The 1,153,433-nt window shown below is 38.9% G+C and overlaps 3 protein-coding genes, 1 non-coding gene and 1 pseudogene across 7 annotated transcripts in view; 3 read left to right on the top strand and 2 right to left on the bottom strand.

Annotated features, from left to right (window-relative positions):
* Positions 1-57,136: 57,136 nt before the first annotated feature.
* On the bottom strand, positions 57,137-57,263 carry LOC148127262 (U4 spliceosomal RNA). Its single transcript, XR_015742534.1, has one exon. It is a non-coding gene; the product is annotated as a U4 spliceosomal RNA (small nuclear RNA).
* A 169,737-nt stretch (positions 57,264-227,000) lies between these two features.
* LINGO2 (leucine rich repeat and Ig domain containing 2) lies at positions 227,001-953,658 on the top strand. Of its 2 annotated transcripts, XM_087926538.1 has the most exons (6): positions 227,001-227,071; positions 370,967-371,061; positions 491,411-491,488; positions 629,053-629,128; positions 752,318-752,464; positions 949,435-953,658. In XM_087926538.1, the coding sequence occupies exon 6, from the start codon at positions 949,471-949,473 to the stop codon at positions 951,289-951,291; it is 1,821 nt and encodes a 606-aa protein (XP_087782664.1). In that variant the 5' UTR covers positions 227,001-227,071; positions 370,967-371,061; positions 491,411-491,488; positions 629,053-629,128; positions 752,318-752,464; positions 949,435-949,470; the 3' UTR covers positions 951,292-953,658. The 2 variants fall into 2 exon arrangements, with proteins under 2 accessions (XP_087782664.1, XP_087782666.1); XM_087926540.1 differs by lacking the exons at positions 227,001-227,071; positions 370,967-371,061; positions 491,411-491,488; positions 629,053-629,128; positions 752,318-752,464 and adding an exon at positions 919,144-919,215.
* LOC113444606 (ADP/ATP translocase 3 pseudogene) lies at positions 358,123-358,830 on the bottom strand (annotated as a pseudogene).
* A 129,814-nt stretch (positions 953,659-1,083,472) lies between the features above and the next one.
* C9orf72 (C9orf72-SMCR8 complex subunit) lies at positions 1,083,473-1,107,377 on the top strand. Of its 2 annotated transcripts, none has more exons than XM_026713417.2 (12): positions 1,083,473-1,083,624; positions 1,090,577-1,091,063; positions 1,093,290-1,093,349; positions 1,095,126-1,095,221; positions 1,097,539-1,097,603; positions 1,099,664-1,099,736; positions 1,100,384-1,100,500; positions 1,102,349-1,102,584; positions 1,103,865-1,103,922; positions 1,104,294-1,104,403; positions 1,104,506-1,104,909; positions 1,105,047-1,107,377. In XM_026713417.2, the coding sequence occupies exons 2-11, from the start codon at positions 1,090,620-1,090,622 to the stop codon at positions 1,104,690-1,104,692; spliced, it is 1,446 nt and encodes a 481-aa protein (XP_026569202.1). In that variant the 5' UTR covers positions 1,083,473-1,083,624; positions 1,090,577-1,090,619; the 3' UTR covers positions 1,104,693-1,104,909; positions 1,105,047-1,107,377. The 2 variants fall into 2 exon arrangements, with proteins under 2 accessions (XP_026569202.1, XP_087782672.1); XM_087926546.1 differs by having other exon boundaries at positions 1,083,523-1,083,544.
* Positions 1,107,378-1,115,051: 7,674 nt separating this feature from the next.
* The window catches only part of MOB3B (MOB kinase activator 3B), a 92,222-nt gene continuing 53,840 nt past the window's right edge, over positions 1,115,052-1,153,433 (top strand). The window contains exon 1 of one of the 2 annotated variants that reach the window (XM_087926548.1): positions 1,115,052-1,115,201. The gene's annotated coding sequence lies outside the window, so the exon portion shown is untranslated. Of the gene's footprint in view, positions 1,115,479-1,153,433 lie in introns of both variants that reach the window. The other variant, XM_087926547.1, reaches the window with a different exon arrangement.

Raw genomic sequence — 1,153,433 nt, forward strand, 5'->3', positions numbered from 1 at the left:
TTGTAGCTGTCCTATTGTGGTTTAATAATTATGAGCAAGTTAATAAATATTGGGACAAGAAATTAGGTTCAAATACACATATTAATGTAATGTTCAGCTATATACCAAAATTTGGATTTTGTGAATTCAATGGTTTGTTATTCTCAGTTAAAGTTTACAAGATGCTAAACACTAAGTTGTTTTTTTTTTTAAACTAGTATATCATTTGAGAGATTCTTTTAAACCTATGATGCAACTGAGTATATGTGTGTGTATGTGTGTGTGTGTGTATGTATGTGTCTCTGTGTGTGTTGGATATAAAACATTATAGACAACCTGGTATGATCTTCCTATGCTTACTGAGTAAAGTTAGAGTAATGCAGAAGACTGTTCTGGTAACAACACTCCCAAATCTCAATATAATAAGCAAGTGGTTTTATAGTTCGTATGTTTCAAAGAGCGCGGTATAAAAATGCTCAGCTGATGTGCTTACAACTGAAAATGGCCACTGGAATTTGATGTACCAATTGGTGATCACAGACAAAGATTCCTTCTTAGAACATCCATAGCCATCCATCTTATCTTTCTTTTTCTTGGTCTTGTGTAACATCTGTTTAGTAATGTCCACAATGTGCGTGATGTTTTTCAATACTACTGTTTCAAAAGTTTAAAGAATTTAAAGAGTTTACATGTCCACATCTCCATCATAAACCAGGGTTAAAGGTTTCAGACAGTAATTCTGTCTCCTCTGTGGCTTCTTTGGCTTTTTACAGGCTAGATAGATCATAGATATTACAAAGATGAGCAAAACAAATGTGCCAGCAGCTACACCATAAACCCAGGTCTTCAGCTTCCCATCTGGGGCAAAAGGTTGGAGAAACCAAGTCCTTCCTTGTCCTGGTGTAGTGATAGGTGTCTGTGTGGGGTTTACAGCTCGACTAGTTTTCACATCTTCTTTATGATCCACTGTGGGGATAACTACAACCAGGATGCAAGTGCACTGCTCAAGTGTGCCATTAGAAGACATTACTTCTGTATATCCTTCTTCACAAATATACATTCTGGTCTCACTTGCAACTTGGATCTTGTCTTGCCATGAGACACTGGAACCTACTTGAGATCTAGCCAGTTTGGGATGGAGGGAGGAGGCCTTCTTTGAATGGTGGGAAGAAGCTGCTTGTGATTGAAGACCTATGTCAGATGTGGCCCTCTCTCTTGATACTCCTTCCGTCTGTAGCGCATCAAAGATAGTGGCCTGGAGGGAGTTTTTTTCCTTCCTGAACACTGTCTTCATGTTCTTTGTTCGCCTCCTCGAAGCAATGAATGTGCTTTGGAGCTCTGGGTCTTCCAGGCTCAACTGTATGTATTTAAGCTTATTTTCACTGTCCCTCCACCATGAGAGATGCGCCTCTAACTCCTTCTGCATTAGGAAGAGGCTCTTGAGGGGCAACTTGCTTTTGGGGGTGTCGCAGATCTTGACCAGCTCCATCCATGCCTGCTCCAATCCTCTCTGAAACGTGCCACCGTGGGTTGGATACGCTTCCTATGCCATCTGAGGTTGTAGCCTTTCTGGAGTATCGCTGCTTCTCCAGAGGTTTGGACATCTAAAACTAGTTTTGGGGAACCAGGCTCCATGCTTACGTCAAGGGTGGGTGGAGGATTCGCGTCCTCTGTATATCAGAGACATCTGTCATGGCTGAAGAAGTTGCCACGGTTCAAATTGGCAAAAGGTGAATTTTGGAAAATTTAGTGGTTTTCCATGTAATTTCCTTTATTTTGCTAGGGGGCGCTGTGCACAGGTAGCAGAAAGTAGGAGTTATGAAGAATTCCAGTTTTATCATAAATAGATTGAAGCTAAAAAAAAAAGAAGTTATTCTTCTTCTCTCTTAAATTGTTGTTAAATCTTAACTCTTAAATTTAAAATTTTGGATTGATAAACTTTATTCAATTTCTATTTAAGAGCTTGCTTCATATCTAAGAAGAGGAAAGATGCTAGCCAGTACTTTTCTATGTGGTTAAGCTCTAATTTCCTGCTTAAAAACTGAGTTATCTTACATAAAATATATATCTTATTTTATGCTCTTTCTTTTTCATATTTCCCTTACATTTGTTTTTATTATCTGTTTTTCCCCTGTATATTACACTTTTGGAAAAAAAAAACAGCAATAAATTACATATGTGTAAAGCCTCCCCCCCTTCCCCCCCCCCCAGAGTTTCAATTTTTTTGGTAACAAACATGATTAAATAAAAGAAGATGCCAGAGGAGCATTTGATGAGAAACTGGACAGTTTGATTTTGTGATAATCTATAGCATGCCTGCCTCCGTGTGGTCTGATTTGCGCAACATATGAGGCTGGGTGAAAATGGTTATTTTCACATCAATTCATTGTGGGAATCCAGCTGTCATTGTATCATGGTGTGTGAATAGGGTTTTCACAGTAATCTATCATATGTTTCAGCACAGCAGGTTATGGGAACACAGGAACTGTGCTATGCTAATCCAAAACTAAGGTTAACTTAGGCTGGGTGTACACATTGATGCTTTTATCAATCTTTGAGTTAACTCACAAATGAACTTTTTAAGAAATTAAATTAAATATTTAAAAATCTTTTGAATGAACTTGATGCAGAAAATTGGCCAATAACTATATCATGAGGGGTTTTGTCCGTAACCATTTTTCCAGTGATTTGATTTTTGTTCTTAAAATAGATGGTGCAATATGCCCTTAACTATTCTTCCTATTTGTGTTTTGTAAATAACTGGCTAGGTAATTATACTGTTGTCACTTAGCAACCTCATCTGGGGATTTCTGAAAGAGATAACTGGTTTTGGAAGACAATGCAAGATGAAATTTCTTGTAATGTATTGTAGAAAGCTTTTTACTAAATAAAATAAATATATTGTGCCTGTCTTGAGAGGATAATGTTTTTCACTCATATGTATCTGCTGAAATGGGCTGAAAACACACTGATGATAGCCAAGACCTTTCGTAGGTTGCCCCCTGTAAAATGAATGGCTAACAAAATTCACTATTGAGTTCAAGTGTTCTGATCTGGTGATCTTTGATCTAGTCACTGCATGCAACCTATTGACACTCAAAATCCACATCTTAGTGGAACGTCATTAGATGGCTGTAGCATTTGGTCATCATTGGCAGATGTGAAGAAGTCGTGATAGACAAGAAGCAATCTATAGAAATGGTCTAAAATCTTAATATTGAGAATCTACAGCCTGAAGTACATGGGCTTCCTCAAACACGTTGTGTAAGGTCTCTAGAATCATTCCAAAGGTTAACTCTGCAGTGTGTTTTTTAATGTATTTATGAGAACCATAGCTCATTTCCCTTTGAAAAGTACACTTTCCCAACCTTAACGTCGGCCACATATTAATGATTACAATATAGACTGAATCACAGGATCATAATGCTGAAACATACTTAGAGATGAACTATTCCAACTCTCTGCTCAGTATCAGAACTGCTAAAAGCATCTTGGGAAGTTTGTAGATATTATTTTTCTCTACTTAAAGAAGTTAATTTAGACATCTCTGCAAGATCCATCATCTTCACCAACCATTCCTCTGCTGTAGGTAATGGCCAGCCTTTTGAACATGTTACAGTCTCACGGCAGTTGACATATAGAAAAACAAAGTTCCATGACATTTTACTAGCTGCTTGTTCATTAGTCCCAAAGGAAAAGTTTGTGGTTTCAGTTGTACTATAACCTTTAGAATCTTCTGAATTAATGCCTCTGTTTGTATCCAAAATGCTTTGGCTTTTTTGCGTGTCCACCAAGCGTGATAAAATGTCCCTTCAAGTTGCTCACATTTCCAAGCAAAGATTTGAAGTACATTCTAAATTTCTCTGGTGAGAAATACCACAATACATCACCTTGTAAAAATTCTCTTTAAGGCTAGAACATAATTTAAATTTCAATCCCTTCAACCACATATCTTGCCATTGGTCCATCTGTATATTACAGCCTATATCTTTAGCCCAATTTATCATGCATTCTTTCACTAGTTCTTCTTCTGTCTCACATTTCAGCAAACGTTTGTATATTTAACACTAACATACTCATAAAATGCTACATGTAATTGTAATCAACTTCAAATTCTTGCTTTTTTCAGAACCATACAATCTTTTATCTACTTTAAACTTTTCTACTTTTCCTGTTCTTTTTGACATAACCCCTAAAAGATTCTGTTATAGTTCCAATCACTTTTTCCAAGTTTCCACTTTTTCTGAGTTTCACCTTTCAGACACACATTTTCTACACTGACCTTGTAACCTACTTTCCTAATATAATCCTTTGCATGTGAGTGGCCTTAAAGCTAATTTTCTCTAGTCGTGGTCCAAGTCCTAACACCACTCATTTTTAATATAAAACAAAGAAAAACTATAAAATGCATGGAAGGTAGTATCATTAGACTCAGAATAGAATACAGCTGGAAGGGACCTTGGAGGTCTTCTAGTCTAACCCACTGCTAAAGTATTTCAGACAAGTGGCTGTCCAGTCTCTTCTTAAAAACCCCCAGTGATGAAGCACCCATTACGTCTGAAGTCAAGTCGTTCCAATTGGTTTATTGTTCTCACTGTCAGGAAATTCCTCCTTAGATCTAGGTTGCCTTGATTAGTTTCCACCCATTGTTTCCTGTCTTACTTTCTGGGGCTTTGGGAAATAAGTAGACCCCTTCTTCTTTGTGGCAGACCCTCAGATACTGTAATATTGCTATCATGTCACCCCTAGTCATTTTTTTCTCTAGACTAGCCATACCCAAATTCTGCAACAGTTCTTCATTTGATTCAGGACCTTCATGGGCCCTTAATCATCTTCTTTGCTCTTCTTTGCACTTTTTCCAAAGTCTCAACATCTTTTTGTAATGTGGTGACCAAAAGTGGATGCAGTATTCCAGGTGTGGCCTTACTAAAGCTTTATAACATGGTATTAATTCTTCATGTGATTTTGATTCTCTGCCTCTGTTCATGCAACCAAGGATTCTATTAGCTTTTTCTTTGGTAAACATTTTTATTTTATATTTATAATAAATCCATCTTTCATTCAAACAGTATGTTGACTGGGCACATATATCTTGTGCTAACAATTATAATTAGTATTTTTCTTACCAATATAACAATGAACACATTTTCTTTATAAGCTATTGTCTCTTATATCTATTATCTTTCTAACAATCTAATTTCTCTATATATTCATCTACTCAGTTTTAACTTGTTTTATTTTCCAACTATTGATAAAATAGATTCCATACCATGTAATATTCAGTTTCTTCTTTTTCTTTAATTGCCAGTGTTAATCTATTCATCTCTGCACATTCCGATATTTTCTCAATCACTCGCTGATTTTTTTTTTCGCTTTTCCAATTCGGAGCAAATACAATCCTATACATGAATAATTACATATATATCTTCTTTGTTGTAACATTCAGGTACCATCCCTAATAAAAATATTTCAGGTTTCAAAGCTAATTCTATTAGCTTTTTTGACTGCTGCCACGCACCGCTGGTTTATATTTAAGTGATCGTCCTCTAAGACACGTTAAAGCAAATGCTTTGATATGGGTTCAGATCACTCCCCAGGTTTTGGGGAGAACAGTTTCTGGTAAGATGAAAGATTCATTAGGCCTCAAACCAGTTGCACAGCCCTGCCTACCACACAGCTGAAAAAGATAAGCATAGTTGCTTCTTTATTAAACGATCCTTAGACTATTTATCATATGTGTGGGAGCAAGGGGAGGAAGGAAGGAGCCATATTATGGACAGTTAATAGGATGTATTGAAATACATTTGCAAGGGGAAGGGGGGAAAAGCTTTTAAAGGAATGCAAGAATGGATGGAGCCCCAATTTTAAACTCAATTTTTCATAATGAAAAAAAGAAAGAGTTTCAAGGAAGCAACTGCATAAACAGCTAAGCTTTGTTTACGGTCTCTGGGTCAGCGTGTATAGCCACAAAATAGCATCTCAGGGACCAGAATGTAAATATTCGAAATCCCGCTCAAAAGGATAGATCCTCTCCACTTAAGTGAAACTGTGTTTTTTTTTAATGGAACACAGAGTAATTTTCCAGGGTAAAACAAAAGAAAACAAAATTAAGCAAAAAAAAAAAAGGAGCTAACAAGCTCACACAATGTTTATGCATAGCTTCCCTCTCTTTCTCTGTCTCTTTCCATGTACACATACACAAACTCTGTAGTCTAAATGAGTTTGCTAAGAATCACCTTAGCAACTTAATATTCTGTGGGTATTCTACATAGGTTCTAAAGTATTTTGAAACCATTTTTGAGGTGCCTAGTTGTTTCTTCAGTAGGAATTGATTTCTGTCTGTGTGTGTAGAAGAGGCATAGTAGAAAAGTCTATTACAGTGGAACCTCGGGTCGCAACCATAATCCGTTCTGGGACTATGGTCGCGACCTGATTTGGTTGTGACTGGAAGTGTGACTGACTGTGCATGCATGGACACAAAAAAAGTGGCACAGAAGGGGAAATCGGCGCAGAAAGAGAATCTATCTGCACCGATTTTGTTTACACACACACACCGATTTTTGAATTGTGACCCAATTCAAAAATCGGGTGGATTTTTTGGTTGTCACCCGATTTGGTCATGAACAGCAGCATTCACGACCCGAGGTTCCACTGTATTTATTACATAAATGTTCACATAACAACTACCAACCAGGTTTCCTTGAACAGTGGTGCTGAAAGGCCTTTTTTGCTATCCCAAAAATGGGTATGACAAATGGCCGTGCATATTTATTTATTTAATTTATTTATTTCATTTGTCAATCGCTTACAAGTTAATAGATATAAGTATAAACATGAGTAAGAATACAGGAAATAGGTACAAATAAATGGGGACAATAGGCCGTGCATATTCTAGAGACTTTAACTGAACTTTTCTAAAGAAATGCAACAGTCGGATTGTGGAATAGTATAAATAGTCCACAACTTACAACAATTCATTTAGGGACTGTTCAAAGTTACAATGGCACTGAAAAAAGTGACGTGGCCATTTTTCACATTTATGACTATTACAGCATCCCCTGTAATGGTCACCTGATTTACATTTGGATGCTTGACAACTTGTTCATATTTATGACGGTTGCAGTGTTCCAGGGTCATGCACTCATATTTTGTGATCTTCTGACAAGCAAAGTCCATGGGGAAGCCAGATTCACTTAACAACCATGTTACTAATTTAACAACGGCAGTGATTCACTTAACAAATGTGACAAGAAAAGTTGTAAAATGGGGCTAAACTCTCTTAACAAATTTCTCACACAGGAACATAAAATTCTGGGCCCAGCTATGGTTGTAAGTCAAGGACTCCCTGTTGTTAAGTTTGAGCAATGAGAGGCTGAACCAGAGCATGAGTGCAACAGTACTTTATTTTACAATAAAGGGCTGACCGTGCTTGCCACGCCTGGAACTGGCTCGCAGCAATCAGCAACCGGTTGGACCCCGCAGCCTGCTTTTATAGCTGGCTGCTGGGGAGAACCAACCAATGGGAATGGGGGAATAACGCCCACATAAAGTGAGTGGACCTGAGTGAGAACTCCTAGAGTCCTCAGGACATAACACCCCTTCCCCCCAGATGCGAACATGCACAGTCCTTGAGGTAGACGGGGGGTTTGTGTTGGCGCCCGGAACGGCGCAACTCGGGGACATTGTCTGTCTGTTCGGTATCAGTCTGTGACGGTTGAGCCGGCATAGTGTCGCCAACACTCTCTCTGGACTGGGCATCCTCGGAAACCACCGGGTTGGTTGCTGGGGTCGAGCTCTCGTGGGTTGGATCAGGCTGGTTAACTCTCTGGCCGCTGTTGTCCGAGTTTGGGCTGACCGGAACGACCGCTGGTGCAGACTGGTCGCTGGGTGCGATGTGGCTGGGCGGCGGATGAGGCGGTTCCCCTTCGACTGGAGACACTGGATTCTTGTCGGCAAGGGTGCTGAGGCGCCTTCTAAGCTGGTCTATGTGTCTCCTCCAGACGCGACCATCCTCCAGCCTGACCCTATACGATCTCGGCCCGGTGACGGCGATGACCTCGCCTGGAATCTAAAGTGGGTCCCCAGCGAAATTCCTTGCGAATACTGGCTCCTGTAACATAAAATGTCTAACCCCCGAAGTAGAAGCGAGGGGAGAGTCAGGGCAGTATTGTGGGTGCAGTCTGTCCAATACAGTCCTCAGGCGCCGGCCCATCAGCAGTTCCGCTGGGGACTTATTGGTGACTGCACAGGGGGTTGAGTGCTGGCTCATCAGGAACCGTGCGAGTTTGTGGTGCCAGTCATCCCTGCCAAACCTAGCGAGGGCCTCTTTGGTGGTCCTGACGGCCCTTTCAGCCAACCCATTACTGGCAGGGTGAAATGGGGCTGTGAAAATGTAGCGAATGCCCAGGTTGGCAGCAAAACGGCTGAATTCTACTGATGCGAACTGTGGGCCGTTATCGGAGACAATGGAGTCGGGTAGTGGCAGTAGCGGGAATGGCCTTCCCCTGGTAGTCCTTCAGACCGAACTGGCATCTCTGAAGCCGGGTAGTAGATAGGCTGGGGTGGAGTCTCTTGAGGGTGTTCCACGAGATTATTGAGAGCGCTGACCCTGTGTCAACCTCCATGTGGCACGGTTTACCTTCTAGGGAAACGGAGAGAGAAATTTTACTTACAGTGTGGCAAGTACGTCTGGCGAGGCGGTGTGTGCGACAGTTTAATACTTGCCTCTGTGGTCCCGAGTGCGAGGACGGGGGTCTGTGTGCAGCGCTTTGGGGGGCTTGGCAGACTCTCGCGATGTGCCCCCTTTTATGGCAGTTGTTGCAGGTGGCTCCTTTAAATTTGCAGGTGGCCCTTTGATGCGATCCCCCACAGGCTAGGCACAGTGTGATGTGCTTGGGTGGACCGGTGTTTTCTTGTTTGCCCCCTACCTGCGACCGTTTGTCGTTGGCGAGGCGGTGGACGTCGTTTTCATCGTTGTGGGTTTCCTCCGCTTCCACCTCTTCGGAGTGGACTGGGAATGATGCCAGCTTGGCACTTGGGCCCTGAATTTCGGTGGCTGAGTTCGTTGCTAGCTCGGCTGCTAGGGCCTCCTCGACCGCTTGTGCGAGGTTGAGGTCTTTTTTTGCTAGCAGGCGCCTCTGTAGGTTGAGATCTTTGACCCCACAAACTAATTGGTCGAGGAGCATGTCCTCCAGGTATGTTCCAAACCCGCAGTGCAGGGCTGCTGTTCTGAGGGCGGCCATATATTGATTGATGGTCTCCTTACTCGATTGCTTCCTCATACGGAACGTGAACCTCCTGGCGATTTCTGAAGGTCTGGGAGCGTAGTGGTTAGTGAGGATCTCAAGCAACTCGGACCACGGAACGTTTTTCAACTCTCGGCGCCACGAGTGCTGCGGCGGTATCGTAAACGGTGGCTCCGCAGTAGATTAGGAAATAGGATTTTTTCCGATGCTCTCCCGCATCCGCCAGGCCGACCGCATCGATGTAATGATTGAAGCGGTTCTTATACGACTCCCACTTCTCTTCGTCTGGTTTGAACGCCGGAAATACTGGGTTGGAACTCATGGTGCTGGAACGGCTGGGCTACCTGCGGAAAAAATCTCTCTGGGACAACGGGCGCTCGTGAGTTATTAGTGATATCAGCTCTGGAGAGGTTTTTTGCTACCCTCTCTTTTCTCTCTGGGTTACCACGTGGCTGCTAGCCGTTGGAGGTGTCTTGATTCGCGCCAAAAAGTGGGCGTTAGTGACTTCTTACAGCGCTGTGCTGTGTTTCCTACTGGCTCGAAATTCAAATGACACCCGTTTGAATTTCGCGCCAAATGCAGAGCAGCTGCGGCTCGCAGCGCTTCACTTTCCCCGTAGCGGGGCTAACAAGCGGCTACAGACGCTTCTAACTATTTGAATCAGACCGCTTTCTCTGGCTGCGGATCAGCGTTTGCTCTTTTTGATCGCTCGTTTTGTTGGCTGACCGCTCTCTCTGGCTGCGGATCAGCGTTTCCTTATCGCCAGCCGATCGCTCTCTCTGGGCTGCGGATCGGTGGCTAGTGACTCAGCGGTTGCATGGTGCTTCTGGTAGCCATCCCATCCTCGTCGCCAGTGTTAAGTTTGAGCAATGAGAGGCTGAACCAGAGCATGAGTGCAACAGTACTTTATTTTACAATAAAGGGCTGACCGTGCTTGCCACGCCTGGAACTGGCTCGCAGCAATCAGCAACCGGTTGGACCCCGCAGCCTGCTTTTATAGCTGGCTGCTGGGGAGAACCAACCAATGGGAATGGGGGAATAACGCCCACATAAAGTGAGTGGACCTGAGTGAGAACTCCTAGAGTCCTCAGGACATAACACCTGTATTGATTCTTTTTTAAGAGCTAGTCAGAATCTAGTTCAGCATTCTAAGTGACATTTCTAAGCAAAAGTGGTGAGGTAAGATGTTGATTGTCTCCCCGAGAGTCCTATTGACTAAGTATTTGGCTGGTTTCTCTGCTAGGAGAGGAACAGATCACATTTGAAAGCTCTGGGGTCTGGGTGGTATTGTATTGTTTTAAAATGCCAAGTGCACCTGTGTGCATGGCTGTGTGTGTGCGTATGTGTGTGTCTGTTTGCTGCCAGAAATGTAAATGACTCAGGTTAAATTTCTAGTCTGTTGGCAAATCATCTCACTAATGTCATTGAAATCTGTATCCTTTCCCACTTGGCAAGGGAAAACTCTAAGCTAACACATATGTCTGTGACCCTGGCTCCTCACCTCTGTTTCCATTGCCCATGCAGTCATATAATTGCATCTGCACTGATTAAATTAGGCTAAGCAGCCACTGAAGCTGAAAAAGCTATAGCTGCATTTAATGACAAACAAAGGTTGTGAACCTTCTGGGGCCTTCTGTGATTCTGCAGTTTTTTTTCCAAATCATATCTGGAAAATGACTCAGTATGTTTTTCCCCTTGTTTTTAACCCCAAACCAAGGCTACACAGGATCTAAACACGTCATAATAGTTCTTGCTAGCTGTGACTCATTCTTCAGGTGATTTGGATGTAACTGTAAATAATAGCAATACTCTTTCAGAGATCATGGTGTATACTGACTGATTCAAATGTTAATAGTTCTCCCTTTTCACTACTTCAGACCAAATTCAACCTTTCTGTAGGTGTTTTGTTTGTTTTTAAATATACTACAGCATATTCCTCTTCACACATCTTTATACTTTAGTATTTTTGGACACACATATACACATTGTTTTGCAACTACTTATCTAGTTATCTGTTGCCAATCAAAATGTGATTAAATGCAAATTATGATGCAAGAGTTTTAGTAGTGAATAGATTTGAATGTGATTTGATTTTATTTGATTTGATGTATTTATCTCTATGGACTAATGTTTAAAACGAGAGAAAGAAATATCTCTCAGGTTGTATTTCCATCCAATCACAGCACAAAAATACCCTAATAACATATTTTTCTCTGTGTTTTTCCCTGGTGTTTCTCCATTTAAGCTGGCACTATCCAAGAACAATCTCAAAGGGGACAAAAACTATTATTTTTTGTCATCTTGGAGAGAAATCATGTACCTGGCAGTGCCTGGGAATACTCTTTATTTGATTAATTAACTAATCAAATCTGTACCAGAGGTGGTATTCAGCAGCTTCTGACCAGTTCTGGAGATCTGGTAGCGGACATTTTTAGTAGTTCAGAGAACCAGCAAATACCACCTCTGACTGGCCCCACCCCCGTCTAGTCTCTGCCTCCTGAGTCCCAGCTGATCGTCTGGGTCTTCTTTGGTTACCCTGCAGGGGAGAATGGAGCTGGAAAGCAGGTTAGTAGGGTGGGGAGGGAATGGGAATTTTGCAGTAACCTTCCTCTGCCATGCCCACCAATCCAAGCCATGCCCACAGAACAGGTAATAAAAAAAAATGTGAATCCCACCACTGGATCTATACCCCTCCTCCTCAATCAGAGGATTCTCAGAAGCTCATACGATAGGAATATACAATAACAATATAAGAACTTAAGAAATTAAAACTCAGCTGCACCACAGGTCAACACCCCTCCAGCAAAACCTCTGCCTTCATTAATTTTTTTATCACAAGGCAGGCGATACAAGCAAAATAGGGATTGAGGCAAAATAGGGATTGTCAATAGGGCATTAAAATGTAATACCAGTATCATTTTTTGCTAAACCAAGAATGATTGGAAAGCCCTGTAACTTAGTAATTGGGAAAAGACCTCACATATCTTATAAAATATTAGGCTTGTTTGTTTGTTCATTATTTATAATGTACATTTCTTAACCACCCACCTTCCTGATGAATCTGCTCAGTGTTCTCTTGGCAAACAATTCAGCCCACTGTTAGAATGTTCGGTCAACAAACCATCCATTTCTACAGCCCTTTACCTTTTTGGATAGCAAACTATGTTTAGCAGAAGTCACCCATTGGTGCCAGTGGTGTATTTCCATTAGGGCAAAGCAATAATATGTACTTATAAAACCTATTGGATTCAAATGAGACTGAGGGTTTTTGTTGGGAATTCAGACCCGGGGCACAGTCTAATGTTGAAAGGAGCTTTTCACATCACTGAGACCATCTGCCTACTCAGTGCCGGATTCCAAATGAAATATCCCCAACTGTTGGGAGGTAGCTTCTGCTTGAGCCCATTAGCAAAAAGAAACTCACTATCTCTCTGCAAAATTAGGTATACTATCAAAGTGCTCTTACCCTTAGAATGATCCTATTAACATTCATTGGGAAGCTTTCTGACTTGCAACTTGTCTTGGTGCCCAGAACTCTGGAACAAATCTTAGCTTTCTTCTGTGTGCCATAAACTCTTAGAGTCTTCTGGAGACTACACCATTTGATAAATTTCCCACAAAATGTTGAATTATCACAACTACACCTCTATCTATCTATCTATCTATCTATCTATCTATCTATCTATCTATCTATCTGACTGCCTGTCTATCTGTCACCTATCTGTCTGTCTGTTATGTATCTATCTATCTTATCTATCATCAGCTATCAGCTATTTAACCTATCTATATTGTTATGTGTGTGATACTTTGAAAGTTTCCTCATCATTAGAATGTCCCTGTGCACCCACAGATGTGATTTTCTCTGGGGTTATTGACAAAGTCACATTTCAATATTTCAAATAGTAGATAAAGAAGAGTCAGATTAAGATAACTCTAGCCAAGGAGGTCAAAAGTAAGAGCAGAAACTGGACTTCCTGTTTTGAGCTTCCCCAAAGAAAGACAGCTGACCACGATCATGCACGGCTTTGGTTCATGCTTCGGCATCGGAGAGCCCCAATCCTTTGGATTTGGGGCAGAAGCTACCTCATAGGGGTGGCGGAGGAAGGGGAGACTGTCAGCTGGGTAGAGGGGAGTTGCAAATCCCCTCCCTGGCTTGGCAATTGCTCCCTCCCGAAGACACCTGAAGCGGTGGTCTGAAATGGCCACCCTGAAGGGGAAGATTAGACTGGAATAAGATTGTGCAGGAGAGAGAGAAAGAAGCGAACAGCAGGAGGAACAGGACGATATAATCAAATGGAAGATACCCCCAGGATTAACATTTCAAAGAATCTTTAAGAAAGGATCTAAGCGGCGGAGAAAGAGAAAAGGCACGAATTGCTTTTGATAGCGTCGGGGCTTCGAAACTGCAAAAGGTAGAAGCTGGAGAAGGAACTATATAATCAACTTAGATAAGTATACTTTGATTTTATATTGGCACTAATAAAGCTGAACTATAGACTGTTAAAGAGGAAATTTAATATCAATGGGTTTTTATCTTTTTCTTGTTGAAAAATTGTGGTTTAAAAACCTCTGTATAATAGAGAAGAAAAAAGAAAAGAGGGGGTGAAGACTTAGCATAATAAAGAGTGCCACCTCAGTTAAACTCAACTTGTTTTTCTTTTAAAAAAACTCTTGTTTCTTGAAATTGCATGGAAATTGATACAATAAAGCAAGGACTTTGAAAAATTGAAACATTGTAACAAAGAAAGAATTAGGAAGATTCTGCCTTTGGATTAGTTGCTGATTCTGACATGAATTTGGCACTGGATTAGCGGAGACTTAAAAACTTGAGAGGAAGAAAAGTTGACTGTTGGAAATAAACTTTAAAGATACTATTTGGATTAAATTGCGAATCAGAAAGTTGTAAAATGGTGATTTCTCTCCTGGCATTAAAAATGGAACTCAGAAAAATGAAAGAAACATTACAAGAACATCTCAGAAATACAGGGTGGACTGGGAAGTAAAAAATAAAGAGAAAATCCAAGAAGAAAATGTCAAGCCACTCCGGTATTGCTGCCAAGAAATCATTTGTTGTCCAAAACATCAACACAAATCAAGTTCAATTTGAAGAAGGCTTGTTTTAAAATGAACACAAAACATAGAACGAGATCACATTTTGGGGATGCTCAAGTTTGTGCAAAGAGCATCTTCAAAACATGCATTCATTCCTGCTGCACTAAAATGCTCAAAATAGTTTAAATAGCACCAATTGAAAAATCAAAAGTAGGGGGGAATTGCACATATGTTTTTTTTAATTTTTTTTTTATTTTTATAACAAAAACAAACAAATAAAACCTTCTTGCTGTTGATCAGTGTGTCAGTTGGGTACACATTTCTTTGTGCAAATTATCATACGTATTTAACTTATATATGTTTATAATCCTTCTAAACAGCATTTTATTTCACATATGTCACTTATTATATTAGCATTAACATTATATTTATTGCTCTTCAATAATATATTTCACATTCATTTTCTTACTCTGTCTAACTCATTTGTTTATCAGTAATAGATATTATACTGTACTTACATATTTCAATTTCTTACTCTTCCATCTAGCCATTCATAAAATAAATTCCAAATTTTATAATAATCCTTTTCCTCTTGTTCTCTAATCGCCATTGTCAATCGACCCATTATTTTCTTAATTTTTTCCTCTTCCATTGGAATTTTCTCATTTTTCCAATTTTGTGCAAGTACAATCCTAGCTGCTGTTAATACATTGATAATCAAGTAGGTTAACTCTTTGTTGTAGCCCTCAGGCAAAATTCCCAATAAAAATGTCTCTGGTTTTGAATCTATAGATTGTTTTATCGTTTTCTCCAGCCACATATGTTTTCCAGTCCAATACTTTTCAGTTTTTGTGCATGTCCACCCCATATGGTAATATGATCCTGGTAACTTCCGACATTTCCAGCACTTCGCTGACTTATCTTTAAACCTCTTGGCAGGAATTGCACATATGTTGATGGTGCAATAATTTCTTCTTTCTCTAATTTGATTCATAAATTCATTCCTCTGCTTTAAAAGTCATGTTCATAGAGCTCATTCGTGCCCTTGTTCTGTCCTTCAGTCAGAGGGGCCAATTATTTTGGGTGGATCCATACAAACAATGCAGTGTCACATGCTTCTGTTGATAGGTTGCATACTGTTAGCAAGCTTGTACACATTCACTATTATATTCAAACAGCAGCTATTTGTCCCACATTGTGCTGTATAGCTGATCCACCAAAAACCGCTTTCAGGCATGGGAGTATGAAAGGGAATCTTGCCTGCTACTTTTGGAAGCAGCCGTGTGTTTTCCTAGAATCATACCTGAGAGATGCTGCCTGATTCGAACTCCTGGATTGCACTGGATTACAGCAAGGGTGTTTTTATTTCTTCATTACAGGTCATTGTTTTGGATTAATGGTTTGCTCAAAACAAGCCAAATGCCGAAACATTTGAGCAATATTACATTTGAATGTTTTCCCCTCTGTCCTGATATTTATGGCACTTCTACATCCTTTTGATCTTTTGAACATTTTTGGAAAAGCAATATTACAGAAGCAGGCATAAAGAGAATAAAGAGAATAGATTACAAGAAAACAAAATCTCTACAAAATCAAATCCTTGTTTCCTTTTGGTGCCTTTTGCTTTCACCTGTCTGGGGTGCACTGTTCTTCAATCAGACTGTTTCAGCATAGTAAAAATTGGTTTTAACCAATGCAGGAGAAGCTTGAATGAAACATAATGATTTAGATTAAATTAAGAGTTGTATGAAAGCGACAGCAGTGCCAAGCTCCAAACAGCCTTGGAATGAATAATTTAATCTTCCCATAGTTTTCATATGAATTATCTGTGTCCGATAAGTGATTGTTGTCATGAAGATTTGAATTTATTTTGTTTTTTTTCCCATGGATTAGTCAGAAAAGGAGTGGTAATTGACAATCATGCTCATCTGTTCACGGATTCGTTTCATTATATTCGGAGAAACACAAGCTAGCATTTAGACGAAAGTAATGAGAACATGCTCTCAGGAGAAATTTGCTGAATTTAACAGGACAACATTTGAGAAGCTGTAGATGATTTCCTGAAGCCTATGTGCTATTTTTCTTTTTAAATTAATAGTTTGGCAAAGTCAGCCCTTGCAGAAATGTGTTCTTAATTTGCTTTGATATTTCAATGAAGGTAACTTAACTTGTTTTTCTTTTTTGTTTTTTTGATGTGCCAAAGTATAGAAATAAAATAAGCAACCTATAGCCTCAAGTCTGTTAGGATTAGGATATTGAATTTAGTAGTTAGAACAATAAAGTGTACAATAGGCCAGAATGCAGTTGTAATTGATTAATTAGAAAGTGCTGGCTCATGCATGAGGCAATCTATGCTATGATTAGCTGCAGTAAGTATAAAAGGGGAGTTTCCCTCCCCCCCCCCGCCGTTTTCTTCTGTGTAGTATATGTTGTTTAATTAACCTCATGATGTTCCTGTGTTCCTGACTATCTTGTGTGTTTTTTGCTTTCTGGATGATGTTGAATGTTATATATATCATATATATCATATATATCATATATATCTATATATATCTATATATATCTATATATCTATATCTATATCTATATCTATATCTATATCTATATATCTATATATCTATATCTATATCTATATCTATATCTATATCTATATCTATATCTATATCTATCTATCTATCTATCTATCTATCTATCTATCTATCTATCTATCTATGGATCTTTGGTTGTTCGGGTTTTCTCCCGCGTAAGATTGGAAGTATCTAGGCAACGTTTCGATGAAGTCTCATTCATCATCTTCAGGCTTCTGTCTTCGGCTCTGTGCTTCTCAGAGTGTTCACGGATTCGTTTCATTATATTCGGAGAAACACAAGCTAGCATTTAGACGAAAGTAATGAGAACATGCTCTCAGGAGAAATTTGCTGAATTTAACAGGACAACATTTGAGAAACTGTAGATGATTTCCTGTAGATGATTTCCTCACTCTGAGAAGCACAGAGCCGAAGACAGAAGCCTGAAGATGATGAATGAGACTTCATCGAAACGTTGCCTAGATACTTCGAATCTTACGCAGGAGAAAACCCGAACAACCAAAGATCCACATACAAATACCCGCGAGAACCTCAGAAAATATATATATATATATATATGAAAAAGCACTCATGTGTCATCACAAAATCTCCAGAACCGTAAAGCTTACAAACTTGAAATTTGGCATGTATGTTTCTTTTGGCTTCTAGGTGCTCAATAAGAAAGGATTTTTCACAATGACCATCAGAGCATTAGTATTTCCTATATTATTATTAACACGCTCGGATGCTAAGGAGTTCTATTCCCTCTCCTCACCTGAAAAGTTGTTAAGCAAATCTGGCTTCCCTCATTGCCTCTGCTTGTCAGAAGCCAGCTAGGAAGGTCACAAAAGGTGATCACATGAGTCCAGGGCAATGCAACTGTCATGAATGCATGCTAATTGTCAAATGCCTAAATTTTGATCATGTGACCATGGAGAGGCTGCAATGGTTGTAAGTGTGAAAGCTGGTGCCATTGTAACATCAAACAATCATTAAACAAATGGCTATAAATCAAGGACTACAGTTTTCTAAACAATTGGAAATATACATTCTTCTTGATTTGTAAAATGTGTATAATTTGCAATTAATGTGTTTTGGCAGGAATTTAGGCTGCAAACTATGCTCATTGCCACAGTGCTATATTATTTGTTTTGGTGGTTTGCATGCATAGAAATCTTGGGCAAACTTTTTTAAAACTACTGATACACAAGGAAAACACAAGGAAAAGCTTTCTTAATTGCCACTGAAATTATTAGCATATTTTATCTAATGGGAAACATTGATTTTCGTCTTGAGCTTTGTTTGATGATGTTTGCTCCTTTTTATGCCTAGAGTTATTGAGGTATACAACCACATGATGAAATGTTATTTGCAAAATTGAGTTAAAATACAGTCCTAATATGATGGGTGGTTTTAGAAGATTTCAGGAGACATGGTTAAAATTCACACTAAGTACTATACATTTTCTTTTATTTCCCTTGATGTGCACTATAGCACAGAAGTATCACACAATGCTTCATAAGCCAAAATACATTCAGAAAATGTGAGAAGAAAATGCACTGCTTCCTAGAAGGTTTTGTGAAAATAAAGTAATTGAGGAGAATGTTAGAAATTGGGGAGGATGATTTGAGTTCAGTAATGCTCAACAGTCAAGGTGTACATCACAAGGTGATCTCTTGCAACACAGAACTATCAAATAATGGGAAAAAAAGAAAATGTGATTCTAGAGTGAGAAATGCTTAATCATGCTGCAGAGGAATTTTGTGATCTTAGAAGCTAGACATTTCCGGGAAAATTCACTGTAATATTCACTACTGATTCATATTTGATTTACTATGCCTTTTAAAAATGTATGTATAATCAGCTCATTTTTAAAGGAAGCTAAGCATTTTTTTTTACATCACTGGTGTCCTCAAAGTAGGGACAGTGTTACAGAAAGGTAACCTATAGTGCATCAGATGTTGCTGAATATTCTTCATTGTTAGTCATTGCTGGTTAGGATATAGGTTATACAGAAGTATAGGACATCTGCTATCTTAAAGGATTAGGATGTACACATTCTACATGTAAAGCTTTCCATTTATTCCCAGGTACTAAATAGTTATGAAAAGGGAGAAAGAGTGAGAAAAGAAGAGAGATGCTTTCAGTTATGCATTTGGAGATGTATAGAGTGCCATGGATCTTAAGAAGCCCCAGTCAAACCATTCTTGACTGTTCCATTGAGGGAGGAGGAGCTGGAGCAAAGTACAGAAGTTCACCCTGCCCCACTGCAGCACTCGGGTCATGAACACAGGTTTACTAGTCTCCAATCCAGCATCCTAACAACGTGAGCCATCATACTCTTTCTATAGCAATGTATTATCCATTGATAGCTTGCTGGGTTTGTTGCAACTTCTCCAGAGCCCCTTCAGCCAGGCCATTTCTGGGTGACCAAGGATGGTCTTCATTGCTGCCGTAACAATCCTGTGGCAGATGGCCATGCCATATTTCACCCACTCCTAGCAATCCCTAACTTGGTCCTGTTACCCACCTCCCACAATGTGGATGCAGGATTGGGCTTTGAGAAACAAGTACAGCTAGAGAACTGCAACAGAAGGCAAGACAAATAATATGAGAATCAGCAAATAGAAAACAGAAGTAATGGCAATGGGAAGAAAAAAGGATATCCTAAACATAGCAATAGAAGGAACAAGCATAAAACAAGTATCCAAGTTCAAATATATAGGAACAAGAGTTATTGAAGATGGTAAAATGGTCAAGGGAGATTAAAATTACAATGCAGTAAGGCACACCAAGTATTGGGACAACTAGTTCCATTCCTACAACATAAGGCAGTGCCGACAAGCACAAAGAAGCATCTCAAACACCCTATGTTACCAGTGCCAAACATGAACACTTTGAATAAAACATCAATGAAAGTTAATCACTGTGGAACTGTGATCTTTGAGGAAAGCTGCTGGAGTGACCAGAAGAGATAAAATCAGAAATGAGAGAGAAAGAATTGGCACAGAACCAATATTAAACTACATACAAAGACAGCAAATAAAGTTATTTGCTTACCTGGAGAGGATGACTTAAGATTTCATACTGTACAAAGCATAGGTCAAAGAGCATGAGGTCAAAGGTCAAAGAACATGAGGCAAACCCAAAAGAAGATGAAGAGACATCAAACTCCACATCAAATACACCACAACAGCATCAATTAACAATGGTTGAGGGCCGCCAGAAAAGCAAGAACAAGGATTTTGTATCTGCATCGATACCTAAAGCAGTAAAAGCGGAAGTAAAGAAGAAGAAAAGTATAACTTTATTTAAATTGCATTTTAGTGTGTTTTATTATAAACCACCCAGACAGATCTGCCTATTCGGCAGTTTACATTTTAAAATTAATATTACTTAATAATAGTAAAATTTCAGCAACAACAGTTGGAGGGAATCTGCCTATGGATTCTTTTTTAAGAGCTTCAAAATACAAACACACACTAATTTATCTTACATTTCACAGAGCTTGAGTAGGCTGTGAGATTCCTTAACCCGACTGCATAGGGGGATATTTGGTGGAGAAAAATGGAGAAAAGATCACTATATTCAGAGGTTTGTATCGAAGAAGCCATGAAAAGCATCTACTGAAAAAAGAGAACCATGATATTTTAATCATTTCAATTTATACTTATCTTTCTAATCTGGTATACAGAAATAGGGGCTGACTTTGACAAAATCTGGATCATGAACTTCTGCGCTGAATGGAAAGTTGAGAATCCAATATATTTTGAATTAGTGCTGTTGAAGATCATAGAGATCTTGCTGGGCAAATTACATAGCACAATCAATGTTATTTTTAGACTCTAGATTGAGGGGGCGAGGCCATCATCAGAGGAGAAAGAGGCCACAATAGTTAATTGATGCGGCAATTCATCCTCTATTTGTAGCTTCTAGTCTAAAAACTCTCTCTATGCAGAGGCATAGATTCTGGCAGTTCAAGCAAGACTTTATAACACATATTTTCACACTGTAAAATGTTTTGATCTCATGCCCAGAAGACCCAATGATTATATACTCCAGTTCCAGAATCCCAATGTTTTCACCATTTTTGGATTTACAAGCAGCTAATGAGAACTGACTCTCAATGTAGCCAGAATGCAAGTACCCGCATCAGATAACCTCCAAAACGCAACTACGCAGATCAGTAATGTGGACATCTGGCAAAAAAAAAAAAAAAAAGGAAAAGGTGCCATTCCTAATATCCTTCAAAGTTGAATAGTGGAATGAATGTTGGAATAGCTTGATACATTTGCTGCTTGGGTTAAATGGAAAAATAGCAAACCCATCCAATCAAAATCATTCCACATTCAGTAATCGTTCATAGCAGTAACGGAATCTTCAGTTCTGGCAGTAGGATGGGACAATATTTTCGGATCTATCCAAAGACAACACAATAAATTTAGGGAATGTAAAGCGGACTGTGTAGCATCCACTGCTTAGGCCCTCCAATACTCATTGCTGGTTCCCTGACATCTGCTACGCAAAGTGTTTCCTCCGTGTTGTGTAATAATAGGCTGGCCATAACTTTAAGCTGCAGATAAGTTAAATCATCACAAGCATTTGCATTAGTGCTGCCTTGATATTTCCCAGAATAGCATTTCTGCCACAGTTGTAGACTTTTTTTTTCCCCTGATTCTGTATGGTGGCTATCTATGTTTGTTACTTTGGGATTGTTGGTAAAGAGTAGTATTTAAAACTTTTAATAAGAAAGAAATAAATAGTTGACTTTAAGCATAAGTAAACATGATCAATACCAAGAAACATGATAAGGCTTGCAAAGCAGGCAGAAGCCTAATTGATTTCAGTGGGATTTCCAAGTATGACTGCTATGAATAGGAGACTCATACATTTAGTCTCTGATCCAACGTAACACGTACGTGATCCAAACCGTTTCTAACAGATGAAATATTTACTGTTCAATTCTTGTGATGGAGAGGAAGCATATATTCAGCCACTTGTTTCCAGTCTGGGACAGTTCTACAGAATGATCTGGAGTATTTTCCCCAAGGAGAAAAGCTTCATACATCTTTCAATTATTATTGGACTCATTGGAAAAAGTGGTACTAGAATCAAATTGAAAGAAGACCAGACTGATGACAACAGGTAAAACATCTGGTCTTAAAATTCACAATGAAAATATGAACGTAGTTGTTACTGCGGCTTTGCTCCGCATTAGGAGGGCTTCTCATTGAGTCCAATGCATCAAGAGAGAGACCAAGCCGGTTCAGTCTTGGATGAGCAGCCCCGAACACGCGCTCAGGGAAGCTCTTTTATTGAACACACATTGTTAAACGTCACAAAAGAGAAAGTTCAATCTACTTTACATGTTAAAAGAGTGGGGGGTCTCAGTGGATACATTGTAGCGCCCAATCACAGTGCTTAAGGGATACAAAGTAACCAATCCGTGCCTGCAGTCCAGCCAGTAGCCCAAGGTGGGCAGCATCCTTTTGTTCCTGATACCTGCTTTCAGCCTACGTGAGGTCTTGCAGGTATCGAAACGCCTTTGCCTACGTGAGGCTTGGCATATAACAAAACTCCTTTGCCTACGTGAGGCTTTGGCATATGCCCAGGCTATTAGATGTGGATTCGCTGCTGCAGTTACCTTCTGCCTTTTAGAATCAACCTCCAACAGAAAAGGAGCATGCAGTCAACGAGCACTTGTTACAGGAGTCATGAAGACTTTGAAAAAAAAACAACATTCAGATGCGATGATCTGACTGCACTTATAAAATACAAACTTATGCAAGCCACAGTGTTCTCTGTGACCTTCTATGGAAGTAAAATTTGGGCTTTAAAGAAGCAGGATTTAAAAAAAAAAAGTATTGATGCATTTGAACTTTGATGTTGGAGAAGACTCCTGAGGATGCCATGGACAACCAAGAAAACAAACAAAAGTTTCATCAAACGAATCAACTTAGCATTCTTACTCATGGCACAAATGACCATATTCAATTTATCCTACTTCAGACACATTACATGAAGCTGTACCTTTCTTGGAAAAGTTATAATGCTGGGAAAGAGAGAAGGAAAGTAAACAGGATCATCATCAGCAAGGTGGATGGACTAGATCAGCGGTCCCCAACCTTTCCAGCTAGGCGGACTGGTGGTGGAGGAGAGGGGAGGGTTTTGTGCAAGCAGCATGTGCCTGCTTGCACACATATGCAGCTCCATTTATGTGCAACTGTAGCTGTGGACATGCAAGAATATGTGCTCATGCAACACTTGCGCAAGTGGAGCTCCATGAGCTCTCACTGGCCACTTGCACAGCCCAGTTTTGAACAGGCCATGGATCTGTGGACTAGATTACTGTGGTGCATAGGAAGAGTTGACAGAACAGTTTAGGATCGATCATCATGGAGTAAATCTATCTATGTAATTGCTAGAAGTAAAAAAAAAACCCAGACTGTTGGCACATAAACAGTCAAACAACCATCAATCATTCAGGTTATTAGACTGTATCCGAGAACAGCCCATTTCAAACTGTCCCATATATGATTATTCATTTGTTTAGGCCAAGAACAAACATTCATCCCTCAAGCTAATTTTATCTGGTCCTCCTGCTAATCTTCAAATTTCCTGACAGTTAGAACAATTAATCAGTGGAACAACTTGCCTCAACAACTTGTGGATGCTGCAACATGGGAGGCTTTTAAGAAGAGTTTGAATAAACCATTTATCTGAAATGCTATAGGGCTTCCAGCCTGACTGGGGGGGGGTTGGACTAGAAGACCTCCAAAGTCCCTTCCAACTCTGTTATCCTGTTATTCATCCCTGTCAAGACCTCAGTGTTATACTTGCAAACTTTCCCTTACATTTCATTTTCTGTTGGGAATATATCCTCTTAGTAGTTATTCAAGAGCCTTTGAATTATTCTTCAGGCCAACCTACACTATATTAAGAATGAAGTATAGGGACATAGTAACTATATAGTGCAGTGTTGGTGCGGTGTCAGAGGTTTTCAGTTCAATGTGCGGAGTGTGAAAGATGTGTGTTTGTGTTTATTTTCAAGGTCATGATGTGCACTGAAGATGGTGTTTGATTTCATTGTGCGAGATGCAATGACAATAAAGTAAACTAAACTAAACTAACCGGTCGTGCTTTGGGATCATACAAGGGTCACTGAGAATAAAGCATTCGTATCACACACAGCTAAAATATGTTTGATGGAAGGGACTATTTATCCCAGGGTTTGCAAACAATAAGCTTTATTAGTCAGAAAAGCACTATTAGTTCCTGATATGCTATGAGGTAAGAGATCAGGAAAATATCTCTGTATCTGCGCAAATAGCAATGTGACCTGACATTTAATCAAAGTTTCTGCACGGTTTACTCTGTGTAGTAATAGCCTAGGTATCTTCAAGTAGCACAAATCTTATTTTTCCTGAACCGTACAGAGGAAGACTATCAGAAAACCAAATGAAAAAAAAAGGAGTGGTTCCTCTGCCATGTTGCCTGTCAGAAAACCTCCAGAATGTTCTCCATTTTTGTCAGGAGAAAAATGATGTTTCAGAGTAAAGAATGATAATAACATTATCCTCAAAGCCAAACTAATTGCAGTAACCGGTTTTATTGGAGAGTTTTTATCCATAGAATAAGCAGGTATTGGCTACAACTCAAAAGGTCAACTCAAGTTGCAAGTTTGAAAACTTCAAATTCCCATCACCAGTACGAGACGGTTTCTGCTATTTTGCAAAAGATTTTTGTTGTTGTAAATAAACATAAATTTCTTATAATTGAACTATACGTATAGGAGTATTTGTTCATGTAAACCAACATATGTATATATAACAATGTCTACAATGATCTCCATCTTCTAATTTGGTGTAGTGATTAAGACACTATCCCAGAAACAGGGAACCTGGGAGTTCTCGTGCTCCTTAGGCACAAAGCCGGCAGGGTGACCTTGTACAAGTCCCTTTCTCTCAGCCCTTGGAAGGCCATAAATTGTGCATCAGCAACATTTATGTGCTCTGTTTAGTGCTGCAGAAAAGCCAAATCAAGAAAAATTGAAAATAATCTCACATTACATGCTTCAAGACATATAAGGAATTTGGGATACTAATAAGTGAACAGTTCTTGATCACATCAAATCTACCTTCAGTTCAGGAGAAGTGAAGCAGCTGTAGAATTAGGGCCCAAACTTACCAGCAGTCTCACAGTTAGCAAACAGGGATGAGGCTGGACCAAAGAACCAGTGAATAATAAATTATAATTTAACTCAGCGAAAGGGAAACAAGTTGTATTCTAGCTAAATCTATATTTCCCCTTTGAGAACTATTGCAGGACTTCTTTCTGGAAGGTTTGTAAACTGGCCAGGATGTCCAACTGAGACATTTTCCTTCTAACTAGGGTATATGGTAAGCCTCCCGATGCTGGCTGGGGAATTCTGGGAGTTGAAGTCTCCACATCTTAAAATTTCTGAAGTTAAGAAATACTGGTCTAGTGTAAGAAGCTGATCAGTAGTGGGATTCATTATTTTTTTTTATTACCGGTTCTGTGGGTGTGGTTTGGTGGGCGTGGCAGGGGAAGGATACTGTAAAATCTCCTGTCAGAGGGGGTATTTGCTGGTTCTCCGAACTACTCAAATTTTCCGCTACTGGTTTTCCAGAACTCCTCAGAGCCTGCTGAATACCACCTCTGGAGCTGATGTTTAAAGCTATTTTAAAGCTCGGTGCGAACCAAATTTTAAGCTTTAATGTCTGTTTTTTAATATGGCAATTGCGGATTGAAAGTTCAATTGCAAAGAGCGTGTACTTGAAGAGTAACTGTTTTTGTACAGTATTTTTATGCTTCTTAATATTGATGTCCTTGACAGAAACAGCTAGAGGATATGAACACATAAATGGAAAAATGAAGTGTTGTCCAGAGACTTAAGCATTGTACATCCAAGAAATAATTATGCATCATCAGACAGAAGGTTGAATGCCCTTTCTTATTTGCAGTGACAGCACAGGTGCTATAATGCTGAGAACGAAAGAAAAATACTTTAGCTCAGTCAGTGGTTAAAATGAATATTTAGAATGTTTGCCTAATTAAAGCATAGACATAGGCTTTACTGAATATATGCCTGAGAAGCATGATCTTGGGTAATTACTGATATAACAGAACACCAATAAAGTCTTGTATAGAATTGCACAGGTATGCTACGTCTTCTCCCCTTTCTTCTCATCCTGTTCTCTGTGATTTTGTTTCGTTCTTCTGGGGCCGAGGCATTTGTTGGTCTTAGTGAGCGAGATGGTTTCACAACAGAGCAACCAACTAAAATTATTTTCATTGAGGGACAGATGCTGCCTTCCATGGGGTAATGGATCCAATGCTTCAAAACAAAGATTGAAAAGGTTGAAATACAGTTGGATACATTTGTTTTCCTTTCCTTCTTTTTGGGGAAACCATTTTAGAAATAAAACTCAGCTCAGGTTAATTGATAATTGAGGTATCGGTTCTATAGAAGAGCTTCCAGCTTCCCAACAGTTTAGTAGGGATAGTGTTTTCCAGATTTGGCATCTTTAAAATACCGTATATGACTTCAACTCCCAGAATTCCCTAGGCAGTAGGGGAATTCAAATCCTCACATCTTAAAGTTATCAAGTTTAAAAGACACTGAACTAGGACAATCCCAAAAATATTTTAGATACAATAGATGATGAATAGATGATGGATAGATGATAGACAGACAAACAGACAAGCATGAGCATTTTGAGGCCAGTTCTCATTTTATACCCACTGTATAAGGTATCTGGGCCCTGTAACACTATTTGAAGAAAATCAGTCTAAATGAAGCTTTGCCAATTAGAGAACCTGTTACATGACATCCCAGGAAAGATATAACCCCTTTTGCAAGTCATTTCTTGTTCCCTACTTTCAATAAAGAATATTGATTTATAGCCTGATAAAGATACACAATGCTAAGGTAGTCCTTCAGGTTTTCCAAAGGTACCCCCATTGTCACTATAGCAAGAACAAAGAATTGTACATTCCTTCTAAATAAAAAGAAAAAACTTGACAGATAAAACAATAACATTGGGGGGAGGGATGATAATGTTAACACTGACAGTTATCCAGTCAGGCCAAAGACTTTGAACATTGTGTTTTTACAAATCTGAATTAAACCCTTAGCTATTCAGCCATCTTTGTGATAGTAAACTAGGGTAACCATTCATTTTCTCCTGAAAGTCTTTTTCACCCTTAATAGGTAGGAAAGATCTATTGTCAGTCAGTGCTCCATTCAAAATCCAAGAAAGAAATACTTAGACTCCATAAATTAGAGGAAAGAATTCTTTTACTGAAAAATGAAGTGGTAACACCAGTAGGATTCTGAATCTGAGAAATTAGGCGCGCAGATCACGTATACAAAGTGATGGAATTGTTCCCACCCCCCAAAGTTCAAAAGATTCTTCCAATTAAAAGTTCTGAATATGATCATGTGGACATCTTCAGGTGGTGATGAGGCCTCTGTCCGTTGACCTTGGCATATTTTGATAAAGGTTTGCAGCTGCGCAGAAAAAGGAAAGCTAAGCGAGAAATAGAAATCTAAAAGCAGTTATTTATACTCCCCCCCCACTCCTCATTTACACAACATAAGAATGTAACACCTCCAGCTCTCTTCCCAGACAATATCCCCCCTCCTCCCCCCATTACTTATGGCAGCCAAAAGATGCAAAGCAGTAGTAGAAGATCTTGAAGGCTGACATCTATGCTGAAAGATCTATGATTTCTATGCTGAGATTTCACTGTGACTCTGGCTTGTGAGTAGGATTTCTTTTAGTTGGGCTATTGTTATTTTTCAAGAATGTAATCCTACTCACAACACGAGGGGATCCTGTATTGAGAGTGTTAAAAATATTCAGAGATGGGGGTGAAAGCAGAGCCCTAATAATGTATATGCTACAGAAAATCTGTTGGCTGAGTCTAATGAGCCCTTTTCTTCATAGGCAGATGTTCTTTCTTGTAGAAATACTTTCAAACATGGGCCCCATCACCTCCTTCTCAAGTGCAAGAAGGCCTTCTCAGCAGCATTTTGTGATGCACCTTTGATGGTGCACAAAAACTGCTTAATCCTGTGAGAATATACCCAGTCCAGTTGACCTCTAAAGATGAGGTGCAGATGTAAGACTATTGAGGCCTCCCTGTATCCTTTGAAGCAGTTGGAAACCTACAATAGGGTTATTGTAGTCTGTGTAGGAAGTGATTTGCTCTTATTGAAAACTTACCAATCTGATGTCTCTCAAAGGAAAGCTAATAGTAGAAAACCATCTGAATTGGTTCCCATATTGTCATTGCTGTAGCTCACAATGCTAAAAAAAACAAAACACAACTCAGTAACAACCAAAGAGCAGTATGAAGATTTAGCTCACCCAGGTAGCTGTAATAGCAAACACTGCCTCTCCTAATGCATATATCACTGCATAATTTATTGGCTAAGGTTGTACAGAGAGCTATTTCTGACTCTGCTTGCAGTTTGTCTGTTGAGGTGGGGCGAGAGGAATAAACTCTGCACTTAGTGGACTAGCTCAGTTGAAACCAAATGAATAAATGTTTGGTTATGGGAACTGATTAAACAATATTTTGCGCCTGGACTATCAAGCACAAAAATAGAGGAAAATTACAGTTTGTGCCTTATTAGAGCTGTTCAAACTTTAAGCTCACACTTGTGGATTCCTTAGTACGATATCTGGTACACAGAAGGAATCAACAGGGGCTAGAATGGAGCTCTGAAAAGCAAGGCAGAACTGAGAAACACAGTTGGTTTTATGTTCAATTAATTTGGCTCTTTTTACCCCTCTGGATTTCTTTTTTTAAAATAAGAGAAACTGTTATAGGCTGGCTTCTTTCGTTTCTTCTTATTTTGATCACTTATTTGTCAGCTCATGAAGATTTAATACTTAAAAAAGGAGGAGAAGGAAGAGGGGGAAGATAAGGAGGAAGAGGAAGAAGAATTTTTTTTTTAAATCTGGCAATTAGACATCTGCCTAAAGTTTCTTCATTAAAAAAAATATGGTAATCACAATTATTTTTAGTGTTTGAAAAGCCTGTGTGTCTTGCAATTCATACCTAATTTCAAAACAAAGCAAAGCACTGCCAGATGTTTTGCTGCTGGAAGCTCAAGTCAAAAATTAAATTACTGTATGAATGAATTACAGTGCTAAGAAGATTATCAGAATCAGTGGCTTGTATACATGATGTCCAAGCAATGTTTTATTGAAAATAGGATTTCTCTTTTATTTAAATTGCCCACAGGACAAATGACAGGTATCAGATAGGAAAGTAATAGATTAGAATACTGTATTGTGTGGTGGGGAATCATTGATCTTGGAATGAACAAAGTAAACTAAGTGCTCAGTACAATGAATGTAATCTTTATATACTGGGGTTCTGTAATTAACATATCCCAATGACTTAAGATATTAACTATATCAAATCGAGGGATGCGGTGGCTCCGAGGCTAAGACGCTGAGCTTGTCAATCAGAAAGGTTTGGCGGTTCGAATCCCTAGCACTGCATAATGGAGTGAGCTCCCGTTACTTGTCCCAGCTTCTGCCAACCTTCTGCCACTTCGAAAACATGTAAAAATGCAAGTAGAAAAATAGAGTACACTTTGGCGGGAAGCTAACAGTGTTCCATGCACCTTCACCATTTAATCATGCCAGCCACATGACCATGGAGACGTATTTGGACAGTGCTGGCTCTTCGGCTTTGTAACGGAGATGAACACTGTCCCCTATAACCGGAAACGACTAGCAAGGGGAACCTCTACCTTTACTTTATAACAAATCCAATAATTGGGTCGATGGATGGATGGATGGATGGATAAGACCTGAACTGTCCCATAAAAATAGTAGCATCTAATAGATTATTTTAACATTCTAGAAAAGAAAAGCCAGAAGATATATTTTTTTTAGCTGTAGGGACACTTGCGTTGGGCTTTAAAATATGCCTTTGTTGTTCCTTTATGCAATCCCACTAGGTTTTTTTTAAAAAAAATTCTCTCCCAGATGGTGGGTTTTTTTTTCTGGCACCTTTTTTGTGCCCTGTCTGCCTTCTGTTTCCCTCTTGCTATGCTAAGTGGTCTCTTTGCTGGTCTCCCCAGTGCTTTCAGCTTTTACTTTTCTTCCTTCAAAGGATCTGCTGGAAGAGTAACAGTTTGTTCTTGATGTTATTTTTCTTTGAAGTGCCATTTGCTGGCATACTTAGTTGTGTTCAGATGGCAGGTTGCTACCTTCATGATTAAATGCTGTTTTAATAAAGAGAAACTTCTGCTTTAAAAAAAAACCCAGTCTGTTCCTTTTCCAACTATGCTGAAGAACACACAAGAAGGAAGACTTTGAGGATTAGATGGTATATCACAGGAGGAGAAAGGGGGGCAGGTATAGAATTTAAGTAAAATGCTATATAATAACAGAGATCTTGCTGTAACTCAGGGTGTTACTTATGAGCTAGGGCACCACCAATTGGGAGTTTGGTCAAACAGCTGGGTAAGTCTTAAGTAACTCCTCATTTGATTTTTTTTTTCCTTTCACTTGCATGTCTGGTTCTGTGTTGCAAAGCTTTGTGCAAAGCACTGTCTGTTACACAGATACTAAGACTAAGGTAGCCATTCTCTTACAGCCTAATTCTTATAAAAGGATTATCCATAGATTGAACTTCAAAGATTAAATAGTATCCCCAGACAATTCCATGAAGCTTTGACTAAAAACTTGTTTGCATTAACTCTAGCCTTACTTTCTGTTATATCAAATTAATGGGTTCATTCCCTCCGCCCCGCTCCCTTTATTTCAGCTTTTATTCCCATGAAAAGAAACAGATTTAAAATATATCTGATGGGTAACTATTCAGAAAAGAAACCTCTCGTTACAAATACTTACATTTCAAGAATTCATTAAAACTCCATTCAAGCATTTCTAACAACAATATCTATTGGGAAAGTTGCCGATAACACAAAATAGAACACATAGACTTTTGTTTAAAAACTTTTGTTTAAAAAAAGGGAGAGGGGTTGAGTTTTGGAAGAAAATAATAATATTCTTTTAAAATACATTTTTATATATAAAATTGCATGCAAGCCCATCCATGGATAAGTTCCCTTGAATTTTTTTACCCAAAATCCCATGAAAATTGTGAGCTCTCTTATCTGTGGATGGTGCATTTTCATGTTATTTTGGTTAAAAGAATCATTAAGGGTTGGTTTATCCACAGATGGTCTTATACACAAGTATATATGATGTATGTGTATATTGGAGAGAGTTGTATTATTTTCCCCACAACAACCCTGTGAGGTAGGTTGGGCTCTTAGGGACTGACTAACCCAAAGTCACCCAGCCAGCTTTCATGCTTAAAGCAGGACTAAAACTTACAATTTCCTAGTTTCTAGGCCAGCATTTTAACCACTACACTAAGCTGACTCTGGCTGTCATTTGTGATAGCATATGAGCAATAAGTTTGAATAAATGTGGCATGGATTGATAATTTATTTTCTTGACTGCAATCCTGCTAATTGTTTCCTTGAGTTTCTCTGTGTTCTTAAAAGAAAGGTTTCATTCCTCAGTTCTGAACTGAAGAAGCTCCTTGGATGAGAAGAGAGACATCTTCAAGGAAAAACAAATCCAGTTGCCTTTTGAAAAAGTACCTTTGGAAGAGGAATTTTTTTGATCATCCCACGACTCCAAGTTCCAGTGCTACTTGAGTAAAGGGAGTCTCCCTAAGTAATTGATTATACCGTCAAATTGTTATCCCTTCAAAGCAGGCCATGTCAGGTGTAGAATTTAATTGACATGGGCTATCATAACAGCATCTTCAATGCCTCACAATGTTTCCTCCCCCGTCCCCGCTCTTACCAAAGAGAATCAAGGTGAGGCAACCTTAAGTTTCTTTCTCATACTTTCCTATTTCCTGGACTAAGATCATGTTTTACTCTGGTCATTTCATATTGTCTCCAAGGTCACCACTGTAGTTCTCTAACAAACCACTGTTACTGTTAGGCATAAGCTTTTCTAGCAGTAAATCAGATTCTGACTTCCTGTCCTTTAAATTCATAATTCACTATCTTACAATCTGGAGCCACAGCGTGGATGACTCAGTCTTCTGCGCGATGCTTAGATTTCTGTATCCTCCTGTGTTTTTTCCTCAAGACTAAAGTACCCAGTTCCCTTAATCTACCCTTGTGCAACTTAATTTCCTGAAACTATATCATATGTCTTTCCATTCTTTGTACCATTTAAGCATTTCTAACCAAAAGAAAATTCATTTCAAACTGCATAATGTCCTTTACATTTCTCCCCTTTGGCAGGAAAACTAATAAAACACTTGGTGATGGACAATGACGATGAGAAAAATCATTTATATGGCAACTGCTTGGGATACATATTTTGAAACACAAAACTTTGGGATAATGAGCCTAATAAATATTGAAAAATATTGATCTCCCAAACAATGGAAGCAGAGGACTTGAGATATTAATACATTCCAAGTTCAACATTTTTCCATTTTCCATTTCCAGGGACTCTTTCTGGGTTTTACTTTTTTTTTCTTCATAACCAGTAAGGAGAATCAACTTTGATCCTTAAAGAAGAGATAGCAACAGCAAGAGCACTTAGACTTATATACCACTTCACAGTCCTTTACTTTCCTCTCTAAGCCGTTTACAGAGTCAGCAAATTGTCCCCAACAATCTGGGTCCTCATTTTACCAACCTTGAAAGGATGGAAAGCTGAGTCAACCTTGAGCCGGTAAGATTTGAACTGTCAAACTGCTGGTGAAAGGCAGTCAGCAGAAATAGCCTGCAGTACTGCGTTCTAACCACTGTGCCACCACAGCTTTTAGGATTAAGACAGCATAGAGAGATAGCACAGATAGCTTTAATTCAACATGTTAATATTATTGCATGGAAGAAACAAGTTAAGAAAGGATATCTCCATGTTGGCTCAGAATTCTCCCCCTGCATAGTTTCTCCTCTTAGCATTAGAATACCTGGGGGTACAAAATATTTGTCCTATGTTGAAATTCAACGTTTGCAGTAACATGCTGTTTTCGGTTTTGGTTTAGCCCTGTGTTTCTTCAAGTGTAATCCTATGATCCTTGGGGCTGCCCCAAGACCCTTTCAAGGATTCTCTGAATCAAAAATATTTACTAGCCGCTGTTGAACGTAATATAATATTAAAATTCCATCAAACAAATACCAGAAGCAGTAGCAACAATGGATGCACCTGTTTTAATTTTTAATATAGTAAATATTGATAAATATAACCCATACAAACAAAAGCTCCTCTGAAGTTCTCCACAATTTTTAAAAGTAGTCTTAGAGGGGGAAAAGGGTTAGGAAACATTGGCTAAGCATATGCTCCAATTTCTGCTGACTGTGTTTACTCAATAATCCATAAATAAGAACATCATAGCTTAATGCAGTGGGCAATATCTAATTTCATCTTTATCCAAGACTTTACTATATAATATTACATGACAGAGGGACGCAATGGCTCAGTGGCTAAGACACTGAGCATGTAGATCAGAAAGGTCAGCAGTTCAGCGGTTCGAATCCCTGGCATTGCGTGATGGAGTGAGCTCTTGTTACTTGTCCCAGCTTCTGCCAACCTAGCAGTTCGAAAGTATGTAAAAAATGCAAGTAGAAAAATAGGGACCACTTTGGTGGGAAGGTAACAATGTTCCATGCACCTTTGCCATTTAGTCATGCCGGCCACATGACCACGGAGACGTCTTCGGACAGTGCTGGCTCTCGGCTTTGTAACAGAGATGAGCACCGTCCCCTAGAGCTGGAAACAACTAGCATGTATGTGTGAGGGAAACCTTTACAATTATCTTATTACAATACCCATGAAGTCACCAACTCAGGTTAGAATGTGAAGGAAATTGTTTTCTATTCCATTTTTTTTCCCTTCTTCCTCACACTGGCCACCCACTTTGACTTTTTTTCCTTAATCACTCACTATCTTGTCTATTCAGATTTGGGATGGGGCAACTTTTTGTTTTGCAGGGGTGGGGAACTATGGCCCTTTTATGACACATGGGTTTCAATGCCCAGAATTCCTGGGCCAGTTGAAGTCCATGAAGTCCATGGTTCCCCACCCCTGCTTTACTGCATAACAGACTGTTTCTTCAGTTTCGTGTTAGAAGCTACAAAAATCCATACAAACAAGGAAAACTTCACCTTTTTCTTTTTCATTATGTAGAGACACAGATGGTTGTGGGTTCTGAAATTTCAGCTGATAATGAATCATCTGGACCAGGAGATAAAAACAAAACAAAACAAAGCAAAGCAAACCTGCTTCTATTTTCAAGTAAGATGTAAGCAATAACTTAGCACAAAACAAAAAATAATAGTTTAGTTTTAAACAGTGAATTATGCACAAAAAAAAAAAGCCTAATATGACAGATTGCATAATCTTTGTCAAACAGGCTAACATTGTTATTCAGATATGCTGGTTCTCTCTGTATATTTTCATGCCTCTTATATTATTTAGACATTAACCAGAAACCTTGGCCCGAAGTTTCTATTTTAGTTTGAAAAAAAGGCACCCAGATGGATCTTGGTGGGTTTGCCAGGGAAGTGAACAACTATGACTGTTCATGTACTTTGAATGAAGGAGAGATGTATGTCTTCTCCTACATATGATACTGAGCAGAATTTTCCAGAGAGATAATAGTACCTGAAAACTGCTAGCTGTATGAAAACCTCACCAAATCAATCCAGAACCCCAGTGAGAAATGACCTTGTCCTAAAATTTATAATATTAAGAAGAACACAGCACTGTCCAAATGATCAGAATCCTGTTCTTGTACTAACAGACACATAATTGTTTTTATTAACCTCCATCTTGTGAGAGAAATCACTGGGGTAGCTTTTTATTACTTAGAATTCTTGTCCTGAGAACATTCCGAGAATTGATAAATTATTTTCCCATCTTTTTCTGAAACTATCCTGAAACTCTATTACTGTCATTGGTTTTGTTTACCAAGAATTGTGCACTGAGTGAGCTGAAGAAATGAACCCGGGTTTCATTCTCTCTCCAAAATACTCCTCTTAGTCTTGATCTAACACTACATCTAATGCTAGATAAGGAGCCCACTTGGACACTGGCTCCATCCAAAGCCATTCATTTCCTTTGTCCTAAATGATCCCCTTGTCATGAATCCTGAAGGGTCTATATTTTTTTTTGAAAATTTTATTTATTTATTTATTGTATTTATTTTATAAATACAAATAAAACATCTTTTTCTGAAAATAGCATGGTCTCAGGTTATCACTTCTTCATACAGACACAAACTCAATTTCATGCTCATTTTTATGTTCTATTCCATATCTTATTACTGTTTTATATTTTCTACATAGTTTTTCCCCCTCTTTTAATTTTCTCAACTTTATTTTAATTATCTCATCTCAATTCAAATCATTATATTTATACTTTTGTCTGTCCTGTTGCAATTTCATATTATCTTTTCTCCTTAAACAAGTTTTCCCCTGTAGTTACTAACTGGAGTATGACACCTTTATATCTTTTAATTTTATCCATTCAAACTCTTATTTAAGCTTCAATGTATACCTTTAAGGTTATACCATTCAATATAATACATAACTTCCAATCAAATTCTGCTTGGTACATTCTTACAATACACACTATATTCTTAAAAAGAAAAGATTTTATATATATATATATATATATATATATATATATATATATATATATATATATATATATATATATATATATCATACATTCCATTCCAATTCAATTCTATCATTAATATTCATTAAAATCTTAACATCTTTAACATTTCTTTTCAATTAAATATCATACTTCCTTGGGAACACTTATAAACTTTCCATAATTAATTCTTTTTTTCATATTTCTCACTTATATTTTTATAAATCATTAATAATAATTAAAATGTTCCCATCCTTTCCTAATTTAATTATTTCATTCACTTTAATTCATTTATTTATTAACAAACATTCCACTACATTACAGTGAATATTTTATCCATCATTTTAGTCATATTTTCTAAAATTATTTCTATTTGTAATATAACAATGCTATCTTATGTACCTTTGCAGAATTCCTTTTACAATTAAATTTTCACCCATTATCTCTAAACAGGCTTATGGTTTCAATCCTTATATCTTTTCCCTGTTTCTCTATATCTTGTTTCTGTCTTTTACAACTTCTTTTCCTTACCTTCTTCCCCCTCTTCTTCTCCCTCCCCTTTTTATCCCCTCATCTCTCTACTTCTAATTCTCTCATCTGTAATCCCCTCTTCTGTTGCTTTCTAATATTATACTTATCTTTCAAACTCTTCTTCTTTTTGGTTGTTTTTTCTAGTCTTAAACCTTTCACTCTCTTTCCCCCCCACTTTCTTTTTTCCCCTCCACTTAAAATCATTTGATCATTAAAGATGGCTTCTTCTTTGTCCCAATCTTCTTGTTCTGCAAGCGTTTCTTGTTATTTCTCATAGTTCCAGATCTCCATATCTAAGAATTGAAATACAAAGCCAAAAGAACCTCTCCCTTCTTGTGCATCTTCTTTCCATTTTTTAAGTTCCATTTCCAGTTCTTCTAAGAGTGATGCCATTTTAAACACTTTTAAACAACCAGTTGATTAGTTTTAATCATTTAGATGCAAAAACCAAAAATCACCAAGTAATCCAAATAATCCAAGGCTGTTTCTTCTTGCTTCTTTTTTCCACTTTCTCTTCCTGGGGTTCTATTATTTTGTTGCCAAGTTTCAGTTAGGATGTATCTTTGTGGAATCTTGTTAAAGTTTCACTGTAAGTTCCTTTTAGTTTCAGTTCTATTCCTTAGTTCCAAGCAGTCTCCTCCATTTTTCCAGATCCTACCCTTTTATTCTTTTTTTTCTCCTTTCCTGCTTTTAAAAACTTTTAAATATCCAGAAATCTTTATTATCCCTTTGACTTTTATTTTCAGCTTAAATGCCTATTAATGTCAAAGTAGATTTTTTTTTCAATTTCTTGCTTAAGTCTCTTAGCTGTCAGTATATGAAGGGGAAGGAAAAAAACCCTGATCCTTTCCCTTTTTTCTCTCCTTCGCAGCTTCAAAGCTTCTTTGGGAACAATGGTATTTAGTTTAAATTCCAGGGTATCTTACGTTATTGCTTTTTCAGTTTAACCCAGTTGACCAAAACTTTCTCTGCTTATCTTCCTCCTGCACATTCTTTTCCGGTTCAGTTCTTCTTTGAGGTGGCAATTTCTGACCACCGCTGCAACCACCTTCGGGCAAGGGAGTAATGGCCAGCTGGGGAAGAGAGAGGTGGCTCTCCTTGACCCTGCTGGCAGTCTCTCCCCTCTTTACCACCTCTACGGGGTGGCTTAGCCCCGAAGCCAGCCGGCTCAGGCGCTCCGGCGGCGAGCACAGTTCGAAACCATGCACGATCACGGATTTCGGTCTGTCGCCGATGAGACTCAAACCGGAAGCCTCCCTGAAGGATCTATTTGACTTGAGCAATAGCAATAGCACTTAGAATTATATACCGCTTCACAGTGCTTTTACAGCTTTCTCTAAGCAGTTTACAGAGTCAGCATATTGCTCCGAACAATCTGGGTCCTCATTTTACCCACCTCGGAAAGATGGAAGGCTGAGTCAACCTTGAGCCTGGTGAGAATCGAACTACCAAACTGCTGGCAGCTGGCAGGCAGCAGAAGTAGCCAGCAGTACTGCATTCTAACCACTGTGCCACCACAGCTCTTTAAATCACCCACTGTATCAGAGACAGAAGTCAATGTTCTTAATATGAAGTTTGAGATTGAACAAGGAACTGTGGAACTGTGGAAGATTGCTATCCAAGATCTCAAATCACTTGAGATTCTCATTAGCTATTTTTCAATCTAGTTGGACCAAATTGATGCATTCTAGAGTCTCTAAAGATGACTTGGTGCTATCTCACATATATCCATTGGCCCTGCCCAAATCCTCAGCAATATTTCAATGCTTCCACGTGAATTTTCTCATCGCTGTCCCTATTATATGAGTTCTCTCTTTGATCTATTCTCATATTCAATTGGGGAGCTAGGTCGCAGCCCCATTCCTATAGTTCTCTCTCCCCATATTTGCTCTTCAAGGCAAAGAAAGCATATAAATATAAATATGAGGGATCTTTGGTACTCTCTGAATTTGCCTGTTTTGTTACCTAACTAGGTAACATCATCAGTGCTAGTCTAACTAGCTAGAACAGTGGTCCCAAACCTTTTTTGTACCACAGACCGGTACAATCCACGGACCGATCCACGGACCAGTACTGGCATCAGCACGCACAACCAAGGCAAGGCGAGCTGAACGACCAGCCAGCCAGCTGTCCCCCGCTTCTCCCCGCCACCTTCAACTCCTCCTTTGTACCTTCTCGCGGTCAATGGGCTTTTGGGGCTCTTTCTTAATCTCCTGCTGAGTAACATGAGACTCCACCGCCATCTGGACAGCTCTTCATTCGAAGCCGCCCCACCCTTCGACGAAACTAAGGCGCGAGGATCCCTTCAGCATCCAAACGCCACTTTCCAACCGACGACCGACAAGCTCACCTGGAAGCACTTTCTCAAGCGCCGTCAAAACAAGATGGTGGTGCCCAAGCAAAATAGGCAGCCCGGTACAAAATGATCCACGGACTGGTACCAAGTCCAGGGCCCGGTGGTTGGGGACCACTGAGCTAGAAAATAAGCAAGCTCAGAGAGCACCAAGGACCCCTTATTTCAACCCGAAGGCCTCAAATATTATCCTTTATTAGTAAATATAAACAGCCAATACTATATAAATTGCTCCAGAATGGTTAAACAAACCCTAGAAATTACAGAAAACAATGGTCACACAGATGTTGGAGGAGGAGACCCAGAGGAGGCAAGATTAATTGAAACTCCCTGCCAGTGGAAAACTACTCTGATTCATTGGTTCAGAACACTGTCAAACCACCTTTATAATGTTACTTTAGAGTAGCAGCTGAGCCACTGGTTCAACTGATCACTTGTTTCACAGGCAGGAGAACCCAAGATTATGGGGCTAAACTTGGGCCCATGCTGCCAACAAAGCCTTTTCCATTTTCAGCCTTCCAGAAAAAATGGTTTTCTTTCCTCTCTTGGCTCTTTCTAAATAAGATAGTTCCAGATTATACTCTAACAGCCTGAACCATTTGACCTCAGTTTAATTTAGATCCACCTACAGGTTTTTTAGAGGGTAACCTATGCGCAATATATTGTTTAATTTGGCATCAACCACCCAGAACTGAAGTGTGATTTCACCTTTGCTGAGACATGATCCTATGTTTCATTTTTCTCCTTTATTTACTGTTTCTTTTCCACTGTGTGCTTTGTATTGAGTAAACTCTATTCTCTCAGTATTTTTCCTACAATTAGGCCAGAAAACTTAGATACGCCAATCCATGTCCTGAAGAGGAGCACACTGTTTGTTTATTTATTAGCTTATTTATTTGTTTGCATTTATTTACTTTACTACTTATTAACTTGTGGGGTGGGGGGGGGGGATGAATGCTGCCTGAACTTTATTCCTAATAGCATTTCTCCTGTTATGGATCCAGCTAGCAGATTCTATTATGGAGTTTTCTTACTTTTCAGGTCAATTCATCTTGATTTTGACTTGCATTTGCCAGCTGAAGACAAATGATTATTAAAAGACATTTTTTTTTTTTTGGAGCAGAGCATATTTTATGCCAAGGTTTGTTAGCCTGTTTGTTTTCCTGCTAGCATTTCATATTATTAGCCAAGGAAATATGGGCTCTGGGAGACCTTGTATCTTGTATTTTAACTAAGTTGTTATGCCTGCCTAGAAACTAAAAACAAAACTCAAACTCACGCGGTGCAAACTTGGTTATTGTTATGAAGGCGGTGTCATAAGTCAAGATTTGAAGTTGGCAAGTTTTCAATAAAACAGTGTTAAGACCAATCTTTTTCTCTTCTGACTTTGAACATTACGTTGAAATACGGTTTATTGAAAAGGAAAGTCAATGCTGAGCTGGAAGAGGGGAGAGGGTGTGGAAGCAATTGTGTCTACCACAGCAGCTCTGGATTGTAAAATACAGAAGGCTACATAAACCTTCCATTCATAATGCAAGCAGCATCAGCAGTGAAGGGAGATACTATTTGCAGCCAGTTTCATTAATACAAGAGAACAATTTATTTTATTGATGCCATCTTTGAAATAGGCAGCCAGCAGAAATACATTCATCCTCAAGCACCCTTAAGGTATATTATAGCTGTATGAAAGTTCCCAGAAATATTTATAAAGTGAAGTAAAAGTTGAAACAGCCTAAGCAGATTTTGCATGTCATAATATTGTGAGACTAATAGATAAGGGCCCATAAAAATTATTGGAACTGGGTTTTTTTCCCCCGTGACTTGTACTCGGATAGAGAAATCAGATTTCTAGCTGAGAAATAATTGCATTGTTTGCTTTTGGTCTGAATAACTTGCTCCAGAGGTGGTATTCAGCAGTTCTGGAGAACCGGTAGCGGAAATTTTGAGTAGTTCAGAGAACCAGCAAATACCACCTCTGACTGGCCCTGCCCCCATGTATTCTCTGCCTCCTGAGTCCCAGCTGATCGGCTGGGTCTTGTTTTGTTGCCCTGCACAGGAGAACGGAGCTGAAAAGCAGGTTAGTGGGGTGGGGAGGGAATGGGGATTTTGCAGTAACCTTCCCTCAGGAGTGGGGTGGGAATGGAGATTTTGCAGTATCATTCCCCTGCCATGCCCACCAAGACACGCCCACCAAGCCAAGCCACACCCACAGAACCGGTAGTAAAAAAAATTGAATCCCACCACTGACTTGCTCTATTAGGTCCTCTCTACAAAATTGATTCTTTCAAAGAAGCAAACAAACAAATGGAAGAACTGCTATTGTTTACAAAAGTTTGAAGGAAATGGTATAAGACTTCTCCAAAAGATGTTTATACTGCCACTTAATAGGTTTTCGTCCCCAAATGAGAGACCTTCCAGGGAAGGGAGAATGTAATTTGGCCAAATGCAAGTCATATTCAATAATTTGTTGGAGATGATGATGTATCACCGCAAAAAACTTACATTCCTTGTGGTCATTTCATAACTTCATCTGCATCCTTAGGTACAGTGAGAGTTTGATGCCACTGTTGGCTGAGAAAACGTTGCAATGTGGATAGTTGCCCTTGCTGCTGCTGTCCTCCATACTCAATTACCTTGTTCCCTTCTGGAAGATTTAGCTCTTACTATCTCAATCAATATTTTAATGGAATCTATACACCACAATCAATAGGCTCACATTGTATTCTCATTATTGCTAAGAGTTGTACTCATTTCCTGGAGATTATAGATATCTCTTTTGAAAATTCTAAGCATGGACCTAAGTGCAACTCCAAAGCTGATTGAAGCAATTTTTAACTTCCTGTAAAAATTATAAATGTTGGAATTGCTGCTTCCTCTTACCACTTGTTCCAACATTAGAGTTTAATGACCCATTAGTAAAATCTCAGGCTATTACAAAGTAGTCTTCCAGAATTAGCCCACAAAGGTGAGCGCATTTGATACTGCAGCTTTTTATTGATAAGAACTTCTAGAATAGAATTTAAATATGTAGCTATTTCAATGAGAACTATCTGTAGATGTAGAGGGAAGAAGGAATAGCCTTGAAGGACAGGATGAAGAGTTGCTACCAAAGCAATAGTCAAATAAAAAGACCCTAAGTCTGGTCCAAGAAAATAATGTGACTAAAATTTTCAGAGACCTCCCTAGTTCACATGAAGATAAAAGGAGGGAAAATCATATTCAGGCTTACCATATTTTATTATTATAGTTTACACTAACCTGCCATGGTTGCTTTCGTCCGAGATAAAGAGTACCAAAGAGACTTACAATTCATGGTTAATTCCCACATGAGTAATGCAGCTCCAAAGGAACTATATAGGAGATTTAATACCTGTGTTCATATATAGAATAAGAATTGCTTTTTTGGTTTGGCTTGTGTAAAGTTTAATTATTACAGTTTATTAGTCATGGTGCATGGGTTAGCATTATATAAGAATTGAAACTGTGGGGTTAAGAAGCCACACTTAAAACAAACTGCCACTTATTCCAAAATGTCAGTGGAGCATTGTCCAAATTTTCTGGATTATGTTTGTAATCTATCCAATTTTTATGCTCACCTTTAAATCTAACAAAACAAGGATATCGTAGTTGGTATAGATAAAGCTAAAAACTTTTATGGTGAACAAGGAAATATTTGATTCACATCTTGTGTCATAGGCCTTAGACAAGGTCAAAATGACTGACATGTTACACAGGTAGTCCTTGATTTACACCGGTTTGCTTAGTTCAAAATTACAACAGCACTGAAAAAGTTGCTCACGACTGTTTTTCACACTTACAACCTTCACAGCATCTCCATGTGATCATGGGATCATTGGCAACTGACTCACATTTATGACGCTTGCTGTGTCCCAAAGGGTCATGTGATCCCCTTTTGCAATCTTCTGATGAGGATTCACTTAACAGCCACATTACTCACTTGACAACTACAATGGTTCACTTAACAACCATGGCAAGAAAGTTTGTAAAACGGGACAAAATTCACCCAACAACTGTCTTGCTTAGCAACAGAAACATTGGGCACAATTCTGGTAGTAAATCAAGAACTACCTGAATTGTAGAATGTTTTCAGGAAAAAATTCTGCAATCAATCAATACTGTCTGGAGATAAAATGAACATTCTAGCTTGCAGCTCCTTGCTTAGTTCATAATTGTTGACTTTGGGTCCTCTAGAGAGTTAGAGATCTCTTTCCCCAATGTGTGTTGTTCTTCCCATGAATACTTAGATATGTAATTTGATTTTAGATAGGAAGGTGGAAGTCCTCAAATGCTATGAATAAACTCAACCTGTTGGACTTGGGTACTGTGTGACATTTAAAACTGCACGAGCTGGTTCTCCCCATCTGTTACAAATCTAAAGACAGAATTCTTGCCTCCCCTGCTAATGTCTTTTGCTGATTCATATTCATTTCTATTATTTTCCTTGCAATGTGTTAAAAAAAAACCAACACCATTATAATTCAGGTTGATCCATCTTTCCTGACAATTTGTTAGTTGCAATGATGTCCAGCTTTATGGAGCTTGACACGTATACTGTACAGTTTTTCTTTTTATTGTGAGGGACATGGGTGCCTGATTGGAATACAAAATGCAGCAAACATAGACAGTGGAAGTGGAACTACCTGAAAATGGGATTTGAGCAATGTCTATTTTCCAGTTCAAATTTTCCCTCAAAAAATATGTGAATATTCAAAGTACTTGAATGAAGACAGCACCATAGGCTTGTCATAAAGGGTTAATCTTCTGACCTCACCAACTATGGACAACACAGTTTTCCACAGCATCATAAGGACAGAGCGAATTAATATCTTTCCTATTTTCTAGATTTTGCTCTGTGCATGAAGAGCTTTTAAATATTTTTAATTATTGCATGGAATTTATTGTAAGCTGGCCTGATTTTGTGGCCATGTATTAAACCATATAACGAACACACAGGTATAGCCACAAGCATAGTCCAATAATAGGTATACATCTGATCATTTATACAGTATATTCATTACAAAACAGTTCCATCTACACAAATACATACACTGTATATACAGTGTGTGAAAAATCCCCAAATATAACATACCTGTATGTAACTTCCTCAAAGGAAAGCATTTTGTTGTGTTTGTGAATTAAGTCGCTTGTTGGTACAATAACAGATTTCTTTTTGGCAGCTCCGACCACTTTCCTTAAAAAGAAAAAGGAAAAAGAAAAGAAAATTCATGATACATTTTTCAATAGTCTTACTGGTAGGTCGTTTTCACCATCGTTGTCCGAGTTGGAAGGAATCTTAGAGGTCTTCAATTCCAATAACCTGCTGGAGCAAATGGATGTCCAGTATCTTCTTAAAAGGCTCCAGTGATGAAGCAACCACAACTTCTGAGGGCAAAGCCATTCCACTGGTTAATTGTTCTAACTGTCAGTACATTTGGTTTTTCTTCCCTAAGTGTACAACTTTGCTTTTCTCTACACCACATATTTTGTTAAGTAAACTTTTCTATTGCAAAGATTGTATTGCAAATGACCTAATCCTCACACTAACCACTGTATCAATAAGAAAAGTCAATATGCAACTTTTTAATGTGCAAGTATGTTTTTGAATTTATAGTTTGTTTGGAAAAATTGAAAGATTCCATTGAATGCCTGGAGGGAAGCAACACAGTCATAAGATGAAATGCCACGTGACTACATCAGCTTAGACTGTCATCTGCAGGGATGTCCACAAGGATAAAATAATAAGAGGGCAGCTAAAACCATACAATCAAATAGTTGCCCTACTGTAGTCCATAACAATATTATTAAAAAAAAGAGTGGGGCTTGATCTCACAGTGGTGGCCATCATCTTGATTATTTTAAGACTGTTATCCATGGGGTGGGTTGGACATGTCACCCTAATTCATCCAATTTTTTTTCTTTAAAAATGTGTAGAACTGACAAGGGATCTCCTAGTTTTCTACATTGCATCCACATTGTTAGGTACGAAAGTGGGTTAAAGCTGGATCAATCAAGGTCCCTCCCTTGAAGACTGTTCATACTAATTTCCCACAGGATTATTTCCAGCAGGTCTGGAAATTTCGATATAGTATAAATGATTGTCTCTTGATCATGTCCTCTCTCACTAGCCTTTTGTCCTTCTTTGCCAATTATTTTTGTGTTTGTTTGTCTGCTGATGCTTAATAATTAAACATCAATCATTATTTTTTTGCTAGCTGAACTGAACGCATTGTTTGCTTGCACAGATCTGGATATGGGGCTGTCTGGAAGTGTGCTGGAGGCAAGTTAAACTGGAATTCGTTCACACTAATTGTTGAACTTCATCATCATCATCATTTGATGTCAGATGGGTAGTCTGGCTTCAAATATAGCATCGTCCAGAATTTACCATTTGTTTCCAGCTTGAGGTTTTGTTAAAGCATATTTTAAGCCAGTGTTAAGATTACAGTTTCCTTCCTCGAAATGGCTGATTGGGGATTTTGTAATTATGATTCAGAAAAGGAAGCTGGATTAAAGGCTCCAAACTTTTGGGGACCTATGGTTTAAGTCAAAATGCATTGGATTGAACTGATGCCTCTTATGACTGAAATTATAATATTCCTGTGTATATTTGAAAAAAAATATGAATTGTAGGGAGCATTTTTTAGCATTTATTGTGAATTGCTGGATATTACTGTATTTCAATTGGAAGACCAAGGGATGTTTCTTGTTTTCAGCTTTGTTCCTTGCTGGATAAGAGTCCTTTACTCTTTTCCCTTTCAGATTACTTTTCCCATAAGTAAATGATTGTCACCACCACTTTAACTCAGTTAATGAAAGGGTAGCCATTTGGGGATTCAGTTAATAAAGATGTTTCCACCCCCTTATTTTGTTTGCTTGCTTGCTTGCTTGCTTACTTGCTAAATACCTGGAGAAAGGAAAAGCTATATCTGTATCTTTTATTCCTTCGGAGGAGATCTCGGGGGACTTTGTGTGGATGTTTCTGAGGTCTGGTTGCAGGTGGTCAGCCAAACTCGTATATTAGAAGCTCGGAGGCTGAAGAATTAATCTGACTTCCGCGCGGCTGAGTCTGTTTCCTTACAGGCAGAACAGATGTGGTTTTGCGCTTTTTCTATTTGGTGCCGATTCACATTTGAGGAAGAAAAGGGCTTCTGTTTGGTTTGGTTTGGTTTTGTCAGACTCAGACTCTGATTAGGCCCAAGTGAAAGTCCCTGTGAACTTTATCAAATAAACATGGAGAAGATGACCATAACAATGCCTCTCCTGCAACAGCCACAGTTGTGTTTTTATGTTAGTGGTCTGATCGCGATAGCAGTCATATACTGATATTATTCTTGTATCCTATATCTGTTTTCCCTACTGTTTTTTTTTATAGCCTTCATGAAAGCCAAGTAAAGGTTTGCCTTCTTGCTGAGTGAGCTTTGTGGTCTGCAAGATTTTGGTTGTTTCAGTGGCATCCACAGAGGGAAAATCAAAACCACCTAGGCCCAGAGGTGGTATTCAGCAGGTTCTGACCAGTTCTGGAGAAGCAGTAGCGGAAATTTTGGGTAGTTCGGAGAACCGGCAAATACCACCTCTGACTGGCCCTGCTCCCATCTATTCTCTGTCTCCCGAGTCCCAGCTGAGTCCCTTGTTGCCCTGCACAGGAGAACGGAGCTGGAAAGCAGGTTAGTGGGGTGGGGAGGAAGTGGGGATTTTGCTGTATCCTTCCCCTGCCATGCCCACCAAGCCACACCACACCCTCAGAACCAGTAGTAAAAAATGTTGAATTCCACCACTGCCTAAGCCCTGCTCCTTTGCATCCAGTTTTGTTCTCCACAATATAAAAAAGATGCTGAGACTCTAGAAAAAGTGCAGAGAAGAGCAACAAAGGTGAATGGGGGACTGGAGGCTAAAACATATGAAGAACATATGAAGCTGCAGGAATTGGGTATAACTCACTGAATGAAAAGAAGGATTAGGGGTGACCGCATTTCAATATCTAAGGGGCTGCTACAAAGAAGGGGGGGGGAGGGTGTCAAATTATTCTCCAAAGCATCTGAAGGCAGAACACGAAGCAATGGATGGAAACTAGTTGACTAATTAAGGAGAGAACCAACCTAGATATAAGGAGAAATTTCCTGACAGAACAATTAATCAGTGGAATGGCCTTCAGAAGTGGTGGGAGATTTTTTTTAAAAAAAGAGATTAAACAACTATTTATCTGAAATGGTATAGGGCAGGGCTGTCAAACTCCAGACCCACAGGCCAGATGAGTCACGCACTGGCCACGCTCACGAAAAAGTCCTGATACATCATGTACACACCACCATGATGACATGAGTTTGACACACCCGGTATAGGGTCAAACAGATCAAAACAGATCAAACAGATAATCAGAGTTGGAAGGGACCTTGTAGGTCATCTAGTCCAACCCCCCACCCAAGCAGGAGACCCTACACCATTTCTGACAAATGGCAGTCCAATATCTTCTTGAAAGTCTCGAGTGATGGCGCTCCCACAACTTCCAAGGGCAACTTCTGTTCCATTGGTTGATTTTTCTCACTGTCAGAAAGTTTCTCCTTATTTCCAGGTTAAATCTCTCCTTGTTCAGTTTCCATCCATTATTCCTTGTCTGGTCTACAGGCGCTTTAGAAAATAGCTTGACCCCTTTCTCCCTGTGGCAGCCCCTCAAATATTGGAAGACCACTATCATGTCTCCCCTGGTCCTTCTCTTTACTAGACTAGCCAAGTCCAGTTCCTGCAACTGTTTGTTGTATGTTTTAGCCTCCAGTCCCCTAATCGTCCTGGTTGCTCTTCTCTGTACTTTTTCTAGAGTCTCAACATCTTTTTTATAATGTGGTGAACAAAACTGGATGCAGTACTGTTATGTCCTGAGAACTCTAGGAGTTCTCACTCAGGTCCACTCACTTTGCGTGGGCGTTCTTCCCTTCACCCATTGGTTGGTTCTCCCCAGCAGCCAGCTATAAAAGCAGGCTGCGGGGTCCCACCGGTTGCTGATTGCTGCGAGCCAGTTCCAGGCGTGGCAAGCACGGTCAGCCCTTTATTGTTTCAATAAAGTATTCGTTGCATTCATGCTCTGGTTCAGCCTCTCTTTTCCCAAACTTAACACTGGCGACGAGGATGGGATGGCTACCAGAAGCACCATGCAACCGCTGAGTCACTAGCCGCCGATCCGCAGCCAGAGAGAGCGATCGGCCGGCGATAAGAGCAACGCTGATCTGCATGCCAGAGAGAGCGGTCAGCAAACAAAAAGAGCAAACAAAAAGAGCAAACGCTGATCCGCTGACAGAGAAAGCGGTCAGCAAGCGATAGAAGCGAACGCTGATCCTCAGCCAGAGAGAGCGGTCAGAATCGAAAGTCAGAAGCGCCTGTAGCCGCTTGTTAGCCCAGCTACAGGGAAAGTGAAGCGCTGCGAGCCGCAGCCGCTCAGTATTAGGCGCGAAATTCAAACGGCTGTCATTTGAATTTCAAACCTAAAAGGTACAGCACAGCGCTGTAGCCCAGTCACTGACGCCCACACAGGTGCGAATCTAGACGCCGCCAAAGGCTAACGGCCAAACGTGGTTAACCCAGAGAGAAAGAGAGGATTGCGAAAAGCCTCTCCTGAGCTGAAATCACTTGCCTACCACAGGCACTAAACATTGTCTGCTGCCCCAGAGAGATTTTTCCACAGGTAGTTCAACCGCCCCAGCACCATGAGTTCCAACCCAGTCTTCCCGGCGTTCAAACCAGACGAGGAGAAGTGGGAATCGATAAGAACCGCTTTAATCATTACATCGATGCAGTCGGCCTGGCGGATGCGGGAGAGCATCGGAAAAATCCTATTTCCTAATCTACTGTGGAGCCACCGTCTACGATACTGCCTCGGCGCTCGTGGCTCCTCGTGAGCTGAAAAACGTCCCGTGGTCTGGAGTTACTTGAAATCCTCACTAACCACTATTCTCCCAGGCCCTCACAGATTGCCAGGAGATTCACCTTCCGTATGAGGAAGCAATCGAGCAAGGAGACCATCAATCAATATATGGCCGCTCTCAGAACAGCGGCATTGCATTGTGGGTTTGGAACCTACCTGGAGGACATGCTCCTCGATCAACTAGTCTGCGGGGTCAAGGACCTCCACCTGCAAAGGCGCCTTCTCGCAAAAAGACCTCAACCTCGCACAAGCAGTCGAGGAGGCCTTGGCAGCGGAGTTGGCAACGAACTCAGCCACCAAAATCCAGGGCCCAAGTGCCAAGCTGACATCACTTCCAGTCCACTCCGAGGAGGTGGTAGCAGAGGAAGCCATCAGTGATGAAAGCGACGTCCACCGCCTCTCCAACGACAGACGGCTGCAGGTAGGAGCCAAACAAGAAAACACCGGTCCACCCAAGCACATCACCCTGTGCCTAGCCTGTGGGGATCTCATCAGAGGGCCACCTGCAAGTTTAAGGGAGCCACCTGCAATAACTGCCATAAAAGGGGACACATCGCGAGAGTCTGCCAAGCCCCCAAAGCGCAGCACAAAGACACCCCCTCACACTCGGGACCACAGAGGCAAGTATTGAACTGTCGCACGCACCACCTTGCCAAGCACACTTGCCACACTGTTAGTAAAATTTCTCTCTCCGTTTCCCTAGAAGGTAAACCGTGCCGTATGGAGGTTGACACAGGGTCAGCGCTCTCAATTATCTCATGGAACACCCTCAAGAGGCTCCAACCCAGCCTATCCACTAGCCGGCTCCAGAGATGCCAGTTTAGCCTGAAGGACTACCAGGGGAAGACCATTCCTGTAATCGGCAGAGGCAAGTTCCTTGTCAGTTTTAGAGCTTTTAAAGGTCACCTACCTCTAGTGGTAGTTAACGGCAATCTACCCACCTTATTGGGGCTCGATTGGTTTCCCCATCTCGGCCTAGGGCTAACAGGAGTCCATGCTGTCTCAACCTCAGACACTGACTCCTTATTCGCTGATTACTCAGATGTGTTCAGCGAAGAGCTGGGGTGTTATAACGGTACCCCCATCTCATTCTCAGTTGACCCCCAGGCAGTACCAATCAGGCTAAAACCGCGTAGGGTCCCATTTGCTATTCGACCAAAACTAGATGCCGAATTGGATAAACTGTTAAAACAAGGGGTCATTGAGCCAACAGATTTCGCCAAATGGGAGACGCCCATTGTCACACCCCTCAAAAAAGACGGTAGCCTGAGAATTTGCTCGGACTACAAGGCGACAATCAATAAATTTTTGCAAGTTAGCGCTTATCCTGTGCCCGTCATTCAGCATTTATTACACACATTCGAACCAGGCAGCATTTTTGCTAAATTGGACATGTCTCAAGCATATCAGCAGTTCCCTGTTGATAACCAAACAGCGGAACTCCAGACCATTGTCACTCACAGGGGTGCTTTCCGATGCAAGCGTCTCCAATTTGGCGTAAGTGTTGCCCCAGGTATTTTTCAATCCCTCATGGAGCGGATTTTGCAGGGCCTCCTGGTGTAGTACCCTACTGACGACATCTTAGTCTCGGCCAGGACAGACCCCAACTCTTCCAGAGAGTTCGAGCAGTGTTAGAGAGGTTCAGACAGCATGGCCTCAAGTTAAAAAGAAAAATGTGCCATTGCCACTAGACAGGTGGACTTTCTGGGTTATAAAATTGACGCCTCTGGCATCCACCCCCTGGAGTCCAAGGTTAAGGCAATCCACGAGGCACCCACTCCAACCTCCAAAACTGAACTGCAGGCTTTCTTGGGGGCTATTGAACTTTTATGCATCCTTCTTGCCCCATAAAGCATCAGTAGCTGAACCCTACACAGATTACTGGATAAAAAGTCACCGTGGCACTGGGGGCACAAAGAAGATCAGGCTTTTCACGCCGTCAAATCACTACTCACGTCAGAGGCGGTGCTTATTCAATTCGACCCTAATCTTCCCTTAGTGCTGGCAGCAGACGCCTCCCCTTTTGGAATTGGGGCGGTACTGAGTCACAGGCTCCCCAATGGCGCCGAGGCTCCCATCGCCTTTTTCTCAAGAACGCTCTCTGCAATGGAGCGCAATTACAGCCAGATCGATAAGGAAGCCCTAGCAGCTGTTGCAGCCGTGAAAAAATTTCACGAATTTCTTTTTGGCCATTTTTTTGAGCTGGTCACGGACCACAAGCCCCTCCTGGGCCTACTAGCCGGGGACAAACAGACCCCTCAAGTCCTTTCCCCTAGGATGACAAGGTGGACCCTCTTCCTAGCAGCCTACTCCTACAGACTTATACACCGCCCGGGTAAAACACTGTCCCACGCTGACGCTCTCAGTCGCTGCCCCTTGCCGGCTCCGGCTGAAGACCCTGCTCCTGTCCACGCGATTTTCGAGATCACCCAGTTGGACCTACCCATCACTGCCCTTGATATTGCAGCTAAAACCAAGGCAGATCAAACGCTCGCCCAGGTGCTCGACTGGGTGAGGAGGGGGTGGCCAGGGGGCAATGTTGAAAACAAATTCACACCCTTCAAGACTCGCATGCAGGAGCTGTCCAGTTTGCAGGGCTGTCTACTATGGGGCACTCGAGTGGTCATCCCGACCTCACTGCGTACCCGAGTTCTGGAAGCGTTGCACGAGGGTCACCCTGGCATCGTGAGAATGAAGGCATTAGCACGCAGCTACGTGTGGTGGCCGGGTCTCGATGAGGACGTTGTCAATTGGGTAAGTTCCTGCAGCATTTGCCAGGAATCCCGTCCTGCTCCCCCCATTGCCACCCCTACTAGATGGGAAAGCGCCAGCGCCCCTTGGTCCAGAATCCACATCGACCTGGCCGGCCCCTTGCATGGGAAGATGTTCCTAGTGGTCGTGGACGCCTATTCTAAATGGATTGACGTTGCACAGCTGTCCACGACCACCACACTAGCAATCACCAACGTGTTAACACGCCTGTTTGTAACGCACGGGCTACCCGACGCCATTGTCTCCGACAATGGCCCACAGTTCGCATCAACCGACTTCAGCCGTTTCGTGGCCAACCTGGGCATCCGCCACATTTTCACAGCCCCATTTCATCCTGCCAGTAACGGATTGGCTGAAAGGGCCATCAGGACCACCAAAGAAGCCCTGGCTAGGTTCAGCAGGGATGACTGGCACCACAAACTCTCACGGTTCCTGATGAGCCAGCACTCAACTCCTTGCTCAGCCACCAATAAGTCCCCAGCCGAACTCCTGATGGGCAGGCGCCTGAGGACTGTATTGGACAGACTCCACCCACAATATTGCCCTGACTCTCCCTCGCTTCCACATCGGGGTTAGACATTTTATCTTACAGGAGCCAGTATTCGCGAGGAATTTCGCTGGAGACCCCTGTGGATCCCGGGCGAGATCGTAGCCATCACCGGACCACGATCGTATCGGGTCAGACTAGAGGATGGCCGCGTCTGGAGAAGGCACATAGACCAACTACGGAAACGCCTCAGCACCCTCGCCAGCAGGGATCCAGAGTCACACGAGGAAGGGAGACCTCATCTGCAGCCCCACATCCACATCATGCCCGGCGACCAGTACGCACCAACAGCCGACCCCGAAGGCCCGAACACGGACAGCGGCACCCAGACGGTTGACCAACCCGATCCTGTCTACGGGAGCGCATCCCCAGAGACCAACCCTACGAGCCCCGGGCATGCCCGAACCGAGGGGCATACTGATGACACCTTGCCGGCTCTGCCTTCCCAGGCAGACCCCGAACGGACAGACAGTGTTCCAGAGCTGCGCCGCCCGGCGCCAACATAAACCTCCGGCCTACCTCAGAGACTATGCGTGTTCGCATCTGGGGGAAGGGGTGTTATGTCCCGAGAACTCTAGGAGTTCTCACCAGGTCCACTCACTTTGCGTGGGCGTTCTTCCCTTCACCCATTGGTTGGTTTCTCCCCAGCAGCCAGCTATAAAAGCAGGCTGCGGGGTCCCACCGGTTGCTGATTGCTGCGAGCCAGTTCCAGGCGTGGCAAGCACGGTCAGCCCTTTATTGTTTCAATAAAGTATTCGTTGCATTCATGCTCTGGTTCAGCCTCTCTTTTCCCAAACTTAACAAGTACTCTAGGTGTGGTCTTACTAAGGCTTTATAGAGTGGTATTAGTACTTCTCTTGATCTTGATTGTATCCCTCTGTTAACACAACTTAGGACTGCATTAGCTTTTTTGGTGGCTGCTGCACACTGCTGGCTCATATTTAGCTGATTGTCCACTAAGACTCCAAGATCCCTCTCACAGTTACTGCTATTGAGCCTGGTTTCACCCAGTCTATATGTGTACTTTGGGTTTTTCTTGCCTAAGTGTAGGACTTTACTTTTCTCTACATTGAATTTCATTTTGTTAGATATGGCCCAGTGTTCTAGTCTGTCAAGATCCATCTGGATCTTGAGCCTATCTTCTTGGGTGTTAGCTATTCCTGCCAGCTTAGTATCATCTGCAAATTTGGTAAGTTCCCCTTCTATTCCCTCATCTAAGTCGTTAATAAAAATATTGAAGAGTACTGGGCCTAAGACAGAACCTTGTGGCACCCCACTGCTTACTTCCCTCCATGTAGACTTAGACCCATTAAGGACTACTCATTGAGTACGGTTTGCCAGCCAGTTGCGAGTCCATCTAGTGGTGGTGCTATCTATTCCATTTTTTTCTAGCCTACTAAGAAGTAGATTGTGGTCTACTTTGTCGAATGCCTTGCTGAAATCTAAATATATTATGTCCACAGTATTTTGCTGATCTACTAATTTAGTGACTGTGTTGAAGAATGAAATGAGATTGGTTTGGCATGATCTGTTTTTAACAAACCCGTGCTGACTGCTAGTTATTACTTTACTTGTTTCTAGATGTTGGCAGATCTGTTTTTTTATTATTGTTTCCAGTATCTTCCCTGGTATTGATGTTAGGCTGATTGGTCTATAGTTTCCTGGGTCTGTTTTTTTTCCCTTTTTCGAAGAAGGGAACCACATCAGCTCTTTTCCAGTCCTCTGGTAGTTCCCCAGTGCTCCAGGATTTTTTAAAGATATGGTGCAGTGGTTCTGAGATGACCTCTGTCAGCTCCTTTAAAACTCTGGGATGTAATCCATCAGGCCCTGGTGATTTTTTTCTTGTTATTTATATGTTGGAAGAAACTTTTTTTATTATCTTTGACTTTTGTTGCAAGTCTTTGTTTGTTCTGAGTCTTTGCTATCCTCACTTCATTGCAGATTCTGACTATCTGCTGATATTCTACCTTAGTTGTACGTCCTTCTTTCCATGTTTTGTACTTGTCCCTTTTTTCTTTCAATTTGCCAGAAAGGTCTTTGTGCAGCCATACTGGTTTCTTCTTGGATTTCTTGTTTTTATTTCTCGGTGGTATTGTACTGGTCTGGGCTTCTATGATCATACTTTTTAGAGTTTCCCAAGATTCTTGAGTTGTTTTCCCCTTTAGGATTTTCATCCATGGAATCTTTCCCAAGTCCTCTCTGAGTTTATTGAAATCAGCTCTTTTAAAATCCAAGACTCTGATGTCATTATGTTCTGTTGCTTGTGTTTGCATTGTGTTGAATTCTAGTATGACATGGTCACTCTCACCCAAGAATCCTGCAGTTTCAACTCCCTCTATCACTTCTTCTCTGTTTATAAGAATTAAGTCCTATATGGCTGTCCCTCTAGTTTCACCCTCTACCTTTTGGACAACAAAGTTATCAGCTAGATTGGTTAAGAACGTATTTGATTTCTCTCTTGGTGCAGAATTAGTTTTCCAATTGATATCAAGATAATTGAAGTCTCCCATTACTATTGTTGTGTGTTTCCTGCATATGTTTGTTAGTTGGCTGGCAAAAAGGACATCTATATTTTCTGCTTGATTGGGTGGCCTATAATATACACCTATGGCCATGTCATTCTTTTTTTCTTTTATATTGACCCATATCCATTCCAGGAGGTTTTCATCTTTGGTTTCATGCATTTCTGTAGCAATATAGTGGTCCTTTACATACAGTGCAACTCCACCTCCTCTTTTATGGGGTCTGGGGTTTTGGGTTTTTTTTTTTGAATAGTTTGTATCCTTCTACCAGTATGTTCCAGTCATGGGTTTCATCCCACCAAGTTTCTGTTATTCCAACTATATCATATTTACCTTTATGTATTTGTAGTTCTAGTTCACCCTGTTTGTTCCCCAGACTTTGTGCATTTGTATATACGCACTTGAGATCTTTATATAGGCACTTGAGATCTCCTGCTTGTGCAGGGAGGTTGGACTAGAGGACCCCCAAAGTCCCTTCCAGCTCTGTTATTCTGTAAAGTTCAGCAGTATCTCTTGTAATACATAAGGGGGAGGCTTTCCAGCATGATGCTGGACTGTGTCTCACATTTTGCTACAAATGCTGCTGGATTATTCAACAGAACCAATGAGATTTAGAAATAGGGTGATATCTTAAAGCAAAAGAAAAGAATGACAAAGCCTTCTCTGCCCAGGTCATCATCCTATTGCTTTTATTTATTTTTTAATGGAAATTGGAACCCAACCCTTTTCTTCTAGTCCCATGAAAGTTAGCTAGGCCTACTTCCAAACTTGGAAATTTATGAGTATACATTTTTGTAGGTGTGTTAGCTTACCCCTATTTCCTTTATATACTTCAAGAAAACCAAGGAAGTCTATTTAAAATCTAGCTTTTGTAAAGCTGGGTTTATTTTTTTTAAAAAAATATGTTTTTTTCAACCATTTCAGAGCTCTATGTGTCTTACAAATATCTAGAGTTTATAGCAATTACCTAATAATTTACACCTGAAATTATAGCATGATGCATGACTAGTTTCACATTAAATAAAGATCTTTAATGACTCAATGAACAATAAAGAAGGATGACCTAGATATATTTAGATGCATTCTCCTAAAAAGACATGCCTTTGGAAACATTTCCTGGCCAATTATTTAGCCAGTAACTCACTTTCTCTCTCAGGGCAGAAATTACTAGCAATGATTCTTCCAATCCTTTCAGGATGCTTTTCTGAGCATGCTCATCGCTTAATGAATTTGTCAGCCTACCAAGCAAATCTTTTACTTCCTTGATCATCTACCTAAGCTTTAATGGTTATGTCTTGATCATAAATCAAGGCAAGGGATCCAGGGAAGCACATATTCTCCAGTGATTACATATCCTCTGCTCGATAGATCTTGAAGCTTGAAATTATTATACTTTCTTTGTACATGCTCAAAGTGGCAGCCACCGAATGAGTCAATCAAATTTCATTCATATTATACAGACTGGTGGGGGAGCGGTACCTTGATTCTTGACTGGGCAGGTCTATGCAGTTGGGTAACAATTTCAGAAGTGATCTCCCAGTGCTTCTTCCTAAGACTAATAGAAGGTGACTTCTCCAAAACCATCCATCTGGCTTATGCCCAAAGCAGGACATTTTTAAAGTGGTTTGCCCTTATCTCTTTCTTAGAGAAGGTGACTGGTCCAAGTTCACCCAGCTGGTTTTCTCCCTATGTCAGGACTAGAACGCCCATTCTCCCTGTTTCCTAGTCTGGTGCCTTAGCCATAATACTGTACCAAATTCACTTTTGAGAACAATGAGATTTATTCAACATCGTTTCTTATAGTTTTCACTGGTCATTTCTGTACTATCTAAAGGACAAGTAGCTTTACAGGACACGTTAGACCGCACTGTTTAATTATTCATGATTTGAGACTATCCATTTCTATTAACAGTTCCAGTTACTGATGTCCTCCAGAAGGCAGAAGTTATGGAAAAGCAAGTGATGTACACTGATATGCTTACGGGAACGATGCTCAGTGTGCTATCATATGTGCTGTGGTCAGTGCCTCCAGTTGCTTGCCATCTTCCCTACTGGAAATGGGGTGAGACTGATCGCCTTATGATACATGCCTTGAATAAACCCATGAAGTTGTTTTTATAGTTTGAGAGCTACTGCACATACAGAGTTTGGGTTGCAAGATGGCATATGCTTTGCATAATGGAGAATTATTGTAAGTCTGCCAGATGTATCGTATCCAAGGGATAAATGACAAAAGAAGCACCACAACTTTGTGATGCATGTCCCACCACTTTTGTACACCCGTACATATAGCAAAAAATTGGTCAAAATGCCATAATGCTGTTTTCATCATTTTGACCAAAGCCGCCAATCTCATGGATGCTGTAAAATACTTGATATTCTTTGAAATGAAGTTGTCTTGTAAAGAAATACAGAAGCTACCAGATACACGATTATATGCCAAAACTCCCTATATTTTTATTTTTCATATTTTTTTCAAATATGCATATACTGCCTATACAGTGTGTATGTGTGTGTATACCCACACAAACACACACATAGTCACACAGACAAAGCTATACACATAAACACTCTAATGTATATACTGCTATGCTAAAGCTAAATTATATAAAAGTTCAACATGAAACAAAAGTCACATCCGATAGCAATTTAGTCCAGCGAAAATAAATTATGACTAACAGTACCTTTTGTTATTCAAGCAAATAATATTCAATACTTCAGATATGATATATTACTAAATAATATAGTCCAAAATTAACAGTCCTGCAAACACTTCCTGATGATTACCAGAAATCATTGCATAATTATAAGGAACAAAAACAATAACAGCAAAGATGGGTTGCTAAAATATTGCAGACCATACACACTAATATTCAACAGCAACAAGGGTCATGTATGCTACAGCATTAATCATAGGGAATCAAAACAATGAGAAAACAAATCTTTGAGTTGTAGCAAAAATAAAGCAAGCTTTTCTAACAAAATTAAATGAGTTTTCAATTAGCAATAATATCTGAGTGCCTCAGATAAATTTCATTGGCTACAATAATGCCACTGCGCAGAATTTGAATGGTTTTGAGCAGCATGATAGTCTAGTGGTGAAGACACTTGCCTCCCACTCAGAAGATTGAGAGTTCAATGCTAGGTAGAAACTGATGTTTCTCTCCTAGGGCTCAAAGAAAAATATATCTGCTGTGAACTCTGTGTGGCATCTGGAAGGGCATCCGGTTAGTAAACGCTTAGCTCCATCCATTCGCCCCAAATTAAGGGATTACAGGGTAATAAAAAGGGAGTATCAAGTGAGGGGTTTTGTTGGTTTTAAATGAGTATAACTTTGATATATTTTTTTTACAATTTTCACAAAGATGCCATTTTTTTTTCCTGGCTGGCAAGTTTATTTGGCTCCAGAATCTTCAGAGCCTTTCCAGATCTTATTTAGGCAGCTAAGAACAGGTCATCTTGCCTTGGATCTGTGCCCATCACATCTGCCACTTCATTCCACCATGTATTACTGCAACTGTTGGGCGCTTCCTTCTGCTATCCCACACTTGTAGGCACTCGGATAGCTTTTGAACTGAAGCCAAGGCAGCATTCATCTCAGCTGGTGGCTACTGAAGAATGGGAAAAAAAGGAGAAAGAAAAGCAGCCAACTTTACGTGGCAAATAGTTTGGCTCAGTTGGGAAACATGAGACACAACAGCTCTAGACAAAATAGAACCTGCCCTTCTCATCTAAAAAGCAGCACACTACTTATCCAGAATGACTTCAAGGATAAGAAGTTTCTTTTTCAGATAGAAGAGTGTTTTTCCCACCCATTGAAAGCTGGCTGACTGATCTTTCTTTGCAATTCTTGCTTGATAATAACATCTAAGACCAAATATTCAATTCAGAGAGAACAGTCTTTAAATCTTTGCTTAATCACTTTATCTGGCAACATTTTGTCAAATACACACATGTAGGACAATGCAATTAGATTTACAGTCCAAATGTCAACATGCAACATGAAAGAAAAAAACAAAATGGAGAAAAGGCAGGCTTAAGAATCAGCTTTTCAGGTTTTGCATGACAATGTTAATAGTTATACAACTATACAATATATTTCAAGAAGCATAAGAAACAACAGCACACATATTTGCTCTGGCTGTATATCCATTATAATTAGATGGCATAGTAAAAAGGTACATAAATAAAGAGGGAATTGAGATTTGGGGTGAATGTGTATATTTGTTTAGCCTTCTTATGTTCTATTTTTTCCTGGTATTAAATTCATTCTGATTTGTAATACATTGTCAGTGAAAATGTAATTCTATTACAAAATGGGAAATTTTCTCTCCTCATCTTATCTTAATGATTTGTAATACTTTTAAAGAATCTGCATAAATGTCCATACAGATTTCTTTTCATTTTTTCCACAGTGGCCATTATTTTGTGTGTATGCATATATGTATACATATGTGTGTGTGTGTGTGTGTGTGTGTGTGTAGATAGACAGACAGACAGACAGACAGACAGACAGACAGACAGATAGATGCAATTTTCCCAATTCTTGCATTTTAATGTTTTTATTAATGTGCACGTTTTGGTGTCTATTTTCCATTGCAAAATTCTGAAGAGATGGAGACTGTGATTTTGTTCAAGCATTAGTTTGAGAGAATGAATTAGACATTTGCATTAAAATGGGAATTGAACAAATTCTTTCTCCAGTCCTTTGAGGGTACATGATATGCTGTTATACCTATCTTTTCTTTCATTTGTTTTAAGTATCATGAGAAGCTACCAATTTAAATGAAAGAATAAGCGAAAGATGGGAGGGAACACTTAATTTTCCTGCCTCTGGCTATTTTTCTGTACTAAAACACCACATAACCTTGGCTGCTTTTCCATCCACAAGGAGAAAAATATGGGTAATTTCTTTGTAAAGGTCATATCTCTTAGCTTCACTAGGCTGTATTTGATTTTATATATATATATATGCAAGGGGATCAAATTCACAGCATCACAGCATCGTCATGTGACATATTTGGATTTTTTTCCCCTTCACTAAATCAGGCATGGTCGTGGCCAGTGTGTGATGCATTCAGCCTGCAGGCCAGGAGTTTGGCAGCCCTAATCTTGAGTATTCACTGAAGTAAAAAGCTGGCCTATAAATCAAATAAATAAATAACAGCCAAGGAACAACCCGACTGGTATCAATATCCAGGGTTTACTTCAAGGTAGCCATGTAACTACAAATGCAGGAGAATGTGTCGAGATCTCTAAAAACATCTACAAAAATAAATATCTTTAGATCAGTGGTGGGTTTCAAAAAATTTTCCTACAAGTTCAGTGTGAGCGTGCACTTTGTGTGTGCATGAGCAGCGTTTGCCACTCACCTTTTGCTGCAAGCCCTGTGTGTAAAAACACCTGGTGCACGGCAATTGGTTGTGCCGTGCGAAGCAGCTGGTTGAAAAGCAGGAAATAAAAGTAAGAATAGAGCCAGGGCGGGCGGGCCCAGCAGCTGATCATCGGAGTGAACCAGTTCACTCACAGATGATCCTCAGAGCTACCGGTTCGGCCGAACTAGGCCAAACCAGGCCAAAATGGTAGAATGCCACCATGTGATGACCCAGGGTGGGATACAAAACAAACACAGTCACAGAAAACACATGAAGCCCCTTTTATTCCTTCACTTTGCTTCCAAGCTCCGAATATTCTTGATGGAAGACAAAAAACTCCCACACAGTTACAAGAAGAAGGAAAAAAGCAACACAAACTAGGCAAGATAAGTGCTGGAGGATGTCCACAAATAACACGCACTGGGAAGGATGCCAAGTTCAGAGAGGAATCATAAGCTAGAGATATTTCCACGCTTTGTTTCCAGCGTTCGCCCGTACAGATGTCCGACCTCTTATTCAGTTGTCACAGCTGCAGCCCATGAAGAGAATCAAGGCCCTCTCCTCCCAAGTAGATCATGTCTCTCCCTTATCCTCTCCTCCTTGCATGCCCTAGGATGGGCCTGGGTCCTCCTCTGACTGCTCAGCTGACCTCTGCCCTTCCCCAGCCTCTTCCACAACCTCCACAGCCACATTTCCACTCCCTGTCAGCTGTTCCTCCTCTCCCTCAGACTCAATCTCCACCAGGGGCATGACACACCATGGCTTTAGAGGTCTATCTAAAAATAGCCTAATTCCTGGGGTTGTGGTCGCTCCATCACTGGATGTTTTCAAAAGTAGATTAGAGAACCATTTGAATGGGATGGTATAAGCTATGACCTCTGAGGTCCCTTCCAGCCTTCCATGATTCTATGCCTGTGTCTGAACAATGATTCAGAGCCCCTCCAAAACCCTCCTTGAAGTACCTTAAGCCAGTGTTTCTCTGCCTTGGCAACTTTAAGATATGGTGGACTTCACCTCCCAGAATTCCCCCAAAAAGCCATGCTGGCTGGGGAATTGTGGGAGTTGAAATCCACACTATCCTAAAGTTGCCAAGGTAGAGAACCAGTGACGTCTGGCTTTAATAACTAAGAGAAAAACAGATCGCAAGTCTGTTCTCAGCACTTTAAAGACCAATTACTATCTGGCTGATCTCTTGAGCTCCCTTCCTTGATTTTTATTGCACTGACAGCGTGAGATGAACAAAATGTCTTAGCAGTAGCTTCACGGGGCAGAATACTGCTGTTACTTTAAACTTTTGCAACTGGTTGTGCTACGCAGTATTTATAAGTCCTTTGTTAGTGAGTGGGATCACAAAAAGGGGATGGAAATTTTTTTGGGTTGAGGAGGAGGAGGACTTGCTTACTGCCACTCATATCTTAGTCACATCCCAGGTGTGTTATTGTAATATGATATAAATGGGGCCCCTCAAGGAACACCCGGAATTTGTAGATCCAAAACTCAGCAGTGCGTACATTTTTGGGAACCCTACACTTTACACTGCTGTTGCATGAACTATATTGTATTGCATTGCACTGCACTGCACTGCACTATACTATACAATTATTACATTGTTTTGGTATGTTACATTATGTTATGATATATGATGTGATATATGATATATGTTTGCTATGTTTTATTATGTTACATTACATTCTATTATATATTATATAATATATATATTATATAATATAATTATATAACCATTGTTACAGCCTTAAATCCTCATAGCTTCAACCTCAAACTATCTACCGTAAACCTCACCCCATTCTTAAGAGGTCCTTAAAGGGGGCATGCATAAGTTCACCAGCGTGCCTACCATCTCTGTCTCACTGTCCCCATTTATCTGTATTTCCTTCCTTTCTTCTTGTATATGTTCATACTTATACTTATTATCCTGTACATGTTTGACAAACAAACAAATAAATAAACAAATGTGTATTTTATATTGTATTGTATTGTATTCTATTCTATTCTATTCTTTTATTCTAATTACACTACTGTTGCATGAACTGCATTGGCTTTTAAGTTCTTTGTATTTGCAATTCAAGGCACTGGCTATCACCTTTAAAATCCTGGATAGCATAAGGCAGGTTATTTATTGACAGTAGAGGTAGTCCTCCACTTACAACCCTTCATTTAACTATCATTCAAAGTTAGAGAGTGCTAAAAAAAGTGACCAGTCCTTGCATGTATGATTCTCCCAGTGCCCATAGACATGTGATCAAAAATCAGGCAAGCATTTATGATGGTGGCAGCATCCTGGGTTCATAAGATCACAATTTGCAATCTTCCTATAAAGGGCTTGGTAAGCCAGATTCTCTCAATGACTGCATAATTCACTTAATGACCACAGCAAAAGATGGATGTAAAATTGCACGCAACTCATTTAAAAACTGCATTGTTTAGCGACAGAAATGAATTGCATCGTAAGTTTAGGACGACCTGTGGATACATGACCACCAGGTTGGAAATGGGGAATGCTCTCCAAGCCCATTATCTGAACTCTTGTCATCTGATGGGACCTTGGAATTATGTGTTTCCTGAAGATCAGGGATGTCAAACTGGCAGCCCACAGGCTGGATGCGTCATGAGCAGGCCACTTCCACAGTGGGTCCACAAAGGCAAAAAACATCACAATATGTCACAATATGTCACATGACGTGATCAAGTTTGACACCCATGAAAGAGCCTCACCCTGGAGATCAAGAAGGCCACCTCTTAACTTCCGGCCTTCTAGAAGTCTGCGAAAGGTTAATCTAGGGGTCCCTAAACTTGGCAACTTTAAGACTTGTGGACTTCAACTCCCAGAATTCTGGGAGTTGAAGTCCACAAGTCTTAAAGTTGCCAAGTTTGGAGATCTCTGGCCTAGTCATTCCTTCAGCACTGGGCTAGGATGGGAGTGCAGTAAATGTGGAATTCTAAAGTAAGAGAACATCTGTTGTTCTGAGTTAGATCTACTGTGGGATAGAATAGAATAGAACAGGGCTATCAAACTCGCGGCTCATGGGCCAGATGCGTCACGTTCTGGCCACGCCCACACGTGGTTTAGCAAAGGGGGAAAAAATCCCAATATGCCATGTGATGATGCCGTGATGACGTAACTTTGACACCCCTGGAATAGAATAACAGAGTTGGAAGGGACCTTGGAGGTCTTCTATCCAACCTCCTGCTTAGACAGGAAATCCTATACCATTTCAGACAAATGGTTATCCAATCTCTTCTTAAAAACCATCAGTGTTGGATCTTTCACAACTTCTGGAGGCGAGTTGTTCCACTGATTAATTGTTCTAGCAGTCAGGAAATTTCTCCTTAGTTCTAGGTTGCTTCTCTCCTTGATTAGTTTCCACCCATTGCTTCTTGTCCTGCCCTCAGGGGCTTTGGATAATAGCTTGACTCCCTCTTCTTTGTGGCAGCTCCTGAGATATTGGAACACTGCTATCATGTCACCCATGGACTTCTTGGTGTCCTCTGAACCTGACTGTTTGCTTGCAGATGTTCCATGACCCAGTTGGGTTACATAGTTGGGGGATGAAATGTCTGCAAGAAAACAAGCAGAAAGCATCAGGAGCTCCAAATGTGAAATTGATATTTCAGAACCACATTAGGAACCTTTTTTTAATGTTGAGTGCATGATTGAGGCCTATTTTTCTGTTTTTATTGATTAGAACTTATATTGTATGAGATAGCGGCCATATAAATTTTTAATAAATCTCATAACATTTTACCCAATGATGACAGAATCCTACTGGCCATGTGTATCCTTCAAATTTCACATGATCACATGACCTCGGGACACAGCAACAGTCATAAATATGAGTCAGTTGCCAAGTGTCTGAATTTTGATCATGTGACCATGGGGACGCCATGGTCATAAGTATGAAAAACAGTCATAGGACACTTTTTCAGTGCCATCGTAACTTCAAATGGTCACTAAATGAACTGTTGTAAGTCGAAGACTACCTGTAGTAAGAGCGCTAAAAAGATCTTCACCCAACACCTTCTATCAATAAGACACAACTAGATGTACTTGTAGCCTGATTAAGTATAAAGCAGCTTTTAAAATTTCTGTCTTGCTTCTATGCCTCATTAGGACTCTAATATAGTGGCAAGACATATTACACTAATCATCATTTGTTTAGAATCTGCATGTTTGACTCGGCTGCTTTGATTTTTTGCATGCAAAGTAGCTTTGGGGTAGGCAATCCAAATGAGATCCTAAACCTTTCTATTTTATTCCTTTAAACTGGAAGGTTTCTCTTACCTGACTGGTGGGGTAGGGCTTCGGGGGGAGGGGCTAAATCCAATCAAAGTCGCAAGAAGATTACCCTAGGCAACTTTTAAGCCTAAAACCTGGCATGAAGTTGCTTTAGGAAAAAAAGGTTTATCGAAGGAAGTACAGTATATAGTCCCTCAACTACTGACAGTAAGAAATATTTGACTTTCTTAGAGGTTCCTCAGACATTTTGCCTGAAGCAGAAACTATGTATTCATTTCACATTTCATTTCTGTGAAATCGGCTGGCAACCTAGAATTTGGGGGAATCCTTCTGAGATGATAGATAGATAGATAGATAGATAGATAGATAGATAGATAGATAGATAGATAGATAGATAGATAGATGATAGATAGAGAGACAGACAGACAGATGATAGATAGATAGATGATAGATAGAGAGATAGATGATAGATGATAGATAGATAGATAGATAGATAGATAGATAGATAGATAGATAGATAGATAGATAGATAGATAGATAGATAGATAGATAGATAGATAGATAGATAATTGATAGATAGATGATAGATAGATAGATAGATAGATAGATAGATAGATAGATAGATAGATAATTGATTGATAGATAGATAGATGATAGATAGATAGAAAGATAGATAGATAGATAGATGATAGATAGATAGATAGATAGATAGATAGATAGATAGATAGATAGATAGATAGATAGATAAGGGGGAGAATGTGTGTGAGAGAGGGGGGAAGGAGAGAGATTTGTTCTTCTCTAAAGTTCTTTGCTTCTAATGTTTTGCCCCCAAAAAGATTCATTTCCTATCTTTTCACCTCAGGCTCTTCCCATTTTGCTCCAGGTAAAATTTGGGTTGTGGCTGGTAGAGCCATGATGTGATGAGCAAGTTGTTCAGATTCCCTTTCTATGAGATACCAAAGCTCTAGGCATAACTGACTCTCACAGGTTTGGAGAGTCCCTGCCTGCCATTTCCCCTCTAGGACCAGGCAGTGGTAAAGATGGATTTTATGTAGAATATCATTTGGCTTAGCATATTGGACAGGCTCAGCATGGTGATTCATAAACCATAATTTATGGCTTGTCTCACTGGGTGATCACAACTAATTATGGTTTGTTAATCAAACCATGGCTTAATGTAATATATGGACCAGATGATACTTTTGGAACAAAGAATTCTTTCTGATTTGAGACAATCTTCCAAGATCTAAGATGGAACCAGCTGAATCCAATGCTCTTAATAGGCTTCCCTTTCGTGGCTGTTCAAATATTACTGACTTAATAAGTCAGTAACTATTAATCCTAACCATGTTTTCCCAAAGTAAAATTTGATTCTGAAATTTGATTCTGAAATTGCAGAAATGAAAGCTGTGTAAAGGTATTTAAGGTACCAGCCACAAATATTTTATCCTGGAATTGTTGAATGAAAGGTTGTTCCATTATTGCCATCCTGTAACCAAGATCCTTTCTTGTCTAATATTAAGCTCATGAAAACCCATAATTGTACTATAGCAGCTGGAAGGCAAGATTTATTAGAACCAGATGACTTTAGTGCTAGCCAAATTCTTTCATATTCCAGCAAATTGGCACTTGAGAGCATGTCTGAAGAGGGAGCTGGAGCCAAATGTTTTGCTGTTTATGAACTCTGCATCTGATTGACAGATTAAGCGTATCTGTTGTCAAAAACTCCAGATCAGACAGATGATCTGAATGTCACATACTATAGCTTTCCAACATTCGGATTTCTATATTACTACAGTAGATTGCATTATCACCAATAAGTACAGTGGTTCTAACAAAATGCAAGAAGTACATTTCTGAAAGACTGCAGTGGCGAAGAGACGAAGGTGTGAATCCAAAATTCAAGTCAAATCACACCTCTACTACTTAGGTACTGATTTTGTGGGGTGGGGGAAGAACCAACCCCACTCTGTCTTAAAAGGTGATTGCAACATCTGAAGTACTTCAACTTCTGAAGTGATACATGATGCTTTCACTTGCCGTTTAATCTCCTGCAACTACTTTTTACCACAACGGGATGGGGAAATCTAACCTTACAGTTTGGTTGAGCTGGGGTAAAAACTTGGGATATCTCCTTCCCAGCTTCTGCAAAAGAAAGGCAAGAAGAGTAAATTGTCAGATTGTCTGGAATAAAAGCTTCCTCTGAAGTATATACGATAAAATGAAAAGAAGAAAAAAAACAGGATTTGAGATAGAGAGCTACAGCACTAGCATCAACTATAATTTAGACCAAACTATGCAATCTATAAAAGGGATGCGGTGGCTCGGTGGCTAAGACGGTAAGCTTGTCAATCAGAAAGGTTGGCAGTTCGGCGGTTTGAATCCCTAGTGCCGCGTAACGGAGTGAGCTCCCGTTACTTGTTCCAGCTTCTACCAACCTAGCAGTTCGAAAGCACATAAAAATGCAAGTAGAAAAATAGGGACCACTTTGGTGGGAAGGTAACAGGGTTCCATGTGCCTTCATGAAGGCGTTTAGTCATGCCGGCCACATGACCACGGAGACGTCTTCGGACAGTGCTGGCTCTTTGGCTTTGTAACGGAGATGAGCACCGCACCCTAGAGCCAGAAACAACTAGCACGTATGTGCGAGGGGAACCTTTACCTTTACCTATGCAATCTATTTCACATGTAACTCTTTTGCTTTGATGAATGAAGGCAAATATTTATATCCCAGGGCAATGTTGCAGGATTCAATGTGGATCGGTCACAGCACCAGAGATGTAGCCTTCCAAGCTTTCAAACTCATGCTGCAGCCCATCCTCAGGGAATTCTCTCTACCGGAATGTGTGCTTTGGGCTATTCTATGTGTCGTATTTATGTGGTGTCTGGTTGGGTGTGGCTTCCTATTGGTTGATTGGTGTTGATGGCCAGCTATTAAGTCATTGGCTGTTGTTTCCTTGCACTGCCAAGACCTTGGCTCCTAAGTACAAGTAGTCCTTGACTTACAACAGTTCATTTAGTGACCGTTCTAAGTTACAATTACACTGAAAAATGGGCCTTATGGCCATTTTTCACAGTTACAACCTTTGCAGCATCCCCATGCTCATGTGATCAAAACGCTTGGAAACTGACTCATATTTATGACCATTGCTGTGTCCCAAGGTCATGTGATCACTTTTTGCGACCTTCTCACAAGCCAAGTCAATGGGGGAGGCAGATTCACTTAACAGCTGTGGCGAGAAAGGTTGTAAAATCGGGCAAAACTCATTTAACAAACATCTCACTTGACAACGGAAATTGTGGGTTCAATTGTGGTCATAAGTCGAGGACTACCTGTTCCTGATATGCTGGTGGTAAATTAGCACTTCTGTTGACTGACAAGGGGCCTGTTGCCCAAGCTTGAGTCATTTCTCTGGCTCTCTTTGTACCTGCTCGGCCCACAATCTTAGTAGCTGAGAAATTGAATCTTTTGCTTTGTTTTTTTTTCATTAAGCCAAGAAGAGCAGAGATTAAATTTGCAATATCCCCAAAATATCAAAATTAGCCTCTGAGTGATATATTGTGGGAACAAAACCCCAAAGCATCTGGAATCTTGTTTCTTGATGAGTTAGTTTCAGAACAATCCGAAATATCTGCTTTTCAGGACGAACTTAAATGTTGATCTAATTTACATTATACATAACGGACACTGTGATTACATGTCCATCTTTCAGGTGGGACAAAGAAAGACATTGAGGGTTTGAGCTTTCTTTGTGCTTAAAGAAAATGCTAGTCATGTGTTACCAGACAGGTAAAGATCTAGCATTTATACAAAATAATTATAACATTCATCTTCTTTAGCAAATTAATGAGGAGGATGCTATTGAGTAGGTGCCCACTTACAGCACTGGAGTGCTATTCCAGGCGTCACTATTCTGAAGAGAATTTTTTTCTACACCCAGCATTTTTGCTCAGCTTTCCTAAGATTGTTTTTATTCTGTCAGAAAGGAGTCTATTTCATCCCTATACTTAGCAAGTTCTTTGTAGATAAGATCATCTCCCAGCTTCTCTATAGAGTCTAGGATGGTATTTTTGAAAAAATCTTCAGATTCTTAAAGCTATTCTGTCCAGATTGCAGGCCCCAAATGTATTTAAAATACTGCAAAAGATGAACTTGGTTTCTGTTGATGCTAGAGCTTGGAATCATTTTTTTAAAAAAATAATCTTTGAACAGTTATCTTTTCTTTTGGTAGGCCTGGTCCCACTGGGTCCCAGAGACCATTGAAGACAACCTGATTTTGGAAAAAAGCGATTGGTAAGCTTCACTTCCTAGCAGTCTCTCCCCGGATAGCCTCTGCCTGTTAGATTTTGATAACACACAAAATATCCTTAAACATTGTCTTTGGGACATTTATTTTCAAATCAACTTGCCTGCTGTCCTGCTTGCAGCATCTGGGATCTTTTTAAAAGGATAAATAGGTTGTTTTCAACTTATAAGAGCCTCCATGTTGCAGTGGTTAGAGTGCAGTACTGCAGGCTACTTCTGCTGACTGTCGGCTGTCTGCAATTTGGCAGTTCAAATCCCACCAGGCTCAAGGTTAACTCAGCTTTCCATCCTTCCGAGGTGGGTAAAATGAGAACCCAGATTGTTGGGGGAAATATGCTGACTATGTAAATTGCTTAGAGAGGGCTGTATAGTACTGTAAAGCAATATATAAGCCTAAGTGCTATTGCTATTATGACTACAATTATGCCTGGAATTTTGATCACAAGTTGTTGCAGTCATAAATTGAATCGCCTTGACCAAATTTCAATTTCACAATCAGTTTTACAATGGTTGTTAAGCAAGTCACTGTAGTCATTAAATGAATCAAATGATAATTAAGCACATGGTCATAAATCCAAACCCAGCTTATCCAATGAGCATTGGTTTTTGTTTTGTTTTTCACCAAAAATGGCAAAAACATTGAAAAATGCAATCACTTGACTGAGGGACTCTATAACTGGTCATAAATGCAAGCTGGTTGCCAAGCACACAAATTGCAATTATGTGACTGTGGGGCAGTGGTTGGATTCAAAACTTTTTACTACCAGTTCTGTGGCTGTGGCTTGGTGGGCATGGCATGGCTTGGTAGATGTGGCTTGGTGGACGTGGCAGGGGAAGGATACTGTAAAATCTCCATTCCCTCCTCACTTCTGGGGGAAAGTTACTGCAAAATCCCATTCCCTCCCCACCCCACTAACCTGCTTTCCAGTTCTGTTCTCCTGTGCAGGGCAACAAAAGAAAACCCAGCCAATCAGCTGGGATTCGGGAGGCAGAGAATAGAGCCAGTCAGAGGTGGTATTTGCCAGTTCTCCAAATTACTCAAAATTTCCACTACCGGTTCTCCAGAACTGGTCAGAACCTGCTGAATACCACCTATGCCATGTGGGTAGGACACCAGTTGTAAGTTTGAGGATAGGTCGTAAGTAACTTTTTTTTTAGTTACTTATACTTTGGTAGTTAAGCAATCAGTCCAGTGGTGAGATTCAATGTTTTTTACTACCAGTTCATTGCATGTGGCTTGGTGGGCATGGCAGGAGAAGGATACTGTAAAATCTCCAGTCAGAGGTGAACTACTCAAAATTTCTCTGAACTACTCAAAATTTCCTCTACCAGTTCTCCAGAACTGGTCAGAACTTGCTGAATACCACCTCTGAATCAGTCATAAGTTGAGCAGCTATATGCTAGCCTGCTATCCCTCACCTATCACAGTTCTAAAATTCTATTGGATCTTCAAGTTTGGCAAAGTTGATTCACTGTTGGGATACTATAAATGTATTTTCTTTCAACACCTACAGTATGTCCCTATAGGGAGGACTTCAACCGTTTTATCTGTAGTGAATCCCAAATAATTTTTCCATTGGCTCCATTAAAAAAGAAAAAACTATTTGGTGGCAAGTTGAGAGAGGGAAAAATGGTGGGTTTCAATTTGCACACTAGGACCTAAAGAATTCTAACACAAATATACTTATTTTATTTATATATACAATTTATAGGCCTCCCTATTCCCAACAACCTAGGAAGTAAAGAAAGCCAATTTGATCTACTGGTGAAGAGATCAGGTTAGAAAGCAGAAGATTTGTGAGTTCAAATTCTGCCTTTGCTTAGCCACCTGGCTAACTTTGGGCCAGTCACTATGTTTCAGCCCAATTCACCTCACTGGGTTGCTGTTATGGAGAAAATAGGAGGGTGTGTCAGATATGTTAGCCGCGTTGAGTTATTTGTAAAAGTAATACAGATAAGACACAAATAAATAAAATAAAGAAGAAAGTTTGCAGTTATTCAATTTCCACTCTGCCCCAGAGCCTGAGATAATAGCTAAGTCTTTAAAGCTTTCTAAACATCAGCCAGATGGAAACCATCCATATTTGTTAAAGGAATAATATTTCAGAGGGCCAACAGTACAGCAGAGAGGGCACATTTCCACGTATCTGATAAGAGGACACTGCTTAAGCAATGGGACTTAGAGAGTGCCCACTCTGTTTGATCCCATCAGATGGGTTGAAATTACCAAAGACAAGTGATCCCTCAAACAAGCAGGCTCCATAGCTTGATTTTATATAGATGATAACCAGCATCTTGAATTGCACCCAAAAGCCAACTAAGAACTGTAGACCTGCAGGGGGCGGAGTGTCAATGTGTATAATTTATGGTTGCTCAGGAAGTTTTGTGAGTCAACACCTCAAGAGTAGCAGCAGATAAAAAGAAGTGGGCGAGGGACTTACTTTTCACACATTAATGTCAGCTACCCAAAAGGCAGGAAACACAGATTACAGATTAACAGAGTTGGAAGGACCTTGTAGGTCATCTAGTCCAACCCCCCCACCCAAGCAGGAGATCTTACATCATTTCTGACAAATGGCAGTCCAATGCAACTACAATGCAAATACAATGATGGCTCTGTGGCCCCAAGATTTTGTAGAGTTGTATGCAAAAATAAGTCCAGCAAACGCATATTCATTCATACAATAAATTCCATTGCAAAAACCAATCCCAACCACAAAAAATTCACTCAAAACCAGATTTATCCATACTGCAAATAATCCACTCTCAGGAACTCCACGCAGAACTCAAAAACCATCTAGACAATGGAGAGAAGGACCTGTACATTGACTACAGAGCTGATTGCATCAAAAGAAAGTCGCACAACCCACAACTCCACATCCAACCCCACCCCATTCAATCCAACATCACTCAAAACTAGGCACACACACCCCTATTCCAACCACAACTGGCCTAAAATGCAAGCTACTCAATGCATGAAGCCTTGTAAATAAATTACCTGAATTTCTCCTCTTACTAAATATGGCTAAATTCGGCATTATATTTGTGAAACATAGCTCAGTGCATCTCTCCCCGACTCCAATACCACAGTAAGAGACTATCATGTTTACTGATCAGATCGTGAAATCCATAGAGGAGTTGGTGTTGCTATCTTCTATAAAAAGTCCCTACATCTAAAAAACATCCAAGTTACCCAGGAGCTTGCTATTCCTGAGACCATCGTCTGTGAACTGTCCTTAAATATCACATTTCGGTTCTTACTATGTTACGGAGCCCCTAATTAAGACATTGAACATGCAAACAAGCTAAATATACAACTAACATGGGCAGCATCCTGCCCACATGCTTTTATCTTTCTTGGCAAAATCAATCTACCTCATATTAACTGGACCCTTAACGAATGTACAACTGAACCCACACATGCAACCTTCTACAATGCAGTAACAAATCCGGGACTAGAACAACTAGTAACCAACAACAGTAGACTTAACAATTGCCTTGATCTCATCTTCTGCAGTAGTTTGAATTCAATTTACAGAATACAAAGTAAAGAACCCTTTTCCAACAGTGACCATAACATGATTGACTTTTGTCTCAACATATGTCCACACAAAAATCATCACAACGATGGAATCCCCAATTTTAACTTCAAAAAAGGAAACTATGATCTTATAAACAATGATCTCTCATCCCTTGATTGGCAGTTTCTATTCTCTGGATGCAATACTGTAGAAGACCATTACAACATATTTTTACTTGAAGTCAAAAGAGTCATCAAACTATACGTACCATTAACAACTCCCAAAACCAGAAAAAACAAATTACCCAAAACAATAAGGAAGCTTCAATCCAAAAAGAAATCACTTTGGCAGAAAAATAAATCTGGTCATGTTGCCAACTTCAAAAGCCAATACAAAAAATTATGCCACCAGATAAAAACTGAATGCACCAATTATCACATTAAACAAGAAGAAAACCTTCTATGCACCAATTCCACCCGCGCTTTCTACAATTTTATAAACAACAAACTAAAAGACTCAAGGTCCATCCCACCCCTGAAAGGACCTAATGGTAAAGACTGCAATGATGACACTTAAAGCCAACCTCTTTAACACATTCTTTGGCTCAGTATTTGTAAACAGCAATGGATCATGCTCAGTATTTCCTAGTCAAACCACAGACAACTATAATGATCTAATACATATCAATTTTACAGAAGACAATTTTGAAAAAGCACTACGCTATCTAAAACCAACTCTATCTATTGGACCGGACAGAATATGTGCCTACTTCTTAAAAAAGCTATTCACTGCCATAGCCGAACTATAATAACTATATCCATATATATAACTATAAAGCATAGTCTTTGAAAAATCTTTCAGGACCAGCTCCTTGCCAAAACTATGGTCAGGAGCCATGGTCATCCCCATCTTCAAAAAGGGAGACCCTAGCCTAGTTGAAAATTACAGACCAAACACTTTACGCTGCATTACCTGTAAAGTCATGGAATCAATTATTAATTTATCCATTATCCTCCACTTAGAGACAAACAACCTACTCTCTAATAAACAATTTGGTTTCAGGAAAAAACTATCATGTAATCTGCAACTCTTACACTGCAAAAACATATGGACTACACAACTCGATCAGCGCAAAGCAATAGACGCAATCTACATAGATTTCTGTAAAGCCTTTGATTCAGTGGTACATGACAAACTACTCCTAAAACTAAAATCTTACGGTATCTCTGGACACCTGCATAACTGGATGGAATCATTCCTATCAAACAGACAACAAATGCTCAAAATTGGGAGCGTCCTATTGAATTCTGTACCTGTCAACAGTGGCAGTGTTCTAGGACCAACTCTTTTCATACTCTACATAAATGACCTCTGTGATCATATCAAGAGCAACTGTGTTCTCTTCTCTGACAATATAAAGCTACCCTTCAAAAAGACCTTGACTATGTATCAGAATGGTCAAACAAATGGAAACTTCAAATCTCAACAAATACATATTGGCAAAAAAAATCAGAAAATAAAATATAGGCTGAATAGTCAAGACCTTGTTGATGATCCAAACTCTGTCAAGGATCTTGGAGTACTCATCTCTAATGACCTAAGTGCTAGAGCCCACTGTAACTACATAGCCAAAAAGGCGTTAAGAGTTGTTAACCTAATCTTATGTAGCTTTTTCTCTGGTAATATTACACTACTAACTAGAGCTTTCAAAACTTTTGCTAGACCAATACTCAAATACAGCTCATCAGTCTGGAACCCACATTATGTATCTGCTATTAACACAGTTGAGAAAATCCAGAAATATTTCACAAGAAGGGTTCTCCACTCGTCTACTCATTGTAGAATACCTTATGCCACCAGACTCGAAATTCTAGACCTAGAAAAGCTAGGACTATGACGCCTTTGGTCCGATCTAAGTATAGTATATAAAATCATACATTGCAATGTCCTACCTGTCAATGAATACTTCAGCTTCAACCATAACAACACTAGAGCAAACAATAGATACAAACTCAAGGTTAATCTCACCAAACTTGATTGCAGGAAATACGACTTCAGCAACAGAGTGGTCAATGTCTGGAATACTCTACCTGACTCTGTGGTTTCTTCCCCAAACCCCAAAAACGTTAACCTTAGACTGTCTACTATTGACCTCATCCCTTTCCTAAGAGGTCTGTAGGGGGCATGCATAAGCGTACCAATGTGCCTACCATCCCTGTCCTATTGTTTCTTTTATTTTCTTTTATTTTTCTTATATGTATCCATGTATTCATAACTATGTTTTTACTTATACCTATTATTTTGTAAGCAATTGACAAAAATGAATAAATAAATAAAATAAAATAAAATAAATCTCTTCTGAAAAGCCTCCAGTGATGAAGCTCCCACAACTTCCGAAGGCAAACTGTTCCATTGGTTGATTGTTATGTCAGAAAATCTATCCTTATTTTTCTAGGTTGAATTTCTCCTTATCAGTTTCCATCCATTATTCCTTGTCTGAAAAAGGGTGCCTTGAAAAATAGCTTGACCCTTTCCTCTCCGTTGCAGCCCCTCAGAGATTGGAAGACTGCTATCATGTCTCCCCTGGTCCTTCTCTTCACTAGACTAGCCATGCCCAGTTCCTGTTCTTCCTATGTTTCAGTCTCCAGTCCCCTAACCATCTTGGTTGCTCTTCTATGTACTTTTTCTAGAGTCTCAACATCTTTTTTTATAGTGTGGTGACCAAAACTGGATGCAGTATTCTAGATGTGGTCTTACTAAGGTTTTATAGAGTGGTATTAGTACGTCACTTGATCTTGATTGTATCCCTCTGTTAATGCAATTTAGGATTCCGTTGGCTTTTTGGGCTGCCACCGCACACTGCTGGCTCATGTTTAACTGGTTGTACATTAAGATTCCAACATCCCTCTCACAGTTATTGCTATTAAGCCTGGTTCACCCAGTCTTTAGGTGTACTTTTGGTTTTTCTTGCCGAAGTGTAAGACTATGATTTTGTCCTGAAATAACAAATCAACATGGAGTCTTTCCACTGTTGAGCAATCAGAATGCAGGAAGTGGGGCCTGCCTTTATTCTGAAAATTGTGGCTGCTGGTGGCAGGAGTGATGGTACATACCAGCAAGCCACAAGTTCTCCCAGAAAAACAATACTGCCAAAAGTGGAAAGTAAGTTGGCCTAGGAACTACCTGTTAGTCTTTTAAGCATATCCGTCTTATCTTCTTACTAATCCTTCTCCATGGGGGATTGGACACAAGCAAGGTCCAGAATGCTAGCAGATGTATTTAGAACCTGAAACGTGTTTATTTCTATGGCAACCCAATTTAGATATATTACTACTGACATTTATTTTGTTCATTGAGGGTCTAAAAGAAGATGTCTGCTGTTCCTTACAGACATTTAAGAACATTCCAGGAAGACACAGAAAGATCATCTCCCATCCCTCAGAAGAATTTGTAACATTAGCAAAGATGCCAGAGAGCTTTAATTATTAATTTATCATGATAAATTATTTGCCTGATTTCATCCTCACACTACAGGGGAGAGCCCATTAAGAAACTTTTAAAATATCTGAAATATTGATGAGGCTGTTCAGTCATAACATTTCATTCATAGACTAGGCCAGTCAAATAAGGGCAGAGTAATTATCTCTGGAACAGTCAACCAAAGAATTGAAAAAGCAGGAGGGCTGTATCCATATGCTGAACCTTATCGCATATTAAACTATTTGTTTTATTTTCGTAAGCATTATAGGTGCCGTTTCATTTCATTCTAACTTTGGAAGTGTATAGCTACTACATCTAAAAGCAATATGGATTGAAAATAAAAGGAGCAAATAGGAAGAAAAGGAAAATGTACAAATATCTCAAGAAAGTGAGATTCTCTGATACTTTTAATGATATAGAAAAGATCGCAATATTATCCAATATGCTATTAGATAATAATTTTGCTTAACATGGATATTAAATGCCCTGAGATAGGCAGCTATACGAATTTGATAAATGAAATAAACCTTTAGGTGAGTCATCCATTGGTATGAGGTCAGATATCATCAATATACTGATGGTACCCAACTTTCAATTACATCTTGTGGCCAACCAAACAATACTGTCAAAACATCCCCCAGCGTTTAGAGGCTGTTTGAGTCTGGATGGGAAGGAACAGATTCAGGCTCAGTCCTGATGAGACTGAGTGGCTGTTTCTGTTTTGAACCCCCTGGTTCTGGGGATATTCCTTCTTTAGTCTTCACTCAGATTGCATTTTCCAATTCAAGACCTGTGTGCAATCTCGGAGTCATTCTAGACCAAGGATTGGCAATATTAAACACCCCAAAAGCCACAACCAGAAGCCCCCCGTTCTATTCTGGAGCTGACTGGAAGTCCAGTTCCCCCACCATAGAGTCTCATCCTGGTGCAGTGTCCTTTTTCCTCTGCCAACCGGAAGCCCAGTTCCCCAACCATAGAGTTTCCTCCTAGTGCAGTTTTTTTCCTTTTACTGACTGGCAACAGGGAGCCACAGCAGAGGGATGAAAAAGCCACATGTAGCTCCAGAGCCATGGGTTGCCGACCCCTGTTTTAGATTTATAACTTCTGCTCAAAGAGCAGGTGACAACTGATGTGCCAACTGCGTCTTCTCCTGGACCAGGTAGCCCTTCACTCACACACTGGCTAATTGACAATAGTATTACTGCAATGCACTCTATGAGAAGTTGCCTTGAGGGCCATCCTGAAGATACAGCTAATCCAGAATGCAGTGGTATGGTCAGTGATGGGCATGTCATCATATATTCACGTCATTATTGCTTTCAGAGTTTCACTGATTATCAGTTGGATTCTGGGTACAATTCAAAGTACTACTTATCATCTTTAAGCCCTTCCTGTCATAGGACCTGGTTATAGGAGAGACTGCTTAGCTTCTATTATTTCTCTCAATCTATTGAGACCAGACAGAGTAGCTATGCATTGTTCATATGTTTTAGCCTCTAGTCTCCTAATCGTCTTGGTTGCTTTTCTCTGCATTCTTTCTAGAGTTTCAATATCTTTTTTTTTTATATCATGGTGACCAAAAGTGGATGCAATATTCAAAGTGTGGTCTTACCAAGGCATTATAGAATGGTACTAACACTTCATGTGATCTTGATTCTCTCATCTGTAAGTGCAGCCTAGGACTGTGTTGGCTTTTGGCGGGGGGTGGCAGCTTTAGTACACTGCTGGTTAATATTTAATTGAGCCCACTAGAACTACACGATCACTCTCACAGTTACTACTAGTAGTAAGAGCCGTGGTGGTGCAGTGGTTAGAATGCAGTACTGCAGGCTACTTCTGCTGTCTGCTGGCTGCCTGAAGTTTGGCAGTTCAAATCTCACCAGGCTCAAGGTTGACTCAGCCTTCCATCCTTCTGAGGTCGGTAAAATGAGGACCCAGGTTGTTGGGGGCAATATGCTTTATCTGTAAACTGCTTAGGGAGGGCTGTAATGAAGCAGTACTCACGTCTAAGTGCTATTGCTACTATTGGCCAAGGTACCGCCTATTCTATACCTGTACATTTGGTTTTTCTTGACTGTGTCTTACTTTTCTTTTTTCTTGCCTAAAATCCTTACTTTCCTCACCATTGAATTTCATTTTGTTCGATAGCACCCAGGGTTCTGCTGATTGTCCTGCTGATTAAGCAGGATCACCTTATGGGACCCAGAAGGTACTCCAGCCTTCTCAATCACATTGCTTGCCTCTTGGGATGACATCTCCCCAAAGATCCATACAGCTTCCATCTGAATAGCATTAAAAAAAAAACCATTAAAAACTTGGTTGTTCTCCCAGGTCTTGGGAGAGGGTGACTGTACAGTGTCTATATGTTTGTTTTAATTGGTCTTGGGTTAGTCTTCTAGCTAGCTTCTTTTTTAATTATATGCCACCCAAAATTGCTATGGAGTCAGACAGCCTCAACATTGAATGAATGAAATTAATAAACAATAAAATATGAAGCACACAGTATATGTTTTCTAGCATTGTTAGGATTAGTTAGCTGCCTATGTTTTTCTAAAGGCTCAAGAGAGGACAGATGTGATCCACATTGCCAAACTTCTCTTCATTGTAACACCTGGAATTCTTGAGTGTTAGAGATGCTCTTGGACTAGTTCTTCAGGTCGTAAATAAAGACTTCCAATCTCCGTTCTCAAAAGAGGTGGATAGGGAAGCTGAATCCTTGCCCTTTTCTTGGGATCACCCATTATCAGGCACATAAGTGTTCATATAAGGGACATGAATAAGTGTTCATACAAGGGACTCTTCCCATGAGTAGAAATTTCTCAGAGGATTCTCAGAGGCATTTTGACTGTATCTTGTTTAAGGTTATAAGAATTTAGGCTTAACAATCTTCTATGCCAAGCTTCTGCTTGCAGAAGCAATGTCTTGGTTCAGTTTGTAGACCTAGATCTGTTATTTCATGCTCTTGTTGATCCTTTGTGTTGTGACCTTTGATCTAACAATCAGAATGATCCTCTAAGTTAGCCTTCTTGATAACCCTAATTCCCAAATATAGACTTTCTGAGCAGTTCAAAGAAGCTTAAGTACACTACATGTGGTATTGCTTTGCTTGAAACACAGGAGTATAGATAGCACCAAGGGTCAGTATTAGTTATCCTTACAGTTGCATACAATCTATCCTTTCAAGCATTGAGTAAAGGTGTAAGCCATGTAATAAGCCATTATTACAAACCATCTCATTTAAGAAGCTCACCCTCTAAAGCAGGGGTGTGAAACTGGTGGCCCATGGGCCAGATGCGTCACATACCGGCCACGCCAGCCACGCCTATCCCAGCTCTGCGAAGGGAGAAAAGTTGCGATACATCACATGATATCAACGTAACACAGCGAGTTTGACACTTGTGCTCTAAAGCTTCTGAGCAAACGATCAATCAACCCCACCATGCAGTTATGAGATTTTGGGAAGACCTATGTCATCAAAGCCTGCAACATCACTCATACAATTTGAGCAAACATATCTCTTGCAAAGATAGCAAGCATGTGCTGAAAGAAAAGAAAAAATAGCTTCACCCAGGAGCAGAGATCTGCTTTGCATGCAAATAATCTCAGTCCCTGACATCTGAAAATATCCCAATTATTTCTGCACAGGTGGATAGCAAGTTAAGATTCTTTTCCCGCCCCATTGGCAAATTCTCCCGAACTGCTATTTATTTTATCCCCCTGTTTTCTTTCTCTTATCACTACCCCCAAAGAAAATCCAATCAGAAATGTGTGCACAAGATCTACTTGATTTCTGAGCAGAAAGTAATTGGTGAGACCAACTTTGGAAATGGTAATGCAAGATGTGAGATATTCTCCAGCTTTGGGAACAAATTTTCAATCTAGGAGGAAACTATGCCAGCAGGGTGAATGAGTTTCCACGAAGAACTGGACAAGGTGATAGAGCTAATTAATACAAACTGTCTTCAGCCTTAATCTTTTGAGCTTCAATAATAATACAGTAAAATACATGCATATGTGTAAGTGAGTTTCCATAATGCTGAATGTTCCAGTTAACAGTCATACTTTTCATTGTTCTATTTCCACTAAGATTCCTAAATGACCCATGAAACAAATTTTGTAGTGGATTTTGCTCAACCATGCATGCATCTAAGTTAATATCTTTTATCCGTCAATTATATTTGGTTGATGTTCTGCAACAGATCGTGTGCATCAACTCTGTTAAAAAGCTGACAAACTTTCCAAGAAGTATCCACAAGATGTGTGTGTGAGTGACAAAGGTCAAGATGGCAGTAACATGATTGAAGTCATGCCCTTTTGTACATGTGTACGATATTGAAGCAACATGGAAAAGGGCAGGGCTCTGGTTATATTGGATGATGTTTCAGATATGATTTCAGGTAAAATTTGGGTCAACCAGTCTAGACAAGACCTGGTAGGTGGCAAACAAAACCTACAATACATTGAGTGATTCACACTAAATATTATGCGTGTGGTTTTGCATGATTTTTTTTCCCACTTGAACATGTTATATAATCTAGTTGTTGTTTATACAGCAAACAACAGCTCAATAAACATGGCTTAGTACAATATGAATCAAATTCTCCACTGATCCATTCACAGCATGAATCAGATTCTCCACCAATTTAATAATCTATGGCTGTTATTATTGTCTGATAATTTCCCAGTACCATATAGCTATTCTAAGAAAATGATAACTCTTGCTAATCTATTCTACAGAATCGTTTAAAAAATAGCATAGGTTTATTCCAATGTGCATGCATCTCAGAGATGGGCTAGGTAGAGATATCAGTAGATTATTCTTAAAGGTACTAAGAAAAGAATAATGAATAGCAAAGAAAAAAAACCCAAAACCAAACGAAAACTGAATCCAACTACTTGAAGAAATCCTCTCCGGCAGATGACATGTTAAACCAATGCCACATTTGCAAGGTCAGCTTGAAAAAAAACAAAATAAAAGCAGCAATGGCGATGACTACAAGATGAGTGAACAGAGGGCTATGGAAAAGAGCAGAATTTAAAATACAAGTGTCTAGACTGAAAGATATCACAGCTAGTGATTGAAGACAGCCTGCAATACATCAGAAGGATAAAGGCAGTGTTTAAAGTTGCACGGTAAGGGAGAGAAATATAGTCACATATTCGAAAAATATCTTAGAATAAAGCCAATAGCAGACCATTTCTGCACTGTTGCCAACAAAACTACCTGGGCTTTATATGGCCCCAGGCAATCCTAGAGAATGATGCTGGTGCTTTAAGGAGTGATAGACGGGTACTATTTTTGCTCTAAAGCACATTTTTGCCTTTGCAAAACCCTAATGAAGACAGCAGAAGTCTTTATTTCAGTGTGGCACGATGTAGCCTCAACCTTCTCCTCTCTATGTTACATCAACTCAATACATTTAATCTTCCTTATAATCATCCTAATAGGTCTTGCTTTATCGGAGTTCCCTCACCATCTCAGTTTCCCTGATATTTCTCAATACTAATCCAGCTTGTATGCACATTCTTCACAAAAAGCAGGGTTTACGTAGAAAAGACCAGACTGGAATTTTTTATGTTCTAGAACTAGACAAGAAGCATCTATTAATACATTTATAGATTGTTCTACAACCACGTCACCTTTCTGGCTCATATTCGGTTTGCTATTTACAAAAACACAATTTTTTCTCACGTGCTCTCCTGATTTTGCATTTATTTTTACTGAATGTATTTGTATTGGATTTGATGAAATTGGAGGGTTCAGCATTTGGCCTTTTAAGTTCACGCTGAAGCTCAGTTCGGGATCTGATTAATCTTTGGATGCTCTTTAGCCATACAGTTTCTCCTCTTTGCTCCAATGATACACACCATAGAGCAAAACTTCAGGGCAGATTGTCCTAACTCTATTATGGTGGTACTACTGCTCAACCAAAGGAATGTGACCCTGCTATGGAATCATCAGCATCTTACTAGCAAAGATACTTTGAGAGTTAATTTCTCAACTTACGATGAGGATCTTATCATACCAGCACTGGTTTCTCATTATTTGTCTCTACTAATCCATGGTATGGTTGACTTCAGTATTGGTTAGCCCAGTACAGATCCATTGAATTGGCATTAGCATTGCAAGAAGGATCCGCATCAGTGGGAACAAAGAAAGCTTTTTATGGTGCCACCTGCAGATGCTGACCGCGTAGCCAAGGTACTGTAAAAGGACGAATTTCAGTCCAGCAGAGAGAAGTTTTGCTGACAGCTGGAGCTGAATTGAGTAAAATTCTAAGGAGGCCTGAAATGAACCAAGCATTTTAGCTTTCAGCTGAAAAGCTGAGACTTGAAAGAGCCAAAAGAAAATAAGAGTCCAGCTGAATTGCGTTGAAGCTGCCCTACTGTCTGAAACTATGGAACAAAGTCAGGACCAATGGTTAGGAGAAGCCCAGAACTGAGGTGGCAGAAATGCTTAACATGCACCGGCTGATATCAACAATTTCAGATTTGACAGGAAAGCAAAGAGGCTTAGCAGCAAAGGTCAATGGACAGACTCTGTGGGGTTGACCTACTGAATAGGTTATGTGGCAGATATAGGATGCAGAGAGGGGCTGCTAGCTGCAGAACAGGCTCAAACTGGTTATGGCAGTATGAGTTGATAGGCCTTGATGGTAGGAGAAATCTTCACCTGGAGCTAAAAGCTAAGATACAGAACTAGCTTCATCCCATCATATCGGTCCATCCTATTTGGTTCAGGCAGGGAACGTATGTTCAGACCCCATCAGTTAAGGAACTCTGACTGGCGGGGTCTAGAAAGAGACTGTTGAAGTAATTCCCTGTTAGGAGAATGAGCACATACAGGGAGACGTAGTGAGAGTAGTGTTTGAATAATACACAAATAGCACACAGATACACTGTACAGTAAATGTAGGTTTTTATTGTCAATAAAGGTTTAAGCAAAGTCCACACACAGTCCAAGTCAATTCACAGTTAAATCAGTCAGTGTTCATTTCAGGGATAAACCGAATATCAAAATCCAGTTTCAAAAAACAGGTCAGTAACAGACTTACATCAATGATCAGTAACAGTTAACTCTCTCCAACAGAAGGAAACAGAGACTCACTCAGTTCACTGAGACTTCTGAGACTAACACTAAACAACCCAGATTTCTGGCTCCATATCATGGCCATTTGCAGAACCACACCCAATTGCAGATTTTGCATTCTCTTAAAGAGACAGCATTAAAATGTCTATCCTGGTTTATATATTTTCAACCCAAATAACTGTTAGGTGACTTACATTCCTAACAGAGACCCTTCTCTGCCATGGCCCTGCCCCATGGATCTCCTCCTAGAGACGAGGTGGGCCCTCACTCTCCTGGCCTTCTGAAAGTGGGTTAAAACATGGCTCTGCAGCCTTGCTTGGGGAGCCCAAAGGAGCACACAGTCATGGGTTGGTGCAGTTTGCCTTTGTCAACTAACAGGGGTTAATTATTCCCACCTCCTTAAAATTGTATATTTTTTTAAAAAAACTTAACTCTTAAATTCTAACTCTTAACCTTTTAATTTTTATATAAAGTTTATATTTCTAAGTGTTATTGTACGCCACCCAGAGCATCTCCCTGAGAGCAGCTCAGAAATGAGAACTATAAATAAGAAAATATACAACTCTTAGTGACAAGCCAAGGGTCGGCCATTTGATACTTTTCAGCAGTTTTAATACTTTGGCCTTCCCTGCCTTTTCTGAGAAAAGCATGCCTAGTTATAGATCCAAGAAGCCATACTGTAAACCATTTATCCAGTTAAGGGAATAAATTAACCCTCCCTGTTACCCGGCTGTGATAACGAGCAAGAAGTCAGTCACATCCCTGACTGATTTAAGTTTGCTTTTTTTCCCCTACCTAAGTGAGATCTACCAATACAGATACAGATCTGAAAAATGTTTTAACTGATAAGACATGCCTATTAGGGACACATCTGCTTGCTTTGATAACCTTGAGACTATAAGTATAAAATCTGCTAGAACCCTTTGTCACTTGCTTTGTGTCCCACTTGTATTCCAAATGACCTATTCTGTACAGAAAGAAGTTGTTCTTATCTCCACCCTTGGTGTCCAATTCATTGGACAATGGTCTTCCAGATACAAACCCTAGGACATTGGTTCTTATGTCAGGAATATTAAGATTACAGTAGGCTTGGCAGGTAATATAGACCTAAACCCTTATAAAGGCAACTTGGGTAGGATCACAGTATCAGTCTGCCAATAAAATGCTCACTTTGTATAAATGGTTACTTCACCTGCTAGGGTTTGATCCCATCTTTGACACCCCTAACCTGAGAAATGGATATAAGAGCACATTGGTAGAGATGTTATACTCCTATCAGCCAGTAAGCACCAGGCATTGAGCTCTTTTATTTATTTTATTTATTTTATTCCATCTATGACTATTCTTCTCCTGGCATTTTAACACCTGCCCACCCACTTCCTTCAAAGCCTGTGTGGGTAAATACTCACGATTATGAAGCCAAGTGGGAATTATTCATTTTGGAACTTAAATAGCTACGGAACACAAAATAAAATTGTCCGCTACATTCATCACAGCTGAAAACAGTGGGTGTTCACACAAATAAGTGAGATTAGTGAAGCCCAGAAGTTATATTTTTTGATGGTGGTACTCACCTGGTAGAACAGTCATTCCAAGAACAGTACCCATCTGTGCATTTGAAACATGATCCCTGAACTATTCTGCAAGGCTGCTGTTACCCAGTGTTGGCTAGGTATATGTGGTGATTAAAACATTTATAGTTTTATTCGTACCTATTAAAAATGTTGCTTCTGTTGGTTTTATTGTAAAGATAAAGATATTATCCCGTCCAATCATGTCTGATTCTACAGGGCAGTCCTCACCTCTATTTCTTAGCCAAGGAAGCCAGCATCGTCTGAGGATTCTTTCTGTGATCATGTGGCCAGCATGATTATGAGCCAAGGTGCATGGAATGCTGTTACCTTCCCACCAAAATGGTACCTATTTATCTACTCACAACTGCATGCTTTTAAACTTCTAGGTGGGCAGGAGCTGGAGCAAGTAATGAGAGCTCCCCCATTACACGGCACTTGGGTCTCAAACCTTCTCTTTCAGCTTTCTATCTGACAAGCTTGGCATCTTTGACTGCTGATCCAGGGGCGGGATCCTACCGGCATAACAACCAGTTTGGTGAGTGTGTACTTTGCACGCGCATGCGTACTTCATGCATGTGCAATACTTGCAAAACAACTTCTCCTGCAAGCAATCACCCTCTCCTGCTGACGCGCAGCACTCAGCTGTGCCCCACAAAGCAACTATGGTAAGAATAAAGGACAACTAGAGCCTGGGCGGGTGGATGGGCCCAACCGAAGAAAAGATGATCTTCAGAGGGAACCAGTTTGGTGTCAGCTGTTCTTCGGCATTACCGGTTCTAAAGAACCAGGTCAAACCTGTAGAATCCCACCCCTGTGCCAAGCCATTGTGCCCCTGGTTTATTATATTTTGTATTTTACTGCTGCAAACCAATGAGAGTGTCAATATTTAATAGTATGTGAATGTCATTCATAAATGTTCACCAGACAGTGAAACAAATATATGCAAGCCTGCCCTGTCATGGTTATAAGCCATACATTGCACACTTATGCTCCATTTACAGGGTAGCTTTTCACTTCCTTTTGAGATAAAGCGTGAGGAATATTTTCCATTGAAATGATCTTTCCTCTTCTCTCCATTCAGCTGGGTTTGTTACTGAAGAATAAGTAGAACCACTGCAAAACAGTATCCCTACTCTCCTTTCACAAGCAATCCAGAAGAATGCCATGTGTGATGGTACTGAACATCAGAAGTCAAGTAGGACCAGGAGAACCTCACTCATCTCATCTAAATCCCAAAAATTCATGATTGGACCATCATTGATCTTTGACAGAACCAAATCCTGTGGGAAAGGGGATATAGATAATCAATTTCTTTTAGGGCACTCTGTACCTGAACTTGTATCACCTTCTCTGTGTCCTTTGTAGGAAAGGAAAGTGGGAGACAGAATGATAATTGATTTAAGTAGGTTTGTCCAAGGAAGGCCTCTTCAAATGAGGTGCCCCATGCCTCTTCGAACAGATCTGGCACAACCCCTTTCTCCAAAAGCCACTAACTTCCTGGATATTGTCAAAAAAAAATTACCACCGGTTCTGTGGGTGTTGCTTGATGGGCGTGGCAGGGGAAGGATACTGTAACATGTCCAGTTAGAGGTGGTATTTGCCGGTTCTCTGAACTACTCAAAATTTCTGCTACCGGTTCTCCAGAACTGGTCAGAACCTGCTGAATACCACCTCTGACATTGTACCTCATCACCCCATTTCTGGCACTGAAGAAGCCAGGAAGAATATGGGTCTAAATCACAGGTGGTGAAACGCATGCTAGTGAGCACCATGTCCCCTTTGTCAGTGTCAGCATGTCAAAATGAATAAATAAAAATACATTTGTGGGTCATTTTGTAAGTATAAAAATAAATCAAATTGCCTGTCTTTAAACTAGCTATATATTTTCCTTGAGTTTTTTTTTTTCCCCTTGGGACTTATTTGGAATATTAAGAACTCAGTGGCAATTATTTGTTTTCCTTATAATGTGTAGATACTCAGAAGTGTGGCATGCATTGTTGGCAATCCTTTAGCAAAATGTTGTATTTGCAAAGAATTAAATTTCCCTAGACAATGATGAATTAAGTCCCCTGAAATACACTCCTACTGGCAAATTATACCTTTTACTTGAAGGATAATATGCATTAGGGACAACTGTCTGAAGAATCTCCAATTCTGGTTTTGAATATTGATTTGAGTCTGGTTCTCTTTGGAAAAGGGCTTAATAATTACCCTCATGGATTATCTCAAATATACTGTATGTAATGTGAACTATCATTTCCCCTGATGTCAAAGCAGATTTTGAGCCCACTGACTATTGTAGATCAGTTTCTGGGTTTGGGTTCTGGAACATGGCAATACAATAGTTCTTCATTACCTGACATGAGGATTACAGAATGGCGAATTTATGTCTGTTTGACCTTGAGACAATTATACACTGGGATTCCACAAAGTTCTAGCTTACCACCATGATATTCAGGCAGTTATGTTAAGCAACTGAATAAATCACCTGGAGATTTGAAGCGAACTGCCATTGTTATCTTGATGAGGTGCATTCTGTTTGTCCTCTATCTTCTGAGCCACCTGATCCTAATAAGTATAGAAAAGGAATTTGAATCCGGTTATAACTTTAATGTTGACCCATAAATAGAATCCCAGCAGTTGGAAATGTTCTTGGCACATAACTTATGAATCTAGAGGATTGATGTTTATCCTGTTTTTGAAATGGCTGGTCTCTTCCTGAAACAGAAGTTCATGATCAATAAGTACTCTTTGATCCAATTCTATTAATAGCCTAGGTAGCATTGATTGCCTTTGACCTATCCCCTTGGCCATATCATCAATGTTTTTATCAGCCCCTCAACTTTCTACAATATATCATACATGGGCTTTCTTTGAATATTAATTATAAGGTGCAAAATATGAATGCTAGATGGTAGTCGAAATGCTAATGATACAATGAGTTGCATATAAATAATGGCTCTCCATACTCGGTTCAAGGTGCCATTTCTGTCTTTGAAAGGCTTAAAACCACTTGGAGCCTGACATTCAAACAGGAACATCTTACCCTAGCCCCATTCCTATATAGATAAAGTCCTTTACTAAAGCCCTCCATTTTTACCAGAGATTAGTTATTCAATGCCCACTCTCCAAAAGAAGAGGACATTTATGGCAGCCCAACTACCTTCTCGTTAACCTATTGTACATCTTAAAGAACCTATTGTACATCTTAAAGAACTTCTTGCAAGTAAAACTATTGAGGGGAGGGGGAAAGCATGTATTTCTCAGAAATGGAAAAAAAGGAATAATAGCAAGGTATGAATGTTTTGAATAAATTTGTTTTCAAGAAGGGACAGAATGGGACAAAGAACAAGACCAGCTGAAACCTATATCCATTATCAAATATTATGTAACTGCCACCCTCAATGCATATTGCAGTCAGTAAGATTTAGCATTTATGTAACTGTCTCTCTCAGTACTAAGTAAATGATGTTGACTCATTGGTTCTGAGTCTATTTCTGCACATGGCAATTAAAAGTAATCTGCTTTGAGCTTTCTGCTTGGACGCAAAAGCAGCAAATAAATAAGATTTAAATGTATTAAACAACTTTGAAGTGCATAATTATATATTGGAAGTATTTTTAACAGGGCAATTTCTTATGTAATAAATATGAACAGTTGTTCAGAATTAATTACTGTTCAGTAATGATTGCTGTTATCTGGTGACTGTTGAGAGTTGCACTTATTTGTGTTTCCAGATTCTTACTGAATACGATGCAAAGGAAAATCAACAATGCATCTAAAGATTCTTTGCCTGGACCAAACCTCTAAAATAAAACAAAAATGAATTAATGAAGTTTCTGAAATATGAACAAAAATTCCACCATTGTTACATTCCAGTGAACTGAGGAATTTCAAGGGAAGCTTCATGTCAATTTTACCTTCTTCCTTTAGCTGCTTGTGTTCAAACGAAACCAGATGTAACAGCTGGCACTGTAACAGATCAAATCTGGTATTATCCCATTCACCAAACAATCCATGTGCAATGATGTAGATAAGATTTACTGATGTGGAATTAAGAGTTTGGACTTACAGTGGCCCTACAGGGCCCAATCATCAAATTGAGAATTGGAAGCATTTTGAATTTTCCACAGCAATCCAGCCTTTCTGTTTAATTTATGCTTTATTACCCCCATCTTATTTTATGTTTATGATTTTATAGTCAGGACTTGAAAACCAATCTAAAAAAGTCAGCTATGAACAATAAAATATCTGGAAATGCTGAAATAATCGACAGCAGTATGAAAACCATAATACAATTCCATATGGTTTTATTGTGTCTGCATTCCCACAACATTTAGTACTATCCTCCTTCACTTTATTTAAATGTGAATATGGGCCTATAAAGAGACAGGCCTCGGATTGCAAAGCTGTGATAGATGATTGATAGATAGATAGATAGATAGATAGATAGATAGATAGATAGATAGATAGATAGATAGATAGAATTCTTTATTGGCCAAGTGTGATTGGACACACAAGGAATTTGTCTTGGTGCAAATGCTCTCTGTATACATAAAAGAAAAGATACATTTGTCGAGAGTCAAGAATCATAAGGTACAACACTTTATGTAGTCATAGGGTACAATAAGCAATCAAATTATACTAGGAACCAGTCAATAAAAATCATTAGGATACAAGCAACAAAGTTACAGTCATACAGTCACAAGTGGGAGGGGATGGGTGATAAGGAGTGATGAGAAGATTAATAGTAATTGTAGTGCAGACTTTGTAAATAGTTGGACAGTGTTGAGGGAATTATTTGTTTAGCAGATAATGGCTTTCGGGGAAAAAAGTGTTCTTGTGTCTGTTTGTTCTGGTGTGCAGTGCTCTATAGTGTTGTTTTGAGGGAACAGTTTATGTCCAGGATGTGAGGAGTCTGTAAATATTTTCACAGCCCTCTTTTTGTTTCGTGCAATGTACAGGTCCTTGATTGAAGGCAGGTTGGTAGTAATTGTTTTTTCTGCAGTGCCTACCATATTTGGTTTTTTTTTCTCTTAGCCTCCTTCCAGTCACTTCGGGTGAGGGGGAGCATTTCTGGCCTCTAACTGCCAAAACCTAGTGGTGAAAATTAGTAAGGCAGATCTTTGCTGTTTTGAATCATAAATTACTTAAATAAGTTTAACCCTGCTAATTGCCCTCCCCAGTAAAAATAAATATGCTTTCTGCAAACCAGGACAGTTAGAAAGTGCTGGCCAATCCTGCTCACTTTGAGTCATAATCCCACCCACTAAAGTTCTTGGAGCCACTCAATTCATTTAGCATGATGTACAGGAGGGGTGTCAAACTCAAGGCCTGTGGGCCGGATCCAGCTCTCGGGGTATTCAGATCTGGCCCACGGGCCCACCCTGGAAACAGGATGGGACCAGCCCGCAGTACCTCTGCCAGTGAAAACAGAACTCATGCAGCCCTCCTGAGTTCCCTTTTCATTGGCAGAGAGTTGCAGGAGGCCGTTCCAGCCAAAAATGGAGTTCAGGAGCCCATTTTCACTGACAGAGTGCTCGGGCCACCCCAAGTGCCCCCGACATGACATGTCAAGCTGGCCATGACCCCCTGGCCCCCCTGAGGTCAAACACAACCCTGATGAGGCCCACAGTAAAATCAAGTTTGACGCCCCTGGTCGTGGAAGCAAGTTAGATCGGCTGGGTGTCCTGTACCTTCGCAATCACAAGCACAAAAGCAGCACATTCAGGTCCGCATCCTACATTCCCGACCTGAAGACAAACTCCATAGCTCATACTTGTTTTGAAGTCAGACATGTGCGTGTGTGCGCTAAATTAATTGCACTCCTGCATCTGATGTGAGGCCTCTCAAGGACTTATTAATGTATTAAGGATTCACTTAGGGATGTACCTTTTCTATCAAGCATGAAATATAATAAATAAAGAACAACAATGGGAGGCTGAACAAGGTGCTGTTGGTATGTAGGTTAGAGGCCATCTGGTTCAAGATAATTTATCATAGCCTGATCTCTTTATTTATGCTGTGAATTAGATTTCCAGCTGACCTAAAGGTACTTGGGTTTCATTTTTGGGGAGGAAGGACCTGTACCTGGGTGACTTTGATTTTATTAGTGCTATAAATCAAGCGTGTGGTCAAGGAAAGAAATTTCTGCTTCAGTGGCAGATTTTATATACAAGATTGAAAGAGCGAGTTTCTCGTGTACCAAAATGCTGGGCTGGGCAGAACATCAGCTGGTCTCCAGCAAGAACTGCTGATATCCAGTATGGTGATATACGTCACTAAGGTCTCATTCAGAGTAACAGGGATCAGCATGTAGAGGCAGTCCTTGATGTACGACCACAATGGAGCCCAACATTTCTGTTGCTAAGTGAGAACATTAAGTGAATTTTGCCTCATTTTACAACCTTTCTTGCCACCGGTAGTAAGTGAATCACTGTCGTTGTTAAGTTAGCAACATTGTTATAATGAAGTGAATCTGACTTTGCTTGTCAGAAGGTCACAAAAGGGGATGACATGACACCCTGGACACTGCAACTGTCATAAATATGCATCGGTTGCCAATGGTCTGAATTTTAGTCACATAAACCATAGGAATGCTGCAATGGTCATAAGTGTGAAAAATGGTCACAAGCAGAGGTGGTATTCAGCAGGTTCCAACCAGTTCTGAAGAACCAGTAGCGGAAATTTTCAGTAGTTCATAGAACCAGCAAATACTACCTCTGAGTGGCCTCGTCCTCATCTATTCCCTGCCTTCTGACTCCCAGCTGATTGGCTGGGTCTTCTTTTGTTGCCCTGCACAGGAGAACGGAGCTGGAAAGCAGGTTAGTGGGGTGGGGTGGGGAGGGAATGGGATTTTGCAGTAACCTTCCCCTGCCACACCGACCAAGCCATGTCCACCAAATCAAGCTACACCTACCAAACCACGCCCACAGGACTGGTAGTAAAAAAAAATTGAATCTCACCACTAATCACAAGTCACTTTTTCCAAAGATATTGTAACTTCGAGGAGTCACTAAATAAAATGTTGTAAAGCCAAGAACTACCTGTATTAAATATTGTTTCTTCTCTGAGAACAATTGAAACTACCTCTGTTGGTTGCTATAGCCTGACGATTTATCATATTCACTGACCATATTATCTGATCTCTCAGGCAACTGAACTAGTCATTCAGTGACTTAAGAAGGATCTATTTTCTGAGCTGGAGCAATCACCAACTTTGATATCAGATCAGAAAAATCCTGTAGTAGTTGATTTGGGGAAGGGAAGGAGGTTAACATAATTTTACCTTAACCCTAACCCTGTTTGGGACTTTAGCTATACACATTATCAAGGTAAATTAACTGATTTAGGATGGTTGGATCGAAGACTTCCCCTGTTCAAGGTTAAATGCAGTGCATGAGAAAGGACTTGGTTTCCATTCAGGAGTGTTTAATCATCCCTGTACATGGAATGGAATGGAACAGAATGGAACGGAACGGAACAGAGCAGAACAGAACAGAACAGGACAGAACAGGTTTCTGGATGAACCTAACCTTCAAATAGTATGGGACTATTTGTATGGGACTCACAGGCATCCAAAATCTGTGAGTGGATCACAGGAAGGGCAGTAAGAACATTGGGTACACTGTAGCAATGCAAGTACAAAAAGGATTGTGTTGTGACCTCAGGAGGCATATATGGTTCTTTGGCCAACCTTGTGATTAGTAATAAATTGTAAACAGGTTGCAATTGTATTTGTAATTTGAGCAAGTAGAAGCATGGTATCGAAGGCAGCTGATCAAGACAAAATTAAATGTGATGTTAGTTACATATTATTAAATCTAAATGAAATTAGCCAATAAGATGATTCCTGTTTCTTGAATACCACTCTGATAGTCACATCAAAAGTTATAAATTTGGTAAATAAAAGAGCTTTGGGGGGTCTCCCTTTAAGTCTTAGGAGGATAGTCATGTTTCTAGTAGCGCAGTTACTTTACATTCAGCCACAAACTAAGGGAAAGGTGCTTTTCTTTCATTGAAACTCAGCTTATCTTTTACCTCTATTTAATATTTTTGAATTGGTTTTGAATTGCTGTACTATTTGGCAGTCATTGCCCTGACATTACAGAGTAGCATGTGCTTTGAACTGAGGGGTGGAGATGGGGAATATCTAATGTAAGATTGAAATGCCCATTTGAGAAACAGATGGCAATAACTGGTTAAACATCTTTTTTTAAAAAAAAAAATTATTTAAATATAAAGAATGATATACAGGTAAATAACTGGTTAAAAAATACACAAAATGTAGGCAAGCTTTAACTTCTTTAGAACAAAAGCCCCTATCATTTTTCATGATTTGGATGATCGAGAAACAGAGAGATGATAGGCAGACAGACATGGACAAATGATAAAGATAGATAGATAGATAGATAGATAGATAGATAGATAGATAGATAGATAGATAGATAGAGACAGAGATGATAGACAGAGATGATAGACAGACAGATAATAGAAATCAATAAATATCATTTTAGAACCCAGTACAGAGAAATATTACGTTAGCACTCAGAAAACCTGTTTATCTTCTCAATAAATCCATTTTGTTTAGGATAGAATCTGCAATTGTTTCAGCACTCCATGTTTAAGGCCTTCAGATGATCAACACAGATTAATCTTTTGTCATCTAAGACTATATTTTGCCAGTCTCTTGGACAACACAGCTCTTTAATGATATAAGGCTACTCCTCCTTCATACTATTTAATTTGGAATCAAAAAGAACTTGCAAGGCCTGTTCAGTAGTTTTCTAGTAATAATTTCTTCTTCAGAAAAAAGCAGAACTATACAGGAATTGCTATTGTCTCCTAAATTCTTCTGCCAAGAAAAATTGTCTGGAGTTTTGCTTTATTTTTTTATCCTTAAGAGAGTGCCAGTTTTCTTTATATTTTGTGTGTGTGTGTGTGTGTGTGTGTGCATTTGTGTGTGAGACAGAAAATGTGCTAAAGAGCAAAAATCATTGCAACACATTATCTAATTAGGCCAATGTTTGTAGGGAAGAAAAGACCTTTCACTCTTAAAATGTGAGAACACTGGATTCCCCATTGGATTCTTTGGTGTCCACAAAGCTGGTTAGCAGGATTGCTAAGTCTCTATCATTGTTAAAATGTTATAATCAATAGCAATGTTTTTTTTAAAGAGAACGAAGAATGAATGCATACCCCACCTCTTCCAACTCAATTAAGAAATTATAACTCTCCCAACTCTCTGCCAGAATCTCCAGTGGAAATGAATTCTGGGAGTTTTCATGTCTAAACTCTTTGAAGATACCAATTAAAGGGCCCTGTATTAATTGTGAAGAATGATTCCCAATAATTCTTTGAACTGAATCGTTTAGAGCAGGGGTCTCCGACCTTGGCAATTTTAATCCTGGCAAAGCTGGCTGGGGAATTCTGGGAGTTGAAGTCTGCCAGACTTTAAAGTTGCCAAGGTTGAAGACCCCTGATTTAGAGGAGGTGGGTGGTGTAGGAATTTGTTAATAATTAAACCTGTTTTCTTCAGAAGTAGAAGGAGAAAATAAACCGCCCAAATAAAGTAGATATTCATATATTTTAATGTAGGTGCAAATTAAGGAACAGATCCATATAGTTGAGAAAAGTGTAATCGCTTCACTTATTTATCTGCTGAGTTGTTTGTTCAGGTATTCTGTTGGGTACTTCAAGACCATTGTCCTCTCTTCTCTTGTACTTTGGCTCTAAATCAGTATTTTTCAAGCTTGGCAAGTTTAAGATGTGTGGACTTCAGCTGATGAGACTATTTTTCAGCCCCACAAACTGAATGAAAGAATTTGCTCTAACTGCATCCTCTCAAAATTATACATATTTCCCTAAGATGACAACCTATCAAAGACTGTACAGTTTGGTTATTATATGATTTAAATATCAAAGTATCTGTTTTGGGGCGGATGTGTTTATTTAAAAGACATAGGCTTTCCTCTGATGCTTCACAGTATACTCAGCTTTGGAAACTTTTATATAACTTTAGGCTTCCCTCCAATGTAAAACTCTCAGGCATGCCTACAATCAATAATAAGCTTCTAATATAAACATATTTCAAAAGATAAAAGCACAGGAACTCTAGCGGTAAAACAAGGGTAATCCATCAGTGCAATACCATAAATCTAAACTTAGTTTGAAAGCATGCAGAAAAGAACATCTCTTTATGCTGCCCTTAAAGCTGGGTGGACGTTTAGATTTTCAGAAATGTCATTGAATGGGTTGTACTCCTAACTTAGAAAGTCTCTCCTAAACTTGGAAGATATATATATATATATACATAGACCTTATTCTGGAGAAGTTTGGGAAGCTGGGGGTAGGGTGGCAGCAATCCCAGTTCTTAATTAGGTTCCTTGGGGAAATTAATTGCCCACTCCAATGATTTTGTTTTAAACACAATTCTCAAACTTGCTATGGAAACTGGCTATCTTTCTACTTGCCTACATATTTATTTGTGTTTGTGTGTGTGTGTGAGAGAGAGAGAGAGAGAGAGACCTCAATCAGTGATGAACCAAATGTATGTAAAACAAACATCAGGGAAAGTAAAAGATATTCTCCATTACTGTGGAATAGCTGAGTCTCCACTGTCCTATTTAACTCAACAGCAGACCTGGGCACTTTATGGCCTGTGAACTACATCCAGCCCTTTGGTTGCTCTATCTGTCCTGCTGCAGCAGCAGGGGTTTGGGGGCAGTGCAGAGGTGGCATTCAGCCAGTTCTGACAGGTTCTGGAGAACCGGTAGCAGAAATTTTGAGTAGTTCGGAGAACCAGGAAATACCACCTCTGGTTGGCCCCGCCCGCATCTATTTGCTGCCTCCCGAGTCCCAGCTAATCAGTCCCAGCTGATCGCCTGGTTCTTCTTTTGTCCCATCTGATTGCCTGGGCCTTCTTTAGTTTAGTATCGATCTTGCTAATGTGGCAGCTGTTAAGCCAAACAGGGGCTCAGTATTCAGCTGTGGAGTAAACCAACCCTCATGCTGATATTACGAGACCAGCGGCTGAGGCTCCTCAACTTGATCCTCTTCGTTTCTGGAGTAAGTTGTTCCTGGTATTGATTTTAGTGGACATGCTCTCGAGGAGAACATAGGAGAGAGTCTGAGACAAAGTTACTCAGGTATTTTGGGGTGAGGATCATAAGGGAGTAGGTTGTTGGGGTGGCATTGACAAGTTTGTTGTTGAGATGGAAACAGGTGGTCACCATTTTGCTGACACCGGGTATGAGTCTCCAGTCAGCAAAGAACTTTTTTCAGGGAGTTCAGGTCCTCAGAGAGGAGGCAGTCCAATACTTTCAAGTTTTTATCTTGCACTGCTAGGGCCAAACCATCTACATATCCAAATTTACATCCCCTTGTAGCTGGCATATCTGAGATATAAAATTGAACAGTGTGGGTGCCAGTACAGAACCTTGTGGAAGGCCATTGTTGAGTCTTCTTAACTTGCTGACATTGTCCCCTGTAATGATCTTTCACTGAGCATGTTGTTTATTAGGTGATAGAGAATTTTACAGGGGACGATGGGACTCGGTTTGTAAAGCAGACCATTCACTACAGTGAGTTTATTTATGCAACAGAGATCTTGAATCTGCAGCACAGAATATTTTACTATCCAGTTAAAACAATTTAGGATTCTTCCTGAACCTAATTATCCACCAAGCTTTCAGCATCATTGGGTCACTGACAGGCTAATGGGTATAAGTGTATCCAACAAATTACCCTTGCCAAAAGTAATTTTATTTATTTAAGTTATTTCCACCAAAACACTGAGACTAAGGTTAGGCTTGACCCTCAGCTGCCATGGTATTATTAAGGAAAAGCAAAAGTTTGGCCTATCATAAAACAGGAATAGTTGAAATAAATTACATAAGGTTGTTCAGTTAGGACGAAGTGTTTTGCTTAAGCATAAAAAGCATTTGTAGGTAACGATGAGAGAAAATGAATTATGACAAAGGAAGGAGCTTATCTGCGCATGAAGTAAAAATACAAGAAGATCCCCACGATTGCAAAAGCAATATTGATGGGATGGGGGAATTGTCTAGCAAGAATTATTGTGCTGGAGACATGGCTATTTCTATAGGGAAATGTCACAAACGGAAGTAGCATTTCAAACAACCTTGCATGGTACTACACTAAGAGGAGAAATTTAATGGACAAGTGAAGAGCTAAGCAATTCTTCCTACCACTTGCAAGCAACTCCTGTCGCATACAATGAGCACAAGAGAGATGACTATGCGTTTCTCAGAACATATATATTGCCTTGCCTATATGCCATGGGATGGTGCAAGAAAGCCACTTGACCAATTAAGAACCAAATGAGATTGCTGAATGGAAGCACTAACAAAAGCATTTTGGAACCCCCGTCGGACAAAGACAAAAGTCATTGGAGAAGGCCTTGATATTGGCCAAGAGGAGAAAAAGTTGATGCATGTTATCGCTGATGGCAAGACATGAGCTTATAAGAACTTAGAGAAGAAATTCTCACTCTTGCCAGCATTTTTCTGTTAAACATCACCAGATCTAATACCCCTACAAAGTATACCAAGTTGGTTTCAGGTATAACAATCGCTGCCCTGAAATTTCACGACTTTTATTGGAAATCACATAAAATTCCCTCTCTAGAAGAATGACAGGTTAGGTTATGGGAATATGCTTTAATGCCAAAAATAACACAGGAAACGGTAAATCTGAAACAGGCTTTAATTCAAATTGGAATCCAGTTGTGAATTATACTTGTACACATGTACTCGTACCATTTGAAATTCTGGTTTTTAGTAACTGCTACAACATATTAACTTTTCCTTCATTCGTGGAATAAGGCTATAATTTTAAAATTAGATAGAAATGTTCATTAATTATCTCTCATCCTGATTTATGATTTGTATCATACTGATCATTTTTGTTAATTAGTAAATATTGACTTTCTTATAATGACCCTGAAGTCTTAAATTAATATAAGATGCATTAATATGCAGCACTAATCAAACATTATCCTGGCCTTTTTTTTATTCAATTTAATACAGCCTGTAAATCTTCTTTGTACTATGTTATTCTTTTTCAGCTTTTCCAGCTTGGTTGGGGATACTTTTAAATATTAACTAAAATAAATACTTTATAATAATGAAAGCAGTTACTGTTCATCCCAGTGAAATAATGTCCAGCAGGTGACAAAGGGTTGGAAGCAAATGGACAACAATAACACAAAAAATTGAAACGATGCTCATGAAATCACAGCAGGATTCAACACAGACAATTCTTCTGAGCTGGCACAGTGTTTAATACCTGAAGATATACATATGTAATTGAATTAGATGCTTGAAATGTGTATATTTTATTAAAAATGCACCCAGTTACGAATGTAATTTTGAAAGTAACACATGAAGTTCCATTACTCTTAAAGAAATTTGCTTGCAAATGACACATATACAAAAAAATGCAAACATGAACCTAATACCCACTGCATTGTGTATAATTAGACAATTGCAATAAACAATGGATTCATACAAGTAGTCCTTGGCTTACAACAGTTTATTTAGTGACCATTCAAAGTTACAACGGTACTGAAAAATGTGACTTATGACCGTTTTTCACAGTTACAACCTTTGCAGCATCCCCACAGTCATGTGATCAAAAAAATCAGATGCTTAACAACTGGTTCATATTTATGACGGATGCTGTGTCCCAAGGTAACATGATCCCCTCTTGTGACCTTCTGACAAGTAAAGTCAGTGGGGAAGTTAGATTCACTTATCAACGGCAATGATTTACTGAACAACTGTGGCAAGAAAGGTCCTAACATGGGACAAAACTCATTTAACAAATGTCTCACTTAACAACAGAAATTTTGGGCTGCATTGTGGTTGTAAGTCAAGGACTATCGGTACTCAAAACAGTTCCAGTTTCAGAAGTGATTCTGAAGCTGTTCAAACCATTGCAGAAAAGTCTCAAAATTGAAAAAAAAAATGGGCTTTTTTGGAGCCTGGAAATCTCCAGCAATAATCAGAAACAGCATCAGGACACACACACACATATTTGTGTGGGTGTGTGTATATATAATCTTATGAAGAAATTTAATTAAAATAGTAAAATTTATTGCAAACTAAAAGGAAGATAAAAAGAAAGAAAGAAAGAGTGAGAGTTGTAAAGAAGAAGAAAAATTATACAAAACGGAAAAGAAAAAAAGAAAGAAAAGTATGAATACAACAAAAAAAGATAAAAGAAATACATAAAGTGACTTCTAACCTTCATCACAACATCAGGCCTCTTTTAAAGCTTGAGGTCAGAATAGCTGTTACATAGTAAACTTGAAACAGAAAGTTTTCAGCTTGAAACATTTTTGTTTTAAAACGTTTTGCACAACCTTTGCACTTATATAACTACCTTTAGTGGCATGTTAGCGAATTGACACTTCACGTGATTTACCTTTGCTTTTCTCCCCCTTCTGTATCTCAAATCAACTTTGGAAAATATACCAAAGTACATTGACAAATTTATCATAACTGATGTTTAGCTGTGGTTATGTGATAATTTTACACTTCATTTATGAAAAAAGTGCAAATTCAGTTTTCCCTTATCTCTCTAATCTTCTCCTTCTGGTTATATTTTATCATGGTTATATTGTGAATTGCCCAGGATGGTTTGGCATTGGGAAGTGTCTAAACTGATTACATTAAATTATTAAATTAACTTGGTTTGTAAAGTTTATTATATCTGTGATTGCAATAAAGATTGATATTCAACTTGGAGGAAGGTACATCTTTCCTCCATGCCTAGTTCATGCCAGAATGATTCTTTCTAATAAGGAAGAAAATTTCATAAATTCTTATTTCACATCATAGACTCGTGTTACCAATATTACAAATTCACTGGATAAATGAAAAGAACCAATGAATAATAGAATAATAGATAGTAGATAGTTCTGACATTGTTTATAAAACCAAGTATGTGCTTTAAACCAGGCGTCAACTGCCTTTTCAATTCCCAGGTATCAATCGTGCAACTTACAGGATGTCCCTCCGCATAAAATCACTTGCAATCTCACAACATTATCCTTTTCCCTTTAAATTTCCCTTTAACTTCTCCTCAAGTGGTTGTGTGAAAATACTGAAAGCTCAGAAGGTTTGGAAGTTTTTGCTATGTATTTATTTATTTATTTGAAGCATATTTGGTTTTCTTTACGTTAAGGTTAGCGAAAGTCTGTTAGCAAAACAAGATGCTTTGGCACAAGTGTGGGTCCCATACTATCAATCCCCAACTTAGTTTTTTTTTTTTTTTCCCATGCTCACATTATTATTTTTCATTCTTCCAGTCCATTCTTCCTGTTTCTGGATCTTAGGAAAAGTACTACTGTTTTCTCAAACCTTTTGTATACTATATGTCAGGAAAGATGTGCTTGGACAAAGCATGACTATTATTATACTTACTTTACTGTCAAAATCACAGCAAGTTTTCTGCTTTGAAGAAAACAAAGAACATTTAACATTTCATGCAGTAAGGAAGCTCATGTTTCAAATCCCTTAAGACATATTTTCTAGTCCATTAAGCATTTCAAGTTTTGTTCTGGGCCACTGCTGCAACAGAGAGCCCTCTGTTACATAATCTCTATTCTTTCTATTATAAGGATAAGCGTTTCTTTTCTTAGAAAGGGGATCTTCTACAAAAAAAAATTCGTTATCATCATTTTCACTAATGGAAAAAGAGAAAGGTGTGGATACATTTCTATATCTACCCACATGGGATTTAGCTCTGTGGAGTTCGTTAGTTAACCACTTCTGGGAAAACTTTGTATATTTTTTTCTTTCATTAAATTTACAAAAGAGCAAGAAAACAAAGCATTCAAGTTCAACACACTTTGAATGTATACATACATACATACATACATACACACACACACAAATAGCAGTAGCATTAAGACCTATATACAGCTTCACAGTGCTTTTTACTCCTCTCTAAGGGGTTTACAGAGTCAGCATCTTGCCCGTAACAACCTGGGTCCTCATTTTACCCACCTCGGAAGGATGGAAGGCTGAGTCGACCTTGAGCCTGGTGAGATTCGAACTGCCAAACTGCTGGCAGCTGGCAGTCAGCAGAAGTAGCCTGTAGTACTGCATTCTAACCACTGCACCACCACAGCTCACCACACACAAACACACACATATACATATACATACACCCAAATCTTGCCAGCCCAGGTCAGAATCAGAGGTGGTATTCAGCAGGTTCTGACCAGTTCTGGAGAACCAGTAGCAGAAATTTTGAGTAGTTCAGAGGACCAGCAAATACCACCTCTGACTGGGGATTTTGCAGTATCCTTCCCCTGCCATGAGCACCAAGCAACGCCCACAGAACCGATACTAAAAAAATTTGAATCCCACCACTGGTCAGAAGATGACTTCCTTGCCATCTTTGTTTCTTTTCAGTCTCCATATTTCATGTTGATAAGACAGAGATGTCTTCCCATCTCCAAAACAGCTCAAGTCCTTCATTTTCAGTTGTGAATTAATGGCCACAAACTGTACTAAGGACAAACGGTAGGCATAACTCAGTCGGCTGAAGAACTATAACAAATTGTTAGTTTTTATTTTAACCCAAAATCCTTACATTTGAATCCCCCCTTTCCCCATTACATATTCTACACCATCTGCTATATACACAAAAGAACGAGATTAATGTACATTATTTCCTTCCAGTGGGGATACATTTCACAGTATTCACGGTGGTATTTTCAGAATTGTCGCAAAACCTTCAGAGATCAGGGTGACATTGGTTCTGCAGGTGGAAAAGAAATGATAATAGCGCAGAACAGATGTGATCATATTTCTTGGCTGCTAAATACTTTGCAGGAATTACAATGTGTATTTGTACACCTTCCTTCTGTAACATCTCAAAGTATTTGTTTCACAATGCAATGTTATGATGTTCTTTTGTCTCCCTACCTCCTACCAAGAGTTGCTTAATTGGATCAGGGTTGGAAAAAGACCAGAACAACACAAGGTAAATTCTGCTAGGCATGACTAAGATGGAAACTAGAAGAATTCTCCTCAGCAGTAGATGCATAATATAGGACTGAAGAACTTACAAATTTCCAGATGCTGAACTACATTTCCTGAAGTCTTACTCAGTCCAAACATTGGTGAAGGATACTGGAAGTGGTAATCCTGCATTAACTCTGGAGCAGTGATTAAAGTTTCAGAATGAGACCAAGAAGATCCTGGTTGAAGCTTTTAGTCAACTATAGAAAACTTGATTACAAGAGCACTAACCATTTAATTTATATTACACTTTGCATATGTTGTAGCCTTTTTACACCAACCAAATATTTGAGCCAGTCTTAGCTAGGGTCATTGGTTTTATGGTGTGTACATTATCATTTAGTAAAGCTTATAAGAAGAAAACTGTATCAAGCTGGCAACAGATTGACTAACTGGTTGTACAAATAATGAATAATTGCATTGTACATTTAATTGAAGACCATTGCCCATTGCATACATCTTTGGGTGAACTCACATGCACACTGTATTATATTCACTTGGCAGTTTTAGATCTGTCACGGCCTATTTAAACTTAATGTCAGCCATCAAGAAATAAACATGCCAATATACTCCAATATAGTCCAGCACTTTCAGTGTAATAGGCTTTTCAGAACCTATGAAAGTAGATGGTGGTTTACAAAATAGTACAACCACAGAAGCTCTACACATTGTCGCTTTAACATTGTCAGAAGAATAATTAGGGGTTCCAACTCGAGCCGGAGCTGCAGAAAAATAAATAAAAAATGAGATCCAGACAGCTGTGAGGAAAGAAAAAATAATTATTCCTAAATGCAAACCAGTTTGTCAAATTTGTGGCCCACAGGCTGGATGCATCACACACTGCCCAAGCGCCCAGTTTAGAGAAGGGGGGGGAGTCACGATACGTCATGTGATGATGCCATGATGACACGAGTTTGATCCCCCTGCTGTAGAGAAATGGGGTACAGCAGCATATTTTTATAGGGAGAACTTGTCCAGGTGTGGAACAGAAGTTGTATTCAGCAGGTTCTGGTCAGTTCTGGAGAACTGGTAGTGGAAATTTTAAGTAGTTCAGAGAACCGGCAAATACCACCTCTGACTGGAGATTTTACAGTATTCTTCCCCTGTAACGCCCACAGAACAGGTAGTAAAAAAAATTGAATTCTACCACTGGTGTGAAAGTGTCTAGGTACTGATTCTAGGGTGACACTTGAGAGGCATGTGTCTCTGTGTGTGTGTGTGTGTGTAGGTACGGTTCTTCTTATAAACATGCAGTTTCTCTGGTAATCCTAATTTAATTAACTCTGTGTTTGCGCAACTTATGCTTTGATATGTGGAATAGGTCTGGGTAACTTATTTGGGGGTTTGAGGAAGCCGATTAAGTTTAGTTGATTATCTTAGTTTCAGCTTGACTGTCCATTATCTAGTGGAGGCACTGATTCTCAGACCACTGTGGATTCTGTTAATATTGTAAGAGAAGATGGATCTTGTAAGAGAAGATCACGGCGTGCCTGAGCTGCTCGTACAATGGGTCCAACTCCTATACAGATGTCACAAAAGCCGTGTAAAAGCGGCAGCTGGGATATCAGAGGAGTTTAATATTACCGTTGGCGTACACCAGGGCTCTGCTCTCTCACCACTGCTGTTCATTCTGGTGATGGACACAATTACACACGACCTGTACACGCCCGCCCCATGGACGCTGCTCTACGCCGATGATGTGTTCCTGGCCAACCTGTGCAAGGCTGAACTCGAGCACCGAGTCCAACAGTGGCACGACCGCCTCGAGCAGTTCGGGCTCCGGCTGAACCTAAAGAAGTCCGAATACCTGACCACTGACATTGAAATGACAGGCTCCATCCACGTGAACGGGCAGGAGCTACTGCGCGCCTCCACCTTCAAGTACCTGGGAACTACTCTTGGGGAAGAAGGCCTACTACAAACTGAGGTGGCAGCCAGGATCAATGCAGCGTGGGGCAAATGGAAGTCCGTCACGGGCGTCCTCTGTGACAAGAAGATGCCGATGCGCCTGAAGGCGAAAATCTATAACTCTGTGGTGCGCCCCGTGGCCATATACGGCGCAGAGTGCTGGCCGACGACCAAAGAAGTCGAAAGCAGACTCCAGATAATGGAGATGCGAATGCTCCGATGGTCGGTAGGCCTCACCCTACTCGATCGCGTCAGGAACGAAGAAGTGCGTAGACGGTTCAACGTCGTGCCCATCCCCACGGTCATGAGGCAGTCCCGGCTACGATGGTTCGGCCACGTGAGCCGCGCCAAGGAAGAATCCATCATCAAATCTGTAATGAAGGTGACTGTCGGAGGAGCGAGACCGCGTGGTAGACCTAAACAACGCTGGATGGACACGATCAAGGCCGATCTAGAGATCGCGAAGGCAGACCCGACACACGTGGCAGACAGAGAGGTGTGGAAGCAGTACTCAAGGACATTAGCGGACCTCGCCCGAGCGCGAGACAAACGCTGAAGGAAAAGAAGAAGAAGAAGAAGAAGATTGTAAGAGAAGATGGAAACAGTATAAAGAATAAAGTACATTTGGGTATAAAACTTCTCACAACATGAAACAGAGAAGCCAGCTCCACAAAGCATGAGGAGGTGGCTAGCAAGAGGATCAATAAAGCTCCCCTCTCACAACATTTCTATAATCTGATGTTGGGTTACCCTGATCTCTGGAATAGGTCAAGACAAGAAACAGATATCACAAGGATGGCTGGAACCTTATTTTATTGTCGTAGGGTATAAGAACAGAAATCTTGAACGTCTACGTAGTTTCCCTCTGTCCCCTCTTATGCCATACAGTACAGAATCGAGATGAGGTTATGTCAATTCTATATTTTATGGTCTCTCTTTTTGCGAGGCCGAGAGGTTTATTGTCTTTTTTTTTTTTTCAGCTACCAATTCTTGCATAGTTTTGCTGAGGTTAGGTCTGTTCTCCTCTTGATAGGGGGAGGCATATTAAACAAACAAACAAACAAACAAATGAACATTCCACACACATCCTGCACTAGAGCTGTTGTTCTCCTTTTAATAAGGGGAGGCAAAATAAATAAATAAATAAATAAATAATCCACAGACATCCTGCACTAGAGCTTATGGTTCTCATTCCAAAGTCATATTTAATTAGTATTGTTGAAACGTCTCACCGATTATCAAACAACCTCTACAGTCCACTTGCCTATTCACTTTTTTTAAAAAAAGAATTGTCAATATGTTATACATGATGACATCCAAGAAAGATATATCCCACTTAAGTTCTGCGGGGGGGTCTTGGCAGAGCACTAAAATGATTTGCAGAAATTGCTTTTCCCTTGGACAATGTGATTGATACGGGAAATAAAATCTTCGTTAAAGTGTTATGGAAGAATCATCTTTGGTTTTTAAGAAAAGCACATTTTTCTTCTAGGTGATCCAAAAGTTTTCTTCTCGGTCGAGAACCTTGTAGAGGTCCTCCACTGACATTAGTCTTCTAAAAGCAGACACACACACACAAACACACACACACCCAAAAAATCCTTATTTGGACCATGAGAAATGAAATAAGATTTTTTTTTTAAAAAAAAAGGAGCATCCAGTATTGGAAACTATAAGAGCTTCACAAAACATCTTGCAGCCACTTCCAAGCAGATGTAAGTGTCCAAACACCAGGAATAAAAGCCAGAATTCACACTTTCCTAACTGAATTTTTGGAGGGAGAGAGGTGGTTCACAGCAGCTGGAGGACTCCACATACATTTTGGCATTTTGGATTACTCGGTTTCATCTTAGAAATACTGTAGAACAGATGAAGCCAATGCCACTGAACACACATGTCATACAGAAGACTTTAATTTATGGCAATTTATTGTTGTTTTTCCTTTTTTTTCTACATTTTCTCCAGTCAAAGTCTCCACTTCAGTATTTAAGCTATATTAAGAGATAGGCTGCCATGAATTTCTACATCTTCTTGGCTTAATTCAGACGTGGCAAAATTAAGAAAAACCTGAAAGATTCCAGATCCAGATCCAGACAATAATCTGGGAACATGAAATAGGTGTTCAAATAAACACGGAGACCCTATAAAATACTTGATTTTCCTTATATCACCTAATCAATAAGAAGATAATGGGCCATATAATACATCTCCATTTGAACGTTACTGCTGTTCAGCAACTTAATAGATATGAGAAACATATTTTGATATATACCTCAGAAGGTTAGCATTGCTTTAATGGCTGGACTGCAATAGTGAGACAGGATATGGTTGAAAGTGATTTTTCATAACAGCGTGCTATGTTTTTGGGCAGCTTTTTGGATAAATGTGTATACTTTAATAGAGATAATATATTTGGTCCATAAGCAGATGTATCAAAAGTTTTTCCATTTAAGGTGGAACCTAAAGGCTGCAATAATATGACCTTTTCTTCATTTTCCAAACCAAATCCGGGTGATTTTTTTTTTAAAAAAAAAAGCAGCGAACTTCAGACTTGCAAGTTCTATCATGCAAAAGAACTGGAAAAGACTATATTGTAAGAGATTAATAGTAAACATTTATAAAGCCCTGGGGTCCTATGAAAGTGCATTTATTTTACTATTTGAATGAATAAATGCTAATGGATTTGGAAAGATGGACCTTTTCCCATTTGATTATTTCCTAGCAGACAGTGATGGATATTGTTATTCATTTGTTGATAGTTTTGAAGAACTGAGTAAGAGCCCCTTCTTTCCCCGATAAGTAGTAGTTATCATCTATCCCAATTTTATCTAGTGCCTGGGATAGGTTAGGTTGAAAGATCATGAACATGTCACTTCATGGTTCAGAGGAAATTTAATTGTGTACCTACCAAATTCAAGCCTGATAACTCTAACCATTATGCCACATCACTTTCTCTGAGTGAGGTAACTTCTAGTTAACACACCTCCTTTCAGCAACCCAGGGATTAACACTGTGATTGTAGAGTAAAGTAATTTAAACAATTATTCATTAAAAAACCCATCCCAACAGTGATCATTTTTATATAGGGACCAAGCAGATGAAAGCTGTACACTGATAATTTTATAAAGAAGACTGTATTATATTTCACTCTTGAGAAATCTGCCTACACCTGTTTTTACTTATTCCTTTGTCTACATGTCTCTCTTCCTTCTATAGCAGGGGTGTCAAACACGCAACATCATGGTGGCATCATGTGACCTATCGCGACTTTTCCCCCCTTCACTAAATCGGGTGTGGGCGTGGCCAGCACATGACGCATCTGGCCTGAAGGCCGTGAGTTTGACAGCCCTATTCTATACGTTGCTCCACAAAGCTTCTTTTTATTATAGGATGGCAACAGTCTATTTAATCAGAAGCTGAGGAAAAATATTTAAATTTTCTTTGCACTCATTGTATAACCATTTTCTTTTGTACGAAGACCAAGCACCACATGAGTTCATTTGAGCGAACTATTGCATAGAACGCCTTCTTTCCCAATATATTAGCAAAATATTAAAACAAATGGTGCATTGTATTCCCTATCACCAGGTTAACAAGTAGTTTTTAAAATAAATGTACATCAGCTTCAATAACCTGGAAGTTTAAAGTGGGCTTAGTTCAGGATTTATCCAAGATTGATTGATATACACATTTTTTTTAAGTGAAGGAACATTTGCATTGATTAATCTTGAGATTGGAAATAAGAAAACGTATGGCAAGACCAAGAACAGAAAAAACAACAACAACCTGAAGACAATAGCAAGCTGTTCCATATTATTGACAAGTAATCAAGAGTCAAGCTTAATTCTAGGATCTTTACATTCTTACTATTTTAAAGATAGTGGAACTTAGCTCTAAAGCAGCATGTAAAGGATTATGCTGGACAACTGGAGTTTTTAAAGGGATTGATAAACACGGGAGAACAGCAGTCATTCCCTCTCACTTTACAGCTGAAAGTGTAGTACATATTTTTAGTGCCTATTCCAATGAGTCAAGAGTCAGTTTGGTGTGGTAGTTAAGGCACTGAGCTAAAAACCAGGAGATCATGAATTCTAGTCCTGGGTTAGGCACAAAACCAACTGGGTGACTTGGAACAGCCATATCCTCTCAAAAAGATAATGGCAAGACACTTCTGAAATCTTGCAAAACAACAACAACAACCCTGCAGGATTAATTAAGGCAGTTGCTAGGAGTGAACAAGCAGTTGAAGACACCACATCCCAACAGAGAAAACTTTCGATGTATAACCAAAGTATTTTTACATTTAAATGTTCTAGGTTGCTTTATTAGCAAATATATGGAAATTTGGTCAACTAAAGCATGCTCTTCTCATTAATTGATTTAACTTTTTTTTTTAACCTGTCGAAAGTCTGACAAGTGGTCTCTCCATTTAAGGGCACTTGAAAAAGGAAAAGATTTTAATGGAGAACCACTGATGTTATACTTTTGTTTATTTCTGTATCTACTGGATGGCACTACTTTTTGACAACATTCTTTGTACTGGCAGGCATTAAACAAATCAAATAATTCCCTGAGACAGAAGTGACAGGACCTTAGGGTTTCAAACTTAAACATAGATTTTACGGTGCTCTGCCTGAAGAATGATTCTACTTACTGTCTACTTGCAATGCAGATTAATTTTGAAAAGTTATCAAATGTGTACCCTTCTGGGGCCTCCTATTTTACTCATAAGAGAGTAAACTACACAGTAGGACAGACAAATTCTGGGCACGCCAGGAGCATTCATACTTCCATCAGAAACTGGTACTGAAGATTACCAATAGATCCCCAGAATCAAATATTAGCACCTGTTTAATATCCTGTATGGGTACTGAATAAATTCCTTCTTTTATATGATGATCTATTTATATTTAAAATTATGTTAACCCAAAAAAGGTAGACCAAAACTGTCATATAATGCTGTGTCATACATGCATTCATGGTTTTAACTATTCAGTTAAATACATCAGAAATGGATTTTGACAAATTGATGAAATCCCTGTAGCCGGAGAGCAGGATTCCTGTACTTAGTGACAAGACAGTGAAGGGATTTCTATGAGTAGCCTGTCTTTCACCAAATAAAAGTTAATTTTCTGGCCAATCCCCTTGTAGACTTTGTGATCCTCTGTTAAAGCCATCTTTCTTAACCATGGCAACTTTAAGAAATATGGTCTTCAATTCCCAGAAATCCCTAGCAAACATTGCTGGCTGGGAAATTGTGGGAGTTGAAGCTTATACATCTTAATGTTGCCAAGATTGAGAAAAATGGCATTAAAGTCCAGGATACTTCAGTTTAGGAAGTGTAAATAGCCAGGAATCTGCCATCAGCTAGAGATGTAAAAGATAAAGAAATCACTGCTCTCAGAAACCCCACAACATTTGGGGTAAAAAGTATTACACTATTAAAAGAGCTTAATTAAATTTAAATAGCTGAGGGTAAAGCAGAAGCCAAAGCTCTTTTCATAAAACACAAAAGCTTTGGAAAAAGGGAAAACGTATTGATATAACAGGCTTTCACTCCATAAAGTGCTTAAAACCACTGTTGCAATAACAAAGGTAGAATTAAATATTATTTAAAGTTTTAAATAAAATCATGATTTCCTTTAAATATCTTAAATATCTAAAAATATCTTGGCCTCTAGCAGTAAGGGGGAAAATTTTTCAGCAGCATCGATGTTGGCAACAGATGAAGTTGCAAACAGCAGGGATCTTATACTCTGATTTATAATCCATGGACTGGATCAGTAAAAAAGGGAATTCTATTTCTGAAAACAGTGATCAAACAGGAATAATAATTTTATTTATTTATTAGATTTTTATCCTGTCTTATTATTTTAAAAAAGGAGTTTGCGTTGGGGAAATGAATGATAAATAATCCTGAACTAGGAATATTTACCTGTCAATGAACAAAATCAGAACAATCTGAATTGTTAAAAAATAATTATTGAGTTAATAATTAATAATCATTTGAAGATTACCAAGGTTTTAGGGACTTAAAAAAAATCTATAAAAGCAAATGGTGGTTATATACGCTTTTATAACAGTACACACAATATCGTGAGATAGTTAAGGTGAACCTCAACTTTTTCTTCACCACAAACCCCCTTTAAATATCTTTTTTGGCCACGGACCGTGAATATGGACCCTCAAGACTTAATGCAAGATTTAAATTATAACATTTCTTCAAGTCTTCATAGGTCTCCTTTGATGACATTACGCCCCCTTCCCGGGGTACATAGAATACAGGATGAGAACCACTGAGATGGAATATTTATAAAGTCATAAACTCGTTGATAGCCTACCAGCAAATACACTGGATGCATACAATGTGCTTCTTTATGTTATTGTTGTTGATTGGAATTGGACATTAAGGTAGGCATGTAGAGAGGGGGGCTTAACACTGTGCACTGCAAATAGATTCTTTTGTGTGTATGAGAGGGGGGGAGAGGGAGAGGGAGAGGGGGAAGGGGAGAGGGAGGGAGGGAGGGAGAGAGAAAGAGAAGAGAGAGAGAGAGACTACAATACTTTATGTGAAGTTGTTGCATAAATACCTGCCTAGTTCTGCAAAGTCAGTCTAAAAAGATATGCCTACTACCTATTCTGATGCCAAAAAAATTGTCAGGTCAGAAATGAATTGTTGCACGGTTTTCCAAAGGGAAGATGGCTGAACAGGCAAAGTGCAATACTTCCAGTAAGATCCATAAAAGCTGTACAGTAGTAGATAGGCTTTTATAAACCTTAGGCCTATGTGTGGAGATCAATCCAGATGCATTAATTCTATTGAAAATATGATAACAAATGACCTTTCTTTCCAACCAAAGTGACATCTAACAGAATAAAATCTTTCAGTGTACAGTAGAATCTGTTTGCAAAGAGGAGAAAGTGGGTTTTTTTCCCATTCAGAAAGAGCCTCTTAAGGTTAGGGAGGTGTGAATCAATATTAATGCACTGGGTTTTTATTGTCTATGTTGATGGAGCATTATTCACTTTAGTCCATCAAGGTATTTTTAATTGTTCTTTTCAAACTGCATTTGCAAACTCACACTGGTTTTCATTCACAACCTTTGCTGATAGCCTTGAGCTTTTGCAAAAAAAGGGCACATTAAGGGAAGTGAGAGTAGAGCTGACAGACAGGAAGAAAGCACTTTGAACAGTGGAAAAACTAAAGCACAAAACACAGGAGAACTAGGTAGAAAGAACAAAAAGACAAGAAAAGAGGGAGACCTGGAAAGAGGCTGAATTGGGGATGGAAGCCTATATCACATAGGGCAGTTGGGTGATTTGAGGCCAAACAGATGTGGTGGTTGGGTGGAAAAGAGGCCAAGAATGGGTATTCAGGAGAAATCAAGCATCACACAATATACTACCACATAAGAAAGTTGCAGTGTATGAGGATGAACGTGAACATAGGCAATAGCATCTTTTACAGACGAGTCTATCACAATTTTAAAAAAATATTTTGCATGGGATTTGACCAGAGAAGCAGGGGCCTTAGCCTTGGTTTTGGCTTTACTATTCAAATAGCATGTAAAATGCCTCAGCTCCATCAAACTAGGAATATTCCTTTTGGCACAGACAAAACTCAGAAGCAAAATCCTTAATATCTTAGCTATGGTATGTGTGGTAATGGATGTCTTATTCTGGAATAAATAAGCAACCCCATGGTGGACGTAGTGTATAGTCTGAAGGTTTCATCATTCCCCTACTTTGCACCAGAATTTCATAAGTCCCAGAATATCAGACAACAACATCAAGCAATAGGACAAAATTCTGCATAGGAGAAAACAGGTAGCTGCCCATCAGAGACTGATGTGTGGGCTTACGTGTGTCCTGTCCTGGTTCATGGAAATCACAGGCATACATCGTTACTAAAAAGGGGTCTTTTTAATAAAAATCTTTTCAAACAGAACACTAATGGCAAGGAGTTCAAACAAAGAAGAAGGCAGCCAAGGAGTTGAAGACCACAATGGCGAAGAAATGGAAAGCTGTCACCAACAGATATGTAATATAACTTGGGCTTGTTTCTCTGATGGGGAGGAGTTATTTCTGGCCAACAGTATTGCTAAGCACCTTTGTTCATCTCTTTGTTGTATCAGATCCTGGCATTGGGCAGAAGTGTTAGCTCTGATTCTTTGTCTTCTAAGGCCAGCAATAGCTGCCTCTCTTGGTTGGTTGTTAGGCAACTTTTCGACTAAATCGCCTAGGGTTGATGTTAGCAATAGCACTTTGACATATATCGCTTCACAGTGCAACAGTTATAGTCCTCTCTAAGTGGCTTTAAAGATTCGGCATATTGCCCCTAACAAATGGCTCCTCATTTTATCGACCATGGAAGGATGGATGGATGAGTCAACCTTGAGCCAGTGAGATTCGAGCTGCCGAACTTTGGGCAGCCAGCTGTTAGCAGAAGTTGCCTGCAGTACTGCATTCTAACCACTGTGCCGCCACTTGGTGGCCGGTTTGCAAAGTGGAGAACGTGATTTCTTTCACTTCCCCAAAGCAAGAGCCACTCAAGACTAGGGATGTGTGAATCAATATTAATGCAAGATGATTCTTTTCATCATCCAAGTCTGAGCCAGCCATGACACTAGGCTGATAAACAGCCTACTCTGCAGGAACATACCGCCACATTTGGGAATCTATGCTTCCGGGATTTGTATGTCATGTCTGGATGTATTTTTCCATCGCAAGTATGAATGGTGGATAGACCTTTATCCTACCCAAGTAACTTACATCCTTTAACTTTAACTCTGCAGTACAAAAATGTATCTCTAGTTTGACCCAGGCCAGTTTTACCAAGAAGCAGCAATTAATTAATGACTGTAATCAGATATGACCATATATAACTTTAATACTTTTGTTGAACTTTTAAACCTTTGTGGAGCATGGTGAGGGATTTATTTGTTTCCTGGTCTGCATGAAACTTATTCACTTCAGGATTAATCTATCATTTGCAAGGCATTACTTTATAGATTACCTTGAGGGTAAGGATCCCTCCTGAATCATAAAAATACACACAGCATCCATTACATCCAGAGCACGTAGATCAAAAAGTGGGAATATACTCTCCCAAACCCAGGGACTGATCAAGGAATGACTTTCTCACATACAGTTCTAATAGAAATGGACTTTTGGGCTCGGTGAAACTATTTCCTTCTTTTTTGTGTAGGTCATGGAGAATATTCTATTGTGCCCTGAATTGAAATAATATCTTTTGTCACTTGCCCAAATTAATTTAGTTCCACCAGAATATAAAATACCTGCTGCAGCAACTGGAATGTACAGCTATTTTAATGTTTAAAAAAAACTGAATTAATTTTTATGACAATTCTACCTAATTACAATCTTCTTTTGGGGAAGAAAAAGTGAATAAAAAGAACCTTTCTTTCCAGAGAAGGAAGAAGACATAAGCAAGTCACTCAGTTTAGATTAATCTTCTTCAATAACCTCTATGAATGCCAATCAATTGCTGGCTACAATAATATTTGCTGTAATTTTCTCTCCAGGTCAAATGTAAAAGAGAAACCTCATTTTTCTTTAGGCTGTGACACAGGAAAAAGCCCGTCTTCTTTGTCCTTTATGCTTCTGATTGGGCTGCTAGTTTTCAAGGAAAAATAAAGCCTTCAGACCAGTGGTGGGATTCAATTTTTTTTACTACCGGTTCTGTGGGCATGGCTTGGTGGGCACGGCAGGAGAAGGATACTGTAAAATCCCCATTCCCTCCCCACCCCACTAACCTGCTTTCCAGCTCCGTTCTCCTGTGCAGGGCAACAAAAGAAGACCCAGCCGATCAGCTGGGACTCAGGAGGCAGAGAAGAGATGGGGACAGGGCCACTTAAAGGTGGTAGTTGCCGGTTCTCCGAACTACTCAAAATTTCCACTACCGGTTCTCCAGAACCTGTCAGAACCTGCTGAATACCACCTCTGTTTCAGTCTAAAGTATGCATGACATGTAACTTGGCATTTGGTTAACCATCTGTTTGGATGGCCCTCCTGTCTTGGAGTCATGACTATAGCAAGCATTACAACTTTATTCAAATGAATAGCAAGAGTGTATCTCCTGAGGCAAAGTGTTTAAAGGAAGGAAAGCAATTCAAGAAAGGAAACTGTCCATACAGGCAGTCCTCAACTTACAACAGTTTTGTATAGTGACGGTTTGAAATTTACATCGGCACTGAAAAAAGTGACTCATGACCATTTTCCACATGACTGTGGCAGGATCCCCATGGTCCCGTGATCAAAATCCAGATGCTGGATCGTATTGATGACAGTCGCTGTGTCTTGGGGGTCATGCGATTTACCTTTTGTGACATTTTGACAAGCAAAGGTCAATGGGAAAGCCAGATCCATCTAACAACTGTGTTACTAACTCAACAACTGCAGCGATTGACTTCACAATTGTGGCAAGAAAGATCGTTAAATGGGGCAAAACTCACTTAACGACTGTCTCGCTTAGCAACAGAAATGTTGGGCTCAGTTAGAGGTCATCGGTCGAGGACTAACTGCATAACCATTCAAATTTGTCTGTGAGGCCTCAGTAGTGGAAAAATTAAAGGAAGTTCAGCAGGAGTAAAGTGTTCCTCTTCTAATAAAAGATTAAGGTGTTCTTTAGAGAGATTGCCTTTCTCTTTCCCAATAGTCTGCATAAATTGGAAAAGCCCTCTGTGTGATATTTCCAGGCCTTGAAGAAGCTCTTAAGTTTCCTGGATGAAACCACTTGAAGTTGTTTTAATGCTTGTTGAGGTGAAATCTGTTGTATTTTCTTGCAAAAATGGAGGGCATCTCTTATCTCCTTCTGGACCAATTTGCAAACTAGTGTGGATTTTTTTCATTACTGATTCTCAGTATAATCTTTTCAAACATGAATGTCACAAGCCAGGGGTGGGATTCAATTTTTTAACCACCAGTTCTGTGGGCGTGGCTTAGGTGGTAGGCATGGCTTGATGGTCATGTGACTGGGTAGACATGGCTTGGTAGTCATGTTATTGGCTGGGCGTGGTCAACTCAAAATCACTCACACTGAGGCACGCATCTCTTCGCCTAGCCGTTCATGACTGTGGGGATGCTGCAACAGTCATAACTGTGAAAAATGGTCATAAGTCACTTTTTTCAGTGCCATTGTAACTTTGAATGGTCACTCCACACAAGCAAAGCATCAGCAAAGGAGGGGGAAAAAACTCCAGAGAAGTTCCTGAGACAGGAAGTCTAGTCCTGCCAAGAATATAATAAGGGTTAACGGAGAGGCAGTTTCTGTAAGCAACACCAGAATGTTTCCTTCCTGCCTTCCTTACAGGATTAGGCCAGTAATTTCTTCTAACAACCGGTTCTCCGAACTGCTTAGAATGTTAACAACCGGTTCTATCAAATAGGTGCAAACTGGTAGAATCCCACCCCGCCACAAGCCAGCCTTTTCAACCTGAATAGCACTAACATATATAACCGTGATGTTTATAAATACCATAAGATGCAAATGATCCACATGCCTTCCTTCAGACTGACAAATGGTGATGCTTCTCAATACAAAGAAGAAGTATATATAAGAAGAGCCTCTGTGGCACAGTGGTTACAGTGCTGTACTGCAGACCACTTCTGCTGATTATCGGCTGTTCAAATCCCACCAGGCTCAAGTTTGACTCAGCCTTCCATCCTTCCGAGGTGGGTAAAATGAGGACCCAGATTGTTGGGGGCAATAGACTGACTCTGTTAAAACTGCTTAAAGAGGGCTGTAAAGCACTATAAAGTGGTATATAAGTCTAAACGCTATCGCTATTGAGAAAAATCCACAGAATCAAACGGGTATCTCAAAATATAGTAATGTCATCCCAGATAAGACTCCATTTATATTTTGGAAAGGCTTTCAGGATTGGCTGGATGCTTCAGAGTTGCTTAATATTTTTATTTTTCCACCCAACCATGACAAATGAGTAATTTTGTCACAGAATTATCAAAGTAACAACTGGATTTATCTTTAAGCTGCAAAAAACAGGATTCAGCACATGTGCTTTGTAAACTACTGGATACCCAAACCAGTTTCTGATATGAAGAGCAATTTTAATCCTTTTTTCATCCTAGAAATCTTGGGGGGAGGGGGCATGAATTGACTCATTAAAATAAATGGCCTACCTTTGGACAACATAAATTATAGGCAAAGCCCCTTGATACAGATTGAGGCCAGTTGAGGTAGAAGGGTTAAATACATCCTACATTCCTGTATCCATGATAGCATCTTAGTCTCAATTGGTACCCTTCCATTTATTTTTGAGTTTTTAAAAAAAGAAAGGCAGCTGAGTCTTTAAATTAAAGTGCAGCTTGGCTGTTGATATGAGCAAAATTCCACAGGCAATAGTGAAATATCTGTATATTCTTGCTTGTCATTTCTAGACCTTTTCTTACAGATTCTCTTTGACAGACTCCCATCATTGGATGGTTGTAAACGTTGCAATGCTACAGTGGAAAATATGTTTTGACTGAATCAACCTGTAGACATACTTAACTCAAAAAGTATTATGCCACATATTGTAGTCCTCAAAAAGTGGTTGTGTTGTGTTGATAAAGGTGGCAAAACATAGTTGTCCCATTTGCATGTTGCTTTTCAGCAGCCCTCTTTAAAGTGACCTGCACCCTGCTAGTGTGATTCATAAGATCACCTGCTATAGGACATGAGAAATATTTCGAGTATTTAGCAAATAAAGTTATTGGATTCACTCAAAATTAAACAGTGCTAGTCCTATCATGGTGATGGAAACAATTGTCTTGTTTTATTAGCTGATATAAGTTTGAGCTTGCAACTTGTAAAGAAGTGGGCAAGATTCTTGGATCAACTAACACAACCACTTGTATATTAGATCCAAGTTTGTCTTGTTGGGTGAGGTCAACTAATCTCAATCCATACCACTTCATTGAGGGAGGTCCTAGAAGCCTTCAAGGAGATGACGGTACATCCCTTCTTCAAGAACTATTTTTTGGACTCATTGGTACTTGTCAGCCCTTCAGGGCAAAACAGACTAGAAATCAAAAAAAACATGCATGCTAATACTACTTTCACTATAAAGCTAAAGTAAATCTTGCAGGTCTGAATACATTTAACCTCTCCCTCCCTTTACCTTCGTTGACTAGGAAAAGCCTTATCTGGGATATTTTCTCAGGTTACAATTCTGGCCAGGAGTCAGTTTCCTTTTACCAGACTCTTGTCTATGTTAAAAAAAAAAAAATATTGAATTAGAATACATAGCATTACAAAATAACAGAGCTGGAAAGGACCTTGGATGTCTTCTAATCTAACCCCCTGCCATACCATTCCAGACAAACGGCTATCCAATCTTTTCTTAAATACCTCTAATGATAGAACACCCACAACTTCTGAAGGCAAGCTGTTCCACCAGCTAATTGTTCTCCCTGACAGGCAATTTCTCCTTAGTTCTAGGTTGGATCTCTCCTTGATAGATTTCCATCCATTACTTGTTATCCTGCCCTCAGGTGCTTTGCAGAATAGGTTGACTCTCCCTTTCCCACACTCCAGTTCAATCAGTGGTGGAATTTTTTAAAAAATTACTATTGATTCTGTGGGCTTGGTGAGCGTGGTGTAGTGTGGTGTGGCTTGATGGGCGTAGCTTGGTGGACATGGTAGGGGAAAGTTATTTCAAAATTCCCATTCCCTGCCCACCCCACTAGCCTGCTTTCCAGCTCCGTTCTCCATTCTCCTATGCAGGGCAACAAAAGAAGACCTAGCCGATCAGCTGGGATTTGGGAGGCAGAGATTAGATGGGGTCAGGGCAGTCAGAGGTTTGCTGGTTGTCCAAACTACTCAAAATTTCCATTAACAGTTCTCCAGAACTGGTCAGAACCTGCTGAATACCACCTATGAGTCCAATTTTCAATATTCCCTTCAGTAGAAGGTTGTTGAGAAGATTTTGGACTATACTTACAGTATTAATGGTGTTGGAAGAAAATAATTATCTGGACCCTTTTCAGTCAGGTTTTAGTCCCGAATATAGCACTGAGAAACCACTGGTCATGCTTGCTGATAAACTGGAGTAGGGTACCTAGACTGGGAAATCCTTCAGGCAGCCACTCAAAACTTTGCTCATCTCTCATATTACAATTAATGCATTTTACATAGGGTCGCTCTTGAAAAACCTCTCCAGATTTTGTGTATTTTATGGCTTAGAATTGTTGTTCCCTTCTGAACAATTTGAGGGTTTTATGTGTATTTTATTATTATTTATATTATATGGTGCCCAGAGTCATTGTAAAGCTGACAGGGAGGGAGGGAGGGAGGGAGGGAGGGAGGGAGGAAGGAAGAATGGGTGGGTGGGTTTAGGCATTTCAATCCCATAAAAAAAAACTTGAGATTGAAGCCAGAAATTTCACATTATACATCATTCATGTGATCTTGATACAATAGATTTATGAATACTGAAGCAGGATCCTTTTTTTTTTCTTTGAAGTATGTTTAAGATGTCTTTTTAAGAAGTATATTTAAGAAAGACTTTTCCTTTTACTGCTTTTCCTTCCAAAGGATATGCTATATTATATTGACACTACTAACTGTCTTGACTTGAGCCTTTTGGTGGAATGGCAAGCCTATAAACAAATTAAAATATATAAATAAATGTTGTTGATGATGATAACAATGATGAAGATGATAGATGATAGATAGATAGATAGATAGATAGATAGATAGATAGATAGATAGATAGATAGAGTGCAATAGACAGACAGACAGACAGACAGACAATGAATGAAGAAATAAATGGACACAAGTATATTGCCTTAAATCTACATCCCTGAAAAACCTATTGAAAGAAACTCAAGGAAATTAAACAGATGTCATGAAGCGATACATACAAAGAGCCCATTTACTATCCATGATTCCCAAAGCCCATGGAGCATTAATATTAGGTTAAGAAAAATCACAATTAAAGTGACGCAAGGTGCAAGTTAGTTTCTTTTCTACATTTTCAAAATCAATTTCTTCCAGAATAGCAAATGCTTACCAAATTTAACGGTTTATCCCTTGAGTATGCAAATCCAATTAAAATGCTCCACCAATAGAGGATGAAATAAAACAGGCCACTGAGAAAATGAAGCATATGTTCATAAGGTTTTTTTTTTTCTTTACAAAAAAGGTTTCACCACTTTTGAAACAAGCGTTCATTTCCCAAGTCACATAATGGCAGGTGCAACAGCTGCAACACCATTGAGCTAATAAGTATACCAGATCTAACTTAAGTGAAACGAAAGCAAGGAACATCAGATTAAATAAACACCTAACTATATTCTAGCAGATATGTTTTATATACCATGGATAAAACTTTCTGTGTAAATTCCTGTGCTTTATGTTCCTGTAGGGTATTGCTTGTTAAGTCTTACCCTTTCCTATCCAAAGTGGCAGATATTATCAGGGTCTAACACAGAGGTGGTATTCAGCAGGTTCTGACCAGTCCTGGAGAACCGGTAGTGGAAATTTTGAGTAGTTCGGAGAACCAGCAAATACCACCTCTGACTGGCCCCATCCTCATCTCTTCTCTGCCTCCCGAGTCCCAGCTGATTGGCTGGGCCTTCTTTGGTTGCCCTGCATCGGAGAATGGAGCTGGAAAGCAGGTTAGTGGGATGGGGAGGGAATGAGATTTTGCAGTAACCTTCTCCCTGGAGTGGGGTGGGAATGGAGATTTTACAGTATCCTTCCCCTGCCGTGCCCACCAAGCCAAGCCAAGCCAAGCCCACCAAGCCACAGCCACAGAACCGGTAGTAAAAAAAATTGGAACTCTACCACTGGTCTAACTTTTGAGGAGCATACAGAAGGCTATTTGGGGGTTTCTAGTAATAGAACCTTAAGTCTAGTCTAGTCTGAATAATAAAAGGGGTCCTAAAAGTCAGTCTTGGTTTCTGGTAATTGCTTAGACCAGCAGCCCCCAACTTTTTGGGCCCTAGGGACTGGTTCCATGGAGAAAAGTTTTTCTGTGACTGGACAGAATATGGTTTTGTGTGCTGCCTGCGTCCTGTGAATGGGACTTCTCTTGTTTGCATGGCCCAATTGTTGGCCTGCCATGGATTGGTGCCAGTTCACAGACAGCAGGTTGGGGACTCCCAGCCTAGACCAGTCCCTGCAGTTTTCTTGGTAAGATTTCAGAAGTAGTTTCCTCTTCCCTATTTCCTAGACCGGAGAGGGAGTGGCTGATCTAAGGTCATCCAGTTCAGCTTATGGTCTCCTGGTTTCTAACCTGGTGCCTCAACCACTATGCCAGACTAGTATTCTAGAGTAGGGTAGGGTAGGGTAGGGTAGGGTAGAGTAGGGAAAGCTAGAATAGGGAAGGCTAGATAGGTGAATGTGGTGAATATCTTTTCTCATGATACAATTCATTTAAGACTTAAGCCTCAGCAATCTGCTTGTCATCAATATTTTCAGGTAATTAATTAATTAATTAATATATGCATCCAAGGCAAGGATAAATGCAGTGACCCAAAAGATGTCCCAGGCCTCAGAAAACCTCTAGATTTTTCATAGAGGAAAGTACTATAGTAAACATTTTAGCAGCCTTTTGCCCCAGCAAATGAATCTTATACTCATTTCCAGTTTATTCTGCTGATAACCCATGAGCACAAAGGAATGAGAGATCCTATAACCTCTAATGCCACCTCATCTTTTTTTTAAAAAAAAGAAAAAAAAATAAGAGCCAGGAACCAATAGAAGGTTATAGTCTTCTCCCTTGTACGACAAATGCCAGGAGAACAGCTGTCTGGCTTGTCATAAAACTGAGATGATAGATATGGAAGGACGTTGGTAAGTTCAACATCCTATTTGATCTAGGACATCCAAGCTAAAGCATCTCCAAAAGATGGATGTCCGTTCTCTGCTTGAAGGCTTCCAATGAATTAGCAGCTTCAAGGAGCTTTTTTTCCTCCTACTCAACTGCAGAAATGAGACGAATGTTAATCTGACCTCTGCCACTACTACAGGCACAAATTCTGAACAAAAGCTTTTTAAAACAGACTATTTGAAGGACTGCTGAATTAGAAAGCAAATTTAAACCTTGGCAAGTTGCGTATGGGCCCGCATATACATATGTGTCTAAGCCCAGCGAGTTTGCTGGATAGGGAAGCAAGTTATAATCCTGTTTATATCAGCATAACCAAAATAATGGCATAAAGAGGCAGATCCTGGAAACCTATACAGGTGGGCCTCAAGTTATGACCGCAATTGAACCCAAAATTTCTATTACTGAGTTTTGCCCTATTTTTCTACCTTTCTTGCCACAGTTGTTAAGTGAATTGCTGCAGTTGTTAAGTTAGAAACATAGTTGTTAAATGAAACTGGCTTCCCATTGACTTTGCTAGTCAGAAAGTTGAAAAAGATGATCACGTGACTCTTGGACATTGCAACCATCATAAACATAACTCAGCTGCCAAGCCTCTGAATCTTGATCATGTCACTGTGGGGAAGCTGCAATGGTTGTAAATGTGAAAAATGGTCATAAGTCACTTTTTTTCAAACGGTCACTAAGTGAACTGTTTTAAGTCAAGGACTATTTGTATCTGGAAATATAACTTAGAGTATAGAAAGAATATTAGAGATGGAAATGTTTCAGAGTGTGTGTAGCTTCTCTTCGTTTATTTATTTATTTTTGAATGCCTTTAAGTCAGATTCCTCTTAAACTACCTGGACAAGCCCCTGAAGTTCTCTTAGCAAGATTTTGGAAGTGATTTATGTTCCGTATTAGCAGGCTTGAAACCCTGCATTCCCATTGGTCCGCTGGAACTGCTACCTGATTGGACAGCCGGGACGTTTGTGATTGGCTCGCTAAGAGTCTTCCGCGATTGGGTAAAACCAAGCGCGGGAGACTCAAAGCGGTGTCATTGGCTGCCTAGCCTTGGCAAAGTTCTATAAAAGAGCCGCTGGTGCTGCTAGCTTACTGAGTCTGATTTAACCTACTAATAAAGAGCTGTTGTTACCAAACCCGAGTCTCTCGTCTCTGAACGCCGTCCTCTGAACTTAACAATCTGCGCTTACTTTCTTTCCAGGGCTGAGCGAGAGTGGCTGGTCCAAGTTTACCCAACTGGCTTTGCGCTTAAGTCAGAACTAGAACTCGTGATCTCCTGGTTTCTGTACTTTGCTGTTACTTTAGCCACTGCACCAAATTGGCTCTTCACTGACTTGTCCCTAAATATTCTCAAACACCTGTGGACTGAAAAGCAGGTATCGGTGGACACAGTCCAGTGGAAATACAGAATTTTCAAGAAATAAAATGTTAAGCCAAAAAGAATAGCACAGAGCAAAACTATAGCAGACTGGACGGAAGAAAGCAAAGGATGTGTAGATTTATAGGGCTGCAGTTGGATTGATTTTATTTTGGATTGCTCTCCTGCAAGTTTCTAATTATTTGAGTTAAGGATGGTTCTGGGGGGAAAATAATTACAGTGACCTCCATAAAATATTTAGGTAGCTCTCTATTCAAATTCCATTTAGACCTATTGGTTAAACTTCCAGATGGGTAGCATCTTATCCCTTTGCAAAAATGAAATTTAAGGAGGGGTTTGCCATGATAGCAGGCTGCCAAACTGCAGGAATTGATTGCTTCAGTCGGTTTCAAAAAAATATAAGAGATTTCCCCAAAGGCTGAAGCTTGTCATTCTGAAAACCTGAGGAATAGCAAAGACTGCTGTAAAAATGATAAGATGGACAGACAAAAGTGATAGACTGGAATTTCCAACTTGTCATTAAAAAGCTTCAGATCCCTGCCTGGTGAAAAGATTGTCCAAATGTCTTTTTCAGAGGAGGATGTTATTGAATTGGCCATTAATGATAGTGTGGAATGGACCATTTCAGATTGGATTATTTCCGAATTGGCCACAATTGTGAGCTCACAATAGTCTTCAGGTGATGTAACTTTATTGTAAGGTCAATCTGAAATTAATAGAGCTGCTCGTTCAGTAGCTGAAGACATGCTTTAATGTGTAAAACATCCTCGATTTTACGCCTTGACATTCCTAGGCGGGCCCAAAACAACTCTTAACCTGAATTTTACACAGCCAATGAATTATCTCATGTTTCATTTGTATCATTTCATTTTGTTCCAGTTTTTCAATTTTGCAAGCAGCACCCTGATGTAATAGTGGTGTTACTGAGTGGTCAAAGAAAGAAAATGGCTGATATTTTGTTTTAGCACTGTCTTTTTGCTTTTTGAGTTGCTGATAATGCATGGAGTACAAAATACTTCCAAGAAATTTGCCCATCATGTGGCAGCTGATTAGGCTCCAAACGAAAGACTGCCCAAAATGCACGCTTTTACCACTAAATTTTGGTGGCCAAATCTAGGAACTTTCTTTGGTCTGCAAAATGGAAATTGGTGGCCTGCAAGTAACTTGCAAGCCAGTTTGTTCCATGCTGAAGTAGGGCGCCCTAGTAGTTCCTTTGTCCTTTTTTTAAAAAAAAACCTCATTCTGGCAATAAAATCTTTAGATCTATCCTGTTTTTTACATTCCTTATGCTGGATAGGGATTTCAGTCACTTTATTACAATATTTCAGTCACTTGATTGCAAGAGGGACCCATTTGGATTCTTTATACATTTGGCACTGGAAAGGGTGAGGTTACCTGAGAAAATGTGTGGGTTTGTGTGTGTGTGTCTTGTGTGTTATTGCAGCTTTTTTCCTGTAATTCTGCAAGAAGCTGTCAGTAATAACCATGTGTATCTGGGAATTTCAGTTATGACCTGCCTTTAGCTCCAATTAGCACTTTAAATGGGTTAAAATATGTAAAAGAAAAGAAGAATGTGATAAATATAAAATACAGGTTAAAATAAACAGTGGGAAAAGATATTAAAATAGCTGATAATTAAAAGCCTAGGGCACAGGTGGTGAACTATGGCCCCTTTACGGCTTCAACTTCCTGAATTCCTGAGCCAGCCATGGAATTCTGGGAGTTGAAGTCCACAAGTCATAAAGGAGCCATAGTTCCCCACCCCAGGTTTAGGGGACCAGAGGAAGGTGTATTGATTTCCTAAATCTTGAGAGACAGAAGGACTAAATTCAATTCCCAACGAAATGCATTCCATGACCTCTGCGGAATCCAGAATAAATCCTTTTATCACATTCCAGATTTAGGAATGGGAATACCTATGATGCTGTGGGGAAAAATATCCATCTGGTTTAGTTCCAAGCTGGGAGAAAGGCACTGAAAACAAAATGGAGGCTGGAGGCTGATTGGAAAGAGGGTCCATTTATTGATGAAGCAGAACCACCAAGCACATGTGATTCTGGGCAGCTGACCACATGGAGTTGAGAGGGAGGGGTTTTTTATACCTTCTCCTGGGTTTTGCACTTGAGCTTCCTTTTCCTGTGCAAGAGCACGTATTATATTGGCTATTGTCAGACTCCCATGGGACCATGTAGAGGCTATGTAGGGGTTATAGCTGGCTCTATAGGCAAAGCAAAAATCCTAGGTGTTTGTCTGAGCTAAGTTTGGTCGAGGTTTCTGAGAGTAATGCAATGAAGGGGCGTTAGGCAATTCCCATTGTGGCTGAGGGCTAATCCTACCTTTGTTGGATCTTGGGTGAGGTTATTTGCTTATGAATAGAGTTATTTATCTCTTTATCTCTATTAAATGCTGACATCTGCTGTGGGCTATTAAGGATTTCCAAGAGCATGTTTTTCCATTTCTCATCCAGGGAGTTATAATTATGTTCATTTCACCTTGAACTATGCCGGCTAAGATTGGACTTAAGCATAGTAGATAAAATCATATGTTACAACATCTTACCAATTAATGAATATTTCAGCTTTAACCACAACAACACAAGAGCACGCAACAGATATAAACTTAATGTAAACCACCTCAAACTTGATTGCAGGAAGTACGTTTTCAGCAACAGACTGGTCAATGTCTGGAACTCACTACCTGATTCTATTGCCACCTGCTCAAACCCCCACTCCTTTACCCTCAAACTAACCTCTATTGAACTCACCCCATTCCTAAGAGGAGTGCATAAGTGCACAATCATGCCTATCATCCCTGTCCTATTGTCCCCAATTATTAGTTTCTATTGCATGTATTTAAACTTATGTTTATTCTTATTTCTATTATATTTTAAGCATTTGACTAAATAAATAAATAAATAAATAAATAAATAAATAAATAAGGTTCTGCCTTTTTATTATTAAATATTTCATTATTCTAGGAGAGGGCTGGGTGCTAACTTTCTACAATACTCAGGTCCTAAAAATTTTAGGAAGTCAAAGATCAAAATCAAAATCTTCAGACAGTTCCTGATAAACACAAGTATCATACAATCCCTGTTATTGAATCACTTAGCTGTCTAGCTCTTGCCTTTTGCACCAACTGCAATTTCTGGAATGTTTAAAGGATACCCTCAAATAGAGCCCATCATATTTATCAAGACAGGATGCAACCAAAGCATGGGTAGATATTAAATCCGGTTTGCTCAGAAAGCAATGAAGCTGGCAACACCAGGCATAACTATGAGAAGGAATGTCCCTCCAGTTTATCCTGCAAATTAGGTGACAGTTGAGGATCAAGGAGTACTTCCAGAATATAAACATTCTTTTTCAGTAGGATTGCAGACCTATGCAAAAGCATCTTCCACCTCAATTCTCAAATGCATTTTTTTCTCCTTAGAAGCTGCATGTTTTTGTTGATGGGATTAATTTCAGCTTCTTTTCCCTCATTTAACTCATTATCAAATTTAGGCAACATTCAAGGGTACTAATTGTTTCCTACGAACTGTATGGTGAAAAGCAAAAAAGTTGAATGTCCCAGTTTTAGCATCCACAGTTCTCTGATAGTCATTTCATATACACTGGAATCAGATGGTGTCAACCTCCTGACAAGGACTTTTGTTCTTTAGGAAAAAACAATCCTAAATTAGAAATATGGTTGAATTATAAAGAAAAAAATCCCCCTTTTTAGGTTTAAACGCTCCAAAATCCTGTTTGGATGAACCAATCTGGTCATTTTGCTTTCCTTTGTCTACGTGGGAGGGGAAAACAACACACCAGACCTCAAATGATTTAGTTCTGTTTATCAAAAAAATTGTTCTTATGTTGGGCTCAGCAAAAATGAACAGAATGCAATCTACATTTTCTCTAACAAAGATCTTTTTATTCATTCATCTGTTTCATTCTGGTGACATCTTTCTTTTGTTGTGTTGCTCCCTCTACTAAATATTTGTTTTGAGCAATTTAGTCATTAGGGGAATGGCATGATTTTATTACAATTCTATTAGCTACCTGGCAAACACACACCTAGAAGGATGTGGATATGGAGGGAAAATGGTTTTTATATTACTGTTGTTCTTCTTTAATATATTTATTGAAAAGTAAAAAAGCTCTGTTGCAGGACCTTATGGGAAGATAAGGGTAAATTTGGTATCTGCCACAAACTCCAGCCTTCTGAAGCAAGAATCCTTATAGTACTAACCGTTGCTTTTATGTCCATGCCAACTACATCCCCAGATGCAAGGTTGGATTTAGGGCAATGTTTTTCCAACGTGACAAGTTGCCAACTTTAAGCTGTCCAGAATCACTTCAACAGTGAGATTTAATGAACTAGAATAAAATAAAATTGTTGTGTTCACTTCAACTCCCAGAATTCCTCAGCCAGCAACCTATACTAAAGTTGCCAAGTTTTAAAAAAACAAAACACTGATCTAGGGACTTACAGGAACATTACTTGATTTCTGGATAGCTACATTCCTGACACTGATTGCTGATCCCAGGAAATTTCAAGAAGATTCCTGAATTCTCTATCTTCAAGGCATCCTATGGGCCTCTTTCCCCGATGCATGAGAGCCAGTCTTGGTCTTCTAGAGCAGGGGTCTCCAACCTTGGCAACTTTAAGCCTGGTGGACTTCAACTCCCAGAATTCCCCAGCCAGCTTTTGTGGGTTTGTGTGTGTGTGTCTTGTGTGTTATTGCAGCTTTTTTCCTGTAATTCTGCGAGAAGCTGTCAGTAAAAACCATGTGTATCTGGGAATTTAAGTTATGACCTGCCTTTAGCTCCAATTAGCACTTTAAATGGGTTAAAATATGTAAAAGAAAAAAAGAATGTGGTAAATTTAAAATATAGGTTAAAATAAACAGTGGGAAAAAATATTAAAATAGCTGATAATTAAAAGCCTAGGGCACAGGTGGGGAACTATGACTTGTGGGCTTCAACTCCCTGAATTCCTGAGCCAGCCATGGAATTCTGGGAGTTGAAGTCCACCAGGCTTAAACTTGCCAAGGTTGGAGACCCCTGTTCTAGAGGACAAAATCAGGAATGGGACAGCACTGGCTGTGTCCCTTCCTTATCTGTGCTGAGCCCAGTTTCTTAGGGAAAGCCTCTCTTCAAGCATGTACCAAACTAGACCATTAATTTTGTCAAATTAAAAGCAATATCCCAAAGGTGCTTTTTTCAAGAGGCAGCTGGACTTTCTTTTTTTCTTTGAAGACATTTCGCTTCTCATCCAAGCAGCTTTTTAGATGAGAAGCAAAATGTCTTCAAAGAAAAACAGAAAATCCAGCTGCCTCTTGAAAAAAAGCACCTTTGGAACAACCATGACCTGAGAATCTCCACAGACATTTAATTTCATAGTACTTTCATACTGCCAATCTCAAAACCTTAAGCAAGACTGGATTTATTTGGGGTTTGAATAAGAGACTACTGGAAAATCTCAAGGATGCAAGGTAATTTGGAGGTTGAAAAAATATCCAGTAGATGATACTTCCACGCCATTGCCAAAAATACTAGGGGGAGGATCCAGAGAATCTTCAGAAACTGAGCTTGTCATGAGGAGATTTCATGTTTACAAATTCTAGCAAAAAGTTTTAGAATCAAGTTGTATTCTGAATTCATAAAAATCTAGGAATTTTCTTTCTCAAGTATCTATAAAAAGATATAAGAAGTGAACCTGTTGTTTGTGATAAATGATAGGCTGTGGAGTGATATCTCTAAAATCAATGGACTTTTCAGGTAATTTTACACATTTTAAATTGAATCTCTCTTTATATAAAAATGAACTTTTCACTTTCTGTCTTAATTCTGGAATTTGGATTCTCAACCTGGAATGCCTTTTGAGATTTTTAGATTCACTTTGTCTAAGATTGAAGAAGATTCATTGAATGAGCTCCTGTTATGTTGTTTGTTAAGCAACCGTGGTAATTTGAGAACCTGGTGATATAAAACTGCCGTCCCAAAGGTGCTTTTCCAACAGGCAGCTGGACTTCCTCAGTTTTTTTCTTTGAAAACATTTTGCTTCTCCTCCTGAACTGAAGAAGCTTCTTGAATGAGAAGTGAAACATTTTCAAAGAAAAACAACAACAAGAAATTCCAGTTGTCTTTTGGAAAAGCACTTTTGGGACAACCATGACCTGAATGATTGAGAATCTCCATAGACAGAACTGCTGTCATTAACCCAGAGTCACTTAAGGGAGATGGGTAATGTAGAAGTAGGACAAACAAAATAAATAAATGATGAATATTCTGAATGGAATGCTTTTTTAAAAAATAAATTGAAGTAACCCAGTTGGGAGCTGACGAACTTCTCAAAAATTGCCTATTTTGCCTATTGCAGTAGGCAAATTTGGTGATCCTGTGACCACTTAAAATGATAAAATGCATTGAATCGATAGTCCCCCTCTATGAATAAAACTATCTTCTGGGGATAGGGTTGGATCAGAAAAAATAAGAGGTCAAAATTACATGCACAAGGGAGGATAGCTATTTAAACCAAAGCTACACATCTATTTTAAGATGCTCAAGAGTTGTAAGAGAGGCAAGCAACATGTCTATTTAACAAACAAACATGCATAGAACCAGAGTTTGTACAACATATTTTTTTTTGTCATTTTCACTACGTTCAAATTAAGTTTAGAATAAATGCAAAATAAAGAGTCCCAAACTTCCAGCCTTGGTGACAGAAAGTTAACTCTTTCCTCCTTTAAACGCATGCTGTTGAGAGCCAGAACATCAAGAAGAAAAATGTCCTATTTATAAGAATTTAGAATGGAAATGAAAATAAGTCTGTCATCATTTGTGTCATCCATCAGCTATGTGCCCTTGGCAGTCTAGTTCAGTCATATGTCAGACTGCTAAGTGAACCAGAAGTCAGTGAATTGTACAGAAAAACAAACAAGAAAGAAAAGGAGAAAAGAAGGTTGACAGAAGGCTCTCTCTGTGTTGGAATAAATTGTCACCCCTGCAGTTGTCTGAAGTTTGTCCTTTCATCTTTTTTCCCCCACCTTATTTATAATTTCCTTTTATTCAACTAGACCTGGAAAAACCGAGGGCAGAGGCAGCCACAGCCGCCAAATAGAGTTCACACTTGCTCTGTTTGCTAGGTCCACCATCTTTACTTCCTTCCAAGGGATAAAATTTGTAGTGTTTCAATCGAGATCAGGCTGTCAGTGTTCCGACGATTGCCCTAATTAAATCATGCGACTCGAGCCAAGCTTCAATCGAAAAGATTTATTAGGAGCAACATGTCTGGCACTAATCTATATGAAGCCAACTCTGACACATACGTATGAAAGGTCTGCTTCTAGTGATGTCTGTAAAAACTTACAAGATTGTAGGAAGCCCGTGCCTCAAGAGCAGATTAAGATACCCTGGGATTCTAAGGTATATCAAGATTTGAAGGTTCCACATTATAAGAAATAAAGAGAAAAAAATATTAGAAAAAGATAACTGAAAAAAAAATGATGTACTTGCAGAAAGGCATTGGCAAACAGAAAAAAAAGAAAACAAAATAAAGCATATTTCTTTCCTAGAGTCTTACCTGCATTATCAAGCACCTTATGATTTTTTAATCAGCACATATGAAATTGTATACTTTTGCTTCATACAAACATAGAAACCGTTACAGAGATCAAAGCCTAGTTAATAGAAGCAGCAATCTAGCTTATAATGAAAAGTTAATGCTATGTTCTGACTCTGTGTGTGTGTGTGTGTGTGCGTGTGTGCGTGCACGTGTAATAATCCTATCCGCATTATTAAATACCTTTAAATAATATACTTTACAATTTCTTAATTAACAACATAAAATTGAAATCTGTTAGCATAAAAGAACCAAGAACATTATAATGGTTCTGCCCTAAGTAATGGCAAAAAGAAAGTAATTTACATTGTTGCTTCTCCTTGCATGTCCCATAAAAATGTAACTTTGGGGAGAAAATATTTTTTTCAACAGCTCATGTTTGAATTTGGACTGCTGTCCTATAACCAGCAGTAGTGACTCAAGTGTTCCCAATTGCTCCACCAAGGCAATTTTCTACAATCGTGACTAAAATTCCACGCCACCATTTATGAAGGCTGCAATTGGAGAGATTTTTTAAATATATTTGTCAGTATTTATCGGTATGCATTAATCCCTTCATCCATGAAGAGTCATTGACACTTACAACTTGTGGGTGCTTTAACACTGGAGGTTTTCAAAAAGAGACTAGAGGGCTATTTGTCTGAAATGGTATAGGATCTCCTGTGGAAGCAGGGCGGGGGGTTGGGCTAGATGTCCTTGAAGTCCCTTCCAACTCTGCTATTCTGTTATTTGCATGATGACTTTATTGTGCACCTGCTGTAATTTGCCTCTGGCCTCTCTTATGGTTGTCCATGTCAGAGGCACCCAAGGGATGGAGGGGAAGGGAAACACACACACACACACACACACACACACACACACACCTCTATATACATACCTAGATACAACCTCCATCTCATATGTGTGTGTGTGTGTGTACACATACACACACATACACTAAATACAACCTCCACCTTTTGCATGCAATTGTAACATTCTTCTCTGGATTAATTTTTTTTTCAGTTATTGTTGTGGTTGTGCTAACCTTTGACCAAAAAAAAAAAAAAAAGAATGGATACTGGTGAATTCTATTTAGTAATATTGTTGATGCCACGGCAGGTCCATTGCAATAGGTATCACAAATTCTTTCCCGTAGATATCCATGACAGATTACAGCTGCATGGCGATTTAGGATTACACAGCTTCTATTTCCATTGACATGACAATAAGATGCACTAAATTCTTCAAGATAAGATTCCTGGATAAATCTAATGCATAAGTCTGCCACGCTGAGGTCAGCAATGTGCTGCTAACCTGCATAATTAAAAATAGCAGAGTGTTGGTGGAAAACTCTTTATACTTAGTGCTAGATATAATATTTTCCTGAATGTTTTGTTTAACTTTCTCACAACCTGGCAGCACATAACTGTTTATTTCAATGTACCCATAGATGCTCTTGAGAGCTGGTCTGCCCCATTAAACAGCTGTTGTTCTAAAAGTGTTAGGGTGGAATAATTAGTGCAGTAAGTTGCTAAATTGGGACAAAAAGTTAGACATAAGGGGTTCACTAGAACAACAGAAAGGAAACAAGTTGCAATTATTTTCTACATTTTTTCTACAACTATTGGGGCATTTTTATTCCCACATTTCTGAAAAATAGAAACAGGCTCAATTTGCACACAATTTGAAAGGGAGACGATGAGGTTCAGTTGAAACCTGGCAAGACTGAGTGGCTTCGGATTTTGGGCCCTGCTGGTTCTAGGACTGTACCATCTTTGCAGCTGGTTAGGGTTGCGCTGCTCCAGGCAGACCCAATGCATAACCTGGGGTTTCTCCTAGGTTCATAACTCCTGCTCAAAGAGCAGGTGCCAGTCGTAGCTAGGAGGGCACCCATTTGCACCGGTGGTGGGGTTCAACTTTATTTTTTTTAACCACCGGTTCTGTGGGTGTGGCTTGGTGGGCGCACTTTGCGTGAGCGCAGAGGGTTTGCTACTTACCTTCTCCTGCAATCCTTTACTCTCCCTCTGTCTTCAACAGCCGATGCGTGAAGCAGCTGAGCTTCAAAACCAGGAAATCAATGTAAGTATTGAGCCGGGCCAGATGGGAGGGCCCAGCAGCTGATCATCGGAGCGAACCATTTTGCTCACAGATGATCCTTGGAGCTACCAGTTCAGCTGAACCAGGCCAAACCAGTAAAATACCATCCCTGATTTGCATCCATTCTTAGATTAGGGGTGTTCTGCTTAGAGTCATTCATGGCCTAGCCACATCCTGATTAGACTACAGTAATACATTCTTCATGGGACCACCCTTGAAGAATATCCAGAAGCTTCATCTGGTGCAGAATGCAGTGGTACAGGCAGTTAACGTCTGTTTCTAGAACAATATATATTAATCATCTGCTCCACAAGCTACACTGGTCATATGTTTGCTACAGAGTCTAATTCAAGGTACTGGTTTTAACCTTTAATGCCTTTCAATGGCAGGGGCTGGATTAACTGAGGGATCATCTGTCCTGATTATATCTTTCCATCCTATCATATCCAGCAGAAGAGGAGGTGCACTACGAGTCTTACTTAATGCAGAATTAACCTGACAAGTCCCAGGAGATAGATCTTCTCTGCTGTGGTGCCCAGCTTATGGAACATTCTCCTGCTTGAAGCGAGCAAGGTCACCTCCATCACTGTTAATGTTTCAGAGATCCCTCAAGATCTGGCTATGCCATCCCCCTGAGCATCAGTGAAACTTTAAGATGGCTGTCAAGCACCAGGGAAGGAGGCACTCCAGGCAGTTCAAATAAAGATGAATTGAAAGCTTAAGCTCGCTACAAGAAGCTGAATTACTAATAGTCGTGCAAAATGAGCGGGTATTAAGAATAGAAAAGAATTCAAGGTGGACTAGACTTCAAGTTCTTGTGACCATGAAGGGACTCGTGCCTTATGACCTCAGAGTCAACCTGGTCACCTCCTACAATGGCTCCATTACAATGCCTTGCAAAATAAAATATTCAAACAAAACAGGGACTCTAACAATGCTGGGTTCTCAAAATGAGAGCTTTGCCCACCTTCTCTCTTTAGGTATAGTGATAGAGTTCAATTAATCAAAATCTTTATGTTTTCATAAGGTAAATAAAAGGCACACCAAAGGAGGAAGAGGGGTCTTGATGTCTTTACAGGATGAGATGAATGTATTACTCTAACTCAAATATCCACAAGCCTCTTGTAGTTTAATGCATCAAAACTATTACAGTTTAATATAAATATCCAAGAAAGCAATTATGAGCACCAACGTATTTTTATCTCCAAACATCTCAAGATCTCACTGAAAGATAATGAATCTTGACTTGCTGTGATAAAAGGCATGTGTGGAGCTACAACATAAAATACAGCTTCAAAATGGCTGCAAGTCAGTTTTATGCATCGTCAAACTGAAGGTGAAATAATTCATGTACTAAAGAATCATGATATAGTTGCTATTGTCTCTTGTAAAGTATTAAACCTTTGATAACACCTATGTGCCAATCTAAACTTGTCATAATTACAATTCAGGTTTATTGAAGCCACATTAGAGTGCTCAACGCTGCAGTGAAGGTGTGTGTAAAAGCAAAGGTAAGCAAAAACTCTGAAACTACTTTACCTAGAAAATTGGAAATTACAGGGATTCTTGATCTACTTGCACTAAACTGTAATATGTTTTGTTTGCTTTTGGACCGCATCAAGTGAACATTTAATAGCATTTAGTAAACCATGGCTTTGGTTTATTATGTTAAATAAGTCAAGTCTGCCTTATTTAATAAAGCATGATATAACGAAGTATAAATTGTGAACCCAATTTCTGTGCTGAGTTTCTAGTCCGTGCAGAAGCAGACTTTCTTGACAATTCATTAGGACTTTCTAATAGGTTTGCTTGGCCTAGTAAGCTTTATATGTTCTTTCTTGGTGTTGGAACTGGGAAGATGGGAGTTGCCATCTAGAGGAGAGTAATAATTGCAAGTTCATGATCGCAATTAAGCTTTTGTCTTTATTTTAATGGAACTGTTAGTCCTTTTTTTTTTTTTTTTTGGTAAGCCACTCAAAGTGGCAATGAGTTGTGCAGTCCTATACATTTCACAAGTAAACGAACATTAGAACTAAAGCATTTCAAGTCTTTACATGACAAGAAAATGCTAACCAGGGAAGAAGTTTTCATATTCTGGAATGAGATGGAAGAATATGTGATATCTGCACAGCATCCTTTTTCAGTGACATCTTGCATTGACCTCAAGGGGAGGAATGGTCCAAATGGTGGATGTGATGTTGCATTATCAGCCCCTCTCCTCTTTTGTACCTGTGCATGTAGATATTAGATCAGATTAACAGAGTTGGAAGGGATCTTGTAGGTCATCTAGTCCAACTCCCCGCCCAAGCAGGAGACCCTACATCATTTCCGACAAATGGCAGTCCAATCTCTTCTTGAAAGCCTCCAGTGATGAAGCTCCCACAACTTCCAAGGGCAACCTGTTCCACTGATTGATTGTTCTGTCAGAAAACTTATCCTTATCTCAAGGTTGAATCTCTCCTTGTTCAGTTTCCATCCATTATTCCTTGTCTGGCCTTCGGGTGCTTTAGAAAATAGCTTGACCCCTTCCTCTCTGTGGCAGCCCCTCAAATATTGGAACATTGCTACCCTGTCTCCCCTGGTCCTTCTCTTCACTAGACTAGCCATGCCCAGTTCCTGTAACCATTCTTGTTTTAGTCTTCAGGCCTTTAATCAGCTTAGCTGCTCTTCCTTGCACTATTTCCAAAGTTTCAACATCTTTTGCTGTAACTGGATGCAGTATTCCAGGTGTGGTCTTACTAAGGCTTTATGAAGGCTTCATGTACCAAAGGGATGGGTTGGCATTAGGATGCCACATCCTCCTACTGGCCCATTTTGCATTCCTCTTATCTGCCTCTGTGGGAAATTAGAACGGTTACCCAATACTACTTATAAAAAAATGCTGCTGGCCATTAATCCAAATGTCAAGGAGAGCTGGGTTCAAATCCCTGCTCAGGCATAATTGTGAGATGATTTTTCACAAATCTGCCTTGTTGACTTAGTCTAAATTGTTCCACAAAGCTATTGGGAGAATGAGAATTGAGCCATAAGGAAGTCTGAGCGCGGAAGAATGGATACTTTCAAATTGTGGTGCTGGAGAAGGTCCTTGGGAGCCCCTTGGACTGCAAAGAGATCAAACTAGTCTCTCCTAAAGGAAATCAACCCTGACTGTCCTTTGGAAGGAAGATACTGAAGCTGAAGCTTGAATATTTTGGCCACCTAATGAGAAGGAAAGGACTCATAGGAAAAGATCCCGATGGAGGGGAAGATTGAAAGCAAAAGGAGAAGATAATGGCAGAGGATGGGATAGTTAGATAGTGTAATTGATGCAATGAATGTGAATTTGGGCAAACTCAGGGAGACATTGGAGGATAACGGGGAGTGGTGGGATTCAAAAATTTTTACTACCAGTTCTGTGGGCGTGGCTTGGTGGACGTGGCAAGGGAAGGTTACTACAAAATCCCATTCCTTCCCCACCCCACTAACCTGCTTTCCAGCTCCGTTCTCCTGTGCAGGGCAACAAAAGAAAACCCAGCCAATCAGCTGGGACTCAGGAGGCAGAGACTAGATGGGGGTGGGGCCAGTCAGAGGTGGTATTTGCTGGTTCTTCGAACTACTCAAAATTTCAGCTACCGGTTCTCCAGAACTGGTCAGAACCTGCGGAATACCACCTCTGATAAAGGGGCTTCGCGTGCTATGGTCCATGGCATTGTGAAGAGTTGGACATGACTTAATGACTGAAAAACAACAACAATATTGGGAGAATGAAATACATTTGTCCCCATGTCTTGAGCATCGAAGACGAAGACTACACAGGACTGTCTGAACTGGTTTGCAAGAGACTGGTGGAAAATAACTGAGATTTTCAGGTAAAATAGGCCAACTTTTCCCAAGAAAACCATGACATGTGATCTTAGGCCTATTACTGTGCAATTTCACTGCAGCAGGACCATGGAACAGAAATGAATAGAGCTTCTGCAATAACAGTCTCAGTGGCAAATTGTCTGTAAAAGGCAGTGCTCTCAATTAAACATAGGGGGATTACTTGCAGCAGCCCTAAGATTTTTCTAACTAAATTGTTCGCTCAGCGGGATCCAAGTCATGTAGATTGTCTGTAAAATGAAAACTACACAACTTCAAAGAAAAGAAAAGAAAAGAAAAGAAAAGAAAAGAAAAAAAGGAAAGGGATGGAAAATTAGCCATTGTATTAATCTGACAATGATTGCAAAGGAAATGTGTACTCTAGGAAGATTAATCACATTTATACTCAACAAGGTGAAGGTGCTTGAAATTCTCTAATCCTTGTTCACAGCTTTCAGGAAGCGAAATGTTTTACATAGCGTGGCACCTAAATCCCAACCATTTGCACAATGCACACCTTCCATTCAGCAACCTTTGATGTTTTCAGACCCCTCTGCAATTAGGCACAAGGAAAGAATTAGCAGCATTCAGCAGAAAATGTTGCAGAGTTCCAGAGGCCCTCTCTGCCATTTTGAAGGATCAACGGAAGCTTCTGGAAATATGATTATTTCACCTAGGCTAGGATTGCCAGTATGAAATTAGGGATCAGGTTCTTTGATTTTAACACAATAATAATAATAAATCAGATTTTTCCCCCAAAATGTATGTTATTTTGTTACTGAAAATAAATCTGTGTGGAGCAAATATTTCATTCTTCAAATCAACAGCTCTTAATCCAATTTCTGGGTGGATGATGTTTCACAGGACAGAACCACAGAAAAGATTTTTCCCTAGGTCCAGAGGTGGTATTCAGCCAGTTCTGACAGGTTCTAGAGAACCGGTAGCAGAAATTTTGAGTAGTTTGGAGAACTGGTAAATACCACCTCTGGTTGTCCCTGCCCCTATCTATTTGCTGCCTCCCAAGTCCCAGCTGATTAGCCGGGTCTTCTTTTGTTGCCCTGCACAGGAGAATGGAGCTGGAAAACAGGTTAGTGGGGTGGGAGGAAATGGAGATTTTACAGTTTCCTTCCCCTGGGGTGGGGTGGAAATGGGGATTTTGAAGTATCCTTCCCCTGCCATGCCCACCAAGCTACACCACGCCCACAAGCCACGCCCACAGAACCGATAGTAAAAAAAATTGAACACCACCACTGCCTAGGCCCCACCATATGACATTTTCTAGCACAGAGATCTAGAAATGTGCCCCTGCTACTGAACTTAATAGGATAAAATAGATATAGCCAGGAATGTGGTCCTTGAAGTACTCTGGTCCCATGTCATAGAGGGCTTTATAGGACATCACCAGCACCTTGAATTGAACTCAGCAGCATATCGACAACTAATGCAAGTCATGGAGCAGGGGTATAATGTGTGTCCCTCAAGGGAGTGTCCATAATTCCCATGCCACTGAATTCTACACTAATTGTAGTTTCAGGTGTTCTTCAAGGGTAGCCCTGCATAAAGCACACTGCAGTAGTCCATTCAAGAGATGAACAAGGCTTGAATGACAATGAGAAGAACCTTCCAGTATAAGAATGGACGCAACTGGTACACAAAACAAACTTGAACAAAGACTATCTTGGTCATGGTTGCTACCTGTTCTTCCCCAAATTTCATACAAGTTCTGTTGGAATAGCGCAACTTCAACCAGAATATCTGATGGTAAGTCCCCAGAACCAGGTATCTCCAAAACCAGAATCAGTCTCACTAAAGCTGAATTGAATCCTGTTTTTTCTCCAAACTGTGTTATTTGCCTTCGTATCTTGGCAGTGCTGCATAGCGAGACTTAAACCATGAGTGGGTATACTTCAAATAATCCTTAAAGATCCAAAAAAGTTGTCTGCAAAGTCCTCTTAATACTTTTTAATCATCCTAGATATAAGCTAGTGCTTTGATGAAGTGATTATATTTAAGCCATAGAGAGCTTAGCCTGATAGAATAAGTATTGTTTTGTAAAAATGCTGTTAGATGCTTCCAAACGTTCAAGGTTTTCCTTGAATTAGTTTGTACTATGGCCTCAGAAGTATTAATTTAATAGCTTTTCAACTGCCTGATTTGAAAATATATTATAGCAAGAGTTCATTCCAAATTCATTTTTCACTCAAGTTCAGCCTCTAACGTGACAAACACACCGAGTCTTGAAATATAAGTGGGAAGTGATCAATGAGGGCCCTCAGAACAGACAATGGCTGTTTATGATGGCCCTCATTGATCTGCAATAAATAAAATCTAAATAAATTGGTGGGCATTCCCGTGCTACTTTGAATGGAGGATTGACAGTGCCCAGGAAAAAAATAAAACAACTTTATAACCAGTAATGATCCTGACTCAAAACAGAATTCCCCTCAGCCAAACAGTAACAATAGCAATCAATAAAAAGTAGTGTGTCAGTAAAGCAAATTGAAGAAAGTTTTTGAACCAGTTTTTAAGAATGTATGAGCATAAAACTTCCTCCTTAATCCAAAATATATCAGCTGCTGTGATTTTCAGGAAAGCCTATTTATTTCTACCCTGCCTTTCTATTCAAGACAGTTGCCTCACTTTGAACAGGGAACATTTGACATTACAGATCATTTGTCATATGCAAGCGATGCCAGGATTTCAGTGAATCAAGGATGCCAGATTAATTCATAACTATTTTTAAAGCAAAATAGAGTGATCCACCAGCACCATCCATAATCCATTCACAGAGTCCACTACTATGCATCACCATATGTATTGTTTTTTTTATCCAACTCCTTTCTCTATTTCAAAAGAGTTGGACCAGGCATAAAACTCATGTGCAATTGAGTAACATCCATCACAAACTGTTTCTTGTTCAAAAATTGGCTGCAAAAATATTTCTGCCTTGGAAAAGTTGAATAAAAAAATGTGCATTTTTGGCACAGTTGCAGCCGAGGTGTGCAAAGAATAAATAAGGTAAATAATAAAATGCACAAGATGCTTCAGAACTTCAAGAGAACAAACTGCTCACTGAATATAGGCAAGGGAGATATGGATTGGGGTATAGATTCATATTTGAACTTAGTTTGGTGAACCAGCTTGAACCATGGATGCTCAAGTTTCCAATGTTTCTTTTCAATGAAAATGGGCTAAAGTGGAGATGCTGAAATGACTTACATGGGAATTTCTCTTCACTTTATCTTCACAACAGCAATGTTGTGATCTTATGGCTGAGAGTGGACTCAAAATGCAAATGGCATTTGGTGTGAAGCCCAAAACAGCTTGAATTTCTCATTTGCCTGGTTAATCAGGCAGCACATAATAGTTTCCATTCATCATGGATTTGATTATACATCCCCAGATGGGAACTGAAGTTTATATTCTGGTGGAAATCTGCTTTCCAGATTCTGATTCTGATCAGTTTCGTCTTGACTGAGATTCCAATTCATCACTTGCACTAGGGTTAGTTCTTTAAGCTTAGATCAAAACTGATCGTTCTTCAGTTCAGTCTTTGTAAACACTAATGGCTCATGCCCCACATTTCCTAATCGTATCACAACTATCTGCAATGATATTGACTTTACTGAAGATAATGTAGAAAAACATCACCTAAAACCACCCTTATCTATTGGCCCTATGGCTTATGTGCATACTTTTTTAAACAGCTCTCCATTGCCATAGCAGAACCCCTAAGCATAATACAGTATATGAGATATCATTCAGAACCAGCTCCTTACCAAACCTATGGTCTTTAGCAACGGTTATCCCTATTTTCAAAAAAGGTGACCCCTGCCTGGTTGAAAATGATAGACAAATCTCATTGTGTTGTGTCACAGGCAAAGTTATGGAATCAATTATTAATCAATGCATTACCTTCCACTAGAGTCAAACAACCTATTCTCCAACAAACAATTTGGTTTCAGAAAAAAATTATCTTGCAATTTGCAACTTCTACATTGCAAAAACATATGGACTACATTACTTGACCAGGGCAAAGCAATAGATGTAATTTACATAGATGTTTGCAGACTTGAGATTTTACACATTGGTAAAAAAAATATATCAATACATCAAATACAAGCTAGGCGGATGTGACCTCTTTGATGACCCTCACTCTGTGAAAGACCTTGGAGTTCTCCTATCAAATGACCTAAGTGCCAGAGCTCACTGCAACAATGTTGCAAGAAAGGCTTTAAGAGATGTAAAACTGATCTTACAAAGCTTCTCCTCTGGTAATACTGATTTGCAAACTAGGGCATTCAAAACCTTTGCTAAACCAATACTTGAATACAGTTCCACTGTCTGGAATCCGCACTGTATATCAGACATTAATACAATTGAGCAAGTCCAGAAGTATTTTACCAGAAGAGTACTACACTCCTCTGTTCGCAACAGAATACCCTGCACCACCAGACTTGAGATTCTAGGCTTAGACAAGCTTGAACTATGCAGGCTAAGATTGGACTTAATGAATATTTCAGCTTTAACCACAACAACATAAGAGCACAACAGATATAAACTAAATGTAAACCACTCCAAACTTGATTGCACGAAGTACGATTTCAGCATCAGAGTGGTCAATGTCTGGAACTCACTACCTGATTCTGTTGTCACCTGCTCAAACCCCCACTCCTTTACCCTCAAAGTAGCCTCTATCGACCTCACCCCATTCCTACAAGGTCTGTAACTGCACAATCGTGCCTACCGTCCCTGTCCTATTGTCCCCAATTATTAGTTCCTATTTCATGTATTTAAACTTAAGTTTTATTCTTATTTCTATTATATTGTAAGCGTTTGACAAAATATCAATCAATCAATCAATCAATCAAGTAAGGAAAAAAATTTGGGCCCTATTTGTGAAGTCTGATTTTGCCACTAGAGTTGCTGGCACATAGGGGGCTCTGTGGAATCAGAAGCCTCATAAAAATTCAGAAGCCCAATTCATGGGAATTAATCTAATTCCATTCAAGAAAGGCATCAGCAAAACGTCACAGTGATGTCTCAATGATGTGTCATGATATCATCTCCCCCTGCTACAGACGCCCATGAATTCCTTAGGATTTCTCTATAATTATTAAAAACGCCTTCACGGGGAACTCGTGGCATCATATCGTCTTTTAACCAATCTCTGCCTTTCCCAACTCTTTCTCTGGAACTTTGCCAGAAAGCAAAACACAACATCCCTCAATTAGAACTGGCATACATCTTGGATTGCCTGAAATCTGTCTATCTTGGTTAACTCTCTCTCTCAGCCTTGAGTCAAGAAATCCTATGTAGCAGAGATTTTTTCCCGTTCTTCTTATATTAAATGCATGTATTCTAAGCAGGAGTATAAATGAACTCTGAAAGCTCCCTCTATTTTTATCTTTATTGCCTTACTTCCTCTCTCAGTAAGTGTATCAGTCTTGTTAAGTACAAGGATATTCCTTTTATTTTCTGATATAAGAGGGCACATGTTGCCTCTTTGAGTCAAGAGGGAAAATACTACTGAAGCTAGCTGATAAGACAAGAAGTGAGACAGAGAAAGAGAAATTTGCATGCAAGTTAAAGGGAAGACTGGAACATTCTGAACAGATCTGTGTTGAATGGGATATTTTAAATGAACTACAGTGTTCTGAAAATTCTTATCTTAACTTCACTACTCTCGATACTCTTTGCTGCCCCATCAGGAACTGTTTCAGTTGGCTTTTTCCTTCTTTGAAAGCAATGCTGCTGCTTCTTGAGATGTAAAATATGCCAGTTGGAGATCATGTACTATTCAGACATTAAAAAAGCATGAAATCACTCCTGCAGAGTGTGTGGGGATAATAAAGAGGAAAAGAAAAATGCATGCTTTCCTCTAATCTCCTAACAAGGGTTGGTGAACAGTTGTAGCAGTACAGTACAAGTTAAAAAGAAAGAAAGAAAAATATGGAAAGAACTCAGGAAAATGTGAATCCTATTTTATAATCCTATAATTTCATTTTTTTTTCTTCATTCCCAGGTATCCATATCTCTCAGAAGGGAATCTTCACTTTTTGGGCCCTTCTTCTTTTGTCTTTTTTTTTAAAAAATATTTTTAAGTCAATCCAGAAAAAAACAAGAGGAAGTTCATCCATGGATTCTTGGAATGACTATGTTATGTTGGCCTCGCTATTCAAAGGGAGCTTCTGGAAGAAAAGAGAGAAGTGGCAATGACATTTCTTAATGGCTTTTTTCTGCCAGAATGCAATTGCAGAAGGAGCATTGTTCCAAACAGACATTGCACCACAGCAAATGAAAACATATAAAGTATGAATAGAGTGTTCTTTCATGTCTTGCTGAAAAATACTAAAAATATTAAAATTGCTTTTACAGACAGCCTCTTCTCCGGAAAGCCACCTGCCAAAATTTGCAACCAATATTAAATTTTCCTTTAAGCGCAGCTGCACACATACTGAGTTGCAAGTGCAGAGGTACATATAAATATATGACATACGCTATTTATATGCTTTCCCTCTCTTGCTTCTTGCCTTGTAGCTTAGAAGCGCAATCCTGAACATTTGAAGTCTCACGTTCCTGTAATAAAATTCCCTGTAGTTTAGGGTTAGATTGCAATTTCTACTTGGTCAGAACCTCAAAAGGGAGGGTAATCGAAATTTGACAAAGCAATTGGAGGGAAAGTGGTCAGGGGCCACTTACGGAATTGGGTGGAAAAGTGGATATCCTCTTTGCTTAGTTCAAAAGATTCTAATTATATCTGTTCTATATTAACATTCTCGAAATCCTGAGTTCTGATTGGTCCATGCGGACCACTATCCGATTGGCTAACTAAACCACTGTGATTGGTGCGCTAAGAATCCACTGCGATTGGCCGAGCCGATCGCGGGAAATTCAAAGTGCTGCCATTGGCCGCCGGCTGAATAAAGCCAAGCGGCTCACAGGTCTTGGACGGAACTGTATATTCAATAAAGAGCTGAATGTGCACTTTGAGTCTCGCCTCTCTATGTGGCCCGATCTATCCGGGACCGATCTCCCAGACCTAACAATATCAATATTTAAAGTTTCCAATGTATCAAAACCCTGTCCCATAAGAAAGAAAAGTGGCCACACATTGAAAAAGGGCATCCGTTCTCTTTGGAAGAGGCCAGTGGAGTGTCTGAAAGAAGCTAGGTTTGTAAGAAGCACCCGGATTGTCTATATGGAGATTCTCAGTCATCCAGATCACGGTTGTCTCAAAGATGCTTTTTCAAAAGGCAACTGGATTTCCTTTTCCCTTCTTTGCTTTTTCCTCTCCACCATCCTGCCAGAACCGATGAAACTTTTTGGATGAGAAGCAAAACAAAGGGAGAAGAAAGAAAGTCCTATTGCCTTTTGAAAAAGCACTTTTGAGACAAGTATGCAAACAATTTGAGGAATGAGGAAACATCTTGAGGTAATTGCCTGTGGAGATTCTCATTCCTCTCCAGGTCATGGCTGTCAGAAAGGTGCTTTTTCTGTTTGTTTGTTTTCTTTGAAGACATTTCACTTCTCATCCAAAAAGCTTCTTGGATGAGAAGCAAAACGTCTTCAAAAAAAAAAAAACACAAAAAAAACCAGAAAGCCCAATTGCCTCTTGAAAAAGCACCTTTGGGACATCTTGAGGTAAAGGTGGCCTGGCCTGGGCATGTCGGGCACTAGCTGCAGGCAGGCAAGGAGCAAGGAAGCAGTGGATGAAGCTGTCCAGTGTCTGGATTGCAGAGTGAAACTGGGCTGGCCTGCATCTCCACCCAGTTGGCCACCATGCAGTATTCCTGGAGACAAGCCTCAGCTATATTACCATGGCGAGCGCCCCACCTCTGCTGAGGTGGAAGCGGTGGGCAGCGGCAGCCTGATGGTGAACCCTTTCAAGGGGTTGTCTTCCCACCACTATGTGCTGCTGAGCCACCGCCAGCGCCACCTCCCTGTTTGAGGTTCCCAGTTTGCCTTTCTTGAGCAGCTGGAAGGCAGCTCCGACTTTGTCCTGGTCTCTGGTGAGGCGGCCATCGGCAAAAGCATGCAAGTGCGCCAATGGTGTGCAGAGCAATCCCTCTCAGTGCAGTTTATTCATGGCTGGTTGGTCTGAATCCACCCTCGGCCTCTCAGAGACACGATTGGTATCTGCTGTATGTGACAAACTTCGCTGATAAGATCAGCAAACTAAGTGAAAGATCCGGCCAGAATAGAGTTTGGGATGAGACAAAGGCCTTCCTGCATACAACAGTCTTTCTTCAAGGCGACTTCTTCTAGCTGCTTCTTCAAAAGGAAGATTTATTTGGGCAAGGAATCGAAAAGAAACCGGAATGTAAAGCAACCTCATCTAAATTAATCCTAGGATATATTAAACCACTTCAGTGTGATACATTTTCAGTCTTTTCTTTGTGTAAGGTCAGCCAATTGTAATGTCCATCTGTACAGGTAGTCCTCGACTCATAACAATTTGTTTCGTGACCATTCAAAGTTACAGAAACACTGAAAAAAGTGACTTGCGACGATGTATCAGACTTACAACCATAGTAACATCTCCATAGTCACATGATAACAATTCAGACGCTTGTCAACTGACTCATATTTATGACTGTTGCTGTATTCTGAGGTCACAACATCACCTTTTGCAATCTTCTGACAAGCAAAGTCAATGAGGAAGCCTGATTCACTTTAACACCTGTGTTACTAACTTAACAACTGCAGTGATTCACTTGACAACTGTGGCAAAAAAGATTGTAAAATGGGCAATGGTGGGATTCGACATTTTTAACTGGTTCTGTGGGCATGGCTTGGTGCGCATGGCAGGGGAAGCATACTGTAAAATCTCCATTCCCTCCCGAACCCACTAACCTGCTTTCCAGCTCTGTTCTCCTGTGCAGAGCAACAAAAGAAGACCCAGCCGATCAGCTGGGACTCGGGAGTCAGAAAATAGATGGGGGCGGGGCCAGTCATAGATGGTATTTGCCAGTTCTCTGAACTACTCAAAATTTCCACTACTGGTTCTCCAGAACTGGTCAGAACCTGTTGAATACCACCTCTGAAAATGGGGCAAAATTCACTTAACAACAGAAATTTGGGGTTCAATTGTGGTTGTTAAGTCGAGGACTACATGTGTGCCCTCAGATTCACCTCAATAAGGCACTTTAGTGCCTGTAAGTAGACACTTCATCACCCACTGAACTTGCTTTCTACAGTGATTATATTACAGATTTGCTTTTATTTTTTAAAAACTCTAATTCTGGACAACTTTAGTTGGTGAACGATACTAAAAACAAAATATCTAAAGCAGGGGTGTCCAATCTTGGCAACTTTAAGACTTGTGGGTTTCAACTCCCAGAATTCCCCAGCCAGCATGAGAAGATACAGAGAAGGCACCCTTCTAGGATCCCATGTTTATCTTTTGTGTTTTAAGTCTATTCTTATGTGTTATCTTTTGTTTTGTTTTTGTATTTGAATCTTTTTATCATTATTGATTTGATTGCTGTTTCTTCTATTGTTATAAGTTGCCCAGAGTCATTGAGAGTTTGTCAGCATACAATCTTAATAAATTATATTAGTAGGGTTGGTTGCACAGTCAGCCAGATGTTTAGACTGGATTTGTCATTTTTATCCACCTATCAAGTCTTCCAAGGACCTGGGAAAGGCAAATGTCGTTTGATGTGTTAAGGGCATTGTTGCAGGATGTAAGCTATTCCAAGTAAAGCTGCCTTTTGTAATTGATTAATAGTGATTTTGTCAATGTTATTATTATTTGAAATTTGTAGCAATTATGTCTCACATTTTCTTGGAGACCTTATTTCATTTAATTGCTGTATATTACCAGGCAAAAGTTATACCTCCTTTGAGCTTTCAATCTCACTTCCATATTCTTTTCAGGAAAATGCATGAGTAGATTATTCTAAGTCAAGTACTTATTTTATTTATTTATTTATGTATTACTTTCATTATTATATATTTTAAAAATGAGCCCTGAGGCTCTGCTGTTGTTAGTGTCCTCTGAAACCAGCCTAATTCACTCAGCCTAACAATTTTCATTAGCTTTGAAAATGACCTTAGTAAATCTAATCAAGTTTTTGCTGTAACAAACAAGAAAGTTATATTCTTCTTGGTTGCATACTTTTCATGTTCATAGAAAGTATATTTCACATACATAGACACACACACACACACACAGACACACACATGTTAATCTTATGATCTGGTTATGCATAAAACTTGTATAGGTGAGATTATTTGGCTTTTATATTCTTAATATTCTTAAGGGTTATTTAGCAATGGCATATTTTAAAATACTTGATATTAGAAATATTTTTTTCTTTTTTGCTTCAGGAAGTAAAACATTTTAGACATGTCCTTCTGGAGACAATGTAATTTTGATTTCTACACTAGGATGGAACAAACGAAATCTTTCTTTCTAGTTTCCATAGGAAGAAAATACCACCCTATCAGCTTGGACATCTACCATCCCAAAGCAGTCTGTATGCTAGTCTGTATGGACAGTATCAGTTTGCAAAAGGCAGGACAGTAACCCAGATTTCTACATACAAATTTGTTAGATGAAGGATCAGAAAATATTGCTGGGCCAATCCTTTGTTTCTTTTAGGTCTATTTTACTAAACCAAGTATGTCCCCAAAGAAAGACAACTTCAAAGATCCAGTAGAGAACAATATGTTTTTCATATTAGTGGGTGCCTTGGCATTATCAATATGTCTATCAACTATTCCAGTTTAGAATAAAGTGGCTGGTTACATTCAAAATACGTTAAGCAATAGTTAAGATTGAAAATATGATGCTTTATTAGCCATTCAACTTTTTGGAAAGTATAACAGTTCCTCTTTTTTAAACACGATACCAACTTAAGTATAGAACTTCAGTTTAAAACCAAATTATATAAGAAACAGAGAGGAGCACTACCCCTAGAGTCAGACAAACCTGGACAGGGGAACCCTTTACCTGTATTTTTATATCTACAAAGTTCAGGAAATGTTTGATTGTGGGAATGAGTATGGAAGACCAGATTTAATTTAATTTTAACCATAAAGTCAAACCTCATGCTTGAAATTTTCAATTATACATCAATTGATTGATTAAACAAGAGGAAAACCTTCTACACACCAATTCCACCCATGCTTTCTACAATTTTGTAAACAACAAACTAAAAGACCTAAGGTCCATCCCACCCCTGAAAGGACCTAATGGTAAAGACTGCAATGATGACACCATTAAAGCCAACCTCTTTAACACATTCTTTGGCTCAGTATTTGTAAACAGCAATGGATCATGCCCAGTATTTCCTAGCCGAACCACAGACAACTACAATGATCTAATATATATTGATTTTACAGAAGACAATATTGAAAAAGCACTACGCAATCTGTGCAATCTAAAACCATCTCTATCTATTGGACCAGACGGAATATGTGCCTACTTCTTTAAAAAACTATCCACTGCCATAGCTGAACCTCTAAGCATAATCTTTGAAAAATCTTTCAGGACCAGCTCCCTTGCCAAACCTATGGTCACAAGCCACGGTCAACCCCGTCTTCAAAAAGGGAGACCCCAGCCTAGTTGAAAATTACAGGCCAATCTCTTTATGCTGTGTCACCTGTAAAGCCATGGAATCAATTATTAACCAATCCATTATCATCCACTTAGAGACAAACAACCTACTCTCTAATAAACAATTTGGTTTCAGAAAAAAACTATCCTGCAATCTGCAACTCTTACACTGCAAAAACATGGACTACACAACTCGATCAGGGCAAAGCAATAGACACAATCTACATAGACTTCTGTAAAGTTTTTGATTCAGTGGTACATGACAAACTACTCCTAAAATTAAAATCTTATGGTATCTCTGGACACCTGCATAACTGGGTAGAAGCATTCCTATCAAACAGTCAACAAATGGTTAAAATTGGAAGTTTCCTATCAAATTCTGTACCTGTCAACAGTGGTGTCCCCCAAGGCAGTGTTCTAGGACCAACTCTCTTCATAAATGACCTCTGTGGTCATACTAAGAGCAATTGCGTTCTCTTCGCTGATGATGTAAAGCTATTCAACACTACAGACAATACTGCTACCCTTCAAAAAGACCTCGACTATGTATCAGAATGGTCAAATAAATGGCAACTTCAAATCTCAACAAATAAATGCTCTGTCTTACATATTGGCAAAAAAAAATCAGAAAATAAAATACAGGCTGAATAGTCAAGACCTTGTTGATGATCCAAACTCTGTCAAGGATCTTGGAGTACTCATCTTTAATGATCTAAGTGCTAAAGCCCACTATAACTACATAGCCAAAAAGTCATTAAGAGTTGTTAACCTAATCCTATGTAGCTTTTTCTCTGGTAATATTACACTACTAACTAGAGCATACAAAACATCTGCTAGGCCAATACTCAAATACAGCTCATCAGTCTGGAACCCACATTACGTATCGGATATTAACACAGTTGAGAAAGTCCAGAAATATTTCACAAGAAGAGTTTTCCGCTCCTCTACTCATTGCAGAATATCTTATGCCACCAGACTTGAAATTCTAGACCTAGAAAACCTAGGACTACACTACCTTCGGTCCGATCTAGGTATAGTATATAAAATCATACATTGCAATGTCCTACCTGTCAATGAATACTTCAGCTTCAATCATAACAATACAAGAGCAAACAATGAATACAAACTCAAGGTTAACCTCACTTGTATTTCCTGCAATCAACCAAACTTGATTGCAGGAAATACAACTTCAGCAACAGATGAACAGGTCAATGTCTGGAATACTCTACATGACTCTGTGGTTTCTTCCCCAAATGCCCAAAACTTTAACCCTAGACTGTCTACTATTGACCTCACCCCTTTCCTAAGAGGTCTGTAGGGGGCGTGCATAAGCGCACCAACGCGCCTACCGTCCCTGTCCTATTGTTTCTTTTATTTCTTTTATTTTTCTTATATGTATCCATGTATTCATAACTATGTTTCTACTTATACCTATTATCTTGTAAGCAATTGAGAAACCAAATAAAATAAAATAAATAATAAATAAATAAATAAATAAAATGAAGTGTCATCAAGCCATTGCCAACTCTTAGCACCACATTGACTTTCTCCAGGATGATCTATCCCCAGCATGTGTTGTCTGATCTTCCACTGGTGCACCTGTTACCATTGTAATGTGGTGGGATTTAATTTCTTTTCTACCAGTTCTGTGGGCATGGCTGGTGGGCATGGCATGGCTTGGTGGGCGTGACAGAGGAAGGATACTGCAAAATGCCCATTCCCTCCCCATCCCACTAACCTGCTTTCTAGCTCCATTCTCCTGTGCAGGGGAACAAAGGAAGACCCAGCCAATCAGCTGGGACTCAGGAGGCAGAGAATAGATGGGGGTGGGGCCAGTTCAAAAGTGGTATTTGCCGGTTCTCCAATCTACTCAAAATTTATGCTACCGGTTCTACAGAACTGGTCAGAACCTGCTGAATAACACCTCTGATCCAACCAAGTTACTCCTGATGACTTGCCATCCTCTTCTCTTTCCTTTCACCTTTATAGATTCCTCAGGGGAGCTGGATCACCATTTAATGTGTTCTCATTAAGAAAATTTGACTCCGGTAGTTTGCTTTGAGTAAGAGCTTTGGATTTGTATGTTTCTTGGATGTTCATTGTATTCTCAAGATTTCTTTCCAATCAAAAAAGCATCCACGCTCTTTTCTACTGTACGTTTTCAAAGTCCAACTTTCACTACCATACGAAGTCACAGGCAAAACTATGCCTTCAGGTTTCCGATCTTTGTAAAAGGTAGACATGTCACAAAATCTAAAATGGTTTTCCTCTGCTTTTATTGTTTTCTTACTTGTTACTTGACTTCTGGATGCTTTAGTGTTAATAATCGGTCCTAAAAGGCAGATATTACACATCACGTCAATTTCTTCATTTTCAGTTCTAAGGATGAGGTTTGTACTGTTATGTTTAATTTGGTCTTCTTTATATTTAATTCTAATCCTATTTTTTCACTCTGGTCCTTGACATATATTACCAGAGTTTAGTCATTCATCCATTCTTATTATGTCTTTATTATTTTTACAAATAAATCAAGGGGGCAAATATACCTAATACTCTTTTCTCCTCCTGTCTTCCTCACAATAACCCTATGAGGTGGTTGGGTTGAGAGAGGTCCTAAGTCACCCAGTTAGCTTTCATGCTTAAGGCAGAATTAGAGCACCCCTGGTCTCTTGGTTTCTAGCCTTAACCTTAGATCAAACTGGCTGTTTGCATTTTCATCAGTATGATCACCATAGAGCAATCTATTGATGTTTTTGTCTCCAGTTTTAAAGCCACACTCAACTTTTTCCAATCCAGCATCTCTCACAATATAGCCTGAATACATAAGAAGGAATATATATCTTCTGTCAGTTCTTTGCTGAGCTGGCATCATACTGTTTCACCATATTCTGCCTGATTGTGCCATCCCAAAGGGCTTTACAATCTAACCATACAATAAATACCGTAACATTATCAGTACCCTGAAAGATCCTCGGTAGCATACTGAATGCCATCTGAGCTGAGAGGCTCATCATCCCATATTATATTATCAATCACATTATATTAAGTATCCATACAATGTTGTGTCCTTTATAAAATACAGAAGTGATTCATCACTGTAATCTCCTGTACAACATGAAATGAAATTGTGTCTTTGTCATTATCACGGCCTCTAGCATCTTCCTATGTTGCTTCTACGAAAATATAGCTACCTGCTTGATTTAGCTGGGCAGCTGAGATGACTCCCATGCCTTAGGTGACCCTGCTGGAATGAATAGACTTGGTGTACATGCATAGTGTTCTTCGCTCATCCTTCTCCAAAACATCCTTTCCCCCATGATGTGGCACTGTAACAAGATGGGGAAAGTGAGTAGAGCTATGTCAAGGACAATTTTTATGATTTTTATGATTTCATTTTATACAGATTGCAAGAGAAAAAGCCTTGGATTTCAACTGAAAGGCATTGTACTGTTTCATACTTATTCTCCATCACAAACCTGATTTTGGGCCACTCATTGTTTACTGTAAATAACTTTTTCCAAAGATTTTTCCACCCACCCATCCATCTATTTAATTTGGAATATGAGAGCTTATGACTGAATAAATAAATAAATTGAGCTGTCTAGCTGATTTATGCAATTTCAGTTGTCATAATTGACAAGGTGGGAGGGTAGTAATTAAATCCAAATTATATTGAATGAACATCTCTAATAATTCCAGAACAAAGCAAATAACTTACATAGACAGATAAACATAGAGATTGAATTATAAATAGTCCAGAGAGTGAATTTGTCACAGAAATGTCCTCTTTACATTGCAATGTTGCTTTGACAGGTCTTTTAATGTGTAGATTGAACCTATATCAGTTCTCAACCCCTTCTTTATTTTACTCCATTTTAGTTAATCTTTGATCATTCTCATAGTTATCAGTGTTTATCAGTGCTCTGACACTAAGCTCTTTGCTGAACATTATGCTCCAAAAGGATATTGAAAAAGTAGGAAATGTGCAGAAAAGAATCACCAACATAATTAGCGCCTATAATTGGTACTTGGCCTCTGGAACTTCTTGCCCCCCTCATGTGAAGTTGGCCCCAACCCTCTTATCCTTTCATAAGGGCCCAAAGACCTGGCTGTGCCAATTGGATTGGGGTCTCAATAATGGAATGGCACAGTGGATGTGATTGATTAACACAGATCCCACTTTCACCCACTGCCCCCAACCTCTCTGTGTATAATTAGATTTTAATGATTTGTTTTAACTTATTTATTTATGTTTTAAGATAGATAGATGATAGATAGATAGATAGATAGATAGATAGATAGATAGATAGATAGATAGACAGACAGACAGACAGACAGACAGACAGACAGACAGACAGACAGACAGATAGGAAAGAAGATCATTGGTTGCTCTCTACCCTCTTTGGAAGAGCTTTATAGCTCCCACGGCCTTAAGAAAGTTCAAAACAGTTTCAAAGATCCATCTCATCCTGGGCAACTTTTTTTTTTTGAACTATTATCATCTGGCAGACGGTACAGAATAATAAAAACAAGGACAAATAAGCTGAAAAACAGCTTCTATCACAGGGCAGTAGCTCTTTTGAATTCTGCTGTATCGTGCAGTGTTGGTGTGGTGTTGGGGGTTTCCGGTTCAATGTGTGGAGGGTGAAGGATGTGTGTTTGTGTTTATTTTCATGGTCATGGTCATAATGTACACTGAAGATGGTATTTGATTTCGATGTACGAGGTGCAATGACAATAAAGTAAATTAACTAAACTAAATTAAATTAGATAGATAGATTTTTATGATTGTAAGCCCTCCAGAATTACCTTGGTACCTTTGTAAATTTTATATACATACATACATACATACATACATACATACAGCATATAAATAAGGTATTAAAACTTGTTCTTTAGCAATAACACAGTAACCAAAGAGCCTTAAAATTAGGTTAGATGAAGGTAGACAAGAGAGAACATGATGATGAAATAAACATGAAGAGAAAAATTCGAGCCTTTCTTACCATATTATTCTTTATTGACTTCCACTTGTAGTTGGTTCACCTCTCTGTGACAGAGTATCCAGCACTAGACAGTCCTGGACCAGGCATGATCCAATAAGTCTGTTTTTATATTATCATATAATTGAATTAAAATATCTTTGGAAAAAGAAATCTTCAAAAGAAGCCTTCCTGCCTGCCTATACCTATACATATGTACTATCCACCAACATCAATTTAAAAAATCACATATTTAAGACAACAACAATTAGCCCGCTGCAGTAAACATATTCCACCTAATAATTAATATGAGGTGGTTCACTAGAAGGTGATAGTACAGTCTTTCCTGTTAGTAACTGGACATGACTTGGATTGAATGTGTAACATTCTACAAGCATTCTACACTATACTTCTCCCTCCTTTTTTAGGAGGCATGTTCAGAAGTTATTCTGTAGCAGCTGAATATAGCTTATTCTGTTAAATCTCAATTTATTTATACAGATAGTCATCAGCTTACAACTACAACTGAGCTCCAAAATCCCATTGCTAAGCAGGACATGTCTGCCATTGGTTTACATATTTAAAATTGAAAGAAAGGTTTACATTAGACAAAAAGAGTTATGGGTTTGACTTTGTTAAAAATGAATTGAAAATGCTACTGTGTGGTGGTGATTAACATATTATTGCTAAGGTTTATAAAACATTATTGAAGTTGAATTTGGAAAGTGAATGTTGAAAGTGAATTCAGTGGGCAAGAAACTTGGGATATAATGTAATGCTTGAACAATGGGAGAATATGTGAACAAACAGTTTAAAATTTACACTAAATTACAATTTAAAAGAAGATTTTTATAAGATGATGTATTGTTGGTATTTAACACCAGACAAATTATCAATAATGTATAAAGATATTTCAAATGAATGTTGGAAATGTAAATGTACAGAAGGGCCTTTTAATCATTTTTGCTGGACATGTGATAAAGCAATGAAATATTGGAGTAAGATTCATTTTTCTAATACAGAAGATTCTTAAAGAATATAAAGATAATATAAAGATAAAACCGGAAACCTTTCTTTTTGGGTTTAATGAAAAAGACTTGGAAAAAAAATGAAACTTTGACATTATATATGTTAATGGCAGCAAGATTACTTTATGTACAAAAGTGGTGGATGGATGCTTCAATTCCCACAATGGTTGCAAAAGTTGATCAAGTTAGCCGAGATGGATAAATTGACTGCTTTGAAAAAAGAAAAACAAACACAAATACTTTTGTTTCTACTTGGAAACCACTTCTGGACTTTGTGCTTGAGGTGGGAAAAAAATGACACTTTCATTTTGGGTTTTACCAATTAGATAGATTTGTTGTTATAGAAATAGCTAGTTTATACTATCATGAACAAGTAAAAAATTGAGGTTTGATGTTACTATCTTATTCTACTTCACCAAAAGGAGTCATAAGTCAATGCCTTTTCTTTCTTTTTTCCTTCTTTTCTACATTCTTCCCTTATTTTTTTCCCCTCCCCTATGGTCTGTATTTTGATCATGTGACAATGAAGGCTATAAAACACTGTAAAGTGGTATATAATTTTGTAGTTAATCATGCCAAAATATTAGTTTGTTTATTAAATTTACTAACTCTATACCCGTGCTTGACTACGAAACTACGTGATTGGGCTTAGTTTTCGGTGAGGAAAATAAGGGAGAGAAATTGCGCCTCTGCCTACCAGCATCCATCGATATTCATCTGGCTAGCATCCTGTCAGTGTGTGAGAGAGTTGAGAGCTGTTTGGAAACTGATATATGGAAACTGAAACCGTGTTTGCTGTGTGAGCAAGAAGGAGACAGCAAGGAGTCTGTGCATGATTTAGCTCAACTGTTCTGTACTAAAGCTGGTTGCTGCTGTGAAACTGAAACTGAAACTCCTCTCCTCTGCTTGTGTTTTGCATTTGGAACATATTTCTTTTCATGTAGGGAGGGGGAGTAGAACTCCTTAGCATCAGAGCATGTTAATAATAATATACGAAATATTTATGCTCTGGTCATTTCGAAAAATCCTTTCTTAGTTGAGCACCTAGAAGCCAGGAGGAACATATGTGCCAAATTTCAAGTTTGTAGGCTTTACGGTTCTGGAGATTTTGTGATGACACATAAGTGGTATTTCACTTTTACATATATAGATTTGCCACCCATCTCGTGTTTAAGACAACTCTAAACAGCTTACAGCCAAACACCTGACAATTATAAATACAGAAACATTAACATTACAAAATGAAAACAAACTAAAGAACAAGGGTTTGGAGGGAGAAGTAAGTATGCCTTCTGTTAGTACACTAACCATCTACAGCCAACAACTTCTCCTTCAGGATTCCATGCCAACCGGCATAGCCAGGTTTTAAGGTTTTTCCTGAAGACTAAAAGAGAGGGAACAGATCTTACTTCCTTGTTTTATGACAACATGTTCCAAAGGGCAGGAGCCCATGGCTCTTCTTCTTCTGGATCCCACCAGACAAAATCTGTAGTTGGTCCTTTCTGCCAGCATAAGTGGGGAGGTCCAATCCTATTGAGGAAAGACAGTTATGCAGATATCATGGACTCATGCCATAAAGGGCTTTCAAACATAACCAGCACCTTGAACAGAAAAATAATGTTAAGACACGCGAAGTTAAGTGGTAATTTGATCAAAGTTTATCATTTTCTTCCAACTCAAGTCTCACTACTATACACAACTAATAGCAACAGAAACCTCAAGAAAACCAGTGTGCTGACGTTGATCAGAATCTACACCTCAGCCATTTCTTCCCTCCACAAAAGATAGGTTTGCGTGGTGGATGATGCGAAACTTCTCACAACTGAACCTTTTCAGAATGACGGGAGCATCTGGCTAATTTTTGTTCTGCTTTCCATTAGCAGCTCAGAGCAACTCCTTGGAAAAAAAATGAAGCTTGTAAACCTGACAGTTGGAAAAAGGTAGTAAATGTAGCCTTCCCAATTGTGCTGTTAAATGTTATGCCTTCTGTAGAGCTACAGATTGTTCCCTCTGAGCAGGCAGACAGGTCTGTGATTTAATAATCTTTGTCTCAAGCAGAACATCAGATAGACAGAGTTATCATGCTTTGCAACCAACCTGCAGCCAATCTTCCAGAAATTAAGGCCATGAAAAAGCCAGAGGAAAACCATTCCATTTTGATTACTGATGGTTGATAAAGCTGGTACAAAATTGTTTTCATATTTTTACAGTATAAAGATAAAAATAAATAACTTGTCTTTAACCAAAGGAGCTCCTACAACCATTGAGCATTGCAAAGAAAATATATGCCTTGGCTAAGATCTACTGTACATAATACAACCTTCTTCAGTCCAAGTAAAGTTGATTTTTATGAATGGAGATGATTGGCTTGCAGAAAATGATGATTATCTAAAATAATTATTTTCATTCATTTGCTAATAATGCATTAGTCTGATTGTTTGTTGTTAAAACCTTCTAAATATTTGCAAGTGTGGCAGATCTTCCTGGAAAGAATTTTGCATGCTATAAATGATTTACAATTTTAGAAAATTTTAACTATTCCCTATAGAAACTATTTTTAGCCGAATAAGTTTAACTAATCTTGGGCAAACACACATTTACTTTTTAAATAGAAAGAGTTTTTTCTGTAGCTGGAAAATAACAAAATAATCCATAGAACTACTTTCCAAACCTTTTGGTGCTTAGTTTACTGTAGTTTGATTTAGTTTGGTTTGTTACAGTCACAGGCCAGAATAATTTAAGAAGTCAGATAATAATAAAAATGATACATCAGGAATCAAGCAGGCTCTAGCTAAAATAGCACCCCGAAATATACAAATTATAACATGAATAAAATAAATAGGTCCACCCTACTTGAAGTAGTCATTTACATTCCATCATAATCAGTGTACAAAATGTGTCTCTGCTATCTAAAATTTTCACTCGATCAGCTAATAGAAGGTTGAGGTAGATCACTCGCAATTTGGGGTTCACATCATGTTTGAGCTTTTGGGTAATCAGAGGTGGTATTCAGCAGGTTCTGGCCAGTTCTGGAGAACCAGTAGTGGAAATTTTGAGTAGTTCAGAGAACCGGCAAATACCACCTCTGACTGGCCCTGCCGCAACCTATTCTCTGCCTCCCGAGTTCCAGCTGATTGGCTGGGTCTTCTTTTGTTGCCCTGCATAGGAAAACAGAGCTGAAAAGCAGGTTAGTGGGGTGGAGTAAGGAATGGGGATCTTGCAGTAACTTTCCCTCTGGAGTAGGGAGGGAATGGAGATTTTACAGTATCCTTCCCCTGCCACCCCCACCTAACCACGCCCACCAAATCATGCCATGCCATGCTATGCCCACCAAGCCACATCCACAGAACCAGTAGTAAAAAATATTGAATCCCACCATTGGGGTTAATGTTTTATTATTTCAGAATCCCAAGGTTGAGATGGAGGCTGTATTAAAATCTAGGAAGAAAGGAAGCAATCCAGAATGTCTCTGTAAGAAAGGCAGTACAGCAATCTGTGGACCACAGTTTTTATTTCCTTCTCACCACATGAGTAGGGACGTTGCTTTTTAAAAAAATTGCAAAACCATTCTCTCCAAAAGAGCAGATGGAAGGGCGTTACAATGAGCCAATAGAAGAGCTCTTCTGATATTTTTGGATGCAGTGTCGAACAAGCTATGGGCAGGAGCAACACTTCTATCTGGTCTCAGTAGGGTGACATAAGCTTGGCTGAAAATATTTTGCGGGTCAATATGTCTGGCATGTTATTTGAAGAACGATTTGGACTGTTCAGAATGAATGCGTTAGGTTTCGGATGCTAACTTACTGATAAGCTGAACAAAGCTAAGTCTTTATTGAAAAAAAAAACCTAGTAACTGTTGTTATATGGTATTTCAGCAGAGAGGATGCCATTGTACTTTCTACTGAAAAGCAAGTATCTTAGCTGTGAAAGGGAGGGTCAGTATCTTCAGCTGAAGAGCTGAGTTGAGCATCTGAATAACACAAATGCTTGCTCAGGAAATAGACATTTGGCTGTCTTTTTGAATGAAGTAAAAATCACATTTCTGAGCACTCCCATTACTCAGAATGCTTACAAATTGTAACTTTAGCCATTCGTGACAGACAAGCAGGGTGAAATTAAGAAAATTCTGCCTATTCTACCTATTTCAATAGTATTTCCATGTGGATGGGTGTGTATACTCAACAGGGTGGTCATAGCATTGTCACCAAAGTCCAAGCCAGGGGTGGGATTCAGTTCTTTTAACAATCAGTTCTGTGGCTTAGTTGATGGGTGTGGCTTGATGGTCATGTGACTGGGTGGGCGTGGCCAACTCAACATCACTTAAGTAAAGGGGTGCTTCTCCTCACCTGGCCTCTCATGGCAGTGGGGATGCTGCAACGGTCATAAGTGTGAAAATGATCATAAGTCACTTTTTTCAGTGCCATTGTATCTTTGAAGCGTCACTAAATAAACTGTTGTAAGTCAAGGATTCCCTGTACAAAAATACAAAAAGCTTCTTTGCTTGCAAAAAGCTACCCTAAATACCAATCATTAAATTAAAAATACCTGCAAGCCAGAGTTACAAATCAGGCAGGGTGCCAGAGCACCTTGAGGAATGAAAATAGTTAAAATCCAGTGATAACTATCAAGCAGCCAATTCCTGCTCATAAAGTGAAACCCTTTAGCAGAGAGGTCGTTTAAGCTCTCCAGAAAAAGCACATCTAGGAAAAGCAATCCTTAGATCCATTTGCACCACTTAAAAATACCAGCTGGTCTCACTCACCTCACAAGATATCCGAAGGAAATCACTCAGATTTAAGGAAAGGTCACATGTCCACCAGAAAGGCAGTAAAAAAAATCAGTGCCAAGTTTGCATCCTGCCTCTTGGAAGTATACCCCAAAAGGACAGTGCCAGATAGTATTAAAGCAGTGAAGGAAGACCCCCCTCCCTAAATAGAAAAAGAAACCATGAGACAAGAAAAATTCAAACACAATACAAATAATTAAATCACAACAGTAGCTGTTGTTTGTTGAAGCTGAATAGGGAAAATTATCCCATCAATTAATACAGGATTAAACTTCACCAAGCACAGAATTAACCTTCACCAAAAACCAGTTTTAGACCAAAACTCAAAAAGAGTATGTAAACTCACGTTTGAATGTCAATCCTTCTGCCTAGCCAAGAAGACTTGCTGAATGTCACTCATCTAGTTCCCATGAAAGCTTTGCTTCATTATTCAATTATTTCTTCAAAATGCCAATTGTCCAGGGAAGTATTTCCTCCCAACAGCAGTGTAAAAATCTTAAAACAACCCCTTCCCCTTTAAGAAAGCCTCAGAAGCTCCGGAGACAGGAAGTCTAGGCTGCAAGAATGTAATAAGGGTGGAAAAAAACAAACGGAGATTGCTTCTAACTATGGTTCTCTGAACTACTTAGAAAGTTAACAAGGGGTTCTATAGAACCGGATAGAACTGGTAGAATACCACCCCTGGTCCAAGCCCCTTTGTACATGGGTGGGTTTTGATTAAAATGCTGCAACTACCACTGCGGAAGCCACTCGCCTGTTCTAAATCAGGATTTTTTTAAAATGTTTCTAAATTTTCTCCTATTGCAGTTGGGAAGACAAATTCATATCAGCTGAACTCTCAGTCTTAATATTTCCCCTAGCTGGGACATGGTGGGGCTGGTTTTAGAGGCCCCACGAAGCCTCTCAATGGATCCTTTTCCAGATTTCAGACATCAATATTTAAAGTATCCAGAAATATGACTGGAGGTTGAAAGAGAAGCTGGAAAGGGAATCCAATAGTGAATTTCTCTTCCAAACTTGAAGTCTAGTATCCAAGCTTTGAGAAGAAATCTGAAGACTCCTGAAAATCATATGGGCCCAAATACTTGCAAATATTTGCTTAGTAAAACTGGTTTTAAACTAAAGTTTTGCAGTAGCAGTTCTGCAATGTGATTTGTAAATTATCTGTTCCAGATTCAGTCACTTGAGATTTTCTGATCTGATTCTTTTACTGCATCTATATCAAGGTACAGAAGAATAGTTTTATGGTTCTGATTGATGATTTTTACCAAAAAAGAAACCAAAAACAAAATATTAAGAATAGTTACTGAACAAGTTTGATATGAGAAACAGTAGCTGATTGGTTGAAGATACACAGATGGATAGTGGAGGAAAGGGATGGCTTATGGATTCATGTGGGTGACTTATGTATTCTAATATATTTATGTCATGATTTACAGAGAATTACTGGAAGTTATAAAAGACCCCCCCCCAAAAAAAAAAAAAACTACATATGAACCTGAGTTTAAATGGCCCTATTTTTGAGTTTGGCACCCGGCTAACCTTTATGGCTGGTTGCAGCATTTTGCAGTCAGGTGATTGCAATTTACAATATTTTTTTCCTGGTTCCTGGCCTTTTCAGCTAGTTTCTAGCAAAAACCACCCATAGGATTGAGTGGATTTGCCTAACAACCACATCGCTCATTTGACCACCACAAAAAGAGTCATAAAATTGAGTTAGTTATGTGGGCACTTTGGAATTTCCCTTGTAAATCATGATGGGTGTAAATCAAACCATTATGATCATAGTTTGAGGATTACCTATAGGAACAAGTCGCAATATCATCACATAATTGTGCCATCTGCATTATAACATCATTGTTACAACTACCATTTTCATGTCATTGTGGCTTGCTACAGATACATATTACCACAGTAGCCTCTTATTATGCTGAAGTTGTAATGCTACAGGAAACTATCAATACCTGAGGCCAGACCATGTCATTGGCCTCTGTAAAAAGTCTCAGGTTGTAATGTAAATCATGATGTCATCACAATTATATAATCAGCATCTTTTGTGTGATTGTATCATGATATGTGATACCATTAACAACTCTTTGATCCCACTACAAACACCTATGTTTGAGATGTTAAATAACATTTGCAGGATTGTATGAAATTGGAATGATTAAATGAGGGGTTTTCACCTTTTCCTATTTTATTCCCTGACCTGCAAATACTTTCCAGGCTCCTAAACCTTCAATTTCCATTTCTTCTTCTCATGTAATTTTCTTCTCCAGATTGCCATTTTTAATCTCACTGATTTATGGTTTTGCTTTACTTCTTTCCTTATGTCATCACAATGTGTTGCAAAACACCAAGATCTCACTTTATTGAATTTACAGGCTGGATCAGACATTTATTGAATCCATGATCTCACCATTTGTGACCAAATGCCCACAAATATGGTATGGTTACAACTGTAACTAACATAGAGAAATTTATCTCTGCAACTGTTGGAAGTAATATATAGCCATCATGATATCCATAAACATCCTTCATGATTCGTCTAATCTCCATTGAAGTTGGCAGTCATCATTGTCTCTTGTGAGAAAGAGCATTTGCCACGTTACATAAGAAGAATTATATTTCTACAATTATTCTTGTTTGGTAGACCAGACCAAGAATCAACTGTACTGGAAGACTATTTTTATTAATAGTTATAATAACAAAATCTTGAAAGTCTGCTTGTGCTGTGCCTCCTTCTCCTTCCCTTCTTATGCTCATGTGAATTAGGGATGTATATGGCCACTTTGGATACTATTTGCTTGCTTGGGATTTCAGCCATGTTTTTCTACTTGTTGCTTTAGTAACGGAGCTGGCTTATATCTGTCAAGGTCATTTTCTTTAATTTTCTACACTTTATTTTAAGCTAAAAATCCCTAAACATAGGGGCTCATAGGGAATTTGCTCAATTTCCTCTTTAGTGATTTCATAATATGGGTTTGTTCCTTCTCAGGCCACTCACAACTTAAAATTAATAAAGCTAAGATTTTATGTTTCAAAGTGGACTACTTTACTTTCATTTTTCAACTAATCTTGTTATTCCTCATCCATCCTTTGCCACTGCTTGGAAAATAGGTAAAAAAGGGAAATTGTATCAGTGACATTTAGATAATTGTCACCTGAAGCTTTTACTTTATTCCTGAATCCTGTCATCTCTATCACCAGCCCCACAATTCTACTTCAGATAGTGAAGAGGACAGGGTATGCACAATGATATTGGTTCTATTTAATATCATCTGATGGATTTATAGCAGCTTTGGAGTACCAAACAGCAGGAAGAATTCCACACACAGATCAATCCTTTTGCTCATTTTGACTTCTGCTTTAACCACAACAACAAGCCTATACAATTTATTTTCCACTCTAATTTAATTATATTTTGTATAAAGAAACCCTGGCTAGATAACTCTTGTGCTAGTTTGTGCTTCCATGAAATTCTGATATTTTTTTTCCAATTATCTGCTATGCATTAAACAACTCATTCGTCATACATCTTGTACACTACATGATGGAGATCGTGTCTTCCGTCAACACATTCCTTCAGTCCTGACCATTAAAAAAGAAAGAAGCTAAAGCATTCCTCTTTTGTTTCTTCATCCTTTAAAAAAGAAAACCCAGAAAATAAAACTATTAAGCTGACAATGACCATAGGAATTAAAACAGAAGATAAAAACAGATCCCAAATGTTATAACAAAAAGAAATGGAAGGAAGATGGAAGGAAGGAAAGGAAGGAGGGAGGGAAGGAAAAAAGGAAGGAAGGAAGGAAGGAATTAAGTTCTGTAAATTTCAACATGTGAATTGTTCCAGTTGTTTAAAAGCATCTTTTTAGTATCGTGTAGTGGCAATACAAGCACCAGCCACAGGTGCAGTGGGCATCATTTATAAATACCGGTTCCAGTTCATCAGGAAAGCACATTTAGACAGTCTTGTTCAGTCCTTTGAAAATCAAGTTTTCTAAAACACCGGAGAGCTTCTTTTAACCAGTGTAAATGTTATCATGGTAGATGATGATGTTAATGATCAGCTCTTACATTTAGATACTGCCCTTTGATAAACATTTGAAGCCTTCTGTTACCATAAAACAAAACGCAAACAATAAAACAGTAATAAAGGACTCTATGATCATTGTGAACAAAATGTCAGAGGATACCCCCAGTGAAGAGATTTGATTTCAGCAACATTCTGTCTGTTCGTTGACATTTTCCTATATTCCGATTAAAATATGACTTAAAAGCCCATGGAGAAAGGGCAATTTGAATTCATTCACAGAAAAGCACCGATAAGACCAGATGAGACTTAGATGTGAGGTTTCAGTGCAGTTAATGCCAGGAACAAAAGGGACCATGAATGTACAGATATTTCTAATCCCAGTCCAGGTAGTCCTCGACTTACAATAGTTCGTTTAGTAACTGTTCAAAATTACAGTGACACTGATAAAAGTGACTTGGGACCAATTTTTCACACTTATGACCATTGCAGCATCTCCATGGTCATGTGATTTACATTTGGATGCTTAACAGCTGACTCACCTTTTTGACGGTTTCAGTGTCCTGGAGTCATCATATGATCAGCTTTTGCGACCTTCTGACAAGCAAAGTCCATGAGGAAATCAGATTCACTTAACAATCGTGTTTGTAATTTAACAACTGCGACGATTCACTTAGCAAATGTGGCAAGAAAAAGTCGTAAAACTCGCTTAACAAATTTCTCACCTAGCAACATCAATTTTGAGCTCGATTGCGGTCATACGTTGAGGACTGCCTGTATATACCCTGATTTCAGTGTCATGAAGACAAAGCTTGACACAGACCCTTTGTTACTGCACATCATGCTGTGCAAATACACTGAAGTAGATGCTGAGATTCCAATTTCTCTGCATATTTTAATGTAGTATTTGGTAATTTCAGACTTTTTGTGGCAACTTCATCATTATTTATGCCCTACTTCAGACCCTTTGTATCCCATACACACACACACACACACACACACACACATACATACACAATACATATACAATAGGAATTACTAATGATTTGATTGTGTAGGTACTCACTAGTAGAATCTGAGGTCTGAGAAGAATTGTGATTATGTGCACTGAATTCTTAGATTGCTCTTACAGTTCTAGACTAAATTCAAAATTAAGATGCAAATAGATGTGTGCTGGCTGAGTCTTATCTTCGCATTAAAGCTAGCTTAATTTCCTATTTATTTTATTTTGACACCTTAAGTATAGTATCAACAGAGTCAGCCTATTGATGAGATTGATGGCAAGTTAAATAAATAAATACATACATACATACATAATGTGAATCACATTATCTCTTTTTCCCTGGTGCCTCATTTTAATTCCTCCCAACCCCCTTTCATGCAGTATTGTTCCAAAGCTATGAAAAATCATGTTTACTCCAAGCTAATAAGCTCCTCCATGAAGCCACCTGGAGAGGCAGAAAGGTGAGAAGCTCCAAGAAGCACTGTCCCACAGTTCTTTTAAACCAGGTATCAACTTTATATTGCAACCCTATGCTGAGTAACTATTCCAAGCAAAGATAACATATAGCACAATTATTTATGCATACAAATATATTACTTTTCCAGACCATTTTGTGCTCCCATTCAGGCTGGGCCAAGATAGGTTTTCTAATAAAACCTTGTGAAGGATTTGAGACCTTAAATGTCATCTGTACAGTTGAATCACCCATGATTGTTTGAGAAGAGAGACCTGCGCTTAGGTTAAATAAAGGAATTGCTGAATTAGATGAAGTAATTTGCTGAAAATGGGAAACCTCAGAAGAGCCAAAAAAAGTGTGAGAACCAATTCTTTATGTGGGCAAGGGAGGATGTTGAGAGTGTGATATGCCTAAAATATGTGTCTTTTATTGTTTGGTAAAGATGCTGATTTGTATTTTTACCAGTTGCTCATGCTTTTTGCTCAAACAACATACATGCCCCATTGTCAATTGACAGTCAGCAGGAAGCAGGACAGAGAGACAGATTGCTTCCCTCACTTGCAAGGTAAAAAAATTAAAAGCCTCATATCAATATAATATTGTTCCTAGACAATTTTTTAACTGCATTATTGAACTAGAGCTATAAATCCTTGTAGAAAAGTTTTTCATTAATCTGATGACAAGAATCAAATTAATTTGAAGTAAAGAATGTTTGTTCTCCCAGTTTGGGGTGTGATGAATGGATGTGTTGGCTATTTTTGTTTTCTGACTGGATGTGTTTGCTATTTTTGTTTTCTGACTGTATAATGTATCTGGATCAGAGGTGGTATTCAGCAGGTTCTGACCAGTTCTGGAGAACTGGTAGTGGAAATTTTTAGCAGTTGAAAGAACCAGCAAATACCACCTCTGACTGTAGATTTTTACAGTATCCTTCTCCATAGTAAAAACATTTGAATCTCATCACTGATCTGGATCCCTTCCTGTCTTTTTAAACATTAATATTTGTAAATTGCATGGAGTTGATTGGAGTTTGTGGGAACTATGATTCTTTGTTCTTTGTGTACGTGCTAGGACAACGGAGCCTTCTGGTGGTTGGCTGGAACACGGAGCAAGGAGCAAGGACAAATTGTTGCCATTTCTTAACCAGAACTGTAGCAAACTTAAATTCTGCAGCCTTGTATGCTTTATGCGAATGGTCAGTGCATATTGTGAGATGTAATGCGTTTGTGATAGGACGTTAACAAAATTGCTACGTTAAAAAAATTGCTTCTAATAAAAGAGGGTTTCAGAGTTCTCTCTGTGCTCTCATCCCAAGACAACTTTGCGTAGTGTCTTCTTTTCATGAGAGACCACCACAGAGTTCTTGTCCAAATCGAAATAAATACATTTGGTAGAGGTTCTAATTTTATTTTAACTTTATGATAGCTATTGCTCATCATAAAGTTTCGTAGATAATTCCAGAAATCCAGAAAAGCAACAGTCTATTTTACGAATGTCAAACTCACCACGTCACATGAGGTTTTGCGACGGTTTACCATTCGCAGAGCTGGGGTAGGTGTAGCCTGCATGTGATGCATCCAGCCTGCGGGCCACCAGTTTGACACTCCTGGCACTCAATTTCACGTAAAGAAAGACAACACTAAAATCTTTATTGAATTTTGGAAGGAAGATGAGGGAAAACAATGTCACATTTAGTCACATCCATTAAATCCATATATGTAATTCAGTTTTTTCCAGCCGATTGTTTTTTAGCACTATCTTTAATCCAAGGTGAAAACCCATTACTATTTGAATCTATTGGAAGTGCCTTTATTCATGCTACCATTAAAAGTGCAGTCACCTGAAGAGTTCTACTATAGAATTTGCAATTATAGCATGTTAAACTGAGGTCATGTAAAAAAAGAATATTGGATATTTAAAATTGGAATGTTACAGTGACCTACAGCTTGGCTCCAAGAGCAATCAGTGCCTTAAGCTACTCTCCTTAGCCTATTATGGAAAACTGTTACTTGGGATAACAAAATTCATTTTATCCATGTTTCCAAAACATACAATACGCAGACCAAATAGAAAAATAATCATAATATTTGTGGAACAGTGGGGTAGTGTTTTTTTTTAAACAGAGGAATTGATTTAATATACAGTAAAACCAATAATTCTGATCCAAATCTGTTGTATAGCTATTCATATAGTTCTATGCCTACTCACATCAAACTACCTGCCTCTGTGTGTTTCTAGGAAAATTTTGCTATGTTCAAATAGATAATATCAACCCTTTAGAATTCTGAACTACAAAGCAAATATTAAAAATGCTTCCAATAGAAGAGAATGTCTGTAGCTCAGGGTTGAACTATTGAATCCTTGGCGCTCTCTGAACATGGTTGTTAATGGCAGATTGTTTATTACTCAACTAGGTAGTATCATTAGTACTAGGGAGTGTGGGGTTTGTTCTCCGTTTGTGTATAGTAGCTTGTCCTGCCAGGATTGGCAGGCATATGATTTTCTCTGTAATAGTTTCTTGCTTAGAGTTTTATTTTCTGTTGGATTGTTTGAGTTAGGGTTAGATTTGGCTTCGGCTTGATCCCTAGGATGTTCACGGTTTCCCAGTTGAAACTATGATTGAGCCTGCTCATTTATTGTGGGATTAAGGAATTTAACAACAATCTGGAACATCAGAAAAAGAAACAGACCACCTGTATAACATCTGCCAATAAAATGAATACACACTCAACTTTATCAAAAGGTACCAGTCCACTCAAACCACTATAGGACAATGAACACAATCCATGAAAAGGGGAACACTGCCATACATAAAAAAAATCTCAGAAACAACCAACTACAGACATGTGGCCTCAAACTAGCACACAAACCATTAAAGCCTTGAAAAAACAATGTAAGTAAACCAAAAGATTTATGTAACCCAAGAAGTTAGGGTAACCTGATTATCAAACAACCAAGCTCAGAGATCACCAAGGACTCCACTAAAAGTGATCTAGACCAGGACAGAGCAATTTTCAACGAATACTGAAGTGTAGACTAATCTGACCCCGCCACCCCATAGTGACACCTGTATAGGAATATACAGCAGCTGAGTCACGAGACAAAGTTAAATATATATCTGGATGTTCAATAAATTTATTACTTTGCAGACACTGTAGGAAGGCAGCTATGAGAGCAAGACATTGGAAGAGGCCTGGTAGTACCTTTCCTGCCAAACAAATGTTATTAAGAGGCCCACATTTTTGAGAGTGATAGCTGTTAGTTGGAATAGAAGCTGCTGTACTTTTCCAGATTTTTAACATTACTTTTGGAAACACATGAAAACCTGTAGCAAAAAGATTCTGTGATTCAAGTTTTGTTGATGAGGAGCTAAATAATAGTGACTTTGTAAGAGTGACTTCGCAGTTCTACTCTGCAATTGAACAATAGCAAGTAATAGTGATTTGCCTAAGCACATCTTTGATCAAATTAACCCAAGTGAATTTATCCATCACCTCAACCTAACATACTTCAGTACAGGCAGTCTATAGGTTCATCTATACATAACTGAGAAAATGTCATGCATGATAATACTGTGTAGCACTTGTACAATAACAGGCTAGTCTTAGGATGGAACCACCAAATAATTCACATCAGGACATGTTTGTTATGCTATTTTGAGAATGCATCCTGGTGACCTGTTTCTTGCTGTGCTTCTTTTTAAGAAAAGTTGTAGGACAGATTCCAAGTCAGAAAAGATGGAGTTCCCATTCTGCTCAGTGACCGAGAGAGGTTGAATAACTAGTGCCATTCAGAGTTTGTTCAAGTATCCAAGTTAATTTGCAAGATAGCAGAATAACTTGTTTGCTTGTGGGCTCTAACAGGAACCTACAAAATATTAACAAAAGGGATCACAATGTGGTATTTCAGATTCTTACTCTAAGAAAAACTCTTTTCTTCCCTCTCATGGTTAACATTACAAATGACCCAGGAGAATGGAGAAAATGTTGATGGTTCCATTTTGATTCTCTCGATGCTTAACAAGTAGGGATACCTATAGACAGATGATACATGTCTGCAACCTTGAATTATTTGTAAAAATAATAAAAATAGGATACAACTAAATAAATAAAACTAGGCAAAATAGATGCATCATGAGGCAAAATGTTGTCAACCATGGGTCAAATGGGTTAACGTACAGATTGTCAGGACCCATTATCCCATGGGGATGAAATTTTGAGAAGTTCTTGCCATTTCAGTGCTGCTGTGTTTCTGCATTCACATGACATTCATTTATAACATTCTCTGACACCTTCCAACAAGTCAATGGAGAAAGTCAGTGGTGATCATGTGACCATGGATGACAGCAAGAATGTGGTGGTGTGGACTTGCAACTTCCTTCCTGGGAAGCTTGCAGGGAGAGAGTCAATGGGGAATCTTGCAAAGAGGTTGCAAGTTCCTCAGCTAAGGAAATATATCTGAAAGGATGACCCAATGGGTCATGGGTTGTTCCCATTAAAAAATGTCACTTTCATAGAAAAATGCCTGTCTCTTTTTTGGCCCATGTTTATCATTGCATTGATAACCTCCCATGCCATTTAGGAGCTTCATACAATATTGTTGGCAAGGTTTTCCTTAATAGATTATTGCAATAATCCTGTGAGGTTAGTTGAGAACTAAACATGGGAGAAGGAACCCAATACCACTCCCTACTTAGGCATTCATCCCAAGCTGAGCATTGACTCTACCCATTGTTGGATGAGAGAACTGAATGCTTAATGGAGATTCATTTCAACTTCAGTTCTGGAACATTACTCCCAGTCCACAAATCTATGAAGTCACCAAACCACAAACTTATAAACGATTAGATGTTTGCTTGAATAATCCATGCTACTGATTATAATAAAAAAGGAGAATAAATTTAAGGACAACAAACATCCAGTTGAGTGGCTGAAAAATAATGTTAATTCACCAGTTGAAGATTGACTATGAGCAGTAAAGGAACCAGGAGTCAAGAAATATATTACAGAGGAGCACCTGGTAGAATAAGAATGAACATCAGATCCTGCAATAAATCTATACACATAACAATCAGCATCATGCAAGAAATAGTTTCACTGTGGCATTCTGTGGAGGTGAAAGTCAGACTTCACAGAAGCAGGTTAGAAAGTATATGGACACTATAGAAATTTCGTGTCGGAGGTAGTTTCGGAGTATGGATGGTCACTAAAGCAAACAAATGGATAATTGAACAAATCAATCCAGAGTCTGAAGCACAAAAAATAAGCTCAAATTATTACACTTTAGACACTTTATGTAAAGAGAGAGCTCTCTGGATAAGTCTATGATGCTGGGAAATGGGGAAGAAAAGTAAAGAGGACAGCTAGCAACAAGATGGAGAAACTTAGTTACAGTGGTTATGGATGCACTATTAGAAAGTGTGAAAGACTGGATTGGGGAAAAATCGTCACCAAAAGTCAATAGCAATATAATGGCACATAATCAATGTGTTTACATGAATATCTGAATAGGGCTTGTATTTGAAAATTTAAATTAATCATAAATTGAATCCTATAAATACTTCTGCTAAAGAGAAGAAGTTGTTCAACCTTCCCTGTTGAAAGACTCACCAAATACCCAAATATGGCTTCCTTGAAAACGTTTCTGGCCTTTTTGGACAGGTGGGCATATCTGAACTGTTGAGAACTGCTGGGCTCTACTCAAAGAATAATATGCTGTGAACAACAGAAAATTAATATTTCTTTTGAATCAAATTCAACTCTTGCTGGCTACATGGACAGATCGTATTGTTTTCTTGGCGATGACACAGAAGTGGTTTTGCTATTACTTCTTCCAAGAATTTGTTTTTTCATTTTTCCAGTCCAATCCTACACTTATAGTTTAGATTCTAAAATTGGAAAAAGTCCCACACAATGTGGGAAGTAAACAATATTGATTGACTCACAATGAAAATGAGAACGATACACGTAGGAAAAGTATGTGTGTCTGCTAGCTATTGTGAGAGATCTTGTGCCAAGATAGTTGCCGGTGATGTGTTTGCTCATGGTAGAATAGCTCTAGTAGGTGAATGTCCATAGCTCAAGTGACCAAACCTGCTTTTAGTGAATATCTTCTCATGCACCTTGATTTTATACTCTTAAGGCTAAAAGAACATTCTCTCAGAAAATGCTCTCAAAAGCAAACCTTCATTCTAGCAAAGTTCAGGAAGCTTTTAAAAAAATCTTGAACCTTGTTAACACTGAAAGAGGTTAGGGGTAAGCAAATATTCAGATTCGCTTGATAGTGAGCTGGATAGCATATAAACTTAATAAATAAATATGTCTCACTCCAATTGAGTAAAAGCAGCTGGTCTTGACTAATTTTTTGCTTAGAGACAAAACAATATCTACATTTATAGCTGACTCAAAGCACCTTATAAACTTTTTGCAAAAAATTGGAAGAAAATTATGATTAGTGATTTTGAGGATTAGAAAAAAATGGACAATCATAATCATAACCATAGATAAAGAGATAATTTTGTAATTGTATTTATATTTCCAGATAAGGATAGAAGATGCTTCTTTCTGTGTTATTTTTTCCTTTCTTACTTTCTGCATTTGTTGTTTTTTCTTTCTTTTTCTTCCCTCTTTTCTTTTTTCTTTTTATTAGTCTGTTAGTATTTTTGTTCATTGTAAAACATTTAATAAAACATTATTTAAAAATAATTATAGTGAGTTGGTTCACATAAAATGCAATCGAAATTACTATAAGTCAAAGCAAGTTGCAGGGGAATTAGCCTAGTATATTTTAGTCAACCGAAGCTTGGTTCCAGCTCAATTATTAATTCTTTCCCTTCTCATACACTACAAGTTTCTGGCATTCATCTTTTTTTCTCCAGGTGGTGTCCCATCTGAGGACTCAGCTATTTTTTTTTAAGATCAGCAAACAAGGTCAGCTCAAGAGACTACCTGCTGTAACTGTGAGGTTCATAATCAGTGACAAAAGATTGATTAACCAGAATGTGACCTGCCATCCCTCATTTCTCCCGGCCCAAAGATGAGATTTTTGAAAGAAAGCACCGGCTAGCTGCCAACCATCATTTTATATTTTCAAAGAAACCTGGGTAGCCATCTGGAGCCCAGAGGCATTCTGAGAAATCAAGAGAATACTAAAGCTTGGCATTTAGCGTTGTAACCTATTAACATCCCTTCACCATCTCCCCTCCAAACACACTTCAAAACAAAAACAAAACAATGTTTTTAATGTAAAAAGTCAATGAGGACAAAGAGCCTGTCAAACACCAGAAAAAGTTTCTGGAAGCCCCCTGGAAGGAAAGTCTTTGAGATCTGTCATTTAAAAACAAAAAGACTTTTGTTGGCAATTTGCTAGTCTTTTGATATGTGTGTGTGCAGTTATGTGATACTCCTGTGCATAGCATTAGAGTCATTAATTTTTTTCCAGTGCTAAAGCCATACTTGCTTATGAATCCTTCAACACACCCTGTTCCCCATCGCTTTTTAAGGCAGAGGTGGGGTTTTCCTTGCTCCAGGTTTTGGAACCGGAAGCTTAATTTTTCTCCAGACCTTCCCTAATACATGACAGGAAAGAAAATAAATTATATTCCCATATCTGAGGAGAAAATGGTCACAGAAGCGGGCTGTGGGTGAGCTTTTGTGCATGCAAATTATTTAAAAACAAGGCAAGGGATTGTGTAAGCGTGTTGTCTTTCATTGTACAGCTGAATTTCGGGTAATGTACAGCCTCCGAAGCAAAACGTTAGGAGGATGGGGTTGGAAGCAGCCAGACAGCAAGTAGATGAAACAGACCTTTAAAACACACACACACACACACACACACCTGCATTAGGAGCTTGCTCACACTTGCAACAGTAGCAGGAATTCAAGAACATAACCAAAGAAATTCTAAAGAAATTCTAAGTACACTGACACAGTGGCTGAAACTCACCTTCCACAGGGAAAGAAAATATTTGATGAATTAGTGATCCAGGTGAAGGCCAGTGTTAACTCAGTGACTTGCAGGCTGCTTAAAGCTAAATTAAGCAAAGACTGGAAAAGGGAGGGAGGGAGAGTTTTGTAGCCAAAATCTGGCTCCCTAAAGCAACCAAGCCACTAGTAAACAACAATAGTGTACACCAGCACAACATTGACGGTTTGCTGGCAGCCCTGAGCAAAGGCAGAACCACAGCTTATATAAGTTTGTTCTACTACATTTCAAACACAACCAAAGAAAAAGGCAGACACAGTGCAAATTACACCTTGGAATCTTTTTAGATAAACATTTCTGGATGGCCTTCTTATTATTAAATATCTCTTCCTACCAGATTAGTATGATAACTATACTATCCGGGAGGATGGTCAAAGAATAAAACTGTTGTAGATTGAGCAATGAGAGGCTAGACCAGGGCATAAATGCAACAAGACTTTATTTGGGAAATAAAGGACTGAACGTGTTAGCTCTGCCTGGAGCAGGCTTCCAACGAACAGCGGCTGACCGAACCCTGCAGCTGGCTTTTATAGCCGGCTGTCGAGGGAAGCCAGCCAATGAGGGGCAGCAAACGCCCCCGCAGCATGAACGGACCTGGGTGGGAACTTTGGCAAGTTCCAGAGACATAACACCCCTTCCCCCCAGATGCGAACACGTATAGTCATTTAAATAAGCGGGTGGTCTGTGCTGGCGCCGAGCGTCGTAACTCAGGCGAGTTACCAAGTGTCTCAGAGTTCGAAGAAGCAGGTAGGGTTGGTGAGGGAGTGCGGACTCGCTCGGAGGTCTGAGCTGGTACCGGTGAAGTGCTTCTGGCCGGCGATGCCGTGGCTCCATCAGATGGTTCAGGCGGAGGACCCATCGGGCAGTCTCGGTCTACTGCCTGCTCCCTTGGCTCGGGTGATGGTGGCGAAGAGCCTCTGGAATGGTCTCCGATGAGAGTTTGGTGTGGCACCTGGGGGCTGACCTGTGCCCACGACCCAGCACTGGCGAGGGTACCTGGCGCTTCCTTAGCTGGTCCAGGTGCCTTCTCCAGATGCGGCCGTCTTCCAGCTGGACTCGGCACGACCTGGGACCGGTGATGGCTACAATCTCCCCTGGAATCCACAGTGGGTCTCCGGCGTAGTTCCTTGCAAAGACATGTTCCTGCAAGACAAAATCTCTGACCCCTGTCATTGAACCAAGAGGGGTGTCAGGGCAATAGTGAGGGTGGAGCCTATCCAACACAGTTCTTAGGCGTCTACCCATCAGGAGTTCAGCTGGGGATTTGTTGGTGACCATGCATGGGATTGAGTGTTGGCTTAGTAAGAAACGGGAGAGTCTGTGATGCCAGTCTTCTTTGCTGAATCTGGCTAACGCTTCTTTTGTGGACCTAATGGCTCTCTCTGCCAATCCGTTGCTGGCAGGATGAAAGGGGGCCGTGAAGATGTGTCGGATGCCAAGATTGGTGGCAAAGCGGCTGAATTCTGTTGAGGCAAACTGGGGGCCATTATCCGAAACTATAGTATCTGGTAGACCGTGTGTCATGAATAGACGGGTCAAGGCCTTGGTAACCGCTTGCGTGGTGGTCGTGGATAGTTGGGCCACATCGATCCATTTAGAGTATGAATCCACGACCACCAAGAAGGTTTTGCCGTGTATTGGACCGCCAAGTCAATGTGAAGTCTTGATCAAGGCGCGTTGGCGCCTCTCCACTTTGTGGGGTGGTGACTGGAGGATGGTCTGGATTCCTGACAGGGTTGGCAAGAGCTTACCCACTTGACGATGTCGTCGTCCAAGCCAGGCCACCAGACGTAACTACGAGCTAACGCCTTCATCCGGACGATGCCCGGGTGGCCCTCGTGCAGTGCGTCTAAGACTGGCATGCGAAGTGAGGCCGGGATGACGACTCTGGTGCCCCACAACAGGCAGCCCTGCAAGCTAGATAGTTCCTGTTGACGGGTCTTAAAAGGTGTGAACTCGGTTGCAAGGTTAGTGCCCGGCCACCCCCTCCTCACCCAGTCCAGTACCTGGGTGATTGTTTTGTCAGCCTTAGATTTGGTGGCGATGTCGAGGGCGGTGACAGGAAGGTCGAGCTCGGTGACATTGAAGATGGCATGGACAGGGGCCGGATCCTCAGCTGGAGCTGGCAGGGGGCAGCGGCTAAGGGCATCTGCGTGGCTTAACGTTTTCCATGGGCGGTGGATGAGCTTGTACGAGTATGCCGCCAGGAACAAGGTCCATCTCGTCATCCTGGGAGCCAACACTTGGGGGGTCTGCTTGTCTCCGGATAGAAGACCCAGGAGAGGTTTGTGGTCTGTGATCAGTTCGAAGTTGTGGCCAAAAAGGAATTCATGAAATTTCTTTACCGCTGCGACTGCGGCTAAAGCCTCCTTATCAATTTGGCTGTAATTACACTCTGTTGCTGAGAGCATTCTGGAAAAGAAAGCGATTGGTGCCTCGGAGCCGTTGGGTAGTCTGTGGCTTAAGACAGCTCCAATCCCAAAAGGGGATGCATCAGCTGCTAGTACTAATGGAAGACGTGGGTCAAATTGTATAAGGACTGCGTCTGATGTGAGCAGTGATTTGACTGCACGAAAGGTGGTGTCTTCCTTGTGTCCCCAGTGCCAAGGTGATTTTTTATCTAAGAGTCTGTGTAAAGGCTCAGCTACTGACGCTTTGTGAGGTAGGAATGACGCATAGAAGTTTAATAATCCCAAAAAGGCTTGTAGCTCGGCTTTAGTGGTTGGCGTGGGTGCCTCATGGATTGCCTTGACTTTGGATTCTAGGGGGTGGATGCCTGATGCGTCAATTCTATAGCCCAGAAAGTCCACCTGTCTAGTGGCAATGGCACATTTCTCCCTTTTTAATTTGAGGCCATGCTGTCTGAACCTGTCTAACACTGCTCTGACTCTCTGGAAGAGTTGGGGTCTGTCCCTGGCCGAGACCAATATGTCATCGAAGTAGGGTACTACACCAGGGAGGCCCTGTAGTATTCGTTCCATTAGGGATTGAAAGATGCCAGGGGCAACACTTACGCCAAATTGGAGACGCTTGCACCGGAAAGCACCCCTGTGAGTCACAATAGTTTGTAATTCGGCTGTTTGGTTGTCAACAGGGAACTGTTGATATGCTTGTGACATGTCCAATTTGGCAAAAATGGTGCCAGGCTCAAAAGTGTGCAGTAAATGTTGAATGACCGGGACTGGGTAAGCGCTAACTTGTAGAAAGCGGTTAATTGTTGTTTTGTAATCAGAACAAATTCTCAGACTGCCATCCTTTTTAAGGGATGTGACAATTGGTGTCTCCCATTTGGCAAAGTCTGTGGGTTCAATGACCCCTTGCTTTAATAATTTGTCCAGTTCCGCGTCCAGTTTAGGCCGAATGACAAATGGTACCCTACGTGGTTTCAGCCGGACGGGAACTGCTTGGGGTCAACTGCAAATGAGATGGGGGTACCGTTATAACACCCCAACTCATCGCTGAATACGTCAGAGTAGTCAGTGAATAAGGAGTCAGTGTCAGAAGCTGAGACAGCATGGACTCCTGTTACCCCTAGGCCAAGGTAGGGGAACCAATCAAGCCCCAGGAGACTAGGGAGGTTGCCGTTAACTACCACTAGAGGCAGGTGGCCTTTGAAAGCTTTAAAATTAACAAGGAACTTGCTTTTGCCGAGTACTGGAATGTCCTTCCCTTGATAGTCCCTCAAGGTGAGCTGGCACTTCTGGAGTTGGTTTCTGGATAGTCTGGGCTGGATCTTCTTGAGTGTGCTCCAAGAGATGATTGAGAGCGCTGACCCCGTGTCAACCTCCATATGACAAGGTTTACCTTCTAATAAAATGGAGAGTGTGATTTTACTAATAGAATGACAGGTGTGGTTAGCATGGTAGCAAGTGTGACAATTTAGTACTTGCCTTTGGGATCCAGAATGGGAAAAGGAAGGAACCCTTTGTGCTGAGTTGTGTGCAGCCTGGCAGACTCTGGCGATGTGGCCTTTCTTGTGGCAATTGTTGCAGGTGGCACCCTTGAATCTGCACGAAGCTCTCGAGTGACGGGTCAACCAGAGACCTCATGTATTATAGATACGGAGCAGAATAAGAGAATGTTTTAGGCTCTGTGGTGTATAATTTGAGATCTTCCTGGTTTCACAGTTCCTGCTTGAAGAGCCATGGCAGCTGCGGCAAGGAAAGCCTTCGCACAAACTCCAATTTCACAGACTCAGAAGGTTCTGGTTAGCTGCGGAACTTTCAGTTGCTTTGATGAACTAAGAACAGGAAAGTACTAAAAACTTGTGAAGATTAAAAAAAAAAAAAAAGCAGGGGGTGGGGAATGCTGTACACCAACCTATCAAGGCATTCCCTGAAATAAATCAGCACTTTCTCAAAGTGAAAATTATGTTTTAAAATCCCTGTAAAATAAAACTACCGAATCAATAGGTTCGATTGTCATACGTACATTGTAGGACACAGCACAGAGGCAAAAGGGATTGAAGACGCAGGAACGTTTTTTTTAAAAAAATGTATGAACCTTTCATTTGGGATGGGAGAACCGACACTGACAAGCTTATAATACATGCATAGCAATGAGATAGTTTGGCTATTAAATAATGGAAATCAGAGCTCTTTTTTTTTTAATTTTGGGAGACGGGGAAGTATATCAGTGCATATCAGCGGAACTGCCTAAGCAGTGGTGGGTTTCAAAATTTTTTACCACTGGTTCTGTGGGCGTGGCTTGGTGGGCAACGAGCACTGTGCATGCGCACAGAGGGTTTCCTACTGACCTTCTCCTGCAATCCTGCATTCTCACGCAGAGGGTTTGCTACTTACCTTCTCCTGCACTGTCCCTTTGTCTTCAACAGCTGGCACGCAGCAATCTGCTGTGCCGCGTGAAGCAGCTGAGGTTGAAAAGCAAGAAATAAAGGTCAATATAGAGCCGGGGCGTGTGGGAGGGTCCAGCAGTTGATCGTTCACTCACAGATGATCGTTGGAGCTACCGGTTCGGCTGAACCGGGCCAAACCGGTAGACTATCACCACTTTGCCTAGGTATGAGCAAATCAGCATATTGGTTTTAGCCGGGTGCTTACTGAGTATGTTTACATATGTGGATAAGCACCTGTTAAATAAGAGACTTTTCTGGCTTTTATGTAATGATTAAAATCAAACACCAAGATCCAAAGAACTGTAACTTCCCTAGTACAAGGAGTCCTCGACATATGACCACAATTGAGCCCCAAATTTATGTTGCTAAGCAGCACAGATGTTAAGTGAATTTTGCCCCATTTTACGACCTTTTCTGCCACCATTATTAAGTGAATCACTGCAGTTGTTAAGTTAATAACAGGATTGTTTCATGAATCTGGCTTCTCAGAAGGACGCATGGCCCCAGGACACTACAATTGTCATAAGTATGAGTCTGTTGCCATACATCTGATTTTTTGATCACATAACCATGGGTATGCTTCAATGGTTGTAAGTGAGAAAATGGTCTTATGTTACTTTTTTCAGTGCTATTGTAACTTCACATAGTCACTAAATGAACGATCGTAAGTCAGTTGTAAGGACTACCTGATATTGCAAGACTAACTTGGAAAATAGGAAACATTTTCCCTCTCTGTGTGTTATTTTCCCCAAAGCAAACATTTTTTCACATGAGGTATACCTATGTGACGTATACTGAATGGAGCACTCCTGGGTTCACAGAATGGCGATGTTTTCCATCTGGAGAAGCAAAGAGGTAAGATAAATGTTCATGAATAGTTTTGCATTGTGTCTATATAAAATTGTAACACAGGGTATTCCCTCTTCCTTATGCCTCTAACGTTTGTATCAAAAATTCCTCTAGTGTCTAGTTAGAAAAATCTAGCACAAGTGCTTCACTGCTTGGAACTAACATAAGTACTGTATTGGAGAGTATTTGTATAAACAAGGAAATTCTGATTTCAACACTTTAAAGAGTGAGTGCATATCTTCATGCTGAGCTGTCATCCTTGAGCAGGATGCAGCAGCCATATCAAAATTTTAAAAGATTACAATGGGCGATGATTTGAAAGCAAAGATGTGTAACCTTTGGGGAGGACATTTAAAATGAAGGAGGAGGAAGAGAACTTTGGTGGACAACCACAAAGTCACAAATTGTGCTAGGTTGTTAGAAATGTGAGTAAGTAAAGGTAAACATGCTGGTCGTTTCCAGCTCTAGGGGGGTGGTATTCATCTCTGTTACAAAGCTGAAGTGCCAGTGCTGTCCAAAGACGTATCTGTGGTCATGTGGCTGGCATGACTAGATGCCAAAGATGCACAAAATGCTGTTACCTTCCCACCAAAGTGGTCCCTATTTTTCTATTTGCATTTTTACCTGATTTCGAACTGCTAGGCTGGCAGAAGTTGCGACTAGTAATGGGAGCTCACTCCATTATGTGGCGCTAGGGATTTGAACCACTGAACTGCCAACCTTTCTGATCGACAAGCTCAGTGTCTTAGCCACTGAGCCAGTGCGTCCCTATATATACATGGCAGGAAAAATTTCAGATTTAAAAAAAAATATATTTTGGAAGCATTTGAAGAGTTTTCATTGTTTTTACACTAAACTTAGAATAATAGAATCATGGGGCTGGAAGAGGCCTTAGAGGTTTTCTAGTCCAACCCTGTGACCAGAGCAGGGGGCTTTATACTAATATACTATCCTAGACAAATGGTAGTCCAATCTTTTCTTGAAAAGATCCAGTGATGGAGCACCCATAACTCTGCGAGGCAAGCTGTTCCATTGATTAATAGTTCTTACTGTCAGGAAATTCTGTCTTATTTTCAGGGATATTTTCCCTCTGAATGTGACAGGCTTACAACCTTCTCCATTGGTTGTTCAGGGAAACTAAACCCCCCAAAAATCACGTCTGTGATTTATGACTTTACTTCTCTATTAACTTTGCATGTCCCAGGCTGGTTGGGGAGCATATAAATAGCAATCAGATGACCATGGAATGCTACACCAGTCATAAATGTGAGGATTAATTCTGAAGCTTTTTTTTAACATTGTAAATTTGAATGATTGTTTTACTACGCAATTGGTAACCGAAGGCTACCAACTAAATCTGGAAAAAATCTTAGGGCAGTTCTCCCACAGGTAGTTCTCAAGTTACAACCAGTTGTTTAGCAATTGCTCAAAGTTATAAGAGACCATCCCAGAAGCTATTTATGACCTGACTTTGAATCAGAGGTGGCATTCAGCAGGTCTGATCAGTTCTGGAGAACCGGTAGCGGAAATATTGAGTAGTTTGGAGAATCGGCAAATACCACCTCTGACTGGCCCCGCCCTCATCTATTCTCTGCCTCTTGAGTCCCAGCTGGGTCTTCTTTTGTCACCCTGCACAGGAGAACGGAGCTGGAAAGCAGGTTAGTGGGGTGGGGAGGGAATGGGGATTTTGCAGTAACCTTGCCCCAGGAATGGGGTGGGAATGGAGATTTTACAGCATCCTCCCCCTTCAATGCCCACCAAGCCATGCCCACCAAGCAACACTAGCAAGCAACACCATGCCATGCCCACAGAACCGGTAGTTAAAAATTTTGAATCCCACCACTGCTTTGAAGGTATGATGGCTACCTCCCTGTGATCATATTCTCAATTAATTTCAGTTGTAGGTTAAGGACTACCTATACACTTCCAAATATAGTATTTCTCAAAGCTTGAGAAACTTTTTTTAAATGTTTGACTGCAATCTTCCTCCTCTGAAGCAACAAAAATCAACAAAGACAACAATCAAATCAAGGCAGGAAGCTGGTGAGAGACGGCTATCTTCCTGGTCTTCATCTTTTTCATGGCAGCCCTCCAATAATACTAAGACATCAGTCATATTTAGACCATTTTCTTTCCTCCTGACTAAAATGCATAAAGCTCATTGAACAGGAGTGCTTTCCAGCTCATCTTTCTGGTGTACATCTGAGTATTGTCCATTATTTATTTACAAGATACATAATATGCTCTTCCCCCATTTTTATGCACAATAAGACCCCCTGTGATGTAAGTTAGACTGCTGAGCTTCTATGGCTGAATGCAAATCACCCTGCTTCTTGGGTAACATCTAAATTATTACATCTCATTTATCTGTACTTTTCCAAAAATATTCAAAACTGATTATAGTATGTTTTCATGAATCTGATGTGTGTGTGTGAGAGAGGGTGGGGGGGAGAGAGAGAGAGAGAGAGAAACCCAGCAGGCACTATATTTTATTCTTTGCCATGTATCAACTGAGGAAAAGTTGTGTTTAACAAATATATTCATAACAATAGCTGCCAAGTTATTATTTTCCTCATGTACAAGTACCAGATGTGATTTACCTTCACAAGTACTGATATCCAATACCCAAATTCTGATGCTGCATACCGAATAAATAATAATGTATAATGTATATTGTGCCCTGATTGCTCTTGTTTTTATTGTAGATGATTTCATTGAAGATAATGTTCCTCTATGTTGTTTAATTGTTCTTATTCCGTGTAGCACTCAAAGCAACTTTGAGAAAAGGAATGGTAAGAAATAAAAAAAGAATAACAATTAGAACATTAGCAAAATAATAAGAAGTGAAGGTATTGAAGCGCTGTTAACACAAATTTTGTCTCCCCATTAGCTAAACAGGTCATAAACACATTCTGGCAACGAGCAATTTTCTAAGATAATTTCATGGAAACCGTTTTGTACCTGAACCAGTCTGATTATATTCACAGAGGAGACTCATAGCCCCAATTTTCTTCAGTGTGTCACATAAAATCCATGTTAATATATAGACATAGCAAAGATAAAAGAACATTCAACAGTTTAACCCTATTACTTAGCTGACGAACATGCAGAGGTGTCACCTCTAATAACTTTATTTGACAATTTTGCTGTGATAGTGTTGAGTTAATTGAGTTTATCTGCAGCACACAAATTCATAAGTCATGTGGAAAACAATGTGAGGAAAGGTTATTAAGTATACAGACATACGTCCCTTTGCTTTTCAGTTTATTTTTTTTATATTTGACTACATTAAAAGCGATTCAAGTGGCTTGGCAGGCATGTAGCGACTGGGAACAATTTAGAACAAAACATGACCATTATGAAGCTTTGGTAGCTACTAGTAATTTTATATGGTGGATTTCCCCTCAGTTTTTGTAATTCTCAGTTGAAACAGTTATGGCCGGGGCCCTGTATTCATATTTTAATAAATCACTATCCTTGAACTCAGTGATCTTGAGTAACTGTCATCCCATTATTTCCCCTTTTAGGGAAGTGTTTGCGAAGGTGGTCAGACTGCAGCTTCAGAGAGCCCTGGAAAAAGTGGATTATCTTGATCCTTTTCAGTCAGATTTCAGGCTGGGATTCATTATGGATACAATGTTGATCATGCTAATCAATGACAGGTGATGGAACTGAAATGGAGGTGTGGCATCCATCTTGTGCCACCTGATTTCCCAGTGGCACTTGATTCCATCCATTGTGCTATTCTCTTCTTCTCTATGTGAGGAATTTGGCTCCCAGGAAGAGTTACTGTCACTTTTTTTTTCATCTTTCCCCCAATGTTTTTTCTAAGATACATCCACACATACATAGATGAAGAGAAAGGAGGGGGGAAGGGAGGGAAAAAGAGAGGAGAGGTACCCTTCATCTCACTTTTTAAAAAAAGATGAGAATGGGACCTGAGGCATCATTACACCTTAATTCCACCAGAAGAGTGGGAAAGTCAAGGAGATTGAAGGTGGGAGAAGACAAAGATTCCAGCTAATCGAATCTAGTGTTTGAGCTGTAGAATTACAGTTCTATCAAATTCTCCATGATGGCTCAACTGGAAATTTACTGTCTTCTGCCTAACAACAAAGACTATCTGGAATTATATAACTTATGGAGAAACTGTATCTCAGTCTTGAAAGAAGCCATTAGGGTGTCTCAATTTTTATACATGCTAGGCTATACACAGAAAGTCCTGCCTATCCAGTGGTGGGATTAAAAAAAAATTACTACCAATTCTGTGGGCATGGCTTGGTGGGTGTTGCTTGGTGGGCATGGCAGGGGAAGGATACTGTAAAATCTCCATTCCCACCCCATTCCTGGGGGAAGGTTACTGCAAAATCCCCATTCTCTCCCCATCCCACTAACCTGTTTTCCAGCTCCGTTCTCCTGTGCAGGGCAACAAAAAAAGATTGGGAGGCAGAGAATAGATGAGGGAGGGGCCAGTCAGAGGTGGTAGTTGCCGGTTCTCTGAACTACTCAAAATTTCCACTACCAGTTCTCCAGAACTGGTCAGAACCTGCTGAATACCACCTCTGCACCTATCCCCTTCTGCATGGGGTGACTAATCAGGCCCATGCCCAGAGAAGACCTAGTGAAAGCCAATTGCTTACTTGCTTGACACCTAATAAACAGAATCTTGCCAGACTAAAGCTATAGCCTTCTAAGCAAACAGATAGATTCTGGTTGAAAGAATGTGGTTACCCTGAACATCTTCCTCTCTCCCATTTCATCCAGCTCAGGACTGCACAGTCTCTTAATTTGGGTTTCTCTTCGGAACTTACTCCTTCTTCCCTGGGAAACTGCAGCGTTCCTGAATTCGCCCCTTCACTCCTTCTGCAGGTGCACACATTCCATCACAGTGACTCACTGTGCATGTTCTCACAACCATGCACTGGTAAAAGCTGTGCTTGCTCTTGCTCTTACAAAACTTTCTTCCCATTTCAGCTCTGTTGCATGTCTGAAAAATGTTTTTCTGGGTACAAGAAGGAAAAATGATAAATAGGGCACAATGAATCAAAACAAAAGCTGTCTTCTTAGAGTCTTCCAGGGCTGCATCATCAATGTCTTTGTGACTATATGTTAATTGTGCATATGGTCCATTCAGAGGTCAAATATTTTTAAGTAATTGTGACCACATTGGATCATTAGTATGTGCATCAGAAATCAGAAAAAGGCTTGAAATGATCAACAGAAGCAGAGCTTAAGGGTGGGTGGGAAACAAGGCTGCTGATCGGAACCAATAAAAATGTAAGGAAAGTGTGGCCTTAAGCTTATTTATGGTTGTCATTTATGGAAACAATTTATTATGTAATACTTCCAGTGTATCCTGAAGGTTATAGATGCAGTCTGAGCGTAAGTGTGTTTTATTTTTAATAGAATGCTGGAGAATATACTTGAGGAGATACTGCTTGCTTGGCCATAGGAAGAGAGGTCATGGGAATAATGGCATTTGCAGAATTCAATTAGTGTCCTTCATTGGGGTCTTAATTGATAACCCCTTAGCAGCCATGTCTAAGAACTGATGTACTATAATAAAACTAGAATTGTAGAAGAATATTTTTGCATTGCTTCTCTTGGTGGGCTACTTGTGCAACTTAAAGAGAACCTACCACAGTTTTGAAAGAGCTTTCCTAAATTATTATTCAGTGTTAATATTCCTACCCATCTATGGAATACCCTCCTGAAAGAAATATACCTGGCTTGTCATTAACAGAAGAATCTTGGGTGCGTCCAGTAGAGATTGTCTGTAGGCAGTGCAACATCTAGATATCAAAATGTAACAGGGAGTGATGTTACTTTTTCACCTTTCTAGTGCTTTCAGGATTGATATAAATATGGAGTCCCATCCTTTGTAGGGAAGGGAAACACCCAAGATACGGTTAGTTGAAAGCCATCCTCCAATATCTAAAAGACTTTGACATCAAGCTACTGTATATGAAGAGGTAGATGCTAACATATTCCAGTCCAGTCTAGGATCATGTTCTTAATCACAGGGCAAGGATTTTTTTTTAATATGCCTGATCATTTCAAAATTAAATATTTTTAAAGCACTTTTTTAAAAAATCATATTTATTGGTTGTTTTTATCTGTCTTTATGCTTTGTAAGAATTTTTTTCTCTATTTACCACTGAGACAAGCATTATGTTTAAAAATGATACATAAATATGAAGTTAACAAAATATTCCAGATTTCCTCCTGATTGTATCTGTATCTATGCCTCTAGGGGTTTTTTGTTCACTTGCACTTGATACATAATTTAACCTTTAAAGCCACGTCACTCTGCCAGTGCTGGAAATCACTGCATAGCATATATGTTTTGTAACCTATGTTTATATACAAATATATCTATTATATTCCTCTATAGGAGAAATATTACAAAGTAACCATTACATATTGTGAACTTGTTCATAACATACTGTACGTCTTGAAATAAGCCACTAATTATTTGGAATTATGCCTTTGAGTAGGTAAAATAACAGACCGATTAAAGCATTAGTTAAAACTTGCTTCTAATTTTATCTGTCGTGTCTGTATTAGTGTTTATCCCATTAAGTGTTTCTGACATTTGGGAGGAGGGGGTTTCTATAAGTGCAAGTCGGATTAATTTGATTGAACTATATGATACACAAGGTAAAACAACATCACCACTTATTAGCTTTAGTGGGTTTTTGATCTCTTAGCCAGTTTCATGTTTTCCTAATTGCATCCTACCCTGCTTGGTTTGTTTAAATAGCTATTGAGCTCTGTCACTGTAACAGTTCAAATTTATTGAATTCAAAACACGGTTGCTATTTCTGCTATATTTTCCAAATGATTAAATGCCTATTTTTATTTGCATTTTATTAAGTGTGCAATATAATAGTAACAATAAATAAATAAACATTAAGTCCAATAACAAATCACTTTTGGAGTCAATTTAATGTTTATACTGACCTCATCAAATTTATCTAATCTTTAAAATTTATACTGATTCTTCCAAAAATTATTGAACACAAAGGCCCCTTAGGAAAAACTGGTTATTTTCTAAATGAAAAAAGGAGAAGGAAGTTATTTGAGATTAGAAGTATCTTTGACAAAGAAGCAGGCAAAGTGCTAGACAAAAAAGAGAGAGAGAATACATTTCTATCAACACTCTTCCATCGCTTTTGGTCAGTATGTAGCTTGGGAAGTGCTGAAGAGTACTTCAATTAACACTTTCTTTGTAAGAATAGTAAACAGTGGTGGGTGCAGTAAAGTTATGACTAGTTTGGTCTAGTGGTTAAGCATCAGGCCTTAAAAAGCAGGAGACCGTAAGTTCATGTCCCACTTTAGCCATGAAAGCCAGCTGGTGACCTTGGATCAGTCTCTCTCTCTCTCTCCCTCAGACCACTTCACCTCACCTCACCTTTTCCCACCTTGTTGTCATGGGAAAAATAGGAGGAGGAAGCTATGTTGGATATGTTCACTGCCTTGAGGTATTTGTAAAAATAATAAAAGCAGGATACAAACAAACAAATAAAACTAATGCCCATGTTCCTGAGAGTTCCCAAGATAGACTGATCAGAGGAAGGATTTTAAATATTTAGTCATTCACACACACACACACACACCCCAAACATCCACTTCTTTTGAGACACAAACAAAATAAAACATAATTTGTATCCCAAGAGTTCCATGTTGGTTCAGGAACTCTGGGAATTGAAGTCTACAGGTCATAAAGGGGCCATAATTCCCAATCCCTCTTTACATAGAATTGCTACCTACAGTGATAATAACTTTGACCCTGTAGCAGTCAGATGTTTCCGAACCTTTTTGTTAGATGTAGTTGTTTCTGTATCTATAAAAATTCATGAGCTTTAGGAACAGTTCAGTCTAATTTTTTAGCAAATAACTTTCACATTCTATTTGGCATATGAAAATGGATTTCTTTGCATTGGATTCTGCTTTGCCTCAATAAGAATTGAGTTCATTGAAACACTGCCTAAAACTATTTGGGAATGGTAGTGTCCTTGGACTATTCAATTCTGTATTAGGAATTCTTATATTAATATTCAATGGGATTGAATGGGATCTCCCAATTTAGTCTTTCTAATCCTGCTCTAAATGGTTGCTAGCATTTAATATTTTACATTAAACATATTTCTTTTTAATTCTTTTATCTTTTAGCCTTTTTATTGGATGGCATTGTGTCTTCATATATTTTTTGTTTATGACTGTAAATAACCTTTTTATAATTATTACCAGACATTAGTAAGATCCATCTGGACTCTTTCCAAGAAAACTCAGCAACCCAAAGAGTCCCCAACAGGTGATTCACATGAAGCTTTCTCATTTTGTTTAAAGGTTATATTTGCAAAACCAGCAAAGAATTTTCAAGGAAATTATCGGAGGAAATTATCGAAATAAACAATAAAAAAATCTTGACAACTTGTTGTGAAAATATTATTCATAATTCTCATGAAGACTGGAAAAATTCCAGACAATCCACAATTGGTGCAAATTCTTATGAGGATGTTAAAAACTGTCCTGTATTCATGATGCCCATGAAAAGAATTAGACTGTAAATCCTTCTGAGATCCAACCTGGTAAAATGTGTGTTTTCTGCAGCCATTATAAACTATTGAAACTATTGATCACTTGTTGTGCAAGTCAGTGGTGGGATTCACATTTTTTTTTTACTACTGGTTCTGTGGGCGTGGCTTGGTGGCCTTGGCCGAGGAAGGATGCTATAAAATCTCCAGTCAGAGGTGGGATTTGCCAACTACTCAAAATTTTCGCTACCGGTTCTCCAGAACTGGTGAGAACCTGCTGAATACCACCTCTGGGGCAAGTCTCCATTTTCTTACTGAGCAAGGCACTTTAAAAAGTGAGTTCTATCTCACACTTAACAAACTTTGTAATAGTCCCATGGTCACATCATCAAAATTCAGATGCTTGGCAATTGGAATGTCTTCATGATAGTTGTAGCATCCTGGGGTCATGGGATCATCATTTATGACCTTCCCAGCCAGCTTCCAACAAGCAAAGTCAAGGGAGGTGGTTGGTTTTGCTTAACAACCATGTGATTTGCTTAACAACCATGGGAACAAAAGGTGGTAAAATCAGGCACAGCTCATTTGAAAACTGCTTTGCTTAATAATGGAAATTCTGGTCCTAATTGTGGTAGTAAGTTGAGGACTAGTTGTGTATTATTGCAAAAAATTACTATTGAGCAGTAGCTACGCATTCTGTATGGAAATTTCTTCCATCCCACCTCCATTCAAAATTGCAAACTTAATTGATAATTTTCTAGTGAGCACAATCTATCTAGATTCAATGTTCTAGTACAATCTTAGATTTATATATCGGGTTGAGAAGGAATGCTGTATACTTGTAATGATTCTCATTGCATTTGTCAGGCAGGGAGGCAAATGTATGGCAGGGAGGCAAACCGTAATGAAAAGCTCCTATTGTTGGTGCTATTGCTGCAGCAGCTTAAGTAGGGGAAGCAGGGGAGCTATTCTGTCATACTTACTAGGACAGAGAATGTATTGCCTGGAGTAAGTCATCTGCCTAGGCCACCGCAGATATTTGGAGCAAGGTATTGGTGACCTTATCCATAGTCAAGTGATTTGCAAGAGGATTAGTAGCAATGATAAACCTTTCTGGAGAAGCTTCAACAGCACTCAGAACCAATAAGGGAAGAGTCATGGATGAGATTTGGATAGATTAATTGCTTTTATTGAAGATACAATAAGCCTTAAATAAGATTAGCTATAGTAGAATCAAGCAATTAAGCCCCCTCTGATATATCAGCCACCAGGGTTTAAACCATGCATATTTCTTCTGCCATTAAACAGTAATGGACCATTAAACAGTAATGGACTTCTTGCCACTATTTCTTGGCCTTAGACGTGGAGGGTGCACTGTGTTTTGATAGTAGCCCTGTCTGATTTAAGAATCTTTCCTTTTGATTAGCTTCAACCCTTACCTGGCATGGCAATGAAAAATAGCAATAGTATTTAGGCTGATATGCCGCCCCATAGCGTTTTATAGCAGTCTCTGGGCAATTTAATATGTAAGTATTATTTTCATATCATCGCCAACAATCTGGGTCCTCATTTTACTGACCTTGGAAGGGTGGAAAGCTGAATCAATCTTGAATCCCATCAGGATCGAACTCCATGCTGTGGGCAGAGTTTTGGCCTGCTATATTACACTTTAGCCACTGTGCCACCAGGGTCCATACTTTCCACCATCCATATCTGTCTTCTCAAGAAGGAGAACCCATTGTAGGCACTTTAAAAAACAAAATCTGTCTTTTCCACTTTGTTGTAGAGGTTAAGGTATTAGACCAAGAATACAAAGTTCATTTAACCAAGAAGATTACTAAGTAGTTTTGAACCAGTCACTCTATCTCAACTAAATGACATCACTGATTTTTAGTGTGAGAATTTCATGAGAGGACAGGCCCCTGTAGGCAGAGCTCCTTGAGATCCTTGAGAAAAGGTAACATACTATTACGAAGGAATTAAAATGCCCCCTTCAAAATCAAAACTCTGGGAATCTGCACTGAAATTGTCTTAGTTTCTCTTCCCTCACCAGCCGCACAAACTGCCAAATCTATATTTTAATGCCATACGAGCCAATGCAGAAGTGGTATTCAGCAGGTTCTGACCAGTTCTGGAGAACCGGTAGCGGAAATTTTGAGTAGCTCGGAGAACCAGCAAATCCCACCTCTGACTGGAGATTTTACAGTATCCTTCCCCTGCCACGCTCACCAAGCCACACCCACAGAACCTGTAGTAAAAAAGTTTGAATCCCATTACTGAGCCAATGCCATATGAGCAATTAACTTGCATACATTTCATGGAAGCCATGCTCCAATGCATCTTCCAGCTCTCACTTTTTATTGAAGTCCCTTTTGTGTAAAATGGAGAAAATCTGTAACCAGGTGTTTCTCAAGCAGAATGGTGTAACTGCCAAAACATTTCGTTGTGACAAAATGAGCATGTAATTTGTGAAGTCAATCAGCATCTGTCCCAAAAATAGGCATGTGGGAACTCTTCATTTGTACCTGTTCAATAGAAGTGTGTGTGTGTGGGGGGGAATGAACATTGAAAACAGAAAAAAGCAATCAACATTGTAGGTATTCTATTCTATTCTATTCTATTCTATTCTATTCTATTCTATTCTATTCTATTCTACTCTACTCTACCCTACCCTACCCTACCCTACACTACCCTACTCTGTTCTCTTCGTCTCTGTTCCATTCCTTTCCATTCCATTCATTTCAGAACATAAATTCAAAGTGGAGATGTACGAAGCTATATTGCTCCATCGTCAAATAATAACTTTGAATTCAGCATTTGGCATCAAGGAAGCAGATATTGTATAATAATAATACTGTGAATAATAATGTGAAGCATATGATAAAGTGAGTAAACCTTGATCAAAGGACAAACAAGAAGAAACTTTTGTTCAGAAGAAGAAACTCAACGACAAAAGGCTGGCTTCACAAATTGCTTCTTTTAGTGAAACCTTCATTCTACAATTGCTATACTAGTTATACTAGTTAGTCCTAGACTTACAAGAGTTCATTTAGTGACTGTTCAAAGTTACAGCAGCACTGAAAAAAGTGACTTATGATTGTCTTTCACACTTATAACCATTGTAACCATCCCCATGGTCATGGGATCCAAATTCAGATGCTTGGCAAGTGGTTCATATTTATGACATTTGCAGTGTCCAAAGGGCACTTTTGCAACCTCCTGACAAGCAAAGTTAGTGGGGAATCCAGATTCACTTAACAACCATATTACTAACTTAATGAATGCAATGATTCAGTTAACAACTGTGCCAAGAAAGGTCGTAAAATGGGATAAAACTCATTTAACAAATATTTCACTTAACAACATAAATTTTGAGCTCAATTGTGATCTTAACTTGAGGACTATCTGTACCACTGTTAGTACTTAAGGGAAAATAAAGAGCTACTAAATAGTAGAATTGGAAGAGAACCAAAAGCAGCCATTTTCAAGAGACAAAGTGAGAAATACCAGAAAGTTGTTTTAAAAAAATATGGTTCATTTTACAAGGTGATTATAGTCCTAATATTTGCTGGAGTTTTAATAACAGAGGTGCAGTTAAACACATTGACCTCATGCAGTGGTTATGCCATTCTTTGGATATTAGGTATTACATCTGTTTTTTTTTCTATTCTCACATATTTTTTAAAAATTAAATCAGTAAGAAGCAAAACAACAAGAAATGAAAAAAAAACAAGAAGAAATGAATGCATATCTATACATAAAATGCATACATGGCATTGTAATTTAATCCCTACCTCACATATTTTGTCATTTATCTTTATTTATTTGTGGATTTTTGAAATATAATTATGTTGTGTACTGAGGTAAAAGTTGAAGTAAAATGCATAATTTGATATAGTCATGAAAATAAAAAAATAAATAAAAATGAATTAATACCTCAAAAATAATAAAAGGACATTTTAGAAAAAAGTAATTTAAGTAATTCTTCTTTTTTATTATTTTCTCCCTTTATTTCTTTTTGTCCAATACTGACTGGTGTCTGTAGTCTATTTATGAGTCCTAATATATAATATTGGTTTATCTGTAAAAGTAACTTTGAGAAACAAGACAAAGAATTGCATCCAAGGCCAAAAAGAAGAAGCGTTTGAGACCAAGATGTAATTTAAGAAAGCATTTCAGACAGGATCATCCCTAGTTGTTATTATTTTTTTTTTAAAGATAATGGAAAAGAAGAGGAGACACATTCAGATTTGGAAGATTATGTTTCTGTAATCTTATGATTAAAGTAGTGTTATCATTCATACCTTTTGTTTCCTAGTCTGGTCTATCTCAAAGACCAGACAGCATGCAATCAGATCCTTCCTATTATAATTGTCTTTGAACTAAAAAAATATATATTTGAAGGTGATGCTAATGATGAAATAATTAGATTTATACTTGCTTTCAAGAGATTCCAAATTTTTAACATTTTCTTATAGTGTGTCCTTTCAGATTCTTGTCTTCTTTTGTTTCCTTATACTATAGATAATCTATGAAATCTCTTGGCTAAGCCTGCTCTTTGTATAGTTGACATTCTAGTATTAAGGAATTTTTACCCATTCTGTTATCCATAATAGCTTGTTATATAGTACAGTCTGAGGCCTTTTAAAAGCTAATCCACCCCTCCCCACCCCCACACAATCCATATAAATAGGTTAACTGTTCTTTCCCAGTCCTGCAAAAGTTTGTTTTTGAGTTGCTGCCATTTGAAATAGGAAATTTATCTTGGGTAATAACCTTCATTTTTATTGTCCAATAAATCCTAACAGGGGAAAGTTTTAAGCTTTTGCACCTTTCAAGCTCTGGCTTTCAGAGACAAAAAGATAGATTAAGAAGATGCAATCCCATATGTTGTGGCTGAGATAGGCGGTACAACCAGCTATTTTGGATTAAAACTCCCACAGGGCATTTATAGCTAGTGTGATGACTCAGCTCATGAGAACTTCCACAGTAAAATCTTTGAGTACAAGTCTTTGTTTAATGACTATAAGTGGTACCAGCAACTCTGTTGCTAAGCTATGCGGTCATTAAGTGATATTTCACATGATCACTACTTGTGATTTTACTACTGGCTTATCTACTGATTCTGCTTATCAGAAGCTGAGTGAGAATCACACAAACAGTGATCATGTGATCACTAGACCCTGCAGTGATTGTAAATCCCCCTTGGTTGTGAAGTGCCTGAATGAGAGTCATAAATGCAAGGATCAGTTTTAAAGTTACTTTTTCAGTACCGTTGTTAACTTCAGATGATCCTAGTCCTTAAGCGAGGATGTCCTGTAAAGATTTGACTCCTTGTGACCTCACTGATATATCCAAGCATTTTTCTTAGGTAACAATTCAAAAATAATTTGCTATTCCTTTCTTCTGAAATATTTTTGTCCTTTTGATAAAGCCCATTCCTAAGAGATCTGTAAGGGGCGTGCATAAGTGCACAACTGTGCCTCCCATCCCTGTCCTATTGTCCCCATTTATTCGTGGCTATTTCCTGTATTCTTACTCACATTTATACTTATTCTTATTATCTTGTAAGCGATTGACAAATCAAATAAATAAATAAATAAAATAAAATAAAGCCTACAATCTTGATCTCTCACATTATTCTGTCCAAGTTTCATCTCATCCAGAGCCTGCTTAACTTATAAGTCCAAAAAAAGTCATCCAATTGCTGCCACCTACTATACCAGCAGTTCTCGAAGTGTGGTCTGGAGTTCTTGAAGCCTAATTATATGTTTATATACTGTACATATACATACACACACACACTATACGTATGTATGTATGTGTGTGTATGTATGTATATGTATGTATATGGATCTTTGGTTGTTCGGGTTTTCTCCCGCGTAAGATTCGAAGTATCTAGGCAACGTTTCGATGAAGTCTCATTCATCATCTTCAGGCTTCTGTCTTCGGCTCTTGCTTCTCAGAGTGATGTGAGATTGCAGCTGCTTCTTCCTTTTAACTGCTAGTGGGGGTGGGACTTGATTGGGTGGGGGCTTGGCTGTGTTACGCGGGAGAAAACCCAAACAACCAAAGATCCATATATATATATATATATTTAGCATCATAAGCATCGATAAAAAAACCCACATAAACCAAAGCTCTTTGGGATCCTCAATCATTTTTAAGAATAAAAAGGAAGTCCTGAGATGAAAATGTTTGGGAACCACAGTTAGAAATTAATCATAACATCTCTTTATGTTGCAGGTATGTACAACATGTACAACCTGTATTTGTACTGGAATTAGGCAAAACCACTGAAAATCCTGGTGGAAGTATCATTGATGCAAGCACAACAATAATCAGACAACATGAGCAGACTTTCAAAACAACTGTATGAGAATGTCATTGTTAGACATTTCAAGAGGTGAGGATTGAGACTAATTTAAGTGCTATTAACAATTCCCATAATAATATTAATAAAAGGACCATTTCCCTATTTTGGAAATACCACATAGTCCCCAGCACTAAGATCCGCACTATATTTTGCATATTGCTTGGCTATCATCTTAATTTGTCAGTCACGTCTGAAAAATCTTCCTTCACAGAAACTTTGCAGAGGGTTGAAAAAAATGAAAGGAGGAAATTCATTTTAAGGGTATAACTGAGTTTATAAACTGGGATTTCTGTCAGACCAGAGGGTAAATTCAGCACCAGCTGAATCAAACTGTCTTATTTCATCATTCTCTACTATAAAATTTGGCATCACTAGTTTGTATGCAAGGGGACAAAAATTACTATAAGAAATATGTTTAAAAGGGGCACATTGGTGTTAAAGTAGCTTTAACACAAAGGTAAGCTAGAAGGTAAGCTAGAAAAGTATATTGATTAAATAAATTTGTCTTGAAAAGAGTGAAATAAGAAGTGCTTATCTACCAAAACTGTTTCCTGGGACTAACTGCACAAGTTAGTTTAAATGCTACTTTGTTGAAAGACATGTTTAAAATCTGGACAATGACTGCAGATTTTTCAAAGTTGTCCTCACCCACACCAATATTGATTTCCTATTAATTATAATCAAACAAAGAGCAATTAATGTGTTGGCATTTGATAGGAAGAAAGAACAAATTGAGCAGCAAATAGGTGCTTTCATTAAGCAAGCAGCTATTCTAGACCAATTTCTTCTCACTAGGGTTTCTAAAGGAAAAAAAAGGAAACAAGACTTGCTGTGGGGTTTTTTTTCCAGGTGAATCTGAAATACAATTATGAAAGCAATAAATAACGTAAAATAAATATCATAAAAGAGAAGTGACAAGTTACAGAATGAAGTGGAGAAAGATAAATATTTGAATATTAGATTTATTTAGGCTGCCTTCCTATACCAATTTCTTTCTTCTGCTAGTAACTCAGCAGTCCTAAGAGAAAAACAGCAAAGTTTTGAAGATATTTCAGGACTCTTCTTTCAACGAACAACTAGAAATGTTTTTGGTACCATTCTGTCAATTTTCTCAACAAATTCATACGGGAGAAGATAGGAACAAGTGTTTTTAGTGGAGGTTTTGCTTTTCTTCTTCTGTCGGTATACAAGTATGTGTGTGTGTTATTAAACGTTTAATTTCATAACTCTGTGTGTCTGCATTCAGAAGGAACTACCCTAGATTGTCCTGTTACTTTTCACCCTTTTCCATCTTTAGGCATTGAACTCCTTGACAATATTTATCTTTAATCCAGTGGTTTTATGTGAACGATACTGGAGATGGCATGATATTTGAACCAAATGTGGTGACTGGATGTACAGTATACTATACACACAGTATACTGTTTGCACGCATGTGTGAAATCATATGATAGAACTTTCTTTCAGATCTTGTTAACCTCTGCTCTACAAAGTTCTTTTTATTGTATTTGTTCTTTGTTAATTATTAAACAATTAACCTTCCCTAAAGAACCATGTCTTACTTTTGGAGAAAGCAAATGTGGAAATAGAGAGTATTATTTTGTTCCAGGGAAGTCTGATGAGAGATAAAATTAGCTATGAGGAACTCTATTGATCATTGATCAATATAACATGCCAGCCACTTACTTCAATTTTTACCAAATCTAGGGCTAAGAAAAAGAGTGAAAAATGGTGAATCAGAAAATAATATTGGGCCTCCAGGATACTTTATAATGAGTGGGTATAGAAGCCATGATTTAGCAGGATAGAAGAAAACACTTGTTAAATGCATTATAGCTACCTCTGATTCACAAAATTCTCTTGAACTTGGAGTTAGGATAGAATTATACTATTCATATTAAACATTTGCATTTCTTGCCAAACAACTACACTAAGATATAGCAGCCCACTAAGAAAGCATTTGAATCATTCAAAATTTATTTCAAAGAAATGTGCAGATTCCTTTTCTGGAAGCAAATTTAGCTCAGCATAGAATGGCTCTGAAGATTGTCAGAAATTCCTTCTCTTAAAACAAACCATTTTAAAATGTTATAAAGACACACAATCAACTGATTATTTAGTAGGCAGATAACTTGGAATAATTTAGCACTGGAATTTTTTTTCCCCTCTCAGAAAGAGAATTGATGTGATTTTGCTAAATTGTACTTGTTGATGTTATTATTTTGAATAAGAAACAGCCAGAGAAATCCTCCTTAGAATGCCTGGGTTTTAGAGCCCAGGTGTTCAAGACAGGAAAGGAATTTTCTCTTAAATTGTTCCAAATAATGAGAGATGCTCCTTTGAGAACTATTTTAAGTCTTAACTTTCTTTTTTGTATTTGGGAACAGAATTGATCTTTCTTTTCAACCAATCTCTCTGAGGTGGTATTCAGCAGGTTCTGGAGAACCAGTAGCAGAAATTTTGAGTAGTTCGGAGAACCGGCAAATACCACCTCTGACTGGCCCTGCATCCATCTATTCTCTGCCTCCCAAGTCCCAGCTGATCGGCTGGGTCTTCTTTTGTTGCCCTGCACAGGAGAATGGAGCTGGAAAGCAAGTTAGTGGGGTGGGGAGGGAATGGAAAATTTACAGTATCCTTCCCCTGCCATGCCCACCAAGCCACACTATGCCCACCGAGCCACGCCCAATGAACCATTAGTAAAAAAAATTGAATCCCACCACTGGCTTGGGGGATTGGTTTTCATGATGTGAAGGGGCACAATGAGCGAATGAAGTTCTTTGTAATGGCCATTAGCTGATTGTTTTGGTGGGGTGGAATAGTATAAGTAACAAGGTTTATATATAATTTTAAGTTATAAGCCTATAAAACAAATCAAGGACAAGTATAGAAGGAGAATCTAAAATTGACTATGGAATTAAGTCTCATTTATTTTTAAGAATCTTAATACATATGACAGTGGGAAGTTGAGAAAACATACCAATCTTCTACTGAACATTATTTATTGGGTTCATATTGATATCACAAGCAAGTCGTGTTCAAGTTGATTTTAAAAGGCTTTGGCGTAGTGATTTCCAGGAGAGAAAGTAATGGAGAACTCTCAACACTGAGAGATAAAGAACATTTATTGAAAACTGGGCTGTTCTAGAGGATTAGCAAACACAGCTAATTATGGATAGTAATAATAACAGGTAAGAAGAACTTCTGTATTCAAAAGTATTATGTCAAGCAGAGGACCCTAGATCGGTTGCTGATTGGGTAGCCCTATATATCAAAAATATACAAGCAAATGAATAAAGATGACCTTCTTTGTGGCCTTCCCAGATCAATTGCCTCCTGCCTGTTGGAGATGAAAAACAGTACTTAATCTTCTGGCTTCTGGAGGGAGATTCCATATGATAAGATGACATACACGTTTAAATAAAGTAAATGAATCAATTGTCATAGAGGCTGATCCTGGCAAGTTGCTTTGAAGTTCACATAACTCTGTTGTATTGTACAATTTTCTCAGCTTTCTCATCCCAAAATAGGACTTGGAAAGTTTTTCATTCTGATTGCATTTCTCAGTGGAATTCTGATTTAGCTCCTATGGTTCCAGTTGCACCACTGAGGAGAATTTAAAGCCACTTATCAATTTATGTGGGGGGGAAATTTAACACCCCCCCTGACTTATTAAATATTAACATCAGTGGTGGGATTCAAATAATTTAACAACCAGTTCTCTGCCCTAATGATTTCTTCCAACAACCAGTTAACCAAACTGATCAGAAAGTTAACAACCGTTTCTCCCAAACTGGTGTGAACTGGCTGAACCCCACCACTAATTAACATCATAACAGTGATTTTTGAAAAGTGGGAAGGAAAGAGGTGAATACCAAGGGATATCTATATCTACATTATGTACATCTATATTTACCATTTCAAACAGGATAGCTCTGGTGGTTTTGTGTACAGTATTTGAGAATTTGGACTCTGATTCTCTAAACAATTTCCCAAAATATGCAAAATAGCTTGATTTGCCTAAGCTGTATGTGTTGCAGACTATAAGGGTGTGTTTTTACACATAAAATTACTTTAATACCAGTGTTTGACTTTTCAAATCATAACTTTGATTTCATCCAATGTTTGAGCCAATTTTCAAAACCTAAAAGACTCATACATAACTTCAAGTACTTAAAAATGGAAGATACACTGTCCAACTGCATAATCACCCTAAGAAACATTAACATATAAAGCAATATACCTCATAAATGTACTAAATAAATGTAAACATATCAAATAAATGTATTAAATAAAGATACATACATCCAAACAGCAGAATTTAGTGCACATTTGCTTAGAAATATATCTTATTTAACTCAGTGCTTATTTTTAGGTGACTATATAGAGCTCTGACCCATTACCATATATCATTTAAACATGAAGATCTATGGCTATCTAGAACCAGGTTGGTCTAGTAGTTAAGGTGCTGGTGTAGAAGCCAGGAGACTGTGAATTCTAGTCTTGCCTTAGGCATGAAAGCTGGCTGGGTGACTTTGGGCCAGTTACTCTCTCAACCCAACCCACCTCATAAGGTTGTTGTTTTGGGGGGGAAAGAAGGAAGAAGGAGCATTAGATATGTTCACCACTTGAAATTATTATTTTTTAAATAAAGATGATATCAGAAGATCAAAAAATATGCTGCTTGAAGAGGAGAAATTTATTTTCAAGAGTGCTTGGCTTTCGAAAAGGTAAGCTGCAGAGTTTTGACACTGGGGTCTAAGACTTTTATAGGGAAGAGAGTGTGTATTTATTTTGTGTTTATCTGATAGCCTTGTGCTGTCAGAGGAAGTCCTTTTTAACTTATGTGTGAGTATGTAAAGCATTTGTTTAAACATTCTTTTCCTATACATTTCTGGCTATGGATTGTGGAATATTAAATTTTGTATATCTATGGAATGGAGTTCCTTTGGGATTTCTTTTGTTTGTCTGTTTCTGACTTGATTGGATTGCTGTGGAAATTAGTCTTGCAACACAGTATTTGTTTTGCCTAGTTTTCACACCCTTGTTTTGCAGTGTTGATGGCAGGTCAAATTTAAAGTTCTAAACGGGCTTTCTATGAGGGCATAATGAAAATTAATTTAACCGTGGGATAAAAATAAATAAATCACCAGTAAATATCCTGTGATGTCTTGTTCCAGCCTCTCTTTATAATGCCAATTATTGTCAGATCTCAAAAATATAAGCTATAAAAAAATAGAAGTATGTAGGAATGGATAGAGGGCAAACTATAATATGCTGTCCCCAGAGAGCTCAGGAATGGCTGGTTTCTCTTGCTTTCAATTGTATTTGGTTGATCTATTTTCTCATTGATTGGCTCACTGACTATTATTTGAATTACATCCAAATGATATTTTTTTTCTTGAATGTTGTCCACTGCTTCTACATGGTTTGCTCTGACCAGGAGAAAACCAGTATACAAGGAGGACAAATGAACTTATAAATAAGAGTCTCTCTACCTTGGTTTTTTTTTTTTTTTTAGTTGTGCTGACCTTTTATGCTTCCTTGGGTTTGAGATTATTAGTAAATTTCTGGTTTTTTATCTTCCCCTTTTCCCTGGGCTACTCCATCATTGCCTGACTGAATCTGATGATGATGAATTAGCTATTTGGCATAAAAGATGGCTATATCTTTACTTGGAAGGATTTCTGAACACTACTGAAGTGCACAAAACACTGGGCATAAGCGGGAGAATCAAGACAAATTTCACGGAGGAGTTGTAAAAGAACTTTTTTTTTCGTGAAAACCACAATAAAATGATCTATTTAAAGTTGCCTTGGTTTAAGAGATTCAGTTCTGATTTCTACCTCATATAATTCCAAGGAGCTGCACAAGTTGGTGATTCCTTTGAAAATTAAACATTTAGTTGTGTGCTATTTCTTTCCTTCTGTTAATTTATGTCTGCATTTTCTCTGAAAGAAAATAGCATCTAATGTATGGTTTGGTCAATCATTGCACCATTACTAAGACACACAAATGCATTCTTTTATATATGGCTCATCCAATACATAACCTTAAGATGGTCTAATATTTACTGAGCCATTGTCCCCTCTTTCCATATCTTTCTAGGAAGCAGTATCACGGTTACTACACTTTGATTATGAAAGAGGAACCCTTTTAATTACACAGAGCTTATATAGATGTATGGGTTTTTTAAAAAAAATTGGGTAAAGGCCAACACTCTGCACTAAAGCAATTGCTTTGCGCACAAAGCTTAGCGTGAAACTTTGGCAGCTTTACCTAGAGTTGGCAAAGGCTAACTTGCTACTAGTGGTCAGTAAAGATAATACTGAACTAACTGGATCAATGGCTTAATTTGACCATATTTCAATTCTTTCTGGACCATAAAGATTAACAGATGTATTGGCTTACGTTTTTATGGAGTGCAGCACACTTCGTTGGATATAAAATAGGGATTATATGACTGTAAAGAGCCAATGATGCTTGCAGAATGACTATTCAGTACCACCCTACCCCTTAGTTGATAAAAGATAAAGGAAACAGAGTTATAAAGCATAAGAAGAGGAAAACAAGCCAAGGAGACACCCAGCTATCACATTATAGCTCTGCTAAATCTTTCATTTCCTTCTCCCTTCTATAGACAGATGTACCCTCTACCCAGGGATGACTTCTAAGTGTAGCTGGCAAACTGATATTAGAGGAGAAAGGACAATTGAATTGATGAATGCCAGATAAACTCTCTCTCTATTTTCCCAGACAGAGGTGCTTCCACTTGCCCTATCTTGAAGCTTTATCTTTGTCATGTATCAGAGAGCCAGAAACAGCAAGGAATCTTCTTCTTCTAAAATCAATACAGGTAGTCTTCACTTACTGACTGCTTGTTTAACGGCTGTTTACACTGACAAAGATACTGAAAAAGAAGATTTACAACCAGTCTTTGAACTTGGGACCATCACACTCTCTCCACAGTTACCTGAATGTTATGGGGTGCTTGGCAACCAGTGTGCATTTATGACACTCACAGAGGGCATATAGGGTGTGCATAAGTGCACCATCATGCCTCCTGTCCATGTCCAATTGTCCCCATTTAATCATACCTATTTTCTGTATTTTTACTCATGTTTATACTTATACCTATTATCTTGTAAGCGATTGACAAATCAAATCAAATCAATAAATAAAATATAAATTGAAGAAATCAGAATCATAATTTGACGTTAGAATTTCAAGCCGAAGCTATCAACCACCTATTCTAAGCAGTGCATTATCAGCAATAAATTCTATAGCTGTTCCAAACATTCTCATTCAGGTTGATGAAAAAGAATATACCTTATCTTTGCTGAACAATTAATCACAGTCAGCACCTACATTGCAGTTCAGTCCCAGAAGACGAGAGCTGAGGAATTCCTTCTCATGAGTTTTCTGAATCTGGAAATATGCATAGTCAGAGGGGCTGCAAAGTGATGTGTGTGTCAATTTTACCAGGTAGACTAGATGGGAAATATGGCTGGATAAATTAATACAGCTTTATTGTAACGCCACATTAACCGAATCGTATAAGTCTGAAAGAACATTTTTCAGGTTTATAGACTGATAATTTAGGGAGAGTTTCTCCTAAGTCTCTTGTTCTGCCCACTATGTAGCTGTGAGCCAGAGGTGGTATTTAGCAGATTCTGACCAATTCTGGAGAACCAGTAGCGGAAATTTTGAGTAGTTCAGAGAACCAGTAGTGGAAATTTTCAGTAGTTTGGAATACCACCTCTGACTGGGCCCGTCCCCATCTATTCTCTGCCTCCCGAGTCCCAGCTGATCAGCTGGATCTTCTTTTGTTGCCGTGCACAGGAGAATGGAGCTGGAAAACAGGTTAGTGGGGTGAGGAGAGAATGGGGATTTTGCAGTAACCTTCCCCCAGGAATGGGGAGGGAATGGAGATTTTGCAGTATCCTTCCCTGTCATGCCCACCAAGCCATGTCACACCCACCAAACCACGTCACACCCACCAAGCCACACCCACAAAACCAGTAGTAAAATATGTTGAATCCCACCACTGCCAGTGTAAGCTATGCTTTTTCTTATCTGACCATTCAGTAGACAGAATTCCTTCATCCAAGTCAATCCTATACAACACCATTTCAGCATGTGATAAAAGAAAATAAACGACCAGCATTTGCTACTGTTATAAAAAACACTGTTAATATTCAAATGCATCACACACAGGCAAAATTGAAAAATATTTAAAGCACTCAAGAACAAGACTGAAAAAGAACAACCACCTTCATAAGGCAAGGAAAGTTTTGAGAAATAATGGAGAATATTATAAATGTTAATGCCTCAAATCTGAGTAAATGGGATCTATTAATTCATGTATGAATCCAATTAGTCTTCATTTGTCAGTGGAAGAGACTCATATTCTTGTCACTTTATTCTGGAAATACAGTCTTACTATAAAATAAGTATATTTTCAAGTTGGCCTGCCTATGTCTTTCCTGGGAGAGGAGGTATGTAACTGTTAGAATTTGGCATTTGAAGATAATGACTTTAAAAAAAAAAACATGTAGAAGTTAATTTTTTTCTGACTCTAAACTTTTCTTTTTAAAAGATGCTTTTAATATGCATACTTCTAATTGAGATATACATGCATCTTCTAACTGATGTATATACGTTGAGGTGTGTGTGTGTGTGCGCACGCACACACACACACAAACATTGTAATTTCTGCAGTATTGCACCATGTCAGTGGATGCCTGATCTAAAGTATGTCAAATCATTTTTACCATTCAGTGTTCCATATGGCCTATAGTTTTATTGTCAAGTACTCTCTCAAGATAAAGTATTATTTTAGTGAAATAATTAAGTGAAATCTAAGAGCACAGTAATTAAGCCAGTTGTCCTCTTGACATTATGGACCGTGGTTTGCCAACTTTGTCATATAAAAACATAACTTTTGTTCTGAAACAAAACCAAACCAAACCCAAAACCTATAATACTGTATTTACTAGTTCAATAGGACAATGGTTTTAAAAGCAAGTATAGCAGTTATGGTTAATGAACTTATCTTGACAGTTTATCAGTTAAGCTTAAATGTCATTAGTTGAAATGTGACAATCCAAGGTAAAGATAAAATAAAAATCTTGCACATATAATACATATCCACACCAACAGTGAGACATTAAAAAATCAGTTCCAAATACACTTAAAATGCATTTTAGCAAGCTGCCAGATTGAGAACTGCCCAGAATTTGATATAAGATGGATAACTACCTATATAAATGTTTTAAATAAATAAATAAAACCATGTCTGTCTAAAACGGCTGCCATTCAAATCACCATTTTCTTTCTCTTTCTTTTGTTCTCTCTCTCTCTCTTTCATTTGTTATTTTACCATTTATTTCATTATTCCATTTCATTTATTTGATCAGGAAATTGAAGTATTTTAGTACTGCATAGAAAATAGTACAGATAAACAGGAAGCTTAATGCTTTACATCTGTATATAGTCCTTGTATTGAATAGCCAGGGGAGCCTGAAGGGAGATGAAAAAAAACCATGTATGATACCTATGACATACATCAAAAGGAAGTTCTGATCTTTCTAATACCTCCCCCCTACTAATATATCTGTAGATATTTCTTCAACATCAAATGTCACAATAAAGTGTCACTGCTTTCAAAATCAATGTGCCAATAATTTTCACTACATTTTCAGAAATATAAGTTACATATTGTTGATGGGGAAAGTAGGCTTGTTAAATCTGCCACATCCACAGCTACAGGAAACAGCAAAATCAAGATATTTCTGAAAATTACTCATTCTAGACAGCTTGAATTGCAGCTGTTTGAAGCCTTACACTTTACTTTTTATCCCTAGCTTCCCCAATTATTGCTAAAATGTGGATAATTAAAAACAACTGCATTTTTCTTACAGTGATTCCAAAAGCTTTTCTATGCAAACTTTTGTAAACCTTAAAGTGATCCATCAACAAAAAACTAGCAGATTAAATTTGACTCAATGTAATATTCAAGCCTTAAGCATTGTTCCAATTATGTTGCAAAATTTATATTTAAAAGCCACTTTTTGACATTTAAAAGCCACCTTTTACAATGCAGCTGCTTCAATTTCAGTTTAGTTTTAGTTAAGTTCTGTAGCCTCAGGTTTGTTCTTCTGACAATGTTGGTGATTTCTCATGGAAGTCCTATTCTCTCTTTGAAACTTATTCTCTCTCTGGTTTTACATGATCTCATAAGCCATAGCATAGTGTACCATATTATATGAACCCAGCCAACATATTTTGTAAGTTGTAGTTGATGACATAGAATTTTATGCAGATGCATTTTGGCTTGTTAAATAAATCATGCTTTGCAATGTAACTGGGAAGGATGGCTCATGGTTAAAGAGGCTGAGCTTGTCAGCTAGAAAGCTGACAGCTCAGTTCAAGACCCAAGCACTGTGTGATGGGTTGAGCTCCTGCTACTTGCCCAGCTCCTGTTCACCTAACATTTTGAAAGCATGCAACTGCGAGTACATCAGAGCTGTCAAACCTGTGGACTGGATGTGTCACGTACTGGCCATGACCAGTTTAATGAAGGGGGGAAAAGTTGTGATACATCATGTGATGATGCCATGACAATGTGAGTTTGACATCCTTGGAGTGGATCAATAGGTACCACTTTAATGGGAAGAAAACAGTGTTTTGTGTGCTTTGACATATAGTCATGCTGGCCGCATGACCATGGACATGTCTTCAGACAATGCTGGCTCCTTCAGCTAAGAAATGGAGATAAACTTCACCCTACAGCGTGGGATAGACTGGACAGGGGAAACCTTTATCTTTACCTCGTTGCAATGTAAGGACTGGTTCTCTGAAAATCCCGACTTCCTCCACTTGTGTTTAAGCATTCCTCCAAGATCCCCAAATGGAATTTTTAATGCAAGGATATATCCTAGATATGTTGCATGCTAAGTACTATTCAACTCTACCACAGTTCTATATGGGGGGAGAGTTGGTCAAAATAATTAAAACTATCCAGATCAAAGACCATCCATGTTTGTGAGACACATACAAAAGAGAGTGACTTTGATTACATGATTGCAATGCCATTTTGATATTGTTTTATCTCTATTTACCTTTATTGTGGTACTCCAATAACTCCGTGCTCTACACATTTACTGATTCGAAAGGAATTACTAAAACTGCAGCAGTTGTTGTTCTGGTCCTGAGTGGCAGGCAACCCTGAGACTCCATTAAAACTTTTAGATCTAATTGCTAATCCAGTTAATCCAACTCCACAAGGATATATTTTTTTTAGTGCTGCTTCTTTTGCCCAGCCATATTTGGCATCTGCTAGTCCTTAGACTCAAATACTTAATAGCTGGATGGTGAGGAAGGATTAAAAGTTCAAAATAGGCAACAAAGACAATCTTGGTTTTCATTTCTTCAAATATCAAACTTGAGTGGTTGAATATCTTACAAACATTATCAACTTGGATAAAATACTGTGCATATTTCTCTGGATGTTAATATGAGAACAAACAAGAATCGGCAATAGATGGAATGTCAAGGGGTAATGGGTGGAAGAGGAAAAAAGTGAACCTGCCTGGTCAACTCTTTGTAGCTTGTGATATCCAGAAGCAGGGGTGGGATTCAAATTTCTTAACAACTAGTTCTGTGGGCATGGCCTAATTTGTGGTTATGGCTTGGTGGTTGTGGCTTGCTGAATGGATGTGGCTTGGTGGTCACATAACTGGCTGATCATGGCTTGTATGTAAATATTATAAATATTTATGTAAATATTGAATTTTTATTTTAAACAAGAGCAACATTTACCCAAAATCAGGTGAAGCAGGCAGGCATATTGAGCTGCTCACAGAATCACAGATTCACTCAGAAATCTATCTTTCTGCAATCTGAGTCTGCACTGAAAAATAGAAGATTCAGTCCTAAGGAAGGCTCAGCTCTGCTTTTAGGTTAGCTAGAAAGCAAGAAATCCAACAATTTCTTGCTTTCTAGGTAATCTAAATCTCCCGGCACAGCAGAACAGCTGATGGTCAGGAGAAAAAAAGGAAAAATAGCAACTTACTAAATGTAGGCAAGTTTAATGGTGCGCATACCAGGTAAGGAGTGAGTGGGAGGGGAAGGGCCAGCCAGTAGCACGATTTGCCAGTTCTCCGAACTGCACAGAATCATAACAACCAGTTCTATAGAACCGATCCAAACAGGTAGAATCTCACCTCTGTCCAGAAGACTTTGAGAGGATTCATGCATGAGACCCTTCTGGCTGTGGATGATGAATAGGAAATCAAACCACCTGGAAAATATCAGGATGGAGAAGGTTGTCCCATAGATGTTCTTCAGAGAAAAGCTTGGAGGCTAGCATTAGTCTAATTTTATTTGTTTATTCATTAAAATTTATACAGTTGTCCAACTTACCAACAATGATTCCGGTTGGCTTACAAAGATAAAAACCCAAGATAAAAACAATAAACCCCCATCCTCCTAATAACAACAATCAAATGAGCTTCTTGATGGGCTCCATTCTACTCTAGCGTCCCTAGGCCTATTGGAAAAACCAGATCTTAAGGGACTTGCAAAAGAATGTCAAAGTGGGGGGGGGGGGCATTCTTATATTTGTGGGAGGGAGCCACTGTGGAGAAGGCACTTTTGGGGCCCTACCATATGGACACTGTTAGCAAAGGACACCTGTAGCATTCCCTGCCTCCCTCCTCTGGTGGGTTGGATGGATATGACCAGGATAAGATGGTCCTTTAAATCAGGGCTCGCCAACCTTTTGGACCTCAGGGACCACCAAACTCATAATTTTAAATCCTGCGGACCAGAGACCCTAGGAAAATCCCAAAAAACTGCTTTCCTTGCATTCAGCCAAAATCAGAAGAAGAAAGAAGAAGAAAGAAGCAGAAAGAAGCAGCCCGGTGGCCAGGCCAGGCGCGTGGAGTGAGTGGAACAAGTTCCCCCCTCCACCCTTCCCCCCCCCCACTACCAGTGTGAGATCTTATACATTATTGAATAATAATAAAAATCATAGATCCAATCTCACTGTGTCATCTCTTGGAATGCTCACCTTGTTTTCACCTACAAGCAGACATATGATGCACAATTTTGAAAATGGTACGGAGCTGGTCTGACCAGTTATTTCCCTGTAAAAAATGTTCAGTGTGTTTCTGGGTTGTAGAGAAAAGGGCAGTTAGAATTTAGCTTATTGATGTGTGATTCTATCAGGAAATAAGAAACCAAAAGCCATTTGGATGGGAACAATTGACTTTAAGCCAGTTTTATCTTACTTAAGTCACAAGCAATGGATCTAAAGTCTAGAAGTCTGGCACAAATAGCCTGCCGACTGAGTCAGTAGAGTGATGCATTTACAAGCCAGTTAGGAAATTCAATTTGAGAATGATATTTGATAAGAGTGCCTGGCAGAATGAAAAATCAGATCTGTGAAGACAATTAATGGTTTGCTCTCCTGTTAAGTTCTGGTTCCTGGCAATTGAGAAAGCAACAGCAGCAATAGAAATAGAATCAAATAAACTAAATCAAATGAATCCTTAGAATCGTAAGGACATGAAATACAATAATTAGGAGGAAAAACCAAGGCATGAAAATGCAACAAACTCGTAGGACCTCAGAAAGAATCCTATCTGTAATTATCTGGAAATATGAATCAGATATGAAAAGATATCAGTTTCAGATTTAAAAAAAAACAACAACAGTATAATGAACTTGATTACTCAGAAATTTCTTCCGGCAAGTGAATTATATTATTATAGTCAAAATACTATATTAACATATAAAAGAAAAAATCCCCCCCAATATGCCTTGTTATGACTGGCATTTAATAATAGACTATAGTAGATTTTATTACAGACCATGTCGCCATAGTTTTTAAATAATTGATACTGTAACAATTTAAATTAAATTTATATGCTGCCTGACTCCCAGCAACTCGGAGTGATAATATTTATTAATATTCTACTGATTGAAAATTTATTTGGGATCAGACAGAGAAATCACCATCACACAGCTTAATCTGAATGAGAGTATTAGTGCATAAAGTATAGATCTCCAAGAAGAGAGCATTTGGTCACGTAGGTCAAATCAAACCCTTGGAAGATTCTGGGAAAGGTTAACAGTGTAACCAAGATGACGTTGAACAAGGTGGTCATTATGATCAGTCTTAAAGTTCTCTTCGCATTTCGAAGGACATGAGATTGCAATCTGGACACTTGCCAACTGGCAAACTAATGATTGCCAACTCATGCAATCATGATTTGAGCCCTTCTCTGCCACAGCCTTGCTTCATTCACTGGTGTGGAGATGAAAATCTCATTCAATGGCAATGGATGAGCTCACCCAGCAGCCTCCTGTAGATGTTGAATAGGAGCAGAGGAAGCACTGAACCAGGTGAAACCACTCCACACAATAGGGGCACTCCCCCTTCAATCATCACTGAGATTGACCCTGAAGAAAGGAGGCAAGTCAGTATAACACAATGCTTCCCATACCTTCTGAGCTTATCCGGAAGGATACCATAGTCAATGGTACTGAAAGCCACAATAAGCTCAAGTAAGGCAAGGATGGATGCATCATCCCCACCCAGCCCCCTCACAAGAGATCAGTCAAAAGTGTGACGAATTGCATTTCCATCCAATACCTAGAGGTCTGAATCTTTGATAAAAGGCATCCAGATAACTGACTTCATCTAAGATCCTCTGAGGCTGTTGCACAACTGCCTTCCATCTCACTCCTCTAGGAAACAGCCTGAACAGGTCCCAAAATCAAGTCCAATCTCCATCTCAGTGAGTGCCATCCCAAAATGTTCCTGTAACACAACAAATCATAAAATTACAAGGGTGGCCAGCCAGTCCATAACCCCTGGTCTCTTTACCATGTTAGTAGAAGTTGTTGGAAAATGCCAGGAGTCTTTTGCACATTTGACAGTGTGTATAATCAAGGTAACTAAAAATAAATGTCACTTGTACAGGCACAGTCAAGATCATTTTACGATGCTTCTTTGCCAGTTTCTAGAATGTTATGATGTTCAACGTTCCAACTTACAGCAGGGTGAAAACCTTATTACTTTCCAAAAGTGCAGTTGACTATTGGCTTCTATGTGGGAAACTTTGAAAAGCATATATGAAAGGGTTTCTGTTGTAATAGCACATCATGTTTCAATATTTTGGTATCACCATAGCCAGTTGCCAGTTCTCTGTTCCACCCCTCTTCTATCTATCTATCTATCTATCTATCTATCTATCTATCTATCTATCTATCTATCTATCTATCTATCTTCTATCTATCTTCTATCCATCTATCTATATCTATCTATCTATCTATCTATCTATCTATCTATCTATCTATCTATCTATCTATCTATCTATCATCTAGCCATTCATCTAGCCATCCATCCATCCATCTTCTTTCTATCTATTATCTATCTATCTATCTATCTATCTATCTATCTATCTATCTATCTATCTATCTATCCATTCATCTATCCATCCATCCATCCATCTATCTTCTATCATCTATCCATCCATCCATCATCTAACTGTATCTATCTATCTATCTATCTATCTATCTATCTATCTATCTATCTATCTATCTATCTATCTATCTATCTATCTATCATCTATCCCTACCTACCTACCTACCTACCTACCTACCTACCTACCTACCTATAGTCTTATCTCTCTCTGTCTCTGTCTTTCTCCCCCCATTACCTACCTATCTATGGTATCTATTTTTGGAATTTTAGTAAGGTTTTCTGAGAAGAAGAAGAAGAAGCTTACAGCAATGGTCTGACTTATCTTCCCTCGCCGTCACATTCCCACCCAAACTTTTGCTAGATTTTGGGAGAACAACCATTCCTTGTAACGCCCAGGCACCACTTTCACATAATAACCCTGCACACCATTAAAGTCACCTTGCAGGTCAGTAGACAATTCCTGTAAAAGAAATCTCACAGAGCATGGGATTCACAGAGTGTGGGCCACAGTGAAGGTTGGATGTGGCTAGTAGAACACAGCTTAGCCATATGTGTTTTTCAGCTATGGGAAAGTAGGCAATTACGCATAACTTTTTTTTTCAATTCTGGCACAGTTTGATTGACATTCTCCAGCTCTAAATCTTTAGAGACATAAATGAGAGTACATGTATTTAAAAATCTGAATTTGTTTTGTATCAGCTTAAAAAAAAAAGATTTCTAAGGGACACGAGCAGGGAATGTTGAAGGCACCACAGGAGCAAGGAACCATCTTATTTATCATTCAGCAGCCTTAGCAACATCATCTGGCTTCCAGGAAGGAAACTACAACAAAACACTATTTTCTCAGCATCACCATATGGTAACTCTTGGTAGAAGAAAATAGCAATTTTTCAGAATCTAGTCATGAATGCAACAATCTCATCCAATATTTTAGCTGAATGCAGAATCTGAACTGAGGCTCTTTGCAGGAGTGATATTAGTTGGGCAATAATTTATGCCCCAAATACATACAGAGTGGTGATAAATTGTAGTCATAGAGATCGGCAATCAGAAATAAAGCCTTTGTCTTCTCAGGGAAACCAAATACTCCTTGCTTCCATATGCACATAGCTACAGTATATATAAAAAGGAAATAAGTAATCATACTACAGAAAGGATGGAAAGAGAGCATCTAATCCACCACTCACCAAGGGCTAGAATCCACTACTACAATATGCCCAATATATGGTCAACCGGAGAAGAATTATCACTCCCCCCACAACAAATTTAGAGTTGAAAGAGCTCCTGCTGTTGAGACATTCTTCTTGATACCCAGTCAAAATTGACTGTCTTGTGATTTAAACCAATGGTTTCTTGTCTGATATTCTAGAGCAACTCTGATTTATCCTGTCTAATTCAAATATTTGAAGATAGCTGTCATATCTCCCCATAGTCTTCTCCAGGCTAGACAGACTAATGCCACCAACCATTCCTTGTAAGTTTTTCCTTCCAGCATTTTATTAACTTGATTACTCTCCTCTGTTGTAGTCCTGCTTGTCAACATGTTTCCTAAAATATAGTGCCAGAACTGGATGCTACATGCTAATCTCGTTAATGCTGAATAGAGAGGACCAATGACTGCTCTTGATCTTGATACTAATAGTTAAGACGCAGTTTAATCAGTTTTTCAAATTAGAATAGGGAAGCCACCTCTTTCTTAAATTAGCCTTCCTATGAAATCATTTGTTATATGGGGATATATGAATAAAGGGAGATAGTCATTATCAACCCTTGGATTTAGGAATAAAACCCACAGCAAGGAAATGTTTAGTGCAAGGGTCTTCAAATTTGGCAAGTTTAAGACTTGTGGACTTCAACTCCCAGAATTCCTGAGCTAACATGACTAGAGGAGGAATTCTGGGAATTGAAGTCCACAAGTCTTAGAGCTGTCAAGTTTGAAGACCCCTGGTTTTGTGCATCAAATCAGTCAGGTGGATTTGAGTGTAAAGTGTAAGCAAGTATGAGGGGGATGGATTTTGATATTTTGGAATTAAAATTCAGGAACTCAAATAGATTTCTTCTCCCTTTCTTTGGTCTGATGAGTAGATTAATTACTTGACCAAATGATACATTGGAACTTGAGGAGCCTGTTATCAGCAATCTCACAAAATGGCTGCCCTGGGGTATCTTTCTTAATCACTAGATGGCAACCCAAGTAGACACGCAGCTTGCAAGTAACCCATTTAGCAGAAGAAGGACCGGGGAGATTGTTCCCCCCTACTCTTCTAATTCCCAGGTTCTCTTCTATTCCTGAGTATTCCAACAAAGCCACTGGGTGGTGTTGGTAACGGCATAACAAGGGTCCCCTCAGTTACAGACAACACATGGCCTACCTGCTATTGATATTTTGCTTATCATAATACAAGTTGCCTGGATACAGTTGTTCCAAAATGATCTATAAATAATGGTTTTTATCTCAGTTTCTGTTTTTGAGCAACTGAAGTGTGGGATTGCATGCTGTGCTACACTATGGTATGAGCAATGTGAAATTTACATTAGAAATCAGATGGAATAAAACGGTCGTTTACTTAGATATTCTTGGCTTAATCAGCTGCCAAATTTTTCCACTTCTTAATGACGCTCTGTAGCTACAGCCTAGCTATCAGTGGAAAGCTGTATATTTAGAAATTCACTGGTTAAGCTAGGAGAGAATGTTAACTTCCACTAGAGAACCAGTCAGTTTGGGGTTAAGGCATCAGGCTAAAAATTGGGTGACTGTGAGTTCTAATCCATAGGCATAAAGCCAGATGGGAACTTTGAGCCAGGCGATCACTCTCAGCTATAAGAAGCGGGCAAGTGCAAACTACTTCTTAAAAAACTTGCCAAGAAAATTGCGGAGTCCAAGAGATCGCCAGGAATCAAAACCAATTCAAAGACATTAAAAAAAAAAAATCTTCAGCCCAGATTATTGTAAAATGCTCTGCCTGCTCCTACCTTTTCAGAAAGCTGGGCAACTGTGCTTGATCTAAAGAATAATTTTAAAGAAAGACATACCCAGCAGGTGGTGAGATGAGAAAGAGTGCAATAAAGCAATTGTATTGTAGGTAGCTTCCTTGCTGTTGATTTTGGGCCTTTCCACTGCTTCCTTATGTCATACTCATCACTGAGATGAGATCCTATTCTAGTTAGTGCTTAAAGAAGCCACTCCGAATTGATTTCGGGGTGTGAGATTGCAGCAGGGGTGGTATTCAGCAGGTTCTGACCAATTCTGGAGAACCGGTAGTGGAAATTTTGAGTAGTTCGGAGAACCGGTGGTAACCTTCCCCCAGGAGTGGGATGGGAATGGAGATTTTACAGTATCCTTCCCCTGCCATGCCCACCAAGCCACACCCACCAAGCCACATCACATCCACCACACCCACAGAGCCGGTAGTAAAAAAATTTGAATCCCACCACTGGATGGGAGAAGGAAGGAAGGAAGGAAGGACTCTATTGAGGATGGATATTTTTCTAAAGATATTTTAATTAAGTTGCATAATAATATAAAAACAGACTTACTGAGTCATGCCAAAGGACTGTCTAGTCCTGGATACTCTGTCACACAGGGGTGAACCAATTGTGTGCAGAAAATTAACAAAGAATAATATTGTGAGAAAGGCTGAAAAAATTCTCTCCATATTATTTCATCATCTAGTTTGCCATGGAAAATAAATGTGTATCTATCCCGGTTCATGGTAGAAAGTCAATCTATTATGATAAGTCAGGGGGCACCCTCTCCTATTTTAAAAAGGAGTGGGGAGTAGCAGTGATGCCTGAAACCAAGGTTTGTTGTATCTCATATACTATATCTCATTAAATATGTTCATATAATTTAATAATTATTCCAATCTTATGAGTACAAGTATGCATCCAATGTACTTATGTTGTTGTACAGCACTTAGTATCTTGGCCTATTCCAGATTTAAAACAACCTGTGCAAGAAGAAATAATTGCAAAAAATTAGCTATATGTTTCAGAACAAGTATTTAGTAGGACCATTTTTTTTAAAACTGTAAAGGTCAAAAAGGCAATTCAAAAAGCACTTACACTTCTGAAAATCCTATTTTAAATATAACACAGCTGCTTAATTAATCTTTTAAAAAATTATATCTTCGCAAGTAAATTGAACAAACCAATAAGTAAAGAGATAAATAAGCATTAGGAACTATATGAAGTCATGTAGTTTTTCTAGTAATATTATGCAAATTTTCTTCTTCTATGACATTCTTCAACTTTCCAGTTTTGTCTATGGTTTCTGGTCATATTATTAACCAGGCCAGGGTCTCTAATTTGTTTCAAAATCAACTAGGTGCTGCCATTTGCCATGATATATAAACCAAAGATTTCTCCCATCTTCTATGATAAACCATAGACTGTCATCTCTCTCTTTCTTTCGTTCTCTCTCTCCCTCCCTCCCTCCCTCCCTTCCCAAGCAAACTATGAAGTTTAATGCATTTCGTGAATGTTGTCTAAAGCTATCAGAAGATTGAACAATATATATGGTCTACATTTAATAAGTGTAAATATGACATCAATTCCATATCATATTAATGTTGATCTTGTTTTTCTCTTTTGCCTAGTTTTTTTTTCACCATTGTAGTTTTATGTTTTACAATAATCAGTGATGTATTGTTTGTTCGCTTTACTTCACTAATAAGCATTTAAAAATGTAACTTGTACAATGCAGCCTTGTTTTAAAATGATACTCTGGTTCATATTGGCTGAGGAATTCTAGGAGTTGAAATCCACAAGTCTTAAAGTTGCCAAGTTTGGAGACCTCTAACTTAATGTATGAACAAGACAACTAAAGCTTATTCACAGGACTTAGCAAAATCTAAAATGTAAACCAATATCACAACATTTGAACTTCATGTGGCTGATGGCTGATGGCTGATTATCATGACTCTAATTTTGGTTGTAATCAACTTTATGCCTAAGTTGAATTTATATAAATATTAAATATATGGAGAAAACCATATTTCCTATGGAGATTGGGTATAGATCTCTTTTTGTGGGAGATCAATATATAGGCAACCTGATGCCTTCTAATTGGGCATGGACTTATAGAACAATAGAGTTGGAAGTGACCATGGAGTTTGAATACTCCAATTGCTATTCAGTGAAGGAAAACTCACCACACCATGAGGCAGTTTGACAGCTCATACAATAAGGAACATCCTCCTTATGTTTTAACTTGAACTTCTTCCTTTATAGTTTTTAATCCTGGTTTTGGTTCTGCCCTCTGGAGAAACAGAGACATTCTGCATGGATGAAAAATACCTAGTTGCATTCAGATATTTGAACTCTGCTATCCTGTCACCCATACAGATCTTTTTGAAGCTTGTTTCTTTCATCTAAAGCCAGTTTGCTCTGCTTTGTATCATCTGCAGTCTTGTGGCCTTGTGTCATTTGCAGCCTGTGGTGCTTGCTGATACCTCTGTCCATAGTGAATGGATGCATTAAAAAAAATGAAGTGGGCATTAATGAATATTCTTTGAGTTTGGTCATTCAATCAACTGTAAGCCCATCAAGTATCACTTAATCCATTTTATGAAGGGAAATATTGTAAGGCATTATTTGCAGAGGTCCAGGAACACTTACATCAGCATTATCCAGATCTATTAAACTAATAAAGCCATCAACTGGGGAAAGAAGGTTAATCTGGCACAATTTGTTTATAGTGTGCTGGTAATGCTCACAAATATCCTGCCTGATTATTTCTTTGAAACATTGCCCAGTCTAGACATCAGGCTGACAATCTGTAGTTTCCTGGGTACTTCTCCTTCTTCTCCTTTTTAAAGATGATTGTGAGAGACTGTGGGGTGGCTTGGAGAAGAAAGACAAGAAATAGCAGGCGAGCCAGTTGTCAGCTTATTTTATAAACAACTCAGCTTTGCTACAGAGAAATCTATGAGAAAGCATTTCAAAGTATTCAAAGAGATTTTGCCTTAATGAACCCTCTATAAATGATATTGGGACAATCCTATTACAGTTTCTGGATTCTGTATTTACCCCAACTGGCCTTAAGAATACCTTACTTGACCCCACTCCTAAAGTTGGGCTCCCAAAAACTGGAAGGGAGTAAATTTTGTGGAGATTGACAATGGCAATGGAATTTATTTTTTATTTTTTTATTTGATTTGTCAATCGCTTACAAGATAATAGATATAAGTATAAACATAGTTATGAATACATGAAATTGATACATATAAGAAAAATAAAAAGAAACAATAGGACAGGGACGGTAGGCACTTTGGTGCATTTATGCACGCCCCCCCCCCACAGACCTCTTAGGAAAGGGGTGAGGTCAATAGTAGACAGTCTAAGGTTAAAGTTTTTGGGGTTTGGGGAAGAAACCACAGAGTCAGGTAGAGTATTCTAGACATTGACCACTCTGTTGCTGAAGTCGTATTTCCTGCAATCAAGTTTGGTGTGGTTAACCTTGAGTTTGTATCTATTGTGTGCTCTTGTATTGTTATGGCTGAAGCTGAAGTATTCATTGACAGGTAGGACATTGCAGTGTATGATTTTATATATTATACTTAAATCGGACCGAAGGCGGCATAGTTCTAGGTTTTCTAGGTCTAGAATTTCAAGTCGGGTGGCATAAGGTATTCTGCAACAAGTAGAGGAATGCACAAGTACTTCTTGTGAAATATTTCTGGACTTTTTCAACTGCGTTAATATCAGATATGTAATGTGGGTTCCAGACTGATGAGCTGTATTCAAGTATTGGTCTAGCAAATGTATTGTATGCTCTAGTTAGTAGTGTGATATTACCAGAGAAAAAGCTACATAGGATTAGGTTAACAACTCTTAATGCCTTTTTGGCTGTGTAGTTACAGTGGGCTCTAGCACTTAGATCATTAGAGATGAGTACTCCAAGGTCCTTGACAGAGTTTGGATCATCAACAAGGTCTTGACTATTCAGCTTGTATTTTATTTTCTGATATTTTTTTTTGCCAATATGTAAGACAGAGCATTTATTTGTCGAGATTTGAAGTTGCCATTTATTTGACCATTCTGATACATAGTCGAGGTCTTTTATGAAGGGTAGCAGTATTTTCTGTGGTGTTGAATAGCTTTACATCATCAGCTATTCAACACCACAGAAAATACTGCAAATTCTCTCTTCTCCAGTCTTCTGGAACTTCACTGGTCCTGCAGGAGTTCTCAAAGATTACTTAGAACGGTTCTGTGATTCACTAATTCGTATGGTTTCCTGGGATGCAACCCATCTGGCCCTGGAGGATTGGATTCATTTTAATTAGTTAAGTTCCTTCCCCTTGTCTATCTAAGCCACAGCTTCTTGTTCTTCCAGCAATATAATCACTATTAGATAGGACTCCATTTCGCTTTGATCTGTATCTATCTGGTATATTATAGAAAACATATCACAGTTTTCATGGCTGTTTTCATTTGGAGCATCCAACAGGTAGTTTAACAGAATAAAAAAAAAATAACAGAGTTGAAAGGGACCTTTTAGGTCATCTAGTCCAGCCCCCCCACCCAAGCAGGAGACCCGACACCATTTCTGACAGAGGGCAGTCCAGTCTTTTCTTAACTAGTTCTTGACTTACGATCCACATTTGAGCCCCAATTTTCCATTGCTAAGCAAGACAGTTATTAACTGAGTTTTGCCCCATATTGCAATCTTTTTTGCCAGAATTGTTATGTGAATCACTGCAGTTGTTAAGTTAGTAACACGGTTGTTAAGTGATTCTGGCTTCCCCATTGACTTTGATTGTCAGAAGGTCACAAAAGTTCTGCATGCTGCAACCGTCATAAATACATGACAATTGCCAAGCATCCACATTTTGATCACGTGACCATGGGAATGAGGCATTGGTTATAAGTATGCAAAATAGTCGTGTCACTGTTTTCAATACCATTGTAACTTTGAATGGTCACTAAATGAATGGTTTTAAGTCAAGGACCAGTTGTAATAGAACTTGGCTTTCAAGTCAAGCAGTGTTGTTTGTTTTATAGCTTACACCATGTAATGCATATCTTTGATGCGGCATTCAGAACTTTTTTTTTGATCTGTAGTCCTTTTCGTTTTTACTTTGCAATATTTTGTGGACATGTTTGGCTTTCACTTACGTAAATTAAGTTCAATTTATCTGAAAGTAAGATCAGAGTCAACAATTTTTTTAAAAAAATGAAATCTTTGCTCATTTTATAGTCTTTTTTTAAAAAATTGTGCAATAAACTGCATAATGAACAGACACTATCTGTGTTTCCAGATTAAATTACTGTCTGGCTCTATATGAATACATGAACGCTTGTAATTTAGTGTGATTTTTCAGGATATGTACAACTGTTATCAAGACAAATTGTTCTCTTGACTCCCAAGAAATATATGAGCAAGATAAATCTGCATATCTCTTAAAATGTGTCATTTCAGGGATATTTTTCTTGGAGACAGGTGAAGCAAAGTAATTGTAAATGCAAATAGATTTAGATTTTCAGAATCACCATACGTAGAACAGGCTGATTATCTGAATGCAACAGAATGGAAAAGTAACATCAGATCTGGCATTTCCAAGTACTGGTTTTCAGCAGTTGACTTAACTGACTGTCTAAAATGTGTTGTAGGTGCAGTAAATTACTGCAGTGTAGTAATAGCTATTGTTCTGGATCAGGAATATACATTTTTGTGGTTGAGGATCAAATTTCCTCTTTGAACTGCATGCCAGGATTCTACCATTTTGAATTTAGTTAATTAAATGTTATGAACCGATATTCTTAAAAAAATTTAAAAGTTGTAATATTCCTGTTCTGTATACTAACATTCCCTAGTAATTGTTGGAGAACCTTGAGGAGTAGCTCTGTTTATATGTATCAGCTCTATATCCTCTTGCTCAGATATAAATTCTTCTGCCTAGCACCATCCTCAAGAAATCTTTAGGACACAATACCCCTGTTTTGCTCACTGAAATGGATCACGGGAGGAAGAAATGTTGTACAAGCTTCAAAACTGATGTAGATTGGTCTAATTCATATCATTTGATTCTGTGACAGGGAGATAAATTTAGTTCCAAATACTGTATCCCCAATTTTATTTGGGACTAAATGAAATATATGTGGTCAGTTCAAACCATTCTTTAATATGTCGACTGTCTTTCAAGTATTTATGATGAACATAAAATCCTAGAGAGGCCCCTTTGATGAAATGTAGTTTGCTGCTCTCATAAAATGTAAGTAAAAGGGTTCACAGAAGACTTCCTACTAAAGAAAGCAGCTTACCTTACAGAGACCTTACAAAGAAAAGGGAGGAAGAGAAATGGGAATCAGAGGATGGTTGAAGGGAATAGACAAGTTAGGGAAAGAATGCAGAACATGGCTTTTGATTATTTTTTTTTCTCCTAGCAGTTATGGTTAGAGGGGACTGTTGTATCTGAGGTAGGATGGTGTTGCATTTGCATGTAAGTTGGCCCTTGGCATAGGATATCATAGAAAGAAAAATCCAGTCCGGTTCCAAGCTAGGAGAAAAATGCTGGAAATATAATGGAGGCTGGCTACAAGGAAAAAAGGTCTCTATTTATTTGGTTTTCCAGAAACTTCAGTGACAGCAGCATGTTTCTGGGGTGGCTGACAAAATGGCTGAGTGAGTGGATGGATTTTTATAGGATTCTGGGGTTTGGTGATTGAAATACTCCAGGGGGGTTGTGCAAGGTCCCCTTGTGTCTTTTGCTATTTCAATGGTGGTGGGTTAATCCTGTTATGTCCTAAAGGCCATGCCCTGTCCTTAAAATTTGGGTGGGGGGATGTACATTCTTAATCCCATCAGCTCCAGCCTTCTGTGGGAGCTTGTGGCTGAAGGCCTTTTTTTTAATGAACAGATCCCCAATCTTTCTGAATGGATACAAAATCTCCAAAAGACCTGTCTCTTTTTGCTTGGCTCTTTTCCTATAACAGGAAGACTGGGGCTTCTTTCTGTCTTTGTTAAGATTGTTCTCCATTTCTCCTTTGGGGAAATATAATCTTCTGCCTCTTTTAATATCCCCCAAAATATTTCATTCTCTGGTGGTGGTGGTGATGGTGAGTTTCCCACAATATGCTGTGCTGTTAGACCAGGAAAGAAGAAAAACCAGAGAGGGGTGTGTGTTGTTAGAATGGAGCAATTGGAAGCATTCTGAGCCACTCTTTGATCTTCTTTACCATAGAGATGTGTCAAAGAATTTCTTTCTAGAAATCATTATTTCTAGAATAATCTATGGTTTCCTGCCTGATTCCATTCATTTTTTTTTTACCCTGGTCTTTTGCCAGCTTCTGAGTCTCCATGCACACCAAAGTTGGTCTTGCCCTATTTTTGTAGAGTTAACTTGCTAACATACTGAGTTCAACCCTCTTTGAAGTAATTCCTTTGCAATATTGTGCTGTGTTGAAAAATGTTACATACAAGCAAAGCTTCTCCCTAAAAGCAGCTGAAAGTGGCTTCGCTTCGCATAAAGGGAAAGGAGGCGGGGGAATTCCGAATGGAGCAGTTGGCAACGTTCCAAGTCCGCTTCTCCAATAAGATTTATTGGGGGTTTATTTTTTTTTGGAATTGGTTTCTGCAGCCCCTGGTCTGATGCCGGCCATTTTCAAACTTTCATTTCCTGTTCGTCACCCCCAGAAATTTGGGGCAATTCTTTTTGAGTTCAGGAGAATTATTCTGCTGAGATGCTCCTTTAAATAATTTTTTTAGCACAGTCTGCTGGGTTGGAAAGAATAAAAACAGTGGAAGGAAAAAAAATCCATATAAAGGGAAGGGAAGATAATGGTAATCCTCATGATGAAATTAATCGTTCTGCAATCAAACAGGGAGGAGAGAATTTGCTGAGGTGCCTCTTTGAGGAGAAATTACTGGTATCATGTGCTCATTATTCGTAAGATTTTTTCAGTAAAACTTTTGTTAGAAACATAAACACTGATAGCAGACAAAGACCTACTGGTCCATTGAGTCTGCCCTTTTGAGTATTTTTTTTGAATCTTTTTTATTTATTATTTTGTAATTATTAATTTTTATTAATTGTATTATTTTATTGTATGTATGTATATATGTATGTATTTATGTTGGGTGATAGATGTGTTTATCAGAAGCTGTTTAAATTCAGTTACTGAGAATTGTCCCACTACCTCTGCTGGAAGATAGTCCCAAACTCCCACTCCCCTTTCTATATAATACTTATTAACATTAGTTTTCAACTTCTGTCAGTATGATTCCTACTCTATTCAGTATTATTCCAACTAAGTGGTCCTTTGAGTAAGTAAAAGGACTCCACCCAACATTTAGGGTACTATAAGATCAGGAAAAGAATGAATAAGAAAAGGAAGAACATCAATACAAAATTAAATGTCTGGAGAGAGAAAAAAGCAGGAAGTAAAGAGAGAAATAAAACCTTCTAGCTTTTCTGTGGTGTCTGAGAAGACTGAAATAATCCATAAAATTATCAACCAAGTCTGACTCTAATCAAAATCTGAGCTCAAATAAATCAGCTGGGCAGTCAGCTGCCTGCTGAGGCTCACAGACACTCCACTATTTTAATCTTGTATTAGTTTTCTTCCAGAAGCCAGATTATATATTTATTAAATGAATAAATAGATGGACCAAATGATTGATGCTGTCAAGCTCTTTATTTTTAAAAGAAGGATACTGCATTGGTGAACTTGAGGTTAAATTATATTAATATATCTTTCCTTGCAGGATAGATTGGGAAATGGCTTCAAAATGCACTATAAAGGCATGACAATGTCTGCCAAAATTGGTTGAAGTAAACAATAAGCCAGCAATTTTAGTTATTTTAGCACAAGCTAATAACAGTCAATTTAGTTTTCTTCACTTCCTCACTTTCCCAGTCTAAGCTTATTACTGCTTTTCTTTAAAAAAAAGTCTGCATGAAATATTTATATCTGTAAACACATCTTTTAACCAATATCATTTTTTCCAGGTGAATTTCCTCATCTAATGGAGCTTTGTGCCCAATTTCCCTAATAGATGTATTTTTATGCTTCCTTTTTTTAAGTTTGAACTTCAGTTTGAAATGTGAAATACTGTTCTATCTGTATGTATTATTCTAGTTTGCATATAAGAAGTTTGAATTTAATACACTGATATGTGAACTGGACAAATTTCTTGCCAGAAATTTACCCAGGAAAGAGCTTCCTAAAACATTATAGATTATAAAAGGACTGTAGGTAGCAAGTTTGACTATATAGTATTAGTGATATGATGTCCAGATTTTTATTCTGATGATTGATCATCCATAGGGCATATTCTCTAAGTGTTTTTGTCCGTGACAGATTATAAACATACATTATAAGATGTAATTTATAAGATGTTATATCATTTACAAAAATCATAAAATTTTCCTGGCTCTTACTCACTCTCCCTATTTAGGTAAAGATCACTAAAATGATCATTTTCAGACCAGTTCCTGAAATAAAACTTATAGGGTAATTGATTTGAATTGAATTTCTGTGTTCCAGTAGCCTTGTACAGAATTGTAGTCTTCCAGTCTCTTTAAAGTCCTCCTCTATACATATATCACTATACACCACTCTGAGGAAGATAGGCAATTAAGAAATATGAAATATAAATATATTTCATGAGATATGCAGAACATGGGTATGAGTGACAGATCTTCTCTATCATAGTTTGTGTAGCCGCAACTTACTTCAATTCTGCAAACAAGTTGCATCTGTTTTACTTCAATGTGTGTTTGGTCCCAGCTGTCTCTAGATATTTATACTAGACTTTATCTTGGGATAATTTGAGTTGATTTTTATTTTTTATATTATTTTGATCTAGCTATTTTATTTTAGTTTTTATTTCATGCAGTTACCACTGACAGCCCTTTGGAATTCAAACAATTACAACTACTGTAAATAAAATGACAAACGAATATAGAAACCACAAGTCATTTGTTCATATTTACGTTCATTTACCTAACTTCAAAGGAGGGAAAAACTCATGGACAAACATATAGAGTAAAACAGGCAAACAAAATGACTACATTGAGGCTACCAGTGATGGATTGTGTGTTCACATATGGATAAAATTAGTTCTTCAAACCCTCCTAGAACAGATAAAGAATGTAATGTAAATGTTTACTATAATCAAAATTGCTTTGCTATTTTTGAAAATCAATTTCACTTCTAAGTAAACATGTAGCATTATCTTAAGGATAAAAACCGAATTGGCATGCTATCATATGGCATGCCTCTGGTGACTATTATAGAAGGAGGAGGAATTTCATATTTTCCAAATCAATTGGATTCTCATTTATAAGCAGTGTTGCTTTTAAGATAGCCCTATTAAGATAAGTTCCCAATGGAACAAACTTACCATTCATCAAGCCGATATAAAAGTTATGCTGCTTGTTATAAACTTAAATCTGGAAAATTAAAACAAATTCTCTAACTGGCAATTGGACTTTCTGATTGAAAAATGAAAGAGAATTTTCTCAAATTTCTGAGACTTCAGTTTAAATTGTGTATATGTATTTTATGAGTTTATGACAAAAGTTATACAAAGCAAAACATTCATTTCACTCCCACTCCAAATGCACAATTTAAGTTCAGCTAATCTATCCAAATCTATTGCTACTTCTGATAAATAATTTTAAATACATACAAAATACATGTATTCATTACATGTATTAAATACATGTATTCAAATTCAGTATAACCATTCAAGATATACCAGTTTTTCAAACCAAAGAACAGTAAATTATTGTTTCCAGACATTCTTGAAATTGACCAAAGAACAAATTTTGACAACTTAATATAGCCCCAAAATACTAATTTTGATTTAAATCAATTGATATTATACCCAGAAAAGGGTCTGCTCTAGTCATTATTTTTGGCATAGAAAACTCAAGTTATTCAATTATTATTAACTTCAGAAAATGTATTTCTCCATGCTACACTTAGGAGACATTTCCAATAATAATTTTTCTCTGATGCTTATTCTAGAGAGGATACTTTGTATTGGAATTGTATTTGGAAAATAGGCAGATTTTGGATATCAATCCCTCTCCCATTACTTAAATTCAGTTTTTTAAAGAGTGATATTGCTTCAACCAGTGGGTGTTATTGGAAAAGAACTGGAGTCATTTTTGGAGAACATATTCTTCTTGAAACACTTTGGAGAAAACCAGCTTAAAACATATGGTTTTTATTTTAGATCAAATGTTTTTTTGTGTGTTTGATTTAGATTGTCACAACCATTTATTTGTATCACAGGAACAATAATTTGGGGAGGTGGTTTACATAATCTCCGCTTTGCTTGCAATTGCATGAGAAACCATCATAAAGTATTCTGAATTATTTGCAGTTGGTTGGTATTTTAAAGTGTTCACTAAAATGATGAACAGCTTCAGTTGCAGGACGCTCATCAATATGAGGAATTCAGGTTACATATTCTTAATCTATTTGGCTTCTACAGTAAGCTGAAGGAATGAAAAACTGTATTAAGTTGTTTCAGGGTGTGTGTTTAAATTGATTTATGAGCTCAAAGATGTTGAAGAAATGCATTTAGTGATTTGAAACGAATCTTTCTCTATCCTACACCTACTGATTATGAGATCATTTGGGGTATGTTGGGAATTAACATTAAATTATCACTTCGTTTTTCATTTCAGGCACTGTGGTACTTCATCAGACATATTTCATTCAGTAGAGAAATTGTTGTTTTCAGTAAATAAAATGAGTTCATCTCTTGGTCTCCATTTATTTAAAACAATTTTATATTGCCCTTCATCTCAAATTTACAGGCAGTACTGAACGTAAAAATAAATACTGTAAACTTTCAAATGCTGTTATATTTTGGTTCATTCTAACAACCAAACTACAAGCAAAACAACAACCAATTATGTTTGTTTCTTATTTTATATAAAATTGGGTTTAGGGTACTCTAACTTATGACCCAAAGAGAATGTGGGATAATAGTTACTTAAACTAGGTAAGATTTTTAAACCTGATCTGCTCCAGTTACTTTAATTATAATTGTGACCAACCCAAACAATCAATTGCTTGAGATGATGGGAACTATAGTCCAATGTATTCGAAATACACTTTTGTTTTTTTTCCTCCATAGTATTTCATATAGCAGAAGTGAATGGGATTTAAAGAGAAGTACCTCGAGAAAGGGAACATAAGAAAATTAGGCAAAGAAAAATTTCACCTTCGTAAATCACACACATTGATCTTAAAATTAGGAGAGAAACAACATTTTATGTGTGACTTTCTATTCCTCAATTGATAATTGTTAGATGCATTTGTAATCCGACTTCAGAGAAATGCATTGTGTTTGAAATGTTGGGAAAAGAAATAACAACACAGTTCCGTGGGTGCTATTCTGAAAAATAGCCACATTCTTGTGGGCTGGTATATACTGTGCACAGGTAAGTACAGTGCATTTAGAAAGTATTGAGGTCCCCTTCGCTTTTGTTATGCTGCAGCCTGATTCTACAGATGTTGAAATTCTTTCTCTCATTAACCTACACTCAGTACTCCTTACTGACAAAGTGAAAGCAGAATTTTAGAAATGACATAACAAAATTGACAAAAGTGAAGGGGGTCTGAATGTACTGTGCAGACATTAGAAGGGGATAATTGTAAATTTGAAAAGGCATTCTGTGGTGCATATAACTTTCATATCTTAGTAAATACTTACACACCCTGTAATACCTTCTCCAACTGCAGGTTCTTTAGATGCTGGAATTATGGATTCCAGAATTCCCAGAAAGTAAGGGGATTCTGGGAAAAAAGCTGGCTTGAATGGTATACACTTGAAACATAGTTTGTGTGCAGACATCACCAAGTAAAAGCACTGTGAAGTGTTATACAAGTCTGATATATACCTATATATCTCTATCTCTTTATCTTAAATTGTTAAATGAGATTTGTTAAGTGAGCTTTGCCCTAATTTACAACCTTTCTTGCCACTGTTTTTAAGTGAATCACTGCAACTGTTCCATTAGTAACACAGTTGTTAAGTGAATCTGATTTCCCCATTGACTTTGCTTGTCAGAAGGTCGTGAAAGTCATGATGTTGGGACACTGCAACCATCATAGGAGTCAATCGCCAAGCATTTGATTCTGATCACATGACCATGGGGATGCTGCAATGGTCATAAGCAGGGGTGGGATTCAAATTTTTTAACAACCGGTTCTGTGGATGTGGCTTAGTTGGTGGGCATGGTTTGGTGGTCATGTGACTGGGTGGACATGGCTTGGTGGTCATGTTATTGGCTGGGCATGGCCAACTCAATATCACTCACATCGAGGCACGCATCTCCTCGCCTGGCCTCTCATGTCTGTGGGGATGTTGCAACAGTCATAAGTGTGAAAAATGGTCATAAGTCACTTTTTTCAGTGCCTTTGTAACTTTGAATGGTCACTCCACACAAGCAAAGTACCAGCAAAGGAGGGAAAAACAATTCCAGAGAAGTTCCTGAGACAGGAAGTCTAGTCCTGCCAAGAGTGTAATAAGGGTTAACAGAGGGGCAGTTTCTGTAAGCAACATCAGACTGTTTCCTTCCTGCCTTCCTTACAGGATTAGGCCAATAATTTCTTCTAACAACCAGTTCTCCAAACTGCTTAGAATGTTAACAACTGGTTCTAGTGAATAGGTGCGAACTGGTAGAATCCCAGGCCTGGTCATAAGAGTGAAAAACAATCATGTCACTTTTTTCAGTACCTTTGTAACTTTAGATAGGCACTAAATTAAGTGTTGTAAGTCGAAGACTATCTGTTCTTGGGATTGTTTCAGTATAATACAGAGACACGGATCTCTATTCCACAAATATTGGGTTTAAACTGGAAGATGCCAGGATATCAGAGTCTCAGAAAGATTACACATCCTTCTAATCTCTCAGATTAAATTAAGCCAACCATTTTCATTCACTGTTTGCTAATATACTACTCAACTTTGAAGACAAACAGCTTTGCACTTGCTCAAAGTCACTGCTTATGAGGGGATGTGAAATATAGTTTCATAAACAAAAATACCCAACAATTTTATAGCTTAGAATTCCAGTTGTATTAATATTGTATTGTATTGTATTTACAGCTGTGCACCTAGCAGCTAGTTGCTAGGAGGATGGTTTGAGAAATAAACTGAGGAGGAGGGAGGAAAAGGGAAGGTTAGTCTGAAGATATTGATCGCATGACACATTGAACCATTACTAACAGCCGTGTTTTAGTTGAACATATTGTGTAAACTCAACCCCTACAGTTAATTTATGATTCAGTGAGTCATGCACACCCAAATCATGAAATAAATCGTGCTTAAACTAAGCATGAGTAAGCATATTGTGTTGACAATGAAAATATTAAAGAGGCGAATAACTTCTGTCTTTTAGGATTGACTATCAACATTAAACGACCCCATGGCCAGGAAATATGCCACAACCAGCACATGACACAGTAGGAATAAAAGTCTTGGAAAAACTATTGAAATGTTAAAATGTGTCTATCCCTACAAAGATCAGAATTGTGCAGGGAAGGGCTTTATTTGTCATTCTTTAGGGAAGTGAAAGATGGGCTTTGAAGTAACAGAATATTCATGCACCTTTGAACTCCAGGGTTAGAGGGAATGCCATATGCAGCTTAGAAACAATTGGCTCATAGAACAAAGCAGTTCAGAATTCTCATGTAAAATACAAATGACCAGGGTGAGATTGTCATATTTGGACATGTGAAGGCCTAGCACTCTAAAAAAAAAAAAGTTTATAAAGTTGGGAAAAGCTGAAGGAAAAAGAAGAGGACCTGCAGTATGATAAATTATAGCCACAATGTGTGACTTTTGGAAGAACTGAAGGATAAGGTTGGAGACAAATCATAGAACATAGAATAATAGAGTTAGAAGGGTACCACAGATATCAAACTTGTGACATTATGTTGCCATCACGTGACATTTTGCAATGTTTTTTTCCCTTCGTGGAGCTGGGGTGGGCATGGCCTGCATGTGATGCATCCAGCCCTGTGGGCTGCCAGTTTGATACCCCTGCAGCCTATGCCATTTCAGATAAATGGTTGTTCAGTCTCTTTTTGAAAGCCTTCAGTGATGGAGGCAAGCTATTCCACTGACTGAGTGCTCTCAACGGTAGGAAATTTCTCCTTAGTTCTAGGTTGCTTCTCTACTTGGTTAAGTTTCATTCAAGTCTATGTGGCTGCTAAGAATCAACATCACCTTTGTGGTACATGATTAGGTACCAAAATCTGTCAATAAGCATGTCTCATATCCATTGACCCAAGACAGCAAAGTTTCCTGGCTAAGTAAGCAGGAATTGAAAACCTGCGCCCTTCTAGATATCACTGAATTATAACTCCCCCAAGACCAAGCTAATGTGTCCAATAATGAAGATTGCTGACACTTATAAATCAGCAGTATCTGAAAGTCCACAAGAGCCTCTATTTTCTAGTTTTCCTCCTTTTTAATGGTTTATCATAATTGTCATCAGCTGCAATCAGCATGACCAACCCAGATGTAAACAAAGCATCTGGAAAGAACATTGATTGCAGCAATCCCCTCCAATTACCATTTTGCCTAATCGTTTTATGTTTTTCTTTTTAAATCCAAAAGGGGAGCATTTTTTCCTCCTTCCCTCAGAAAAGCAGTGGTGTCCAAGAGAGCAAGTTAGAGGATTGGCAGTTAAACAAGACCTCAGCTCACCTAGTCAGATTTACTCTGAAGAACTAAAACTGGGAAAGTGACTGGAATTTTACTCTCAAGTGCACTCAGCCCCGGGCCCCTTCTTATAGCTGGAGAAGCCGCAAATTGAAAGCACACCTGGGAGAATATTTTGCGTTCTCAAGAACAGCCGGACTCAAAGGATGAGTAAAAAAACCTTTTATTGTCCCCCCCCCCTCCCAAAAAAAACCCCGGGCTGCTTTCAGGATCGACTTCAGACCAGGCAAGAGATTGTAATGTAGCCAGACTTTCTCCGACGCTGAGAAACCAGTCCGAGGATGCGACGGTTTCCTTTTGATCTGCAACAAAAACCCGATTCGGATTTTCCGCCCTCCCGCCGTTTCTCAAGGCAAAACAAAAAAAACAAACAAAAAAAAGAGCTTCAGTTTGACGCACTCCGATCCTATACCTCGCTGGGATCTTGTTTTTGCATCTGGCCGGGTTGCAACCGCACAGCCCTGAAGAGATGGCTGCTTCCCAAAGGCTGGCTTTTCCCTACGCCGGTTGAGCATCCCACCTGCTCCCACCCATTCCCGAATAGCGGCGACTGGGGAAAAAAAAATAAAAAAAAAAGTGAAAGCGGCCAAGGAAGGAGAAGGAGGCGCGTATCGAGGGGCTCCTCCTGCGCTCGTACCTCTCGCGCCGAGGCGTTTTCCCCGCGCCTCTTTTCCCTCCAGTTGCTTGATCGGGTCACCCCAGCGTAAGAAGGGCTGCCGCCGGGCGATGCTTACTCCGGGAAATGCCAGCCTCTCTTGAGCTCCAACGCGATTTGGCGGCAACGGCTCCTTGCTTTCGTCGAGGAGGAGGAGGAGGCGACGGCTAGGAAAGAGTTAAACACCGGCCCTTCGGGGTAGCGAAGCGAGCGAGCAGCCGTGGAATTGCTGGCTGACTCCGGGGAGGGGGGGAAAAAAAAAGGAAGAGAAGGCTGGTTGCGACGCTCCAACTACAGAAGACTCGTTGATCCGCTTTATTGCATGCCTATTGTCTTATTTTGCTTTGGCCCCCGCCCCCCTCTTTCTCTCTCTCTCTCCCCCCCCATCCCCTCCTCCGAACCCTCCCATCCCCTTCTGCGGGACTTTCGCGTCGCGCGTTCAAGCCTCGGAAGGAGCCGCTCGTGCACACGCGCGCCCGCCCATCCTCACCTAAAAAAAAAAAAAAAATCCAGGCTCGCTTGGCTCGTTAGATGCGATTGCTCGGCGCCGCCGTTTCCTTCTGCACCGGAAAGTTTCCTCCGCCTTCAAGCAGCATCTCTGCAAGCGGACCGCGCTGCAAAAGCTTTGGCGAGAAGCGTTTTTTTCCTTGGGGCGCGTCAGAATTTCGGCTTGGGGGTCTTTTTTCCAAAAGAAGAGGAAGAGGAGACGCTGGAGTAGGAGAGACAAATTCCCCCTTCCTTTTTCTTTCTTTCGTTCTTTCTCTCCCCTCCTTTCTTGAAGGATTGTCGGATAACAAGGAAACGGCTCTCGATCAGGGAAGCCTCTAATTTCATTCTCTGCCGCCGCCACCACCAACACCACCATCCCTTGCCTTTTTTGTTTGTTATGTTTGTTTTTGAAACGACCATTCCTCCTGCAGGATTTATTTGTGGAAAATAACCAACTAAAGAGAACCAAGCCAACTTGGAAAGCGGGGAGACCCACGCCTTGCTTCTCTCCCATCCGCCCCAACCCTCGTCCGGGTGGGTTTCCAGTGTCAGGATCGCTCTCTGGGTTTTGCCTTTATCCATTTTGCCTCCTCCGTGGCCGATATCCAAAGGAACTGTGGAATTAGGAAAGAAGCCGATCACCGATCGCGCGCGTGTGTGTGTGTGTGTGTGTGTGTTGTGTGTGTTTGTGCGACACCCAGCTTGGTTCTGTTTCACACGGCGCCGAGAAGGATTCAGGCGGCGGGCAGGTAAGGGAAAAAGAGAAGCTGCCGTTCCCCTTGGATTTCCCTCCCCCCCCTTTTTTCCCTGCTTTAAAAGGCACCTTGCATTGGATTCCTGCCTTCTCCTTCAAAAGTCCATCTCTGGGCGCCTCCTTGCCGTTTCTTCACCGCCAGCCCCGTTTTGGTTCCGAGGAGAGGGAAAGTTACTGGCCCCGTAAAGGAGGACCCAGAATTCGCCGACGGAAAGGAGGCGAAAACGGCTGGATGGAGACAGAAGGGGAGGGAGCCCGCACCCCTCCTTTTTACAAACAAAAAAAAAACCCAACCAAACAAACCCCCAAACGCACTTTAGGGTTGTTGAATTTCGGCTGTGAATGTTTGGCGCGTTTTCCCTCGGCGCCTTCGGTACGCGGCTGCAGAGTGCGGGGTGGGGTGGGGTGGCGCAACCCAGCCTTGGCGTGCTTTTTAAGGGGCAGCGTGGGTGGGTTGAGGAGGGCGGGAAGGTACCGTGGCCCTGTTTCCAGCGGCTCCTAAAGTCAAACGCGGTTGTCTGTGCAGGGATTGCGCTCCGGAATCGGCTGGGGGCGGGGGGGGGTGTCGTTGCGGGTCTTTTTTTGTCCGCTAGAGGTTCCCCGGGAGCGCGGGATTGAAGAACGCGGAGGGAGAAACACTCCCCCTCCGCGGAAAATAGGGTTCGTTTCAGCCGCACCTCGGGGAGAGCGGCGCTCAAAGCGTGGGGTCTCCAAGGCTTTCTCTATCTCCTGCCCCTTCCTTCTTGGCGCTTTCATATTTCTGACTTGAGGGGTGGAGGAAGATGTGCGTGCGCGTGTGTGTGTGTATAGACAACGAGCTTTGTGCTCTCACTTCTGTGCTTGGCTGTGGAAAGCTCGCTGTTTTCATGGGGGGGGGGGGAGATGGGGTCGGAGGTAAACCCCATCTATAGTCGGCATTTCTCTCAGGTTCTGACCAGAGAGGCTGCTTAACGTTTTAGAAACAGTGGCTTAATTTTAGGTGTATTTCATATGTCTTTTGCTGTAGGTGATATTTTTTTAATTTTTCTCAAAGAGCATTTTAGGATGACCCATTTATTTATTTATTTGAGCATGGTGGAAGATACTTGGAATGTGAGGAGAGAGAGAGAGTTTGGTTTTACTCCCTAGCTGTCTCTTTGCAGTGAAAAAACAAATGTGTGTAGACATCCAACACATAGGGTTTTGGAACAGATGGGCAGTTTGGTGGATGGTTTTTAAAAATCCTCCGCACATTTAATTTTTTCTTTTAAAATTAGAATATTCTTTCTGTGATCTTGATTCTACTGGTCCAGCCCCTTGTTCGTTTTCTACCACAGAAACGTTGTGATGTTTATGCTATCCGCACTTAGGGAGTTTGATTAAACCCTTTCTGATTTCTTCATCCATTCTCAGAAGCCCTCAAATGCATTCCCAATGTGGGCTGAATAGCATCCAAGAATGAAATTGGATATGGTAGAATCAAGCATAGTATAAAGGAAAGCCTTGTGTCCTGAATGGGCAATAGCACTCATGGGGAAGAGCATGAGTTAAGTAAATTCCGAAGAATCTTCAGCTTGTAACCAAATGTTGGCATATTGTCATCAGTCATTGAAAGCCTTTATTTCTTCTGGTTATTCTGCCATGAAGCTCTAGTGGCAAAAAGCTGTTGGCGCTTTTTTTTTTTTTGCTTTGCTTCCAAGTAAGAAAGAAAATGTGGGTTCCAATGTCCAATATTATGTCTCTCTGTAGTTTTCATTTCTCTGCCAGAGAATCACTGTACTAATATTTAATGAATCGTTTAGGATTGCCAGGAAACCCCAAATGAAAACCACTAATAGAGATGGCAAGAAAAAAAAAGGAGCCCCTTCTCCAGAGGGCTTGACTTCCTTGTGTCTAGACACAAGGTGGTAGGGTCAGTTAAAATGATCCAGGAGTCATTAACTTGGGAAAAACAAACTGATTTATTAATCCAGTTGTAAAAGTTGTGTGTATGTATAGATGCACATCCACATGTGCACATATATACTGTGTTATGTAGCATTGCCAAAAGCCTTATTTTCACTTACATCAAGACCAGAAATTTGCTTTATTATAGCTAAATATGCTTGATAGGTTACGGTGCATGGATGATGCCTGAAGATTATAATCTTGGAGATTCCACATGTGAACAAGGCTCAGCGAATGACCTATGAATGCAGTTATCTAGGATTGTAGTATTACTATAGTAATAATGATCAGGATGATTATTTTAAGATGATATATTTCTAGTATGTCATCTGATTCATGTGTGTTATATGAAATACCATGCCTGCTTACAGCTCATTCTAACATATGAGGGAGGCTAATATACTCTATAAAAACTGATCTTTTTCTGGGTTAAAGGTTTAATTGATACTAACTTATAAGTATAGCACATCTTCATAGCATATCTTAGTATGGAAAAGGTTTTAGTAAAGACAAATGCTGTCCTTGATATATTTGATGTACATTGTGATCAGGCTAGCTTAATTTTCAGCCAGTAGTTTCAGCCAATCAGGATTGAAAAGCTTTTTAAGTTTCTGAGAATCCTTGTGAGTATAATTTTATATGCTGTATAATAATTGCATTATTGATTGCCTTTATCAGAAAGCTGTCTGGTATTTTCTGATAAAAGACTTAAAGACAGCAGCAGATGAGCTGAAGTAAGTTTTGTGACTTACTTTCTTACTGCAACATTGCTGGAATAGTTGTGCCAGGGCCTGAGATGCTTTCCCCCCACCCTTTTTTAAAGCTCAATTTTATTTGAAATTTCACTGGATCATTTTTATACAAATTATAGCTAAACTTTGAATGGCTTGCCACAAAACTAGAAAGATAGGGAGGGAAGGGCAGAAAAGGCAGTTTCATTTTGATTCAACATTTTAAGTGTCCTAAAGGTGTGAAATTTGTCATGTGGAGAGAACTATACACAAATATAAAGTATTATTGTTAACAAAGAAAAATTATATGGGCTTTTCTGGAGTGGTTTCAGGGGAAAAAAGAAAACCACATAAATTAGACCTCAAAGCTGCATAATTGGTTCCCTATTGTATGAATGCATAACTAGAGAAAAACTCTGGTAAAGCACAAATTAGGTAGAATGCCAATTTTAGAAGGAAGGAAAAGAATAAGGAAACATGGAATCAATTTCCTGTGCATATTTATTTAATTGTATTTCAGTAAGAATTACTTATCAGAAGTATTCTTACAATGGCAGCTTGAGGGGAAGAGAGCAATCTTTCTAGAAAACAGATCAGCATATGTGTCTTCACCAATGCTCTGCTAAGGCAACACCCATTACAGGGAGCACAATAAGAAAAATGGTCTTTCTGCATAGCAAATGTGAAAAATGGAGGTATATGTATTTCTCAGTGTTATGAGTTGGTTATTAATTATTTTACTTGGCAGAAAAGGACCTTCATTTATCTATGATTTCTTTAAAAAAGCATCTGTCATGTTCTGATATTATCTAAGATCATGGCATTGCTTTTGAATTAATATAATTTCTCTGATTTATCTTTTATTTTGCTATCTTGGTAAATGAATAAGATGCAATATGTTTGTGCTGCTGATGCTTCAGTAAAATGACACATCTCGCTGCATTTATTTTGTGTCTAGACATTCTATGAAAGGTCTCTAGGTGGAAATGTTTTCCTGTGTAGAAAGAACAGAGGAAATACAAACTATAAGAGATGTTCTTCTATGACAGCTAAGCTATCTCTAAGCACTATAATGCATTTAACAGGTACCAGTGAATTAAACTGAACATCCCGGGACAATGTTGTTAAGTTGAAAACTGTAATGGATGTGGTCTTAAGGTTCTCCTAAGACATTTTGTTGTCTGAAGAGAGAGGCAAAATGGAGTGCTCGTCGGTATGCTGGAACCAATCGGACTGGCCACTATTTCCCTCCATGGTTAGTATGTTTTATGGCACTGAGCATAGCAGGCTAACACAAGGCTATGTTTTGTGACATATACCATATAAGGATCTCCACGATTTCTTTCCACTGTAGGATAGCAGCCATTCTCTCATCATTGGTAGGGTTTTTCTTGCATTATCTTCATAGCTGAAGAAAGTTGGTTCCTTGCTGCTAGAAATGCACCTTCATGGTTATTGCTTCATGGAACAGCTTTGCCCTCGGAAGTTGTGGGAGCGCCATCACTTGAGACTTTCAAGAAGAGATTGGACTGCCATTTGTCAGAAATGGTGTAGGGTCTCCCGCTTGGGTGGGGGGTTGGACTAGATGACCTTCAGGGTCCCTTCAACTCTGATTATCTGTTAGCTGCCCGACAGTGAATAGGCACACAGTATTCAATTGAATTGAATACTTTATTTGATCAGGTTTGATTATACACACAAGGAATTTGTCTCTGGTGCATTGTACCTTCAGTGTACATGCAAAGCAACAGAATAATGGTTGTCATCATCATCATCATTCCAATAAGAGGGGGAAGTAAGAAAGATAAGAGGGAATAATAGATAAGGAATAATAATACTACATCTCTTCTACATGGTAAATACACGTAGATAGCCCTGTGAGAATTATGTGTTCAGCAGAGTGATGGCCAAGGGGAACAACTGTCTCTGTGTCTAATTGTTTTGACCTGTAATGCTCCGTAACACCAACCCGAGGAGAAGAGTACAAAACAGTTTATGTCCAGGATGTGAGGGTTCTGCAGATATCTTCTGAGCCCGCCAATATATAGATCTTCAATAGAAGGCAGGCTGGTTGCAGTTGTCTTTCTGCAGTCTTAACTATCTGCTGGAATCTGTACTTGTCCTGTTTGGTTGCTGTACTAAACCAAACAGTTACAGAAGCACAAATGGCAGATTCAATAACGCCTCTGTAAAACGGTTCCAACAACTTCTGGGGCAGTCAGAAGTTCCTGAGTTGAAGAGGAAGAATATTATTTGTTCTGCCTTTTTAGTGCTGTTTCTAATGTTATATATCCATTTCAAATCCTGGGAGGTTATAGAACCCCAAAATCTGAAGGACATTATTGCTGATAGTGTGCTGTCAAATATGGTAAGAGGTGGTAAAATAGAAGGGCTGCTTCTAAAATCCAGTTTTAAAATACAGTTTTAAGTGTATTCAGCTCCAAATTGGTACGGTATGCACCACAGGGTCAGTTGTTCAACCTTCTGCCTGTTTGCAGACTCATCACCATCTGCAAACTTCAGAACTTTAACAGAGGGTTCCCTTGAGGTGCAGTCATTGTATAGAAAGAAAAGAGCAACAGAGAGAGTACACAGCCCTGAGGGGCACCTGTGCTCATTGCCCAGGTTCTAGATGTAATTTTCCCTAACCTCATCTGTTGCTTCCTATCTGTCAGAAAACTGATTACCCACCTAGAAGTATGATGAGTAGGTAAAGTGAGTTGAATCTTTATTAAACTGAGTATATTCCAGATATGCTGGATGAGCTGTTTGGCTATCCTGGGAGACTTTATGGCATTTAGAGAATACCAAAGCTGCATTAGAAGATTGCATGGAGCCAAATTAACATTTATTCACAGACCACAGTTGATGATTTTTTTTATTTAGAGCTGGTTCTATAAATATACTGATTCACACTCAAATGAAATTCCAGAAATCAATCAACCTATGGAATAGCTTGCCTTCAGAAGTTGTGGATGCTGCATCACTGGAGGCTTTCAAAAAGACTGGACAACTATTTGTCTGAAATGGTATAGGGTCTTCTGCTCAAGCAGGGGATTGGACTAGAAGACCTCCAAGGTTTCTTCCAACTCTATTATTCTATGTACTATTTAATCAATATTTTAATTCTTGACCATAATATTGTATAACAAAAACTACACAAACTTACCAGCTATCTTGTGAAACCTTTAGAATGGTGCATATATACACATAAACACTCCCCTCACGCTTTTATAGATTTGAATCATTCTATAGTATATAACACAATAAAACTAAAATAATGCCTAATTAGATGACAATAGTAATTTGTTATTTTTAAAATGATCATTATTATCCAAGACAGTGTAAAACTAAGACATTAAAAAGCTAATATAAAACAGCTAAGATCAAAATAGAGAATATAAATATAGACCATTTCTCGGCCAGTTATCACGGATTGTTATTAAAATTCCACCCAAGATTATGTACTGCTGCACCAAATTTGGCTATATTATGAATTGTGGAAGAGATGATATCTAGAAGTAATAGGCCAGCAAAAAAATAAATAAATGATGCTTACAGGTTAATAGTCTTGGGAATGATGGGTCAGAAGCAGGGGTGGGTTTCTACCGGTTCTGTCCACCTCTGTAGAACTGGTAGCTCTGAAGAGCAGCAGACAGAACCGGTTCTATGTCTGCTGATGTTTTTGCCCACCCGGGCTCTTATCTGATCTTTATTTCCTGATTTTTCAACTTCAGCTGCCAAACGAGGCAAAGGCTGCTTTTCGGCATGCAGCCTGCTGATGACAATTTACAGGCACGCAGCTCCCAGCATGCAGGGAAGCTCGTAAATCCTGAACCGGTAGTTAACCCCATTGTATCCTACCCCTGGTCAGAAGTACTGTCCTGCAATTTGTCCTGCAATCACAAGGCAGGAAAGTTGCATGAAATAATTTTTCCCCCAACAATTTCAGGAGAACTGAGGGTGCCTTGTAACATTTATATGTGTATGTATGAAAAAACTTCAAGTACCACTGAATATCTTCAACTTTCACTAAAGCAAGATTTGGCACTCACGCAACATCAAATTATTGTTCTATATTATATGCTGTCTCAGGAGAGTTCTTGCCTACTCATCACTCCCTCCCAAAAAATATGAGGTAGAAAACCCAAGTAGTAAATTGCATTTGTTTCCCTTCTAGGTCTGTTGAAAAAAGGTATAGTCTTAAATAAGTTAAATATAGATGACTATATCTTGTCCTTCACCAGGACTGCCTCCAGTCACAGCCCAACATTTGAGAGACAGAGTTATCTGAAAAACAGCTCTTTAAAAAAAAAACTGGAGGACAGGATGACATCCCGAGGGGCAAAAATCAGAGGGCCCCACTGAGCTTGTAAAACATTAGTGCTAATAGCTTAGCATCAAGGAGTTTAAAAGCTACTGGTGTGCAGTAGCTTTCTCTAACTTGGAAAAACTTTGAAACAGTAGTGGTTGTTATTCTGAAATACAATAGTCATATATTTTCCACTGTGCTATAAGTATGAATAATTCAAATATATAAAACATAATGTTTGTACATTGAAGTTGGTTATATCTTTAGTTTCTTAGGATAAAACAATTTTGATTTTTTATATAATTTATTTCCATCTGATTCCCCTTGTTCTGTTGATCCATTGCGATATTGGAAAGAATGATCATGTTGTCAAAATAAAATAAGCTAGAAAGGTCCTTTGGTGACAAGTACAGATCAGTAATGGAGTAATTCTAACTTTTAAAAATGAGTTCAGGAAATAGAGTCAAATAGTGGGCATCATGTTTATAAAAACTGCCTAGCCCAAAAAATGTATTTATATAAACTGGAGTCTACCATGCTGAGATGTTTTTATCAGCTTAAATGAGATTGTGTAAATGAGAAAGAATCTGAAGTAATTTTAATTTATTATATTGATTTGTTTAGAAAAGTGTGGAAATAGTTGAATGACATTACATTTAATGAAAGAATAGTTATGAGAAAATATAGTATTTGAATTTGATGTTTCTGTGTCTTTAATTTTGTCCGAACACATAATCATATTTTCTTCATTATAAATGGCAGGTTCCTAGTTGGAAATTTATCAGTAGCTTCTTACAGTGAAGTTGTGAATTGAACTTTTATCTATCATTTTGGAGATATATTATCCATTTATTTTTTCTTCTACTGCAATATTTACAAAGTGGATTTTTTTAAAAATAAAGTGAAACTGTTGCTTGGGACATACATATCACTCTGTTTTGTTTTACAAATAGAATCTAATCTGTTTCGCAAACAAGCTTAACAATTTAATTTCTTTTTTACATGGTTATACTGTAGAACCAATTTATTTCTAATATATTATTCCTTCATGAATGATAAAAAGATTGATTTGTGAGCGGGATTTTTTTGGGGGCGGGGCGGGAGGGGGTAATTTCTTTTTCAATTTTGTGACAGCCACAAATGGAATCAATTCGCATAATTTTCTAGCTGTAACTTTGGCCATGTTGACTAAGGGTTATGAAAAAAAATAAATTCAAAACTTCTTGAGTTTCCAGTTTGAACACAACTGTTACTCCAAACTGTTGGTACTTTGCAAGCAAACCTGTTACATTTTCCTATTGATTAATTGAACTATTAACTTCCTATATTTAAATCAATTCTAGTTTTTAGAGAAAACTATTTTATGAATACACCCCCCCCCCCCAAGTTTATTGTATTTTATCATTTTCTTTTGTCTTAAAAAAACAACCCACATATACTTTCTGGAAACAATGTTCAAGGAAGAACACTCCATTTTTTTCACCTAACCAGAACTTACCAATATGCCAATCACTAAATATAATACATAAATATATAATATTGATAATGTTTTTTGTTTCTGTGCTGTATTCCATCTAGAATTTCCCACCAATTAACAGAACAAAAATGTGCAATCTCTAAACTGCTTGAGCTGCTGTTCTTATATTTGGATGCTAGTTTGCTTCTGAGGGTGATTCAAGGTGATGGTTGCTACCTATGAAGCCCTAATTGGCATAGGGCCTGGTTATTTGAGGGACCACTTGCCTCCTATTGTATCTGCCTGACCAGTTGGTGCATTCCAGGTTCCATCAGTTCAACACTACCACCTATCTTCTCCAAGGTAGTGCCTGCACTCAGGAATGAGGTTCTTTGAACAGCCCTCACCTTTCTGATATTTTGAAGGCCTTCAGGGACCTGGCTTTTCATCAGACCTTTAATAATAACAATTTATACCCCTTTGTTCTTTTTCTTTATTCTCGCCTGGGTTTGTTCTCTCGGTTGCATTTTTTTCCTGGTTTTAATTTTTTTAACTGATTTGTAAACTGTCCAGCATTTGTATAGCTTCAGAAATAAAATGGATTAAATACTTTTTTTTGAAGCAAAGAGAGGATCTTGATTACTAGCTTGGTTCTGTTTTTGTTTTTTTTGCTTCATGCACAAAATTGTTCTTGGCATGTTTGAATGACATCTTAGTGACCCTGTATTCTGTCACCAGAATGCCAGCCATTTTGTTTTGTTTATGTTCCCTTCCTTCTTCCCAGAAACCAACATTTGAAATAATATTTGCAATCACACTGATCAGAGATGTGCTTCTGATGAGAAGCTAATCTTGAATTCCCTTTGAATCCTGAAGCTGAATCCTGTCTGCTTTGCAAAGGAATTTCTTTCTTTCTTTTTATTGATGTGCTGCTGGCTATTTCATTAGACTGTTTCTTGTAAAATTTATGCTGCATGGAAATAACTTCCATCTTTACATTATAACTTAAGAGGAGTAATGTACATGCTGTTTTCTGGTAAAGCAAATACATAAATTTGTATGACTATCACCATTATGATGTGTCAGAAATGTATGCATGTTTACTGAGAGTCAATTTAGTATAATGGTGGCAGCTAGAAGTTGGGAGACTCTTTATTGGTAGTTTTTAACTACTGCACTTGTTTTAACAAATTTCTAATTTGACCTAATTTCTATGGTAGCAGAACTTTTAAATGGAATGATTATGGACTGAAGAAGAAGTTGAGATACTGTCTGTAGAGGCAGAATTATTTATGTTTAACTCTGTTCTTGTAGATAGATCAGAAAACAGACACAACAAGAAATACTAGAATTCTATCCTATTAATATAGTGTTGAATTTTGAAGCCTGGTGGCATTTGTCATTCCCTTTTTCTTATACCAAAGGGAGTCAAAGCAGTCTTGAATTTCTTCCTTTCTTCAAAGCTATCTCTACACTCCTAGATTGTTGCAAATCTCTATACACCAAAATTGTTGTAATAAATGAGGATCTGTTTGAAACTTCTTTTATTTTTTTGCATTTTTGCCATTCTTTTAAAGATCTTGGTAGATAACGCACCTACGAATGTTGCAATTTTGCTAAACAGAAACTATTTATTTATTAGATTTTTAACCTGTCTTTATTACTTTATAAGTGGTTAAGTGAAAGTGGTTAATATACTAAACACTCCTTCCTCCTACTTTCCCTACGACAAGAACAATTCTATGGGGTGTGATGAGGTGGGCTGAGAGAGAGAGAGAGAGAGAGTGAATGGCCCAAAGCCATCCAGCCAACTTTTATGCCTAAGGTTTCTAGGTGGTGCCTTGTTTTAAATAATGTTATATATCATTTATAGAAATAATAGGTAAAGTTTAGAATAAATTGGGGCAAAATTCATTTAACAAATGTCTCAGTAATAGAAATTACGGGCTCAATTGTGGTCGTATATCAAGGACTACCTATGTAAAATACTATCAAAATAAGTCCTGTCATTGATGAAGGTGGCAGTATTCATTCTAAAGGAATAAAAATGACGTAGAGTTCAAGATGACAAAATAGCGATGATGAATAAGGCAACAATTGGCATTTAGGAAGCTACAATTTTAGTTCCTTTTCGGTGGCTGATTAATCCAGGCTGGGGCAAATTTAAGACAACTGACTTCTGATGACAATTGTACTATAATGAAAAATCAACTAGAAATTTTCTTAGATGTTTCTATGAAAATATCTACTATCTGAAGCTTGGTCTAATTCTTGCAGCTAGCAAGAAGTAGGTGGAATTGATTGCAGTCCTAATATAGTGGACAGTGCAACAAGGCATGGGCTGTGTTTTAATGGCTGTGTCTGTGCATATTATATATCAAATTTTATGTTATGTTCATAATGCATAAAAGAAGAGAGGCTGCTGTTTTGAAAAAAAAAAAAAAATCTAATTTCAGTCCAAGCTGAACAGTTTCAGAGTTTTCCATTCAATTAAAGTGACACTAAGTAATCATTGACCTATTTTGATGTGAAATGAATGCCACGTGCTTCTGTCTATTACAGTTCTCACTTCCCAGGATGAAAATGTGGCTTTGGATTCAAATGCCCCTTCTACCAGAAAGTTCAAAAAATTTGGGCCAGTAATTTATTCTAAATTTTACCTATTATTTTTATAAATGGCATACAATATTATTTAAAACAAGGCACCACCTAGAAACCTTAGGCATAAAAGTTGGCTGGATAACTTTGGGCCATTCACTCTTTCAGCCCACCTCACCACACCCCACCGAATTGTTCTTGTGGGGAAAGTAGGAGGAAGGAATGTTTAGTATGTTAACCACTTTCAGTGACTTATAAAGTAATAAAGGCAGGTTGAAAATCACGGACGCTGTTAAGTTTGTAATATGGTTATTAAGTGAATCTAGCTTCCCCATCGGCTTCGCTTATCAGAAGGTCACAAAAGCGGACCACGTAACCCTGGGACCCCGCAACTGTCATAAATAGGAGTCAGTTGACAAGTGTCTGAATTTTGGTCACATGACCATCGGGATGCTGCAGCGGTCTTTTCAGGGCTGTTGTAACTTCGAACAGTCACTAAATGAACTGTTGTAAGTTGAGGAGTAACTAGTTAGCATATGCCATGAGTCAAGAGTGTTGCTGAAAAGAATCTCATTTCACAACATGCCTTCAATATAAACATTTCCAAATATCAGTGTCTTTTCATCTCTTTTTTTCAGCAATAGCTGGGGATCCTCCAGATTTAGCACTTTCATTATGATTTCAGTAACAACAGAAGAGTACCCGATCTGTGTAATTCAATAGTTTCAGCTTTTGAATTGTCATATTTTTCACTCTATTGAATTCTAGGGTGGGGTAATGTCTGGGTGAATATAGTTTGTAATCACTTGTTGAATCAATAGTTATTTTTGAAGACACACATCCTTTAGAAATCTGCTCAATACCTCTCATTTATTCACATGTAAAAATATTACCTGTCTTAGTCAAATATAATTTCATTTTTGATCAAATGAGTTGCTAATAAAAAAGTGAAGAAACAACAATGTCTCAACATTTCAATGCCATTGGATTTGTTATTAATAATGTATGCTGTATCACACTGCTAAGCAATTATGTTGTTAAAATATAAGTATAAGCCTGTGAATATTGACAAAAAAAACCCCAAATGCTATACTTTGAGCAACAGTGATGCTTGTAAACAACACTTTTTTGTTCATTTCATGTTAGCACAATCTTATCTTCGTTGCATTGAGGTCCATTATCTTATAACCGAAAGTGTAACAAAAGTACTTTTTGCCCAGAAATGATTATCTATGGCATCTTAAGTAAATGTTTCACTTTGGAATTATTTGGATCATAGCACTGAAGCATATAGCAGTATTTGGATGGATCTTTGCTATTGCAATGTCATATATATCTATATATATATGGTATTCAGCTTTGTTCAGGTCTATCTATCTATCTATCTATCTATCTATCTATCTATCTATCTATCTTGCACAAAGAGCCCTTTTGCGATTAACGGCTCTTCTCTGAATTAGTTCAGAAACTATTTGTTATTTTTCCACACATTTCATATACCAGTTGGACATTGCTGGTGGATAAAGAACACAGTGTATTTATGTGGAAAGATGCAGAATCTGGCCCATTTGTTAGTCTGTTGCTTATTACCCATAGAATGATTTGTTTCTGGCCAATGATAAAGCCAAAAAGGTGGTCTCTTTTTGGTAGTTTAAGCCAGATCGGTTTTGTGATCTCTACATGAAATAATTAAAAATATACTGGTAATATAGAATACCAGTTATATTTAAAAGTAATTTCTCTGCTTATTTTTTTCTTCTATTCTTGGTTTTGTTGTTCCAAATATTTAACCATTATAGAGCGATGGGTTTGTGACTTTGCATGCTGGAGAAATCCATTTCCTGAGTTCCTGCATGTTTTTAATCAGGGGATTTCTGTTCTTTAAAGTACTGGATAAGTATCTTTGAGTGTTCTACACACACAAAAGAAAAGGTGTATCTGTAATAGGGTATACTTTATCTGGTCCCAGAAATGATATATATAGGTGGTCCTTGATTTACAATCATAGTTGAGCCCAAAAATTCTTATTGCTAAGCAAAACAATTAAGTGAATTTTGGCCCATTTTACAACCTGTCTTGCTGTAGTTGTTAAGTGAATCATTGCAGTTGTTAAGTTAATAACGTGTTAAGTGTCCCAAAGGTGTTTTTTCAAGAGGCAACTGGACTTTTTGGTTTTTCTTTGAAGACGTTTTGCTTCTCATCCAAGAAGCTTTTCAGCTCTGAGCTGAAGAAACTTCTTGGATGAGAAACAAAACGTCTTCAAAGAAAAACCAAAAAGTCCAGTTGCCTCTTGAAAAAACACCTTTCGAACAACCATGACCTGGATGACTGAGAATCTCCATAGACATGTTAAGTGAATTTTCCCCATTGACTTTGTTTGCCAGAAGGTTTGGCAACTGGCTCATATTTATTTCAGAAGGTGACTACAAGGCCCTAGGACACTGCAGCCATCATAAATATGAGCCAGTTGCCAAATTTTGATCACATGACCATGGAGATGCTACAACGGCCGCAAGTCTAAAAAATGTTCATAAATCACTGTTTGCAGTATTGTTGTACCTTTGAACTGTCACTAAATGAATGGTTGTAAATAGAGGGCTACCTGTATTGTGACAATGTAATCTTGAATATGGTGGTAGAGAATACTGTGCAAGCTTACAAATACTCCAGTCTATTGGTGTGATTCATGGACATTCACTGAATTATTACTGACTTGAATTAAACAGTCTCTTTCCAAAGCAACAAACAGCTTTCTGATAATAAATGAATTAGGTTTGTATTTTCTATAGTAAAGGTGTTGCAATATTGCTTCAGACAGGAATTGAAGTATTCGATTTATTTCAGCAAGAATGGAAATACGATGGATTTACATGGCCATCGTGATAATGTGAACATTTAGCAATTGAAATAGGTGTTATTGAAAGCTTCATCTCTGATAGAAGATCCATAGTCAAGCATTCTTGGCACAAAGAAATAAATCTAAAATGTAGTAGGCTAGGCTCCAAAGGCTTTCCCATAGAGTCACTTGGGCTAACAACAGTACACAATTGAGCCCAGAATTTATGTTGCTAAGTGTAAAATTTGCAAAGTGAGTTTTGCCCCATTTTACAACTTTTCTTGCCGCATTTGGTTAAATGAATCACTGCAGTTGTTAAATTAGTAACACGGTTATTAAGCGAATCTGCTTTGCTTGTCAGAATGTTGCAAAAGATGATCACATGACCCCGGGGCATGGCAACCATCATAAACATGAAGCAGTTGTCAAGCATCCGAATGTAAATCACATGACCATGGGGATACTGCAATGGTCATAAGTGTGAAAAATAATTATAAGTCAATTTTTCAGTGCCGTTGCAACTTTGAATCTTCACTAAATGAATTGTAACTCCCCCTGAGATTTGACTGGGCCCAATCCTGTTAGCCTTTCATATGGCTCCAATGGCCTAGCTGTTTCCCGGGGCATTTGGGCTAGGAGGTTAGGTGAGGCCTGCTCCTGTTGTGCTTCTTTGTCAGATAACAAGGCTTACTATTTGCAACTGTTGATTTCAATCTTCACACTGCCCAAAGGGAGAGATAGTTTAAAGGGAGGGACTCCTAACCCCCAAATACAATTTTGTACACAATTTCATTCTTGCTGAGAAAATAACCATCATTCTGTAATCAAGTCAATTCACATTGCTGCTTGTCTTTGTCTCCTTTCCTTTCCCCTTCCCCAGCATTGCAGACTTCTCCAGAGAGCCAAGTATTTGCATAATGTGTCTGTAGTATGATCATTTTCTCCTCCTTGTTTGGGTCCTGACTGAGAATCTGGGTTGATTCCAAACTGCAATACTGGTTCTATCCTGCTTCTTCAGAGTCCAGCTTGTGCTTCCATCTAGTATAATGGCAAAGCATAGCCTGCACAATTCTCATTTTTGTAGATATGGACCAGTCATGGCATCTGAATATCTTTTCCAAGGTCTTTATAGCTACAGCTAACCCTCGATTTGTGACCATAATTGGAACTGGAACTTCCATCACTAAGCAATGTTCTGCTTAAGTGAGCCATTGTGTGTCCATACCCAATTTTGTGACCTTTTTTGGCATGCTGGTTAAGTAAATCATGTGGTAAATCAACAAATCCAGCTTTTCCCATTGACTTTGCTTGTCAAAAGGTTGCTGATGATGATCACATGACGCCTTTGCATATATATGCTGGTGGCCAATCAGTTGAGTTGTGATCATGTGACCACAAGAATACTACAGTGGTCATAAGTGCAAGGACTGGTTATAAGTCACATTTTGTCTAGCGTTGTAACTTCAGATGGTCACTAAACAAATGGTCATAAGTCGAGGACTATCTGTACTCTACTAAGAATGGAATGTATTGTCCTAGAACCATGAAGGTAAACCTATGGTGCGCGTGCCACAGGTGGCATGAAGAGCAATTTGTGCGGGCATGCAAGCCCCAGCCAAATTTAATTGTGCATGCATGCATCTCCCAGCTGATTTTTGGCCTGTTTGAGGCCATTTTTGCCCTCCCAGAGGCCTGAGGGAAGCCTCTGCAGCTTCGGGAGGCCAAGAAACAGGCCTTCCAGAAATACTGGAAGTGCCAAAATGGGCCTGTTTTCAGCCTCCCAAGGCTGCAGAGGCTTCCCTCGAGCCTCTGGGAGGGTGAAAATGGCCTCAAATGAGCTGAAAATCAGCTGGGAGGGTGCATGCATGCACAGTGCAGTTAAGGGGGCTGGGCGGGGGTGTTGCACGGGCATGTATGGGGGCAGAGTGCATTGCATTGTGGGTGCCAGCATGCGCGCGCGCTATCAGCATACCACAACAAAAAGATTGGCCATCACTGTTCTAGAACAATAGATTACTTCCTAATATTGTCATTTTTCTTTGCTTCACTTTTGAAGACCCAAGATTAAATGTTTGGCAGTTTTTCTGTGTACTGCTTATATGCTTCTGTTTAGCTTGCTTCCTTTATTCACTCTTAAAATGAGTATTTGCGTGTACTTTCAAAAGCACAATTTACAACAACATATCAATTAAAAAAGATTAAAATTAGAATTTGTTTTGAAGATGAGAGCCATCGATAAGACATATCATAACTACCACTAATTGCTGTGATAAGAATTACTTTCATCTTGTCTGATGAAAGATAAAATTATGACAATAATTTTTGTTGCTTACTCCATTTGAGAAAAGTGTAATAATCATAGTTGTTTGTTTTCTACTTCTTCAGTTTAATTCAGTGCATGATAGTATATCTTCTAGTAAGCTAGGCCCAGGGGAATCCTTCCCACACACAAAAATATCCCAGTTCAGATGAAATGTATTTACGGTAGTTAAATCTTTTTCTTCTCAGTGAAGTTTAGGGTAACTATTTCTTGGAAGTGAAACAATGCTTAGTTCAGCATTACATTCGAGACCTAGAAAGCAGGACTCAGTTCGTAGTACTGAGAGCTGGTGGAAAAGAACCAAAGAATGCACTGCAGAGCACTTAAACACATCAGAAATAAAGAGACCACAATTCAACTTGAGCCAAAGAGCCTTTTCCTTGTTTCCCTCTAATTACGCATTCTAGAACTCTGTGCATTAAATGTTTACTAGAACCAATTTGAAGCCTGTCAGGGCTTCCCTTGAGCTTAATGGAGCTTACTCCTAGGAAAATTAGCATTTCAGACCTAATTATTTGAATGTTCTAAATGGAGACAAAATTGAATAGTTCCAGAATAAATTATTTCAGTTTGTTCTTCCCCCTCATATTGCTGTGGAGGAATCGTTATAGCAGCCTAATTTAATTTTTTCCAAAATGCAATACTCTCCAAGCAACAAGTGTGGTTTCAATGAATCAAAGAAAATGGGGTGTAAGTTATAATTTTAGAAACCTTGATCCTAACTTTGCTTTGAACTATTCAATATTTCTATTTATTTCTATGTGCAAAATTTCACATGGCCTGCTTTTTGCAAGTGGCTATACGAATTGAGTGAATCAATGAATGAATGAAGTTTTGAGTTAATTGTGCATTCCAATGGTGATTAGCAATAGTAGGCAAGATTGTCAGATTATTGTCTCCGCCACTGCAGCTGCTGTTCAGGAAATTCATTTTTAAGGAATATTTGATGTTCCAGGATATGGTTGCCTCTGATGATTTCCCAGCCCATTATGATTAGTCCTTGACTTGGAATCAATTAATAAAGATTCAGAATTACAGTGACACTGCAAAAAGTGACTTACAACCGGTCTTCAAAGTTACAATTGTTGTACCACCCCATGTGATCACTATTCATTTAATGGCCGTTATAAAAATGGTCATAGAATCAGGTCCATATTTGTTTAATGACCGCATCGCTTAGCGATTGAAATCCTAATTTTGGGGACTACTTGTATTAACATTAATCTGTGAGTGATTAATGTTACAGTGGGTTTTTTTCAAGGCTATTGTGCTGTTGTAAAGGCATTGTGCTGTTGTCTAGGACTTTTATCTCTTTATTTTACCACCTTATCAAGTTGAGAGAAAGCATTTTCCTTTTCATGAAATTATAAATAAAAAGTGAAAATAGAATAGATACTATTATTACATTATGTTTCAATATATACAGCATCTGAAAGCCAAATGACAAAAAACTGCATAATTTACTTTGTTCACTAATTCCTCAAGGACAATAATATAGACTTCCAGAGAACATCAAGTAAATGGCTTGAATCTAAAACTGCTGTTGCACCAAGTGATAAACCCTTCTCTGCGTGGAACCTGGATGCCTGTTTTTCTCCAAGTGGTGTTAACTTTACTCCACACTAAATTCCCAACTTTTATTAAATAGGAAGTCAATAAAAAGTAGATTTCTCCCTTGCACAATTACAGTTTCTTTTACATAATAGTATAATTTTGTCCAAGTTTCATAGATTTAGGTACAGATTTATTACATGATACAAACTTTTCACCAAATGTACAGTCTCTTGGGAATCTCAGAGAGTATTTCTAATTAGTGTACTTTTTTTTTACACGCATGTTTGCAAACACCTGTGTGCTGCATTCACAGTTAAAATAGGTGATGACAACATGCAAAATGGCTCCAATCAGTTAGTTTGTTCTTAGTATTTCCCTCCTGCTTACTTAAAAAAGTGTAACGTGCAGTCTTGGTGAAGCTGCTTTCAGAGAACATTTCATTTTTTTTCCAAATAATGTTAGATTAAAATTGGAAAACTAAAAACTAATCTTAATAATTCTACTAAATTATCACCATTTCTTAAGATAGAATAAATGCATACTTCTTCCCAGTTCTATTAACAAAGCATTAAAGTCTTATCCTAGTTAACAAAAATCCATTAAATGCTACCGAAGATAACTGCATGATTATTTTAAGCTTGAACAAATAAGCCCACTCTGAATTCCTTTCCTGTACTTTCAATGATCCTAGGTTTTAATTTTTTAAAATAATATCCTCTATCCTGATTTGTTTTTATCTTCTCTTTTTCATCTCTTTGCAAATTTTTACATAACATCAAAGTTTTAACATAACTCTTTTGTAAATCCAGTTTAAAATATCTATATCATTCTACTGAATTAATATTTGTATGTCCTCTTCAGATGTCAAGACATTAATAATTTTCACTTGTAAATCCAGTGTATATTTTTTTGCATTTCATTCTTATAACCTGTCATATTTAAATCCACATTCAAATCACCATTTAGTTTTATCTGATGCAACTTCTGTGTTTCCCACCATCTGTCCATGATGTTAGATATTCTTACAATTAATTTTTTAGTCTATGAGACTCAAATCTCCATAAAAGCATCCACTGTTATAATATATTGTTCCATTTTGTATTAGCATGTCTAATCTGAATGTTTTTCTTCTTTAAGTAAGTTTTAGTTTATCTGGTTCCTTCTAATGTCCAACACTTCAAAGTCCTTTCTTATCATGTTATCTTTACTGAAATCAAAACAGTTATTATCTGCTTAAGGATTCTGTTTTTCTTCCTATACTGCTTAATTTTCTTTGCATCAGAACATCAATTGCTATAAATGTGGAAAACTCCGGGAAAGTGCAGATAGTCTTCAATTTAGAACCAGTTGTTTAATAACTATTCAAAGTTACGATGGCACTGAAAAAAATGACCCTGGATTCAATTTGTGATCAAAATTCACTTGGTAATTGGCTTGTATTTATGATGGTTGCAGCATCTTGAGGTCATATGATCACCATTTATAACTTCTCAGGGGGTTTCCAAAAAGAAATGTCAATGGGGAAAGCCAGATTTGCTTAACAACCAAGGGAATTACGGCAAAAGAGATTGCAAAATTGGACACAACTCACTTAAAAACTACATTGCTTAGTGATGGAAGTTCCAGTTCCAGTTATGATCGTAAATTGAGGATTATTTATGATATAAATTGAGATGGTGTTATTTATATTGCTCTAAGATGCTCAGTGTATTGTTATTCATCTTTTTAGAATACAGATAGTATCCAGAACCTTTTTTTCCCTTTTAGCTGAAAATGGTATTGAATATACATGCTGTTGAAACTGACACATGAACTAACCCTATAATAACTACTTGCCCTTAGGTGGTGGCTGAAAAAAATGTTGATGTGCACAAGGTATATGGGGTCATATTCAGGGGTGGGATTCAGCTGCTTCTGGCAAACTGGATGTTAAATTTACATCTGCTTCACCAAAACGGGGCATGTGGTGAAGTAGTTGAACCAAGCAGCTGGCCCTGCCTTCCCCTCCCCTCCCAGGAGTCCCCACATGGCCCGTTTTGGATGCAGGTAAGTGCAGGGTCTGTGTGGAGGCTCTGGGAGGGCGAAAAACAGCCTGTTTCTGGCTTCCAGAGGACTTTGGGAGCCCAGGGGAGGCCATTTTAATCCTCCCAGAGGCCTGAAGGGAGCCTCCAGATTTTAGGGAAGGTGAAAAACGGCCTTCACAGAGTTTTTGGTAGGTCACGCCCATCATGGCCATACCTACCCAACAACCGGGCAGAGAACTGGTTGTTGGGATTTTTGAATTTCCACCCCTGGTCATATTTCTTTCTTGCTGCACTGAAAGGAGAAAGCAGGGTTCACACATTGCACTAAGCCATATGGTGATTTGTTAGGAAATTAAAGCAGAGCCCAGTGTGTAAATCCAATGCATGTTTTCAATCAATCTTTTAATATTTAATCATTTTTGTGCTTAAATTTTAACATTTAAATGGGCAAAATATTTATTTTACATATTTAAAAAGAATAGCAATACTAAAGCAAGCCAAAAGAATTGCGATGTAGCCTATATTAAATGGTTTAAACTAAGGAATAGCGTTATCAAAAATAGATGATGGTTCTAAAATACAAAAAAACCCCACACATTTTGAATTTAATGTCACACTATAGCAAGGGTCTTCAAACTTGACAAGTTTAAGACTTGTGGACTTCAATCCCAGAATTCCTGAGCTAACATGACTGGAGGAGGAATTGTGGGAGTTGAAGGCCACAAGTCTTAAAGCTGTCAAGTTTGAAGACCCCTGCACTATAGGAAAGCATATGTTTTGTGAGTGGGTTTATGTGTGTGGATGGCTGTGGGTGAAGGTTACATTTAATACAGAGAGAGAGAGAGAGAGAGAGAGAGAGAGAGAGTGCAAGGTGGCACACATACCTAATATTCCTCCTATTTTACTGACAACAACAGCAGCCTTGTGAAGTATGCTGGACTGAGTGGCCTAAAATCATCAGGCAGATTTTTGTGAGTAAGGCAGGATTCGAACTCACAGTTTCCTGCTTTCTAGGCAGGCTCTTTCACCACTATACCAAACTCACTCTTTTATTTCCTATATTGATTTACAGTATATTTATTTATAAATAGAATAAAAAAATGTGTGAAAGAGCATTGTTTAAAAAGAAAAGTAAAATTATTTAAAATATTAACATTTGGTTTTCATTTTTTTTATTTATCACTGCATAGAGTGGCCTAATTATCTTTATACACATTTCTTTCCTGATAGAAATATTAAACATACTTAACATGAAATATATGTATAAGACTGAATTAATGCATTATTGTTTTCTTGTGCAGTTATTTGTTTCCTTTTGTTAAGCATATTTTCAAAGCTTTGTTGAATAATGTATGTTTAAACAAAATCAGATAAGTAAATTGTTTCTGAACTGAGGTAAATCTTTTTACTTTTATCCCTGAAAAAATTCTTTTTGAAATATTGTAGGTTGTGAGTTGAACCAAAAAATAGCAACCCATCTTATTATTGAAGCATTTATTATTATAAAGATGAGTCTTGGGGTGATAAATGTGTAAGATAAAAATAAATCACCTAAAATGTCAGGAATGGAAAATGTTTTTGGGAAAACATCACAGACAACAGTGAGCTGATTTAACTTCCTTTTTATAGACTAGTTTCTCAAAAATGCAGTAATTGTGTTTCAGGTTATACATTTTCTAGGGAAACGATTAAGACACTAAAAATGAGAAATTATCATAAGGTGGTCATTCCTGAAGAACTGTGGGATAAATTTTTATAATGTCAGACTAAACAGCAAGGGAATTTTTATTGTAATGTGTAAAAGTTGTTATATCTCTACATCTGCTTCATGTAAATATATTGCCCCAACCTTACCTCTCAAACTTTACATGGTTTTTTTTTTCTTAATATGCCTTGAAAGAGAGCCAGTTAGTGTAGTGGTTGAAGACTAGACTAGAAATGGGAAAGTATCTTGCCTTTGGCACAAAGCTAGCTGGCTGATCTTGGCCAGTCACTCTCCTAGCCCTAGGAAGGAAGCAAGGGCAAGCCACTTTCAAAAATCTTACTAAGAAAATTTCAAGGACTGGTTCAGCCAAGACTAATTTGTCAAGACTAATTCGACAAACTAAAAAAAGGTGTTGACAGACAACTCTTGAAGCATGTCAATGAAGACTCTGGAAACAAAAACCTTGTGGGAAAAAGTAAGTAAAAGAAAAATCTGTATCATCATGTGTCATGGTTGGGTGTTTTTCCTGATTGCAGTGAACTAAAGAGCAGTGGGACTGTAGAGATGTGTTGGACCTGTTCATTTTCTCTGGTATTTATGTCCTTATCAAATTTTCCAACTGTACTGCACTGCAAGGCTGTACTGCCAGGATATCTTCTCAAGGAATATTTGGGATTTAATTAGTTTACTAATTTCTCCTAGCACGGACTTTGGAGACTGATTTAGAAAAAAATCTCTTTTCAAGTAGAGCATCATCTTTTGTGCAGTAACTGATTACAAGTAGTTCTTGTTTACCAAGCATAATTGGGCCTAGCAACTTGAATGTTAACTGAAGCAGCTAAATGAAACTGACTGTTCTTATAATCTTATTTTGTCTTTCTTTTGCTTTATAAACCTTTGAAGGTCATGAATGCAAGGATTGGTTATAGTTACTTTTTCATCCCCATTGTAACTGTAAACAATAACCTAAACAAGCTACCTAGGAAAAAATCACACCTACATCAACACTGGCAGGGCAAGCTATGTATATTATTAACAGAGATCAAACCCCACATTTACCTACCAATAGTGATTCACTACCCCAGTTAGGCAATGAAAGCATCAAGGACTCCATAATTCTACTTTAAACAGAATCTTGCAAGTTTGAAAATACAATGCAGGTAGTATCTTGACTTACAACAATTTGTTTAGTGGCCATTCAAAGTTAAAATGGCACTGAAAAAAAGTAACTTATGATAATTTTTCACACAACTGCATCCCCCTGGTCACATGATCAAAATTCAGAGTCTTAGCAACTGACTCATATTTATGACCATTGCAGTGTCCTGGGGTCATGTGATCACCTTTTGCAACTTTCTGATGTAAAATCGGTGAGGAAGCCAGATTCATTTAACAACCATGTTAGTAACTTAATAATTCTATTAAGTTAACAGTAGCATAAGAGATCGTAAAATGGAGCAAAACTCATTTAACAATTTTCTTGCTTAGGAACAGAAATTTTTGGCTCAATTGTGGTTATAAGTTGGGAAGTACCTGAACGTCTCTCATTACCTTTACAGCCCAATAACTTAGGGTTCCGTCCTAGGTCTCTTGGTCCACCCATTCTGAAGCTGTGGGCTCTGCTCTTTCTCTTATCTGACCATTCCCTAGAGAGCATCTCTTCACTTGGTCTCCCAAAGTCATTGTGAAATCTGCTTGTTTGAGATCATGGAGTACTGCTTGCCTTAGTACATCTTTAATATTGGGCTGGATAGCTGTATAGTTTGAGGTAGTATAAGGCAAGGATGTCAAATTTGATTTCATTGAGGGCCGCATCAGGGTTGTGTTTGACCGTGGGGGGCTGGGGTGGAGTATGTGGCCAGTGAGCATGGTCAGATCAATATCACTTGTATTGGGGGCACTTGAGGTGTGGGATCTGGGCTCCATTTTCAGCAGTGACAGCCTCCTGCAGCCCTCTGCCAACAAAAACAGAGCCTGGGAGGGTCGCATATAGCCCTCCTGAGCTCCGTTTTCGCTGGCAGAGGCACCGTGGGCTGGTCCTTCGCTGTTTCCAGGGCAGCCACGTGTGCCAGATCTAAGCACTCCACAGGCCTTGAGTTTGCCACCCCTGGTATAAGGCATCTTATAACTCTTGCTTACCTTAAAATCAGTGGGCCTTTCATGAGAAAACCATTCCTCTAATGAGTGTTACCTTGAGATCAAACCTATATGTTTATTCTGATTGTTATTCACCTCATGTTTCATCTTAATTTATTATATTTGAATAGTGAATGCTTCATATTTTATGTGTCATCTAAAATATTCATAGCAGACTGTTGCAGAGCAAATACCATATTTTTCTTTAGCGATAGTACTTTTAGAAATCAAATCTCTGCACGCCTGTCTTGCGAGAAGGGTTTCATGTCCCAGATGGTGATAAATTTAATTTCAAACAAGACAACTGCAGGGTACAAACAGAGTTAAGAATGGCTTGCATCTAGCATTCACAATTAATATTTATATCTCTATTTTATACTAAGGACAGAAATGGGGATGCTTTAGTAGTAAGTTATTTTTCTTCTGCCTTGCTTTTGTAGTCTTATGAGCAGCTATTGGAAATGAAGTTTTCTAAATGTTGCTCATAGAACGGAAGGATTGAAATTTAATTATTGACTTCCTGTTTATGTGTATTTAGTTTATCAATATAATCATTCTTAAGAATGAGGGACTAAAAAAAGTACAATTTGAAAATGGAGTTGGTTTTTCCCATGACCAGTTGCCAGTTTAAAACTAATGAATGCCTCTTATGCCATGGAATGCCACAGAAATGTAGGTACTTTTTTTTTTCCTCCAGAGGACTAGCTTATTTGCTTATCCCTGATTTTAGTGGATTATTTATCATTAGGACTGGTTTCTTCAAATTTCCAGGTTTCCATATATTTTGCATTACATCTGCCTCATTTTACTTCTGTTATTAAACATTTGCAAAAGGCAGCACCAGTCTACTTTTCTGTAATTATCTTCCTTCCCTCTTTTTTTTTGTTTGGAGAATATACCTCTTAGTGGAGAGTTAGTTCCCTTTGCTTTTACACCTACATACACTGCATGGTGCTTGAGAAAAATCTCCTGCAAGATCCAGAAAAATACTTGGTACACAAGGAAAGCCATCTTTAATAGAAGGTTTGAAACAACTAAGAACTGTTTGTTAAAAATAGTTGCCTAGTGACTTTTGAAGGAGAAAGTGTGTATGTATATAAACAAATAGTTAAAGAGGCAGATTGCATTTATGATTATTTCAGTGAGCTTCAGGTTTTTTTTTTAAAAAAGTACTTTATTTCCCCAGTGCTTCCCATGTAAAAATCTCCAGAGAAAACCCATTTAATGAGATGGGTTTAGTGAAGTGGTTTTATGAATTGTGTGTTACGCTGGCAAGAAAGAGCTATTGAAATTTGCTTATTTCTCTATTTGTATTTTTATACACTTTCATTACTGCTTTTAAAATATGAATAAAATGAAACTGCTTACATTCTGGCTTCCTTTCTCAGTAGAAGCAGCAGCACTGTTTTTCCACATTACGTGGGAGACGATTATGCATATAAAAGGAACAAAATGCTTATAATAGAGATCTTCATGTTTGTGTTCTCCTAAACGGTTTTTGTTTTCTAGATATCTTGTTACATATTCAGAAATGCATTTGAAAATTTGGAACTGAAAAAAAATTCACGATTCTCTTAATAGGAATAAAAAAAATTGAAGTAGCAGCTACTAAATATTTATTTAGAGAATTTTTTTGCTGCCCATTCCCTTAATAGCCTTAGGCAGACTTTCAGTGAAATGTTTAAAACAATAAACATAATTAAAACAAATTTTAAAACATTGTTAAAATTGCATATTTTAAACAGCTGGAATGTTTCAAATTTAAAAGGTCTGTGGAAACTACCATGTTTCTCTAAAAATAAGCCCCGACCAGCAAATAAACCTTAGCATGATTTTTTTAGGATGCTTGTAATAAGCCCCAGTTAAGATTAACCCATTTAGTACCTTATTTCCCTGAAATAAGACCTAACTGGAAAATAAGCCCTAATGTGTCTTTTGGAGCAAAAATTAATATAAGATCCAGTCTTATTTTGGGGAAAACGTGTAGTATATTTCTAAATTGTGAGAAGCTTTAACTCTATTGTTAGTTTGCTTTATATTATGTATTCTGCAGAAAGCAAAATAGGGTGGGGGGGAATGGGCAGTTTCTTAAATAGCTCGATCCTCAGCCATGCAGAGTTTTATATAGCACTATGAACACCTTGGATATCCATTAGGAGGTATCACTTACTACTCGTGCTCCTACATCTAGAATCAAGATCATGTGAAATGTTAATACCACTTTATAATGCCTTGGTAAGGCCACACTTGGAATATTGTATCCAGTTTTGGTTGCCACGATGTAAATGAGATGTTGAGATGCTAGAAAGACTCCAGAGAAGAACAATAAAGATGATTAGGGGACTGGAGACTAAAACATATAAATAATAGTTGATGGAATTGGGATTGTCTAACTTAATGAAAAGAAGGACTAGAGGTGACAAGATAGTAGTGTTCCAATATCTAAGTGGTTGCCATAAAGAAGTGAGGGTCTACCTATTCTCCAAAGGACTTGAAAGCAGGAGAAGAAGCAATGGGTGGAAAATAATCAAGGAAAGAAGCAACCTAGAACTAGGGAGAAATTTCCTGACAGTTAGAACAATTAACCAGTGGAACAACTTGCCTCCAAAAGTTGTGGATGCTCCAAAACTGGAAGTTATTAAGAAGAGATTGGGCAACCATTTGTCTGAAATGGTAGAGAGCAGGGAGTTGGACTAGAACAGAGGTGTCAAGCTGGCGGCCTGCAGGCTGGATGCGTCATGCTCAGGCTATGTCCACCCCAGCTCTATGAGTGGAAAAACATGTCAAGTGACAGCAACGTGATGCGGCGAGTTTGACACTCGTGGACTAGAAGATCTCCAAGTTCCCTTCTAACTCTCTTATTCTGTGTTGTAATTTTGGACAATTTCCAAGGTTTACTGGATTGGCACACAGATCACTAAGCTATGTCTTTCATCCAGGTTGTGATTAAATTTCTTAGTTGACTGATATTCGATGGTTACCCAGAATCAGTACTAGATCCAGAGAGTTCCCAAGATAATAAATACAATGCTTTTGGATGAGTGCTGCTACCCTAGAGTAGAGAATTCTCCCAAAGCTCTTGTCAGGATTGGCTTTCAATTTGTTTTCCTACTTTCAGCCTTGATCTTTCAGAGATACTGGAAAATACGCAAGCTCAAGTTCACAGAGAAGAAATATAATTCAATATGAGCAGCATAATGATGACTATTGATTTCAAGCGTGCGACGCTTGGATACTCAATATAAATGTCAAATGTGAGTCAATTGTCAAGCATCTGAATGTAAATCATGTGACCAAGGGGATGCTGTAACAGTTGTAAGTGTGAAAAATGATCATAAGTCACTTTTTTCAGTGATGATGTAACCTATTTGAACTGTCACTAAATGAACTGTTGTAAGTCGATGACTACCTGTATTGTTATCATCCAGACCCTGTCCACAGAAAGAGAAGTCTTGCCTCCTAGCCGTTTTGCTTTTCCTACAAAAGAGGACTGCATTATAGAAAATAAATAAAAACAAAGACTTTCCTAAAATGATATAGTCGTGGGTCAGCTATCAACTTTTGGTTCTTGCTAATAATACAAAAGCTTGTGAGCAATGGCCCCATTTTAATGTCTCAGTTGGGTCTTGTGGACTGAGATTTAGAATTAAAAATATTCACAGATCTGATTACTTCAGGCCTCAGGAGCTCCTCTGAGATCCAGTCTCAAAATAGATCCATGATATTTTCCTAATGCTTGTATTCAAAACAGGCAGGTAAACAAGCATTACATAGCCAAATGTGCTTGTGCAAAGAGAATGACTGCTTACCTTCCAAGTTTATTAAAGAAGTAAGGATAATGTGACCCCGTAAGAAAAAAAAAAGATGACCATTGGAGTTGCATCAATGGAAATATTGGTCTTCTCTTGCTGACATAGCCATCTCATCCAGTGCAGTGATTACTTCTAAATCTATCTATATACAGTATGTGTGTGTATGTGTGTGTATTTATATATGTGTGTGTGTATGTATATGTATGTATATATGTATATATATATATATATATGTATATATGTATATATATACACACACACACACACACATAAATATATATATATATGCATACACACACACACACACACACACACACACACACACACACACACATATATGAAAGCCAAGTACCACTCATCACAAAATCTCCAGGACGATAAAGCCTGCAAACTGGAAGTTTGGCATGTATGTTCCTCTTGGCTTCTAGGTGCTCTCTAAGAGAGGATTTTTTGAAATGACTATCAGATCATTAGTATTTCCTATGCAGTCATTAACACGCTCTGATGCTAAGGAGTTTTACTTCCCCTCTCCACCTGAAAAGAACTCTGTTCCAACTGCCAGTTGCCATTACCTCAGTTCAAACTGGCAGACATTCCACTCCTTCACTCAGGAGGGGCCTAGGGCTCCTTACACTACTAAAAGTTGGTACCCTTACCAAACTGTCTATGCCTTCAACCTATGGAACTGCTTCCAGACTCAAGGCAGCGGGAACGGTATTCCCTTATGTGTTTCAATCATCGACCTCCACTGAGCCAACGGATTGTGAACCAAATTTTCTCCTGCATAGCCCGATCACAAAGTTTCATTGCGATGCACGGGTATCCAGCTAGTAAATAATATGGATTCATAGGTGAATACTGAAAATGATGAAAAAACAGTCATGGTGGGAAGGGGAGGAAAGGAACTTTAAAATTAATTTAAACTAACTTAATTACTATATTAGGCCAATTTAGGGTTGAAAAATAATGTACAGGTAGACCTGCACTTACATTTAGTAACCGTTCCAAGTTACAATGGCATTGAAAAAAATGACACGACCAGTTTATACACTTAATGACTGTTGCAGCAGCCCCATGATCCGAATTTGGGTGTTTGGCAACTGGCATGTATTTATGATGTTTGTAAACCTCCCAGCTGGCTTTCTACAAACAAAGTCAACAGGGGAAGCCAGATTCATTTAACAACTGCAAGATTCACTTAATAACTTTAGCAATTCACTCAACAAGTTTGGCAAAAAGGTGGTAAAATGGGCACCTCGTTTAACAACCATCTTGCTTAGCAATGACAATTTTGGGGTTCAATTGTGATCCTGTAAGTTAAGACCTTCCTGTATAAACTTCCAATGTTTGCCATTCTTCATTAGGCAACTTTTAATTCTTTGTTTAAATAAAAACAAAGGAGGAATAAATGTTTTATGCTCAGGTCATGTCTGCATCAGCTACTGTTTTCAGTGGCATGGTGTCATGCCCCTGTTGGGCAGAGCAGGGAGAGGTAGAATAAGGGAGAGGGAGTTCAGAAGAAGACCCACGCCCACCCCCTCTTTATCCTAGGGCATGGAGGGAGGAACGGAGAAGAGAGCAATGTGGATTGTGTGGCTTACGGGGGGGGAAAGGGGCCCTGATTCCCTTCATTAGCTACAGCTGGGAAGAGTTTAAAAGAAATGCATGCTGAGTGTGGCAGCTGCTGGGAGCAAACGTAAGTTTATCTTGTGTAAAGTTTAGTTATCTGTGTTCCTAGCGTTGTCTCAACTGTGTGGAGTTATTGACGTGCCTTCACATCTGGAATTCTTACTCCTGCCCTGCCAGACTAATTACCTCATTTTGCCTTGATTGGACTTATAGTTACAGTTTTTGTTGACCACATTTTGGATTTGATTTTCTGCAGCCAAAGGCTGTTCCTGGGAGAGTTTTTCTCCAGTCAGAAGGTAACCAGGACATTGGGGGACAAAGTTGGAGATAATAAAGTGATTCCTACTGATTATCTGACTGTGTTGCCTTTGTGCCATGCCCTGTGTCATCACAAATGGGTAGTCAATTTCAAAATTGCAAATCAGATCCTATCAGGTACCAAGTTGAGTTTTCATGGCATTCTGGACTTCATAAAAGTTGTTCTTTTGTCATTTTCTTGACTAGCTACTAAAGGCTCTCCAAGCTTGCTGGTATTTTTAAAGTTTCGGTGTCAAAACAGAACTAGCCAATCCTGTTTCATATGGATTTCTTCAAGTCAGTCTTGCCTCGTCAAGTCCCTTTACTTTTCTTTCAAAATTTCAAAAGTGCTTTGCCCTTGCCTGCTTCCTAGGCCTAAGAGAGAGTGACTGGCTCAAGATCACCTAGCTGGCTTTGTGCCTAAGATGGGACTGAAATTCACTCTTCCAATTTCTAGCCTGATTCCTTAACTACCCCACCAAACCCGTTATTGCTTAGAATAATATAGAAGTTGTTTTAAGCTAACACCCTCCAACTATGTTAGTTACCACAAGTCCTTACCATCTGTCAAGCTGCCTACTTAGATGTTCATACTGCAGCATTGTAGCCTCATAATTAAGGTTTAATAGAATATGCTTAAGTTTTTTGTAATGATGTACCCTTTGAAAAATTGCAATATTTAAAACTATATGAAAAGCTGTTTTTTTACATGATGCAAATATTACTGATTTCTGTATTGTGAGTTTGGGGATTGCCTGATGACAGCATTTCTAAGGAGGCTTCAGGTCTCAGTACAAAAATGCTTCATTTATTTGGTCAACCACTGAGGTTGATGATCATGGCATTTTAGTTGGCTTATTTTCACTCGAACTTAGAGCATTTGCATTCAGAAATTTCTTCTACTCCTGCCTCATCAGAAATCAGATTCTTTAAACTCTCATTAGTTTTGCCAAATATTTGACCCTGTTTTTATTATAGGGTTAGCATACCTATAGTTTAGGATCACATGCAACCCTTGATTCAACTTTCATCTGGTTGGAAACACAAGTTAAAACCTTCATTTCAGGACTTTGGGAAAAGTAGCATGTCATCCTTCCACAGCCTTTACTGGAAAAGAGAAGAGGTTGTTACACACAGAACACAAATAGAATGAATGAGCTTAATGATCAATTCTGATGAAGATGTTTTGCTTCTCATCCAAGAAGCTGCTTCAGTTCTGAATGAATGGTGGAGAATAGAAGGATTTATATTCCTTGCAGTCATCTGGTCATTAGCACTCTTTCTGAGAATCACTGAGGCCACTTGGAGGTTTATCTGTACCCTCAGGGTCAGCTGAATAGTGCAACTGGATACGGAACCTTCTTGGAATTGCTTCAAGGACTGTTGTAGACAGGAGATAGGTGGTGTTGTATCCCTCCCCCTCTGTTGAGAGAGGGCTGTTCGGGTGACACCTCTTTCAAATTACTTGCGTCAATCTATTTGTGACTGACTTGTAGCTCTTCCCCCAAAAGTACTGTACAGAATAGAATAGAATTCTTTATTGGCCAAGTGTGATTGGATATACAAGGAATTTGTCTTTGGCATATGCCCTCAGTGTACATAAAAGAAAAAAATACATTCATCAAGAATCATGAGGTACAACACTTAGTGATTGTGAGGAACAGTTATCAAGAGACATATATTCTTATTTCTTCTTGTGATAGGAAGGAACAGAAGATTAGAAGTTTTAGGGTTGTCCCCAAGTTATTGAAAATGAGAAATGTGATGAAAGCAGGAGTTAGCAATGTTTCCAGACCCTAAATAACACTACAATTACTTGAGATGCCACCCTGTCCCAGTTGATCTGAAATCAATGGGGTTGTGCCAAATCCTACTAGACTTTGGTGATTTGCTGCAATATTTAACAATATTTTATACAAAAAAACAATACAGTCTTGTAAGTTTTTTAATATTTTAAATTAATGCTGAAGTAGGTAAGTTCTGAAAATGCAGTCCCATTATACCACATCTTAAGGAAAAGCATCAGATACTGGTTGATGTGTGACAGTTGGATTTCAGCATCTGTGTAAAATGACCGATTTGTTGACACCGGGCTTAAATGTTCCATATTACAGATCCCCTCCCTCAAAGCTTGCATTAATACTGGACTTTACAGAATTCAATGGAATTTTGCTGACACAGATAGGATTTAGATTTAATAACTTGCTTCCTGATTACTTTATGTCTTGGTATTTCTTGACATACTGGATCTCAAGCATAATATGTGGCTGTAAGTGCTTCAATAAAAAAGCAGGAGACATGAAATCTAATTACATACAAATATGAAAATTGAATAGCCTTCCTGATAATTAAGTGCATCTCACCTGAACCTGCCTGATTTAATCATTCTGTTTTATTATAGGATTCTTGTTCAAGATATCATAATTTAAGGGCCTGTCAAGGTTTCTGTTACAAATTACTCCTATTGCTATTTCATGGTTTAGGCCCACAAAGCAAGGAAGGTGGTATTTTTTACTGGAATATAGTTTAGGTTGATGAACTGAGATGTTTTCAAAGTTTGTAACACAGTAATTTTTCATATAGAAATGGGGAATCTATAGATGAAACTGTCTTAAAATATGAAAACCTGTGCTGTTACACACACAAAAAAACCCACATATTAACTTGTCCTGCAAAGATTGCTATTTTATTTCCTGTTACCATTCAAACGGTTGTTGATTTTCTTTGTGGTCTGAGTTCAGAATATCTTTAGGGGTTACCTTTTCCACCTTTTTTGAAAATTTATTTTTATTTTAAAAGAAATCCATCTTTCAGTTATACAGTGTGTTGACTGGGTACATGTATCTTGTGTAAATGTTTATATTTTGTATACATTTCTTACTAAGATTACATTCATGTTACAACCTACTCAACCTTATACAGTATATCTTATCATTATAACGATTATCATTTAACTTCTTTATTTTTTAAACCATTTATAAAATAAATCCCATATCTCCTAATACTCCGCTTCTTCTTGTTTTTTAATTGCCAATGTTAATCTACTCATTTCTGCATATTTCAATATTTTCACAATCACCTCTTCCTCTATTGGAATATTTTCATTTTTCCAGTTTTGAGCAAATACAATTCTAGCTTCTGTTAATATATGTATGATTAAATATGTTTTTTCTTTACTATAGTTTTCGGGTAAATTCCCCAATAAAAATATCTCAGGTTTTAAATCTATATGTTGTTTTAAATATCTCAGGTTTTAAATCTATATGTTCCAACCATGTATGTATTTTTGTTCAATATCTTTTAGCCTCTGTACACGTCCACCACATATGATAATATGTTACGGGTATCTGATGACATTTCCAAAATTTCGCTGATTTACCTTTAAATATCTTTGCCAGTTTTGCCGGCCAATCTGTAAAGCATCTTATACAAATTTTCTTTATAAGCTGTTGACATTGTTAATTTATAATTTCTATTTCATAGTTTCTGCCATTTATCCAACTCTATCCCATCGTCAAAAAAAATTTCCCCAAGCTATCATTGTTTTCTTCACTTGTTTTTCTAATTTCACTTCTAGATTTCTTAATCGTCTTTTCTTCTTTTCCTGTTAAAATTTTATCTAATTCAGTCAATTCATTTTAAAACCCCTCTGCTTTAACATCTTTTTCATATCTAGAATATATTTGCATATATGAATACCGATTCATATTCTTGCATCCTGTAACAATTTTAATTTAATCCTTGCTTTTTTCCCTTGCCATACATCTTTTAATATTTTGCTTAAATCATCAAAGTATTTTTTCCCAATTATATTGGAATTGGTTGGAACAAGTATAGTACTCTTGGTAATATATTCATTTTAATTGTCGCTATTCTCCCTATTAGTGATAGGTTGTAGGTTTTTCCATTTTTCCTTAATCAGTTGTTTTTGTCTATTATAATTATCTTCTTTAATCATCCCACATCTTGCTGTTAATTGGATCCTCAAATATTTCAATTTCTTTGTGATCTGGATATCTAATCTGTCCATCAATTCTCTTTTTTGCTTTTCTGTAATATTCTTCAGTAATATCTTAGTTTTTTCCTTATTTATTTTCAATCTCGCAACTTCCCCTATGTTTTCTATCAATTTGGGTCTTGTTTCTAATGGTTCTTCTAGTATAAAAACCAGATCAAGATACATAGTTGATGTGGCAAGACAGGGAAGAGGTTACTAACCAAGAACTATGGAAAGGAGATGAAATTATTTTTACAGAACTGTGTGGCTGGCAAATTATATACCTTGCAATGGAAATTTCATTCATTGCATTCAGTAAAGTCTGTTATTGAAGTCTATTCATTACAGTATATATATATCAATTTCAGGGTGGCCGATAAGGATAGGTTTCCATTAAATAAATTTTACTATCAGTTATTTCAAACAGGAAAGTTACAAACTGTGTCATACTAATTTAAATCTGAAAAAATATGACAAATGAAGTTTATCATCTGCGTGAAAAAACTGATGATTGAGGCTTTGAATGAGATAAATAGGGGACAGGTGATATTTCAAATTAATTCAGATAAATTTAATAAATGAATAGCAAAGGGTTTATGATACAGGTAGCCCTCAACTTACAATCATTTATTTAATAACTGTTCAAAGTTACAAAAGCATTGAAAAAAGTGACTTATAACTGTTTTTCATACCTATAATCGTAAAAATGAGTTGTTAACTCCCTTAAGAACTCTTGCTCGGCAACAGAAAATTTGGGCTCAGCCCTCAGTTGTTGAGGGCTTCTGTATATAGAAGAATACCTTGTATGTGTGTAACAATTGAATATGTTATGTTTCACCTTTCCAATGAGGATGGAAAGTCCACAACTCTGACAAAATACAGGCAGGCAAGAAGATTCAGTAGTTATAGAGTTAATTCTTTGAAGCAGGCATGTTCTTGGCAGTATCACACACGCTGCCTGCCAAGTCCGACAAGATAACAGGAACATAAATCATGAAGGCTTTCAATAAACAGAATACACCGAAGCTCCACAGAAAAACTCACACTTTGTCCCGTACAGAGCTCTCAGAGAAAACACACCCACTTTTATCCCCTGTGGGGTGTGTCAATCACTCAGCTTAGTCTCTGATTCGTCCCCGCTTCCTGCGTTGCAGCTCACACTTTTTCCTGCGACGTTGTCTAGCATCAAGCCAGCATTCGTCTACTTGATTCTCTGTCAGTGGCTGCTCTGATATGCCCTCCTCCTTCTCCTGATTAGCCTCAGGCTTTCCCTCTCGGTTATCTGCTGACACCTGAGGCACAATCAGGGAGGAAGGCATTGCCGAAGAGGAAGGTCCTGGGGAGGAAGGCATTCCCAATTCCTCCTCTTCCCCATCGTCCGAGTCTTCTTCCTCTAACAATGAAGGCTCAAGCCTCAGAGCCACAACATGAATATATGTGCATGTATATGTATACGTAATATGTATGGTATTCAGCTTTGTTCAGGTATTTTCCCACGTCATTGTAGTTGTGCTTTTAAGGTTGTAGCAATGTTTCGGCAGAATCTCATCTGCCATCATCAGGCTTCTGTATTGTGTTAGTCTGTGAATCAGACTTTTACAGTTCTTTCAGTTTTAAATTTGGGGCAGCCTACTGCTGTGCCAGAATGGTTTTTTTTTCTTCATCCTGATTGGTTGGGAGTCTTGGTCTGTGTTTATTGGTCTTGGAGTTTGCTGTGTTCTGCTTGATTGGTGTTTCTAATACCTTCTGTCTATTTTGTGGCTGTTTTTGTGTCTTGATTGGCTGGCAACATTTTGTTCCTGTATTGGAGGCCTTTAGTGCAGCTTGGCTCCAGGTAAATGGACGGCTATCATTTATTAGGAAGCTAGGTTTCATCTGGGTGCCTTTCACAGAAACAGCTGTGAAAGTCTGACTCACAGCCGAACGCTATACAGAAGCCTGATGATGGCAGATGAGATTCTGCTGAAACGTTGCTACAACTTTAAAAGCACAACTATAATGATGTGGGAAAATACCCGAACAAAGTTGAATACCATACATATCAATACCCACAAAAACTTAAGAAAACAAATATATGTATGTGTATATACATATTGTATTTATTGCAAATTAATATACAATCTATATAACATAGACATACACACACACACACACACACACTGTCCTGAATATTCAATTTCAAGCAGTTTAATTGTTTTAATGATTGTCAACTATTCTGTTTATAAGTATTGAAAGGGTGAGAAACAATAAAACAAGTGAAACTATGAGATATTCATATGATGACTTCAAGATGGTGAAGCATGTTTTAGTTGTATTTCTTTTAGGAAAAACAACGTTTTTTTTGTTAGGTTTCACTCCCATGGAAAAGCTGACACCCAAATATCTAGATGACCCACTCCCTGGGATCATTTAGGAAGGTGTAATAACAAAACTGTCCCAACTTTTATTCTATAATTTTAATCTTAACATTGCTGCTAGTTAATGGATGCTGGGTATGTGGATGTTTTATGAATTATATGTTATGTCTTGTTGTTTAACTTGTTGCAGTGTAACCATGAGGAATCTATAAAACATAATGATAGTCTATAAAGGAGGAGGAGTCTATAAAACATAATTGGGGAGACTTCTTGTTCGTTTATTGCCAACTATGCCCCATCTTACGTCACTGAGGAATATTTTCCAACTTCCCAGACAGATTTTATTTAGAGGATTGAGGAATGCCAAGGTGAACATGTGGACTCTCATTAATGTTTTCTTTCATGCATAGGCCTCAGGAACCAAGCCTGATGGGTCACATGCTATGTTTGTAGAGACACCTAGAACTGGAACACAACACACTGTTTTGTTTCAGAAGATATTTCTGTCATTTATGAATCCAAGCCTTTTAGAAGTGTCAGAAATTTTCTATCAAATCCACCCCCCACCCTATTGAATAAATTATATCAACATTTCTTGGTGCCTCCATACTTTTTGAATGATGTATTTAGAGTTGTTGATCATTGACTCTACTGTTTGGGATAACAGCTAGGAATTTTATTATTTTTTAGATAGTAGAAGATACCATGTTGGGAAGGAATTGCACAGCTGGCTATTTTAGCTATTTGTATCCCAACCAATGCTATAAAACACCCTCTTTTGAAAAAAAGTAACCTTTTATACCTGCTGTTTTCATGGTTAAGAAAAGCTTATAAGATTGCAGACTTAAATGAAATTTATTCACTCTATCTCTTTCATTTCACCTGAAGTCAGTGCAAGATTGATGTCTTTATTAAGAACAAACACGTGGAAATAGAACAGGAATGTGCAGTATACACAATGGAGCAGCTTTGTGAGTAGGATGCAAAATTGAAAATCTACTTGTTAATTATTCTGACATATAATGAATAAGGCACATATGATTTAGAGCACATACGGCACACATATAAGCATCTGTCAGGAAGACTGTAAGCAGCTATGTCTTTTTCTGGGCTCGTGGTATGACAATACATGCCATTAAATGTAAAATAGAATATACAACTTGGCTCAAATTTCATCCAATTTCAGTTGCTTGGTGGAGCATCCCATGGTGATAACCAAAGGGCCAGGTTTTGTTTGTATTTTATGAATTTGTTTTATGGGTTTCATAGCTGGGGCCTTTACTGTTATGAGAATATCCAGAGTCATGTTTTAGGATAGATGGCCATAAAGATCTTTTCAATAAATAAATAATCATTGTTAAAACTCGGCTGCTTGGCAAATACTTTGTTTTAATTGCTTTTAAAAATCTCCCACAGGATGGAGTCCACGTGAATATTGGTGGATGTCCTGCTTCAGATTTCAACCACCCACATACACAGCTTCTTGGGAGATTATGAGTTTTCCTCTCAGGCAGCAGAGCTAACCATTAAGCAAGAGCCGTTCATAAAGCAAAGGGTTTGCCTGTGCCCTTTGCTTTGCAAGAGGAAATGTGTAGAAGAGTCATCCAAAGTCAGTCCCAACTTTCAAGAGCCAGGTCAAGGTTGTCGCCCAGTCCAAGAGTAGCATTCACACACAGCAGTCATATATAATATTTTCAACAAAGAGCTGAATAAATCTCTCACATAGACTGCAGCAAGCAGCCATTAATCTGGAGGTTTACTCCTTTACTTGTGAATAACCTAAAAGACTTGCTGGGCTCAGCTGTCCTTCATGTCTGATGTGAAGGAACTAGGAAGCCTTATATCATCCTCACCTGGCAGGTTCAGCTGCTGGAGTAATACTTGTGATTGATTAGCCTCCTGTGGTGTCTGGCTTTGTCCTTCCTAAGATTGACATTTCACAGGCTCGGCTGGAGCAACTACTTCAGCTTCAGGCTCAGAATCTGAATCCAGAGCCTGGGCCATGATGACAGGGAATAAGCTATCAAAACCACCACTGAAAATGTATCACTATTTCCCCAGCTTCTCCTATATTTTTGTGGGAGCTTCTAGTCACTTTTTTCCCCTGGATGATTACTCCAGAATTGAACTGGATGAGATTGCAGATTCAAAGGTGCCAAGCCATGAATGACTTTCCTGGTAAATACCAATATTTTGAATTAGACCTCCAAAAACCAGGCGGAAACTGGTGCAGCATCGGTAGCACAGATGTTACTCCGTTCAAGTAGCTCAACTTGCATTCGCAGCCAAATCTTTGAGTTTTGCACAGGCTGCAATTTCTAGATCATTTTCACAATCAATGAGCCACTGCTTTTGTGGATGCACTATAGCTTTATTTTTAAATCCAAGAAACTATGAATATGTATGTTTACCCTTTTCAGCAGCAAACTGAGAAAACAAATCATTAATATTTATTGAGCTCACCTGTGAAATACACATGAAATAAAGAAGGTGACTGTGTATGTACCTAGAAGTTCTGAGTCTTATAATTTTAATATACCTGGACAGGGCCAGAGAGGGGGTGGGTTGCTTTAGAAAAAGTTAAATTTCTGTTCTCATTTTTTCTCTGCATCAATTTTTTGACCACTAATGCAATGTGATAAGATGTCACTTTTAAGCAGGGTACGCTACCTGGATTAGTCCTTCTGCATCTCAGCCAACAAGAATACATTTGCATTAATATTAGATGTAAAGGAATGTTTATTTCACTGTGTTTAAAAAACAGGGCATGATTATTAACATATACCCTTGCAACATTACACTGAAAAGCTGGTGAGCTGAGCCAAAATTAATATTTGTTTTCTTATTCTATGTAAAAGTGGGTAGAGCTTATTATGAAATAATATTATAACTATTATTATTTAAAACTTGGCTTCTTTAACTAGACCAAATAATCAGTTAACCAATGCAAACAGTCATACATACGTGCACAGGTATGCAAATACTTTGTGTGGAAGAATGAAATATGTGCTTAGGTACATCAGCAAACACAATTGCATAGATATGTATAGTTACAAAAACTGTAACTTCAGTCAACTTCAAAATATTTCAACTTTAAAAGATTTCTTTCCAGATTTATTTATTTGTGTGTGTGTATGTATGTATACACACACACATACACACATGAAGAAGAGTAAAGGAAATGAGTGACTGATAACAGAGATTGGGAAGATAATTGTCCAGATGGGCTTGTAGCTTAGCACCTGGGTCTCACAACAATATCTGACTGGAACAATAGGAATCCGTGACTAAGAGTCGAATAGCATTAAAACAATATGAAGTTATAATTACACATAAGGGCTTCTTAAAATGATTTCTTGCTCTGAGCAACAGCTGTTAGGACTTCATCTTTTCCTCATGTACATTATTTGACAGTATAATTGAAATGATGGAACATTTTATAAATGAGCCAGACTGACAAGAAAACAAAAGCTTTGGGAGTTACGTTATTCTTTTTCCCTCTTGTTGCTTTTAGAGTAAACATACTCTCAAGCGATCCAGATGGTGAAGTATATAGCATACAGAAGCACGACTGAATGCTGACTTTGTTCTATTGGTTTATGTGGGATTATTAAGATTTAAATAATGGGAAGAGAAAGGAAAATATATCTTTATTGGTTAAAGAGGGCTAAGCATTGCCTTCAATACACTGAGATTTAAGAAGCATCACTGGTCAAATTATCCTATTTGATTTTTTTCCCTTTTTGACATGAAAGGTAATTTATATTGCCAATAATATTTTTTTATAACAAATGTAAATGTAATGAAATATAATGAAAATATGGTGGTACATGATTCCAGGGCAAAACAGCCGCCACTTTTTTTCATTCTGGTATTCCTTAATTGGTAGGATGGCAGAGGTAAACTTTTATTTTCATATCTTGGTACCTACCTGAACGGACCCTTTGCTCAGTTTGGGAATCCTGGACTCACAACTTCTGGTCGAGAAGCAGATAGCAATCGGGGTTAGGGGGCTTGTGTGCAACTTTGCATTCTTCATAGTTCCTGGAGAACGGGGCTCTGGCCAGGGTCTCTCGTGCACTGGTCATTTCCAAATTGGACTACTGCAATGTGCTCTACGTGGGGCTGCTCTGGAAATTTCAGCTGATGCAAAATGCAGTTGTGCAAGCAGTTATGTGTGTTTCCAGTAGAACGGATGTTATACTGATTCTGTGCAAAGTGCATTGGTTCTCAGTTTGCTTGTGGGACCAATTCAAGATGCTGTTGTTGATTTTTAAAGCCCTGCATCACACAGGAATATCTTATTTGAGGAACTGCCTTCTCCTTGTTTCATGTGACTGCCACCAGATGCCAAAGAATGGGTGTGTTACAGGTTCCATCCTCCTGGGGCAGTGGTCCCCAACAGTTGCGCCTCTGCAAACCAGCAGTGGAGGGGAGTGGGGATGGTTTTGTGCATGTGCCCACTGCTTGTGCAAATGGAGTTTTGCATGGTCACGTGTTCTCCTGCCACTTGGGCAGCCCAATTCCCAATGGGACATGGTATTGGCCGAGACCCGGAAGTTGGGAACCCTTAATCTAGGGAGCTACATTTGGTGGACTCAAAGCGATGGACCTTTTCTGCTGTGATAGAATCTTATCCCCCAAAGACCAGTCAACATCTCCCTCATAACTCCTAAGCTTTGAAGATCCCTCAAGATCTGGTTATGCCAGGAGACCTAGGGATCCCAGGGGATGGGTGAACTTGTGAGGTGGATCCATTATTATTAATCTCCTGCCAAGCTTCGAAAGGCGCCTTTGCTGTTGCAACTATTATCGCTACTCAGCTTGTCAACGAACTATTTGGGGAGAGAGGGAGGAGAAAGAACGTAAGCTCCAGACATCAAGATGCCAGCTGTGGGCACCAAGGACATTTTGGCAGGTGTTCACCACAGCTTAAAAAGTCTTTCACAACAATATTAAAAGTCTCCATTGGACAATGTGACCTGGTCTAATAGGTGGGGAGGGAAGACCTGAACTTCAGGGGTGGGAATCAACCGGTGTTACTACCGGTTCAGTGACTACGTTTTGCATTGTGCGCACGTGTAAAAGAAACATCAGCTATGCCGCCCGGACAGCTGAAAAGTGCTGTGCGCAGGTGCTCAGCATTTGAAAAGCCTCTTTTTTCCTGCTTTTTCAACATCAGCTGTGCCGCGCAAAGCATCTGAAGTTGAAAAAGCAGGAAATAAAGGACAGGTAAGAGCCCGGGCGGGCAAGTGGGTCAAACAGCAGCAGACACAGAACCAGTTCAGTGTCTGTTGCTCTTCAGAGCTACCGGTTGTATAGAACCGGGCTGAACCGGTAGCATCACACCCCTGCTGAACTTTAACTGTATGGGTTTGCACAGGAAATGGTTAGATCTGGTTTTGCCCTCATCTTTGCCGATACAATGTACTCAATAAAGTTTTGCATTAAGAGATTGGATCGTCTCAGCTGTGCTTGCTTTGGTTGGGTTTGTCAGTCATTAAAAACTCCCCAGTTATTTTCTTTTGCCGATTTAATTTTGCTATTGTAGTTTTTAATATTTTTAAAATAATGATTACATAATGTTTTTAGGTAAAGTTTAGAGGGAGCTCCACACTGGAGGTGGCTGTGGGATTGATGCCATTTTATAATTGACAGATGAAAATTTTATCAATCCACAGATTTTCTAAGTGGCATCCAAGTTTATTTAGGGTTATGGCACCCAGTGTGCCAATAACCACTGGGACATCCATGGCTTGTTTGTGCTATAATTTTTCAACTTCAGTTTTCAGATACTTTGTGAATTCTTTGTTATATTCTACTATCCTCTTATTGCCACATCAATTATCCACATTTTTCTTTTCAACCACAGTTACATCTATTGTGTTTTGAGCCAAAACTTTACCAGTTTGTATTTAGAAATTCCACAATATTTTCACCTCATTTTTGACTACTTTTTCAACTATATGTTCTTAGCAATTTTTCATTAGTGGCACATGATTATTTTTACAGATGTCTGAGTGACTAATTTTGGTGGCTGTGTTATGTTACTGTTTATAATCAATTTGGGTTTTGGGTTGTTTTTTTTTTGTGCACAAGCTGAGTATATAATTAACAGTTTCTTCTGCTTTTTGGCACAATCGGCACTTTGAATCATTTGATGGGTTTTTTGTTTCAATTCTGGCCTTGATTTCATTGGATCATAGAGCAGCCAAAATCACACCTTCAATTTCTTTTTTTAAATGTTCCAATTGTAAGCTGATTTTATCTTTATCCACTTTCCCCTCATTTTTTAGTAGAAATTGACCATGTGATGCTTTCCTTTGCCAGATTAATGATCGTGTTTTTATTAAATTACTTCAAAATTTGTAATTTATTTCCTGTACATTCAGTAAGTCTCAATTTTTAACTTGTATTAGTCCTCATTCTTGGTTGTCTTTTATGTAATGATGCCTTTCTTCTTGTGTAGTTTGTTTGATTTGAAGTAAAACGCTATCTCCATTTCTATGGGGCAGTTGTGATATATCACTGCAGGGATGTAATGCATACGGAGTAGTCATGATTTTTCTTATTTTTTGGTCCAAACTGTGCATTTTAGTTTGCCTCCAATTAATAATTCCAGCAGTGTATATTTCACGGGTGTGCTTTTGATGGTTTTTCAACTGTTTATTTTTGTTGCTGGCAATTTTCTTACTCACCAAACACATTCTTTACTAATCAGAGTTTTAATTTATCCATGCTTGAGTTTATCCAACTATAAATTAGTATTTATACCTTTACCCCTGAAGCTTGTTGACTCATGAAAACAGACCTTGTTTCAGCTTTCTCCTTATGGCATGGATGAGTACCTACAAAAAAGTAGCTGATTTCAGGTAATTTTTGTCTCATGGCACAGTAACTTACATCTGAAGAAAGTGAGATGGGAAAATTAATACATGCAGACCTTCCCAGTGTGAATAACTTTTGATAACATCAGCATGCAAATAAATATTACTTAAAATGATATCCTGTCAAGATCCTTTATACAGCTGCTGGGTTGAGATATTAATGGATTTTGGAACAAAGCTGAATTGTAGGTTTTTCTCCAACAGCAACTCTTTTAATAAGGATTCTGTGAGATATTGTCATTTTGTAGCAAAGCAGGCTTCAGAGATTCTGTCTTTGTAAAATATTTTGTACAATGGCTTCTTTGTTGTTGAAATCCAAATTCGTAGAAGATTTATGTACTGAAAAAAAGTCCTTATCCTTGTCCTTGGGAATATACTTTGTTCACGTGGAATGTGGATCGGGCCTTTAGGGGCTCTGAATTCTAGATTGCAACAATAGTTTAGCTATCATTATCATATTTATTGATCTTAAGGATCCACTGATAATTTTTCAAGACCCTTTAATTTTTCTTGATTTTCAGTTACAAAAACTTGAACAGATACTTTGCAATTAAGTAGGCACTTGTGTTCCCTGACCTTAAAGAAGGTGAGATTACTTCAATACTTTTAAACTTTATCAGTATTAAGGTCTTGTGTTATATTTGGAGTATCGAAGTTTCATATCAATGAGTATAATCACCCAGCATTTAACAGACAAACTTCACGTTCAAATCTGTGTGTTTCCTTTGAATTTCTTTCTCTTACCATGGATGTAACTGTAGTTTTATTGATTTGGCACTATCAGTGATGACCATAAATGGAAAAGAACGGATTTCTGTAATCCTGAGACGCAGTGAAATGGCCTACAAAAAGAGAAGGATTGCCTCATTCTTCAATTTTATGACTTATGTGGATATCCCAAGGAAATAAAAGCTTATTACATGGACAGTCTTTCATTATTAATTTTTATGGCTGCAAATCTTTTCCTGGAGTAACACATGGTGACTGAGAGAAAAGAGACTTTTTTGACAAAACTGGCTCATTGAATATATATATTTAAAAGGCTCCTTGGGGCCCTTGTGGATACTACTAGATTATAGATTGATGGTGATTGAGTGACTGGTTATGTGTTATCAGGACAGTATCAACTCTTAGCAACTACATAGATAGATAGAGGGTTTGTTTGCATCCTTGTGACCAGAAGCCCAGTGATCACTGTAGTTGTGGATTGCTGTGGCCCAGGATTCAAATAACTCTAAACGTGAAAAATCTGCTCCATCAGAATAGGTGAATCAGTCAAATAATGGCACATCCTCCAAGGCCCCCAGACTTTGTGGATAGAGCGAGAACAGAGGAAATCTATTCAATGAGGTTCCTTGCCAAGTTCAGCCTTGACTGAATTGCTTATCATCACCTAGCAACTGTGTGTGTTTGAAACCTGAAATAGGTCATGCGTGTCAATAAAATATACCTTGTTGCATCTATCACCAAATGCTTTTGCTTTGGTTCCTTATTTATGGTGATTGGTTTCTTTTGTATAGTGAATATTTTTCCTGTGATAATGGGATCTTGACTGACAATTCAACTTTCCATGTAGGACATTTATAAGTGTGTATATCTTATTATGTGCTTGGGGAGAAGTAGCTTCTTCTCAAGATGTTCTTCTGAACATTTATATGAACACAGTAATATTTCTCTTTGCCTCCTTCCACAGAGATATTGTTCAAAGTCAACACCATACCTCCTTTGACTTTTCTATGCCCCCAAATTATATGGCATTGAAAGATAGAACAAAAAACAACTTCTGCGTTTTTGCTATAATTTCTTGCTCTTAGTACATGCTGATGTCCTCCTCCTCCTCTTTTTGTAAAGGTGTGAATAAATGTTATGCAGGAAGAAAAATTATATGGTCAAAAGCATTCTATTTTGTTTCTCCTCTGTATTTCATAATTGATATCTATGATATTGATTAAGAAATGGCTATGAGCAACAGAAATGAAACACATATGGCACAATTTTGAAATCATTAATGTTTTAAAGCCCGATTTAAAAGTGGATAAAAAGAGAAAAGTGCAGTAAAATTATGACTCTTAATGACTGGTGAAGGCCCCAGGTTGTGAGTAAGAATAATAAATACAATTATTTCATTGAAACCCACTCATAGATATCAGGAGACTTAATAATGAAGTAAGTTTCAAGGCACAAAGAAATCGAAGCAAATCATGTTTAGCAAATCATTTTCTAAAAAATTAATTGAATGTCTTATTAAAAAAAAATCCCATTCTTTATTTCTGATGTCCTATGTCTCGCATATTCCTTTATATCCATTCTATTTTCTTAACTTCTGATAGCTGGAAATAGAAAATACAGGAATAGCCATTCATGTTTAAGTAATACCAGGTAGCCCAAATCTATTCTCCACCCCACCTCTTTAAAACATATATATATATATATATTGTAAAAGCTACTTAGGCAGCTGGGAAGCACAACCAAATGCTTTCAGTGTGAGACCAGAATGTCACTAAGAATGATGCAATGTGATAAGGTATTGTTTCCAAAGATATAGTTTGAAGGGGGGTGGGGTGGCAGTGGAAAAGGGCATATGATGGCAGTAGCCTCTTGTTCCTTGTTAGATGGAGTAGCTTTTACTTCTAAGTGGATTTTTTTTAAAAAAGGAAGAAAATACTTTGTAACTAAAGCCTCAGGCCTTCTCCCTAAGTACTACACCTCCTCGTAACAACTGTCCTCCTGATTTCCAAACTCTACTTCTTTGGATTTCCTTGGTGCATATTAATGATTTTGAAAAGCATACATTTAAACTGAGTAAATTAACCTTTTCCCTCCATTATAGGTAGCTCTCGACTTACAACAGTTCGTTTAGTGACCATTCAAACTTACAACCACGCTGAGAAAAGTTTACATGACCATTTTTCACACTTATGTCTGTTGCCGCATCCTCATGGTCCCATGATCAAAATTCAGACACTTGGCAGCTGGTTCATATTTATGATGGTTGCAGTGTCCCGGGTTCATGCGATCACGTTTTGCGAGCTCCTGACAAGCAAAGTCAATGAGGAAGCCAGATTCATGTAACAACCGTGTCACTAACTTAACAACTGCAATGATTCATTTAACTACTGTGGCAGGAATGGTCATAAAATGGGGGGAAAACTCATTTAACAAATGTCTTGCTTAACATAAATTTTGGGTTCAATTTTGGTCCTCAGTCAAGGACTACCTATATTTTTGATAATAACAGAGCTGACATATACTGAAATATTTGCAGTGGTGCTACAGTTTGGAAAGAGATGCTCCTGTCCAGTTCTCCATGAAAACCTTACGAGAGAATCGTTCTTTACTATCACGATTGGACAGGAAGGAGAGAGAGAGTGAACGGATTGTAGAAGTGCTTCAGACACTACTATGATGCTGTTCTAACCTAGGCTCCCCAAAGTCATGAAGCCGACTCCTCGTCCTGACATAACCCCTTTTATTTAGGCTAAAGTGAATTCCTCTCCAGCAAAGTCCTGGCAAACAGTCTTTCAAGAGATTGCACAACTACAGACCTTTATCAGGCTTGGAGAGTTGCCAGGCCGTATCTTCCAAACGCCACTCTGTAGCAGACAATACTTGGCAGGGTGTCAGGAATAGATCTTCACCCTAATAATTTGAATTAAATTGTCTCCTGCAAACACCACTCGCCTTTCGCTCCTCTTTATTCCCTATGGGAGGGGCTATTCACTGCCCACCTATGGCTTTACTCGCAAGTTGACCCTTGTTCCTTAACTATTCCCTTCTCCTGGCAGCTATGTGCATGTGCACACTGGGAACAGGCTCCTGCTATTCTTCTGCCTCACCGATCTCCGACTCTGAAGGCAGCTGATAACTGTCAGACAGCCCTGGCCCCATCTCAGAGCACTCATCAGAGCCTTCCCCAGACTCCAGGATTGGCCCATATTCCTCCCCAACCTCATCACTGTCCGAGTCTGCCGCCAGCTCCACTGGCTGCTGGCGTGCCACAACAGATGCCAGATTCTACAGTAAAATACAGTTACAGTTCATAGCTTCTTCTGTAATTATACAGTGTTTAATTATAGTTTATGTCATCATGCTGCAAATACAAAGTTGTAAACTGCCCAGAATGTTCAGCGGTAGAGCAGATACTATTTATTCCAATGTTATAACACAGAGGGGCTACAAGATAAGTTATTGTGAACTCACCGAAATGAAATGAAATGTCATTTCAACCAATTTTAATTAAAGGGATCATGTAGCTGAACTTTAGTTCTTGGGCTAGCTAGTTTTTGTAAACAGTATCATATCCCTTTTGCTTACTAAATATGCATTTGTATTCAGAACTGTCACCTTGCTAGCTCCCTTTCAATCAAGCAGCTAGATACTTCAGTGAGAAAGTGCTTATTTAAAAATACTAATCTTCTACTAAGTTGAAATGAGTTTCTAAGAAATAGTTCAAAGCAATCTGAACCTGAAATTTTTGGTTTCTTTGTAAGTCCAGGATGGACTATCACAAGTATTTTATCAGTTATCAATCAGATGAATAATCTTGGGAGGGGAAAAATTAATCAATTAATTTTCAGCAGAGAAAACATGTTCATGGCAAGATGTGGACTACTGGATAATTTGTCAAACACCTTTGGGATGTTTATTCACATAATTAACACTGGCATAAGAGTGTATGATTAAGCTTAAGCTTGAAGCAAAGTTTGCTATTTCAAAAAGAATTGTTTTAGTTTTTTTAAAAAATGGGAGATAGCAGTAGCATTTAGACTTACATACCGCTTCACAGTGCTTTATAGCCCTCTCTAAGCAGTTTACAGCATCAGCCTATTGCCCCCAACAATCTGGGTCCCCATTTTACCCACCTTGGAAGGATGGAAGGCTTGAGTCAACCTTGAGCCTGGTGAGGTTTGAACTGCCTTTAGCCGATCAGGATCAAACTTCTGACAGTGGGCAGAATTAGCCTGCAATACTGCATTCTAACCACTGTGTCACCATGGATCCAAAATATTTCATTTTTTACACGTCATACATCAAATGTAATTCTATGTAGATCTTTATTGTAAGGAGTAAAGTATGTGAAAATGACTGTGTACCCATGTCTTAGCATTTAATGCACAACTATTCCCCAGGCTTCCATTCCCCAGCTAAATCTTAAGAGAAGATCTTCAAAAAAATTCCATGCTATTTTTCACAATAAGAGTAAAACACGATACTGCAGATTCCTGCTATGGTTGTATGAATGGCACTCACGTGGCCATTGGCTAATTAATAACTAAAGATATGTACAGGTAGTCCTTGATTTACAATAGTTCATTTAATGACAGTCCGAAGTTTCAACAGCACTGAAAAAAGTGATTTATGACCATTTTTCATGTTTACATGCTTGTAGTGTCCCCATGGTCATGTGATCAAAATTCAGATGCTTGGCAACCGACTCATATTTACGATGGTTTCAGTGTTCTTTGGGTCGTGTGATCACTATTTGTGACCTTCTGACAAGCAAAGTCAATGGGGAAGCCAGGTTCACTTCCCCATTCCCTCCCCACCCCACTAACCTGCTTTCCAGCTCCATTCTCCTGTGCAGGGCAACAAAAGAAGACCCAGCCGATCAGCTGGGACTCGGGAGGGAGAGAATAGATGGGGGTGGGGCCAGTCAGAGGTGGTATTTGCCGGTTCTCTGAACTACTCAAAATATCCACTACCGGTTCTCCAGAACTGGTCAGAACCTGCTGAATACCACCTCTGGACTACCTGTATAGGAAAGAAAAAGTAAACCCACACAAAGTACACTGACATTTTCTTCTCCTTCAGAAACTGAATGAAAGCATTTTCCCGATGAACCTGCATAAGAATAGCTTGGAGAAAAATTGAACCAATATTTGGCATTCCATTCCCCCCGCCCCCCCGGGGGGAAAATTTTACACACTGGTCCTGAGTAAAGAGTTTTTAGATTTAACATGGTGTACAAGATGCTGGTTGTTATTCTGGCAAGAATCAGATATGTTTTAAAATGAAATGTGGTAGCACAAGTGTTTTTCATTTTCTGCAAAGTGTATTTGGTCTCTGAAAACTGTGTTAGTAGTCCCCTTGGGGATCTGAAGTCAAGTTATGATGGATGATAACAACATCTGAGCAAAATTGTGAATCTCTAATGAATGTCAGCTCAGGCTGCTAAGATTCCACATGAATAAGATGGTGGCTGAGGCACATTTCTGAGCTGTTTTTCACGAATAATGCTTCTGTAGGGGATGATTAGAACAAAAATACGGCATATCAGAAGCATTTGGTGACATTCAGCCTATAACAAGCCATGGTTTGTTAGGAGAAGAAAAAGCTGTTAATCAGGCCTGTCAAACTGGTGGCCTGTGGGCCGGATACGTCATGAGCTGGCTACGCCCACCCCGCCTCCATAAAGGCAAAATAATTGCGATACATCACAATCCAATCCGTGATGCAATCAAGTTCGACACCCGTGCTGTAAATGATGTGCAAAGCTTATGAAATGTATGGAAGAGATACAATACAGAAGAGCTTATGTACTTCAGTCTGCAATTTTGAAGAACTGGTATAAAGTACAGGTAATCCTTGAGTTACAACAGTTCACTTAGTGACCATTCAAAGTTTCAGCAGCACTGAAAAAAGTGACTTATGACCATTTTTCACAGTTATGATCTTTGAAGCATCCCCATGATCCAAATTCAGAAGCTTAGCAACTGGTTCACACTTATGACCGTTGTTGTGTCTGCAAACTACTAACAAGCAAAGTCAATGGGGAAGCCAGATTCATTTAACAATCGGGTTACTAACTTATCGACTGCAGTGATTCACTTAACAACTGTGGCAAGAAAGGTCGTAAAATGGGGCAAAACACACTTAACAAATTTCTCCCTTAGCAACAGAAATTTTGGGCTCAATTGTGATTGTAAGTAGAGGACTACCTATATAAGAGGAGAATGAAAAGTAGAACTTATAGAGCTGTTACAACAGAATGGATGGTTTTATACATAGAAAACAGCAAAACAAATCGAAGTTTTTATATATAGATGGATGAATAGATGAACGTTGACTTTTTAAAATGGCATTGACAAAGTGAATTTTCAAGCAATTTCATCAGCTTTTCTTAATTTTTCTATATATATTTTCTATTTTTAACAGATTCTATTCTAGAATACACTAAAGCTATTCCATTTTGTATTTTTTTCTATTTTTATTATGATATACAGTATTTAAGCTTATTCATTATTTTAAACAATAGCTTTGGTGGTACATGTTTTTGACATTTGTATCCTGTGGGTGCTAATGTTAGCTTAGTTTAATAAAGCAGTGGACAAAGGACGAATCCCTATGGAGGGGATCTAACCAGAGAATGGAAAATAAATGAGCACCCATTTTATGGTATTCCTGAATTAAAGGACATTATGGGTAATCCTTGACTTAGGACCATAATTGAGCCCAAAATTTATGTTGCTAAATGAGACATTTGTTAAGTGAGTTTTGCCCCATTTTACACTTTTCTTCCCTCCGTTGTTAAGCAAATCACTGCAGTTGTTAAGTTAGTAAAATCGTTGTTAAGTGAACATAGCTTCCCCATTGACTTTGCTTGTCAGAAGGTTGCAAAAAGTGATCAGATGACCCTGGGAACAATGTAACTGCCATAAATATGAGCCAGTTGCCAAGCACCTGAATTTTGATCATGTGATGATGGGAATACTACACGGTCGTAAGTGTGAAAAACGTCACTTTTTTCAGTACCGTTGTAACTTTGAATGGGTCATTGAATGAACTGTTGTAAATTGAGGACTACCTGTATTGCAAAGTTAATGCCAGGATTGAACTGCTTTGCTTTTTTCACACCTTATGTTCCCATCTCCTTTTATTACCATAGCTAGCGTATTTCAATATAACTGTGCTTCATCCCACCTGTAGGATTAAGTAGCCTACAGTAACAATTGCATCAATAGTGTAATTTCTTTCTCTCTTTTTATATCTGTTGACTGTCCAGTGTTGGAGCATCCACAACTTCTGGAGGCAAATTGTTCCACTGATTAATTATTCTAACTTTCCCTCCCCCTCCCCTCTTTTTCTTTTAATTTCAAGAAATAAATTCTCTTTCTTTCTTTCTTTCTTTCTTTCTTTCTTTCTTTCTTTCTTTCTTTCTTTCTTTCTTTCTTTCTTTCTTTCTCTCTCTCTCTCTCTCTCTCCTCTCTCTCTCTCCTTCCTCTCCTTCCTTCCTTCCTTCCTTCCTTCCTTCCTTCCTTCCTTCCTTCCTTCCTTCCTTCCTTCCTTTCTTGGAATATCTGTGGTCCTTATTTTGCTTGTGTGTTGCTTGTTTAAGGAGGCATCTCTTTAATGCTATCTAAAATACACATAGACCATAAATGTTTTAAAGAATGGACATAGTTCAAAAACACCTGAAGTAAATATTTAAACTGTTAGACTGGTTGCATAATTTCAGAGTGGAACTAATGGAAAGACAAGCTCTTAAGCATGCAAAATAATTTTTTTATGAGAAAGCCTACCCTTGTTATTTTTATAGGAGATTTGTTCATCTGGTAGGACAAAACATCTTACTGTATATTAACATGATCCTCAGATGGAATCTCAAGCTGTGTATTTTTAAAGATTTTTACCTGATCTGTATCCAGTCTGACTATTGGGAACAATATCTAGTAAAATATGCTTTGTAGAGAATATGAAAGATGACTCAATGGTTAAGCTGGAGAAGCAAACTGAAGTGCCTCTTCAGAGTAGATTGTTCCTCTATTGAATTCTACCTTTCCACCCTAGTTTGCCTTTAACCTAAAGAAAAAACCATAAGAGAATTGTTCTATATAGCTTGCTTACTTTGATGAAAAGTCCCCTTTCTTAACGTAAATGAAACGTAAGTGAATGCTAAATTTATTTTGGAAACATCCATTTTTAAAAACCAGATCTTTGAAATGACCTGACAGTTCTAACTGCTTGAGCACATTTTCTAGAGCCTCTCCACTATATGAACTTGTAATTATGTGAAGTTGTAAATATTACAGTAAAAGTGGGAAATGCCATGAAATATCCAATATGATATTCTTAACAGGGATCTTATTGGAACGTTTCCATTATTATTTTAATGTTGTAAGCAACCTACAATCATATATTTGATTTGGGCAGCCGCATTAGCCTATGAAATAAATAACCCTTTTTAAATCTGAAGCTATTATTTCAGCACAGCAGCTAGTCTGGTTCCAAATGAAAAAAATAATGACTTCAAAGAGACACTGAGAATCTTCTTCTAAAACATGTTGTCCATCTCCCTAAATCTAACACAAGGAGTATCAACCATGCCTTAAGCTACATGTATGTATGTACCACAGACATGTACGATTTGATTTCTCATTTAATCGATGATGGTATGAGGTCCAAACTCATATTTCTTTCACAAGATAAATGTTCATTCAGTGCAAATAACGTTTTAGTTTAGTGTTCAACATATAAAGAGTTTAATTTAATATTCCCTAGTATAAGGTCCAGTGTCGTAGTTCATTAACTGCATTGAAATATTGAATGAAATTAAGACATCCTACAAAACATTGATGTTCTTACATGCTTCAGTGCCGTTTCTTCTGTGTTCATGTTATCTGTTCTGGGGACTTTCTCCAGGTTAGTAGGCCAGATGTCATGGGGTTTAGATCTAAATAACATAGGTACAAAGGAAAATATTTCTGCCACATTTTGTAGGAAGAAACAGGCACCAAATAGTCCACAAGTTCCATTCATACATCCTACTTGCACCCCTAAGTGACTGTATCAGCTGAATAATTATTTGCTTTATGTTCAAAATGAAAGATCTTCATTGGAAGATGATCCTTGCTCCTCTACAAACTTTTTTTTTTGTAGATAAGTGAGAAAAGCTCACAAATAACACACAACTCATTGCCACTTTGGAATAATGGATGGAAACAGTTTCCTTCCATCTTTATTATTAATCACGATTACAAACAAGAAGGCTGAACGTTGGTCAGCCTTGCCAGTTCTGGTGATTTGAGTTAAGCCACACAAGGACACCATAAGGGCTTCAGGAAATTGTGAGAATCTTGAAAGCCTGCCCAAAACCTTCAGGATCCTTTTTGAAGATCATCAATAGCAATACCATTTAGACTTATATACCGCCTCATAGTGCTTGACGGTAATCTCTGGGCGGTTTACGGTGTAGAAGCATTATTTACAAATTTCCCCCCACATTCTGGGTCTTCATTTTACCAATCTTGGAAGAAAGGAAGGCTGAGTCAACCTTAAGCCCTATCAGGATCGAAATCCAGGCTGTGGGCAGAGTTAGCCTGCAATACTGCACTTTAACCACTTTAACCACTGCACTATCAAGGATGCGCAAGACTCATCTGAATCTTCCATGCTTTCTACTTTCCCAGGGATGGCTGACCATTTCTCCTCTTCCATTCTCTTCTGAAGGCCATGGCTAAATTCCTGTACAGTGAATGTACCCAGATCATTAAATGTCTTGCTGCAATCATTTGAATTGTCCTGATCCTCTCCATCATTGCTCACTGCTGATATAGTATATGTCCTGTGCGCATAAACTAGAATCACATTGCTAGCTGTCAGTAAAATTCATTTTATTTATTGCCGATTCAAACATTCTGGATGTTAAACATTCAAGTCAGAACTTGAAACATTATTTTAAACGTTCAGCCATAATATCAACACCTTTATCACCATCATGCATATTGTTAGGCTATGACATTTCCACTAGACATAATGTTAACAATCTAAGCGGCGTACAGTGAATTTCAACTTTGGTGTATTATCTCGAGTTAATTTATTTTGTTCTGAATCTGGCATGCGGTTCGTTGAACTGTGATGCTATTGCTGTAGATTTTTAAAAAGGTTATAATGTCCTTTACAAAAGCCATAAAGTCATCTGGTTCATCATTAATCATTTATTTTTATGGAGCTCAAGTTTGCAGATGCATGAAGTAAATCAAGGCAAATAGCTTATGAAGCGCATACCTTGCCGTGTAATTGTGGTATTTTCTTGTCATTTATGGCCACATTTAAATCCAGAGTATAACATTTCCACTAGTTATTGGCTTCTTTTCCTAGGGAATAAATGTCTCTTTGCAATTAAGAAACTCTCAGGTGTTCGTTCCAAGGAAACGGATGGTTCATGAGGCTTCAAGGATATCTTTTAGTTTCACGGGATTCTGAATTTAATGTAAATTTCACATTACCTTTTGTGCATAAGATTTCTCATACTGCAAAAGGGAGTTGCTGAGAGGATTTCTAAACAATGGAATTAGGGCTGAAAACGCTTCTATTGAAATTGCATCATTAAGAAACCGCTTTTGGATTTTGTGCTTGAGGCGGAAAAAAATGAAACTCTGATTTTGGATTTTGCCAATCAGATAGATTTGTTGTTATAGAAATGGCTATTTTAAACTATTATGTAAAAGTAAGAAGTTGAGGTTTTTCAGTTAATTCCCTTATTCTACTGCACCAAAGGGAGTCAGAAATCAATACCTTCTTCCCGCCCCCTTTTCTTTCCCTCCCTTTTTCCTTCCCTATTTTCCCTATTATTTACTTTTGTATTTTCTTTGTATGCTATATTACAAGCTAATAAAAACTCTCAAAAAAAGGAAATTTCTTAAAGTGTGTCTGGTTGAAGTCTGCTATGTATATTACCCAAATTTATGTTAAAAGCAAGGAAACAAAATTAAGTCCCTGATGTAAATGACTATAGATTTATTTAATTTGTTATAAAAGCATTTGTTTTACCCGCTTACTAAAGGTTTAGCTTCCAGCATGGCAGTACATGAAGAAAAGGCTAAAACATCCATTGTAAAAACATAAAACAAAAGCATGATATGCAGAAATGAAAAGCAACCAACACACCTTCTGAAATTAGAGAAGCAGATGGAAAGAAATTTCTTCACAAAAAGAACCCTAGAGAGAAAGCGAGTAGCTTGGTTAAAGCCATCCCAGACGGAGAGAACGTTAACATTCTCTGACCAGGCCCTCTCTCCCTACTCTGTCCACCAAAATGCAGTAACACGATCTAATAGAAGATTATCAAATATATTGTCGGAGAAAGAACTACAGCCAATCTTCTTCACTAGTAACTAATCCTAGCTTCCTGCACTAGGCTATCAATTGACAGAGTAGAGGGATTTTTCCTCTTTCTCTTAGCTAGATGTTCAGGATAAATGCCAAATCAATACTTTAATCCCTAATATGACATGTTTTACCAGCAGCTGACCTAGCACTGAAGAGTGGGACTTTTTTTGGTGCAGAGATACGTGGACTGTGACATTAAATTCTTTGGTTAGACTGCAGCCTGATAGAACGGGAGAGTTTATTAATTACTATATAGTCAAATGTGCCCTCCTATCACATCTCCCCCTGCTGGTTATATTACCTTCAGAGTTTGGTCAGATGTGCTTTTCCATTCTGTACGGATGGTGAAATCTGTAATATATGCAGAAAATAATTCAATACTTCTAGATTTCTTTTTTGTAATCAAGAAGTGTAAAATCTATTCAGACAACCAAGGCTCGCTCATAGTCATGGCAGTAGGTATTTCACAATATGTGCCTGATACCAAAACATGTTCTACACATACTTAGCCCCATAATGATTTCCATCTTCAAAATTTTCTATCCCAGTGTAATAAAGTAGGCCATGCCATAAATAATGCATATTTTTTTCATATCTGAATACAGCAGGCAAATATAGCTTCTATATCCCAAATTTAATATGGTTTAGTTTGTTGTGTTTGAAAATATAGCAAGTGAGTTAACTTCTTCCCTGTGTGTCAGACCTGCCACAACTTAAAGCTCTAAGAAGAAATGATCCTTGGCTCCATTTGTTGAGAAAAGTATAGTTTTAGTAGAGATCAAGTATAATGCAGTAAGACATAGAACTGAAAATCCTGTGCCAAAATCCCCATATTTACTTTCCACTCCTTAGCTCTTTTATTGCCCACCCCAATGTAATGAATCCAGATTGTGCAAAAGGCTTTCTTAACAGTCAGTCCAAGTGCTTTGGTATGCAGCTCCCCCCATTCTTTCCGCTGGGTGACCTTGAAGCACTTTCTCAAGAAGGTACAGCATCTACTTTCGATTTCCCAAGCATTTCCCCTTTCATTACCCTTCCACACAGCTCATGGCAGTCTGTCGCCATAATAGCAAAGCACAAGCAAGCATAAAGTGACACTGACTCTTTGGCTATATGGTAAAGCATATATCATTCATCTAAAAATAAAATCCCACACTTCCAATTTTAGCTACCATTCTTCTGAACCACCAACATGTAAATCTGTAGATTTATTTCGGTTTTTTTTTGTTCTTTGAATATTTTAGCAATGCTAACTATGGAGCTATTTCAATATCCTGAATATTTAGTGTCAATAAATACGAAATGATTTTGCCTCTTTCTGTAAATTCCTCAAAGTTCTAATCATCTAGCATACCTAACAAAAAATGAAGCTATGTACACCTCTCATTGCATTTATTCCGACAAAAGTAGAGAATTATTTTTGGTTACATATGTCGGTATCACTGGAGTGTCAAATTCACTAACATCAATAGACTGTTTTAATATTTAATATTCTATAACTGGGGCAGAGGAAAAAAATAGGTCACACTAGTATTTTTTAATTCGCTGTTTTTATAGCTAAGCACAGTATGGGTAAACAATATGTAAAATAATTTCAACCGTAGAACAGTAAAATAATCAGTACATAGCATTTCTGAAAAGCAACATGTCCATAACATTCCTGCATATCATACAATGACAAATAATGTCCTACCAGTTTTACAAAGTTTCTGTAAAAATAAAAATGTTTCCAAATGTAATTCAAAGGAAAGTCATTTCCAAAGTTTAGATCTAGATAGAAAGTTTAGATCTAGATGTAGGGAAAGACCCTACAATGCAAAATGGTCATTTCAACATAGGGGAAAAAACCTAATTGTGATTGCACAATTAAGCCAAGTGCATAGGACCAGGAAGTAGATTAGTTATTTGAATTATTGGATGTTCCTTTAGATACGATTCAGAGATACAAAACCTGTAATTGAAATTGGTAACACTCCTCAGGATCCAACCAGTGTAGTAATTGGTTTAAAAAATAAAAATAGTGATGAATTGGGAAGAATCTACAGTAGGATCACATTAACCTTGCTAAATCTGGAGCTAAACCACATTTTGGTTCTAACAGAAATAAGAGCCATGAGAAAAATAGCTCGGAATATTAACTGTTGAAACAATTACAACTTAATTGCTTCAGACAATGTTGTTCCAAAGTATTCCTCCTTACTCCCAAATTAATACTTTTCTATGTTAAGAAATTAATCCTCTCCCTAAAAAAGCTCTTTGTAGGAGGAGGAAAGTGCAAGTATCAGGATACTCACCCTATTTCAGTCTCATCCCTAGCTAAAAATGTTGGGTTGTATACAACCATAAACAATTAGAAGAGATTTGAAAGTACATGTGAAACTGCATGGAGTAACAAAGCAATTGTTAGAATACCCATAAATTTCTATGGAGGCTCTTAGTCATCCAGGTCATGGTTGTGCCAAAGGTGTTTTTTCAAAAAGCACCTGGACTTTGTTTTTCCTTGAAGATGTTTCACTTCCCATCCAAAGAGCTTCTTCAGTTATGAATGAAAGGTGGATGATGGAAGGGTTTATTCCTTGCATCATCTGGTCGTTAGTGATCTTTCTGAGAGTCGCTGAGGACACTTGGAGGTAAAATCAAAAGTATATATCCAATTTTTTTAGCACATCAAGGCTATACCTGGTCCATCTTTTTACCCCCTTTTTTTGTAGAATGGAACTTTTATAATAGGAATCTAATAACAGAGATATATTAGTCTTGAAGAAATATTATGACCCGAAGACTAATTTCACATTGTATGTGGTCTGTTTAATTAATTGTATTCTTTGCTGCTTAATTTGGGATCGTGTCTTTATATACGTGGGAATTTCAGTCTTTGAGCAAGGAAAACTATTGGGAATGAAATCACACACTAGAGAAACCACAAGCCTTTTCAGTTAAAAGTGTTATTGTATATCCTCAGGGCATGTAAAGCATTACAAACATTCTTGTTTTTGCTATTTTCGGTACCATTAAATCAAGCTTTCTTGAGAAGGATTGATAGCTTCCAGTGAGACAACCCAGAGGGAAGAGAAAATGAAAAGGAATCTGTTCACACAGTTACTAATCAATGTAACATCTCTTGCTGGTAATTATCTTCAGAACTTGACACAATCACAAAGCTCCCTTCATATTCAGTGTTTCTGTCACCTCATCTTTTAGATACATCGTCCCTGAAGAAATTGGTTCATCCCTCCACCTCTTTTTTTTTTTTTGTATTGTAAGCTTTTTCTAACTAAAGAAAGTGAGCAAAGTACAAAAAGTGTTACACACTTTGTGATTATTTGTAAAAGCACATCAGTATCTTCATAGTGCTGCTCTTTTCTCTATTTTTTGTTCAAGCAAAATACAATTGTTTATGTTTATCAGAGGGGGAATAAATCGTCAGTTTTATAATGGGAGTCGATGATAGGGGGAAAAACCCAAATTTTGTTCCTAAACACTGCATGCAAACACACGCGGGCAGTCACGCTTACCTGTGCATTTCATACACACACTCTGGCTCATAAACTGGAATTGGTCAAAACAGTTTTTTTTTTTTTAATGGAGATGTGCCGTGCATTCAGTAAGCTTTTACAACTTTGGGTTTATTATTGAATAGTTATAGTAAAAAGAGTTTAGCTCAAATTCACATGATAATGTTTAAATGATAGAGAACTATTAATTCAACAAGCCCTTATATTCAGAGCAATAGAAAGCTCATTAAAACTTGTGTTAAAATATATTTTTTCCACACATAGACAAATAAAAACACTGAGGTATAATAATTTATCTTACTAATGAGAAATTATTTGGGTAATCTTTCCTTCTTTTATTATATGGAAGTAATCTAACTGTAAACACCTAACTTTAAGGTAGAAAGCAGAGGGAAAACATGAGTGAATAAGTAGAAGTGGCATTAATGAAATAGAGAAAGGAATGTATTTAGAAATATTTAATCCTGTTGAAATATGTATGTATGTTTGTATTTATGTATGTATGTATGGTCTTGAAGAGAAAAAAATTTAGGACTAAAAAAAGTATATATCACTGGGAAAAATACTAGATGTAAGTGCAGAAGATCTAGAGCTGGGGTGTCAAACTTATTTTAATTAAGGGCCACATCACATAAAAATGTGTTTGATCTTGTGGGGCATGGCTGGGGTAGGTATGTCCAGGATGGACGTGGTCAGGTTGGTGTGAAATGAAGGCTCGTGTCGGCATCGATGTCACTTGTGACACCACTTGTGTGAAATGAAGCCTGGTAGAGGGCTGCAAGAGGCTGTCGCGGCCGAAAGCGGAGATTAGGATGGCCATGCACAGCCCACCCAGGCTCTATTTAAGCTGGCAAAGACATCACGGGCCAGTCCTTTGCTGTTTCCTGGGTTACCCCACAGGCCAGATCTAAGCACCCCCCAGGCTGGATCCAATCGGTGGGCCTTGAATTTGACACCCCTGATCTAGAGGCAAATCTGCAAATGTTTGTATACACAGTGTGCACAGTTTGTATACACAGTGTACCGCAGGGGTAGGATTCAAATTTTGAAACAAATGGTTCTGTCCTTATTGCGCATGCAATGTGGGCATGGCTAGGTGGGCATGGCTAGGTGGTGTGGCCATGTGACTATGTGGGCGTGACTTTTTTTTTGCAGCAACCCCCTGTGCTCTGTTTTGGGGGCTCCTGGGCCTCAGGGGATCTTCCTGGGGGGGGCATTTTTGCTCCCAGAAGGCTTCCCTGGGGCTCAGGAAGGAAAAAACTCAGCATGCAGCACCCCCCTGTGCTGCATTTGGGGGCCTTCTGGGCCTCGGGAGTCTGCTGGGTGAAGGAGTAAGACAGGGAGGGGAATCCTGGCACAGCTGATGATAGGAACAACTAATGGTTGGGAGGGGAAAAAAAGAAATACCTTAAGGAGTGACTGGGCGGGTAAGAACGCAGTCAACGATGTCGGACATGTGCGCAATGTTGCGCATGCGCAATAGGGACTGATGGGAAGGGACAGGGTGGGGGGAAAAGGGCGGGGCCAGCCAGGGGCATGATTTGCTGGTTCTCCAAACTGCGCAGAATCATAACAACTGGTTCTACAGAACTGGTCAGAACCGATAGAATCCCACCCCTGGCGTGCTGTTATCAATAAAGTGATAATATGTATTGTTTAGTCTGTAATGGGTATTAAGAATTCAGGGAATAAGATACTCTTTAGGATTATACTGCACTTGAAAATAATTCAACAGTCATAAAATGGTTTTGACCTTAGAGAGTATTATCTCACCTATTCTGATCCATTCCTTGACCACTACAATCACTGGCTTCAAAATCAGAAAGTCACAGTTATGTATTTTTCTCCAAGTAACCCACCAAAATTAGCCCAGTCATACCATCTTTAGAATATAAAACCGGGTTGAATAAGTTTTCAGTACATATGAAGCATTCCTAAAATAGTTAAATTTATTTTTCTGAAAGGCAATTAAACTGATGAAGGAAATAAACAATATTTTTCTTTATTCCCAGAATTGATGATTAAGTACCAGAATTAAAGGGAGCCCAGTATTAAAACATGATAAATAAATTAAATGCTACTTGTTTTAAAACTAATAAATATATAAGTTAGGTGAGCAGTGTGGTAGCCTCGGGGTGGAGCTGTTTCTTCACAATTGGGAGGCTGGGAGTTCTATCCTAGGTAGTAGCAGCTATTTCTTTCTCTGGGCTCAAAGAGAAAATATCTGCTGTGAACTCCGTATAGGCGTCAGGAAAGGCATCTGGCCAGTAAACGCTCAGCTCCATTCAGTCACCCTGATTCCATCCCAATACAAGGTATTACAGGGTGATTAAAAATATATATATATATACCAGTTAGGTGGCTTGGCTGCACAAGATAGATCTTGCTCTGTTGTGACTGACTTGTTGGAAACTTCATATAATTGATACAAATATATTTTTATTAATAAGGTCATTTAATAAGAATCAAGAAAATATGGTTAATTTTTTCAAGCTTAATCACTGAGCAGGGCATTAAGTAGTCAGCAAGATAACAAGGAATCGATAAGAAATGCAACAGAGGAGTGCATATGCAGCGTGAGAAAGCTGCTAGAAGGCTAACACAGTTCTGGGTTGCTGTATCAAAGAAACATGAAGACATTTTTCTTCTCTATTCGAGCACTTCTTGAAACCATACTGGTCACATTTCCAAAAGAATATTGATTCATCAGAGAGGCTTAACTTAACAAAGAAGACATGGGATGTGGGGACGTACTCTATGAGGATACACTGAAGGTCTTGTTGTATTTATTCTAGGGAAGAAAAGGGTGAAGAGAAATCATGTTAGCCACGATCAGGGTATAAAAGGAATTTTCAGGTCATGAGCAATCTTTCACAGAAAATAGAATCAGAAATAATAGGGTTTGTTTTTTTTTCAGAATCTTTAATGGCAGTTAAATAAGTACATGGAACTGGATAAATTCATGGACAATAAGCCTATCAAAAGCTTCACATGTACTTCTCTGATTCCCCAGCTCAAACACAGCAAAAATTTCTCAGGCGCTTAATATGGTGCAACTATATCAAAACCTTTATTGCGGTGCAGAAGGAAGTCACGTTAAACAGTTGATTGTCTTCTGATAATACTAAAATGCAATTTTCTCTTATACCCATTGTACTTTAAATCTGGAATATCTCTCCTGTGGCTTATAGGCACCTTATCTTGTGTTTCTTGGAGTTAGCACTAGGTGGATTGTTGATGTGATGGGGCGTTGGTTCTTACCTGATACGCTTCTTTTAGTAGAGCTGTTGAGAGTGTCCAGGTTGGGAGGAGCTCCAGTCTCGGCTCTTCCAGGCTGAGCTTGAAATTGAGGAACGCCCCTCACCGTCACGTGGTCCTCGGGCGCTCCCAGGTTTTTGCACAGACGAGAAGGAAGGTCCTGTTCTCATCACACTCAGGAAAAAAATATATTAGATTGCTCGGTCAAACAGCCAGGTTTCCCACCAGACGGCCTACGGGTGGGGCTGGACACTCTCAACAGCTCTACGAAAAGAAGCGTATCAGGTAAGAACCAACGCCCCTTTTCCATAGAGCTGTCTCGAGTGTCCAGGTTGGGACATACCAAAGCTTGGCTAGTCCTGCGGGTGGGGCCCGTCTGGTATAGAATCTCTCCTGGAACCCTGATGACCCGCTGGAAGGCATGCCCAACAGGAGAAAACCCTGGATATTGGGATGTCTCAACAAGTGGCCTAGAGAGGAGGCGGAGCTATCCGGGAGGCAGTCCCGCCAAAGAGGCCAACAGGTGTGCACTGGGACCGGGATTCAAGAAACTGGGAAGACCGACCCGTGTGGGGAATTCCCCTGGGAGAACTCTGGGACAGAGAGAAGGAGGGAGGTGCAGAGATCTGTGTGAGGCCCGGGAGCGCAAGAAGGGACCCCGGCTAGCATTGAATGGGGGTAGATGTGTTGCCGACCAGGCGCCCAGGGCAGGGTGAGGAGGACAAGAGTGCTCCTGGGGTAGGAGCCTGTTGCAAGCAGGGGTTAAAGATCGGAGTAGAGGTAGGCCTTCTCGCACTCCTTCCTCTTTTTTTTTTTTTTTTTTTTAAAGGACAAGCGCCTGAGGGCGACTGCATTATCGAGAACCACGGAACGAACCTCTCCCGGATCCCCGGGAGGGCTTCCTGGAAGGATTACCTCCGGACCCATCCGGCCCGCTCGGTAGGGAGATCTATAGGGAGAGGATCGGTAGTATCTGGCAAAGGAGGAGGAATGAGAAGAACCCTGGCGAGGAGAGGGGGAGCCTCTGAAGTCGGACCTCCTAGAGAGGGAAGGGAGGTACTTGCGCTTGTTCCGGGTCTCGGCCAGGAATGGGTCGAGAACCGGTCCAAATAACTTCCCCCAGAGATGGGGGCTGTTGCTAGCTTAGTCTTGTTTTTAACGTCCGCTTGCCAGTGGCGGAGCCAGAGTAGACGGCGGGCGGTAACCTGGGACGAAATGGCCCTGGTGGAGAACTTTGCCGCCTGGAAGGTGGCGTCTGCAAAACTCGGCCGCGGCCAGGATCTTGGCAATGTCCTGGTGCGCCCTGAGATTGGCTGTGGGGACATGCTGCTTGAGCTGCTGGAGCCACTTGATGGAAGACCTGGTGAAAAACGCACGCGGCAGTGGAAGCCCTGACTGCCCAAGCGTCAGAGAGGTGAGCGCGGCACAGGGCCAGTTCAGCTCGCTTGTCCTCGGGCTGGAGAGCATCGAGTGAGTCGCTGGGAGTAGAGCGGGAAACCAGGCCTACCACGGGCTCGTCCCACGGGGAGGATCGAGCAAGGTGGAGAACTGCGGTTCCAGGTTAAAAACCGCTTGTCCTGGGTGTTGGGGGAGGGGGCCCGAGGAGGCCAGCTGCCTAGAAACCATGTCTGAGAATATGGGCGGGACAGGGATCACCTCAGTTTCCGCCACGGGCTGAGAGAAGAGAGAGTCGGGAGGAACCCCTGCCGCCGCCGGTTGGGTGGGGAGGGGGTTCAGGCCCGAGGTGGTCCTGGCTTTGAACAGGAGGGACCTAAATAGGTGTGGTTTAAAGAGCCCTAGAAACGCGGGCTGACCTGGAGGGAGGCCCTCGTCCTCCGACATGTCCCCTTCTAGGGACCTGTTCCCGAAAAGAGTTCACTGCCTATGAGGGACCTCATGTCAAGGTCCTGCTCGTCCCCAAAGAGGGAAGGGTCCCGGGTTCTTGGGCCTCCATTCCCTCCAACTCCAAAGGTAAGGTTAAGTCCTCTTGGGAGTTGCTTGACCATGCGAGGCCGCTGATCCTAGGGCCTCGGGGCGCGGGCCGAGGAGCCAGGCCGGCCAGCTGCTGCATCTGTTGTGCTACCCTTTGCCGGATGGCCAGCTCCATAGCCTGCATTAGGTTTTCGGGTATTTCCGCCATGGGGAGAGACTCCTCCGGGCGCAGTTCTACAGCAGTGGTGGGCAAGGTGACCTCAGGGGCCTGTCCAGGCTGCGGGGAGAAGCAGAAGCAGGAGGGGAGGGGAGAGGAGGATGGGTGGAGGTTGATGGAACGGAAGGGTCCCGGGGCACAGAGCTTGACTCCTGAGAGCGTCTGTCAATTTCCCTTCGAGGGCCCTGTGTCGCCTGAGGGCATCCCTTTGGGAAGCTTTGGATGGTTCCTGTGCCTGTTTGCGCAGGTGGTGGATTTGGCCTTGGCCTTCAGAGAAGTGCCACGAGAGGTATTGTCGTCTGCCATCTGGAGAGGAGAGAAAAAAGGAAAAAAAAAAAATTTTTTTGGTTAATGCGAGGCGGTTAACGGGTCTGGGTACAGCCAAAGCAGAGGCTGGAACTCCCAGTGCTCGTGTTGCACCCCCTTTTTGTCAAGGCCACAGAATTGTTCTGTAACGTGTTGGGAAGTAGGGCTCTAGCCCGGGGCCAATCGGCCAGAATAAACGCCAAGCTGTCCCTGCCGGGCGAACCGGGAAGGGACATGGCAAGCAACTAACTCCTTAGTTGGGGGATACTTAGGCAGGATTGCAAGGTATTTGAGCAGTCCCAGGATCTGCCCAGGAGTCAGGAAAACAATGCGGCCTACTGGTAGGCCTCTGAAAAAAAAAAAACCAATGACCCTGAGGCCGCAGGCAGAAGGGAATAATGTAAGCTGAAACCAGGTCTGGATGCGGCCTACGGGAGGCCGGGAATCCCAACGCACGTTCCACGCCCCCTTTTAGTCAAAAAAATTTTTTCTGTTTAAAATAGAGGTTTGGTACGAACCAGGGCCTAGCCCAGAGACCAATCAGCCAGAAAGGTGAACGCCAGGCAGCTACCCCTGCCGGACGGACCGGGAAGGGGTGGGGTGGGGGCAGAGCTGCTACTTCGCCTGCTGGGGAAAAAAGGCTGCAGGGCCAACAGACCCTATTTCTGCAGGAGGCCTTTGGTGGAATGAAAGACAGGCTGAGACGAGGGAATCCCAGGCTGCCTAATAGTCAGTTAAGGCTGCGGCCTGTAAAAGGCCTCTAGTAATGGCAGACGGCCATGCGGCCACTCCCAAGATGGCGGCCGTCCAGGGCACACCCAAGATGGCGGCCGTTCCAGGGCACACCCAAGATGGCGGCCGTTCCAGGGCACACCCAAGATGGCGGCCACTCCAGGGCACACCCAAGATGGCGGCCGGTCCAGGACACACCCAAGATGGCGGCGCTCCAGGGCACACCCAAGATGGCGGCCGTTCCAGGGCACACCCAAGATGGCGGCCGTTCCAGGGCACACCCAAGATGGCGGACGCCACAGGGGGCCCGAGATGGAGGCCGCAAGTAACGGAGGCAGCCCCAGCGGCGGTAAACTCCCAGGGAAGATTAGAGCCTTTGGGAGAACCAGGAAGCGTACCCTGGGCCAGAAGGCGTTCGCGGGGGAACGGCGGCTAAAGCGAGGAGAGGCAGGCAGGAACGAAGCGGCTCGCGCGGAGCGATTAGGCGGCAAACGAAGCGGTGGGGGGCAGCGCTCGAAGCGCCGTTTTCTCCCCTAAGGAAACAGTTCGGAAGTTAAAAACACTCCTGGGGAGTTCAAACCTGAAGTCCTGCGCTGCCTGCCGGTGATCCAGTAGAAAGCGATGAGAAGGAGAGGCCTAGAATGCTGAACGACCGGAGCAAGGGAAAAACAGCCTGTTAGCCACGAGGCTGAGCAAAAACTGGGGAGCGCCCGAGACCACGTGACGGTGAGGGGCGTTCTCAATTTCAAGCTCAGCCTGGAAGAGCCGAGACTGGAGCTCCTCCCAACCTGGACACTCGAGACAGCTCTATGGAAAATAGCACTTTTTTTTCTGGTGGGAAACTCATAACTCCTAGCATAATTTATACATTACCTCTAGCGGGGGCATGTCTTTATCCTGCTTATGAACTCTCTAGAAACATCTGGCTGACTATTTCCATAATTTTTCATTGGTAGAAGAATATATATATTCTGCCTGCAATGCTGAATTCATTTTCCCCAATGTATTAGTTCTATTAGATAAACTTTTGATCTTGCAGTTATTGCAGCAATTAATCATTTGAGATAATCTATTTTCTGTGAAGTCATGAATTACAGACTGTCAGGAAAATTGCATTTTGTATTGCATTAATTGTTTGTTATTTGATCATCTATATTTGCCTCCTATCATTTAAGTTACCTTAAAAAAAAAGTATTCCAGCAACAGTTGTTCCTATTTTTCTTCAAAATTGTAAACATTTCCGTAAATCACCTACCTGAAATTGTACTAACGTTCAAGGACTTGCCTGTATCTAATATTACACTGGGGAATTATTCTTGGGGGCATATGCTTCATGATTTATTTCTCAGGTCTGCTATTAGACAGATATTTTCATTTCACTCTAGCTCCTGGAATACTGATTTCACAAACATATTCCTATGTAAAATTATAATTGTACTGAAAATGATGCTAAGTCTAAAAAGCCTCAATTGCAAAGAGTATATGCCAATTTAATTTTTGTCATGAAACTCCTAAAATAAAATAAAAAATCAAGGCTTTAAAATGAAAGGAGTGGAATTATAAACAGTTACTTCTGGATTGAAAATAACTTTATAGTCAACTAGTATAGGAACAGTTCAGTGGTGGGATTCAAAATTTTTTTCTACTGGTTCTGTGGGTGTGGCTTGGCAGGGGAAGGATTCTGTAAAATCTCCAATCAGAGGTGGTATTTGCCAGTTCTCCGAGCTACTCAAATTTTCCGCTACCAGTTATCCAGAACTGGTCAGAACCTGCTGAATACCACCTCTGGAACATTTCCATTGTCTATCTCAGCCCACTAAGTATTTGGTTAGTCTTGCTTTCCTTATGGAGGAAATTGCATAAACAGGGGGCCACCATTAGTAAGACCTTGGCACTTAAAAAAAAAGTTGTGTTTGCTTCGGTGATACAGACATTGCTTCCACTTTGATTTTTTATTTTTTATTTTGCCCATAGATGTGCCTTCATCAGATTCTCTTATGTTTTCCTGATGTGGCTGGTTTTAGATTTTATAGAGAGTTCTGATCCTGTTTTTGGTACAAAGCCAGATGTTTTTATCCTGGGAAGCTTAGGAATCAGGCATTGGTACTTCTGATGAGTCAGTTCCAGGTTTTTAATTGTCCTTAGACAAAATATATAAGCCATTCCTGTGCTTTGCTCTACCTTCCCTTTTTTACCTTTTGGTCCAAGCCACACAATACAATTCAGGAGACAGCAAAGGGAAGTGAGAATAATTCTTTCTTTTTGACCTTGCTTGAATGTTTGGATCAAGTCATGTCAATACACAGCCTGCTATTTTAACTGGTTCAACTGTAGACGTAGGTCCTGGCAACTTGCCCCAAAATGAGCACTGAACTCCAGTGCAGGGGTCTCCAACCTTGGCAACTTTAAGACTTGTGGACTTCAACTTGGCCAGCAAAGCTGGCTGAGGAATTCTGGGTGTTGAAGTCCACAAGTCTTAAAGTTGCCAAGGTTGGAGATCCCTGCTCCGTTGTTTAATGTGACAGAAGATGTTATTCCATATATGGAGACAAAGAAGCCACTAATCAATTTCAAATAATAAATAATTAGACATTTTATTTCTACTTTTGGGGAGCATAGCCCCCAGTACAACATTTGAAGGCATTTTCAATATGGGAACATGCAATTAAAAAAACAAACAAAAAACCACCACGCTTCCCTTTCCTCATACAAACAAACAACCCAGTAATTATATTTTCCTTGGGATAGTAATTGAAGGAACTATCTACAGATTATTTTTCACACATCTGGAGGGTCTTCTCACTGAATAAGGTTTTTATGAACTTGCTTTTCCTTTGTTTAATCTGTTTTCAACAATGCCATTTGCCTGATGTGCTAAAATACCAATTGAAATTTCTATTCGAGAACACAAATATTACAATATATGAACTTACATTGATGCAGGGGTTTTTGTAAGGTCTATGTTCTGCTTCTTTGCAGTCAAAGAAGTGACTGCACAGCCTAGAGCAAGGGTCTTCAAACTTGGCAAGTTTAAGACTTGTGGACTTCAACTCCCAGAATTCCTGAGCTAACATGACTGGAGGAGGAATTCTGGGAGTTGAAGTCCATAAGTCTTAAAGCTGTCAAGTTTGAAGACCCCCTGGCCTGGACTTTAACTAATCATCCTGGAATTAGTAGGGGAAAATGCCTTAGTAGGGGAGAGAAGCCTTCTGCTAGTGCCCTTGCAATATCTTGTCAGCTGTCCGAACTGACATGTTTGCACTGACACAAAACTGGTATCAATGCAGATTATATCAGTGTAAATATAATTTTATGTAGATTACATATGAAACAGTGATTTTGCAGGCAGCATTGAATAAAAAGTGGCATGAGGAAGTGACAAATGGGATTTTTGTCTCAAAATTTACCTTTGATGATGCAGTGCAATTGTGCCTTGTGTTCAGGAATCCCTATTCAGTACAAGTAGCCCTCAACTTAAAACCACAGTAGAGCCCCAAATTTATGTCGTTAAGTGAGAAATTTGTTAAGTGAGTTTTGCCCCATTTTACAACTTTACTTACCACATTTGTTAAGTGAATCACTGACGTTGTTAAATGAGTAACATGGTTGTTAAGTGAACCTGGCTTCCCCGTTGTCTTTCCTTGTCAGAAAGTTGCAAAAAGTTATCCAGTGACCCAGGGACACTGCAATTGTCATAAATATGAACCAGCTGCCAAGCATCCAAATGTAAATCACATATAGGAATGCTGCAACTGTCATAAGCGTGAAAAATGGTCATAAGTCACTTTTTTCAGTGCCATTGTAACTTTGAATGGTCATGAAACAAATTGTTGTTAAGTCGAGGACTACCTGTAATTTCAACCAGAGAATTTAAGATTTCTTCTGGGAGTAATATAAGCTACTCCTACTGCAATTTGACAGATCGAATCTCACCAGGCTCAAGGTTGACTCAGTTTTCTATCCTTCCGAGGTGGGTAAAATGAGATTGTTGGGGGAAATATGCTGACTCTGTAAACCGCTTAGAGAGGGCTGGAAAGCACTATAAAGCGGTATATAAGTCTAAGTGCTATTGCTATTACATACCATATTGTTGAGTATGTCTGGTGCTCATTGGGTTACCTTTATTATTATTATTTTTTAAAAAATGTTACAATTTTAAAGGATAAATAACAGATAACTGATAATCAGAGTTGGAAGGAACCTTAAAGGTCATCTAGTCCAATCCCCACCCAAGCGAGAGAGCCTACACCATTTCTGACAAATGGCAGTTCAATCTCTTCTTGAAAGTCTCAACTGATGGCGCTCCCACAACTTCCAAGGGCAAGCTGTTCCATTGGTTGATTATTCTCACTGTCAGAAAGTTTCTCCTTATTTCCAAGTTAAATCTCTCCTTGTTCAGTTTCCATCCATTATTCCTTGTCTGGCCTACAGGTGCTTTAGAAAATAGCTTGACCCCTTCCTCTCTGTGGCAGCCCCTCAAATATTGGAAGACTGCTATCATGTCTCCCCTAGTCGTTCTCTTTACTAGACTAGCCAAGCCCAGTTCCTATAACCATTCTTCGTATGTTTTAATAGTATGATAGTGTTTCCCGGATCTGGTTTTATTCGGGGGTTAGTTTTGGCTTCAGAAATGTACTTCTGAAGTAGTTATCAGAGCTTTTCTGAACATGCTAATGATACTGTCTTCTTTCTCAGCTGCTATTTTGGCTTTGAACTTTGTGGAACATAAAATGTATCACTTTAAATCATTGTGTACAGAGTTGTAGAACCCCAAAGTGTTGGAACAAACCACTACATTCTGAAAACTAAACCAAAAGTTTCTCCTCTTTTTTCCATTCAGTTAATTCAGTAACTTTCCTCCCATCTGTCTCAGTGTACCAGCTTTGGAGGAAAAAGACTTGAATCTCTCCTTCATGGCATTTACCTGAATCTTCAGGTGTAGAATAGTGACGACCCTCCTGCACACACCCCGCACCTCTGTGCATGCATGCATAACCCTCCCCGTGCATACCCCGCATCTCTGCACATGCACGGCAGATACCCAACAATCAGCTGGCTGGTGGGAGGCATGCCCTCATGCGCAGTGGACCTGATCCGGGGCGACGGCTCGCGTGCCAGTAGAAATGGCTCTACCTGTTACCTCTGGCACGAATGCCGCCATAGGTTCACCATTACAGAACTATGAGGTCCTTCATGCTCTCTGAGCTTGGTTGTTTTTTTGTAGGCATTAGATTACCTAACAAGGTAACATCATCCGTGAGGTGCTCTCTTGCAAGTGGCTTGCCCTTCAGTTTTGGTCAGAGTGTTCTTGGTAGTTCTTGGATTAGGTTGTTGTTTGCTGCTTGATTGGTTGTACTGCTTAGCTGTTGGGTCTTGATTGTTTCCTGATGTGATTCCAGAATTCCTATCCAGGCAGACAGAAACTCACTTTAGTTCCTTGGAAATTAATTTCACTAGAAATTAGCAGTGGCTTCTTAGAATACGTAATACTTTTCTCTGGAGTGCTACATAAGGTAGTTACAGTTTTTTCAGTCATCCTTTCTATTTCTCATACCACCAACGGTGTCAAACTGTCGGCCTGCAGCCCGGATGCATCACACAGGGGCCACTCCCACCTCAGCTTCCCAAATGGGAAAAACATCACGAAGCTTCACGTGACGGCAGTGCGATGCGGCGAGTTTGACACCCATGACCTATACTGTGAATAAGAGATTGATGGCTTATGTTTCATTTCCTTTATAATTCTTGGGGTGCGGGGGTGAGAGGGTGAGAGAGAAACTGAGGACTGAAGGAGATCTTGGAAATCAACAAGCCTAACCCTCCACCAAGTGTAGGAATCTGCCACTATAACTTCTTGGACAGAATGAATGGATGGATGGATGGGTGGATGGGTGGGTGCTTTATTGAACAAGTGTGATTAGACGAACAAGGAATTTGTCTTGGTGCATATGCTCTCAGTGTACATAAAAATAAAAGATACATTCAGCAAGAATCATAAGGTACAGCACTTGATATAGTCATAGGGTACAAATAAGCAATGAAATCATACTAGGACCAGTCAATATAAATCATAAGGATACAAGCAACAAAATTACAGTCATACAGTCACAAGTGGGAAGAGATGGGTGATAGGAGTGATGAGAAGGTTAATAGGAATAGTAATGCAGACTTAGTAAATAATTAGACAGTGTTGAGGGAATTATTTGTTTAACGGAGTGATGGTGTTTGGGGAAAAACTGTCCTTGTATCTAGTTGTTCTGGTGTGCAGTGCTCTGTAGCATCGTTTTGAGGATAGGAGTTGAAAGAGTTTATGTCCAGGATGTGAGGGGTCTAAATATTTTCACACCCCTCTTTTTGACTTGTGCAGTATAAGGTCCTCAATGGAATGTAGGTTGGTAATAATAGTTTTTTCTGCAGTCCCTTTTTCTGCAGAAGGGTGTCCAGCCATATTTTAAACATTTCCAGTGAAGGAGAGTGCAGCACTTCCTGCAGAAGTCTATTCCATTGTTTAATGCTCTGAAAATTATGAAAATCTTCCTAATAGCCTACCATGCCTCTCTTCCTTCCTTCCTTCCTTCCTTCCTTCCTTCCTTCCTTCCTTCCTAACGACTCTGAACAAATGTCAAATACCGTGTTGACACGGTAGTTTAACTCATTCTTAGAAGGTCAGAAGCTGGTGCTAAAGGATGATTGGGCCATTTACCAACTTTCTCCAGGGATTTCTCACTTCCTATGTGATATTTAAGCTGACATTAAATTGTTATAGAGGTCATATTGGATTTAGGATTCAGTGTCACCAGGGAGTATAATAGTGCAGCTGTCTTTGTGCATACAAAACAGGAAAGTGGGGTCAAATTTGCAGCTTTGTCTCTTCAACCTTTCCGTATCCAAGAAGAAAGTCGGTAGGGAGACTGTTCACTGCATTTTGCTGAATGCAGTTGTGACCTTCTTTGGGAATATGAACTGGTGGAATTAAGGTTTGTGCTCCAATGGAGGATAATATCTGGGTTTCACCAAATATGATTACATCCTGCCTCTCTTCTCTTGTCAAGATAAGGAGGCTGGGCAGGAAATGGATGTCCCATCCATTAATTTTATGAATACATAAACAAGTTTCTCTCTCCATCGATTCAATGAAGATGCACTGAGCAGTTGTTTGGAAGTGGTAATGGACTGGATGAGAATTAATAATTGAAATTGTATTTGGACAAGATATAGGTGTCCTAGAACAGTAGAGCTAATGTGAGAGTTAGGGATAAATCTGTGTTAGCTTTCTGCTTGTGAGATTGCAGTTGTAGGGCTTGACTGTACGAGAAAATCCGGATTTAGTCCAAGTGGCCCATGTCTCAATTATTAGACTGTATTTACCATAGGACTGTCTTTGAAACATATTGTTTGGTCTAGTAGTTAAGGCACCACACTAGTAAGAGGGAGATTGTGAGTTCTAGTACTGTGACATGAAAGCCGATTGGGTGATCTTCGACCACTCTCAACCCAGCCTACCTCACATGGTTGTTGTGGGAAAAATTGGAGGAGGAAAGTGTGTTGGATCGATTCACTGCCTTGAGTTATCTGTATAAATAAGAAAAGCAGATATAAATAAACAAAACTAAATAAAAAAAATATTTGGGGAAAAAACAATCCTGTAATTTTAATTGGTTCTTTCGGTTAATTCTTAAATAATGTTCATCCTTGTATTGTAGTTTTTTAAAATTGTTTCTATATTTTAGGTTACTATTGGCTATGTTGGGAGAAGCAGCTAATTTTTCCCCATTTCTGGGAGGTGAAGGTGATGCCCATAGGTGCTTGTTTTCAGTGGCATTCCAGAATGACAACCTTTATGAAATCATATTAGTTCCTACCTTCATTATTTTCTGGAAGAAGTTCAAGGCCACATTGTCCTGATCTCATTTTGGATGTGACATTTGATTGTTTGGGATCATATTATCTAGTTAGGTATATCAATTTATGGTTTTGGGTTCTATTTTAATGGTTTTATTTTCAACATCTTTTATTTGTAAGTCACCAAGAGTCTTAAAGAGTTTTATTTGTAAGAGATTTCACATAGAAATCAAATGATGTAGCAAACCATTTATTGATTTTTAGCTTAATTCTTTGCTGTGTGATATAAGCAGCAGGTATTAGTGCATATGATGGGATATAATAACACAATGGTATTATTACAGATATATAAATCAAATTTACAGTAAGGGCATTGTTTTCTACAAAAACAACATGAATGTTTATATCCAGCAACATCACTAAGTGCTCACTTGCCAAAATTACACTTTTAGCAGCTGCCAAAAGTTTGACATTTTTTAAAATTGGATTTTGGTCCAGTCTCATATTTTTAATAAAAGATTTTACAGAGACAAGAGTTTATGGTAAAATAGCAATGCATTCAATGTGTTTAAAAACTGAAAAAATTCTGTACAGTTGAAAGAAAGAAAGTGATGGAAGATGCTATAATCTTGCTCAGTCAATTGGAAATCTGTTCCTTACTGACAAGCCAGCTGCTAGATTTTGCTCTGTAAGCTTATTTTGGTGTGACACTCAAAGTTTTGGTTTCAATAAGGAAACTGTGATCAATGATTATAGGCTTTAAATAATCTTATTAGGGTTGGTACATTGCAGCTCAGAAGGAAATGAATTGCACATTTACCCGATGATGAATCAAATGTGAATATTTGTTTTCTCTGACTCCGTAATCTAATTTGAATGTTTAACTTAATTTGTTGCATCAGTTTGTAATTTGTGGTTCTGCAGTTTGTAACTGTTAACACTGATCTTCCATCTTGCAACTGACAAAGTGAGTTCTAGTTAATGAAAGCTTACGCCAAAATAAATCTGTTAGCTTTTGCAGTGATGCTTCATTTGGGTATATGCTATAGTTGGATGATTCTACCTTTACTAACTCACTTGACATGGGAACATCTATGGCGAACAGGCACCGCCTGAGGCTGAAGAAGATTACACGTGTTTCCAAAATAACTGAATTGCACCTCCCTCTCCCCGAATGCCCCTGAAAAAGATTTCCATTAATTAGAAGTAAAATTAAATCAAGTTCGCCCTGGTCTTATCTACTATTTGATGAGGCCAGGACAAAGTCTGTTTCTGTTTCAGCAATAGAAAGCATATCCTCACTCACCTTTGGTTATTCCCCCTTAGGACATGGACTGAGGGACCAAGGGTAGATACATTTTATAGATTTTGGGGTATAGGACTCTAGAAAGAATACAGAGAAGAGCAACGAAGATGATTTGGGGACTGGAGGCTAAATTATATAAAGAACGGTTGCAGGAATTGGGTATGTTTAGCTTTTTGAAAAGAAGGACTAGGGGTGACATGATAAAGAGGGAGTCAAGCTATTCTCCAAAGCACCTGAGGGAACGGCAAGAAGCAATGGATGGAAATTAAACAAGGAGAGAAGCAACCTAGAACTAAGGAGAAATTTCCTGACAGAACAATTAGTCAGTGGAACAACTTGCCTCCAGAAGTTGTGGATGCTATAACACCAGAAGTTTTTAAGAAGAGACTGGTCTGAAATGGTGTAGGGTTTCCTGCCTGAGCAGCAGAGTTGGGACTAGAACAGAAGTCACCAACCTTTTGGACCTCAGGGACCACCAAACTCATAATTTTAAATCCAAGGGACCACTAATATGAATTTTGACGGTGGTTTGCTGACGTTGGTGGAAGAGAGAGAGAGAGAGAGATCTGATCTAACCTCTCTCTCTCCCCCTCCCTCCCCCCCCACAGAGGCAGGGGTGGGATTCAAATTTCTTAACAACCTGTTCTGTGGGCATGGCCTAATTTGTGGGTGTGGCTTGCTGGTCATATGATTGGCTGGGCATGGCTTGTATGTAAATATGATGACTATTTATGTAAATATTGAATGTTTTCTTTAAAAAAGCAACTTTTACTCAAAACCAGGCAAAGCAGGCAGGCAGGTTGAGTTGTTCACAGAATCACAGATTCATTCAGATTCATTCAGTGTTTCTGCCATCGGCTACCTGAATCTGTCACATAAAATTTGCTAGCAAGCAAGCTCACAAAATTAACTCACAACACACCATGTATGTAAATATTGAATTTTTTATTTTAAAAAAAGCAGAGTCGAAGATCTAAAGATTAGCTAGAAAGCAAGAAATCCAATGGTTTCCTGCTTTCTAGCTAATCTAAATCTCCTGGCACAGCAGAACAGCTGATGGTCAGGGGAAAAAAAGAAAAAGGAAAAATAACAACTTAGCAGGCAAGTTTGCCAGGTAAGGAGTGGGCCATGTGGGTGGCTCAGCCTTATGTTCCCATGCAGCCTGGATTAATTGCTTTGGGTGTGTGCTCTGGGGGTGACATTTCTCTGTGGACCACCCAAATTTTCTCGTGGACCACCAATGGGCTGTGGCCCACCGGTTGTTGACCACTGTACTAGGAGACCTCCAGGGTCACTTTCAACTTTGTTTATTCTGACTGATGCAAATGATTTTGTTCTTTTCACATCTTTGTATTATATGTTAAGAAAGCACCAGCTTGGTGAGTTGCCTAAACAGATGTTCCTCAACTTACCGTATTTCCCCATGTATAAGCACCCCTTTGTATAAGCCACCCCCCCAATTTTTGGACTGTGAAGTTTTGAAAAAAATATTTTATTAGAGAAACAAGTTATGAAGAAAGAAAATTTACAAAGAAACAAAATTCGACGTCTAGATCTACAACTTCGGTCATGACGCCGAAAGTGGTACGGGCGACGCTAGCAATCTACGCATCGGAACGAGAGTAGGAACGAAGCATTCAGGCCGATGCCTAGCGTATGCATTTCTATCGCGTACTCGCACTCGTAATCGTATCATCACATACAATTTTTACAAAAAAGTATAGCATACTGCTGGAAAACCAGTTTATTCCTACTTTATTATTTTATGCATTGTTCACGTATAAAAAGTGTACCTGCTTTGTATATGCCACCCCCCTACTTTTTGGGCTTGAAAATTTTGGAAAAAAGGGGTGGCTTATACATGGGGAAATACGGTATGTCTGTAATGCAGCATGAGCGTTATGCTTGTAAGTCATGACAATTTTAAAGTAGATCAATTATGGACTGATCTAATTTTATGACTTTTTTGGTACAGTTATTAAGTGAAAAATTTGGCACCCTCATTGTTCACTAAGAGGCATCCTTGCTGAAAACTGGAAGTAAACAGGGGTGGGATTCTACCAGTTCGCACCTATTCACTAGAACCGGTTGTTAACATTCTAAGCAGTTCGGAGAACTGGTTGTTAGAAGAAATTAATGGCCTAATCCTGTAAGGAAGGCAGGAAGGAAACATTCTGGTGTTGCTTACAGAAACTGTAAGCAACATTAACCCTTATTACATTCTCTCCATTAACGCTTATTACATTCTTGGCAGGACTAGACTTCCTGTCTCTGGAATTTCTCTGGAGTTTTTTCCCCTCCTTTGCTGGTACTTTGCTTGTCTGGAGTGACCATTCAAAGTTACAATGGCACTGAAAAAAGTGACTTATGACCATTTTTCACACTTACAATTGTTGCAGCATCCCCACAGTCATGAGAGGCCAGGTGAGGAGACGTGTGCCTCAATGTGAGTGATATTGAGTTGGCCACGCCCAGCCAATAACATGACCACCAAGCCACACCCACCAACTAAGCCATGCCCACAGAACCAGTTGTTAAAAAAATTGAATCCCACCCCTGGAAGTAAACAGTACTTTTTGGCAAAAATGTTGTAAATTGCAGCCATGAGAATGGACTTCAGTTCCTGCTCAGCTCAGCCGAACGTAACACCCCTTCCCACCAATCAAGCGCATTCATAGTCATTCAGATGGGCGGGGTGTTGTCTATTCTGGCTGGACCTATGCAACTCGGCTTGCCTGGTCATGTGAGAATGATCACCTGCAGGGTCAACAGACGACGATGGAGACATCTCTGGACACTTCTTCTCGGCTGACTCGGACTCAGATGGAGGAAGTTCTAAAGGTAGGTCTTCTCTGTTTGGCGTGTCAGCCACTCTGAGTTCGCGTTGCTGTGTATTGGCCGGCTCGCTATCAGATGGGTCCTCTGAGAACTTGGCCCGATGCATGATCTACATGTCGGCATGATCTACATGTCGGCACCAAACTCGGCCATCCAACAGAGTTATTTTATTTGGGCCAGTAACTGCCTCTATTTTCCCTGGCAGCCACAATGGATTACCTACAAAATTTGGTGCATAAACCAAATCCCCAACTTGGAAAACTCTAATTCCACTAAAAGAATTTAAGGGAACATTTGGGGCATAACTGGGGTGGAGTCTGTCCATATGGTTTTTTAACTTTCAGCCCATTAATAACTCCGCTGGGGAATGATTTGTCACTGCTGGGGGTAACATGTTGCATTAGCAAGTACTTTGCCAACTCAGAGTGCCAGTCCTCACCCTCTAATCGTCCCAGCACTTCCTTGGTGGCCCTCACAGCCCACTCTGCTTAACCATTAGACGCTGGGTGGTAAGGAGCAACAAGGGCGTGCCTTATGCCCCGGCATGCCAAGAATAACTCAAAGTTCACTGCGGTAAACTGTGGACCATTGTCCGACACTAGGATGTCGGGAAAACCATGGGTTGCAAAAAGGCGATCTAACGCCTTGATGATCATCTCTGATGTAGATTTCATGAGGACCAACTCTACCCACTTCGAATATGAGTCCACAATGATAAGGAAGGTGCGACCCTGAAATGGCCTAGCCAGATCAATATGGACCCTGACCCATGGCGACTTAGCAGACTCCCATTCCCCTGAAGTAGCAGCTGGAGGTGCCGCTCTAGACGTTTGGCATGTATGACATTCTCTAACTCTTGTGGTAATATCAGAGTCTATGCCAGGCCACCAAACATAGCTTCGAGCTAAATCCTTCATACGGCCTATTCCTGGATGGCCCTTCTGCAAGCTGTTTAAAATCTTAGGTCTGAGGATATTGGGAACTACTACTCTACCTCCCCACAGTGGGCAGCCCTGTTGGGTGGATAATTCATGCTACTTTGCTCTGAATGGCATAAATGGGGCATCTACAGCCTGCTCTGGTCATCCCCTTATCCCCCAGTCTCATACCTGTAACAGAATAATATCATTAGAGGAGGCTTCCATGACATCTGTGGCCGTAATAGGTAATTGATGATTGTCAATTAGTAGTATAGATGAGGAAGGGGCAGGGTCTATAATTTTGTCTGGCAAGGGGCAACAGCTCAATGCGTCCGCATGTGCAATACGGCCCTGTATTGCAAGGTATAGGAGTATGCAGCCAAGAATAATGCCCAGCAGGTCATCCTAGGGGACAAAATAGGGGGACTTTGTCGATCGCCAGCCAGGATACCCAGGAGACATTTGTGATCCGTTATTAAATGGAAGTGATGGCCATAGAGGAATTTGTGGAATCGTTTAACAGAGGCAATGGCTGCCAAAGCCTCCTTATCAATTTGGGAGTAATTTCTTTCTATTGCTGACATAGTCCTTGAAAAATAAGCTATAGGGGCTTCCACTCAGCTAGGCAATATGTGAGCTAAGACAGAACCTATACTATAAGGAGATGCATCGCAACATAGGATCAAAGGCAATTGGTTATTAAATTGCATCAATACGCTGTCAGAAGAAAGCATCACTTTGATAGTGTCAAAAGGATCCTGTTGTGATTTGCCCCATGACCATTTAGCTTGAGAGTCTAATAATCTGTGAAGTGGTTCTGCAATAGAAGCCTTGTGCGGAAGAAATGAGGCATAGAAATTTAGGAGACCTAAAAAGGCCTGCAGCTCCTTTTTTTTGGTAGGAACAGGTGCTTTTTTATGGCTGTAACTTTAGAGTCTGTAGGGTGAATCCCTTGGGCATCAATGCGGTATCCTAGGAAGTCCACTAGGGAAACACCAAATTTGCATTTATCTCTTTTTAATTTGAGTCCTGAGTTCTGGAAGCAAGTGAGGACTTGTCTGAGGTGTTGCAGGAGGTCTTGCTTGTTTTGTGCCGAAATGATGACATCATCAAACTGGTATAACGCCAGGGATACCTTGCAGCAATCGTTCCATAAGGCATTGGAATATACCAGGAGCCACAGATACCCCAAACTGCAAACGTTTACACTTAAATGCTCCCCTATGTGTTACAATGGTTTGGGCCAGAGCAGTTGTTTCAGTGACAGGCAGCTGTTGATATGCTTGGGCCATGTCAAGCTTAGCAAATATGGTGCCCTTTTCCATTGAATGGAGATGTTGAATTACAGGCACAGGATAAGTGTTAGTGTGCAAAGCCTTATTTAATGTGCTCTTATAGTCCGTGTATAGTCTGATAGAGCCATGTTTAAGAGGGGTCACTATAGGGGTTTCCCATAGTGCATAATCTACAGGCTCCAGGACCCCTTGGGAGAGCAACTTATCAATTTCTGCATCCACTTTTGATTTTAATGCAAAAGGGAGATGTCGGGGTTTTAATCTGATAGGAGTTACTGCTGGGTCTAATGCAAAAGAAATTGGGGTGCCTACATAATGGCCTAACTGGTTGTTGAAAACGTCCTTAAATTCAGCCAACAGTGCCTCAATATCTTGGTTTTGAGTGCAATGTATACCCGTCACTTTAAGCCCTAAATCATCAAACCAGTCTAACCCCATTAAACTCAGTAAGGTGCCTTCTACAATAGTAAGGGGTAATTGTCCCTTGAAATCCTGAAATTTAATTGCAAACTTGCCTGTTCCTATAACTGGTATGTTATGCCCCTGGTAATCTTTGAAAGACAGATTGCAAGGTTGAAGCCATTTCTTTGAAATGGTCAGAATCAGTCTCTTCAGGGTGCTCCAGGACAGTATGGATAGAGATGAACCGGTGTCAGTCTCCATTGGACAGTCTTTACCTTCTAATGAGATGGTTACATGAAGTTTATTAATGTTCAGCTGTTGTGGAAAATTGTTGGGAGAGTCAGTGGAAGATGCTGTAGTCACAGTAAAACGTTCATCCTTTTGTTTTTGGAACCTGTTTGGCGGCTGAGGCTGCGATTGTGGTGTTCTCGTTCCAGATTTGCAGACCCTGGCTATATGGCCCATTTGATGGCAATTTAAACAAATAGCATTTCTAAACTGGCAGACAGGTCTTAAATGATTACCCCTGCAACTTAAACAAACGATCTGCGCTGTAAGAAGCTGGTGTGGTTTGCTCCCTGGGTTCCAGCCTTTTTGTTGCTGCAGTTGTTGGCGATTGGAGAGGCGATTAACGTCTTTGCCGTAATCTAATAATTCATCAGGGGTAAACTCTTCAAAATGAACAGTAGCATTTGGTTTAGCCCCTGGATTGCTAATCGTGCCTTGGATCTCAGCCACAGAGAGATTGGACATCTCAGTGGCTTGAGCCTCTTCAATTGCCATTTTTAAAGTGAGGTCACCTTTTGCTAACAGATGTCTTTGGAGTCTGGGGTCCCTCACTCCACATACTAGTTGATTAAGCAGCATGTCATCAAGCTCTTTAAACCCGCATTGTAATGCAGCCGTTCGGAGAGCAGCCATATTCATACTGATGGTCTCCCCCTCAGCTTGTCCCCATCACCGAAAAGCGTGCCACCGAGCAATTCTTGATGGTTTGGGGGCATAATGGTTACTCAGGATTTCCTGGAGGGCTTCCCAGGAAACCTCTTTAACTGATTATGGTGCCAATAAAGCGATGGCAGTGTTGAAGACAGCTGCTCCACAGAAGCTTAGGAAATAAGCTTTTTTTCTGTGATTTGATATGTCCGCCAAATCCACAGCATCTAAAAAGCACTCGGAAACGTTAATGTAGGAATACCATGTCTCCATTGTAGGGTGGATACATGGGAATGCCAGAGCGGAGGACATCTCATCAACTGGCTGAGGTAACTTCACTGCGTGCTCCGACTCCTTGAAATTTCTGTGTGCCTTCACTGCGTTGATCTCACCTTCGTCGCCAGTTTTGTGAGGCACAAACGACGTCTACGATTATGCTAAGTCAACCTTTATTAACTAGTAACTATTAACTGTAACATTTAACCGTAAGAGTAACTGTAACCGCGGTAACCGCAATAGCCATAACTGTTGCGAGTCGGCTGACAGGCACAAGCAATAACTGACGCAGTCTGATAGCTCGCTTTTCAGACTGCTCAGCCAATGAGAATGGACTTCAGTTCCTGCTCAGCTCAGCCGAACGTAACACCCACAGAACCAGTTGTTAAAAAAATTGAATCTCACCCCTGGAAGTAAACAGTACTTTTTGGCAAAAATGTTGTAAATTGCAGCCATGTGACTATGATACATTACAAATAATTGTAAATGTGGGCTGGTTGCTAAACAGCAGCAATGCAGTCACATGACTGTGGGAGGAAGTAGCCTTTGAGACTTTGGAACAAGGTCATAAGTAGCTTTGGGAGAGTTTCTGGCAGCCACCAAATAAGTTTGAGGTCTATTGAGGCAGCTATTATCTTTCCTTTTTAATGTCCCATTATTCCATTTGGTAGGAGTGGCATTGGTCCTTATAATTTGTTACTGAAAATAAGTTTGAGCACTAAAAATTTAGGTACTTCTTCCAAATGTTGTTGAAATGAGAAGCAAATAAGGTTTTTTGGATTTTTTTTGTTGGCAAAACTCTTATTTATACTACATTTTTCTTGGCTTGATTGATAATATTTTTAAAACACAATACTGATTTGCTAAATCCAGTTGGTTTTTATTTTAATTTTACTTTACATATCTTCATTGTTTCTTTAGTTTAATGAGAACTTATTTAGACAATTGTCAGTCTAGTGTACCTGATGAAAATTAATTGGTCATTTTTATGCCAATGGCAGCAAGAAATAGGAAGTCATAAATTATTTGGTGAAGGAGTTTAGACTCTTGTAAGTGATATGTAAATCAGACAATGGACAACCAGGTTTCATAGATTAATAGAAACTTGAGACCTTTGGTGACAGTTAAGATACAATTTCATTTGTATGATTAAGATTCTTAACCTTACACAGACATCTTGCTTTGGGAATAATTTAAATAGAAAACGATGGCACATTTTCTTTCCCTTGTTCAGTAGCCTTATGAGAAGGCTAGGTTTCTACAATTGTTTGGATAGAAAAAAAATCATTGACAGATTATTTTTCTGGGATCTCTCTCTTCCCCGGTCAGAGTTGTTTTTAAATGACAATTGATTACTTTATTTATTTAGCTGTTTTATTCACTAAAGTTCTAAAACAATAGATAGCAATAACAAGATAGAATACAGTAGAATTCTTTATTGCATTATTTTGTAAGCCACCCAGATGTATTATTTTATAAGCCACCCAGAATCACTTTATTGGTGAAATGGGGGGGCATAAAATGTAATAAATAAAGAAATAAAATATTGATAGACTATTTAGTAGTGATCAGTTCATAACAGCACTAGATAACACTAATTCTGATTTTGGTGACTTAATTGTTTCCAAGTTTTATCAAATGTCTGGAAGACCATGATGAGGGAAGCCAAACTTAGTTTGAGTAGAGGGGAGGGAAATAAGCTTTCATAGAATAGTGGAGCTCCAATAGAGAATGCCCACCTCCATCTCTATCTATCTATCTATCTATCTATCTATCTATCTATCTATCTATCTATCTATCTATATTTTCTTTCTCTCCCACCTTTATTATTTTTACAAAAATCTCAAGGCAGTGAACATGCAACACACTTTCTCCTCCCTATTTTCTCCATAACACCAACCCTGTTACGTGAGTTGGGCTGGGAGAGAATGAATAGTCTCAAGGTCACCTAGCTGAACTTTCATTTTATTATTGCTTTGGATGGGTGGAAACTGAGCAGGCATTCATCTGGACTGGGTGGAATGAGTCTGTCTGGCAAAGGTGATATCAGTGTGAACTACAGTCAGAAACAAGAGGCCGTTGTAGCTCCCGTTAGAGCAGCATCAAGCTTCTCCAATGAGCACTCGGGCTGCTGCGTTTTCTTCCATTCCAAGTATGTATGAATAGATTGACAGATCTGAAATGTAGTTGAAGAGACTCTTAGTGATTCACAGCAAGGTTTTTCGAACTTTCTCATGGAACCCTAGGGTTCTTCAAGAAATTGATGGGGTTTCATGAGAGACGAAGGGCAAAAAAAGAAAAGGTCACTCAAACAAAGCCAATTTTGTATCACTACAGCTTTGCTTCTTGATTTTTTTTTTGAAAAAAAAACATGGTCTGAAATACTTGGTAACTCCTGTTTTACAGTAACCATCCATTCAAAGTAGTAAAAATCCCCAGGTAAAAATATACAGAAAAAAAATAACATAATAAATTAATCCAAACATGCACAGTGCTGATGGTGTCAACACTCATCTTTCTGGAAAAGTTCCATTTTGAGTAGTTTATGGAAATCCATTAGCATGGAGACAGTTGAATTCTTGTTTTGGGGAGGGGATTGTCCAAAGTGTGGACATTAAAAGAAGAACCCTCCTCGCCCCTAACCCTCACAGGTTGCCTAGAAGGATGCAATGGTCAACAATAGTGAATGGTTTAGTAGGATAAATATGTTCATGAACCTTCCATCCATGTCATGTTTCATTTCATCAGTGAAATGGTAGGTCCTGATAATCCACTTCATCCTGAATTGTTTGCAAGTGTTCTTCCACAAGAGACAGGGTTAGAAATAAGACAAGGGAAGGGAGGGTTACTGCCTCTTAGAAGGTAGCTACTACTTCCTCTTCCTGCAGAAAGTTATTAACTATCGCTTGGATCCACATGTCTGTCTATTGGAACCGAACATGTGCATTTTACAATGCATATCATGTACGCTGTAAAAACCTTTTCATTTCATGCTATGAAGTGATGAATTTACAAGCCACGGAATTTGCATCCACAGGGTATTTTGGAGCTAGTGAAAGAAATGCCGGGGGGGGTGTCAAATTCGGGGGGGGGCGGGGTAGGTGTGACCAGGGTGGGCATGGCCAGCATGATGTCACTGGTGTCAGGGGCACCTGTGGTGGGCCAAGTGTTCTGCCAGCGAAAATGGGCTCCTAGGCTTCATTTTCGTCTGCCATGGCCTCCTGCAACCTTCTGCCAGCAAAAACGGAGCCCAGGAAAGATGCGCATGGGCCTTGCAAATTGTTTTTGGTGGCAGAGACACTATGGGCCAGTCCTTTGTTATTTCTAGAGGGCCCCCATGGGCCAGGTCTAAGCACCCCACAAGCCTGATCCGGCCCCTGGGCCTTGAGTTTGACACCCGTGCACTAGGCAGACATCAACAGGTTCAACTTCTGCAGAATGTATTCCTGAAATATTTCAAGAATGCACAGGGCTTTCTGAAAACTCATTTTACTGTCCTAATTGTTTGGACAGCTATTTAATAGGTCTATAATCCATCCACAATCAAATGCTTACCCAAATTTTCCAGGTGTTTTTGTGACACAAAACTGGAAACACAATTTAACCATAAGTTAAATGTGTGATGCTATTATTGAACATAACATGCTTTTTATTGCCGATTTTTAATGTAATTTAGCAATACAGTGTAAATAAATGTGTCCAGGTTTAGCATATGTCCCAGCTCACTAGTTTTGGGTAAGAATATGTGCATTTAAATAAGATTCAAGCATATGTTCAGCTTCCCCAAACAAGAGAATCTGAACTGAAGTTTTACAGTATTTCTTACCCAGTTAACCTGTCTGACCTGTGGATGCAAAAAGGGCACAGTGTTAAATTTAATTAGTTACCTAATCTGCCTGTTTTTCCCTAATCGCTCATACCACTAAGGTCTCATAGGAGTCCCCTGACCAAGACCTGGAAAGAGTAGACTTTTAGTAGAAGTGTTTTACTGGGTGAATAAAGCTTATTCTGAGAAATTCTTTACAGTGTTGGATTATATTAACCATTCTGTTTTATTTACTTTACCTTGAAGGTATCGTGAAGATATCTCATGACTGCATTTGTCTTGAATGGGACATATCAATAGGACTTTCCTACAATGCTTAAATAATCAAATTAGAATGATGGAATCTCGTAAGGCAGGAGTGTCAAACTCAAGGCCCATGGCCTGGATTTGGCCCGTAGGGTGTTTAGAACTGGCCTCAGGACCACACTGGAAACAGAGAAGGACTGGCTTATGGTGCCTCTGCCAGTGAAAATGGAGCGCACGACCCTCATGAGTTCCATTTTCACTGGCTGAGGGTTGCAGGAAGTCGTCGCACCTGAAAATGGAGCTGACAAACCCGCTTTCACTGGCAGAGCTCTTGGGACACCACAGGCACCCCTGACACAAGTAATGTTGAGATGACCATGCCCCCCACACCACTGAGGTCAAACACAACCCTGATGTGGCCCTCATTGAAATGAAGTTTGACATCCCTGTCATAAGCAATGCAAGTGGTTAATTAACTCCAGTTCATGAAGCAGATTCTACAAGATTAGAGTTATACTTTACTGAGATCAGCTCTTTTCACAGAATCTTACAAGTCTGACTGAGTTTTTCCTCCCCTTCCTTTTACGTCCCTTTGAATAAGGAAGAACCAGCTTGAGCCTCTTGCAATGTTACAGAAAGGCCTAAGATTACACCCATTATTCAGTGATTGTTCAAAGTAATGATAATGTTGAACAAGTGGTACTTAGAACCAGACCTCAGTGTTCCAGTTATTGTATTGTCCCTGGGGTCATGTGATCATGATCCAGGCACTTGGACCCTGGCTCACAATTATGATATCACAGCAAGCTGTGGTCATGTGATCCCAATATCTGATGTTCCCTGCCAGCTTCCCACAAGCAAAATCAATGGGGAAGCCTGCAGGAAGTCAGAAGTCCTTGCTTGACAATGGTAACTGAGACTGCTGGAATTGCCCCCACTAAGCAGTGTGGTTGTGTGATATTGTGCTTTATAACCACTTTGCTTAGTGGTGACAATTCTGGTCCCAGTTGCAATCATAAACCAAAAACTACCTGTATCTCTTTTCCCATATCTCAAGGAATACTTCTGCTGAGCTGGGAAAGAGTTCAAAAGTACTATGAGTTTGTTTCATGTTACGTATATACAAATATCTGAACTACTAATGGTCAAGGTGAATTGTCACCAGATAAAGAATCAACAAACTTCAAGTGGGGCTGGAGTTACTTCTCTTATAGGGGCATAGAAACTCCAAACAGATGATGCATTTAACCCTGCCCTCATGCTCAGCCTGGTCATCTCTTACCCCTTTGAAGGAATAGAGCAAGTGTATTAATTTGTTGCAATTCAGGTTTACCCGGTAAGCTATATAAATGTGATTGATCAATAAATCAAATTAACAGGCAGCTCAGTCAACAGTACTGTATGTTAAACAGGCTCTCTAATGCTATTAAAGTTCATTATGGTTGTTGCTGTTATTGTTGCAATAAGGCACAACTTCTGTGCTAGGAGCAAACATACAATGCCAAAAGTATGCATATGGCATAAAGTTCAGTCAGTGCCAACCACATGTTAACTGATGAACGAGATGGCTGATCAACAATGTGAAATTAAAGAGAACAGAAATTAAAGTAATTTAATTTACTTCCATCCCCTCTATAAAACACAGTTCCAAGAGTTGTCCTCCCACATGATAAATAAGAATAGAAGTATGTATTTATTTTATTTAAAGCAATTTACATGGTTGCCCAACTCACAGTATGACTTTGGGTGGCTGATATAATATAAATGTAAGATATTAAAAATACATTTCTCAACCAAGTAAACGTGGAGTTGTTGAACATGATGTGCCGAAAGCCAGCAATGTGAGCTCAGTTACATTTCTGACTCCCACGTCTGTAAGAACATCCAGGTTTTCAAGGCTTTTTGAAAGGTGAGCAGAGATTGGACCAGTGAAGAGCAGCCTGGGAGATTTAGCTATAGAAAGGTCACAGCGTCTGCCCCTAAATAGAATAGAAATAACGGGAATGAATTAGTTATGGTGCAGATTACTGGAGACAGAGATGGTATTCAGCAAGTTCTGACCAGTTCTGGAGAACTGGTAGCAGAAATTGAGTGTTTGGAAAACAGGCAAATCCCACCTCTGACTGGCCCCGCCCCCATCTATTCTCTTCCTCCCGAGTCCCAGCTGATCGGCTGGGTCTTCTTTGGTTGCCCTGCACAGGAGCTGGAAAGCAGGTTAGTGGGGTGGAGAGGGAATGGGATTTTGCAGTGACCTTCCCTCAGGAGTGGGGTGGGATTGGAGATTTTGCAGTATCCTTTCCCTGCCATGCCCACCAAGCCATGGCCACCAAGCCAAGCCACGGCCACCAAGCCACACCCACAGAATCAGTAGTAAGCATTTTTGAATCCCACCACTGGACCAGGGGTGTCAAACTCAAGGCCCATGGGCTGGATGCAGGTTGTGATGTAGTCGGATTTGGCCCATGGGGCTGTCCTGGAAAATATAAGGGCATCGCTTTGGCCCGGTCTACCCAATGCAAAGAGGAAACATCGTGCCAGCGTGGCTTTGGCCCAGTCTACCCAGTGCGAAGAGGAAACATGCCAGCAGTTTGGGAAGTGGTGTCAAGCTGGCCACGCCCACCCAGTTGGGCACGCCCACCTAGATGGCCACACCCACCCAGTCGGCCACCCCTGTCTGGCCCCCTGAGGTCAACCACAGCCCTTATGCGGCCCTCAATGAAATTGAGTTTCACCCCTGCTGTAGACTTTATTGCTGAAAAGGCTTTCTATGTGCATGTTTCTGCATGTTTCTGGGTGTTAGAGTAATTTGCATGAATGTGAAGAAAGGGAGGCACGCACATTAGGAAACAATTTCCTAAACCGGTTACCCTCTTTTGTAGGCAATTAATTTTAATCTGTAAAAACTATCGTTTTGAAAAAAAAGATATAGTTTCTACTTTTAGTAACAGTTACTGAATATAGGATCTCTTACTTGAGAAATTCGGTTTTACTGAACAAATTATAGAGGAATTTTACAAAAACTGCAGTTCCCAAATCAGCAGTGCTCGCTTCAGAACAGGAGGCCTTTTCCTCCTTTTCTCTAAGCCAATGACCTTAGTTGCTCCCTCTGTCTTTCTGATACTTAAAAATTTCCTCTCATCATGGGAGCTCCCTGCAGAACCCGGCCCACGAGACGTAATTATTTCATTTAATTATTTGTTTACGAGATTTATAAATCATTTCCTTTACAATTTGTAATGCCGGGCAGCTTACAAAGGAAGGTAAGAATACAAATAAGAGAAACCTTCAACCCCACGACAAAATCAAAAACCTAACACAAGGCTGGGAATTTTTTTTTTTTTTTAAACCCATGCATATGTATCACAATGTGTTCATCTATCATCCCCACGTCTGAACGGGAGAAAAACCCAATCTTTAAGCTAATAAGGTCAGGGTCATCCAAATCTTGTAGGGAGGGAATTAGTTGCCCGTGGCAGGTGTAGCAGCAGAGAAGGCTCCCAGGTCCCATTATGTAACATTGCCTCAAAGAAGGCATGGGCAACCTTTCTGATTTTGTGGGATTCACAGAGATGATCAGGATGAAGCAATCCTTCAAGCAACCACTTTTGTGTCATGATGAAGGACTTTGTAAATCACAACTATTTCTTCAGATTCCTCCTAGAATTCTCTTGGCAGTCATTGCAGCTTGCAGAATAGTGGAGATGCATGGGAATAAGGAAGCATTACTTTCTCTACTGCCATGTTGCCCGCATTTTGGAATGAGATTCCATCCTTAAATCTCACCTTGCTGGTGATTTATAAAGATCTGAAGACCTGGTTGTTATCTGAGGCCTTGGGTTGAATGAGGGCGCCTCTTTTTGGGGGGTACCTTGGTTATGTTTATGGATGTATTTAGCAGGGGTCTCCAACCTTGGCAACTTTAAGACTTGTGGACTTCAACTCCCAGAATTCCTCAGCCAGCTTTGAGGAATGAGGAATTCTGGGAGTTGAAGTCCACAAGTCTTAAAGTTGCCAAGGTTAGAGACCCCTGGTATATAGTGACCAAATCCCATCTTGGTTTAGAGTCAGTTGAAGTTAGATGGCAGCTAAATTTAAACACACAAATAATTTAAATTTGGGCCAGCTGTGGTTTCTGCATGGTTTTCAAGAGCAACTTCATACAGAGGCATATTGCACTATGTCTTCCATTACCAAATCAAATTGAGAGGAATACCATGGTTGATAACATTGAAACCCACTGAAATCAAAGAGGTCCAAAGAGTTAACTAAAGAAAAATGCACCTCTTGTCATCCCCCTTAGTTTGTGGTAGCTTTCTAGAGGGGTCTCCAACCTTCACAACTTTAAGACTTGTAGACTTCAACTCCCAGACTTGTAGACTACAACTCAGCCAGCTGGCTGAGGAATTCTGGGAGTTGAAGTCCACAAGTCTTAAAGTTGCCAAGGTTGGAGACCCCTGTTCTAGAGCCATCAGACATTTTATTAACCTGTAACATGTAATTTCTAAGTACAACTCTTAGAAATGCCCTTTATTGTTTGGTTGGTCATTTTCACTGCCTGTACTTATACATACAGAAAAATTCAGTTATAAGTAACAATCATTGTAGTTCTATATAGAGAATTCCCCAGGAGCTTCTTAAAAGTAGTGAAGGAATATAATGTACATTCTGTTTTTCTACTTCCTCAGTAAGGTGTCCAAACACATGACGTAATTCTGCAGGATGTTTTGTCCCATAATCTGAAATGAACATTTGAAAAAAAATCAAAACACATATAAATTGAAAATCAAAACAGATATAAATTGATAATCTTTGGTGAATCACTTGTTATTCTCTGTACCTAGGAGTGTTCTAAACTTTGGGGAAATATAGGGGAGTTATGAATGGCTGGTTGAGCCTCATTGGAGGCTACACATAGGTAGCAGGCTTGTCCAGAATAGAGAATGAGAGAAGTTGATTTGGATGATATAATGGATTGGATGTAAGCCAGGCAGACCCCAATTTTCTCCTTTCAAAGTTCACATCTGTGCCTTTATAATGGAAATCGTTTTCTTGATTCAGTTGAATTTAGTTTCCTGTGTGCATGGCAGGGTGCATTTTTATCTCTTTGCAAGCATGATTTACATTTTCAGGCATAGTGGGAAACTCAAAAATTAACTATTTGTCTCTAGGGCAGGGATGTCAAACACACGTCGTCACATGGACATATCATGACTTTTTTCCCTTTTGCTAAACAAGGGGTGAGCGTGGCCAGCCTGTGATGTATCCGGACCGCAGATCTCGAGTTTGACACCCCTGCTGTAGAGTAATGATGTAGGCTTGTGTATGTCATTGAATAATTTTAAACGTTACATCTTTGGGGACCAGCATTGGTTCGCCAACGTAAGGCAGTACCCTGAATGTGTCTGCAGTGGGGCCTTGTATTTTGGGATTTCAAACCAGCCTTCCCAAAACAAGGCCATTTTGTGGAATGTAGATCTTATCAACTCTTTTATCAGCTGGGAAAAAGATGGTGATAAACTAACAGCTCCTGAAATATGCTTCTGACTTGGGATTGAACTTCTAGCTTAGGTCCTATAGCATAAAACTGCCATCCATTGGAAAGAAAACAACCTGGACTGACTCAGAAATGAGAGTGTGGGCCCCATAAATCCAGTAAAACAGAAACAGGGATGTTGTCCTTCAGGCAGGTCCTTCATCGTTTTTGTGTCATGGGATAACCAAAATATGTTCTTTGCCCTAGACAGAATGCTTTCCTTTGGGGTCTCAGTTGGGGAGCTATTTGAAACAAGGATTGCAGGTAAAGGTTTTACCTGTCTGTCATCACATTCATTCAGCAATCACTTTGATTCTGAGACTGGATCTATGATATCTTGATAATGAAGTTCTATCTATTGGAACATGTAATGGCTTATTCTGAATCTGATAAGAGGAGACAATTTGATAAACAGCCAGCTGCAAGCTTTTTTATCCCCAGAAAAGAAGCCAACTATTTACTTGTTCACAGAAAATAGGGGGAAATGATATTTTTGTAACCCTATTCTTTTCTTTTGACCAAATTGTGTTAAAAAAACTCTTGAGAGTGTTGTACTTTTAAAAAGGTCCTAACTTTCAGTTTTAGGGAGAGCCCAAAAACCAGGTAGAACCTTTATCAAAGAACATCTTCTATATATCCCTCTATACTTCCAATTTATTGGCAGGCTTGTATTTCACCTAGTGTATCTTGTGCGACTAGGTGAACTTGTTTGTTTGTTTCCAAAATTTTATAAGAAGAACTCACTAACTGAACTTCTGAGTCAGTATCCAGTGGATTTTCCACCACTACATCATTTATGGTAATTATATGAGTATATGCCCTTGACGTCTTTCATTACAGCCATAGTATTAAGGGCTAATTGTTTAAGACAATTAGTTTAAGACATTAGTTTAACATTTGTTTAAGAATACTGTCCATGTGTTTATTATCTATTTATTAAATTTATATGCCACCCGTGTTACTGTCAAGCAACTCTGATAACATCGGATTCAGTTTGAATCGGAAGTTGAACAAATATTTCAGGAATTTGCAGGTGCAAGATCTTTGAAATTTTAATATTCATGGGAGTCCTTTGGCAGGCCTATCTGAACTGGACATCAACCCTACCCTCCATCAAAGATTAATGTCAGAATTTACTGTTGATTCATAGCCATTTTCTAGCCATTTTCAACCTTAAAATTGGAGAGTCAGTTCCATAGATTCTAGCTTGGGATGACAATATTTTCTTTCTGTTAGGGCCTTGGCCTTACATTTCTTCTATTGCTCATTCAACTTCAAATAAAACCAGATTTTGAAAACCCACCGTTACTGCCTCAAAAGTGGCCAGCAAATGCTATATGAGCTGGGTTTTTTTTTTTTAATTTTCTGTATCATAGATTGCATCTTTAAGCTTCTGTTTCACATCTGAAGCATTCTGCATCAAGTTTGATCCCTGATGCTCAGAATCCCCGACTTTATGTGCAGTAAATTTCATGCAACTCAAAATGTAAAATGTTAATTTCACGGGCATTTAGCATGCTTGGAAAATGGTCACCCCAGCAAGTACAACCCAGTCTTATGATTTGCCTTTATGTTGTGAATAATTGACACAACACTGTGAATGAGATCCCAGCCTTGCTAATAGACAAAGGTGGGTGGAGGCAGCAAGGGCAGGTCTTCTCATAGGTACTATGCCTGTCCTGAATCACCTGGGGCATGTGTCAGTATGTTTACCTGTTGAAACAAGTGCTGGGATTTCTCAAGTTGTGTAAAGTGTGAAAAGGTTGTAAGTGTTTGTAATTTCCCAGCTCTGCCTATTTTTAAGATCCCAGTGTTGACCATTTGGGGGGCAGTAATGCCCAACACACCTTTTTGAGTGCTTTGTTCCAGATTTTAAAAGTTTATGTGATGACCTGGGACTAGGCACGGAAACAGCATAGCTGGAACGAAGGCTTAATTCCCCTTTATTGCTCCCACTTTCCCCAAAAGTCACACCATTCACTGCAAGTCCAGGAACAAAGCTCTAAACATGCCCCTCCAATAGTTCCTGGCTGCTATTAGTCCAGAAGAACAGCACAGTTCTGAGAGAAGACATAGTTCAGGGAATTTGAGTCCTCGTCACAGAAAGGGGACCGCAGCACAACCCGGAGCAGAACTGGGTCGCTGCAAACCCGCACATAGCCAGGCCACGCAAGCAAGACAAGCAATGCAAGCAGGGCAAGGCAAGCAAAGTATCTAGATGTCGGGAACAGCATGAGAAACTGGAAAAAGGCAATACTTGTTCCCGACAAGTGCCCCTCCCAACAGCGTCTCTTTAAATCTCATTCCCCAGGTGAGCCTTGTGAAAAGAGGTGGGGTGCTCTCCTCCCGAGTTGTTGGGTCGCCCTGCACTGATCCTGCCTTCTCTCCATTCTCTGTGCTCGGGATTCGGGGGGGGGGGAAGGTAATTGCTCATCATCGGTTATCTGCTCCGCTGCTTGCCCTCTCCTCCCCCTTTGCTTGGTCATCCTGTGCCTTCTCTCCTTTGCTGGTGACCCTTCTCAGGCCCGAGGGACCGGGATTGCTTCGTCCTATTTCTCCGGTCATTCCTCCCGTCAGCCCTAGCTCCGTCTTGTCCTCCTTGGACTCAAGCTCCCAAGGACCTAAGTTTATTGCCACACAATGAATGAATGAATGAATGAATGAAAATGAGAGTCATAAATTGTAAAAACCCACATGTGTTGGAAAGCTATATTAGGCGCTTGGTCTAAAAGAAAAGAAATGAGTTATTGCGAGTATCCAGGAAGCCTCTGAATGCCGCGAAGGGGTACATTTCATTTCAATAAGAGTTTCATTTCTCAACAAAGGAAAGGTGCCCCTTATCACAATATCAGGGTCAAGCACGTTGCTTTCATGGTGCGAAATGTCACACAGAGGAGAGAAGCATTCTGGTTTTGCAAACTATTATTAGCCACTTAAAAAAAAACAGTTTGGCTGGTTTTCTATAGAAAGGGAGGAGAATTAAAGTGAAGATGGTTACAGTCGGTATTCCTGCAATGTAACTGACTCCTCGTTCTGATAATGCTATGGGGGCTGCATTTTGAATCTGTGCTTCTAAGGACATTGCTTAAAATCTGGACATCTGCCTGAGTTTTTAGACAATTTCCATTGACCCAATCTACTTTTTTTTTTTTACAACAACCATTGCTTCTGAAAGTCATAGGAGGCAACAACGGGAAAGAAGAGAAAATCTCTTCCATTAGCTTCCTCCTGTTTATTTTAAGTATAAGGTCATTATATAAAATGAACTCCCAGGGATTCTTTGCAACTCTGAACAAACAAATGGCTGAATGTTTTTTATATGCATACAAATTGCACGCATTTACTTTTTGATATCCCCCCAAAATCTTACATGGTCTAAGGAGGCGAGTTGTTAAGATGTAAACCTAATTTGGCCTTTGAAAGATGCACTGAGGCCCGACTCTCAAAAGTGGCTTTAGACAAGATTGGAAAAGTGGAAATGGTTAGGACAAATACAAAAATTAATTCAATTGGAATTTTTAAATTAAATGGCATAGTGAACATGATTGTCTTCTGTGTACTAGGTGATTTTCTATCTTTATCCTGTTAAAATTGCAGGATAATGACACCTTGGAATGTTCTGGAAGCTACTTTCAAGGCTTTGGGCAGCCGCACAGTTTTCAACCTCAGATGAGGCACCCAAATGAGGGTTTTTTTTTTCCTCCCTGGAGGACTAGGGGTAGATCATTTAGAACCAGGAGCAAAGAAGTTTCCATAAATTACTTTTAAAAAACAAAACCGTATGGTATTGAAATAATAAAGCCCTCTTGAAAATATAGCCAATTGACCGAAACTTTGATTATTAGCTGTGTGTGGCCAGTCTCTCCTGAAATGCTTTTCATTTATTTAAATGCCTATTTGGATTAACTTCCAACTATATGCCATTGGATGACCATAAAAGCAATAATTTTAATGAACTGTGCTGGAAAATGCCCTTGCTGAGTCATTATAATGATAATGAAAATGTCATAAAGAACATGACCCAACCACAATTCTAATTTTCATAAGGATATAGTTACTTTAATGTTAAAACTTCATTAAGTATGAATGCTTTTGAGACCCAGGGTTAATTGTTCATATAGCCCCTCTCAGGTAATGTGGTTTAATACACAGTCAGGTAGCATATGATAACTAGAGCCTGAAGGAAAGTTTTGAATACTGCAATCTTTTTCCCCTCAAAGAAGAAGCAAGCCTGCTTGGAGAAATGGAAACATCTGAATTGGGGCTGCTTCCCCCCCCCCCCACTCCCGTCCCCAATAGCTTCCACTTATATAACTGCATTACTTAGAAAAAGTCACCGCGTGGAAACTATAGAACTCAGCATGGCTAGTTGGGGAATTCTGGGAGTTGAAGTCCACCACATCTTAAAGTTGCCAAGTTTGGGAAACTCTGCTACAGAACAATTAAAGCCCCAATGAAATATTTTGCATTGTATTGCTTTTATTGAATTTTTATTTGCTAGCATTCTTTGTTCAGGGAAACTGACCACAGCACTTCTGCAGAATCTACTATGCATTAAATATTTGTAAGATGCTCTCTGTCTAAATATGTTATGGTGAATCATCCATATCCATCAGCTTTGGAACAGTCTTGGTTGACCCCAATTTCGTTTACGATGAAAACACAGCAACTCTTGATCTTAGGGCACACATGAATGTATCAAAGGCAACTGCTCTGAGAAAGCCACAAATTGCTGATAATTATCTTTCAGCATTGTAAATTCCATTTAAGTGTGAGACAAAGACATCAGAGCCATCAGTATTAAATCTTTCTTAGAAATTTGCCCACATTTCTGTTAAGATGCACCTGACCTGCATCTATTCACATATTTTTCTATTTTTGGGATCATTTCTAAAAGATCCCGCCTCTTTTACTGCTCATATATACAAATGGCTCACACATATTTCCAAATTATAATATCTTACAATTATAATTTTATATATTCATATAAAACTTTCTTTGCAGTGTTATGCTGTGGGGAAGCAGAAGATTTTACTATAATAATTGTATTATTTCAGGAGGATTAAGTTTCTTTGGATCATTACTCTACAGATAAATGGTCACCTGGCCATATTCATCTTCATATTATCCATTGTCCCTCCGTTTTAGTTATGTAGAGAGAGAAAAACATTAGATAGAAACGGGTTCTCTGTTTGATATTTGTTCTGATGGAGATTGAGATAGCAAATCCAATTAATTAGCACCCCTATAATTTCTGCATACTATAGAATTTTCATAGGAGCATTTTATGCCATGCACTAGAATTGTTAATTAGTAATTATTGGTTTGAAAAAAGAATTCTCTCCAATGAAACTTTTAATTTAAAGGTAATAAAATTGTGGAGTCACTGGTGCTCTTCTGTCTGTGAAAGATAAAACTGAGCTTTATCTTTGCAATTTAATGACAATTTAATTAATGACAATTAGTTGATTAATTAATGACTATTTTCATGACAATCTTGACTCTAAACAAGAAAAATATTATTAAAATCTCTTTAGCAATTCAAACACAGTTGGGGTTTGGAGGACGGAATTATAGATATTTTTTGACATGAAAACTATCCTAGAACTAATAGCTGCAAAGTAAAAATTTTCAACTACAGCTGCTATAAATGGGCATAATTGTAAATATCTGCTAAATGTAAATAATGTATTGGTATTAAGTCAGAAATGCGATAGGATTTCCTTGAGGGAAAACACTTTTAAAATAATGCTCTGGAATTCATTTATCCTTTTATTTCTAAATAAATTTAAAATATTAAATAAACTGTTAAAATACATACATACATACATACATACATACATACATACATACATTTTATTTCAAATTCTTTTTAGAAGACAACAAAAATTCTGTTGGATATTTGCCTATGGGTGTTACGTATTAGAATTCACATTATAAACTTTCGCTTGAACAGGGAAGTAATTAGTTTGTTGTTTCAGTTTTAGTTTTTGTTTATTCTTTAAAAACAGTCTTCTTAAATGGTATCTGTGGACAAGCTGCCCTTAATTGTGCAGGGCAAATGATTGTATTTTATCTCATAATTTGGATTTTGGTCTGATTCTAGTACAACTCAGTAGGCCTGGTCAGTTTCTTTCATGAATTCAGTATTGGTATTTATAATCTTCGTTTATATATATTTCTTCTTTTTAAACACCCATCTCCCTCAGAGAGGGCCTCTGGGTAGTGTATAATATCTATTTATAAACAACACATGAAATTGACATTAGAGATAATATAAGATAAGATAACCTTTATTGTCATCTTTTCCTGTGGACACTCTGGCACACATTAAAAATGAAATTCTGTTGCCTGCTCTCAAAAGCATATACACATATATATGCCTACGTGTTGTGACTCCGAGACTAGAACCTGATCAGTCAGCAGATGTGGGTTCGAGCGAGGAAGAAGATCTGGCACTGAAATTTGAGCCTGCATTATTAAGTGACTTGGAGGGGAGTCAAGTACAGGGAGAGGAGTGGGATTCGAGATATGAGCCTGATTTATTGGAAGATTCAGAGTCCACTGAATCTACTTCCCTTATTGCACCTCAGGTGTTAACTGTTAATCAGGAAAGTGTATCAGAGGATTCAAGCTGTGATGAAACTGCCGGATGCTGGCTGGATGCCAGAACTAGGAGAAGATTGAGACGTCAATCTCAATTAGAAAAGAGACGTCCAGCAAAGGATTAATTAATGAAACTGACACGCCCTTTCTTAGAGGATATAAGGGAGCGCACAACTTTGAAATATTTGCTGGAAACAAAGTGAATCTTGCCTTGGAAAGACTTGCGTCTGATTTACTGCGTTGTGAGTTACGAACTTTACAGAATTGCCAGACAGATACTAGGAGGATTGCCAAAGGACTGTGATAACAGAGCAATTGAATCTTCTGCCTCTGGTTTTGTTTACGTAAAGTATTTGAACTATATAACTTGAAGTTTCATCTGTGGATACAGGTGGGACAGAACACCTACGTATTCAAATATTAAAATTAATTTAAGATTATTTTTAAAATTATAATATAAAATTACATTCAGAACCTTCGATATACAATAACCAAGATTGTCAGACAGAAGTAGATGTTGCACATTGATCATGAAGCCAATATGATAATAAAACTTCTTATTTTCTGAAGCTATATGGTGCTGGAAAATCAATACCAATTCTATGGTAAGCTTAAAAGGAGGGGTTTGTCCTACCCCCCTGCTGATTATGGAGAATCTACTTAAAGGTAAACTCAGTTATTCTGTAGCAAACTTATAGGAAGGGCAGACATTTGAATGCCTAATGATTCATGTTCATATATATGTATCTCATTTCAGTTATGGTCCAGTAGCATCAAGGTTACGTTCACCTATCCAGAAGTATATTGAGGGCTTTCCCCCTATTTGCTTCACCAAATGAAAAGTATCTTTTGAGAACATTTATCTTCTCAGGGAATAGGATACCTTCAACGTTGGGAGCAACTGTCTCATTTGTCCAGTGTACAAAATGGCACTAAAAATAATGAAAAACAAGAGTTGCTCTTTCCAAAGCTACTTTCTAAATAGAGCTTTTAAAAAAAGAAATATGCTTGCACTGAGTCAGAGCTTGCAGATGGAGGAATCTGAAGCCCCTTGCATTGGCTGAAAATGTATTAATTTACTAGGGTGCCTGATTTATTCTTCTGTCATATCATTTGCAAATCCATGGGGTTTTGCAGTATCCAACTATGCAATGCAAATTGGCCTCAGATCTCTCCCTGCTAACTTGGAAGTGCCTTTCCTTCATAATATAGCAAGTAAAGCAGTTATCTTTGCACACAGATTACTTTTCAAAAGGGTATTTTATTCTGGCATGTAACCTCTACCATTTGCTTCTAGAACAATTTGACAGAGGCTTGCATCTAAGTAAACATTTTATTTACTTGTTTGTGTATATTAGCATTTATGTAATCATCCCTCTGCTTTGAAAAAGAACCCCTCTCAGTCTGGTTGAAGTGCAATTTGGTATGCATACAGTATTGCCTTAATGCAATCAACCTAATAAAACCCCTTGTTTACTGTCACTGCAATAGCAATAGATGCTTCTAAAATGGGCATTCTTGTCTGAAAATTTGATTTCACAACAAAATACGGCCCACTTATTAGTTAGGGAAACAAAGAACTGGCTTTTAGCTATAATAAGTGGCAATCCAAAACAAAAGTTTTCAAATTCCATTATCTTGCACAAAGATTAAAATAATTCTTTAAAACTAGATTTGTCATTTCATAACTGTCATCACATTTAATAATAAACACCAGCCAACAAGAAGTATCCTGCTACATGTTTTTTTCAGTTGTATTTGTAATACCACTTTAGAAGGCCAGATCCTGAAGATGAAACTCAAATACTTTGGCCACCTAATGAGAAGGAAGGACTCACTGGAGAAGAGCCCAATGCTGGGAATGATTGAGGGCACTAGAAGAAGGGGCCGACAGAGAATGAGGTGGCTGGATGGAGTCACTGAAGCAGTTGGCGTGAGCTTAAATGGACTCCAGAAGATGGTAGAGGACAGGAAGGCCTGGAGGAATGTTGTCCAGGGGGTTGCGATGGGTCGGACACAACTTTACAACTAACAACAATAATTTGTTGGTTTTTCTATCAACATGTACAGTTAATAAGTCTAAAACATTCCACTTAACATTTGCTTACCGTTTCATGGAAACCAGAGATATTTGGCATATTCCTAATGGGTGTGTCATGTACTAATTAGGAGCCCCATAGTGATGGCCACATGAGAGCTTTTCAATAAAGAATTGTTCTCATTCTGTTGACCTACTTCTGTACACCCATGGTAACCCTCCAGCAATACAATTCCCAATCCATCTCAAGAGTCAGACGTTGCATCTTCATTTCTCATTCCAAAACCAACTTTTTGACATAAATCTCCTTTCTAAGCTTCCATTTGGGACAGCTGAGTTGCCATGTCTACTTTCTTCTAAGAGCAACTAAACTGCAGGTAATCCTCGACGTACGACGACTGTGAGCCCAACATTTCTGTTGCCAAGCAAGATATTTATTGAGTGAGTTTTGCCCCATTTTATGGTTTTTCTTGCCAGAGTTGCTAAGTGAATCGATGCAATTCTTACGTTAGTATCATGATTGTTAAGTGAGTCTGGCTTCTCCATTGACATTGCTTGTCAGAAGGTTGCATGAAGGAAATCATGTGACTTTGGGACACTGCAATCGTCATAAATATGCCAAGCATCTGAATTTTGATCACATGGCCATGAGGATGCTGCCATGGTCATTAAGTGTGAAAAACAGTCATAAGTCACTTTTGTCAGTGCCTCTGTAACTTTGTGTGATCACTGAATGAACTGTTGTAAGTCGAGGACTACCTGTGCCTTTTTTTGTATGTGTGCTTTTGAGTCAGTTTTGCCTCCTCTTGCAGTTTTCTTGGCAAGATATCAGATGTAGTTTGCCAACATCTTTCTAGGACTGAGAGAAAGGGATTGGATGAGGGGTAGGATTCAAATATCTTAACAACTGGTTCTGTAGGTGTGGCCTAATTTGTGGGTGTGGCTTGGTGGCCATGTGACTGGCTGGGCGTGGTTTGTATGTAAATTTTGTAAATATTGATGTAAATATTGATTTTTTTTAATTAAAAAGCAACTTTTACTCAAAATCAGGCAAAGCGGGCAGGCAGATTAAGTTGTTCACCGAATCACAGATTCACTCAGAGATCTACCTTTCTGCAATCTGCTGCCTGAGTCTGCACTGAAAAATAGAAACTTTAGTCCTAAGGAAGGTACAGCTCTGCTTTTAGATTAGCTAGAAATCCAACGATTTCCTGCTTTCTAGCTAATCTAAATCTCCCGGCACAGAAGAACAGCTGATAGTCGGGAGGGAAAAAGAGTAAAAATAGCAACCTAGCAGGCAAGTTTGATGGCGTGCATGCCAGGTAAGGAGTGAGTGGGCAGGGAGGGGAGGGCCAGGGCCAGCCAGTAGTGCGATTTACCGGTTCTCTGAACTGGGCAGCATCATAACAACCGGTTCTATAGAACAGGTAGAATCCCACCCCTGGATTGACTCAAAGTCAGCCACCTGCCTTTTACCTAAGTTTGGACTGCAACTTAATCTCTTGGTTTCTAGCTGGCACCTTAACCACTATATATACCAGTTCAAAACTACTTCTTAAAAACTACCTAACCAAAATATAAATCTGTTTGGGATTCTAGTGATAATGTGCAAGCAAAGTACCACAAGTTGCAAAAGTAGTTTTTGACACACACCTTACAAGAAGGAAATTCATTCAGAGGGAGTTCAAATAGCCAAAGATCAAACGGTTACTTAATTATCAGTCTCTGTAGTAATAAATTGTTCTTCTCTTTCCCTGGGTATTGTTGCTAGTAGGAAGGTTTTTTTTTCTGGTTACAGAGATTTATTTATTCACAGTGATATATAGTGATTTTATTTGTTCAATAAAAAAACAATCTTGAAATGTCTTTAGCTGAAATCACTCATTTTGATTTTGCTGGATACCGTGTTACTGGATACCCTTTACTAAATTTGTTGAAAGGGCTAAAATGATATGTTGGTGATCTATATTTATATGTTGATATTTCTGGACAATGGTTTAATGAAATACTTTTTGAAAGAATGATCAAGGACAGACAAGCAATTTCTAGCAAAGCATCTGCCATTTGAACAGGAAATTCCAATTTGAATAGAAATATCAGGAAGCAGGAATTTAAGCAAGTATTCTATATTGTCTTCTACACTTTGCCCCAGAATTATTCACCAGTATCTTAGTCTTGGATTGTACAGTGTAATCTCTGGTGATGGGGAAGATCTAAATTAAATAATACATTTATCATTTCTTTAAGGCTTTGGTTTTAAGTCAAGGAAATATGTTTTTTCATGCAATGGGAAAAAAAAATCTTAATCCCTAATGTTTAGGCAGGAGTTAATTCTTTTCTGTTGGATCCATATCTCAGTGACCAAAAAGCACACCATGCTAAGTCTAGCAATTGCTGTCTCTTTGAGGATCGCTTAATTCATAATGTTCGTTTGAGCTCAAAGGTACCTTTGCCTTTCGACCTGTCAGTATTGCCACCCTTACACTACCCACTTTGAAGTGCTTCACTCAATTCATCATTTCATCCATTTATTTGTACTTTTGATGTGATTTTGTGGAACCAAGGGCTACGTCTTATGGCTGGGATTAGAGCCAGCCACAAATTGCTCTATGGCAGTTATGAAATCCAGTCCCAGATGATAATGTAACAATATTATAGGCATTTATCAACATAGAGATAATCCGATTACGTTATATAACTCAGGGTTTATGTAGGTTGATGAACATCGGAAATTTCTTTGCCCTCTACTTTCTGCTTCTTATTTCACTGTTTCTGATAATGCATTTTTCTCCCAAGACTTGATATATTTTTTTTCCCCCAAGGCATGCAAATATACAGCTTTTTTATAATCTCATATATCATGCAATGTTATCATTATTCCTTGCTTATACCTTCAGAGCATGATTGGTTTTGCCCACCAAAATGTTGGTTTTAAATCTGCACTAGGAAGATGAAAAAAAAAATGTAAGTTTTTATTTTTAAAGGAAGAACACTTATCATGTGACTGCAGTTTAACGCATGCTTATTAGGCACGCAGAGTTTCAGTTTGGAAAGAGAAAAGGCAATTTTGGAGCATGAGTGAGCACTCATGTTGCCTCTGTTAGCAATTCATTACAAAAGTTTTAGGATTTAACGAGGTCTATTACAGTTATCCCAATTGCATATCCAAGGGAGGATACATGAAATAGACATGTCTAGCCTTAATTTCTTTTGTCATTATTCCTGTTAATTTTAGGCATCTTTTATCCACTTCGTGGACTCCAGGTATATTAGGACTACTGATCCCAGAATCCCCAGTATGGACATTGGGTACCAAAGCAAGTGGTGCCTTTCATTATAATTACTCTGGCAAGTGATTTCTTGTCATCTAGGTGGAATAATGATCTCCCACAGCACCTTTTTAGCTAACATCTATTTTCCTGTTGCTTATGATAAATTGTGAGCTTGCGTCCAACACAACAAGTGTTCTGTTTCCCTGTCTATTTTAGGTACAATTGATCTACTTTATTCAACAGCTACTTATGACTGCTGTGCCAGCATGTTTAAATTCTTTTGATAGGACTCCGGGTGTGAGGGACAAGGAAGACAGAATAATCACATGTTTTCAGATCCATAGGGAACTTCATATATTAAGCCACTTCTTTAAAAAACAACAGCAACAACAACAACTCTTTGAGTGTGTATCTCACCAGTCCTCTTGAAAAGGGCATTTAGCTTTTAAAGTTTAAAAAGAAGATTGTAATTGTATTGGGACTGTAGAAGTCGGTAGCCTGCAGAACACAGCACAGACATGACGTCCTGCCTTTCAACCTGCCTCGTGTTTTGGGACAAAGTAATAGCTAATTGAATTTCTAGAACAAGTCTGGAAAGCAAGTGCATTTGCTGCAGTTTTAGCATACTTATGCAGAACTAAATTCCATTGAATTTGATGGGTACTTTTGAGAAGTCATGAATAGGCTGCACATTAGCCAATTGATTTTAATCTGTTTGATTCACTGTCAGAAGAATGATTCAGACATAATGATAATTTGTTGAGAAGGCTGAAGAAATATTAGTTGGTTTTGCATATTTTCCAATAATGTGATACAAGTCCTTCATATCTGCTGGTGACTTTTAGTGGCTGGAATCGACTATTGTAATTCATGACAAGTTATATTGTACTTTGGAAGGGTTTTGTTTTATTGGAGATTGTTACCCATCTTCAACCTTTCAAATGGATGATGTGGGGGAAAATATATTATTCAAGGTTCAAGAGTTGGCTGTTAATTTATTGTGCAAGTCACTTAAATAAGTCCAGGCAGAAAGTCGAACCAGATCTCCAGGTGATTTCAACAGCGGGCTGATTATAGAAGTAGCATATTGATAACAAAAATATAGCAGCACTTATGCCCACTAATTTGGCTGACCCATATACAAATTATTTAACCCTAAGCACAAATATCTAACAGTGAAATAATAGGACTTCAAAATGCTGATGCTAAGCTACTATTTATTCCTTTAAACTAACTAAAACAATGTTTGCCATCACCTGTCTTTGGGCTGGTACATATCCAAAATCTCATAGGAATATTAATTTGTTTTTGTTTGTTGGTTTGTTTTCTTTATACAATGCCTTTCACATTTTTACAAATAACTCACACACCCAACAGACTTTCCTACTCTTATTTTTCCCCACAACAACAATTCTGTGAGGTGATTTGGGCTGAAAGAGACTGACTGATCCAAAGTCACCCAGCAGGCTTTCGTGGCTAAGGCGGGACTTGAACTCAGGGTCTCCTGCTTTCTAGCGTGGTGCCTTAACCATCAGACCAAACTGTCTCTGTTCTTAAAACCCAGTCAATTATAGCTGTTGATCAGGTTGGAAATTTTATATGAGATCTCATCTGCAGGAAATTACAATCCAGCTCATGGTGCATATTAGATAATTTGTTCATATCTCTGAATTGCCATCCTTTGAATTGTCCTCTGAATCATTGTTTCACCACTGCACAATTGTTTTGCTAGGTTTTTTTCCCTCCCTGAGATTAGAACAAAAGACAAATAATGTTTGGTTCCCAGGGCCTTTGGCAAGGCCTAGATGTACCTTTTCTGCTGTATTACCTACCCTGCTGACCTGGCTATCTTAAGTCTTTAAGACCTGGCTGTGTTACCAGACTTGGGACTACAAAAGACCCCGTGTTAGTGTGTCAGGCTACTTTGACAATATTTGTAATTGTTTGTATTTTATTTTAATTCTTGTCTTTGGAAAATGCTGGCTCCCTCGGCTAAGAAAAAGAGATTTACGCTGCCCCATAGAATCAGAAACCTTTATCCATATGTCCGTATAGGCATAGCCCTGTGGAGTCCTTGAGCCATATACTCCTCTGTTGCTATCTTTACAGGGGATGTCTCATAAAATTTATTTCATTCTGAAGAATACCTTGGCTGAACATACTGGCTTATTTGTCATTTCTTCTGTCTAGCTTTCATTTCTGATGTATCCTCCCATGTTGATCAATTTTATGCTGCTATTTGCCTACCTTGTGATTGAAGAAGAGTATTGATCTTGGTGATCATCACTATTTATTCTGCCTGTCAATCTCTCTCCCTCCCTATCTCTCTCTCTCTCTCTTCTCTATTTTTTATTATATATTATGCTTACCTTTTATTATGTCTATATATTTTAGGTCTATGTATGATATACATATTTGATGTATATTGTGTCTTCTGGTTATAAGGCTGTAACAAAGATTAATCTAATCTATCTGTCCAATTGAAAATAATACTTTAAAGCCAAACAGTAATTTGATAGGCAGAAGTGAATCTATGACTGGTACTTTTCTCTTATCTAAGCTGATGTCTGCTTTCAGTATAGCTGCTCCTAAGAGACAGTGCCAAAATGGCTATGTATGCTCACAACTTGGAGCCGTCTTTGTCCCAACCAGTTTTTGCTGCTGTTGTTATTGTTGTTGTTATTATTGTTATTATTGCCATTAATTAGATATAATTAGATTCTGCATTTATTTATATAACAGAAGGTGGCATACAAAATGCTCTCACCTATTTTCTCCACAAAAACCAGCCCATGAGTAGGTTGGGCAGAAAACATTTGTCTCAGTGTCTTCTAGTTTCTAGTCCAAGATTTTAACCACTACATCGAAGTGCTTTTGAGGTCAGTGGCTTGAGCAATGAAATCACTGGACTAGTGCGAAGAGCAGTGAGCCATTGAAGTCCAGCTGAAATAGAGGCCATGGAGGTGGTGGCTGAATCCCACCTTCACTTACATGATACTGGGGGACGGGGGGGAATCTAGTATATTCAGTAGATACAGCAATACAATGTTTATAGAGCTTCCAGAGTGCATTACTTCTATGATATGGCTGGTTCTCTATGTGGCATTCAAGGGTGATGTGAGCCAGTGACTCTTTCTAGCATAACATACCCAGGAGAATGAACAATTGGCTTTGGGTGTGGTATACTGAGTTGTTGCACAGTTTACAGTAGCTACAAGTTGATAGTGGTTAGATATCCCCCTTCATCACTTTCCAGGCTAGTTTAAGAAGGTTGTAGACTATGCATCTGCACCAGACCCCAGAAAGATGGAGGAACAGTCCATTCACAGTTGGCCAGTTGCAAAAACACCTTATCCTTTTTCTCCAACAACAAAATAAAGCCTATAATTGCTCTTCAGGCCTGGGTCCGCTACTAAATTATTACTGTTTGGCCTCAGTACTCTGCACCCAAAATAACCAAAAGCAGAATGGTTATAATCAGTCCATGGTACTGTATTGGCTAAGGTAGAATGGGCAAATCATTGAATAAATAACTGAACCTCAACAGCAAAGTATAGCAATGCATCATCTGCACAATGAGATTTGTATGAATTTGAGACAGGTTTCTTGGTAGTAAACTCAAGTTTGGATCACCTTTATATACCCCTATAGTTTGCATTAGTCATCCAGTTTCTTAAAAGTTTAATCCCTTGCAAAAGAAATTTCTTTTTTCTGACATTCTCCTGATGCCTTAGAATTTCTTCTGTGACAAACTTTTATTGTTGCAGGGTAGTGGAGGATGCTAATATTATTGCATGGTGATAGAAGGAACAGCAAACATTTTCCATCACCTTGAAATAATATCAGCATTCCCCATCACACTCCAACAATAAAATTAGCTTCCGTATCAATTATATATCTAGGGATTTAATTGAAGCATGGAAGTCAGAATAGCTGCAGACCATGGAGAGGCAATTGTACAATAAATGACAAGCTGCTTACACCCCCAGAAAATATAATGAGAACATGGAGGGGAAAAAAATGAAAGACTTTTTTTGCCCAATATCTAAAACAAAAGCAAAGTAGGGCCTAGAAATCTGAAGGTTTTCTGCTTCTGATTTAAACGGTTCTCATAAAATTCTGTGCAACTACATGAAGAGCTAAAAAAAACCAGGGGGTTGTTTTGGTTTTGCAATGCTTTTCAGGATCAGAAAAACTGAGAAGGAAAAGGCAGCTATGTCCAGCTTATGATATATGTTGCAATTTGCAACAAAGAGCTAAATGTTATCAAAGCCCTGCAGACTTTTCTTGTTTTAATCAGCGGTTTTCTTGATGCAGTCAAATCAGGCAGTGCCTTGTGTTAAACCTTCTATTCTCCTAGGTGATTGGACCCTAAGGTAAACCCTTCTCCTGCTAGCAGAATAATGCTGAGCTGTATGACATTCACTTGCCTTGTTGATTCCAAATGGAATGAGCAATTCCATTATGCCTGTCTTGGAAACCTTTCAAATGCAAAAGGTAATGGGTCTGATTCCACTGGGAATAATCATGCATGGGTTGGGCAGCACAGGACGCGGAAGCCTGTTGTCAGCGTTCCATCTAACAAACTCCAAACTAATAAACTCAGAGACCAGCATTTTCTCAAAGTTCCATTTTATTAGAGTTGTCATATTGGCACACTGGGAAAACCCAAATCTGAGAGTTCCGGGTTTTCCCTTGCCAAAAGAAAATAAAAAATCCCTCCCCTGCATCCACTAGTCCATCTCATGGTCCAATCAAACATCGTCCCAGCTGGAGACCTTCCTCCAGACAACCCTCTCCAGGTGCAGGGTAACATGGCCTTGACTTTCTGTGAAAGAATGTTGTTGAGTCTAATTGTTGTGGCTCGGAGGTTTGAGCCTGCTTTGCTAGAGGACGAAGACTTGGACGGTGAGGAACGGGAGGATTTGGCTCTCAGGTTTGAGCCTGCTTTGTTAGAGGATTTGGAATTGCCTTCCTCCCCAGGACTTTCCTCCTCGGCAGGACCTTCCTCCCTGATTGTGCCTCAGGTGTTTGCAGATAATCAGGAGAGCGTATCAGAGCCTCTGACTGAGGATCAAGCTGAGGTATGCTGGCTTGATGTGAGGCAACGGTGCAGGCAAAAGTGTAAGTTGCAATGTAGAAAGAAAGGACGAATCAGAGACTGAGATGAGGGACTGACACGCCCCACAGGGAATAAAAGTGGGTTTGTTCGCTCTGAGAACTTGTTCGGGACAACGTGTTAATTTGTGAGAGAAGCTTCAGAAGATTCTGTGTGTGGCGATAGCTTGTGATTTATGTTCTTGCTTTATTGTCGGACTTGGCAGACAGGTTGTGTGAGACTGCCAAGAACTTTCTCGGCTCAAGAAATTTAACCCTGTCAATACTGGACTTGTTTGCTTGTTTATATTCATTTGGAAATTTGGACTTCTCACCTCGTTTGCACAGGTGAGACATAACACTAATTTTCCACCTCTCTAAGAAATCCCCCCTCCCAAATTCCCAGGCACCAAATGTGGCAGCCTCGAAGCTTCCAAGGAAAATATGGCTTCCAAGGCTGACACCTGCAACACTATAGCTCTGTGCAATCCTCAAACCCACTTTTAAACCCCCAAAGCAGCCTTTTGACTTCAGCTGCTAAAAATTGCCATGTGGATTTACCACATTTAGGTGAGGGAAGTTGAACAAACTTAATCTAAGACATGAGTGTCAAACTTAATTGCATCAGTGACGTATTGTGGTGTATCATGACGATTTTTACCTTGTGGAGCCGGGATGGGCATGGGCTGTGTGTGATGCATCCGACCCACAGGCTGCCAGTTTGACACCCCTGAATTTTTCTGAGACCTTTGCCCAGCTGAACTTTAATAAAACACCTTTAACAAACGCCTTGGCTCAAGTCTCATGATTTAATTAGGGCAATCGCCGGAATCCTGACACCCTTTAGTAAAATGCTTCACTCATGAATGCGATCTGTTCCTTTTGCACCACCTCTGTATCCACCTCTGTATCCACTGGTTGTCTAAGTATGCTAAATGTTGGCGTCCAAAAGCTTGTTATAAAATGGAGTCAGACAAAGGCCAGTTTTTCTTCTCTTCTGTTGGTGCTCATTCAAGACCACCAACCCTTAAAGGATACTTGCAAGTTTGTGTTAGACCTCTCTGTTCTGTTTAGTCAATGCAATGCAAGGCTTGCAAGTTTGTTCTGTTTAGTCAATGTAGTGCAAAACTTCTTACTCATGTCCAACACAACTTTGTGGGAAGTTTATTTACACAGTTTATTTAGCAATCATTTGAGGTTTCAATGTCATTGAGAAAAGTATCTTACAACAGGTCCTCATACTTCTGACCATTGCAGCATTCCCATGGTCATGAGATCAAAATATGTGTACTTGGCAACTGGCATGCATTTATGATGGTTGCAGCATCTCTGGTCCTACTTGTGGTTATAAGGAGAGGATTATCTGAAAGGAACTTGGGCTGCTCTCCATTGTTGCAGTATGATCCTAGGGAAAGACATGTTCGGTTTAAGAACTGCAGACAGATGATTTTTGGCCTTTGAATTGAAAGCCTTATCAGCTTTAATAGCAAAAAAAGTGTTGCAGAATATTAGTGTTGAATATTAGGTAGAGTATGCAGAAAACTTTAATGCCGATATGTCAGGGAGGATAACTAAGTTCAAAACAAGTACTTGGGAACAAAATAATATGATTTACGAAGTCAGAGAGAAAGAAAATAAACAAGGTAAGCAGACACAATAAAGTTTCTTTGATGAGAAGAAGACATTATATTAACAAGTGTCAAGGCAAGGTTGATTTGAGCCTCAGTGGCGCAGTGTTTAGAGTGCAGTACTGCAGGCGACTTCTGCTGCCTGCCGGCTGCCTGCAATTTGGCATTTCGAATCTCACCAGGCTCAAGGTTGACCCATCCTTCCATCCTTCCGAGGTGGGTAAGATGAGGACCCAGATTGTTGGGGGCCAGATGCTGACTCTGTACATCGCTTAGACAGGGCTGTAAAGTACTATGAAGCGGTATATAAGTCTATTCAGTCAGCCAACTCTTCAAGAAAAGAGCAGGCTTGGATTTCTCTCTAGACAAATTCCAGTCCATTCCTCTGCAACAGAATCTTCTTCAATGAGATTTTGGGAATCTCTTTAGTTAAAACTTTAATAAATTAAACCACTGCCTTGAAGTATTGATAGCCACACAGCTCTGATTCTTCCCAGATTGCTCAGTTGGAATAACAGCCAACTGTCAGAAACAGTACATGAATAGAATTGGTGAATATGAAGATGTGATCTGTAATTGATATCTCATTATAGAATATTTATGATTTGTTAAAGGTAACAAATCATTTCTCTGAGAAATTACAAACTTTTTATATTGTAGTTGATTAATTAATTAATTAAAAAAGCAAGTAAAGCAAACTAACAAGAAAAATTTATATTTATTAATCTCCATTATTATTAGTATGCAATTCGCATGTTAACTTTACTAGCTTAATTATGGAAAGTAAGATTTTGCTGGGAGTTTAGAATACCTTGGTCATACTTATATAGAAATGAAGATTGCATATTTTCATAATGGAAATGTGGAAGTAACTGAATCCAACGTTTGAAAGATTAGAAAAGCTTGCTTCTCTGATTTAGCATTACACTGTTGGTCAAAATTCTTATATATAAATTCCATAATATAATTAGAAATGTGCCAGATGTGCTTACCTCAGTGCCTTCATTTAGTCCTTGGTACCTGTCCTATTTGTGCACTTCATCCCTGAAGTTTGGTGACAAGGTGTCAAGTGGGGGTAAAGTAGAAGTTTGGAACAGATATTTTTCATTTGATTTTTGCTGAGTTTGAAACCATCTGTTCCAAAATATATTTATCCTTTCTCCATTCATTTTGTATAGTTCTCGGTGCACCAAACATTAAACATAGCGCTTGTCCCTGCCTATTGCAAATACTGTATGCTCTTCTCCATACATTCTGTAAGTCATATTTAATTAGTACAGCTTTGGTTGTAGGAAGTGAATCTGCTTAGATCTCAAATAAATAGGAGAGTTAAAGGGTCTGTCTAGGTAGGAATGCCAAAGATTTGAGTGCTAAGCATAGTTTTGCAACTTAAAGAGAGAGAGGAAGAAACATAGCAGTTCAGTGTACAATTGCAAATAATGTACTATCATTGATTATAGCCCGATGCAGATTTTACATCCCTTGATAACTGGGATAAAGATATGCATCCATATCTATCACTAAAACAACAAATATTGTTACTAAAATCCCCTCCCCAATCAGTTTTGTTATCCCTCTCCCTCTTTGTGTAAACGCACACAAATATATGCAATATTCATTCTCAAAACACTTTGAAAAAATATGCCACTAGATAATGCAGGGAAATTGTGTGGAATGCAATGTACTGCTCCCAGCTGTCATTCCCCGTGGTGAGCGTTTGCTTGCTGCTTATTTGACCTAATGCTGCCAGGCAGGCACTGTGGCACCAGCAAGCTTGAAGTGAGCAGCTGAGCAGCACAAAGATGTTTGTGGCTGGAGTGCCTACTCCTGGGTTCACTACCTGCTACCTTGCACATTGGGACAGGAACTTTTCCTTTCGCTCTGTCCTTAAGGGATGGATTGGTAAAAGATAAGGCAATGAAACGCTCTGTTAACCCAAGATCTGTGTTTGTCTTATTGGGGCTTGGGTGCCAAATAGTAGTGAACAATTAGGGATCTGTTCTTTCTTTTGTTACATCTCTCACCAAATAATAGGACCAACCCAATGGGGTTTAAATCATAAAATCAGCTGCAAGGCCAAATCTCAACAGCAACCAAAGCTAAATAGTAGCAGCTCCATTTAATATGTAACTCAATAAAGTATGTGCGTCAAAATAGATGTGACCAACAGCAGGCTAAATGAAGGCAGTAGAAAGATATTTTTACCTTTGTATAAGAGGTTATTTTTTCAGGTACAATCTCATTAGCATAATTTGCTGGCAACAGCATAAATTGAAGAAGCATATTAATTAAGGATGCTGCAGCATTAATTGAATTAAAATGTATATTAGATTTATTTTTTTAAAAGTGTCCTGTTGAATTAATCTTTGTTCCCCTCCCCCATAAGACATTGACTTAGTGTTGACTGGACCAACGCAGGAATAAAACTGAAAAACTCATAGTCCGTGTTTGTACCAATTTAGCAGAGTAATCAAAAGCAATCTGTTTAATTTGTTCAGAGGAGTTGTGAAGTGTATTTAAAATAGGGATGTACTGAGTAAACAGCTAATCTATTAAGACTATAATTCCCAAACTGGCCCATAAAGCATACTGATATATACTTTCACTCTGAGAACTGCATAAAATATAAACAAAAAAATCCATCTTCTCTGAAAACTTTTGGATTTATTGCATGAAGCATTTAGCTGAGAGTATTGAAAAGCCACAGTCATGTTTTTCATTGTATGGCATTGATAAGTAAGTGTGATATTTAACATTTGCAAGAAGAAATAAGTATTTAAAATACTTCCTTGCTCCATTCCATAACAAAGCTATGTAGAAAAAGCTAGTTCTGCTCTTGGAGAAGGTACATGGAGACTGTTAGCAAAACATGAGCTCAATCTAAGAAGACAAGAAAACATGAAAAAGAAACTTATTGTGTCAAATATAATGGAATTAATCAAAATACACAGTCTTTAGGTTGTCTCATTACTTTGTCTTGGGTACAGTGTTTTATAATATTGTATCTCTTTTTAAAAAAAATCCTCAAAGAATGTTTTGCAATGATAAAAATTGGGTTCTAGTATGCCATTTTTTAAAAAAAAAATCCTTTTTTTATTCTTCTGTTAGCATAAAACTTCTACCTTCCTTTATTTCTGTAACACAAGTTAATTGTTGTACTTTTGTTCCAAAAGGAAGCAGCTCTGCTAAAATCGATAATTGCTGCAAGGTGTATGTACGGTATATGCCTAAAAATGCAACTTCAGAATTTTTTCAACATTTTTATAAAGGTACAGGACTGAAATGGAAAAACTGTTGGTTTAGTGTTTATCCAGATAGAAACCAAGAACGAACCTTTGTAGCCCAACAATATTAACCACAGGGAACTTTTACAAGGAAGTGAAAAGCACTACATTAATACACAAAATGTTGTACAATTTTAGAGGATTCAGCTATGTGTGAGCATAAGGAAACACTAATTTTTCACCTTGTGTACCTTACGCATGCATGCATACTACATTAGAGTTTCCTTGAATTAATTATTTTTGCCTAGCTTTTACTCTGTCAACAAATTTTAATGATTTATTTTTTTTCCTTTGCTATTTTTGTCTAGTTCTTACAAAGGACAAGTTTTAGGCATGACCAGGTTTTGCTTTTGAAATGCAAAACCTTCAGGGGATGGATTCCTGAGTTATTGAACGCAGCCTACCCAATGCAGTCCATTTGCTCAAGAGGAGGAAGAGGAGGGTCAATCATTAAAATATGGCGTTCAGTAATTTCATAGGTGTGATAGAAGGTTTCTGAATAGCTGAGCAAGTGCAGTGCTGGTGGCCCCTTTGCTTGGCCTCTAGGCGCAACAGAAAAACAACAACAGCCCAGTGATTTCAAACTTAACATTGCTTTGCTGCAGTGTAACCGATTGAATAGAAAAGTAAACCAAGACATGAATGTTAAACAGGTCATCAATCAGAACAGAGCTGGAAAGGACCTTGGGTGGTCTTCTAGACCAGCTCCTGCTCAGGCAGGAGACACTATATCATTTCAGATAGGTGATTCTTCTTAAAAACCTCCAGTGATGAAGCACCTACAACTTCTGAAGGCAAGCTGTTAATTGTCCTCACTGTTAAGAAGTTTCTCCTAAATTCCAGGTTGCTTCTCTCCTTGATTAGTTTCCCTCCATTGTTTCTTGTCCTGCTCTCTGGTGCATTGGAAAATAAATTGACCCCCCTTCTTCGTGGCAGCCTTTCAAATACTAGAATGCTTCTATCATGTTCCCCGTAGTCCTTTTTTAACTCTAGATTAAATAAATCCAAATCCTGCAACCATTCTTCATCTGTTTTTGTCTCTAGGCCTTTAATCCTCTTAGTTGCTCTTCTTTGCACTTTTCTCAAAGGCTCAACATCTTCTTTCTAATGTGGTGACCAACCCTGGATGCGGTATTCCAGATGTGACCTTACTAAGGCTTTTATCAAGTGGTACTAATACTTCATGTGATTTTGATTCTAGTGTACGCCTCTATTTATGCAAACTAATGAATTGGGGAAGATTTGGGTCCTGTACAATAATGTAAAAACACCCTGTTAATAACTTAAAAAGCATTTCTTTTGATGTATATGCTTTAATGCTCCCTAGTGAGAACTGTTGCACGAAAAGAGCTACAATCTGCCCGCTTGCCTGACTTTATAGCGTGTACTAATATTCTCTTTCTGAACATTAAACATCCCCTAAATTTCCCTAGTAAGTGCTAGCATAACCCAGCACATATCTGAACCCAAAACTCCACTGAATGAAAGTTTAAGAGGCAATTTTCTCTTTTCTTCCCCACATAAATCTGTATAAATATATATATTTTTAATTAGATCCCTGTAGGCATTTCCAGTCACTCTCTTATTTTTGTTGTTGTTGTTGTGCTTGTCTTAATTGTCAGACAAAACATTTCTCTACCTCCACCATGTAGTCTGGAAAGAAAGATGAGAGAACTGCAGGCAAGGTGGGGAGAGGACAAAGGAAGTTTGAAGCTATTTGATTTTTTAATTATTGAATTTACAAAGCAAACTTTCCTGCTTTGGAAAAAAAAATCTACTTGAAAAATAGAGCAAAGAAGTGCACAAGCCCCCAGAGTTACTTTGAAGGAACTTCAACTCAAGAAGAAAAATGCAAAATGGAGAGAAATGCTGCTGCTGAATTCTAGAAAGGTCTTACAGGTAATCCTCAAGACACAAGAAATCATTTGATGTATGTTTGAAATTATGTTAGCCCCCTCTCCCTTCAATCTACATATGGCCCCATATAGCAGGGATGGGGAACGATGTCCCTTTTATGACTTGTGGATTTCAATTCCCAGAATTCCTGAGCCAGCCATTCTGGTTCAGGAATTCTGGGAGTTGAAGTCCATAAGTCGTAAAGGGGCCATTGTTCCCCATCTCTGCCATATGGCCTGCTATCACTCACCCTTCTGATCTACCACAGGATGACTGCAGCATCTTCCCGGTTCTATCCCGCCCCCCTCCGAAGTGGTATTCAGCAGGTTCTGAGCAGTTCTGGAGAACCGGTAGTGGAAATTTTGAGTAGTTCGGAGAAACGGCAAATCCCACCTCTGACTGGAGAATTTACAGTATCCTTCCCCTGCCACGCCCACCAAGCCACGCCCACAGAACCAGTAGTAAAAAAAATGGAATCCCATCACTGCCCCCCCATCGCCAGAACCCTGTAATACTTGGGCTTCCTCTCTACATGCCCGTCATTCCTCACATTTACCTTCTGAAGCTCTCCTGAGCACATGCTGTGGAAGAATGTTTGTTGCGGAAATCATTGTCAGTTTTTGTGATTGGTATCTCATACTGGATGGTGGCTAGAATTGTAACTTTTACCCTGAAGCTGCTTCTGTCTGGTAAAATCTCTCTTTCTGTTGAGGTAGTTGGCTTCCATGACAGGTTTCCTGATTTTGCCTTATATGACGATATAAAATTCTGAAGGGAAAAATGATAGAAATTGGGTCTATTATATCCAGTGGGAATTTGGCTTAAGTTGATGGTAACGAAAGAAAAGCTTGGTAACGTTTGTGTATTTTACTTTTTAAGAATATTTTCTCCCATCATTGCAGACTGACCCTTTCTCTCATGGGAGTTTCACTTGAGAAAATTGCAGCTTGACACTGGTGTTGTTTGTTTGTTTGTTGAATTTATACTGGCAACTCAAGGAGGCTTACAGAATATAAAACCACATTTAAAACAATAAAAACTAACGAATAGAACCAAATAAATTAATATAGTACAATATAACAAAATCACCCCCCATCTCCCATCCACTCCTGCCCCGGCGACAGCAGATCACACAAGCCATTTAATGGGTTTAGATATGACAAGGACAATATGGCTGGCAAAATTCCTACTTGGCAAAGGCTGCTAATCATGTAATTCTGTCAACACAATACAACACAATATGATTCCCCTCAGACTTTTTGCCTCAACTGATTTTATTTTTTTAAATAATGGGATGGTGGCTGACTGAAAAGTGCCAGACTCATTTTAAAATTATTCTTATGAAAACATCTCTGGATCCAACACATGGGAGTCTATAAGAGTGAGTGGCTGTAATACATTAAAATGGAAATTCCTGAATGAACCTGAATTTCTCGTCGTGCTTGGTAATAAATAGTCTGAGATGTTATCTGTTTTCACCAAGTTCAGGAAACCTCTATTCTTTTCCATTGTTTTTCTCTGGAAGATTAAAGATTATGGATTTTAAAGGAAGATTAAACAAAGCAAAAGTAAAATAGAACAATAAAATAACAGGGGTGGGGGAGGACAACAAATGAAAATACTTCAATACGGTTAGTTGAAGTGATGTTAGATGTGACATGGAATTTGTTCTCCAAAAATCTTTATAAATTCTCTATATACCCATCCATTGCATATTTTCTAGATGTTAAAAAAATATTTGTTTTGATAAAAGGTTGTATTTAAATAGTCCTGGTAATACATTCATATTTTTGAGAACAGAATTTGTTTCTACTTGGTCACATCTGCAGCTGGCAATAATGGAAAATCTTAAGCATTACTGAGTACCCTTTTAAAAAAAGCATGGTGTAATTTCTGCCCATTAAATAAGTTGTTCCTCTCCACTGGGGAGATAATCCTGAATGGTGGTTTAAATTTGGACTTCGTTAGGTTTTTTTTAAAATGCATCCATTCACAAATTATTCTTCCCTATAGATAGCTTCTAATGGATATCTTTGGTAGGCAGTATGGTGCAGCAACAGTAAATGGAAATATTGATTTATTTCTTTTTGAGTTCATACAAATTCATGAAGGAAAGGGCTTAATGCATTGCTTTTAAATGGCAGACTGGAATCTTTAGGTAGAAAAATGTGATAGGTAGAAAAAAAAGATCAGTATAATTAATTGACATTTTGGGCATCTACTCAGGACTATGATAACTCTGGATTGAATTTCTCAGTTTCTGTACTCAGTTGTATAAAGTATAAAAAAAATTAAAATCATCATAATTAATTGACATGTTGGGCATCTATTCAGGCCCATGATAAATCGAGATTGAATTTATCAACTTCTGTGCTCAGTTGTTCTAATTTGCCAGTCCAGCTTTCCTCTCTAGCTTATATCCATTAAGTTTGCAGCTGCTGTATCCTATGCCAAGCTTCGCTGTCCAACCTATCTATTAATGTTCAGTCTCAACGAAGCTAGGAATTTACAGTGTGGTGAGCCCCTAATATGTTGATACTGCAACTCTCAGAATACACAATCAGCATTGTGAACAGAATTCCCACCAGAATGAAAAGGAGGCAAGGGGCTTCGTTTTCAGTTTAGCCTGGTTTGGTTTGTGTTCATCTTCCCTACAAGTAATTAGAAGTAGCTAGCAGTACTTCATCTCCAATCTCTTAGCAACCTTGCTGAGCTAGTAGACAGACTGATGGAGTACTGCACAAGACACTGAAGAACAAATACTGCTGGAACAGCCTTTGCTTATCCCATTCGGATGAGGCTGTCAGGAAAACAAAGGAAGCGATCATAGACTTGGCTACTGACAGAATCAAGTTTATTTCAATTTGTTTCCACATCGTGAGACAATCTATTAAGGGGGCGGGACAGTTGCCTTGACTAGCTGATCTGCCTTAGCGTATTGACTTAATGATATGAAAGACTCGTGAGATTCTTACCGTTGATGTTTTTACATTTTTCACTGAATGCATTATTTGATTATAATTTATTGATTTGGTCTTTTATTTCATACTTTCTTTTAATCCATTTTATCAGTCTCACACTTCTTTTTTTTTTTTTTTTAAAAAGGTCTCTAACTCTGAATTCATTCAAATAAAATAGTTTGTTCATCCCATGCATTTTTGCATCGGTTTCTGACAATCAACTCTCTGATGTTCAAGAAGCACCTTCGTTCTGTGACAGCACATCTTTTAGGCTCTTTCAGTGTCTCCATCTGAAATGACACACGAGCGCTCCCCGTTATAGCAACTGCTATTCTTGGAAATGTCATTACGTTTTTAAGAGAGAAAAAAAAAAAACAGATGTTGAATTCTCCGCTATCATTTAAAGTTTGAACCCTTCTCGGTATTTCATCTAATTGAATTTAAAAACATTGGTGGATTCCTCCCTCCTCCCCTCCCCCTTAGAATGCTACTAGTGATTTTGGCATTGGATCAGATGGGCCACCTCCAGATTGTCTATTCTGGGAGCTCCAGGAAAAGGATTGGGTTGTCTTTCTATCCCCTCAGTTCCCATTAGAGGTATGAGTGATGGCAAGCTGTTGTTGCATTGTAAATTGAAAATTGTACATCATTTATCCCAAATGTCCTCCTCCTTCCATAAATACTTTTCTTGTTATCTGTGATGGAATGTGTAGCCGGTTTTGGAAACACTGAGGAGGCAGTTAAGGGAGCAACGGAGGCATTACAAAGAGTTTCTCACATCCAGGGGTGGAGAAGGAATGAGAAATTATGCTAAGTACAAGTTGCATTGGAAGAATTACTTAGGTGGGCCTTCAACATTCTGTTACATTGCCCAATTAGCAATCATTCTTTCTTCCAGAGCTAGCAGTGGTTCTTGTTTCTGAGCTTGCCAGCCTCATAAAACTGGATATTATCTCAGGAGATTACAGGATCCACAGTTGTTTCGCTCAGCTCCGTGCCTCTCAAATGGGACTTTTGCAATTAATTTCCTCCAGTTTCCAAAGATAACTGATGCTAAGTCATCAGCCACATTGAAATACTGTAAGCAGTTAGAAATGGAAGGGGAAGACAGCTAACTCTGACATTAGAGAAGTCATAGAATATTTTGCCTGTGTTACCTGGATGCAAACTGAAATGTAACTGAAATGTAAAGGAAGCCTCTGTCAATCCCCCCAAATGTATCATGTATACTGTACTTCAGGCAATGGAACAAAGGCCGTTTGCCCTCTCTTCTGCAATTTCCTTGCTCCTTCTAAATCCTGTAGACTGTTTTCTACTCCAATAGAATAATAAGTAAGAATTTATTCTGAGTGAGAACTTATTGTCATGCTGATTTAAAAAGGAAGCAAGACTACCCCTTTCATTAATATTGATTGTTTCATATTTTATTGGAGGAAGGAAGTAATAGAAATGAAAGATTACGTCAGATTTCTACTAGCTGGGTTTTTATCTACTTACCAATTAGCTTGATCCCTTTGTCTACCCAGGTGTAAGTACTCTCTTGATTTCAGACTAATGTGAGGGTAGATGCCTGATAAATGCCAGTAGAAAATTCAGCATGAAGACCGTGGTTGCAAATAGACTAAACAAGTCCATCTACCTCCATATTGCTGCATCTCTTAATTAGTAGAAATTAGGAATTGATAATGGTAGTAGTGATTGGGTGAATAGTTTGATTAGGAAAATGGGTACAAAATTTAGGTATTTTGTTTTATATTTGGGGACATGGTTAATATCCTGTATCAATTAAGATTTGAACACTTCACACTTCACAGCCAATCATGAGATGCCCAGAAATTAGCCCTGGGAAGTACTGGTGCACTGCAGAAGATAATGCATTAAGACATCTTATCGGGAAGCAGGAATCCAGTGATCTGAAACAAGATTTTGGGATAAAGTTCAAAACCAGATGGTAAGGTACACCTAGTAAGCCCAAAAAGAGGTGATGGAAGGAAGAGGAAAGGTTAAGGTAAGGTTAAGGTAAAGGACTCAAGATAAGTCTTTTACCCTCTAATGGTTCTGTTCATGTTTGCTATGTTTATGTGGCCGGGGACCCCTAGATTTTTAACCCAGTCACTAGAATGAAAGAAGAGAGGTAGGACTTCCATCTTGTTCCCTGTTACTTTGTTTATGATATAATAATCTGTCTTGGGTATCTATTCAAACTTGCTCAGGTTTGTCTCAGTGAGAGATCTCTGTGTATGTAGGTGCATACATACTTAGAGGCGTTTGCACCTGTGCATTCATGCAACCCCTAAACCAGAGGTGGTATTCAGCAGATTCTGACCAGTTCTGGAGAACCGGTAGCAGAAATTTTGAGATCCAGCAAATACCACCTCTGACTGGAGATTTTACAGTATCCTTCCCCTGCCAGCCCACCAAGCCACGCCCACAGAATCGGTAGTAAAACAATTCAAATCCCACCACTGCCCTAAACCACCTCTCAACCATGAGGTTTAGTGGGATTACTTAAATTAAAGATTAAAGATGATCTTGCTTCCTGGTTTTTCATATTTCACATGTTTATCTCCTTGGAACCATGCACTGTTTCTGGAACTGACCTAAAACAACGTTGACTTTGCTGAAACCAGTGAGGGATTAGGGGAGGGAAGCACAGAGAGTGGTTCAATTCATGCCATGGTCTATATAGTGGTGGTGACTATATTTTTGGCTCCTGAGAACGAAGCTTTTATGAACAAATCTCATGGCCTATTTTCGGGTTTATGTTCTTTGTTTGTTTGTTATGCTGTTGCCTTGTATAAAGCCATATCAAAATGAAGGGGATGTTTTTGGCCTTCACCTTGGAGGTTTGCCTTTTAAGAGGTAGAACATCGAGGAACATTGCCACCGCTGCCTAGAAAGCAACAATTGATGAATTATTAGCAGCTAAATAATTGTTGATTTAATTTTCCCATTATGTAGCATTCACCTATCAGACCTAGTGTTGAGACGTGAATTTACCTGGTTGGTTCTTGTGATAAGGCCCATGGATTGATTCATAGTATTCCAGATGGAAAGATAAGACTGAAGAAGAGGACTTGCTTGATGCAGGGAATTCCATGACTGATCAAGAAAAAGATGTGACATTTTTTTCAGGCCATGAGCAGGCATTGGTAATTGGTGATTTTATACAATATCACAGGTGCCAAAGGATAAAAATTGTTAAAAGAATTGAATGGCCAAATTCTAATCCCAGATCTCAGCCATCTAGCTATCTCTATATTTTGGAGGTCAGTGGGCGCCATCTAGTGTTACTGGCACCACATTGTCAGTTTCACCTCATAGGAGAACTGGAAATGGTCCTTTCAGGCGCCATTAAAGAAAGGATATTGATTGTGGAGAACCTGAAATAGGTCCACCCACATACGGAAATATGATATTTGGAGCAGAATATATTATATTAAAGAACTTTTTTTCCACTTTGGAAAAATGAAAATGAAAATTGCTTAAGTATTACCATTGCCTTAGAGATATCTCAAATACTCCAGAGGAACTGTGTAAAGGATTAGGGTTTCTATCCCTGAAGCAGACTGAAGTATGTTAATATAGCTTTGTTTATATAGTGTATGTTGGCTTAAAATTCCATGAATGTGAATACTTGCATACAACTTTTCACAATTTATGTGTAACATAAAAGTAGCAGAATTTCTATAACACATAAAAATGTGGGTTTCTTAGATGCAGGAAAAAGAAAATAATTCTACATGTTCCCCAAAAATAGAGATTAGGAAAAGTCCTGGAGGTCTGATAAGATCTTTAGTTTTATCATTAGTCCCATCTCGCTGTTGCCCAATCTCTCATCATGCATGACTTTATGAGTTCATTAGCCAGCTTGACTTACTCTAGCAATTTATTTTAAGATAAAGGAAAATAAATTCACTTTTCTGCCTCATCCTATTACAATCAGCTTTACCATATTTCAGACAGTGGCATCATTGTTCCTAGGACAGTCCCCTATCTAAAGTATCTATCTAATCTATGTGGATATTCTCTGTCATAGGAATTGCTGTATAGAATTCTTCCTATTCTGTGCTCAGTTGCAAGCACTTAACAAAATATTTTAATGAATGTAATTGATAATCTCTGCACAAATGCTTATGACATTTTGCATTCTTCATCTTCCCTAATGTTTCTAGCTTTTGTGCAGGTATCAGCTCATTTAATTGGATACAGAAGGGGTGTAATCAAGATTGCTCTGTTTTCATTTCTTCAAATCTTGCACCATGATTCTAGTGCTCTTGAATAAATGGTACTTGCATACTCCTAGACCATGCTTAACCCTGTATAGATTTTTTTTCATGCATTTCTATCTGTGTGGAATGCAAAGGCACACTTTTCTGAAGGACACCAAAAAGGAACAAATTAGTAGTAGAAGTTGTGGAAGTAGTGGTAGTATTTATATTTGGTATGCACTTATATAAGATGTGGGAAATGGGACCAGGATTTTTCCCCATGCATTTGTGTACAGGTGGTGAACAGTATATGAACTTTGGTCTCTCTTGTATGTAATAAATAAATCTGGGTCAATTTTATAGGGTTTCTTTAATTCTCATCTGAAAACTTCTCTTCTATGCAATTTTTCCTCTTAAAATATAGCTTCACCATAATATTTTGCATACGTTTCTTCTTATTAACAATATTGCAGCATTATTGTGCTGAACTGGTTTGTGGAAATAGGCACCATAGATAACCCATGAAATAAAGAACTGAGAGCGGATTAAACATACGGTGCTCAGTACATTTGTAGCAAATATGGTGCTGATGTTGAAATTATCATATAATCACAGATCCTCAGTACTTTTGATGTACACATAACTGAGCTTGCCTGAAATATTATCAGGGGAAAATGGCTGTTTTATGTTTCTGTGTTGTGATATTTCCAGTTTAGCGTGTTCCTAGATATGTTCAGCTTATAGCTTCTCATGCAAAGAAGGATAGGATGCTTTTCGAATTCACATATACAGAACTCCAAACTATGCAACATCCCTTTAGGGGGGAAAAAAACCGATGCAGAAGTTTATTCTCAACAGATGGGGAGACAGTAGGAATCATAGTGTGCATAGGCATCATTGGAGGATGGAGAGTAATGTTCTATTAAGATAAGTGTAATTAGAGAGATTCATCAGCCTGCACTGCTCACTTATTGTGAGATCAGTGGGAGCAACAGATATGTAGCTTAAATACTCATAAGGAGCTTTGTCAATCTAGGCTTGAGTTAAGATACTTTTAAGACTTTGTCTAGTGCAAAATGAAGCTTATGGAGCCAGACTCTCATTAACGATAAGTGTTGTCCTAGGGAATGCCTGGAGACAACTCGAGTTTTTAAGAAAGCTGTCAGGAGCTGATATTTCATGATTTGTTTCTAGAAAGTTGATATTCCAGTTCTTACAATGCCTGCTGTTCAAATAAACCTTCCTTAGAAATGATATAACAGTTAAACATTGCATGGATTTTGAAAAAAAAAAGCAGCATCTTTTCAATAGCAGCTAGTGACTAGAGAATGGATGTATCTGACTTAATCTATTTTGATAATCAAAGAACAGAAGTTCTTATTTTGTACTAAGCCATTCAGCAGCAGGTTCGTGGAGAAGTTAAAATTTGGACCCTGCATAATAATTCAACATCTCTGAGCTTTTGGTCAGAACAGTGTAATTTAAAGCTGTAAAAAAACCATGCAAGTTAGTAGAGTTTATTCAACAATTTAGTAACACATTATTCCTGCATACGTAAAAGGGTGTTTTTCCACGAGAACTGAACTGACATTTCATATCTAATACATAACCATGGGTATATCAGATTTTAATGAGTATTTTTCTTCTTCCTCAAAGCTTGCAATTGCTGTGTTTACCAGGGGCCATGGAGCGCATCTAACTTTTCCCAACCTCACCGGATGGAAGAAAGAAACTATTAGCGATAGGTGTTTTTTTTAATTAACCAGACTTTATGCCATCAAAGGCTTCATAGGAAATAACGGCATCTCCAGAAACCAACTGGCTACCAGTGCAGCATATTCACGGGGCATAGTGTGGTATTCCTTTCACTTCCCATACTGCCATATTCTGGATCAGCTGTAGCTTCTGGGCAGTCCTAAAGGTCAGCCTACATTGAGGCCCAAGTTGCTTTTGCTGATTTTTATGATTTCATTAATATTTGAACTAAATAATTGTTTGATGAAGTGGGAGGATATAAAAGGCTAGGAAAAAGCCAGATCAGAGATTATATCCATCAATAAGACAAAGATTTTGAAGGTTTTATCTTAGGAATCGCATGTAGGGAATTTATTGTCACTGATAATGGAAATTCATACTGACATCTACTTTCAAACAGACTGAAAAATGATATACCCTTAGCGTTGGCAGTTGGCAAGTTACAGTATATAACTACGAATGCTTAATGTGTTACTTAAATTATGGACTCATAGATATGGAATAGTGACCAAAAAAGCAGAAGTGCAATATATTCTAATAAAGTATGCAAACTGTGTATCAACGCTGATTACCTAATTCAGAGGAAAGATTTTATGAGATCAATTATGTATTTATTTATTTTGTTTGTTTAAACTATTCATTGGAAAGCACAAGAATATTAGGGAGAAATCTGTAGTAGCAGAGAGTGAAGAAGTTTAGGGATTGAATTACACATACAATAATGGGTTCCAGCCTTTCTATCCTCAAATTATAACTCTTCAGATTGTAGGCGATGGATTGTGTTTTTCAACAAACTTTAAAAGTTCCCAGAGTTCACTTCATGTAATCTCTCTCTCTCTCTCTCTCCCCCTCCCTCCCTCCCCCCTCCCCCTCCCTCCCTTGTATTATTTTATTTTATTTCTTTTCATTTTTCGCATTTCTGAACTGCCCATCTTTCTCAAAGAGGGACTCTGGATGGTATGCAATAAAATGTCGGAATATAAAAAGTGTGTCTCTGTGTATCTCTCTATTAAAATGTTTAAAATTAACTTTTAGAAAGAGACAAGAATAATCATAAAAAGGAGTCTTTTGGGGTACCAACCAGCCCCACAGCTATGTGCTCCTCTGGGCTACAGAGCCCCATTTTAACCCCTTTTTGAAAATTAACTTACCTCTGGGAGTAAGAATATTCCACAGAGTGGCGGCCATGGCAGAGAAGGTTCTCTTTCTAGACCCTGTCAGTTGGAGTTTTTTACCTGATGGGATCTGCAACATACCTTCCCTGCCTGACTGGATGGGATGGGCCAATGTAATGGGACAAAGTCGGTTGTGCAGGCAGTCTGACCCTGTGCCATGTAAGGCTTTATAGATCACAACCAAACTCTTGGATTAGAACCGGAAGCAAGCTAACCAGAGGTGGCATTCAGCAGTTTCTGACCAGTTCTGGCAAACTGGTAGTGGAAATTTTGAGTAGTTCGGACAACCGGCAAATAACACTTCTGACTGGCCCCACCCCCATCTATTCTCTGCCTCCCGAGTCCCAGCTGATCAGCTGGGTCTTCTTTTGTTGCCCTGAACAGGGGAACAGAGCTGGAAAGCAGGCTAGTGGGGTGGGGAAGGAATGGGATTTTTCAGTAACCTTCCCCTGCCATACCCACCAAGCCACACCACGAGACACTCACAGAACCTGTAGTAAAAACGTTTGAATCCCACCACTGAAGCCAACACCTATACAGTTTGAGGAGTGGAGGTGTTACACGTGACTTTTTTTGGGCACCTAATATAGCTCCTGTGGCCATTCTTTCAGATACTTACGTGTTTTATACCTTTTAAAAAAGCATTGGCAGACATGTATTTTATAAAGCTTTGCTGGCTTCATCATTTCTCATTTGTCCAGCCTCCCTGGAGAGCTGCAAATGTTTCTCCAATATTTTTTCTAGAGGGAAAAACTGTTTCCCCTATTCTGAAAAATGTAGTAGAGAGTTGAGTTCTAATCTGTCTTTTTGTTTCTTATAGGCTACTTTTTTATGTACAGTTTACATTATACCCTTTATTACTGATGCTGTTGAGATTTCATCCTACTTGTTTCGGCATACAAATCAGCCCAACCTGGAATGCCTGGCTGTATAACAAACTCCATGCCATTTCCCCCCCACAACAGCCTTCGCCATCTTGGAATATAAAATTTCATTCTGTTCAAGTGAGGTTCGTATGCAACAAACTAGCTGCTCAAAGACAGCTGCTTGGCCAGCATATGCTCAGATCTTTTTCTTTTTGAAAAACTCTCTTTTCCTCAGAAAGGAATTGTAGTTTGATTTGACTTGATTTAAGAGTAACATGTATAGATGTGAAAGAGTTTACGTCCATAGTGCTCCTTCTGCATCACTTGATAGAGGAAAAAGGAAAAGGCAATTCTCACTTTTTCTTTTTTTTTTTTCCCCTGATGCTTTTCCCCACACCTGCTCTGTCACGATAGGCAACACAATGTCCACAAACTTCAGGGTGTTTGTGTCACCCACAAATACAGAGTCTGTGCACTTCAAAAATTAAAATTAAAAAGTGACTGACTGACAGCTCATGGGATATTAAAAGTGAATAGAGCCATGAAATGAAACAAATATTTGCATATACAACCTTTTGATATCTCGTAAATACTTTGATAATCCCAAATCATTTCTGCAAAGAGAATTATCAGGTGGCCAGTAGTTTTAAAGAATGATTTTAAATAAATTTAATTGCTTTTAACAATTCCGTATTAAAGAACATGTGTTCATGGGCCCATATATTTCTAAATAGGTTATTTGTATTCTGTTGCTTTTCTAATAGAAATTGTGTTTTTCTTTTAAATTGTGTGTCTGAAGATAATACTCATGTTTTCTTTGAAAATGCTTTTTTTTTTCAACCATCTGGCTTCTATGTCTGTGATTTTTCTGTCAGGAATTTAGCATATAACAACCCTGCATGTATTAATAGAGTTGATTTTAAAACTTGAGTCTGCTGACACCTTGGCTTAATGCACCCTTCTAAATCACTTTTTTATGCCTCTATAATTGGTAGCCAGGATAGACCTTATTTTTCCTATTTAATTTGTCTAGGGATTTTCTCTGAGATTGGTAAATTCTAGGAACATGTTTTTGTATATGGAAGAATTTAATTTGTTTGCTGGCTAGAAACATACAAACTGGGAAAAACTGGACATTCTCATATCTGCAATTAATTAGCACCACCAAGTCATGGATGGGCTGAGATTTTAGAAGAACATATGAAGTTTTAGTCTCATTGTGCCCATCCATAGAAACAATGTTGATATGGTTCCTATAACAGTCTTATAAATCAGTCATCTTAATTGAACTTTGATGCTATTTACAGGCAGGCAATAAGAAAAACAAAAATTAAAAGCAAGACTGAGAAAGAATTACATTCAATGATGTGCGTACACTCACACAACTGGTAGGACACCCTTCAATCTGATCAGTGGTCCTCTCATTCTTGACAAAAGAAGTAGCTATAGGATTAAGGAAGATCTGATCTGTTCAGAGTACCTATTCCACTAGAGGAAGATCACTATGTGGTTGTGGTTTAGTTCTCAGCTGTAATTCTAGCAACTATGGAAGTTCCAAAGAAGTGTTGGAAAAGCATTTATTTTTCCTCCCTCAGTGGGAAAAGGGAAACAAACACTCATTTTAGATTTATGCAGACAGTCTCCGTTTTCTCTTTCAAATAGGCTTCAGACATTTGGTAATGTGGTTCGCTCTCAGTTAAACATTAATTATTTTAATTTGAGGATTTCTGGCCTACAGCTCTTTTAGCTTTTACAAACAACCAAATATTAAAGTCCTAGTTGCACAGTGATTGTATCTTTTTAAGCTCTACTTTCTGGAGAACTGAACACCACTATTTTTTTGAAAGTACCACAGGAGACAATCATTCCCATCCCTTCTAGAGCTTTTTAAAAATTCTTTTTCTTCCTATGGGACAATTTCTGTAAATTAGCCAGTTGGTGCTGGTAGAAGGTAGAATTCTTTGAAGCCCACACTAAAAGCATCCTCTTATTAGAGAATACAGTGCTGAAATAATACTCCTTGGACACACCAAAAAGCTTTCCTTGTGCCTGAAATTGCTATAGAAATGACAGTATGGGAATGGAAAAATGGAAGTGGATGAAGGCAGCTGTAATACAAAAAGAATTATAGGCGTCCCAATTTTGATCCTGCTTCTTTGTGGAGAAAGATTTCTGTTCTCATCCAGCATTCCTTTAGTGTGGGTAGGGAATCTGATAATATCGGAGGAATCTGATAATTAATGGCTGCCATGTTCCCTGAAAGGAGAAAATGTAGGGGAAAGGTCTCAGTAAGAGATTATTCTTTTTAAAAAAAACATATATTTCAATATTCTTTGTAAGATAATTCTTTAACATAGAATCATGGAATTCTATTTATCAACATCCAGTGGCATCTAGTGGATGATAGCTTCTAATTCTTTAAGAGAAGGGTTTATCGAACCTTCTCAACACCTTGATTCCAGATCCCCCACCATTTCAGCACTCACTTCAGAATTCACTTCAGCAATTCAGGATTTGATACTGCTATGCTAAAGATGGTGTCTGCTTTTGTTCATAAAGCAGCCATGTGAAGTAGAAGTGAACGAGGAGAAAATAAATGATCATAGTCAACTTTGCAGCTGATTTGTCCTTTGGACTTCTTGATTTCTCTCTGCCATTTTACCTCATCTTAGTTCACACACAGATTGATGTAATAGTCATTAGTAATAGACTAATAGGGATACAATCAAGATCAAGGGAAGTACTAATACCACTCTATAAAGCCTTAGTAAGACCACACCTTGAGTACTGCATCCAGTTTTGTTAACCACATTATAAAAAAGATGTTGAGACTCTAGAAAAAGTACAGAGAAGAGCAACCAGGATGATTAGGGGACTGGAGGCTAAAACATACAACAAACAGTTGCAGGAACTGAGCTTGGCTAGTCTAGTAAAGAGAAGGACCAGGGGAGACATGATAGCAGTCTTCCAATATTTGAGGGGCTGCCACAGGAAGGAAGGGTCAAGCTATTTTCTAAAGCGCCTGTAGGCCAGACAAGGAACAATGGATGGAAACTGGACAAGGAGAGATTTGACCTGGAAATAAGGAGAAATTTTGTGACAGTGAGAACAATTAACCAATGGAACAGCTTGCCCTTGGAAGCTGTGGGAGCGCCATCACTTGAGATTTTCAAGAAGAGATTGGACTGTCATTTGTCAGAAATGGTGTAGGGTCTCCCGCTTGGGCGGGGGTTGGACTAGACGACCTACATGGTCCATTCCAACTCTGATTATCTGCTATCTGTTGTCCTCATTTAGCAACCATAACTGGAAGCAACCACTTTGATGCTAAGCAAAGCAATCTCTAAGTGAAACTACAGATGTGCTTTATTATCTTACTTCAGCTTTCTTTTGCTTTACAGACCAGCAAAGGTCATATATCTGAGGATTAGTTATAGTTACTTTTCATCATAGCTGTGATCAGTCACTAAATGAGACAGTCACTAAAGTACCAGTACAACAAATATGTGAGCTACATTTCTCACCTTAGGAGAAAAAAGGCAAGAATGTCTAATACCTGAAAGTTTATTATGATTGGCTCCTAGTGGGTGGGAACATTTGTATTATTTTGTAAATTATAGGCCAAGAAAACTTCATTCGTGGCTTGTCTGGAATTCTTTAAACATTAAAGTATATTTGAAAGCAAGAATATTAATAGCCATTATTAGTTGGATTTTGACCTAGACTCAATCTATCAGCCAATCCTAGAGCATGAAAGGGCCTTGTCTAAGATGTCAGATCTATTGTTTCACGTTTGTGAAATGTCAGGCTAGCAAGTTGAAGGTATTAATATTTATATGCCTGATTTTCAGATCATAGTTTTAGTCCCCAGAACATGAGAAACAACATCTTTGCTAATTGGCTTTCATGCAATTGGGTCGGAAGAGTGTTATGCTTTAGGGAGAAAAGCAAGTCTAATCAGTCTCTTTTACAGTGCTGTGTGTATAAGACTCCAAGAGGCATTCACAGAAACTATGCTTAATTACAATTAAAAATAGAAGCAGTACCAACTGATTAATAAGTGAATGCCTGTAGCCCCACTTTTTTTGACATGAACAGCACAACGTTAGCATTTGCTACTGGAGAGGAAAATGCTTTATTCTTCATTAAATTTGTTTGCAGCATGCAAGAGCGATTTTTGGTTTTGTGTTTGCCACAGATTGTTCAGGAAACAAAAGTCACTATGGTAGCTATATGGAAGATTTGAAAGATACGTGATTCCACTCTTCGTCCTTTCCCTTCCAGTATGAATTTCATGGTAAGAAATGGCACTTTGTATGGGGCATTAATCATAAAAGCCAGAATATCTAATAGGAGCTCCAACTATGCAATCCAAAAGCATGCCTTTGCAAATATACAGTGTGCAATGAGAAATATAGGATATTCTGGAAAAGCCTTTTTCATTTGTTGTTTTCCATGTGTGTAAAGACGACATTTCCTGGAAATCCCAGGCTGCAAGCCAATTACATAATTGAGAAGTTATTCTGAAACATGTATTACCAGAACATCAGGGTAGAAACAAGTTTTGAAAACAAAAGTGAGTTGTAAAAAGTTTTTGGATAAGAAGGATTAGTTTTGCTCCTAGTTTGCAGAGAATACACACACACACACACACAGAGAGATAATTTGAATATAACATTCCATGTTTTAAATCTTTGCTGCAATGAACCTTTTAGGCAAATAGTGTAAGATTATTTTTACATCTGAATTAGCTTAATGGGATACCGTCTAATTCTGGAATATCAAATGGATTCAAAACACTTTACTGAAATAAATCAAAATACCTGATATTATATGCTTAATTCTTTGTTTTTCAAAAGTGAGGAAAATTACAACATGACTGATGCCCTTCATCCATATATGAAATATAAATACATACAAAAATAACAGGATTAGTTAAACTGGAGAATTTAAGACATAAAGGAAGTGGCAAGGAAGTTTTATATGTTAAGCACGTTATCATTAATACATTGCAAAAGTTGAGCTGAGTGACTACAGAAATCAAATAAATAAACTTCTGATTTGGATGTGAAGAAAGAAATCAGCTGAGACTGAAAAGATATGGAAGATTGAGTAGCTTTCAAATTTCAGGCTTTTCAAATATTTTATACTTTAAGGAAGCATGCATAATACTCCCTCTTAGTTTTCTCCAATCATGACTGAGATAGGTTGGGCTGAGAAAATATCTGGCTCAAACTTATCAGGTGAATTTCATAAACTAAGATGTGGTCTTCCCACATCTGTTTCAGAGCTTGAGTAATTAGAACTGGAATGTTTTCTTGTGTACTGACCATTAATGAGTTATAACTAATAAGCAGAAATCTATGAAGTTGGAAAAGTTGACTCAGTTGGGAGGAACTAATGAAGTTACTTTTATATAAAGCGCATATGATAATCTATCTTGACCTGTGGATCTTGTTTCTCAGTTGATTGGCAAACACCTTATAAAAAAATCCTCAATGTGCATAAAGTTATAGAAATGACATGTGGCATATCCATATCAAACTGCATCAAATAGCATATTCTGGCAAGCTATGCTATAGCTGATTTATAAAATTATGCATTAAAGATCAGAACATCATGTTTTATTTTTATAGAGCTTAAAATTACTAGCACTCCAGAATACTTTTCTAAAAAGAAAGATAATTTTTTACCTCCGGGCTCACTATGTAAGCTGGATGACAGAAGAGGAATGATAAGAGAACATCCTAGAAAGGGTATGTGAAAGCAAAAAAGAGTCAGAGGTTCACAAGATGAAATTTTTTTTTATAGTATATAGACAGTAATGAACTATGAAATACCTGAATTTTTCATGCCACAAACACGGATGTAAAAGATTTCTAAGTGTGAGAAGAGGTTAGAGCATATGACTGAAGAAAATGCTGAAGATAATTAGCAGATTAGATCACATGTGAATATAGCCAATAAGAAGCTGCATAAGGAGAAATTAGATAGGGATGACATTATACTCCCATACTACCACCTCTTATAATACTAGACAACACAGTATCAACAGTAGAGACCTTCAAATTTCTAGGTTCTACTCTATCACATCACCTAAAATGGACACCTAACACCAAAAACACCATCAAAAAAGCACAACAAAGAATGTTCTTTCTGCACCAACTCAAAAACTGAGATAGGAGACCATGCCAGCTACTGAAGTCACTGTGCAATCATCCAGCTTATCACCATATGAGTATTCCTAGGATCTGGCAACATACCTTTTGCTGTATCATAGATTCCAAAATAAGCAGCTCTATAGATGATTATGCCCTGGACAGAGACATTGAAGCCTCGATATAAGCCACGCAGGCCATCAGACCTGAAGATTTTGATGAGGCAATTTCCCAGCCCTGTGAATTCCCTGTCAGCACCAGATTTTCCAACATCAGCTGCCAAGCAGGTTCTCACGAAATCCAAAGGATAGACAAAGCAGAGGGTGGTAGCTCCAGCTGCACCAACCGAGGCCAGGTTACCAGCAAAATATCTCCAGAACTGTGTGTGCTTGTCTACTCCTAAAAACACTTATCCTTGAAGGCAAAGTTGAGTGCCTGAGTTGGGAAGTATCTCATAACATTGGCTAAATTTCCACGCCAGAAGGACAATATTCCTTGCTCTTTGGGAATGCGGACAACACAATCAATGATTCCTTTGTATTGTTGATCAACAGCAATTTGTTTACTTGCACGTTGCACCTGAAGCAAGAGCTTGATCCGCTCGATGGGAGCCACTGCCGTTTTGCTGATGGCCACAGAGACGACACTCACAAGGAAGTCCTTGGCAAAGGAGATGGCCTGCTCTGGCATGGCCACAGTAGTAGATCGGAGCCGCCGGGTGGTACCGAAGGGAGGGGCTGGGAAACGGGATGCTCTGTAGTTGCAGCCGCAGCGCAAGACAGTGAAAGAAGCTCAAGAAGCTGCTGATACAGTTCTACAGAGAAATTATTGAGTCTATCATCTGTACCTCTATAACTGTCTGGTTTGGTTCTGCAACCCAACAGGACAGACACAGACTTCAGAGGATAATTAGGACTGCAGAAAAAAAATGCCATCACTCTGCTAAACAAATAATTCCCTCAACACTGTCCTACTATTTACAAAGTCTGCACTACTATTATTATTAATTTTCTCACCACTCCTTATCCCCTCCTACTTGTGACTGTATGCCTGTAACTTTGTCGCTTGTATCCTTACAATTTATATGGATTGTTTGCTAGTATGATTTGATTGCTTATTGTACCCTATGACTATTATTAAGTGTTGTACCTTATGATTCTTGACTCTTGACAAATGCATCTTTTATGTATATAGAGAACATTTGCACCAAGACAAATTCCTTGTCAGCAGCAATGGCACGTAGGCAACCAGGGCTTTCAGAGCCTCACTCACCTAGGGAGATCAGATGGTAGAAGGCTGGCTGGCTGGGTGGATGGGTGGATGGATAGATGGCTGGCTGCTGCTGCTGCTGCTGCTGCTGCTGCTGCTGCTGGAAGCGATGGCAGTGGGCGGGAAAATATGGGAAGTTGTTGTGACTGGAAGGTTTGAGCCTGCTGTGAGTTTTGAGTCTGATGTATCAGAAGACACAGGTTTGAGTGATGAGGAAGGTTTGGCATTGGAATTGGAGCCTGCTCTAATGAGAGATGCAGACGTGAGCCAGGAGGATGAGGGAGTGTCGGAAACGCCATCCTCTTCTGAACCTTCCACATCAATCATGCCTCAGGTGCCAGCAGCTGGCCCACAGAACTTACCAGAGTCCTTGAGTGATGACGAATGTTGGCTTGATGCAAGGACTAGACGCAGGTTGAGACATCAAGCACAATTTGAAAAAGAAACGTCAAGTCAGAGACTAATTAGAGAGACTGACACGCCCTTCAAGAAATATAAGGAGGCGTGTTAGTTAACAGCCCTTGTCCGGATCAACTTGTTAATTACCTCGTAGCGTGGAAGACCTCTTCTGTTTGCCCTTTTGACTCTGAATCATCCAGTGATTCATTATTTTGGTTCAAAGACAGTTTCTAGGAGAGCTGCCAACGACATTTACAGAGAGGGGTTAACTCTGTGGTGTCTGAAATTCATTCGTTCGTGTTTGTTGCTGTGCGACATTTGGACTCTCATTTGTGGTTACAGGTGAAACATAACAGGAAGTGATGTAGCGCACATGCGCTATAAGGAGGGGCGGGCCGGGGCGGGCGGGGGGGAGAATGTCATTAGTGATTGTCGTGCATGTGCGTGATGTTGCACATGCACAATAAGGATTGACTCGGCAGGAAACGGAGGAGCGGGTAGAGAGGGGTGAGACTAGCCAGGGGCCCGTTTTTACCAGTTCTCCAAATTACTGGGAACTGTAACAACCAGTTCTATGGAACCGGGCTGAACCAGTAGAATCCCACTTCTGTGTTCAGAATGCTAGGAACACTTTATTTCAGGTGTAATCTGATGTCTTCCAGCTATTCTGGACTGCAATAAGATTCATAGATCTTTTTCATTGCATGTGCCGATCAGGATTATGGGATTTGTGCTGCAAAACATTTGGAAGGGGGAAGCTTGCCCTTTCCTTGACTATTTCACAAGCACCCTCCAAAAATATGGGTTTCTCAACTTTCATTATCACAGCTCTTAATTGGGGATTATAGGAGTTGGATCCAAACATTCCAGAGAAGGTTATGTATTGGCTTCCCTAGATTTAATGAAACCTCCGAGATCATGAATATTTTTTTTTGAGAGAGAGAAAAAGACAATAAGAAAGATCATTGGTAAAAGCATGCAGGAAAGGAACCGTTTTGACTGAAATTTTTACAAATACCATATTTTGGCTTTCATTCCAGCCTTTTGATGTGAAAAAGGAAAAGAAAACCCTACTTCTTTTCCCAGAATTTTTTTTAAATGAATTTTTTTTTTAAATCACGTACAGGATAGAATTATTTTAATACGTTAGGAGGAAATACTTAAACTCCCTTTTCATTTAGCAATGAACAAAAGTTTGTCAGCATGCTATGTATTTAATCTATTACAAGCTGGAGTATACTCCAGGAGATCACTGGTACCATAGAAAAATTAGTCTGAATCAACCTAGTTCAGATTTAGATTAATATGTTTCTCTATGTGATAACATTCTTCCTGTATAAATCCCTGACTTAAGGGAAGGGCAGCAACTGTTAGGTTTTTGGCTCTCTCAGAAAAAAAAATCTGTCGCTGATGCTTTATTGTAGTTATATCACCTTCAATTTTTTAAAATAATATTAATTAGTATTAACCAGTACTTTATCTTTCACACAAAATTTCACTGATGGCAAAATTTCAGAGCAAATGGGAGACTGCTGTTTGGATGAAATATCAGAGGAATGTCAAACAGCCAAACCAAGCTTTGCTAAGGCTGCCAGCATTCCTCAGGAGGTTCTGCGCATCTCTAGTTTAAACCAAGACCATTTTATATACACGGCAAGATGTGTTCAGCAATGGCCTACTTGTTAAAATGGCTAACAGCAATGAACTGGAACAAAAAATAGAAAAAAGCAAGTATATAATTCAAATTTCCTGGCATGTATCAGAAAGACAAGTGTTAAGTGTGCTCTCCTGATCATCATATTTATTATAAATTAATTGGATTATGAGTGAGTGAGAATATCTATTTATATATACCGAAATGAGAGGCATGCTTAATGAGGATATGGCTGTCAGGTCCCTTTAAACAGGGAAACTACCAGATAACTATTATAGTTCCCCTCTCACAAGCAAAGATTTTGCAAGAGGAGAAGGTGGCAAGGAGCAATGGAGCATCGGCTACCCTATTGGTTTCTTCTGGCTTTCCCATCAATATGTGAGAAACGGTCAGGGAATTTTGCAAACTAGGGTCAGGTGACTGCAATTGACCTTGTCAGTGTGGCAGCTGTGTTGAACAACAGCAGTGCAGTGGAGCTGAAGCAGCAACAACTTTCACAAATGTCGTTGTCCCAGAATTATGTCAGTTAGTGATTTGAATTACATTGGTTCAACAATTCTTGCCCTGAACCATCCAGTTTTGCTCTATTGAAGGTTACAAAGCAAACAGACACAAGAGCTTTAGTAGTATACAGATAGCTATTAATTGGAGTAGAGGGAGGCATATTCAGAAGCATTGTTTCAATTAACAATGCAAGAGGTAGAAGGAATTATGTCAAGTCTGGTTTCAGAATCTGTATAAAAATCACTCTGTGTGTGTTTGTGTGTGTGTGTGTGTGTTTGTGTGTATGTGTTCAAGCATAACTCTGGAACGCCTCGAACAATTTCAAACAAACGTGGTAGACAGATGAAAATAAATACTGTGGTGGTAAAGCACCCCTAACACCCTTTGGTGTGTGTGTGTGTGTGCCTTAAAATGACTTCTGTTGCCATGGTAACGGCTTCACAGTACTCCACAAGGAGGCTCCCTCTGACTTGTGACACTGTGCTAGAGAGCTACTACATCTAGAACCACAGAGACAGTACAAGAATGTTAGGCCCAACTGCAGGATTTCCCTGTCTAATACAGGATTGGGATAAATAAATACCTGGGCAATGCCGGGTTATCAGCTAGTTAGAAATAAAAAGCAAATAGAGCAAACTAAGGATTAAATACCTTCAGAGTTCAAGTTTGGCTCAGGAACAGCCGATTCATCACTGAATAAACTTTTAATTAGAGTTTTCTTAATGCCTGATTTCAAAAGTTTGTTCTCTATAGTTCAAGGCATGGGTAAGATGGGCATAGTATTGAAGGGTTGAATTTATTCATAAACAGTCAGATAGCACCTATATTTTTTTTCATATAAAGCCTTAAATTAATGTATAACCAAGATGTTTCCCTATAAATCTGTCAATTTATGTAGGGAATTTTCTAAGCTTGGTGAATCAACTTTAAGTAATGTCCAATTTTTGGTTTCATTGATGACTCCCCTCCTATTAAACGTTTAACTGCTGTCACTTGCATGGTCTGTTTCTTCAATATTTCGTTAGCCTACTGTAGGAGTTTGGTTTCCCTCTTTCTCTGGAGATTTCAGAAGGACGAGTCCCTTGGATGTAAATGTCACCTCTTATGATTGACACTACACCATTTTTCCTTTGTTGCCTACAGCAGTGGTCCCCAACCTTTTTTGTACCAGGGACCAGTTTCACGTAGAAACACTTTTTCAAGGACCGGTTAGGGTTATTTATTTATTTATTTATTTATTAATTATTTTTATTTTATTTTTTTTTACTGTTACACTATCAACTCACCAAAATTAACCAATAAAGTCATCATGATTCAGTTGATCATGATCAAACAAAAATCTATGTTTGGCAACATATATGTTTTCTCCAAAAGCATTTTGTAAGGTAGTAATCTGCAATTCAGATTTTACACTTAGGATGGGTTTGATCTCCCATATGGTCTTCAGCTTTCCACAATCTCAACAATTGTAAGGTGTGTGGGGAATTCAGAGAGTCCAAGTCCACTCATTTTAAAGATTTGTCATATATATATAGTAGGGATTGCACTAAACATATGTAAGTGCAAAGAAACCCTTTGCCTATCCAGTGTTTTCAACTCCAGCAATTTTAAGATTATGTGGACTTCAACTCCCAAAGTTACCCAGACAGCATTCCGGACTTCTTAAAATTGAGAAACATTGCTCTTCACTTTAAAAATGTTAAACAGATAGCTACACTTTCCCACTCATCCCCACACATTCCCCTTCTTCCAAAATATCTACAGCCCAAATATTTTGTCTTCACCCATTCTGGTGGGATCCAAGCGCACTGGGAGGCAGAGATTCGGCTGAGGCTGTCAGACAGAGAGACGGCTGCCGCCTGGGGAGCGCCCGCTGCTTTCCCTCGCCAGGGCCGGGCGGTGGCATGTTGCCCTGTGCCGCGTGACCCCCACCAGGCAGCGCGCTTCTCGGCACGAGGCAGCCGGGTTGCTCAAGGAGCCCGGCCGGCCAGGCGAGGGGAAGGCAGCGAGGGCCCTGCTTGGCAAGGGGCCAGGGAGGCCTGCAGGCGGAGGACCAAGTGCACTGGGAGGCAGAGATTCGGCTGAGGCCGTCAGACGGAGAGACGGCTGGTCTGTGGCTGCCCAGCTCCCTTTTCCTGCCGCTCACCTGAGTGGCCTGTAGCCGCATGTCGGTGAGATGTGTCGAAACAAGATGGCACTGAAGCAAAGTAGGCAGCCCGGTCCCAAATGATTCATGGACCGGTACCGGTCCGCGGACTGGTGGTTGGGGACCCCTGGCCTACAGCTTTCAGCTGAGAGCTGAATTCTGCTTTTTTTCTGTCTGTACCATGATGACTGAGTTATCTTCCAGGCTATCTCATATCATGTTTTAAGAGAGTGTTACAGGTAGCCCTTGAATTGTGACCATAATTGGGATCAAATGGTCAGATGGGATAAGCAAGATGGTCATTAAGTGAGGCCTGCCTGATTTTACAACCTTTTGTGCTGTGTTTGTTAAGTGAATCACTGCAATTGTTAAGTGAATCATGTCATCTTTAAGCAAATCTGGCTTCCCTCACTGACTTTGCTTGTTGGACGTCGACTGGGAAAGTTGCAAATCATAGAATCACAGGATTGGAAGGGACCTTAGGGGTCATCTAGTTCAACCCCTTGCTTAAGGCTGGAGCCTGATAGCATCCCAGTCATATGGTTGTCTGGTCTATTCTTGAAAATCTCCAGTGATCACTCCAGGATGCTACAACCTTGTAAACACACGTACAACATTGTAAATACACGTTAGTTTCCAAGTGCCCAAATTTCGATCACATCACCATGGAGATGCTGCAGTAGTTGTAAATTATTTATTTATTTAGCATATGGAAAATATGTGGACTTATAGTAGTTCAAATGTTAATGTCCAGTCCACCCAGCCATTCAAGGACAGATTGGTTTAAGCTGAAAAAATCAGACATTGGGCCGGACACAATGTGATGGATAGTTTGTTGAGGAGCACTGCAGTCACACTGAGGCAGGAGTGGGGTTCAAAATTTTTAACAACCAGTTCTGTGGGCGTGGCTTAGGTGGTGTGCATGGCTTGGTGGTCATGTGACTGGATGGACATGGTTTGGTGGTCATGTTATTGGCTGGGTGTGGCCAACTCAATATCACTCACATTGAGGCACGCAGCTCCTCACCTGACCTCTCATGACTGTGGGGATGCTGCAACAGTCGTAAGCATGAAAAATGGTCATAAGTCACTTTTTTCAGTGCCATTGTAACTTTGAATGGTCACTCCACACACGCAAAGTACCAGCAAAGGAGGGGGGGGGAAACTCCAGAGACGTTCCTGAGACAGGAACTGCCAAGAATGTAATAAGGGTTAACGGAGAGACAGTTTCTGTAAGCAACACCAGAATGTTCCTCTTCTTTACAGGATTAGGCCAGTAATTTCTTCTAACAACCGGTTCTCCAAACTGCTTAGAATGTTAACAACCGGTTCTAGCGAATAGGTGTGAACTGGTAGAATCCCACCCCTGCACTGAGGGATAGAGACAAGACCGCACTTAAACAATGAGTCTTGGCAGACACCATGTTGGGTACGGATCCTGTTCAGAGTTGACCAGTGCTGGTAAGGAAGGTCAAAACCTGGCACCTTTTGTGTAGCATCATCTACGTAATTGACTGTATCTGAGCGTTCAGCAGCCCATGTGGCTTTCCATTGTGTGTGCAGCACAAACGTTGTTAGACAGCTGTTGAGCAAATTGTAATTTTGTTGTACTGCTTCATGAGGCTTCCTGCCTTCATAGAGCTGGTGGTGCAATGCGGCTCAGGATGGGGAGCCATTTTGTTTATCCGTTGCCATGTATTTAGAGAGCCAGAAGTTCTACAAAGATGGTTGTAAATGTGAAGACTGGTCGTAAGTCACTTTTTTCAGTGCCATTGTAACTTTGAACAGTTGTTAAACAAATGGTTGTAAGTCAGGACTACTCCTGTGTTCTAGATTCAAATGTTCTAGACACCTCCATCACATTTCAAGCACCATCAATCACCATCACTTTAGCAATCTTACTCTCAGCCATCCTTCTGTTTCTCTTTTGAGTTAGCAGCTGCAAACAGGCAGACATACAGAGATTCCTGTTTTTTCCCTTCCTTTTTCTAGAGCAGTTATGAAGCTTTTGTACAGGAAGACCCTTCAGAAGCTTGGCTCCTCTCCAACACGAGGCAGGGCTAGAAAAAAAATCTAGATTTGCCCAATCTATTAAAGCTGTCCCTCTCTACACGCTACTGTACTGCATTGTGTGAAAGGAGTTAATGTTTTCTAGTCATTTCTGTGTGAGTTTCCTTCCTTAGCCATTTGACACCTAATAGATCTCTGTTAAAATATTAACAGTATGTCTCTCTGAGTTTGTACCACTGGAACATACAAGTCTAATTTCTGTTTAATTTCCTTCCTGTCTCTGTAATCCCTTTGCTTATATTAAAGTGTCTATAATCTACGCCAGATCTCTTTAGTGTATCACACCCAGACAATGCTTGCTACTAAGGCACAAACTTTCTGCATCTTATTTGAAGATACACTTCAATGTGGATAATGATTGAAATACTTTACTAATATACAGCGTCCATTAAAAAGTCCCACCCACTGCTCCATATATTTCTAAGGTGCCCCTAGCAGCTGTAAGAGCACAAAATTATAAAGCAATAAATTAGTGAAGAGTCACTCTTGCAAACAATATTTAAAATAATAAAAAACCAGTTGTTTTGGAGGAAGAGACCACTGTGGAATTACGCATTAAAAAGTGAACTAAAAAGAATGTTTTCCCCAGTTCCTGGAAGATTTTTAAAAATAAAGGTCTGTTTTGCAAGAAAATGTGAGCAGGCATAATGGAAAAATAATGGAAAAAAACATCATTGTTTAACAGGTCTGACTAACCATTCTTTAGCAGCAATGGCATGAAAGCAATAGTTTGAAAGCTTTTACAACATCCATAAATCTTTCCTTTTTATAAAGTACTTTTTTATGAAATTGTTTTCTCCCTGTTCTAAATTTTGGTATATGTTGTATTATGGTTTGTTTGTTTTTTCATTTATAAAATTTGAAGAGAAACCAGAGTGGGTTTTTTAAATCTACATCACCTTATTATGGTCTATTACTGTTGTATAATTTTATAGTTGAATTTTCTTCATTGTTCTGATAATTGATCAAATCATTATTTTTTTCTTCTATTTTCCTCCCTCTTTGCAAATCGTTTCTAAGTTCTAGTCTGCAAATCACTTTAAGCCTTTTCCTTGGATTGAAAATTGACTTATGTAAGTGTAATATGAAGAACAGATAAGATACTTCTGGCTAAACAACAAATGCTTTTTTTAAATATTGGCAGAGATTAAGAAAAATCCAGGTCCTCAATTGTTATTGCCCATTTTGCAACAGTAATTGACTTCAATCCAAAAGTATTGTCACCTTGAGTTCTTTTTAAAAATAATAAAAGCAGGATACAAATACAAAATAAAATAAATAAATAATAAAGATCCATTGGTTGCATGGCCAATATGCCAGAGCATCAAATTTATGGATGACTGTGGCTCTTCATTTTCTTTGTCAAATTCCTAGAAGCAAAATTTATGAGACAGTTGCTCAACCTCTCCTCCAACTGTCTTTCATGTGGAGGCCCATATACTCTCAGTGCTATGATCACATTATATGGATTTTGAAAAACCTGCATTGGTTTCTGAGTACAATTCAAAACGTATAAAGGCTTTTATGGCTTGGCACGTAGAGATCTCCAAGTTACTTTCTCCAATCAGACTTCACTCCTCCATGATTTCTCTCAGGAAAAAGTCCCGGTATTGACTTACCGGAATTTTCCATTTACAGATTTTCAAATTATTAGTTACTTTTGCCAATACAAATAAACTTGACTATAACTCCAGTCTAGAAAAATCCAGAAGTCAGGAATGATGTAAACTAATCCTTTTCCCTCAAATTCCATTTGCATACTGTTTGCTGTTTAGTAGTATAGTGACTGGGTGTGATGTGTGCTGTAATCAGTGGTGGGGTTCAAATTTTTTTACTACCGGTTCTGTGGCTGTGGCTTGGTGGGCGTAGTAGGGGAAGCACTATTACCCATTTTGCAACAGTAATGGACTTCAATCCAAAAGTATTGTCACCTTGAGTTATTTTTAAAAATAATAAAAGCAGGATACAAATACAAAATAAAATAAATAATAAAGATCCATTGGTAAAAAAAATCTGCAGTCAGAGGTGGTATTTCCTGGTTCTCCGAACTACTCAAAATTTCCGCTATCGGTTCTCCAGAACTAGTCAGAACCTGCTGAATACCACCTCTGGCTGTAGTGACTGTGAATTTATGCGCAAGAGTAGTTTTTATGCTTGTTTGGACTTATGAACAACATCACAGAATATGACCTGTTTGTAAGTAGAGTTTCAGGGTTCCAACTGATGTCCTAATAAAAGCAGGAGCCTCAAGCCAGTGTTCAAGAAAAATCCAGTTATTTATTAGGAGTGCCATGTTGGCACGGACCTAGTGAAGCCAGATCTGACCCTGCTCAGTTCACGCTTCTGACCCTGTTTCCACCTCCTCCCAAGGTGTATCATCAGTCATACTTCCCAACAAAGCATTCGTGGGTCATAAAAATCCCTTCCTCTGGCCATTGGTTTCTGTGGAGATGACCTTGACATTGGCTGGCCAGGATGTGTGTTGTTTTGACTGAGGTGCAAATCCCTCGATGCAGCTGCGAAGCTCGGTTCCCCATTCCCCTGCCTCTGGCAACTCAGGAATAGGTTAGGGAAGCTTCACAAGTTGTGCCCCAATGCTTGGAAGGAAAAGTAGATGAGGCCTGGAAGTATTGGTTCTCTGAAATGGCTCTAGCATTCTAGAATGGCCTCTCTCTGGATATTGGATTGATCCACAAGGAACAGACTGGTGGAATTATTCTTGAGAATGTGGGTGTAAGTTTAATGCTACCCAGTTAACAATACATGTTGTACAATGTGATTGATTATTTTTATTTGTCAGTATATTTTTAATTGTTGAGTCAAATAATAGTTGTTAACTGGCAAAAGTCTCTAGATGTGATGAGATAGAAGTTTAATTAAAATAAAATAAAATATGGAAAACCAAAAATAAAGCACCTCGCCTGGTATACTGCATCCACTTTTGGTCATCGCATTACAAAAAAGACGTTGAGACTTTGGGAAAAGTGCAAAGAGCCAGTAAGATGTTTAAGAGTCTGGAGACAAAAACCATATGAAGAACGGTAGAGAAAAGAAGGACTAAGGATTACATGATAGCAGTATTCCAGTATTTGAGAGGCTGCCACAAAGAGGAGAGGATCAACTTATTCTCCAAAGCATCAGAGGGCTTGACAAGAAACAATAGATGAAAACTAATCAAGGAGAAAAGCAATCTGGAATTAAGGAGAAACTTCTTGTGTGGACAGTTAACCAGTGGAATAGCTTGCCTTCAGAAGTTGAAGGTGCTTCATCACTGGAGATTTTTTAAGAAGAGTCACCTATTTGAAATAGTATAGGGTAGTGATGGTGAACTTTTTCGGCACCAAGTGCCCAAAGCGCACACACGCATACCCAAAATGCAACAAGTGTGTCCCCCCCATAGATGTGCGTACCGCCCACATTCATGTGTGTTCCCCATTCATGTGTCCTGTGCATGCACCCCCACCCCCATGCACCCCACCCTTGTGCATGCGCAGCAGAGACCTGAAGACCAGCTGGCTGGCAGGAGGCACATGTGCATGCATGATGGAGCCAAGCTGGAGAGGGCTCTGCGTGCCACCTGTGGCACTTGTGCTATAGATTTGCCACCACGTGTATAGGGTCTTCTGCTTGAGCAGGGGTTTGGACTAGAAGGCCTCCAAGCTCTCTTCCAGCTCTATTCTGATTGATTGATTAATTGTAGTTTTGTTTGTGTACTTTTCTGTAACCAGGGGTAGGATTCTACCAGGATTCGCACCTATTCACTAGAACCGGTTATTAACATTCTAAGCAGTTGGGACAACTGGTTGTTAGAAGAAATTAGTGGCCTAATCCTGTAAGGAAGGCAGGAAGGAAACATTCTGGTGTTGCTTACAGAAACTGCCTCTCCGTTAACCCTTATTACATTCTTGGAAGGACTAGATTTCCTGTCTCAGGAACGTCTCTGGAGTTATTTTCCCCTCCTTTGCTGGTACTTTGCTTGTGTGGAGTGACCATTGAAAAAAGTGACTTATGACCATTTTTGACGCTTACGACTGTTGTAGCATCCCCACAGTCATGAGAGGCCAGGCAAGGAGATGTGTGTCTCGATGTGAGTGATATTGAGTTGGCCACACCCAGCCAATAACATGATCACCAAGCTATGTCCACCCAGTCACATGACCACCAAGCCACGCGTACCACCTAAGTCATTCCCACAGAACTGGTTGTTAAAATTTTTGAATCCCACCCCTGTCTGTAACTCGTCCAAATAAAACGTGAGTCAGAAAGATTGGTGAAGATACCAGTTCAACTTTGCAGTTTGAAGGAAAACCTTGTTTCAACACCTCAAATTAAAATGGGTATTCCAAAATAGACTGATTTAGTTTAGGGTTCTTTTAAAATCATTGCATATCCTGTGTGTCAGCATAGGGTTCGGGTTTTCCCATACTTTATGATATTCAGATTCATCTTTATTTTTTGATTTCAACATTAGTTTATCCATTTCTGCACATGCCCATATCTTTTTAATTATCTCTGCTTCATCTGGAATTTCCTTAAATAGTTCCTGCAGTTTTGACATACATAGAAACAGAATCTATCTGTACCTTTTAAAAAAGGCAAAATTTTTACATCATTACATCAAATGAAATTTCAAGCATTTGATGATTTTGCAAATTTTTGTATGATTTTTTTTTTAAAGACTAAAACACAGAGCCTCCATTACCTTAAAAAGTTACTGAACTTCCAAGGGCATAAGGAAATTAATTTATTGTTTGCGTGGTTCAAGTCAAATCAACATGAAGTTGTGTTTATGTGGTACAGTATGAATTATTAAGATATTTTTTTTATTTCCTCACAGAAAATATACTGCCAAATTAAGAACTCTGCTTCTTGAGTGTCTCTCAAAATGTTTCCCTGTTTGAAGGAGGAGGATGAAAACAACGTTGCTTTAGGGTAAGTTCATGCAATCTTTACAGTCAGGAATTTTTGATCACTATTTAACAAACAACTTAAGAAACTAATTGGAGAAAAAATAACTGCCATAGGAAAAATCTTGCAGCAACCTTTATGTAACAACCTTATCTATAATAGGTTTTTCCTGAAGTTATCTGTTTGTACAAGCAATTATTTGTATGCTTTTGAGATTAGGACAAAACCTAGAGTTGAGATGGGTGTCTATATCTATATTGTGATAAGCAAATAAATAAATAAGATGGACAACAAAGACTCTTGTTGGCTTGGATACAAAATCAATAAAAATTCACATGATTCTTTTTCATTTTTTGGAAATCTGGTAGAACTTCCATTTTTACTTGACCTTGAATAGGGGAGAAAGACACTTTAGTTTCAGAATTTGCATGATGTACTGATGTAAATATATCACAGTTGTTTCAATTAACAAAGAATTTAGGAGTAAAAAAAAAATCAGACTCCATTATCTAAAAGGCTGTTTTTTGCACATAGCAGCAAGTGTTTCTTTTCATAATAGTGGCTTTGTAAATTATAAATGTATACTTAGGAAAATATTCTCTGTCTCTTTTTTTTTTTTACAAAAAAGGTGCAATTAATTTATTTATCCCCCTTTTTCTTCTGTAGTAAGTTAGATATTCATTGTGTTATTTTGGTTTGGCAAGTTTTATTTTTTTTAAAAAATCATAGCAGCATCACCTTCAGTAGGCAGCGCTAATAATATGGTTTCCTTTCTCAGTAAGGGCACAAATATGACAGTTAAAGTACCGTCTGTGAGGGTGTTAAAACACATGATTACTTATGTGCTTTCCCTGAATCAGTTCAGTTTTCAACAAGCATTTTATGATGATTTCAGTTCTGGAATGAAAAGCTTGATATGGTTTCTTAATGGATTTAACCACTGTCCAGTTTGGTATTAGCAACTCAGGTAACAACTCAGGTAGTTCTATGCCGAGTGCAACGAATAAAGTTTTCTAAATATTAGAGAATGATGGCACTCTTCTGAGACTAATTCATGCAGGATTTTTGTTTGGATAAAAATGTTCTGGCAGTGCTTCCCTGTCCTAAGACTATCCTCGTTTTTTGCATTTTCCTTAGTGTATATTCAGATATTGTTTTTCAACATAAGAGAGCTTGAAGTGGGGAGAAAACAAGGCCATATAGATGGCCCTGTTCCTTCCAGTGTGCAAATCTTCATGCAGATGTGGAAAAGGTACCTCATTTCCTTGAGTGCAGCTCACCATGTAATTTGAAGCCCTAATAAAGCAAGTGTCCAGATCAGATAATTTTGCTTCAAACAAACTGAATGTGCCTTCCTACCTGGAGAGATTGAGGAGATGAAGTCTCATTCTTTTCCCATTCTGATTCATCGCATACTCAGGGAAATGTTAGCATTGAGTTTTTGGGACAAGCACAACGTTTGTAGAAGGATATTGGATCAATTGCTGGGGTTCCAGCAGAGGTGGTATTGAGCAGGATCTGACCAGTTCTGGAGAACCAGTAGCAGAAATTTTAAGTAGTTCGGAGAACCGGCAAATACAATTTCTGACTAACCCTGTCCGCATCTATTCTCTGCCTCCCAAGTCCCAGCTGGGTCTTCTTTTGTTGCCCTGCACAGGAGAACAGAGCTGGGAAGCAGGCTAGTGGGGTGGGGAGGGAATGGGATTTTGCAGAAACCTTTCTCCCAGGAGAGGGGAGGGAATGGGATTTTGCAGAAACCTTTCTCCCAGGAGAGGGGAGGGAATGGGATTTTGCAGAAACCTTTCTCCCAGGAGTGGGGAGGGAATGGGGATTTTGCAGTATCCTTCCCCTGTCCTCCAAGCCACACCCACAGTACCGGTAATACAAAAAATTTAATCCCACTACTGGGTTCCAGCCTTGAATATGGAATCAGATACAGATTTATTTATTTATTTATTTTTATTTGTCAACTACTTACAAGATAATAGGTATAAGTAAAAACATAATTATGAATACATGGATACATATAAGAAAAATAAAAGAAACAATAGGACAGGGATGGTAGGCACGTTGGTGCGCTTATGCACGCCCCCTACAGACCTCTTAGGAAAGGGGTGAGGTCAATAGTAGAAAGTCTAAGGTTAAAGTTTTTGGTGTTTGGGGTGGGGAACCACAGAGTCAGGTAGAGTATTCCAGACATTGACCACTTTGTTGCTGAAGTCGTATTTCCTGCAATCAAGTTTGGTGCGGTTAACCTTGAGTTTGTATCTATGGTGTGCTCTTGTGTTGTTATGGTTGAAGCTGAAGTATTCATTGACAGGTAGGACATTGCAATTATATGCTATACTATGATCACACCGAAGGCGGCGTAGTTCTAGGTTTTCTAGGTCAAAATTTTGAGTCTGGTGGCATAAGGTATTCTGCACCGAGTAGAAGAGTGGAGAACTCTTCTTGTGAAATATTTCTGGACTTTCTCAATTGTGCTAATATCAGATAAGTAAATATGGGTTCCAGACTGATGAGCTGTGTTCGACTATTGGTCTAGCAAATGTTTTGTATCCTCTGGTTATTAGTGTAATATTACCAGAGAAAACGCTACGTAGGATTAAGTTAACAACTCTTAATGCCTTTTTGGCTATGTAGTTACAGTGGGCTCTAGCACTTAGATCATTAGAGATGAGTACTCCAAGGTCCTTGACAGCATTTGGATCATCAACAAGGTCTTGACTATTCAGCCTATATTTTATTTTCTGAATTTTTTTTGCCAATATGTAGGACAGAGCATTTATTTGTTGAGATTTGAAGTTGCCATTTGTTTGACCATTCTGATACATAGTCAAGGTCTTTTTGAAGGGCAGCAGTATTGTCTGTGGTGTTGAATAGCTTTACATCATCAGCGAAGAGAACGCAGTTGCTCTTGATATGATCACAGAGGTCATTTATATAGAATATGAAGAGAGTTGGTCCTAAAAAACTGCCTAGGGGGACACCACTGTTGACAGATACAGTATTTGATAGGACGCTCCCAATTTTGACTATTTGTTGTCTGTTTGACAGGAATGCTTCTATCCAGTTATGCAGTTGTTCAGAGATACCATAAGATTTTAGTTTTAGGAGTATTTTGTCGTGTACCACTGAATCAAAGGCTTTACAGAAGTCTATGTAGATTGTGTCTATTGTTTTGCCCTGATAAAGTTGTATAGTCCATATGTTTTATGTGTACAAGTTGCAGATTACAGGATAGTTTTTTTCTGAAATCAAATTGTTTATTAGATTTATTAGATTTAAATTACTTATCTCTCCATCTTTTCAACAGCCCTGATAAGAATGATTGTGAGGTAGTTGGTGTAATTAAAACTTCTTCTGTGAATGCCAAATGTGAATTCATGTTCCTTTAGCGATTTCAAAAGAACATTGGGGGTTCTGGCCATCACTCTCTCTTTTTCTCAAATGTATCATAAAATGAAGTTCTGTCTGCAATGCTTATGTCACTCCACATTTCCAAATGCATCACCTTATACCTCATCACACATTCTTCCCTGAAAAACACATATCCATGCATGCACACAGACAGACACACATTCTGTTGAGATTAATATCTAAGACGAGTTTTTTTTTTTTGGCTTCAAGGGTATTTCAGGCAGAAAGAGAATAATAACATTAATTTCCAAACTCCCTTGTGAACCTGTCAAAGTTGTGAAGAATGCAGATAATATAACTGGCAATATGTATTCAGAGAAGTCTAGGCAAACAGCAGGACCCTTAAGCTGCCACTTAAATGGGATCAATCTGCTGCTAAGGAAATACCTATCAATGGCATTTAATGCACTGATTATCGAAGGCATTGGACTTACATGTTGAGTTTTTCTCTTATCCATCTATGAGTGTCAATCGTTTCATTGGGAGCCTTCCCAGTTTGGATAAGTGCTTGTATAGGACCCTGGTTTGATTTCCTAACTCTATTTAAACCAGGGCTGTCAAACTCCTGGCCCTCGGGCAGGATGCGTCACATGCTGGCCACGCCCACACTTGGTTTAGCGAAGGGGGGAAAAAGTCCCAATATGCCACTTGACACCGCCATGGCAACGTGAGTTTGACACCCTGATTTAAACTATGCCAGTCAGTAAAAAGTGATAAAAGCAAGTAGATGTGTATATATTAACCTTTTATCCCTTTGGTTGCAGCTTCAAGCTCCTCCTTCTTTGCGCTGCTGCAGTGGGTTTATGATACTACGTGTTAATGTAGACATAGTTTCTATATTTGTTTATGTTGGGTATAACCCTAAACCAAGCAAACAAAAGTAAGGTTGCACCCTTTTTTTCCCCTGTCAAATCCCGTTCATCTTTTTGACTACCAGACTGGCATTGCCCCAGTATAACCACCCCCTCTGGCAATCTCATCTAAACCAAAGAAGAGAGTCCTCCTAAACAGCTGAAGGAGAACCCTAAGAAGGCAATTGAAGATAGAGCAATTCCAACCCTCCATCCTGTATCGCTGATAACCTCAACATTCCATCTTCCTTTAACAATGGACATCCCAGGCCCTGCTGCCCTCCTACAAAGGCACATTTTGCCTAACCAGAGAACTCGCCTCAGGTGCACTGGCAGTGACCTGCCTAGCTTCCCCAAATAGTCTAGCCAATGAGATTCCTAGGATTTCTGAACCTTGTAGCCCTCAACTTCTATACAAAACTTGCTTTCCCATTGTTCACCCCCGTTCATCTCAAAGATGAATTAGCATATCTTCCCCAGCTTAGTGGTCTTCAAATGGGTTGGTTAACAACTTTTATAATTCAATGTCAACATGACCTGAATGGGGGAAAGTAGTATTTTTTTTTAATATTAAAGACAATTCTATATAAATTGTAAAGTAGAAATCATCAAATTGCGATATTATAATTTCATAAGATATTTGAGCCAGCTAACAGTCTAGAAAAGTATAAAATACAGATTATAAAAAAAATAAAATCTACTGTAAGCAAATAAAATCATTATTTATCCAACTCCAAAAAACTAGCTGAAAAAAATATTACAATACTAATTGTTATTTATCACTATTGTGACATGTTGTATAATTCTTGTCTACCTTCAGAATTTCAGCACAAGTGATTTAATTATACAGTGTATTTTTACAATTGTGCTGAGAAACATAGTGAATTTATTATCAACATCATCTTTGGCTATATAATCTCAAATTTAATTCCATGCTGTTTGTGCATTGTCCTTATGGTAGTTATTCCAGCAGGAAGAATGAATTGTACTGTTAGCTGCAACATATGATTTCCATGGTAATTTTTCACATTTTTACATATTATCCCACAGGCTTATTATTGTTGCCCAGAATTAAGGCTCATGTTCAACCTGTCCTATGGAAGGACATTATTAACTTAAAGAAACAAATACTCTGTAGACAAGATTTTTCCATTGTCTTTAAATCAGTAGGTCACATTACTTTTAAATTGAGCTCATTAAATTGCTCATTTAAAATTGCCATTAAATTTTTTTGTTCCCATTTGTTTCACTTTTGGAATTGTTCATGGAAATGCATTGAACAATGTATTATTAAGAAAGTAGAAATTATTCTACTTTCATTAGAGCTGACTCCAAGCAGAATTGTCCTTTTCTGATGACATTACAGGCCTGGAGGAACATTAATATGTTCTTCTCTATCAATGTCTTTGAGGGTAAAAGTTAAAATCTACATTAATTTGTGGTGAAATTACAATAATTCAAAATAATAATACCTAGGAAATTTATCTTTACCGTGGAACTGATATAGTAGTATACTGAAAAGAAATGCGAGGAAGGGGTTCTTAATTTTTTCTTTAGGATTTCCTTTGTTGTCCCCTGAGGGAAGAATTTAATGCTGAAAGTTTAGTACTGAGATTGTATCTTCACTTCTAAAATGGTTTGGTGGTCTGTTTTACCATAGTTAAGACATTCAGCTGAATGTCTTAATTAAGTTGGGAAGACAAATCATGCGCCTCAGCCTCATATTTCCCTCGGTTTCCACACATTCAACTGGAGGTCTGAAGGTGAGTTATATTTGACTTCAAGTACCCTTCTCCCTGTGGTTCGGGTGCCTAAGAAAATGGGATCCTAGATCTCATGGAGACCTAGATTCATATTGAAGCTAATGCTAGAATAACTCTTCTTCAGATCTTTCAGCTGAATGTATGGAGTTGTGGGAGAAGAAAGGTGGGGATGGGGCAGGCTAGACTGCGCGCCCTGTTCTTCATGCAGGTTGAAAGCCTTATGCCTTTAGCACGATGTTTGAACACACAGTTTACTTACTATTCTGTTATGAGTTGTGGTTGACTAGGTCACAGATCATTCGTTGAAAGAACCTGTGACTCACAGGCTCAATGGGTTGTTCTAGGTTTTATTTATTTTAAAAGGTTTATATGGCAACAACTCATGTTATATATAATAACAATGAGTGGCTCTAAAGGGCAATAATAAAACATAAAAACCCCATAAAATTAGCATGACAATAAGTTCCAGTGCCTGAGATACAACACATGAAGTTTTCATGGACTCCAACCTTATTTTAGCCCAATGCTTGGGGGAAGAGCCAAGTCTTTAAAGACTTTTTGAAGGCTAAATTCAGAGTTAAGGGAGACAAGTCATTGTAAGACCATTGTATTCACTTCATACTGTAGTGCTAGCTGTTATCATTCTTTTGTTAATTTCATAAACCTAAATACAATTGCCTGTGTAATTTTACATCTCCAAAGGTTGTCAGGCAAAAAGAAAAGGCGCAGTGCTCATTAAAAAAATGCACAAAAATAGCTATGATTATCAACGTATCTTCTCCCCCGCTCTATTAGAGGGAAATTCCTCTAGATCAGGCCTGATGCGTCATGTGCTGGCCATGCCTGGTTTAGTGAAGGGCGAAAAAGTTCCGATACGTCACGGGATGCCACTATGATGCCATGAGTTTGACACCCCTGCTCTAGTCTAGATGGTCTAGATCAGGGGTTCCCAACCTGGGCTGCTCGCACCCCATGGGGATGCAGGACGATATTCCAGGGGGGCGAGAAAAGTCCAGGTAAATAATAGGATATTGGCTATATGTTGGCATTTATGCAATGGATTAACTTTGTTTTCATTTTAGAGTTAAGTATCGTTATTTAGTGGCCGTCACATACATAGCTGAAAAGATTCAATCCTACCATATATTTAACGCATTCAGTAGTTCCTAAAGTCTAAATTTCAGGGGGTGCGAGGTTCGAGTGAAATTTCTTTAGGGGTGCAGGGCGAAAAAAAGGTTGGGAACCACTGGTCTTGATGGGCTAGATACAGGCAAAATTGCTGTGATTTGGGGGAGATTCTAAACCTCTTGAAGGACAGAGGCTGATACTATAAGACTAAGCTAGGTTGTTTCTTTTATTGACTTCCATTCTTAGTAAAAAGTGACTCTTGGGAGAGGCAATTGGGAAAAGGCAAGTAGCTGTAGGATGGAGAATGGAGTGACTAGCATATATGTGCGAGGGGAACCTTTACCGTATCAACTGTATGTCACCCACTTCCGTGTACTTTCCAGCAAAAAATATGCAGAATCTAGTCTGTTGCAGGTAGCTTGGGGCATAAAGTGAAAATTTCTTTTTAATACAGAAAATGGTCTTTTTGCTGATATATTTCTTGCCACTGTTGTTTTTAAATGGTTGCTTTGTATAAAAACATGCCACATGAAATAACAATCTTTGTTGTTAATGAAGTACGTGCCGTGCTCTATTATGAAAGGGTACATGAGGCCTACATTTTTGTTCCTTGAGAAATGAAGCTCTCATGGCTAGTAATTTATAATCCTGGAAAAAAAAGAATGCAGCTTGCTGTGCAAAAGCAGAAAAATGCTAGTCAAGCAACAAAATATGTAGCTAAAACAAGCAGTGAGACAGTGCAAGTTGTCTATTGGTATCTAAAAAGAAACTGCAAATTAAGAACTGCAGGTTGTTGCATTGCTATCTTCTAATTTTTATTAAAACTCACTATTGGTATATTTTAAAAGGTTATTATTATTATTATGTTTTTGAACACATGGTATTTTGTAAAATCAACATGCAACATATTCTTAGCATTGATTGTAGCCTAAATCATTTAAAAATTATTCTGTGATTAAACAGAAAAGCCTAGGTTTTTGAGTTCAATCATAATTCCATTCTTCATTTTTACATCGTACGAATTTAAGATGGCGAAGAATTCATTCAGTTTTCACTGAAATGAAGTGTGCCTGTGTTACCAATATGTGAAACTTAATGCCTTTGATGTTCTCCAAGAGGTTTCCGAATTAACATTTGACTCTTTGAATACACTCTATGCAAGGCTACTGTGGAAAAAGAAAATCTCCAGAATTTGCAGTTGTTTCAACATTTTCATTAATAACCATATTTATTACTTGAATCCTGCTAATTAGTCCAAGGGACAGGGATCCTTTGATGGCTTAGCCGAAATAACTTCACTAACTTCCTATTGTTTAATTGGCTGAACAAAGAGAACAGAAGTGCATACACTGGGGAAAAGTGTCTAAAAATATGGTTATTAATGAAAATCTGGAATAAGTTATTAAGAGCGAAATAGCATAATATTTTCAAGGAAAGAGGCTTAATATGAAAGAAAGCAGCATATATAGATTTACAGTTGGACTATATAAATCTTTTGGAATCTGCGCATTTGGGAATAGCAGAGTTGAAAGTCTATACTTTAATGACTGTGCTAGTGTTACTACCTTGGCCATCTTTTTGACTTTTTAAACGAATAAAACCTGCTATTTTTAAATTGAATTCTGTACAACCTTGTCTGAGTTTGGAAACTAATCAGTTTCCAGTCCAGTTAGCATTGGATAATTAGGCATACCAGGACATCAGGCTAAGTTGGTTTGGTGAAGTAGTGAAGAAGCTGAACCAGAAACTGGGAGACTGAATTCCAGTCCTTCCTCAGCCATGAAACTTGCTGGTGACTTGGGCCAGTTACTGACTCCCAGACCAAGTCACACCACAAGGTTGTTGTGAGGAAAAAAGGAGGCAGGTGTATTATACATGATTTCTTGAGTTGTATGAAATACAGCTGGGATACCATCATCATCTAGAAAGCTGGGTCAATTCAACTTTGTCTCTCTCTCCTCTTACTAGGTGTAACTCGTACCAGTTCAATAATTTCATATCGGGTAAAATTCTGAAGGGTAGAGTTATTTTTCGTTTTTGTTTTGAACGAACTAAAATTACCATATGTTGGACACATAGCTCTCCTGAGAAATCTACAAGGCTGGAAAAGAAGGAAGAAATCAGCAGCAGTGCTAATGGTTTGTACCACTAAAAGGTCAAATTGGGGATATTTTTATTTATTTATTTTTTATTCATTTTGATTTGTCAATTGCTTACAAGATAATAGGTATAAGTAAAAACATAGTTATGAATACATGGATACGTATAAGAAAAATAAAAAATACATATAAAATAAACAATAGGACAGGGACGGTAGGCACATTGGTGCGCTTATATGTACGCCCCCTACAGACTTCTTAGGAAAGGAGTAAGGTCAATAGTAGACAGCCTAAAGTTAAAGTTTTTGGGGTTTGGGGAAAAAAAACCACAGATTCAAGTAGAGTATTCCAGACATTGACCACTCTGTTGCTGAAGTCGTATTTCCTGTATATTCTGTATATTACCTGTATATTCTGGAGCAGGGGTCTCCAATCTTGGCAACTTTAAGACTTGTGGACTTCAACTCTCAGAATTCCTCAGCCAGCTAAGGACAGGCTGAGATGTTGGCTTCAATTTGACCTTCAAGGCATAGCTGGCCGAGGAATTCTGGGAGTTGAAGTCCACAAGTCTTAAAGTTGCCAAGGTTGGAAACTTCTGTTCTGGAGAACATATGTCAATGTAGTTAACATGGGATTTGTTGACACATAATCAGTCAATAACAGAATAACAGAGTTGGAAGGGACCTTGGAGACTTTCTATCTAGTCCAACCCCCTGCTCAGGCAGGAGACCCATTTCAGACAACTTCATTGATTCATCATCAATGAATCAAAGGAGCTTTTAATGATTCAATAGTGTCAGCTAAGATGACAACTTGCCTATTATTAACTCAACGTTGGTCCCCAAGATAAGTTTCATTTCTGAGTCTCCCCGTTTTCTTGACATGTTTTGCAACACCAAAGAATTGTAAGACTAGAAGATGAAAAGGACTCCGACCAAAACTCGGCTCCCTTTCAATGCCCTTACTATGTAGAGCAGCGGTTCCTAACCTTTCCACCTTGGCGGCCCGGGGCAGGGGGAGGGAGTGTGGCAGTTCTCCATTGGTGTAGTGGCTTGTGCGTGCACCCTCCAATTGTGCAAATGCATGTGTATGGAGGGCACTTGCCCTTGCATGCAAAGCTCTATTTGCACGAGCAGAGGGCGCTTGAGTGGAGGGTTCTTCTGCTCACACATGAAACTCCACTGTATTGAAGCTTCACGCACAAGCACAATGGCCCACCACTTGCAAGAGTGGAACTGCGCACGCACAGGAGCGCTTGCCCATTGTTCGTGCTGCCTGGTTTTAAAGAGGCCATGGCCACTACTTGGGGACCCCTCATATATAGATATATGCCCCCCAAGAATCACCCTAATGGGCTTCCCAAACTAGAAAACCGTTGGAATTGGCTTTTGGGCAATGATCTCATTCCTCCAGGGAAATATATTATATTTGGGGAGCTGATGAAATCTCCTACTGAATGGCTTTAGCAGAATTCTAGTTCAAGGTCTTGTTTTCAGTCTTTTCAGTAGCAGGTAGAGAAAGATAGAGGCAAAAGGAGCTGAATAATAAAGCCAAGAGAAATAACGAGATGGAGCAAGCGGTTGTTGCTTTTGCAACTTTTTTGCACCGCCCGCTCCATCTCTTTTATTATTTCCCTTGGCTTGTTTTATAGCTTTTCAAACTTTACAATATTCTTGTTGAGGCATGGTGAAATTGTACTGATTGCGGCACAGATTTGTAAAACAGGAGGGGGGGGGGGAAGGCATTTTGTTACTGGCAATTTATTTTTGATGTATTTCAAAGTCATTCCCAGCGTGGAGTTTGCCATTTTCTCAATAGCTATATGCTAAGCTGACATTCTCATTGCACCAACCTCCACACCCCAGAATCATTTTTTCTGGTCCATTGGAGCTGCTTTAGATGATCTCAAATATATGTAAAGTTAGGCTTTTTGTTCCTAATTTGTATCAGTTCATGCGGTCCTTGATTACATAGAATCATCCTCACATTTTAACACTTATCTCACCAGTTTGCAGAGATCCTTTTGAGATTGTGGTTTCCTTCTCTCCCTTCCCCCTCTAAATAATCTGTCAACAGACTTACGTAACTCACCCTTTACTCCTGACTCACAATCATTATGAACGAATTAAAACAGTCATAAAGCCCATTCTTAAAAACCCACATTTCTCACAAGAAATGACAATTATTTCAAGACTTTCCCTTGTCTGTATTTAAACAATTTAATAATCACTTGAAAAATAATGCATTTAGAATGAATGAGATTTCTATGAGCACTAGTAATATAGTAATGCTACGAGTACTATAGTAATGTTACTAGTTCTATAGTAATGCTACTGGTGCCACTGATAGTTTTATAGTACTATCACAACTGCTGACTGGGTCCACATATTATGCTATGTCAAATGCAGCTTGCATAACTCAATTATGTGGACAGATTAGAACTCAGCCGTTGTGCTTTATTTACACCCAGTAGGTTAACATCCAGGATGAGACCCATGGTGGTCAGAATGAAGTATTGCAGGCTAACTGACTGCTTACTGCCAGGAGTTCGATCCTCACTGGCTCAAGGTTGACTCAGCCTTCCGTCCTTCTGAGGTCGATAAAATAAGGACCCAAATTTTGTGCAGTATGCTGATTCTATAAACGGCTTAGAGAAGGCTATAAAGCACTGCAAAGTGGTGTATAAGTCTAAATGTTATTGCTATTGCTATAAGCTTATCCTTTATTTTCTTTGATAAATATCATAAGTACCCCGGTAGCAGCTGCTCTTTACCTATTGTCTTTTACATCTGCTATGCCCACAATGTTGCACAGTACTGTGTTTCTCATATAATAAGGCTGGGTCTTATTTTTTTTTGAGCCCTGGAAAAATGGCTAGGCCATCTTTTCAGGGGTGACTTAATTCCCCTCCCTTGCATCTTCGGGTGGGCGGGCGGCGACAGCTTGGATGTTGACCTCAGCGTTGGTGGGGCACTTTGTATCGGGCTCAACACAGGCAGCACCATATCCAGGTGTGCAACAAAAGTACTTCCTAACGGCAAGCCCCCCACACCATTTCCCCCCCCATTTTGCATGTTTTAATATAGGCCTTAATTTGGGGGGAGGGGCTTAATTTCATTTCATGCCTATAAAACATGCTGGGACTTCCTATTGGGGGAGGCTGTATTGTTGGAGAAACAGGGTAGTATGTAGTGAACTATTTCATTCATTCAGTCTTACTCATGCGTTGCTGGGACTCTAAAATACCTCACCAAAGCTATTAATTAATTGATGTTAAATTAACACAATAATTAACTTGTATGTCGTCCAACTTAAGTTAATGAGCTACAACTTGCCTTGCAGAAATTATACTGATCCTTCTTTAAGAAACCTGTATGTTTAATAATTTGGTATTTAATAATTTTTAAGGAATTTACCCAAATTAACCAGCTTACAATTGATGCATACATCCTCAGCCCCCTCTTTTTTTTTTTCAAAAAATATTTTCATTACCACTTTCCAGTTACCTTGCACTATATTCCATCTTATAAATAGCTTAAAATATTCTATTAGAAGCTGGATTTTAATAATGTAGAAAGTTTTGCAGCAAAAAATGTTTTCAAAACACATTGAGAATATGTAGTAACTGGGTGTATTTTTTTGTGTACTAAAAAGATCACTTATTTTATTGACTGATATATATCCCAACATTTCTAATTAATCAGACAAATACTAAGTAAATAAACAAACTGGGCTTAGCAAGGGAATGAGTTATGCCTTAGCTCTGTAGCATGGGAAAAGTCTGGGCAAAGCTGCATAATCAGATTTCTTTAAAAAAAGCAAAGGAGAGAAAACAGGCATACAAGACAAACTCGGGTGCCAAATTAGCATTATTTCTAAAAAATATTTCAGCAAAGGCTATCTTAATGAATGTAGAAGAAATATTGTCGGCTATGATTAAAAATATTTGATACAAAAGTGTTGGGCAATTTCATTTGTGGTAAGAAATGCCCCTTTACTAGTTGCTTTAAATATTATGCTTTTCACTTCAGCCATTGAAATATTGCGGTTTTATTTCCCTGACTTTCTGGAGAACTTCCAGATCAGATGTGGTATTCAGCAGGTTCTGGCCAGTTCTGGAGAACCAGTAGCGAAAATTTTGAAAGTTCAGAGAATCAGTAAATTCCACCTCTGACTGGCCTTGCCCCCATCTATTCTCTATCTCCCGAATCCCAGCTGATTGGCTGGGTCTTCTTTTGTTGCCTTGCATAGGAGAACGGAGCTGTAAAGCAGTTTAGTGGGGTGGGGAGGGAATGGGATTTTGCAGTATTCTTCCCTGGAATGGGAAGGGAATGGGGATTTTGCAGTATCCTTTCCCTTCTATGCCCACCAAGCCATGTCCATGTTCCAGATGCTTCAAAACTGCATAGTCCAGCAAATCCTGCCATCAGAATAAGTGGTAATAGGAAGGCTGGGTATTTAGCTGTAACCTAGGGAATCCTTCTTGGATTGGTTTCAGTAGGCTACTATTGTTAGGTCTGCTAACATCTTTAGAAGAGGTAACTTGTAAATCAGGGATCTCCAACCCTTAGTTTGTGGACTCTCGCTGGTCCGTATCATACTAGCAACCGGTCCACGCAAATAAGAGAAACCCCATGCAGGCATCACACAAAGCCACGCCCCTTCTGGTCCAGGGAAAAACCTCCCTCCATGGAACTGGTCCCTGATGCCCAAAAGGTTGGAGGCCACTGTTCTAAGTATGTCCTCCTATGTCTTCTGTGTAAATGAAAGCACATTTAGGGGAAATTAAAACCTAGGATGTATATTATTCCTTTTTTTTTTTTGCTGTGTTTTGCAATCATCTGGTGTAAGATTATATCTGATTTAGTTCTTTCCTTTGTCTAGGTTGGATTTTACTTTAACATACCCTTTCTCTAGCCTACAAAATTGGTGTTGTTGACCAAAGAGACAACAATGTTGGGTCATAAGAGATGCCCAACAAATTATTTGCCTTCAAGGAGTTAATAACTCTTTGGAAGCCAGGAAAATAAAGAATAAGGCATCAATTCAAGTTTCAATTTCCTTTCAGTATTGCATATTTAGATTCTACATAGCAACATGAAGGTCCACACTCAAATTACTGTAATTCAAAATGCAAACTTCAGTCTTATCGCATTGAACAATGGCAGAACTGCTAGCTCTTACAAGGAACCCTAATGTTGTTTAAGGAATTTTATTAAAAGGGGGTTACATGCAGTTTATAAGAGGAAAAATGTGGATTGTGAAAAACTATTCGAGCAGTGAGTTGAATAAATCAGCACCCCACTTCCATTCCAAGTAATTCCCTCTTCCTGCTTGATTGCTACAAGAAAAAAATCTTGTAGCAATAATTAATGGACCACCTGTAAGTAATTAGCCTGCATATTAGTTAATTCTGTGGTGATCTTGGAAGGAATTCATTTCAGCCTTAAAAAATATGAAAGTCATGGGAAAATCAAGTTGCAGCTGAAAACATAGTTTCTTCTGAAATGGATTTGATTGGATGAGTCTTTATTCCAATTTTGGAACAAGCGAGCACAATAGGCAATGAAATTAGTAGACAGTCAAAGTTGACATAAATTGAAAGGAAAGTGTCCTTCCTAGGGAAAATCTTGTTTGTAATTGACAGTTTTTGCCATGAATTTTGATTGGAGTGCCAAGAGAAAGGATCCTTTATGTTAATGGGTATCCTTAATGTGCCTGGCTGGCCATTTCATGACAAAAGCTAGAGTAGACAAACCATCACACATTCACCAGGAGTTTTTCTATTTTTACTTTAAGATTTTTTTTTCATTTCGGAGAGCAACTAAAGCTCTGTAAGATGATCAGATATGCCGGTAGATTAATACGGTGGTGGTGGTGGGAATAAAAAGTAGACCCTGCTGAATTTGGTGGTTTCTTCTTAATAAACTATGCTTTCCATGAACAGTAAATAGCAATAGCACTTAGACTTATATACTGCTTTGTAGTACTTTCTAAGCGGTTTACAGAGTCAGCCTATTGCCCCTGACAATTTGGGTCCTCATTTTACCCACCTCAGAAGGATGGAAGGCTGAGTCAACCTTGAGCCTGGTGAGATTTGAACTGTCAAATTGTAGGCAGTTGGCTGCAGAAGTAGCTTGCAGTACTGCACTCTGACCACTGCGCCACAGAGGCTCCTAGCCTACACTGGGCTCTTTGGTCAATGGAAAGACTTGCGGACCACATTTTTGTCATGAAGCAGTGGGCATTATGAAACATGTAATGTTAGTTGCCTGGTAAAAAAATAAAGAATATGTTTTTATTTCCTGGCAGACTATTCCCTCCTATAAATATTTCACCTCACTGCTGAGAGTCTCTCTCAGTATCTTCTCAAGACCCCAGGGCTAAATAAAGAAGCGTTTTTGGCATGTTCGCCAGCCCTCTCTTCAACTTTTGAACTTCAAAGTCAAGTCAAGAGTTCCTGTAGTTGTACTAGAACTGGCATTCTCAAAGACTTTTCCCTCAACTATCTTTTTTTTTCTTTTTTTTGAGAATAGCATGCCCTAGATTCCTTGCATTCAGGACTGATTTGGTGCCCGTTCTAACACTGTTCTCTTGTTATTGTCGCTGCTCCTATTATTGTTGCTGCTGCCGCCTACTCACAACTTCAGCTTTTCAGCCACCTTTTTCTTCTCCATCACATAATCACTTTGCAGCTGTTTTTTTCTCTTTGAAAGCTGCTAGCCTATCTAGAAGTGCCAATTCAGCAGTTTCCATAGCTTACCTCCAGCTGTCTTCCTGTTATCTTGAGGAAATATCTTTGCTTGCCTAAAATAGCTCGCTGGTTTTTTGTTTTTTTTAAGAGCAGCAGAAAAGAAAAATAGGCCAAAGTGCAAACTTTAATGTGTGCTAGTTCTTGAAAAGTTAATATCTAGAACACCCCAGATATGTTTGCCAGCCCTGTGCAAAGCTTTAAAGAGATGTGTCACGTTAACAAAGCTTTCCCTCTCAAAGCTGCCTTATAAAGCAATGAGGAAGTGCCCGGCTAGACTATTTCTCAAATATGACAGCTTCAGAATCCATGGTTACTTCATCTATGATTAGGTCTAAACCTGTTTCTTCCATCTATATCTTAGCAAACTTCTAGGCAATGGGAAAGAACCTCCTCCTGTTTGGTCCAGGATGAAGATAAGACAGTTGAATTTCATATGTATATTGATCATACCTCATCCTGTGTCAACAGATGACCTCTCCCAGTAGCTTAACAGATAACAGATAACAGATAATCAGAGTTGGAAGGGACCTTGTAGGTCATCTAGTCCAACCCCCCGCCCAAGCGGGAGACCCTACACCATTTCTGACAAATGGCAGTCCAATCTCTTCTTGAAGGTTTCAAGTGATGGCGCTCCCACAACTTCCGAGGGAAACTTCTGTTCCATTAATGCAGAGGTTAAATAATAACAGAGTCTGCAGAGAGACTCTTACATTTGTATCACTTCCTGAACTACTCACTCGGGACAAACTACTCTAAATACAATTCTCTGCTCCCGACCTCTGCTAGTAGTTCAAAAAGATACCATGATCAGTTGAACACCACTGAGAGGTCCAGAAGGATATTTTCCATCCCAATCTTTTCATGGGTCATCAGCAAGAGTAATCAAAAAGTCATTGCCATACTAGGCCTGTGTCTCAACTGAAGACTCATCAGGGCAGCTTATCCAGGGCTCTCCGCAATTGCAGCATTATCGTCTCCATTATCTTCTCTATGAAGCAGCTTGCTGTCCAAAATAACTAGCTCAAGTGGTAGGATGGGATAAGGATGGGATGTACTGCCACCTCCTTCAGGGTACATGGCACCACTTCCTCATTCACAGTTTTATTAATCACCACCCACAGCGGGACTTCTGTCACCATCCTGCTGCTTTCCCTAATAAAGTCTGAGACTGCTCAGACTGCTAAGTAACCTCCGATTAAGGTTGCCAAACTATAGTTTTAAATAGTAATAGCCCTAGCACTTAGACTTATATACCGCTTCACAGTGCTTTACAACCCCCTCTAAGTAATTTACAGAGTCAGCATATTACTGACCTTGGAAGGATGGAAGGCTGAGTCAACCTTGAGCTGGTGAAAATTGAACTGCTGGCAGCTGGCAGTCTGCAGAAATAGTCTGCAGTGCTGAATTCTAACCTCTGTGCCACCACAGTTCTTAGATAATATAGAGAAGCTCTGATGCTAGCTGTAATTACTGCAATGGATCCAGGCTTATAGCTTAATGTTCAGCTATATTTGCTCTTTGTTGAATTCCATATATCTCTTCTGCTGCTTCATCTCTTGGAGCTTCTTGATATTCCAAAGAGGTCCTCCTGAATTGGCATGTAGGAGAGCAAATCTAGAAATAAATCTGCTTAATGGGTGGCGGGTGGATCTTAGTAAGTTCTTCTTTTCTGAAAGAGATTACAATAAACTGTTGGAATGCTGCTAACATTCTTATTCTAAATGTATCGTCCATTCGGCTTGCTCCTATGGTGACCTTATTGCGGAATTTATGCCATTTATAATTTATATGTGAGGAGTATCTTTGTTTCAAATAGCCACAGATGACCACCGTGTAGGGTATTTGGGGAATGAGCTGCTCAGTTGGGAGGAGGATTGCTTACTGTCCATATTCACATTGCTTATGGCAAGGATGAGCAATCTGCAGCTCGGCTCTTCATACGGGTCCCCAGTGCTCTTTCTAATTATAACTTCTGAAAACTGAAGAGAATGTCCTGCTGCTTTGAGATAGGGAACGTGTGAAAGTTATCGTTTCAACCCTAAAATAGGTGTAGAACAATGTGAGGAAGGAATAAAAGCTCTAAAGCTGCTTCTCAAACCTAGTCCACCAACATAGATGCCAAGATGACCTGTGGAGAAGAAAATGGCCTTCAGACCGAAAATCCCAAAGGTGCTTTTTCAAGAGGCAACTGTGCTTTCTGTTTTTTCTTTGAAGACATTTTTGCTTCTCATCCAAGAAGCTTCTTCAGCTCCACCTGCTTAGATGAGAAGCAAAATGTCTTCAAAGAAAAAACAGAAAGCACAGTTGCCTCTTGAAAAAGCACCTTTGGGACAACCATGACCTGGATGACTGAGAATCTCAGTCATAGATATTCAGACTGAAAAGTTCAAAGTTGAAATTTGTCCCATTGATCAAGATATACTAGAGTAGACGCTGGAACTTTTTTCAGCTTGTGAGCTCAGCCGCCTATTTGTTGTGCCAGGTATCTCCTGCAATATTCATTGGCCCTGTGGAGTGAAGTATTTTTCTCTAAGGGAGGAGGCATCTCCCTCAGCCATGAAGGAAGCTATGGTGTACCTTCTCTGGACCTAACCATTGTGGGACAGTATTTGTCCAGTCTTCAACCAGAGGTTGATGGAGAAGGTGTTCAGGCTTTAGCTCTGTAGGACCCTGGAGGAAACAGATTATCAGTCAGGGTTCAAGTCAGGGTTCAGAGGCAGCATTGGTTGAATATAATCATGACCTGTGGTGAGGTGATATCTTTCTGAATTGCCTTTGATCTCTCAATAGCTTTTGATACATTGGTCACAGTACTCTTTTGAACGAGCTTCAGGAACTATTGTAATTCAGGTTTACTTGGGGCTGCCATTGAAGATAATCAGATAGCTGGTCCAGAAGACTTGGTCTGGGCAGGGATGGGCATATCATGATATACTGATGTGACTCTTCACAATTGCACTGCCATCTGGGTGCAAATCAAGGTGCTGGTTATTACCTGTAAAGCCCTTCATGATAATGCTCATCAAAGCCTATTTAAGAGATTGCCCATTTCCAAATCTTTCTGCCTGTCCAGTGAAGTCAGGCAGACTGGGCATGCTTTAAGCCCTGTTGATTGAATATCATCTTACAGACCCTGGAGGCATACCTTCTCTGTGGTAGCACCTGCCCCATGGCACCACCAGCACTGTTGGCCGTCAGCCAACAAGATAGCTTGCGGCTTGCCTGCACAGCACAGTGAAGCAAAAGCTTCGGTAACACTTTCAGAATAAAAGAGTCTATTTTAGCAATATCTTAATATCTTAAGCAATATCTTAAGATGGTAACTACAAATGTAGTCAAAGACTTGGTCCAGGCTGGAACCAGGACTCAAAACAATAAGTAAATCCAAGAGGGGAAAAAAAAGTCACGGTGAATCTGGAATTCAAAGCATGGCAAGATAAACACAGCAGAACTGAAGCTTCAAATGCTGTTTCTTTCAGAATAGGAGGCCCATAAATATGCCAGGTTGAATGCACAGCTCTGAGGTACCTTACACAGTAGAGCGTACTGTCCTAATTTTGGGGCACTCTATCTGATCTGTGGAGATTAGTCCTCTGCTTCCTTAAAAGCCTCTGCTTGGACTGGATGGCTGAATTTTAGATTTGAGACACTGTCATTGGGTGCAGGCAGGGAGTCCTGGGGGTTTATAATTTCACCCATAATCCAGTAATTGATGTCAGCACTGCTGGAATTGCAGGACTATTATCTCTATATGTCCCACCTCAGTTTCCTCTTTCTTCTCAAAAGACATGACCATAATATTGGTTCCTTTTATTATTCCCACATTCCCTGTTATTGTAAGCTGTCCAGAGTTGCTCTGTAAGGCAGCCTCTAAATTGAAATATTAATTCTAACACAGTCTAAACATTTGGCTGATGGTGTGGCCAACCACAACAAGCCCATTCAATATGTTGAGAATACACAATTCGAATTTCATGCTGGATCAACTGTCATACAGATTAACAAGAGTCACATCAAATGATATGGGCTCCTGGGCGTTCACTGAAAAATGTACTGCAAGTTCAGATTTTGAATAAAACAGTAGATTTAGTCAAGTTTAGATTTTGACTAAAACAATAAAAACAAAGCTGTCAAATTTATTACAACTGAAACACTGATCTAAACAAACAAGCTGATGTTTTCTGTAACTATTGAAGAATTGAGACTTAAAATACAAAGGAAAGAAGCCATTAAGAAAAGAAAACCTAAATGGAAAATTTGCTTTGAATTGAAGATAAAGAGACTCCACATAGATTTGAGCTATTTGAAGAATTCGAGGTAAGGGGATTGAAAGAATAAGACAAGCAAAATTACCCTATAAGTGAAGTTCAACCAGGAGAAGAAAGGAAGTGCAGAGATTGTAGAACAATAGAAACAAACAGCTATAATTATGGCAGAGAAGATAAAGCAATATGACAATCAGACAGCCAAATTCCAGAAGAATTCATATTTTAGATCAAATCAGCATCAATTCTACAAAACTTTTGTAAATGGGAAAGACTCGACCACAACTAATGAAAAGCCTGATAAACCAAAACCCCTTCAGTTTTGGATATGTTTGTGGGAAAACAACAAATGACAGAATGGGAATGTAACATGGATCAAACAAGCTAAAAACAAACCTCTAACCCTAACCCTAACCCTAACCCTAAAGGACTCCCTGGGTATTTGGAAATGTTGGATTGATCAGATCCAAACACACTAATTTATCTTTCTTTCTTTCTTTCTTTCTTTCTTTCTTTCTTTCTTTCTTTCTTTCTTTCTTTCTTTCTTTCTTTCTTTCTTTCTATCTATCTATCTATCTATCTATCTATCTATCTATCTATCTATCTATCTATCTATCTATCTATCTATCTCTTGGAAGTGCCTATACTACCTTAATAAGATACTACCTTAATAATTATAGGTCCTTGGTTAGGACTTGAATTATTAAGTTTCCGCCTGTCTTTGTATGTGAATCTAATTGCAGATTACATATAAAAACAGCAGTAGCAGCAACAACAACTCTAAAACAATACTAACAGCTACAGTCATCGCCCTATTCCAGGTCTGATGCTTTCAGAATCTTTCTTTTAGAGCATCATTTTTTTAAAAAAGTTCATCATCCTGAATACCCCAAGAAAAAAAAAAGTCTCAGGCTTGACTCTACCTTCGCAAAATCCCTCTAGGCAGTCAGTGATCCTGAAAGGAGGGAATTAAAGGAGAACTGAACACATGAACTGTGAATGCAACCGTGATCACTTTTTGAGTTAAAGATCAAGCACACCCTTAGAAGAGATTACTTCTTTCAAATGGTTGTTATTAGCAGAATCCTTCTGAGAGAACAGGGCTCTTTTCCCCAGAAGGACTCTTTCCACAAACTAAAGTAGGCCAGTTAACTCCACTTTTGTTTTTATTGCTGTTTTCTGCTTTTCCTACCTTCCTCTCTTTGAAACCAGGCTCTTGATGAATTTGTGCACCATCCAATTAACATTTATAGGCTTCAAAGAAGATTGTGGAAATTTAAAGATTCTTATAATGGGGCTTATCGGTGACTCAGAATTGCTGTTTATAATATCTGTGTTAATACTTACCTTCTTCCGCGGTTCGTTTGAAGAAGCCAGAGGGTGCCACAGAGTGCTCCAATTCCCCACTAACCTTACTGAAGTATCCTTTATTAACTATCTGACGGAGATGAAGTGAGGGAGTTGAGGTTTGTGTCACTTCAATAGCTAACTCTGGGGATTAAAATAGGCTTAAGTGAGTGTTTAAAAATATCTGTAGTAGAATGAAAACGTTCTTGAAAGCATCAGACAGAATGGAGCTGTCTCTGAAAATAATGGCCTGAACTGTTTAAAAGTTTTATTTCTTCATTTGTCTGTGTCCTGCCTTTCTTATTTTACAACTAATTCAAGACAACAAACCTATCCAAACATTTTCCTCCTCCTATTTTCCCCACAGCAATAACTCTGTAAGTTGGGCGGAGAGACGATGATTGGTCCAAGGTCACCAAGCTGGCTTTCATACGGTGGTGGGATTCAAATTGGTTTACCACCGGTTTGGTGAGCATGGCTTGGTGGCCGTGCTTTGCGTGCGCACAGAGGCTTTCCTACTGACCTCCTCCTGCACTCTCCATGTGTCTTCAACAGCTGACGCGTGACAATCCGCTGTGTCACGTGATGCAGCTGAGGTTGAAAAGCAGGAAATAAAGGTCAGGATGGAGCCAGGGTGGGCAGGGGGCCCCAGCAGCTGATCTTCAGAGCTACCGGTACTGCCGAACTGGGCCAAACTGGTAGAATCCCACCTCTGTTTTTATAGCTGAGGTGGGATTAGACCACATGGTCTCTCACTTTCTAGCCTGGTGACTTAACCATTAGACAAAATTGGCCATTCTTTTATTATATTATTATTCTATATTATGATATAGTTGTGTTTTTCATACTTTTCCTTTGCCAAATTAATCGGGAGAATATTGTTTTAGCATGTAAATACTGAATTTATGTGTCATGGAGTGTGAATAAAGAATATATGTCATTACAAAACATCAGTTTAACCCAGAAAGACAGGAAAGGGAAAGAAAGAGGAAATGAAAAAGAAACTGCGGCAGGCTTTCAAGATTCTGTTATATCAATAAATTAGAGTTTCAGTCTTTCTTGTGTCAGTGACCTAGTCTGCCTCAAAGGGCTGACAAAGTATTTAGTCTAATTAGGAAAAAGAAAACAATAGAGCAAGAATCTTTGACAACTTTAAAACTAACACATTTATTACAGCTTATACTTTTTTGGAATACAGTTCACCTCGTTGTTGGTTAAGATCAGATAATTAAATTTGTATGAATTCTGCTCTAGTCTGCTATATTTTGCAGTGTGGCACCATTATGCTGGTACCTGACTAAAATAAAACAAACTGAGCTATGGTAATATTCAAATCTACTGGACTTTCTCAAACAAATTTTTAAAGTTCCATTTAAAAATGGAAAAATGGAAAAAAAATATCCTTATCACTTAAAGTGCACCTTTTCTGCAAATATACATTGTTGAGTTCCTAGACAATCAATGCAAGTTCTCTTGATGTTATTCTTTGTTATTTAATTTTTCTTACTACTAGCTCTTGAAAAAATTACTAACAGGATTTTAGATGCACACTTTTGAAACATTTTTTCAGACTGGTCTTTTACCTTTTATTTTTATTTTTTGTTTACTAATCCACAAAAATTGATAATATATGAAGAACCATGTAGAGACTAGTTCTTGTAAGACTTTAAACTCTAAGACAAGGGTCTTCAAACTTGGTAAATTTAAGTCTTGTGGACTTCAACTGCCAGAATTCCTGAGCTAACCCGACTGGAGGAGGGATTTGGGGAGTTGAAGTTCACAAGTCTTAAAGCTGTCAAGTTTGAAGACCCCTGCTCTAAGATGTAGAACTATTAATTGTATCATTGACATAACATCTAATCAATGTAAATACAAGTTAAGGATTTTTGTCTTTCTGCATGTCAGATTTTAGTAGGCTGATCCCACATCCCAGTACCATACGTTTTTCTTTTTGTCTCTTTTTCTTAATGATCAAAATTCAATTTGTTTGCCTATCTTAAAGAATTCTATTTAAACATTCTTGAAGTTTGTAACTACTGTATGTTGCTAATATAAGTCAGTTATTTCAAAAACTGAAATTTTCCTTTTAAACATGGCAATAAGTTTTATTAATTTTAATTAATTGTTTGGGTTTTTAAGTAATATTTTTAGATTGATGATTCATAAAGTTTCAATGTCAGTAATATCGACAACAATAATAATATTCTAAGCAGTGGTGTGAACATCTGGTGCAAGAATTGTGATATTTCTTATAAGTTTCACAATAGAAACTTTCTCCCACTCAAGCACATGTATTTTCTTAAAAAGCTGTGGTGGATAATGATATAAAATAAGAAATGTGTCATATTGAGAACAGATTATATATTTTTCAGATTTTCTCTTTTGACAGCTCTCACCACACTGCATTAGAGACAAATTTTGGGGCTCAAGGAGGAAAAAGAAAAAAAAAATCTTCCTAAACATTTTAGTTCTTGTTCTGATTTTCAGTATTCTAGTTTTCTGTAATATCCTCATCATACGTCTTACGCTCCTATCCTCTTGTTATAACTTATTGATTTTTGTTGTATACAGACTATAATTCCTAGAAGCATACTGTCACATGAAAACATCCATAGGTAGCACTTAGTGTCTTAAATGGAGTAGAGAAGAATTTTCAGAGCAAATGCATGTATAATTATTATACTCATGAAAACTAAGCATAACATATAGCCCACTTCTGTCATGACACGCTTCTAAAATTATTGGATCTTTTCTGCCAATCATCACCACTTCTATCTTTTTTTAAAAAAAAAATTGTATTTGTCAATCGCTTACAAGTTAATAGGCATAAGTATAAACATGAGTAAGAATACACGATGGTAGACACGATGGTGCACTTATGCACGCCCCTTACAGACCTCTTAGGAATGGGGTGAGGTCAATAGAGGTTAGTTTGAGGGTAAAGGAGTGGGGGTTTGAGGATGTAACTACAGAGTCAGGTAGTGCATTCCAGGCATTGACCACTCTGTTGCTGAAGTTGTACTTTCTACAATCAAGTTTGGAGCGGTTAACATTGAGTTTGTATCTGTTGTGTGCTCTTGTATTGTTGTGGTTGAAGCTGAACTAGTCATTGACTGGTAGGACATTGTAGCAGATAATTTTGTGTACTACGGTTAAGTCTAACCATAGGTGGCGTAGTTCAAGATTGTCCAAGCCCAAACTTTCAAGCCTGGTGGTATAGGGTCTTCTGTTGCAAGCAGAGGAGTGTAGTACTCTTCTCGTGAAATACTTCTGGACTCACTCAATTGTATTAATGTCCGATATACAGTGCGGATTCCAGACAGATGAACTGTATTCTTGAATTATGCTTTAAAAATATGTTATCAATAGAATAAAGGGAGGGAAAGGAGTTGGGGAATTGTTTTTGCACTTTGCATTTTCTCCTTTCTCTCCTGCTATATTTTTCTTGAGAATGACATAATCATCCAGAGCAAATTTTCAAGAGGTGCATTATAGGGAAGTAAAAAATCATCAACAACAATAAAAATAATTTCTTCTAAGCCACCACATCTGTTTTGTCAAAGTCTAGATAACCATTAACAGGCAACAAAGAGTTTTAAGTGTGTCTTTACTGCCATCTAGTGATTATCCGGATTTTTGCATTAAATGTATTATAACCCTTATCTCCTCTCTTCTATATGTTGCATTTTATCCCACCACTACGTCAGACTTATGTGGATGGAAAGAACTACCCTGAATGTTGAAAGCAAAGTTTAGATTCATGCCTCCCTTTCTAATGCCTCTCCTGGAACATCAACAGTTATTCAAAAGGATAGAGATTCTAAAACCAGCTGAATTATTAGGTTGCCTTTCTCTGGAAGTTGTACCAAGAACTACTAGGACAAGAATCTGCAAACTGTGGCTCTTTCGGCCCTCTGCTGCAGCTCCCTGTTGGCTGACCCCACTACTGGCTGGTCACTCCCTTCCCTGTCACTCCATATTCCAGAGGAATAGGTGACTGGGTGGGACCGAGTGACGTCAAGTTGGTCACACCTACCCAGTCACACCGCTTGCTAAATTCTTGGCTCCCGATGCTTTCTTTTCTGTGGGGAATGGGTCCAAATTGCTCTTTGAGTGTTTAAGGTTGCAGACCCCTGTATTAGGAGGTGGTGACTCTTCGGAGCAAGATAAATGTACTTTCCAACTTCATAATTGATTTCAAACTCTCAGTTGGAGTATGATCTGCAGAACAGCTGCTATCATAGCGTCATTTGCAAGAATAAAGATCGCTTTATGGAAATGATTCATCATTGTCAATTTGCACATCCACCTTCACATCAGCCATTACTTTTTATAACTGTTTATTAAGCATTTTCACATTAACACACGAGGTATTCTGAGATGTTTGAAATTAAATGGGAGTTCTGGATTTCAGTACTGCAGGAATTGTTGAAAATATGAAGAACCGCTCTTAAGGATATTTCTGTTTTCCGAGAAACTAATTTTGGACATTTAATGAATCTTAGTATGCAATATGTGAGCTTCTTATATCAGCTGCAGTACATGCATATGGGACATGTTGTTCCAACAGAAACTTCAGGGCAACTGCATTGATGGCTTAGGTTGTTCTGCTGTGTGTTTTAACTTTAAACCTTTTCCATTCACAAAGCAATATTTTATAAAGATGAATCAATTCCACTTTACTCTAGCTGTGAGGGAAGAGGCAGAGAGACAAATTACAATTTTTCTGAGAAAATAAATAGAATAGTTTAAGAACCTAGTTGGGTCTTAGGTAGGTAGACTAGCTTCAAACAGACAAATTCTAGGAGAGGGGAAGGTTCTGGTTAGGCTCTTAGAGAGGGCATGATATGACAATGTCTTAATCAGTTGGGTTGGAGAAAATCTCAAGTGTAGATAAATAAAAGTGTTAAAACCATCCATCCCCTACTTTCACAAGATATTTCAATACTATAGAGCAACAATCTATTGAAACCCATTTGGCATTTTGTCTACGGCTTTACAGCAGATCTCAAAAATTTGAAACTTTCCTGCACTAAAGGGCAAACTAACCAATAGGCGGAATTCACATTTTCCTACCAGCCTGTGGCTCGTCATGTCCTTAAATGAAAAGGAAGAGTGGCTCATGTCAGATCACAGCAGCTGAAGTAATCAGTGGCGGGCTGCTGTCGGTTTAGATTGGTTCTAGCAAACCGGTAGTTCTGACCATTTGCTGGCCCTGCCCACCCGGCCCCGCCCTATCCTATCCTTTATTTCCTTCTTTCGGGCTCAGCAGAGTTGCACCTCAGTTGTTCTACTTACTGGGTCTGCCCTAGAAGGTATGCAGGTGAGCTTCAAACTGCTGTAGTTGGAACGCTGTGCGCGTGCGCTCACAAAACCAGTTCCAGCCGACCACTGGAAGTAAGGGAACCTTTGTCTTAACACAATTGTATCATGCATTGAATTTCCCCCTCCCCAAATGCTACCCACTTGTGGCATTGAAGAATATTTCATTAAGCATACCCATGTTGGGCACACCTTTAAAAAGTATACCAAGGCACTGGTGGAAAGATAAGATTTTCCTATCCCACGAACAGTGGTGTTGACTAGGATTGGGCCGTGTGCTTTTACAACTAAAGAAATTAAGAAGGAAAGTAGAGCAGCATTATGCAAATTCTATATTTGTACTTGGTGTGTCCGTTAAATTCACTGAAAAATAAGTTCTTCTCACACCTAAAACAGAGTTCCCAGGGTATTCTGATAACCCCTTCCCTGGATGAGTAATTACTTTCTCCTGAGAGCTAGTCTGCATCAGTAATGTTGTGTGTGTGCATGGAGAAATTAAGTAGTGCTGATTCAGCAAATGATGTAGCAGCACTTAGGTTGATCTTTCTCGGTTATTACTCTGCGACTCTAGAATCAATCTGTCTCCAAGAGGGCTGCCTGATTAATATCGGTAGTAGTCTTTAGACAGAGAGCAAAGGTTACTCAGGCATCTAAAATTGTTTTAATTTCTTGTTGCTCTCTGATTACCAAATACATTTTGATGGTGCCCATCGGTTTTCAAGAATGATTTATTTTTGACTTTGACTTAATTAGGAGCAAATGGGACATTCAGCAGAAAGTTGCACATACAACTACATAGCCCAAAGACAACTCTACATATAAAATGATTCCTTCCTTCTCCCCCCACACCACCCTCTGACATGTACCAGCAGAAAAATAGTAACATGGACATGGTTAGCATAGACAAAGATTCTACGCAGTGGGCTAGACTTCCCAGATTATTAACTCCACTACTGCTCCTTATATGTTTGTGAATGATTCACAGGTAGTGAGTGTATCCGTTTAGTTACTTGTGAATGCACAGTAATGACAATTCTTCCTGGAGGCCTCATTCCAAGAGAAAATAAAATCTATGTTAATTAACAACTAATTAAAATGAACTAACTGTAAGATAAGATACTTCATTCTTTAAAAAAAAATCATAAAATTTATTTCCTCGGTTATATATATCAAGTATTCTCCACTGTTACAGGTAGAAGCAGCAAAAGCAGGACAGAGATGGGAAAAAGAACTGAAAGATTACAATATGAAAGTAAGACATAGAAAGAAAAAAAACACTGCCCCAGTATATGTGGGGGCTATTTTTTTGTTGCTAGAATGGATGTAAGGTGGCTTGACTTTTCACACATCTGCACAGGTGATATTTTTACATTTAATTGGCTCTGGTATGGCTAAATCATTGGCAGTCCTCACCTGAGTTTGCTCCTAGGACTATTTAGATACCTATATCAAAGGCGCTTTGGTGAAAAAGTTTGAATTGTATTAGAATTTAAAGGTTTCAATTATATTAGAATTATGTTATATTATTAAAAAGTTTAGCGAAAGAGAGCCAGTTTGGTGTACGTGGCTAGAAAGCTGGAGACCATGACTTCTAGTCTCATTTTAGCCATGAAAGCTAGCTGGGTGACTTGGGCCTGTCACTATTTCTCAGCTCTGCTCACCTCCCATTGTTGTTGTAGGGAGGAAGGGTGTGTGTGTGTGTGTGTGTGTGTGTGTGTGTGTGTGTGTTGGATACATTCACTGCCTTGACTTATTTGTAAAAACAATAAATAAAAAAGGTGCCCAGTATATTTTGTAAAGTAAATTAGAAATTGGGAACCAAGGTTGAATGCATTTCCATGTTATATTGATACATATTGGGGGCCCCCGCACCCCGTTTTGGCTGCCAGAGGCTATTTCCAGAGGCTATTTATTTGCTATTTCCAGACCGACCCCTGCGGGGCAGATTAAAGCACCCCGTGGTCTAGATCCATCCCAGAGACCTTGAGTTTGATACCCCTGTTGTAAAGCATGCAATTAACTGGAAACGTAGAATGTTAAACAGGCCATTTTGTTACCTGTTTAACCGTGGAGATACAGCAAAAGGAAAATAGTTTCAGTATCAGTAATGTTTGTGGATAATGGAGAACCAGCCTCCTCGGCCTTGAAAAATGTGGTGATGTAGCAGGTAGCATACCTATGACCATAGCCAGGAGAACGCCTAGCAAGCCACTTGTTTCAAAGAAAGTGTACCTTCCAAAGAAAGCGAGGAATGTCGGGCCATTCCTCCGTAACTTGCATTGCAAATGGAAACCCAAAAGTACTCCAGCATGGATTTCTTTTACTATTCTGTGGTGTGGCTGACAGTACAGATTCCTTTGCAGCGCAGATGGCAGCAGTGCAATGGCATCTGCTAGCATCCGTCATTCGCAGCTCAGAACTTTTCATACAAAGCAGCATACATTTGCCAAAGAAGTGTGCAAAGTGGTATTTTAGGAGATGCTGCCTTAAAAATAGGCTTTAGGAGAAATTACAAATAAAACCATATTTTTAATGATTAGCTCGCTATAGCAGCACTAGGTCCATTTCCTTCCTTCCTTCCTTCCTTCCTTCCTTCCTTCCTTCCTTCCTTCCTGAGAATTGGATGGGGCAGAGAACAATGTAAAAAACAAGTGAGTCTTCCTCAGTCAAAGTTTATCCTGATCTGCACATCCAACCTGCAAATATTTCCTGTGGCATGCCTATTATCGATATCATTATTTCCTGTGTGTGTTTGTTATTCAATTTGCCGTATAAGACCAATGCATCAATATTCTACACATCTTGGTTGGGTTTCCTGTTCTGAAGAGTGCATTTACTTGATGGATGCTGAGTGCCTAGCAGCAATCCATTCTGCTGTGGTGCATAGAATTTGAGTGCAACATTGCTTTTTGAAAACATTAAAGGGTTGTATTTTTTTCTCTCTATTGATCCTAAACTCCTTTCCGGGCTGAACCTGGCCACAATGTAAAAGGGACATGAAAAATAAGCCATCAAAAGAATAAATGGATTTTTCAGGCTATGTGCAAATCCCAGATATACAAGCATATATTTTCAGTGCACGGAGCCTAGAGCTTTTTTTCCCCAAGGGACAAGCAAATGATAGCTGAATGATAAGTGTCTTAAGCTTCAGAAAAAGGAAATCTTGCATTGCAAATGCAGCTTGTCAAATCTTGGCATCGTTTGTCTTAGCCAATTCAGAATAGCAAGTATTCTAATATGTGCATTTCGTGTCTTCGTAGCATTGTTGTTGTGATTGCTGTGAAACTAAATTTAAAAAGAGCACCTTTGTCCATATGCTGTTTTCATATCCTTAGATTCTGACAGTCTGAGAGAGGTTGCAGTTTGTTCGTTTTTTTTTTTTAAATTGGTGACTTTATGTTCTTCCCTATGCCAACATTTTAATCATGTTACCATTATAATGATTGGTTTTTCCTCCTCTGGTTGCCATCAGATAAAAAGCATATGACTATCACTGTCAGCTATGTTTAAAAGTCTGTCTGTTTTAGCTTTGATTTTATGGGGAGACTATTGATTTTATGTGGAAACAATGCTGCATCCAAGAGGGATAAAGAAAAATGGGAAATCAGTGCTTTGTGGAGCCATCTTTGATAGGGAACTTTGAAGTTCCCTATCAATCTAGGGAACAATCTAGGGAAACTGGCCATTTCTAACCACAGACTGTTCATGGCACTTGGCAAAGATGGCCTCTGTAGATGAGCAATCCATAGGGAGAAATCATGTCAGGAACTTCAGAACCAAATGGCCAGTTGGTGAAAACTCTTGGCACTTCGCTGAGGCATTGTAGTTAACTTATTGCAAAGAGCCAGATTAAAGCATCCTCATGAAACACAGAGTGACTGTGATGCCTAGAATCCAACTTCGTATTTTTCATCTTAATTCCAGTGATTCCCCCTCCCTCAACAGAATGCCAGTTGACTACCTCTAGGTTTTTGTTTCAATCTGAAATTAAATTACACTCTTATTGACTCAACTGAATGTGTATCGTCAAAGCTATGGTTTTCCCAGTTACAATGTATGGCTGTGAAGACTGGACCGTAAGAAAGGCTAAGCGCCAAAGAATTGAGGCCTTTGAACTATGGTGCTAGAGGAGACTTCTGTAAGTCCCTTGGACTGCAAGGTGATCAAATCGGTCAGTCCTAGAGGAGATCAACCCTGAGTGCTCTTTAGAAGGCTAGATCCTGAAGATGAAACTCAAATACTTTGGCCACCTAATGAAAAGGAAGGACTCATTGGAGCCCAATGCTGGGAATGGTTGAGGGCAAAAGAAGAAGGGGACGGCAGAGAATGAGATGGCTGGATGGAGTCACTGAAGCAGTAGGAGTGAGCTTAAATGGACTCCGGGGGATGGTAGAGGACAGGAAGGCCCGGAGGAATGTTGTCCAAGGGAGTTGCGATGGGTTGGACAACAACAACAACAACAAGGGACTTACGTTCCTCATTGGTCTTTCTATTCACAAACTGTGAAGGCATGTGATAGGCATACCATTTGGGTGTGAAGCCTGGATGTTGGGCTGGAATTAGAAATGATGAGGACTCAGTATATGGGAAAACCGTAGGGGTTCTATTTGACAAATACTAACAGAGAAGGTGACAGTGTTATGAAAGAACCTGGCAACAATACTGCCAAGATACATCACAAAACCATGTTGGGGTATGAATGGGGTACGAATACATACAGAAACAAAGCGTATCTTTATCAGTCAGCAAGGGTCATGTGAGCAAAACAGGAGGGCTTAATTTACTTTCAATATACAAGCAGTCCTAGGGAGTGATGTGGTGGCCTAGAGGTGGAGCTCTCGCCTCACAATCAGGAAGCTGTGAGTTTGATCCTAGGTAGAGGCAGATATTTCCCTCTCTCGACAAAATATATCTCCTGAATAAAACTCTGCATTGGCAACAGGAAGGGCATCCGGCCATTAAACACTCTGCTAGCTCCATTCAGTTGCCCAGACTCCACCCCCAGAAGGGATTATGGGGTCGTTAAAAGATGATGATGCAGGCAGACCTTGACTTAACCATTCATTTAATGACTGTTCAAATTTACAATGGCCCTGAAGTGATTTATGGATGTTTTTCACAATTACAATTGTTGCAGCATCCCCATGGTCACATGATCAAAATTCAGGGGTTTGACAACTAACATGTATTTATGGCAGTTGGACTCAATTCCATGGTCATCTGTAATCTTCCCAGCTGGCTTTTAACAAGCAAAGTCAATGGAGGAAGCCAGATTTGATTAACAACGATTAGCAATGCAGTGATTTGTTTAACAATCATGTCACAAAAGGTCGTAAAATGGGGCACTACTCACTTAACAAGTTGCCTTGCTTAATAAGCTCAGTTGTTCTACCGGTGTCAAATTAAAATGTAAATGCTTAACAAATGAAGAAAAAAAAAATCCTTAAATTTTGACAGGCCCTTTCAGACATCAAGGCTGCAGCTTGTTTCACTTATGTCTAAATACAGCTCAGCTTAGAAATATGTGCGGCTTCATGGGGAGCAATTGGTAAGCAAGCAGACTTCGTAAGATAGTACAAATCCTTTCTTGATTGTGACGCACAGTTGTTAAGACGTGAGCCTTAGTTTTCAGTTTCTTGATTTTATGAGGCAGACTTCCTTGCAGGGTAGTTCAAGTAATTGCAAAAATAACTTCTCTCTGGATGGGCATTTTTTTGCTCTTCTGCGGATGCATCATGATAATACGGTTTTTATTATTAGCAGTAAAAGGATACGTTATAGTTTAATTCTGCACTCTGCCTTTTAGCTTGTATATTACAGCAGCTTTTAGCTTTTTAGACTTGTGGTTCTTTGCTTTGGAAATGTCATTTCCTCTGAATCCTAAATACCATTAAGAAATGCTGGGCAAATCACACCCATCTTTTTGTCCTGTGGAGATCTGCTATTTCTGACCATATCCCTGGTAATCTCCCTCCGGTCTCCAAGTAGGCTGTCAAGGACAATTAGATGACTCTTTAGGCTGTCTTCAAAAATATGCCAAGAAATGACAGATTATCTACCCAATAGCTCCTGTTCATCTTTTTTTTTTTAATGAGGATTAGGGGATCCCAGAACTTTTCAGAAAAAAAATAGTTGGGGGGTTATTATTATAATACTCTCAGGGACTGCCTACTGAAATGACATTACTATCCATCAACAGCATTTTGGTAAGCTTTCAGATAAAGCCAATTTTGATCCCCTCAGATGGGAACTTGTTTTGCTGATCACATTCCTGCAGTTAGTTCAGCAGAGTTGTCTCCTGAGGCAGCCAAGAGAATACTTCCTCTGGGTGAGGAAGTCTGCTTTCCAACAGCTGACAGACTCCTCAAGTACTCAATAATGCCCTTAGGACACCTCAGGGTACGGGTTGGTCAGCCAATATGTGTATCTTTTTGACAAAAGGAAATGGCTCGGGTCAGGTGGGAGTTTGGCTCCAAACATGCCCAGCTTCCCATCCTTTTCCAAGTTTCTTTTATTGTGTATAATGGAAGATCAGTCCCTCATAATCTATAGGGGTCAAAGTTTCTTCTGCTTGATTAAAAAAAACACACCTCTGTTGACTTTCATGATGCTCAGTTTACTGAGGGATTCACAATACCTCATTCTTGACTCACTTCTGTATTCTATGAATCTTAAAGGGAGTGAAGGGTCTTCTGGCTACATTAATTGCAGTAACTAGGGGTGGCCAGTGGTATTTTTCTTCTGGAACAAAGGCCAATATCCCTTTCATAACAGTCTTCACTTCATATACATAATCCAGTTAGAATTTTTTCTCCCATGAGGTGTTCAGAGCATCCAGTAGTGGGAGGTGCTTCAGTCTCCGCATGTCTAGGCTGGGCTTAATTTGTGGAACGCTCCTCCTCCTCCATGCTACTCCTCCCCAGCATTCCCCAGTTTTGGCTCAGCCTCGTGAGAGATAGGCAGTGCTTGTGATTCTTCCTTGGCCGAAACAGGAAAAATTCTTTCCTTGCTAGCAGGTTTGAAAGTTAATCAGCTTGTCTTTAGAATCCTTTAGCCTTCTATTCCCATTGCAATCTCTCGACGTTGGCTCGTATTGCAGAGATCGCTCGCATTTCAGGGAAGCGCCAATTCATGCCCCAAAGCAGCGGGAGGCTTCGGCGCTACTCCGCGCCCCCTCCCCACAACCGCTCTTTCTACCCCTGCCATTCCGACCGATTGGTGCAGAGTTTCTTTACCCGAACAGCAGCGTGAGCTCTTTGCTCCCAACAGAGTTGTATCGATTTCCTTCCCCCACTGAACGCCACTTGGGATGGGGGATTCAAATACTTCCACCCTTCCCTGCCATTTAGCCTCATAGGAAAAGCCATCGGAGGCTATCCTTTACATGGCGGGAGTTTGCTCCTGGGGAGCGCGCCAAAAGATTAATGGCCGGAGGCCATCTTTTCTTACAAGACCTCATGGCCGCACGCCTGTATTCCATTTCGTGCTGCATGAGGTAACTCTGTTCTGAGCAGAGGTTCCCTTCAGAAATACTGGGGACCATTATACCCTCGTCTTGGTTTTTTTCTACATTCGAGGCTATTCTTACAGTTAAGTTGTTGGCTTAACCCTCACAGCCCAATCAACCCAGTGGCACAACAGCGAGCACCTAGGCCTGTGTCCGCCTCCGCAGGGAAGCTGTTGAAGGCCTCTACCCTTATCAATCTGGGTCTTTAGGTGTTCTCAATTTGGCTGTTTGGTTTCTCAGCACGTAACATCATGTCACTTAATTAATATACATATACATATATATATTTATTAGTGGTAGTAGTAGTAGTAATAATAATAATAATAATAATGATAATTTTCTCTTCAGTATAATATTTTAATATCAATAAAATATTATTACTGAGATACGACTCATTATAGATAGGTATTATTCACAAAAAAAAAGAGGAAAGGGGGCAATAAAAACATCATCAGGGCAACCGGTCTGTCCTCAGATCAGGCCCCTGGGCGTGCCAACTGCCTTCACAGTATTGCATTGTATAACAAACATACTGCAATTCCAACTTCAATCGAAATGGCAGACGGTAGCAGCTCCCAGACCTCATCCTTGAAGGTCAAAGCCAAATCTCAGCACAAACCTAAGCAGGCTAAAGGGAATTCTAAAACTTCAGAAAGGGATGCCACCAGGCGCCATAAAGCTTTACAAAAACAGATAGATAAGTGCACACGGGAGGTGCACAAGGTCTCCCAGGACTTCCCCTCCTCCAGCCCAGGTCCGTCTACCTCTTCCCACCCTCCTCCTCCCCTAGGTCTCTCCCTCTCATCCAGGCGCAGCTTGGCTCCCCAAGGCCAACAGGCCCAAGTATCTGGGACACTGATCACGCGAAGGGCTCCTGAAGCTACATTCACTCCGACGGCTGCCGGTCTTCGTCAGGACGACATTCTTAGAGAGGAAGTTCCAGAGAGGATGAAGGCCTGGATGGTGCTGGCAATCCGCCAGGGAATCGCAGCAGGTCTTCAACACGCAGTTATGACCAGGGAATATCCTGTAATCGCCGATCATGATTCCCAATCGCTGAGGTCATTGACCAGGTCAGAGCAGCACCATACCCAGGTACATTTACAAGGGGGGGTCCCCCTCCAAGGGCTGACTGAGGAGGAGGAGGAGGAGGAAGAAGTGGATCAAATTGATCAAATGGAAGAGATTGAATCAGGATCAATACATGACAGCAAGCCCCTGTCAGAAGCAGACCCCTTAGAAAGGGGAATGTCTGAGGATTAGGGCCTTGTTCCTGACCAACCTGTTTTTACAGGCTTATTCCGCCCACAACTTTTCAGATCTCTCTTGTTTAAGGCAAAAAATATTGCACGCCTAAACAAGTCGACTCCTTCTACCACTCCAACTCCTTTGGAAGAGGGACCAGAGGATGTAATTTTGAACCAACCAGTAGTCGAAGCAGAGGTGATCCCAGTTCCTCCCATGTTTTCGGACCTGGTACAGAAACAGTGGGCCTCTGCAGCGGTGTACCCAGCCCCCACTGGATATGGCAGGAAATATTTCAATTTGGCCCCTGATTTCTCAAAATTATTGAATACTCCTGAGGTAGAGGAACCTATAGTGGGATTAGCGTCCTCCTCCATTCCCAGTGATGTGCTGGAGGCATTAAAGCCAGAGGAAAAATGGGCCGAGCTAGCCCTACGCAGAGCCCATCAGTCTGACGCGTGGGCTGTCAGAGCAGCCACGGCCGCCTCTTTCTTCACCTGTTCTTCTCTCAGATGGCTCCGCCTCTTACGGGAACATGTTCCTAATTCTAACCTTAGAGTGCACCAAGATATTGCTAAACTTATAGCAGCTGCTGAATTCTCAGCTGATGCAACTTATCATGCAGTCAAGTTTTCAGCCAGGGCCATTACTTCACATGTCACAGCACAACGCTTGCTGTGGTTAAAACATTGGCAAGCGGACTTTAAGCACAAATGCAAGCTGGCTTCATCCCCAATTTGGGAGACAGACTGTTTGGCCCTTCCCTTGATCCGCTACAAATTGAAACCCAAAACAAAATTCTTCCTTCCCTTTTTTGGAAGTCAGATCCTAGAAACCCTCAGTCCTTTCAGAGGGGATCCTTTCGGCCCTTTTACCAGGGATCTTTTTCACCCAGATACCAGAGACCCCCATCATTCAGACCAGGGCAGCAGCCAGACAGGTCCGACTTCGGGGATAGGAGCAGAAGGGGTGGTCAATCCAAGAGATCCTTTCGGGGAGCAGGAAACAGGCCCTTTTGGCGTCCAAGATAACTCCCTGGACCCGAACCCCATTGGCGGATGCCTTAAATTATTTGTGGACCAATGGGACTCCTCAACCTCTGATTCCTGGGTCAGAGACACGATTAGATTTGGCCTTGCACTGGAGTTTCAATCCACTCCCCCAGATTTTTTCATGTCATGCCCTCTCTCCAGAGACCCAGTTAAACGTAGTCTCATGGAAACAGCTATCCAACACCTACTGGACATAGAAGCCATCCAGCCAGTAGCCACCAACCAACGAGGGCAAGGTTTCTATTCACATCTTTTTGTTGTTCTCAAAAGTTCGGGGGGGTGGGGGTGGAGAGCAATATTGGATCTGAAACGTCTCAACAATTTCTTAGTATATCGCAAGTTTAAAATGCACTCCTTGCAATCTATCTTACTTGACATCAGAAAGGATGACGTCCTCACGTCCAGAGACCTGACGGAGGCGTACCTACATATTGCTATTCGGCCTTCCCAGTATAAATTTCTGAGACTCTGTTATAATAACCACCATTTTGAATATGTGGCCCTTCTTTTTGGACTAGCTTCTGTCCCTAGGACCTTCACGAAGGTTCTCACAGCGCTAGCTGCTCATCTCTGAGATATCCCCGTACGACTCCAGTGTTATCTTGATGACATCTTGATTTTGTCATCTTCCGCTCATCAGGCAGTCAAAGATACGCAGAACACATTACAATCCCTACAACAACACAGATTTTCAATAAATTGGAAAAAGAGTCATTTAACACCACCGACTCGGTTAACCCATCTGGGGGCAGTCATAGATAAGGTGGAAGGCAAAGTTTACCTGTCACAAGATAGACTAAATAGCATTCAGCAGTTAATTAAGGAGATCAGGGGTCTTAAGAGGGTGTCCCTAGCGGAACTATCAAAATTGTTAGGCAAGATGATCTCATGTATCTCTATCATCCCTTGGGCCTGGCTCCGCACTAGATCCCTCCAGTGGTTCCTGCTCCCGTACTAGCGCTCCGACTGAAGCAACTCCAAATACAAGGTCAGGGTACCATCAAAGGTCCTCATATCTCTCCTCTGGTGGACCAGACCAGTCATCAACAGAGGCTGTCTCTTCAAAGAGCCACACAGACTTACCATCACCACCAATGCCAGCCTGTTTGGATGGGGAGCGCACGTTCAATCGCTCACAACCCAAGGCCGTTGGTCCGCCATAGAACAGTCGTGCAGCATAAACTGGCTGGAGCTTTGAGCAGTACACCTGGCTCTCCGCAGCTTCCTTCCACAGGTACGCAATCAGCACATACTAATATTGACCGACAACATAACAGCCAAAGTTCACATAAACAGGGGGGCACACAGTTGAAACATCTCACGCGAGAAGCAAAGCGCTTGTGTTGTTGGGCGGAGAGCAACCTACTTTCCACCAGAGCAGAGCACATTTCAGATCTGTCGAATACACAGGCAGACTGGCTGAGCAGGGCCACGATCAATCAATCAGAGTGGCGCCTCCATCCGTCCCTGTTTCAAGAAGTGGTCAGGACATTTGGACAGCCGGTGGTGGACCTGTTCACTTCCCCCCTCAATGCTCAGCTCCCGAGATTTTTTTTCCAGGTACCCATCGCAAGGAGCGGAGAACTTCAACTTGCTCTGCTGTCATTGGCCCCTGGGACTTCTGTATGCATTCCCGCCACTTCCACTGGTTCCCAAGGTCATCCAGAAACTGCTAGATGAGAGGGCGGAACTACTTCTAGTAGCTCCTTACTGGCCCAGACAGCCATGGTTTGCAGACCTCCGCAGTCTCTCCGTATCAACACCATGGAGAATTCCGCCAGCCAGGGTTTCGTTAACCCAGGGACCCCTTCAACATACGGACCCTCAATGGTTGCACGTGACCATCTGGAGGTTGAGCAGAGTAGTTTGAAGAGCAAAAAGTTTTCCAACAGAGTTATTGCCACTATCCAAGCCGCCAGACGCCCCTCAACAACTTGCATTTACAATGCCACATGGTCCAGTTTCTGCAAATGGTGTACCGAGTCTCGAATTGATCCCATCTCTCCATCTGTGGCTCAAATCCTAGAGTTCTTGCAAGAGGGACTTGACAAGGGTTTATCACCTAATACATTGAAAAGACAGGTGGCAGCCTTGGCGTCAGTTCTCACTTGTAAAGGTCTACTTTCTCTTTCCCATCATCCATGCATACAGAGTTTCCTTCGAGGAGCCACAAATTTCCGCCCTCCAGCGGTACACCATTATGCCACCTGGGACCTTAACAAGGTCCTTGTTGCACTCACTAAAGGCCCTTTAGAACCCTTGAAATCGTCAAGTCTCCAATTTCTGACATACAAAGTAGTTTTCCTTGTAGCGATCACTTCTGCTCGTCATATTTCGGAGATTGCAGCTTTGTATGTCAGACAAGATCTTTGTGTTTTCCATTCTGACCGGGTGGTCCTTCATCCTGATCCTACATTTATACCCAAAATTAACTCGGTCTTTCATAGGGCACAAGAGCTGATACTTCCTAATTTTTGTCCCAGACCATCCCAAAGATTGGAACTACAGCGGCATAGGCTTGATGTAAGGTGAGCATTGCAAATACATATCAACTGCACAGCGGCTTTCAGAAAAACGGAAGCCTTATTTTTGTCTTTTCAGCCCAACACTCAGGGATGCAAGGTCTCATCTTCTACAATAGGCCGTTGGCTACGGGCCACGATAGCGAAAACATATCAGACTCAATCCCTGCAGGTGCCCAGGGGCATAACAGCTCATTCAACAAGGAGCGCTGCAACAGCGGCAGCGTGGGCCACACAGGCACCAATAACTGAAATTTGTCGAGCCGTAACCTGGGCCTCTCCATCGCCATTCATTAGGAATTATAAAATAGATGTGTTTGCATCCACTGAGGCCTTCTTTGGCAGAAGGGTTCTGCAAGGGGTCCACAGGGACCAGGAGGAGATTCCAGGCCAGACGGAGTCCCTCCCATAGGACAGGCCAAGCTTTGGTATGTCCCACTACTGGATGCTCTGAACAGCTCATGGGAGAAAGGGCGTTGGTACTTACCTGACACACCCGTTCTCTTTGAGCTGTGAAGAGCATCCAGCCCCACCCTTTTTTTTCCATCTGGTGGGGTCCTGTTTCGGCCAATGAGTTGTTAGGGCATTGAGGACGAGGGCGGTTATGTCTCTCGTCTTTGCCAAAACTGGGGAACTCTGGGGAGGAGTACCGTGGAGGAGGAGGAGTGTTCCACAAATTAAGCCCAGCCTAGACATGTGGAGACTGAAGCACCTCCCACTCCTGGATGCTCTTCACAGCTCAAAGAGAATGGGCGTGTCAGGTAAGTACCAACGCCCTATTTCAATATTGGTGAACCTCAGTAGACAGCAAGGTCAGATAGCGGATGCTGCTACCTTGTTAACATTGAATGCTGTCTGTCCTTCCCCAGTTTTGCCATACCTTATGAAACATTCTTGTTGCAAACTAATACAGGATTATGCAGTTCAGTTTTATGGTTCTAAGGAGAAAAGTTCTAAGGTCATATGATAAATCTGCAACCAGCAGTGGAGTAGATTTGATTCCACCTTCTTCTCCTTCTTTCTAAGACTATCTTTTCTGTTCCCTAACAAGCAGACATAGTTTCTTCAAACTGATTTCCTCCATAGAATTATTCAAATTAGGTCAAAGGCTGTAGGTTGTCCACCACCGATCTAATAATAGGGCAACCAACAGGTACGTTTTGCCATCTATCCCTATCATTGCTGCATATATTAACAACTTGACATTTAAGTCTCTGTCTCCTATTATGAATCATTAGCACCAAATGCAATGTTCTGTTAAATGCATGCAGACATTTAATATATTTACATTACATATCCCCTCATGAAGTCTTTTGTTATCTGCACTGCTGATCAGCTTCAGGACACATAGCCGAACTGACAAAAGATCGTACCAAACATTTCTATTCTTTTGAAAAAAAAAATGTGTTTGAGAATAGATAATGACATTAAATGAACGAGCCTTGTTTTTTTTATTCATTTATAAGACTTATAGGGACATCCATCTTAAAAACCATAACTCTGGGCAGTTCACAACAGCGATGAAAACCAAAACACAACAAAAATAATAAAAATTAAACAACAACAACAACCTGTCACTTTGATCAATGTACTCTCTCTGATGCATTCCACAGAGGTGGTATTCAGCAGGTTCTGACCAGTTCTGGAGAACCAGTAGCGGAAATTTTGAGTAGTTCGGAGAACCAGCAAATCCCACCTCTGACTGTCCCCACCTCCATCTATTCTCTGCCTCCCTAGTCCCATCTGATTGGCTGGGTCTTTTGTTGCCCTGCACAGGAGAATGGAGCTGGAAAGCAGGTTAGTGGGGTCGGGAGGGAATGGGATTTTGCAGTAACCTTCCCCTACCATGCCCACCAAGCCATGCCCACAGACCTGGTAGTAAAAAAATTTGAATCCCACCATTGCGTTCAACAGAGCCATTTCAACTCCAACCTCATCTGTCTCAGCACTTGTAGAAAAGCCAACTCCTTATAGCCGTGAGGAAGACTAAGAGGGTACAGGCCTGATGGATCATTGTGTGTGTGTGTGTGTGTGTGTGTGTGTGTGTGTGCAGTTTCATAGGGCAGGAGTGTTTCAGAAAAGGCATGCTTCCTAGGTACCATTTGATGGCAATATTTAAGCGAAGACGAAACCTTTTCATTCTATTGGCCAGCTCTTCATGGAAGACTAGAGTAAGAAACGAAGGCTACGCAAATTAGTACTTTTTACTGCATCACTTATATTAATCTTGCAGATCTCCATTCACTTTCTCCTTCCCTCTCTAAGTTTGTGTGAACTGGGGAGGGGCTTATCTGACATGTTTATTAATGTTACTTTCTTGGCCCAGGCGCAGAGTCTTTTTTATGTGTCCATTTTGGCTTGGTAGCATCTTCTATCCCTCAAGGCTATTCCCTCTTCCCACTACTTTATCTAATTTGCCCTCATGCTGGGGGGGGGGGGCTTTAATTGTGGGGCTTTTGGCACTTCTATTTATTTGTTTGTTTGTTTGTCGAGCATGTATTAGATAACAGATATAAGTATAAACATGATTTGAATACATGAAAGGGATACAAATAAAAGGGAAAATTAGGACAGGGTCGGTAGGCACGTGGGTGCGCTTATGCACACCCCTTCGAATTGTACCTAGAGGAAGACTGAGAACAGGTATAGCTTGCACAACAAAGGTGAAGTGCAAAGAAAATCAAGGGCTACCCAACACCGTGTATGCCTCCACATTCTGAACCAGTTGCAAATCCTCTGTGTTCTTCAAGGGCAGTTACATACAGAGCACATTACAGTAGTCTAAGCAGGAAGTGACTAAGCTGTTAACAAAGTCTTGGTCGAGATAGGACATTTTTCCCTTGAGAATTAATCTTTCTCAATTTTAAACAGTTGCCAGTGTGACTTCATTATAAAAGAAAGGTTTTAAAGTACTGCTTGCCTTTCCACTGTACTTTAATTTTAGTAATTAATCAAGATAGATTTTGTGTATCTTGTACTAAGGCATTGTCATATAGGCAATAGTATTTGTAGCAATTTATGTAGCTTTCAGTACATCGCAATGCGTCCATCTCTTTAAATATTGGTATAGATCTCTTTTGCTTGATATAAAAAAGATATAAAGATAATGGGATGTAGGAATATAAAAAGTAAGCTCTTTCACAGTAGCCCTACCACAGTAGCCCAAATAGCATCCTACCTGTCATGTGGCCCTCCCGAATACCCGGTAGCAAAGCATGAAACATCATCAGTCAACAATGTGACACTGGTAGGTAACTTTGGATTGGATTTAATGGTACTGTGAAGAGTTTTCTTTAAATGGATGGTGAGGTTATTAAATGTTAAGCATAATTTTGTTTTTGGAAACAATAAGATGTGAGCACTAAGACGAGAGCACCAAGGGCACCTCAGGAGCCATGGTGGCACAGTAGTTAGAATGTAGTATTGCAGGCTAATTCTGCCCACTGCCAGCAGTTTATCGGCTCAAGATTGACTCAGCCTTCCATCTTTCTGAAGTTGCTAAAAGGAGCCATATTGTTGGGGACAACATACTTTTTAAACTGTTCAAAGAGGGCTGTAAAGCACTATGAAGCATATATAAATTTAAGTGCTATTGCTATTGCTATTTCAATCCTGAATTGCAAATATTCTCCTTTATTAGATATTAAAGTATAAATATTTAAAACATCTAAAGTATAAGCATCTAAAACTATGGGCGCACTATCCTTATAATTATAAAATTATTTTAAACATTAAAAAATGTTATTGGCTCCCTGATCTTGAACATGTTTAGATATACTTTCACTTTCTCTAGGTGGGATTTTTGGTGATTCTAGGCTACCAAAGTTCCAGATAAGTATCAGTACTTAGACAACCTTGGCTGATTTAGAAAAGCTAAGCAATGTTGTCCTGGTTAGAATTAGATAGGAGATAGACATTGAGTTTTTTCTAGAACAATTTTGGTTTCATAGACCATATCCTGACTCTGGGGGAACTTAATCAGATCCAGGAAGACAATCTTGGTTTGTAAGCAGTTGGCAGCATAAACATCAGGAAGGATGAGCTCCACTGTGGAAAACAACTTCAACATTTATCATTCATTGCAGTTGTATCAGCATTTGGCTACTGTAAAGCCTATCCGGGACATTGCCCCTAAACCTAATATTTGTGTTTGCAATCATAACAGTACCCATTGCTTAATAAATTCTTGGAGGGAAAGTCAAGGATGTGTTTTTACCCCCCTTTTTTTGCTATTTTTTGAACTGAATAATTTTTAAGAGGCTGGAAACAAATCAGAAATTTATGTAAGACCATCAAAGTACTGGCAATATGACTTTTTGGTGTGTTTTTTCTATAAGTCCATAGCACACAAAAATGGCTTTTTTCATAGCTATTACTCATAATTTCATCATGGTTCTAGTCATTATCATTCTTTACAATTGATCGGTAAGTGAAAGATCACCAGTACACATAATCAAATTGTTCTGACCAGATAAATTTAGGAATAATTTGATATTTTCCAAGTAGGCAAGATTTCTGTTGTACTAATGCAGAATTTCAGATTAGAGTATCAATATTACAGGTTCCCTTGGAGGGAGATGGATTCTGGTTTCAGCAAGACTACTCATGGTGTTTGTTTTGGCTTTGATATATGGTTACAGCAGTCAGCCATGAGTGATTTTAATAAGGTTTGATAATACGCTATCATTTTAAAGAGAATTAAATTGACCCATGTAGATATTCAGTACAAACTTGATGTGATAAGTCGTGTCAAAAATATGAAACTCATTCCATGAAATGAAATGAAAAGATGATGTGGTTTGAAATGTCACTCACTGTGAACGTGTGTGAAGAATCCATAAAAACCACCGTCTAGATTAAAAGGAGACCTAGCAATTGAATGAGATTGGGAAAAACTGTATCGTTGTGTTCAGTGGGAAGAAAGCTGATCAAGAAACCGGTACAAATTAAAATGAAGCGGGTGTTGCACTTTCGATTTAAGAATCCGCAGAGAAAATAATTATACAAACAAATGTACAAATAATGGCTAAGACATGATTGAAGAAACTCTTGGTTCAGATCTTGCTTTGACCATTAAATCAATATAAAACTTCCTATGTGATCAAAATCCCTTCTGTTGTCAAAGCCAATCCCAGTGATCTAAACCATCCACAGGCTTGAAGTAATTGATAAACAGAACTTTTCTGAACATATTTGTTAGAATGGTCTTAATATGATTTTTCCTAGGCAACTATTTACTGAATTATTTAAAAGGATTGCATTTACATTTGTTCATTTCATAGGGAGTGTTAACTACATGTGATTGTCTTCAATAGGCCTGGAAATATGAATCCATCCAAGATTGTTCCAGTAAGATTTAACCTATTGCAAAAGTGAATGTTTATATGTCCTCCTAGTGACTCTTCCAAAATAGATGACCCAATTCATCCTGAACATAAGACAAAGTTAGTATATGATTATGTTGCTTAAAAGAAGAAAAAGTTTTTTCAAATATTTACAGCTTGTTGTAATATCTTGGTATTATCCTTACTCCCATTTGCAAGAATTCATAATGGAAACGAGCTAGCTAGAAAATCACCATGATTAAGTTTGAAACAAGCAGTCAACATTTCAAATTGGGCTATAAATAATAAGGTTGGTTCATTTCATCCTATCCCTCTTCCAAAATGAAAAGAACCAGCCATCTTTAGATAGTTTTATAGCAATAGCACTTATATACCGCTTCATAGTGCTTTATACCAAGCAGTTTGTAGAGTCAGCATGTCACCCCAAACAATCTGGGACCTCAGAAGGATAGAAGGTTGAGTAAACCATAAGCCAGTCAGAATCAAACTGCTGGCAGTTGGCAGAATTAGTCTGCAATATTGCATTCTAACCACTGTGCCATCACAGCTCATACTTTTCTTTTCCCTTTTTTTCTTCAAACGAGAAACAAAGGCAAAAGTGTAGGGTTTTTTTAAAACACACAATGTAGAATGGAGAGACTTTTATTTCTCCCTATTATCTACATAGGGGGCCTGTGAAATCTGTAAGGTTGAGTGATGTTTATTGGGCCATTGCGATACACTACATCTTATGCATGAGTGATGTGGACTCAGCTATCCCTAGGCCCAATATTTCAGAGACAGAAATAGCCAGGTTGCTTGAATAACTGTGCAGAGAATAATAGCATTTTGAGACAATTGGGCTAAACACAGAAAGCAGAATCTTACCTATATCTCTTATAGGGAGCAAACAGAACACTCAACCTTGGTATTTCATCACTCTTGTATGAATAAATATTAACCTACTCCATAAAACTCTATAATGCAGACTCAGTATAATAAGCATCGGGATTATCAAGATATCAGATTTAATTCTGATGACATGTGGATGCTAATTGTCATAATCATCATACCTCCCTTTAACACCCTGAAATGTTTCCACTAATTAATGTTGATTAGAAGTTTGGGCTCTTAAACGCCATCAGGCTCTTGATCATTGATTGGAAAAATTGTGGCTTTCATGGGCATTTTACTAGGAAGGCTTAATTAGGCAAAGAAGGGGATGGCAAATCTTTAAATGCTTCAGTTGACTAGAAAATGGCACCATCATCTACACCCAGCATTGCGTTATAATTATTCCCCTTTAAATTAAAATTATTGGTCATAATTAATTTTATCCCTCCCCCTCCCCCCCTTTTTTAACAAAGGTGATATTGCAGGAAACAAAAAGAAGAATGCATAATTACTATACATTAAATTGATTCAAGTGTTAATTAATTTTCAGAAGATATAATATGAATTAATTTAATGCAGAATATAGTACTTATTATTGACCTAATTTAACCCCAGAGGAAGTGGAAGCCTTTGCTCTTCTAAAGATTTCTTTCAAAGATAATTACATTAAAACTAAAATCTCTTCTCTTTTGCACTTGATGAACTGGAGTAAATAATAATATCATACATTGTAAAGCCACTGAATTTGCCTTTTGTGTAATGTTAAAATGGATTACCAATTATAGCTCATTTCACAGACCTTAGTTATAAACCAAAATATTAATCACATCTAGGTGCCATGTATAATGGTCACTGATAGTGGACATTATACATAAAAACTGATGGAGGTAATCTAGTTCGAAATGAATCTGAACTATTCATAGCAAATCTACAAGGTTTAGGGACTGGAAAGAAATCTACCCCCAGTTTCTACTACACCGAAATGCTTATTCTGTAAAAATCGACTCTGCTGTGACATAACAACGAGTTTACTCCACTGTGAATTATCAATCAATAGAAAAATTCTCATAACATGTATTTGTGAAACTTGCATAAAATAGAATTGCTTTTGAAAAATGTAAGAAAAGTTGTGTAGACATGTATGTAAGGAATATTTTCATACAGGAAATAAATATGCATTATAAAATGTGACCTGATTGTAGAATTACAACCTATTATAGATTTTGATTAAAAACTCCCAATTTTCCAAGGAATTGTTGAGACATTTTATTTGTCCCAGAGTCATAAATGATCATTCTTGGTTGAAAGTGGACATGAACTTATTTTTCTCCATGTACCATATATCTCAGTTATGTACATTCCTCATACTGGGCTACGTAAATAATAGGTGAGTTTCTGTTTATTGACGTAGATCAGACTAACAAAGAACGTTCTCCAACATATGTCCCATTCTATGAATGAATATTTCCTAAGATTCTTTGTGGATGTATTTTGTCTGTTAGTAAATCCTGTTGAATCTGTAAATGAATCTGTAAATTGAATGTGTAGATTTCTCCTGCCTTGGTCTACTTCATTGTCCTTCCTTTGTGGATTGATTGGGTTTAAGATCACTGCACTTCTGTTCTGATTAGACATTTACCCTCGACATATGCTGAGGGCAATTTATTACCATTGCCTTGGTGTCATTTAGGTTTGTTGAGATTTCAGTTCCCAGAATCCTTAGGGAAGGCTAAACTAACAAACAGAAGGCTACAATTAAAGGTCTTTCTATGGCATCATCATCATATGACAAGATGAAAGAGAGCTTCCTATTGCAGAGATTTACTTCTACTCCAGAGCTTTCTCTTTTACATATATTAAGCCCGAATACTCACTGATGTGATACAAAAGCTAGAACAGCTTCCTGCAAGTTTGCTTGGAATTGAGTCAAACTGACATTGTGACACCTTGGCATTTGGGTGGTTGACAAGGATGAAGAAAACAGCACATAATCATCAAAAGAGAAAATGTAGTAACTTCAGGCTCACAGATATAGATGTATATTACTGGATTTTATTATATTTCATTTTTGTAAGAATGGGTTGGAAACTCATCAAAGCCTTCCAAGCGCAGTCTGCAACAATTGGACTTCTTTCATGGTCACAAGCATAACTGATGTGTAACCCATGAAAGTTGCACTTACATAAAGAACAAAACTGATGCTAAAGACGGAAAGTTTGCTCCATTGTTCCGTCAAGTTGTGGCTGACTCCTTGTGACTCTATAGTTAAAAGTTCTCCTGTCCCTATTCATGTAGGCACATTCTGGTAGCTAACAATACTTCATCTATCAACATCCTGTGTTATCTGCTCTTCTCCTTACATTCAGCTCACCAAATATTATTATCTTTTCCGTGGATACTTTTGGCCTCATGATGTTTCCAAAGTGTGATCGCGTTTGTTCTTTTTTTAAAAAAAAATATCCTTCTTGCCAATGAACACTCTAGCTTGAGTTCCTGCAGTATTGAATGGTATCTTCTCTCTGCAGTCAGGGGAATGCAAATCAGCTTTCTCCAGCATCATAATTCAAAGGAGTCAATATTTTCCCACCTGCTTTTGTGTAGGAACTAGCCTTCTTATCTGTACATCACATGAGGGAATAACACTGAGTTAACTTTCATGAGATTATCTAAATCCTAGCGGGCTTTCCCCCCTATTTTTCTGTGAAATTCTTCAGCATACCAATCAACTTTGTTTAATCTGGAGCCCGGAATGTTATATCTGCCAACTGACTCTACTGTTTCATTATTTACCTTAAGTCAAGTGCCTTCAGTTTCCCAATTGACATAATCTTTCTTTGCTTTTCTAAATTTTAAAATGATCACTCTTCAGCTTTTGCAACCGGAGTAGTGTCACCTGCTTATCAGATAACAACATCTCTTTGACAGCAGCTTTAAGTTCTCCCAGACTTGGGGCCATTATGATGTGCTCACTATACAGACTGAACAGATATGACCAATCTTTATGGGATTGGGATATAAATAGACATTTTCTAGTACTTGAGCCATTCTGTTCTCTCTCCCCGCTCCCCATATACGTTGTCACAAGTCTCTTGTGATATTTATTATTTCCACACTGACCTACTCCAAGAGCTCTATGGGGATTTCATCTATCTATTTCCTATTTGCCAGCTAATTCATAGCTCATTCTACTTCCTCCTCAGTCACTTTTGGTTCCTCCTCCTCATCTTCTCACTCTGTCTGTTTTGGTCTTCTTGTATGGATAGTCCTTCTATCTTTTTTTCCACATTATATTCATTTCTTCACTCTTTTCCAGGCTTATGACATTGATGCAAGATGGGAATGTTCTTGTAATTTATTTATTTCTCTGAATAGATCTTTGTTGTTCTGACCTAGGCTTCCCAAAACCATGAAGCAGACTCCTCGCCCCAACAAAACCCCTTTTATTTAGGCTAAAGTGAATTCCTCTCATTCACATCCAGCAAAGTCCTGGCAAACAGTCTTTCAAGAGATTTTACAATACAGACCTTTATCAGGCTTGGAGAGTTACCAGGCTGATAGCTTCCAAACACCTCGCTGTAGCAGACAATACTTGGCAAGGAGTCAGGAACAGATCTTCACCCTAATGAAATGAACTAATCGTCTCCTGCAAACACCACTCCCTTTTTATTCCCTATGGGAGGGGCCATTCACTGTCCACCTGTGTCTTTACTCCCGAGTCAACCCTTGTTCCTTAACTGTTCCCTTCTCCTGGCAGCTCTGCACATGTGCATACTGGGAACAGGCTCCAGCTGTTCTTCTGCCCCACTGATCTCTGCCTCTGAAAGCAGCTGATAACTGTCGGATTGCCCTGGCCTCTCCGATGCAGAGCACTCGTCAGAGCCCTCCCCAGACTTCAGGACTGGCCCACTTCCTCCCTAGCTGCCTCACTGTCCGAATCTCTCGTCAGCTCCACTGGCCGCTGGTGAGCCACAACATTTGTAATCTTCCATACAATGAATCATCCCCTTCTTCAGTTTCCATTGTTGGTACCTATTCTGTATCATCATGAAATTAGATGGTTGTCCTTGAATCCTGATATAAAGCTTTAATTAAAAAATACCACTGATTTGGTTATTTCCCACTATATATGCAGTGATATTTGGGGGCAATAATAGCTTATTTTTGGTGATTTTTCAGAACAGAAAATTTTGAATTCCTTTCATTAGAAATCCCCATTTCAGTCCATTTTAGCTTATTTAGAATTTCACTGCTATCCTGTGGCATTTCTGGTTTAAAATATCCATCTTTCTTTGGTTTACTGTGGATAGGTTTTCAATAAGTTCCACCTTTATTATTATTATTATTTTATTTCTGGATATATCAGCTGCTGAACTTCTTGAAGGCTTTCATCCAAACATATCAAATTCTTTGGTCTACCCCTAGTATTAAAATGGTTACCTCTAGACCAGGCAGACTCATAACATTCTTTCTAGTTGAGCCTCTTTCCATGAATTTTCCTAGTATAAGTATAATAAAGTAGCTTGCCATTCCTTCCTTCCTCACAATACTTCAGCCAGTAGAGATGTTTCAATCTTGCCTTTGGCTGTCTAATCCTCAAGCCCCTCTGATGCCTTTCATTTTGGCTTATGCCTGTACTGACTCCATGACAGCCTGTAGCCAAGGAAATAGATTTTTAAGGTGAGCCATATTCAACCTCATAACAAAGCTATCTTTGAATTTCTGTGTTCTCCCCACCCCAGTTCACCACATCTTGCTGATACTAACTTGTGGACTTTTTAATTGGAATATATCTCATTTATTTTTATTTTTTTTAATTTTTATTGGTTTTTAAGACAAACATAGACAAACAAAACATAAAAACATCAAGCCATCTTCCATATATATACATACAGTGTGCCGGTTGGTTTACAAATTGTTTTGTGCTTCCATTTCATAGTCTTCAATTATAATTACATTGTATATATTCTCATATTTTCAATCAAGTATTAAATACCTTAATATCATTGTTAATCAATCATTTGACTATAGTTTTATTCATTCATATTTTACGAATAATCATTTTTTACTTACATTGTTTTGTGACAGTTCATATTATCATCTCAAATCTATCCTACAATCGTTTTGTAGATGTAATAAGAAAAGAATATATCTTTATATCTTTATTATTTTCTAAGAATCTACATATTTCATTACCATGTTTTATTTTCTAACCATTAATAGAATAGATCCCAGATTTTATAACATTGTTTATCATCTTGTTCTCTGATTTCAAATGTCAATCTACTCATTTCAACACATTCCAATATTTTCTTAATGATTTCCTCCTGTGATGGTATTTTCTCATTTTTCCAATTTTTAGCAAATACAATCCTAGCCGCTGTTAATACATTTACAATCAGGTATTTCAATTCTTTACAATATATTTCAGGTAAAATTCCCAATAAAAATATCTCTGGTTTCAAATCTATATGCTTTTTTGTCATTTTTTCCAACCATGTGTGGATTTTAGTCCAATATTTTTTTAGCATCCGCACAAGTCCACCACATATGGTAATATGAGCCAGGTGTCTAATGACATTTCCAACATTTTTCAGATTTGTTCTTGAACATTCTTGCTATTCTTGTTGGGGAAAATGCCACCTGTAAAACATCTTATACAAATTTTCTTTAGATGCTGTTGACATTGTCATTTTGTAGTTTTGAAACCACAATTTTTGCCATTTCTCTAGATCAATCCCATATCCAAAATTCTTCCCCCAAGCAATCATTGTTTCTTTAACTTGTTCTTCTTCTAGTTTAATTTCTAATAAGTATCCATACAATTTTTTAATCACCTTTTCATCAGTACCTATCAAAATCTTATCTAGATCAGTCAGTTTATCATAGAAACCTTCTGTTTTAGAGTCTTTATCATACCTTGAATGTATTTGCGCATATGGAAACCAATTCATCTTTATACCTCATTCCTCTAATTTTTGTATAGATTTAAGTTCACCCTTTTCATTCAATATTTCACCATATCTATTTGTTCCTTTTTATATATTATAGGATAAGAAAATGCTGATAGCCAGACTGGAATTTTCAAATAGCATTGTCTTTTAGTCTTCTCCCAGTTTAACCACAGAGATTCCCATACATAATGTCTTCTAAAATACCCCTGTGATTTAGTTCCTTTATACCACAGAAAAGCATGCCACCCCAACAACAGATCATGTCCTTCTAATGTCAACAATCTAGTGTTTCTTAATGTTATCCATTCCTTAACCCACATCAAATTTATAGCTTGGTAATACAACTCCCAATTAGGCAAACCAAATCCTCCTTTTATTCTAGCATCTTGCAAAAGCTTTAGCTTTATTCTCACTTTCTTTCCTTGCCATATATATTTCAACACAATTTTATTTAAATCTTCAAAGTAATCTTTTCCAAGCCTAATTGGAATTGTTTGGAACAAATATAAAATTCTGGGTAATATATTCATCTTGATTGTTGATATTCTCCCTATTAAGGAATATATCTCATTTATATTGCATATCAATTGCATAACTGTAAGTTGTCCCACTGCCACCTATAGACAGATCGCAATTGCTTGAGCTAAGATTCATCTCTTCTTAAAATAAGTAGAAGGAAGACATCTTTTCCCAAGTGTTTTGTCACCCTTACTTCCAGCATATACCACTGTAGTTTTCATTTTTCCTTCCCCAATAACTTTATTCTGTTGTTTGGATTTGACTTGGCAGGGTGGAGTAATATTAGTTTTTTTACTTCACTGGTCTGGAATATATCTGATCAGGGGTGGGATTCACAATTTTTAACAACCAGTTCTGTGGGCATGTCTTGGGTGATGGGTGTGGCTTGGTGGTCATGTTATTGGCTGGGTGTGGCCAACTCAATATCACTCACATCTAGGAATGCCTCTCCTCGCCTGGCCTCTCATGACTATGGGAATGCTGTAACAGTTGTAAGTGTGAAAAATGGTCATAAGTCATTTTTTTTCAGTGCCATTGTAACTTTGAATGGTCACTCCACACAAGCAAAGTACCAACAAAGCAGGGGGAAAAAACTCCAGAGACGTTCCTGAGACAGGAAGTCTAGTCCTGCCAAGAGTGTAATAAGGGTTAACGGAGAAGCAGTTTCTGTCAGCAACACCAAAATGTTTCCTTCCTGCCTTCCTTACAGGATTAGGCCAGTAATTTCCTCTAACAACTGGTTCTCTGAACTGCTTAGAATGTTAACAACCAGTTCTAGCGAATAGGTGAGAACTGGTAGAATCCCACCCCTGTATCTGATACCAATGAAGGAGAATATTTGTAGCTGAGGGTTGAAATGAGGGGGTTGTCGGTGCTCTCTGAGCTTGGTTGTACTAGTGCTAGTACTGATGTTGTTATTTAGTTTGGGTAATGAAATGTTTGCAAGAAAACAGCCAAGCTCAGAGAGCACCAAGCATCCCTCAATTTGTATCTGAGGATGGGTAGGAGATTTAGGACTTATTTTGAAGCCTAAGGGAGATCTAAACCTCATATTTTTAAGAATAGAAGCCAAACATTAAGAGTTGGAAATATTAATCCTGGAATATCTTTTCAAATTAATTTATAGCATAATTTTTATTACATATTTAAATCATAACTATGAATGTTTCTGTTATTCTTTTTTCATTCTCTTTAACGTTACCCTATTATTTTCTAATAAATAATGGTATGTGGTATCTAGTGATTTATTTTCTGTTAAAATCTGAATGAGCCTGTATTATTTGATATTGCTGAAGTGTACCTCTGGCCTATTGATATAGTAGAACAAATGTGAACCCACTAATCATTTTTACACTTTTCACAGCCCGCTTTCATGAAAGGGAAATACCTAGGTGCATCTCAAGATATTCTTGCTCTAACACATTAACTTCTTCATGATCAAACTATTTTCCTTGCCGGGTAAAGAACATCTGGTGATATCTTTGGAGTGATCAATAAGCCACTATCATACAGTTTTGGCTTGTTGGCCTCTAATTCCAAGGAAGAATTTGATCTCCTTGATTGATGCCTATATTAAACCATGCTTAATTCTGTAATCCTCCTTACATAAGTTAGCTTATGTATATTTTTACCTGACCACTGCAATGTGTTCTGTGTAGGGCCATCCATTCAGAACTTTTAATTAGTGCAAAATGTGGCAGCAAAATATGTGGGGAACATATTATATTGGAATGAACAGTCTGCCCCAGTTGCCAGCCGGTTTTAACATTTAAAGCCTTAAAACAGTTTGAAGCCTGACTACCTAAAGACTCACCTTTTAGATGGCTAAATTAAATTCCCTTGATTAGGGAAAAAGCAATATATCTTTTATAGCCCTTTTGCATGAATCAGAAAATAATGTCCTAATCATCAATGATTGATGATTAGAAAATAATAGATAAGAAAAAAAAGTGAGTGGATTTTTGGGGGTAAGAAGATTTGTAAGATTTGATAAGAATATTTTATAAGAAGATTTGTAAACATATTTGATGAAATCGGAAGCTTCTATTTTTGTCTTTTCAATTCTTTTTTCTGCACTTCTGCTTTTGTTTCTTTCTTTACTGCTTCTGCTCTTTGTGAGTTTGTGTTAGTTTGTATGTGTTTCGTAAAACTCTAATAAAAAAATGTAGAATATTAATAAAAAAAGACTCGCCTTTTGGTGGTCCATTTGTCAGGCTTGAGGGTACCAGACTTGTTTACTGCCTCAATAAATTTTATAAGAAAGGGTTAACATCACTTCTAGGAAGAACACACAGCCAAAAAAGAAATAACTTCCTGTCTGATCATTAAAGGAACATCTCCTTCAGTCTTTGACTTTGCCTTCTAGAGGAAAACAGTCGCATCTCATTGTCTCTAGAGATGCTTCCGAAAGCAAAAGAATCAGTCTACAGAAGAAGGGTGGATTTAATACTATTGTACAGCAGAGCTGCCAATAAAAAGATTAGCGACCTCCCCAAACTTATTACATGCCATAAATCATTGGGAATTTCCAAGGAAATATGGCATGACTGAGTGGTATCTGGGCAAAGCTGATCTTTGCATTTTCCAGCTCCAGGGACCCCTTACTCCTGATCACATTTCCCATTATCTATAGTACACCCCTATATCCTGCAAGGTGGCAGCTTGGGCTATTCCTACCATGTTCATAAATGAAACAAATAGACGCGTTTCTGTTGGTGCACCTTTGATTGTGCCTTCAAGCAAAGTGTTCTAGGTTGGAAGGGAGATTGCTCTATATCCTTCTCCTATAATCTCAGTGGATCCCCTGACGGAGAAAGAAGTTGCACTCCAGACGACGGGCATCACAGTTCCTCCCATCACAATACAGCAGACATATAAAAGGGAGGCATTTTTGAAAACCAAGATAATGGTCTAGATGTGCCTTTTCCCTTTTTCTGTGTTGTGATTTCTATTATCTGATGATGGTACTAAAACTGACATTCTAATGAGAACCAGTTCGTGAGACTGAAGAGGTTTTCTCCATAGAACTGGAAAGGGATTCTCCTTTTGGCTATGCCTTCTCACTAGAAATGGAGGTAACGGTGTCCTGCTGGGCCCATCCACTGACTAGAAAGTTTAAGCAGATTCTCTTCTGATATATTTTACTCAGATTATTTTACTCAGGTTATGGAATATCCTCTTGCAGGAGATATTGTCTCTCTGATCCTGGGAGAGAAGATTTTCCAGTAAAAGTGGTTTTAACTCTGTATGATATTTGAAGTGTAATTCTTATTGTTGAGCTGTCTTAAATGTTTTTCAGGTGGAAAGGCGAGACGTACACTACATACTTTGCCTATATACTTTCACGCATATTTACAGTGGTGGGATTCAAAGATTTTTACCACTGGTTCAGTGGGTGTGGTTTGGTGGGTGCATTTTGTGCACGTGCATATACCAAACATGCACTTTGCGCAGGCGCAGAGGCATTCCAACTCACGTTCTGCAAGCCTGCACTCTCCCTGTCACTTCAGCAGCTGCCGCGTGGCTGGACTCTGCTGTGCCAGGCAAAGCAGCTGCACTTCAAAAGCAGGGAATTAAGGTGAGTATGGGAGCCTGGGTGGGCAGGTGGGCCCAACAGCAAAATGGCAGAGAGAACCAGTTTGGTTTCCGCTGCTCATCGGCGCTCCCGGCTCAGTAGAACCGGGCCAAACCGGTAGAATACCATCACTGCATATATACATGTAACTGTTGCTTTGGCAACAGCCTGGCTCGTTGCAGAGTTTTGCCCTTTCTATTCCAGATTCTTTGGAGTCCATCCATATTCTTCATTTTCTGCAAACTGAGACAGAACAAGAAGGGAGACCAAGGACTGATACTGCAGGATCAAAAGTTGATTGAGGAAGTGAGGTAGATAAACAAAACAACAGTTCGGCACCTATGAGAGAATGAGTTGAAAATAATGCCTGGTTTGAATGGCTTTTCCATTCTATCAGGGCACAATTCCATGAGTTTTATGGGAGAAGGGAAGGAAAGTGAAAAAGTACAGAAGTGCTTTCACTTTAATTACAGTCACTGGTTCAAGTTATGTTAGGATATTGCTTGTGGCTATTCCAAGACCCTGAGAAATTCTTTCATGCTACAGGATTCTTGCTGTTAACTTAATTAGCGTTGCCTCTGAGAAATGAGAGTTTCATCATTGTGTCTGCAGGATACCGTAGACCACATAACATGCTGTAGCCAAAGTTTGATATAAACAGTTCTGAATCCCAAGAAATTCCAAAATGGCAATAGCAACACCACTTAGACTTAGACACAGAACTTCATGGTGCTTTTACAGCCCTCCCTAAGCTGTTTTACGGAGTCAGCATATTGACTCCAACAATTTGGATCCTCGTTTACAGACCTCGGAAGGATGGAGGGCTCAACCTTGAGCCAGTGAGAATCGAACTCCAATACAACATTCTAACCGCTGCATCACCATGGCTTCTATGCAGAGGTGGTATTCAGCGGGTTCTGACCAATTCTGGAGAACTGCTAGCAAAAATTTTGAGTAGTTCGGAGAACTTCTGACTTCTACAGTACCCTTCCCCTGCCACGCCCACCAAGCCACACCCACAGAACTGGTAGTAATTTTTTTTGAATGTCACCACTGCTCCTATGCTATTTCATCCATTGTATCTACAGACCACAGCCCTCTATCCATGTTTTAATTTCCTCAGGACATGTTTTACTACACCTTGAATTGCACATATGATTTTTTTTTTTTTAACTCCAAAGCCACCAACGAATTGTTGAGAACATTCCTATGTTCCTTCAATACTAACTAAGTTTGGCTACTCCCCCTTCATACAGATTGTCAGATTCTACAGATAACAGGGCTGGTTCAGATGTAGGGCATGTATGTGAAGAGGGGAAAATAAAGAGGAATTATGGATGGTATTTTATGGGGACTTGCTTAACTTATAGGAGGAGAAGCAACAGCAATGTCCTTGTCACAACCTGTCAGACACTGAACACATTTTCCATAAATCACGGTACTCATAAATATTGGAACACAATGACAAGGTTTAATGTAAGATTTCCAGATGACATTCAGTAGTAACAGTAACAAGGATCTGTTTAAAGTCAGTGTTGAGAGCAATCGCCTCTCCGTGCTGACTTTATACCCTCCCTCCAATTAACACATAAGAATAGTACTGCGCCCTTTAGCTACATCCACATACCTCTACCCTGTGCCTAAACACTCTAGTTAACCCCTCCCTTAATCCTTCGCAGCAAAGCAATATACAAACAATGTCCTGGACCGCCTGCAGCAGCTGGTGCAATCGCAAATAATCTTTCCGTCCACCGGCTGACTGCAGGGTGGAACGTGGTGGCCGTTGGCGCAGCTGAAATGCTGCCTCCATGCCACGCAGCAGGACGCCATCATGCAGGAATGGACCGTGCCCCAGAACGAAGCGTCATGGAAACAAAGTGCTGCTGCAGCAGTTATAGTCCCGTTGTCGGCATGGAGTGCTGCTGGCACTGAGCGCTGAGCCGTCGACATGTTGTCGGGACTGGAATGGACCCGACAGTCCTGCTGCAAAAGCTAACCAGGAGATCTTACTCATCAGTCCAATGCTTGACTGAGTAGTGCAGTGTCCTGATATACCTTGTGTATCAGAAAACCCATCCTCCCTAACTTCCATTGGAAACTTAAACCCATGGATGTGACAGGCAAAAAAAGCCCATCTTATTTGACCCATGTTTAATTAGCCAATTTCGAACTATTGTCACACCTTTCTCCAAGGGTGGAAGACACAGGGAGGGTCAACTTAGAACATTACAGGTAGTCCTTGACTTACAACCACCTGTTTAATGACTGTTTGAAGTTACAATGGCACTGGAAAAAAATGACCGATGACCGTTTTTCACACTTACGACCCTTTGCAACATCCCTATGGTCACGTGATCAAAAGTTGGACATTTGGCAATGGGCGTGTATTTATGATGATTGTAGAGTTCCTGGGTTATGTGGTCACCTTTTGTGATCTTCTGACAAGTAAGGTTAATGGGGAAGCTAAAAGTCTATGAGATTGTCAGTCATCCAGATCATGGTTGTCCCAAAGGTGCTTTTTCAGGAGGCAACTGGACTTCCTTGTTTTTTTTTTCCTTTGGAGACGTTTCGCTTCTTATCCAAGAAACTTCTTTTGCCCTGACAGGATGGTGGGGAATGGAAGAATTTATATTCCTTGCAGACAGCTGGTCATTTGCAACCTTTTAGAGGATCGTTGAGGCACTTGGATCTGTATCCTCAGGGTCACCTGAGTGGTGTTCCTGGTTCCTGTAGTCTGCAATTTTTCCTCTGGAAATCCCTTCATACTCCCACACCATTCAAAGGGCGTTCATCCCAAAGTGCATAGCTAAAAGTCTGTGGAGTTTCTCAGTCATCAGAGATCATCCAGATCTATTGTGGCTTTTCTTGTTCACCTTTGCTCTAAGCTCAAGCAGGTCCTTTCCTCACATAGTAAATACTGTAGCCTCTGCATCATTTTTATTGCTCCTGTTTTGCACTTTTTCCAGTATTAGCACAATTTGTCTGATTTTTTAGAAGGTGTTATACTTTTCCCACTCAGCACTTTTGCTACAGTATTCAAGTGGACTGTTGTGGATTCAGTTTCCTAGTGTGGGTTTACAGCTGCAGTCCCACAACACCATTTTTGCAAACCCTACGGTGGCTCTGTGTTCTCCACTTACGTTGCTTAAAGTCTTCGTGATTCTGTCAGATTACAACCCAACTTCCTACTTTTTAAAAAAATGCATCAAAAGACAAATTGCAGAGAACGTTGCCAGAGAGTGTAATAAATTCATGAGCACTGTGAGTGGTTAATAGCTTTACAAATCACATTGAGGAACAACCACGAACTATTTCAACACCTCATTGGTTATCTCTCTTAAGCCAGCAGTTTCCACATCCTTCCATTTATTCCTTGGCATGTGTTTATTTTTATCAACTGCAATATTTTAGCTAAAATTATTATTTTGGACAATATCATTATTAATTTTATTCAGGAAGGGAACCAACACCTATTTGGCATGCACATAAGTCTTGATTTTATTATGATTTCCTTAAAAATATTAAATTGCTCTCACTTGGAAGATTTGACTCTGAACATCTGTTAAATATAAATTGATGTTCATGAAAGCATTTTTTGGAATATTCTTCAAGTTAAATGCAGTGTAAACAAGGAAATAATATAATATTTCCTTTAGCAATGTTCAAATAAATATGTCATTATACCTAGTAATATATATATATATTATCCTGGAATATTTGATACCTGATCCGGATTCCAAGTGTGGCTTTAGTCTGGTGCTCTTTAATCATTTTTATATCAAGTGAAGATATGGTCATGAACTCTTTTTAAAGAAATAAATAATCTTAGAGGATAGCAACTTCTTAATCTCTGAGTTCAGATAAGATGGCAGGGTGAGCTCTTCTGGAGAAACTCTATAGTCCAAAACCTAATTGCACCCACACATTCCTTATTCCATCTTCAGTTTTCTGTGATAACAATGCAAATCTCAACAGTGTTAAATCCCACTTAACATAGACATTATTGGGCAAGACAGACCAATTGTCTTGACTCAAAGCTGGTTATATTTTTATAACAATCAAGATGCAGAATACTACCTAATTTAAATAATCTGCACTTGTTTGAAGAGAAGAAGATAAGATATCATCAGTGCCTGTTTGGATATGTTGAGACTAAATTTGAATCACTGCATACTGTGTGTGATCTTACATTTTAACCATCTTAATATTATTTTCAGCTGGACAGCGCGTTCTGTATTCCATACAACTTACTTTTGAAACTTATGGCTCTCAACCTTGAGAATTTGTTCGGACTACTTGCCACAATTTCTCTTCTTTCTAAAGAACATTTTTAATCACCTTTTTGGAAAAAAAAAAGAAAGAGACTATGCCCTTCAATATCAGAAGTGACAGTTGCGATCATGGATATTTTCCTATTTATAAGATGCAATAGAGCCCATTCAGATATTCAGAAAGGATCATATTTTTAAAAATACAGCCTGTGGACTATTACATCTTTATTAAGATTTATTTCTTAAGACAACTTTCATCCTGCCTCATAAATCAGTGCCTAAAGGGCAAGATCTACCAAAGTAAGGAAGAAAAGAAATGTGTAGTTTCTGTTTTAATGTGATGATATCTTATTTGCATTTTATAAATTGGAATGCAAAGCAGTATGCAGTTATTCTTTGAAGTCTATTATTTCTGGAACGAGTAGGATTTTTTCTAATGTATAAAGAAAGGAATATATAAGAAATGTGTGTACACAAAAATGTACTATATTATAGAGGAGTTGTTTGCAAGAAATGTGTGTATAGAAATGAATATATTACAGAAATGTTTGTAGAAAATGCTATATAATGAGAGAAGTGCTAAGTCCATATGATTTAAAGAAAATGCAAGCTATTATGGAACAAACTGAAATGAACACAACTTTAAAAGGAGTAAGAACTGAACACAGGTGTAAAATTGTGGTCTTTCCCATTTAAGAACACATAGGACTTTATGTTGATGGATGACTAAGAATTAATATGTTCAAAACATGGCAAACTTAAATTATATAAAAACTATTAAGCCAAGTGATAGCTTGCAAAAATTCTATGTACAGAACATAAAGCCAGCCATTTGCTTGCTAAGCTTTTTAATGAGGTATAAGAAATGCAGTTGTGTTTTATCTTTGTCATTTTGTATGCTCAGCCCATCTTTATTTAGAAACTAGTTCATCTTTAGGGCTTTCATCTCTACCTTGAAGTCAGAGAAAAACAAAATCAATGGAAAAAGTTCAACAGAGAAAGAAAAATAGCACTGAAGCAGTGGAGTACCAGTTAAGTGGATTTTGGAGATTCCTAATATATTCTATATAATGAGCCTACTCAATCAACTTTGAGTTTCTTTACAGGCAGGTAGAATTAACTCAGTTATAGAAACCCAAGAGCAAACCCATGCTCAGAAACATAAAATTCAATTCTAATGAATTGATCCATTAATCTTTGGATTTGCTATAGAATATACTTATGTTCTGGTGAAAATCAACATCCACTATAAACACTGTTGATATTAGTTTAATGCATCTTCTTATTTTTTGGATGAATACAGTTGAAAGTAGACTGATTCAGTTCTAAGCGACCTTTGGATTTAGTATTTTCAGAAAGGGGAGAATTCCCATTGCGGGTTTTTTTTTCCTTACTTCTTATTCAAAGAAGTAAGTCTTTTGAGAGAGTGGTAGGTGCAGACTTAAACCATTTCAACTTTTCAGAGTCATTAAAGTGCATCTATTGGCACAGGTCATCTGAAGACATTCATAAAAGCCTGGGAAACTGTTTGTGGGTGGAGGCTTTATATAGGTGTTTAAGCTTTTGGAGGAGAATTGAGAGAGACATTGATGATATTGTGATGCCCAACAAGTACCACCGCAGCCATGAGGCGAGGCATATGTCGGGGCGTAGATGGCCTGGCTGTGGGGGCCCTGAGGTAAGCCGCTGTGAGGCGCATGGGGAACCAGTGCATTGCTCGGCCTCCTGCTCCATTGTGGCTATGAGCAACCAGAAGAAGTGGATCGGCAGCCACGTGGGATCCTGCTAGATAGGGCTGCTGGTGCCATGGCCGTGAGACTAGGTCAGTTTCGGGGCATGGGTGGCCTGGCTGCAGGGGCCCTGAGGTAAGCCAATGTGGGGCACCGTGGGGCAGCTCCATCCCCTCCTACCTCACGGTGGCGCTGGCATGCCATGTGGCCTCCTCCCCTGCCATGAGCAAGCATGGGGAAAAAAATAAGACAGCCCCAGAAAATAAGCCCTAGTGCTTATTTTGTGACCCAAATGAAAATAAGACATGGTCTTTTTTTGGGGAGAAAGGCAGTAGGTAGAAGCAATTTGGAAGTTCTTGATTTGGGAGCTATTTGGGGAGTGAATAGATTTGAAGGTTTTTATCAAATTAAAAAAAGCGACACTGCATTGTCATGAGACAAGCTCCTCCCCTTTCATATGTGCCTGTGATACCAGGATGCACACAGGGGTGGGATTGATTTTTTTTTTTTAACAACCGGTTCTGTGGGCATGTCTTAGGTGGTGGGCGTGGCTTGGTGGTCATGTGCCTGAGTGGACATGGCTTGGTGGTCATGTGACTGGCTGGGTGTGGCTGACTCAATATCACTCACATCGAGGCACACATCTCCTCGCCTGGCCTCTCATGACTGTGGGGATGCTGCAACAGTCATAAGTGCGAAAAATGGTCATAAATCACTTTTTTCAGAGCCATTGTAACTTTGAATGGTCACTCCACACACACAAAGTACCAGCAAAGGAGGGGGGGGAAACTCCAGAGATGTTCCTGAGACAGGAACTGCCAAGAATGTAATATGGGTTAACAGAGAGGCAGTTTCTGTAAGCAACACCAGAATGTTTCCTTCCTGCCTTCTTTACAGGATTAGGCCAGTAGTTTCTTCTAACAACTGGTTCTCCAAACTGCTTAGAATGTTAACAACCAGTTCTAGCGAATAGGTGAGAACTGGTAGAATCCCACCCCTGGATGCACATACAAAGCTTACAAAATGATACTATGTTTCTGCTTCCATCATTTGCTCCCTTATCTCCTTGTTGTCATCTCTGGTGGGGAGGTACTTGCTGTTTCATGGCTATAAACCCTCTTTCTGATTCTGGCAGGAATTCACCTGGCCAATTTCCACCTTTCTGCTGATTTTGCAGAGTTCTTGGGGGTTCAGAAAAGAATTAGAGGCACATGTGGATTCTGGACAATGGGAAGCAATAAATAAACACTCAACCTTCTCCCAGCTTGACCATTAGAGCATTTGGGACTTTTCCCTTTTTTACATTTGTTTCTCATCCTGCTTCCAGAAGAATTCTGAAACTCTCAAAAATTGTGATCGAGTGTGCAAAACCTTTGTTTCTAATGAACGGAACAAACTTTAATATAATCAGACAATGACCAGTGTCTAATGTGAAATAGATTCTTTTGATTATTTTGGGAAAACTGCCAAACTGTTAATAGACTCTTTCAGGGCGATAAAATGGGGGTTTCCTCCCAGATTGAGACACTACTAAAATGACTCTAATCGTCCCCTTTGCTCTCAAAACAACTCTTTGCTACTTAGGATGGTTATGTTTTAAGTTCACAGTGTTTTGGATTGAAACCTTCAGACCTAAAAAGCTGAAGTAAGATCGTAAGCACAGTCATGGTTTCTCTTAACAACTGCTTCCCTTAATGACCAAATTGCCAATGCCAATAATGGTTGCTAAGTGAGAACTGTCTGAATTACTGTAATGTAACGTGTCCTCTTTGAGCTGCCTGCTAATTTATCCAGCTTTCTTTGAATGGTGGATGAATGTCTTTCTCCTCTTTTATGGATTATTATTTGTTTCATAATTTGGAACAACAATAATCTTTGCCTAATGACAAATTTAGACTAAGAGATTTTTTAAAGCCAAAAGACATTCTGTTTGGTATACAAGTTACATTCTTATTACTTCAAAAATGCCTTGCTTGGTTTCAGTTTGATGCTACAGCAGAATTGTCTGAATCTTATTGCATTTCATTTGCTTTGCAAATCTGGATCAATCAGTGCTAGAAATTGCTCATCTAATCAGGAAATGATTACATGAGCAGTTTCTAGGACTGATTGATCCAGAAAGTGGAAAATCTTTTTTAGAAGCAAAATTGCTGTAGTAGTTCCAAAATTTTACTTCAGCCTATATGGGCTTGGCTTGGTTTATCTATGGAAGCAGAAAAACAGAAATGTGCTTTAAGGAAATTTTGTTTATCTGTATGTATTATGTCTATAGATATTTGAAGTCATGCAGAGGTATAGATGCACTCTTGTTCAGCTTGAGTGACATCAAATACATTGCCCCACAAACACATTAGGGCACATTGCATGTAACCTGCTAAATAGGAAGCTTGCTGTTTATTTATATACATACATGCATACATACATACATACATACATACATACATACATACATGTTCTGACTCAGCCTTAGCAGAAGCAAGAAACTGACTGCTTGTCACAAAAAAAACCCTCTTTATTTATCTTTTGTGAATTAATTGCATTTGCCCACTGAAAAGTCCAGGCAATAGTCTTTCAAAGAGTTAATGGCACCAACAGACCTTATAAGTTCCTTGCTATAATTGCAAGCACCAAAAGGCTGCAAATTAAGTTCTGGCAAGCAGTCTCTGGCACAAAACCTAATGAGCAAAATCTTCAGAAAGATGAACTGTTGTCTCTTATGACAACCATTCCCCTTTCCTTCTATTTATTCCGCAGCCAGGGAGGGGCCATTCAGTGTCCACGTGTGCTTTGCTTCCCAAGTCGACTCCTTGTCCTCCGTTGCTCCCCTCTCCTAACAGCTCTGCGCATACATGCGTCAGGCCCCAGGTGTTCTTCCTCCTCACTCATATCAGCCTCCAAAGTCAGCTGCCTGTCTGGTGGCTGGGAAATGTCAGCCGCCCCTGGCTCTATCTCTGCATCTGACACAGAGCATCCATCACAGCCTTCCCCAGACTCCAGAACTAGCCCAACCTCCTCATTGTCCAATTCTTCCACTAGCTCCACTGGCAGCTGGCAGGCCACATCAATATGTGTGTGCGTGTGTTGTACATAATATAATGTTTTCAGTAATGGAGAGCATTTCACGGTACAAAACTATTTCTCCTTAAGCAAACTCATGGCGTCATGTGATGCATTGGGACCTTTCCCCACTTCACTAAACCGGGCACGGGCAGCCAGCCCACAGGCCGCAAGTTTGGACAGCCTCGCTTTAACCCATCAATACAGATAGTCCTCAACTTACAATCATTCACTTAGCGACATTCAAAGTTGGTACTGAAAAAAGTAACCTATTTTTTTTTCACACTTGAGACCATTGCAGTATCACATGTTCAAAATTTTCTGCTTTAACTATTGCCATTTATACAACGAGGAAGGGGACTTATAGTTATACTCTGGTATCAGGATTCTACAATAGGGGGTGTAGAAGATCCTTCATTAGAATCTTCTGCCACAGATTGGAAAAGACAAAGTTTTGAAGGGCTGGATTTTTATTCTCTCTGTGCTGCCCAATTTCAAAGTCACTTGAAAAGGCATGTTTTAAATCCTTACTAAAAAAGGTCAAGAATATAATCTTTTATGACACCACTTTTTGCTTTTCCATCAAGGCTGATGTTATTCATTTCTCTTGGATGTTCCATTTCATTATTTTAGGATTAGTTTGATTAGCTTAATATTCTTATGTCTTTTTAGATTTCCTCTTAGCTATGCAGAATTTATTAGAAAGAGAGAGTACTACATTTTAAAAATATTTTCCTCTATGCTTTTCTCTTTATTGCCTGTCTTTCTGTATATTATTACAAAGTAATCAAATACTGTTTCTTTATTGCAAGTATGTGTGTTTGTGTGTATTCTGCGTACTTACCTGTAGGCAGAAGTCAGTATTTTGCAACACTTCTAGGAGAGAAATAACATGTTTAAAATTTTTGGTAGCCAGTGAAGAGCACTTCAGTTCTTGATTTTGGATTTTTCCTCCCACTTTTCCTTGGAGAACTCTCCTAGCTTAGAAATAATATTGTTTAGATTTCTTGCATACCCTTCATTCTTGCGATTTCCCAACGGATTTTCAATATTGTTAGCGATTAAAGGAGTGTGGAGGCCATTCCAAAACTTTATCCTTCTGAAAGTACTTAATGATTGATTTGGAGCTATATTTTGGATTGTTACCTTGAATTCAACCTCTTTTCAACATTAATTTGAATCCCACATTTTTTATGAGAAACCCAAGTTAGCGAACACATCTTCCTCCTCCTATTTTCTTCACAGGAACATTTTATGTTATATTTTAAGGTAGGTTAGGAAGAGAGAGAGTGACTGATCCAAAAACACCTGGGCTGGTTTTTATGCCTAAGGCAGGACGATCTCAGAGTCTCCTGCTTTCTAGCCTAGTGCCTCCCTCCCTACCTCATCGTGATATATTGCTTTGTATACAAAGAAAAGTCTTTGCTAAAATTCCCCAAAACGGGTTAGTTCTGTAAACAGAACATATAGGTTAACTAATATTGGATAATTGTGTATATGTAACATCTGTATGGGTTAGTTATCAGACCTTTTCTTTCATTTCATCACAAAAGTAATCTTCTAAGAAGTAATCCTCTTGCCAACATTTAACCTTAACATTTAACCTTGTACCACATAGAAGATGTGTCAACTTTGTTTTTTTTAACTTAGGGATTTATTGCAGAAATATGCAGTTTGACCAGGGATGTCTAAACATTTACATGCAACTACTACCAGCCTGTGTTTTACATTCTTCAAAGTGGCTCTGCAAGCTAGAATTTCCCAAGGTCACTTTGAGGAAGAAGCGGCCTACATTTTATATAGTCATGGATATATTTTGCCATAATTTGTTGTCAGTAAACACATTTTCCCCTGTATTCTCCACAGAGGAACAAAAAAGAAATAGAGGTTTGCAGATGATATGTGATCCTCACTTTTTCATATTTCATTTGACGGGACACACTAGCATGTCATAGTGAATTTCCAAAATATGCATATGTATTAGTATAACCTAACTCTCACATACCTCACGGCTCATTGAAGTGTCAGAAGAATTGTTCATTTTGTGGAAAGCAAAATAAGTTTTGAAATCACAATTGTGACAGGTTTTATTTTAAAGGCCTAACAGCAAGAAACTAAAAAAAAAACCATAAAAAGCCTCAGAAGCTAGGAGGATCTGAACGAAAGCAGTGTCTTAGCCAAGGGCACACTCCCAAACATTGAAGTAATAGCCAATGTTCTCTTACAGTTATGGTTGCCACATATATTTTTATTTAATTTTATTTAATGTATTTGTATTATTATTATTTGCCTACTATGTACCTATGAGATAAATCTCATATCTCTCCCTGACAATTAAGTAGGGACCAGACATTTTAACTAATAGGTAAGAAATGAATCTCCTGTGAGATGTTCAAGAAGTTAATAGGTGGTAATAGCTGGTAATTGTCTATGGGAGAACCTACAATTGCATCACAATATGGATGGTTGATTTTGGCCCTGTCATTTTGTAAGTATAAATCCTAAAGCCTCTGTTTGAATTCAGTCAAGGCTTTGTTTGGACCAAGAGACATTATTCCCTGGAATGAGATGCCAAATTGGAATTGAATTGTTGCCAGTTTTCTTGCAATAACTATGACTTGTTCACACCAGGAAATATCTTATTAATTGCTTCATTTTTTTTTCATTTTTGTCCCAAATTTATATGTTAAATGCGTGCTTTGTTGTTATATCTGTCTTTTAAATTCAACACTTGTGTTTTATTGAAACTATAAATAAATGTAGTCCAAAAAACCAAACAAACAATAGCCATGGGCAGTATTTTTGTAGCTAAAGGCCATACTGTTTTTTGCAATGATGTTTTGACTAAGTCAGTGACAGAGAGGATATAAAGGGACTCAGTGTAATGAAGAAACTAGGTGGAGTGTTCATCTTAAAAAAAGAGAGAAGAAAATAGCCATGTTAACCTTATCAGAGCTTTAACACGGCTACCTTAATATGTCTTTGTCCTCCAAAATTTCATAAAATCTGATTCCCATTAGTCACCAACCAGTCACCGGATTTCAAGGGCATACGTGCCAGTCGTTTCTGGCTCTAGGGAGTGGTGCTCATCTCCGTTACAAAGCCAAAGAGCCAGCGCTCCAGTGCTGTCCAAAGACGTCTTCGTGGTCATGTGGCTAGCATGACTAAATGCCAAAGGGGCACGGAATGCTGTTACCTTCCCACCAAAGTGATCCCTATTTTTCTACTTGCATTTTTACATGCTTTCAAACTCTCTCTCTCTCTCTCTTGATTGAAAGAGAGAGAGAGAGAGAAAGAGAGAGAGAGATGGGGCTACAAAAAAAGGGACACATTACCTAAGGCCATAGAATTATCTGCTCCGAGATTATGACTTGGAATAACAAAACTAGAATATCCAATTATACTTATAAACAAAAGAAGAAAAACCCATTAAAAGGTTCCCCAGGAAAAGTTTTTGACTTCAGCTAACACAATGTTTATAAGTAAATCTGAATCTAAAAGATAAGACTAGGTCAGAATATATAAGCAAACCCAGTGAAATGATTTCCCTCTCCCCTACCCCTTTTACAGCATCTCTCATCCCATGGGGCAAATTGCTTTTAAGAGTCCTCTCTCTTCCTAGTTTGGGGTAGGGCATATGGTATGCCTGCACGAGTATATGAAGGGTTGCATTCATTTGGGAATCGGGGAGAAAATGAGATTCTGCTTGATACCGCTGTGCCTGAACATATGTGCAGAGACTGAGAGGTCCTTCTGGCTTTTCCATTTGTGTCAGTTGAATAATGACTGTGGAATGATATCTAATAAATTAATAATTCATCTGAGAAGCAATATTTAAAAGGAACAGGAAGATGGGGAGACTTGCCATAAAGCTTTTCTCCCTACCTTTATGGGTTCACTTAAAACAAAAGTAGCCCAGATAAATCCTGGAAATGAGCGGAAAAGCAAAAGGAAGAAGTCTGGGTTAGCGTTGCTATATTCTGTGCACCTAACCTGTAATTATCTCTTTTTGAGTTACACATCTGTCTTTTCCCCCCCTCGTACCTCGTTGGGCCTTGTTTCTGCTTTTAAAAACACAATTTTACAAGTAGTTTTTGGTGTTTGGCACGAAGGCTAATCAAGGAGAAATTTAAGAGAAAAGAGCATTTTGTAGCAACAGTATTCTTTTTATTTTTTTTTCATGGTGCTGGTTCATATCCATAATCCATAAGCCCTCTTTTAAATGCAAAGGAGCCAACCAAGCAAATTGTGCTTTTCCAGAGGGGCAGTTCTTAAGGGAAAATGAGTGTGTGTATATATATACTGACACCTGGATTTCTGTCTGTTCCAGTTCAGTTCACTGATTTTCTTTGGTAAAATCTATGAGGACAGAATATTTGCAACAGAATATTTTTCAAAGGATCCTGCAATGAAAGCCAAACTATGTCAGAATTGTGTCTGCTAATTCCTAAATTACAATATTTGGCAAGAAGTAGGAAAACCAGTATTACCAATATTTGGGAAACTGACCTGAGGCCTACTGCCAAACATTAATCTTGTAGTTCGGAGAAGGCCAATTGCTTGCCACTTATGTAACCCTTCACATCTGATTAGTGTAACGGGGCTTGGGTTGTATTCTCAGTTATTAGGAGCATGTGTGTTTTCATCTTACATTTATATAAGTAGCCTGGATGTAGACATTGTTAATGGTTAGTGACCAGCTGAGAGATCCTTCCTCTCTGTCAACCTAATAAGAGCTTTCAGAATCATCTCTGAAGAAAATGGATACCACACCAGGTCATTTAATGCAACTCCACATCTCCCTGTGGGTCTTGTTTTTCCAATTATGGTACATATACAGTTATTCAATAAGAGAAGAAAAGGGAGGAAGATAAGTAAATTCAATTAGATTTTGTTTTAATTGGGCCAGTGCTTAACTAAATGTCAGGTTATAATGGGACACTAATGAGGTCAATATCAGAAAAGATAAAGAGAATGGAAACAGTAAACCACTTTTTCAACCACAAAAGAAGGGACTCCATTGCCTTTGGGGCTAGAAAGGAGGGGGGGAGAATTGAGGAGCAGATGACTAAAACTGTGAGGCTACCTATCTACCCAAACTACTTTCAGCCCGGCCTCATCCTACATCAAGGTAGGAAATCCACCAAACACTCTTAAGTCTTAAGAAGAGCACCACTTGCTAATCTCTACTGATAGAGATAATATTATCAGCTGATAGGGCAAATTATTCTGATGTGCTTTTTGTGCCACCTCACCTACAAGAGAAAAAGTATATTTAACTGGCTGTCTGGAGGTGCTCTGAATGCACTGAGAATCCTAGCTACACAGGGACCTCAAAAGATGGCAAAAGGACCTCAAAAGGTATATGGGGAAGAAGAAGAGAAGAAATGAAAACAAACTGAGTTTATTTGCAATATGATAATGTCTTCAGCCATCTTTGTTTTAAGGGTGCTGGATGGAGGGAAAGGAGTTGGCAGATTATACTGTAAGATTTTTCCTAGAGCTGATGGGAGCACCCAGGAGCTCAACTCTCTCTAGTAAAAGAGAGAGTTGTAAAAGTATAATAAGATTGGGACTGGGTTAGGGACTTCTGTCCTCACTGTGAGTTGTGTTGGGGGGTGGGGTGCACGAAGGGAGGCTCAGCCAATCTCATTGTACACATGTTGTACTGTGACAATAAAGATAATAACAAATGATTAAAACGTGAGTCTTTTTAAATGGTACTGCATTGTGATGGAGGCCATTTGCGACAGGCTAAGTTGTAAATCTTTGTAGATCTTTAGTAATTTCTGAAGAAGAAATAATTTTATATCAGTTTAAGATAATTGCCTGACATTTTAATTTGTTAGCCACTACTAAGCTACGAAAGAATATTTATTTATTTCAGCATTTTTAAGGCAGATCACGATGTATAAATTGATTATCTTCAGAATTTTTTAAGTTGGCATATACATTTAATAAATTAACTGTTAATAACTATATAGATTGTAAAAATGCTACAATATATAGTAGGTCTTTTTATCCTCTGAATTTACTGTTACTTTTTTCTTTTCCACTTATACTCTTTTGCACTCTGCTTGACCTTTACCACTTCAAATCAGAGGAGATTCGAATGATGAAATGTTCCTCTCCACATTCAAAAAAAATCACATCATTACCTTGGAAATAGAACATGTGATGTCAGGTAGAAAAAAAAATCTAGCTTAATATTTTGCTGGAAGTGCTAATGGATTTTGCTTGTGTTTTGATTTTTTTTGATAAGCAGTTGTGTCCAAAGACAAGTTTAAAGGGATTCTGCCTTTAGACATTAAGACAGCATGAAACAATTTAGTTTGTAGTTTCATTGCTATGATGTAACTGTACCAAGGAGACCTCAAAATGATTTAATGTCATCCTTGAGGTCCTTTTTATTTAATGAAAATGATTTATGTGCTGATGAAACAATATATGAAACCATATTAATTGCTATTCTAAACATCCAAGGACTGTTGTAACAAGTGTTGAAGAACTTTTAAGTTTGATAGGCTTCAACACATTTGTTGTCAATATAATCTTTCTACTCATGAATATATTATTACAATTGTAGCTAATCTCATTGATTTATTGTTAGCAGATAATACATTGATTTAAAAAAAAAGAATGAAGGTTGTCTCTGTATCAGGGCTATAAAGCTAAAGTTTATACATTAACATCGATTCTCTAACTATGACTTATGACCCCAAGAGATCTCAAGCAACCAGGAAGAGTGGATTTTTAAAAAAAAAAAAAAAAAAAAGATCAGGCAAAGCTATCAAAACCTTCTTGCCACTTTTCCTAACTAAGCAGAGAACAAACCATTCATGAGCTTCTAAGTGATGGCTGGATCAGTAGATCAAGCCATTGGTCCTTACAGCAGTTTTATGTATTTTTTGTTTGTTTTTTTGTTTTTCTTCACCAGGGGAGTGGTCTCAAAGATCCATTATTTCAAAAGGTTGTGGTGTCGTAGAGTTTAGGAACTATCTTAGTAATGGTATTGCACAGCCACAGCACCAGAAATGTTTTTGAAATTGGTATTTTTTTTTATATATGCCTCAGTCTTTTAAGCTTAGCCCAGATTGGGAAAAAGAAGTGCCGCAGAGAAAAACGAGCCAGTTTGGTATAGTAGTTAAGGCACCAGGCTAGAAACTGGGAGATTGTGCCTCTGTGGCATAGTGGTTAGAGCACAGTACTGCAAGCTATTTCTGCAGCCAGCTGACTACAATTTGGCAGTTCAAATCCCACCAAGCTCAAGGTTGACTCAGCCTTCCATCCTTCCAAGGTGGGTAAAATGAGGACAATATGGGGGCAATATGCTGACTCTGTAAACCGCTTAGAGAGGGCTGTAAAGCACTGTAAAGTGGTATATAAGTCTAAGCGCTATTGGTATTGCTATCGTGAGTTCTAGTCTTCTGTTAGACATGAAGGCACCTGAGTAACTTTGGGCCAATCACTCTCTCTCAGCCCTAGGAAGAAGACAAGGACAAACCACTTCCAAAAATCCTTGCCACTAAACTGCAGGGACTAATTCAGTGAATCCTGGTTTGAAGGGGATCTCTTTTTTTCTCTCTCGTACACACGTGGAAACACATAGCCAAAGGAAAAATGGATCCAATTATAGCATGTTGGTTCAGACGATGAGGCCATGTCAAAGATGGTAGATTAGGATCTCCTCATGTACTTCAGTCCATGGATTTAATCAATGATTAGACCTTTTTTTTAAAAAAAGGCTCAGTTGTTACTCATTTGCATTGTGGAATAGCAGAAAAACTGCACAATTCTCAACAGCCTTTTCACAAAAAAGAAACAATAGCAGTTTGCGATGGTGGTTTATATGAAATACTTAAACAGCATCAGCAATAATACCATAGAGTGTTTGTTTGTTTGTTTGTAGTTCTTGGAGTGATAAGTTTGTCTGGCAATAGAAAGTATAATAAAATCTCACATCTTATGGCCCTGAATCTAATGCAGTTCAGTCCAGGCCCTAACTTTATAAACCTGAGTGCTTTCCTTCCACATATAAAATTCTCCCTATTTCCAACAACCTCAGAATTGCCTTTGGAATACAAAAGTACACTTTTCTAAGTTTCTACATATCATCTTGTCTCTAACATTTTGACAGAAATATTATCTGCAGCTTTGTCTTCCTGTCTTGCCAGTGAATATTAACTTTCCCAAAATGTCTCATGGAGTTCCTGTTTTTGAATGTGGTATTCTCTCTCTTGACAGAAAGATCAGAGGCAAAGCTGGCTAATTTAATTTGGATTTAGATTTATTGCCTCCCTTTATGTTGAAGGTCTATCATTAAGGTGGACTTCCAGGACCATTATGTCATATCATGCCATTTCTAAGTGTAGTTTATTATCTGTCCATCTGTTTATTCATGTAAGTATTGATGCGCCCTGACAGCTTAATGGCATTTCTGGATTTTGAAGAAGTAGTTGAGACAAATTTGCTGTTGATACAGCCACTCTCTATTGTTATCTCCAGTTAATTAGAAGAGACTAGTTGGAACGCCTGTCCTTGAACACTAACAGAAGAATTCATTTTGCTGTTGGCATATGATTTTCTTTTCATTTGATAAATGTTTACTGTCATGGCTCAGGAAGATGAGCTGCAGTCTGCTAGTTCTGGCAGTTTATGCTTAGCTTGTCCTCCCTTATTAAAGCTCCATTTATTTTATTTGCCTTCATTAATCTTTTTGGGCAATTCCCTGGCTAGCAATATGGCCTCTGCTCATGACAATCAGGGAATTAATTACATGTAAGCTGTTGCAGTAATTTTGTGAGCTGAGAGTTTCGGTAGTGATGTTTGGTATGGAAATGCAGCAATTAAGAATGTTAGCTTTTGGAATTCTACAAAGAGGCAATTGCTGCGATTCTTTTCTCATCCTTGGTCAGGGAATGTTTTGTAACCCACCGCTGACATTCCCAATTGCAATCTTCAATCATTTTCCCAAACAGCAAACATAATACAATGCTTAATATTTGTGCAATGCACAGTTCATGTACATTTTTACTTGTCCTTGCCACAGGTACAATGTCTTCTTCTGGGACACTTTATGTAGGATTGCTTTGATGGTTGAATACTACTATTACACTGGGTTTATAAAGCACACATGAATAAATAAACTAGAGTTATGGGTTCAAGGATCGAAGTGGGGGATCCAGGCAGAATGCCCATGCATCAATTTCCTTCGGAAAAGGGGTTTTGTTATAAAAAATACATTGCTTTTATTACAAAAGAAAAGCTAGCTACTGCTTTGCAGCTGTTTATCTTGTGTGATATCTGATATTTCTAGAGGCTACTTAAATCTTCTAAACTCCGTTCTATTTTCTTTATTTTATTTCTTTGTTTTATTTTTATTTTTTCTTTATTTTATATTTTCTTTATTTTATTTTTTCTTCTATTTCATGTCTCATCCTATAGCCTTATCTAACACAATTATCTGTCTTCTCCCACCTTCTGCCTAATATTCTAATAATCTGTACACTGTTATTACTTTTTCACCCTATGTCAACTATATTGGCCTAATTCCAGTTCCAATTATCATCTTTTTTTCCCTTGGCTATCTTTACTACTAAAGTTGGTCTGAGTTGTCAGCTGGCTAAGGTGGGATTCACTGTCTCTGGCATCTGGTGCATCTTGCCAATTTATCCCAAAAACCCCGTGCATTTGGCTCATTCTGACTCCTTCAAAGTTTGGGGCAGCTGGCTTGGCCTTTGGAATCTCTGTGGTTTTCTTGTTGGGTGGGAGCACTACTGGTACAACTGGCATTTGTTGACATGACTAGCTGCTGCTGCTGGATGACTGGATGGGCATAGGATCAAGCCAAACTTTTAAAAGTCTCCAGAAAGTCATCCCCTCCCCCCCAACATTTCTTAATAGCAACTACTTGGCATTTTAAAGAAGAGGAGAAAACCAACCTGTTTTTTTCCTCCTGGCTTGGTTCCTTCTTGGAACTCTTCTCTGTTTGTCAACAGTGTTCTGTCCTCTTCTCTACATTTACTGCAAAATGTTGCAGTCACCCTGCTGAGTTTATGTGCATACATACACTGGTGCATCCTGCCAGCTTCAATTTCTTCTCTCTGGAGTTTTTTGGACATCTTGCTTCTTCCTTTCTTTTGTTTTTTTTACAGACCCACGATGTAGACCAAACCAAGAAATCAATTCTACGCAAAGGCCAATTCCCCTCCCCCCTTAATATTAATAGTAATTAATAGAATTGTGCTAATCTGACCGTGCTTTATTCCTGTTGTGGTTCGCCGGTAGCAGGTGCAGACAGCTGAGGGCTTGGAGAGCGAAGACTCAGGTGAGGGGCCTGCATGTGATGCAGGGATGGGGCCAGGACCATCAGGGAGTGGAGTGCTGCCTTTGGAGACTGTGGAGGCTGGCAGCAGCGATGAAGAGGTCCCCGAGGAGCCCGTGCCCAGCACGTGTGCGCGCAGGGCTGCTCGAAGGAAAGAGCAGCTGCAGCAGCACGGGTGACTCGGGAGTAAGGCTGCAAGATAATGGCCCCTCCCTGAGGAGGTAAATGCCAGCTGAGAAACCCCAGTTCTTTGCAGAAGGCAAAGAAGTTTTACCCTCGAGCCTGGTGGACGTTAGGAATATCTGAATTGGTTTTTGGAGACTCTTTGTGTTGGAATTATTGTTTAGTAATGTTATCTGGTATTCTTGGCAGCCTTGCAAAACCTTGGCAAGGCTCTTTCTTATCGGAGGCAATTGGTTTGAAGCATCCTTTTACCCGTGAAGGAACGGGATTTGAAAAGAAACATTAAAAGGTTGTGCTGTTATCTTTGTCTCGTGTTTGCTTCCCTGGAACCAGGTTTGGGTCAGAACAATTCCACCCTCCTTTTCTTTATGAGAATGTGAAATGGAGACAAGCACTGCCCTCCTATAGTTGGCAATGACTAGTGGAGTAAAATCCGCAGGGACTCCTGGAGTTACCTTGTGTGAATTAGGTAGGTGCCTGTCTAAGTGCGTGACTTAGATCAGGGGTGTCAAGCTGATGGGCCGGCAAGCTTGATGCATCACACTCAGGGCATGCTTACCCCAGCTCCGCAAAGGCAAAAAAGAACGCAATACATCACATGACACGATCACGTTTGACCCCTGGGCCTTAGATACTGGCCTTACAGCTGGAAAAACTGACAGTCCAGGTTTGAGACCCTAGTGCCACGTGATGGGGTGAGCTCCTTGCCCCAGCTCCTGCAAACCTAGGCTGTTCGAATGCAGGCAAATGCAAGTAGATAAATAGGCACCACTTTGGTGAGAAGGTAATTGCGTTCTGTGCACCTCAGTGTACAGCCATGCTGACCACATGACCACAGATGTTTCTTTGGACAACACTGGTTCCCTCAGCTAAGAAACAGATAAGCACCACCTCTTAGAGTTGGACACAACCCTGTCAGAGGAAACTTTACCTTCACCATTTCTTCTTGTTTGGGACTTAAGCCATGTTTTCCTTCCGTCACTTTAAGTAACAGATCTGTCCCAAATCTGTCAAGGTCATCTTCTTTATTCTCTGTAGGTTTTCACCTAGCCTTCTCAGCTCATTCTTCTTTACTTTTTAATTTCACTTCTTGTATCTGCTATCACCCCCAAAGACGACCACACTTCACAAATCTGTAAACTTTGGATGGTTCTATGCTGTTCTTCCAAAACATTATTTGTCTTTCAATTTTAGGCCATGCTAATTTGATGCCCATTTTACAGTGGAGGATTTATTTTCCTCCTGGTGCTGGAAGTGCAGCCTTTTTCACAGTCAATTAAGGGCCAACTCAACATGATAATGGTAAGTGAACAAACACAGTCAGTTCCTTCCCTTCTGCAGTTTAGGGCTGAATGTTGTCTTTGCATCCAGGCCTTAAGGAGTTAATGATTTGCTTGATCAGTGGCTAGAAGCAGAACTGTGTTCTGAGATTTGGTAGTGAGCCTAGCTATCTTAGATGCATACGGTATAAAACATTTACTTGTGAATGTGTTGTTTGTGCACGGTTGTTGTTCTTTTTTTGTTCCCCAAACTCTGGTTTTGAATCCTTTGTATCCAGGCTCTGGGTGTTTACTGGAAAATGGTGACAAGAGTGAATGCAAATATAGATAATCGTCGACTTGCAACCGTTTGTTTAGTGACCATTTGAAGTTACAACAGCACTGAAAAAAGTGACTTATGACCATTTTTCACACCACCATTGTGGCATCCCCATGGTCACGTGATCAAAATTCAGACGCTTGACAGCTGACTTGTATTTATGAACCGTTGCATTGTCCCGGGGTCACGTGATCACCTTTTGTGACCTTCTGACAGAAAAAGTCAATGGGGAAGCCCGATTCACTTAACAGTCACATTACTACCTTAACTGCAATGATTTGCTTAACAAAGGTGGCAAGAAAGGTCATTAAATGGGACAAAGCTCACTTAATAATTGTTTGCTTAGCAGCATAAATTTTGGGCTCAATTGTGGACATAAGCTGAGGACTTTAACGGGATTAGAGACAGTGAGAAACTTCATTTTTACCTAGACCAATTTAAGATTCTTTTGTCTTTACCTGTTGAGGGGACTCAGATCAGTCACATAAACATTTTGCTTTTACCTATTTATCTCACCTGGTGTATGGACTTAACCAGGCCTTTGGTACCTAATTGTCCCTTATCAGTCCTTCCTTATAGTAGGTCTAACCCTGGAATTTCCATAGGGATGGTCCAATCCTGCCCCTTTGTCATTCCTTTTCAGAAGCTTTGGTACAGTCTTGCAATTTTGTCTAGATAGATATAATGTATCTTATTGAAACAATAATAATAACTTATTAAACCATTCATCTCCCCCCACCCCCTCACCTCCCAACACACACTATTTTTAGCCTTCATTGTGATCTCTCGGACTTCAAATTAAATTTCTTATTTAGTTACCGTAAGGAAATTGTTAAACTTTTGGCAGAATTCTAATTGAAAGGGGAAGAGGTGGTGACAATGAGTAAAATTTAGGAAGTGCAGGTTGGTTTTCTACAGGGCAGAGTGTACAGACAACATTTCTTTATTCAATTTGTATGATTGCCCTTCTCCTATTCATGATTCTGAGTGGCTAAAGGTACTTAAAATGAGATAAAAGCATACCAAAAATTATAAACGACACACCCTATATCACAATTTTTAAAAAAACCCAAGAAATAATAACAATCAACATAACTGTGATAGGTGCTCAGCCACAGATCTAGGGCTCCCGGTGTGATAACAGAACAAAGGTTTTCAAGGTCTTATAAAAGCTCAGCAGAGTCATGGTGAATCTGATCTCCAAGGACATTATGTTCCATAAGGTGAGAGCTTTAACCCCAAGGAGGTGTCACCTCATAGGTGAGAAGATTCTGGTGCATAGGCATGATTAGCAATAAATTAGTTTAATTGACTTTCACATGTGGACCTGATCTTTCTCCTCTGACAACACACTATTTATCAAAGCTGTGGAAATAGATGAAACTGCAAAATTTAAGACATGCAACTGCTGCTAGAAAGATAAGAGGTAGTAACAATGGAAAAATGTGGTTGATGGCACTAAAATATACATTTTGTTACAATCTTTTTTTAAAAAAATAAAATGATTGATATATGGCACCAGAAAAATTATGTGGAATGTGTTAAAGGTACTTCAAATTTATGTTGGAAATGGGAGGAGGAAGAAGGATCATTTTATGCTTGGTGGACGTGTAAAAAAAAAGATAGAGAATTGTGGACTCAGATACATACAGTGGTTCAGAGAATTTTAAAGATTAATATGCACTTGAAACCAGATCATTCCTTTCTGAGAACGATGGATAAAGTGCTAGAAAAGTGCCATGGAACACTTTTTAAAAATATGATAACTGCAACAAGATTATTATATACATACAAATTGAAAGATCTGGAAATATCCACAATGGAGAAATGGTTGGTGAAGATGACAAAACCTGCTGAAATGGCTAAAATGGCTTGTTTGATTAAATATAAAATGATACCTACATTTATCCATGACTGGAAACCCCTTAGGGACCTTTCTCATAAAAAGAAAATAAATGAACTTCTAACTTAGGATTTTGATTATTATACAGGAAAGACTATAAAAAGAAGAGAATCATGATATCACTTTAAGATGTACTTGTACTTACAACTATTGTGAAGAAAAAGGCTCCTGCTTATATCCCTTTTTATTTCTTGGGTTTTTTTTTACTTTACCTCTTTCTTTTTTCTTTACCTTTCCGTTAGTTTTTGTTTTCAGCTTTTTCTTTTATTTCTCTATTTTTCTTTTTTCTTTCTTGTTTTGCTTTATTTTACATTAATGATAATGAGAACTAATACAATAAATTCTCAATAAAATATATATATGTCAACATAACCATGATATAGGCTCAAACACAGATCTGGGGTTGAACCCGTATGCCTCGTGTATACTGCATATAAGGTTGTGTGGTGTGTTATGAGATATGAATGTTTCTTTTTTTTTTTGAACAAATTTTATTAATTTTTAAAGACATACAAGACATAAAACATAAGAACATAAAACCTCTTTTCTGAAAGTTATTTGTAAATTTTAACAAAACAAATAAAACATTTTATACACCATTGACACATCTCCTTATAAACACATACGTATCCTTTCAAGTTGCTCATTATTTCTCCCTTTACTTTTATTCAGTTATATTTCTTTTCTATATTTATCTATATTTTCTATATTTATCTTATTTATATGTTTTTATTCACTATACTTATTTCTTCTTCTAACTTGCTTTATTCTCTTCTATCTTTTATTCTCAATTGTCCTAACATTCCTCCAAGGTTTTATTAACTCAATCAAACATAAACACACAAAAACACAAAACATAGAAACATAAAAAACATCTTTTCTTAAAGTTGCTTAGTCCCGGGTTACAACTCTTTGTACAGACACAAATTCAAAGAGATATGAATGTTTCTTGAAAGGAGCTAAAATAACTGGGCAGAAAGTCCGTAGCGTGGTATTTAAAAGTGAGAGGTGGGGAGCTTAGGAAAAAGAAATGTAAGTTAAATGGGGTGCTTAAAAAGCATGTGCGGTAAAATAAGAAGGGGATGAGGGTCAAGAAGAAGAAATTGATGGACGATGTGAACCGAATACAAAAATACCATGGCTATACCAAAACCATTTGTTGGAGATTTGGAATGAAAGAAGACCTAATACAAAAAAAAAAAAAAAGTATGTATCTGTTGACAAAAGGGGAAGATCAAGAAAATCATGGTTGCCATGGAGCGGATGGGAACATCCAAAAAAGGATGTGAGAAGTTTAAAGACTAGGTTGCATGCATTGGTGTAAGGCTATGGTGAAAGCAAGAACAGTGTATGCAGTTAGGGAGGCCTGAAACGATGCAAGGAACAGCATGAATGTAAATTAAATTAGGCTACATTTCCTTTTTTCTTTATTCCCTGCCTTTAAATTTGTATCCACATTGTTTCTAGCGCTTTCCCTGCCTTTTTTCATAATATTGCTTACTCCAAAAGGAAATAGTGTGATGGAGGGATGAGGGTGATGAGTAAGGGTGAATGTGTGTGTATGTGTGAGAAGGGTTGCCTGGGGTGAATAAAAGACTCATAGCTGATAATCAGAGAATGAGATTGTATACCAAAGTACATATTCTGTTGAGTCACATTGGCTGGACTGTTGGATTGTAATGGCTTGTCAACTTTCAACCCTCCATCCACGTCTTCTTTTGGTGCCTTCTCCAAAGCCACCTGGAAGTAGTTAATCATCCTCAAGCATGGAAAGTGTGTTCGATAGGTCCCTTCCATTACCACTTATTCCAGGTTCCCAAGGACTTGAGATTGCAGGCCTATGAAGTGCACTCTATGGAACTTATAGTCATGTTCATTGGTGTCAGATAATATTGGGACTAGCCAGAGATCTACTTATTCCACTTTAAAGGACCAATGGAATAGATCACCATTATATAAGAAATGCTTTACAGTTAATATGGGAAAAAACAACACTATTTGAAGATCCCAGTCTGGCTTTCAACAATGGAAGCACTTGTATATTCAAATGTTATCCAAATGGGAAATATTGTTAGATAGAAAGACATTTTGAATGAAAAGGGTGAACTCAAAACCAAACAAGAATTGAATGAACAAGGGACTGATGTGCTTTTGTATTCATATACGCAAATACAGTCTAGATATGAAAAAGCAGAGGGCTTCTATAAAGAATTGACAGAGTTGGATATTAACTTGGCAATTGAAGAAAAAGAACAAACTGAATATTATATGATATGGGATTTATTTTATTAATAGTTGGAAAATAAAGATTGGCAATGATATGATATATTAGATTAATAACAGAATAAAAATATAGTTATTGATATTATAGTAAGATATTTGTACTGAGTATAATTGTAATGTACTGATTATTGCACAAAATGTTTGTACCCAGTCGACACACTGTTTAAATGGAAGATGGATATGTTGTTTTTTTAAAAAAAACTTATTAAAAAAAGAATAGATCACCATGGGGTTTGTTCCTTGTCAGGAAACTGACTGTACCTCATAGGAAGGATATTAGTTTTGTATCAGGTCCCAATGGGATACACTTCTTTCTTGAAAACATCCATTAGCATAATTCTGAGAATTCCATCTTAGTATGAATCAATAGTATGAACCTTTCTTAAGTGCCATATTTAAATGAATAACATCTTGTGAAGCATGTAGCTTAAAGGGTGTCAATTATCTCCAACAGGCAATTCAATTGAAACTGGATCATTGATTGATGCAATGAGAGAATCTGTTCCTTTCATGACCCTGTCTACTTCATGTGGAAGCTTTATATGATACACTGACAATATAACGTCTTCCAGTTGGTATCCTATACATCCTAATTAAGAAATGCACTGTTAAAAATACAAATCTGATAATACCAATCTATGATACATACTTGATCTAGTATGAATTATGCAGGTCATTATATCTCCAAATAATACCACTTGGAAAACATACAGAAAAAAGGGAATTGAAATAATCAAAGATTGAAACAATCCTTCTTATAAAGATTGTAATGAAAAACCTTTTGTTTTTTCCATATCATCAGTGTTTGTTTTCCATATCATCAATGTTTGTTTCCATATCATCAAGGATTGTAATGAAAACCCTTTTGTTTTTTCCATATCATCAATGTTTGTGGAAACATTCATGATATGGAAAAAAATAAATAAAAAATAGGCATTAGATATTTCTAATAACACACACACACACACACACACACACACACACACACACACACGACCATCCAAAGAATTTGAATGATGGGAAATCCCAAATCTTTTAAGTACTTCTTTACTTAAAGTTTGTAATAAAACTAAAGTTTACTTTACTTAAATTGTATTTTAGAACTTCCTGTTAGAATAGTGGCAACTAGCACACATATTTGAAGAAACATTAGGCAGATTTATAGAGAAAATATTTTCAAAATTTGCTGTTTATCATCTTGTATACTTTTATGGTATTTTATCATATTGTATCTTTTATGGTTTTAAGTTTTTGTAGTTGAAGTTATTATGATCTTATGTGCTCTAAAATGGGCAATCATAAAAATCTAAACAAACAATAAATTACTACTCTCCTCTCTCTGTTCATAAATAATATGTCTCTCAATTTCTAGTTAATACAGAATAGTAAACAACACATAATGTGTCTGGCTAGCTACACTACTGAAAAGAAGGCTGTTGTAAAATGTTCCATTGCTTTTCCTTTTTTTTTCCTGGCTCCTGGTTCAACTATACAGGTGTTTTTGCATATTATTGGCAAATAAATGTTTGATAAAGCAGAAAGTCTCTAAGTCAGATCTTACGCTTTCCTCTTAATACTTAATACTGCAGCTCTATCTGGAGTAGCTCATATTAAGAAAAATCTACTGGAAAGCTTTCTGGGGTTCAGTAAGCAAAGAAAGGTGAGGAAAGGTGAGCTTGATCTTTCTGACTTCACTTGGTGATACTGTACTATTTTTTTTTCTCTATAGAGGCCAGGGAAGGCATAAGAGATCAACTCTTCTTTTTAGCTCTTTTATGCCAGGCTGGGTCAAGAAATAGACACTGCAGGGATTCCAAAGATGCTATTTTATACTTGTAGGGTACAACAACAAGATTATCTGTGGAACCACCTTTGCCCTGAGAGTATTTGCCTGTCCTTCCAGACTGGGTAGGGAAAGCATAGTGTAGGTCCCTTCCCTTAAACATTGCCGTGTTTAGGGTCCACAGAAGTGTCCCTTTTCCATTATGTCCTGTGTCCTGTGGAACATCCTCCCCCTTGAGATCTGAAAGGCTCCCATCCTTTTAACCTTTTGGAGTACACTCAAGACCTGTTTTTTTCCTCAGGTGCTGGGATAGGGTGAGGTCAGGGCAAGATGACAGTGTGGGGTGGATTACATCAGTGAAATGTGACCATGGCTCCACATTTTTTTCTGTTTTGGTTTTATGGCTTTTGTTTTGTTTGTATAGTTTAGTGTATCATTTTGTTGCTGAATTGTAAGGTGTCCAGATTTTGGTTTGAAGATACAACTGTTTTAAGCAAACTGAATTTTGAACGCTCATCCAAATTTGTCTTTGTCCCATCTTATAGCAAACAAAATTACTATCGAAAGTGAAATAATAAGGAAGATATTAGTCTGTGCAGAGATGGACAGACTAACTCTAGAAGTTAAGGATAAGGGTGAGACAGAGTATTATGAAGTCTGGAGCAAAATGTGTCAATGGTTAGAGTCGAGGAAAAGAAGAAATAGTTGATGCTTTATAGGAATGAAAGTGAAAGTTATGTAGGCTAAAGAAAATGAAATATAGTGGACAATTATGATATGAATATAAAGATTATAAAGGGAAAAAGGAGAAGGAAAAGAAGCTAGGTTGTAAATATGTATATAAATGTATAAAATATAAATAGAAACAAATATGTAACTAGCATTAAATTAACAATGTAAGAAAGAGGAAATATCATTATATTTATATAATGATATATCCATTTTTATATCCATTTTTATGTTATAATATGCATGGCAAAAATGATTGCCAAGAAAGTCTCACTGTGTTCAATTGTTTTTAATGTTTACTTAATAAAAAAAATCTTTAAAAAAATAAGGTGTAGAAGAGCAGGCAGAGTTGGGAGTCGGAGTTAAATGTATCATCAGCTTAGAGTCATTACATGGCCATGAACTGTCCAAGTCCAGCTTTTCTTGAATTCCATTGATCCTTATCTGGCACCAGTTTAGTACTGTCCTTTAGTTGACTGGATTGTATTGGCTCGAGCATTAAAACTTTGAGGTTCAGCTTCATGTATGGTCTTGATCCTCTGCACTTGACATACAGCGGGTTATTTTGATTTTCTTTCTCACACTTCCTCCAGTCATTGGAAAGTGTAATCTTTTCTTCAAGGACTCATGTCATCTTTCCCCTGATCACAGATATTGCATACTGTATCTTCCCCAAAGTCGCCCCTAAATTTCTGTACAATTCTTGACTAACCAACATGAAAGGTTTTGCTGAGGAAAGGGGATTTGCAAGAATGTTTGACAAAAGTGTTCCTGCATTGTGGGACTTCATTTTTTTTTAAAAAAAGATAAAACTCTGTGTTCATTTTTTAAGGTAGTTTTAACACATTCAAAAAAAAAATGTAGGATCTCATGGGAGGAGAACTGATTGAGAAAAAAAAGCTTATGATGAGGTTGGCAGTCATAAAGAAGATACTGGAAACAAAATTGCAAATAATTCCAATGAGGAAAAAAAAAGGGAAATAGCAGAAGAAACCACGGTAGCTGTACAACAGCTTAATGAATCAACTACTAAAAGGAGTACTGATGGGTAGCCCTGAACTGTAGGCGTGGATTCTAAGCAAAGCATGCTAAGAATATTAAGAGTTCCTTTAATATATCTAAAATAAAAGAAAAAAAAAATCAATATACCAGTTTCTCAGCAAAGATGGCAAAATGCTAACAAGTAACAAAGAAAAATGCAGAGTTATTGAACTATTTTGGTTTGGTCTTCTTCTACCAGGCAATTACGAAAAGATGAAGAGACAATATTGAAGCTTGAAATTATTAGAAATATATTCAGGGAATACCTGTTTAATGTGAGTGAGTTTGAGATGTCTTGCGTGCTTTCAAATGGGAGGGAGGGAAGGCTAAAGCAAGCAACAGATCACCTTGACATTGATACCCAGGGAAATTCTAAATCAGTTCATATAGCAAACCAACAGCACACACACACACACTTTGAAAGTAAGAAAGCAATTAGCAGTTTAGCATAGATATGACAAGAAATAAATTTTGCCAGGCACATTTTCTTTTACCTTCTGATTGGTAAACCTCCTTGATACGGTCAAGAAAAATATTTCAGCAAAATATCGGACAAAATACCTCGTGATATTTTGAATAACGGTCTAGTTCCATATGCACTAGATGGCATGACAAGAAAGAGGATGCATTGTTGCCATTAAAGCCAAGCTCCAAGATTGCTCATCAGTGGATCCCTATCAGACAGAGGAGACAAATCAAGTAGGATGCTACAAAGATAAATTTAGGATCCTTTCTTTCATTGTTGTTATTGGTGACTTGAATAGCAGGAATGGCTTAAGTGATTTGCAGATAACACAACATTGGATTAGGCAAATCATATCCTAGAAGACAGGATGGTTAGACACACTCTTGTGTGTGTGAGTGTCCATGCATCTGCATGCATGCATACCCAGCCACCCCCACACACGAGTTTAGTTCAAAAGACTTTAGAACAATTACAGCGGGTGAGGCTGGATATACCATAGATGTAGATGCGTGCACAGTCTCAAACAATCCTAAATCCCTTACAGGCAAGTTCCCAATAAGCAGTATTCCAAGGATCAAGCACAAACATCATCAGGCCACCAGCCAGAGGTGGTAGGTAGCATTATTGGTAGGACGTCAGCCAGTTTGAGTCTAACTACCAGGCATTCAGAATACAACAGACAGGGATTCATTTGTGAGCTTTTGGTAAATGCAGGGTTTTTTTCCCCCCCAATGACGGATTGCTTGAATATTGTCTGCCATTCAAGCTGGCAGTAGTTTTCAAAAAGAGCCCACCAGGTGCAGGCAGTCACTAGTGGGGATGCCCTTCCTTGCTTGGTGCTATGCAGGCTTCCTTACTTTTGCCCTACATGTGTTAGAGACAGCAGGAGGTCTTGAATCAGATCCTTTATCACCTACTGTTTCCATCTGCTTGACATGCTCTGAAGCCAAGTCAGCTCCAGATGTCTCCTTCCTTCTCTCCGAGAAAGATTGCTATTCTATGTGATCTTCTCAAGTGATCTCAGAGTCAGAGCTGGCCCTGACATGGGGAAAAAATATTAAAAGGATGTTAATGGGTTAGAGACAAATTGGCTAAAGGTAACAGACTGAAATATAGCCGATTCAAGTGCAAATGTATTCACGTCTAAAATTGAAATCAAATTAAAATTGATCAAATGCAGAATGGGAAAACCCTTGACTTAGTGATAGCACTTATAAGAAAGTGCTTGGAGCAATACTTGATTGCAGAATATTTTTGAGCCTATAGTATGATGTAATAGCAAAACAAAGGACATGCAATTTTAGGCTACATAAGCAGAAGTGTAATTTGCAAATAATGGCAACTAACCGTTCCACTTTATTCTGCCTTGGTCACACCCGACTCAAGTACCGTGTTCACCTTTGGATGTCATACTTTAGAAAGGGGTTTAGACAAACTGAAACAGATTCACAGAAGGATGTCGGGGCACTAGAAAAGATATCTGTAAAGAAAGATGAAAGAACAGCTGGATACATTTAGCTCTGAGAAGAAAAAAATGGGCCGAGAGAATGTGATGGCACTCTTCAGATAGTTAAAAGGGTGTCACAAAGAAGATCAGGAGTTGTTTTCCATCATTTTGAATGCAGGACACCAAATAACCGATACAAAGCAGAAAGGAAGTGACCGAATGTTAGAAAAAAAAAGACCAGCTGGACTTAATAGGAACCAATGGGACCAGTTTCCTTGATGGAGGGTACTCCTTATTGGGTTGTACTCCTTCATATAACTTCCTGCAGTGAACAAGGGCTGATCTGATGGTCTAAGTGGCCTTCTCCAATTCTAGGATTTTGTACGTTTCATTTAAATGCTTTACTCCACTAAGACTGTCCATCCCTTTCAGCTATCAGAACCCTTCAAAAGAGCGAGGAAGGACAGCCATCTATAACCAGAATGCATGAATATGGTCTATGCATTCATTACAGGCCCAATGGAGCAGTCACATTCAGCTATCCCACAATAGGCAGAAACTGAGGCAATTAATTTTTGCTTGGAGAATGTTTCTGTGCCACAGTCAATCATATCAGATGTATCCATGTGGACCGTAGACTAAAGAGAAGTAGTCTCATGGTGCCTTTCAAAACCTGACATCCGTGATAGCTGTAATGTGTTTCGAGATGAAGAAGAAATCCTGGACACGCTACCAAGCACTAGGGAAAGCTCGGAGGTAAAATTGCTCATGACCTTGAATGCACATGCTCATTTCACAAACAAATGTCCATTATCTGCAAGAGTTCATCCGATGCATGGAAGTAAATAGCTTAAGGGTTGTGCTGTTCACTTATAAGTTTTCCAGCATTTTTGCGTGTTACGTATAACTCCTTAAATTTTGCATGATCACGCGCTTAATTCCAACACAAATATTAATGCTTGATTTAATCTAGACTTGAAAGCCTTTGGCCATTAACCTTCTCTTACACTGTACATTGAAATGGGAAGTTTCTTTGGAACGCTGACAGTATGTATATATTGCTCAATACACTGGAGCCAGTGCTGGCTGTGGATTTCACACCCATTTTTCAGCTGCTGTTCTTCCCTGATTGAAATAACAGGCTCTTCTGTTGTATCTTGTACCTGTGTGTTTATTGTTTGTTAAATATACAACCAGTGATTGGTTTCTCTGAAAAGATGGGGTGTGGCACATTGAGCCAGTCATTTCTGAATGTGAAGAGTGAAATACTGTAGCTTTATTCTTTCCCATTAAGCTGAACTCAATGTCCTCACTTCTGTTATTCAACCAAAGCAGCGGATTATTATATCCCTTAAAATGATGAAGTAAACAATACAAAACGCTAGGCAACATTAAAAAATATTCTATGGAGCGTAAGAAGAGATTCTATTGTTTAACACAGGGGTGTCAAACTTGATGTCATTGAGGGCCGCATCAGAGTTTGACCTCAGGGGGAGGTTGGCTGTGGCCAGGGTGGGCATGGCCAGCTCAACATCACTTGTGTCGGGGGCACCTGCAGGGGCCTCCTGCAGTGCTCTGCCAGTGAAAATGGAGCTTGGGAGGGGCCCTTCCCAACTCCATTTTCACTGGCAGTGGTACCACAGGCCAGTCCTTCGCTGTTTCCAGGTGAGCCCCATGGATCAGATCTAAGCACCACGTGGGCCAGATTCAGCCCATGGGCCTTGCATTTGATACCCCTGGTTTAACACAAAGGAGATTCTGCTATGAGCAATTTTCCCATGAAGCAAGGTACAGCAAAACAAGGTGTAAAGGAAAAAAATATTCTTATATTTCTTAGCATTCAAGTAGTCCTTGTTTGACAACTGCTTTGTTACGACAATGTTGAAAAAATAACTTTATGACCAATCCTCACATTTAGTTTTAGTTTTAGTTTACTTGATTGTCATTGCACCTCGTACAACGAAATCAAACACCAGCTTCAGTGCACATCATGACCGTGACCATGAAAATAAACACAAACACACATCCTTCACCTTTCACACGTTGAACCGGAAACCCCCAACACCACCCCAACACTGCACTATACAGCAGAATTCAAAAGAGCTACTGCCCTGGGTAGAAGCTGTTTTTCAGCCTATTTGTCCTTGTTTTTATTATTCTGTACCTTCTGCCAGATGGTAATAGTTCAAAAAAAGGGTTCCCAGGACGAGATGGATACAGACCTACAAGGTCTGTAAAGCAAAGGAAAGCTGTAGTAAGATTGTAAGAACAGTCATGGCTTCATTTAGCAAGTGCTTCACCTAATGTCAAAATTACCAGTCGTAATTGTAGCCACCAAATGAAGACTATAGTTCGCTGATATTCATCAGCCATTATTTTATCTCTTTCTTTATGGACAACAGACTTTTTCATGCACAGTTGGATGTGTTGCCCATTATGGGACATTAGATTCTACATTTTAGAATGGTTGTGAATGGGTGATTTAAAAGAGTTTGAAGAAAGGTGAATGAATGATTTCTTTCGCTCCCCTCCCCGTCGTAGCTCACACTAAATGGCAAGTTCTATTATTTCAGTACTCCATTTTGTCTGTCTCTGAACTTTGCAAGCCTAGATATGGAATATATTTCATCAAGAACGGAAACTCTCCAATTCAGCTTCCTTTGGGGGAAAACTAATTCAAAATCGTATCATAGGCATTGCTTCTGGGATAAACTGAAAAGTTGGAAGTCCTTAACCTTGTCAAATGCTGTATTGTGCGCTCAGCAGCTGAGGCTAAAGGAAGCCAGAAGACCAGAAAACAGAAGTTACCGGCCCCTTGACTAAGAAAAGAGAATTGTTGTGTGCTTCAATAAAAGACACATTTAAAAAGAGATATTTCCCACCCACCCTCAGACTTAATTTTGTATTTCTGGTCCCTATCCTTATTGCTAATGCCTGCAGAGGTTTTTTTTTCTGTCATTTTTCAGTGCATTCTATTCTTTTTGGATCAATTGTGTATGCAAGATAAATTTCAGGAGAGGGTGATGGGCACATAAGGAAGGAAAATTGCTTAAATCAATTGGCTGTGGCTTGAGAGACCATTTTCTCACCATCAGTGTCAAGAGCAAGAGGGAAGATTTACAAGAATGTATTACCTAAACAGCAACTAGGGTATAGTGACTAGAATACCAAATGTTTCTGTGTGCAATGTTTCTTACACGCAAGTCTTGTGTATTTAAATTTCTGCAAGAACTTAACAACCACAGTAGCCACCAAGACCATCTTCATCTTGGACTCAGTGCTGAACAGATGTGTTCTCCTAGTCATTACTGTCGCTTGCTTGCTTTACTTTTGCTTTACTTGGTGAGTGAATAAAGGCTTTGCCTTTGTAGATCACATCTATCAGTGTGATGAATAAACATTGAAGCATTAGTAATATGCTTTATACCAGACTGGTCCAAATTAACAACGCCCTGGCACCTTCATTTTAGGAATAGTGCAATGCTTTACGCCTGAGACCTGTTCAAAATCTTCTGTTAGCACCTGAATTTTGCAGAAATTGTACAGTTGGCAGAATCTCACCATTTAATGTATCTCACCATTTAAATGCAAACACGCCTTCTGTGTTGACTAATATTTTGCAGATAATTCAAAGGATTGATACTAAACAGCCTCTGATCTCCTCCTCCTTTGTTATCCTGCACGAATGGTAATGTCTCTGAGTAATGCTCTTTTTCGTATGCCATTTCCACCAGTCTCAGTCCCAATGTAGCTCACTGAACATCAAATCAAGATAATCTTCTAGGCTAGGGATGAAGAACTGAATTTAATCTTCCCCATGTCTAGAGGGTCAGATCCAGGACCTTTTTATCAATCTGAAAGACCAAAGGGCTGGACCAGTTCAGTCTTAACCCAGCAGCAGAAAATACTATGATAACAAATCTGGCTGTTACTGAGAGAAAGGACAGGTGGAGACAGGCTTCAAAGGAGATAAAGTAGCCCTTTATGGCTTGAGTGGCTTGATATGGCTTGAGTGTCCTCCATATGCTAGTATTACTATTTGGGCTACCTCTGTTTTTGTATTAGTCCATATATGGCCCTCAAAAGTTTCCAGAAATATGTAAATGCATTTCAATATTGTGGCATGCATTTTTTTTTCTTTGTGAATTTTTTTTTCATAGGGTGCCCAATTTTTCAGAGTATTTGCTGAAAGTCTAATGCAGTTTTCTCCAAGGTTAGCACATTTGTAGCTTAAAATGAACAGCTGCGTGCAGGTTTTTGTTGTTTGTGGGTAGCAAACTGTGCCTCAAGGTCTTGAAAAATACACATTTTGGCATGGTTATTTAAGATGCCCCAGTGTATTTAGAAGATCTGAGAACTGTTGATATACATTAAAAGTATATTAGCAGAAACTAAAAAAAATGTGTGAACATATTTGTATGATTCCCTGTGGAACACAATGCTATAAATTATTTTCAAGTCATGGGGGTCCATAGCGAGGAGATAAACATGTATATGATGACATTGCACACAAATGCTCTTACTTACTTGTGTGAGATCTGGTTGCAGCAGGTTTCAGGGTACAAGTACAGAACCTGTGTGAGATGATGCCCATATGATTTCTTGCTTATGTGGTTGATTAAAATATGACTTACATTTGAGTAATTATTAGGATTGCCCGTGGGGTGCTTAAATCTGGTCCGCAGGGCCAGCCTGGAAATATCCAAAAAACGGCCTGCGGTGCCTCTGCCAGCCAAAATGGGATGTGGGGGGGAGCACATGTGGGCCCCGTGTGGCCTATTTTTGGCCTCCCCCTCCTCCAACAGCACTCTGCCGGTCAAAAACAGACAGCACGGGGCTTCTGTGCAGCCTATTTTAGGCTGGATGGGTGCTGCAGAAGGACTGGATTGGACTGGATTACAATTATGTGGCCTCAATTAAGTGCCTGATCTGGATGGAAAACAAACAACATCCTTTGTTAATATTACAGTTTAATGCCAGATTTTTACATACTGTAGGTCCATTTAATGCACAATCAATAATCTATAACTGACAGCCATTTCTGTTGTTAGTGGGAAAAGTCATGTCCGACCCATTGCGAGCCCATGGACAAAGTTCCTCCAGGCCTTCCTCTACCATCTTCTGGAGATCATTTAAGCTCACGCCTACTGCTTCAGTGACTCCATCCATCCACCTCATTCTCTGTCACTCCGTTCTTCTAGTGCCCTCAATCATTCCCAGCATTAGGCTCTTCTCCAGTGAGTTTTTCCTTCCCATTAGGTGGCCAAAGTATTTGAGTTTCATCTTCAGGATCATTTCTGTTTACTGTCTTGGAAATTTACCTCTGCTGTTAGACCTTATATTATCATGTTATTTATGCTATTGTATTTTTATTATTAGTTGAATAATAAAAAATACAATAGTATAAATAGCTTTTCTGCTTGGAAAAGCAATTTACCATTAAATAATGGGATATAAATTTAGAAATAAAAAGTTTAGTGGAGTATAAGTAACCCAGTTGTTAGGTGAATCTGGCTCCTCCATTGATTTTGCTTGTCAGAAGGTCTCAAAGGGAACACAGCATAGTTATGACTATGGGCAGACAGCAAAGGTCATAACTACGAACCAGTTGCCAATCATCTGAATTTTGATTGTATGACCATGGGGATGCTGCAAACGTCCTAACTGTGAAAAAATAAGTCACAGTCGCTGCTGTAAGTTTGAATGCTCCCTAATGAACGGTTGTAAGTCGAGGACTTACCTGTACTGCAAGTAAGATGCAGACAAGATTATTCACTGATACCAAGACTTGAGCTCAGAGCTTTTTCTTTTCTTTTCTTTTTGCTTAAACTGTTTTAGGATTGCGCTGCTGGATTTATGTCAAAAAATGATGAAAATCATAGGAAGCTATCCATTTTTAATAATTCACATTGTGGAGTCTATTGGAAATCCTCATGTACTTCTGTGGCCTCAGATTGCCCATCTCACATTTCAGTGCTCTAGGGAAGGACAGTGGGTTGGCTAAATGGATTAAATAATATTTCTGTCAACTGACTCTTATACAATTTGTTCCTAATATTTGGCAAATCTGTCACCCTCAGGTCTGCTTATAGATTAAAATAGCCTCTCTCTCTCTCTCTTTCTCCCTCCGCCCTTCCCGACCTTTTTGTGTCCATTTCCATTGAAAAGAAAATGGGGCTACACTTTAAGGGGAGAAAGGTACATACCATATATCAGCGGTCCCCAACCTTTGAGGCTTGGTGGCCCAGCTGGGCGGGGGGGGAGAGGGGAATTGGTGGAAAGCCCGGAATGCATGCGCCCAGCTTCACTTACGCAAGCAGTGGCTTGTGCATGGGCCTGCAGCTCAATGTGATGACCTAGGGTGGGATACAAAAGCAAGAAAGTCACAAAAACAGGTGAAGTCCCTTTAATTCCTTCAACTTGGCTTCAAAGGTCCAATTATCATTGACTGGAGAGAAAAAACTCCCCCACAAACAGTTACGAAAAGGAAGAACTTCCATTCAAATTCAAAATACATATAAATTATAAACAGAAAAGAAGCACACAAACCACACTGAAGCAATTAATGAGACAAGGCAGGATAAGGGCTTGAAGACGTCCACAGATATCAAAATACACATACTGGGAAGGACACCAGAACTCAGATAAGAACTGACAAACTAAAAATACAGTATTTTCACGCTTTGCTTCCAGCACTGGCCCATGCGCAGTTTGTCCTTTTAAACAGTCCTCACAGCTGCAACCCATGAAGGAGATCAAGGCCCTTTCCTCCCCCGTAGACCAGGTCATTCACGTTTCTCCCTTATCCACTCTTCCCTGTGTGCTCTAGGATGAAGAGAGGATGTGCCTGAGTCTTCCTCTGAATGCCCAGCTGGCCTGTGCCCTTCCCCAGTTTCCTCCACATCCTCCGGAACCACACTCCCACTCCCTGTCGGCTGTTCCTCCTCTCCTTCGGAGTCAGATTCTAACAAGGGCATGACACTCAACTGCAAATCTAGCTTCGTGTGCGTGTTGTGTGTGTGCCAGCCACCACTTTCTGTGAGTGAAACTGTGCCGGCCCATATCTCACTCGGCCTAGTTCTGAATAGGCCACGGCCCAGTAGTGGCCCAGAGGTTGGGGACCCTTGCCATACATATTATTCATTTTCTGCTGTTAGTTCAACCAATAGATACAGTGTCCATGCAGTACCTGGAAGAAAACCTTTTTTCCCCACTTCACTGGAATGACTACCAAGGGCTGTTTTTCTGATCTTCATTTCGCTGTGGTCCGCTTTATAAAAGGCGAACAAAGTGCTGACTCTGTCACAATATCTTTTCTTAGCTGGACTTCAGTTAACAGCCTTTAAAATGCAGGGTATTGTTTTTATTGCTTGATGGACACATAATTGCACACCGAGTTGCTTTTTACCTCTTCCTTATTTTTAAGATAATGCATTTTCAACACATTTGTTTACCATTTTCCCCCCACTTCACACTTATTTTAATATGTCTTCTGACTGCAGAGAGTCCGCAAGCTGTACTTTTATTCTAGATTCTCAGTGTTTATAGGTTGGACCCTGCTGGGAGAAACAAATATAAAAATGCCCTGAATGATGTAATGACCACTATGCGCAACCTCTCTATGGTAACTGACAATACTCTGCGATATTAAAAACATTTCCAGGTTCCAGTTCAGAAATGTGCTGTAGCCTCACTTCGGAAGGAGGGGATGAAAGCAGTGTGAGAGAGAAGCAAGAATGTGGGTTAGCCAAGGATCCTCACAAAAGATTTCAGATGTCTGCATCCAAATGTCTGACAAATGGAGCACTTCATCCTAGCTTGCTTTTCTGCTAACAACCACCCACTCCTCAGCCTTCCAAGCAGAGGTGGTATTCAGCAGGTTCTGACCAGTTCTGGAGAACCAATAGCGGAAATTTTGAATAGTTCGGAGAACCGGCACATACCACCTCTGACTGTCCCCATCCCCATCTATTCTCTGCCTCCCAAATCCCAGCTGATCAGCTGGGTCTTCTTTTGTTGCCCTGCACAGGAGAACGGAGTTGGAAAGCAGGTTAGTAGGGTGGGGAAGGAATGGGATTTTGTAGTAAACTTTCCTCAGGAGCAGGGAGGGAGTGGAGACTCTACAAAATCCTTCTCCTGCTACACCCACCAAGCCATGCCCACCAAGCCCACAGAACCGGTAGTAAAAAAATTTGAATCCCGCCACTGCTTCCAAGGTGAAGTTCTAGCTAAAATTCCAAAGTCTCTGAAAGAAGGCAGGCTTTTTCAATCATTCCATATTGGATAAGGTTGGGGGCAATTACCTAAGATGGCATTTTTCCAATCATAGATCTGGATTCAGCACCCTGATGTAGGAGAACTTGCCAGAAATTAGTCTGAAGTTTTTGCAGAAGTTAGGGGAAAAAAAAAAAAAAGGTTGGTTTTTGTTTTTTAAAAATAACAATACTAATTTCTTTTTAAAAAAGCAAAAACAAATGTTCCTATTGAAAGAGATGAAGATTCTTTCCATGGTAATTGTTCTGGGCTCCCACTTGCTATTATTTTGTGAATTCTGTGATATTTTTTTAAGCTCCCTAAAATGGGCCTTGAAAGGCGGTGGGGGAGAATTAAACATTTGTTTAAGGTGTCTCTTAGAGTCACCGAAACTGAGTATTCATTGCAGCACAATAAACAATCCATTGAAGAATTTCAAAGGTACTCGGAGCCTCTAGTAGAATATCTCTAAAATTACTACGTTGGTTCCATATGCTGTCAGGGCACACCAGAGAGAATACGCATTAAAAGCTTGCATTCCCTATAGTGGAATGTGGCCTCGATGAAGGAATGAGAAGATATTAGGGGAGGAGAAATAACAACTCAATCCTGAAAAATGGGATGGGATGAGTAAGAACTTAACGGAATCAACATGCCACCATCTTTATTTCATTTGGTATAAATGGAGAGAAAGGGAAATTCTAGCAGGCTTTCAAGATTCATTCTTATTTAGCAAAGTCAATTTTTGCCTTCATTATATCTTTTGTGGACAGATACATGAAATAAGAATAAAAATGAAATGAAAAGCCAGCTAGGTGACATTGAGTCAGCACTCTGTCAGCCTAACTCACCCCTCAGGGTTGCTGTTATGAGGAAAATAAGAGGAAAAAGGAGTATTAGGTATTTTCTCTGTCTTGAGCTTAAATCAGTATAAATATTTTGGCTGAGCCAAATACCTTGGCAACAGCAATGTAACTTTAAAAGCTTAGTTTCATTGTAGAGCTTAGAAATTATCACAAAAACTTCAATAACACATTGTGCTATTATATTTGCCCCTCCTTCCTCCACACCCCTGTTCAGATTTAAACCACGCTCATCCCTTTAGCATCAGAACAAAGCATATACAAATAGCGATGAAGTACCAGATTTAGCCACTATGATTTCCTCAGCAAAAAGCTTCAGAGCATTCAAATTGGAAATCAGTAATTAAGGTCCCTGATACCAGAGTGATAAGATGAAAAGTATCCCACATTTCCCATTTCTGAAAAGTGACAACTGTGCGAGAGAGTAAGAAAGTGATGCTCCGTAAATTAAAAAAAAAAAATGGTAACAAGAAGAAATCTTGTCATGAACAGTGGGATGGCAATTACTTTGAAGGCAAATGTGCCCTTGTAAAATCTGAAATCAATTACCAGCTATTTGTGGAAATAGTTTCATGTAAATATGGCACATAAATGGCATGCAGAATGGAAAATTGGAGAAGGCCTGGAAGATGATTTAATAATACAGGCAGGATAGCAGTCCTATTTTTAAAAATAATAATTATAAGTGCATGATATATTCTGAACATGGTTACCAATTGATTGGAGTTAATTGGCTAATCAGTTAACTGTCTAGGATTTATTTGCTGAATCATTACGCTGATAATATCTTTTGCTTATGCTGCAATATCTCATCAGCTTAGTGAAGGAGAAGATAACATTTCATAGAGTATAATGGCTACTGAAATTTCCTAGGTTGAGAATGATTCTTGACAATAACGAACAATTGCATCCAAACAACGCCAAAGCATAATTTATTGCACAAAATATATTTTATAAATACATCTTTAAAATGTGCCTAAGCGCACCAGCATGCCTACTCTCCCTGTCTTACTGTCCCCATTTATATTTACTTCCTTTGTTCTTGTTTATGTTCATACTTATACTTGTTATCTTGTACATGTTTGACAAAAATATTTGTTTTAATTTTTTTTAAGTAGATCATCTGATAATCAGTGAATAGTTAATGATGCTTTATGATAAGTGCTGGATGAGAAAATCCAGCCTATCCCCAGGTCATGTAGAACCTGACATGGAACAGTGGTCACACATCAGATTTGGTGTTCCTTGACCGAGCCGTGGCTATGTGATCTGAAATTGGGGGAGCCTTTGGTGTCCCCTTTGTCATGATTAGATCATGCCTTGATTACCGTGAGATTCTCCTATAGTGTAGTGGGGCTGGGTTAATTAGCTCAGATCATCCTCTCTTGACTGATGGACCTAGATAGTTTTCAGAGGGACCTGGGGATTGTTCCTGCTGGCAGTGGTGGTATTCTACCAGTTCTGTCCACTTCTGTAGTACTGGTTACTCTGGAAAGCAGCAAACAGAGAGCATACATAGAACTGGTTCTATGTTTGCTGCTGTTTTGGCCCACCCACCCACCTGGGCTCTTACCTGACCTTTATTTCCTGCGTGTTCAACCGCAGCTGCTTTGCGCGACAGCTGCGGTTGAAAAAGCAGGAAAAAAAGTGTTTTTTTTTCAACCGCTATGCACCCGTGCGCAGTGCTGCTCAGCTATCCAGGCAGCTAGATGACGATGATATACATGCGTGCACAAAATGTAAAATCACCAAACCGGTAGTTACACCGGTCGGATCCCACGCCTGCCTGCTGGTCTGTTGTATGGTCCATCTGATGCCTTTGTTGCCACTTGGAATAACTTGGCAGATGTGGTGGAATCTCCAGACAGACTAGGGAGAGGAGTGAGAAGACTGGCAAGCTTGCAGGGAAAGAAGTGATGGAGGCCACCACCACACCCACCAGAAAATTCTGAAGCCTTTATCTGATTGTACTCAGTCGGACGAGATTTATGTCAAGCACCAGGAACTAGAACAACGCCATGAGCCAATCAGAGTTGCTTCTTTATTATTCCCATTCTATTTAGAAGAATCCTGCCAGAATTGGGGGATTCCCTGACAGCAGCTGATGTTTTGGATCAGATCACCCCTACGGCATGCAGTCTACTTCTCTCTTGTGAATCCTGTCCCACCCCAGAGTCAGAGGGACATGAAAGAGATGTGATATTCTACAGGGAATGGACTCAACCAAAGATGGGTTAGAGGCCACTAGTAAAGCCTACCTTGTGAAGGTAAGGGCCGGAGGAGCAACAGTACTTCTCCGTCCACATTGCATTTGCAAAAAGCCATCCGATGCACCTGTTTCGGGTGATACATGCCCTCTTGGGTAGAGGATTTCAGGGAACCGCTTGTAGGGATATGGAGAAGAAATTGTTTAGCATCTGTCAGACAATGGCACTCAACTTGGATAACAATAGCACTTAGATTTATATACTGTTTCATAGGGTCTTACAGCACTCTCTAGGTCAAGGGTGTCAAACTTAATTTAATTGAGGACTGCATCAGGGATGTGTTTGACCTTGGGGGGCTGGGGTGGGTGTGGCCAGGGTGGGAGTGTCCAGCTCAACATCACTTGTGTCAGTGGCCTGAGCACTCTACCAGCGAAACAGGCTCCCGAGCTCCATTTCCAATTGCAACATCCTCCTGCAACCCTCGAAATCAGAGCTTGGGAGGGGCAGCCCTTCCAAGCTCCATTTTCATTGGCAGAAGCACTGTGGGCCAGATCTAAGCAGCCCACGGGCTGGAGCCGCTTGAGTTTGACGCCCTTGCTCTAGGTGATTTACAGAGTCATCATACTGCACTCAACAAGCTGAGTCCTCATTTACCAACCTCGGAAGGATGAAAGGCCGAGTCAACCTTGAGATCAAACTTCAGGCTGTGAACAGAGTTAGCCTGAAATACTGCCCTCTAACCACTGCGCCACCAGGATGCTGTAGTTGTTCCAGGTTAACAGATAATCCGAGCTGGAAGGGACCTTGTAGGTCATCTAGTCCAACCCCCCCCACCCAAGCGGGAGACCCTACACCATTTCTGACAAATGACAGTCCAATCTCTTCTTGAAGGTCTCAAGTGATGGCGCTCCCACAACTTCCGAGGGCAAGCTGGTTGATTGTTCTCACTGTCAGAAAGTTTCTCCTTCAGGAGATACTTGTTGTGGAGGATTGTCCACTTATCTGGGATTGGTAGTATCTGTAACTAGATTGTATGAGGGCCTTTTGATAGTGGTCAGGTCAGAGGGTTAGGTGAAAACAAGATCTAAGATAGGTCAAAACACACAGTTTTGGAGTCACATAGTGAAGATTCAAAACACACTAGACAAATAGTGTGGTTGCATGGAGAATGGCAGAGGAAGTGAAATTGATGAAAAATATATGTCTCCTAGTTCTGCTGATAGATCTCTTCCAAAAACCAAAAAATTTACAGAATTCCTGGATTCAGACAAATCGGCCATCAAAAGGGACATAGAAATAAACAATATTTGCATAACATTCAAAACAGTGGACTCCACAGATCTCTTCTTTTGGTGGAGGAATACTAGTTTAATATCATCTGAAATGGAAAGAAGGAAAAAATGGAGGCACATGCAGATACAAGCAATGGTCTTGAGCAAAAATATGGAACTCTTAACCATTAGTTACATTTCATAAAAGACGTATTCACTCTCACTGTCCCCAAAGCCCAAAGTTGAAATGGAGAAAAATTTTGCATAATCTTAGTAACAATGTTAGGCACTTTTGTTTTACTGGTTTAATAGTGTTACTGGCTTTTGCTAGGTGAATTTATATATAAGCAATCAAGAACCGAGTTAATTGAATAGCCAACTTGGGAAATAAAGTGTTGTGTAGCGACTTTAACGTTTAATATCTAAATCTTTAATCTCTTAGATGTAACTTTTTGTCATTTGTGTTTGCAATTATAAAGAGGAATTTAATGGTCTGTACTTGAGAAATCTGCATCATAAGTTAGGAAGGTTTTCTCTTGTCATCACCCTCAATTTCAAATATCCATGCAATATGGTTTAGTAAATAAATCCAAGTTTGCATTTCTGACAAGTACAGATAATCCTCGACCTACAACCATGATAAACCCCCCAATTTTTGTTGCTAAGTGAGACATTTGTTAAGTTAATTTCGCCCCATTTTACAACCTTTCCTGCCACGGATGTTAAGTGTAACATTGCAGTTGTTAAATTAGTGACATGTGGGTTAAGTGAATCTGGCTTCCCCATTGACTTTGCTTGTTTGCAGGTCACAAAATGGGATCCCATGACTCCACGCTACTGCAACCGTCACAAATACGAATCAATTGCTGAGCGTCTGAGTCAGTGGTGGGATTCAAAAATTTTTTACTACCGGTTCGGTGGGCGTGGCTTGGTGGGCGTGGCAGGGGAAACATTACAAAATCCCCATTCCCTCCCCACTCCACTAACCTGCTTTCCAGCTCCGTTCTCCTGTACAGGGCAACAAAAGAAGACCCAGCCAATCAGCTGGCACTCAGGAGGCAGAGAATAGGTGGGGGCAGTCTGAGGTGTGGTATTTGCTGGTTCTCCAGAACTACTCATAATTTCCGCTACCGGTTCTCCAGAATTGGTCAGAACCTGCGGAATACCACCTCTGGTCTGAGTTTTGATCATGTGACCATGGGGATGCTGCAGTAGTCGTCTGTGTAGTAAACATTTCCCTCGGAATTTGTTGTAATAATAGTCACAATCATCTTGAGGTTAAGCATGTCACTTCTGCTGCGGTTTTCAATTCACCTACATAAGTACAGCTAGTCCTCGACTTACAGCAGTCCTTTTAGTGACCGTTCAAAGTGACGACAACACTGAAAAAAGTGACTTATGACTGTTTTTCACACTTACCACCATTGTAGCCTCCCCACCGTCATGTGATCAAAAGTCAGACGTTTGGCAACTGACTCATATTTATGACGGTTGCAGTGTCCCTAGGTCATGTGATGGGTGACTTCTGTTTCCTTCTGACAGGCAAAACCAATGGGAGAGTCAGATTCACTCAACAACCATGTTACTAACTTAAGACCTGCAGTGATTCACTTAACGACTGTGGCAAGAAAGGTTGTAAAAGGGGGCAAAACTCATTTAACAAATGTTTTGCTTAGCAACAGAAATTTTGGTATCAGTTGTCAGGTTAACTCAAGGACTACCTGTATTTTCTTGCAATTTACCATGTTTATATATCTATATGTATATCTATATCTATCTACCTACCTACCTTTATCTATCTATCTATCTATCTATCTATCTATCTATCTATCTATCTATCTATCTATCCATCATCTATCTATCTATTTATTATCTATCTATCTATCTATCTATCTATCTATCTATCTATCTATCTATCGTTTAAATCACAATGGATATCCTTGATTCTTTATCTTAAGCAGACACCTAAGACATATGGACCTTGCAATTAATATTCCCAAAGCCACTGGAATGCTGAAATAGCTTAAGCATCATCCATATATTCATTGCTTCCAGCATATCAATTTTCAGTGACTTTGTTCAAACTCATGCAAGCCATAGTTTTCTGATTACTGGACAGCTTACATTTTTGCTATGCTGATTTACAGTAGTCTTCATTTAGTGATTACCATTGGGGCCAGCAACTCCATTTACTAAGTGTCACAATCCCCAGGCAGAAAAACTACATGACTAATGGACGCATTAAATAAGATACAGATTAACAGATTTGGAAGGAACCTTGTAGGTCATCTAGTCCAACCCACCGCCCAAGCAGACCCTACACTGTGTCTGACAGATGGCAGTCCAGTCTCTTCTTAAAAACCTCAAATGATGAAGCTCCCACAACTTCTAAGGGCAATCTGTTCCATTGGTTGATTGTTCTCACTGTCAGAAAGTTTATCCTTATTTCCAGGTCGAATCTCTCCTTGTTCAGTTTCCATCCATTATTCCTTGTCTGGCCTTCAGGTGCTTTGGAAAATAGCCTGACCCTCTCTCTTTGGCAGCCCTTCAGATATTAGATCACTGCTATTTGTCACCCCTGGTCTTTCTCTTCCCTTCAAGGATCACAACTTAGGATTTCACTGTTGCATTCTCTCTAACTCTGATTGACACAGGCCGGTTGGGAGGGACCCAAATGTTGATCACGTGACCATGGGATCGTAAATGTGCACCAGTTATGAAGTGCCCGAATGGCACTCGTGTGACAGAGATCCTGCAATGGACCTAAATGTGAGGATCACAAAGCTGTTGTCTTTTTGTTACATTCTTGAAACGTTGAATGGTTGCTAAACAAGGCAGTTGGTAAATGAGGACTCCCCATATCCCTCCACCTACCTTTGCCGCAGAGTCACAAATACTTCAGAGGTCTTTCAGATATGTTGTAATTCATGAACTGAGTTTGCATTTGCACCCACATTTTCAGGGTTCCCAGCTCCGAGGTACTTGCTGGACTTCTGTTTCGAATGCGGTGGGAACATAAATGGTCAGTCTGTTTATTTATCAACGTTCTGAGATATCAGAATTAATCGTATAACAGAAAAGGAGAATTTATTCATCGCTGCTTCTTAATTAAAATTGTTAAAGTATTTCGAAGGTAGTAAAGATTCTGTACGGAATAAAAATAAGACAGTCCTTGCCTCTTGTTTAAAGGACATGAATAAAAAAAATCCACAGAAATAGGGAAGGAGAGAAAAGAAAAGAAAAGAAAAGAAAAGAAAAGAAAAGAAGGAGGTCCACTTAGCCAGCTAAGTAGTAATTCTTGAAATGATCATCTGGAACGATGAACAATTCAAGCGGCAAAGGCACCAGATATTGGCGGCTGCTTGACCGTTGAGCTAGGAAGGCTGGGCTCAATCAGCCATGTTATTCCTTCTGACTCAATCAGGTAGAATGACTATAGATGGAATTTCAGGTAAAGGAAAGATCATCTTAGTAAGAAGCTCTATATTTTGACATAGAGGTAAGGAATATTTCATTATTTCAAAAGCAATAAGGAGATGTGGATGTCTCAGTCAGGAATAGGAAAGGGGTCCCGCATAAGGGTGTTTCATATCATTCAGTGTGATTGCTACTGTTTAGATAAAGTCAAAATCTCTGCCGAGGCCAGCTCATTAATTCCGTTTCCTTGACAGTCGTTGCCCGCTTTTCAAATATATTAGAATGACAACTCCTAGAATCCCAGCTAACCTGTCAGTTCTGGAAGAAATAATCCCCAAACATTTGGAAGGCTTTCTTATGTTCTTCCCCTTGACAGATGTTAAAATGTGAGCAGACAGTTTTAAACCTGACCTTACCTATGTCCCAAAATCATAATAAAGAATGAATGAATCACATGGGTGGCTAGTCATTTTTGAACTGTAGTGCTCTACAACTAATAGGCATGTCAATTTATGTTTTTGAAAAAGCCTTTAGGTGCTGATAGCCTGATCTCAGTTAACTGTGCTTGACTATGCTTTATTTTACTCACTTACGAAATCAATGGGATGTAATCTCCTTAAAACAGTTTATTGAGAGGTTTTAGTAGTTACCTAATAATTGCATTCATATTCTGGGGAAACCCTCATCAATTGTTCTCTCTCGTTCTCTCTCTCCCCCACTGCCCTCCTTCTCTTCTCTTCTCTTCTCTTCTCTTCTCTTCTCTTCTCTTCTCTTCTCTCTCTGTCTCTCTCCTCTCTCTCTTTCTCTCCCCCTCTCTTCTCTCCCCTCTCTGTCTCTCTCTCTCTCCTCTCTCCCCCCTCTTCTCTCTCTTCTGTCTCCCTCCTTCTCTTCTCTTCTCTTCTCTTCTCTTCTCTTCTCTTCTCTTCTCTTCTCTTCTCTTCTCTTCTCTTCTCTGTCTCTCTCTCTCTGTGTCACTCTCTCTCTTCCCCTTCTCTCTCTCCTCTCTCTGACTCCCCCTCTCTCTCTCTCTCTCCTCTCTTTCCTCTCTCTCCCCGTCTCTTCTCTCTCTGTGTCTCTCTCTCTCCCTTCCCCCTCTCCTCTCTCTCTTTTCTGTCTCTCTGTCTCTCCTCTCTCCCTTCTCTCTCCCTTCTCTCTCCCTTCTCTCTCCCCTCTCTCCCCCCTCTCTCTTTCTGTATCTCTCTCCCTCCATCTTCCGCCCTATCTATAGATATGTAGATATTATTTTAAGCATGACTCCAAACATTTCATGAAAGTCCCACTGAATGACACCACCAGAGATCTGTAATGACATAATAGCCTCAGATATCATTAGCTGTGTGGGTAGTAAGTGATATACGGTTACCTGGACTGCAAAATCTGAACGAACACTAGACTAGATGGCAGCATTTGGATTTTTCAACCAAGAATGGTCATTTGGATTTCTTCAGCTAAGAAGCTGTACAGGTAATCCTCGACTTAAAACAGTTCGCTTAATGACCATTCAAAGATACAATGGCACTGAAAAAAAGTGACTTATGGCCATTTTTCACACTTATGACCATTGCAGCATCCTCATGGTCAGGTGATTTACATTTGGATGCTTGACAGCTGACTCACATTGATGACGGTTGCAGTGTCCTGTGATCATCTTTTTGCAACCTTCTGACAAGTAGTCAGTGGGGATTCACTTAATAACTATATTACTAATTTAACAACTTCCATGATTCACTTAACAAATGTGATGAGAAAAAGTCATGAAATGGGGCAAATCTTACTTAACAAATTTCTCACTTAGCAAGATACATTTTGGGCTCAACTGTGGCCATAGGTTGAGGACTACCTTTACTTAAGACCTACCCAAACTCATTTGCCATGATAGGGCAGTGGAGCACTACAATTCAATACTCTTGTATTTGGAATAGGAAGGAAATTATCCTGTGTTTCATATCCAGGAACAAAATAATAGGCTGGTTCCACTGACATCAATTTAACTCTTGGTAAGGGACTGTATTAGTAAGCGTCTGAAGATCTGGTGGGAAGTTTCAGCCGTGATCAGTGCCTCGAATGGGTGGGTGGTTGGGGCCTAAGCTTATAAAGCCTCTCTTCGCAGGGGCTTCATCATTTTATTTTGTGAGCTTAAAGATCCTTCTCTTCCCTCTTAATATGGAGTACCAGGAATTAAGCGATAGGCCACTCATTAGACTTCTATCTTCTGCAGAATGTAGAATTATAATCCTCAGATATTCTTTGTCAGGTATGTCTGATAATGGCTCTATCCAACGTTTGATGAAGAGGCAGCAATCCACAAAGTCTTGGCTCCTTATCTCCGAGTAATATTAATCTTTGGTCAGGGACTGTGCTCCAATATCAAAGAATTCTCAGTATTTTAAACATTTTCCTAGCAACACCTGGAGGGGATAGATATAAGAATGGAAATATATTTGTATATGCTTGTTCTTTTGCTTATTTTTTCCCTTTTATAATACATGTTTCAGGGAATGTAAGCCTGTCCTTGAGCTTTTGTAATTTTTACCATCAGAAATCACAGGGAGGCAGGTATATTAGATTTTCTTCCCTATCTCTCCCTTGAAGCATAGAAACTGATATATTTTATAACCCCTAGGGGACTATCCTAACATTTGAAGATTAAAGCCTTAATCGGTTAATCAACTACTGCTAGTGCAGATTAGCCTGCCTCCTTTTCCAATTCTAGATATATATTTGCAGACTATATTACTATGTTATTTCTGAGGAAAAATAAGTTTAAATATAGAGCTGATCCTTACAAGAATTATTAGTGAAGAGAGCCTTGCTATAAAATACCCAGGCTCTGGTGTGTGTGTGTGTGTGTGTGTGTGTGTGTGTGTACGCACGCACACACGCACACACACACACACACACACACCAGATGTTCTCAGGAAAAACAAACATGCTGTCAAACCTAATCAGCTATAAATCTCAAAGCTTGTTAAAGAATATTAATCCCCTCATTATGTTCGGAATATCTGTATCTATAATTATTGCAAAAAGTTCACTCTCTGGTTTCAATGCAGTGTTAGAAATCAAAACATTAATGTTTGCAAATGTTCCTTATATTTTGAGGCAGATTGGTCGACTGAAGAATATTCCAGAATTATCCGGTGCCATTGCTAAATTCAGCCCAGAATCTGTAGTTTCCTGTGTTCATATAAAAAACAATAAGGTTTCATTCTTCAGGACCAAGCAAGAAAACAAGGAAGAAAATAAATAAATAAAAAGAATGGTTGGAATCCTTGAGAATAAAGAATACAGTGGCATAGACATTTGCCTCCATCTAAAATGATAAAAATATGCGCCGTGACACTCCTTCTTTATTAGCATACAACATTACGATGAAGTCACAAAAGAAGCAGAATTTGTACTGTGAACTCATGTTTCTTGTTTCATTACTTGTTCCTTTGCAAGCTCTCTGACAATTTTTGATCCTGTTGGGACTGCAGCTCCCAGATTCCCACAAGAGTGGCCTTCCTAATTCATATGCACCAATTTGGGATAAGAATAGGTTTGCTCTCCCTTTGTTTTCATTTTACTTATCTGTTATTATATTAAGCTCGGTTTTATGATGCTTGGTTCCCTGGAAAAGCAAATGTTTCATCTGAATAATCATGGAGTCTGTTTTATATTATAAATGTGGGGGGCAGGGAGTTCATAAACTTTGATTACTCAATCTACAATTATTCTTCGGAGACCATTTTAAAGTAATGAAGGCATATTGCACCAATCTACCGTTATGGTCATTTATATAATAGCATAATTACACCAAGCAATTAACTTGAGATTTCTGGTCTTCAATCAGAAATCCTTTCAGTGGAACAGAATGACTTTTCATCTTCATCATCTCTCTGTCTTTCTATCCATATATGTATGCATTACATGTTTTAAACTTTGTGAAACCTGCTTTATATTTTGAAAGAGAGAGAGAGAGAGAGAGAGATTTGTGGTTCAGACAAAAAGTGTAATTTAAATTTGTGTTTAATAAATAGAACTACTCAGCTTTTCTCAAATAGGGACTTGTTCTTATCAGCTGTAATATGTTTTACTGCCTGAGATTGTTAGCAGCAGTATCTAGTGTTGATCATTTCTCTCTTGTACCAGTTTCAATGTGCTTTTTGATGGGGCTACTTATTAAATTATCCCTGTTAGAGAAAATAGCTCTTTGCAAGGAGAACAAGGAAACAGCAGTTGATTATAAAAGCTTGATTGTTTACAACTATTGACTGGTTTTCTCCAAGGAGCTTATTAATTTTCAACTTCCGATTGCTTCATATCCTTCCAAATATGTTTGCCTGCTTCAGGGTGCTCTTTCTGGATACTCCTGCAATGGAAGTGGCACAAAAAATCAGCAAATACAGCCATCAGTGCAAAAGCATCCATAGTTCAAGATGTGTTTAAAAAATACTTCTAATTTATTTACTTTATTTATATGATTGTTTTCTTGGATTCAATCATGTCAGTCACTCAGAGACTGCTGAGACAAGGTTTTTCATAAGTGGTTTGCCACTGCTTAGGGCCAAGAGAAGTGACGGGCCCAGGGCCACCCAGCTGACTTTGTGCCTAAGGCGGGATTCAATCTCAGTCTACCTGTTTCTAGCTGATTCCTTAACTCCTACACAAAGCTGATTATTTATACGATAGTTTGGGTTACTTTAAAACAATTATATAAATATTTCGTTATCACAATTTGGACACTTTCTAAATTATGGGGAGGAACCTGTCGGAAGGATACTGGTCAGAAGCCAGGAGAGAAGGAGTCAAGCAGGAAATTAGTCTAGAATTCTTATGTAGGCACAAAAGGCAAGGTCCAATGCCTTCCCCCCCAACAATTGCCATTGAACCTTATCTAGTCTTTCCTAGATAAATGTCACTCTAGGAAGATTCCTGTAAAATAGTCGTTGAGCAATAAAGTGTGCTCATTTTACTGTGTGATGTGGTTGTTCATGCTGACTGAGCTAGATATTATTTAAGAATTGCTAAAAGTCTATCTAATCTGTGTAAGTTATCTATCTGTCTCTCTGTCTCAAGTTAAATTACATATTGGTGTGAATATCCAGACCCAGGCATATGCTTTGTATTAATCTATAATGTTTTTAAAGGCCTAGTGTGATAAAAGAGTCCAGCTATTGAGGTTAGTGTTAGGAATGATAGTCACCTAACCAGTTGGGTTGGCAATATATAAACCAGTACAGTAATTTAATACTGTATCTTTAAGAAAATGCTGTAATTGTGATTGGCTGGTGTTCCTCCAATGGCCATAACCTGGTTTCTTTCTCCTTGCATTTCCTGTTTTGCCGTTTTGCCTGATCGTCGTTCTGCTTGGATTGCTGTGAGTCTTGCAACTGTTAGCAAACTCCATTTACTGAACTTTGTTTATGATACTTGACTTCATTTTTGGATTATCCCTGGACAGATATTAACTGCTTTGACCATGCATGATTTGGACTGTTTGTTGGACTTTGTTTACCCGTTTACTGGAAGTATTTCACCTTTTTTACTATTTGCAGTCCCATTGTGTTTTCTAATTCTACTTTCTGTTTTGTTGAACAGTTTTTGACTGTCATCTTAGTTTTATTTTTATTTATTTTAAATCCTGCTGCTTCCCCAAATTTTTCTATTTGTTGCAAAAATATTGGCCCCGAATTCATTGGATCTTCACTATAAATACCAAATCATCAGCAAATGGCTGAACTTTATATTCCTCATTTCTAATTTTAATTCCATAAACCTCTGGGTTTTGTCTGGTTGCAGCTAGCAGCACTTCTAAAGACAAGATAAATAACAGAGGCGATAATGGACACCCTTGTCCCACTCCTTTTGCAATTTCAAAATCTTCATTACGATCTCTATTTTTAATTTATGGGACAACCACCTTCCTGGTTTATTTGCTGATTCAGAGAAATTATGTTTAAGAGTTTTTAGTTACATGCATTTCCCTCAATATCTATCAAATTTAGTTCATGTCTAATTTAGTTCATGTCTAATTTAGTTCATGTCTAAGCATCCCTACTTCTTTCTTAACTTCCATATTCTTTGGATCTTTTTGGAGCTCATATTCAATTTTTTTAATCCTTTCTTGTAATTTGTTCTGTTTCTTCCATTTTTCTTTATTTTTCTTAGCTATATAGGCTATTGATATGCCTCCCACGAAGGCCTTTGTAGTGTCCCATAAATTTTGTAAACTAGTATCTTGTTTTAGATTAACCTTAAACAAAGTTGCTAACTCGTTTTTAATTTGTGAGATATATTCTTTTTCCTTTGTTATTTGTGAATTTAATATCCATCTCCTTTTCCTTTTACTATGTCCTTTCCATGTAATTTTTACCGGGCTATGGTCAGCCCATATATTAGGCATTATCTCTACTTCACTAATGTCTTTCTCGATTGCCCCATTAACCCATACCATATCAATTCTGGACCATGATTTTTGTGGACTAGAATAAAATGTATATTTCTTCTCATTTGAATTCCTCTTCCTCCATATATCTTCCAAATTGGTCTCATGTGTTAAATAAAAAAAAATTGGGGGTAAAATTCTCTTTTTTTTCTTCCTAATTCCTTCCATACTAATATAGTCTTTTTTAACATCAACAATGGCATTGAAGTCCCCTATCAAGCAAATATTTTCTTCACCTACACTAATTATTTTATCATACAGTCCCTTATAAAACTTATCATTAGGGGCATATATCCCCACTAATAGTAATTGTTTTTGATGTAAATTAATTTGTATCATTAAAATTCTGCCTTGTTCATCTGCATAGATTTTTTTTGCATTTATCCCTTTTTTATGTAAATTGCTACCCCCATTTTCTTTTGATCTGCCAATGCTGTAAATAATACACCAACTTGGGATATTCTAGATATTTTTTATGCTGTTTTTGGATATGTAGCTCCTGTAGGCGTATAATATCAACATTTTGTTTAGTTAATTTGGTTAATATTTGTTTCCTCTTGATCTGGGAGTTTAATCCATTGATGTTTGTTGAGAGTAATTTGATCTCTTCTTCCATTGTTAATTCTGAGTCTACCTAAATCTTCTGTTTGTTCTTGCTTTTCTTTGGGGTCTTGTTCTTAGTCCTTCTCTTCTTGGGTATTCTCTCGTTTCTTTGCCTCTCTCTTCTTGGTCCATTTCCTGTATTCCCTGTTGCTGATCTTCTTGTTGGTCCTCCTGACTCTTGCTTTCTGACTCTTCTGTACTGCTCCCCTCTTCCTCTGTTTCCATCAACTGATTGTAAAATTCTTGTGCCTTTTCAATACTATCAATTTTTACTCTTCTTTCTTGCCACACTAGCATTCCTTCGGGGACCAGCCATTGGAACCAGATGTTTTGTTTATTCAGGAGTATCGCCAGAGATCTGTAGTCCTTCCTCAACTCTCTTACCCACCTCGGAATTTGTTTCAAGGTCGTGATCTCTTTTTCTTTATACACCATCGGCTCGTCCTTTGTGATTCTGTATACAATATATCTTACATTTTTTCTGGCGAACCTGATGTGGACCTCTCTAGGCAGCTTGTTTTGTCTGGTGTAGTTTGTATGGATTCGGTACACCTCATCTAATTCTTTCATTATTTCCTGTTGGTCCCTTTGCAATGCCTCTGCTATTAAGGGGGACATTATGTCTCCCAGGTCCTCATCTTTGGATTCCAATACATTTTGGAACCTCAAATAGAATGTTGCACGTTCCATTTCGAGATGGATAATCAAATCTTCTAAGTCTCTGTTCATCTCTATTACTTTCCTATCCATCCCTTCCAATCTCTTATCTGTTTGTTCAGCTTTAGTTTCTATATTCTTTATTCTTTGTTCATTCTTCTCCAGTGTCTCTTGGATCGTTCCCATCTTCTCCTCTAAATTTTGAATCTTACCCTTCATTTCTCCCATTTCCGTCTTCATATCTGTATGGTTATTAACCATTGTCTCCTGCATTTTAAGCATCGTTTCCTGAATAGCTGTTAATGTTGCTTGCATCATCTGCATGTTGGCCGCATTGCTCATCTTTTCTGTATTCAACATTCCTTTTATTGTTTTTTGGCCCGCTGGAGATGCAATAGACATTGATGAACCAGACATCGGTTTTTTCCCTTTCAGGTTCGCTGTTGTAGTACTGGTCATATTCCTAACTTTATTGTAGATATCTTCTCACTTTACCATTCACTATTTGATTTCTTTTGTTATTAGTTCTATTCAGTAGTTTCCCTTAGAATATAAATATCTTTTCCCACTTACGATATTCTAAATTATTCCGATTTGATTCAATCTTTTATAGAATCTGAAACTAACTGAATCACCAAAATTAAAGAAGATAAAGAAGGGAGAGAGCTAAAGGGATGACAGGAAGGATAATATCAAAATGAGAGAGAAAAGAGAGAAAGAGTGTAATATAATATCCTAAAATATACTTGCTATAAATTGTTCTTATACAACTATTTTATATTACTATATTATGGTATATCAACTGTATCTTTAACTGTAAAGTTCGGTTTCCTTTAAATAATTCTATATTCCACTTCTTATATATATGACCTTACTTATTTCATTAGTTGTTAGTAATCAATCAATCAATAATCATCAAAATAGTATTTCACCAGTTTTTACAGTTTCATATCATTTAAACTTTTAAATTCTTAATAAATTCAATCAAACCTTAATCAAAATGTTATTTCATTGATTATATTCTATGAAAAGAAGTCCAGTAATATTCAGTCACTTTCCTTTCCTTGTCTATTCACGTTTTGTTTAGTCACAGTCTGTTACATCAGCTTCTCTTCTCTCTGTATAAACTCAAAATTTCACTTCCGTTCTTGGGTTTAGTCCTATCTCTTACTTTTTTTCCACTGTTCTTCTTTTACAAGTCACAGATCCATCAGGTTGAACTCCAAATTCCTAGATAATCAGTCTAAATCAACTCCAAATTTTTCAGAACAAGTCCAAGACACCAGTCAATCTTTAATCAACTAAATCGGCTTTGATCTCTGTCTTAAGAGTTCCTTGCTTTCACCACCGGATCGCCATTTCCCTTTGGACTTCCGTCCTCTTATTTAAGACAGTTCTGCCGTCTCTCTCTGCTGTTTGTCTCCTCGACTTTCACTTTCCACCTCCTTCACTCCAAGTTCAATCCATCAATTGATACCAAAAATGCTGTTTATGCTCTGGTATCTTCCTCATTGGGCTAAAGCGCAACTTCGGTCTGCCATCGAGATGGCTGATCACTCACACATCAGAGGAAATGAAGTCTCTCTTGAAGCTGTCAACAGTCGCCGCTGTCAAACTTCTCCTCGGGCTTCCTCACACCTTCGTCTTCCCGCCCAAGGTCTACGTGCCCCACATTGGGGCTTTCAAACGCGCGGATTGGGGAAGAGAGAGCTGAGCTTGCTCTTCTCTCCCCATCCCACCGCAGCACTGCAACCGGAAGTCCCTCGTATGGTATTTGGTTTTGTTCTGGTATTTTCCCGTGTCTTTATAGTTGTGCTTTTAAAGTTATAGCAACGTTTTGGCAGAATCTCATCTGCCATCATCAGGCTTGTGTATTGAGTTTGTCTTCATCGTGTGTGTCAGGCTTTCGCAGTCGTTTCACAGCACCAAATTTAAAACAGAACCGGCTGCAAAAGCCTGACACACACAACGAAGACAAACTCAGTACACAAGCCTGATGATGGCAGATGAGATTCTGCCAAAACGTCGCTATAACCACACACACACACACACACACATAAAAAACATAATGATTCAAAAATTATTCAATAAATCAAAATCACAGCTCTAATAAATGCTATCAAATTCAACACAATCATATTATCATATAAACCTTAACATCTTACAACATCAATGCAGTTGAGTGACTAAAATGGTAACACCTGTGATTTTCATGTGTTAATAAGCTGTGTTTGCAAATGATTCTGTGAAGCATTAAATATTAGCATTTTTGTGCAGCAAATTAGTAAGAATTATATTTATATTCTGTACAACAGTAATGTATTATAAATGATTCTCTTTAATCAAAACTTTTAAAAATATTTTATTTTTGATGGATATGTGATATATTAAGTTTGTAATCCTTCCCTTATCCCATTTTTTGTCTTTTGTTTTTGTCTTCTGTTGCAATTTTTGGTATTTTGTTTTGTTTTTGTTTTTCAATTGGAGGAGTTTGTAAAAACTTTTCAAAACGAATAAAGTAATGAAAATGCAATAATTATTTCTTTAGAAATAAATGTTTTTGTGAGGGTTCTTTTTAGGTTTAAAGGCTTTAGGTTTTTTTACTAGAAGTATTCTCTGAAAGACGAGTCCTTGTCTCTGGATATTTTCTATACGACTGTATCTTCACTATCTTCAAGAGATCTAATTAGTGTTGAGAAATAACTTAGAAGGAGAAAGACAATCACGCCAAGTGTTTGCAGTAAGGATAAGTTAAAGTCAGTTGGCATTTCTGAATCATTTATCAATAACATTGGAAATGTGTTAGAATTCAATCACAGCATCTGGAAATCCCCCAAATGCCTTTTTGAGTAGAAAATGCTGCCAAATTGCAGAGACCCCAGTTGAAAAGAGGTGCCAATGACATTCACTTATTGGATAAACTGTTTTCCCACTGTGAGACAATTGTGAGTTTAATCTGAAATTGCATATAATGTGGTAAGGGTCTCACCCTTTATGCAGCCAGTATCAAGCAAAGATAGGTTAAATGGATGCTGCTCTTCCATTTTTTTAAACACAAATAGTGCATTATGGGTAGATTAGAAGATTTATCAGTCAGGAATCCTAGGCCTTAAGCACAGGCAATTGAAATGGATTATTCTAAATGTAACCTACTTCCTGCAGATATGAAATTAATTTATTACATGTATATATAGCATTAAAAATAAAAAAAGAAGAGCCATTTTTATGATGCTGCAGTTATGCTCAGAGTTTTCCTATTAACTTTCACATAGTTGTGTGTTGAGAATTACATTTTCAGGTGTGTTTGTATGTGTGTGTGTGTGAGAGAGAGAGAGAGAGACAGACAGACAGACAGAGAATAGAGAGAGACAGAGACATAGAATGAGCGAGGGAGGGAGGAAGGGGCAAAGGGAATATGTCATGGGAAGCTGTTAGGCTATGTTCTTGCCAAGATATAATCAAACCTGAAATGAGGACTAGTGATTTTTTTTAAAAAAAACTTGCACAGAATGTCTTAGCATTTATAGCTGTTGATTTTGGCTTCTCTGTGTTAAAGTCCATTTAAATACCTGCTGGCATTCTTGTACTACTCTGCCTCTGTTTCAGTACATCCCTGAATAAAAGGGGTCTGAGAGGGGTATGATGTTTTTGGAGTGCTTCATTATCCTCTTTTCCTCCGTTCCATGGATGCAGCAGCTGACTTTCTCTCAATGTCACCTCATGAGAAGTCTCTTTTTACTAGAAGTTCCCTCTTGACAAAATATACATTTTTTAAAAATGGGGGGGGGGTATTCTTTCTGATTATCTAGACTGCAATATCTCAATCTCTGACTCCAACTTGCTACTGAATTCTGGGTGAGTGATAAAGTCCTCCTTCGAAGCCCGTAACTTGTTGCTTATCAGGAGAGGAGAAATGAGGTCTGAAGTTTTTCATTTTTCCTTTCCTCTAAATAAGTGATGCTGCATTCTTAAGAATTTCCAATTCTTCATCCCTTGCAGAACTGTGAATGTTCACTCTTCACCCTTTCCTCACATCTGTGATTCTCTTTCCTTCTTTCCTCTTCTCTTTCGGTGCATAAACCTTAGAATCGAACACTTGAATGAGCCCTAGGCTGGGCTTCCTCCCATGCCGTTGTTCGTATGGTGTAGCATCTATGGCCTTGGTTGGATCACAGATCAGTGGCAGATGGCACTTCATCATTTCTGTTAGGGAACACATTTTCCTCTGTGCTATGCCATTTAATTCTGGGAAAGAGGGGAATGTAATCTGATGTATAATTCCTTGCTTCTTCAGATATTTTTTTCACATTTGCTGCCATATAGTCATGCCCTTTTGCCTATCTGCCACTTCCGTTGCTCATAAAAGCTACAATTTCCTTGAACCTGTCTACTACTTTACTCTTCCTAAGCAAGTACATTCTTGAGCAAAGGGTTTGTTGATATGAAATATATTCTGATCTCTGAAATATATTCGAACTAGAATATTATGTTTTGAATAACCCCGGCAGCATTCTGAAAAGAATGGTCATTTCTGTTTTCCTGATGTCAGACTTTGAAACGCATCCTTTTCTGAAGTCAAACCCCATATTTAATTGTGTTTTCTTAGGTTGCAAAATACGCACAGTACATTTCCTGAACTCAGGACTTACTTTTAAGGGGGAGAAGCACATGACTGTGCTTCCAACATATGAGCCAAGCCACTGTATGCATTTCTAAACACAGGTGTACCTATGGTATAGTTATAAGATCAGGTAGAAAGATTAAGTATAAGTAAATGGACATTAGTAGGAGTTTGTGTTTGATCTCTGTGTGGTTTGTGTATATTTATTCCCCAATCCATGATGACAACACTTTCTCCAGTATGAAACATATTTTTTTAGAAATTATTGGAACCATTCAATGCTAGCTTAGTCATCAACAGTTAACAAATTAGTCCATTGTGTGTATATATCCTACCTGTATTCTGGCATTTCAAGTTGGGACATATCGCATCCTCTCAGAATGTTCTTTCAGAATTAACCACCTAGTTCAAAGTATGGGACGATGAACACACATCTAACTAACTTAATCTAATTTATATTAAGTTTCATGACTTAGTGACAGGATTACAAGATCTGGGCTGGGCAAATCCAGACAACCATTAGACAAGTGACAAAGAACTAGAGTTTTCTGTATTTCTTCCATCATTTCATGGTAATTGTTATCTCACGGTAGTAAGAGTAGCCCTGAAGACTATGTGGCTAAATCATGCAAGCATAAACTTACAACAACTGAAGGAATCAGTTACTAATCTGTCAAGAACACTTGGAAGTAGCTCAACAACAAACAGCAGATTTGAATCTCCCCTTGTCTAGCATTTTAATTACAACCTTAAATAATAATACATGAAGAATTAAAATGAAAAGATAAGAAATGACACATAAAAATCACATTACTTTCCTTCCCAATATCTTGCTACATTTAATTTTTGCTTTAGACACTCCTTTTTAACATGGAATCTAAAGAGAATTTCTAGTCATATTTGGCTAAATCTATTTAACAAATATCACAGAATCATTCGGGTCATAGATTTCTAAACATCTCCTCATGGTAAGCCTCTGGTGCTCAGGAGAATAAATCAACAGAGTTGCTAATTGGTTTCCCTTTTGTTTGGTTGCTTCTATATCTGCTCCAGAGACTAGAAAATATAATTAAATTCCTAAGCCAGCCATTTTTAATCCAAAAAGCCAGTAAGACCAATCAGTTGTCCTAGGAAAATATAAGATGTGCATGTATTGTTTAGAATCAATATTCTTTGTCCCAGACATCTGAATTTAAAATGTATTGGCAATTACATTATTCAGAGGCTTTTCCTCACTTTTTAAAAGTCAGTCAACTACCACATATTGATTTTGATTCTTTTTAATGCAAAGATACCCTGCCATTTTCATGTGCAGCCACTTTGTCGAACGATTGATTCAAGCACGGTAAAAGCTGCTTCATAATACTAGAAATCCTGGACAGAGAACAAAGTACTTATACTTACTGAGTGTGTTTGTTAGAATTTACTTCTTGGCTCAACAGTAAATCACCAGACTTCTTGCAAGTCATTCTTTGTTCAACATGAAGGAACTTGGAACCAAATTGGAAAGGGTTCCATCAATTGTGGTAGATTCTGTCCCTCCTGTTCAGAGGTGATATTAAGCAGGTTCTGACCAGTTCTGGAGAACCGTTAGAGGAAATTTTGAGTACCAGCAAATCCCACCTCTGACTGGAGATTTTACAGTATCCTTCCCCAGCCACGCCCACCAAGCCACAACCACAGAACCGGTAGTAAAAAAATTTGAATCCCACCACTGCTCCTGTTGGCTCATTTGACTGACTATCTGGAGCAGGGCTGTCAAACTTGCAGTCGGTGGGCCGGATGCGTCATGCTCTATCCATGCCCACGCCCGGTTTAGTGAAGGGGAAAAAATCCTGATATGTCATGTGACGACACCATGATGACGCGAGTTTCACACACCCCTGATCTAGAGAATAATTTAGTTCTGTCGCTGAAGCAAAGCATCAGCAGCTTTTTTTTTTTTTAACAGTCAGTGATTTTGTTAGAAGTTATCTATTTACTGACATTTCACACTAAGATCAACTTTCTGACTTTACGTGACAGGAGACTCTCAGGCGTGGTTCAATGTTATTGTCAACGTTGGCTAAACTATAATGTTCAGTCTTTCCCTGCTAATGTTAAAGGTGTCTGAATCGAGAACTAATGGGCCTATTCATCTCCTTTAATGAAAATTACACTTGTAGTAGGGTCAGTTCATCAGGTAGAAGAACTGTAGGTATTTGGGTACTTCAGATTGCCAAATCTCTGGTCAACTTAAAAGCACAAATAGTTCAAAACCTAAACAGAAGAGTCCAGAAAAAGAACCCCAATTAAAAAGCCAAAACACCACACAAGGGGTTTATTGCAAACTTGGGGCCTAAGGGCCAGATGCATCATGCGCTGGCAACACCCATACCCAGTTTAGCGAAGGGGACGTCACGATACATCACGTGACAGCATGAGTTTGACACTTCTGGTCTTATGTAACAAAAAGCCTGAGGAAACAACCACTTTTTGAGGACCCATTTAAATAGGGTCATGCTGTCTTTTATTCAGGGATGTACTTCATTTGGTACACCCCATACAAGAGGACAATGCATTTGGCTTAATTCATTCACTACACTTATAGGCACCAGTATTAGTACTTTGTTGTTTGAACTGTCTATTTAAAAACAAACCGCACCACATCTGCTTCCTTTACATTCTCCTTACCCCATATTACAGGCAGTCCTCAGCAGTTCGTTTAGAGACTGTTCAAAGTTAAAACGGCACTGAAAAATATGACTTAGGACCGTTTTTTGAAGTTACGACCTTTGTGGCATCCCCATGATTGTGTGATCAAAATTCAGATGCCTGGCAAATGGTTCATACTTATGACCATTGCTGTGTCCCAAAGTCATGTAATCCCCCTTTTACGGCCTGACAAGCAAAGTCAACGGGGGAAGCCAGATTCACTTAACAACCGGATTACTAACTTATCACTTGCAGTGTTTCACTTAACAATGTGTGGCAAGAAAGGTCGCAAAATGGGGCAAAATTCACCTAAAAATGCCTCACTTAGCAACATCAATTTGGGACGCAATTAAATCGAGATCATAAATCAAGAACTACCTGTACTTTCTCCCCATAAGAATCGAGGGGTTGATTTTACTTTGCCATTTGAACTCTCACTCAAGGTGAGTTATCTCCATAGCCTCACACTTCACCGGCATGTACTTTTGGTTCTAGCTAAGCTAGGAAACATACTGATGTCTTTTGATTCCCTTATGACTGATCACTCTTGATGACCCACCAAGGACTGGAGGATAAGATAACAGATAAAAAAGGAAGAGAAGAAGATCTATGAGCATCATTAGCAAGGAATTATATGGTTTAGAGGAGTGTATCTAGGATTAAGGGGTAAAAAAGCATGTAAAAGAAATACATTTAATGTTCCCAATTGAGCTCCATGAAATAAGTGCAAGCTGTCCATTGTGTGCCAAGTTCACTATTAAGGACAGGAGTTTATTTCTGTCTTGTCACAGGCAGTTATTGAAGGAATGGTCACTTACATTCTTCAGTCAGGCTGTTCTCTGTGGATTTATATAGCCTTGTAACATCTTGGGAAATGTTCCCAGGGATTCGTTCTCCCCTTTGCTTCTCAAGCTGTAGCTCAAGCTGTTCCACTGCCTGGATAAAAGACTTCATATATGTGACCCGCACAAAAGAATGGTCAGAAAACAGAACGTAAAAGTTAGATTAAGAACACTGAAACAACCGCTGTACTAACAAATCCACAGTTGGATCATTTATACAGGATATTTTAGGATGCTGCTAATTCAGGTCAGGAGAGTAGTTTTATGTCCTGGAATTTCAGGAATCATAATACCAATCTATCTTTAGTGCTGGAACAGTTGGGAATGCACAAAAGTATCCTGTCTTCCAATGTATAAAGATGTATAATGTATAATGTATAAAGATCTCCCAACTTGTTTTCAACCTTCCTGTTATTTTACACTTCTGTCAAATCCAAGAGAAGAAGAAATCATGAGAAAATTCTTTCTCCTTCCAATGGTTCTTTAAAGAATAGGATTTGGGGTAGCCAGAAAAGTTGCAGTGATGGAGAGAAGGGTAACCGGATATAGGTCAAAACTGGAAAATTGTGTGCATCTATTAACAATCCCATTCCCAACACCCCTGCATTCACATCTACTTTATAGGGCTTCCCGTGTTTAACATAGAGGTGAGCTGTTTTTTCCTCATTCAAGAGATTTCTATAAAATGGTTGCATGTTAATTGTGTCTGGAACAGAAGCAAGGAGAAATGGGGTAAGAGCTATAGTAGCCGTTCATTTTCACTCTGACATGTCTCTTTTCTCTTCATTTTTTGTAACGTTTTTCCTCTTCTGTCCTAGTTGTGCCCATAGCAGACTGTGATAGAGTTCTCTTGCCAGAGGCTTGAATTAATTAAAATTAATTGAGCAGCACAAGAAATTATTTAGGGGGCTTCCAGTGATGTAAAGTTCACAAGTGGCCCACCTCTGCTTTAACACAAAAACCTGAAAGAAGGTGTACATTTGATCATCTGATTTGTGCTTACAAAATTCTTGGTACCTGTGGGTGATGCCTTACTCACATTACACATTGCAGAAGACGTGTGAATATATCTGCTCGAATAATATCTATTTTTGGTTGGGTTTTTTGTAATAAATCTTCAGGACACTCTAAGGGAATTGAACATACATATTAAAGGAGATTTGTGAACATGTCCATACTACCTGTCTGGTTTAGGTCTACTCATCTCTCATTTGGGCTGGCATTGGCACTGAACAAAGAGCCCAAGTATGCCAAGGGACATCATTAGGTTAAAGAGGACCTCAGTTCATGAACTGTGAGCTGCCATTCCATATATTAGAGCTTCATGGTAATTAATATCCGTTCTTTCCAAATACAGTTTTCCAGATGAACAAAAGATCAATGGACGAACTGGAAGCGAAATTGGTTTTGTTACTTTTTTCCCCCAGCATCATCTCAGCATTCAGTTCTTTATTAAGTTCTAACCAGGACTTCCATTTGGAAGAAGAGACGAACTCACAGAGATGGGGTGTATATATATAGAATGAAAATGGCATTTCCTGAATTCAGTATTCTGAATTCAGTATTAGGGAAAAGCAACAATGAATATTTCGTTTGATCACTTTAATATAAAGTGTGTTTTAGACCTCTGTGATCCCAACTGGTCAAGTGTTGGTCAAAAATGGATGCACTGTTGCATCGTGATAACATGGCTTTCTTTTCCTGATAGGCAAATATAATTTGGACAGAATTACTGGATGTGCATTGTTTGGAAAGCTTACAATTCTCCTTAAGATCACAGTTGTTCCACTTTCACGGTTGTGAGATCTGGAGTGTTTCACTTACAACATTAATGAAGATATTTTGCAGGACTTTAAATGATCTTAGGGAGCTGTAATGCAACTCTAGAACTTGAAACTGACATACTGTATGTGGTATGAACTCTTTAGAAAGTTTGCTTGGTGTATGGAACTTCAGTACTAGCACAGATAAATAAAAGATAGATTTTTTTTTCAAGTTTATTATATTCACTGGATGTATTGATTGGATTTGATAGGGCTTTCTCATTCTTTGTCAGTTGCTAACTGTAGAAATTCAGTGTGATGAAAACATTTCCAATCTAAGTCTCTGTGAAAATTAAGGTTTCAAGCATTTTGAATCATTTCTATTCTTGTTTCTTTCAGTAAGCAATAACTGGACCAGGAAGTTCTAGTTAGAAGTTCACCTTTTGTCGCTGTCTAAATGGATTCCAAATCTTCAAAGTAAGATATTTGATCTATTTTTTTTCCTATTCCAATATTTGTGTTATATAAATTAGGGTGCATTTTTCAACATCTGCATCTGTCAGTATGTCCATTTAAACTGCTTTTGTACCACAACAAACAATGTTGTTCTTGTTCAGAAATAAGTCCTCCTGAATTCTACCAGCCTTAATTTCAGAATATAGCAGGTTTAAAACCCTTGCATTTGATATTTGTATTATCGTGAAATCATATTGCATAGGCTCTGAGAAGCTATGTCTCTTGACAAATGTGTTATTGTGTAGCTAGAATCAGTAAGTATGAGAGGCCCCAATATTCCTTTTCACTCAAGGAAATTTTGGCCATGAATTCTTGTACTGCTTGTTTAGAAATACAAGATGGATGAAATAACCTATCCGCCCGATTACTTTTATTGCATCAGGAAATACAACATTTACTGTAATAATGGTAGTTAATAATCTTTAACTGTGTCTGCCACAGAGCAGTATATATCAAGAAATTAAAATAGGATAACTCATTCACAAGCAACGTAAGTATGAGTGAAATGATCACCAGTCAACCCAATATAGGATTCTTCCTCATAACCATGTTACCATGCTTGTACATCCTTGAGGTAGGGGGAAAATATGTCAATATAAAAAGTGCTGCCTTCACAACCTACTTGTACTGCACCTCAGAAAAGAAGCGAGACAATATTGCTGCCTTATTCAAAGTATTCAAATGATTATTGGGGTCTCTGCAGTCTGATTCCCTCTGACCCCAAGTCATCCATTGGAGAAAATATGTACAGTAGGGTAGATTTTGGTGTTCTATATGTGTCTGTCGCCATGCAGATGCCAATATCTTGATCTCCTGCAGATCCTGGAGGATCCAGAGGTAATATTCCTGTTTTGAAGAATACTTTTGTCTCAGGAAAGATCCTGGGAATTCTTCCATTATTTTGAACAAGAAAAAAGAGAAATATAGGTGATCTTTCATCATTTTGGACTGCTGGGTGTTGATCCAGGTCCCTGGCAGCACTGCTTCAGCATGGTAGAAAATGCTATTTCCAAAATGGCTGAGGGGAACACGGAGCCCCAAAGACCAGGAAGAAGCAGCGAGCAGTTTAAGTCTCCATAATAGAAAGTTTTCCAACTCAAGAAGGAAACGTCAGCTTAACAAGCATCCCCCCAGGGAAAGCTCCTTGTTAACGAGGTCCTTTCCTTTACTAACTAATACAGAACAGCACAAGCTATATAATACAAAAGGCTCTTTTAAGTGCCACTTTGGGGGTGGTGAAAGAACTGGTGGAATTTTCAGATCAGATCATTTGCGGAGTTCCAACAAGAGCTACTGATTGCCTCCCATTTTGAATGGGCTCTGGCTAAATTAATACTAGATTGGTATACTCAGGAAAATCAAAGGTCCCTTTTCAGGGGTGGCATTTGTAAAGGAAACCTTTTTTTAAAAAAAAAAAAAAATTCCTGTAGCAATTGCAATTTGAACACTATATTTAGAAGACAGCCATGCAACCCTTTCATGAAGAAAATACCTTTTGGTTTTATTTCTGCTTGTCAACGGAAATATCGGCTTCCTGGAAGTCACATCTTCAGTCGACTATGAGTGCAGTGTTAACATTTCTGAGCTCCACCGCATTCCCCGCCTTCCCCCCCCATAAAAAGAATAGGTTTTACAAGCAAGGAACCAATCTGCAGCCAACTCACCATGGAACAACTGACTGCAGGACAATTTAATAATTCAATTTAATAATTTAAAATAAATAAATAATAATTTAATTTTTGTCATTCTCATTTCAATCTGCCGCTCCTTTTGCATCCTTTCTTTAATGATTCTATTCTACCATTTCTTTGATGTTAATGTAACTCTTGTCCCGCAACGAGTTGCCTGTGGCGAGTTGGCCACGGTACAGAGCTCAGGAATTGGATGGGAATGGCAGTCCCACAGTGGATCTGTTGAGGCAGGTTAGTTGTCAGATGAGAGGTCTTGCTTGAATCATGAAGAAAGCATCCCTTTCGTGCTGGAACACCCTAGATCCGTGATGGTGAACTTATGGCACATGTGCTGGAAGTGGCACACAGAGCCATCTTTGATGGCATACGAGCCATCGCCCTGGAATAGGTCCACTGCACATGCGCGCATGCCACCCGCCTGCCAGCTGATCGTTGGGTAGCTGCCGTGCATCTGTGGGGGTGGGGGGACGGAGGACACATGCACAGAAAGGCATGGGGCATGCATGGGGGGTCATGCGCATTAGCAGAAATGTGCGGTGCATGTGGGGGGTCGTGCTTTTGTGCATGGGGGCATGGGGGTCCCGTGTGCATTGCCTTATGGGTGTTGGGACGTGTTGTGCACACACACTTTTGGCTATGAGGACGGAAAAGTTAGCCATCACTGCCCCAGATTGATTTCAGGCTGCTGGTGAGATTCACGCAAAGTTATAAGTATATATCCTGTACGGTTGGTTAGTGGGGCATCATCACAGTGTGGCAAGAAAGCCATGTAGCTGTGTCTGCAGAAGACAATTTTTTTTTCTTTAAATTGAGGGAAATAATTAAACATCATTGATATTTATCATAGGGGTTGTAATTATGCTGTAATTTTTAAAGATAAAGACTTAATAACACATTTATAAACTGTTGTTAAGAAGATTGGAATCAACTTCTTTGTAATCTTTCCTCTTTCCTCCCTTCCCTTCCCTTGTTATTTCTTCTTCCCTTTTCTTTCTTTTATCTTCTTACTTTAAACTTAAAATGTATACTACTTTTACTCTGTTGAGAATCTCTTCAATAAAAATATATTTTTAAAAATATAAGAATTTGAGGAGTTGTGTCAACCACTACAAAGCCGGGCAAGAGCAAGGAATAGGCTGGCACCCTTATTGTAAGCCTGGGATAAAAACAGAATCTTGGAATTCTGTTGAGTAAATGTTTTGAAATGCTTCTTCCCATATTTTTGTTCACGTAGGGCTAAGTTGACTTGATCATTTGCATTCTCTTTACTTCCTTTTCCAGAGTCCCCCAATCTTTCACAGATCAATTTTACTTGTGGCTATTTAAGACATCTATCACTGATGTTAATTGTTCAGGAAGCAATTACCAGGGAAAGGTGATTTACAATAATAATTTATATTGTTAGGCAATATAATTTATACTGTTAGGCAATAAGGAGAGAAACTTGTTTGGTTTCCATTTTAATGAGAACTTACCTGATCTTTCGTTCTTAAACTAATATGTAATCAAAACTCTCATATCTTCCATTATCTTTCCTGTACATTTGGTGTTATATTTTTCCAATTAGGCGAGGGAGACAATCACACCATGAATATGTGTTAAGAAACCAGACTGCAGCAATATGTGTATTAGAATAAACAGGAATTTTCAACCCAGTTTTAAAAAATAATAACAAGGCAGAATTGTAAGATTAGCAGAATGAGCAACCGAAGGTGACAAATTCACTTGTGAGTATTTGGAACCTACAACAATGGATTACTTATCTACACCTTCTTTTGATGTTGTTGTTTCATTGACGGTATTTTTATTTGCAATTAATTCATTCCTTGTGGTTTTAGCTTTTAGAGTCCATTAAAAAGGAATGATCAATAAGCAGACCTGCATGACTTCTTCAGGCATCATAGTTTAAATGAATTCCTTGTAGGAGAACTAGTCTTCTTCTGTCTACTCACTCCCTTCCCCTTCACACACACACACACACACCGAAAAAAAATCTGAAATAGTGCTAAGTGAAAAGAGACTTTCAAGTACAGTACAATCATTAATAAATGGGGCTGGAAAAAGTTCTTGGCTTTCCCAGGGGAGAAGAAAATCTCAAGATGATTTTCAACAAGCCGAATCAGTTTTTGTTCTACTTGCTGTAGGACATAGTCTCCAACTTTCTTATATATTATTATATAATATAACAGGCAGTGTTCTAGGACCAACTCTCTTCATAAATGACCTCTGTGATCATATTAAGAGCAACTGGGTTCTCTTAGCTGATGATGTAAAGCTATTCAACACCACAGATAATACTGCTACCCTTCAAAAAGACCTTGACTATGTATCAGAATGGTCAAACAAATGGCAACTTCAAATCTCAACAAATAAATCCTCTGTCTTACATATTGGCAAAAAAAAATCAGAAAATGAAATACAGGCAGAATAGTCAAGACCTTGTTGATGATCCAAACTCTGTCAAGGACCTTGGAGTACTCATCTCTAATGACCTAAGTGCTAGGGCCCACTGTAACTACATAGCCAAAAAGGTGTTAAGAGTTGTTAACCTAATCTTATGTAGCTTTTTCTCTGGTAATATTACACTACTAACTAGAGCTTTCAAAACTTTTGCTAGACCAATACTCAAATACAGCTCATCAGTCTGGAACCCACATTACGTATCTGATATTAAGGCAGTTGAAAAAGTCCAGAAATATTTCACAAGAAGTACTTGTGCATTCCTCTACTTGTTGCAGAATACCTTATGCCACCAGACTTGAAATTCTAGACCTAGAAAACCTAGAACTATGCCGCCTTCGGTCCGATTTAAGTATAATATATAAAATCATACACTGCAATGTCCTACCTGTCAATGAATACTTCAGCTTCAACCATAACAATACAAGAGCACACAATAGATACAAACTCAAGGTTAACCACACCAAACTTGATTTCAGGAAATGCGACTTCAGCAACAGAGTGGTCAATGCTTGGAATACTCTACCTGACTCTGTGGTTTCTTCCCCAAACCCCAAAAACTTTAACCTTAGACTGTCTAATATTGACCTCACCCCTTTCCTAAGAGGCCTGTAGGGGCGTGATAAGCACACCAACATGCCTACCGTCCCTGTCCTATTGTTTCCTTTTATTTTTCTTATATGTATCCATTTCATGTATTCATAACTATGTTTATACTTATACATGTTATCTTATAATTGCTTGACAAAATAAAATAAATAAATAAATATTACTCAGCATATTTATATTGCTGCCTAACTCATACAGGATGACCCTGGGCGGCTTACTAACGTTAAACTCTCACAATGTAAGAACCCATAGACACCCCCATGTCCCTTACGTTTCTTATCAAGAAAGGAAGGCAGATTCTTCTCTGAATGACAATTCCTCCAGCAACTCGGGGAGATGTTTATGGATGGGAACACTTAGAGAAAAGCAGGGGGATACTGGAGCTTGTGAATTTATGAATGTTCTTTCTGAATCTGTATCCAGTCACATCAAAATGCAACTTCTATTTTAAGGCTGTTGGAAATGGACTCCCTGATGGGATTACTTTGAGCTGGAGTGTTTGGTGCTCTCTGACTTGATGGTTTCCCTGCAGACATTTCATTACCCAGCTAGGTAACATCATCAGTGTGAGTGAGTGTGGGGTTTGCTGCCCGTTTATATATAGTAGCTTGCTCTACCAGTTTTCGAAGAGCAACCACATTGAGGCAGCATCTAATCAATAATAAGTGTAAGAACGCTTGGAGGAAGGCAGAGGTTTGTTTGTTTTTATTTTTTTTTGTTATAAGCATTACTCTTCAGAGAGTTTTCATGGCTACATCAACTTGCATAGGTTGGAGTTAATTCAGGGCAACAGGAAAAGTATGTGCTACAATAAAGTACTTTGTATAATTATCTTCTGTGGTGAGTCCAGTCCTTGGAAAACAAAGACCTCTCATTGTGTGTAGATACGGTTTATCTCTGATGACCGGGGTTTTAAGAGTTCATTTTCTGCTGCTCCTAATGCAATGGGGAAATGTTTTAATTTCTTGATTTTTTTTCAGAAACAATACCTTTCTGCATAAACTATGAGTGATGCATGGTTGCATTTGTTCCCAGTTCTGTGATTAACTCTATCAATAGTAGAAAATTCCCCTCAATGATTTTCTGTAGGCCTTCTGGAGAAACCCAGGAATCATAGGTTGCGATTTGTTTTTCCCTTTCTTCATATCGCATTAGCTTTTGGGAATCATTTTGATATATAGCTAACAGGAATCCTTTGAGAAAGGGTTCCAGCTTGACTGCTCCCGCCCTTAGAGACAGGATTACAAAAGACAGAGGGAATGAAAATCGAGTGCTTTTGAAAGAGAACAAAGTAAGTTGGCTGTGTAATATTTCATTTCTAATTTTTTTCTATCCATTTCATTCCTCTTCATTCTGTAGATGCGATTCTTACTATAATTATGCAGAAAGCAAATAGGTTTCTTCCTCTTTACATCTAAGGTATTTTGCCTTTATATCTAGAGTTTTACCTCTGAGGTATAAATCATATGTTGCAAGAAAGAGTGGATAAGCTATAGGAGATATTTTAACATGTACACTATTATTATCTGGCAAAGATGGATTGTCCTATACCAAACTTGCGGCCCACGGGCCAGATAAGTCACACCCCTATGTCTTATGACAACAACGTGTCCAATATAGAGTCTATACAAATTCACAGATAAAACGGACCATGATTTCCTTTCTTAACAAAACATCAAAACTAAACACTAAGTATAAAAAGGTGACAGAAATGGCCAGGGATGTTTTTATTTAATTTCAATTGAAAGGTCACCCATATATTTCGGTGGGTTTTGTTTTTTTCCTCCCATTAAATTTGTGACCACATTGAGATGATGTTCACACCAACCTACAGGTGTCTGGATACAAAACTGTAAAATCCAGTGGTCAGATAGCTGCCTTCTCTGTGTTTTTAAGGATTGCTTAATGCCAATTTTGCCACTGCAATACTTATTTGTACTTTGTTTTTGAGCACAAAGCAAAATGTTGATTCCCCCTCCCCCAAGGAAACCTAAAATAACTTATAGTTGAACAACTTTTAAAACCAGCTTGCCCTGAAATTGGTACGTAATCATTTACTAGAATATTTGAAACCGGATCTGTTGCATATTATACTTATTTATGGAACACATAGACGTAATACATAAATGTGTGTGTGTGTGTATATGTGTGTGTACATATATGTGTGTGTACGTAAACATACATATACACACACAAAAAGTCTTTTCTATGGATAACCACTTCTTTATTACCCTTTACACACTGATAATGATGACAATGGTCTACTGAACTTTTATTAATAGCACACATGCTGACCTTCCTGTTATTCCTTCAATGTTACTGTGATATATGTTCCCATTCTAGTTTTTCTATATAATTTTTGCACTTTGTTCTTTGCATGATTATTAACACATTAGCTCCAAAGGTCATAAAATGGAAAGACAATGAATAAAGTAGTCTAACATTAAATAAAAAAGAATGTAGCTACAAAAGAATCGTAGTTTATTATTCTTTTATAACAGATTAAAGGTAGCATCAATACCTTTCAGCAAAAAAGATATACTAGGAGATATCTTTAAGATATACTGATAAGGCTTTTATGTTTAAACTTGATTACAGCTGAAAGCCTTCTCAATCAGCAGTAGTCAAGGCATACCAATGATAAGGTTTGAAAAGCCTAGATGAAAATATAGTAATTGTTTCTTGGGTGTTTTACTCAGCTTATCTGCTTTCCTATGGAAAGCATTGTGTATGTATCTTGAAAACATAACCTCAATTTACTTAACCAAAATTTTTTGTTTTAGGCCAAAGAATTAAATAGATTTGGTCAGAAATTTGTTCAATACCGAATTTTAATTCCGATTTAATCATTTATATCTCCCGAACTTATCCATTAATTAAGATGCAATTGTTCAGTAAGGATCTCCATATTTCTGAATTTTAATGCAGTTTTATGCTTTTTCAGTTGTGGGTTTATTTTAATTGCTGTATATTGTACGTTACAATTTATAGAAATGTAGAAAGTGCACTTCTTAGATGGAAAGAGTGGACAAAATGCATTACACATGGGGTATGACTTATAAAACAATGTCTTAAAATATGCACCATGTGCATGTGGATTTTGTGTGGACATTAAAAAATATCATACACCCATGTGGAAATGAGATGAACAAACTTAAATCAGAAACAGCAGGAATGGAGTGAGCTTCACCTGGACAAATTCAAGTCTATCTTGATTTGAAACTCCCCAAATTAATGAGATACTGGAAATAAACTTGGCAGAAAATAGCCATAGAAACATTGTAAATGGCATGACTAGTGAGATAATATGTATGAAAAATTCTGGATGCTTGAAATGTAGGGCATAACATTAATATATCATTGTTATGATTCCCAGTTTTTGACTTTCCTTCTCTCTTCCAAAGATGGGAATCTTTAGTCTGAAAGCTGATGCAAATTGATTACGCATACACACCTAGAGTTCTTCCAATTCATGAAAATGGCATCTTCTCATGTATTCAAGCCCTGATTATCTGAAAACCTTTCTAACCTGTATATATTGCCTTTCCCTCACAGAGCTCTGTTTAAAAATGGTAACCTTATATAATAAAGGCAGTTTGTATAATCATTGTTTGAGGAATGTCCTCTGCTCTCTAAATTAGATAGATTGTGATAAATGGCATTAATTTACCTAACATAGTAATCAAATTCATGTTGAATGAATCAATGAAAGTCCTTTAGTGTAGAGGCCCTACATCTCCCCATTCTGAGTTTGCTCTGCAGATCACTGTTATACAAACGTAATTGGCATTGCTTTGTCGTTTCTTGGATTTAAATTTCAAATGAGGCAGGATCGTGTGCTTTACATCCATTATTCAGCTACACAGAGAACTTTATTTTAATGCTTACCCCCACACCTTCACTAGATACAAACGTAGCTTTCAGATTCTACTTTCTCCTTTGGGGAACATTGTCAGATCATTTTCATAACCTATCACTGAGAGTGGGATTCATTTCGTTGTGTGGCTTATGAAACAAGGAAGCCTCGTTGACATTTCTTCATGCTTCACTCATACCCCAGTGTGGCAATACGCACTACATGCTGGTACACTATTATAAGCTTGCTGATGTTTTCCCTCGCCCCCATCCTGGAGCTATACCAGTTTATTTAAAATCATTGTCCCTTTGATTGGAACTTGTTCAACTAGTATGCATGTTGTATAACTAGTGAGATGTTCATTAATCTTGAAGAGTCTCGGTGGCGCAGGGGTTAGAGTGCAGTATTACAGGCTACTTCTGTTGACTGCCAGCTGCCAGATGTTCGGCATTTCGAATCTCACCAGGCTCAAGGTTGACTCAGCCTTCCATCCTTCCGAGGTGGGTAAAATGAGGACCCAGATTGTTGGGGGCAATAGGCTGACTCTGTAAAACCGCTTATGGACTTGGGACCAGGTTATCTGAGGGACCGTCTCTTGTCATTTACATCTACCCAACCCATCAGAGCGGGGAGGCAGGGAATGCTGCAGGTCCCATCCCCAAAGGAGATACACCTGGTGCAGAGATGGTATTCAGCAGGTCCTGACCAGTCCTGGAGAACGTAGCGGAAATTTTGAGTAGTTTGGAGAATCGGCAAATACCACTTCTGACTGGCCCCACCCCCATCTATTCTCTGCCTCCTGAGTCCCAGCTGATCGGCTGGGTGTCCTTTTGTTGCCCTGCACAGGAGAATGGAGCTGAAAAGCAGGTTAATAGGGTGAGGAGGGAATGGGGATTTTGCAATCACCTTCCCTCAGGAGTGGGGAGGGAATGGAGATTTTGCAGTATCCTTCCCCTGCCACGCTCACCAAGCCATGCCTACCAAGCCATGCCACGCCCACCAAGCCATGTCATGCCCACGAAGCCACACCCACTGAACCAATAGTAAAAAAAAAATTGAATCCAACCATGGGACCTGGTGGGACCCATGGTGGCTCCCTCTCTCTGGAACATCATTCCCCCAGAGATTAGAGTGGCCCCCACTCTGATTCTCTTCCGGAAGGCGCTGAAGGCCTGATTCTGCCAGCGGGCATGGAGAACCAAGAGCAGGATGTCCCCATTAAATGGCTGGTGTGATCTGCTATCACACATTGGAGGTGGGGGGTGATTTCACATGAGTTGGAGGTGGGGGGTGATTTTATTATATTAATTTATTTGATTCTTCTTAATAGTTTTACTGTTTTAAATATGGTTTTATACTTTGTAAGCCGCCTTGAGTCGCCATGGGTGAATAGGCGGCAATATAAATCTAATACATAAATAAATACATAAATAAATAGAGAGGGTTGTAAAGCACTGTGAAGTGGTATATAAGTCTAAGTGCTATTGCTATTGTTATTAATGAGATGTAATATTAGAAAAGAGCAACTGGTCTACTCCAGACCACTGGCCACCTTTGTACATCCTTTCCCACTAAATGAAGTTAAGGAGGTAGCTATAAATACAGGGTGCCTTCTCAGCTCCAATACCGCATTGATGGGAAGTCCCTCAAAGAAGATTTCCTTGGTCCACCAGGGTTACCTCTTCCTTACCAAAGGCACTACTTTACAGGTAGTTCTCCGTTAAAGATGATAATTGGGACCCGCAACTCTCTCAGTAAGCAACATGACCATAAGGTGAAAAATCACATGAGCACACCGATATACATGGTTGCAGTTCTGACAATTGTGGTTGCATTTGCTGAGTAAATCATCCATGGTTGTTAAATGCAGTGTGACTTGCAACTTGCTGATGGCTTCCCCATTGACTTTGCTTGATAGAAGCCAGCACTGAAGGTTATAATAGCAAGCCCACAACTACCGGATGCTATCATAATCACATGCTAGTTACCAAGCATCTGAATCGTGATCATATGAATGCAGAGATACCATAATGGCTGCATGTCTGGTCATAGGTCTCCATATTCAGTCGTAACTTTGAAAGGTCACTGAATGGAGTGGTCACTAAGTGAGGATTACCTGATATTCCCAAAAGTTGTGGGAAGAGGTTAGTGAGTTTCAGATTGGATTCCTGTGCTAGTTACTGGTATAGTGAACTTTCTTTTTAAAAATCATTTGTAATCTGTGCAAAATCAGAGCTAGTTTACAGATTGCTCATTGGTTTGTACAGGATTGTTGTTACAGTTTTACATTTGTAACAGAATTCACAAAAACTGCATTTTTCAAGCCTCCCCACCATGAAAATCACTGGAGACCACAATCCTGTATTTGTTATGTTCAGAATAATAACATTTTGAAATTTTGAAAGGCTAGAACCAAAGCTTCATTCACTGCTTAGAAGTAGCAATCACTCTCTTTTTCTCTTTCTTTGTCTAGCAGTTGAAAGAAATATTGATGGGTGTTAATTAATAGGTCAATTCTGCAGAACTTGACCTAATTTTGGGGGGGATGTTGTTGAACTATAGATGTTATTTTCAATTCATTAAGCTCAGCCTTTCTGATGGAAACGACTTCTTCCTATACATGGATTTTTTTTGTCTTTTTTAAAGATTCTCCTTGCTGAAATTCCAGCATTTTTCCCCTGCATTTCGCAATACTTCAACTTTGTTCAAAGGCTTAATTTTGAAAGCTAATTTCACTGAAACGGATTGCATTGTGCAAGAGTAAAATGTTATAATTGCTGCAGTCAGCAAAATATACTTCTCAGAACAACAGCAAGGAAGATGGATAACAGGGTAACTGTGCCCCATGAACACACTTTCTGGATCACTGGGTACAGTCCACTTGAGTGTAATCTTAATGAGATGTTTAAAAAAAAATGTTTCTTGGAAGATGGATGGGGATAGAAAAAAAAAAGGCTGTGCACTTTCAATAAAAATGACTGTCTCTTAATGTCAAAACACACTTGCTGAGCTTTCAGAATTTTGTTTCAAAGGCACAGAAAAACATGTTTTAAAGTTCTCCCTCCCTCCCTCCCCCCTCTCCCTCCCCCCTCTCCCCCCGCTCTCTCTCTCTTTAAAAAGTTTGCCCTCTACAAGTTCCTGGATTTGGATGATCCTACTAAGGCTACATTTATTTAATTATATTAAGTAGTTTAGGCTTCTTAGAGCAAGAATTATTAGAAAAACATCGTAAAACATTCAGCATTATTGTTACCCAATTGGATTAGGAAACCATTAAGAACGATGACTTAGGAAACCGTTCGGTTTTTTATAAATTCAATTGAAAACATTAACTTTCTCAGGTAATCGCATTCTAGGCTTCCAAGAGCTTGGTGAAATTAAGAACAAAATCTTGGGTTCCAGTTTGTTGTGTATTGCTAAGATATTTAAAAAATGAGGAGGGCCATTTGGCAGTCCAAGGAATGGATCTGCTTGGAGAAAAATCCTTTTATAAAATATTCAGCATCCCTAACAAATGGCAGTTGATTCATGAAGTGTTATTGGTGGTCCTTTATAAATCGAAAAAGGAAGAATTCCAATCAAGTAATTCACATTGCAGTGGGATTTATTTTGACAACATTGACATTTCAAAAATAAAAAGGCACCTCCTCTGTATGGAATGCCATCTTACAAGAAGACTATCTGGAATCTGGCCAAAGCTCACTGATAAAAAAAAATGTGATGGGATCTGATTTTTTTTCCTCTATGGTTTTGATAAAGGGTGAGAATTGGTGGATAGAGTTCCTGACAGATCATAAGAACTTTTTATGTCTACGTGATAGTGTAATGCAAAATATTTAAAATCCCCCCCCCCTGATTTGCTACATATATTAGGGCTACAAGAAGTTTCCATTTAGTGATTCAATTCCAAATTAAACCAACTTTCCAAATGATGCACCTGCAAATTGATTTGACAGTTTTAACTGCATGTACAAATTTTATAAATGCACCAAGATCTTTTTTCCCCTCAAATCAATTCAGAAAATTAAATGAATGTGAAAGGAAGGTTGAATCAAGAATCTGAAATGAATCTATGATCATAATCAGATGGTTGAAACATAAGATAGCCATTTTGGCAAGTAGGTGTTACAGTAGACTTCATTTTAATGTATTTATTTATGCATATTCCACTTTTATTATTTACTCAAGGCTATGAACACACATTATACTCCTCCCTGCTCCAATTTTCCCACCAACCCCGTGAGGTGAGTGGGACTGAGAGGGAGAGAGGGACTGGCCAAAATCTCCCAGCCAATTTTTATGCCTAAGGTGAGAGTAGAACTCACGGACTCCTGGATTCTAGCCAAGTGCCTTACCCACTAGTCAAAACTGGGTTTTGTAGCTGGAATTTGCACAGTTGCTTTGGCCTCCAGAGGTCAAACGGAGATGTAGCTGACTATGTGATGACATCATAAATGGGTATACCTGAAAAATCCAAGTTCTCATCTGGTGTTCTTGAGGAAGTGGATTCTAAGAAGAATATCACTTTTGGGAGTCAGGGCTCACTATTACCGTAGCAATGAAAATCCACCTCCTCACTCCAATTATGATATAACCAAAATAGTCTTTGGTCAAACTATTTGCCTAGAAGGTTAAAGCATTCATTTTTTTCCCCTTTTACTTCACCCAGTGAAGTAAACAAACACACAAAACAAAGCCCTGGTCCAGTTGCTGGGTAAACCGAATGTTTTAAAGCAGGGGTCTCCAACTTTGGCAACTTTAAGACTTGTGGACTTCAACTCCCAGAATTCCTCAGCCAGCTTTGCTCTGGGAGTTGAAGTCTTAAAGTTGCTAAGGTTGGAGGTCCCTGTTTTAAAGAAATGCCTTAACCTCCCTAAACCTCACAAAACATAAAAAAGGAGTGCAGAGTAAACTGGGGGCAACTCCACAAACGCTGGATGGTTTGCGTGGATTATAGACTGCAGTTGACACCAAGAAAAAGTACTAACTCTCTAAAATTATTAAGCGGAAAGAAAATACATTGTTATAGCATATCTTCAAGAGCCATTACTTCGAAGTAGTTTCCACTTACTCCAGGCATGCTTGCTGTGTAGCAAGCATGTATAAACTCAGAAGCTAAATGCTATTTAATGATTAAGAGTCACAGTCTAGATTCAGATTTGTATTTCAATATTCCTCCTATCCATGTTTGCACATTTCGGATTTGACTGAAGGGAAAATTGAGATTGAAAGTGAGCTATATGAAATGCTGATTTTAACAACATGTGAATTAACTAAAAGATGTATCCATGTAAATTATTGCTCAGCCCAATGGAAACATCTCATGGGTAAGTGCCTGTGAATCAGATCCTCAGGTTGCCATTATCCTTCCTTTTACTGTCTTGAGGGACTCTGAGTAGATGAATCAGCTATGCTCTATAGCTCTTTTATGATTAAGATTTTAGGGTTGTGAGCGGGGAGGGGAAAGAGAAAAAGGTTTCACAGTGATGATGATCTTAACTGTCTTTCTCCCATCTCCAACATATCCCACGCAGGAGATACAACATTAAAAAGTACTCAGGCTTCATCAAAGTTAACAAAGAATATTACCACATAAGAAAAATAAAATAACAAAACAAAGATATCAGTGAGGAGATGCACTGCAGATTTACTGCATTTTGTGTAACCTGAATCTGCAGTAAAGAAAAATCCCAAACATCTTTCTATGCAGATGTTATTTCAGAGCAGGCTACATTAGAATTTAAGAATTTGAGGTGTCAAGATGTATTGTTAATCGTGTTTGTAAGAAAAGTATCCTATCACAAGGTGCCTGTGAACCTTCTGGTTCAGATATTGGCATATCTGAAGCTTGATGCCACTGAGAAAAATTGCTGTGATATGATTGGACATTGCAGAAGTATCTTCTTCTTTTGCTTAATCCTTTGTCTAGGGGCTAGCATAGAAGTATTCCTTGACTTACAACTGCGATAAGGATCAGAATCTGAGTTGTTGAAGAAAACAGTTGTTTAAGCAAGATGTCCATGTGACCACTTTGATTAATGATTGCAATGGGGTCAAGTTCAAGTCCCACGGGCCAGATCGGGCCCATGGGGTGCTTAGATCTGCCCCACGGAGCTGCCCTGGAAACAGCGAAGGACCAGCATGCAACGCCTCTGTCAGTGAAAACAGAGCTCCATTTTCGCTGGCAGAGGGTTGCAGGAGGTCATCGCAGCCCAAAATCCTCTGACAGAGGGTTGCAGGAGGCCGTTGTAGCTGAAAACAGAGCTCGGGAGCCCGTTTTCATTGGCAGAGCACTCGGGCTACCACAGGCGTCCTGACACGAGTGACGTTGAGCTGGCCATGGCCCCTTGACTACAGCCCCCCTGCCCCCCCCCAAGGTCAAACACACCATGATGCAGCCCTCAGTTAAATCGAGTTTGACATCCATGGTGTAAGGAAATGGAACATTTTAGGAGATCTCTTAAAGTTTATGTTTTTAGAGCCACCTCCCAAATAAAACATGGTGTTATGTCTAAATTGTTTCTTTGGGTCACACTTTTTATATATTGCTTAGTTCCTAGAATGGCAAAAGATGATTCAATCCCAGCTAGTGCTTGAAGTTCGATTAGATCTCACTCATATTTTTGTATCAGTAATTTTTTTTATTGATTTGTTTTTTACATTTCTGAACTTCCCATCTCCCTCAAAGAGGGACTCTGAGCAATTACAATAAAAATGTTAATGTACTGTCAATAGAACAAAAACTGTCATTTTTAATATCAACACTTCCAAGAACTCTTAAATATAATAACATGCCTGTGCTCCAGTGGTGGTATTCTACCAGCTCGTCCCAGTTCAGGCGAACTGGTAGTAAAAAAAATTACTGTTCAGCTGAGCCGGTAGTAAAAAAAAACAGCTATCGGTTTGGCTAAACCGGTATTTTTTTTCTCCCGATGATCAGCTGTTCCGATGATCAGCTGTGCTGGGATTCCCCTTCTGTTTTACTGCTTTGCCCAGGAGGCTTCCCTGAGGCCCACGAGGCAAAAAAATGGAGCGCGGGGAGGGTGCTGGGGAAAAAATAAAAGCCATGCGCACCTAGCCATGCCCACAGAACTGATACTAAAAATATTTGCATCCCACCCCTGCTGTGCTTATATATATATATATATATATATATATATATATATATATATATATATATATATATATATATATATATATATATATATAGGTTCTGGTATATATATGGATCTTTGAGAAACCAACAACCAAAGATCACATATATATATATATATATATATATATATATATATATATATATATATATTTTCAGCTTTGTTTGGGTATTTTCCACATCATTGTAGTTGTGCTTTTAGAGTTGTAGCGACGTTTCAGCAGAACATACAGAAGCCTGATGATGGCAGATGAGATTCTGCTGAAACGTCGCTACAACTTTAAAAGCACAACTACAATGACGTGGGAAAATACCCGAACAAAGCTGAATGCCATACATGTAAGTACCCGCGAAAACTTAAGAATTCTTAAGTTTTCGCGGGTATGTTCGTAGATTTTCCCCCGTCATTACAGTTGTGCTTTTAAAGTTGTAGCAACGTTTCGGCAGAATCTCATCTGCCATCATCAGGCTTGTGTATTGTGTTCGTCTGTGAGTCAGACTTTCACAGCCATTTCTATTTTAAATTTGGTGCTAGCCTACTGCTGTGTCAGAATGGTTTTTTCTTCATCCTGATTGGTTGGGAGTCTTAGTCTGTGTTTATTGGTCTTGGAGGTTGCTGTGTTCTGCTTGATTGGTGTTTCTAATATCTTCTGTCTGTTTTGTAGTGTGTGTGTGTGTGTGTGTGTGTGTGTGTGTGTTTGTCTTGATTGGCTGGCAACATTGTGTTTCCTGTATTGGAGGCTTTTAGTGCAGCTTGGCTTCGGGTAAACAGATGGCTGTCATTTATTAGGAAGCTAAGTTTTATCTGGGTGCCTGGTTGGGGTGTGTTTGAGCTGGAGGTATCAGGGGGGGTCTGTTTGTGGCCAGGTGTTTGCTTAGGTTGTGGTGTGGAGATTTTTTTGTTTGTGACTGCAGGCTTCCAGATATATGAAGTCCCCTGCACATCATGCCCTGCCACATATGTTGGACAGACCAATAGAAGAATAAGTACCCGCTTGGATGAACACAAAAATGCAGTAAAAAAGCTGGAACACACTTCCTCACTAGTCCAACACATGAAAGCCACAGGTCATGGCATTGACTTCAGTGATACCAGAACCCTAGCCACTATAGAAAACCCCAGCTACAGAATTATCAGAGAAGCCATAGAGATTGAAAAAAGACCTGAAAGCATGAATAGAAGAGATGACTTCACCAGACTGTCAGTTATCTGGAAGCCTGCACTCACAAACAAAAAATCTCCACACCACAACCCAAGCAAACACCTGGGCACAAACAGACCCCCACCCCCCTGATACCTCCAGCTCAAACACACCCCAACCAACTTTGTTCGGGTATTTTCCCACGTCATTATAGTTGTGCTTTTAAAGTTGTAGTATATATATATATATATATATATATATATATATATATATATATATATATATATATATATATATATATATATATATATATATATATATATATATATTGTTTGAAAACATGGACTCTTGGTGGGATTAAGGTTCTTTGATACAGTAGGCTGACAGAAGGGACTTAAAATGTAAGAGGTTAATAAGCACTTGCTTGATTCCCTTTTTGTATCTCTTTAAAAATGTGAGTGTATATGTGAAGTCAAGTTGAATTGGGACAGAACAAACTGTAAGCTTTATTTTCAGTTATTCCAAACACAACTGGAAGGTACCCAATTACCCCTTGGTGATATTTTCCTATCGTTGCAAAGCACAAAATCACAAGAAAAGATATGTTTCCTGATTTCAGACGGCTTGAATATTGGTCCTGCAGTTGTTCTGCGAAGCTGACATAGCCAGATAAAGGGACTTGAATGTGCTATTAATAATGTGAACATTTATCTTGGAGAGAGAGAAAAAAGAAAGAAAGATTTGAAGAAAGTCATAATCATAAAAGATCAGTAGCCTCTTACTATTCTCTTCCAGTTTTAATAGAACTGTTCTGTGGTACAGGGTTCCATAATGAAAAGCCAGCACTCAGTATGTTCTATATCAGAAAGGTTATTGTTTAGGATAATCCAGAAACTACTAATAATTCAATAAAAATGTCTTGGTAAGGAACTAAAACCAGGAGATAGGATCTTTAATTATCTCCTCCTCTGAAACCCCTCTTCGAGTTTCTATTCTTTGGATATCAGTATTCATGAATCAAAGCATTCGTTGGGGCTTTTTCCCCCAAAGGAAAAGAAAATCTTTCTAAAACCATACTCTGTGACCCTGAGCTTTATGGGGTAAAATAGGATCACTCTGCTTTTCCAGGTGTTTTTTTTACTTGTTTGTTTATTGCTAGTTTTCTTCTATTTTTCCTGCAACTGGAAAGAATAAGCTTGAATTATGTGGAGACGGGTTGTAAATATGTGCATTGCAAGACAGCCATTTGATGGAAGGCGATCCGGTTTTTCCTTGTTTACTCAGACATGATCCCTACTGAGTGAAATGGGGCTTGCACTCTGGTGAGAGAGTTTCTCCTGCTTGTTATTTTTCAGCTCATGTCAGTAAACAGTTTGAAGTCACAGCAGTTTGGGAGCATGTAGCTCACCATTTACTATAGTTTGCAAATCAGAATATAAGCGGTCCTTTCCTTCCATCACCAACCCTCTTTTTCACTTTTCAAAATTATCAAATGCTCAGGAGACAAAAATAAAGTCAGCTGACATGCTTAGTGAATTTACAATTGGCCCAGAAGAAGTCAAGGTGATGGATAGTCTTGTTTCCTTTGACTCAAGAAAAGATAAGATAGACAATGCAGCTGGAGAAATAAAGTGATTAATTCTGGAGAGCAAGACAATGACAAACTTGGAAAAGATTATGAAGGATAAGGACAGTTCAGCTAAAACAAAAGAGCAAGAGAAATAAGATAGACTCCTTTGAGCGAAAGATTTGGAGATGGTTATTAAAAGTACCATAGAGTGCTAAAAAGGCTAATCAGTCTGTCCTGCACCACATAAAGGCTGACTGTTCCCTTGAGAAGATGATCAAACCAAGTGTTTAATATACTAGAAAAAATGATTAAACTTCGCAGGATTGAGAGGGGGGAAAAGAACGGGAAGTTATTCAGTAAAAAGACATTAAATCAATTACTGAAATGTCCTTTGAAAGAGCAACAAATTATTGTGAAAGATGGCATCGCTAGGAGTCAATTTTAATTTGATGACACCACACTAAGTAGCCTAATTACAAACATTTAGGGTTTGGGATTAGCAGTACCATGTATGAGTTGGGAAAGACAGGCATCAAACTACAAGTCACTTTTTTTTCTTGGGAAGTCTCTCCTCCATGAAGACACTTCATGTACAATTTAAATAAAAAATAAAAAATAAAATTTATTCGTGCCAATAGATTGTCTTAAACTTCCTTTAAAAAAAAATCTTGTGAGGAAGAAATCCAAAAAGAAACATTTGAAGATTAATACTTTCTAGATTTTGTGCATTAATCCTAACCAGTATCATTACTTTGGTTGCTTGCTGTGTAAATCAAAAAGGTGAAGGTAAATTGAATGCTATATCTTTAAGAGACATCATGAATGTGATACACACATATGCGTGCAAACAAAGAGAGAGGGAGAGGGAAAGGGAGAGAGAGAGGGAAGGAGAGGAGAGAGAGAGAGTAAGAGAGAGAGAAATATTTCTGACTCAAGCCAAACAGATAAAAACACAAAGAGTTTAAAATGAAATTGGATCATAAATACATTTTATTTCCAAAATCTTCTGCAATACTTTGGAAATAAAATGTACCTAAAATCTGATTACCTTGTAGAACATTTGTGATTATTTCCTTGGCGGGGTGGGTTTCTACCGGTTCTGTCCACCTCTGTACAACTGATAGCTCTGAAGAGCAGCAGACATAGAACCAGTTCTATGTCTGCTGATATTTTTGCCCACCTGCCCACCCAGGCTTTTACCTGATCTTTATTTCCTGATTTTTCAACTTCAGCTGCCGAACAAGGCACAGCTGCAGTTAAAAAAGCAGGAAAAGGGGGCTGTTTCAAAGGCTGCGTCTCTGCAGGCATCTGCTGATGACGATTTACAGGTGCGCGACTTGCAGCCTACAGGGAAGCTCATAAATCCCAAACTGGTAGTTAACCCTGTTGTATCCCATCCTTGCTCCTTGGGTTGAGAAAAAGATTCATGATCTTGCAACTTGCCAAAATGCAGAGGCAGCTGACATGATATGCACAAGGTCATTAATTGGCCTACATTTTCTTTAATAGTAGAGGATTATAGAGTTATAAACATTTCCTGAAATCCTGCTAAAAGTCCCTCCCATCTATGAAGTTCACAGGGTTTCAAAATGGTATACTTTCCTCTGGTAGACCCTATGTTGTGGAACTGACTTTTTCCGAATATCCATGCCATGGACTTCTTCCTGCCAGTTTGTAAAAACTGCAAAAGAAGTTTTATTCTGCCATATATTTAATCCAATTTGACTAACTGGGGCAGTGTTTCTCAATTTCAGGGAGTTTAAGAGGTCTGGACTTCAATTCCCAAAGTCCCCCAGCCAGTCCACACCTCTTATAGTTCCTGAGGTTGAGAAATACTTGCCTAGAGCAGCAGTTGCCAACCAGTGGGCCGCAAGAAAATTTTGGTGGGCCGCAGAGAAATCTCACCCCCAGAGCACCCCCTCAAAGCAATTAATCCAGGCTGCACAGAAACACAAGGCTGCGCCACCCACATGGCTCGTGGGGACCCTCCCCACCCACTCACTCCTTACCCGGTAAATTTGCCTGCTAAATTTCTATTTTTCCTTTTTCCGACCATCATCTGTTCTGCTGTGTTGGGAGATTTAGATTAGCTAGGAAGCAGGAAATGGTTGGATTTCTTGCTTTCTAGCTAGTCTTTAGATCTTCGGCTCTGCTTTTAAGTACAGCAGAACCTTAGGACTGAAGGGTTGCTTGCAAGCAAATTCAATGCAGACTCACCGCAAGCAAATTTGAGAAACTGAGCTAGCCGATGGCAGATAGATAGATCACTGAATGATTCTGTGAGCAACTCAGTCTGTCTGCTTTGCCTGATTTTGGGTAAAAGTTGCTCTTTTTAAAAAAATAAAAAATTCAATATTTACATGCATGGTGTGTTGTGTGTTAATTTTATGAGTTTGCTTGCAAGCAAATTTTATGTGACAGGCTGAGCTAGCCAATGGCACATAAATAGATTTCTGAATGAATCTGTAATTCTGTGAGCAACTCAATCTGCCTGCCTGCTTTGCCTGATTTTGGGTAAAAGTTGCTCTGTTTTTATAAAAAATTCAGTATTTATATAAATATTTATAATATTTACATACAAGTCATGCCCAGCCAGTCACATGACCACCAAGCCACACCCACAAATTGGGCCACACCCACAGAACCAGTTAATGGTCCCTGGGATCTAAAATTTTGAGTTTGGTGGTCCCTGAGGTCCAAAAGTTTGGTGACCCCTGGCCTAGAGGACCTTGACATCTAACAGATTGTGGGCTGTCCATGGTGTGTCCATAGGTGGCTGGTAAGGTCTATACGGGCACAAAATGTTCGGCCACATGTCGGGCAGACATGTGTGGGCACCATTGTTGCAGCATTTGCAGATCTGGCTAGATGCGAATGAACTTCTGCATTTAGAATTGAAATATTTCTTGGTACAATCTCAGTACCAAGGCTCACCATAGAGACCAGATCATGAAACAGGGTCTAAGGAAATCTAAAACTATTTAATGATATCACGTAACTAAATCTTGCAAGGCTGAACATGTTTTATTCCCCATACAGAGCTGGAAGGGAGTTTGGAGTTTTCTAATCCAATTTCTGAAGGCAAGCTGTTCCACTGGTTAATTGTTCTCACTTTGGGGAATTTTCTCCTTACTTCCATGTTGCTTCTCTCCTTGATTAGTTTCCCTCCGTTGTTTCTTATCCTACCCTCTGCTGCTTTAGAAGAAAAGGTGACACTTCCCTCCTCCTGTGGCAGCCCCTCAAATACTGGAGTACTGCTTTCATGTCACCCCTAGTCCTTCTTTGCTGTAGACTAGCCAAACCTAAATCCTGCAACCATTCTTCATCGTTTTTTGTCTCCAGGTCTTTAATAATCTTAGATATTCTTCTTTGTACTTTTTCCCCAAGTCTCAATATATATATTTTGTAATACGATGACCAAAACTGGATGTAATATTCCAAGTGTGGTCTTACTAAGGCATTATAAAGCGGTACTAATAGGTCACATGATTTTGATTCTCAATAATATCAAGAATTGTAGTAGCTTTTTGGGGGGCTGCTGCCTCACACTGTTGGCTCATATTTAAGTGATCGAAGTCTTAGTAATACAGATACTCTTTTGTATCTCTCTAAATAGTTTTGGCTGGAGTCCAGATTGTTTTGGCTGGAGTCCAGTTTCCTGCCTTGTAAATTTGGCTTATCTTTACCAAGTTCATCTTTAATCTCTACAGCCAGCTGCAAACCAAAGATGGCATGTTAAAGGTCACTATTAATTCTGAGTCCTCTTCTGCCCCAGAGAATCAAGTTCTATTTAGATCATTCTGCCACTCAGCCAGATACAACATTTCTACTTACATGTTACTCTTAATTTCTATATTTTTTTGACTATCTATTCTTTGGCCCCTGCCTCACACTTATCTCCAGAAAGCTATAATCAAACAGCTTTTTTTAGATGAAATTGGTTGAGAATAGTTTCTTTTAGGAATGGTTTGCCCATCTGGTGGGGATCAGAAATGTGCAGGATTCGTCTGAAGTACCCAATTAACCTTTTCATTCTCCCCTTCATTATTCATGAATCCAAACTTCAACAAATTTAGTTGATACTTCAACATACCAGGAGCAAAACACTAAGCTTGCAATTGTGGGGGTGGGGAAAAAAAGCTTATTGCATAGCTACAATAATAATTATGTCATAGTCAGGACAAGTTGCAAAATTAAACCACACCCCAAGAGAAATAAGTAGCTTACTATTAAGTAAATCAAATTGCTTACATACGAAATGATGCAAACTAAAATAAAAAGATTTTTTTAAAAAATAAAGTGAATTCTGACAATGATTCTACTCAAATCTGTCAGTCCTTAAAACAAAGAATAACACAAGATCATTCTTTTCTAAGCTGAGTTCTTTATTATTTCACACCTATAGGCAAAACCTTGGCAGACTCAAGATTCCACTGTTTGTATCTGCAGTATATTCTGTGAACTGTTAGCTAGTGGCTGTCTTCATTCTCTTCCTCTCAAACATAATATTCAGGCTGCGTTGCCCGTTATTCCTCTAGAACGGGTCTCCAACCTTGGCAACTTTACGACTTGTGGACTCAACACCCAGAATTCCTCAGCCAGCTGAGGAAAGTTGCCAAGGTTTGCTGGCTGAGGAATTCTGGGAATTGAAGTCCACAAGCTGTAAAGTTGCCAAGGTTGGAGACCCCTACTTTAGAAGGCATTCATTCACTCCTTGGGATCCATTTTATCACAAATCAGAGGAAAACGTATCACCATTTACTAATCCACACTAATATCTGCATTATTTAGTTGGTACTCAGACCAGCTTTTCAAAGGGCAAAGTGTATATTAGAAACATAGTGGTTAAATCCTTTCTAAGCTGAATGTGTCTTATATATTAGGCTTGTCCATTGATTAGCAGGAGGTCAATTGCTGGCTTTGCTCTTTAAAGCCATAGGAGCTTTGAAAAATTATTCTGATTATTTGAAGCATCATTAAACTTGAAGAAAACAAAACCCACAAATATGTTATTAATAACGCTTTAAAACAATGGGAAGAGATAGAACAAACATCAACATCAGTATCAAATTAAAGTATTTAAAATAGGCTTTCTTGCAAGACCCTGACAATATGGCTCAGTAAGTAACTAAGAATGCATCCGACTTTGCATTTCAGTTGTCACCTAAGTGCAGTGATGCAGCACATTGCTTTCAAGAGAAAATAGCATTCATTTATTTCACAAATAAAGTCACTGAAAAAGGGAAATTAGTTACATCTTTCTCCTCCTTGGATACACAGAGTTTATGTAAAAGGTAAGAACAATTACTTTAAATACCTGCAATTTTGGAAGAAAACACTTAAGCTGCAAAAAAACAACAAGAAGTTAGTGATTTGTATGTTTAAATATGGGGTAAAATGCCTCCAAGTAAATGTTTGCTTACTTTTAAAGGAAACAATCAAAAACATACCCATCCATAAGAACACAGAGCATACTTTTGAAAACAATATTGCAAGCTTCTTCATTTAGAGATGTTATAGCTCCTTTCTTTAAATGGGAATTAAAAAAAGACTGTAGTGGTAAGAGGTATCTTTGGGAGGGGGAATTTTTTTTTAAAAAAAAGCCAAAAGGCAGTCAAAACACCATAATTGAAGACCCACCCCTTTGGCTCAATCAATCAATCAATCGGAATAGAGCTAGAAAGGACCTCGAAAGTTTTCTATTCCAACCCTCTGCACAAGCAGGAAACCCTATACTGTTTCAGATAAGGGGCATTTCAGGCATCCATTTCATGCATTGGCATTGCCTACACATACAAAGGGGAAAATTCTGCACCACCTTGCCAACTTCTTCACACTCCCCACCCCCCCCACCCCAACTGCAGACTTCCCTGGAAAAGCTGAGCTGAGATGGCATTGCTTACTGTTCTTAACAATGAGACTAGTTGAATCGCGGTGTGTTTGATTAGTCAGGATGGCCAAAATACATATAGGGTAACCTCCTTCTTCACCTGTTCTATCCTAGTCTTTGAAATAAAAAAAAACTCAAAAAAGTGTGTGTGTGTGTGTGTGTGTGAGAGAGAGAGAGAGAGAGAAGCATTTGCCAATATTAATGTCACCCTAGATTGTCTTACGATGCCTCATGCTAAGAGTAGAAGCTGAGAAAGAGACAGTCAATATTACCTACAAAGAAGAAGGATCAGCCCCACAGGGTAGACCAAATGAAGAAGCAGAAGTGGCATAGGCTCAGAGCTACTTTACAGGTAGCTCCTCAGCTTATGACCGCAATTGAGCCCAACATTTCTCTTGTTCAGTGAGACATTAGTTAAATGAGTTTTGCCCCATTTTACAACCTGCCTTGTCTTGGTTGTTAAGTGAATCAACTGTAGCTGATAAGTTAGTAACTCGGTTATTGAGTGAATCTTGCTTGGTCACAAAAGGGGTCTTTGGGATACTGCAACCATCGTAAATATGAACCACAATTGCCAATATTAATGTCACCCTAGCATCTGAATTGTGATCAAGCATCTGAATTGTGATCAAATGACCACGGGGATGCTGCAAAGGTCATAACTATGCAAAACAATCTTAAGTCACTTCTTTGTTCAGTGTCATTGTAACTTTGAATGGTCACTACATGAACTCTTGTAAATTGAGGAGTACCTGTATTTATTAGGATTGGTTATAGTAACATGATCTTGCAAATATTGCTTCCCCTCCACTCTCTTTTATGTAGCAAATTAGTAAATGAGGGTGATGCCTTGTCTGAGACATTTTTATAACCTTCCCCCTGGTCCTCCACAGTACTTATCTACTCATTGCCTTGTTAATGGGTCTTCCCTCTCTCCATTAAGGTCATCCAGTTTACATTTCTCAACCTCAGCAACTTTAAGATGCTGCCTGGGGAATTCTGGCAGTGGAAGTCCATGCATCTAAAAGTTCCCGAGCTTGAGAAACACTGTTCTACAAGGAGACCACAATGCTCTCAGAAATCTCAATCCCTTCTGGTGAAGAAAATGCAGAAATCTTGTGATGAAGCGCAAGTCTTCGCATGGGATCCCAAAGGTGCTTTTTCAACTGGACTTTCTGGTTTTTCTTTGAAGACATTTCACTTCTCATCCAAGAAGCTTCTTTAGCTGTGACTGGATGGTGGGGAATGGAAGGATTTATACTCCTTGCAGGCAGCTGGTCATTTGTATTCTTTTTAGAGAGTCGTTGAGGCCACCTGGAGGTCACCGAGTGGTGGAAATGGGTGTGGAGCCTTCTTGGATGTGTAGACTGGAGATAGATGATGTCATATCCCTCCATATCAGTTGAGAGAGGGCTGTTCAATTTTGACACAGATGGCCTCTTTGACCCCTCTTTCAAACGAGCGGTCCTCTCTGTCCAAAATGTTGACTTTGTTGCCTTCAAGGGAGTGGCCTTTGCATTGAAAAAGCACCTTTGGGACAACCATGACCGATAACTGAGAATCTCCATAGACATAGAGAATCTCTGATCTAAATATAGTATATAAAATCATACATTGCAATGACTTACCTGTCAATGAATACTTCAGCTTCAATCATAACAATACAAGAGCACACAATAGATACAAACTCAAGGTTAACCGTACCAAACTTGGCTGCAGAAAATTCGACTTCAGCAACAGAGTGGTCGATGTTTGGAATACTCTACCTGACTCTGGTTTCTTCCCCAAAACCCCAAAACTTTTAACCTTAGACTGTCTACTATTGACCTCACCCCCTTCCGAAGAGGCCTGTAGGGGGCGTGCATAAGCGTACCAATCTTGCTACCGTCCCTGTCCTATTGTTTTTTATTTTTCTTCTAAGTATCTATCTCATGTATTCAAAACTATATTTATTCTTATACCTGCATCTTGTAAGCGATTGACAAATCAAATAAATACTAAAAAAAAAATTCATTCCCATGGGAACTTACTTGTTTTCAATCCGGTTTCTCCAAATCCCTCCTCTTCCATTGCATTTGACAATGGCTTAAAACCTTTTATAATTTAAACAGAAATACAATATGCAGTGTAGGAAATATTGCAACCAAGTGAAGTTTGGGCCAGTTTATTCTTTAAATGCTAATTCTTGTGAGTTTCTTAAAAACATGTCCTCGGGCGGAAAATGAATCTGGAGCGGATGGATTTTTTAAAAATCTCATCCAGGAGTGTTCATTGGGCGAATTATTTCATACAGATCATTTCCTGTGTGCAAGGTTTCATTTTCAACAGCTGCTGAGATGTTCAAACCAGGTCTCGGTACCACTGATGTAAATGAATGTTGTCTCCTAGTGGTTGGGCATCAAATGAGAATATGCACATGGATGGTTTCTGCAGACACTTACCGAAAGCTGAGCAAAATGTACGTGTAGAATATTCTATGCTGCTTGGTGGGATTTATCTTCCATATTTAATAGGCTGCATTAAAAATGAAGGACATGGCTGAAGTGGAACTGTTGAGGATGTAGGTTAGATCTGAGATTGGAACTATTTTGTTCTGGGAAAACAGACCCCTTGACAAGACTTGAAAGAGAAAATAGAAGCCAATATAGCGACAGCAGCAGCCGTTATGTAAATATCTTTGCGACACAGGAAGCACCAGTCAATTTGAATATCTGTGACCTCTTTTGCTGAACATGTTGAGTTATTAGATCTTCAGTCTGTATACTTTCTGATTTGTTTGTTTTCTACACGGGAGCATTCACCCTGATATTTACTTATATTTATTTCTGCATCTATATGAAATATTAGATATAGAGTAAATAACCTTACAAGGACCTTAATGTGTTATACCAATCTCAGATTTTGGAATCGCTTTTTTGGAAACTCTTTCCACCATGGGGTGAAACCTTGTTCATCTAAATAGCTTTTTATTGTGTTCTTGTTGATTTATGATCTCTGTTTTAATTTAATGTTTTACTAAGTTTTTAAGACTTTGAGTTGAGTCCTTCTATAAGCAAAGAGGTGGGAATAATTTAAAAAAAACCCCAAAATAAATGTATTTTCTTTTTTACATTAATCTATTGAAACAAACATTCAGATTTTAATGCGTTCCCATAAATATTACTAACTTTATTACAATTTAATACTATCTGTCATGTACAATATGCATATCCACAGACAGAAGTACACACAGATGGAATCTTTTAAAAACACTAAGAATACCAAAAATTAAATCAACCACAAAAAAAAAGTATGCTTGAGTATTAATGTGCATCACAGCACATTGTCTTCTGTGAAAGTTGACATTCTTTCTATTATGGTACAAAGATGTGCAAAGATTCACCCCCCAAAGCTTTTTCTTTTCTTCCCTCTTTTTTTGAAACTACTAAAACCCATTGGCAAAGTATGAATGGTGTTAGCGGAGTTTCACTTTTGACATGAAGTAAGGACCATAGAATTTTAATAAGTCAATCAATATGATGTCAAACAATTTAAGTAGAGATCGAAATAACTCAAAAACTGGAGAGCAAATGAAACACCTGCGTGACAATGGAGACAAAAGAGCTCTTGTACAGTTAAAAAGCAAACGTAACTCATAATGCTTCTTGCATACTACTGTTACTTTTGCAATTTTATTTATTTATCAGATTGCTATGTCCCCCATCTTATCTGAGTGACTATTTTTGCGTTACATGTATCTTACACAGGTGACCATAGCAATAGTTTTTGTTTTGTTTTTTAAGCTAGATATGTGGAGAACATATTTGTTTCTCGGTCTATGTATCTGTTTGTATAGGGTTCACCCATACACACATAGAAAGGTATGAGATTCTACTTTTCTGTAGTGGTAAGGCACGAGGTAGAAACTAGGAAACTGTATGTAGTAGCTTTACCTTAGGCTTGAAGCTAACTGGGTGTCTTTAGGCCAGTCCCTCTCTCTCAGCCGTAGGGAGGAGGCAAAATGGCAAACCACCCCTGGAAAATGGGAAGAAAACTGCAACAATTTGTCCAGACAGTTGGTCAGGAGTGAGAACTGACCCTAAGGGACAAGATATATGTATGAATGCATGCATTTGGCGGCTGCAGCCAAGAAATTAAAAGATGCTTGCTCCTGGGGAGGAAAACTATGATAAATCTAGACAGCATAATAAAAAGCAGAGACATCACCCTGCCAACAAAAGTGCGTATAGTCAAGGCTATGGTTTTCCCAGTGCAGTGTATGGCTGTGAAAGTTGAACCATAAGAAAGGCTGACCGTCAAAGAATTGAGGCCTTTGAACTACGGTGTTGGAGAAGACTCCTGCGAGTCCCTTGGACTGCAAGGCGATCAAACCGGTCAGTCCTAGAGGAGATCAACCCTGACTGCTCTTTAGAAGGCCAGATCCTGAAGATGAATGTCAAATACTTTGGCCACCTAATGAAAAGGAAGGACTCATTGGAGCCTAATGCTGGGAACGATTGAGGGCAAAAGAGGAAGGGGACAACAGAGAATGAGGTGGCTGGATGGAGTCACTGAAGCAGTAGGCGTGAGCTTAAATGGACTCTGGGGGATGGTAGAGGACAGGAAGAAACATTGTCCATGGGGTTGCGATGGGTTGGACATGACTTTTCCCACTAACAACAACAACACTGAATATGTACACGCACATACATATATACCCAACCAATAAGAACATAAAATAGGCAACACTGAATTTCAACAATGTTTTATTTTTGATCTACAAGCTGACTCTGTGTGGGTGAGAACTTAATGCAGCATGTTCTATCCACAGTACTGGGTTAGCCATTGGCACCCTCTTCCCTCCTCAAAAGCAACCCTTTATCGACAAAACCCTCACGAAAAGTACACCTACATTGATGGAGTGGGTTTTCATCTAATTGGCTTTTCTGTAATCAATAGGCATATGACAAAGGCTTGTAAATTAATATGTCCCACCGGCTCTGTTTTCTATACACAAGCCATTTTATGGAATATCTGGAGAAATGTTTGGCAATCAATTGTTATTGTGTGCCTAAAGATATTTCTGAAATAGAAGCAAAATTACCCAGACCCATTGAGGGCTCCAAATTATGAGCAATATGTGCCAGCAGACCAGCAATATTCATGGGGTTATAATTATTTTAATGTAAAATCCTAACAAGTTGAATGCTGAGACCATAAAAAGAAAGTGCACCTGTTATTTTCCATGCTTTAATTTCATTAAAGTCCAATGCCCAGAAAAAGCAAGGATTCCAGCATAGCAATGGGAAAATAAATCCATAGCAGAGAGCTGACAGAAAATATTGATCTGCCCCAAAGTGTCTTGTTGTTAGGAAGCTCCATATTCAGATGACAAAAAGTAGTCAGCTCTCAAGTCGGAAGGGATAAAGGTTCTTTTGTGCACTTGTGTTCATTTATTGAAATTTAAATATGTCCCTCTTTCATCTCAGCAACAGTTCAAAGCTACTTTTAAAAAAAGTTTTCATCCCACCTTTTTTAAAAAATAACTAATTCAAGCTGATGAACCAATATAATATTCCTTCCTCTTCTTTTTTCCCCTCCAATACAAACCTATTAGGTAGTTTGGGCTGAGAGAGAAAGAGGGAGGGAGGGGGAGAGAGAGCAACAGAGAAAGAAACAGAGAGAGGAAAAAGAGGGAGGGAGGGGGAGAGAGATGGTGGTGGGGGGACAAAGTAACCTAGCTGGTTTTCATGCCCAAGACTGGACTAGAATTCACAGTTACCTAGTTTTCTAGGCCAGCACCTCAACCGCTACACCAACCTGGCTCTCTTCCAAATAAGGAAAATGGCAAAGACTATCATCAAAGTATTACCACTGTTATTATTTTAAAATCAACTATACATAATCTCTGTAAGAGGAATACTTCTTGTTTTGCAAGTAAATGCAAATATTAGCTACCATCCATTTTGGCATTCATGATAGCTCCCTGGGCAAAAGCTTATCAAACTATAGTTGGAAATTGCTTTTGCAAAAACTTTTTAAAATGCATAATGATATATGGGTCTGTTAAAAGACATTTGCAAATTGATGCGGAGACAGAACAGAACGTCGCCTAAATTCAGTACTGAGGCTAAGGAACTCGGATTGTGCCAAAATATTAATTTGAATGGAGGATGACAGTTCATAGCGTATCTGGACAGACATATTACAACTAGCCCTAAGGACCACTCATCCAATAACCATTCCAAGTTAGGAATGTGCTGAATGAGTGCCTTATGACTGGTTCTTGCCATGGCTCAAAGTTCCAGGCATCCCAGCATACCTGCAGTCATGTGACCATGATCTGGGCATTTGGCAACTGGGAAGGAAGGTTGTAAGTCACTCAGGTAAGTCTGAGCGACCATCTTGCAGCAACCACCCCAAGTCCTGCTGCACTTGCACCATACCCTGCTGGTCCCTTGTGCATTCTCCCACACCAGAGGTGTATTCAGCAGGTTCTGACCAGTTCTGGAGAACCGGTAGCGGAAATTTTGAGTGGTTTAGAGAACCGGTGGTAACCTTCCCCCAGGAGTGGGATGGGAATGGAGATTTTACAGTATCCTTCCCCTGCCACACCCACCAAGCCATACCACGCCCACCAAGCCACACCCACAGAACCGGTAGTGAAAAAATTTGAATCCCACCACTGCCCCACGCCCTCTGCAGCTACCACCACAAGTCCCTCCCCACTTGTGCCCTGCAGCATCAGCCCCTGAGTCAACTGCAGCAGCCATCCCAAGCCATCCTGAGGTGCGGCTACTGGATCTTCTTCCTTCATTGGAGAGTGTGATGGATGACACCCTGCACACACTCTGGGCTGTAACTGCCCCCCATGCACCCTCCTGTACCGTCCCACACCCAACAACCGTTACTTTCCTGCCACCAACCTGCTTGCGAGCCGCCTGGCGGTTGCAACTTCCTGTTTCTCCACTGAAGTTGCTTGTTGGAAGTTGTTAGGAAGTTGCACTAAAGGTCCTCATTTAATGAGAGGACAGGAATTGTCAGGATTGTTGTCACTAAGTGATGTAGTCACATGACTTTGTGCTTTATGACTGCATTGCTTAGGGATGGAAAATAAACTCCCAATTATTGTGTTAGTTTTTCACACTTAACAACCGTGGCAGCGTCTGTATACAATCAAAATTCAGGTGCTTGGCAACTGACATGTATTTATGACGGTTGCAGTCTTCTGGGATCATGTGATCATCTTTTGCAACATTCTGACAAGCAAAGCCAACGGGGCAGCCAGATTCACTTAACAACTGTGTTACTAACTTAGCAACTGCAGTAATTCACTTCACATCTGCGGCAAGAAAGGTTGTAAAATGAGGCAAAATTCACCTCGTGTCTCGCTTAGCACCAAAAATGTTGTGTTCGTAAGTCGAGGACTACCTGTACTTGTAATGCAGTTTGGAAAAAGAACTGTAAGTTTTGTACCTACCTAATGTGTAACATTTAAATATAATCTAGGCAAGGAACTGCTCATGGAAATACAGCATTCAAACCACCAGATAAGCTGCAATTTGGTCACTCAAGTTGCTAGTTACCTAGACTTCTGTTACTTGCCCTCTTTTACTTTTGCAGATGTGCTGCATGCGTGATGCTAAGTCACTTCTCCTTGTTATTTACCAGTCATCCAAAGAATAGCTCAATCCTGAAACAGTTCAAATTTCCTAAAAGCCAATTAGCTGATTAGACAAGAGCTTGGCCATTATTCATGGCAGAGTGTGCAGACTTCCTTATTCTTTGTTATGTGCTTTTTGTCAGTCAAATCTAATTAGTCAGGTAGATTAAAAAACTGTTCTTTTAAGTCATAAAGTGGAATGATCGCTTCCCTTTGCCATTCTTCATTCTGAGCTCATGCGCAAAATGAAAACCATGTTGAATCCTCGGATACTTTACAGATTTAGATATAATTTGTCCTTTTTTTTTTTTCTATTTCGTCCTTCCTCGCCTCCCAACGTTTACCTTTTTAGCTTGAGGCTGATAATAGGATTTACTTGACCTCGCCCGTTTATTCCCTTTGATTGTTTTTTAGTAGTTTTGAAATAGTTTAGCATCTAAGTGGGTTTGGCGTGGTGGTGTGAAGGCACTGACCCACAAATCGGGAGATGGCGAGTTCTAGGCCCACCTCCAGGCATAAAAACTGTCTGGATGACTTTGGGCAGACGCTCACTTTCAGTCCCACCCACCTCACAGGGTTGCTGTTCTAGGGAACATAGGAGGCAGGAGTGGCACGTTCACTAACTTGAACTGACCTTTAAAAAAAAAAAAAGCAGGATAAAGATATCATCATCATCATCATCTAATCCAGGGGTCTCCAACCTTGGCAACTTTAAGATTTGTGGACTTCAACTCCCAGAGTTCCTCAGCCAGCAAAGCTGGCTGAGGAACTCTGGGAGTTGAAGTCCACAAATCTTAAAGTTGCCAAGGTTGGATATGCCTGATCTAATCCATCCTTCCAGGCCTGAAGTAATCTTATTTCTTTTTCTTTAACTCCCTTCATGTCACGTTTTCCCAGACAGACTATTTGGGTTTCAAGGCGGAAAAGAGGCATCGCTTGTCAAGCTCACCTTGCACTCCTGTTTCTGTCTGTTAGGCAGCAGAAACGGCTAGCTTTTTATTCTTACCATGATGTCTTGCAAGGGACCATCATTATGCATGGATTGCTAGTTTTCTAAGCCAACAATTATGTTGATCGAACAGGGAATTTAGCAATTTGGGGAAGCTGCTTCCCAAAGATCTCAAGCCAAGCTCAGCCATTTGGCAACCCTTTAAATACAATTTGCTGCAAAATTGCTGTGACTCCAGGGCCCCTAATAATAGTTAGTCTCTTTTCAGTCTCTATCTCTGCTGTAGGAACTTGTTATGTCAAAACTGTGTCTGGAGGGATAACATTCAGGAGATAGTACCATCCAGCAGCATTCTCATATGTTGTGAAGAGGATTAGGCTTCTTTCAATTCACCACTGAGAGATGAGTGTCTCAAGTGAGATATGTGCCATTGTATTTTTAACAATATACGCACATTCCAGAATTGAAGACTTTCTCTTATTCGGAAATAGGCAACTGTAACCACTTACGCTCTTATTTCTTCTCCATTCTCTCTTTCACTCTACTTATTTCATCCCGGGGGTCTCTATTGCCGTTTTTGTTGCATACACCTTTCTGCCCTCCATTTCCACTGTACTTCTTTTCCTTCTTAGCTTGGCAAACACTGATTTCCCCAATTGATATTGCATATTTATTGGTGGGATATTATATGACTGTGGCTAACTCAGCAAAATGACTCTGGGTAGAAATACAAATCCAAAAAAGCAGCATAATATATTAAAAAGCAATTAAAATCATAAAATACACTGCAGTTCAACAGTTGGGATTCCTTTCATCTAGACCTTCAGATCTTTTCCTATCTCTATATTAGAATATAGTGCATGCGCCGATTTAAGCTCCTTTTCTCTTTTGCAGTTTGAGTATGTCTGATAGATTAATAAGGTCTACTTTGGACTTAATGCTTTGAAATAACTGTTTCCTTCTAGAGATCATGCTGAGTGTTTCACATTCAGAAACTGAACAGGTTTTCCAGCGTCAGCTCCAGCCCCAGTCTTTCATTGTAACACCCATTCAATCAATCAATCAATCAATCAATTTCCCTAGCTGCCCATCTCAATCAATGGCTGGGTGCAGAGATGAAATGCTGCTGGTTTGGCCCAGTTCGACTGAACCAGTAATAAAAAGTGCTACTGGTTCGAGCGAACCTGTAGTAAAAAAAATGCTACCGGTATTTCTGACTCAGCTGTGCTTAGATTAGCTTGATTTCTAGCTAATGTAAATTGTGCGGCACAACTGATTGCCCCCCTTGCTGTTGTACTTACCTCAGAAGGCTTCAAAATGCTTCTTAGCACCCAAGATGTTTCCCTCAGGCCAAGTAGGCCAAAAACAGGACATGGGGGGTGCTGCTAAAGAAAAAAAGACTTTTGACCTACCCACCCCAGTCACATGACCACATAGCCACGTCCACAGAACTGGTGGTAGAAAAATTTGAATCCCACCACTGACTGGGTGGCTTACAATTCCAAAAATATATATTAAAAAAACAATGAATAAAAAACATCTTAAGAACAAGAAAAAACTTCCAAAATAAATATGCATAGCAGCGGAGACAATTAGCCAGCTAATAGTAAACCCAAGAGCTGGCGCCCCTAACACATTCAGGCCCCAGGCTGGGGGACACAACCAGGTTTTGTAAAGCCTTAGAAAAGGCCAACAGGGTTGGGGTCATTCTAATCTCTGAGGGGAGGTCGTTCTACAGAGCAGCAGCACAGTCCTCGCTGAAGAGGCACCAGCTGAGTTAGCTGACCTAAAACTGAGCTAGGTAAAATCCCAAGCCCAGCCACCCTGTCACAAATCATGAAAGGAAGAGCACAGGAAGTCAAGCCACGTATTTGGGGGAAAAAAAAAAAAAAGAGGCGTGATTCAGCCAACCGGTTTAGCTGATCGTCGGGGCTATATAGAAGAAATGGCTTTGATGAGTGGCTCTTTGTGTATCTCGCTGTACACTGTTGTTGGAATACCTCAAATTTTGCACTGGGAAGTGACTGTCCTTGTATCTTCCTGAACTCCAGATTTGTCTCTGCGGGCCCCTTTTTGCAAATCTAAGCTCCCGTGCCTGTTTTCTACACAGAAAGCTTTGAGTTTGCAGTGTGCTTTGTGGTACTCTGTTAAAAGATTTTTGGCAGCAATAAATACTTTGGGGTCATTATCAGAAGGTGACTGTAGGTTAGCTGGTAACATAGAGCCTTCACATGAGAAAGAGCTAATTCCCACTTGTCAGAGCTCAGTGAATAAATCTATGGAAATATGTGAAAAAGACTTTCGCATACCAGGGGTCCAGTCATACAAAGGGAAATTTGCATATTGATAGTCCTTGACTTACAACCATTGATTTAGTTATTCTTCGAAGTTACAAAGGCACTGAAAAAAGTCACTTATGACCATTTTTCACAAAATCGTTGCAGCATCTCCATGGTCACATAACCATGGCAAAGTGGCTCATATTTATGATGCTTGCAGTGTCCCAAGGTCAAGGGGTCACCTCTTGCAAACTGCTGACAAGCAAAGTCAATGGGGAAGCCAGATTCACCTGTTTACAAATTTAACAACTGCAATGATTTATTGTTAACCACTGTGGCCAGAAAGGTCATAAACAGAGACAAAAAACTCTCTAAATTACTGTCTTGCTTAGCAACAGAACTTTGGGGTTCAGTTGTAATTGTGAGTTGAGGACTACTTGCATACTTGTGAATAGAAAATCCATTCTTATAGTCTCCAGAATACAGTGATTTAAATGGAAGACAAAGTGGCTGATAAACCAATGAGACATCGGGCTATTCAACACTAAAATGGTGGCCTACAGCAGAAAACTACACTGGCTTAAAGAACTGCAGAATTGCACTTCCAGTTCTTACTTTGCCTTGACATCAAACAGGGAATGAGTTCTGCTGAGCACGTGGACAGAGATTGGGTGACCGCTATGATTTTTATGCTGTTAGTTCTTCAGTGACACAGAATCAATCATTCCGTGGTATCAGAGGACCAACAGCAAAGTGCGGAGGGAGAAATAAGAATGGGAAGGAGGAAGAAAGGTGAAAGAAAGAATGCAGAGAAATACAGTTGGTTTCCTCTACTTGTCTTCTCACAGGGGAAGGAAAATAAAATAAAAAATAAAATAAAAAGAGCCAACCCTAGAGTCTAATGCATGTCAGGACCTTCCAAACCACTGTAAACTGGGTAATGGTGGTCAACTGTACTTTGCTTTAGCAGGCATCCGATTTATGGTACGGTGGATCTTTTGGAGCTGAAGAACTAGCACCCCAATGTCCTTTACTTTCTCCCATCACTACATCCATGTGTTGCCATCCATGTATTGGAGAGAAAAATAGGAAGCAAGTAAAGTGGCATGGGGGAGGAAAGGTTTCCTTCTGCCAAAAGACAATTGGCTGAGAAAGTCAGTAGTTCTTGAAACATCAGTGGTCCAGAACCAGAAAAGGGGTGTGTCTGTAATAGCCTCAGGTGACCAGTCAGAGCAGGGCAGGCCCTATTCCTCTAATTTTACCTTGGAAACATTTGCTGCTTGATGTGGCTTGTATTGGCAGAAGTGGTAAGGGAATCTCTTTGCAGCAGAGCAAAGGAAGATTGTTGGAGGGAGCCTTCATAGTAGTCCAGTGTGATTGCAAGTGTTTATGTCTTCAGTAATGGCTATTGGTAATTTTCATGTCCCAAACAGGACATGAGGATGAGCTCATGGTAACAATCTGAAAAAGTACAACCAATGAAATATCAATATCAATCAGAATAAAGCTAAAGGTCTTCTAGTCCAACCCCCTGGTCAAACAGGAGACCCTGTGTCATTTCAGACAGATAGCTGTCCACTCTTTTCTTAAAAACCTCCAGTGATGAAGCACCTACAACTTCTGAAGGCAAGCTGGTTTTGCTTGTGAATTGTTCTCACCATTAGGAAGTTTCACCTTAATTCCAGGCTGCTTCTGTCCTTGATTAGTTTCCATCCATTGTTTCTTGCCTTGCCTTCTGGTGCTTTGATAAATAAATTGACCCCCTCTTCTTTGTGGGAGCCCTTCAACTACTGGAATACTGCTATAATTTCACCCCTAGTCCTTCTTTTCTATAGACTAGCCATATTCAATTCTTGTAACCATTCTTCATATATTTTTGTCTCCAGGTCTTTAATCATCCTAGTTGCTCTTCTTTTTTATAATGTGGTGACCAAAACTAGATGTAGTATTCCAGGTGTGGTCTTATTAAGGATTTTATGAAGTGGTAATGATATTTCACATGATTTTGATTCTATGCCTCTGATTATACAACCAAGGACTATATAAGCCTTTTTGTCTGCTGCCGCACACTGCTGCCTCATGTTTCAGTGATCGGTCACTAGGACACCAAGGTGCCTCTTACAGTTACTGTTTTTGAGACAGGTTTCACCAAATCTGTACTTGCACCTTTGGTTCTTCCTGCCTAGGTGTAAAAGCTTGCTTTTTTCCACATTAAATTTCATGTTCTCGGATAAGGCCCATTGTTCAAATCCGTCAAGATCTTTCTGGGTCTTGAGCTTGTCTTCTGGGGTGTTGGCTTTTCCTGCCAGCTTAGTGTCATCTGCAAATTTGATGAGTTCACCTTCTATTCCTCATTTAAGTCATTTATGAAGATATTGAAGAATACTGGGCCTAAATCTTTGAGAATATCATTAACTTTTCTCCATCCTAACTTTTTTCTAGAGAAGGAAGGTAGCCAATATTTTTATGTATATGTAGTATAGGTTATTATCTAGCATTAATATATTTTCACTCCCATTGGTAAAAATTTATTCTTTTGCCAAATGTGAAATTTCCTGTATTTCCAAATAATTGTGCTAAAACAAATTATATACCGGAAATAATCATCTCAGGTTTTTAAATAGCCCGTAGTTTGTTTGTTTTTGCCTGTCTGTTATAAGATCTGCATTCACATAATAGAAAGAGCAATTTGATGTTATATTAGCTACAGACCAGTTGGAGAGGCTATATGACTGAATAGGGTCATAACTAGTGGTGGTATTCAGCCGGTTCGCACCAGATCGGGAGAATTGATAGCAATAATTTGTTGTGGGTCGCTGAACCAGTAGCGACTTCTGGCTGGTCCTGCCCCCGAACCGATCTCCCAGTTGCAGCTCACTCACTTGCCCTGCCCACCCAATTCTCGCTCACCCCGCCGGACGTTTGCCCTGCCCAGTCACTCCTCACTCCACACTGGGTCCTCGTGGCTTAACCTGTCTTCTCACATGGTGCCTGGCCCTGTGCCCCAACTGAGCAGCTCTGATCTTCCTGCTCGTAGGTAAGCCTGCGAGTCTCGCTAGCCTCCCCTAGCATCCCTGGAGCTTGCCTCCCCTCCCCCACCATTCCCAAGCTTTCCAAGGGCCCTCCCACTGTTCCCGGGCTCGCTTGGCTAGCTTCATTGCTGGCATGGCCCCATCCCAGGCGGGAGTGCTGGCTGCAGCCTAGCTAGATGTCCCCCCGCATCCTATGGCTTACCTGGTGGGAGTGTGGATGTCCTGGGCTGCACATGCTGTGCACAATTTGATGTGGCTGAACCTTTTTTCCTTTCCCCCAGGAGAAGGAGGATGTGGACAATGGAGGCTAGAGCATGCTGTGGCTTTTTTCTTCCTTTCAACCCCAGGTGGGCAATAGAGGCCAGAGCAGGAGCGCCACTTGTTTTCTTCCTTCTCCCAGGGGACACGCTGCTTCCAGCCTGGCCTGGCCAATGGGTGGGCAGGCTGGTGGCCCTTGGGGGGCATCTCTACTATGCTGGGGCTGAGGGGTGGTGGAGGTGCCCATGGGCAACAGCCCTGGTACTTCTGTCCGCCCTCCCAGAATACCACTGTTGTGGACATTCACTTCCTTCCTTTCATCCCCTGGGATCGCCGCCGTCTGCATCCTCCTTCTCCCAGGGGGAAAGGAAGAAAGGCACAGCCACGGCATGCTACGGCCTCCACCGCACCTCCACCCCCGCCCCTCCCACCACCTGCTTTCTGCCTTCTCGCGCCGCCCGCTGCTCTGGAGTTCGCCGGATCATTTTGTCCCAGTCAGACCAGGTGTGTGCATGTGTGTGAGAGAGAGAGCCTCGGGGAGGGCGGGGGGAGATTAGCCACTGAACTAAGTGCCGAGACATGACTTGTGTCTCCATAGTGGTGCAAAGCAACCATCTTTGAGCAAACGGTGATGTGACACCCCCGCTTGCTTTCCTGAGCTTTGTCGTGCCTCTTTTCCTCCTTTCCCCATCCTGCATCTTTGGTGCTTGTCCTGGAGGTAGAAAGAGCCGGGGCACCAAGTAAGTCACTTAGAGATTATCCTTCCCGTCCCCCCAGCTCCATTTATTTATTTTTTGCCACTGAGGGTTGGACCCAATGCAAAGTGCGTGTAGCCTTGTGTCTGGATTGCTGGACACTGTCTGGGAGTGTTTGCGTGGCCCTTGTAGCATCTGCTGTGTTGGGCATACATGAGGTTTTAGCTCCTTGGAGGTTACCAACTTTCCCAGCTTCCTGTGCTGGATCAGAACATCCCATATTCTGGGAGTCAGTGGGGCTGCAGACAATGGAAGGCTCTCCTCTCGATCGGGGAAGGGAACTGGGCTGTGGGGTCCCACTGTGGCTGAAGGAGAAAGTGGCATCGGCCTTTTCGTGAAGGGAGGAAACATGAAACATTTCATCCCCCGGGAGAAGCTACCGGTGGCGGAGTGCTCTGACCTGGAGGGTGGGATCCTAGCTGCTTCCCATAGCAACGCCTGCTGCAGCAGTGCTTCTGCCACCCTCCCAACTAGGTGTGTGTGTGTGTGTGTGTGTGTGTGAGGGAGAGAGAGAGAGAGAGAGAGAGAGAGAGAGAGAGAGAGAAAGGAACATGAAGGGAGAGAAAGAAAGAGAAAGAAAAAGAAAGAAAGAAAGAAAGAAAGAAAAAGAAATAGGAAGGAGGGGGGAAGAGAAAAAAACCCTCTGTGCTATTATTTTTAATTGACAAGGAATGGCTGGGAGGGGAGAGGCTAGGCGAGGCACCCATTGAGTGAGCGACATTGAGTTGGCCACACCTACCCAGTCACATGACCACCAAGCACGCCCACCCAGTCACATGACCAAGCTATGCCCACCAAATAAGCCACACCCACAGAACCGGTAGTAAAAAAAATTTGAATCTCACCACTGGTCATAACTGTTCATGTAGTGCCTTTAAAGCATACAATATATGTCAAACCTTTTGGCTTATGTAGGTCACATTGAGCGAAGAAGAATTGTCTTGGGCTGCATCTAAAATGCAAGTAGACCTCGACCACAATTGAGCCCAAAACGTTCATTGCTAAGCAAGACAGTTGTTAAGTGAGTTTTGTTCCAGTTTCTGATCTTTCTCGCCACAGTTGTTAAGAGAATCATTTCAGTTATTATGTTAGTAATACGGTTGTTAAGTGAATCTGGCTTCCTCATTGACTTCACAAAGTGAAGGTCACAAAATGACACTGCAACCACCATAAATACATGCCAGTTGCCAAGTGAATACTAAACAAATGGTTGTAAGTTGAGGACTACCTGTATATAACATAGTTAATGTATATAAATCACATAACAATGTGAAAAGTTTACATTCTTTTGGGGCTGTGTTACTAGCTATCCAGGGCCACATGCAGCCCCTGGCCCATGCTTGGCCACACCTACTCTAAAGCTATATATTTTAGAGGTTGTGTGAAATTTTTCAACTTTCAATTTCTAAACATTAGGGATGCTCAAAAATTGTGACCTGCTGTGGGGATTGTAAAGATATTTTGGTTACTTTAATGTCATTTAGATGTGCTTGGTCAGTAACTACATAAATATCATAACTTTTTAACCTTTTGTTTGTTTTGTATAAGCTCCACCTTAAAAGGCAGCCTTGAGTCCTCTAGCATAGAGTTACCCAACCTTTCCAGGTTGGCGGCCCAGAGGAAGGGGGGGGGAAAGAGGGGACGATTCTGTGGGAGGGGCAGGTGTCATGCGTGTGCGTGCCTGTGAAGTTCATGGTGATGCTTGCAAGAGTAGGGCCGCAAGCACCCACAATGGGGCTCGTGGGAGTGGGACCGCGAGTGCCTGCAACAAGGCTCACGTTTGTGGGGCTGTGCATGTTTGCAGATGCATACGCCAGCCGGCCATTCACGCAGCACAGTGGCAATGAGACCATGGCGCGGTAGTGGGCCGTGGCCCACAGGTTGGGACCCCCTGCTCTAGCATGAGGGCCAGACCAGTACAAATCACAAGACTCTCTAGATTAAGAGCATATGGTGGAGGGGGGTGAAGACATACCTGCATAGCTTCTACAAGATAATACAATTTAACAAATGTTTCTTCTTCCCACCTCCTTAGGTTAAAATGCCCAATGCCTGTCAATGGGAACAAATATTCCAGTTTTCTATGCAACAGAAATGTCTAAGTTCTTACTTTCAATAATGGCCAAGGACATATTTGGGTGAGGATGGTTACCTCAAACGAGTAACAGAATAGCTTGAGATTAAATATCGTGGAGTCTGACCATGAAGCACTGTTATCACAAAGTGACCTGCAACTAAGATAGTCCAACCAGATAGTTTGGTCTACAACTTCTTCAGGTCCAGCCAGTTTGGTCAGGGGTAGGACCCTGTGGAAGTTATAACAATCTAAAATACCTGTCATTGGACAGAGCCTTAAAACGCCTAGCTTTCACTTAGCTTGCGCTAAGTAACTCCTACGTTTCCCAAACCTGTGCCTGATTTATACAAAACCTTTTGACATTCTGTGCGTATAGCTGACAGCCTGTATTTGAGGTATCATTAAGAACATTTTAAAATAATGGTTGGCAGCAAAAATATTTAATGTGAATTCAGATTGTTTTCAGAAATTGTGTTATTTTCCTGTATGGCTGCCATGGTGATAAAAAGCACTATGTAAATGACATATTATTTGTTCCTTTCTGAGGTTAGGGTGCACTCTTTTCTACATCGCTGGGCTCAGAGCAAAACACTAGGTTTCATGTTTTATTTCTGGCTTTTCATCTTTAGAAAATGGACTGTTTCGTTCCCCCACCCCAGCTCATTTGGAATAAACCAGCAGTTCTTTTACATAGATCAGAGGTCTCCAAACTTTGCAACTTTAAGAATTCATTCAGACATTCAGTGACTTGAAAGCACAAATGCATGCAACACACACACACACACACACACACACACACACACACACACGCACACAGGCCCCCAACAAGGGCCTTCACTTTGTTTGAATCTCATCTGAAAAAACTGAAATGGCTGTGAAAGTCTGACTCATAGACGAACACAATACAGAAGCCTGATGATGGCAGATGAGATTCTGCCGAAATGTTGCTACAACTTTAAAAGCACAACTACAATGATGTGGGAAAATACCCGAACAAAGCTGAATACCATACATGTAAGTACCCGCGAAAACTTAAGAAAACATATATTTATATTTATATTCCTGGGTGACAAAATTTCAGGGATGGTGAAGTCTGCAGTTGTAGGGTTCCTCTTATGAAACTTAAATACATGAAGGGAAGGAGTTCATCGAGGATCCTCCGCGATCATGGGTGTGGAGCAGCTACGGAAATACCAGTAGTCCTAAACTTCATTTTGTGACCATTCAAAGTTGAAACACCACTGAAAAAGGTGGCTTATGACCAGTCCTCACGCTTATAACTTTTTCAGCATTTCTAAATATATGATCAAAATTCAGGTGTTTGGTAAGCAGCATGTAGATAATGCCAGTGCAAATTTCCATAATTCTCTTGGTTGTGATGCCAATCAAGTTGGACAGAAGAGTTAAGACTTATGTAAAGATATCCCTGATGGTGTTACCGTTGTTCAGTAAGGCATCACTGCCACATGACATCTGAAAAAATGACCTAGATTTCTTGCTTATTTGTTTATTTATTTGCTTATATGACTGTCAAATCAGAAAGACTGACAGTGAAGTCTGCAAATCACACACATACACATGTTCCTCATTGTTCCTGGGTCCTTTGTTTGCTTAATCTAATCAACTGATCTCTGATTACTCTTAAACTACACCACGTCCAGCAACAATCTGAATCCTTCTTTCATTTGTAGAGACAAATAATTGTTCTTCCTAAGAACAAGAGTGACAAATGAAAAGAATGCCCATGTCTGATCTCTGGGATGCTGTACTGAAACAAAACGTATTTCAAGAGGACAACATAAGATTGCTGAATTGGGATTCTTGTCTAGAATTGTCCCCATGTCTTCTCAATTTAATTTGATGATTACGATCAGTCGGTTAAAGCACCAGGTAAGAAACTGGCAGACTGTGAATTCTAGTCCCACCTTAGGTATGAAAGCCAGCTGGGTCACACTCAAACTATCTCACATAATTGTTTTTGGGTGCAAATGGGAGGAGGAAAGATAACTAGGGATGTTTGGCACCTTGAGTTATTTATAAAAAGGTGGCAGGCGCACACACACACACACACACACACAGAGAGAGATTCAGATAGACAGAGAGAGAAAGATTAAATAAATAAATAAATAAATAAATAAATAATGTTTTTGTGTTATGATAACATACTTGTAAGATTTTACTTAAATTCAAATAAAATAAAGAATTTTCTTCTGCTTTAGATGTCCCACAGCAGAAAGGTTCCTATGTAATAAGTGTCTGTAGTCTTTGGGTTAACATACCTGTCCACCTACGTACACTTGTTGTTGTTTTTTCATTATTCTTTTCAATCCAACAACAATATTAAAAAAGAGGCTCCAGACTCTGCCTGCCTCTCCATCAGAGGGAAAACACTGAACAGAAAGATAATAAATTTGGTCCGAGGGGAGAAGCTGAACAAAACAGACCAAAGGTTGTAAAGAAAAAAAAAATATTTCAGGAAAATAAAATTCCCCGGTGTTCCCCTGTGAGGAAAAAGAGGTGGCCATCTGCTCAGAATGTTGCTGACCGTTCCTTTCTAAATCCCTTTTCCAGCGGGTAATGGGACCCAGAGTGGCACGTACATAGCCTGCACTGTGCTGTCCAGTGCTATTTTTCATTGGGAGTAAAATTTCCACTGCTGCCAAAAAAAAAAAAAAAAAAAGCTTGAATCATCACTTGTGGAGCGGGGGCAGTTGTCATTGAAAAATGGATAAGGAATGCCATTATCTGGACAGTGTGCCTTTACTTTCTGGATCACATCTCTCTGGCTATCGGCTGTTACAGACAATCAGTTGTACTAGAAATTGGCATAATAATCTTCAGATGTATAGTATGACTTTTAAGATAAATAAATACGTGTTAATCTTATTTGGCCTAGTTTGAATTTCATGCCATTTTAAGGTCTTGTTCCATTAACATTTGTCTCAAGAATATCAGACCGCTCCATGTACACCAATTTAGCACATTTAGCTATGTGTACATCTCAGACCCACATCACATTTGTGAACTCAATAAAAACAGCTCTCAGTTCCCATGTGTTACTGTAATATGTAATTTATTTTCCCCTTACCACAATAAAGCTGGAATGACAAGTGTCTCAGATGATAAGGTAAAACCGTCTACTACGTTCTTTTCTTAAAAGGAAAGCATGCTTCTGCTTCTATGGACCTTGGCGTCTATTTGCACTCCATCTTTCCAAAACTATGACTTGAGTACTTGAAGTTGTAGTCTCTTTCATTTCTTGTAGCTGGGTTGTTTTCTTTGGGAAATTTTATTGGCTAAACGCTTCTCCAATATTGAGTAAGAAGCCTCAACCCAGAGAGTCTGCCAACGTAATTAAGACTTTCCTGGACAGTATTTGTTCTCAGTATGATATTTTGGTAAACACATCAGCATGCACTGGAATCCCTCAGTGTTTTAAGGTAGAGTTTAGTCATAATTGCTCCTAGTTGCTTGTGATTTGAAAACAGGGTTTCTGACTGCCCATAAATGTACCAGTTCAATTGCTCTATTTCAAACATTATAATAGCAGCATTTTTTTTCTTTTATTCAATGCTGACAGGCTTCTGTTTATATATTCAGCTGGTTGCTCCTAGAAACACCATCCAGTACTTTTTAAGATCCATTACACACTTTGCAGTCTTTCTTGCCTTTCTTTTTAGGACAGGTGTTTAATGAATAACTCTTAATCTTTCAGACATTCTACCATTAAGAGTTGTAAATCTAATCTTATGAAACTTCTTCTCTGGTAATGTTGAATTTATAACTAGGGCATATAAAACCTTTGCTGGACCAATACTGGAATACAGCTCATCTGTCTGGAATCCACACCGTATTATGGACATTAATACAATTGAGTGAATCCAGAAGTATTTCACGAGAAGAGTACTACACTCCTTTGCTCGCAGCAGAATACCCCACACCACCAGGCTTGAAATTTTGGGCTTGACAACCTAGAACTACATCGCCTATGGTTGGACTTAAGCGTAGTACACAAAATTATCTGCTACAATATACTACCAGTCAATGACTAGTTCAGCTTCAACTGCAACAATACAAGGGCACACAACAGATACAAACTCAATGTAAACTGCTCCAAACTTGATTGCAGAAAGTATGACTTCAGCAACAGAGTGGTCAATGCCTGGAATGCACTACCTGACTCTGTTGTTACATCCTCAAACCCCCACTCCTTTACCTCAAACTATCCATTATTGACCTCACCCCATTCCTAAGAGGGGGGCATGTAAGGGGCATGTATAACTGCACAATCGTGCCTACCATCCCTGTCCTATTGTCCCCATGTATTCATACCTATTTCCTGTATTCATACTCATGTTTATTCCTATACCTATTATCTTGTAAGCGATTGACAAATCAAATATATAAAAAATAAAATAAAAAAAGTCTGTATTACAGGATAGTTAGTAATCCTGCTATAGTTGCAAATGGAGACAGATTTCCCATCCCCCCCAAGAACTTTATCATTCCACAAAGCACAATATTCAAGCCACCTCTTTTGATGATGGCATATTCTGAATTGCCTGGGTTCCCTTGAGATCCTGTTGTAGTTCTTTTGCTAACAATACATATCCTGCGAAAGTCTCTTGGGTCTCTATCCAAGTTTCATTTTCTCTGGTTTCAGTTTGATGTTCTTCTCTTTGGAGCTCCAAGAAAGCAGCTGTGAGTCCTTTTCCGCCTCTAAATCACTTGCCCCTTTTGCAAAAATCAAGAAAGCCGCCAAGATATCTGGTTTATTTTATTTATTCGAAATTGTTTGGTTGCCAGGGAAAGAGCTGACAGAAGGCATAGCTCTGTAGCTTTACAGTAGGAATGCGAAATGTCTGTTTGTGTGGGTAAATTTTATAGGCCAGAAACCACTGATGAGGTTGCAGCCTGTAAATATTCATTCTTGGGAAATACTGTGTAGGCTATCAACAACTGTAGATACTGGATAATGACATTGTTTGTATGCTTGGTTCAATGGGTTAGGTCCAATGCATGTCCTTAACTTGCCCGAAGCCTTCTTTTCTATGAGTGTTCTGCTTATGTTAGTTTCATTTACTGCAATGATAGCCCTTGTATAGCAATAGCACTTAGACTTATATACCACTTCACAGTGCTTTCCAGCCCTCTCTAAGCGGTTTACAGAGTCAGCATGATGTCCCAAACAATCTGAGTCCTCATTTTACCCACCTCGGAAGGATGGAAGGCTGACTCAACCTTGAGCCAATGAGAAAGAAAAACTCTTTATAAAGAGTTTTATACTGTTACACGAACTCTTAGTTAAGTGTTTGGCTATGTCAGATGGTTTTTCCAGCTGGGACTCCAGCATGTCACAAATAATTCCATCCTTATCAATGACCCTTCAAGCCCTCCAAAATCTCATATGCTTGCTAAAGTTCTCAATCCTAAATACAGCAATCCAATCTTTCTCCTGTCTGCTGATTTGTTGTAAACAATTTGTAGCTTTTCGCTGTCTCATTGTCCCTTGGGCGACAGCAGGCCTCTAATGCTGCCACCAGAGGAGACGCTGTGGATGTGGTCGTGAGGAGCTTTCAACTAATACAAATCTTTCTAACTTTTTCCAATGATATAAAAAGGAAGTTCACTTTCCTTCTTTGATCCTCATCAGGCTTGAAAAGGGCTTCTGTTTCTAGTAGGTCCCTCCCTGTACCAGGCTGGGTTGTTGTTGTTGTTGTGGTGGTGGTGGTGGTTTTTAGAATCTCAGGAATTTTCAGCACCTAGGCTGGGTGCTTCCAAAAATTATTTCAGTTGTGTGCTCTTATTTGTAAACACCACCGCTACCATGTTTCACGGTAATAAGGCAATCATATTTTTAATTAATAGAACAAACATTTCTACTTATATTCATCTTTTATCTCTCATAAGTGGACATAGCCACACAGTTCCTGACCTAAAGTCTTTTGTTCTTTTTCAGGTCTTGTGGTCTGTTCACATATCCCATCTTATGAAACTGCCCATTGTGATAACAAAAGTATCACACTGAACATGAAGAGGCCAGATTAGTGAATGGTTGATAGCTAATACTTGCTTACCAAATAATTCTTGCCCGGTTGTGTTCTTTTATTTTAATCTTGTCATATATAGCTGTTTATGTCAGGCTTTGTTCAGAAGGATGCTGGATCAAAACTCCAGCATAAATTCACAGATGTAGTTATTGCTAGACTAGTTTGATTTAAGATATTAGAAAATTAAACTGTAATTAGGGAAGAAAACCAGTAAATGCAAACTGTGGGATTCTGTATATAACACTCTAAAGGCTAGAATGTGTCTCTTTGTCCTTGTGTAGCATCCGAAGAGTCTGTGTACTGGTTGTTCTTCTTTGGCTGGTGCATTAAATGTCTTTTCATTGCTGTTGCAATGGATCTGCCTTATCCCAAGACTCTGCTTTTGTTCTGGGCAGGGGTGTCAAACTAGCCGCCCATGGGCCAGATTTGTCATGCGCAGACCACGCCCAATCCAGTTCCGTGAAGGGGGAAAATGTTGTGATATGTCACGTGATGGCAATGTGACAGCTCGAGTTTGATATCCGTGCTGTGTACTCTTTCTGCAGGAGAAAGAAAATACTATATCAGGAATGTCAAACTCAAGGTGGGGTACTTAGATCTGGCCCACAGGGACACTCTGGAAATAACTAAGGATTGGTCCGCATTGCATCTGCCAGCAAAAATGGAGCTCGGGAGGGCCGCCCGCTCCATTTTCACTGGCAGATGGTAGCAGGAGGCCATCGCAGCCAAAAACAGAGCTTGGGAGCCTGTTTTTGCTAGCAGAACACTCAGGCTGCCACAGGTGCCCTGACACGATTAATGTTGAGCTGGACACACCCCCTGGCCACACACACCCCCAGGACCTCTCAAAGAAATCGAGTTTGACACCCTTGCACTATATCACTCACTGGGTGAAACTATATGGCTACGCTGCTTAAGAGCATTCCAGGGTAGATATTTTTGAGCCTGAAGTTTATGAAAATGGTATGAAAAAGTGAAGTTAAAAATTACTCTACTGAGCCTCCTTAATCTTTCGGTATTTATTGTTACCATCAACCACAATCAGTTCCTGGACTGTCTCTGTGAGTTGGGAGCCCTAGGGTTCCATTCCGACTTGCAGGAGAGTCTCACAGAGTGGCATTGCACCAGACTGCTACAGGTAGTCCTCAAACCACAATTGAGCCCAAAATTTATGTTGCTAAATGAAAAAAAATTGCTAAGTGAGCTTTGCCCCATTTTACGACTTTTCTTGCCACATTTGTTAAGTGAACCACTGCAGTTGTTAAGCTAGTAACGTGGTTCTTAAGTGAATCTGTTTTCCTCATGGACTTTGCTTGTCAGAAGGTCACAAAAAGTGATCCCATGACCCCGGGACACTGCAACTGTCATAAATATGAACCAGTTGTCAAGTATCCACATGTAAATCACGAGAACATGGGGATGCTGTAATGGTCGTATGTGTGAAAAATGCTCATAAGTCACTTTTTTCAGTGCCATTGTAACTTTGAATGGTCACTAAACGAACTGCTGTAAATCGAGGACCATCTGTACTCAACAGAATGAGACAAGTCACTGTCTTAGATCACAGACCCTTTTTCATGGTCCCACCAAATATACATCCCTAATTGTTTGCAACCCATTGCATAGGCTGTCTTCCCATCCTGGGGAGCTGGGTAGATATAATGGGGGGGAGGGGGGGGAAGAGGCAGTCCTTCAAATAGCCAGGTCCCAAGACTTGCCAAAGTTCATTTTCAACCTATTGCTTTACATCCAGATTTCAACAGAGCCTAGGCACAGATAAAGGCTGACTGTAGCATTGCTTAACTCATAATGGACTAAGATATACATCTGAGTATCATCAACATACTGATTCTATTTTACTCCATGGTGCAGATGATCTCCCCTACCGTTTCATGTTGATGTTAAACAGAAATAGAGAAACCAGTGAGCCACAAGGGATCTTGCAAAGCAGGGGCTAGGGATCAGATCTCTCATCCTTGATCAATACTGACTGAAAACAGCCTCACAGGAAGTGAACCAGGACAACACAGGGATTCCCAATCCCTGGACTAGTTCTTGAACAAGGCTCTCAAACTCCCGGCCCATGCCCACGCCTGGCTTGGCAAAGGAGAAAAAAGTCCCGATACGTCACGTGACATCACCGTGGCGATGTGAGTTTGACATCCCTGTTCTAGAAGGATACCATGGTCAGTGGTCCCGAAAGCTGCTGAGAAGTCAAGTAGAGTCTGAATAGTGGTTCGAAGAATGTGACAATCAGGTTGCTTAGGCAGCTACTGATCATGCATTTGTTATACCCTTGTTGAAGCAACTGTACCAATGCCAGTTAACTAAGCAAGACTGCACTGTGTGTGTGGGTGTATGTGTTGCATGCATTTGTGCTTTCAAGTCAGTATTGACTCCCGCCAACTCCCTGGACGAGTTGTTTCAGTTTTGTCATCAACATTTCAGAAACCTTTTGCCGTTGACTGCTCTTAGAGTTCCTGAGAGAGTGACTGGCCAAGATTGCCCAAACGCAAGCCCAGAACCCATGGTCTCCCAGTTTTTATCCTGGTGTCTTCTATACCAAACCGGACCTCTTGATAAATAATCCATTCTCAAGACCATGCATCTGGAACACAATATCTGAAAGGCAATCTTTATGGTTGCAAGTCTGACCACTGTTTGGAAAAAATAATTAAGAAAGTTTCCTTCTGCTTGGGTGATTGGCCTCAGAGAAAATTACCCTGTGGTTATTCAAGGGTGATGACTTCTTAACTGCGGAATATTCTGAAGTTCATAATCTCTACTATAATCTCTTTTAAGCACTTGCAGAGATTTACCTCGTCACCTGGACATTTTTATATAAATGTTGCATGAATGGTTTCTATTTTATATTGGTTTTAGTTTCCCACTTCCATCTTTTAAACTGAATGTGCTACTGTTATACTATTTTAACTCACTGTTGCATCATTGTGCTTTAATTGTTTTATTGTAAATGGCTTCAAGTTTCACAATAATGGGAAGCAATTTACAAATATATTAAACACATAAATAAAGGTCCTACAGTTTTAGCCTTGTAAAAGAGAGGTAGTGTGAACTCTAGGACTTGACTGATGTGCCTTTGCTTACGTTTGAAGATGCCACCAGACTTGAATGGTCACGTGAAATAAGAAATAAGAAACCAAGAATATGGATTTGCATAAGACAGCAAAAGGTGCATATGTTCATGCTGTTGTGCAGATATCCATAGCTACATAAAGAAAAACAATTCAAATAGAAATGTTCGCATCACAATGTGGGGGCAAAGGCTGTTACCAACAGACTGATGATTCTGCTGTCTAGGTGATTCCGTACTTCTTTCTTAAAAGAGCAACAGTACTTAGACTTATATATCGCTTCACGGTGCTTTACAGCCCTCTCTAAGCAGTTTACAGAGTGGAGCATATTGACCCCCAACAATCTGGGTCCTCCTTTGACTCATCTCAGAAGGATGGAAGGCTGAGTCAACCTGGAGCCGGTCGGGATCGAGCTGCTGTCAGTGGGCAGAGTCAACCTGCAATACTGCATTCTAACCACTGCACCATCACAATTCTTTCAGGTTTTGAGCCTTTAAATGAGAAGCTCTTCCATTACAACAGGTGGCAGTCCTAGAGGTGGCTTTTTAGAGATTCTGTATAGAACATCAAGTGTACAGACAGCTGCCGAAAATAACCTCTTCTGTAGCTTTTAACTCTTGAGCTGCTTCCTGATTCCCTGAAAAAGCAATGTTACTTTTTGGCAGTTTCCCCCCTGTTCTCTTACCATTTCCTTATGTCAGTTTTGGAAATGAGATTTGTTGGAGGACGATCCTTTGCCTTAGGTTTTCCACAGTGCATCATTTTTTTCAGACTCTTTTGGGGAGCTTAAGAAGGTTTGGGTCTTTGCCAGACTCTTCAGTGAATAAACTTGTCCAAAGTAGTGGATGGTCTTTCAAAGCACACGCACTGGGTACTTGTAAGCCGAAATCCTGTTTAGGATGTGAGCTCGAGAGCTCGCTTTGAGCAGGAAAGGAATCCGGCCTGTGCGTAATTCTGTTTGGTGAGAAAGCAGAAAAGCACGGAGTTAAAGAGGGCTTTTATGCTTCTTTTTTCTGAAGATCCAAAGAACAGCGAGTTTCTTTCATAATTCCCAAGGCTTTCTTTCAAATAGACAAGTAATGTTGTTTGTCTTGTTTGGCACTACATACTGGGTTACTACTAAACACGTTGGTGCATATGAAGGGCGCAGAACGGGCCTGTTATCTGTGAGAGAAAGATGCAATCCTTTCCTCTTTTTCTTCTTCTTCATGGTGTGCTACGAGGAACTTTCTAGATCTAGGGACTTCAAATGTCCTTTTTTCCTCCCTCAGAGTTGCTTCCCACCCACCCACCCCTGCCTGCCGCCTTTCTAGCTCTATGGGTGGCTGAGCTACTTTGAAGTTCCTCCTCAGAAAAGAACATAAGACGTGGTGCTTACCAGGAGGCAGAGGCTGATTGAGCTGGTGAGCAAGCAAAATATTGCAGCATGGAGCTTTTGTGGTATTAAAAAAGAAATGGGGAGGAGGGGGAAGAGAATCTGTGAATGGACATGCATTTTGTTTGACAGACTGAAAATGGAATAGTTTTGAAATGCTCAAAATGTACTTGTAATGTGCCCTCCAGCATCTAATATTTAGAAGATAGAGGCTTTTAGCTGGGCCTCCTGGCATTTTAAAAGCCTTATTCTGTAGATCACCCATAACATTGGCCCCATTCCTCCAGTGCATTCTTTGTAGATCATTTCTGTCTCTTCAATGCTGACAACCAGAGATATAAGGAAATCTGCCGTGTATTTGCTAGGGGAGCTGATTTGCAAAATCTCTCAACACATATCCCTTGGAGTCCTTTGGTACTCCTCTTTCCCCGGTGAAAAATAGGCATTGGAAAAAATGTATATATTTGTAAAAGAATGTGCTTTTTAAACATTTTAATTCCTTGGGTTCTGTTCATTTTCGAACAACCATTGGAATATTCCTTAGTAAATTAAATGGCTCTTTTTATCAATTATGTCTATTAACAATTAGAAGAATAATATCTGGAAAGTATTATGACCTGAAACCATCGCTTCAGAGGCATGGAGTGGTTAAACGGATGTCTTTAAATAGAGATGAGGTGAGATTGTGGGAAATGGTGGTTATGCAGGTTACATATCAGATAGATTACAGCTACTTCATCAGTTAACAATTGTAATGTGTTAAAATTGTTGTATCTGTGAAGACCTTCCAAAATAGCTGGAAACCTTTTGACATATGTAAGTTCGGCAATCTCTTGTTTGTTCTATAACGTTATTGTAGGTTTTTTTGTTTGTTCTAAAACAGCAACCAGGAATTGTGTAATTGGATGCTCAGAGGCTCTGGTATGACTTTGTCCTTGCTTTGAGTCCTGATGTCAAACTTGTGACCATTAATTTTTTGGTAGAAAGTCTAGCCTGTTTTTCCAGTATAGAATTCAGAATGGCGTTGTTGGCAGATGATGACATGTACCATATTAGAGGAATAGCATATGAAGACTCTGTTAATCTTGTGTATAAAGTTGTTGGGGCTTGTAATGATGCTGTTGGGAATAAAGTGTTGTGAGGAGGTGGCATCTAGGTTCCCTGCAGGGTCTAGTTACCATATTAACTATACCATACCATAGCACATTGCTTTTTGCTTATAAGAAACTACTTTAGGTTGGGTAGTTGTCTATATATAGACATGGGTCTGTCATCCACTGCCTGAGAAAGTATGGTATCCAATACGCATTGCAGGGGTGGGATTGTGAACCAGGGGTGGGATTCAGCCGGTTCAGACCAGTTCGGGCAAACTGGATTTTAAATTTACATCTGGTTCGCAGATTGGCTGGCCCTGCCCACCCCTCCCCTCCCAGGAGTCTCCATGCAGGGGTCCGCGCAGAGGCTCTGAGAGGGTGAAAAATAGGCCTCCTGACCCCAGGAGAGGCCATTTATGCCCTCCCAGAGACCTGAGGGAAGCCTCTGGACCCTGGAGAAGGCAAAAAATAGCCCTCCTGGAAGTTCTGGAAGTCTGGAACCAGCCTGTTAGCAGCTTCTGGAGGGCCTCTGGACCCCAGAGAAGGCTGTTTTTGCTCTCCCAGAGGCTCAAGGGAAGCCTCCAGACCACGGGGAAGGCAAAAATGGCCGTCCTAGAAGTTCCGGTAGGTGATGCCCACCTGGCAGCAAACCAGTTGCTGGGATTTTTGAATCCCACCCCTGCTGTGAACCATGTGTCAAGTAGATCAGAACAAATGTGGTTGTACTATAGACGATAAGCAATAGATTCTGGATGGAAAGTGGAAGAATGTACAAATTGGCGTTTATATGTCCATTCTATAATTTTACTGTGACATAATGGAAGTGAACTTGTTCCATAGTTAAGTCAAAACTGAACTTGATAATGAGATAGAAGTTGCTGAGGTCATGATGGAATTTGATAAGAAGTGATTAAAAAGGAACATTCCTGAAAGTTAGGGACTATTTTAAAAAGTAACGGAGTAGAAAAAAAGAATTTTCATCAAATTTACATTAAAAGGCTGGGCATCAGGAAAATGGTCTCAAATGAGACAATTAAATTCATCATATAAGTGCAGACATATATTAACTGAAGTTGTATATAAACATGTCATATGTTAGGAAAGTTGAAAGTGAAAAATTAAGGTGAATTATTGATGTGCCACCAAGTAGTTTTCAACTAATAGCAATTGAATGTATAGATTTTCTCCATGATGACCTATTCCCAACCTGGTCTCGCAGATCTTCCAACTGTTTATACTTTAGTCCTGTAATCCAATTGTTCATCCTTTTCTTATCTTTCTTTCTATCTTTCCTAGCATTAGAGCCTTGTCTCAAAAGCTCTGCCTTCACATAACATGTCTAAAGTAGGATTTCTTTGAGCCTGCCCATCTATGTCTCAAATGGGTCGATTTGTTTGATAATCCATTAGTCTGTTTTCTTGTCGGTTCATAGTAAACCTCAATTCTCTTCCTGTCCTGCTCTTCAAAGTCAAGATGTGAATTATATGGCTTCAAAAGCAATTCTTCAAAACGAAACAGAACTTTGCCTTACTAATTTGTACAATATTGTACTAGAGCAGTTTTATATTGATCTGGACTCTTCTTAAGAGGAGTTTAGGTTTAGATCTTATATTTTCTTGATAGGTTCAATGGCTATTTTGATGAACGCCTAGCATGAGATGCCTACTCACTTTGGGGTTGGAAGTAATAATTGATAGTTTAAAATAAATTCTCTTAAATCTGATCGCTGATTTGTCTTGTTCATTACTGTTAACATAATCATTATTGCTGGTGGGCAGTGATGAATTTGGTAATGATGTACTGAGGAAATCTCCCATCTCTTTTATTTCTATAAACTACTGCCCTTGATGCATCACATTTCTTGGATGAAAATTGCAAGGATATATAGCTCACTTTGCATGGCAAACCTCGGTCCAAAACAATCTGGTTGGTTTTTTTATTCTTTTCCAAAATATTTCTGCAATGATACTTACTGCCATAGAGATACCGATAAACTTTGCAGGTGTTTAGAATGAAGGCGTTGGCAACTAAACAATAATGATGCGGCTTTTTCTGAGTAAAGTTTATTCTGGAGGGAAAAAAAGTCTTCAAATGGCTTACAATTGTGGGAATGAACCAGAGGTGGTATTCAGCAGGTTCTGACCAATTCTGGAGAACCAGTAGCGGAAATTTTGAGTAGTTCAGAGAACAGCAAATACCACCTCTGACTGGAGATTTTATAGTATCCTTCCCCTGCCACACCCACCAAGCCACGCCCACAGAACCGGTAGTAAAAAAATCTGAATCCCACCACTGGAATGAACTTCATATAGTTATGTCACTAAATTCATTGTGATGTTTGTTTCAGACTCCTGGGAGTGGAAAAATAAGGTTTTGTTCAGAATAGTAAAGCACCAATTCGTATGTTTCTGTCGATCCCAAAGTGATTTCATCTGGAGAGTTGCCTTGATAAAAGCTTTAAAAAGTAAAATGGATTTCCTCAAATATTTATTTCACTCATATGCATTTTGTGAAGCTGGCGCTCTGAACTGTGTCTGCTTCTTTTCCCTCTGGTTAGGAAGCCTTCATTTAATCAACCCAAGTCCTCAAGCTAGCAAAGGTAATGACCTTTCCCCAGTTGTCTTTACAGAAAATGCTTGCATTTTTTATGACTTGTAGACTCTGTCTCTTACAAATTTGTCTCTGGCATGAAATTATACTTTTTTAATGTGGATTGGTGCATTGATCAATCTAGTTCACTGTAGTGGATGCTAGCATTCCCAGTCTTGCTGAATATATTGGATCCCCAAAATTTCTAACAAACAAAATTCTTGAGGGGTCTGGGAATTCTGAGAATCCCCAAGATACAGAAAAAAAAGACAACATATGACTATTGATTTTAGAAATGACCTGAAGCACATTCTGTTTTGTTTTGTTTTTTTGGCAATCTGAAACAAGATTAGGAGATTATTCTAATCCACTTTGAACACGATCTATCCTATATATAGATTGTTGTGTAGAGGATGGATGTGTAGGTATGTCATTAGCTTTGTTTTACACTTCCAGCTTGACATCCAAAAGAGAAACTAGAACACCTCTGATGTGTTGAGCTGTACCTGTCTCTTTTATTCTCACATCTTATTACCAGTTTTCTCCCTCCAGTTGTTAACTTGGAAAAATGAAAAACAAGTTGTGTCTTTGTCCAAAAGCAGCATTTCAAGCATTATGCTATTGTTCATTAGCACAACCTAATCTCTGATTAACATATTTCAGATGAAGTTTATGAATATACTTAAACTCTGAATTTTAGAATGAATGGTAACCTCTTTTCAGAGCAGAGTTTATTGGGAATAAAGTCCTTCCCCTGGCATATATTATCTTCCTGTTTCCCATCATGAAAATTTGAAATCTTGCCCCTTGTGCCATTGTTTGCTGGGATTATCAGTACAGGATTTTGCCTCAAGTTCCTTTCCACGGGCCTTGTTTTCTGAAGCCAGGAGGCATTATTTATTGCTTAGCACTGTCACTAAAATAGTAAACCTGAGTATCTTGATTTAAAGCATTGACTTATTCGTTAATGAGGAACTTGTTTCCTTGTTGTTTGTAGGTTTGGCAGAATTCTCCAGGACTATAAAACTTCGGACTGAGGATCTCCCCTCAAAAGGGTTTGACAAATTATGTCCCCGACACAATTTCTCATTCTTCCCTCTCTTCTTTGCCAATCCTCGGGGCAATGGTTGCCAACTGGTGGGCCACAGCCCACTGGTGGTCCGTGAGAAAATTTTGGTGGTCTGCAGAGAAATGTCCCCCCCCAAAGCACTCCCCCCGAAGCAATTAATCCAGGCTGTGCGGGAACATAAGGCTGCACCGCCCACCTGGCCTGCGGGAACCCTCCCCACCCACTCACTCCTTACCTGGCAAACTTGCCTGCTAAGTTGCTATTTTTCCTTTTTTTTCCCCCGACCATCAGCTGTTCTGCTGTGCCGGGAGATTTAGATTAGCTAGAAAGTAGGAAACCATTGAATTTCTTGCTTTCTAGCTAATCTTTAGATCAGTTAGAGCTGAACCTTCCTTAGGACTGAAGTTCTATTATTCAGTGCAGACTCAGGTAGCTGATGGCAGATCGATAGATCTCTGAGTCAATCTGTGATTCTGTTAGCAACTCAATATGCTTGCCTGTTTTGCCTGATTGGGGTAAAAGTTACTTTTTTAATAAAAAATTCAATATTTACCTAAATATTTACAATATTTACATACAAGCCATGCCCAGCCAGTCATATGAACACCAAGCCACACCCACAAATTAGACCATGCCCACAGACCCAGTTGTTAAGAAATTTGAATTCCTCTGTGTGTGTGTGTGTGTGTGAGAGAGAGAGAGAGAGTGAGAGAGAGAGAGGGAGGGAGGGAGAGAGAGGGAGAGAGACAGGTTAGATCAGATCTCTCTCTCTTTCTCTCTCTCCCACTGTCAGCAAGCCACTGTCAGTCAAAATTCATATTAGCGGTCCCTGGGATTTAAAATTATGAGTTTGGTGGTCCCTGAGGTCCAAAAGGTTGCGATCCCTGCTTTGGGGGGAATATCTGCAGGTTTGAGACAGGTTGTTCCCATGTCCCTTATATGAATGTTGTGAGAATCTCATGTCTCTGTCTCTCTGTCTGTCTCTCTGTCTCTCTCTCTCTCTCTGTGTGTGTGTGTGTGTGCGTAGGAAGCCATCTCACTCTGAATATAGATATATATGTTGAGTTCTCTAAATTTTGTAAGAATATGGACACATGATAAAGTTAGCAAGTTACAAGGGCAAGAACTTCAAATTGGCTTGATAAAGAAGGGCATATGATAATAAAAGAATCTTCAAAGTATGCTGAAGCCTGCAAAAGTTTTACCTAATGCAATATAAATATCAGGATGAATTTGTTGAAGGTTGGGAGCTTGATCAAATTGGGGGACTTCCCTGCTGACACTTGTTTTCAAATTAAAATTTCAGGTTAGAGATGAGAGGTAGAAATTAGATGAAGAAAGCTTATTGCTATGTATGAACTAAACATAAAGGTGGTTTATAACTACAAGTATGCCAATATAATCAATAGGATTACAAATAAGCTCATATAAAGATAAATTTAGTTAAAATTATGTTGCACCATTACTATTGTTATTAGCATATATGTTAACTATTTTTTTCTTTGTAATTGATATGTCCTGACAATACACTATATTCAAAATGTTTATAAATAAAAAATCAAATTAAAATTTCTTTGAGAATAAACATAAACTGAGTTTGGACTAGAATTTCTGCTATGAAAGCATGCAGCTAACATCTGATATTCCTAGGTGCATAGGAAATGGTTTAATATGGAACCATTTAATGTCACTTAGTCCATACTTATTAAGAAGAGCTTTCCAATTTTGCTGAAAATGGAAAAAAAATAGTAATTGATGGAATTGCTGGTTAAAAAGGGTTGAATACGGGAAGGACAGCACCATGTTGTAACTTTAAAGACAGAGGAATGGTAATGAATTCGTTTGTAACTGCATTAAAAATTAGAAGTTGCTTTTTACATTTCTTGTTTTCCCTTTTTTTTAAATCCACTGTCTTTTCTACTTTCTTGTTTTCCTTAATTTCATTCGATATAAATTTATGATTGTCTTTTAGTTATGTGAAAGTATTTAGTAAAGTTTTTTTTTTTTAAAGGAGCTTTCCCAGCCTTTTTTGATAATGACAAGGGATGCGTCTAAGATGTTCTGCGTAATGAGATTGTGGTCTTCTGTGGAGCATAGCACCTCTGGTGATGGAGTGGACAATTTTCCTCCCCATCCCTGCCCTCCAATAATGTGTGGACAGAAATTCCCTGGCAGATACTTAAAAACAAAAACCTCAACTATCAGAGCAGAAAAAAAAATTTTTTTCAACAAAGCTGGGGGGAGGGGGGGAAGTCTTCTCTTTGGGGACCAAGTATTTGCAGTGCCAAGTGCTGCTAAGGGATGAAAACATTTTCTAAAGACTTTCCAAAGTACCTGTGCTCTGATTTAGCTTCCCAGTATGAGACATTTGAGTCTGAGCTCTATTGGGTTGGGTGAATTTTATGAGTGACTGAAAATTAAGATTTAGATTGAAAGAAGCATATTGGTCATGCAGAACCTCCATCTTTGAAAGTAATGTACCGTTAGTTAGGGTTTTTTTCTATGCTTAATATATGTGCCAAAGAAGATGGAATAGTTTGCTAAGGAATCAAACACTAACAGTGGGAATTACAAATGAATTAGAATTTTTTGTGCTTATTATATTTTAACAAACCAACATTTTGTATCCTTTTTTAATGAGGGGGATGGAAAGAACTTGACATTAACAAATAGAATGTGAGGGAAATGAAAACTGACACGCTCATCTACACTGAGGGGTCTTCTAAATGTTTAGATTCAAAAGCTTACTCATTCGTCCATGTTTGCAGCACAAAATAAGGGTTACTGCCTCTTTTTAACATTTTGTTTCTAGTACAAGGTAACAACTTGTTACCTTGCACATAGTATATACAGTCTTTTTCATCCCGGAATCAATTATGAGAATTTTACTTTGTACTTTCTAGGTAGTACAGTGCCTTCGATCAGATTACACCTTTCTTTGAAGTAAAAATACATGAGAAAAATGGCTATGAATTTTCATGTGCATGAAAATGTACACAAGTGTCTATAATGAGGACAGAACCCTCCACTGTAGATTTCATGCAGAGAAACTAAATTAACTGATATTGAATGTTTGTTATTTTTTTAAAAAGTCTCGTATTGAGAACATCAAGATAGTTCAAAAGTAGATAAATGGCTGCATCCTTTGGCCACATTACAAATTACATGACAACTAATGAAGTATAATAGTGAAGGTTCCAGAAGTTCCCATCCAGAAAAGCTGGCTAGGGAATTCTGGGAACTGAAATCCACACATCTTAAAGTTGCCATGGTTGATAAACACTGTGTGAAATTGATGCTGGGGAAATCCAGGTTGTAGTCCACCCACAGCTTCAAAAGCTCAGCAGCTGACTTTGGATTCATCATTCTCTCTCTACCCAGCTTACCTACAATGTTCTTGTGATGGAGAAACAAAAGGAGGACAGTGTATACCACTCAGAGCCCCTGAATGAAAGGAGGGTTGTGAATTCTCCAGGACTTCTCTGTAGATATATATATTCTGGATGTTTTAGGCTACATAATGGATGGTCCCCCGCAATATTATTTGACAATTTGGAGCAACTGAACAATGATTCTTTAGAGAAGCCAAATTCACTAGCAAGGCTATAAGAAGTAATAAGAAGAAAACGATCAGAATACCATGAGCTAGTTGGTGTTATTTCTCTTTTTGAAGTGACAAATCCACTTGCAATAACACAGCACAATTTGATCAGTTATACTGCTCTGAGGAATACATTAAACTGGATTCTCAAAAGAGTTTTTAAATTTCTGGAGTTTTTTTTATTTTTTATTGTCATCTCTTGTCTTTCTGCAACTTAAAAGAAAAGATTCAAAAATTCAGGCTCATGTTGACACTACCCCTCCTTATGTGGTTTTTAAAGAGAGCCGCTTATATATATATAAGCTTGTGTTTCGGCTTTGTGCTTCTTGGAGTAATGTGAGCTTGCAGCTGTTTTTTCTTTTAACTGCCAGTGGGAGTGCGACTTGACTGGGTGGGGGCTTGGCTGTGTTCAGGTTAGTCTTAGTTGTCAGGGGATTTGATGTGACACGACCACGAACACGAAGCCAAACAACAGGATCACAGCTCACCAGCTCAAATCCCCCGACAACTAAGACTAACCTGAACACAGCCAAGCCCCCTCCTGAACAGAACACACCCCCAGCCAATCAAAACACAGCCAACCCCCCAACCAATCAGATCACAGCCAGGCCCCCAACCAATGAGAACACACCCCAGCCAATCAGAACACAGCCAAGCCCCCACCCAGTCAAGTTGCACTCCCACTGGCAGTTAAAAGAAAAAACAGCTTCAAGCTCACATTACTCCAAGAAGCACAAAGCCGAAGACACAAGCCTGAAGATGACGAATGAGATTTCATCGAAACATCGCCAAAATACTTCCAATTTTACGTGGGAGAAAACCCAAATAACCAAAGATCTACATACAAATACCCACGAAAACCTCAGAATATATATATGTTTTCTCAAGTTTTCGTGGGTACTTGCATGTATGGCATTCAACTTTGTTCGGGTACTTGTACTTGTACTATACAGAAGCCTGATGATGACAGATGAGATTCTGCCGAAACGTTGCTACAACTTTAAAAGCACAACTACAATGACGTGGGAAAATACCCGAACAAAGCTGAATGCCATACATACATATATATATATATATATATATATATATATATATATATATATATATATATATATATAAGACTCGAAATCACCAACATCCTCTGCACTAGCAAACCACCCAAAAGCAACTTATCCAAAGAAGAACAAACTGCACTACTTAACCTGAAAGAAGACACCAGCATAATAATCCTACCAGCAGACAAGGGCAATGCGACAGTGGTAATGAACACATCTGACTACCAAACCAAGCTAACCAACCTACTCCAAGACCCCACATACAAACCCCTAAAGACAGACCCCACCACCTACCTAGAAAAACTACCAAATCCAAAATAAAAGCCTCCCCATCAGTGAAGAAATCCAGCAAGGAATCATACCCAGAGAAAAATCATCCAGATGCCCCAAGCTTTATGGTCTCCCCAAAATACACAAAGAAGGAACCCCACTCAGACCAATAGTCAGCTCCATAGGCTCACCTCTACAAAACCTGGCCAAATTTCTTGCCAAACAACTACAACCCTATGCAGAATCCATCAACTCACACGTAAGAAACTCATTCCAGTTCATCGAGATCATAAAGAAACAAAACTTACAACCTAGCGACCTACTAGTAAGCTTCGATGTCACATCCCTCTTCACCCAAGTGCCAATAAAAGAAGCCTTGACAGCCATCCAAAACAAATACAACCCCCAAGCACATCCTAGATCTAACCAACCACTGCCTATCCAATACTTACTTCACCTACAATGGACAAAAATACAAACAAATAGAAGGAGCACCTATGGGATCACCCCTCTCACCTGTCATCGCAAACCTCTACATGGAACACTTTGAAACACAAGCTCTAGAAAAATACGACCACAAACCCAAACTCTGGCTCAGATACGTAGATGACACCTTCATAATCTGGCCACACGGGAAAGAAAAACTGAACAACTTCCTCACATACCTCAACAGTCTACACCCCAAAATACAATTCACCATGGAAACAGAAGCCAACAATCAACTTCCTTCCTAGATGTCTTGGTATACAAAAGATCCGATGGCTCCCTAGGACACACCATCTACCAGAAGAAAACACATACTAACCGCTATCTACATGCACTCTCACACCACCACCCAGCACAGATCAATTCAGTAGCCAAGACACTCATCTCCAGAACAAAATGCTTAGCCGATGAACAACACCAAAAAACCGAACTACACACTCTCACCAACGTACTCACAGCCAATGGATTCCAAAGAAAGAAGATTACCCACCTAATCCAAAAGAAGCCCCAACCAAAATCCAAGACAGAGAACAAGAAAACGGAAAAGCCCTCCTCCCATATATAAAAGGCACTACAGACAAAATTAGCAAGATCCTCCAAAAACACAACATCAAAACAGCATTCTGCACAAACAAAAAAATATCCCCCATCCTAAGAAACCCCAAAGACAAAATCGAATTAGAAAACCAAGGAGTATACGAAATCCCCTGCACAGCCTGCCCTAACACATACATTGGACAAACTAACAGAAGAATAAGCGCACGCATTGAAGAACATAAGAACTCAATCAAAAAGAAGAAACGACCTCTTCCCTGGTCCAACACCTCAAAGCCACAGGACATGAAATTGATTTTAAAAATACCAGAACTATCGCCAAAACCGAACACTTCAACAGCAGAATAATCAGAGAAGCCATAGAGATAGAAAACGCCACACAGCATGAACAAACGAGATGACACCTCCCGCCTTCCAGCCATTTGGAAACCCGCCCTCATGAACAGACGAGTACCTAACATGAAGAAGGACACTGGACCCACACCCATGAGAGCCACACAAGATGCCACCACCACACTTCCATGTAGAAAACAGACTCCCACCCATTCAGAAAATGAGAAACGACCATGGACCAGAAGCTGCACTGCAGCTGCATCACTACCCACTTCAAACCCCTCTGAGCCATACATGAAGCAAACCAACACCCACTATGAAGATGCAGCAGGACCACGAACTAGAAGCCAAACAGCAAGATCACAACTCTCCAGCTCAAATCCCCAGCAACTAAAACTAACCTGAGCACAACCAAGCCCCCTCCTGAACAGAACACGCCTCCAACCAATCAGAACACGGCTAACCCCCAACCAATCAGAACACAGCCAAACCCCCTACCAATGAGAACACACCCCCACCCAATCAGAACACAGCCAAGCCCCCACCCAATCAAGTTCCACCCCCACTGGCAGTTAAAAGGAGGAAGCAGCTGCAATCTCCATTACTCTGAGAAGCACAGAGCTGGAGACAGAAGCCTGAAGATGATGAATGAGACTTCATCGAAACGTTGCCTAGATACTTCAAATCTTACGCGGGAGAAAACCCGAACAACCAAAGATCTATATATAAGAATATATATATATTCTTAAGTTTTCGTGGGTACTTTCATGTATGGTATTCAGCTTTGTTCGGGTATTTTCCCACGTCATTATAGTTGTGCTTTTAAAGTTGTAGCAACGTTTCAGCAGAATCTCATCTGCCATCATAAGGTTTCTGTATTGTGTTTGTGTGTGTGTGTGTTATTGTGTGTTTTATTGTCAAAAGCTACTGAAAGAATTGCAGCAGGATTCTTTCCTGTGTGTGTGTCAGAATTATTAATTATGTAATGAAAATGTGTTTGCTAGTTCATTTTCCCCATCAGAATTAAAGTTTCAACAGTGGATCACAAAAGAAAATAGGGAAACATATTTGTATTCAGGTGGGATTTAATATTGTAGGCATACATAATGTCACGGAGCCATTAATTTATCTGAAACTCTGGAGGAGTAGAGAAACTTAAGAATGCCAGCTTATTACTTTTACATGTGAGTTGGCTGAAGATTATTATCTCTCTGACAAACTTAAGAAACATAACCAAGTGATTGAAAGCTGCAGGTTCTCTCAAATGTTGTGGGAGGAGGGTTGAATATACTTGTGTGTGTGTAATAAAAAAAAAGAACAACAGCTGAATAATTCAGCTTGGACTTGATATATAGACCATAAGCTTACATTTTCTTTTTTTATTGTTGGAATTTGACTATATAAAATAATGAAAAGGGCAAATTTAACTTTTGAATAAGTTCTACGCAGTTCTTGGTCTTCTCCATACCTTGTCCAGGGAAAGAAGTAAGAGCACATTGAATCTTCTTCTTCCTTTACCATTCAGACTGGGGCCACCAGTTTTGACCTTGAAACATTTTGAGTGTTTAGAATTTCTGATCTTGAAACACTTTGAGGATTCAAGATGTGCAACCAAACGTGCGTTCAATAGTTTTTCAACAAGTTCAGAACAAGCCACAGTCATTACAGGACTACAGGACTTTGTGTATGCTACAGGACATCGTGTGCTCATTATAGTACTTAATATCATTCCTCACTATAGGAATCCAAATTGAAGCATCCGAGAAGCTGCTTAGCTTCCTTCTGGAAACATCCGTTGAAGGAGAGCACACTACTTCAATGGGTCATTAGTTCCAATATGAAACTGCTCTGATAGGAGTTTTTTTTTTCACTAACAGTCCATTGGAATCTGCCTGCTTGTAAATTAAATCCATTCCTCTTTGTCCTGCTAAGTATAGATCTTAGTATTCTGTGTGATTTTCTTTCAGGTATTTTAAGAGTATGTATTATAACCTCCACCTAATCTTTTCTCAAGATTAAACATACTTTCAGACTAAACTGAAATTTCTTCAGTTTACCTTCACAGAGCTTAATTTTTAGTTCCTTGCATATACTTGTTCATCATCTTTCCATCTATTACATTTTCATTGGATTCTTCCAAAATATGGTGCCCAGAATTTGACATGTACTTGAGGTAAGATCTGACCAATGAAGGAAAAGAAGTTGAATGATTATTTCTATTTTTCCTGTGTTTTTGGAACTGTTTTTTATGTTAATACATATAACGTTTGCTTTTACCTTTTATTGTATCCACACCATTATTTCTGGCTAAAAAGTTTGCAATCAACAATTATATTAATATTTTTCCTAAGTGCCTTTTTTGAAGCTAATAACTTACAATCATTACCTGTGCATTTAATGTTTGTTTCCTAGGGGAATACTTTAGTATCTCTGTTAAATTTCATCTTGTTACTATACTCTCATTTTTCTAATTTTTCAAGTTCATATTTCATTTTTTTCCTCCTCTTCTTGGGTGTTAGTTATCCCACTCAGATCTGATCAAATCTTCCTTCCATGTTTCATTCAAATCCTTTGAAAAGCAATGAACAGTTCAGAACCTAAGAAAAAATCTCATTGCTTAATTTATCTCCTGTTTATTGAGAACCAATTACTAAGTCCATAGACATATCAATCAATTGACATGACATCCAGCACAACTAGTTTACTAATTGGAATATGATGGGAATACCATGTCAGATATTTGGCTGAAATATATATATTTTGTATGCAGCATTCCTGCAATCTATGAAAGAATTTATCCAGTCAAAAAGTAAACTAAAGATAAATTGGCAAGATTTTTTTTTTTGAAAATGCATGATGATTTTTGCAATGAGTGGCTTGTTTGCTAAGTGCTTTTGATCAATGTCTTTTCAATTTGCTTTCTAGAATTATCCAAGACATTGATGTCAGACTGATTGGTTTGTTGTTTTCTAGGTGCATTGTATCATTTTTGGAGGAAAAAAGAATGCTATGATTTCCAATCATGTGGTACATCATAATTCTTCAGGATTTCCCAAGACAATAGAAGAGGTTCAACCAAGCTATTGGCTAACTCTTTCCAAGGATACACTTCTTCTGTCCCTGGAATTTAAATTGATTCATAATAAATGAGTCTGCCCTGTTCATATTTCTATATTTTTTAAGCTTCTGATCTTCATCTTGCTCTTCACAGTTTCCTGGTGGAACACAGAGTTTTTGTTGGAAAAGACTGAACCAAAGGTGGAACCGTATAATTCAGGATTTTCTTTGCTATTCTTTGTTTGTTTATTTATTTATTTGTTTGTTTGTTTGTTGCATTTATATTGCTGCCCATGGTGACTCAAGGCGACTTAAAATAAAAAAAAAAACAATAAAAACTAACAAAAAGAATCAAATAAATTAATAAAGTACAATAGAACAAAGTCTGGAAAAAACACACATACACCCAACTCCTACCCCTCTGCCCCGACAACAGCAGATCACATGAGCCACTTGATGGGCTCCATCCTGCTCTGGGTTCCCCAGTCCCTCTGGCAGAACCAGTCTTCAGTACCTTCCGGAAGAGTATTAGAGAGGGGGGCATTCTAATCTCTGGGGAAACGATATTCCAGAGAGAGGGATATTCCACCCAGGGAGCCACCATGGAGAAGGCCCTTCTTCTGGGTCCCACTAGGTATATCTCCCTCAGGAATGGGACCCGCAACATTCCCTGCCTCCTCGCTCTAATGGGTTGGGTAGATGTGACCAGCAAGAGATGTTCCTTCAGATAACCTGGTTCCAAGCCATGAAGGGCTTTAAACGTGACAACCAGCAGCTTGAATTGCACCCAGAAGCAAATCGGCAACCAATGCAGCTCCTGCAGGAGTGGTGAAATGTGCACACTGGGATCTGCACAAAACCATGCAGGCTGCTGCATTTTGCACCAACTGGAGCTTTTGGATGTTCTTCAAGGGCAGCCCCATGTATAGCACATTGCAATAATCAAGACGGGAAGTGACTAGGGCATGAGTGACTGTGAGTAGGGACCGTTGGTCCAGGAAAGGGCATAACTGGTGCAACTGGTTAGTATTTTGCTTCTAATCTTTTAATTTCATTTTGAATATATACCAAAGTTTCTATACCAAAGTTTGAAGGTACATTACTTTACAGACAGTTGATGCCAAAGAAAAGTTGTGTGTGTGTGTGTGTGTGTGTGCGTGCGTGTGTGCATTGCACACATGAATGACTATGCCTCATCCACAAGTGCTTCTAATGCTACTGAGGCTATATAAATACAAAGACAACCACTACAGTTTTGAGTACAAGTTCTTTCTGATGTTTAACCAAACTTCACTTCCTTATACTTTAAACCCACATTTCTTGTCCTATCTTGTGCAACACCTCAATATTTCTGCCCACCAGAGCCCATTTAAACTTGAAGACAACTATTATGGCTCTCTATTGTCTTGTGTTCTCCAGATAAGCCTACCTAGCACTTCTAATTGGTCCTTCAGGTTGGCCCTGAACTGTTCAGGAAAGCCTCCTCAGGTGTTGGAGTTAGAGATGAAGGAACTTACTTTTGTCTTTTTTTCCTCAGTGATAATACATATGTACTCTCCAATCTGCTCTAAACCAGGGGTCTCCAACCTTGGTAACTTTATGACTTGTGGACTTCAACTCCCAGAATTCTTCAGTCAGCCATGCTGGGTGATGAATTCTGGGAGTTGTTGTCCACAAATTATAAAATCTTAAAGTTGCCAAGGTTGGAGACCCCTGCTCTAAACTACACTCAGTTGTATTTTTTGTCACCAGAACTTTAGCTGTTTGCTTGTATGATTATCCAATGGAAAATGTTTTGCAGTAAAGGTAACCAAAGTCTGTAAGTTACTCGGGCTAATATGATTGAGCTATTGTTGCCCTTTGTAGTAATAGATATATAATATTGTGTTCTACAAAAAAAATATATCTTGGAGGCACATTTTAAAGTGAAATCAATAGAAAAGCAAGTGCAGCATTTACCTCTCAAAGTGAGAGTATTATAGCTAACTTCTCAGCAACATATGTTAAAACTGGGAATGTATATAAATAGGTGCATTAATTTTGCAGGCACAAGTCTAACTGGCTAGCCCTTAGAGCAGGGGTCTCCAACCTTGGCAACTTTAAGACTTGTAGACTTCAACTCCCAGAATTCCTCAAGTCTTAAAGTTGCCAAGGTTGGAGACCCCTGTTTTAGAATATAATACCTCACTTAACCCAATAGCAAAGCTGGCTGAGGAATTCTGGGAGTTGAAGTCCACAAGTCTTAAAGTTGCCACTGTTGGAGACCCCTGTCTTAGTGCACTTCCATGAAGTTCTTTCATTCCATATCCTACACTCTCCATGCTCTGCTGCAATCACACTCTTAACTGACCAGCCCAATCTCTGCTCTACTGCAGCAGTATAATATCTGGTCAGGCAGGAAAAGTATATTGCGGACCCCATCATCCAAAAAATTCTGACTGGCAGAGTAAAAAAAAAAGAGCCTTCTCTGCCATTGACCCCATCTTGTGAAACACTCTCCCCATGGAGGTGAGGTGCCCTCTCCCCATTCTTCTGGCCTTCTGGAAAGGGTAAAAACATAGCACTGCAGCCTTGCTCGGTGCACACAGAGGTACATACGATTGTGGTGCTAGTTGGAGCCCTGAAAACCCTCCCTCGTGCCTTTTAATCAATTCTTAAAAATCCATGCATCTTTTAACTTTTATGTACCATTTTTATGCTTTTAATATGTTTTATTGTACCCAGCCCACAATCGCTCTGTAAGGGAGATTGCTAGTTCTTATGATAGATAGATAGATAGATAGATAGATAGATAGATAGATAGATAGATAGATAGATAGATAGATAGATAGATAGAGAGTGAGTGAGTGGCTGGCATGTCAGATACAAAGCCTGGATACCTGTGAGGAAGGCTGAGCTGAGAGAAAATGAGTTCATGGCTCTACACAATCCTGAGCAGATTTTCTCTCAGCTCAGCCTTCCTCACAGGTATCCAGGCTTTGCTTTTTGTGAGGTTAAAATGAGAGACAGCCTCCTGTTAGCCACCTTGGATTCTTTAATGGTAAGGCAGGATATAATCATAAGAGAAAGAAGAGGGAAAAAAAGATAATTGCTTTTCGCTTTATTCAGACAACGCGCGCGGCTACTTTATTTCCATCTCTCTCTTTTAATTTCAAAGAGGAAAAACAGGAAGAAAAGAGAACATATCCCTGAGAAAGATCTTTTTATTACTTAGCGACACAGCCCTCCATAAGATTATGGAAGAGATTGTATAGTTTCTCATTCTCAGAAAAAAAAAATGTGTACGTGTGAGAGAAAGAAAAAGGGGGAAATAGGCACATCAGCAGTTTTCATAAGTCCTTTTAAGCTGTAATTTCAAGTCATTCAAACAGGATGTGATTTTCTTCCAGGATTTCTAGAGCTGCAGACACAGCAAAATGATTTTAAAATAATAAATGGGCTTGCCAGTGAAAGAGCTGTACTTGAATTTGGGAGGCAAAGTTTTTTTTTTTCCTTGACAATTTTAATATGGTATATTTCTTCATTCATCTGAGGAGTTGTACTTACTAGAGTTTTTCTTTTCTTTTTTCTGCCCTTCAGTCTTTTCAAGCATGTTGAAATAAGCATTAATATTTTTAAGAAATATCCAAATGTTTATTTCAGATAACTGATAGATCTACTGCCATTCTTTTACTCTTTTCCTACTACAGATTGGTTGGGTTTGCTTATTGGGTTAAGCTGTTCTTTTACAATCATATTTTGTAGAATAAGCCATAGTAAACTGTGCTATACATAGTAGTAAGCCAGCATGACTTATAATCCGTAATATCCAAATCAAAATCAATCACCAAATATTGTTGGTGCAATATGGGAATCCAACCTGTGCATCTTATTAATGTAGCGATTTGCTTGTTGGTTACATTTTAATTTACACTATAGTTATAGTTAGTCCTTGACTTATTCCACAATCGAGCCCAAAATTTCTGTTGCTAAGTGGGACAGTTGCTACGTGAATTTTGCCCCATTTTACGACTTTTGTTAAGTGAATCACTGTAGCTGCTAACCTAGTGCAGGGGTGTCAAACTCAAGGTGCTTAGATCTGGACTGTGGGGCTGCCCTGGAAATAGCAAAGGAATGCGGTACCTCTGCCAGAGAAAATGGAGCTCGTGAGGGCCCCATACGATCCTCCCAAGCTCCGTTTTCACTGGCAGAAGGTTGCAGGAGGCCGTCGTAGTCAAAAACAGAGTTCAGGAGCTTGTTTTCGCTGGCAAAGTGCTCAAGCCGCCACAACATGAGTGTTGTTGAGCTGGCCATGCCCACGCTGCCCCCCGCAGGTGAAACACAACCCTGAAACGGCTTTCAATGAAATTGAGTTTCACATCCCTGACCTAGTAAGATGGTTGTTAAGTGAATCTGGCTTCCCATTGACTTTGCTTGTCAGAAGGTTGTAACAGGTGATCACATGACCCTGGGATGGTACAACCATCATAAATATGAGTCAGTCACCAAATGTCTCAATTTTGATCATGTGACCATGAGGATGCTTCAGTAGTCCTTAGTGTGGAAAAAAAGGTTGTAAGTCAATTTTTTCGATCATTGTGTAACTTCAAACAATCACTAAACAAACTATTGTAAGTCAAGGACTACATATATATAAATAAGGTGTGGATAGACTTTTATTAGTAAGAGTCACATTTGAGGAATTTTTGTTTCAATAGCCAGACAAGTATATAGTAGCAGTTGGATTATTGTGTGTAGTCTGCAGAAATAGGAATAATCACTCAACAAAAAGATACAGCAAACTGCAACATTTTGCATCTTAGAGGATAGAACAGAATTACCAATCCTTTAAAAAATGTAATCGGCATGTTAATATAATTATATTGGAAACTTATCATACCTGTTTTACTGAATTGCCTGCCAAAATTCAGCAAGAAATTGTTGATTGCTCTCCATTTTAGAACAACCCATGCTGATAGTTTGTTTAGCATACGTTAGATAACTTCTATTTGCTTTACTATGATCGCATCAATGATAGAAATGGGTGAAGTCTTTCTTGGAAATAGAACATTGTGACTCAGTTTTTAATTCAGAGAGAAAAATTTGACATTATTTGGAGAAGCAGAAGATAAGTGGAACTAAGTGATGATCAAGAATAGGACTCCAGTGAGTTGTCTTATCTTTGCCTCCTCTCATAATTAGAAGAAACAGAATAGATTATGCAAACCAAACATGCTTTAAACAGCTCATAGCCTCAAGTACCTCTAGTGCTAATTTCAAACAGTGAGTAATTAGTCTGTGTGGCATAAAATATAAAGAGGTCCAAGCATATCACCTTTTGCAAAAAATGAGAAGAAAATGTTTTGTGTTGGAGCGAGCGTATTTAGAAAAGGCAACCCCTTCTAATATACGAAAATCATCTTGACAAAAACTGTCTGGGGCATTTGTAGGCAAATTGTTTTATTCATGGCAAGTGTGTTTTGGGGGTTAAGTCTCCTGAAACTACATCTTGATTTTGCATTTCCCCTTCTTGACAATTATTTCATAGCTTTTTTTTTTTGTTCAGCTTGCAATATCATCATAGCAAATTAAATAGCACACTGTGAGTGTGATATCATCAGAATAGCTAGCCAGGTTTTGATTGTGTGCAATCAAAGTAAATATAGTAAGGGAAATGCTTCCTGCATTACATTATCTGGATGATTGGTTGGTAGAAGGAAACTGTGGTGGAATCTAATGTCCTTCTTCCTCTCTAACTCTGCCTGAAATTTGCATACTGGGGTTTTTTTTAATCAAGAAATGATTCTGGCTTCCAACATTGTAGAAAAAGCATAGTTTAGCATTTGTTACAGTTATTGCCATTTTGAGCAAATATCTCAAGTTTGTAGGATTTCTCCAAATTTAATAAAAGGAATCAGTGGCTTCATGGCCTAAAAGCTAAAATGGTATGTCCATCTTTCAATGAAATTTGATGATGTCTTCTATGATTTATCTGTTGTCAGCGGTGTTAGTGGTGGGTTTGAAGGCTACATTCGTAGAAAGTTAATTCACCTGATTCCATTTTTTCCCCATAGAAATTGTCACCATATATTTGGAGAAAAAAAATCCAGCAATCATGTTTGGTGCCAATTAGCTAACACCAACTAATAAGTAGTTATTAGTATTGGAGAAAGAGATCACATGAGGTGAATTGTTTATATTAGGTAACATCTCAATTCCAATAGATGTTCTGCTCTCATATCTTTCCGTTGTGTGAAGCAGGCTCTTTTTCTAACCTGTTTTTTTTTTAAAGATTAGTTTAATAAAAGATATTGGATAGGGAAATGACCTGATGGGGAAATCAATGCTTCAACTTCTAAAATTGCAATTAATTGTGGACCTGTATACTGCACGAGGGCTGTGAAAATATTTACAGACCCCTCACATTCTGGACATAAACTGTTTCAACTCCTACCCTCAAAATGACACTATAGAGCACTGCACAATATAACAACTAGATACAAGGACAGTTTTTTCCCCAAACGCCATCACTCTGCTAAACAAATAATTCCCTCAACACTGTTCAACTATTATAAAGTCTGCACTACTATTACTGTTAATCTTGTCATCACTCCTTTTCATCCATCCCCTCCCACTTGTGACTGTATGATTGCAACTTTGTCGCTTGTATCCTTATGATTTATATGGATTGTTTCCTAGTATGATTTGATTGCTTATTGTACCCTACGACTATTATTAAGTGTTGTATCTTATGATTCTTGACTCTTGACGAATGTATCTTTTATTTTATGTACACTGAGAGCATTTGCACCAAGACAAATTCCTTATGTGTCCAATCGTACTTGGCCAATAAAGAATTCTTCTCTAGAGTTTGGACTGGAATAACAAAAAGTACCCTGGGGATTAGTTAACCTTCTTGAAGAATGGACATTTTGGGACAGGCCATGCTCCCTGAGTCAGCCATTCTGGAAGGGCACCTACCAGAAAGATGAAAAAGCAACCACAATGTATCAGGACAGCACTGATAGCACCATAGGATCTCTGCTCCTATAGTCTCTTTGGGCGGCTACCAGTCCAGAGTGAAACATCTTTTAGATTGAAACATCAGAGCTGGAGTTCCTACCCAAGGACCCATGAGTTCAATTTGAGGTCCAAAGTCCTTCCATAGAAAGATCCTTGGAGCAAGATGTGAGAAAAATAGCTATGGTGATTGGCCATGCCCATCATCTTAGATACTTTTGGTTATGGATTGGCTCCTTTCAAAAGTCTCGGGCTGAGGATGTTTTGGAACATTTCAGAATGTCCTGCCCCCTCCAGAATCCAGGTCCAGTTATATGTGTTTGCAGTTTTGATTAGAACAAGAATAAGTACAAAACATCAGGGAAAGGAAGATAGTATAATAAAAATATAAAGCAAAAGGAAAACATAAAATGGCAAAGTTTGCTTTCTCTTTCACTTCCTCCTAAGGTGTGAGATATTTTTTTAATTTCATTTAAGAAAAGTATTCTTTCCTTGCAATGTTTTGTGCCTCATTTAAAAAAAGAAAACAGAAACATTGAATTTTAAAGACAACTAATTGAACCCCTGGATATTGGAAGACGAGGTTAGAGAAAAATCCACACTCAGCACGCAAATAAAAAGGAAAATAATTTTAAAATATTATTGAATTGTCGTGTTCATATTGTTAAGGGTAAACTTGTATTGTCTTTAGGAATGGCTGACCTTCAAACTTTCTGATTTTTTAAATGCTTGGCTTGGAGCCAGAAATCCCTTTATAGGAACAAACAGAGTTTTGTACATGAAAAGATAAAGCCCTCACTCCTCCATCTGTTTCTCTCACTGTTCTCCAAAATGGCTTGAGGAGAGCGGAGTGGTCTACCAGATCGGCAGATGGGGGTTGTAACTGGATTTCTCTTATACATCTGGATCTGTTTATTTAGTTGCACATTCAGGAGGAACTATAATCCCACAAAAAAGAAAATGTAATGCTATTTCATAGCAGTCTTGCCCTGTAATTAGTGGTTAGGATATATTGGCTCAGTCAAATATCTCCCTCAGGCTGTGGATAAGCTTTGCTAGAAAGAACTCCTACAGTTTAAATACAATCCTTCACACCTAGGCGTTCTGTAACACAGTTTATTTATCTCCTATAACACCATTTATTATTCTTTTTTAATTTATTTTTTAATAAATTATTTATTGAGTATAAACATTAAAAACACTGAATGTGGTGGTTCTTCTTTGACATATATTCTCTCAGTACATTTTGCATTTAGAAAGATAAAGAAGTTATATACAATTAGATACATTTATATACATATATACATTTAAACTTTGTAGTTTATAAATCTTTCTCATTATTCCTCAAATATGAGGTCCCTCACCTCTTTCCTATTTCACCTTAAATCCTTATTTCAATTTTATGAACTCCCTTTCATGTCCCTCGGGTAATAAAATTTATTTCATATTTTATGGTATTTTGATTAATCTTGGTCCTTCAATTCTAATGTCAACCTATCTATTTTGGCGCATTGTAATATCTTATCAATTGTAACTTCCTCATTAGGGATTTCACTTGCTGTTCAATTTTGAGCTAATATCATTCTTGCTGCCATGATTACATGTATAATTAAATAGGGATCAGCTTTGCTGAATTTCTCTTCCATTATTCCCAATAAGAACATCTCTGGTTTGTAACAAATTTTTAACCCTGTCATTCCTTCTAGCCATGACCAAATTTTGTACCAAAACTCCTGAGCCTTTTTACAAGACCACCATACATGATAGCAAGTACCCCGTACTTTCAAGCATTTCCAACAATTGGATGATTGGTTTCCATACATTTTGGCTAGCATAGCTGGCTGGAGATGCCACCTATAGAACATCTCATATAAGTTTTCCTTGTATGATGTAGCTAGTGTAATCTTTTTGTTTCACTCCCAAATTTACTGCCATTGGTCCAAATTTATATTACATCCGAAGTCCCTAGCCCATATTATCATCGTTTCCTTGACTTGTTCTTCATACATTTTGAAATCAAGTAAGTATCTATAAAATTTTCTTTATTTGTTTAACTCTGGTCCTATTAAAATTTTGTCTAGTGCTGTGTCTTGTAGATTCCCCATTCTTTTTTGTCTTTTTCATACCTTGACTTATTTGGAGGTAGGCCCACATTCCAGAGCTATTCCTTGTTGTTTTAATTCCAGTCTCTGTTTTAGTTGGCCCTCCGCATTTAAGATATCTTTATATGTAATGGCCTTTGTCTGATTATATAAATTTGGGAATACTATTGCTTCTAACGATGATAGCCAGCCTGGTATTTCCATATAGTTTTGGAGCTTTATTTTATTCCAAATTGAAATTAAGGCTTGTTGAATTTTATGCCTTAAAAAGTATTGATGAGCCATATTTCTACCGGGACCACAGATACGCGTACCAAACCTGTTGTAGGTTGTGTCCTTCTAAATGTAAAAGTCTTTTATTTTTTACGTTGATCCAGTCTTTGATCCAGTTCAGAGCTGCCACCTGATAATATAATTCCCATTCTGGGAAGCCGAGCCAAGAATTTATTATTTGTGAATGTCTAGAAAAAATTACAGATATTTCAATTTCCATTCATATGCTGCTTTTTAAAGCTTGTTGCAATTGCTGAATTGAGCCCATAGGTGTCAAACCCACAGTGTCACATGACGTATCGTGACTTTTTCCCTTCATGGAGCTGGAGTGGGCATGGCCAGTTTTAACATCCCTGAATTTATTCTATCTAATCTTAACTGATTTGAGAAAGCTAAACAAGGTTGGGCCTAATTAGAGTTTAGATGGAAAACAACCAGGAACTCTTCATGCACTCAGATAAAAAATAGAAAATGTTTCTGTTAAGAACGGAATAACAAATCATTTTTAAAAATTGTTACTAAGAAAGAAATACTAGATATGTCCTTGTAGTCAGCAGAAATCCACTAGTGATGGGTTTGATTTTGGTTCCTTTTTTGGGGGGGGGTATCCTCAACAAAACTGTGATTCTTGATAACTGCCTGGATAATGCCAAAGTTTTTTTTTAAGTGGTTTATCATTTTAAAGCCAGTTTGGTGCAGTGATTAAGCCATCAGACTAGAAACTAGGAGAGTGTGAGTTCTAAAAAAAGGGCCCAGCAGAGTTTATACTACCTGAGACTTCTCAGAAAACAACAACTGAATAAAAAAACTGCTGGTGACCTTCTACCGCTGCACCATGGAGAGTATCTTAACTTACTGCACTTCTGTGTATGGTTTGCCAATTGCACAGTGGCAGATAGGACAGCACTCCAGAGGGTTAACGTCATTGTCCAGCAGATCATTGGTTGCCCTCTCCCCTCTTTGGAAGAGCTTTATAGCTCCCGCTGCCTTAAGAAAGCTCAAAACATTCTCAAAGATCCATCTCATTCTAGGCACCCTTTTTTTGAACTATTACCATCTAGCAGCCGGTACAGGATAATAAAAACAAGGACAAATAGATTGAAAAACAGCTTCTATCTCAGGGCAGTAACTCTAATAAATTCTGCTGTATAGTGCAATATTAATGCAATATCAGGGGCTTTCAATTCAATGTATCGAATGTGAAGGATGTGTGTTTGTGTTTATTTTCATAGTCATAATGTACACTGAAAATGGTATTTAATTTCATTGTATGAGGTGCAATGACAATAAAGTAAACTAAATTAAACTATTACTTCCTTGGGCATGAAGCCAACTGGGTGACCTTAGGCAGGGATGGGATCCGACCGGTATAACTACTGTTTCTGTTGCTCTGCATCATGCAAGCATGCGCGAGTCACACAAGTGCAATTTACGACCTGCTAAGCAGCCCAGACAGCTGAGCAGTGCTGCGTGCAAGTGTGCAGAGGTTGGAAAAGCCCCTTTTTCCTGCTTTTTCAACCTCAGCTGTGTCGCACAAAGCAGCTGCGGTTGAAAAAGCAGGAAATAAAGGCCAGGTAAGCACCCGGGTGGGCAGGTGGGCCAAAACAGCAGCAGACATAGAACTGGTTTTATGTATGTTCTCTGTTTGCTGCTTTTCAGAGCAACTGGTTCTACAGAAGTGGACAGAACTGGTAGAACCCCACCCCTGACCTTAGGCCATGCATTCTCAGCCTCAGGAAGAAAGCAGTGGCAAACTACTTTTAAAACACCTTGCCAAGGAAACTGCAGGGACTATCCCAGGTAGTCAACAAGAGATTAAAAAGGTGACTTGAAAAGACAAAAAAGTTGGGATTTTCTTAGACAAACTGGGTAACCCGAAGTCACCCTGTTGACCCCATGTCTAAGATGGGCTAAAAATCTAACGTAGTGCTTTTAACTACTGTTCCAATTGACTTTGGTTTTTATTTCTCTGTTTGTAAAGTACTCCCTTTTTGAGAAAAAGAAGGTCCTTGTACCCTGCACTGTTTCTGCTGCTAGTGCACTTTTGGTCCATGACTTTGCCAGTTTTGCTTTTCACATGAGCTGCCTTGCGAAGAGAGTAAAGAAAAATAAGAGAGAAGGAGGGAGAGGAGGTGTGAGACACAGAGAGGGGGGGGAAGGGAGAGGAGGAGTGAAACACACAGACACACAGACACACACACACACAGAGAGAGAGAGAGAGAGAGAGAGAGAGAGAGAGGCTCTGTCTACAATCCAATAGGTTGGACAGGGAAGTGGGGAACATTCAGAGGTATCAATGTGGAGATAATAGTGTGGAATGGTACATAATTGGGCTTTGGACTGGCTGGTAATTTCTCAGCCAGAGAGCTCTTTCCATCAGTCTGAATTAGAGCATCAGGCGAGAGAGGGAAGGAGCTAGTTGGATGTCCATATAAGAAAAAGAAATTCTGTTCAGGTGCTAGGAGATCTGGGGAAAAGTCCTCCAAAGAAATTCTGTCTTATTTAATTCAGAATAACTAAGACTAGGAAACTCAACTGTAGTTTTTAAGATTACATATTTACCCCAGAGTGGTGCTAAAGATGCCTTCCTGAAAACTCTGTGCTTCTTACTTCCTTGGAGTTTGCAACTGCATAAGGCAGAGTTCCCCAATCTTTCCAGGTTGGCGGCCCAGAGTGGGGGGATAGGGAAAGAGGGGATGTTTTTGTGTGAGGGGCAAGCGCATGCACGCATGCGTGCATGAACAGCCATTGCTCGTGTGCGTGGGGCTGCAAGCGCCCATGCAAATAGGCCCACAAGTGCCTGCAATGTTTGCGTGAGTAGTGCTGTGTGTGTTCACACCAGCCAGTGGCCAGGGGTGGGATTCTACCAGTTCGCACCTATTCGGTAGAACCGGTTGTTAACATTCTAAGCAGTTCAGAGAACCAGTTGTTAGAAGAAATTACTGGCCTAATCCTGTAAGGAAGGCAGGAAGGAAACATTCTGGTGTTGCTTACAGAAACTGCCTCTCCGTTAACCCTTATTACATTCTTGGCAGGACTAGACTGTCTCTGGAACTTCTCTGGAGTATTTTCCCCTCCTTTGCTGGTACTTTGCTTGTGTGGAGTGACCATTCAAAGTTACAATGGCACTGAAAAAAGTGACTTATGACCATTTTTCACACTTACAACTGTTGCAGTATCCCCACAGTCATGAGAGGCCAGGCGAGGAGATGTGTGCCTCGATGTGCGTGATATTGTGTGCCTCGATGTGAGTGATATTGTGTGCCTCGATGTGAGTGATATTGAGTGATATTCAGCCAATAACATGAACATCAAGCCATGTCCACCCAGTCACATGATCACCAAGCCACACCCACAGAACCAGCTGTTAAAATGTTTGAATCCCACCCCTGGCTGCGGCCCTATATTGGCCCACAGGTTGGGACACCTAACATATAAGGCATGATACATAAAAAGAGCTGGGATAGAGAAAATACAAGGGTGAGGAAACGGAGAGGCCATCAAAAAGAAACCACCAGACTTACTGTTAAAAAGAGGGAATTAAATAATTCAGGTCCATCACATTTAAACTGAACTATGCCTAGAATTTTCTTCTTTTAAAAATATTGCATGGGAGTACAGAAACACAGAATTTTCAGGATTGTTTTTCTCTTCTTTTTTCCCAAAATAACTGAGGCTGGCCTCTTAGTTTTTATATTTCTATGGCACATTCAACAGTTTCTAAATTTACCTACGTGGAAAAGTCGCACGGTACTTTGAACCATAAACTAATCAAATGACTTGGTTGGCACAACAACACTGAGTTGCAAAAATAAAAAATAACCCAGCTTAATGCAGTGAAACCACAACTCCTGAACTACAGTACAGGAGACTTTGCACGCAGAAGGTCAAATTCTGCAACCATGTACACAGTGGTTTTGTGCAAATGACATGGCTGATGCCATTTGTGTCAATTTGCAACATTGATATAGTGACATGATGCAAATGAGGCATAGGAAACAATTTGCAGTTTAATGTTAAATCGCCATGTCATACTCTTCAGTTGAATTGATAATTGGGAGTCAGTGGATACCCTTCCCCCACCCCTCAAGTGAGTCTGCTAACTTGCAGTTTCGCTGGATGCTGCTTATTAGATCAGGGGTGTCCAACCTTTAAGACTTGTGGATTTCAAGTCCCAAGAATTCCCCATGCTGCCTGGTCTTAAAGTTGTCAAGGTTGGACATCCCTGTATTAGACTTGTAAAAGTTGCCTGGCTAAGTGTATTTTGTGAATTCAGCCAGTATGTCTTTCAAAGAGCAACAATAGGTGTATTTGTGAGTGATGGGTGGATGTTTTTTTTTTTTTCCAAATCACAATCCTATGAGATAAGTGGTACAGTGGACAGTAAAGGCTTGGTTTGACTAATGTGCTCGAAAAGCACAGAATCTCAGCAAATATTGTTGCTCGTGAATTAAGTCTTTTTTATAAATAAAGCTGATAACATCGATGTTGATTTGGAACACAGAACACAGTACCGGGTCTGAAAGAGCAAAATGTAATGAGTATGTTGAGAAGGAGAAAATTCAAGAGAATTCTTGCGTTTCGCTCAGGCAAAGGCATACTTGCTCTCTCATAATTGCTGAATCACATCTCCAAGAATCTAGCTTTATTGGCTAGAAATGGCTAGGAACCACGATTCAGCTATACCTGAAGGGCTGCAGGTTATCCCCCTGTGTAATCCAAGACTAATTATAATAACTCTAGCTATCACATTGTTGTATTTATCAGAAAACCAAATCATATATTTCCAAAGCTTCTCAATAAGCCATGCCTTTGCCTGAGCTAAATGCAAGAATTCTCTTGAATTTTCTCCTTCTCAACATATTGATTACATTTTGCTCTGTCAGTCGGTGTTCCAAACCAACATCAATACAATCAGCTTTATTTACAAAAGGACTTAAATTCACAAGCAACAATATTTGCTGAGATTCTGTGCTTTTCGAGCACATCAGTCAAACCAAGACTTGGTTGCCCACTGCTCACAGAAGGGGGGATGCACATACTCGCTTACCCACCATTTCCATGGTCCAGTTACAAATAGCTCACGACCCACTAGTGGGCCACAGCCAGAGATTGGGGACCCCTGTTTTAGATCATAAGCTTGAGGAAAGGGATGATCACTATCTTTATATTTCTCTATTACGGTGTTTCTCAACCTTAGCAATCTTAAGATGCGTGGAGGCATGTCAAATAAATTTTGGAAAAGTAAAAATAAAGAAGGGACTTTTTACCATCTATGGTGGGCCTGTGATAAAGCAAATAAATTTTGGCGTATGATTCACTCTTAATACAGAAAATCCTGCAAATGGAGGTAGAAATTGTTCCCTTTGGGACTAATGGAAAAAGAATGGGAGAAAAAAAAAATTGGAACGTTATTACTCTATATAATTGACAGCAGCAAGACTATTCTATGCTCAATAATAGAAAGACACTTGGATACCTACCATGGAAGAATGGTTGCAGAAGTTGATGGAGTTGGCTGAAATGGCAAAACTGACAACCCTGATTAAAGAAAAGAACATAGGTACTATTGTTTCCACATGGAAACCGCTTCTGAATTTCGTGCTTGATGTGGAAAAGGATATAACTTCACTTTTGGGTTTTACAGATTAGATTGATTGATCTTTATAGAAATGCCCTGTGCACGTTATGATGGGAAAACAAAAAGCTGTGATTTGATGCTAATGCCTTATTCTACTGCAACAGTCAATACTTCTTTTTCTCTTCTCTACCCTTCCTCACTTCTCTTTCCCCTTTCCCCTCCCCCCTCACTGCTCCTTTATTTACTTTTGTATTTTGAATTTTATGATATTTTGTAACTTAATAAAAAAGTTTTTTTTTTAAAAAAAAAGATTCATGGACGTCAACTCCGGGAATTCCCTAGCCAGCCATGCTGGCTGGGGAATTTTGGGAGTTGAAGTCCACAAGTCTTAAAATTGGTAAGGCTGAGAAACACTGGGCTATTGTATGAGAAAAGAAAAGTTATTACTCTATTGTGTGATTGGGAACACCATTATTTCTCTTCTAGTATCATTAAACATCTGGAGTGTTGACCTCAAAGGTGAAGAAACTTCAGCTCTCTCGATATTACTGAACTTCAATCCCCAGCAGTTCTAGAATGTTCTTCCACTCTGGATGATGGGCAGTGTAAGTCAGCAACACCCCTGGAAACCACGTTTCATTATTTTTGTCAGTTCTAAATCCACCCAAGAACACAGGTGTCTCTTAAAATCTTTTTCTTTTTCTGTCAATGACTGTATTTTTATGGAGATAAACCAGAGATGCCAGAATAATGATGGATGGAGGCATCATTTTATATGCTGGGTAGCCTGCCAGGTAAAGAATATAGGATTTAAGTGAGAGATCAGAGGAGTTTGTTTGATCAGGCCTGTTGAAATCAGGGTAAAGTTTTCTCACCTGTTCTGGATTTAAGACTATTTAGGGAAGGAACAGGGGTGGGCTTCAAAAATTTTAGCAAAGGATTCTCTGCCCAGTTGCTGGGTGGGCCTGGCCATGGTGGGCGTGGCCTAGTCGGCCTCCTGCACCAGGGCGCATGGGGGGCTTTTTTGCCCTCCCTGGGCTTGAGAAGCTCTCTGGAAGAGGGAAACAGGCCTGTTTTTCACCCTCCCCGAGACTCTGCGCACACCCTGCACTTACCTGCATCCAAAACAGGCCTCATGGGGACTCCGGGGAGGGGAGGGGTGGGCAGGACCAGCCAAGAGTGGGATTTGGAGGTTCTCCAAACTGCACGAAATCTTAGCTAGGGGCTCCCCCAAACCCCTGTGAACCCCCAGCAGCCCCACCCCTGGAAAAGAGATTATCTTTTTATCCAACCCATTCCAAGAAGAAATATGCTTCTTAAGGAGGAAGAAACCATGCCCATCCCTTGGATCCTATAGCCATCTTATAAAGCTGGCTCTATTGGTGCCGTCAAGCAAGACATACTCCACAGTATCCTAAACAGAGAAGAACTGGAAGAGTCTATTTTGAAATGAGTAGTTTTATGACACTGTTCATGAGACTTGCTTACCTCTGGTTAATTAAACCAGGGTTTAAGTAAACTGATTTTGTACATTGCCATGACAAAATATATCACAAGCAAACTTTTGGGACTCTAGACTAATTGATTAAATGTATCTTTTTGTTTAGTTGATTGAGTAAAAATAGAATTCATCACCTTCTAAGAATGATGATGTAAAGCTGGATATTGCCTATTGATGATTGAATCCAAAATTATCTAAATGCACTAGTATTGTTTAACTTTCACCCTGGAAGAGACATCCTCAATGTCATCATGGAAAAACAAATATTTAGAGGGAGGCTGACATTGCCTCTTCCTACTAATAGGAGTAGACCCTATTAGTCTACCTCTGAACTCCTTGCCTGAACATTTTAGGGTCAGCAGAAATAATTGGTAGAATTTAGAAGGGGGAGAACATTTCCAAGAGAAAGTAGCACATGTTACCTTCCCTTCCATACACTAGTCCCTACATTGTTTAATGATTATTATTATTAGAATCACTCAGATGTTGACAGCATGAAATTACATGGCACAGAGGAAGATGCTGCTGAGCTGGGTGGTCTCTCTGAGCTACAAATATGCCAATAAATATACTTAGCTCTATTACTGTTTCCCTGTTGCTCTTGCCATCTCTCCCGAACTTGGGCTTAATTTTATGCCCAAGATGAATTTGTAATTCAGAAAGCATTCTCACCAGATGCTGCGGCTGTGGAATACGAAGGAGACAGTAATATAATCGTATTGCAAACAGAATTTGAAGATCACCTTGTCCTTCTTGCATTAAAGGCTTAGCTAAACAAGACAACCCCCTTTTTTCATGCTTTTTTGCTTTTGTTAAAATCAGGCAAGTTGGGAGGATCCTTGTGAGATGGCAGAGCCATTTTATTTTAATGCCCTGATAAAAGGTTCCTCCTCAAATTTCCGCTTCTGGCCTGTTGTGAAACACGTTTTTCTCCTTCGTGTTTCCCTTAGCTATTCAATTAACCGTTTCCTAATCCTGACCTTCGCGAAGCTGTGTGAAGCCTTTCTGGAAATTTCAATAGAAATTTCTGTTCTTAAGATACTGACGACATTACCATGAGTCAAGGCTGGTTTGGAAACATCTCCATACTAGGGCCATGCAGAGCTTTGATTTGAGCATCAAATCATCCATGGAAGCACATTCCCTAAATCAAAGCAGAGACTCACTTCGAAGAGGCCACTTTGAAGTGTTTTGCAGATGTTTCTGCTGCTCCAGGGCCCGTTATCAAAAATCTCCAGTCTTGTAGGTGAAGAATGTTAAGGGGAGTGGATAGTGAATGTTAAGGGGATGTGATAGACTCTCTGACTATGATATGAGTAGCTGGACAGGCCAATGAGTTTTAGCATCTAATTAAACCTTCCATAGAGTGGTGGGGTTTTTCTTTGAGATAGAATAGCTTTGGTTTTCATCTGTTTTGCCAAGTCATAATTTCCCCCTCTCTTGTGTGAATAAAATACAGGCAATCCTCAATTTACAACCCTTCACTTAGAAACTGTTAGAAATTACAACAGACCTGTGGGGAAAAAAATGACTTACTATCTTTCCTCGTATTTATAACCGTTGCAACATCCCCTCAGCCCATGTGACTTGATCAAAATTCAGATGCTTGGCAACCAGCATGTATTTACGATGGTTGCAGCCATTCCCAGCTGCCTTCCAATAAGCAGATATACTTAATAACCGGATGATTCACTTTACAACCTTGTGCGGAAAACCTTCGTAAAATTGGGCGACACTCAACTTAATAAACATCTTGCTTAACGAAGGAAATTCTGGTCTTAATTTTGGTCGTAAGGCAAGGTTATCACCTGTAATTACACTTCTCTGTTGGTCTCTGCCAACCTATTTGAGAATTCAACGGTTTCCCCTATTCTGAAAAAAAGCCTAATCCTGGCTCACTTGGAGGTCAGACTTTCCTTTTTAATTCTGCTTGATTTGGGTAAATGTCTCAACAAAACTAGGGTAAGGTTTAAAGGGTCTGACCTAAACTTATTTTCTTTTCTTTTTATAGGCTATAAATGCCAGTTTTGCTACACCAGCCTTTTTCTCTAAGGCAGGGGTCTTCAAACTTGACAGCTTTAAGACTTGTGGACTTCAATTCCCAGAATTCCCCCTTCAGTCATGTTAGCACAGGAATTCTGGGAGTTGAAGTCCACAAGTCTTAAACTTACCAAGTTTGAAGACCCTTGCCCTAAGGCCTGTCTCTTTGTGTGGTATTGAATCTCCCTCTGCCAGGGTCTTTTTGCAGGTTTGACCTTGGATGGCCAGGGTGGGCATGGCCAGCTCGACGTCACTCGTGTGGTGGCCTGAGTGCTCTGCCAGCAGAAAGAGAACTCAGGAGGGCCGTGTGCGGCCCTCTTGACCTCCATTTTTGTTGACAAAGGCACCGTGGGCCGGTCCTTCACTGTTCCCAAGGTGGTCTCGTGGGCCAGATCTAATCAGGCCTTGAGTTTCACCCCTGTTTTAACTGCTACATCTTTAGTTTCTATTTTGTATTTGGCTGAGTATAAATTGGTTAATGATTTGGTAAACAGGTTGCATAAATACTTACATACATGTTGCCAACGATGAGGGGCTTCTTTCCAGCTGCCATACTTGTCAGCCAACTGGGTTTTCTCTTGGCACCTCATGAAAGCCAATGACCGCAAGCAAGAAATCCTTCCCTTCCTGCTGCGTCCCCATGGCATTTCTTTTTTAAAGTCAAATATTGAAGTTGTTCAACATTTCTAGTTCCAAACTCCAACTGAATTGTGTTATCTTTGCATATCATATATTCAATTCCATTTATATCAGACCAGAGCTACCACTATCAGCAATGTTAGCAACGCGAGCCCATTTATTTTTGCCTAAGCTGTGATGTAGTTTAAACCAATGCAAAGCCAAGGACGGTGTGTGTGTGTGCATGTGTGTGTGTATCATGACTCATTTTCTCCATTGGAGGGAACTGTTCAAACATCCTTGGTGTGCTGGTGAAAGTGTGGATATAACAACAGCAAAAGACAGTGTATTACTCCTTTTGTGATGCACTTTAATAAATATTGCTTGTGTATGAAGCCTCTACAGTTAGGCAAGATCTAACAATGCAGATGTTTTGTTCTGCAGCTCCCATCATCTTTCAGCAGTGACTGTGTTGGCTGTGACTGAAGACCACTTTAGTTTGAAATATTTGAAAAGTGTTTCCTTGAGGAAAATATTTGAAGGGTAACCATTTGGGAAAAGCTGAATTAGATTCAGAACTGGCACCCTTCACTGTGGATTTCACTTTTTCCTTTTTTCTCTACATGAGTGAAAAGCCAAGAGTAACATTCAGAGTACAAAAACGCTGCCGCTATTTTTAGATAGTTGTGTTACCAGTTAAAACCATTTAGTGATCTTTTGCAAGACATTTTTTTAAAAAAATCCAAATTCTCCCATAGGTCTCAGCAAGATGAAAATCCTGACTTACCTTGCAGAAGAGAAAGCCAAAATCATCCAATTTTGACATTCCTTCTTTATTTTTAAAATTCAGAGAAGAATTTCAACAGTAGTTAGTTCAGGTGGGCCAGAATCAAAGTGTGTTAGGTACCCATGAATTGTTTCCAGATATGTTCATATCATCTTTCTAACAGACTCCTTGGAGAATTTATGTAGCAGTGAGTCTTCTTATAGTAACCTGAATTCCATACTTTCAGATAAAACAAAGGACTTGATGAGTTCGAAAATAGAAGCATCTTATTTCTGTGGTGCCAACTAAGAAGAAGAAAATGTGGGGGAGGGGGAGAGGAAGGAGAGGTTGGCTGTGGTATGATGGGAGAGAATCCACACCAGCCCTGGTGTTTAATTGAGCACAACACCGAAGAAGAAGAAAAACCATTCCAAATGCTTTTGTGGCAGTCATTCTTAGAACTTTGAGAGCAAGTAAAATGTACTTTCTCAGAATGGCTGCCATAAGGGCATAGGGCTGATGCCATTCACAAGAGAATTGTGTTGGGCACATTCCAGTCATAAAATATACTGAGCATTGCTGCAATCACGTTTTCCAGTCCTCCAAGATGCTTCTTACAACATTTATCTGTCTTGCAGAGCAAGTAGGGCATACTTTTATACAAAACCCTGGAGTGCAGTTACCTGCTGTTTTTATTCTTTAAGAATGCCTGTGGTTTCCATGCAGGACCGAGAGGATTCTTAGAAATAAAGGTGATAATGGAAGCATGCCTTCTCTGCAGCATGCCTTGTTCCTTACTGGAAGGGGTTTTTTTGTTGTTGTTGCTGTTTACATTAAAAGAATTTTGTTCAATTTTTTCTTTTTATTAAATCAAGTGGGTGAGAGAGCTTGGTGAGTATCAAAGGAATTCTACGCTGACACATTAAATGTCTCTGTGCATCACGTTGGATCACCAGCTATAAACTTAGATGTTCGGCAAAAACTATATGGATATTGTGTGCATTTTTAAGTTAGCATGGAAATATTATATAAATTCTGTAACATATATCATGTTTACAGTGATATCATGGTTCCACTTGCCTCTGGATGCCAGTGGTTATAAATCATGTTTTAGGATTGCACGTCTATGTAAAAGAGGAATGCACGTATGCTTGTTCATAATTATATATATCTTCTCAACTGTTAAGTTTGGGCTGCGTGGTAGTTTGGCTTTTTATACAAAGTTAGGGTTGATCATTTTGCAAAAGACATCTCTTGAAACACTGCCAGTAGACAAGAGACATCAACTATCTGATGTTTCTCCTACTCTTGAAAAGAGAATGACCTTCCCATATGTGGTTTACCTTTTTATTGCTTCGTTCTTTATAGCTCTTCCAGGAGATTGCTAATAACCCACGCATAGGTTTTATTATTTCATTATTATTGTCACATACATTCTTTTATTTTCTTTTGTTGTATTTTATTTATTGATTTATTTTCTCAAAAGCTTACAATACAATAGAAATAAGAATAAACATAAGTTTAAATATAAGAAATAGGAACTAATATTTGGGGACAATAGGACAGGAATGATAGGCATCAATTGTGCATTTATGCACGCCTCTTATAGACCTCTTAGGAAAATGGGGTGAGGTCAATAGAGGTTAGTTTGAGGGTAAAGGGTTTGGAGCATGTGGTAACAGAATCAGGTAGTGAGTTCCAGACATTGACCACTCTGTTGCTGAAGTTGTACTTCCTGCAATCAAGTTTGGAGTGGTTTACATTAAGTTTATATCTGTTGTGTGCTCTTGTGTTGTTGGGGTAAAGCTGAAACATGATTTTTTTGTACTATGCTTAAGTCCAATCTTAGCCGGTGTAGTTCAAGATTGTCTAAGCCTAGAATCTCAAGCCTGATGGTGTAGGGTATTCTGTTGAGAACAGAGGGATGGCGTACTCTTCTGGTAAAATACTTCTGGACTCGCTCAATTGTATTTATGTCTGATATACAGTGCGGATTCCAGACAGCAGAACTGAATTCAAGCTGAATTCTTTGAAGAGAATAATAATTTTTGGACTTAAAAGACTACTCTAGCATAGACATACAAGTAGTCTTCGACCTAAGACCACAATGGAGCCCAAAATTTCTATTGCTCAGCAAGACAGCGGTTAAGTGAGTTTTGCCCCATTTCACAACCATTCTTGCCAGAGTTATTAAATGAATCACTGCAGTTATTAAGTTAGTTAACACAGTTGTTAAATGAATCTGGCCTCCCCATTGATTTTGCTTGTCAGAAGGTTTCAAAAACTGTTCCCCTGACCCTGGGACACTGGACCTGTCATAAATACCTGCCAGTTGCCCAAGCGTTCAAATTTTGACCATGTGACCATGGGAATGTCAGCGTTCCAGAAAACCTCCACTCCAAACAATTAACTCCGGGACCGGCATCCTCTCAAAAGTTCTGTTTTGTTTGGATAGTAAACTGGCACATCTGGGAAATCCCAAATCTGAAGGTTCCGGGTCATAAGTAAAAACTACAAACCCACCCCCTGCACCCATCATCGCATCACATGCCCCAATCATCATCTGTCCCAACTTGAGATGTCCCCCCCACTCAGGTGCAGAATAACATGACCTTGACTTAGAAAAAGAATGCTATTATGTCTAACCACATACAATCCAAGAAATTCCCCCTTCCCATTTTCCCAGGCTTGAGAATGTGGCAGTGGGGAAGCGTCTGGTGTCAATATGGCTTCCAAAGCTGACAGGGAATACTGCAATGGTCGTAAGCATAAAAAAACAGTCATAAGTCACTTTTTTGCACCTAGTCACCTATCTGACTCTTACTTAACTGCCTTAATTAGAAGCCATTGAGATGAATATTGTAGAAAAAAGGGCACATTTGTGTATGAAGGGCAAAAAGCAGGACTCTGATAGCACAATAGCCAACAAAAAATAAATTATTAAAAGACATATACTTTCATGCACCACAACTCACTTCATCAGATGTATAGAGTGGTTAAACTGATGTAGGCTTTTAAAAGGGGAGGAGGTAAAGAGGAGAAAAAAGGATAATTTAAGTAGATGTAGATTGCACATGGGAAAGATTGCAAATACCTCATCAATTAGCAATTATAATGTGTTAAAAAACCAGTGTGTTTGTTAAGATATTCTGAAATAGCCTGAAACCTTTTGAAATATGTGAGTTCGGCAGTCTCTTGCTCTGTCATGCTGGTGTAATTGTATTGTTTTAAAACAGCAACCTTGAAATCCTGGGGAGTTAGTATTACTTTGTCCTTGTTTTGAGTCCTGATGTCAAAATTGTGTCCATTAGTTCTTTTGACCTCTTTGTCTAGCATAGAATCTAGAGTAGACATGTCAAACTCAAGGCCCGTGGGCCAAATCCAGCCCACAATGTGGTTAGATCTGGCCCACAGGGCCGCCCTGTAAACAGTGAGGGATCAGCCTATAGTATGATTCTGGTGGTGTGAGGACTGATTCTGTCAGTGTGCGCAAGTGGTGCAGGAAGGGTGTCTAAATGAAATTGTCTGGGTAGAAATTGTTTCTGGGTAGAAAATTAGGCCGAAGCCTGCCCTGCCTGCAGTTTTGCTCTCCCTCAGCAACATGGGCGCCACATGGATCCCCAAATGCGGCAGCAATGGCTTGCCCCATTCTTAATGGTAGGGAAACTGTCCTAACACAGTTTTATCTCCAGAAGACAAGGGCAGAGCTGAATCTAAAGCTTCCAACCTGTAGTTATTGCTCAAAATCTCTTTTATTTGCCCAGTGCCAACCCCCACCCTGTGATCGCTTCTGCACATGTCTACTCGCACTGCAAGTTGTCTGGCGCCCCCTGTAATCGCTTCTGTGAGATCGGACAAGATGAAGCATATCATGTCATGGAGAGGCTGGGCTCCCCCTGCACATGCCCAGGGGGAGCACCAGGCTCGAGTGGGCTGGGGCTGTGGGGGCTAGCCCATTGCCATTTCCAGGGAAGCCCCATGGGCTCGATCTGACTGCATTCTGTGCCAGATGTGGCCTCATGGAGCTGGCCACGCCCACCTGGCCACTGTGAGTCATCATTATCTTACATGCAAGTGGCCCTTTGAGGGCAACCATAATACTGATGTGGCCCTCAATGAAATTGAGAGACACCCCTGATCTAGAGGAACATTGCTAGCGGACAATGGCATTACATAACATCAGAAGAGCTTGTGAGAGCTCCTGTAATTTTGTGTGTGAAGCTGATGGTGCTGTTTGTGTAAGTATACACACAAAACCCGCGTTTGCTTCATGGCCTAGTCTCAATGTTAGCATCATTGTGCCAGAGTGATTGTGCTACACTGTCTCCTAGAAACCCCTAAACTATCAATTCAGAATCCTTTACAACAAGGTGAAATTAAACACCCAAGTTATATCTACTCTGGATTCCCAACATATATCAAGTTTTCATCAAGACGACAAACCCATACTACAGAAATGACTTCTTTAAAGAAAAAGATATAAAGCAGACTGTCCAAGGGTCTACAAGAGCCATTCATTATAGTGGGAGGGCTCCACAGAGACACCTCCTTCTCCTCCCAATATTGTGCACCTATCCAGCTATACAGTCAACTAAGCTGAAAAGTCAGTTCTTATGCAGGGCTTGTCCTTTTGCCCCAGCAGATCCACACAGGCTCTGGGAGTTTGAACCAGTTTTTTTTTCCCACTGAGATTTAAGGAATATTTTCAAAATACGAAACATGGCACAAATATACAGCCATCATCAACTCAACACATCCTGAAAGACATGCAACTAAAGATGACGCATCAAATCCAAGTGCATAATAAATAAACTAAATAAACTAGATGGATGTAACACCAAATTGCATTTTTGTGTTGAAAGCTTTTACCGACATGCTCAAGCCACAACTGTCAATTTTGAAAAAAAGCTCCTGTTATGCAACAATTTCAGTGGGTCTGAACGAGCACCATCCAATGTCTCAAAAACAGCATTGATACCATAATTAATACATTGACTGAAGAGGGGCAGTTCTCATCAAGAATAACACTGGTTTTATCAAAGAAGCTGAAAACAACTCTCCAACAGCATGCTCTACTAACTTCTTTAGATCCTACAGCAACACAGCAAAAACCCCTACACAATCTGAATATCCCAAGGATATATGAGATGTATCTATATGGAGATACCCTAAGAGTCCTGACCAGGCATCTTTGACCTACTTCATAAAATATACACACCTGGCCATCTGTCTCAAGACTCAGAACCATTGTAGCTGGAACATCAGTTTCATGGATTCTGACTCAGAACTTATGCTACTAGCAATCCCAGCTACATAGGAGACACCACCAGACTTCAGATAAAGATTGACATCCATCGACATTTTATTTACCCTGGATGTTGTGGTATCACATATCAGCATCCTTTACAAATATGGTCTTCAAGCCATCAGGAACATTATCACTGATGCCAATATGAAATATCATGCAATCAGACTATGTAACTTCATACTCACCCATAACTCTTGCATAGCTATGGACACATGCACGTTTCCACAATACGCTAGCATCTTCATCACTGCCTAGAACGATGCTTACACAACTCTCATTCCCTGAAACCGCTCCTTTACTTAAGATTTATTGATAATATTTTCATATTTTAAGCATTGGGGGGGGGATTAATTCCACTATGATCCCAACAACTTCAACCCCAGCATAGACTTCAGCCTTGACCTATGTAACAGAATAAGTCCATTTCATTGAAATCACAGTAAAACTACACCATTGATACATAAACATCATATTAAAAAAAAAAACAGCTACAGTCTGCCATGCATACTTAAATGCTTCCAGTGTCTATCCAGAGCTTATCACCAAATCTTTCATCTACAGCCAGGTTTACACCATGTGTGTCCAATTCATGTCCCCTAGGCCACATGAAGCCCTGGACAGCTGGTAAAGATTGTAAACTTTTAAAATTATTATTTGATTTATACACATTAAATACATATTTTGTATTCGTTCCAATACCATTTCTTTTGAATCAATGTGGCCCAGTCAAATCAAAAGGTTGAACTTTTTTAACAGAACAATAATGCTAACTTGGAAAGTAGAGCCTCAAACAAACCCAGATGTCTTATTTGCTCCCAGCTTTAAACCAACACCACCATCACAGATCAATTTATTTAGACATAGTTGTGGATTGTAGTCCAGAAGGCTTCTGACATTATGGCTGTAATTACACTGTACAAAATATCGTGATTGGTTTTAATTTACAATATCCAACTATTATAATTTGTAAATCATGACTTATAGCTTCCCTCGATATGCCAAGCAAACCAATCAAGCTTACTATTATCTCTTATGAAAGCAGCCATTGTGCGTAAAGCTGATGTGTGTGTTTGTGTGTACTTTCTCTCCCTCCTTCTCTCTTCATCTCTTTTTCCTTTTCTTTTTGCTTAACTGGCAAAATTATATTGTATTGTACAGTATGTATGCAGGTGTACTTGAGTGGAATTAACTTACATTTACTAAACTGTAAATCAGTTTACTTGAGAAAGGGACCCTTACTATGCACCAAGTCAGGTATTTTCTGACATTTTTTTAAAAATACTCTCCTCAGGTTCAGTTGAAAAAAAAAAAGAGCACTTCAGTTTTCATTGTTCAGGCAGTCCCCTGGCCCCCTCAGCAGAACTATGGAATACTTTGTGTAGAATATTTTTCAAAAAGTTAAGAAGAAAAAATCAAGCTGAATTTCAATTGCTCCTTGTCCTTTCATCTTTCACTCCATCCTGGGCTCCACATCTATTTTTGATCATGCTTTTAGTCTTCATTTCACCTTCTAGCTTTGACCTTCACTGAACTGTACTCTGCGTAGAAAGCTGTGAGCCTTTACATTACATTACTTCCTTCATTGCTGAACTGTAAAATTTTGTCCCTGGCTATGAAAGTAGTCATTAAGATCACGTTAGCAAGCCTTTCCCCTTTACATGAATTGTTTCATCTGAGTATACCCTTAAAAGTGAAGCTGAGGTGAGGTTAAAATGTCAGCTCCTTAACACAGACTTGAATGACTTTGTGGGATAGTCCAGAACTGCTTGCTACTCATCCCTTTTGACTTTTTTTTAATAGGATTATGCAAGCAAGGCAAAGAATACAGGTAGTCCTTGTCTTACAACAGTTTATTTAGTGACTGCTCAAAGTTACAAGTGAAAAAAGCGACTTATGGCCATTTTTCATACTTACGACCATAACAGCATCTCCGTGGTCACCCGATCAAAAGTCAGATGCCTGGCAACTGATCCATATTTATGATGGTTGCAGAGTCCCGGGGTCATGTTGATCCCTGTTTGACACGCAAAGTCAATGGGGAAGCCAATTTCACTTAACAACCATGTTACTAACTTAACAACTGCGGTGATTCACTCAACAATGGTGGCAAGAAAGATCGTAAAATGGGGGCAAAATTCACTTTAACAACGGTCTAACTTAACAATAGAAACTTTGAGCTCAGTTGTGGTCATACGTTGAGGATTACCTGCAGTTAAAACTAGATTGATGATAATATTAAGACTTACACCATCTTAATTCTTGAAAATGGGCTTGAGAAAACGCTATGTGATGTATGTCAGACATACAATGGCTTTGCGTGTGGTCAATCCCCTTGGATGTGGAGAACAGACACACTTTGCTAGCACTGGTTTCTTCCATAGAGAAGACAGGTGTATCACTGATGCAAATTGTCTCCTCTGTTCTCCCTTTACCTATCAAAGGAGTACCTGCTAGAAGGGCATCTCAAGTAGTAGTCATGGAAAGAAGCTGGAGATGTGGGATTGGGGAATCATACAGAGGTAGTACGGTGCTTTCCACATCCCCCTCCCCCCGCAATCCTCCTCCATTTGATCAATGAGGAACCTTCTTCAATAGCTTCTTGATCAGAAGACAAGAAAACCTCCATGAAATTCCTGTGGATGGAATCCTTGGTGCTCTTGTGTAGAGATGGACAGTGGTGACCAAGGAGTATGCATCCCAAATTCTCCCTGGTTTCCTGGAAGTCATTTAAGTCGTAAGGTGACAGGAGTAGCATCCCTTGCCATCTCACCAGTGTTAAAGTCCTAATAAAAGGATCATTACCACCATGAGGACAACGCAGAAACATTAACTTAAAGTCATATCCTGGAAGTAGTTAATGCAGAGCAATGGTTAAGTTAGTGCATGATTGAGAGTCTTCATTGACTCAACAGTTAAGATGTTGAACTGGCATTGGGAGCACCCAGATTCAAGGCCCTGCTCAGCTATGGTAGCTGACTGAGCAACTTAGGACCATTCAAATTAGCATGACTTATTGCACAGGTTTCCTCTTATGAGAATAAAATGGAGGAAAGTCCCCATATTAAACTATCTTGGGCACTTGGAAGAAGTCAAATACATATACACTTATGCATGCATACACACATGCATAATGGCCAACCAACACCTTATTTTGATGAGATAGCTATTATGCATCTCCCTCTCATTTAAATGTAAAATTGACTGCAGAGGACTCAGTTTGGGTCAGGATTCTAATGTTAGAATTTACTCCCCTGAATAACAGTTTTCCAAATCATTCCTCCCAGATTTATTTTTTAACAGTGTACAGTGTACATTGCAGGTATATCTGCTTCCAGTTTGAATTGGGACTATATTTTTAAAAAATGAATTAAAGATTCCCCTATTCACACTCAAATTAGGTCTCCATTAGTAATATATGAACACTAAAAAGATGTCAACTACTTGTTACATTTTTAAAGTGGCATAAACGGGTATGAATGCATTAGTATAAGGAGTAAAAAAAAATGCTGTTCTTTAACTTTATCAATATTTCTGAAACTAACCCAAACTAACCCAATTGCCCCAAATTACATCATACTTGTTTTTAGGATTTCTCTGTGCTTTGTCCCAAAATAGCCTGCAGCAGAAAATTGTATTTATTAAGTCCTGTTAACCAGATTGTTACATTTTCTTTCTAAAATCAATGGCACATTTCAAATACGGTAATGAAAGCTCTTAATGCAATATCTTTGTTTTAAAGCACTAATGATTGAAAAATGTTTCGTTTATAGACAGTAAAATTTACTAACTTTATTGCCAAATTTGTTTTTCTGAAGAATAAAAGAACTTTGTCAGATTTCTAATAAGGATTTTACAGAATGCTAATGATATTTAGGAAAAAAACCTGAATAGGATTCTATGCTGCCATCTTGTGGATTTCCAAAAGAGAATTTGAGAGAGATGCCTTTGTTGAGAATACATTAATAATTTAGAAACATTAATTACACCATAAGAATACATGTCAGCACAGCAAAAATATTCTTTTCATTATATGTTAATAACCCACATGCAACTACAATCATCCATATATAACTAGGCAGAGCTCTTTCCAACTGTTGTCTAAGTTACTCTAGTTTTCTTCACAGAAATTCGTTTTCAGTGCATCACAGGCAATAAGGATCTTGCTCATTTCAGTCTTTATCCCATCTTGTGGTCCAAAGTTCCACAGAGTAAAAAGGAATATTACTCATAAGAGTCCAGGCAACAGATACTTGGGCATGTCGTGGATGGTTGCATGTAGAAATGCACAATTTCAGTGTGAGGTAATAGTGATACGTCCATTATATTGGTTCACAGCTGCATTTAGAAAGTAAACATGTTACATGGATGAGCCTGCACTTAAGTCAGAAATGGGATAAAAGGTTTATGACTTCTGCTGAAATGGTGACAGGGAAGGGCACAGACAAATCTGAGTTGCACAATTGAAAGGGATCTCCAAAAGTTGTAATGTGATGTGAAAAAAAAGATGTGCATTCTTTGAATCTGAAGTGAGAGATTCTTTGGATTTGGAAGGAAACAGGCCAGTGTGTCTATGTCAACCCCGAAACTGACCTGGCTGTGGGTTGTTTCCCCTCCCCTCTTCTGTAGTTTTTCTATCGGAGGTTTCTTTGACATGGTTTCAGGCTTGACACAGCTTGGAGCTGAAGAAGGGGGGCGGGGTTGTAGCCAAAACAAGCTAGTTCTCTCCTGGGTCAAGGACATCCCAACAGCCAGCTGGCTGGAGGTGGAGGAAAGGAGTTGCCAGGCAACCAGCCAGTGCCGGATTGGACAATGTGAAAATTTCAGTTTTAATAAGGTGAAAAGCGCAGGAATCCTCAGAGTTGGCTTTCTACCAGTTAGTGCCAAGATGATGTCTCCAAATAAAACTGTTCTTTGAGAACCTTATTCTGAGTTCTGTTTGCGATGGGATCATTACTTGGAATCCTGACAGTCTTATCAATTTCTCCTTAAAAACGCGTATTCTTTCTATGGGAATTCATGGCTACTATGAGAGATCAGGAAAAGGCACAGCTTCTTTAGGGAGTGCTGATAGACTCAACTGTAGCACCATGTTAGATTCACACACTGTTCCTCTATATAGCTGAACATCCTTCCTGAAGAATAATCATATCGACCACATTTAAATCCTATTTAAATATAACTGTTGGGCAGTCAAATTTAGTTCTGATTCTGATAATCCATAACAAAGCTATTCAAAGGCCAAGTACAGCTCTTCAACTGAATACAGCAGAGGTCTCCAAATTTGGCAACTTTTAAGACTTGTGGACTTCAACTCCCAGAATTCCTTAGCCAGCTGGCTGAGGAATTCTGGGAGTTAAAGTCCACAAGTCTTAAAGTTGCCAAGTTTGGGGATCCCTGGTATACAGTGTGTGTGTGTGTGTGTGTTTCTCTATTGTATATACACACACATTCCAATTCCCCCAGGTCTGAAGTCATCACCTACACCAAAGTCAAAGTGACCATTCTGGAGCAAAGTGTGATTTCAATATGAAAAAGCTGACTTCAGTTCTTCAGTAGGTTCCCATCTGTTTTATTTAATAGAGATGAGGATATTTCCAAATGTCTGTCTGTCTACCTGTCTTTCTGTCACATTGCCTTTTTTTAAAATGCTTCCTTAATTTTAAAAGATTCCACCTTTCAGGATTTGTGGCAAATTCTTTATCTGATTCCATTTTATTCACCACAGAAATTAAGATATGAACTGAGCTTTTTATATAAGCAAATTTATACCATGCTGTTTTTTTTTTCCAGCATATGGATAACTATATATGCTCAGGTCTAAAAAACAATAAATAACTAATAAAACTGGGGGCGGGGGGGGTGGAATCAGAAAAATAGGTCACTTAGAGTTAACAGAAATGCCAGTTGTACCATTTAAGCAAAACATTTAACATGCAGTAGAAAATACGGGAGGCCGATAAACTAACAGCTACTTAAACATCAGTATCTTCATTCTATTCCCATATTATTCTTACATTATGAAGATAAGATTATGGGTATCTTTCAAGCAGTAACAAATCACTGAGCCCTATTTTATCACTTCTTTTTCTGGTATTAAGTCGTAAAACAGGCATTTATCTAAAGTGCTCTTATCAAAAAGTTGAACTGTGAACACTTCTGACATGCAGTAATTCAGATCCAGCTGAGAACAATATTCTAAATTGACAATTTACTGTTGATAGTTATGTAAATAACGTTCATCCTTTTTATGCCTTTTTCTTTTCCCTATTGGCAAAGACAAGGGCATTTTTCCTGTGAAGAAGTATTGACTCACGAGAAAGTTGTCCTGGAGCATTAGTCAGTACAATCCATTCCATGGGCATTCATGATGCAAGCTCCATCCATTTTCGATATGTGTCATGACACTGCATGCACACGCAGAAAGGATAGAATTTGCAATACAATGGACTCACACCGATTTGCCATTTTGATGAAAGGAGCAAAATCTTGTCAAAGTCCCGGGATCGAATTGAATCTCTAAATTTTGGGAATTAAATGGGATTTTCTCTCTTGGGCTTGGTTCCATAACATGTTCAGCACCAACCATGGATGCTTCCATTTGAATTTAATCAGAGGAATCACGCACAAATAAACTTAATACAAGCCACGTGGTGGGGTTTTTTTTTTGGTTGATGTCGTCTGATTTTCACTGAGTTCAGGTGGTTGTTCAGTTGCTGGAAAATAAATTATAGTTGTTCAGGACAGTAAAATGTAATTCATCTATTCTGTGGTTACCAATTATTACATTATGGAAAGTTTTCCCATTTTCTCTTTCTCTATTTTCTCTATTTTTGCCATGTGAACATACATAGCGGTTGGGTTGACAAATTATACATCTTTGGTTTGATTTTAGCTCACCTTGTTCTATTAACCCAGTCACTGTGATCTATAAAGCAAACTTTACAGCTGAGTAGGCTATCTGAGTGGCTTGTTTAAAGCACCTTGGTTCAACCTGCCTTGAAAGTTTGGATGGACCCAGCTATGTAGTGCAGGGCTGAAAACTTAAGGCCTGTGAGCTGGATGTGTCACAGTTGGCCACACCCATTCCCTGTTTAGTGAAGGGGGAAAAGTCATAATATGTCATGTGACAATGCTGTGACAACGCAAGTTTGACACCCCTGATGTAGTGGAAAAGCAACAGTCCCCAGACGGGTAGGCAAGTAGCATCTAAAGCAGGTGTCTCCAGTTTTGGTAACTTGAAGACTTACGGACTTCAACTCCCAGCTTTCCTCAGCTAGCTCGGAATTCTGGGAGTTGAAGTCCACAAATCTTAAAGTTGCTAAGATTGGAAACTCCTATGGAACAGAAATTACATGTACTTTGGCCAGAGTGACACATAGCAACATGCAGCTCTGATTTCACAATGAAGGTCATAGTCCTCTGCAGAATCACACTGGAATCCCACCAACTTTCATGGAAATTGTGGCTCTGATATTATAGTAAAAATGAATGGGATTACCCTGTCATACTAAGAATAATGGCTAGGTCATTAAATTTTATGATATTCTGCTGGCTAGGAATTATTAATTTTAGACTGAGCCTTTCTAGACAGACAATCCCAATTATATTCTCCAGTTAATATGTTTCAGTTCTAAAATAAGTCAAATAAGGAACTGGAAATAAATCTTTCCCGAACTAAATTTTTTTACAGTAAACCCTGATTTATAATCCCAATTCAATTGTAAGTGGTTGTTAAGTGACCCATGTCTGATTTTATGACCTTGTTTGCCATGGGTAAGCAAATCACTGCAGGTATTAAGTGAAACATATGGTTGTTAAGTGAATCCCATTCCCCTATTGGCTTTGCTTGTCAGAAGTCATCCCGGAAGGTTGCAAATGGTGATTATACGACACTGGAACCATGATAAATATATGCCGATTGTCAAGTATCAAAATTTTGTTCTTATGACTGTACAGATGTTATAATGGTCTTAAGCACAAAGGCTGGTTGTAAGTCATTGTTTTCAGTGGTGTTATAACTTCAGACAGTCACTAAACAATAGGTGGGATTCAAATTTTTTTACTACCGGTTCTGTGGGCATGGCTTGGTGGGCATGGTGTGGCTTGGTGGGCATATCAGGGGAAGGTGACTGCAAAATCCCATTCCATCCTCACCCCACTAACCTGCTTTCCTGCTCCGTTCTCCTGTGCAGGGCAACAAAAGAAGACCCAGCCGATCAGCTGGGACTTGGGAGGCAGAGAATAGATGGGGGCGGGCCTAGTCAGAGGTGGTATTTGCTGGTTCTCCAAACTACTCAAAATTTCCGCTACAGGTTCTCCAGGACTGGTCAGAACCTGTTGAACACCACCTCTGAAAAGTTTGTAAGTTGAGGACTACCTGTGTTAGACCTCAGTGGGTTCAGAACTCTAAAACATGTTTTATGTCAGGCTGAAAAATGTACTGTATTAAATCAATCAACACTTTGTTTTTTTTTTAATAAATTTTATTGATTTTACAATTAAAACAAACCAACAACACATACATAAAAAAGAGAGAAAAAGAAGAAAGGGAGAAGAAAATAGAAAGAAAAAAATAGAAAACAATTAAAAACATTCTCATCTTCAACAGACCTCTTTTTTATCCTTATTTTATGCCATATACACACACCTAATCCTTACATATATCTGTGTATGGATTTATCCTATCCCCTTTTGCTTTTTAGTGTGAAGTCTATCTTTGGTCTATCCATTTATACCAGCAGTTCCAGCTGTTGTAGTATATTGAAGTGTCTTTATTTTTTAATGCCAAAGTTAATTTGTCCATTTCTGCACAACTTGAAATTTTTTGAATGATCATCTCCTCTGATGGAACATGAGGTTGCTTCCAACATTGTGCAAAAGCCAATCTGGCCACTGTCAAAATGTGTATTATTACATATTTCACTTTTTTTTATATTTGTTTATCAACGATCCCTAACAGAAAGGACTCTGGTTTGAATTCGATCTGTTCTCTTGTCATTTCTTCCAGCCAATTTCTAATTTTCTGCCAATATATTTGAGCTTCTGTACAGGACCACCACATATGGAAAAAAGATCCCTCTTTTTTTTTGCATTTCCAGCAATTTGGACTCATATTGGGGTGCATCTTCGCTAATCTCGAAGGAGAAAGGTGCCATCTATAAAACATTTTATAGGCGTTTTCTTTGTATGCTATCAATTCTGTAATTTTATTATTTCTACCCCAGACCTTTTCCCATTCTGTTATGGGGATGCTACGTCCTATATTCCTACTCCAGGCTATCATGTTCCCTTTTACAATTTCTTCTTCTAATTCTACTTCTAATAAGTAATTATAAAATTTTGTTATATATTTTTTTTGCCTGATCCTAATAAAATTTTATCTAGTTGCTGGAATTTATTGTTAATTCCAAATTCTTTCTTGTCCTGTTTATATCTACTTTGAATTTGAAGATATGCCCACTGATCAGTTTTAGTCACCACTCTTGAATTTCTTGCCGCGATTTCAAAATTCCTTGTGTATCCAATAGGTCCTTATATTTAATCATTTTAGTGATAGCCAGATTATTTGGGTGAATCATTGCCTCCATTGTTGAAATCCAAATTGGTATTTTTAAATAGTGTTTTTTCCGTATTTTCTTCCAATTAGTTAATATTGAGTCTCTGATTAGGTGTCTGAAAATATTTCTGGCTAGTTTTCCCTACATCCCATAAAAAAGCATGCCACCCACTCTGCAAGTCATGGCCTTCTAAGAATAATATTCTCTTATTGGTTAAATTCACCCATTCCTTCAACCGTACTAAAGAGGCTGCACTATAATATAACTCCCAATTTGGAAGTGCCAGCCCTCCCCTGCTCTTCATATCCTGCATTGCCTTTTAAATACGATTCTTTTCTCATTTAGGTAAGTTGCTAAGATAATCAACACTTTCTTTACTAACGTATCGGCGTCAGAGAACTCTGGGTATAGTCTGTAACAGGAAAGCATATAACAAGAACATGTGTTTGGACCTCAAGCAAATGTGTACTGAGCTTGGGCAGAAGTCTCTTTTGGACTTCTGGTGGACCTTGAATCAATTCATCAAATGCCGGAACTGCATGGACATAAACCCCAAATATGGTTTCTAAACCCCCTTAACCTTTAAATGTTAGAAAATTGGGTTAACAAATTAAATTAAAAATTGCTGCTGAAATGTTAGTTTTATTCTGGCACCAAGGACAAATTATTGCAGGTATGGAGAAGAACCATGTTGAGGGCATTTCATTCATTTCAATGTAGCCACATTTTGCTTTTGTAGCCACGTTTTACTTTTGCCTCCTTTCATCACTTTGGTACTTAAAGGTCCATCGCTGACTTGGCCCTTTTAGTTACTGGGATTCCTGCAATGTATTTGGAAGAGGTGAGGTTTAATCTTACTTGAGGATGAGGCAATTAGCAAGTTAAACAATTTAATATTTTAGGATTCCTTAACATAGATTAATTAGACTTTAACTATTAAAAGATATTAAGCATGTTGGTACATAGTATTAAACTGTGGTGAATGAAAGGAATATAAAGCCGATAGGGCTTTTCTTCTTTTGAGTTGACAACAGAAGGCAATTAGATATTTTGCTTCCATTTCAACTAACTATGGCCTGTTTCTCCAAATCAGAAAATGGACTTCCTAAAGTAAACTGTATAATTTGCTGAATAAACAACAATTGCCTTTGCACTTATAACGCTAAGCTATAAAAACCGCATGGCTTGACTTATGCAAACCAATGAGCTAAAACCAAGTATTATGGCTTAAACCAACTGTATACACCAGACCACTCTTGTTTAGTATAAAAATTAGAAATAGAAATCATAATCAAAAGCTAGAAGCTTTAAAGGAGACAGACACATAACAGTATACAGTGGTTAATTCGCTTTCTAAACAGACACAATGAAAGATGAAAGTAAAGGACAGGGGATAATTCACAACCACTGGTTTTGCTTATGTAACATTAATTTATTGATAGCATTACAGCTTCCCTGGCTATAATCACAAATTCAAAACACACTATTGTGTAAATAAAGTCAGATAATTATAGAACTATGGATATTGATTAATAAGCTACAAAAATTTGGTTGTCTAATGAATGATATTGTCAAGATACTCCGTGAAGTTGGTCTAGACTTCTGAATAGAATAGAATAGAATAGAATAGAATAGAATAGAATAGAATAGAATAGAATAGAATAGAATAGAATTATTTATTGGCCAAGTATGATTGGACACACAAGGAATTTGTCTTGGTGCAAATGCTGTCATAAAAGAAAAGATACCGTGCTTCTCATATAATAAGGCTGGGTCTTATTTTTTTTGTTTTGAGCCCTGAAAAAATGGCTAGGCTGTCTTTTCTGGGGGTGACTTAATTCCCCCCACTTGCATCCTTGGGCGGGCGGCGACGGCTTGGATGTTGACCTCGTCGTTGGTGGGGCACTTCGTATCGGCTTTCCCTTCTCACCGTGCCGCCATGGTGTTTGGAGCAATGCCGTGGCGTTTGGCGCAGCCACGCGGCATTTGGCGCAGCCACACGGGGCCGGCCAGGGCTCCTCCCTGCAACCGGAACCTGGCGGAGACACTCGGGTTCAGGCGCTCCTGTCACCGCCTTCCCGAAGGCAAAGCCCAATCTTTTAAAAATGAGTTGCTTGAAGTTGCAGCCACACGACAGTTTAGATGTTTGACAACAGCTGTGCACTTAGACACTTGCAGCTTCCTTCAGTTGCATGATTGATTTTTTATGACCCTTAAAGTTAACGAGAAGCCGGTAGGAAGATACAAGATGGAAACTATGGTCACGTTACATCAATGGTGGGATTAAAACATTTTGACTACCGGTTCTGTGGGTGTGGCTTGGTGGGCGTGGTGTGGATTGGTGGGCATGGCTTGATGGATGTGAGAGGGGAAGGATACTGTAAAATCCCCATTCCTCCCCACTCCTGGGGGGAAGGTTACTGCAAAAACCCCATTCCCTCTCCACTCCACTAGTCTGCTTTCCAGCTCCATTCTCCTATGCAGGGCAACAAAAGAAGAGCCAGCCGATCAGCTGGGACTCTGGAGGCAGAGACTAGATGGGGGCGGGGCCAGTCAGAGGTGGTATTTCCCAGTTCTCCAAACTACTCAAAATTTCCACTACCAGTTCTCCAGAACTGGTCAGAACCTGCTGAATACCACCTCTGCATTATATGTTTCTTAACAACCATTTGCTTAGCCATGGACTTGTCAGTTCCTTACCAATTGTAATTGGTAAATGCGGACTATCTGTATTAAAACACAAACTGCAGGTAAGGGCCCAATACAGGTAGTCCTTGATTTACGACCCCAATTGAACCCAAAATATATGTTGCTAAGTGAGAGATTTGTTAAGTGGGTTTTACTCCAATTTACGACTTTACTTGACACATTCGTTAAGTGAATCACTGCAGTTGTTAAGTTAGTAATATGTTGTTAAGTGAATCTGGCTTCCCCATTGACTTTGCTTGTCAGAAAGTCGCGAAATGGGATCACATGACTCTGGGACACAGCAAAAGTCATAAATGTAAGTGAATTGCCAAGCGTCCGAATTTTGATCATGTGACCCTGAGGACGCTACAATGATCGTTAGTGTGAGAAATGGTCATAAGTCACTTTTTTCAGTATCATTGCAACTTTTAACGGTCAATAAATGAACTGTTGTAAGTCAAGGACTACCTGTATTGATGTTATTGTTTGTCCCCCTGAACAGGTTGTTTTATATTTATTCCCAATTAATGATGTTTCCTGTGAGCGTCATTTAATTTTCCATCTTCCATGTGAATATTTAATATTTAAGTGTACATATATATATAAGGGCCAATTTATTTGCTCATAGTTAGCCTAACTCTCCTATGGATGGAGAATAATGGTCTATAAAGTTATTGATACATTCGCAGTGGTGCAGTGGTTTATTCTGAATGGCAGTTTCATCAAGGACACAAAGACGAAGCAAATATCCTAAACCATTTTGCTTGGAACTCATTTCTACGTTAAAAAAAAAAGGTATAAGGAGAACAGAACAGTTCAAATTAGTGCACGTTCTGATGAATGTGACTGGGCACACACATTGTTCTAAGCCATGGCTTACTGATTTAGCCACCTCTTGCTAGTTTTACCCAACGAACGAAAAGAGAAACCATGTTTCGTATACCACAGTGATTGGCTTTGGACAATAACCCAGGAAACTGGAAGCAAGCAAACAAGATGGATCTGATGCCCTTTGGGGCATTTATCCGGTTTTTCTTGGACAGCTTCTCTGTATTTGGGTACAGAGCTTGCAGTTTGCTTGATGGATGTTCCTGCCTTTTGGAAAGGAGACGGAGAACCCCAATGGCTTTTTTAAAAAAATTCCGTTATGCAGCTTTGAGATTCTATTTGCTCAGCTTTGAAATAAACCAAAGTAAAAGAGAAATGCTGCGTATGAAGGCTAAAGTGTTATCCTCTATAGATACATTTCCTTCCTTCTTCTCAGGACTCTTTTACCCATGGAGTTCATCAAGTCCACAGAACAAAACTCTTTAGAGTAAACAACTTTTATTTATGATCAAACCAGCTTTTGGACTTCACCAAAAGCCTTTTGGAAATGCTATAACATACTTTTGGTTCCGGAGCCACCGTGGCAAATGGACCTGATCCAGACAAGTTATGATACAGAAAATACAGATTTTGGCCAAATATCAAACTTCCTTACATTGATTTTTCTCTCTCTTTTTTTTTTTATTAACACTTCCATAAGTGTAAAGTTGTTATTCTCAAAGTTGTTATTCTGTGTGTAAATTATCACAGGCTGGCTTTCTTTTTCTTTTTCTTTTTAATAAAGCAGAATAGGAATAGGTTTAAACAAATAAATTCAGCAAGTACCTCTATTTCAAAAGAGAAATAATTAGCTGTATACAGATAAAACATACAGCTGTTTGTGAACTGATGAAATATTTCTAAACTCTAAGTATATATTTTTATTTTAGGGGGAAAAGGGAATCTTCACTGAATTTGATTATATTACTGTGGCAGAGTTCTATCTAGTTTTCTCTTCGCAAAATGTAAGGAATTTATATATAAAGTTCAATTTTGCTATTTGAAATGCAATCTTTAGATCTAAATTAGACATGCATTCATTCACCATTTCAACCACATGGCTGATGTAGACACTCTCTGAAAAGGAGGAACTTGCATCTAATCTCATTTTATTAATATTTCTCACTCTTATTTTCCCTGGGACATTACTTCATTTCTATGCCAGACTTTGATATTCATTATAATCCTTCTCCCTCAACATTCAGATTGATGTTTTAAAATGTTAAAAGTCAGCAATTGCAACAATAATAATAACAACAACAAATTGCAGGCTGCAACAACGAAATAAAATGTGCCCTACAATTTATAAATGGCATGGTGCTAATAGTTGCTTGAATTCAGCACCTCTAAAGGGTTTTCACAGAAGTGATAACTTGCAATTGTAAATTGGCACACTGTCCTCTAACTTATTTTAGTGTAGTAGTGTTACCTAAAAGAGTGTTCATCACCCCACAGCAAAAACTTGGAAGCGACATTGTTTTCAGTCTTGCAAATGCCGGTTCTTTTTCACTTTATGCATGCCAGTTATATTCACACTTGCAAACTAGCTGATCGTTTGCTTGGAGTGATGTCACTCCAAATGTTTAAAGCATTTGGCAGGAGAAGAGAGAAGGAAAAGAGAAGCATGTTTTTGCTTTCCTCCTTGAAATCTTTGTGACACCAGATCGTCTGAGAGATGTTCGGAGACAAAACATATGACCTGAAAATTCAGACATAAATTAATAAAATGAGAAATGTCGGGCCACCGGGAGGTGGGAGGAAAATGCTATGGCTGACAGCATTGTCATGGCTTAATGTAGAACAATTAGCATCACTTCATCCTTTTGCTCAAGTCCATCATCTTCAGTGACAACAATAAACCAGTAGTAACATAGGATATCAAAGTACATTTGCAGAGGATGACACAAGGGACATGCTGTCAACAAATGTTATCTTTCTGATTGGACCATCTGTCTATTTTTTTTTTCTTTCCCCTTAGTTCAGGGGTGTCAAACTGGACTTCTCTGAGGGCTGGATAAGCATTGTAGTTCTCCTCTGGGGACGGGGTGGGGGGGAAATGGATGCCTCCTGAAGTACCCTGCCAGCCAAAACAGGGTCCGGGGGTGTCTGCGTGCTGTTGTGCCTTGTTTTCACCCTCCATGGCCTCCTGCAGCACTCTGCAAGCCAAAAACGGGCTGTATGTCCTGTTTTGGGCCTATTTCTGGCCCATTTCCAGCCTGTTTTCCGGCCCAGTTTCAACTGGCAGAGTGCTGCAGGAGGCCATGGAGGGCAAAAGCGAGGTGAGGGTATGTGTGTGCATGTGGCCTGTTTTAGCCGCCAGAGGCACTATGGGCCGGTCCCTTGATATTTCCAGGCAGCCACACGGGCTGGATTTAAGCAACCTTGAGTTTGACACCCCAGCCTTAGTATGTTTAGTGTTTGCATCTGTTTACATGGATACTACAATTTTCAATAAATTGTATGTGCGCTTATTTGCTACGGAGGATGCAGGCTGAGTTTTAATTTTCAAAATGTTGGAATTTATAGAAAATTCGCATGAGGGACAATGTCTTCAGTCTGATTCCTTCACCCTACCATACAACATTTGTATCTGGCCTATGATTTTAAAAAATATGCTATTGCCAGTTTTGTTGCATGATCATCTCTTCTAGTTATTTGCAAAGGCAGCAAAATTTCTAAAAATGCAATTCCTATCTATTCATCTGTGGCCACCTATTAGTCAGCTAATATTTCGAGTTAAGGAGATAAGTACTGTTGAGAGTAATACTGTATCTCAATAGGCACTTTTGATGAAGAAATGCAATGCACTTTCTCATTGTTTTATTTCTTTTAGATTTTTTCCCCCAAAATCCATCCTTTATAGTTTTTAAGAATATCTCAGGCTGGCGAATATGTCACTCAGGTTTCGTGCCTAAATGTGCGACTGGAGCACACAGCCTCCTGGTTTCTAGTCTGATGTCTTAACTACTAGACCAAACTGGCTTTCCAATGTGTTTGTCGAAAGCCTTTGGGTTGTTAATTTTCTTAGTCAAGAGGAAGAATTGTAATATGGAAGGCTAACAACTATATTCTTAAAAGTCTGCTTTTTTTTGCAGAAACTTCCATCATCTCTGGGCATCTTGCTTTTGCTACTATAACCACTTCCAGAAACAGCAGGAGAGGTCCACTCTACACAAACAAAAGCACGTTTCCTTTGATTTAAATAGACATCAAAAGAAATGAAGTCTTTAAATACTCTTTTATGTTTGCCTCAAACAATAGTTGGAATAACATTCTTGACTTAGCAACTTTTAGATGAGACAAAGGTGTTTTTTCAAGAGGCAACTGAGCTTTCTGGTTTTTCTTTGAAGACGTTTCACTTCTCAACCAAGAAACTTCTTCAGCTCTGATTAGATGGTGGGAAATAGAAGGATTTATCCTTCTTGCAGACAGCTGGTCATTTGCATTCTTTTAGAGAGTCATCGAGGCCACCTGGAAGTTTATCTGTGTCATTACCTGAGTGGTACAAACAGGTATGGAACCTTCTTGGAACTGTTGAGAGGTCTGTGTTGTAGACTGATGGTGTCTCCCCTTGCCTCTTGAAAAAGCACCTTTGGGACAACCATAACTTTGATGACCGAGAATCTCCATAGACTTTTAGATGAGACCTTGCTGGCTACAACATTAATTGTAATGTTCTAGGCTAGGGCTTCCAAAGAGCCAATCTTGAATAATGGTTAAGGCATCAATCTAGAAATTGGGAGATCTTGAGTTCTACTCCCAACCTAGACAAAACAATATGGATTTTACTTTCTCTGAAAAAGACAGTAAAGATAATACCAATAGCGATAGGCACCTGCGGTACGATCCCAAAACATTTGAACACCATTGTCATTGACAAAATTGCCACCAGTCAAGTGCAGAAGGCAGCTTTACTTAGAAAAGCTTACATCCCTGCAATGATATCTTAAATATTATTAAAGGACAGCATCTGCCTATTCTAGGTCCTTGGGAAGGACTCATTAAGCAGATAAAAATGCCACATCTAGACTAAACATCTGGTTGATTATGCAACCAACTATGATATTAATAATAGAAATAGAACAACTGTGTTCTGACCCACACCCTTTTCCAACAATTCAAACATAATCCAAAAGGAACAAAAACCTTGTAATGCTTTTACAAAATAATTAGCTGTGATAAGCACAAGCCTTGCCAAACTGTGCGAGGCTTGCCAAAAGATAACAGAAAAAGAAATAATTTGCAAGACAAAAATGTTCAAATACAAACTCAGGATACTGGAATGTCCACGAAGCCGTGGTTTCAAAATGTCTTTGCCTTCTGCAAAGAAGGTTAGTTTCACAGCTGGCTTTTATCTTCTTGAAGGAGGGGTCATTACCTTGCAGCCTTACTCCCGAGTCACCCGTGCTGTTGTAACTGCCCTTTCCTATGAGCAATCCTGCACACACACACACACACTTGGCACAGGCTCCGAGGACCCCCCACAATCTCTGAAGGCAGCAGTCTACTCCCTAATGGTCTTGGCCCCTCATCTGAGTCCTCGCTCTCCTCAGCCGTCTGTACCTGCTGCCAGCTAACCACAACAAAGTGTGCAAAAGAAAGCAAAACTAGTACCAATAATAATAGGCACCTTGGGTGCAGTTTTGAAACAACAGGAGCACCATTTGAACACCATCAGCATTGACAAGCTCACCATCCGTAAATTGCAAAAGACAGTTTTATTCAGAACAGCTTACATCCTGCGATGATACCACTAACATCATCAAACATCAACATCTGGCTATGCCAGGTTCTTGGAAAGGACTCAAATCGGTGGATAAAAATGCCAGATCCAGTTTAAACATCTGTCTAAGTATGTGATGAACAATTACTCTGTAGATATCCCATCTTGTGTGGGGAAGGATTGTTCATGCTCTGATGAGGTTGAAAGCTATGTTGATTGTAGTATATTCTACCAGAAGAGTCACCCATATCAGACAGGCATATCTTTCAACCATTTAATATGGTGGGGGGGAACAGACAAAGAACCCTATATATTGGATCTATATATCTACAATTTGGCAGTTCAAATCTCACCGGCTCAAGGTTGACTCAGCCTTCCATCTTTCTGAGGGTAAAATGAGGGTCCAGATTATTGGGGCTGACAATAGGCTGATTCTGTTAAACAGCTTAGAGAGGGCTGTAAAAGCACTGTGAAGTCTAAGTGTTATTGCTATTGTCACCCAGGGTCAACAAGGACCGCTAAGGAGAGGATACCTTTAATATTATTAAACGCACCTGCCTATTTCAGGTCCTTGGGAAGAACTCAGTAGGTAGACAGAAATGCCAAATCCAATCTTAAGCATCTAGCTGATGCTGCCAACCAATATAACCAATTATACTATCAAAAGTGAAGCCCCATGAAAGAAATCTGCCCGCTCCTGAAACTTAGGATACTTTCAAAAAAAAAAAGGAGGAAAATCCACTCTAAAAAATCACAAGGCAGTTGAGATAAAACTGCCTCTGTAAACAGATGCTGCAGTTATAATGCATAAGTTTTCTGAATCTAAAGATTTGTTTATCTTTCTTTTAATGCAATTATAAGTGTTTCTAATGATTGTTTTGAACCTGAAGACAGCGGCAGAAATATGTTTCTGGTTTTTTTTCTTTTTTTCTGGTTGTCTCCTTGACAAACGTAAGAAATCTATTCAGAAGAAAGAACTTTAAAATCCTTGGATTTCTCCCGCAACATGCAGGCATTTTGCTGCATAGCCTTCCACCTTAAAGTATCTGTTCCTTTTTAATGACAGTCTTGAGAAAGGTTCTAAAGTGGAATAATTGAGACAAATGGAGGGTAGGATCTCACACAACTTGTACAGGCTTTGTTAGTTCTTGACAAAAAGAATGAGCTAATGAAAATTTTGAGTTTTGTGGATCCCTTGTCTTGACATCATACCAATTTCGGTCAATAAATATTAGCATTCAAACAATACTTTCTCACCGTGGGAGTATTGGAGGAACAAATGAGGAACAAATTTACCTGTTTTTTGGCAATCGTACTAAAACAATTTGGAGAAAGAGAGAGCAAGGCTCATCCCCAATTTACAAACTCTGTTGGAAAGAAAACATCCTTTGTTTGATCTCAGTGTGATTCTGCGTTAAGACTAAAAAGCCATTAGAGTATTAACGCATTCATATTCCAAACCAAACATGAGCCAAACTAAATATCGATAGAAAAGTGATCTGGCAGTCTTCTGTGACACTTACTTTTGCAAAAGTTTTACCCACACTTCAGCACTATCATAAATGTGTAACTGAGGAAAAACATGATGACAATAGAGTCAGATTAATCATTCAACCTACATTTAAAATTCTAGAGACTATAAAAGACCCCAGTAAAAAAGGAATATTTTATGATTATTTTTAAACAGTAATAGAAGAATTATGGATCTGAAGTATATTCATGAGGTCCCATCAAATGTTTAAAAGTCCGGGGCAGACCAAATGAGGTAGGCCATTCCATGAGTTATAACAGCCAAACCTGAAACAAGGAATTCATGAGCAACTGGAATCCAGCCAGATACCAGGATAGTAATTTCAGCTGAACGATGTCGTGCCAGGACTTCGAAGCCTTGTTTTGAAGTCTTTGTCATCCAAATTACATTTGTGAGCTTATTTTCCTACTGAGCCTTCTCCACCTGACACAACAGTAGGAAGAAATCCAAACCCTGTTTTCTCCTCTCCACCATGGTGTTTTGGCACTTAGCTAAGGCTGAGCACTAGGAGGGGCCTCTAAATTTAAAGGATTCTGTTTCATGTCTTGCTTTCTTTGCTCTGGTTCTCACTTTTGTTTGACTCACTGCTTTTCTAATTAGTCTGTTTTTGTCAGTTGCAATATCTGTCTTTCGCTTCTGAACTTTTCTGTTAGTCTTAGTTTGCTTTCAGCTATTGGCTTCCTTGGTTCCAAAACCTACAATATTTATGATTTTGAAAAAAAGCAAGCAAACAAACAAATCAACAATCCCTATTGTAAACAGGCAGCAAAAAGAAAAGTTGTGGAGAATGGCATGTGTGTGTATATCCACCCCAGGGTGAAGGAAGACTTCTCTTAAAGCTTGCAAGCACGCTTCACTGGGCAGCCCTTCCCCAGGGGCAATGAGTGACACATCTTCTTAAAGGAAGGAAGTGGGATCAGGGACGTCTAGGGACAACAGCCTTGGCAAGGGCATCTCAAGTCGTGGTGGAGTTGATGTTCCAGCAAGCCCTCAGGATTCCTTGCCCACAGCCCCTGAAACCTCTCAGACTCTAAAGTCCAACTACCTGTCCCAAAATGTGTAATAAAAATTCAACAGCGGAGAACAGAATTCTATAGATCAAAGAGGACTGCCAAAAAACCCCACCAAGTTTACAGAGGAGCCAATGCTGAAGCTTAAACTACTGCAGATGGCTGTCCAGTGGAAGCTCAGCATGGTAGATTTATTGGTCTCCTGTCCTCCCTGGGAACAGATGTTGAGAGCTTTACAAGCCTGGGCTTTGTTATGTTTACTCTGCTGTGCCATAGACTCTGAATATTTGTGTCTTGTGTTTTGCCTTGTCCCCTGGGTTTCTTGCTTGGTACTAGATTCCGGGTCTTGATGGTGCCGAACATTTTGCCACTACCGAAACTAATACAAACTTCTGTAAAACTATTTTACAAGAGAAAGAATGAAAAGAAAAAGAAGATGCAGAAAAGAAAAAGATAAGAAATAGAGAAATAGAGAAAAAAAGAAAACCAGTAAAGGAAAAAGAAAAAATTATAAATAAGTGACCTCTCACTCATCATATATAAACAATTTTAATAACTTATCAACTTTTCTTAAAATAAACAATATATTCTTCTTCGCATATCCCATCTCTTACCTACAAATAAATCCATAAAGTTTCATCATTTCAGCTCTTGTATCAGCAAAAACTCTTTATGGGTTACGTGAAATAATCATATTATTATATTAACCTTGATCAAATAAAACTCAACTATGTTACTTATTTTTACTTATAACAAACTTGATCTTTAGTATTTAGAATTTATTTGATTTGTCAATCGCTTACAAGGTACAGGTATAAGAATAAATATAGTTTTGAATACATGAGATAGATACCTATAAGAAAAATAAAAGAAACAATAGGACAGGGACAGTAGGCACGATTGGTGCACTTATGCACACCCCCTACAGGCCTCTTAGGAAGGGGTTGAGGTCAATAGTAGACAGTCTAAGGTTAAAGTTTTGGGGGTTTGGGGATTATTCCTTTCAAATAATGTCCTGAAAGTTGAATTATTTTCATTTCTTTTTTGCCCTTTAACAAAATTCTTCAAAGGTTTAATTGGCCTATTTTATAAATCCAATGCAGGAAAATTATCCAGATCACTCTCCTTGCTTATTATTTGAATATCCCATTTAATTATTAAGATATCAGCTTAGTTTCTTCGTTCAATGTAACATCTTTTTGAATATCATTTTTGTAGCCTGTCATTTGTAAATCCACTTTAAAATCAGTCTCAGTCTGAGACTGATATCCATAAATACTTGTTTTTCTTCCATAGCAACTTTTTAACTGAATTTATCTATCAGACATTTTTTAAATTAACTCAAAGCTTTAATCAACTTTTGCTATTTATTCCAGGAAAAAAAGGAAGCTTGTCAACATGTTTTAAAAACTTTTTTCACTAAACATGGACAGAAACTCATTCAGTGCTATAAAACATGTTGATTCAAAGTTTTCTAGTAGCTGAAAAGAAGTTAACAGACATATTTTGAAAGTGATTAGAAAAAGAAATATGCAAACCAGTGTCCTTCTTAAGTACCAACCGTGGTTTGAGTAAAATGGCTTTTCTGTCATCTCCCAGAACTGCTGTCTTGCAGTCTCCTCATGAGGAATAACGGTCTGGAGTACTTGTGGGTGATCTCTCTTTGTCTGAAAAGAAATTACAAAGAGCCAGTCTACTTTGTATTGCCCCGTTAGGGAGCTCTACATTTTACAGAACCATCTTCAGATCACTATTTCTTCCCTAGAAGTCTACAGTCATTTTAAAATATTCCTTTAAAAAAAGGAGTCCTTCTCTTCTAAAGTACTGCTTGAGCTTTCAAGTCAAGGCAGACATTCAGCTTCCTAATTTGTTGGCTGTATCCAGCAGTGTTGCCACAGAAAAATCCATGACCATGAGCAAGGCAAAGATACACAATGAAACAGGGAGCCCTTCTGTTTCATTAAGAAATCCCCATGGATCTAATATAACATGGGTATAGTATAGGAGGTGATCTACAGTCTGATCCAAAGAGAGCTTATCAGCTCATAGTCTCTCTTTAAATGCATCTCCATCCACAAACCAAGGTTACTGTCAAAATCTGTCTCTCTAACCCAGGGTCTCCAACCTTGGCAACTTTAAGGCTTGTGGACTTCAACTCCCAGAGTTCCTCAGCCAGCTTTGCCCTGGGACTTGAAGTCCACAAGTCTTAAAGTTGCCAAGGTTGGAGACCCATGATCTAAGCTAATCTATATCCCGTGATAACAAAACTGATTGGTGGATCTTGTTGCTTGCTAGACGAGAAATGAGGAGAAAATCTACCAATTTCTTCCTCTAATTTGTCCATATTTATGTTTATGTTTAATTTGTGCATATTTATGTTACAGTGGAGGTAGGACTGGGCCATCAGCAATTGATTGATTGATTGATTTGCCATCAAGTTGGCATCAACTTTTAGCAACCATGTAGTGGGGTTTTTTCCAAGACTATTGGTCCCTAACCTGACCCTCAGTCTTCCAGCACTGTGATCATCAGCAGTGTAATGAAATCCATCCACCTTGCTGCTGATTTGCCTCTTCTTTTTCATTCCAAATCTAATTTATGGCTCATTATTTCCTGCCAATTTAAGGCCTGGAAGAATACATATTAATATAGCTGTGAGGAACAGCCCATTGTGAAGACAAGTCCAGGAGTTAGAAAACAGGCAGCCTGGCTCTGCATCACAAAATGTCACCTACAGCCCCAGGCTGTCCTTGGCAAATGTTACCGTTCACTCAACAGAATTAATAGTTGCTATCTATTTATCACTATATTTAGCACTGGCTATGTCAGTTTGCAGAAGTAAACAGACAGATTTATATATGGCTTGAAAATGATGCACTCTATATATTGCTGTCACAATTAAATTAAAAGCCTATTATAATGGTGAGTCAAATTTCCTGGCCATCAGAACTTAGACTGGTATAAAACATGCAAAACAGTAATAAGACAGAACTGAACAGAATAACAGAGTTGGAAGGGACCTTAGAGGTCTTCTAGTCCAACCCCTTGCTTAGGCAGGAAACCCTATACCTTTTTAGACAAATGGTTATCCAACCTCTTCTTTAAAACTTCCAGTGTTGGAGCATTTACAACTACTGGAGGCAAGTTGTTCCACTGATTAATTGTTGTAACTGTCGGGAAATTTCTTCTTAGTTCCAGTTCCTTCTTTTCACTGGACTAGGTGTACCCAATTCCTGCAATCGTTCCTGATATGTTTTACCCTCCAGCCCCCTTATGATCCTTGTTGCTCTGCTCTGCATTCTTTCCAGAGTCACAACATCTTTTTTAATATTGTGCTGGCCAAAACTGGTTGCAGTATTCCAGGTGTGGTCTTACTAAGGCTTTATAAAGCAATACTAGTACTTCAACTTTTAATGTGATCTTTTAATACCCAACTCTTCTGCTGAATTTATTCAAACTGTACATTTATCAAACTATCCAAATCATATTTTTAATTCTTCAGCATTACATCTGTGTTTCTTTATACTTCTTTCTAAATGAGATAAACAAATATATGCCAAGTGGGCTGTTTGTCTTTCCCTCTCTATCTCTCTCATACACAAAACTCTGAAGGGTTCATCACCTAAAGCGTCCAACTTTGGCAACTGTACAACTTGTGGACTTCAACTCCTAGAATTCCCCAGCCAGGCATTCTGGGAGTTGAAGTCCACAAGTCGTAAATTTGCCAATGTTGGGCACCCCCAGCCTAAAAACAATTGAGATACTGTAGTTTTTGATTATCTGGTATATGAAGATGAAGTAATTAAGTAAGTATTCTCTTGCCTATTAAACATCAGTCAGAGCCTGTGCTTGATTAGAAGTTTCTATTGGATTACATTTGATCAAACGTTTGTCTTAGATTATACTGTTTTATGCATTTCTTCATTATTGGGAGGTTGAGATGCCCAATAGTACAAAAAAAATAATAATAACCACTAACATTGTGCCTCTAGGAGCTGCAAGATATAAAGTAAATGAGGCATGGCTACTGATTGTCTTCGGCCTACATTATCGGCACAAGAACTATTAAGAAGGTTGTTATAGTTCCCTTTCATGCGTCATTTTCTCACTCTTATCTAATTAAGAGCTTCGCTTAAACATAATGTGCTGGTGTCTAGAAAATGCATTTTTATGGTGCTAAAAACTAGAGTTCTGTAGCAGGGCCGTCCCAAAGTAACCAACATTTGTTGGCTTGTTTTTGTGTTTATTACCTTGTCGCACTGTACGGTGCAATAAAAGTGTGCAGTATTAAAAAAAGCGCAACTATTTGTTTAATCATTTCTAGGGGTGCTGAGATTGCGGGGGGAGGGGGGGGGCTGCTGTAGAAGAATTCCAGATCCAAGTTAACTTCCACATTAAAAGTTAAATGTTTTAAAAAGTGATACAGGCAGTGTTTGACTTACAACCAATCATTTAACAACTGTTGTGGAGTTACAAGGTCCTTGGAAAGGGTGCATAAAAGCCCATAAATCAGCATTTCTGGATGCTGTAAAATGTCTCTCTCTCTCTCTCTCTCACACACACACACACACACCATGGACTCATTACTGAAATTCAGGTGCTTAACAACCAGCACATATTTACAACCAGTTGCAGTGTGTCCAACTCACGTGATCACAATCTGTGATATTTTTTTGCTAGCTTCCAGAGGTCTCTTGCTGGTTTCTGGCCAAAAAAGAGAAAGAAAGAAAAAAAAAACATTCAGGAGAATGGATTTGTTTTTTGATTACTGAAAAAAGCAACCACATGAATTTTCCCATCTAACTTTTTAAATTTGTTTTTCTATGGGTTTCCAACCACCAAAGCAGCTTAGATCACACTGTGTCCAGGAAACCTGATTTGTTTTGGGATGCAGTTGCTTATTTTGTAAATTTTATTTGAGTTTTCACAAAGAGAAAAAAACAAAACAAATAAAACATCTTTTTTTGAAAGTAGCTTGCTTAAAGCACCTCATGCTTCCAAAATTAACTGATCCTTAGTTTAAAAAGCTTGCAATGGTTGCTGTTGTTTTTAAAAATAACCTTTCTGCAGTGCAGTCACTTTCTCCCAAAGGCAGATTTTGAGATAAATAACAACGGGAGCAATCTGCAGTCCTTTTTGATACTCTTCTCACTTTCCCACCTCTAGCACTTCCATTTTGAAGGAGAGGGTACCTTGACGCCAAATCCAAAAAGCAAGATGCTGTGGTGGTTTTTCTGTGCCTCTTGGTAGTTAATGGGAATTTTATTCAATCACAACCCATTTCGAGGCAAGCTCATGTTAAGCTGCCAAACCCTAAGCTCGCATCCCAGTCCCAGAGGTTCAAGCCAATTAGTCCACCAGATTTCCTACTTAAGCAAGTTTCTGGCACCTTGGGACACAGAAAGAACATGTGTGAATCACTGAAGCAGGAAGCTCCTACAACTTATAATCTGTCATGTACAAGAGTTGTGAATGAGAGAGGCAATTTGATCTTGAAATGCAACACAAGACTTGATTGTAAAAAAAAAAAAACGATAGAAGAGAATGACTCTCTGCCTACTCACCTAACAAGCCTGTTCAGATTAGAAATGAAGAAATGAAAACATTTTGGGGAACATACATTGTATGGGGTCTAAACCAACTTGGTCTGACCAAAGGAGCTACTTGGATAAGCAGTGAAACCAGTGGTGGTGTTCTACCACTTCAGCCCGGCTCTGACGATCATCTGTGAGCAAACTGGTTTGCTCTGTCAATCAGCTGCTTGACCCTCCTACCCACCCCGGCTCTATTCTTACCTTTATTTCCTGCCTTTCAACCTCAGCTGCTTCGTGCAGCACAGCCAACTGCCGCATGTCAGCTGTTTTACACACAGGGCTTGCAGCAGAAGATGAGTTGCAAATGCTGTGCGCGCAGAAAATGCGTGCTCACACCGAACCAGTAGGAAAACATTTTGAAACCCACCACTGAATGAAATGTTTCCAACCCAAAACTAAAGCAGTCCAGTTGTCAAGAGACAACTTCCAGACTCAAGGTTGAACCCTTGGTCCTTGGTGATCTCGGAGCTTGGTGAGATTATTTTGCACGTTTCCTTAGCAAACTATGTATTATCATCAATGCCAGAAGGGAGTTAAGGTTGGTTTTATTTTCATATAGAAAAATTACCAATCGAGAGGAGGGTGTGTCCATTTTTCTGATAAATTCATTCATCCAGGACGACAAGATATGCCCCCCCCCCCTCTCTCTCTCTCTCTGGGTGTGGGTGTGGGTGTTCTGTGGGTGTGGCTTGGTGGGCGTGGCAGAGGAAGGATACTGTAGAATCTCCAATCAGAGGTGGTATCTGCCGATTCTCCAAGCTACTCAAAATTTCTGCTAGCAGTTGTCCAGAACTGGTCAGAACCTGCTGAATGCCACCTCTGCTTTAGGCTCACTCTTTTTAACATCTTTTGGAAGTCAAATATGAAATCTTGAAGAGTGCTTGGATAATGCTGCATTGTATCTTTATGACAACACCATAAACCTTTATTCCCACTTCCTGGATGACTCAGATAACATTCTAGAGAATATCACTGATGAAATCATATAACCATATTGACTAGTAGGTATTTGGAAGGAAGGAAGCAAGCAAGCAATAAAACACAACGAAGAGCCATTCTCCATAGGATTCCAACCTATACTTAAGTTGCTGAAGATGCAGTGAAACTACACATACACACCACGTAGTTGATAGCAGGGATTTAGTGGGCGTTGTCTGCATAATATAGGTGCTAGTGTACAGATAACAGAGCTCCTGAATGTTGCTGTGAGAATTTCTTTTTTGTAGGCAATGTTGTTTAACATCCATGCTAATTTAAAATAGAGGCTATGGCTTTTTTTTGTAAATTTTATTTGAGTTTTCACAAAGAAATACAAATAAAATATCTTTTTTGAAAGTTACGTGATCCCGGGTTACATTTCTTTGTACAGACACAAATTCAATTTCATGCTCATTTTTATGTTCTATTCCATATCTTATTACTGTTTTACATTTTCTACATAGCTTCTCCCCTCTTTTAATTTTCTCAGTTTTATTTTAATTATCTCATCTCAATTCAAGTCATTATATTTATGCTTTTTGTCTGTCCTGTTTCAATTTCGCATTATCTTTTTTCATTAAACAAAGTTTCTCCTGTAGTTGCTGATTGGAGTATGACACCTTTATATCTTTTAATTTTATCCATTTAACTCTTATTTAAGCTTCAATATATACCTTAAAGTTATAACATTCAATATAATACATAACTTCCATTTTGGTAAATTCTTAAAATACACACTATATTCTTAAAAAAAAAATTATAAATATATGTAGTTAAAACAACACATTCTATTCCAATTCAATTCTATCATTAATGTTAATATTCATTAAAATCTTAACTGCTTTAACATTACTTTTCAATTAAATATCATACTTCTATGGGAACAGTTATAAGCTTTCCATAATTAATTCCCCCTCCTCTTCACTTATATTTTATAAAACATTAACTAATTAAAATGTTTCCGTCCCTTCCTAATTCAATTCTCTCATTTATTTTATTTCATTTGTTTTGTTAACAAACATTTCACTAGAATACAATAACTATTTTATCCCTCATTTTAATCATACATTGTTTCCAATTTTCTAAAAAATATTTCTATTACTAATGTAACAATACAATCTTATGTACCTTTACAGAATCCCTTTTTCAGTTAAATTTTCACCCATTATCTCTACATAGGCCCTGTTTCTCTATATCTTGCTCAGGTCCTTTGTAACTTCGTTTCCTTTCCTTCTTCCCTCTCTTCTCTCTCCCCTTTTTACCCCCTTGTCTCTCTGCCTCTATTTCTCTCTTCTGTATTCTTCTTCTGTTGCTTTCCAATATTATACTTATTTTTTGAACTATTTTTCTTTTCTTTGGTTGTTTTTTTTAAGTCTTAAATTCTCCATTCTCTTTCCCCCCTTTTCTTTTTCTTCCTCACATAGAATTACTTGTTCATTAAAGATGGCTTCTTCTTTGTCCTAGTCTTCTTGTTTTGCAGGTGTTCCTTGTTGTTGCTCATAGTTCCAAATCTCCATTTCTAAGAATTGAAAAACGAAGCCAAAAGAACCTCTCTCTTCTTGTGCATCTTCTTTGTACTTTTTAAGTTCCATTTTCAATTCATCCAGAAGTAGTGCCATTGTATAAATTTTTAAACAACCACCCGATTGATTTTAGTCATTCAAATGCAATAACCAAGAATCCAAAGATCACCAAATAAACCAAATGCACGCAAACTGTTTCTTTTTGCTTTTTTTCACTTTCTCTTCCTGGGGTTCTACTATTTAATTGCCAAGTTTCAGTTAAAATGTATCTTTTAGAAATCTTATTGAAGTTTTACTGTAAATTCCTTTTAATTCTAGACAGTCTCCTCCCTTTTTTCCAGATCCTGCCCTTTTATTCTTTTTCTCTCCTTTCCTGCTTTTAAAATTTTTTTAGCGTCCAGAAATCTTTATTATCCCTTTGACATTTTATTTTATTTTCAGCTTAATTGCCTGTTGATGTCAAAGCAGATTTTTTTTTTCTGATTTCTTATTTAAGTCTCTTAGTTGTCAATATAGGGAAAGGGATAGAAGAAGAAAAAATCCAAACCTTTCCCTTTTCACTTTTCTTCGCTGCTTCAGAATCTTCTTTGAGAACAATGTTATTTTTTTTTTAGTTTAAATTCCAGGGTACCTTAGTTGTTGCTTTTGCAATTTAACCCGGTCAGTCAGAACTTTCACTTGTTATCTTCCTCCTGCACATTCTTTTCCGGTTGAGTTCTTCTTTGAGGTGGCCATTTCTGACCACCGCTGCAAACGCCTTCGGGAAAGAGAGTAATGGCCAGCCCCCTCTTCACCACCTCTACGGGGTGGCTTAGCCCTGAAACCAGCCAGCCCGGGGCGCTCCAGCAGCCAGCCCAGACCGAAACTGCACACGATTGCAGATTTCTGTCTGTCACCGAAGACGCTCAAACCAGAAGCCGAGGCTATGGCTTTGACACAGAGTACTTCTGCACCAACATTTTGTTTGGTTAACTTCAGTTATGGTTGTAAAGGAATAGTGGAACTTGAGGTCTGGCATTTCTCCATTTGTGAAAACCATCACTTCACCTCACCACATGGATTATTTTCTCACCCTGTAGATATTAATATGGTGTGTAGTAATGTTTAAGTGGGTGAAGCTTTCTCAGTCCTTGGTACAAATTAGAAGATTACATTCTGTTTGATTTTGATTTGGGGAGAGAAATACCCTTTAGATTCCTAGTGGAAATCTAATGATGGGAGATAATAACCCAGTTGGTTCTTCTGGATCTTTTAGCAGTGTTCCTTACCATCAAAGGTATTTTTTTGGATTACCTAGCCAGGTTTGGTTTAGGAAGAACAATATTCTACTGGGTTCAATCTTTTCTAGCAGAACAATGTCTATGATAGATCTTGAGGAACTGATACTCTAGGCGTTGGCTATTTGTCTCCCATGATAGAAAATCATTAATGGGTCATCTGGAGGACAAAGCTGGAGCCTTAGCAATGTAACAATAAAATTCTGTTTCTAATCCATCTGTAAAATCCAGAGGAACACTGGAAATCTGGAATAGGAACAGTATATAACAAGTTGAACCTTCATTTTAAATATTTGGACTTTCAGAAACACAAAAAATATCTCTCCAAAAATTCCCTAGTCAATTCAGCAGCTGTAATATAAGAAGACTCACACTACGATGGATTGGTACCTGGGTCACAGAATTAGGAATAAATAGATAATTTTTACATCAGAGAGGCGTTCAAAAACAGGGATCCAAATTAAAATAGTTTTACATTTTCTTATATTGTTCTGGTGAACAGTTTGATGGCCTGTTTTGCTGAGGTTACATTCACTGTAAGCAAATACAACATGATTCAGTTAATGTACATTCTACGTAAGGTTGGATCTTCCTCTGTAAAATTTCCACCCATTTATTTTTAACCTACCCTTTGGAGTTATAATCCATGAATCCCCAAACTCTTCCCTGTGACAGTCCTTCAGGTATTTGAAGTTGACTATCACGTCTTCCTTTAGCCCTTTCTTCCTTAGGTGAAATGTGCCCAGTTGTTCTGACCCAAACTCTTGTCCAATAAAACAAACACAAACCAAAAGGAACAGAAATCTTTTAATGATTCTTACGAATCCCCGGTTAAAAGGCTGCTGCAAACTGATTAACTCTGATAAGCATGAGCCTTGACAAAACTGTGCGAGGCTGCCAAAAATAACAGATAAGTTTACCTAGAAATATTTTACAACACAAGAGTCTTCATACCAACTAAGATATTGCAATGTCCACAAGGCTCGAGTTTCAGAACCTCTTTGCTTTCTGCAAAGAACATCTGATTCACAGCTGGCTTTTATCTTCTTGAAGGAGGGTCCATTACCTTGCAACCTTACTCCCGAGTCGCCCATGCTGCAGCAGCTGCTCTTTCCTACAAGCAGCCCTGCGCTCATGCGCACTTGGCACAAGCTCCTCGGGAACCTCCTCATCGCTGCTGCCAACCCCAACAATCTCTGAAAGCAGCAGTCCACTCTCTAATGGTCCTGGCCCCTCATCTGAGTCCTCGCTCTCCTCAGCCATCCGCACCTGCTGCTGCTGATACATAATGTGGGTTCCAGACTGATGAGCTGTATTCGAGTATTGGTCTAGCAAATGTTTTGTATGCTGTAGTTATTATTGTAATATTACCAGAGAAAAAGCTACGTAAGATTAGGTTAACAACTTGTTATAACTTGGTTGTAGCAGCCTTAATAAAACAAAAAGGAAAGGAATCAGATATTTTTTATTTACCCACACTTATCGGCAATCAGTGCTTGGAAATTTTGAATGCCTTCATCACTGTATTTCCTGCTTAGTTTGCTTAGGGACAAATATTAAAAATGTTCTGTTTAAGTTATTTTTCGCACTAAAGGAATCAAAAATATCTTTGCAAAACTTTGGTGTCCTAGTTAAAGGAAGTTAAAGATTAATGAGGCGGGAAAGAAATCTCTAGAAGCATGGTGTTTAAATTGGATGTACAAATATATAAGTCTCCCCCCTTTTTTTTTTTTTTTTTACAAATCCATGTATTTTAGAAAGATTGGCTGGAGAAAACAATTTGGGGATTGGATTTGTCAGTCATCCTTCTGTTTAGATACAGAGAGGTCTCATTCAGTAATAAAACATATCTGTTCAAAGCTGTCTCTTCTGCGGCACAGCTTCCTTGCTCTTTCTAAATGTAGAGTAGGACTTTTAGCAAAACAAATTTGAGAAGTTCTCATTAGGACAAAACACATGTTCACAAATGACAACAACTTGATACTTTCGAAAAGCCAACTTGCTTCCTAGGCTGCATAAAGAGAGGGATAGAATCAAGATTACATGAAGTGTTAATACCACTTTATAATGCCTTAGTAAGGCCACACTTGGAATATTGCATCCAGTTTTGGTTGACACGATGTAAAAAAAAGATGTTGAGACTCTAGAAAGAGTGCAGAGAATAGCAACTAAAATGATTAGGGGACTGGAGGCTAAAATATATGAAGGATGGTTGCTGGAATTGGGTATGTCCAGTTTGATGAAAAGAATATTAGGGCCGACATAATAGCAGTGTTCCAATATCTCTGGGGCTGCTACAAAGAAGAGGGGGTCAAGCAGGGCTGGGATTCTACCTGGTCAGTCTGGTTCTATAGAACCGGTGGTTGTGATTCTGCCCAGTTCAGAGAATTGGCAAATTGCTGCCCCCCGCCTCTTGCCCCGCCTACTCATTCCTTACCTGGCATGCGCACCATCCAACTTGCCTGCTAAGTTGCTATTTTTCCTTTTTTTCCCCCTGACCATCAGTTGTTCTGCTGTGCCGGGAGATTTAGATTAGCTAGAAAGCAGAAAATTGTTGGATCTAAAAGCAGAGCTGAACCTTACTTAGGACTGAAGCTTCTATGTTTCAGTGCAGACTCAGGTAGCAGATGGGAGATAGATAGATCTCTAAGTGAATCTGTGATTCTGTGAGCAACTCAATCTGCCTGCCTGCTTTGCCTGATTTTGGGTAAAAGTTGCTCTTTTTTTAAATAAAAAATTCAATATTTTTTTATATTTACAATATTTACATATAAGCCATGCCCAGCCAGTCAGGTGACCACCAAGCCACATCCATTCAGCAAGCCATGCCCACCTAGTCACATGACTATCAAGCCACACCCACAAATTAGGCCATGCCTACAGAACCGGTTGTTAAGAAAATTGAATCCCACCCCTGGAGTCAAGCTATTCTCCAGTTAGAACCATTAATCAGTTGAACAACTTGCCTCCAGAAGTTGTGAATGCTCCAACACTGGAAGTTTTTAAGAAGAGATTGGACAACCATTTGTCTGAAATGCAAAACTTAGTCACCAAACCGGTAGTAACACTGGCTGAATCCCACCCCTGCTTACAATGGAATTCCAGTTCCAATGGTGGTATTTTAGATTATTTTTAGGAAAGAGGAAGAGAAGATAGGACTTGTTCCAAATTGATATAGATTTTTTATGAATCAAAAGAATCAGTCTTATGTAGTTCTAGATTTAGGAGGTACACTCAGCTTGAGTGTATCCATTATTTTAATGCAAGGGTCTTCAAACTTGGCAAGTTTAAGACTTGTGGACTTCAACTCCCAGAATTTCTGAGCTAGTGTGACTGTAAGAGGAATTCTAGGAGTTGAAGTTCACAAATCTTAAAGCTGTCAAGTTTGAAGACCCTTGTTTTAATGCATTTCAGAGATTCTCAAAGCCTTTAACTCTTATTTTGCAAAGAGCACCATCTCCATTTTAGATTGAAGAGAAAAATTTCCTTCGTTTGCACTTACTTTTTAAATCCAGCCCTTTTTTCTAAAAGTTTCAAACCCTCTCTGTTTCCTCTGGTGCTATAATATATTGGCAGCACTTAAATTAGGTGGGAGATAATAACTTTCACTGCCTGCTTTGAAACAGCAGACTCTTCTAATCAGAAACAGGAATTGCACCCCCCATATATCTTCAAGATTAATCAAATCCAATATTATGTTTAATTTGATCACAGGCATTGCTACATCGTGATTATGTGCAACAGAAAGATAAGGGTGTTTATTCAGCTGTGCCTTTACTATTTCTTGTTCTATCGGCAGGCACTATTGAGGGGGTGATGTATGTATTGTGGATTATTTATTTATGGGCATAGAAATATTCCTTTCAGATTCCTTTGACTTTGGGTATGTTTCCTCTGGTTTGAGCTGGGAGACTTGTCCCAGTAAGCATTTTCAATTTGTCTTCTGTCTACAACAGAGAATATAAATATCCTCCTATAGAGAGGATACATAGATGATATTTTTGAAAAAAATATATAATTAAGTGACTTGTGTTGTTTATGAGCGTGTGCTCATAAGCTGTAAGTCTCTGTGAATTTTACTTTCAGACACGGTTATTGTGTGTTAGGTATGCATGCACTTTAATCTAGTTGAGGAGTCTCCAACCTTGGCAACTTTAAGACTTGTGGACTTCAACTCTCAGAATTCCTCAGCCAGCAAAACTGGGAGTTGAAGTCCACAAATCTTAAAGTTGCCAAGGTTGGAGACCCCTGATCTAATTGATTGATTCAAGTCTTGCTTTCTGGTACAATACAGGTATTCCTTGACTTACAACTATTCATTTAGTGACTGTTTAAAGTTACAATGGCACTGAAAAAAGTGACTTATGATTGCTTTTCACACATGATCATTGTAGCATCCCTGTGGTCTTGTGTTCAAAATCTTGTGTTTGACATGGTTTGTATTTTTTCCATTTGTAAATCTTCGCAGCTGGTTTCTGACAAGTAAACTCAATAGGAGAAGCCAGATTCATTTAACAACAATCTTGTTTAGGATTGAAAAATTTGGGCTCTATTGAGATTTTAAATTGAGGACTACCAGCATTCAGATAGTTGAGAAACGTACTCATCAGGAAGAACATATTCTCAATCTGGATTTTTTTCCCCTTTACTTTAGAAGGGGTGATTAATATTCATCAGTCCAAAAGTGTTTCTTTACCACAGATAGCTTGATAATTGGAAAAGTTGTGCTGATGTAACAAATTGGCCTCTTCAGAGATGGAGGCCAGATTTGGTTGGTCTGATTTTACAGAATATTTTATTTGATCATAAAGTATGCCTTAGTTTTGACAGCATTCACAAAGTCAGTGAAAATCTTCAGGATTGTTCATTGAATTATAGGGCTTTAGCTGACACTCATTTGTGTCTTCTAAACTACATTGTGAGTAGAAATCCAATCAATTCAATTAACCTCTGAGATCAGATTAACTTAATCTGGTCTCAAACCTCTGATGCAGGAAATTCTATAGTGTAGTGTCCAGAGTATTGTTTTATAGTACCAGCATTTTTTGTTATTTGTTTTGTGAGGAAGTAGATATCCTTGAATCAGATCTTGCCAGGTCTAATCAGTCTCTTCAAATGGCAGACTTCTTTGACAGCTACCTCAGCTAAACAAGATTCTCACACAATCTTCTTTAATAAGATTTATTCAGATCTAAAGAACAGTGTTACAAGAATGCTAGCAATAGAACTATTTCTAATCTACAGCAGATTTACCCCATAATAGTTTAAAGTGGAGATATGTAAATAGCTATTCTGTGCATCAGTGACATCTTGGTGATTTTCACTGGTAATAGAAGAGTTTGTGGGTGGCTCTTTATAAAACTGGTTCTTGAAATTTGGTCTTTGAACCAACCACTACAACTTCCCAATAAACTTAAATGAAGCACTGGTAACTGGACCAGACCATTTTTAGCTGCTATAAGCCCAGTTTAGCAAAGGGGGAAAAGTCCCAATATGTCACGTGACACCACCATGATGACCTGAGTTTGACACCTGTGCTGTAGATTAAGATGCTGCCTCTGACATAACTTGTCTCCTGGTTGGTTCCCTGTTTTCCCACAATTTCTCATGGTTCTTTTGGAGCACTTGGGAAAGTTGAGTCTTTGAAGGAATTCTTGTTTTAGCTTTCCATGTATGATCAGAGAATAGTATTAGGAGATATACAGTTGTATGCTTGATCTTATGGGAATTGTTCCCATAAGGTTCTGCTTTGTCTTCATTGGGGACAGAGCTTAGGCAGTACAATAAGCTGCTACAGACAGGTCTTCCTCTCAAACTGCTGGCTACAAACTTAGCAGAAACTTCCCGGACACTTGACATAGCATACTACTATTGGTAGCATCTTCGCCTGCCTTTGCCACAATAGTCAATATACTTCTGTTTTAACTCTTTATGGTTTCTGATTTTTCTCCCATTCTTCCTCTATTATTCTGTAAACTCCAGGCAGTGTATTGTAACATCCACTTTCCAGTTTTTTGCCTTATCAACAAACATTAAGTCTTTGTTGTTGTTCTTGTTATTATTGTTGTTGTTGTTGTTGTTACATACACAATAACATGAAATCACAGTTGCTTCTTTTGTTGATGTGGCCTTCTTGCCATCTTCTTCCCAAGAATGTACAATGTCATAAGACAGGGGTGTCAAACTGGTGGTGCCATGGGCCGCAGGCCAAATACGTCGCACACAGGCCACACCTACCCCGGCTCCATGAAGGGAAAAACATTGTGGAATGTCATGTGAGAGCAATGTGACGCCGCAAGTTTGATACCCATGTCATAAGGTATTGATAGAGTAGATGTGTAGCTTTTACAATTGTCAGATGGAAGTTTTGTCAATGTGCAGATTTTCTAACAAGGCTTTTTGCGTAGCACCCAGTTTGACAATAACCATTGGGAACACCACTGCTGGTTTATGCTATAATCTTTCAAAGTTGATTTTCGAAGCTCAGTCCTTTGAGATCTCCAGTTCTTTGTCTTTTATTCTATTATCCCCAGATATTGCCACATCAATTATACTCCATTTTTCTTTTCAACCCTAATTAAAACTGGTATGTTCTGTGCCAAGACTTTATCAGTTTGTATTCAGAAATCATACAATATTTTAAGCTCCTCGTTTCTGACTACTTTTTCAACTATAAATTCTTACTAATTTTCATTAGTGGCACATGATAATGTTTGCATATGTTTCAGTTAATAATTTTGGTGACTGTGTATGTTGTTGTTTATGATCAGTTTGTATGGTCTAAGAATGTTAATATTATTAACATTAATATTTTTTACATTTATTTGTATATTTAATATAATAATATTATCTATGTAATGTAACATACATGTATAAATATATAATATTTTTATATTTATTTCCCTTTCCTTTTCCTTCTTTTTATATTTTTATTTGGCAATTCTTAAATTTGCTCCGTTTATCTGTTTCTTCCTTTTATTAATATATTTGTGTGTTTGTATAAACACTCTATAAACATATACTCAGACGTAATTTTTCTTTTATCTTTTCTTTTTTTTCCTCATTATTCTTTTTATATTTTCATAATTATCCTGCATCATTGCAAAACACTTTAATAAAAATATTAGTAAGTTATTAACAATTTAAATTACTAAAATAAAATACACATAGACCCATGCTTAGTAACAGTACAAGGGAGACATTAATAAGTAATGGGCTTATGATCAAAATCTTTTGGAATAGCCTCTTTATGAAAGGAGAGATCCCAGTGGCATCTTTTTCTGCTTATTCAGCAAGGCTATGAAAACTGAGATGTCCAGAAGGGCTTTTGAAGTTTAAAGTCATTGTTGGCCAGGATGCCTAGTAGTAAGTTTAATAATTTTAGTAATTTATGTTACTTATTAATGTAAAGATGGCACACTTCCGTTAAAGATGGTGTCACTGATGGTAGCCTCGGTGAAATGCTCTCTAGTAGTTCTGATGTTTTCTATTTTCTTCTGTTGGTTTCTTGTGATTTTTCAATTGTTGTTTCTAACTTATGATTAATGATTGTTGCAGTTGTTAAGTTAGTAATACAATTGTGGGGTGAATCTAGCTTCCCCATTGACTTTGCTTGTCAGAAGATCACAAAAGATGACCACATTGGGACATTGCAGCCTTCATAAATACTTAGAATAGAATAGAATAGAATAGAATAGAATAGAATAGAATAGAATAGAATAGAATAGAATAGAATAGAACAACAGAGTTGGAAGGGACCTTTGAGGTCTTCTAGTACAATCCCCTGCTCAGGCAGGAAACTCTATACCATTTCAGACAAATGGTTGTCCAATCTCTTCTTAAAACCTTCCAGTGTTGGAGAATTTACAACTTCTGGAGGCAAGTGGTTCCACTAGTTAATTGTTCTAGTCGTCGGGAAATTTCTCCTTAGTTCTAGATTGCTTCTCTCCTTGATCAGTTTCCACCCATAGCTTCTTGTCCTGCATTCAGGTGCTTTGGAGAATAGCTTGACTCCCTCTTCTTTGTGGCAGTCCCTGAGATATCAGAATATTACAATTGTGTCACTCCTAGTCCTTCTTTTCATTAAACTACCATAGACATACCCAATTCCTGCGACCATTCTTTATATGTTTTAGCCTCTAGTCCCCTAATCATCTTTGTTGCTCTTGTGATGACCCAGGGTGAGATACAAAATAAACACAGTCACAAAAAACAGGTGAAGCCCCTTTTATTCCTTCACTTTGCTTCCAAACTCCAAATATCCTTGACTGGAGACAAAAAAATCCCATACAAGCAGTTACGAGAAGGAGGAAATGCCGTTTAAATTACAAAGAGTAAAAAAACAATACAAACCAGGCAAGATAAGGGCTTGAAGACATCCACAGATATCAGAACAAAAACTGGGAAGAATGCCAAACTCAGAGAGGAACAATAAACTAGAGATATTTCCACACTTTGTTTCCAGCACTCACCTCGTACGCATGTACTTCCTCTTATCCAGTTGCCACAGCTGCAGCCCATGAAGAGGATCAAGGCCCTCTCCTCCCCAGTGGACCATGTTTCTCCCTTATCCTCTCCTCCCTGCGTGCCCTAGGATGGAGAAGAGATGAGCCTGGGTCTACCCAGATGGCCTCTGCCCTTCCCCAGCCTCCTCCAGTACCTCCGGTGCCATGCTTCCATTCCATCGGCTGTTCCTCCTCTCCCTCAGAGCCAGTTTCCACCAGGGGCATGACAGCTTTTCTCTGGACTCTTTCTAAAGTCTCAACATCTTTTAAAATCGTAGCGACCAAAACTGGATGCAGTATTCCAAGTGTGGCCTTACCGGGGCATAATAAAGTGGTATTAACACTTCATGTAATCTTGATTCTATCCCTCTCTTTATGCAGCCTAGAACTGTATTGGCTTTTTTGGCAGCTGTAGCACACTGTTGGCTCATATTTAAGTGATTGTCCAAGTGTCTAGATGTTGATCATGTGAACATTTTTTCAGTATCATTCTATCCTATCCTGTCTTGTCCTTCTTCTGTTCCCAAAATCTGGCATTTATAGGGATGCCCTGTGTATGAGTGTGTTACTTTCAATAACTTCTACTAAGGGGCAACTTTCTAATCAGGTTCTGAAATTCGAGTTTTAATGGAATGTATATCATCAAATATAAACTAGTCACGTTGACTGAATTTTCAGCAAAAGGGAAGCATCATAAAACTACATGAACATTATATTGTTGGTTTTACTTCACTAATAATAGTTAAATAAATTAATAGAACTTAGAGCAGCCCTCATATAGAACACATTGCAATGGTCCAAATGAAATGACTGGAGCTTATTAACAAATCAGTGGTCTTAGAAAATATTAATTTTAAAATGAGAACACCATAACAAATTATTATTTTTTAAAAGTTTGTTATCTACCTGATTGCTAGCTTCATTTTGGTGGCAAGATGAATAATGGGGAAAACACTCATGTGTATGTTATGGCAGGCCCCATTTTGTTTATTATTTGCAAGTTTGTTAATACAAAGTTTGGAAGAATAATGTGGTCTATAATGTTCAGAATTTATTGTTATATTAAAAACTATGGATTCAGTGAACCATGGGATACTGCAAAACTTATTAATCTTCAAAGAAGACCATTTTCCAGATTTATAGATTGGTTCCTTAGTGATGTAATAGAAATGCTGATCTAATTTATTCACTGTGATTAATATTTAATTCTGTGTTTAAACATTGTTTAAACTTGTATTTTAACAAGTTTTCCCTTTTTCTTTTTCCTCCTTCCTCCTTTTTTCTTCTTCAATCTGTTTTTAATTGTTCTTTTTATTTCTTCTTTTCTTTATTTTAAAGCAATAAACACAGGCACACTTTTTTCCCCTCAGCTTTATTCCCTAAGCCCATTTCACATACTATCTTCCTCATTGTCTTCTTCGGAAGCAGGTAGCAAACTATATAATTCTGATATAACATTTTAAGGTCCTGCTTAAGAAGCATTTATTACTTGCTCAGAAAGCCTAACATTTTAAGGATCTTGAATTTTTATGTGACGGTACTATAAAAGAGAATTCAGATATATCCAATCTAGCAAACTAAATTATATAGCAATTGGATTTTTGTTGTAGAAACCCCTTTTGGATTTAGGTATAAATTCTGCATGTAAAATCTTTTAAATTCCAAAGCCCTTTTTTAGTCTCAATTTTGAAATAAAATAGAAATGGGTTATTAATAGAATCAAAAGGGATTTGTCTAATTTAAGATTAAGGCACATATTTTTCATATTGAAAAAAAATGCCTTGAAATAATATTTTTATATCTATTTTGGCATATTTTCTTCTGAGAAAATGTTTAAAGATTTTTAATCTTCATATACAATTTCCATGAATGTACATTGTTAAAAGATTCTATGAAATATTCGTACTGTTTGATCAAACATTTTTAGGCATAGCATTGCCAGTGAGAATGAAATGAAATATATTTTATTTAAGACAAAACTTTCATGCCCTGCCACAATTTTTTTTTCTCCCTCCATCTAAGGGATTACATTCCCACATATAAACTACTGCAATACCTGGGACTACCCTTGTAAACTACTGGTCAAACATGTGGCAGCATGAGCATTTGATGAATACGGGTAGTCCTCAACTTACAACCACAATTGTGCCCAAAATTTCAGTTGCTAAGCAAAACAGTTGTTAAATGAATTCTGCCCCATTGTACCACTTTTCTTACCACAGTTAAGTGAATCGCTGCAGTTATTAAGTTGGGAGCGTGACTGTTAATCTGGCTTCCCCATTGACTCTGCTTGACAGAAGGTCACCAAAGGTGATCACATGACCATGGGATCCTGCAACCGTCATAAATACCAGCCAGTTGCCAAGCATGTGAATTTTGATCGCACGACCATAGGGATGTTGTAATAGTTGTTAAGTGTGAAAAAATGTCAAAAAAAATTTCAGTGCTGTTGTAACTTTGAATTGTCACTAACTGAACTGTTTATAAGTCAAGAACTACCAGTACTACTTGGTATATGTCAGTGGTGGCTAACCTTTTTCGGCTCCTGTGCTGATAATTGTGCATGTGCTCTTCCATGCATGCTTGCGTGCCAGCCCCCAGAAGGCAATGTGTGCTGGCCCCCACTCACCCCTGTGCATGCGCATGTGACCCCCGCAGGTGCTGCGCATCTCTGCGTATGCGCGTGTGTCTCCTGCGCACCCCCGTTCCCCTGCGCATGCGTGCCAGATACCCAACAATCAGCTGTCGGGAAGTGCCGGCGCATGTGTATACGCACTGGGGCTCTTCCGGGTGAGCTCTCACATGCTGGCAGAAGTGGCTCAGTGTGCCACTTCTGGCATAGGTTCACCAACATGGGTATATGCCAATTAGATTGCAATCCAAGATTCTGGTGGTCACATATTAAGCTCTACGTGGCACAGTGCCTGGTTGTTTTCAGGATCCATATTTCTGATTACAATTGTCCACCTGATAAGACTGAACAAAGCACTATATATTAAATAGTCCATTTTGTGGGATCTAGGAAATATGTCGTAGTGTTACCACCAACTCTCTGGAACAAAATTCCCCCAAGATCTGTACCAGCCTTGCCATTATTTAAAGGAGTTCTTTCTTCAGAGCTCAATAGGAGTCTACTACTGTGAGAATTATTGTTAATGACAACACCCCACCCCGGGTATGATTACACCAGGGTCTGTGGGGATTCTCAGTCATCCAGGTCATGGTTGTCCCAAAGGTGCTTTTTTAAGAGGCAACTTTTCTTGGAAGATGTTTTGCTTCTCATCCAAGAAGCTTCTTCAGTTCTGACGCTTCTTGGATGAGAAGCAAAATGTCTTCCAAGAAAAACCAGAAAGTCTAGTTGCCTCTTGAAAAAGTTCCTACACCTATATTGTTTTAAATTGCTAAGTGTGTGTGTGTGTGTGTGTGTGTGTGTGTGTGTGTGTGTGTCAGTGGGGGGATTCAAAAAATTTTACTACTGTTTCTGTGGGCATGGCTTGGTGGGCATGGCAGGGGGAAGGATACTGTAAGATCTCCAGTCAGAGGTGGTATTTGCCGGTTCTCCGATCTACTCAGAATTTCCACTACTGGTTCTCCAGAACTGGTCAGAACCTGTTGAATACCACCTCTGGTGTGTCTGTGTCTGTGTCTGTGTGTAAGTGTAACTAAGGTGCTTCCAGGAAGGCCTTTGCTACTACAGAAAAAAAAAACTTTGTAATTTATCTTATTTAGATATTAATCCATTATTTCTTCTTTGAGTTTTGTAGTTGCATATAATTGTTTTGCAATTAATTCAGTTCAATGAATGTTTGATGAGCAAAAGTATACAAATGTGTTTAATAACTAAAACCAATGGGCATTTGCTAAATAGCCAAAAACGCCAAAATCCATTCCATCAGTAAAACTGTTACTGTTGTTCAAGAGCCCATTATTCTTAAATGCTCCTTGAATTATAAAAGAATTATCTATTAGTGCCACTAATTAATGTTTCTGAGAAAATAAAAATAAAATCATCTGCAAACTCATTTGTGAACCAAATTGGAAATCATTCTATCACATTATGGCTGTAAGTCAGCCAAAGCAATCCCACTAAAAATAGAAACTCGTATAAAAACATCAAACCCTTCATTGTCCTAATAAATATCAAACATTTTACTAAAGATCAACTCACTACAGGCAGAAGGCAGACAGTTTAAATTTATTTGAGACAAAAGGGCTTGAATACTGAGACAGAAACAGCATCTGTAATCCATATACTTTTGACAGGGTCCCAGAGCAGGGAAATTCCCTTTCCTCATTCAGCTGTTTGCACAGATAGTTTTGTACTCGATCTGTGTTGGAAACCTTAGCTATGAAGCAAAATCTTTCAGCACTCGTTTGGTGAGACCAGTGGTGGGATTCAAATTTTTTTAATACCGGTTCTGTGGACGTGGCTTGGTGGGCATGGTGTGGCTTGGTGGGTGTGGCTTGGTGGGCGTGGCAGGGGAAGGTTACTGCAAAACCCTACTCCCTCCTCATCCCATTAACCTGCTTTCCAGCTCCATTCTCCTGTGCAGGGCAACAAAAGAAGACCCAGCTGATCAGCTGGGACTCAGGAGGCAGAGAATAGATGGGGGCGGGGCCAGTCAGAGGTGGTATTTGCCGGTTCTCCGAACTACTCAAAATTTCCGCTACCAGTTCTCCAGAACTGGTCAGAACCTGCTGAATACCACCTCTGGGTGAAACAAAGAAAAAGGTCAGGGATAAATTATTTGTTATTTGTTTATTTGTATCTCACATTTTTTTTTATTTTTGCAAATAAAAGTGGCAAGCATCCAACACACCTTCCTCCTCCTCTTTTCCCCATAACAACTCCGTGAAGTGAGTTGGGCTGAGAGAGAGAGTGAATAGGGCCCAAAGTCACCCAGCTAAGGGGTCTCTAACCTTGCCAACTTTAAGACTTGTGGACTTCAATTCCCAGAGTTCCTCACCCAGTTGAGGAACTCTGGGAATTGAAGTCCAAAAGTCTTAAAGTTGGCAAGGTGGGAGACCCCTGACCCAGCTGGCTTTCATGACTGAAGCAGGACTAGAATTCCCATTTCTTGTCTGGTGGCTTAACCACATTAGCTCATCATATCTCGGTTAGGTGCTAAAACCAGAGAACAGTGGACAGGCTCCTTGGATAATACCAGCCTTTCAGAGAGGCTGAACTCTTAACCCAGAGTTTCAAGTAATAGCATGCATGTAATGTAGTGTAATTGTGGGAAATTAAAATTGTGGTCCTTGGCAATCTGAAGTGCTTTGAATGCTATTGCCGGATCAACCATATTTTTTTTAAAAAAAGGCCTCCAGAGAAGGCTTTTGCAAGAGGCATATTTGTGTGGAGGGAGGTCACGCATGTCACGCATGGGCAACTCTGTCATGCAAATGTCACAGCTTCATGCAAGTGTGCAATGACAGCCTGAGCATGACACCATTGCATGCAAATTGCCATGTTGCTGTTTCAGTTTGTTAGGGGCGCTGCTGTCACTTCTTGAAAAGGCATTATGCTCTTCAAAACCAAAGACTCTCCTTGGCGTGAGAAGGAGGGAAAGTAAAAGCGAATGACGACTGAAATATGTGAAACAAGATCTGTATAATCTGATTTTTATGAGGCCAGTAAAAGGAAACAGCATAGCAGGAACACATGGAGATGGGGACATAGCTAATGCAAAGAGGATTTAATTGTGCATAGGTGAATTATTTCTTTCTGAACTGTACCTTAATCGTTAGCAAGAATTATGTAGCACCTGCTATTTTTCTAAACACACACATGTATTTCCCTTCCATACTTTTTATAGTGAAAGATATTCATAAGGCAATTATTAAGTGTTAAAACTAGCTACGCACCAGAGGTGGTATTCAGCAGGTTCTGACCAGTTCTAGAGAACTGGTAGCAGAAATTTTGAGTAGTTCGGAGAACCAGCAAATACCATCTCTGACTGGCCCTCACCCCCATCTATACTCTGCCTCCCGAGTCCCAGCTGATTGGCTGGGTCTTCTTTTGTTGCCCTGCGCAGGAGAATGGAGCTGGAAAGCAGGTTAGTGGGGTGGAGAGGGAATGGAGATTTTGCAGTATGCTTCCCCTGCTACGCCCACCAAGCCATGCACACTAAGCCACCCCCACAGAACCAGTAATTGAAAAATTGAATCCCACTACTGCTACGCACTATGTATCCTTCCCCAAGATTAATGCCATACATCCAATCATGCATTATGGTGTTTGGAATACCTGGCAGTATTTCTCTTGCCATACCTCTGCGTCTTGCAGTTGAAATCGGATGGTTAAAAAAACAGAAGATTTGTAGATTGGCAGATGGAGCTATGTATGGATCAAAGAGTCACATATTGCACACATTTCTGATTGGGGCATCTTCATTAAATGGGCCTTAATTGAGCAAAGAGGTGGGATGGACTTCTCAATGGGAAATGAGAGTTGAATGAAGTTGGTGAACTCCTCAAAAAAAAAAATAGATAGGTGAGAAATTTATTATCAAGCTCTTTAAAATGGGCATATTTGGGAAACCAGGACAATTGGATTGCTGGAAAGATTATGATTATACAACTATGAGGATAATTGTAACAAGTTCTTGAGAGCCTATCAGAGAAATTATGTTGATCAATTTATACCTAGCGTAATTTAACAGAGTTACTCTGAATCTCATTTCTCCCCTTCCCCGGACTAAGGAAATCTTTTCTGTAACAACCCAATTCTGTCCTGTAAAGCTCTTGTGTTGAATTTATGTTTTACCAACAAAGAAATAAAAGGAGACTAGCATAGACTATTTCAAGCTCTTTAGCTCTCATCAGCTAGCCATACCCTTCTGGGATTCAAACCCAGGCTACTTGCATATTAGGTAGATGTATTAATCTCTAAGCCACAGGCTCTCCTCCTTTTATCAGCTATACCAGGGGAAAGATTTTTTTGTCAGGACAACCTGGTCTACCCAATTATGGGACGGAGCATACTGCTTCCGTTTTTGCCTTTCAGCCCCAAACATAAATTCAGCACAAAAATAATTTGTTGTGAAAGTGACTGCCTGTGAAAGCTCCTGGATTGGGGCTTAAAGGCAAAAATGGAAGCAGTATGCTCTGTCTCATAATTGGATAGACCCAAAACCACTTAATGTAAAGCTCTCGCTTCCTCCTCCGTGTTCCACAGAATCTGTTGTCTGTCATATTTAAGTACAAAAGTCGGCGTGCTGAGCCATATTGTTCGTAGTAGGAGTGGCATGGCTTGCAAGGATTGAAAAGCCTGGAGCTATCCCCTTATACACCTGATTAATTAATGAGATCGCCAGGAGATTGCAGCCTTCGCTAATCTAGCCATCCTCCCCATAGCTAAATGTTTGCTTCTGATGAGATGAAAAATGCTTTCTATATTTACATTATGCGGAGTCCTTGTTTACTGGTGTTAAGTGGGTTGCTGGCGGGTGCACATTCAATATCCTGGGAATGCATCAGTATTCAGTCTAATAAGTACAATCCCTCCTCTTCTCTCAAGGTGAGTGTGCCTGCCAATGTGCGTGATGTGTCGAACTTATTGCTACAGCTGTGGATTCTGGAGATAATTGTTTTGACAGGCTCGCTGTTCATGGAAACCGTGGTAGAGCCCTCTGGTCTTCCCTTGTGTTTTCCTTGACGTTGCTCACTTGAGAAACACAACACATCCGTGTTTGCTAATGTCATCTTAACTTATTCTTCCCTTTGAAGAGTGAGCATATAGATAATGTTTCAGTCTTGGAGTGTTTGAAAAAGCAAATTAGTATAAGTTCAAGATGCATCTTTTCTGGCAGTGCTATTAAGGGCCTGAATGCTAGCTTCTACTTGACCCCAAGGTGTCTTGCATTATATCTTTTATTATTTGGAAAGGTACATAAAAGAGATCCCTTATGTAACAAGGTCAGGTTACACTTGTCAAATATCTTCAGGACCCTCCAGGAAGTAGCAGAATGTCTGTTTGGGCAAATGTAACTATCATTATTGAGAAGATGCTCTGCTTTTGGAAGTTTTTCAGGTATTCTTACCTATTTTGTCTAGTTGCTCTAACAGTATGTTATTCTTTTGTCTTTGATCAGGAGAGACCCTGAAGCAAACATTCACTGACACACAGAAGAAGGGATCTGAGCAGCATGACTGATTCATTTTATATTAGTAGGTAACTTTCTTCTCTTTTTCTGCTATTGATTTTATAAATGATCAAGCATAAAGCATTCAGAAATCTTCAGGTTGGTTTGGGACTAGATGTGACCAGTAATAGCTAAAACATTCTGAGGTGGCTCAGACTTATGACATAATCCCACAGACTCTTCCTGTAATTTTGAGGAAATCTCTTTTTCTCCTCACACGTTCCCGCCCATCCTAAAATATGGCAAGTGGAATAAGACTCTTATGGTCTTTCTTTCAATCCTTTTTCTATGTGGCACTTTAAATAATTTGAGCAGCAGCTTTAATTGAATCTATTATTATGATGTCACAAGCATCTGTTGCAAATTAACATTATATCAAAAGGATGACATGTGCAGTGATATGAAGCAAATATGTAATTAGCAGTTTTGTTTCTTATCTCCCTCCCTACTCCCTTCACCTTTATGAAATCTTTCTATTATGTTGATTGCGTTTTTACTGTACATTGTCTTGGGAGCTTTTTAAAAATAATTAGAATGTTTAAAATATGGCAACCACCATGCCTAATATAAGAACACTAGGAAGACAGGTAAGAAATGATTTGTGTGATCTCTGGTTTTATTTCATTCCTTTGGATCAACAACAACAATAGCACTGGATGTGGGGTCTCCAAAAAGAACCTACTGTCCCTGTCCTATTGTTTCTTTTTCTTTTTCTTATATGTATCCATTTCATGTATTCATAACTATGTTTATACTTATACCTGTTATCTTATAATCGCTTGACAAAATAAATAAATAAATAAATAAATAAATAAATAAATAAATAAAATAAACATCTGAAACCTTTGCCTGTTTCAGAAGTTAGTAAACATCTTTTGATGGCAGTATTAAAAAAATAGTGTGAAACAAATATGTACAGTAGTTTTAGTTTATTTTAGTGCATTATGGCAATCAGATTATCTATTATATTTTATAAATCTAAATGGAGATACCTTCTCTAAGTTAAAGTCTACCATGTTTCTCATATAATAAAGCCGTGTCTTTTTTTATTTTGAGCCTCGAAAAAATAGCTAGGCGGTCTTTTCGGGGGTGACTTAATTCCCCCCCTTGCATCTTCGGGCAGGCGGGCAGCGATGGCTTGGATGTTGACCTCGACATTGGTGGGGCACTTCATACTGGGGTCAATGCAGGCAGCACCATATCCGGGTGTGCAACAAAAGTACATCCTAACGGCAAGCCCCCCCACCATTCCCCCCATTCGCATGTTTTAATATAGGCCTTAATTTGGGGAAAGGGGCTTAATTTCATTTCATGCCTATAAAACATGCTGGGACTTCCTATTGGGGGAGGCCATATTGTTGGAGAAACAGGGTATCTATTTGCCAATGAATATTATTTTGGTAACTGCTTGCAGTATAATATGGAAATGCAGAGAGAGAAATAGACCAAGTGAGTTATCGGTTTAGAAGTGTGAATCTCACACTCAAACTGATTCATAATTCATACACTGTCACATTTTTTTTCTGTTTCTGAAAAAAAGTTTTTGCTAAGGATTTTGTTGTGAATGTATTGGATAGAAAGATGCATTGTATTTGATACTTTTATTTTTTTTTTTCAAAATTATCCATGTTGCCTGCATTAATTTTTTGTTAATTAAAATATTTTATTGGCAAACTGAGTTTCTATATAGAAGAAGAGCAGAATTCAGATCTACCAAACAAATAAGCTAAAATCTACAGGCAAAACAAATACTTTCATACCACTCACCGATTTATGGTTAATGCCTCAAAGCACATTTCTGTTTCTGCACAACAGCATTGTTCTGTTTCAAAATGAACACAAGTTTTTGCCACATCTGGTGCACACCTCTGTATGTGTCTACCTCCCCTTCCATTTTTCATATAGTCATTCTGATATAACACAGAGAACTAGATATGATTCAGCTGAAGGGAAAAATATAAGTATCTTCACTGAATTTCTTTCAGCAAATTTACATTCTTGAAGGTTTTTGGAATATCATTAAAAAAAACACTTCCGGTTGAAATATGATAGTGTTTTGGAAAGTTTTCTTCTAGAACTACCCAGGGGAGAAGGAAGAAAAAGAGAAGGAAATTGTTACTGATGCAGAGCTAAGAGGCTATAGTATCATTTAATGAATTTGATTTCTGTATTTCTGGAAGTCTGAAGCAGGCTTTGGAGCCCCGGAATAATATTCATGCATAGTTGGTGTTCCTTAAGGAATAAACAGGATTCATGGGACGTCAATGATGTTTGCAAAGAGAAATTTCATCTAGTGTATGGATTAAACCTTCATTTTATCTATCTGGATGGTGATAATTGTGCAGAAAGGTTAAAAGTTGTAATATATTCCAGAAAGGCAGATATAATTGGAAATTTGGCCTGCAAGGTATTAAATAAATGAAAAAGGTTACATGTTCTATATATCATTCATATATATATATATACATATATACAGAGAGAGAGAGAGGGAGGGAGAGGGAGAGAGAGAGAGAGAGAGAGAGATGCTTGAAATTATGATAGACACCCCAAAATGATGATTTATGATGGGGTGTTTTGGGTTTTTTTGCTGGTTTCCAGACTTTTCAGCTAGACTTTTCTAGCAAAGCAAAATAACCCTCCCATAGGAATGAATGGATTCACTTTATGATCATGGGGTTTGCTTTTTAACCACAATGTTCACTTTACGATCATTACAACAACAACAAAAGTCATAAAATCGGTTCCATAATGCCTATGTTTCAACTTACAACCATCATGACCTACAATAGAAATTCTGGGCTGTGTTTTGTCACAAGTTGAGGGCTACCTATACATAACTGAAGATCTTACCGACAAGAATGAATATTGGAATATTGATGCAGATACAGAAATATTATATATCAGGGCTGTTTATCCGATATATTCAACTTTAATTGTACTCATTGATCAAATATAGGAAATGCCATATTTTTGTTTTTTTACTTGTCATTCCGCCACAATGTGAAAAAGAATTCACTCCAGCAATGTTAAGTGGCCTTAGTCAAATATCTTACTTCACCTCTGATTTTACGCACAGCAAGCATCTTTGTTCAACTTGAAATTTAATTTAATTTTAACCAGACCTTTTGCATCTATTTATTTTAAGAGAGAATAACAAAATTGGATCAAGACTTCACTTTAGACCAAATAGAAGGACAATTCTATGTCAAATATATACATTAATATTTCACGTCCTCTACATTTTTATGGCTCTTTCCCCTATTCTGGATAAGGCCAGAGCCAGAGTAAGCAAGGAAAGTCAAGGCAAAAGTTTTATTTATCTAAGCAGAAATATGTTTTAAAAAATTGAGATGATCACTGCACAATTGCAGACCCACTCCTTTGTATGTGTGTGGATGGCATACAGTTGTGAGTAACATTTGGATTTTTTCAAACACATATACACACACACACGGAACATCATGCACTGAAAGCAGGCCAAATGGCTGCTATTGTGGCAACTCAATAATATTCTATAAATCTGCAGCCTTGATGTGTTAGCTTGGGTGTAACAATAACTTCTATACCAAAGAATTGGGCAGGGAGATTAGAAATAAAATGTTTTTACTGGTGCAAAATGATAATAAGGTGATTCTTGGTTTAATTTGACTTATTTTGCTTTTTTGTGTCTATCTTTGCCAGTTCTATGGCAGTGTTTCAAGAGCTATTTTATCTGAATAAAAAGAGTTAATCTGTTATATTTCTTTCTACTCTGAAGCTCAATCAGGCAGTTTCATATTCAGAAAAATGCATTATTCTTTATTGACATACATTGCTTTGTTCAAAATTCCTTAATCACTGTCTCTGAAATTTGCCACGTTCTCCTCACAATAGGAGCTGCAAACTTTATCACATTCTGTTCAAAAACAAATAAAAGTTACATACACCTTTTAAAAAATACTTTTAAAGGAATGTTAGCTTGAAAAGTCTTTTACCAATTTCTGTGACTTCTCACAGGTTTGATTCTGTCATAACAATGTTGTTTACCTGTAAATTTTATTTTATTCTGCAAAAGGCAAAACATTAGGATATTTCAATAAATTTGAAATTAGTATAACATCTTTCTATCTTGCACAAGAAACAGACTTGAAGGTAGGAATTAATGCCAGGATAATTAATTGTTGGAAGCCTGTGGGTACATTTTCATTTTATAAAATCACTGCCTAAGATTTTGCCTAAGGTTTAACATAGTGAGATTGACCAGGCAAAAATTTAAGCTGTGGAGTAAATTTTAACAAAATATTTAAGAAATGCATGGGAATACAAATGCAACATCTGTCTGCCTCTCACTCTTCTTCCAGAATGATACTAACAGCTGAAATGGTGGTTTCTATTTTGACTGTTTGATCTTGAGAATAATGTGTTGCACAGGTGTGCTACATTTAATATACCAGGGCATAAATTCATATAAAAAAAAACTTATTTGGACTTGGATCCAAAATACCTAATAAACTTTAGAAACCATCAATATTCTCAAACACAAGCTAATAAAATAAGTGCTTGTCATCCTCTACCATGTCACCTTTGATACCACCCCAGCCCCAGAATAATATTGGAAGTAAGGTTGATTCACACTGTACCTACTTCCAAATGATTAGGTCAGTGTTGGCAAATCTTTCTTCTAGATTGACCTTTCTTCAGGTCAATCTTGGTAACCTTGGCAAATAATTCTGGAAATTGAAGTCCACACATCTGAAAGCTGGCAAGGTTGAGAAACACTGGATTAGGATTTCCTTTAATTAAAAGGGGAAAAAATAAAGTTAGGGAGGCAGGGAGCTCAGTTAACATTAAAAGTGGTATATGGGGCTCTATTGATATTCATAGATTCAAGGTGATCCTTGAATTTGTTCCTGAATTGTTCTGCTTCTGGTCTGTATCTATTTCCCATGCATTTATAAATCTGTTCCATTCCGGTACTACATTAATTTGTAGATTAAAATACAGTATATCTAAATAGTTGAAATGCTATTCATATTTAAATTAATATTTTTGTCTCATACAGAAGTGTGTATAATACCATGTTTCTCATATAATAAGGCCGGGGCTTTTTTTTTTTTTTTTGAGCCCCGAAAAAATGGCTAGGCCGTCTTTTCGGGGGTGACTTAATTCCCCCCCCCCCTTGCATCTTCGGGCGGGTGAGTGGCGACGGCTTGGATGTTGACCTTGGCATTGGTGAGGCACTTAGTATCGGGGTCAACACAGGCAGCACCATATCCGGGTGTGCAACAAAAGTACTTCCTAACAGCAAGGCCCCCCCTCACCGTTCCCCACCATTTCGCTTGTTTTAATATAGGCCTTAATTTGGGAGGAGGGGCTTAATTTCATTTCATGCCTATAAAACATGCTGGGACTTCCTATTGGGGGAGGCCGTATTGTTGGAGAAACAGGGTATGAAATATATTTTCTAAAAGATATTGAATATACATTTAAAACAATCTACATTTTTAAAACTTACTTCCACATGTCTCATTTCTCATATTGCTCTAAAAAGGTTGCTGCCTTCTGTGCATTTTGATAGATTTTTAATGCCTGAACTGCATTATCCAGTAGATAAGTGCCTCTTGAGACATGTTCATTAGTGCAGAGATTTGAATCAGATTACCCATAATGAACTGAAAAAAAGAATGGATTCCTCAAGTATCTTTGGAAAGAAAGGAACTGGTACTTTACTTTAAAAAGCAAACAGGATGGGGCCATTCCTTACAATTGCTGAGGACTTAAATAAGTATCTCTTCAAATAAGATATTGAGGTTATGATCTCTCCTGTACTTAGAACAGGGAACATGAACATTCCTTCGTAGCATAGCCACAATAACGTGTGGTTTATCTCGAATTCTGGAAATATACCAGTCTTGGAGTCACTTCTTGTCCAGTGGCAAAATGATTTTATTTAATTATACCAATTTTTCTTAACCCTGCCTACTTTACACTATCTGGACCTGAACTCCCAACATTCCCGAGCGATATTCATACACCAAAGTGTTTGATGTTGATTTGTAAAATTAGATTACTACATCAATTATTTGAATGAGCCCAACAAGACAGGTAGTTTACCTGAAGAATGTCCCTTCTTTTGAAAGGATATATCTGCAACAATTTGAGACAACAGTATAACTCCTGGATCAGTGAATCTCTGACAAAAATAGTGTGATGAATTGGTGGATCATGGGTTCTTTTTCTTCATGTTGGTGTGATGGATCAGGTCTGTTATCTTCTCAGGCTATTTTTGTCGTGTCTTCATAAAGCCTCAACTTGGGAAAGGAACTGATGGAGCTCTATTGAGGTCCCTGACTAGGACTTGGCAGTAAATCACAAACTTTCTGACTGGATATACTTGCTTCCTACAAATTATTAGGAGATTTGTGCAGCACTTGGTAATCTCAAAGCTGATAGTGGTTGATGTTTATGCCACTTAGGGATGAGAATTTCTGGTTCACAGCTTACTTTTCATAAGTACTTCTGGTCTTTCATACTTATCTCCAGTCACTCTAGCTATCAGGACTCCCTCTCTCTCTATGAATCTATTAGATCTTTAGATACTAATTTGATAGCTTTGGAAAAATTCCCTCCCCCTTTGTCAACTGAATCCAGTGTTGTAGCAGTAACAGTTCTCTGTCTGGAAAAGGAGCTGATACTTTCCATTCTTTAATCTTTACTTATCTTAGTTGCTTCTGAATGAAATAATATTCCATTCACTTAAGAACCATAGCGTTGTTTTTCCATGGAATTGGTAATGATTCATGGTCACAGATGTCAAACTAACGGCGTCACATTGCTGTCATGTGATGTTTCATGGCATTTTTCCTTTTCATGGAGCTGGAAGTAGGTGTAGTCTGCCCGTGATTTATCCAGCCCTTGGGCCGCCAGTTTGACACACCTGTCCTAGATCTTTCCACATCTTTATTGGCTTACTTCATGGATGTCCCACAAAGACACACCAATGCTATAATTGTTACAGACAGATTAAGATTTTGTTCACTTTGGGGTTGTTGTTGTTTTTACGAAGTAGTTATATAAGCCTACAAATTTCTACATAAATATTATGAAGTGCATGGGTTTCTTTTAATCAAATTGAAAAAGAATCAAAAATGGGAGACAAAAAGCAGGCAGAGGTGCCCTTCCAATTAAGTCTGAGTACTTCATTCTTAAAAATCTAAGTTCCAATCTCTATATATTTAGCCTTACTTGTGGTGCTAAATTGGGGTTGCCACCTTTTCTTAAAAACACTTCACATCTTTAATAGCTACATTGCAAGACAGGATATTAGAAAAAAAAAAGAACTGAGAAATGAGGAGTAGAGGAAGGAGGACACAGTTATTAAAATTACAGTTCTTATAAAACCAGCTGGAGTAGAAATAGTTATAGCTAGGCAAATATTGGAAGGTGGAGAGAAAACAAGTGCTGTTACATTAGATGGTTTTAATTTCTTATTTGTGCTATTTTGGAACAGTATCACTTGTTTTTTCTATTTTGTTAGATTATTTCTAATGCTCACCTCTTTCCCATTTTAATGTGTCTTTCCATCATATCTATCCCTTTTACAATTGTTTTCAATCCACAACTACTGTGTCCTAACAATGTTCTCACTGAAGTAGGTGCATCCCCAAATATTCAATTAAAGGCCTATGCTCAAAAGTTCAAAACAATCTTGCTTATCTACAATCCCACTGCAATTTTCTGTGCTTGCTTACATATATCGATCTGGATGTATTATTGTGCAAAAACCATTCTTTGTTTAACCCGAGTTTGTTTAACTAGATTTACTAAATAGGAATGCTGAGTCATATACAATGGTTTATAAGCCATACTGGTTGGGTTGATGTGATGAATTAAAGCTGTGCAACTTCAATGCCCAGCATTTTCCAGCTCACTGGGAAACATCCATCTTAAAATTGCTGAAGTTGAGAAACACAGCATTAAGGTAACAATAATATTATGACTTAGCATGTTGCGTGATTCCGGAATATCCCCTGGATTCTTTTTTTTATGAAGAAAACACAATGTATCATATACCAAACTTAGTTCTATACCTCCTTACCCTCCTCAATACCAATCCAATGGTTTTCGTTGTTTGCATATTCACTGGGAAGGCCTACAGCAGGAAAATCATGCCCAAGTCTATGTGAATTAGGATTGTAATAAAGTAGGGTCCTGCTCCCAGGAAAATCGGGGCACGTACAACTGTGGATATGGAGCTTTGGTGCTGCAGACAGTTGTCTTCAGCGGGGTAGTGCTTATTGCAGGCAGTGCCATGAAAATGATTTTTGAGCAAATGGGATTATGAACAGTGCGCTCAAGCATTGAGTTTTCCAGGTGACAAAGGAACTGAGGATGCTTGGGAGTTATGTGAAGGCCTAAGAATGCTTAGGACCTGGGAGTCTCCTCAGTACCTTTTCCAATAGGCCAAATATTAACGTTGAGCATATTCAATTAATAACCAGAATCCTTGCTCTGTGCTAGGGATGCTAAAACTGATCTCCCTCCACGACACAGGGGTGTTTCCCCCTGCATTGTCACCTGTGTGTTTCTTAATGACATGGGAACTAGTCTAAGTCATGTAAGCACCAGTTGCTCTTATTTTGTGCCGGAAATGCTGACCTGATTGTGTTGTAACAAGACTGGTGCCAAGCAGCCTCCATATGTTGCTTCTCAATAGCATATTAGATGAAGAAAAGTTGAGGATTCTTTGGAGGTCAGGTAGCTCCTTGCTGCTGTTATTGCACATAGTGGGTTAGGGGTGGGGGAGAAGAGATCAGCATTTACGCAAATATTGGAAACAAGTAAGGGTGCCATGCACCAGATTGTTCCAGGATGGCATTATCTCTCTTTTAAATCCTGAGGAATACACGTTTATCTCTTAAAATTGTCTCCTGAATTGCTTTGAAGAGTTAAAGACCCCAATCCCCTCACCACCACCCCCATGCATACTTTAGGACAAAGGAGAATAGCTTTAGTTCCGGGAAAAAAAGCATGACATAAATGGGATGAATAATGAATTGAATCTCAAGCATGTGTCTGCAACAAAGCTTCATTAAAGCTAGCAATATCATGAACTGTGAGATTTTAAATCCCGGGTGGCACGTGTGATACAGGCTGTGAGAAGATATCCTGAAAGCCAATCAGTGTCCTTCAGAGAAAGCAGTAGATTCATCTGAAGGTGCATTACTACTAAGCAGTAGAAATGGCAATTCTTTAGCAGAGGCCAATCGTTGTTGTTTTTTTTAGTTGCTCCTCCGTGTCTCTTTTCCATTGTTGGTAAGGTGTACAATGATCCCAGCTTGAGCTATCAGAATATTGCCTGTTCTTACTTCGTTTCCAGAGGTGGAGGTGAAATCATCAAAATTTTAAAATTATTTTGCCCATTGTCACAAAATAACAGCAAGGCTCCTGTAACCGGTTCTGCAACTAAGTTCTGCAAAATCACATGCCATCTGTAATGGTTTGCAGGAATTAGGAGACCGTGGGAGGAGCCATAGCCAGGGGGACAGTTAGATAATAGAGAGTTTAGCCTGCAAAAGGGATGTGGGCATAGCAAACTTCTCAGAAGGAACCCTCCCTGGTTTCGTGCTCTGTAAAGGGGACAGGCAAGAAATGTACCTTCAGATTTTCAGAATTCTGTTAATGTAGCCTTAAAAGAAAGTATAATGAGTTCATCTGAGCATGCTTCTTGTCTGGCCTACTTCTCAAGGTTGATACCATTAGAGGAGATAATGTCTTTATATTCTTGTTACAGACTAAGGGGGAAAGAAGGGTGAGGATGCATAATATCTTAACATCAGCCCCTAAAAGCATGCATTTTACTGCTAAACTCTGGTCCATACCTTAGCAACACCAACATCTGCTTCCAGGCAATATCTAGAGCTCAATCAATCCAAAACGATGTTGGCCTTTGACGCCAAAACAGTCCCAGCAGATCAAGTGTAAAGCAGATGAGGATGCTTGAATCCAAGGTACATTTGTACATTTAATTACCCCTTTCTAGCCTGCGGCTGTATCTCATGGCACAGCCCAAGTTGCTGTGTTAAATGGGAAAAGGAAATTATTATTTTTTGTAATATAATTTCGCTGGTGTTTTTTCTGTCATCCTATACTTCAGTTACAGTAAATCATGACACAGAGATGTTAGTGTTGGAACAGTAAGAGACATGTTTATTTGAGATGGATGCATAGTCAAGTAAGGAACTGAGTGAGGCTGAAATTCCTCACACTTGTGATCCTGTTGACATACAGTATGTGGTGAAAAAAGGCTTGTTTCATAGACAGCAAGAGAGAATGAGGAATCAAGTGATCCAAATATCTGCTCTAAGTTATTAGAACAGTAGATATCCTGCTTGATAAATCAGCAGGGCAGGAACAATAGAAAACTATGTTAGGCAAGGAGGGGAATAAATTCAAAGCAAAATTGAAGCAATATACTTTAAAATGTTTGAATATAATCCGTGTATACGTAAGATGGTGCACCAGAGACTCTATATACCCAGGATGAAACACAGATAATGCAGATATTATTTTTAATCCTTGTCTGGAATATAACTAGGCTGTTTTATTCCAAGCAAAGCTGGATTTAAGTGGAGCCAGGGCGGGGAGAATTAAAGGGCATCATTAACTGAGAGAGACAGAGGAGAAAGAGGGGGGAAAATATTGGAAAGACTGAATAAGTTGTGGGATCAGTTAGGCTGGGATATTGGCAGTGGTGGTTGCAATAGTAATGGAGGGAGGGAGAGAACAGAAGGTGTTGAGAAGATTAGTGTGGCTGGGCTGGTGCAGTGTGCCACACAGGGATATCAGCGGCGATTGAGGTGATAGAGAGATGAAGATTTCTTCCAACATATAAGTAACAAGAAAAAAAATCAAGAAAACAGTCAGTTCACTAAAGAGAGAAGACGGCAAGAAACTAACAGACATCAGAGTGGAAGCAGAACTGCTTAACTCATTCTTTGCATCGGTCTTCACGCAAAAAGAAACTATAACCCAACCTACCAAAACATAACTGTAACAGACAGACTAGAAATAAAAGTTAAAATAAACAAAAAAAAATGGTAAGAGAACGCCTGTCTGATCTTGATGAATACAAATCACCGGGATCTGACAGATTACATCCCAGAGTTCTAAAGGAGCTGGCAGGTATCATCTCAGAACTACTGCACCACATCTTTCAAAACTCCTGGAGCACTGAAGAATGACCAGAGAGCTGGAAAAAAAACTGACTCCAACTCTGATAATCTGTTAAAGAGAGTGGGTTGGCTAGTGGAGTATGCTGTACTTCAAAGGAATATGGGGATGACACATGCTATCTTTGCCCATGCGGGATTTGTTTCATCTATAGCTTGGAAAAACTGAAAAGTAATGGGGTCTAGTTATCCCAAACTAGCCTGATTCAAAATGCTTTGGTAGAACCTTCAAAAGACTGCAATTTCATCTAGCCTTAAAATCATTTTTTTTTCCCCAAGACAATCTGTAGCTCAGGATTGAACTGTGGAGTCCTTGGTGCTCTTTGAGCTTCGTTGTTTGCTTGCAGAGATTTTACTACTCAAATGGATAATGTCATCAGTGCAAGTGAGTGTGGAGTTTGCTTCCTAATTACATATAGAGGCACTGATGCTTTACCATAGAAAGCACCAAGGGCTCAACAAAACCTGTTTCCCTTTTTGTGTACCTTGCTGTTATTTTTCTATGTATCACAGGAATTCTATTTTTCCATACATAACACCCTCTGCGGGGAACTGCTTTTACTAATACAACTTACATCTATAATTGAGAAGAAAACATATGTTGATAAGTGATATGTTTGTTAAGTAAGTTTTGCTCCATTTTACAGCCATTCTTGCCTCAATTGTTAAGTGAATCAGAGCAACTGCTAAGTTAGCAACGCAGTTGTTAAGTGAATCTGACTTCCCCATTGACTTTGCTTGTCAGAAGATCATAAAAGGTGATCACATATGCCAGGACACTGCAACCATCATAAATATGAGCCAGTTGCAAAGGCATTTTAATTACATGACCAAGGAGATGCAGCAATCATCATAAGTGTAAAGAACGATCATAAGTCACTTTTTTCAGTGCCATTGTAACTTTGAATCAGACGTGAGATTCAAATTTGTTTACTACCAGTTCTGTGGGTGTGGCTTGGTGGGTGTGACTTAGTGGGCATGGCATGGCTTGGTGGACTTGGTAGGGGAAGGATATTGTAAAATCTCCATTCCCTCCGCACTCCTAGGGGAAGGATACTGCAAAAAAAGACACAACACAAAAACCCGAACATCCAATAGCTACAAACCACACCTCTATCCAACAAACGCAGCCCAATCCACAAAAAACCATAAATCCAACAAATAATGATAACCCAATCCTCGTCAGAGAAGCTGTTGAGTGCGAATGGAAGCGTCCAAACACTATCTTATTTGGTCTAGAGGACATCAATAACAATGATGACATCACAACTGTCCGCAACGTCATCAGTGACTATCAAGCATCAACCATCTCCCCTGATGAAATACTTGACATTTCCCGCATTGGCCCAGAGTTCAAAAACAGAGACGGCTCTGTGGCCCCACATCTCTGCAGGGTCACTTGCAAAAATGAATCAAGCAAACACAAATTCATTTATACCATATATTCACTCACCAAAAGCAACACCAACCAAAAGAACCTCTGTTCTCACCCTGACCTAACTGTACAACAATGTATCCGCTCCTGTGAACTCCGCACAGAACTCAAAAAACATCTAGACAATGGAGAGAAGGACCTGTACATTGACTGCCGTGCTGACTGTATCAAAAGTAAGTCACACAACCTATAACTCAGCATCCAACCTTACTTCAACCAATCCACCATCACCCAAGACTAGGCACACATGCCCCTAACTACCTCAATTCAAACTACAACTGATCTTAAATGCAAACTACTCAATGCAGGAAGCCTTGTGAATAAAATACCTGAATTTGTCCTCATACTAAATACGGCTAAATTCGACATCATATTTGTCTGTGAAACATGGCTCAATGCATCTCTCCCTGACTCCATTACCTCAGTAAGGGACTATCATGTTTACCGATCAAATCATGAAATCCATAGAGGAGGTGGCGTTGCTATCTTCTATAAATAGTCCTTACATCTAAAAAACATCCAAGTTACCCAGGAGCTTGCTCTTCCTGAGACCATCGTCTGTGAACTGTCCTTAAATATCACATTTCGGTTCTTACTATGTTACAGAGCCCCTAATTATGACATCAAACATGTAAACAAGTTAAATTCACTACTAACATGGGCAACATCCTGCCCACACGCTTTTATCTTTCTTGGTGACTTCAATCTACCTCAAATTAACTGGACCCTAAACAAATGTACAACTGAACCTACACGTGCAACCTTCTACAATGCAGTAACAAATCTGGGATTAGAACAACTAGTAACCAACAACACTAGACTTAACAACTGCCTCGATATCATCTTCTGCAATAGTTTGAATTCAATTTATGGAATGCAAATAAAAGAACCCTTTTCCAACAGTGATCACATGATTGACTTTTGTCTCAACATACGTCCACACAAAAATCATCACAATGACGTAATCCCCAATTATAACTTCAAAAAAGGCAGTTATGATCGTAAACAGCAATGGATCATGCCCAGTATTTCCTAGTCGAACCATAGACAATTACAATGATCTAATACATATCAATTTTACAGAAGACAATGTTGAAAAATCACTAGGCAATCTAAAACCATCTCTATCTATTGGACCGGAGGGAATATGTGCCTATTTCTTAAAAAAGCTATCCACTGCCATAGCCGAACCTCTAAGCATAATCTTTGAAAAATCTTTCAGGACCAACTCCTTGCCAAACCTATGGTCACAAGCCACAGTCATCCCCATCTTCAAAAAGGGAGACTCCAGTCTAGCTGAAAATTACAGATCAATCTCTTTCTGCTGCGTCACCTGTAAAGTCATGGAATCAATTATTAACCAATCCATTTTCCTACACATAGAGACAAACAACCTACTCTCTAATAAACAATTTGGTTTCAGAAAAAAACTATCCTGCAATCTGCAACTCTTACACTGCAAAAACATATGGACTACACAGTTCGATCAGGGCAAAGCAATAGATGCAATCTACATAGACTTCGGTAAAGCCTTTGATTCAGTGGTACATGACAAACTACTACTAAAACTAAAATCTTATGGTGTCTCTGGACACCTGCATAAATGGATAGAAGCATTCCTGTCAAACAGACAACAAATGGTCAAAATTGGGAGCGTCCTATCAAATTCTGTACCTGTCAACAGTGGTGTCCCCCAAGGCAGTGTTCTAGGACCTATTCTCTTCATACTCTACATAAATGACCTCTGATCATATTAAGAGCAACTACGTTCTCTTAGCTGATGATGTAAAGCTATTCAACACCACAGAAAATACTGCTAGCCTTCAAAAAGACCTCGACTATGTATCAGAATGGTCAAACAAATGGCAACTTCAAATCTCAACAAATAAATATTCTGTCTTACATATTGGCAAAAAAAAATCAGAAAATAAAATACAAGCTGAATAGTCAAGACCTTGCTGATGATCCAAACTCTGTCAAGGACCTTGGAATACTCATCTCTAATGATCTAAATGCTAGAGCCCATTGTAACTACATAGCCAAAAAGGCATTAAGAGTTGTAACCTAATCCTATGTAGCTTTTTCTCTGGTAATATCACACTACTAACTAGAGCATACAAAAGATTTGCTAGACCAATTCTTGAATACAGCTCATCAGTCTGGAACCCACATTATGTATCTGATATTAACACAGTTGAGAAAGTCCAGAAATATTTCACAAGAAGAGTTCTCCACTCCTCTGCTCATTGCAGAATACCTTATGCCACCAAACTCGAAATTCTAGACCTAGAAAACCTAGAACTATGCCACCTTCAATCTGATCTAAGTATAGTATATAAAATCATACATTGCAATGTCCTACCTGTCAATGAATACTTCGGCTTCAACCATAACAATACAAGAGCACACAATAGATAAAATCTCAAGGTAAATCGCACCAAACATGATTGCAGGAAATACGACTTCAACAACAGAGTGGTCAATGTCTGGAATACACTACCCGACTCTGTGGTTTCTTCCCTGAACCCCAAAAACTTTAACCTTAGACTGTCTACTATTGACCTCACCCCTTTCCTAAGAGGTCTGTAGTGGCATGCATAAGCACACCAACATGCCTACCATCCCTGTCTATTGTTTCTTTTTATTTTTCTTGTAATGTATCCATTTCATGTATTCATAACTATGTTTATGCTTATACCTGTTATCTTGTAAGTGATTGACAAATCAAATAAATAAATAAAATAAATAAAATCCCCATTCCCTCTCCACCCCACTAACCTGCTTTCCAGCTCCGTTCTTCTGTGCAGGGCAACAAAGGAAGACCCAGCCAATCAGCTGGGACTCAGGAGAATAGATGTGGGTGGGGCCAGTCAGAGATGCTATTTGCCGGTTCTCTGAACTACTCAGAACTTCCGCTTCCGATTCTCCAGAACTGGTCAGAACCTGCTGAATACCACCTCTGCTTTGAACAGTCACTAAATGAACTGTTGTAAGTTGAGAATTACCTGTACTTGCTCTTCGCAGGAGCCCTGTGTAGTGTTTGAGCTTTGATGGCAGAAAGTTTGAGCTTTGAGGTAGAAATCATTTTGGGTTCCTGAGGAAAGACAACTTCTTCAACTTCACAGGTCTTTTTCCTAGAATCGCACACCAGCTGCAGCCTCTTAATTCTGAGAAAAAGCACAGCTCTTCGAGGAGGCAGATGGTGCATTTGTCTCCTGCACATTCCAAAGCGCCTTTTTACTTTCAGAGTCCTGGTATTAAACTTAATGGTTAGAGCATTTCCTCTCTGCATTCAACAGCAGAGTACAATGACATGAGAAGCATTCCATGGTATATAAGGTTCAACAGCAAAGTTATTACTTTATTTTAGGTAACTTTTGACCTGCTTCTCCAGTACAGTCAAGTGCACAGAAGAAATAAATAGTGAAACTTTAAAAACATACTCACGAATGCCTAATCTTTTAGAGAAGGATTAGGTAGGTTGTTTAAAAAATAATGGTAGGTTTATTAATGCAAAATCCATTAGAGTAAATTGGCAATAACAAAATAAGTAAAATAAAGCCCCTGAGCAGCTTACAATTCGACATTTAATAGTGCAGAAGATAATAAAAGAGGGAGATGTAAAGAGGAGGGAAATTACTCCTAGGTCGGATTAGAACAATTGCACGTTTAAAGCAAACTTTGTTCTATTTATATATGAGAATATCAGTCTGTACCTAACGCTGAAATTTTGCATCTGCTCTAAAGTCCATTACAATCTGGAAATAGCGCTTAAGAATGAAGACAAATGAGTTGGTTCCATTGATACGTTTCTTAACTATACGCATTCATATTCTGATTAGCAAGTTAAATGTGGGCTGGATGGCATGATAATTGTTGGATCCATTGCTAGCTTGAAACTGCTCAGACTGTACACATCAGTCATCAACTGGAAGAAGGTACTAAGTGGGGTGCTGATGGATTTGGTTCTGGGCAAAAAGATACCCTTTATCAATTTTATTCATTACATGGGTGAATGAGTAGACAGGAAGCATATCAAATTTGCATATTATAAAAAATTGGATGGGAGAGTTAATGCCTAATAAAATCCAATATGATAAGTTGGTAAATTGGAGGAATGAACTAAAAATAAAAAAAAGGGCACTTCACAGAGACAAATGAATTTCTTCACTTAGGAAAAAAGAAATTGCAGGTTTAGGATGGGCTTTTGCATACTTTGAAATTGTAGATAATGATCAACTAAATGTCAACAAAGCTGCAATAAAAGCAGTTTTACACTTCATCTACATAATTATAGTTTCCAGATTATAGGATGTAATAATTTAACACTTTTCTATATAGGGCAACAAATCCCACAAAGAATACTATGTGAATCACAGTTTAAGAAGGATTTAAGGAAATTGGAATGGATTCAGAAAAAGGAAAGTAAGGAAGATGTACAGAAAGGCTGTCCAACCTTGGCAACTTTAAGACTCATGGACTTCAACTCCCAGAATCCCTCAGTCTGTCATACTGGCTATGGAATTCTGGGAACTGAAGTCCACAAATCTTAAAGCCAAGGCTTATCCACAACAACGCTGTATTCTTCCCCCAATCTGGTTTTGCAATCAACTACACTTAGCACCACCCTAGTTATTAAGAGTCTTCTCCAAAGTGTTCTAATAGCCAACGTTTCCTCCAATACAAGAAAACTCAAAATTTGTCTGTGGCTGCGACCTTCCCCATTTCCCTCCTTTCATAGTGACACAAAAGTTTTAAAACCACTCTCTTGACTGACTAATCATTTCATAGTCAACTGTGAGAGTTGCTCATCCGCTGCAGGATGGGAGTCAAACATCCAGCAATGCTGATTGGAATGAATTCCCATTTATGAGGCCTGTCCCAAGCCCCAGGAGCTCCACCCGTTCAAATCACAAAATGGAAGGTTTGAGAAAGGCAGTTGTGATGGAAGAAAATCAGTTCTGTTGCTTAGTACTGATAGTGTATGGAAACCTAGGGTAGTGGTGTGATGAGAGAGTGACATCAAAGCCCCATATAAAATATCTTAGTTCCTATAAATCTGTTTTTTAAAAATAAGTATGTTTTACTATAACTGTCTATGGAGATTCTTAGCCATCCAGGTCATGGTTGTCCCAAAGGTGCTTTTTCAAGAGGCAACTAGACTTTCTGTTTTTTTCTTTGAAGGTGTTTTGCTTCTCATCCAAGAAGCTTCTTCAGCTGAAGTGAAACATCTTCAAAGAAAAACTAGAAAAAGCACCTTTGGGACGATTTGATGTAGATATGCAGTCCTGTTGCCAACATGACCAGGAGTAAAATAGTCCAGAATGTCCAGATAATATTTAGAAGTAGCTGAGACAGACACTTCCCTAATTCACTGAACTGTTCTTGGTCATCCCAGGGTACATGACATAGACTTCCTATGTCATGGGAAGGGAGGTTGCAGTCATATGGAAGCAAAAAAGAAAGACTTAACATTTGAGCAGTTTCACAATGGAACCAGTTACCTAGAGAGTTGGCGTGCTCCTCTAAATGCTAAAATGGTGGGCGAACAGTCAACTGTACAGGATTATTTGGATTTCTGCAGCAAGCGGGGGACAGATATGGTGCTTTAATTGGTTTCTTCCAACCCAGTTATCCCAGATAGGTGGGAGGGGGTGAAAGAAAAACTCAGTATTGCCTTTCCTCGGTTCTCTTTAATATAATAGCAGGAAAGAGGGGATCTCTATCAGATTTTTCAGGATTGATGTCAGAATTTTGAAGCAGACCAGATCTAAGGGAAAAAAAACCCAGATCTCACATGAACTGCTGGGATCTTAATGCTTTTAGCAGCATGTCCAAAGTGCAGATTAAGGGCATTTATTTGCATTGTGTATCAAAGCCCTGTTCCAGTTAATACATTGTACAACTGTTGCATCCATGTGAAATCTCACCTGGTTGCGCGCCTCATTTTGATGTTATTCACACACACACACACACACACACACACACACACACACACATCTCTAATTTCATCTGACAACAGTATCAGATTGAATCAGGGGAAGAGATCTTATTTTCAAAAAGCATAGGCTTTATCTCATTCCTTTGAATGTTTATGGGATGGATTTCCGAACAATTCCTCCATCTTCATTTAATATTAATTGGCAAAGTCCAAGAAACATATAATACATTTTTTTCCCTCAGGTGTTTTTCCTTCATGTAGGTATTCCACTTCAGTACGAAGTCGAAGTCTTTTTTTTTTTTTGCTTTATTTCAAATATCTCCTCAAAAAAGAACTAAGAGTAAAAATGCACAAATACATGCATTCATTGTAGACTTCACAGAATTTGGAATTAGAAAGTTATAGCCATTAATTCCGCATCTTATAAAAGTTATTAATTTTGACATGGAAGAAGGCTTCTGTCATTAGAAATGAGTTGACAGCAGTGATTCTTTCATTTGGTACTTCAGCAGGCTAATTATGTGATTTACCTAATACACCAAGAACTAAAAATAATAAAAGCAAAAATAAAATGTTGCTTTATAGGTGGATTCATAACACAGTTCATTTAACCTTCTCCAAATGACCACTTAAAATATAGCCTTTAATGCATGCTTCAGTGTCCTCTCAACCTCTTACCTTTATTATTACTATTATTAAAATGAGAAAGAATAATGCTTTGTGATAACCCAGTGACTGATGGTATTCATAAAATAGCCATCATGTCGTAAAAAATTTCATTTGAGCGCATAACTGTGATTTATGACTGATTTCTTTTTTGTTGTCAGTGTTGTAAAGCAGTGATTTGAATAAAATGACAATACTAAGCTTCAAAATTTGTTGCTTTAAATTTAAATTTAAATCTAAAGAGGAGAAGTATATGTGCTTGTGCATGATGAGTGGGTTATATGGAAATTCCAGAGAAGATGATCTTGAGTAATTTAAAGAAAAATAACAGGGTTAAACCTGGTTGGTACTTGTATGAGAAACTGGGACTGTAGGTTACAGTACTCACAAAAAGACAGTGATAAACTACTTCTGTCTTGCTGCTAAAAAATCTACTTGGGAGTTCTCAGTTTAAGGAAGTATTTTTAATAGAAAAGGAATGTGTCTTGTTTCCTCAATTTTCAAATTTCTTTCCAAACCATATTATTTAATTATTGCATCCAAAGTTTCTGTGAACATATATCAGTCCTATTAGATAAACCAGACCAATTGAACCATCTCCATAGGAACGGTAAAAACTAATTTTATTGAGATATCATGGTTTTGCAAGTCCGATTGTGCTGTACATGTTCTCTCTCTTATACACCAGTAAATCAGGAGACATTTTCTTAAGTTGCTTGGGCATATTATCTTATTTTCCAGGACTTACAGAAATGCTTCACCCTCTTTGCCTCTTGCAACTTTCTGTTAAGGATAAACAATCCAGCAACAGAAATGCAACTCCTATCCTACTCCAGTAATAATGTGATTGGCCTAGTTAATAGTCCTGGATATTGCTGAATAGATTCAGTCATAGTGATTCATTGTGAAATAACATCTGGAAGGCTACAAGTTCTCCAGTCGTGCCCTATTTCTAGTAATTAACTTGCAGTGGGATGCTTTTCTTTAATTCAAAATTTTAGTGCCAAGCAGAAAGTTGGAGTATGGTCTGATGATATACACCATGAGATATTAAATTCCTGCCCAAAGATAATCCCTTTCCTTTTTGTGCCTGACATTAGGTTGTGGGAGGCCAAACTATGAACTTTAAAACTCTCTTTGTCAGAGTACACATTTGGCACCCACTTAATTCCATCTTTTTTTTTTATTCTAAATATATGGTAAGTTTTCAATTGTTAATCATAATTGTTTGAATTGTATTCACATTCTTCTATTTTGCAGTGCCAACAGTTGTTATTATTTTAGTTGTTTATAGAATTTTATTTCATATCATAAACTTCCAACAGTTGGCCTGTTGATTATAATAGTAATAAAGGGCCCAAGCTTCCTTTCTTCCCTGCCTATCATTCTTAAACTTAAACCCTTAAAAAGCAGATCTCTTAGCATAAAAATTGGCTATTCTGCTTCTCTGATATCTGAAGAATTTCAAAAGTAGCCCCCCAAAATTATAAAAACTAGTTTAAAAGGGTACATTGATGGTCTGTGCTTGCAAAAATGTAAATGTTAATATAACTGCTCTTTCCTTACCATAATATTTTGAATTGCCTAAAAAGCTAGATAAATAAATCACATGTGAAAACGAGAGGTTTTTTTTCCCCACTCAAACCTACTTAGTTTGCTTCCTTCCTTCCTAGTTTAAAATATTTTAAATAATGAGGGAGAGGAGATTGCTTCAGATTTACTTCAGAGAAAAGGTAAGAACTTTCTTTATGAACTGATGGGAAAAATTATTAAGAATTAATAAACACATGGAACATGTTTGATCCCGTTTAAAAATTAGATTCTGCTCCTCTTGTTTCCAATTTATTTTAAAACCATGTTCTTCAAATGTAGTTCAAGTTACCTTGCAATGGAGTTTGAAAAAAATAACTCAGGGTGTTTATTTGTTTTAATAAAATTAGACATGTTAGAAAGGTTAATCCCTACTTGATAATCTGTTTGCAAAGTGAAGCTATACTCTCAAAAAGCTGATTTTAACCAGGACACACCACATTGCCAGCTGAGTGACCAGAAACCTAACATGCATCTTCTATCCTTGTGTTCTATTCCTAAAATCTTGTATTTCTCTCCAGTCTAGTATGTCACATACCATTCTTAGTCAACCTTCACTAACATTAACTAGACTCAGAGCTGTTTCTGTATACCTTTGACAAATCATCCTGTCAAAAGAGGAAGTAGTTCTAATCAGTGGTATGATTTTTGACCAACAGACCATTTTGTGACCTGTCACCTTAATGCTTCAATAAAAGAGGCAGTTGAACAGTGACACCTGTCATGGAGAGCGTGGAGAGGGGACTGGTGCAAAGGCAAAGGTTTATTTATTTATTTACTTGATTTCTATAGCTGCCCAAGCGAACCAAGTCGTGCGAAATACTGCTGGGTAGATGAACATCTCTAAAGTCCAAGTGAACAATGGAAGCTGGGAATACAGGTAGTCCTCAGGTCACGTATGAAATGGAGCCTGCCCATTCCATTCATAACCTGAGGATTTGCAGGAGTGAATTTTGCACCTTGAATGCAATCACTACCTACTTTTGCCCATACATTTGATAATCAAATGTGTGGCTCGTTAAGTGCATATGAGGTATCTCAGCCATGGGGGTGGGGTGGGGAGGCAGCCAATGATGGAACAAGCCACCTGCTTTAGACCACCCAAAGCCTCCCCTGACCCACAGATATCTCATTCTCCCTTCCCTGGGGTCCCCACAATTGCTCCCCCCCCCACCATCCTGCCTCACCGGATCACTTACCCAATGAAGATCTGTCTCCTCTCCAACTTGTTTCTTTGCCTGCTCCCTCCTTTTTCGTCACCAAAGCCGTCCTCAAAAGGTTCAGCAATGAGGAAGGAGGCCCGGAATGGTGCACACAGATCTCCGTACCTCCTTTTTTTGTTGGAAAAGCTATCCTCAAGTAGTCTGGCAATGAGGAAGGAGGCCTGGAATGGTGCACATGGTGCGCCTCCTTTTTCATTGACAAAGCCATCCTCAGGCAGTTCGGCGACGAAAGTACAAGGAGATGAAAGAGAGAAGAATTCAGGAGACTAAATTAATCATGAGTCTTCTTGTGCCTATCCAGCACCTAATCACTGTGCAATGGACCTTTCATACCTTCTTGCATGTGGAAAATCTCTCCAAATGGTAAACTTTCCACAACTGGGGAAAAAAGAATGAGTAAACTCAGAACATAAGTGGTTCTATTTCGAACCAGTATTATTCCAGAATGTAAGAATCCAAGTGGTTCCAGATCTCTACTGTCTGTCCCCCCCCCCAAAAAAAAATAAAAATTAAAGGACCCAAGTTCAGTCCTTGTTATCTTTGGTAAAAATTAGGAGGGATTTCTGTTTCATATCTTAAGGACTAGCTGCAAACAAGTGAAGAAAACTTTGGGCTAGTTGGAACAACTTCTTAAGTTTCTTTAAGTTTCTATGCACAATTTACCATGCCTGGGAATTCTGGGAGTTGAAATCCTCACCTCTTAAAATAGCCAAGGTTGAGAAACACTGCCACCTATATACCGTACCCATTAAAGGAACTTTCTTTTAAAAATGGTTGCAGAACAGGGACGTAGCAATGAGTGAATACTTCATAGTCATATCTTAGTCATTGTCTAATGTGTGTGCATACATTCCATCCTATCACATTCGTGTATTTCCTGTGGGACGCTCCAATTTTTTTCATTTTATGAGGTGGCAGAAATGACAGCAAAAATCCCGGCATGCAGAGGACTTTATGGATGGTCTCAAACTGATGTCTGGTGCTGGTTTTAAGAAAGCTATGCTGTTGATTTCATGAAACTAACGTCAATGTCATGTTTTTGATGCGGGATATAATTTAGCTCAAGTTCCAAATTTTTCACCACATTGGATTGTCGAATTGCACTGCCTATAATTTTTACACCTGAGATACTTGCACAAGTATTTTGCATAGTATTTTCTACAGAGTTATTCTATCTGCTGAAGAATAGAAAAAAGAAAGGGGAGAGAGGAATGGTACTTAGAGGCCTCTTTGTAATTTGTCTTATAAAATATCTCACCAAAGTGCACTTTACTATTTCGCCCGCCCCAAAAAGAAATGCTCAGCTATTTTATGCTTTAATAAAAATCTGTGCATATAGCAGCCTGTTCCTTCCAGGAAGGAGAAAAATATTAACAGAATCAATGCAAGACTGGTCGAAAAGTTTTTCCATTAAAGCTGGCACATGAAGTATATTTTCTCTGTTTTGTACAACCAAGCTTCAATGTCTTATTTCCCCTCCCAAAATGATCATAAATGTTTTCCTATTTTTTTAAAAAATTGAAAAGCAGTTGTTGTGCATGCCGGATTTTTACATATATATCCTAATTTAACCAGGGTTAATTAGCCAGTAGGATAGCCACATTGATGGGTAAATAAGACTTCGGTGTTGGTTAAACGGATCTATTTTTCCTTAATGGAGTTGTCATGAGATGACTATATGGGATTTGATAGGATTATGATGGCATAAGGCAAATGATAGCTAAAATTGATATTAGTGTCAATATTCCTGATAGCTAAAATTGATATTAGTGTCAATGTTATTGAGCATTAGTACTTAGCAATAGTACTTAGACTTATATACCGCTTTATAGTGCTTTACAGCACTACCTGGTTACAGAGTCATCATCTTGCCCCCAACAATCTGGGTCTTCATTTTACCCATCTCAGTAGGATGGAAGGCTGAGTCTGCTGGGAAAAATGATAAAATAGCATATTGACTTGAAACCAGAGATATTTTTGTTGGGCATTTTGCTGGATCAGTATAATAAAGGGAATGCATATTTGACTTTACATATATTGACTGCAGCTAGAATTGTATTTGTGCAACAATGGAAATTTGAAGAGATCTCAACAGATGAAAATATGATTTAAAAAATACTAGAATGTACAGAAATGGATAGGCTAACACTTATAATCAAGGAAAACAAGGAAACTGAATATTTTCTGACTTGGCACTTATTTTATCAATGGCTAGCTGGAAAAAATAGGAGCAAGATATAGGGAAATAGATGGATATGATTAGTGATATAAGAAAGACATGTTGAATTGGTTAGGAAAATAATATTGTAATTGTTATTATTGATACTATTATAATTAACATCAATGCAATGAACATTATTGCAAACTTTTTGATTATTATATCCTAAAAACATTTGTACCCAGACAACACACTGTTCATTTGAAATTGAACATTTTATATGCTATAAAAATAAAAACTCGAAACAAGAATGAAAGACTAAGTCAACCTTGAGCTGGAGATAGGGGGACTTCTTCCTGATCCACCCCCTCGCGTGTAGAGCCCACCTGCTTACAAAACAACTGCAGAAGGTCACAGTGAACGTAGATCTAACATGCAAGGAAGGATAGCTTGATTGATTCACTCCAAACTTTTATGCAGTTTGTCATTGACCTGGCTCAGTAACATCTAAAAAGTGATCGACTATCATACCAGTAATTTGCTTTGTGTGCTGAAGCAAATTGGGTTTGGTTCTGTGAAATGGTGAGCACATCCAAACTGAACCCATGCACCCCTATTTCATCACACTGTGATCTAGAAGATGCCGTTAAATGTGGCATACATGAATTTCTCACTTTTTTCTCCCAAGCAGATTTACTGCTTCCTTTTTCTGTTATCGTGAATCACACTTATTTGGAACAGAAATATCTTATAAAGACAGTATTACAATTCTGGCACAGTGCTCCCAAGTTTGGGGATTAGATATTGTCAGCTGCTTGTGAAACTGCTTTTTCATGAAACAATAGTTTAGAGTAGGAAGGGAAATGTAAATGAATTCATGATTGCCTTATTTTCCACATTTTTGTTACTCTGAATGTAATATTAAAATTAAAATATATTGATAGAGACACAAAGGTGCAGTGAAAAATTATATATGTACATATCCATTGCATCAAAAGACAGTAAAACATTACTGTAATAAATGTACTTAATCAGTTTTATAGAGCCCTGAACAAAGAATATTAATAAAATAAGAATATTATGAGGAAATAATTTACCATCCTATTATGTTGCAGGAAGCTTTTGTTTCTGGATTAATGTGTTCAGATACCTAGAGTATACTTGTTTTTGGAGCACATATTCTATGTCCTCTACCATTTCTAGGATCAGAGTAACTCAGTGCAGATTCCAAGTAACACACCCATAGCAATCAAAACTCCGAGGCAGTTGGGTTCCTCAAAGAATAGATTTATTGGATATGTCATATTGGCACGACCTGGTGAAAACCGACTCTAAATGTTCCCATGGTTTTCATTAATTAAAAGTAAAAATTATTTCACTTTTTCCAAACAGTCACATGGTCCAATCAGGATATAGTCCAGTTGCTAGATGACTCCAGTCCCCTCCTTCTGGACACCTGGTAGGAATGTCCTTGGTTCCCAAGAGAAAGTGTTTTATTTTGGCTACAGCACCCCAGCTATCTGTACTTCCTCCTCCCTTTCCCACAGCTCCAGTTGTGGCAGCACTGAAGCCCCAAAATGGCCATAGCCAGGTTCAGGGTTGACACTACCTATTTTACCAATTAAGTAGAAGACAAACAAGAGGATTTTCCAATGCTTCTACAAAGAGTCCTCAACTTACGAGCCCAAGTAGGACCAGAATTTGCATTGCTATGCAAGGCAGTTGTTAAAGAGAGTCATGTTCAATTTTATAACTGTCCTGCCCTGGGACGACAAGTATCTGTTGATAAGTGAACTAAATTGTTAAGATTAGGAGGCAGGGGTCCAATTGTCTCCCAGGGCAGGGCACTTTGTAAGTTTGGCTCTACAGCTCATTTCCCCCACAATATCAAATAGCTGAGACCCTAACCGGAGCTTGTCTCAGAGACCTAACAGAATGGTAGATTCATTTCAGATAAGGGGACTGATGCCATGCCATCTAAGACATGATATGTAATGGTCATTTTAAATTGGGCCATGGAAGCTAAGATGCAACCAACAGAGCCACTAAAAAGTAGATATTAGCCTGGAGTTTAATTGCTGCATTCTGGACCAGCTGTAATTGTCAAGTCGTCTTCTAATCCAGCTGAATTACACTGTGTTGTAGAACTCAGCTGTGTGCTGAATCTTGTCCAATGCCTGTTGGTCAGATAGATATGTAACTGATGCTTCAGTTGGAGCTGAGCAAAAGTTCCTGGTTACAGCTTTTATCTGCTGTGGCAGTAGGAATATCCACCCCATTAGGTATATCAAGACCAAGAAATCAACTCCATAGGAGGCTAAGACTACTTTTATTGAGACTAGCTCTAGTAACAAAAGGTAGATTGTGTTGTCCCTTCTCTTCCTTTAGTTCCATGAATTAGGGAAGTGTCTGTCTCAGCTGCCTCTAAACATTATCTGGACATTCTGGACTTAAAAAGTAATTTACTCCTTGTCACATTGGCAACGGGATTGCATATCCACATCAAGTTGTCCCAAAGGTCTTTTTTCAAGAGGCAGGTGGACTTTCTGATTTTTCTTTGAAGCTGTTTTGCTTCTCATCCAAGAAGCACCTTTGGGACAACCAAGACCTGGATGACTGAGACTCTCCATAGACATATCCACATCAAGGTCATCTTCCTTCGTCTCTGCAAAGATCCACCAGTCAAAGAAAACCAATGTGGGGACCACTTGTCGGATTGGGGATGGGTGGCCCATAGCATGTCTGGCTAGTATAGAGAAATTTCAGGAAATTAACAGAATAACACAGTTGGAAGGGATCTTGGAGGTCTTCTAGTCCAACCCCCTATTCAGGCAGGAAGCCCTATCCATTTTCAGACAATCTTAAAAACGTCCAATGTTGGAGCATTCATAACTTTTGGAGGCAAGTTGTTCTACTCATTAATTGTTCTCACTGTCAGGAAATTTCTCCTTAGTTCTAGGTTACCTCTTTCCTTTATTAGTTTCCATCCATTGCTTTCAGGCACTTGGAGAATAGGTTGACCCCTTCTTCTTCAGGGCAGCACCCTCAAATATTGAAAGACTGCTATCATGTCACCCCTAGTCCTACTTTTTATTAAACTAGACATACCCAATTCCAGCAACCGTTCTGCATATGTTTTAGCCTCCAGTCACCTAATCATCTTCGTTGCTCTTCTCTGCATCTTTCTAGAGTTTCAACTTGATAGATAGCCCTAAATCAACATGTGGTTTCTCCCAGTAGTTTCATATAAATGATCAATATAACAGGAAAGAGGATTAATGTTCTCTGCACTGGATTTCCTATTGCATTTCTAGGTTGTCTGCAGAATTCCCAGAACATTTCTCATAGGAAAATACAAACTGCAAGTTGAGTAATAATGTTCTTTACCTTTAGCCACACTGTAATTGGAAGTGGGTTTTTTTTCCTGAGATATGAGGGGGGGCTTATCTTCCAAAAAGTTTTGGTTATTAGTCTGATTAAAAATATCTACGTAAAGATGCTTGATATTAAACTGGGAATTATTTGCATATCAAACTCAAGTTTTGCAACCGAACATGGTTTTTCCCAATATGTGAAAGGATGTACTTCTTACTGATAATTCAAAGAAATGTTTAAGAGAAGAGATGGACAAATGGAAAATTTAATTAGTGGAAGAATAATACAATTTTGACATCAAATACTCAGCGTCTTGGTAGCTGTATAAATAGATATAAGCACCCAATATGACATAACACTTGTAAATAACTTTTAGTATTAGAAGCAATTCCCAGCATACTCAGATAATTATGCTTAAAATGACAATGATAATTGATTGCTTTGTTTTGGATAGATGTCTGTTGTTTACACAGTACTGTTATGTAAAAATTTTAAATTAAATTCCTGTTGCATTTAAAAACCTTTTAGTTATGCCCTGTTCTTTCTATAAATGCCTTTTAGAACTATTTTTTCATATTCTGATGAAAATCTGTCAGATACAATTTGAATAATTAGCCATTGAAGAGAATTTTAAAAGAGGATAAATAGAATTTGGCTGCAGATTTTAGAGATACTTGGAAGAATGGAGAAAACTGGCAAGAGGTTACGTTGTTCCCATTACAAGAAAATCCAATTAACTTAAAGAAAATAGATTTTCCAAATCAAGGCAAATTTAAAAAAATAAAAAAAATAAAAGGCATCATATAACTTAGAAGACCTCAGGGCACAAATGAAAGATAATGAAAGAAATAAGCTAAATAAGTTTCTAAACAATGTGTGTGTGTGTGTGTGTGTGTGTGTGTGTGTGTGTTTCTGTGATCCCATCTAAAAGTGTGAAAAGATGTTGACAATCATCATCCAATCAAACAAACATCTGTTAAAAAGCATGGTTAAAGAAAACATCCAATAGTCAGATAAGCTTTCTAGAAATGAAGAAGGAAGTATATAAAATCAAATCTGTTCAGAAGCAACATCTCATGTAGGAATTTGTTTTGTCTGAAAAAGTAAAAAAGAAAAGTAAACGCCTTAGATAAACAGAGAAGTAAGCTGCAAAAGATGATTAATTTAAAAGAAAAATATATGACAGCTGTCAATAAGATACTTTGATGCATGGATACTTTGATTTTTCCATCCTCTGTTCCTCTCCTCAAACAGGCACATTAGGGCTAGGATCGGGTTTGCAAGGGCATCAAATTAGGTGATAATAATACTGCCATACTATGGGCCAAACTAATGGTAGTAAGTCTGTACTGCTGATTTCTTCAGTTCTACATCTCCCCTATCTCAACAGATTCAGCATCCATTTCAGTGGTCACTTTAAGATTGAGTAGAATCAAAGGATAGGAAGTGGTAGTCTTAGTCTACATCCAGTCCAACTCACTGTTCTGTGAAGGATTCATTAGTATCTCTGCAAATGACCATCAGTTCCTTTTCTTTATTTGGACTCTACAGAAATGAGAACATGGTCAAATCTGAGATTTGGGGAGCAAAAACGGAGCAGCACAGAACTGCGCTGACACAACCAGAAAAAAAAAAACAATACTGCAATTTATCAGAGTGCCCAATATTGTCTGTTTCATGAAGCATCTAAATGAATATACACTGCTCAAAAAAATAAAGGGAACACAAAAATAAGACATCCTAGATCTGAATGAATGAAATATTCTTATTAAATACTTTGTTCATTACATAGTTGAATGTGCTGACAACAAAATCACACAAAAATTATCAATGGAAATCAAATTTAGCAACCCATGGAGATCTGGATTTGGAGTCACACTCAAAATTAAAGCGGAGAAAAACACGACAGGCTGATCCAACTTTGATGTAATGTCCTTAAAACAAGTCAAAATGAGGCTCAGTAGTGTGTGTGGCCTCCACGTGCCTGTATGACCTCCCTACAATGCCTGGGCATGCTCCTGATGAGGTGACGAATGGTCTCCTGAGGGATCTACTCCCACACCTGGACTAAAGCATCCCCAAACTCCTGGACAGTCTGTGGTGCAACCCGGCATTGGTGGATGGAGTGAGACATGATGTCCCAGATGTGCTCAATTGGATTCAGGTCTGGGGAACGGGCGGGCCAGTCCATAGCATCAGTGCCTTCGTCTTGCAGGAACTGCTGACACACTCCAGCCACATGAGGTCTAGCATTGTCTTGCATTAGGAGGAACCCAGGGCCAACCGCACCAGCATATGGTCTCACAAGGGGTCTGAGGATCTCATCTCGGTAATTAATGGCAGTCAGGCTACCTCTGGCGAGCACATGGAGGGCTGTGCGGCACCTAAAGAAATTCCACCCCACACCATTACTGGCCCACTGCCAAACTGGTCATGCTGGAGGATGTTGCAGGCAGCAGAACATTATCCACGGCATCTCCAGACCTGTCACGTCTGTCACATGTGCTCAGTGTGAACCTGCTTTCATCTGTGAAGAGCACAGGGCGCCAGTGGCGAATTTGCCCATCCTGGTGTTTTCTGGCAAATGCCAAAATCCTGCACAGTGTTGGGCTGTAAGCACAACACCCACTTGTGGACGTCGGGCCCTCATACCACCCTCATGGAATCTGTTTCTGACCGTTTGAGCAGCCACATGCACATTTGTGGCCCGCTGGAGGTCATTTTGCAGGGCTCTAGCAGTGCTCCTCCTGTCCCTCCTTGCACAAAGGCGGAGGTAGTGGTCCTGATGCTGGGTTGTTGCCCTCCTACGGCCTCCTCCACGTCTTCTGATGTACTGGCCTGTCTCCTAGTAGCGCCTCTATGCTCTGGATACTACGCTGACAGACACAGCAAACCTTCTTGCTACAGCTCGTATTAATGTGCCTTCCTGGATGAGCTGCACTACCTGAGCCACTTGTGTGGGTTGTAGACTCATGCTACCGCTAGAGTGAAAGCACTGCCAGCATTCAAAAGTGACCAAACCATCAGCCAGAAAGCACAGGAACTGAGAAGTGGTCTGTGGTCACCCACCTGCAGAACCACTCCTTTATTGAGGATGTCTTGCTAACTGCCTATGCTTTCCACTTATTGCCTATTCCATTTGCACAACAGCATGTGAAATTGATTGTCAGTGTTGCTACCTAAGTGGACAGTTTGATTTCACAGAAGTGTGATTGACTTGGAGTTACATTGTGTTGTTTAAGTGTTCCCTTTATTTTTTTGAGCAGTGTAAATTTAGCCAGATGTTTTAGCTTACAAGTCTCAACCCCTTACTATTAACGTTATTTCAAAGGATTGGGATGGTTAGAAGAGAGGTTGGTGCATAAGCCTCCAAAGTAAAATCTAAATAGTACAGGACTATCATGCCAATTTTTTAAAGTGTTTATGCTTTCCAAGATTAATTCACCAAGAAAGGATTGAATTGTTTAAATAAGCAGTAAGAGTATAAATTTTAAAAAGTTAACATGTAAATTTAAGGAAAAGGATAACATACTGGGTAATACTGTACATACTACAAATGGAACAGAAAAGGCAGTATTCGAAGAACAGGAAATGTTTGCAAGTAGATGCATGCAAATATCGTGCTATGAATTTATTTTTAGATAGTAAGCCAGGAGCACTGGTGACATGATCTAAAAATGTGACCTTTTAAGTATGAGGTCTAAACATAACATCATAGCATAGGAGACTCTCTTTTGAACAGATACAATAGAATTGTATTTGATATGAACCACAGCTGTTGGTAAATTTCAAATTTTAAATTCAAATTAATTTTTGAAGCAAAAATTACCTTGTCAGTAGAACAAAAATGCCCCCATTGAAGGAAGAAAAAAAAAAAAACATCCTCTATTTTGCTTGGTTCTTTGTGCATTTTTACAGGCATGGCTTCCTTGATTTTTTCTTTTTTGTAACCATTTTTCTAGCTTCTGAAAATAAATGCCAAAAGTTTCTTCACTGCCTGATTGCAATCAATCAGGAATTGCATAGGGAATGTGAACAATATCGTGCTTCCCCTTTGGCAGGTTTGACATGGTGACATTAGAAATGTAAACTTCCAGATTGGAAGACGAAAGATAAATGCTGCCCATTGTCAGGCAGGGGAATACTCCCTTTTTGGCTTCAGGGAGTTAATGTTTTCATTGTCTACCAGATGTTCGCAACAAGACTTTAGCTGATACCTTCTATAGTTGCTCAGACATAACCAGCTTGGGATAGGAATGACATTTAGCATTATTTTAAAAGATATTGGCACCTCCCTATGAGTAACCCTAGCCCTCTGTAGCAGGGGATTCAAACATTTTTACTACCAGTTCTGTGGGCATGACAGAGGAAGGATATTGTAAAATCTCCAGTCAGAGGTGGTATTTGCCGGTTCTCTGAACTATTCAAAATTTCCGCTACTGGTTCTCCAAAACTGGTCAGAACCTGCTGAATACCACCTCTGCTCTGTAGTATTTTTGCAAATATGCAATTTGTTTGAAGTAAAGTTTCAATGGTCTAGTTTCTAAATAGAACATCTGCTGATTTACAGTGATGTGCCTTTGCAGAATGATACTCTTGTATGTGGGGAGAAGTACTGTGTAGTTTTCTTCTAAAATTTGATGGATGCTGTCATATGTATAATTGTCAGAAGGATGTTGGGTACTTAGGAGCACTTCCATAACAGTTCTGTCAAGCCCATCACAACCATGGAAGAAGATTAAAACTCCCCAGCTTTGTCAATTTGCTACACTAATTGTTTTGCTATAAATGAGGTTCACCAAGTACACTTTTTACATTAATAAAGCTGATTGATCAGGAGTATGTTTAGTTTATAAAATAAATGAGGAATGTGCTTGGGAAGCTGCAGTCAGTTGGGCTCTTTTATGAAACCAAATTAATCTGAATTAAATATAAGCACTATAAAAATTACAATTCAAAAGTTCTATTAATACATTTAAAAATGTATTTCATAACAGCATTTTTCTATTATGCACCTATAATTAATATGACTGTAAATGTGTTGAAAATGAGACAAATGAAAGTTCTAAAAGCATTCAAGCTGCCCTTTAGTGGAATCACATTAACATACGTGAATGGTTTTATTGTTTGCACATTCCAGCTGGTTATCAAATCAATCAAGACTAAATCTGCAGTGGAAGAAGGGGGGTGAAATATAGCATTCTTTTGCAGTAGCAAAGTTGCATTTCATTTTCCTTAGAAACTGACATTCTCTCACCCCACAAATTTCTTGCTTTTATAGACCAACTATAAAACTTGGGAATTTGATAGTCTGAAAAGTTTTCTTATTTGTGGCTATTAGACCCACTAATGATGCTCTTCTGGGGTCAAAGTTGAACTTCCAGATCACCGTGAGCCAGAGTTTCTAAAAGTGCATAGCTTCATAGTTAGATTTTAAATACTAATAAAAAAACTGCGGAATTGATTTTTGACCCTGCAAAAGTAAAAGGAAACAGAAGCATAAGATGGATGTAATTCTGAACTTCCCATGCTGCTTGTATTTAAGAGAACAGCCAAGGAAAGCTGAAGAGGAACTCAAGCACTTTCTTTTTGATTGTATCATCCTGTACCAGATAGCTTGAAGGGTATTACAGTAAAAGACAAAGTTGCCTAAGGCACTTTATAGACCACAGGCTCACAATGTGAAGTCCCAAAGCCAGATTCAGTGCTTTCAAACCTTGGATGCATGCCCCAAGTCCTTTCAATTGTACTTTTAAAATGTCGAATCGAACTTTTAAAAGGTGATAGAGAAAGCAAATTATTAACAGCCTGGGGAATAATCGTGTTAACTGATTTCAATTAATTTGCACAATTAAGTTGCATGTGTGCATAATTATAGTTGATGTGCCAGCTGTGATGCTTCACAAGGCACGCCAATTTGACACAAGCAAGCCAATTTGACAACAGTTACTATATGCATGCCTTGGTTACAGCCCATCTTGACTCTATGAGCCTATGTTTGCAAAGTATCTAAAAGTCATAGTGCAAAATTTGCATTTAAAAACTTTGTTGATATTAAAACCCTAAATATCCAGCCACCCAGGGAAACAGCTCTTTTGTCATAAATCTTTATAGGTGTTAATTCTCTGATTTCCAGCACATGAGAGACAGCCTTCTGTATCATTCCCAGATTAAAAAATAAATGTGTTCCCACTTTCTCAGGACAGCATTTTAAAAACAAATCTGTACAGACACATTTCTTTCGCCAATCAATTTTAGTACTGTTGTTTTTAACATTTTATATTCCTTGATGCTGTCTGAGTTTCGTTGTTTGTTAATGTCATTTCGTTACTCAACTAGGTAATATACATACATCAAAGTGAATAAGTTGGGGTTTTGCTCCCTATATAGTAGTTTTCCCTGCCAGTTTTGGTGGAGGTGTCTTGGTACTTCCTTGATTAGGGTATTGTTTTTTGATTGATGGTTTGTTTGTCTGGTGTTCATCCCTGCTAAGCTGGGTTTTGCCTGCTGGAGTGCATGTTTTTGTTTCCTTCTTAGCTTTTTTATGGGCTGTTTGAAAGGTATTTAAATATGGTTTATCTCTATGTGTCTATTGATGGCTGATTTGTTTAAGCATCAACGTTCCAGGAATTTCCTAGTGTTTTTGGATTTGGCTCAGCCTAAGATGCAATGTTCCAGCTGAGTCTGTCCCTGTGTTGTTAGATTAATTTTTTTTCATCTTCTGTCTGCCTTTCCAACCTTTCCAGCCTTTATACTGAGTATTATAGATGTCTTCTGTTTTCTTCTTCTTAGGCTATTGTGGCCTATGATTGGTTGAAATTCCTTGACTGCTTGGTTGAAAGTCATTCATGCCGTTGATCCCTAAAATCTCAGTTCCTACTCTATTCACGAGGAGCAGTTGTCTGGAGTGCATGTGGGTAATCACATGATCTCTCCTTTTTGTAGAGATTCTTCGCAGGCCAGAGTTTGTCACCTGGATACCGCTCTCTACCATAATGCCATCCCCATTCCTTCAAGGATACGTAATTTGACATGAGTCTTCACCAGAAGTCCAGTGTGAGATGTTTTTAAAGTATACTTGCATTTCTCATTTGCCATCGTTTCTCTGATGATGAGGGTATCCTGGAAGGGTAATGTGTTGTTGTTTTCTTCTTCCCTGTGGATTGTCTCATGTGTCTTTTCTAATTGCACCCTTTTTTGTAAATATGATGAAGGTGTCATCTATATACCAGATTGTGCTTTGTGCCTGCATAGCTTCGTGATGGAGTTCACAGTCCCAATTGCCATCCATAACTCAAGAACTCTCTCCGTAATTGAATTATTAGTACTAGCTTCAGAAGAAAGTACTACCTTCAGGGAAGGCGCTTTTTGATCTTCTCCAAATCTTATTTTTGCACTTAAACCATAATTCACTTACCTTTTGAATTCTTAAAAGAATTACACAAAAAGAGATTCTCTGAATTGCCCCAAATGAAGGAGCCACATTATATATATTTTTCCTTTAAGGGCAGCATCTGCATGTTCTTATACCATTCAGATTCCAAGCAGCAGGTCAAAATGTCCTTGCTAGATTTACAAAGAATTTCTTCTCTTATTTACTGCAACCTTCTTTCCGAGACAGGAATATAACAAGCAGTGTTATTCTCAAAATATGTTTGAAATACAGTTCCAAATAACAATACGGTGTGGCGTTTTGTCAGTCACATTCCTGCTTTCTTTAGGTCATGTTGGGGCAAAACGATTGAATTCCATTTTGTGAGTTTACATCTTTTTTTCTCTCTCTCTCTCTTTCCTGTGTTCTTTTAACATGGCGAAACTGCTGCTAAGTAACCAGTTCAATGGGAATACAATTTGGTGTTAATGTCTCCAAAGTCTCCCCCCGACCTTTTTTTTTTAAAGTTCAGGATTATTCCTACCATGTAAAATGTCAGCCATTAAAGATAGCAATAAAAGGAGTTTTTAAAAAAACACCACCTCTGGAGTGAAAACAGGCAGATACAGTTCATGCTTGCTTTATTCCTTCTTTCTAAATTGCTTTTGATATTTTGAATTACTCCGGGGACATCTGTCATGATTGCTTTATGAAGATGAAATGTATGAAAAACAGGATTAAATGGTTCATCTAGATTTAGCAGTATTATTTGTAAGAAAGCTTTTTATTTCAGTTCAGATGGAAAGCTCTACCATACGACTTTCCTGGATTTTTTTGAGAATTTAGCAAAGGACAGTATTACCATTGTGTAAATACCGTGTCTTTAGATTTCTTGTTAACTAAGTTATACTTTACATCCTTCTTCCAAAGCCAAGTTATATAATAATAAAGGAATAGATTGTTCCGGTCTAGCAGGCTCGAAAGCCTGCAACTCTGATTGGCCCGCGAATAGCAGATCGTGATTGGTCACCGCAGACTGATGCGATTGGCTAGTAAACGGACTGCCGCGATTGGCCCTGCCAAGAGCGGCAAACTCAAATCACTTTCATTGGCTGCCTAGCCACAGCCAACCCTATATAAGGGGCTGCTGCGGCCGGGATAGTTGCTCAGATCTGAAGTCATTAATAAAGAGCTGTTGTTGTTATCTGAGTCTTGCCTCCATTTCTGAACCATCCTCCCAGATCTAACACAGATGATATTCATTTTTAGGTTAAGCACTCATTTCCTTCTATCATAACATTTTTTTCAAATGTCAAATTTCCTTTAAAAAAAACCCCATTGTCCATTGACATTGAAAGACATATATACAATTACATTAAGTCTTTTAAATTCCACTAACAGAAACAAGTTATTTACAATCCTTCATTTTTCATATTAACCAATATATAATCTGAATGTCTCCCTCTGCCTTTTTTTTTCTTTATACATTTACTTTATGTTACTTATTCGGCTCATAACAGATGTTATTTTCCTTTCCCGGAATATTCCCAAACAATAAGAATCTCTCACTGGTTTTAGTTTAGAATACTAAAAATATTACTGCATCTAAATATAACCTAGGCTAGAGAATAGCCACCTCCAGACTGCTTTGTTTTTCTAAAAGAAAAAATACTCTGAAATTATTCAACAATTTAGAATCCTTTGACAGAAAATGAAAAAAAAAACCACTATCTTGGCTATAACCATCAAACAGAATATTTGAAAGCAAAGTTAAAAGGAGCTTAAATAATTAAACACAACTCCTGACAAATTAAAATGAAGCAAGTGATATTAATAAATACAAAATAAAGCAGACAGTCAAACAAGCATGCATATATATATATATATATATATATATATATATATATATATATATATATATATATATATGATAATTCCATTACAATATGGAAATTCTAAATGATAATACATCTAGATCAGTCCTGGTTATTTTTCCGGATACAATAGAGATGTTTCCGGTCATTCCATCTCTGTGACCTCTATTTTCTCTATCCGTTTAACTGGTCAAGTTTTTAGCTTTTCAGAAAATGCCATGTTGTCTTAATTCTGTTATCATTCTGCCATTATAGTGATCTTCACAGATGTACTTTTCTATTTGTTAGCACCAGGTAGTTTTGGGGATGAATGTGACTATGATAAGCTATGATTAAGCTAACAACCAGCATGCTTATATTCTAACACTAGATGAGTGTCAAGTTCCGTTAGGCATCCATATTTCTCCACCTTTGTTAGGTAGATTTATTTTCAAATGGCTTAATTTAATTATTGGCAGCATGGCACAAAGATATCTTGAAAAAACATATAATTGCATTGAATTTCAATAACACTGCCTTTTCAAAAAGAATAAAACAGTAAACCGAGACAGGAGAGCCAATAAAATTGGGAGTGTTCACTCTATAAATAAACTACTTCTCAACTTGAGATAAAGGGATCTAACACCCTAAAAAAATCAGCAAGAAGAAACATAATGTTTTGGGTTGTTCCTCACTTTATCAAGTTATGCAAAAGATAGCATTCAGACAAAGAAACAAAAAACCAAGGCAACCACTATGTTCCATGGTAAAGGTATCTATGAATGTTTATGTACTGTTTTTTAATAAAACAGAAAAACAAACAAACAAAATGAAACAAAACAACAACAAAACAAGACCATACATTCAACCCTAATAACCCGAATCAACCCTGGTCAATTAAATTTAACATTTTACGTATAGGATCCACCCTGGCTGGGTGCTGAAAGAAAATAATGTTTATATATTGTTGGCAAGCCATCTTCATGGTTTACAAAGCTGGAATCCGCTAATGCAAATGTAAAATTGCATAATCAATAACAGTAGAAAACAATATTAATCATCTATGATTTATAGGAAATGTTTAGGAGCCCTTGTGGCACAATGGTTAGAATGTGGTATATTCAGGCTAACTCTGCCCACAGCCTGGAATTTGATTCTGGCGGGCCTCAAGGTTGACTTCCATCCTTATGAAGTTGGTCAAACGAGGACCCAGATTGTTGGGGGCAATATGCTGACTCTGTAAACCCCCCAGAGAGGGCTGGGAAGCAGTATGGAACAGATTATAAATCTAAGTGCTTTTGCTGTTGCTACATTATCATAGCAATTGGTTGAAAAATGAGACTTCATTGAATGTTGAACTTCCCATTGGATGTTGACATAGGAAGGTCTACTAGTCTGCAAGAAATATTTCATACTGGTTACCAGGAGATACTAATGTCAGATGGATATTTAAAACTTGAAACTTAATTCTAGCTGTTCAGTCTCAGATCTTCATGTACAATTTAAGAAGTGGGTTAAGGATAAATATGCATAGTTCTTGTTTTAAGCAGGAAAAGAATACACTTAAGTACGGTATTCAAGATATGTTCCAGTGTGTCCTTATCCAGATTACATTCTGTCACAAAATAGCATTTAAAATCTTATACTTGAAGGGACTTTATGATCCTTGTTGTCAGAGTATAATTATAATTAATTTTCCGATTTCTCTTTAATTTGTGTGGCTTTTTCTTCCTGACATGTATCTTCCTGACCTTGATTTGGATCTAGTGTAATCCCAATTATGTTTTGGAGAGTGGTACAAGGGTTGGCTGATTGGAATGGCATATAAACCCTGAAAACAAATATTAAAATGTTATCCTCCCCGCTCAAAAAAAAGGTACTTTAAAAGGGGAGATTAAAAAATACAGCTGGTCAAAATATAAACTGCCAAAAGTTCTAGTAGTTTTATAGAGAATTGGAAGTTTGCTCTACTGATCTTCCTAAAGTAGAAATATACTTTTCCTTTATTCTCCTTCTCAGATAAACTACAGCTACATTTACACTTTCATTATCACCTGTTACATGCTAATGAACGTATTTACAAGTGTCAGCACCACCACCTCAGCTAATCCATACAATTAAGGCAAATGCTTGGTTCCAGTAAAGTTCAAAAATGCTTGAATTCTACCAAATTAGGTAGCTCTGTTACCGCTGTGGAAGGAAGGAAGGAAGGAAGGAAGGAAGGAAGGAAGGAAGGAAGGAAGGAAGAAAGAAAGAAAGAAAGAAAGAAAGAAAGAAAGAAAGAAAGAAAGAAAGAAAGAAAGAAAGAAAGAAAGAAAGAAAGAAAAAGATTTTTCTCTAGATATGCCTGTCTAAATGGTATTACCACAGACATTTCCTGCATCTAATAATCATTTCCATTAAGGCCCATTGGCAGCTTCATTTTATTGTATGCACCTTAAAAATTCACAATCTTTCACTATTTCAATCAGTTTTCCACTTGTCCTTCTTCTGCTGTCCTCCTTATTTCACATTTTGGATTATAAGGGTCTAAAGATGACTTAAATGACATGTATCATTTAAAGTGGCATACACTTGGTTGATCTTCTGTTTGGAAAGTTTGCTTATTAAAGTACCTACACATCCATTCTCAAAAGCATAAAAGGGGAAGGTGGACTACAGTTTATAGGACTTGAGACTGTGAGTACACAACATGTAGTCCTCCTGATGACACTGAACTACAACTCACAGTATACTACCCAAGACATCATAGCCTAAAGTGAGAATTGTCATTCAGCAGTTTCTAACACACCAAACCATGAACACCACTGAATTCGTTTCACTTAGTTAATACAACACCTGTTTTGCCTGATCCAAATTTTTACTATCCTTCATAGAAAACATAATGCATTGTGTTTAATGATTAAGCTAGGTTTTGTAATAGCACGTAGAATAGATGGTTGTGCAACCCTACACTGGATTTCAGCATCATCTAGCCCACTATTGTCATTGGGCAGGGCTATTGCGCAGTGCAGTAATGTTAAATTAAAAATAATTGCAATTGTAATGAACTGCCACAGTCCATTAATACTGTACAGCAGGAGGGGAAAAATAACTCATTCTTCAGAGCTTTTGCATGCAACTTTGCTGGTACTCTGTGTAGTTGACCACATGGTATAAGAGCAGTGTTGAAACCTTGACCGTTTGGTTGGGTATGTGCGCCTGGGCAAGTATTGACAATGTATCAGATGCAGAAACATGTGATACCATTTGTCGGGGCAAAGAATAATTACATTTTTGATTTCTAACTTTGGTTTCACAAACACTTGCTTGAAATTACCATATCATTTTCTAACAAACACTGTTGAGGTAATTCCCCATTAGGAGAATGAGCGCATACAGGGAGACGTAGTGAAAGAAGTGTTTGAATAATACACACACAGCACACAGATACACTGTACAGTAAGGTTTTTACTTCCAGAAAGGTTTAAGCAAAGTTCAAAATAAGCAGTCCAAAGTCATTCACAGGTAAGTCAGTCAGTTTTCAGTCCAGGAATAATCCAGTAACAAAGTCCAGTGTCAAAAACAGTTGAGTAACAGACTTACATCAAATCCAAGAATATCAGTCAATTAGGAGGAACGGCAATATTCTCCAATAGAATGAAGCAGAGACTCACTTACACTCTCTTCTGAGACTAAGACTAAAACAACCCAGGTTTCTGGCCCCATCTTATGGCCATTTGAGAAACCACACCTACTTACAAGTTTAGCATTCCTTTAAAGAGACAGTATTAAAATGTTTATCTTGGTTTATACATTTCCAACCCAAATACCTGTTAGGTGACTTATATTCCTAACATACACTCCAGAATGATTTGTGGATGTGATTTTTATTTCCTATTTCTATTTATTGTATACTTATATATCCTGTCTTTTTTCCCACCCAGGAAGCTTTACTCACATTTTATTCTCATAGCATACCCGTGGATTTGATTGATCTGGGAAGGAATGACAAGTATACAGATAGTCATATTCTATTCCATCATTGCTCCTTATGCCCCAAGAGTCTATATCCACTAAGCCATGGACTTTCCTTTATACAATGCCAGGATTCATACATCATGTAGAAGCAAATCAAAGGACTTTATGCTTAGAATGATTTATAGACTAATCTAAGTTCAAGCAGTCAAGCATCCAAACATGTCAACTTTTGACTAGTCCAATCCTAATTGAATATTTTAGCCAATATGCCATTTTAACTCTTCCCCCCCTTATTTTTTTTTTTCTTTAATCATCTGGCCTTTGTCAAAGACTATGTTTTGGCCATGAAGTTTCCATTGACTGTAATTATCATCTCAAAATGAATCCATGCAACACAATACACAGAGACTAGTAATCCCACATTCGGTATGCACTGGAAATGATTAGCACTGGAGTGTTTTTCATTGGTAAGTTTTCTACTCAATTGCGCTTTCCATTTTATAAAACAAGTGAATCCACAGCATAATTATTATAATTATTTTTCACCTTGTTCCATTTTCACCTTGCACTAGCTGGCACTCTGCACAGCCAGTATTTTTCATTATTATTATTATTATTATTAGCTAGTCTGGCTAATAAAATCTATTTTGTTGTACATGTGTAGCCCAGAGAAACTGCTAATAGTGCAATGGTTTAATGACTTGTTCAATAATGATCATTTTAAGTAAAACAAATAAAATAAAAAGTTGTGATTTTACCAACCCGTAACACCAAGTTGTGGTATGCTGAATGCTCTGTAGTGGATAAGAAGATGCTTCAGAGAGTTATAAACACAGCACAAAAAATCATTGGTTGCTCTCTTTCTTCTTTGGAAGAGGTTGCGAAGACCAGACTCCTCTCTAGAGCACAAAAAATCTCCACAGACTGTTCTCATCCTGGTCATTCATATTTTGAACTGTTACCATCAGGGAGATGTTATAGGTGTCTTAAAATGAGGACTAATAGGCTGAGAAACAGTTTCTTTTCCAAGGCAATAATTGTCTTGAATCGAACAGTGCATTTGTGATCTTGTCCAGAGGTGGTATTCAGCAGGTTCTGACCAGTTCTGGAGAACCGGTAGCGGAAATTTTGAGTAGTTTGGAGTACCAGCAAATATCACCTCTGACTGGAGATTTTACGGTATCCTTCCCCTGCCAAGCCACGCCCACAGAACCGGTAGTAAAAATTTTTGAATCCGACCACTGATCTAGTCCTATGTATATAGTGACATTTTTAAACTATTTAACTTACTAAATGTTTTAGATAGGTTTTAGACTAGGATTATTATTATTATTATTATTATTATTATTATTATTATTATTATTATTCAATACTTGTAGTGTAGTTGTGATGTGGTGTTTGGGGCACTGTGCTGGAGTAGCTTTCAAATTTCATTGTATTCGTGGAATGCAATGACAATAAAGGTAAATTCTAAATTCTAATTCCAAGAGAATTTTCTGTTGGTAGGACAGAACCACTACCTTTTAGTGATAATATTTATTGGTATTTATAGAACTGACTGGGAAAATAAATATAAACCTAGAGGTCAAATTCTATTTCATTGTAATGGTATTAGCAGAATGCAGCAAGAGAAGCCAATAAGACAAGGGGAAAAAAATTAAGTACAGGTAATCCTTGACTTACGACCACATTGGAGCTCTAAACTTCCATTGCTAAGCAAGAAAATTGTTAAGCCCCATTTTATGACCTTTTTGCCATAGTTGTTAAGCAAATCACTGCTGTTTTTAAGTGACTTGTGCAGTTATTAAGCGACTCTGGCTTTTCCCGCCACTGACCTTGCTTGTTGAAACCATCTGGGAAGGTTACAAATGGTGATCCCATGACCCCGGGACATTGCAACTGTCATAGACACATGCCAGTTGTGGACGTTGATCACATGACCATGAATTGTGAGTGCAAAAACGAGGCATAAGTCTCTTTTTTCGGTGCCGTTGTAACTTTGAATGTTCACTAAATGAGTGGTTGTAAGTTGAGGATTACCTGTAAGCAGGGAGGGAGGAAGGAAAGGTTGATGCCTGGGAAATGCATAGCATGAAGGTTTGTTGATTAATAGAATAGGATGGGAGTTGGAAATGCACAGCGATAGATACTGGAACACCTAGAGTGGAGTGGAATGGAACGGAACGGAGTGGAACAGAACAGAACAGAACAGAACAGAATAGAATAGAATAAATATTTCTCATTAAACTCCATGAGATTTTGATTTGAGTAATAAATGTATGAGACTGTACTGCTTAGCTATAAGATTAAGAATATTTATTTGGAAATAAATGAACTGCTTGGATCCGATCTCATTCAGGATGCACAGATTAGTCTAAATCCAGATGGTGTTGATGTAGGATTTTCTAAGTTAACCTTTTCTGCAAATTATGTTAAAGAGACTGAAAGTGTATACTGTATAGCTTTTCCTAATGAAAGCATCATGGTAGGTAGCTTTCCTTATGATGCTATTTTATCCTATTTATCTCAGATTATTTTAACACAAAAATGAGCCCCGATTTGTTCAAGTTAGCTTGCATTCTATTCTATTCTATTCTCCCTTTCTTTTTATATGGCAGAACATCTGGCCATTCCTGTCTGAGCTCAAAAATTAAGCAGGATTGGGCCTTTTCAGTACTTTCACCGCACATCTCCAGGGGAAAAAAAACCAGAGCTGTAGGCTAGGATGAAGAAAAATGCCAGAAACGCATAGTAAAAAATAAAAAGCATCCTTGTAAACATGCTTTACAAATAGACTTTGGGGCTTTGCTTCTTTCAGTCTTCAGTAAACCCCTTAACTTTGTGTTCTACATTATTTACTGGAATCACTTTTTATTTTTGAACTGAGAAATAATTGAGAAATGAGATTAGCTTTTCCTATTTAAACAATATCCTTAGTGTCTCAAGGTTTTTAAACAATTTTTTACATATTCACTTGTTGGTTGTTTCTATTGAATTTTCTTCAGAGGCTCCGTTCCTACTCTGCTGGACAATGAAATTATAATTCAGGTTCTTTCCCCTCATAAAATCTTAGTGTACTGACTTCTACTGACATATCTCTGGTGGAATTAAGGAATATTTGAGCTGAGAGAAGATACAGAGAGGGAAGATATGATGCCTGACAAAATAAGGCTGGAGGTAAGAATCCAGTGACCTACAAAGACATTTCAAGATTCTGCTACTGAATATTTGTGCAGAGTTGAAATGGCTCTTTTCAAAACAAATTACAGGCATGCTCTGTGATTCTTTTAAGATTTTTATTGTTGACAAACAGGAGGCAAAGCTCTGGAAAGCTGAATGAGGCTCCAAAGCCTGTTTGCAGACTAAATAACGTCATAATTTATATATCTGTTAAAAGAAGAAGCAATAATAAAATAACACTTTGTTTGAAGTGTGGCTTACATTATTAGTTTTATTCTGATTGCCTTGCAATCAGAATGTTTAATCTGCTGGTTAAACATTCAGCAAGTGTCCAGAGTCTACATACGTGGGCAAAGAGTACAGAGGATATCCCAAAGGTGCTTTTTCAAGAGGCAACTGGACTTTCTTGTTTTTCTTTGAAGACGTTTCGCTTCTCATCCAAGAAGCATCTTCAGCGCTTGGATTCAGAAGTTTCTTGGATGAGAAGCAAAACATCTTCAAAGGAAAACAAGAAAGCCCAGTTGCCTCTTGAAAAAGTACCTTTTTGACCTGGATGATTGAGAATCTCCATAGATAGTAAAGAGAATAGGACGTGCATACAATTCTGGCCTCTCCAAACCCATGATTCTTCATTGCCTCACTGAATTTTGCATATAATAATGATATAAAACAGACGATACAAGACAAAGGTGGAGAAGCTCAGGGTAACCTTATGGTCATAGTTAGGATGCTTCTTGCTCAGTATTAACTTGATGGCTGGAGTAAGTGTTTGGAGGGGTAGACTAGACAGCCAATTACAATTATTCATTTGGTTCCCTGAATGTACTTAACAATTCCTCGCATTATTTAGTTTAGTTTACTGTATTGTCATTACACCTCATACAACGAAATTAAATACCATCTTCAGTGTACATTATAACTATGAAAATAAACACAAACATACATCCTTCACGTTCTATACATTGAATTGAAAACCCCTGATATTGCATTAATATTGCATTATACAGTAGAATTCAATAGAGTTACTGCCCTGATTTAGAGGCTGTTTTTCAGCCTATTTGTCCTTGTTTTTATTATCCTGTACCATCTGCCAGATGGTAATTGTTCAAAAAAAGGGTGCCCAGGATGAGATGGATCTTTGAGAATGTTTTGAACGTTTGAATTATGCGTTGTATTGCCATGAATGTCCTGGCTAATAAAGGAAATACAGAGATGGATCATGTGCTTGTCACTTTTGCTCTTAAGCGCTTTCTTCCTTCTCACGGTATTCTGGTTTAAGAGAGAGCTGAGAACGATGAAGGCTTGTGAAATCATCTGGAATCCAAGTGAAGGAATTATCAGGGAAATGAAATCACCTTTGAGTGACCTGCATCCGAGAGCCCACATGAAATTCTACACCTTTAACAGCAGGGTGTCTTTGATTCATTGCTTCTCTGGACTCATAGTTGGCAATTGTGTCATGCAGTTCCTAGTACGATTATTCTAGCTATGATAAAAGTCTGCAGTGGTGCCAGATCAATAGGGACAGTTGGAAGGTTCATCTTAGTCACCAGTAAGCTTCTGCACCATCTTAGGAAAAGCTATCTGGAATAGCTCTTATTTTTCCCCCCTCTGCTTTACCTTAAAACAGATGGTGTTTTCAGGTGAAGAGCATGGATCTTCTCTGCATGATTTTCATCCAGTCTCCCTAACCAATTTGTACATAAAAACAGGGATAGTTAGTTCTCAGGCTGATCAATAGCTCCCAATAAATCTGACTGACAACTCTGCCTTTTTGCTTGAGTTTTTCTGGATTGCTGTAGGGGAAATAAGGAATAGCCTCAAAGAACAGGAGGAAGAGCTCCAACCAAGACAATGGTCATGTAAGAGGCACTTGAGCAGAGGTCAAGAAATTAAACAGATAGGCCCCCTCTCTAATTCACTTGAATATAAGGAGGAGGGGAGTACATTCAGCCTTGCAAGATTATGTTACTATAGCTTTTACAATAAAAGTAATCCTGACCAAGACAGTACTGATCGCTTAGTCTACCTTGTTGGAATGGCAGCTACTCTGCTTCGCCTAGAATCTTGCCATTCTTCATTCATTGATTTAGTTCTTTCCATAATCGCCCCAATGGTTGTGAAAAGTACACTTCATCATAGGTGCCCAATAGAAGACACAATGACATCGTGATGCAGATGAAATTATACTTGTCCCTGCATTGTTTCCTCCTGCAGGCACCCATGTATTCTGTTCATTATATTGTGCAGGAATAGAACACCTCTTCAATAAGTTCTTTCATATGGATATCAGTTGTTCCTGGAACTCCGGATACACTGTTTTTAATCAATGAGAGGATGCATTTGTCCCAGATCCATAAGATAGGTTAGACATGGGGATGAGTGTGAATTTCTAGAAGCCCTGCATCTCAATAAATGGGAAGTGCAATGGGAAGTTTCAGTTTGGAGAGCCACAAAAAACATTTTGATACACGCACACACACATACACACAAATAATAATGGTAAAAATACATAATAAAAACAAAAATGAGCAGGTTTTTGCCTTTCATGGTTACTCCTTTACGTAAGCTTTCTCCCATAGCCTAATGGAAATGCCACTTCTTGCAGGAGTGCCAAAATGTGATTTGGTTGTCAGTCTAACTAGGCGGACTTGATCAAGAGGATTAAGAGAATTGGATTTTCATAAACTATATCAAATGCACATTTTTCAAGAACCTTGAAAGAACAGATTTGAAAGCTGCAGCCCTCCTTCATTGTCTGGAATATTTGATGTTTGTGTAATACATCTTGCATTGATCCATAATTTCAGTGTGCTTGAACGATTGACTGCACACTACTTGCAGGGAGAAATAATCATGAAATCTATCATTCCTTTCAGCTGTTGTATCATCACATAGCCATTTATTTACTGTCTGTGACTAGCAAACTCTGAAAACACCTTTGCATCGACAAAAACAAAAAAATCAGCAGCCGCAGCAATATCCTCAGTGACATCTTCTGGAAAAGTAATCGCAGATTGGCAAGTAGCATCCCATTCGATCTCCTCTAACAATAGATATTGGTGATTAGGCAGGAAGCTTTAGAAATGTAGGTGTTGATAGTGCTTCCTGTTTACTTCGCTTTTTCCTATGTAAATAAAGCGCATTGATATGTGGAGGAAAATAAACTAATAATCATTTTTATGATTAGCTTGATATCTTGTGTGCATGATAAATAATTATCTGTTGGGCATCTGAATCTCTTGTTAGAGGATTTGCTCCAGAGCATAAACAGAATGCTGAACCAATACTGAATACATAAACTTCAAAATGCCCATTTTAAGAAGGTAAAATCCTCATAAAGTAATCTTGGATGCAGAGGATGGGCTTATCTAATATCAATAAATGTGAAGAAATTAGAAATTGTTGAAAATATTCATAGCTCGGGTTAGAGGTTTTGGGAGGGTTCTGTTTGCCAAGCTTGCTGTTTAGCTCCTGGATGTTTCCAAGCTAGGTAACATTATCAGTGGGGTTTTGAGGTGAAGTATCTTGTTGTTTATATACAGTAGGTTCTGGGTTGGTCAGCTGGTGTCATGGCCCCATCGGACCTTGAATCCATGGAGGAGACGAGCCGGAGCTAGGGCCAACAGAGGTCAAGGAGACAGCCCCTGGGTCCCTTTGGCTTGGGATGGCTTGCCAGCAGGGAGGAATGGGGGCAGGATGACCAAGGGAGGGGGAAAGAGAGGGCAGGCAGCGGAAAGGAGCTCAGATGATGAGCAAGGATCCCCGAGCACGGAAAGTGGAGAGAAGGTGGGAATAGCGCAGGCTGACCCAGCAATTTGTGAGGAGAGCGCCCCAGCCCTCTTCACAAGGCACATTTGGGGACTGAGACTTAAGGAGATGCTGGGGGAGGGGCGTATGTAGGGAACAAGTGTTGAATTTGTGGAGTTTTGTGTGCCGTTGCTGACATCTGGAGTTCGGTGGACTTCTTTCCTTATCATTGTCTTGTTCCTTTGCTTGGTGGACTCACTGAATTGTTCCTTTGCTTCATGAACTTATTGCTTTGTTCCTTTGCTTCATTTGATGTCTTGTCTTGAAACTGTTGTGCTAACAGCATTTTGCTGGACTACTCGCAGCCAGAGGCTGCTGGAGGTGCGTGTGAGCGCTTTCCTCTGGGACTTGCCATAAATGTGGGAGCATTTGGGAGAAAGTTGGAGCAATAAAGGAGAGTTTGAATTATCAGATGGCTGTGTTGCCTTCATGCCTTGCCCCGGGTCATCACACTAGGTCTTGTGACTGGTTGAATCACAAGACTCATTGAGCCACAAGGCTGATTGGTTGCTGTGAGGCATGGAATTCAACTGGTGAGGGGGTGATCAGTTCTGTGGATGGTTGATGGTCCACTTCCTTATTGGTTCATATCCTGGTTCTAAGTCATTGTGTTCATTGATGGACCTATTGGTAGAATGCCAGGCTTCAATCAATCCACATGCCTGATGGCTTTTTGAATGGCTGATCCCAATCGGCTTCATCCCAATTGAATTGGTTTTTGTTTGTTTTCGATTTGACTTGCGATCAGGGACTTTAGTTCATGTCGCTTGACAGCCAGCTGGTGATATTCACTGTCTTTGAAGTAAATAGTAGTTGTATTTAAAGAACACATGAGGATGGGGTGGAAAACCTCATTTCTATCCTAAACTATGTTTTGAGGAGAGAAACAGAAAGTTCCCTTCAGCCCTTAAATGGAGAATCCTTGCCCTAAGAATTGGCCAGATGAGAAACAAACACAGAGAAAGTATGTGAGGACGCTTCCTTTAATCTTTCTCTCTTGCTGTCTATCCTAATGGTCAAAATAATGAATAGGTGCACAGCGTTGATGCAAACTGCAATTAAATAAATTATGTACTACTCTGTGTTGGTTAAGCAGAATTTAAGGCATTCGATATGACACAACAAATTGACAAAATAACATATTTTTCTCTCAGTGATGATATATGATTCTAGAAGTTCCTTGGAGAAAATATTCTACTGTGAGACAAAGCTACACAGTCCTTTTTGATTTTATGTTAACTTTTATAATGGTAAATATAGAATCTCGTAGACCAAAGATTATGTAAATGCATGAATGCAGCTACCAGTATTTTTGTTACTGAAATACAATCACTAATACAGTACCCCAGATTAGTGGCACATTTAATCTATTCTCACTTATTCTTATTCTCAATTATTTACCCTCCTAGGGAATATGTCCTCTTTCCCAAGCTTTCTGATTTAGGGATAAATCTGATTGTGCTGGGAGCTCACTCATTTCATAGACCAAGTGCTATCAGTTGAGGCCAGTGACGATGTGTTATTACTACTGAGATAATACTAATAATTGCTATCATTATCATCTGTTTAGGAAATGCATATAACTACGAAAAAGGGAATGAAAGCAGAGGGGGTCCTTAAACAATGATCTGTAAACAAATGAGGAATTTTATGGAAGATATCAGGAGAAAAAAAGCATATTTGAGAGAGCAGTATAAAGGATGCATATAACTGCTATATTCAGGAGCCAGTCATAATCAATCTATATCAATTTATCAAGTTTTTATTGGAATAATGCCCTTTGCTCATATCAGTGACTCTGTCCTCTCTCTAAAACTTGATAGAAATATATTTGTTCATCATAGAATTCAATAGTAATGAAATGTAGAGCCCAGTCAAGTTAAACCAGGGTGCCTTAGCTGGAAATTCATTACCGTTATAGTTACTTCTGATGAGTCTTATTTTCTAGAGGGTTACGTAATTTTAAAATTGAATAGTTAAATGTTTGGATTTTCTATTCTGGTACATTAGAGCAACTTCAGATGATAAAAAGCAGAGATAGGAAGAAATAATAACATGGCTCCTCATCTCCATTTTGAACCATCCAAGAACAATCTAATTTGAAATGATTTTTCCCCCACTGGGAGAAATGTATATGATTGATTTCATTTATCTCCAAGATGACTGGATCTGAGGATCACAAATCAGGTCAATTGTATATCCTATTTTTCTCATCTTTTCATCTTGTCTGAAGTGTTCTCTAATGCAACACATCAAAATCATTTGCAAAATACCCTTTTCTATCAAGTTTCTATGATTCCTTTCTTCATCGTTTGTGGGAAAGCCAGACTGTGTTGATTATATTTATTTACTTCATATATGTTCTGCTTTTCTATTCAGTTTGAATGCTTAAGGCCGTACCCTCTTGCCAGATCATGATATTCCAGTGTTGTTGTTTTGCATTGTCTTTATAATCTCTTAAATAGTATAAAACTGAAGAAAATTAATTTGCAATGAAACATTTTTGTAACAGCAGCTTGTCCAATGTGGAAGAATTATAGTTAAGGATGTTCACTATGTTCACTATAGTTAGGGATGTTCACTATGTAAACTATGCTTCTGTTTAATAGTTTACTCATTGCAGAATCTCCCTCTGGTATTGTGTCTTACTCAACTTAGACAAATAATTTTGAATTATGAAATTGTAATGTGCAACTCTGGTCTCCCACAATTATATATTTGAGCCTTGTTCAGGCATATTGCTGCAATCTGAAGTATATTTACATGCGCAGGGCTTCTTTTAATTACAGATGGACAATCAGATGTGAGGCTAGCCAACACACATGGCAAGATGGTATAAATTTTGCTTGAATGTGACCCTATAATTTCTATCATTTTCAGCTAAGCTTTGCTCCTTCTCCAGTGTGGGGGGGAAATATTATTTCTATAAAACTAGAAGTGTGTTACCCAGTGTTGGATTTTTATTTCACTCGTTTTTAATTTTGGTAGATTGTAAATCAGTGTTCTAATTAAATGATGTCACTTTCAGTTCAGTTGGCAAGTAATCCTATTTGCCGTTCCTGTCAGGGAGCACAGTTTGCTGAACTTTTTCATGAAATCCCATCACCATGTCCTCTGATTGGAGATTTCCTTCCCCTTCCCTCTTTGTCTTTTTTTCACGGAGACACATTTTAAAGCTCTTTAGTTTTACAAAAATTAATTTGAGATTGGAAAGCAAATTCTAATTGTTCCGTTTCTCTAAGAAAGGAGTTTGATAGCTTCTGGAGCTCTCTGCACTCAGAAATTAAACAGGGCCTGGCCTGGTTAATGTTTGGATGAGACACTACAAAGAAACACCAGTGACTTAGGCTAGAAATTGGAAAAGCAGATTAAGAGAATGCAGTGGCTTTTGTTTTGTTACCAAAAAAATCTATGGATATAGCCATGAATTTATCAAGAGCCAAGACTACCTTGAAGAAGACTTTTTTTCCTGCTGTCTTGCCATCCAAATTAATTGTGTGATACTAAGAAATTTAACACCATGTTGTTGATACGTTTGCAGTATGTCTATAGTAGAATGCAGTTATCTATACATATATTACTGAAAAAGCAAAGTATGGAAGCAGATTGGATTTAGCATAGTAAATGGTAAATGCTAGATTCTTCTTTCCCAATCAAGAGACAGTTGCTTAATTATGTGAATGTATGACTGATGAAGAGGATATAAATAAAAGTTCTATCAAAGGACTGAAAAAAAAAATCAAGCTTAAATGCTAGAAGTTATGAATATGCAAATTATGAATTTGCACATGTGTATAGATCTTTTGAGACTAACCTGGAATTTTGAGTCTGATCATACTCCTCTAGGTACTGCTGTTCCTACAAGAGTTTCATGCCTTTATTGGAGCATTTTTAATCAACAAACGGTGCCTGTAAAATTCAGCAGGGCTGTGAAATCAAGTTTGTCACAAAGACTCCTAATGTTGTTTGATCTGGATCTTCGGTAGGAAGATTTCAGGGGACTTTACTGCAGGACGAAGGAGAGAAGGAACAGTAGTTGCAGGTTGGCAAGATTCTATTATTGTAACCTTACAATAAAGGTGGAGTAGTACTCATGGTTGGTGCTTCTTCTCTAGACTGCATCAATGGGTCTGTTCGGGTGCCAAATTTGTGATAAAAATCAACCATTCAGGTATTCAGACAACTGGAGCCATGTGAACAATAAATAGGAACTTTATTATAGAGCTTTTGCAAAAAGGAATTCTGTGCTCATGGAGCCACAAAAGACATGTTTCCTAGGAGGGCTGGGTTTTATAGGTTCAAATAGACAGTCTCTGCCCTTTCCGGGTTCACATTCTATCCAACTACATATCTCCCTACGCAACACCCCTATTATTGTAGCATACCATTTGTTTCCTTAACCTGTTTACCGATTTCCATTTCCAGTAATCTCCATCATTAACATGACACTGGACAACATGACCCACCAAATATATGACCTTCATACAAAGCAATAGAGAATTCTTACATAATATTCCAGTAAATTATCTTAGGTTAACACAGAGGTTAAACATGGTGATACCATTGCTTTATATTTTCACAGGTATAGTTTTACATATCACACGCTTGTCCCCATGTTCAGCTCGCTCCAAACCAGTTCACTGCGACGAGGAAGTAGGCCCACCCGCCCCTGCTCTTTCCTGTGTTTTATGCCTTTGTTTAGAGCACAGCTGATTCACGCGGCAGAGTGGTTGGCCCTGCCTCAGCTGTTTTCTTCACAGAGGCTGAAGTTGAAGGTAAGTATGGGCTTGCCTTTTTGAAATGTGGAGCATGTATGCAGAGTGCACATTTGGTGCAAGCACGCATGATTACTGAACCGGTTGTTATACTGGTGGAATCCCACCCCTGACTAACATGACTCTTGCAAGTCTCAAATTACTGTTCCCTTCCCTTACTCTTTTGCAAACTAGGGAGGGTCCCTTCTGAGATGTTTTCTCTACCATCCTTCTCATTCAGACTCTGGTTTTGTTTATCAGATCATTGTTGAGGTTGTGGTTCTTTCTCCAGTCTCTTGAAGTCATCATTCCCCCATATCATTACACCAAAGCAGGGGTGTAATTTGATAAATACAATAGAGGGAGAGGCACATGCATTCACATTTAGATTTGCAAGGTTCTGTTATAGTAACCCTCTAACAAAACTAGTTTTAGTATTCACAAGTTTTGTATCCATCCCTCGAAGGGCTGATGTCAATCTTGCAAGTCTTCACCTCCCCTGCCTTTATCCTTTATTCTTATTCTAAAGGAAACTATGGACGGTCAAATCTGAGCCATCTTCTCAAATTACATTCTGGCTTTGGACTCAGATTTATCTTACCTGGCTGTTATCTTGACTGCACTTCTTCCTCCTGTTCCCCAAGGTTATTCTCACTACTTAGTACAGGTTGGCCTTGCTTACCAACCACTCATTCAGCAACCATTTGAAATTGCAGTGGTACTAAATGAGTGTTCCTTGAAGTTCTGGTTGTTGCACTTCCCCCTTAGTCACCTGTTCGCTCTTTGGATGTTAGGCAACTGGCTTGGATTTACAATGGTTGCAGTGCCCTCAAAATGAGCACCATTTGCTTTCTACAGGGAAAGTCACAGGTTGTTTAGGTGAGTCTCTCCCACCCAACAGTAGCTGTTCTCTGGCCCAGAATCATTCACCCATGCCAGTTACCTGCCTGTTGGTCTGCCTGTGGAACACCTGGGCCTTGGAACTTCCTGTTAGCTTCTCCACTGATTTTAGGTGTTGGAAACTGGCAGGAACTTACAAGGTCCTTGCTTAACCTATAATTCTTGCTTAATGACAGCAAAGGGTTGCTGATACCAAATGATGAGGTCCCATTTTAAGACCATATCACTTAGGTTTTCCAATCCCAGTTAACATTAACTGAGGATTATCTGTATGACAGCAGAAGAAATATGAAAAATCTCTTCTTGTGGTGTAATATCCTGGGAAAGAAAGCATGTTACTTCTGATATTTTGTCTCTCTACATTGCTGTCCTGTGAAGCTCAGATCGCCTACAGCAGAGGTGTCAAACCCGCATCATCACGGCATCATCACATGATGTACCATGACTTTTCCCCCTTCGCTAAATTGGGTGTGGACGTGGCAAGGGCGTGATGCATCCGGCCCATGGGCTGCAAGTTTGACAGCCCTGGTATACAGAAATGGAGTTGAGGGGCTCTATGCTATATTTTGGGTATATTTGCCTGCTTTTAATTGTAATTTCTCTAAATTTCGCACATGAATCTTTTCATTCTTTAGAACACTTTTCCCTTACTGTTTCCAAATGCTCCTACACTCCTGGCCCTCCAACAAAGCCTTGAAAACTTTTCCTCCACAGACTTCAGGGTAGTGTGAAGCCAGAGCCCTGAAATATTCTGGAGGTTTTAGTAGTTTCCTATTGTTTTTATTGATTGATTTTATTGATCCATTTGTATGGCCACCCGTCTCGACGAGTGACACTGAATGGCCAACAAAATTAAAAATCAAATAAAAATGGCAATAACACAAAGATTAAAATCCATTGCAGCCAAGAAATGCACAGCAATCGTTCCATAGCCAGGAGATGGGCCTCTGCACACACGCAGGGCCTCAGGCCTTGCAAAAGCCAGCAAGGTTGAAGCCATCCTAATCTCCAAAGGGAGAATATTCCATAGGACAGGCCCTAGGGCAGAAAACACACGTCTTCTAGGCCCCACAAGCCTCATTCTTTTTACTTTCCTCTGTAAATACTAGATTGTGTTCCCTAAGACAGGCAGCCACATACATGTTTCAAATAAATAAATAAATTTTTCAGAGATGGACAATCTCAAAGAGGGCGAGACATTCAAAGCTTTCAGCATTTTCCACTGATTATTATTATTATTATTATTATTATTGAAAGGGGATAAGTGGAGGATTGGGGGATTTGGTGATATGGCACTGAGAGGATTAACAATTTGTCAGCAGAAAAAAAACAAACCCTTCCTGATTCCAGATCTAGTCGTAGCAATGCAGTGAAGGCAAACCAAATGAAAAAAAAAAAAAAAAAGGCAGTAGCAACAGCATTAGTAGAACGGACTGCCTATTATGTTGCCAGTCAAGCTGGATAAAATATAATAAGGCTCAGCTAACCCTCTTCTTTTCGCACAGTTAAGACACTAATCAGATACTGAGTGGTAACTGAAAGGAAACATAATTGAATACCATGAAAATGGTAGACCCAGAGTGACCCTTTATCACTTCCCTTTCTTTAAAACGCATACAGCGAAACTGAGAAGAAAGTCAGGAAAACATTTTCTAAAAGCTTGCAATCTCCCTTAGGGGAGGACTCATCCTACCACTATCATAATCATTCTGTTTTCCAATGCTACATAAGCATGAATTGTATGGAACCATTTCACCCACATTTAAAAATAGACCTGTTATTGAAGAATATCTGCTATACCAGGGGTATCAAGCTCAATTTTATGGAGGGCCACATCAGGGTTGTGTTTGACCTCGGAAAGCTGGAGTGAGCTTGGCCAGGCTGGGCATGGCCAGCATGACATCACTTGTGTCGGGTGGGGGCGCCTGTGGCTGTGACGGCCTCCCACAACCCTCTGCCAGTGAAAACTGAGCTCAGGGGGGCCACATGCGGCCCTCATGGGCTCCGTTTTTATTGGCAGAGGCACCATGGGCTGGTCCTTCAGGTCCTGCGGGTCAGATCTAAGCACCCTGCGGGCTGGATTCAGTCCCCGCCCTTGAGTTTGACACCCCTGTGCTATATTCAGATTGTTTAAAGCGCACACATGCAAATAATGTTGTTTTTTTTGGCTGAAATAATCTTCTAGATATCTGGAGAGCACTGATTAGGCAGAATGAGCTAAAACGCTGGCTGAAAGACACTAGATACCCGCTGTACTTTGCAGGAAAGAGACCTATAAGATCATGACAGAGCTTTTTATGGCAAAAAGGCATTAAAAGCCAGATCTGCTATGGCAGCCACAACTAAGAAATCTCACACAGGATGACATGAACTTTAATGTGAAAGAATAGTTCTCCGCCGAAGCAGGGAGGAATAAGTCATCTGAAAGGTGCTAAATTGCCTTCATATTCAGGTCAGTAGATTAAGAGCTAGCACAATCAAATGGGGTCATTCTCCTAGACCAAGGAACTGTGACTTATAAAAAGCAAACTTTATAACATCTCTTATTTTGTCTTTTGTTGGAAGCAAAGTTTTGCACACCACGAGGCCCCACGAGGGACAATTCATGAGCACTTGAAGGTGGACAGGAGGAGGGATGTGATTTGCTGAAGAAGCGGTGGCCAAAGTGTCAGCATTTTATAATGTCTGGATCCATTTACACTTACAGAGTGTGAATAAATGGAATTACAATTGAAACATTACAAAGATAGTCCACATCCCACTGTTCAGTACTAGATTTTTTTTATAAAATTGAGTGACAAATTTTAGAGACCCCAAATTTAGAAATGTTCACCCTATTTCAAATCTTGTCCCCATCTCAGACTTACAAAGTAAAACATACTGTTTCTAGACACCCAGATTTACATACATAACTAGAAAGGCAATCTGTTTCTGACTCATCTAGAAAACTTAAGCAACATATTCATAAACATTGTATGCCTCTTTTAAGGGGCAAGAAGTGTTTTAACATTCTTCCAGATAGTTTTGCATTTTTGTGTGAGACTGGCAATGTTTAGAATTGTCTGTCATTTGGCTACTGTGTACCTAAGGTGCTTGGAATGGTGCGTCCTTCTATATACTACAAAAATCTTGTGTCTGTTTATAGCCTTCAATTGGACAAAAGTGGAAAGTACAGGGCAACAATTATTGAACCAAGGTAACTCACTTACCTTGAACACAAGGTAATTTGCTAACTTACAGAATGCCGGGACCCATAATTTTTGTGGGAATAAAATTTGGGGAAATTTCAGCACCATCACATCTTCCAGGTATTATATTTCCCCAGAATCCTATAGGTTGCATGGCACAAGAGAAGATGGGAGGGCTGTATTTCCATCCTCTTTCCCATCTTCCTCTGGCCTCTCCAGCCAATCAGCTGGCAGCAAGGCCCAACAGGCAATTGCCTGATTTGGAATCAAAGCTAAAATTTGAAATCTGTCATGCCCCTGTTAGAATCTGACTCTGAGGGAGAGGAGGAACAGCTGACAGGGAGTGGGAGTGTGGTTCCAGAGGTTCTGGAGGAAACTGGGGAAGGGCACAGGCCGGCTGGACATTCAGAGGAAGACCCAGGCACATCCCCTCTTTATCCTAGGGCACGCAGGGAGGAGCGGATAAGGGAGAAACATGAATGTTGTGGTCTACGGGAGAGGAAAGGGCCTTGATCCCCTTTATGGGCTACAGCTCTGAGGACTGTTTAAAAGGACAAACTGCGCATGGGCCAGTGCTGGAAGCAAAGTGTGAAAATATTTCTAGTTTGTCAGTTCTTATCTGAGTTCTGGCATCCTTCCCAGTGTGTATATTTCAATATCTGTGGACATCTTGAAGCCCTTATCCTGCCTTGTCTCATTAATTCTTCAGTGTGATTTGTGTTGTTTTTTTTCTATTTATAATTTATATGTATTTTGAGTTTGAACTGAAGTTCTTCCTTTTTGCAACTGTTTGTGGGGGAGTTTTTTCTCCAGTCAACAATAATTGGACCTTTAAAGCCACGTTGAAGGAATTAAAGGGACTTCACCTGTTTTTGTGACTTTGTTGCTTTTGTATCCAACCCTGGGTCATCACAAAATCTCTTAACTGGTGGTGAATAGGATGGGAAGGATGAGGGAGTAATTCACATGACTGCTAGTGAAGTAGGCCTTGCTGGGGTGGGGATGCTGGCAGTTGATAAGTGAGCAGGGGGCCCTTGGGAACATGCTAGGATAGGAACCCGGGCTGCAGTTTTCCTCATGGTCTGTGACTCCCTTTCTTCCCTCTTCCCCTCCCACCACCGAAGTGGCAAACAGTTCCATGGATCAGCTGAGGAGGAGAGGTCATTTCTGATACTCTTGACAGATTCCCACAAGCAAAGTCAATGGAGAAGCTGGCAAGAAATCTGAAGTTGCTCCATTGTTTTTTCCCCACCTGTTGTCATTCTGTTTCTCTGTTTAGGTAAGGAAATACCTCTGAAAAGGTGACCCAACAGGTCACAGGTTATCTTACAATTATTATCATTTAGTTATGCAGCCAGCTTTATAATGCAGAAGGATCTGAACTGGAGCTCCTTGGTCTTATTCTAAACTTTATGCTCATTTTGTAGATATGCATTTTTGTCCATGGAACTGCGTGTTTAGCCTGCCTTGTAACATCTACTCTATAAACAGCTTGAATTATTTCAAGCAAGTAGGGCTTGCAAGATACAGAGTTTACTTTGTACATAATACCCCCAAAATGCCAGGTTGTTTCCTACTGCTGTGCCAATTGCATACCAGCACAGTGACAGCAAGACCAACAGTGTGGCCCCACCAGATCCTATTATGGATCTGTGGAAGTGGCTGTATTTTAAAGAGTTCAACAGAGGCTCTAGTTCTGTTTGCAATTATGCTCCAAAGAACATTTTGATGGAGCGTGACATAATTTCATAAAAGACAGCTTTTCATTTTGGAAAATATGAAGCATGATTCCTTTTGTTTCCATTGCTGCTATTCAACAATTGGGAGAAGAAGAAAAAAAACACCTAATTCTTTGGCTTTCTTGTAATTTACTGTTTCCAATTTTGCAGTAGTTTGTTCCAGGAGAATGTAAGGAAGTTGATTAGCTAAGCATTCCTATTGACTCATTAATTTTTTTAATACAGTCTTATTGCAAAAGGAGGGTTTATAGACGTAGGTTCAGTAAAGGCTAAGCTTATTACCTGCAAAACCTTGAGCTCTTTGTGTGTACTTAACAAATATAATGAGCTATCTGACATTTGACTTTTGTCAAACAGGAAAGCTGAAACAACAACGGGATTTTAGCACGAGTGCCACTAATTCAGTAATGAAGCATTCCTACTGCCTGTGAATTGAGATTTTGGCACAACCGTCTCCGCTTGAGGTATTTAGCGAATAAAGTGGGAGTTTGGGTTGTTTTCCACATTTTAAGATCCGTGCAACTTTCAATAATAAAGCTAAACATGATTTAGTTCTTTGATTATATTATTTATCTGCTCATGAGAGAAACAGAGTGGAAATACACTGAACCGGGGGCATAAATATTACATGTTATGATAAACATATTAAATGAAGATGTACTGAAGGGTATTGGAAAGCTTGAACAGACTTACATCAATCAAAACAAGATTCCTTCCTTTAGTCTAGAATCTCATTGAGTGTCACCCAGCAGTACAGTTTGAGGGATTTTATTCTAAAACTATTGGCACTCAAGGCCTATCCTTTAGATCCCATATTCAACTGCCAACTTTAGGAAACTGTTTGCAATACAGAGTTTCAGCAGATGGCAGTACCAGTCCAATCTTGTCTTGACTTCAAAACTAAGCAGGATCTGGTCTGATTAGTAGTTGAGTAGGAAATCCCCATGGAGTAACAAAGCTGCAAGCTAGAGTGAGAAGTTGAAGAAACAATACCAGAAGATGACAAAGGCAAGCTGCTTCCATATTGTTGCCAAGAAAACTCCATGACATGACTGAAGCTGGACTTAAAGGAGACATTGTTCACATTTGCTTTATAGTTAGATTTATAAAATTATTTTTCATTCATTTTTTTTCATTGTTAGGTTCCATTCCTTTCTTTCGTATGAGTGTTCCAAAACATTTCCATATTCGACATTTGCAGTACGATCATAGCCAAAATTCCAATCAACAGATATGAAGAGAAGACCATCTGTCACATATACAAAAATGGTACAGGGGATACCATATACAAAGGGCACCATAAGGGGTTGCCACAATCTTTTCTCTTGGACAATTGTTTGACAACCTATAGTAATAAGTTGACCTGACTCACAACTGAATTATTATATAAAACATGCTAGGTAGTTCCTTAGACTATGGTCTTAAAAACAGCTATATTTTATTAAGGATACATATCATCTGTTTTATGAACATTTACTTTCATTCTCTATCAGAAAATGGTATAGTTTGTTCCACCGTAGAAGTACCGTTGGTGCAAAATTCATCATATTGTATCAGAATGACACTGGTGCAACTGGTAATTTCAATATCATTTGCATAGTACTATTCCACCGTTATTTTATCCTATTCTAAGAATTGCATATCTTTGGAGATTATGCATGAATGTGTAGTTGTCTGCTTCTTTATGTTCATGAGGGAGATGGAGGTAATTTTGGATATCGCTGAGTACAAAATACAGATATCTATTTATCCCCCTTTTCCAACACTGTGCTCTCTTAATTTGTATTGCTCTCAGGAGAGGGTACTAAAGTTAATCTGCTACAACTCAACAATAGCAATAGCACTCAGACTTATAACCCGCTTCACAGTGCTTTACAGCCCTCTCTAAGCATTTTATATAGTCAGCATATTGCCCCCAACAATCTGGGTCCTCATTTTACCCACCTCAGAAGGATGGAAGGCTGAGTCAACCTTGAGCTGGTCAGGATCGAACTTCTGGCAATGAGCAGAGTTTCAAAACTCTATTCTAACCACTGTGCCACATAAAACTGTCGTGGCACTATAAACACTTCAAAGTGTACCATGGCATTCATTTTCATCAAATTATCTTTGTTGCTTTCATTTTTATAATCATGACAAGGTTGCATGGATCTCTGTTACCCTAAAATTGGTTTTGATGGGGTTTTGGGGGGCATTTATGAAAGAAACAAATTGAGCTGTATCTCTTTCAGCATAGACGTGCAATGGTACAACAGGCGGACTGATAAACCAAAACCTTCCATTGCAACATGCATTTCTTGGCTTCACTGTAAGAATTAGGCAAGCAATGTAGAAAACACACAGACTCTGTAAAGACAAACGCTCCCCTCCAAAAAAAAAACCAGCCAAAACTGCTCTTCCTTGTGTTCCACAGTAGTAAGATTAGGCAGCTAGATAACACAAAGTACAGTACATTATCCTCCCCGAGTGATTATTCTTAGATGCTTAGAAGGGGGGAATGTAGCCATACTGTTTTCTAGTTCTGATTATAACCTTAATTCTCCCTTAGCAGAAATAGCTCGTCAGCCTTGGCTGTCTCTAAGGTTCTTTTCAAAGCAATTATATGCTATCAACAGATCCAAGTTCCCTGAAGGGCCAGTGCAGCAGTATTTTATTAATGATGCTTGTCAGTAAAATGTGTACTGAATTGTGTTGTTTCATTAAATACAAAATCGTCTCTGTTATCAAGAGTGTTATACTCTCTCAAGTGACTCTGTGCACTTGTCAATCTTTCCTTTTCTCCAGTCTCATTCTGAAATGTTTGAATATTCCAGGTGAAAGCTCCCATTTCCAGATATAAGTTATCATAGGCTTAGGCTTTTAATCTTAAAAGCATAGGGTGGCTCAGGTATAGCAATTTGGGCAAAAACAGCTGTGGCAGTTCCATGGTTACCAAATGTCAATATGACTCCGGTGCCATGCTTGGGAGTACCAAGTAAATATGTATTAACTCGAAGATTTAACTCTTTCTTCTTCTCCTTTTTTTTTCTCCTTTTTTTTCTAAAGGATTTGGCATGCATTGTTTCCTGTTACTGTAGAATGAAATATAAAGTTCACAGAGAATATTAAAATAGATTAGTAGATAGAGGGGCGTTTTTCAAAGCTGGTAACTTGAAAATATGTGGACCTTAATTCTCAGAATTCCTCAGTGGAATAAGAAAATTGCAGATCTGATTCTTGGTCTTATAGGGCAGGGGTTTCCAACCTTGGCAACTGGCTTGAGAATTCTGGGAGTTGAAGTCCACCAGGCTTAAAGTTGCCAAAGTTGGAGACCCCTGTTATAGGACACTAAGAGGACATTTGAATCGCTCAGAAAAGCTTAGTGACAAATAAGCAGGAAGGAGGAACAGGCAGGTTTTAAGGCAAGCGAAAGAGAATAAACAGTGCAGTTGAAATGATTGGCTTGGTTCAAAGATATAAACAGCTGAGTTCAAAGGTTCAGCCAGGAACTCTGAATATAACCTGTTCATTATTCAGTTGGTACCCCTTTCATACATCTTTTCATAGGGGTTGCTAGAAAAACAGATTACAAAAAAAACAAAAACCTCTGGTGGTTTCAAGTTCCCTTAAATCAGGGGTCTTCAAACCTGACAGCTGACTTGTGGACTTTAACTCCCAGAATTCCTCCTCCAGTCATGTTAGCTCAGGAACTCTTGGAGTTGAAATCCACAAGTCTTAAACTTGCCAAGTTTGAAGACCCATGCCTTAAACACTACATCAAAATCTGATTTAGGCAATAATTTTCAAAATTAAGCTCCAGTAGAATACAGTGACCATACAGCTTGTATTAAAAAGGGTAGTCTTACATTTCACAAAGCTATCCCTTCTGTTTATTTATTTTTCAAAAACTCATTCTGTCCTTTTATTTTTGTCATTTAACAATTACCTATAAATGGTGCCACTTAATGCACAGTCTTTCATCTTCCTGTGAAAAATATGAACAATGAATTGTCTTTAAGGTAAATTTATATATAGTGTTTGATTTTAGCTATTTTTATTGGAGTGTGCATTTCTGCACGGTTTTTTTCTTGTTTTTTTTCCTTGAATTTTCATTTGCAAAGCAAAGTTAACGAACTTTTTTTTTTATCCTTATGGAACTCTTTCAGTCTTGCCCTTTATCTTTTTCCAAGAAATACGGCCATTGTACATTATCAAACATATTGTAACAGCATCCAGAACGTATTCTCCAAACTCCAAATGTTGCATAGCCTTAAAAATGTCAAGGCCCATCTGTGTTTCAAAACTACAGTCGCATGATCCTTGGCTCCTCCCTGAAGTTTGAACCCAAATGCAGAATATTCTCCCATGTATACCTATATCTCATTTCGAATCTTCATAGAAAACCTTCTTTTAGTTTTCGTTGCCCCTTTAAGAAAGGAATAAATGTTGGCAGTGCGGGTTGAGGTGGCATTTCCAGCTTGGGAGTCAAAATTACTTTCTGAATGCTGGGGTCAACATCCATCCCCATAGTGTGACTTTCAAAGGAGAGATCCTCAAGAGTCATACTTCAGTGAGGGGTTTCAATTATTTTTACTACTGGTTCTGTGGGCGGTGGCTTGGTGGGCATGGTGTGACTTGGTGGGCATGGCAGGGGAAGGATACTGTAAAATCCCCATTCCCTCCCCACTCCTGGGGGAAGGTTACTGCAAAATCCCATTCCCTCCCCTGCTAACCTGCTTTCCAGCTCCATTCTCCTGTGCTGGGCAGCAAAAGAATACCCAGCCAATCAGCTAGGACTCGGGAGGAAGGGAATAGATGGGGGCGGGGCCAGTCAGAGGTGGTGTTCCAAACTACTCAAAATTTCCACTACCAATTCTCCAGAACTGGTCAGAACCTGCTGAATATCACCTCTGGCATACTTCCAGATATGCCTCAGGCCACATCTGGAATTAAAAACAAAGGGCCTTTTCCCTGCTTAATAATTAAGCAGGCTACAAAAGTGCCTTTTAGCTCCAACAGCTTGACTTGCTGTTTGAATTCCTTTGGAGATTACACTTCCTCCTTATGTAGGTTAAAAGAGGAGACATCCCTGGCCATGTGATACGCTATGTGTAAAAGCAACCAGGAGACAGATACAAGGCGAGTGTTGCCTGTGAAATATATTGGGAATGCTGGCACATCTGGGAGCAGCCTAATTAGCTGGCAGAAGATGTTGCTGCATTAGCTTTATGCTCAGCATGTTCCCAGTACAGCAGGGATGTTACATCAGCAGTGCAATCAGAGAACGCAGCCTCTTGCCACGGTTTAAGTTCCCTGCAAATGGCAGATTAAACCTGTCCCTGTGCTGGAGACTGGCTTAATGTACAGACAGAATTATAACTTGGGGGATTCAAAGCTTATTTTGCAGGGAAAGAAGTTAAAAATGCTGTAATTCTATTCATTTATCATAGCTGTGGCGTGCAAGATGAAACCTTAACTGCATTCTGCCAGGTCTGTTAAGTAATAGCAGAAGCTTGCAAACAGTGTGTCTGAACTGACTTGCATCTGCCATCTTATTTTTATGTATATCTTCACAGATTACAAGTTTACATGCAGTCCCCTCCATCCTCGCTTTAACCATATTTGTATGTTTTTTTTGTTCTACTGGGAAACTCCAGCTCCAAGACCTAGAAACTGGGAGAAATTAACAAAGGAACAAAGAAAACATCAAACTTCAAACATAAAAGCTTGTTTGAAAGTAACAGCTCTAGAAAATAAACTGGTACAAGGAAATGTTAAAAGTTCCTTGTAGCTGTAAAAATTAATGGAAACTGAAAAAAATAGAATGAAAAAAATGGTTGCTCTCCTCACCCCTGTCCCCATCCCATTATTAGTTTTATAAATGTTGCTTTTTTTGTTCAATCCTTTTTAATAGTAATTTTACTGAAGGTTATAGTTACAATTGTAAAAATTAATGGAAACTGAAAAAATAGAATGAAAAAAATAGAAGATTCAGAAAAGAAAGAAAAAGAGAAATAAAATAGAAAAAGTATGATATAGTAAAAAGAAAAAAGAAAGATATAAAGATATAAAAATATATACTTCAATACAAGTATAAACAATTTTAATAACTTATAACCTCTTAAAGTACAAAAAATGATCTCTTCATCCATATCCCATCTGGGATCTATAAACAAATGCAGGTGAAACTCGAAAAATTAGAATATCATGCAAAAGTTCATTTATTTCAGTAATGCAACTTAAAAGGTGAATCTAATATATGAGATAGACTCATTACATGGAAAGCAAAGTAGTTCAAGCCGTTATGTGTCATAATTGAGATGATTATGGCTTACAGCTAATGAGCTTGATGTTAGCAGAACTCCCTTAAGGGTTAGCAGAGATAACAACATATTTATTTTAACCTTGATCACATAAGCCAACTTTATATTCTTTATTTTTTATTTCCAACAATCTTCATCAAATAATGTCACTGAACTTAATTTCTTTTCATCTTCTATTGTCCCTTCTCACAAAATTTTTCAAAAATGTAACAACCGTCTTCTGTAAACCCAAAATAGGAAAATTATCCAAGCCACTTTTGGTTTGTTCTTTGTATATCTCTTTTAATTATTATGACATCAGCTGGTTTGTTTTGTATACCTAGCTAGTATAACACCATTTTCTGTGTTATTCTTGTAGGAGTCCACTTTCAACTCAGTTTCACTCTTGTCAGATAGAACTTGCTTCTCTTCCATAACACCTTTTAGTCTATAGAGCCAGACACTGCCCAAATCAACTTCTTGCTCCATTGTTCAAAAATGCCTTTCAATATGCCCAGTGTTAAAATATTTTGTTTTTGTAATTGTAAATCAAGTATTTTTCTCCCTTAATTGTAATTTTCAGTTCTCTCTAGTTCCCTCTAGTGTTCAGTTTTGAAAATCTTATGTTTCAAAACAAAAGCATTTTCCCACAGGAATTTTTTTTTTTTATCAGTAATTCCAAAATGTATTTATTTATCTGAACCCTTAGTCCATTTGCAACTTTCTAAAAACAAGTTTTAAATCAGCCTGTTTATCCTCTCCCCCATTTTTTTAAAGTTCTTAAACTTGTAGTTAAATGGCTTTCACTAAGGGATGAAGGAAACTCAGCTGATGTTTTCAAACTTGTTTATCCAAAGGTTCCTAATAGCCAAAAAGCAGTTAACAAATAATTTCTGACAGTAACTAGGGAAAAAAAATGCAAACTTAATATCCAAAAATACTGACTGGGGATTGAACAAGATGGCATTTTTCTTGTCTCTCTCTAAACCCGCTGGACACTGCTATATTGTAATCTCCTTGCAAGGAAAAGCTATCTGGAGCACTTGTGGGTAATCTCAAATCCTTTCCTTGTCCAGAGAGGAATTATCAAAAAGCCAATCTCTTCTCTGGCTCTTCATTCTGCCACAGTTTCCAGTTCTCCTTTTCACAGAGCCATCTTTAGCCCACCGTTTTTTCCCCAGAAGCCCCATGTTGATGTTGAATACTGTCTGAATGATCAAATGTATAGCAAATCTGTCATGCTTGTATTTGACATAGAATGGTTCAGTAGCTGATATTTAAACAACGTTTGAAGTAGCAAAAAATAGCTATTAAATACTATCATTATATGCTGCATTTGATATTGTGCGCACACACACACACATGCACACACATATATATTTGATAATAGATGACATGTAATAAAATTTTATTCATTAATGGCACCTATCATTTTACTAGAACTGAACATATGAAGCTTATTAGATATATCTTTGGCATTGTGCCAGAGGAAATGCAGATTTTGATTCTAAATTTTGCCTTAAAAATATAATAATTAGTACTTTGGTTTATAATCTGTCTTGAGAAGTAGATGGTTTGATAAAGAAGAAGATGATGCTTCCTAACTCTCTCTTTTTCTATGTAGTTGTGTATCTGCCCCATGAACTCAGTTCCCAAATATTCAGAAGCCTTTAAAAAAAATACGCCAGACAATGTTGAGAATTAAGAGCAAAATAACAACACTGATATCTATCATCCCACCGGTGGAAAACCACGAGCAGAACTCTGCTTAAGAAGATCTCCTGCTGGTCTTAAGGAATCTAATTATAGTAGTAGTAATAGTAGTAGTAATAGTAGTAGTAGGAATTGTGAGAGGATGCTTCTATCCTGTTCACGTTTTAAAATGTCTTACAAATTTAAAATATGATTATAAGCTTAGAATAGTCAATAAAAATGCCAGTTCAATGACAAAATGCAACCGTCTCTTTTAAGAAGCAACGCACAAGCCTAGCAGTGAAAGAAAACAAATTAAAAAAGAACAACTATTAAAATAGATAATGCACCAAAAAGAAAAGAGAGAAGAAAAGCGGAGATAAAAGAATCAGTCTGGCAAAAGACACATATACACAAAGAAGGCTGACAGATTACATTTTGAAATAACACTCCACAATATGGCATCACCACAGACAAGATGCTTTCTCTCATGCTTACTTAACTGCATTTCCTAAGGCAATAAAAAGCATCAATTTAATTCCCAGGCTGGTCCGCTTAGAAGCCAATTGTCCATAATGAACCTAGTGCTAAACCGTGTAGAGCTTTTTAAGGCTGCAACATGCATTTCAGTCTCGATCAGAATCAAACAGAAGCCTGTAGATTTTGATGGAAGACCTATATGCCATAGTTTTGGGCCAAGTGAAATTCTGAAATTTCCTCAGCTACAATTACAGAAAGTAATTCAGTAGGGAAATAACAGCAAGAATGACTGACACTATGTTTCCCTCCGCTAGATAAAGACACAGTTAATAAAGGTAAGGTCTTCTTTGAGTTGAACTCAGCTATTTGTCTATGGAGATTGGATAGTTGTTGAGCCCATCAGTTTTTCTTTGGTGTGTTGTGTTTGCATCTTCTTGAACATGCATGCAGTTTTTTAAAAAAATGGCTCTTTATTTCTAATGTAGAAACAAGAATTGTTTGGGCAGCCTCAAAATTTAAATAAAGAAATAATAAATAGCCAAGTTCTCCCAAAGGTGGTTTTTCAAAAGACAACTGGACTTTCCTTTTTCTTGAAGACTTGAAGTTTCTTGGATGATAAGTGAAACATCTTCAAGGAAAAACAAAGTCCAGTTGTCTTTTGAAAAAGCATCTTTGGGAGAACTCGGCTATTTATTATTTTTTATTTAAATTTTGGGGCTTGTTTCTACATTAAAAATAAAAATAAATTCTTGTTTCTACATTAAAAATAAAGAGCCATTTTTTAAAAATGCATGCATGTTCATAAGATGCAAATACAATGCACCAAAGAAAAACTGATGGATTCAACCACTATCCTACCTTCAGGTCTAAGAGCAAAGCCAAGTTTTCAGAGACTTTCGGAACATCATCCTGGTGAAAGACACATAGATATTTGTGAGGATGCTGTATCTGAAGGGCAGGCACCACAACAGAAAATTGGAAACAACGAAGTAATATATACGATATTATTATTATTATTATTATTATTATTATTATTATTATTATTATTATTATTGATCATCATCATTCATTCATTCATTCATTAAACATGAAACTCAGTCAACTGAACATTTAACTATCTATCACAAATACCAGTGACTGGCTCTGATGGTTGATACAGGTTGCTGCCAGCATCCTAGGTATCAACCAAGTATCTTCTTAAAATGTATGTTGTTCAGAGTAGCGCAGTCTTTTGAAGCTCTGCTGGCGCTACAGCAGGAAGCTGCAACTTCTTGATGTATTTTGCAAAATTCTTGGACATCGTACCAAGTGCCCCGATGACAATGGGTATCACTGTTACATGTTTCATCCATAACTGTGTATCCAGTATGGCCAGGTCGCACTATTTCGTGATTTTTTTTCCCAGTTCTTTTTCTTCGACTCTGGTGTCTCCTGGTACAGCGATATCAGTAAATTGTACGTTTCGGTTTTCGAGAACTGTAATATCTGGCATGTTGTGTTCCAAATGATGATTTGTCTGTATTTGAAAGTCACACAAGATATTGTTGTTGTTGTTGTTATTGCCCTAGACTTTTTTTTGGTGGCTTCAGTAACTAGATCCAACCCTGCTCAGCTTTTTTGAGATCCACAAGGGTTAATTCCTTGCAATTGCTGCCAAGCAAACTTTGGCAAAGGAATCAGTGAATGCCACCACATTATTTGTTTCTTCGAGGAAAATATAACCAAATTCACCTAGACTGTAAGAATTTCTTCCACTTTTTTTTCTGATGCAAATTAATTCTCATTGTGCAAGCCAGTATCTGAACCGGCTCTAAAATATTTATTTGATAATTTCCATGGTGTTTTAGTGGGAATGAGAAGAGTGTGTGTTGTAGGGGTGTGTATGAGAGGCATGCCAGTATAAATCATGACTCTTAACTTCATATTCAATAATTGGATTACTAGCACTCTGATAGGACGTGGCTAGATTAGTTTCTTTTTGCAGTTAAGAATACACTCAAACAAGCTACCTACTACAGCATGCTGGACTCAAAGCCCATGTTTCAATTTACTCTCTCCATTTCTAACCCTCTTCCTCCCACTTTTCTGACTCAATAGATATGTAGCCATTATGTTACTGCTCTTGACCTGACCAATATTGATATAATATTCTCTCTAGCCTGGGAACTATTTTTCTAACACCATTCCTTATCCAACGTACTAGGAAATGTTCAAGTCTAAAATCTGACAGTCAATATACTAACAGTCCTGTTAAGACACAGGTGTCAAACTCGCCACGTCACGTTGCCATCACAGGACGTTTCGCAATGTTTTTCCCCTTCACGGAGCTGAGGTGGGCGTGACCTGCGTGTGAAGCATCCAGTCCACAGGCCGCCAGTTTGACACTCCTATTAAGAGGACAAAACCATATGATTCAGTATAAAGGAACTTCCAGTGTCTCACTATTTGCATTTCACAATAGGAATGAAATCACCAAGGGGAAGAGGTACATATAATCATTCCAGCTGGTTGATACATTGTAGTAATCTATAGTATTGAAAGTTGACAAGGGATTCAATTCACCCTATGCAATTCACCCAATGCAGATTCTATTCCAGAACGAGGCTTCCATCTAAGCTGGCAAAAGATCTAAAGAATAAATTTCACTAAAAAGGAGAAACTGATAGAAGCAAATATTTGTAGCTTGTGGTTAAACTTGGTGCTTTCTGAGCTTAGTTGTTGTTTTTGCAGATATTTAATTACCAAACTAGGTAACTGATACCACTGATGATGTTGCCTAGTTAGGTAATGAAATAACTGCAAAGAAATAGACAGGCTCAGAGAGCACCAAAGACCCCACAAAAAGAAATATTCAATTACTATCAATACATTATTTATATCGGTTCAACTAGAATGCAAAAGCAGGATAAATCTCTTTCTCTTTTTCTGAGTGAAGCATTAACCCTGATTTTTGGTTTCTTCCTCTCAGACTATGAACTGCCAGTTGTGTAAGCATTCTGGATCATGTAATAAATTATTAAGCCTCTTTCTATATTGTTTTTCTTATCAGAAAGATTTTGTTGCAGAAAACCAATCTTCTAGAGATTCTTGCTATGACACCATGTTCATAGTCTGTCCCCATAGCAACTAACTCTAGCTGCTTGAACAAAAGCAGATCCTAAGAAACACTTGTATATTTTTCTTTCCTTGTACAGAACCTAACACAGTCCCCATTTTCTGAAAAACAATTATAATTTAAATAGCTTTTAATTTACTCTAATATCTCTCAACAGAGCATCACCTACCGTGTTTCTCCAACAATACGGCCTCCCCCAATAGGAAGTCCCAGCATGTTTTATAGGCATAAAATCAAATTAAGCCCCTCCCCACAAATTAAGGCCTATATTAAACACGTGAAATGGGGGGGAATGGCGGGGTGGCTTGCTGTTAGGAAGTACTTTTGTTGCATACCCAGATATGGTGCTGCCTGCATGAACTTCGGCATTGGTGGGACACTTCATATCGGGAGACCTTCCACCGCCATTGCTTTCCCTTCTCCCCATGCTGCCGCGGCATTTAGAGCAATGCCATGGCGTTTGGAACAGCCATGTACAGCTAGCCAGGGCTCCTCCCTGCAACTGGACACTCGGCTTCAGGCGCTCCTGTCGCCGCCTTCCCTTCGCCTTCGAAGGCAAAGCCAATTCTTTTAAAAACAATGCCCTACTACCGATACGACAAAGCCTGCCCTGCCTGAGATGGCAGCCCAACCCCATGTGGGGAGGCGAATCTCACAGGGACGCAGCACAGGATCAGCCCACCCCGGGAGAAGCACCCAGCCACCCTCCCTGCCTGGCGCCGGGCAGAGCGTGAAGAGCTTTACCCGGGGCACCCAGCACAGCTGACAGGCAGGCCCTCCTGCCCGGCGGCAGAGCTCTCAGCAAGGCAGTGAGTGCCTCCCCGCCGGACCCTCTGCTCATCCCTCCAGGCTGGGCAGAGCTGGGCAGAGCTGAGAAAGTGAGCCGTGGGTGTGTGCAGACTGGGCAGAGCTGAGAAAGTGAGCCGTGGGTGTGTGCCCGCCTGCCAAGCAAAAGAGCTGGGCCAACCCGAGCTTGGCTTCCTTCCCAAGTCCCTTCAGCCTGAACCTGAAGGGGCCACCGGGAGAGGCTGCCCAAGGCAGTGATAGCGCCCATCTGTCCACAGACAGAGAGGCAAGGCGATGGCAGCACTGCTTCCCTGGCCAGCAGGTCCAGAGGAGAGAGCCCAAAGCCCCCCGTCATTGCCACACCTCGTCCAGCCCATCCCCATCCCCATATATTTCCAAACGCACTGGCAGCTGCAAATGCTGCAGTGGCACGGGCATCGAGCAGAGGCGCTCACTCAGCAGGGCTCAGCCTGGAGGACACGGTGCAGGCCATCACCTTGCCTCCCTGTCCATGGATGGGTGGGTGCTATCACTGCCTTGGGCAGTCTCTCTCGGTGGCCCCTTCGGTTTCGGGCTGGAGGGACTTGCGAAGGAAGCCAAGCTTGAGTCGGCCTGACTCTTTCACTTGGCAGGTGGGCGCGCACCCGCACAGTTCTGGCGCGGCCCTAACGGGATGAGTGGACGGCCCAATGGAGAGGCGCTCACTGCCTTGGTGAGAGCTCCGCAGCCGGGCAGGAGGGCCCGCCTGCCAGCTGCGCTGGGTGCCCCAGGCGAAGTTCTTCATGCTCTGCCCGGCACCAGGCAGGGAGATTCGCCTCCCCACATGGGGTTGGGCTGCCCTCTTGGGCAGGGGAGGCTTTGTCGTACCGGTAGGAGGGCGTTGTTTTTAAAAGAATTGGCTTTGCCTTCGAAGGCAAAGGGAAGGTGGCGACAGGAGTGCCTGAAGCCAAGTGTCTCTGCCGGGCTCCAGTTGCAGGGAGGAGCCCTGGCTGGCCATGCATGGCTGCACCAAACTCCGTGGCGTTGCTCTAAACGCTGCAGCAGCACGGGGACAAGGGAAAGCAATGGTGGCGGAAGATCTCCCAATACAAAGTGCCCCACCAACACCGACGTCAACATCCAAGTCGTCGCCGCCCACCCCCCGAGGATGCGGGGAGGGGGGGATTAAGTCACCCCCCAAAAGACGGCTTAACCGTTTTTTGGGGGGGTCAAAAAAAAATAAGGTCGGGCCTTATTTTGTGAGAAACATGGTATTTGGAAAGGACCTCAAAAATATTCTGGCCCAGCCTACTTTCAAGAGATCTCAGTTCTCTTGAGATGTGTGCTTCAAATGTCAGCTGCTTCTCATTTGTCTGAAAATATTGAAGAATCAGCGGGGAAACAGTTCCTTATCTCAGGCCCACAGCTGAACAAGTGGCTGAATCAAACTAGCAGGCTACCTGTTCCGAGATAATGCAGGAAAATAAAAGCAGCATCTCAGACACACATTGAGAAAATCAAAGCACCATTTTTTTCCCCTCCCTTGAAAAACCTGGAATATGAATGGCCTGGAATTTAAGTAGGAGCCTAATTTATTAATTTCATGTACGTATGTTTTAAGTTTGGCGCGTGGGAGTAAAGAGGCAGAGGCTTGAGCAAAAGCTAAGAGGCTTTATTGTAATAAAGCCACGGCATGCCGCAAGCTAACCAGGCAGTCGGCTGACAGAGAGCAGCTGACTCCGTTTGACAGCTCCTTTTATACTGAGCTGTCAAACGGAATCAGCCAACAAGGGATGGCTCTGGCTCCTGCTCAAGGAGACCGGAGTGAAGACTGTGGTAAGCTATAGCAATAAGTATGTACGTATATGATACATATACATGAGAGAGAAAGAGAGAGAGAGAGAGAGAGAAGAGACAGAGAGAGACAGAGACAGACGGACGGATGGATGGACGGACGGACGGACGTACACAAAGACACATGCTCATTGGTGGCATGAGTAGGCTCTCATCCTGCTTTATGTCGCTATGTTCATGCTTCGGCAGAATCTTGCTTTAATAAACAGATATGGCATATGGATTTTCCATCTGGCTTTGATCTTTTGTTGCCCTACAACCAGCTGGTTTACTAATCAGAAATCTGATCTCTAAACTTCATTATTACCTTGTTGTGAAACTCTTATTAGTGCCTATTGCTTCAAGCGGGACACGATTTCAGCATCTGAATAAACGATCACATAACCTCTGCTCAGGCTCTAAGGAGAACCTGCTGTCCTCTAAGCCGATCTGTTCCATCTCAAATAGTGATACGCCGTGAGAAAATATATTTCTAACGTTTGGTCTGATTGCTTGCTGACTACTGACACATAAAAAAAGGAAAGAACTTCAGTCAGCTGTCTAGGACCACCATGTTGAGTTTTTGGACCTATTTCCTGCAGAGACCCTTACTATGTGTTATGCCTGCATGCACTTTATAATCCAATTCATTGATTCAAGTCTTGCTTTTAGGTGAAATATGGGTAGCCCTTGACTTAACAGCATTTATTTAGAATTCTTTATTGGCCAAGTGTGATTGGACACACAAGGAATTTGTCTTTGGTGCATATAATCTCAGTGTACATAAAGGAAAAAAAATACATTCATCAAGAATCATAAGATACAACACTTAGTGGTAGTCATAGGTTACTAATAAGCAATCAAATCATACTAGGAAACAAATAAAACAATATAAATTGTAAAGATGCAAGCAACAGGGTTATAGTCGTAAGTGGGAAGAGATAGGTACTAGGAAGTGTTATTATAATCTAATAAGAGGAATAACAGTAATACAGTCTTTGTAAATAAATTGACAGTATTATGGGAATTAGTTGTTTCGCAGAGTGATGGCATTCGGAAAAAAACTGTCCTTGTGTCTAGTTGTTCTGGTGTGCAGTGCCCTATAGTGTCATTTTGAAGGTAGGAGTTGAAACAACTTATGTCCAGGATGTGAGGGGTCTGTAAATATTTTCACAGCATTTTATTTAGGGATTGTTTGAAGTTACAAACAGCAAAATAAGTGACTTAGAGTCAATCCTCACACTTAATAAAAAATATGATTCACTTAATGACTGCCTGAGTCACTTAACAACTGGAGTAATTTGTTTAACCACTATGGCAAAGAAGATGGTAAAACTGGGCATGGTTCATATAACAACCCCCTTGTTTGACAACTGAACTTCTGGTTCTGATTGTGATCATAAGAGGAGGACTACCTGTAGAAACTAAAATTGAAATCCTTCATATAGCTATGGTATATAATAGTTCCCTGAGGATGGGCTCCAGCACGGGACCAAATGTTTGGAAGAATAAAGTTTGGGTCCCCGTGCTTGATTCATCAGATTACATCCTGCAACCTTATTTTTTTTTAAATGTATTTGAATCTGCATTTTGCATTTCTGCTGAGGGATTTTGTCAAAGGTCGTGTTGTTGTTTTGAATAAAGTGTATATATTTTGTATGCACTATCTATCAGATTGTCCTTTCTAGCTTCTTGAGTCTCAGAACTATTGAGAAAGTTAGTGAGACAAATCCAACCTTTGTGGAAGCCATAGCAATTCAAGGCTCATTCTTTGCTTTCTAGATGTTCCACATTTCCATATGTATTCTGTTTGTTAATGTTTTCTCCCATTCATATCTGGTAAACAGTGTTCACATCAAGCGATTATTGTAGATGTGAAATGGAGTGGAACTTTGAAAAACAAGGTGAAAAATGATAGAATGACCTATATGGTCAAATATGTAGCAAAGAGGATTTTTGGCATTTGGAACAATGCAAATTAATGCAGAAACAGAATAGAACTACGGTCTATGTAAGACACTCTGGCAGTCGACCATATTCCTTGGTCAGCCTGTCATCCATACTTTAGTTTAAATCAGAAACATGCATGAGTGAAACCATGATTTCCTGATTTAAAACTTGAAATGTAATTCACCCTTAAATGGTAGTGTCAGAGTTAAACAACATGGCTAAGGTAATGAACTAAAAAACATGATACGCTTCAGGATAAAATTAGTCCCACCGAATGCTACAACCCATAATTTACCACAGCAAGATTGGTAATACCATCACATTTGGATAATGTCTCTGTGTCACCCCCTAATGATAGTTAACCTCATCAGCTTTCCTCATTCTGCTCAAAACAAATACATATATTTCAAAGGTAGGTTATATATTTAATAACAAATACGCATGAAATGAAACATTTCCCAACTTTATTCACTAAGGATGAGTAAAGTTTGGGAATAGTATAAAAGATTGATATGGATAGCATAGGAATCAATTCACGGGTAATCCAATAAATAAGCAGTATAGGTAGTCTTCAATTTATAATCACAATTGAACCCAAAATTTTCATTGCTAAGCAAGACAACGGTTAATTGAGTTTTGCCCCATTTTACAACTTTTCTCTTGTTAAGTGAATCACTGCAGTTATTAAGTTAGTAACATAGTTGTTAAAGGAATCTGGCTTCCCAATTGTCAGAAGGTTGCAAAAAGGGATCCCATGACTCCAGGACACTGCAGTCCATCGTAAATACATCCCAGTTGCTGTGTCCAAATTTTGATCATGTGACCAAAGTGGTGCTGCAAGGGATGTAAGTGAAAAACAGACATATGTCCCTTTTTTCAGTGCCACTGTAACTTTGAATGATTGTAAACCAAGGACTTATCTGTACAAATATAGCTTCAATTCCCTTGTTCCTAATTCCTGTCTGCTAATTGCCATATTGAAACTGATCATTCACTATCTAGTCTAGCTTGTTGCCCAAATAAACAAATATATTCTGTACATAGTCAAGAGCAACAGTTATATTTCTTTGAGTGCCTATTTTAAGTTTCCTTAAGGAAAGATTTTCTCCTTACTATAAAATCAGAGATGCATAAGGTTACAGTATTAGCTGTTAAGAGCTACATTCTTGCAGGCACGGTCTATTTGATGTTGTATGCTCTATTACAGGCCAGTAATAGAACCGAAATAATGGATCTGAGTCAACAGGGAATGTAATAATTCATGATCTCTTTTTCCAGTATTCCTTTTTTCATGTCATATTCAAGAATCCTTTTTTTTTTGCTTCAATGCAAGCAAGAGACATTCTAGCTTATGATCTGACCTCCAACATAATAGATATACTGAAAATTGATTGATAAATTCTTGAGGATATCACCCTCTCTTTTTTAACTCTGTACATCTGTATTATAATTGTGAATGGATTGATTTCACTTTCAATCACAGGAGCCAGTAAGGTAATCCTAATAAATTTACTCCATATACAAATGGTTATCACAAGAACTTTTATCAATTATGTTATTCCTTCTTGTTCTTCATACCTATATTTCCATATACTGGGATCTTTTGTTTTTTATCCTTTATGGATCCCTCCCTATCAGGAGTGGGATTCAAATTTCTTAACAACCAATTTTGTGGGTGTGACCCAATTTTTGGGTGTGGCTTGGTGGTCATGTGACTGGCTGGGCATGGCTTGCTGACTAGGCATAGCTTGGTGGTCATGTGACTGGCTGGGCATGGCTTGTATGTAAATATTATAAACATTTATGTAAATATTGATTATTTTTATAAAAAAAGCAACTTTTACCCAAAATTAGGCAGAGCAGGCAGGCAGATTGAGTTGCTCACAGAATCAAAGATTCACTTAGAGATCTATGATTCTGCAATCTGCTACCTAAGTCTGTCACATAAAATTTGCTTGCAAGCAAACTCACAAAATTAAGTCATAACACCATGTATTTAAATATTGAATTTTTTTTATTTAAAAAGAGCAGTTTTTACTCAAAATCAGGCAAAGCAGGGAGGCATATTGAGTTGCTCACAGATTCATTTAGAGATCTATCTATCTGCCATCGGCTACCTGAGTCTGCATTGAAAAATAGAAGCTTCTGTCCTAAGGAAGGTTCAGCTCTGCTTTTAGATTAGCTAGAAAGGAAGAAATCCAATGATTTCCTGCTTTCTAGCTAATCTAAATCTCCCGACACAGCAGAACAGCTGATGGTTGGGGGAAGAGAACAATAGCAACTTAGCAGGCAAGTTTGATGGCGAGCATGCCAGGTAAGGAGTGAGTGGGCGGGGCAGGACCAACCAGTAGCCCAATTTGCCAGTTGTCCAGCAGGTAGAATGCCACCCCTGGTGACAGTGCATTTTGCTCCCGCGTGTAGGACCTTTCCTAAAAACCTCAGCTGTGCCGCCCGGACAACTGACAAGTGCTGCGTGTGGGTGCGCAGCATTTCAAAGTCCTCTTCTTTTCTGCTTTTTCAACCTCAGCTGTGCCACACAAAGGCACAGCCAAGAGCCCGGGCGGGCGGCTGGGCCAAACAGAGCAGCAGACACCAAACCGGTTCGATGTCTGCTGTTCTTCAGAGCTACCATTCTATAGAACCGGGCCAAACCGGTAACATCCCACCCCTGCTCCCTATATTCTTCTATATATCCTGGTCTCGTTCATTTTCCTTGGGGTCTCCTTCTAACTGACAAATATAGCTCTAAAACTCTATATTTTGTGGTAGTTTGTCTTAAAATATATTTTTCAATTTGTCCCCACCTGCACGGTTCTCTCCACCCCGTGTTTGCTTCCTTGTGAGAATTCAGTATCAAATGGATCAAATTATATTTTGAAGAGAAATTATTAATTTTGAAAGTGATATTAAGGATATTCTATAGGTTTTCCTGACTGTTTCCAATGAAAAAAAATGCTGTATTGGTTTGACTGCAATGATAAAGAAAACGCAAAGGTCAAGGTTGAATTTCTAGGATTTGGGGTTCTCCGATTTTGTATTTCTTTTACAGATTATATCCATCCATGATCAAGAGCTGAACAATATTGGCTTTATTGTTGTGTAACTCTGTGATCTCATCACCATGTCAAATGTCTTAGTGTAGCTCCCTTACCTTTGAATAAAATGAATGGTTAGGGTTTAGGTTGGAAAACCAATATGCAGAGTATACCTCGTATCTTTAATCATTAAACCTTAATCAATATATGATGCAAAACCACAACAGAAGTTTCCAACTTTCTAAACTGAAACTGCTTCATTGGAAATAAAGAAAGGCCAAGTAAAAAAATTTAAAGCCATTTTAATGAGTAGGATGAACACACTTGCTTTAAAGTAATTCCTAAACTCTGGCTTTCAATTTGAAAACAGCCATTTGTATTCATGAAAAGGCAAGGAAACAAAAGAACAGAAAGGGGTGTTTTCAATGCCTTAAATCATCTTATTTTAAACTACTTTTGAAATACTGCCATTTGAAACCCGCTGGCAGGCTACAAGTTGCTTTTGTCACTCTCTCCCAGGAAGCCACACTGAGATAACCACCCTGCCATCTTCTTCTAACCTAATGTTCGCTGCCTGTAAATTTCTCCCTGATCTTACCCTCTTTTTTTCTTTCTGCTTCCTACACAGCAATTCCTCCTTTCTCCTCCATTTTAATCCCCTTCAGCGAAACACATAGTTATTAAATGCATCCACCACTACGGACAACTCTCCGTGGCTCATTTCCTGTGGGACAACTCACTGTGGGACTATTCAACAAATACAAAAGTTAAATTAATTTCAATGGAACCATGTCTCAAAGGTCCAAGCTCTGGACCTAAACCACAATCAGGATGCCTCTCACCCCAGGTCCCAAATGGTTTCTTAAGCCGGTTACTCAGTACACAGTAAGTTCTGTCAACAAGCAAGAAAGGAATAAGGTTGGTGCTGGGAGCTTCCGCCTCCCAGTGACCTTTGAAGGTTGGAGCCACATCCCTCTATCACTGGAGCAGCCGACCATTCAGCAGGCCAATCAGATGATTGTCGGGCTTCTGGCAGGCTCGATCAGCTGCTCGTCAGCCGGCTTGCAGGCAACCATGATCAACTGATTGTCGGGCGGCTTTCATTCGGTCAGGATCAGCTGTTCATCAGCTCCATATTGCTCACTGCTTGCAGCCTCCAACAAAATTCAGGATGGACTTCTCACCATGCACCTCCTGTGCTTGGTCCAGAGTTTGATACCGTGGCCAATAATATTAAAATTAAAATGTCAGTCCTGAAATATAGAGTTACATAATTTTAACAAAAACATAGTCACCAATAATAAAAATACTTGAATGAAACAATAAATATAGCATTGAATTGTCCCACAGCAAGTTGACTGCGTCAAGTTGTCCTAAACACCCTACAACTACAACAACAGCAACCAAAAATACTCTGGCTTCATTGGAACTCTGGAACAGTATTAGGACTTTGCATTCAGCATATTTTTGCATCAAACTGATAAATCTGCTTGTATTTTAGGACAAACCTTAATTTAGTGCCTTGTGACACCCTAGCGTTACAACCCACATTTTGAGAAATGCTGTCTTATGTGATAATATATATGTTATGTACTGAAATGAAAATTTTTCCAAATGGTTAAGGTTTAGTAACATCTTACACGGCCCTCAAAGCAGACTAATTTATCATCAGTCAAAAGAAAACATAATGTGATATGTATCCTGCTGCGTATTCCCTGAGTTAATCTTATTTCAGATTCAGTATAAGATGGAGTCCTGTCATCAAGAACCACCAACATTTGTCTTTGTTATGGAGCAGAAAATATATCAAGTTTGTTTCGTCTTCAAAATAGAATCTGTACCAGAAGTGGTATTTGGCAAGTTCTGACCAGTTCTGGAGAACTGGTAGCAGAAATTTTGAGTAGTTTGGAGAACCGGCAAATACCACCTCTAACTGGCCCCGCCCCCATCTATTCTCCGCCTCCCAAGTCCCAGCTGATTGGCTGGGTCTTCTTTTGTTGCCCTGCACAGGAGAACAGAGCTGGAAAGCAGGTTAGTGGGGTGGGGAAGGAATGGGATTTTGCAGTAACCTTCCCCCAGGAGTGGCGTGGGAATGGGGATTTTACAGTATCCTTCTCCTACCACGCTCACCAAGCCACACCCACAGAATCAGTAGTAAAAAATTTTGAATCCCACCACTGATCTGTACATCTGTGTATGGATTGAAAAATCAACTATTTTGATTGTGGTAGTTAAAATATTTGGGTGGATGGGATGGATGAATATATAGAAAGGCCAGCTCCAGGCTCATCCTTTGAAAAAAGAGAAGTTGGAACTATTCTATCAAAACACACATTTTCAAAAGAGATATTTGTGATTAACACTCTGCTTCAGCTTTCAGAATTCAGATACCTGAATTTTGATGGACATTTAATTCCCAGCTCTGTAAATATGACAGATTTTGTTAAGTTCTGATAATCACAAAATTATCAGAATAATAAAATAATAATCATAAAATTATCATACATTGGTTTGGTGCATCTTCCAATGGAAACTCAAATTCTTGAGGACTCCATATGGTTTATTTCTTGCCTTCTTTTTTACATTTTGTGAAAAGATCCTTATTTTCACCCTGAAAACTGACAAACACTTTGAGTGAAGGTCATTGCTGGCAGTTCTCTCTCTCCCTATCAAGCCCAAATGTAGTTAAAAGAGCAGAGTGTCAATAATGGATGAAGAGTTATCCATGAGTTTCTGCTGCAGTTTTGAAATAATCAAAGACACTAATAAGAAAATATTACTCTACTGACCTTACTGAGTATGAATTCTGCTGCTCTTGGTAATAATACGTTATTGTAGAAATGAGAGTGGCTGGATTAAAGTATCTCTGTTGTTTCTATGTAATGTAATACCATAAATATTGATGATGACAGAGTGACAGCTACAAATTTGTTCTCTCTTTCAAAACAATAAGAAAGGGAACCTGGTAGTTTTTACACTGCAGTTTTTATAACCATCTACTAGCATGGCCAATACTCAACAAATACAGACATTTCTTCAATAAATAAGTACTGTCAACTCATAACAGTTGGTAGCATGTTATCTGAGCTCAAAAGGTCATCAGGGTTAGATTCTGCTATTATTTGGATGAGATACTATAAGGGAATATTATTAGGGAGCACAGTGGCAAGAAAGTAGACTACACTGGGAATTTGAAAGCACCTGGGATATCACAATGCAAATGTCAACTATCCTGTTGGCCTATGAAACTCCTGGGATATTGTTTTACCAAGAGTGTAACATTACTGGTAATTCCATGTAGGCACAGAAGAAGCAAAGCCAGTTCTGAAATTCTCGTGTGTGAAGTGGCATAGGTAAAGTCCCCTTTTTTTCCCTGGGCCACCCACTGTTCATTGTTGACCAATCGTTTACAGTCAAATTGTTTAGGGAAACGGCCTGAGTGCCTTGGTGCTTCCCCATCATTTGATGTCCGGGCACTAGGATGTTGCTAGGCAACAGTCGGCTCTCTTGCATTCCACAATTCCCTCCCAATCTTCCATCGCACTCAAAACCTGCTTGCCCCCCTCTCCCTGTTTCTGTTGTCTGGTTGCGAACGGGGTGTATAGCGAGTCAGCCATGACAGTAAATAAGTTCCATATTGTTGTCAAGAAAACCTCACGGACATAGTCAATAGTCAGCCAACAAGAGTCAAGTTCAGTGCAAGAGAGATTTTTCAGATCTACCTATTGCTACATCTGTACAAGCTCTAATCTTGCTCCATTTTGCCTTTGAATTATAACTTCATCAGTGTTAACTTTCTCAAATATAGATGGAAGAGAAATTCATGTTGTCTGGATTTTTATTCAGCCTCCCTCCACTAATTTGCAGATTCCATAACTGTTTGTAAACTGGAACAAACTGGTTGAACAAATCCCACACTTTTCAAAAGTTTCTTATAATGTGGTTCCCAACAGAGAAAAATGTGCACGTAAAGAGATTGATTCAGTGTGCAGACAACAATATATGCATTTGAGAAGAATATTTATAAAAATGTGCTGTATTAGAAATAATGGACTGCAGTAACCTGAATTACAAATGTTGTGCATTAAGAGAAATATGCAAAACATGCCGCTGGAATTTCTTGCTGATCTTTTGGAGAAAGAGAAAGGATTCACATGCTGATGCAAAAACGGACAAAAACATCTTATAGCTAGGAAATAGAAAACGTAGCTCATACAATTACATTTCCCTGGTCTCAGCAACTATTATAATAATAAAAAATACATTTATTATGATCTAATTAAGATGTTCTGAGAGCTAGAAATGGCTTTTGGTTCCCATTCTCTTTTAGCAGTGATAAAGAGGGAGATTGCATCTCTTTTAATAGGAACATTGTAAATCATTTACAAAGTGATTCGTAAACAGAAATCAGCATTTATATATCCTCTCTCTGTAATTTGTTCACACACTGTGACCATATTCAGCATCTGTTTTAAACTTCCAGGTCTGAATGCTGTCTTCAGTTTGTTGGTGTATTGGCTGTTGTGAACAGCATACTTTAAAAAAAAATAATCTCAATGATATAAAAGTACATAATATACAGCACTGTAGTTTAGTATTTAATACCCAAAGCAGTTTGGTTCATCTCATCCACTGACTGGGGAATAAGTCTCAACCTCTGCCCTGCATGGTTTACCAAGGAGCTTAATGATATTTCTAAGCAGACCCCAAGAAATATTTTTTGAATCCCCAAAGGCTTTTGTGTAGTCTTCAAAATCTAAAATAGTGTTACTGTATTTCCCAGATTTTCTAGTTAATTCTGTAAGTCTTAAGATTTCAGGTTTTAACTGCTGGAACAAGAAAAAGTGGTGATAAAGCTTGGATAAAGATAATAGAGACACATCCTTGTAATTTCATTGGAAGCAACGTGGAGATATTTCATCATTTCATTCTCCTGGGATGTTATTTTTCTCTAATTTCTCAGTCTATCCTACAACTAAAAGATGTATTAATAGTTGTTAGGAATTAGCTGGGTTGGCAATATATAAACCAACAATGTATGTTTGTAGCTTTAAGACAAAATCACTGTATTGATTTATACTATATTCCGATTGGTTGATTATATTGCAAATTACCATAAGAGGGAGCTAGAGATCATAGCTTGCTCTCTCTGACATTCTGTCTCTCTGACATTCTGTCTCTCTGACATTCTGTTGCTATCTAAGGTTCTCTGTTGTATTTATGCTGTGCTTATACTTTGATATTTTTGTTTACTGTAAATGACAAAGGCAACTGGTAAGAAGACTTTTTAATTGGATATTCTTTGGACTGTAAAACATATATGACCTGGACCGTTTATTGGACTGTGTTCAATTTAGTGTATCTGTGTGTGGCTGAATAATTATTCATAACTACTCTCATAAACGTTTCCATGTGCTTGTTACTCAAGGGTTATTCTGTATGTATCATAACATCGGTTATGGGACAATTAATTAATATACAGAGAGCTTATAAAGATGTTAGTTTAGCCATATCAAGTACAACTGCAACTGTAAACTATGATATATGGGTAGTTGACAGTGGAGCATTGCAGTGTATAACTAAAAGTAAAGAGAGGTTTGTTAACATGACAAAGAGTAAACAGCATGTATCATGAGCTAATGGATGGAAATTGAGAGCATCTGGAAGGTACAGCATATTGTTCATGTATTAATGAACGTTTACCGATGTTATATGTACCTAGACTGATATTTAACTTGCTATCTGTAAGAGCAAAGATAAAAGCAGGATTTGTTGTAACCTTTCAGGGAGATAAATGTTTAATTGAAAAACAGGGTAAAAGCGTTACTGCAAGATTGGATAATGGTTTGTTTATTATACATGAAAATCCATTAATTAATGCTAACTCAGTTTATGACAATAAAAAGCCTCATGATGAATATTCATTTGCTCCATAGACATATGGGACATATAAATTTCAAAATGCTAAAGAAAACTGTTGAGTTATCTAATGGTATAAAATTAAAACCTTGTACAAAGTATTTAAATTGCAATGTTTGCAATCAAGAAAAAAGCAAGGTAACTCCTGCAAATAGGGTAAATGGATTCAAAACCAGTGAACCATTAGAGGTTGTTTTTACTGATATTATTGGACCTAAGTAAACTGGTTTAGGTGGAGCCTGTTACATATTAAGTATAATTGATCATTTTTCCAGATATGGTTTCTGTTATTTAATGAAAACGAAGAAAGAATCATACCAGCATTTTGTAAACTGGCTAAAATTTGCTGAAAGGAAAAAGAAACAGAAAGTTATTAGCTTAGTAACAGATAATGTTACTGAATTTACCAATAGAAAATTTGAAGCCATAGTACAGAAAGCTGGCATTGAACATCAGCGTTCTGCTCCTTATAAACCACAACATAATTCATATATTGAACGTAGAGGACAAACATTATAGGCTGTGGCTAGGACTATGATTTCGGATTCTGGTTTATCAGATGAACTTTGGAGTGAAGCAATAATGTGTGCTAACCATGTTTTGAATAACGTAGTGAATTCAATGACTGGTGAATTTACTCATTTACTCGTTGGAATGGAAAAAAGCCAGATCTCAGTTATTTACATACATTTGGAATCCCAGCATGGGTTCATATTCCCACGCAAGTAAGGCAAAAGGGACAACATAGAGCGAGAAAATTATATTTTGTAGGTTATGAAGCTAATCATAGATCATTTAGATTTTGGGAGCCAGGTTCTACTAATGTATATTGCAGTGCAAGTGCTAAATTTATGGAGTATGTTGGCTGGAGAAAGCTTGAACAGGTATATAATAAGGTACAGGATAGTGTTGTTGTTGAGACTCCATTGTTTACCGAAATCCTAATGATAATAATATTGATGATAAGATAGTGGAGGAATCCTCAATTGAGGAATCATCAATGGAAAAACCTTCTATGGCTGTAGAAGACGAGGATTTGATAGGGGAGGTAAAGGAAAAGGACATGTCAACAACATGTAGTGAGTTGCCTAGGAGGTCAACTAGGGAGAGATGTCCACCTGAGAGATTTCAAGCAAGCATTGTATGACAGGTTAATACAGAACCTTCAATAAAATAAATTGAACTACTTCAATAAAATAAAACTGTATCCTACAAAGGATCAGGTAGCTTGGCAGGAAGCTATGAATAGGGAGTTAAAATCATTAAAGGATTTAGAAGTGTATGAGGATGTAAAGTTACCGCTAGGTGAGTGTGCAATAGGTTGCAAATGGGTGTATAAGATAAAGACTGGTGTGGATGGGACTATTACCCATAAAGCAAGATTAGTTGTTCAAGGATTTGCTCAGTCAGATAAGGACTATGATGAAGTGTTTGCACCTAATCTGAAAGCAAATACATTGAGAGCAGCATTATTTTGGACAGCTAAGAATAAATGTAAAATAAACCATGTAGATGTTGAAACTGCATATCTACATGCACCTTTACAACATACCATCTATAGAAAAAAGCTTTTAGGTTTAAAGGATGATGGAAAAACTGATTATTGGAAATTAAAGAAAAGTCTTTATGGTCTAAAGCAATCCGGTTATGAATGGAATAAATGTATTGTAAAGGAATTAGTTTCAGTAGGTTTTGAAGCTGGTATAGCTGATCCTTGTTTGTTCCGAAGAGAAAAAGATGGTTTAATTTCTCGATTTCTGTTATTTACGGGTGACATAGCAATTATAACTAAAACTGAACAAGAAGAAAATGATATTGTTTATAGATTACAGAAAAAGTTCAGGATTAGAAATTTAGGGGAAATTAAGCATTATTTGGGTCTTGATATAGTGAAAATGAATAAAGGTTTTAAAATTTCGCAAGCCAAGAAGATTAGACAATTATTAAAACGCTGTAACATGGACCATTGTAAATCTGCTAAGACACCAATGAGTAAGGAATGTACACATAGTGATATTAAAAGTCCTATGTTTGATAAGGAAATATATCAATCCTTAATAGGTAGTCTATCATATCTGGGTAATTGGTCTAGACCAGATATATCTTACAGAGTAAACCAATTGGCTAGGTATAACGCTGAACCAAATGAAAGGCATTGGCAAGTAGCTAAGCAAATAATTAGGTTTTTAAAACACACAATCAATTATTTATTATATTTAGAGCCAAATAATGAATTAGTGTCGACTGCAATTGCTGATGCAAGTTTTGCTACTGATATAATGACTCGTAAGTCAACATCAGATATAATGGTAATGTTGGGTCATGCTTTAATAGGATGGAAGTCTATTAGGCAACAACATATTAGTTTATCCACTATGGAAGCGGAATTCTCATGTTTATCATTACCATCATGAACTTTGGTTGAACTAATTAAGATATCATCTGACTGATTAATGGTTATTTGATTATGTGTCGTTATCATCTGGCTCTGTAACAGATACAGCTTTCTGTCTGCTCCATTGCTTTTCTAATTATTTTGGCAATACAGGAAATTAATGCCTGGACTCTTAACATAATGTCATCTATCCCAATTCCTTTTGATATGCTTGTATTTCCTATTAGGGTTTTTTTTTAAACGGTGTTCACAAATAGTTGAAATCTTCATCATAACTTCCTTGGACCATGGGTATTCTTTGAGACCTCTCATATTATCTTCTGTCAGAGACCAGATAGCTTGATCCAAAAAAAGAAAAAAATCAATCATTTGTACTTTCCTTTCTCACTTTTTTTCTTCTTCTTGTGGTAGGGAAAGCAAGAAAAGTTCAATTCTGGCAGAATAGAATGAGAGTCCCCTTCTGCTGGTGTGGATGAATGTAGATTTTGTACAGAATTGGGGAATTAAGAAATGAATAAACTGTTTTAGGAGGATTTTCCCTAATGATTTTTTCCTTGGAAAAAAATAAATTGAGAAAGAAACTCAGAATGACTCTGAGTTGATTTTTTTTTAGGTTAAGATGTGATAAATTCCAACAGGCTTTCATGAATCTACTTTTGTACCTTGCAACAGTAAAAAGCAGGGGTGTCAAACTCGCGTTGTCACAGTGGCATCATGTGACGTATCAGGACTCCCTCCTTCGCTAAATGGGGCATGGGTGTGGCCAGCGTGTGCCCACAGGCCTGGAGTTTGACAGCCCTGGTAAAGAGCATTTTTAAAATTACAGCTGTTCCCATTTCTTGGCTTAGCTCATTTCAAAGAGCTGACATTCCTGGATAGCAAAAGGTGAATTGATATGAGCAAATGTCTTATACAAAAACCTCCTTCATTCTGGCCTTACCAAAGCATCGATCAGTGATTTCATAGAAAGGTGGGCTTATTAAAATGGAGGTGAAGGGAGTTGATGAAATTTGTAGTCCAACATAACTAGGAAGTGAAAATAGATGTTGGTGGAAATTCTAGCCAACGACATTTAGAGTGCATCAGGCAGGGAAAGAAATATTGGATAAAATGCTGAAAAAACTCTCAAATACCCAAATTAAAATGATGGGAAGCAATTATTTAATGCAGGAATTGCAAATAGTAAAGGAATGCCATAATTATTTTCTACGAAAATGAGTGGCACCTTTAAAGTATAGATACAGGTACAGGTTTTCCATTCCTACGCCATGTGCGTATTTCATCAACTTTGTTGTTCATACTTTTAGTTTGGTTAAGATACCAAGCTAAAAACTGGGAAACCAAAATTGTCCACAATTTAAAAATTAAAATTATTGTTTTATTATCTGCTCCAAAAAATTGTTATTTTAATTAGTTGTGTAGGGTTACTGTTCTAATATGTTTTTATTGATCAGATAAACTGAATTCTGATCATTGGTTTATTTGCAAGCTACTTGGAAAATTTATTTCAGAAAAATAAGATGAGTTTTGCCTGAACTATAAAAATCAGTGGGATAATTTTGGGCCAGTCATTCTGTCTTAGCCCAACTCATATTCCTGGATTGTTGTTGTGAAGAAAATAGGAAAGAAAAGGAGTATTAAGTGTGTTTACCTTCATAAGTAAATAAAAGTGGGATATAAATAAATATAAATAAATAAACATTTTTTATGATCACACAGAACTCTGACATCCAGTTTTTCTCTATGCCTTTTGCTATGGCTAATAGATTTCCCCCGGAGAAGATCAGACTGAAAATAATTACCTTATGGCTTCTCCACATTTGTTCAGGATCTGTTAGTCTAGAAATACCATACTGAGTTACAGTATAGAAGTAAACATTTGCTTCCACTAATCTCTGAGGTTTTTAAATCTGTTTCATCTAATCAGTCTACATTAACTTGCATTCCCCCTATTTAAATAGTCATTATTACTTTAGTAACAGCTGCCATCCTTTTTATGTCTTCTGCATTATTATTTTCCTACTCATAAATTGTCATAAATGTCCTTCCATCTGTTTTAATATAACATATACTTTATATATTTTTTTCTGAAAAAAAAGTGCAACTCCATCTTAATCCATAGGGTGAGAGGCCTCTTTGAGAACAGCAACCCAATTTGTAAATAATGCCCTAAATTGCCATAAACCTCATTCCATCTATTTTAATATAGCATATACTTTGTAATTTTTTTATGGGGAAAAATGTGTAAACTCCACCTTAATCCATAGGGTAGATTAAGGCCCTTTTACTACCTCCAAGATAAATTTCTGAATTTTTAAATAAGACCTTTTTAGATTTATCTTGAAATCTCAGATCCTTATAAATAAATAAATGGCATAAACTGGATTAAACTGTGGTTCATCTTAATTAGTATTGCAAATTAATCCAAATTTCTTTTCTTTTCTGTTCTCCCCTAATTTTCCAGAGATGTAGAGTTAATACAGCCACTGATGATGAATAGGGCTTTCAGCTTTGAACATATTCAAATAACATCATTATGAGCACAAGCAGAATAGAAAATGACTATGGAATATAACTTTCAAAGGATGATGGTGAAAACTGTTAAGAATTTGATTACATCTTTCATCTGCAATACTAAATTTTCTTGAAACCAGTTTAATTTCCTTTAAGCAAATTTACTTACAATTGCATGGATTGGTCACAGTTCAAAATTGGATATATACAAGGACCTCTAGATCTTTTCTAATGTTCAGAGTAGAGAATAATAAAATTACAAGATATAAAAGGGCCATTTTTGTTCAGTTCAAGAAATCTTGTTAAAGAATCTCCAATAAATACTGGTCTATTTATGCTTTGAACATGTCTAGTGAAGGGAAGTCTACCACTCAGTAGGCAATGGGCTAAATCAGTTTTACTATCAGAAAGTTTATCTTAACTTGTTCAGCTGCAAATAATTTATTTTTAATTTTTATTTATTTTGATTTGTCTATCGCTTACAAGATAATAGGTATAAGTATATACATAGTTATGAATACATGAAATGGGTACATATAAGAAAAATAAAAGAAACAATAGGACAGGGATGGTAGGCACATTGGTGTGCTTAGGCACGCCCCCTACAGGCCTCTTAGGAAAGGTCAATAGTAGACAGTCTAAGGTTAAAGTTTTTGTGGTTTGGGGAAGAAACCACAGAGTCAGGTAGAGTATTACAGACATTGACCACTCTGTTGCTGAAGTTGTATTTCCTGCAGTCAAGTTTGGTGCGGTTAACCTTGAGTTTGTATCTGTTGTTTGCTCTTGTATTTTTATGGTTGAAGCTGAAGTATTCATTGACAGGTAAGTCATTGCAATGTATGATTTTATATACCATACTTAGATCAGACCGAAGACAGCGTAATTCAAGGTTTTCTAGGTCTAGAATTTCGAGTTTGGTGGCATAAGGTATTCTATAATGTGTAGCGGAGTGGAGAATTCTTCTTGTGAAATATTTCTGGACTTTCTCAACTGTGCTAATATCAGATATGTAATGTGGGTTCCAGACTAATGAGCTGTATTCGAGTATTGGTCTAGCAAATGTTTTGTATGCTCTAGTTAGTAGTGTGATATTACCAGAGAAAAAGCTACATAGGATTAGGTTAACAACTCTTAATGCCTTTTGGGCTATGTAGTTACAGTGGGGTCTAGCATTTAGATCATTAGAGATGAGTACTCCAAAGTCCTTGACAGAGTTTGGATCATCAGCAAGGTCTTTACTATTCAGCTTGTATTTTATTTTCTGATTTTTTTTTTGCCCATATGTAAGACGGAGTATTTATTTGTTGAGATTTGAAGTTACCATTTGTTTGACCATTCTGATACATAGTCAAGATCTTTTTGAAGGGTAGCAGTATTGTCTGTGGTATTGAACAGCTTTACATTATCAGCAAAGAGAACGCAGTTGCTCTTAATGTGATCACAGAGGTCATTTATGTAGAGTATGAAGAGAGTTGGTTCTAGAACACTGCCTTCGGGGATACCACTATTGACAGGTACAGAATTTGATAAGACACTCCCAATTTTGACCATTTGTTGTCTGTTTGATAGGAATGCTTCTGTCCAGTTATGCAGTTGTCCAGAGATACCATATGATTTTAGTTTTAGGAATAGTTTGTTGTGTACCATTGAATCAAAGGCTTTACAGAAGTCTATGTAGATTGTGTCTATTGCTTTGCCCTGATCGAGTTGTGTAGTCCATATGTTTTTGCAGTGTAAGAGTTGCAGATTACAGGATAGTTTTTTTCTGAAACCAAATTGTTTATTAGAGAGTAGGTTGTTCTTCTCTAAGTGGAGGATAATGGATTGGTAAATAATTGATTCCATGACTATACCTGACAGACAACAGATTATGGGCTTCTTAGAAATGTGTCGTCCCTTTGGCATGGCACAGGGAGGTCTAAGTGAAAAGGAAATACAAAGTGTGACATTCCCACACCCACTTCGGTTCAGCCAGCACAAGTTCAGGTGAGAGATCTCTGCTTTCATGAGTTTCAATGCAGGTATAGCTTCCTGCAATTCAAGGTCTCTAATCTCAATGATACCTTTATTTTTCCAGACCCATGTGTCCTGAAGACCTCTCAACTGAATAGAAATCAGAAAGAGGAAGTTTGAGACATGGCTTCAATGGCATTTCAGTTTCCTTCTCATTTTGAGCTTTCCATCCTTATTTCTTCATGTGATGGGCTATTGAACTTCCATTGCTGTGGTGCAAAGTTGCACATGGTTCTCTTTTTTTTAAGGCGACGTTGTGGAACGTTAGAAGAAACTCGATAACAGTAACAGCAGTTCGACCATTGAATCCATTATACTGAGTTCTAATGGTCACTCGTTCCCTGGATGTCTTCAAGCAGAAGAAAGCAAGCATCTCTCAGAGATGCTTTGGTTTGGATTTCTGCAACGGGAAAAGATTGGATCCCGAGACTCAGATAGTCCCTTCAAACTCTATGGTTCTGTAAGATAGAGACTTCGGCATGTATAGAGTTCTATGAGCACATCAAAGCCATTGAGACAAAATATTACTTACCATACGTGACCAGTCAAAAAAGAGACTAGATCTAGTAACTATAATATGATACAGGTGGTCCTCGACTTACAACCATAACTATGACCAGAATTTCTGTTGCTAAGCAAGGTGGTTGTTAAGTGATCCTTTTTTGCCTTGATTGTTAAGCAAATCTCTGTGATTGTTACATAAATTCAACAGTTGTTAAGGGGATCTTGTCAGAGTATATTCATGAACTGGAATAAGCATGGCAACTAAGTCAACCAACGAGGACTATTTGGAAACTGAAACGAGGAGTAGCCTAGGCGTGGCTCTATATTAAGCTCTGCAGCTATGTTGAGCTCTCAGTCTGCCTATTGAAAATAGACTTCTGTCTTGCTTGCCTGCTGAACTAAGTGAAAGAGAAACTTGCTTGCTTGTCTGCTGAAGTTGAGTTGCTGTTCTACTCTGAGCCTGTAACATGTTTGCTTCTGTTTGAGTTTGTTCCACATTGGAGAAATCTACAACTGGTATTCTAAAATTTACTATGTGTGTTTATAAAGAGGTTAAATGAAGCATCAGCCATCTGTGTTTACTTTTCTGGTGCTTGAATTTACCCTGCAAAACTCGGAACTGATCTGGCTTCCCCACTGACTTTGATTGTTGGAAGCCAGCTGAGAAGGTCACAAATGGCAGGGATCCTGCAACAGTCCTAAATACATGCCTGTAGCCAAGCAGCTTAAGTTTGATCATGTGGCTATTGGAAATGCTGTTATACTTGTATGGAATGGTTGTAAGTCATTTTTTCAAGTGTCATTGTAACTTTGGTCCCTAAACGAATGGTTGTAAGATGAGGACTGCCTGTATCATGACTCCATGTACCTCCATCTATATTAATTGCAATGATTATCAGTGTAGCATCTTTATGAGCCATGGTGGAGCAGTGGTTAGAGTGCAGTACTGCAGGCTACTTCCCCTGACTGCTGGCTACCTGCAATTTGGCAGATCGAATCTTACCAGGCTCAAAGTCTTCCATCTTTCTGAGGTGGGTAAAATGAGGACCCAGATTGTTGAGGGGGTGGGCAATATGCTGACTCTGTAGACCGCTTAGACAGGGCTGTAAAGTGGTATATAAGTCTAAGTGCTATTGCTATATCTGAAAGGCCTTATTCTTCAAGCTATGAGCAAACACCATTTAAAGCTGCGCTGTTTCCGTTTCACCAGCCAAGATGCTCACAAACCAGTTGTGAATATATGGTATATCACTTTGAAGAGAACTTTCCCCAATTGAGCAGTCTTAGGTGCCCAACGGCCTGGGTTCTGTTTTCTAGCAAAAACGTATTATAGATGCAGCTAGTAGTACCAAGGTGGTTTTATTCATCTGTATCAAAAATCTGCTGTTCCTTTAAACAGGTTTTACTTTATTATTCCTACAGGAGTAAAAATGCACTTCATACTATGCTCAGTTGGTTCTCAATTTTACAAGCCAACAATAGTATGTCTTTTTTGGTGTGGGGGTGATATAAGCAAGCATGTGTACATTTGTGTGTATTAGTGACTATCCCTAAAGAGAGCTATTCACAGAAAAGCATTGTGATTAATTGCTCTGTTAGGCATCCTATGTCACATTCCAACAGCTGTACAAGGGCTTCTCTTCTAGCTATTGCTTTGTCAGTTAGAGACCGTGATGTTGGTATTTTTTTAAAAAAAAAGTAAAGAGAGGGAGAATCATATTTAAAGATTGCCAATGTCACTGTCAAATGTATAGTATCATATTTTTTTTTGCCACAAATGATTTTTAAAAGCATTTTAAAGAACTACTAAAAAATGGTTGATCATCCCCAGAAAAAATTCAGACACACACTATACGTGTGTGTGTGTGTGTGTGTATTACGAAGCAGCTGGATAGTATAGTGGTTACAGCACTGCCTTTACAAACTGGCATTCAAATCACAGCTGGTATCTACCATACCATTAGGGTAAAAGCTCTCTTTACAGAAGAGTGCAGTATAATAAATAGCTAAGATACTATACAGAATATTCAAACTTCCAGATTTCTGGCAGAGGATGTAAGATTAAGGAAGACATATCAACCATAGGGGTTTTTGTTTATACATACATACATACATACATACATACATACATACATACATACATACATGATATTCAAGGTTTTTATATAGATCAGAGATGATCCTTTGAAAGTAAGGACATCATCCATACAGATTCTATACAAGGTATTGGTTTTGTTTGGTGACTTTATTGCACAGGCGACCTTCTGTGCTACTTTGGTGCATTTCACTCTGAAGTGTACAACACAGAGGTGTCAAACTCAGTTTCATTGAGGGCCACATCAGGGTTGTGTTTGACCCCAGGAGGCTGGGGTGGGCATGGCCAGCATGGCATCATTCATGTTGGGGGCGCCTGTGGCGGCCAGAGCACTCTGCCAGAGAAAATGGGCTCCTGAGCTCCATTTTCAGTTGTGACAGCCTCCTGCAACCCTCTGCCAGCAAAAACGGAGCTCATGAGCTCTGTTATCACTGGCAGAGGCACTGTGGGCCAGTCCTTTTCTGTTTCCAGGGCAGCCCTGCGGGCCAGATCTAAGCACCCCGCAGGCTGGATCTGGGCCCCGGGCCTTGAGTTTGACACCCCTGGTGTAAAACAATACATATCATATATATACAGCTTAACAAGGGCTTCTCTTCTAGCTATTGCTTTGTCAGTCAAAGACCGTGAAGTTGGTAACCATGTACAAAGCCATGTACAAATATTACTAATTACCTGCAAGAATGCAGTGATAATACACCCCAAAATCAGATACTAAACTAGACCAATTTGTCTAGGCAACACTAAAATAAACTAATTATAAAAACCAACAGCTTAGTACCATAATCTGCCTGTCAGATCATTTGTAATCATGTTACTGGAAAACAATTTGAGTGTGTTCCTTCAGAATCAGCTAGAGAGGGCACCGTTTAGATTACAGTATGATATTCTAAGGCAGGGGTGTCAAATTCATAGTGACATCATGTGACATATCCAGACTTTTTCCCCCTTCGCTAAACGGCGTGTGGCCATGGCCAGCGTGTAACACATCCGATCCAGGGGCCAGGAGTTTGACAGCCCTGTTCTAAGGCCTTCCAAAACAATCACATTTGAACGAGACAAATGTTTTGAATACAACAAGCTCAGCTTAATCATACAACCTAATTTTTAAGGCGGGGGGAAATCTGGTACAGTGTACTACAAATAAAAGTCAGTGGAATTAGTAAAGGATACTATGGCACCTTAATATGCTATAGCTTTTATTCCAGCAAGATTAGCACAGCTGCATCAGAAATCATACTTCAATGAGCTCTGCTATCTTTTTTTTTTTTTTTACTGTAGGTTGCAATTGCTGTTTGTGACCTCAGCCATTTATGATTTGTATTGTTTCAATTGTTGTTTTTAAGTTTTACATTGCTTAGAGTCTATGCTGTAAGATATGTGGCCATAAAAACCATTTAATTGCATAAATAAAAGTTAGCACTAAATTAAAGTAGTGCCGATCAAAAACCCATACATTCAACAAATGAAACCTGAGAAGAAAGGTGATTATTTTCTGAAGTAATATCTGTGTTACATGACTAAGAGAAATTTCAAACTCATATCCTGTTCTAAGTTGGGAAGTAGTGAGAAAAGAACCAAGTTCTATTGTCTATACTAAAGTTCACTTTTTTGGATCACAGATTCCGAAATGTAAAGAGAGATTCATAAAATGATTGGATAATATATCTTTGGACTTCTAACATATAATATTAAAGCACTTCGTGTTCATCATTTCCCATGACTTGTTATCCAGATATTAATTTTGGAAGTAGGTAATGATTTCTTCCATAACCAACCTATTGAAAATTATTGCATTTCCAGCCAAGTTTATATGTCAGAAATTGACTTGAACTTTAATAGACACAGCTAATATACGAGAGTAGATTTATCATCTTATTCCTTGCCAGCGTTTATTTACTCAACTATGTGTTTGTTTTGTGTGCTTCTCCTAAGTTATACTGTATCTGTAATAACCTACCCTATAATTACTGGTTTCTGTTTTTGCGAAGGCTGAGAATAGAAAACAGAAAGTTTGAGAAAATATAAGATAATTATTATCTGTTGGCAATAGTTTTATCCGTAGAGTGGGACCATGTTAGTACTGGTAGTAATCTCTGGATATACCTTTGTCTTAGCAATTTTACAGTGCTCCAAATGATAGGCATAATGTTCTTTTCTTTTTCCTCCTCTTACATATTATAGGTTTTTTTTTTTACCTCACAACATAAATTTTCCTGCAACATAATGAAAGACATGACAAATGTTAACAGAAAGCACAGTTACTCTAACAGATCTGAAAGTAGTGGCAGAGAAAACACATAGCATTGGTATCACTGTTCTTGGGAGAGTATCTGAAGCACCAGGCGAGAAATCAGGGGATGGTGAGTTCTAGTCCTGCCCTAGGTATGAAAGCTGGCTTGGGTGATTTTGAGCCAGTCGCTCTTTCTCAGCCCAGTTCGCCTCACAGAGTTGTTGTCATGCAGAAAATAGAAGAAGGAAGAAGGATTTGGTATGTCAGCCACCTTTAGTTATTTATAAAAACAATATAGATGGGAATAAAAAACAAATAATGGTGCATAGATTGCATTCTGGTAATATTTTAGCGATTTCTCAAGGTGTAAAATGAAGCAAGTTATTCCAGTGGGTCTATGCTAGAGCTTCATACAAGCTAATGACCTTAACGGGATTAAATTGTGCTTCTTAAACAGATTTTTGAATTCTATGGAAGTTTTTGGTGAACTTGGATCACTCATAGTAATGGCCACTTTTCCAATGATTTGTTGTTTATGATACAGAAAGTTTCTGCTTATTTGTAGTGCCATGTCAGTGTTGTACCAGTAATTCCAGTAGTAGTAGTTTCTGTACCAGTAGTTTTATTTTCATTAAATATGAACTGGTATACTTGAAGTAGTAGAAAAGGATAAAATGCAAGGTAGATGTGTTAGTACAATATGTGTATTATATATTGTATATGTATGTATATGTGTGTGTATATATTGTCTAATAATAATATACAGCACACTGTATACCAAGTGAAGATCTCAGCTTAAAACATAAAATTAGCAAAACTGAATGCCCCCCAGCATTTAAAATAGTCATTAGCAATTATACTTAAAGAATAAAAATATTAGAGATGAAATATCAATGACTTATAAAGGCCCATTAAAGAGAAACTTCTAAATACATTTTAAATAGATAACTCATAAGGCATAGCTAAGTAGTTTTATTGTAGTGAAACTATGAAGAAGTCATTACAAAGCAATTCCAGGAACTGCTTGAATCAAATGCAAGCTCTGTTGAGTCAGTGGTCAACATTTCTTGTGCTTTTTTCTTTCACCCATTCTGTGAAAAAGACTGGAAGTGAATCTGTTTTGGTCAGTTTCCATCTGGACCTTGTTTTGTAAATAGCCTGACCTAGTATGAGGTTGCCTACTTTTATCTGTGTGAAAACTAATTTTTCACTCTCACACCAGTCTGTTCTGATTAGGTGACAAAACTACCCAAGCACATAAACCACGAGCATATTTTCCAGATAGTTGGGTATGTTCAGGCTTGATGAGTCAGCACTGCAGTTCAAACAGCTAGCCAGAACAACTGGTTTGGGGGATGTCCAGCAAACATCCCTGTTTTGGATTCAACAGGAAGAGGCATCAAGTCATTTGATAAGGATACTGTTCTAATGCCTTGATCGGGGAATTTATCAGCTCCTTTGCTCCTTTGGCAGTGAATTGTATTATTTAAATAAAATAATGTTGGCTTTTTCAGTGAGGACATTTCTTTTTTTAAATGTATTTTCATTAAAAGTTTTGCAGTACTAAAAATAATGCAAATGGATAGCAGAAAAAGAGAAGGAAAGAGAAAGAAATAATATAAAGTGAAAAAAGAATAGAAAGAAAGAAAGAAAGAAAGAAAGGAAGGAAGGAAGGAAGGAAGGAAGGAAGGAAGGAAGGAAGGAAGGAAGGAAGGAAGGAAGGAAGGAAGGAAGGAAGGAATATTTAAAGGAGCAGTTCCTGATCTTCCTTTCAACAAAGATAGACAAATTAATAATTCCCCACCCCTATGAAATAACATAAATGGTTCATTTCTTCTCATAGCCCCCTCCTTCCCCTTATCCATTCACAAATCCAAAATTCGTTGTCATTTCTAATTGTTGGAAGAAAGTCCATAAAGGGTTTTTTGAATTTTTTTTAAAGTATGTATGTGGATGGATGGATGGATGGATGACTTCATTTCATCATGTTGCTTTGGTAGGATTGAAACTCAATTCAAATTTTCTTCATAGTTTTCGAAACCCTCTTTGATAAATCTAGAAGTAAGCCCTGGTTCAGAATATTTTGCATGTCTTGATTTGTTCTTTGTATTTCTACTCTGTTATCTCTAATTCTTCTTTTCTTTATTTTCCAATGCTTCTTCACCAGCTACAATTTGTATTCCCTCTTCAACTTGTCTGTCTATGCATTTTTCCATTTTGTTATCTACCACATTGTTCATGTCTTTATAATTTTTAAAAAATTTACATGTGTAAAAATTATTGTCAAATTAATTATAAGTGTCTCTCCCAAGTCTTCAAAAATTATTTGAAATGGCTCAAGGATCAGACCTTTAAGGTCTGTCATTTTCCTTGTCTGTAACTTTAGCCACCTCTGGTGGCTATTTTTATGTTCATGGAATTGTGAGGTTTTAGTTGCATTGTTTTCGGCTCATGCCAATAATATCTCTCTTGATAGACTAAACAATCTGTGTTTCCATATAAATGTTTTATTTACTCATTTTTTAAAAAAAATCTCAGCAAAAAAATCTAATATTCCAAATTCATCTGGTCTTTTAAAATAAATTCTTATTTAGCTTTTTGCTACATTTTGTTAAATTTGTTTTATATTCTTATATTCTGCTAGTTAGCTATTCCTCTGTTTTGGCATAAAGTTTTACCTACCAGGTGGTTTTACTAGCTTGTTTGGAAGACCTTGCTTAACTGTGAAATAATTGTAAATCCAATGTGATTAGAAAATAAGGTTTTCTTAAAGGCTCCACCACAGTTGACAGCTTGCTACCTTTCCTCATCTCCCATTGCCCGGACCCATGATATAACTATGATCCTGTGACTTCCTTATGAGGAACAGCTTTCTGGAGTACAAATGAGCGCTTTTGTCCTTGTCCAGACAAGTTCTATTAGACTGAGCTTCCAACCAGACCATTGGTCATTGCTGCTGCAGTCCCTCTGCTCTTTCAGAGACTTCTAATTCTCCATTTTATTGTCAGCCAAAAGCCTTCAATTAGGAACGTTCAAGAAAGTCCATATTAATCTATGTTTCTGTTCCTCATTACTGATGAGGCCCAGAACACTGATCTTCAAAACTCACCAAAGCTTTTTCAATTTACAAACAGGGAACTGAATCCCCTAACTATGACTCTCCTGGATTAGGGAGAGTCCCAGAATCATCCCACAACATCCTTCATGCCGCAGCAGTGTTCAAGAACAGCCTGGAATGGCGCTCTGAAGTGGTCTGATGAGTTGTCCCTAAGTTGAGAGGTAGGGCTGAAATCGCTTCTTCGTTGAAAAAGTGGCCATTTTGGAATTTATTTTTAAAATGAGCAGTAAGTCATGCCTTTCATTTCTTAAATACCTTATTCAATTTATTATTTTTACTAAGCTAAAAGGGGCTCTTACCCTTTTTTGAAGATCTGTGCCATTTTGGGGAAATCATAATTGTTGAACAATGAGGAGTTACCCTCCTCCTCATTGTTCAACAATTACGATTTCCCCAAAAACCATAACCCTGCCAGAGGTGAGCTAAAATAAAGAACTGTAGGATACTTTTTTCTTTCTAATTTTGGTAGGAAAACATAAGGCATTTGCCACCTTAATTTGACCCTGGGAATTATAATTTGCAATTTTGGATTGTTTGTTATGGGAGGCTGGAATTTTCCTATTTTAGTAGATTCTGACCGGCCAAGGGATACCAGATGATCATTTGAATATGAACGAGCAATGTGCAGTCGCCACCAAAAAAGCTAATACAATCCTGGGTTGTATAAACAGGCATAGAATTAAGATCATGTGAAGTATTAATGCCACTTTACAAAACACTAGCAAGACCATACCTGGAATACTGCAACCAGTTTTGGTCACCATACTACAAAAAAAGATGTTGAGACTTCGGAAAAAGTTCAGAGAAGAGCAACTTGATTATCAAAGGCATATGAAGAATGGCTGTAGATTTTGGGTCTGGCTAGTCTAAAGAAAAGAAGAATAAAAGCTGACATTTTAGTATTTGAGGGGCTGCCAGAAAGAAAACGATGTCAAATTATTCTCCAAAGGACCAAGAGGGCAAGACAAGAAATAATGGTTGGAAACTGATCAAAGAGAGAAGCAACCTGGATTTAAGGAGAAACTTTATAAGAGTGAGGACAATTAACCAGTAAAACAGCTTGCCTTCAGAAATCATGGAGACCCCATCACTGGAGGTTTTTAAGAAGAGACTGGACAGTCACTTCTCTGAGATTGTATAGGTTCTCCTGTTTGAGCAGGGGGCTGGACTAGAAGACCTCCAAGGGCCCTTCCAGCTCTATTCTATTCTATTCTATTCTATTCTGTCACCTTTAAAAAAACCTTTATTGTTTGATCACAAGAGGGAGCTAATGAACAGAAGAAGATGGAAGTAACATCAAAGGCACCTAAGCCAAATAGAGATTGCAAAAAAAAAATATTTTAACAAATTATTTCATTTCATTTTAATTATTAGATGAGTAAGCCAGAGATGTAACCAGGTGCAGAAAGTTATCAAACCACTGACAATACAAAGGAATTAATTGTAATTTTGGAATATAAATCTGGCATCTGCCTACTATAAAAATGGTTTAATTATATGTCTCCAGTAGAGTTGAAAAAGAAGAGTTGCAGAGAATTTTCCCTTTCAGGTTAAATAATTTGAAAGAATATACTGATTTTTTTGTTAATATAGATTATGATAGCTTAGAAAAATTAATAAGCATAAATAAAATGTATACCATTTTCCACAACAGGAGAAAAAATGGATTTGATTAAGATTATAATATGAACTATTTTAAACAAAGTTGTAGGAGATGAACAAGATGAATTTGAGGGAGGGATTAGCGATAGAACTGGCTTTTAATAATTATAGGTAATATAAAAAGTTGAAGTCTTAATTGTATTAGCATTTACTGTGTTAGAAGCAATTGCCAGTTAACACTTTTTATCTCTTTTATTTTCTTTATCTTTTCTTTATCCGCCCTTTCTTCATCATTATCTTCATTGTATTTTGTGCTATAATAAATCATACTAAAACTTTTTAACAGAATAACAATTGGAAGGTCCTCCAGTTCAACCCTCTATTCAGGCAAGAAACCATTTCAAACAAATGTTCCCGAACCTCTTCTTAAAATCCTCCAATGATGAAGCGCCCACAACGTCTGAAGGCAAGCCGTTCCACTGGCTAATTGTTTTCACTGTCAATTTCTCCTTAGTTCTCTAGGTTGCTTCTCTCCTTGATTAGTTTCCATCAGGGTAGGATTCAATTTTTTTAACAACCGGTTCTGTGGGCATGGCTTAGTGGGTGGGTATAGCTTGCTGGTCCTGTTATTGGCTGGGCGTGGCCAACTCAATATCATTCACATCGAGGCACCATCTCCTCGCCTGGCCTCTCATGACTGTGGGGATGCTGCAACAGTGTGAAAAATGGTCATAAGTCACTTTTTTCAGTGCCACTGTAACTTTAAATGGTCACTCCACACAAGCAAAATACCAGCAAAGGAGGGGAAAAAAACTCCAGAGAAGTTCCTGAGACAGGAAGTCTAGTCCTGCCAAGAATGTAATAAGGGTTAATGGAGAGGCAGTTTCTGTAAGCAACACCAGAATGTTTCCTTCCTGCCTTCCTTACAGGATTAGGCCAGTAATTTCTTCTAACAACCAGTTCTCCGAACTGTAGAATGTTAACAGCCGGTTCTAGTGAATAGGTGCGAACTGGTAGAATCCCACCCCTGGTTTCCATCCATCCATTGTTTCGTGTTTTCCCTTCAGGTGATTTGGAGATAGGTCAGCCCTCTCTTCTTTGGGGCAGCCCCTTAAATATTGGAACACTATCATGTCAGCCCTTCTTTTCATTAAACTAGACATAATCAATTCCTGAAGCAATAACAACAGCACTTAGACTTATATACTGCTTCATAGACCTTTACAGCTCTGTCTAAATTGTTTACAGAGTCAGCATATTGCCCCCAATAGTCTGGGTCCTCATTTTACTGACCTTGAAAGGATGGAAGGCTGAGTCAACCTTTGGCCGGTCAGGATCGAACTCCTGGCTGTGGGCAAAGTCAGCCTGCAAGACTGCATTCTAACTACTGCACCACCAGGACTCCCCTAACTGTTCTTCATATGTTTTAGTCCCCTAATCATCTGGCCCACAAATAACAAAAAATGTGGGAGTGGAAATGGGTTAATTTGGATAAATCATATCCAGTCTAGGACGTTCAGTAAGGGAGACCCCTCCTTTTCATCCAAAACAAAGATTTAGGTGTGAAGTGCCAATGGCTGGGAATTCGGGTTGCCCATAGGCTTTCATTCGTCTAAAACTTCAGATGCGGCTGATTGGTTTTTATTCTTTGTCAGCCCAACTTACCTCACACAGTGTTTGCATTGGGCAAAGCAGTAATATTAGGTATGTTCGCTGCCATGAGTTATTTATAAAAATAATACAGGCATGATAAAAATTAAGAAATACAATTAAGAAAAAATAAAAGGCACTGAAGTTAAATTTTTCTTTTTACACCGCCAGTAAGACATTAACCCAATAAGCTAGTGCCAACTTGGAAGATCGCTCCACATGGAAACCTATGTTGTTAACGGTAAGATAGGGAAGCAAGTGAACAAGAATATTTTTAGCAAAGATGGCTAAATTGACTGCTTTGATAAAAGAAAAAAAATACAACTACTTTTATTTCTACTTGAAAACCGTTTCTGGACTTTGTGCTGGAGGTGGGGAAAAAATGAAACTTTGATGTTGGGTTTTACTTATTAGATAGATCTGTTGTTATAGAAATTAGAAACTGTAGAAACCAGTAATAATATATGATTATGTAAAAGTAAAAAGTTGAGGTTTGATATTACTTCTTATTCTACTGCACCAAAGGGAGTCGAAAGTCAACACCTTTTCTTTCTTTTCCCCTTCTTTTCTACACTTTTCCCTTCCATTCCCCCCCGCCACCATTTTCCTGTTATTTGCTTTTGTATTTTCATATTTTATATTATAAACTAATAAAAAGGATTGACATGATAAAAAAATAAAATGAAAAAGAATGCTTTTGAGTTAAATAAACTGAAAGACAATGATGAAAATTGGAACAGAGAAGTTTCAACAGGTGAATTTCTCAAGAGAACTAATGTAGAAGATAACAGTAAATATATTTCTGTAGCAAGAAAGGAAGATTTGTCTGGAATGTTAACATCTCCCTAAATCACCAGGAGAGGAGCTGACTCTGATAATGCCAGAAGCCTTGAAATTAAATTCCTTAAGAAACTGATTACTAGTAGCAGCTGGGTGATAAATGTGTGCAATTAAACAATTTACAGTAGTGGAAATTTCATTGTTAGAGCTAAAAATCCAAATGAGTTATTGGTTTTGCTGAAAAAGGTCACCAAAGATAACAATTTGCAACTACGATTCAATAATACAGTCAAGCTATCCCTCTGTCCTATAAGTCTAGGGGGCTGCATTTATTGATAGATTCTATTAGAAAAAATTGTAGTTTTAACCATATTTCTACGGTAGCTGAAAGTAGGACAGATTGATCAGTTAAACATTTTGATACAACCTGTGCTTTTGTAATTGATTGAATGTATCATGCTACACTGCCGTAAGCAACTTTATGAATGTGGCGGTTTTATTTATTCATTTGTTTATTGATGGTTGGAATTAATGTTTCTCATAGAGTGGAGAACGCAACTACATCTTGCTTTATTTTGTTTTACACTGTCTACCCTACAGAGTAGATCAGACTAAGACACCAATGCCCTACAGGCCTAAAATTACTTTTATTAGAACGGAATTTTATTAACAGAATATTGCAAGCTCAATTTACCTTCATGTGAATTATGGAAAACCTCTGTAGGCATTTTCTCAACTTAGTTTCTTAAAAAGGACTTAATCCACAATTGACGCAAACACACAATTATATCCTGTGTGTAATTGAACACATTATATAGCCAAACCTCATTTAGAGACCACAGTTGGGACCTTGTGAGGGTTCTTTGCTTTCCAAGGACCCCAAGGAACATAGCATAGAAAATCTGTACACAATGCTTTATTGCGCAAACAAAACCACCTTCCAGCAAGGGGCTATGGCTCCGAGTTAACTCCACCTTCTATACCAGGTGAAGTTTCCATGTAAATTGAAACATCTTTGAATATTACCACAATAACACACGGGCAAACAATAGATACAAACTCAAAGTTCAGCAACTTCAGCAACAGAGTGGGCAATACTTGGAACTCGCTACCTGACTCTGTTGTTACATCCTCAAACCCCCAAAACTTGAATCTTAAACTGTCTACCATGGACCTCACTCCATTCCTAAGAGGTCTGTAAGGGGACATGCATAAGCACACCAGCGTGCCTACCATCCCTGCCCTACTGTTTCCATTTATTCGTACTCATTTATTATGTATATACTTATACCTATTTATACTTATATGTTTATATGTTATGTTCATACTTATGTTTTCTCATACATGCTTGACAAACTAAAATAAATAAACAAACAAACAAATAAATTAGTAGCCCGGGGTGGTAGTTGTTGGTTTGAGCTCTGAGTTTGGCGATTTGGTTGCAACCGTTTTGTCCCCCTTCGAAGAGACATCTTCAGTGCGCTTTGGATTGCACTTGTCTGGGGGAGCACTGACTTTTAAATTCCTTTCTGAATCCTGGTCTGATTTTGGGCTGGGTGATTGGCTGGCTGTAGTAGCTGAGTCATAGTCCTTGGTTTTAAGTACTGTCTGTGTGCTGCCGTTGTTGTTCTGATGTCTTCTGATGACATCATCATGGTCTGGTTTCAGGTTGGTTTGATCGGCTGCCTGTGATGTGGTCTGATTTCTTGTAATCTGTCAAGGTACACCTTTCTTTGCGGCGTGGCTGTTCGTTGCTCTTTAAATGCTGCTTTTGGATCGTGGTTGGTGTTGTTCTTCCGTTCTAAGCGGTTGGTAGATTGGGTCGATGTCAAAGTGTCTGTTTATTGATTTATTGGTGGAAAACCAGATTCCCTTTCTCTCCTTGACTTTGCCTGGGTTACAGCTGTGGTCCCAGTTAGATCGAATTTGTGTCCTTTTGAGTCTTCATGGATGGACATGATGGATAGAGGGTCATGTCTCTTCGTGGCCAAGATGTATTGATGGCCAGGATGTATTTCCACATAGTAAATACATTTTTAATACTCAGTTCAAATAAGTCTCGAAGTCTATAACACAAACACAGCAAATACAGCTGTCGACTTTTTTCCAGAGTTATTTGCACCAGTTGCGATGAGATGCTACCTCAGGATATCTGATCCTTTTCTAATTGCTACAAAGCTCCAGGCGGGAATCCTAGCAGGATATGCTGCTCAAGGTAGTTTGTGGTCCTGGCAGTTGACTGATACTAGCTTGCCTATAAGAGGCTGTCCATCTCCAGACGTCGCTTGCCATTTCCTTATTTCATTTTCTGCTATGCACCCCACTCGCTCTGACTTAGCATTTACTTTTCTAAGATAAGGGCCTGGATGGAGTGAAGTTGCCTCTGGATATCAGCACATCTTCGAAAACCCCAGAGGGTAGCTCAATTACTATCAGAAGAGGGAACACACTGGATAGTTGTGAGCAAAATTGTGATTACATGGAGTTTCTACCTGGCTGCAATTGCTTTTACAAAGCCTAGACATCAACTCACCTTCATTGCCTCACAAACCAGCAACTGCATTGTTAAGTGAAGTTGTAGAATAGATAATTTTAAAAAATGAAGGTTATGTTGTAACCTTAGACTAAGAGTTTAATTTAAATTTATATTCATACCTGTCCTAAAAGAAAGTTTAAAGTCGTTTCTTTGTAATTCTTTTTTTTCCTTGCTGTTCTGTTTTTTTCTTTGTTTACTTTTTTCTCTTTTCTATGTTAATTTTTAGTTTTTGTTAGTTCTTAATCTTTCTAGTTTAAATTTTTAAAATATATTTACGTTAAAAAAATGAAAAGTGAAACCATGACTATGATCTTACTTCAGCTTTCTTTTGCTTTAGAGGCCTGAGAAGGTCATAAATGCAAAGACATCACAGTTGTAACTGCAAACAGTTTGCTGAACAAAGCAGTTGCTAAATGACAACAGGGGAAACTCTAAAGTTTCTGTAATGATTGTCATTTGAACAATCCAGCTGGAAATTCTTGGAAAATATGCTTCATGTCTGTTTTCTTTGACACAGTTTCTGCTTTCTTAGCCAGAATGAGAATCTCTTCAATCTCACTAATACCCTTAATTCTATCAAAACCCTGAACCCTGAAACCCTGAACTATTTACATTTTAAGACAGCTGTCAATCTTCAGGTGATACAAACAGCAGGAAAAAAGTAATACTGTAAAATATTTTTCCGGCATAGTGTTAACAACTGAAGTAGTATTAATCCTCGATTTCCAATCACAACTAAGGTCAACATTTCTGTTGCTGAGCAAGGCAGTTGTTAAGTGAGTTTTGTCCCATTTTACGAGCTTCCTTGCCACCGTTGTTCAGTGAATCACTGCAGTTGTTAGATTAGTAACATGGTTGTTAAGTGAATATGGCTTCCCCATTGACTTGGCTTGTTAGAAGGTCGCAAAAGGAAATTACATGACCCTGGGACACTACAATTGTCCTAACTATGTGTCAGTTGTCATGCATACAAATGTAAATCACATGACCATGGGGATGCTGCAATGGCCGTAAGTGTGAAAAATGGTCATAAATCACTTTTTTTCAATGCCATTGAAACAGACACTAAACAAATAGTTGTAAGTTGAGGACTACCTGTATGTGATTAATAAACTCTCCATAATAGAAACATATATGATAAATAGTGTCCTTCAATAGTGACTAATGGCGTATGAGCGCTCTCTCTCTCTCTCTCTCTCTCTCTCTCTCTCTGTGTGTGTGTGTGTGTGTGTATAGCTATAGATAGATGATAGATAGATAGATAGATAGATAGATAGATAGATAGATAGATAGATAGATAGATAGATAGAGATATGTATAGTATTCAGCTTTGTTCGGGTATTTTCCCACGTCATTATAGTTGTGCTTTTAAAGTTGTAGCAACGTTTCAGCAGAATCTCATCTGCCATCAACAGGCTTCTGTATTGTGTTCATCTGTGAGTCAGACTTTTACAGCCGTTTCAGTTTTAAATTTGGGGCTAGCCTACTGCTGCGCCAGAATGGTTTTTTCTTCATCCCGATTGGTTGGGAGTCTTTGTCTGTGTTTATTGGTCTTGGAGTTTGCTGTGTTCTGCTTGATTGGTGTTTCTAATATCTTCAGTCTGTTTTGTGGCTTTTTTTGTCTTGATTGGCTGGCAACATTGTGTTCCTGTATTGGAGGCTTTTAGTGCAGCTTGGTTCTGAGTAAATGGATGGCTATCATTTATTAGGAAGCTAGGTTTCATCTGGGTGCCTGGTTGAGGTGTGTTTGAGCTGGAAGCTTGATGATGGCAGATGAGATTCTGCCGAAACGTTGCTACAACTTTAAAAGCACAACTATAATGACATGGGAAAATACCCGAACAAAGCTGAATACCATACATGTAAGTACCCGTGAAAACTTAAGATATGTATGTATGTATGTATGTATGTATGTATGGCATTCAGCTTTGTTCAGGTATTTCCCACGTCATTGTAGTTGTGCTTTTAAAGTTGTAGCAACGTTTCGGCAGAATCTCATCTGCCATCATCAGGCTTCTGTATATATATATGTGTGTGTGTGTGTGTGTGTTTTCTGAGGTTCTCGTGGGTATTTGTATGTGGATCTTTGGTTGTTCGGGTTTTCTCCCGCGTAAGATTCAAAGTATCTAGGCAACGTTTCGATGAAGTCTCATTCATCATCTTCAGGCTTCTGTCTTCGGCTCTTGCTTCTCAGACTGATGTGAGATTGCAGCTGCTTCTTCCTTTTAACTGCTAGTGGGGATGGGACTTGGTTGGGTGGGGGCTTGGCTGTGTTCTGATTGGGTGGGGGTGTGTTCTCATTGGTAGGGGTTTGGCTGTGTTCTGATTGGTTGGGGGTTGGCCGTGTTCTGATTGGCTGGAGGCGTGTTCTGTTCAGGTGGGGGCTTGGTTGTGCTCAGGTTAGTCTTAGTTGCTGGGGGATTTGAGTTGGTGAGCTGTGATCTTGCTGTTTGGCTTCGAGTTCGTGGTTGTGCTGCATCTTCATAGTGGGTGTCGGTTTGCTTTGTGTATGGCTCGGAGGGGTTTGAAGTGGGTAGTGATGCAGCTGCAGTGCAGCTTCTGGTCTGTGGTTGTGTGTCATCTTCTGAGTGGGTGTGAGTCTGTTTTCTACATGGAAGTGTGGTGGTGGCATCTTGTATGGCTCTCATGGGTGTGGGTCTGGTGTCAATCTTCATGTTAGGTACTCGTCTGTTCATGAGGGCGGGTTTCCAAATGGCTGGAAGGCGGGAGGTGCCGTCTCGTTTGTTCATGCTGTGTGGGCGTTTTTCTATCTCTATGGCTTCTCTGATTATTCTGCTGTTGAAGTGTTCGGTTTTGGCGATGGTTCTGGTATTTTTAAAGTCAATCTCATGTTCTGTGGTTTTGAGGTGTTGGACCAGGGAGGAGGTCGTTTCTTCTTTTTTGATTGAGTTCTTATGTTCTTCAATACGTGCACTTATTCTTCTGTTCGTTTGTCCAATGTATGTGGCGGGGCAGGCAGTGCAGGGGATTTCATATACTCCTTGGTTTTCTAATTCGATTTTGTCTTTGGGGTTTCTTAGGATGGTGGATATTTTTCTGTTTGTGCAGAATGCTGTTTTAATGTTGTGTTTTTGGAGGATCTTGCTGATTTTGTCTGTGGTGCCTTTTATATATGGGAGGAGGGCTTTGCCGTTTTCTTGTTCTCTGTCTTGGATTTTGGTTGGGGTTTCTTTTTGGATTAGGTGGGTAATCTTCCTTCTTTGGTATCCATTGGCTGTTAGTACATTGGTGAGAGTGTGTAGTTCGGCTTTTTGGTGTTGTTCATCGGCTAAGCATTTTGTTCTGGAGATGAGTGTCTCGGCTACGGAATTGATCTGTGCTGGGTGGTGGTGTGAGAGTGCATGTAGATAGCGGTTTGTATGTGTTTTCTTCTATATGTTGTGGCTCCGGGCTTGGATTCAGCTCCTGTGACTGATATGAGTTCAAGTGAGGAGGTCATGGCAGAAAAATATGAGCTGGCATGGCTTAGTGATTGGACTGATAACCAGGATGAGGAGATGGACATGACAAAGGACGACAGACCTGATGTATTAGAATTGTCAGGACCTTTGACCTCCTCTGGTTCCTTATCTGATCAACAGCCGGGAATGGCTGACAGGGAAGTTTTGAGAGAGTCTTCTAGTGGAGATGAGAACTTGGAAAATTTGTGGTTAAATGTAAGGAACAGAAGATGGTTGAGAAGGCAAAATCAGCTGGAGCGAAAGAGGAGAGCAAGTCAGTAAATTAGCACGTTGCCTCAATGAGTATAAAAGGACACAGCTGGGCTGGTACATTTTGCCAGGAACAAAGTGACTATTTGAGTGAGGACGTTACAGCAAGAAGCTCTGAGACTGGAGATTTATTGCCAGGACTGGTTTGCCGGACAGAGTAAAGATTTATGCTGTGGTTTCTGCCAGCCGTTATCTTGTAAGACATCTTTCCGTTTGATTTAATTGTGAAAGGGCTGCTTTCTGTTTTGTTCATTTGAATTTCGAAGGGGAGTCATAATATTTTATTTATTTATTTATATATATATATATATATATTCCTCAATTTCATCACCTTTAAGGCATGGCGCAGTGGCTCAGCAGTTAAGACGCTAGGCTTGTCAGCTGGAAAGGTTTGAGTCCTATGCACTAGCGACAGGGTGAGCTCCCGTCCCCGCTCCAGCTCCTACCCACCTAGCAGTTCAAAAGCATGAAAAAGTGAATACACACACATTAACATCATATTTGAATTAAAGGGAAATAGCTTTCTTATACAGATCAAACTTATAGCAAGTAAGGTAAGAATACTATAAAAGCATTTGGGGAATTTCTAGGATATTATTTTTCTGACCCAACCTGGTTCCAAGAGAGCAAACACAAGACAAAGGCAGCAGCCCCCACCTTTTAAGGTTTCATTCATGAATTCTGTTTCCTCACAGATAAAAGGCTGCTTCCAACTAATTAGCTCCGACAAGAAAGAGCCTTGCCAAGTTGTTCCTCAAGGTTGCCAAAAGCCACAGATAAGAAATAGTTTGCAAGAGTTTTCAAATACTAACTATAATGTCAATGAGGCTGAGTTTCAGAACGTCTTTGCCTTCTGCAAAGAACACTTCTTCAAACCTGGCTTTTATCCTCTTGAGGGAGGGACCATTACCTAGCAGCCTTACTCCCGAGTCACCTGTGCTGCTGTAACTGCTCTTTCCTATGACCAATCCTGCGTGCACGCACTTGGCACAGGAACCTCCTCATCGCTGCTGCCAGCCCCCACAATCTCTGAAGGCAGCAGTCCACTTCCTAATGGTCCTGGCCCCTCATCTGAGTCCTCGGTCTCCACCACCATCCGCACCTGCTGCTGGCTAACCACAACAATTATACTGGTTTGAGAAAGGAAGCTATTTTGGAATTTGCACTGGCCTATATCTGCATGCATACTTAACAATGGTAATTGGGACTGGAGTTTCCATTGCTAAGTGAGGCAGGTGTGTAAAGCATGGTGTCACATGACCCCACCACTTAGTAGCAGAAATTCCAGCAGTTTCAGTTATCCTTAAGTGAGAATGTCTCATAACCGCTGTTTGTGACACCCCATCTCCACCCCGCTTTCCCCATTATAGGACAGCAACGAAGTAGGTCACAAATATCAATTACATGACAGTGAGATGTTGTGATGTTGTAATTGCAAGCCGGGCATTGTAATCAACATACACCTCATCTTTCAAGAGCATTGAGCCAGCACTATCCAAAGACATTTCTGCAGGCATGGTGGCCAGCATGACCTCACAGAGCACTGTTACCTTCCCACCAAAGTGACACCTATGCATAGGACTCAAACCTGTGCTGTTGGCTTTCCAGCTGACAAGCCCAGCGTCTTAACCACTGAGCCATTGCACCATTTCTTAAAGGTGGCTAAGTGAGGACCATCTTTATATTCTTTTAAACTGAGCAGCACATAGGCGGTTTCTTTTTTTTTCCTGGGCTTTTTAGCTTTCCTAGGTAGCATGTTCTGATCTCTGTATATGTTCAAAGCACTTCCCATTGATTCTTTGGAAGATTATGCAACCCCCTTCCTTGGTTAATCAGAATTGTGCATCAGCTAAAGACACAAATTCATTGGGTTGTAATTATGTGATCTCATTAGGCACCTCACTCTAGGATAGGAAATCAGTGATTAAATTTCTATTCAGCATCTTTCTTCATCAGTCACAAGACAAGCATAATGATTATCCCATAATAATTGTGAAGAGTATGCCTTCATTATTACACCACCAATTGTTTTTTACTTCAGGACTTCAGGGAATTTCATTTTTTTATAAATAGTTCAACTAATTCTGACATAGCGTGATCTTTCCATTGTGCTCAATGGAGCGCAACCCATTTTCTGGGTTATTTGAGAATGCAAGATGAGTTGTTTGTTTTGTCCCAGAGCAGATTTGCAACAGTAGAATATGTAAAACAATTACAGTAAAATAATTAGATTCATATATGCTATATTGTTTCTAAATAATGTATTTTGGGAATTCATGAAAGGACATAGAGTACGTACTGAGCCTGCCTTCATCAAAATGCAACGTGAACTATATAGCCTCTTACATTTACATTTATCCGGCAACTTTCAGAGGTGAACTCTCAGAATACCCCAGCCAGAATGCAACTGGGGAATTCTGGGAGTGGAAGTCCACACATCAAGAGTCGCGGTGGCGCAGTGGTTAGAATGCAGAACTGCAGGCTACTTCTGCTGATCACTGGCTGCCAGCAGTTCGATTTTCACCGGGTCAAGGTTAACTCAACCTTCCATTCTTCCAAGGTGGGTAAAATGAGCGGCAAGTAGCTGACTCTGCAAACCACTTAGAGAGGGCTGTAAAGCACCATAGACCAGTATATAAGTGCTATTGCTATCAAAATCTTAAAGTTGCCAAGTTTGAAAACACTGCTTTAGAGCATCCTTTCCCAGTATAAGTCCCTCCAGATGTCTCTTTTGTGTGGGCTATCTGATTTTATGGGGATGTGAACACTTCTTGAAGGCACTAGGATTGAAAGACTGGAATATATAATGATGTACTTTTTCTCAAAGCATATCATGCTGAGCAGAATCTCATCCCCAAGATGTAGGAATGTCTGAAGCCTAGGTAGAAAAAAATTATCCCATCCTTGTCACAGAATATGTAGAATGTTTTCAAAAATTACAAGAGGGATCAAGAGAAATTGGCAAAGGAGGTCTGTCTGGTCTTTAGGTGGGGGAAAAAATAAAGCTTTATTTGTTTGCTTTATTGCTCAGACATGTCCACACAATGAGTAGAAGCGGGGGGGAGTCAAGATGAGATCCAAAATGGTACGATCAAGTCCTGCTTATATTTATACGCATCAACATAGCCTATTTTTACTTTTATCTGCTGCAACTCACAGAGCTTCAGGATACTATTTTCTTCTGGGGTTGATCAGGAGACAGTGGTAAGTTCTGCGATCCCCTGATTATTCCTAGAAAGCTCTATAAGCAATAGGAGAGACCCTCATCACTGTGAGAGTATGGGTTTTTGGTTGGTCAAGGGCAGGGGTCAGCAACCTGCAGCTCTGGAGCCGCATGTGGCTCTTTCATCTCTCTGCGGCTCCCGGTCACTAATGGCTCCACAATTGATAGGGCTTTTGGTTAGGACAGGTAGAGGAAAAAGGATCGCGCTAGGAGGAGACTCTATGGTAGGGGAACCGGGCACCTGTTCAGTTCCAGCATTGAACTGGGACTTCTGGTTAGGACCTTTGTGGCTCTTTGCGTGCTTAAGGTTGCCAACCCCTAACCAAGGAGTTTTTAGTTAAAGCAGCAACACAGAGATTCCCTTCAGTCACCTTCTGTGAAGTAAGTCAATGTCTCCCTTTGCCCCTTCCCAATAGTTAAAGAAAAAGAAGAAAATATATTCCCAGTGCTCACTTTTTAATTTGGTCTCACATTTTTTTCAATGAAGTGAATTCAAGGGAGCAACGTGAGCTTTAATCTCGCCAAGCTGATGGGTTTTTTCCAATTCCCATAGCAGAAAAGTCAAATCTCTTGTAAAGATTGCTTCTAGTTCGGTGTTTCTCAATCCCAGCAAACTAAAGATATGTGGAATTCAATTCCCAAAATTCTCCAGCCAGCATCAGGAATTCTAAATGTTGAAATCCATGCATCTTGAAATTGTGGTTGCTTATTTCATTCTAGGGTTGGATGCATATTTGTGGTTCCTCTGAGTTTTCTTTCTAAACCAAAATGCACATTTTTTTCCCCAAAAAACAACCTGAAGTCTTGGTCTTTGCTTTTAGTTCTGATGGCCTTCACTAACTACTCTTTTCCAGCATTTTGAAGCAGAAAATATACCTGAATGTAAACTCTACAATGGACTAAAAGTAATTGTAAATATTCCCCCGCAGATACGTGCTAGTCGTTTCCAGCTCTCGGGGGCGGTGCTTATCTCCGTTTCAAGGCAAAAAGCCAGCACTATTCAAATACGTCTCGGTGGTCATGTGGCTGCCATGTCTAAATGCCAAAGGCTCATGGAGCGCTGTTACCTTCCTACCAAGTGGTCCCTATTTTTTTTACTTGCATTTTTATGTGCTTTCAAATTGCTAGGTTGGCATAAACTGGGACAAGCAACTGGAGTTCACTCCATTACACGGTGCTAGGGATTCAAACCAATGAACTGCCGATCTTTCTGATCTACAAGCTCAGCGTCTTAGCCACTGAGCCTCCGTGTCCCTATTAGCCTACAATAGACTAGTTACCAAGTAATATGGTTTTCATATAAAATGAGTAAATAAGCTTAATCTTTGGATTATTTTTATTTAAATAATCATGGTGAATGTACTTAAGTGCTTATATTGCTGGGTTTTGTTTGTATCCAGAAGAACCATGGTGACGCAGTGGTAAGAATGCAGTATTGCAGGCTAACTCTGCCGACTGGCAGCAGTTTGATCCTGACTGGCTCAATATTGACTCAGCCTTCCATCCTTCCGAGGTTGGTAAAATGAGGACCTAGATTGCTGGGGGCAATATGCTGACACTGTAAACTGCTTAGAGAGGGCTGTAAAGCACCATAAAGCATTATGTAAGTCTTAAAGTGCTAGTGCTTATTGCTATCCTGTTTTACAATGAATCATTTTTTGTCAGTTATGATCAGGAGATTGTAAAACCCAGCATTTTGAAGCTACTTTCAGCCTAGAATTCTCAGATTGTCTACCTCTGCCTATATCTATCCTTTAGTATTAATTTTTTTTCATGGTATTGCATGTTTTAGGTACTTTTCCAAAAAAATGGATATCGACTGTTTGCAGTTTAGGTTCAAATTGTTATTATGCATCACTTACATATAATTATCCACAATTGCCTTAATTGGTGTTATTATCACTGTTTGTTTTTATTGAATTAGCATATTATCTATTTAAATTGTGCATTATTTTTCCCATTAAAAAGCATGACTTTCTCTGCACAATACAGTGTAGATCTAAATTACTGCTGCCTATCACTATCATAACTGGCTTAATTGCAGAAAATGTACATCCAATCATTGCTCCTTCCATCCCTATGATGTTATCATTCCCAAATTCGCTGCTGTTTGGGACATGACATTTTCCAAACAGAAAGGAATACCAAAGATTCTTTCAGTATTTCCTTTTGAGGAATGAGCTCGTTTGATTCTAAAAGCACAAGGAAGAAATTATCTCTGTGTTTCTAACACAAATAAGATTTATATATCTTCAAACTTGACAGCTTTAAGACTTGTGGACTTTAACTCCCAGAATTCCTCCTCCACTCATGTTAGCTAAGGAATTCTGGGAGTTGAAGTCCACAAGTCTTAAACTTGCCAAGTTTGAAGGCCCTTGCCTTAATATATATCAATGATGTCTTTGTGCTCTTTAGAATCTAATAAAATTATCCATTCAGTAATAAGAATTGGATCTTCTGTCATGGGCTGTCACGTCTAGGTTGTCCTGAAATGTGAGTGGTATATATATCTCTGAGGAAAAGGAGGAGGAGGAGGAGGAGGAGGAGAAGAAGAAGGAGGAGGAGGAGGAGGTGGTTTCTACAGCACTTTCAGATATTCAAGATTGCCTATTGATGTTATATCTTGTAAGTTCAGTCAGTATTATATGCTGACTCCATATTACAAAATAAAAGATTCCACCGGGAGTTCAGGGATAGATCAATGAGAACTAACCAAGTACTCTGGAGAATGCTTTGACTTGGAAATCACTATTTTGGCCTTCCTGAAAGGCTGGAGGAAAATTAATCTAGTTATGTCTGATCAATGAAAGTTTCATCAATCATTACCTGTCAATGGCCAAATTAAGATGTCCCTTCAGTACCTCGAATTTCTTGCTCATAAAAAAGAGGTGAACCAAATGTATCCCTGCCTGGTCTATCTGTGCAACTCCTACTGTCTTCTTCTCTCACTCTAGGATCAGTGTCAGCTTTTAGATTATTGTGTGCCACAGGTAGAGTAATAAAAAGAAGGGAGGAATGAGAAGGATTAATATGACGAGCATTAAAAAAGAAAAAACTTCACCTCTACAATGCACATTCGGACTAAATTTGAATTCAATTGTCCATTTGGGGGGGACATAAAAACTCTCTGCTTTTCTTACTTTATTCCTTTTGGTTCCAAACAGGTAAAATTATTATAGTTGGTCACACAGTCAGCTATACATTTATACTGGATTTGGCATTTTTATCCACCTATTGAGTCCTTCCCAAGGATCTGGGAAAGGCAGTGAGTGGGTGCTGACCAATTCTTGAATTACCTTGCCCTTTTCTCCACCATTTCTGCTGTCATTACAAGTTCTTCCATTTCAGCATTTTTCCATTCTCTACCTTCCTTATTCAAACTGCATTCTTTGAGTTGTTCCATAGTTCTGCCTAGAACTGTACTATTTCCTTTTTATCAGCTGTTGGCTGGGTTTATTATAGTCTCTTCATTGATGGACTGATAGAAACATTTCCGATGTGATGAATCATGGGCAGAAGATGCCTAGTTTTTAGTGAAATCCTTTTCAATAGATTTTTTTAAACATTTCTGCTGTTGTTAGGTCTTACATTTGATTTTTATTAACTTCAAATTCTTTTATCCATCAAGCATTTTTATTAGTTTATTTTAAGTTTTCCATAGATCTTTCCAAAACTGGATTGCTTATTTCCTTTTTCTTTCTTTTTCTTTTTTTCTTGTTTTATTCTCTCTCAGTTTTCAGAATTTCTATTGTCATTTATATTTTGGTAGGATTGCCTCTGGTTTCATTGAAATAACTCATTTTGCTTAAATTGGATGATTTCTGCCTCATACTATTCAATTTTCTCAGCTGTTGCTGTTATTCGTTGGTTTATTTGTTGATTTTCAAAGCTTCTTCAGTTTTTATGGTGTTAAGCCAATATTTTATTTGGTTTGTCTTGAACCTTATCTTCTTCCATTTTTGCTCATTCGTGTTCTTGAAATTACTCACTTCTGATCCTAATTTTTTTTATCTTGGGTTCACATTTGATCTTCCACTTTGGGATTTAAAATAGTTTCACTTTTGTTTTTCTAATGTTAATACCAAGTCCTTCTATTATATTATTATTATTATTATTATTATTATTATTATTATTATTATTATTATTATTATTATTATTATTATTATATTGGGGCCATGGTGGCTCACATGGTAAGATGCTGGGCTTGCGCACCACTGAGGTCAGCAGCTCAGCGGTTCGATTCCCGTGAGTGAATAAATTGCATGGGGACAAGAAAGGAACCTCTCCCGAATGCCTACCAGCATTCAGGCATCCCGTGGGTAAAGATAACACTGCCCAAAAAAATTCCTTTCACAGAGGCAGCCAGCCACCTTGGTGATCCCTAGCTAACACGTGCCATATGCTAAATAAATAAAATAAGTAATTATATTTTCATTCTGCCATATATGTATGTAATATAATATAAGAAATACACACACACACACAAACACACCCCTATTATTATAGGTATGTTGAAGGTGGTGAACTTACCTAATACTCCTTCTACTTCCTGTAGCTTCCATTACAACAATCCTGAAAAGTGTTGGTATGACAGAGTGTGATTGGCCCAAATTCACCCAGTTGGCTTTCATGCTGAAGATAAGGCCTAGAACTTACAGTCTTCTGCTTTCTAGGCCAGCATCTTAATCACTACCCCAGGGTAGTGTCCAATCTTGGCAATTCTAAGAGATGTGGAATTCCCAGAATTCCCAACCAGCCATGATGGCTGGAAAATTCTGGGAGTTGAAGTCCCAGTGGACACCACCACATTTATTTATTTATTTATTTATTTATTTATTTATTTATTTATTTATTTAGCATATGGCAAATACGTGGACTTATAGTGGCTCAAATGGTAGTGCCCAGAAACTCAGAGGATCAAGTTGGGGAGCCTCAGCCTCTACTCTCAGAGTATCAGCACTACTCCACAGCTGAATACTGTGCCTCTGTTTGGCATAATAGCTGCCACACTAGCAAGATCGATGCTAGACCAAATGATACAATGAGGATCATAAGTGGCTGCATAAAATCTACTCCTACTTGCTGGCTCCCCATCTTGAGCCACATTGCACTACCAGCTCTATGAAGGCAAGAAGGCTTAGTGAAGGAGTACAGCAAAATTCTGAGAAACCCACTTCTCCCTGTGCACGCTGACCTTCCTCATCTATCAATTGGCAGGCTTAAGTCTTGGAAGCCCTCTCTGGCACTCACTCAACAGCTGTCTAACAACTCTGACATCAACACACAGTGGAAGGCCAAATGGGTTTCTGAGTGCTCAGATGCAGGCAGTTATGTAGTTGACCCTACACAAAAGGTGCCAGGTTTTGACCTTCCTTGCCAGCACTGGTGAACTCCGAACAGCATCCGTATCCAACATGGCATTTACCAGGACTCATTGTTTAAGTGGGGTCTTGTCTCTACCCTTCAGTGTGATTGTGGTGCTCCTCGACAAAATATTCATCACATTGTGTCCGAATGTCCATCAAGAGCTTACACCGGCCCCATGTCTGTTTTTTTCCAACCACTGCACTATCCAATACTGACTCAGAAAAATATTCTCATCCATTCAAAAGTACAATTTAAACAGGCCTACTTACGTCACTCATAGAAGCTCTCTGGGTGATGTTCAACCTATCAGCCCAGCTCTCAGTTGGCTGTTGTAGCGGGAAGTAGGAGGAAGGGATATTTATCTTTAATTTGTTGTGCTCTTCAGGAAAAGTTGGGATAAATTCTTGATAAATAAATCTTCACTCTCACCGCAGCTTTTAAAATGTTACAAGAGATTGTTGGTTGCCTGTCTTGTCATGCCTGAGCAGCAAAGTACATGGAACCGAATTAACTGAGCAAGACAAGGTACTGATCTTAAGCAAATTGCATTTCATACAAAGTGAACTTTGTATTAACTTCAGTTTCAAACATAGCAGTTAGATTTGTTTAAAAAAAAGTCAAGGAAACGAAAGCTGATGTACAAGCAATCCTGTACAACGCACATCCTTTTCATGAAATCAAGGTTGTTTCCAAGAGCAAATTCTCTAGTGTTTTGTCCAGTCACCATGTAAATTATTCAACCACTGAGTAATCTACAGAAATCTAGATTTTATATCCTTCTATGCCTCAATATGAGTTTTAGCCCCAAATAATGATAGTGAGTCATTTTTCGGTCACCCATTAAATCAGTATCTGTGTTGGCAACAGCAGATTTTTGTTAACAGCTCCAGCAGTTAAACATAGCAGAGACATGATATTGTGTGGAATCACTGGAAATATAACTTTGCAAGCTGCAAGGTATTTGCTTTTCCCATGACACGAAGAAGCCTATTTTCTAGGATATGGTCGATCTGCAGTCTCCTGTGGACCAATCTGATGCACATCCATATCTGTAAGAGTTCAGGGAAGCTCATCAGTCTTCTTTTACTGGGTTCAAATCCAGCACTAAAACTATGGTTGGTTGGCTTTTATATAACAGACTTCCCTTGTAGGTTATAAGGTAAGGAGATATTTACATTGTTAACATAAAGCTGTTTGAAGTGTCTTCATTGTTATGTATTCACTGTCTCTCCTCCTTTTTCTTGGGGTTTTTTTGGGGGGTAAGAAATAAAATGGGCATCACTTGAAAGGAGCAGTTTTCTACCACCTCCATTTTTCTATTTTTACTTTGGAAGTGGTGAAATATATTTGAATCATATATTATTTGGAGGAAATGATCTGTAGAATTCAGCCATTATCAGACAAAGACAGGCATATAATTTCACAACACTGCAGTGCTGAAACAACTATTAACTGAAGCTTTGGAAAGGGGTTGGGCATTCCATGAAGCAGCTTGGCTAACAACTGGAATGCTTCTCCAGTAGTTGCTTCCATATTGGCATAGCATATAAGGTCCACGGTCCCTGCCAATTCAAAAGCCATATTGGGTTTTGTTGGCATGCAGTGCACTTACACTCCATAGAAGTGTCCTTAATTAATATTTTGTTTTATTTATGTTGCACTTTGGAGCAAGAAGAAGAGATGTCACCTGATTGACAGAATAACCAAGTTGGAAGAGACCTTGGAAGTCTTGTAGCTCAATCCCCAGCTACAATATATTTCAGATTAATGGTATAATATTTCAGACTAATGGTTGTCCAATCTCTTCTTAAAGATCTTGAGTGTTGGAGCATTCACAACTTCTGGAGGCAAGTTGTTCCATTGATTAATTGTTCTAATTGTCAGGAAATTTCTCCTTAGGTATCTAGGTTGGTTGTCTCCTTTGTTGGTTTCCATCCTTGTCCTGCCTTGAAGTGCTTTGGAGAATAGATTGACACACACACCCTGGCTTTGTGGCAGCCACTTAGATATTGGAACACTGCTATCATGTTGCCCCTAGTCTTTTTTTTTCATTAAATCAGACCTACCCAAATTGTTGCAACTTCATGTTTTAGCCCCCAGTCTGCACTTTTTCTAGAATCAGGCCAAAAGCCTAACTGTACCTATTTAACTCCTTTAACCACCCCGCAAAAAAGAAAAGAAAAATTCACAGAAAAACAAGATCTTGAAAAGTTAGAATCCCACCTGGTTTCTCAGGCTGTAAACTTTTGCTGCTCTCTTGGAGAAGAGATGAGATGAGCCAATCCTTGGGAAAGGAGGGTGGGTGGGAAGAATTTCTGCCTGGCTGCAGCAGCTTTTCCCAAATGCAGATAGCAACCCCAGTTTTATTCTCCCACCTGGCATAAATCCATTGAGGGTGATCTGAGTAATGGCATTTAGATGCCCTACTGGAACTAGTGCTAAAGAAGGGAAGTATGAATATCTTCTCACAATTCTCCTACTTCGTGATTGTTTTTTTCTTTCTACCTGAGATTTATGTTACAAGTGCAGCAAGGACTGAAGGGTATTGCTCAAATATTTGCTTTTATAAACTACTGGCATGATTCCCCCAAAGGGACATTTCTAAACTTTTCGTTTTAATCAGCCATATTAACTAGGAACAGAAAATATCCTTATAGCTTTCAGCCATGCTTTATAAAAACAACAAAAGATTAATGTCATATATAAGTCCTTCAAGGGAGACCATCCTTTTTCATTTCCACCCTCTTTTTTCTCACATATGTTTTATGTGTGTATAATTTACTAAAATAGGTGCACGAGGACTATCCACATCTATTTTAGTTTTTTTTTTTTTAATGGAAAATGATATGTTGACACAATTCTTGGCAGGGATTTCGCGTCAGTCGGGGATGGGACTGCTAAAAAAATGCAAAGGAAACAAATCTGCTTACTTCTGACAAAAACAACACATCCAGAAGTATGTGTAGGCACCATTACCTGTTCTCGGTTGCAGACCTGGTTGTAGGTACATCTTGTTCAATTCCTAAGAGATGTTGGCTTTGAGACTGGAATCTAGAATTCTGAGAGGTTGAGACAAATTATGAAATTTCATATTGCCCATATGGAAAAGAATTTGCTTATGGTTTTCTTTATCATGCTTTTGTCAAAGAACAATAGATCTGGGAAAGAGAAGGGAAGCAGAGGTGGTATTCAGCAGGTTCTGACCAGTTCTGGAGAACTGGTGGTGGAAATTTTGAGTAGTTCGGAGACCGGGCCAATACCCCCTCTGACTGGAGATTTTACAGCATCCTTCCCCTGCCACGCCCACCAAGCCACGCCCACAGAACTGGCCGGAAAAAAATATGAATCCCACCACTGAAGGGAAGGGAAGGGAACAGAGAAAGACACAAACTACACAAACTGGATCTTAATTCTTAGCGAGTCTCTTAGCAAATATTACTCTGTGGCTGTTTTTGCAATCAGTATATAATAAATCATTTTATTTTTATATGCTTTTTATTATTCGAATGCCAAAAACAAACAGAAAACGAAACAATACACAAAGCTTTGAATGAAAGTGTGGGTGGGGAATCTGCAGTTACTTATATTCCGATACGGGTTTTTTTCCTTGTTGTATTCTATAAAGGGAAATTATCAGTGAGAAATAAGTAAAGAAAATGAAATGTTTTCTTCGTGGGAATTTGTTCGCTATAAAGCGGTTGGCCACATTTCCAGCAGAAGAGAAATGCCAGGATTGTAACTGAACATCATGTATGTGTTTTATTTTGACAAAAAGTAATGTTTGGTGGTTGGGTTTGTGGGTGAAGTTTTAGACTAGCCAGGTAAAAAACCTGCTGATGGTTTTTATTCATTATTCAGAGAAAGAATTGAGAAAGGGGTGGGGAGATCAGGAAAAGGTACGTATTACATTTCTTGGCTCCATTTCAGTACTGATGGTTATTTTACAGGTCAATCTGGTATCTGCAGTTTTGTTACTGATATACGTGCCTGGATTTCTAGTCTGCTGTTCTCAATCATTATTTTAACTAAGCCTCTTTAGGGTTTTGTTAAGAAACTGATTACATTAAATCACTTAAGCCTAATAAAAGGCTTCTGCTAATGTGGAAATCTCCAAGCTCTGTGGACAAAAATTGTTCTCTTTTTAATACGCTGCCTTTCTGTGAAGGATCTCTCTAAATTATCCCAGAACTAAAACAGGAGAGGAAGAAGAAATAAGGTAATTGGACACAGAATGGGCTATCTTGCTCATATGGGAACAATTTTGAAATGGCCATAGAGAATTTCATCATCCCTTCTTTTGTTTTATCCTATATGCTAATCCAATTTCCTTCTTCATGCAAGTAAATATTTTACAAATAGTCATTGCTTATTGATTGCAATCAGGACCCACTGATAAGGTCGTTAAGTGAAACATGTGACTGCACCTGACTTAAAACCTTGCTTCTGCTTCTAGCATTAAATGAATTAACATGGTGATTAAACGAGACACCATGGGATAGGGGTTCTAATTTTGCTTCTTCGTTCTCTATTCTGCTTGTCCAAAACCAGTTATGAAATTCACAGATAGTAATCAGATGATCACGGGAGGTAAATGCAAGGATTGACCACAGAGTTTAATTGTTGTAATTTTAGTGAATGAATGGTTACTAAACAAGGAAATTGGCAAGCAAAGAGTACCTGTATTGTGTATATTTTCTTTTTAAATAAATCACCTTTTGCTTCTTTTCTATAAGATATTCCTCAAAAATTTGGGGTTAATTATGTCAACCATAGATTTTTCACATCAGATTTCATGGTTTTGAAATTTTGTGAGGAAAAACTCGCTTGGATATAAATTTGCCAGCCTATATTACTGCACCCATAACTGGTGTTTTTTCCCCATCTTATATTAAAAATGAGACACATTCTGATAAGTTTTTAATTAAGTTTATTTTTTTTAAAAGTTAAACACTTGTTAATTAATGAAAAGGTTACAACGAATGCATGCTTCACAATAATATTGTTCTCCATCCACAATATAGAAACTAATTAAGTTGATTGAGAAACTAGGATGATTTAGCTTGAATCAATTCAAAGCTTATACTATCCCTAAGGGTTCGAATTTCATTTCAGAAAAGTAAAGTATTCTTTGTATTGACTGTGATTAAAATATGCAAAAATTATAGCCCAGGTGTTTGCGGGAGGACAGAAAGGATTGATATTTATAGGCAGTGTAGTTCTTTTGTAAATAATAAAGTGCTATATGCAGTGGTCTTTTTTAAAGCTGTGAGTGTTCCAACACTGGAGGTTTTTAAAAAGAGCTTGGACAACCATCTGTCTGAATGAAATAGAGTTTCCTGCTTTGATCTGGCTTGTGGGGCCATCCTGGAAACAGCAAAAGTGCCTCTGCCAAAGAAAACTGAGCTTAAGGAGGCCATGCAAGCCCCCCGGCTCTGTTTTTAGCCACGATTGCCTCCTACAGTCCTCTGCCAGTGAAACCGGATGTCTGGAGAGGCCCCACGCTCCATTTTCACTGGCAGAGGGCTGAAGGAGGCTGTCACGGTAGAAAACGGAGCCTTGGCAAGTGACATTGAGCTGGCCACACCCACATTGGCCACGCACTCCCATACCCTTGAGATGAAACACAACCTTGATGTGGCCCTCAATGAAATTAGTTTGACGCCCCTGGATTAGAAAGTCCCTCCCAAATCTGTTATTCTGTTGAAGTAACCTAGTCAGTCTTATGTAAAGAGCTGCTACAAGGATTACTTGGGATATCTGTTTAATAATGTTGTGGGAGCTTAGTTAGACTTCAGCTGTGCAGCTGCAATTGAATTGACTGAGGTATATAGTCTGGCAAGATTTTCTGGGAAGCATTAGTGACCCTGAGGAAGTAGACAAGTCTACCTAACATTGTTGAGATGGTTTGGGGCCTGTTTTGACTATCTTTGATTAAATTGTTACATCGTCCATAAAAATATCAAAAGATCTCTTTGGATTAAGGGATTGTGTATATTTTTTAATCTGACACGATATTTCTTGATATTTTATAGGATATATTTCAAGAAGGTAGAATATGCTGCCCTGAAGGAATCTAGTCGGGATTATCATGGTCGAACACTCCATTTTGCTTTCAACCAGTGGCCAAAAGCTTTGCATGGTTGGCAGCAAGGACTGGACTTTTGAAGAAAGTGTAACAGGTAAGGCCTCTGGCATCCCTTCCTAGCAACTTTATAAGACTTCAGAAAGAAATGTATTCCAGTTTTATTTCTTAATACATGAAACAGGTGGTTTGGCAAAAAAAAGTTTTGTATTTGTAACTGTGAAATCTAACACAAGCAATTGTTGTTAAATGGGTCTTCCTATCCTTGGATTTAGAAATGTTTAATTACATTAAAATGTTTAATTACAGTAGTTGTACTCATAAAACACCAATATAACAATAAATTTCAAACAGGAACATATTGACAATTCTTCTGTTTACTGTCTCATACAATCACAAAGTAAATATTCATTTGGACTATTTAATTTTATTTATTGTATTGTATTTTAGCTAGATTAGATAATTTGCATACAAAATAACTACCTTTGCATTATTTCTATATCCTTTGCCAGTCTCCTTTATACAAATATCAGAGCCAAAAAAAAAATCAGTTCTAATATACCATTGTCAAATTTCAAATAATCAGTTTTAGAAAATGACACGCTCCAATTCTTATCTGCCTTCTGTGTTTCCTTTTTTTTAGTTCTTCTCTCAGTTCATCCTCCCTTGTTTCCCTGTCTTTGAATATTAAATATTTCCTTAAGAGGGGATTCTGAAATAATATTTCCCAGCTCACCGTGCAATAGTTGCAACCTCAGGGAAAAGATTTGTTTGTTAGTTAGTTTGTTTATTTTTGAAAACTAGAGAATGAGTTGTGATTTCACATCGGGAGTATTTTAACAGCACTTGTAAAATTTTGGGAAACACGGTAAAATAAATTGATACAAACACTTATAATGACATTATTTTAGTTCCAGGCTATTTCCATGTGGAGAGGGGAGGTACGGAAGAGCTAAAAATTTATGGGTATCTGGGTAAGGTCTGTTTGAACAATGTAGCATTGATGGAGAAGTGCTGAGATACAGAGATTATCAATACTACTCAAATACAGAGATTATCCATAGTATTCTACCTTAATTACAGTACTAAGTGGTTCTCTTGTGGGCATACCTAGGATTTTAGAATTCCAAGAATATCTGACTGAAATAGGTAAACATCTCAAGAGGAGGGAAATCAAGAGCTATTCCCTTTTTTTTGCCAGTACTGTACATATTATAGTGAGAGTATCAAGACTATATTATACAGTCTTTTGGAGATAATCAGTTATCATTATTTGGAGATAATGTGATGCTGTTGAAATAACAGAGATACCTACGAAAACAGAGAGTGGTTCAACACTCCCACTCTATTCTCAGAGAGAAGGTTTTAACAAGAGAGCATTTCAAATACAATTCAAGGACAGGAAGAAAAATCTTTGCAGCTTGCTGACTTCATTCATGTGTATCATAATGAGTGGGACCAACTTGGGATCAATTTGTTTAGCCAAGAACTGCTCAAAAAGTGGTGGTAGCTACTGTTCCCCCTCCCTTAAATTCTGTACTGACGACAGCCTGTGTCTTTCTTGTTTTTAAATGCAAGAGCTGGCACTGCCCCCAGCACAAATTATGCAAGAGAGAGAACTGAAACTACAACCTTTTATTTTACTATGATTTCCCCCAACCAGGAAATCAAGAAATGGTCACAACTTTTCCTCCCAGATCATTATTATAAGAGCGTCTGTGGCGCAGTGGTTAGAGTGCAATACTGCAAGCTACTTCTTCAGCCAGCTGCCTACAGTTAGGCAGTTCAGATCCCACCAAGCTCAAGGTTGACTCAGCCTTCCATCCTTCCGAGGTGTGTAAAATGAGGAGCCAAATTGTTGGGGGCAATATCCTGATTCTGTAAACCGCTTAGAGAGGGCTGTAAAGCACTATAAAGCAGTATACAAATCTAAGTGCTATTGCTATTAGCTATATATGCTAGAATCTGTTTCTGCTTCCTGGTTCATCCAGTCACTGCAGATGTACCATACCTTGACCCTATTATTCGGATTCTGGGATACACAAATACATACAAAACAGTCGTGGAATTCAAAAATTTTTACTACCAGTTCTGTGGACGTGGCTTTGTGGGTGTGGCTTGGTGGGCATGGCAGGGGAAGGTTACTGTAAAATCCCCATTCCCTCCCCACCCCACTAGCCTGCTTTCCAGCTCCGTTCTCCTGTGCAGGGCAACCAAAGAAGAGCCAGCCGATCATCTGGGACTCGAGAGGGAGAGAATAGATGGGGGTGGAGCCAGTCAGAGGTGGTATTTTCCGGTTCTCTGAACTACTCAAAACTTCCACTACCAGTTCTCCAGAACTGGTCAGAACCTGCTGAATACCACCTTTGATACAAAGAATATACTAGCCCCCCACTCCCCGCTGCTGAAAAATTGCCAACACATCTTGTTTCATAGCCCCATTATACAGTAGTTTGAACTACCACTCCAAAATAGGTGGATTTTTTTATCCTGTTTCTTAGAGTGCTTGGAATCCAGCAGATGCTTAGCTGAGCCATGAGTTTGTTCCTATGGTGGTAACTTACATTTACCTAACATAATGTGTAAGAATAGTCATATTCCTGAAGGATTAAATCATGCCATTTCTGTCCCTTTTTGGAGGGGCCAGAATTATATATCTGAAACTTCTGCAGATTTAGCTGCCTGGGCTTCATTTTGCATCATGAACTCAAAAGTGTGATACATGGTTTCTTGCTTCACTATTTTAAAAGTGAGCTTTTTGTTTTTATATTAGCCTATATTTCATTTTACCTGCTTACGTATTCTACTTTCTGCCTATCTTGTTATTTTCCCCTTGTACTTATTTTGAGAAATTGTAACCTATATTCTGTTTCTTAGTAAATACCTTAGGTTACAGTGCTTTTTTTTTCTTTGAATCTACCACACGGTATTTAAAAATGCTTCTATTGATAAAAGATTGAGGTCAGCTGTGGAAATCTATTAATCCTTTTTTTTTAGTACTTAAAGATTCTTGGAAAATAATTGCAAAATTAAATAATGTGTGTGAGCCAAAAGTTAAGTGCTCTACAATATTAAGGATATGATCAGACAAAAGGATATTAAGGATATTAAGAATATGATCCAGACAAAAAAATTATTCAGAATGGAAGTTTACCACAATTTAATTATCTCTTATAAAAATATGGTTGGACTAAAATGCTTAATCTATGCATTTGACTATTAGTTACTTTTATATTGATGGAAAATCATAGTGTAATGGAAGGGGTATACAATAGAGTTTGTCAAAAAACAGATAAATAAAATGTCTTTTGTCGTAGTGGTTACCATATTGCACCATTAGTGGCTAAGATTTTTAGTGTTTTGAAGTTATGAAATATGTTAATGTTCTAAATATGGTTGACATTTTATGATACCCATGAATAGCCATAAATCTTTCTCAGATAGGGCAGAACACATGAAATAACATAATCCACTACTTTGTACAATATTGACCTGGAAACAATTTTAATTTGATTGTAATAAATAAGCACTTCTCTAAGTAGATATATTATCTTCTAAAAATAGATTTTTATTCCTTCTAACTCTAGCACAATTAAGAAGAGAAAAAAAACTGTCTGAAAATTATGGCCAGATTTCAAATTGTCCAGGTGTGTATTTCCTAATTTTGCCTATTAACAATTCATCAAAATGCTTTCTCCCAAGTTTATATTCTTGAACTGAAAAAGGAGATACTAGTATGCTAGTTCTGTTTGTTAAGAAAAGTTCTTCAAGTACTTATACTGGTAGGATCTTACTTGGCTACTCATCTACAAATAGGCACCCAATGAAAGACCTTGGCTAGAAAATGGCCTCCTAAGGTTGGATTGAGTAATCCAGTCCTTTTGGATGTTTTTTTTTTTTTTTGGGGGGGCAGGTATTCTTCAAGTGATGGTATCTAAGGATACAATCACACTTTTCTTCTTGGACTAGCTGGACTACAACTCAAATATCTATTAAAGCTGTTTATGAGCCAACAGTGGGGAAGTGTCCAAAATCAGGGGCCCTTCCATTCACTCCACTAACTTCCTGTGGCAAGAGAATAAACAGCCCAAGCCAACCACTTTGGATGGGCAGCAAAGTCACTTCTCCGTTTAGCAAAGAGGAACAAAAGAGAAAAGCCAGTACTTGGAGTTTGGGGAAAAAGAGAAGCGCCTGAAAGTGGAATGGAGGATGAAAAAAAGAAATCAGAACCCCCAACCAATAAAAACCATTTCACCTGGCAGCCCTAACAGAAAATTTGCAAACATAAGAACCTTTTGAGAAGGCCCCCCTAAGGATCCCTGTCAGTGGAGAAGATATGAATCAACTAACATGCCTTTTCTATTATGCCCCATTCTCTATTCTTGGAGGTCCATAAGTCCTTACTGTATTTGAAAAGTAACAATGCTCCCCCCCTTCCACAGAGCTTTTAACCCTAGTTGATTGTAGTGAGGAATATAATCAATCATCATTAAGTGGTGAATATTTCCAGATTCAGGACCTATTGAGCTTAAAGCCTTTGAGGAAAAGGGCTGAGAGAGGAAGAGTAGAAAATATTTTTAAAAAAGGAGGGCAAAAGAAACAACAACCAGAAATAGAAGTTGAGGATACAGTAAAAAAGAAGAACCTGTTGTTGGACTTCTTTGATCAAATCTGTAAATCCTCCCAATCTTTCAAAGATGCCTAGCCTTGAAGGGCCTCATTTTCTTAATAGAGAACTGCCTCGAGAGCTGTTCCAGGAAAATGACTATTTATAACTATTCCATTGTATTGCTAAGAATGGCATTCCAGACTCGACCTAAACTACTCATGCCAAGATAGCTTATTTCTTTAGCAATATATTATAATTTGGTTTAATGACAGGATAGACTGAAGCTTCAAGAAACCTTGTTTGAAAGTTCTGTTCCCTGAGGCCTGAAAGAGGCAGGAACAATTAATCTATTTTTCTTCTTCCTTTGGTTGGTCCAGATTTTTCCTTTCGGCTCATGGAACTACTTGTTTGACCGCCACCTCTTTACATGGAAAGGTCCTTACCACATTAATTGTTCCAGGTAGCCATCTTGTCAGAGAGTGTTAGAATTTATTGTTTTGTCTTGTTTCACTTTTTTATGTTGCAATCTACCCAGAGTCCTCTGACTGAAGCTATGAAAGGTTTACAAAATAACTTTATATAATATAAGCTATAATAACATCGTGTCATATTCTCCAAATTAAATTAAATTCAGTTTTCATTTAGCTCTCCAAATATCCAAGGACTGTATGAGCTTCTGATCATTGTCAGTCTTAACCCACTGAAAGGCCCTCGGTAGAGGTGAATCAGGTTAGTTTCACATGTTGCAGAATGCATCTTTAACTGCATAACAACCTTCTATGAACAGGAGCCATATCAGAATTTGTTATTTATCTATGTATGAGGAATTTTGGATTTCATGTGCCTGGATTGTGATTTTTTTTATAAAAAAAACATGTCCTGGAAAACTACTTGGATACTTGATGCCAGAAAATGACTTGATGAAAAGTGCCAGCATTGAGTCTTTGACTTGGCTCTTTATCTGAGTAAGGAAAGACTAGACAATCTGATTCCATCTGGTCAAGTTTAAAATTGTTGCTTAAAAAAATAAGTTGTGATCATTTTTCCATAACTATAATTATTCATGCATGTTATTTAGGTTTTCTTTGTTTGCTTCCTTAACTTCTTACATCTTTGTTTGAATTTGAATTTCTATATTTTGTGTTTCTTCAAAGTTAATAACAACAATAGAAATAGTAGGATTTCTTCAGGATGATGTTAAAGCCTCTCATATTGTTCTAATGCCATTGATCTCTAGAAGTGCAAGATTTTCTTTAAACATAAATTAAACGTTGAAGTATTCATTATTTTACTCCTTACAAATGTGACATGGTGGCACAGTGGTTAGAGTGCAGTACTGCAGGCTACTTCTGCTGACTGCCGGCTGCCTGCAATTTGGCACTTCAAATCTCACCAGGCTCAAGGTTTGACTCAGCCTTCCATCCTTCTGAGGTGGGTAAAATGAGGATCCATATTGTTGGGGGCAATATGTTGACTCTATAAACCACTTAGAGAGGGCTGTAAAGCACTGTGAAGTGGTATATAAGTGCTGTTGCTGATACCTATTTCCCTTTGATCTGGAAAATTGATTGAGAATTACTACCTGAAATTTAAATGGTGTTTTCTTAACCAAGGTAGTTTTCTTGCAGATATTTCATTACCAAACTAGGTAACATCATCAGTGCTCATCATCAGCATCAATGAAATTTAAGTGCTTGTCATTCAACTGGCAACTCAACATTGGCTGCCATCAGATGTAGTGAACATGGCAAAACCAGGGAACTGCATAGGGATTGTCATTCAAAACCTAGAAACCAGAGGTGGTATTCAGCAGGTTCTGACCAGTTCTGGAGAACCGGTAGGGAAAATTTTGAGTAGTTTGGAGTACCGGCAAATATCACCTCTGACTGGAGATTTTGCAGTATCCTTCTCCTGCCACACCCACCAAGCCACGCCCACAGAACCGGTAGTAAAAAAAAAATTGAATCCCACCACTGCTAGAAACGCTGCCAGGTCTCTACCCTTCTTTTACAGCATGCTCTGTTTTTGTTCTTGGAGAAAATGTTGAATTTCAACTCCCATTATTGCTCAGGGATTACGAGGATTGTAGCCCAGCCCATCTGGAAGAACCAGGTTAAGGACTCCTGTTCTACATCACAAATGCTGAAGGTCAAATCAATCAAGCTGCTAAATGCAGAATTCGTATATTTGTTCTTCTTTGTGATCAGGGATTCATGTGAGGTGGTAAGGCTAGCCACCTGTTCCTCTACTTTAATTGCTTTTAAAGCAATCTTGCCTAACCGTTGGACAATAACTAGGACTTTGTTTTCCCTCTGATGGCTGACAGTGCCATCTGCAGCATTTTCCTCAGCTTAAGGATTGTGTCAGGATTTGCTAATGCTGTATCTGAAATGTATTTGAATATTAGTAGTTCAGGTTGGTAGTTGGGCTGTTGGTCTGAGCTCCGATGCTGCATCTATTTTACAGCAATCCTTATCAGGAAAAATCTGAACATTTTAATAAACAGTTCTACCTCAAAAAAAGTCCATGCTTTTTCAAAATTATCTTAAATTTCTTTGAAATTTTTCCTACACTGGACATGAGGGGCCTGTTTCTTTGAACAAGAATCAAAGCCAATTCTCATTTCTACAATGTATGAATTTTTACTATAGAGGATGAAAGATGGAATGTATGAATAGAATTGATCATAGTCAAAGCTCTTTTCTTTCATTATCATAACTCAAGCAATAGGGAATATCAGTAAAATCATGGTTTCCAGAATTTGTATAATAGGCAGGATGATACAGTACAAGATGAGTTAGATTTCTGCTTTCTTACCATGTACTATATTAATAAATAAAGTTTATTATATGAGCCACAGTGGTGCAGTGGTTAGAATGCAGTACTGCAGGCTACTTCTGATGTCTGCCGGCTGCCTGCAACCTGGCAGATCAAATCTCACCAGGCTCAAAGTTGACTCAACCTTCCATTCTTCCAAGGTGGGTAAAACGAGAACCCAGATTGTTGTTGGGGGCAATATGTCTAATTTGGGTATGTCTAGTTTGAAGAAAAGAAGGGCAGTGTTCCAATATCTCAGGGGATGCCACAAAAAAGAGGGATTCAAACTATTCTCCAAAGCACCTGAGTGTAGAACAAGAAGCCATGGGAGGAAACTAATCAAGTAGAGAAGCAATTTAGAACTAAGGAGAAATTTCCTGACAGTTAGAACAATTAATCAGAGGGACAACTTGCCTGCAGAAGTTGTAAATACTCCAACATTGGAAGTTTTTAAGAAGAGATTGGATAACCATTTGTCTGAAATAGTATAGGCTTTCCTACCTAAGCAGGGGGTTGGATTAGAAGTCCTCCAAAGTCCTTTCCAACTCTGTAATTCTATTCTGTCCAGTTCTAATATGCTGACTCCTTAGAGAGGGCTGTAAAAGCACTGTGACACGGTATATAAGTGCTACTGCTATTTATTATCATTGCTATAAAATCTAGGTCAAACATAAGTAACTCTTGCCTTCCTAGCATATACGTCCATATCAAGATACCATGTCTATAAGTCAGAAACAATCAGTATGATGGCATTCCAGAAGTGGGATATGAAAGAATTGTAGGCAGCAGCTAGATTGGCCAACCTAGGAATGAAAAGCCGATTGATTCACTGTCTTTTCTTATCCCATAAAAAGTTCTTAGAGTTGCAGTCTCAGCTTCCCCCTCTAAAAGTTTTTAAACGGCTACTCCCAGAACATGCTAGATGTACATTCTAGGATTTGAGGTTCTAGCCTATTTGAAAAATTGCAAATTGTAAAGAGTATCTTGTGCGGTCCTTGACTTATGACCATTTGTTTAATGACCAGTCAAAGTTATGACAAGTGCTGAAAAAAGTATCTTATGACCAGTTCTTCACCATTTTGCCGGTTACAGCTTATCCAAAGTCCAAGAATCACAATTTGCATGCTTATCTACCAGCATGTAATTAAGATGGTTGCATAACCGCAATGTTTAGCAGCAAAAGTTCTGGTTTTGGTTGGAAGTCAAGACTGCCAGCATAATTGTTGTGCTGAGGATTGAGTAAAAGATAAATAATGAAAGGAGGAAGCCACAGAACTGTAACATCACCTAGCTGCTCAAAACAAGCTTGTTTTAAACCATTAATGGAAGTTGCCTTCCTTCCTGGGGTGGTTCATGGGTCTTTGTTCTTTTGGTTCCACATTTAGACATTCATGTCCTGCAACGAATGGTTGCATACCTTACTTTGCCAATATAGAACTGAGGTTTGATGGCCTTATATTGCTGGATATTCTTTTTGTGTGTGTCCAGAGAGAAGGAAAGCAAGACATGGTTCAATATATTCAAGCTGGTCACCAACAGTGGTTCATATCATTAGTGATACCTATTAACATGAGGAAGATATATCTGATTATCACAGCCTAAGTGTCTGATGGTGACAACTCTGATGTTTTTTCTCTGGTGGTACCTTTTGGGGAGAGTTTAGACTGTAGCTCTAGGAACATTGCATGGGAAAAATAAAGATGGCAGCTTTGAACTCCAAAAAGTCTACAACTAACAAATGTTCAGGAAAGATGGAACTAAGGATAGCTTTCTACTGAGGGCCTCCAAACACTGGGTTGTTCCTAAGGCATCTGCTGTGTTTATGGCACTTTTTCCTCTTGTACTTAACGAGCAGACGTTTGTCCGTCTTAAGCAAGAAGGAGTAGACATTGTGGAAGATCAATTGGCCATTACCTGCAATTACAAATTTGGTTCTCAAGCTCCATTAAATACATAAAAAGTAGCATATAAAAATTGCTTTCTCAAAGAAGCAGCCTTGCTTTCCACATACCACATGCTGGGTAATGGTGAAAAAATGCTAAATACACACATGTCCTGAAGCATATTTCTTTTCTGGAATATGAAAGGGATTCATAAAAGTGATATGGTTTGCCAAGATAGTCTTTTGTTTCAGTGCCAGATATTTTAAGGCTTCTTGCTTTCAGAAACACAGGCATAATTTGATCCAGGTAATTTGCTATAAAAAAGGAACAGCTACTAGATTGTAAAAGATAAAATGGATTGTTATCTGGAAATAAACCCAAATTAAAAAAGTAAATTAATTTAGAATCTGGTGGCAAATTGGTTTTCTTTCTTTCTTTTGTGTTGGTGCTGCAAAGATCCTATAAAAGAAGGTAGTTGGGTTTGTTTGTTTGTCTGTCTGTCTGTCCAGTGGGCCATATCAGTTCAGGTCAGGTCAATAATCTATCATCCATCTGTCTTTAAAATTCCCTCAGTAAATGTTTGGATGAAATGAAATTTCATCTCATTCTTGAAATATGTTTCAATTAAAAAGCGGGCAGCATCTCCACCAGTTTATTTTTCTATTGGGCTTTTTTTTTAGGCCTTACAACTTCTATCCATTGTTTTATCATGTCCATTAATCATTATATTACAGTTCTCAAAGAAGCTTAGCAGGTAAGGTGGAAAGTTGCTTCAGATTCAGTGAATCTCCAGAATTTGGATGCATTGTCTCATAAAATTAACCGAAGTACTATGTTAACATTATGTAAATGATTCATTGCCCCTGCTAATCAACCATCGCTCCATTGCTAAGTTTAGATGGGTAATGGGGTTTTTTTTTGGACAAATCTTTACTTGAGTTCTAGAATTCAAAAGATTTGAGTTGGCCTGTTCTACACTAATGTTTCCCTCTTCCTTGCTCGGTCTTCGTGCCACTATTTTGATTGCTTCCAAACACAATTGCGGTTAAATCATGAAAATTTCAACTTGAGCATAAAAAAAAAGTCATGCACCAGAAAAGTGGGCTTTCTCGAGGCAGATTTCTAATGATAATATAGGACCTGTCATCTCCCTATGTTACAGTTGTACTGTTAGGTTTTTAATGCAAGTTAATGCTATTTGAAATTTCTTTTGCAGCTTTCTGTCATAACAGGGACAGACACTTTTTGATGCCAGAGATATATTTTATTTGTTTATTTGCCAAACATGTACAAGATAACAAGTATAAGTATGAACATAAACAAGAAAAAAGGGAGTAAATACAGATAAATGGGGACAGTAGACAGGGACGGCAGGCACGCTGGGGTGCTTATGCACGCCCCCTTTAAGGACCCTTAGGGGTGAGGTCCACAGTAGACAGTTTGAGGTTGAAGCTGTGAGGGGTTAAGGCTGTAACAACGGAGTCGGGTAGGGCGTTCCACATGTTGACCACTCTTGCTGAAGTTGTATTTTCTGCAATCAAGTTTGGGGTGGTTTACCTTGAGTTTGTATTGGTTATTTGCCTGTGTATTATTGTGGTTGTGGCTGAAGAAGTTGTTGACAGGTAAGATGTTGTAACAGACAATTTTTTTACTATGCTTAGATCGGACTGCAGGCGGTGCAGTTCTAGATTGTCCAGGTCCAAATATATTTAGAATTTCAAGGGTATGTTTTTGATTCACTCATAAAACAGTTGCCACAGGAAGGAATTTTGCCAATTATTCACCAGAAGGCAAATTGAAGTTACTTCCCATCATAGCTTCTAATTCTTTATCAAACCAGTTTACCTGAGCACTTTTTTTCTGGGCAGGTAGACATATCTCCAAACAAGGAACTGGGTTGAAGCCACCATCACTTTTAATCTGCAATGCAATATATAGGGCTTATGTGTATCCCCAAAGCATTCTTCTAATGAAAGTTATGCTTGCGGCTGGTGTTTTTCAGCATGCTGGATCCTTATTTAATGAAACTTTGAAAAATAATTAAAAGATGGGATATAAAGCTTTGCTGATGCCAAGGGAGATAATTATATCATCTACTCCATCTGAGAGGAAGAAAATAGAGAACAACACGTCCTCATTTTTAGAGAATTTCACTTTGAGATCAGTTTAGAAAGCAACATAAAAGATATTCCTAAGGATGGTCTCCATCATTTAATCCTGGTTTAATAGGTTAATTTGTTGGCCTCAGATGGAAGTTTTCTGGGCTAATGGTGATCTTCACTGGGTGGAGCTGCAGAACTCACAATATTCCTGCCAGTTTTGCTCCCATATAGTTTCACATCTTGAGAAAACCTGCCTTGATCTATCTACAATCATTTTTCTTCAATTCCTGACTACTGTTGCTTAGTTAGATTATTACCTTCTTTTACATCCTACCATTTCCTACCCATCTTCTGATTCTCTGTGTCCTATTGTTTTTCAACTGATTCACTGTAGGTATAACATTACCCATCTTAGGAAACTCCCTATTTCTAAAATATCATAGTCCACTCTGTTCATTCCCTTAGCCCTAGCTTGCATGACCAATGACTAGGCTTCACATCAGAGGTGGTATGCAGCAGGTTGTGACCAGTTCTGGAGAACCGGTAGCAGAAATTTTGAGTAGTTCAGAGAACCAGCACATACCACCTCTGACTGGCCCTGCCCCCATCTATTCTCTGCCTCCCGAGTCCCAGCTGATCGGCTGGGTCTTCTTTTGTTGCCCTGCACAGGAGAATGGAGCTGGAAAGCAGGCTAGTGGGGTGGGGAGGGAATGGGATTTTGCAGTAACCTTCCCCCCAGGAGTGGGGAGGAATGGGGATTTTATAGTATCCTTCCTCTGCCACGCCCACCAAGCCACACCCACAGAACTGGTAGTCAAAAAAATTGAATCCCACCATTGCTTCACATGAGAGGGTGAGGTAATTCCAGGCCCTAAGAAAATTAAAACTGCCCATTTGCAGCACAGCACATAATTCCAGACTTTCCTGCTTTGGCCAACTGAACAATAATAGAATGTAATAGAAGATTATACAAGAAGATCTCAAAATCAAGATTAGAGAAAAGGGACAAAAATTTACCTCAACATTAATGAAGGACTTTAAAGATTCATTTCCAATTCGTGGTCAGAACTGAACCAAGATTGTTAGGAGCTCTTCATTGCTACAGAGTGGGGAAACAATATGATTCCTTAGTGTCACACAGAGTTCTCCTTATCAACCATATGATGGGCCTTAGATGAAACTTGATTAATCATCAAGGACATTTTCCACCTTTTAGTTGGGATTTAGAGGGGAAAGGATGTTCTCTTTCCCTCTAACTTGAAGTGCAGTTCCAACAAATGACAGATAGACAGTAAGATTTACTCCAGTACACAGAAGCTTGGCTTCACAAAAAATGGAGGGCTGATAGAATATAATGAAGAAGATGCATATGGATGGAATTGCCCTAATAATAAAGACATTCCTCATACCATTATAAACAGGAAAAGAAGTATATTAGGCCATTCTATACAATTGAGTTAAAAAAAAAAATTTTTTTAATGATTTTTTAAAATCTCCATTTGTGCTACAGTTCACGGTCTGCCAAGCAAATAATACACTTTTTAAGAAATCCCAAACTACATATTTGAAATAATAGCCGCTTCCAAATGAATAGTTATGGTCTATTGAACAAATCCTTTAGTGTTGGAAAATATTTTAATATACTTGAAATACTTTAAGAATGCCTTTTGGAATATCTTGTCATTGAAGAAACAAAGGATTTGAAACATAGCCTAAAATTCCTTGACAACCAAGGCAGCTGTTTTAATAAGAGTAAAATCAAAATTAAGATGAACATTACATATCTACATGATAGCTGATGTATTATGAGCTGCATGATAGGAGGGAGCTCTGGCTGCAATACCTGTTAGCCCATTGATCACCAAATCAGCTTATTTAACAAATAACAGAGTTGGAAGGGGCCTTGGAGGTCATCTAGTCCAACCCCAGGCAAGAAACCCTATACTGTTTCAGACAAATAGATGTCCAATCTCTTCTTTAAAACTTCCAGTGTTGGAGCATTCACAATTTCTGGAGGCAGGTTGTTCCACAGGTTAATTGTTCTAACTGTCAGGAAATTTCTCTTCAGTTCTAGGTTGCTTCTCCCCTTGATTAGTTTCCATCTACTGCTTCTTGTCCTGCCTTCAGGTGCTTTGGAAAATAGGTGGACCCTGCTGAAAAGGTTGGAGGCCGTTGCTCTAGAAGTCACTAGTACAGTACATAATACCTCATTATAGGTAAAGGTAAAGGGTCCCTCATCCAGTCATGTCCAACTCTAGGGCCAGTGCTCATCTCAGTTTCTTAGCTGAGAAACCCAGCCTTGTCCGAAGACTCTGTCTGTAGCCATATGACCAATGTGACTATACACTTTCCCTAAAGTGGGGTATATTTGCAGCAGTTTCTCTCAAAGAGAAGATCTAACTAGATGAGCCAAAATTGGCTGAAGAAATTTGGTCTTAAAATTCTTAGCGGTCATTCTGTTGACTCATTCTGGGTCTTACAGTATATTAAATCTCCCACTGGCAATTAACCAGTGTGGAGGAGGAGGCCTATGAATTAGTAACAGTTATATCAAGTTGAAGTACACAGAAGTAAATAAAATATCCCCAGGGCATTTTACTTTTAACTAATCTTTAACAGATAATCTAGATATATTTGTGTTGAAGATCAAGTACATTCTATTTTGGGGGTATATAGTTTGACTTCAAAACTAGAGATGTAAATAATAAATTACATTAGTGTAATATATGTTGTTAAAGGAAGGAGAAAGGAATCAGTGAGTGATAATTACTAAATAAAATGGTTTCTTCATAATTTAACACTTGTCATTTTAAAGCTAAGCAGCATTGAAGATGGCATTATTCCTATATTAACCAATCCCATCTTTCTACTTTGGCAATCAGCATAAAACCAAAGAAAGTTATTCTTCTTTGGTAGGGAAGATTAGAGAAGATTTCTCTTCTTTGGTAGACAAAGTTATTCTTCTTTTGTAAGAAGATATTTCTTCTTACAAGCTTTGAGAAACTTGGGGGGAAATGCAGTTGTGAGCTGATTTAAGCAAAATGCATACTTAGATATGACATGTATTTCAAGTGTGATATCTAGCATTTTAAGCATGCTAGATTTTACAACTCACAGTGTGCTCAGGTGATTAAATAAAAGAAAAAATACTTGACTATATAATGATACAGCTGAATTTCAGAGGGTAAGGGTTGATTCAGATAGCTGTAAACAACACAATTATCAACCAATGTTCTTGTTAACGTTTGGCACAACTCGAGTTTCTCTGAGTTGTTTTTATAGTAATAATTTGTGTAACTGTTAAGAATGGAGATGTGCTTTGCTAATAAAAGTAAAGGTTCCCCTCGCACATACGTGCTAGGCGTTTCCGGCTCTAGGGGGCGGTGGTCCTCTCTGTTTCGAAGCCGAAGAGCCAGCGCTGTCCGAAGACGTCTTCATGGTCATGTGACTAGCATGACTAAATGCTGAAGGAGCACGGAATGCTGTTACCTTCCCACCAAAGTGGTCCCTACTTTTCTATTTGCATTTTTACATGCTTTCGAATTGCTTGATTGGCCGAAGCTGGGACAAGTAATAGGAGCTCACTCTGTTACGCGGTGCTAGGGATTCAAACCATCAAACTGCCAATCTTTCTGATTGACAAGCTCAGCATCGTAGCCACTGAGCCACCGCATCCCACTTTAATAAAAAATTAAACATGTATTGTAATGAGAATGCAAATTCTGAAGATTTCAAAATACAAATAATCGTCAACTTACAACTAATTGCTTCGTGATCCTTTGAAGTTACAACAGATCTTAAAACAGTGTTGGTATTGTGTTGGGGGGATTTCGGTTCAATGTGTAGAGGTTGAATGATGTATGTTTGTGTTTATTTTCATGGTCATGGTCATGATGTGCACTGAAGATGGTGTTTGATTTCATTGTACAAGGAGCAATGACAATAAAGTAAACTAAATTAACCAAAAAAGCTTTTGACTTGGACTCAAAGTACCAATGTCCATTTCCCCCCTCCCAATGATAGGTATCTAGGATTGTTCTTTTGCAATTTTAAGAAATTAAGGAAAAAGACGCAAGAAAAGACAGTACCTGTATTCAGTTTTTACCTGTATTTGAGTTGATCGTCCATCAATTAAATTGCAATGCATATTTTTTTCTTCAGCCTACCCTGAAGTAATGAAAAAAAAAAAAACCTTTGGATGTAGTTCCCAAAGGTGCTCAAGATGATGTGATGTTTAAAATATTGTGCCTGGTTAGAAAAAGGAAAATAATGCCATAAGCGCTTGGAGGTTAAAAGTTCAACTGTGGTGCATTTTACCTTTAAATCCTGTGTAAATAATATTTAACTAGCTGTGAAATTGCTGGAAAGGAGAGATTGCAAGAAAATTGGATTTGAAGAAAATATAACGTCAGGTGTGTCATTGTGTCTGAAAGAGCACCAAATAGTAGAAATCATAAAGTAAGAGTAATTGCTGTTCATTGATTAAAGTGCTAGAAATGGCTGGTTTAGAACTAACTCCACATTTGAAAGAAAAGAACATCTTAGGTAGCCATGTATCCTACCCTTACATTTTGGAACAGCCTTTGAAAGACGGATTTGAACTGGGGAATTATGGATTCAAGCATGGATCACGTAACATGCCTGGTTATATGCATCAAGTGGTCAGGATTTCTCAATGTGTTTATGGAGCTATGATTGAGTTTCCCCTGTATTCTCTTACTTTAATTCTTCATTAATCAAACAAATAATATTGCCACCAACTCACATACAGTTTGAAGGGCTGGTAACTTGGAAACCTTTATGTTACACCTACAATAAGCAAGCAAGCAACATTATATCAACATATTGCTCGGCTCCTATTTTCCCAGGGGTAGTTCTCCAAATTACTATTTTTAGATTTTTAAGAGGTATTGAAATGTTAAATAAGTGCAGATCTCCCTCTGGAGGAAGCCCCCCTGCCCCATCCCCCATCCTCCCCAAAAGGCATATTCAAACAGCTTGGGCTAGAAGAGAATATTTTGTAAGAAATGTCCCCATGCGATCCAAGTATAAATCAGAGTATATTTCTTTTCTACCTCAATCTAATGTTTTTCTTATTTTGTTTAGGATGGTAGACCTTCTTTTCTATTTGTCTCTTACTGCAATTATTTTGCCCTCAGGCAAAAAATAGCTGCTTTTTAAGGACTCAGTTCTTATCAGGCTACAAATGGATATGAGCTTTTTGTCTAATACGTAACTCCTTCAAATTGTGAATACTTGCAGCTCGTTGCCTCTTTCACAGTTGTGCACAGTACATACTACTTAAATAGGCTGGTAAGAGAAAAACTATATTAGGTGTCAGCCCTGAAGCCATATTGGAGCATCTTCAGGTCTGCCACAGCAAGGCCTGTGGAAGCTGTGGGAATGGGAGGTGGGAGATAGAAATAGCTGGGGATGTGTAGCCAGAATAACATTCTTTCTCCTGGGAACCAAGGACATTCTCGCCAGGTGTTGGGAAGGCGAAGACTGAAACCAACTGGAGTTGTGACTGTGACCTGGTTGGATCATGTGACAGATGTGTGACCCGGGGGGCAAGGACTTTGGATTTTAGTTTGGGCAGGGAAAACCTTTCAGAGTCGGGTTTTCACCAGCTGTGAAATTGACATTCCTAATAAATTCATATTTTGAGGAGACTCCAGGCCTCAGAGTTTTGACTGTGTTGGGCTTGTTACTTGGAACCCTGACATTAGGTATTAATGCAGACTTACCAAGAATTGGTAGATCCTGCTATCTCTCTTCCTTTTCCATCAGTACTTATGTACATATATTATATATGCAGGCTCCGTATACAAGTAGTCCTCTCTTAAGGACCACAACTGAGACCAGCAACTCTGTTGGTTAAGCAATGTGAGAGATTCTGTGACAGCAATTTGAGATTTTGCAGCTGGCTTCTCCATTGACTCTGCTTGTTGGATGCTAGTTGACAAGCGTGCAGATAGTGATTATGTGACCAAGGAGAGAGTATGATGGTCAGAAGTGTAAGAAGTGGTCATAAAATTAATTTTTCAGCTCTGTTGTAACTTCAGACAGTCACTAAACAGGGCAGCTATTAAGTGAGTTCTACCTGTAGTAGATATAAAGGATCATTGGCGATGTCCACATGCAACAAGTAAAGTAAAAGAAAAGGGAAACTGAGATGCATTGAAATTTCTCTATCAGATTCTTTACATATGAGTGATATTTGACATCCTCACTAAAGTCTCTTCAGTAAACTAAATTTTCATGGGATAAAAGAACTTGTCCTTTTATGGATGGTTAACTGGTTGAAAAACAGAACACAGAGAGGTAAAATAAGTAAGCAAAATTCTCATTGGATAGAGGTAGGTCCCTTCTAGGATCTACGTTAATTAAGAGCCAGTTTGATGTGGTAGTTAAGGTATCAGGCTAGAAATTGGGAGACTGAGTTCTAGTTTTGCCTTGGGCATGAAGCCAACTATATGACCTTGGGCTATCACTCACTCTCAGCCCTAGGAAGGCAACAAGGGCAAATCACTTCTGAAAAACCTTGCCCCCAAAAATGCAGGGGCTTGTCCATTAATATCCAAGAATACGATACAATTGAGCAGAAGTTTTTTAAAAAGTGTTATAACATTATTCCACACAATGATCCGATTCAAACATAACGCTGTACCAAAAAAACAAAGTAATGATATTAAGTGGCTCAACTGTTCTTTTCTTGAGATATTACTAGTGCTTTTTAAACTTGTTCATAAGCCATCTTGGCTGAGAGATAAGCTGTACGTGTCCCTGTTTGTAGATAATACAAAATTGTTCAGGGTAATAAATCCAAAATAATGTGAAAAGCTCCAGAAATATCTTTTTTATCTAGACATGTGCAAATTATTTGAACTAAATCTAACAATAGTTTACATTGAGGCAAATCCCCTAACTTCAAATACACACTGAAGGAGCGTGATTGGTATATAATTCAGCAAGGGGAAAAAGAAAAACTTGTCATACTAGATTGTGCAATGTGCAGAATTATGCTAAGAATAGTTAGGAAACAGATTTAAAGTAAAAAGGATAGCATTGTAATTTATGCATTAGATTTATGTCCCATCTTTAATTCAAGAAGACAGATGCAATACTTTCTCATCTTTACTTTTTCCAGAGCACCCTGTAGTTAAGTTGGCTGAAGATAAATTGGGACCTGGGTCTCTTCGTTGCTAGGCTAATAATATATTTTAACAACCACTGGCTGTTGAAAGCAATTCCCTTACCCAAGTCTGTGTCATATCTGCATATGGGTGACTGTGCACAGTTTACCCCTCTTGAATAAATATCTTATCTATTTTTTTTAAAAAAAATTCATCCTAATAGCAGGCAGGGGTAACTTCTTGAATTCATTGCCACAGGATGTGATGATGACTATTGACCTATATGATTTAAGTAGGATTAGATAAATTCATGGGGCAGTGATCTATCAAGGGCTATTGAACTTGAAGAGTCCAGGCCACCTCTAGTCTTGAAAATAGTCTGCCTACCAAGCAGGGCTGGGATTCAAAAATCCCAGCAACCGGTTCTCTGCCTGGTTGCTGGGTGGGCCCAGCACTTACCGCTCCAAACTGCTCCAAACTGGCTGAATCCTACCCCTGCTCTTAAGGGTCTATGATGACTCACAGCAGCCAGGTGGGTGTGGTTGAGTGGTCGCAGCAGGGTTGGTGTGAGTGGGTGGGCGTGGTCTGCATGGCTCACCGGCACGATGCTTACTTGACGCAGCTGACTCAGTATGGCCAGGTGTGAGTTGTCCCATTTCGGCCTCCAAACACCAGTTGTTATTGCACAAGAGGGAGAGACTTAAGTTTTTCTTCTCTGCTTATGATAGATGTGGGCTTTTCTTATATTTGCATAATCTGAATAATTTCTTTGCTTGCTTTGAAGTGGAGACATCAGAGACAGATAAAATACAACCACCAGCCAATTGTAGCCCCCACCTCATTGTGGAGGAACAGGAGGTGAGGAGCATTCTGAGAGCTGTGGACCCTAGAAAGGCTGCCGGTCCTAACGGTATCTCTGGCCGAATGCTTAAAGACTGTGCTGATCAGTTGGCTGGAGTCTTTACCGAGATCTTCGATCGGTCTTTATCCCAGTCCACTATTCCATCTTGTTTGAAGGCTTCCATCATTGTTCCGCTGCCATTGATAGCAGGAAGATTAATACTAGAATCTTTTTGGGATTCAGCAGCAGTTTGGGATGAAGGTGATTTAAATGAAATAAAACTCTATTCTGCTGGCTCATTGTTCTTACCCATAGATCTTTTTAAACAAAGAAAACAAAGGATCTGGATTTGTGATCCCTAAATTTACCCTGTAATCTTTGATTCCAAATTTATGGAATGCCTTATGATATGATATTTCGAGCAGGCCTGTGCTTTGTAAAGCAGCTTGAAAGGAGTATATTTTGTTCAAAGTATTAATTAAGGGAAATGTTATTTTGAATCTTTGCATGGCCCTAATACAAAGAAGAATAGATGGCTTTTGGGGGAGACAGGACATCAATTTTTTCTCCCTGAAAAATAATAATAAATTGTATGTTTGTACGTGTATGTATATATATATATATATATATATATATATATATATATATATATATATATATATATATATATATATATATTTTTTTTAAAAAAAAAAGCTCTAATCATAGAATATCGTATTGAAATTGAACGGAAAGACTTCTCGGCTGAGACACCTCCAGTACAGAAAGACCTTTTGCTAAAATAAAAACGATATCAATTTTATATTTATTTCAGGGCCTGTTAGGCACAAAGAATCAGGACCATATGTTTGGTTCCAGTTAACAGCCCATACTTAAATTGGTGCAAGATAAAAGTTAATAAAATTAAAGGGGGCTGGATTTAGATCATTTGTGGGAACATAATGACTCCAGACTGATTTCTCTCTTGACTCTGCCCCCCCAGGCGCTGCCTTTTCTTCTCCTACTGTACCTTGTTAAAGCTTCCTGATAACTCAGTGCTGGAGAGTTATTAGCTATAACACATTTTTATGATTTATTACAGTTTTATAGATTTATTTATAACTTGACTTGTTTTATTGATAGTACTTTGTCAAGAACTCTATGACTACATAGTAGGATAGAAATATTTAAATTAATATTTAAATTAATAAATACATATGTATTTTCTGTTGGTTTAGCTTTATTCCTGAGAAGATGATAAAAAAAATATGTGGACTGTTAGCTGTTGGCTTATATCACTGAATCCTTCTTCATTATAAAATAGTAACCTTTGCCCAGAAGGGATAACTATATTTTTTAAAACTTTGCTTTAAAGATATAGTTTCATCTCTAACTCAGCTTATAGTTATCTACAGAAGTAAGATTTTCATCTAATAATCCTTTCTTTATTAGATGGGAGACTTAAGTGTTATGCTTTTGTGATTCCTCTGATCTTCTCCCCTTCTTGTTAAACCAGAATTTTCTATTAAATCCATACAGAGAAGTAGCGATATAATTTCTAGTTAAAAATCAGAATATAAAACCTGAATCAGATAATCATGGTACTTAGGAATTAAAACCATTTCCTAGTTTAGGTACAATGAGTAATTTAGTAAATCTCAATGAAGTTTCTATTACATAATAAATGTTAATGATAGAATGAATAAGCTCTCAAGCAAGTTACTATTCCTAGCCTACCAAAAAAGGAAATACGATAGAGGTCTTCAACTGTCTGAAAGGGAATCGCTCAGAGGAAAGAGTGAACTCTAATCCATTCTTCCTCTTCACAGAAGAACGAATCTCTACATGTCTATAAAAACAGGGTGGATTCCATGCTTAATTAGCTTATTTGGTTACCGTGCAGTTCTAATAATAAATCATTTTAAAGAAAACTTGGCAATGCTACCATAAAATACTATATCTGGTACTAAGGATGCTCAGATTAAACATAGACATTCATAAATTGAATCATGTGTATCTTCCTGTAAGTAGTAATTCTGCTAAGATATATATATATCTTATTAACTTATTAACTTTCTAAGCAGTTCAGAGAACCGGTAGTTAGAAGCAATCTCCTTTTGTATTTTTCCACCCTTATTACATTCTTGGCAGACAGCCTAGACTTACTGTCTCCGAAGCTTCTGGAGGGGAAGGGTTGTTTTAAGATTTTTACAGTGCTGTTGAGAGGAAATACTTCCCTGGACAATCAGCACTTTGAAGAAATAATTTAATAATGAAGCAAAGCTTTTTAATGACAGGGAACCAAGAACCAAGATGAGTGACATTCAACAAGGCTTCTTGGCTAGCTAGGAAGATTGACATTCAAACATGAGTTTACATACTCTTTCTGAGTTTTGGACTAAAACTGGTTTGTGGTGAAGGTTAATTCTGTGCTTGGTGACGTTTAATCCTGTGTTTATTGATGGGATAATTTTCCCTATTCAGCTTCAACAAGCAACAGCTACTGTTGTGATTTAATTATTTGTATTGTGTTTGAATTTTTTCTTTCCTCATGGTTTCTTTTTCTATCTGGGGAGGGGGACTTCCTTCACTGCTTTAATACTATCTGGCACTGTCCTTTTGGCGTATACTTCCAAGAGGCAGGATGCTAGCTTGGCACTGATTTTTTTTTACTGCCTTTCTGGTGGACATGTGACCTTTCCTTAAATCTGGATGATTTCCTTAGGATATCTTGTGAGCTGAGTGAGACCAGCCGGTATTTTTAAGTGGTGCAAATGGATCTAAGGATTGCTTTTCCTAGGTGTGCTTTTTCTGGAGAGCTTAAATGACTCTCTACTAAAGGGTTTCACTTTATGAGCAGGAATTGGCTGCTTGATTGTTATCACTGGATTTTAACTATTTTCATTCCTCAAGGTGCTCTGGCATCCTGCCTGATTTGTAACTCCGGCTTGCAGATATTTTTAATTTAATGATTGGTATTTAGGGCAGCTTTTTGCAAGCAAAGAAGCTTTTTGTATTTTTGTACAGGTAATCCTTAACTTACAACAGTTCATTTAGTAACCACTCTAAGTTACAATGGCACTGAAAAAAGTGACTTATGACCATTTTTCACACTTATGACCATTGCAGCATCCCCACTGCCATGACAGGCTAGGCGAGGAGAAGCGCCCCTTGATATGAGTGATGTCGAGTTGGCCATGCTCACCCAGTCACATGACCACCAAGCCACACCCACCAACTAAGCCACGCCCACAGAACTGGTTGTTAAAAAAATTAAATCCCACTCCTGTGCATAGCTGCTTTTTAAAAAAAATAGTACTATTCATTTCTTTTCTTTTTTTTAAACAAGTTTTATTGATTTTACAAAGAAACAAACAAAACAAAACATCATTAAACATTAAAAACATTAAACCTCTTTCCATTGTAGATCCTTACAAGGCAGGTAACATATTGCTTTATATCACGTACTTATAATTTATCCCATTTCCATATAAACACGTAAATTCCCTTTACCAAATTCCACATTGTTTCTCTTTAATCATTATTCAATCATATTTCCTTTCTGATTTATCTGCTATCCAGTCATCAACTTTATATTTTCCTCTGGCTTGTTTATAATTATTCTCATCTAGTCTTCCTCCGAGATTGTATTATTTAATTCTTAATTAAACACACACACATAAGACATAGACATAAAAACATAAAACTTTCTTCTAGAAAGTAACTTGGCCCCAGATTACCTCTTTTTGTATGGACTCAATTGAATTCACGCTCTTCTTATATACCATTACCCATCTTATTTACCATTCTATATCTATTATATAACTCCTCTCCACTTTTGCCTCATCTTAATTCTGTTTTATATATTTAATCTTGCTTTGAAAAAAATATTTTTTATATCTTTTGTCCATTTCTCCCTTTACATCTGTCTCATTTTCAATTTAAGAAAGAATAGTTTCCCCTGGAATCACTAATCACTAATCGGAGTATGATGCCTTTCTATCATTCCCCTAAGTTAAAATTTAAAATAACACCTAAATCCCAATCAGATTCTGCTTAGTACATTCTACTATTTCAAAAACCAATACTACAATAATAAATCCATAACAATCAACACATTAATCCATTAAACTCTATATTCAAACTAATATTTTAAACATTCCCTTTAGTATTTTATTAAAACCTATTATCATTCATTATTAAACCTTTTAAAGTTATACCTTGATATTTTAGTCTTTTATTAGATCTTAAAAAGTTCTGATTATCTACTTATAATACAAATACCACTATTACAATACTCATGTGTACTTTGCAGAATCCCCCTTTTTTTTAAAAAAAATCCCATATATTACCCATTATCCCTAAAAAAAGTTTCCTTTTCTCCATCTTGTCTTATACTTTTGTAACTTTTTCCCCCCTTTTCCCTTTCCTTCTTAGCCCGCCTAAACTTTTTACCCCCTCCTCTCCAAACCTCTGCCTTCTTGATTTCCCCTTTCTGTTGCATTCCTCTTTCCTTTTGCTTTCTAGCATTCTGTTGTTTTTGCATCTTCTTTTTCTCTTTCATAAACATTTTTTTATTTCTTAAGTCCTTCCTTTTCGCTCCTCTCTTTCTCCTTTCTTTCTTAGTCACACCGTTTAGTTCATTAAAAATGGCTTCTTCTTCCTCGGCTTCTTCCAGCTGTTGTTTAATTTGCTGACACATGACAAGCGCCATATCTAGAAAACAAAGGGCTTCTCCCATAACATCTTTGCCTTCTTTCTTTATTTTTAAATATTGTTTTTTTAATTCATCAAGAGATAGAGCCATTTTGAACTGTTTCTTCTTCTCTTTCTGTATCCTCTTATTATTATTAAGCCAATCAGTTATTCCAAACTTAAAACAGTTCCCAAAAGTCCCAAAATCCCACAGTCATCAAACAGTCCAGGCAGAGTACAAGCTTCTTCTTTTTACAGTTTCTCTTCTAGGTGTGAAGTCAAATTAGAGAAAGCAGAAACGTCCAATCTGTGCTTTAAATCTTTCTTAGAATTAATTTCTATTCTCTTTATCTTCAAGGCATCTCCTCCAGCAAAGTCTTAGAGTAAAAATTTGTTTTCCCAGGCCTCTCCCTTCCCAGTTATAACAAAGGAGTTTAGGTTTTACCTTCTATCAAAAGGCTGGTTTCCCTTGACCATTTGTTAATTCCATAAGGGAGGGAGAGTGACTTCCCCTTTTCGTCACTTTTCTTCGCAGCTGAAAACATCAATCGGGAATATTATAGCTTCCAAGTCATTACTTTCCCAGGTGTTAAATATGTCCTTAAGGTCCCAGTTCGACCAAGAAAAAACTTTCTTTAAAAAAAAAAAAAAAACTCCTTCTCCCTCCTGCACATTCTTTATCCAATTGCCGGCTTCTTTAAGGTGACCATAAAAGACCACCGCTGCACCCTCTTGAGAGAAGGGGGTTATTGCCGGCTGGGGGGCCGTTGCGACGCCCCTCATCCCCGTCCGGATCCCCCCTATCTTCAGCTGCCCCAACAGGGCAGCCTTAGCCTCCAAATCCGTCAGGATCGGAGGCACCAAGGCGGCTAGCACAGCAGGGATCGCAGAGAAGGCGAATCCCTGCTGTCACCGAAGCCGACAACCGGAAGTGTCCCAAAAAATAGTACTATTCATTTCATTGGCATATCAAAGTGCCTAGTATTTTATAGATTAATAGAAGTTTCTTGACACAAGAAGTTTTTAATGTATATATTTTGGCAGTGGAAGAGACAGAAGAGAAGAGTAGAAAATAATGGGTATAATTACATGCTTTGGCTCAGAAGTGCTTTCGTATATCAGTAGTTACTTCTTTTTACAGCATGAAATTATTTTCAGTCTACATGTGACAAACATTCAGTAAAATCATTTCAGCAACATTTCTTTGAAGATTTAATTTTAGGTTGATGCTCTTGTTATCTCTTGTTATGTCTACTTGGATTTTCACATGGGTGTAAAGCTGAATTTAATATAAACTAACGTGTCCAAATGCTGGGAAGGTGAAGAGCTTAATTTGAAGAATAAGGGAAAAGTGAAATACATACAGATCTGCTTCATTTTCCTTTTCAAAACAATTTGTTTATGTATATAAACTTTTCCTTACTTTGTTTGAAAGATAAAATAACTTCCATGTCCCTAGCTCCAGACTTTTGGAGAAATATGCAATGAAAAGTAATTCTATCTACATAAGGGTACTCCTAGGCCAGGACTATCAAACTCGTGGGCCGGATGCATCACACGCTGGCCACGCCATACCAGGTTTAGTGAAAGGGGGAAATCCCGATATGTCATGTGATGACGCTGTGATAACACGAGTTTGACATTCCTGTCCTAGACACACAACCACAATTGAACCTACAATTGTTGCTGGGTGAGACAGTTGTTAAATGAATTTTGCCCCATTTTACAACCCCTCTTGGTCAAATTTGTTAAATGAATCATTGCAGTTGTTAGGTTAGTAACATGGGTGTAAAGTGAATCTGGCTTTCCCATTGACTGCTTGTCAGAAGGTCGCAAAAGGTGATCACCGGATCCTGGGACACACTGCAGTCATCATAAATGTGCATCAGTTGCCAAGCATCTGAGTTTTGATCATGTGACCGTGGAGATGCTACAATGGTTAAATGTGTGAAAAACAGCCATAAGTCACCTTTTGCAGTGCCTTTGTAACTTTGAACGGTTGCTAAATGAACGTATAAGTTGAGGACTATGTAAATTTATATTAATGATGTAAGCCTTGATATGGTTAGTTGGGTCAGTGAAAATAAATATGAACAGTTTTCAATAAGATGTTCCATGTTGTAACTCACAGCTTTCATCATAAGATCCAGTTTGTTTCCTTAGTTTGCTAATGTGGTTCTTTGGCAAGATAAATGCTCATCTCCGTAGATCAGGGGTGTCAAACTCAAAGCCCAGATCTGGCCTGCTTAGATCTGGCTCATGGGACCAGCCCGGAAACAGCGAAGGACCGGCCCACAGTGCCTCTGCCAGCGAAAACTGAGCTTAGGATGGTTGCATACAGCCCCCCTAAGCTCTGTTTTCACTGGCATAGGGTTGCGGGAGGCCATTACAGCCAAAATGGAGCTTGAGCCCATTTTCGCTGACAGAGCACTCAGGCCACAACAGGTGCCTCCCAACACAAGTAATATCGAGCTGGGCATGCCCCTCCCCCCCGAGATCAAATACAACCCTGATGCAGCACTCAATTAAATCAAGTTTGACACTACTGCCCGTGATGTGAGGGTGTAAGGTAGAAGCAATCAACAAGCCAAGGAAGTGAAATTATTTCACATTTTGTAGAACAGTTGCATATGAGGATAGCATTAAAACCACTTCCATCATTTGGTGGGAGGCCGCTCAGACCTCCAACCTAGAAGATAAAGGAAAAGAGTTGCTTTTCTTTCATCTTCAGTAGCCATATTTCCCATTTAAAGGTAAATGTGATAGCAACAATACATGCCATCCCATAGGATTTTGAAGTGTATCTGGAAAGCATCAGCTGCATCAAAATATAAAATAGCTTTCCCTTTTCATTGTCAATTACCATGGTATTTCCTTTGCCTGATGTGAAATAAACACGTATCACTCCATTCTTTCATCTATGGCTGCTTTCATCAAAGAACATAGAATAGAGATGTGTGCAGGAAGAGATGGGCAATTGATAAAAAGCCACCGAACTTCAAGAAAGCAGTAATATCTCTTTTTGGATTCTGTTATACTGCACCAGATTATCTCTAAATTTCAAGAAAAAAGAAACACCTTTCATTTAATTTATCTTAAAAAGCCATTTGAAGTTCAAACAAAAATGTCAGTCTTGAATTTGCATTTATTCATATAGTACATTCCAAACTTTTATTTACAAATGCCTCTCAAAGTAATCTTTTCCAAAATCTCTTGACATTTCCAGAAGTTAGCCTCTTAGGAGCAAATGCCTGGAACAAGTGATAATATTCTGTTCTGTCACAAATCTATTTTATTGTATTTTATTAATTTTATTCATTTACTTGTCAAACAGATAACAAGTATGAACATAAACAAGAACAAAGGGAGTAAATACAGATAAATGGGGACAGTAAGACAGGGATGGTAGGCACGCTGGTGCGCTTATGCATGCCCCCTTTAAGGACCTCTTAGGAATGGGGTGAGGTCCACGGTAGACAGTTTGAGGTTGAAGCTGTGAGGAGTTAAGGCTGTAACAACGGAGTCAGATAGGGCGTTCCAGGCATTGACCAGTCTGTTGCTGAAGTCGTATTTTCTGCAATCAAGTTTGGGGCGGTTTACCTTGAGCGTGTATCAGTTGTTTGCCTGTGTATTATTGTGATTGAGGCTGAAGAAGTCATTGACAGGTAAGACATTGTAACAAACAATTTTGTGTACTATGCTTAGATCGGACTGCAGGCAGCACAGTTCTAGATTGTCCAGGCCCCAAATTTTGAGCCTGGAAGCATAGGGAATTCTATTGCGAGTGGAGGAGTAGAGTACTTTTCTCGAGAAATACCTCTGAACCCACTCCATTTGTTAAGCATTTTATTTCATTTAAGGATAGAAAATAAACATCTCATCCCTGTTTGAAACTCTCAAAAAAGGGGTATCAACCAGTGTTTTAAACAGATTCTTCTATATCATGGTAACTCATATTCTCAGGAAATCTTGTTAATATTTAGCCTGAATCTCCCATGATATAGCTTGTCTCTGTTTCATCAGAGAGCAGACCTGCCTCATTCTTGTATCTGAAATCTTTTAGATATTTGGAAGCCACTGCCATATATCCTTTGGACTTTTGTTTTGAAAGTTAGTTCGTTCTTTCACTGTTCATTCTGTCAACTCATAAAACATTTTGTATACAGAAAGAAGGGGGGAATGTCAAAGAGCAGGCAGCAGTGTGTAATCAAAACTACATTCCATTCATATTTTCTTCAGGACTGATTAGATGACTGAAGCTTCTGCCAGGCAAATATCTAATTGGAGAGCATGATTGATGACTCTTGGCTATGGAAGTTTTTCATTGGATGATACACCCAGAGGGGTGGGGGGGAAATGATACGCCCAGAGGGGTGGAGGATCAAAGGTGATAGTGAATTGCGTATCTCACAGTCAGTTTTCACCCAGGCAAATGCCAGCATGTTAACTTCTAATAAAACCTTTGGAGTTTTGGGAGTGTGGCTCGAGGCTCATGATTTAATTGGAGTAACTGCTGGAATCCTGACAGATACCCAACTCTGTGATATGTAATTCACCGTCACCCTTGACCCTGCTTTTTCCCCACACCCCTCTGGGTGTATCATCCAATGAAACACTTCCATAGATGGAGAGCCTGATTGATGACTCTTGGCTATGGACGTGTTTCGTTGGATGATACATCCAGAGGGATGGGGGCAAAAGCAGGGTCAAGGGTAACAGTGAATTACGTATCTCAGAGTTGGCTTCTCCCAGACAAATGGCAACATGTTAATTTCTAATAAATCCTTTGGAGTCTTGGGAGTGTGGCTTGAGGCTCATTATTTAACTGGAGTAACTGCCGGAATCCCGACACATCCGTTCGTTGATCTATAGTCAAAGACCAAAGCCAATAGAGGTAGTCCTTAACATACGACCACAAATGATCCCAAAATTTCTATTGTTAAAGAGACATTTGTTAAATGAGCTTTGACTCATTTTACAACTTTTCTTGCCACCGTTCTTCAGTGAATCACTACAGTTTGATAAGTTAGTAATTCGATTTTTCAGTGAATCCGGTTTCCCCATTGACATTGCTTGTCAGAAGGTCACAAAAGGTGACCGCATGATCTTGGTCATCAATATGAACCAGTTGCCAAGCATCTGAATTTTGATCACATGATCATGGAGATCCTGCAAAGGTCATAACTCTGAAAACTGGTCATTAGTCACTTTTTTCCAGTGCCATTATGACCTTAAACAGTCACTAATGGACTGTATACAGGTTTACCTATATAGCAAACAACAGGAAAACCCAGTAGAGCATGTCAAACTTTTCAACTTTCAATTTCCAAACATTAGGGGTGCTCAAAAGTTGTGACATCCTTGTAAAGATATTTTGGTTACCTTAATATAATTTAGATGTGCTTGCTTAGTAACTACATAAATGTCATATAACTTTTTAACATTTTGTTTGTTTTATTTACAGAAATTAATTACAGAATTACCAATGTTGGTAGATGATTGAGCAACCGTTAGCGCTGGCAATTGCCACAAATTGAGTGACTTTTCTGGAGTGGCATAGTAGGAACAGCACAGAATTTAGACAGGAGATAGTTGGTTTGCTTTCAACAAGCAGAGACAAAATTATGGATTGCTTTACTTTGGGATGGGTAAATATTTGGTATATGAGAACAATCTCCCAAACAAGTCCATTCCAGGCAGGAAGTAGGTTTTGCTTAGATCATTGTCAATATTTCAATTTGTACCAGGCCTTCTCAGGTCCCTTAGCAAAGGCAGAGAATGGGCTGATAGCCTCTTTTGGCAAGCTAAACATTTCCAGGTTTACACAGGTATGGTTTCCAGTGCTCATCATTCTGGCAGTTGTCCTCTAAACCCATTCCAGTTTCTCCATGAATTTTTATAGTTAGTGCCCCCATGTATTCTGACTGAGGAATTCTGGGCATTGAATTGCACCCATCTTAAAGTTGCCAAATGCTGAACTAAATAATCAAATCACAGACACTTATGCTGAATACACCGACATTTTTCTCCTAAGGAAAATCACATTTTAATTTTGCAAAGGTTGTAAAAAATGGCTTTCTTATAACTGAGTTAATCTGAAATAATGATATTGTGACAGTTTATTCAACAAATATTTAAGTTGCTCTTTTTAAAATTGGGATTATCTATTATATAAGTATATTATGAGCAGCCAAGTCAAGCTATGTCTGACATCTAATATTTTTTTATGTGCATTTTGCAACATTATTGAAATGGAAGTATTGAAGATCATCTTTGCCCAAACAAGCAACTTGATACTTGCCAGATTTCAGCAGGTCTTAAGGTGAACCCACAAAAGAGCTAATATTTGAAGTGCTTTACTCCAGATGCTGATTGAAGCTGGTATGCCTAATGATGAACTCCAATGTGTAGAAAATTAAATTTACTTTTCTTAATATCCCCAATATAGAAGCTTGCTACTATTACATTTCATATTGTATTTTGCTTCTCTTGCCAGCTTTATCTAATTTTGAGCTCTAACCTTCATAACTCAGTTCTTACAAGACTCAAGCTACAGTCTGATCTCTTTCATAGTTTATCAGACTTGCCTTTCATGTCTGTCCGGGTCCATTTTGCTTCTCAGCTTGTCATTCCATACCAGATGCTTAAAAACAGTACTTTCACTATCCCTGTTTTAGGATCATTCATCCTTTGTTTACACTTTCAATTGTCATGTCCTAATATTCTGCCAATTTTTCATTTGGATTCATTGAACGCCCACCTTTCTGAAATCTGAAGAATTTGATTAATTTTTTTGCAGCTTTTTCTTCTGCAGTTAGCATGTGTTCAGCTCCCCAAACACAACAAACCCTCTGAAGATAACTCAAAGATTCCTTGATTAGGAGGGCTGGCAGCCCCAGCAAAAGGTTTCTCTCTCAACGCAGGCTAACAACACAGGCAGCCAGAAGATGAATAGTTGTCTGCCACATCTATTTATCTCCGCCCCCTGCCTTTGATCCCCAGAGCTAAGGTGGGGCATCTCTAGCAGCGGTGGTTCTTCCTTCCCAAGGGTCAGCCCTCAGAGCTCTCAGGTTGCCTTGATGCTGATCCTGACTCCGACGCCTCCTCCTCTGATTCAGGTGCTGGAAGGGCCAGCGGCTGACAGGCCACAACATCATGTTTTAACGAGATATTGCCACTAAATATCTCTCTATTTCAATCCACCAACTTCTACAGTGGTCAGAATCAGACCCAAGAGAGTTGACCCCACCGTTTTGCTTCCACCATTGGAAAAATGAAATTTTCAGCAAGTAATACCAAGCAATCTGTTGGACCTTCTACTCCTAGATGAGTCAATTTCTTGGCACATATCAAGATCATTGACATCTGTCATTCCTGCTGTAATCTGCCCCACTGAGAACTCTGTGAATTGATTGAGAAGAACATTGTCTGCACTCTTTGGTTGGATATCTGGCTTATAATAACGCCCACAGTGGTGCCACTTTTCTGCTTGTTACTTCTTTGAATCTTGCCAGATGATTTTAATAGGAACTCTGATATTCAGTGACATGCAAAAGAGCAGCTGCAGACAATGTATTTGATACTATGTAAAGTTTGATTTCCCCAAGTCAAACAATGTGTAATTATAGGCAGTGGGGGATTTGCCTTTCCAAATAGAGGATAACTCTGCAGCAAATTGATCCCCGTGTGGGAGATTTTCTGTCAATATCCTGGACCACAAGCCTTAATTGAACATAGAGGAGAGAAGCTGGAGATGATTGAAAGACTGATATGAAGATCAAAGTGGAGAAATTGACTGTGACAAAATGGAAAAGTAACATATGACAGCAGTAGCACTTAGATTTATATGCCGCTCCATGGTGCTCTACAGTCCTCTCTAAGTGGTTTACACGGTCAGCATATGGCCCCCAACAGTCCTTATTTTACTGACATCAGAAGGATGAAAGGCTGAGTCAACCCTGAGCTGGTGAGAATCAAACTCCTGGCAGTTGGCAGAATTAGCCTGCAATGCTGCATTCTAACCACTGCGCCACCACAGCTCTATAATGATAAATGTGAGAGGCTACCAAAATGAAGTGTAGTAAGAACCCCCTAATTAATGTTGTGAAAAATGGACCAGATTCACTCTTCCTACTCTTACCTAGATGGTGATAGAATTCCAATGACTTGAAGGACAAAACCTCCTCCATCCCTTCCGATTGTCAGGCTCTGGACATGCCACAACACACACTGGAGCCCGACAATGATGTCAGGTGGCGGGAGGAACTGCTATTTATCTAGTCACTGCTCCAGCTGCCCTTACGGAGAGAGTAGGATGATGTCATCAGGAGGCGACAGGGAGATTGCAGCTGATGGTCACGCTGACTATAGAGCGAGTAGGATGATGTCATCGGGAAGCAACAGGGAGATTGCAGCAGGCTGGGAATGGGTGACAGTCACTGAATCCGGAACTGAAGGAGAGAAACCGGTGGCTGACGTTCAGAGGAGAATGGCCATGGTGGTGCCATTCTTTTGATGGGCACAATCACAGGATAATAAGGAAGGATAGTAAGCACACGGGTGAAGGGAGCTGCTGATAGGCAGATGTTAATATAACGAAGGACCGGATGTTAGGCAGCTTAGATGAGTGGGAGAGGCGGAACTAAGGTATTTAAAGCACTGAGAGGCAGTGGCTTTATTTGGAAATATCCTTACTCACTGTTGCATTGTTTTGGTTGCTGGAATAAAGCAAAGATTACTCTAAACTGTGAGTCCTGGTGGGAGACCAAGAGACCAGAGGCATATGAGACCAATGTGAACATGGGCCTTCATAATAGCAGGACATGAATTAGGAAAAGAGCTGCAAATTGAGGTTCACATGTTGCTTATTCAATGACACAAGAAAGAGACATGCTTCCCTGGTTTACATAAGAAATATTTTATGAGTTGACACCAGCATTATGAGTCTGGTAACGGCATCATTAGCTACAGCTTATATCGCTCTTCGGTTTTCCTTAATAATACTTGGAAGGCGGCATGCTAAAATTCTCTTTCAACAGAAGCTTGTGTTCTTTTCTTTGTGTGTAGTAACAAGCTGCTTTTTGTTTTGGAATGCAGCATTTTAAAAAGCTAATTTTATAATCAGTAAAGAAGCAAATATGTTCGAAGGAAAAGGAAAAATAGATTTAAAACATTTATATTTTCCATCTCATTAAATATTTGATGTATAATTTGTCCGGCATGTTTAAGGCTGTTGAGCTTCAGATGATGATTCTCTATTAAGCTCTGTTTGTTTTAAATAAGTACTTTACTATTGTGCATATCTCATGGTCAATTGCATTTCAATCAGATTGTGACAATTATTATTATTGTTTATGAGGATGATTCTACATTTCTGTATAAATGTTCCTTTGACTTAATTTGAGATAATATCCAAGTTATAGGAATAGATTTCCGCTTAGATAATATCATTTCCCACTGTAACCCTATCTCTAAAGCATGGGTCAGCAAACAACACTACCAAATAATTAAAAAAAGAAGTAATAGATAATTTTTAATGACCAAAATACTGCAGGTTTGCTGCATGTAATGAGAATACTGCAATCTCAGCCCAAATTGTACATAATTTAGCTGAGATTCCTTATACTGACATTATGGGATAGAGCAGAGTGATAGTTTGGTTTAAAACACCTAACAGAAAAGTTTAGAAGCATAAAAGGAATAATTTGATCCTGTAGCGAAATTCAATCTGGTGTAGAAATAAAAAGAGATACAACTATTTGTATTCTTTCAGCTATTAGCGAGTCAGTGAATAGTTATTGATAAAATAGATTAAGCCCACATGGATGTAAGTTCTTAATTTGCTATAGTGATAAGTTTCTTCATGCTGCAGGTCATATTTCTCTCCTATATACTAAGCTTGATAAAAAGTGTCCACAAACAAGGCCTGAAACAAGATGGATCAATGACATCAGCAAGTATTGTGGTCCCAATTGGCAAAAGAAAGCTCGGGACTGTATTGGTTGGAAATATGCGGAAGACGCCTTCAGTGGCCAAAATGATATTATGATGTGCATCAAAATCCAGTCTCCCTTTCTCCCACCCACCCACACTTCCTTCCTTCCTCCCACCCTTCCTTCCTTCCTTCTTTCCTTTCATCCATCCATCCATCCTTCGTTTCTTCCATAGAAAGTTCGTGCAATACTTAGAATCATTCCATTTTCAGGGAGCATCAGATAAGGCAAAAAGGGCCTAGAAAGGCAATATAATATTTTTAAATCATCCTACACAGAGATTTCCCATTGTACAGCTCAACTAATTCTCTTCTTGCATTTTCCCATATATTTAACATGGAAGTTAGAAAAGCTGAGCTGAAAAACTGAGCCCCCTCCTAAGTACACCGATGCACTATGATTTGATTGGCGGCATCCATTTTGCTCTATGACTTCACGGGCCCCTGACCTTAAGTGGGTTTCCCCTCCAATGGGATTTTTCCATGAATTTAACATGGACAGGTAGAAAATGTGGGCTGAAAAACTCAGCCCCCTCCCAAGCATAGCGATGAGCTGCGAATTCATTGGTGACATCCATTTTACTCCCCGAGTTCATTTGGACCTAACCCTCTCCCTACATGGATATTGTCCAGTAGGATTTTCCCATGTATTTAAAATTGAGAGTTAGAAAAGGTGGGCTGAAAAAATGAGCCTCTTCCTAAGCAAACCAATCCGCTGGGATTTCATTGACAACCTCCATTTTGCTCTCCAAGTTCATGATGACCTAACCATAACCCTAAGTCTGTTTACATTACCATTGGATTTTCCTATGTATTTAACATGGACAAGTAGAAATGGTGAGCTGAAAATGTCAGCCCTCTCCTAAGCATATCCATTTTGCTCTCCGAGTTCATAGGGAGCTAACCCTAACCCTAAGTGGGTTTACACAACAGTGGGATTTTCCCATGTATGTAACATGAAGAGATAGAAAAGGTGGATGGAAAAATTGAGGCCCCTTCTAAGCATACCAAAGCACTACAATTTCATTGGCAACATCCATTTTCCTCTCCAAGTTGACGGGGACTGAGCCCTAATTCTATCTATCCCTAACTCTACCCACCAATGGGATTTTCCCATGTATGTAACATGGACAGGTAGAAAAGCTGGGCTGAAAATCTCAGCCCCTCTCTTAAGCACACCAATGCACTACGAATTTATTGGTGACATCCATTTTGCTCTCCGAGTTCATGGGGACCTAGCCTTAAGTGGGTTTATCGTCTGTGTAAAACAACAAATAGCTGATATGGAACTGAACAGATTTGTCTTGCAGAACCCTAAAAGATATGAAAGAAAACAACTGATTTGAATGCCGTTTTTCATTATTTAGTTCCCTCATTTTTCAGAAGACAAGAATATTTAGAGAATTGGACTTACTTGCACCATTGACAGTATGTAACGAGTCAAATTCATTAAGGTATTGATAGGTATGGGTGATCAGAAACCACCCACTTCCTGTGAAGCTAACTACTCAAGCTAAAAGTAAAAAATAATTTGAGGCTCTAAAATGTTAACACAGTAATTATAACCTTTTCAATCAACACTTTTTTGTTTGAACGATATCTCTTCCACACAATGAGGCTCTGAAACAAGCAACTTTCTTCTCAGTATGTTTCAGAATGAGGGAAAGGAGACTCATAAAGGGATCGGATCATGAATGGTGTCAAAGGTCTGAAATCAAAGCCTGAAACTCTGGAATGGTGCCACTAATTGAAACAGGCCATGTCAGCTAGATGGAGAAAGTCTGGCCTACATATTATTGTGTGGGTTAATTACTGCTTTCCATTCCTTTTCATCATATCTGCTTCACCTTGAGAACAATAAGAGGATAACAGATAAAAGCTTCTCTTGTTCTCCTATAAGTTCCATTCAAAAATTCTATATTGTTACCTTGTGGCATGTAATAAGAACAAAAGGCATAACAAAAGCTTTGTCAAAGAAATTCAGATCTAGTTTTTGTGCTGCTTTTGACTGCTGAGTTTATTTTTATTTTTGTTTGTGGAGGTGGGACAGGCCTTTTTGCCTTTGTCTCTGATGGTATTGCTACTTACCTCAGTTTAAACGTGTCAGGATGAAAATATAACGCATAGTAATGTTCCAGCTGATGTGTACATTTGTTGCAGATAAAAAGAGGTGCCTTTGCAATGTAAGTTGAAGGGCTGTTGGGCTTGGACGGAAAAAGGAAACGAGCCTTCCGAATCCCCGTTTGTACACACAATGATAAAGGCTCCATTCTGCAAAACATCACAAATGAACCATGCCCATGGAAGATAAAGATAACAATCAAATTATAGTTTTGTAAACTGCTATGGAGGGCCAGTCTAGACAGAATGAACAGATAGATAGATAGATAGATAGATAGATAGATAGATAGATAGATAGATAGATGGATAGATAGGAATGAATGAATGAATGAATGAATGAATGAATGAATGGGGATAAGACTTGCTTAGAGATATTGTATTAAAGATGGATACAACTTGATACCAGCGACTTCAAAAGCCACATTTTTTTCCTTTTCTGGAGCGATAAAAGAATATCCAACGTTGCTGATAAATATCCTGAATAGGCCATTGAACAGGCTGTCAACAGATGGTGACAAAACATTATCATCAGTATCGCATTTAAAACCAAACAAAAATCTGTCAGCTCAGGTTGTAAAGCACAGCACACCCTAACCTATAATTCATAGGATGCTCAGTGATTTATATTTACATCAGACTGCACAGAGCATCATGTTTAAATGCGTCAAGACCAATACAAACAACAGAGTGTATTACGTGGTTCAAAGTAATAATCCAAGTTATCCATCTCTGGAAATAGTTCATTTTTCATAGAGATTTCTCTGAGTCATCGATGTAAAGGCATGTGTCTATGGAAAATAATCCAAGTAACCCCATTTTTATTTGCACAATGAAAAAGGCACAACACTACCAATCAGCAAGTGCAAAGAATTCAGCATGCTACAAATCTACAGGTAGAAACTTTTTCCTACTAGTGATCCAAGGATAAGAGATGCTGTTGCAATCCTAAATCTTCTAGGGTGAAGAACCCAAGATTAACAATAGCAATAGCATTTAGACTTACATACCACTTCACAGTGCTTTACAGCCCTCTCTTAGCAGTTTGCAAATGTCAACATATCACCCCCAACCATCTGGCTCCTCATTTTACCCACCTTGGAAGGATGGAAGGCTGAGTCAACCTTGAGCCGGTCGGGATCGAACTCCTGGCAGTGCAATGCAGAGTTAGCCTGCAATACTGCATTCTAACCACTGCGCCACCAGGGCTCCAGTCCATCCATCAGGAGTGCCCCATTTCATTTTTTTAAAAAATATCCTCCCCACCTGCCCATATACATACAGATAGTCTCAACTTACAACCACAATTGAGCCCAAAATTTATATTGTTAAATGAGAACTTTGTTAAGTGAGTTTTGCCCCATTTTACTTGCCCCATTTGTTAAGTGAATCACTGCAGTTGTTTAATAACATGGTTGTTAAGTGAATCTGGTTTCCCCATTGACCTAGATTGTCAGAAGCTCACAAAAGGTGATTACGTGACTCCTGGACACTGCAACTGTCATAAATATGAGTCGCTTGTCAAGCATCCCCATGACTATGGGGATGCTACAATGGTTGTGAAAAACATGGAGAAGTGTGAAAAACAAACATAAGTCACTTTTTTCAGTGATGTTGTAACATTGAATGGTCACTAAATGAGCTGTTGTAAGTTGAGGTCTATCTGTACATACATACATACATTACATACATGCGCTGATACTTTCAGAACATGTATAGCCCATTCAATTTATTAAAGCACCAAGCTAGAAACTGGGACACTGTGAGTTCTACTCCCACCTTAGCCATGAAAACCAGCTGGGAGACTCTGGGCCAGTTATTCTCTTATCAGCCCAATTCACCTCACAGAGTATTTGTTGTGAAGGGGTGAAATAGGAAGAAGCATTAGATATCTTGCAGCTTTGGGTTATTTATAAAAGTAATAAAGACAGAAGGAGAGAGAGACACACACAGATAGACAGACAGACAGACAGACAGACAGACAGATAAATGTATATCAGGTATCAGGCTCATTTTAAAATATCTTGTATACAGTGTGATCTGCATTGACAGATACATAGAAAGCACTATTATGCAAAAATTCCAAAGAGCTCCAGGTTTCCATGACACACAGACACTACAGGAGTAAAACACTCCTGTAGGACCAAATCCTGTAGAAACACTCATGTAGGAGCAAATAGGCAGGGGAGTAGCAGAATGTGTATATGTTAAATATGTTGTAGACATATGTATAACATGCTGTTCATATACTGAATTAGCTGTACTATGAGAGAGAATGAAGCAGACACTTTGGGTCCTAAAATCCTGACCCTCGGCCATTCTTCCTAAACCTGAAGGTGATTCATTTCCACTAAATGATAGGGCTATGTATACTCACAGGGTTCAAGGAATTTCCATATCACCATTCAGTGTAGGTATCTGGTCTGACCTGGGAATAGAAGATACCCCCTGAGTTTCATGGAGCTCCACATTTGGGCTGCTGGAGGTCTCTTTCCTCTCCTGTATTGCTATGATCCGTTACACTCTTTGTAATCCCTTTAGTGCAGGAGTGTCAAACTCACAGACCACAGGCCGGATGTATCAAGTGCTAGGGCCACCCCCACATGGTTTAGCGAAGGTGGGGGAAGTCCCGATATGTCACGTGACGTCACCGTGATGACGTGAGTTTGACACCCCTGCTTTAGTGTATATTTAGCAATCTTGTTGTGGTCTTGACACTTCATTGGCTCCTTTGTTTTTCCAACAAAGTGTTCTGCTAGGCAGGGAGGGTAAAAATTACTTCGATTATAAAGATTTGTGTCACTTAGTAGCAGAGATGCCAACAACGGGAGCTGTTTATTTCTTTTTTTAACTTTCTTTCTTTCTCAGTGACTTACTTAACCGCACTCTTGATTTTTGCATGTAGATCAATAAAGACATTTGTTTGGACCCTGCTATTATGTTTTGCTTGTATATACAAGAGTTTTTGTTGTATTGAATGGCGGAACCACAGGTTGTTTCCATCCTCCTACAGAGTTTTTTAAGCTCTATAAGAAAAGCGTCTGATTAGAGATATGGCAAGTTATTGACAAAGCTTCAGAGAAGCAGAAGAACTGATCTGAATGTCATTAGACTGAAGGATTATCCAGTAATCTCTCATTTCTGATGATAGAAAATGTAGGTGTTGGTGGACTCTTAATTTACCAATCATTCTTTCTTTGAAAGTGTGGAAGAGGATGTATATGCAACCTGGAGTTATTTTGCCTGTTACTTTTTTTTTTGTTTTGAGGCGGGGAAGGGTAATATACAATTAGTCTTAAACATATGACCATTCAGCGACCATTTGAAATTACAATGGGCCTGAAAAAATAGATTTGTAATCCATGCCCAGCTGTGTCCTGACAATCAGGTGATCAAATTTAGATGCTTGGCAGCCTATTCACACAATCACAGGGATGCTTCAACTCCCACACCTGACTATCATCCACCTAAGTTTTTTGCCAGACCCAAATCCATGCCCAACGGGCCTTCTCTCTCCATTTCCACACATTGATCTTCCACACATTGATTGACCTTTCACCTTTTGTGCACAACCACTGTGACAGAAGTAGAAACTCCACGTTGTGTTTGCTGTCTCCATTTTTGGACCCAGCTTCTCCCACGAATGTTTCCATAGCCTTGGAAATTCCAGTTGCTTTCCTTTTCAATCCAACCTATTTTTCAAGATTGCCGGGTAAAATGAATGAAGATCTCCATGGAAGCCCTGTTAACTGCTTAGAACAAAGACGGGATATAAATTGTATGAATAAATAAAGAACAAATAAGTAGAATTTGTCATCTTCTTTTAGCCCAGCATTATATGGATAAGGTATAAAGAAAGGTGCTACAGACAGTAGCAGAAAAAAATTAATCCATAGTGGGAATGATGAACTGGATATGTTTGACAATCGATAGAAATCTATTCTAAGTACTTAACCAGAGATCAGTGGAATCTAAGACTGACATTGAATAGTTGTTCTTGAATATGAAAGGCATGCTGGCATTTAATTTTAACTGGAATAACACCTGCTGAAAAAGGCAACAATGGTGATCATAACTGTTTTAGTTTGTGTTTATTTGAATCCCTGTCTGAGTTACTCAGTTACTAAAAATTGGCCCTATTGTTCATAATGACATCATTCAATATGACAAGATTTTTATAACACTGAGATCTTGGCACCAAGTCTCACCTTTAGGAAAATTAGTTTCCTACACATCATATATAAGCTGCAATTAGCACTGCTCTGCATAAAACAAAGATTTACCTCCTTATAAGCGTCTCTCCTGTTTATTTTTATGGTTTTAAATAAAACCATTTGCAGTACGTGAAAGCCATGACTTAATCGAAATATAACTAAAACTCTTGTCTGAATACAAAAATTGCTGATTCCTGAGCCATGAAATAACTTTTTAGGCAAAGAGAGACTTTGTCACATCCAGTAATCCCGTGTTTAATAATGCCATGTACTAGATTGCTATTACAAAAAGGTTTTCACTCGTTTGTCTTTGTTTTTTGAGATAATTGCTTCAACTTTTATTTTTGTTAAATAAAATAGCTGAGGAATAATCTGTGAACTCTAATATGGCTAACTTTCCCCATGAATCTGGTGCTACAGTTCTAAAAACTGCGCCAAAATTCATGATCTGTTTATATTTCAGGGTTACATGTATACAAAAATGTGTTCGTTTAGATAATACTTCTATGGAGATTCTCAGTCATCCAGATCTTGGTTGTCCCAAAGGTGCTTTTTCAAAAGGCAACTGGACTTTCTGGTTTTTCTTTGAAGAAGTTTTGCTTCTCATCCAAGAAGCTTCTGAATTCAAGCATTGAAGAAACTTTTTGGATGAGAAGCGAAATGTCTCCAAAGAAAAAACAGAAATTCCAGTTGCCTCTTGAAAAAGCACCTTTGGGTTTAGATAATCTGTTTATAAAGCTATATTTATAAGAACCATTAGACAGTCATACATGTTCTAGTCACCTCATGCTTGGATTCAATTTAATTCAAATCAAATCGTGCTTGGATTATGGCAATGCGCTTTAGATAGGACTGCCCTTGGAAACCACCCGGAAGCTATACTGTCCATCATAACTTCTAACACTTGGCTAAATGACCAGTTATAAGTCGAGGACTACCTGTGTAACAAAAAGCAGCACTGTAGTATATAAAACTGATCCTTATAAACAGGATCCCATTCATTCCTTTCCTTCCCTGTCTTCTTCATCAGTACAGATAATCTTCAATTTATGACCACAGTTGAGGCCTAAACTTCTGTTGCTAAAGTTGTTGGTTTTGCCCCCTTTTACGAACTTCCTTTAGAAACATGATACTTGCTAAGTTGTTAAGTTAGTAACATGGCTGTTAAGTGAATCTGCCTTCCCTATTGACTTTGCTTATCAGAAGGTTGCAATAGGTGATCACGTGATCCCCTGGACACTGCAACCGTCGTATATACATGCCAGTTGCCAAGCATCCAAATTTTGAACATGGGACCATGGAGATGCTACAACAATCATAAGTGTGAAAAGTGGCCATGTCACTTGTTCCTGTGTCACTGTTACTTTGAACGGTGACTATATGAAAACTCTAAGCCAAGGACTATTTGTAATGTGCAACTTACTGGTACGTGCTGGACACAAAGGCCGACGTGATGATGTGATCCGGAAACTTGAACACATTTAATTTATTTTAAAACTTGAGACTGGAACACCGCACTAGTGATGATCGAAACAGCTTTATCAGCTGCAGTCCCCCAACTGTGATAGATTTATAAAACTGGACTAGGAAGATTCGCATGTATGTGCTCCTCATTTACAAAATAAGGGATGTGTAAATGAGCTATCATAGATCAGTTATCACAGGTGGAACTCTCATTTTATCACCACTTCCATGTTGTGTGTTTATTACCTCAGCCTCAGTACTTTTCCAATTTCAGTTCACACAATTTAGGCAGTGTCAAATGTTGAATAACCTGCTAATGAATATCAAGAATATACGTATTATTGTTAATATAATTATAAAAATAACAGAAGCAAAGAAACTTTATCCTCAGAAATGTGATCATTTGCACAATAACCGCAATAGTAATAGGAAATGTCTCCTCATCTTTATTTATGTATGGGAAATATAGTCTGAAGTTGTGCAGATAAAATTTAAAGATTTTGTGCAGTGAAGGAAGTAGTGACATTCGTTGTGTATGTTTTGTCTATTTTTTTTTAAAAAAATGGATGAACGTAAAGGGAGAATAGCTTTTCGTCCTGTCGATATTGTAATTTCTCACCCCACAAAAGTAATTTTCTCCATGTGAGTTTCCACGCCTTCCCTAAGTCCAGGGTAGATTGAAACCAGCGGTTTGTTAAGTATCCAGAGACAGCATAGGAAACCAGTGAGTTGTGTTTCCGCACAATAGACACATCTTGGGTCCTTTTGTGTGTGTGTGGATTCCAATCAACATGTTTCATGTCCACTAATGCAAATATTCAACCCTGAAATCAAAAGGCAGAAAAAAACATCCAAGTAGCCTGCTTCTGTCAGTGCCTCTCAGTTCTTATTGAAATATGAATATATCAAGCTGTTCTTTAGTTTTGTGGGAATCTCTGGAAAAACAAGAAAAGAAAATTAAGCAAACTAGACTCTCCACTGAGCTTGGTGGGCAGAAATCAATTCTCCCTGCTTAACATCAAAGTGATCATTGATCTCACCGATTTCTCCCCTGAGTTACTCTCTGTCATCTTACATGAGTAGCTATTTTAAAGCCTCAGAGCACAGGTGGTATTCAGCAGGTTCTGACCAGTTCTGGAGAACCGGTAATGGAAATTTTGAGTAGTTTGGAGAACCAGCAAATACCACCTCTGACTGAAGATTTCACAGTATCTTTCCCCTGCCATATCCCACCAAGTCATGCCCACAGAACTGGTAGTAAAAATTTTTGAATCCCACCACTGTCTCAGACTCTTGATTTTCGCCAGGTATATTTCCCCCAATTACTAGATGTTTGTTTTAAAGGTCAGCAATGAGCACAAGCAGTGTGAACCCATTTACACGCTTCCTTCGCAGATGCCAGAGGAAGTATAGCGTTTTTGAACTTTGATTACACATATAAGACATAGTAGGCATTGTTCAGGTAACAGACGTTTCTGCAGCAAGGGAGGAGAGAATCTGCAGAGCCATGAAAATATATAATACCTTCATTAAATAAGGCATTGAATTGTGCTTGAATTGTGCTTGAGAAAATAACCTCTGATTGTTCCCGGTGTTAGCAAAAGATTCTTGTAAACACTGAGATTCTCATCATCATCATCATTCTAGCCATTGTCTATCCACTGCGGGATGAAGGTGTCTTCCTCATGTTTCCACAACCAATACAATCCTGCGTTTTCTTTTGTCAATTGGGCCCGAAATACTTGCTGGTGTCGTTGATCCATCTTGCTTTAGGTCTCCTTCATGGATGCTTTTTAATTAAGTGGGGTCCATTCTATGACTTCCTTGGTCCACCTGCCATCAGTTCCTCTTTCTGTGTGACCAGCCCATTTCAATTCTCTTGATGATATCATACGCTGAAATAGAAAGATATTGACTGAACCTGGGTTTTTTTTTAAGATTAATAATTCTTCAGAATAATTCTCCCAGCTGCAAAACTAAGACATAAGTCAACAGACTTTCTTCATCCCTTCGCCTATCTCGGAATTGAGTATGTTATGCAAACAGGAATCAGAGTTTCTCCAGCTGAGCATTATTTAAATGCATTAAATATATTTAAAAGTCTGCAGATCATTGTAAGCCATGATTGTTGAACCACAGCTTGTTTATAAAGCCCCACTTGGTTGGGTTCACACATCACATTAAGCTATAAATTATATTTTCTATATAATCATGGTTGGATTTAAGCCTTAACTGAAATCAAATTACATTTCTCAGAGTGTGGTCCGTAGACTATAGAAACCCACCAGGCAATCTGCTAAAGCCTCCCCTCATTAATGGGCCATATCATATGGGTCTCAGATCCACCTCCCCACACAATTCAGCAATCAGTTTGTGAGAGTTTGCTCACTCCCACCTGTCCACTTATGCAGAAACTCAGCAGATACCAGCTCAGCTTAGCATCTTAGCCATTGATTCTCCACATATTCTGGCAACTGATGTGCAAAAATGGATCAATGGTTGAAAGCTGGCAAAAAATGTCCACCAATATATTTGTTAAGACGTTATCACAGATGACCAATGCATAATTAGAACTGGATGGGGCATTGATTGAAGTAGTCACCAGAAATCATAAATATGAAATCATAAATCATTCCTTTGAAATACCACTGAGTGCTTAACATTAAACAAAAATTAATTCCACTGAATTATTTCTCACAGAATTACTCATACAACTACTACAAAAAAGTTTGAATAACGCCTATTTTTCATAAATAAATAATAGCAATAGATTCAAATTTTAATACTTGGGATATCTTTAGGAGATTTAAGATTGTCTTTTCTGACCAGTTGACTGGATCCCAAATTTCCTTGAGCTTTATAGAAGATAAATTTAATTTTCCAGTTAGAAACAAATTTGATGGTGCAAAGTTAAATGTTTTTTCACAAAAGGATTTGTTATTATATTTAGATGAATAGAATGGATGATGATGGAGATGATTAGATAGATAGATAGATAGATAGATAGATAGATAGATAGATAGATAGATAGATAGATAGATTCTGTGTAGTCATAAAATTGAAATAGTATTTTTAATCTAACCTTGTTTTTGACATTAATATAGAATGCAATGGAAATTGTTGTTTGAATAAATTATCTCAAAACATTGCCAGAAGTGTATTTTAGTGGTGCTTTAATATTAATATCAGCCAGTGTTTCATATGGTGGGTATTATGCTCACATCTTCAAATTAATTCTGAACCATTACAGGAATATTAGGAAGAGGTAACCTTCTTGCTTTTCTCAAGTTTTGGTATAGCTATTAAGAACAGACTTTTTAAAAAGTGGGATAGAGAACCACTGTTCCTCATAGTTAAGAAACCCCCCAAATACTGAAAGTTAAGTAATGGTTACCGTTCCCCCAACGTTTCTGCCCTCACCTGTTAACCCACAAAACCTGATGAGAAACCACAGCAAGACAGAATAAATTAGTCTATTAATCCATCTGACATGCCAATTATCTCCCATCAAGTCAGAGGTGATATTCAACAACTATAATCTTAATGCAGGAGGCTCCATTTTCTATGTTAATCCATTTAAATAAGCCCACTACAGAATTCAGTTACTTCTCAGTAGCATTTTCAGTTAATAGCAGAGATGGACTATATCAAAGCTGGGATCAATTTTACGTGAACTTTTTAAAAGTCTGCTATGCTTGAGCTCGCTGTTTGAGATTAGCTCACTGGTTTTGTTTTGTTTTTTATTTCAAATGGAATGAAATTCACCTTAGAGCATACAAACAGGGATAGAAACATGTTTGACGGTGCATAAAAGTGAGAAATGCTTTTTTGAAGGGAGCAAAATATGAAGTGCATTTGAGTAAGTTTGGAGTTGCTTCTAAAAAAGATGGAATAAATGTTATTGTTTTTCTGCCTGTATTATTCTCTGCGCTAAACTGTTACATTCATATAGCAGAGCTGTTAATATTTTATTATGAAGCTGATCAATTATTTTTAAATGGCTCCAACAACAGGGTATAATAAAGGAATCCCATTCACTAAGGCTGAGGCGTATTAGACGGTGCAAGCCCTGAATTCATTAAATCGGTAAATTGAAGCCGCCAAGTCCATAGTTATTTATTTTAGCTGGATTTATTTTGGATGGAATCAATCATTTTAAAATAATGTTGATGTTTATACACTCAACCAACATGGCAGTTTCACAGCCTGCTCAATATATTGTCTCTAATTATTCAGATTGTACAAAACAGACAAAATAATATCCTGGCCCTTATATTTTTGCTTCAGTTCTTTGTAATTTCTCCTCTCTTAAATTCTGATATTACCACATATGTAACTCCTTAAGAGTTGGGTTAGGGACTGACTTTCCCACCAACATCAGCAAGCCGCCATCAGCCCAAATTCATATTTGTGGTCTGCGGGATTTAAAATTATGAGTTTGATGGTCCCTGAGGTCCAAAAGGTTGGCGACCCCTGCTCTAGATGAAGCCTCGTGGGAATTTATAATACAGCTTTAGAATGAATGGGCATAATAGCTTAATTTTTATTTTTCAAGTTTGCTTCTAAAATTGTGTAATTTCACAGGGAGGTATACCTAAAATTGACTCTAGTGGGTTTTTTTAGTCTTACTTGAACTTTTTCTGGTCTTTTTTTGTTTTAATCAGTGGTAACTGAAAACAGAAGAGTGGCTGTCAATTATCTGTGAGCTAGATGCAGAAGAACAGCCCATCGGTGCTTTATTATTTCTCACGCTTACCTTCCTTTTGCATGCATATGTCTTGAATATAAAGTGGAGGAAAAGAAATCCTTCACATCAAAATGATATTCTTTACTGGCTGCTGAAAATGGTTTGGGTGCATATTCCTCATTGAGCCTTTTTTTTTTTTCTTGGCATATCCCTCTCTAAAACCCTGCTGTGGATGCTGTTAAAATGCATTAAATTCAGTTCAGCTACGGTAAGAAAACTGACATGTCCTTCCCTTAAATGTTGGCATCTGGTGGAAGCTAGGGGGCATGCCTTGTGTACAGATGTTCGTGACCTGTTCAACAGCTTCCTGTCTTGGAAGATTCCCTTATTCTGCCAGAAAGAGCTGATTCTTTCTCTAAATGTTGGGCTAGAGCAGGGCTGTAAAATTCTTCGATTTAGCAAAGGGGGGAAAAAAGTCCCCATACATCACATGACACCACCATAAGGACGCGAGTTTGACACCTCTGGGCTAGAGTGAGAATGAAGGCCAGAATATGGAAGGCCTGTTACTAAGGCTCCATGAGGTGATATTTTGTATCGCAGAGAGTCCTCAGATTAGAACCATAACTAAGTGTTAAATTATAACCATATACTGTATCATACCAGTCCTTAAGCAGGATAGTTGATTTTACTAGCTTTTTTGCAGCAGCTGTTAAGTGAACACTGTGATTGTTAAACTAATAACCAATATGGGTGTGTTTTGCCAGAAACCAGAAGTAAAAGCTAGTTTCCACTCCCCTCCTCTCCCCAAAAAACTTCACAAATCTTGGCCATGTGACTACAGGACACTACAAACAGCCATAAATGAAGGGTGGTGCCCAAAAATGAAGGGCAGTGTGATTGTTCACAAGTCAAGGGCTACCTGCATTTGTGTGTGTGTGTGTGTGTGTGTGTATGTGTGTGTCAGAGGTGGTATTCAGCAGGTTCTGACCAGTTCTGGAAAACCGGTAGTGGAAATTTTGAGTAGTTTGGAGAATTGGCAAATACCACCTCTGACTGGCCCCGCCCCCGTCTCTTCTCTGTCTCCCAAGTCCCAGCTGATCGGCTGGGTCTTCTTTTGTTGTCTTGCACAGGAGAACAGAGCTGGAAAGCAGGTTAGTAGGGTGGAGAGAGAAAGGGGATTTTACAGTATCCTTCCCCTGCCACACCCACCAAGCCACATTCACCAAGCCACGCCATGCCCACCAAGCCACAGAACCGATAGTAAAAAAAATGTGAATCTCACCACTGGTATATATGTGTTTGTGTGTATGTGTCTAAAGTGTTATGTGTCCAGCTGTAAACTGTGTGTGTGCGCGCATGTGTGTATAATTTTTTTTCTTTCAAAAAGTTTGCATTTTTACTTTAGTCTTTCCTTCGTTATTTTAGACTAAATCTGTTGTATAAAAACAGTTTCCCAGGTTTTATATCCCAGTTGTAATTGCAGTCTAAAAGAAAAACCTTTCAGGAGAAAGTCTGTCCATATGAGAAGAGAAAAAAGTAAACAATACAGTACTGCTTATAATGGTGTTTGTCCAGTGATCAAAGAAACAAACCATTATATTTCATTTGTTGCTGTTGTTCAGTCGCTAAGACATGTCCAACTCTTCACAACACCATGGGCCAAGTATACCAGGCTCCCCTGTCTTCCATTGTCTCACAGAGTTTGCCTCATGTTCATTGCCACTATCAATGACACTATCTAACCATCTCATCTTCTTCTCCTTTTATCATAATATTGCATAATAACTGCATAGTAATTAAAAACTAGTGTTTGTTTTTAAGGTGATCTTCAGATTAATAAGTATATTAGGCTGCCCATAATGATTCTTAATCTCTCCCACAGGAAGGCATTGTGCTTTATTGTTACTACATTATTATACACATTTTGGAGCATTTAGAACAGTAAGATATGAAGGTGGCACAGTAGATTGTAGCATTGGTTACAAGATTGTTAAAATTACTAGAAAGAAGAATACATTCATCTCCAAAACAGGTTGAGACATATCAACATTTGGGGAAGCAACTCATCCGGTGGTGGGATTCAAATTTTTTAACTACCGGTTCTGTGGGCGTGGCTTGGTAGGCCTACAGGGGAAGGTTACTGTAAAATACCAGAAATGGTATTTTCCAGTTTTCTGAACAACTCAAAATTTCTGCTACCTGTTCTCCAGGTACCACCTCTGAACTCATCTCTTTTATGGGGATGCCATTTTCCTCCTTTCCTTCCTATTTTTTTTTCTTCACTGACATCTACAAGGAGTAAAGTCACCATAGCTCTCTCATTGGCAACCTGTCATATTTTTCTCCTGGTCATCTTGCACCAGGAATGCAGACAAATGCTTTTCTTAGGGAAAATTACAAGGTATAGTAAGGTATAGTAATCTAGAAAACTTGCAAGATTTCTAAGATCAATCTACAGGATTGACCAAAGACTTTATGGAATCTATAAGTCTCCCAGTTGCTTTATCTTTCCTCCTGGAGGGCCTACCTGAAATTGGTTGCATATAAACCTGGATCATTGTAGGAGCAACACTAAAATGATGCCAGACTGTTGAAGAAAGTTCCCATCCTGTCGTTACTAGTAAATAAAAATAGCTCTTTGAAATCTGCAGATATTTTACTTACAGCAATTATGTCGCCCTGTGTAGGAACCATAATATGGATGTCATGATTAAAAATAGTAGTAAAAAAGTTATACATCCTAAATATGCATAGAAATATATAAAAAATATTTATTTGCATTTGTGGGGACATTGAACTCACTACAAAAGGCTATATGCCAGCATAATAATGATACTGGGTTTGAAACTTTCTCACCCCATAGTGACTCACTGTCACCACTTACTGAGCTGAATGCGAAGCTTATGTTTTTTCTAACTGTGTAAATACAACCATGCTGACATATGAAACTTCCTTTCATAGTAATCCTGTGGTTGCAGGTTGAAGCATAGCTGGCTAATTCTTCAATTTGATTGGGAAAATAGAATCTAAATCCCATTGAGCAGCCACAGACATCTCACTCACACTCATCAACCTAAAAGAACTGTTTGTATGCTTTCCAACTCTATCTCACATGTAGAAACCAAATTTATTATAGAACCGTTTACCCTGATCCTGACGTCCAGCTTTCTTATTTGTGTTTCAGATTTTGTACATAATATTGTTCTTCAAGCCCTGTGTCAAGAGCCAGGGAAATCAGGAGATTCATGCAGTTCAAATGAGTATAAAGATTTAATTCAAGCTCTCTACAAGAATCTGACCAACTAACGGTCAAGGGAAATGAGCAGGAGATAAGAAAGAAATTCAAGGTTGGCTCAACTTAGATATTTTGTAGGTGTGCAGGGATTCATGACTAATGACTCGTTTGATCCCTCCCTCAGGCTCAGCTTGGGGATCTCCTACATCCTACTTGAATATGTCTACTTAATCTTCCTTAATTTTTAAACCTAGTATTTTGGTATAGTAGTTCTTGTCTACCTATTGGAAACTTCATATCTCCAAAGCTGAGCATCTCTAAAAGAAAGAGGTTGAATAACAGAGTTCTAAACAAAAGAAGTAGACATTTTGCCCTATGTGATATTGCAATTTTGTCTGCAAATTCTTGAAGACCCTAATTTATTTATTTTGTCAGAAAAAAAGAGTCATGTTGTTCTCACAGCTAATAAAAAAGCATACACTCATCCAACAAGTTCTAAAGATTAATATTCAATTGAAACTGCAGGGTTTTCCTTTGGGGCTGATGGATAAAAGTTGGGGAGGAGTCATAAAACTTTGTTTTTGTACATGGTAACTGCAACAAAGTACTATATACACAAATGTGGAGAGATTCAATACTACCCACATTGGTGGAATGAATGGTGAAAACAATGGAATTTGCTAAGATGGCCAAATTGATTTCTTTGATCAGAGAAAAAACAGTATCTATGTTTATTGCAGACTGGAAACTCCTAATAGAACTTTTGCATGAAAGAGAAAAAATGAATTTTTGATTTATGGCTTGATTATGAGAAAAAAATAAGAGTTATGTTGTAGCTATATATCAAGAGGTAAATTTATAATTGTACTTATAACTACCATAAAGATGATCGGAAGCTACTACTTTGTATCTTTTTTCTTTCTTTCCTTTTGCATATTTAACTGTTGTTTCTCTTTTTTTATCTATATTAATTAATTATTAGCTTTTATTTTCTTTTTAAAAACTTTTAAATATCTATTTATACGAATGCCAGAGTTAATTATCTAGCCTTGAAAAATCTGGTCAAGGATCCAGAAACATTAGTTTGTAATCCATTAAGCAAATGCAAACTTACAAGGACACACCATCATACATAATGCCGAGAACCACTCTCTGTGTTACAGTAGTGATGTACATACTCTTACGAGTTGTTCTTGTCTTTGAAAATGTTTTGTTGGGGTGACTACATTCAGGTAGCTATGAGGCAGACATAATAAAGTTCAGAACATTGGAACAATCTCAAAAAACATATGTGTGTTGGAGTGCATTATGAAGATTAAACATTTTGCAAAGATCCTTTCACAGCACATCTATATTTATTATGCCTCAGAGATACTTGGTATCCCTGAAGGGCAAGTGCAAAAGGACATGTTTTTGCAAAGTGAAATAGTAGAATTCATAACGTTACCATGTGAACCAGTAGGAAATTAATGTCATACCTTAATATTTGCATTTATAAATGAAATAAGATAGCACTGAAGGCGATGCTACTAAACCTTTCTGTCTCTCTTTCTGAAGTTCATATGCAAGCTTCCACTTTGAATCCAAAGTAATAAAGTCCAAAATTCTGCAATATTAGTTTATGCTCATTTGACTTATATTGAGAGTTAACACTAGATTTCTTCTCTCAAGAATTTTGCAATTTTTCAAATCTGTCTTTTGCATGCCTTGGTAGAAAAAAATAATGATATTATTTGTTAGCAGTCTAAATCTATAATTATTTTACACAGGAAAAAGGGAGGTTACGTACTTCAAGAGTGAACGAAACAGGGATAGAAAGAAAATAGTAAGTAAGCACCTATAAGGTAGATCAGGTTATAGTTCAGTCAGTAATCTAAAAAAAGTTTCTAAAAAAACAGGAAAAAATAGCTCACTTCATCTTGTATGCTGAAACATAGTTTTATTGACTATATAATAATAATTAGGTCTTACTGAATGTACCACAACTGATTGGGTTTAAGCCCCTGAATATCAGGGGTTTTCAATTCAATATACAGAATGTGAAGGATGTGTATTTGTGTTTATTTTCACAGTTATAATATACACTGAAGATGGGATTTAATTTCGTTGTACGAGGTGCAATGACAATAAAGTAAACTAAACTGAAGACACATGGCTTTATACATGTTACAAATATATGTATGAATCCAGATAGAGGTGACATGATATATATATATTCAATAATATTTTAAAGAAGACCAGATCCATGACAACATCTGGCATCACTGAACAATTGCCCTGTTAGAAAAGAAGGCTATCTCACAAGACATTTGGTGCCTAGAAGATACACGGTTGTTAGGGAGTGTGAGGTTTTTTTTGTGTGTACTGTGTTGGATTTTTTATAATTTTATTATGTCATTATTGTTTTACTATGTGTTGTGTTAATTTATTACTGTCAACTGCCGAGAGTCGGTTGAAGCTGGCAAGGTATTAAGTGAATAAATAAAACCAGCAAGGCCTATTAAGAGAAGACAGCTCTCCCAAATGGCCATTATGTGCATGGTTCTTCAGATCTGGAGCTGGCACTGGAGAAGAATAAGATTTCAGTCAGATTTATTCTTCATCTGTGGTTTGTTTTGTTGACTCAGGCATAATTGGCTAGGTTCACCCGTAACTATCATCTATAATTCACAGTGTTCACACAACAACATGCTGTGACAGAGGAGGTCTGACACATGCTAAGTCTACAGCAAACAAAGCAGTGGCACAGTGTGATACGTGAGTCCAAATATTTTGTTTTCGTGGTGTATCCGCTGAGTAGCCCTCAGAGACTCACATAGTTTAATCCCATTAGATCTATGGTTCAATCTGGCATCGTTTGTATCTAGAATCGCTTCCCTTTCATCTGTGCTTGTGAGGACTCTGGGCCAAAATGGGGAAGTAGTGCAGCTGTCACATTAGGAAGAGGAAACACAACCGTTTTAAAACCTACCGGTTGATCTCAGCATAGCCAGCCACCAAAGTATACAGTTGTCAGTGAAGCTGGTGCCATTCAGCAAGTTGATTGCAGCATGTTGAACGAGCTGAAATGTTAAGAATTTTTCAGAGCTCATTTGCAACATTCTAAAAAAATAGGCTTCAATTAATGTGTACCCATGAGCTGTAATTAAGGAGTGTTCTTTTGACAGATTTGGCAACCATTCTATGAATATATGAATAAAATGGGGAGGCAACTATCAAGAATGAGATTGCAAAGAGATTCTATTAAATCCTTAGAAGTAGTACATGTTGGAACTCCTTTGGACTTTCTTTGTAATGTTTGCAGCTAAGCTAGAAAGAGAGAGACAGTGTGCAACACTTTGTCTCAAAGGCAGCAGTTCCAAGAGACTGAAGCAAAGATATATTATGTCAGATTCTGTTTGCTTCTACATTTTGAACTTAAAGCCTAGCAGATTGTATGAATAACTGCATTTAATAGAAACTGGTGGCTAACTGGTTTAGGACAATTCAAAGTTCTATCCTCTTTACATTGACTTTACATCGACTTTACATTGACTCTCTGTGAACATTGGGAGATTTGCTTTTGATATGCTTGAAAGACTGAAGCTTCAAGCTTCTTATTTTAATTTTATAGTGCTGCATTAGGAAAGATTGAGGGGAACGAAATAATCAAAATAATGGCAGCTATACAACCCTTTTCTCTCCTGCCAATTATCTCTGATGCTGAAAGCATTCACTGTAATTGCTTTATTTGTTAATCATCACTGATTATGTAGACATTGCTCATTGTGCTGGAATTGCAAGCCATTGTAATAAGTTTAAAATACTGCAAAGCCTGTTGCTCTTCTTAGTTTTATGCAAGATCCTGATAAAGGACAGCATAACTAAAGCTTGCATACTATTGAAATACAATGGTAAATCATTCATATTGTTTGAAGTAATGCAGTGGTCAGTACGGCTACAGTATTAGGCTATAGTATTAAGGTATTTAAATTAAGTAACTGGAGCAGTGGGATTGTAAAACACACAGAACAAACAGTTATAGTTGACTGGTTAACTATGCGCACAATCGTGCCTACCGTCCCTGTCCTTTTATCCCCAATGATTAGTTCCTATTTCTTATATTTAAACTTATGTTTATTCTTATTTCTATTGAATTGTAAGCTTTTGACAAAATAAATAAATCAATAAAACTATGCATGAGTGCTGGCTCCTGCATGAGGCAATCTCTTCTGTGATTGGTTGCTGTGGGTCTGGAGGAGGAGTTTCCCTTTTTCCCTGTCTTTTTCTTCTGGGTGTCTATATGCACTGTGATTTTACCTCATAATGCTCCTGTATGCCTGACTATCTTGTTTGCTCTCTTTATATAGATGTGTAAAATATTATTTATTTATATAAAACTACAAGTTCGTGTCAGCATCTCTGACCCTGTTTGCACAGCTGCTGCCCAATTCCCTGACATATAGTATTACAAGTTCTTGCTTTATTCACTGCTTAGTATATCCAGTTTAGTGTCTTGGTGTTCTGACCTTGGCTTCCTTAGAAAGCATAAAGCACAATCTTAATCCCGACAAAACCTCTTTTATTTCCACAGCTGTTAATTACCTTCATTCACAGCCAGCCAGGCTTTACAAACAGTCTTTCAGGGGTAGGTTTATAAACACCCACCTTATCACACTTGGAATGTGGCCAGAGAACTAATTGCTAGACAATTGCTAGACATAGGGCAAGACCAAACTTGATACAGAGTCAAACAGCACTTTCCAAAGTTTGAACTGACCAAGTGAACTAATTGCTTCCTGCAAAAGCTCACATCCCGTTCATTCCTCTTTTATGTCCTATGGGAGGGGCCAATCATCTCCAAGGTGTGGCCTTATTCCTGAGTCAACCCTGCTTTTTCAATTGTTCTTGTCTTCTGCTAGCTCTGTGCATGCGCAGGCTGGGAACCAGTTCCATAAGCTTCCCTGCATCATTGCTGTCCGAACCCGAAGGCAGCCTGACTGCTAGCCTGTCCTGGTCCCATCTCTGCCTCTAATCCAGCGCCTTCCTCCAGATCTTCTTCAGCCTCCAGACCCGGCCCAGGTTCCTCCCCAACCTCCTCACTACTGTCCGACTGTGCTGCCAGCTCTGTCAGCTGCCAGCGGGCCACAACACTTGATGATCTTGGGATGGCAGGATAAATGAATATGTAAATGAAGGCAATGATGTTTCCAATATGGAAAAGCTCACACACTTCTTTCACACACATACACACATACCATAGCCTTTTCTATCATTTGAAAAACTTTCCCAGGGGAGTTGATCCCACTGATATGTCGAAAGAGGAAACAAATATTGAAATTTATTTATTACATTTCTATGCTTCCTGATTTCCAAGTTGTGAATAATTAGAAATGGGTGCTGAATAATTCCCCCAGATTTTGAGCCTTTCCCCCTTTTTGCTTGCATTTAAATGTGACCACATATTATATCCGTCAATGAAATTGATAATTGAGCAAACAGATCAAAATATCTACAACAGTGACAATGCAGAATACCTGAAAAAGAGTTGCTATTAGCATATTTTATGCTAGTAGTGTTTTTAAAGATAAACTCTTCAAATTGGTTTACATTACTGAAAATTACGGCATTCAGATTTGTTTTATGATAAAATTCAAAAGATATTTACCTTCTGGGTGATATTTCATCTCAAGCAAATATTTGCATATCTTATTTTAATTTTCATTTGAAGTAGAATATGGTATCTTTTAGTTTATAGAAAATCCGAGTCCAAGTACTGTATATTTATTCTTCCATATTGCTCACCCTTTGTTAATATTAGTTTCCCCCATATGGGCTATCTCATATCTCAATATTGTTAGCCAATACTGGCATGAGGCTGTGGGTGATGGAAATTGTCTAATACATCTGGAAGATGCCAAGTTGCTCAACCAGATATAGAAAATTGGATATTTGTAAAAGTATTTGATGAAAAAAAAACCATTTGATTCCCATTCCAAATTATTGCCCTATTTGTTGAACAAAGTTGTTATTATTCCATCCCTGAATTTTGCCTAGCTTGTGATTAATTGGGACAAAGCTCTTAATCTTGAAATATGCTCCATTAGATAACAAAATTTTGTTCACCATGCTCTTTAAATAAACCATAACATGTTGAACAAAATTCTGTTGTCCAATGGAACATATTTCAAGATTAAGAGCTTTGTCAAAGTTCATCACAAACTATGCAAAGTTATTATAATTGTTCTTATTTTTAAAAAAATCAGAAAAAAAAATCCTTCAGACCACAAGTACCTTGATTCCCACTGGTTAATTTTCAGTTAGCCACTTTACTGTCTTAACAGCTCCTAGCAGTATAATTAGTTCCAAAGAATTGCTTTGCATTCTAGATTGAAAATGCTGTCTTGTGTAGAAAATGTGCTGCAAAAAATAATAACAACCCCACAGGTTAGATGATTTTTCCAGCATTCACTCCTTAAAAACTATAATATTTACTTAAGACCTGTTGTGGTATTGAAAGTTTATGAGTCATTATTCTTTGTGGTTAGCAGAAAGAGCGGAAAAAGTTTGTCTGAAGAGCAGTGTCCACTGACCAAAACAGTACTAAGCTAGATGGATAAATAGTATATATAACCTGATATAAAATCTGATGCTTCCAAAAGTTTCTAAATATAAACACAATATTTTGGTTTCTTACTGACTCGAGATAAACATATCTCAATGGAATAAATAAAATTAAATGATACAATCTGGAGCCCAAGGAATCAATTATTGAATTTCGTTTTATTTTATTTTGTTTTGAGTTTCACATCATCATTTTGTCTGTGAATAGATTCAATATAATTTAAATTTATTCCTACGCAATTTAAGCTTTGGGTTTTTTTTTTTAAGAATGCTTGTCAGCTTTATTTACATTTATTTGCAGTAGAACTATTTTTGTACAATTATTTTGTATTCTGCAAAGGAAATGCTTTAAGGAAATACCATGGGCAGTTAGAGAATTCTGCAAAGATTATTCATAAACAAAGTTAAATTATCATATGTTCCATATGGACATGTTCAGCCTACTATACACAAAGCTTAGAGCATGAAATATATATATATATATAGCTTGAAATATGCAACAGAACCTTGCAAGCCTTAATTACAAGTTGGCCTCAATTTCCAATTATTTGTTTAGAGACTGTTTGAAGTTACAACAGCATTAAAAAAGTGACTTCCTCATACTTAGGACCATCACAGCATTCCTGTGGTCACATGTTCATTCCGGTGCTCGACAACAAGGATTTATTTACAATAGTTACAATGTCCTAGGGTCACACGTTCTCCATTTGCGATCTTCTCACTGCTTCCGACAAGCAAAGTTGATGGGGCAAGCCGATTTACTTAACAAACACATGATTCACTTAACAATTTCAGTGATTCATTTAACAACCCTGGCAAAAAAAAGTCATAAAATCAGTCATGGCATTTAATAATCGCCTTGCTTAGCAGTGAAAATTCTTCTCCCAATTGTAGATATTGAGGAATACCTGTATTAATTGTTCTGTCAGGAAATTTCTCCTTAATTCTAAGTTGCTCCTCTCCTTGATTAATTTCCATCCATTGCTTCTTGTCTTGCTTTGGAGAATAGGTTGGCAGCCCTGTAGATATTGGAACACTGCTTATCATATTATCTCTAATCCCTTTTCATTCAATTTGACATACCCAATTCCTGCAATCATTCATGTGTTTTAGCCTCCAGTCCCTTAATCATCTTTGTTGCTCATCTCTGTTGAGACTCTTTATAGAGTCTCAATATCTCAACAAATATGTGTGTGTGTGTGCGTGTGTGTGTGTCTGTGTATATGTGTGTGTATTGTATTATATTATATCATATTATATCATATTATGCATTTGATTGTTTGATCACAGCACCATGAATGAATGAATGAATGAATGAATGAATGAATGAATGAATGAATGAATGAATGAATGAATTCTTGGCCAAGTGTGATTAGACACATAAGAAATTTTTCTTGGTGCATATGCCCTCAGTGTACATAAAAAGAAAATATACATTTATCAAAAATCATAAGGTATAACACTTAGTAATAGTCATAGGGTACAAATAGGCAATCAAATAAATACTAGGAAACAGTCAATATAAATCGTAAGGATACAAGCAGCAAGTTACACTCATACAGTCACAAATGGGAAGGGATGGGTGATAGGAGTGATGAGAAGATTAATAGTGATAGTAATGCAGACTTAGTAAATAGTTGGACAGCGTTGAGGGAATTATTTGTTTAGCAGAGTAATGGCATTCAGGGAAAAACATCTTGCTGGCCCTGCATTCTACTTTTGGAAACATTGCCGATTTTTTTTTCCCCTGTCCGTCTCTTTGCCTTCAAACAATTCTGAAAACAAATTCGCTTTCATTAAATGGAATGAGAATCAGTAGTAAAATTGCAGGATAATTTTTCTGCATGGCGCAACTTTGTAAAATAGGCTTTCAAAATGCATATTCTTTTATTGCACTCTAGCAGAGGCCTACAGACATTCATTGTTTGGCACCTCACCTACAAAACACAAAATAGGACGTGAGCTGATGGGGCAAGGATATCGTGCTGCTGTGTTTGATGAATGCCAGGAAGCTAAATGTTTATTACCCAACTTTAAATAAAGCAGGAAGCTGAACGGAGTAGTAAGAGTTTTAATATGATGCAGGAACAGTCCCACGATGGATGGTTCAGTGCCTTACTGAGTTTTTAACTTTGGAATGTAATCTTAGCGCAGGAGTGCATCACAGAAATATATCTTTGAGCATATAAAAAATGCCCCTTCGTTGTTGTTGTTTTTCTTTCAACCCTGAATAAATCCCCTCTCCCATGAATTGCTTTTAATTGTGAAGTTTCCACTGAGACATAAACCTCTTCAATGACAATTTTTGAACTTGAAATTTAATTTAAAAAAAAAAAAAACTCATGGGCAGTACCACATAATTCCTTCATTGCTGAATATAAAAGTCTTTGTGCCAGTGGGTGTTGCAATATCATTAGGGCAGAATTAACTTTGGCAAGGAAATGATATCAGTATATGAATTTCTCTGAATCATTACAGATTAAAAGGCTGGGTGGGAGGTGGCGGTTAGGAGCATATAAACCAATTACCTGGTTGAATTTCTCTATTCAAAAGATTGAGGATTTTAGGAAGGCATGTTTCCTTTCTATAGACGACAGTCCTTTTGGTGGCCTAAATACTCAGCTGTAGACATGGTGAGAAGCTGCCACCAGGGGACAGTAGATAGGTGATTTTAGAAAAAACACAAACATCTAAGAAGTCAAATTTATTTGAAAGAAGAATCTGTCGCTTTCAGGCTTTTTCAGCAGCTCTTGGGCTCTTATTACCATTAGCAAAAAGTACTTCAGAAGTTGTCAAATTAATATTTGTATATTCGCCTTGAGTTCTGTTAAAAATAAGGGGTGGGGGAGCCTTTCTCCTACATTCAACTTTCTGTGTTTCTCAACCTCAACAACTCCAACAATACTGAATTATAACATCTATCCTATTGTGACTCTATGGTACCATATAGTGGTGATTTTATCATGGCTTTACTTTATTTAATATTTTATCTCATATATTGTATTGTGTATGTATGTATGTATGTATGTATGTATGTATGTATGTATGTATGTATAAAAAGAGACATGGTGGTGCAGTGGTTAGAATACAGTATTGCAGGCTAACTCTGCCCATTGCCAGGGGTTCGATCCTGAAAAAGCTTAAGGTTGACTGAGACTTCCATTCTTCCAAGGATGGTAAAATGAGGAACCAAATTGTTGGGGGCAATATGCTGACTCCATAAACCACCTAGAGAAGGCACACACACACACACACACACACACACACACACACACACACACACACACATGCTTTACTTAAAGTCATGTTTATGTTTGTATGTATAATGCGTTTTATTAGTGTTTTACATCAGTAATTCCATAACCTCTGTAGATGCCATACCACTACTATACACTAATATATAAGCAATGTCAAGATGCATAGACTTCAATTCACAGAATTCTATTCCAATTATATTCCACATACCTTAAAGTTGTTGAGGTTGAGAAATCCTGATCTTTGCAAGTGCTTTTGAGCTATTTCTTAATCTTTAGGAAAGCTCATTTCAAAGTAAAAGATATTTTTAAAATCTGGATAGATTTATGCCTCTGGGGTTTATTACTTTCAAATAGAATCAGTTGTAATTTCATTTTAGACCAGCAGTATTGTTTAGTGGGTTTCAACAGGCAAGAAGCGGACCAACATAGCTACAACACACAGGTGGTATTCAGCAGGTTCTGAGCAGTTCTGGAGAACCGGTAGTGGAAATTTTGAGTAGTTCGGAGAACCGGCAAATACCACCTCTGACTGGAGATTTTACAGTATCCTTCCCCTGCTACATCCACCAAGCCATGCCAACATAACCGGTAGTAAAAAAAATTGAATCCCACCACTGCTACAACAGCATTTATTGACTCAAACTGGAACTAAGGAACTGCAGGCAAATGCCTGTAATTTATACTCTGGGCCTTAACCAATCATAATACTTGAAAAAGCCCAGTCCAAAGTTGAATGTTCCAAATTTCTCTCCAAAACAGTTGGAGTTAGAAGTTAAGGGTTAGTTAAAGGTTAGTTTCACTTTAGCAGGGCTTAACACAACTATATATATTCAATACATAACAAGCGGTCTCCAACCCTTCCTGCTTGGTGGAGCGGCGGAAGCAGTGGAAATGTAGCTTCGTGCACATACTCCCCTACCAATTCTTATTTTTTTGTAAAGTTTTATTTTTTACAACAAACATACAAATAAAACATAAAAACATAAAACCATCTTTCAATTATATACATACAATGTGTCAGTTGGTTTCAATCTTTTGCGCTATCCTTTTTTTACCATTACTCACAAGTTGTATAAATTCTCACCTTATCAATCTAACATGTGCTTATGTAATATAAATTATTAATCATTCATTTGACTAAACTCTTTTTCCATCATTCTATACGAGATATTCTAAATTTCATTACGGTTTAATCTTATACATTCATCCAGTGGTTATACATTTTATATTGTATTCTATATCAATCTATTAACTTTTATCGTAAAGCTTCCTAATCTATTTCTTTACCATGTCTTTTTATCTAACCATTGATAAAATAAATCCCATATCATATAAAATTGTTTGTCTTCTTGTTCTCTAATTGCAAATTCTCCCCCACCAATTCTGTGTCCCAGTTCTGAATGGGCTGCAGCCAGGGTTGGGTTTCAACCAGTGTTACTACCGGTTCGGTACGTACGTTTTGCTCCGTGCGCGTGTAATTCAATGAAAGCTGTGCCTCCCAGACAGCTGATAAGCGCTGCACACAGATGCGCAGCATTTGAAAAATGCCTTTTTTACTGCTTTTTCAACTACAGCTGTGTCGCGCAAATCAGCTGAGGTTGAAAAAGCAGGAAATAAAGGTCAGGTAAGAGCCCAGGCGGGCAGGTGGGCCAAACAGCATCAGACACAGAACCGGTTCGATGTCTGCTGTTCTTCAGAGCTACCAGTTCTACAGAGCCAGGCAGGACCGATAGCATCCCACCCATGGCTGCAGCCCAACCCCAGGCTGCCAACCAGGGGTTAGGGACCCCTGGTTTAGACTACTGTATATCCTATCCTTGCCACAGACAATGATAGACCATGTTCGCTTTAATTTGGATCAGAATTCAGTATTTCCCCAAAGAAATAGTATTCAGAATGTATCTTTTGCCTCATATAATTTCACATTCTCCACAAGGGTTCATTCTACAATTCATGCACACACACAAAAAAATTTTTAAATGAGAAAATTGTTTTCTAGGGAATTACAAGTAATAAAGTGTAGTCACTGTATGGGCCATTTCTTAATTTTGCTTTGTTTTACAGTTGATTTCTAAAAGCATATGGATTTTGAACCCTGACCATATGTGAGAAATTTCATTCCAATATCAGTTTATAAGTTTCATTGAAAAGGGTCTCCAAATCCAGCTTAACAAAAGTTTGATGATTATGCCTTTCAGTTTTAAATTAAAAATTTAATTAATGAAGGTTTAGCTTTATTGCTAAGCTATTAAACATACGTTATTGTAGCTGATTATTAATAGTTTAAATCATAAAGGGAATTTAATGAAGTTTAGGCATTTATAATGTGGTTTAATATTTTATAATATGTTGTGCTATATGTATGGCATGTGGCCAGTATAAAAAAAACACAATAGTAAGCAAACCCATATTGCTATATATACTAGCACTGTGTACTAGACATGTTCTTTTTCACACACTGGTCACTGATTTGGTGATTACTGGGTTAAAAAAATGAATATTAAACATGCCTAAATTATATTGGACATTTTTTTTTCTAATCATAAAGTATTCTGGATTAATAGAATGAAATGGATTATCTGTATCTCAGTAAATATCTGAGTTTTCAGTCTTCTGTTTTGCAAACCAATTACCAATTAAAAATTTTAATTGTTATATATCATAAAGTCACAGAGCTAGAAGGGACCTTGGAGGTCTTCTAGCCCAACTCGCTGCTCAAGGCAGAAAGTTTATAGCATCCTTGTCAAATGGTTGTCCAATCTATTTTTTAAAACTTCCAGTAATGGAGCTTCATAGATTGTTGTGTTCCTTCCCCCCCTCTTTTTGGGGTAGAATGCCTTCAGAATTCAGAATTTCCCAAAACATGTTACCTATATACACTAAAACTCATGTTGTACCATGCAAATGGAATTTCTGGGCTGACTCAGAGGTGGTATTCAGCAGGTTCTGACCAATTTTGGAGAACCGGTAGCGGAAATTTTGAGTAGTTCAGAGAAGCAGCAAATACAACCTCTTACTGGCCCCGCCCCCATCTATTCTCTGCCTCCCGAGTCCCAGCTGATTGGCTGGGTCTTCTTTTGTTGCCCTGCACAGGAGAGCGGAGCTGGAAAGCAGGTTAGTGGGGTGGGGAAGAAATGGGATTTTGCAGTATCCTTCCTCTGCCATGGCCAACAAGCCAGGCCACACCTATCAGGCCACATCCACACAACCGGTAGTAAAAAAATTTGAATCCCACCACTGGGCTGACTGTAAACCATGCATCCACCTAGATCAGGGGTAGGGAAACTTGGCTCTTTTATCACTTATGGACTTCAACTCCCAGAATTCCTGAGTGAACCATAAAAGGTTCCCCATCCCTGGCCTACTGGTTTTTCAGTTGTGCGGGAAATCAATTTTTGACTTGAATGGGACTGTTTAATATAGAAATGTAGAACATATGTCCTACATTTGTATATTAAATATGTACATGTTGTGACTCCGAGACCTGAACCTGATCAGTCAGCAGATGTGGGTTCGAGCGATGAAGACGATCTGGCACTGAGATTCAAGCCTGCATTATTAAGTGACTTAGAGGGGAGTCAAGTAGAGGGAGAGAAGTTGGATTTGAGAGATGAACCTGATTTATTGGAGGATTCAGAGTCCACTCTCTCCCCTGAATCTACTTCCCTAATTACACCTCAGGTGTTAACTGTTAATCAGGAAAGTGTATCAGAGACTTCAAGCTGTGAGGAAACTGCCGGATGCTGGCTGGATGCCAGAACTAGGAGAAGATTGAGACATCAATCTCAATTAGAAAAGAGACGTCCAGCAAAGGATTAATTAATGAGACTGACACACCCTCTCTTAGAGGATATAAGGGAGCGTACGAGTTGGTAATCTTTGCTGGAAACAAAGTGAACTTTGCCTTGGAAAGACTTGCGTCTGATTACCGCGTTGTGATTTACGAACTATACAGAATTGCCAGACAGATTCTAGGAGGATTGCCAAAGGACTGTGATAACAGAGCAATTGAATCTTCTGTCTCTGGTTTTGTTTACGTAAAGTATTTGAACTCTGTAACTTGAAGTTTTCACCTGTGGATACAGGTGGGACAGAACATGTATATATGTACATTCAAGTCAAAAATTGATTTCCCCCACAACTGAAAAACCAGTAGGCCAGGGATGGGGACCTTTTATGGCTCACTCAGGAATTCTGGGATTGAAGTCCATAAGGGATAAAAGAGCCAAGTTTCCCTACCCCTGACTTAGATAAATACATGGCATGCTGTTATGAAAACTATTATTAGAAATATCAGTTCATTACACTGATTGGACAGATTTTAAAATGAATATCTATGATGATGAAATAGGATACCTTGGATACATAGAAAGGAAAAAGAACTAAGTGTATAAAATCCAACCCTCTTCCTTCTTCCACTGGAGCATAGCAGACACACGGATCTGGCAGAGCCACAATGGTGCAGTGGTTGGAGTGCAGTACTGCAACCTACTTCTGCTGACTTTCAGTTGACTGCAATTTGGCAGTTCGAATCCCACAAGGCTCAAGGTTGACTCAGACTTCCATCTTTCCAAGGTGGGTAAAATGAGGACCAAATTGTTGGGGGCAATATGCTGACAATGTAAACCGCTTAGAGATGGCTGTAAAGCATTGTAAAGCGGTATATAAGTCTAAGTGCTATTACTTTCACTATCCTGACAAATCGGCCAAACACAAGGACATAGACATAATCAAGATCTACAGATCATTCAAAAGAGACAACTAGTGAACCAAAAGGGAACAAAAAGACCAAAACACCTCCATAGAAATCCACATCCAGATGCCCAGAGATTATTAGCACCAAGATTAATATTAAACCAACGATCAAAAAGTAAACAATACCCCATTCAAACAAACAGTAAACAGCTCAACCAAGAAACCATCAGAGTAGCATGGACCCCTCAAAGGAAAGAACCCCCAGAGTTGTATCATTTGGCACTATGTATAAAAAACTGCATACATAGCTGAATGCTCTTCTAACATTTGTAGTTTTTCTATATGTAAAATATGAACTATAGAATGCTGCTCTGTTTTCCATCCACTGTATATGAATCCTTGACTCTCCTTGTACTGTCTGCAGTTTACTATTCCATGAGTACTGAACTGTGTATTAAATGGAGGAGTAAGTTCACTTTCCTCCTACAAAGACATAGAAACTGAGAAGCTTAATACTGAATTTTGGTATTCTAATGACTTTTGGTCTATTCTAATGACCTTTGTCTTCTCTAAAGAAGACTGCATATATCATTTTTTTCACATGGTCACTGACTAAGACGCCAATGTGATTATAACCGGTTGCTTTATAGCAGAATATATTGCCCCATTGTTGAGCATTTGACATAACTATTTGAGGTGAGCCCCAAACACAAGCTTTTCATCATCATAAGAACTTCTCAGCCATTCAAGATTACCCATCACGAAGAACAATGTTGTGTTATATGGACCATCTTATTTCACATTTAGCTACTGGTGGAGGAGATGTTTGGGATCATGGCCAGCAGTGATCCTCTTAGCTTGCTCTCCAAGTTTATGCTCTGCAAGCGTAAGACATCTCTCCTTTATAGGTCACAATGGCCTAAGCAAATGAATAGAAAAAGAAAACTTTACATGAGTCAAGCAACCTAAGGGATGGGCTGAGAAAGCAATAGGGAAAACCTCAATTATTTAGAGAGCAGGGGGCAGTTTTACTTCTTGCACAGTGTGAGGTTCTTCAAAAACCACATCTCTCTAGTTATTGCAGTGTACAAAAAATAATTTCAAATGTGGATTAAATTATGCTTTCAGTTTTAAAAATGACACTGTTGATGGGAATTGTGGCAAAAACAATTGACTTGTGGCAAACAACAATTGACTTGTGGCAAACAACAATGACAAAAACTCCAAAGTACCATTCTTTGCTGGAAAAACATGGCAGAAATTCAGTGAATGGAGGAATGGATTGTTTGGGGTGGAGGTGGGGAGTCAACATTTATCTGTTTTGTTGTCACTCCTGGTTTCCAACATTTCCTTGTGAGAGAGGAAGAATATACTCACTGGAAAGTTTCAGATATTAAGACCCAAGTGAAAATTTGTGGGCCTTGATGAACCAAAGTTTTAAACTAATATAATTGCAAAATGTGCTAGAGATATTTCTTTCTTTCTTTGCCTTTTATTTATTTTTATTTATTAGGTTTACAAAATGTTGGCATTTTTTAAAATATCATTTTTATTGTACATTTTCCTTTATTATACATCATGTTTCCATTCCTGCAACAACAGTGTATTGTAGTCTGTATCGAATCTCTTTTAAGTATACATAGTATTATACACCCTGATTATAACCATTGTTCTCATAATTATACAGTGTAGTCTCTTTTGAATATAAATAATATTGTACATCATAGTTACAACTGTTATTCTCATAGCTAGAGATATTTCTAATGTGCTGACTTGAGTGATATGTTTTTGCAAAGTATGTACTTGTGGAACAGGAAGACATGTTCCATACATTTGGAACAGGAAGAATGAAACTGTGGGAAATAAGGAATTGAAAGTAACAAGTGGCTGAGAGCTTCAAGTGTACACCGGTGTTTATGAAAAGTGACAGTCAGTAAGAAAGAACAAGGAAAAGAAACTGTGGAATGTGTATGTCAGTAAAAAGGAAATTATAAGAAATGTGGCTTAAGATGAAGGTGAGGTCCTTTGCCCAATAGCCATCCTTGGAGGGACCACTATGCCATTGCAATAGTTTGTTAATGTATTACTGCTATTTTATCTTTTATTCATTTCTTATGTTCCAAATTATTAGAAACAATAAACCTCTGATCTTAAAGTAAGAATTATTGCTTGTGATTTGTCTTTGCTTCTTTTATTAAAATTTTCTTGTGACACTTGTGAAGCTGCAGTTGTATTCATATTCTCCTTAAAGACTCTTGTTTGTCTGTTTGTAACCTTCAGTTGGGCAAAACGGTGCATCATGTTATCCTAAAGGTGCTTTTTCAAGAGGCAACTGGACTTTCTGGCTTTTCTTTGAAGATGTTTCACTTCTCATCCAAGAAGCTCCTTCAACTCTGACTGGATGGTGGGGAATAGAAGGGTTTATCCTCCTTGCAGACAGCTGGTCATTTGCATTCTTTTAGAGAGTCCTTGAGGCCACCTGGAGGTTTATCTGTGTCCTCAGGGTCACCCGAGTGATACAAATGGGTCTGGAGCCTTCTTGGACCTGTTGAAAGGATTGTGTTGGAGACTGGAGATATATAATGTCGTATCCCTCCCCCTCTGTTCAGAATGGGCTGTTAATTTTGACCTAGATGGCCTCTTTGACCCTTCTTTCAAACCAGTGGTCCTCTCTGTCCAAAATGTGGACTTCGCTGTCTTCAAAAGAGTGGCCTTTGTCTTTTAAATGCAGATGGATTGCTGAATCTAGTCCTGAAAGGTTTGTTCTCCTATGTTGATGACTGAGAATCTCCATAGACAGGAGCATCATGTTGCAACAATTTTTGAATCAATGTACCTCAAATGGGCTAACTTAAAGAACGCAGCCAAAATCTGGGGCTCATGATTCCTGTGGGATTGAAATTTGGCAGAGTTTTGGAAGCTGCTATGCTTTCTGTGTATCCACAAGTCAGCCATGGTCATGTGATCATCATTTCTGTACTCCCTGCCAGCTTCCCACGAGGAAAATTTACAGGGAAAGTTCACTCCCACTGCTTTTTTAATCTGTCCATGGTGATTCTGTTTTTCAGTTTAAGTAAGGAAACATTTCTGAAATAAAGATTGAACGAGTCACAGGTTGTCTAGCTGAAAACTGTCTCTTCTGAATGCATAGTTAAGCATGTAATTTTAGGAACACCCTTTCGTCTTCAAATATTCATATACTGATACATGAAATAAACATATATTGATATGCTTAAGCTGCCAAGAACTGCATCAGATTGCTTCATAAATATGAAAGAGAATACAAAACCATGTTCCAGTCTCCTATTCATCCAAAGACACAGATGGAGTCAGAATTCTGTTGAAGTTTAGAAGCATGCTGACTTTTTACCTTGTTTAGAATTGTCCATGAGTCGTTAGAACACCTTTTCTCACTTTTGATGACAAGAAAATTCAGAATGAGAGGATGAAGTCATCACCTAGAGTTTTGCCACATATTTTTTTTTTAGTGTTTAAGAAACTCACTCAGTCTTGAAAACGGGTCAGAGCATAAAAATTGTCAAGCTTGCCTGGAAAAATCAATCATTTTTTTGTTCCATCAGTGCTTAAGGCAAAATAAGCCATTTGCAAGGTGAGGTGGTTAGATAGAATTGAAGAGCGGGTCACCAGCATAAATATATTTCACCCTTTTTTATTTTTTTAAAAAAGCCAATTTCATCCCAATAAGACATTGAAGCAGGCATCAAAGTTCTTAGAGAAAGAGTCTAAGATTTTTGGAGACTACTCTTCAAGCCTGTTCTTGCTAGTCTTAAAGATACCCCCTCTACCTTTGTTTTCAGTCTAGAGAAGAGATTTGCTTTAAAACCTATAAAAAGGAACCACATTTTTCTTTGTAACGTTTCTCCTACTTTTGTGTCCCTTTATAGCAGGTGCATGATAGAGTTCTGAAGGAGAAAAAGTACGATTTAGGGTTAAAGCAGAAGCCATGAAGTAATTCGATCAATCAGAATCGAGCTGGAAGGGTCCTTGGAGGTCTTCTAGTCCAACCCCTGCTCAAGCAGGAGACCCTATACCTATACCATTTCAGACAGGTGGCTGTCCAGTCTTTTTTTAAAAAAAAACCTCTAGTGATGAAGCACCTACAATTTTTGGAGGTAAGTTGTTCTACTGATCAATTGTCCTCACTGTTAGAAAGTTTCTCCTTAATCCCAGGTTGCTTCTCTCCTTGTTTAGTTTCCATCCATTGTTTCTTGTCTTGCCTTCTGGTACTTTGGAGTTGGAAGGGACCTTGGACGTCTTCTAGTCCAACCACTTGCTGAGGCAGGAAATCTTATATCATTTCACACAAAGTATTGTCCAATATCTTCTTAAAAACTTCCAGTGTTGGAGCATTCACAACTTCTGGAGGCTAGTTGTTCTGCTGATTAATTGTTCTGTCAGGAAATTAGTTCCTTAGTTCTAGGTTGCTTTTTTTCCTTGATTAGTTTCCATCCATTGCTTCTTGTTCTGCCTTCTGATGCTTTGGAGAGTAGATTGACCCATTCTTCTTTTTGGCAACCCCTGAGATATTGGAATACTGCTATCATGTCACTCCTTGTCCTTCTTTTCATTTTCATTTCTTTTCATACCCAATCCCAGCAACCATTTTATATGGTTTAGCCCCCAATCCCCTAATCATCTTTCTTGCTCTAGATAAGTCATTTTGCATTTTCAAATTAGATGGGGTTCATTTGGAGAAAGAGGGTGGGCTTGCGTTCTCATGATTTATCAGCATTAGAAAAAAAGTTACCATATATACTTGAGTATAAGCTGAGTTTTTCAGCACATTTTTTTGTGCTGAAAAAAAACCCCTCGGCTTATACTCGAGTGAGATTCCCTCTGAAAGAAAAATGGTGTGGAGCTCCGGAGCTGGGCAGCCGCTTCCCTGCTTCCGTGTTTCCTTTGCAACTTGTAAGCATGGGGGTAGTCGGAAGCAGAAAAGTTCTTGCATGAGGATATAGTTTTTTCTTTATTTAACTGTTTTTTTTGGGGGAAGACCCATCGTCATGTGAGAATGCTCAGACACGAAATCTATCCGCCTGAAAATAAGTGTGGGGGGGGGGGCTACGGGCTCAGAAAACAACGCGAGCTGCTGCCACCACCTCCTCCTCCCCCTCCTCCCAAGAGGACTGAAAGCAGCTGGGGCTGAGGAAACGAAGCCACCTCAGCTCGCCTTGTTTTCTGAGCCTAAAGCCAGGGTGCTTTCATTGCACGGCGGAGCTTCTTGTTTCAGGAAACACCGGGCGTCGTTGCTGCCCCCTGAGGGGAGGGCGATTCTGGGCTGCGTGATTGGGGGACTTCGTGGCTTTGGGTGGGTGGGTGGGAGCGAGGACGGACGGAGTCCGCGAAGCGGGCTTGCCTGCCCTTGCTGGCTGCTTCTGCTTCCTTAGGGCGGGAAGGGGGCTCATCTGGACCAAGGGTGAGTGTCCCCCTCAGTTTCCCCTGAAGGATCTTCCGTCGCTTTTGCCTTCTCCCTATGTCTTCCCTCTGTTAAAATCCCCCCACACACACACACACACTTATTTTCAGGCGGATAGATTTCGTGTCTGAGCATTCTCACATGACGGTGGGTCTTTTCCCCCCCCCCTAAAAACAGTTAAATAAAGAAAAAACTATATCTTCATGCAAGAACTTTTCTGCTTCCGATTACCCCCATGCTTACAAGTTGCAAAGGAAACACGGAAGTAGGGAAGCGGCTGCCCAGCTCCGGAGCTCCACACTATTTTTTTTCAGAGGGAATCTCACTCAGTATAAGCCGAGGGTTTTTTCAGCACAAAAAATGTGCTGAAAAACTCGGCTTATACTCGAGTCAATAAGTTTTCCCAGTTTTTGTGGCAAAATTAGGTGCCTCGGCTTATATTCGGTCAACTTATACTCGAGTATGGAAAATAGGGGGATCCACCCTCCTCTTAAATTAAAAGCTAGTTCATGTAATGAAAAATCATGCAACCTATTTTAGAGCAAGTTTCTCTACCCTACTTGCTGAGAACAATGTCATTGATAAAAATATTGTGTATGCCTTCTAGAAACTGACATTGTTTGAAGCATGCATGTGCATTGAGAACATGCCACCTGTGCTATTTGGTTTAATTCCATACCTAGAAGTCCATAATTAATTTTTTTGGGGGCGGAGAAGGAAACGACCTGCCATTTCAGGCTCAAATGCACAGTCCTTAGGAGATTTCTTTCCTTGATTTTGGGAAGTTGGATTTGGAGAATATTGGAGCGGGTTAGTTTTTTTACCTGTTTGGGAATTGAAGCATTTTTTGTCGCTTCGTTTCCACTGCTTTGGATAATGTTGGCACCTCAACTCCAATTAGTAGGGCATAATCTGCTTCAAAATAAATAGCTCCAAACTCAGAGCCTATAGAATTAATTCTGAGTGAATATGCAAAATGACATTTTAGAACAATAGTGAGATTTAAGGAACATTCAAAAATAGTCATGATTTAAATTGCATTCCAAAGACAGGGCTCATGGCTGCTACTTATATAGGTCGGTCACCTTTTACTGTAGATCTGAACCAAGTCCTCAAAGTCTTGGAGGAGACAACCATGTCCCCTGGAAAGTCAGTTAGCTTTGTCAGCAATCCAAATGGACATGATCTCCAAGCAGCTGTGTTTTGGAAGATGCTGTTCCCCAGATGCTTCACTCAAACCAATGCATTTTCCTCCATTGAATGCTTTGAAGAACTATAGACTGCTTCTATTTTCTACAAAGAGCATTGTATCTTTGCTTAATATATAGCTCACCAAATATAGATAAGTCCTTGATTTAACTACCTCAGTTGAGCCCAAAATTTCTGTTGCTAAGCAAGATATTTGTTAAGTCAAATTTTCCCCATTTTATGAGCTCTCTTGACACAGTTCTTAAGTGAATCACGGCAGTTGTTAAGTTCATATCACGATTGTTAAGTGAATCTGGCTTTCCCATTGACTTTGCTTGTAAGAAGATGGCAAAAGATGATCACATGACCCCAGAATACTGCGATTGTCATAAATATGAGCCGGTTGCCATCTGAATTTTGATCATGAGACCATGGGAATGCTATAAGGGTCGTAAGTGTGAAGAACAATCATGTCACTTTTTTCAGTGCCATTGTAACTTCGAATGGTTTAAGCGAGGACTACCTGTCTATTGCTCACCTAATTATATCATTAGTCATTTAAGTATTTAGATTCATTTTTCGTCTAAAGACTACATATTTAGGAATTACAGCCTGTGCTATACAGCTATATCCTAACTCTAGGTAAAGAGAGGCAACACAATTTCTGTAAATACTGTATCTTCTTTGGGGCTTTCTATCAGACTTTCTGCCTCAGTGGGACTTAATTTGCTTACCTCCTTTTGTATTATTTTTAAATAAATTTAACCATATTGGTAAACGGCTTGTTGCAAAGTGCCAGTCTTCAGCATTTCCTTGACTTAACAAACAAAAAAAGCTTCTTCACAAATGCTTCCAAGGCATTTTCAGGAAATAAAAATATTGCTTTGCTGCAGTCCTGTGTTTTGTTTGGAAGCATGCCCACTCATCTGGAGGGGAGAAAAAGGTAAGATTAAGGTGAAGTAGTCAAAATGAGCTTTGAACTAGAGCAATTTAACCTACTTGACTTCTGCTAAATAAGTGGACTGTGATTGGCCAACCAGCTATGGTAGCAATTTTATGTGAACGGCTGAGAGTTCACCCCCATAATAGCTGTGTTATAAGATTGCCACAACATACTCTCAAAGTTCTAAATATGCCCAGTGATTCAAAAGATTGCCTCTCTCGGCTCCATTACATTGAGGGAAATTAATATGGACACCAAGATAAACCCATTTTGGAGATTTAGGAACTTTATCAATTTAGGATATTGCTAAGCAAAGAACAGTGTACCATTCCTTTCCTCAAACATGAAGAATTTGAAAGAATAAAATAGTGATGACAAGGGCCTAGCTGAAAACTTTTCTCCTCAAGTTAATTTTCTACAAGAAGTCAGTTTCCCATCAACAGTAATACCGTCCAAACACAATTTCATTTCCTTGGCCAGGCAGATAAATAAAGTTCAGATAAGATTCAGAGAATATTTTGTTTAATGTGTTTACACAAAAAGGAACACAGCATTTTTTATTTGGTTATGCTTTTTTTTAGTCAAGTTTTGAATTTTCCTATAACCAGACTTCTCAATCCACTATGCATTTTTAAAAGAATGGATAAATCAAGTCTCTTCGGTGTACACTTATTGGCTATGCCAGAGGTCTCCAAACTTGGCAACTTTAAGAGTTGTGGACTTCAATTCCCAGAATTCCTCAGCCAGCTATGCTGGCTAAGGAATTCTGGGAGTTGAAGTCCACAACTCTTAAAGTTGCCAAGTTTGGGGAACCCTGGGCTATGCAGTAACTTTATCATTCTGTTTTGAGGACCAATTCTGTCTCAGAAGTTCTTAAAACTTTCAAGTGTGCCATATCTATTTCAAAATACACACCTGAGAACAAGAGGATAGATTTTGAAATATCATGCTATGGGAAGTTGTGTAAAGGGTAAGGTTTTAAAGAAATGAGGAAGAAATCACTTCCAAACACAATTTGGCTTCTATATATAGGTAGTCCTCAGGTTACTATCACAATTGAGCCCAAAATTTATTTTGCTAAGCAAGATAGTTATTAAATGCGTTTCCCCCCATTTTATGACCTTTCCTGCCTCAGTTGTTAAGTGAATCACTGCATTGGTAAAGTTAGTAATATGGTTGTTAAATGAATCTGGCTTCCCCATTGATTTTGCTTGTCAGAAGGTCACAAAAGGTGATCACATGACCCTGGAAACAATGCAACCATCATAAATATGAGTCAATTGCCAAGTATTTTAATTTTGATCATGTCACCATGGGGATGTTGCAACATTTATAAGTGTGAAAAATGGTCATAGGTCACTTTTTTCAGCGCTGCTGTCATTTGAATGGTCATTAACTGAACTGACGTAAGTCAAGGACTACCTCTGTAGTGTTATCCATAATGACTTAAAAATGAGAAAGTGAGAAAGATCGCATTGAGTAACTGTCAAAAGCTTCAAATTAATGCTTCAAATTAAAGCAGTAAAAAGCTGAGTTTGCTAAAATTATAATAGATAATATTCAGTCTTAGCAAATGTGTAAATGACATGTGCCATGATAAAATTATAAACAAACATAAATGCAACTCAGGTCAGATCCTGAGGAAAAGGAAGGGAACTTAATATACAATACCAAATTCCTATTGGCTCCTTCCAAAATTTATACCCATATTGAGAATCCATGAATAATTTCTTTAAACCCATTAATTCTACATCCTAACATTAGTTACTGCAGAGTGATGTGAGTTAGCAAGAAAGAACAATTGGAAACTCTATATGATAGGAATTCCATATTTCATGGAAATCTTTTGTCTGTACAATAAAGGCATATTAATTAAGCCTTCCCTATTGTACATTTGTTTATGCAGATGTGAATACTATGCCTGAGGCTACCATAGCTTACAGTGTTGACACAAACTACATAGATAATTCCCATAGAGAGTTTTTCATTGTTGGACATGATTATTCTGGAAGGCAGGTGTCTACATTTGATCAAAGCTGATTTATTCCAAATATTGGGGGGGGCACATTTCCCAAAATGTCCAAAACTTGACAAATTAATCTTGCAGTTACTGGAGTATTTGAAATCTATGTTTAACTTTACTCATGTATTTCCTCATAAAAAGAAAGATGGGTAAAAGTATGTGAAGCCTCTTTTTACTAGATCTCAGTTTATGCCATTTACACAATGGCATTCATAATTAGTTGTCATCTCTTTTGTGTGGTGACATCCTCCTTTACCTGATGCCAATCATCGGAGTTGTGTCCACTCTGATTTAATGGGCATCCACAATAATCGATAACACCTCCCCCCAATAAATAAGTGAAAAGAAATTCTGAATATGTTACAATTAACTGTGCAACAATCGGCATTAGGATATGCCAAACCAATAATCGCAGGGCAGATTCTGTTTACTTGATTTAATCTGTATTAAATAATTAACACTTAGGTATACATACACACACAATACCTCTTACTATGTACAGTAATTACAGTAAGTACTTACAGTATTGTGTGCAGTGGTGACACCATTCTCTCAGCTCCTGATATTCAAAACAACAATTATATTTATTGTACAAGCCTAATGTAATGACCCTGAGTATAACACAAACATAACAAAATCCAAAACGTAAATAAATGTCCTTTAATGCCTCCAACTTGGCCCCACTGTTCAGTAATTCTCAGTTGGAGATAAAACATACTCAAAAATAGGCTTCAAAAGAAAGCAATACAGTCCGAACTTAATGAGCAGATAGAGGTGAAATAAAAAACCAAACAAACTACAATGACAAAATTTCTACAACGGATCAGGATAAGTAATTACCAAATTCAAGGAGATAACAAGGCACAGTCTGTTGGAAGGACGCCAACCAAGATAACTTCAGCCCAAAATAAAACATGCTTTGCTTCTGGCAACGCTGTGTTGTAAGCATCTCTCTTATATACTAGTCTCCCCAGCTGCAACCAATGAGGATCATGGCTGCTTCCTCTCTCGTAAGCCAAGTTGTTTCCTTCTCCATTCCTCCCTGCATGTCCTAGGTTCTTCCTGTGACTGTACAGCCAGCCTCTGCCCTTCCCCAGCCTCCTCTACAACCCCTGGAGCCACACCTCCACTCCCTGTCGGCTGTTCCTCCTCTCTCTCCGAGTCCAACTCTACCAAGGTCATGACACCTAAATACTTGCAGATCAGATCAGCCATTTCTCAGCACTCCTGTAAATATGATTGCCAACATCAGAGCCCATAGAATACTATGAGGATTTTATAGCAGTTCATTTAGTGACTGTTCAAAGTTACAATGGCACTGCAAAAATGGCACTGACTTATGACCATTTTCCACTCTTAAAACTATTGCAACATCCCCATGGTCACGTGATGTACATTCAGATGTTTCACAACTGGCTCACATTTATGATGTGTCCTGAGATCACATGATCCCATTTGGTGACCTTCTGACAATCAAAATCCATGAGAAAACCAGATTCACTTAACAACCATGTTACTAATTTAACCCCTGCAGTGATTCACTTAACAAATGCGGCAAGAAAAGTCGTAAACTGGGGCAAAACCCACTAAACAAATTTCTCACTTAGCAACATACATGTTGGATTCAATTGTAATCGTAAGTCAAGGACTACCTGCATACAGTATTGACAACTAAAGTTTGTTAAATATACCGCAAATACATTACTAAATTATTTATAGGTACAGACAATGAACTTGATTCCAAATTTGCTAAGCTGTATCTGTCCCTTAACAAGTGAACTAGTTAGCCTTTTCCATTATATTATGATAATTACAGGATTTACCTCAAAAGGGACTATCTTATATGTAGCTAGCAGTTTATTGCTCACAATATGTGAGATATCTGGTGGTGATTTCTCCTTTTCCTCTCAGGAAGTCATTTGGTTGGCAAATCTGTCCCTGTATTCCTTTTATCTCTATGACATCTCCTCTGCAGCTTATTCTCTGAGAGCAGCCCCCGTTTATTCAAGTAAACAAGAGGTCATCCTTCCTTTCCTTGCCTGGAGAGATATATCTCTTTGTTCTTCCACTGACCTCTTCTCTCCAGCTCTGGGCTGTTTCTAAGAGGTGCCAAAGCAGATCAGATCTGGTTATACAAGGGGAGCATAAATGTTACCAAAAATGTAAATTTTTGGATCATAATCAAATGGTCGTCCCGCTTTTGCAGTCCATTTTAGTCACCCTACACCTAGGTCTCTCACTGGAAGATAGATTTCCCCTCCCCCACATCTTTTGAGTGAATGAAGGATACTGAGAATTATAGTTCTGATAACAATGGTAGAAACAAGTCTGGAGCTACAATTGTATATTATTCCAGGCTAACACAATAATGTCTCTCAGATTTAAAGGACCACTAGCAGCATATAAAAATAATAACAGGTTGCATAGGTGTATTTCTCTCTCTGTGTGTGTGTGTGTCTTTCTCTCTCCTACACGCGCACATTATCAGCAGAATTCTATAAAACTATATTTTTTGTTTGTAGTTTTATTTGCTTGAAATTGATGCAATTGATACATTAAAAAGAACATCATTATAATTACTGATGTTCATGCCCTTTTTTTTAAGTAGTCAGGAAGACTTAGAGCACTAAGGAATACTAGCTGTAAAATGTGGTAGTGATATCAATATATTTAGAATAAAAACCAGTTAGCGGTTAAAAATCTGGAGGAGAGAGAGGTATTCTAGCATTTTCCTGAATTCACCCTGGGATAATGAAAGCCAAACACACTTCCACCAAGAAAGCATTCCATAACCGGAATGCCTTTGTTTCTGTTAAATCAATGGAAGATTACATGAAATTGCATGCAATTAGTTTTCTATTATACTGTGCCTCATAAAATGTTTAATAATGGGTTGGTTATAATCACCTTGTTACTAGAAATGTAACTCTGGATTAGGAACATTAATCCACATGATTTGGTCTTGTCCTATCCTAATACTGTTGCATTTGAGGCCGTCAAGAAACCATGATAAGCTCTGAATCAATTGCTGTGCAGTAAGAATTACTTTGGTTTTTTTTAGCAATATCCCTCAATATCCCCTGATTTGTAGTGGTAGATTGTTGATATAATTGTCAACATATTTCTCTCTCTTTCTCTCTCTCTCTCTCTCTCTCCCCCTCCCCCTCCCTCCCCCCTCTCTCTCCACCCATCCAAATATTTCCGTTTTATGGTCAGAGAATAGATTATAGGATTCCTGAATAATGTGTTGAGCAGGTCAGAAATTCTCATTGGCGTTTTTTTTTTAAAAATAGTACATGTGCTGCATCATAGTTTCATGAATAAGGAGCACACAAAAAGACTGAATCCTGGAAGACCTTTGCTAATCAGATTAATTGATCAGATATAAGGTAGCTTATGTTCATAAATCCATGTAGTATCATAACATAGTATTCTCTGTTCTATTACATCGAATACAATCAAAACAAATATTCATAAATATTGACATGAATAAGAGTTACTGAAAAATTGGAAAGAATTACAGGAATATTAAAATGTTAGCCAGCCAATTTATGACACTGTTAAAGTCCACAAGAGATATAGCCATTTCCTGAGAAAACATGGAAATAGTCAGACAATCCCACTTTGATATTATTTAAGTAAATGTGCTTTGTAAAATGTGTGTGAATCTATGTATCCATTCATCCATCCATTTATCCAAACATCCACCCACCTATCCATCCATCCATCTTGGGTCTACAGGGGTATCAGAAGCATCCAAGTCATGATGGCACAGTGGTTAGAATGCAGTACTACATGCTACTTCTGCTGAACTGCTGGCAGCCAGCAGTTTGGCAGTTTGAGTCTCACCAGACTCATGGCTGACTCAGCCTTCCTTCCTTCCTTCTGAGATGAGTAAAAGGAGGACCCAGATTGTTGGGGGCAATACACTGATTCTGTAAACTGCTTAGAGAGGGCTATAAAGCACTGTGAAGCGGTATATAAGTCTAATTGCTATTGCTATCCTGATAAACTTAATCCTTACACAATTACATTCCATTCTTCTCTTTTTTGATTAAGAGAAGGTAAGGAAAATTTTGTTTGGGTATATATGCTGTATATGCACATGTATTATTTTTCTGTGCAACCTATTCAAAATTATGCCTTTTTCTGGATATATTACACTTTTTGTCTCCAGATTGTTGAAATATGTGCAACTTTGCATATAACCTTTAAGAAGTAGAATATTTTGAAACAGACACTAGCTTAATCTGTAAACTATATGTCCATCTGTGCTACAGCTGATTCCATTTTGACTGATCACACTATTTTTGCTTGAAAACAAATCTGTGGCAATTTTGTAAACAACCTATTTTGAGGACATCACATCTTCTACCCTGAATTTCTACTGATATAACAATGTCTATCAAAAGCCATACTGATGTGTCACAGATTTGTCAGGGACAACTAAAAGTAAGAAGCATTCAAAGATTTTTCAAAGACATTTTTCAAAGACATTGAAAAATCTTAAGGTACTAAGAAAAACAGTCTCACAACTAGAGATAGCAATTTATCTATTTATAGGTCTAGCCTTTTGTCTGCAATCAGAAATCCATCTGTGATGATATGTTCTAGCTGAAAAATTAACAATAAATAACAGATAACAGTTTTTACATCAAATGAAACCCCATGATGCTGTTTAGTTCAAAAGCCATTCCCCAAAAGGACAAACTAGATTGAGGCAGAAATTAGTAGCTAATTAAAAACAAAGCAGAATTATAAATTGCTTTCTATGAACATGGGCCACAGCCAACCAACACAATGGAGATGAATTTATAACTTTGTCAAATATTGCTTTCAGTTTCTCTAAATGAGATTTTAGTAGTCATAATGGACCTGGATTCAGTTTGCAAATAGTCCTTAACATGTGTTATTTTAGCTCTGGTCATTCGCAGACATTCTGTTCAGTTCTCCCTTTTAATAAAATTGCTGCTAGTTAAAACTGATTCCTATCAAGACGCTTACTGCACTGCATGGATGGAATAAAATTCAAAAATAGCATTATTCAGTAGGCGATCCAGTTCCAATAAAAGAATATCCATCCATCCACTACCCATCCTCCATCCAAATATTCCTTCCATTCAGTTTATATGTCAAATCATCTAATAACCTTGCTAGTAGTTGTTCTTCTGATTCTGGTTTTTGCTTGAGAGAGAAACAATAACTTGGAATCCAGAGAAAGAAAAAAAATATCCACTTACTTGGGGTTCTAGCCAGTGGTGAGATTCAATTTTTTTTACTACCAGTTCTGTGGGCGTGGTTTGGTGGGCATGGCAGGGGAAGGATACTGTAAAATCTCCAGTCAGAGGTGGTATTTGCTGGTTCTCCAAACTACTCAAAATTTTTGCTACTGGTTCTCCAGAACTGGTCAGAACCTGCTGAATACCACCTCCGGAATAAGCTATTGCTTATTCTCCTGCCCTCCATATTCATAAGATTATTTTCATAAGATTATTTTCTCAATGGAAGAGTGAGTTGCCACTTGCTGCTGCTGTAGGTGGGTATTTGGGTAACCTGCCTGCCTTTACAATAGCTCAGGGATGTCAAACTCACATTGTCATGGCAGCGTCATGTGACATATCTGGACTTTTTCCCCCTTCGCTAAACCGGGTGTGGGCATGGCCAGTGCATAACCCATTCAGCCCACAGGCTGGGGATTTGACAGCCCTGCAAGAACTTAATAAACCTCTTATCTCAACACAGCCCACTTTCTATGATTCATAGGCTGGTCATCACATATATAGGTAAAATACAAGAAGACCCTACTTAACAACTGCTTTATTTAGCAACCATTCAAAATTACAACAGCACCAAAAAAGTAACTTCATGACCAGTCCTTGCATTTATGACTGTCACAGTGTCCTCATGGTCACATGATTAACATTTGAGTGCTTTACAACTGGCAGGCCTTTATAAATTTTGCAGTGCCCTATACTCATGTGATCGCAATTTGTCTGCTTCACAACTAGCTTCCAAGCAGAATCAATGAAAAAGCCAGGAGTGAAATCATAAATTGCAGACATATGATGTTTCGCTTAGTGACATACCATAACTCACTTAATGACTGAGAATGGGAAGTAATATTATAATCGGCATAATGTTTTGCTTAGCAACCATGTCCCTTAGCAATGGAGTTGCCGGTCTCAATTGTGGTCTCTAAGCGAGGATCACCTGTATTGCCTGGGAATATATATGGCTCTGCATTTTTGAGCAAAACAATTTCATAAACAATCCCAGCAGAGGTTTTTTTTGCATGTCTTCTCATTTTGAAATGAATTTATTGGCAAAAGCACATACCAGAAATGCATGTGAACATTTGATTTTAGAATTTGCTGTACACAATTAGTCATATTAAAACAGCTTTAAAACAGCTGCAATACAATTGCCCATGTTTATACATAGGTAGCGTGGCCTGTAAAATTGTTTGAAGTCTTTCTTGGACTGTGAGGATGCTATAGAGACATAAATAAGAGCATCTTTTAACTTTGTTTGGCAAACTTTTAAAATTATACATAGGGCATTTTTAGGTAGAGATACAAATTAGAGACGTCCAAGAGATATTTGAAGCCCTAATGAAAGGCCTTAAGGCTGCTTAAAGATACTTTCAGTGATGACCAAAAGAAAGAGGGAGTTTGGCTACTTCTGTGCAAAATGAATGTGGGTATCAATAGAATCATGTTTCTAACCTTTTACAAACATAAAACATAAGGTACAATAATTTCAGTGGGATATAGTAATACTTAGATGTAGTGTTCTCCACCAACCTGGTAATTCAATACAACTATTATGAGAAACAACGGCTCGGAGGGTACAGGATGTAGCTTCTCACCATTATAGAATGCAAATTATACCTATGTATACTTCTGTAAAGCCACAGAAGTAATGGGAGAATGGGGTGATAACCATATCAGCTTCTGGTACAAATTGTAATAATAACCTTCTGTCATATCAAATTCATTGAATGAGCGGAAACCAATAATTTCTCATCCTCCCTCTGAATCTTCCTTGCTATTAGAGTCATTATCTGCCTTTCTCTATAATAGATTTGGAGATGGTTTGGATAAAAATTTAGCAAGAACACATCTTGCTGCTTCTAATAAAGCTCGTGTTAGAAGAGTCCAGTTCAAGAACAAAGCATTATGTCTGTTTGCCAAAGCTTGAGCATTCCGGTAGGTGAACATCTGATAGGCTCAGACTGAAGGGGCCATAGCTCACCAGAAGTATATGTGCCCAGCATGCAGAAGGTTACATCACTGAGAGAGATTTCAGCTAATAGAGATTTTAACCTCTCTCAGGGTTGGCTAATAAACTGAGTAGCCTGGCTAACACCATATGCATCAAACTAGCACTGATAATGATACCTAGTTTGGGTAATGAAACATCTGTAAGAAAACAACCAAACTAAGACAGCGTTGAGGATTCTTCATAACTCAATGTGGTCAGCTTTTCTTGATAGATGAAGAGATAAAGAGACAAACCATGGACTTTGTTGTTTTAGCAATACTGATATACATTGTCTTCAGCCCACATTTGTCCATGCTTCCGTGCCTGTACTCCACCCATTTTCTCCCTTATTCGTATGATGTGAAGTTGAGGGAAAATTTCAGCATCCCCTATAAAACTCAGAGGAGAATTCGTGTTAAATTCTTTGAGAATTGATATTTTCCATGGGTTGGCTCAGCTCCATGGTTTAAAGGAAATAATTTGGTCAGCCAAGTTCAGTTTAAAATTTATATTGGACGGTGTAGGAGAGCCTGGGGGAAGAGTCAAGAGAGTAATCAGCCTAGAATTGTTACGTTTCCACAAATGATTTAAGTCCAAAGTAGCCCTAGCTATCTTGTGGAGTTGGTCTGGTTTACCTAGAGAGATTGACACAAGATGACCTTGAACAATAAATTCAACAACCAATATACAATCACCTCTCTCCAGTTCAGCCTGGATGGAGAGGGGTGGTTAAGGGAAAACATCAAGATTTCCCCACTTTTATTCTTTTTGATATTGGGTGGGATCATTTAGGGGGAAGAATATTCCAATAATTCCTGCAGTGTTGGTTTCTTGATGGGCTGATATTAAGCACATATTAGGGCTTATGAGTTGTTCCCCCCTGCCCCCCCTGTCTGAGACAACAAGAACATGTCACACCGATTTTTTTAGCATTGTGGCTGGAAGAAACTGCTGGGGGTATAAAGGGAATTTGAGGACTGAATGTGTTTTTGAAGTTTTAGGTTGCCTTCCTCTGTTCTGTTCTATTATTACTGCATACAACATCTCTCGGTGAGGTTGGCAGGATAACCGTTTAGCTTTTGCAGAAATTTGTTCAGTCTGCTGATCTCTGCACAGCTCAGAGATAAAATCTCAAAAATCACATCACTGTTGAGGATATGTCCCATTTTTGTTCACTTAAGAAATTCTTGTTGTCCCAGTTGTTAAAACAGATCATGAAGTTCTGTCTCTTTAGATTTAGCTTGATGTCAGAAAACTAATTTAGCATTAACAATTTATGTCCAAGAATTTCAACACAATATGTTGGGTGCTTTTTGGTGAAAAATAATACCAAATATAAAATAAGCTTATTTCTGGAGCAGTTTATAATCTTCTGTATCACTGCCTGGCACATTTGTCTCATCCCTAGAGACAGTTTAAAATGTTTCTTTTTTAGGGTTGTTGGGTTTTGGGTTTGGGGTTTGTTTGTTTGTTTTGGTAGAACAGGGAAGAAAAAGGAGGAATCCTCATTTGAGAAAATATGATTTTAAGGAAAATTAAGTTTTACTGGTACTGCCATCCAAATTATGCAGTTTTAGTTACATTTTGCCATCAACAATTGGATTAATTTGCATCAGCCTAACGAAGTGCAGTCTGTAAATGAGCTATTTGTTTTCCAGAAGAACAGCCTCCATCGCCTTTTCGGGCAAGTCTCCTTCCACTTGTGGCATTGTTAATCAAGAATGTCAAAGTCAAGCTTTTTTTTAAATCAAGGATGCTTTGAAAAGGGGCCTCTCTATTTTGCTCTTCTAATGAGGCGTGTAAAAATGCAGACCTTGACTACCTCTCAAGAAACGGCTGTGCTTTTCACTCAGTCTTGATAAAGCAAAGGTGTGGGTCTAAGGCAGAGGTCCCCAAAGTTGGCAACTTTAAGACTTGTGGACTTCAACTAGCTGGCTAGAAAATTCTGGGAGTTGAAGTCCACAAGTCTTAAAGTTGCCAAATTTGGAGACCCCTGGTCTACTTCGTGCAATCAAGACTTCTTTGTTGAACAACTTCTGGCTGCCATTCACGCTGATCGAAGGTGAACAATTATGAAAGTGCCAATTTGGTCTAGCGGTTAAGGCATCAGGCTAGGTGAACACAGTCACATTTACTCAGCCCAGCACCCTGCACAGGGTTATTGTTTTGAGGAAAGTAGAAGGAAGAAGAAGCGTTAGTTATGTTTGTCACCTTGACTTATGTCATGCCCCTGTTGGAGACTGACTCCAAGGGAGAGGAGAAACAGCCGACAGGAATTGGAAGTATGGCTCTGGAAGTTGTGGAGGAGGTTGTGGAAGGGCAGAGGCCGGCTGGGCAGTCAGAGGAAGACCCAGGCCCATCCCCTCTCCATCCTAGGGCACACAGGGAAGAGAGGATAAGGGAGAGATGTGAATGGCATGATCTCCGGGGGAGGAAAGGGCCTTGATTCTCTTCATGGGCTGCAGCTGTGAGAACTGGTTAAAAGGATGGACATACGTATGAGCCAGTGCTGGAAACAAAGCATAGAAATATCTCTAATCTATCGTTCTTCTCTGAGTTTGGCACCCTTCCCTGTGTGTGTTCTGAAGTCTGTGGATGTCTTCAAGCCCTTATCTTGCCTGGTTCCCTTAATTGCTTCTGTGTGGTTTGTGTTGTTTTTACTCTTTATAATTTATAGGCATTTTTAGTTTAAACGGCATATCCTCCTTTTTGTAACTGTTTGTGGGGGAGTTTTTTTGTCTCCAGTCAAGGATATTTGGACCTTTGAAGCAAAGTGAAGGAATAAAAGGGGCTTCCTATTTTTGTGACTGTGTTTATTTTGTATCCCACCCTGGGTCATCACAACTTAGCTATAAAAATAATGAAGGGAGGACTTAAAAAAAATCTATTTTTTAAAAGGTCTTAGGGAGACCTTCTCATTTTCCCAACGAATTTAATCTAACAGGGGAGAATCTTTAGCTTAAAAGAAATCCTTTGAATTAAATACTGTAAGGAGAATCACTGTTTGTCCCAGGGCTGTAGGAGGATACCATAGCTCCAGTTCTGCCTCATTTACATTCGCCTACACTCATGACAGCATTGCCAGTGTGAGTTTCTCCCAGTTGTGTGAAAACCACATGAACGCCATAATACAAGCCTTAAAGTAGGCTCCGTCTGGGCGAAAAGCAGACATCCTATTAAAAATCAGAATTCGGTTCCACTTAGCAGCATCACTTTGTCATGCAAAACGTGATCCAGACTCTTGATGTTTAGATAATCATCAATCTCACAAAAAGATTAATCATCCTACTTGTAAGAATTGATGACAGGTGATGATGGGTCCTTAACTGATTCCTGGAGTTTGTTAGAATAAATGGCTTAGCTCATATGGGTCACTTATCAATGTTAATTGAGAACAGAAACCTCAGTCCCTAAGTGACACAGTCGTAAGCTGCAACATCACATGACTGTACTGATTTACAGTAGGAGTTCCGGCAGTCCCAGTTGCCATCATCAGGCAGATCCTATGCAATTGCAGCATTTTGTGCAACCATTTGATCCCCATTGGCAACCTCATGCTGGCTTCCCCATTAACCTCGCTTGTGGGAAGCTGCCAGGGAACATTGCAAATAATGATCATGTGATTGCATGATGCTGTCATGTTGTAAATGCAAGCCAATGAGAACATTACTGCATCTTGCAATCAAAGCTGGTCAGCAATTAGCCGCTGAGCCCCCAAATCTCAGTCACGTGACATGGAGACACTATGATGATGTAAAGAAGCTCAGTGGCTGGAGAAGATCTATACTCTGGAAGTTTGAGTCCCAGTACCACATGATGGAGTGAGCTCCCGTCATTTGCCCCAACTTTGGTTAACCTAGCAATTGGAAAGCATTGCTACATGCAAGTAGATAAATAGGTACCACTTTGATGGGGGGGGGAAAACGGCGCTTTGAGCAGCAATATGAATTCAACTGAAGCCAGACCTACCTGAATCTGACACCCAAATGTGAGGTGATATTTATGGTGGGAAAGCCCCAGGGACGCTGCAGATGCCACCAGGCTTTTTGAGTGTGGAGCTAGTTTATCCCCTGTGATGCAGTCTGGATAGCACATGAGCATAAACAACTAGCAATCGTAGCAGCCAAACAACTACTTTGTATTAACATTGTAGGGTCTCCTGGATAATGTAATATCATCATATGCTAAATAAGTAATAACTATAATGACTGCAACTATGGAGACCTGTCGTAACTAACCCTTACTCAGTGCTGTTGTACCTTCAAATGATTCCAAATGAATCAATGTTAAACAAGGCCGACGAGGATATGAATTTCAGAATGTCATATGGATATGCCATTTGATTTGTAATACCTTTAAAATACAGATCAAGTGAAGCTTAGGCCACCAGATCTAGCCTAGGCAAACATTTAGATGGTAGCAAAGAGCTATAAAAAATATTATATCTTGTTGACACTTAGTGGTCATCCAGATCTTTTCAGTCCTCATCCAGTAGTTGTAGTCCAAGGATTTTTAACTTGATGAACTAAAGTTATCTATCCAAAAGCTGGAAATGAATAACTTACCCCTTCTCCCATCTGCTGCCATTTTTCAAAACCTCTTTCCTTTCCTTCTCCATCCAAGTGGCATTGTCTAGAAAAATCTGCCTTGCAATATAAACCGATTTGCTTCCCTTTCTAGTCAGTCTGTTGTTATAGTTGATTGTGATTGGGATTGTGAAAATCCGTGTGTAAAAAAGCTGCATCAGACACAACACATTTCATTATATTTTATTCATATGTAGCTATGATATTGTACAACCTCCTAAGAATTATACATCAGTAACAAAATCCTTGGTTCCAAGATCACTGCACACGGGGACTGCAGCCAAGAAATTAAAAGATGCTTGCTCCTGGGGAGGAAAGCTATGGCAAATCTAGACGGCATACTAAAAAGCAGAGACATCACCCTGCCAACAAAAATGTGTATACTCAAGGCTATGATTTTTCCAGTTGCAATGTATGGCTGTGAAAGTTGGACCATAAGGAAGGCTGAGCACCAAGGAATTGAGGCCTTTAAACTAGGGTGCTGGAGGAGACTCCTGCGAGTCCCTTGGACTGCAAGGTGATCAAACCGGTCAATCCTAGAGGAGATCAACCCTGACTGTTCTTTAGAAGGCGAGATCCTGAAGATAAAACTCAAATACTTTGGCCATCTAATGAGAAGGAAGGACTCACTGGAGAAGAGCCAATGCCTGGGAAATATTGAGGGCAAAAGAAGAATGGGACAACAGAGAATGAAAAGGCACTGAAGCAGTAGGCATGAGCTTAAATGGACTCTGGGAGATAGTAGAGGACAGGAAGGCCTGGAGGAATGTTGTCCATGCTGTCGTGATGTGTTAGACATGATTTTGCAACTAACAACAACAATATCCTCAACTTTTTAAGACAACACATAAATAATAGCGAGGAGAAATATCATTAATTCAAAGCAAAATTAGGGGGTTGGGAAAGTGTATCTTGGGACACAGCCAGAAAAAGTTAAGAACCCCAGTATAATTAAGCCATACTTGGCAGACTACAGTAAGATTATGAGAAGTCCCTTCTGTTCCTGCTTCAACTAAACCTGATTTTAAAGGGAAAAAGAACATAACTGAAAGGAAGGATCAGAGATTGCTGACTTCAGGAGGTACATATCAGTATACAGAGGAACATAAGAAAGGGAAGGGAAAGGAGTGTGTAATGGAACTATTTGGAATTTTGATGTTATACATGTTGATGGCAACAAGATTACTCTATGTACAGAAATGGAAGGCCACCTCAATCCCCACAATGGATGAATGGCTGCAAAAATGGATGGAGTTAGCAGAGGTGGCTAAATGTGACTGCTTTGGTCAAAGAAAAGAAAAGAAAAAATACAAATACTTTTATTTCAACTTGGAAACCGCTTCTAGACTTTGTGTTTGAGGTGGAAGAAAATGAAACTGGTTTGGGGAGGTTAAAACCAGCACCCAGAAATGGGTTAATGGTCAAAGGGGCCATTGCAAAAACTGTCACATGACTGGGATAGCTGCCACCCACCCAAATAGGGGCAGCTACTTTCTGTCCCAACCTCATTTCCCAAGTTCTTTTCAAAGGCAGCCCTATTTATAATATGTTGAAATATATTATATTATGTAAGAGATATTGTAAAGAAATAAGAAAATAATATTTTTCTGCTCTGATTCTCCTCTCTTCTCTCTCTCTCTCTCTTTCTCTCCCTCTCTCTCACACACACACAGAGACAGACAGACAGACAGAAATTCACTCAATGTTGTGAGCTAGCAGCAGAGTCAGACGAGGAGGAGGTTGAGGGGGACCCTGGGCCATCTTTGGAGCCTTTGGAAAGCTTTGATGAGGAAGCAGAATCAGAGGCAGATGCCAAACTGGGGCCTTCTGTCTGCCCCCAGGTGGAGAGGCAGCTGTCTTAGGGGCCTGAGCTGAGTGAGGGGGAGGAACAGGTGGAGCCCATTCTAGTTGTGTGTATACATAAAAAGGAAAGGAAAGGAGAGCAATGGAAAGCAATAAGCCGGCTCTTAAGGAGACATAGACGCTAGCCAGCCCCTCTCTGCTTGGGAAATAAATAGTAGGGGTTTGGGAGTGGCCTGTTGTCGCAGACAATAGTTCATTTCCCATTGTACATCAATCAAGTCAGACTCCTTTGCCAGAACCAGGTTGGTTGGGACTGATTGCTCTGTATTTGAGATATATATGTATACATAGAGAGGAAAGGAAAGGAGAGCAATGGAAGGCAATAAGCTCCTTTTCTCAAGGAAAAGGAGACGTAGATACTACCCAGGAACTCCCTGGCTGGGAAATAAATAGTAGGGGTTTGGGAATGGGCTTTTGTCACAGAGAACCAAGGTGGTATTCAGCCAATTTGGACTGGTTCTGGCATACCAGTAATGGAAATTTTGAGTAGTTTGGAGAACTAGCAAATACCATCTCTGGCAGACCCGGCCCACCCACCCCAGCCCTTTCCTGTCCTATATTCATTTGTTTTTTAGTTCAGCTGATTCATGCGGCAGAGAGGATTGCCATGCCACAGCTGAGCTAAAAAAAACAGCTCACCTCTCTAGTGGTGACACAGAGGGCGGTTTTTGAGTGCTGCATGCACGCGCGAAGCGCACTCTCATACAATCCCACCACTGCAGACAATTGTTTGTTTTCTAGTATACAGCAAGCAATTTGGATTCCTTGGACAGAACCAGGATTGTTGGGACTGATTACGTTTGCTGTTTACCCACAAGACTATTCCTGCCCCTGCGTCGTACTTCAACCAGTGATTACAGGAAAAATTTTGTATTAAAGAGAAAAGATAAATAGATAATTAAAAAAGAACGGACAAAAGATACAAGTATAATGATTTAAATTGAGATGAAGTAAATAAAATAGAATTTAGAGAGTGAAAAGAGGGGAGAAGACATATAGAAAATATAGAATGTTAAATAAGATATGAAATAGTATATAAGGTGAGCATGAATTTGATTTATGTCTGTACAAAAAGATGTAACCCGGGGATAAGCCACTTTCTAAAAAGAAGTTTGTTTTCATGTTACGTGTTTTGTTTGTTTATGTTTGTTTATTGAGAATTAAGAATATTGGATGAGAACATATGAAATTGTAAATAAGACAGATGAAAGTATAAGTTTAATGAATAAAATTGAATAGAAGTAAAGGGAAAAATAGTGAGAACTTGGAAAAACAGTAATAAGATATGAAGTTGAATACACAAGATGCATATTAAATTGTGTTTGTATGGAAATGTGATAATTTGGAACTATGCTGTAGTTAAACAAGATGTTTTATTTGTTTTGTTAAAACTTAATAAGCAGTTTTTAGAAAAGATGTTTTATGTTCTTACGTTTTATGTTTTGTTTGTTTGTGTATTGTCTTTGAAAATTAATAAAATTTGTTTAAAAAAAAAAGACTGTTCCTGCCCCTGTTTTAAAAGGGGGGTTGTTTTACTCGTGAGTAAGCAGCTTATCATCACTTGTGAGGGCTGGGTCAGAACATTCAGCTCTACGTCTTCTCTGACCTAAAACTGGAATTTGTACTCTGGGAAATCACAAATCTTTCCAATAGAGAGTGGTGATACTTTGATCAGTAGGGAGCTGGCCAGTCAACCAGCTAATACCTGTCAAGAAAATGGGATATTGGCTCCTATTGATCACCTTTTGCTTTCTGAAGGTTCATCTGTAGTAACTGACATGTGAATAATATGCAGCGCCATGCAATCTCTTAAGGATTTTCTTTTGCTCCTACGGCACTGCTGATAAGTACAGTACACCTGATTTATGCTCTACGGGGCGTCCAGGCTGAGTGGTCTCAAATGAAAGAGGGCATGTAGTGTGAGCCAGGAACAGTGAAAGGGGTGGAGAGAGAAGTGGGTTTTTTTCCTCCTTCCATCTGTTTTATTCCCTCTGTCACCTTCTTCTACTGCTTGGTCCTTTGCCCAATTTTTTATTTTCGCTCCAGCCAATTATAAAAGGTATGAACTGCCTTAGTTAAAGTGCCCTTTGCTCACCAAAATCAGCAAGACAATCTCCACTGAAAGAGTTCCTGTGGACTCAGAATCAATGGAACCTTTGACATTTGATGTAGAATTCTTGAGCTAAGTTCTCCAAACAAGACTGAACTAAACACACACACACACACACGCACACACAGGGGGCCTTTCTGACCTGTTGTTTGCTTCTTAGAATTTAGTTCTTAAAAATGGCCTTAACTGTGTTGAGACCCTTGTCATTTATTCATTTGTTTTAATTTTTCACCCTGACAGAATGTGAGCTGCTGAAGCAGTTTTTTTTCTCGAGGCAGATGCTTATTCAAAAAATTTATTTATTTGTTGGTTTGTTGTTTGTTTGTTTGTTTGTCAAACATGTACAAGATAACAAGTCTAAGTATGAACATAAACATGACAATGCCAATATTTGTAAAGTAGGTTCCCCCTCTTCTTCCAAGCAAAAAAAGGGATGGATGGCTTGGTGTATGTGTCAATCTGTTGCCGATCTCCTCTGAGCCAGACAACCATGTCTTACTCACACTGAAGGACGAAGCCTTCTTTCTGAGCAAAATGTTGATGGTTATTTTGACTCCACCCACGACTTATTCTTTTCACCCAAAGACCAGCCGCTTTAATCTAAACACTGAGACTTTATTTTTCGAAACTCTAAAATTAAAAAAAGCCACAAAATAATTTTACATGCTTTGCCTTTTCTTCCAAAACACTGATATCAGTAGAGTATTATGATACGTGCCCTATTTTGCTACAACGGATACCATCGGCTATGTATATCAGATGTTGTCCAATACTGAATCCAAACTGTAGGCCAGATCCTTGATCCTTGTGTGCTGATACATTTAGCAAGTAATGCAAAGCATCATTTCTATTCTTGCAACATAAATATTCTTCTCATCAGGAGTTTATTTTTGTGTGTCACCGACCCAAAACCTGCAGCCCCTTTCTCAGAAAAATGCATTTAATTGCACGTAATAAAAAATACACAGATATTGACTGCATTACAAAAGAAAGCCATTAGCCTCAAATGCACTTATCAGAATATCAAATCAAATCAAGTTTATTACAGTCAATGACCAGAGCCCAGAACAAATAGAAACACTCAAGGATTATCCAGTTAAAAATTCTAGAATAAAATAATAAATAACAGATAATATCTATATTAAAATCACAAGTTGGCATCCAATCTGTCAGTTACACATACAAATACTATATTATAATATCAATCCTTAAGCTGTGAGGCCCATGGTCATTAAATACTAAAATTCAAAAGAGAAGTAACGTAAAAGGGTTTGCTACATTAGTTGTGTAAAATGGCTATGGTGGATTAATCATGTGTTTCTGACAAATTCCCGTGCTACTGCACAGAATCTAGCTACCTATTATCAGAATATTAAAAATAACAAGTGCTAAATATGCTTCTTTATTCATTTATTGTCTCGATTCTGTTTTGAAGGGTCTAATAATTTTAGATAGTGATATATATTGAAGTTAACTTTTAGGGGTTATAAATTAATTTGTTGTCTAGGTCCATTGTTGAACGATAAGCTACATTTCAGTTAGAATTTAGGGAAAATATAGTATTTGTTTTCCAATTCAAATTCATAGAAACTCTGAAACATATCCACATATGGATATGTGGCCACCTGTTAGGAACTTTTAGTCTAAAGGTGACATTCTGGTTTTTGTCTCATACATTCTACACTGCTAGTTCTTCTTGCCAAACCACAGTCCAGCAGCTCCATCAGAGGGAGAGGCATCCATCTGGCTTTTGTAATAAAGTGGTACCTCGATACTTATCGTTAATGTTCTCCAGGAGGTGCAACAAGTACCAAAAACAATGAGAACCAAACATTTTTTTTCCAAAATAAATAATGTCGGACGATATAATACATTCTACCTTGTGTCCTGCCCCTGGTGGAGACTGATTCTGAGGAAGTGGAGGAACAGCCAACAGGGAGTGGGAGTGTGGCTCCAGAGGTGATGGAGGAGGCTGGGGAAGGGCAGAGGCCAGCTGAGCAGTCAGAGGAGGATTCAGACCCATCCCCTATCCATCCTAGGTCACGCAGGGAGGAGAGGATCAGGGTAAAGCGAGGTCTACTCGAGAGGAGATTACCATAATCCTCCTCGTGGCTTGCAGCTGGGAGCTATGTATATAAGTTTGTAACTACACAGTTACAATTGCTGGAGTCAAAGTTTAGTGTTTACTTTGAAAGAGGTTTATCTTTGCTGGCGTTCTTCCCATGGACTCTCTTCACTTATTTTCCCGGAGTTTATGATTAGTTATCTTGGCTTGCTTCGGAACTCTTGTCAATGTGGTTTGTTTTGGTTTTCTTTTTGCCTCATCATTTACTTTTGTGACTTTAAACTGTGCCTAATAAAACAGTGAAGTTAAGTTGAAGGCATTACCAGACTTTAATGTATGTTTTGGGTTTGGGGTTATTTTGAGACACTACAGGTCATCACACCTTGTGTGTTGAGTACCAAACAAGCAATGAGTACCGGGCCAAAATTTTCACGTCAAAATGCATTGAGTACCAATTTTGATCAGTTTCAAAGCAGTCGAGTACCAAGATACCTCTGTATATGTACAATATAATTCCTGACCTTTTTTTAGTTGAAGAATATATTAAAATAATGCAAGAAGGCATACTTATTAAAAAAAAAAATTAGATATCCACTGTGGTTTCCCCAAAGGGAAGAAAGAAACAAATCACCATGTTTCCAATATACATCCTGGAACCATAAGAAGCCTTAAGTTCATAGTTGTGGCTCCCAGCTGCAAAAGGTTTATCTTTTATTTGGATTCTTTTCATGACCTACCCAGGAATGTTGCAACCCTATTCCTTAAATTCATATGACTGTCATGAAGTACATTTCATCACTGATGAAAAGAAAGCCAGAAACAGGGCTATAAGTTACCGTATCCTCAAGTGTCCATTGTAAAGAATTCCCATCCTTGTGACCGTGTGAGTGTTTTCAGCCTCATGATAGCTGCTATACCAGGGGTCTCCAACCTTGGCAACTTTAAGACTTGTGGACTTCAACTCACAGAGTTCCTCAGCCAGCAAAGGAATTCTGGGCATTGAAGTCCTCAAGTCTTAAAGTTGCCAAGGTTGGAGACCCTGTGCTATACTACAGCTCCTAGAGTCACTCACTATTGTACATGATGACTTTGCTATTTGGGAGTTCAGCAAATCTGGAAAGCTATAGGTTCCCAACCTCACTTAACTCTGCCCTTTTATATAAATGTTATTCTGCTCTACCAACAAACAGTGTTAAATCTAACTCATAGAAAATGAAAGAGTACATTGACCCAATCTCCCATGTGATGTGCTTTAAGATATTACATTTGGACTGCCTTTTTCTCAGCTGGGTTGCCTGGAATTAATTTTCTTAAATCAGTTCTTGCAGTTACTTTGGGAATTTTCACTCTGGGCTCTAGCCCTACATGAAGTAAGAGAACAAAAAAAAAAAAAACCCAGAAGGAAGATTAACAAAATGGTAGGATAACATCAACAACAGTAATTTAAGATTGGAAAGAGGAGACAAGATCAGGTCAGATATTCATGGAGAAGTAATAGAATAAATAAAAATAATCTATTCCTTTCACAGAAAAAAATAATTGTTCCATAGCTTTTTTTTTTGTTCTTTTTTCTTGCACAGACCCAGTCTGTATCTCCACTCATCATATTATATTTGATTGAAGCAGTAACTAGGACACCACAGGATGCTTCAGTAATTTACTGCCAGTAATTTACTGCCCAAATCTGCAGAATACAAAACATGCTCCTGGGGAATAGTGCATAGTCTGAAAGTGCTAGTAGTAATGAAACATGGTATGCTGCATTGCAATAAAATCATTCCATTCCACACAATAATTTAGCTGGACTAACTCTAACTTCAGAGACAGTGTCTGTCCCTTTCGAGATTTTCCATGGCTGGTAAACTCCCTGACCCCTCCCCCCAGAATCCACATTATTTTGTTTGCAAAAATCAACAAACTTAGCACCCACCTGTAGCTCCTCAACTGGAACAGTAATTTTCAGTAATTGAGTTTACCAAGTACAACAGCTCGAAGTCCTGAGAAGGCAGGACTCCCGGTAAGAAATATGCGTCTTGAGGTATTATTGCACTTCAGAATGGAGAAAGATTTTCTGTGTCATGGAAAAAGAACACTTCCTGCAAATAAAATAAAAAGTAGCAGCATAGTGAAAGACTTTTTGTCCCTCTCTTTTGACATGCTAGATTTACCTAATCATCTTGTGAAGATTTTCTTTAATGCAAAGATTCTCACTCATTTTCGATCAGATTTGCTTTTTATCTTCCAAACACAGCGGTCTAGAGATGTGTCACCTTCATCTCCTAGAAATCCTAAAAACTCATGGACGCTGGCAATGAAAAAGGGCGCTCTCTGATATTCATGAAAGAGCCAATTTGATGTAGTAGTTAAGGCATTAGGCCTTGTGGCATTAGGCCACAGACCAGGAGACTGGGAATTCTAGTCCCATCTTAGGCATGGAGCCAACTAGGTGACTTTGGGCCAGTCTCTCTCATCCCTAGGAAGCAGGCAAGGGCAAAGCACTTCTGAAAAACCTGGCCAAGAAAGCTCCAGGAATTTGTCCAGGTAGCCTTGGAGAATCGGACATGATTGCATGGAAGACAAAAGATATGAGCAGAGAAAAGCTATGATCTGTTCCAAGGTCACTATCACCCTCTTATTCTAGGTAGTAATAAATAGAGGTGGTATTCAGCAGGCTCTGACCAGTTCTGGAGAACCGGTAGCGGAAATTTTGAGTAGTTCAGAGAACTGGCAAATTCCACCTCTGACTGGCCCCGCCCCCATCTATTCTTTTCCTCCCAAATCCCAGCTGATCAGCTGGGTCTTCTTTTGTTGCCCTGCACAGGAGACCGGAGCTGGAAAGCAGATTAGTGGTGTGGGGCGGGAATGGAGATTTTGTAGATCCTTCTCCTGCCAGGCACACCAAGCCACGTCACACCTACCAAGCACGCCCACAGAACTGTTAGTAAAAAATTTTGAATCCCACCACTGGTAATAAAAATCCCAAAGATGTTATAGATATAACTCACTTTGCTTGCATGTACTCCACAACATCTGTTATGAAAGATTTGAACAGCTATACTTTATAGGTTCAAGATGCGTGTACGTGTGGTCCTCGACTTTTTTGAGAGCAGCTAAAGAATTACCGTTTTTATTTAAGATTGCTCAATTTAGAAAGCAATTGAAGTATCAAGGTATCTTCTTTTTAAACAAATAACCTACATAGTGGGCAAATTGACTTTTTTTATCCCAGCTCAAGGATACAGATCTGGACAAATACATTTGAATTTACAGCAATGACTGCAAGGTGGCAGAAAAGAGATATATAAAATTCTAACTCTTGGCTGCCATCTAGAAGGAATTCCTATTTGCAGCTCTCTTAATTCCAGAATTATGAGTATGGGTGCTATCCAAAATGGCTGACAGGGGGGAATTATCTGTCTATTTACCATTTTGGCTTCCCTGGTTACTCTTTTTTCTGATCAGGTTAGCTGGTCAGTTAAAAAAAAACCCTTTCTAAAAAAAACAGTAGCCATCTACTACTTTAATTTTTGAGAGGTAACAGCCACTATATCTAGGTTAGGAAAAGCTAGATGACCACAAGAAGGCAGCAATGGGCACAGTAGTTTACATCCTTTTGTAGCTACCTAATTGTCACCAAGATTTTTACAGCTCAGAGATGCTGTTCCCAATTCTTCTCATTTAATTGTTTTAAAATTAAAATAATAAAATTAGATGAGGTGGTGAGGTTGGTGCCAGTTGAGACATTAATGAATGGATTGATGCCCACAAGCACCATATACAGTAGCTTACCTTCAATTATAAACTTTGTCTCTTGCAAAATGTGCTGCAAGGGCAATTTTAAGAATAGAAAGTATAAAACAGAATAGCAGGAAAATAATAATTTCAATGTCCCGCCATGCAAACACTTAGACCTGAACAGTTACTTTTGCAATCTACCTCATGTTGTTTTACTAGCAGTTAGTATGGGTGAAAGTAGCATCCTCAGCAACCTTGCTGGCCTCCATTTCTTAAGAAGAGATAAAAGCACTGAATTAACTTTAGAAAATTTGGGGAAATCGGTTTGACATGCCTCTACTCTGATTCTCTGTAAAACCTGAAGGCTGAAAGAACCACAACAATGTACAACAAAAGTTGCTTTGGTCATTCAGCCTCAGAGCGTCCATCATGGTTTCCTAGGCTTAAGTCTCTTTGTTGTGTATCATTTAGGAAAAAAAGAGAGAGATTTTTTCATACAGGGACAGAAATTGTCTTAAAAGGGAAACTGCCTTTCTAACAGGTAGATGGTTTTCTTTCATCTATAGGCTGCAATAAAAGGGAAATCATATGTCAAAGTGACTCTTCCCATGGCAGAGCAGCAAGCAGTCCATTTCACCAGGAGGCCCCAGAGTGGAATGGCAAGTGACAAAATGTGTTTCACCACCCTCCAGTACCAAATCCATCCTTTACATGCTTGTGAAGAGTATTCTTTGACCCTGGGAATCAAATAGATGCTTGCAGAATAAGAGCAGATAGATATTCTGATTGTATCTCATACAGGGGTGCGCATTTCCCTTTAAATCAAAAACTAATTAGGAAAAATTCAAAATCTCTGAAGAGGACCCAGACTAACATAGCCATTGATAAAAGTGTGTGTGTGCGTGTGTGACGAGGGGGGTGGAGAGAGAGAGATCAATGCATACACAGTTTTCAAAATTATATCCAAGCTTTGCTGGCTGAGGAATTCTGGGAGTTGAAGTCCACAAGTCTTAAAGTTGCCAAGGTTGGAGACCCTGCCTAAGATTAACCAAGAAATCAAGATTGTCATAGTCTCATCAGTCAAACCTCTGGCCAATGAAAATAGGATCATGTTTGGACGGGATGGCCTGCCTTCATGTGAAGTCCCAGGGGTAAGGCCCATACATATTTTTATAGACATATACTAAGGGACTCTCTAATACAAATATGGGAAAAATGAAAAACAAACATTATATAAAGATCCCAGGATGGGTATCCACTATGGAGGCAATGATCCACCTTGATACATTAGATTTAGGAAGAATGGCCATATATTATGAAATTTTAGACCCCCAAGTAGCATTAAGGATTAATCAGGAATTAAAAGATCTGGGACTAAATATAGACTGGATGCTGTATCTCCAATTAAAATAAAAATATAAAAAAGACCAAGAGGAATTCCGAATTGAGATAGAACTAAATCAATTAGATAAACTAACGAAAGGTACAGAGGAAAAATGGATATCAAAGATATCTAACTACTTATTAGAATATGATTTAGCAGAAGAAATAGTGAAAGGACTGATGATAGCATGGGCCAGGAATTTGTTGTGGCAGCAGGTGCAGATGGCAGAGCTCTCTGATAGCAAGGACTCGGACGAGGGGCCTGCATGTGATTCAGGTATGTGGCCAGGACTATCGGAGAGTGGATTGCTGCCTTCGGAACTTGTGGAGTCTGGCAACAGTGATGCAGAGGACCCCGGGAAGGAAAGAGCAGCTGAAGCAGCAAAGGCGACTCGGGAGTAAGGCTGGAAAGTGATGGTCCCTCCCATAAGGGATAAAAACCAGGCCTCGGGGATGTGTTCTTTGCAAGAAGCAAAGAAGTTCTTTAGACTCAGAGTCCTTGTTGAAGCCCTGCTTACTCTGTTTTGTAATATTCACTATCTTGTTTATCTTTTAGCAGTTTGGATAATCTATCCATCTCGGCACATTCATGTATTTTATTAATTATCATGCTTTCTGTAAGGGTCATAGCCAATTTCCAAAGCAAAACTTATTCTAGCTGCAGTTATAATATGCAAGATCAGGCATTGGTGCTTCTTTTCCATATTTGGTTCTAAGACACCTAGTAGAAAAATTTCCGGATTAAATCTTACTTTCTGTTTTGTTATGTCCTCTATCCAAATTCTAATTTTCTGCCAAAATTTTCGTGCATGCAGGCATGTCCACCACATGTGGAAATAAGTTCCCTGATTGTAGTTACATTTCCAACAGTTGGGTGTCATGTTAGGAAACATTTTGGCTAGCCTCGCTGACAGTAAGTACCAGCGATGAAACATCTTGTATAAATTCTCTTTATAAGAGACCAACATCGTTAACCTATAGTTTCTCTGCCAAAGATGTTCCCACTGGTCTAAGTTAATGTCCTTTATTTATTTTTAATCCAGCCATTTTCCCATATTCCTCTACTCTTATTATCAACTTTGGCCCTGTTTTTAAAGATTCTTCTGAGATAAAAACCAAATCATCTGCAAATGCTTGTAGTTTGTACACCTCCTTTCTTATTTCCATCCCTTTTATCTCTTTGTCTTCTCTAATAATTCTATTCAACACTTCTAAAGTTACAATAAACAAAAATGGAGACAAGAGGCATCCCTGTCTTGTTCCTTTCTTGATAAAGGTTTTCCTGGTCATCGCTCCATTAACCAGTACTTTTGCATATTGTCCAAAATATATAGTTTTAATTATATTTATAAATCTATCCCAAATTCCATTTCCTTCATTTGCATCAACATAAATTGCCAGTTCACATTATCAAATACTTTTTGTGCGTCCAAAAGTATTAATGCCATCTGCTTCTCCAGATGTGCTTCACAGTATTCCAGTGTATTTAAAATTATTCTCATTTTGTCTCTTATTTGTCTCTTGGGTAAAAAGCCATTTTGATCAGTATGTATAAAGTGATTTAAACACCTCTTCAGTTTTTCAGCCATTATTGATGGAAATATCTTGTAATCCGAGTTCAGCAACAATATTGGTCTATAGTTCTTCACTTATTGTAGATCTGTATCCTCTTTTGGTATAAGGGTAATATACGCTTCCATCCATGACTTGGGTATTTTGGCATTAATCAGCATTTCATTTACAACTTCTAGTAATACATCGCTTAAAGTATCCTGTAGGGCTTTATACATTTCTGCAGGCAGGCCATCTGGCCCTGGAGTTTTCCCATTGTTTGTCTTTGAATTGCTTCTGTTAATTCCATCATTGTGATTTTCCCTTCCAACATTATTCTGGTTTCTTCTTGTACTTTAGGTAAATCCGTTCTCTTTAAGTATTCCTCTATTTCACCTATCGCCACTTTTCCTTCTTTATATAATTCACTATAATACTTTTGAATTATTTCTTTTTTATCCTCACTTCTATAACATATATTCCCTTTATCATCCATTAGCTGAGATATCCTTTTCTTTTCTTTGTTTTTTTAAATTTATATACCAACCATCTACCTGGTTTATTTGCACTTTCAATTTCTTTTAAAAATTGCTTAATTTTTTGTGCTAAGTCCTCTTTATCTATTATTTCCAGTTTATGTTTTGTCAAAGTCATTTTATGTTGAATTTCTTTCCTTTGTGTATTCCTCTGTAGTTCTTCTAATTTCTTATATTCTCCTAATATTTTTTGTGCTTGTCTTCTTTCTATTTCTCTTTCCTGTAAACCTTATTGTTAATCCTCTTATATAAGCTTTAGCAGTGTCCCACACATTTTCTAATGAAGTTTTTTCCTTTTTATTTTGCTCAAAGAAAATTTTGGATTCTTTTTCCATATATTCAATGTATTCTTTTTCTTTCAGTATTAAATTATTCATTGTCCATCTTGATCTCTTTTTCGTCCTTTCTATATTACTTTAATTGGGTTATGATCAGCTCTTGTATTTGTTTCTATACTTATATCTTGTATGTTTGCAATTATTTCTGTTGCTGCCCACATCATATCGATTCTAGACCAAGGTAGATGTCTATTTGAATAAAATGTATATTGTCTCTTTTCTAAATATCTTTCTCTCCATGCATCTTGAATCTCTAGTTCTTCTGCCATTTTAGAAAATGCTTTAGGTAATATTTTCCCATTTTGTTTTGTTTTGTTTGTCTTTGTGTTTTACAGTCTTTTTTAGTATCCACTATTGCATTGTAATCCCCAGTTATACAAACAAGTTCATATTCTAGTTCTATTATTTTCTTGTGTAATTTGTCATAAAATTCTTCTTGACTTTCATTTGGAGCATAGATTGCCACTAATAAAGTCTGTTTATAGTCTCATCAATCCAACCTCTGGCCAATGAAAATAGGATCATGTTTGAAAACACTCCACTTGATCCACCTGAGGATCAAGCTACACACAAGCTATTAAACGTGGATTTTTTAAAAAGTTTAAAAATTCACATCTTTCATTTCCTTTGAAAAAGTAGCTGTGTGGGCCTTGATTATGCTAAGGATTGTAGCACTGGAGAGGAGGAGCTTGAATCTTTCCTTCCTGTGTCATTTTCCTGTGGAAATATTGCTCATATGCAATGCTGCTGCAAAACCTTGAAAACACAGTGAAGTAGTGGTTCTCAATCATTTCCTCACCATGGACCCCTTTTAAATAACATTTGTGGCCACGGACCCTCAAGACTTAATATTTAAATCATAACATTCCTATAGGCCTTTGGGGACCCCCTGTGTGGACATCATGGTTTCTGGGGTCTGTGGATCACAGGTTGTGATCAACTGCTGTAAAGAGAAAATATTCCTTTTGGGGACAAAAAGCAACTTCAGGCCTCCTGAAATCATTCCTCTATTTTTATGCAATTTGCCTGAGAAACCAAACATCTCCCTTTGTTTACCTAAAAAGTGCCCTTTAAGTATGCTTTTTAATGGATGTGCTTTGTATAACACTTTCTCCTAGATTTAAGGGTGAACCTTTCTATGGGAGTCTGTGATGATTGGGGTCATGTCTTCTGTAGTGAGGACATGCCACGATCAGTATTTGCTCATGGGATGGTCTGGAAGATACAGTATATCTTCTCACTGTTTTTAGACCCTTGCTCTCCAACAAATGCTGTTCTGGAAAATGGGAAAATCTTTTGCAACATGAGGAAGAAATTAGCCATTGTCCCTTACTCCTCCACCTAACCATCCTTTTAGTCTATTTGATTGAAAGACTTTTATGAACAACAAAAGCTTTTGCCTGATAGAAGGAAACTCAGAATCCAAGTGAAATAATGTAATGTCTTACTAAATCAAAGTACATATAGTGAATACTGGACTTTTCTGAAGGCTCTGTTCTTATTTCACATCCTTTCCTAAATTGAAATATGGTGTGATCATCTAATGACTTCACATGGCTTCCTCTGGATCTTTGAATTTCTCCTCAAAAGCTTACATGGTTTATAATCATCCACTCAGCAAACGTTTCAGTTTATGTAACCTCGTAATTATTTCATTTTATTTCACAGCATGAAGGAATCGTAACTAATATATTTTATTATCTTTTTTTCCCTCTTTAAGATGCAGCTGACCTTATCCAATAAAAATTGTTTCAGTTGATTTATTTTATTGGCATCTTTATTTTTCCCCACCTCATTATGAAAGAGTAGGAACTCACAGCACGATTAAAGGAATAATACTTTAGAATTCTAGTTCAGCTTTCCAATTTGTTTCAATATTGTTTTCTTCTGCTGCCTTGCATTCTATCTTTCCTCCACTCATTTTCTAAAAGATTTGCTTTATTCATGCAAGATCAGGCAAATATCAGTGCTTAGCACTGTATAAACCTTGGTGATTAAATTTCAGAATTATGTGTATTTGGATAGCAAGTATATGTGCTCATTGTTCTACTAGGACAAGTAGTCAAAGAGTGAACAATATCAAAAAGTTCAACTCAGTAGTTCAAGTCAGTTCATTTCTTATCTATGTAATATTGATAACTTCATTTTTCTCCTCTATTCCAAAGTTAAGGTTTTGGACAGTTTATTTTTATCATACAAAATAGTGCAAATTACAGTCTTATTCATCTTACTTCACCATTTTTCCTACTTATGAGTATTTGACAAGTATTTGTCATTGTTATTCAGTCACTATGTTGTATCTGACTCTTTGTGACTCCATGGATCTTAGCATCCTCCCCTGTCTCCAACAGTTTGCCCCAATCCATGTTCATTGCATCACTAACACTATTTAACCATCTCATACTCTGCCATCCCCTTCTTCTTTTATCTTCAATCTTTCCCAACATTAAGGGCTTTTCCAATGAGTCTTCTCTTCTCATTAAGTAGCAAAAATATTTGGGCTTCAACTTCAGTACCTGTTCTTCCAAAGAACAGTCAGAGGGTTGATTTCCTTTAGGATTGACAAATACTGTATAGAATACATTATAGTTTCTATAGTCTATAGTGTTACAGGATTTCACAAATTTTAAGGGCCCACACTACTAACTACTCTTGTCCCGTATTTAGTGAAATAACCAATGCAATCGATAAAATTCCATTTTCAGATTGTGAATCTTGGAATTGCCAAAGAGAATAACAAAGCAGAATGAAACATGGAAGTAATAAGAATATATTACGTTCTGTTTTGTTGTACCTTTTTCCGCCTCGTAAATAATCATAGAAAAATGAATGGTTTGGAAAATTTAAATGAAAAACCACTAGCTATCACAGGCAAGGGTGGGCTTCTACCAGTTCGCACCTATTTGTTGGAACCGGTTGTTAACATTCTAAGCAGTTCGGAAAACCGGTTGTTAGAACAAATTACTGGCCTAAACCTGTAAGGAAGGAAACATTCTGGTGTTGCTTACAGAAACTGCCTCTCCATTAACCCTTATTACATTCTTGGCAGGACTAGACTTCCTGGCTCAGGAACTTCTCTGGAGTTTTTTTTCCGTTCCTTTGCTGGTACTTTGCTTGTGTGGAGTGACCATTCGAAGTTACAATGGCCACTGAAAAAAGTGACTTATGACCTTTTTTCACACTTACGACTGTTGCAGCTTCCCCACAGTCATGAGAGGCCAGGCGAGGAGATGCGTGCCTCGATGTGAGTGATATTGAGTTGGCCACACCCAGCCAAAAACATAACCACCAAGCCATGCCCACCAACTAAGCCAAGCCCATAGAACCGGTTGTTAAAAAATTTGAATCCCACCCCTGATCACAGGGGTCAGATTTTCTAAGGCAATTATGGAGCTTTGCATCTCCTGGAACCAATCTGCCTGCCATGCTTCCATATATATTCAGGTACGTGGCCCAAATGAGAATGCTAACTTGAAACTTAATCATCTACCCTGATTCCCATATCTCTCTCCCCCACGCTGAGCAGGAAGAATCTGCCTATCACAGGCAAAAGGCTATATTTGAATAGAGGCCTCTAGCAATCAAGAACTTTCGCTTTAGCAATGTTCTTGATCTATAAAAATTTTTATCTGCGTTCAAATAAAATGTCCTCCATTCAAGACAGAGAACCCTGAGATGCTAGAAGTTGGACAATGAGTAGAAGGCTATTAGGGCACAAAATCCTCGCCCCATTGTTTTTCCCCTGTTCTGTTGTTACTTTCTTATTTGCTTTATGGTAAACCATAAAGGTAAGCATTACAGGAATTGGGCATGGCTACTCTACTGAAAAGAAGGACCAGGGATGACATGATAACAGTATTCCAATATCTAAGGGGCTGCCACAAAGAAAAGGGGGTCCACCTATTCTCCAAAGCACCTTGTCCAAAGGCAGGACAAGAAGCAATGGATGGAGACTGATGAAGGAGAGAAGCAACCTAAAACTAAGGAAACATTTCCTAACAGTGAGAACAATTAATCAGTGGAACTGCTTGCCTCTAAAAGTTGTGGATGCTCCATCACTAGTAGATGAAATGGACTTGCCCGGATTAGGGTCTCCTGCAGTGGTTGGACTAGGAGTCCCTTCCAATTCTATTGTTCTGTATACATTCTGTATAACAAATGTGTAATTCTTCGGATAATGTTTTTATGCAGCTTTTGTTTTAAAAGTTCCACAATAAGGTAAGGTAGTTTGCTATGCTGTGCTCTTCTGTGCTACTGCATTGTATTACTTCTGAGATGTATACCACATCATTTAATAGCCAGTGGGTGTTCTCAAGGGGTAAATCTCTGTTCTGTTAAATGTCTGTGCTGTGATATCAATGGGTCTGAACTGGTGGTGACTGAACAGGAAATAGATTTTTGAGATTTTGTTGAACAGCTCAGTAGTGGCATTGGCCTAGTATGTGGCAGCCGTGAAAAGGGGTAAATTTGATGCTGGGAATTGTTTTTAAAAAGAATTGCAAATAGAAGTTTTATTCCACCCCCGTGGTGCAATCATGCAATAAAATCTGTACATCTCGCCCAGTTTAAAAATGTGGAGGCAAAGAAAAGATGTGGGGCTCAAAAAGGTGCAAACATTTATAATTAAGATATAAATTTAAGAAGATTAATCTGCAGAAAGTGGATTGTTAATATGGATTGAAATAGGGATATGGATACTGGCCCAGTGAAACATCTGGTCAGGACTCTCCTTGTGGATGAGTTTGTGTCAATTCATTGACCAATTAATTAAATCATATGGATCAAACAATTCTTTGAACAACCATTCAGTCTTTGTTTCAGAACATGTACAGGTCAAAAGGTAAATTATTGTATAAATGGCATTCTTTCCTAACAAGGGGAAACAGAAAAATGCCTCATTTAGGCTACTCAACACCAGGAGTAAGTCTTGATCATTGTTTTTTTAAAGCAGTCACAACACTTATGCTTTAGTCTTTTCCTCTGATATTTATGATTATTCACCATTCATTTGTTTTCATTACATTTTTTTTACCTCAGTTTTTGTTTCCTGTCTCTAAACAATTCACTTCACTAGGACAGAAAAACATATTTGCATCAAAGGTCATGTTCATTATGTTCTGCAAAAATATATAGGTGTATAACCCTCTCCTTTATTAATAATATTATTTCTTATTATGTTATTTTCCAAATGCTGACCAAAAGTTGTCATAATGATTAATATTTTTATCCTTGTAGATCCACTTCACAAGATTACTAAGCCCATAATCAGGCTTTTTATTTTATTTTATCCCAATTGCATTGTATGCTTGCAGCTCATTCAAGTGCCCACAAGCCATAATTCCTTGTAACAATTACTTTTGTTTATTTGCATTTAAAAGCCACATATATACAGATAAATAATCACTCTGACAACTATAGAGTCCCTGCCTGATTCTTCTTAATTCAGAATGAACAATGAAGCAAGGACTGTTACTAATGTTACTAATACAAGGCAGAAAAAGAGCAAAGTGAGTGTTGAGGTTGAACACAAGATTGTATTGTTGGAAAAGCCTGAGGCGTGGGAGGCAAGCCATGTGTCAAAATTGTTCTTTCTCTCCTCCTGGCAAATTTTTCCTCAGATTATTTTCCTCTCAAAAAGTCCACACTGCTTTGCAGAGGTTCCTCCTTCCAGCCTCTGGAAGTTCTCTTTCAAGTTTTGAGCTCCTGAACAGCCATCCAACTTTCAAGCACCTGGGTTTGTTCAGAAGAGTCTCTCTTGTTACCGGACAGCTAAAGCAGGAATAACTCTTGCCTTCCCTTGTTAATGATTTGTTTACATGCTCCAAGTTCTTAGCATTACGTCTTCCTTATCTCCTGCAGCATCAGGATTTTTGGCACAAAGAGTAAAAGGTTGTAGATAAGAAATGAACAAGCCCTCTCACTCTCTCAGAAAAATGTAAGGTTATTATCCATGCCCAAAGCCCAAATTCAGACCACAATGTTGAAAGAAGCATACGTACATTTATTCATTCACTCACTGCCCATCTCAAAGTCAATATAGGTAATCCTTGGCTTAAATTTAACAACCGTTTATTTAACGACCATTGAAAGTTACAATAAGACTGAAAAAAATGAACTATAATGGTTTTTCACATTTACAATCATTGCAAATATCCCCATGGTCACATGATCAAAATTCAGATGCTTGGCAACTGACTCATATTTAGTAACAGTCTGGCTACCCCATTAACTTTACCTGTCAGGAGGAGGTAAAAAGTGATCACATGACTTTTTACCTCCTCCTGACAGGTAAAGTTAATGGGGTAGCCAGATTCATTTAACAACGGTGTCACTAACTGAACAACTACAGTGATTCATTTAACAACTGTGACCAGAAAGATCATAACATGGGACAAAATTCACTTAATAAATATCTCACTTAGCAACAGAAATTTTGGGCTCAATTGTGGTTGAAAGTCAAGGACTATGGCAGCTTTGAAATTCAGCTGCCACATTTTTTTCTTTAGAGAGTTAGAGGAGTTGAAAAGTTCAAGGTTATTCTGTGTGTCATATGAAGAATTTCCAGTTGCAGTTAATTGGTTCTCGTGATTTATGAAGTATCAAAGTGGGAGGAGAGAAGGTGGATTCTGTGTAACACACGAAAAAAACCTTGCTTTTGACATGCCAGATCTGTTCCTAATAAATCAATTGGAGACATAACTTCTTGGAGTGATTGATATAATAGATATTTTCTGGATGCTCAACAGACTACTTGTACATAACTCTTAAGTGACTAACAGTGATTGAAAACAAAATGAAGCACTACAAATCAATGATCCTGATTATAGATTGATGACACTGTTGTTACTACTTTTTTCTTTTCTATTCAGTCATGTTCTTGTAGACTACCTTGACAAGTCCCTCCAGTTTTCTTGGCAAGGTTTTCCAGAAGTGGTTTACTGTTGCCTTCTTCCCTAAACGAAGAGAAAGGAATTAGGCCAAGATCACCCAGCTCCCTTTGTGCCTGTGGTAAGACTAGAACTTAAAATCACCTGGTTTCTAGCATGATGCCCAAACTATATCTCTTTTTACTACTATTACAAATGAGTGCATCCTATAATATGTTTCCATACAAAGTTTCATTTTGGCCAAGCCCTTCAAGGCTCCTTATGTTCTGGCATAATTGGCACAACCAATCAAGTTAACTTCTTATCTTTTTGATATATGAACCAATAACCTACCACCACAAGTAACCACCAGTAACTTACCACCAGTCGCAGAAGTGAGGCCCTGGAAAGAAGACAAGAACAGGAAAAGGAAGAGCTACTAGCACTGGTAACATCAGCAGCAATGGTAACCTAAGAGAAGAGGAAGAAGGGACTTACTACTAACTTACTTATTATTACTAATTATAACTTTCTATTATTATTAACTTATTACTATTACCACTACAGTGGTAGTGGAGTTCTTGGAGGCCTTGCTGCCTTCACTAGTGATTTGCTGTGACTCTTCATTCTTCCTCTTGTGAGGTTTAGGTCCTTTGTCACAATGGCAAGCATCTCTTTAACGTTCTTCCTTTTCTTCTGCTGTTTTCCATTGCCACAGGGAAGGTATACCTAGCATCCTTGAGAGCATAAAAAACTCTTCTTGTGGCCTCACACACCAAGGTTAAACCTGACTTTATTATCCGCTGTGAAGCCTCCTGCTGTAGTCTGAGGGACAGAATTGACTGTTCTCCTCTGAACTCTTCAGTGACAGTAGTCACAAGAATGAATTTGTAACATCTTTAAAGAAATGGAACAAGAGAGGAAGGGAAAAATAAAATCAACCTTGGAGCAGAAGTCTATAAACATTGATATGGAGTATGGAGAAGAAATACTATAATGAAAGAGAAACCTACCCATAGAATTAATCATTCTCAGGCTGTTGTAGCTCCATTCATTGGGGCATACTCAGTGAATCATTTAATGGGTTCTTATTTCCTGCAAATCATAAAATGTTGGATCTTGTATTCTATCACTGAGAAGTAAATTAAATGAGTGTAAGATTTCTGATTTTTTGAAGTAGCGATAATCATTTCAGAAAACCTCCAGTGCTTATTTATACATATTCATGCATATCGTTCCTGAGTAAATAATAGTTTAGTGCTAGCTTAAACAATGTAAGACATCAACCATGTATAATTCCCATTATTAGCATGCAGCTGATATATTAGTGACTTATTTTTATTTGATCAAGATGCAAATACAAAAAACAAAGGGAAAACTCTTGTGCACATTCAATCTAGTCCTTTCATGCTCAGAACAGAGTAACAGGATGAATTTTGAAATTTTCCTTTGTGTAATAAAGAATACTTTTGGTAGAAGTATTTGTAAGTGGAATCAGAATGGCAAGAAAATTGAAAGGTTAGGATGATTTTGTTATAAATTTTTAGTAAAGTTAGGTATCAGGTTTATAGGCTTAGATTTATCCTGAAGTAAGTGCTCTTTTTAGTGTAATTGTAAATCTATCATTGTGTTTATCCATTTTATTGCTTTTGGTGATTTTAACTCTTGTTAGCATGTACTTTTTCATTTTGATTATGATTGGACAGTGCCTCAGGGGAGCGTTATAAATAATCTTTTTGTCTGTTAGTTTGAATGTATATGGTAACACGAATGAAATACATACTGGATGGTGTGGTTTGAAACATCTTAGTAAGCATTATGCCTTCGGCCTTAATATAGGAATAGCTGTCACTGGTCCAAACATTTGCAGTCACATGAGATCTATTGCTACAATATTTGCAGCTAAGAAATAAAAATGAAGAACGCCAGTAATTTTTTAAATCAGTACTGCATATGTTTAATATTAGCATGCTAGTTCTCCAGGGCTATCTGTAGGGAATTGGTTAAAAAAAAAAAGTCAAGATGGTGACTGCAATGGTGTGATCAAAGTTTCACATATTGTTTTTTATGTGTACTGCGTAGCTTTGATTGCTATTGTGACATTTTTATCACACTGTGCTGATATCCTGGGGCCCCCTTACACATTCAGTAAGAAATATTTTGGATGTGTGTGTGTGTTCCTCGCTCACTCACCAATTGGTCTTTGAAATCTCCAAGGCCAGACTAAGAAGAAGATTTAACTTGTTATTATTGGTGATTCACAAACCCTCAGTATTTTTTACGATCCTTGGAGTTTATCAGTGTAAGCAGTTCGGTTGGGCAATCGTGCTTCTTGGAAAGACTTCTTCTTCACCTCTTTCAAATTTCTTTGCAGTGCACTGCTAAAAGGGAATGTAGACAGTGTTCTGAAGGCCGAAAGGGGGGTGTTGCCTGGTTATTAGGAGCCCGTCTTCCTCGGCGCTCTTTTGATCTGGGCATCCGACACCCTCCCCTTCGGCCTCCACAAAAGAGAATTCCCCAAGACTAAGCTCCAGGTTTCTCCCACCACTTCCAAGCAGAGAAGGGTGCCTCCCTCCAGGCCTCGAAACCTCTCTCCAGAGCATGCACAAGCTGGGTTCTCCCCACGAGGTGAGAGCATTTCCCAAGGAGGCCACCACCCACCAACAGTGAGCCCAGATCGGAGGAAGAGGAAGGGCCACACCCTTAACAGAGCAAAGCGCTGAGAGGGATGAGAAAACTGACATTGCCGCTGCCCCATTCCAGACCTCTGAGTGCAGACTTGCTCATTCCGCCCCCTCCCACCACCAGCAGCCAGTATTTTTCCTGCCCCAGGCCATCCCTACAGCCCACGGCTACCGAGGAAGAGCCCAGGCCAGGAGAGGCAAGCTGGAAGGTGCGGGAGTGCTGCGCAAAGGCAAGTAGTGTGGCGCTCCGGCACCTTCCAGCCATCTCCATCGTCGCTTCAGTCCACCTGTGCCACCAGCCCCCCCTTGCTGCAACAGCACCATTACCTCGTCCTGGCCAGCGAGGATTGCTCTGCTTTTTGCATGTTGCACCACCTGCAAATTTGCACATTATAGGTGCCAGCCTGCACAGTGGAGATTTCCAACCCCACCATGGGCCGGTCCCATATTCCAGAGCTGCAGTAGTCACAAGACTGGCCCTTTGGTCATCCAGAGCAGCTCATCCATTGCAGGCCAGTGCACACACCAGTCCTGTGACTACTGCAGCTCTGGAATGTGGGACTGACTTTCCCACCAACATCAGCAAGCCACCGTCAGTCAAAATTTATATTAGCATTCCCACTGCCGGGAGTTTGATCTGACTGGCTCCAGGTTGATTCGTCCTTCCGAGGTCAGTAAAATGAGGACCCAAATTATTGGGGGCAATATGTTGACATTTGTAAAACACTCAGAGAGTGCTGTAAAGCACATTGAAGTGATATATAAATCTAGAGCTAAGTGCTGTTGCTATTTCTTAACAGATAAATAATTGTATCAAAAGAGGTTCCTCAAATATTATTTTGTTGGGAAATGAAGTTAACATTAATGGGAACATTAATTTCCATCTGTTAATGTCGAGGTGCAGTACAACACCAATATCTCTGCACTGCTAACCGAGACAGCAGGGAGTTGTAATTCAATAGCATCTGTATTTTTCTACTTTATTAGTAAATCCTTTGTTAATCTCTTATTCTTTAGTCCCATCTAGGAATAGCTTGATAGTCTCTTGTGTTGTTTCCAATTACATCCTCTGCCTAAACTAAGTGCATCCTGGAAAAAAAAAAGTACCTCTCAATCTTTCTCTTTAAAAGAAGGACTGATGAGTTTCATGAAGTAAAACTAAAACAATTAAATGTAGACTGGTGTTTGTGGACATGTCTTGGTCAAGTGGACCAAGCTCATTGCCAGTGGAATAATAACTGTCCTACTTTTGTTGTTATTTAAACATTAATCTCCACACATAAAATTGTCGATTTTAGGAGATAGGTACTCAGAAACTTGATTCAAAGGTTTGTTTGTTTTTTTGCACCCTGTGGCCACTGACATTCAGCAAGGTAAGCCTTTAACAAGTACGGTTCCCTCCCCTAAGTGAGGTTTTGAATAAAGCCCTGATCATATTTTGAAACAACCGTTCCTACAATAGCAGCTTGGTCTCTTGCTTAGTTTACATTGGGACTGATTTAATTGTAGTTTATCATTTCCATATGCTGTTATTGTTTGCAATGTTCGTTACACATTTTAAGATGTTTTCGTCTTTGATGGATTATGACTGGTTTAATTAATAACAGGCTTTTTCATTACCTTATCTCGATACCCATAATCTCCCAAATTAAATTGAAATTGATAATGATGGTAAGTTACGCAGTTGCAAAAGTTCAAAGCTGTTTATCAGTCTTAAAAATCTAGTGAAAATTCTAAAATCTCATGACATTATGCATAAGAGTACTAGAATATCTGAATGAAGACCAACCTTCTATGCATGATCTCAAAAAATCTGAAGGTAATAATGTTGAAAATTCATGAGATTTGCCAATTTGCGGGCTTTGGGCAATTTTGTTTTATTTGGGGATCAGGCCATCACAAAAAATTGCACAATTGAAAGAAATTGAAGCACACTCTTATACTGTTTTTTGCATAAAATTACCCATTATTTTAAGCTCTATACATTTCATGCTTTGAATAAAAAAAAGTTACTACAACCTTTCTGAGCTGTGGTATTCATCTTAAAACAAATAGGCTTGCAATAAAATTATCCAAAAGTTGCAATGTGTTGTAAAGAGAATTCTGATTCCATTATCTCTACATAAATTTCCTAAGCCATCTATGCCTTTTTAACAATAGTGTATTTATATAGAAATTCATTACATTATGTTAAATGTACAGAGGAAGAAAATTAAAGCTAAGACTATTTTGACAGAATAAAAAATGATAAAGAGAACAAGAATTGTTTTGTGCTTTTAAGAAAAAGGCAAATAAAAGGAACAAAGTTCCATGTATCCTGATTTTTGTAATGAATGTTTTATCAACCAGTTACTCAAATCCCAAAATTCAGTACGGATATTTATATTTTAACTATCACCTCTTAAATGGTAGATTTATAAACTCAAAAATTGCATGCCAGATTAATCACATCTATGAACATAAACTGTGTGCCGAGCAATTTTGTGCAAAGCATAATAAAGAAGCAAGAAATGGTTTTTTTTAAAAAAAGGAAATTGAAGGCATGAGAGAAAAGAATATCCTTTTCTAATTCTTTGAAATTTTCCTCATAAACAAATCAGTCATGCTTTTTTCAATCACATCTTTTCTAAGTAAACACATGAATAGATTACTATTTGAATCATCTATTTAAGGCAACAAGCTTTTTTAAAAAAAGCAAATATTCACTTGTCACCATTCTTGTACATTCTTGGATCTCTGAATTGACCCAGACATTGGTTTTGTCCTCTTTTCTCTCATTCCCATCTCTCCATTGGCATATCTTAACAAAACACTCCCCTCCAAAAGTGTTTCCTAAAATTCCTAATTGATTTTCCTAAAATTTATCTCTGCTTTTTCAATTATCATTCTTTACAAGAGCAAAACATGCAAATATTGCCATTCTCTGAATTCCCATTACCATCAGATGACACCAGTTTATACTTTCTGACACATATTTTAGCCAATCAATTCTCTGTTAAACCAACCTCTTCTCTTCCTTCATCAACTCCACTCCATAAGATCAGACAATAATTATTTAGATCTTTTACTTCCTTTCCCCTTTCACCTGTTGCACAATTTTTTTCACGACTATTTTTGTTTCATTTCATTCATAAATGCATGTTCTTTCCCATCTACTCCTCTCATGTTACAAATACGTTTGAAAACCAATAGACAATTTATTTGAGGTCATGCAAAACTACACACAAATGTCTTTTTTGAATTTTGAAATCTGGTAGCCATGATATAACACAGCAGATTATCTATTCGCAAATATTATATGCTTTGACAAATTCTGGTTTCGGGCCACATCTTGTGTCCTGTCATGTCCCATCAAGTCATGTGAACAACGTGTCACTTGTTAACTTCTTTCAGGGCTTTAAATCAGATGTTTAAAAGCACAAGGGCAAAAAACAAAGCCCTGGAGAAGTCTATAGCTTAATTGCTATGGAGCAGAGCACAAATCCCCCAGAATCACTCTTTCAAATGAATCATGCAAGGAGGAAGAGAACTATTTTAAGATAGTGCTTGTATATCCCAGCTCAAAAGACCTGAGGATATCTTAGTTGGTGTCATTGAAAGTCATTGGGAAAGTCTCACAGATTCCCAAGGGAATCAACAGGATTGCACTCTCCCTAAAGCAAGGCATCCTGCAGGACAACTGAGACAGATTTCTTTCAAAATTAGACCTGATATAAATCAAGAAACTCCATTTCAGTGCCTAAAGCAGATCAGGGGTCATTTGTTGAAGCCTTCATTGGGGAACAGGTTGTTAGCAACTTGCCTATAGCTACTTTCAACTTCTCTCTCTGGCTTAGCCAAGTAGCCTTATCAGCATATCTTTGAAATAATGTGATATCGCTCTCATCTAGTCACCCTCTAACTTTTCTTCAAAGGGATGTCGAACCTTAACAATATTGTTGAAAAGAAGCTTTTTGCAGTCTCAACACACCCAGATTGGAATAATGTTGAAGCCATTGTAGACCTTACTTCTTCCAGGATGCCCAGATCAGTGATGGGATTCAAATTGTTTTACTACCGGTTCGGTGGGTGTAGCTTGGTGGGCGGGCTTTGCACACGTGCTTTGCACGCGCACAGAGGATTTGCTACTGACCTTCTGCAATCCTGCACTCTCCCTGTGTGTTCCACAGCTGATGCGCGGCAATCCACTGTGCCGCGCGAAGCAGCTGAGCTGCAAAACCCGGAAGTAAAGGTCAGTATAAAGCCAGGAGGGTCAGGTGGGTTGTCCCAGCAGCTGATCGTTGGAGTGAACCAGTTCGCTCTCAGATGATCCTCAGAGCTACCAGTTCTTTGAACCGGGCTGAACTGGTAGATACCACCACTGGTCCAGATGCTGAAAAGGGCAGGGATCTTAGATTTTGAACAAGGGTTAAGCAACAATAAAATATGCCTGCTTTTGCAATTGTCCCATTCAAGGTTGTACCTGGGTTTTCCCATTGGTTTATATCTTCTACCGCTATATGTCTTTGTACATCTACTACTGCTACTGTACATGTCTCTGGGTACACAGTGCAGACTATTTAATCTGGAGAGCAAAAGGTTATTGCTATCATCCATATGCCATATCTTATTATCATCATTAAGAAGTCAATTTTCTTCAGCAAAAAACATCATTTTTTGCGTTTCTATTAAATGCTTAACACTGGGCTAGAGGTTAAAGAGACAGAATCTACTGCTATTCTACCATCCTTCTGCCGATTTCTCATCCAGCCCAAGGTGACTTAAAACCATAGGATACAAGTTTTGTACCTCTTAAAAGGCTGGATTTTGGGTTCAAAATCAAGATCCCTGCAGCTCAGAAGATTCCCCAAATGACCAGAGATTGATTTTTAATGAGGTTATGATAAATAGGTTCTGTCAACATCAGTACAAGAAGAAGCAATGCATCCTAGGAGGGGTACCATGATGCTTCCGTTTGAGGCGGGCAACAGTTACTTAGGGATATAGATGGTAGAATTTCTCACTTTATTATTTTTAGCCTTTAAAATGTTATCCATTGGTATTAGAACATTTTGTTTTTCCTAATTAAAGATGTTAATGGAGCAGCAGAAGCAAATTCTATTTTGATGAAGGTGTTATGATTAAAATGATGTTACAGTGTGAAATAGCACCTGCTCAGAGGATAATGATTAATCAGGATTGCTTTTTTTTTCAGGAATGTAGTGACCATTGTAAATCATGGACTGACAATGAAAGTTGGATAGGATTGTGATATGTTTTGTATCAGGACTGACAGGCATGAAGGATCAAAACCACATGTTCGAATTAAGTTAATTTATTGTCCATGCCCATGCATGAGAATCTAATTGGCTACGGTCAGCATTAATTTGGAGCTAGATAAGGGTTAATAGAATTCGAGAGAGGTTGGACTTGGATTGCTTATGGGAACGTAATGATTCCAGGCTGATTCCTCTTTTGACTCTGCCCCTACTCCTTCTCCTACAAGAACTAATACATATGGCCATTGAACTACCAAACTTTTGTCTAACTATGGAATGCAGTCTAGAACTTTCTCAACGCTATTTATTTATTTATTTATCAAACATGTACAAATTAATAAGTATAGGTATGACCATAAATATGAACAAAGGAAGTCAGTACATTTAAATGGGGACAGTAAGACAGGGAGGGTAAGCACGCCCCTTTTAATGACCTCTTAAGAATGGGGTGAGGTCCATGGTTGAAACTGTGAGAGGTTGAGGCTGTAACAATGGAGTCGGGTAGGGTGTTCCAGGCATTGACCACTCTGTTGCTGAAGTCATATTTTCTGCAATTGAGTTTGGAGTGGTTGACCTTGAGTTTGTATTAGTTGTTTGCCTGTGTATTATTGTGATTGAAGATAATTCTTCCTAACCATCCTCTCCAGTTCCACAGAGCCAAAATAATTTACTGGAGATACAGACTATACGATGCTTAGGATGCAGCTAGTGCAAATTTCAGAGTAACCATGACCAATTCAAGCAAGACCATGTTTTTGTGTTGAACCTGGGTCATTAAATGACTTCACAATCAATGCATCCACAGATATGCAGATATCTACTTGTCAGAACCATTCTGATTATTAATGTCTTATTACAGCCAGATTCCAAGTAAAAATATTTTGGAGTTTTGTGCAACCCTCTTGAACGGTAGAAAGAAGCTTGTAATAATGCTTACTCCCAACATTAATATTTCCTTCCTGAGCAAGGTTTTTTAAAGTGCCATCAATAATTGAAACAGGTCATTGTGTTCAGATGCTAACTGAAATCGGGATTTGGTCATGAGCTAGGAGCAGGCAAATAAATGAATCAAATTATTATAGACAAGGGCTTCTCATATCCAGGAAAATTTGTATGGCTCAAGGTTGTTCTGGATTATTTACATTCAATATGAAGAATGAGATAGTATCTTGAGACCACTTTGCCATACTAGTCATGATCATTGAGCATGTGGACAGGGATATCTTGGTTATCTTAGCCAATGAATGTGTACCTCAGTAGCATCCCATGTGGATTATTATAATATGTAGGATTATCCTGAAACTTGAACCTCAACATTTGCAGTTGCTGTATATAGCTAGATGAGACAATATTAAGCCATGGTTCGGGTGTTAATTTACTGAGCTATTTCTGACTCTGGCTGAGGCAACTTTCTATGTTACATTTGTTGTTGTTGTTGTTGTTGTTGTTGTTGTTATACATTTCTTTTGCAAGGACTTTACATCCAATATTTCAAACACCAGTGTTGGAATATGCCATTTTACAGGTATCTAAATCAGAGGAAATTCCTTCCTTTAATGTAGCAGAATCTAGCGGGAGCTCCAGATGAATCGTTCTTGTTACGGGAACACACCTATATAAATCAATGAGCTTACATGATATGATAATGCTTTGTGAAGAGGATATATGTGACTGTATTTGTATGACGTTTTTTTTTTTTGTTTGTTTATGCATTAGTTCTCCAAGAAATATCTTGGCGCCTGCCTCATTTAGCATGTTCTCTCAGGAGGAATGATCTCATAGGTACAGCTGATTTCATCCGATTGTTAAATACTGTTATGTATAGGGAAGCACGCCTTTCTCTTCCCTGTCTATAATAAGGATGTGTGGAGGCTTCCTAGAGATTGCCATTTAAGGCACAAGCGATGCAGCTCTGTTTCTGTTTTCTTGATTAAAACAAGAAAACTTGTCACTGAGAGTTGTGAGGTGGATGGTTGGAATAAAGCTGTCAAATGTGGGATCCTCAGCAATCCCTGCCTCTATCTTGGATTGTCTGTTGTCTCCAGCAGAAGCAGAAGGTAAATGCCGAAATGCAACCTAAGCTAATGCAATACAGTCCACTCAGTATGTACTTGTACTGTTAACGCTTCATGTCGCACCGAGAAAAAGGTTTAGCCTTAAAAGGGGAAGGGGGAGGTTATACATTGCACAAAGGAAAGCCACCTTCCTGTTGTTGTTGTTGTTTTAACAGCAGAGTTGCACACCTGTCATGCTCCGCATACGTCTTGGGGAAAAACTATCCCTTCAAAGCGCGCCTCATATTATCTGCATTTTAGAATTGCAGAAACAATGGTGAATTTCAGATTGAACAGGAAAAAAAAGCTGTGGCAGAACTGTATAATTTCCTATAGTAACCAGCTTTGTTCTGCTTGCATCTCTTTTTCTTTCTTAAGCCATGAAAGCCAATTTCTTCCCTCTTTAGCCAATGCCATATCGTAACTGCTATAGTGGAAGCGGGCATCAGTTCAACATCTGCTGTATTACAGCAGGCATTCTTTGGAGATGCTAAGTCTTGATCACAATAGAATCCAAGAGCAGTAACAGCAATCTGCTTGGTCTCCATGTATCTTGAGTTTACACTTCTGACAATCACAGAGCATTAGCCAGCATTGTCTTTCATGCCACTATCCTGAAACATTCAGAGAAAAATGTTCTTTCTCCTCTTTTAACCAAAGAAATATGAGCTGCTTTAAAAAGCAGGCAATCTGTAGAGCTAAAAACCTTTGTGAAGTTATTGACAGAATAGTATTACTTTGGATTATGTGAAGATTTTGTGCAGTCTGTGAACTGCACTTTAGAAATTTACCATCAGATTAGACTTTCTTTTTTAAAATTAATAACATATAACTATAAATATGAGGGAAAACATGCTTATGAATTTAGTTCAAAATGTCATTTAGATAGTTTGGATGTCACTTTTTAATACAGATTAATGTGGAATAATGTTATGAATACATAGCTTGATCTCTTTATCACTAATATTTCTCGCAGGAAGAAATTCACAGACCATGTGAAGAGATTTAATTGTATCAATATTCATATGAATTTAGTGAAAATAATTAACCTCATTCAAACAGTGAAGGATCTTAAACAATTATTTTAAATAGTATGTTGACAAATATTTTTGTAGTAATTACAAGGTATATCAAAGCATTGTTATCATTATTAACCATTTAATTTTAAATCTATCCAAAATTGAGCCTTGTACTTCTGGCAACCTGTTCCTCCATTTCCCAGTGAAAGTTTGTTGTATCTCCTAAATCTATAATGGTGCCTTTACTGACATTTGTATTCATCAGTTAGGTGAGGAATCATTGGGGTGATTTGGGGGTAAAATGTACAAAGATTTGCACAGTTCCTCACAAATGGGATGGAAAGCATTTCAAAATTAAATAAAGATACAATTGTGCGATATAGACAGATTTGTCTGATTCCAGAGTAAGGGCCTAGCTGTCTGGTAGTCTTCTCTTTATTAGCTATCAAAGGAAAATCTAATATAGTATCTTTTTGAATAAAAACATCTGTGCCTATTGAATTGGTCTGGTGTGGACTAGAGAGATTTTCGGTTGATTTTTGATGAGAACTTATCAAAACAAGGATGCTTTAAAAAAACAAAACATAAAAAGGCCTGAAGTGGAAAAAGCGGGAGGGAGGGGGAAAACCACCATTTTCTTCTCATACTTCTCAGATTGTAACATTCTTGTTTTTTTACATTCTTGCTTTATACTGGGAAAGAAAGAGGCATGCTAAAAAAGACTTAAGAGCCAGAGATTGGACAAAGTCACAAAGCCATGATGTAGTGAGATGACCTTACTCAACTTCATGACTTAAACCATCCTATTGATATTTTATTCAGCATCATCTTTTCATTTAAGAAGCCAAGGCTGTAGGATAGTGACTTCCTCAAAGTTATCAACAATTTTGATTTTACATTTACATTTTCTGAAGCCTTTGGATCCCAGTGATTTCTACTGATAGGTTATATTTTAAAGCTGGCAAGTGAAGAGAGCTGCAGAGAGCTGTATGGTGTCCCAAATCTCACAGGAAATGATGGTGATTAAATACAATTGTGTTTTTTTTCTTCCTCTTCCTAATATTCTTGAATAGTCTACATTCCCCACATACACGGCTATAGTTGAATATAAATTGCCTTGCTTTGCTCTATTATTCTGGGGAATGGTAAAAATAATAAGCTGAGACATTGATGAACTCTGGGAAAAAAATATGAATAATACATTATGCTCACTGGAAATCAACAGTACAATCATGGGATGATATTGGAGACATGCAACTTGAGGGAGCTGAATAGTTTCCTTGTGTTATAAGACACTGGCAAAATAAAGAGCTTCACATTGGTGGCTGAATCATGTTTTAAATGAGGAAAGTAATATTCCTTCCATATTTCATTTGTTTTGATTTGAAAATTAGAATTGGAACAAGTACGCCTAGAACACACCACTGAAAATACCAAGTTCAGACAATCACATGTCAGTTTCATAAACCAAAGCATAATTACACCTTTTGCTCATCTATACAGCTTCTTTGCTTGTAGGAGTTGCAATTATGTCAAAAAATCTTTAATTGGCCATAATTTCTCTCTCTCTTTTTTTTTAATCTCAGTGGGAAAACTTGATTGCCCACTTTGAAATAAGCTAGGATAGTTTAGAATGGGTTTCTAATTGGATTAATGGCAGTGCTTGTTCCAAAACAAAACAAGAACATAATTTCTCAGCTTTTGATGAACTGGGAAACTATAGGTAATTGAGAACTATCCTGATTTAACTGCGTTTGCATAACCGATGAATATTGCATTTATAAGCCAATGGTTAATTCATATCAAGTTTAATAAATCAAAGTAAGGCCGACTGCAATGATCCCACTCAGAGATTTACATTGCACATTTGTTTTATGGCCAGTTGTGCAGCTGTGAAGAAAGAACAGTGTTTTAAGAAAGGCCTACAGAGATGTATTCCCTTATTGATCTATGACATCACCCAGATTAATTTCACTGCATGGCCTGTTCCCTAGAGACCTATCATGAAAGAGAAATTCTTTCTGAATTATGTTGAGGATGAAAAAAAACACTACTGAAAAACTGTTTGATAGGCAAACAGAGCACCAAAATAACATTTTAATAATAATAATAAAAAAAGGTATTGAATTTAGAATGAAAGAATTGCTTAACAGGTCAGATCAAGGGTTCAACTAATCAAGCATTCTGTGTCTAACTGAGGCCAAATTCCAATGGAAATATAATATCTCAGCAGCCATCAGAAATCAGCTTTCACTAATTATAACACACATTCTCAATCTTCTATAATGCTAATCTTATAAAACAGATATTAGACCTTTGGTAGGAATATCAGATTCTTAAAACCTACTTCATTTCCCTAAACAAATAGCCATGCTGAGTTTGGGCTACACATCTTCATTATAGCATTCAGGCGGTGCTCTTTTTGGGGTCCAATAAAAGCTGAAAGTTGATAATGCAATAAATTGTCATTTTTTTAGATGGGAAATATGAAACATTAAAACTATAATGTGTGGCCTATATCACCTTATCACTGTTAAAGGGTAGAGAAGTCTTACACAACTCCACTACAGATAGACCTTGACTTACAACAGTTCATTTAGTGAGCTAAATAATGTTTGAAGTTACAGCATCACTGACTGTTTTTCACACTTACAACCGTTACAGCATTCCCATGGTCATGTGATCAAAATTCAGATGCTTGGCAACTGACGCATATTTATGACGGTTGCAGTGTCCCAGGGTCACGTGAACATCTTTTGCAGCCTTCTGACAAACAAACTCAATGGCGAAGCTAGATTCCCCTAGCCATGTTACTAATTTAACAACTGCAGTGACTCAATTAACAACTGTGACAAGAAAAGTCATAAAACGGGGTAAAACTCATTTAACTAATGTCTCACTTAGCAACCTGAATTTTGGGCTCAACTGTGGTCATAAGTCAAGGACTAGCTGTACTACCAACCCAATAAATAGTATGGCTTCACCTACTTTATAGGCCTTAGCTGCTCCAGTATGAAATGCACCTCCTGGACACCTTAAGTTGCCCAAATCTGCTAACACAGATACTTCTACTTGACAATCCATATTTTAAGCCATGAAACATTTTCATAGAACCAAACAATGAATCTGCTAATAAATACAGATAAATTCCCATGAAAGGAAATTATCTAATATGTCAAGATATCAAAATCAATCAGAAAGCACATAATGTTCTGATCCAGCCTTAGCAAAACCAAGAAACAGACTCCTTGTCCCGAAAAACACCTCTTTATTTAGTTTTATTCATGGCATTCACACACAAAAAAGTCCAGCAATAATCCTCCTAATTGCCAGAATAGACCTTATCAGTCCTTGGATAATTGCCAGGCCAAGAGCTTCCAGTCATAAAGCTGTAAATTAATTCCTGACAAGGAGTCTCTGAGCCATGATAAACAAATCTTCAGAAAGAAATAAGAACTATTGTCTCCTGCAACCTTTTGCTTCTATTTATTCCCCAGGGAGGGGCTGTTCGGCATCCCCATGTGCCTTTCTTCCTGAGTCAGCCCCTGTTCTTCAGTTGTTTTCCTCTCCTGACAGCTCTGCACATACGCACCTCTGGAACAGGCTCCAGCTGTTTTTCTTCCCTACTTATCTCCAACTCTGAAGGCAGCTGGGAAATGCCAGATGGCACTGGCCCTCTCTCTGCTTCTGATGCAGAGCATCCATCAGAGCCTTCCCCAGACTCCAGGACTGGTCCAAGTTCCTCCGCAGCCTCCTCATCATCCGAGTCTGCCACCAGCTCTGCTGGTAGCTGGGGGACCAGAACAATAGACAACTCTTTTAATCTAAGTGCAATACTATACTTTCTATACTATTCCTGAGTTACTGACTTGGGAGAGGTGGCTATGGTTCCTACAGAAGATTTTTAGGACCTTTTTGGATTTACAGCGGGGTAGGGGAGACCCTGTGACATTCCATTCAGGAGTTGAAAAATTCTTCCTGCTGAAATAATGGAAGAGGAGAGGCATATAAAAACTCTACATAATTGACCCAATTTCACATGCATTAGAAAGGTAAAATAGAATTTTTCAGTAAAAAGCAACAAACTGAAAATAAGAACAGGCAGGACCTTCTCTTTCTTGAGAAAGTTAGGAAAATAACTAGAGTATTTAAAATTGTGATCTCATACTTGCTTGGAAGGAATGCCTGTTGAAATAAATAAGTACTTTGAGAAAGCATAGTTAGGTCAACAATAATAAAATTTAATTCTTGAATATGGTAGAAACAAGGATGGTTTGCAAAGATGGAAAAATCTAGGGAGGTATAGTGAATAGGATTGATGCAACTAGTTGGGTATGCCTTTCTTTTCTCTTCTTTTCTTTTCCTCCTGAACAAAAGGGGGAAATGCGTGTAAATGTAGGAAGTAAATAAATGCGCTGCCATCAGCCACCACATGCAGAGGGAAATGTGTAGAATGGACTGATTAAATAAATATACCCTAAAATACCATCTATATTTTATACCAGTGAAACCTTTATCTAGAGATGTGAGTACATGTGGATTTTATTCAACAATATGAAAATTGGGGAAAAGATATGGAAAAGTTGAATGAAAGCAGGTATATTGTCTTCAGACATATTGATAGAAGGCCCCTCTTTTGAAGACAACGAAGTCCATATTTTGGACAGAGAGGACCGCTGGTTTGAAAGAGGGGTCAAAGAGGCCATCTACGTCAAAACTGAACAGCCCTCATTCAACAGAGGAGAAGGGATACAACACCATCTATCTCCATACTACAACACAGTCCTTTCAACAGTTCCAAGAAAGCTGCACACCCATTTTCACTACTCAGATGACTCTGATGATATACTTCCAGGTGGCCCCAATGCCTCTCTAAAAGGATGCAAATGATTAGCTGTCTGCAAGGAGTATAAATCCTTCCATTCCCCGCCATCCAGCCAGAGCTGAAGAAACTTCTTGGACGAGAAGTGTAACGTCTTCAAAGAAAAACCAGAAAGTCCAGTTGCTTCTTGAAAAAGCACCTTTGGGACAACAATGACCTGGATGACTGAGAATCTTCATAGACACTGAGATACTAGAATAACTTGCATAATCATTTAAAACTAAAAAGCACCTACTATTAGTTTCTATACATATCTGTTATCTATTAATCAATTTGATATGGCGATGTTAATAAATGAATGGAATAAAAAATAGACCAGCGCTGTCAAACCGTTGCTTAGACCAGGACTGTCAAATCCTGGCCTGCGGGCCAGATGCATCACACACTGGCCATGCCCACGACCAGTTTAGCAAAGGTGGGGAAAGTCCTGATACGTCACATGATGCCACCATGACGACGTGAGTTTGACACCCCTGGCCTAGACAATTGGAGAGTGTTAAAGCTTAAGGTACATGTTTTTAATGCTGATGTATCAGTGTAAGGAATATCAGTCATGCATATTCATCCTTTCAAATATCCAAGTAGTTTTCATTTAACATTCACAGTTGGGACCAGAATATCAACTGTTGAGCAAAAGATTCAATAAGCACATGACTACTTGACTCAACAGCCACAATCCAGGCACTCCCAATGATACCAGTAGTCATTAAGTGATCTTGTGGGTTGTTAAGTAGACTGAATCCCAGATAAGATTCCTGAGGTGTTGCCAGAGGTGGTATTCAGCAGGTTCTGACCAGTTCTGGAGAACCAGTAGCGGAAATTTTGAGTAGTGCAGAGAACCGGCAAATGCCACCTCTGACTGGAGATTTTACTGTATCCTTCCCCTACCAGGCCCACAGAACTGTTAGTAAAAAAAAAATTGAATCTCACCACTGGGTGTTGCAGCGGGGTAGGGTAGACCCTGTGACATTCCATTCAGGAGTTGAAAAATTCTTCCTGCTGAAATCCAAGCAGTACTTTCATCCACTAAATCAGGGGTGCCTGCAATGTGATTGGAATGCAACCTGTGGGACCATCCTGGTCTACCCAATGTGAAGAGGAAAGATCAGGCCAGCCTTGCTGTGTCCCGGTCTACCCAATGTGAAGAGGCAACATGCCAGCAGTTTGGGGAGTGGGATCAAACTAGCCACACCCACCCAGTTGACCACAGCCACCCAGTCAGCCACACCCACCCAGCCCCCCAAGGTCAACCATAGCCCTGATGCAGCCCTCAATGAAATTGAATCTGACACCCCTGTTCTAAACAAAGAGACACTTGCATGAGGCTTGTGCCAGGGCCTCCCATCCCTGTCTGAGACACCTTGCGCTCCTTACGTCACTATGTTGTCTCTCCAATCTCTGTTTGGATTTTGTCCCCATCTTATCTCTGGGGTCTGGCTGAAAGATCTGCCCACTGGAGTTCAGCTCCCCTCCCTACACAGAAGAGCAGTGGCACCATTTCTGCACCCCATCAAAAAAATTCAGCTCCCCTCATTAAGTAGGTCTTTCAGCCAGGGAGTCCTCTCAGCAAATGACAGCTTCCCCATTGACTTTCTGGGGAAGCCTGTGGCACAAAAAGTTGCAGATGGCAATCCCATGATCAGAGGCTGTTTGGCAACCATCGTATGTGCGAACAGGTTGCCAAGCACCCAGATTGAGAACAAGTGATTGCAGGAGTGGTGGTGCAACTTTTGGAAATGGCCAGTAATGTTTTATAGGCCATAAAGCACCCTTTCCAATGCCATCACAATTCCGGACCATCATTAGATGAACGGTCATAAGTCAAGGACTACCTATAGGAAGTAGTCTAGGGACTTTTTCCTCCTGATACTTTCTGCTCCTAAACAAATAATACATCCTTGGTGATGAAATAACTGCGACATTTCCAGGAAACACAACTTCCCTTCTAGAAATTATTTCTGGAATTCTGAGTTACCGCGAATGCTCAGGCAGATTACATCATGCTCCCATGGTGTCTGTAGGAATGATACAGTCCCAGTATTCCAGATATTCCTCCAGAGCTTTTAAGGACTCTCTCTGATAAACACTAATGTTGATTGACATGCATGGCTATAACAACAAAGAGGGATTTAAGAAAAAAAAATCACCTGTAGAGGAACATCTACTTGTTCGGTTAACTCTAATGGTTAATTAGAAAGGGAGTTCCCATTCCAAACTAGAAACTGTTTATTTTACATACCAAGTTCATTGTTTCACCTGGTGCACTAATTGCACCTTATGGAGCTATTACTTCATAAGAAAAGCCACATCACTTAGATCTCCAGTGATTAATTAAACAGATGAGGTAATGTCCAAAATCTGATTATCACATAGACCCTTATTTTAAATAAAAGCAGCCTCCCAAGGGCATGTTGGTTGGGATCAAGATACCAGCTGGAGGTGCAACTTTTAAGCCCTGCCCTTTTTTACCCGGAGAAGAGTTTTCACTGTGCAGTCTTGCCACCATTTTGACCTTCTTGGTAGGATTTACTGAAAAGAGTAGGACGATTGTTAAAGAGAAGCAACCATCTATTTGGTAACCTTCTCAGGTATACTGAGTTTCTAGATCTAAAAACCAGCAGAGGTCCACATTTGTTTTCTGTAATAGGTCTTACGAGACCTGCAATGTGTTATGTTTCGGATTCCCATCCACAATTTACATGTATGAAGACTTTCTGTTCATCCCTAACACTTTATTAATATAGCATTCATTTCAGCGGCAGCTGACCATTTAGCAAATTTGCAAGATGACCTTTTCATATAGGACAGAGGTGGTATTCAGCAGGTTCTGACCAGTTCTGGAGAACCGGTAGTAGAAATTTTGAGTAGATCGGAGAACCAGCAAATACCACCTCTGACTGGAGATTTTACAGTACCTCTGCCACACAGTTTTACAGTTTTACCTACCTCTGCCACACCCACCAAGCCACGCCCACAGAACCGGTAGTAAAAAAAATTTGAATCCCAACACTGATATAGGAACTATCTGATTGCTTTCCTTGGATTATCATGTTTTGAAAAGAAAAATATTGCATTTATGTCATATTTTCATTATCCTTCGATTTTCTGAGAATTTTTGCTACCTGCCAAATAGCTTCATTTTCCTATCTTTATTTCACGATGGTTGAGGATTTCTTTTGCATATTTTTTTTCAGGTGCTACCTAAGGACGCTGTATTTCCCCCCCTCCTGTTAAAATGTCCCCATTATGTTGTATCTTTCCCAGGTGCCTGAATTTCCTGGTCTGAAAAACTCCCATGGGAAATGTGACTTCATGATACTTTCTCCTGGGGTTTAAGTGTAGTTTTAAAAGGTGGGGAAGATTACAGATTTTAAGAGAGATGGCTGATTACATCCACTTTTTGGATTTACAGTAAAACAGCTGTAAGATGCTTACAAGAGTTTCTTGAGAAAGCACCTATATCAATGCACTGCACCTGGGCTGTTCAGGATAAATATAAACCTATTAATAGATAATTCAGGGAGAAAAAAAAAACCCTGCAGCCATCATAACATAACCTATGTCAGCATTTTTTTTATCTGTTAATAATAGATCACTTTACAGCATGGCATATGGAAACAGACAGGGAATCTCTCAGGAGATCTGTTCTTAGGCAAATAAACGCTTGCAGCTTTGATCAGAAAGCCTATACAAATGCATGGTTTAAATGTCTTTCACTTAACAATTACTGGGCATCATCTGCCTGAATAAGCAAAAACCAGGCAAGACCAATTCAGCATGAAAAATGTAATCGGGATTAAGCAGTCCTGGAGATCTGCGGTAATACTGTAATGTAGATCTCAGAATACAGCTCCACTTTCTAATCTTCCCCATGGAAATCAGTAAGACATAGAAATGTTTAATTACAAATGGACTGATTTTTTTAATCCCCCCTCTCCTTCCCATCTTTCTATACTCCTACAGTAGAAGCTATGAATAATCCTCCAGGTCAATTCAGTTGCAGTGGTCAGGAATATTTTAATCCATAGCCCAATATCTTTACAAATGCTATTTCTAACTTAATATCCCAATCTCCTATTTTTGCATCCAGTCTGTGCGGATTTCTGTACAAGTGCATCTCTGCTGCAGCGTTCCCCAATCAAGTACCCTCCAACAATGGAAGGATTGCAATTTCCAGAATGGCTACTATTTTCAGCGATTTCATGCTGGAAAAGTTGCTTATCCCATAAGTGACAAATCCATCAACGGAGCTCAGTTCCTTGGATTTTTTTTTTCTCACCCCAGCAAAGATGTATAACCCCTTCAGAGATCAGGAAACAGCTCCCAAGGAAAAAATAATAATTCAGAGCAAGGAAAACTAGCATTACAGGTGTTAATAAACTCTAAAGTTTAACAACCATCCCCTCCTCAGAATGTCTTTTAATGGAGACTATTGGAATTGTAATATTAGGGACTCAGATTCTCCATCCGTATATTAGATACTTCCTCTCACAATAATTATAAATCTGAACACGTAGACACAGACAAAACACTAGCCCATGATTTTAAATCAGGAGTGGAAGTAGCATCTTTTCCAGCTATCAAATTTTATTAGGAAGCATAACCTTTATGCCTTTTAATAAAACTTGTTGGTCAGAAAAGGTGCTATCAGATTCCTGATTTTTTTTTTTGACCTCATGAATTATCACAACTTTCCTCCTATAATGTCTCTCCCATGGCAACGTTGTTATTTAAAAAACAGAATATCATTTGATTTAGCACAGAAAAAAAGCAAAACCCAGGTGAAAAAACATGGCAGTGTAAATTGCTTCTCTTCTGTTAATAATTTCTTGATACCCAATTACATTTTCTTCCCAACTCGCGAACACTGTGATCTACTGAACATTGGCTGTTTTGTACATTTCATTTCTGCTTTGGGGTTTTTTAAAGCTATTTCTGCAAAGTTCAGGTTGCTGCTGTTGTTTTTAGATTATATTCCTTTTGGTTGCCCTGCTTTGGCCATGTATCCTTGCTCATTCACATAAAATAACAATGAAGGCTTTTCCCAGTTGTGTACATTGCTTTTGGGTTTGTAGATTCCAGAGTTAACATTGAACTTTCAGTTCTATGGAGATTCTCAATCACCCAGGTCATGCTTCTCCCAAAGGTGCTTTTGTCCAAAAGCCAACTGGCCTTTCTTTGTTTTTCCTTGAAGATATTTCACTTCTCATCCAAGAAGCTTCTTCAGTTGAGAACTGTGAGGTGAGTTGGGTGAGAGTGCCTGACTCAAAGCCACCCATCCAGCTTTCATGCCTAAGGTTGGGACTAGAACTCACAGTCTCATGATTTCTTGCCTGATCCTTTAACCACTAGACCATATTGGCCCTTTAATTATTATGAAATATAACAGTGTGTGTGTGTGTGTGCACATGCACGCCTGTGTGTATATTGTAAACAGAATATTTACAGCAAAAAATTAATAGAACCTTTGTAAACAGTCTTAGATTATCTTAATTTAGAAACCTTTGTGATCATATAACTTGAAAAGAACTATTAAGCTGGAAGAGTCTATTGAAGCGTTCTGCAATCTTCAGAATTTGGAAAAGTCCAGATATTATTGTGTGTAATGATGCAATAACTAAGATCATGGCATATGTCCCTCTCAATTCCTGGCAAATAGATGGGGAAGAAATGGAGGTAGTGACAGATTTTATTTTCCTAGGCTCCAAAATCACCACAGATGGGGACTGTAGCCAAGAAATTAAACGACACTTGCTCCTGGGGAGAAAAGCTATGGCAAATCTAGGCGGCATACTAAAAAGCAAAGACATCACCCTGCCAGCAAAAGTATGTATAGTCAAGGCTATGGTTTTCCCAGTTACAGTATATAAGAAAGGCTGAGCACCAAAGAATTGAGGCCTTTGAACTATGGTGCTGGAGAAGACTCCTGCGAGTCCCTTGGACTGCAAGGCGATCAAATCGGTCAGTCCTAGAGGAGATCAACCCTGACTGCTCTTTAGAAGGCCAGATACTGAAGGTGAAACTCAAATACTTTGGCCACCTAATGAGAAGGAAGGACTCACTGGAGAAGAGCCCAATGCTGGGAGTGATTGAGGGCAAAAGAAGAAGACAGCAGAGAATGAGGTGGCTGGATGGAGTCACTGAAGTAGTAGGCGTGAGCTTAAATAGACTCCGGAGGATGGTAGAGGACAGAAAGGTCTTGGAGGAACATTGTCCATAGGGTTGAGATGGGTCGAATACGACTTCACTACTAACAACAAATGACGCAATACAACATGATGTTTTACAATAATGTATATTCACTGAAGCTCTTCACTTGATCAAACACCTTTATTATAGCCGTTGTTCATAATGATGTTCTATGTTTATCTCCCACATTGGTAGACAGCAGATTGAATTTAGCAAAAGGATGTATAATAGTTTGAAGATATTAAAAAAAAAACATGCTTTTAGATGATAAAAGTCTTTCAAAATCTGATTGAAAATATACTTAAAAAAAAAAAAAACCCAGTAACCCTGCAAGACTTAAGGAACATCTACTCTGGGAACTTTTCTTAATTAAAATATATATTTCCCAAAGGGAGGTACTGTGGTATTGGGATGTTGCTTTACTCAGATCAAGTTTAAAATGAAATGTTAGTTCATCTCTCCAAGAAAAAGCCATGTTCCTCTTTATAAAGGAGGTGTAAAAGATACACACAATAACTTTAAGGTTTGGTGTAAATTCATTTGTACAAAGCAGCATAACCTCTCAAAGGAACAAACAAGAAAATCACAGTAGATTAAAGCTGACAAGAAAAACGGAGCTCAGAAAAGGAATGTCCTTGATTTTATCTTGAAGAAATAAAATGTTCCTTGTGCACTACATTTTTCTTCTGTACTTTTCCTACTTAAGACCTAAGGGATTATGTGTCAGATTCTTCAATTAGCCTACATATTACAGCTCAGAGTTACTGCATGTAACGATTGTACTGCCTTGCTCTTGCAGGGAACATCATTCGACTTACATCTCATGTGCATACTGCAAGGTCTCAGAGTGATAAATATGGTGGCAAATTAACGGTAATAAATGTGGCTTTCCAAATGTGGCATTGTGATTAAGCATCAAGCTAAAAAAAAGCAGGAGACGATGAGTTCTAGTCTTGCCTTAGGCATGAAAACCAGCTGGGTGATCTTGGACAATCATTGGCTGTCACTATTAGGAAGAAAAAGGCAAAGACAAATCACTTCCAAAATGTTGCCAATCAAACTACATAACTTGTCCATTGTAATCACCGAGAGGCATCAAGACTGACTGTTCCAGGGCTAATTGCCAAGCCTATCTTTATGACAACAAGTTTAAACAGGTGTTTCCAATCAAGCCTAGGAGGAATTGGGTAAATGAATGTAAGAAGGCCTCATTGGCTGCCCTCAGAACGATGTCACAAAAATTGAATAGGTGGCCAAATGTCAGTGGAATTTTAAAAAAATTCTCCAAAATTAAATACTCATCAACCTCTACCCCCCCACAAAATTAAATTCTGTTGCTCTGAGGTCCTAATCTTAGACTTTTTTCAAATTGTGGGGAACATTGAAAGTTGGGAAATGATGATGTGAGGAAGCTGTGTGCCCAACCCTCAAGTGTTACCCATTTAATCTTTTAAGAGAACATTGTATGAATATAAAGTGTTACAAGACAGCTGTGATAGGGCTGGGTTACCCTTTAGATTCCTCTTTGCTTTAATTATTCTGTCCCTTTTCCTCCCATCTCTACTGTAATGCATGAAACAGGACAGACTCGTTAAAAAACATATATAATTTCACAGAAGCCATTGTATCGCAGTGAGTGTGCCTAATAGGGAGACTCATATTATAAATTTGATTTCTTTGAAACTTTGTCCTATGGGTACAAATACTTGCCTTAGGCATTCTGTTCATCCAATGCAGGGGTGTCAAACTCAAAGCCCATGGGCCAGATCTGGCCAGTGGGGTATTTAGATCTGGCCCGCAGGGCCGCCCTAGAAACAGCGAAGGAGCAGTCCACGGTGCCTCTGCCAGCAAAAATGGAGCTCGGGAGGGCACTCACAAGCTCCATTTTCACTGGCAGAGGGTTGCAGGAGGCTGTTGCAGCCAGAAACTGAGCTTGGGAGCCTTTTTTGCTGGCAAAGTGCTCAGCCCACCAAAGGCGCCCCTGACACAAGTGATGTTGAGTTGGCCACACCCACCCAGGCCTCCAAGGTCAAACACAACCCTGATGCATCCCTCAATGAAATCGTGTTTCACACCCCTGATCAAATACAACTGGACAAAGTTTACTACCAACTTAAAAGCAACAGTATTATGTCCTGTTCCAGCATCACATTTCAAACGTTGTTCATACTCTGTCCCAAACTTTCCATATTATTTCAAACTATAGTATATCCTGGCTATGAATATACAGGCCTTGAAAGAACTCAGATAAATGGACAACCCAATATGTTTACAAATGGGTTTGTCTTATTCAAAGGTAGCCTGATTAAATCCCAATGATTTTGTTGGTTTGCTAAGAGATAGCAGATAATCAGAGTTGGAAGGGACCTTGTAGTCATCTAGTCCAACCCCCCCCAAGCGGGAGACCCTACACCATTTCTGACAACTGGCAGTCCAATCTCTTCTTGAAAGTCCCAAGTAATGGCTCTCCCACAACTTCCAAGGGCAAGCTGTTCCATTGGTTGATTGTTCTCACTGTCAGAAAGTTTCTCCTTATTTCCAGGTTAAATCTCTCCTTGTTCAGTTTCCATCCATTATTCCTTGTCTAGCCTACAGGAGCTTTAGAAAATAGCTTGACCTCTTTCTCCCTGTGGCAGCCCCTCAAATATTGGAAGACCACTATCATGTCTCCCCTGGTCCTTCTCTTTACTAGACTAGCCAAGTCCAATTCCTGCAACTGTTTGTCCCCTAATTGTCCTGGTTGCTCTTCTCTGTACTTTTTCTAGAGTCTCAACATCTTTTTTATAATGTGGTGACCAAAACTGGATGCATTACTCTAGGTGTGGTCTTACTAAGGCTTTATAGAGTGGTATTAGTACTTCTCTTGATCTTGACTGTATCCCTCTTAGGATTGCATTAGCTTTTTTGGCGGCGGCTGCACACTGCTGGCTCATATTTAGCTGGTTGTCCACTAAGACTCCAAGATCCCTCTCAAATTTACTGCTATTGAGCCTGGTTTCACCCAGTCTATATGTGTACTTTTGGTGTTTCTTGTCTAAGTATAGGACTTTACTTTTCTCTATATTGAATTTTACTTTATTAGATATGGCCCAGTGTTCTAGTCTGTCAAGATCCATCTGGATCTTGAGCCTATCTTCTTGGGTATTAGTTATTCCTGCCAGCTTAGTATCATCTGCAAATTTGGTAAGTTCCCCTTCTATTCCCTCATCTAAGTCGTTAATGAAGATATTGAAGAGTACTGGGCCTAAGATGGAACCTTGTGGCACCCCACTGCTTACTTCCCTCCATGTAGACTTAGACCCATTAAGGACTACTTGTTGAGTACGGTTTGCCAGCCAGTTGCGAATCCATCTAGTGGTGGTGCTATCTATTCCACCTTTTTCTAGCTTCTAAGAAGTAGGTTGTGGTCTACTTTGTCAAATGCCTTGCTGAAATATATTATGTCCACAGTATTTTGCTAGTCTACTAATTTAGGGACTGTGCTGAAGAATGAAATAAGATTGGTTTGGCATGATCTGTTTTTAACAACTACTAGTTATTACTTTACTTGTTTCTAGATGTTGGTAGATCTGTTTTTTTATTATCTTTTTTAGTATCTTCCCGTGTAATGATGTTAGGCTAATTGGTCTATAGTTTCCTGAGTTTTTTTTTTCTTTTTTGAAGATGGGAACCATATCAGCTCTTTTCCAGTCCTCTGGTAGTTCCCCAGTGCTCCAGGATTTTTGAAAGATACAGTGCAGTGGTTCTGAGATGACCTCTGCCAGCTCCTTTAAAACTCTGGGATATAATCCATCAGGCCCCGGCGATTTGTTTTCATCAAGATCAGACAGGTTTTCTCTTAGTATTTTTTTGCTTATTTTAACTTTTATTTCTGGTCTGTCTTTTACAGTTATGTTTTTGGTGGGTTGAGCTATAGTTTTTTTTTGTGTGAAGACGGATGCAAAGAATGAGTTAAGCAGTTCTGTTTTCTCTCTGTTGCCTGTTACTTTCTTGCCATCTTCTCTCTTTAGTGGACCAACTGTTTCCTTGATTTTTTTTCTTGTTATTTATATGTTGGAAGAATTTTTTTTTATTATCTTCGACTTTTTTTTTGTTTGAAAATTTTATTTGGGTTTTCACAAAAACAAAATACAAATAAAACATCTTTTTTTGGAAATAACATGATCCCAGGTTATCACTTCTTCATACAGACACAAACTCAATTTCATGCTCATTTTTATGTTCTATTCCATATCTTATTACTGTTTTATATTTTCTACATAGTTTTTCCCCTCTTTTAATTTTCTCAACTTTATTTTAATTATCTCATCTCAATTTAAAGTATTATATTTATACTTTTGTCTGTCCTGTTGCAATTTCATATTATCTTTTCTCATTAAACAAATTTTCCCCTGTAGTTACTGGAGTATGACACCTTTATATCTTTTAATTTTATCCATTCAAACTCTTATTTAAGCTTCATTGTATACCTTTAAGATTATAGCATTCAATATAATATAACTTCCAATTGAATTCTGCTTGGTACAGAAGATTATATATATGTACTTATATATGTAAATAAATCACACATTCCATTCCAATTCAATTCTATCATTAATATTCATTAAGATCTCAATATCTTTAACATTTCTTTTCAATTAAATATCATACTTCCTTGGGAACACTTATTAACTTTCCATAATTAATTCTTTTTTTCCCATATTTCTCACTTATATTTTTATAAATCATTAATAATAATTAAAATGTTCCCATCCTTTCCTAATTTAATTATCTCATTCACTTTAATTCATTTATTTATTAACAAACATTCCGCTACATTACAGTGAATATTTTATCCATCATTTTAGTCATATTTTCTAAAATTATTTCTATTTGTAATATAACAATGCTATCTTATGTACCTTTACAGAATCCCTTTTATAATTAAATTTTCACCCATTATCTCTAAACAGGCTTATGGTTTCAATCCTTATATCTTTTCCCTGTTTCTCTATATCTTGTTTCTGTCTTTAACAACTTATTTTCCTTACCTTCTTCCCCTTCTTCTTCTCCCTCCCCTTTTTACCCCCTCGTCTCTCTACTTCTAATTCTCTCATCTGTAATCCCCTCTTCTGTTGCTTTCTAATATTATACTTATCTTTCAAACTCTTCTTCTTTTAGTTGTTTTTTCTAGTCTTAAACCTTTCACTCTCTTCCCCCCCCCCCTTTCCTTTTTTCCCTTAAAATTATTTGATCATTAAAGATGGCTTTTTCTTTGTCCCGATCTTCTTGTTCTGCAAGCGTTTCTTGTTGTTTCTCATAGTTCCAGATCTCCATATCTAAGAATCTTAAACTTTTCACTGTCTTTCCCCGCTTTCCTTTCTCCCAGAATTCTGGGTTTGAACTCCACAAGTCTTAAAGTGGCCAAGGTTGAAGACCCCTGATCCAGACTCTTTTGATGTTGTTTCCATTGTGAGTCTTTACATTTTCAGTATTTTTCCCCCTGCTCGGAATGAGTATGACACAAATTGTCCAATTCAAACTCCATTGCAATATCTTGGCTGTAACTACAGATAGTTTTGAGCAGCAGTTCTATTTCATATGGAGCTTCTAATCATCCCTGAATAGCCTGGCAGATTTTATTTTTATGTTTAATAGCCGTGGCTTGACTTATTCAGTATTCTTGACAGAGGGAATCTGTGCAATGACAAAGAGTAATAGTGAGACTAAGTGTACTGAAGAAAAATTGCTTATCTGTTGCAAATATACGAAGACTAAAAACAAAGAAATAATATTTTTTGTAATGTTATAAAAGTCAAATCCAACGAGAAGAGAATATCTGAAAAGAATGCTCTGGAAAGAACAACGTGCATAATCAGAAATAATAGCATAGAAGCTAGCAGATCAGCTTATAATATATAATAAAATATTCACAAATATTATTGTTATTATTTGTTTGATATTTAATTTATTTGGTATTCATTATTAGTATTATTATTGAATTTTTATCTGCCACTTTTTAAAAACGCCAGCAAACAGGCCTAATACTCTTTCTACCTCTATTTTTCCCAAAACAAGAGCCCTGGGATGGCTTGCATTGGCCTGTGAGAAAGGGACTGGCCCAAAGTCACCCAGCTGGCGTTTATGTCTAAGATAGGTCTAGAACTCCCAGTCTCCTGCCTTTTAGGCCAGCATTTTAACCACTGTCTGAAACCAACTTTAACAAAATTCCAGTTATCTGTAAAGTCCAAATTTGATTTGGTATGTTATTATCAGCTTCGTTCTCCTTAATATTATGCAATCTACTTCCTTCCCAAGTAGAAACAGACCATCTAAACAGCCTCTAAGTCAGGTGTGTTCAACCTTTTTGCAGGGGTGGGATTCAAATTTCTTAACAACTGGTTCTGTGGGCGTGACCTAATTTGTGGGATATGACTTGGTGGTCACGTGACTGGCTAGGCGTGGCTTGTATGTAAATATTGTAAATATTTATGTAAATGTTGAATTTTTTTATAAAAAGAAGAACAACTTTTACCCAAAATCAGGCAAAGCAGGCAGGCAGATTGAGTTGCTCACAGAATCACAGATTCACTCAGAGATCTATCTTTCTGCAATTTATTGCCTGAGTCTGCACTGAAAAATAGAAGTTTCAGTCCTAAGAAAGATTCAGCTCCGCTTTTAGATTAGCTAGAAAGCAAGAAATCCAATGATTTCCTCCTTTCTAGCTAATCTAAATCTCCTGGCACAGCAGAACAGCTGATGGTCAGGGGAAAAAAAAGGAAAATAGCAACTTACCAAAACCAAGCAAGATGAATGGTGTGCATGCCAGGTAAGGAGTGAGTGGGCAGAGTGGGCGGGGCCAGGCAGTGGAGCGATTTGCCGGTTCTCCGAACTGCGCAGAATCACAACAACTGGTTCTATAGAACTAGACTCACCAGGTAGAATCCCACCCCTGCCTTTTTGGCTTACCTGGGCCGCATTGAGTGAAGAAAAATTGTTTTGGGCCACATATATAGTATAGTTAATGTATATAAATATACGTAATAATGTTAAAAGTTTATAATCTTATAGGGCCACATTACTAACTGTTCAGGGCCACATGCAGCCCACGGGCCTCGGATTGTGCATGCTTGCTGTAGAAGTTAAAGGACAGTGTAATTTCAACAAGTTTAGGAAACACATGTACCATTTCAACAAACTCTTATTTTGTGTTAAGGCCAAAGATGCTTTAGATCCCCCATTTGGTGGACAATTGGTTGCTAGAGGGGAAAAATCCATTAAAAACTTCCTCTATATTGATGACCTAGGAATTTTTCCCCTCTTTGCTTGTCTTTTGTCCTTCCCCACTACCCTCAGACTGCTTTCATCATACAAAAACGTCCTTATTAAATCCAAAGGATAACATTCTTTTCTTCTCATTTGATTGTTGATATAAGAAATGCATTTTCTTCACTGTTGGACAGATTACTGAATATTAGACTTCACTTGAAGATACTGGTATTTTATATTTATTTTTTTCCTACAAAATCAGTGTGATGTGTTGATTAGAGTTTTAGACTATAATAAGTGTGGCTCAAGTTGGGCTGATCCTTGCCTGCCTCAGACACAGAAGGTTATCTGAAGGATAAAATGTCACGCCGAGATGCTTGATAGAAAGACTGGCACAAATACTGACAGCATAGGTGTTCCATCCACACATTCTCTAATGTCTGCAGCAGCACTGATGCGCTGGCACAGATAAAGGCCAAAGCGTGTGCAACTGTAGGAGCACAAGCCTTTTCTGCTGCAGACATTCAGCAGCAGCATCAGTGGAGTATGATGGGATCATCCAGTGCACTCACATATTCGGCACTCCTGAACAGAAATAAGATTTGAGGCTATCAAATGCCCAGGAAATCAGAAGATTCTGGCAGTTCAAATGAGTATAAAGATTTATTGCAAGCTTAAGCTCTCTACAAGAATCTGACCAACTAGCAGTCAAGAGAAATGAGAGGGGGGATTAAAAAAGGCATTCAAGCTGGGGTGGATTTGCGGCCATGCAGGAACTCGTGACTTATAATGCATTTGACTCCTCTCTCCAGCCTAGCCTGATCATCTCCCAGATCAGCCCATGTATAACTGAATATTTACCAATGCTCCAGTTATATATGAAGGCTTCTCATAAACTTGTTATTGGCATTCTAGAAAACAGATGCTGGGCATTTTTTTAGTAGCTCCAAAAGGCCTAAAGGATAGATAAAACTTTTCTATTGTCACATAAATGCAAACCTTGCTGGGTGGAGAAGCAAAACTTTGCCCTGGAAGCTTTAAATTAAAACTGTTAGTTGCTGATGGAAACGTAGGACCATATGCTCATTCCTGAATCTTTAGTTGATAGGAATTTTTGTAAAAAAGAAAAAAGAAAGGTTTCTAATGTAGTTTCTCTTCCCCTCTCCTCTTGCTACTGAACCATGTAATTAACTCACCCATCTCTGTTCAGATGACAGCCAGCAATATTTCTTTAATTAACACTATCTTCACAATTCCATTCAAAATGATACTCTATGTAATTACTGGTATTTGGGGTGGGAGAGGCGGGGTATTATTTACAGTGGAAGATAATAAAGGTGCAGAATACATTTTGCACTGTCCAAAATCTTGAAAGGGTCCAATTTAGAACAAGTCGAGGTTCACCGAGAGGCAGGAGATAGAATTAAAATATCCCTAAACTATCTTTTGTTGCTGTTGTTTAGTTTGGAAAGAAAAGGGGGATTTCTCCCTACACAAGCAAATATATCTTCTCCTAATTCTGCTGTGTTTGCCTAGAGTTGTATAAGTAAGCTGCTTATCCTAAACATTTGTTTTACATTATTTCTCTAATACATTTCAGATCCGATTGCCACTGGATTTGGGTCAAAAAATGACTTTCTTATAGTTTCTCTTCTTAAGCACTATAGCGGCATTTCCCCCTTTTTTTCTGAAAGAAAACTTCATTGATGCGCTGAAATCTTTGTGCTGGCTTGAAAGGTTTTTTTTTTTTAATCAGAAAGATAAGAAGCAATTGCTTAAAATTCTGCTACAAACACTTCGGGCTGGATTTGCTGGAGGAAATGGCTCTTTTGTTTGTACTGAATTGGGAGGGGGGGGGGGTTTTTTGGGGGGGGGTGTTAAGTCTTGTTCTGTTGTTTCTTTTTTTAATTATGCAAGGTACAGATTGATTCATTAGCAAAGAAGAATGCTTGGTTTCCCCTGATGGACGCACTAATGTGATGAGGAAAGCGGCATTCTCTTATGAGCAGCAGCTGTTTCTCTATCATCGTTTCCAAAAACCTAAATATAAAAAGGAAATTTTGTGAGCCATCAGTTGATGTGTCTACTAAATACACTCTTAACTTCAGAAGGGCGATTAAAGAAAAGTAAAATTCTCTGGCCATCTGTAATTCCTGTACACCGTGTTGAAAGTTCACAAAGTCAATGCTGTTATTTAAAGACTCCAAAACTTAGACTCTATTGTACCCACATCAAGCCATTCAAATGCTTGATTAATTCATTATGAGTCATCCAACCATTTTCAGCTCCCAGTAACCACATAGGTTTTCTTCATTACTCGCCACATTTTGTCTTAGACAAAATGTATAGGAAACTCTACAGTCAGCCAAGCCAGCCCAATCAAGAGCAGACAGTGATAAGAGCACAGTGAAGCGGATTCACTATATCAGCAATCCACAACCGATATATTGAACCGTTCTTGGTTCATTATATCAGCGGTCCCCAATCTTTCCAGCTTGGTGGACTGGCTGGGGGGAGGAGAGGGGAAGGTTCTGTGGGGAGTGACGAGTGCATGTGCTCACATGTACAGTTCCATATGTGCAAGTGGCAGGCGCGCAAATAGAGCTTAACATGCTCATACAACTGTCCATCGCTTGTGCAAGTGCCCGTCACTCGCGCAAGTGAAACTGAGTGTCCGTGTCCAGGGGTGGGATTCTACCAGTTTGGACTGGTTCAGGAGAACCGGTATTTCTGGTGAACATTTGGCCCCTCCCCCCACCCCTGCTCTTTATTTCCTGGATTTTTAGCACAACTGATTCGCGTGGCAGAGCGCTTCAGCTATTTTACTCACCAGATATGCCGGAATATATCACCGGATATATCACCGGATATACACCGGAAGGTAAGTAATTGAGTTGAAAATGGGCTGTTTTAAATGTAGAGCATGCACGCAAAGAACGCACTCACCGAACCAGTTGTTACACCAGTTGAATTGCACCACTGTATGCATCCACAACTTGCACAGCCCTGTTCCAAATGCATGAGAGCCCGTTAGTGGGCCGCAGCCTGGGGGTTGGGGACCCCTTCACTATTTGACCCCTCCAGGCCTTTTTCGAGCTTCTCTCAAAAATGCTACTCCTACTTACCAAATATTTAACAGAAGAAGTATGAAAATTATTTTTAGAAAGCATCTTAAAGTACATGACCCACATTTCAAAATAGCTTTCACCACTTGTGTCAGCCTGGGGGGGCGGGGGTAGCCGTGGGAGACAGTCAGGATAAGTGACATTAGCATGGTCTATGGGTCCTTCCCAATAAAGTTGAACAGTTTCTCTTCTGTTGGTTTACAGCAGTGGCCCCCAACCTTTTTTGTGCCACAGCCCAGTACCGGCATCACAAAATGATCCACGGCCCGGTACCAGCATCAGCACACATGACAAGGCAAGGCAAGCGGAGCGACCGGCCAGCCAGCCATCCCCCACTTCTCCCCGCCACCTTCAACTCCTCCTTTGTACCTTTGTCGATGGGCTTCGCTTGGGGATGGCTTCGGGGCGGTCGCTCAGTTCGCCTTGCCTTGGGTGCTGAAAGAATCCTCATGCCTTAGTTTCGTTCGAAGCCCCCCCCCCCCTTTGATGAAACTAAGGCGCGAGGATTCCTTCAGGACCCAAACGCCGCTTTCCAACCGGAAAAGCTCACCCGGAAGCACTTTCTCGTCAAACAAGATGGCGGTGCCCAGCAAACTGGCGGCCCGGTAGGAAATATTCCGCAGCCTGGTGGTTGGGGACCCTTGCTTTGTAGGAAAGAGGCCATCAATCCCACAAATGATTAGCAATGCCTAATCCAAGAAGATGTGATAATAGAAGCAGGGCAGGATCCAGAATCCTACTCCCTCCCTCCTGCCCAGTAAAGGAATCTTACTGCTCTACTTAAGGCAGCTTCAACTCTTCCATGCATGAGGATCTGACAGATGGGTTTAGCTATCACTCAAGACTTGCCTTTTCCCCTACCACCACTTGTTGGAGAAAGGAAGCGGTCCCCTCAGTAAGACATTCAGGTTACAACTGATGCCGAGTGAGGTGGCATGGGCAGTTTTGAGGGCCCCAAGAATGGTGTCTGTGACACTGCTGTTCTGCGAGCTGCATTGGCTGCCACTCTTCTCCCAGGTATAATTCAAGGTGTTAATGATCACCTTTAAAGCCCTTCATGGCATGGGTCCAGGCTACCTGAGGGACTGTCTCACCCCACTGGGATTGACCTGTCCCAATCGTGCCAGCAGAGGAGGCATGCTGCAGGTCCTGTCAGCCCAATTATTCCAGCAAGCAGGGTCCAAGAGGAAGGCCTTCTCTACTGTTGCTCCTGCTCTCTGAAATATCTTGGCCCCTGATGTGAAGCTGACCCCAGCCTTCCTCTCCTTTTTCTAAGGGCCTAAAGAGCTGGCTCAGCCAGTTGGCTTGGGGCCCAATGGGGGAACAGAGCAGTGGAGATGGTTGATTTGAGTGACAATGGATCTTACCTCTCCCCACCCTCCCCACATGTCATTAGAGTTTAATGTTTGGTTTTACTTTAGGTATGTTTAAATGTCGGGATCTCCAACCTTAGCAACTTTAAGACTTGTGGACTTCAGCTCCCAGAATTCCTCAGCCAGCCACACTGTCTAAGGAATTCTGGGAGTTGAAGTCCACAAGTCTTAAAGTTGCCAACGTTGGAGACCCCCTGTTTTAATGTACATATATAGATACATTTTTTATGACTGTAAGTAACCCAGAGTTACCTTTTGGTAAGATGGATAGCTAATAATTTTTATAAATAAATAAACAAATGAATAAATAAATTTCCTTTAGTGCTCATCAATTAGGTGTAGGGACATCATCACTTGCTGGTCTCATTCCTGAGACAGAAAATGACTCAGTAGAAGAGACAGGGCAAGATATGCCAGAATAGTTTTGTGCCACCTTATGAATTGAAGAAACACACACATAAGTCATGGGGAAAAAAGCCTCAGGATCCCCTTCAGACGCTAGATCAGAAAGTTAATATTTCATAGTGTTTTTCCCCTACAATCACCTCTTAGGCAAGGCTGCTGGAAGGAAGAGTTATCGTGTCACCTTCTATGGGCCTGAAACTTCCCCAAGTGGCTGCACAATTGGCAAGATAGAACTTACCTTCTTTTTCAGAAGAACGTTTATCCATTTTTCAGCATTTACATCTTCCTATTTTTGTTTTGTACCCTCAAGGCAAGTTTGCCATTTACGAAAGCAAAACACAAGAAATAATCAATGTAGCATTAAAATAAAAACTAAATGATACAAAACATGAATCAGAGCAAAAAAGGAAACACTAAATACAATCAAGTCAATGTTATTCCTTTTCTTCCCCAATACACTCATTTGCATGAATAAATGACTTATTAAATCTGCATTTGAACTTTTTATGAAAAACAGATTGTCACATCAGCATAGATGGTTTAGCTGTAGTTTGTCTTTGTGTTATTGTTCTATGTTAGAAGTAAAATACAGCATATTTTGCATCTTAAAGTGATTTTACTTAATTCTGTGTAGTTCAATGGGGTAGCATTGAATTGGTGATCTGTAGCTTCACAATGATTCATGAGAGCTATTAACCATTTAATGTATTTTTAAAAGACTCTAAATAGTATATAACGTTATATGGATCTGGCAAATAATAGTGAAATTGATTTCACTATTCAGTTATTTAACTTTTTTGTATAAAGCAATGAATTGTATTTGTAATGAAAAGATGGTTTTGTTACTGCCATTAATGATACAATATGGCTATCCAGGTAGGGCATCTCCAAATTTTTAATGAATTAATCTGCTTTCAGGCTTAGAATGTTAAATTAGAAAAAATAACATATCCCATTGCAGTCACATGGCTGCATTTCAGACACATGGTAACCAGCTGATATTTACGACTAGTTGCAATGTCCCACACTCATATGACCATGATTTGAGAAGTTACTGCCAAATTGCCCATTTGGGAGAATGGATTTCTTCAATGACAGTGGTGACTAGCTTTATGACCAAGCTTCCAGGTGATATATTTTTATGACCAAAGGGTTAGTAGCAGGGGTAGGTTTCTACTGGTTCTGTCCACCTCTATAGAACCGGTAGCTCTGAAGAGCAGCAGACATAGAACCGGTTCTATATCTGCTGATGTTTTTGCCCATCCACCCACCTGGGCTCTTATCTGATCTTTATTTCCTGATTTTTCAACTTCAGCTGCCGTGCGAGGCACAGCTGCGGTTAAAAAAACAGGAAAAGAGGGCTGTTTCAAAGGCTGCTTCTCTGCACACAGCATGCTGATGGCGATTTGCAGGGAAGCACATCGTAGATAACCGAACCTCATAAATCACCGAACCAGTAGTTAACCCTGTCGTATCCCACCCCTGGTTAGTAGAGTTGAGCTGCAAACAGTTACTTGGTTACTTAATTTCTTCAATCATTCATTCATATCTTCCCTATTCTTCAGAAGCTTGAAGCCATACACTGGCTTGTCTCATTTTATCTTTACAGCTGTCAGGCCTGCCTCAGTTCAGATCTTTAGGAAAGAAAGACCCTCGACTCCATTTGGTTCAACTGATAGATTCTTTTGCTAAAGTTTAGTGGTTGCAGTGAAAGAAAGGCTAGATCTGAATATTCCTGCACAAAGCTAACATTTTTTCCCATTCCCTCGCCTTCCCCCCTTGACAAGTCCACCATTGACCAATGACATGCTATTTAGCTGTTTCGGAAACATTCTGGTATTTGGTGCCACTCAAATGTATTTTCGCATTCTGTTCTCGGGCCAGATGTCCTTGAAGATTCCAGGGTATTTCGGTCATGGCACCTCTGGTTTCCATCAAGGGTATAATCCTCCTTCCCTCCCACCATTTGTTTTTCCTTCCCTATTCCCACCTCCACCACTCCATATTCCATTGCCCACTCCTCACCCCTTGAAATTTATGGCAGGATGCCGGCAAAGTGGAAAAGCTCAAGATCTGGCAGATTTGGCAGCAGTTCTACGAACTTGGGTAAGACGTTTGGTGTAGTGGTGATGGGTTAAAAACCAGGAGAATTCTACTTCTGCCTGTGGCATAGAGCCAGCAGGGTGACCTTGGGCAAGTCATTCCTTCCTAGCCCTAGGATGAAAACAATGGCAAACCACTTCTGAAAGTTATCTGCTGCCAAGATAATTTGATGCATTGAACAAAAATCAAGACTGACTAGGTGGTATAAACCCACACACAACATGAATACCTGGCTCCGATTGATAACACAACTTAGCCAATCTTTGGGGATCACACCTGAGTTTCTCCAGTCTGCTATTCTAACCATTAGGCCACATGTATGAACTAACCAAATATCCTTATTTGAAAACAGCTGAAAGTTCCTTTCTTCCCCCACAAAGCCACCTGCTATTTGAAGCTCTCATTTGAATACTGTTACATAGCTCTTTCTAATTAAGATGCATTTTGTGAAGAGCCGTTTTACATCATTCGATTTTCATTTCATTTGTCCTGGCTAGAAATTCTTTGAAACAGTCATTCTTTTTTTCTGATGTGAATCAAATTGTTCAATTATCCAAAATGAAAGGAAAGATGGGGATGGATAAGAAGAGAAGAAATAGTAAGATCTGGAATTCATAATCACTAATTGAAGAGTTATTTTTGCTATTGAATAATAGTGCTTAAATATGCTTGAATTTTCCAAATTGGTTATATCTTCCCATCCCATCATATCTAGCAGAGAAGGTCCTGTCTGTTAGGAAACTACATCTGGCAGGTCCCTGGAAGTGATTCCTTCTCTGTCATGACCTCCATCTTACTGAATATTTCCTCCCATCCCGAAGTGAACTCTGTTCTTGTTAAAATTTGGCAAATCCCTTAAAACCAAAAGATTGTTACCTCTAAATAGTAGTCCAGACAGATAGCCTAACTAAGAGTAACAACATATATCTTTATTGTAAGGCTACATTAACAGATTGGTGTTTCTTCTTTTCTTTTCTGTATTTAGTATTTTAGTATTTATTTGATTTGTCAATCACTTACAAGATACAAATATTTAAAATAAATATAGTTTTGAATACATGAGGTAGATACTTATAAGAAAAATAAAAAACAATAGAATAGGGACGGTAGGCACGATTGGTGCACTTATGCACTCCCCCTACGGGCCTCTTAGGAAGGGGGTCAATAGTAGACAGTCTAAGGTTAAAGTTTTTGGGGTTTGGGGAATCCATCCTTTCCTTGTATTCTCCAGAATATGAGGGAGGTTCCCTTCTGAAATACTTCTCAAACTTTCCTTCCTTCTGTGAGTTGAAATATCTTTTACACAATGTTTGTCCAGTTTGCAGTTCTTCCACCTGTCTCCCAAGGTCATTCCCACACACCATTAAATAGATTTACATTTTGTAGGTTTCTCAGACTGCTGGTGAATGCATAGGAGAAAGGAGTCAGTTGGCAGCTCTACAGTATCTGGAATTCAAATGTAGGCTTGCTTATTTGATGCAGTAGCATCATCATGTTATATTTTTGCCAAAGGATCTTCATTTCTGATTTATGTTTTGATAAAACTAATTCTGCTTAGCTTTACAACAGGGCTGTGTCATGTGTGCTTTATTTCCACTCGGGTTTGTGGAAAGGAAAATTGCTACCAATTAATGTGCTGGAGTTTCTTTCCTTTATATTACATACACAGACACACATTCTCTCTCTGTCAAAGTGGGAGAAACTGAACAGAAATACCAATAAAGGAGAATATTTGCAACCCAGGGTTCAAATGAGGAGGTCCTTGGTACTCTCTGAGCTTGCTTATTTTCTCACAGACATTTCATTACCCTGACTAGGTAACATCATCAGTGCACTGATGATCTTACCTAGTTAGGGTAATGAAACATCTGCAAGAAAACAAGCAATCTCAGTGAACAGAAATAATAATACAGGTAGTCCTCAACTCATGACCACAATTGAGCCCCAAATTTATGTTGTTAAATGAGAAATCTGTCAACTAAAAAGATACTCCTTTGGTCTTTTTAGCTTCTAGAAAAAGGGAGTGGGGGAAAACAGTGCATTCCTTAAGTGCCTAGATAATCACCCTGGCAGCCCAAAATTGTCTGAGCTCAAGAATATTACCGGAGTGCATGATTGATGACTCTTGGGGATGGATGTGTCCCATTGGAGAATATACATCCAGGGGGTGGGTGGAAGACCAGGGTCAAGGAAGAAATGAAACTATTTTAGTATAGGCTGCATCCAGCTAACACCAACATAGCCACTTCTAATAAATCCATTTTATTACTTCTGAGAGATGTGGCTAGAGACTTATGATTTGAATGGAGGTGGATTTGTTGGAGTCCTGCAAAACCTTTTAAATGAGTTTCGCCCCATTTTTTTTGCCATATTTGTTAAGGGAATTTATTGCAGTTGTTAAATTAGTAACACAGTTGTTAAGTGAATCTGGTTTCCCCATTGACTTTGCTTGACAGAAGGTCTCAAAAAGGAAACACATGACCCTGGGACATTGCAACCATCATAAATGTGAGACAGTTGTCAAACATGCAAACATAAATCATGTGGCCATAGGTATGCTGCAATGGTCATAAGTCACTTTTTTTTTAGTGCCATTGTAACTTCAAGCGGTCATCAAATGAACTGTTGTCAGTCAAGGAGCACCTGTAATGAAAAAAAAAAATGTGCTCCGAGCATCGTCCATAGAGGTACAAGCAATTGTTGCATGATTATATATTATCAGCAACCTAAAGCATGAGAGAATGTGAAAAAATAATGTTCCGTACATTGTGGAATATGATTACTGTCTTTGAGCAGCGATAAACAATGACGTTCTTACAAGCAGCAGAAGAAATGAGAGCAGCCTGCTTTCATGGACAGACTCAGGACCATTAGTAAGTATTTACAGCCCCCCTGGTAAATAATTTAATCATGGGATCAGCTGTTGAGGAATGAAGATGTGAGAAGGAGGAGCAAGGCAAAATGGTCATGAAGCCTTCCTTATTGCACAGACATTCGGATGTTGTACTTGTTGACTTTTTTGTAAAGATTAAATGGCTGTCGCAGTGCTGTCATCCATCATGATACCTGGTCACAGACATGGCATTTTAAATATGCACTGCAACAACCTCGTGCACTAGATCAGTCGTTTCCTTTCCTTCAGCTTTCTGTGAAATACTGCCCACATTTACTTGTCTGCAGAAAAATATCTCTCTGCTATCAACCTTGTACTCTATAGACAACTGGGAAATATTGCTCTCCGTGTTTCAAGACAGTGTTCATGTTTGTTGGGCACCGTGGCTGTCAAGCCATAATGCACCTAAGGATCATATCCAACACCTCATTGTGGCTGTGTCTTGTTCAGTGGTGGGATTCAAAAATTTTTAGTACCGGTTCTATAGGCATGGCTTGGTGGGCATGGCAGGGGAAGGATCTCCAATCAGAGGTGGGATTTGCCGGTTCTCCGAACTACTCAAACTTTCCGCTACCGGTTCTCCAGAACTGGTCAGAACCTGCTGAATACCACCTCTGCAGCATATGTCCCATAGTATTTTTGTTCCGAAATGTATCCAGTCTTCCAGTGGTGGGACTCAAATTTTTTTACTACCAGTTCTGTGGGTGTGGCATGGCTTGGTGTGGCTTAGTGGGCATGGCAGGATAAGGATACTGTAAAATCTTCCTTCCCTTCCCACTCCTGGGGGAAGGTTACCACTGGTTCTCTGAACTACTCAAAATTTCCGCTACTGGTTCTCCAGAATTTCCACTACCGTGTTTTCCTGTTTCCCATCATACCAGTTCTCAAGGCCATCAAGTGAAATTAATTGAAACATAATGAGAGGAACTATTTCTTCATGAATCGTGTAATCAACTCATAAAATATGCCACGAAATGTTTATATGGTTTGAGAAAGGGAGTAGACAGATTCTCAGAAAACTATCAATAGCTACTAGCTTAGCTAATTAATGTTGCTTCCAAACATAAGGCCAATTCACTTCTAATCTTCAAAAACAGTAATGGCAAACCTTCTGACCTCAGTGTATCAGAAATTCAGAAAATGCCTAACTTGACTCCGCTGGTATGCCAACCCCTCCCCCCCAAATAAAAAATAAATACAGTGGAACCTCGGGTTGCGAACGCTTCTGTTTGTGACTAAATCAGGTGATGACTGAAAAATCCACCCGATTTTTGAATCCTGTCACAATTCAAAAATTGGGTGGCAAACAAAATCGGCATAGAAAGATTTCCTTTCCGCGTCAATTTCCCCTTTTGTGCCATTTCTTTTTGTCCATGCATGCGGAGACGGTCGTCCTTCTGGCCATGACCAAATTTGGTCGCAACCATATTCCTGGAATGGATTACAGTCACGACCTGAGGTTCCACTGTAATTATCTTCCCTACCTCCCCACATAGGCCATCCAGAAGAATAGCACTCAGGAGCACTACTGAGGATGGCCTAGGCTTCATCTTCAACCCTAACACCACCACTGACACTCAAAAAGGCTGCCTTGTGCCATTCCCCAAGAAACACGAGCCTTGGGGAATGGTGCAATTATCTCACTGGCCCAGTGTATCCCGGGATCTTCTTCACACTGTTAATATTCAGATGGTGTTCACTTTTTGTTGACATGGCCCTGTGGTTTACTCAAAGCTGCTCCAGGTCACACGAGGCCTTTGTTCTTGAAGCAGTGTCAGAGAATTCTCTTCCACAGCCTCTGCAGCCTCCAAAAATCACATGAAAGCACACCTCATTCTTGCACAATTTTCAGCGGCTCCGGAGGCCATGCAAGAGCACAACTCTCTTGTGTGACCTCTGCAGCCTTGGAAAAATGTGTGAGAATGGGTAGTGCTTTTGAGAACAGTTGTTGGGTGTAAGCAAATGCTGGTGTGTCACCCCAAATGGTGTGCTGTATCACTTTTGACACGTGTCACGGGTTCACGATCACTTGCCAAAGAGTATGAGAGGGATAATTGGAAAAAGATGTCCTGCTTGTGAGTTTCTTTGTGGGCCACGGTCTGATGGACCTAGGTCTGATCCAATAGGACTTTTGTCATGTGCTGTCATTCTCTTACTAACACCGCAGAAGTGGTGCAATTTTCAGACTTTTCCCATCTGCAGCAATTGAAGTTTTCAAAAGTCCAGGCTAAAACCAATGCAAGAACATACATTCTCATAACGGAGTAAGCTTATGGTCCTTTTGTATCTTTTGTAACTTTTGGCTCACTTTCTAAAAGCACTACACAATAGTAGAGTAGCCCTTCTAATTAGTGCTTTCATGCTTTGATATAGGTGTTCATATAATAAGTAGTTGGCAAATGATCACATCTTCTGGTCTTGCTGCACAATTATAAAATGCTTTACTTGTCTATGGGCATCTTAGCCTCCGTCTGAAAATGGGGCATCTAATGAATCAAGCACAAGCATTAGCAAAAATTAGTACTTGTTTGAAACTACATGAGCAATTATAATTCAAACACACCATATCAGAAGAGAGAGAGAGAGTCTCTTTTTGTTCTCCCCCCGCCACCCCCTGCACTTCGGTAAATCAGAAGTTCAGCTAATGAAAAGCTCATTAAACTTAGTAGATCATGTATTTCCTTTGGATAATTTGATTGTGTATTTCATATGCAGTGTGTCAATCAGGTCTTGCCATATTGCTTGACCAGTTAATAAAAGAAATGCCTTCATTTGCTGTAGTGAAAATAAAACAATGGGTTGGCACAGAGTTCTTCACTTTGGGTGTGGGAACCTTTTATTATGTTTCTAAATGAGACGTAGAGTTTTAAATTGGTTGATGAGGAATAAACTGTAGGCAGGAGACCTTAAGACAGGCGTGGGTTTGGACCGGTTCGGGCGAACCCCTTGTTCCCATGTACAGCTCTCTACAAATCGGTTTGCTGCAACGACGAAACGGGCCCACCCACCCTCCCTTGCTCTTTGCTGTACTTTATGCCTTGGTTTAGAGCGCAGCTGATTCGCGTGGCAGAGCATTTTGCCATGCATCAGCTGTTTTCTTCACAGAGGCTGCAGTTGAAGGTTAAGTATGGGCTCGCCTTTTGTAAATGCAGAGCGTGCACACGCAAAAGCGCACGATCACCAAACCGGTTGTTATACCGGTGGAATCTCACCCCTGCCTTAAGATATATTGAAAGAGTTACAAACATTTTAAAAGGATGGAGAAGATGATCAATCTGCAGTTCTTTCAATTGTGATTCTTTGGTGTAACTAGCACAGCCTGTCCCTAGTTCCATTCTCCAAACGGCTGACCTCAGCAATGTGAAGCTTGCACTATTGGTGATAGTTTAAGAACAGCTGTGTAAGCAAAATTATGTGAGTTTAATTATGAGCTGCAAAGCTCACAGTATGGATACCAGAAACAGTGAGAACAGCTGGATGAAATGAAAATGGATGGGTATTCGGCAAGAAAGGCCAGTGAATAATTCTTTAGCAAACTGCTAATGCACTTTTGTTTCATAAATGGTTATGGAACCAAGGTTGATGTTACTGGAACATGCATTTCATTTTAATAACTTGTGCATTTTTTAAAAAAGAAACCTACCATTTGCATAACCTTCAAAAATTAAAACATCACAGAATACATTACGTTTATCAAATATCATGAATGTCATAAATTAAAGAATGCGGTCCACGTAACCACACCATTTCAGGAAAAACTGAAATGAATGTGATGAAGCTCCAAAAATAAGAATGTAAAGCTAGGAGTTGATGGAGAGTCTTCAAACATCCAAGTCATGGTTGTCCCGAAGATACTTTTCCAAAAAGCAGCTGGACTTCTTTGTGGGGGTTTTTTTGGATCACCAGGCTAGAAACCAGGAATCTGCGAGTTCTAGTCCTACTTCAGGCAGGAAAGCTGACTGGGTAACTTTGGCCCAATCACAGTCTCTCTACTCAACACACTTCACGGGGTTGTTCTGAGGGAAAATAAAAAGAGGAAGGAGCATTAGGTATGTTGCTGCCTGAAAATATTTCTTATTTATAGAAATGATGAGAGGGTGCTCTCTGAGTTTGCTTGTTTTCTTGCAGATGTTTCGTTACCCAAACTAGGTAACAACATCAGTGCTGCAAGAAAACAAGCAAGCTCATTGAGCTACAAACGTTCTCCTTTATTGATAGAAATAACAATGGGATTAAAACAGATTAAAAAGAGAGAGCTTTGCTCTGTGAAACCTTGAGGAAAGCAACCGGAATTTGTTGCATGGTAAGAGGACGGTTTCCAAAGGTTTTGCAAAAGTGGATCCAGTTCAGTATAAAGTATACGTTGCCTTTACAAAGTATCCCCTTCCCGCATGTGTTACTTGCTGCATATATGTGAAAATGTGTAGTTGCAGAAGAATGTCTGTGGCAGTGTTGGCAAACCTTTTCGGCAGTGAGTGCTGAAATGGGAGCGCGCGCACACACAAGGAAGCACCGAAAACTGGAAGAGCAGTTTCTTGGTATGCATGCAAGCGCTGGGAAGCTGAGCTTCCATTTTCTATCACACATGCGCACTGGCCACCTGGTTTTCCAGTCTCTAGTGAGCATGGGCGCACTGGAACCCGGAAGAGCAATGGGAGAGGGCTGGCATGCCCAGAGAAATGGCTGTGTGTGCCACTTCTGGCACGTGTGTGCCATAGGCTCGCCATCATAGGTCTATGGAGATTCTCAGTCATCCAGGTCATGGCAACTGGACTTTCTGGGGTTTTTTTGAAGAAGCTTCTTGGGTGAGAAGCAAAACATCTTCAAAGAAAAACCAGAAATTCCAGTTGCCTCTTGAAAAAACACCTTTGGGATAGTTGTAGAAGATCGGTGAGAGGCTACAATTGCCTGAAGAGATCCTAAAACACCTTCAGTGCAATTGTGAATGTGACTGAGATTCATCATCCAATGTTGCAGTCCATACCCAATATCACCAACGTAGTGATGACTTTCATTTTATTTAACCTTCTACCCTGCCCTTGGTATTTAATTGAAGTTATACATCAAAATCATTTTTCCCACTTTGTGGACTCGTTTTATAAGATGATGCTGACGTGGTCAGAGCATGAGACACTACGCCTGACCAAATCCATCCTAACAAACCAAGCTAGCAAAACTATCAAAGAGCCATGTAACCTTTGTCATTTGTTTCTGTCATGTAATGACGGTCAGCTTGTCATCACTGTGTTGCTATAGGCCTGAAAACAGCTGTATTGTGTTTTTATTTAAAAGACAGTGGCTTTATAGCTACTACAAAGGAAATACTACTGATTCCAATTCCAGGAGTTTTAACAATCCTAATCTTGTCATGACTGGATTCTAAAATTTCCTCTGAATGATGAGACTTGATGCCATCAATTTTCAGCAGCTGTGGCCAAAATAAAAACTGGTGGTCCCCAAAAAAGGCACTAAGACGATGCTTCCGGCCTATAGTTGAATTTATATTTAACATTGGCCAGTTTTTGACATTCTTAGTAAAGAAAGCTGTTAAACCACATGTGATTTAAAGAGCCATGGTGACGCAGAGGCTAGAATGAAGTATTGCAGGTTAACTCTGCTGACTGCCAGCAGTTCGATCCTGACTGGGTCAAGGTTGACTCAGCCTTCCATCCTTCTGAGGTTGGGAAAATGAGGACCCAGATTGTTTGGGATAATATGCTGACTCTGTAAACCACTTAGAGAGTGTGTAAAAGCACTATGAAGTGGTATATAAGTTTAAGTGCCAGTACTATTTGTATACCAAGAGTTTGAATTGAGAAAAAAAATAGTTAAAAGCAGTTTTCAATAGAGCAAAATATAGGAAATGGGCCTAGATAAGAAAGATTTCTGGGAGCAATTTCACACACAATCCCGTGTGTGAAATCAGTTTACATTATACTTTTAACTACCAATCCTATGCACAGTGAAATTTTTATGAATTATCAACTCAGTAAAAATGGCAAGGGTTGTATGTGCCTTCATGTCAGTCTTGACAGATCCTTACTGTTTTTTTGACAGCATTTTTAGAAGTGGCATGCCCTTGCATTTTTTCTAGTGCTTAGGGTGAGTGACTGGCCCAAGTTCGCCCAGCTGTCTTCATGCTTTAAGGCAGTGGCCCCCAACCTTTTTTGTGCCGCGGCCCGGTACCGGCATCAGCACGCATGGCAAGGCGCGCCGAGCGACCGGCCAGCCAACCGTCCCCCGCTTCTCCTGCCACTTTCAACTCCTCCTTTGTACCTGTGTCGATGGGCTTCGCGACAGCTTCGCTTGGCTCGCCTTGCCATGCGTGCTGAAAGAATCCTCGTGCCTTAGTTTTGTTCGAAGCTGCCCCCCCCTCGATGAAACTAAGGCGCGAGGATTCTTTCAGCACCCAAACGCCGCTTTCTACCCGGGAAAGCTCACCGGAAGCACTTTTTCATCAAAACAAGATGGCGGCACCCAGCAAACCGGCAGGCTGGTAGAAATTGTTCCACAGACTGGTACCGGTCCGGGGACCGGTGGTTGGGGACCCCTGCTTTAAGGTACAAGTAGTACTTATAGTTGCTTGGTTTCTTGCTTGTAATTTTAAACACTGCACCAAACTAGCTCAAGAAATAATTATTCACTAAGAAACCTTCATTTAACTTCACCAGACCCAACATTTGGAGATATTTTTCTTGTTCCCTTTGGTTATTAACATTATGGCTCACTTCCTTCTTTTGCTACAGCACAAAGGTATGCCTTTGCTACAGCACAAAGGTATATATTTAAAAGGTGGTCAATAAACAACTAAATTAGATTTGAAGATATTCTACAGTCATTAATCTGGCCCTTAGTTATGCCAACCAATTGTCCTGACCACTGAGTAGAGCCTATTAAATTTCTTCAAACTCGATCCTTTCAGGTATATCAGAACTCTAACTCCCAGAATTCCTAGTCAGCCTGGAAATTGTAGTCCCTCAAATCTGAACAAAGTCAGATTGGAAAAGGCTGGACTAGATGTTTAATAAGCAATTGACAGAATTTTTTTATTATTATCTCATGAAGATATAAAATTTTGGACATTTTCATGAAGATAGCATCCCATCCTAGCTATCATATTCATTCATAGTTATGAGGGATCCCTGGTACTCTCTGACTTGGTTGGTTTTTTTGCAGACATCTCATTATCCAAACTAGGTAATATCATCTAATTTATCTTGTTTTGATAATGAGATGTCTGCAAGAAAAGAACCAAGCTCAGAGAGCATCAAGGACTCCTCATTTCAACCCTAAGATACATATGTCTCGTTTATTGGTATCACTTATAGCCAATATAAAACTTTCCACATTGCTTTGTGAAAAGAGCACCAATAGTCACTCTTTTCTTTAGTTTCCAGTTTGGGGCTCTGCAATCACTTGTATTTTCTCTTCCATTTTATCTACAGAGCCTGATTCTTGTTCAGGCACTACAAATTAAATATTTTAGATCGCATTAAATGCAAAGGCTGTTCTGCTCCTCTGGCTGGACCTAGTGCTATGGTGGCCTATTACTCTGAATTGTGGAACATTGTTTGCTGCCTCCATGTTATTATAGTTAGCAAATATAACCGTGTTCTGAGATTTGGACACTTAATAAATGCCCATTAACTTAATTCAGCTTTGATAACAACAAACCAGGGGCCCGTCAGCAGGTGATAATGTCCTCAGTGCTGCATCAGCATACCGTATCTGGAAAAATGATTGTGTAGATACTGTATGCTGTGTTTAAATCTTCACTGCTTCCTTGAACAGAATGCTAGATCACCTCCTTTGGTGCTGATTAAGCTCCCAGAGAAAGCCAATTTTCCAATTCCATTTGAGCTAAATCTGTTGCTTTGTTTGAAGTCTAGGTGTTGGTTGCAATTGAACTTCTGTCGTTAGAGCCCTCAAAGCTTTCTGTTGAAAAAAAAAATCAGTCATGCTTTCTTCAAGTTGCACTTTCTATCTACTTAGCAAGAATTTTTCCAGCTTGTTTTCTTTTCAGAAAAAGAATGAGGGCCATCCTTGATGGATGTTGATGTTCTGACCCAGCCTTAGCAGAACCAAGAAACAGACTCCTTGTCGTCGTCCCCTTAAAAAACCCTTTATTTAGTTACTATGAATTCATGACATTCACACACAGAAAAGTCCAGTCAATAATCCTTCCAAGGGTTAATTGCAAGAACAGACCTTATCAGTCCTTGGATAATTGCCAGGCTGGGAGCTTCCAGTCCCAAAGCTGTAAATTAATTCCTGGCAAGGAGTTTGTGCCACTTTAAGTAAATCTTCCAAACGAAATACAAATGATTGTCTCCTGCAACCACCACTCCCCTTTTGCTTCTATTTATTCCCCAGGAAGGGGCCATTCAGTGTCCCCATATGCTTTTCTTCCCGAGTCAGCCCCTGTTCCTCGGTTGTTCTTCGCTCCTGACAGCTCTGCTTATATGCGCATCTGGAACAGGCCCCAGCTGTTCTTCTTCCCCACTTATCTCCAACTCCAAAGGCATCTGGGAAATGTCAGACGGCCCTGGCTCCATCTCTACTTCCAATGCAGAGAATCCATCAGAGCCTTCTCCAGACTCCAGGACTGGCCCAAGTTCCTCCCCAACCTCCTCACCAGAGGTGGTATTCAGCAGGTTCTGACCAGTTCTGGAGAATCAGTAATGGAAATTTTGAGTAGTTCAGAGAACCAGCAAATGCCACCTCTGACTGGAGATTTTACAGTATCCTTCCCCGGCCACGCCCACCAAGCCATGCCCACAGAACTGGTGATAAAAAAAATTTGAATCCCACCCCTGTTCCTCACCATTCAAGTCTGCCACCAGCTCTGCTGGCTGCTGGAGAGCCACAACAATTGCATCTTCCAATCTTTCTGAGCAAATATATGTTTTCAGAATATACTGATGCCTGAGAATCCTTCTGTTTTAATTCTGTGCAAAGGATGACAGTAACACTTTCAGGACTTACGGAGAACGGGAAGTAAAACGACAGAGGAAATTAGCTATGGTGGGTGGGGGGAAAGATGAATATATAAACTCTACCTATCTTTTTATTAGGGACGGTTTCCCTTTCAAAGATTCTCTTGGTAAAATATTGCCCCTGCGTGATCCCTCATTTGGGAAGTCTTCTAAATAATGCTAGAGCTATGATCAATATTCAAGGCATTGAGAGCTTCTATCTGCCAGCATAACTTACTCTAATACACATGCATATTAATGCCTGTGCTTAAAACAGAAAAGTAACAATCAGTGCACAGCCTGATTTTTTTTTATACCTGCAGCTGCTGCATGATATTGTTTTGTGAATTATATTGTTTGAGTCAAAGGATATAATTTTGTCAACTACCTTTCTTTGGCTCTTAAATCTGTGATGACATGTTGCTGCAGAGTTTAACAAAAATGTAGTTGACAAAGACAGAATACAGTAGAATCTTTGTGTGACAGCCGGGACTTTTAACTAGTGTAAAACAATTAATCTTTGTTTTATTTAGTATTATTTTTTTAATAATGTTCTTAATGGGTGCATTAAGCCTTTGCAAGTATTGCAGGTACCAATTTTGCCAAATAAATAAATAAACACGCATTATTTTTCTGGGTCTGAAAATTTCAACCCCGTCCCTTTTAATGATATCATGTCATCAGTTACTTCTTTATGAATCCTAGGCAAGACTCAAACAGAAAGTGTAATCCAGCCTTTAAAAAAAAAACCATCTTCACAATCTGTTACCAAAATAAGTGTAAACCTTCGCTTATATTTTTATCCAAAAGAAATGAAAGTATAAAGGCCCCTGCCTTGACATGGAATTAAACACACAAGGCTGGCCAGCAGAAAGAGAATTTGTTGGGAAAGGCAGAATTACTAGCTTCACAGAGAGAACTATTAATATGCCTGGGGAAGAGGCATATGGCAATCTGAATTAATCTGAAATATACCAGCTTGGTGACCAAAAAAAGTTACACATGAAATCTAATATGGAGAATTACTACACAACTGGAGCAGAAGCATCCAGTTTGGTCAGGCTGACAGTAACTATTAACCTCTGCATCAGTGATCATGTGCAGGACAAGACAAAATTGTGCTAGTATCCGTCAGGGCTACATGCTCAGCCCCCAGCATTTTCAACTAAAATGTTGGAAAAGCAGATATGCTAAGTCAGGTGCCCACCATCGGTTGCTATAAAAGCCTTGATCCGAAATATGATGTGCCACTTGTTTTCTTGACCCCAACTGAAGGAAGATTGTGACAGTCAGGAGAAACTATGCAACTGTTCTCACCCAGCTCCCCAAACTCAATGAACCTTCTGAAGTTACCTCAAAGATTCCTTTATTAGGAGCGCCAGCAGCCCCGGCAAAAAGTTTCTCTCTCACCGCAAGCTAACAAGTCCATCTGACTGGGAGATGATCTATTCATCTCCGCCCCCCCTCCCGCCTTTTGTTCCCAGAGCTAGGGTGGGGCTTTCTTCCCAAGGATCGGCCCACGGATTTCCACTGCTCTCCTCTCCTCTGCCTTCTGCGCATCTGCATGTCAGGCAGTGGACCCAGCTGTTCCTCCTTGTTATGTCCTGAGGACTCTAGGAGTTCTCACTCAGGTCCACTCACTTTGTGTGGGCGTTATTCCCCTTTTCCTCATTGGTTGATTCTCTCCAGCAGCCAGCTATAAAAGCAGGCTGCGGGGTCCAACCAGTTGCTGATTGCTGCGAGCCAGTTCCAGGCGTGGCAAGCACGGTCAGCCCTTTATTGTTATAATAAAGTATTGTTGCACTCATGCTCTGGTTCAGCCTCTCATTGCTCAAACGTAACACTGGCGACGAGGATGGGATGGCTACCAGAAGCACCATGCAACCGCTGAGTCACTAGTCACCGATCCGCAACCCAGAGAGAGCGATCGGCCGACTACAGAGAAACGCTGACCGCAGCCAGAGAGAGCGGCCAGCCAACAAAAAAGCGACGTTGATCCGCAGCCAGAGAGAGCGGTCTGGTTCAAAAGTTAGAAGCGTCTGTAGCCGCTTGTTAGCCCAGCTACGGGTAAAGTGAAGCGCTGCGAGCCGCAGTCGCTCAGTATTAGGCGCGAAATTCAAACGGGTGTCATTTGAATTTCAAACCAAGAGAGACACAGCACAGCGCTGTAGTAAGTCACTAACGCCCACACTGGCGCGAATCTAGACACCTCCAACGGCTAACAGCCAACGTGGTTAACCCAGAGAGAAAGAGAGGATAGCAAAAACCCTCCCCAGAGCTGATTTCACTTGCAACCCACGAGCGCCCGTTGTCCCCAGAGAGATTTTTTCCCGCAGGTAGCCCAGCCGCTCCCAGCACCATGAGTTCCAACCCAGTATTCCCGGCGTTCAAGCCAGACGAAGAGAAGTGGGAATCGTATAAGAACCGCTTCAACCATTACATCGATGCGGTCGGCCTGGCAGATGCGGGAGAGCATCGGAAAAAATCCTATTTCCTAATCTACTGCGGAGCCACCGTTTACGATACTGCCGCAGCACTCGTAGCTCCTAGAGAGTTGAAAAACGTCCCGTGGTCCGAGTTGCTTGAGATCCTCACTAACCACTACGCTCCCAGGCCTTCACAGATCGCCAGGAGGTTCACTTTTCGTATGAGGAAGCAATCGAGTAAGGAGACCATCAATCAATATATGGCCGCCCTCAGAACAGCAGCTCTGCACTGCGGGTTTGGAACATACCTGGAGGACATGCTCCTCGATCAATTAGTTTGTGGGGTCAAGGACCTCAACCTACAGAGGCGCCTTCTAGCAAAAAAAGACCTCAACCTCGCACAAGCGGTCGAGGAGGCCCTGGCAGCCGAGCTGGCAACGAACTCAGCCACCGAAATACAGGGCCCAAGCGCCAAGCTGGCATCGTTCCCAGTCCATTCCGAGGAGGTGGTAGCAGAGGAAACCCTCAACGACGAAAGCGATGTCCACCGCCTCGCCTCGACAAACGGCCGCAGGTAGGGGCCAAACAAGAAAACACCGGTCCACCCAAGCACATCACACTGTGCCTAGCCTGTGGGGGATCGCATCAAAGGGCCACCTGCAAGTTTAAAGGAGCCACCTGTAACAACTGCCATAAAGGGGGCACATCGCGAGAGTCTGCCAAACCCCCAAAGCGCTGCACACAGACTCCCTCCCTCGCACTCGGGACCTCAGAGGCAAGTATTAAACTGTCGCACGCATCGCCTTGCCAAGCGTACTTGCCACACTGTTAGTAAAATTTCCCTCTCCGTTTCCCTAGAAGGTAAACCGTGCCACATGGAGGTTGACACAGGGTCAGCGCTCTCAATAATTTCGTGGAACACCCTCAAGAGACTCCACCCCAGCCTATCTACCACTCGGCTTCAAAGATGCGAGTTCGGCCTGAAGGACTACCAGGGGAAGACCATTCCTGTGATTGGCAGAGGCAAGTTTTTTGTCAGTTTTAGAACTTTTAAAGGTCACCTACCTCTAGTGGTAGTTAACGGCAATTTACCCACCTTATTGGGGCTCGATTGGTTTCCCCACCTCGGCCTAGGGCTAACAGGAGTCCATGCTGTCTCAACCTTAGACACTGACTCCTTATTCGCTGATTTCGCAGATGTGTTCAGCGAAGAGCTGGGGTGTTATAACGGAACCCCCATCTCATTCACAGTTGACCCCCAGGCAGTCCCAATCAGACTAAAACCGCGTAGAGTTCCATTTGCTATTCGACCAAAACTAGACGCTGAATTAGATAAACTATTAAAACAAGGGGTCATTGAGCCAACAGATTTCGCCAAGTGGGAGACGCCCATCGTCACACCCCTCAAAAAAAGATGGTAGCCTGAGAATTTGCTCGGACTACAAGACAACAATCAATAAATATTTACAAGTTAGCGCCTACCCGGTGCCCGTCATTCAGCACTTATTGCACACATTCGAGCCGGGCAGTATTTTCGCTAAATTGGACATGTCTCAAGCGTATCAACAGTTCCCTGTTGATAACCAAACAGCGGAACTCTAGACCATCGTCACTCACAGGGGTGCCTTCCGATGCAAGCGTCTCCAATTTGGCGTAAGTGTTGCCCCAGGGATTTTTCAGTCCCTCATGGAGCGGATTTTACAGGGCCTCCCTGGCGTAGTACCCTACTTCGACGACATCTTGGTCTCGGCCAGGGACAGACCCCAACTTTTCCAGAGAGTGCGAGCAGTGTTAGAGAGGTTCAGACAGCATGGCCTCAAGTTAAAAAAAAGAAAAATGCGCCATTGCCACTAGACAGGTGGACTTTCTGGGTTATAAAATTGACGCCTCTGGCATTCACCCCCTGGAGTCCAAGGTCAGGGCAATCCACGAGGCTCCCACTCCAACCTCCAAAACGGAGCTGCAAGCCTTCTTGGGGCTGCTGAACTTTTACGCATCCTTCTTGCCCCACAAAGCCTCAGTAGCCGAACCCCTTCACAGATTATTGGACAAACAGTCACCATGGCACTGGGGGCACAAAGAAGACCAGGCGTTTAACGCCGTCAAATCACTACTCACGTCAGAGGCGGTGCTTATCCAATTCGACCCTAACCTTCCTTTAGTACTGGCAGCAGACGCATCCCCTTTTGGAATTGGGGCGGTCCTTAGTCACAGACTTCCCAATGGCGCCGAGGCTCCCATCGCCTTTTTCTCAAGGACGCTCTCGGCCACGGAACGCAATTACAGCCAGATCGACAAGGAAGCCCTAGCAGCTGTTGCGGCCGTGAAAAAGTTTCACGAATTCCTTTTGGCCATTCTTTCGAACTGGTTACGGACCATAAGCCCCTCCTGGGCCTACTGGCCGGGGACAAACAGACCCCTCAGGTCCTTTCCCCTAGAATGACAAGGTGGACACTCTTCCTAGCGGCCTACTCCTACAAACTTATTCACCGCCCAGGCAAAACACTGTCCCATGCCGACGCTCTCAGTCGCTGCCCCTTACCCGCTCCGGCTGAAGACCCCGCTCCTGTCAACGCCATTTTCGAGATCACCCAGTTGGACCTGCCCATCACCGCCCTTGACATCACCGCCAAAACCAAGGCAGACCAAACGCTCGCCCAGGTGCTCGACTGGGTGAGGAGGGGGTGGCCAGGTGGCATCGTTGATAACAAATTAACTCCATTTAAGACTCGCATGCAGGAGCTGTCAAGTTTGCAGGGTTGTCTACTATGGGGCACTCGAGTGGTCATTCCGACCTCGCTGCGTCCGAGTCCTGGAGCGTTGCACGAAGGACACCCTGGCATCGTGAGAATGAAAGCATTAGCACGCAGCTACGTGTGGTGGCCGGGTCTAGACGAGGACATTGTCAATTGGGTAAGTTCCTGCAACATCTGTCAGGAATCCCGTCCTGCTCCCCCCACTGCCACCCCTACCAGATGGGAGAGCACCAGCGGCCCTTGGTCTAGAATCCATATCGATCTGGCGGCCCCTTGCATGGGAAGATGTTCCTAGTGGTCGTGGATGCTTATTCCAAATGGATTGATGTAGCACAGCTATCCACGACCACCACACTAGCAATCACCAATGTGTTAACGCGCCTGTTCGTTACGCACGGGCTACCCGACTCCATCATCTCCGATAATGGCCCACAGTTCGCATCAATAGAGTTCAGCCGTTTTGCTGCCAACCTGGGCATCCGCCACATTTTCACAGCCCCATTTCACCCTGCCAGTAATGGGTTGGCGGAAAGAGCCGTCAGGACCACCAAAGAAGCCCTCGCCAGGTTCAGCAGGGATGACTGGCACCACAAACTCTCACGGTTCCTGATGAGCCAGCACTCAACCCCTGTTCAGTCACCAATAAGTCCCCAGCGGAGCTCCTGATGGGCCGGCGCCTGAGGACTGTATTGGACAGACTTCACCCACATTACTGCCCTGACTCTCCCCTCGCTTCCACTTCGGGGGTTAGACATTTTACGTTACAGGAGCCGGTATTCGCGAGGAATTTCGCCAGGGACCCACTATGGATGCCAGGCGAGGTCATCGCCATCACCGGGCCAAGATCGTATAGGGTCAGGCTGGAGGATGGTCGCGTCTGGAGGAGGCACATAGACCAACTGCGGAGGCGCCACAGCATCCTTGCCAGCAGAAATCCAGAATCACCAGACGAAGGGGAACCGCCTCATCCGCCTCTCAGCCTCATCGCACCCAACGTCCAGTCCGCACCAACAGCCGTTCCGGTCAACCCGAACTCAGACAACAGCGCCCCGAGAGTTGACCAGCCTGATCCAGCCCACGGGAACTCGCCCCCAGTATCCAACCCTGTGAGTCCCGAGGATGCCCAATCCGGTGAGCGCGTTGGCGACACACTGCCGGCTCAACCATCACAGACTGATTCTGAACGGACAGACAATGCTCCCGAGCTGCGCCGTTCCGGGCGCCAACACAAACCCCCCGTCTACCTCAAGGACTATGCATGTTCGCATCTGGGGGGAAGGGGTGTTATGTCCTGAGGACTCTAGGAGTTCTCACTCAGGTCCACTCACTTTGTGTGGGCGTTATTCCCCTTTTCCTCATTGGTTGATTCTCTCCAGCAGCCAGCTATAAAAGCAGGCTGCGGGGTCCAACCAGTTGCTGATTGCTGCGAGCCAGTTCCAGGCGTGGCAAGCACGGTCAGCCCTTTATTGTTATAATAAAGTATTGTTACACTCATGCTCTGGTTCAGCCTCTCATTGCTCAAACTTAACACTCCTCTTCCTGATCAGCCACCTGGAGGCTGTTGATTCTCCATCTATGGGCTGATGGACAGCTCCGCCTCTCTCTCTCTCTCTCTCTCTCTCTCTCTCTGCCAGCTCCATCCCGTCTTCCCACTCAGAGCTCCCACGTTGGCCTGATGCTGATCCTGACTCCCACACCTTCTCCTCTGATTCGGCTGCTGGAGGGGCTACCAGCCGGACAACAGTAACACAATAAATGGCAAAGCCAAAATGTACCATAGTTTATCCTGAGACAAGATCAAAGGCACTGATTCTGTACTCAGAGGCCAAAGCCAAGGCAGTACCAGTATTTTATAGTATAATACATTATTTTAACCCCACACCTTCTCATTAGCAAAAGGAAGAAAAATCCCCCACAAAACCACTTGATAGGCCCCATTTAAAACAAGAATTTATTCAGCGGGCATATATATATATATATATATATATATATATATATATATATATATATATATATATAGTAATCTCCATTAGAAAAAAAAATGCATTTTCTTCTACAGCCAGTTTTTTTCCTCATAAAAACACTGTGCTGAGGTCTCCAAACCTACTGACACCACTCTGATAGAATGCAAATTGTTTTTTTTTAACCAGGCCTATAAAAGCCTCTGCTTGTAGCTGTTGTCAGAGTAATGCTTTGTATAAAGAATATGAATCTGAAATCATTCCTAAAAGGATTCTCAGTGGTCTAGTGAGCTTTTTGCCTTTCCTCTTTCATGTCTGCATGTTTGTGTTTCGGATTCTGTTTCAAGGAATATCAATGTCCACCTTTTATTTTTTTTTAAAATCAAGCAAAGGAAAGGATTTGTTTCTGTCTTGTTTGAAAATGGCACTGAGCTCCTCGTTGGGGTCTGTGGAGGCCAGCCAGAGCTCTCTTCCTCATGTAAACTTTTCAATATGCATTCAGGTTTTTGTTTTGATAAATACTCCCAAGAAATCCAAGCTCCGAAAACACATTTCTTAGAAGCTCTCCATAATGAAATAGGGATAATACAAAAAATAAATGGTAAATGCGGCCTTATCTAGTCTTCCTTTGATCTGGCAATAATTGCTTATCATCACATGCAGAAGCCTCCTTATAATGCTTCTGTTGCCTCTGCCATCTCTTTCAGAGATCCACCGTCCTTAAGTAAAGCAATTTGGTTCAATAAATCCATTTGTAATAATCTGGTGAAACATGTGTAGCGCCCTCTAGCGTAGCCTGCTGGTAAAGCCCTTCCATCAAGAAGGCCTAGGGGGTTTTCCTGTGTTTGGAACCATGCTTCTGTTATGGCAGTTCGAGGAGGAACAAGAGAAAGGAATGCACTCAACCAAGACCAAAAAATAAATAAAATAAAAACATGGATCATTGCTGTATTTGTTTTCTAAAAAGAAGCTTCTAGCTACCGAGAAGCCTTTGCTCTCAGGCAGGATCAAAAATGCAAAGATAAGGCACCACTAGACAGCTCTCGCCACTCCTTTATGTAAATAAACAAAACCTTGTGCTACATGGCACCAAAGGGAGCACAAGCAACTGCGTACGTGTCAACCATTTCAAGGAATGAATCGAGAACTAGTGTATTCGCTGGAGAATATGTTCCATCAATGGAAATAAAAATGCCAGCAAAAGAAAGGGGATACAAAATCCGGTTGAAAAGCAATCATAGCTTTGAAGGTCTCTGAAGAAATACTTGGGTAGTAGTTGAATAATATCTTTCTTGGGATCCAGCAAATAGCACCAGAAAGAAGGTTCAAGCTTCTTCATTCGACAGAACTTTCCCCTGACTAGATGTTACAGATGGTAGAGGATAAATAGGGAATATATTTCAGACTTTTTGGTTAATCTCAAACTGCAGATGGTGGACTGGCCAGATGATGTCCATAGTGAGATTTTCTTGTATATTGCTAGTAAAAATGCTCTTTATGCGCAGAAATAAAGAGGGCCCTCTTGCTGACGTTTCAGCCAGGAAGAAGAGTGATTTTCTGAGAAAATAACAAGCAGAGTTCATTCATTAGTTACACTAATTATATGCATCACTGACCTTTTTGTTCCTACCCACTGGTTTCATGTAATATGTACCATCCCATAACATCCTTTAGCACAGGGGTCTCCAACCTTGGCAACTTTAAGTCTTGTGGACTCCAACTCCCAAAAGGAATTCTGGGAGTTGAAGTCCAGAAGTCTTAAAGTTGCCAAGGTTGGAGACCCCTGCTTTAGCATGTGCTTATCTTGATATTCAGGAGGTATGTTTTCATCATTCTTATAAATTTTTGAGTGCAAAGATCAAGGAAGACCAGCTTGACTGATTCTTGTCAGTTTAACTGCTTATTATTCCTCCCTGTCTAAGAAATTTGGGGACTGGAGACAAAAATTCTCCAACCTGCTGATATCAGTAGGATTGAGAAAGAAATGCTTGAGCTCCCAACATATTAAACAATTTCATGCAATGCACAAACAATTAATATTTCTGTTTTATCAATCGGTAGTAGAATAAGTGTTAGATTAAACAGAGAACTTCGTATTGCCACAAAATATGGCATCGTCTCCCAATACAATTCATACAGCAGTACTACGAGTACAAAGAATACTTTCTCTGTTCAAATTATTTTTCTTTTGAAATGTGTGAGTAAGCAGAAGGATATTAGCACACAGCAAATGTGAAGAGAGAAATGCCCTTATCATTTTAGATTGCTCCTGGTCTTCAAAAGTTGCTGAGTGGGGAGCTATATGGAGATCTGGCTTTATTAGAATGATCTAAATATATACCCATTGTATCATGTGATATACTAAGTGTCTGCAAGCTTCTTCCATCATCCTAACTACATACCACAAAATGAAATTCGAAACACATCATTATATTATGAAAAGATGCAAGTGTGTTGATAAAAACTGCAGTGTTTAGATGGTACTTGTGTTGTATTTTAGGTAGATGCCATACTGAGCATAATAAAAAGAGAGAGTTATGTCTGGTGTCCTGATATTTCTGATGGCTTTTAAGACTATCCTTGTAAATTAGAAAATAAAGCACCTCAAGATATTTAACAAAAGATATTTAAGAAAAATAACTTAGGTTGCAAAGGATGGATTATATAAAAAGTTGCAAATATATATTATAAGGTACAATTAATATACCAGTTAATCAATAAACATTCAGTTCACTCTTGGACTTAATGAGGAGATGAAATTGTTTACATATATTGCTATTCATACTGTAACCATAAATCTTAAAAATCATAAGAAAATATGAACATGACCCTGTATCAAAATCTGCCACCTTTGTTTTGTTTTTCCTTCTCTATAAAAGTAATATTTAAATCCTACTGGAAAAAAAGCATTCCCCATTAATAATTTTGTTAAAAAATGAAATACACATAACAGAGGCTGGCAAAATAACAAGTTTTCTGCTTGTGGTGTATCACAGAAAATGTCTTATAAATTGAAATCTAATTGGATCACTGTTGCATATACTAAAAAAATCACTACAGAAATGTTTAAAAAGAGTCTATGGCTCTTTTGGAATGAATTGGAATGCCAATTTGAAGTACCTATGTATTATCTGGAGATCACATAATATCTCTATCTATCTCCATAATTTTACTTTTCATCCATAACTCTAAGATTCAGGAAAGAGGTGAGGGGAGCATTTGGAAGAAAATTAAATGCCAACATATAAAACCTGTTTTAGAAGAATTTCATTTTTAGACAAACTCTTTATCTCTGAAATGAATAATTATACTTCATCTCCAGAACTTACTTTCTAGTGATGTCATTTAAAACAGAATAGGGATTTTATCCAACTTTTTCTTTTTTGCCCATCTTAAGGTATCTGTGGAGTGAACAAAAGACAAAGACAAACACAATCAAATTCTAACATCAGCTAAAATAGTCACAACTAAATTTGGTATTTGACAAAACTGCCCAGTTCCATCACTCTCAAAGGGATATCACCTTGGCTAGTTTTATGAAAAGCTCAGCCCTTTGACTGAGCAGTGAACTAGCTCTGCTCATGTCCAACATTATCTTTTCTACTCTTACACCTTTCAAGGTACATTACAGCCGGGGTGGGATTCAATTTTTTTAACAACTGGTTCTGTGGGCATGGCTTAGTTGGTGGGTGTGGCTTGGTGGTCATGTGACTGGGTGGGCATGGCCAACTCGACATGACTCATGTCAGGGGGCATTTCTCCTCACCTGGCCTCTCACGACAGTGGGGATGCTGCAGTGGTCATAAGTATGAAAAATGGTCATAAGTCGCTTTTTTCAGTGCCATTGTAACTTTGAATGGTTACTAAATGAACTGTTGTAAGTTAAGGATTACCTGTACAAAAATACAAAAAGCTTCTTTGCTTGCAAAAAGCTGGCCTAAATACCAATCATTAGATTAAAAATACCTGCAAGCCGGAGTTACAAATCAGGCAGGTTGCCAGAGTACCTTGAGGAATTGAAATAGCTAAAATGCAGTGATAACTATCAGCAGCCAACTCTTGCTCATAAAGTGAAACCCTTTAGCAGAGAGGTCATTTAAGCTTCCCAGAAAGAGCACACCAGGAGAAGCAATCCTTAGATCCATTTGCACCACTTAAAGATACCAGCTGGTCTCACTCAGCTCACAAGATATCCTAAGGAAATCATCCAGATTTAAGGAAAGGTCACATGCCCCCCAGAAAGGCAGTAAAAAATTCAGTGCCAAGCTTGCATCCTGCCTCTTGGAAGTACACCCAAAAAGGACAGTGCCAGATACCACTAAAGCAGTGAAGGAAGACCACCCTCCCCAAATAGAGAAAAAAACCATGAGGCAGGAAAAATGCAAGCACAATACAAATAATTAAATCACAACAGTAGCTGTTGCTTGTTGAAGCTGAATAGGGAAAATTTTCCCATCAATAAACACAAGATTAAACCTTCACCAAAAACCAGTTGTAGACCAAAACTCAGAAAGAGTATGTAAACTCACTTTGAATGCCAATCTTTCTAGCTAGTGAAGAAAGCCTTGCTGAATGTCACTCCTCTTGGTTCCCTGTCATTAAAAGCTTCTTTCTGACAGCTCTGCTTCATTATTCAATTATTTTTTCAAAGTGCTGATTGTCCAGGGAAGTATTTCCTCCCAACAGCAGTGTAAAAATCTTAAAACAACCCTTCCCCTTTAAGAAAGTCAAGCCCCAGAAGCTCTGGAGATAGGAAGTCTAGGCATACTGGCAAGAATGTAATAAGGGTGGAAAAAAACCAAGAGGAGATTGCTTCTAACTACCGGTTCCCCGAACTGTATAGAAAGTTAACAAGGGGTTCTATAGAACTGGTCAGAACCGGTAGAATCCCACCCCTGATTACAGCCATTCCTCCTTAAGCACTGGCTTCATACCTACATATGTGATAAAGAGAAATAAAATGGCTGGTGTTGTATATACTTTTTGTTATGCATCAATTATTTTATATTTTGTGTGTGTGTATGATGTGTGAAAAGTGAAAAGTTGAGCCAAATGACATGCTACAATTTTACATGCAATATGGCATGTAATTGCTAATTATAGATATGGGACAATCCTTTTTGAGATTATTACATTCTAAATATAGAAGTCTATCTCTAGCAATAGTCTATGCTTGGAATTTTAAAATAATTTTATTTGGTTTAGATAACCTCACCCTTTTGGCCTTCTAGAAGGTTCTGAAGATCTAATTTTCCCCCCTAGGAAAAAGAACAGAAAGCAGGTTAGTACAGCCCAATATATATATTTTAGTGTTGTGGGTTATTAATTATTCAGTGCCTTAGTTTTGTGTTAAGATTATGCTTTTAATTATACTTTTTTTGTAATGATTTTTATATACAATTTTTTTCTTTTTGAAAATTTTATTGATTTTTAAAAACAAACATAAACAAACAAAACATAAAACATAGAAACATAAAACATCTTTTTTTGAAAGCAGCATAATCCTGGGTTACATCTCTTCGTACAGACACAAATTCAAGTTCATGCTCATTTTTATATTCCATTCCATATCTTATTATTATTCTACATTTTCTATATAGCTTCTCCCCTCTTTTAACTTTCTTAATTTTATTTTATTTATTTCATCTCAATTCAAATCATTGTACTTATATTCTTTGTCTGTCCTGTTTCATCTATCTACTATCTTTTCTCATTGAGCAAAATTTCTCCTGTAATCACTGATTAGAGTATGACGCCTTTATATCTTTCCCCTAAGATATACAATTTTTTTCTGTATTGGCTATTAACTGCCCAGAGTTATTTGTTTAAGGAGGAAGTGCAGGGGAAAGGGTATGAGGATGAAGAACTATAAATTCCTTGGGTAGATAGGTGGCTATATAAACTTGTTAAATAAATAAACTGTCAGATGTACAGGCATTGAACTGGGTTTCATATTGACAAGGAAAATAGCTGATAGCCAAAACTGTCCTCATTCATGACATCCTTGCAATAATATTTAAAAATTCAAAAGGTAAAGTTAAAATAGCAAGAGCACTTAGACTTATATACAGCCCTTTCTAAGCGGTTTATAGAGCGCTTTACAGCCCTCTCTAAGCTGTTTATAGAGTCAACATATTGCCCCCAACAATCTGAGTCTTCATTTTACTGACCTTGGAAGGATGGAAGGCTGAACATGTCAGGATTGAACTTCTGGCAGGGGGCAGAGTCAGCCTCAATACTGTATTCTAACCACTGTGCCACCACATAGTGACTATACAGTGGAAGCTCCATCCCTTTCAATAATATGAAATAGCCTAGTATACCCAATAGAATAGTATATAATACCCTGCAATGATATATGTAACACCCATCAAACCCAGGTCCTTAGAAAGGGCTTGGTAGGTAAACAAAAATGTCAAATCCAGTCTCAACATCTGTCTGACTGTGACAAACCATAATAATGTGTACAAAAAAGATAGGGTTTGCACTATAACATCACAATGGATGTTTCAGCATTTCTCCTTCCTTGTTTGCCTTCTCTGGATGCCCATCTTCCCTTGGTTGAATAGTGCACCAATTTCATTACTTTCTCGTGGCTCCAAGAAATATTTCAAGAGCCATGACTGAAAAATATAAGAGAGGAAAACACAATTTCATCCTTAGTAAGTGGCCACTTTGCTCAGATAGTTCCAATTGATCAGTCCATATGTGGCATAGTTCAGCAAAACTACTAAACCTGTTTCTGTGACAAAAGTAAGAAATGAGATTGGTCTATAAAATCTGATTTTTTCAGCCAAAGGGCCAGTGTTGTATAGGCAGAAGAGAGATGATTGAATCAAGGAAGGAAGGAAGGAAGGAAGGAAGGAAGGAAGGAAGGAAGGAAGGAAGGAAGGAAGGAAGGAAGGAAGGAAGGAAGGAAGGAAGGAAGGAAGACAGACTAATAATCACTGAGTCATAGGAAAAGGCATATCAAATACAGTATCTGGATGTTTTGCTGCCAGTAATTAAAAGCATTGGCCAACAAACTCAATCTTCTCTTCCATCTAACATTTGTTTTTGTTTTTTCAAAAAAAAATGTACATTTAACACAGACACAATCCACAAATGTATGAGGAGGGGAAATATTCTGATCTCTCACAGTCTAGCAAAATCTAACTTGCGGAAGGTGCATAAAATGCAGACCTATAAAATACTGACCCCTGATTGAAACTTTAATTAGAACCTCATTCTCAATTAAAGATTCTCCACTTCAGTGAGGTAATTGCCTAGGAAAACTGGCTACACATTTCATTATAGCACGCAGCTATAATTTAAAAATCTGGGACAAGAGAAAAGGGACCACTTCTGCCTTTAAAGAGTTATAGCAAACGCCGGAACGAAGTGCCAACTCTGGTTAGTTGGCTGCTTGCAAAGTAGCTCTTGAGGTTTAGGGTATATGCTTTTAGTTAATTTTATTGATTAAACCTTATACCGTCACAGGTAACAGCATACTTTTCACTACTTAAAAACCTTAAATTGCTCTCAGTAGCAAAAATTGCACCACTGAGTGTGCGGTATTTGCCGAGGCCACATACAGATACCTTATCTTGAGTTTAGCCTAAGACCAACCAATATGTTAAGTGAATGAGGGAGTAGGTATTTTAATGTGTTTATTTGTTTATTCATATAATTTATCTGTTGTTTGAATTCTGAAAGGCTGTAGTTGATTCATATAGTATGTGAGGTAAACAGACATAGTTGAGTTATTTGGAAGAATACAGAAATGGGGCTGATGGTTTTTTTTTTTTTTTACAAAGGCTGCTTGAACTAAGAGACTATATTCGATATGTTACATTCTGGAATGAGAAATATAAAAGAGACCTAATTGCCAATTTCTATGGGAAACAGGTTTTGCTGAACGTGTCAAAATGGATTGGGCTATGACACTTTCATCCTATGCAATATAACCTCTCTCTCCAATCCAAAATCCAGAGTTGTGTCATACGTTTCCAAAACTTACACACAATATGTGGAACTTATACCTTAAAAGAGCTTATACTGGCAAATCCTGGCTATTAAAAACTATGCCTTGGAAACATGTATGTGGTATGAAATAACCTCAAGAAGATTTACATTAAGGAGCCTGCATTGGAGAAATGTATGTTACTAAGAATAAGCTCAGGGAGATTTGCACACCCAAAAAGTTTTCTTGGAGAACAACATCAAGGAGAAATCTGTCTATCTAAATGTATGGTTATAAGTTGAGGACTACCTGTATTTGGAAGGTTAGCTTTTTTTATAATGGGCATATTTTTTTCTAAGTACCTAGTTTTTGACACAAGTTCCACATTATATATGTTTATGTAAGATCAGGGGTCTTCAAATTTGGGAGCTTTAAGAATTGTGGACTTCAACTCCCAGAATTCCTCCTCCAGTCATGTTAGCTCAGGAGTTCTGGGAGTTGAAGTCCACAAGTCTTAAAGCTGCCAAGTTTGAAGACCCTTTCTCTAACGGAATATACGTAAACATATATTATGTGGAACTTGTGTCAAAAACTAGATACTTGGAAAAAAATATACCAATTATAAAAAAGCTAGCCTACCAAATACAGGTAGTCCTCAACTTACAACTATTCGTTTAGGGACCATTCAAAGTTATAATGGCACTGAAAAAAACAGACTTACAACCAGTGCAACTGTTACAGATCCCCATAGTCGGCGATCAGAATGCAGGCACTTGGCAGCCGACATGTGTTTACCACACTTGTAGTGTCCCAGGGTCGTTTGATTACCATTTGCAACTTTCTCAACCAGATTCTGACCAGCCAGGTCAAGCAGGGCTGGGATTCAATCGGCATTACGACTGGTTCGGTGATTATGTTTTGCACATGCCTCTTTTTCCCTGCTTTTTCAACCTCAGCTGTGCCGCACAAAGCAGCTGAGGTTGAAAAAGCAGGAAACAAAGGACAGGTAAGAGCCCGGGTGGGTGGGTGGGCCAAACAGCAGCAAACACAGAACCAGTTCAGTGTCTGCTGTTCTTCAGAGCTACCGGCTCTATAGAACCAGGCAGAACCAGTAGCATCCCAATGGGGAAAGCCAGATTTACTTAACAATAGTATGATTCATTCAACACCTGTAGTGAGTCGCTTAACAACCATGCCAAAAAAAAAATTAAAAAGTCATAAAATCAGACACAACAGGATTACCTGTTACTGTCCTATTAATCCAAACAGAAAAATGACTAAAAAAAAGGAAACTTATACTCAAAATAGGCTATTTATTAATTATTTATTTATTTTATTTTGATTTGTCAATCGCTTTCAAGATAATAGGTATAAGTATATACATAGTTATGAATACATGAAATGGGTACATATAAGAAAAATAAAAGAAACAATAGGACAGGGACGGTAGGCACGTTGGTGCATGTCAAATGAGGATTACAGGGAAAAGTTTTCTCCTGGACTGAATAAAACTGAGGTAACATTTTGTGTCTGACACCCCTCTTTATAATGCAGGCCAAACCTGTTGCTCTGTCTGCTTTTTGCAGGAACTTCATTCCTATCACAGAGAATAGGGAGTGTCTTTCTAACTACACTGTATGCATCATGATACACGGTATATAAATATCAGGTTTCAGGCAGGAAGATAGGAGAAAATAATGTTTTTAAACGTTTAGAAATATGTGTACATCTGGTGAATATATCTGGTGATATATATATACGTATATCATATCCCCCGGGGACAGAAGCACTGGAATATCTACTATCGTACAATCTGCTTCGGTCCCCGTGGAAAGCTGGTATAAAATGTCTCGATAAACCAAATGGTGAACCAACCATATGGATGCAACTCTTGGAAGCAACTACAATGTTAAGAGAAGAGGTACTTTGCCTCAGTCCCAAGTCTAAAACAGTGAAACCTCTTTTTCTTCCTCTTCTCTTCCCCCCCCCCCCACTGCTCCATGCAGCTCACACACACACACACACACACACACACACACACACACATCTTTCAGCACATTCGAGAGAGGGATAATACATCAAAAGAAATTAAGAGCCATAAACAAGGGAAGGAAATTGCCGAGATTATTAAACGAGATGCAGAATCTGTGAAGCAGAAAGATTGCAGGGAAGCTGTTCCAAAGGCATCCCTTTATGCAAATTAGAAGTCTTTTCCATCACTGGAGCCAAATTGTTCGAAGAGACCGAAAAGAGGCAGCTGGAGGTGAATAAGAGGCCCGTCTGTTGAAACTGCCCTCCATCACCTGTCCATGTGTTCTTCTATTAGAGTTACATGCAAGTCCCCAAGCATGCCACTCAACCAAATTAATGTTCAAGAACTCATTTCTGAGAAGGATGCAACTTAGTGTTCTGTCTGCAATTTTTATCTTGGCATTGGCTGCTTTTCCTCATAATTATAGTCAGTTGTCCTCTTCCAGCAAGGAGCTTTCCAGGAGTATCGAGAAGTAATTTTGAAACAACCATGAAATGCCTGCTCTGAAAAATAAAATGAAATGGCTGATACCCTTATAAAACAAAAAATTCACCACCAAGAAAAAGCTGGAGTCCCAAAATTGGGACAGCTGAATATGCCGAGTATAAATATAGAAACTTTTTTCCGAACTCAGGGAAGTCCTCAGGATAGGGTCAAAAGAGACAAAATGGAAGCCATGGTGATGTGATGGAAACTGTTTTGCCGGTTTCAGGTGTGGCTTGGTATAAAGCAGCGGTGTCAAACTCAAGGCCCGGGGCCCATGTCCGGCCCACAGGGTGCTTAGATCTGGCCCGTGGGGCTGTCCTGAAAACAGCAAAGGGAGCTCCGTTTTCGCTGGCAGAAGGTTGCAGGGGGCTGCCTCAGGTGAAAATGGAGCTCGGGAGTGCTCAGGCCACCACAGGCACCCACGACACGAGTGATGTTGAGCTGGCCACGCTCACTCTGCTCACGCCCCCCCCCACCCCGAGATCAAACACAACCCTGATGCGGTCCTCAGTGAAATCGAGTTTGGCACCCCTGGTATAAAGAAAGAAAAAAATCCAAGTATTTACCTAGAGAAGCTTTGCATGTTTATTCAGCTGAATAAAGGTGGGCCTCCCTTAGCAAAGGAGAATCCCGAACACACTTTGACACGCATATTTATATGTTTGCTACCTTGTCTACTTCTCTACCCAGAAGCTTGGTTCAACTGCTCCCTTGGCATTTTTGACCAATCATGTGGACTCCTTGATTTCAGGAGTTCATGAAATGAGCACGCAAAATAGGGGATAACAGAATACATCTCCTGTTTCTAGCCTTCCCTTCTGAAAAGCTCCAACTCCCTTGAAATTTCTTTATCCTGATCTGCCAGCAGTCGAAATTTCCTGTCAACTTGAGGACAGAAAGAGGACAAAGCAAGTGCCATTTTCCTCTTCCAAGTTAATTTTTGATAAACGCTTGAAAGGAATTTAAACAGAGAGACAAAGGATTCTCTTTTAGCACATGTAGCACTGCGCAATTGTTAATGTCTCCAAGTCCAGGAGCTGCCTACCTCCTTGTCTTTGTGTCACTCAACCTGATAATGGACTGTACTACGTTGTACTATTGTGCTATTTTCTTTTCAGACACCACATTTAATTACTTTTTTTTAAAAAAAAGTCAGCTTTTAAATACATTTTAACCAATGTTTAAACATATCATTGAACCCTGATCAGCTGGGATAATATTGATCAGTCTTTCCACTGTGGTGATTGATACCTAATTCATAGGTAGAAAGTATACACCTTCCATTGACCCAGATCTGTCAGACCAAGTGTGTCTAAATACAATGTTACAAAGATCAATACAGTGTAAATGATGTGAACGTATTTTAGAATTATATATCAACATTTTGGAATTTGTCAGCATGCATGGATTAACTGACCATGGCAGGCAACTGAAAAGGTGGCTTTTCAGTGCTTGAAAAATGGAACAATTTCAGTAGCCTGTTGACACTACTAGCCTGGGATGTGAAGACAGGAGGATTCTGGGACACAAAACTTTTACATATCCAGGTAGGATATGTAAAAGGTAGTCCTTGAGTTACATCTGTAGTGGAATCTGCCCATTACATTGTAATTTCTGATGGTTGCAAAGCAGATCGTCATGATGTGACTGACCCAGAGGTGGTATTCAGCAGGTTCTGACCAGTTCTGGAGAACCGGTAGTGGAAATTTTGAGTAGTTCGGAGAACCAGCAAATACCACCTCTAACTGGAGATTTTACAGTATCCTTCCACTGCCACACCACCAAGAACCGGTAGTAAAAACAATTTGAATCCCACTACCGGACTGACCCGATTTTACAGCCGTTTTTGTGGCAGTTAAATACATTTGAGATGATAGAAAATATTTGTAGTTGACGGTGGTTTGTTCTCCAAGCTTGCTGTTTAGCTTCTGAACATTTCATCACCAAACATTTCATCATCATCATCATCAGAACTTCAGTTGAAGCGTCTTGTTTCAGTTCTCAGCTGTTATTGATCTCGTAGTCAGTTGTTCATGAAGTCAACTGTTCACATCATGAGAAGGTCACCTAGTGAAGAGGTGGTCGATGCCGTAGTTGGTTGATTGCTTGATTAATTCGACTCTAACAGGCTCGTGGCTTCTTCCAAAACAGTACATTTGTTGATCGACCCATTTGTTGAATACCAGGCTTCAGCGAAAGCCAAGGCCATAAAATGGCCACTGTGGCTGTTAAGCAGATGCTGCAGTCATTAAGCAAACCAATAGTTCTCTATAGATGTGATATTATATTTTAAATGCATATAAAATATCAATAATCTAATGCACGGGTATCAAACTTGATTGCATCACATGACATATCGTGATGTTTTTTGCCTTTGTGGAGCTGGGGAGGGAGTGGCCTCCACATGACACATCTGGCTTGTGGGCCGCCAGTTTCACACCCCTGATCTAATGCATCATTTTTATGCAGGGTGAATAATCAAATGTAACTTCTAAAATCTATGCCAGGAGTACTGCCAATGTTTAATATCGATATTTAGCAAGGAAATGGGGCCATAACTTGCACTGTCAGTGAGATTTTTTTTACCAGGCATTAAAACTAAATATATTTGGCTTCACTAATGTAAGCTAGAAAACTCTGGTTCAAAGAAACTCCAGTGGGAGCCCTTCTTGTTTTCAAAGATTTAATGGTATCTGTTATTTCATGGAGAGTTCAGCTGCAGCTAAACTGACAGCTTGATTGGGTGGTAATCTTCAGAAATATATTATATATAAAAACTTAATTTCTTCCTCATATATTTTACAATTGAGAAAACTGAAAAAATATTGATATATTAAATCAAACTCGCTGTGCGCTATATCCATAGTATCCTTGATGACAATTGCCAGTATTTTTTTTCAGGTGTTGAGAAGACAACTGCACACTTTAGTAATGATTTACCATCACAGTATCAATAACATTGTGAGCCTGAGGAGCACTAACCAATGGGACTGAACCCACATAGTTTTCAAGTGACATTCCACATAATGAATTATGAGACTGTTTTAAAGTTTAAGGAACAGTGTGAACATAAGCAGTGGCAGAGAACTCTCCTGATACCAAATTTAATCTGAGATTCATAATTTAGATGAGTTACTGTTTACCATTGGTTTCCTGGTTATGTTCACTGAAACCTAGAATCCTTTGCTATGAAGAAGCAGGACAGATACACTGGAGTTCCTCAGTGTTTAATTCGCCATCAATAGAGTTCCTTGCAGTTAGAAAGTTCAAATATTATGAAACATTGAAAAATGGCTAATTGGATCAAGCGTTTAACTAGAAAGGACAAAACATCTGCTATAAAGGAATTGAGATTTTTGAATACTGGTTCATATTTCATGTTTTTGAGTTATGAAATGATCCAATCTGTCGCTTTTTATTACATGTCAAAACATATACCGGTTTTCTGAAAATATGCAGCTATTTCATTAAGAGCAGCGTAAATATTGATCAGTTTGTCTTGAGAGTATGCCTTCAAATTATGGTTCTTTTTCTTCAGAGTGTTTGGCTTTTGTATGTGTTGTGGCTACAATTAAGAATTCTGAGAGCTGTTGGTCTCAATGCATTTGGAGAATGCTGGAGATGATTTTATTATTATTTATTATTTTAAAGCAGGAGCCTCCAACCTTGCAATTTGAAGAATAGCTGGCTGGGGACTTCTGGGAGTTGAAGTCCACAAATCTTAAAGTTGCCAAGGATGGAGATCCCTATTCTAAAGGAAACAGCATGCAGCAGTAGTGGGATTCAAATAATTTAACAACCTGGGAGCAAAAATCGGCTGCAGGGGCCCCCCACACCCCATTTTGGGCCTACCAGGCCTCCCTACAACCCCCTGGGAGCAAAAATGGGCCACGGGTGGCCACACCATACTGGGTTAGGGTTAGGGTCCCGTTTTGGGCCTAGTGGGCCCCCTTGCACTTACTTGGGAGCCAAAACAGGGAACAATGGGGACTCCTGAAAGGGTCAGGGAGGAGAGGGCCCAGCCAGCAATTTAACAACCGGTTCGGCCAAAGTGGTGTGAACTGGTTGAATTCCACCACTGGCATGCAGGCCTCCAAAATTATTAGTTTGCTTGTCATAATAACAATAGCACTTTGACTTGTATACCACAACAGTGCTTTACAGCTCTCTCTAAGCGGTTGTACAGACTCAGCATATTGCACTCAACAATCTGGGTCCTCATTTTATTGACCTCAGAAGGATGGAACTCTGAGTCAATCTTGAGCCTGGTAGGATTTTATCTGCCAAATTACAGGCAGCCGGCAGTCAGCAGAAATAGCCTGCAGTACTGCATTCTAACCACTGTGCTACTGTGACTCATATAATACCTGGCATTGTGTAGCTAATTAAATCATTAATAAACTAATAATTAACATAACTAAGTGAAGTTGGTCTTTGAAATGGCCACCACCAAGAAATATCACAGCTGTAAAATACAATGGAAAGTGAAAATTTTATTCTGAAAGGTGGCATTGGGCAATTTATTTTTGGAGGGCCAATTATTTTATATGGACATGTTGATGAGATCATCAAATTCAACTTGAGGAAATTTTTTTCCCTGTATTTGTTTGCTTAAAGTAGAGGCACAGGCACAGTGAGAGTAACTTTATTGAGATCCAGAACATCCCATAGCATAGAAGAAAGATAAAAGGAGTCAAGTGTTGTTTGATGCAATTTTTCTAGTGGTGACATTGAGAAACCATTAACAAACCTAAATAAATAGCCTAATCTACAGTATAAGATTGCAACATGGAAGCATTTTCACATGAACAGCATCTTTAGCAGCTGCTAATGACAGTATATCAAGCTGTCAATCAAGGCACAAATGCATAAATTGATTTTTAACTATTTGCAATCCAAGATGGCTTTTGTCCTTTTTCTGAGAAAACATTATTGTCCTTAACAAGTCCCACTTTACAATACATTCTATGGCTTTCTGAAAAGAACTACTTCTGATTTCTTTGCCCCTCCAAATAATTGACTCATGTGGCATCCTAAAAGTCCCCACCAGAACAAGAATAAAACAATGATATCTTTTGCTTGCTTACTTTTTTCAAAAATAAAGTTTGATGTGTGGGGAGAGAAATCTTATCCCCCACTCAGTGGAAACTGTTCAGCTGCAACTGAACATTTAGTAGCTGGCAAAGTTGGAAAATAATTTCCAAAGTAATTCAGCTCTGTAATTCAGCATAGTTCTCTGATCCCATTTTTAAAGAAAGAAAAATGTGCTGGCCAGCTACATTTTATTCTACACCTGGAATCTTTTCATTTGGTGATAATTAGTAGGATACTGTATCTTGATAGTCCTTCAGGTGTTTGATTCTCATTCTCCTTCTTTTTTTTTTTTTCCTCCTTCACCAGCTGCTTTCGGTAATGAGATTAGTTCTATTTAACTGCTCAGATTTTTTTTAACTCTTTTCCTTTCCTCTGCTATCAGATTTTCTATTGAAGGCACATTTTATGGACAAAAGGAGAAGGAGGAAAAAAGCAACACTCTTTTTCCAATGCATTAAAAATAATTGATTGTTGAATCTTAGGGAAATTTGCTAGGCTAAAATAACATATATCTGAACTATAGCTCCTCTGGATATTCTGTGCTTGAACTATGGCTCCTGATACCTGTCCTCTCTGACCATCCAATGTGAGACTTCTAAAAGATAAAATTCAGAAGTCTCAGAGGATCACAGATCATCAAAACCTACTTCAATGACATCCACTAAATGATAATATAACCCCTATATTTTAGATAGATAGATAGATAGATAGATAGATAGATAGATAGATAGATAGATAGATAGATATTCTTACTGCCATGAAGAACAATTTATAGCAGGGATGTCAAACTCGATTTCATTGAGGGCCACGTCAGGACTTTGTTTGACTTTAAGGGGCCAGGGTTGGCATGGCCAGCAAAAACTGGCAGAGGGCTGCAGGAGGCCGTTGCAGCCGAAAACGGATCCCGGGAGGGTCGCGGGTGGCTGTCGTGAGCTCTGTTTTCACTGGCAGAGGCACCACAGGTTGGTCCTTCACTGTCTCCAGGGCAGCCCCACGGGCCAGTTCAAAGCATCCCGCAGGTCTTGGGTTTGACACCTATGGTCTACAGTGTGCTGCTATCCAGCGTTATCTCGAGGTTATGGACAGCATGCATCCAAATACCAAATATTAGAGAACAATAGCAAGTTCTTCTGCTTGCAAGTACTCCAGAAGCATCTACAGCAACAAACAAAATGCTGGATTAAGATGGAGGGATCTAGCAGAGATAGATTTTTTTTTTAATTCTTCAAAGATGCAGCTCAGATTTGAGTCCATTGCCAATGATAGATGGAAGTATTGCAAGCCTATATATATATAGGCTTGCTCCATCCCAACTATGCTTTACTTCCTCTGTGATAAGATGTATGGCTCCCCATAAAAATAAATAGATCAAAGGGACACTGTTCCACTTCTATTTATCTACATGAAAGAGAAAACATCAATTTATTAAAAGTAAAGTTCTGGAGGAAGGCTTTACTCACTGATGTTGTTCAAAGGCAACAGAACAATAAAATCCGCTTTTGATTCAGCATTAAAAAAAAGCGGGGGGGGATTGCTCTTTTCAGATGGTACTTTGTCTTTTGTCTTTTGATTTTTCTAGTTTCTTTACTTGTCGCCAACCTAACGCTTTCTTATCTCATGGTAACTGTATAACTCGTGTGTGTCTTAAATCACACGGGCCACTTGTGTATATCCCAAAAAAGTGTGGTAGAACACCATCATTTAAAGATCATTCAACTGATTCCGGCATCAGTTGAAAAGCATTCGTTTAGTATTTCTCATTGCCCATGGAGACACTGGTGTTATAGTCACTTCCAATGAGATGCTGTGCTAGCAATCTAATGTATAAGGATACTAGTGCACTGGCATCATTCTCATGGACAGTTCATTCTGACTGTAAACCTTTGAACTATAAATACTTGAAGGAAACCATAGACTTTGGGCTAGCTAGCAAATGTGCATAGTGTTGGGTTATATTTATGATTCAAAAATGACTCCATAGGTTTTCTATGACTATAGCATTATCAATCTTCCAAGTCAATGGTTCTCAGGGTGTGATCCACAGACCCCCACGGAACCACAGTGTCACAGTGGGTCTGCGAAGGCATGAAGAACTATTATGATTTCAATCCTGAGTTAAGTCTTGGGGGTCCATGGCCACAAAAATTATTTAAAGGGGTTCCATGGTGAAGAACCACTGCTCTAAGTAATTCTAGCAGATATAACTTACTGTACATTATTTGCAGAAAGTTTGAAAATTGGGCTTGATGTATGTTTTCTGCACAAAAACTGCATTGTTTAGAAACATGAAAAAAAATCATAATTAGATCTAAACAGCAATACAGCCCCAGGGGAATATATCAATTACCATAAATTATAATCATCTATGCTCAATATATTAAAAGAAATTGCCATTGATTCCTGTGCCTATTCATTATGCTTATCCCTGGTCATAAATTAGCATTCAGGTTTACACAATTATTCTTACTAGTTGGATTGTACAGTGCAAAATTTGAATACAGAATCTGTGTAATAAGTGGAGAATATCACTTCCAGAAATTGGTTCCTAAAATTTGCTCTAAAATAACTTTAAATGTTCTCTTCACAGTGCCACAGCTGGCAGACTGTAGATAAACAGGCAGCTACCCATGTTTTATCATCTTGGACAAGCAATTTAAAAACTGCTCAGAGATAATCTGAGTTGTCCAGAATAAGAAGTTGAGACAGATTTCAAAGCAGTGTAAACTACAGTACTTGGAGTTGTGTTGACTCCTTCAGTCGTCTTAAGTTTTGCCCTCAGGCCATTGATTGATTGATTGCTTATGTGCCACATGTCAACTCTTAGCTACCTCTATAATGAACTGTCCCTCAACTGACCCTTTGAGTCTTTCAACCATGCATCCATGGTCTCTTTAACCGAGTCCATCCCCCTTGCCTATCTGCCTAGAAATTTTATTTCAATAAGTTATCATGGGGGGGGGGAATACATGTAATGTTCTCCTCCTTATATTGACCACAATCAATATAATGATTCTGACCAATTTGAAACTGCTTTGTTCAAGATTATGTTGATTTCTGGAATTAACCTGAAACACGTATCGGTATAGAGTATAAAATGGTAGTCTGGATGAGCAAATGATGGCGTTCCTCCATTTTTTTATAATCAACTTGTTACTTAGTTAGGATTTCACACAAGATGGCATCAGCGAAAGACATGCTTGAATTGGAATAAGCTGGACCCATATACATAATATAGATAATCCTCAACGTATGACCACAAGTGAACCCAAAATTTCTATTGCTAAGCAAGACAGTTGTTAAGTGAGTTTTGCCCCATTTGTTGTTAAATGAATCACTGCAGCTGTTAGCAACATGGTCGTTGAGTGAATCTGGCTTCCCCATTGATTTTGCTTGTCAGAAGGTCGCAAAAGGTGATCCCATGACCTTGGGACATTACAACCATCATAAATATTTAAGCTTCTGAATTTTAGTCACAGGATCCTAGGAATGCTACAACGATTCTAAGTGTGAAAAACTGTCACTTGTTTCAGGGCCGTTGTAACTTTGAATGGTCAATAAGCAAACTGTTATAAGTAGAGGACTACCTGTAGATCAGTGGTTCCCAAAGTGGGTGGTACCACCCTCTGGGGGGCAGTGGGATGCCTTAGGGGGGTGCTAAGAAGCAAGGGGACCAGCAGGGGGGCCTTAAGAGGTGGCAGGGGGCACTGGGGGTGGGCCCCACACAAGGCACAATTCAGGGGTGAGAAAAAATCCTGCCGCCGTGGCGTTCGAGGAAAGGCCCTGCAGGATCACCCCATTGACTTGTATGCTCTGGTGCAAAGGGCTCAGTCGGATAAGCCTGCGGGGCCTCACCCTGGGCGCAGCATTGGGAAAGAAGAGCAAACCAGAGTGGCTTTGCTCTCCTTTTCAAACGTCCCGCCACCGCCACGTTCGAGGCAAGGCCCTGGAGGATCACCCCATTGACTTGCACATTCCAGTGCAAGGGGCTCACTGGGGTGATCCTGCGGGGCCTCATCCCGAACGCAGCGTTGGGAAAGGAGAACCAAGCCGGAGTGGCTTTTTAAACATCTCTTTCTCTTTCCCTCTCCCAGACTCACCCCACTGACTAGGTGCACTGCTCCGCTCGGACTTGCTTGGGCAAGTCCCTCCAGTGCAGCAGGCTCAGTGGGGTGGACCTGCAGGGCTGGCACCTAGAACGTGGCAGTGCCGGCATGTTTGAAAAGTAAAGCAAAGCCAGAGGTCGGTAATTTTTGCTGCAAAGCATCACAAAAGCTTCTGGGCTGTGCACAAGAAGGGACACACATGTCAATGCAATTCAGCCACATAAAATAAAGAAATACAAATGAAACAAATAAACAAGAATCGGCAAAGCATCTCTGATTAGATTTTATTCACGACTAGAATCTAATCAGAGATGCTTTGCCGATTCTAGTCCAATAACCTGCTCCAGCAGGGTTAGAAAGGAGTGTGTGTATATGTGTATATGGCTGTCAAAACTCCAAAAACAGGTCAAGTAGTTCTGGGGAGGCCAGTCATAAATTAGAACACTTGCTAAGCAACCGGCCATTAAGTGAGGACCACTTATATTTGGTTTGCCAGTCACCAAACCACGCCTACCCAGTCATATGACCAGCAAGCCACGCCACCAGTCACGCAACCAGCAAGCCACACCCACCCAGTCACGTGACCAGCAAGCCATGCCCACCCAGTCATGTGACCAGCAAGCCACACCCTCAAATTAGACCACGCCCACAGAAATTTCAATCCCGCCCCTGGGTGGGAGGCTTTGAGGATGGGTTTGTAGCACCATGGGGGCAGTGGACTGAAAAAGTTTGGGAACTGCTGTAGATTATACTGCAAAAATATGAGTAGGACACCTTTAATATATTTACTGAATAAACTATAATGGGCAAATTGTAATAAGCAGGATTCCATAGACACTCAAATCCCTCAGTGGCCTCATTGCTATATACTGCCCAGAGTTGTTGGATATAAGATAGGCAGGAAATAAATTTTCTAAATTAATAAATAAATATACTAGAGAGCTTTTGTCTCTGTAACATAGGAGCTTTGCTATTCTCACTCTTTTTCCACACTGCCAAAACCAGTCAGGGGACTTTACAAGTGACCCAATTCCTCTTTCAATGTAGAAGTAGTTACTTCACTGATAATTATTCTTATTGTGACTTTGCTTTATTCAAGTTGCCACGCTCACGAGAAATGTCACTAGGATTCGGTGGCTGCTACATGAGGACTTTTGAAGTGCCAAGCCCTGCCATTCTGTAAGAAACAGTGTGATAAAATGATTAACAGGAAGAGCAAAAGAGAGAGAGATGGAAGTTCCATGCTATTCAGAAATGTTCCTGCACACTGAGCTGATAATTAAATAATCCTTGTAGATTATGCGTAGATTGGATATGAGATGAGAGAGGTGATAGATGATTGATGATATGTGTGTCATTGCAACAAACCTGCTGTTCTTTAAAATGTGTACCTCAGCAATATGTCTACCCTATAGATATTTAGCCATTATTATGCCTGGTAATTTAGGTTAGTCATAAAGAAAACAGAAAATACTTTATTGAGCATTGTAGAAGAAAAAATGAAGGTGTGGGGTTTGGTTTTTTTTTTTCCTAAGTAAGGGACACATTTTCCAATATAAAAAGACCTAAAGATTGACTGACTTCATTTGTATATACCAAATGAGGCCAGATTAGCTCCCTCTCTTGTTTTGCTTAGTTTTAGGCAGGCCTTTGAGGCATATGTGAAGTATTGACAGTTAAACTGCCAGAGATAGGTACAGCTTGTTCTTGTGGCTTTCTTTGTTCTGCTCTTCATGATGATTTATATATTATTTTTAATTGAGGGTCTAATTCACTTATGGCTGTCCATGTGTATTGCCAGCCTTCTGAAAAACGGTTGGTGCAAAGGGATAATATAACTCTAAGGAATGGTGACAGCATAAGAAACATGTCATAACTGCATGTAGGCGCGTTGAGGATAAGCAAGCTGATACATTGCTTCCTCAGCTTCCGAGTGTCAACAGAGAATTCAAAAATACCTTTATGTATGTCAGTTGAGTTATTTGTGCAATTTCTGAAGGACCTTAGCAGCAGTACCCAAGAGAAACTCACTCCGTAACTTCATGCCTTTTTTCTATTACTGCCTTCCTCTTTCAATTACCTGGAGTGATGCCAGTACAATCCAAATGGCCATTGTGGCCAGTTTCCCATGGGGCCTTATTCTAAAGACCCTGAAAGGACCACCTGCACTCCCTAAACCTGGTTTTGTCACTGCTTTGTTCTCTAAATTCCTTGGGGCATTGAGGTTTGTGCAGTTTTCCAGAATTGCTTCACACCATTGGGGATCCTCAAAGCTAGGTTTCAACAGGCAGCTGTGCCAAACAGCCAAGTGCCTGCATTGGCTTTGAGACTTCTCAGACGGGGCCACAGGGATTGGTCACTTTAGTTTTCGAAGCAGACATTTTCCCACCCAAAGTTTTGGTAGGTTTTGTATGTCTCAAAAAAAAAAAATTCTCCAAAATGAAACATCAGGGCAGGTGGCTGTCCTATATCAGATGAGAATTTTGAGACAGTCTTCTGGCTTTCCAAACTACCACTTCCATTCCAGTCTTGTAGTATTTGTTTATCTTCAACATGGTTGAAATTTTTTAACTACCGGTTCTGTGGGCGTAGCTTGGTGGGCGTGGCTATGTGGTCATTTGACTGGGGAACAACAGACAGAAACTCACATTTTGGAGCAGGGGGTTGGACTGGATGACCTCCACGTCACCTTCCAGCCCTGGATTTGCTGTGCTGTTTCAAAGCATCCTCTGAAGCTGTGTCTAGTGCAGGGGTCTTCAAACTTGACAGCTTTAAGACTTGTAGACTTCAACTCCCAGAGTTCCTCCTCCTGTTAGCTTAGGAATTCTGGGAGTTGAAGTCCACAAGTCTTAAACTTGCCATGTTTGAAGACCCTTGGTCTAGTAGCAAGATTTGTGGTCCTCCCTTCCTCTCCTTCCCCCCCCTTTTTTATTTCTTTATTTCTTTCTTTCTTTTTTTCTTTCTCTTTCTTTCTCCCCTCCCTCCCTTTCTTTCTCACCTCCCTACTTCTTTCTTTCTCTTTTCTCTTTTTTCTTTTGCAGCCTCCCCGCACCCCATTTTTTGCCTAGTGAGCCTCAGGGAAGTGCTGGAAAAAGATGCATTTTGAAGCGGGGGGAGGGGGAGAATCAGCTGTGCCACATGATTTAGATTAGCTAGAAACCAAGAAATCTGATGATTTCCTGCTTTCTAGCTAACCTAAATCGCGGGGCATAGCTGATGGTCGCCCAGCTGATCATCGGAAATACCGATTCAGTCGAACCGATAGCAATTTTTTTTTATAAAAATTTTATTTGGGTTTTCACAAAACATAATACAAGTAAAATTTCTTTTTTTGAGAATAGCATGGTCCCGGGTTATCACTTCTCCATACAAGCACAAATTCAATTTCATATTCATCTTTGTGTTCTATTCCATATCTTATTACTATTTTAACATTTTCTCAATATTTTTTTCCCTTCCCTTAGTTTTCCCAATCTTACTTTTAATTATCTCATTCCTTTCTATATTCAATTATATATAACTTTTTCTAAGTTTCAATACCTTTCTAGTCATCATATTTATACTTTTGTCTGTCCTGTTTCAATTTCATATTTTCTTTTCTCGTTAAACAAAATTTTCTCCTGTAGTTACTAATTGGAGTATGACACCTTTGTATCTTTTAATTTTTATCCATTCAGCTCTTATTTAAACTTCAATTTATGCCTTTACAACTATAACATTCAATATACCACATAACTTCCAGTCAAATTCTTAAAATATGCACTAAGTTCTTAAAGAGAATATATATATATAACAATAATAAATAAAATACCTATTCTATTCCAATTCAACTCTATCATTAATGCTAGTTATAATCTTTGACATCTTTAACATTCCTTTTCAATAGGATATCATACTTCTAGGAACACTTATAATATTTCCATATTTTTTCATGTTTCTTTCATATTCTTCGCTTAAATGTTTATGATACATTTATAATAATTAAAATGTTCCCCTCCTTTCCTAATTTCATTCTCTCATTCTCTTTATTTCACATATTTATTAAACATTACATTACAATGAATATTTTATCTATCATTTTAATCACACTTGTTTCATATTTTCAAAGTTCATTTCTATTTCTAATATAACAATACTATCTTATATACCTTTGCAGAATCCCCCTTTCAATTAAGTTTTCACCCATTATCTCTGTGTCTTATATGTTTTCCCTGTTTCTCTATGTCCTGGTTCTGTCCTTTATAATTTCTTTTCCTTTCCCTCTTCTCCCTCTTCTCCCTCTTCTTCTCCCTTCCCTTTTTGACCCCTTCTCTCTCTAATTCTGATTCTCTCTTCTGTAATCCTCTCCTCTGTTTCTTCCTAATGTTATAATTACTTTTCAAACTATTCTTTGGGGGGGTTGTTTTTTCGGATCTGAAATTTTTCACTCTCTTTCCCCCCCCCCTTCCTTTCTTTTCCCCACATAGAAATACTTGGCCATTGAAGATGGCTTCTTCTTTGTCCCGCCCTTCTTCTTCTACAGGCATTTCTTGTTGTTTCTCATAGTTCAAGATCTCCATTTCTAAAAATTGAAATACGAAGCCAAAAGGATCTTTTCCTTCTTGTGCATCTTCTTTCTGTTTTTTAAGTTCCATTCTCAATTCTTCCAAGAGTGATACCATTTTAAAAACTTTTAAACAACCACCCAATTAATTTTAGTCATTTAGATCCAATAGCCAAAAATCCAAAAATCACCAAGTAATCCAAATAATCCTAAACTGTTTCTTCTTGCTTCTTTTTTCCACTTTCTCTTCCTGGGGTTCTCTTATCTTGTTACAAAGTTTCAGTTAAAATGTATCTTTTAGGAATCATGTTAAAGTTTCATTGTTAATTCCTTTCACTTCCAGGTGGTTTCCTCCCTTTTTCCAGATCCCACACCCTTTTGTTTTTTTCCTTCTTTTAAAAGTTTTTGAGAATCCAGAAATCTTTATTATCCCTTTAACATTTTATTTTCAGCTTAAATACCTGTTATTGTCAAAGTGGGTTTTTGCCGATTTCTTGCTTAAATCTCTTAGTTGTCAATATAGGGAAGAAAAGAGAAAAACCCCAAATCCTTTCCCTTCCCTCTCTCATTCACAGCTTCAAAGTCTTCTTTGGGAACAATGTTGTTCTTTATAATTTAAATTCCAGGGTACCTTGTATTGTTGTTTTTCCAGTTCGACCCAGTCAGCCAAAAACTTTCTCTTCTTATCTTCCTCCTGCACATTCTTTTCCGGTCGGGTTCTTCTTTGATGTGGCCATTTCAGACCACCGCTGCAACTGCCTTTGAGTAAGGGAGTAATGGCCAGCTGGGGAGGAGAGATGTGGCTCTCCTCAACCCTGCTGGCAGTCTCCCCCCTCTTCACCACCTCTACAGGGTGGCTTAGCCCTGAAACCAGCCAGCTCGGGGTGCTCCAGCGGCGAGCACAGATCAAAACTGCACACAATCACAGATTTTGGTCTGTCGCCAAAGAAGCTCAAACCAGATCTCCCAATAGCTATTTTTTTTACTACCGGTTCAGTTAAACCAGTAGCATTTTTTACTACCGGTTCAGCCTGGTTTGGCTGAACCAGGCTGAACCGGTAGAAAACCACCACTGGAATACCAGGGTTATAGGGTAGATAAGAAGTGGATGAGAGTCACTTCCAAATTGTTGCCGAGAAAATAATATGTAGGCATGCCTGAAGTCATCAGGAATCAGTTTTCCAATTACAAAATTGTACGGCTGAGCAACCACTTGGATTGAAGAAGCAAAACGTAACCATTTTCCTCAGTTCCTTTAAGAAGCTATTGCTTTTTTTCTATGCTAGCTTAAAAAGATGGCAAATGGTATGACCTGTGTGCTAACATATGGTCCAAGTCACCATTTCTTCTCCAAATCTAGAAGAATGCCCATCCGTATCAGATTTCTTTCTTTTCTTTAAAAGATTCGCGGTGGTATGAAAAACATCCATGAAGACTCAAGAGGAACTTTCAGTCAGGAGAACCAGTGCAGTACTGCAGTGAAGGTGCTGGACTAGGGGCAGAGAGACACAGGTTGTAGTCCCTCCTTAGGCACTGAAGCCAGCTGCGTAATCTTCTTTGTAGTTGTTCCTTCTGAGTTCTACTCAGAATCAGACTTTGTGAAAAAGCTGACTGATCAAATAAAAGTCTCGTCAGGTCACGCATGAGAGCTTCACTGTAAGAACTAGATTTGCACAGCACAAAAACAAGTGGAACTTGTATTCATGTGGGAGAAACAGTAGGAACAATAACAGCTATCAATCACAATACTAGAGCAGGAATGTCATCTCAAGGCCCGTGGGCTGGATCCGACCTGCGGGGTGTGTCAATCTGGCCTTGGGGGCCACCCTGGAAACAGCGAAGGACTGGCCCATGGTGTCTCTGTCAGTGAAAATGGAGTTCAGGAGGGCCGCACACTCAAGAAATCTCCCAAGCTCTGTTTTTGCTGGCAGAGGGTTTCAGGAAGCCATAGCAGCTGAAAATGGAGCTCAGGAGCCTGTTTTCACTGTCAAAGTGCTCAAGCCACCATATATGCCCCCGACATGAGTGACGAGCTGGCCATACCCACCTTGGCCCTCCGAGGTCAAACACAACTCTCAATGAAATCGATTTTGACACCCCTGTACTAGAGCAATATATAGAAAAATGAATGCAGAGTAATTTCACATGGCAGTGTCTGCAGTTTTATTATTAGAATAATTTAGCTTAGTTTAGTTTACCATTTTATTATTTTCCTCTGTACCCACTGTTTGCACTACATGTTTGTGAGCGGACTGTTTTGCATAAGTTCTAAAAGACCTGTCTTAGCATTAGAAATAATTTATTACTTTAATTTCCCCAACATCTTTTACCCTATAAATTGACTTCTGTGTTCGATCTCAGCTTTCCCTTTTTCCAAATCACATCTATAAACTTCAAGTAATAAAGTCCTAGTAGCCTGTAATGTAGCCAAGAGTATCTATCTGCCTGAAGATCTATTAACTAGGTTTTTATGATGATAAGCAATCCGATGTGTAAGTTATTTAATTTGTTGTTGTTGGGATTTTATAATGAAGAAAGGACAAGACAGTGTTTGTGATGTTTCTTTGCGTGTCGATTGTATCTTTATCAGAAATCCCATATAGGAAGGAGGTAGAACAATTTTAGTGGAGATTACAAAATGTTTGGGGCCTGTCCGCCAAAAGCAGCCTCATATTTTTTGCAGATTCAATATTGTCACACTATTACCACCAATGAAATTATATCTGACTGTGCCGTGCTTTGTTTTCACTAATGCCTGAATCGGTACCTTGTGGTTTAATCCATAGGTTATCTTTTGACCCCAGACAGAAGCTTATTTTTTCTACCTAATTTAGGTGCTTGAGAATTTCTTTAGGGTTTTTCATGGTGCCTTTGATTTTATTTCCCTGTTGAGATTGATGGAAGGGCCATTTGGTTTTCTATTAGATATCTTCAAATCACTCTGATAGACACTGGCTGGGTTGCCTCATCTCATAATCTGAGAAAGTCCAAAAGAAACTAAGAGAAGCACGGAAAGTTCTAGATCCCCAGAGAGATCATGGTTTAACGCAAGTCAAATGCGTCTTTTTCTGCCAAAGTATAAGAATATAATTTATATACTTTTAGACTTGATGAAGTCAAGTATACTTTTATTTTTATAGCTGCTGCAGTGGCTCAGTAGCTAAGACGCTGAGCTTATTGATCAGAAAGTTTGGTGGTTTGAATCCCTAGCGTTCCGTAATGGAGTGCGCTCTTGTTACTCTTCCCAGCTTCTGCCAACCTAGCAGTTCGAAAGCATGTAAAAATGCAAGTAGAAAAATAGGGACCACTTTGGTGGGAAGGTAACAGCGTTCAATGTGCCTTCAGCATTTAGTCATGCTGGCCACATGACCACGGAGACACCTTCGGACAGCGCTGGCTCTTCGGCTTTGTAACAGATGAGCACCACTCCCTAGAGCCGGAAACGACTAGCACGTATGTGTGAGGGGAGCCTTTACCTTTATAAGAATATCATATTTGCTGATGAGAATTTCACTAAAATTTTCTTCTCTGTTGAAAGGTATTTGAACACCCCTTCGCTCAAATCGAATCAGGAACATAAGGTGGGGGGGTTGAGAAAATCATGACAAGTTTTTTCACCGAACGTGTCTTGTTCATTTGTGGATTGCTTAGAAACCGATATGGAGATGAAAAGAAATCGGGAACAACAAGCCAGGAAACATTCATGCAACAAACTAAGCTTATATTTGTAATCAGTTAAAAAAAAAAAAAGGAAAGACATTTTCAATTTATTCTCAATTATAGTTGACTTCATAGCTTTCCAGGCAGCAGATGGAAGTGATGTGCCTATACCTCTGAGGCTTTTTTCCCCCTATTCTTCAGGCGTGGAATCCAGTTCAAAACGTTTGTCATGTCCGGCAAGAGGAGTTGCTCCATCCAATCATTGGCCCAAAACAACATAATATGGTGACTCTCTCAGCCCAACTCATCTCACAAGGTGGTTGTTGTGGATAAAATAGAAGGAGGAAGGTGTGTTGAATATGTTCACTGCCTTGAGTTATTTGTAAAATAATAAAGGCAGAAAATAAATAGATAGAGATAGGCAGTGGTACGATTCAACTGGTGTAACAACCGGTTCGGTGAGCGCGCACACCCAGCATTAAGAAAAGACCATTTTTAGCTCTAATACTCACCTTCTGTTGCAACCCTGATGTGTAAAAACAGCTGATGCGTGGCAAACCACTCTGCTGCGTGAATCAGCTGTGCTCAAAAACAAGGAAAGTAAAGCACAGGAAAAGGGCAGGGGCGAGTGGGTGAAACCAAATAATCACCGAAACTACCTGTTCACTCAAACCTGTCCGTACCAGTAGAATCCCACCCCTTGAGAAAGGAATAGCCAGGTGATGAGAGAGAGAGAGACAGAGACAGAGACAGAGAGAGAGAGAGAGAGAGAGAGCAATGGATGGGTGGGTGGGTGGATGGATAGACAGATAGACAGACAGACAGACAGAGGATTTTAGCTTAGTCTAATGCTTGAAGCAGGCGAATAAATAAACCATTTTTGGTTTAGAACAGTTGCCATAGTTTGAAACCCCATGGGAATGGAGGAAGGGGCTTGGATGATGGCTTTTATTCTTGTGTTTTTATTTCACTATTCAGCAGAGAATAAAAAAGAATGTCAGAGACCTGCAGAACTCCAAGTGTAATGCTCAATGTCTTTATTAAATCCTGCACTGCAATTCCGGCTGTTTCCCCACAGTGACTTGTAATTATAAAAATAACTGGTACTCATAAAGAAAACATGTCAGCAGTTCTTTAGATGCTTCTAGATCTTAACAATACCATTTCCTTCCACGAGCCAGAATACAGATCATAATCAGCATTCATGCTGGGGATAAACGTAGAGAAATCAATCCAATTTATCTTGCTTCTTCCCTCTTCCCATTCTTTTTGAGAGAAAGAAAGTGGTTGAAAAACATCCACTGAATGCCCCAAAAAAGAATGAGAGCTTGGGGAAAATTGGTTTTAAGTAATCTTCAATGTGTGATCATTATGCAGCAACTGTTTGAAGCTACAGCACAGATGAATGGAAGAAACGTATGACAAGACCCAAAAGATATAACCATGGCAGCATCCCCATGATCAAAATGTGGGCACTTAGCAGACTGAGAGACGCACTAACCGTCACAGGGGTACTTCATCTTCCCTTACCACCTATCTCTTAGGGGTAGGCTGTTGGGGGTTTGCAGGGGTTTGAGAGATCCCCTAGCTAAGATTCTGCGCAGTTTGGAGAACCCCCCCCCCAAATACCACTCCTGGCTGGCCCCGCCCACCCCACCTCTCCCAATAGTCCCCACATGGCCAGTTTTAGATGCAGGTAAGTGCAAGGTGTGTATGGAGGCTCAGGGAAGGCAAAAAAAGGGTTTCCTGGAAGTTCAGGAAGACTGGAAACAGGCCCATTTCCAGCTTCCAGAGAGCCTCTGGAACCCGGGGAGGCCGTTTTTGCCTTCCTGGAGGCTCAAGGAACCTCCAGAGCCCAGGGAGGGCAAAAACACCCTGCCCGTGTCGTGGTGCAGGAGGCCAACTAAGCCACGCCCACCATGGCCACGCCCACCCAGCAACTGGGCAGAGAACTCATTGCTAACACTGTTGAAGCCCACCCCTGCTATCTCTCTCCCATTTATGCCTTTTGGGGCCCCAGTGGTCCCTGCTTCCATAGCTGACCTTCTCCGAGAAAGTCCTCCTTATCACTTCACTTAGTGACTTGATAGAAGTGGTCCGAATATTGGAGGGGCTGCCTCAAAGAACGGGGGGAATTCATCCTATTTTCCAAAGCACCAGAAGGCTTTACGTACTTTATGACCTTAACAATGGAAATTCTGTTCCCGATTGTTGTCATAGGTCAAAGATTGCCTGTTTACAAGGAGTCTTCAACTTACAGTTATTTATTCAGTGACTATTCCTAATTACAACAGCATTGGAAAAAGGTGACTTATGACCGTTTTTCATATTTATGACCGCATCCCCATGGTCATATGATTAAAATTCGGACGCTTGGCAACTGACTCATATTCATGACGGTTGCACTGTCCTGGGGTCATGTGATCACCTTTCACGACCTTTTGACAAGCAAAATCCATGGGAAACCAGATTCATTTTAGCAACCATGTTACTAACTTAACAAACGCAGTGATTCACTTAACAACGGTGGCAAGAAAGGTCGTAAGGTGGGGCAAAACTCGCTTAACAGTTGTCTTGCTGAGCAACAGAAAAGTTTGAGCTCAACTGTGGTCGTAAGTTGAGGACTAGCTACAGTGGAGTCACATGCCTTATTAAATACAGTACATAGGCTTCCACCTAGAGCCATTCTTAAGTACATATAGTAGTTCCATTAAATTCAAAACCAGTATATATGAATTCATTGGCAGAGAAGACTAGAGGCTTATGACTAAAAAGTTTTGCGCCTATATGAGAGAGTAACCAGTCACATATTTAGCCCACCATCTTCTATCAAAACCAACCCAGTAAAAACTTTGGTAGCAAATTGCAGCTTTGTTCAAATTGGTGCCTTCCAAGTAGGTTGGACGAAAGGTCTCTTCATGCTAATTTACTATTCTTGTACGTATTTGAGAACTATTAAAATTAGGGAGCTGAAAGTTACATTATGTACCATTCGAGCTTCAGCCTGGGGACATTCTCCTGTTTTCAAAGAGGGCACAAGCAGGGGTGGGATTCTACCAGTTTGGACTACTTCGGGAAAACCGGTAGCTCCAAGGTTCAGCTGGGAGCAAACCAATTCAAATTGATCTAACGATCAGCTATTGGGCCCGCCCACCCGCCCGGGCTCTAGGCTGTGCTTTATATCCTGTTTTTAAAAGCTCAGCTGATTCACGCGTCACAGCGGGTTGCTGTGCGTCAGCTGTTTAACATACATGGATGCCTGGAGAAGGTCAGTAGCAAACGCTTCGCATGTTTTTACACCGGTTGAATCGCACCCCTGGGAACAAAGCAGTGGTGATTGCAGGACCGGTGTGGGAGGCATTGCGGGAGGAGTACATCACATCATTTTACATAAGCTGGACAAAAATGTAAACAAAGCTTACTTGGGCTCTCTCTTTAACTCCCCATGAGTTGTTATGGGACTCTGGGACTGTTCAGCAATGTCAACTCTACCCAGTCTGAAAGGAGCAAAAAAATCTAATAAAGGAAGATCAGCCCTGCTATCTGACCTTGAAAATTAATCTCTTTTCCCCCGCTCCTTCCTTTGCCCCTCCTTTCTGTCCTTGTAGATTGCTCTGAGTTGATAGGAAGGGCACTCTGGAAAAGATAGATATAGATGATATAGATAGATGGAGAAAGAGAGAGAGAGATGACGGAAGGAGAGGGAGAGAGGGAAGAGAGAGAGGGAGAGAGGATAGATAGATAGATAGATAGATAGATAGATAGATAGATAGATAGATAGATAGATAGATAGATAGATAGGATGGATGGGTAGGTAGGTAAGTAGGTAGGTAGGTAGGTAGGTAGATAGATAGATAGATAGATAGATAGATAGATAGATAGATAGATAGATAGATAGATAGAAAGAAAGAAAGAAAGAAAGAAAGAAAGAAAGAAAGAAAGAAAGAAAGAAAGAATGGATGTTATGGATGGGTAGATAGATAGATAGATAGATAGATAGATAGATAGATAGATAGATAGATAGATAGATAGATAGATAGATAGATAGATAGATAGATAGATAGGATGGGATGGATGGGTAGGTAGGTAGGTAGGTAGGTAGGTAGATAGATAGATAGATAGATAGATAGATAGATAGATAGATAGATAGATAGATAGATAGATAGATAATAGAGGGAGAGAGAGAGTAGAGATAGATAGACAGACAGACGACAATAATAGAGAGACAGAGAGATAAATATAGAAATTATAGAAATATAATTCAAATAAAAATTCAGGATGCTGTTAACATTTTTTTTATAAGTGTAGCAGCTTTTGTGTTTCAGAGAATCAAGGAACAAGTATCAAAAGAGGTCTCAAGTACTTTCAGAGAGCTTGAGTAAAACTTAACTAAACAAGGAAAGCCAGCATAGCTCGCTGTTTGCCAACATATAGCCTCTTCAACACCATAAAGGAAATAAAATAACTTTAAATAATTAACAGCCTATAAATTACTTGAATCAATTAAAGAATAAATGGCATACTTTATATATCGCCAAAAGCTTTCAATATTTAAAAAAAAATATTCTGGACGTTCTGTGTGTACATGTTTATTTTTCAGTGGTGTTTGACTTTTTGAATAAGGCTTCCTTTATTAGGCGTATTTATTATACAACTCTAAATGAAGGGGCAAAACTTAAAATAAAAAGTATTGATATTAAACAAATGAACTCAGTCATTTATGGCTTCCCAGGTAAAACCTGAGTTTATATATACTGCCCTGTGAAAGTTCTGAAATGTATATTTACTGACTTATTAGATCTAATTGGAGGCCACAACTTTAAAGACTCTTAATGACTTGAATTCATAAAAGTATTAAAGCCAGACCATAAAACTGCATAAAGCACTAATCAACATTCATAAATATGGCAAGGTCAATAGCTGAACAGAAAAAAGTTACAGCAATAGCACTTAGACTTATATACTGCTTTACAGTGCTTTTCAGCTCTCTCTAAGTGGTTTACAGAGTCAGCATATTGCCCCCAACAATCTGGGTCCTCATTTTACCAACTTCGGAAGGATGGAAGGCTGAGTCAACCTTGAGCCTGTTGAGATTCAATCTGCCAAATTGCAGTCAGCCGGCAGTCAGCGGAAGTGGCCTGCAGTACTGCACTCTGACCACTGCGCTACCATGGTTCTTATCCTGATGAACTCCCTAAATATTAGCAGAGGGAGGATTTACCTCCAAGTCTTCCTGGAAAAACACTCCAACTTTTGACTAACGACATCTGATTCCTGGTCAGCATGGATTAGATTAGGGGTTGGCAGCTTTAAGACTTGTGGACTTCAACTCCCAGAATTCCCCTCAAGTCATGTTAGCTCAGGAATTCTGGGAGTTGAAGTCCACAAGTCTTAAATTTACCAAGTTTGAAGACCCTTGGATTAGATGGTCAGGTTCTCCTGGGAGCAAATAGTCCTGGAGGTAATGCAAGGGTGCCCAGCCTTGGCAACTTTAAGACTTGTGGATTTCAACTCCCAGAATTCCACAGCTAGTCAGTCCAGAAGTCTTAAAGTGACTGGTTGGGGAATTCTGGAAGATCAAGTCCAAAAGTCTTAAAATTGCCATGGTTGGACACCCTTATAATAAATGGCTTTATAGGGATGGTCTGCACCTTTGATTGGGTAAGAAGCCAATTGTTCTTTACCTTTTTTTCCTGATTTAAAGGTCCTTAAAGCTCCAAGAACCCTCCATAATTTATTGCAAGTTCCTAAACTGAATCAGACAACCTTAATCTTAAAATGGTGTGAGCTGCCAATCCTGTAGTCTCCCTTTATAAGGTGGTACAGTACCTAGAAGTGTCTGGCATTACATTCCTTCCCATTTAAACTTAGCTGAATGACAGAAAGTCGCTTTTTTTTTGTCCTCTTTTATTATGAACTCGGCACTACTTAAATGGCTTTTTAATTGTGCCTGCTATTTGAGCTTTTCATGGTTTTTACAACTAGAATGAACTCTTGGGCTCGGGAGAGAAGAAGCTTATTTCCTTTAAACCTGTTTGTTTGCAACTTCGTGTATTAGATGGAGGAAGGGAAGGGGGGGTCTTACAAATTCCCTGTTCAGTAAAAAGATTGACAATCCAAGCCTCCCAAACTGCATTCAGGAAGCAATGATCAGAGAGGCTGAAAGTTCCCTTTGATCAGGATTCATTGGAAAGGCCCTAATCATAGAGCCTGGTAGATTTTCGGGCATAACGTAATTCCTAATGAAGGAAAGTTTCATTTAATTAAGGGGGGCTTTTGACACTGCTGGGTGTTACAAGCGATTTCTCTGCCTTGTAGGGGTATGTGGAGAAAAGGGAGGAGTGGAGAGGAAAAGAAAGGAGAAGTGAGGGGAGGAGGAGAGGACAGGAGAAAGGAGAGGAAAAGAGAGGAAAGGAGAGGAAAAGAAAGGAGAGAAGGAGAGGAAAGGAGAGAAGAGAGGAGAGAGGAAAAGAGAGGAGAGGGGGAGAGGAAAGAGAGGAAAGGGGAGGAGAGAGGAAAAGAGAGGAAAAGAGAGGAAAAGAAAGGAAAGGAGAGGAGGGGAGAGAGGAAAGGAGAGAAGAGAGGAGAGAGGAAAAGAGAGAGGAGAGGAGGAGAGGAAAGGAGATGAGAGAGATAAAAAGAGCAGAGGAGAGGAGGAGAGGAGAGGAGAGGAAGTAAACAGGTTTTGGTAGTTGATTCTTTGCCCAGCAGGGTTGAAATCTCCTTTTGGACTCCCCTAATAAGTAAAAAAAAAAAAAAAGCCTGCTCCTCTTCCCAAGCTATGGCTGAATTTCCTGGCACAACGTATGAGCGGCTTCTGCTGAAATGAAACCCAAGTCTTGCAGAACTGAAAGGTGTTTGAAGTCAAGGTTCAAAGTATGCTCAGTCCATTCCGAGAGATCTGGCAGGTACCGGCTTCTGTTTGCCCTTTACAAGGCCGGACAGCAGCCTGTGTTTTGTGCCATGTGAGAACAGGTGAATGTGTATGTTTTGAATAAATGGTAGAAATGGGACAGAAGCACCTTACTCTTTTGTAAGAAACCCAAGGGATGGTTTTTGCTAACGCTACAAAATCAGTTCTAGGGAACATATTCCCTGCACCCAAAACTACAGAATGGTGCTAGTAATTATACAACTGTCCCTAACGACTGACTGTAGCAATTGATAGGATTCTCTTCAGAACTGAAACAGAAAAGGCCTACCTGACATATTAACAATGAGAATCAATTGACAGTAATTCCTTTCTGTTGAAAGTACTCCTGGGTTTTCAGCAATATTATGTTTGGTTGAAGAAGCAGAATTGGCAGAAAAACCATATTGGGAGTGAGGATTAGGGAATCTTCAACTCTTCTGATGCTGCTTAACTACACTAGAACAGCTCCACAACATCTGGAGACCCACAGATTTTTATTTTTGTTTTTTGCCTTTGATTTCAATGCAATCCCTCAATATTAGGCCAGAGGTCAGATTTAGTTTAGCTGCAGTAGCTTTCACTATGAAAATGAACATGACCTGTCAGTTTTCCTAACTAATAGCTGTTTCTCTCTCTCCCCCCCCTCTCTCTCTTTCTCTCCCTTTCTCTCTCTCCCTCTCTCTCTCTCTCTCTCTCTCTTTGTCTCTCTTTCTTCTCTCCTTGGCAGGCCTGTGACGGAGGATTAGACAACATTAGTGGAGTCATGCTTCACACAGCCATATCTTGCTGGCAGCCATTTCTAAGTCTGGCTGTGCTGCTCCTTTTCATAGGCTCCACCCTAGGTTGCCCAGCTCGCTGTGAATGCTCAGCACAGAATAAGTCTGTCAGTTGTCACCGGAGGCGCCTGATTGCCATCCCCGAGGGCATCCCCATAGAGACTAAAATCCTGGATCTTAGCAAGAACAGGCTAAAAAGTGTAAATCCGGAGGAGTTCACAGCTTTCCCTTTGCTTGAAGAGATAGATCTGAGTGACAACATCGTGGCCAATGTGGAGCCCGGGGCCTTTAACAGCCTATTCAATTTGCGCTCTTTGCGACTGAAAGGAAATCGGCTGAAGCTGGTCCCTTTAGGGGTCTTCACCGGTTTGTCAAACTTAACAAAGCTGGATATTAGCGAGAACAAGATTGTCATCCTGCTGGATTACATGTTCCAGGATCTGCACAACCTCAAATCCCTTGAGGTTGGGGATAACGATCTGGTTTACATCTCCCACAGGGCCTTCAACGGATTGCTCAGTCTGGAGCACCTCACTCTGGAAAAATGCAACCTGACAGCTGTACCAACAGAGGCCCTTTCCTACCTTCACAACCTCCTCAGCCTGCACCTGAGACATCTCAATATCAACCTGTTGCCTGCGTATGCCTTTAAGAGATTGTTCCATCTGAAAAATCTAGAAATAGATTATTGGCCTATGCTCGACACGATCCCTGCCAACAGTCTTTATGGCCTGAACCTCACTTCTCTCTCCGTTACCAATACCAATTTGTCCACCGTCCCTTATGCTGCTCTGAAGCATCTGGTTTACCTGACCCACCTGAACCTTTCCTACAATCCCATCAGCACAATCGAATCCGGCATGCTGGCAGACGTGTTGCGCCTGCAAGAGTTGCACATAGTGGGAGCCCAGCTGCACGCCATTGAACCTCATGCTTTCCAAGGCCTTCGATTCCTCCGTGTGTTAAACGTGTCTCAAAACCTGTTGGAAACTCTGGAAGAGAATGTGTTCCATTCCGTCAAATCCCTGGAGGTTCTCTGCATAAGCCACAATCCCCTCGCTTGTGACTGCCGCTTGCTCTGGATCTTACAAAGGCAGCCCATGCTGCAGTTTGGTGGCCGGCAACCCATGTGTGCCGGTCCAGACAGTGTCAAAGAGAGGCTGTTTAAAGACTTCCACAGCACTGCCCTTTCTTTCTACTTCACTTGTAAGAAGCCCAGGATCTACGAAAAGAAGCTGCAGTACTTGGTGGTTGAAGAAGGGCAGTCGGTGCAGTTCTCGTGTCATGCAGAAGGAGATCCTCAGCCGACCATCGCCTGGTTGACGCCACGACGGAGATTGGTCACTGCAAAATCCAGCGGGAGAGTGACGGTGCTCGGAGACGGTACACTTGAGATCCGGTTTGCCCAAGATCAAGATAGTGGGATTTATGTTTGTGTGGCCAGCAACGCTGCTGGGAATGACACCTCCTCAGCCACCCTCACCGTCAAGGGGTTTGCCTCAGATCGTTTTCTTTATGCCAACAGGACTCCTATGTACATGACAGATTCCAATGACACCAGTTCCAATGGAACCAATGTGAATACATTTGCTCTGGACCTTAAGACAATACTGGTGTCGACGGCCATGGGCTGTTTCACTTTCCTTGGGGTTGTTTTATTTTGTTTCTTACTACTTTTTGTCTGGAGCCGTGGGAAAGGCAAGCATAAAACCAGCATCGACCTCGAGTACGTCCCCCGTAAAAACAATGGCGCAGTGGTGGAAGGGGAGGTTTCAGGACCCCGCAGGTTCAATATGAAAATGATTTGATGGTTGTGCTCTAGTGTTATTAATTTTGCCCCTTTCCTCCTTCTGTGGCATTCGAACCAACTTGGCGAGTAAGGAGGCCAGGCCGGAGGCAGGCTCCGCTTGGCCCCCGTCATGTCAAGCGGTAGATGGAAATCAAAGAGACTATCTCAGATTGTACAGCAGAGCCTCGTGTTTCGAGGCGGTGTGAGTGAGAGGGCTTTTTCCTTTCTTATTTTTTGCAGAGTTTGGCATATGGCACTAATTTTATGCATTGCAAATTTTATGGCGTTCTGGGGATTTCAGTAAAAAATGGTCAGATCCTGGACACTTATTGGAAACATTTTTACCACTACAAAGCAAACAAAACAACAACAACCCTACAGTATAGGATTTCATATTTTAAATGTGAGAGAGAGAGACAGATTTGTTTACAACCTACTCTGCAGTAAAATTTGTATCTATAGGTCATTTGCTAAATCCTTGCATCTTTACCTTCTAGTTGGTTCAACACTGCAAAAATTAATGTATTACTGTAATATGTATGTATGTATGTATGTATGTATGTATGTATGTATGTATTACAGTAATGCACACACACTATGTATAGTTTAAAGCAATACAGGTGAGAAATTTTGTTCCATCCACAGTGACTGATCCAAGTGTGACATCCCTCTTCCCAAATTTCTAATCAAATTTTGAAATCGGACTTCTGAAATAATTAGAGGTAATAGTGTCTGAGATCTAAATTTACATCAAGATGTGAAGGAAATCGTCAAATCGAGCAGAATTTGTGGGATGCTATTTCGTGTCAAGAAAAGCCACAGGCTTCATTTTAATACAGAATGGATTTTAAAAACATATACGTGGGATCACCCTAGAACAGTTCACTGTAAAAAGATGGAAAGCTAACCTTGACCACTTTTGGGGGGGCAAAAAATCAGCCAGATCACACCTGAAGGACAGACCCTTTTGTTTTTATCATGCCCTGCCAAACACACCTTCATCTACCACCATTGCCACATCTGTCTCAATTTCTGGTCTATCATTTAGAAAAGATGAAGTTGTCCTAGGAAAAAGAACCAGGGCATTGTATACTGCTACTTGCTTAGGAAAAAACTGCCAGTGTTGCATTTAATGGAAGCAAATGAAAAAAAAAATGTACAAAAGATTTGTGGGGTAGAAATAGGTCCTCTCTGATGCCAAGAAATTTGGTACAAGAACAGGAGATACCACTCACTTGTGTTGGTTTCCTTCAGGCCATATTATTGCCAAACTACAATGTCAGTTTTGTATTTATTGGTGGTGAAGGCTGAACAACACAGAGTCCTCCTGCTGTGTCTTCTTCATGCAAACTTGACCCTGTAAGAAAAACAAACCAGAAAGGTACTGTGTTTCTGTTTTCAATATAGTGAGAAATCAAAGAATTGAGAGTGGGGAAGCAAGCTTCTTTTGAGTTATGTAAAGCACAACCCGGTGAATTTTAAGAGCATTTTGCTTGTTTTACTTCATCCCTTGCAACACATATATGAGAGTCGTATGACCAGCGTGAATTAGCACCTGCAAAAGAAAATGATGTATGTCTTTGGCATTAAAATTCAGAGCAGAGCTAGGTAAGTATTTGCCGGCAAAGTATTCGGAGTAACTCCCACAATTCCTTTCAGGGGACACACTAATTGATGGAAGTAGTCCAAAGACAGAAAGGACAAAAGTGCCCCTGCAATTATACATGCCATTCCATTCCATGGAATGGAAATATATAATGGGTTTTAGTGTGTGTGTGTGTGTGTGTGTGTGAGAGAGAGAGAGAGAGAGAGAGAGAGAATTTTCCCAAGGATTAATGATGTCTGCTGTTTGATATTGTTGAAGAACATAGTTCCCATTGCTGGAAAGAATTGTTGAAGAACATGGCTGCCATTGCTGTTGAGAAGATATATTCAGGGTAAGCTGGTGGTTCAGAAATTAGACTATGCAGAAGGGGCTGAGTCCTCGGTGCCACTAAACATTCCTTCAGGAAATTGCCATGTGTGGTAGAGGTTTGTGATATTTTCTCTTCCCTTTCACAGGTTCAAGGGCAATCAAGCAAAGGGGGGAAAAAACCCTACTGTATGAACTAGCTTTAGAAAGACAAAGGCTTAATGTCTTGAATTTGTATTAATTATTCTTAGGAAGTCATCACTCTTTAATTGTTCATGTTGCCAATTGCCTACTTACATCTACTTGCCTTTTCCTGCAGTGTGGAAATCCACATGGGCAGGGATAGATTGGAACCTGGGAATAATATGTACAAGGCAAACTTTCCTGAGCTGTTTATTTTTGTTTATCTGTTAGCTGTTTGTTTTTATTTATGTGTTCTCCCTCTCAAGATAATAAAGAAGCACTGTGGGTTAATACTGGTAAGACAAAATGGAGGTCTTGTGTTCTGTTGCTTGTTGAACTCCAACTCCCTGAATTCCTACAGTTGCTATAATGATTTGGAGATTCTGGGAGTTGTGGTCCCAACAGGTTTATGAGACATTGGCTAGAGAAGGCTGTTTTCATATATTCATATCTTTTGAGTCTTTATTCCATCTTTTATCCCAATGTTAAAATATTTAATATTTAAAATAGTAAGCTTCTGTGGTGAACTACAACACACGAGGAGCCAATGAGATTTTTAAAAGTCATGAGTAGGATTTAAAACATACATATAAAAGATATGTATCCAAATGTTAGCTCTGATCTTTCCGGGAATGAAAATAGCTTAACTTATTGCCTACAGTTGAGATTCTGAAACGATTGCAGTGCATTTTCATTCAATTTCATATGTGTGTTTTTTTAAAAAATCCATTGGATTTAGAATGTAATAAAATCAAAATGTAGGTTGTGCTATTTGTTTTCATATCAGTTTAGCAGCATTTGGACAATTGGTTACCTTATCAATAGAAGACAAATTCAGCAAGGCCTGATGTATATTTTCTGATCAGTAAATAGATTTTTGCTATCGTGATGGTGTTACATATGATACATTTACTTTGATGTACTGGCACATCATTCCCAGAAGACTATTAATTATTTTCAGAGATAACCAGAGTGCCCTGTTATTTGTTATAGCATTATTTTATGGAGAGGGTTTTAAATTATGGTGTGCCATAATAACAGCTTGAATGCAGGCTTAATAATAACATTGACCCATTTGGTATGCCAATCTAATTGCCACAGGAAATAACCATGGTCATTATAAGTATGTTACCTAAATACTTCAAATCCTGCCATGAAATACACCTTTTCCTCACCATCTAGCTATTAGAATTTCAGGTTTAGCCCCAATTGCATTGTTAATCTACAGTAGATCACTCAACAGGGAAAGAGGCAGGAAAACATCTACTTGTTTCTCTATCCAAAACGGTGTTTTTTCAGACTTGGCAGCTTTAAAGAAGTGTGGATTTCAACTCCCAGAATTCTCCAGCCAGCACATTGGCTGAGGATTTCTTGAAGTTGAAGCCCATTCATCTTAAACTTGCCAAGTTTGAAGAAGATTGATCTAAAAGATTTAGAGCAGTCCAGAAAGAAGTTATATAAAAATGAATGAAGACATCTTACAACAGCTCCACTCAAGTCAAAGAGTCTATTTCCAAAGACAGCAAATTATTTTGGCACATACAGCAGTAAAACCAGAGAAACATCTCACCTACTGTGTCCAAAGTAACTTGGCTACCTGAGACACCTATCACATTCTGTCTCTTAACAGCACCGGAAATTCAAATTGCTGTGTGGATGAGCCTTTAGTGGTCTTTGAGCAACCTTGGACATTACAGAACTGCAAAAAAGAGGATAATTATATATCTCACACGCTCCTTCTGTGAGGTCCAAAATGGAACATGTATTTCTGAACTCCGGAGCTTAAGGCAATGTCAGCATATGCCTACAAAGAAGTATACAAGAAGTTGGCAATAAAATTAAACCCAAAACACTTCAGATACAAATATTAGCATTTCCTCCTATTTTCCCAGAAAAATCTCTAACTGCTTTCAATATTGCTCTACCGGGGCTTAGCTTTTCAGTGAAGTCCCATTCAGAAACAAATGATTGATGGTTACGATCAGAATGGTTACGATCCCGGATTACTTCAAAGCCTGATGAGATTTTTAATAGGCTGTATTCATCCCAATATCAATAACATCAGAAAAGAAAGTAGAGGACTCTGAAAGCTTACTTACTTTTTTCTCCCTAGTAGCTATATATTTCTAGTCTTTATAAAAACTGTGGAATTTCATTAACTCCAAAGCAAATCAGATACGGCTTTCAAGAACAATACGATACTTTCATGTATATGGAGAAATAAACAAAAGAGAGAGGAAGTAGGATTAAATAGCCTATTGAAGATATTTGCATTGATTTCTTCCTTAAATTATCATTATCTATTAGCAGTTGAATTATGAATAATTCTTTTTTCTTATTCTTTTTTAATGACACTTTTTCTATTGCTTACATAACCCTTTTAGGCAGTAGGAATTTATTTCTGCTGAAGTTATTCTTGAGGTAAACTTAACTCCAAATTGCAGATATGCTCTTCACTTTTTAATGGCAAACTCACACAGGTTCATAGATTGTTAGGATTCTGTCAATAATAATCAGTGTTGCATATATGATTAACTGATAATTGCTAAACCAGACAAGATGACATACATGAGAATTTCTACTGCAACTTAAAGCAGGGATTGAAACACATTACAATAATGGTTGAAATATCCGATATTTCCCTCTTCGCTGACAATTTATTTTTGTAAACATCCTTGAGAAATAAGGAAGTGGGCCTATTTCTAATCTTTGGTTTTTTCCCTCTTCCCCAAGAATCTATTCCTGTTACATATTTTCTGTTGATTCAAGAAATGTTCAGTTTAGCTAAGAAAAACACCCATGTGTTTGGATTTTTTAAAGCTAGTGATAAAATACATCTGTGAACAATTGTTTGCTTTATTTTGAGGTACATGTTAATCCAAACGGTTGAGTCTTGTTCTTAGTAGACCAGTCAATGCACCAGAGCAGTCAACCAGCTGAAAACCCAAGTGATAAGTACAGGTATATATGTATACACAAACACACACACATGCATCTGCACATACAAAGACACACGACTTCACATGTACATTTGTAATACTGTCTCATCCGCAACATCCTGTTCTCTCCCTGACTTCTGCATCAAAACCCAACAAAAAATGATTGTTTAGTTTCTCAGTCCAGAAAATCTGGTTTCAGTGGCAGATTGCAACAAGAGGAGGTGAAAAATGGATAAGGGATAAATAGTGCAGGAGAAAAAAGGAGGCATTCACCTAGAAATCCTAAACGTTCTGTTCTCTTCTTTCTTTTTTGTTATTAGTAGAGAAAGTTATCAATATCAAACTCTCTTCTGGGATCTGTGGGGGGAGGAACTCTTCCTTCTAAATGAGATTGGCAAGGAGGGGAGGCTAAAAGATAATGGGAAGAATTGGGCAAGATTTAAAGGAAGGCAGTGCTAAAAGGGTGGGAAAAATTTAGGAGAGAAAGAAAGGCAAATTCGAAAGGCAGTCACAGAAGGTCTGAGCTGCAGGCTACTGAACTAATATAACCCTCCCGGAGACACACTTTTCGTGTTTCTTCAAAGACCCTGACAGATCAGGTGATAGCAATAGCACCGTGATGGTGAACCTATGGCATGCATGCTGTGGCATGCACACCCACTTCTGCAAGCCCGCAAGAGGTCGCCCGGAAGAGCCCCACTGCAACAGCTGATTGTTGGGTATCTGGCATGCATGTGGGGGAGCAGGAGATGTGCACATGCACAGAGACGTGCAGCGCATGGGGGGGGTCACGCACACATGCCTGAGGGCCCCACATGCATTGCCTTCTGGGTGCTGGCACACGAGCGCAAGTGTGCACTGGAGCCGAAAAAGGTTAGCCACCATTGCAATAGCACTTAGATGTATACAGTGCTTTTACAGCCTAAGCAGTTTACAGAATGGGCCTATTGCCCCCAACAATCTGGGTCTTCATTTTACCCACCTCAAAAGATGGAAGGCTAAGTCAATCTTGAGCCAGTCAGGATTGAACTGCTGATAGTCGGCAGGGTTAGCCTGCAATACTGCATTCTAACCACTGTGCCACCACAGCTCTATGATATCATGAACTCCGGGGAGGGTTGCAAAATTAATCCTTAAGTTATTGGTTTTTTTTTTTTTAACTTTCTAGCAACTGCATAGATGGAGTTTCTGCAGGATGATCTGTCCATAATCGGATCCTTCTACTCTTTGAGTGGTGTACTCATCCATTACTATTGAGTCTACCCATCTTACTACTGATCATCCTCTCCTTTTCTGTCTACCCATCTTACTACTGATCATCCTCTCCTTTTCTGCTCCAAGAAACCTAACCTATTCGGAAGAAGCCTAATTCTTTTTTAGATAGACTTCCTCAGGAAGGGAGCATGGTTTGGAAGGTCTTTGTAGACAACCCATTTCTTTTCCCAGCCTTACGTTAGAGATTTGAATGAATTCCCAACAGTTCTAAACTGCCTTTACAATTCCCAGGTACAAAGTTACAGGTAGATAGTATCTCATTATAATCACATGTGGATTCACACTTTCAGTGTGGCCATTTAATCCTTTTGTGAACCTAGAGCTTGCAAAATATGTCAATCATTATTTCAACCTAGCAGCCTCCAGGCTAACTGGTAAGCTGAGTGTCTTCTGCCGTAGCCGCAATTAGGCTGAGAAATATCTCCCGAGTTAAAATAAAAAGAACTCACTAACCCACAGACCCTCACAATTGTCGGTTTATTTGTCTCCATTTCTCCGATGGAGACGTCCTGAGTGATTGTAACCATGGTGCAGTGGTGGGTTCAAATTTTTTTACTATCAGTTCTGTGGACGTGGCTTGGTGGGTGTGGCGTGACTTGGTGGGCATGGCTTGGTGGTGTGGCTTGGTGGGCGTGGCAGGGGAAGGATACTGCAAGATCTCCATTCCCTCCACACCCCACTAACCTGCTTTCCAGCTCCATTCTCCTATGCAGGGCAACAAAAGAAGGCCCAGCCGATCATCTGGAACTCAGGAGGCAGAGAATAGATGGGGGCAGGGCCTGTCAGAGGTGGTATTCTGAACTACTCAAAATTTCCGCTACCGGTTCTCCAGAACTGGTCAGAACCTGCTGAATACCACCTCTGCCATGGTGCCATGCCAGCATCGCAAAGACGTCTGAGCAATTGCAGGCTTGATGATATGCAAGACCTGAATTACGGGAGCCCTTCTAAGCATGTGTAGAGCAGCTACAGAAGACCATTTGTAAACAATGTGCGCACAAAAAGCAGGATGTTCTAAGAGCATTAAAATAAATGGATAGTTATTGTTTGAGTAAATGCAAAGGGAGAAAATCCATATAGGAAGATTTCTACTTTTCCAATAGGAAGTTCTCCTGAAAGACAAAAACAGGATAGGAATTCCTCAGAGATGAAATCTGAGGAATATTGTCCAGTCTTAAAGACCATGCGTGTCTATAGATTTCCATGTGAAGTACCTACCTAAGAGGCTAATGGAGAGTTCTGCACCCTATTGGCTGCTTGGCAGGTAGTTGGAATAGAGAAAATTGGGTAAACAAAGGGATCTCTTTCAGTACCCATCTAGTCTCCATCCTAGTGGAATTTCTGGAGCCTGTAACTTTTTGGGAAGCAAGCAGTCACATTCTGTCAGAAGCTGAATGTCAAATTATGTCTTTAGGCACAAATAGCTGAATCTGAACAATATTTTGGAGTTGTGAGAGCCATAGCTTGTTCCCTTTTGATGCTTCTCCTCTCACCACCACCCCTCCCTAGGCTGGCATTGGATTCTCCCTAATTCCACATTCATTGTCACAGACTTCATCAAGGCCTTTTTGGGCTGGAAATATTGCAAGACAGTAATTGCAGCAGGCGTGATTGATTGTACACAGGATTAAAGACCAGATAAATACTGTTGAGAATGTTCTATAATTATTTTAATGATATAAGAATTAATTACACGACTGGTTGCCAAAGATGATAAGAGGGTATTTCAAAGTCACCTTGACAATTTGGAAGTCTTCTAACCATTAATTTTAATAACAATAAGCCATTCATGTAATTTAGCAGCGGGAAATATCAATGGATGTCTCTATTTTTTTTTTCCTGTTCAGATTTACTAGTTACAAAAGATACTTTCTGTCATTGTTGAGATTGACTGTTTCTTTGCTTCACAACTCTCCCTACACACACACACACACACACACACACATACATTTTCTTTAGATATACAAATCTACGGATGTGTTAATGCCGAGCTACATTTTCTGGAGGAAAAAAGCTTACATCAGTGATGGTGAACTTTGGAGCTCAATGTCAAAAATGTGGAAAACATTTAATTTGACTCTCGCGTTGTGTCTCACACACACATGTGCCGGGCCATTCTGAAGACACTCAGTGTCGAGGCTAAGAGGAACGGGCCTTGACTTTAGCCCTTATGGCACCAGTGCCACTGAAAAAGACTGTCTGGCACCTTTTCCCAAGGTGTGTGGCACTTGACTGCCCATGTGGCTCAGCACTCTCCAGCCTCTGCTGGGTACCACTCACCCACAGATCGCGTCTGCTTTTTGTTGACAGCAGTGGCTTACCTGTGGCCTACCTGAGGCTATTCTAGGTTGCACAAGGTCTTTGTTCTTCAAGCGGCTTCGGAGAATGTTCTTCCACAGTCTCTGAAAGCCACACAAATGCACATCCTGTTCTCACACGATTTTCAGACGTCAGGCAAGAGCACGCCCCATTCTCATGCAGCCTCTGCAGCCTATTAAAATTGTGCTAGAATGAGGCATGTTATTTTTAAAAAAATAGTTGTTACTTGTTGGTGTCACCCAAACTATCAAGGTGTTTCAAAGGGGACACACCAGTCATAGGTTCGCTATAACTGGCTTATATTCCACTAGGCCTCTATCTGATCTGGTTTGCATCCCTGCAGTCCATTGCATACGGTAGTTTTTTAGATTAAAATGAAAATCGGCTGGGAAATATTTTGTTCAATGTTTTGCCTTTCCCTTTGGTAATGCAGGTGGTAGATTGCAAAAAGGAACCCTGATTGATGGGAACCAAAATGAGAACTGCTTAATGATAGAGAAAACGCTCAAGAAACAGACAACCTATCTTTAGAAAGGAAAGAAATCATCAAGTCCTTTGACAACAAAGCAGTGGGGATCATTTTGCTTACAGGCTGGATGACTTAGTGTTAATTCAGAATGCTATTTTTTATTTATTCCATTTCTATAGCCGCCCATCTCAGGCAATGGCTCTGAGCAGTTGTGTTTTTAACTAGTTTAAAAGTTTTTTTATATGCCAGTACATCTTTCCTGACATTTTAGCCAACCTTAGCATTTTTTTTTACCCTTTAGCTTCCAGTGCCTGTTTCAAAATCTGAGAAAGAATCAAAAATTAACAATATAATGTTGTAATGTTTGTAACTGTTCAGTAATCTTTGCTTGGATGCTAGCTGGTTTATCACTATATAGGAGAGGATATGGTGATATACAAAGCAGTATTTTATAATAACTTTTCCTAATTCTGTTATTAGAAATTTACAGGGGGGGAGGAATTATTTGATTATGTATTTGTGAGGAGGGAATGTCCATTTCATCCAAATATCTGTTAAATATGGTTTATCATTATTTGTATTAATTCCATGTCAGTGCAGGTCATCAATGTCCCTATGTAATGAGATAATTGACAAAAATGACATTATATACATAGCCATGTAATGATACAAATGTGTTTTGCAAATGGTGCAATTTGCATAAATTATCTAGAAGACTTTATGTACACATTTTTGTACATTACATTTAATTATGCGAAATTGGGGTCTGTTAAATTTTAATAATAAATGGATTTTAGACATAGCAGTCACTACTAGAAGCTAATTCATCATGAAACCACTTCTCTTTTGAGTTGCTTAGGACCGGGGATTTAAGCAAAACAGATAAGTTCCTTCTTTAAATGAATTTCCCTTGTTCCATCCATCTCAGTATTACTGTACTAACAAGCACTAACTCTTCAAGGCAGCATTTCTCAACTTTTGCAACTTTAAGATGAATGGACTTCAGTTTTTAGAATTTCCCAGCCAACTTTGCTTGAAGTCCATGTATCTTAAAGTTGCCAAGATTGAGAAATCTTCCAGGGTCTCAAAAGTTGCTAAGAGATGCCAAAAGCCGAACAATTTCATTGTTATTTTGAGTTTTTAGTTAAATAAGCTATATTACTGCTTCAGTACAATCCCAAATAATAGATGTTGAATTAAAAAGCAGTTATCTATAACTTATAGATTCTATATTTGATAATTATAGATCAATGTTACACAACATTTATCTAAATCCAAGATAAATTGAAAAAATAAATACTTTAACTTGATAACCATTCGACTTTGCATTATAAATAGCATATAATTCAAATTGCTGAGCATTTAGTAAACAGATAGAACCGAGCACAGTTACAAGAGTCATTTCACTTAAATGAGGGTAAGATATCCTTTTAAATATCACAAAACTGTCCCAATCCCACCACCTTCAAAAGTCTGAAATATTTTGTTAAATCAGTCTAATTTGACAATTTTGTGTCTTCCACTGAAAAAATTCTTACCAATTTAATTGCTGTCAAGATAAGAATCTTGAGCTTTCCTTTGTCCTACAAGGGAAGATTTTTGTTCTGGTATAAGATCTTAGGAAAATATTTTCTTATTAATTCTATCATATTTATTGACATAAATGAAGAAAGGTTCATTTTTTAGATATGATTCTCATGATGTTCATCAAATTGTGACCTAAATCCTGAATGAGATTAATTATGACTGAGGCCTATCTTTCAGTAAAAAGTAGGAGTAAATATTTATAGTCAAGAGTATAACTATGGATGGCTTATAATTTGCAGGAAATCTTTGTTCCCTTCAGAATATAAGAATAGTGCTTTGATTAACATCAGGTACTTATATATTAGCTTCAAGTACATTAGGGTGGTTGATTTCAGATACAATCAAGTTCACATTTTAAATACAGCCCGTTGTATCCTTAACGAAAACCAAATGGACCAACATAAAAAGTTAGTATTAAAAGTCCATGTTTTGTATTTAGATTTCAAAGCTAAATTCAAGATCAGTGAAGAGAAAATTCTAAAGTAGTCACTGCAATAACTAGTTATTATAATTTATTTTTAATATATAATCATGTTTGTCTGCATAACATTGATTTCTGAACATTGTAGAAAAAGATAAGAAATCCCCTTCTGTTTCAAAGTGTTTGCATTCACAAAAGAATCTGTATACCCAGAAGAACATATTTTAATTATAGTATATGTTGTAGCCAGTTTCAATCATTAAAATCCATCAGCAATTATCAAATATATGCATGAAAAGAGGTTTGATCATTTTTAGTCTTTAATCTAATTGCCTGTAAGACTTGGCCAAACTTTTAAAAGAAAAGAAACTGCCATGTTTCAGTTGATTAAATACACTGGTATTTAATGAATTTACATTTTAGACAAGAAGAGAACAATTATGATGAGAGATAAATGCAGATTATATAATGCCTACGAGGATTTTTTAATGTTGTTTTCCTATGGAAGCATAATATAAATATTAAAACATTATTGAGAATAACTCAATAGACCTATGTATTTTTAAGAAGTAAGTCATACGTGTGTTTAACTCCTCCATGGAAATCAATGGTTCATAAATACGCTGAACTTTGACTGAATTGTGTTATCCGTTGGGAATGAAAATTTTGCTGGATTCATTGACTCCAATCCAACTGAAGCACATTTATTTACTGTTTTCTGAAATCTGAAACTTTTGGTAGCCATTCTGGCATTAAACATAATTTTGAAACAACTGAGTGTAGAGGTTGCAACCCGCATTATCATTAGAGGGCCACTTGTCTGATGATAGCTTGTGCCTATTAAGTAATTTATGCATGAGATTCTCCCAAAAACTACATAATGCAGAACGTACATCCAGATTGGAATTCAGAATGGAATTCTAAGCTATATTGCTACTGAGTCAGATTGATGATATTGGTTTGCACGTAAATAATTCAATACCAGATGATATTCATGGTCTCCACTTAAATCAGTCTACCTCTGGGTTGGTGAGGTACTGCAGCTGTTTATGTTATGGTTTGCAGATTGTGGCTTGGTAGCAGGGCAGAAAAAAAGTATTGTGGCTTGATAACAGGAAAGGTGCTTTGTAAAATATCCAACTCCTGAGCCATTTAAGGCTATATAGGTAGTAACCATAACCTTGAATCTATTTGGAAGCCACTGGTAACCAGTGTAGCTTCTTTAACAGAGGCCTAATGTATCAATATCACCACCAACGATTGAGTATGAGCATGGCTGTATTCTTCCATACCTAGCAGGAACTTATAGAGAACACAAAGAACTGGGTCTTTTGTGTGTGAACACATTTCCTGGTTCTGCAAATATGTGAAAGGAGCTACCTCAGATGCTACAAACCACAGACTCTTTGTTCCTGTCCTTTAGGGACTAGCAGAGCATTTTGGCAGTGAGGGATTTGTGTCTCAGTAATTAAGAAAGTGTGATAAAATAACCAGATTCTGCCAGCCTGGGTCCCCCTATCAATAAAAAGGGGACCTGAATCTTCCGCCAAATTGAGTAGGATGTGAACTACTTAACATCTCGCCTGAGTACCAGGTCCATATTGGAATTGGTTGGTAATTGATACCTGAGGGATTCATTTAGCTAGTTGGGATTTTAAATAAGCTGAAAGTGCTTATTTACCTCATTGCTTTGAATGGGAGAACATCTACCCTTTTATGCTGTTTTCCCAAAATTTATGGTTTACTTTATTTCAGAAGCACAGAGGATTGCATAAGCTGTGTCTTAAAATAGATAAATATGATGTTATTGCAAGGCTCGAGCGCTAGTTGTGCACTAAGGCCATTAGTTCACTGACTAATAGGTTGCTCCCATTATGCAAAGTTTGGCTGTCACGAAGAAACTAATAGTCTTTTCCTGCTTTAAAAAAAGACGGCCATGTTTTGTAGACATTCAATGCATCTCCTTTTAGGTTTCCTAGAGAATTCTTTTCTTTGAGTAGAAGAGAAACCTGTGTCATCCAAAGAATTTGAGAAGGAGGAAATAGCCTTTTGATTTACAAGAGCCAACTGCTTAATGCACATTTTAGTGATTGCTTTGACTTTGTAGGAAATGGCTGTATATTTGAAAGAGCCTCTGAAGAATTCCATTTAGAAATAACATTTACCATTAACCACAAAGCTGCAAGAAGAGAAGCCAAATTCCCAAATACTTCTGTTGCACAGATTCTTATCTATTCTTGCTTTGGAAGACTGTATAAGATCCATGAAAATAGAGCAATTTCAGAAGACTAGGGATCCTATCAGAGGTGAAGTAATGCCATTCATCTTTGCAATAATATACCTGGGCAGCAAAAATCCAGGCAAGCTCTAGGGGGCCACAAGGTTAATCCCACTGCTGCCATCTAGTGATCATCCTACATTCTGCATACCAGTCTGGTTTGCTTCCTATAATGCACAGTTTAAATATAAATAAAATTCACAAAAGAAGAAGAGAACAAGGATGTTGGGGAAGAGTTAAGCCTGATTAAGAACTATTTGGAAGACTTTGTGGCTTGTATCAACTTACTCCAGTTTGGACTCTGTGAAATCTCCTTCTGACCAGCCATGCCCTGAACAAAAACTCTGAAGACTTCCCAGTCAGATGCAGAACAGTCCTGTGAATGCTGTTGTGTTATCTATTTTAAACCCTAAGCACCTTGTCTATGTGAAGTATAGTGGGATATGAAACCTAATGGCTACCATGCTGGGAAGAGAAATGAAACCCATGGCAGATATATATATAATAACTTTCTGCCATGGATCTACTACTGGAGGTTGCATGCTTTGTAGAAATATCAACAAAACCTATTATCAATTTTTAGTTGAAACTAAATGAGATGAGCTCAGACTAAACTACAAAGCAATAAACAACCAATAATAAGCGCTTGTATTTCCAAAGCCTTTCAGGGACTATAAAAGTTATCTAGGTTACAGTTCAAAGATCAAATCTGGTAATGAATCCATTCTTTCAAGCAGTGATGATGGAGTTGCAGCAAGTCCCTAAGTTAAGAACATGCCAGTTTAAGGACGATCCATAATTAAGAACAAAGCCCACTGTAACAAAATTTGAGTTAAATAGGCAATGGTTCCAACTGAATGCATATTGTACTACTTATGCGGTATTATGCAATAATACCATTTGGCTTATATACATATTCAATAGGCCTTGGGAACAGAACACATTTTTAAACTGGGGAGTATTTGTACTTCACTGTCCAAATGCCTCTTGGTCATCTCCCGCCTTCCAACCCCCGCCCCCAAGTCTCTTGGTCATCTCCCGCCTCCATCTGCAAAATGGATTTCATAAAATATCTCAGATCAGCTAATTTGCTTTTGTCCTAGGACAGGGAAAGGAAGCGATTCTTTCCGTCTCTCTAGCATTTCATCTCAATGGTACACCTCAGTAATTATAAACTTAATGGATCCATAAGGGTTTCCTTCTTGACATGGTAAAATGCCTGGCTTGTGGTGTGGAGATTTGTGGCAAACACCTGGGCACAAACAGATCCCTCCTGATACGTCCAGCTCAAACACACCCCAACCAGGCACCCAGATGAAATCTAGCTTCCTAATAAATGATAGCCGTCCATTTACTTGGAGCCAAGCCGCACTAAAAGCCTCTAATACAGGAACACAATGTTGCCAGCCAATCAAGACAAAAAAAGCCACAAAACAGACAAAAGATATTAGAAACACCAATCAATCAGAACACAGCAAACTCCAAGACCAATAAACACAGACCAAGGCTCCCAACCAATCAGGATTAAGAAAAAACCATTCTGGCACAGCAGTAGGCTAGCCCCAAATTTAAAACTGAAACGGCTGTGAAAGTCTGACTCACAGACAAACACAATACAGAAGCCTGATGGTGGCAGATGAGATTCTGCCGAAACGTTGCTACAACTTTAAAACCACAACTATAATGATGTGGGAAAAATACCCAAACAAAGCTGAATACCATACATGTAAGTACCTGTGAAAACTTTAGAATATATATGAATATATATATAATCTTTTCAATTGAATATCATACTTCCTTGGGAACATTTATAAACTTTCCATAATTAATTCTTTCCCCCCCCCCATATTTATCTTCACTTATATTTTTATAAATCATTAATAATAATTAAAATGTTCCCATCCTTTCCTAATTTCATTCTCTCATTCTCTTTTTTTCATTTATTTATTAACAAACATTCCATTGCATTACAAGAAGTATTTTATCCATCATTTTAATCATACATTTTTTCATATTTTCTAAAATTATTTCTATTTCTAATATAACAATACTATCTTATGTACCTTTGCAAAATCCCTTTTTCAATTAAATTTTCACCCATTATCTCTAAATAGGCTTATACTTTCAATCCTTATACATTTTCCCTGTTTCTCTATATCTTGTTTCTATCTTTTATAACTTCTTTTCCTTTCCTTCTTCCCCCTCTTCTTCTCCCTCCCCTTTTTACCCCCTCGTCTCTCTACTTCTAATTTTCTCTTCTGTAATCTTCTCTTCTGTTGCTTTCTAATATTGTAATTATTTTTCAAACTATTCTTTTTTTTGCTTGTTTTTTCAAATCTTCAACCCTTCACTCTCTTTCTGCCCTTTCCTTTTTTCCCCCATATAAAATTACTTGATCATTAAAGATGGCTTCTTCTTTGTCCCGACCTTCTTGTTCTACAAGCGTTTCTTGTTGTTTCTCATAGTTCAAGATCTCCATTTCTAAAAATTGAAATACGAAGCCAAAAGAACCTCTTCCTTCTTATGCATCTTCTTTCTGTTTTTTTAAGTTCCATTTTCAGTTATTCCAAAAGTGATGCCATATTAAACACTTTTAAACAACCACCCGATTGATTTTAGTCATTTAAGTCCAATAGCCAAAAATCCAAAAATCACCAAGTAATCCAAATAATCCAAAGCTGTTTTTTCTTGCTTCTTTTTTCCACTTTCTCTTCCTGGGGTTCTATTATTTTGTTACAAAGTTTCAGTTAGAATGTATCTTTTAGGAATCTTGTTAAAGTTTTACTGTAAGTTCCTTTTAGTTCCAGGCAGCCTCCTCCATTTTTCCAGATCCCGCCCTTTTATTCTTTCCTTTTCTCTCCTTTCCTTCTTTTAAAGGTTTTTGAGTATCCAAAAGTCTTTATTATCTCTTTGACATTTTATTTTCAGCTTAAATGCCTATTGATGTCAAAGTGGATTTTTGTCAATTTCTTACTTAAATCTCTTAGCTGTCAGTATAAGGAAGGGAAGAAAAAAAAGCCAAGTTCTTTCCCTTCCCTCTCTCCTTCACTGCTTCAAAATCTTCTTTGGGAACAATGTTATTTTTTATAGTTCCAATTCCAGGGTACCTTATGTTGCTGCTTTTTCAGTTCGACCCAGTCAACCAAAACTTTCTCTTCTTATCTTCCTCCTGCACATTGTTTTCCGGTCGAGTTCTTCTTTGAGGTGGCCATTTCTGACCACTGCTGCAACTGCCTTTAGGAAAGGGGGTAATGGCCAGCTGAGGAGGAGAGATGTGGCTCTCCTCAACCCTGCTGGCAATCTCCCCCCTCTTCACCACCTCTACGGGATGGCTTAGCCCTGAATCCACCCAGCTCAGGGCACTCCAGCGGCGAGCACGGATCAAAACTGTGCACGATTGCGGATTTTGGTCCATCGCCGAAGAAACTCCGGAGTCCTCAAGTCCATAAATCTTAAAGGTGCCATATTTGGAGATCTCTGTACTAGAGGGACCAGTGTAAATAAGGGGAAAAAAGACAGAAGGGCTAATACAGGTACTTATTTCCTAGTTATTCAGGTAGGTCCATTTACTGTTCTAGTCTGGTCATGCCCCACTTTGCTCAAATTGCTTCCCCTTTGAAATGCCAATCCATAAAGGCACAGAAAAAAAACAGCAAGAGGTACCAAAGGCATGTGCTGAGGGAGGTGGAGAATTCTCCCTTTGGAACAATTGCCAGGATGCTGCAGCGAACAAACATTTACTTGCCCTCCATCTCTCATTCTTCTTTTCATTTGTATTTTGCATGGCCCTTCAATTGCCCAAAGCTGATGGTATAATTTCCTGCTGTTCTGAGTTAGAGAATTCATAAGACCTTTCATCTTCAAGTATTATTTAGAAAACCAAAGAACTATTTAAATACTTTAAAACAAAAGAACTCCCTTCCAAAATCCTGTGGGCAGGGGTAGGAAACAAATTCATCCAGATGTGTAATGCATCTTAGATCCATTTGATATCCCTGCTCTACTCACTTGTTCTCTCTGGAAAAGTCCTTGGCTATGTAAATCTTTCCTATCTCTGCCTTAAATGGAAACACAAGGAAACAGGGATATCCTACTTTATCAGGTAGGTACCTGATAAAGTTCTCCGAAAAATGTCTGTTCAAATGTGCCACACTAAAAGTTAAAGGGAAAGAACCCACAAAACTAGTTGAATTTAGATGGCCAGCTGAAGCTTGTCCTATCTTGATGAAAACACCTATATCCCAGTTCAATTGAAAAAGAAATAGGATGATAAAACCAGGGGTGGAATTCAAATTTTTAACAACTGGCGTGGCTTAGGTGGTAGGCGTGGCTTGGTGGTCATGTGGCTTGGTGGTCATGTTATTGGCTGGGTGTGGCCAACTCAATATCGCTCACATTGAGGCACGCATCTCCTCGCCTGGCCTCTCGTGACTGTGGGGATGTTGCAACAGTCGTAAGTGTGAAAAATGGTCATAAGTCACTTTTTTCAGTGCCATTGTAATTTTGAATGGTCACTCCACAGAAGCAAAGTACCAGCAAAGGAGGGGAAAAAAACTCCAGAGATGTTCCAGAGACAGGAAGTCTAGTCCTGCCAAGAATGTAATAAGGGTTAATGGAGAGGCAGTTTCTGTAAGCAACACTAGAATGTTTCCTTCCTGTCTTCCTTACAGGATTAGGGCAGTAATTTCTTCTAACAACTGGTTCTCCAAACTGCTTTGAATGTTAACAACCTGTTCTAAGGAATAGGTGCGAACTGGTAGAATCCCACCCCTGGATAAAACTATAATTCAGTGTTGTGGGTGGGGATTCCCATGTTTTAAAATGAATCATAAAAAAAATAAAAACTATGCACATAAAAAAGAATTAATGCCTTTGGAAACAGTTATACCAGGGCCATTTTCCTGATATGCTAATTTTTGTTGATAAGCTCTCTTTCCTTAAATTGGAAATACTGAACCTCACCAGTTTCCTCAAAATATTTGGATGTTTATGTCCCAGTTCCAATAACTATTTTTCCAAGGTGTTGTTATTAATATCACAGGTAATAAAATATGACAGACTGTTTAAACCCCTTAAGGATTTTTCAGGTGATGTTTGATAAAATAGGACTACTATTTTCAGGTTGCAAAGTTCTGGACTTTCTATTAGATGCTAGCAAAGCCATACAGAGAGTTCTACCATTTTGCTGACATCTGCTAGCTCTCCAGATTGTTGCGGCCCAGATAATGAGTTTTAGGAGATAATCACAAAAGGCATGATTGAGGTTACTGGGAAGGCTACTGCCAGTTGTAAACAGTTGCTAAAAATAACTTATTTTAAATTAATGTTCGGACATGTGTGCTCTGAAGTGGTACAGTTGAAGCACATTCATCTATTTCGGGGCTTATTAACCTTAGCAACTTTTAAACTTGTAGACTTCAACTTCCTGGCTAGGGAATTATGGGAGTTGAAGTCCACAACATCTTAACAGTATTAAAGTTAAGAAACAGTGGACTGTCTGAGCCAACTGGATGTAATACTTCATGTATATACCTACAATAGGGACATATATGTAGGTACATACATGATGCGTTACATCCATTTGGTTCAGACAAACCTCTGTTTCTTAACCTTGATAATGTTAAGATGTGTGGACTTCGACTCCCACAATTTACAACTTACAACTTTACCACACTATGAAACTATAGCATAATTTCCCTATACCAGCCTCTCCACAATTTAGGGGCAAATCTTAATTAAAGCACTGGTTTTGCTTAACAATACATAGCTTTGCATCTTTAGGTACATGTATGTGTATGAGAATATTAGTAAAAGAAAGGGGCAAAGAGGCACGTAATTTGATACCAGCTTTTGGTAAATTTTGAAGATAATGCTCAATTAAAGATTTCTGATGTCAAAATTCTGCGTTCAGTCTGCAATTCTGAGGCATTCTGGAACTCGCAAAACCGGCCAATCCCCAAACTCGAAGTGACTTCAAAGAAGGTGTGGCAAGGAAAGGTGGAACTTCGTAGGGAAGGACCCACTGCTATGTGGACTCCAGGGGAACATTTTAAGCAATAGTTTGGCTAAATGATTTCCCTGTTATTGGTGACACTTGGAAGGTGAAAAGTTAAAAATAAATCAGTAGAGTCATGCTACACAGAAGCATCTCAAATGTTATGAAATGTACTTTTTTTCTTCCAATTATTGTCTAAAGGGAAACATTTAAATGAAAACTAGCTAAGGAATAAACCATCAGCATAACATATGTTAATATGATACCAAATTAATCATTGAAAGGAAGAGAAATAAACCACATCTTTTCTTACAGTATGTAAAAAGGTTAGCATGGAGACTTTGATTGGTTTTTGTTATTATAAGGGATTTTCTCTCTCTCTCTCTCTTTCTCTCTCTCTCTCTCTCTCTCCATTTGCTTCACTAATTATCCTTTTTCAGTGTAAAAAATATTTTCCTCAATTCCTCTGGAAAAGGATTCTAATTATTACCACTTCTGCCATTCATATTATTCCTCTTTTAAACCCAGACTTTGCCAATTTTTTAAAATAAACCTAGCCCTGCTAAAATCTGAAATCTTTCATCATTCATCTTCACTTTCAGCCACTGGCATTTGCTTTTCACTAAAAACAAAAAAAACTGTTTTAATTGTACCATCGTTCTGCTTAAAGCCCTTTTGTCTACGTCCTTCAAAACTGTTGGTTATTTAAATAACAAAAACAAAAAAAAGCTGAAAAGCACATTGTTGTTATTTATTTGTATGTTTGAATTGTCTTACCAGAAAACAAGGTTATGAATTTCATCAGTTGAAATGCAAAAATTAAAAAAAAAAACTTTGCTACAAAAATAAAGATTAATAAAAATGACATCATTTTTCCTATGTGTCGGTGTGCCAGTTTTTTAAAAAGCAAAAATAAAAATAAATTCTGTAGTTGCTTCCTTACAGCCTAACCCAATCAGGGTAATCTCCATATGTTTTGGGGAAATTTTGTTACCAGAATTCCCTACAGCAAGGCCACCGGTGACGATTCTGGGAGCTAGACATGCATCTAAAGCAAGGGTCTCCAACCTGGTCAACTTCAAGACTTGTGGACTTCAACTCTCAGAGTTCCTCTGGAACTCAGAGTTCCTCTGGGAGTTGAAGTCCACAAGTCTTAAAGTTGACCAGGTTGGAGACCCCCTGCTCTAAAGAGCTCTCAGGATGGGAAAAAAATCTTTATCCTATAAGAGAGATCCTAAGCACAAGAGTCAAGTCCGCTGATAGAAAACCACAGCCATCGTTTTCCTCTCTTAGAGTGCTAGGATCCCTTTATGATTGAAAATCTGGGAGGTGAAGGGTGAGGGAGAGGCCCAGCAACACACCATTTTAAGGTAGTAAAGTAACAACCATTAGGGCAGTGTAAAGCACTTGGAATTGGGGTGCTATGAAACGCAATGGCATGAGGTGAACTTCAAAGTATTGAAGTCGCCATGTTTGGGAGTGGGAGTGGGACCAAGATAAGCTACATGCACATGGAGCGGGAAACCAGTTATGGATCTGTTATCCCCAGCCAATTGGCAGAGGCTGAATTGTGTGTCCAGTGTGTATATGCACAGGTGTGTAGAGATGGATACAGGTAGTCCTCGACGTATGTCATATGACCACATTTGAGCCCAACATTTCTATTGCTAAGTGACACTCTTGTTAAGTGAGCTTTGCCCCATTTTACAATCTTTTAAGGATGGGTTACGTGAATCACTGCATTTGTTAAGTTAGTAATATGGCTGTTAAGTGAATCTAGCTTCCCCATGACTTTGCAACTGTCATAAATATGAACCAGCTGTCAAGCAGCTGAACTTTGATCATAGGACCATAGAGGGATGCTGCAACGATCATAAGTGTGAGAAACAGTCAAAAGCCATTTGTTTTCAGTGCCATTGTAACTACAAACAGTCACCATATGAATTGTTGTAAGTTGAGAACTACCTGCAATAGGCACAATTGCATTCTTTATGTCTTCGTGAAATCCCCATCCTGCAGATGTTTACTATATGTTTGGCTGGATAAAGAATGGGTGACTTACAAGGTATAGTGTAGAGGGATAGTAGTAATAGCGTTTAACTGCCTCTCCTCTGAGGCCTTTATACTTTTTCTATGGCTCCTCCTGACCTTTAGACTTTGAAAGTATAATAACTTTGATTTTTGTTCCTTACTAGTTTTAATTCCCAGCCTGAAAAAATTGTGTCCTGCCCTGTAATCTTTAACTTGGCTCACTCTTTTTTGAGTTACCTGTTGCACATTTGATGAAGAGGAAAACCAGATAAATGGCAAGCAAGAGGTGCAGAAAGAACAGATGGATTGGTCATATCAACAAAGAAACCAAGGACTGGAGCAAAAACTAGGACTGACAAAACAGTTGATTAAAGGAAAAAAGACTGAAGAAAATAAAACAGATAAATCGGCAATTGGAGAGACAGGAATATACTTTTGATAAGGAGATTGGGACATGGGCAGATATTGGGGGGATTTGGCACCATAAGATTGTATTGGGAGAAATGTCTACATTGAATAAGAAAGACATAGAAGAAGATAGAGACAAAGATGAGGAGTGTGGGAGGCAAATTAAAAAGTGGATAAGAAATGAGGCACTAAGGAGAAGGAGAGATGATGGATAAAAAGAATTGCCATTCAAATAGTTAGGTGGCCTGTAAGGTAAGTTAAAGGAGGCAGAAATAAAATTAGATAGGGGAAATATCAGAATATAAATTTTTATAGAATGAATAAAAATAATAGATAGAAAAGACTAGAAGTTTATAGATATTAGGCATTTTCTTTTATGTATTTTTTCAAATAATATAAAGAGAATTACTTAAATTTGATAAATGTGATAGAGATTACTAATATTGTTAGCATGAATTAAATCAATATGAATGATACTTAGAATTAATTTTGTTTATACATATAAAGAGGGTTACTTAAATTCAAAAAAAATACAGATACTTGGCAACTGACTCATATTTATGGCAGTTGTAATGAAATATTCTTGAAAATATTCATATTCATATCCTATATCAGAACCAGGGAATGTGGAAGTTTACCTGAAGTTAACCTGCACTTAAGATTCAGGTCACTTCATGAATGTTCCAAGTTACAAGAGACACCCTAACATTACAGATGACCCCGTTTCAAAGTAATTATGGCTGCAGTGCCATGCAGCCATTCACCCTTATGACTGACCACAGGGACGCTAAAGCATTCTCCTCCCACCCTTCTCTCACAGGGCAGGGGTGCCAAACTCAATTTCATTGAGGGCCACATCAGGGTTGTGGTTGACCTTGAGGAAGGGTGCTGTGGGCGACTGGGTGAGTGTGGTCAGCTTGACGCCATTCACTGGGCATGGCTGACTGGGTGGGCATGGCCAGCTTGGCGCCACTCCCCAAACTGCTGGCATGGTTCCTCTTCGCATTGGGTAGACCTAGCTGAAGCAATGCGGGTAGACCCGGCCAAAGCGACATAGGTAGACCAGGCCAAAGTGACATGGGCTGGCCTGTTACATTTTCCAGGATGGCCCCCCCAGGCCGCAGGCCTTGAATTTGATACCCCTGCTCCAGGGATATTTCTAAGAAAGGTTAAAAAAAATAACAATATGTGATGAAACCTTTTTGTAATAGTAAGTAAACACACTGTTCTGTTTCAAGCATTCCTTTGATTTTTTTTTTATTATTTTTTTTTTGAGCTTGCATGCAGACATCTCTGCCTTCTACCTCTCTCTCTGTCTCTTTCCTCCTATTCTTCCCATCCACTTTTCTTTCTTTGCTACAATATAAATCCCATCGGGGCCTCAGACCCTTTCCACCTTGTTTCCCTGGGAAAACTTTTTTAAAAAAATATTTTTATTGATTTTTTTAAAAACAAACATAAACAGACAAAACATAAAAACATCAACCTTTCTTCCATGAGTATACAAGCAGTGTGTCGGTTGGTTTACAAATTTTTTGTGCATCCATTTCATAGTCATCAAATACAGTTACATTGTATAATAACTCATATTCTCAATCAGAAATTAAATACCCTAGTATCATTATTATTCAGTCATTTGACAATAATTTTATTCATTCATATTTTGCGAGATAACTATAATTTACTTAGTATCATTTTATAACAATTCATATAATCTTCCCAAATCTATCCTAAATTTTTTTATAGATATAGTAAAAAAGAAAGAAAATTACATCTTTATATTTTTATTATTTTCTAAGATTCTACATATTTCATTATTGTATTTTATTATCTAACCATTGATTTAAAAAAGGTCCCAAATTTTATAGAATTGTTTATCCTCTTGCTCTCTAATTTCAAATGTCAATCTACTCATTTCAGCACATTCCAATATTTTCTTAATGATTTCCTCCTGCGATGGTATTTTCTCATTTTTTCAGTTTTTAGCAAATACAATCCTAGCCGCTGGTACCCTGGGAAAACTTTTAATAGGCGATCCAGAGGGCAAAGCATCTAATATGCCCACCTCTGTAGTCTTTCTTTGTTTTAGCTTGTGACGGAACATGAGCACATTCAGATACCGCCCACACCGAGAGTGGGGGCCTGCGTTGTGGTTGTTCGAACAAACAAGCACAATATGAAACAATAGCTGCCGTCCTGTTAAAACAAAGCAATTTGGGGGTTTTGTTTTTTGGAAATTCATCTCACCCTTCGCTGATCCAGAAAGTGATCAGCCGAGCGGCAGCTTCAAATTCTAAAGCCGAGAACCTAATGCATTATTTAGATCTCCAATTAAACATCTGCATGGTAAATACTGACAAGGTTCACCTCTCCTCCCCTCGGTGTTTTTTTTTTTTTGTTATCTTTACCATGCAGCATGCATTATTAATGCAATCTCTCTGTTTTAACGGTCCCGCTTGATGGTAGCCAAGCTGCTGTGTCCTGTCCCACAAAGCAAGTCTTCAGCAGTCCTGGTTTTGTTCCAGATCAAAGGGTCTGACACTCAAATCTGCAGATAGGCAGATTTGCAACTGAATAGATGTTACACAGCTCAGCAGATCTCAGACTAGACTCTGTGTTTGGGGAATTGTTTTTTTTATTTTTCCCCCCTGAGAAAGTCATGACATATTTAGGGATGTGGCTTTCCCTACTGCTCTAACTAACTGAATAGGAACCATTGAGACATCAGACATCTGGAAGTGGTATATTGGTATCCCACGTTTGCCATTTTTACAAATAACCCAAGGCAACAAACATATCCAACATACTTCCTCCTCCTATTTTCCCCATAACAAAAATAGCAATAAAAATAAGAACATAGCATAAAGCAGTGGTGGCTAACCTTTTTGGGCTTCCATGCCGATAATTGCGAGCGTGCTTGTCTGCTCGTGCTCGCGTGCCATCACCCGGAAGGCAATGTGCGTGACCCCCTATGCCTCCTGCGCATGCGTGGGTGACCCATGCGACGCATGCTGCGCACTTCTACACTTGCGCATGCGACCCCCTGTGCATGCCACCTGCTTCTGCTCATGCACAAGTGTCTCCTGCACTCCACCATGGCCCTGCGCATGTATGCCAGATACCCGACAATCAGCTGTTGGGCAGGTGGCGCACACGCATGCGCAGTAGACCTTTTCTGGGCGAGTGTTTGCATGCCGGCAGTAATGGCTCTGCGTGCCACTTCCAGCACGTGTGCCATAGGTTCGCCACCATGGGCATAAGAGCTTTGCTCTCCTATAAGGCAAAGTGAGAGGATTGTCTCAGTAACAGATATTTGGTGCCTTAAAAAAAACCAGCAAATTCTTACAACATTATCTAGTGATTTTGTTATGTTTATTAGGGTTGTAAGATTGATTGGGTTGGGTTGGGTTGAATTGGGTTGGCTTGGGTTGAATTGAACCACCCAACTTCAATGAACTCTGGACGGCATACAAAACTAGAAAAAAAAGCCATAAAAACAGATAAAAGCCTTAAACCAAACAGAGGTCCCAGAGTAAAATACTCTTACAGACAACCAAACAAAAGTTCTTTCAAAGACAATATTCAGAATGTGTTGAAGGGCTTAGGAAACAGTTCTATGCAATGTGGCTTTTTCCAAGTCCTCAGACATGTCCAGGGAAAAGTAGGGTGGAAAAGTGACTTGTGAAGTAAATTACTTCAGGGAGCAAAAATGTGTGGCTACCCTTGGATAGAAAACCTATCACTTTTTGTTCTGTCCCATGTGATAAATACTTTGGGTTGAATTTCCCTTAGACCAGGGTTCTCTAAACTTGGCAACTTTGAGACTTGTGGAGAATTCTCCAGCCAGCATAGATTATTGTACCCTATGACTGTCATTAAGTATTGTACCTTATGACTCTTGACGAATGTATCTTTTATGTATACAGAGAGTATTTGCACCAAGACAAATTCCTTGTGTGTCCAACCACACTTGGCCAATAAAGGATTCTATTCTATTCTTCATCATCCTAGAATTTTCCTGCAGTGCAAGAACAATGAACACCATTTCATGCAATCAAACACAGCACGCAGGTTCAACTGAATGATTGTCATGTCTGTGTTAATTGTGTGCTGCCATCTTTGCTTTGGTCTTCCATGCAGCATTGGTTATCAGTGTCAAAGTAGTAAGCAGTACAGGCAATGGTGCTACTCCAAACAACCTGTTTATACCCCTGTAAGTGTTTTTCCTGCATTTTCTCTTACTGGTGCAATGTCTATCTGTTGCCAGACTGGATCATTGCTGATATGGTTAAGAAATGAAATGCCTAATGACCAATGGAACCATCTTCATGGCATGTATAAGGCTCAGAACTTTTGGTGGTTGGCCATACGGTGTTACTTGCTTTTATACAGATTTGATTTTAAGTGAATTCGCCTAACTCCTATCCAGTAATCTCCTTCCATGGCAGTCTTATTGTGTTCATTCTTGCATGCACTACCTCATTAATGCTGCTATCACTTTGCAAATGGGATCCTATTTAATGGGAGAGGTTTGATTTTACTAGATCTTTGCTATGGACGTGGGTGACAGAGGTACTCAGGCTAGTCTCCAGATACTTAAGACTTGTTGAGACTGAGTTGCAAATTGAATTGGCTGTGAATGTGCAGACCAATTTTAAGCAGTTTTTGGCTGTTAAATGTTGACTATGGCCGATCTTCCCTGTCTTTCTTTTTCTGCCTCATTCATGGAAAAGTTAAGCACTACTCACATATTACTCTCAATTTCTCTGGGCCAAAATTGGTAACTCATCCATGCAAGCTTTGCCCCATCAGCTTCTCTATTGGGTTATGTTCGTGCAGCCACCATGGCCACCTGTGAGCCGGGCGAGACGCTGCTGAGGGCGTGCACAGGCCACCACAGTTTGGCCTGCTTGCGAAAATTTGGTTGAAACTCAGTAGTAAATATTTTACCTGGAGGCCGAACTGGAGGCCTGTGGCGGTAAGTCCTGACTCTATGTAGCTGGGTGGATAAAATGTCTCTGTCAATTTTGGTAAGCTGGCGTGGACTTTTTTGTCATGAGATAATCCTTTCTACCTGAGTTCATTTAGCATGAGGTCAGCAACTGTGCCTCTGCTTACGACCTTGTTGAATGAAAGCTCTGTTTCAAAAACTCATGCGTTCTGCCTTAAAGGATGGTGGGTTTATAAAACTATGAAGTAACTTTATGACAAAGGAAGGGATTGGGAAGATGCTTGTGTGGGGACAGAGGAACCAGGAATGGACAGAACCAAAGATTCCATACCTGGAATACTTGCACAGTTGGAAGGATCTTTCTACCTCTCTCTCTCTCTCTCTCTCTCTCTCTCTCTCCTCTCTCATGTTCTAACTACTTTCTTTCTTGCTTACTTTCTTTCTTTCATTTCTCCATCTCACATCTCATTTCTTCCTGTGGAACAGGAGAGAGGATTAAAAACACAAAATCCAGAACAGCCACAACCCTGAACAGGATAAGACAACAAACTCTCACATTTAAAAGCACCAGAATGGCAGTGGGATAATTTAATTCCATAAAACATTTACAAAGGGAAGTTGGATCTCTATTTCCGGCAGTAAGCTACGGAACATTTTAACGAACCTGTGCCCGCTTGTTTATGAAGTTAGAACAGTTTATGATCAAGTACATACAGATCCAAGTTCACTGCGTTCAACACGGCTTGGCTCCTAGAAAAGTTATTCCTAAGTTTTCTCTTTTATGAATTGATTCATGCATCTTTACTCAGATAGAAATCCTATTGGCATCAATAGAGCATTCTCGGTAAATACATAGACTGCAAGCTGCAGCTATGAATGAGATACAAGATCAACAGCAACCAAGCATTTAGCGTGACTGCACTCTCTCCCTTTCCCATAACAGATCCATGTCTTTGTACATTCAAGCTGACAAGCTGTAATAACCGAATCCTCATAAACCCTAGTTTCATAATTTATCTTTACAGTTTAGTAAATTTAGTGGCTGATGAGCAACTTTTCAAAGGGGAGGGAAGAAAAATAGTTTGATGTTGGCATGGATGAAGGAGAGTGACTTCTGTGTTAGAATGCTCCAATAATCTAATAACATGAATATTATAGACCTTTATTCTTAAAGATTTTATGACATCTGCCTACTGATATGTTGCAAATATAAGGCCATTGCTTTTGGTATTATAACCTTCAGTCTGAATGGTTTCTTTCATACAAGGTAAGGCACAAACCTAGAAACAGTGCATGAAATCACGCTGATTTGATGGAGATCATGATTATATAAATAAATGGACCCCTGCCATCAAACCAATAGCCACTTCAGATATGGAGCCTATTTCACTGTATCTATTTCCATAGGTTGTTCCCAGCTTCCTACGGTTGTGGCCCCGATTCCAGGCCCTGCTGCTCAGAAGGAAGAAGGACCTGGAAGATGAGGGAGGCTTTGTGGCTGCTTACTCCCCAGTTCTTCCTCCTGGTAATGTGCCACCAGGTTCCCATCAGACCTTAAGATGAACAGCCCTGAGGTGTCAGGAGGAAGGTATATCATCAGCAACCCAAGCGGGGTAAAGAGGAAGAAGGTGTTGGCTACGATCCTAATATTAGGGAGAAGGTGAGCCAGCAGCCATGGAGCATGGGAGAAATTGAGAGGCCTGAACCTTGACCACACACCCACAGGGGATAAAAGTGGGTGTGTTTTCTCTCTGAAAGTTTCATACAGGGACAAAAGTTTAACACCACTAAAGATTTTCTTCATGAATGACTTTTTGCTGGATTTCTTGTGATTTGCTGTTAGTAAGAAACCATGTTCGGACTGGCAGGCCAGGATGTGTAGAATTCAAGAATATTGTATCAGTTCAAGAATTAACTCTGTGAAGTCCAGGCAGCTTTTCTACCTGTCGTGAGTGTGAATTTGTACACGGATTCCTTACAGGAAAGAGAAAGGTGGAGCCAGGCACCTACTCTCCCTCCACCCCAAGAGAAAAACCACCTAGGTTGCACTGGCTGCCCACCTCCACTGAAGTGACTTTCTGGGCTGTAGACAAGAGATTCACACACACACACACTGGAGGCAGGTGAGAGACAGAGACATACCAACCCCTGGTGCCAAAACTAACAATAGCTCATTCTTTCAAAAGGAAATGAAGAATGGCTGAGCTCATCCTAACCTCCTGGCCAACTGCCTGGGAAAACGTACAGGTGCGACCAATATTATCTGGGTATTTAGCACAAGATCAACCAGCGATCCCTTTTATATTCTCAATGATTAGTGTCTTTAGATTAGATTATTTCCATGCTTAATTTCCCCTGTTTTGCATGAAAACTGTGTGTGATACGAAGAGCACTGTTACTACTTATAAGCAATCCTAATCAGAAGCCACAAAAATCAATTTACTGGGGCAAAACTGTGCATTTTGCTTAGCAAAGTACTCCAGTGGTACTGCAGGAAAAGTCAAATCCCTTAAATGCAAACAATTGGACTAATCACTCACTGATTATCTGGATGCCAAATTACTAGCCTCAATTCTTGCATTTGTGAATATAAGAAACTGGATGCTGTGGGGGTTTTTTCATTTAATTAGCTAATCCAATTTAACAGCAGTCAAGGCGCAAGTGCCAGATTTATAACACAATGCAGTAACTGTCCTTCAGCCAGTTTCGGGCATTTATTTATTTGCACCACTTTTAACCCACCTAATCATCATGGAAAGCAAAACTAAAACTGAAATTATGCAACTGGTCAGATGAAAGGCATTGAGGAAACTCAGGTAGATGGGAGCAACAATGTTTCTGTGGCGGACAGAGCTCCAGGCTTCTTCAAGAAACCTCCCACCTGGGGAGAGAAAAGGACTCATCCTTCCCCTACCACCACCCTTTCCTAGTCAACCCTTTCCTGCCCAACTAGGATCACCATTAACGCTCAATCCATTCACCGGATCATATTCTAAGAGAATCCTCAGAATAACTCAACAGAATGACCAGGCAATTGAGACTATATTGAGACTACAAGAGCTGTGGTGGCACAGTGGTTGGAATGCAATATTGCAGGATGATTCTGCCCACTGCCAGCAGTTCATTTCTAACCAGCTCAAGGTTGACTCAGCCTTCCATCCTTCCGAGGTGAGTAAAATGAAGACCCAGATTGTTGGGGGCAATAGGCTGACTCGGTAAATCACTTAGAGAGGGCTGTAAAACACTATGAAGTGGTATATAAGTCTAAGTGCTATTGCTATATGCCACAGCTACCATAAGCTGATTACCATTAAACATGGCAGAAGGTACTTAACCTGGACTATGCAACCTTGGGAGCCTTCCAGATGTGGAAGATTTACCAACTTCTAAGATTTATCATTTCCCCCCTCCAATGCAGGATTGGGAGATTAAAACTGAAGAATATGTGGCATTTATATAAATACACATACATATATTTATTCCCAGCAGAAGTCTGACAAAATTCAAGCAGGAGTGGTTCTTTTATAAATAACATTTTATAAAACAAGGTAAATTAAGATGCTCAGTATATGATTTTTGAAGAAAAAGATAAGCTGTCTAAAATAAACAAATAATCAGTCCTAATGGTCTGTAATAACTGCAGATATCCAGTATAGTGCATTTAAGTACATTTAAGCATTTAAAACATTTAAGTACCTTGGGAAAAGGGAGAGGGAAGAAAGACACAACACATCACAAAACAGCCAAAATGGAGCCACCTTTAACAACCAAACCTTCCAGATGCTATCTATTAGTATTAGTATTATTTATCAGAAAGAATTAATGACAATGGCCTTGCTGACCAGAGAATTCTGGGAGATGAGGCTGGGGAAAACTGGTCTAATTAACAGAAATCTAATGTCACTTTGAGACCCTCTCTTATTGAGTTACCACTTATGGCAGCTGCTGCAGTCAACCATCAGGCACCAGCTCCAGGAAGTAGCACTGAGGACTTGGTTTCAGTTCTTTGCCCATAACCAGACCACTGCTTCATTCTCCTAATAGTAGGTTTAGCCCAGGGGTGGGGTTGCTGGGGGTTTGGAGGGGTTCAGGAAAACCCCTAGCTAAGATTCTGTGCAGGTCAGAGAACCTCCAAATCCCACTCCTGGCTGGCCCCGCCCTGCCCCTCCCAGAAGTCCCCACATGGCCCATTTTGGATGCAGGTAAGTGCAGAGCGCATGCAGAGGTTTGGAGAAGGTGAAAAACGGGCCTTCCGGAAGTTTGGGAAGGCCAGAAATGAGCCAGTTTCCAGCTTCCAGAGAACCTCCAGAGCCCGGGGAGGCACTTTTCACCCTCCCAGAGGCTTGAGGAAAGCCTCCAGAAGCTGGGGAGGGCAAAAATGCCTCCCTGCTGTGGTGCAGGAGGCCGACTAGGCCACGCCCACCATGGCCACACCCACCCAGCAACCGGGCAGAGAACCCTTTGCTAAAATTTTTGAAGCCCACCCCTGGTTTGGCCTACTTAAAAATTTGGTTAGAAGCTGGTAGTAAATATTTTTGCTGGAGAATGGAGCATGGAGAACGTGTGGCGGTAAGTCCTGACTCTATGTGGCTAGGTGGATAAAATCATCTCTGTCAGTTTTTAGTGGCTTCCAAACGTGGACATTTTTTTTGTCAACAGAATAATCCTTTCTCCTACAGTTCATTAAGCAGTAGGGTCAGCAACTGTCTCCTCTGCTTACATTATGGCGGGCTAAACATTTAAAATATGTGCATTCTGCCTTAAAGTTGTTTGATTCCAAAACTATAGACAACTTTTATGACAAAGGAAAGAGTTGGAAGATCTTTATGCAATATAGGACAGAGAACCAGGAAATGGACAGAACCAAAGATTCCATACCTGAAATCACACAGATTTGAAGGAATCTTTCTCTCTCTCTCTCTCTCTCTCTCTCTCTCTCTTTCTTTCTTTCTTTCTTTCTGATTTATATGTCCACCCATCTCATTCCTTCTGTGGGTGGCATAGAAGGATTAAAAACACAAAAATCCAGAACATGCAACCCTGGTGCCCAAGGATAAGACATAAACTCACATTTAAAAAAAGCACAGAATGGCATGGGATAATTTAAGACAAATTCCCACTTAAACATTTACAAAGGGAAGTTGGAATCTCTATTTCCATTAAAGCTGTGGGTTTTTATTTTAACTGAACCTGTACTTAAAAACATTTACATGAAGTTAGAACAATTTATGATCAAGAGTATACAGATCCAGAAATTCCACTGCGTTCAACTGACTTGGCTCCTAGAAAAGTTATTCTAAGTTTTCTGTCTGCTGGTGTGATTCTGTGCATCTTTACTCAGATAGAAATCCTATTAAGCTCAATAGGCTTATTCTCAGGTAAATACACATAGACTTGCAAGCTGCACAGCCTATTAGATGAGGATAGGAATCAGCAACCAAGCAAGGATTTGACGTATTCTGTCTCCTCCCCACTTTCCTAATAACGAATCCATATCTCTTTCATACATTCAAGCTGACAAGCTGTAATAGCCAGTCCTCATAAACCTAGTTTCATAATTTTGCTCTTTTACAGTTCTAGTAAATTTGAGTGGCTGATGAGCAACTTTTCAAAGGGGGGAGGGAAGAAAAATAGTTTGATGTTGGTATGGATGAAGGAAGTGACTTCTGTGTTAGAATGCTCCAGCCAAATCTATTAAGCAGATATTATAAGACAGCACATTCCATTAAAGATTTTTATGACATCTGCCTGCTGAGTATATTTTATGAATATAAGGCCATTGCTTTATTGTGCTCTTCAGTCTAGATGGTTTTCTTTCAGTACAAGGGAGAGTAAGGCTTACAAACCTAAGAAACAGATTAAGCAAAGAAATCACACTGATTTGATGGAATCACTTAATTATATAAATAAATAGAATGATTCCATCAAACCAATGTGATTTCAGATGTGGATTTTTCTATTTCTTTGCTTAATCTGTTTCTTGGGTTTGTTGCAAACTGTACGGTTGTGGCCCCGATTCCCGAGCCTATGCTGTCAGAGGAAGAGGACCTGGAAGATGAGGAGGAGGAACTGGCAATGCCTTACTCCCCAGGACCTTCCTCCCTGATAATGCCTCAGGTTCCATCAGACAACCAAGATGAACAGCCTGAGATTAATCAGGAGGAAGGCATATCGTAGCAGCCCCTGACAGGGAGTAAAGAGGAAGAGTGTTGGCTTGATCCTAAGCAGCATTGTAGGGAGAAAGGTGAGCAGCAACGTAGGAGGCATGGGAGGGTCAGAGAGTGACCTGAGCCATTGAGCCACACCCCACAGGGGATAAAAGTGGGTGTGTTTTCTCCTGAAACTTTGTACGGGACAAAGTTTAACCTTACTTCAGATTTTCTTCATGAATGACTATTTTTGTGGACTGCCTTGTGATTTGCTGTTAGTAAAACTTTATCAGTTCGGACTTGGCAGGCAGGATATGTGGGAATTCCAAGAATATTATCAGTTCCAAAGAATTAACTCTGTGAAGTCCGAGCCAGCTTGCCTGCCTGTGTTGGTGTTAGTTTGTACTCGTTCATATTTTGGGAAAGAGGAAAGGTGAGACAGAACACCTACTCTCCCTCACCCCAAAGAGAAAAACCACCTAGGTTATATGGCTGCCCACCTCACACAAGTGACTCTGGGCTGCAGACAAAGATTCACACACACACACACACAGAGCGAGTGAGAGAGACAGAGAGAACATATAACCCCTGGTGCCCAAAACTAAGCAATAAACTCATTCACACAAAAAAGGAAATGAAGAACAGCACAGCTCATCTAACCTCCTGCCCCAACTGCCTGGGAAAACAGCCAGGTCTTCTGTGCCTTGTTGAAAGCCAACAGGATCAGAGACATCCAGAGTTCCATGGGTGTGTCGATCCATAGGACAGGCTGCCACAAATGAAGTTTGTCATTTGAACATCATTGTGTGTGTTTCCTACCCAGTGGTTACACCGTGTCATAGGGCTTACAACCAATCATTATCCCCTTGATCAGCCACACCAGAGAACCATCAATACTGATGCTGAATTAAATTAATCAGAAAGATGATATCTCATGTGTTCATCTATAAACATTGGGTGTCTGAGACTCTGCATTACTGAATAGAATTATTAAAGGTGCGATATGAGCCGTGCTCGACCTATGACTGCGGTTGGGACCAGGATTTTGATTGCAAAACAGGGTGATTGCAAAGTGAGTCCTGCATATTTTTATGGCCTTCCTCCCGCCCCCGCATGGCTCTTGCAATAAATTTTTATTTATTTACAAAGTTAAAATACAAAATAGAGAAAAGAAGAAAGAAAGAAAGAAAGAAAGAAAGAAAGAAAGAAAGAAAGAAAGAAAGAAAGAAAGAAAGAAAGAAAGAAAGAAAGAAAGAAAGAAAGAAAGAAAGAAAGAAAGAACATCGACTACAAACAAAATAACCAAAATAACAGTAATAAAAAAAACAGGCATACAACAGATAACAAATATCCAATATATCATTAACATTAACACTCCATGTAAAATATCCACTGTCCATGGTCCTTAAGTGACTCATTGCAGTTGTTATGTATCCATCATTGGATGAATCTACCTTCTCCCATTGACTTTGCTCATCGGAAGCTGGCTGGAAAGGTCACTAATGAAAATCACATGACCCCCGGGGTGCTGCTACTATCATGAATGCACGACCGTCTCCTAAGCATCCCAATGTTGATGATACGGTTCATGAGGATTCTGCAACGGTCGAAAGGGTAAGGGCTGGTTTAAATCACTTTTTTCAGTGCTTTTATCATTTCAAGCAGTGGCTAAATAAATAGTTGCAAATTGAGGGCTACCTGTAGTTTGAACTGTCCTGTGCACAACAGAAGTGGTACAATTGCCCAAGGGAAATGAGAAGTCCATCTACTCTGGGTGGACCCTCTGCCCCTGCATTCTTGCTCATTTCCGGAGCTCAGATGAGGAAAGTGATTCATGATGTGGAGGAATCGCATAACATGGTCATTTTTTTGTTCAGTAACTGGACAAAAATAATCAGCTTATTTCACGAACAAACATGGAACAAGGAGGCAGAAGATATGTTTCTTCTGCAAATTAACACACTCTGCGGGATTATAGGAATGCAGTTCTCTCTTTGTGTTCTTCTCCCAGTCTTGCCCTCAAAGGCTGAAGAAACTTTGTAAATGAGATCATATAGTGTAAGTGCAGTTATAGATATACGGTATATATATTATATAAGGTGACACTATATAGAGATATAGTGTCACCTTATAAGGATGTATGCATATAGTATCAAATCTGCACAGCCTCTTCAGACTTCCTGACTTCCTAGATATAAGAAAATAAAAGGGGGAAAAATGGAAGCGGGCCACGCCACTGTATATAACCCAATTCTCAACATCATTTAGACTTTATGTGGCATTAAAAAAAAATTACTACTAGATCTGTGGGCATGGCTTGATGAGCATGGTATGGCTTGGTGGGCGTGGCTTGGTGGGCATGGCATGGGAAGGATACGATACTGTAAAACCTCCATTCTCACCCCACTCCAGGGAAAGGTTACTGCAAAATCCCCATTCCCTCCCTACCTCACTAGCCTATTTTCCAGCTCTGTTCTCCTGTGCAGGGCAACAAAATAAGACCCAGCTGATCAGCTGGGACTCGGAAGGCAGAGAATAGAGGGGGGCAGGGCCAATCAGAAATGCTAATTGCCAGTTCTCAGAACTACTCAAAATTTCCACTACTAGTTCTCCAAAATTGGTCAGAACCTGCTGAATACCCCACTGACTAGAATGTTTATGGTGGATTAAGTGTTTTTCAGAAAATGCACAGGAACTCAGTCAACTTACTATAGCTATTCAGTAGGATGAAGGCCACACTTGTGTATACTTTGAGTATCAAAACTGATACTTGAACTAATTGAATTTAAATATAATTAATTACATTTGGTTGTTCCCCATTTATCTCATAATTTCTCCCTTCTCTTCTATTAAAAATATAGTTCAATGTCAACTTTTGAAAGTTCTTTGAGGAACCACACTCCAGGTTTTGGGATCAAAGTTCATGCCTTGGAGAGACATATACAATGTGCTTTTCATGGGCTGCTGAATCATTTTGCCTCTCGGCAACTGGATGGCCTTTAAAAAAGGAAGAAATCCATCAATCTCACACATTCAACAGGATGTCTCTTTCCTCGGAAGGGCTCATAGTTTTCTTCTGATGGTCAACATGACATGCTTCCCGGAAAATATACAAAGCAGATGAGCCTGACTGGCCATACTTTTCAAGATGTGAAGAAAGGGTCATGTGGAATTCTGAAAGTGCTCCAGATTCCAGTGCACCAGAATTAATATAAAAGTGTTGTGACTCCGAGGTTTGAACCTGGTCAGTCAGCAGATGTAGGCTCGAGTGAGGAGGAAGATCTGGCATTGAGATTCGAGCCTGCATTATTGAGCGACATTGAAGGGAGTCAGGAAGAAGAAGAGGACTTGACTCTGAGATATGAGCCTGATTTACTGGAAGTTTCAGAGTCATCTTCCTCCCCTGAATCTCCCTCCCTGATTGAACCTCAGGTGTTAGCAGACAATCAGGAGAGCGTGCCGGAGTCATTAGTTGAAGAACAAACCGAGCAATGTTGGATAGACGCAGACGCAAAGTCATAAGCAGAAACGGGCCATCCAACGGACACAGAAAAGAGACTGACACACCCCTGAGGGAATATAAGGAAGTGTGCTAGCTCTGAATCTCTGTTCAAAGCAAGGTGTCATTTCGGTTGGTGTTACATCTGATACACTCGGCTGCAGCGTCTTGATTTATGGTTAGTTCGGACTTGCCAGATAGATTCCAGGAAGACTGCCAAGGACTGTATAAACAAAAGCAGTTAACTCTGCCGTGTCTGAGACTGTCTGTTTGAGCATTTGTACTTTGGAACTTTGGACTCTCACCTGTGGATACAGCTGAGACAGAACATAAAAGTGTGGAGTGGAGCATTACAATGAGATTGTCAAGGCTCCGGCATCTACCTCCATTCAAATCATGAGTCTCTAGCCACATCTCAGAGATAAAAAAACAAAAAACAGGATTTATTAGGAGTGAACATGCCGACACTACCTGGGTGCAGCTGACTCTGAGACACTCATTCATTTCACCCTTGTCCTTGGTCTTCCCCCCAACCCCTGGATGTATATTCTCCAATGGAACACATCCATAGCCAAGAGTCATCAATCATCCTCTCCAGTAATAATCTTGCACACCAGAAGCTTCGGCCGCCTAGCCATTATCTATGAAGCATTTAAGGAATGCATTACTTCCCCCACTCCCTTTCTGCTGTCAACTCTAAAAGACCAGATAAATATTTTTGAGATGACAGAGATGTTTACAGCAAGGGGTCCCCAACCCCCCCCCCCCCCAGCCTGTGGACTGATACTGGTCCATGGCATGCCAGCAGCTGGTCCATGCAAACAAGTGAAAAACCTTTCTCCATGGAACCAGTCCTTGACACCCCAAAGTCTGGGGGCCACTAGTTTACATATCGATTAGGTCTACCCAATCTATACTACAATATCCCTTTGCAAGAATGGCAAGTATTTGTAGCTCGAGTGTAGGATGAAGGTGAAGGTTCATTCTGGGAGCTTGTGGGTTGGTTTCTGAACGTTTTCTTACCAGGCAAGGAAACCAACGTTTGGAAACCAACCCACAAGCTCCCAGAATGAACCTTCAACCTCATCCAAAATGCCACAAGGTGGCAGCAAAGAGAAGTAGAAAAAGAACAGTCAACTTCTTGATGGCATCTAATGGTCATCTGGATTTACGAAGCTCAGATCTCGTAGTCTTGGGGTATAGACAGATGGGCTTAGTTCCAGGCACAAAAACATCCTGGCATAAATTTTCACTTCCCTCATTACCATATGTGAAATCCAGGTGATCTAAACCCACTACTGAAATTCAATAATTTGATTTTGTTGACAGCAGAACTATTTACCTCTCAAATATATGTTCATCAGAATTCAGCAGCTAGATTCCATTTCAATACCTTCAATGGCCTTTCCCCTCTATCACCACATTCCCCCTCCCTTGATTGAATGACTATGAGAGCTCCTTCTGAAATGTTGGCTCCTTGGTTCCCTTGTTGGCCCTGGCTATTTTGATGTCAAGAGTTTGCAATCCATGACATCATCAAGCCGGGACAACTATTGCCCCCAGGGTCAGCCAATCAGCAATCTGTACCAGCTGCTTCTTCAGTAAAATAAAAACAGTGCTGATTTTTTTTCCCCTTCTCTGGAAAGTTGTTACCCCGAGTCAGAAGCTGAGAGTACCTGGATTCATTTTGCAAGCTATGCAAGCGGGTGTGCGGCCATAATTATTTCTAACAGAATTGCTAAGTTGGTCGGAAATGTAGGTCAGTTTGATGAATAATCACACAAAGTTGGTGGCCCCCTGGATAATTGCCTTCTCCTGCCCACTCTAAATTGCCTCTGCTGTTCCAAAGGTTATGTTGCAAATGCAGTAATTAGCAGAGACCACAAAATTATCCTCAAAAGCAAGGAGGAGGCAGAGAAGAAGGGGGAAAAAAAATATCAAGGGCAGAGAAGGTCTGGGAGGACTCATGTTAGCAAATGTTGAAACCCATAGCAAGGAAGCAGTTTGACAGAAATCTGAAAGCAAAAAAGAGCCAGTGTATTATGACTTGAACAGAGAATATCTTGGGGTTACAGAGGGATGTTTAATTTAAATCAAACCAACAGGTTGAGCTCTCTAATTACCTTCCCAGTTGTCCTTGAGAATTTCAAAATGTCAGACCTAATCCCTTTCTTTTAATACCTGTAGTAACTTTGGCTCTGCAGCAGTGCAATCTTCTGGATGTCTACTGCTCTCAAAAGTAACTTCTCACTGAGACCAGTGGCATTTACTCTCTGGTAATTGTGCATCTTAAATCCAATCTTAAAGGGGTTGCTTAAAAAAAGCTCAGAATCAATTGAGCAAAGCCAAGTTTCAGTGCCAAATCCCCTTTTAAAACATCTGAACTTCAATCCTCAGGCCTTCATCTTCCTCAAGCTTGATTTATCCTTTGTAATTATAGGTGACCACGCAACCTTTGGAGGGCATTTCTAAGTTCCACTATATAATTTGTGTTCACATTTAAAGTAGTTATGCTAATTATTAAGGGCACATAAATGCTTCTCCCCTGGAGTGAATTGTATGAGCAGTCAGGATGAAATGATCTGCTTAAATAATGCTTTTGCAGTAAAAAAAAAAAAAGGAAATTAATTTTTATTTGCCTATTGCATATTTATTTCATCCCCTGACAAACCCTCTTTTCTTTTGGTATATCATTTTAGAAAATTATGCCTTAGTTTAGAAAGAACTATCTGAAGCACCAGATTGTTTGTAGAAAGGATATTATAAGCAGGGAAAAAATGAAGCCATTAATAGGGACAAATTGAGATCAAAAGAACTCATATGCTTTTCAGGCTCTGTTCCTTTGTTCCAATAGAAATCTTATTTTTTTAAAAATTAAAGTATAGATTATCGTGAAGGCCCACTTGGGATAGCCACATCAAACCCCACAAAAGATCCAGCAGGAGCTCATCCCTGACAGACAAGGAGGACAGTACATGAAACAACGTAGTCATTCCATATGTTGCAGGAATATCAGAAAAGCTCAGGAGGACCTTCAGCCAACAAAACATACATCTACACTCCAAACCCAAGAATACACTAAGGCAGAAGAATCCTTCTCCACCCCAAGGATAAAACACCCAGACACAAACGGAGCAATGTGGTACATGCAGTACAATGCAGTGAGACATGTGCAGATCTATACATACATATACAACCACTTCATAAATGCATGGCACAACTTAGGAGAACAAACCCATCAGGACTAGATTCAGTAGTCCATCTGCATTTAAAAGACAACGGCTACTCTTTTGAAGACAGCACAGTCCACATTTTGGACAGAGAGGACCGCTGGTTTGAAAGAGGGGTCAAAGAGGCCATCTAGGTCAAAACTGAACAGCCCTCATTCAAACAGAGGGGGAGGAATACAACATCATCTATCTCCAGTCAACAACACAGTCCTTTCAGCAGTTCCAAGAAGGCTCTATACTATTTGCACTACTCAGGCGACCCTGAGGAGGACACAGATAAACCTCTGATGTCTTCAGTGACTCTCTAAAAGAATGCAAATGACCAGCTGTCTGCAAGAAATATAAATCCTTCCATTCCCCACCATCCAGTCAGAGCTGAAGAAGCTTCTTGGATGGTAAGTGAAACGTCTTCAGAGGAAAAAAGCACCTTTGGGACAACCATGACCTGGATGACTGAGAATCTCCATAGACAATTGTACCACATAAAATTTGTTTGGCTGGATTGAATTGCATTTTAAAAAATATATATTACATTTCCCAAAATATATATTCCCGAACAAATTTAGAATAAAAGAAAATATAAAGGCAAACCCTTTTCTTAAATGCCAAAAATATAAAAAGATTCAGTGCTATTTTCTTACAGAGCAAAATTAGCTGCAAAGGTATTTGACAAGTGTACTAATGGCAACTTCATATCAACTCCAGGTTTAGTTGAAATATTTTTTTTATCAAAAACATTAAGCAGTAGAAAAGGAAAAACTGTTCCATGACAGGCTACTGCAGAATTAGTTGTAATCTCCACTCTGAAGCTGCTATTTGAAATCTATATATATAAAAGCGAAATAGCACTCATGCGTCATCACAAAATCTCCACAACCGTAAAGCCTACAAACTTGAAATTTGGCACGTATGTTCCTCTTGGTTTCTAAGTGCTCACTAAGAAAGGATTTTTTGAAATGACCGCCAGAGCATTAGTATTCTCTATATTATTATTAACACGCTCTGATGATAAGGAGTTCTACTCCCCCTCCCCACCTGAAAAGAAATCTGTTCCAACTGCAGTTGAGTTAAGCTATGCCCAGGCTCCTTGCTGTCTCCTTCTTGCTGACACAGCAAATACTGTTTCAGTTTCCAAACAGCCATCAACTCCCTCACTCCCCACCTGAAAAGAAATCTGTTCCAACTGCAGTTCAGCTAAGCCACGCCCAGGCTCCTTGCTATCTCCTTGCTCACGCAGCAAATACTTTCAGCTTCCAAACAACCGTCAACTCTCTCACACACTGACAGGACACTAGCCAGATGAATACCGATAGATGCTGGTCGACAGAGGCACACTTTCCCCCCCTTATTTTCCTACCCCAAAAATTTGCCCGATCACATAGTTTGGTAGCGAAGCATGGGTACCCCTGCTAGTATTTTAAAAAATGAAGGAAGGGGACTCCCACTCGGAAGATTTTGCTACACTTTTAACATAAAGTGTTTTGGGGGCCTAAACCAATCAAGTTGTGGAAGGTCTGTTTGGAAAGTGAAGTACATGATGTTGAAATAGATCATCAACACTAAAATCCTGCTTCAGCAGATAATCCATTAATTTAACTATATCATCCCCCACCAATATGCCATAGAGAAACTCTTCACCTAAAGAATGCCTTTGCTGGGCATGACCAACTTTAAGTTTTCAACATAGTTAGTAGCCATACAGCTAGCCAGAGATTTCGAGGAAAACTCACATACAAGATATGCAGTATGGCCAAATTTAGGATTCAGAACAATATTGAACATGGGGGTGCAATTTGTCTACATTATCAATTATCAATTGTCTGCATTATCATTGCCGTTCTTCCAGAAAGTCCTAGTGAATTTCATAGGTGATTGTATTTGGGAGGAAATAAGTCTTAAAAAGTTGGCTTTGAATCCTATTTAATAAGATGTTTGAAGGCTCAGTGAAGCCTTTAGAATCACTACCCAATGGTTGCTGAATTCCATTTCCCATCATCCTTTGGATTAGGTACATCCTCACCAGAGGTGGTATTCAGCAGGTTCTGACCGGTTCTGGAGAACCGGTATCAGAAATTTTGAGAAGTTCGGAGAATCAGCAAATTCCACCTCTGACTGGCCTTGCCTCCATCTATTCTCCGCCTCCCTAGTCCCAGCTGATTGGCTGGGTCTTCTTTTGTTGCTCTGCACAGGAGAACGGAGCTGGAAAGCAGGTTAGAGGGTTGGGGTGGGAATAGAGATTTTGCAGTAACCTTCCTCTGCCATGTTCAAAGCCACACCCATGCCGACCAAGCCACGCCCACAGAACCAGTAGTAAAAAAAAAAAATGAATCCCACAACTGATCCTCGCCTGCTCGCCTCTGATCACAACAGTTTCTCCCTTTTTAATTTTTCTTTGTTCTTGCAGAAGGAAACAGAATAATATTTCCATTTTGTTTTTTGGTGGCAGAGGACAAGGGAAGGGAGATTATATTGCTCCCTCTAGAGTGGATAAAAATGACAATTATTTTCAGGAGAATTGGTGCTGTTACATTGGATGAAAACAGACACTTTGCAAAACTCTGAGGTGACACAAATGGCATTTTTCAAAAGAATTGCTAAGCACCAGGTGTGATCTACACAAAGGGTGGAAAAAAAAGCAGTCAAAGCCAGGAGGAAAAAAAATACCATTGGCTTGTGTTTAGAAAAACAGCTGTTTGGATTTCTTAAATTTATAAGCAGGAAATAAAGGCAGGAAAAATCAACACAATGCCAACATTCCAGCTCACTAATTGTTTGAAGGGAAACTCGGTAAATCCCAATGACAGTTAAGATACATTCTATAGTAAGATATTTTTGTGAGAAATTGCTATTAGATATATGGGCGGGGGGAGGAGAAGTGTGTTCATGTACTCTACAGCAGGGCTCTCTAACTTTGTCAACTTTAAGCCTGGAGGACTTCAACTCCCAGAATTCCCCAGCCAGCTTTCCTGAAACCTGAAATCTGTAGCATTTCTCAACTAACTACGCACAGATAGAGTATTCGTTCTCCCATTTTCTCCTTCCCTCAAACTGTGGCTAATTTTATGGAACGCTCCTTGGCTTGCATGAATAGAAGGCAAATTACCCAATAGCATCCTGGGTCAGTTTCTCTTAGCAACCACACAGAATAAACACAGGCCTCTTACGGCTTATCTCTCCGCAGCTGAACCATTACTGATTCTCCACTTGAGTCTGAAAAAATTATGTGCAAGTCAAGGAAAATATTTTGATTCACTTGGGGGGGACAATTTGGGATCTTGGTTAAGGATTGCCTATGTCCCCAGTGTCTTTCATTTATGTTTATTTTCACATTTTAAAGCAAAAAGTTGTGTTGCTGAAATTTGGCTGCCAAATTTGGGCTCCACAATCCCAGTGTGCTTGTGGAATGCAAATAGGATGCTGTGTGTAGCTCAGCGGTCATTAGCTTCTCACTAGACATTTCAGAGCCAGATAGAAAGTTTTGACCACATCTTCTAGTTAGGGTTGTGTACAGTGTTGGGATTCAGATTTTTTTTACTACCGGTTCTGTGAGCGTGGCTTGGTGGGCGTGGCAGGGGAAGGATACTTAAAACCTCCAGTCAGAGGTGGTATTTGCCGGTTCTCCGAACTACTCAAAATTTCCGCTACCGGTTCTCCAGATCTGGTCAGAACCTTCTGAATACCACCTCTGGTTGTATATTTATCTTCTTTTATTATTTACCTACTATTATATATAGGTTTTGTAAAATGTTATTTTTTAAATCTTGTTAACCACCCAGAGTTACCTTGTAGTAAGATGAGCAGTCAATACATTTAATAAAATAAAAAGAAATAAAATAAAGAAATCGACAGAAAAGGTACATTAGAGCCACTTCACCAACTCACAGATGAATGCTTCACTGCTGTTCCATGTGTTCCACAGGACCTTTTGCCCTCAAAAGCTGAAATGCTACAAAGCCCTACTGAAGAAGGTATTGGCCAAATTGTTGTCAGAAACATTATTTCCAAACCATGCGGCAATATTGCTAAAGCAACAGTACTGTTTTTTCCAATACACCTCAAGTCTGAATTTAATTTGCTAGTGAAGGCAGTTAAATTCTTACATGGTGTTTGAGGAAACAATCGCTGTTTGTAATACCTAGCTGAATATTAAGATCTGCCAAGAAGATCTTATCTATGGTGGAGAGCAAAGAGATCAAAAAGACGAAAGGAACATTGTGGTATTGCATCCAAGGGTGGGATTCTACAGGTTCGCACCTATTCTCTAGAACTGGTTGTTAACATTCTAAGCAGTTGGGAGAACCGGTTGTTAGAAGAAATTACTGGCCTATTCCTGTAAGGAAGGCAGGAAGGAAACATTCTGGTGTTGCTTACAGAAACTGCCTCTCCATTAACCCTGACTACATTCTTGGCAGGACTAGACTTCCTGTCTCAGGAATGTCTCTGAAGTTTCCCCCCGCCCTTCTTTTCTGGTACTTTGTTTGTGTGGAGTAACCATTCAAAGTTACAATGGCACTGAAAAAAGTGACTTGTGACCATTTTTCACACTTACAACTGTTGCAGCATCCCCACAGTCATGAGAGGCCAGGTGAGGAGATGCGTGCCTCAATGTTGAGTGATGTTCAGTTGGCCACGTCCAGCCAGTCACATGAACACCAAGCCATGCCCACCAACTAAGCCACACCCACAGAACCGGTTGCTAAAAAATTTGAATCCCACCCGATTGCATCCCTTTTCTACATGTGACAGGTGCTCCAGAGAGGTGAAGCTTCTGACGTAACACAGATTTCATCACTGCGATGAATGCTGCAAGGACCTGCTGATGCTCCTATCTTTGCATCTTCTGAGGTGAGCAACATATATATCAGTGATGGCTAACCTTTTTGGCACAGAGTGCCCAAAGCACGCGTGTGCAAACCCCCCAAATGCAATGGGTGTGCATCCCTGCACCCCGTGCCCAGCATGTGCCTTGCCCCCGAGCAGGCACGGCAAAGACTCAAAGACCAGCTGGCCAGCGGGAGACATGCACACATACGTGGCAGAATTGAACTGGGGCGATGGCTCACATGCCCACAGAGAGAGGTGTGTGCCACCTCTAGCATGTGTGCCATAGGTTCATCATCATGGATATATATGCTTAAAGAAAAGTGAGAGAGGGTCTTCAGGGTTGTGATAGTCAGGTTTTGAAATGCTTCTTTTTCCAAGACCAACATTTAGGATCCAAGTGAAGATTTCATCCAAATTCTAGAATTCAGTCTTAGCCAACCTTAAATTTACATTTCCTTGAGGGGGGAGTCTATTGTGTTGATGTGGCAACGTTTTTATTGTCATTGTGCTGTTTCTGCTTTTTGCATTGTTTACCCTGAGATTCATTGATATAGGGTGGGTTATAAATAATCGACAGAGACAATTCATTGTGCAACATACATATAACCAGACAGCTAGCAAATTGTTTAAGAAATATAGACTCTGTACAGACAATGATCACGCTCTATGTGAGCATAATAGTCTTGGAATGGCTCAGCTATGATTTGTAGGCTCAAATTGAATTTTATAGTTTCTGAAATCCAGCACAGAAATGAAATTCCTAAAATAAAAATCTTTCAGACTTATATTTGTTCATAGCAGTAGATTTATATACCACTTTACAGTACTTTACAGCCCTCTCTAAGTGGTTTACAGAGTCAGCCTATTGCCCGCAACAATCAGGGTCCTCATTTTACCCACCCTGGAAGGATGGAGGGCTGAGTCAACCTTGAATCTGGTGGGATTTGAACTGCCATATTGCAGGCAGCTGGCTGCAGCAGAAGTAGCCTTCTAACCACTGTGCCACCACGGCTGTTTATGTAACAACCTAGTCTATATCTTCTCTACTGCATTTTATTAAAAATTGTTATGTGAACATCTCAGTTGACCAAAGACATGAGTTCAGAGGTCGATATTGGTTTAGCTGTATTTCCTTTCCTTTTTCTATTGTATGTATTTCATTACATTCATGGCCTCCAGAAGTGGAGGTTTTTAAGAAGAGATTGGATCACCACTTGTCTGGAATGGTATAGGGTTTCCTGCTTGAGCAGAGGGTTGGACTAGAAGACCTCCAAGGTCCCTTCCAACTCTGTTATTCTGTTATTTATTTTGCTTACTATTGCGTACTCCTTCCCTGCATTTTATGTAACATTGCTCTCAACGGTGGGATTCTATTTTGTTTTACTACCGGTTCTGTGGACATGGCTTGGTGGGCATGGCCATGTGACTGGGTGGGCGTGGCACTTTTTGTGTGTTTTTTTGCAGCTACCTCCCCCACACCCATTTTTGGGGCCTTCTGGGCCTCAGAGGAGCCTCAGGGGGGCGCTTTTGCTCCCATAAAGCTCCTCTGAAGCTCAGGAAGGCAAAAGATGGCTCAGGGCCCCTCCCTCCATTTTTTGCCTTCCTGGGCCTCAGCAAGGGGAATCCCGGCACAGCTGATCTTATGTACAGTTGATTGTCAGGAGGGGAAAAAAAGAAATATCTTAGGCGAATGTCAGGTGGGCGGGGTGAAGCCAGCATCGGGCAGGAGGGTGACCGGGTCAGGGGCGTGGCCAGCCAGAATTTACTACTGGTTCGGCGATCCATGCCAAATCCTTGCTACCGGTTCGCCTGATCCAGTGTGAACAAGCTGAATACCACCACTGATTGCTCTCCTGAAAAGAACAGCATGATATATGAATGCAAATAAATCTGGCGAACTTAAATCATGGGACTATGTCCTGGGAAATCCAAAGGCATCCTGAGGTACTTTTTATTTCCTCTTTCAAGGTATAAATCCACATGACAAGATAAAGGAAAGTACATTTATTTGGGAATAATGTAGGACTAATTACTTGTGGCTTTAATCAAACAGTTCTTCGGGATTCTTATAATTACCGCACCTTTGCCAGTGCAAAGAGTGGGCGGGCGGGGGGAAATAATTCATATTGAAACTGCCAGCAAGAGTTGGGCGATAACAATGAATGCTCTTCGTGTTAAAATTCTTTGTGCTGGAAATTTGTGAAAAACATCCTTTTTCATCCAAGGAAGAATGATGTGATTAAAGCAGCTTGTGGCATTGCCTATCAAGATGATGGCATTTGTGAACATCCTGAGAATGGGGCCTGCAAGGAATTTTACTTGCCTCAAGAAATCCACTTTAACACAAGTAACAGAATAATATTCGTAGGTTCTTTAGAGAACCCCAGTGCTGGATTCTTCAAAACACTAATATTCTGTCAGGCATGCCCAAGAGGCAGGGAATGGCAGTTTTTGCTTTTCTTACTGTCACAAGTTTGTCCCCAAAGTACCTCTTGCATCACAAATCATGGAAGAGAAATATTTTAGGCCACCGGAAGCACTGATCTAAGATTTTCTCACCGCTATGAGCATGGTGAAGCACTGGGGAAACTAGTTAAATTTCAGATTTACAGTTGCTGGATCATTGATGTAAAAGTTCAAGGTTTGGGGACTGCTGCCCCAAAGATTTGGCCTTCTTTGATTCCCATTTAAGAACTGTTGATGTTGTTGGTATTTTCCATAATATGGCAGTGTGTAGAGAGTGATGCCAGCATGAAATAACATTTGGCTAAATTAGTGACTCCATTACAGAATATCAATTTTTATGTTTGATACTTCTAAAATAGTTTTCCCTATTATGGGGAGATATGAAAATTCTCAAGCTTAACCCTAGCATAACTTAATCCTAAAGCAAAGGCATCTTTGCTTAGAAGTTTTTGTGTAGAGAATGGGAAAGGAAGGAATTGTATAGAACATAAAGTAATAGAGTTGGAAGGGACCTTGGAGGTCTTCTAGTCCAACTCCCTGCTTGAGCAGGAGACCCTATATCATTTCAGACAAATGGTTGTCCAATCTCTTCTTAAAAACCTCCAGTGACCACCAACAGCTTCTGAAGGAAAGCTGTTCCATTAGTCCAAGGGTCTTCAAACTTGGCAAGTTTAAGACTTGTGGACTTCTGCTCCCAGAATTCCTGAGCTAACATGACTGGAGGAGGAATTATGGGAGTTGAAGTCCACAAGTCTTCAAGCTGTCAAGTTTAAAGGCCCCTGCATTAGTCGACTGCTTCCACTGTTTCGAACTTTCCCCTTAGTTTTAGAGGGCTTCTTTCTTTGGTTAGTTTCCATCCATTGTTACTCATCTTGCCTTATGGTGCTTTGGAAAACAGTTTGACCCCCTCATCTTTGTAGGAGCCCCACCTGCAGCTATTCAAATATGCAATGATTCCTGTATACCCATCCAAATCATTTGCATGTTCATCCTCCACAGTGATGGGATTCAATTTTTTTTACTACCGGTTCTGTGGGCGTGGCTTGGTGGGCGTGGCAGGGGAAGGATACTATAAAATCTCCAGTCAGAGGGAGTATTTGCCAGTTCTCCAAACTACGCAAAATTTCTGCTACTGGTTCTCTAGAACTGGTCAGGACCTGCTGAATACCACCTCTGATCCTCTACCTTCCTAACAATTTTGAACAGTATTGCTAGAGGGATAGAGTGTTATAACTCAACACACAAAAGAGGATACGTACAACTGGGAAGAAGGACAAACGGGACAGAGAGAGAAGGACACATTAACTGTAAATTTATTGGCACATGTAATAAAAATGACAGGGAAAAGACCCCAGCAAAAATGTACTTAAATCTGCAAGCACTGTATCTGAACTAATTTTTTCCAGCATCAGAAATCTTTGTCTTTCGTGATTCTCAGTCATCCAAGTCATGGTTGTCCCAAAGGTGCTTTTTCAAGGGGCAACTGGACTTGCTTTGTTTTTCCTTGAAGATGTTTCACTTCTCATCCAAGAAGATTCAACTGTAATAGTTCTCTAATAAATCTTTATTTTCAAGAATATCTACTAGCAATAAAATAGAATTAACAATGACGGGCTTGTCAAATTTTGTCACAGGAAAAACCTATGATAAGTCATTGGGCGGGGTGTCTATAGATTATAGTGAATGTAGATTTTACAGGGCTGAACTGGAGCCAATGATTGGAATTGGGAAATAAATTTTAAAAATGTAAATCTAAGCTGTCGATGGGCAGAAAAAGAAAGCAGCAGACAGTTTAGAACAGGGGTGTCTAACCTTGGCAACTTTAAGACTTGTGGACTTCAACTCCCAGAATTCCTCAGCCAGCTTTGCTGGCTGAGGAATTCTGGGAGTTGAAGTCCACAAGTCTTAAAGTTGCCAAAGTTAGACACCCCTGGTTTAGAAGGTCCCAAATTATGAAGACTTAATGAATACAAGGGTAGCGGGAGAATTCTGGGAGTTGAAGTCCACTCGTCTTCAGGCTGCTAAGTTTGAGAAGCACTGCACTGCAGCTTTCTGGTTTCTTGACAATCAAGGATCAGGTTTGTTCTTGCCAGAAAAATCAAGAGTTTATCTGTACTGATAGAAGGGAATATTTGCAGCTTTGAACAGTGCGGTCCCTTGGTGCTCTTTGAGCTTGATGGTTTTCTTGCAGACATTTCATTAACAAACTAGATAACATCACCAATCCATTTAATTACAATTTTTGCGGCCAAGGATCACACTTATGAATTTCTAATAGGCACACCCCCCACCCACCCCCAAATACTTTAAACTTACAGAGGCAAGTGTTTCCTGTTTGGTTTGTCACTGAGAATTTTTAGTTGAACGCAATAAATTGGATGAAAATGTAGTATATTTGGCACATTTGAAACTTCTGTTCAAGTTTTAAACCTCTGTGCTATGAAAATTAATTGGGCTTACTTCAAAAAGCAATGCATAGGATTGTGCATGGTCACATTAATCATAACTGAAATTACGTTCCATGGATTGAAAAGACAATTAAGAACTGTGACTCTGCTTGGACTCAATCCAAAACAATGGAACACAGCAGAGAAATGGGATTTTAGGAAGTATTTACCATCCTCTGTTCAGAAAGATGCATTATTCCCTAGCTCATTTCTTATTTCTTGCACAATTCACTGAATGATGCAAAGAGACCTGTACCTTAATCTAATGTAGAGGTTTAAAATGTGTTTTTTTTATAAGGCCTCATGGTTAGGTGTGCAAAATTCACTTTACTGCTTTACACTAGTTGTGAGATTAATTGCAAGCTAGGCCTTTGCCTTGTCTCCTGGCTCAAATCAAAGAAAACAATAAGTATAAAATAAAATGTGGTAAGCTTGACTCTAGATTCAGCAGCTACAAGGAAGCATCTCTGAATTCCAAGAAAGATATTTGGTGGCAGTGCAGGATCCCATTACTGGTTATTTTCCTGTTTACAAATCACAATGCTTTTATTGCAGTTATTAGTATTAGAAACCTTGCAGTTTCAGTCCTTGTCAGATTCTAGGGCTGAGGTATAATTGAATATAATAGTCCTCTTACCCATTTTACATAAAGATGAGTGCCACATTGGGAAAGAATTTTAAGTGGCTTTACTTAAATTACAATGACATTTTTTTTTTAAAAAATGAGGTTTTTAAGTGCTTTCTGGATTAGGGAGCTGTCAGGGATGACTTGTAGTTAATTAGGATGTTTTTAGGATGAAATTGATGCCTTCTCTATGCATCCAGCTGCCTTCACTAGCACATCTGAGTTGCACCACTTCATACTGTAAGAGATAAGGGAAAAGTTGGGTTAGAGAATGAAATATATTCTACCAAAATAAACAGCAGAAATTGAAAAGCAGGATTGTTTTGTTTGTTAGATTCACACACTGTCTTTCTTCCAGGGGCTCAAGAAAGCAAACACAGGCCAAATTAATTGAGAAAAAATATATAATTGTGAGAGTTCTCCATCATCAGAAACTATACAGCAAGTGACTACTATTTGCTGAGGAGGAATAATTAGAGGCAACCTTGTTCTTGTTTTGTGGATTGAACTGCCATATTCCAGTTTCTTAAATGTAGACAGGGTGTTTTTCACCTTTATAAAGATAAAGGTAAAGCTTCCCCTCGCACATACATGCTAGTTGTTTCGGGCTCTAGGGGGCAGTGCTCATCTCTGTTACAAAGCTGAAGAGCCAGCGCTGTCCGAAGACGTCTCCATGGTCGTGTTGCCGGCATGACTAAATGCCGAAGGTGCATGGAACGCTGTTACCTTCTCACCAAAGTGGTCCCTATTTTTCTATTTGCATTTTTACATGCTTTCAAACTGCTAGGTTGGCGGAAGCTGGGACAAGTAATGGGAGCTCACGCTGTTATGTGGCGCTAGGAATTCGAACCGTCGAACTGCCAACCTTTCTGATTGACAAGCTCAGTGTCTTAGCCACTGAGCCACCACTCGCTAATTAGGCAATGTTCAAGTCATGTGGCAACACTACATGGCAAATAGGGAGGAGTGTGTGGATGGTTCTTTTGCTCACTCATTTGTGTGACAACACTTTGGAATAGTGAAAAAGAATCTCCTTCCACACACGATGAGCAAGAATAAGGCACTATCAACCGCCTTGTTCTATTTGCCATGTAGGGTTGTCATGCATCTTAAAATGAGAGGTTTTCTCAGAGTCTCATCCTGCTGTTGATTAATGTATTTCTTTGGGGCCCAGAATGGCAGCTTTAAAAAAAAACAGAATACAAGGAGAAATGATCAAAGGATATTCTGTATAACTGAAAATGAAAACATGCACTGCTTCCACGTTCCCTTTGGTCGTAGCCAATAAAAATAAAATATTTTTTTTCAGCTGTGATGTTTACAAAGCAACAATCTCTTCCACAGGTAGAAAAAATAATGTGTTTCTTGGGACTCCCCACTTCTTTTCTAAATCCTTGGTGAAGCAGAAGTGATGGAGAATAATGGAGAAAAAATCCAGAATATTTATTTTTGGACAATAACTTTTGTTGTTTGGTTTTGGAAAATAATTACTCACCTAATGGCAATGGATTATCTTACTGTCAGACTGCAGTGATGGTGAAAAAACTGTGAGTACAAGGAAGAGGCTTACAAAAATCTAACAATGTAGCTGATACCTGCTAAAAGTTTTTTTTCCTCAGCAAAGAGAAATCAGTTTGCAGGAAAAATCAGTCTAATTCCGGTAGTCCTCGACTTACGATCACAATTAAGCCCAAAATTTCTGCTGCTAAATGAGATAGTTGTTAAGTGAATTTTGCCCATTTTACATCCTTTCTTGCCACTGTTGTTAAGTGAATCACTGCAGTTGTTAAGTTAATAACACGGTTGTTAAGTTAATCTGGCTTCCCCGTTGACTTTGCTTGTCAGAAGGTCGCAAAAGGTGCATCAGTGACCTCAGGACACTGCAACTGTCATAAGTATGAGTCAGTTGGCAAGTGTCTGAATTTTGATCACATGACCACAGGGAGGCTGCAATGGTTGTAAGTGTGAAAATTGGCCCTAAGTCCCTTTTTTCAATGCTGTTGTAACTTCAAACGGTCACTAAATGAACTGTTGTGTAAATCAAGGATTACTTATACAATTTGCTCCCTTCGACTGTCTTCTATTGCAGATCAGTTGCACACAAAAAGAAAAAAAAATCAAACCTTGTGCTCTATTGCATTGCAAAACTACTGGTTGTGTTGCAGCTGTTAAACTTGTGTTTGTTTTTTTTTAAAAAAATACAATTTACATACAAGCCCAGCTCATATTTGTCTAATGAGCAAGCACTTCCATGCTATACAATCTAAATTTGAGGAACGTAAGAAATCAGTTCAGAGGGGTAGGAAGAGTTATGAATCCATAGAATTCAAATCTTTTTTTAAACTGCAGATTGGTCAAAAACCCAAGATGAACTTTAGTTGTTTTCTTATGTATAGATGTTGCTTTTCCATTCAGCTGGAAAGCCCAGTGGAATTCAACTGAGACTCAATTTGTGGAGCCAAGCCAATGTATGTTCAGTCTATAGCTGTGCAAAAATATCTGATCTATCTTAAATGAGGTGTCCGCCTGCTATTTCTCTCTCCTGCCTGCCTCTATTCAAGCCTCTAAATGATATTCTACATGTTTCCTAAACAATTATGAACCTACCATTAAAGTTAAAAAGGAAAATGTCCCTAGGCTGTGGACAATTTGCATAATCTCTGGTGTGCAGGTGTACATATTACACCTGCTTGGAATTCTTAGCAAGTCTAACACATCGATACACAAAGCCACATTAAAATATTGCCTTGTATACAAAATAGGTTCTTCCCAGAGAAAGCTGGGAAAAAGCCAAGAGAAGATATTGTAGAAAGAGGAACAGAAGGATATCCATCCACATACATAATTATTATATAGGCAAAAAATCTTAGTATTAGAAAGAATGGAATAGAAATAGAAATAGAAATAATAGAAATAGAATATAATTATTTATTGGCCAAGTGTGATTGGACACACAAGGAATTTGACTCCAATACATAAGCTACATAAGTATATCGAGGTTAGAAGTTGGAAGATAAAAACTATGTATAAGTAATTTTATTATTATTGTCAGCACTGTGTAAAAAATGTATTGACCCAGTCATTATACTGTCCACAAATTATGTTGGTTGTTAAATAAAACATATACCAAAAAAAAAAAAGAACAGAATAAGAATAAGAATAAGAATGGGAATGGGAATAGAATAGAATAGAATAGAATAGAATAGAATAGAATAGAATAGAATAGAATAGAATAGAATAGAATAGCTTTATTGGTCGTGTGATTGGACACACAAGGGATTTGTCTCCAGTACATAAGCTCTCAGTGTACATACAAGCTTTTGCTAAGTGAGATAGTTGTTAAGTGAATTTTGCCCCATTTTACATCCTTTCTTGCCACCGTTCTACAATCAGTCTCTGCAGTTCTTAAGTTTTAGTAATACTGTTGTAAAATGAACCTCAATGGCTTCCCCGTTGTCTTTGCTTGTCTGTATGCCACAAAAGGGGATGACATGGCAACCGGGACACTGCAACTGTCATAAATATGAGCCAGTTGCCAAGCATCTGAATTTTGGTCATGTAACTAAGGGGCTGTTGCTATGGTTGTAAGTGTGAAAAATGGTTATAAGTCACTGTTTTCAGTGCCATTGTAACTTTGAATAGTTACTAAATGCATAATTGGAAATCAAGGACTCGCCTGCATTTGTTCATTGCTCCATTTGGGGCAGAGATGGGACTCTTGTTATCAGTGAAGCATTATCTTCAATTTGTCTCAACCCCCACCTCCCGCCAGTACTTTTCAAAAATATGCAAAGGCATAGTGGCTATTAAGTGCGTATCTATAACAGAAAGTTTGTAACCGTGTACCACCTTTACTGGAGGGAGGCTTTTGAGTCAGTGTTGACCACTAGCAACTAATTCCTGCAGTTTTTCTTGGCAAACTTTTCTGAAGTGATTTACCTTTGCTTTCTTCCTAGGGCTGAGAGTATTTTACTGTCTTAAAGCTACCCACCATGTTTCATGCCCAAAGTTGGATAAGAACTCACAGTCTCCTGGTTTCGAGCACCTTTCTTAATACACTAAACCGGTTCTTGCCAGCAAGATTTAGCTGAAAATATGTGTCTGTCTCCTCATCCTCTTTTCTCTCATTAAGCTCATTTAAATGCATTGTTATCGTGGCACAGAACTGTCAAAACGAAGAAAATAAGGAATTAATTTCTTTTTCCTCTCTTCTCAATCTTCCCTTCCTTTTTGTAGGTCCTAGATTCATCCCACACCAGAGGTGGTATTCAGCAAGTTCTGACCAGTTCTGGAGAACTAGTAGCAGAAATTTTGAGTAGTTCGGAGAACCAGCAAATACCACCTCTGACTGGAGATTTTACAGTATCCTTCCCCTGCCATGCCCATCAAGCCACACCCAAAGAACCTGTAGTAAAAAAATTTGAATCCCACCACTGTCCCACACATCTATTTTCATTTACAGCGATTCAGCTGAAATTGCTGAGTTGGTATGAAGGAAAAAGGGTGGACCTGCTACTTCTTCAGCTCAGCTTACTTTTCTATTTTCCCTTTCTTTTCAAACTCTTCCTTCTCCAGAAAGCCTCTTTTGGTTACTGCAACAAGTAGCAATCTTTCCTTTCTAGAATTGCTTCACTGGAGTGCCTGGATAGAGTGTCGGAGCCCATGTTTAAATTCACAATGGAACGTCATGTTTTTGTTGTGTCATGGCCACAATGGGTTCAAACCAGTTTCAGAACTACTTTCAAACATATTATTTTCACAATCAAAGGAAACCATCACTTCTCTCTAAATTATCTTCCAATATGAGAAAATCTCAGTGGTTAGTAAAAGATGCAACGAAAGCGTCTAGCTTTCGGTAGGTCAGGGGTACCAAACTCACATCATCACAGCGGTGTCACGTGATGTATGGGGACTTTTTCCTCCTTCACTAAACCAGGTGTGGGCGTGGCCAGCGTGTGATGCATCCAGCCCACGAGTAGGGAGTTTGACAGCCCTGCTTTAGGTAGATGAGTAGAACAGAACCAGAAAGGTGAGAGATGTGGAAGGCAAGGTGTGTTCTCAAACTTTATTCCTAGGGAGATCCAGCTTTGCCAGTATCTCAATCATTGCTTTAACCTGGCCTTCCCAACCTTGTACCATACATTTTCACTGACTTTATATCTCAGGATTCCAACCAATATGTAATAGTGTTGTGACATGGTTTTCATTTGGGCTTTTCTTTTAGCCCTCAGGAGCGGTGACTGCATTGCTATGTGATCTATTTCGGCTGAAAATTAGTCTCTTTCCAAGAGCATTGACACCTTCACCCTTCTGGTTTAACAGAGTGAATAACTAAGTGGCCTCTTTTAAACCTGAGAAATGTCCTAGGAAATGAATCATCCTGCGCACTGCTTTATTCATCTTTGAGGGCAGTGGTCTCGATGACTCGTTTGCTTAACTGGAATCTGCATATTTTTTTCCACATAGTGCCTGAAGATTGTTCTGCATCATCTGCAGGATTTCACTAAAGCTATACGATCCATATTGGTCTTTAAAGTGAACTAGTGAAGAAGCCATCTCCTTAAATTGTTTGAACTCCCAAAGAAATCATGCTTTTACATGGGTTTGTAAAAAAAAAATACAACAGGGAAAGAATGAATGTGCAAAGACTGATTACAGATTAACAGAGTTGGAAGGGGCCTTGTAGGTCATCTAGTCCAATCCCCCACCCAAGCAGGAGATCGTACAGCATTTCTGACAAATGGAAATCCAGTCTCTTCTGGAAAGCTTCCAGTGATGAAGCTCTCACAACTTCCAAAGGCAATTTCTGTTCCATTGGTTGATTGTTCTCACTGTCAAAAAATTTCTCCTTATTTCTAGGTTGAATCTCTCCTTGATCAGTTTCCATCCATTATTCCTTGTCCGGCCTACAGGCGCTTTAGAAAATAGCTTGACCCCTTCCTCCCTGTGGCAGCCCCTCAAATATTGGAAGACTGCTATCATTCTCCCCTGGTCCTTCACTTCCCTAGACTACCCATGCCCAGTTCCTGCCACCATTCATCATACGTTTTAGCCTCCAGTCCTCTAATCATCCTGGTTGCTCTTCTCTGCATTCTTTCTAGAGTCTCAACATCTTTTTTACAGTGTGATGATGAAAACTGGATGCAGTATTCTAGGTGTAGTATTCTTTATAGAGTGGTATTAATACGTCACTTGATCTTGATTGTATCCCCCTGTTAATGCCGTTTAGGATGCATTAGCTTTTTTGGCTGCTGCTGCACACTGCTGGCTCATATTTAGCTGGTTGTCCACTAAGACTCCAAGATCCCTCTCACACTTACTGTATTAGGAGCTGCTGTGGTGCAGTGGTTAGAGTGCAGTACTGCAAGGTACTTCTGCTGAAGCCAGCTGCCTACAATTTGGCAGTTCGAATCCCACAAGGCTCAAGGTTGACTTGGCCTTCCATCCTTCGGAGGTGGGTAAAATGAGGACCCAAATTGTTGGGGGCAATATGCTGAGTCTGTAAACCGCTTAGCAAGGGCTGCAAAGCACTATAAAGCTGTATATAAATCTAAGTGCTATTGGTATTAAGCCTGTTTTCACCCAATACTATATGTGCACTTTTGGTTTTCCTTACCTAAGTGTAGGACTTTTCTCTACACTGAATTTCATTTTGTTAGATAGGGCCCAGTGGTCAAATCTGTCAAGATCCATATTGTATTTCTACTTTAAGCTAATTGTGTCCAGACAACACACTTTTCAGATTGATATGGTAATTTTTTTATGTGCTATAAAAGGAAAATGTATTAATAAACCATATATTTTTAAAAAGATCCACCTGGATCTTGAGCCTATCTTCTAGGCTCAAGACGTTTTTCCTGAAGAACCTTTTGATGTTTGGCAACTGCAAGGATGTTGCTCTTTGGGGCATTAGAAGCATGAATTCCTAAGTCAGCCCTTGGCTAAGTGTGGCATTAATCATTCCTCATAAAGTTCTGTATAGCTGGTGCAGACATGGGCATGTGTAGAAGCTTCTGGCTTTTGTCAAATTCCATGCTGGAAATGTTGAGCCTTTCTCAGCCTGTACTAAAGGGATGGGTTTGCATCACAACTGCTTTGGGCATTCTGCTCCCCACACCCCAACTTTCTCTGGAGTTTGGCCAATGGAATTGTGCTCACCTGCCCAGAAACAAGACAAAGGAAAACTGGATTCCTAGAATGTCTTTTGGAAGACTAGAAAAAATAGCAGACAGTAAAGTCACCATTTTATTGCCCTTCAGTAAATGGGTGCCTTGTGATTGGCCAGGCCCCCAATGGTAGATATATTTTAAGTGGGCATAGGATAATTTTTAAAAGTTCCATATATACATATATTTTGTGAAAATACTGGCACTGCAATTTTTTAAAACGTTAATAAATATAGGTTTCTTGGTTCAGGGACTTCTGAGAAAAGTACATTTTTGAACATTAGTATTCTTTTCATAATTATACTTATGCTAATAAAAATATCAGATGAAAACACCTTTAAACATTGTAAAATAACAAAGGTGATTTTTTTTCTAATATATAACAAGGGACATTAATTTACACTGGTAAGTATTGAGGGGGGTCAAAGTGGGAGATTTAGAATTAATTATCTTTGTTACGCAAAAAAAATCAGCACTGTTATAAAAGCAAAAATAACTATTTTATCAAAAAGTCAAAATATTTCAAAAGGGACGGGCATCCTCAAGACACACTAAGGAAAAATCTAAGTGATATATATAACTGCTTTGTAGATTGGGAAAACTTGTCATAGTTAAACTTGATTTGAATTTAAAACTTCCCGGAGAAACCTGGCCTGCCAATTGTCTTACTGATTGACAACTCTAAGTAAATTGCCATTCTGATTCTTGTCTCTTTTGCAAGTTCTATCGGTGTGCCATAGCAGGGCAGTTTTGAAACATTAACTAAGAAACACATATCTATCACTGAAAGCAGATGCTAAATTCAACCAGTACAACTTTCTATTAATACCTCCCCCCACAAATCCTTCAGAAAGTTATCTTTTAAGAATAAGCAGCCACTTGTCTTAACCAAAGTGTACCTGCAGTATATGTCTTCTCCTCCCTCTCTATATTCAAGGGGTTTTTGCTGTAGACCAGAGGTATCAAACTTGAATTCATTGAGGGCCGCATCAGGGTTGTTTTTGACCTGGGGGGCTGGTGGGCGTGGCCAGGGTGGGCGTGGCCAGCTTGACATCTCTTGTGTCAGGGGCACCTGTGGTGGCCCAAGTGCTCTGACAGTGAAAATGGAGGTTGTGTGGGTCGCGCATACCCCCTGGGCCCTGTTTTCGGCCACAAAGGCCTCCCGGAGCTCTTGTTTTTGCTAGCAGAAGCTGGTCCTTCGCTGTTTCCAGGGCAGTCCTGTGGACCAGATCCAAGCAGGCCAGATCTGGCTCCCGGGCCTTGAATTTGACATCCCTGCTGTAGACGGAAGATGGAACTAGAAGAGAAAGTGCACAAGAGAATAGCAGTTAAAGATTATCTCAAAGTGACTTCAAGGAGGAAAGACATATTAGCCTATGGTAATCCAAAATCAGGAGGAATCTAGTAATATTTTATATCAAGCTAACAGATTTTATTAAAAGGCATTCTGTCACTAAGTGAAGTGGTCATAAAGCAAGGGTGTTCAAGAGATGCTGGTCAGGAAGGGAAGTGAACCACTCAGTGCCATCGTAATTTCAAATGGTTGCCGGACGAAAGGTTGCAAGTCCAGGACTATAGATACCGCAACGGACTCCAAAATTTCTGTTGTTAAGTGGGACATTTGTCAATTTTATGACCTTTCTTGCCTCGGTTGTTAAGTGGATCACTCCCATTGATAAGTCAGCAAACCAGTTGTTAAGCAAATCTGGCTTTCCCCATTGACTTTGCTCATCAGAAGGTTGCAAAAGGGGATCACATGACATAGCAATAGTCATAAATATGAACCTGTTGCCAAGCTTCTGAATTTTGATCACGTGACCCCGGGAATCCCGCTAGGGTTGCAACTGTGACAAAGTTACAGTCATAAATCATTTGTTTCAGTGCCATTGTAACTTTGAACGGTCACTCAACAGACTGTTGTAAGTCGAGGACTAACCGTACCTGTATGTACTTTCTTTAGCAAGAACCTAGATGTTGCTTGCCAAAGTCATTTCTGGGATTTATTTATTTTTTCTTTTCAAATCTCTAGTTGATAATCTTGGGATTTCTTGTTACTCTCCCTTCTGTGTAGTAACCAGGACTGAACTTATTTTTCAAGAACAGCCAAGGTCAACCAACTGTTAATGGAAGTATCCTAATAAATTGGTTACTTAGGCTGCTCCATCACTGAGAATGATGAATGATATATAGCGAGATTTCAAAAGAGCTGGGTCAAGTTATTTCTTCAGCTAATGCTGAAGTCCGCTGTTGCTGTTCTTGAACCACTACAAGTCTATCATTATTCTATTAGCATATGCAATGCCACAGAGATGCTAGTCAAAACTTGTAGTATAGTCTCTGCTGAGAATTAGAGTAATTTTACAAGACCTTTTTTTTTTTTACAAAGCAGAGTAATCATAGTTCGCTTGCCAGACTGTAGGCTCAGATACAATCACGCATACCTTTGTGCAGACAGTAAGATCAGACAGAATTCAAGTGAAATATAGCTATTTTCACATACAGAATCAGAATACTCCAACCCCTCTTTCCACTGAAAATAAAAAAGGTTGGTCCTTCAAAAACAAAGGGAAGACTAATCTGATTGGAATTGTCTGGAATAAGTATAAGATTCTAGGCAATACATTCATCTTAATTGTAGATATTCTCCCAATCAGTGATAATTGTAAATTTTCCCATTTTGTCAAATCTGTTGCACTCTGTTGTTTAAGTTTGAGATAATTGTCCTCCTTAAGTGTGCTACATCTTGGTGTTATATGTATCCCTAAATACTTAAACTTGTTTGTGACCTGGATCCCCAAAACTTCTTCCAATTCTTTCTTTGGTCTTACTAACATATTCTTTGCTAAAATCTTTGTTTTATCTTTATTTATTTTCAAACCTGCTACTTTCCCATACTCTTCAATCTTTTCTATCAGTTTAGGTGCAGACTTCAATGGATCCTCTAATATAAATACCAGGTCATCTGCAACAGCTTGTAATTTATACTCTTCTTTTTTAATTTTCATTCCTTTTATTTCTTTTTCTTCTCTGATATTCCTATTTAGCATTTCCAGCGTTAACACAAACAACAGAGGCGACAGTGGACAGCCTTCTCTGGTCCCTTTTCTTATATCTATAAAGTCTGTTAACTCTCCATTTATCATAACCTTTGTAGTTTGTTTATGATATATCATTCCAATCAGATTAGGGAAATAATTTTTTGAAGATTTAAACAAAATAGTGCTAAAATACATTTGGCAGGGGAAGAAAGCGAGAATAAAACTTACATTGTTACAAGATGCAAGAATAAGAGGAGGATTTGCTTTGTCCAATTGGGAATTATACTACCAAGCGACGAGTCTGATATGGATAAAGGAGTGGATAACACTAAGGAATACTAGACTTTTGAATTTAGAAGGACATGACCTGCTTTTAGGGTGGCATGCCTTCCTCTGGTATAAGGGAACTAAAACCCAGGGGTATTTCAGAAGACATTATATTCGAGAAGCATTGTTTCTAAACTGGGAGAAGATAAAAAAGCAATATTATTTAAAAATTCTGCTATGGTTATCTACTATTTAAGTTTTTTCCTATCCAATAATATATAAAAAGGAACAAACAGTTAGATATGGTCAGATATTGAATGAAAAGGGTGAACTTAAATCTATGCAAGTGTTGGAAGAACAAGGTGTAAAAATGAATTGGATTTCATATTTGCAAATAAAATCTAATTTGATAAAGATGTTAAAACAGAAGGTATTTATGATAAGTTGACTGATTTAGATAAAATTTTGACAGGTACTGATGAAAAAGTAATAAAAAAACTTTATGGATATTTGCTAGAGTTTAAATTAGAGGAAGAACAAGTAAAAGAAACAATGATTGCATGGGGGGGAAATTTCGGATATGGGATTGATTTAGATAAATGGCAAAAATTGTGGTTATAAAATGACAATGTCAACTGCATATAAAGAAAATTTGTATAAGATGTTTTATAGGTGGCACTTACCCCCGTCGAGAATTGCGAGGATGTTCAAGAATAAATCGGATAAATGTAGGAAATGTCATCAGATACCTGGTTCATATTACCACATGTGGTGGACATGCTTGGATGCAAAAAGATATTGGACTATAATCCACACATGGTTGGAAAAATGACAAAACAACACATAGACTTTAAACCTGAGATATTTTTATTGGGAATTATATCAGAAATATATTGTAAAGAATTGAAATATTTGATTGTAAATGTTTTAACAGCAGCTAGAATTGTATTTGCTAAGAATTGGAAAAATGAAAAAATACCTATGCAGGAAGAAATTATTAAGAAAATCATGGACTGCACCGAAATGAGTAAATTGACATTTGAAATTAGAGAACAAGAGGATAAACAATTTTATATGAGGTGGGATTTATTTTATCAATGGTTAGATAAAAAGACATGGTAAAAAAATAGATTAGTAAGCCTTACAATAAAAGTTAATAGACTGATAAAGAATACAATATAAAATATATAACCATTGGATGAATGTATAAGATTAAATCATAATGAAAATTAGAATATCTTGTATAAAATGATGGAAAAATAGTCAAATGAATGTTTAATAATTGATATTATATAAGCACAAGCTAGACCAATAAGGTGAGAATTTATATAACTTGTGAGTAATGGTAAAAAAAGGATAGCACAAAAGATTGTAACCAACTGACATACTGTATGTATATAAGTGAAAGAGGGCTTTATGTTTTGTTCGTATGTTTGTTGTAAAAAATAAAAACTTTGTTTAAAAAAAAAAACCAAAGGGAAAACTGTCTCTATTGAAGTCTCTGGATCCACTCTAGGAAAAGAACAGGACTACTTTTTTTCACCACAGTCTATGATTACAGCTCAGAATCTCCAGGAACCTGTGGGAAGTATAGTTAGATTAATGAACTTTTGTTTGAGGAAATTCATTTGTTTCTGTAAAAAAATAAAAGATAAAATGCCTAGGCGGGAATTTGTATTATGTTTACAATTTCTGTTACCTCTTATATTCCTCTTAGGGAGCCATGGTGGTGCAGTGGTTAGAATACACTATTGCAGGCTAATTCTGCTGGCTGCCAGCAGTTGATTCTCCTCAGCTCAAGGCTGACTCAGCCTTCCATCCTTCTGAGGTTGGTAAAATGAGGACCCAGATTGTTGGGGGGAATAGGCTGACTCTATAAACCACTTATAGAGGGCCGTAAAGCATTGTAAAGCAATATATAAGTTTAAGTGTTATCGCTATTGCTATCGAACTACTTTTTTTAATTCTATAGCCCATCCAATCTTCCGCATTTCACTATTGCTCTCATAGAGATAACATTATGGGTTTAAGAACAGAGACATCTGCCATGGTGATTAAATAAATGAACTAACAAAACTCAAGGAGACGTTTGAAGAAAAGAGAGCCTTCAAGACCAGGTTACAGCAGAAGGCAACCATGTTTAAAATTAGATGCAAAGCCTGTAATTTCCACATCGAGATTTTGCCATTGGAAGTGGACTAAAGAATTTGTATTGGGTTCCTGAGATCTGAAGAGTAACAACAAGCAGTGTAAAAGTACGATTGCCAAGATGCTAGAACAAGCTACACCTTTCTAAAGGTGAAGTTCCCTTAGGCACTCGACTGAACAGTGTATTTTTTCAATAAGGTCTCCTGTCTGGTTGAAAACAAGGTCATTCTGGTTCTGATCAGTTGTACAGGTTATTGGCTTCCCCTTCTACAGCTCCGTCTCTCAGTTCTGTCTCATGGCTCAACTCTTGATTTCGGTATCCTGGCCAACATCGCACTGCTGCTTTATCTCAGACTTGACAAGCACTAATTCATTTTGTGCCTGAAGAAATCTCTGAGCACATACAGTGCTTGGTTATTTATTATCTTAATGCCCCAGTCTTGGATCGCATAAGCCTGAAAGCTCCATCATTCTTTTCTTTAAGAAATCAGTGTTCATTGAAGCCTTTCCTGGACAGTTGCAATGAGACCCTACCAAGCGATAACAGATCTATAGAATGAAATAACCGATCAGATAACTTTCTCTTCCTTCAAAGAGAAGGTTTGCTGAAAATCTATGCAGGCCAAACGCATTCATTATGGATTTTGATGTACCTCATTAGTGATTGCTGAAGGCCTTCTGCTTTCTCTCAATGGTATGAACTGCATTCAAGTGAAGGTTTCTGACTTGAGAAAATTAACTACTGGTGAAGTCTGCTTTCCAGTGGGACTGACTGACGGCATTTGTCTTTATTATTAATGTAAACTCCTACTGAAGAATGCCTCTTTTATTAATAATTAAAAATCTGGGGCTACCTTTGGCAGCTCTCCATTCATGGCATGTCCTGGAAATAATTTTAGAAGAAAATAAAAGCACACTTTCATACACACAAATGCACACTGGCAACAAATTCATTTGTGGGATCTCTGCTTATCTTTTTTAGTGGCAGTAGGGGAAATGTTGGATATATGTCAAAGTAAATAAACTCCTGATCTATTTTGGAATATAACTTAAGTCATTCTAGGGGCCATTTCTGTTTTTTCTTTTAAATGACCATTTAATCCAGGGGTATCAAACTCAATTTCAGTGAGGGCTGCATCAGGGTTGTGTTTCACCTTGAGGGGGCCATGTGGGTGTGGCTAGCTCGATATCACTATCAGGGGCACCTGAGCGCTGTGCCAGCAAAAATGGGCTCCTGAGCTCCGTTTTCAGCTGTGATGGCTTCCTGCAATCCTCTGCCAGCAAAAACGGAGCTCAGGAGGCCTTCCAGGCTCTGTTTTCACTGGCAGAGGCACCACCGGCCCTTTTTCCAGGGTGGCCCCATGGGCCAGATCTAAGCACCCCGTGGGCCAGATCTTGCCCTCAGGCTTTGAGTTTGACACCCCTGGTTTAATCTCTTTATTTGGGGCAGAGTTGGAATGACTGAATAGAGCTGAGCATTTATTGGCAGGATGGCCTTCCTGTCGCCTATGTAGAGTTCGCAGCAGATATTTTCTCTTTGTACGCTGATAGAAAAACATTTCCCTCTCCCTAGGATTGAACTCTCAAACTTCCAAGTGGGAGGCAATATTGAGAGTTTTTGGAGAGATAATTCAGCACCAGAAAAATAAACACAGATGGCTGATGCATCATTTAACATTTTTATAAGCATAAGTAGATTTTACAAACCAGTTGTAGATTTCTCCAACATGGAGCAAACTCATGTTGCAAGTTCAGAGCAGAGCTCCAGTCTTCAGCAAGCAAGCAAGTTAGTTTCATCTTCAATAGACAGACTCAGAGCTTGACAAAGCTGCAGAGTTGCAGAGCTTAATATAGAGTCAGGCCTAGGCTACTTTTAGTTTCAGTTTCCAGCATAGGTTACTTCTAGTTTCAGTTTCCAAACTATCCTCATTGGTTGATTTAGTTGCTATGCCTATTCATTGGGCTGACCTTGTTACCAAGCTCAATTCCAGTTCATAAATGTACTCTGACAAGCAAGCACCTTCACCACTAACCCACCACGGGCATTTCCATATTTTGCAGTTAATGAATTAAATATGTATGGTAGAGAATCTTTTACACAGCTATGTTCTCCTGAAATTCTACATGTACATCTTTTGTTTTGAATGACTAGCTCAACTAGAGCCTCTTTTCTCATGAAGGCAGCCTGCATTTCTCAGAACATTAAGAAAAAATATTTTAGTCAGACCAAGTCCAACTTTTCTTAGACTGATGCCTTCTGAACGGGTCAATGTGCTATCGTTCTTTCCTGCTGGAGCAAAACATTTGGAAAACTCCCAACATATCAGAGGACATCAGGTCAGGAAAGAATGATGCACAATAGTTTTGACTCCCTAATTTATACTTCAGGTTTTTTTATTTACTTCTTTATCATTCTATTTATTGGACCACTCTCTGGCCAAGTGACTCTACTTAAATTGATAATACAGAGATGCTATTTAGGAAGCATGGCTAATTGCCTTCAAGTGTTTTCCCTTATGTTTATTTAAAAATAATAACATGTGGGCCAGGCTAGATAAGATATGACCAATATAGTTGATCAAATAGCTTTAACTTTTCAATATTTTCCCTACCATGCCAAAGAAAACATTTGGATTAGATACTGAATCAAGCAGATATTACGGTGCCTGGGGGAGAGTTAGTTCTTCTCCTTGCAGTTTGTCAAATTTAAAGTCCCAATCATGATTTGCACAGGAAAAGAAAATATATAAGCATCTTCAGAATTTTTCAGAATCATAGCTGTCTCTTATTTTTTTTCAGCTCAGATATTTTCCATTCAGTGCTCATTTTTTAATTGTTATCCAAGACATCTATTAGTATTTATAATGCTTTATTTTATAATTTTTTTCATCTTTTGTCTAGCCTTAATATAAATATTTAATAATAGTGGACATCTATGCTAGCAATGCTGGTACTTTGATTATTTTTTCACATTTGATATTCTAGTTACTGATTGTAAATTTTACAGTTTTGTAATTTTATGCTGCTCTCTGACCAAAATAAAGAAATAAGAGATGAAGAAGCTAAAGTGTGCTGGTTTTCAGACCGAAAAGCACCTGCCACATAACACCCCAGATATAATTATCGATAAAACACTCAAAAAAGTCTCGATACTGGATGTGGCAGTACCTGGAAAAGAGAGGAGAAAGTACTGGAGAAAATAACAAAATACAAAGACCTATAAATAGGTCTATGAATAGAAGTAGAAAAACTATGGCAAAAGAAAGCAAGATTAGTACCAATAATGACAGGCGCTTTGGATACAATCCCAAAACTTCTGAAGTACCACTTGAAGACCATTGGTGTTCACAAAATCACCCTCAAACTATTGCAAAAGACAGCTTTACTTGGAACAACTTACCTGCTGCAGACATACCTTTAATACCATTAAACAACAACATCCTCCTATCCAAGGTCCTTGGCAAAGGCACAATAAGGTGATAAAAATACTGAATCCAATCTAAACATCTGGCTCTTCTGGATTCCTTATAATAATCAGTTTGTGATCACCATCCTACCACAGAGCCACAAATTTTATAAGCTCATGATGCAATGTATGTGTTCTCTGATTTGACTTATTTACCGCAGGCATCGGCAGGGAGCTAAAAGAATCAAAATGGCAGCCATGGCCAAGTGATCAAAGCCTTGTCCCCTTTTTATGTGCCAAGTTGCATGCCCATGACTTTTTTGACTCACCCCACTATCCCACCCCCAGGACATCATGATATTTACCATCAGCACATTCCATTGGCATATTTGCACTCAAAAATAACTCAGAATTCTGTAAGATTCTGACATGCTGGGATAAAAGTTGTGTGTTGCTATCTACTGCCTATCCATCTTCAGAGGTGGTATTCAGCAGGTTCTGACCAGTTCTGGAGAACCAGTAGTGGAAATTTTGAGAAGTTCAGAGGACCAGCAAATACCACCTCTGTCTAGCCCCGCCTCCATCTATTCTCTGCCTCCCGAGTCCCAGCTGATTGGTTGGGTCTTCTTTTGTTGCCCTGCACAGGAGAATGGAGCTGGAAAGCAGGTTAGTGGGGTGCGAGTGAATGGAGATTTTGCAGTATCCTTCCCCTACCATGCCCACCAAGGTACGCCCACAGAACCAGTAGTAAATTTTTTTGAATCCCATCACTGTCCATCTTGCTATTTTCTTCCTGCCAATGGTCACAACTGGCAAATCTAGAGGATTCCATCTATATCATAACGCATTCATTGTGACATGCAAATCAGGAACAGGATTGTTTATGACGCACACTGCAGAACTCTAACAGAAGCGAGTTTGCCTTTCCATTACTTATGTCAGTTTACCAGAATCACACAAAGACTAGCCTCACCAGCTGTAACAACAGGGGTAATCTTCCAAGAATTAGCTCCAGATGTTCCTGCTAAATACAACATGGGGTATACGCCAACCCCCAAAAACTTTAACCTTAGACTGTCTACTATTGACCTCACCCCTTTCCTAAGAGGTCTGTAGGGGGCGTGCATAAGCGCACCAACGTGCCTACCGTCCCTGTCCTATTGTTTCTTTTATTTTTCTTTTATTTTTCTTATATGTACCCATTTCATGTATTCATAACTATGTATACACTTATACTTATTATCTTGTAAACAATTGTCAAATAAATAAAATAAAATAAATAAATAAAATATACAGTAGTCGAATATAGCCGGTTCACAATAGTTCAGGTGAACCCGTTGTTAAATTACCCACGCTCACTATCAAAGTGGATCCTGAGCACTGCAATGGAGAAAGGGGCAATGGAGTATCCAGTGCAAGGGAAGAAGGCCGCATTTCCTTTTTCTTTCCCCTGCTCCTCCTCCTTCCCTTGTGCTAAGCAGCTCCATTGCCTGTTTTTCCAAAGTCCAGGAAGCACTTTGATAGTGGGGTGTGTGTGTGTGTGTGTGTAATTTAACAACCAGTTTGCATAGGGTCAGGTTGTGCTACACCTCCCATAACAGCCAACCTGGGTGAACTGGTTGTTAAATTATTTGAATCCCACTACTGGTTCTATGTTCCCACCACAGAGACTACAGAGGTTCCTACAAAGACAGTACAGTTCACATTGTCACAAAGGGCAGTGTGTTTTCTGATAGGGAAATGCTAGCGGAATTGGCCAAAGACAGACTGCAATATATCTTGAAACCTTGTGCTAAGCAGAACTGCCGCAGAGTATTCCTTGCAATATATAATGTCATAAAACTGAGCACTGACCTAGAACACAGCAATCACTTTCTATAAAAACTTAATGGCAACAAGAACACTATTACTTTACGCCTTCCCCAAAGAGTCAACTGCATCTTTAGTCATGAATTCAAAGAATGAGAAGAAAGTGCAGAATAATTCTCCAAGTAAATATCACTATCCTATGGTGGAGTAGTGGTTAGAATGCAGTATTGCAGGCTAATTCTGCTGACTGCCAGTTTGGCAGTTTGAATCTCACCGGCTCAAGGTTGACTCAGCCTTCCACTTTTCCGAGGTCAGTAAAATGAAGACCCAGATTGTTGGGGGCACTATGCCGATATTGATTGTATTGTATATCAGTTAGAGAGGGCTGTAAAGCACTGTGAAGCAGTACGTAAGTCTAAATGTTATTGCTATCCCTCCTATTTTGATTGTGTATAAATGCTGTGTATGTATTTAGAAATAGGGACAGCCTATTCTGTACTGAAAGTGAATTAACAATTTTTCTTAAAACATAGCGGCTTTAGCCCAAAAGCTGATCTGGTAGGATCTGGCTGAAATGCTGGTGTTGGTCTATTTGCCACGGACCCTATCATTCACTGTTGGGGGGGGGGGGTTGATCATTTTTGCAGACGTGGCTTTAGCTTCAAAATCTCATCCTACTTTCCCTGTTGATAACTTACTTCCGTTCAGCATGAGACTCGGAAGTAGCACGCAGAGCCATTACTGCCGGCACACAAAGCTCTCTCCCAGAGCAGGTCTACTGTACATGCACGCATGCTGCCCCCCTGACAGTCGATTGTTGGGTATCTGGCGCACATGCACAGGTAGCGGGGCAGTGTGGGACACACCCGCACATGCGCAGAGCCGCGTGCCGTGCGGGGGGTTGCTCACACATGTGCAGTCACACGGCATGGGGTGGTGGTGGTCATGCATGCAATTATCGGCACAGGAGCCCAAAAAGGTTAGCCACCACTGACTTATAAGCAGTTAATTCATGGAATTTTTTAAAAATCCATATCTAATCTAATCTACAGTAGTTATTGGATTAAACTAAGATATCAAACACTATTCTGTATATAAAACTCTTGATTTGTCATTAAATTCTTGTTAAAAGTTATTTTTCTCATTCAAGTAATCATTTGTAAAAAGAGAAAGAACATTGCTTTTAGAGGTAACTTGGTCTTTTGGGGGGGGGAGATTGTTTTTTGTTTTTTTTTAATGTTACCAAATATTGTTTCAGGATGCAGTAGAAACAAAAAAGGAATCATCTATTTTTGTTCTTTTCTTTCCTGCTTTCCTGCTTTCCTTCTTTCCTCCCTCCCTTTTCCTTCCTCCTACTTCTCTTCTTTCTTTCTTTCTTTCTTTCTTTCTTTCTTTCTTTCTTTCTTTCTTTCTTTCTTTCTTTCTTTCTTTTCCTTCCTTCCTTCCTTCCTTCCTTCCTTCCTTCCTTCCTTCCTTCCTTCCTTCCTTCCTTCCTTCCTTCCTTCCTTGATAAGCATAATTGAATTTAAAACAGAGAAAAAGGCCCATATTTTTTAGGGACTGAATGAAATAATGAAGTTGTCATTTTAAAAACGAAGGAGAAATTGCTTACCATGTACTCCAGGCTTGGGTGGGTATAATCAAGAAGTATTGGAGATTTTCAAAGGAGAAACCCAACATTTACTATATATTCCACTGGTATATAAATAAGATGGAATCCAAATGTGATGCTGCAGCAGCAGCTATACAATTATGGCATTATATCAAGCCTACCCCCAGGACTTCCGAAAAGTCCAGGATTTTGAAGACCCCAGAGTCTTACATCCTGCTTCTGCTCACATTTGGATAATCAAAGTTCCTGGTTTTGCTAGGACAATTCTGGGTTATTGTGTGTACTGTGCAGAGGTGGTACTCAGCAGGTTCTGACCAGTTCTGGAGAACCGGTAGCAGAAATTTTGAATAGTTCGGAGAACTGGCAAATACCACCCCTGACTAGCATCGCCCCCATCTATTCTCTGCCTCCTGAGTCCCAGCTGATTGGCTGGGTCTTCTTTTGTTGCCCTGCACCAGAGAACGGAGCTGGAAAGCAGGTTAGTGGGGTGGAGTGGAATGGAGATTTTACAGTATCCTTCCCCTGCCACGCCCACCAAGCCACACCCACCAAGCCACACCATGCCCACCAAGCTACACCCATGCCCACCAAGCCAAGCCCACAGAACTGGTAGCAAAAAATTTTTAATCCCACCACTGGTACTATGCCTACTCTCCATATCTGGGTAAACATTCTGGCTTTCAATAGCACATCCTGAGAAGTAAATGCAAGTGCAAGTTAGAAAATGCTCATGTTGTGAGGGCTACAGCATGTGTCCAAGATGCAGCGTGCAAAACAACTTGAATAGTTATCATCCATTCTGTCTATGGGAGGTCATGAGGCAGAGTAGGTAGAAGCAGTGTAGAAAGCAACAGAAGTGATATCAAGTCATCAAAGATTAGTTTCAACAGGCTTTTGCTGCCATCCAAGGACAGGGCAGCAGTTTTAAACCCGCTGCCTTCATAATTTTGTCCCATTTCACTTTTTTTGTATATATATTTTTCCTGTGGCTTTATATATTAAATGCTTCGCTGTTCTTGTAGACCATTCACCAAATATGGCTGGAGGGGTATCATAAAATATTTGCAGGAAATAAATAAACTGTCGATGAGACGCAGAGAGGAGCTTATTTCCTACCAGTGCTGGCAGGATGGCCCAAAGTCATTTAGGGCTTGAAAAGTAATCACTACCACTGTAAATCATCTCTGGAAACATTACGAAGTGCTTCCATGTGGGATACTCCATTAACAGCCCAAAGTTTGATAAAGAAAATATTGAACATCAATTAAATAGACATAGCAAAAAAAAAAATAAAACTGGATGGTTGAATATTAGGAAAAGGCTTTTACAGTATGAGGCACAAGGCCCCAAAGCTGCTGCTTTCTACAGTTAATGCTGTAAACTTCCCAGGGTTATTATGAAAGGCAATTTGGGGAGGGAATAAATTTAATAATAATAATAATCTGTGAAAGGGTCAAGCACAAATTGTGAAGGATCTTGCCAAAAGCTCAGGATATATTATTGAAACCTGTGCTCTATAAGAAGAGAAGCACATGGAAAGGGGCATCCCCTGAAGAATTGCTGCTAATGTGTTTTACTTGTTGATTAGATTTACAGGTAGGCTTCAACTTACAACCGTTCATTTAATCATCATTCAAGCTTACGACAGTACTAAAAAAAATGATTTATTCACACTTATGACTGTTGCAGCATCCCCATGGTCATGTGATCAAAATTCAGACCACTTGGTTGACTCCTATTTATGACAGTCACAGTATCCTGGGGTCATGGGATCCCCTTTTGCGACCTTCTGATAAAACAAAATTAATGGTAAAGCCAGATTCATTTAACAGCTGTGGTACTAACTTAATAACTGCAGTGATTCACCTAATGACTGAGGGGCAAGAAAGGTTGTAAAATGGGACAACTATCTCACTTAGCAACAGAAATTTTAGACTGTATTGCAGGGCTGTCAACGCCCACCCCAGCTCCGTGAAGGGAAAAAAATATCATGATACATCATGTGATGGCAACGTGACACAGCGAGTTTGACACCTGTGCTCTATTGTGATTGTATATTATCTGTATTATATCCTCTCCCTTGGGTACTGAAGTGATGGCATGTACTCCTTCCTCTTCCTGTTCAATAGAGCAGGGGTCACCAACCTTTTGGACGTCAGGGACCACCAAACTCATAATTTTAAATCCCACGGACCGCTAATATGAATTTTGACTGACGGTGGCTTGCTGATGTTGGTGGAAAGTAGATCCCATATTCCAGAGCTGCAGTAGTCACAGGACTGGCCCTTTGGTCATCCCAGAGCAGCTGCCCCTCCATCCGGGTGCACCAGCCTGCCATGGACTGGAGGAGCTGCTCTGGGATGACCAAAGGGCCACCTGTGACTACTGCAGCTCTGGACTATGGGGCCTACTTTCTCACCAATGTCAGCAAGCCACCCCAGGACAGATTTCCCTCCCCCGCCATTGGTCTTACCTTCCAGTTCCAGCTCACATGGCTCTACTCAAGGTAAGGTTTGCGCTCGGCCAAAGGGGGGGGGACAGCAGTGGGCAGACCATGTGGACACAGCCTTGTGTTCCCGCGCAGCCTAGATTAATTGCTTTGGGGGGATGATTGGGGGCGACATTTCTCTGTAGCCCAACAACATTTTCTCACGGCCCACCAGTGGTCCCTGGCCCACCAGCTGGCGACCACTGCAATACAGCATGTTCAAACTCCCTACACAGTTTGAGGTAGCCATTTTGAGGCTGTGATTGTATGATGTGCTAAGGAGACTTACCATAATTGCACATGACTGAAAATAAGACATAGTAAAACCCAAGCAAAGGCCTAGGAGGAAATGGTTGGGATCAAGTAACAAAAATTGTTACATAAGTCACTGTACAAATTATGCAGATGTTATGCAAATTAATGTTCAGATTTGAATTTTTTTTTCTACTTTAAGGTTCCCCTCCAACATTGTCAAATGACTTTCACTTGGAAGGAAGGAAGGAAGGAAGGAAGGAAGGAGAATGTTTCATTTGTTATTTTTTATTATTGGTGACTCAGCAGCTGGTAACACTAAGCTGGAGCTTTCATGGAAAAACTTCAGGACTGCAAACAGAATTAAAAGTCCTGAAAGAAGATGCTTTTGTGTTGTTGTTGTGAAGGAAACAACGTGGATGGGTTGATCAAGTCACCAGGAGTCAAACTCAGCTTGAGGGAGACTTTCCTATGTATTGATTGTTTTGAACATGACTCACCGTCCTTTGAAATCACAACAAGATATTACTATTACTGGATCCAAGGTTGTCATCAGGAACCTGGTAAAGGGTTAAAACCTGTTTCAGAAAAAAAAAATCTTTTTGAAGTAGCAAGAAATCAGTGGGATGACTTGCCTCCAGAAGTTGTGGCTGTTCCAACACTGGAGGTTTTTAAGAAAAGATTGGATAACAATTGGATAACAATGGTATAGGATTTCTTGCTTAATCAGGGGGTTGGACTAGAAGACCTCCAAGGTCCCTTCCAACGCTGCTATTCTGTTAAATATGCTTTTGCTGATCCCAGGAAGTTGGAATCTGTATGATCACTCTCAACTTTTCCAGATTATCTGCATATTCTCTGCACAATCCTGTTAAGCAGTTCTTCTCTTCTTGTCTATGAGATAAAATAGACCATGTCCATTTCCCAGGATGTTACAAAGAACTGAGAAGTCTAGCCTTGTTTTTCAACCCAGATGGATTATTAAATTATGAACTTATCCTATAATTCATGAAGTCTTCACCACGTTCCTATAGCCAGAGAATAAACGAGTCAACAATATGCTGACTCTAGCAGCAGGACTATGCGTTTTGGTCCATCCAGCATAAAGTCCTATCACCCTGGGAATTTCAAGTCTCTTGGGAAGAGACATAAAAAAATGTCCTTTATGTTCTCTCATGGATATTTAAGAGGTTTTAAAAAGAGAGAGATAATAAAACAAATTAAAAGCATGGATGAGTTCACAGACTTCTTGGATTGTATTAAGCTGAAGGCTTTTCATGTGCTAAGCTATCTGGCCGCATTATTGTCAATGAATTCTGTAGAATCCATTGACAGAATGTCAGAAAGAAGTCTTTATATTTTCCCTACCACTCTTCCACTTACTATCCACTCTGAGTTTTTTTTTTTTTTTTGTTCTTGTTTGTATCTTTCAGTTTCCAAGGTCATCCACACAGAGCCGGTTGCTGCCTGACACATTGAGTTTTTCTTCTTTCCAGCCGATCCCTCATACAGGCATCCATAATTCTTTTTATTGTTCATTTGAAATGCAACTTTCTTATCGGTGTGGAGCCAAAAGGGCCATTCGGGTACTCTGGACTTATGGGATAACAGCTCCATCTTCAGGCTTCGTTCAACAAAGCTGGACATTTTTTGCCATTCATATCTCAAAGCTCATAAATGCTGCAGCTGATCTTTTCCTATTATATGTTCCTTTGTGAAGAAACCGCAGCTATTTAGGTATCATCCCATCAATATAGTCTATTGCCTTCCTTTCCTTTTTTTTTCAAAAAATGTACTTGATCCCCAAATTATTATGATCGCTCCAAAGGGTACACTGAAAGTTTAAACAAGGCAGCTTCTTTCCCTCTTATTATACAAAAATGATGTCAAGATTATGTCAAGGAACTCATTACAACATACATCCCTGTGGATCATGGCCAATTTTGTTAGCTGTATGAAGTGTTCTGCTCAGTTAAAAAAAATACATAGGCTCTCCAATGTAGATATTATATGTAGGAAGTTTAAGTAGTTGTAACGTTGGCCATAAATAAATAAATAAATAAATGCTTGGTGGACTGGCAAGAATATATGAGAATGTGATCTGCAGCTGAGGAAAGATGGTGGACAGCAGTTTAGAACATAGAATGTTGGAAGGGACCTCAGAAGTCATCTAGTCCACCCCCCTGCTCAAGCAGGAGACCCTATAACATTCCAGACAGGTGGCTGTCCAATCTCTTCTTAAAAACCTCCAGTGATGAAGCACACACAACTTCTGAAGAAAGCTGTTGCACCAGTTGATTGTTCTCACTGTTAGGAAATGTTTCCTTCGTTCTAGGTTGCTTCTCTCCTCGATTAGTTTCCATCCATTGTTTCTTGTCCTGCCTTCAGGTGCTTTGGAAAATAGCTTCTCGCATTTTTTCTCAGATATCATTGGACATTACACCCAAGGACTGCCCAGGTGTTGAAGTCAGATGTGCAGTTTCAACTTCATACACTTTCTTGCTCTCTTTCACTGATACACATGCAGACACCCCAAACAAACCTCATACATTTCATTCAACATGATCCTTTCTCCTCCTTCTCCCTCTTTTTCCTCCTTCATTGCTAGAAGCCACTGCAGACAGTGGATGGAAATATGTTTCCCACCACTTAGCACAGTTCAGCATTCCAAAAGGATTGTTGTGTTTTCTACATTTCTAGGTCAGAAAAAAACAATCCATAGCTTTGCAGGATGCTCTGTTTATGGCTGAACTCATGGAGTGTGTTCTGGTTTAATATCCTTCTTCAACATTCCAGCCCTTGGAAAGGTTGAAACAAAATCCTATTATCACTAGACAGTGTGCCCACGATGGTTAAGGACAATGGGCAGAGCAGTTCGAAAAGTTGCCGGGCTCGGCAAAGTTAAAAGAATCTACCTTCATATCTGGTTCTTGTACCCCCCTCACCTTTCCTGGTAAGCCAACAAGGAATAAACCTAAAGCGTTTCTGTTCATTCCATATGGCCAACCTGACTGTACACACTGAGGCTCATGGAATGCTGTTAAGTTCCCTCTGAAGTGGTACCTATTTATCTACTCGCATTTGGCATGCTTTTGAACTGCTAGGTGGGCAAGAGCTGAGGCAATAGGTGCTCTCCCCATTGCTCAGTGCTTGGGTCTCACACCTGGAACCACCTGGAGAGCAGAGGAGCTCAGTGTCTTTAATCGCTGAGCTACCATGCCCCCAATAAAATCAGTGTCCTCGACTTACAGCCAAAATGGGGATCAGAATTTCAGTTGTTAAGCAAGTCTTGCTTGATTCTGCAACCTTTTTTTTGCCATAGTTGTTAACAAATCACTGCAATTGCTAAGGATGTTAGGTGAAGTTGATTTCCTTCATTGATTTTGCTTGTTAGAAGCCATCTGGAAAGGTCACAAATGATGGGTTATAGGAACTCAGATGTGGCAACCATTATAAAAACAGGTTGTTTGCCAAGTGCCTGAATGCTGACCACATGATTATGGAGATGCTGTGATGGTTGTAAGCATGAATATCGGTTGTAAGTCACTTTTTACAGTCCTATTGCAATTTCAGGCATTTCACTAAACAAACAGTTGCAATTTGGAGGACTGCCTGCATAAAATCCTACAGATGAATTCTGCTTCCCCCCTCTCCTTTCAGACACAACTGAGGTCATGGACAGTTGAAACCCCAGAACTGTAATAGTAATAGTAATGCATAAAATAAAATCATATTTATAAAAAAATAAAATCATATTTATTAAAAAGAAATCATACTAGGAAACAGTCAAAAAAATCATTAGGATGCAAGCAATAAAGTTACGGTCATACCAGAGGTGATATTCAGGCAGGTTCTGACCAGTTCTGGGAGAACCAGTAGCAGAAATTTTGGGTAGTTCAGAGAACTGGAAAATACCACCTCTGACTGGCCCCGCCCCCATCTATTCTCTGCCTCCTGAGTTCCAGCTGATTAGCTGGGTCTTCTTTTGTTGCCCTGCACAGGAGAACAGAGCTGGAAAGCAGATTAGTGGGGTGGGGAGGAAATGAGGATTTTGCAGTACCCTTCCCCCAGGAGTGGGGAGGGAATGGAGATTTTGCAGTACCCTTCCCCTGCCACGCCCACCAAGCCATGCCCACAGAACTGGTAGCAAAAAAAATTGAATCCCAGCATACAGTCATAAGTGGAGGAAATGGGTGAAATGAAAGAAGGATTAATAGTAATAATCATAGCAATGCATAAAATAAAATCATATTTATAAAAATAATAAAATCATATTTATAAAAATAATACTAGGAAACAGCCAATAAAATTCATTAGGATACAAACAATAAAGTTATGGTCATATAGTCGTAAGTGGGAGGAGATGGGTGAAAGGAAGGATGGGAAGATTAACAGTAATAGTGATAGTAATGCAGACTTGGTAAACAGTTTGACAGTGTTGAGGGAATTATACATCCAGGTGATACCAAATTGGCAAATTCTACCTTAGAATTTCAACCTCCATCTACTGATGCCGAATGGCTTGCGTGTCATTCCTGATCAGGCTACCGCTGGAATGCTTACAATTAGGGCCACACAAGCACGCCTGCACGATCAAATTTTTCTCCTTTTCTTCCTCCTCCTGCACCTGCCAAAGATGTCCCTGGAGATTTGGTGGGGGAGGGGAGGGAATTGGTGAGAGGCAGCCTTCAGAATCCTTGGTTGCTATGCCAAGGACTGTTAGGCTGTTTGCACAAGCATCCTTGGCTTTCACTGCGTTAGATATTTGCCTGGCAATCTGTACATTATACACTTGTGACTAGTTATCGCTTGTGGCTGAGTCCTGTTTCCTGAGCAGCCTTTTCAAACACAGAATTACTGGGAATAATCTTTTAAATTACCCTGTCAGATGGGGGATAAACCTCCGAGTCTCAGCCCACAAGCTGAGCATGGGTAGGCTCCTAATGACCTTACTCTAATATGTGAAATCCCTGGGAGTTCTTAAGCAAATCCTATAGCTAATTACTTCCCCATAGGAGCTGTGTACAACTCCAAATATTTGTTCACGTTCATTAAATATTCCAGTAAAAACCTTGTCTCTAAGCTTTTGTACAATGTCGTGCAGTTTGGTAATCTATTGCTGGCAAGAACCAGCCCCTTCAAATCAAGCTGCTCTCACTGTGTGCCATGAAATGTGGTTTTAGATAAGTGAGCTTTTTCTGCTATTTAATATGATTCTAAATGGCCAGAACCAGGAACTTGGCTACCTTAAAAAAAAAAATACTTCTCAGCTTAGCCAACCATCGCTTTAAAATGACTTTTGAAGAATATATTTGTTCTTCCCACTGAGATACTCCCTAAACTCCAGAGCGAAGCAGCTTTCTGTTTATAGTGGCTACTACTACTGTTTGATGTCCTTCCTCATTAAGGAACAATAATTTGCATGGTTTTAAAAAAATGATAATGATTTTCTACCCCAAAACAGACTGCTTGGTTTCTTCTTGTTGTTTTTTCAAGGAATTACGGCTCATCTCTCTTTCAGTGTGGATCTTCAAATGTTAGTAAATGTTTTAACATTTTAATATGATTTTATTATTTCTGAGAAAGGAGCTATCAGATTTTGGTCCATGCTACCTTTCTGGATAGTGGTGGCTCAGCAGTTAAAACTCTTGAGCTTGTCGACTAGAAAGCTGGCAGCCCAAGTTTGAGATCCGAGCTCCATTTGTTGGGGTGAGCTCCCATCCCCTTGGCTCCTGGCAACCTAGCAGTTCAAAAGCATGCCAATGTGAGTAGATAAATACGTACAACTTTGGAGGGAAGGTCACAGTGCTCCATAACGTCATGCTGGTCACATGATGTGAAAATGTCTTCAGACAGAACTGGCTCAATGGTCTTGAAATGGAGATGAGAACCACCCCTTGTAGTTAGCACCAACTAGCAGAATAAAATCCACAGACACCCCCTTTTTTTAAACCTTTCTGGAAAAGTAGAATAGAAATAAGTACTTATAAGGAGGAGGAGGAGGAGGAGGAGGAGGAGGAGGAGGAGGAGGAGGAGGAGGAGGAGGAGGAGGAGGAGGAGGAGGAGGAGGAGGAGGAGGAAAATGCAAAGTCCATCCAAAAGGATTTGTGTGTGAAAGCAACAAGAACATGGTAAGAACAAACTACTTACAGACTCTTATCCTCACTTCTTTTTCATCCCTCATAGTCTGAAGAAGAATGATTATTTTCAAATACAATAGTAAGTACTTGGGAAACCACTTCAGAAACTTCACATCCTACCATTTTCACAAGTCATGCTATTCTTGCTTTAAAAGACATTCACCCATACTTAATGTTTGTCCATATATTCCACAAATGAAATACAATGCAAGTACATGATTTTGCCACTATGATCTCTTTGTCCCCTTATTATTTCTGGGCAAATCTGAGTTGCTGCATAAATAATTTGACTAGTCAAAATAATATTTAGATCTGGATCAAATTTGGACAATTGAAACTCTGTCCTCCGATGATTTAACATGGAAAAGGATGACGCTGGAATATTGCATCCAGTCTTGGTCACCATAATATAAAAAAAAGTTCAGATTCTAGAAAGAGTTTAGAGAAAAGAAACAAAGATAATTAGGAGACTAGAGGCTAAAACATACAGTATAAAGAATGGTTTCAGGAATTTGGTATCTCTAGTTAAATGAAAAGGAGTACCAGGGATGACATGATAGCAGTGTTCAAACATCTAAGGGGCTGCCATAAAGATGAGGGGATAAACTTATTCTCCAAAGCACCTGAAGGCAGGACCAGAAGCAATAGATGGAAACTAATCAAGGTGAGAAGTAAGCTAAATCTAAGGAGGAATTTCCTGAAAGTGTGAAGAATAAACCAATTGGAATGACTTGCCTTCAGAAGTTGTGGGTGCTTCATCACTGGAGGCGTTTAAAAAGAGACTGGACAGCCATTTGTTTGAAATGGTAAGCCCTCTCCTATTTGAGCAAGGTTTGGACTAGAAGTCCTCCAAAGTCCCTTCCAACTCTCTTACTCTGTATGGGTAGATTGAAAAGTATATACTCCATCTATACATGAAGAACCCCGAAACTAAATCCTGAGCGTTTAACATCCAACGTATTTGCTCAACATCTAAATATCAACCTACTAAAGAAATCAACAACATGAAACATTTCATGAGCTTAGTTTAGTTTACTTTATTGTCATTGCACCTTGTACAATGAAATCAAACACCATCTTCAGTGTACATCATGACCATGAAAATAAACACGAACACACATCCTTCACACTCCACACATTGAACCAAAAACCCACAACACTGCACCAACACTGCACTATACAGTAGAATTCAAAAGCGCTACTGCCCTAGGATAGAAGCTGTTTTTCAGCCTATTTGTGCTTGCTTTTAATATTCTGTACCACCTACCAGATGGTAATAGTTCAAAAAAAGGGTGCCCAGGATGAGATGGATTTTGAGAATGTTTTGAACTTTCTTAAGGCAGCGGGAGCTATAAAGCTCTTCCAAAGAGGGGAGAGGGCAACCCATGATCTTCTAGGAAATGACGTTAACCCTCTGGAGTGCTTTCCTATCTGCCACTGTGCAAATGGCAAACCATACAGAGGTGCGGTAAGTTAACATACTCTCTATGGTGCAGCGGTAGAAGGTCACCAGCAGGATGATATTAAAGATACAACTTGGAGATCAGAGAACAGCAAAACAGGATGAGCATCTACTTCAAGTTTGGAAGGAAAACTCCAACCACAAAGAAGAAAAGAATATATTAGATTCCCCTTTCTGCTTCTGTGGCAGATTTACCTCCGAGGATGCCATATTCATCTCAATATTTGATTCTCCTAACTTACAGCATACGTGAAATGATTATGGTAGGTAGGACTAGTATGTTGGATTCAAGAAAGCTTCGAAAGCTTCTGCCCTTCAATGAAAGGGAGAGGGAGTGTTATTTTGGAGGGATGGAGCTGTCACATGTCATGGGATGTCACAAATAATTGTTTTCATTTCAACCTTGGAATTCAGCAGCCAGCAATGGCACTTAATTTTTGGTATGCTTGAAAGAACCTTAATCTTGCCCTGCTGTGTATTTTTCATGCTGTATTCTTTAAGTTGGGAATCTTTACATATTTGTTTGCTTCCTGTTGTTAGCAATCATATTACGAAACTGTTGCTTACCTTGACTCATTAATCAAAAGGCCAGGTAGCCATAAAAAAAAATCAACAAAGCAAAAGCATAAATACAAGTAACAACTGGCAGGGTTTACTTTAGAAAGACAATGCTGGGGCTGTCCGGTCCAGCCCTATCCTTACAGGGCAGAAACTTTTATATGTGACAATCTAAAATACAAGTAGTTCTCATTTAGCCCCTGACTTGCTTAGTGACTTAAGTTACAATGGTGATGACTTTGTCACCAAGCCTTGCATTTTCAGCCATTGTAGATCTGGACGGTACAGGAAAACTGAAGTTGCAATTTCACCTAGTGATTGCTTCATTTAACAACTGAGTCACCGGTCCCAATTGTGGTTGTTGAACAAGGATTATCTGTATAACTTAGAATAAGGCAGTGGCAATCCATTTTCATATTGTTACCAAAAGGTGAAGAAGATATGATTGAGACTTGAGTACAATATAGAGTTATTAGATTAGGATTAGGGAATCCAGGGGTCAAATCTGCTCTTTAGCCATTGGAAAGGTCACCAATTTTTCAGCCTGATCTACTTGCAGGAAGGTGAAATTAAGGAGGAGGAGACAGAGAAAAACCTTTAGGTGGGGTCATAATGCATGGAATAAAATTGCTATGCTAAAAATAATTCTAAAATAGTTAAAAAAGATAATTTGAAAGGAGTGAAATGCTTTAGTTTCATATTAGATTATTTGCATGGTGCATTTCATTATACACACTCACATTCTCTGCATATTTATTTATTACCCTCACACATGCATATGTATGTGCAATTATCATGGTGTATTTGGCATTTAAATTTATTAGTTGGAAGAAATTACACAGAACCACCTGCTATCCTGTGCTAACTTCCTATAACTGATAAAGCAAAAGGCCCAGGAGGATTAGATGAAGTAAAAGCAATTCTCTTAAAATAATTGAACATAATTATGCATTTAACAGTTTAATGTAATATTATTCAACAGATGTGCAAATAATAGTTGAGATATTCACTACAAACCATATGTTGAAGGTAAAATAACACTGTAGGACACCAATAGAATATGAAATAAGACTGACTTGGAAATATAATCAGAGATTATTAAAATATACTGCTATAAAATGGGTGTGTGTATGTGTGTATGTATAGATATATATAATTTTGGGGCTTTTCTTAGACAGTAGTAGTAGCAGCAGATACACACACACATATACATACCAGAGGTGGTATTCAGCAGGTTCTGACTAGTTCTGGGAAATCGGTAGCGGAAACTTTAAATAGTTCAGAGAACCGGCAAATATCACCTCTGACTGGAGATTTTATAGTATCCTTCCCCTGCCACGCCCACTAAGCCACACCCACAGAATCGGTAGTAAAAAAAATTGAATCCCACCACTGATACATACATACATATGTATATACATATACATGTACAACTGTGGTGTTTGTGTGTGCGTGCATGCAATTTTGTTTATAGCAGTAGCATCTAAATTTGATTCCAGGTGCTTCAGATGATTGTCACTTAGAAAAACAGTAATGGTTCTCTGTTCCTGTGAAATGCCACTTGTTCTGTATTTCTGATTTTAATTTTTCAATTTGCCATTGCGAGAAAATCTGCAATCTTATTTGATTCACTTAGAGTTCCCATACAGATAACCAAGTCAAAATGTCCACTAGATTTTCTGGAACAAAATTCTGAATCTTCTGTATCCCACAGAAGATAATGCAGTACAATGTAACTTAAGTTTAATTAGTTTATTTTATTCTGAAACCTCTTAGTAAGAGAAACTGTCTAGATGGTGTTTGGGTGTTTGGAGAAAATTCTGGTCCATTCTGAGGCTGGGAAAATAAGCATAGGACACCTGCTTGAAGTGGAGGTAGACTTTATTCAACAGCATAGTAAACACGCAATTCAACTCTTGAAGGTGGCCATATTTTGAAGATAAATTTGGCGAAATTTATAGGGATCTAGATTTTGCTAATTGTTCCAGACATAATTTGCCTTGGAAGTTGTGCTGTGTCTAGGAGAAATTGTCTTCTTTTCTCGTCTTATCTTCTTGCCACCTCAGCCCTGCAGAGTAATCATACCTTTTGTGTGTTTTTGGTATCCGACATGGATGATGGGTCTGGATCTGGGAGGTCTTCAGTGTGCATAAAGAATTTCAATTTCCTTTTGTTGTCATGGGGTTACAGTAACCAGCTATTATTACATTGGGACACTTTAATTGTGTAACACAATTTGTAATTATAATGATCACGTCAAACGAAAATATGGAAGAATTTAGCAATCTGTTCTACAACCGATTTTTTCAATGCTTGAGTTTTACTTTTGTTTGTTACACTAATGTGCTATGCCTAGTTTCTCTTCTCTTCTCTTCTCTTCTCTTCTCTTCTCTTCTCTTCTCTTCTCTTCTCTTCTCTTTTCTCCTCTTCTCCTCTCTCTGTCTCTCTCCTCTCTCTCTTTCTCTCCCCCTCTCTTCTCTCCTCTCTCTGTCTCTTTCTCTGTTTCTCTTCTCTCCGCCTTCTCTCTCTTCTCTCTCCCTCCCTCCCTCCTTCTATCTTCTCTTCTCTTCTCTCCTCTCCTCTCCTCTCCTTTCCTCTCCTCTCTTCCTTGCATGTGTAATTGGTATTTTAGCAGTGTAGCCATACAGTGTAAATAGGTTTAAAAGTGCTACGACTTTGTTAATTTCCATAGTTGGAATGGAAAACACTGAATAGGTAATTGGAAGAAATAATTGTTCATTATAGATGGCTGTGCAAAATCATTTTGGCTGGCTGTTGGAGTATTTTTTAAGGTCTGGGTAAGTAAGGCTATGCACAAAAAGAAGGCTGGCTCCTAATAGCAGGAACACAATGTCCTGAACAATAAATGTCCCTCTTTAGCCTTTTGTGATAGGCAGCATTAGAACAGATGTGAACAGGCTCTACTTAAGTAGCTGCAAGGCAGAAAGGGAAAGTCAGAAAAACTCCAGTAGTTGTGATAGCTGGGGCCTTTCTCATATTGCTTTGTCTCTGCGCTAGACAATGTTGCCTAAATCTACCAATAGATGAAATGTTGACACTCACAGACTCACCATTTCCCCCATGAATCTGAGCCATTGCACAACCCAACACAAACATATGGGTTGTTTTTTTTTTAATCCAGGTAAGTTTTCTTTCTGTGTGTTTTGAACTAGTGCAATACCATCCTTAAGTCTCACTGGTTCTCTGTCTCTGTCTGTCTCTCTCTCACACACACACAAACACACACACACACACACACACACAGCCCTGTATGAAATTGTTGCTGAGTTGAAGATTTCTTGGCTTCTTGAAGGTCAGAGGTTGTTCCTGCATAGATTGAATCAGAACAGAGCGGGCAGCTTCAGGTATTACGTGGACTGGAAATGTGTCATTCAGGTAAGAAAAGCCATGAATTTTGCTCAAAAGCTCTGCCTACAACCCTAAAAACCTGGTGTTGTGAGTAAAGAAAACAACCTTAGTAGAAATACGCAAAAAACTGTTGCCCAGGCAAAAGGGGCTGAAACGTTTTTAAGCCCTCAGAAATGAGATAACATTTGGAAGCTGCTCTTTTAGATGCCTCCCTAACTCACTGGAATATAAGAAGGGGAGGTGCCACAAAATCAGACTTGCAAGATTATGTTATTATAGCCAATCTCAATAAATGTAGTGAGAAGAGAAGATCGTGTGAATTTGATGTCCCAGTCAGGCCTACCTTGTGGGATTGACATCTTGTCCCTGTTTTCTAACTTTCTGGTAAAGAAAGACTTTATTGGAACTCAGAAGCCCCTTCCAGAAATGAAGAATGATTTGATCTCCACACTTGTTTGATGTTGCTACTTACAAACAATACATGGCACATTGGTTTAGAATGCAGAATTGCAGGCTAATTCTGCCGACTGCCAGCAGTTCGATCCCAACCAGGTTGACGCAGCATACCATCCTTCCTAGGGTGGTAAAATGAAGACCTCGATTGTTGGAGGCAACATAGTGACTCTGTAAACCGCTTAGAGAAGGTTGTAAAGTACTATGAAGCAGTATATAAGTCTAAGTGCTATTGCTAATGCTATATATGAAAAATGACATAACAATGTTTTAACATTATTTCCAGTTTAGACTATGATTCATGTTCAACAGTAGAGGCCTGTTTTGCATACCCAGATTCCTAGGTTTCATTTTCTGTATCTCTAGGTCAAGGGTCTTCAAATTTGACAGCTTTAAGACTTGTGGACTTCAACTCCCAGAATTCCTCCTCCAGTCATGTTAACTCAGGAATTCTGGAGGTTGGGAGTCCACGTCTTAAACTTGCCAAGTTTGAAGACCCTTGCTCTAGGTTGTGCTAGAAAAAAATTGTAATTGTAAATATCCTGGATAGCTCTTTCTGGTCAGTATTAAAAATGCTGGGCAAGGTCGACTATGGGTCAGTACTTAACACAATTCCACGGTTGTGAAAACACAGTTCCTGTGTGTACATAATTCCATACATGCTATGACTAAGCAAAAGTTTGATATCACACAGCATACTAAGAAAATGATTAGATTTCCCTCAATACAAAATTACCTAGCCCCATTCCAGCTTAATCTAACACAGTTAATGATGATGCGGGGTCAATGACAGGGGTTGGTAAAAGACAACGGCTTAAAGCGTCTGCGTGACTAAGGGGTTTCCCAGCTCTGTATATTAATGTATATGAGTAGGCAGCAAGGAATATTGTCCACCTAGTCATTTTTTGAGACAACACTGTAGGACTTGGACGATCTCCAGACAAAATGCCTAATAAAGGTTTGTGATCAGTCACAAGCTGAAAATGGTGACCATAGAGGAACTCATGAAATTTTTTTACAGAAGCAACTGCTGCTAAGGCTTCCTTATCGATCTGTGCATAATTACTCTCAGTACTTGATAAGGTCCTGGAGAAATATGCTATCAGCACTTCCAGGCCATTTGGCAATTTGTGTGCCAACACAGCACCTATCCCAAAAGGGAATGCATCGCAGCAAAGTATCAAAGGTAAATCCCTGTCAAATTGTATTAACACACTGTCAGATGACAACAGAGCTTTGACAGCATTGAAAGAGAATTCTTCTTTGGGCCCCCATGACCAGGAAGCCTTCGCATCCAATAATCTATATAATGGTTCTGCCACAGAAGCCTTATGAGGAAGAAAAGAGCTATAGAAATTCAGGAGCTCCAAAAACGCTTGCAGTTCAGTCTTATTGGATGGTGTAGGGGCATCCTTAATAGCTCTTACCTTTGATTCAATGGGATGAATACCTTTGGCATCTATGTGGTATCCCAGAAAATCTACTTGGCTGACTGCAAATTTGCATTTGTTTTCCTTCAATTTAAGACCTGATGTTTTGAAACAGGCTAGGACCCTTCTGAGACGTTTGAAAAGTTCTTCTTTGTTGCAAGCAGAAATGAGAACGTGGTATATGGTATTACCCCCGGAATGCTCTGAATCAGTCTCTCTATCAGGCATTGAAATAACCCTGGTACTACTGAAACTCGAAATTGTAATCTAGTACATTTAAAAGCACCACGATGGGTGACAGTTGTCTGTGCCTCCACTGTAAGGTTGTCAACAGGTAGCTGTTGATAGGCCTGAGCCATATCGAGTTTTGCAAAAATAGACCCCTTTCCCAGTGAATGCAACAGATGCTGGATTATTGGCACTGGGTAAGCATTGGTTTGCAAAGCCTTATTTATGGTACTTTTATAGTCTGCGCAAATCCTGATAGAACCATCACGCTTCAAAGGTGTCACAATAGGGGTCTCCCATTTTGCAAAATCTGTGGGTTCTAGAACCCCTTGGGCTATTAATTTATCCAATTCAGCATCTACTTTAGGTTGTAATGCAAAAGGAACTCTTCTAGGTTTTAACCTGATGGGTGCTATATTGGGGTCCAAGGTAAATGAGATTGGAGTTTCTACATATTGACCTAATTCTTCACTAAATACTTCCTTAAAATCATTTAATAATGCTTATAATTCCTGATCCTGAATGGAATGTATTCCAGATATTGTAAGTCCCAAAATTGTGAACCAGTCTAATCCTAATAGGCTTGGTAGAGTGCCTTCTACTATTGTGAGAGGAAGTAGTCCCTCAAAGTTTTGAAACTGGATATTGAATTTACCTGTGCCCATTACTGGGATGGAATGCCCTTGGTAGTCTTTTAAGGACAGTTTGCATGGCTGGAGATGTTTCTTTGTGATAGCAGGAACTAACCTTTTTAATGTGCTCCAGGATATAATGGATAGCGATGAGCTGGTATCAACTTCCATTGGACACTGCTTTCCTTCTAAGGAGACAGTCACATGAATTTTGTTAGTATAGCTCTGATTAAATTTGTTAGGTGACTTAGAATTGTAAGAAGCTCTAGTAATAGTAAAACATTATTCTTTTTGTTTTTGTAATCTAACTTGAGGCTGATATTGTGGATTAAAGTTTTTTCCTGATTTGCAAACCCTAGCTATGTGTCCCTTTCTTTGGCATTTTAAACAAATTACGTTTCTAAATCTGCATGTGGATCTAAAATGATTACCACTGCAACTCAGACAAGTTGTTTGTGGTGGCATAGGTTTGTTATCAGGAATCCAATTCTTTCACTGTGGTGGACGCTGTCCTCTGAGGCAATTTACATCTTCATCGGCTTCGGAGTTTTTGTCAGGAAAACTGTCATCATAATGCACAGTAGCATTCGGGTTGGATGTAGAAGTGCTATTAGAGCCTTGTATCTCAGCAGCAGAGATAATTGACATTTCTGCCGCTTGAGACTCAACAGCCATCTTAAGGGTTAAATTGCCCTAGGCATGCAAGTGTCTTTGAAGCCTGACGTCTCGTACACTGCATACTAATTGATCCAGTAATTGATCCTCGAGATCCCGGAACCCGCAATGTAGTGCTCCTTTTCGGAGGGCAGCCATGTATGTACTGATAGTCTCTCCCTCAGCCTGTACTCTTCTTCTGAATGCGTGCCGCCTCGCAATTCTAGAAGGTTTAGGTGAGTAATGATTACTTAAAAGTTCTTGTAAATCTTCCCAGGATACCACTTTAACAGTCTGAGGCACCAACAGCACTGTGGCAGTATCAAAAACCACGGCCCCACAAAAGCTTAGGAAATATGCTTTTTTCCTATGGTTTGAAATCTCAGACAAATCAGCAGCATCTAGGAAACAGTCAAAATGATTAATGTAAGATTCCCAGGTTTCTGATGATAGGTGAAAACACAGAAATGTCGGAGCAATCGACATCTTGTCTATCCTGAAGTGAAAAAAAAAACACAATACCTCTGGCTCTTTCTTCCTCAGCTTTCAGGCAGGCATCCCATCCTTGTCGCCAATATTATATTCTTTCTAAGAATGAGCTGAGGCAGGCATTGAAGAACAAAACAATGTTTATTGTAACAAAGAAATAAGTTACCCTAGTCTGCTGATATGTTACTGAATCGGCCAGCTGACAGGTAACAGCTGATGCTGGCTGACAGCTCCCTTTTATAATTCACTGTCAGGCTGCTCAGCCTATCAGAACAAACAAAACTCCCACTCAAAATGCGGACCAACAAATAGTACTTCTGTAGAACACAATAGAAAACGATTAGATTTTCCTCGATACAAAATTACCTAGCCCCATTCCAGCTTAATCTAACCTATTGCGTAAACACAGCAGCCAATATTACATTCCAGGGCAAAGGTTTTCACGTGTCTATGACAATTATTGCACAGATAGTCCTCAACAGACTCATCCCCCCCCCCCAGAGATAAGTCCCACCACTGTTGTATCATCTGCAAATTTAGCAATAGTATTAACAACTGTGTTAATATAACTTAAGTGATTCACTTAACAACCATGACAAACAAGATCATAAAATGGGGCAAAACTGTCTCACTTAGCAATGGAACCTTTGGGCTCAATTGTGTCTAAGTTGAGGACTACCTGTATGGACAGGTTTCCATCTTCCAAAATGTGATGATGTGGCAATTTATGAAATTGTCTTTGTTCTTTCATGCATGGCAATAGTTTTATTTTAAGTTTTCAAAACTGATTTTAAAAAGAGGCAGAAAGACTCAGTCTCATGCGGTCTGGATACCCATTAACTATGATTTCTATGGACTCTTCCACCTACAGAAGCTATATGTGCTAGATATTGGGAATGAAAAATTGGCTTCATGTTCTGGTGGTTGAAATCCAAAACTTCATCTCTTCCTATAATACACTGCATTTAATTTTTGTTAGCCCAATGAAATTCGAATTTATGCTTGCAATCTTATTTCAGAAACAAGAGAGCCTACCAGAGTCAATTGTGAACAATACAGTTGGAATCTGATAGACAGTGACTCTCCAGTGCTTAAGTTTTTCGGCCTAGGTGGAGCTATTAGAGCCAAGCAGATGTTTTCCTATTAAGGCCTAGTCTTCAAACCCATTTTGGATTATTTTACTTTATTGTGAGCCCACTCATGTAACTAGCTATGGGCAAATTCAATAGATACATTTTATACATTTCATCTGCATGTTCTCAAAAATGTATAATATTCTTAGAGACTTGGCTTTTTTAAAAAAAAAAATCCACAGGCAACAGTTCATGGACATTATCCTTCCGTTGCCTTGGCAACCAGTAGAGTGCCTCAGGATCAGGTAGGGAGAAAGTCACCCTGCTAATAACAATATTAATTCCCCTCTATAATGTTTATAATTGAATTACAACAATCCTCTAAAACAAATAGATTGCATGAAATTGAGAAATGCTGATTCTAAGCGATTGTGCTGTAATAATCACACTTCTAGCAAGCCTTATTATTGCTTAGCTGTAACCCGGTCTAAAGCCTACAGATAGTCTGATGATGTACCATATGTGCTTGCAAATAGTGGTGTTATTTCAGCCATAAACCACTCCTTGGGTACAGTAATTTTGACAGATAATGGAAGCAAATCACTGTTTTCTGTTCTGCTGAAATATACTTGTGCACCCTCCACAGAGTTTCTGCGGTGTGATCTGTCTCTGTCAGGCCGAAAAGTGTCTCCCTTTAAAAGTAGTGAATTTTATTTCTTTAAGCCTAAGGAGAGACTCTGCATAGAGTGATGCTTGATGACACAGCAATTATAAAGGAGCTCTCAGAAAGTCAGGACTGTCTGATCCTATTACATTGTACACCAAATGAGGCAGATACTGATGGCCTTGAAAAGCAACTGGAATTTGTTCTCCGAATTCTAAATGCCTTCGAGGTTACTCCAAACAGTCTTAAAATGCCAAACGCTTTGAAAAGTAGGATGGGGGCTATGATTCGGTGTATGCGTTTATTCTGCTATGCATCTAGGAGTTCCCCTTCAGAAAGGAGAAATGAAAGATCAAACTTCCATCGAGAATCATTAGCATGACATAAGGTTGCTCAATTTTATCTTTATTACTCCCACCCTTTCATCATCGTCGGCAATATCGGAGGTATGCGTTTCACCCTGAGAAAGTCTTATTTTTAAGGATGTGCTATTTCAAATTAAATAAATAGTATTTTATCTCATGTTTTAGTATAACTCAATATCATCCCAAAGGTGTTTCCCCCCTGCCCCCAGAGGCAACTGGACTTTGTTTTTCCTTAAAGACATTTTGCTTCTCATCCAAGAAGCTTCTTCAGTTCCAAAGTCCATCAGAAGTTCAGTCTGTCAGAACCAAAGAAGCTCCTTGGATGAGAAGCAAAATGACTTCAAGAAAAAACAAAGTCCAGTTGCCTCTTGAGAAAAAAGCACTTTTGGGACAGCCATTACCTGGATGACTGAGACTCTCCATAGAGTAAGGTAAAGGTTCCCCTCACACATATGTGCTAGTCATTTCTGGCTCCAGGGAGCGATGCTCATCTCCATTACAAAGCCGAAGAGCCAGCATGTTAAAAGATGTCTCCGTGGTCATGTGGCCAGCATGACTAAATGCTGAAAGCGCACAGAACGATGTTACCTTCCTACTAAAGTGGTCCCTATTTTTCTACTTTCATTTTTACAAGCTTTCAAACTGCTAGGTTGGCAGAAGCTGGGACAAGTAACGGAAGCTCACTCTGTTATGCGGTGCTAGGGATTCGAACTGCCGACTTTTCTGATTGACAAGCTCAGCATCTTAGCCATTGAGCCACCGCATCGTCTCCATAGAGTAGACAACTCAATACATTACCATGTAGTAATCCACCAACGCTGTATTGTGCACACTTTTCCTATATCTTATGGAAGTTTTCTTCACAGAATATATTTCCTTTTTTTCTTGCCAAATCATGATTTTAAGGATCATACCAGCAGAATGTATGAATCCCACTTGTAAGCATGATTAAATTTAGAGGAATCATAGAAGAGTTGAAAGAGAGTTTGCAGTTCAGCCCCCTGCCTACTGCAGAAGACTACTACTATCACAGCATGGGATATTACACTTCCTAATATTCATTTAGCACCTGAATTTTGGATATGTTCTTGCAAATATGATGGGAGAGGAATCCAGAAAGGTCTCTTCAAAAGGTATGTTAACTATGGTAAGCTTTACTTTTTTTAAAAGGCTTAAAGGTAAGAACAAATGGATTTCATAAAATACAGTTACAAAAAGATCCGTCCTTTCTCAAATTTAATTATGACAGATCCTCCTGTGCTTTATATCCCTGCAGTCCCACTTAATCATTAATTACCATGCCTTTTATTGTCTCCTATGTTGATTGCATGTCTGACATCGCAGGCTGCTTAGCACATTAACTTAACACCTTTGTTAATTGCTCTGCAGGGTTAAGCTTTAGTTTTATTTTTCTTCTCTTTCTGGGGGGTGGGTGGGTGTTTATTGCTGTTAGATTCAGCAAGACGTTTCTAAGTATTGGGCTATTATCTGTAAGCTGTTTCTCAACTTTGGCAACTTGAAGGTGTGTGGACTTCAACTCCCAGAATTCCCCAGACAGCGTGGGGGAAGTTCACATATTTTCAAAGTTGTCAAAGTTGAGAAACATAATTAGTCTATAATATCTGTTCATAACAATGCATGAGGACAGTGCTGGGATTCAAAACTTTTTACTTCCGGTTCTGTGACTGGGGCTTGGTGGGCATGCCTTGGTGGGTATGCCAGGGGAAGGATACTGCAAAATCCCCATTCCGTCCCCACCCCACTAACCTGCTTTCCAGCTCCATTCTCCTATGCAGGGCAACAAAAAAAGACCCAGCCAATCAGCTGGGACTCGGGAGGAAGAGAATAGATGAGGGCGGGGCCAGTCAAAGGTGGTATTTGCTGGTTCTCTGAACTACTCAAAATTTCCGCTACCGGTTCTCCAGAGCTGGTCAGAACCTGCTGAATACCGTCTCTGATTATCTCTCAACCCTAGAAAGAAAGCAGTAAGATGCCATTTTCAATAAAATGTTGTCAAGGAAACTCTATGTAGTCACTGAAAATTGAGTCTGACTTGAACATACACACACCAAAAATCCCACCTGTTAAGATACTATAGAGGTTAAGGAGTGGTTCTTTTATATGTATATAATTATATCATTTTATAATTTATTATCATAATAATTGACACATATACTACATGGATAATGAATGATGTTATTAATGATGCTATTCATAGAAGCCCCCATGGCTGTAAGGAGGTAACTGGTTGTTAGTTAATATTTTACACTGACAAATGAGAGCACAGAATACTGCTGAAATATTTTAAAACAATATGTTTTGGCTTCATTTATATATAAGGAGATTGGGGCAGAAGATCCAGGGGAGTGTAAGTTATGAGGACCAGAAAGAAAGTTTGCAATTTTTATAATGTAGGTCTAAGCACGTTCCTGATTTGGAAAAGCTTAACCCCACAAAGAACACCTGATTTTTATTTTCTTTCTTTCTTTCTATGGATAGCATTGAGGTTCCCTCCAGAGACATCTTCAGCTCTTCTTAGGACAAAATTGAGGCTAGAGGCTATTGTACCAAGAATAGATCGGTGCTATCTGAAATGTTGGTGCAGGCGGTTCAACCTGGGTAACACTAAAACTCCCAATTTATACTGAGTGGAACAATTGAGAGATGGTGGGTGGCCCTGAAGCTGCCAATTTCAGATCCAAAAATACTTCTTCATCTAGAAGTTATTTTGTCAAGTGATTCTCACCTTGCCCCCAAGAATTAGATGTACAGTCACGATGCAGGGACAATAAGATGTGATTACTCATTCTTGTGTCTTGAGACAGACTTTTTCTGCCCCGTAAATGACATCTATTTTCAGATTCTTTTACCCTGAAATTCATGTGGCTTTTACCAAAATGATATTTCAGGTGGCATCTTTTGCCCTGATAACATGATGGAATTCCAATCTTCATCAACACGACTGGCTTTTGCAAAGTAACTTAGAAGGTGCATTTTGTTATTAGATATGTATCTGGTATATGAGGGAAAGATTTTTCCTTGCTATTTCCTTCCTGACTATGAGGGAAAGATTTTTCCTTGCTATTTGAAAGCAGCATTGTGATCCAAAGTTACTAATAAAGCTATATTGGTGGCCCCAGCCTGAAAGGAAATTGATTAGGCAATTTTAAGCAAATACATTTTTCAGAGATGACAAATATATAGAATAGAATTCTTTATTGGCCAAGTGTAATTGGACACACAAGGAATTTGTCTTGCAAATACTCTCAGTATACATAAAAGAAAAGATACATTCGTCAAGAGTCAAGAATCATAAGGTACAACACTTAATGATAGTCATAGGGTACAATCAGAAATCAAATCATACTAGGAAACAGTCAATATAAATCCTAAGGATACAAGCGACAAAGTTACAGTCATACAGTCACAAGTGAGAGTGGATGGGTGATAAGGAGTGATGAGAAGATTAACAGTAATAGTAGTACAGACTTTGTAATAGTTGAACAGTGTTGAGGGAATTATTTGTTTAGCAGAGTGATGGCTTTCGGGGAGAAACTGTGCTTGTGTCTAGTTGTTCTGATGTTTTTTCTGCAGTCCTAGTTACTGACTTTTCTAAATGACTCCGGAAGCAAATGAATACTGCATATTGAAAGAACTATCTACAGGTCCTCTAGTGTGTCATGCTTAATTAAGAATGCTCACTTTTAGAATTCTTGTGATTTTTGTGCTTATGTTCCTACAATTGTCATTCTATTGGTATTTCCATCTGGGACAATTGGGCATTGAAAGCTGGAGCATCAGAAAAGATTCCAACTTATTCTACTGATTTAAAACAAAGCGTTTCTCTCATAGGTTTTGGTCAAGGCTTTCACAATCTTCCAAATATGAAAGTCTTTATTTTGGTATAGTCCAAGCCTTTTCTAACATAGAAGAACATCCACCCAAAGTTTTATTATTTCAGTCAATTAATCCAAGAAAAAGCACCATTGATTATACATGTAGTCCTTGACTTATGACCACATTCGAGCCCAAAATTTATGTTGCTAAGTAAAACATTTTATGACCTTTCTTGTCATAGTTGTTAAGGAATCACTGCAGTTGTTAAGTTAGTAACAACTTGTCAGAAGGTCGCAAAAGGTGATCACATGACCCTGGAATGCAGTCATCATAAATATGAACCAGGTGCCAAGCATTTGAATTTTGATGTGATCAGGCGGATGCCACATTGGTTGTACGTGTGAAGAAAGGTCAAAAGTCACTTTTTTCAGTGTTATTGTAACTTTGAATGGCATCATGTTCCCGTCAGAGTCTAAATCTGCGAAGGAAGATGAGCCGGAACTGGAGCTAACGGAGATCGAAGGGACGGCTTCGTTGGCTTCAGAGGAATGTGGGGAGGAACTTGCCGAGTTAGGCCAGGACCTTTCAGGATTGGGACAGCTTGTAGGCAGGGAGGAAGGGGAGCAAGATGACCAAGTGAGGCTAAGCAGTGAACATGAAAGACAGAGCTCAGGTGATGAGCAAGGACCGCCCCCTCCTGATCCTCGAGCACGGAGAGTGGAGAGAAGGCAAAAACAGTGCAGGCCAACCCAACTCGGAAGGAGAGTGCCCCGCTCCTCTTCACAAGGCACACCTGTGCATCTCCTTAAATGCTGTGGGGAGGAGCATTTGTTGGGAACAAACACCAAATTCATGGAGTGTTGAGTGCTGTTGCTGGTGTTTAAAGTTTCCTGGATTTCTTGCTTTCTTTCTGGATTCCTGGAGTAATTTCCTTGTTCCTTTGCTTCCTGGATTCATTGACTTGCCCTGCTGGATTTATTTCTTTGCAGCCATTGTGGTCACAGTGTTTTGCTGGCCTTGCAGCCAGAGGCTGCTGGAGGTGTGCGTGCGTGTGTGTATGTCATCACTTTCCTCAGGGACTTGCCAGAAACATGGGAGTATTTGGGGAAATTTGGAGCAACACAGGGGCGGTTCGAACTCTCAGCTGACCATGTTGCCTCTGTGTCATGCCCCAGGTCATTAAATGAACAGTTATTAGGTCAAGAACTATCATTATGTTGTATCTTCAATTTCTGAAACTGAGCAAAAGGCAGGGATTTATAAAGACATCTGGAAAGGAAATCAGCATGCCTTTTGCAAATTCTCTTAACACCTGTGTGTTTTACACTTGCATAGTTTAATCTTTGAGATCAGCACATGCTGCGAGAAAGATCAGCCAAGTACTGAATGTGTCCCGCAGTGGCTTATTCTGCCACAGTCCTGGTGACTAACGTTTTGTAATGTCTATCCTTTAGGGCTTGAGAGACAAAACACCGTGAAAAGGGGGAAAGAGCTGATTTCTTTCGTAAAACTCATTAGGATTTCTTTCATCATACTCTGTTGTTGTTATTGTTATCAAAGACACAGCTGCGAGTTCTTTATCTGGTGTTGGTTTCTATGGGCATAAAACTCTTCCCCAAAACATAGACTGTTGTAACATACAGACCTTGTATATGTACAGATTCAAGCAGTGTGTCCTTGGGACCACTAAAGCCAGTTTATGCAATAATCTTTCAATTTTCAAATCTTGATACGTTCTGACCTTTGATTGTTTGTTTTCTATTCTGTTATCCCCTGATATTGCCATATCAATTGTCCACACTTTAATCTCAATCACAGTTAAATTGGTTATGCTATGTGCCAAGACTGTATCATTCTGTATACCGAAAATCCCATATTGTTCTTGTTGTTGTGCTTTTCAGTCATCGTTGACACCTGACAACTTCCTGGGCCAGCCTTTGCCGTTTTCTTGGCAAAAGTTTGGAAGTGGCTTGCCTTTGCCTCCTTCCTAGGGCTAAAAGAGTTTGACTGGCTTCAAGTTCAGCAACCTAACTACAGTTATCAGATGTAGTCCCTTGTCTTCAGGAAGACTTTCTTTTGGGAAACACATGAAAAGCTTTCATCTGCTCCCATTTCATCCATGTATACCGGTTGGTACTGAGAAAAATGAAATGATTGAGTTGACTCCTTTCAGGCTTATCTATGGAAACTGCATGGTGAAATGCTCTAAGAAATGTAGATAACATTCCTATGGCCTGCCTCATTTGAAAGACCAGAATGAGACAACTTGCCATGGCCAACTCAACGCTGAGAAAATGCTGCAGGACAATTCAACAAATACAAAAGTTAAATTAATTTCAACAGAACCATGGCCAATAAGAATAACAAAAAAGGAAAGTCAATCCATAAATACAACAATTACAATAATTTCGATGAAAACATGGCCACCCATAATAAAAGAAACTGAATGTAACAATTAATACAGCATTGAATTGTCCCGCAGTGAGTTATCCTGAGGCTAGTTGGTTGCAACAAGTTGGTTGCACTCAGTACCAACCTATGTTGGCCACAGCGAGTTGTCCTAGACCCTTGAAAGACTGTCAAGAAGAATAGTAATATATTGGAAGTTCAGTTCAAACCGAAATCAATGTAAACACAAATAATAAAAAGAAAGAACCATGAGCAGCTTTGAACACCTAGATAGTCATCTGAATGTGGATTCAAGTTACCTGGATAGGTCCACCAACAGCCCTCTTCTGTCTGGAAGGCACCGTGATTTTAGAAGCATGATAATAGTTTTCAAAGTAGAATTGCTCCTTAGTAAAGTAATGGTACAATGTAAGATCAGTTCCCAGGTAAGAAAAAAACATTGGTTTTATTTCATTTTTCTGCCTATGACTGTTTATTGACAAAAAGCTTCTTTCTTTCAATCCTGACAGACAGTAAGCAGCAGATGAAGCTAGGGAGAATCACATCCGATACCTGTACAATCACCACAGCCCCCCCACCATGCTGTGTGCTATCTCCACTTCTCTTCTCCCAAAATACCAATGACTGCATCTCAAACAATCCATCTGTTAAAATGCTGAAGTTTGCTGATGACACAACAGTGATTGGTCTCATTCGAGACAGAGATGAATCCACATACAGACAGGAGGTTATACAACTTGCCTCGTGGTGTAACCGGAACAATCTGTAACTGAACACACTCAAAACCATAGAAATGGTGGTAGACTTTAGAAGAAACCCCCCATACTACCACCTCTTACAATATTAGACAACACAGTATCAACAGTAGAGACCTTTAAATGTCTAGGTTCTACTAATCACATGACCTAAAATGGACACCTAACATCAAAAACGTCATCAAAAAAGCACAACAAAGAATGTTCTTTCTATGCCAACTCAGAAAGCTCAAACTGCCCAAGGAGCTGCTGATCCAGTTCTACGGAGGAATTATTGAGTCTATCATCTGCACCTCTATAACTGTCTAGTTTGGTTCTGCAACCCAACAGGACAGACACAGACTTCAGAGGATAATTAGGACTGCAGAAAAAACAATTACTACCCACCTGCCTTCAATCGAAGACCTGTATGAGTCAAAAAGAGGGCTGTGAAAATATTTACAGACCCCCTCACATCCCGGACATAAACTGTTTCAACTCCTTCCCTCAAAATGAAGTTATAGAGCACTGCACACCAGAACAACTAGACACAAGGACAGTTTTTTCCTGAACGCCATCACTCTGCTAAACAAATAATTCCCTCAACACAGTTCAACTAGTGTGCACTACTATTACTGTTAATCTTCTCATCAGTCCTTATCACCCATCCCCTCCCACTTGTGATTGTATGACTGTAACTTTGTCGCTTGTATCCTTAGGATTTATATTGACTGTTTCCTAGTATGATTTGATTTCTGATTGTACCCTATGACTATCATTAAGTGTTGTACCGGATGATTCTTGACTCTTGACGAATGTATCTTTTCTTTTATGTATACTGAGAGTATTTACACCAAGACAAATTCCTTGCATGTCCAATCACACCTGGCCAATAAAGTATTCTATTCTATTCTATTCTATTCTATTCTATTCTATTCTGAACACCTGTCACAAGCTTTTCTTTTACAAAAAAATCGATAAGAAAGCAGTCTGTTTTTTGCTCATTGGTCCTTTAAGATGCCCCAGTCCCTCGATGTCTTGCTTACTTGTTATTTGCCTAATCTATAATCCATTTCATAAAACAGTTTTATCGGACACCCAGTCTTGATTTTTCCTGCTGAGATATGTAGTATACTCCTTTAGCTAGCAACATCCAGAAGACAAACACATTGTCTTGCAACTTTGAGGTACATTCTATTTGGCAGTGCACAGAAGCTACAAATTTTTCTTGCAAGACGTGTTATAAAAAGCAGTTTGGGGAAGGAATCTCTCTCTCTCTCTCTCCCTCTCCCTCCCTCCCTCTCTCTCTCTCTCCCTTCCTCCCTCCCTCCCTCTCTCCCTCCCTCTCTCCCTCCTATATCTATACCTATATATATATGCTATATATATATATATATATATATATACATAGAGATTATATGTGTGTTTGTGTGTGTAAACGTGTGTGTGTGTGTGTGTGTGTGTGTGTAAATTTGGAAAAACAACATCAAGTAAATGTGTTGGAGCATGTACTGTATATTCTGTGCCTGAGGCATTTGTCATACCATCAAGACATAATGATTGTGTGTGCTTGTCCTTGCTTATAGTTTTCTCTGTTATGATGAGATGTTTTGCTGTATTTAAATGATAGCTAGATATAAACATGTTCTGCAAAACGATGACATCTTTTTTTAAATTGTGCATTTTCTATGTTTTCTCTGAATATTTGTAAATGGGCACTCTATCCAGTGATACTACCGTTTGCTCTTCCAGTTGCTTCTTTGCCATCTAAGGAACTGGACTTGCCAAGACATTTCTCACAGCTTGCATCTCATGATAACTTCTACCACAAAATACTCGTATTAGAAATAAGCACATGTAATTCAGATAGTAGAAAGAGATTTAAAATATGCAAAACTGCAATGGATAAAACAAAACAAAACACCACCACCTAAACATTGAGCACTTGTTAAAAGATAGAAAAGCTTGACATCAAGAAAATGCTATTATTCAAGAGGAGAGAAAAAAACCTGAGAACAATTTCTTGTAATGAGCTGTATTTGAGAGCAATTTTAAGTTGATTGGAAATCCATGAGTCAGCACTGTTTTCCTCCTGGGGCTGTGGTTGCTATAATTAAGTGAGCTGAGTAGAAATACCGTACCTGAAGAGAGCAATGGCTCAAATAACAAATATAGAGTATGGAGTGGGGGAGGAAGGGGACCACCTGAAGTATTAGCACAGTTGCTTGCACATTTGAGCAGATGTTTAGATTGGCAATTTACAATCTGGCATTTTTGTCTGCCTGCTGGATCTTTTCCAATCATCCCACAGCACCTGCCTTCTTTTAATCGGTCTGGTCCCTCTCCCAAAACCAAGGGGGAAGAAATTGGTTTGAGACATCTTCCACTACCCAAACTAAAATGGCCCTGGAGGATGGTGCTCACGGATCAGACAAAGAAACCATCCCAGTTTGAAAAAATATGAAAAGGACTGATGATCCCATCCTCAGAGTTTACCTGATCTGCCAACAGTCTAATGATTGGGGCAGTGTGTAACAAAATTGTACCGGGAAGAAAATATTACTGCAGCACTGTAGTAATTAAGACTGCCTTGGGGGCTTGGGTTTAGATGAAACCAGAAGGGCATGGAAGAAAAAATAGCTTCCAGGACATATTAGTACAGGTAGTCTTCAACTTACAGCAGTTTGTTTGAGTTACAGTTCCAAGTTACAATAGCACTGAAAAATGTGGCTTATAACTGTGCTTCACACTTATGAAGAGCCGTGGGGACCCAGTGGTTAGAATGCAGTACTGCAGGCTATTTCTGCTGACTCCCAGTTCAAATCTCACCAGGCTCAAGGTTGACTCAGCCTTCCATCCTTCCGAGGTGGGTAAAACGAGGACCCAAATTGTCGGGGGCAATAGGCTGACTCTGTAAACTGCTTAGAGGGGGCTGTAAAGCACTGTGAAGCGGTATATAAGTCTAAGTGCTATTGCTATTGCTATCATGACCATTGCAGCATCCCCAGGGTCACATGATAAAAATTTAGGTGCTTGGCAATGGACTCGTGGTTATGATGGTTGAAGCGTCCCTGAGTCATGTGATCACCTTTTCCAACCTTCTGACAAGAATAAAGCAATGGGGACAGCAGATTCGCTTAGCAACCATGTTACTACTTCAATGATCCATTTAAACAACCAAGGCAAGAAAGGTCATAAAATAGGGCAAAAACTCACATAACAAATGTCTCACTAAGCAACAGAAATTTGGGGCTCAAAGCTGGGGTATGGATAGTTGAAGACTCTACCACAGTTATGATCTAATGAGATATTAGGCTTATCCATATACTAGTAGAGATTTCATAGTTCTATTTAGGTGTTGTAAGTGATATGTTAAGGCTACAATCTGCAGGAGACTTGGAAGAATACAGTTGTGGCAAGAGGATTTTCAGTTCTGCCCCAGTAGGGATCCTACCTTAGTTGTTACCGGTTTGGTGGGTGATCATACGTACACGCCCCTAACACGTGCACCCCTAACAAGCCAATCAGCTGAGAGTATGAAAAAATGAAAAGCTAGGAGTGACCCTCCCCCCCCCCCACCCCCATGCGTGTTTCGGTCTTTTATCCTCTCAGCTGAGGCTTGTTTTCTTCCTCTCCGCGGATTGGAGGCTTCTTTTTTTTACTACCGGTTCAGTTGAACCAGGCTGAACCGGTAGCATACCACCGCCGGTTCTGCCATTCTTGCAATGGAGCAAAAGATCCTTCCTTTCAGGAGGAAACTTGACCTTAGAACCTTTCTCACACCTCCTGGGCCAATTCTTTATAAGTTTGGGGACCAAAGGAGGGACGCTAGGAGAAGCTGGGGGACATGTTGAGAGATGCAGTGAATCCATCATAGTCAAAGCTTCTCTGTTAACTAAGCATATCTGTGCCACTTAGAAACCTGCAAGGATTTTTTTTTTATTGATTTCAGTGGGAAAGTGTGCCAGGTACACCAGAGAGGAAATGCAACTAGATGACCTAATTTTACTTTTCTGTAAGGCTATATTTGCAGAATGTTGCCAGTCTGAAAGTACAAATCTCCCTTCTGTTTCCTTTATAGCCTGAGAAATCTTGTGGAGGGACTGTTCCCTTTTTGAGCATCTTTATCTACCCATTAGGCAACTGCAGGCTATAGAGTTGGTTATCTGGCCATTCCCTAGGCAGCATTTCTTTCCTCTGTCCCCCAAGGTCATTCCCATATTCTAGTCAGAGGAGGTTCTTTTTATCTCCTAAAAGAACAGCTGAAGGGGCATCAATTATATCTTGCCAGTAACATCCAAAGAAGCTTAAATTCTACTAGAGCTCCTAAGAGCCAGGCTAGTATGGTCTGTGTAGCTACAATCCTATTATCTGCAATCAGGGATGGGATGCTACCGGTTCTGCCTGGCTCTATAGAACCGGTAGCTCTGAAGAGCAGCAGACACAGATCCAGTTCTGTGTCTGCTGCTGTTTGGCCCTCCCGCCCACCCGGGCTTTTACCTGACCTTTATTTCCTGGTTTTTCAACTTCAGCTGCTTTGCACGACACAGCTGAGGTTGAAAAAGCATTTTAAAAGGCATTTATCAGTGCTCATCAGCTGTCCTGGAGGCACAGCTTTCGGTGTATTACACACGTGCATAGCGCGTGTCTGGCAAAACATAAGTACCGAACTGGTAGTCGCACCGGTTGAATCCCACCCCTGCCTGTAATCATTTACTTGCCAGACACATCAATTGGTCATGTGTTTGAGTATATATAAGCAGCAGATGTTCACTCTGTGTGAAATTAAACTCTTGGGCTTAACATTGTGGCTTTCTACTCAAAATTGTCCTTGAGAGGTTGTGAGGACAAATGATGAAACACACAAACTACACTCTCATGGACAAGTGGAAGATACCACAACACACACATGAAAGGGAAGAACATGTACCATTACGTTACAACACAGATTTCATGGTTGTAGTGTCATTGTGGTTAGAAACAATATCAGTTTTAACGTACCCAAGAAAAGCCCTATAATAGGTGCTAAATCCTGGAGATATTGTCCTGTATCAAATCAAAATTATTCCCAAACCATCTTTATTGCCTTTATAGTTCAGCGACCCAAGCTATTCTTTTAGACTTGAATTCCAAATATTTTTAATTTGGAATGCAAGATCCTTATGTTTTTCCTCTAGAAAGTTACAAATACTTCTTAGAGTATTATGTGTGTTTATTCTTGTAGTGTTTACTTGCATATCCAATTAAGGATGCATAAATATTAATGCATCTTTAGCCCCCAAAAAGTGTTTACCTAAATGCAGAGAACCAAAGCAGGAAGGGATTCTTAATTCCACATTCCAAATAGTATGTGAGCTGTGTAACTTAAATATTTTGGATCATGAGATGTTTTGGGGTACAGAAGTTCCATTTTGTCATCAATCAATTCAGTACAGATAAGGATTATAGTGAAACCTTTGCATTAAGGGTCTTTTGTGCAGAGCAAAAAGCAACTCCTATGTTGCTGCTGTTGTTTTAGTTCGGTGAACTAAAATTTCTTTTAAAAATCTTTTTCAAAGGAGAAGAGAATTACTCTGGAGTAATAAACAAATTTATACAAAAACAATTTCTTCCCAAATTACTGAAATAAAGCATATGTGTTTAAGGTAGGGGTGTCAAACTGGATTTCTTTGAGGGCCTGGATCAGCACTGTAGTTCTCCTCCGTGGACTGGCCGGGAGGGGTGTGTGTGACAGGATGGATGCCTCATGCAGCACCCTGCTGGCCAGAAAGGGGCACGGGGAAGCCTCACACAACCCCCCACACTCCATTTTGGCTGCCAGAGGCACCGTGAGCCAATCCTTTGCTATTTCCAGGCTGGCCCCATGAGCCAAATTTAAGCACTATGTGGACCAGATGCAGGCCGTGGACCTTCAGTTTGACACCCCTGGTATAAGGTATAAATTATGAAAGTTGTGAAGTGTGTTCCCAAACGTGCATTGTATAATCTTTAGGAATATACTCCTTAAGAAGGACATAGAAATTACCTAATAGAGGCAGTATATTGTCAATATAAGTTTGCTGTGGACAGATTTTCTGTGATTTTAATTCCAATTTGATAAGCTTGTTCTTAGCTGAAGATATTGTGTAACTCAATGTGACTTTAGGATATCTTTGCTAGTTACCTTGAGTCTGGAGCAGGAAAAATATCTTTTAAATACAAATGCATTTGCAATGCCAAAATGGTACTGTATGATGAAATGGCTGGGAGATATGAATCCCTTGGGGTAGAAATATGTTTTATCTTTTATCTCTGACAATGTTTTGCTAAAACATTTATATTTTTAATACCAGATTTCATTCGGCTCCCAAGAGTAATGAAAGAAGCCCTCCACAAATCTGTTCCACAAATAATTCCAAGTATTTTAAAATGAAATTGATTCTCAAATTATTATTTTTACAATTCACTTTGTAATTCTGATTCCTACAGACATTCAAACTAGATTGCAGCTAATACATATAATTTCCTTGAGCTATTTAGAGGGTACCCATCTATAATTCACTTAGGAAATAAATAACAAGTGGTCTGCATAGCTCAACGGAGAATCATTATTGCAAGTAGATGACAAATGAATCACAGGGCTGAAAAACCAACAAAACCAATTAGCCAAGATGATTATAACCTTGTATGCTCATACAGACTTAATTCATTCCTAGAGCTGCAACAAATGTGCTAGATAAGGAAAATAACATTTATATGTTCTCATATATGTTTTTTTAATGTAAGGGTGAAAGCATATATTTCAGTGCTAATGAGTGCCACAGCTGTTTGCAAGAGCAATATTAGGGCATTATAGCCTTTGCTTATAGAAATGCCGCCATGATATAACAGGTTTTCAGATAATAGCTGTTGGGAATGCTTGAAAGAAATCCATCCATTGAAAGATATGTTCTCGATACACTGTACAAAATCCTTCCACTGTTCCTGCAAAGGGTATTATAGATAGTCCTCGACTTATGACCATTCATTTAGCATGGCCTCCCTCACCGCTTGAAGCCCCCCGTTCTGCATAATGACTGCAATGGGCAGAGCCGGGGTTACCTAACAACAGCAATATCTTAAGGACCATTATTCTGGACTCAATTGTGATGGTAAGTCAAGGATTACTTGTATTGGTTTACAACTGCTGTTGTTTCTAAAACTGGTGGTCCTTCTCTGTTCCCAGGGGCCAGATCTAAGCATGCCTTGAGTACGTTTTTGTATGCAGCCCTCCCAAGCTCCATTTTTTCTGTCATGCCCCTGTTAGAATCTGACTACGAGGGAGAGGAGGAACAGCTGACAGGGAGTGGGAGTGTGGCTCCAGAGATCGTGGAGGAAACTGGGGAAGGGCACAGGCCGGCTGGGCATTCAGAGGAAGACTCAGGTCCATCCCCTCTTCATCCTAGGGCACACAGGGAGGAGCGGATAAGGGAGAAACATGAATGGCATGGTCTACAGGGGAGGAAAGGGCCTTGATCCCCTTCATGGGATGCAGCTGTGAGGACTGTTTAAAAGGACAAACTGTGCATGGGCCAGCGCTGGAAACAAAGCGTGAAAATATTTCTAGTTTGTCAGTTCTTATCTGAATTCTGGCATCCTTCCCAATCTGTGTATTTTGATATCTGTGGACGTCTTCAAGCCCTTATCCTGTCTTGTCTCATTAATTGCTTCAGTGGGGTTTGTGTTGTTTTTTTCTATTTATAATTTATATGTATTTTTGAATTTGAACGGAAGTTCTTCCTTTTCGTAACTGTTTGTGGGGGAGTTTTTTCTCCAGTCAATGATAATTGGACCTTTGAAGCCAAGTTGAAGGAATTAAAGGGACTTCACCTGTTTTTGTGACTTTGTTGCTTTTATATCCCACCCTGGGTCATCACACTGACAGAGCGTTTGGGCCGCCATAGGCACCCCTGACACAAGTGACATTGAGCTGGCCATGCCCACCTAGCCACACCCACTTGCCCCCCCCCCGAGTCAAACCCAATCCTGATGCAGCCCTCAATGAAATAGAGTTTGACACCTCTGCTCTAGAAGAATCTGTCCCTTCAGGGGTCATGCTTCTCCATCCAGAAACACCAATTAAATTCCAACACCCCCCCCCCACACACACACTATTCCTCACTTATAGCCACTAAGTGACCAGTTGTTAGGATGGACCATTCCAGAACTACCTAAGATCCGTTTTTGAAGTTCCACCAGCTGCCTACATCGCCATAATCATCTTTTGGATGCTTGGTAACCAGCTCACATTTGCAGTATCCCACGGTCACACGAAAATGTTCCCTGACATTTTGGAGCCCGTTTCCGGGGTTTACTTCTGGTTTCCAGCAAAAGAAAAAGCCCATTCTGGGTAAATAGACTTGCATAACGACTACCACATTCATTTAATGGCTGCAGCGTTCACTTAATGACTGACACACACAAAAAATCCATAAAATCAGTCACAGGCATGACTGCCATGACTTAATGAACATAATTTCAGACACAATTATGGTCATGAGCCAAGGATTACTTCTAATAGACAAACATGAACTTTGTCTTACTATGGTTCAATTTTGGAACTATTGTCTCCCATCCAAACCCCGTCAGTCTCCAAACATATGGAAAAGGCCTCCACAGCATTACCAGCACATTCCAGAATAGTGATGTAAAAATTGCTATAGCCAGAATACTAATAATACTGAACCCTGAGCTGCTGAATGGCTTCTCTCAATGGGTTCGTGCACATATTAAATAGCAGTGGGGACAGCCTAGGATGGACCATCCAAATAGATATCGCCTTGTGGATGTCAGGGAATAGATATCAATTGTACCTAGAGCAAGAAATGATCTAACCATGGCAAAGGTGTTCTTGTTATACCCTTCATCACACAGAACAAAAACAACTGTTTTAAAGTGAAACAAGGTATAATAGGTGACCACCGTTGTGTCATGTTCAAAATCACCCGGGAGAAGCCATGGATGCCATGCACCTCTGGGCTCTACTAGACTTATCCCTCACCATATAGAGGTTGAAGTCCCACAGCAGCACAACTAGGAGGACTCAACCATCAGTTCAACAACCACATATAAGAGACCAGGAAAAATCCCAATTTCCAGCAAGGTAACCAGTACATCAAAGGGAAGTCTAGATTCTCTCTAAGTTCCAACCTTATACCAATGGAGTTTTTGTTGTTAGTTGCGAAGTCGTGTCCAACCCATCGTGACCCCATGGACAACCTTCCTCCGGGCCTTCCTGTCCTCTACCATCTCCTGGAATCCATTTAAGCTCATGCCTACTACTTCAGTGACTCCATCCAGCCACCTCATTCTCTGTCTTCCCCTTCTTCTATTGCCTTCAATCTTTCCCAGCATTAGGCTCTTCTCCAGTGAGTCCTTCCTTCTCATTAGGTGGCCAAAGTATTTGAGTTTCATCTTCAGGATCTGGCCTTCTAAAGAGCAGTCAGGGTTGATCTCCTCTAGGACTGACTGGGCCTTGCAGTCCAAGGGACTCACAGGAGTCTTCTCCGGCACCATAGTTCAAAGGCCTCAATTCTTTGGCACTCAGCTTCCTTATGGTCCAACTTTCACAGCCATACATTGCAACTGGGAAAACCATAGCCTTGACTATACGCAAGTCAAGGCTTTTGTTGGCAGGGTGATGTCTCTGCTTTTTAGGTTGGTGTCTAGATTTGCCATAGCTTTCCTCCCCAGGAGCAACCTTCTTTTAATTTCTTGGCTACAATCCCCATCTGCGGTGATTTTGGAACCCAGGAAAATAAAATTTGTCACTATCTCCATTTCTACCCCATCTATTTTCCAGGAATTGAAAAGGCAGATGTCATGATCTTAGTTTTCTTAATGTTGAGTTTCACGCCAACAGAGTTACAAACTATCATAGGCAAGATCTCCTGATAGATCAATGCCACCCCCTCATTGGTCCTAGCCTTGAGGCTGATGCAGATCCCAAAATACATTTTGGATTATTTTTAATAGGGCAATGTCACTGTCCTTGCTCAGCCAGGTTTTATTAATATATGCCTCTTCGTTAACAAGTTATAAATTGACAAGCATTGTTCATCTGACATTTATCGTAGCTTCTTGGGGATTGTTACTACAGCAATCTGACCACCAATGTGGGGTTACTGGGTTGTAGAATCAAATCAGTCAGATAATGGCCAGCTACTAAATACTGTACTGCACATTAATAGTCGTTTGCAATATTGAGAGACAATGTGGTGTAATGGTTAAGGCATCAGGAAACCAGGAGACTGAGTTCTAGTCCCAGTTAGCACAAAACCAGCTGGTTGACCTGAGGCTAGTCACTTTCTCTCAGCTCTAGGAAGAATGGAAAGCCACTCCTGAAAAACCTGGGCAAGACAGTTGCAGGGCCATATCTAAGGTTTCCAAGAATTAAATGTGATTGAACGGAAGAAAAAAATGTGGATATAGACTGCAAACGTTTGAGTGACCACAAGATGGCAGCAAAAAGATGCAGAAAATACTATTGTAATAATGTAGTGTAATCTAAAATAGTCATACAGATTTTTGCAATCAGCATTGGTAGTTTTGCTAAAAACTCATTTTGAAGTTCTCAGATTCTCCACTGAGATTTAGAACATAGAATAATATGGTTGGAAGGGACTTTTGAAGCTTCTTGTTTGGAATCTCTTCATGACTGTATTCATTCATCTCACTGCAATTAACCTATTTTTTTTTCTTGACCTTAATTTGGTTGATTTCGTTAACCCACATTTTCTGCATTATTATGGCACACAGAAATATAAACTAACTGCCACTGTACATAGACACTAACATATTATTTGTTTAATGTGCCTTATTTTTTCTTCTTCTAGGTTCTCTTTAGCTATTCCTGTGATATACTAACTAAAACAACACAATAGCAATCTGATTTTTATTTGTCCTGAAGCATCAGATCTTCAAATCTTTTTTTTTTTTGGTTCAATAATTTTTATTGTTATTTTCCAGCTTTAAAACATGTTAATTTTAATTTTAACAATACTGTGTCATCATTATTATACACATTATTATACAAACTAATATTATTATACAAATCATTATACAAATCAATCTCATATAAATATCTACATTTGTATATCTTTATACACATGTATATATTTTATCTGTAACTTTCTTATTTCCTTTTATCTTCGTTTCTCTTCCTCAACCAATTATACCAATTATCCCAAATTTCATAATACTCTGACTCTTCTTTCTTTTTTAATTTTAAGGTCAGTTTATCCATTTCAGCACAATCTAGAATTTTTCAAATAAATAATTCCTCAGAAGGTATATTATTTTGTTTCCAACTTTGTGCGTATACTATCCTTGATGCTATCAAAATATGTAATAGAATATATCTATTTTTCTTCCTATACTTCCCCTTAATTATCCCCAACAGAAACAATTCCAGTTTAAATTCTATTTGTTCGTCAATTATCTCTTGTATCCAACTCCTAATTTTGAACCAGTATTTTGGGCTTCCGGGCTTGACCGCCACATATGAACCATACCATGATTTTGTTTGCACTTCCAGCATGTAGGATTCATGTTAGGGTACATTTTAGCTAATCTCATTGGTGGCAAATGACATCGATAGAACATCTTGTACATAATTTCTTTATAGGCCGCTGATCTTTTTAATGAATAATTTTTGTTCCACTTTCTTTCCCAATCTGCTAAATCTGTACTACGCCCAAAAAATTTTGTCCATGCTATCTTGCATTCTTTTAATACCTCCTCTTCTAAGGCAACTTTTAATAGGCAATTATACATTTTCACTATAAATTTCTCTTGTGAGCCTGTTAAAATTTTATCTAATTGTTGCAACTCAGTGTAGATTCCATACTTTTCCATATTTTTTATATCTGTTTTGTAATTGTAAATATGGTCACCAATCTATGAATATACCTTGCTCTTTTAATTCCTGATTTGTTTTTAATTTTCCCTGTTCATCTAAAACATCTCTATATTTGACCTTTTTGCTCATATCCAATGCGTTTTGGGAAATCATCGTCTCCATGGTAGAGAACCAGATAGGTATTTTTATATAATGTTTTCATCTAATTTTATTCCATATCTGTATGAAGGAGTCTCTCATAAAATGTCTATGAAAATATGTTTTTTATTTTTATTTTCCCATATAAGAGCATGCCACCCTCTCTGTAAATCAAGATCTTCAAATCTTAATGATATGTTGTAAGATGCATTTTCACAGACTAATTGTTTCTCTCTATAATAAACCTTTATAAAGAATTGCAGGCAAACATCTAATTATATTTATTATACAAAGTGTATCTAAACTTAACATATTTTTTAAAGAAAATAATGGCTAGGCATAATCAAGGAACAAATGCGGAAGCATTTAAACTGGGACTTCTTGGTCTTGAATAATTTCTGAAACCCAATTAATAATGCTCTCTCTGGATTCAGGAACTCACTCCCTGTGACAAACTACAAAAACGTTCCAGGCTCCAAATGTTGACAAAGATATACAAAAAAAAAAAAAAAGTGTTGTTATGGAGCAATATTTCTCAACCATGTGCTGGCTGGGGAATTCTGAGAGTTTAAATCCACACATTTTAAAGTTGTTGAGGTTGACAAACAGGACAGAGGATGCCAGAACTGTCTCTGTTAAAAAAGAGGCTCCAATCATTCATATCATACAGCTAGTGTATTTATTTATAGCCAAAGAGATGTGTTTTCTCCCAGTTCCAAAATATATTCTAACTCCTACTTTCTTGTTATGACAATTTTGAGATATGTAGACTAACTCCCAGAATTCCCCAGCCAGCATGCGTCTTAAAGTTGCCAAAATTGGCAACACTTGCTCTAAAGAAAACATCCCTTTCTGGCTGCTTTAGTTCAAAGACATACAACATCTCTCTCCCCCACAAACTCTCAGTTGTTTCACAGAAAAAGCTTTTATATACAATTCTAGAGTGCTGATGCTTGATTAGACCTTGAAAAGGTCTAATCTTTTCTTTTCTTTTCTTTTTTTTGTTGACTATGTGTCAGAATGGTCAAGCAAGTGGCAACTTCAAATCTCAACAAACAAATGCTCTGTCTTACTTAATGGCAAGAAAAATCAGAAAATAAAATACAAGCAGGATGGACATCACCTTGTAGATGACCCTCACTCTGTCAAGGACCTTGGAGTTCTCATCTCTGATGATCTAAGTGCTAGAGCCCATTGTAACAACATTGCCAAAAAAGCATTAAGAGTTGTTAACCTAATCCTGCGAAGCTTTTTCTCTGGTAATATTGTACTACTAACTAGAGCATACAAAACATTTGCTAGACCAATTCTTGAATACAGCTCATCTGTCTGGAATCCGCACTGCATATCGGACATTAATACAATCGGGAGAATCCAGAAACATTTCATGAGAAGAGTCCTCCACTCCTCTACTTGCAATAGAATATCCTATGTCACCAAACTTGAAATTTTAGGCTTAGATAACTTAGAACTATGCCACCTTCAGTCTGACCTAAGCATAGTACATAAAATTATCCATTACTATATCCTACCCATCAATGACTACTTCAGCTTCAACCTCAACAATACACGAGCACACAATAGACACAAACTCAAAATAAACCGCACAAAACTCAGTTGCAGGTAATACAACTTCAGCAACAGAATGGTCAATGCCTGGAATACTCTACCTGACTCTGTGGTTTCTTCCACTAACCCCAAACACTTTAACCTCAGACTTTCTACTGTTGACCTCACCCCATTCCTAAGAGGTCTGTAAGGGGGGTGCATAGGTGCACCAACATGCCTACCGTCCCCGTTCCCTTTTATTTGTATCTACTTCATGTATTAATAATCATGTTTATACTTACATATATTATCAAATGCATGCTTGACTAAACAAACAAACAAACAAACAAACAAATAAATAAAAAAGGCCAGACAGGAGAAGTACAGGTGCTGGCCACTGTTTGAGCAGCCTGCTCTTTTATTCTTTTTTTTTTTTAAATTCTTCTTATGTTGAGCTTCTGTAATTGTGAGCTCCCCTTCTATTTACCTTTTTATTATTTGTTTTTCTTCTGTTTTGTTTCTTTGAATGCTGTTGCTATTTTCTTTTGTGGGAAGCCACACACCCCCTAGAAGAATGAAAGATTTTGAGGACTATTTAAAAAGACAGAATATTATATTTCCCCCAAAGGGAGAAATGGAGAAACATGGTTTTTTTAGAGGCAGAAAGCAACCCCCACTTTCCTTAATAGCCCCAGTAAATATTTTGTGCCCATTAAGAAAGATTGGATCAGACTATTCAGAAACCAAACTGAGGAGGCCACCTAGAAATGGAGATTTGATAATCCATTCAAGACAGGATATTTTGAAACAAAGGCAGAATGATAGGATTAGCCCTCACTCAAGATCCAACACAGGACAAAGCCACAATAGGAATTGCCCAACATCCTTTCAGAGTCGTCCTAAGGTTCAACCAACTTAGCTCAGACAAACACCTAGGATTTGTATTTCTTCTTTTGCCTATAGAGTCAGCTATGACCCCTACATGACATCTATATGGCCCCATGGGAGTCTGAGAATATCCAATAGAATACATGTATCAGGTTTACAAGTGATGAAATCCATTTAAAAAGAACAAAGTCCATCTTCAAAGGCAATTTCTTTTATTTAGGAAAGCATCAAATTGGCAAAGTCCATGGTAATTCCAGATCTGACACAACCCAGAATTACCCCCAATATTAAAAGTTAAAAACAACCCCCAAAAGTCACATTCTCCAATAGAAGTAATTCAACGTTGCTTGATGTCATAAATCTCCACCCCAAGGGGCCTAAGCACGGACAGTTCATTTTTCCACAGGAAGAAGAATCACCTAGCCAAAACAACTCTATCTCCACTCCTCCCCCCTTAGGATGTGGCAAGCCTGAAACCCTTCCCCCCATGACTGCCACAAAGAAAGTAAGAAAAAGAGTATGTACAAAGCCTAACTAAAATACCTACACATATGTCAATTTCGGGCTTGACAACATGTTCTTGCACAGGAAGAGGGAGCTCAAGTGCAAAGCTTAAAGAAGGTACAACCCCCACCCACCCCCGCTCACTCTCAACCCTAATGTGGTCAGCTGCCCAGAACCATCCACGTACTTCTGCTTCATCATTAAAACATCTTTCCAATCAGCCTCCAGACTCCATTTTGTCTCCAGTGCCTTTCTCCTGGCTTGGAACAGAACCAGATGGATATTTCTTCCCACACCTTTATAATAATTTGCAAGCACTTTGGGATCTTTTTAAAAATAAAAAGTGGTATATAAATACTTTTAGTAACTAAATAATAAAAATTATGCTGCTTGCATCTACTGATAGGAAACATTAGAACTGGGGGTGAAGAATGTATGAGTTCAGATTGATCAAAACTGTGTGGATTCTGCACAACTGAAGCTGGCCATTTGCAAAGATATGACTGAAATACTTTGTGGGTTGAGTTGTCACTCAATTATTCTGAGAATTGGAGATTGCTCTCACAATTAACCTTTGAACGAATAGAGGGAAAGAGTGTGCTGGGTGCAGACTAAGCTGGAAATTACCTACAGTAATTTTCCAATATTTTAGCTCCCTTTTTCTTACTGGTGTATCATACCTCTCTGGCATACCTTGTTATAAGAACCTTTCATTATCTTCTTGAAGTTTCTTGATGAAAATAAATTGTTTGCCTCACTGGGATATTGATCAGCTTCCAAATTCTGTTTCTTCAGCACAGAAAGGCTGGAAGCAGTTAGCATAGCTGATGTTGATCCATACAGGGTTACCTACAAGAAGCTTTTACTGGTTCAGTATGTATTCTTTCTCTTCTTAGAGCAAAGAATTCCCAGGACATGGGAATTCTAAATAGGAAGAGTATTTAGGGGAAACTGAATGACTGGGATGGAAGGAACCTTGGAGGTTTACAGATTTACAGATTAACAGAGTTGGAAGGGACCTTGTAGGCCATCTAGTCCAACCCCCCACTCAAACAGGAGACCCTACAGGAGACCCTACACCAACAGGAGACCCTACACCATCGCCATTCTTATTGCTATCCTCTTAACATTAATATATGTTTTCTTGGGATGTCTACCATGGTAATTCAGTAAAAGACACAGCTTCTTCAAGGAGGGCTCAACATGGTATGTAAATCCATGCCAACCACTACAAGCATCTTTTTAGCTTTGTACCCAAACTATAACGTATTCCATTCCAAGGGGCTCTCCCAGGAGGGTTTTGTAAGGGACCTAGCTCTGTATCACGCATTATGAAATGTCTATCTGCAAACTGTATCCAGATCTGAGTTGCTTTCAGTACTAAAGACTGAGCTGTGCACCCTTCAAAAATAATTCAGGATAAATGCTTCAGACTATGTACCCTTCTGTTCACTGAAGCACACATGTCTTTTTTTTCAGGGATCTGGGTAAACCTATAAAAGATGTAGTTGCTTTAATGCAGCAAATAATTAAAGAAGCACATCTTTAATGCAACTGTGGAAGCACTGCTGTTCTTTTCAGACTCAGAGAAAACCCTGAACAAATGTGAATGTTTTTTAAGACCAAATAACTTCTTCATTATTTTTGAACATGCCTATATAGCACTAATTATCATATTTTCCTATACTTAGTGCATCAGGCCAGTGGATATTTTTTTAATATTTTTATATATTTTTTATATTTTAAAAATATGCACCATTTTAAAAATATTTTAATATTCATCCTAATTCAAAATATGTTAATATTCATCCTAATTCAAAGGAAAAAGATTGTTCTATAAAATTGTTCTAAATTATCTCTAGAAATCTGAAAGGAGATTTGTTTGTGTAAACCATTAGGGTATTGTCGTTGCTTTTCTATTTCACACTAAATTGTATCTAGTATCTAGAGAAACTGTTTTAAAAACATAAGTCAATGATATTTTTTTTTCCTTTGGAAAGCAAGATTTAGCTTTCAAACTATCCATCAAACTTACAACATAGCCCTTTAGTTTTATGGAGTTATTCCCAAGTAATAATGTGAAGGAGAGCAAGCTTTAAAATGCTATGTTTATTTTCACCTTACGTTCAATAAAAATTACATTTACTTTTCAAGCAGAAATATAAGATTTGCTGTCTATTCGATCAAAAGCAGTGACTTTGTTCAGTGATGGAAGTATGAATATATTGATTTGTACAAAGAAGCCAGTCTGAATCTATATCAAGCAAGTGCAAATCAAAAAAGTATGAGAACCAAGTTGTTAAATGCATTTCTTTCTTCTTGGATATTGGAAAGGTGTTATTTTGATGACAGCAACTAAGAACATATTATAAAGGAAGAATTTCCCTGCAGCCAGCCTTTTGACACATATTACATTCCTTCTGATTTATTTTTAAACCAATCTTTTACACGACAATTTGTATTATTTTAGAATTTTTACCTTCCAAAATTAAGTTAGATATTGTTCTGAGCAAAAAGGCAATATCTGTTTGCTTTACAGAAGTTATTTTTTTTTGTCACAAGATTTTTGTGGGGCTCAGAGACACGAACCAATTCACAGCACACAAAACAGCTATAGTAATTTTTTCTCTCCTGTATAGGTAGTCCTCAACTTACAACAGTTCACTTAGTGACCATCTGAAGTTACAACGGCACTGAAAAAAGCGACTTATGACAATTTTCCACACTTATGACTATTGCCGCATTCCAAGATTCATGTGATCAAAATTCAGACGCTTGGCAATTGGTTCATATTTAAGATTGTTGCAGTGTCCTGATGTCATGTGGTCCCTTTTTGTGACCTTCTGACAAGCCAGGTCAGTAGGAAACCCAGATTCATTTACTTACCATGTTAATAACGTATCAACTGCAATGGTTCAATTAACAAATGTGTCAAGGAAGTTCATAAAAAGGGGCAAAATTCACTTAACGAATGTCCCTCTTAGCCACATAAATCTTGGCCTCAATTGTGGTCATAAGTCGAGGACTAGCTATTAGTACAGCAAAAATTATTAAGCTTTTAGTTATATTTTCAGGTCTGGAAAACAATTTTGTCTCTAAAATTCTTCTTTCTCCCACTTTCTAATAAGTATCAGGAAAGTAAAGAAACTGCCTTTACTTATGTCTAGAGGTAGCCCTCAACGTACGAACACAGTTGAGCCTGGAATTATTATGGTCATAAGTTGTTGCAGTCTTTAAGTGAGACGCCCACATGATCAACTTGCTTAATGATCACGATCCCAGCTCTCCCCATTGTGGTCATTAAGAACTGTGCAGATTGATAAAAAGAGCAATGGGTGCCTAAGGGGGTGTGGGGAGGCCTGGCACAGGGCCCAGCCCATGCCGCATCACTTGCCCGGCTCACACATGGTCTGCATCATGCTTTTCAGGGCCTCCTTAACCCCCCCTCCCCCCCAACCAGGTACTCCTTGCATAGCTTTCCACCCCACTGGTTCCACACCATTCGCTCTCTTTCCTCTCCTCCATCACATCTGGCTCCAGTTATTCTCTTCCAAGATTACCTTCCCAACAGAATGCCCAGCCGATGTGACATGCAACTATTTTCTGTAAGGGCCAATTCTCCACAGTGGTTCCTTCTACAGCTCACAACTCTAGCATTTTGCAGCTAATTAATTTTGCAGACAGAAGACGTCTAACTCCCACAGGAAGAAGATTAATTAATAGTTGAAGAACTGGCACCCAATTTATTTTCTCTGAAGAACTGTGAAGCACACTAAAGACCACAGCTATTCAATAATTGATTTTGAAGGACAGCTGAAAATTAGAAGAGCCTAAAAAAACTGGGATGCAAGTTTCAGTGTGTGTGTGTGTGTGTGTGTGTGTGTGTGTGTATATGTATATGTATATATGTTTTCTTAAGTTTTCGCGGGTACTTACATGTATGTTATTCAGCTTTGTTCAAGTATTTTCCCACCTCATTATAGTTGTGCTTTTAAAGTTGTAGCAACGTTTCGGCAGAATCTCATCTGCCATCATCAGGCTTCTGTATTGTGTTCGTCAGATATATATATATATATATATATAGATAGATAGATAGATAGATAGATAGATAGATAGATAGATATAGATATAGATATAGATATAGATATAGATATAGATATAGATATAGATATAGATATAGATATAGATATAGATATAGATATATGTTTTCTGAGGTTCTCGCGGGTATTTGTATGTGGATCTTTGGTTGTTCGGGTTTTCTCCCGCGTAAGATTCGAAGTATCTAGGCAACGTTTCGATGAAGTCTCATTCATCATCTTCAGGCTTCTGTCTCCGGCTCTGTGCTTCTCAGAGTAATGGAGATTGCAGCTGCTTCCTCCTTTTAACTGCCAGTGGGGGTGGGATTTGATTGGGTGGGGGCTTGGCTGTGTTCTGATTGGGTGGGGGTGTGTTCTCATTGGTAGGGGGTTTGGCTGTGTTCTGATTGGTTGGGGGGTTAGCCGTGTTCTGATTGGTTGGAGGCGTGTTCTGTTCAGGTGGGGGCTTGGTTGTGCTCAGGTTAGTCTTAGTTGCTGGGGGATTTGAACTGGTGAGCTGTGATCTTGCTGTTTGGCTTCGAGTTCGTGGTCGTGCTGCATCTTCATAGTGGATGTAGCCAAGACACTCATCTCCAGAACAAAATGCTTAGCCGATGAACAACACCAAAAAACCGAACTACACACTCTCACCAACGTACTTACAGCCAATGGATTCCAAAGAAAGAAGATTACCCACCTAATCCAAAAAGAAACCCCAACCAAAATCCAAGACAGAGAACAAGAAAACGGCAAAGCCCTCCTCCCATATATAAAAGGCACTACAGACAAAATTAGCAAGATCCTCCAAAAACACAACATCAAAACAGCATTCTGCACAAACAGAAAAATATCCACCATCCTAAGAAACCCCAAAGACAAAATCGAATTAGAAAACCAAGGAGTATACGAAATCCCCTGCACTGCCTGCCCTACCACATACATTGGACAAACTAACAGAAGAATAAGTGCACGCATTGAAGAACATAAGAACTCAATCAAAAAGAAGAAACGACCTCTTCCCTGGTCCAACACCTCAAAGCCACAGGACATGAAATTGATTTTAAAAATACCAGAACCATCGCCAAAACCGAACACTTCAACAGCAGAATAATCAGAGAAGCCATAGAGATAGAAAAACGCCCACACAGCATGAACAAACGAGATGACACCTCCCGCCTTCCAGCCATTTGGAAACCCGCCCTCATGAACAGACGAGTACCTAACATGAAGAAGGACACCAGACCCACACCCATGAGAGCCACACAAGATGCCACCACCACACTTCCATGTAGAAAACAGACTCACACCCACTCAGAAGATGAGACACGACCATGGACCAGAAGCTGCACTGCAGCTGCATCACTACCCACTTCAAACCCCTCCGAGCCATACATGAAGCAAACCGACACCCACTATGAAGATGCAGCACGACCACGAACTCGAAGCCAAACAGCAAGATCACAGCTCACCAGCTCAAATCCCCAGCAACTAAGACTAACCTGAGCACAACCAAGCCCCCACCTGAACAGAACACGCCTCCAACCAATCAGAACACGGCTAACCCCCAACCAATCAGAACACAGCCAAACCCCTACCAATGAGAACACACCCCCACCCAATGAGAACACAGCCAAGCCCCCACCCAATCAAGTCCCACCCCACTGGCAGTTAAAAGGAGGAAGCAGCTGCAATCTCCATTACTCTGAGAAGCACAGAGCCGGAGACAGAAGCCTGAAGATGATGAATGAGACTTCATCGAAACGTTGCCTAGATACTTCAATCTTACGCGGGAGAAAACCCGAACAACCAAAGATCCATATATATATATATATATATATATATATATATATATATATATATATATATATATATGTTTCTGAGGTTCTGGTATATATATCTTTAGCGGAGACAGAGCCTGTCTCAGAGCCGAGACAGAAGCCTGAAGATGATGAATGAGACTTCATCAACGTTAGATACTTGAATCTTACGCAGGAGAAAACCGAACAACAAAGATCTATATATATATATATATATATATCACACACACACACACACACACACACACACATATAAATAAATTTAAAACTGAAATGGCTGTGAAAGTCTGACTCACAGACGAACACAATACGGAAGCCTGATGATGGCAGATGAGATTCTGCCGAAACGTTGCTACAACTTTAAAAGCACAACTATAATGACATGGGAAAATACCCGAACAAAGATAGATATAGATATAGATATAGATATAGATATAAATGCCTCCCTTTTCTGGCTCCAGTTCCAAAGGCATGGACTCTACCTTATGAATAGAGTCATAGAATCATAAGAAGCAGTGAGACTCTGCTTCATATTAAAAGCCCAGAGTGGAAAAGAGGGCAAAGCAAGATGGATGCTCTCACTGAACAACGATTATGGAGATTGTTTAGTCAATAGATCAAGCACCTTTAATAAGATAGACCCAAACTAAGAGCTTTCATTTTTCTTTTTTGACCATAAGATGCAAACTCCACACAGGACAACTTCTTTAAAGATCTGACCAAAAAAAATTTCCAAAAAGTTTCTCCTGTAGTTCTTATGATTGTTTAAGGAATGTCTGGTGAGATCTGACAAAGCCAGAAGTGTTCAAGGTGATTTACCTGGAAGAATGCTGATACGCAGTGTGACTGTTTCCAAAACATCTCTTTTAAACTTGATTGGACAATGAAAGACCAGCAATGGAAAGGGACTAAAGGGGGGCGGGGCAGGGAAGGGAGTTCACTGGGAAAATCTGGCAGGCAAACCTCAGTTTTGGGTTGAATTATTGTATTTCACTTGACCTTTAGTAAATTGAATCTTTCTCAACAAATGGAGTCAAGGGTTGTTTAAAGGTTGCTTAAAGATTTGAGTTGAGGCAGGATTGAGAGTCAGAGTACTTGCTGAGTATGGATGGTGATGTCCATAACAGGCCTAATTTTCCTGATCTTGGCTGTTAAGAGCAAGAAAAATAATACAAAATGTCTTAAAAAACAAATTATACTACTTACATGCATGACAGAATTTGAATTATCCTGAGGCAGAATTTTACTTTTAGGTTTGTTTTTTGTTTTGCTTTAGTTTTTACTCAGTTGCAACCCAGCTTCCTCATTCAATGCCAACCCTATGCTTTTATTAAACAGTGGGATACATAACGAAACTAAACGTTGATCCTATCTCATAATCCTGAACACAGGCTACTTCTACCCCTTATAGTCTATGTGTGTGAAACATGTGCATAGGGCTTATATCTGCTTGATTTCATCTCCAATGAAAAGGGAAAAGCCATCTATTGACAGCTACAAATATCACCTTTTAAAAAAGAATAATTAATTAGCAAACCATTCAAGAAATGCAATTGATACAAGCAAAAAGTATATGCATTATATCAAATATGCATCAAAAACAGGAAATTAAATTATGTGATATATAATCAATAATTCATGCTGAAATAAAGTTTAGACCTTTTTTCCCCCTGTTCCAAATTCTTACAGGCAGGTTTCTTTAAAAAAACAAACTCAAACGACACAAAAAATGTGTTCTACCATTTTTCATCAGGAGATTGTTGATGAAGGATATTCAGCGGGTACTTTACGACAAAGAAAATATATGCTAAAATGAATTAAACAAAATATTAATGGAGTTAATATAATTGATATTAATATAAAAATATTAGGATAGTCCTTTATGACATTTTTTTTTCTTAAAAACTGTGCAATGCTGTCCATTTAAAATCATTTATATCCTCACTAAATAAGTATACGTACATACATATATACATAATGTAAAGCCATTTACCTCTTTTCATTTACAGTTTTACTTTTGCTATACTGACTTTTATCTCAACGTCAAAATGCTGGTTAAGTTATCTTTCTCATTAAACATTACTTCATAAAATACTGACAAATATGAAATGTAAACTCCATAAAAACAAAGTAAACATAAAGTTACATAAAGACAGGAATGCAGGAAATTAATACAGCAGCCTTTGAGCAAATTAGAGAATTATTTTTCTCCAAACCAGTATTGCATCTCTGACTGACACTGGTTGTTTGTGGCAAAATGGGTATATATGACTTAGAGATCAAATATAAAACTTTTTTGATGCAAGTTTGTGCTGAAGTTTAACCCATCTCTATCCTTCCAAGGTCAGTAAAATGAGGGTCCAGATTGTTGGGGGCAATATGCTGTAAACTGCTTAGGGAGGACTGCAAAGCACTGTGAAGCAGTATATATAAGGGCTATTGCTATTGTTAATACCCATTAATTTGAGTAAGAAATTTATAGAGAGACAGTTTGGTCTAGTAGTTATGGCATCAGGCTAGAAAGCAGAAGACTGTGGTTTCTAGTTCTACCTTAAACACAAAGCCAAATGGGTGACCTTGGGCCAGTCACTCCCACTAAGCTCCAGAAGGGAAGCAAGGGCAAACTACTTCTTAAATCTTGCCAAGAAAACTGCAGGGAGGCACTTGTTATCTGTCAACATCAAGCTCAAATAACAAGGAGCATTCATTGAGTTCAAAGCACAGAAGTGTTTATTATTGCTTCTTCTATAGAAGAATCTAATCAGCTAACAGTCAAAGCTGTCACCAGATAAGGGCCAAAGGAATTCACAGGGAGCAGGACTTGGGTCTCTTGTAGCAATGTAATGACTCCAAACTGCTAACACATTTAGCCCTGCTTTTCAGCTCAGTCTGCTCTTCTCCTACATCAATGCTGATTTGAAGGTGCAAAAAGAAAAAGAAAAGAAAAAAGAAGTTTATAAGGAAATTACAATGTATAAGCCCAATATAGGTAGTCCACAATGTACAACCATCATTATGCCTGGACTGTGATTGTAAGTTGTAGTGGTCATTAAGCAGGCCACCGCATCACCTTTTACAACTTTTTTTGTGATGGTTATTAAGCAAACACCACCACAGTCGGTAAGCAAATGCAACAGTCGTTAAACAAATCTATTTTAGCCAATGCATGAGTTTTTGCCAGAAATTGGACATAAACATCCATTTCTGGCAAAAAAAAATTGCTAAAAATTGCAGTCACATGATCGCGGGATGCAGCAAACAACTGTAAATGCACATCTGTTGCCAAGCGCCAAAAATATGATGATCAGGAGACCTGCACAGATGTCTTCTAAATGTGAATTGCTGTAATGGAGATAGTTTTTCAAATTTAGTTGCTGCTACCAGTATGATACAATGGCTTCCTTGTTTAGAATGTGACCGGGGACCTTGTAAGACTAGGAGATGTTCAACTGGAAAAGGAAGCAATACTATTACAGTTAGAAGCTTCAGTAACTGCTGTGATTGTTCATTTTTGGTCCAATTTTCTGTCAGCGAGTGTAACATGGGTTGGATTATTCCTTTGCTTCTGAACACTCTCTAGCAATATTTCATGTTATGATAGCACTTTGTACCCAGCAGTAAATAGAAAGCTGCAGTTTCCCTAAAGATCTATTACAAAAGCAGTCAGTGGGGGAAATGAATACTGGATAGAAGATAACATGAGGATAGATTGAAGTCTATATCTATATTCTGTGAATGAGGCGGCCAAAATACTGCTGGCATGTAAGGCCAATGTAATTCTTGGAAGAATAGAAAAAAAAATCTGATTATTTCAGAGGAATTCCAACCAGGTTTTATGCATTCTTATAATTTAATGGCACCTCGACGATATCAAAGACAGTTGTGGAGCACATGCCTTAAAAATAATAATAATTCTATGAATTTCTGATGATCTGAAATAAGAATGCACATTAGAAGTTTCTGTGTGAAGTGTTAGGGGGATTTTCTGGGCCTAATTACGGGTCTGTGGAGTGTTAAGGCATGAATTCTGCAGTAAATTGTAAAATTATATGCATGTAGAATCGTACTCTTTTTACGTGTGGTTTTCTGATAAATAGTACACAATGGCAGGATAAATTTTACCCTGAAATGGCTTCCCTGTGACTTTGATACAAGAAAGAGTTATATCCCTTGCAGTTGCTAGGATGCGAAGTACATGTCCATAAAATGCTAGAATGCAGGTGTGGATTTCTTAGATTTGTCTAACATTTTCAGAATACACTTTGACTAATGAATACATTGAAATCTTTCCTCCTCCCTCCTTCCTTCTTTCCTTCTTCTTCCTTCTCCTCCCTCTTTTTCCCCTTCCTCCCCCTCCCTTTCCCCTTTCCCCTTTCCTTCCTCCTCCTCCTCCTCCTCCCTCCTCCTGGTAGTGTGCCTTTGATGTTGTCTCTCCGTCTTCTTCTGGGTCTGCCTCGTGTTCTTTGAACTTCTCCTCTTTTTGTATATGTCTTATACAGTATGAAACCTCAAGACATCCTCTCCAGGTGAGCGAATCCCCCTTTTAAGATTGGTTCTATGCCAATTCTTTCTCTTATGGTCTCATTTCTGATTTTCTCTCTTCTGGTTTATTCCAGCAGCATCTGGAATGACCAGCATTTCAAACATCTCGTGGGAAAATAAAGTCATTCTGTTATTGTTCTTATTATATAGGGAGTCTAATCTTAAACTGCATCAACTGGAAGGATATAATGAACATAGTACCATGAAAAATCATAAATAACAGCTGCCATTCCCACACTGAGAAACTAATGTATAAGTGAAAGCTGTATCACTGTGTTAACAGATTCATCAAAAGCGTTCCTAAAATAAATCCAATTCATCTCCATCTGCAGGTGACTGTTCAACAAATGATGCTTCCGTCCTTTTCCCATGTTGACTGATTTGCATGGTGGCTCAGTAATAGCATCTAATTTCCATATAGATTAAAAATTACCTTGAAGTCTATTTACACCCTGATGAGCCAAAGACAATACAACAAAATGCTGATATATGAGTTTTATTAAGTCTATGTTGCAAAAAATATTAGAAATGTCTCACATGTCCAACTATTCTTCTATGGGTCACTTAGACAAATTGCTCCAAGGATGATGATGGTGGTGGTAGTGGTGATGATAATTGATGATAGGCACTATCTTAAAGTAGAGGAGCTTGTGCCCTGGTGGTCCTGTGGGGTTTATGTGCTCTGAAGAAGATAAGAGCTATTCCAGAGTTCATCATACTGGGCAGATCTCATTAGAGGAGTCAGATGAAGACCGTCTCTCCCATAAACAATAGCAATAGCGCTTAGACTTATATATTGCTTCACAGTGCTTTACACCCCACCTCTAAGCAGTTTATAGAGTCAGCATATTGCCCACAACATTCTGGGTCCTCATTTTACTGATCTAAGAAGGACGGAAGGCTGAGTCAACCTTGAGCCTAGTGAGATTTCAACTGCCAAATTGCAGGCACCTGGTAGTCAGCAGAAGTAGCCTGCAGTACTGCACTCTAACCACTGCACCACCATGAGGCATGAGTTACAGAAACCCATATTAGATCGGTCATCATCTGGGTCAACAAGGACCATGCTGGGTATTGGAATTCCTGGATATCTGGTGACAAATGTGCTACAGGACTTAGGACTGTTGGCTGAACAACCAGGGGCTATAGCTGCAGGACTGTTCAGGGAAAAAAGGGTGCTGCCACAAATGTACAAAGACTAAAAACAAGGAAATAATGATTTGTTATTAATAGCCTTGAGTGCAATCCCAAAACATCTGGAGCATCCCTTGAACACCCTTGGCATTGACAAAATCACCATCAATCAATTGCAAAAGGCAGCTTTAGTTGAAACAACTGATATCCTGCAACAATACCTTTAACACCATCAAACAACATCTCCCTATCCCAAGTCCTTGGGAAGGGCTCAGTACCTGGGTAAAAATGCCAAACCCAGTTTAAAGATCTGGCTGACTGTGCAACCAACCATAATACAGGTAGTCCTCGACTTACAACCACAAGTGAGCCCAAAATTTCTGTTGCTAAGTGAAACATTTGTTAACTGAGTTTGGCCCCCTTTTACAACTTTCTTGCCACAGTTGTTCAGTGAACCACTGCAATTGTTAAGTTGGTAAGCATGCTTGTTACATGAATCTGGATTCCCCACCGACTTTGCTTGTCACAAGTTCACTAAAGGTGATCATATGATTCCGGGACACTGCAACCATCATAAATACGAATCAGTTGCCAGCATCTGAATTTTATTCACGTGACCCTGGGGATGCTGCTATGGTTGGTTGCAAGTGTGAAAAACAGTCATAAGCCACATTTTTCAGTGCCGCTGTAACTTTGAAGAGTTATTAAATGAACTATTGTAAGTCAAGGACTGCTTGTAATAATGTATTAAAAAGAAACGTTTGATAACCAAAAGCTCTTTGTTTGCTTTCCTCCTTTCCCAGTTTGATCTTGAATAATTCAAGTGCAATTCTTAGAAACTGTGCTTAGAATTACAGTCCTGCCATCTTCACCCTATCTTGTTGTGGCTGTGGTGCCTGACATCATTATCTCTATTTGGTTGTTGCTGAATGCCTGAGATAGCATTTCCACTCCATATCTTGTTTGTTTATTTGTCTTGCAGACTGTATACTATCTTCTCTTTGCAAACCCAAGCTTTACAAACTCTTCATTTGGACTATTTTCGTTATAGTTCTTTCAATATACCACCCAGTTCTAGTTCCATTTTTGTCAGGATTTGCAATTTAATGCAAATTGCATTAAAACCATTTAAGCCAATAGTAGTAGTCGTTTTGGGTGTTTATTTCTGGGTTTTTGTTTTTACAGCTGGTAGAAACTGTCTCATTTGTTTCCATGTTACATTTTGTACCCACCAAAGAAATTCCATTTGATTTGAATAAGCCCTAGAATTTGGCCATGATTGGGGGGACACCCATAATTTAAGAGACTTTGGACAAGGTTAAATTGAGTCCTCTATGAAATCAATAGCTACCAAAGGAACACAATAGGAAATGCATATAATAGATTCTCATTGAAATAATAAATTACTTTGTGTTTAGAACTGGGGAGATTGGAAAGGAAATCCATTCCCAAAGCCAAGTCAAATTAAATTTAGATACATATAATTATGGCATCTGTGGAACGGAGATATACACAAGAATCAGATGTACAGTGGGTTTTTTCCATTATAATTATTGATAATTGCATTGTAGCATTAATCCAAAATCACAGGCTGAATGCACAAATTGTGTTGATTTGTTACTATCCATAATTTTTCAAAATTGGATAAGAAATAGCAGTAGGTCTGCAAACTTATTGCACTCATCTTTCGTGTTCATACCACTATCACTCAAGGACTCTTTTTAGTTCCATTATTGCCCACAGTCTCTCAATCATATTTAATATCATGTTTAATAATTTTGCATAGCTCCAGAAGAGTTATCTAGGGGTTTAATTTCAGAAATGTTTGACCAGTTAGCAGATGCTCAATTCATGTAGAAGCCTAAAAAAATGTGTGGATTATATTTATTTGCCTTCATAGGGAAGGACTACAAAAACAACGGCCAACAAAAACATCAGCTTTGAGAAACATCATTAAAACCAGAGCACAGAAACATATTACACTGAATACTGCCTTCTGGCTCATCAACATGTTGAAGAGATCATGGTTATGGCTAATACATTACTGCATGCCTTATTTGGCCAGTATAAAAAGTTTTGGGGAAGACGTTTTGCAAACTATTGTCATTACAACTGTTCAAAATATTTCATTTTGTAATGCATTGCGTTTCTTCTTATTAATAATCATTGCTTGGATTAATATAAATTAAAATACAATTACATTGTCCTGAAAGATAGCAGCAAATTTTACCTGGATGCCAACCTGTATAGAACTTGGGTCTCTCTGAAAACATAACCCACAGTAGTAGAAAATTGAGAAACATGAATCACAAAGGCAGAGTTGTAGATGCACTGTCTCCTTTTATTTTGTTTTGCATTCATCCTATATCACTCAGGTGTTGGTCTAAAGGTAAGTTTTCTAAAGTCACTTCTTATTATTTTCAAATTACACTGCCAAGCTTCCTTGTTTGTTATGGTTTTCTTTTTGACATAGTATGGGTTTCATGGGGACAGTTTGGTTTCAATTTTCACTTTAATAAAATTTAAAACTACTGGTAGTGTGCCATTTGATCCAGTTTATTAAATAAATTCTAGTTTCAGTTTATTCGAAGCCTGTTAAAATATTCATTTTGTTCACAAGGCTTCTGAAACTAAGACTAAAAGCCGCGGTTGAAATTTACCACAGGACTCTTGTGGTGATCACCAATTTCGGAAATAGTAAAAGAATTCAGGATTGCTAGTTCTGCATTTGAAGAGTACGGTCTGTTGCAATAACATCTTGTTGATACCAATATACCCAATTACTTTATGGTTTTTAAATCCTCCATTGTCTCCATCCAACCTCATCAAGATAAGCTTTATAAATTAGTGAATTGAAGCTTCAGTTTTGTTCTTCTTTTTCTTTTCACTTCCTCACCTTTTAAAAACTGTGGTTATTTACTTGTATGGCCACCCAACTCAACTCTCAATGACTCCTGGTGACTTACGAAATATAAAAAAAAAACAATATAAAAACAATAAAAAAGTAATATTCCCCCGACCCCCAGCAATAATAATCAAACAAACAAACAAACAAGCCATTTGATGGGTTCCATCCCTCACTGGGTCCCCACACACATTGGCAAAACCAGGGCTTCGGGGCCATAGAGAAAGTGTCAAAGTGGGGGCTAATCTTATCCCACAGGGATGACGTGCCACAGAGAGGGAGCCACCACAGAGAAGGCTCTTCTTTTTACTCCTGCTAGGAAGACCTGCTTAGGAGAGGGGACCGATAGTATTCCCTGCCTCCCCACTCTCTGGTGGGTTGAGTAGATGTGATCACAAAAAGGTGGTTTCTTCAAAAAAAATCTGGATCCAAGCTATGTAAGGCTTTAAAGGTAGCAACCAGCACTTTGCACTGGACCCAGAAACAAACTGCTCGCCAATGAAGCTTACACAGGAGAGATAACACATATACACACTGAGGCCTGCACAAAATCATGCAGGCTGCTGCATTTTGAACCAACTGAAGCTTCCATTTATGCTTTTCTGGATCATAATCCTGTTTCTTTAAACTGAATTTACATAATTTGCTTTGGGAATCTTTCCAAATAATGATTGGGGTATACACACTTCAAAACGTAAATAATTTTCAGCAAATATCCTCTAATGTAATCTCATAAATCATATTCTGAGTTAGTAGTATCACATATTTTTTTCATTAATGTCAGAGAAAATGACACTCTACAATAAATGAATGTGAGGAATATTATGAATGTGTGGAACAGAACTGAACAACACTGAATAATCTAATAAGAGAAGCTTCCCTCTAGAAAAAGAAATAGGATACATAGGAATTGAAATATTTGTTAAAAATGCATGTTAACACCTGAATCTTGCAAAAGACAGTTGTAGTATATGCTTCAAATGTTCTGACACATTCCTTCCAAGCATATTCCATACGTACTCCATGTTTCAAGTGCCACTCTGAATGCCATTTTGTTAAACATACTTGCTCATAAAATTTGGGATCAGGGGAACTTAAAAAGGAAGACTGTTTCTTAATATTGCTTTAAAAAGAAAAGAAAAGAATTGGAAATATTGTCATTTTGGATTTTTTTCCAAACATGCTGATATCTTCCTCGTTTTAGTTTTAGTTAAAACCTTGGTAATGGTAACTGAATTCTCTGTTAAACCTAAATTACATTAAAACAATTTTTTTTTGCTAGTTTCATTTTGCATACTACTTCCACTATTGAATTGTATTTCTCTTAAACTGAAGAGGATGTAGGGATTTAACCCAATAAACTCATCTATTTTTATCCAAAGTCACTACCGGACTAAAAGTTTTAAGTTCCTTTCCCAACAGATTTTAGTTTCAGGACAGTTCTCGTTATTCTACTTTTTCAGATATAGATTTTAGTTTTATTGCTAAATAAGTGAGTTACGAAAAAAATCTCATTCATAAGAAGCACCATCTGGATTATACATTAAAATATATTTCTGAATAAAATAACTTTTAATTTATTAATGTTTAATTGTGAAAAGGCTGAGAGTCCATGATACAGTGCATTGAAATAAGAACAGATATGCTCCAATAATATTGTAACAGTGCATTAACTTTCAATGCATTAACTTTAGACGATACTCAAAAGCCAGGATCAAACTATCAGTAGTATCAGATGATACTAAAGTAATATTGATCGTTTTTTCTAGTTATGTTTTTTATACTTGCTTTCCTAATGAGATATAAAAGTATCAACTTGTAAAAAAAAAGAATATCACTTATTCTATTTTTCTTCTCTTTCCTCTCTCTAGCAAATGAAGACATTATAAAGTGTAAAATGTTGCACCTAAAATTGTAGCAGATATAATTGTATTACAGAGTCTAAAATTGTTGCCCTGACCATCTCTATGCTTCCAAGCCCAGTGCATGGTGGTTTTATTTAAATATTTAATTTTGTAGCAAGTTACAAGTTACTTATATATAAGTTCTATTTTTGAACCAGTCAGAAGATTTTTCATCTAAAGATCGACTGGATTCTCCAAATATCTGGTACATTACAGATGGTCCTTGAGTTATGACTGAAATAAGCCTGGCCGTTTACAGTCGTAAGTTGTTATTATCATACAACCATTTTCAAGTTTTTATGGTGATCATTTTGCAAAAGTATCATACCATGTGATGGCATGATCACATGATTGTAGGATACTGCAAACAGCCATGAAGGCAGCTGTGTTGTCAAGCACCGGTCACATGAATGTATGGAGAGCTCAACCATTGGAATTTCGGATCTGGTTCCTAAATCCACTTTTTCCAGGTAGGTTATAACTTCTAACAGTCCCAAAGCAAGCAGCTGACATGTATGAGACATGCAATTGCTTCTTTTGAAGTTCCAGTTGTGGAATGCCTCTCCAGGGAGATACCCTTTTCAGAGCTATCAAAATATAATTTTTATTTATAATTTTTGTATAGTTATAAAGTCTATATTATGAACTGCATTATAATAGTTAATATTTATATATAATTTAGACACCAAGGTGATAGTTAACAACTTCCTTGATGATCAACTATCAACAGGTGATAGATAGATAGATAGATAGATAGACAGACAGATAAATACAGATTGACAGACAGACAGTCTGGAGAGGTAGCAAAAAGCAAGATGGGGTGTTTTTTAATATACCCATTATAAAATGGGTGAGGCACTATTACATAGCTGCAATATCTTTTTGACCCCTCTATTTAATCTTATTTTTTAATTTTCTATGCTGTGTTTTGTATTGCTTGTAAGCAACCTAGAGTCTCTGTGAGCAAGTAGAAAATGTAAATTTTCTAAATAAATAAATACTGCTATATACAAATAAGGTAAAGGCTCCCCTTGCACATACGTGCTAGTTGTTTCCGGCTATAGGGGGCCGTGCTCATCTCCGTTAGCCAGCACTGTCCGAAGATGTCTCCGTGGTCATATGGCCAGCATCACTAAATACTGAAGGCACATGGAACGCTGTTACCTTCCCACCAAAGTGGTCCCTATTTTTCTACTTGCATTTTTACATGCTTCTGAACTGCTAGGTTGGCAGAAGCTGGGACAAATAACAGCTCGCTCCATTATGCAGTGCTAGGGATTTGAACTGCCGAACTACCGACCTTTCTGATCAGAAAGCAGTGCTTGATATTAATCTGCATTAACCCTCTGAGAATGAAGACCTCTTACCTAAAGGTTATGGTATATAATATACTATTCTGGTCCAGCAAAATTTAGTCATTTTTTTAAAAATTTTATAAGCCAGGCCTGGGAGACAGTGACTGAGTTAATCACCCAATCAATTTCTGTACCTAAAGGAGGACTGGAATCCAAGTATTTCCATTCCTAGCCCAATGTATTAGTGCATAAATATGTATGATACATAGCCCAGAAATAAATGGATTAAAATTTTGTTGGTTTATTTGATGTAATACTTCTCTTTCTTTCACTTACCGTCACTGTGCTTGATCATTTAATATGTTTTTATTATATATCATAACTATATATTTTATAGAGATCCAGTCCTACTTCCATCTTTGGCACAAAAACAGCTGGATAATTTCAAATCAGTTACTTTCACTCAATCTGCAAGTCAATATCCTCCAAACAATCCTTCTGCTATTTTGTTCCAAAGGCAATTGAATTCTGGGCTGTTACAAAACACTACACCATTATGTGTTTTGTTTGCCTTTGCTAAACTGTTCTGCTATGCATTGCAAAACAAAGTTAACAGCAGGATAGTATCTAAGCTGAGGCAACTATGGTTAAATTATATGTAAACACAGCATAGATTAGCACAGGCTAGCCTGCTTCTTCATTTCTTAAAGTTACTTGTTGCACATTTTAATGCCCAATATTATCTACGAAGGGCAAAAGAAAGCATATAAATAAAAATATACTTTACTGGAAGATGATATTAACACTTAACTATTAGACCAAGAAAAAACTCCTTGTCAGTTCTTATATCTTCAGCAACAGCTTCGAAAACAATGAAAAGCAAACAATATGTATCCTACCATGATTACTTGATAACATTAGTTACAGATTATAAAGAAATTCATAAAGAAATTCTGCCAAGTAATGCTTCGATGATTAAAAGCTAGCAACTCCAAATTACTTCCCAAGTTATTTATTAAACTTGGATGCCACCTGACTCTCAAAGACTCCAATAAAAAAAATTACAACAAAGTCAATAAACATTAAAACATAAAAATAAATGCAAGAGAGATGAACTAGGGCTTTTTCCTTGATACCTCCCCTCCCATTCCATTTACAAGTTTATTTCAACATCCAAATTGAAAAATGGCATGCTTAAATAACTGTTTCCTAAAAGAGAGCCATATTAGCATGTCTTGTAAGATGCATGGCTTTTCTCCTGGCTCTTTCAGAAAGGCCTAGACCATTTTAAACTTTTAAAAATTTAAAACATACTGAAAATGGGGTGTGTGTGTGCAGATATAGTTAAAAGAAATCTTCCATGGAAGGCAGACAGGAGCAAGGCATCTCAGCTGCTAAGTTTTCTGTTTCAGTACCAGAATCAATCAGTTTTGGGCAAAAACACGACTTTATTTTCCTTGATGGAAAGAGCATCTATGAAAGAAACCTCCACCCCTTTTGCCCGGGATGGCTGATAATTGGCTACTTGGCTACAATGGAAATTACAACTCCTTCTCTGGCATTAAACTCTCCAAAATCCACCCAGAATAAGTCTAAATTATGTCCAGCAAATAAAGTGACTATATGTCCTTTATTAAAAATGTCCTTTATGATAAAGGACAACCCTTTATTTTGGAAAACCATCTTTCAGATTTTGAAAAAAAAAAATTGCTTTTGCTCCTGAACTTTCCTTTCTAAAGCAAAATGATAAACAATTAATTTTAAATTGTAATTTTAAATTTTTAAATTGCAAAATTATAAATAATTGTGCTTTCTAAAATCTTTCAGATTTGCCCTTTTCTGAGACTTGTCCTTTATTTTATTTTTTTTCCAAGAAAACACGGTCGCTTTAGATAGAAAATACGATTGTTGTAATGTTAAAGGTTTCTGTAAATCAAATGACAGCAGCAAGTTCAATCACGTGACCTTCCCCACGTGCTCGCAAGCAGACAAGCTGGAACTTCCAGAATGACCAGACGGAAAGATTTCAAGTAGGCTGTCGGAATCCCAAGTGAACCGAACCTAAGAGTTATACTTGTAGGTTTTTTTATAAAGAGCTCAGGCTCTCATATGACTGGGTCCGAATCCTCCATGAGAATAGAATAGAATAGAATAGAATAGAATAGAATAGAATAGAATAGAATAGAATAGAAATATATGGAGTGGAGTGGAGTAGAATAGAGTAGAATATAGAAAATAATAATAGGATAGGATAGAATAACTTTATTGTCACTTTGAATGTACGCTAATCGGCATACATTAAAATGAAATTTCGTTGCATGCCGCTCTCAAAAGGTCACCACCTCTAATATACACTTAGGAATCCAAGTACTGAAAGCTTTTGCTGGTTTTAACATTCACACATCTTTCCGATTTTTTTTAAACAATGGTTTTGATTCTCACCATAAGCCAGCCAGATAAACATTTTCAATAACGAAACTATAACTATCATGTTAAAAAAAAAATTCTAGTTGAGCCACGCGCTCTCATTGGATCCCACCTATTCTGTCATATTTTTTTTGAAAGGTATAGGAACCTGCAACGAAGAAAAATAAACGCGCGGGGAGAGTTTGCGTCTCCAAAAGGTCAAATGTATGCCTGCAACTCTTGCCTTCCGTATGACTTTCAAGGACCTCCGCGGCCCAGGGGTACCTTTCTTTAACTTGCTGAGCTTCACAGGGCTGCATTTCTTATGCCAGAAGTCCACGTGCCGACAAAGAGCCGTAGTTAGACAGCTACACCTTCTTTCTCCAACATTCTTACCTCTATGCTTTATTCTCACGACAGTGCTTTAAAAAAAAAAAAGAACATTCGACGCTTACGTCACTTGACGTCTCCTCCCCCCTTCCTCGGAGTGGCTGGGAGTTCGTCGGCGTGAAGCGCAGAGCCGCCCGAAAGACGCATGCGCGATGGGTTGGTTGTGTTTATTAACCGGGAATGGCTAGTAAAGGGTGGAGGGTTGCTTGGCGGGGCTCGGACAGTTAAGCGCACAGGTAAGTAGGTGACGATGGTGACAATGGGGGAGGAGGTGTCGAGTCTTCGTCTGGCTGGCTTGCCCTCCAAGCCGAGATCGGGTCTTCTTTTGAGGTTGAGTGATCGCTTCCCAGTGTGAAACCCAGGGGCTTTCTTTCAACTTATTGAACCGGTCGAACCTCTTATGGGAACGATCTGCCTGAGAACCAAGAAACGACTAAATGAGGTTGGGGGTTGGGGAAAGAGAGAGATAGGGAGATCACCCTTAAAGTGATGGTGTCTGACTGGTTTTGCTGGCTTCCAGTGCTTCAGAAATAAAGATGGATCACGGGAATGGGAAGGGAAATTAGGGGAGAAAGTATAATATCTCCAACATAATAGGAAGGAAATGCAGCAGGGGTAACTAAGTCTGGCAGAGATGATAACTGGAGTCCAACTCACAGACGTTTCTTTCTGGTTGCCATCAAAAGCTATTCGGTCTGAGAAAACTGGCTGGTCTCCTTTTGGATCTGAAGTTAATTGTAAGATGTGGGTTTCTTGGGAGGAAGAGAAAAGAGGTCTAGGGGACACAATATTAATATACATACGTATATTATTCAATTTTTATACATACATATACCGTGTTTCTCCAACAATATGGCCTCCACCAATAGGAAGGCCCAGCATGTTTTATTGGCATAAAATCAAATTAAGCCCCTCCCCCCAAATTAAGGCCTATATTAAACAGGTGAAATGGGGGGGAATGGCAGGGGGGGGGGCTTGCTGTTAGGAAGTACTTTTGTTGCATACCCGGATATGGTGCTGCCTGTGTTGGTGGGGCACTTGGTATCGGGAGACCTTCCACCACCGTTACTTTCCCTTCTCCCTTGCTGCCGTGACGTTTAGAGCAACACTGCGGTGTTTGGCGCTGCTGCGTGCGGCCAGCCAGGGCTCCTCCCTGCAAACGGAGCCCTGCAGAGACACTTGGCTTCAGGTGCTCCTGTCGCCACCTTCCCTTTGCCTTTGAAGGTAAAGCCAATTCTTTTAAAAACGACACCCTAGTACAACAAAGCCTCCCCTGCCCGAGAGGGCAGCCCAACCCCACTTGGGGAGGTGAATCTCCCGGGGCCGCAGCGCAGGATCGGCCCACCCCGGGAGAAGCACCCAGCCGCCATCCCTGCCTGGTGCCGGGCAGAGCGCGAAGAGCTTCGCCTGGGGCACCCAGCACAGCTGAAAGGTGGGCCCTCCTTCCTGGCGCCAGAGCTCTTGCCAAGGCAGCGAGCACCTCCCTACTGGGCCCTCCTCTCATCCCACCAGGCCCGCGCCGGAGCTGTGCAGGCTGGACAGAGCTGGGAAAGTGAGCCGCAGGTGCGCGCCCGCCTGCCAAGCAAAAGAGCCGGGCCGACCCAAGCTTGGCTTCCTTCCCAAGTCTCTCCAGCCCGAACCCAAAGGGGCCACCAGGAGAGGCCGCTGAGGCAGTGATAGCGCCCACCCATCCGTAGACAGGGAGGCAAGGCGACGGCCTGCGCCATGTCCTCCACTGAGCTGAGCCCCGCTGAGTCAGTGCCTCTGCCTGATGCCTGTTCCGCTGCAGCGTTTGGAGCTGCCAGTGCGTTTGGAGATGCGTGGGGACGGGGACGGGCTGGGTGAGGGGTGAAAAGAATGGGGGGGCTTCAGGCTCTCTCCAACGGCCAGGGAAGCAGCGCTGCCATCACCTCGCCTCCCTGTCTGCGGATGGGTGGGTGCTATCATTGCCTCGGGCAGCCTCTCCTGGTGGCCCCTTCGGGTTTGTGCTGGAGGGACTTGGGAAGAAAGCCAAGCTCAGGTTGGCCTGGCTCTTTTGCTTGGCAGGCAGGCGCGCGCGTGCGGCATGCAATCCTGGCTCTGCCCAGCCCGCACGGCTCTGGAGCGGCCCTGGCGGGATGAGCGGAGGGTCTGGCGGGGAGGTGCTCGCTGCCTTGGTGAGAGCTCTGCCGCCAGAAAGGAGGGCCTGCCTGTCAGCTGCGCTGGGCGCCCCAGGCGAAGCTCTTCGTGCTCTGCCTGGCACCAGGCAGGGATGGCGGCTGGGCGCTTCTCCCGAGGTTGGCCAATCCTGCGCTGCGGCCCCAGGAGATTCGCCTCTCCATGTGGGGTTGCGCTGCCCTCTCGGGCAGGGGAGGCTTTGTTGTACTAGGGTGTCATTTTTAAAAGAATTGGCTTTACCTTCGAAGGCAAAGGGAAGGCAGCGACAGGAGCACCTGAAGCCAAGTGTCTCTGCAGGGCTCCGTTTGCAGGGAGGAGCCCTGGCTGGCTGCACGTGGCTGCGCCAAACACCGCAGCATTGCTCTAAACATCACGGCAGCAAGGGAGAAGGGAAAGCAACGGTGGCGGAAGGTCTCCCGATATGAAGTGCCCCACCAACGCCGAGGTCAACATCCAAGCTGTTGCTGCCTGCCCACCCGAGGATGCATGGGTGGGGAATTAAGTCACCCCCGAAAAGACGGCCTAGCCGTTTTTTCGGGGGTCAAAAAAAAATAAGTCCCGGCCTTATTTTGTGAGAAACACGGTACATGTGTATGTGTGTATGTATATGTATACACACACACATATATATGCACATACACGTACATATATATATTACATCCATACATTTATATACTCATATCTATATCCATATATACACACACATCATTATATATGTGTGTGTGTATGTGTATATATATATATATATATATATATATATATATATAATCCAGCTTTGTTCGAGAGTATTTTCCCATCGTCATTATAGCTGTGCTTTTAAAGTTGTAGCAACGTTTTAATCATCAGGCTTCTGTACTGATATACAGAAGCCTGATGATGGCAGATGAGATTCTGCCGAAATGTTGCTACAACTTTAAAAGCACAACTGTAATGACGTGGGAAAATACCTGAACAAAGCTGAATACCATACATGTAAGTACCCGCGAAAACTTAAGAATATATATATATATATGTATATATAATTTATATAAAACTAATATACAGTTGTATTTGAAAGCCTTGATTTCTGTCCCTCTCAAATTGTGTGAGGATTCAAAGTTGACACTGCCCTGTATCTGTGTGATGATCCTAGGTTATATATAAGACATATAAGCATTTTACAATATGTTTTATAATAATGAAAATGCAGTTTATGTAAACAGGACTTTAGTGACCTATTCTGTTAAATATTATTTTTTTGAGATTGCTATTTAATTTAATGTTGGTATTATTGTTATGCATTTATATCTCCCAAGTCAAAGTATGTTGATAGCCTGTCTCTTCAGTTGAATGGTTTTGCAATGTTTGCTGACGTAGACACATGTTGTCTTGCAATTTTTTTTTAAAAAAAAGTTATGAACAAACTCAGTGACTTCTTTTAGAGCTTCCAAATCTGGGCTGTAAAAATCTGCCTAGCCACTAAATGGCTGCTAAGAGAGTTTTCTGTACCTCGTTTCTGTCATCCTACTGATCTGGTATCCCTATTTGCCACCTAGGACTACATTCAACTGAATGTAATAGTAATATTTTTTTGAAGGAACATATTTTAGATGGAATGCCAGATTTCTGTACAAATATGTGATTACTTAATTAGGTGAAAGACAACCTTGAACTATCAGACATATTGACTAACCCAGGATTCTATTGTCTTACGAAACTTCCTTACGAAAGTGCAGGCTTTCTTGGGCTTGCACCATAGAAGGAAATTAGTGGAAATGCTCTGCTTTTACCCCAAATAGAAACAAAATTGGAGAAGATGGTTTTACAATTGTCGGAAGACCGATTTCTGTCCGTTTTATGTAATTACTATTGAAATATTGAAATTCTCTTTTGACTTCATGTTTTTTTAATTAGTTGACTCACATTGAGTTTATAAATAGACTTTTTCCAACAGTTTGATAAGATGAATAATGAATATGCCACCGCTGATTTTTGTTTGAGAGAAAGCAGTCCTATGCATATTAAGAACCTCTCAGTTGTTTAAACAGTCTCTCAGTTCCAGGGATGGGAGGAAAAATCAAGCGATTTCTGTAAGCAATCTCTCTTTTACCTAACGTATTCCTCTCACCACCACCACCAGTGAAAAGTTTGGAGAAAAGGGGATTACGAGAGAATAAGCATGCACAGAATGTGGAATATACCGAACCTTTTGTGTAGCATGCTACATCTGCTGGCGTTACCACTACAGCATTGCTTTTGATGTGCATTTCCTATTTGTATGCCTGCTTACTTTCCTATAATACCTTTATCTCCAAACTTTCCACTCTAGCAGTACTAGTAGGAAACCAAGTCTGGAACAGAACAATATATAATAACTGTTATGGTGATCATGTAATTGGGGGATGCTACAAAGATCATAAATGCAGATATTGTTCATAGTTATTTTTTCTGCATCATCATAACTTTAAATTGTTGCTGAATGAGGCAGTCAGTAAGTAAGGATTAACCTTGCTTTTTTTGGAAGCCTGCAGACTGGACAGTTTCAAAGCCTAGAAGTAGAGTAAGAATCTCATGTAGTAGCTGATCATGAACTTTACTATCTACACAACCATTTTATTTATGCTAAAAATTGTACTTCAAGATTTAGGGCATTCAGCTTCCGGGTTGAGTCCTTCTCGCTGACGGACCATAGATCGCGACTGTCCACGGCTATTGTCCATGCTCTTTCGTTGGAGAGCCCCGATCATTGTGATTAGGAGCTGAAGCTGCCTTGGACGGGCGGTGGAGTAAGGGGAAGCCGCAAGCCAGGTTGAGGGGAGCTGCATGTCCCTTCCTGGCCTTGGTTCTTTTCCTCCCAAAGACGACTGAAGTGGTGGTCCAAAATGGCCACCCCGGAAGAGGAGGAGGAAGCTGGACTAAGATTTGTGCAGGAGTAAAGAAAGAGGTGGATAACATCTGAGCCGGGACAATTGGGCGAAATAACTAAACAAAAGTACCCCGGGATTAAGATAACATTGAACTTTTAAGAAAAGAAAAGTGAGCAGCGAAATACAAAGGGACAGGAAAAAAATAAGAAAATAATTTTGACAGCTAAGCAGGGCTTTGAACTGGGAAAGGAAGAAGCCGGAATTAAAGACTTAATTAAATTGGACTAAAATATTTTGGCAAAAAATAGGCATAAATAAAGCTGGACTTAAGATTGTCAAAAAACAATAATAATAAAATTCACAAATTGGAGACTGGATTGCTCTGGAATATTGAGGTTCGAAAAACCCTAAATAATAAAATAGGAGAAAAAGGTGAAGACTTTGTATAACGGAGAGTGCCATCTTCTGACAAATAACTTAAACTCAAACAAAAGGGAAATCATCCTGTTTCTATATGAACTTATGTCGATATAATGTTAAAGAAATATTGAAACAAAGTAAGAATTTTAGAAAGTGAAAGCGGAACCAGAATAAAGAAAGAAGCAACGAAAACTGCCTGTGGGATGATTGATGTTTTTGGTATAGACCCTGGGCTGGAACAATTGAGAACTTTAGAAAACTTGAAGAGGAAAGAAGGAAAGTAAAAGTGTTTTTTGTGGACTTCAACAATTATAAAATATAAGAGTGTGTAATAATGATATCTCTTCGGGAATTAAGAATGGAACTTAAAAATATGAGAGAATGACTACAAGAAAGAGGCAAATCACTTTGCTCCGTGTTAGAAGAAATGGAAAGGGCGATTGAAGAACAAGAAAAAAGAACTTCAGAAGAGGAGGAGTTAACTCAAGCCATTTTAAATAGTTAACACAAAGAACATTACAAAGACGAGGGGAAAGAAGGAAGGCAAAAAGTTGAGATTTAAGAAGATAATCAAAAAGGGGAATACCTGTGAAATCAGGAGAGGTAGAAAGGCACAGCAGAAAAGGGGAAAGGAAGATATCAAGAAAGAGAAGAATATAAACTGGAATGGAAAAAGATATGGGAAAAAGAGGGGAAGGAGAGGCAGTAAGAAACAGGTGCAGGAAATAAAGAAACACGGAAATAGTAAAATGATAAAAAGAAATTGTTTTTTCAGAGATAATGGTTGATGAATTAAAAGGGGAATTCTGTAGGGTGACAAGGAGTAACAAGAATATATTTCCAATTAAAAAATACTTAGAAAATAGGGTAATATAGATTATTAATGGAGGGATAGATACTGATAATTCTTATTAGATGAATATACATTTTTATTTTTATCTTTAAAAGAAAAGTTAAGGTCTATTGAAGAAATTGTAATTATTGAAGTGAATGTGAAGATGTTTAAAAATGAGGTCAATACCAGTGACCAGGAATTAAATAGTCAATCTTTCCCTTTTATTTTTATTTTTTTGAAATTAGAAATAAAATTAAGGGGGTAAATATATTGTGGAATCCAAATGAAAAGATGTAATGATTATTATTGTAACTACTTAAAAATACAGGTTTATTGGGAATTAAGATGAGGGAATAAAAGTATATTTTAACCACTGAAGTGTCACACTCAAAGCAGTAAAAGGGGGGGGAACCTATGTTTGTTTTTCTTTTGTGTTAAAACTTGTATTAATCTAGAACTTATAGAAAGAACGTGTGATGGAAAGAAAATATGACAGATTAAAGAACTATTTTATAAGCTAATACAGACTATTAAAAGGAAGGAGAGATATTGGTAACTTTTTATTATTAGGCAAACATATATTGTTATTTTTTGTTTTTAAAATAAATATCAAAGGATTTGATTTGAAATAATTGAAATGAAACGAAAGGATGTATGGATTGAGATTAATCTAAGAGGCTAGGATTAAATTGCTTGTTTCTCTCCTTTCTGAAAGTTTGGAATGGAAAAGATAATAGAATTAAGTATGCATATATGAATGTATAACTATTATCATATTTGTATGTAAAAGTGATGCCCCGGAAATATTTGGTCCACTAAAAATGCTTTTTGTTTTTATGTGACAAACTGAATAAAATTTGTTTAAAAAAAAAAGAGATTTAGGGCATTGAGATGCTTTGTATAAACATTTTTGCTTTGCTTACTTTGCAGCACATGTTTCTTAGGTTTCAGTAATGTGACTGCTGAGATCATCATGTCTGCTCTCTGTCCTCCTCCTTCTCCTGCTGTTGCCAAGACGGAAATTGCACTGAGTGGAGAATCACCATTACTAGCTGCCACATTTGCATATTGGGATAATATTCTTGGTCCCAGAGTCAGACATATTTGGGCTCCAAAAACAGAACAACAGCTTCTCAGTGATGGAGAAATAACATTCCTTGCAAATCATACTCTCAATGGAGAAATACTTCGAAATGCAGAGAGTGGTGCAATAGATGTGAAGTTTTTTGTTTTATCTGAGAAAGGGGTCATTATTGTGTCCTTAATTTTTGATGGAAATTGGAATGGAGACCGAAGTACATATGGATTATCAATAATACTTCCGCAGAGTGAGCTTCATTTCTACCTTCCCCTACACAGAGTATGTGTTGACAGATTGACACACATTATAAGGAAAGGAAGGATATGGATGCATAAGGTAGGTTGTTTTTTATTGAAATTAGTTCTGATACTTTGCTGTAATATTTCTACTTGTTAAAACAGTTTAAGTCTGTCTCTTCTCAACTGTTAACTGTCACAAGTTTTAACAAATGGCAAACAAAACCGACTGAAGCTCTTATCTTGCCTTTAGTGTTCAGGTATCCTCCATTTTAAAAACAAACATAATCGAGTGAGTCCAGATTTAGTCATACTTTGGTAAAGCAGATGAAACCAGTGAAACTTGTTTATCATAACTAATTTAATCAGCATTCAGCTGACCTTGGCTATACTCATAAAAGAAAGCCAGATCAGATCTGTTTTAGGAGTTGGTAGAAGATAAGCAGGAAATTTCAGGACTGGATGGTATACTGGAAAAAATGCATTAATAAACCATATTCAGGAAACCACTAAGAGCTGAGATTGAATTAAAAGAGATTCTACTTTTATTTTACATAGATTTGTTCAAGAATGATTAATGTGAAACCAATTCAGGGTTTCAGAAGCTGAAATAATAAACCTTCAGGATATATTTAAGAATTCATAGCCCACTATAATGCTCTGATGTTTGTAGAATTGTGTTCTAGTCTTGATTATGTCATTTTTCATTATTTCTGTTTTTATTTTGCTTGATTTTATACTAGTTTTAAGGCTATATTGGCTGCCCAGAGTTGCAATTGGTGTTAATTGATTTAAAAAAATGACATACAGTCATTCTGAAAAAAAGTAATAGAAGTTAATTACATGCACCTGCCGTGTTTCTCTTGGGGGGAAATATGACCTACTCCGAAAGTAAGTCCTAGCTTGATTTTTCCATGTGCCCCCAATATAAGCCCTACCCACAAAATAAGCCCTAATTAAGACCTTGCTAACTCCAGAGTGCATGGGTAAAAATTAAGCTAGGGTGAGGATGGGGATGATGGAGCTTCCCTACTACTTATCTTCAGACAGTTGCAGCCAGGCATCGCACATCTCGGCCCATTTCTTCTGCAGCCAGCAAGGCTTTCCTGAAGGCCTCTGTAGCCGATAACAGAACTCCAGATCGATCTGGAGCTCTGTTATTGGCTGCAGAGACCTTCAGGAAAGACTTGCTGGCCGAAGTTCCTGAAGGCCTCTGACAGAGAAAAGGAGGCTGAGGGCGACACATGCAGGTGAGGTGAGTCAATGGATGACATTTCCCTCCCCCCAAAATAAGACATGTCTTTTTTGGTGGCATAAGAATATAAGACATATAATATATTTTGGGGAAAACATGAGTAACTAATATGCATGTCTGATGTAAACTTGCTCAGAAATATATATAGTTTCTAAGCCAGTAAGAAAAGTCTTCCTGTTAGAAAAGTGCTAAATTGGTGCTGATCAGATATTTTGGATTAGAGCTCTCCTAAAACCCACTAAACATGAAAATTAGCATGGCAGTTAATGGGTTGGTCTAGAAGCAAGGAAACTAAGGCTGTAGACCATTCTAAGCAACAGGAGTGTACTTTTTCAGTCTAACTTACTTCACTGGCTTGACATTAGAAAAAATAGGAGCATTCATTATACTTTGAGCTCCTGAATGAAAGGTGAAATATAAATAAATAAAATAGGTTGTTAATAGCCCAGGATATCTGGAAGGTCACCCAATGGCTGATTCCTAACTGATCATACGGCATAACCATTTATCCAATAATGCATAGTAAGTTTAAAAGAATCTCACTGGCTTTTTCATGTAGGATACATTAGATTGTTAATTATGAAAAACATTTGTAGTCTCTGATTTTAACATGGATTATTTATTTTTAAAGTATTCATGAGATGAATAAAATAAAACATACTTTGAGGGAAATGTTCGCAACATAATTCTAAGGTGATTGTTGATTCTAATAATTCTGTGCTCAGATATAATTCAAATGTTATGCAAAGGGAAACATTCTTGCACGTTTTGTTATAATCCAATAGGATAAATGGTAGTATCCTATTTCTGATTGCCAAAAATTTGATAGAAAGGAATAGATTGGAGAAATTTTTTTTGAATAGGTCATAATTCCCCTTGAGTTTTATGCCTGTGCAAAAATCTGAAAACATATCTCTATGTTTGGTTTACCATGCATAATTTTACTTTGTTGTCATCCGTTTTAAATACAATGATGTTAATATTTTTAAATAAAATCACATTCATATAATATCAAAATTTACATGTAAAAAGTAAAAAGTCTTTATTGTTTGTGAATGTTTTCTATTTTAGGAAAGACAAGAACATTTCCAGAAGTCTATTATGGAAGGTACAGAAAGAGTGGAAGATCAAGTAAGGAAAAACCCATATAGCAAAGCACTAACTATAAAATATGCATGCACACACACACACACACACACACACACACACTCATATTTTTTTTGAATAGTGGGTAGAAATGCAGTGATGATGATGTTATCCATTCAGTCAACTCTGACTCTTGCCGATTCTATTGGCCAGGGCTTTCTCTCTCCACATCTTCTGATCTTACACTATTTTTTTGAGTTTTTCTATGCTCCAGCTGGTGTCAACATTGATTGTGTCCGGCTATTGGATTCTTTGGCAGCCTGGGTTTTTTTTACCTCTAACTTTTCATACAGGAATCCTCGAGTTATGACAGTTCACTTAGTGACTGTTCGAAGTTATGACATAACCCCCCCCAAGTATTTGACACACACCCAATGTTACGAATGGCAGTCGTTCACCTTTACGAATGACCGCATAGGCTCTGCAATATTCACCCTGCCTATCCCCCCCACCCCCCCAATTGGGCCAGGTCTCCATAGCCACTAGGCTTGTGGATACTTTGCAAAGATTTAGAGATCCTTCTGTTTCTTGGCCTCCTTTAGTACTTCAGGCCTTCGGTGTGTTTGCAAAGAATAGAGGCTTAAAGTACCACAAGATCTCATGTGATCTCACGGTATTTTAGGCCTCTGTTCTCTGCAAACAGAAGCCTGGATGAGATCTGCGGCAAAAGGCTTTGCAAATGGAAGGAAGGCCTGAAGCACCAAAGCCTTCCCTCCATTTGCAAAGTCTTTTGCTGTCTTTGCAAAAAGCCTTTGCCGCTGAGAACAGATCCTGGGAGGGGTGCGCAGATCCCTCTGGGCCTCCATTTACAGCAGCAAAGGCCTTTCCTCAAGTCCTGCTGAGAACAGAGCCCTGGACATAAGTTAAGTGACCCAGTCAGTCAGAATGGGTTGGGGGAGAAGTCTGAGATATCTCAGTGGGTCGAAGGGGGCTTTGGATGGTCAGAAACACCAGCCTCCCCCCCAATGGTCTTCCCCACTGAGATATCTCATACACTTAACAACCCACGCATTCAATTAGTAAATGCATAGGCGAATGCAGGGAATGATCACATTCAAGTTACATGATTCACTTCTACAAATCCGCGGGTTACAAATGTAATTGGCAGGCTCTACTACATTTGTAACTCGACGATTACTGTGATTGCTTTCTCTAATGAATTCCCTCCCATAACAGGGCCAAAGTAAGTGAGACACAGTTCTATGATTTTGCCTTCTAATGACATGTCATGGTTTTTCGTGCTCCAGAAAAGCAATATGAAGTTAAATTATATTAAACCACATACAATGTGGAAATCTTAATATTTTTATTCCCCAGAAACCATTAAGATGAATTGGGAGTGTCTTTAAGAGTCATCATTCCCTAACAAAGTAGAACAATTTTTCAAAAGATTTATACTTAGTTGAGATTTATTACATATTGAATAAGAAATGAAGCATAAAACATTTCATTTTGCAATCTCTTAACTATTAAGTACAATTCTACATTCATTTCATTTTTTAGCTTGCTTCCATCCTAGATCAGATTACATCATCTAACTTCTATTTCATTAACCCACTGATTTAAAAACTTACACATTTTCACTCTCGATTTCCTATTTCTTTGATAGTTTTAGAATAAATCCGAAAAATTAGTTTTTCAAAATTACTTATAATTTATCTTTTTTTTCCTTCAAAAACCACTTAGTTTCTAAATGGTCGTTTCTTACAATTTTGTTAAACTCAACTACTTTATTTAATAAAACTTGTATTTACCCTACAGGGCCAGAGTATCATTCCAATGCTGACAGGGGAGGTTATTCCTGTGATGGAGCTCCTATCTTCTATGAAATCACACAGTGTTCCAGAAGAAATAGATGTAAGTCTTTATGTGAAATCCATTACTAAAGGAGGGGAGCCAACTTGATGTAGCAGTTAAGACACTAGGCTAGAAATAAGGAGACTGAGTTCTAGTCCCATCTTGGTCACCTTGTGCCAGTCATTCCATCTTAGCCCTAGGAAGAAGTCAAGGGTAAGAAGGCAAGCCAAGAAAACTGCAGGAACTAATCCAGGCAGTCACCAGAAGTCAAAAGCTTACTGGACAACACGCACACATGTACAAACACAGCATTAAAAAGAAGCACCTGACTTCTTTTGCTCTTTTTGCTACGGGCAGTCCTCGACTTATGACCACAGTTGAGCCCAATTAAATAAGACAGTTCTTAAGTGAATTTTGCCCCACTTTATCACTTTAGTTACCACAGTTGTTAAATGAACCAGTGCGGCTAAGTTGGTAACAGTTGTTTAATGAATTTGTCTTCCCCATTAATTTTGCTTGTCAGACGGCTGCAACCTTATCCCAGGATACTGCAGCTGTCGAAAATACATGCCAGTTGCCAAGCATATGAATTTTGATCATATGACCACAGGGATGCAACAGTTGTGTGAAAAACGGTTATAGGTCACCTCTTTCTGTGTCATTGTAACTTTGAACCAGGGGTGGGATCCAACTGGTGTAACTACCTGTTCGTTGGTTTACGTTTCACGCGCATGTGTGAAGTGTCAGCTTGCTGCCTGGACAGCTGAGCAGCGCTGCGCAAGGGTGCGCAGTGTTTGAAAAACCATTTTTTCCCTGCTTTTTCAACCTCAGCTGCTTTGCATGGCACAGCTGTGGTTGAAAAAGCAGGAAATAAAGGTCAAGTAAGAGCCCGGGTGGGCCAGAGGGCCAAAACAGCAGCAGACCTAGAACTGATTCTAGGTCTGCTGCTCTTCAGAGTACCGGTTCTACAAAGCCGGACAGAACCGGTAGCATCCCACCCCTGCTTTGAGCGGTCATTAAATGAATGGTTCCAAGTCGAGAACTACCTGCATTTTGAATTCTACTTAGGCAACTGTTAATGTGTGATAAACAATTTGTACCTTTGCCTGCTTAGAAGTGTAGAATGTACAGATTTAAAGTCAAAGCATGTACTTTAAAGTCCCAGCAGATAGCTGACTATCCCTGAAACTAAGCCAGGTCAAATCTGGTTAATCTTTTGGTTGTGGAGCTCTTGAAAAGTCCAGGTCTATTAACTATATTGGAAATTTAAGAAAAAAATTGAAAGAAGGCAACAACAGACTGTTTACGCTGTCAATAAGAAGCATTGATACAATCTCCACCATTTTAGTTTTTGTCTTTTTGAATAGACAAACTTTTAGTGTGCCACTTTTAGTATGCCTTTGAACATGTGAATATGTAGGATGATGTCAGACTCCAAAAAACTAAGTAAGAAACCCTGAATTTCTTAGCAGTTTCTTTTGTTATTTTACACCCATAGACAGAACTATTGCCAAACTAAAGCTATCTGCATCATTAGACATATTCTTAAGAACGCCTAAAGAGGAGCTGTCTTGATCCTCTTCCTCCCAACCAAACTATCTGAATTTCGCTGCCTCTTGGTTCCCTGCAATGTAGCACTTCCCCTCTTAGCAATCCATCTACATTCCACCACAGATGCCCAGTTTTATCATGTGTTGGTGAGAAAGGGCTAGAACCTCACATTTGATAGACAGAAACTAAAAATTGAATACGAAATTTGACTAATAGTACGCTCCTTAACGCCGGCAGAAATGCTTATCAATGGTGGCTGCAGTGTATTCTTTTTTTAACATTCTACTATGAGCCATGATGACGCAGTGGTTAGAATATAGTATTGTAGGTTAACTCTGCCCACTGCCTGGAGTTCAACCCTGACCAGTTCAAGGTTGACTCAGCCTTCCATACTTTCGTGATCGGTAAAATGAGGACACAGATTGTTGGGGGCAATGGGCTGACTCTATCATAGAGAGGGTTGTAAAACACTATGGACCAGTGTATAAGTCTAAATGTTATCACTATTGCTATGAGAAATTTTCAAAAGATGTTGAGATCTTTAAATTTTTAATTGTAATCAGATATGTTGATATATCTGTGTCTATGAAGATTCTCAGTCATCTAGGTCACAATTGTATCAGAAGTGGTTTTTATTTTTGAAAAGGCAACTGGACTGATTTTTTTCGAGGAGGAAGAAGACATTTTGCTTCCTATCCTGGAAGCTTCATGCAGATGGAAGGATAATACTGTTATACTGTCAATAACTCTGTCTTTGCTTTTTCAAAAATAAAAATCTGTGGTTTTCATAATAACTAACCTTGTTCTTGTTTTTATTATATTCCAGATATGTGATACCGTGCTTAGTGATGATGACATTGGTGACAGTTGTCACGAAAGTTTCCTACTCAAGTATGTTGTTTTTATTACACTTTTGTGAAAACCCATTGAAAGTGGAGATGGAAGTGGAGAGTAGGAGCAGTAGAGAGGGGACTTGTTGGGATCGAAATTGATTAGTTTTTGTTACAGAAAGTTAAAGCAGGTTTTTAAACAGAGCCTAATTTCTTTTTTTAAAAAATGATAATATTTTTAAGCACAAAAGACTTCCAAATCCTTTGAGTTACGACCATAATGAAGCTTGCCCATTACAGTTGTAACTCATAACAGTTGTAAACTTTTACAATCTTTTTGTGGAGGTTGTTAAGTGAATTGTCACAGTAAGCCAGTGAATAGTTCACTATGGATGTAGTTTGCAAAAACCGGAAGTACAATAAGTGCTAGTTTTCAGCCAAAATGTCATAAAATGTGATGGGATAAATCGCAAATGTCATGCAACTCCGTTGCCAAGCTTTTGAAGTGCAATCCGGTGACCGTTGGGGAGGGGAGGAACCCTCAGTGTCATTTGTGAAGAAAAGGAATTATCAGCTAAATTGGGTTTGCAGTTTTCTTCTTTCACACTTGCTTTCTATGGGGGAATCCTACCCCACCCCACCCACAAAGAAATGAAAAGCTTCAGGCTAAATTCTGATATACTTTCTGATCGAGCTTCATTGTGCAACAAGCAAGGAGTTCAGAGGATATTTTATTTTTTATACTTTTTGTTTTTAGAATTCATATTTCAGACTAATTATAAAATATAATTAATGGCACTAATGATAAGTTTATGAAAGGATTTTTTTAAAAGTTTTGATTATGGTTGTTATGAACCTGAGGCTAGTAAGAGCTGCTTTCAATGAAATATGGGTCTTCTCCAAAAATATGGCTAGCCGTTCTTTCCCCTAGCCAATTTTCCTCTAGGCAGGCAGTCCTCAACTTCCAAGCAAAATTGAGCCCAACATTTTTGTTGCTAAGTGAGACATTTGTTAAGTGAGTTTTGCCCCATTTTACCATTTTTTCTTGACACAATTGTTAAGTGAATCACAGTAGTTGTCAAGTTAGTAACACAGTTGCGAAGTGGATCTGGCTTTCCTATTGACTTTACTTGTCAGAAGGTTGCAAATGCTGATCATGTGACCTTGGGACACTAACCATCATAATTATGTGTCAGTTGCCCAGAGTCTGACTTGATCACATGACCATGGGGATGCTGCAACGATAGTCATAAGTGTGGAAAAACTGTCATAAGTCACTTTTCACTGCCATTGTAACTTCAAATAGTCATTAAATGAACTGTTGTTAAATTGAGGATTGCCTTTAGATGTAACTCTTGAAAATGTATTTGCAAGTTTTGGTTTGCATATGTGTTAGGGATACACCCTAGCAAGATCTGCAGGGCAGTCAGGCAGGCAGGCAGAATATGTGAGATATCGTTTTTTAGTAGCTTACACTCAGTAAACAGAGGCACAGTGCTAATTAAATAGTTTTATTCCGGCAAGAATTAAAGCATAGTCAAAACAGTCCATATATCATTCACTTAGTTCAGTCCGTCCAGGGATTATTCAGTTGCAAATTCCAGTGTCGAAAAAGAGAGGTCAGTACACTTACAAATATCAGTCCGGTGATATATCTCCTCGCAGTAGAGAGATATGAAGAACTCAAAAACTCCTCTCTTCCTTCAGCAACTCTTCAGTAGGGGAAGGACGCAGCTAACAAACCATCAACGTAATCCAATCCAGTAATTGTCAGTAATTGCCAGCAAACCGTCAGGGAATCGTCAGCAATCAATCAGGTTGTCTTGCTCCCTCTTATGGTGGTTTCACACCACACCCAAAATTACATGCTTTGCATTTAAAGTGACACACACTTAAACTAACAATCATAGCTTATATATATTATTTTACCCAAACTTCGTTAGGTGACCTATGTTATACCTAACAATATGAATACGTGTGAACTCTCAGATTTTAGATAAATGGCAAAGGCTCTTTTAAAAGACTTTTAAAAAATGAGATTCTGAAGTGTGCAAAATTTGTTCCAACTTGTAAAACTTAAAAAAAAAACATTACTTTTTAAATCTCTGCTTAATTATTCAGGGCCATAAGTTCACATCTGCAAACCTGTGGTTGCTCAGTTGTTATAGGAAGCAGCGCAGAAAAAGTTAATAAGGTATGTGTTTTCTATATGGCGATGGAAAATACTTCCCAGATAGGGTGTTTTAATTAAAATCATAGAAGTAATAGTTTTATTTTTTGTCTGCAGACAAAAAAGGCTTTGGCAGAAGTTAGGGGCTAAAGGAAAAATCTGCTTACTGTAGTTAAATTTTTAGTATCAACTGATTCAATTTCCATATAAAAATCTGCCGTTTCCAAATCTTGTCTTGAGGTTGAAATTCAAGAATTCCTGATCTGATGCGGAAAAGTCTTGCGTGAGATTTGTATACGAGTACTATTTATATATTTGATTTATATCCTGCTTTTTATTCAAGAACTCAAGGTGGCAAACATTTATCCCATAACCACCACACTTTAAGGTTAGATCAAGAAAACTAACATGGTTTAGCCCTCTTAGTATGTATACAGGGAATTTTCTAGGAAATTCAGGGTTGAAATTTAGTTGGCAAGTTGAAAATTTTTAAAAAAGTAAGTGTAAATTACTTATGTAATTCTTCCCTATATAAAAAGTAACCTTAGAAAATGGCAAGTAAGAATTACCCAGTTGCTGTACAACAGAACTGTCAATCTACAAAATTTTTCTATATTATTTCAGTATATATGCATATTTCAGTATATATTTCAGTATATATTTATTTACAGATAGTACGGACACTATGCCTCTTTCTCACTCCAGCAGAGCGAAAATGTTCTCGCCTTTGTAGAAACGAAACATCTTTTAAGTATGAGTCAGGTCTATTTGTGCAAGGGTTATTGAAGGTAAGATGTTTTCTTTCCTCACGCATACAGGAAGGTCTCAATTAGTGCTGATAATGAACCCCACAAAATGGTTGCATTATTCAGATTCGCACTATTCCAGGCGATATTTCTGGGGAAAATAGGCTAATCGTTTCCTGCTTGGTGGATATAGGTAATGAAAATGTCTAGACATTAATTTTTATGCAGTAATGAAATACAGCAGTAAAAAAATTAAAATATACTTACAATTTAAATTTATTTTAATGAAGTCAGTAGTTATAGAAAGCAAAATAAAAACAAAATTCTAAATTTCGTTCCTAAAGGTAAACTTACCCTGGCAAAATGTCTTTATTGGCTGTCAAAATATTTTACCAACTTGGACAAATTGGTTTTCTCTTTCTTTAAATCTTCATTATAACCTGACATGAGGCTTTCTAGATAGATCTTATAAATATTTAAAATAAATAAATAAGTGAATAAAGGACAAGCTGGAGAATAGACCCATAAGCAAAGCATACTTGCTATCACCTATATTCTCCTGTAGTTCTTCAAAATGAGCCTCTTCTGTTTGGAGCTTTCCTCAGCCTGAACCTTCTTTTCTTCATTTTGCATATGAAACAATTAATATCTAAAGCCGCAAAAGCAAAGGTACATGTGCTGTCCTCAACCATGTGTGTGCTACCCTCGCATTAAATGCGACCTGGTATCAGTTTATATTTTACACCTAAATTGAGTATTGAACCATTCAAACTAATCAAAACCTACGTGTATTGTTAAAAACCAAGCAATAAGAAGTCCCTTTTTCTAACTGAAACAATTCTGCAAGTAAATGGTTACAATATTTTCTAGATGATCTCTTCCATCTTGCTTTTTCCTTTTAAGTAGACTTCTAAATATTTCAACTCAGCAGGTTTTTTCTAATGTCAAGAAAATGTAGTTTTCAATGACATAAACTATTCGGTTATCTAAGCCTGCTGTTTTCTTAATTTACTGTTCATTACAGTTCATTTGACTAAAGGGAAAAAAATTAATATCTTTTGTCTTTCCTTCTCAAATGCACTTTCTCTTCAGGTTAGAATATTATTGATGCAATTATTTCTATTTTTAATTTTTTACTTATATTATTACCTTGACCTTACAAAGAACAAAGCTAAGTTTCATTTGCTTTAGATTCTGACCTCTTATCCTTCATTTCTAAATGTTGTAACATTAAAAATAAAAGGAATAAACCAGATAATTGCATGAACAAAAAGTAAGACTACCATTTTAACCATATTTCTGACTGAGGTAAGAAGGGCTGGTTGTATCATTCCCTCAAGGAACTGTGTAATGGTTGTAACTGAAAAGCTGCCCAACATTGTTGAGGTAGACGCACAAAGAATTCAATTTGAGAGTCATGATGTATGTGTGTTTGGAAAGAGGTTCCAGTGTTTTCATTGTGATCTACACATTGTGAGTTTCTGTAAAGTCACTTCCAGTTTGACACATACTATGTGAATGAAAAAACTTCAGTCACTTATGTATGGATGACTAAGGATAGCTAAGGTTTGTGAGGGACTGTCGTTGGAGTTTAATAACTGCAAAGTTCAGTTAGCTCAACTATTCTGTATTTAATACTACAATCTTTACTCAGAAAATACATGTTTTGTGTTCACAGGGAAACAGCAATTTAAATCCAAGTACTAGCAATCGTATTCCATTGAATTGAAATAAATTTCATTTCTGAGTATCGATGCATATTTTTAACAGTAGAATCTTGAATACTCTCAGGACACAAGTCAAACTTTAAAGGGCAGAGTGACAGTTGTTTGTATATTATGTTCAAAATGATATTTTGCATTTTTAATTTTTGAACTTTTATTGTGGCAGGATGTGACTGGAAGCTTTGTGCTGCCTTTCCGTCAAGTGATGTATGCCCCATACCCTACCACACACATAGATGTAGATGTTAATACAGTGAAACAGATGCCTCCATGCCATGAACATATTTACAATCAACGACGGTATATGAGATCTGAACTAACTGCATTTTGGAGAGCTACTTTGGATGAAGAAATGCCTCTGGATACCATCATATATACAGATGAAAGTTTTACTCCTGACTTGTATGTATTTTTGAGGAGTTTACCAAAAAGTTACTTGGTACTGTCTGTTGTGAGTAAATACAGTGAGCAGACATTCGAATATAGATGATCTCTCTCTCTCTCTCCCTCTCTCTCTCTCTCTCTCCCTCCCTCTGCAAGTGGTCACAGGGGTGAAAAATGGTTATGTCACTTTTTCAGTGCCCTTCTAACTTTGAACAGTCGCAAAATTAACTATTGTAAGTTGAGGACTCCCTGTACTTTGTGCACATGGTTTTGGGTAAAATGTAGAAGGTGTTTCCCATTGCTTTCTCTCGCACAGTATGACAGATGGCTTTGCCATTGTCACTAAGATTCTAATTCCAACACCTTTCAATATTGCCTGTGTCTGTTGATAGCTGGGATTACGTTCAGGCCTTGGGTGACCCTTCTAGAAGTATATACTTGTGGCAATCACTTCTGACCTTCTTACTCATACCTCCCAAGAACAACCTCCCTGTCCCAATGAGATAGCAGCAGTAGTGGTGTGCTACTGGTTTGCTCCGGTTCTGTCCTATATTTCCTTTGTTTATAGCTCAGCTGATAGTCACGGCAAAGCGGATTGCCGTGCCTCAACTCTTTTACTTACCAATGCTGATGGTAAGTTTTCATGCTTAAAATTGCCAGTTTTAGAATGCTCCCCACGCACCCACAGAACCAGTAGTAAAAAAATTTGAATTCACCACTGAGTGAGGGGTGGGGTAGGTCTGATTTTTGTCTTCCTTTTGCATGTTAATAGCTGAATCAGGCCAAGGCCCAACCTTGGTTCAATATCTTACTTCTCGCCCTGAGCTACAAGATGCCTGTGAACAAAATGGAGGCATAGTCCTCTCCTACAAATGTTCCTCTGGAACAGCAGAAACCCTGTCCCCAGTTTGCAGACAATACTTGATTCTCAAGACTAATAATCCCTGATAGACCGGTTCTCTGTGAATTTATCTAATTCTTTTTTTAAAGCTTTCCAGATTAATAGCTGGCACTTTTTCTTGTAATGAATTCCAACTGTTTATTCTTTGCTATGTGAACAACAGTTTTCTTTGTCTGTCCTAAATCTTCCTACATTTAGATTCCTGAGTGATTCCTAGTCCTGGTGATTTGAGAGAGATTATTACTTCTTGCCCGCTTTCTCCATATTATGCATGCTTTTTTAAAACCATTTTTATTATGTCATCCCTCATTTGCCCTTTTTGGCGAGTTAAAATAGTCTCCAACGTTCCAGAATTTTATCTTTTTATGCTTTAATTTGTTCCTCTGTATTTCTGCAGGAATGTTTTCCAAGATGTTCAGCATCAAGACACTTTAGTAAAAGCTTTCCTAGATCAGGTAACTTTCAGTTTACTTAAAACTACCATAATAATATGGCATATTGCTTAAGTATTCCTTTTGCATAATTTTCCATGAAAAGAATAATTTAAGAAAGTGTGTAATGTATTTTGGGTACATAAAGCAAGGCTGGGGAATTCTCCAGGTATTTGGGAATAAAATTTCATAATCCCTGGCCATTGGTCATGCTTGTTTTGGTGTATTGGAGATGTAGTCCAAAATATTCCAAAAGATTGCCTATACAATCATATAAGTTTAATAAAAAATAAACAAAATAAAGGCAAAGTATGCAAGAGAATAGGAGAGTACTAAGGGAACTCCAGTTAAAGATTTTTCATGGTGTAATTTTTGTGTGTGCCGATTCTCAACAGGTCTTTCATTTGAAACCTGGATTGTCTCTAAGGAATGTATTTCTTGCACAGTTCCTCTTAGTCCTTCACAGAAAAGCCTTAACTCTCATCAAATACATTGAAGATGATACGTGAGTTGTAAACGTAAAGGGAATGATAGGGTTGGCTATCTTGTATTTTGACGTAGTTGAAAAGCTTTCCGGTTAACCACATCTTTGTTCTTCAACTTACAGGCAAAAAGGCAAAAAGCCTTTTAAATCTCTTCGTAACTTGAAGATAGACCTGGACTTAACAGCAGAGGGCGATCTTAACATAATAATGGCTTTTGCCGAAAAGCTCAAACCTGGTTTACATTCATTTCTTTTTGGTCAACCTTTTTATACTAGCGTGCAAGAACACGATGTCCTAATGTCATTTTAAAGACCTTTTAATATGTGCTGGTTACAGCCTCATAATATTATTTGAAAAGTTTTTGTAAAGGGAAAACAGTGCTTCTCTTCATAATCACGTGCTGCTTGTCCACTGCAACTGAATGTAAGTTTACACTACAGCCTGTAGAAGGAAGAGGGAAAAGAATTTGCTTTCAAATCTATTCACCTTAGGCAGGCTCACAGGCTCTACTTTGCTTAAAGCAGGGGTGTCCAACCTTGGCAACTTTAAGACTTGTGGACTTCAACTCCCAGAATTCCCAGCAAAGCTGGCTGAGGAATTCTGGGAGTTGAAGTCCACAAGTCTTAAAGTTGCCAAGGTTGGACACCCCTGGCTTAAAGTAAGACTGTATCATTATGTGCGGTCAGAATGCTAACTGGAACTTTCAGAACAATAAAAGCAACAGAAATGTCTTAAAATAGTTTTTGTTAGAGCACAAAGATAGTTTTTGTTAGTGTTTTCATTTTTGTTTTTACTTTTGGCATTGGGCAGAATGAGACATTCACCCCTTCTCTATTTTGAGATACTAAACTATAAACAAGTGTCATATGCTGACCGAAGATCCTAATTTCCAAGGGGTATTTGCTTTAGATAGTACCAACTTCCTTCTGTCACGCTTTTCAACAGCTCCTAGAAATTGTGGCAGTATCTATTTAAATATAGCTATAAAACACTGTGCTTAGAAAAGTCACTTGGATAATTGGAATTATCCAATTGGATAAATTGGATATGCCTGGAATTGGACATAATCCTGGAGAATATTTTTAAATTAGTAAAGTGTCACCAACCATACTAGTGCCCAGCGGATCTACTCTGTTGCTAGTTATGTTAGCATGGATGTTACACACAGCTTAATGACTGATCACAGTTGTATATAATTAAAGAACAAAGTGAATGCAAAAGTTAAGCTAAAGAGGGGTTAAGTAACTTTTGTGTTCTGAATGAAAGCCAAATAAATATGCTTATTCTATATGTATGAATTGATGGATGGTAACAAAATTCTGCTTTTTTCTTAAATGACATCAGCTTCCACTTGTTTTGTACAGGTCCTCTTTGTGTCTGCATGGTATTAAATATTTATATTGATTTTATGATGCAGGTTTCATAAAGTAAAAAAAATCTGAATATCTGCTGCTACATGTTTCAGTGAATTTATTATTTAATTACAGTGAAGGGAAGATGCCAAAGGCGGGTATATTTATGTGCAATATGTATGTGTTTAATATGGTTTAGGAAATGCACTTGTCAAGATTTAATGCTGTTTTTCAGCATTCCATAATATGAATTTGTGTTCTCATGGAATCTTAGTCATTTTTCTTGATCAGTTTATCAGTGGTGACTGAAATGAATACATACTGTTTTTATTAAAAAAACAAATCCCCATTAACATTTACATCTTGTGAGTTTCAAACTTTTCCTGTTAAGGCAATGAACAAGGCAGTCTGTCAATATCTGAATGTCATGGTTCCCTAGATCTCTGAATCTTTATTTCTTTTCTAAAAGGATGTACTGTTTTGCATTGGGAAAGCTATCAAAGCAATTATAACTTGATGGGGGAGGGTGAAGGGAAATCTTCCTTCCTCTTAACCAAATATGGAATAATCCCAAAGTGAATACTAAGTAACTTGATGATAAGAATACATTTTATCTCAGAGTAAATAGTTTCAGGTCATAGTTGTGCTCAGCTAGAATTAAGAAATCAAATAGTCCAGTAATTGAAACTACTGTATAACTAACTATATGTGGCGTTCTGCATTCATGAATCAATAAATGGAAAATATTGAAAATAATGAGATGGTGGCTTGTATTCCCCTAAGTTGAACACTAACTCCAGAAATTTTACTAGTTGTACCCAGGAGTTAAGGAATTCTAGAAGTTATACAGCCACGCTTGAAGGACGTTGCTCTTATTACTGACTCTGCTAAGAAGTATTTGGATTTTTCTAGAATATTGGTATAGTAAATATTCGAGAACTACATTTAGAAGTTTACATTTTCAGAAAAATCTTATGATGGTTCCAGGGGTTAGCTTAAAATAAGTGTACGCAATTGTAGCCAACTGTTGAAATTATCATTGGCTAATTCATTATCTTAATCGATATTCACTGTTCATGTATTCAGTTTGTCTGAAATAAGACTTTGAAAAGTTATCTGGCCTTCTCTTCATTACAGGTTTGAGGAGGTGTTTGTAGGTCTAAACATCTGACGGGCACAGGATTAAAAAAGGTTGATCTAAGTGTGATACATTGTAGGTTTTTATGTATTTTTCATGCTTTCAGTCCTTAAAAAAAGAGAGAATACATGAACCCATTATTTCCTACTTCATTAAATGACTCTTTGAAAAATGCCATAAAGCCTTTAATTTTGTTTCAACAGTTTACATAGGTTTACATTCTTCTGAATATGTATACAAGAATGTTACCATGCTCAGTCCACATTATTCAATCCTATGTCTAACTATATCGTGATGTATTTTGACAAATGCAACTGAAATAACAAAACAAATTACAATATATTTATTTCAACATCATCTTTATTCATTATGGAATGTAAATACTAAAAACTTACCAAATTTTGATGCACTTTTGTCTTGCATGTTTATGTAACAAAATACAGTAGTTATGTGACCTTGATCTGTGTTCCATGTTATGATTAAACATTAAACTATTAAAATATTCTGGTGGCATTTTTAACATTTTAAAGCAAGACTATCTTTCCTCCTGTAAGCTTTAAGCAATTTTTCAGCTGCCACAAAATTCTCTTTTCTTCAAGATAATTAAAACAATGATATTCAACAACAGCAAATTAGACTTTCACAAAAAGTGCTTCATTGGGCATGTTTCACTTCAGGTAGCCCTCAATTTATGATGCATTCCCCTCCAAAAAAAAGGCTATTTACTGCCCATTTTCAAAATTAAGAACCCATACGCAGTCCTGTGGTTGCATTTTGGGTGCTTGGCAATGATTTCATCATATGTTTGCAGCGTCCTAGTCATTTAACCACAACTGGGACATTTTTTAAAAAAAAAATCAGTTTAAATCCAGGATTAGTTACGATCATAAGTCAAGGACCAGCTGTATAAAAATCATATTTTAAATAATATTCTAAGACTTATAATCAATCAGAACCATACAAATAAAACTGAAATGGTGGTCCCCAAATTTAACTACACATAAAACCAATAGAATCAAAAAAATTAATTCCTGAGCGAATAAAACACTCTTTGTGTAAAGTTGCAACGGCAACCTCTCCACAGGGGTAAAAAAAAAAATCAGTAAGTGGATCACAGTGAAGAAGAATAGTTCCTCTGTATTATCTTCTCTGGAAAAGACAGGAGAAGTTGCAATAGATACTGTACAGGGAGCTTCATGACTAAGGCAGAAAGCCCAGTTTCTAGCCTAGTTTCTTAACCATTACACCAAACTGGCTCTCATTGCAGATACATGTACTGTGTTTAAAATGAAAATTGGGGCTGTATTGCTAAATGACATGGTTGTAAAGTGTGCTTATTACACGATCGTGTTAACTTACAGCATTTTGGCTGTCTCATGTATTTGCTTGTATCCCACCTTTATTATTTTTATAAATAGCTCAAGGCAGCGAACATATCCAACAGATCCTCTTTCCTATTTTCCTGACAACAACCCTGTGAGGTGAGTTGGACTGAGAGTGAGTGATTGGCCCAAAGTCACAGATTGATGGCTAAGGCAGGACTTCAATTCGTAGCCTTCTGCAGTTGCTGCTGTTAAGGTGGATTCAGTGCTTGTATAGCATCTTTCATTTGTGATCTGCTGGCTTGCCTATTGACTTTGCTGATCAGAAGTCCAGCAAAGATCCCAAATGGTGATCATGTGACTGCAGATCACTGTGACTCAAAGTTATGAGTCGGCAAGGTCACATGACTACAGGGACATTGGAATGGCTGTAACTATGAGGATCCTTTGTGAATCCCCCTTGTTCAGTGCCATTGTAATGTTGAATGGTCTCCAAATAGGGGTTGGTCAATGAGGACCACCTATCGCAGTCATAAAGGAAGAATTGTCCTACCTGGGTTCATCTTATCATTCTTGGTTCTGACGGAAGAAAGAAGAGGTGTAAATATCATGCCAACAATTCTCCAATTAGGCATTCAAGTTTAAACAGTTTGGAAACCCAAACTACAGATTTTCATGTGATTCACTGGAATTAACTTTTGCAAATGGTTTTTTTTTTCTGTATAGGTTAAACTCTTTGAGTTCTCCCTTTTTCTTGTTCATGGGTAGTCTTGAATTACAAATACTGCTGAAAAATAGGAGATTAAGAATTGTTAAACAGGTATGTTTACAAAAAGAACAATGCAATACTGATTAGTTTTTAGTGTGCATTCATGGAATTTGTGTTGGACATAGTATACTTTGATCTGATCTGATTAAGCATTTTTCTTTTAAATAAGCATTGTCCCTACTCCAGTTAGTCAGCAAGCTAAATTTCTCATTCCAGTTAAGAAATCCTGAATTCACACTCTTGCTTTTTAATTTTAAGATTAGTTCAAGGGGATCCTACAATAAAAATGAAGAACAATGGAAAACTGAAATCAGAAAATTGACATGAAGTAGCTAATGGTAGATACCTCAAAAAGCAATTACTAGCTATGTAATTTTTGTAATTACTAGCTATGTAAATTCTGCCATTGGCAGGCTGAAATAGGTATTTAAAATTTTCTGCCTCACGTTTCAAAACAATTTAACCAAATATGGACATTTTGGGAGAGATGATACGTCCTACATAGAGCAAAATGTTGATGGTATTTTACAGTTTTTCAAATTTTTGTTATATTAGACAAAAGAAAAATATTCCAGCTTTTGAATCTGAAAGATGAAGTTGAAGGCAATCTAGTTGAATTCAACTTCTAGTGACTGCATTTAGATAATATTGGCAGTATTACAAAAGTGTTTTGTCATTTTCTTCCAGTTGCTTTTTCAACTTCCCACTCTACAATGTTTATGTGTGCGTTTATTGAACTTTTATGCCACTCATCTCCCCACAAGGCGACCACAATCCTAGAATTCTTGGATAGTTCTTCAAATACTAAGTCAAGCTATATAGTAACTTGAATATTTTTCTTTTGTCTAATATATCACAAGCTTGAAAAACTATAAAATGTCATCAACTGGAAGTAAGTAGCCCTAAGACATTTTGCTCTCTGCAGGACATATCATCTCTCCCAAAATGTCCATATTTGGTTAAATTGTTTTGAAATATGAGGCAGAAAATTAACCCTGCTAAATGTTTAAGATAAACAAAGATGGGCAAGATGCTGTTGTACACTAACATGTTCTAAGTCTATAGAATGGCTTATATAACTTTTATTCTGCTTTACTATACTCTTAAAAAGTTTTGTTCTAGCTACAATAGTCTTAGAACTGCTTTAGAACCATATGAAATGTTTATGCAATCTTAGCAGTCTCCTTGATTAATTTTAAATGATTTAAGACTTCATTATGAAGTTTTCTTCTCAGCTTTATGGGAAGGACTCATTAGAAAAACACTGTAATTTAAAGTAAGAAGCTTAGCACTAATTTTGTACGTAGAAACTACTTCACATGCTTTAGAGCACTCAAATGGAGAAAAATACAATGATTATTCCAAACACTGAGTACCTAGTTCCTTTTAAGTGTTGGGCCAGACTTCACCTAATTTGCCGGAGTTTTTTCCCCCAGCATGTAGTCTTGCCAATTTTCCAGCTTCTGACAAATACACAATTATGCTGTCTCTTTTCATTACTCAGAAGAAAGCATTGAGAGCCCTGGAGAATAGTTAAAAGGGAATTAAGTGTCGAACAGGTTAACATCTCTTCAGAATAACTGGAGATTACTGAATCACAGAGGCATAGTTTTATCCCCATATTCAGCACAAACATCCAAATTAATGAGCCACTGACAGATGGCTGCCTAGGCTTTACTTGAAATCGTTGTTGTTTTCCGTTAGGATGGAGCTCACTACTTCTCAGAATAATTAATTCCATTCTCTTAATATTAGAAATCATTTTCTCGTAGTGATTGAAAATCTATATTCCTACAACTTAAATCCATTTTTTGTGTTCTGGAACAGTGGACAAACACATCTTATTCTTTAATGAATTTAAAGAATGCTATCCTTATCCTCCCAAAAGCCTCTCTTCTCAAAGCTAAATATTCGTAGTACCTTCAATTCCTTTTGATAGGACTTGATTTCTAGCCTTGTAACTGCCTCCGTTCCCTAGATCTATATTGGTTCTAATTTTCTGAATACTTCTGTAAATATGTGTGGGGGCTATTCAGTCAGAATAAAGAACAATTGTTTTCTGTGATTTAGAAATTATCTCTGTTGAAAACCATAATAAAAACTATTAAAGATTCCATTGTAGTTAATAAGCTGTTTCAAGAACATTAAGACCATTCACAAAGAATGTGTTGATTTAGGCACTGTTTTGCAATCTCGTGCTTTTCAGATTTTTAATTCTCATAATTCCTTAAGACAGCATGGCCAATGATTCGGAGATTATGGAAGCTGAACTTTGATACACTGGAACAGATTCCATCACAATTAGCATAGACTGAAATTGATTATAATTCAACAGGGTGTAGTAACTCAGCCTTTGTTTTTAAAATGTGTGAATAAGTATCATGTTAAAGCATGTGGTGTATTTCTTTCAGCATAACATACTAGAATTAACCATGTTATAATGAACCTGACCATCAGGAAGGATGGGCTGGGAAAGCAACACAAAAAAGTATATAAGTACAATCTCCTAAGTACAATAAAAAAAGAAATGCTAAACAAAGAAATCACTCAAAAAGGGCATAGTTATTTTCAAAACATCATCTTTATAAAATACGCTCTAGCGCTTGAGAGCTATCACATGATCAAAACAAGAATAAATTTTGATAGCAGAATGAGAAAAGGTATAGAAAAAAAACATAGATCAATAAATTTACCACTGAGTTTGAAAGCATTTCCATAGGTAACTTTTTCTTTTACAAATATGTTCTGAAGATGCCAAATACTACCTTTTCAGTTTAGTCTTTTTTTTAACCCTTGCCTGTTGCTTGTACATTTGATAATTAAAACAAAGGAAAGTTTCTCAATTCCTTTTTCTAAAATTGCTTGTTTTTATAATCATCTTTAAAAAGTTATATTTGCCCTAGTCATAGAACATATTTTTTTACATTCATTTTGGGCTCACTTCCTTGATAACATGATCAGTCCTTCTTTGACTTAGGATACAATAGCTCCCTTTATTCAAACATCTCACTTTGAAAGTTTGCTTTAGTAGATTTTGGGCATAAATAATTTCAATCATCTTGAACCACGTGGGCTGCATTTTAGGCCAATCTCAGCTGTTAATGTGTTTAAATTAGGGAAGAGCAGTTACAAACAAGTAGGCAGGAATAAGTATCAGCTCAGACTTGTCTCCAAAGGCAGATTTTTCCACCTTTTCCCTGACTTTAAAATGCTTCAAATTTCAAACTTTCATTCAGGGTGGAAGATTTGTAATTTTCAGATTGATGCTGGAGTCCAACTAACCCAATTATTTTGGCAAAGAGATCCACAGGGATATCTGCAGGGAGAGATCAAAAAAGCCAAGTTTATGGCTACACTTAAAAAATGGGGAAGGTTTCAATGGTACAGTCACTGACTTGAATTTTTGACATCTTCCCCCATTGATACCTCCAAGGGTATAGACAATGGAAGCCAAAATCCATCACAGGCAATTGGCCTTTATCCAAAAGCTAATCATGAGCAGATACTTGAGATTTCCTAACTCAATTTGTCTTGTTTATAGCCAATACTGCTGTTCCTTTAATGGTACCCTGAAACCCATTGTGATCACAATTAGACATTTAGAAACTTTTTAGTTAAAGCTTCTTTTTATGGCCTGGAGGCAAATTATGGAAATTTCTCAACTTATTTTACTTCCTTCTCTGGCTATTTGTTACAAGACATTAGAATCTGATTTTATAACTGGGCCATATGAAAGCTGAACTCCATGACTTTTTACTTCTTGGAGAGTCGAGAAACCTCTAATGTAGGTAGCCTTACAATCAACAAGGACTTGAATCTATTTCTCTTGAATCCTGAATATTATGCCTCACTTTTTCATCCAGTCTCATAAGCAAAGGCAGTTCTAGGTCCATATCAGATTTGGGCCAATGCCCATAAGATACAAGACTCCATAAATTTAGTGTCTTTTGTTAGATGAATATGAATAATTTTAAAATAAAACGTTTTACGATTTCACAACGGTTAACAAAAGGGACTGTCTGAGAATTGCTAAGAAAATGAAAAATAATTTTCTCTCATGCCTGAGCAACTGCCTTTCCCTTTCCTGTACATCTCCAGAACAAGGGTGTATATCTAATGATACAGTGATGTAATTGTAGAATGTGACCTTAACAGTTTTGGTGGAGCCCCCTTACACAATCATGTCTTTCCCTCCACAGGGAGGAAAAACATGCAGTGAAAGCAAATATCTTGCAAGTTCTCTTAACAAGACATTTCAGTATTTGCAGAAGAGCTTGTTCCAAACTAAAAATGTACAATATTAAGAAATCTTAATATTGAAAGGCTAGAGAAAACCAATACACACACACACAGGCTAGAGAAAACCAATACACACACACACAAAGCCAAGAAATATCCTCCAGTGCCTTATGGTTTATATCCATACTCCTGTTAAAGCAAAAAAGAAGAGAAAGGAAGAAGTGTTTGCAGTCTTAATTTTGTCTGGATTCACACATTGCCCTTAACTGTGGTTTGCTGAATAAGCCACAGCAGCTAAATTGACATAAGTTTGATGCCAAAATAAAATTACTTTTTGTCTTATCATGATGCATGAGCCCAGTCTTTCTTGTAATGATAAAAGTCTTGGGAAATATCATACATATTGCTCTGAATATCTTGAAGAAATGACAGACAGAAAGCTAAAGAAACCCTCCTTATAACAGAATAAACTATTTTTCCCACTCAATTTCTTTCTTTTTAATCCTCAGGTTATAAAACATTTTACCCTTTGTCAACATTCTCTATTGCTAAGTCTGTTTAATAGGATGTGAAACTTTAGATCCTAGGTAATAACAAATCTCTTAAGAATCATTACTTCTTATAGTAAGAAGTTAGGTAAAGGAATTTCCTTCCATTTAGTTACCAATTTGACAGTTTTTAAAAGAAGTAAATTACAGATAGTCTTTGACATTTAACCATTTAGCAACCACTTGAAGTTACAATAGCACTGAAAAATGTAACTTACAACCTATCCTCACACTTACGACAATCATAGCATCCCATGGCTACATGATCAAAATGTGGGCATTTGGTATGTATATACGATGGTTGCAGAATTCATGCGATTGCTATTTGCAACCTTCTCAGCCAGCTTTCAACAAGCAAAGTCAATGGGGGAAAGCCAGATTCATTTAAAAATTGCATGATCCATTTAACAACTACAGTGATTTGCTTAGGAGTGGGAATTCTGGCCCCAGTTGTGGTTGTATATTTTGAAATAGAACACTGAAATGTTGAGATACACAAATGCTATGGCCTTTGTCCTCCATCCTGCTTATAATCTTACTATATGGGTATCTAATGGGCCTATTGTGTAGTAGTTCAATATGTTTTTTTCTTATCTTCTTATGCCTAACCTGATTCCCTTCACACTTCAACTTCCATGATCCCCAAGCAGAGAAGACTTATCAGAATTGAAATCAAGTAGTTCAAGATTCAGAGACTGAGAGGCAGTTTGATGTAATGGTTAATGGTTAAAGCATCTGGACAAGAAATTTGGAGAGCTTGAGTTCTAATCTTGCCTTAGGCAAAGCCAGCTGGGTGACCTTGGGCTGGTTATCCTTTGTCAGCCCTAGTTTAAAAACAAAACAAAACAAAAGCCAATAGCAAACTTCTTCCAAAACCTTGTCCCCAAAATTGCAGGAATTTGTGCAAGCAGTTGCCAAGAACCAACATGGACTTGAAAGCATAAAATAAAATAATAATAATAAATATAAAAATATAACAACATTAATAATAATAATAATAATAATAATAATAATAATAATAATAACAACAACAACAACAACAACAACAACAATAATACATAAATACTCTTGTTCTTTTCAGCTTTCCTCTAACAGTCAATACTTCTGGTCATAGACTTCACTTTTTGCTTTTGCAAACATTTCCCGCCGTTCTTGCTCCGATATAACCAGTAATCTTTTTTTGTTTTTTTCCTTCGCTGAAATGGAAGAGGAAAACTTTAGCGACGCTCCCTTCGGTCGGCTTGGCCCTTGCCAGGGGGAGAGTGCAAGTACCCAGCCGCGTCCGCCAGGGGAAAACCTCGTCGACTCCTTTCGGGATAGGAGGACGGTGCTCAACCGCGCGAGTCCCGCCGGAGTGTTTGTTGATGTCCCGGCGGCGGTTTCGAGGCGGGAATTCCGTCTCTCCCGTCTTTTTTTTTGGCGGAGGGTCGCTGTCTGCCCGGCGACTGAGGTGCGTTGTGCAGCGCGGGTTTAAAGAGGCCAACTTGCCCATTACAACACCCTCCCCCCCCTCCATTTTTGGGTTGACTGGAGTTTTGATTGGGTTGGGGCTTGTTTGGGGGGTGCTTTTTTTCCCCTCCCCCTCCCTCTTGGAATTCCCTCTTTGGAGTTGATTTACTCGCGGTTGCAAACTACCATGCAGGTTTCCGTCCAACATCCTTGAGCTGTGGAAGGGAGGACCAGAAAAGAAGTCGCCGCTTTATCTCCCACCGGGTTGAACGAAGAAGGTAAAATCCCCGAGGAATGCCTTCCGTTGAGGGGCTGAGAGTCTCCTTATTGGCAGCCCCCTCTGGCTGGGTTCCTCTCCGAAATGGACCTGGGGGGTGGTGTTGTGTGTTTGTTTGTGTTTGTGTGTGTGTCGTTGCGTGCGTGATGATCCCGCCGAGGAAGTGGAGAAGGAGGGAAAACTGCGCATCCTGAATTATGCAATATTGCGCCGTGAAAATTTTGGCTCCCCGCCGCCGCCTTGCCTCGTCCTTCGCCAGCCTAAGTTCAGGCGGCTCTTAGGGGGAAGAGAGGCTCTTCGGAAGCTCGGCCGGGGACCCAGGGCTGTTTTAAGGCATGGGCCTGAGGGGCTCGTGCCCGTGGTGGACCCCACGAGCGTATAGGGGCCCCATACTAACCTGTGTAGGTTAACCCTTCGATGCACCTTGTGTCGTAGAAATAGAGCAACTTGTAAGGGCTTCCTTGAGTAGCGTTGTGGTGTTTTGTTTTTTTGTTTTTTTGCAAGCCTCGTGTAGTGTACAAATGTTTGTCAGGTTGATTAGTTGTTGCTGCTCTGCATGCTTTTAATGTTTCAAGCCCGATTTTGTTGGAAGTGCCAATAAAATAAAGGTACGTTTTAATTGTATCGACCATTTACATTTTTAGTCCTGTGAGTAGTTGTCGTAGGGGCCCCCACTACCCTGCTTGGCTCGTTAATGCTGTTAAGACTTCTTGCTCCTAAATTAGATTGAATTTGGATTTCCACCTCATCCTTGAGCGGATGTTAAACTCGGAAGTCAGGCACCAATTGCAATGGAAATTACCCCCGAAAAGGGCACGGAGCATCATGTGGCGGCTGCTTCTTTCAAGCCATATACTACTTGAACCTATTATAGGTAGTCCTCGACCTACAACAGCTCGTTTAGTTGACCGTTCAATGTTAGAGCAGCATGCAAAAAGTGATTTAGGATCCCTTTTCACACTTACCAACATAGTGGCATCCCCATGGTCACATGATCAAAATTCAGATGCTTGGCAACTGGCCCATATTTATTATGATGGTTGCAGTGTCCCAGGCTCATAGGATCCCCTTTTGCGACCTTCTGACAAGAATAGTTTTTATGGGAAAGCTGGATTTACTTAATAACTGTGTTACTAACCTAACAACTGCAGTGATTCATTTAACTCTGGCAAGAAGAGTTGTAAAATGGACCAAAACTCACTTGTCTCGCTTAGCAACACAAATTTTGGGCACAGTTGTGGTCCTAAGTCAAGGACTGTACTGTTTTTTTTTTCCCAGAGTCTTTTAGCAACTGGGGCTGCTGATCCCCCCTTCTTCCTCCTCTTCCTCCTCCTCCTCCTCCTATAAAGAGCCTTTTGAATGAAGAAGAGGGGGAAGAGATAGTTGCTGGAATCATGTGTTTAGCTCCTGCCTCCCTTCAGTATAGGAGGCCTTTTATAAGGAACAAGATTAATTGCCTGGGAGACAGAAATTGCAACAGATTCAACACTTTTGGTGTGTGGAGGGGGAATAGTAAAGGGATGTTATAGCATTCGTGGGAGGATTAATGCCAAGGAGATTTGTATATTTTATTTCAATTCAGGGGACCTTTAGTGTCTGAATTACATTCCATACATCCAAGTAACCATGCCATTCTGGGAAAAGCGGGCTTAAAGTAAACCACATAACTCTTAACTAAAGTCACTTAACTAAAGTTGGTTCCAGGTAAATTGCCAGGACAGCAGCAGTGGCTTTCCTATTTATTTTTTTGAAAGTAGAAGTTGATTGAAATAATTTCTTCTGGATCTTCTGTCAAGCATCTCAACACCTCCCTTTTCCTTTCGGATTTTGCTTTCTAAGTTTTGGGATGAAGAGTTTTTTTTTTCAACAGATCTTCTGACAAAAAAATGGAAGTTTGTGTTTATTTTGTGTGGCACAAGAGTAGCAAGTGGGCTATTGTTTAAAACCCACATAGACAGAGTTGAAAAGGACAAACTGGAAACAGTTCTGATAAAGCTTTTGAGAACCCAGTTGGAAAAGAAAGACATTTGTTAAGGGAGAAGGCAAAAAAAACCCCTATTTAGAAATCCTAGGTTATTGCATTCTGTTACCAACTCTTTTTCTATTTTATACTATTCTGTTCTGTAACTTTCCCCGGTATATTTGCTTCTGTTAAGGGAGCTTAATTTACTGCCTTTAGGGAATCTCGGACTGGTTCTTCAGGATCTGCTGTTTTAAATGCCTTTGATTTGTATCTCTGAAAGGAGGCGAAACCTGAAATAAAAAATGTCAATAAGGCCTCCTTTTCAGAAAAGGAGGGAGGGTGGCTGGACGATTTCTGATTCAAGGCATCAAATGATGATGATGAAACAGTGGCTGTTCTCAATATTATTTAGCAGACTTTCTGAAATTCATCTCTCTTCTCCTTAGACAGAAACTTGGGAACTGGGAACTTCAGAACAGAACCTCTTTCTTAACTGTTGTAATTGTGCTACTGAGGGAAAAAGAGGCCCACTGCCAAAGCTTCAGGATTGGTGACCTGTTTCTCACCTTTCAAGCAATGCTTGTTAAAAATGGAAAGGACGTAGGGTTATATAAATGGAAGCTAAAGGCTGAATCAGTGAAAAGCCTGACCTCGTGCAAGTCAGTAAATTTGGAGAAATGCAGCATTTGGAGAATTGTTGCCAACTTTGACTAAGGGAACCAAATCAGAGGACTGGAGTCCTTATTCCACTTTATAATAAGCTACTTTGCAACAATCAGGTAAAATACTTAAATATGAAAATGTGGAATTGTGGAACAAGTCACAAGTACACTGCTTATTCATCTATGGCAGGGGTATCAAACTGGATTTCTTCAAGGATCAGCATTGTAGTTCTCTGTGGGCCGGCCAGAGGGGGGCGAGATGGGACAGACGCCTCCTGCAGCATCCTGCCAACCAAAATGGGGCAGGAGGCACATGTGCCCCCCATGCCCTGATTGGCCAGCAGGGTGCTGCAGGAGGCCATCCGGGCTGAAAATGATGTGTGCCCCATTTTGGCTGCCAGAGGCCCCATGGACCGGTCCCTTGCTATTCCCAGGCCAGCCCTGTGGGCCACATTTAAACACCCCATTGACTGGATCTGACCCATGGGCCTTATGTTTGGCACCCCGGGTCTATGATGTAGTTATGATTTTCTGAGAAAATCTCAGATTGGATGTTTGTAAGGATTTCTGTCTATAAAAATCCTTGAAAACAGTCTTTGCTGCTAGACTACACTATTCAAAATTTTCTCCCACCCTTAAGGATTACATAAAATAAACTAGGATTAGTGTAATATTTTTAAGACACAAAAGTGAATCTTTGAATATAATGGCAATTCAGACCAGTTTTTGATTCAAATGGACTAATCTGACAGTATTGCTCAGGTGATCAAAATGAAGGAAGAACAACTAAATCTACCTGTGTTGAATATATAATCTTGTCAATTAAAGTGTTTAAAAACTGGGTTGGGTAGAGGAATCACACATAGTTGTTACTTGACAGAACTACTAGAAGTGCAAAGGTAAACATAATCTTCCAAATGAAAAAATCTGCTTATGATGCATTTTCTTTTAATAAGATCGCTCTTTATCCCTCTTATTAACCTCTTATTGTTTAGGTAAGATTATTAACAACCTTTGGTTTTCAAACAGCTGTTTGCAAAATAAAGTAAGTAAGATAATTATCTGAATAAAGAACATTTAATTTAAAAAAATCCTGATTCATGCTATAAAAAAGAGGCTCATGGCCTTTTTGCCAGGATTCCAGGTTGCTAAATCATATTCAGCACCATTTGTTTTTCATTTAGTACTCTTTTTTTCTTTTTACTTCTGTTGCCATTTTCTGACTTCATCTTCACATCTTTTGCATTGAGGAAACTCTAGGTATGCAGATGGAACAGCTATGATTTGTAGGTTACTGGCACTTATGGCAGTAATAAGTTGATTTTCTGCAAATTTTGATTTTTATTATACTGTAAATGTGTTTCTTTTTCACAGATGCACATTGTAAATAAATGCAGAGAATTCAGATCTGAACTGTAGCTCCAACTGGATTTGGCTTTTGCTAAGCTCATAAAACTAAATGTACTGTGATTGGTTTTGATTAGCTTTTAACTAATCTTTGAAAATCTCAAACCATTCAAGTAGGTAGCAAACTTAGCTTTGTTTTGCTGGCTTTATTACCAGACATGTTTGATAAACTGCGTTTGGCATAGTGGATCTTAAATTACTTACGTCTACCCTATAGTTTGGGCATTTTTGTCATTCTTCTTCCTCTGCATGATGCAATGAACAGGGTTCTAAACTCTAAGTAATTTTCAGAAACCAAAAATCTTTTTCTACTGATACTTAGTTGTTTTGTAAATGGACAGATTTAAGTAGATTCAAATCTGCTTAATTCTTGAGAGATATTTTTTTCTTAACTCTAAAAATGGCTGTGGTTTTTTTCTTTTTTGCTTTCTCTTTCTTTTTTATCACCTGGATATAGTTAATGCTGTTCAGGTTTACCTTCTTGAATCATCGATGATTAACGACACAGTAACATCTGAGATAATAGTCATGCTAGTAGAGCCTTTGTTGATGTAGTCATTCTTTTTCTCCTTATACTGTCATCTTGTAAAGATTCTGATTAAGAAATAATCATTCTGCCAACAAAGAATTAAAAGAAACTGCAAGGGTTCTTACCTTGGATTGACTGATTTGTTTTGAGCTGAAAAAAAATTGGCATCAGCTTTAATGACAGTCATCAGATATGATATGGACAACCAGTAAATCTTCCATATGTCATTTTGTGTTGTCAGTAAATTCTGTACAATTACTCTTTGCAAAACTGAGGATGCCTTTATTTAAAATCCTCAAATGGGAATAATAGATAATTAGTAATCTTAAGATGTTATTGGAAAAATAAATTTAGTGGTATTAAATTACTACAACTTTAATAAAATCCATCTAATCTTTTTAGATGGATGCCTGTAATGAAGTTTCTTTTTTAAAAAAAAAAGAATAAAGAAACAACATCCAATACCAAATAAGCAGTAATAAAGATATAATAGTACAGAATAATTTATTGAAGATTGTGAATGCAAGCCTGGATATGTCAATTTTTAATAGAGGTTGTCTGAGCAAGAACAAGATTGCTAGCATATGGCTACTCTCTCTCTTTTGTGAAAATTATTATGTCAATGCATATTACCTCCCAGAATCTAGATTCTTATCAACCTTGCAAATATCAGATTTTGCAAGGCACAAGGCAAATCAATACACAGGAAATATTGCGCAGATACTCAAATTTGCTTATGGTAAATTAGCCAATAGGGAGGGTTTATTTTACTTTCCTCCTTTTAACAGCTGAGTTAAGTCCATTTATATTCATTGTAAACAGTATTTTCCATGATTATATTTTGTAATTAGGTTTGGCAGCTCTCGTAGATCTTGGTTCACATGGTTCTTTGATATCCACCTGTCCACCTACTGCACCTTCCTCTTGGAATTCAACTAGTGAGATCTCTTTTTCTGCCTCTTCCTCTCTCCTTCCAAGAAATTCTGCGTAGAATAGTTCTGCTTTCTCAATTGAATCAATTCTATGTCTCTGTTCTTGCCATGTAAACATTAGTCCTTCTGGAATCCGCCATCTATAATTCACCTCCTTTTTCAATAATATTTTAGTCAGGAATCGATATTCTCTTCTCATCTCTCTCACTCTTCTAGGTATTTGTTTTAAAACCACAATCTCCTTGCCTTTGTATTTCAACGTCTTCTCTCTTGCCACTTGTAATATTTGTGTTTTAATGGCTTTTTTTTTGTAAATCTGATGTGAACTTCTCTTGGTAGGTTGTTTCTCATCGCATATCTTGTAAAAACTCGGTATACCTCATCTACTCCATCCATCATCTTCTCCTCTGTTATTTCCAAGGCTTCATCCAGAATTTCTATCATTATTGCAGCTAGGTTTTGTTCTTTTTCTTCCTCTATATTTTGAAATCTAAGATAGAATTCTGATCTGTCCATCTCCCACTTCAGAATCCCACTTTTATCTTGTTCAACCACTGTTAATCTACTGTCAATGTTTCCAATCTTCTCATCTCTTTGTTTATCTTCTTCTTCAATTTTTTGGGAATCTCTCATCATACTTCACCATCATTTGTTGAATATTTTCAATTTTTTCATCAGGCTTCCCTGTTCTTTGTTCAATGTTCTCTGTTCTTTGTTCAATATTCTCTATTCTCTTTTCAATGGTATCTGATTTTGTTTTGAGATCTTGGATCCCTTGCATAATCATCTGTAGAGTCACATTTTCTTGTTCTTTATCTTGCTTTAACACTGTCTGAATTAAACGTTGTCCTCCAGATGGTGGGGAGGCGGAAGTAGAAGTTGAGGCGCCAGAAGGTATGAGTTTCCTATCATTTTGAACGATTCGAAATCTTCAAATTCTTTTAGACCTTAATCCGATTAGTAAAGTAGCCAATTATAATCCAAGGTGGGAAATGAAAGTGGTAGAGAGTAAAAAGCCCAATAGTAGTAAAAAAAAAAGGAAAGAAAAAATTATTCAGGTTCTTCTGAACCTTAATCCAATTATGAAATAGTCAATTGTAATCCAAGATAAAATATAAAAATAAGAAAAAGAAAAAAGCCCAATAATAATAAGGAAAGGATGAAAGAAAAATTTCTTCAGGTTCTTCACACCTTAATCCAATTGAAAGGTCTCAAAAATAAAAATAAAAATAAACCATAAAAATAAACCAAAAATATGGATGGAAGAAAAGTCCCAATAAAAAAAAGAAAAAGGAAAAATTCTGAGGCCTTCCCTTTAAAATAAAAAGCAAAAGTAAAAATATTACAAAAATAAAGGTTTACAATAGAGCTGGTAGGAGGAGTAACACAACTAAAAAAAAAAAAAAAAGCACACACAGCACTTTATTTAATTATCCAAGGCTCTTAGGACTCTCTTCTCCACAAGCTTCAAAGCCAAGCTTCAATTGTTGATAGAAATCCAGAAGAACACCTGTAATAACACTCTCCCATGCTCTTCCCTCTATCTTACCAAGTTGCAATGTCCTTGAAAGGGAGTCTTTCACAATTCTCTCAACTTCAACTAAGATATTTTCAAGCCTCTAGTTGGCAGTGTTACAAAGTTTCTTTGTTTTCACTTTCCTCCTCCTTTCCCAGACAGAACATAATAGAAGTTAAAAGGGGGGATATATATATATATAAAGAAAAATAACTAAAGGGAGCCTCTAATCTAAAAAATTGAAAAATCAAAAAAGAGAAGAAAAAATAAATATATATAAAAGAAAAACCAGTCCAGTTAACAAATGCTAAGTCGCGATAGAAATCCAGTAATAAAGAAAGTACAAAAGTAAAAAGCCAAGCCTCACTTTGACATTTTCATTTAAAAACCGCCGCTTATTCAGTTCTGTCAAAACTTACAGATTTTTTCTTTTTCTTAGGGTGTCCTTTTCTCAGAATAATGGTTAAAAAAAAAAGTTCTCACCAAGCCGACACACTTTCTCTTTCAGTCTCTTCCGTTCCGGAGCTGTCCCAACTTCAGCAGCTTAATGGCTGCCTCTCCGCCGCTGGCCAAAAGGGCTTCTCCTGAATCAACCAGGGACTTTGCGATGTCCCTGGGATCCACAGGATGTGCCCTTCACTGTCGCCATCTCTACGGGACGGTTTAGGTCCATTTGGACCGACCAGAGGCAAAGATATCGGCCGCAATCTCAGAGCTCCGAGATTGCAAACCATATCGTCGCGATGTCAGCTCCGCCCTCCTGGGTTTATTTTACTTTCCTGTAACTTGGATGCAGGCAATCAACTTTCCTTAGTGTACATAATGACATGTATTCTTTGTTTAGAATACACAACGATAGATTTGCTAGCTTGAGTTAAACTAGGGATCTGTATAAAAACCATGTTGTTTTGGGGTGGTCTTAGCTTGGGCAAGCATGCATGAGGCATGTTTTGGATTGTGGTTCTTCCAGCTAGCATTGCTGTCAGGGTTTTTTTTAGGTGCTATGATTGGAAATAACTCTTGTAGTTGCAGTGTTAATTTTCAATTCATCTGTCTGAATTCATATGTCCTTTCCGCATTGACTTAAGCTGAATCTGGACAATCTTGGATGGAGTTTTGGATCAAAACTGAAGGTATTTAAGGAACACATGGAATAATATCACTGATGTTGGAATAGTAAACAATGAACTACAGAAGAAAGAAATTGCTGCAAAATGCCAGTAGATTCATTCTTGGATATCTTAAGTAATAAATTGTAGGGAATACATGGCTTTTATTTTCATTTTACACCTATTAATGTTTTAGATTTATCACTCAGGTAACAACATAACAATAGAGGAATGAATGTTATTTACTGTGTTTTATTCTGCTAGTTGTTAATGTATTATTTTAGTGTCTCGGGGTCATGTGATCCCCTTCTACAACTTTCTGACAAGCAAAGTCAATGGGGAAACCAGATTCCCTTAACAACTATGTTACTAATTTGACAACTGCAGTGATTCACTTAACAAACGCGTCAAGAAAAGTCGTAAAATGGGGCAAAACTCACCACATTTCTCACTTAGCAATATAAATTTTGGGCTCCGTTATGGTCGTAATTTGAGGCCTACGTGTATGTGATTGCTCCCATGGCCCAATCTCCCCAGGATCTACGTTTCTATGTGTGAATGCCATGAATTCACAATAACTAAATAAAGAGGGGTTTTGGGGGACAAGGAACCTGTTTCTTGGTTCTGCTAAGCCTGGGCCAGAACATCATGTTACTAGTGTCAAGGATCCAGTTTTCAAGAGGAACAAGGTCCTCCAAAGTGGTTGAAACACCACTGTTGGTATGGTGGCCCAAAGGAACATGGTGTACATGGTGGCTTTGTATGACTAACCATTCAGCCATTTAGAATAGTAGATTCTGATCCTATTCCATCTGTTTACTCATGAATAATCTGGTCTGATAGATCATCTTCAGAAGGTGTTGGCCCCCTTCCTGTATCACCAATGCAAGGAGAAAATGACAGGACATCCATCTCAAATGTTTAATTCAATCAAGGGTTTTTTAATTACTTTAATACAGGTGATTGTTCACTTTACAACAGTTCATTTAATGATCGTTTGAAGTTACAACGGCACTGAAAAAAGTGACTTATGACTGTTTTTCACACTTACCACTATTGCAGCATCTCCAGGGTCACGTGATCGAGATTCAGCCTCTTGACAACTGATTCATATTTATGATGGTTGCAGTGTCCCAGGGTTATGAGATCACTTTTTGCAACCTAAGAAGCAAAAATCAATGAGGAAGCCAGATTCACTTAACAATCGTATTACTAACTTAACAACTGCAATGGTTCACTTAGCAACTGTGGCAAGAAAGGTTGTAAAATGGGGCAAAACTTAACTATTTTGCTTAGCAACAGAAGTTTTGTGCTCAATTGTAGTTGTAAAACTACTTGTAAAACTATATCTGTAATAATTATGGCTGTGTCTAAACCTCAGTTTTTTTAAAAATGAGTGAAACTGACCACACAGAAGTCCCATTGTCCAGTCTTTCCCTTATGTTGCTAAAGAACCAATTTAAAGACTGAGAGTTGACACATTTCATCCATCCAGTCTTTGGAAACTGTAAACAGATTATACACGAGTTTCCAGAAATATGCAATGATTTTTTAGCAGCAATCCATGCATTGGAATGCCTAAATTCTTCATCAGTTCTATTTTTAGTATATTTAAAAATATACTAAATCATAACCTCTTTCCAAGTGCCTCATTCTTATACTAAGAATCAGCAATGTTACGAATTCAGCCAAAAATAACGATGAAAATACATTCAAATTCATTACAACTGAAATATAAAATAACCAACTAAAACTATTTAAACCTCTTTTTCCTTCTTTAAAACTCATTTTTGATTAATCTCACTTTAAGAATGACAAATATTTAACTTTCTTTTTTTTTTTTTACAACAAGCCCATTGATTTTGGAAAATAGGAAACTTCTAATTCTTTGTTCCATCCAGATTTATTTTAGGAAAGTTTATAAATTGTCAGGGAAAATAAATTTCTAGCTTCTTGAAAAAAAATTTTTTCCCTGTACAGAAAATTTTTAGGGGTTTCTGAAGTAGCCATCAGGTCCAAGCACAGAACATAGTAAATGTTTTTATAACAAGTCAAATTTCTTTGCATAACTTTTCATGAGTTTAAAAAATATTTACAATTACTTGATCAAAGGTAACACTCCTATTTCAGGCATCTTTTTCAAAGCAATATTTTTCCTACCATTCTTGAATAGAGGTTATTCAAAACAATTATTTATTTTGAGACTAAGAATCACATTTTAATTTCTTATCAAATATAGTAATCTTTGTTTAGTGGCTGCCTTGTTAAGTGACCATTTGCAGTTACGACAGTGGTAAAATATAACTGATACATTCCCATGTTTACAACCTTTGCAGGCCTATAAAGCAAAGAAAGCTGAAGTAAATTTGTAAGCAGAGTTGCTGTTTAACTTAGCTATTGTCCTGCTTAACAATTGAGTTGTTTGTCCCAGTTATGATTGCTAAATGTATTAGAGAAATGTGTTTGAATGGTTTCAAAGCTGCAAATGCAGTAGAGTTTCAACTACATTTACAACCAAGATTTGCCAAGAGTTTTGAGCTGCCAAATAATTCAAACTCTAACCTTAAATTAAAATTCTGAGCAATTACCACGTGGTCCACTTGTAAACTAATAATTTCTAAACAGTTATGTAAATTGTAAGTTTTATATCTGGTTGCTTTAAATAAATAAAAGGCCCTTCTATTATCAAAAATTTCATTTATTTTTCATTATTTCTTTTTCATAACATCTCCCCCCATTATTACTGCATGTATTCCTGATTAAGTATTCCTGATTTACAGAGGATTTTTATATGTATAAATTGGCCTACTAGTACTAGATTAAACCATAATATGGTTTATTGGTTTTGGCTTAATGTACTATATGAATCTAAGCATTGTAAATGCTAACTTATGGCCTAATGTGTAAACCTGAGTACTATGATTAATCAAACAAACCATGGTTAAAATAAAAGGCATTTTATCACAACTTGTAAACAGTTTTATTAAGTTTAAATTACAAATTTAGTAGGAGACAGCAAACACTGTGGAGTGAATTTCTGAAACAAACATATCTATAGTCCAAGGTCAAATCACATTTAATTATGTATGGATTGTCTCACAAAATAAATTGACAGAGTACTTAAGACAATGAGAACATTTTAAGACAATGCGAATTCAACTATATTTAATTAATACAATGCTAAGAGCTTGTCTATTGGAGGGTTTTATTTGCCTTGGTCACATTTACCAATTACTTGTTCAGTGGCCATTCAAAGTTACAATGGTGTTATAAAAAGAGACAGCCAATGTAATGTCCCTCCAGTCATGTAATTCAGATTTGGCTGCTTGGCAACTGACACACATTGATGATGGTCACAGCATCCTTTGATCATGTGATGTTATTTGTGAGTTTCACAGTCTGGTTCCTACAAGCAAAGTCAATGAGAGAGCTGGCAGGAGGTTGCAGGTTGAAGTTGTGTAATGTCATGCTTAATGACTCACAGTGATTTGCTTAACAACCGCAGACAGAACAAAGAAATTGATGTAGGTCAGGCATGGTCATATGATTTTCTTTTCATTTTACAACTGGATCATTTAGCAATAGAGTTGCTGGTCCCAATTTCACTTGGTAAGTGAGGACTACCTGTTCTAGCAAAAATCTACAACTTCTTTTAAAATTGCATTTATGTGTGAGTTGATATTCACCTTGATATTTCCCCAAAAACTTTTAAGATTACATAATGGTTTTCAGTCAACTTCTGTCTGCACATTAGCATCAGCTATAAAACCTGTACTTGTCGCGGAAATGTCAGATAATAAATAAATATCTTGGTCATGTTCAATTCTGCAGCCACTGCTGAGTCACAAAAATCTTAATCTTCATAACAAAAGATGAATATCATAAAAAATACCTTATCTCAGTAAGGAAATGTTTTTTGTTTTCAATTTGCTTATGGTAACATTCACCACCCATCATGATTTTGTATCCCCAGGCACATTTAACATGTATGCCCAGTTTCTTTCAAAGTCAGTACGTTGTTTTACAAACATTAATTCCAGGGGAATTTTTCACAAATCACACATCAGTATAAAGCAGTGGTTGCCACTGGTGAGCGAGAAAATTTTTGTGGTCCACAGAGAAATGTCTCCCCCGCAAAGCACCCCCCCCCAAATCAATTAATCCAGGCTGCGCGGGAACACAAGGCTGCGCTGCCCACATGGCCTGCCTACCCACTGCCCCCCCACCCTTCAGCCAAGTGCAAATCGAGTAGAGCCAAGCAAGCTGGAACTAGAAGGTAAGATCAAAGGCGGGGGAGGGAAATCCACCCCGGGGTGGCTTGCTGAAGTTGGTGGGAAAGTTGTTCCCATATTCCAGAGCTGCAGTAGTCACAGGACTGTCCTGTGCACTGGTCTTCCATGGATGAGCTGCTCTGGGATGACCAAAGGGCCAGTTTTGTGACTACTGCAGCTCTGGAATATGGGACCAGCTTGTGGTGGGGCGGAAATCTCCGCCGTAGGGGCTGGCAGCTGTAATGTACAAATTTGCAGGTGGTGCAATGTGCAAAAAGCAGCGCAACCCTCGCCGGCCAGGATGAGGTAATGGTGCCATTGCAGCAAGAGGGGGCTGGTGGCACAAGCAGGCTGAAATGGTTCCTTGATGGCCGCAGGCTATAGGACAGCCCGGGGCAGGAAAAGTACCAGCTGGTGGTGGTGGGAGGCGTCGGAGTGGGCAAGTCTGTGCTCACCATCCAGTTCAGAGGCCCCAAATATGGTGGCAGTGTCAGTTTTCGGGGATTAATAAATTACAGTGGCTTTTCAGTAGACCGACTCACAATTGTTCTTCATAAATATGAAATTGGCAAATATAGCAGCAGCAAAATGCATGGCTAATTGAAGCTGCTACTGTTCTGAATGATGTAGATCAGTTCCCACATTGGTGTTTGTTATGTCCATTGGTATCCTGAGCAGAGGGATTGAAAACATTGCCTGTTGGAAAACAGGTGAAGAGTTAGTGCCATTATTGCAGTTGGTTGAGAAAACTGTTAAGAACTGTCAGAAAAGTGTTGTACGGGTAGAACTTGACTTAATACCTCATGGTGGGACTGGAATTTCCATTGCTAAGTGAGCAGGGGTGGGATTCAATTTTTTTAACAACCGGTTCTGTGGGTGTGGCTTAGGTGGTAGGTGTGGCTTAGGTGGTGGGCGTGGCTTGGTGGTCATGTGACTGGGTGGACATGGCTTGGTGGTCATGTTATTGGCTGGGTGTGGCCAACTCAATATCACTCACATTGAGGCACGCATCTCCTCGCCTGGCCTGTCATGACTGGGGATGCTGCAACAGTCGTAAGTGTGAAAAATAGTCATAAGTCACTTTTTTCAGTGCCATTGTAACTTTGAATGGTCATTCCCTACCAGCAAAGAAGGGAAAAAAAACTCTAGAGATGTTCCTGGGAGAGGAAGTCTAGTCCTGCCAAGAATGTAATAAGGGTTAATGGAAAGGCAGTTTCTGTAAGCAACACCAGAATGTTTCCTTCTTGCCTTCCTTGCAGGGTTAGGCCAGTCATTTCTTCTAACAACCGGTTCTCCGAACTGCTTAGAATGTTAGCAAATAGGTGTGAACTGGTAGAATCCCACCCCAGTAAGTGAGGCTGTTGTTAAGTGAGATACACCCAATTTTATGACCTTTTTTCTTGCCATGGTGGTTATGTGAATCACCCCAGTTCGTTATATGAATCACATGTTCATTAAGTGAATTCAATTGGCCTCACTGGCTTTGTTTGTCGGAAGCCAGTTGGGAAGATCACAAATGGGGATCATGTGATCCTGGAGGATGCTGCAAAAGTCCTAAATTTGTGCTGGTTGTTGGGATGCTGCAGTGGTTGTAAGCGTAAGAAGCAGCCACAAGTTCCTTTTTTCAGTGCTGTCACAACTTTGAACAGTTGCTAAATGAACAGTTGTGAGTTGAGGAATATTTGTAGCACAGTATATTAATCAGCTCTTTTGATTCTAACAGTGGCCAGCTTGGCATCTTTTAAGATTTCTATACAGGTAGTCTTCAACTACCATTGAAGCAATGACCAACAGTTCATTTAGTGACCATTCAAAGTTACTATGGCACTGAAAAAAGTTATTTATTATGTTTTACACAGTTATGACCTTTCCAGCATCCTCATGATCATGTGATCAAAATTCAGATACTTGGCAACTAGTTCATGCATATGACCATTGCTATGTCCCAATGTCACGTGATGCCTTCTGCAACTTTCTGAGAAGCCAAGTCAATAGGGAAGCCAGGTTCACTTAACAATCAGTTTACTGACTTAGCAACTGCAGTGATTCATTTAACAACTGTGCCAAGAAAGGTTGTAAAATGTGGCAAAACTCACTTAACAAATGTCTCAAGTTAACAGCAGAAATTTTGGGATCAATTGTGGTCACAAGTTGAGGATTACCTGTACTCAAACAGTATATGAAAGCAGATGCATTGCCTTTTTGCATACGCTTCTTCCTTTTATATCTCAATATATTCCCAAATATTTAAATTTAATAATTATGTTAGATAGATTATAGAATTAGATTGACTCATTCGTGAGTCAGCTGCCCTCTATATCTCTTAAACAGGGCTGTCAAACTCCCGGTCCGCTGGCCAGATGCGTCACGTGCTGGCCATGCCCATACCTGATTTAGCAAAGGGGAAAAAAGTCTCGCTACATCACCTGACACCGCCATGACAGTGTGAGTTTGACAACCCTATCTTAAAATAATAAACTATAGTTATCATTTTGAGCTAAGGAAGAAGGGTGTTACAGTTCACACATCTGGAGGATATCACATTGAGAAATATTATAGTTCTAATGATACTACCTACTAGTAGGTATGATACTACCTTTCTCACCTCTTGAATAATATTACTGAATGAACCTAATTGTAAAAAGTGATTCCAGTAGAGGTGCTCTGTCATAATTGCTGGACATAGTAAAAGAATTAACATGAATTTCAATAAAATAGGAGAATAAAGAGTAGGGTGCATTACTGCATCAGAGTGGAATTTTGTGAGTGGAAGGATATTTTCATTATCTGATTAATGAGAGAAGTGTTTAGATGATTGAGGAACAGATGTTAGTAGTTGAATGAATTCAGTTGTCTTCCAATAAGTTGCTCAGAATATAGTGTGCCAACTAAATCTAGAACCTGTTGGAGTGGGTTTGCAGCCATAATATATCCTTCTCTTGTCCCTTGACAGAATCTTTGGATGAGCAGATTCATTTATGAGCAGAAAAATGAATGATATGGTGGTTTCTATTGCTGTGCTTCTGTATTTTATCTGAGGCAAAGGAGATGATCAAGGTTAGTAAAGTTAGGATACCATAGATATGAATTTTGTTCCTTCCGTTATAACTGGTACAATGAAAAGATAGCAATGTCAGTTAGGCAGTTGTTGTCCAAACTATTTGTAAACCATGAAAAGCACCAACAGTTGTGGCAGTTCTTAAGTAGTGTAACTTGTGCAAAAGGTGTGATTGCTTTAATCATTCAGGGAGAATTATTGCTTTTGGACTCAGGCACGATGCGAAGCCTCTCTTTAGATGCTTTATGTAGTGCTGTAAGTTAATGAAATCTTCCTTAATTTTTAATCAGCATGGAAATATTTAATTCTTGATATTTTATAAATGGACTAGAAATGGAGTTTGAGAGTAATAATTTAGTCTATTTGTGCTAAATTCTGGTTTTAAAGAAAGCAATGTTTCTGTAATAGAGCTATTGATATTTTAGATAATATTTTTAAAGCATGATTTAAAAAATTAATTCTAAAATAAAATGGCAATCAGTGGTCATTCTCCCAACATAAGCAGATATTATTGACATTAAGTTGTAAAATGAAAATAAAGAAGAAATTATTCTGCAACTTTCTTACTATCTAAACCTTACCTTAATGCCGGATGACCTCATGAATATTAAAAGAAGAAGCTTTCTTGTTATTTTACAACAAATTAATATAGTGTACAATCTTTAAGTACAATCTATTCATAATTCCCATTACTATAAAAATTACTCTTCCAACTTCTGACCACTAAGAACATTATAAAATTCTCCAAAGTATATGCGATTTGCACTCACTGTTTCCATTCACCAACATTTAAGTAAAAAATTAGTTTGGAAAAAAAAACTGTTTGTATTTGTACATATAGTTTGATTGTATTTGCTTCACACCAATGGTAAAATTAATAAGGAGACATATCTGATAGTTTAAATCCATGGTTATATTTAAATCTTTCTGAAAAAGCACAAACTTTTCAGCAAATACAGTTTCAAACTGTCTAATGATATGAGCTAATTTGAATATCCCATAACTTGAATCCATACATTCAGACATAATTTTTTCCATAGATGCTTACCAGCTTAAGAGATGGAAGAGTTTATTCTACCATACTGCTTGTTCACATGCTAGTATTTTATTTTATTTTATTTTAAACTGGCATAATCTTTGAATGTCTCAATTATTTTCTTGGCCAAATTGTACTTAATTTGGTTTATAGATGAAGAATTTCTGAATGTCTTATCTTCTATAAATCTACAGGATAACTTATGAAAATACAGGACAGTCCTTAAATTAATTTAATATTAACATTTATAAATTATTAATTTAATATTAATATTCTTAATTGATATATACTTAATATTAACTTAACATTTACTCCCTTCTCGCATACTTTATATATAAAGCACACTAAAAGTTACCTTAGACCTTTTTAAGAAGATGGTTTATGAACAGCATGCATCCTTTAATTTCTGAATGGATCACTTCCCAGGAACAGCTACTGTGTTGCTTCACAGTTAGGAAATTGTGCATTCTTTGAAAATACCTTTTCACTTTTAGAGTTAGCAAATAAGATGTCACTTTTTCACAATTCATTGGTCCCTTTGGTATCTCAGTCGCATTCAAGCACATTTCTAGATTCGTAATTTGCTGGTGAAGGACATTCTTTAGGTTTTCGAAACATGTTGAGTTCCAGGCATGGTAGGAATGGGCATTTGAAAGAAGGCAAGAAATCTGTTGGAGGAGCTCATAGATGATATCTGCATTGTCTCTATTAGTGACTTCAAGAACTTCCAGAGGAAAATTAAAGTCTGTCAGTTCATGTATGCATTGCAGTGGAATTTCTTCATTTGTTCTGCAGAGATGAGGTAAGTTATTCTGGATTAGTTGTTTCCACTGAGCATGAAAGATGGAGCATCTGAAAACAGAGGATTGATTGGGTTTTGCAAAGAGAACTAGCGCAAGGAAAACTTTTAAGATATAGTTATGAGTGAGGGTGATCATGATGACAGTGGAGACTTGTGTTTCCTGAAGTCTCTTTAAATACATTTTTCTTCCTCGTTAATTTATTAATCATAATATAGTTTCTTCCGGATTCTAAATGCCTTTAGGTCATATTACTCTGTGTTCCTCTTAACTGAGGACTAGCTGACATTTCGGGTGGTTCTCTCCCCACCCTGCCAGACTTTTACATTCTTAAACAAATTTGGTTCACAAAGTTTACCTTGGAAAATGCATTGGGACAGTACTTCCCAAATCTGGATAAATTACTCCAAATTGGATAAAAGTGGGTTTTCTTTGGGTAACAGTACATGAATCCATTAATCATCACAATAAAAGGTAAAGATAAAGGTTCCCCTTGCACATAGGGCTAGTCATTTCCGGCTCTAGGGTGCGGTGCTCATCTCCTTTACAAAGCTGAAGAGCCAGCGCTGTCCGAAGACGTTTCCGTGCTCATGTGGCCAGCATGACTAAACGCTGAAGGCACACGGAATGTTGTTACCTTCCCCCCAAAAGTAGTCCCTATTTTTCTACTTATATTTTTACATGCTTTTGAATTGCTAGGTTAGCAGAAGCTGGGAAAAGTGATGGGAGCTCACTCCGTTATGCAGTGCTAGGGATTCGAACCGTCGAACTGCTGACCTTTCCGTTCGTCATCATCACAATACAGACATTTTAATTAATGCCATGGGTACTAAAAAATATATTAAAAATGTCCCAGAATATTTTGGGATATTAACTTGAAAATTAATGGATAATGTGTTAAATGAAATAAATATCATTCAATTATATCATTTTATTCATACAGATAATCCTCAAGTTATGACAATCAAAGTTACAGTGGTGCTGAAGGAAAGGACTGACTACCGATCATCAAAGTTCAGTTAGACTTTCCATTGACTTCTCCATTGACTTTGCTTGTCAGAAGCTGGTTGTGAAGGTCCCAAATGGTGATCATGTGACCATGGAATGTTCACCAGTTACCAAGGGCCCAAATCATGACCACCTGCCTCTGGGGATATTGCAATTGCAACTTTGGTTTCCAGTTGTTAAGTCTAAGTATTTAACGCTGTTGTAACTTCAAATGGTTGCTGAATGTATGCTTGGTGAGCAAGGACAATCTGTATATACAGGCAGTTGGCACCAGGATTGCTGTTGGAACGTGATGCAGTCATAAAATGCAGTGCTTCATCACCGTATCGCTTAGCACTAACAATCGAGAAATCCCAGTTGCCTTCATAAACCTGAGGTGTGTAAGTTGTTAAGTGGAAACAGTGAGAGTTCCAGGTAAAGAGTACAGGGGTCTGCTATAGATCATGGGAAGGATTCAATCTGGGTCGGTCACCAGGACCAGAGGTTTTGTCTTCCGAGCTTTTGGACTCATGGTGGAGCCCATCCACACAGAACCTCTCTTTGTGCTTTGGGCTCTTCTGTGTGTGGTGTTTATATGGTGGCTGTTATGTGTAGAGGGGATTTTAGATGTAGATTGGGTTATTGGTGTCTGGCTGGTGTTGACAGCTGGTGGATGTCTAGGTGGTGGGAAACCCAGGTACAGGCTGCAGATGAGTTGAAGGACACAGTGCATGTGAGTAAATAAAGGCCAGAGATGAGGGAGACTTACCAAGCTAACAAAGTCAATGAAGAGGTTGGCAGAGAAAATCAATTTGTGATTTTCCCTGCCAATTTTTCCAATGACTTTGTGTGTAGGAAGCTGATGAGGAAGGTCGCAAATGATATTTGCTTTGGTTGCAAGTTCATTTAATCGCAGGAGCAGTGCAATTGCTGGAACTTTGAGGACTGGTTCTACATCCCTTTATTCAGTGCTGTTGTAACTTCAAAAGAATGAATGGTGTTAAGGAGAAGGGGTGTTTGTAGGTGTGTAAAAAAATATGTTTAAAGAAGCAAAAACAATACCCGGCTGAATCAGACCCCTGGCTCATATAGTCCGTCAGTCTCTTCTCTTAGTGGCCAGCCAAGAGCCATGGAAGGAACCCCTCTAGTGTCCCAGCCAATGGTCTTCACATTGCCATCAAAGTTAATTCTCACTATTCCCCACAAGTTCTAATAATTGATGCAACCTTTTTGTGCTGCTAGACAAGCTGTTAGAAAGCATCACATTTCAATTCTAAAGTTTAATTATGTGCTTTGTTAAAAAAAAAAAAGGACATATATTTCCTTTTGTCTGTCTTGATTCTTTCAGGTTTCAATTACCTTTGGTGACCTCAGGATATAGAATTGGGGAAAGAGAAAATAGCAATAGCACTTATACACAGCTCCGTAGGGCTTTACTCTAAGCAGTTTCACTATGTCAGCATATTACCATACATGTGCATCCTTTGGATGATAGCCCTGAGTAAGATCATGCATTTTATATAATAATTTTATATAACTGCATGAGACAGATGATTTATAGCCATACTAAACTTTATTAGATAGTGAAGACAGAGAATAGAGAATCAAACAATGTTTTCCAAAAGAAAGTTGTTGTTTTTTTATTATAGAGTGTGGTTGAATCCAGGATACAACTAAGGAGACCACTGTTTGCATTACTCATAAAAGGCTAGTTTTTAGTTGTTTTGCGGAGGGAGGGGATAAGAAAGCAGAAATCTAATAGCATGATACAATAAGTTGTCTCTTCTGATGGAATATATGTTTCCAGATTTTCAGGTAGCATGTAACGATATTTGCTCAGTTTTCTCTATGTGGGTATTGGTATGTCAGACTTCCTTATAGAGCTGCACTAATCCTTTGGAAGAAAAGCTTGCTAACAGGAAGCTGCTAGGAAAACAATGAAGTAAAGTGCCTGTTTATATACCTTTAAAAAGATGTGTAAACCCTTTCTAAGGGCGGTAGGGTAACCTGAAGAGAGAGAAAGAGAAAGGGAGACAGACAGACAGAGACAGAGGTTAGAATGCAGCATGGCAGGCTAATTCTGCCGACTGCCAGGAGTCCAATCCTGACTGACTCAAGGTTGACTCAGCCTTCCAAGGTGAGAGGACAGTCCAGATTGTTGGGAGCAATGTGCTGACTCTGTAAACAGCTTCAAAAGGGCTGTAAAGCATTGTGAAGCAGTTTGTAAGTCTTAAGTGCTGCTGCTGTTGCTAAACTGCAATTTGCTAATCAGGTTTTACAAACTACTAGCCTCCAAACATTTTCCACTTTACTGATTTTTTTTAGTAGTGCCCTTGCATAAATCATTTGTAGCCCCATAAAGAAAAAGAAACACATTTTCACAACAATCACATTCAAAATAATAATTACATTTAGCTATCACTGTTTAGACTGAAGGATCAGCCATTAAGTAAAGCAGTCGTTAAGCGATACTGTGGCTATGCCTACAGTTGTACTTCAGCTTCCATTTACTTTACCTGGCCTGCTTTACTAGACCTGCAAAGATCATAAATGCAAAGATTTGGTCCCAAAGTTACCTTTCTCATTAGTGTCATAAATATGATCAGTTGTTAAGTCAGTCGCTAAACAAGGACTTATAGATCTGAAAGCATTATTTGCAACTGCTCTGATAGTGAATTGCTCTTATGTCTTATATGTTTATTATTCAGTTTTTTTCTGTTATGATTATTTCAATGCATGAAAGTCATTCTGCCAAAATTTATGATACTGAAAAAAGAAAGCTTATTTTGTGCAGCACAAATATTACAGTAGAAGCACACACTGAATCGGTCCTGTTGGAATTTGTCCATCTCATTTTGTTGATATGACAAGAAACCTCACAAGCTGTCAAGAAGACAACACAGATTCTGTGCATGTGGGAAAATATGCATAATTAATACAAAAGTGGGCATATGTTCTTCATTTCATTGAGAGGAAGGATGCTATACAAATGTAACAATGACCACAAAAACAATATAATATGTCCATCTCTTTTTTTTTTTGAAAATTTTATTTGGGTTTTCACAAAAACAAAATACAAATAAAACATTTTTTTTTTTGAAAATAGCATGGTCCCAGGTTATCATTTCTTCATATAGACACAAACTCAATTTCATGCTCATTTTTATGTTTTATTCCATATCTTATTACTGTTTTATATTTTCAATTTCCAGTTTGAGTCTCTTCGGCGACAGACCGAAATCCGCGATCATGCGCGGTTTCAATCTGTACTCGCCACCGGAGTGCCCTGAGCCGGCTGGTTTCGGGGCTAAGCCACCCTGTAGAGGTGGTGAAGAGGGGGGGAGACTGCCAGCAGGGTTGAGGAGAGCCGCATCTCTCTTCCCCAGCTGGCCATTACTCCCTTTCCCGAAGGCGGTTGCAGTGGTGGTCAGAAATGGCCACCTCAAAGAAGAACTGAACCGGAAAAGAATGTGCAGGAGGAAGATAAGAGAAAGTTTTGGTCTACCGGGTTAAAATGAAAAAGCAATAACATAAGGTACCCTGGAATTTAAACTAAATACCATTGTTCCCAAAGAAGATTTTGAAGCAGCGAAGGAGAGAAAAAAGGGAAAGGATTAGGTTTTTTTCCCTTCCCTTTCATATACTGACAGCTAAGAGACTTAAGCAAGAAATTGAAAAAAAAATCCACTTTGACACTAATAGGCATTTAAGCTGAAAATAAAAGTCAAAGGGATAATAAAAGATTTCTGAATATTTAAAAGTTTTTAAAAGCAGGAAAGGAGAAAAAAAAGAATAAAAGGGTAGGATCTGGAAAAATGGAGGAGACTGCCTGGAACTAAGGAATGGAATTGTAACTAAAAGGAACTTACAGTGAAACTTTAACAAGATTCCCCAAAGATACATCCTAACTGAAACTTGGCAACAAAATAATAGAACCCCAGAAAGACAAAGTAGAAAAAAGCAAGAAGAAACAGCCTTGGATTATTTGGGTTACTTGGTGATTTTTGGTTTTTGCATCTAAATGACTAAAACTAATCGGGTGGTTGTTTAAAAGTGTTTAAAATGGTATCACTCTTAGAAGAACTGAAAATGGAACTTAAAAAATGGAAAGAAGATGCACAAGAAGTGAGAGGTTCTTTGGCTTCATATTTCAATTCTTAGATACGGAGATCTGGAACTATGAGAAACAACAAGAAACGCTTGCAGAACAGGAAGATCGGGACAAAGAAGCCATCTTAAATGATCAAATAATTTTAAGTGGGGGGAAAAAGGAAAGGGGGAAAGAGAGTGAAAGGTTTAAGACTAGAAAAAACAACCAAAAAGAAGAAGAAGAGTTTGAAAGATAAGTATAATATTAGAAAGCAACAGAAGAGGGGATTACAGAAGAGAGAATTAGAAGTAGAGAGATGAGGGGGTAAAAAGGAGAGGGAGAAGAAGAGGAGGAGGAAGGTAAGGAAAAGAAGTTGTAAAAGACAGAAACAAGATATAGAGAAACAGGGAAAAGATATAAGGATTGAAACCATAAGCCTGTTTAGAGATAATGGGTGAAAATTTAATTGTAAAAGGGATTCTGCAAAGGTATATAAGAGAGCATTGTTATATTACAAATAGAAATAATTTTAGAAAATATGACTAAAATGATGGATAAAATATTCACTGTAGTGTAGTGGAATGTTTGTTAATAAATAAATGAAAGTGAATGAGATAATTAAATTAGGAAAGGATGGGAACATTTTAATTATTAATGATTCATAAAAATATAAGTGAGAAATATGGGGAAAAAAAGAATTAATTATGGAAAGTTTATAAATGTTCCCAAGGGAGTATGATATTTAATTGAAAAGAAATGTTAAAGATGTTAAGATTTTAATGAATATTAATGATAGAATTGAATTGGAATGGAATGTGAGATATATATATATATATATATATATATATATATATATATATATATATATATATATTTGTTTTCTGAGGTTCTCGCGGGTATTTATATGTAGATCTTTGGTTGTTCGGGTTTTCTCCGCGTAAGATTTGAAGTATCTAGGCAACGTTTCGATGAAGTCTCATTCATCATCTTCAGGCTTCTGTCTCCAGCTCTGTGCTTCTCAGAGTAATGGAGATTGCAGCTGCTTCCTCCTTCCTCCTTCCTCCTTACGCGGGAGAAAACCCGAACAACCAAAGATCTACATATATATATATATATATATATATATATATATATATAATTTTTTCTTTTTAAGAATATAGTGTGTATTTTAAGAATGTACCAAGCAGAATTCGATTGGAAGTTATGTATTATATTGAATGCTATAATCTTAAAGGTATACATTGAAGCTTAAATAAGAGTTTGAATGGATAAAATTAAAAGATATAAAGGTGTTATACTCCAATTAGTAACTACAGGGGAAAATTTGTTTAATGAGAAAAGATAATATGAAATTGCAACAGGACAGACAAAGGTATAAATATAATGATTTGAATTGAGATGAGATAATTTGTTTTGTCCATCACTGTTTTAAGTTTTTGTTTAATCTTTTCTTTTTTTCTTCCCTTGCTTTTCATAAAAAAGTAAAGATACAAATTAAATTGAAATGTTTTGTTTTTTTTTTGTTTTTCTTTTTTCTTCCCTTCTTCTTTTTTGCTTTGTCTTGTTTATTATTATTATTGGTTTTTATTTTTATTGTTACTTTTTTTTTATGGTTTTTTTTTCTTTTTATTGGACTAAGGTCAGGAAGAATTTGAAGAATTTTTTTTCCTTTTTCTTTTTTTCTCTCACTTTTGGCTTTTTTATTGTTGGCCTTTTTACCTTGGATTATAATTTCATATTTTTTTTCTTTTTTTTGTGGATTAAAATTTGAAAAAACTTGAAGAGTTGGAACCACTTAAAATGAGTAAGAAATTTATATCTTCGGGTGCCTCTATGTCTGCTTCTGCCTCCCCACCATCTGGACAGCGCTCAATTCAGACATTGTTAAAGCAAGATAAAGAGAAAGAAAAAGAACAAGAAAGAGTATCCTTCCAGATGATTATGCAAGGAATTCAAGATCTTAAGGTAAAAATGGATACTATTGAACAAAGAACAGGTAGGATGGAACAGATGATGGAAAAATATGAAGAGAGACTCCAAAATGTTGAAGAGGGAGGCAAACAAAGAGAGGAGAAAATTGGAAATATCGACAATAGATTAACAGCGATTGAACAAGAAAAAAGTGAGATGTTGAAGTGGGAGTTGGATAGATCAGAATTTTATCTTAGATTTCAAAATATAGAAGAAGAAAAAGGACAAGATTTGGCTGCGATAATGGTAGGAATTCCATGGAGGCGCTTCGAGATAACAGAAGAGAAGATGATGGATGGAATTGATGAGATATATCGAGTTTTACAAGATATGCGATGAGAAATAACCTACCCAGAGAAGTTCATATTAGATTTATTAAAAATCTTTGAAGACACAAATATTGCAAGCAGCAAGAGAGAAGCCACTGAAATACAAAGGTAAAGAAATTTTGGTTTTAAAACAAATACCTAGAAGAGTGAGAGAGATGAGAAGAGAATACCGATTCTGACTAAAAGGTTATTGGAAAAAGAGGTGTCTTACAGGTGGTTGATTCCAGAAGGATTGATGTTTACGTGGCAGGAACAGAGACATAGAATTGATTCAATCGAGAAAGCAGAACTGTTTTGTGCAGAGGTTTTTGGAGGCAGAGAAGGAGGAGCAGGAAAGGAGGTCCCATCAATTGAATTCCAAGAGGAACAAATGGAGGTTGGAAAAGAAGAAGGTGCAGTAGGTGGACAAGTGGATATTAAAGATCAACGTGAGGCAAGACCCACGAGAGTGGTTAAATCTAAATATAAAAACATAATTATGGAAGAGAAAAAATTGATTACAATGAATATAAATGGACTGAATTCAGCTGCTAAGAGAAGGAAGACTTTCCATAAATTAATGAAATTAAGGTTTGACATAATTTGTTTACAAGAAGTTCATATTAAAAAGCAACATGAACAATTGTTATTACAACCAAAATTAGGAAATTGTTTACCTCTTTGACACAATCCAAGAAAAGAGGGGTGGTTTTATATATTAAAGAGGCCATTCCAGCAAAAATGATTTATACAGATGATGATGGGAGAATATTAATGGTAGAAATAATGGACAATAATAGAAAGATACTTTTGATTGCAGTTTATGCACCGAATGATAAACAGGAAGAATTTTATAGAAAATTACATACTAAGATTGCCGAACTTGACTATGCTAATGTAATTATGATGGGAGACTTTAATGGAATTGTGGATAATAGACTTGACTATATTGCAACAGCATAAAGCATAACAGGAAAATTCTTCCTAAATCCTTTTTTAAAATGATAGATGAATTAACTTTAAAAGACATATGGAGAGAAAGAAATGATAAATCTAAGCAATTTACGTTCTATTCAAATAGGCATCTATCATAGTCCAGACTGGATATGATTTGGATCTCAACAGATTTAATGTCTAGTATTCAAGAAGTAAATATTGAAACAAGTACTTGGGCTGACCATAACCCATTGACAATTGAATGGAAGGGACAAAGGAAAAGATCGAGATGGACATTAAATAATTCTATTTTAAAGGATAAGGAATTTATACAATGGATGGAGAAAGAATTGGCCTTCTTCTTTAAAGAGAATAGAAAAGAAGACACCTCAATACAGAATGTTTGGGACACAATGAAGGCCTATGTTAGAGGCTTGATAATAGACTATACAAGAAAAAGAATAACAGGAAAAGGCGAACTCTTAAAGCCTTGGATGATGAATATAAGGGACTTGAAAAAGAATTACAGAAAATGCCACACAGAAAAGATGTTAAAATGAAACTGGATATAACTAAACATAAAATAGACTTAATAGAGAAAGAAGAACTGGAACAGAAAATTAGGAATGCTAAACAGAATTATTTTGAAGATGCAAATAAGCCAGGTAGATGGCTAGCATACAAATTGAGAAAGGAGAAAGAGTCGAGGAAAATGCCGCAGTTAATAGACGACCAAGGTAAAATTTGTTATGGCAGCAAAGAAAAAAAAGAGATTATTTATGATTTTTATAAGCATTTGTATAAGAAAGAAGACATTGATGAGGAGAAAGTTAAACAATACCTGCAGAATGCAAATCTACCTAAGATACCTAAAGAGATTGAAGAAATGCTAGAAAGTAATATAACAATGATGGAGTTAAGCCAAGCACTTAAGAAACAAAATAATGGAAAGGCACCAGGTCCAGACGGGTTTCCTGTAGAATTTTATAAAATCTTTCAAGAATCACTGTGTATTCCATTGTTAGAAGTTATGAATGAAGTTATGTTAAAAAGATGATACCTAAAACATGGTCAGAGGCTTACATTACACTTATTCCAAAAGAGGAGGCGGACCTACTGCAAATCAAGAATTATAGACCGATTTCTTTACTAAATGCAGATTATAAAATTTTTGCTTCAATATTAGCAGAAAGACTTAAAAAGTACTTGAATAACTTTATCCACCCAGACCAAAATGGGTTTTTGCCAAAGCGACAAATCAGAGACAATATGAGAGTAATTCTGGACACCCTGGAATACTATGAGGCGCATCCTGAAAAGCAAATGGCTTTGATATTTCTAGATGCTCAAAAGGCATTTGATAATGTGAATTGGAGATTTATGTTACTTTTAATGGAACAGATGGGCTTTGCTAGAAGATTTATTCAGGCAATAGAAGCAATTTATAATGAACAAACAGCTAAGGTAATGATGGAGGGAGAATTTACAGATCCTATTAATATAAGAAAAGGCACAAGACAAGGTTGTCCTCTTTCTCCCTTGATATTTGTATTGACTTTGGAAGTGTTGAATAGAAATATCAGAGAAGATAAAACTATAAAAGGAATGAAAATTAAAAAGGAAGAATTTAAACTGCAAGCCTTTGCAGATGACCTAGTCTTTATCTTGGAAGACCCTATAGAAACAGCCTCGAAACTGTTGGAAAAAATAGAGGTCTATGGGGAGGTGGCTGGTCTGAAAATAAATAGAGATAAAACAAAGATTTTGTCAAAGAATATGTTGCTGAAACAAAGGGAAGAGTTGGCAGAACTGTTAAAAATTCAAGTTACAAACAAGGTTAAGTATCTGGGGATATATTTGACATCAAGATGTAGTACATTGAAGGAGAATAATTATATTAAACTTAAACAACAGATAGCTCAAGATTTGAAAAATGGGAGAACTTACAATTGTCATTAATAGGAAGGATTTCAACAATCAAGATGAACATTTTACCCAGAGTCTTATTTTTGTTTCAAACAATACCAATTAGGCTTGGAAAAGAATATTTTGAGGATTTAAATAAAATTGTTTTGAAGTATATATGGCAAGGCAAGAAAGCAAGAATAAAGTTAAAGCTTTTACAGGATGCTAGATTTAGAGGAGGGTTTGGTCTGCCTAATTGGGAGTTGTACTACCAAGCTGCAAACTTGACGTGGGTTAAAGAATGGATAACATTAAGGAAAACCAGATTGTTGATATTAGAAGGTCATGATTTGTTGTTGGGCTGGCATGCTTTTTTATGGTACAAGGGAACTAAAACACAGGGGTATTTTAGAAGACATTATATACGGGAGTCTCTGTGGTTGAATTGGGAGAAGATAAAAAAACAGTGTTATTTGAAAATTCCAGTCTGGTTATCAACGATAGAAGCGTTCTCTTATCCTATAATTTATAAAAAGGAACAAACAGTTAACTATGGGGAATTATTAGATGAAAAGGGTGAACTTAAATCGATGCAAAAATTGGAAGAACAAGGTATACAGATGAATTGGTTTTCATATTTGCAAATACATTCAAAGTACTATGAGGATTCCAAAGCAGAGGGATTTTATGATAAGCAAACTGACTTGGATAAGATTTTGATGGGTACTGATGAAAAGGTGATTAAAAAATTGTATGGTTATTTATTGCAAATTAAGCTTGAGGAAGAACAAGTTAAAGAAACTATGATTGCGTGGGGAGGAATTTTGGATATGGGATTGATTTAGAGAAATGGCAGAAATTATGGTCGCAAAATTATAAAATGACAATGTCTACAGCCTATAAAGAAAACTTGTATAAGATGTTTTACAGGTGGCATTTTCCCCGACAAGGATAGCAAGAATGTTCAAGAACAAATCCGAAAAATGCTGGAAATGTCATCAGAAACCTGGTTCATACTATCACATGTGGTGGACTTGTGAGGATGCTAGAAAATATTGGACTAAAATCACATGTGGCTGGAAAAAATGACAAAGAAGCATATAGACTTGAAACCGGAGTTTTTCTATTGGGAATACTACCAGATACTTATAGTAAAGAGTTGAAATATTTGATTGTAAATGTATTGACTGCTGCTAGGATTGTATTTGCAAAAATTGGAAAAATGAGAAAATTCCATTGCAAGAAGAAGTTGTAAAGAAAATTTTGGAATGTGCTGAGATGAGTAGATTGACTTTTGAAATTAGAGAGCAAGAAGATAAACAATTTTATTTAGTTTGGGATCTTTTCTATCAATGGTTGAATGATGAAATATTAAAATATAAAAGTTAGATAATAAGGAATAATAATGACTTTATTTTCCCTTTCCTTTTATTGGTTTTTGATACTATATCTATATAATAGTTTTCTTTGTTTCTTTCTTTTTCATATTTGGGATAGAATTGGTATGATTATAAGATTTGTTTTAGAATAAAATATTTAAAATATAGTTATCTCATAAAGGCATGACCGAATAAAAGTTTAGTCAATTTTTTTTTTTCTTTAATAGCGATACTAGGATTTATAAATTTGTATTGATAAGAGTATTATATAAAGTAACTGTAATTGTGACTATGAGGTGAATGCACAAAACCGATGGACCAACCGACTTACTGTGTGTACAAAAATATGGGGGAGCTGATACTTTTATGTTTTGTTGTTGTGTTTTTTATGTTAAAAAAATAATAAAAATTTATTAAAAAAAAAAAGTTTTTAAAAGCAGGAAAGGAGAAAAAAAAAGAATAAAAGGGTAGGATCTGGAAAAATGGAGGAGACTGCCTGGAACTAAGGAATGGAATTGTAACTAAAAGGAACTTACAGTGAAACTTTAACAAGATTCCCCAAAGATACATCCTAACTGAAACTTGGCAACAAAATAATAGAACCCCAGAAAGACAAAGTAGAAAAAAGCAAGAAGAAACAGCCTTGGATTATTTGGGTTACTTGGTGATTTTTGGTTTTTGCATCTAAATGACTAAAACTAATCGGGTGGTTGTTTAAAAGTGTTTAAAATGGTATCACTCTTAGAAGAACTGAAAATGGAACTTAAAAAATGGAAAGAAGATGCACAAGAAGTGAGAGGTTCTTTTGGCTTCATATTTCAATTCTTAGATACGGAGATCTGGAACTATGAGAAACAACAAGAAACGCTTGCAGAACAGGAAGATCGGGACAAAGAAGCCATCTTAAATGATCAAATAATTTTAAGTGGGGGGAAAAAGGAAAGGGGGGAAAGAGAGTGAAAGGTTTAAGACTAGAAAAAACAACCAAAAAGAAGAAGAAGAGTTTGAAAGATAAGTATAATATTAGAAAGCAACAGAAGAGGGGATTACAGAAGAGAGAATTAGAAGTAGAGAGATGAGGGGGTAAAAAGGAGAGGGAGAAGAAGAGGAGGAGGAAGGTAAGGAAAAGAAGTTGTAAAAGACAGAAACAAGATATAGAGAAACAGGGAAAAGATATAAGGATTGAAACCATAAGCCTGTTTAGAGATAATGGGTGGAAATTTAATTGTAAAAGGGATTCTGCAAAGGTATATAAGAGCATTGTTATATTACAAATAGAAATAATTTTAGAAAATATGACTAAAATGATGGATAAAATATTCACTGTAGTGTAGTGGAATGTTTGTTAATAAATAAATGAAAGTGAATGAGATAATTAAATTAGGAAAGGATGGGAACATTTTAATTATTAATGATTCATAAAAATATAAGTGAGAAATATGGGGAAAAAAAGAATTAATTATGGAAAGTTTATAAGTGTTCCCAAGGAAGTATGATATTTAATTGAAAAGAAATGTTAAAGATGTTAAGATTTTAATGAATATTAATGATAGAATTGAATTGGAATGGAATGTGTGATATATATATCAGAACACAACCAAACCCCCTACCAATGAGAACACACCCCACCCAATCAGAACACAGCCAAGCCCCCACCCAATCAAGTCCCACCCCACTGGCAGTTAAAAGGAGGAAGCAGCTGCAATCTCACATTACTCTGAAAAGCACAGAGCCGGAGACAGAAGCCTGAAGATGATGAATGAGACTTCATCGAAACGTTGCCTAGATACTTGAATCTTGCGGGAGAAAACCCGAACAACCAAAGATCCACATATAAATACCCATGAGAACCTCAGAAAACAAATATATATATATATATATATATATATGTAGATCTTTGGTTGTTGGGTTTTCTCCGTAAGATTTGAAGTATCTAGGCAGCGTTTCGATGAAGTCTCATTCATCATCTTCAGGCTTCTGTCTCCAGCTCTGTGCTTCTCAGAGTAATGGAGATTGCAGCTGCTTCTCCAACTGCCAGTGGGTGGAACTTGATTGGGTGGGGCTTTAACCCCACTGGCAGTTAAAGGAGGAAGCAGCTGCAATCTCCATTACTCTGAGAAGCACAGAGCTGGAGACAGAAGCCTGAAGATGATGAATGAGACTTCATCGAAACGTTGCCTAGATACTTCAAATCTTACGCGGGAGAAAACCCGAACAACCAAAGATCTACATATAAATACCCGCGAGAACCTCAGAAAACAAATATATATATATATATATATATATAAATAATTTTTTCTTTTTAAGAATATAGTGTGTATTTTAAGAACGTACCAAGCAGAATTTGATTGGAAGTTATGTATTATATTGAATGCTATAATCTTAAAGGTATACATTGAAGCTTAAATAAGAGTTTGAATGGATAAAATTAAAAGATATAAAGGTGTTATACTCCAATTAGTAACTACAGGGGAAAATTTGTTTAATGAGAAAAGATAATATGAAATTGCAACAGGACAGACAAAGGTATAAATATAATGATTTGAATTGAGATGAGATAATTAAAATAAAGTTGAGAAAAAAAAATATGTCCATCACTTTAAGTAGGAGACATCTGCAGTCTGTTGTAATCTTTGCCTTTGTTGATTCGACAGTTTTCCATTTTATTCCCCATTGAATAATTGGCTGCTTTTGGGGGGGGGGGGGCAGAGGCAGACATAAAAAGTAAAGATACAAATTAAATTGAAATGACAAATCTGCCAATTCCTTTTAGAATTTTAGGGTACTGAGTTCTGTCCTATACAATGCAGGTTATAATGAAATACAACCTTTATTTTTTCAGTTTTAGCGTTTTGAATCTGTGCCCCTTGATTATTCTTTAAATCTTCCTGGCTGTCCACTGAAGTTAGATTCATGAAGTAATGCACTCAGGTTTTACTGCAAAGTTATATAGCCTGGACTCTTAAGATATAGTATCAATTGGTGGGTGTAATAATTTTAAACTAGAGTAAATGGAAATGAAAAGTCATCCTTGGGGAATGTGGTGTGTATAAGACCATTTGTCATAAATATTCTCAGAATCTGTGTTAATTTGGATGCCAGATGTTTGAAAAAATGATAGTTTTAAGTAGGGGGTGTGATTATTTTTGTGCCTCTGAGTAGCATGTTGGGAGTTGAACTCAGAAAGTAGTAACAAACAGGTTGAATCGGGGAAGACCTAGGCAAAAAATAAATTTAAACTTAATTAAAATGAAATGAATTAAATAAAGCTAATATATTTATCCCCCATGTATTTCATAATTAAACATTACTATTGAACCATGAATGCTTAGGCAATTAAAACAGACTGTGCATCAGGCATTACACTATTAATATTAAACTTCATTTAATTTATATATCTCAATAACAGTAATTGACTAAATAGGTTTGTTGTGGATTTTTAATTCTCACAGTGGATTCCCCCTTCAAAAATAATTTGTTCTGTGGCAGTATGGTGATTTTCACCTTGGTTTTGGAATATTGCATAGGAGGACATTTTGCTGATAGAATTGTCCAGAGTTTCCTGGGTCCTGACTTTGCATGAATAAGTTCTGAAATGATAGTTGGGAAAATCCCTGTAGTGATCTGGGAGTCATTTCAGCTTGTAGACTATGATAGAGTGCTGTTTAGAATGAGTTGTGAGCTACTCATTCCCCTTCTAACTCACTCATGCACTGATGAGATGTCTGAGTAGCAGGATCATTGGAGTAGTTAATGGCTCATTGAGAGAAGGAATATTGCCAGATGCCTCAAAGGAGGTGATGATGCAGTCATTTCTTAAAGAAACTTTCTCTGGCTACAGTAATGTTACATAACTGTTGTTCTATGTCTAGCTCTTGTTGAAAAGGAGTCTGTCTTCAATTACAAGATGCTATAGAGGAGGGGATTATCTGTACTGTTTCCATTGAGGTTCACAGCTGGGCACTGGTTGAATAGGCTATAGAAATAACCTTGAGCGGCAGGAGGAAGAGTTGCAACCAAGACAGCAGTCAAATAAAAGGAAATTGGGTCAGAGGCAGAAATGTAACTTGAGAAAGCATCCCAGGCTTGACCCTCCCTAGTTCTCTTGAAGATAAAGGGAGAGAAGTGCATCCAACCTTGCAAGATTCTGTTACTGTAACTGTACAGTTCTACGGAGGAATAATTGAGTTTGTCATTTGTACTTCTGCAACTCCCTGGTTTGGTACAGCAGCCAAACAGAACAGCTACAAGAGTTCAACAAATAGTTAGGACTGCAGAAAAAACAGTTGCAACCAGCCTGCCTTCCAGTGAGGACCTGCATAGGACTGCATAGCTCAGAAAGAGGGCTGAGAAAATAGGTAGAGACCCCTCACATCTTGGATATAAAACTGTTTCAACTGCTTCCCTCAGGTGCCCCTATAGAGCATTGCATGCCAAAACAATTAGACACAGGGACAGTTTTCTCCCTCATGCCATCATTCTGCTGAACATCTAATTACCACAGTACTAATATCTAATGGTATTTACCCACATAGTATGGCTGTATTGCTGTTATTCTTCTCATCTTTTCTACTACCTTCTCCTATTAATATCTTATGATTAAATTACTTTGTTGTTTATATGTTTATATATGAGACAAATTCCTTGAGTGTCCAATCACTCTTGGCCAATAAAGCTATTCTGTTCTGTTCTAACCTACTCTACTCTACTCCATTCCATTCCACTCCACTCTGTATTACTAGCATTCATGACTGTGGTTTCCTACTCTGATCTACCTTGAAGGGCTGACAACATCCTTCATCGGGACTTGGATATGAGGAGTTTTCTGGGTTACTTGAGAAGACTGGGAATAAAGAGACTGTTTTGCAATCTTAAATGGGGAAGTCGGTGGGGGATGAAATGACTGTTTCTTGTGCAGTGCTGCATGGTTTAGCTCTCTCGCACAATTTAGCATCTGCTTGAAACCACTGTCAGAACTCATTCATGGGCTCAAAGTAAAACATCATCGTCATCAATATGTTGAAGATACCCAGTAGAACATTTCAGCCCTTCCTCTCGCCAGGCAGAATGGGAATGTTTTGGAAGCCTTGATCCAGTGTGGAGGCTGTTGGGCCTAGATAGGATGTAAGAGAGTGAGATAGAACCTTAACAAGACAAAGTTGCTGATTATCTAGAAATAATTTAATTTTAAATTCCGGATGGGGTTTTATTTTTTACTAAAAAGGTAGGTCCATAATTTGGGAGTTATTTATTCACTGTTACTGTTGGATGCCTGGGGGGAAATCCTTGGCTGATACAACTGTTAGGAATTGATAGTCACCTAACAGTTGGGTTGGAAATATATAAACCAGGATAGACATTCAATACTGTCTCTTTAAAGGAATGCTAAAATTGTAATAGGGTATGATTCCTCAAACAGCCATAAAATGGAGCCAGAAACCTGGGTTGTTAGTTTTGTTGTTAGCTAGTTGCTAGATGTTTTAATGGTCGGTGTTCTTGGTTCTTGCATTTTTCCCTGTTGACTGTTGCTGATCGTCGTTGTTTTTGGATTGCTGTAAGTCTGTTACTGAACTGTTTACTGGACTTTGTTATTTGGATTATCCCTGAATACTGACTGCTTTAACCATGTATGACTTGGACTGCTTGTTGGACTTTGCTTAACCGTTTACTGGAAGTAAAACCTACATTTTACTATTCAGTGTATCTGTGTGCTGGTCGTGTGTTATTCAACATCACTCTCACTACGTCTCCCTGTGTGCACTCATTCTCCTAATGGGGGATTACCTCAACAACAACCAGTGGTAGCTCTGTCAGGAGTGGGAGCTCTTTCCAATTTTGATTGACACCATTTTCACCACTCAAATGACGAAAACATGGTTTACATTAGAAAGTACTTGGAATAATTTGGAGCAGAATGCAGAGCCTGACATATGAGAGCTACTATATACCCATCACACTGGCATTGCATTGCAGCATTGAATAACCATAAGCTTCTGAGCACAATTCAAAATGCTCCTTTTAACTTTTGAATCCCTATCTCCATGATCATTAAGTCCCGCTAGATTTGACCCATCTGGCATGGTCATTTTGAAGCTTAGGGTGCCCTATATTTTTGAGATTAGGAGAATGGAGGTTTGAAGGGGGTGTTTTTCTGCAGTGGCCCCCATGTTGCATCTATCTTGGCATCTTTCAGAAAGGTCTTGAAGATGGAATTAGAATTATGATGCAACTGTAGTTTTATAATTTTAGAGAATGCTGAAGTAGTTTTATTGTATCAGTTTTATATTACTGTGTTGTAAATTGCTGGGAGTTGATTACAGCCAGAGTTACTTACTTAATAAGATTTGTATGCCACTCAGTTGCAAAAGCCTTAGCAGCTTACACCAGGCAACAAAAAGCATTAAAATGTAATCTTAGTAATTAACAGTACCATCTGTTGGAGATAGGTCAATCCTCATTGCCCTCGTGCATTTTCCTGAAAAGCCATGGATAGAAGGTTCTTTTGAATCACAACAAGGTAGGGTTGGTCCAGATGTTGAAGAGCAAGCTGTTCCACAGAAAGAGCGATCGGTGATAAAATGCATCTATGTGATTCCTTAGATCAGGGGTGTCAAACTCACATCATCACGGCTGCATCACATGATGTGTCAGGACTTTTCCCCCCTTCGTTAAACCAGGTGTGGGCATGGCCACCACGTGATGCATCTGGCCCGTGGGCTAGGAGTTTAACACCCCTGCCTTAGATGGTGTATTCTTGATGATGGGAGTCTTTTCAAGTCTTGTATCCAACCATAGAAGATCATCTTGAAAATATCCAGACACTGAAGTATCTACAAAAGCAACTAGTACCTTGACCTAAACTCAAAAGCAGATTGGCAGCCAATGCAGCTTCCACAGCATTGGTATCCTATGGACAAATTTAGATATGCCCGTAACTACCTGGTCTGCTTCATACTTCCCCAGCTGAAGTTTCAGATGATCTTTAAAGAAAGCCCCAGGTAGAGCAAACAGCAGGAGTCTAGCTATATGGAGGTTAAATCTGAGTATTTAACAAGACAGTGTGAGGACCAAAATATCATAAAGGTAGAAGTGGTTTTTAGTGGAAACCATCACAGATTTAATCAATTGAATTAATTGATATTTACATTTCCCAACTCAACATGGGCCCATAATACTGTAGATGGCCATATTCAGACTACTGCATCTACCAGTATAGCCTGTTAAGATTTCTGTTTGGCTCTATTCATAACCATCTCTTCGTTCTTTGGTGTTCATCACCTGACATGGAGCAGGGGTGGGTTTCTACCGGTTCTATCCACCTCTGTAGAACTGGTAGCTCTGAAGAGCAGCAGACATAGAACTGGTTCTATGTCTGCTGATATTTTTGCCTACCCGGCTTTTACCTGATCTTTATTTCCTGATTTTTCAACTTCAGCTGCCAAACTAGGCACAGCTGCAGTTAAAAAAAACAAGAAAAGAGGGCTGTTTCAAAGGCTGCTTCTCCTGCTAATGATGTGCTAATGATGATTTGCAGGCATTCGGCTCACAGCTGGTAGGGAAGCTAGTAAATCCTGAACCGGTAGTTAACCCTGTAGTATCCCACCCCAGAGATGGAGTGATGATAAATATGAACATCTTCCTTGCTAGTTTTATCATTATGTACATTTTCAGTTTGAAGGCTATTGATGTAGGATCCCTTGATCATGCAATTTCTTCTACAGTGATTTAACATTTGAATCAAAACCCTCTAGTCAATAGATTTGGCCCTCTGTCCTCTTGATGGAATATTTCTTTTGCATTACTTTATAAATGTTTTGTTTCAATTCAGCTTTGAGTTATTCTGTCAAATATTTCAGTTCTGTGGTATAAAACCAGGTGCAGTTGGCCACCTGAATATGTTTGGCTCATCCTGAAGTAAATATGTTATTTCAAATAACGAACATGTTGCTACAGGGTGTGTGCTCTTCCATCTGCGTATATTACTGAATCACAGAAAGACAATACATATGACATATTCTTCAACTGCTTTGCAAACACTGATTCATAAATGAACTGTCCAAAGTATCATCAGTGCATCAATGCTTACTCAGTCCTTTTAGTTTTATCCCATCACAGTCCTTGGCTGTGAAAGTGGACTGCCATTCCTTTCTTGTCTTATCTTTTTTTAACGTTTTAGTCTAGACAGCTAGTAGAGAAAAAGAAATACTTGCACCTGTAGTCTAGTATCTAAGCAAGATTTTGCCAAGTTAAAGTCCAAAAAATTAAAAATCTGGATCCAGCTGGAGAAGGTTGATTATCTTCCTTAGTGATAAAAAATAATTAATGAATAAAGGTGATGGGTATTCATACACTGTCAACAAAGAAAAGGAATCCCCCAAAGAGATTAACATTTTAAGGTTTTTCCTGACCAGCTTTGCATCTAAATTTTATTTCTGATTCAGTTTCTGGTTACTGGGAAATTATCAATTATAAGCATGGTCTTACATATTTGGGTTATGTTCCATGGAATATTTGTAAAATAAACATGTATGGAATGTGTCCTGATTTGTAGTCAGGTTTAACATGGGAATCTAAGAAGAGCAATACTAAATCATTGCAAGGACTATAGCCCCATATTCTATTTCTAAGGATTAATTAATCAATTCCTAATTAAGTGACTATAAGAAGACCACAAGCTTCTATTTACACTCCCTTGTGGCTCTGATCCTGGAAGTAACAAATACCTGTCATACTTAATACCTTTTGAAAGCTTATTCATTTGTTTCAATCCATTTTAACTGAGTAATATGGTCTGCCCAGCTACAAGTTTCATTCGCATGCCTCCATCACAGTTATTTAGCTGAATGCTAGCTATCGTTATATTTTTTAAGTATAATATAAATCAGGGTTGTCCAATCTTTGCAACTTTAAGGCATGACTGGCTGGGGAATTCTGGGAGTTTAAGTCCATAAGTCCTAAAGTTGCCAAGACCTTATATAAAAGTTGGTTTGAAATCATGGTTAGAGAAATAGGATTCAATTTGTGATTACTAACCAACTTGTTTTAGATATAATTCTGATCTCACCTAGTACTAAAAATAAAATGAAGTACCATATGG

This window comes from Pseudonaja textilis, chromosome 2 (genome assembly GCF_049901715.1).
Source record: "Pseudonaja textilis isolate UNSWEBS1 chromosome 2, rPseTex1.2, whole genome shotgun sequence".
Taxonomy (NCBI): domain Eukaryota; kingdom Metazoa; phylum Chordata; class Lepidosauria; order Squamata; family Elapidae; genus Pseudonaja; species Pseudonaja textilis.

Excerpts from the sequence above, each read along its gene's own strand:
- C9orf72 (XM_087926546.1), top strand. Across the intron at positions 1,093,350-1,095,125 it reads CAGAAAGAGTGGAAGATCAA|GGCCAGAGTATCATTCCAAT; the intron begins GTAAGGAAAAAC and ends TTTACCCTACAG. Across the intron at positions 1,102,585-1,103,864 it reads GAAAGTTTTACTCCTGACTT|GAATGTTTTCCAAGATGTTC; the intron begins GTATGTATTTTT and ends GTATTTCTGCAG.
- LINGO2 (XM_087926538.1), top strand. The coding sequence starts at position 949,471 with ATGCTTCACACAGCCATATCTTGCTGGCAGCCATTTCTAAGTCTGGCT.